General features: G+C 43.1%; 2 protein-coding genes across 2 annotated transcripts; both read right to left on the bottom strand.

Annotated features, from left to right (window-relative positions):
• Nucleotides 1-116,950: 116,950 nt before the first annotated feature.
• LOC116751032 (52 kDa repressor of the inhibitor of the protein kinase-like) lies at nucleotides 116,951-190,027 on the bottom strand. Its single transcript, XM_032626515.1, is given in 11 exon segments — nucleotides 116,951-117,052; nucleotides 117,347-117,573; nucleotides 117,576-118,670; nucleotides 118,673-118,708; nucleotides 118,711-119,385; nucleotides 119,388-119,555; nucleotides 184,142-184,283; nucleotides 185,429-185,575; nucleotides 185,662-185,798; nucleotides 187,953-187,974; nucleotides 189,953-190,027. Coding segments are annotated over 11 exon segments (2,826 nt in total).
• A 316,399-nt stretch (nucleotides 190,028-506,426) lies between these two features.
• SPOCK1 (SPARC (osteonectin), cwcv and kazal like domains proteoglycan 1) lies at nucleotides 506,427-1,073,606 on the bottom strand. Its single transcript, XM_032629178.1, has 10 exons — nucleotides 1,073,421-1,073,606; nucleotides 800,162-800,207; nucleotides 680,003-680,117; nucleotides 651,199-651,325; nucleotides 600,724-600,838; nucleotides 527,996-528,112; nucleotides 523,980-524,201; nucleotides 519,520-519,582; nucleotides 510,362-510,499; nucleotides 506,427-509,905 (listed from the first exon to the last, which is right to left on the bottom strand). The coding sequence occupies exons 1-10, from the start codon at nucleotides 1,073,604-1,073,606 to the stop codon at nucleotides 509,715-509,717; spliced, it is 1,320 nt and encodes a 439-aa protein (XP_032485069.1). The 3' UTR covers nucleotides 506,427-509,714.
• Nucleotides 1,073,607-1,153,433: the final 79,827 nt, after the last annotated feature.

The raw sequence follows: 1,153,433 nt of genomic DNA, 5'->3' as shown, positions 1-1,153,433 counted from the left end.
TTAGTGTATAGGAATGAAAGAGATTTCTGTGCATTAATTTTGTATACTGCAACTTTACCAAATTCATTGATTAGCTTTAGTAGTTTTCTGGTGGCATCTTTAGGATCCTCTATGTATAGTATCGTGTCATCTGCAAACAGTGACAGTTATACTTCTTCTTTTCTCATTTGTATTCCTTTTATTTCTTTTTCTTCTCTGATTGCCATGGCTAGGACTTCCAAAACTATGTTGAATAATAGTGGTGAGAGTGGACATCCTCGTCTTGTTCCTCATCTTAGAGGTAATGCTTTCAGTTTTTCACCATTGAGAATGATGTTTGCTGTGTGTTTGTCAGATATGGCTTTTATTATGTTGAAGTAGTTTCCCTCTGTGCCCACTTTCTGGAGAGTTTTTATCATAAAAGGGTGTTGAACTTTGTCAAAAGCTTTTTCTGCATCTATTGAGATGATCATATGGTGTTTCTTCTTCAGTTTGTTAATATGGTGTATCACATTGATTGTTTTGTGTATGTTGAAGAATCCTTGCATCTCTGGGATAAATCCCACTTAATCATGGTGTATGATCCTTTTAATGTGTTGTTGGCTTCTGTTTGCTTGTTATTTTGTTGAGGATTTTTGCATCTATATTCATCAGTGATATTGGTCTGTAATTTTCTTTTTTTGTAGTATCTTTGTCTGGTGTTGGTATCAGGGTGATGGTGGCCTCATAGAATGAGTTTGGGAGTGTTCCTTCCTCCTCAATTTTTTGGAAGTGTTTGAGAAGGATGGGTGTCAGCTCTTCTCTAAATGTTTGATAGAATTCACCTGTGAAGCCATCTGGTCCTGGACTTTTGTTTGTTGGAAGATTTTTAATCACAGTTTCAATTTCATTACTGGTGACTGGTCTGTTTATATTTTCTATTTCTTCCTGGTTCAGTCTTGGAATGTTATACCACTCTAAGAATTTGTCCATTTCTTCCAGGTTGTGATAGAGTTGCTTGTAGTAGTCTCTTAGGATGCTTTGTATTTCTGTGGTGTCTGTTGTAACTCCTTTTTCATTTCTAATTTTATTGATTTGAGTCCTCTACCTCTTTTTCTTGATGAGTCTTGCTGATGGTTTATCAATTTTGTTTATCTTCTCAAAGAACCAGCTTTTAGTTTTATTGATCTTTGCTTTTGTTTTCTTTGTTTCTATTTCGTTTATTTCTGCTCTGATCTTTATGACTTCTTTCCTTCTGCTAACTTTGGGTTTTGTTTGTTCTTCTTTCTCTAGTTCCTTTAGGTGTAACGTTAGATTGTTTATTTGAGATATTTCTTGCTTCTTGAGGTAGGTGTGCATAGCTATAAACTTCCCTGTTAGAACTGCTTTTGCTGCATCCCATAGTTTTTGGATCATTGTGTTTTCATTGTCATTTGTCTCTAGGTATTTTTTGATTTCCTCTTTGATTTCTTCAGTGAGCTCTTGGTTATTTAGTAATGTATTGTTTAGCCTCCATGTGTTTGTGTTTTTTACGTTTTTTCCCTGTAATTGATTTCTAATCTCATAGCATTGTGGTCAGAAAGATGCTTGATATGATTTCAATTTTCTTAAAATTACTGAGGCTTGATTTCTGACCCAGGATGTGATCTATCCTGGAGAATGTTCCGTGCGCACTTGAGAAGAAAGTGTAGTCTGCTGTTTTTGGATGGAATGTCCTATAAATATCAATTAAATCTATCTGGTCTTTTGGGCCATTTAAAGCTTGTGTTTCCTTATTAATTTTCTGTTTGGATGATCTGTCCAATGGTGTAAGTTGAGGTGTTCAAGTCCCCCACTATTACTGTGTTACTGTCGATTTCCTCTTTTATAGCTGTTAGCAGTTGCCTTTTGTATTGAAGTGCTCCTGTTGGGTACATATATATTTACAGTTGTTATATCTTTTTCGTGGATTGATCCCTTGATCATTATGTAGTGTCCTTCCTGTCTCTTGTAACATTCTTTATTTTAAAGTCTATTTTATCTGATATGAGTATTGCTACTCCAGCTTTCTTTTGATTTCCATTTGCATGGAATATCTCTTTCCACCCACTCACTTTCAGTCTGTATGTGTCCCTGGGTCTGAAGTGGATCTCTTGTAGACAGCATATATATGGATCTTGTTTTTGTATCCATTCAGCAAGCCTGTGTCTTTTGGTTGGAGCATTTAATCCATTCACGTTTAAGGTAATTATCTATATGTATGTTCCTATTATCTTTTTCTTAATTATTTGGGATTTGTTTTTGTAGGTCCTTTTCTTCTCTTTTGTTTCCCACTTAGAGAAGTTCCTTTAGCATTTGTTATAGAGCTGGTTTGGTGGTGCTGAATCCTCTTAGCTTGTGCTTGTCTGTAATGCTTTTGATTTCTCCATTGAATCTGAATGAGATCTTTGCCAGGTAGGGTAATCGTGATTATAGGTTTTTCCCTTTCATCACTTTAAGTATATCATGCCACTCCCTTCTGGCTTGTAGAGTTTCTGCTGAGAAATCAGCTGTTAACCTTATGGGAGTTCCCTTGTATGTTATTTGTCTTTTTTCCCTTGCTGCTTTCAATAATTTTTCTTTCTCTTTAATTTTTGCCAATTTGATTACTATGTGTCTCGGTGTGTTTCTCCTTGGGTTTATCCTGTATGGGACTCTCTGCACTTTCTGGACTTGGGTGGCTATTTCCTTTCCCGTGTTAGGGAAGTTTTCGACTATAATCTCTTCAAATATTTTCTTGGGTCCTTTCTCTCTGTCTTTTCCTTCTGGGACCCCTATAATGTGAATGTTGTTGTGTTTAATGTTGTCCCAGAGGTCTCTTAGGCTGTCTTCATTTCTTTTCATTTTTCTCTCTTTATTCTGTTGTGCAGCAGTGAATTCCACCATTCTGTCTTCCAGGTCACTTATCCGTTCTTCTGCCTCGGTTATTCTGCTATTGATTCCTTCTAGTGTAGTTTTCATTTCAGTTATTGTATTGTTCATCTCTGATTGTTTGTTCTTTAATTCTTCTGTATCTTTGTTAAACATTTCTTGCATCTTCTTGATCTTTGCCTCCATTCTTTTTCCAAAGTCCTGGATCATTTTCACTATCGTTATTCTGAATTCTCTTTCTGGAAGATTGCCTATCTCCATTTCCTTTAGTTGTTTTTCTTGGGTTTTATCTTGTTCCTTCATCTGGTACATATCCCTTTGCCTTTTCATCTTGTCTATCTTTCTGTGAATGTGGTTTTTGTTCCACAGGCTGCAGGATTGTAGTTCTTCTTGCTTCTGCTGTCTGCCCTCTGGTGGATGAGGCTATACAAGAGGCTTGTGGAAGTTTCCTGATGGGAGGGACTGGTGGTGGGTAGAGCTGGCTGTTGCTCTCTTGGGCAGAGCTCAGTAAAACTTTAATCTGATTGTCTAGTTATGGGTGGGGCTGGTTTCCCTCGTGTTGGTTGTTTGGCCTGAGGCGACGCAACACTGGAGCCTACCTGGGTGTTTGGTGGGGCTAGTGACAGACTCTGGGAGGGCTCACTCCAGGGAGTACTTCCCAGAACTTCTGCTGCCAGTGTCCTTGTCCTCATGGTGAGGCACAGCCACCCCCGCCTCTGCAGGAGACCCTGCAACACTAGCAGGAAGGTCTGGTTCAGTCTCCTATGGGGTCACTGCTCCCTCCCCTGGGTCCCGATGCACACGCTACTTGGTGTGTGCCCTTCAAGAGTGGAGTCTTTATTTCCCCCAGTCCTGTCGAAGTCCTGCAATCAAATCCCGCTAGCCTTCAAAGTCTGATTCTCTAGGAATTCCTCCTCCCATTGCCAGACCCCCAGGTTCGGGAGCCTGAAATGGGGCTCAGAACCTTCACTCCAGTGGGTGGACTTCTGTGGTATAAGTGTTCTCCAATTTATGAGTCACCCACCCAGGAGTTATGGGATTTGATTTTACTGTGATTGCACCCCTCCTACCGTCTCATTGTGGCTTCTCCTTTGTCTTTGAATGTGGGGTATCTTTTTTGATGAGTTCCAGTGTCTTCCTTTCAATGATTGTTCAGCAGCTAGTTGTGATTCTGGTGTTCTCGAAAGAGGGATGGAAAGCATGTCCTTCTACTCCGCCATCTTGAACCAATCTCTATATGTGTGTTTTTGAGTGTTTGTGTTTACCTGCATGTGTCTGTGGGTGTAGGAGGTGGAGAAGCAAAGGCAACAGTAAGAAAGGGGCCACCACTGATAATTACTGTGCTTCTGCTCAGTGCCAGAGCACTGGGCTAGGGATTCAGCAGTGACAGACGGGGTGTCTGCCTGATGGAACTATTGGCTTGGTGGTCCTGGCCACTGCTTTATTCTGCACTCATTTTCTCAGTCTGGGAAATGGAGTTTCCAGAGCCTTGGAAATAACTTCATGCCCATATTATAAATGTTAATTATGTAGCTGGGAGCTGCAGGCACCAAGGGAGGTCAGTGTTTTTCCTCTTCTGGGAGTCTACTATGGAAGCCTCATCATTTGGTTGGACTGGAGGCTGCAGTGATGCATGTGGCATAGGTGCGTAGGGCAGGGAGCCCTGAGCTTGCTTGTTGCAGTTAACATTTTATGGCTCCTCCAACCCCTGCCCCTCACTCAGAAGTCAACACTTGGCTCCAAGCCAAACTTTCCAATTATGCCATCAATAAACTTAGTGACATTGGCAAGAAAAGCAAAGGAAAAGAGTGTTTGCTTTGCCGCAGGTCTGATTTCCACCCATATGCCCTATCTGTCCTGTTGGTAGCTTCCTCATGGAGCATTTGAGAAAAAATAGGAAATAATTATTTAATGGTCATGTTGGAGATTGTTGATTTATAGAGCCAACATATGTTCCCATATGTACTTTTTTTATTGAAAGATTATACCTCATCAGCTCATTTCCTTGTCAACCAGGAGGTGCTGAAGGGCACCTCAATCCATAAATGAAAGGGACAAAGTTAAATTCACCAAAGAAATGGACGAAACTGGGCCTGGAACCGGATGCCCAGGATGTGGCTACCTCTGGTGTGAAGGAGAACATTCTGGTTGCACTAGAGCTTGCTTCTCTTGAAGATGTCCTCCTGATGTTTATATATGTTTGTGTGGTTTTGTCTGTGGTGTATCTTATATTCTCATTTCCCTGAGGCTGGGATTGCCTATGATATGGTACCCGTGGGGCTTAAGAAATGCAAGAGATCTCTGAATGAATGGACATGTTCGAGTTTGGGCATATTAGGCTCAGGGCTTGTTATGAACTCCCAGTGATGAGTTCAGTCTGTGTAGGGTCTCACTTATCTCTTCCTGAAGCAGCCACCATGTAAGTGGTAGCCCACAGAGAATCAGCAGAAAAGAGGAAGGGAAGAATGACCTGTTCCCCACCCCCACCTCCCGGCCACAGGATCCTGAGGGAAGCAGTCCTAACTGTTGGCAGAAGGGGCATCCAGCAGTCAGCCTCCCCTCTTCCAACTGTTCTGGACTTCTCAAGGAACATTCCATTCAGCCAGCTTATGTCATGTTCTGAGATAGACATGGTCGCTAACACCAAGAGTGGGTGGTCATTGAGCTTGAAACGTTTTGGGTGACTGCAAAGGACAAACACAGCAGCCCCATGCTCCATGCTGGTGTATCATCTATGAGATGTGTCTGTGGAGCATGGGAGCTTAAGGTCCACTGGCCATCGGTCTCATGTCGGCATGGCTGCTAGATTGCTAGGTGAACTGGCTAAAACTCTCTCTTCCTGAGGGGCTGAGGAGACTCTTGGAGAAAACTCATCCTGAAGGCAGAAGGAACCAGGCAGGGCCAACTTGAGAAGTGCAAGGCTTTCTCCTTCATCATGACTTTAAGTTCTGTGGTGAGTGGCGAGCCAGAGATGAGTCTGAAAAGGAGGTGACCAAGGAACACTGTTCCTGGACCCCTGTGAAAGCGTATGAAGCCCTGCTGACTTCATAACCCCTGTGCCATGTTGAGTACCGCAGGAAACACTCAGAGGGCAACATCCACTTAGAAATGGCAGCCGGGTCTGTGCAAGGCATTGGAGCCCTCAGAGGCCACAGCTATGTCTAGCTACGTGGCACTGCCCAGGGGTCATAGTGGTATCCAGGGGAAACAGAAGTGGAGCTCACAGGGTGGTTCTTGACCCAAATCAGAGGGCTGTGTGGTCCTGATGATGAGATTTGACTCTCCTATGTTTTTAAATGAAGTGAGCATCTTCCTAACATTTGTAACATTAGGAATAATCGTTGAATCCTGGTCTTTCTCTCTCTTTTTTCTTCTAGTTTTATTGAGATATAATTGACATACAGTGCTGTGTAAATCTCAGGTGTACAGCATAATGTTTGACTCACATACGTCATGAAATGATTACCAAAATGGGCCATCAGATTTATTATACTGTTTTTCCTTAAGGACTTCAGTTTACCAAAACCTGCGCTTTAATACCTGTGCCTGCTGTGTCCCTGCCATTCTTGTGACCTCATTTTTTTTTTTTTTAACACATAGCTGCATTTCCGGCAACCCCTTTGGACTAAAGAGCCTAGATACATCCATGTTGGGATCTCTATGTGACAGCGTTGAGCTTGTCATCTGAAGGCAGCAGGAAGTCTGACAGACACTAAACTTTTTTTAGAAGCTAGAAATTCTACCATTTGCGGAGTTGAAGACAGTTTGAACATTTCTGGATGAATGCTGCCCTTCGTTTTTGGAATTGAACCTCTTAACGTTCTTGGAGGACTGTCTCTTTGGTGAGAGCCTTTCAGTCATGCAGATGTAGGACAATAGTAATCCCTCATTTTCCTTGGAGAAGCCCCACATGCAGCAGAGAGCCAAGTGGAAGTGCCGCAGACTGAGATGGGAAGTGTTTTGTTCTGAGAAGGCAGCTGACAGTGTGTTTTGTCCCCGAAGAGGTAAGAGACCTATTTTAAATATTTCATTTTGCTTTGCTCTTACCTCCGGATTTGGCCTGCCCATGCGTGTTCTTAGAAAACACAGTCTTCATATTCCAGCATCTGCTCACAGAAGAAGGGCAGCTCGAGCCAGACAAGGGGGCGGGGGTGCAGGTGTCAACTCATCTCCTGGTGAGGAAAGATGGTGAAGAGGCCTGGGATCAGGCTTGGGCAGGGCAGATGGGACCCTTGGTGCGTCTCATGCTGTTATTTCGTCTAGTAAAAGGCCACATGTTGCTAAGTATACCTATTATGACTATTATGGCCCTTTTTTCCGGGGTACGGTTGTGGGTTTCCTCCTGAGGAAATTGAGGTTTCCCCTGTCAACCTGAGAAGTTAATTCTAGAGCAGGAAAGACACTGGCGTTAGATGGGAGTGTGGAAGGACTTCCTTAATTTGGAGTCAGGAGGGAAGAGAGTGTTGGGGAGGCTATGGGTATGAAGATGCTTGGAGCTTCCTGCTGAAGGCAGTGAGTTGGGCCCTGCCATCTGGGTCAGTCTAGGAGATAGGCCAGGACTGGCTGCCGTAGGCATCCTGAGTGAGAGAGAACGCCCGTGGGCCTTTAGAATGGCCAGCTCAAGGAGAGCATAGTTACCTTTCAGGAAGAAGTTATGCTTCTTTGAACCTGTGCTGTCTTGTTAACATCTCAGCTGTGCTTTGCGAAATTAGAAAGCACAGGGCTTTCCCGCTGAAGTTGGGATTCCCCCAAGGGGAAGAGGCAGCTATGTATGGCCAGACCAGCAGGTTTCAGAGGAAGAGCTTGGAGAAATTGCTGGGGATTTGCCCCATTAAGTGGGGCTTATGAATTGTAATGATTTGAGTTTTTTAAGAAAAGGTAACTTTGTTTTATAGTCAGGGGCCAGTGAGAATGTAAACTTGGTGGTTTCTATGGGGATTCCCACAAATATCAACAATACATTGTTTCTCTTCATAAAAATTAAAATCACATTAGTGTGAGGGATTCATGCCAGGGCCCCGGCATGGGAAACACAGGGAGTACTCTGGACTGGAAAGACAAAGACTGAGAGGTGTTAGGCCGATATGTGCTGGGTCTAACCTAGGCAAGGCAGAAGAGGGGAGACGAATTTCTTCTGTAGATGTACAGTGTCGTGGGGCTGCCTCTCTGCTTCTCTGCTTTACTGCAAACCATCGTTAGTGAGGTGGGACAGCGATAGTGCTGACCACCAGGTTTGTAAAAGAGAACCCAACAGTATGGCATTATTCAAGATGGGATTTTGTGGAAAAATGTAAGAGCTGGAAGGTGTGACTGTAGGAACAAGTTCAGAAACATTTTGCCTTTTCAGAGACAAAAATGTGAGGAACGAGCGAGAAAATAGAAATAATGCGTTTCTAAATTTAATCACTGAACTGAGAGCATTGATGTCTGATTCTTGTCTGAGATGAGAATCCAATTCTCTGTGACCTGGAGGAGAGCTCAGCCCTCTCTGGACTTCAGTTTCCACCCAGTGGAATAAGAGGTCAGGCTTAGCTTGCGTCTGATCCTCTCCAGCTGTGATGCTCTAGCCCTCCACGGTGGGACCACCACTTGATGGAAATATTGGTCTATCACAAATTGAGATGCTTAGAGCGCTGCCCTTGGCTACACACACACTGATGGCTTGAGTAGAAGAGGACTGGCTTTCAGATGCCCGAGTGTGGCAGAGTGAAAAGGCCTTCATTACTCAGGCAGCCTGGATGGATGCCTGATGGCCCTGTGTCTCCCTGCAGCGCCCCCTGGTGTTTCTGGGCTTTGTATTCCACATAGGCATCCTCCCAGGTCACTTGCAGGAAGCCAGGAACCTATTATACAATGCTGGGAACTCATTTTGAGGGTGTCAGGATTGCTGGGTCATTTCCCTCTGCTCAACTTCGCGTACCAAATAACAGTATTCAAATGCTGCTTATTCCCAAAAGAAAACAGGGAAGGGGCATAAGGCAGCAGTGCTGTCATTTCTGTGTGATTCCAAATCCAAAGCAGGGACAGGACCAACAGGAAAGCACACAAAACATAGGACGAACAGAACTTCCTCTAGAAACAGAGCTGTTTTATCATCAGCTGTAAATTAAAAGCATGTTCTGGGCAGCTCTTGGCCCTCGGCTGCAGGTGTAATATCACATTCTAGTTTACAAGTAGCTGATGTGTGATTCTGGGTATAACAGTTATCTGTAATTGAAATCATTATAAAACAAATCCCCCCTGCACTGACTGAGACAGTAATCAGCATCAGGAATGCTGTGTATACAGCATTGAAGACCCATAAATATGCAAGATTAATTTGCTGAACTTCATTCAGGCTTCCAGCAGTGCCGTCACCTGGGACCAGAGAAGCAGCAAATTAATTCTGAACCTCTGCTAGTTTTAAAACATCAAGAGCAGCCTCCTTTGTGTAGGTGTCTTCTGCAGTGCTTCTCTGCCTTTACAGATACTTTCTGGAAAAATCAAACAGCTAGAATGCAAAATGCTGTTTGGCCACAGAAGGTACCCTGGTGCCCCACCTGGTTCCCATGACCTCTTCCTTCCTTCCCATCTCAGTGACCCTTATTTCCTCCTCAGGTCCCTAAAACTACAAACAGAGAAAGAAAATCCTGACTTTGGTCAGCACACTGGAAAAACCTCTTAGATATCAAATTGAGGAAGAAGAAATGCCTAATGGCAAAGCGTTAGGATTTGGGTCAGAAAGTAGATCTAGTTCCGGTTCTGACTAACTGCCATGTCTCCTTGGACAAATTGCTGTCCTTCTTTAGGTCTTAGATTGCATTTAAAAAAAAGAACTTCGAATTGCTAAAATTTCTTCTAGATACTTTGAGGTTTCACTTTCTTCTCTGTCCAATCCAGTTTGTTACTTTCCTTCAACAGTGTTCTGTGTAATAAAAATATTGTTGATGTCTCTCTCCCTTTTTACCTACTCTCTGTTCTCTTTAGCCTTGCACATCATACTTCTTTTATTCCTTAACTATTATTTTTAGTTTTGGGTGGAGGTAGCCATCAGTGTACTTGTTCAGTCCACTATGTTTATCTTGAAGTTTCCATGACACTTCATCTTCCAAATAAGGTGGTACTTTTATAATCTAATTATTACAGAGGAGGAAACAGAGGCCCAGAGAGGCTAAGAAAATTGCCCAGAGCTGCAGAGTTAGTGACAGCAGAGAGATTTAAACTCAAGACTGCCTTTTGACAAAACCCATGTTCTTAGCTACAAGGCTGTCCTGAAGTCATGGGTTCTTTTGCAGATGTGTTGGGCCTGTTCTTGGTGCACTGACAATGCCAGGATTCTGAGCTATGAAACTGAGGAAAGACCATGGACCATGGGAAAGAGTCCAAAGCAAAGGATACTCTGACAGGAGAGGGCCTGTCCACCAGCTTTTCCCTTTGCACATCACCACATGTACAGAAAGAAATGTGCCTTTTGTCATCATTTTAATTTCTGTGTATAAAACACATGCTCATCTGGCCCTCTCTGCAGTGGTGGCTGGAATCAGAGAGGAAGATAATGTAACATTAGATTTCAAGCACGTTCTTCTTTATTATTCTTTTTTTAATTGAAGTTTTTGGTATATATAGATTACATGCAGTTGTACATAATAATACAGGGAGATCCCATGTACCTTTTACTCAGTTTCCCCTGATGGTAACATCTTACAGTTGAAAATTTTTTTAAGTTCCTAAATATTACATTAATACATTTTGTTGTAATAGGTTCAAGTAATACTGAAGTATACAGAACAAAGTATGAAGTTCTGTTTCAAACCTTGTTCTCTTGGACTCTCTCCTCATCTGGACCCTACTCTGGTTTGTGTACCTCCTTCTTCCCCTATACCTCTTCCTTATCTTGTTATAATGGTCAGGGGTCATCCTGGGGCAAAATAGAATTTGGGGATTTCTGGCTGACTCATCATCTTTTTGATGGTGCATATGGATGACGTCAGCAACTCTTGATCTCATCTGTCCTCTCATTGTCTGACATCCTCTGAATTCCTTATTTCCATGCTTCTTTACATACCCAGTCAAAAAGAAATAATACATATAATACAATATAGACATTTCATATCTCTTCTATATTTGGTATTAAGTATTATGCTTATGTACTAAGTATTCTATACTAAGTAGAATACCTTGATCTTATTTATCTTATTTAACACACCATCAGGCACTGTTCTAAGCATTTTATAAATATTGATTCATTTAATCCTTATAGTGACTCTGTGAGGAAGGCACCATTATTATTTTCATTTTATAGGTGAGGTACAGAGAAGTTGTACAAGATCACACAGCTGGTAAATGATGGGGACAGGGTTCACCCCCATCAATCTGGCTCTAGAGTCTGAGCTCTTAGCCACTTACGCAAGTAACTCATGGATAGTTGGGTAGTTCACCTCTTTTTTCTTCCTTTTCTAATATTTACATGTTCCCCCTACATTATCTCCTTTCTTGTAGGCTATAAATGTGTTCTAATATTAGACACCTTAAAAGACATCCCCCCCCGCCATACACTAGCCTTTGTTTCTGTGGCCTTGTCTTAAGTTACCACCCCATCTCTCTTTCCTGTGTTTGTTTCTAGCAAACCTTGAAAGACTCTTCTATAACTGCTGTCTCCACTTCATCATCTAATTCATTCTTGGACCCACTGCAGTCAGAGCTTCTCTCTTAATCACTCTATGGAAGCTGTTCCCGTATCATCAAAACAGTCATTTCCTCTTATATGTTGATGTGATTAGTTATATTAATACATTTCCTAATATGAAATCATTCTGGCACTGACATCAGTTTTCACTTTTTAAACTCAATGCTGGATTTGGTTTGCTAATATTCTATTTATAACTTTGATTAGTATCAGATGGATGGACTATTTCCTTAAAACTCAGGGAACATAGGAAGTTCTTTCTAGTCCATTTAATTTCCTTGTTAATTTATAGAGGTTGGTTTTCTTGTAGAAAATAGTTTTACTATGTCATTCATGTCTCTCCCCATGGGATGTCTTTTATTTACCAATTAAAAGAGAAATAAATGTGCTTTCTAATTATCACTGAATAGTCACATAAGGCAAACCTTTACACTGGAGCATGATTTTGAAAAGCTAGAATAATCTGTTTGGCTTTTACACAAGGTTCTATTATGAGTCCCCAGAAAATGCAGATTGGTAGAAAGAACATTCTCTATTGAGAAAAGCCAAAGAGTGACAATGATGATGATGGTGGCAAAAAGTTTTTTATTTTATTTTATTTCTTTTTTTTTTTTTTTTTTTTGCGGTACGCGGGCCTCTCACTGCTGTGGCCTCTCCCGTTGCGGAGCACAGGCTCCGGACGCGCAGACTCAGCGGCCATGGCTCACGGGCCCAGCCGCCCCGCGGCATGTGGGATCTTCCTGGACCGGGGCACGAACCCGTGTCCGCTGCATCGGCAGGGGGACTCTCAACCACTGCGCCACCAGGGAAGCCCATGTTTTTTATTTTTAAAAGAGAGAGAACAGTTATCATGTTTTCAGGATTTAAACTATGCTCGTCACTTGACTGATGGAAGGTGTCATTTACTAGGGTGTAAAGTCTACGAGGGCAGGACTGTGAGTATTGCGGTGATTACTTTGCATTCACAACGCTATGAGGTGGCTGCTACTGTTATCTCCAAATTGCAGATGAGGAAACTGAGGCTCTGAGAGGTGGAGTAACTTTCCCAGGTTCATCCAGAGAGACTAGAATGGATTGTTGGTTTTTCCTAATAAAGTTGAAGCATAGTGTTAATAGGTACCGTCAGGCCCCTTTATGCCCTGCACTCCTTAAGCCCCCACTAACCCTGTCAGGCAGAGTGACCAGCAGTTTGTGTGAACCATTCCCATCCCACGTTTTTGCACATGGATGCTGCTTCCTGTCTCTATGCAATGCCTTGAACTCTGATCACCTGGCTCACTTCCACTTGCCCTTTGAGGTTTATCCAAGTATTCTCTCTTCCTTCTACCATTCACTGCACCCCCCGCCCCGCCCCATCCTGAGCTTATTTCTCTTGTGGTCGTGGCACATTAGAGATCCTCCAGATCCTTATCTGTCTCCTGCATGAGACAGTAGACTGTATTGTTCCCCACTGGGGCCAGTGGCTTCTGGGACCTCTCAGAATGTGTTTGTCAGATAAATGAAGGATGAGAGTCTCCAGATGGTTCCCTCTCCAATCTGAGCCTAGTCCTTCACAGGGCTGTGGTTGGTGACCTCTAACCACACCCCACCCCCCAACCTGGCAAGGTTGGCTTCTGGGTTCTTAGACTCACAGCCTCTCACCCTCTGACCATTTTCTTCTCCAGGGAACCACCCCTTACTCCGGAGAGCATCACACGTTCCTCATAAGAAAATACGTTTAGTTCACTTAATTGAAGGTTAAGAAGTCATAAAACTCATTGAGCAGGAGGCTGAGAACAGCTATAACAAAATTAAGCTGAGGTCAGAACCACTCAAATATGGGGGACTACAGCCCTGGAAAATGACATGAATATCTGAAAATCCCTTCTCTGTATTTTCTTAAAGAGAGGCCACTTTCAAATAATCTTTTTTTTTTTCTCTAACTGATAAACACTGTGGCATTCAACTTGATCAAAATAATCTAGCTCATCAGTATTTCCACAGTCTATGTAACTGATCAGGAGATTTTCTTCTTTTGGAAACATTTCTTTCTGTGGAGAAATAAATGGAAAGAAATCCAGAAAAATATATCCTACTGTTAGCTCCAGAGATATACAATTTCTAAAAAGGTTGTTATCTATCTTGTAGCAAGAGCAGAAAAGAAAAAACCTCATTTGTATATAAAAATAAGATAGAGATTGTGGTTCTCTGCCGTATGCAAATCCTATAGGCTCTCGCTACTAATCTGCTGTTAAATCCCAGTTCTTTTCCTGAGATTGAACCAGCAGGTCAAAATGACAGATGCAGCAGTTGCCAATGCAGCAGATCATTGTTTTCTGAAAACAAGTGTGTTCGTGTGAGAGGGACCAGGGCTTGTTCCCTAGCCTGCCTCTTTGTGTAGTTCAGGAGCATGTCAGTAAGGCTCCTGATTGAATTCTCAACACTGAGCACTGAGCCTGGAATCTAGTCAGAGTTCAATAATATATGTTGAGTGAGTGAATAACTAAGTGACTGTATTCACTCCTCCCAAAATTCACACTGTGACTGGCCCTTATATGTATTTCGTGTACAAAATTCTTCCAGGGTACGACCCATTCTTTAAGCTACAGTGCCACCATCTCCATGACATACAGGAATTGTGTGAGCACAGAGGATGGAGCATCTGAATCTGCCTTGGGTTATCAGAAATGCTTTATGGAGGAAGTGCTGTTTGAGTTGCATCTGGGTGGATTAAGAGGTAGAGAAGAGAGAGAAGGCTCTCTAGGAGGAAGGAGGGGAACTGTTGCAGGTGAAGAGAGTCAGGGGAGGGGAAGGGCATACTCTTGTTGGCTTCTTCCCAGAGTCCAGGAGATCAGAACCTTGCGGGTCAGTGATTCATCTCCCTTGCAGGCCTTTGAGAGTAGAAGGGTCTCTCTGCTCCTACATGCCAGGATCCTAGGGCATCAGAGTCTCTGATCTGAGAATCTCCTCCACCCTGAGAGCCAGGAGCATCCATCAGGCCTCTGCCCTAATCGGCCTGGTGGTCCCAGCCAGACCTATATTCCGCAAGAGGTATGAGTGGTACTTGGTGTGCCCTCAGAGAGCTGTGATGCGAGTATGCGAACTGCCTTCTACTGTCCATCATTCTTTAGGACCCCTCCTCTAGAGGCGCCCACACAGTACACAGTAGAGGCCCTGGCACATTGCAGGGCTCAGTAATTATTTCTGAGATGAATGAATACTAGAATCTTGGAGGTGGAATCATTACCACATTCCCCATCTAAAATAATCCTGGATTATTTCTTCATTCATTGGACTCTTGGTGGAGGGATGATTTGGAACATTTCCATCCCCACTAAATATTCAGACAGTGAGTGCCCAGTCTGTTCTTCTCACTTTCCTCTGAGTAGTTAAACATGTCCTACATGAGGGTTTAGCCTTTTGTCCAAGCTGCCACCAGACACTCAGTAAAGTGGTGTGCTCTGCAATTGGATCTCATTGGGATAAAGAGAGTTGGTCTGGTCCTGGGGATGTAGGAGACAGATGAATCACAAGGTTATTAGGTGCACAGGAATTGTAATCAACTGAGAAGAAAGACCAAGCAGCATGGTCATAAACAAGAGTGTCCTATCCAACATTTTGTAGATAGGCAGTCACTCCCAAGAACATGAGGGCAAGCACCATTTTGAAACTCCTGCCAGGTGTGTTGTAGTAAAGGGAAATTTCAATGAGCTGATGTTCGGAGGCATATCCCTTCCTTTCCAATCACAAGGCTCTGGTGCTAATTAGAATTTTATCAATATAACTGATACACTGAATTGGCTTTTAATAGCTCAAAGAGGTTGAGACGTTGGGAAAAATTTCATTTTGGAAGAGATCATGGAGTAGAATTTGTGACCTGCTTCAGGCATTTTAGCAGGTGCTGACCTCTGCCCCTCCTCCATTCACTACTTCCTTGTCAATCCATGCTCCAGTTATTCTCCCTTGCCTCTGTTAGTGTCTCAGTCTTCTGTGGCCTCTAGTTTCTCTCCTTCTTCCTTCTCTAATCCATGCTAGAGTGAGCTTTCCAAGATCAAAACTTGAACACGCTCTTCTCAGGTGAATGTCTCCTAATCAACTGCAGAGTAAAATTGAAATTTGTTGTTGCAGGGGACCTGGCCTCACACAATCCTTGTCTATTTTTCCCTTCTGTCACTACCTCTTCCTTCATCTGTCTTCAACTTCCTTCTGTACCCCAAGCAAGTTATGTTATCTTCTGTTCCTTCACCTTTCCCAGTCATTTTCTTCTTTACCACACTTGCCCTTCCTTCCTCGAATATATCTGATTTTTAACTTTTCAAAACCTTCCCCGTGAAGCCCTCCTGCTGGCACAGTCACTCCCTGCAGTGTCCCCATAATACCTATACAAGTCCTATCAGGGAGTTTTCTCATTGTATGTTTGTATGTATGTGTTTGCTTTTTATTGAATCATAGTTGATTTACTATAGTATATTAATTTCAGGTGTACAGTGTGGAGATTCAGTATTTTTACAGATTATACTCCATTTAAAGTTATTATAAAATAATGGCTATATTTCCCTGTGCTGTACACTATATCCGTTTTGCTTATTTATTTTGTATACAGTAGTTTGTATCTGTTAATCCAGCGGTCCCCAACCTTTTTGACACCAGGGACCGGTTTTGTAGAAGACAGGTTTTCCATGGACGGGGGTGGGGGTGGGAGGGAATGGTTCAGGTGGTAATGCTAGCGATGAAGCTTTGCTCGCTTGACCACCGCTCACCTCCAGCTGTGTGGCCCGGTTCCTAACAGGCTGCAGACCGGGAGTTGGGGACCCTTGTGTTCATCGCATACTTCTCTCTCCCCCTCCCCTGCCCTTCTCCCCAGTAGTAACCACTAGTTTGTTCTCTGTATCTGTGAGTCTGTTTCTTTTTTTTAATATCCATTTGTTTGTTTTATTTTTTAGATTCTACATATAAATGCTAACAAGGAGTATTTATCTTTCTCTGTCTGACAAATCACTAAGCATTATACTCTCTAGGTCCATCCATGTTGCTGCAGATGGCAATATTTCATATATATACCACATCTTCTTTATCCATTCATCTATTAGTGGACGTTTAGGTTGCTTCCCTATCTTGGCTATTATAAATAATGCTGCTATGAACATTGGGGTGCATGTATCTTTTGGAATTAGTATTTTTATTTTCTTTGGATATATATACACAGCAGTGGAATTGCTGGATCATATGGTAGTTCTATTTTTAGTTTTTTGAGGAACCTCCATACTGTTTTCCACAGTGGCTGCACCAATTTACAATTCCACCAACAGTGTGCTAGGGTTCTCTTTACTCCATTTCCTTACCAGCATTTGTTATTTGTAGACTCTTTGATGATAGCCATTTTGACAGGTGTGAGAGGATAACTCATTGTGGTATTGACTTGCGTTTCTCTGATGATTAACAATATTGAGTATCTTTTTCATGTGCCTGTTGGCTGTCTGTGTAGCTTCTTTGAAAAAAAAGTCTATTCAGGTCTTCTGCCCATTCTTTAATTGGGTTCTTTGTTTGTTTGATAGTGAGTTTTATGAGCTGTTTATGTATTTTGGATAATAACCCCTTATCATTAATATCATTTGAAAATATTCCTCCCATTAATTAGGTTGTCTTTCCATTTTGTAGATGGTTTCCTTTGCTGTGCAAAGCTTTTAAGTTTAATTTGATCCTATTTGGTTTTTTTTTGCTTTTGTTTCTTTTGCCTTAGGAGACAGATCCAAAAAAATATTGCTACAGTTTATGTCAAAGAGTGTTCTGCCTATGTTCTCTTCTAGGACTTTTATGGTTTCAGGTCTTACATTTAAGTCTTTAATCCATTTTTTTTTTTTTTTGCGTTACGTGGGCCTCTCACCGTCGTGGCCTCTCCCGTTGCGGAGCACAGGCTCCGGACGCGCAGGCTCAGCAGCCATGGCTCACGGGCCCAGCCGCTCCACGGCATGTGGGACCTTCCCAGACCGGGGCACGAACCCGCGTCCCCTGCATCGGCAGGCGGACTCCCAACCACTGCGCCACCAGGGAAGCCCTTTAATCCATTTTGAGTTTATTTTTGTACACGATATGAGGAAATGTTCTAATCTCATTCTTTTACATGTAGCTGTCCAGTTTTCTCAGCACCACTTGTTGAATCGACTCCATTGTATATTCTTATCTACTTTATTGTAGATTAACTGACTGTAAGTGCATGGGTTTATTTCTGGGCTCTCTATTCTCTTTCATCTATGTGTCTGTTTTTGTGCCAGTACCATACTCTCTTAATTACTGTAGCTTTGTAGTATAGTCTGAAGTCAGGGAGCATGATACTTCCAGCTCACCTCTTTTTTCTCAAGATTCTTTGGCAGTTTGGTGTCTTTGGTGGTCCATGTAAATTTGAGGATTATTTGTTGTAGTTTGTGAAAAATGTCATGGGTGTTTTGACAGGATTACATTAAATCTGTAGATTGCTTTGGTTAGTATGGACATTTTAATGTTATTAATTCTTCCAATCCAAGAACATAGGATACCTTTCCATTTCTTTGTATCATTTTTACATTTCTTCATCAGTATTTTATAGTTTTCAGAGTATAGGTCTTTCACCTCCTTGATGAAGTTTATTCTGAGATATTTTATTTGTTTTGATGTGATTATAAATGGGATTGTTTCCTTAATTTCTCTTTCTGATAATTCATTATTGGTGTAGAGAAAAGCAACAGATTTCTGTCTGTTAATCTTGTATCCTGAAACTTTACTGAATTCATTTATTAGTTCTAATAGTTTTTGGCGGGGACTTTAGGGTTTTCTGTATATAGTATCATGTAATCTACAAATAGTGACTCTTTTACTTCTTCCCTTATAATTTGGATGCCTTTTATTTCTTTTGCTTGTCTTATTGCTGTGGCTAGGACTTCCATTACCGTGTTAAATAGAATTGGCGAGAATGGACATCCTTGTTTTTTTCCTGATTTTAGAGGAAAGGCTTTCAGCTTTTCACCATTAGTATGATGTTAGCTGTGGGTTTGTCATAATGGCCTTTATTATGTTGAGATATGTTTCCTCTGTATCAACGTTGATGAGCGTTTTTATCATGAATGGATGATGAATTTTGTCAAATGCTTTTTCTGTGTGTATTGAGATGATCCTGTGATTTTTATCCTTCCTTTTGTTAATGTGGTATATTACATTGGTTGAATTGTGAATATTGAACCATCCTTGCTTTCCTGGAATAAATTTCATTTCATCATGGTGTTGGATCTTTTTTATATATTGTTGAATTCAATTTGCTAATATTTTGTTGAGGATTTTTGCATCTATACTCATTAGAGATATTGCCCTATACTTTTCTTTTTTTGCAGTGCCTTTGTCTGGTTTTGGTATCAGGGTAATAGTGACCTCATAGAATGTATTTGGGAGTGTTGTATCCTCTCAACTTTCTGGAATAGTTTGAGAAGGATAGAGCTCTCCTTTATCTGGTGGAATGCCCCTGTGAAGCTATCCAGTCCTGGACTTTTGTTTGCTGAGAATTTTGTTTTTAACTACAAATTCAGTTTCACTGCTAGTGATTGGTCTGCTCACATTGTCTGTTTCTTCCTGATTCAGTCTTGGAAGGTTGTATGTTTGTAGAAATTTGTCCATTTCTTCTAGGTTATACAATATTTTGGCTTATAACTGTATTCTCTTATGATTTTTTACTAGATCTTTATTGGAGTATAATTGCTTCACAATATGGTGTTCATTTCTTTTGTACACCAAAGAGAATCAGCCATATGCATGCATATGTCTCCATATCCCCTCCCCTCTGAGCCTCCCTCCCATCCTCCCTATCCCACCCCTTTAGGTCATCGCAAAGAACCGAGCCGATCTCCCTGTGCTATGCTGCTGCTTCCCACTAGCTAACTATTTTACATTCGGTAGTGTATATATGTCGATGCTACTCTCACTTTGCCCCAGCTTCCCCCTCCCACCCCGTGTCCTCAAGTCCATTCTCTATGTCTGCATCTTTATTCCTGCTCTGCAGCTGGGTTCATCAGTACCATTTTGGTTTTTTTAGATTCCATATATATGTGTTAGCATACGGTATTTTGTTTTTCTCTTTCTGGCTTACTTCACTCTGTATGACAGACTCTAGGTCCAACCACCTCACCTCAAAACTGATAACTCAATTTTGTTTCTTTTTCTGGCTGAGTAATATTCCATTGTATATATGTGCCACATCTCATGATTTTTTTAAATCTCTGTGGTATTGGTTGTTGTTTCTCCTCTTCCATTTCTTATGTTCTTTATTTGAGTCCTCTCTCACTTCTTTATGATCCTGCCTAAAGGTTTATCAATTTTGTGTATATTTTCAAAGAATGAGCTCTTAGTTTTATTGACCTTTTCTATCTTTTTGGTCTCTATTTTATTTATTTCTTCTCTAATCTCTATAATTTTCTTCCTTCTGTGAACTTTGTGTATTGTTTTTTAAATTCCTTTAGAAGGAAGGTTAGGTTGATTATTTGAAATTTTTCTTGTTTCCTGAAGTAGTTTCAGGAAAAATTTTCTGAAATTTTCCTTGTTTCCTGAAGCAGGAAAACTTCCTTCTTATAACTGCTTTTGCTGCATTGCGTAGTTTCTGGAAAGTCATGTTTCCATTTGTATTTGTCTTCAGGTATTTTTTGATTTCTTCTTTGCTTTTTTCATTGATCCTTTGGTGTTTTAGTAGCATATTGTTTAGTGTCCACATGTTTGTGCTTTTCCCATTTTTCTTCCTGTAAATTATTTCTGATTTTGTACTGTTGTGGTCAGAAAAAAAAATGCTTGATATTTATTTATATTCTTTTAATTGTAAAACACATGTAACATAATTTACCATCTTAACCATTTTTAAGTGTACAGTTCAGTAGTGTTAGGTATACTCACAGTTTTGTGCAGCCACTTCAGACTTTTTCATCTTGCAAAACTGAAACTCTGTTCAGATTAAATCTCAACTTCCCATTTCACCCTCCCCTCATCTCCTGGCATTGATCATTCTTTCTGGCTCTATGGATTTTATTACTTGGGGTACTTTACGTAAGTGGAATTACACACTATTTTTCCTTTTGTGACTGGCTGTTTTCACCTAACAGTGTCCTCAGTGTTCATTCATGTTGTAGGATAGGTCAGAGTTTACTTCCTTTTTAAGGCTAAGTAACATTCCATTGTATGGATGGGCCACATTTTGTTTCTCCAGGTGTCACATTGATGGACAGTTGGGTTGCTTCCACCTATTTGCTGTGGTGAGTAGTATTGCTGTGAGCTTGAGTATGCAGATTTCTGTTTTAGTTCCCACTTTCAATTATTTTGTGTATATACCTGGAAGTGGGATAGCTGGATCATATGATAATTCTATTTTTAATCTTTTGAGGGACTTGAGACTTGTTTTTTGGACTAGCATGTGATCTGTCTTTGAGAATGTTCCATCTGCATTTGAAAAGAAGGTGTATTCTGCTGTTTTTGCATGGAATGTTCGATAGATATCTATTAAGTTCAGTTGATGTATTGTCATTTAAGACCACTGCTGCCTTACTAATTTTCTATCTGGATGATCTGTTCATTGATGTAAGTGGTGTGTTAAAGTCCCTTACTGTTATTGTATTGTTGTCAGTTACTCTCTTTATGTCTATTAATGTTTGCTTTTTATATTTAGGTGTTCATGTTTTGGGCAAATTTATGTTAACAGGTATAATATCCTCTTCTGTATTGATCCCTTTATCAGTATATAATGCCCTTCTTTGTCTTTTGTTATAGACTTTGTTTTAAAGTCTATTTTGTGTGATCTGAGTATTGCTACCCCTGCTTTCTCATTATTTCTATTTGCATGAAATATCTTTATCCATCCCCTCACTCTCAGTCTGGGTTTTTAGTTCTGAAATGAGTCTCTTGTAAGCAGCATATAGATGGGTTTTGTTTTTTGTCCAATCAGGCACCCTGTGTCTTTTAATTGGAGATTTTAGTACAAGGACACTTAAAGTGATTATTGATAACTTACTGACATTTTGTTACTTGTTTTCTGGTTGTTTTTGTAGTTCTTTCCTGTTCTTTTCTTTTTCTTATAGTTTCTTCCCTTGTGGTTTGATGACTTTCTTTACTGGTATGCTTGTGTTATTTCTTTTTGTTTTTGTGTCATCTATTGTAGGTTTTTCATTTGTGGTTACCATGGTGTTCATATATGTCGACCTATATAACTATACCTACTTGTTTTAAACAGGTAGTCCTTAAAGTTCAAACACATTCTAAAAGGTTTGCATTTTGATTCCCTTCCCTCACACTTTGTGGGTTTTTTAAAAATTTGTTTCATTGAAGTATAGTTGATTTACAATGTTGTGTTAATTTCTGTACAGCAAAGTGATTCAGGTATATATATGTATGTGTATATATATATATATATATATATATATATATGTATATGTAAAACTTTCTTTTTCATATTCTTTTCCATTATGTTTTATCACAGGATATTGAATATAGTTCCCTGTGTTATACAGTAGGAACTTTAGAAGTTTATAAAGTTTATAAGTTTATATGGATAAACTTGTTGTTTATCCATTCTAAATGTAATAGTTTGTATCTACCAACTATTTGTAATAGTTTATATCTGTAAGTTTATATGGATAACCTTATTGTTTATCCATTATAAAGGTAATAGTTTGTATCTACAAACCCCAAATTCCCAGTCCATCCGTCTCCTTCCCCCTTTCTATTCAGTGGCAATCAGAAGTCTGTTCTCTATGTCTGTGAGTCTGTTTCTGTTTTGTAGATAAGTGTATTTGTGTCATACTTTAAATTCCACATATAAGTGATATCATATGGTATTTGTCTTTCTCTTTCTGACTTACCTCACTTAGTATGATAATCTCTGGGTCCATCCATGTGGCTGCAAATGGCATTGTTTCATTCTTTTTTATGGCTGAGTGCTATTCCATTGTATTAATGTACCACATCTTCTTTATCCATTCATCTGTCAGTGGACATTTAGGTTGTTTCCATGTCTTGGCTATTGTGCATAGTGCTGCTATGAATACAGGAGTGCATGTACCATTTTGAATTATAGTTTTGGTGGGATATATGCCTAGGAATGGGATTGCAGGGTCATAGAGAACTCTATTTTTAGTTTTCTGAGGAACCTCCATACTGTTCTCCATAGTGGCTGCATCAATTTACAATGGCTCCAAAAATGTAGGAGGGTTCCCTTTTCTCCACACCCTCTCCAGCATTTGTTATTTGTAGATTTTTTAATGATGACCACTCTGACCAGTGTGAGATGATGCCTCATTGTAAATAGTTTTGATTTGCATTTTTCTAATAATTAGTGATGTTGAGCATCTTTTCATGTGCCTGTTTAATGACTTTGACAGTTTTGATGAGTATTGATCAAATAGTTTATATAATGTCCCTCAATTGAGATTTGTCTGATGTTTTTCTCATGATTAGTTTGGGGTTATGTGTTCTTGGAAGGAAAACCATAGAGGTAAATTGCCATAAAAATCACATTTTACCAAGTGTACTTATGATCAACATATTTGTCACTGTTAGTGTTGACTTTGATCAGCTGGCTGAGGTCGTGTGTATAGTGTGTGTCAAGACTCTCTGCTGTAAAGTTCCTCTTTTTTCCTCTTTCCATACTGCAGTCTTAGAAATGAAGTCACTATTGCAGCCCGTACATAAGGAGTGGGAAGCTTTGCTCTCCGTCCTTGAGGGTGAAGTATCCATGCACATTATTTGGAATTGTACTGCACAGGAGATTTGTGCCTTGTTACATTTATTTATTTAATGATTTTTTTCCAGTATGGACTTATGGATATTTATTTTAAACTTCAGGTTATAATCCAGTACTACTTTATTTATTTTGTTGCTCAAATTCATTCAGCCTTGGGCTTTGCAAGGTCTTTCATTTGGCTCCCGTGTCCCTTTGACATACTTCCATCATTGTGTACTTTTTTTAAAAAAAGTACTTCTTTATGTTCTGGTGCTACAAGATGATCAAAGCTCATGTTGTGTATTTCTTGCCTCAGACATAGAATAAATCATTTCTCCAAAGAGTACTGATTTTTTAAGGTGAAGAATGTTAAGTTCTGAGATCTGGGTGCTAGGTGTATTCACTGCTGCTGAATGCTGTTGTTTATGGATCCTCTTGGCCAATAGAACAAGGAAATATATGTGTATAGTAATGTGTATATATACATATCTATAAATATATCTGTATGTAGCCATCTCTAACCGTTTTAAGGTAAACATGAGTTCACACTGATGTCTCCAACTCTGATTCATTACTACATGTTCTAGCCTCTTCCCCTTGCATATCTGTAACTTCCCACTCCAACACTGAGAAACTTGGATCCCACAATCCACCAACAATTTACTTAATTGTTCAGTTCCAGTATACATGTGTAGCAGTATCATAACCTGCACTCCCATGGGGAACAACTTTATCAGTTGGAGCACAGTGCTTATGTATAGTTTTCTTTTGCCTTTAGGCTTATATTATAGATTTCACTCATTTAAAAGTTAATTAAGTCAGGGACATTCACCCCAACCCCTTCAGTGAGGTTGTTACGTACATTTGTAATACATTATTGTTTTGTCATATTTTGCAGTTCATCTTGGGACTCTCCCAATTTCCTGCATGATTTTTTTGAAATTTGCATGTATTAAGACTTCGTGCTGAAACCTTTTATGGATTTTGACAAATGTGTAATGGCATGCATTCCCCTTTGCTTTACCTATTTAACCCTGTTGCCTCCTCTTGGATGTAACCATTGATATGTTTACCACCTGTATAGTTTTGCCTTATCCAGAATGTCGTATAATTGGAGTCCTTTACATACTGTCTCTTTTCCCTTAGCAATATTCATTTAAGATTCATCCATGTCTTCTCATAACTTGATAACTCATTTCTTTTTATCCCCCAGTTTTATTGAGAGATAATTGACATAAATCACTGTATAAATTTAAGGCATACAGCATGATGGTTTGATTTACATATATTGTGAAATGATTACCAAAATAACTTCAGCTAACATCTGTCATCTCATATAGATACCATAAAAAGAAAAGAAAAAAATTTTCCTCGTGATGAGAACTCCTAGAATTTACTCTTAGCAACTTTTCTGTATGTCATACAGTAGCGTTAACTGTAGTCATCATGTTGTGCGTTGCGACCCTACTACTTATTTATCTTATAGCTGGAAGAGTGTACATTTTGACCACCTTCCTCTAATTCCCCCTCTCCACACCCTCTGCCTCCTTTAACTACAAGTCTGATCTCTTTTCCTGTGAATTCTTTTAATTTTGTTTTGTTTTTTGTTTCTTAAGATTCCACATATAACTGAGATTATACAGTATTTGTCTTTCTCTGTCTGACTTATTTCACTTAGTACAATGCCTTCACCATTCATCCATGTTGTTGCCAATGGTAGGATTTCCTCATTTTTTATGACTAAATAATATTCCATTGTGTATATATCCACAACTTGTTTGTCCATTCATACATCGACAGACACTTAGGTTGTTTCCAAGTCTTGCTACTGTAAATAATGCCATGAACATGGGAGTGCAGATATCTTTTTAAGTTAGTGCTTTCATTTCCATTGGATGTATTCCCAGAAGTGGAATTAGTGGATCATATGGTAGTTTTATTTAAAAAATTTTAAGGATTCTCAATACTGTTTTCCATAGTAGCTGTACCAATTTACAGTCCCACCAACAGTGCACAATAGTTCCCTTTTCTCCACATCCATGTCAGCATTTGTTATCTCTTGTTTTTTTGGTGATGGTCATTCTCACAGGCGTGAGGTAATATCTCATTGTGGTTTTGATTTGCATTTCCCTAATGACTGGTGATGTTGACCATCTTTTCATGTACATGTTGACCTTTCACATATTTTCTTTGTAAAATGCCTAGGTCCTTTGCTCATTTCTTACTTGAGCTATTTGTTATTTTGCTGTTAAATTGTATGAGTTCTTTATATATTTTGGACATTAACCTCTTATCAGATATATGGTTCTTAAATATTTTCCCCTTTTCTAGGTTGTCTTTTCACTTTGTTGATGGTTTATTTTGCTGTACAATGCTTTTTAGTTTGATGTAGTTACACTTGTTTATTTTTGATTTTGTTACTTGTGCTTCAGGTGTCATATCTAAAAAAAAGTCATTACCAAAACCCATGTCAAGGAGCTTTATTCCTATGTTTTCTTCTAGGAGTTTCATAGTTTCAGGTCCTACATTTAAGTCTTTAATCCATTTTGAGTTAATTCTGGTGAGTGGTGTAAGATAGGGATCTAGTTTCATTCTTCTACATGTGAATATTCAGTTATCCCAGCATCATTTATTAAAGAGACTGTCTTTTCTCCATTGACTATTCTTGGTTCCCATGTCAAATATTAGTTGACCATGTATGTTTGGGTTTATTTCTGGGCTTTTGATTCTGTTCCATTGGTCTATGTGTCTGTTTTTATTACTGTTTTTATTATTGTAGCTTTATTGTATAGATTGAAATCAAGAAGTGTGATGCCTCCTGTTTTGTTCTTTCAAAGGATTTCTTTGGCTTTCAGGGTCTTTTGTGGTTCCACATATGTTTCTGGAGTGTTGTTTTTTTCTACTTCTATAAAATGCCATTGGAATCTTGATAGGGGTTGCATAAATCTATAGATGGTTTTTAGGACTTCCCTAGTGGTCCAGTGGTTAAGACTCCATGCTTCCAACGCAGGGGGCTCGGGTTTGATCCTTGGTTGGGGAAATAAGATCCCACATGCCACACAGTGTGGACAAAACACAAAAACAAGCAAAAATCTATAGATGGTTTTTTGTAGTTTGGACATTTTAACAATATTAATTATTCCAATCCATGAACATGGGATACTTTTCTATTTGTGTCTTTTTCAAGTTGTTTCATTATTGTCTTGTAGTTTTCAGAGTATAGATCTTTCACCCCTTTGTTAAATTTATTCCTAAGCATTTTATTTTACTTTATTTTTTGATGCTATTGTAAGTGGGATCAATTTCTTCATTTATTTTTCAAAAAATGTGTTGTTAGTATATAGAAGCACTACTGATTTTTGTAGGGTAATTTTGTTTCCTGCAACCTTATTGAATTCATTGATTACATCTAACAGTTTTTTTGGTTGAGTCTTTGATTTTCTATGTATAAAATCTTGTCATCTGCAAATAGAGACAATTTTACTTCTTCTGTTTTGATTCTGATACTTTTTATTTTTCTTGCCTGACTGTTCTAGCTAGGACCTCCAGTAGCATGTTGAATAGGAGTGGTAGAATGGGCCACCCTTGTCTTGTTCCTTATCCTAGAGAAAAAGTTTTGAAACTTTCACAATTGAGTATGATGTTAGCTGTGGGCTTGTCATACATTGACTTTTATTATGTTGATATGTGTCCCTTCTATGCCTAATTTGTTAACAATTTTTATCATGAATGTATGTTGAATTTTGTTGAATGCTTTTTCTGCATCTATTGAGATGATAATATGATTCTTTTCTTTCTTTCTATTAATGTGATGTTTCACATTGATTTATGTATGTTGAACCCCTTGCAACCCAGGCATAAATCACACTTGATCATGGTGAATGATCCTTTTAATGTGTTGCTGAATTCAGTTTGGTAGTATTTTATTGAGAATTTTTGCACCTATATTGTTCAGGGATATTGGTCTAGTTTTCTTTTCTAGTAGTGTCCTTTTCTCGTTTTGGTATCTGTATAATGCCGGCCTTGTAAAATGAATTGGGGGATGTTTCATCCTCTTCAATATTGTGGAAGAGTTTGAGAAGCATTTGAGTTAATTTTTCTTTAAGGTTTGGTTAAGTTCACCAGTGAAGCCATCCAGTTCTGGGTTTTTCTTTGTTGGGAGATTTTTGATTACTGATTCAGTCTCTTTACTAGTAATGGTTCTATTAAGATTTTCTTTTTTTTTTTTTTTCTGTTTCAGTATTGGTAAGTTTTGCATTTCTAAGTTTTTTTCATTTTTTTCTAAGTCATTCAGTTTGTTGGCATATAGTGTTCATAGTAGCCTCATGATCGTTTGTATTTCCGTGGAATAACTTGTAATGTCTGTTTTTCATTTATAATTTTATTGATTTGGATTCTCTCTTTTCCTTGGTTAGTCTAGCTAAGGGTTTGTCAATTTTGTTTATCTTTTCAAAGAACCAACTTCTTAGTTTGATTAATCCTTTCTATTGTTTTTTCTTGTTCTCCATTTCAGTTATTTCTGCTCTGATCTTTATTATTTCCTTCCTTCTGCTAACTTTGGGCTCAGTTTTTCTTCTTTTTCTAGTTCCTTAAAGAGTAGAGTTAGGTTTATTTGGGATCTTTCTTGCTTCTTAATGTAGGCATCTATTGATATGAATTTCCCTCTTAGAACTGTTTTTGCTACATCCCATAAGTTCTGGTTTGCTGTGTTTCCGTTCACATTTGTCTCAGGAAACTTTTAAATTTCCCCCTTAATTTCTTTTTTGATTTATTGGTTATTCAGAACAGTGCTGTTTAATTTCCATGTGTTCATGAATTTTCCAGTTTCCCTCTTGTTATTGATTTCTAGTCTGATGCCACTGTGGTCAGGGAAGATAATTGCTATAATTTCAGTCTTTTTTAATCTGCTAAGACTTGTTTTGTCACCTAACATATGGACTGTCATAGAAAATGTTCTATGTGCACTTGAGAAGAATGTGTGTTCTGCTGTTGTGGATGGAACGTTCTGTGTATGTCTTTTAGTTACCTGTGATCTATAGTGTTGTTCAAATCTTTTTCCTTATTGATTCTCTGTCTGGATGATCTATCCATTATTGAGAGTGGGGTACTAAAGTCCCCAACTATTATTGTATTACTATTTGTTTGTGCTTTTAGTTCTGTTAAGTTTTGCTTTATATATTTAGTTGCTGTGTTATTGGGCATACAAATGTTTACAACTGTTATATCTTCTTGATGGATTGACCACTTTATCATTATGTAATGACCTTCTTTGTCTCTTTTTACCATTTTTAGTTTAAAGTCTGTTTCATCTCATGTAAATATAGCTACTCTTGCTTTTTCGTTGTTGTTACCATTTGCTTGAAATGACTTTTTCCATCCCTTCACTTTCAATCAATGTGCATCTTTAAGGCTAAAGTGTGTCTCTTGTAGGCAGTGTGTTTTTGGATATTGTTTTTAAAATTTATTCAGCTGTTCTCTGTCTTTTGATTGGATAATTTAAGCTGTTTACATTTAAAGTAATTATTGATAGGTACAGACTTACTATTGCCATTTTGTTAATTGTTTTCTGGTTGTTTTGTAGATCCATTGCTCCTTATTTTTGTCCTGCTGTTTGTTTTCTTGTTTCGATGTCTTCTTGTATTAATATGTTTTGACTTCTTTATCTTGTTCTTTTGTTTAACTGCTATAGGTTTTTCCTTTGTGGTTACTGTGAGGCTTACATAAAATATCTTAAAATTATAGCACCCTATTTTAAGCTGATATCAACTTAACTTTAATAGAATTCCCAAACCTCACACTTTTACTTCTCCTCCCCTTCACATCTTAGGTTATTGCTGTTAAAATTTACATACTTTTATATAACTATTAACAGATTATTGTAGTTATGGTTATTTTTACTATGTTCATTTTTTAAAAAACATTTAAAGTTGTAGGCAAATTATGCATCACCATTACCAAGTTATAAACTCTAACTTTGACTGTATATTTACCAGTGAGTTTTATACTACCTTTTTATGTTTTTATGATGTTAATTAGTGTCTTTCTACTTCCACTCAAAGAATTCCCTTAAGCATTTCTTGTAAGGCAGGTTTAGAGGATATGAACTCCTTGAGCTTTTTTTGTTTATTTGTTTGGGAAAGTCTTTATTTTGCCTTCATTTCTGAAAATCAGCTTTGCCACACATAGTATTCTTGGTTGATGCTTGTTTTCTTTCAAGTTTTTGAATATGTCATCCCATGCTCTCCTGGCTTAAAATATTTCTCTTGAAGAATCCACCAGTTGTCTTATAGGTGTTCCCCAGTATGAAAATTCCGTTTTTTTTCTTGCTGCTTTTAAAATACTTTCTCTGACTTTTGACAGTTTTATTATAATGTGTCTTGGTGTAGTCCTATTCAAGTTTAACTTATTTAGGATTCTTTATTTATATTCTTTTCATGAATCTGGATGTTTATTTCTTTTTCCAGGTTCAGGAAGTTTTCAGGCATTATCGCTTTGAGTATACTTTTTGTGCCTTTCTCTTTCTCTTCTACTTCTGTAATTCCCATAATGCAGATATTTTCTTTCCATTGTGTCCCAAGAATCTGGTAGGCTTTCTTTACTCTTTTTCATTCTTTTCTTTTCTTCTGACTGGTAATTTCTAATGGCCTATCTTCTAGGTCACTGGTTCTTTCTTCTGCATGGTCGAGTTTGCTTTTGAAACTCTATTGAATTCTTCAGTTCATTCATTGTATTTTTCAACTCTAGGATTTCTCTAAGGGTTTTGTTTTGTTTTTTGATGATTTCTGTTGTATTGCCGAACATTTCATTTTGTTCATGCATTATTCTCCAAATTTTGTTTAGTTGCTTGTGTGTTCTTGTAGTTCATTAAACTTCTTTAAGAGGATTATTCTGAATTTGTTGTCTGGCAGTTCATAGATCTCCATTATTTTTGTGGTCAGTTATTAGAGTTTTATTTGTTTCCTTTGATATTGTCATACTTACCTTTTTTTTGTGATCCTTGGTTTCTTATATTGATATCTGCACATTTGAATAATTGCCTTTTTTCCTCTTCGAGACTTTACAGGTTTGCTTTAGAAGAGACAGATTTTCAGCAGTCCATTCAGGTTGGGTTTCTGGATGTGTCTGCTGGTAGGTCCTTGGGTAGGTGAGGCTGCTATTATGGTATATTTTTGGTCAAGGCAACTGAACTCTGAGATTGGGAGTGGCAGGGAGTGTGCCATGGCTGATAGTAGTTGGATATGATGTCTGGCTTGGGTCTCTTCTGAAGTGAGGCTGTAAGATGGGCTCTTTGGTTGCATAGATTCTCTGGTCAGACTTAACACATGGTTAGAATTGGATACTATATTCATTAGTAGGTGGGGCTATGAATTAGATTCCTTACCCTGGTGGTGCATCAGGACAGAACCCGGAGCCTCTACAGCTCATTGTTTGGAGACCTGAATTGGGCAAGAGTGTGCCCTGAATTCCCTGGTCAGGTGAGGTCACTGGTTTTGCTCCACAGTTTGGGGAAGCCATGATCTATGCTCTCTGTTCAAGTGCTCCTGTAAGCAGGGCTGTTCCATGGGCTATGCAGCTTCCTGTATGCTCTGGCTAGGTTCCCTGGTCAGGCAGTTGGATGATATATTCAGAAATGACTGGGGTTAGAAATTAGTTTCCCTTCCTGGGTGCAGTGGGGGAAGCAGCTCTAAAGCTGGTAAAGCTCTTTGTTTGTTGTCAAGTAGACCCATGTCCTAAGTTTCCTGGTCAGTCGACCCATAGTCCACTGGCTTTGCTCTGAAGTCTGTAGGCTACCAACTCTACTTGAGTGACACTGGGCTGCACAACTTCTAGGAGTTCTCACCAGTCTTTCTGGTCAGATGGGGACCAAGAGCCAGAGTGGAGGGTCTGTGTCTCAGTTCATTTGCTTGGGTGGTCAGGAGAGTAGTGGCTAAAGGCAACTGTTAGTGTCCCAGACTGTCCAGCTGGGGGAGCCTGGGAGTTACCCACAATTTTAAATTTATTTATTTATATTTTATTATTTTTTAAACATATTTATTGGAGTATAATTGCATTAAAATGGTATGTTAGTTTCTGCTTTATAACAAAGTGAATTGGTTATACATATACATATATGCACATATCTCCTCCCTCTTGCATCTCCCTCAGACCCTCCCTATCCTGCCCCTCTAGGTGGTCACAAAGCACCGAGCTAATCTTCCTGTGCTATGTGGCTGCTTCCCACTAGCTATCTATTTAACATTTTGTAGTGTATATATGTCCATGCCACTCTCTCACTTCATCTCAGCTTACCCTTCCCCCTCCCCATGTCCTCTGGTCCATTCTCTACATCTGCATCTTTATTCCTGTCCTGCCCCTAGGTTCTTCAGAACCTTTTTTTTTTTTAGATTCCATATATATGTGTTAGCACATGGTGTTTGTTTTTCTTTCTGATGTGCTTCACTCTGTATCATATACTCTAGGTCCATCCACCTCACTACAAATAAATCAATTTTGTTTTTTTTTATGGCTGAATAATATTCCATTGTATATACATGCCACATCTTCTTTATCCATTCATCTTTAGATGGGCACTTAGGTTGCTTCCATGTCCTGGCTGTTGTAAATAGAGCTGCAGTGAACATTGTGGTACATAACTATTTTTGAATTATAGTTTTCTCAGGGTATATGCACAGTAGTGGGATTGCTGGGTCGTATGGTAGTTCTATTTTTAGTTATTTAAGGAACGTGTTCTCCATAGTGGCTGTATCAATTTACATTCCCACCAACAGTGCAAGAGGGTTCCCTTTTCTCCAAACCCTCTCCAGCATTTACTGTTTGTAGATTTTTTGATGGTGGCCATTCTGAACTGGTGTGAGGTGATACCTCATTGTAGTTTTGATTTGCGTTTCTCTAATAATTAGTGTTGTTGAGCACCGTTTCATCTGTTTGTTGCCAATCTGTGTATCTTCTTTGGAAAAATGTCTGTTTAGGTCTCCTGCCCACTTTTGGATTGGGTTGTTTGTTTTCTTATTATTTAGCTGCTTGTAAATTTTGGAGATTAATCCTTTGTCAGCTGCTTCATTTGCAAATATTTGCTCCCATTCTGAGGGTTGTCTTTTCGTCTTGTTTATGGTTTCCTTTGCTGTGCAAAAGCTTTTAAGTTTCATTAGGTCCCATTTATTTTTGTTTTTATTTCCACTTCTAGGAGGTGAGTCAAAAAGGATCTTGCTGTGATTTATGTCATAGAGTGTTCGGCCTATGTTTTCCTCTAAGAGTTTGATAGTGTCTGGCCTTACATTTAGGTCTTTAATCCATTTTGAGTTTATTTTTGTGTATGGTGTTAGGGAGCGTTCTAATTTCATTCTTTTACATGTAACTGTCCAGTATTCCCAGCACCACTTGTTGAAGAGGCTGTCTTTTCTCCATTGTCTATTCTTGCCTTCTTTATCAAAGATAAGGTGACCATATGTGCGTGGGTTTATCTCTGGGCTTTCTGTCCTGTTCCATTGATCTATATTTCTGTTTTTGTGCCAGTACCATACTGTCTTGATTACTGCAGCTTTGTAGTATAGTCTGAAGTCAGGGGGCCTGATCCCCCAAGCTCCGTTTATCTTTCTCAAGATTGCTTTGGCAATTTGGGGTCTTTTGTGTTTCCATACAAATTGTGAAATTTTTTGTTCTAGTTCTGTGAAAAATGCCATTGGTAGTTTGATAGGGATTGCATTGAGTCTGTAGATAGCTTTGGGTAGTATAGTAATGTTCACAATGTTGATTCTTCCAGTCCAAGAACCTGTTGGATATCCCTCTATCTGTTTCTATCATCTTTAATTTCTTTCGTCACTGTCTTATAGTTTTCTGCATACAGGTATTAGGTCTCCTTAGGTAGATTTATTCCTAGTTACTCTGTTCTTTTTGTTGCAGTGGTAAATGGGAGTGTTTCCTTGATTTCTCTTTCAGATTTTTCATCATTACTGTATAGGAATGCCAGAGATTTCTGTACATTGATTTTGTATTCTGCTACTTTACCAAATTCATTTATTAGCTCTAGTAGTTTTCTGGTAGCATCTTTAGGATTCTCTATGTATAGTATCATGTCATCTGCAAACAGTGACAGCTTTACTTCTTCTTTTCCGTTTTCGATTCCTTTTATTTCTTTTTCTTCTCTGATTGCTGAGGCTAAAACTTCCAAAACTGTGTTGAATAAGAGTGGTGAGAGTGGGCAACCTTGTCTTGTTCCTGATCTTAGTGGAAATGGTTTCAGTTTTTCACCATTGAGAATGATGTTAGCTGTGGGTTTTTCATATATGGCCTTTATTATGTTGAGGTAAGTTCCCTTTAAGCCTACTTTCTGGAGGGTTTTTAATCATAAATGGGTGTTGAATATTGTCGAAAGCTTTCTCTGCATCTGTTGAGATTATCATATGTTTTTTATCCTTCAGTTTGTTAATATGGTGTATCACATTGTTTGATTTGCATATATTAAAGAATCCTTGCATTCCTGGGATTAACCTCACTTGATCATGGTGTATGATCCTTTTAATGTGCTGTTGGATTCTGTTTGCTAGTATTTTGTTGAGGATTTTTGCATTGTTTTCATCAGTGATATTGGCCTGTTGTGTTCTTTCTTTGTGACATCTTTGTCTGGTTTCGGTATCAGGGTGATGGTGGCTTCATAGAATGAGTTTGGGTGTGTTCCTCCCTCTGCTATATTTTGGAAGAGTTTGAAAGGATAGGTGCTCTTCTCTAAATGTTTGATAGAATTCTCCTGTGAAGCCGTCTGGTCCTGGGCTTTTGTTTGTTGGAAGATTTTTAATCACAGTTTCAATTTCAGTGCTTGTGATTAGTCTGTTTATATTTTCTATCTCCTCCTGGTTCTGTCTTGGAACGTTCTGCTTTTCTAAGAATTTGTCCATTTCTTCCAGGTTGTCCATTTTATTGGCATAGAGATGCTTGTAGGAATCTCTCATGTTGCTTTGTATTTCTGCAGTGTCAGTTGTTACTTCTCCTTTTTCATTTCTAATTCTACTGATTTTAGTGTTCTCCCCTTTTCTCTTGATGAGTCTGGCTAATGGTTTTTCAATTTTGTTTATCTTATCAAAGAACCAGCTTTTAGTTTTATTGATCTTTGCTATTGTTTCCTTCATTTCTTTTTCATTTATTTCTGATCTGATCTTTATGATTTCTTTCCTTCTGCTAACTGGGGATTTTTTGTTCTTTCTCTGGTTACTTTAGGTGTAAAATTAGGTTGTTTATTTGAGCTGTTTCTTGTTTTTAAGGTAGGATTGTATTGCTATATTCTTCCCTCTTAGAACTGCTTTTGCTGCATTGCATAGGTTTTGGGCCATCGTGTTTTCATTGTCATTTGTTTTTAGGTATTTTTTGATTTCTTCAGTGATCTCTTGGTTATTAAGTAGTGTATTGTTTAGCCTTTATGTGTTTGTATTTTTTACAGATTTTTTTCCCTGTAATTGATATCTAGTCTCCTAGCGTTTTGGTCAGAAAAGGTACTTGATATGATTTTAATTTTCTTAAATTTACCAAGGCCTGATTTGTGACCCAAGATACGATGTATCCTGGAGAATGTTCCATGAGCACTTGAGAAGAAAGTGTATTCTGTTGTTTTTGGATGGAATGTCCTATAAATATCAATTAAGTCCATCTTGCTTAATGTATCATTTAAACTTTGTGTTTCCTTATTTATTTTCTTTTTGGATGATGTGTCCATTGGTGAAAGTGGGGTGTTAATGTCCCCTACTATGATTGTGTTACTGTCTATTTCCCCTTTTATGGCTATTAGCATTTGCCTTCTGTATTAAGGTATTCCTATGTTGGGTATATAAATATTTACAATTGTTATATCTTCTTCTTGGACTGATCCCTTGATCATTTATGCAGTGATCATTTGTCTCTTGTAGTAGTCTTTATTTTAAAGTCTATTTTGTCTGATATGAGAATTGCTACTCCAGCTTTCTTTTGATTTCCATTTGCGTGGAATATCTTTTTCCCTCCCCTCACTTTCAGTCTGTATGTGTCCCTCGGTCTGAAGTGCATCTCTTGTAGACAGCATATATACAGGTCTTGTTTTTGTATCCATTCAGCCATTCTATGTCTTTTGGTTGGAGCATTTAATCCATTTATATTTAAGGTAATTATTGATATGTATCTTCCTGTTACCATCTTTAAAATTGTTTTGGGTTTGTTATTGTAGGTCTTTTCCTTGTCTTGTGTTTCCTGCCTAGAGAAGTTCCTTTAGCCTTTGTTGTAAAGCTGGTTGTGTGGTGCTGATGTCTCTTAGCTTTTGCTTGTTTGTAACAGTTGAATTTCTCCATCGAATCTGAATGAGATCCTTGCTGGGTAGAGTAATCTTGGTTCTAGGTATTACCCTTTCATCACTTTAAATATGTCCTGCCACTGCCTTCTGGCTTGCAGGGTTTCTGCTGAAAGATCAACCGTAAACCTTATGGTGATTCCCTTCTATGTTATTTGTTGTTTTTCTGTTGCTGCTTTTAATATTTTTTCTTTGTATTTAATTTTTGATAGTTTGATTAATATCTGTCTTGGAGTGTTTCTCCTTGGATTTATCTTAGAGTATGGGACTCTAAGTGCTCCTGGACTTCATTGACTATTTCCTTTCCCATGTTAGGGAAGTTTTCAACTATAATGTCTTCAAATATTTTCTCAATTCCTTTCTTTTTCTCTTCTTCTGGGACCCCTATAGTTTAAATGTTGGTGCCTTTAATGTTGTCCCGGAGGTCTCCGTAACTGTCCTCAATTCTTTTCATTTTTTTTTTTCTTTATTCTACTCTGCGGTAGTTATTTCCACTATTTTATCTTCCAGGTCACTTATATGTTCTTCTGCCTCATTTATGCTGCTATTGATTCCTTCTAGAAAATTTTTAATTTCATATATTGTGTTGTTCATCATTGTTTGTTTGCTCTTTAGTTCTTCTAGGTCCTTGTTAAACGTTTCTTGTATTTTCTCCATTCTATTTCCAAGATTTTGGGTCATCTTTACTATCATTACTCTGAATTCTTTTTCAGGTAGACTGCCCATTTTCTCTTCATTTGTTTGGTCTCTTGGGTTTTTGCCTTGCTCCTTCATCTGCTGTGTGTTTTTCTGTCCTCTCATTTCGCTTAACATACTGCTTTTGGGGTCTCCTTTTTGTAGGCTGCAGGTTCGTAGTTCCTGTTGTTTTTGGTATCTTCCCCCAGTGGCTAAGTTTGGTTCCATGGGTTGTGTAGGCTTCCTGGTGGAGGGGATTGGTGCCTGTTTTCTAATGGATGAGGCTGGATCTTGTCTTCTGGTGGACAGGACCACGTCTAGTGGTGGGTTTTGCAGTGTCTGTGACTTTATAATGATTTTAGGCAGCCTCTCTGCTAATGGGTGGGGTTGTGTTCCTGTCTTGCTTGTTGTTTGGCATAGGGTGTCCAGCACTGTAACTTGCTGGTCATTGAGTGGAGCTGGGTCTTAGTGTTGAGATGGAGATCTCTGGGAGAGCTTTGCCATTTGATATTACATGTAGCCAAGAGGTCTCTGCTGGACCGAATTCCTGAACTTGGTTCTTCCACCTCAGAGGCACAAGCCTGATACCTGTCCGGAGCACCAACACCCTGTCAGCCACACGGCTCAGAAGGAAAGGGAGAAAAAAGAAAGAAAGAAAGAAAAAAATAAAATGAAGTAAAATAAAGTTATTAAAATAAAAAATTAAAGAAATTATTCAAAATAAAACAAGTTGAAAAGTAATAAAGAAAAAGAAAAAAAATAAAGAAGAGAGCATACAAACCAAAGACAAATCTACCAATTATAGCCAGTACTAAAAACTATATTAAAAAACACAAAAACATACCAAAAAAAACGGACAGAGAGAACCCTAGGGCACATGGTAAAAGCAGAGCTATACAGGCAAAATCATACAAAGAAGCATACACATACACAGTCAGAAAAAGAAAAAATATATATATCTATATATATTTTTTTAAAAAAGGAAAACAGCAACGAAATGAATAAACAAATCCACCAATGATAATAAAGGCGAAATACTAAACAAAGATAAACAAAACTAAAGCTAAATTAGATGCAGAAAGCAAACCCCAAGTCGACCGTTGCTCCCAAAGTCCACCGCCTCAATTTGGGATGATTCGTTGTCTATCCAGGTATTCCACAGATGCAGGGTACATCAAGTTGATTGTGGAGATTTAATCCGCTGCTCCTGAGGCTGCTGGGAGAGATTTCCTTTTCTCTTCTTTGTTAGCACAGCTCCTGGGGCTCAGCTTTGGATTTGGCCCCACCTCTGCATGTAGGTCGCCAGAGGGCATCTGTTCTTTGCTTAGACAGGACAGGGTTAAAGTAGCAGCTGATTCGGGGGCTCTGGCTCACTCAGGCCCAGGGGAGGGAGGGGTACAGACACGGGGTGAGCCTGCAGCAGAAGAGGCCGGCGGGACGTTGCACCAGCCTGTGGCGTGCCATGTGTTCTCCTGGGGAAGTTGTCCCTGGATCCCGGGACCATGGCAGTGGCGGGTTGCACAGGCTCCCCGGAAGGGAGGTGTGGATAGTGACCTGTGCTCGCACACAGGCTTGTTGGTGGCACAGCAGCAGCCTTAGCGTCTCATGCCCGTCTCTGGGGTCCGCGCTATTAGCCGCGGCTTGCGCCCGTCTCTGGAGCTCCTTTAAGCAGGCTCTTAATCCCCTCTCCTCAAGCACCAGGAAACAAAGAGGGAAGAAAAAGTCTCTTGCCTCTTCGGCAGGTCCAGACTTTTCCCCGGGCTCCCTCCCGGCAAGCTGTGGTGCACTAACCGCTTCAGGCTGTGTTCACGCCGCCAGTCCTCTCCCTGTGATCCAACCGAAGCCCGAGCCTCAGCTCCCAGCCCCCGCCCGCCCCGGCTGGTGAGCACACAAGCCTCTTGGACTTGTGAGTGCCAGTCAGCACCGATCCTCTGTGCGGGAATCTCTCTGCTTTGCCCTCCGCACCCCTGTTGCTGTGCTCTCCTCCGTAGCTCCGAAGCTTCCCCCCTCCGCCACCTGCAGTCTCCACCCGCGAAGGGCTTCCTAGTGTGTGGAAGCCTTTCCTCCTTCACGGCTCCCTCCCACTGGTGCAGGTCCCGTCCCTATTCTTTGTCTCTGTTTTTTCTTTTGCCCTACCCAGGTACGTGGGGGGTTTCTTGCCTTTTGGGAGGTCTGAGGTCTTCTGCCAGCGTTCAGTAGGTGTTCTGTAGGAGTTGTTCCACGTGTAGATGTATTTCTGATGTATCTACGGGGAGGAAGGTGATCTCTGCGTCTTCCTCTTCCGCCATCTTCCCTCTCTCCTTACTGTTATTTTAATATTCCGTTCCCTAATGACATATGATGTTAAACATATTTTCGTTTCTTTTCTTATTTTTTTAATCCTTTTATTATTCTTTTTTAATAAACAGCCCCGTGGATTGGGGACCAGGGGAGGGGGGAGGAGGGGACTTGTTTTTAAACTTAAAGCCCTTTTGTGTTCTTTTTACTTAATTAATTAATTTATTTTTGGCTGCATTGGGTCTTCATTGCTGCATGTGGGCTTTCTCTAGCTGCGGCAAGTGGGGGGCTACTCTTTGTTGCAGTGTGCTGGCTTCTCATTGCGGTGGCTTCTCTTGCTGTGGAGCACAGGCTCTAGGCACGCGGGCTTCAGTAGTTGTGGCGCACGGGCTCAGTAGTTGTGGCTCGTGGGGTCTAGAGCACAGGCTCAGTAGGTGTGGCACATGGGCTTAGTTGCTCCGTGGCATGTGGGATCTATCCAGACCAGGGCTTGAACCCATGTCCCCTGCATTGGCAGGCATATTCTTCACCACTGCACCACTAGGGAAGTCCCTAAACATATTTTATTATGCTTATTTGTTATTTGTAAAGCTTTGGTGTTCTAATTTTTGCCTGCTTTTTAATTTGGTTGTTTAGTTTCTTATTGTTGAGTTTTCAGAGTCTTTTGTACATTTGGAATACAAGTTCTTTATCAGATATATATTTTGAAAATATTTTCTCCCAATTTTTGGCTTGTCTTTTGATTCTCTTAACAGTGCTGGTGCCAACTGATAAGAATGGATTTCATTTTCTAATAAGTGTTAAAGTTATTAAGACAGTATTTGTTTTATTCTTTAAAAGTACTTTTATTTAATTCTCTAAACATATCATGTGTGTTTTAACATCTTTGTGTGCTGAATTCGACATCTGGAGCTGGTTTTTATGGATAGCTTCTTTACTGAGTATGGGTCACACATTCCCATTTTTCCTCCCCCACACCCCTGCCTTGGGTGTGTAAGTTTTGATTGTGTGCTGGATATTGGTAATGATATGTTTAAGCAACTCTGGAGTCCGAAATCTTCCTCTGAGGAGTGTTAATTTTTGTTCCACTTGGCAGTTCACTTACTGGTTGATCACCTTCAACCTGTGTAGACTTGACTTTATAATTTATTTAGGGTGGATCTGTGAAAAGCCTGAGGTGTTTTCTTAGCTGTTCTAACTTGGTGAGACTCAGCCTCCAAATTTTATCTTCCCTTTTCGATCTTCTCAGGCCCTGGTCTTAGGTTTTGTTAGGATAGGTCTTGAATATACTTTATTTTAGGATGCAGTCTTTACTTTTTTTTTTTTTTTGCGGTATGCGGGCCTCTCACTGTCGTGGTCTCTCCCGTTACGGAGCACAGGCTCCAGATGCGCAGGCTCAGCGGCCATGGTTCACGGGCCCAACTGTGTCGCAGCATGTGGGATCTTCCCAGACTGGGGCACGAACCCGCATCCCCTGCATCGGCAGGTGGACCTCAACCACTGCGCCACCAGGGGAGCCCGCAGTCTTTACTTTTTAGACTCAGCCTTTCTTGTGTCTCAGCTGAATATCTGGGATGCTATTGAGGTGTTAATGAATTTTGTCCTCTTAGGCTAGATTTGACCAATGTCCTCTAGTATGCTTGACTGCTATTATCTTTTTTTTTTTATTTTGACTCTGTAGCAGCCAGTAAGTCTCATTTTGTCTACTACCTATGTAATCACAGAGCAGTGTTCAGCTAAAACCTTGTGGAAAACTCTCAAGAGGCTTGCAGGGCACCCTCCTGCACAATTCCCATATGTATGGACTCTGCTCTTCAGATTTCAGTAGCTCCAGATGCCCAAACTGTGATCTCTTTCTCCTCAGCCCAGTGAGATTGCCATGCTCTGATAGTACTCTAGCTCAGTATGCAGTGGTCAGGAAATTGTTCCTACGCAGATGACTAGGGCTATCATGGGACTCACCTCATAAGTTCTCCTTCCCTTAAGGATCACAGAATTTCACTGCTAGTCAGCCTGTGTCTGTAAACAGTTGCCTCATGTAAGTTGTCCGGTTTTATAGTTGTTTTTAGTGGGAGGGTCCACTGAAATCCAGTAACTCCATAATAGCTAGAAAAAGAAATCCCAGCATGACAGTATGTTTTGATTTTTGTCGTCTTTGAAACTCTCTTAAATTCCACCTCTTCCTTGAAGTATCTCCTGATAATGTCAGAATTAATCTTTTTCTCCCTTTCTTGTCCATTGTTTTTTGCACTTGTGTTATCACCATGAAACATGAAAGATATATCACATCCTATATCTAGTTATTTGAGGGGTGCCATCATTGTATTACAGCTAATTATTGTCTTTGGGGGCTAACAGGATTGGGGAGGGGCTGTCATAGTCTTGTTCTACTCTCAAGGTCAGTGTCCAGCAGGACGCATTCTCACATGCTGCCTGTCTTGCTCCCCCACTAAAGGGAAGCTCCTTAAGAGGAAGAACTCTATGTTTTTAATCTTTGTTTCTTCTCATTATGCCTAACATAGTGCTTGAGGCAGTGACGATGATGAAAATTAAGAATAACACCAAACAGTTATTTAGTGTTTTTTTATCTGCCAGGCACTAGAGTAAATGCTAGACTAAGCATTTTATTTAATGAACAGTCATTTGTATGGCGTTTACCGTGTGCCAAGTATTATTCTAAGCACTTACAAGTATTAATTTATGTACACAGGTCATCTCATTTAAGCCACCCAAGAACTTTATGAGGAGCTCTATTATCTCCATCTTACAGATGAGAAAACTGAGGATTGGGAAAGTTAGGTAACTTTCTCAAGTGCTCACACATCTAGTAGGTAGGGTACAGCTGAGACAGGCTGGGACCTGGGACTCTGCTGCATGCAGTGCTTGCACCTGGACAAACGTCTCCTTGAGCTACAAATTACAAAGAAGCTATATGTGACTAAAAGTAGTTGCATGCATATACAGTTGGTGCAAATTCTGGACAAAAAGATACAAAGAAACCCAAAAACCCAACCGCCACTGCTGAAGAGCCGGGAGCAAAAACAGGGTGTCAGGAGCAAAAGCAGGGTACTGCACATGCTCCCCTGCACTCAGCACCACCAAAGAGGTGGGCAAAACATCTGAGCCACTCCTCCAGCCTGACCCCTCACCCGATATAAGAAACCAGCTTGCCCCCCCCACCCGCCACCCAGGGAGGGAACTAGGGAACCTGTTGCTTGTTCTCGCTTCCCCCTGCTATAGCAGGGGCCCCAGTAAAGCCTTGCCTGGATTCTTGTCTGGCCTCTAGTCAATTTCTGTTGATTTGGGAAGGCCAAGAACCCTGGTGGGTATCAGAGCTAGTAGGTAGTCATCAGATATTTGTTAAATCACGTACAGTTTATAGCTTATACTTGGTAATGTTTCACTCCACCTTTACAGACAGTAATATTATACCAATGCACATAATGTGTACACACCCTGCAGGGATTTGTCTGGTCATTCCAGCTGGCTGCATACAATCTCCTGAACCAAGGTGTTAATGCCAGAACTAAAACTTTTTGGGAAAGGAAGCCCTGTGGGGATTAATGGCCACACTTCCACAATCTTCCATTTGATGGATTCTAAGTTGCCAGAGTAAGCTATGGTTGTGTGCCTGGACCCAGAACCACAGAGGCCCAATTCTTATTGATTGTTTGCAATCAAAGCTTCCAAATTAGATTGCTGGAAAAACAGCAGAGATTTGAAATGACCAGGAAAAATGTCCTTCTCCAGGAAGATGGATCAGGTAGTACTTATACTTTAATTCAGGTTTTATGGAGCTATAAGCTTCAATAAGACATTTCAGCCTAATATATCAAGACAATTTCAGCACAGTATTTCTCCAAAGAACTCCATCTTCTTCCTGGCAGTGGGTACAAAGGGAAGGGGGGAAAACTCCTGTGGTCAAAACAGATACTTCTGTGCTCCAAACTGAAGCAAGCTAAGAACATGGAAACATCTTTTATGTAGTGTAAGCCCTTCCCACTCTCCACCAGTGATAGATAGTGACATTTTTCCACAGTAGAAGGAAGATTTTACCTTTTCATTATCCTACAACCTGTTATTTATCCTAAGTGCTGAAGGATTTTTAGAGGAAATTTAGCTGATTCCCAGAGCTCTAGTAAATTGCATTTGCTTTCTGCAAGTAATTTTCCTTTCCTTAACTTTCTGTAGCTCATTTTCCATGAGTTCAACCAGTCCCTAGTCCTTGTAGTGTGTGTGTGTGTGTGTGTGTGTGTGTGTGTGTGTGTGTGTGGTGGGGGGGTGCATCCTGGTGCTACACTGATTTTGAAAGCAGTTCCAGAGACTCCCTTCCCGGCATGTCCAGAATAGATTAGTTGTTAGATACAATATGATAATGATGTATTTCACATACCCAGACTAAGGGAATGACACATATTTTATCTTTTAAAATTTTATTCATTTATTTTATTTATTTTTGGCTGTGTTGTGTTGTTGTTGCTGCGTATGGGCTTTCTCTAGTTGTGGCGAGCAGAGACTACTCTTTGTTACGGTGTGCAGGCTTCTCTTGTTGTGGTGCATGGGCTTCAGTAGTTGTGGCATGAAGGCTCAGTAGTTGTGGCTCGTGGGCCCTAGAGCGCAGACTCAGTAGCTGTGGTGCAGGGCTTAGCCGCTCCACGGCATGTGGGATCTTCCCTGACCAGGGCTTGAACCCATGTCCCCTGCATTGGCAGACGGATTCCCAACCACTGCACCACCAGGGAAATCCGACACATCTTTTATACTTAATACTGTGACTAGACTTAGAGTGAGAAAGTCCTGGTGCACACCCTCTCCTGGTCCAAAGATTGATATTGGTTTCAGACTGAAGAAATTTTATAGAGGACACAATTTAGAGAATCAGTCAAAGGCCTAGTGAATCTACTATTGTAGACACTGAACTGAACTGTGACCCAGGGGAGGTGGTCTAAGGAGATGGTAATGTGCACTGCCCTTTGGAGTGAGACAGAATGGGTTCAGTTTCTAGTTCTAGTGCTTATTAGCTATGTGTCCTCGGATATGGAAATTAACCTTTCTGAGCTTTCATTTCCTCTCCTGTAAAATAGTCATGATATTTGATGGTTGAAAGCATTAAAGCAATAATGCAGGTGTGACTCTTACTATAATGCTAATAAAAGATTGGAAGAGGGCTTGACACAACTTAAGCATGTTTTCACTGTTCTAGGTTCTTTATATGTATTATTTTGATCAGTCGTCAGAACATCTCTCAGAGACTTTCCTCATTTTCACAGATGAGGAAACCCAGAGTTCGAAGTTTAAATGACTTGCCCCAGCAAGAGCTAATAAGTTATCAGCAAAAAGTAAATTGATGCTAGTTGGTGCCACAACACCTTTCAAATGCTGGAGGCGGCACTCCATAAAGTCAGTGAGCATTGGTAGGACTCTGGAGCAGGAAGTTCATCCTGTCCAACCACCTGGGCAGGATGGTTGAAGGTCATCCATCAGTGTTTCATGAACATACTAGCTGTATTTATAACCAGCCTGGTATTTAGCAGCTATTTAAACAAACAAACAAACATCAAATAAATAAACATAATGGCATTTCTTGAGCACTTGCCACATGCTAACAGTTTCCTTAAGTTTTATCTCATATTATCTCATCTAATTCTCATAATAACCCTGTAAGACTACCAAAATAATCCCCATTAGGAGTGTGGAAACTGGCATTTAAATGCTTATTTGCTCAAAGTCACTGGGCTAGTTAGAAGCACAGCCAGGGTTTGAATCCAGGCCTGTTTCACCTCAGAGCACTATCTACTTGCTGACTATGTTAGCAGACTACCCTTCAGATATGAGGGCACCGTTGCTAGTTGCAAAGTCCAGGGCAGTGTTGAGAGCTCCACAGATGATCATCCTTGGCAGCCACTTTCATGTTTATCCTGTTCCTGTGTTCCTTGAATTTCCTTGATGATTTCAAATGCTAAGTGACTTGGCACTTCATTTGGGAATTCTGCAGTGACGCTGACCACAAACAAAACTGAACAGTCCATGGTGGATTCTTTTTATTATTAACTGAAAGCCATTTCTTGTGAGCCTATTAGAGTAATAATTTTTTTTAAAATAACCATATTCTTTTTTAAAAATTATTTATTATTTCTTTATTTTTGGCTGTGCCAGGTCTTCATTGCAGCACACAGGATCTTCGTTATGGCATGTGGGATCTTTAGTTGTGGCATGTGGGCTTCTTAGTTGCAGCATGCATGAGGGATCTAGTTCCCTGACTGGGGATCGAACCCGGGCCCCCTGCATTGGGAGCATGGAGTCTTACCATCTGGACCACCAAGGAAGTCCCTAGAGTAATATTTTGATTGAATGAAAATAATTACTAAAATATCTGGCAGTACAGATTTACCCTAATGCAGGTTCAGGCTTAGGAATCATTTATTTGAATTAAAAAAAAAAAATCACAGCTTTTTTTCCTATAGGAAAATAAGAAAAGTTCTATATGTCTACTTTCTGAGTTAAAGACAAGTTACTGTCCCATGAAAAACACAAATAATAATTATACTCCAGGCTCATATTATGACTAATAAATGAGGGGGGGTGAAGTACAGTTGTCCCTTGGTATCTACAGAAGATTGGTTCCAGGACGGCCCAAGGATGACTAAATAAATCTGTGAATGCTCAAATCCCTTACATAAAATGGCATAATATTTGCATATAACTTAAGCACATTCTCCCATTTACTTCAAATCAACTCTAGATTACTTAAAATATCTAATATGATGTAAATACTATGTAAATAGTTGTAAATACAATGTAAATGCTATGTAAGTAGTTACCAGAGCATGACAAGTTCAAGTTTTGCTTTTTTGAACTTCCTACGATTTCTTTTTAAGTAATATTTTGGTTCTGCATTGATCCAAAATATTACTTGAATTGGCTATGGAGGGCCGACTCTATTTCAGCATCCTGAGAGTAAAGAACAAAATTATTTTAAATATAATTTGTATATTATTCTTTCTATTAAAAAATACTAGATCAGCTTTTTAGATTGAAAATTGCCAGGAAAAGGTACAAAATGTGCTCTAATTCCTGTCTAAAACTGGGAAGTGTAACAGGATGACTAGTGGACACAGAGTTGGGAGACTTGGGTACTAATTCCAGAGGTGCCACCTACTGCTGTGTAGTAGAGGAAGCCACGTGTCCTCTCAGGGTCTTGATGACTGTTCCTGTAATGAGAGGACTCCAGGCACTGCATTATTTCATTTAATGCTCACAAGAACTTTATAAGGTTATCTTGGCCCTAATTGGTAGAATAGGTAATTGAAGCTTATAGAGTTCAAGTGCTTTGTTCACAGTTGAGTTGTGTTTCGGCATCCAGAGGCATAAAGGAACTTTGCTCTTGGTATTGATTCTAGGCGCCCAAAGCAAATGTATGCAGGGGGAGAGGTCTAGCCTTGTCCTAGACACATATAGGAGAACTAATCTGTCAGAATTCAGTCAATTCTGGTCTTTCCTATAGTCCTAAAGTCTCTAATAGAAATTGCATGGGGAATATTTCCAATGAAGTTGCTTGGAGGAGCTGCTTATGCGAGATGACTATAAATAATGTTTGGCTTCGTTTAAATTGAATTGAGAATGTGCTGAATTAGGGACTGACTAAAATGTTAAACCACTTTTGCTTGAACCATATTCAAGGACAGGGCTGAAATAAAAAGTGTAAAGCCAGCTGCAAAGGAGGAAGACATAAGGTCAGCTGCATCAGTGATGGCAGCTTGCCCTGGACTTAACTCTGCTTGGCTGCAGTCCTGTCCCAATGGGCAGCTGCAGGGAGGACAGGTGAAAGTCTGAATGGGCTGCCTCAGGAGAAAAAGAGTCTGCAGAGTGGCCCGTTATTACTGTCAGATGGGAATCATCCCTCCAACCAGAATGAATACTTCTCTAGCCAAGTCATCTTTTAGCAATTAATTATAGTTGTGAACAATATTGAGATATGTGTGCTTCGTCATTTCTGAACACTTGGCAAACCAAGACAGACACCCATTTTTGATGAGTTCAAGCTGCAATGTCTGTGAAGACTCAGCTCAAGAATAAAGATGTCAGACTGTTGATATTTCCATGCCAGTTGTACTTTTGTCCTGATTAATTCGTTAATTCATTCATTCAGCAAACGCGTTCTGAACACTCACTATGCGGATAGTTCTAAATGCTTGGTATACATGGGTAAACAAGACAGACAAAGATCCCTGCTCTCATAGACATTCAGTTCCAGTGATTTACATTATTAAGTGGAAAGAGCACTAGCTTTGGAGCCAAACAGCTCTAGGTTCTAAACTCAATTCCACCGCTTCTTACCTGGGGGACCTAACCTGTTTGAGCCTTGTTTTACTCATGGGTAAAATGTGGACCATAAAAACCATAATTCCAGCTCATAGAAATGATGTGAGGTTTGGAACAAATGATGCAAGTATCCATGCTTGGCACTGAAAAGGTCCTCAGTAAAGCTACCTCCTTCTACTTTTCCCAGGCAGTGGCTTCCTTCATTCCCTGCTCTCTGCTGTACACCAGCCAGCTCCATACCCTAGACTTTGTTCTGTGCCCATTGTGCAAAATTCATTCATCCCTTCCTCAGAGTTGTATTTTCAACTACAACTGACTAGAAAGTAGCAAAAAGAGGGGTGAGTGCTATGGTCTGAATGTTTATATTCCCTCAGATTAATGAGTTGAAGTCCTAACCCCCAGTGTGATGATGTTAGATGGTGGGGCCTTTGAAAGGTAAATAGGGTTGGATGAGGTCATGAGGGTGGAGCCCTCATGGTGGGATTAGTACTCTCACAGCAAGAGGAAGAGGCACCAAAACTTTCTCTCTCGTATGCACCAAAACTTTCTCTCTCTCTCGTGAGCGCACAGGGAGAAAGTGGCTGTCTACAGCTAGGAAGAGTGCCTTCGCCAAAACCAGAACCTGCCGGCTCCTTCATCTTGGACTCTTCAGCCTCTAGAATGTGAGAAAGAAGTGTTTGTTGTTTAAGCCACCCAGTCTATGGCACTTTGTTACAGTAGCCCCAGTTGGCAAAGCCGGTGAGCTTAATGCCATCTGATAAGAAAGGATGGCCACTGGTGCTGATCCATCCATTTCATTGGTCTGAGCACAGTGATCCTCCCATATAGTCACCAGGTATCTTAACAGCGGTCTTCACAGCCATGTCTCCCCACCAGAGTCATCATCCTGTAGGTGGGGACTTCAGATCCCGGCTGACCACAGTGGGTGTTCTTAGAACATGCCACACAAAGTGGAGTCTTCCCTTCCTCAGCATTCTGAATTACAGTCAAACCTCCTTTTGCTTGATTAAATTTTGGTTTACTGTGTTTCCCAGTGACACCAAAATTTTTAATTGACTTCAGAAATGCCATTTCTTGATATAAATTAAAACATCTGCCCCTTTGTACCTTTTAAACACTCTTAGTCTTTCTTTGAATTGTTTTTAAACTATTGATAAACTAAACAGAAACTAATAATGACTAAGGAATTGATTAATGACCTCTGATACAGCTTAATCAGTGGAGGTATTAATTTCAGGTATCGTGTAGTTTTCAGGTGAGAGGTAAATTTTAAATTGTATTATACATTTAATAATATTATATTGCTACAAATATATATAATACATGTTCTTGATAGAAAGTAGAGAATAAACAAAAATAAGGAAATATTACAGGACCCTGTGGTAAATGCTAGTCATTTCTGATAAATATTATAGTTGTTAAAGGTTGGTAATCTACTTTTATCAACCTATTTCATCTTTTCCTGTCATTAGATACTTTTATATAATACCATTTTAATAACCTCATTAGTACTCCATTACACAGATGTACCATAATTTACTCCCCCCCCCCCCCAATTTTTACATTTATCCCTCATACACTTTTGGACATCACTAACAGCATCATGATGAGAATCTGCAGAGCCAAGTCTTTGATCTCATCCATGTTTATTTCTTTAGAATAGCTTTCTAAAGGCGAAATGGTGGGTCCAAACTTAGAGCTGAACTCCCATTGATTTATATATTTATTTAGCAAATATTTTAAGGCATATTTTCAGGCAGCGGTAGGCACTAAAGAAAAATCATGTGAATGAGTCACACAGTCTCCATCCTTACAAAGCTTATAATCTCATGAATTTGTCTGATTGATCCTCCTGCAAGCAGAATATGAGAGTGTCTTTTATCTAATATGAATAGGCTCCTTCCAAAATGCCTTTGAAAATCTTTCATACACATTTGTTGAACTGCAAAATAAAATCGTTCCCAATGTCCCAACGTTGTGCTATGCGAAGATGCGTACCAAATCGTATCAGTCTGTTGGAATGACTGATCACACAGTGATGTCCTTTTACCACAGTTCTTGGACGTGAACATGAACTCCTTAAAATCAATAAACTAGTATTTTTATGCCTTGCCTTGACATGTCTTATGCTCAAAACCTCATGTGTTCCTCATTTTAACACCTCTTGTGTCTGGGTGTCTGGAGCAACCCAGACTTGGATGTTCTGTTTGAATGTCATGGCATTTGTGTCCAAACAAATTAGTGTCCGAAATGGCTCAAGTGGAAATAGGTGGGAAGGGGACTGGACAAGATGGCTTTGAAATGCCGTCTAACCCTATTTTTTCTCCTCCGTTGTCATTTTAGAAAGTAAAAAGTGTCTTCAGAAAGAAGAAAATCTGTTAGAACGCAGATAAAATTTATTCTAAATCATTAACAAAGAAAGACATCTATCTTCTCTCAACACAAAGAGATCCCAAAATGTCATACCCAAGTCTGCAACATGGAAAATCTGAACCATTGAAAATCATGCATTAACTATGGTTATAAGATAGTCATCTCATCTCAACAGCTAAAAATACACAGGGACAGTCAGAAATATTTCCATTTTTTATATCCAGTGAAATAGCTTCATTTTCATTCCACAAAGAAAAAGGCTTCTTTGAACCCTGAACAATATTAAATTTTCTGTTAACTCCCATTATGCCACATTCTGTCTTAAGGTCAATACTCTCAATCCTCCCCTGGCCAGGGTGCCTCCTTTGCATAAGCTCCCAGGGTGCTCCCACATTCCTCATTCTCAGTGAATTCCAACCCATCCCCCCAAGATCCAGGTTCTTTATTCCCCCAGTCACTCACAGCTCCTAACCCCCCTTAATGCCCACCCATGCTTATTTATTGGCTAGCTGAGCCAAGAGTATACGACTGAGTTAATGACAGCCTCCTGAATAGGTGACTTTTGCCGTGAGAGAATAGAGACCAGTGCTTTCCCAATGCTTTCAGTTAAGGCTTCTGGTAAAAGAAACTGACATTGGAAAGAAGAGGTGTCAAGTCAGTAACTTCAACATCAGAAGTGAGGGTAGTGAGGGAAGGTGAAGTGAGATACCAAAGGATCATTTAATTTGGCAAAATAACACACAAGCTTTTATAGCAGTTACTATAATATGTCTTCAGCTTAGGAACTTCATATTTTGGGGAACTATAAACATGTATTTCCCTAAAATGCCTAAATCATTTTTACTTCATTTGGAGCCACTCACTTTCAAAATACTCAGGAGGCTATGTTTTTCCATAAGTTCACCTAAATCTAGATCGGTTGGTTGCATACACCAGTGAGATTAAAAACCTCCTAGGGACCTTGCTGTAATGCAGAATCCCAGGCCCTAATTCCCATTCATCTTTATCCAGGAAGTCTGGGCTGGGGCCAGTTAATCCTGATGCAGGTGCATCTAGGGATAAAATGCCTGGTACATGGACTTGGATATATTGTGGAGCAAGCTGGACTCAGAGTTAGTGAAATGTGAGGGCTTGAAAATCATGCCAAGGTTTTAGCATAGTAGTCTTTAAGTTATGTCATTGGGTGTTGAAGCAAAAGGAGGAAGATAAATCTTCTGTGATATTCCATGACCAAGTCTGAGACCATACCATCATGCAGGGACAGGTTTGGTTCTGAGCTAATCAAATATCTCAGACAATTAAAAGCATTTAAGTGTATAATTGCTTTACAGTGTTGTGTTAGTTTCTGCCGTATAACAAAGTGAATCAGCTATACGTATACATATATCCCCATATCCCCTCCCTCTTGTGTCTCCCTCCCACCCTCCCTTTCCCACCCCTCTAGGTGGTCCCGAAGCACCGAGCTGATCTCCCTGTGCTATGCGGCTGCTTCCCACTAGCTAGCTATTTTACATTTGGTAGTGTATATATGTCAGTGCATCTCTCTCACTTCATCTCGTCTTATCCTTCCCCCTCCCTGTGTCCTACTCCAATAAAGATGTTTAAAAAAAAAAAAAGGGAGAGAGGGATAAAAACTCTATTGATTAATTAATGTATGGTGTCGTGGCTTATTCCACAGGGCTCTGTCTTGTCAGCCAGCTAAACAGTGCTTGGTTCTGTTAAACCATTTGTATGTTTTTCATATGCTGGAAAAAAAATTTATATACAGGTTTGGTTTGAAAAACTGTTCAATAGAGATTTTTGTTATCTAGAAAAATAAAATGAAGGAAGATTTAGGTCAAAAAAAAGCATATAGGTGTCAAGCAGATTAAATAGTACAGAAACAAGTGAGTGGAAACGAGCCACAGGTATTGGAAGCTTCTGGTGCTTAGCACAAGTGCTCGCTTACCTCAAATTCCGATTATAAAAGAGAGTCTGGGGCCAATGGACGACATGTGAATTAAAAAGTAAAGAAATTTCTTGTCTTTTTTAATGAATTCATTTTTTATTTATTTACTTTTGGCTGTGTTGGGTCTTCATTGCCGCATGCGGACTTTCTCTAGTTGTGGCGAGCGCGGGCTTCTCACTGCACTGACTCCTCTTGTGGAGCACCGGCTCTAGGCGTGTGGGCTTCAGTAGTTGTGGCATGTGGGCTCAGTAGTTGTGGCTCGCGGGCTCTAGAGCACAGGCTCAGTAGTTGTGGCACACGGGCTTGGTTGCTCCATGGCGTGTGGGATCTTCCCGGACCAGGGCTCGAACCCGTGTCCCCTGCACCGGCAGGCGGATTCTTAACCACTGCGCCACCAGGGAAGTCACAATAAATTCCTTCATTTCTGAGCCCTCTCACCTTTTTGATCCTTTTAAGGGACTGCCACCACCTATAGGCAAGAGGCCAGACCCTGCCAGTCTGGCACATGAAAGCCTTAAATATCAGGCCCACCTACCCACCCAGCCCCTTACCTACTCCAGCTCCTCTTCCCACACACTCAGTGCTCTATTCCCGTCGACTTTTGGACGTCCCCTAAACATACCCTCCTGGAGAGCAAACCTTGCCTTGTGGCATCCCCTCACCCACCCGCACCCTACTTCCACGCGAGCCCTGCTCTGTAGCAACCATCATCATTTCTCAAACCTTCATTCCGGACGTGTCTCCTCTTTGGACCTTTCCTGACCCTCTAAGCCACCCTGATGAAATATCTGAGTTTTTCTTAATGGCGCCACAGCAACTTCAACCCACTCTATGATGTTTTCCAGGGCATGTTACTTTGTTAACCTTGTTCATTTGTCTATCTCCCCTTACTAGACTTACAACCCCTCCTGGGCAGAGGGCAACCACGTGGTGGTGGCATCACAGGGCTTGCACTTGGGGGCAGATATTGAATAAATATTTTTATGTGAAATACTAAGACCACCAGGTTTTTTGGGTAGACTGAAAAACAGCGTGGTCAGTAGAGCTAACATTTTAAACCGTGGCCCCTTTTCTAATACTTTTCTCTGGAGTGAGGAAGGGTTGTGTTGAGGAAGTCCCTTTACTTCACCAGAGCAGTCGGTGGCTTTCCCAGTTTTAGGACATATTGTTGGGGTGGTGTTTCTGAGCTGGCCTCTGATGTGTGTGCCTGGCGTCTGCTTACCAGCTGCCATGTGCTCTCAGGCGCTGAGGCTTGAGAGCTACACATGAGTCAGATTGGATTTGGGGTGAATGCCTTTATCCTTCATTTCTCAAGACTTTCATTCTTGACCTGAAGTTATTCATTTTAGCAGTCCTACATCTGAAATTCTATTATTTTGTATATTTGATAATTTATACCAATCTGTAGAAGACTTGGATACACATATTTTTTTCAGTGAACAGAATGGGACAACTCAATTACTGCAGATTGAATTCTGTTCCATTTCACAAATTAGCTTTTTCAAACCTATTCAGAAAAGAAAGGGTTGGCTTTGGCCCCGTTGTCCCAGACCCCTCCCTGATAGCAGCTTCTGACCTGGTCTTTCTGTTTTTTGGGTGAATGGGAAAAGATAGCAGTATCACAGGTCCTCAACTGCCCAGACCAAACAGCGTACAGCATCTTTACCTCTAGGAATTGCTAGTGCTAATGCCAATTTAGGGAAGGATAAAGACAAACCAAAGGCAACTTATTATTTTACGGAGATAGATTTTATACATTAATTTATATTCATTGATTGATTAATTCATTTACATATTGACTGAGGCTCTTTCTGTGTGAAGGTTATGCTAGATCTTGGCACAGGGAGGTGATTATCTCCAGTCTCACGGGGAGACATGAGTAAATAGTTACAGGGCTTATGGGGTTCTGAGCTCTGAGGAAAGTGTGGCACTGGGTACCATGGGGAAAAGCAGGGAACAAGGAACTCTGTGTGGGGAGATGTGGGAGGGCCTCCTGATGGTAGACGTGCAGCTGGCAAGAGAGCATACTAGTGGGTGGGGAGGAGGGCGACCAGGAGGGGAAACAGCTGCTGAAACTCTTCAGAGGGCATGTCTTATTTGGAGACCACAAACTTGTTGGTCTGGCCAGAGCGTAGGTTACAGATGTGGAAGTAGAGACAAGAGACTCTAAAATGGGAGAACAGTCCCAGATCTGAAGGGTCTTGGCTGCCAGATGAATGAAAGTCCCCAGGAGATGAATTTGTTTTAGAATTTTACTTCTATTGCGGCTTATCTCAACATCAGCATACAAGAATATATCCATATAATAGATAAAACATTGGAACAGCTGGGTAATAAAAATCATGAGACCACAATTACGCTGTAATGCATTTAAAATAGTCCCATACCAAGCTAGCTGATTTGATCATTGTTTTCTCCTCCACTAAGGTGCTCCCGCCACCTGCCTTGGAGCAAGGACACCCCAGCAGCACCCCAAACACTACAGTTTCCCCTGACTTCCCCTCGAGCACAGTTAAGCAGACAAATGTGCTTCTAATTGCCGGAGACATCTTTGTTCTCTCTACAGAGATGAGCTTCTTCCAGCCCTTTGTGCTGTCATCTCACTCTGTTAGGCACTTTCTGTTGGGTGTGGATTTTGCCGTGATGGGTTTCTTTAACAGGCCTTGCTGCTGCTTTTTATCTGAAAGAAAGGGCTGCAAGCATTCAATGGATTATTTATTAAACAGCCGGTCCTCCTTTGAGAGACTTTTTTTTCCTTTTGAGTGTTTAATAATGGTTCTCCTCTCACATGCTCTCTGCCTAAAAGAAGTTAAACTATTGAAGAAATGATTTAACCAAAAACTAATACACTTTAGAATTCTGATTTGAGATACAGTAGAATTTTATTAACAAAGGGCAAATCTCATTTTTACAAAGTGGAAATGTGTTCCTACTGGCAGGACAAAACCAAGTCTGGGAAAGTGTGACTCAGGTGATCAGCAGCCCAAGGTGGAATTAATACAGGGCTCAATGTCCTATTCATGAAACCCAGAAGGATTTCCTTGCCCTCTGACCCCTCTCTTCCCCACCAAAAAAAACCTAGGATGGCCCAGAGAAAGATATATGTAAAAATAATATCCCTCATATATGGCTTTTGGCCAGATCCTTGTGTAAATGAACATCTATCTCCAAGTTATTTATTCATAATATTAGCTCACATCCATTGAGCATACGGTCCATGTAGGACATCTTACAGGTAATACTCCCTTTTCCTCTGTAACTGTGTGGGGCAGGTATAATGATTTTCCTCAATTTACAGACGCTCAGAGGAATTGAGTAACTGCCAAGGTTAAACAGCTTCTAAGTGTGAGTGTTGGCACCCAAATTCTGGTCCATTTTCAAGGCATGCTTTTTTTTTTTTTAAACAATGCTTTGTGGTCTCCTGATATTTTTATTAGTTACCTTGATAAAACTGTAGGAATTATATACCTGTAATCATCAGTCCTAAAAGGCTTGATAGCTGCCCTTTGAGAAAGCCAGACACTCTCCTGCCTCAGGGCCCTTGCACCTGCTGTATGGCTCCCTGGAACGTTCTTAGCTCAGATGCTTGCATCATTCTCTTCCTCATCAACTTCAGGCATCCTATTTAAATTGCACTCCGTAGCAATCCTTATTTCTCTTCCCGTTATTTACTTTTCTCCATAGCGCTTACATACCGCTTACATATTTTATACTTTATTTATTTGCTCATTATCAGTTTTCTCTCGCTAAATGCAGGTTCCAAGAATGTAGGGATTTTTGTTGGTTTTATTTACCACTCTGTCTTCAGCATTTGGAACTATGCCTGGCTCATAGTAAGTGTTCAGTAAAAGCTTGTTAAATATATTGTATAAATATGTATTATGAATAGAAAAACCAAGATGACATGTGTACTCATTAGAATGTAATTTCCATGAGGGCAGTAACTGAGTTTTGTTTGTCACATGGTCCCTGGTGCCCTGAAGAGGGCCTGATACATAATAGACATTCAGTATACCTTTATGGATTGAATGGATCAGACCTCATTAATAAAATGATTGGAAATATTACTAGGTTTTTAAAGGAGAGATGAAGAGAGGGAGAGAAGAAAGAACAAGACAGAGAATGTATAAGTATTTGTATGTAGAGCTCGCTTTCATTTTACATTGGTTTTACAGAGATTATATATAGTTTATTAGGTTAGAGCTACACTTTCAAACAAAATTTGCAATTCCCCAAGAACAGAAAATCAAATTGTGAATAAATATAGCTTATCATGAAAACTCATATAGACTCCCTGTCAGATGCCTTTTTTTTTTAATGTATCAGTCGGTCTGAAGTGAGGTGCATTTAATGGTATGTCTTGTAGGTCTTGGCTGTACTAATCATATTCTCTATAGATGTCTATAGATGTATTGGAGTCATATATAATCCAACAACCATTTACTCAGCAGAGAAAATAAGAAAGATTACTCTTGCAAAGTTCATTCTCTGTAGACTCAGGGACAAAACAGGCACTTCAGCTTTACCATGAAGCAATCATCATCTACCTGGGAGGTTACAGGGAAGGGGAAAAATGTAAGATGAATTATAATGATGAACAGGACACTAGCATTTGAAGTGCCTGTTTATTACAAAAATGGGAAAGCTTCAGAGTTATTCTTTCTGCTGCCCGGGAACCAGAGCTAAGCAGAGAGAGGAAAATTGCCTTTGATTGAAGCTTGTGGCCAGCAGCCACTAGTATGCTGTAAAAGCAGAAATAGACATTATAAGATACAGAGGATCACTGTTTGACCCAGATTATCTTTAAATATATTAAAGCACATTTCTTAACATGGAGAAATATTAACAATGCTATGAATTTTTAGAATTTGGAATTAGATGCTTAGATGTTTAAATAATCAAAAGTATTCAGACTAAGACAATACAAGGTAGAATATAATACCTGAAAAGGATAGTTAAATTAAAAATGGGAGGGATGGACTTCCCTGGTGGCGCAGTAGTTAAGAATCCACCTGCCAATGCAGGGGACATGGGTTCGAGCCCTGGTCCAGGAAGATCCCACATGCTACAGAGCAACTAAGCCCGTGCACCACAGCTACTGAGCCCGCATGCTGCAACTACTGAAGCACTCGTGCCTAGAGCCCGTGCTCCACAACAAAGAGAAGCCACCACAGTGAGAAGCCCGTGCACCGCAAAGAAGAGTAGCCCCCACTCGCCACAACTAGAGAAAGCCCACATGCAGCAACGAAGACCCAATGCAGCCAAAAATAAATTAATTAATTAAAAATAAATAAATAACTAAATAAAAATGGGAGGGTGTTATGGTGGCAAAATATTAAGCTTAGTCAGCAAATAATTAGTTTGAAGAAGGAATCTTGGTTAGTTCAGGAAAATGGACAGTTAGACCTATTCAAGAATTTAGATAATGTTCCTGTGATCCATTCATTATATTATTGTGAAAATAAGCACTAGAACTAGCTCCCAGCCTATTTCTAAGGGAGGAGTTTACTTCCTGACTCCTTGACAGCAAGCTTGGGCATCTGATTTTCTTTGGTCAGTGAAATGTAAATGACATATGACACTTACTAGCAAAAGCTTAAAGAGCCATCATGAGATTCTGCCATTTCTCTTTTCCTTCTACCATGACGTCAGGATGTTCCATATAGGGCCAGTTCTTCAGCCTTGGTCCCCAAATGGAAGAGGCACGTAGTATATTCATAGCCAATTCATAGGGACATAAATGTGAGTCAGTGAATCAGCCTTTGTTTTTGCAAGCCAGTAATATTGGAAGTCTTGTTATTGTTGCACAACTTAGCCTAAGCTGACTGTTATTGTCTCTGTATCTGTGAGGAGTATTGAAAACATAGTCTGGTCTTCTCAGAGAACATTCTCAGAGGAGTGGTGTCATGACTTAGACAGAGAACCACAGAGTTCTAGGAATTCAGATTTTCTGCAGGTGTGGTACCACATCAGAATTAACTGCGAGCTGGTGAAACCTGCAAATTCCTGGGCCTCATCCCAGAATTAGTGAATCTGCATCTCTGGAGGTAAGGCCTGTGTATCTGCATTTTCCCAGACTCCTTAGATGATCCTTGTATAAACCCAAATCTGAGAACTTCTGGCCACGATGTTGACCTAAGACTGAAGGGCTAGAGGAGAGAGGAGGTAGTGAACAAGAAATTAGAAAACTTATTTCACAGGTCTTGAGATTGGGCCTGGTGTTGCCTGCCACTCATTAGCTTTGGGATCCTGAGCTAGTCACTTTAGTTCCAGTATTTGGATTTCTCATGGCTTCCATGGTTTTGGTGACAGCCATTCCTACTACCTCTCAGACCTGTTGTGATAAAATAATGTGAAAATGCTTCATAAACTGAAGAACACTTTGCATATCAAGATATTGTGGCCTTGTTAAGATATCATTTGCAGTGGGGAGGGGGAAGCTTTTCTCTAGGGACCTTGGGAACTTCTGAGACCATATATTGAATCAAGATGGAAATCAACCGCATGGCATTGGAAAGCAGGCACAGCCTAGTCAATGCTAATTTTATTTTGCTCTTTTAATAACAAGTAGGAAAATGAATTAGGGATTATTCATGTCTAAAAGGTGGCTTAATGTCTAGAGCCCATCAGATTTAAGCTGCAGAACTGAGAAGACAGACACATCCCTGCTCTTTCAACTGAGAATCCCAGATACTTGGAGAAGCCAAGAAGGGAGAACCTGCCAAGTTGTTCTTAGCTCAATAAAGGAAGGGTAAAAGCTCCTCTAAACTCCCCCCCAGCCCTGCTAAGATAGGGCATTTATTGAGTGCTCATCAGGTACTCAGCATGTGCTGAGCACTTTAACTGAGGATTCACAATAATCCCAAGAGACAGGTATTTTTGCCTACTTTTGTAGATAAAGAAACTGAAGCTTGGCAAGATAAAGTTGCTTGGTTGTCTAAAGTAACCCCTCTAATAAATGACGGGGCATGATCTTAACCAGATTTTGGCCTCACTCCAGAATTTTTGCTCTCAGTCACTATGGTTAGTTCTTCTGTACAAAACAGATACAGTCATTGTTGATGAAAAGATGAAAACACAGGTATGTATTGTTTTTATAACCAGAAAAAAATAAAAGTGATATTTGGAACCCATGAAACTCACCACTCAAATACCAAGACATTCTGCCTAGCTAGAATAAACTAGAAACTATAGTACAATAAATTATAAAACTCCAGAAACCCTCATAAAAACCATCTTCTTACCTTACATTAAAAAATAGTAAATGTAAAGCAAAAAGACACCCTATGGAATGGGGGAAAATATTTATAAATGATGTGACCAACAAGGGATTCATTTCCAAAATATACAGGCAGCTCATACAGCTTAATATCAAAAAAAGCAAACAACCCAATCAAAAAATGGGCAAAAGACCTAAACAGACATTTCTCCGAAGAAGACATACAGATGGCCAACAGGCACATGAAAGGATGCTCAGTATTGCTAATCATTACACAAATGCAAATCGAAACTGCAATAAGGTATTACCTCACACCAGTCAGAATGGCCATCATCAAAAAGTCTACAAGTGGGCTTCCCTGGTGGCGCAGTGGTTGAGAGTCAGCCTGCCGATGCAGGGGACACGGGTTCATGACCCAGTCCGGGAAGATCCCACATGCCGCGGAACGGCTAGGCCCGTGAGCCATGGCCGCTGAGGCTGTGCGTCCGGAGCCTGTGCTCCACAATGGTGAAAGGCCCGCGTACCACGAAAAAAAAAAAAAAGTCTACAAGTAATAAATGCTGGGGAGGGTGTAGAAAAGAGGGAACTCTCCTACATTCTTGGTGGGAATGTAAATTGGTGCAGCCATTTTGGAGAACAGTATGGAGGTTCCTTAAAAAAACTAAAAATAGAGTTACCATATGATCAAGCAATCCCACTCCAGGGCATATATCTGGAGAAAACTCTAACTTGAAAAGTTACATGTACCCCAGTGTTCATAGCAGCACTATTTACAATAGCCAAGACATGGAAGCAACCTAAATGTCCATCAAGAGATGAATAGATAGGGGGACCTTGAAGATGGCGGAAGAGTAAGACGCGGAGATCGCCTTCCTCCCCACGGATACACCAGAAATACATCCACACGTGGAACAACTCCTACAGAACTCCTACTGAAGGCTGGCAGAAGACCTCAGACCTCCCAAAAGGCAAGAAACTCCCCACGTAACTGGGTAGGGCAAAAGAAAAAACAGAGACAAAAGAATAAGGATGGCACCTGCACCAGTGGGAGGGAGCTGTGAAGGAGGAAAAGTTTCCACACACTAGGAAGCCCCTCCGCGGGCGGAGACTGCGGGAGGCAGAGGGGCGAGTTTCGGGACCGCGGAGTAGTGCACAGCGACGGGTGCGGAGGGCAAAGCGGGGAGATTCCTGCACAGACGATCGGTGCCGACCGGCACTCACCAACCCGAGAGGCTTGTCTGCTCACCCGCCGGGGCGGGCGGGGCTGCGAGCTGAGGCTCGGGTTTCGGTTTTGGACGGAGCTCAGGGAGAGGACTGGGGTTGGCGGCTTGAACATAGCCTGAAGGGGTTAGTGCACCACGACTAGCCGGGAGGGAGTTCGGGGAAAAGCCTGCGCCGGCCGAAGAGGCAAGAGACTTTTTCTTCCCTCTTTGTCTCCTGGTGCGCGAGGAGAGGGGTTTAAGAGCGCTGCTTAAAGGAACTCCAGAGACGGGCGCGAGCCGCGGCTAAAAGCGCGAACCCCAGAGACGGGCGCGAGCCGCGGCTGAGGGCGCGAGCCCCCGGGACGGGCGCGAGCCGCGGCTGAAAGCGCAAACCCCAGAGACGGGCGCGAGCCGCGGCTGAGGGCGCGAGCCCCCGAGACGGGCGCGAGCCGCGGCTGAAAGCGCAAACCCCAGAGACGGGCGCGAGCCGCGGCTAAAACCGCGGACCCCAGAGACGGGCGGGAGACGCTAAGGCTGCTGCTGCCGCCACCAAGGGGCCTGTGTGCGAGCACAGGTCACTCTCCACACCCCTCTTCCGCGGAGCCTGTGCAGCCCGCCACTGCCAGGTTCCCGGGATCCAGGGACAACTTCCCCGGGACAGCGCACGGCGGGCCTCAGGCTGGTGCAACGTCACGCCGGCCTCTGCCGCAACGTCACGCTGCCTCTGCCGCCGCAGGCCGGCCCCGCACGCAGTGCCCCTCCTACCCCCATCCCCCAACCCCCGGCCTGAGTGAGCCGGAGGCCCCGAATCAGCGGCTCCTTTAACCCCGTCCTGTCTGAGCGAAAAAACAGACGCCCTCCAGCGACCTACACGCAGAGGCAGGGCCAAATCCAAAGCTGAGCTCCTGTGAGCTGTGAGAACAAAGAAGAGAAAGGGAAATCTCTCCCAGCAGCCACAGAAGCAGCGGATTAAAGCTCCACAATCAACTTGATATACCCTGCATCTGTGGAATACCTGAATAGACAAGGAATGACCCCAAATTGAAGAGGTGGAATTTAGGAGCGAAATCTATGATTTTTTTCCCTTTTCCTCTTTTTGTGAAGGTGTACGTGTATGCTCCTGTGTGACATCTAGTCTGTATACTCTAGCTTCCACCATTTGTCCTATGGCTCTATCCGTCCATGACTTTTTTTAAAAATTCTTTTTCTTAATAATTAAGTTTAATTGTAATAACTTTATTATACTTTACCTTCGTTCTTTCTTTCTTTCCTTCCTTCCCTCCCTCCTTTAGACAACGAATCACCCCAAATTGAGGAGGTGGTCTCAGGGAGCAGGATTTATGATTTTTCCCCCTTTACCTCTTTTTGTGAAGGTGTATGTGTATGCTTCTGTGTAAGATTTTCTCTGTATAGCTTTGCTTCCAACATTTGTCCTAAGGTTCTATCTGTCCCTTTTTTTTTTTTTTCTAAATATTTTTTAATTCAATAACTATATTATACTTTATTTTATTTTTACTGTATCATCTTTCTTTCTGTCTTTTTTTCCTTCTTTCACTCCTTCCTTCCTTCCTCCCTCCCTCCCTCCCTCCCTCCTTTCTTTCCTTCTTTGCTTCTTCCTTCCTTCCTTCCTTTCCTCCTTTCCTTCTTTCTTTCCTCATACTTCTACTAATTCTCTCTACTTTTTCTCCCTTTTATTCTGAGCCGTGTGGATGAAAGGCTCTTGGTGCTCCAGCCAGGAGTCAGGGCTCTGCCTCTGAGGTAGGAGAGCCAACTTCAGGTCACTGGTCAACAAGAGACCTCCCAGCTCCACATAATATTAAACAGCGGAAATCTCCCAGAGACCTCCATCTTAACACCAGCACCCAGCTTCACTCAACGACCAGCAAGCCACAGTGCTGGACAACCTATGCCAAACAACTAGCAAAACAGGAACACAACCCCACCCATTAGCAGAGAGGCTGCCTAAAATCATAATAAGGCCACAGACACCCCAAAACACACCACCAGACGTGAACCTGCCCACTAGAGAGACAAGATCCAGCCTCATCCAGCACAACACAGGCACTAGTCCCCTCCACCAGGAAGCCTACACAACCCACTGAAACAACCTTAGCCACTGGAGACAGACATCAAAAACAAAGGGAACTACGAACCTGCAGCCTGCAAAAAGGAGACCCCAAACACAGTAAGATAAGCAAAATGAGAAGACAGAAAAACACACAGCAGATGAAGGAGCAAGATAAAAACCCACCAGACCTAACAAATGAAGAGGAAATAGGCAATCTACCTGAAAAAGAATTCAGAATAATGATAGTAAGGATGATCCGAAATCTTGGAAGTAGAATGGACAAAATGCAAGAAACAGTTAACAAGGACCTACAAGAACTAAAGATGAAACAAGCAATGATGAACAATGCAATAAATGAAATTAAAATCACTCTAGATAGGATCAATAGCAGAATAACTGAGGCAGAAGAACGGATAAGTGACCTGGAAGATAAAGTAGTGGAAATAACTACTGCAGAGCAGAATAAAGAAAAAAGAATGAAAAGAACTGAGGACAGTCTCAGAGACCTCTGGGACAACATGAAACGCACCAACATTCGAATTATAGGGGTTCCAGAAGAAGAAGAAAGAAAGAAAGGGACTGAGAAAATATTTGAAGAGATTATAGTTGAAAACTTCCCTAATATGGGAAAGGAAATAGTTAATCAAGTCCAGGAAGCACAGAGGGTCCCATACAGGATAAATACAAGGAGAAACACGCCAAGACACATATTAATCAAACTGTCAAAAATTAACTACAAAGAAAGCATATTAAAAGCAGCAAGGGAAAAACAACAAATAACACACAAGGGAATCCCCATAAGGTTAACAGCTGATCTCTCAGCAGAAACCCTACAAGCCAGAAGGGAGTGGCAGGACATACTGAAAGTGATGAAGGAGAATAGCCTGAAACCAAGACTACTCTACCCAGCAAGGATCTCATTCACATTTGATGGAGAAATTAAAACCTTTACAGACAAGCAAAAGCTGAGAGAGTTCAGCACCACCAAACCAGCCTTACAACAAATGCTAAAGGAACTTCTCTAGACACGAAACACAAGAGAAGGAAATGACCTATAGTAGCGAACCCAAAGCAATATATAAAATGGAAATAGGAACATACATATCGATAATTACCTTAAATGTAAATGGACTAAATGCTCCCACCAAAAGACACAGATTGGCTGAATGGATACAAAAACAAGACCCTTATATATGCTGTCTACAAGAGACCCACTTCAGAACTAGAGACACATACAGACTGAAAGTAAGGGGATGGAAAAAGATATTCCATGCAAATGGAAACCAAAAGAAAGCTGGAGTAGCAATTCTCATATCAGACAAAATAGACTTTAAAATAAGGACTATTAAAAGGGACAAAGAAGGACACTACATAATGATCAAGGGATCGATCCAAGAAGAAGATATAACAATTGTAAATATTTATGCACCCAACATAGGAGCACCTCAATACATAAGGCAAATACTAACAACCATAAAAGGGGAGATCAACAGTAACACATTCATAGTAGGGGACTTTAACACCCCACTTTCACCCATGGACAGATCATCCAAAATGAAAATAAATAAGGAAACACAAGCTTTAAATGATACATTAAACAAGATGGACTTAATTGATATTTATAGGACACTCCATCCAAAAACAACAGAATACACATTTTTCTCAAGTGCTCATGGAACATTCTCCAGGATAGATCATATCTTGGGTCACAAATCAAGCCTTGGTAAATTTAAGAAAACTGAAATTGTATCAAGTATCTTTTCCGACCACAACGCCATGAGACTAGATATCAATTACAGGAAAAGATCTGTAAAAAATACAAACACATGGAGGCTAAACAATACACTACTTAATAATGAAGTGATCACTGAAGAAATCAAAGAGGAAATAAAAAAATACCTAGAAACAAATGACAATGGAGACACAACGACCCAAAACCTATGGGATGCAGCAAAAGCAGTTCTAAGGGGGAAGTTTATAGCAATACAAGCCCACCTTAAGAAGCAGGAAACATCTCGAATAAACAACCTAACCTTGCACCTCAAGCAATTAGAGAAAGAAGAACAAAAAAACCCCAAAGCTAGCAGAAGGAAAGAAATCATAAAAATCAGATCAGAACTAAATGAAAAAGAAATGAAGGAAACAATAGCAAAGATCAATAAAACTAAGAGCTGGTTCTTTGAGAAGATAAACAAAATAGATAAACCACTAGCCAGACTCATCAAGAAAAAAAGGGAGAAGACTCAAATCAATAGAATTAGAAATGAAAAAGGAGAAGTAACAACTGACACTGCAGAAATAAAAAAAATCATGAGAGATTACTACAAGCAACTCTATGCCAATAAAATGGACAATCTGGAAGAAATGGACAAATTCTTAGAAATGCACAACCTGCCAAGACTGAATCAGGAAGAAATAGAAAATATGAACAGACCAATCACAAGCACTGAAATTGAAACTGTGATTAAAAACCTTCCAACAAACAAAAGCCCAGGACCAGATGGCTTCACAGGTGAATTCTATCAAACGTTTAGAGAAGAGCTAACACCTATCCTTCTCAAACTCTTCCAAAATATAGCAGAGGGAGGAACACTCCCAAATTCCTTCTACGAAGCCACCATCACCTTGATACCAAAACCAGACAAGGATGTCACAAAGAAAGAAAACTACAGGCCAATATCACTGATGAACATAGATGCAAAAATCCTCAACAAAATACTAGCAAACAGAATCCAACAGCACATTAAAAGGATCATACACCATGATCAAGTGGGGTTTATTCCAGGAATGCAAGGATTCTTCAATATACGCAAATCTATCAATGTGATAAACTATATTAACAAATTGAAGGAGAAAAACCATATGATCATCTCAATAGATGCAGAGAAAGCTTTCGACAAAATTCAACACCCATTTATGATAAAAACCCTCCAGAAAGTAGGCATAGAGGGAACTTTCCTAAACATAATAAAAGCCATATATGACAAGCCCACAGCAAACATCATCCTCAATGGTGAAAAACTGAAAGCATTTCCACTAAGATCAGGAACAAGACAAGGTTGCCCACTCTCACCACTCTTATTCAACATAGTTTTGGAAGTTTTAGCCACAGCAATCAGAGAAGAAAAGGAAATAAAAGGAATCCAAATCGGAAAAGAAGAAGTAAAGCTGTCACTGTTTGCAGATGACATGATACTATACATAGAGAATCCTAAAGATGCTACCAGAAAACTACTAGAGCTAATCAATGAATTTGGTAAAGTAGCAGGATACAAAATTAATGCACAGAAATCTCTGGCATTCCTATATACTAATGATGAAAAATCTGAAAGTGAAATCAAGAAAACACTCCCATTTACCATTGCAACAAAAAGAATAAAATATCTAGGAATAAACCTACCTAAGGATACGAAAGACCTGTATGCAGAAAATTATAAGACACTGATGAAAGAAATTAAAGATGATACAAATAGATGGAGAGATATACCATGTTCTTGGATGGGAAGAATCAACATTGTGAAAATGACTCTACTCCCCAAAGCAATCTACAGATTCAATGCAATCCCTATCAAACTACCACTGGCATTTTTCACAGAACTAGAACAAAAAATTTCGCAATTTGTATGGAAACACAAAAGACCCCGAATAGCCAAAGCAATCTTGAGAACGAAAAAAGGAGCTGGAGGAATAAGGCTCCCTGACTTCAGACTATATTACAAAGCAACAGTAATCAAGACAGTATGGTACTGGCACAAAAACAGAAAGATAGATCAGTGGAACAGGATAGAAAGCCCAGAGATAAACCCACGCACATATGGACACCTTATCTTTGATAAAGGAGGCAGGAATGTACAGTGGAGAAAGGACAGCCTCTTCAATAAATGGTGCTGGGAAAACTGGACAGGTACATGTAAAAGTATGAGATTAGATCACTCCCTAACACCATACACAAAAATAAGCTCAAAATGGATTAAAGACCTAAATGTAAGGCCAGAAACTATCAAACTCTTAGAAGAAAACATAGGAAGAACACTCTATGACATAAATCACAGCAAGATCCTTTCTGACCCACCTCCTAGAGTAATGGAAATAAAAACAAAAATAAACAAATGGGACCTAATGAAACTTCAAAGCTTTTGCACAGCAAAGGAAACCATAACCAAGACCAAAAGACAACCCTCAGAATGGGAGAAAACATTTGCAAATGAAGCAACTGACAAAGGATTAATCTCCAAAATTTACAAGCAGCTCATGCAGCTCAATAACAAAAATACAAACAACCCCATCCAAAAATGGGCAGAAGACCTAAATAGACATTTCTCCAAAGAAGATATACAGAATGCCAACAAACACATGAAAGAATGCTCAACATCATTAATCATTAGAGAAATGCAAATCAAAACTACAATGAGATATCATCTCACACCAGTCAGAATGGCCATCATCAAAAAATCAAGAAACAATAAATGCTGGAGAGGGTGTGGAGAAAAGGGGACACTCTTGCACTGCTGGTGGGAATGTGAATTGGTTCAGCCACTGTGGAGAACAGTATGGAGGTTCCTTAAAAAACTACAAATAGAATTACCATATGACCCAGCAATCCCACTACTTGGCATATACCCTGAGAAAACCAAAATTCAAAGAGAGTCATGTACCAAAATGTTCATTGCAGCTCTATTTACAATAGCCAGGACATGGAAACAACCTAAGCGCCCATCATCGGATGAATGGATAAAGAAGATGTGGCACATATACACAATGGAATATTACTCAGCCTTAAAAAGAAATGAAATTGAGCTATTTGTAATGAGATGGATAGACCTAGAATCTGTCATACAGAGTGAAGTAAGTCAGAAAGAAAAAGACAAATACCGTATGCTAACACATATATATGGAATTTAAGGGAAAAAAATGTCATGAAAAACCTTGGGGTAAGATAGGAATAAAGACGCAGACCTACTGGAGAACGGACTTAAGGATATGGGGAGGGGGAAGGGTGAGTTTTGACAGGGCGAGAGAGAGTCATGGACATATACACACTAACAAACGTAGTAAGGTAGATAGCTGGGGGGAAGCAGCCGCAAGGCACAGGGATATTAGCTCGGTGCTTTGTGACAGCCTGGAAGGGTGGGATGGGGAGAGTGGGAGGGAGGGAGACGCAAGAGGGAAGACATATGGGAACATATGTATATGTATAGCTGATTCACTTTGTTGTAAAGCAGAAACTAACACACCATTGTAAAGCAATTATACCCCAATAAAGATATTTTAAAAAAAAAAAAAAAAAAAAAAAAGAGATGAATAGATAAAGAAGATGTGGTGTGTGTGTGTGTGTGTGTGTGTGTGTGTGTGTGTAAAATGGAATATTACTCAGCCATAAAAAAGAATGAAATAATGCCATTTGCAGCAACATGGATGGATCTAGAGATTACCATATTAAGTGAAGCAAGTCAGACAAAGACAATTATCATATGATATCACTTACGTGTGGAATCTAGAAAAATGGTACAAATGAACTTATTTACAAAACAGAAATAGACTCCCATACATAGAAAACAAGCTTATGGTTACCAAAGGGAGGGGGGAGGGATAAATCAGGAGTTTGGGATTAACATGTACAAACTACTATATATAAGGTAGATAAAAAACAAGGACCTATTGTATAGCACAGGGAACTATATTCAGTATCTTATAATAACCTATAATGAAAAATATATGTGTGTATATATATGTATATATATACGTATATATATAACTGAATCACTGTGCTCTACACCTGAAACTAATACAACTTTGTAAATCAACTATACTGCAATAAAAAAATAATAAATGTAGAAATGCATGGCTGTTGCATAGCTGCCTTTAGGTCTGAGTTGAAGAAGTAAGAAGAAATCAAAATCACTGTATCCTTCAAGGTTTTTTATGTCATAGGAATCTAGACACAACTCTAATGATGAAGGAAGAGAAAAGCACATCCAGTGGAGCCAACTCTTCTTCCTGCAATTATAACCCATTTGAAATGGGCATCCTGTGTCTTCTTAAAATGCTTTCCTTGATTTTCTCATCACTATAACTCGAAATAATTCCTAAGGAATTATGCCAAAGAAAAGAAAGGCCAAAGAAAAAAATGCCCTTGCAATCAGGAAAATAAAAATACTCACATTTATATTTTAAAATTGCAATGTTCTGAATTATAGTTAAGTACTTAAATGTCTGGTTATCTGTTATATTCTATACCTAATACAGGGCCAGGGTAAAGGAGCTGCTCTGGCAATAAAAATGTTTCATATGCTAATATATCAAAACATAATTAATAAAATATGAATTTCCTTTACGTGATCTAATGCACCTCAGTTTTTGGACCATTCTCTATCCAGCAAACTCCTGTGGCTCTAAATCTTTAAAATTCACATAAAAACAGCTGACACGCAAAACAGGCTACCATGTGGGAAAAGCTATATTGTCAAGAAATGGAGTACATAAAGAGAAGTAATAAGGCCAAGCAAGAGCTTTACAGGACTTTAAAATGAATCCAAACCCATAATGAATGGTGACCGTTTGAGTTCTTGGAATTACTTAAGAATTCATTTAACCATTTTATTAGTTATTTTCTTAGGCATATTTCAAAACATGTAGAAATTGTCTTTCTTCTACTTTCCTCTCTTTTTCCCTGCCCCATCTCACCTTTCCTTCCTCTTTCCTTTCCTTCTTCCCTCCCCACCACCCTTCCTTCTTTTCTTCCTTCCATCCTTCCTTCCCTCCATTGTTTATACTATTCTTCCTTCCTTTTATTTTTACCAGCAAAGGAGAAAAAGCATGATTCTTTTGAGAAGTATTACAGCAAAGTTAAAATGCTGCTATATACATAATCCCTTGCTCAGACTAAATAATTTTTAAAATTCTGAGTGTCTACTGTTGCTTTTTTTAAAAAAAAATCACAGACTTGTTACTCATTCAGTCATTGATTTTTGAGCACCTACTGTGTGCTAAGCTCTAGGCGTTTTCCCTGTCATATCCACAGCAGGAGGGAGGTAGAGTTTCAGAGCAGGGAAAAAGTTTCTGGGGTTCTTCGTTGTTGAACTCTGGCTTTGGCACTTCTGTCCCATGGCCTCCCTTGGTGAGTGGAGTCAGAGAGACAGACTCTCAAGGTCAAGACAGGTAAGGGTTCCCCTCTTTTCCACTTCACTTAGGTCCACTTCTCACACCTCTGCAAGTTGACATTCCTCTACTGAACATTCCTGACCCTGGGTACTGCTGGAAATAGGTAACCCATCCACTTGTATTCTCTGGATTGGTACCTGGACAGTCAAGCACTGGCTGGAGAAATTATACCATCTGGCAGTTATACCAGTTGGTTCCATTATTAACTCATGGTTACAGCTTCAGCTGCCTTCAATGTGGACCTGTCTTGGCCCATCCAGTTCTCGTACCTGCAGAAGATGTCTAAATTTGCTTCTATGCCCTTCATCCTCTCAGCAGATGATCTCCTCTTAAAGAGAAAGTAGAAGGCATGGGAGAGGAGTCCCTGGCCCCTTATCTGCAAGCCTCTTTGCCTTCCTCCTCTCAAGTCTACTTGTACTCTGTGTTCTCTCTCTTCCATCTTCTCAGGAACTGTGTGCTGTTAATTACTCCCCCTCTCCCCAGTATCATCAATGTGATATGTCTCGATCTTCTTGGCAACACTTTAACGTGTTCTGGTTTCTCCCAAATTAAGAACAACTCTGGGCTTCCCTGGTGGCACAGTGGTTTAGAGTCCGCCTGCCGATGCAGGGGACACGGGTTTGTTCCCCGGTCCGGGAAGATCCCACACGCCACGGAGCGGCTGGGTCCGTGAGCCATGGCCGCTGAGCCTGCGCGTCCGGAGCCTGTGCTCCGCAATGGGAGAGGCCATAACAGTGAGAGGCCCGTGTACCGCAAAAAAAAAAAAAGAAAACAAATCTTCCTGAACCATCCTCCAGCCTCAGTATGCTTCCTCTAGTTTACTATAATGCCGAGTAAGGGACAGTGATTTTGTTAAGGTGGCTAATGCAAGCTGGACTTTGAGGAAAATGTGTGTCTTTCAGCTTTAGTAACTCCTGTGAAGAACTATAAGACTTCATGGACTGAGATTTATAGAAAATGTTTGCTAATATATACTGAAACGACCCTTCCATTTCTGTAAACAACATTAACAAGCTCAACAAATTAAATGATTAAAAGCTGTTAGAAGTTGGCCTTCATGCAAGACATATCTTTCTCTGCTTCTCCTCAATGGCACACGTTTTTAAATAAATTTATTTATTTATTATAAATTTATTTTATTTTATTTTATTTTTTGGCTGCATTGGGTCTTCATTGCTACGCGTGGGCTTTTCTCTGGTTGCGGCGAGTGGGGGGCTACTCTTCATTGCAGTGCACGGGCTTCTCGTTGTGGTGGCTTCTCTTGTTGCGGAGTACAGGCTCTAGGGCACGGGCTTCAGTAGTTGTGGCGCACGGGCTTAATTGCTCCACGGCATGTGGGATCTTCCCGGACCAGGGCTCGAATCGTGTCCCCTGCATTGGCAGGCGGATTCTTAACCACTGCGCCACCAGGGAAGCCCAGTAGCACACATTTGAATGGGAAGTATTCATTTAATCATGGAGGAAAGGTAAGAATTTAAGCCGAAGAGTGCGTAAGTAAAACCAGTGTCAGAGTGCATGGTTCGTGGCCAGCCTGGACTCAAAAGATCTGAGGAATAGAACTTTTAAAATCTAATTTCCAGTGAGTCAGTAAAATAACTCTTTGTCTTTCTACTCTGAATTGTATTAAAAAGCCTATAGCTAACTTCATTAATATCATTCTAGTGAGGACAAATAAAATAAATATGGAAAGAAAAAAAATCTGAGCCCTAAAACAAAACTGCTTCTGATAGTTTAGAATGAGCATTGGATTGGATACATTCTGATATTCCATTTCTGTATATGTATCCCATGGCTCCACGCACTTTAGGGAGGTGTGGGTCTCAACTGTAGAAAGCCCAAGCCCTAGAGCTCAGTTGCCAAAACCCTTGCTCCTGTCTGCATACCTGCAGCTGGAAGCTAGTGCATTCGGAGAATATGGATGTTTAAATTTTGAGGCTGAGCTTCCATTCCACATAGGAGAATTGGCTTTTTTCATCTATCAGTATCAAAGGCAGAATAAATGGCTTCATAACTCTTTTACTTTTGCTAATAGTAGTAATAAATCTAGATTTTATACTGACCTCTGTCCCAAAGCACTTCACAAGCATAAAGAGAAGTACAAACGTCCCACAAAGATTGCTTTATACAGTCAAAAGCCATTTCCTATGAAATGAAAGGCACTTGCTGTTTAACAACCCGCGGATACATTAGAGAACAATTTGAGGCAGGATTATCCAATCGTAACCAAAGGCAGAATTGATTTAGGCAGGATGCAATTACCTCAGGCGCTCCTGATCTCCATTTTACATGCCATGTGAAGGGACATTAAGGAGTCCAGTTAGCACACAACTCTCTATTTGGGTTCCATCCCGACTCCTTTTGGGGGGATCAGAGTAGGTGGCACTAGTCCCTATGTGGAAAGCTATTCATTTAACCCCAGGACCCAGGCTGCCCTGGTGAACCAAAGATTTTTCTCTTTATTTTTGTCTTCTTTTGCTGGTCAGTCTGTTCAGAGGCTCACCTAATTTGACTGTCTTTCCCTTTTCCAATTCTCATTTTTCTCCTGGTGTAATCCCTTTAAGCTTGAGCTAGAGCAGCATTTCTTGCCCAACACTTCTCAACAACCACAGTTCTGAGAAACAGTTACGGAAAATGGTTTTAATCATGAAACTGTTTTCAGTATTCTCCCTCTTGGAGACTTTCATCATCTACTAACAAATTAAAGGCTCTGAGAATTCCTGTAGTGGTACTGTTGGACTTTGCTTAAGTCAACATTTCCTAGACAAATTCAGTGACATTATTTCCTCCCTCTTTTGTGAAACAGATATTAACATCTGGCAAAACTTAGTCTCCAAGGAGCACTCTTTCAAAGATGCTGTTTAACAGAGTGTCTCCCACATTGAGTTACCTTCTTCCAGGTTTTCTCATCTATGGAATAAAAATATTATTAGACTGGAACTTTTCTGAGATCCCTGTCTGTTTCAAAATAACATGCATATAATGTAAAATGTAGTGCTGGAGGAAGTCATTCTCAAGGTGACCCTAAGTGTATAAAATAGCAAAATTCTTCTCAACCTGTACTTTCCAATAAAGTCTCACCCAGTATTCCAATTGATTTTTCTCTGCTAAGAACTGGAACTCTATTGTCAATAAAATCTAAGATTTATTGGTAGAGGGGTTATATTAGCTGGCAAACACAGGAACTGAACAAGAATTCTCCTGAGGAGAGTATGTTCTTTATCTTTTCTCTCCTAGATTTTAATCTATCAGACTTCTGTATATTAGTAATAGACTCCATACACTACCTAAAATTATCTCAATGTAAATCCTGAATTAGGAACGGATACAGACTAGAATTCTCATTTTGGTCTTTAGCAGCCACTGTAAAACAAAACCTCTGACTTTGGCATATAACAGATGAACACATCAAAAGAGCCTAATAGGAGAAAAGGAGAGACATCTCAATTTTCCCTTTAGATCTCCGGATTTTTTTTTTTTTTTTTTTTTGCGGTACGTGGGCCTCTCACTGTTGTGGCCTCTCCCGTAGCAGAGCACAGGCTCCGGATGCGCAGGCTCAGCGGCCGTGGCTCACGGGCCCAGCCGCTCCGAGGCATGTGGGATCCTCCCGGACCGGGGCACGAACCCGTGTCCCCAGCATCGGCAGGCGGACTCTCAATCACTGCGCCACCAGGGAAGCCCTCTGGATTATTTTGACACGTGCATTCCGGTGAGGATTTGGGGAATTTAGACAGATATTTTAGTCAGGGATAATGGAAGAGTTTAGGCCATGGAGGGTCAGTATACAGCAGTTGCTACTCACTGAAATGTGAGGACCACTAAGAGATCATTCAAATTTTAAGTAAGTACTTCACCTGTCTTTTTCCTTCCTTTCTTACCTAAAGTTGTCACTGATATTGAATCTGTTGGTGAGAAATTTTCTAAAGGGTACATGAGAAAGGAAGTACCTTGGGGCTATCAGTTCATTTAACACCAGTGCATTGGGCACCTATGGCAGACTAGGTGCTTGGTGCTGGAGTTGCAGAAGTGGATGGAGAAGGCACATACAGGTACGGTTCCCTCTCTTGTGAGCTAGGAGTGTGAAGAGGGACACAGATGGTAATCACTTGACGACATTGCCAACTCTGTGACTTCAAACTAAGATACATACAGTCTCTGAAGGGAAGAGGTGTGTTTCTGTGACAGCGTCTATTCAAGGGGTTTGACCTAGAACAACAGGGGCATAGACCTCTCAAATAGGATACACAAGGATTTTGTGGAGGAGTAGGAGTTCTCTGAGTTGGAAAGAATATTCCAGACAAATGAAACATCATGAATCAATGTGTGGTGGAATGAAGGGTTCTCACAGTATGCGTAAGGAGTAACATGTTGGTATTTTGGGGGTACACAATTTTTGGATAAATTCATACATCTTTTTGAGTACATTTCTAATTGGGAAAGAGTACAGGAGGTGGTTGAGAGGAGACTGAAAAACAGGAAAGAGGTAGATCAAGGAAGTACTTGGGTTCTGTGCTGAGGAGTGGCATACCTGCCACATGTTGCATTCAGTGCCCATGGCAGAGATTGCCAGTCAACTGTAGGAATATTTACTGTTGAGTCCTGAAATCTCAGCCCAGAAATCTACTGTAATTGACTTGGGATTGGTTCTTGAGCTGAAGCCTATTTGCCATTCCTGCTGTAAACAATGAGGGAAGATTATTATTTTTTAAGCAATGTAGGTATATGATTAGCAATGCTTTAGGAAGATCAATGACCAGAGGATTGATTCTAGAGGAGAGAGGAGTAGGAAGACCAGTTAGGAATAACCTCGAAAATTAGGTGAATAATTGAGCCATTATTATTGAGTATTCATGTATATTTATGTGTAATATCTCATTTAGACTTCCTTATAACATCATTGAGATATATTATTATTCCTATTTTTATAGATAAGGAAAGTCAGCTTAATAGTGGTTTAGTAGTTAGGCCCTGGTCACATCGGTAGAAAGTGGCAGAGCTGGACTTGAATTTTGCAAGGCTGGCGGTTTTATGGCCCTTGCTCACTTGTTTGGCCTCATTTCACACCACCTCCTCCCTACCTTTCTGGGTTCTAGTCCTATTGGCGTTCTTTCAGTCTACACTCCCTTACCATAGGGCCTTTGCAGAAACATGCATTTCTCTCTCTCTGAAACAAGCTTTGTCCCTCTTCATATTCTTGATTCCTTCTTTGTCAGTCTTTTCCATCTCATCACTTTCTTCGGGGAAGTCTTCCCTAAAGACTTTTGCAGCACTCTGTTCATTTCCTTCAAACCTCTTGCCTCCCTTTGTACAAACACATTTACTTATGTCATAGTATGATTAATGCCTGTCTCTCCATCATCTAAGTCTCTTGAAAGCAGGGACTGTAGCTGCCTTCACTGACCACTGTATCCCAAGAGGACAAGGCATGATTTAGGGGAACAATTTATATTTATTAAATCAATTATTCCAAATCTCCTTCATGTTGTAGTTACCAAATATATCTCTCACTCTGGTAAGAAGGTAAAAGAGAGGACTGGTAAATGGTTACAGAGTTATGAGCTCAGAAAATAAGAGAAAAAGTATTGGGTAAACCATATTGATTTTCTTCTGTTCCAGAAAAAACGTAATTATCTGGATGCTCCTGGCAGCCCATAAATACAAGAAAGGCATCATTACTCTTAGGTGATAAAAGAAGCTTTCTGTGCTATTATTAAAAGAATTTGATTATGCCAGATTTCCTTAGGAAACCATTGGACAAATTAAATCACTTTAAATTCATTAAATAAAATGAAAGGAGAGAGAGAGATTGGGAAATTCTTAAGCAAAAAGCAACAACCAAAATATTCTAATTCAGAAATAAAAACAGGCAACACAAATCTAAAAGACCAGAAGGGTCTACCAAAGAGAACCACAACAGGCACTTCAAATAATACTTAACTCCCTCTCTTATCTACTGCACCCCTCCAGTATCGTCAGTTGTGATTCTTAGACCAAAGAGTAAAAATACAGGTGTTGTTGTTGTGTGGCTGTACAAAATATTTTCACATTTGAATATAAAAAACTAATCTTAAAATACCTTGAAATCATCTTAGAAAATTCCTTTTAGAAAATTTCTCTCTCTGAGGTACAGTACCTATGTAGGCAATAGGCTTTATTCATCAGCAAACATGCATTAAATGTGGTATTTTTAAAAACTAAAATTTTAAATTATAAATCATATAAGATCATTGTACACATATAAATGATACAAAAGTGTAAAATTAAAAAAAAAAAATTCTCAATATGTACCTGTGCCACTGCCAATCTCACTGCCTATGGAGGTAACCCTAAAGATTTCCATTCTTAAAAAGTTTGTTGTGACCTCCACAGTTATGGTCAATTGATTTTTCACAAGGATACCAAGAGATTTCAATGGGGAGAGAATAATCTGTTCACAAATGATTCAGGAACAGCTGAATATTCTCATGCAAAAGTATGAAGTTGGGCCCCTTCCTCACAACATATACAAAATAAACTCAAAATAGATTATAGACCTAAATATAAGAGATAAAATGATAAAACAATTAGTAGGAAATATAAGAGTAAATATTTGTGGCTTTAGGTTAGGCACAGCCATCTTAGATATGATACCAGAAGTACAGGTAGATACAAGACAAAAAGATTAATTATAATTCATCAGAATTAAACAACTATTTGACCAACTATAGATTGCTTATGAGAAAACATGGAGGTGAGAGGTTAGTGGACTAACCTCAGTGGAGGCTAGTCAGTGGAGGTTAGTCCACTGACTAAAATACTGAAAGGAGACTTCACAGGTGAATTCTATCAAACATTTAGAGAACAGCTAACACCTATCCTTCTCAAACTCTTCCAAAATATAGCAGAGGGAGGAACACTCCCAAACTCATTCTACGAGGCCACCATCACCCTGATACCAAAATCAGCCAAAGATGTCACAAAAAAAGAAAACTACAGACCAATATTGCTGATGAACAGAGATGAAAAATCCTCAACAAAATACTAGCAAACAAAATCCAATAGCACATTAAAAGGATCGTACACCACGATCAATTGGGGTTTATTCCAGGAATGCAAGGATTCTTCAATATATGCAAATCAATCAATGTGATACACCATATTAACAAATTGAAGGATAAAAACCATATGATAAACTCAATAGATGCAGAAAAAGCTTTTGACAAAAGTCAACACTATTTATGATAAAACTCTCCAGAAAGTAGGCATAGAGGGATCTTACCTCAACATAATAAAGGCCATATATATATATGACAGACCCACAGCCAATATCATTCTCAATGGTGAAAAACTGAAACCATTTCCTCTAAGATCAGGAACAAGACAGGATGCCTACTCTCACCACTATTATTCAACATAGCTTTGGAAGCTTTAGCCACAGCAATCAGAGAAGAAAAAGAAATAAAAGGAATCCAAATTGGAAAAGAAAAGTAAAGCTGTCACTCTTGGCAGATAACATGATACTATGCATAGAGAATCCTAAAGATGCTACCAGAAAACTACTAGAGCTAATCAATGAATTTGGTAAAGCAGCAGGATACAAAATTAGTGTACAGAAATCTCTTGCATTCCTGTACACTAATGATGAAAAATCTGAAAGAGAAATTAAAGAAACACTCCCATTTACCATTGCAAGATAAAGAATAAAATACCTAGGAATAAACCTACTTAAGGAGACAAAAGACCTGTATGCAGAAAAGAAAAAATGCCTTAAGACAGGAGAATTTGAGAAAACCAATTCATTAACTAGAGGAAGTGACAATGGTGGACTGAAGCAAAGCATGACGGAAATTTCTTGGTGCAGGTGCATGCTTGTGCTGTCTTTAAAGCACCTCTGCATCCCAAGATACTTCCTTACCTGGGCTCTTCTGATTCCTGTTCAAACACTCCCAGGCGTCTTGAACCAGGGAAGGGAAGGAAGGGTTGTAGAAGAGAAAGGAGGACACAGTGTCAAATGAAACTATGACCAGTGTTACATAGTATTCATGGTTGCCTTTGTGAACTTTCGAAAGTTCTCTGTGTTTTTGGACATACTTCCAAGTACTGTCTCATGTAATGGTTTTGGTGGTCATTCCCAAGTCATCTACATTCATCCACTCATACTCTGGGGGATGGAATGCGCCCATTATTTTAATTCTGAGTATGTATCAAATTGTCACTTCAGGCTGCCAACCTAGATTTCTGGCACAGGGTCACAGTTGGATTACACTGTGGGTGTCATACAGTCTACATATGTTTGCTTTTCCATCTAAAAATTGATCACTAAAACCTCAAAACTTAGACACCCATATATAGACGACATGCTAATGGAATGTTTCATTCCTGCAGGTTATTGGAATGGAAAAGGGCGGGTGGTTAAAATGCAGTGCCTCACTTACAGAAATATTTTTGTGATGGGATTTATTAGTTAAGCCACCATGGAGGAATGCAGTTTTTTCTAATAGGTTCCATTCTGGCTCGCTAGATAAACAAAATACTTCTCAAAGAAATTTATGTATTTATACGTCGGCTGGAGATGAAATTGTTTTTGAAATTCAGTACTTAGTGGGCAAAATACAGCTCTAATGCATTCTAGATATAAAGTTTACAGACACTGGCTGGGAAATTGATGAAAGGTCACCTTTTTAAAAAAGAGAAGGATAACAGAGAAGACTCTCAGACGTGTAAATGTCCACTCAATGTGGGTGGTGGGGATGAGAAGATGTGTACTTTGGGCAAGGAGGTGATCACATGGATCACTTCAGACTCTGCCACTGGGATATGCCTTGTGGTTGTTTCTGATTTTCGTGGCCTTGTCTATTCCTCTCCTTCTTAGCCTACAGCTTTTCTAAAGCACTAAGATGTTGTAGTTTGAAATAAGCAGCAATGTGTCGGGCAGCAGTAGCAATGGGCAGGGACTGTCGCACAGTTTTTGAATTTAGAAAAAAGAAAACCTTTACTAATGTGACTACTACTTGACGGCTTTACAGGGGTATATACAAAGTATTTTATCATCTTAGCGTTTTAACTTTGGTTCTGTTACTCCTAAAATGAAGATCATTAAGTTGCAATCCAAACATTTCTTGGACATCTACCACATACAGGGCCTTTTGCTAGGTTTTCCCAACTGTGAAGTCATTGATAACATTCTGAATTTCGTGAGGCAGCAACTACTAGAAAGGGGTACTTTTCCAGGGACTACTTTATCTCACATAAGTCCTTAACATGACTGAAGACTTATTCTAACTGTGAAGCCTGATAGATTCAGTCCTGAGGCCATGGTTTTCTGGCCGAGGCCGAATGGATGGTTTCCATTGCTTTGTTTGTTATGTAGCACTTGGCTTTCCTCCAGCCAGTTGGAGTCATGGAAGACTGTTCATTACATATGCTTAATGGACAGGAAATTAACACAATGGAAAAATATGTATTGCTGCCCAGTCTTTGAGAGTACTTCATTTTTAACTAAGTACAGACAAGAAGTATCTTGTTATTTTGCAACAGTTTAAAATTATTCCAGCAATATATGTTTACTGTAGAAAAGTTAGAAAAATACAGATAAGCAGAAAGAAGAAATTAAAAGTCATCCTTGGGGGCTTCCCTGGTGGTGCAGTGGTTGAGAGTCCGCCTGCCGATTCAGGGGACACGGGTTCGTGCCCCGGTCTGGGAGGATCCCACATGCCGCAGAGCAGCTGGGCCCATGAGCCATGGCCGCTGGGCCTGCGCGTCCAGAGCCTGTGTTCCGCAATGGGAGAGGCCACAACAGTGAGAGGCCCACATAACGCAAAAAAAAAAAAAAAAGTCATCCTTGATACCTAAAGATAACTGTTATTAACATTTTGATATATATCTTTTCAGAGTTATTTCTGTGTTTAGATTGGATCATGCTGTTCATGTTTACAATATGATTTTTCTTTGGTTTAATAATATATGATTAAAAGCTTCCTCTGTTGATCTATATATTTTTACAACATTTACAAATGGCTACACAGTCCGTTATGATACTTTGTATACCCCTGTTCATTTATTTGAACCCTCCATTGGTAAACATTTGTAGTATTTTCAATTTTTAGATATACTAAGTTGCATTGCAGTAAATGTTATTGAAATAAATTTTTTATACACATTGATTACTTCCCTAGTAAAAATTGCTTAAAGTTTAATTGCTTTGTCAAAGGGTCTGCATTTTTATGTATTTTGTTATATGTTGTCAAATTGTCTTTTAGAGAAGTTATACCAACTTACAATAACATTGTGAAAGAGTGATCATTTTCTCTACATTCTTGACAATTTTAAGTATTATTACTTAAAACATCCTTATCAGTTCTGATAGGTGAAAACTAGTATCTCATAGGTTAAATTTCTTTGGTTACTTGTGAGTTTAAGCAATAATTTTATGTTTATTGTCCATTTTTATCTTTTTTTTTTGTAAATCACCTGTTCATGTCCTTTGTCCATTTTTCTATTGATATGTTTACCTCTTATTGAAGTAGTCATCATTTGGGGGGATATCAATAACAAGATGATTATCAATGTAATATTTATTTAGGAGTTGAGTTAAAGAAGAAACTCTGTGAGCCAACCATCCTGGACTCATAGTTAATGAACATGTTTATATTAATATTTGAAATTTAATAGCTATCATTTATTAAGCAGAGTTTACAAGGAATTCTCCATAGCTTACCATCCCAGAAAATATCTGTGCCCACCTCCCCATCTCTCTTTCAGCAGGCATACTATAGTAAAATAAATGAGAACCACAGATCTTTCTTCTTCTCTCATATAGGCGTTTTGCTTCAAGCTGAATGGAGGGATGCTATTAGTACTTCTCCCACATCTGGTTAGATCCCTTTCCCTTTTTTTGTGCACCCTAGTTCCCAGGGCATTTTCACTCCAGACAGCCAGCACCTGTGTCTCTTGGTGGAAGGGCTGCCCTCTTGCTGTCTTAACTCCCTTTCCCTGCAGGGACCTGTGGACACATGCCTAGGGGCATTACTTAACCAACAGCTGAAGCTGTGCAGCCCCCTTGTCCCCTGAGATGGGCAAGTCTACAGTGTGACCTGTCCCATCTCAGTAGGTCTGCTGTGGAACTGCCAAACCTACCCCCCATTGGACTTGGCTTGATTTACACCCTAGCCTGACCTCTTTCCTTCTCAGTTACCACTTCCCCTTCTCCACTTTACTGAGAATATTTACCATTACATCAATTTTACACAAATGCTGGTTGTTGGATGGGCCTCTGGAGAATGCCCCCTAAGGCACATATAACAGCATCTAGAACTTATACTATTATGTCAGGGAAGATCCCTTCATACTGTGAGCTCTAATGGCTAATGAAAGCTACAGTAACTAACATTGTTGAGACTTTACTGTGAATCTAGCACTATACTAAATGTTTTTTCACATAATAACTCATCTAATCCACATATTATAGCATATCTATTTTTATCCCCAGATGAGAAAACTAAGCTTAATTTCCTTACGTCCACATAGATTCTCAGTGGCCAAAGTGGGATTCAAAGCCAAGTCTACTAGACTTTAGAGCCCAAGTTCTGTAACCACAATGCTACCCTTCCTCATAAGAGGCTTGGTGAGCTCTGCAGCAGGGTCAGAAGTTCTCAGCACCCTGGGGGCATTCTTGGGCACAGTCTAAGGTGCAGGCGCACTGGCCGGCCAAGGCAGTGTGTGACTCAGTATTCTGCTGGATCACTCTCACATCTACACAAGTTGCCTTTAAAGGACTACCCTTGTTTTCAGCTCAGCACAGTTTTGTAGGAGAAAGAAAATATGACAAAACTTTCTGTTGGGCGGAAAGTCAGGATAGAGACATATTTGGATGGTATAGAATCTGAATCATCAGGGATTTTCTTTTTCTTTATCATTTAGTGGCCTAAATCGTCCCATAAAGTAGAATAAATTATAATTATTTATATGCACTTCAGCATAGCATGTAAATAATTTTAACTTATTTCTAACTTTAGTGACATGATGCTTTCATTTTGACTCTAGCCTATAGACCCAGACCAAAAAAAAAAACCCTGAGATTTAAGAGATTTCTGTACATTCCAACTATTTACTTGTTAGCTAACTCAGCCTCCTTATTTAGAAATCCCTATGTAGGGTGGCAGACATAGGAAACAACAACAACAAGATGCCCTGTTAAATTTGAATTTCAGATAAGCAATGGATAACTTTTTAATGTAAGAATGTCCCATGTAATTTTCCTCCATGCAGTATTAGGGATATACTTATAACAAAAAACTATTTATTGTTTATCTGGAAGTCAATTTAAACTGGGCATCCTGTATTTTACCTGGCAACCCAGCTTACTTGGATGCCCACCCCAATAGCAATATTCCTTGTGTTTCAGCTTCTCATAGGTTGTCACAGCTATTCCCATGGGCCCAAAAGTGTCCCTGCTCAAGACAGGTGGCTTGGTCCCCACAGAGGATCTCTTACCGGTCCCATGCTTCCAAATTGCTGTCTACAAACTTGTTTCCATCCAGCTGTCTGAATGATTGTTCCAAAACATAAATAATACCACTCCCCTCCTCAAAACCCCTTTGGTGGATTTCTGTCATGTGCAGAATATCTAAAGGGCTGGGCACATGTTCTATAAATCCTCACCTGACCGGGTCTTCCTTACCTCACTGACCTCCTGTCCCTCTCCCCAGGCAAGAGGGCAATTTCAGGTTAAGTCTGAGCCTCCTCTGATTCCCCAGCAGAGCGGTGGAAGAGTCTTTCTCCCCTCAAAGGAGCTGGGCTTTCATCCTCTTGCAACAGTCAGTCATTGGCTAAGGTTTACTCCAGGAACATGTGACTCCCCTGGATTTTAGGCTCTCAGTATCTGGGTGAAGCAGCTTCAGTAACCAGCAGTTAGTTCTCTGATGAAGATTTCTAGAAGATATGAGCCACTAGGAGCAAACAGCACAGAAGCTGAGCAATGGATCCACAGAACCATTAAGGGAATCTGAGGAAGTTTGGATGGTTCTAACAGCATCCACTAGAGCAGGACTCAGACAGGGTCCTAGAGGCATATTGGCAGGGGAGTTTGGCTGCCTTCATTGCAATAATGTCCCCAACTGTTGGCAGCAGCCTGTTAGATAATTAAGGTTCCCGGGCAAGTCAGGGAGTAAGAACGGGCCACTTCAATCACACTGAGGGTCAGGGAAAAACCAATGAATATCTGATTAGTTTAGTTATGAGATAGAATGAGCTGCTCGCTGGGCTTCTTTGGGGGAACAAAAGCAGAAGTGAGTTCTTTCTTCTTGGAGCGTACCATTTTCAAAAAGGCGTTTGGCAGTATAGGGTGAAGAGACAGTATTAAGCAGAGCTTCTGATGAGCAAATCTTTAAGAAAGAAGCAGCAGAATGTAGTGCCCTCAAAGGTCTGAAAGTGGTGGTTGAGAAAATTGAAAGAGTATTCATTATTTTATAAAGGAATAACCACATGTAAGAGCCCAATAGAAATATCTACATGCTCTAAGGAAATTCTGCTTCAGCCCTAATGTGTGCCTGAATCTTGAAAACTGCAGGGGTGTGTATATATCACCCATCAGAATGTAACATCCAGGCAGGATGAAGCCGCACTGAAGAATCCTTCAAGTATACTTCTAAACGCACACACTGCTATGTTCTGTGATCACTGCTTTATAATTGCTATAATCCATCAAGTTAATATTGTCATGAAAAGTTCTAATAAATCATGACTAAGTCATGATTGATAAGACATGAGTAGGATCCTGGGCTATGCACTGAGTCCCCCTAATTTATTAGCCCGTTTATTTGAAATGGATTGAAATTAAAGATCCTCTCACAATGCCAGTTAAGTGGCTTTGGGCAGAATTCTGTACAGTGTTCAAATGAGGAAATCCTTTCCAGGCTGAAGTTGAGTTTGAGAGATTTTATCTGAAATCTCTTCTCCTCCCCATGTCCTTTCAGAAATATGAGGGGCCTGGGGCACTCCCAGGAATGCTCCCAATCCTCTAGACTACATACTATGCACCCCCAACTGTGCCCAGGTAACTCTTACCAGACTACCCCAATTCTAAATAGTTCAATCATCTTCAAGGTATAAGGTCCTTTGGAATGACTTTTTCAGAATTGAATAGACCTATTTCTTCGATTAAAAAAAATCCTTTCAATCAAAAAGGAACTAAAAATGTAGGCCACTCTCTTTAGAAATCAGTTTCCTAAATTGTGCTCTTAATCAGAAATTTTGATTCTTTATTTTTGTCAGTGATTACTACTTCAAAAGGCCAGATGTCTGAAAAAAATCTCTCTTGGTTTATGAAAGTCATAACCTATTGCAAAATCATATGCCTATTACAAAATATTTTTTTCTACAGCTGGATCCATGTGTCTGGCTCATTTAGGATGGTATCAAATCAGAAAGGTATATGTTTAAAAATGGGAGCTATGTTTTATAATCAATAAAATACTAGTAAACAAATGAAGGAGAACCTCAGTCTTACTGGTAATCAGAAGAAAATAAACTAAAACAATAATGAGATGCTTTAAAGCCTGACAGTGCCAGGGGTGGTCAGTATGGCAAAGAGATAGGACTCAGCCATCTCCCATCCTTCTCTAGACACACACCAGAATGCAGGTTCCATAAGGTCAGGAGCCTTGCTTGTTCAAATGGGAGTGTAAATTTGAACAAGCAGTTTGGCAATAGCTGCTAAAAGTGAAGATAAGTAAAACCTATAAGCCAGCTACGCTACTTCTGAGAATATAGCATAGAGAAATTCATGCACGTACGCACCAAGAGACCTAAATGAAGATCTATTCATTACAGAATTATTTGTTTCAGCAAAAACAGGTAACAATCCAAATGTGTTTCATTAGAGGAAAGGAGAAATTAAGTATGTTCATAAAATGATACTATGATGCAATAAAAAAGAAGAAATAGATCTATTTGATCAATATAGGTAGATCTCAAAAACAATATTGGGCTAACACAAAACAAAAAAACCCAGATTGCCAAATGCCATGTACAGTACAATATGTTTTATATAGAAATATATTGTTAAAGCATATATACATAGTTAAAGTATAAAATGGCCTGGATTCATGCCAAGTTTATGTTAGGGGTTACATCCAGGGGAGAAGAATGGGAATGTAATATAGAGAACAGGGGAGACATCAGCTTTATTTTTAGAGTTTTCTTTAAAAACTATGCAGCAAATATGATAAAAAATGTTAGCATTTATTTCTCTGAGTGGTAGGTACATCGATGTTTATTATCCTCTGCATTATTCTGTATTTTTAAAATTTCATAATGAAATAATCAATATGAAAATAACAATCACCCTGGAAGAAAAATGGGCAAAGAACATAAACATGGAATTTCTAACCATGCATAGAGAAATACACATTAAAAGATACAAGTATTTCACATGTGACTGCCAAAGATTAAAATGAATGACGATATTTGGGACTATAGAAGGTATAAGGAATTGTGAACTCTTCAACATGGCTAAAATTAAAGGAAGTTGATACAATATTTCTGCAAGATGATTTGGCTATATATTAATGATAAATAGGTATGTAGATAATTAAAAACGTTCAATAGTGTTGCTCCAACAATTCTTTTAGAAGTTTATCTTATAACAGTAAATGTGTTCAGAAATTTATGCAATTATGTATGCTTGAAAATGCAGAGAATGTGTACTGACTGACTTACAAAAACAGTGTTGACTGTGTCTCTGGGAAAGGTGATGGGGCAATACAAGTTTGGGGTGGTATGGGGAATTTTCATTGTATATATTTTTATAGAATCTGATGTTTAAAGTCAAGTTCATGCTTTTCTTTATAATAGCTTTATTGAAATACAATTCCCATACCATAAAACTCACCCTTTTAAAGTAGATAGTTCAGTGGGTTTAGTATATCCACAGAGTTGTGGAACCATCACCATTGTCTAATTTTAGAGTATTTTCCTCATTCCCAAAAGAAACCCTATACCCATTTCCCCCTTCCCTTGGCACCTGGTAACAACTAATATATTTTGTATCTCTGTGGATTTGCCCGTTTTTGATATTTCCTGTAAATGGAATCATACAATATGTGGTCTGAATTCTTTCACTTAGCATGTTTTCAAAGTTCATCCGTGTGTAGCATGTAGCAGTACTTCATTCCTATTGGAGCCAGCATAATATTCCATTGTATGGATATACCACATTTTATTTATCTCTTCATTGGGATTATGGACATTTGGGTTGTTTTCCGCTTTCTGGCTGTAATGAATAATGCTGCTGCGACCATTTATGTACAAATACCTGTGTGGCCAAATGTTTGCATTTATCTTGGGTGTGTAATTAAGGAATGATATTGGTGGGTAATATGGTAACTCTTTGTTCAATTGTTGAGGAACGTCCAGACTGTTTTCCAAAATGGCTGTACCATTTGACATTCTCACCAGACGTGTATGAGAATTCTAATTTCTCCAAATCCTTCCCCACATTAATTATTATCTGGCTTTTTGATGTAGCCATATTAGTGGGTGTGAAGTGGTACTTCACTGTGGTTTTGATTTGCATTTCCATGATAGCTAATGATGTTGAGCATCTTTTACTCGCTGATCTTTTGTAAAATGATCAGTGAGTAAAATTTTCTTTGGTTAAATGTCTATTTAGATTATATTCCCATTTTTAATTGGATCATTTGTCTTTCTGTTGTTGATCTGTAAGACCTCTTTATGTATCCTGAATACAAGTCTCTTATCAGATGTATGATTTGAAAATACTTTTCACCGTTCTGTGGGTAGTATTTTCATTTTCTGGTGATGTCCTCTGAAGAATAAAAGTTTTTAATTTTTTAAAAATACATTTATTTATTTATTTATTTTTGGCTGCATTGGGTCTCTTGCTGCACGCAGGCTTTCTCTAGTTGCATCCAGCGGGGGCTACTCTTCGTTGCAGTGCGCAGGCATCTCATTGTGGTGGATTCTCTTGTTGTAGAGCATGGGCTCTAGGCGCACGGGCTTCAGTAGTTGCAGCACGCTGGCTCAGTAGCTGTGGCTCACGGACTCAGTCGTTGTGGCTTGCAGGCTCTAGAGTGCAGGCTCAGTAGTTGTGGCACACAGGCTTAGTTGCTCCGCGGCATGTGGGATCTTCCCAGACCAGGGCTCGAACCCATATCCCCTGCATTGGCAGGCGGATTCTTAACCACTGTGCCACCAGGGAAGTCCCAAGTTTTTAATTTTGATATAGTCCAATTTATCTATTTTTTTCTTTTGTTGCTTGTGCTGTTGATGTCTTATCTAAAAGGCTTTCATAACCCAAGATTACAAAGATTTACTGATAAGTTTTCTTCAAGGCGTTTTGGTTTCACACTGAGGCCTGTCATCCTGCTTTGAATTGATTTTTGTCTGTGGTGCGAGGAAATGATCTAACATCATTCTTTTGCATATGTGTATCCTGTTGTTCCAGCACCAGCTGTTGAAAGACTTATTTCCTCCATTGAAGTATCTTGGCAACCTTGTCAAAATCAATTAACCATAAATGTAAGGGTTTATTTCTGGACTCTTAATTCAGTTCCATTGATATATATGTTAATCCTTATGTCAATACCACACTCTCTTGATTATTGTAACCTAGTTTTAAAATAGAGAAATGTGAGTTCTTCAACTTTAGTTTTTTTCAGAATTGTTGGCTGTTTGGTGTCACACGTGTTTCCCTGTGAATTTTAGGATAAACTTGTCAATTTCAGCAAAAATTCCAGCTGAGATTTTGATAGGGATTATGATGAATCTGAAAATCAGTTTGGGGACTATTACTATCTTAACAGTATTAAGTTTCTCAATCCATGATCATGGGATGTCTCTCTGTTTATTCAGGCCTTCTTAATTTATTTTACCAGTGTTTTGTGGTTTTCAATTTACACTTCTTTTGTTAAATTTATTGCTAAATATTTTATTCTTTTTGACGGTATTTTAAATGAAAATTTTTTTTTTACTTTTGTTTTGCATTGTTCATTGCTTGTTTAGAGAAAGACACTTGATTTTTGTATGTTGGTCTTGTATCTTACAACCTTGCTGAACTTGTTTATTAGCTCTAATAGCTGTGTGTGTGCGTGTGCATGTGTGTGTGTGTTGCTTGATTTTTCTATCCACAACATCTTGTCTTCTTGAATAAACATAGTTTTATGTCTTCTTTTCTAACCTGGAGGAATTTTGTTTCTTTTTCTTGCCTTATTACCCTGGATAGAAGTGCTGGTATAATGTTGAATAGAAATGATGAGAGCAAACTTAGACATCCTTGTCTTGTTTCTGATCTTAGCAGAAAAGCATTCAGTCTTTCATCATTATCTATGATGTTAGCTGTCGTAAATTGTAGATGTCCGTTGTCAGGTTAAGGCAGTAACTATAAATTCTTAGGTTTTTGAGAATTTTTATCATAAAAGGGTGTTGGATTTTGTCAAATGTGTTTTCTGCCTCTAGTGATATGATCATGTGGGTTTTGTCCTTTTGCCTGTTAATATGGTATATTACGTTAAATGATTTCTGGATGTTAAGACAACTGTGATGGTTAATTTTGTGTGTCAACTTGACTAAGAGATGTCCAGACAGGTGATAAAACATTATTTCTGGGTGTGTCTGTGAGGGTGTTCCTGGAAGAGATTAGCATCTGAATAGGTATAAAGATCGCCTTCATCAATGTGAGTGGGCATCCTCGAATCCGTTAAGGGACTAAAATAGAACAGGGTGGAGAAAGGGAAAATTTGCTCCCTTTGCCTGAGCTAGGACATCCATCCTCTGCTCTTGGACGTGGATGCTTCTGGTTCTTGGGCATTTGGTCTCAGCCACGGACTTACCTCATTGGCCCCCAGCTCCTGCTGTGGTTCTTGGGCCACTGGACTCGGATATACACCATTGACTCTCCTGGTTCTCAGACCCAGATTGCATTGTATTAACAGATTTCCTGGTTCTCCTGCTTGTAGATAGCAGATTGTAGGACTGACAGGCCTTCATAATTACATGAATCAATTCCTATAATCAGTCTTCTAATATATATCTATATATATATATCCAATTGCTCTGTTTCTCTGGAGGATTCTGGAAATTAACCAAATACTTGGAACAGTACAACAACAGTCAATTTAAGAAAGAGGACTGAATCTCAATAAGGACAGCAAGCTTTTTTCCCACCCTGCTCTCCAGATATGTTACAGTAACCTTGATACAGCAACCTCACAATCACAGATGCTGAAAACCCAGCAGCCTCGCCGCCACTGGAGGGGGTAAGATGGGTTTGGAGCTCCCCCAAAAGCCCCATCTCCAGAGATTGTCATTATTTCACTTATTTGGCTGCTGTTTGGAAAATCCCCCTTCACAGCATTTGTCCTTATTTGACCTGACTCAGAGCTTGCTCGATATCCCCAAGGTGTTTATTGCCACTCCAGAAGTTCTTCTACATGCATTACTTTTGCAGTGAAAAAAGTACTTACTTTTTTTTTTTTTTTTTTTTGCGGTACGCGGGCCTCTCACTGCTGTGGCCTCTCCCGTTGCGGAGCACAGGCTCCGGACGTGCAGGCTCAGCGGCCATGGCTCACGGGCCCAGCCGCTCCGCGGCATGTGGGATCTTCCCAGACCGGGGCACGAACCCGTGTCCCCTGCATCGACAGGCGGACTCCCAACCACTGCGCCACCAGGAAAGCCCAAAAGTACTTACTTTTTAAGATGTTTGTACAGTATAATTGAGTTATTTAAGGAGTGATCAAGTAGAAACAACCTAAATGTTTAAACACTGTTTTAAAAAGAGTGATATATCCATAGCCTTTAGAATGAGTGCATGTGTGTATAGTGTGTGTATAGTATGTTAAATAATAATAACTTTGCATATAACGATAAAAGTGACAGATAAACATATCCCCCAATATTGACGTTGGCTGTTTGGAGAAGGATTGGATTATGGATGATTTACTTTTAAAAAATAATTTTAACTTTGTGCTTTTAAAAATGTGTATCTATGTGTTAAGTTTTCTGCATTAAGCATGTATTTCTGCAATTAAAGTATGATTAATATATCTAAAATGAATTTACTTCCTAATTAAAAGAATATATTTTCATACCATAGTTCTTTTAAAATAAATTGATACAAGCTTGCCAGCTATCTAATCCATAAGTGGACACAGAATACTTTTTGATAGGTAATTTTCTACTTATATTGTTACTTTGAAAACCTGTCAGAAAGAGGGAAAAATAAAAAGATACTGCCTCCTGACCATTAGGTAGAGCATGTCACTTTCTCAGTTTTATTCAGTTGGTGTCCGGAGACACTAACCTATTCCCAGAACTACTTTTGCTTTTAGAATCTGCACAGATCCCTTGGAATATATAATTTCTCCATTGCTTAGCAACCGTTCCACTATTTTCAGGAACTCGTTAAATGAATGAATGCATTTTGATGACAAGACAGCTTTATTCATGCCATACTCTGGGCCCCCATGTAACAATAAGAGATAACAAAATGAAATATTGCAAAGATCATGTCTCTAGTCACTCTGCCCACAAAAGCCCTGAGAAGAGCTGGGTTGGAAAATAAACTTTTATGCAAACAGATTTTAAAAGCTAATAGAAAAAGCATATTGATCTGGAATACTTATATAGTGGACACACATTCACATGTTTTTTTTTATCATTTCTTGGATGACCATCCATGAATAAAATACAAGCAGAAGTGCTATGTGGACATCAGTCTTTAACAGTTTCAAAACCCTTAAAATATCTCTGGTTTCCCTTATACTTCTCTGTGTTAGAAACTCAACGTATGTTGGAAGGTAACTGGTGGATGATCAAGATTCTCATTTTAAACAAGTTCAAACATTTGGCCAAGAAAGTTTGCAGACTGGAATAACACATTCTACAGAACCAGTTCCTCTGTAAGAAGCAAATGCTGTGTGTTAATACCCTTTGAATAGAAATAACAATTCTAAACAATTATGGCTTAAAATACTTACATTTTGGGTTTGACTCTCAGAAAACTCAGAGCAAAATTTTGGTACCTAAATTCCAGTAACAAATTTACCCTGAGGTCCTGACAAATCTTATTTCCTCCTAAGAATGTCGAAGGAAACATACATGCACATACACACCAACACACACAGTGAATAACATTGACAACAAATATGAAAGGTCTGAAATGTACCAAGTTATGGGATTATGCCACCTAAAATATGTATGAATAATGAAATTTTGAGAATTAAATATATTCTCAGGCTTAAAGTCAAGGAGTAGGGGCAGCACTTTACAGTCTCCCCGCTTAGTCCCCTCTCTTTAGCTCAGGGAAGCTTTAAACCTCGTTCAAGGTAGAACCAAAACTGGGAATCAACATTTTTACTTCCAGTTCATGCTCATCCAACTCACTGCACTTCTCTTCCTGCCAGAAACTTTAAGCTCAGGGTTATAAATAAAACTTTTGCTGTAAAAATCTAAATAATACAAAAGTACATGGAGTAAAAACCTCTCTGATTCCTCATTTGTGAAATTTTTATGTATGGGTATAGCTCTGCTGTTGGTTCTTAAGAAAATAACAAAAATATACTTTAATTACACAACTCAATTCAGCTCAACAATTAAATTCCATGCCTTGTGTCTGCAAGCACCATTTGGGAAGTGAGGCAAGGTGGGGTCAGGGGGTGTACAGACATGTGTGCCACAGCTCTTGTCTTCGATGAGCTTGTAGGCTGTTTGGGGAGATAAAGCAAAGAGACAGGATCACAAATATTGTCAAGATGTGTAGTTCGAGAATATATTTTGTACTTCAGAGAAGGATAGGTTTACGAATGAATGGTTCATGAAGGAAGTAGAATTTTAGGTGGGTCTTAAAAGATGGGTAAGATCTAGAAAAGCAAAGGGAAGAAAGAAAAACTCAGACTGTTTAATTTGCATGCTACATTCTTCCCCAGAGGATTGTAGTGTGGGCTACAATAAGACAAACTACTTAACTTCTTAGTGCCTTACTTGGTTTGTCCTTGGTAAAATGAGATAATAAAAATAGAACCAACTTCATAGTATTGTGAAGATTAAATGAAATTCTATATCTAGGTAGCTCAGAAGAAGTGCCTAGAAGACAGTAAGCCTTCAGTCAGTGTTTACTACCTGTACTTCTGTCATTCAGAATGAAGTATGCAGGGCCATATATAGCTTTGCAAACGTTTCATTCACTCCTGTTCCTCACCAAGGAGGACGGTGATACTAAGTTTAGCTCGATTAGACCCTTGAACATGGAGGTGATTACTAACAGAAGAAGGGAGAGTGCAAATCCGTCAAGATACTTCTCAGAACATGAGACGTAGTTTCTTACTACTACTTAACTTTTCTCTGTTGTTGAACTTGGAACTCACAAAAAAAATCCTTAATATGTCTTGAATTCTCCTAGCTTAAAAGCCATGTCCTTTAGAATTGAGAGTTTAGGGTAATCCAACTGAATATCTTGATATGCTATCTACTTAGACCTCTGAAACCCATAGACGCTGGGCTTCAACCCATTGCATACTCTGGCCTGAGGTACCTCAGCTGGTCATTTGTTGGGACTAGACTCAGTCCCCCCTCTCATCCCATCTCCATCCCAGCTCTGTCCAAGCATCTTTCCTAGTATCATGGATACTGCGTTTCTAGTTCTGATAAGCCTTTATTCAGATGTGTTAACTAAAACAGTAAACCTTGCTGTTACCATTATCCTTTTGTAGAAGCATCCTTGAGTCAAGGATGACGCAGAAGGCTCAGGATTACTCCTGCAGTAGCAGACCAGACAAATCAATCTGTTCCTTCTTAGGGAAATAACATTCGAGTGCAGTCAACTATAATGGGAGCAAGGAAATATTTCTTTAACAAGAAAAATATTAATGATTAAAAAGGGTGGGGGGCTTCCCTGGTGGCGCAGTGGTTGAGAGTCCACCTGCCAATGCAGGCGACACGGGTTCGTGCCCTGGTCCGGGAAGATCCCACATGCCACGGAGCGGCTGGGCCCGTGAGCCATGGCCGCTGAGCCTGCACGTCCGGAGCCTGTGCTCTGCAACGGGAGAGGCCACAACAGTGAGAGGCCCGCGTACCGCAAAAAAAAAAAAAAAAAAAAAAAAAAAAAAAGGTGGGAATGGGAGAGCTTCAGATCAGCAAAGAGGCTGGAAGTGACTCCAAAGGTGACAGATTTTGTCAGTTAAAATCTGTCTTAAAATGGGCTGCGTATCAAGATATTTTAGGCTGAATTTGAAAGCAAAAGTTGCACTTTTTTTGCATTTTCCTTCTAAACTTGTTTTAAAACCATTTGTATTGTAGAATATTGTACACATACAGAAAATACATAAAATATACATGTTTGGTTTAACAAATTATTATAAAGCAAGTCACATTTAACTACCTTCTCAAGCCAACACCCCCAGAACATTGCCAGTACCCCAAAAGCCTCTCCCAGCCTCTACCCATTATGACCACGTCCCTCCTCCTCCCCACTTTTCTGACTTTTATGGTAATCATTTCCTTGCTCTACTTCATAATTTTATCCCCTAAGTATGAATCTCTAAGCACCGTACTAGTCTGTCTGTTTGAAGTTTAAATGAATTGAATCACACAACATGTGTTCTTTATGTCTAGCTTCCTACGCATGACATTCATCCGTGTTGTGTGTAACCGGGTTCATTACTTTTTATTGCTGTATAGCATTCCATTGCGTGAATATACCCCAATTATGTCTCCATTCTCCTGTTGATAGATTTCTGGGTTATTTGCAGTTCAGGGTTATCACAAATAATGCTGTCATGACCATTCTTTTCATTTCTTCTGATGCACATCTTTCTTGGGCATATAGTCAGGAGTAGAATTGCTGGATCATAGAATATGCAAATCTTCAACTTAGTAAATAATGCCAGTGGTTTTCCAAAGTGCTTATCCCAGTTTACACTCTTACCAACAGTATATGACAATTTTCTCTTAACTTTTAAGAGAGGAAAGACATGTTAAAATATATTTAACTACATGAAATCCATACATTTGACTATTGCAAAAACAGGGCACGTTTTATGGACTAAGTTCCTACAAATGGTATGAGTGGTGTGCTCAATAAGTGCTTTTGCTCTGGGCTCTGACAAAGCTGAGTTCAAATGTTGGTTCTGCCACCTATTTTATGTGTTACATTAGGCAAGGCATTTAACATTTCTAATTGTTTTCTTATCTGTAAAACAGGGGTGAAAATAGCATGTAATTCCTAAGATTGTTGTGTTGAGATAACATATTTAAGGTGCCTAGTATCTTGTCTGGCCCAGAGAAAAACTGAGTATAATAGTAGCTATTACATTATTATTATTATTATTACTACTACTGTTATGTGTACTCAGAATTTCCTTTCTAATCATAGCAGTGAGAAAGATTAGGAAGCAGAAAGTTAGACTTGACCATCTATACTTGTATATTTTCCAGTAATGTCCCACATCAGGAAATAGTGGAATAGTCTCATAAAAGGAGAATCAAGTTGCTTACAAGCCAAGACTCAGTTTTGTCTGAGTGGCATCGTCAAGAGAGGACCTCCCAGGTCACTTTGACAGTTTTACATTTCTTGGCATCTCACACAAAGTGGTTGGAACCCTGAGCTCTCCACCACCTGGCTGGGGCGCTCAAGTGCTCTGTTGCCCTCATTCCAGGCATAGCCCCTGGCGTGCTCCTGACTTTTGAGACCACAGCTGTGGTAGCAGCATGGCAGCCACATCCAGTTGGACCTCTGTTCATCATTGTGCTGGGATGCAGCTGCCAGGCTCTGCTCCCAGAAGACTATGGTGGCTGGCAGCCAGCAATACTGAGAAACGTGAGTCATAGAATCCAGGATACAGGGTGGAAATTATTGTAAAATATCCTACAATGAGTGAGCAGAAAGGCTGCCAATGAAATTCTGCACCAGGGTTGACTGATCCCACAGCAGCTTCTCTTCAGCACCTGTTCCTTTTGTCCATTTTTCTAAGAAGATGCCCAGAAGGCATCAGAAAGATTTCTGCAGGGCTCTGGTAGCTCTCTACATGAATGGCCCATCACCGTTTCATGGGGCAGGGCCTTGGGCTGGAACTCCTAAAGGGAGGAGGGATGTGACACCACATTCCTTGTCCTTTTAAGGCCAAGCCTTCCCACTTCTGACTTCTTCGTTTTAGAGAAGTGATGTATTGGGAAAGGCTCAAGAGTCTGCGGGACAGGGAACTTGAGTCTGGGCTAGCCAAAAATCTGAATCAGAGTACACACACACACACATACACGTGTGTGCGTGCAAGTTCAGTGACTTTAAATTGGCTAAGTGGGTCTTGCATTAGAGAATCTATTTAATAAATCTTGGAATCACTTTAGACTCTACTCATTCTTTTCACACTGCATATTTCTCCACTCCAGTCAGTTCTCTCTGAAATGTTCCCATGTGGTGTTTCCCTTCTTACTTTGAATCTTGCTACCTTTATTCCTTTGTTACTGCAAAGATCTCCCACTCCAATCAATTTAATATCATTTAAGCAGTTCTTTTATCATTTTATGATCAAATGCTCAAAAAGCCTCCCATCTACCTATGCAGTAATACAAAAATTCTTCACCCTGGAATTTAAGGTCCTTTACAGTCCACCAGTTTTTTAATTCTCATTTCCCACCGTTTCTCAGTGAATTCTTACATACAGTCAAATTAGGGGACTCATTTTTCCCTTTAACAAGCTACACCCTCTGTTCTTCTGTGGCTCACCTTCTGACACCATTCACTTTCTTTCCCTCTTCTTCTATCAAGCTCAGTGTTGACAGCATGTGATATGGGTATCTCTGCTGTCCCACGATATGATTAGGTGGTAAACCAAATTTTAAAAACTTTAATATGTAAACTTTTAATAAAAATGTTTTATAGAATAATCAGATTATCACATCACACTCATGACTTTGTGGATATCATTGTCCAGGCTAGTCTAGAGCAGGTAATGCCACAGTATCTCACTTATGCAGACTGAATAATTATAGGGGGCTTCCCTGGTGGTGCAGTGGTTGAGAGTCCGCCTGCCGATGCAGGGGACACGGGTTCGTGCCCCGGTCCGGGAAGATCCCACATGCCGTGGAGCGGCTGGGCCCGTGAGCCATGGCCGCTGAGCCTGCGCGTCCGGAGCCTGTGCTCTGCAACGGGAGAGGCCACGACAGTGGGAGGTTCTGCTGTAGATGATCCATGCCTAGGGTTCTTTCTTTTCAGAAATGTGTAGAAATTTTACTTCTGGAAGCTGCCATTCATTTAGCAAGTGAAATACAAACATTAGAGTTAGGATTTTACTCTTTGTTTTTCTCTTGTGTAGAGCTCATTAGAGAGCCCTGGTTAAAAATGAGGTTTTTACAGTGTAAAGGTGAGCCCATATTGGAAACATAAGTACTAGTAGTGACTGGTGTTTGAATGATTGCACTGGAAGTTAAATCTGCTGACCACCATGTTCTGGTGAGCTTTATGGAAAGGTGGGTACACACTAAAACGATTTCTGTTTTGTTCTGAAGTGCTTGGGCTTTCACATAGAAAGGCCCTGAACATCTATTGCAAATCAGTTCTCCTCACTCACAGCTCAGCCGTCTTTCCCAATTAGTCTGCCTCCACAAAATAATGAAAATATGTATGTTTTGGGCAAGCCATAAACTTCATTTGTTTAGAAGGCTCTGGTCAGAAAGAAGATGAAGAATTGGGTAAATGAGAGAAATTTATCATTTTTTTCAGTTACAGAGATAATTCACTCCAGAAAATAGGTTTGGTGCCAAATACCTGTGAATGAATTCAGCATATCTGGGGAATAGAATATTTAAAGAAACGCCATTTATCACATTATTTAAAAATAGCCAAGATGAATGGATAAAGAAAATGTGGTCTATACATACAATTAAATATTATTCAGCGTGAAAAAAGAGGGAAGTCCTGCCATATGTGACAACATGGATGAACCTGGAGGACTCTCTGGTAAGTGAAATAAGCCAGCCACAGGAGGACAAATACTGCTTGATTCCATCTACATGAGTTATTTATAATGGTCAAACTCATACAAACAGAGAATAAAGTGACATCGTCCAGGGGCTGAGATGTGGGGGAAATGGAGTGTTGTTGTTCAATGGGTATAAATTTTCTAGATGAATAAGTTCTAGATATCTGCGTTATAACATGGTGCTGATAGTTAACACTGTATGGGCAATTAAAAACCTGTTAAAAGGATAGATCTCGGAGGAGCTTCAAGATGGCGGAAGAGTAAGACGTGGCGATCACCTTCCTCCCCACGAATACATCAGAAATACATCTACACGTGGAACAGCTCCTACAGCACACCTAGTGAATGCTGGTAGAAGACCTCATACCTCCCTAAAGGCAAGAAACACCCTCACATACCTGGGTAGGGCAAAAGAAAATAGAAAAAACAGAGACGAGAATAGGGACGGGACCTGCACCAGTGGGAGGGAGCTGTGAAGGCGGAAAGGTTTCCACACACTAGGAAACCTTTGCGGGTGGAGACTGCGGGTAGCTGGCGGGGGGGGGGGGGAAGCTTCAGGGCCGCGGAGGGGAGCGCAGCAACAGGGGTGCGGAGGGCAAAGCGGAGGGATTCCTGCACAGAGGACCAGTGCCGACCGGCACTCACCAGCCCAAAAGGCTTGTCTGCTCTCCCGCCGGGGTGGGCGGGAGCTGGGAGCTGAGGCTCCGGCTTCGAAGGTCGGATCCCAGGGAGAGGACTGGGGTTGGCAGCGTGAACACAGCCTGCAGGGGGTTAGTGTGCCACAGCTAGCCGGTAGGGAGTCTGGGAAAAGGTCTGAAGCTGCTGAAGAGACAAGAGACTTTTTCTTCCCTCTTTGTTTCCTGGTGCTTGAGGAAAGGGGATTAAGAGCCTGCTTAAAGGAGCTCCAGAGACGGGTGCGAGCCGCGGCCATCAGCGCAGACCCCAGAGACAGGCATGAGACACTAAGGCTGCTGTCACCACCAAGAAGCCTGTGTGTGAGCACAGGTCACTCTCCACATCTCCCGGGTGCCTATGCAGCCCGCCACTGCCAGGATCCCGTGATCCAGAAACAACTTCCCCGGGACAACGCACAGCACGCCTCAGGCTAGTGCAACCTCATGCCGGCCTCTGCCGCCGCAGGCTCACCCTGCAGCCGTACCCCCTCTCTCCCCCTAGCCTGAGTGAGCCAGAGCCCCCGAATCAGCGGCTCATTTAACCCCATCCTGTCTGAGCGAAGAACAGACGCCCTCAGGCAACCTACACGCAGAGGCGGGTCCAGATCCAAAGCTGAACCCTGGGAACTGTGCGAACAAAGAAGAGAAAGGGAAATCTCTCCCAGCAGCCTCAGGAGCAGCGGATTAAATCTCCACAGTCACCTTAATGTACCGTGCATCGGTGGAATACCTGAATAGACAACGAATCATCCCAAGTTGAGGAGGTGGACTGTGGGAGCAAAGATATTTTTTTTTCCTTTTCCTACTTCTGTGAGTGTGCTTGTGTATGCTTCTCTGTGTGATTTTGTCTGTATAGTTTTGCTTTTACCATTTGTCCTAGGGTTCTGTCTGGTTTTTTTGGTGTTGTTTTTTTTTTTAGTATAGTTTTCAGCACTTGTTATCATTGGGGGATTTGTATTTTGGTTTGATTGTTCTTTCTTTCTTTTTTTGTAATTACTTAAAAAAATTTTTTTAATAATTATTTTTGTTTCTTATTTTAATAACTTTTATTTTATTTTATCCCTTCCTTCCTTCCTTCCTTCCTTTCCTTCCTTCTTTCCTTCCTTCCTTCCTTCCTTCCATCCTTGCTTCCTTCCATCCTTCCTTCCTTCTTTCTTTTTCTCTCCTTTTCATTCTGACCCGTGTGGATGACAGGCTCTTGATGCTCCAGCCAGGCATCAGGGCTGTGCCTCTGAGGTAGGAGAGACAAGTTCAGGGCACTGTCGACCATAGACCTCCCAGGTCCACATAATATCAAACGGCAAAAATCTCCCAGGGATCTCCATCTCAACACCAACACCCAGCTCCACTCAATGACCAGCAAGCTACACTGCTGGAAACCCTATGCCAAACAACTAGCAACACAGGAACACAACCACACCCATTAGCAGAGAGGCTGCCAAAAATCATAATGTCACAGACAACCCAAAACACACCATCAGACGTGGGCCTGCCCACCAGAAAGACAAGATCCAGCCTGATCCACCAGAACACAGGCACTAGTCCCCTCCACCAGGAAGCCTACAAAACCCACTGAACCAACCTTACCCACTGGGGGCAGACACCAAAAACAATGGGAACTACAAACCTGCAGCCTGCAAAAAGGAGACCCAAAACACAGTAAGTTAAGCAAAATGAGAAGACAGAGAAACACACAGCAGATGAAGGAGCAAGGTAAAAACCCACCAGACCTAAGAAATGAAGAGGAAATAGGCAGTCTACCTGAAAAAGAATTCAGAATAATGATAGTAAAAATGATCCAAAATCTTGGAAATAGCATGGAGAAAACACAAGAAACATTTAACAAGTACCTAGAAGAACTAAAGAGCAAACAAACAATCATGAACAACACAAAAAATGAAATTAAAAATTCTCTATAAGGAATCAGTAGCAGAATAACTGAGGCAGAAGAACTGATAAGTGACCTGGAAGATAAAATAGTGGAAATAACGACTGCAGAGCAGAATAAAGGAAAAAGAATGAAAAGAACTGAGGACAGTCTCAGAGACCTCTGGGACAATATTAAACACATCAACATTCGAATTATAGGGGTTCCAGAAGAAGAAGAGAAAAAGAAAGGGACTGAGAAAATATTTGAAGAGATTATAGTTGAAAACTTCCCTAATATGGGAAAGGAAATAGTTAATCAAGTCCAGGAAGCACAGAGAGTCCCATACAGGATAAATCCAAGGAGAAACATGCCAAGACACATATTAAACTATTGAAAATTAATTACAAAGAAAAAATATTAAAAGCAGCAAGGGAAAAACAACAAATAACACACAAGGGAATCCCCATAAGGTTAACAGCTGATCTTTCAGCAGAAACTCTGCAAGCCAGAAGGGAATTGCAGGACATATTTAAAAGGATGAAAGGGAAAAACCTACAACAAGATTACTCTACCCAGCAAGGATCTCATTCACATTTGATGGAGAAATTAAGACCTTTACAGACAAGCAAAAGCTAAGAGAATTCAGCACCACCAAACCAGCTTTACAACAAATGCTAAAGGAACTTCTCTAGGCAGGAAACACAAGAGAAGGAAAAGACCTACAATAACAAACTCAAAACAATTAAGAAAATTGGAATAGGAACATACATGTCGATAATTACCTTAAATGTAAATGGATTAAATGCTCCAACCAAAAGACATAGTCTGGCTGAACGGATACAAAAACAAGATTCGTATATACACTGTCTACAAGAGACCCACTTCAGACCTAGGGACACATACAGACTGAAAGTGAGGGGATGGAAAAAGATATTCCACGCAAATAGAAATCAAAAGAAAGCTGGCATAGCAATTCTCATATCAGACAAAATAGACTTTAAAACAAAGACCATTACAAGAAACAAAGAACGACACTACATGATGATCAAGGGATCAATCCAAGAAGAAGATATAACAACTGTAAATATTTATGCACCCAACATAGGAGCACCTCAATACATAAGGCAAATACTAACGGCTATAAAAGGGGAAATCAAGGGCTTCCCTGGTGGCGCAGTGGTTGAGAGTCCACCTGCCAATGCAGTGGATGCGGGTTCATGCCCCAGTCCGGGAAGATCCCACATGCCACAGAGTGGCTGGGCCCGTGAGCCACAGCCACTGAGCCTGCGTGTCCGGAGCCTGCGCTCCCAACGGGAGAGGCCACAACAGTGAGAGGCCCGCGTACCGCAAAAAATAAATAAAATTTAAAAAACGGGAAATCGACAGTAACATAGTCATAATAGGGGGCTTTAACACCCCACTTTCACCAATGGACAGATCTTCCAAAATGAAAATAAATAAGGAAACACAAGCTTTAAATGCTATATTAAACAAGATGGGCTTAATTGATATTTATAGGACATTCCATCCAAAAACTTCCGAATACCCTTTCAAGTGCTCATGGAACATTCTCCAGGATAGATCATATCTTGGGTCACAAATCAAGCTTTGGTAAATTTAAGAAAATTAAAATCATATCAAGTATTATTTCTGACCAAAATGCTATGAGACTAGATATCAATACAAGAAAAAAAATGTATAAAAAAATACAAACACATAGAGGCTAAACAATACACTACTTAATAACCAAGAGATCACTGAAGAAATCAAAGAGGAAATCAAAAAATACCTAGAAACAAATGACAATGAAAACACAACAGCCCAAAACCTATGGGATGCAGCAAAAGCAGTTCTAAGAGGGAAGTTTATAGGAATACAGTTCTACCTTAAGAAACAAGAAACATCTGAAATAAACAACCTAACCTTACACCTAAAGCAATTAGAGAAAGAAGAATAAAAAATCCCCAAAGTTAGCAGAAGGAAAGAAATCATGAAGATCACATCAGAAATAAATGAAAAAGAAATGAAGGAAACGATAGCAAAGAGCAATAAAGCTAAAATCTGGTTCTTTGAGAAGAAAAACAACATGGATAAACCATTAGCCAGACTCAACAAGAGAAAAAGGGAGAAGACTCAAATTAGTAGAATTAGAAATGAAAAACAAGAAGTAACAACTGACACTGCAGAAATACAAAGTATCATGAGTGATTACTACAAGCAACTATATGCCAATAAAATGGATGACCTGGAAAAAATGGACAAAGTTTTAGAAATGCAAAACCTTCCGAGACTGAGCCAGGAAAAAAATAGAAAATATGAACAGACCAATCACAAGCACTGAAATTGAAACTGTGAGTAAAAATCTTCCAACAAACAAAAGCCCAGGACCAGACGGCTTCACAGGAGAATTCTATCAAACATTTAGAGAAGAGCACCTATCCTTTCAAACTCTTCCAAAATATAGCAGAGGGAGGAACACACCCAAACTCATTCTACGAAGCCACCATCACCCTGATACCGAAACCAGACAAAGATGTCACAAAGAAAGAACGCAACAGGCCAATATCACTGATGAAAACAATGCAAAAATCCTCAACAAAATACTAGCAAACAGAATCCAACATCACATTAAAAGGATCATACACCATGATCAAGTGGGATTTATTCCAGGAATGCAAGCATTCTTCAATATACACAAATCAATCAAGTTGGTGAAACACCATATTAACAAATTGAAGGAGAAAAACCATATGATCATCTCAGTAGATGTAGAGAAAGCTTTTGACAAAATTCAACACCCATTTATGATAAAAACCCTGCAGAAAGTAGGCATAGAGGGAACTTTCCTCAACATAATAAAGGCCATATATGAGAAACCCACAGCCAACATTGTCTTTAATGGTGAAAAACTGAAACCATTTCCACTAAGATCAGGAACAAGACAAGGTTGCCCAATCTCAGCATTATTATTCAACATAGTTTTGGAAGTTTTAACCACAGCAATCAGGGAAGAAAAAGAAATAAAAGGAATCCAAATCGGAAAAGAGGAAGTAAAGTTGTCACTGTTTGCAGATGACATGATACTATACATAGAGAATCCTAAAGATTCTACCAGAAAACTACTAGAGCTAATCAATGAATTTGGTAAAGTAGCAGGATACAAATTAATGCACAGAAATCTCTTGCATTCCTATACACTAATGATGAAAAATCTGAAAGTGAAATTAAGAAAACACTCCCATTTAACATTGCAACAGAAAGAATTAAATACCTAGGAATAAACCTACCTAAGGAGACAAAAGACCTGTATGCAGACAATTATAAGACACTGATGAAAGAAATTAAAGATGATACAAATAGATGGAGAGATATACCATGTTCTTGGATTGGAAGAATCAACCTTGTGAAAATGACTATAGTACCCAAAGCAATCTACAGATTTAATGCAATCCCTATCAAATTACCACTGACATTTTTCACAGAACTAGAACAAAAAATTTCACAATTTGTATGGAAGCCAAAAGATCCCGAATAGCCAAAAACATCTTGAGAAAGAAAACGGAGCTGGAGGAATCATGCTCCTGTACTTCAGACTATACTACAAAGCTACAGTAATCAAGACAGTATGGCACTGGCACAAAAACAGATAGATCAATGGAACAGGTTAGAAAGCCCAGAGATAAACCCACGCACATATGGTCACTTTATTTTTGATAAAGGAGGCAAGAATATACAGTGGATAAAAGATAGCGTCTTCAATAAGTGGTGCTGGGGAAATTGGACAGCTACATGTAAAAGAATAAAATTAGAATACTCCCTAACACCATACAGAAAAAATAAAATCAAAATGGATTAAAGACCTAAATGTAAGGCCAGACACTATCAAACTCTTAGAGGGAAACATAGGCAGAACACTGTATGACATAAGTCACAGCAAGATACTTTTTGACCCTCTTCCTAGAGAAATGGAAACAAAAATAAACAAATGGGACCTAATGAAACTTAAAAGCTTCTGCACAGTAAAGGAAACCATAAACAGAACGAAAAGACAACCCTCAGAATTGGAGAAAATATTTGCAAATGAAGCAACTGACAAAGGATTAATCTCCAAAATTTACAAGCAGCTCATGCAGCTCAGTATCAGAAAAACAAATAAACCAATCCAAAAATGGGCAGAAGACCTAAATAGACATCTCTCCAAAGAAGATATACAGATTGCCAACAAATACATGAAAGAATGCTCGACATCATTAATCATTAGAGAAATGCAAACCAAATTACAATGAGATAATCATCTCACACTGGTCAGAATGACTATCATCAAAAATCTACAAACAATAAATGCTGGAGAGAGCATGGAGAAAAGGGAACCTTCATACACTGTTGGTGGGAATGTAAATTGATACAGCCACTATGGAGAACAGTATGGAGGTTCCTTAAAAAACTAAAAATAGAACTACCATTCGACCCAGCAATCCCACTACTGGGCATTTACCCTGAGAAAACCATAATTCAAAAAGAGTCATGTACCACAATGTTCATTGCAGCTCTATTTACAATAGCCCAGAGATGGAAACAACCTAAGTATCCATCAACAGATGAATGGTTAAAGAAGATATGGCACATGTATACAATGGAATATTACTCAGCCATAAAAAGAAACAAAACTGAGTTATTTGTAGTGAGGTGGATGGACCTAAAGTCTGTCATACAGAGTAAAGTAAGTCAGAAAGAGAAAAACAAATACCATATGCTAACACATATATATGGATTCTAAAAAAAAAAAAAAGTCATGAAGAACCTAGGGGCAAGACAGGAATAAGTACACAGACCTACTAGAGAATGGACTTGAGGACACGGGGAGGGGGTAGGGTAAGCTTGGACAAAGTGAGAGAGTGGTAGTGTATATATGGACATATATACACTACCAAATGTAAAATAGATAGCTCCTGGGAACCAGCCACATAGCACAGGGAGATTAGCTATGTGCTTTGTGACCAGATGGAAGGTTGCCATAGGGAGGGTGGGAGGGAGGGAGCCACAAGAGGGAAGAGATATGGGGATATATATATATGTATAACTCATTCACTTTGTTATAAAACAGAAACTAACACAACGATGTAACGCAATTATACTCCAATAAAATTGTTGAAAAAAAAAATGGATAGATCTCATGTAAAGTGTTCATATCACAATACAAAAACAAAGGGGCAGAAGGAAACTTATAGAGGTGATGGATGTGTTTATTACCTTGATTGTGGTAATGGTTTCATGAGTGAACGCATCTCTCCACACTTATCAAATTGTATATATTAAATAGGTCCAAAATTTTTTTATGTATCATACTGCAATAAAGTTTTTTCTTTTTCTTTTTTTTAAAGAAATCCCTTTTAGAATCTTTTTTACACATAAACGTATTTTGGAATATGTATAATTGTTTTTTATTAAGTATAGAATTTAGCTTGTTTCGTATGTAGTTGATACATAGAAAAGTCCGACTGTAACAGGTCAAGGCTCTTAAGGGAAAATGCTGTATTATTAATGGTAAATAAATATGGCTGCTGTGACAGAACTCTGAATTTCCAGTGACTTTACACAGTACAGTTCATTTCTTGTGTTGCAGCCTGGTGCAGGTTAGAGAGGGTTGATCATTTAGGGACCCAGTACCACCCTCCTCTGGGTTCTAGGAGTTCTTTCCATCCCACCAGCCAATGGAGAGGGAGAGAGAGAAACACACATGGGAAGTAAGGGCTAGATTGAAAATTGCACATGTCACTGCCACTCACTTTCTCTTGGCCAGAATTTAGTCCTAGGACGAGATTAGCTTCATGCCAAGCTTTATGACAAGGAAGCAAGAAGCTCACAACTTTGGGTGAGGACCAGCTTTCTCACAGTTCTAACTAAAAGGAATCTACACAGTTATCCAAATTAGCAAACTTACACCTACTCTGGCAAGGCACTGTGCTGGAGGGGTCATGGGTCTTTTCACTATGAGAATGCTCTAGGGACCCCAGCATCCTGTTTGTGAGTCCTACCACAAAGTGACAGGCTAACAGAAGCTTCCTCTGTGAAGAATGAAGGCCTCGGATATGATACAGCCCTTGAATACCTGGCCTGGGTCACTCCTTTCCAACAACAGTAGAAGTTGTTAGGTGTCAGGCATAGGCATGAGGGATATGAGAACCCAGTTTGTTTTCAGAATATGTGAAATATTAGGAGGAGGTGTAATGCTCTAGAGTTTTCCTAAGACTTAAGAAAATAGACTGTGGACAGTCTGAATATGCTCAGCTTGAAGCCTTCCTGGATAAACTGTGGTTCTGTTTTTCTTTCAAAGTACTTCTTGCTCAAAGATGTGTTTCCTCCTGCTGCTTGAAAATAGACGCCTAAGGAAGAAATGAGAATGGTTTTGCAATGAAAGGTTAAGGCAGGCAGTGGTTATTGTTGAGAGAAGTAAGCTGTGATAGTATGAGAATGTGTTTTACCATTTGCTTACTTTATGGAGCATAACTGATGGAGGGCCACAGATGCTACTCTTTGAAAATTGTCTTGGTTTTGCATTGAGGCCACACTTCCCATGAGCAGGTCTCTGCTTCTGATAGTTACCTCTGTTCAAGAACTCCCTGATGGGTTTTTTGAAGTGTCCTTTGACTTCATGAGTCTCAGACACTTCTACCCAACTTTCTCTCCCCCTCTCTCTTACCTGGGGTCTGACTTGCATCACAGTCTGATGCTCTCCCAGCCTATCCTGACTTCTTCCTTATTGCCTTTTACGTGGGCATTTTCCTCATAAAGTCCCTGCACATCCTTCTTGGCATCTTCTTCTTGGAAGACTGACACGAAAGCGTATGCTTAATATTACTTTGCTGACTGTCACTTACAAAGAAAACACATATACAAACATGCACACCACACGTTTCCACAGAGGTCAGTCCTAATAAGTCTTTCTTTAAAATTCCTGTGAATTAAGAGAGGGAACTGAACAACCAGGAACTTGGGAAGAGAGTTGTTGGGGAGATCGTGAAGCTTGGGGCACTGTTAAGTGATATTTGGCTAGGGAACAAAGAAGCCTGAATTCTCTCTCTCTAGGTCCTTAAGAAAAGGACATACACGGGAAACAACAGCAAGTGGGTGATAACGTACTACTTTACTGTTTATTATGTTTATTATTGGCTGGCTTGAACTCAGTGAAGAGCTTTCTCGTAGGCTGGGCTGGGCTTGAGCACCCAAGCTAGACTAAAGACCTAATGGACTCTTCAAAATCTTTAACTCAAACCTAAATTCCAGAATCCACCTACCCTTCAGCCAGACACATGGGACAGGAGACAAGTGAACAAGACAAGTGAACAAGCCCATGTGCTTGAAGAAAAGAGAGAGCAAGATGGCTGAGTCTCCTCCCACATGGGAGTGGACTCTGCCTTACTTCACCACCTACGCCAGGGGGAGAAATGGAACAATTAAAGAAGTCATCCCAGAAATTCACACTGACCCCACTGCTAGTGAACAAGACCTAATCAGAGTCTTGGAAACCAATCCAATCAGATTACTATTTCCTTTTTTTCATGGGGAGAGAGGAGAGAATAAGGAGGAGCAGATAATATTCTCTCTCCTCAGGGAGCATACCTAGATACTTACTAGAATGGACATCAGTCAGCTAAGAGCTCTGTGTGTGTGTGTGCGTGTGTGTGTGTGTGTCTGTCTGTCTGTCTTATAGGAGGCAATCTCTTCCCCTGAGGAGTTGAAAATTTAATTGGGAGATGAAACACATGCATACAGAGCAATCAGATAACAATTTATAGCTCAGCTCTGTGATTCTGATCAATAGGATGGATGGGAACAACATGGGCCAGGCTGACTAGCCTGAGCTTCCAAGAAGAGTTAGACCAGGGTCAAGAGAGATGGAAGGAGGGGCATTGGTTAAGTGCTCATGTCTTGGCATGCAACAGACCTGGGTTCAAAACCTGACTCCACATCTTGTGAGGTTTAGCAGGTTGATGAATCTTTCTGAGCCTCATTTTCCTTATCTGTAAAGTAGGAATAATAATCTTATGTGACAGGTTGTTGCAAAGATTAAGTGGTAGATGACTGCCTATCATGATAGGTGGAGGAGAGGAACCATTCCAGCGGGGAGGAGCAGTGGTAGCAGAGATGCATCTGGGGGACCAGGAGGAGACCAGCTGGCCAGAGAGAAGAATGCACTTTGTAAGGTCTTGGAAAGTCGGGTTGGCTCATGTGATGGGCCTAGTAAGGCTGCAAGGCTGGCTGATATTCCAGCTTGATGCAGAAAGAAAGGAGATTAAGAAGGTTTTCCAGTAAGCAGTAGCAGATGAGGGTGAGTGTTTAAATATTTAAATCCCTGGGAACAGTAGGGTAAAAGGGTTCAGCTGGAATGAGACTTGTACTCTTCCTCCTCTAAGGGCCCCATACACAGGATCTACAGCATGGAAGAGAAGACTGCATTTTCTCATATCAGTCAATCAAGGAAACTTGGAATTAGGGAAACTTGCAGAAGACCAAGTGGAGATTTTGCCTGTTGCGATGCTAATTGCTTGCAGAACTGTGTTCACTTTCTATAGCTACAGCTGCATTTGCAAATAAGATATGTAAGGAAGCTAAATGCAGAATGACAGTGTGGAGTCTTATTGAAAAAGTTATTTCTCAAAAATTTACAATTTACATTTTTTAATCACAACAGACCCAGATAAAAGGCACTTGGCCTCTAATTTTTATTCCAACCTAATTACAAAATGACTAATCTATTTACTGAGCTCTTTAATATTTATCCATATTCCCCCTGCCTGTTGAGTTTAATACACATCCAAGCCTTTTTGGTTCTTGGACCTACACAGATGTAATTTTCTATGTTATTTTCACATTAAGTTAAATACTCCTGGTCCTTCTGACCTTTTTCCTCCATTGGTTTAATCTTGACTTTATCCCAGACTCGACATGTATGGCTGTCTGTTTTTATTAAGATATTTTGGTCTGCCTTGGAAAACAAAAATTGCATGTGATGTAGCCCATTGGGATTTTAATCACAGCAAACATGACCGCAGGATTAAAGATGCACAGCTTGATTTAAACAGTCTTGTTAATAAGTACTCCCACACACCCAACATTCATTCCAGCCAAGGAGCACAGGCAATAAAATTGGCCAGCCCACATTTTTTCATCAATCATTAGTCTCTTGTTGCCCTGGTTCTGATCTAGTGGAGAAAATAAGATCTTCAGGGCCTGTGACTGCTCTGCTTTCCAGTATATTCTGGCTTGGTTCAATTCTAAGTCAACTTGATGGCTGTTTTTTTTTTTTTTTTCTTTTTTTTTGGTCACAACAAATGAGCGATTTTATTCTTTAGATTCTTAAAAAGAAATTCAGTGAATCTTTGCTCACTACTAGCTTTTCTAGATCTCTCCCAATCTCTCTCTTTTTTTTTAAACATCTTTATTGGAGTATAATTGCTTTACAATGGTGTGTTAGTTTCTGCTTTATAACAAAGTGAATCAGTTATACATATACATATGTTCCCACATCTCTTCCCTCTTGCGTCTCCCTCCCTACCACCCTCCCTATCCCACCCCTCCAGGCGGTCACAAAGCACCGAACTGATCTCCCTGTGCTATGCTGCTGCTTCCCACTAGCTATCTACCTTACATTTGGTAGTGTATATATGTCCATGCCTCTCTCTTACCTTGTCACAGCTTACCCTTCCCCCTCCCCATATCCTCAAGCCCATTCTGTAGTAGGTCTATGTCTTTATTCCTGTCTTACTGCTAGGTTCTTCATGACATTTTTTTCCCTTAAATTTCATATATATGTATTAGCATACGGTATTTGTCTTTCTCTTTCTGACTTACTTCACTCTGTATGACAGACTCTAGGTCCAACCACCTCATTACAAATAGCTCAATTTCGTTTCTTTTTATGGCTGAGTAATATTCCATTGTATATATGTGCCACATCTTCTTTATCCATTCATCCGATGATGGACACTTAGGTTGTTTCCATCTCTGGGCTACTGTAAATAGAACTGCAGTGAACATTTTGGTACATGACTCTTTTTGAATTATGGTTTTCTCAGGGTATATGCCCAGTAGTGGGACTGCTGGGTTCTATGGTAGCTCTATTTGTAGTTTTTTAAGGAACCTCCATACTGTTCTCCATAGTGGCTGTACCAATTCACATTCCGACCAAGAGTGCAAGAGTGTTCCCTTTTCTCCACACCCTCTCCAGCATTTATTGTTTCTAGATTTTTTGATGATGACCATTCTGACCGGTGTGAGATTATATCTCATTGTAGTTTTGATTTGCATTTCTTTAATGATTAATGATGTTGAGCATTCTTTCATGTGTTTGTTGGCAGTCTGTATATCTTCTTTGGAGAAATGTCTATTTAAGTCTTCTGCCCATTTTTGGATTGGGTTGTTTGTTTTTTTGTTATTGAGCTGCATGAGCTGTTTATAAATTTTGGAGATTAATCCTTTGTCAGTTGCTTCATTTGCAAATGTTTTCTCCCATTCTGAGGGTTGTCTTTTGGTCTTGTTTATGGTTTTCTTTGCTGGGCAAAAGCTTTTAAGTTTCATTAGGTCACATTTGTTTATTTTTGTTTTTATTTCCATTTCTCTAAAGGGTGGGTCAAAAACGATGTTGCTGTGATTTATGTCATAGAGTGTTCTGCCTATGTTTTCCTCTAAGAGTTTGATAGTTTCTGGCCTTACATTTGGGTCTTTAATCTATTTTGAGCTTGTTTTTGTGTTTGGTGTTAGGGAGCGTTCTAATTTCATTCTTTTACATGTAGCTATCCAGTTTTCCCAGCACCACTTATTGAAGAGGCTGTCTTTTCTCCATTGTCTATTCTTGCCTCCTTTATCAAAGATAAGGTGACCATATGTGTGTGGGTTTATCTCTGGGCTTTCTAACCTGTTCCATTGATCTATCTTTCTGTTTTTGTGCCAGTACCATACTATCTTGATTACTGTAGCTTTGTAGTATAGTCTGAAATAAGGGAGCCTGATTCCTCCAGCTCCATTTTTCGTTCTCAAGACTGTTTGGCTAGTCAGGGTCTTTTGTGTTTCCATACAAATTGTGAAATTTTTTGTTCTAGTTCTGTGAAAGATGCCAGTGGTAGTTTGATAGTGATCGCATTGAATCTGTAGATTGCTTTGGGTAGTAGAGCCATTTTTACAATGTTGATTCTTCCAATCCAAGAACATGGTATATATCTCCATCTATTTGTATCATCTTTAATTTCTTTCATCAGTGTCTTATAATTTTCTGCATGCAGGTCTTTTGTCTCCTTTTGTAGGTTTATTCCTAGATATTTTATTCTTTTTTTTCCAGTGGTAAATGGGAGTGTTTTCTTAATTTCACTTTCAGATTTTTCATCATTAGTGTATAGGAATGCCAGAGATTTCTGTGCATTAATTTTGTATCCTGCTACTTTACCAAATTCATTGATTAGCTCTAGTAGTTTTCTGGTAGAATCTTTAGGATTCTCTATGTATAGTATCATGTCATCTGCAAACAGTGACAACTTTACTTCTGATTTGGATTCCTTTTACTTCCTTTTCTTCTCTGATTGCTGTGGCTAAAACTTCCAAAACTATGTTGAATAAGAGTGGTGAGAGTGGGCAACCTTGTCTTGTTCCTGATCTTAGTGGAAATGCTTTCAGTTTTTCACCATTGAGGACGATGTTGGCTGTGGGTTTGTCATATATGGCCTTTATTATGTTGAGGAAAGTTCCCTCTATGCCTACTTTCTGGAGGTTTTTTATCATAAATGGGTGTTGAATTTTGTCAAAAGCTTTCTCTACATCTACTGAGATGATCATATGGTTTTTCTCCTTCAATTTGTTAATATGGTGTTTCACGTTGATTGATTTACATATATTGAAGAATGCTTGCATTCCTGGAATAAATCCCACTTGATCATGGTGTATGATCCTTTTAATGTGCTGTTGGATTCTGTTTGCTAGTATTTTGTTGAGGATTTTTGCATCTATGTTCATCAGTGATATTGGCCTGTAGTTTTCTTTCTGTGTGACCTCTTTGTCTGGTTTTGGTATCAGGGTGATGGTGGCCTCGTAGAATGAGTTTGGGAGTGTTCCTCCCTCTGCTATATTTTGGAAGAGTTTGAGAAGGATAGGTGTTAGCTCTTCTTTAAATGTCTGATAGAATTCTCCTGTGAAGCCATCTGGTCCTGGGCTTTTGTTTGTTGGAAGATTTTTAGTCACACTTTCAATTTCAGTGCTTATGATTGGTCTGTTCATATTTTCTATTTCTTCTTCACTCAGTCCTGGCAGGTTGTGCATTTCTAAGAATTTGTCCATTTCCTCCAGGTTGTCCATTTTATTGGCATAGAGTTGCTTGTAGTAATCTCTCGTGATCTTTTGTATTTCTGCAGTGTCTGTTGTTACTTCTCCTTTTTCATTTCTAATTCTATTGATTTGAGTCTTCTCCCTTTTTTTCTTGATGAGTCTGGGTAATGGTTTATCACTTTTGTTTATCTTCTCAAAGAACCAGCTTTTAGTTTTATTGATCTTTGCTATCGTTTCCTTCGTTTCACTTTCATTTATTTCTGATCTGATCTTTATGATTTCTTTCCTTCTGCTAACTTTGGGGGTTTTTTGTTCTTCTTTCTCTAATTGCTTTAGGTGCAAAGTTAGGTTGTTTATTTGAGATGTTTCCTATTTCTTAAGGTAGGATTTTATTGCTATAAACTTCCCTCTTAGAACTGCTTTTGCTGCATCCCATAGGTTTTGGGTCGTCATGTCTCCATTGTCATTTGTTTTTAGGTATTTTTTGATTTCCTCTTTGATTTCTTCAGTGATCGCTTCTTTATTAAGTAGTGTATTATTTAGCCTCCATGTGTTTGTATTTTTTACAGATATTTTCCTGTAATTGATATCTAGTCTCATAGCATTGTGGTCGGAAAAGATACTTGATACAATTTCAATTTTCTTAAATTTATCAAGGCTTGACTTGTGACCCAAGATATGATCTATCCTGGAGAATGTTCCATGAGCACTTGAGAAAAAAGTATAATCTGTTGTTTTTGGAGGGAATGTCCTATAAATATCAATTAAGTCCATCTTGTTTAATGTATCATTTAAAGCTTGTGTTTCCTTATATATTTTCATTTTGGAAGATCTGTCCATTGGTGAACGTGGGGTGTTAATGTCCCCTACTATGAATGTGTTAGGGTCGATTTCCCCTTTTATGGCTGTTAGTATTTGCCTTATGTATTGAGGTGTTCCTATATTGGGTGCATAAATATTTACAATTGTTATATCTTCTTCTCGGATCTATCCCTTGATCATTATGTAGTGTCCTTCTTTGTCTCTTCTAATTGTCTTTATTTTAAAGTCTATTTTGTCTGATATGAGAATTGCTACTCCAGCTTTCTTTTCTTTTCCATTTGTATGTAATATCTTTTTCCATCCCCTTACTTTCAGACTGTATGTGTCTCTAGGTCTGAAGTGGGTCTCTTGTAGACAGCATATATATGGGTCTTGTTTTTGTATCTATTCAGCCAATCTGTGTCTTTTGGTGGGAGCATTTAGTCCATTTACATTTAAGGTAATTATTGATATGTATGTTCCTATTCCCGTTTTCTTAATAGTTTTGGGTTCATTATTATAGGTCTTTTCCTTCTCTTGTGTTTCCTGCCTAGAGAAGTTCCTTTAGCATTTGTTGTAAAGCTGCTTTGGTGGTGCTGAACTCTCTCAACTTTTGCTTGTCTGTAAAGGTTTTAATTTCTCCATCAAATCTGAATGAGATCCTTGCTGGGTAGAGTAATCTTGGTTGCATGTTTTTCTCCTTCATCACTTTAAATATGTCCTGCCAGTCCCTTCTGGCTTGCCAAGTTTCTGCTGAAAGATCAGCTGTTAACCTTATGGGGATTCCCTTGTGTGTTAGTTGTTTTTCCCTTGCTGCTTTTAATATGTTTTCTTTGTATTTAATTTTTGACAGTTTGATTAATATGTGTCTTGGCGTATTTTTCCTTGGATTTATCCTGTATGGGACTCTCTGTGCTTCCTGGACTTGATTAACTATTTCCTTCCCCTTATTAGGGAAGTTATCACCTATAATCTCTTCAAATATTTTCTCAGTCCCTTTGTTTTTCTCTTCTTCTTCTGGAACCCCTATAATTCAAATGTTGGTGCATTCAGTGTTGTCCCAGAGGTCTCTGAGACTGTCCTTAGTTCTTTTCATTCTTTTTTCTTTATTCTGCTCTGCAGTAGTTATTTCCACTATTTTATCTTCCAGGTCACTTATCCGTTCTTCTGCCTCAGTTATTCTGCTATTGATCCCATCTAGAGTATTTTAAATTTCATTTATTGTGTTGTTCATGATTTTTTGTTTCATCTTTAGTTCTTCTAGGTCCTTGTTAAATGTTTCTTTCATTTTCTCTATGCTATTTCTGAGATTTTGGATCATCTTTACTATCATTATTCTGAATTCTTTTTCAGGTAGACTGCCTACTTCCTCTTCATTTGTTAGGTTTGGTGGGTTTTTATCTTGCTCCTTTATCTGCTGTGTGTTTTTCTGTCTTCTCATTTTGCTTATCTTACTGTGTTTGGGGTCTCCTTTTTGCAGGCTGCAGGTTCGTAGTTCCTGTTGTTTTTGGTGTCTGTCCCCAGTGGCTATGGTTGTTTCAGTGGGTTGTGTAGCCTTCCTGGTGGAGGGGACTAGTGCCTGTGTTCTGGTGGATCAGGCTTGATCTTGTCTTTCTGTTGGGCTGGTCCATGTCTGGTGGTGTGTTTTCGGGTGTCTTTGGACTTATGATTTTATGCAGCCTCTCTGCTAATGGGTGTGGTTGTGTTCTTGTCTTGCTAGTTGTTTGGCATAGGGTGTCCAGCACTGTAGCTTGCTGGTCGTTGAGTGAAGCTGGGTGCTGGTGTTGAGATGGAGATCTCTGGGAGATTTTCGCCATTTGATATTATGTGGATCTGGGAGGTCTCTTGTGGACCAGTGTCCTGAAGTTGGCTCTCCGACCTCAGAGGCACAGCACTGACTCCTGGCTGTAGCCCCAAGAGCCTTTCATCCACACAGCTCAGAATAAAAGTAGAAAGAAAGAATTAGGAGAAGAAGGAAAGAAAAAGAAAGAAAGAAAGGAAGGAAGAAGAAAGGGAGGAAGGAATGAGGGAAGGAAGGAAAGAAAGAAGATAAAGTAAAATAAAGTAAGATAAAATATAATAAAGTTTTTGAAGTAAAAAATATTAAGGAAAAAAATGGACGGATAGAACCCTAGGACAAATGGTGGAAACAAAGCTATACAGACAAAATCTCACACAGAAGCATACACATACACACTCCCAAAAAGAGGAAAAGGGGAAAAAATCATAAATCTTGCTCTCAAAGTCCACCTCCTCAATTTGGGATGATTCATTGTCTATTCATGTATTCCACAGATGCAGGGTATACCAAGTTGATTGTGGAGCTTTAATCCGATGCTTCTGAGGCTGCTGGGAGAGATTTCCCTTTCTCTTCTTTGTTCTCACAGCTCCCAGGGGCTCAGCTTTGGATTGCCCCTGCCTCTGCGTGTAGGTCGCCTGAGGGTGTCTGTTCTTCACTCAGACAGGACGTGGTTAAAGGAACAGCTGTGTCAGGGACTCTGGCTCACTCAGGCCGCAGGGGGAGGGAGGGGCACGGAGTGCAGGGTGAGCCTGCGGCGGCAGAGGCCGGCGTGAGGTTGCACCAACCTGAGGCGCGCCATGCATTCTCCCGGGAGAGTTGTCTCTGGATCCCGGGACCCTGCTCCCCGGAAGGGAGCTGTGGAGAGTGGCCTGTGCTCGCACACAGGCTTCTTGGTTGCTGCAGCAGCAGCCTTAGCGTCTCATGCCCGTCTCTGGGGTCCGCACTTTTAGCCGCGGCTCGCGCCTATCTCTGGAGCTCCTTTAAGCAACGCTCTTAATCCCCCTCTCCTCGCGCACCAGGAAACAAAGAGGGAAGAAAAAGTCTCTTGCCTCTTCGGCAGGTCCAGACTTTTCCCGGACTCCCTCCCGGCTAGCCGTGGCGCACTAACCCCTGCAGGCTGTGTTCTTGCCACCAACCCCAGTCCTCTCCCGGCGCTCCGACCAAAGCCTGAGCCTCAGCTTGCAGCCCCGCCCACCCCGGCAGGGGAGCAGACAAGCCTCTCGGGCTGGTCGGCACCGATCCTCTGTGCGGGAATCTCCCTGCTTTGCCTTCCGCACTCCTGTTGCTGCGCTCTCCTCCGCGACTCCGAAGCTCCCCCCTCCGCCACCCGCGAAGGGGCTTCCTAGTGTGTGGAAACCTTTCCTCCTTCACAGCTCCCTCCCACTGGTGCAGGACCCGTCCGTATCCTTTTGTCTCTGTTTATTCTTTTTTCTTTTGCCCTACCTAGGTGCGTGGGGAGTTTCTTGCCTTTTGGGAGGTCTGAGGTCTTCTGCCAATGTTCAGTAGGTGTTCTGTAGTTGTCGTTCCACGTGTAGCTGTATTTCTGGTGTATCTGTGGGGAGTAAGGTGATCTCCGTGTCTTACTCTTCCGCCGTCTTCCCCTCCTTCCCGGATGGCTGTTTTTGTGGCTAAACTGGAGCGTCAGATTTCTTTCTTGCTTATCTCAGTCTAAAGCCCCAACGCCACTCCCCATGCTGCAGCGAGGGATGCTCCTGTGCCAAGGGAATTACAGAGGCAGTGCATGGATTCCTTGCTCATGGGAGGCTTAACAGAGACATCAAAATTGGATGAAGAGGGTTCCTTTTTCTCCACACCCTCTCTAGGATTTATTATTTTTAGACTTTTTAATGATGGCCATTCTGACTGGTGTGAGGTGATACTTCATTGTACTTTTGATTAGTATTTCTCTAATAATTAGTGATACTAATTATTTCATGTGCCTGTTGGCCATCTGTATGTCTTCTTTGGAGAAATGTCTGTTTAGGTCTGCCTATATTTGATTGGGTTTTTTCTTTAATATATATATTGAGTCGTATAAGCTGTTTGTATATTTTGGAAATTAATCACGTGTTGGTTGAATTGTTTGCAAATATTTTCTCCTAGTCCATAGGTTGTCTTTTCATTTTGTTTATGGTTTCCTTTTCTGTACAAAAGCTTTTAAGTTTACTTAGGTCCCATTTGTTTGTTTTTATTTTTATTTCCATTACTCTAGGAGATGGACCCAAAAAAATACTGCTGCGATTTATGGCAAAGAGTATTCTGCTTGTGTTTTCCTCTAAGAGTCTTATACTATCCAGTCTTACATTTAGGTCTTTAATCCATTTTGAGTTCATTTTTGTGTATGGTGTTAGAGAATGTTATAATTTCATTCTTTTACATGTAACTGTCCAGTTTTCCAAGCACCACTTATTGAAGAGACTGTATTTTCTCCATTGTATACTCTTGCCTACTTTGTCATAGATTAATAGACCATAAGTGGGTGGGGGTTTATTTCTGGGCTTTCTGTCCTGTTCCATTGATCCATATGTCTGTTTTTGTGCCAGTACCAGACTGTTTTGATTACTGTAGCTTTGTAGTATAGTTTGAAGTCAGGGAGCATTGTTCTTCCAGCTCCATTCTTCTTTCTCAAGATTGTTTTGGCTACTCAGGGTCTTGAAGAGTGTTGTTTGTCATGATTGTCATGAATTTATTTACATATCATTAACTTTGTTTCTACAGCATATTTTTAATAGCTGCATTTTATTTTATCATAAGGATATATTATAATTGAAACAGTTCTCTGTTACTTGACATTAGGTAATTCCCAGATATTTTTTAAACAAAATTCACATTTTATTTAGGTTGAAATAAACTATACAAAATTGATTTTCTTCACCAAAAATAACAGCAATATTTTCTATATTATTCCTAGATAAGCACTATTTTTGTAGGCTTTCTAGGTTTTGCTTGTAAATCAAGGTGAGGCAGTAGATACAGTCATGGAAAAAGACAGAAGAAGACAGACAAATCAGTTGTCAGTATCTATGGTCTCTGATCCTGTCTTGACCATGAAACAGAAGTGTTCAACATATACCTGTCAAAAAGCTTATAAAGATGTAGGCTCAATAAAGGAATGTAAACAGCAACAATCAGATGTGGAACAACAATGGCAAGCTCTTCCATTCAAACTTTAACTATAACTTGTTCCTTCAACTTCATTTGTTAAAGGCAAAATCTACACTGAAATCCTTGCTTGGTGTGCTCACACGTTTCTCTTACAGTCTGATCATTTTAACGGTCCCGTACAGATTTTTAACAGCATACGTAAAACTCCTACTATTCAAAGGTCAGTCATGAGCTTCACTGTAATGTTTTATAAAATGTATTCCTTCCTCCCATACCTCCTCCTCAAAGTTTATTTCTTCAAAGAACTGATAACTAAGTACCTGACAATTGGATCCACAGTGACAAATGTTATATCTAAAATGACTTAACTAATACAATTTCAAAGTACCATTAGCAGAGATCACACAGAGTGTAACATGGTACTTTCAATGCTATCTTCTGGAAGAGTAGTTAGGTCTCCAAAGCATGGGACTTCAAACGGGCCATTTAAACAGGAAGATTATCAATGACTAATGTACTCAATGGGAGGCCTACAGGTCAAGGTATTCAGTGATTAAGTGGCCTACGTACACCTTACAACTTTTCTGTAAGATATTTTCAAATTTCTTACAGATTTTTTCAAATATCAAATATAAGAGAAAGCCTATTTTAAAAGTCTCTTAGGTATTTTCAATGGTTTCTGAATCATCTGTAGGAAGCTCTGACTTACTTGTATAGAGTTTGATATATGTACCCACCATTAAATCCAAATCGTGTTTTAAGTTATTTATTTATTTATGGCTGTGTTGGGTCTTCGTTTCTGTGCAAGGGCTTTCTCTAGTTGTGGCAAGTGGGGGCCACTCTTCATCGCGGTGTGCGGGCCTCTCACTATCGCGGCCTCTCTTGTCGCGGAGCACAGGCTCCAGACGCGCAGGCTCAGCAGTTGTGGCTCACGGGCCCAGTTGCTCCGTGGCATGTGGGATCTTCCCAGATCAGGGCTCGAACCCGTGTTCCCTGCATTGGCAGGCAGATTCTCAACCACTGCGCCACCAGAGAAGCCCCAAATCGTGTTTTATATCAAAATTTATGTTAAGCAAAGTCAAGTTACTTGACCTTTGGTCTGTCAAAGTGTTCCTCAGGTATGCTTTGAGACGCTTTCGCCCATTTTCATAACGTTCATTCTCAAACTTCATCACAGGAAGAATACATAGGACCTTCAGCAATGCATAAACATTAGGAAAAAACTTGATGTCTGGCAGATGAAGGGCTTCATAAATAGTGGATGGAAGTTCTATATCTTTCCGTGTTTCCACCTGATTCTCCAACACTGCAGCTCAGCAGAGAGTGTGTCAGGATTAGGTAAATCACTTCTGTACATGTCAGCGTGATGTTCCTCTGATGTATTGAATCTGAGCTGTCCCATGACTGAGGGTACCAGAGGTAAGCATGTAAGAGCTTTGAGGTATTGTTCTGAGAAGATATCTTTCAGTTCCTGAATAATGTGTTCCACTGTTGGAACACTTAGAGTTTCTTTATAGTAACTCTCAGAGGTTAGCTGAGATTCCAGGTTACTGTGCTGAGCTCTGCGAAATTTCCCTGGGAGTTTCATCTGAATATCAAGTTTGGCTGCCAAATTTGTGGCTTCCTCAAACCAAAATTCATGATAAACTTCGATATTTTCCATCACTTTATTTAGTGAATGCAGCACTGCAGCCAAACTACTGGCTGCAAAGAAGACATCAGAAGTTTGCCTCTGAAGATTTTCCCCAAAGGCTCTTGTAAAAGATAGAACATTTTTAAGAACAACAATGGTAACGATGAAATCAAAATCTGTTACTACACTCCAGGGTACAAATGCTCGGCCAGCTCTACAGTTATTCCATCTAACATTTGTGTCACTCTTTATACCATCTAAACATAAAACAAGTGCTTGTAGGAGGTCCACTAAGATTTCAAAAGCATCATGCCTGCGTGTCCACTGAGAATGGCAAATTTCCTTCAGTTCTTTGCCCCTTTCTTCATTGTTCTGAAATAGGACAGAAATTACATTGTCAAGCTCTAAAAGCAGTTGTGGTGATCGATGGATAAAAGAACAAACTTCCTCAATTGTTCCTAACGCGATAGATACTCCCATAACAGGCACTGATTTTGCCAACCACATATTTAAGGCACAGGAAGAGAAGAGCGTGTACATAGCTTGGGGATATTTCTCTAAAAGTCTAGAAGCAACAACTTTCACTTTGGAAGAAAATCCACTGGACACAATGTAAACCTGGCCACGACAGTACTCCATGTTGAATCCACACTTCTCAGTTATCGTTGTGTGAAATTTCACAGCCAGAATTTCTGCATCAGCTTCATAAGGCAGGAAGCCCACAGATTCCTCTCTCAGGTTGTGACAACAAACCTCACCAACACAGCCAGGTGCTCTTCCCCGCTATGTCCACCACATCGTCAGTGACGATGGAAAAGAAGTGAGAGTCTCTCACTTCCCTGAGGGTTTCTTCCCGGATGCAGCTCTCACAGATCTCTAGCATCTGTTTCTGCTGTGTTTTCGAACAGAACAATGTGTTAACTGCTGTTGTCTCAAAGCGCCTTCTCAGAACCTCTTCACCAGAATTGATACGGCACTCCAGCAGTGCTTGAAAGTTATCAGGAGTAAAGAGACCTTCTGGGATTTCATCAGCTTCATGTCCATCCAGAGGTGTGTTCTGTTTACCCGTAAGAATCAAAATTTCAAATAAAGATTTTAAGTATTCTTTGTTTTCCTTCTCTTCAAGGGTTAAAGGTAAAATGTCTTCACCCTGCTCTTCACCCCCTTCTTCTGCACTGGGGTTCTGAGCATTGCTGTTGTTTATTTCCTTATGTTTTCGTTCCTGTTCAGAAGTTTCATCAATTTTTTTCTGTTTCAGTGTCCTGATTTCATCTTCACTCAATTCTTTTATTCGTTTTCTGTGTCTACTGTGTGGATTATTCAAATGGCTGGTAAGATCAAATATTGTTGGTATTGCATTATCTCGAAGAACTGTCCTATAAGGGCTAGTTCTACAGATCATAGACGTCTCAAAGTGTTTGGCACACAATCGATAATGTTTATTTAGTTGATCAGGTGTTCTAAGTCTGCTCTCCTACAATTCTCCACCCACCTCTGACATCTGGCTGGATCCCGCGGGAACCTGTAAAAGGCCAGGTCCGACTGCGAGCTCTTGCGCGTGCAGTTGGGGGCCGCGCAGAAGTTCGGCGTCGTCGTCTGCCCGCCGGCCGGCCCAGCCCTCCCCTCCCCGCCTCCTCAGGGCAGCCCGCCTGTCGGGGCGGGGCCGGGGAGGGGAGCCAGGCCGGCGCGCCGGGGGGAGGGGCCCCAGATTTTTGTTTAAAAGTACTGATATAAATAACCCAGACTATCAATTTGCGGTCACACAATGATGATTTCCTTAGAGAAAATGCTTCTAATTGGACTTTCTGGGTCAAATATTATTGGCATTTTAGGGGCTTTTTATATATATTATCTAATTACCCTCCAGAAAGAGAATTGGACTTCAGTTTCAGACTCGCAAGCAGTGTGAGCAGCTGTCTGGTCACTGAACCTTTGCCAACACTAGATATTGACCATTGGTACCTTTTCATATCTTTATTGAAGTCATATTAATTAGCTACACTAGAGGATTATAAAATAATAATAGTTACACACTGGCCCCTTCCTAATGCCAGATCCTAAGCTGAACACTTTATACACAAATATTTCCCTTAAAAGTCCCATCCATCCTGGGAGATGGTGTTATTAACATCCCCATCCTTTAGATGAGGATATGAAGACAAGAATGGTTAAGTAACTTGCCTAAACTCTCATAGCTAGTAAGTGGCAAATTTGAAACTAGGATTGTGTGATTTCAAAGTCTGAGTTTTTACTGACAAAACCATCCTGCTTCAATAGCATACGTTTTTAGATGCTACATAATCTGTCTTAAGTTGATCCCCCAGAAAGGGATTCAGACTTTGAGATCTGTGTGCAGGAGAATTATTGGGGAGTGCTCTTGGGAACAGTCCCTGGGTTCAGGGCAGGGACAGAGAAGCAAGATGGACAGAGGGAGAAGTTAAATAGCAAAGCAGTTGTGACAAAGCCCTCAGCGAGTTCTGGAGCCAGGGTTGGAGTGGGAGGTGCTTCAGAGCATCCTGCATTGGGGCCAGAAAGCCAGACCTTCATAACCCTGTCATTGAATGTGGGCCTGGCCAGATAGTGACTTAACCCTGGATAAGGCAGCTCCATTTGCCCAAAGGCAAGTCCCAGAGAGACTCCGCTGTGTGCTGTCAGGCAGGAATGAGTGCCTTGGTGCTGAGTGGGGGTATTAGCAGCACAGCACACATCCCTTCAGAACTCAAAGACACTTGTTCAGGGGACTGACCTGATGAGTCAAGCATAGGCCCAGAGTCCTGCCTGTCTTTAGTCCTTCTGGGAAAAGTATAGTTTTCTGAGGAATTTTTCCTCCTTTTCTGGGACTAGCTGGGGAGGGTCATCGTCGCAGCTGTATTCAGCTTCAAAATGTTGGTGATGGGGGTCGAGGAAAGAACTGAGGCTGTGGTCAGGAGTCCACTGGTCACTGTTCATTAGCTGGTGATATCACGAAGGGCCTTGTGGGAGACAATTTCTGGTGCCCTGTGCCAGTACCCCTCTTTCACTTCAGGAATCACCTCGCCCCATTTTCAGCTCATATGGTTTTATGGGGCTGGCCCTCTCCCCAGCCCCAGGAATGGGCACAGGACCAAATGCCTCTGGCTATGGTGATTGGTTAAAGAATAAACAGGTGACTTCCCCAGGCTAGTGAGAGTCACACCTGGGACTTTGGCTGGAACATTTGGGAAAGAGATTCTCTTTCTACCATAGTTGCTCCAGCCTGGAGTTTCTCGTGGCTATCTTGGCCTTTACTTGGAGAGTACTCATTGGGAGAAAATGGGAGGAAAAAGACACATGGAGGTAGAGACAGTAACAAAGAGATACAGAGACAGAGAGGGACAGATTTCAGTGACATGGTTTTAGCACTTGAATTCAGACAAGCCTGTGGTTATACTTTCCTTATCACCATTCTTCAGACTTTTCAATTACCATAGCAAATAATTTCCTTTTTCTCCCTCTTAAGAAAGTGTGGCTTGGGTTATGGCCTTTGCTTTTGACAGAGTTCTCATGATAAAAGAGATAGCTGAAGGTCTCAAAGCACAGTAAACAGGGCTTCTTGGCCACCAGCGGCAGTTTTGAGGGGGGAGTGGTCTAGTATCCTTGAGCATCATAGAAGGCTGTGGTGACCATCACTACAGTGTAGTGACGGCACTTACCTAGGGTCACACAGGTGCTGGAAAATCCAGTCGGAGGACATACCTCTCCCAATGCAGAGAAGGAACTAAATGTACACTGACCTTCCCTAAAATCTTTATGTGATAAATAACACGGGTATTGATAGCTGGTGAGGTGAGATGGGCTGCGTTATGTGCTGAGAGATACGAAGATGAATCAGTCATGAACTCTGGCCTCAAGGGGCTATTCTCAAAGTTTTTTTTCTTTTCTTTCTCTTTTTTAAAATAAATTTGTTCATTTATTTTTGGCTGCATTAGGTCTTCGTTGCTGCGTGTGGGCTTTCTCTAGTTGCGGTGAGTGGGAGCTACTCTTCGTTGAGGTGCACGGGCTTCTCATTGTGGTGGCTTCTCTTGTTGCAGAGTACGGGCTCTAGCTACACAGGCTTCAGTAGTTGTGGCACACAGGCTCAGTAGTTGCGGCTCGCGGGCTCTAGAGTGCAGGCTCAGTAGTTGTGGCACACGGGCTTAGTTGCTTTGCAGCACGTGGGATCTTCTGGGATCAGGGCTCGAACCCGTGTCCCCTGCATTGGCAGGTGGATTCTCAACCACGGCAGCACCAGGGAAGCCCTCAAAGTTTTTTTCTTAAACTCAACGTATTTGAGGTAGAATTGACAAGATTTGAGTATCAATGGAATGGAGGAGAGGAAAGGGATGATAGAATTAAGAATGACTGTAGCCAAAATGATTAATTAAGGTGGGAAGTAGAGGAGAATCTGATTAACTGAATTCTGGTTCACCGAGTCTTACTCACTGTAGGAAGAGCCATGAGACATGCAGTTTTCTTCCCTTCGTCCCTCCCTTCCTCCCTCCTTTTACCCTTCCTTCCCTTCCCTTTCCTTTCCTTCCTCCCTCCCTCCCTCCCTCCCTCCCTCCCTCCCTTCCTCCCTTCCCTTTCTTATGCCAGAGGTAGATATTCATGAAGTATGAGAGGCCAGAATTGGGAGTGCAACATGTAACAATTAAATGACAGTGTCATAAAACTATCACTCTGCTAGATTCCAGGAATAAAATAGGATGTATTTGTACGGATTTAAAGTTATCTATGTTTATTTGCTTTTCTACCACTTGCTATTTCGAATGAAAGAATTATTTAATGTGTCAAAGATTATTTTCCTTAATACATGCCTCCTTATTTATCACTCTGCTTCATCTCCTCTCTTTTTTTTCTTTTTTAAATTTATTTTATTTATTTATTTTTGGCTGTGTTGGGTCTTCGTTGCTGCGCATGGGCTTTCTCTAGTTGCGGCGAGCAGGGGCTACTCTTCGTTGCGGTGCACAGGCTTCTCATTGCAGTGGCTTCTCCTGTTGCAGGGCACAGGCTCCAGGCACACGGGCCTCAGTAGTTGCGTCACTCAGGCTCAGTAGTTGTGGCACACGGGCTTAGTTGCTCCGCGGCATGTGGGATCTTCCCAGACCAGGTATTGAACCCGTGTCCCCTGCATTGGCAGGCGGATTCCCAACCACTGCACCACCAGGGAAGCCGTATCTCCTCTCTTTTTTCCTGTTCCCTCTTACTAAAAGCCAAACGTTGATAAAAAAGTAAAAATACAGAAGTTGTGTCTAAATAAACTTAAATTGTGTTCATTTTCCCCCACTTTTCAAATTGTCCAGTTTCATCAGACAATGACCTCAGTCTAGCCTAGAATAATAAAGGCAATTATCAGCTACCCTGCTGCATGAATAAGCCCTAATTTTGCTTTGCCAAGCATTCCATTAACTGTTTGCTGGATTCTTCTGTTTTCCTTCTTTGTGTCAGAATCAAGGCAAGCACCCCAAGCCAAGTTAGCCATACTGCAGACTGGAAGTAAGTGGAGAGCCAAACAAGGAAAACAGACTCAGCGACGATTAATTTTCCCTGAACGAGAAACAACCTACTCTGATCAGAGAAGACCAGTGTCACTTAACATATGACCAGCTACTGTCCACGGAATGTATTACCATGGTAACCCAGGGCTGCAAAGCACAAAACTTCTGGATCAACCCCATTTTGTGCTCATTGGTCACATCTTGTGCCTTCTGACTCTTATTGAATATCTACTGTGTGTAAAGCATGTGATGAACTTCATCATTACTAAATAGAATTTGGACAAAGCCCAACCTCCCTTTCCAATACAGAATGTACCTTAGGAATAAGATTGAGCAGAAATATAATTCCATTCCATGCCCAGAGACTATACGGGTATCCACTTGAGGTGGGACGATACACATTAGGCTTAGTTCTGATGCTCCAGGCAGGCCCACTTCAGCTCACTCTCAGGGCTGAATCCAAAGTCCTAGGGTGGATACAGTCATGTGTCAAACTGACTACACAGCCAGAGAAAACACTGGAGAATAACCAAGCTGAAAGCATCTTTCCAAGTCAGGGTTTACACTTTTCACAGATAGACCTAAATCAGTCTGTCTTTTGACTGTGGAATTGGAAAGGATCCTTAAATTGGACTGATGTCGGTGAAGCTCAGAAAAGCGGGAAGAGAATAGAATGACACTTGGCAAATAATAACTTTACCTTCAGGGAAATCCACAAAGCTTACTGGTTGTCAGAAATTCCCACAAGGAGCTCTCACCCTGCAGGAGTCTTGCCAATTACAAAAATTCAAAGCCTATTGAGGAGTCACTATTAGCCTGGCACTCTGCCAAAAGCTTTGTAAGCGTTAGTGCACTTAAATCATCTAGTGAGTCTATGGTATAGTTTTTAATTAATCTGGGAAAACTGAGGCTCCAAGCGGTTAATTAATTTGACTAGAATCGCAAACTACAAGGTGGTAGAACCAAAGTAGTCTGACCCCAGATAAGCCTATGCTCTTATCAGCTCTGCTTTGCTGACTCAATGCCCAGCTTCTTTACCTGGCAAGGAAAACTATGGAAAACTGTGTATTGGGACTGTAGGGCCCACACAGAAACATCTTACTTGGGCTGTCCTCTAATATTGTTCCCTCTGCTTTGCCAGAATGTAAATGAGAGACTAACCTGGCTGAACCATACCCTTGTGTCATTTGTGGAAATGCAGTAAAAGGCGTTTGTTCCCTGCTATTCGCTAATCTAAACAGGGATTGATTTGATTTATTTCTAAATAGTTTTACAAAGTAATTTGGAGGCAGAATGCTGTAGTGGTAAAGAGCACAGCCTTAGGAATAAGCCTGCCTGGGATCAGTATCATCTCTGCGTCTTACAGCTAACCTACCTGACCCTCAGATCCTTTATCTGTAGAATAAAGGTGATCATGGTTCTTACTTTGGACGATTATTATGAAAATCAAAATAAAGTACTTAGAAGTGCTCTGATCACAGAGTTAGCCCTCAGAATTAGATATTAGAATTATTTCTCCACTTGCTGTTTTCAGAAAGTAAGTTACATTCCCAAAATCTCTTCCCTAGAAATCTTGCAGCCAGGTGTGCTTTAGAATTCACAATTTGGGGGATTTTAGAAAGGTAACAGGGTATCTGTACTGTATATGCTTTATGATGTAGCTTCCTCGGTGGGGCCTGGGACAGCACACAATGATCAAATGCAGGAATATTTCTTCAGCAAAATGTATAACTTCTTACTCTCAGTGGGATAAGTAGAGATGGTAAGAAGTCTCACGTCTTTTGTGGCAAGTGAGTTTGCCTGTGACTACAAATAAGTAAATAAATAAACGGGCTTGTTTTCAGAACTCTTTGCCTTTCAGAATTGTGGACAAGAGACTGTAGATGTTAACTACAGGACAGGAGTTTCACTAGGCATCCAATTGCACTCCCAGCTTCAGCCATCTCCTCCCTGAAATGGATCCCCCATCAGCACTTCCTGGACTCACTTTCATGTCCAGGTACAGAAAGGACAACTCCCGGTCACTTCCTATTGGTACCGCAGGCCTGACTTGTTTTCTTTCCCATCAGACCTGCTCCTCCTCCCATATTTCCTCTCTTTATTAGCAGCATCTCAGATTCCAGTCCCGTTGGAATCCCACCTCTCCAGCCAGTCGGTTGCACTGCCCTGCTGCTGGTGCTCTCCTGCTCTCCCGAAGTCTCTCCCCCATCGTCTGGCTGGAACCTCTCTCCCTCACTGGTTGTCCCAGCCTGGCCATCAGTCTGCTGGGTCGGTCTCCCCACGGTGCCGCTCACATCCTGGTCCTCCACATTTGAAGATCCCTCTTGCTTTCAGGAGAGTCCTAGCTCGCCAGCCAGCTCTTAAGGGTCTGTGGAACCTCTTCTTAACTTCTCTTTCCAGTCTCGCCTGCCTTTGCTCCACCACACCTGTGGACTTGCTGTTTGTCCCACAGCCCATGCAGCTGTCTCTGTGTGTTGGTGTGTCCTCATACTGAGCCTGATTTACCCTTCCTTGTCTCTACCTTTTGAAACCTTACTCAAGCCATTTGCTGCCTCTTCCTTGAAGACTGTTTTGATTGCTCCAGCGGGAAGTGTTCCCCTCCCACCACCCCATCGTCCCTTCCTCGTTGCTGCCCTCATTCTCCAGTTGCTCTGTCCGTCTTGCTGTCTGTAGGGAGGCTGCATAGCACCATGGTCAGGAGTCCAGGCATTACGTACCTCATCAGGTTGTTTTTAGCACATTTACTGCTTTGCTGTGTGTAAAGGAAACCATTTAGCAGAATGCCTTGGGGACAGCGAGTACTCTTATCAGTGTTTGATATTTTTGTTGTTGTTTTTCTTATTCTGTACGGTATACCATGAGTGCCCTCGTGGAAGAAACATGTCTAGTTCATTGTTCAAAACCTCTTCAGTGCTTTTCATAATCTCTCACACACCATGGGTAAAATGAACATTTGTCAAATGGAATTCTTATACCTTCATACTCTTCCTTTTTAATATTCAACTCACCTACAGCCCTTTTTGGACTTAAGGTCTCAGAAGCTCAAAAGAATGAAAAGGTCGAGCCAAAGTGAGAAGATTGTGTTCTTGTGTGTGTGTGTGTGTATTTTTAGTATTTATCTGTATGTATAGTATTTTAGTATACTTTAGTATATATTTGTATATGTAGTATTTGTATTTAAATACACAAGAGTCATAGGGACTATATCCATTTCCTTGAATGGCTCAACCTAAAAAAAATCTGGAAAATTCTATATCCATCAGTGCTCCTGAGGAATAGCGTATGAAGAATGAATGAGAAATAAATCAGTTTAGGGTATAAGAAGAGGACTGCCTGGCAGAGGCAACGGGAAGCTTCATTAAAGTCTGTTAAACCCCAGCTACTAGGTCAGTAACAGGGGGATTTGTTTTGAGCTCTGTAAAACTGTAAGTATGTTTAATTGCACTGTGTAATCCAGGCAAACCGTTGACCCTTCTCAGATGCTCTGCTGTCAATCCAGCTGCTGTGCCAGCTGTTTCCTTTCGTCCCAAAGCCGCTCCCCCAGGTTCAAGTGAGCCAAGACAGCCAAGGAGATAAAAGCCTTTCCTCTCACTGGCACTGGATGCCTGTGTGACAGACCATCTGCCACAGCCCTGCAGTATCTGATCAGATCCCCCTCTGCCGTGGCTGGGGGAGGGGCAGCCGGGGAGTTGAGAGCAGAGGCATCATAGAGACCAAAACAGAAAAACTGTATCTAGTCCAAGTCATCAGATCAAAAGGGAAAGGCATGCTTTACAAACAGAGGGCTTTTAAGCGTATGGTTGAGTTGCAGTGTGAGCAAAGAGAGTCTGCCTTTCATCCACCATCTCCAGCCCTGGAGGTAGGTGGGCACTGCCGGGACCCTCCTCGGGATTCCAGGTTGGACACAGTTGGGGCCTAAACATGCCATCCTGAGTGTGTGTGGCTTTTGCTTGGTTTTTTCTCCACACATAATCCATTCTTAAGAGCACCCCACTTTCCTCTGGGGAATTACTGCGTTCCATAGTGTGCAGTCATGATGTGGTAGTAAATCCAGGGCACGTGTCCCCCAATTTGCAGTTGAATATTCCATGCCAAACCCTTCAGCCTTTACTTAGATCCTGCAAGTGTCCCCACTGCCTTCTATAAAATTCTCTTTCTGCTGAAGTTTCTAAATAAGTTTCTATGGCTTTTAATCAAGGACCCAAACTCAGACCCTGTCTGATTGATGGGCATCTGAAAAGGGATTTTTGATTGGGGCCTTTCTACAAACACCATTTCCATTCCTTCTAGTCCTTCTCCAGAAGGCTTCCAGGCTTAAGGGAACATTCCCCAGAGGAGAAGAAAGAAACAAAAGACTTCCATAAACAAGTAATCCAGGGAGCCGGCTGTGGGCAGCATGGACAGCAGGGTTGCACTCACTCAGCGTCTCCGGAGCAGCTCACGCTAGCTGGGCCCTGCAGGAAGGTGTGGGCTGAGCTGATCAGCTCATTGAAGCCCCACCCAGCTAAGCATCCAAACTGAGTTTATGCTCTTTGGTTGAAAACCTTTTCTAAAATTTACTGATATGTTTTACATTTCTGTATCAAGGTCTAATGCAGCGGTGCCCTCAGTGCCCATTTCTTGGGCCCCCTGGAGATGTTTGCCTCTGTACTAATTGCCGTGCTACTTGAGTGCCTCTGTAATTTTTAGTGTTCTCCCCCTCCCCACTTCCTTATTTTGAGTAGTTTTCTCTCACTTCTCACCACTAAACGTGTCTGCACACTGTATCACTCTTCTAATTTTCTATCAGCTTTGAAACCAAAACGTCAGACTGGTTAGAACTAAGTGTAAAGCAGAGTGAAGGCTTTGGTTGTAAGTAAAATGCATCTCAGCACATGGGCTTTGTGACGTCACCTTTCCTCCTATAAAAGGAGTTTTCTCTTGTATTCTGAAATGATATGATTGTCAGAGCTGAACTCCAGACACAAGAGATGTTTCTGTGCTCAGAAACCAATTTTATTTCTCTCAGATTTGACTGAACTTCCTCAGCTGCTTTTCCTCCTCCAATGGACTGTTAATCATCTTGACGAAAATCAGTAGAAATCACTGAGTTCTTACAGGCTGCTCTTGATGAGATGTTTACATCAGAGTCCACTCTTGTCAGAGAGGAGACATGAAAGATGGATCAGGTAGCTTTTGTTGCATAACAAGCCACTCTGAAACCTAAAAGTTTAGAATGACGATCTTTGTCTGTTCGTCTGTGATTCTCTGGTTCAGAAATCAGGCTCAGCTGGGGTGGCGTGTTCCTGCCCCACTTGATGTCACTAGGCGACTTTAGCTAGGACACCGGGGATGGTTGGGAAGGCTGGTTCTCTCTCACCTCATGGTCTCATCCTCCAGGAGGCCAGGTGGCCAGCTTGAGCTTCTTCCTGTGGATGCTGGGTTACAAGATGGTGAGGATGGAAGCTATGACAGTGGGCTCAGAAGTCCCACAGTGTCACCTCAGCCATATTTTGTTGGTTGAAGCAAGTCACAAGACTGGTCTACACTCAAGGAGTAGAGAAATAGACTCTATCTCTTGATGGGAAAAGGTGCAAAGATTTGTGATCATTTCCAATCTATAGCAGCAGGAACCCCCAAACTCATCATTTTATAAAGGACCAATAAGGCATAAACTCTTCTGATTCCAAAATAATCATCTTTCCCTGGCCTTGTCCAACCTTTTGTTATCTGATTAGTGCTTGTGAATTAACAGATTGCTTTCATGTTCTGTATTTCATTTATCTACAGGACAAACTTTGGAAGTGTGTCATTTCCTGTTTTGAGGTCAAGGATTAGAAGCCCAGAGGAGTTAATGACTCACTCAGGGTCCCACAGCTATGAAACAGGGGCACCTCAAGTCCTGTGCTTGTCCGCTGTGCTCTTCTTATGAGGAATTCCATTTATTTCAAGAGGTCGGTCTGCTTATTTAGTATCATGTTTGAGATCAGATTGAAGCTGGTTCTGCCCCCGGTTCAGGGGGCAGATTGCTGGTTCAGGGCTACCACTGACTCATGGGAGATGAGCACACATTCGTCTGGGATGCACTTCTCCCTAACCACAGAGTTGTGCTTACAGATACCACATGTGCTTTCAGTGGGCTCTTTTACACCAGCAACTAGATCAGCTGCACGGCAAGTAGAAGTATTGGTATGTACAGCTGGTACTCCTCAGAAGAGCACGACTAATAGTCATATCACTATAAAGTGACAGCAGCAGACTGGGAACTTTTATGACTTCTAAGCATATATAGTGAAATTCTTTAAACCCGTTGCCTTCAGAAATCTATAGCATCTAGCTATCCTATTAAATGAGGTATGCATGCCATGGTTCTCTAGCACAAATGAAGTTTTGAATTCAGCTGGAAACATGTTTGAGCTGTTAAATAGTCATCTTAAAAAAAAAAAAGGAAAAAAAAAAAAGGAACGTTCTACCCACCTGCCTGAGAATCTTGAAAATTTACTAAGGGGATGCTTTAAAAATGAAATGTGAATAAATTAAATCATCGAACAGAGCCTCCACACTGGACAGAAAGTTCAAGGATACAAAGAGGGATCAGAGATCCTTATTGCCAACTGTGAAGGAATGTCAGCCTTAAAATGACTACGGTGATACATTATTTATTTACCTACTGCATTTCTATGCTTCCTCTAGTTTTTCATTTCAGATGCCAAGGAATCTGAGGCAGGGTTCTTGGAAAGTCACTTAATTTCTGTACCTTGTGACACTTAGCGGTATGCTGTCATTGATGCTGCTTTTGAAGCTTCACATTTTTATTATATGGAGGATTCTTACTTGTAATTCCTTTCTTTATTCCCAGTTCTGTGAGAGAGTCAGGGCAGTTTCTCCGTCTGAGTGAGGAAGCCGAGACTATGAGGCTATTCTAAACCCACAAATTTAGTTAAGTCAAAAGTGAAGCTAAAACCCCTGTTATAATTCCTTCCACCTGTCGTATTGCTGGCTTTTAAAAATATGTAATAGTCTATGGATTGTTTTCCGAATATCAAATAAATAAATGCACGAATAAATAAAAGTCTAAACAAGAAAATACAAATTATTTAAGATCCCACCACCTAGAAATAACCACTGTCATTCTGTCATTGGCTGGCTCTTTTTTCTTGTCTTTAGTATTACTGGAATTATATGTGTATACAGATTTTTATCATGATTTTTGTTGTTTGGCTTGTTTTCCTTAAACTTAGATCAGGAGTATTTTTCAATGCTACTTATAAAATCTTTGGAAATATAACTATGAAATGCTGCAGTGATACCATGTCATATGCATATTCCATAATCATTTAATCAGTGCCCTGTTGTCTGACATTATCATGGATACTATCTTGTTTTTAATCTAGTACATAACAATGGAATGAAAAAGGTTATGTATAAATTTTCTTTTATATTTCTGGCTTTTTCCTTAGGACATATTCTTATGGGACTGTAGGGTCAAAAGCCGTTACGTTTTTTAAGGCACTTGACATTTCTTAACTATGAAATCTCCCCCATTAAATTCAGGCAAAACTCAGACTGTGAAAGACAACTTCTCAATAGTAAGCACCAGGGTTCGCTCTACTGAAAATTCTCTTCTAGGAGAGGCAGGAACATATTCGATGGACAGTGGCTTGGTCTTACAAATTAGACCCTACACAGAGATTGGTAATAATTTCTTTAATGGGCTTTGCTGTCTTACTTTTGTTCTCTGTGTCCCTGTTCTAAGATTCTGCTATAACTTCTACAAAATTCTCCACTATGAGATTAAAAAGTGGGAGTGAGAGGAATAATTAAAGTGTGGAAATCTGGTGAGAAGGCTGTGTTGTAGTTATCCTGGGCCTGCCCTCCTTTGCATCTATTCCTTCTGCCTGGAATGCTCAGTACAACCTTGTCGTTCAGTTACTTCAACTCATCTTCAAATAATCAGCCTAGTCCTTGCTTCCTCTGGGAAGCTTACTCTGTCCTCCTCCCCATTAAATCTCACTATAATGGCTTCGTAGTACTTACTGCCTAACTGTGGTATCTATATCACATTTTAAACTTTATATTTATTTGAAGACTTGTTTGGTTAGTATCCGCCTCACCTACTAGATTGTGAATTTCAATCACATCTGATTTTTGCACATTATTGTATCTTCAGTACTTGGCATGTAAAGGTTCAATAAATATTCGCTCACTTAATAAATGATTGAGTGAATGGATGAGTGAATACAAGGCTATATAAGTATCAAAATAGAAGAAGTCAGGGGTCAGGGCAAGTAGGGAGCAAGGAGGTGAGTGTGGTTCCAGAAGGGCAATATGAGGGATCCTTACGGGGATGGAAATATTCCCTAGCTTGACTGGGTCAGTGTCCAGACCCTGACTTGGCAAGGCGTGGGTAAAGTGTAGATGGGATCTCTCAACCGCATGTGAATCTACAGTTATTTCAAAATAAGGTTTAATTTAAAAAGCAGAAGTGATGTTCAATCTGTGGAAGTTGGCCTGAAACACTTTTCTGTACACTGAGTTAAAAGGTGAGGAAAGCTCCAAACTACTTAACATGGTTGCTGGTGGACTTGTCCACTACATGATGAGTATACGAATGTTGGAGGAGCTGTTTCTGTCACTATGCTCCTACTATAAATGTTTGGCTGGAGAAAACCCAGATGTACATTTTCTGAGACATACAGAGGGTATCAAATGGGAATGGAATGTTTAAGAGCGCTATCTTGTAAGGAGTAAAGAGCGGCCTTTTTGAGGATGCTAAACCATCTGTAGTCGTGGTCTGGCTTTTCTAGCACTGTAACATATGAGCATGCCATTCAATACTATCTTTATATATCCTGCAGGAAAATATCTTCTCCTCATGCTGTTTCTGGTACTGATTTATAAGTTTATGATGGAAGTGACTGTTACTAAGCCCTGGTCAGAATGTTGCCTGGGATCTACAAAAGCCAAGGTGTTTGCCATTGGTTTACAGAGCAGAGAGAACTTTCAAGATGTCAGTGGTAGCTGAGCTCTGTTCCCTAAGGAGGGAAAAAATTTATTGCAAAAATCCTTTACTTAGTGAGAAAGTAATTTGACGTCAGATAAAATAGGAGGGAGACCTTATCAATATTAGGGTCATATCAAGAGCTCATCTTTTGATCTTTCTTTAACATATATATGTATATATTTTTAATGATCTTTCCTTATAAGCACATTAGGCTTTTCTTTCTCTTCAGATTTGTTATAGTAGTTGTGGGAGGATTCCCTTTAGATTTGGTCAGTGTCTGGTTAGTATATAAATGTGCATGTTTCTTTTCTAAAGGACAAAGAAAAGTTTGTCTTCAGTTCTTATAAACTACATTTCAAAGGCAAAATTTATTTGTATTTCTTATACAGTTCTTTGAGTATTTAAAAAATTTTTCTCCCAACTCATACCCTGCCTCTTCCTTTCTTCTGTTTTCTCTGATTACTATCCTCCCATAGAATTTGCAGAACAAAATAGCTCTGCAGTAATAGGTTGTAACTGCTCAGTAATTGCAAGCACAGTGCTTGAGTGCTTCACGCAATGGGTTGGTACAAAAACAGGACCCCTTCAGGTATCTCTGCTGGAGATATTTATCATCAGAGAGATGCAAATACAGTCATCTGGAAAATGCTTTTTTAAAAATTAATTCAAAGGATGTTGGGTAAGAGTGGCCAAAATCTCATGATCCACAAAGCTGCTAGCAATGAGAATAACGGAATACAGAACACACAGAAGCAGCACTCGATTGATGCTAAAATGAAGGAAGGTTTTTGGGAAGGAGGCTGAAGAGCACAGGGTAAGTCAGTTCTTGTTTGACAATCTGATTACTAAGAAATAAGAGAGAGTAAACAGCCTACTGGATTAAAGGTCTGGTGGGAACCAGTAAGCTGCTCTCTGAGCACAGTTGCCAGGGTGATAATAAAACCATTGAGATGTGCAGAGAGATGGACATGGATCTTCTAGCAGGAGAAACAGCAAGGAAAATGGAAGTGAGCATTAGCAAATATTTTCCTGCAAACTTGCAGAAGCTCTGTTCTTTGCAACTAATGGGTAAGGTGTTAGTCTTTATAAAGCTGCACTCAAGGCAGATTTTATTTTCCTTGTATAATGAGGTATCGTAAAAGATGTTACTGGAAAACAAAACATCACTGAGAAAAGGACTTGAAAAACTTGAGGTGGGTAAGACTTCAGAGATAAGTTATCTACACTTTTCTTGAAAATCTCCGGAATTAATGATGCTAAGTCCACAGTACCAAATATTTAGAATGACTATAGGTCAGTTGAGTTATCCAGTCTGAGAATAAAGGAAATCAGAAAATAGCTTGAGATGAATGAAAATGAAAACACAACACACCAAAACTTACAGGCTGCAGTTAAAGCAGTACTTATGGGGAAATGTATAGCCGTTGATGACTGTAGTTTTAAAAAAGGATATGGATATCAAATTAGTAACCTAAACTTTCATCTTAAGAAACTAGGAAATGAAGAGCAATGTAACTCAAAGCAGCAAGTAAGATTAGAGCAGAAATAGATTAAAGAGCAAATAGAAAAATGATAGAGGAAGTCATTCAATAAATATAGTTGAGCATGTTTATGTGCCAGGCATTGTACTAGGTATAGCTAACACCGCATCCTTCTTATCCCCTTGTCTGTGGGTTCCTCATGGGAAAGAGTTTGAGTGAATCACCTTTGTGACCTCTACAGTGGTTTTTAGGTAGTACTCAATGAATGTGGCCCATCTGACTGAAAGATTAGTACTCGCTCATCCTTATTTCTATCAACAATACTCAGAGGTTGCTACAGTTCATCATGCCTGTTTGTGTAATAATATCACTAGCTAGAAATTACTGAATACTTTCCAAGAGACAGACTCCACCTTAATCACTGATGTTCACAGAAATTTTGAAAAAAGTATGAATATCAGCCCTTTTTATAAATGAGGAAACAATGTTGAATTGTAGGTCACAGATAGTAATATGTGGTAGAGATGAGATTTGAGCTGAAGCCTGCAGTACTCTTCCCACCACACCATGGTGAGTACTAAAGGAAAGTGTCACTTGAATTGGACCGAATATTATGGAAAACAAGGTACTAAGGATTCCATGTCCCAGTGTGCTAAACGACATGACCTCTGAGAACAGCTGCCCAGGTAGGCACAGCTGTCCAAGAGGGGTACCTGGGAATGTCGTCCTACGGTAGCTGCTGCCTTTCATGGAAAGTGAGCTTTCAGATTTCAAAGCTGAGAGCTATGTAAGGCCTTCCAAAATTGATTTTTTTCCTGTGATGGCTTTTGTACTCTTTAGCAACCCAGGCTTATTTTTTGATTGAACTAGACCCTAGTAATTTCCAGACTAAATGGATTTCAGAAGTTCCAAAAGGCTGAACTGTTTGAAAACTACACAGCCTACATGTGGCCACAGAGGGACTCTTCCTCTTGAGCCAACTGCATTCTGAATATTGAAATGTCATTTTTACAGCCAATGCAGTTTTTCCAGATGGATTCTTTTTCAGATTTGCTCGACATTACCAGAAATATAAGTTCTTGTTATTAAAAAAGAAACCCATTTCTTTGAGTTTGAAATAAATCAAAGTTAGAAATAGTGTTCTGTGAGTGGAAATGTGAATTAAGGTGCCTCTAATGTCACTTGTTCCTGATGCAGTTTTCCCTGAGAATGTTGTCAGCAATGCACTGTGATTGTGTTGAGAAGGAAAAAGAGCTACTTTATAAGGCTTAGTAATCTCCCCAGAATTAATTCCATAAGGGACAGTCAGTACATCCATTTTGGCTAATAACCACAGTATATGGTAGTTATCCGAAGTAAGCATCCTTTCCACCTGGAAGACAAATTTGAAAGCTAAATTCTTGATTTTATCTTGGAGATGTCTAATTTTGTGGTGTCCCTGTGATTTAATTATCAAGCGTCTGTGTTGCAAAGTTTTGTTTTTAACTTCTTAATTGAGGCATAACATGTATATAGTTAAGCATATAAATCTTCTGTGAACAATCCAGTAAATGTTTCCATATGTATACATCTGTGTAACCACCATCAAGATCAAGATACAGAACATTTCCAGCACCCCCAGAAAGCTCCACTGTGCTGCCTTTTAGCCAATAACCTCTTCAGAGGTAACCGTATTCTAACTTCTATCACTATATATTTGTTTTGCCTGTCCTTAAGCTTTGTAACCATGGAATCATGAGTGTGTATTCATTTCCGGTTTGTTTTGTTCAACATTATTTCTGTGAGATTCATCCATGTTGCATGTAGCACTAGTTTATTCTATTTTGTTCTGTGTAGTATTCCATTGTACCACATTTCCTTTTAAGGATCATAGCCAAGATGACCATAAATTTACTCAGTGTGATAGGCAAAGAACCTATCTGTCACTGCTAGAGGAAGATACATTAAATTTTTAAAAATCCTATGGTCTTATCTCACCCTACAGAGAGAGACAGAGAGAGAGAGTAAGCAAGAGAGAACATCATCTAGCCAGAAAAGCTTCATCTCACGTCGGCAGACAAGTCAGCCCTTTATTGGGTCTGAGCAGTTTCACTTTTCAACTGCCTCTACAATGGTTTGCAATATTCAGGGATTCCTAATAAGAAGGTAGTATTGTTAATTGACAAGCGTGGAAGAAAATATTGCCTTTTTGGTTCATAATCAGTAAAGCGTATTTAGTCATTGAAACATCATTGGAAGCTTCAAGAAGAGGCAGTTTCTAGGAGCAGTACACTTGGGACAAGCGTCGATGGTGTGGAAGCCTGAGTCATGTTGACACTCAGTAGAGATCAGTACGTGGAATGTACTCAGTACACTCAATACGTGAGTATATGAGGACCAGGAAGAAATAGGCTCTATAGGTAGAGCCCCTAGACATGAAAGAGCAGAACAAAGTGAGATGGGTGAAGAGGTTTAATGGAATAAAACCTGAGACTGGGGTGATTTTTATATAGAACTATGATAGTATGGTGTATCTGAACACATATCACAGTTACAAGGGGGTGGAGATGAATAGAGAAATGGGAGCCTAGATCGTCTTCTAGCATTTGAGACTGTTTTATGATCTTGTAGGGGAGTGAGGCATTCTGAGGTCATTATAGCATAAAGTGTACAAAACTCCAGACCTTATTAGTGCATTGTCTTGAGCCAGCCATCCTGATAGTCATGGTAACTAGAAGCAGAGAGACATTTGATAAAATAGTAAAAAAGGATGTAGAATTCATATATCATGAAAGAAAGAGCTTGAGGTGAGAACATAACTTATAAACTCCTTCAGCTTCACCATTCCAGTTATATCATTAAAATAAATATGTATTTTGTCTGCAATTCATTCATTCATTCAATTAGTTTTTGTTGAGCTCCTCCCATGTGCCAGGATACGGGAAGAGACTTATAGGTACCAATGCCCATTGTCAATGACCACACTCTGAATCAGCATCTTAGCTATCTTCCAAGGACATTTTATCCTACAGCTGTTTTTGCTGCCTGTACTTTCAAATCTGTGACTATATTTACAGTTTTCTTTTTGCCTTTGACATTTGCACTTCTCACCTCAATGCTTCAGTAACTCTCCATGCCCATTACATATCCTGCAGCTAATAGCTACGCTGCTTACCTAAGAAAAATAAAAGAAAAATAAAAGAACCTTGAGTTGAGAATTTGTTGAGAACTACGAGCCAAAAGCTCCTACATCCTGACTATGCATTTTCTGAGCATGGTTTACAAAGGAAAAGCATCTGGGTTTGCTTGGCTGTGGACGGAAGTGAAAAGTAGGCATCTGCTGGTACTTGGGGTGTCTATAATGAAGTTCCTTCACTGTCAGGTACCCCTACTATAAGAGGGAGGGGAATCTGTTTTTCTTCATCCTTTAGCTTCAGATGGTCTGAGAAATGTATCTATTGTGCAAGTTGCTCAGTGCTCAGGACAGGAAATTCAATAAGAAATGTCATTCAGACGCTGAATTGCATTCATTTTGGGTTGAGAAAGAAGGTCCAAGGAGGAGGAATGGAGAAGATATCATGGACTGATAAAACAGATCTGGAAGGAGAGAAAACATTTGACCCTAGCTGAGGTTACAATATTACAACAGGACTTTTGTTTTTTGAGCACTTACTACTTGTCAGACCCTGTGCAGCTCCCAGGGCTTGCAGTATCTGATTTAAGCTTTCTGGCAATCTGACCAGGTATCTACTATTAATTTTATCATATTAAGAAGAGGAGACTGAAAATCAGATACTTTCTGTAGATCACAGAGCTTATACACAGCAGATCTGGGATGTGAACTCTGGCCTGAGTGACCCCAGAAGCCATGAATTTAACCAAGTGGCATGCTGTCCCCATCTCTATATGTAGGTTGAGATAAGGGAAGCGGTATAGGACAGAATGCTTTTCATTAGGAGGTGAAGGTAATCAGAGGCAGAGGTACCTGCATGTTTGGAGACAGAGAATTGGAAGGATGGATCCTCAAGGGTTATAAAAACTTGCAGGCTCTCTGCAAACCTCCGAATACTCTAGTGCATCAGGTAGCTCTATACTTGGAGGGGTGGGTATCACTGCCAGTCAAACCTGGATATGTCCTTCTCTACGGAAACCTGATTTTCTTGTCTTCGTTCATCAACCACTCTGAAGCTAAACCAGGACCTCCACAGCTGGAAAAGCTCGCTAGCCTTCTACGAGCTCTCTCCTTACCATGCTGCTGTGAAGTATGATGCAGTTGTAATTACTCCATTTTCATAGATGAGGAGTCTGAGCCATAGGAAACTGCATGGGATTGGACTAGCTGGGTCCCTGCCCGCTCCCCGTTCTCCAGGCTGGTTCAGTTGTGTGCTTCAGTCTGTGTAACCCTGCCAAAGAACCAGTGCCAGTGCTCGTCAGAATTTAAATTAAATTTCAGAGGGTTCACAGGCTTGATTTCTTCTTCTCTTGTTTTTTTTTTTTTTTTCCCTTTTTAGGAAAATGGTCTCAGAGACTTGATATATTTGGTCGCTTCGAGTCCTTCCTACTCTAGAGACAATTCCACAAGCTGTTTCTGGGAAATGCAGGGAGCAGAGCCTCACCCAGACCCGCTGAAGCCTGAAGGGTGGCAGAACAACCAAGGGCCTCCCTAATGATTCTGGAATCATGAAGACTGCACAGCCTTCCCTACTGACTCCATCCATGCTAGTTGGGCTATAGTCATGTCTTGCTTACTAAAAAGCATGAGCTCTTCATTATGCCAGGCATTATGCTGTGTGCCGGGGATTTAGAGGTAAATGAAACTCTGTCCTTACCTTCAAGGCTATCATAGCTCAGGCAAAGTGTGTTTGGGAGATAAGCCTAACAGCCCACCCTTAATAAGCCATGGTTAAGCATGAGACCAATTGCATGAATAACGTGTTACAGGATTTCTGAGGAAGAAAGAATTGATTGTGCTTTGGGTAAGGAGAATGAAGTGGGGAGGCTGTTTGAGTTGGGCTTTGGGGCACGAGGAGTGTTTTACAGCAGAGGCAGCATTATGAACAAAAGTGAGAAAACATAGGAATAGTTTGAAAATGATAATTCCAAAGAGGGTTCTGTGATTCTAATTACTTCCTTAAAGCCGTATTCATTTACTTGTTTATTCAGCAGATATTTGCTAGGTTGCTACCTGTGCCAGGGCCTGGCTAAGCTCTAAGGATGCAGCAGTGACTAGGACCAGCCAGATCCCCGCCCTGTGGAAGATGAAAGTCTCACGGAGGAAGGCAAAAGCTAATCAACTAATTACACAGGTATTTCTTTGGTAACAGTAATGACAAGTAGAAGTAAAAGGGTACCAAAAATGTGCCTAAAAAAGGGCTAGAGCTTGTCATTGGAAAGTGAGGAGGCCGTCAGGATGGGCTTCTTTAAGGAAGTAATATTTAAGTTGGAATCCAGAAGATGATTAGGAGTTAGTTAAGTGAATGGGAAAAGCATTCCTGACGTAGGAAGTCGTTATGGGCTGATCTGTGTCCCTCTCTCTGATTCATATGTTGAAGGCCTAGACCCCAGTACCTCAGCATGTGACTGGATTTGGACATAGAGACTTTAAAGGGGTGAATAAGTTAAAATGAGGCCATTAGAATGAACACTAATCCAATGTGACAGGTGTTATTCTAAGAAGAGGAAATTATGATACACAAAAAGATACCAGGGGTGCAGGCTCACAGATCATGTGAGACAGTCACTTGCAAGCCAAGGAGAGAGGCCTCAGGAAATCAACACTGCCAACACCTTGATATTGGACTTATAGCCCCCAGAACTGTGAGACAAATTTCTGTTGCTTAAGCCACCCAGTGGGTGGTATTTTGTTTTGGCAGTCCTAGCAACTAATACAGGAGTAGGGTGTGCTGAAGCCCTAGGGTGTGTGGGGCTCTGTTTGAGGACTGGAAAGGTGGCAGCTGTGGCTGATGACAGTTTTGGTTTTGACTTGGTTAAGTCTGTCCCCTGTCCCTGGAACTTGGCATTCTCTCCTTGTAAGACAAAGGTCGTGGATTGATTGACCATCTCTGAGGTTCCTCCTGGGTCTGTGATGCTCTAAATTCAGTGCATGAATCCTTATAATAATCCTAGGACCCTAGGGAATAAATGGGCAAGATGATTATTTGAGAGCCTTTCAAAACATTCATTTTTCCTTTCAGCTTTATTGAGGTATAATTGACAAATAAAATTATATACTTTCAAGTGTACAATGTGATGATTTAGCATACATAAATTTTGTGAAATGCTTGTCACAATCAGGTTAATTATCACATCCATCATCTCACATAGTTACTTCCACCCTTTTGTGTGTGTGTGTGTTGAGAACACTTAATATCTGCTCTTTTAGCAATTTTAAGTATGTATTATTATTAACTATAATCACCATGCTGTACATTAGATCCCCAGAACTTATTCCTCTTTTTTTTTTTTTTAAAAAAAAGAAGATGTTGGGAGTAGGAGTTTAGTAATTAATTAATTTATTTTTGCTGTGTTGGGTCTTCGTTTCTGTGCGAGGGCTTTCTCTAATTGTGGCAAGCGGGGGCCACTCTTCATCGCAGTGCGCGGGCCTCTCACTATCGCAGCCTCTCTTGTTGAGGAGCACAGGCTCCAGACGCGCAGGCTCAGTAGTTGTGGCTCACGGGCCCAGCCGCTCTGTGGCATATGGGATCCTCCCAGACCAGGGCTCGAACCCGTGTCCCCTGCATTAGCAGGCAGATTCTCAACCACTGCACCACCAGGGAAGCCCCCTTATTCCTCTTATAACTGAAAGATTGGACCCTTTGAGCAGCCTCTTTCCCAACCTCTAGCCCCTGGTAACCACCATTTTATTCTCTACTCTCCATTTCTGTGAGTTTGACCTTCTTTTTTATTTTTGATTACACATATAAGTGAGATCATACAATGTTTGTCTTTTTCTCTCTGGCTTATTTTGCTTAGCATGATGTCCTCTTGGTTCATCCATTTTGTTGCAAATGGCAAGATTTCCTTCTTTATCATGGCTGAATAATATTCCATTCTCTCTCTTTCTGTTCACATTACATCTTCTTTATCCATTCATCCATTGATGGGCACTTGGGTTACCTATCTCTTGGCTATTGTGAATGATGCTTCAGTGAACATGGGAGTGCAGATATCTCTTTGAGATACTGATTTCATTTTCTTCAGAAATATACCCACAAGTGGGATTACTGGATCAAATGATAGTGTCATTTAAAAATTTTTGAGCAAACTTTATACTGTTTTCCATAAAGGCTGTACCAATTTACATTCACATCAACAGTGCAAAAAGTTTCCCTTTTCTTCACATCCTTGGCAACACTTATCTTTTGTCTTTTTTATAAGAGCCATCCTAACAGATGTGAGGTGATAACTCCTTGTGGTTTTGATTTGCATTTCCCTGATGATTAGTGATGTCGAGCACCTTTTCGTGTATGTGTTAGCCATTTGATGTCTTCTTTTGGAAAAAGTCTACTTGGGTCCTTTGCCCATTTTTATATTGAATTATTTTGTTTGTTTGCTGTTGAGTTGTATAAGTTTATTATATATTTTGGATATTAACCCATTATTAGATGTATGGTTTGAATATATTTTCTCCTATTCCATAGGTTAGCTTTCCATTTTGTCAATTATTTCCTTTGCTGTGCACAAGCTTTTAGTTGGTTGTAGTCCCACTTATTTTTCTTTTTGTTGCCTGTGATTTTGGTATCATATCCAAAGAAATTATTTCCATGGCCTATGTCAAGGAACTTTTTTCTATGTTTTCTTCTAAGAGTTTTTCAATTTCAGGTCTTATACAGTAGTCCCCCATTATCGATGGGGGATGCATTTTAAGATCCCCAGTGGATGTCTAAAACCATGGATAATATCAAACCCTGTATATGCTACATTTCTTCCTATACATAGATGCTTATAATAAAATTTAATTTATAAATTAGGCACAGTAAGAGATTAACAATAATAATAATAATAAAATAGAACAATTATAACAATATACTGTGATAAATGTTATGTGAATGTGATCTCTCTCTCGCAAAACGTCTTATTGTATGATACTCTTCTTCTTGTGATGATGTGGAATGATAAAATGCCTATGTGATAAGATAAAATGAGATGAATTACATAGGCATTGTGACACGGTGTTGGGCTACTAGTGACCTTCTGACAATATGTCTTTGGATGTTTTTCGATCATTGAGCCATGATGATGTTGATGGTTGGATGCCAGGAGGAGACCGTGTAGATGGTTGCGGATCCCAGGTAGGATGGAGCAAGATAGCATGAGATTTTATAATGCTACTCAGAAGAGCATGCAATTTAGAACTTATGAATTGTTTATTTCTGGAATTTTCCATTTAATATTTTCAGACTGCGGTTGACTGTTGGTAACTGAAACTATAGAAAGCAAGACCATGGATGGGGAAGACTACTGTGTTTAAATCTTTAATCCATTTCAAATTAATTTTTGTGAGTGGTGTAAGATAGTGGTCTAATGCCATTCTTTTGTATGTGGATATCCAGTTTTCTCAACACCATTTATTGAAGAGACCATCCTTTCCCTATTATATGTTCTTGGCACCCTTGTCCAAGAGTAGTTCACCATTTATGTGTGGCTTTTTTCCTGGGCTCTCTATTCTGTTATATTGATCTGTGTATCTGGTTTTATGCCAGTACTATACTGTTTTGATTACTATAGCTTTGTAATATAGTTTAAAGTCAGAACGTGTAATGCATCCACGTTTGTTCTTTCTCAAGACTGCTTTGGCTCTTTGGAGTCTTTTCTAGCTCCATACAAATTTTAGGATAGTTTTTTCTATGTCTGTGAAAATATCAATGGAATTTTGATAGGGCTTGAATTGAATCTTTATATTGCCTTGAGTAGTATGGACATTTTAACAATGTTAATTCTTCTAGTCCATGAATATGGGAATATTTTTCTATTTATTTATGTCTTCTTCAGTTTCTTTCATCAATATCTTAATAGTTTTCAGTGTTCATATCTTTCATCTTCTTGGTGAAAGAACATTTATTTCTAAGTAGTTTATTGTTTTTGATACTATAGTAAATGGATTGTTTTCTTAATTTCTCTTTCTGATAGTTCATTGTTATTGTATAGAAATGCACGTGATTTGTGTGTATTGATTTTGTATCCTGCAACTTTGTTAAATTCATTTATTCTAACAGTTTTTTGGTAGAGTCATTAGGGTTTTATATACATAAGATTATGTCATCTGCAAACAGAGACAATTTTACTTCTTCCTTTTCAGTTTGGTTGCCTTTTATTTTCTTGCCTAATTGCTCTGGCTGGGACTTCCAGTACTGTGTTGAATAGAAGTGGCAATAGTGGTCATCCTCGTCTTGTTCCTGATCTCAGAGGAAAAGATTTCAGCTTTTCATCATTAAGTATGATGTCAGCTGTGGGCTTACCATATTTGGCCTTTATTATGTTGAGGTATATTTCTTCTATATCTCATTTGTAGAGAATTTTTATCATGAAAAGAAGTTAAATTTTATCAAATGTTTTTTCAGCATCTGTTGAGATGCTTGTAAGTTTTATCTTTCATTCTATTAATGTGGCATATTACATTTATTGACTTACGTATGTTGCATCCCTAGGATAAATACAACTTAATCATGATTATGATCTGTTTAATGTGCTGTAGATTCTATTTGTTATCTTGTCTTCGATAACTGATTTCTGGTGCCCTGGCTTAGTGTTATTTCATCTGGCTTCTGGTATCTTGGATGTCAAAAGAGGTGTTGATATTTTTCCCTCCAAAAATAATAATAAGTAACATGAATTGAGTGTAAACCATGTTCTGGGCACTGTACAGAATGTGTTACGTCCATCTTATCCTTTTTAAATGAGGAGATTGAGGTACCAGGGGTTTAAGTAACTTGCCCAAGTTTCCACATTTACATGTAGAGGAGCAGGAACTTGCATCTAGCAGCCTGTCTCTACACACCATATTTTTAACGTCTATTATGTACTGCCTCCTGTGTAATTATGGTATCTATGTTGCAGGGATGTGTGAGGACTAAAAGAGATACTGCATACACTGATGTGTGTACACAGGAGGCACATATTGTATTATTATTATTAAAGAGAGAACACATATTGGCTCTAATCTGCAAGGCTCTACTCTCATGCTTGATGTCTACATTCTAGCACAGAATAGCCAAACAGTGACAGATATGCATGCGTTTACACTCCCATGTTTAAGAAGGATGGAAGAATGTGTGGCACTGGATTCTGAGGGGTTTAGTAGGGACAGACCTTGAGGACTTTGTAGGGAGCTGGCTACTTAGCAAGACCGGCGACCAGGAGCTCCTGTTTCCATACACCTTCAGGAGGTCATTTTCTGGTCTTGCCTGGATCTTGTAGGCACAGGCCTGACCTCTGTCACTGCAGCCTGGCTTCCTAGTTTGTGCTTGGCTTGGGCAGACTCCCCAGGTGCCCTCCCAAACTCCCAATCACCTTTCCACTCTGTTAAAGTAACTTTGCTATGGGGAGAGAGACAGGCAGAGTTAAGCTCTTCTCCAATGATGTCAAATAAATTGGCAAGGTATCCAGGGAGGGAAACTGGGTGACTGGAATAGTGGTGTAAGAGATACTTTTCCCTTTATACCTTTTTCAGTCTTTTGGCTTTATATCCAGTGAACGTATTAGTTATTCCCACAAAATGAAATTCAAAACTAATGCATAAATAAGCAAATACATAAATCATGTTCCCTAGGTGGTTCTGCTGTACAACCAGGTTTGAGAATCACTGCATTAACTCATCATAAGGGAGGAAAATAAACTCAAATTTCTTAGACCATTTGTCAGTCTCCTAGTGTAGACATCTGCCTTGTATCCCCAGCACTTAATACAGGGCATGGATGAAGGGTACTCAATAAACATTTGTTGAATCTAAATCATTCTTCACCTGACCTCTACAACAGACTGAGGTGAGTTGGTCTGATGTTCTGGGTGTGTATCTTTACATGCCACCTGTAACACTAAGGGCCACATCATCATGTCCTCCGTGAAAAACTCTAATTTCCAAATATCTAGCACTGAAATGCATTTCACTGGGTAGCCCCAAGGAACAATGGGTCTCCTGCTCTTATCCTGTTCTTTCAAAATTGTGGTCTTTCAAGGTAAATTTGGAAAGAGCCTCAGGGCAAAAGTCAGAACTCTGTGTTTACAGGGAGTAATGCAAGCTTGGGAGCATCTCCATGGAGGAGGGCACATCTTGACCCAGCCTATGAGAATGGCTAGGATTTCATAGTGCTGTCATGGGAAAGGTGGACTTGGGGGCTAATACACTCCAGGTGGAGATATGGAAATGGCAAAGCATAGCATGGGGAAATGCTTCAAGTGGGAAAGTATGTGGGTGTTTATGGGAAAATAGGAGCAGCCAGCTATGGGAAAGGCGAACTAGGAGATGCAGGCTGGAGAAAGGAGTGGGCCAGATTGTGGGAGGCCTAATGCAAATAGTGTAAAAGTATTTGACATGATACACACACAGAGGAAATGATTAATTGTTATCTCATTAGAATTATTAAGACGTGGTTGAAGAAATAATGCAGATTATGGCATTGTAGCTAAATTGGGCTGCTATTTTAAGCAAGAAATATACCACAAAACTTTCTGTAAAAGCAGACAACACATGTGAAACTACACTCTCCAGAAAAGGAATGAGTTCCTGGGACAGATTCAGGCAGGTTTCGATGTTGAACCTGCTGAGAATAATGAGGAGAGAGGTAGTGAGTGGGAAGAATAAGATAATCATTCCTTAAAGAAAGAAATGTAGAAGCAGAGTAAATAACTGTTTTCTCGTCTCAGTGTAACAAGGAAAGAAAGGCTGAGACAGGTGATGATAAAAGGTGGCCCAAGATGAAATGGAGGATCAAGTGACAGAAGTCGATTCCCTGGCAATTGTGTATCCATTCTGGGCTCAGAGGCAGAGCCACCCTAGACTTTTGTTCCATATTCTCAGCTCAATAAATTCCTCTCCTTTTCCCTAAAGCACTTCTCATCGAGCCTTTGTTGGAAAGGATGGGGTGTGCTCTTCCATCTCGGTCTGAAAGCTGCCAGGCAGCCTGAGTGTGAGGCATGTCAGCATGCCTCCCCACAGATGCCAGGGAACCCTAGACAACATGAAAGAGTCCAAATTAATGGAAGACAGAGCAAAATAAAGTACTCCATATGTGAGCCCTATTTGCCCACAAATGTTTTGAGGGAGGAAATAGGAAAGACATCAAGCAAAATGATCTTCTTTCAGAAAGTCAGTTTTATTCCTCTAGGAGAGCAAAGGAACCTGGGGAGTGTGGATCACAGTTATAAATTCCACCCCCAAACTGGAAACAGGTGTTTGTTTTATAAGCTAAAAGGTCTTAAAATGTGGGAGTTACCTTTTGATACAACCTGATGCAGAATATCCCCTCCCTGATAAGTTTCAGGCCTTATAAATCAAGGCACATTCCTTAATAGGATTATTTTTATCTCTTTCTCACTTTTAATGTTCAAATTCCTAATAACAGGTCTTTTCATGAGAGATGGGATGAATTTAGAAAAGATGTTCTTCAGAGACTAGATGGAGCCCACACTGTTTCCCTGTCAGGCTGAGTGAAATTTCCTCTTAGGCTAACACATAACTAGCTTACTCCAACTTGGTGTGTAGGGGGCTGTGGATGTAAATTTGCATGGAAAAAGGTCTAGGGCAAAATTAAAGATCAAGAGAGTCCATTTGCTGTTGCAGCTGAAAGATCAGCCTCAGCAGGGCCAGTACAAGGTTGTGGTGCCTAAGGTGCCTAAGGCTAAAATTTAAGGAGGCACTCACTCTTAGGGTTATTTAAATACAGAGTAAGCCCCAGGAGCCTCCTTAAGTTTTACTCCCCATGTGCCTCATTCTGGCCCCTGCCCAGAACCTCAGTGTTCTACTCACAAACACCCAGACATTTTATGTCTGCCTTGACAGTTTATGCAACTAGGTCACCATTTATCCAGTAGGTATGTTTCTAAATATTATTCACATATATTGAGAAGCTTGATCTGTTTCTTAGGATCTTCTACTGGCAAGGGCCCCCAACCCTGTTACTTTTCTATTTACCTTATTGCTTCATGCAGAGAACCTTAAATGCACTGCAAGAAGTTAACATTGAATGAATTGGTAAAAGACAACTAATCTTGGGGTGTTAATGATCACCTCCCAAATTTACCTGTTTTACAATTTTGTTTTCCTGTTTGATCCTCTACAATTTGAGACCACCTGTGATAAATTTGGATTTTTGCAGTTAACTGTCCCTCCAACCAACCAGGAAGCTAAACAAAATAAGAGTTACTATGACTCATCTTAATGCCCATTCATCATGCATACATTCTAGGTCAAAGTTATATGCTGTATTTAAGGGTCTTACAGTACCCAATTGATCCCGTATTATTCTCAGGGTTGAATTCATTGGGAACCTACTATTAACCACCTGGAGAAATGGATTCTCACATTCTATGGTCCTTGATTTAGCATCTTGCTAAATAAGGGCATCTATATCAATCTGGATAACAGGATTCAAATCATTTGGTTTTAATCTCTTTTTTTTATATATGTATCATGAGGTAAGTTTTGGCCAGTACAAGCCTGAATCCACAACAGTTTTAAGACTATGGCCAGCAGAGGACATTTTCAGGTCATTTCATCCTAAGTATCAGAAAAGTTGTGTTATCTACGTCATTCATTGCTGAATGCTATGGCAATATGATAACTGAATATCTAAGAGGGATACTTCTCACATGTACAGCTCTATCAATACCTTTTTTCTGACTGTTTCCATTGCTCTTATGCTTAGAAGGTCCTTTACTATTAAAAAATAAAATTCAACTGAGTAAATTTTAAAAATCATATTGGCTTTATTCAATGATTCATGAATCACACAGCATTCAATCTAGCAGATAGAAGTTCCAAGGAGCTGTACAAAATGAAAGACTTTTATGGGCAGAGGGAGCAGGAACAAGGAAGTTACATTGGACAAAAAAACCGATTGGCTATAGCAAGGTTATTTCCTTTAGGAGATGGTAGGGGTCTATTGGGCAGAGTACCTAACTAGTTCTGATTAGGTGATTCCTGATTGACTGGTTTAAAATGGCATTTCTGGGAGAGCTTAATCTTTAAGAGTTGGTTTGGTGATGTGGGGCCTAGCATAAGTGACTCCATTTTGGGCTTGTTGTAAAAAATTTCCACCTGATCAGACTCTCAGCCTATCTGAGAGATGTGATTAAAAAGTTAAGGCGTGGGATTTCCCTGGTGGTCCAGGCAGGTTAAGAATCTGCCTTCCAATGCAGGGGATGCAGGTTTGATCCCTGGTTGGGGAACTAAGATCCCACGTGCCACAAGGCAACTAAGCCCACGCGCTGCAACTACTGAGCCCACGCCGTCTAGAGCCCACACGCCATGACTACTGAGCCTGAACGCTCTGGAGCCCGCATGCCACAACTAGAGAGCCCGAGCACAACTACTGATCCCACGCACTCTGGAGCCCGCGCACTGCAACTACTGAGCCCATGCACTCTGGAGCCTATGCGCCACAACTAGAGAGTAGCCCGCCTGCCGCAATGAAGAGCCCATGCGCCAGAAAGAAAGATCCCACATGCCGCAACAAAGATCCCATGTGCCACAGTTAAGACCCAACTCAGCCAAATAAATAAATTAATTGATTTTAAAAAGTTAAGGCATTAGCTTACCAGCTAAGCTACTCCCAGCTGCCACTCTGGAGTTCTCACAGGTTTTGCTGAGTCTTTGTGTGATATTCACAGGTCACAACATCGGGTTCACATTCTTTGTTAGTCGTACTTTGTTCCTTTTCTAAGGTTCTAGTCTTAGGAAGATCATTTTCTTGGTGGTTCCTATGTTCTAGATTTTGAGCTGTTTGTCTTTGGAAAGTTTTTCTTTCCCTCTGGGTACATCATTTCATTTAGCTTAGGGGAGAAGGTCTAAAGTAATTTCCCCTTAGACTCTGAATATCAGCTTCCTAATGGCCAACTTCTGACCATAGAGCTACTTATAAAAAATCCTTTCAAATATCTGGTCAGGTTTCATCCAGAACAAATGCTAAATATTCCTGGAAGTACTGAACAACGCTTTGGACAAAGAGGCATCCCTGAAGAGGGTGCAAAGGAGACTTCTCTCCCAAGATTCAGAGCCATTCCTCAAAGATAGTCAAAAGAAAGAAAGACTTAATTCCCCTGAGAGCTGGCAACAGGTGGTAGGACCCTCACTGCAAATGGAGTGCAACCCACATTTCTGTCTGGCCATATTTTTGGGCCCCCAACCTGATGGTTGAGCTGCCTGTGTATGCAAGAACCAACAACTGGCATGTCCCAGGCAGGCAGAAAGCCAAGCTAAGTTCTCAGGATACAAAACAAGACAGATAAGAAGGAAAGAGCTGTCCCTGGGAGAGAAAGGATCAACAACCAGTGGGTACCCCGAAACTGAATTCCCAAGAGTCTAAATTTGGAAAGGAAGGGACAACCTTTAATTTTACCTTTCTCTCTCAACGGGGCACTACAAAGATCCATGAGAGCTGACTCTGGTAAGACTTCTCACACTTCACTGGCTTTTGCCACTTTCCCCAGGATCTTATCTGCAGGCTCCAGAGAGAGAGGGGTTTAAAGTAGAGAGTGTTGCCCCAGATTCTACCAGAATTTGTCACTTTTTACCACTAACTTTAATTTTGGTTTCCCCTTGGCTATTTAAGGGGATAACTGGTGCAGTTTAGCAGAAAATCCCTCAGAGTCCCATCAACCCTGGGAGGGGCCCATATGGGGTCACTGCTTCCAGGGAGATATGGGGGCATCTATAAGGATACTAACTTGGCAGACTTTTGTTTACAGTCTTGTGATCTCTTCAGAGTGGAATGGCAGTTGAGCTAGAGGATTTGTAGACTGTGCGTACTCAGGGGAAGGAGGGTAGAAGGGAGCAGTAGGAGCCATGCCAGTCTTAACAATCTTTTGTTTTAGGTACCACTTGTGTCTTTAATTTTCATTAGGCTTTTGCAATGAATTTTTCAATGAAGCTAGTTTGGAATTTTGAAACATTTTTGGAGGCTTTTGCATGCCCAAAATAATTTGTTTTGATTTGGGAAACTTGCTTTCAAGTGTACCTCTTAAATGAACGATCTTCTTTAATTGGAACATTCCCCGTAATGGCCATTGTCGTTCTAGGTTGTCCTAGTAAGATTTTGCCATTTTTGTAGATATCTACAGCTTCTGGTACCACAGTTCTTAAATATAAAGTAAGTAGGTGTGCCAGAACGTGGCACATTCAGTTCTTTGAAACTTAAGGATCCCATTTCTTCAGCTAAGCTTTGGGTCTCTCAAAGCCAAATTAATACCTAAGAGGTATTAAATACAAGCAGATAGGGACAAACCACCAATGGCCACAAGATCTTCATGGTGTTGGCATTTTTGTGGAAGAAGGAAACAACAGGGCAGCATCTGATAGAAGTGAGACTCGGAGAACCCAGAACGGTCAATAGGTATTCACTGGAAAGCAAGGCAGGCTGATTTGAGAGCAGCAGCTGAAATGAGGAGGGGTGTTTCTTTCTCTAATACTGGATGAGTGCAAGGAGTCCACACTAAAAAGGTTTGAGGGAGCAGCAGTAGTCCAGCCCCTGTGAATTCTCAAAACCAGCCAGTCAGAGCTCCTATCAGGACAGGGTCCCAGGCTGAGGAGTAACTGCTGGAAGTAGAATGAAAACTGAGCAGGACAGAGACAACAGGGACAAGGAAAGACAAAACCAGGGAGTGGAAGAGCCAGGAAGCCTCAGGAAGTGAGCTGCCCTATTTTTTGAACATTACAGCACAGCTGAAAAGGGTGCTCTGAGAAGTTTTAAACACTTTCCTGAACACGCCTCATTCTAAAAGTTCAGGAAACCAATTTCACGCAAAAATCAGCAACAGAAGAATATGGAAGTCAAATCCATACCAAGTTATTATAAGATAAAAGAATAAGGAGCAGAATCTCATCCCTACAGACAATGAAAGCATGCCAGAAAGACATGCTCTCAAAATGGAATAAAACTATAACCTATTATTTTAAAACAAACTTAAAGAGACTAAGACAAAGATATAAGATATTAAAGAACAGTACAAATCAGAATAAGAAAAACTCAGAAATGAGGTGGCAAAACTCAGGAAAAGACTAAAAGTAATATAAAACCTTGTGGTCTTCATATAAACTTTCTTTTTTTTAGCAAGTAACTAGAGAGATAATAGATCTAAGGGCCAGTAGTGAGTATTGGATACATAGGTACGTATAGAACTAAAATGAAATGAGAGCTAAGGAGAGGTTGTAGTTTATAATTATATCAGTATTGTCATTCCAACACTGTCATATGTATAATGTGTGAAAAGAGAAATGAGTAATTATTAAATATTCTTATTCTGTCACCTCTGCTGTCCTTGAAAGCCAGGATTCTCAGTGTGAAAGAAAGGAGGTATATATATAAAATATAGAAAAGGTTAAGTAAAACTTCTGCAGGCTTAAGTTTGAATTGTAAGCAGCAAAATGAACTCATGAAGTCCTGTGTGTGTGTGTGTGTGTGTGTGTGTGTTTCCTAGTTCTGTGTACTAATGAAAAAGCCTAGAGATAATGACCAACCCAGTAGCAATGAGTTAGTACCCAGACTGTGGTCTTGAAATAAAATTTTTTGCCAGAAGTAACTTGGGCTTCATAAAGAAATTGCTGATTCTAGGTCTGGGGCAGGAAAGCTGAGATGGGAATGGAATATCTTGTCTCACACCCAGAGGGGACTGTTTGGAAGCTACCAAGTCCTACTTGGGTCATGACAAAAGGACTCTCCCAGTCAACTTAAAGAGGCTCCCACTGGATAAAGGTGGGACAAATTGTGTTTCAATAATGATAAAAATCCCAGTGAGTGAAGCCCAATAAATATGTTTAAACCCATGAGTTTATAGCATTACAAAATTAATCATCTTCAGAGAATGACAGAAAACTACTTCATTGTCTTGAAAACCTGTAAATAAATGAAAAGGACCAAGCATCTTCCTACCTTTCCTATATGAACTGTACCACAAGTAGTCAAAGAGTAGAAGAGGACAAGTGTCTCTTTATAAAATATTCCAACAAATAAACTAATAACATGTCTGACTCTATTTTTTTGATGTTTGACTGCTGTCAACTTTAAAGCCTCATTCTTTCTCTTTTCACCTTTTGCTCCGAATCTGGGCAAGCTGATAAGATTGGGTGCTCTCTCCTTTGGCACCTATGGAAAGTTCAAACCACACAAGTCCCATCCATGCACAGAAACCCTCACCTCAGTCTAACCTTCTAATCAAAATAAAAACCCTAAGCCAGTGTCCTTTTCTTGGTCTCTCAAGTCATTTCTGGGCTAGCTGAGAAAACCAGCCATGCTCCTCCAGAAGCTTCATTATGTAAATAATAAGCCTTTTCATTCCCTCTCGGTATGTGTGTGTGACGTTATCAGTCTTTCTCTTCGGAATGATCTCGTCATAAAGTAAAATGAAAAGATAGACTTAGACTGTTGCCATTTGTAACACCCAATTAAAAAAATGTATCTAAGCATTCAGTGTCAAAGGCTGCTAATATCATAAAATGAGAGACACATCAGACATGTGTTCCTCCTATAGTTTTGATAGAATCTGAATCTGTGTGTGTGTGTGAGTGTGTATTCAGAACAAGTTAAGACATGATGGATCTGGTACTCATACCCTGCTTGTGGAAATATATATTGGTATTATTTTTCTAGAAAGAAATTTGGGAATAAGTTTTAAGAACCTTAAAAGTTGTGAAGTTCTTTGTCACATCCTTGCAGATATCAAGTCTGAGGAATGATTAGTGACATGATAAAATATTTATACATAAGTATATATTTACAGTATAGTAATGTGGTATCATTTAAAGTAGCTAAAGAAGGAGGCTATGTAATGTCTAAATGTGAAGGAAAAGGCTGAATGACATGCAGTGAATTAAAAGATGCTTTTGAAAAAAATGTAATAAACATCAATGCTTGAAATAGTGTTAAGTTTTTTTAAAAAGTAAGAAACAAATGAGTGTTTAAAATGGTTATATATATGACTAGTAGAAAACCTGGGAGAAAATTCAGCAATGCAAACTCTGTGACTCCTGATGAAAACCAGTGTTTGAGAACCGTTCTCCAATCAGCCTGTGAGAAATGAGAGACCCTCAGCAAAGTCATCTGGCAGCACTTATCACATTCTAAGGCTACATGTTCACTGTAGACTGGGTCTATAAACCTCATTCCTTCCTTGGTCCAAACACTCTTGCAATAATAAGCAGGGAAAGGAGCCTTAACATTCCCTAAAGGGGGTGATAATAGAGAATGCCCTCACCTTTTCAAATAAAAGATGCAGGTCATCATCATCATCATCATTGTCATCAATCATCATTGATTCTGTGCTTGTCAGGGATGGGCTCATCAATACCAGAGCCCCTGGGGCACTGAAAGGCAACTTTTCATATCACACGAGAGCACACACATGAGAATTTTAGTCTCCCTGGCAAGCCTGTAAGTTCCAAGGAGCTGAGTGTGTGTCTGTCCTGATCCCTGCTGGGGCCCTGGCTCCCAGCCCAGAGCCTGGCACAGAGAGAGTACCTGATTAATATTTGTCAAATGGATGAACAAATGTTTCTGTGACAGATGTGCTCCTAGGGAACCAATTCTCCAGTGTTTAAGCCTTCTTTCTCTAGTGAGAGATGGACTGAAGTTATCTCTAGGAAAGGATGCTCTATGCCCTACCCCAACATAATGGATTGTTATTAAATGTGGGAAGCCTGCTACTTCAATATTAATACCATCTACCATTTATTGTACCCTAGAAGGTATAATAAATATGTATTGAATATTTCATATTCATTATGTCTAATACTTGAACCATGTTATCTCTCCATTTTGCCTATATGGAAATTGAGACTCAGAGAATTTAAGTGACTGGGCTGAGACAACAGAGCTGGGAGCCCCCAAGTCAAGGTGACTGTATGTTTCCATAGCCCACATGCAGTCATAAGGATCAAATCAAGAAAAGAGAGAAGATGAAAGTTACCTCTAGATGTCTCCAGAGAAGGGAATGAATAAATAAGAATATCATCAGTAGGCGGTGAGCTTAAGTTGGTGGGAAACTCCCAAATATTTCAGTTGGTTTGCTCATTTTCATTTGATAAGGAAAAATGGAGTTCTTCAATCAGTTACCTTAATCCTATCTTCAGGGAAGGCAAAACATGGTGTTAGAGATGAGAATAGCTTAAAAAAAAGAGGGCTTCCCTGGTGGTGCAGTGGTTGAGAGTCCGCCTGCCGATGCACGGAACACGGGTTCGTGCCCCGGTCCGGGAAGATCCCACATGCCGCGGAGCGGCTGGGCCCGTGAGCCATGGCCGCTGAGCCTGCGCGTCCGGAGCCTGTGCTCCACAACGGGAGAGGCCACAACAGTGAAAGGCCCGCGTACCGCAAAAAAAAAAAAAAGAGCTTGAAAATTCTTGAAAAGATGAAACACAAGGGATGCTGAGGAAAATGGGGACTTGAATCAGGTAGAGATTTTTTTTCAGGTTTTTTATAAACTTTGGCTGTACGGAGATTCACTATTGGAAGGTGAAGAGGAATGAGCAATTAATTAATGTATTAATGGGACGAAACGTTAGCAAAAATGAAACAAATGATATCAGTTTGAATATTTCATCTAGAAATGTATACGCATGGAATTTTAATTTGTTTATTGACACTAAAAATGGAAGTTAAAGGATAGTTTCTATTCTTAAATATTAATCACTTAGGAGAAATGGTTAATAATGGGGAATTGAAATACTTTCATAAATGGGATTCAAAACCAATAATGAAAGTAAAGATTTTAAGATTAAAACAATGAAAACCTGATTGTTAAACAGTATTCAGCCAGAGAATACAGTAGTGATAAAAATAATTCAAGTGTTTTATAGATGCTGACATTTTTGGAGAATTTGTAAAGTCCTTACTTTTGTAAGAAGAATTTATTTTACGACTCTGAGACAGAAAATGTTCTAGGTGTCTTAAGGAAAGTTAAATAATATACAGATTTGCAAGATTCTTACTGACCATTATCGTCCACTGATTCTCGATACAGGCTGCACATTAGAAACACCTGGATAGCTTAAACAATGTTCATCTTGGGTCCCTACCCCAGACTAATTAAACCAGAACTTCTGGGAATGAAAATCAGTATTTTTAAAAGCTCCCCAGATGATTATATTTCGCTGCCAGCGTTGAGGATCACTAATTTAAACAGTGATGAATAAGATTATGTACCTGATGAAAGTAAGAACCATCCGTGATTTATTTAGCATGGTATCTGGGACATGATAGATACTCGATAAAGACTTCTTGAATGAATTTAGTAACGCTGTGGTATATCTATAATTAGGAAAGCCCACCAGTGCTTCCTCCCCCATAATGTCATTTTTTAAATTGTCTGTGCTGAGTGATAACTTATTTTCACTTCTCCTTGAGTATGTGTTCAAATAATATTTTCTGATTCGTAGTCTAAAAACCTGAAAGGTCCTATGAAATGGGACTGAATTGGGATGTGTCTATTTCTTGTCACCCTGAGGAACCAGCTAACTCTCTTGCCATCAAATGGTCTCTTAGCACCTGATACTGGGTGGGACAATACTGACATTCTGACACCAGAAGCCATGCTTTGACACATTTTTGATGGTGACGTGCTGTAAGACATATTCTACATAAGAACCAGTATATCCATACATTTAAATCTGAAACGAAAATCGGTACTTCTCTTTAATATGTGAGGTAATCTCTGATGTTTTCTATTTTATTCGTTTAAAATGTTAGTAAAATGTAATTTCATGACCCACTCACACTGAAAGACACTGCAATAATTGGACAGTGCACATAGCATGGCCAAAGCAGGATAACAATGCTTTCCTTGCTGTGGAAGAGAAAGTGGATTTTCAGTGCTTATAACTAACTCATCATACGCTTGCCGGAAATGTATATTTTATTGTTTACTGTCTATTTCCTGCAATATGAATGTGTGCTTCCTGGGGGAAGAGCTCCCATCTGCCCTGTACATCATTGTTATCACCAACCAGATAGAAACACAGTGCCTGGCTCATGTTAGCCACTCAAAACATGCTCATTAAGTTGATGAACAAATAAATGAATAAGTCTGTACTACAATGATTTCCCAGATACAATAACATTACATGAAATTTTCAATTATTTTCCAAACAGCTTTCATTTCCAAAGTCCTAGTTATACAATTTTCATCCTCTTGAAAAGCCAGCAATGTCATTATTGTTTTAAAAGGGATTATTAAAGAGATACACGGCATATTCAGTGGAAAATATCACGCGGCTCCTACAACTCATCCCAGAGTTAAAAAAACAAAATCGTCTTTGTTCATGGCCCTAAGACCTATGAACCGAGAGAGAGAGAGACAAATCTATCTTTTGAATATTCTTCTGGGAATAATAATTTCCAAATATCTTGGCAGGGAATTAGGTAGCCTTTGGAAGTAAGAGAGCCATCAAATCAGGAGCCTGGGAGCCATGAATGGTCAATACCAGTGAGGCTGCCAAATCACAGGAACGTCCTGACCTATGAAGGAGGGGATTGAGAAAAAGTGAAAATGACCAGTAATAGGCGCACAGTGGAGGAAATGAAGAAACAAAGGGCTACACGGCAGGGGACCTGGGAGCACAAAGGCAACCCAGGGAAAGAGAGAACAGAGGAAAGGGTGAGAACATATATCTATAGCTATCCATCCATATACACACATAGCATACCACAGATATCACGTAAGTCTACGTCAGCCAGTTCTCACGGAGCCAACTGACTCACAAGTTTCAACTTAAAGATTTGTTGCGCTTAGAGATACATAGTCCAAGCTTCTGGTGTTGTTGGAGGTTGCAAATCCATCCGTTCACTTAGTCGGTGAATATTTATTGAACATTTGCCTTGTGTAAGTATTAGGAAGAGAATGGCCAGTATAGTAGATGCACTACCTGTCCTTATGAAATTTTTATTCTAATGGGGAATTGAGACACAGTTAACACGAATAAATGAATTATACAGTTAATCATTGATCTCAATTTGAAAGATTATGGAGATGGCCAATGGTATTGTAAACACTTGAGCTATGATCTAAAGCGTGAAGAGGAGCCAACTAGGGCATTCCAAGTAGAGAGGACAGTATTTGCAAAGGCCCTGTGGCAGTGAAGTCTGTTCCATTTGAGGACAGTGTGGCTGGAGCGCAGTGAATGAGGGCAGAATCACTAGGGAGGTAAGCAGGGTCTGGACTTGCAGGGCATGCTAAGGATTTGCTATTCTCTCCTGAGAGAAATGGGAATCCATTCAAGGGTTCTAAGCAGAGTTCAGAGGGTCAGCACTGGGGAGAGATCAGGGGCAGGATTTAATATATCTGTCTAAGGCCGATTCTGTGGCACATGTTCCAGCCTGCTGGTTGTCAGTTGCTGTGAGCCTCTCATTCTAATTCTAACTGATGAGGTTTTGTTAGGCCCAACAGCTTTAGTCCTTTTACTGAATGATCTTTCCATTATGTCCCTGAATCTGTCCATTTACTGTGCGGAGAAGTTCCCCAGTTTAAACCATTTCTCATTAGAGAATGAAAAAAAAAAAAAGCTTTGCCTCTCTGTTACTACTGAAGAAAATGTTTTTGAGAGAGAGGCTTGTCTTAATCTTGGGGCTGTAACTCGTGCACTCCAATAATGATTTGCAATAAATCTGCTTAAATCCTCATCGTATCTCCCTTTTAATCCACAGCTCCTTCCCCAACATATCAAGCTTGGGAAGACACAAATCCCCTCACTTATTAAAAGAAACCCACAGCTCCATAACCTGAGAGTGTAGTTCCATTTGTACAAGAGTGTGACTAAGTACAGCTTTGTGAAATTTTGATGAAAATGGAATTTTACTTTCCAGATGAGGAAAGTGAGAGCCAGAGGGCTTGGGACTCTAACAGTCCAAGAGCCCTATCTAGACAGCTAGGATGCATCCTTCTAGGGTTTTTATATTGCTTTTCAGATTAGATCAAATTCAATTTGACTATGAACGCTTATTTCTAAAAAAACCTATTCTTGAAAAAATTCAGGTGTGAAATCTGAACCCTAGTGGGAACATTTGAGTTTAATTACCACATCTAAAAATGAGGGAAGATTGGGGAAAATTCTTTTAAATATTTATAAGGAGTTATAACTTCAGTTGTTTCCACTATTTCTGTCCTCTAGCTCACTGATCCATTCCTTTGTATTATCTTATCTACTGTTGATACCTTCTAGAATATTTTTTATTTCAGTTATTGTATTGTTACGCTCTACTTGGTTCTTCTTTATCTCTTCTAACTCTTTTAAACTTTTCATTGTGTTCATCCATTCTTCTCCTGACTTCTTTGAGCATCTTTACAATCACTACCTTGAACTTTTTATCAGGTATGTTGCCTAGATCCACTTCAGTTTGTTCTTCTTTGGGGACTTTACCTTGTTCCTTCCTTTGGAATGTGTTCCTCTGTCTCCTCATTTTGCCTAATTTTATTTCTGTATCAATATTTGGTAGTTTGTTTATGTTTCCCAACCTTGGAGAAATGGCCTTTTGTAGGAGATTGTCCTGTGTGTCCCATCCGCTCACTCCCCTCTGGTCACCAGAGCTATATGCTCTAGGGGTGCCCCTTATTTGGGCTGCATGGGTTCTTCTGTTGTGGCAGGGTTACTCAGTGGGTGGTCTGGTAGGCATGGCTTGTTCTCTGTCTGGTCGATTGCCCAGATTCTGCCTTTGTGTGAAGGCTGCGGGCTGCTGGTGAGTGGGACTGTGTTACAAGGCCACTGGCTGTGGGCCCAGGGTTGGGGGTCCTGGGACAAGTGCTGGCCCACTGGTGGGCAGAGGTAGGTTCTGGAGTGGTGGATGTAGGGCTTGGGGTCTCGGATAGAATGTCAGCCTGCTGGTGGGCAAGGCTAGTTCCTGAGATGGCTGGCTGTGGGGTCCAGGGTGTCCTAAAGCTGGTGTTGGCCTACCGGTGGGTGGGGCCAAATCCCAGGGTGGCTGGCTGAAGGGCTCTAGTGGTCCTGGGGCTGGTGTCTGCCAAACTGGTGGTCAGGGTTGGGGCCCAGGGGGTCCCAGGGCTGGTGCCTGACAACTGGGTTGTGAGGCTAGTTCCAGGGCTAGTGTGAGCCCACTGGTGTGTGTAGTTGGGTCTCACGGTCTCTGGCTGCAGGGCCCTGGTGGTGCCGGGGCTAGTTTCAGCACACTGGCATGCAAAGCCAGGTCCTAAGCCCCCTGGTGGACAGGGCTGGGTCCTGGTGCAGCAGGCCTGTTGGTGGTGGAGCTGTGGTCTCTGCCCAGGTAGTTTGCTTGGCCTGAAACAAACACGGTACTGGTGCTAAGAGGCTGTTGGGTGGGGCTAGGTCCTGATGTTAATAAGCTAGAGGGAGAATTCCCAAGTGGCACTTGCCAGCACCAGTGTGCTCGTATTAGAACATGCTTCCCAAAATGGCTGCCACCAGTGTCTGTTTCCCTGGGGCGAGCCCCAGCTGTTTTCTGCCTCTCCAGGAGGCTCTCCAAAATCAGCCAGTGGGTATGATCTAGGCTTCTTTCAAAATACTGTTTCTACACTGGGTCCCAGAGCATGTGAGATTTTATGTGCACCCTTTAGGAGTGAAGTCTCTATTTCTCACAGCCCCAAGCTCTCCTGAAAGTGAGCTCTACTGGGCTTCAAATGTCCTGGGTGCTCATCTTCCCTGTGCAGGACCCCCAGGCTGTGGACCCCAATGTGGGTCTCGGACCACTTACTTTTTGGGGAGAACCTCTACAATTATATTATCCTGTTGTTTGTGGGTTTGCCCATCCATGGATACGGGCCTTGAATATACCATGTCTCTATTTCTCCTACCCTCTTATTATGGTTCCTTCTTTATATCTTTATTATTTATTTATTTATTTATTTATTTAATACAGCAGGTTCTTATTAGTCATCAATTTTATACACATCAGTGTATACATGTTAATCCCAATCGCACAATTCATCACACCCCACCCCACCCCCACCGCGTCCCCCCCTTGGTGTCCATACGTTTGTTCTCTACATCTGTGTCTCAATTTCTGCCTTGGAAACTGGTTCATCTGTACCATTTTCCTAGGTTCCACATATATGCATTAATATACGATAATCGTTTTTCTCTTTCTGACTTACTTCACTCTGTATGACAGTCTCGAGATCCATCCACATCTCAACAAATGACCCAATTTCGTTCCTTTTCATGGCTTGAATATATGTACCACATCTTCTTTATCCATTCGTCTGTTGATGGGCATTTAGGTTGCTTCCATGACCTGGCTATTGTAAATAGTGCTGCAGTGAACATTGGGGTGCATGTGTCTTTTTGAATTATGGTTTTCTCTGGGTATATGCCCAGTAGTGGGATTGCTGGATCATATGGTAATTCTATTTTTAGTTTTTTAAGGTGGTTCCTTTTTTATATCTTTAGTTGTAGAAGATCTTTTCTGTGAGTTTTCTGGCTTTTCTCATCAACAGTTGCTATGTAAATAGTTGTAATTTTTGTGTGCCTGTGGAAGGAGGTGAGCTCAGGGTCTTCCTACTCTACCATCTTGGCCATGCCTCCTTGATTACTGTAGCTTTATTTTGAGTTCATAGAGTATAAGTTTTACCACTTTGTTCTTTTTTAAGATTGTTTTTTCTTATTTTAGACCCTTTGAATTTTTATATAAATTTTAAGATTACTTTGCAATTTTCTTCAACAAAGCCTGCTGGGATTTTGCTTAGGACTATATTAAATCTATAGGTCAATTTCAAGAGAATAGACACTTTCACAATTGTGAGATTTATGATTCATGAAAATTGTATACTTTTCCATTTATTTGGATCTTATTTAATTTCTCTGAGGATGTTTTGTAATTTTCAATGTAGAGGTCTTACATATCTTCCATTGGGTTTATTCTAAGGTGTTTGATATTTTGGTTGCTATTATAAATTTAATTTTATTTTTCAATTGTTTATTACCAGAATAATGCATTACAATTAATCCATGTATTATATATTGGTATATATTATGATAGTTATGATTTATCAATGAATTGCTGTTTTAATCATTATGAAATGTCTTATTTTTCCTCTTGTAACTTTTCCTGTTCTAATGTCTTCTTTCTCTGATATAATATGGCTGTGTGCCTTTCTTATATGTTGTGGTATGCATGGTATATCTTTTTCAACCCTTCTAATTTCAACCTGTGACTTTATGTTTAAAGTATGTTTCTTGAAAACAGCATATAGTTGGATCTTGCTTTTCTATTCAGTCTGACAGTGTCTGCATTTACATGTAGTGCTAATCCATTTAACACCTAAAGTAAGTATCAGTATTGTTGGAGTTGAAGTTTAGCTTCTTGGCATTTACTTTCTATATGTCTGTATTTGTTTGCTGGAGCTACTATAAACAAAGTACTACAGACTGGGTAAGTAACAGAAATTTATTTTCTCACAGCTAGAGGCTGAAGGCCTGAGATCAGGGTGTTTGCAGAGTTGGTTCCTTCTGAGGGCAATAAAGGAAGAATCTGTTCCAGGCCTCTTTCCTTGGCTTGTAGATGACCATCTTGTCTCTTTGTCTTTACATTGTCTTCCCTCTATCCCTATGTCTGTATCCAAATGTCCTCTTCTTATAAGGATATCAATCATATTGGGTTAGGGCCCACTTTTAACTTAATTACCTCTCTAAAGGTCCTAACTCCAAATGGAGTCACATTCTGAGGTACTGGGGCTTAGGACTTCAACATATGAATTTTGCGAGGAGGCACAGTTCAGCCCATAACAGTGTCTCAAAGGTCCTTAGTTCCTTTGTTCCTCCTTTCCTGCCTTCTTTTGGATAAATCAGGTACATTTTTAGTGTTCCATTTTATACTTTTTACTGACTTCTTAGTTTTACCTCTTTGTGTTATTTTTTAGTTGGTTGCTCTAGAGATTACTATCTGCAACTTTAACTTTTCAGAGCTACCTTCAAATATTATACCACTTATGAACATTCTAAGAATGTCACCACACTGTCATTCCATTTACCCCAAGCTGACCTTTGTGCTCTTTTTGCTATATATTTTACTTTAACATAAAGTAAACCCTATAGTAATAGTGTATGTAGAAGTAAATATGTTTATAAACCCTAAAGTATATTGATATTAGTTTTACCCTAAATAGTCAGTTATCTTTTAAAGATATGTGAAAATGAGAAAAAATTAATAGTCTTTAAGCAATTATGTATAAAAGTATAATTAAAAGATATATAGTATTTTAAAGAAATATAAAAATACATAAATGTATTTATTTCTACATGCATTATTACTGTTATTAAAAGTAAATAAAAATATGACATATTTTCATTCAGCAACTCGTACATACTGTTCTGTTGACTCTGGCCTCCATTAAAGCAGCAGTTTCTGACCTTAGCTGTTACAACCAGAGAGATGAAAGCTAAGTGCAAAGGGAAAGTCCCTATAAAGGAAAGAAATCAGTCTTCCATGTAATACTGGGCTTAGAAAATACTACTCCCTGCTCAGACATAGGCATACTGCATTCCTTCTCTACCATGGCCCCAGGAAGCTCTTTGTCAAGGCTCAGCAGGGCTTTTGCACACTATCAGAAAGATATACCTTCTGAATTTTAGCATCCAATGAGTTTGCATAAGAAATCATGGATGGATCTTTATACCACCCATCACTCACCTTTTGCAAGGAAAATGGAATAGGGCAAAGGCAAAGAAAGAATGAGGTCTTCTGAAGATAAGAATGATCTGGTTTACAGGAGTGACTCTCCACTGTTGAAAATACTGGGGCTTGGAGATATTGAGAGATTTTTTTTGGTATGTAATTGTAGAGCTACTAGTGAGGATGGGGTGGTTTTGATGGTCCTCTCTGTCTTTCTGAGCAGCCCCCCATTATTCCCATCGCATAGCCTTATGGCCTTTATGGCAGAAATGAGAATGAAGATGCGATGTGCAAAGTGTGGGCATCTTGGCATTAGAAAGGGCAGTGCTCTGCATGCTTGTCGTCTCTCTTTGCTTCACATACCCCTGGCTCTCACCCTGGTAGTGCCAGCTCATATTCTGAACTGAGATTCTCATTTGAGGAGACCCTAAGGCTTCTAATATCAGGCAGGGTCCTACTGCCTAAATGAAAAGAGAGTCACTGAATTCAAAATGAGAATGAGTAGTGCTAAGTGCTTCATCTAAATTATTTCATATGCATAATGCTTTAAAATTTGCCATATGTGAATGTAAATGAAACCTCATTAGATTATGCCATTATGCAGTAATCATCATGATCTGATAGATTTGACAGATCTCTGCAAGTCATTTTTTCAGATACCAGCTGAAATTGCAAATATCCATAGTGACTTATGCTTAGAAAATATTGCTAGGTATTTGTTTTACACAAATGGTTAATACTTGGAGTGAACATTCTCAGGCAATAAATTGAAATAAATTGAATAATCTCAGAACCTGCTTGTCTGTCATCACCAGTTAGGAATATTTTGGTTGTAAAAGAGAAAAAACAACTCAAACCAAATTAAGCAAAAAATGGGAGTGAGGAGGGTAGTTCTTGGCTCACAGATCTGAATGATTCAGAAATGATTCAAGCAGTGCTTTATCCGATAACATATGTGTTGTAACCAGAACCTGATTTTTCTCTTTTGCTCCATCTTTTGTAGTGTTGGCTTCATCTTCAGGCTCTACACACTGCCCAGTCCCCATTCCCAGCTCTTTTCTTTTCTACAGCTGGCTGCTGCTAGCTGCAAGCTCATGACCAGCCTTGAACTACATTGTCCAAGGGAAGAGGACAGGTCCCCTCTGGTTGTTCCTGCCTAAATCCTTAGATATCCTGTCTCTTATTGGCTCACATTTGTTCATGTGTCCCTCTTGAATCAATCATGGTGGTTAGGGGAGGAGGAGACCGTGTCTGGCTTAAAACCCTCAGGGCCTGGCCATGGAACCTAGTGTGAGTCAACCCTACCGGAACCACAGAGTGTCAGAGGAAGGGAGGGAGGGATGGTTCCCCACCGTGGTCTGGGGACACTGGCCTGGCACCTGTGTTAGCATCTTGCTATCACTGTCTGGAGATGGTGACCTAAGAAGTGTAATATTGCATCACATTCAGTCCTTTCTTTGTTTTATAAACCCCAGGCGTTGGAATTTTCCTTATCACATAATGGATGCCTCCTTTTAGGGCATCTACAGGTATGTTTTGCCCTTATCAGGGACCTCCCCTTCTTGTCAGGTATAAAAGTACCTCTAATTCAAAGACTTCCAGCAACAAAATTAAATAGTCTGTGTTTCATTTCAAAATGTATACTTAGCTGTTTTACTCCTGGCTACTGTAACAAGTGTATCTACCTACAAGCTGCAGAATTGTTTGAATTACCATCATCATCATTTTCACTGTAGACACTGTAGTAGGCACATTGCATGTGCTGTTCTATTCCAGTCTTGCAAGTCACTCCTTTTTAAGTCATATACACATTTCAAGGCCCAGTTTCAGATCTTCTTCTTCCAGGAAGCCTTCTACAATCACCCTTACCCAATATCTTCCTTGGGTGATCTTTTTTGTTTGAATTATTTATCATGCTCTGCTTTCATCTATCTTCCAAACTGGACTGTTAGCTGCTCAAGGGCGGTGGCCTTAACTCCTGCTTCCTATATCCTCAGAGCCTAACACAGTGGCCTTGAACATCAGGGGCTCAGTAATTATTGATTATTACTCAAGACTGTGGGACTCTCATTCCTTAGAGGAAATCAGGAAATAAGAAAGGAAATCAGGAAATAAGAAAGCTATTTATGCAGGCCATATCCCGGGACATTCTCCTTTGTCTGAGCACTTGCAGGTTTATTCTGTAAAATTACATTGCTCTGAACACTTCTCACCCTAAGGAGACTGAAGACTTAGGACCAGAAATGTTTCCCTTAGCAGTTCTATTTTCAGCACCATTCCCGGTAATGGCACTGGGATAAGCATTTATAATATCTGAACTTTGTGAAAGTTAGAGAAGATTGGCATAAGACAGAAGGATCACAGAGCTTGGAATCACATAGATCTGGGTTTAAGTTCTACATCTTGTCACTTACTACCTGTATTACCTGATGAGAATTACTTAATGTTTCTAAACATTAGCATTTTCCCCTATAAAACTAGAAATATCATTCCTACATCAAAAAGTTGGGAACTATTCTTGTCTCCATCCCAACTGGAACTGCTGCAATACAATTGAATTCTGACACTAACTACCTGGAGTTAGCATCTGACACCACAGGTTTAGGGCATGGTCCACAACAAGACTTCTGTTCATACACTAGCCACTGCTCAGGCCATCTACACCTCAGACCAACAGGCTCTCAGTCCGTGAGTTTCCTGCAATGCCCCTCAGATTTGATAATTTGCTAGAACCATTCACATAACTCAGGAAAAGAGTGCTTATGTTAACAGTTTGGCTATAAAAGATGACCATAGGGCAAAGTCTAGGAGGTAACACAGAGCTTCTGTGCTCTTTCCCCATGGAATCAGGATGTATCACTGTCGCAGTACATTGATGTGTTCAATCACCAAACTCCACTGTGCTTTGGTGTCCAGAGATTTTATTGGAGTTCCATTATGTAAGGATGATTCATTAGGTCAGTGGTCATGTAACTGAACTCAATCTCTAGCTCCCTCTTCTCTCCCGAGGTTGGGCTGGCTCAAGTCCCAAACCTCTAATGACATGGTAGGTCTTTTTGTTGACCGGCTCAGCTAGCACAACTGCAGCTAAGGGCTCCACCATGAGTCACCTTATTAGCATAACAAAGACACTCCTATTGCTCAGGGAATATCAAGGGTTTTAGAAGCTCTCCACCAGGAAACAGGACAAGCAGCAGACAAATTTTTTGTTATGCTCAAGGAAGTTTATGAGGTAATGAATGAAAACATACCTTTATGGTAAGAAAAAGTGAACATGGAACTAAGTAAAGCATTGAGTTTAAAGGCTGAGTTTTTAATGATTATATTGTTAGCATGTTGTCCCTTCCTCCATTTTTCAGTTCTTCAGGACTCTACCAAGATTCCAGCCATGAAAAGACACAGAACACGGAGTGGGTAGTGTAATCGTGGCATTACTCAACATGAAAAGGGATCTGTTGTAACTTATGTTTGGATTTAATTAGTGATGTATAGGACAACTTCTGAGTAAAGAAATTATTTTAGCCACTCTTCATAAATAATGTTTCCATAACAAGAAGAACAGAGAGAAGGCCAGGTAACCTACTTAGGATAATGTCAGGAGGAGGAATGACAATGGAAACAGGCTTAGATCTCATCAAGTTACAGATATAATGAACACACATGCTGAAGACTTAGATATGCCAGAGTAAAAAGCTGTGATCTTCACATTCTGCAGTGCTACTTTGGATCTGTGTCCCAGGATGAACTCTTTTGAGATTCCACTAGGTTTTCATATCACATCTAGCCTTGAAAATAGGCAAAAAGTACTTTGAGAGAGTCTTTCAGTGGGACCACTATGGCGAAACCACTGGGAGCCACACATCCATTTTCCAGCCATGGGATACTATAAGAGGTCAGAATGAGTGATATAGACAAATGTTTATATTATCACGCTCAGTAAAAAAAAAAAAAAAAAAAAAAGAAGTCACAAAATTAAACACGAATATGATCCTATTATCCTCATGCACACAGGCAGATGGACATAAAAATACTGGGAAACATGTCAGGATATTAATAGTTCAAAATTTCTGAATCATGGCATTACCATTTAATTTCCGGCCCTTCTTTATTCTCTTCAGAATGTTTACATTGCTTATGCATTAACTTTATCGTAATAAGAATATTTTAAGACAAGGCATGCTTGTGTATATATCGCTCTGTAATTATTTTCACTTTATTCCCTGTGTGTCTAAATGATAAGCTTATCTCCCCAAGTGGAATTTAGCACCTGAAAGAGGCATAATGCCTCCGATTTTAGGCACATGGTTACCTTTATGTTAGGTTCTCACTGTTCTTCAGTTTCTGGGTGGGCACATTGGCTGCCCACATTTGCTTTCTCTGAGCAATTGAAAAAGGTAGACTCCTAGAGACCAAAATTTGGGATGAATGTGTAAGGTTATCAAAAATATTGGTGGCTTAATTTTATGTTAAAACTCTACACAATCTTCTCTAACCCCTTTCACAGTAAAGCCCATAAGATTTTAGACAGCCATCCGTTCATAAAAGTTCCCTACTAAGTCTAGACTTGGCATATCACAATCCTTAAAGTAAGGCTGATGATTCAAACAGAGTACCTGGGAGCAGATTGCCTTTGAATGGTTGCTAGTTCATTTTCAGAAGTAGAGGACTGGGAGGAAATATTGAAGAATGAGTAATGTTTTTTCATGGACTATTGCAGAGCAAGCCATTCATTGATTCAAAAAATATCATGCTGGGCTTCCCTGGTGGCGCAGTGGTTGAGAGTCCGCCTGCCAATGCAGGGGACGCGGGTTCGTGCCCCGGTCCGGGAAGATCCCACATGCCGCGGAGCGGCTGGGCCCGTGAGCCATGGCCACTGAGCCTGCGTGTCCGGAGCCTGTGCTCCGCAACGGGAGAGGCCACAACAGTGAGAGGCCCGCGTACCGCAAAAAAAAAAAAAAAAATCATGTTAGAGCTTTTAGAAAACTATGGTGAGCAGAACAGATGAGGTCTTCATTTCATGGAACAAACCCTTTCGATGCAGAGAAAAATCCTCTCAGCAAACATATAACTCAAGGGCATTTTCCCCTATCCCATAATGTGTCATTGGCAATAGGTGCTGGCTATAAAAATAACCACTTTTGAACTTAAAGACACCTCATTTTCTACTTTGCTGCATCATTCATTCATTTATTCATTCACTCACACACTTTTTCATACAAACAAAATTCAAAAAAAACCCGCAGGCACCTTCACTATAACACTGTGCTAGGCACTGAGGGAGTATGGTGGGTAGAATATTAGGTCTGACATATTTCTGTTGAAAACCATCACCCAATAGACATGATGCTTCTGATCAACGATGCATATTATCTGGATTTCAGAGTTTTTCCAGCCCTCATAGTCCTCAACTTAAAATGACTAAATCATCTTTTTTCTTTGCAATCTATTAAATATAAACTTCAACATAATTTAGAACACATGGATTTTGAATATACCAAATTTTAGTATATAGGACTATTTTCCATCTCCAAATAACTGAGAAATAAGGAAACAAGATTTCCTTCTGCATATTAAACTTTAAATTGAAATAATGAAGCCTCCCATTTTCTGATCCATGGGGACTGGCCATGGTGATCAGAGCTGGCCTTCTTCAGGTAATGCCCCTGCTGTTGTCATGAATTAAATATTGACAATAGAAATCTCACCATACAGAACCAATTAAACAATTCAGAAAAGTTAAAGAGACCTTAAGAGGCCCAAAGATAAAATACATGTATTATTAGGTGAAGAAACAACTTTCCTAGAGGTGTTGTTTAGAAATATGCTTTCTTAATGAGCTCCAGAAGCTTTTTCTCTCTTTGTGATATTAAAAAAGGAATAGACTCTGGCAGAAGGTCTTACATCATTTTTCCTGCCAAGGTGAATTCTGAGATAGGCATTTTCTAGTAAATGTCCTTGTTTGCAATAATCGCTTCCCTGGCATTGCGATACAATGCTGCTGTTTCCTTTAAGTTGTACGTGTTTCAATACCTGACCATTCAAGCTATTATAACAAGAGATACAAAATGAAATTACTTTGGTCAGTTTCCTGAGATATTAGGATAGATGCTGTCATTTACAACCATAGGTGAGGAGAAATCTCTTTAAAGGGCAGGGGAATCTGTCCCTGAAACCTTATCTGTTTTATTGCAACATGATGGAATATGAACACCATCACATATTGTGTTTCCATCCACTGATTGACTAGGTCTTTAGTCTTAAGTGATGGTTACAAATACAAATACTCATTGACTTACCAACAAGATGAATAGGGATTTAGCATCAATCATCTTATAAAAAGCCCCAAATGACATTTGGAACTAGGAAAAGGAATTCAAGCAAAATAGAAATTCTTCATGGGCCCATCAGTCACATCTTTGTGTCTTCACTAAAAGTACCTCTTTCTCTTTCTCTCCAACATGGGCAAGTGGCTCATCTCCCAAGACCCTAGCTTCACTGAGTCTGTGCTTCATCCCCATGCATGGCCTCAGGGATTTCCCTTTCTTGCAAATATAATTTGTCTAGGAATTGATTCAGTGTTTCAGTAGAAAATTTACTGTTATGCTGTGTGCATAAACAACTAGTTGATTTTCTTTAAAAAGTCAAATAATGGGTCATTTCAGCAAACAGATCTCAAGGGCTGATGTCGGATCAGCATTTATTTAAACTTTGCATGATCAAAGAGGGAGAGTTCTTTCATTTCTAAAGATTTATCAAGGCCTTAGTTTACACTAGGTGACGTTCTGGGATTTTGGTGGTATAAAGACAGATAAACTTCCTTCTCTCATGGTAGGTATGTTGGGGGAGAACCACCATGAGTGAATTAACAAAAAGAAAGGGAGAGAAAGGGCGGGAGTGAGAGAGAGACGGAAAGAGGAAGAAGGAGAAGGAGAAGAAGGCAAAGGCTACGAAGAAAGAAAGGAAATTATAAAGAAAGGAGGCAAGGAGGGAGGGAGGGATGGAAGGAGCAATAAGAACTCTGAAACAAGCAAGAGATAGAGTATACATGTGTAAACCATGGCCTTACAAGTATCACAACTCTAGTTCAATGGAACATACAAATTAGAGCCACGTGATTTTAAAAGTCAGAAGCCTCTAGTAACCCAGCAGCTCTGAATTATGTCATTGATGGGCTATGGCCGCGTTGGTCTCTGCAGTGTTCCTAAAATAATGTGATGTGAAGACAAGACTCCACTCCCCACTCCTACAGTAGAAAGAGCACTGAGTTTCACTTATACCCCTTTCTTGAAGAGTCATAACCAATATTACCATATGAAAGATTCTGGAAAGTTACCTATTCTGTTAAACTTATTTTGATGTGGAAACTTTATTCCTGTTCTACTTATTAACCTCCGTCTTACTTGTGTCCCAAATGGTTACCACGTGAGTAGGACGACTAGTGGAAGAGGCATCTTTAAACAGAAAGTATTATCACGTGGACACTCAGCCTTATTAGAGAGTAGTCAAAAGACAATAAATAAAAAGCAGTATCCACCTTCTAAAGAGTTATAATATGAGCATGGGTCAGTTCAGTTCATTAGCACCCATCCTGTACCAGTCCTGGGAATCAAGATGTGAGTAAGGCACAGTCTGCCTTCAAGAAGTCCCAAGAAGGTATGGTATAATAAAAAAAAAGTTTTTCCATGTAAATTAAAATGCAATTCAGTATTACTTGCTACAGTAGAGAGAAAGGCACAAGATACCAGGGAAGCACAGAGATTACCTGGTTAGATCTGAAGGAGTCCTAAGGGGTATCGTGGAAGGCTTCATAGGGGAGGTGACAAGAATTACACACGTAACATCACTGGAGGATAATCCATGACAGTACAGCTATCATATGGGAAATGCTCTCAGTTCCCAACCCTAAATCTACAGACCTATTTCCACCAGCTCTCACTCTCTCTTCCTTCTCTCATGCTTACTTCCCTTTTCTCCAGGACTGCACGTGGACGACAGATTGTCCTTCTCTTTCTCCTTTCAATCTTTTTCTTGAAAACATCAACATCTAAACATGTTCAAGTGCCTCTTATAACAAACAAACAAGCAAAACCAATTCTCCCATTAAAAATTCCTCTCCTGATACTATGTCCCTCTCCACTTTCCTTCCCTTTACAGCCTGTCTTTTTGTAAGAGTTGCTTTTATTCGTGTCTCCATTTTCTCACCTCTTACTGCTCACCCAGTCCAAAATGCCTTATGATCACATCAAGCCAACATCACAATGCTTATTAAATGACCAGTAACCACCACGTTTCTAAATTCAGTGACCACCTTTCAGCTCTCCATTATTTAATCTCTCTGGAGCATTTCTTGGTGTTAACTTACCACTCCCTACCCTCTTGAATCACACTCTCTCTTTGGCTTCTGTGACATGACATTTTCCTGATGTTCCTCTAACATCTCTGTTCAATCCCTCTTTAGGTCATTAAATATTAGAATTAGTCAAGGCTTAATCACAGGACCCCTCTACTTTGCACTCTGTACTATTTACTCTATACTTTCTGCCTCAGTTTCACTGATATCCATGGATTCAGTTATTACTTACACGTGATGAACCATTAATATAAATCATCAGCTTAGCTTCCAACACATAGACCTGTCCACCTGGCATGTACACTTGAATACTTCTAGGTACCTTGATCTCAACATATGCACAATATCCAGTTTGGTCCCTTTCCATTGTCTTCTGTCTCAGTGAGTAGCATTCCCATGTGTCTAGTTCCATAAGCCAGAATCCTAGGAGCCAGACTTGACCTCCTCCCTCACTCTTGCATATCCAGTCTGTCAACAAGCTCTCTCAACTTCCAAATCTGTGCATACCTCTTTCCACTGTCACAGTCTTAGCCCAAGCAGCCATCATTTTTCATTTGTCTTCACTATATGGTTAGCCAAGTATTTTCTAAATGCAAACTGACCAGGCCTTCTGCCTACTCTTAGCTGGAAGACCGAAATCTTTAGCGTGGTCTACAAGGTCTTTCTTTTTTTTCTTCTTCTTCTTTTTTAATGTGGACCATTTTTAAAGTCTTTATTGAATTTGTTAACAGTATTGCTTCTGTTTAATGTTTTGGATTTTTGGCCCGGAGGCATGTGGGATCCTAGCTCCCTGACCAGAGATTGAACCTGCACCCCCGGCGTTGGAAGGAGAAGTCTTTCTTTCTTTCTTTCTTTCTTTCTTTCTTTGGTTGCACTGGCTCTTAGTTGTAGCAGGCAGACTCCTTAGTTGCAGCTCGCTGGCTTTTTCGTTGTGGCAGGCAAACTCTTAGTTGCGGCATGCATGTGAGATCTATTTCCCCGACCAGGGATCGAACCCGGGCACCTGCATTGGGAGCATGGAGTCTTAACCACTGTGCCACCAGGGAAGTCCCAGAAGGTGAAGTCTTAACCACTGGACCACCAGGGAAGTCCCTATAAGGCTCTTCTTGTGTTTATTGTTGCATTGCTTGATTCATTCCTTTAAGAAATGTGTTTTGAATGCCGACACTGTTCAAAGCACCACAGAAACAGTGGTAAAGAAAACAAATAAAGCTCCTGTCCTCATGGAGGCATGGAATATATATCCTAGTGGGGGAGATCAACAATTAAAAAGTATAAAAAATAGAGTTTTATTTTCAGGGGTGATATGGACTATGAAGAAATATTAAGTAGTATAAGGGATTAGGGAGTAACTAGCTAGGAGTAATTTTAGAAAGGAGGTGGAGGAAGCCTCTTTAAAGAGAAAACTCCCATGCAGAATACTATATGAGGTGAGAGCATACTTGGGGCCCTAGCTCTCTGCTCTCCCTTGTTCTCTGTGCTCTAGACTGATTGACAGTTTTTATATTCCCCAATGCCTAAGGCTACCCCAGGGCCTTTACACATACCCCCAGTGCTTCCTCTTTACCTCCTCATATTCCCCTGCTGCTTCTTCTTTTTCTCTTCTTCAGTACTTGTAATGCTCTTCTCTCGTCTCCTCACTGGACCTCTTTTTCTCCTAATCTTCAGATCCAGGCTAAACTTACTCTCTAGGAAAAACCTTTTTGGCCCCCTAGACCAAATCAAACTTTGTTATCATGTATTCTTACTGATTATGCCCTTATCTTCATGTTGTCAGTTGAGTTTTGTAATGTATGTGGGTGGATTTTACACATTCAGTGGAATATTTACTATTACTTGTATTTTAATTAATACTAAAATTACTGAAATTGAAATTTTTAAAAACTAGCTTCTCTTAATAAGTTTTAATCTCAAGGATGAATCACTTTTTCAATTTACAAATCTAGTTATTTTCTGTATAAATATAAGAAATGTCTAATTTGTTATTTGATTAATATAATTTGATTAATAGTAATGTTAGTTATAAATTTAACAGATTACATTTTCCATAACATTTAATCTAACTTGTTTAGTTAATTAATCATATCTCCTTAGATGTTTCAAATTACAATCACAAATGTAATAGATCCGATCCTCCCAGGGCACAGTTATAGGCAGATCTAAAACTCAAACAATTTTCTTAGACACTTGAACACTACTTTCAAAACTAATAAATCTCCAGTTTTGGATGTAAGGGATCAGATTATCAAACAAACAGTTTACAAATACAATCAATCTCATTATCCTATACATTTCCAATTAAAATCACGTTACCAGTTAACCCTTTAAAATCAAAATAACAAGTCCAGTGGGTCAGTCAGCTTACCCATTTCATACAGTGTAAATCCGCGTTTATCCCCTAGTCTGCACAGTGTGTCTCAAGAATTGATGTCCTCAATCTGTGAGGCAGGTGGGGCTTGAGGTGGTCAGAGTCCATGGCCTGATTGCATCCTGCCAAGAACAGCCTCATAAGGGGTTCCAAATCCCTCCAGTTAGCAACTCCAGTATTCCTTTGAAATATTATCTGTCTCATGACATGGTAACGGTTGGGAAGCACTGCCACAGATAACAAACACACAAATTATTATGATTGCAAAACCTGTCAAAGCCAGATAACAAGTGTTAATACTTACGGGCGTGTTTTACATATTTTACCGCCTCTTGGCTTTATTTCGAGACCTCACGGAATGCAAAGACACCTACCCAGATAAGCAGAGCAGATTTGCCATCTCTGGTCAACTGAGGTCACTGGCCTAGGACACGGGATATCGATGGATTTGCCTACATGTCCAGAGTAATTCTACCTGAGTCTCAGATTTAAAAGCTGAGCCCTATTTTGTAGTCAGGCTCTGCATCCTTTCCTAGTTCTTAGAAAACTGCAACCTCTTTCACAATTGTATTGCCTGATTTGAGTTGGTTCTACTCACCCTACCTGGACTGAAACTGCCTCCTTTCCTATCACGTGGAAAATGTCTACATTCCTTATATTTTAGCTTCTCCTGTCTCTCTTGCCACCATTATTCTATAGTCTCTTATTTATATATAACGTTATCACAGTCTTAATTTTCCATTTAAGATCTTGATTACTTGATTATTCTCTCTCTCCTTTACTGGACTGTGAATTCCATTAGAGACCTGACTATGTCTGCCTTTTGCTCAACATCTTATCTGTACTCTGTGGGACAGGATACCTATATGATCAGTTTACCGATGAGCAAATGAAGGATGAAGAAATAATTGTCTAGAGGTGTGGTATCCACTAAAATATAAGAGAAATACATACAATGTGCTCTTAACCTATTACATTTCACTGGACCTCAAATCTGGAGCAATCTTCCTTATAACTTGCAAAAGTCATCGTATAGGTAATACATAGATATACATCAAGGGATATGTTCCCTGGACAAGCAATTTGGCCATAACAAATATCTAATTGCCTTCCGAGAAATGAGCAAAACATCAAAACATAATAGATCGGGGTAGTTCTGTACAAAGTCAAAGATAGAAAATATTCTAGGCCAGTGAGATGAGTTTGATTTTTCAACAAGAGGATGCGACTCAATGAGATACTCACCAAGGGAGACACTGAAATTAGCCTTCCTAGTAACGTCCAGAGGAAAAGGTACCCAAGGACACCTGGTCTGGACTTTGAGGAAACTGTATCTCTACTGTGGAAATAATATCCGTCTTCAAACAACCCTGCAGAGCAGAAGGCCTACGGTTAACGAGCCGAGAGAATTAAGACTTGGACGCTCTTCCCTGCCTCCCTCTCCCTACCACTCCCTACAAGCCTTCTCCTAACTTCATCTGCTACTCTTAAGCCATCCTTTAGGTCTTAGCTCCAGGATCACTGCCTTTAAATTCTTTCCAACTCCCCTCCACTTCAGCCCCTCTTACTGGGAGAGAGGTCTCTGCCCTGGGCTCCCATAGCATCACACACCTTCCATGTCACATTATGCAAGTTCCACATCATTTCATACTCACTTCTCTACCTGTTTATGTCCTTTAATAGACTGTGGATTATATGATGGCAAAAGTGAAGTATGATTTGTTTATCATTCACAGTGCCTTGCACAGAGCCAGACCCATAGCAACTGTTCAATAAGCACTTATTGAATGAATAAATTGTTCTGCTCCCCTGTTTAGAAGACACTTTCTGATAATTATCGACCTTCGCATGACAAGAGGGTGCGCAGGGAGAGGGGTGCAAGTCAAAAGAAGAATGTGTGTAATCTCTTTAGGATTTCTAATTTCACTGCAAAGTGATAAGTTGGTGCTCTGACATATACACCAGTCTCTGGGTGCTTAGTGAGTCCATTCTCGAGAGAGAAGTCAAGTTTGGCCAGTTTCTTCAGCAGTCTCCCTCAGGCAGATCCTCTCTCCATCTGCATCTCTTTCTGACCCCAGGCTTTGCTTTTGAAACATTCATACATGGGAGGAAAAAATGATTCAAGACTCAACCTGAAGGCAACTCTACACTGAAAGAGATGAGCTAGTAAATGATAAAAAGTGGCTTGCACAAAGACTGCATTCATTGGAGGTGCCCTGACGTTAGATTTTTATTCAGTTTAGTGGCTGTGTAGCTGTTTAGCTATTGAATGTTATGACCTAAATTTATTCTACATTGAATCTGAAAAGAATTTAACCTGTAATGAAAAAACGCTTGTCTTACTGGTTTCATCCCAGGAACCTGTTTTCACCTTAGGTGAAATATCATGCAGGGCTTTACTTTCCTCTTTTTCCAGAAGCCTTGGGGTTTAGTGAAAATGAAACTTAAAGCAGAGGTAGGGAAATATGGAAGGCACTCTCACTGCTGCCTCGGGAGGTGTCCAAGGGAGGGAGTGTTTTCCACGCCAGGCCAAGCTCTTGTCTCTTCATTGCTTTGTTCTGATCTTAGCTTCCATACTGATCAGATGACCAAAAGGAAGGGATAAGTAGTAGGTCTTTGGAAGCCATTTGAAAAACTTTGTACCATCTTTATTTTAAGAATGGACCTTGGCTAGAGTTACTTTAACTTTTAATTGTGATTTGAATGATAACTACCAGTATTGCATATTTTCAATATCCCAGACCCTGTGCTAAACCCATACTCTGCATTTATCCCCTTTAATCCTTACAATGATCCTATAAGTTTGGCACTCATTCCATCAATTGCTAAGGCTTAGAGACATGAAATGACTTGTCCAAAGTCACAGGAAAGGAACTGGCAGTGCCATGACTTATACTCATGTCTGTCTGATTCAGAAATTCATATTCTTTACCACTGCGGTGGCTTCCACAGGAGCAGGTTAAACACCGCTTGATAAGCACTGGCAGCTCTGACTCAGTGGCCACTGCCACCAACCTGTCCTAGGCTATAGTCTGTTGTGGTTTCCATAGCTCTTTGAGGCCACAACCTCCAACCTTACCGCGGATAATATAGCAGAGTGATGATTACTTATAGGACAGTCTCGCCAAAAGTAAGAGTGACATATCAAGAATGCTTCCCAGGCACTGAGACAAGAACCACTCTGGGTTAACCAAGGGAAACATTCAAGGTCTTTCTCTGCTTTCCACGTTAAAGGTTTTGAACATTTTAAAGAAAGAAAAGATACATGTGAGCGAGCATGTCATGTTCAGGGTGAAATAGAATTATTAACATTCTTATAAGGCCAGTCATTGGTGTTCAGTATAGATAAAACAGGTAGCATTTAGTAAAACGAAACCCAGTCACATGAAATCAGTACTCATGATTTCAATCTTTTATTCAACAAATATTTAGTATACCTTGTGGAAGGCTCTGGCCTAGATGATGGAGATTTTTTCCTCCACTTAAGCTTCTGTTATAGTTCTCAGATCATAATGTAATTAAAGACAACTGGTGATGATTAAAGGGTGACATGGGATCCAAGTCAGCTTTCCCCCAGAGCGAGGGCCAAAGCCTGCCTCTTGATGTAAGGAGTCCTGCAGGGGGATGCTGTAAACCAGCAAGGCTGTCTTCAGGAGTGTCAGATAAGGGGCCGGGACACGATTCTGCGCTTTGACTAAGGATTTGGGAGAAGGGGACAAAATGGTTATAGAATTACATTTAGTTTTGTATTGAGCATTATCCCGAGGTGCTTTTCACATGTCTTGAAGAAAGTGCCTAGGATCTAAGGAAATAGGATACTCTGAATTTGCCTTTTTTTCCCCTTGGACTTCTAAAAATGAACTTCGTAGATAAGGTCAATTGAAGTTCAGTGCTTCTTTTCTTGGGTCTGTGTGTCCCTAAGATATACAGATTCTCCCTCCATACCAGTAGACTGTGTGGCCTATCCCTTCTTTTCAAACTTCTGAGAGGATTTGCCTAATATACAATACATGATGTGATAGCTAACATTTTACTCAGGACTTGCTATGTGCCAGGCCCTGTATCAAGCATTTTTATTGAAGCTATGTCGGGCTGGTTTTCTTCCTATGCCCATTGTATGGTTGAGGGAAACTGAGGGTTAGCAGATTTAGGTAGTTTGTTCAAGTAAGTGACAAAAGTGGGGTCAGATCCAGGTCCAACTTCAATGTCCTTGACCTTAAACAAATACTATACTCACCACTGAACAAGTAAGTATGGAGTGCTGGCTGTGTGCTAGATCTTCTGGACACTGGGGATGTAGAGGAGAGGAGAATAGGCAAAGTTGTTGCCTGCAGAGATTTCTTCTGGGATTTGGGGGGAACCATAAATAATGAAACAAACATGAAATCTACTATCAGGGAGTGAGAGTTGTATAGGCAGTGTGATCCTATATTGATAGCTACATGTGGATATGTGACTAAAAAAAAAAAAAAAAGACTAGAAAGACACATACCATAAGGGTGATTATCTCTGGGTGGCCAGATTTTTATTCTCTCCTTTACACGTTTTTGAAAATGTTCAAGTATTCTGAGGCAGCTATACACTTCTGATATAATCAGATGAAACCCATAAATATTATTAAAAACAGAATTTAATCTTAGAAAATCCTGACAAACTGCTTATAGTTTAGGCACACTCCTCTTACCCTTTTTCATTTCAGTCCTTTATGTTATAAAAGAAGCAGAGTTTGGTGTTTCTTCCATGTGTATGAGTCTGGAATATTTATTCCTCTCCCAGGAATTGTGCTGGCTCCCTCTGCCCCAAGCTTTTCTGAGTTTGTGCACATCTTAGTGCTGGCTCCACACTTGAATCTCCTGGGCAGTGTTTCAAATACTGATGCCAGAGCCTCACCCCCCACCCCCACCCCCGAGACCTGCTGAAGCAGAAGCTCTGTGTGTGTGTGTGTGTGTGTGTGTTTCAGTCTCCCAGGTGACTCTTTTGTGCAGCCAGGGTTGAGAATCCTTGGATGGTGAGCCCCGTCCCGCTGATCCTCAGAGCCCTCCCTTTCTGGGGAGCATCCTTAGCCCCTGCCTTCCTCTCCGTCTCACTGGGTCTGGGATGGTCAGGGAAGAGAAGGAGGAGGGAATGGGCCCAAGCAGGTGGCCAGAACCAGGCAGAAGCTGGGCAAATCCTGAGCCCTCCCAGCACCTGGCTGCAGCCTCACCCCAGCCTTCTGACCTACTTACTCAGGGCCTGCAGTGTGAGCAGCTCAGGCCTGGAGGAGAGCAGAAATTGTTAACAGAAGCCAGACGCCGTGCAGATGGGGAGCTGGGGACACACTCCAACCACAGTAGAATTCTCACCTTTCCGGAACACAGCACTCGCTGTCACAGCTTCGGGCCTTTGTCTGTGCTGCCCTCTCAGACTGAAATGTCCTTTGATGCCAACTCTCTCCTCTCCTGGGGCTGAGTTGTGCTCCTCCTTGAAGGCTAAGCTCTGTGAGTTCCTCCCTGACCCTCCGCTCCCCAGACGGGACGACTCGCTCCCTCTTCATCTGTGGCTCCCACCAGCAGGAATTTGTTCCCAGCATTAAGACAGCACTTCAAGGCTTGTGTCACCTGGGGAGGTGTCTTCCTCCCTGATCAGCTGGGGAGTCCTCAAGGGCAGCACATGTCCTCATTCATCCCTGTGCCTCACACGACTGACTGGCGAGTAGAAGGGCCCAGGTCTTGGAGTCGGACAGAACCCGGTTCAATCCCGGCTCTGGTCTTATGGCTGATTACATACCCAACCGCTGAGCCTGTGGTACTCACCTGCACAGGTTAGAAATGCAGAATCCTGAGTCCCGCCCCAACCAGTCTCTGCATTTAGCAAGATCTCCAGGTGATTCAGATACACACTCAAGTCTGAAAAGCATATGTAGGCCCCTAATCCTCAACTTCCTCAGCAGTGAAATGGGCATAGTAACTGCGAACTTATAGGGTTGTGTGAGGCTTAAATAAGGCAACGTGCTCAGAGAGTCTACTGCAGAACGGAGCACATAGGAAACATTTTTATTGCTTCTGCTCAATGAATGTTGCCCTGGGAGCAAGCAGGAGTCTGTGCTGGCCCACATTAAGGGCTCTGCGGTCTGCCCCATTGAGACTTAAGCACTTTAGTGGAGCAGACTTCTCAGCCCTCCAGTGGGAACTGGGAGGGGAAGATAGTCTCCCTGTGGCCCAGGTTTGAGTAGGGGCTGTGGTCTCTGCTGTGCTTTATAAGGGGCCTTGATCCCTGCAAAGAACAAGTGTGTGTTGAGCTGCAGTGCTCTGCCGTGCTGAGCTATCACCTCCCCCGCTCCCCCCCAGTGAAGTCCACCTTGGTTTCCCTCACTTTGTGAGGTCCAGTATCTGAACTGGGAAAACCCCTTTAAGATCTCAGAGAGCTACAAGCAATTCATACATGATTGAGCTGCAGAACAGGAAAGTATGGCTATTTGGATTGGACATCTTTTTATTAATTAGACATTAGTACTGATTACTAATTCCATGCAGTGCAAGGAATGTATCAATATCACATCATCACTCATTTATGAGAACCTTTTTTCAATCTTCTATATCATTTTGTACTTATTTATTTAATATTTGAGAATTATGATGAGCTCTACACAGAGATCAGTTTTGAGGGAAGTTATTAGTGTTGCAGAAAGATAGCCTGGGAAACACCGCTCCCACGTAGTGATGTCTTCTCGCCTTGGAATTCCCTGACTCCGTTGCTGCTGGAGAGATAGGCCCACGTGTCTGTCTGGCTCACAGGCTGCCTCTTTCTGGGGCAGGGACAGAACTGAGACATCTCTCTGCTCTCATCAGATCCTGCCAGCCAGGGCAAATAGCCAAGGGAAACGACATCATTTCAGTGACACCAGCCTCAAGTTTGAACCTTCAGACCTCTCTCCCAGACAAATGAGATCATGGTTGCTCTTCAGTCTACTCTCTGGGACATGGTAGAGAAGCCTGACCCAGAAAGCCAACAGAAGCCCCTGGGGAGATGCCAATACATACTGGCAAAAGGCATGTGCATCTTTCAGTGACATGGCCTGAGGCTGGTTCAGGCCAGGATTGAGAGCTGGGGACTCTGGGCAGCCAGCAGGCATTTCTGGCAGGGCTAGAAGGCAGTTGCCAGGCTGGGGTCAGGCTGGCTTCTAATTACACAGCAGACTCAGGACCCACAATCGATTGGAGCTGCAAGTAAGGTGTCAGAGTAGGGAGTGGGAAGCCAGCAGGTGCAGCGCTGGGGGTATCTAAGTATGAGAATTTGCCTTCCAGGACCTTATAATCTAATAGGAGAGATTAGACTCCCAGCTAAAAAGAGTTCAGATAAATGCAGTTGTTGCCAGGGCGACTCAGCATCTACTCCAGCCTTACTTCTCAGATAGGGCTTGGAGGTTGTAGAGAGTGATCGAGACTAGAAAGTGAAGTGTTGAACGTGTTTTTACACAGTGTGATAGGGGGATAATTGACATACAATTAACTACACGTACTTAAACTATACAATTTGGTATGTTTTATGATCTGTATACTACCTGTGAAATCCATACCACAAACAAGGTAATGAACATATCCATCACCCCCAGAAGTTTCCTTTTTAAATCCTTCCCTGCTCTCTTTTTAAATCCTTCCCTGCTCTCCCAATCCCCAAGCAACCACTGATTCGCCTTCTGTCACTGTAGAGTAGTTGGCATTCTCTAGAATTTTACATGAATGGAATCATGCTACGTATACTCTCTTGTCAGACTTCTTTCACTTAGGATAACTATTTTGAGATTCACTCATGTAGTTGCATGCATCAGTCGTTCATTCCTTTTTGTTGCTGACTAATATTCAATTGTATGTACCACAGTTTATGTATCCATTCACCTGATGATGGATATTCGAGGTGTTTTCAAATTTTGTCAATTATTGCTTGATTTTGCTTTATTCTATATTTATTTATTTTGGCTTTATTTCTGCTGTAAACATGTATATACAAGTCTTTGTATGGATCTATTTTTCACTTACCTTGGTAAATGCTTCAGGGTATAAGGACTGCATCATATGGCGCATGTGTATCTAACTTTGCAAGAAACTGCTGGACTGTTTTCCAAACTGGTTTTATGCATGAAATATTTGGGATACTTATACGAAAAAAATTATTTGTTTATCTGAAGTTTAAATTTTACTGGTTGCCCTGTATTTTATCTGGCAGGCAATTCTATCCCCAAATAAAAGCCCAAGATCAGACCATTCTCTCCGAGATCAGGAACTGAGAAGCTTTTTCCGTAAAGGCCCAGACAGTAATCAATTTAGTCTTTGTGTGTTATATGGTTGTAGTTACTCAACTGTGCCGTTATATTTTGATGATAGCCATAGACAATACATAAATGAGAGAGCATGGCTGTGATCTAATAAAATTTTACTAACAAAAACAAGGGGCAGCTGGATTTGGTCCACAGGCCATAGTTTGCTGACCCCTGTCTTAGATCACTGATTCCCAAAGTGTGGTTTCTGTTATCAAATGCAACTTTGTGTGCCCAATGCACAGTGAGGCCAAACAGTAGTGAAATGTCAGAGTTTGTAGCAAAGAAAGCTTTATTGTAGGGCCATGCAAGGAAAACGGGTGGCTCATGCCCCCCGCCCCAAACCCTGAACTCCCCGAAGGGTTTCAGCAAAGCATTTTTTAAAGACCAGGTGAGGGAGGGGTTGCTTGTTGCAGACTTCTTGGTGTTGGAATCTTTGTTCTTGCAGCTATCTTTGTAGGTAAGGTCACGATGTTCCTGTAAATCTCCAGCAAGACAAATATTATTCTCTGTTCTGCAACTTTTTATCTCTACGTGGATGGAAAAGTGTTATACCCTTAAAGGTCAGAGCGTTGAGAATGGGCTGTCCTGTATATTTCAGGCTATAGGCAACATTCTTAACTTGAAGCAAAAGCAATAGAATACAAAGATTAAAGTAAAAGAAACAGATCTAATATGGAGTCAGATTTGTTCTTCTCTATTATAGTTCCAGGATCAGGAGCATGAGTATCACCTGGGAACTTGGTAGAAAAGTAAATTCTCTATTTCTGCCTGAGACCTACCAAGCCAGGAGCTCTAGGGATGGGTGGGGCTCAGCCGTTTAAGCCCTGGGAAGTTCTGATGCACACCAAAGTGAAAGAACCGCTGCTCTAGAGTCTTAGTTCCCAAACATGGATGATCATCAGAATGCCTGGGGTACTTCTTAACTATAGACATAGGTTTTTCCCTTTCATCACTTTAAATATGTCCTGCCACTCCCTTCTGGCTTGCAGAGTTTCTGCTGGAAGATCAGCTGTTAACCTTATGGGGATTCCCTCGTATGTTATTTGTTGCTTCTCCCTTGCTGCTTGTAATATTTTTTCTTTGTATTTAATTTTTGATACTTTGATTAATATGTGTCTTAAGGTGTTTCTCCTTGGATTTATCCTGTATGGGACTCTCTGTGCTTCCTGGACTTAATTGACTATTTCCTTTCCCATATTAGGGAAGTTTTCAACTGTAATCTCTTCAAATGTTTTCTCAGTCCCTTCCTTTTTCTCTTCTTCTTCTGGGACCCCTATAATTCGAATGTTGGTACGTTTGGTATTGTCCCAGAGGTCTCTGAGACTGTCCTCAATTCTTTTCATTCTTTTTTCTTTATTCTGCTCTGCGGTAGTTATTTCCACTATTTTGTCTTCCAGGTCACTTATCTGTTCTTCTGCCTCAGTTATTCTGCTACTGATTCCTTCTAGAGAATTCTTAATTTCATTTATTGTGTTGTTGATCATTTGTTTGCTCTTTAGCTCTTCCAGGTCCTTGTTAAACATTTCTTGTATTTTCTCCATTCTATTTCCAAGATTTTGGATCATCTTTACTATCATTATTCTGAATCCTTTTTCAGGTAGACTGCCTATTTCCTCTTCATTTGTTTGGTCTGGTGGGTTTTTATCTTGCTCCTTCATCTGCTGTGTGTTTTTCTGTCTTCCCATTTTGCTTATCTTACTGTGTTTGGGGTCTCCTTTTCGCAGGCTGCAGGTTCGTAGTTCCCGTTGTTTTTGGTGTCTGCCCCCAGTGGGTAAGTTTGGTTCAGTGTGTTGTGTAGGTTTCCTGGTTGAGGAGACTGGTGCCTGTGTTCTGGTGGATGAGGCTAGACCTTGTCTTTCTGGTGGGCAGGACTGTGTCCGGTGGTGTGTTTTGGGGTGTCTGTGAACTTATTATGATTTTAGGCAGCCTCTCTGCTAATGGATGGGGTTGTGTTCCTGTCTTGCTAGTTGTTTGGCATGGGGTGTCCAGCACTGGAGCTTGCTGGTCATTGAGTGGAGCTGGGTCTTAGTGTTGAGACAGAGATCTCTGGGAGACCTCTTGCCGATCGATATTACATGGGGCCGGGAGGTTTCTCGTGTACCAAAGTCCTGAACTTGGCTCTCCCACCTCAGAGGCTCAGGCCTGACACCTGGCCGGAGCACCAAGACCCTGTCAGCCACACGGCATGAAACGGATATGAAATCGTGCTACCGCGAAACTGGCAGACGTTCTTTCCTGCTCTTGACTGAAAGACTCTCCACTGAGGATCTGGGGTATCTTTTCTTTTACACTTCACTGGATTCATCCACAGTAAATAATAATAACCATGATGATGGAGATGATGATGAAATATGTGGTGTCTCTTGAGAATCCAAAGATTTTCTCATATGAAATCCCTGTACTTCTTCCCAGTTCTCAGTTTTGTCTCCAGTGGTGCTAACTGGCAGAAGCACCTCTGTGCTGCTGTCTCTGAGGGCTGCTGCCCACCTTCGCCCCAGCCTAACAGCCCCTTGGCACCTAGGAAGTGGATCGCGAAGCCCCAGCGGCAGCCCAGATCTGCTCCAGCCACTTGCGTGCACCTAAGAGTTTTACATGCTTTAAATGTGAGTATGTAATACTCATAAGAACCCTTTAAGGGAGATGTCATTTTTGTCAATTAGCAGGTAAGCAAACTTAAGAGCAGAAAAATAAGTTGTTTGCCTTCAGATGACATAGCTGATTAGTAAACTAGCAGAGATTTGAACTGAGATCCATTCAGTTTTAAAATCTTGTCCACCACATATTTCTTCTTCTCTTTAGTTTCTATACAACTGCGTAGATAACAATTGAGTAGCTACCGATAATAATACAATAAGTATAATAATTTTAAAATTCATGTTTTTATTAACTTTTACTTATCCCAATTAATTTTCTTTCTACCTCAATGGAGTATAATCATTGTAAACAACTCCTAAAATGTCAAAGTTGGAAATAGTCAAAGTAAGCCCAGTAAGACCTTGTATACTTGAGTGCTAGTATTTATTTTCTTTTACTGGAGCAATGCAGAATTTCTTCTACCCAATTATCTTGGGGCCTAGAGACAGAGTAGTGGTCAAGACCATGGACAATTCCAGGCTCTACTGCTTGAAAACTGCATAATTTTGGACAGTCTCAATCTTCACATTTGTAAAGTGGGGATAAAAGTGGCATTTATTTTATGGGGTTTTTGGCGGGATAATAGCATATGAAAAGCATTGGCCTATTCCTAGCACATAACAGGCATTCAGAGAATTTTATTTTCCCTTTCTGCTTTCTTTCTGATCTAGTTTGCCACTATTTCTAAGCTCCTATTTGATAAACATGGCAGGCAAATACACTCTACTTATAAATTTGAAACTCTGTCCCACTATATATACATATATATGTGTTTAAATATATGTGTGTGTGTAAATAAAATGTTTCTTTAGTTTTGTGGCATATAAAAATGCTGTTATCTAAATCCTTTCTGCCATTTTTTTGAGTAGAAAATCTCTCTCCAAATACTTCCTTTTCTATTATTTCAGTCAGCAAGACAAATAGAGTAAGGAAATCACAGCCAAAAAACCCAAAACAAACAAAACACACACACAAACACACACACCAGGGAAGGCATTGTATGTCAATCAAAAACAGAAAGAAGGAGTCTTGCTCATCTGAGAGCCCCTAAAATCTCCTTGAAGATTCTTTCAAAAAAGAAAAAAAAAAAAAGCATCTTTTTCATTAAGAATGCAGGAGAAACACCCGTGTCTCTCTCACCCTCTCAGCCAGGTACAGAACCAGCTGATGCTCCAAGGGCATCATTAAGTTAACTGAGGGAACATCACCGACAGGTGAGCCAGACTGGAAGGTTTCCACGTTCTGGGCAGCTCTCCGCCCAGTCCCTGCTCCACTGCCTGCCAGCACCTGCCAGATCACAGAAATGGAGCAGCTCAGCTCCTCTCAGGAGCAGCTTCGAGATCAAGCCAGGCATGTTGGAAGACCCAGCCTACGTTCAGGGCTCCTGAAGCGGTCTTTCGCCAGCACCAAGAGGCACCACTCTTCTCCGTGGAGCCTTTTTGCAGCCCAGGCATTCCCCCAATTTTTAGTAGGCCAAAGGGAGATTTTGAGCTTGCAGTAATAAGATTTTCTTTAGAGAATTAGGGAGAGGTGACAGCATTGAATAGCCCTCACTGAGTCATCGGTCTTTGTATCTTCATGTGTAATAGCTACCATGTATTCGGTGTTGACAGATGGGGCACTTTTTATACATTATCAAATTTGACCTGGATACCAACCCTACAGGATAGTTATTATTATCATCTTCAGTCTATTCATGAATACAGAGGCTTGGAGAGGCTAAGTCACTTTCCTAGGGATGTACAGCCAGTAATTGCTGTAGCTGGGGTTTGCTCCAGGCCTGTGCTTGCTTTCTTTTTCTTAAAGAGTAAACACTAAGTCCTAAAGAGGAAAGCAGAGGTGTGGACACATAGTAGGCCTACCTGCAAGCGGCTCATGGTTTCTCCTAAAGCCCTTCCTGGCCTGACATAAGTTTCATGGAGGGTATTGGATTTGGGCACTTCAACGACAGACAAGCTGGCTCTGGGCCCCCCTCATCCTGAGCGTAGTACGTACTGTGTGGACCTATAAGAAATATTGCATAGCCTCTCACTTGGGTGAGCATTCAGGGATTACTTCTGAAGAGAGCTCTGTCATTTCTGGTCATTACAGCACCACCTTAATATGAATGTTTCCATCCACAAAACAGAAATGAAAGAGCAGCACCTCCTGGGAGCACGGACTGTTGAGATGGGCAAAGCAACAAGAGAAGAAGGTTCTGCTACCACCTTAGTATGAGCCTCAGGGTTCCTCAAGAAGCTGTCAGCATCTCCTGAGCAGGCTGGTCAAATCTCCTTAAACCACCTACCCCTGGAAAAGGCAGCCTTGGGCAGCAGAGAGCATGGACCGGGGGAGGCCCCTTGCAGATATCACTTACTGTTAAATGAGAAACTAAAATAGGAATGTCATCCTATGCCATTTGAGAACTATTTTACAGTATTCAGAGAGCCACCGCAGGTAATTATGGGATTTGGTCATAAGTCCAGTGGAGTCTCCACCCAGTCTAATTGTGAATGAGGAGCAGATTCGAATTCCCTTGTCTCTTTTGTAAAGTCTGCACCTCCCACACCGACCCTGCTCCACGGGTACACTCGGAGACCCTCAGTGTGACAGCACTCTCTTGTAGCTCTGCACCCCCACTGCCTAGCGTGGTGACTCAAGGTATGTTGGTTGTTGAACCGAATTGAATGGATTAAGCTCATCAGCCGCCTTCTTCTTATGGGACTCCCCACCTAGCCCAGATTCCCAGACTTAACAAACCGTTAATACCAAGAAGACGTCCTCAACATCCCCGATGTGTCCATTATTAATTTCTTGGAAGGTTTGTACAGGGGAGGGGGGACCACTCTGCACCCTACCCACATAGCCTTGAGCTCCCGTGGATGACAAAGGCTTCTGACCATTACCCACCGAGGACATGCATTTTCTGAAGTTCCTTTGACAGGGTCCTTCTGCACTTGGATTCCACCATGTGTTAATGTGTCTATAAAACTCTACTAATGTCCCATCATAGGGCAGGCCTCGCTGGGTAAGCAGTGGAGACGTCTGATTAACGTTAAGCAGACATATGAGATTCTGTCTTAGGTGCATGACTTGGTTCCTTAGTGACCTCATCGCAGAGCTGAAGCTACATGATATCTCTCGATAGCAGTTGTCCATACGAGCACCTGTCCCTGGAGGAAGAGCTGCTGACATGGCAGAAGATCCTAGGCCCCTCCATCTGGTCCTTGACCATCCTCTCCATGTCTTTGCCTCTGCATGGCTTCTTTGGAAGAGACTGAAAGAACCCGTGGTAAAGAGAGAGTGGGAGCGGATCCTTATTAGCTGTGCCGAGCTGAAGCTCTTCTGATTCCCCTTGCCCTGAATTTGAGAACCCTGAATGGAGAAGCCCTGTTTGCATTGCTTTGTCATTCAGTTCTGTCAATGCCATTTACCCTGGTTTTGTGGGACCACATGGACTTCAGTTACCTCAAAGGCAGTAGAATAGGAGTGGAACGTGGTAAAAATTAGAAAAAGAAACTGAGCTTGGAAATAATGAATTAAAATTTGTTGGAAAACACAATGTTAAGATGTATACTACCACACCATATACACATCCAATGTGAGGATGTGTACGTGCACACAGCCTGCAGGCACAGGCGTAGAATATGCATGTGAGGTCATCGTCCCATGACTTAGTACATACCTGCCATGTCCACGGCCAGCAGCTTAGAGTCAAGGAGCAATTCCCAGTCACCTTAGTGTGTCTCAAATAAGCAAGAAAAGCAGAGACATCCTCAAGAGTTTCTTACGTGGCCAGGGGAAGGGAGACTGGATTCGAAGCTTGACGATAGCACATCAAGGAGGGTTTAGCAGGCATCCAGGCACACAGTAAGTGCTGAGTGCAGTGACGACTTATTAGTCCATCTCTGAACAAGCAGACAGAATCACTCTGGCCCCAGGTGCGGCATTTTTGTGAAAAATGGGCTCTCAAATTTACTACTTGGCAGAAGGTTGCTTCACAGCATAATTGGAGACAGAGCCCACAAAGGTGACGAAACTAAATGAGCCGATCCACTACCTGAGAAGCTTTTGACCTTGTCCATCCGCCTTGGAAGAGCCAAGTAAACACCAGTCTCCTGGAGACAGCAGAGCTTTCACGAGAAGGGACTCCGGAAGCTGCCACTCAGAGCCACCAGGGCCCCTTGAGATTTACACAGCAGAGAAGGAAGACAAGTCTCCTTCCCATTGTGTGGCTTCTCCACCCTGCTCTGTCTGGATGTGCCACATCCCCCCTCCTACCTTTCCATTCTGTGTATACTAGGGAAGAAGCCCAGTCCAGACCTCAACAGGCATTTACTGAGCATCTTCTGTGTGCCAAGTGCTGTGCTTACCCATATATCCTTGCGCCCCCAGCTGAGGGCATGAGTCACCAGTTGAGATCATGAGGGATTATTAACTATTTTATTAATAACGACTGCTTCATACATATCTAAAATGTGCCAGGCAGCGAGCTAAAGAATTTTATATGTGTCATTTCAGTTAATGGTCCCAACGATCTAGTGAAGTCAGACCTATTATTATATGTGAGGCTCAAAGAGGTGAAATAGCTTATGGACATAGAATTAGCAGGTGGTGGAACTGGGTGTGAACTCAGGCTCCAGAGTCCACACTTCAGCCAGATCACTAAGGAGAGGTGAGCCAGGCAGCAAAGTGGGAGTGAAGCCTCTCTGTGCCTTGGTCAGAATCTGGGCAACATCAGTGCTGAAGTGTTGATGACACATGGCTTTCTGGAATGGGACCATGGCCGGCAACAGAAGAGGGAGGGATGTGGGAGTACAGCTTTTGCTCCAAGAACTCCCTACAGGCCTCTGTGTTCCTCCAAACTCTAGCTGGGCCACCCAGGCCAGGAGCTTTGCTATTACCCAAACCTCTGTTCTGTTGCTTCCCAGACCAGTGACCCTGGACAGCTTCCTTAGCTTCTCTGAGCCTCACTTTGGTTCTCTATGGAAGGAGTTGATATTCCTCCTGCTTCAAGTGCATTAGAGGATTAAATGAGCGACTGCATTTAAAACAAAGTCCGCCGCAAAGTGGATGACCAACGAGAACTCACCAGATCATCTCCTCTTAACTCAAAGGATCATGGCTGGCCTCTGAACCCAGATGTACTGCAATCATTCACTTATTCCTCTTTCCTGGCATTGCACAGACTTGATCCATTCAGTTAATGTAATAATGCTGGCTCTGGCCTCAGAATGCCAGGGTTCAAATCCTGTCTCCACCGCTTACTACAGTCTTGAGCACATTACTTGAATCCTCTAAGCCTTAGTCTTGTTGTCTGTAAAAAGGGGATAGTAATGGTACCTACAATGTAGGGTTGACATGAAGATTAAATGAGATAATCCATGTAAAGCAAAGTGTCCAGCACATAGTAAGCCTTCAATAAATAGTACACAGTAAGAGGGAAAAAAAGCTATAAACCCATATTTATGCAGCATCGTCTGTGTGTCAGACACAGCACTAGATGCCGGGGATACTGTGGTAAATGAACTGACCTGGTCGCAGCCTCCCTGGAGGTCCCAGAGTCCAGAGAGGAAGACTCACAAACCAGTAAACCAAGAAATAAATCTAACGTTACAAATTGTGGCTCAGCCTGGGGAAAAAATGAACATGGTTTGGTGATAGAGAGTAACAGGTGGGACCTACCTTGTGAAGGTCAAGGAAGGTTGTGAAGTCTGGAAAATTCTGCATATTATAGTTTCGCTCTTCAAAATTCATCATGTTCGTTAACATATTAAAGACTGAGAAATCTTCAGTAAAGAAGTGAAGAAATCCATTTAATTTTGTTTAACCTAGGCTTTTCCAAATTGTTTTGACTACAGTGGATTTTTCCCTGCAGAAGACCTTTCAATCATCTTTTAAAAGTTAATGTTCTGCTGAGCACATTTCAGAGGCTGAACTCAGCTAATATTTCTCTGTAATTGGCTGTTTTTGGCAGCCCCAGGCAAGAATCTTTCATTTGCTTATTCTTTGGATTACATTGACAATACTGCTTGTGAAAAATGTGTTTCCAGGTGTCACATTCATCCTGTTTTTCTTCAGTGCTATTGATTCCTTCTCTCTCTTTGAACTTCTTTCTTGGTGTATTTCTTCGTGTCTCTTTGTTAGCAAACTGGTTTTCCCTCTGTCTTTTTGCAGAGGGGTGAAAAAGCTCCTTTTCAATGGGCAGTGAATTCAGGTGAGTTATGCAGCGGGCATCACAGCATGAAGGCTTGAGGGCATTTTCCCAGAGCCAGCTCGAGGCATCTGTACCTGGGTTGTGAGAGCAAATGTCCTGTTTAGAATTCAGAAGTGACAGTGAGGCCGTCAAGCCAGCGGGCAAAGATGTCCAGGGTATTCCCTGATTCGCAGCAGCAGGTAAGAAGAGAGAGAAAAGAGATACAGAGCTTCCAACCTCAGTGTCACTCTCCAGAGTAAGTGAGGCTAATCCATTTCTGTTCAGCTTCACAGCAGAGCCTGGAGTAGGCAAAGAATGACCTTGGGACACAGGAAAATGTCCTTGTGCACAAAATGTTTCATACTTCAAACTTGAGAGGGAACCAGAAATTCTACTATTTGTCTACCATGGGGAGGGCTTAATAAAATACCAGTATTTCCTGAAATTGAGTTGCAAATATTTCATGAACTTGGAATCAGATGGACCTGTATTTGTATCCTGACACCACACTGAAGCTCTGTGACCTTACTTACCCTCTCTAAGCGTCAGATGTCTCATCCATGAAGTGGGGCTACTGCCACACACCTAATATGGGGATTAGCTGGGAAGGTGGCACGTGCAGTGGCAGGCACTTGGTAGGGTATTTTAAAAGGGCATTTTGCCTCTCCTGCCCTTTGTGAGCCACAGTCAGCTGATAACACCACCAGGGTGAGTAATTCACTAGATTTAGTCCTATCGCAGAGTGGGGGCAGGGAGCAATGGTGAGGAATAGAAAAAAGGATTTGAAAATGTAGGAACACTCAAATATCTGGAGCACAGGGCCCCCAGGGCTTGCACCGCACTGGCTGCAAACAGTGAAGTGTGGAGGCCTTAGAGGCATATAGAGAAGGAAGGAAATGTAAGGATGAGTATGGGAGGGCTCGGGCTCCAGGGAACACTTTGGATCCCTGACACCATGGCTCAGAGCAAGACGTGGACCTGCAGTACACAGTGAGAGCCAAGGACCAGTTGTGTGACTGATGGTGACGTTCTGCTCTGTTCCCCAGGTGGCCACCTGGTTAGCAGCAAAGCGCCGTCTTTCTCTTCCCCAGGATGCCGCAACTATTGGCACCGAGAAGTATACCGGACAGGGCTTTAAAAGATCATCCCACTCAGCTTCCTCGTTGCACAGGTAGAGAAGCTGAAATACGGGACAAAGACTGTTGTACTCGGTGGGACAGTGTAATCTAAGAAACGCGGCTCTTAACCCCCAGTTTCCTCTTTCCACTAGACCTAATACTATACACCAGGACAAATAAATAACCTTGCGTGGGGAAAACTTCCCTGCTAAGCTTTTGCTTTGGGAACTAGGAGTGTCTCAGTACCTGGCATAATGCACAATGCCAGCCAGTGTATTTGAACCCAAATATAAAGAAGACGTCTTTTTTTTTTTTTAATTACTTATCTCCATGATATCATTTTATTTATTTATTTAAAACGTCTTTATTGGAGTATAATTGCTTTACAACGGTGTGTTAGTTTCTGCTTTATAACAAAGTGAATCAGTTATACATATACATATGTCCCCATATCTCTTCCCTCTTGTGTCTCCCTCCCTCCCACCCTCCCTATCCCACCCCTCTAGGTGATCACCAAGCCCCGAGCTGATCTCCCTGTGCTATGCGGCTGCTTCCCACTAGCTAGCTATTTTACACTACCAAAGAAGACATCTTTTATTCTTTCCCTTTGCTCCTTCCTCTTTTTGCCTTTTTTGAACATGGTGATGGTGCAGCGACCATTCTGTGACCCTGAGGATACTTTGAGGATGGGGCCAAGCACCAAGGAGGAAGGGGAGAAAAGTGGAAGGAGGCTGGGCCATTGAAAGCATCACGGAGCCACCATGCAGTCTGGACTGTCAACTGTGGGCTTATTTTACATGAGAAAAAGTCTCCATTTTACAGTGGGTGTGGGCGTGGGTATGGACCTATAATATACTGTCAGACAAGCTTGGCTACAAATTCCAGCTCTTTATGACTTTACACAGCCTAGTTAATTTTTTTCTGGAATTTCCATTTCTTTGTAATCACATAAATACTGATTGCCATTAATTACTCTGTCAGGAGTTGTGCTGCCTACTTTACATGCATCATAGAGCGAGTGTCACCTCCATTGTACAGATGAGAAAACTGAGGCTGAGGTTGGCAAGTAAGTTGCCTAAAAAGGAATTCAGACCTAGAATTATCTGACTCTGGACATCTATGTTCTTAAAACAACAGGTGTCCATACCAAATGGCTGAAAAAGTTCTACATCAAGGTTTGTTGGGAGGATTATGTAAAATTGTGTACTGAATGGAACACAGGAAGCCCTCACTAAATGGTAGCTACTATTATAATTTTTAGATAAAGGGTTTTTTTTAATTTTATTTTTTGGTTTTGTTTGTTTGATTTATGAGACCTAGAAAAAAATCTGTGGACAAAAAGGGAGTAATCCCAGAAGGTAAAGTGAAAGGATTAGGATAGGAGGGAATTTTTCCTCTGTTATTCCTGGCAGTGGCCAATTATTTATAGATGATTAGAAGCTAGTACTTTCTACTGTATCTCAAGGCCACTCAGAAGGGGCCCTGGACTGGGAATAGTAGGAAATGTCTTCTAATCCCAGTGTATTAGTAACTCACTGTGTAAACCTAGACAAATCCCTTCCATTTTCTGGATTCTCGTTTTCTGCTCTGTAAAAGGAGATGGTTAGATTGGGTTATCTCTAAGGACCTCTTCCTGTTTCTTCTCTGATCATTTCATGCTCACGCAGAATGGGCGTACCCCCCATAGAATACTTATTTCAATGAAGTCTTCAGTCCATCATTTCAAGATACTATATATTCATACTCAAGACCTATATTAATTTCAAGGCCACTACTCATATATGTTAATTTTAGCATCTTATCACCGTATCATTTTTCCTTAACACAGGTACTACAGTTACTTCCGAAAATGCCTTTTAAGATATTAGAAGTAAGGAAAACTTACAGATAAAATCAAAGTATCAATAATTCTAAAATTCGACTTCCTTTCCAAATTGTGTTTTGTTCAGACCGCTATAAAAAATGAATCAGTATTTCCCACCTGACAACAACACAAGGTGTTTACAAGCTTTCAGGATAAAGAAGAAGCAGCCCAAATTACACATGCATTCGTAGAAAGGCTGTAAATCACTTGAGTGACTCTGGCAGCTGTCCTAATAATAAAAGCTGCATTCTACACTCACTCTGGCCCATTATATATACATTCCAAGATCCCAAGGCTCCCAAGCTGTCAGCAGTGGGAATACTTGTGAGGAAGATTTAGAGACAGTCTTGGGGAAGATACCTGTCCAGGAGATTGCTGGAAATTGGTGTTATCTTCTCAGCACCAGCCCTACATGCCCATCCCCAGAGGGCAGAATAAGAACCCATGATCCAAAGTATTTAGAAAAATATAGGGAAGAAGTTCCTAGTCAGCAGCTACTTATAGGCAGTGACTTTCTTGTCATCGTAAGAAGGCAGGTCACCTCTTAATGATGATGTCGAGGGATCGAACTTTAGGTAGAGGTTGGCCTCGATGAATGTCATCTTCCCTTCTATCAAGACTGACTAGGAGTGCAGGTTTTGTTTGCTGTTGCTGTTAACTGAACTCCAGAGTTTGTTTGGGTTTCATTAGTTTCTCCATTAATGTCCTCTTCCTGTTACAGAGAAATCCAAGGAACCACACTGCACTTAGTTGTTATGCCTCCTTATTTCCTGGGGTCTGTGACAGTTTCTCAGTCTTTCCTTGCTTTTCATGACCTTAACGATATTGATGATTACTAGCCAGGTACCCTGTGAAGTCCCCCAAACTTGAGTATTTCTGATTTTTTTCTCATTGTTATATGGCTATTATGGATTTTTTGAAAGAATAAACAGAGGTTAAAGAAGTAATATCATACCAGGGGACACGTGACATCACATGACAACACTGGTGAAGTGAACCTTCATCACCTGGTTAGGGTGGTGTTTGCCACGTCTCTCCACTGCAAAGTTCCCGTTTTCCCACTTGCCTCTGTTCTTCAGGCATGAGTCACTAAGCCTAGCCCACCTTCAGGGGGCGAGAGGGGACAGAAATTAAGCAGTAAGATCCATAAGTGGTATCTTCTTAAATTGTTCATTTGAGCTGTTTTTGCTGGTATTTAAAAGAACAGTTTATTTTTGCATGTTGACCTTCCAGCTAACAACCTTACTAATTCACTTATTAATCTAAAAACTTCCTTTGAATTCTTCTGAAATTTCTAGGTACAAAATCATATCTATTGTGAAAAATGACTATTTTATGTCTTCCTTTCCAATCCTTAAACCTTTATCTTTTTTTCTGCCTTATGACACGGACTCTCAGTATAATGTAGTTATAGCAAGTATTGACGTAGTTATAGCAAGTATCATTGTCTCACTCTCAGAGAGAAAGTTTTCAACACTTTACCATTAGGTATAGAAATAACCTATGTGGTATTTAGAAAGTTCCCTTCTATTTTGCTAAGAGTTTTTATTATGAATAGATGTTGGATTTTAAGAAACCTTTTAGTGTATCCATAAAATTGATCATATGATTTTTCTTTTTTATTTTGTGAAGGTGGTAAAATATATTGATCAATCCCAAATGCAAAATCAACCTTGAATTCCTAGAATAAATATGATCAAGATGTATTAGCCCTCTTTTGTCTTGCTGAATTTGGTTAACAAATTTTTTTTTTTTTAGAGTTTTTGCAGCTGTGTGCATGAGTTATTATAGCCTCATTAAATGAGGTGGGAAGTGTTTCATTTTTTTTATCATCAAGAAGAGTTGTTCTAAAAATTCTTGTATCCCTTTCTTAAATGTTTGATGAAATTTACATGAGGAGACACCTGAGTCTGCATTTTGGTGGTGGGGGTGAGGGGCAAGTTTTAAATTATGGATTAAATTTCAGTAATATTTAGAGGAACATACATATTTCTTCTTCTGTCGGTTTTGAAATTTTAATTTTTCTAGAAATCTATTTCATGTAAACGTTCAAATCTATTTACATACATTAGCTTATAGTATTCTTCTCTTATGGTGTTCTTTTTTCATTCCTGATGTTTGGTATTTGTGTCTGCTCTCAATATTTTTAACTTGATCTGTCTTGTCATGGTTTATCTGATTTATTAGTCTTTATAAGACCAACTGTTTCTCTTTATTTTATTGATTTCTGCTAGTACCTTTATTGTTCACTTCCTTTTACTTTGGATTCAATTTACTTTTATTTTTCCAATTTTTTTGAGAAAACCTTTTTTTTTTTTTTTTTTTTTTAGCGGTATGCGGGCCTCTCACTGTTGTGGCCTCTCCCGTTGCGGAGCACAGGCTCCGGACGCGCAGGCCCAGCGGCCATGGCTCACGGGCTCAGCCGCTCCACGGCACGTGGGATCCTCCTGGACTGGGGCACGAACCCACATCCCCTGCATCGTCAGGCGGACTCTCAACCACTGCACCACCAGGGAAGCCCACCAAGAAAACCTTTTGTTAATGCCTAGACTTCTGTTTTCATAACCTTCTCCCTCCGCCCCACTTATATGTATTTCAGGCCGTTAATGTATCTCAAATACACCTTTAGCTTCATGTTACAATTCTGATGTTATTCTTTTTTATTATTTTGTTTAAATATTTTCAGATTTCTACTATAATTTCCATATTGACCCATGGTTTATATGGAACCATGCCTGCTAATTTTGAAACATATGGGGATCTTCTAAGACACACACACACACACATACACATATTTTCTGTTTGTTCTCAATGGGGAGGTTGGTCTTTAATCTCTCATTTCCAGAAGCAGAATTCCCTTTCCTCTTTATTTTTGAATACTTTGTAAAGACTTACTTCTCAATGAAGCTCTCTCTAATCATCCCCATTCCATTCTCTTCCCTCAGCGTATCCTGTCTGGTTCCGTAATGCTCAATCTGCTCCTGTATTTCTGACAATGGGCGTTATGCTTGCATCCATGCTCCTTCCCACCACTGCCTACACCCAGGACACTGTATTTTAATTCATCCATTCCTCACCTCAGCACCTCACATGTAGGGGGAAATGCCACGGATGTATTCCAGCCCCTGGCTGACAGGTTAGCCTGCCACTGGTCATGCCTCTCGAGGGGGCATCAACCACTGCCTGCTGGTAGAGATATGATGGTCAATGGTCAGTGACTGACTTTGATGCAGTTACCCCGCTAGACACACAGCTGGCCACTCTCACAAGAGTAGGAGTGCTTGTTTTCCCACCTGGCTTCTCTCCTATATCTGGAGCTCTGGCTTTGTTATCTGAGTTCAGAAGCCTTGACTACTGTGGAACAAGATGGGTCTGAATCAAGCATTGGCCCTTCTGGAGCTCAGATGAGGCACCTAATGGAGATTCTGTCAACTTGGACTCTTATCACAATTGTTTAGAGAGAAAAATGAGGGTGTTTGGGAGTGATTTAGCTGTGTGGATTGTGGTGACTTGCCTTGCTACTGATTTTATATATTCAGGGGTCTCTAAAGTGATTGTTCTTGGAATGGTCAACCACCACCACATCGATTTCTATGAATCCGATGGTATCTGGAGAGGGTCCAATCCTGCTTGGCAGAATACATTGGGAAGTGAAGTGGCAGGCCCTTTCTAATGAGGCTCTGAGAGCAGAATGTTGAATATGGAGGAGTAAGGGAGGGAGGTGGCGGGCTCAAAGCAGATTGCTTTAAACACAGCCAGCATGGTCCACTTATGTGTCCCCTTTACTTCATGTGCAAATCCAGTCCTGTCCTATGGTTGGACATTCATTCCCCCCCGCCCCACCTGCCCCAGCCCTGGGATTCTGGACACTAAGATAAGAGGGGCCCCAGAAAATTTTAGTATAAGAGGTAATTACTTAGTCCTAATACCATTCTTATTTGAGTTTGTATTTGCACATGAGAAGAAATATATGTATCAGTAAAAAAGGTAAACGTATTAGCAGTGATTATCTTCTGGTAGAAAAAGCATGGGTTATTATAATATTCCACAATTATTTTTTATATTCAGAAATATATTGGTATGGCCAAAAATATATTTCAATAAAGGACTATGTCCTCTGACTCAATGGTCCGCCTCTTGGAATATATCCTAGATTAGTAATTTAAAACACAGGAAATATAGTTATGTATAAATATGATGATCTATAACAAACTAGTTTTTGTAACAGTGAATGAGCTATACCTTTAAAAATAATCTAAATATGCAGTAAAAAGGATATATAGGATTACACAAATGTTGACACAGTTATAGTGTGGACTATTATGCAGACTTTAAAAACATTTTTAAAGGGTTTTTAAAGATTTGGGAGAAAGCACAGTGTGTACTGTGAAAAGAAAAATGTGACTTTCAAACTTTCTTCACAATATAATATGTTTTAAATATAATTATAATTCTGTACAATATACAGAAAAATGTTCAGTAGGTAGCTTTGGATGGCAGAATACTGGGTGACTTTCGCATATTTTTTTCTACTTCGTTTAACTTTTCCTTAGTGAACATGGTTTATACACACATATACACACACATATCCATTGAAAAATTCATATCAGAAGGAGCTTTAAAACCCTGGGAGTTAGAGGTTTGCTTACTTAAACTCTGAGGAGAGCAATTGAGGCTTAAATGAATATAAATTTTTATGTTCATGTAATTTTTTTCCCTAAATTCAACATTAAATGCTTCTGCGGTTATTGAACCAATATCTAGAATAACCTCACCAATTATTTGGAAATCATGTTAAATGGAAATGCAAAGGCACACAACTCAAATGAGCCAGAGGGTCTGAGGTCAGATGTTATTTCATCTTCAAAAGATGATACTCCAGCAGGTGCATTAATCAGCCTCTGTCTTTCTCTAAATAAATGCTTATTCTGCTCAGAGACCAAGTTCTAATTTGATCCATTCATATTTGAGGGGGTTGGCATTTATAATTCATTATGGGCTTTGGCTTATTGCTACATTCCTCACATTGCCACCAGACTGTACAACTGTGAGAGGCACAGTTCTCTGTGTTCAGCACATCCTGGACCACTCCATGCAAGCTGTCTTGAGAACTGTCCTCTAGGATGTATTTTCCACATAGCATTCTGGTGGGCAATGCCCCCTGGAGTGGCAGGGTCCCTGAATTTTACACAGATTCCTGCTGTACTTGACTTCTCACCTCTCTTCTCCCATCTAACTTCATAATTCAGTTGGGAATTATTTATATTAACCAGAAACTGAAATAACGGTCAATATAGACATCAGAGGAGGAAGTGGAGGTAGTTAAAAATGTGGATAAATGTGACAGTTCTTACCCAAATCCTTAAAAGAGCAAGTGTTTTAAGCTTCACTTCCTAAATAGAGGTCTACTGACTCTACTGTTATGGGAAATTGTGATCAAATCAATACTGTATATTACTAATATTATATTGTAATGTGCCAAGTTTGAATGGGAACAGTAGGTTTAAAGCAGGGTCATTAGTTTGATTGGCTAAATTGTTTAAGTGGCTACACATTATGATTATAGTATATATGAAGATTCAATCAAAGCTGAGCTCCCGCCTCCCCGACCCCCCAGAAGAGAAACAAAGGGTAAAAGTTCTTTTAAAAAAAGAGCGTCTTCATCAGGGTGGGTAGTCTCGTCCATGCTGCAGTAGAATAATCCCCCCCACGTCTTAGGCTTACAACAACAAAGGTTTGTCCCTCACATCAGTCTGATGTGGATTGGGGACTTCCTGAGTGATTTTTCTACAGGCAGTGGCTCAGGGACCAAGACCTCTTCCATCCTGCTGTTGCACCACCTTGGAGTCTTTTGCTTCTGACTGTTCAGATAGATGACAGAGAGAGGTACCAAAGAGAAAGCACTCCCATTCTTAATTCATATAACACCCCCCCCCCCCCCCGCAAAAAAAAAGATGCTTAGTTACTGGCTATTCAGTGAGGAGTTACAGCCTCTGCCACAGGCAGGAAGTGAATTGTTGCATTCTAGCTGGAACAGTTTGTTCCCATCAGGGAGCTCATGTACCTCATGCATTAGCTTGGTACCTTCTGGGCTCCTGTGTGAGTCTCCCAAGGAGAATGAATCTGTCTACAGGGCTAGTGAGTTCCTGACATGAAACTCAGCTATCCTTTCAACCATAGCCCACTTTGGTGACATTTTCTTTAAACTAACACATATATTCATTCCCTAGGACATGTACGTATTCTGACTTTCCAGTTTCCTTGAGAATCGAGACATCCACCTCTGGACTTTTATTCACCCTGCTCCTTTCTGCCATGATGACCCCTCTACTCTAACTCCAAACCCTACTTGTTGAAATCCTTCCTTTTTTAGGAAACATTTTGAATGATACCACTTCTTTTTTTTTTTTTTTTTTTTTTTTTGCTGTACTCGGGCCTCTCACTGTTGTGGCCTCTCCCGTTGCGGAGCACAGGCTCCGGACACGCAGGCTCAGCGGCCATGGCTCACGGGCCCAGCCGCTCCATGGCATGTGGGATCTTCCCAGACCGGGGCATGAACCCGTGTCCCCTGCGTCGGCAGGCGGACTCTCAACCACTGCGCTACCAGGGAAGCCCTGATGCCACTTCTTTTACGAAGTCTCTGATCCTATCAATTAAATGTTCGTTTATTTAACAGATATTGTTGAACATTTCTTAAGTGAGAAGCACTGTCTTAGTCCCTGAAGAACTAGTGTCAAACAAAATAGATAAATTCTCTCATCTTGTGGAATTTTATCTTCCAGTTGAAAGAGACAATAGTAAAGAAAGTAAAGGTTTTTAAAATCACCAATTGTAGTAACGGCTGTGAAGAAAAGAGAGTATTGTGACAAAGGGAGGTGGACGGCTTTGGTTTGGACAGAAGCCTTTTTAAGAAGGTAACACGTGGGCTGACGCTTGAATGTGTGCACTTCCTTTGTCCAGGGCTCACGGCAGAGTGTTTGTACCACTTATAAGATGCTTCTCATAATCTACATGATATTTGTTTTCCCTCTACCTCCTGGCCCAATATGGTAGATTATGAGCTTCCTGAAGGAAAGAGCTATGTCTTATTTATCCCTTTCATTGAAATAACTTTAAATTCTAGTTTCTGATTATGACATCTAATCAAACGGCTAATACCTAACATAGTGCCTTGCACTTAATAGTTGCCTAATAAATGGAAACCTAGCTTACTGAACACACACACACACACGCACGCACGCACACACACACACACACACACACACACACACAATAAGTGTTCAGACGTGGGTGTTGGACTGAAGAGAATTGAATTGACTAGACATCATCAGAAGTAACCCACAATGTTAAAAACAGTCTCCTCAGGTCTAGCTTGACAATGAGTCAGCCTCTCTGTGGCATCTCTCAAGTCATTTTGAGAGTCATCCCCGCTTTCTCCGTATGTCACTCTGAGCACACAGCTAGCCCAAAGGAATTTCTTGGCATCCAAGCACATTTCCTCATGCAATTTAGTGGCTAGGGCTCATGCTTAAAAGAATAGGATAAAAAAAAAAAAAAAAAGAATAGGATAAAATATATTCTCCTACGGAGCATGGCATCTTGTCAAAGAGTGAATGTGGAGTGTACCAGACTGCTCTAGCTATCAGTCAGTACAGTCCTGGCCAGTTTCTAGAGTACTGAGTGGAGAAGGCCATACTGAACTTAATACCCTTGCTGTTACAAGGCAAACGGTATAATACTACTTTTATTATTGTTATCGCTGTTGTTATTATTTTGTTTCCGAGCAAAGCCCTTGACCTATCTTATTTCTTTTAATCCTCCCAACAGCCTTTTGAAATCAATTCTATTACCTCCATTTTCCATAATGAAGAGCTGAAGTTTCACCAAGTTAAGAAACATGTCTAGCTGGCAGAGCTGGTAAGTGGTAGAGCCGTGTTCGGAAGTCTCATTCCAGAGCCCATGTGTGTCATCGAAACTCTAAGACAGACATTGTTCTATTAATTAACTTGGCACTGCCTCTCCTGTGTAAGGCAGGGAACATTTCCTGGGACTTCCTTCGCCATGTGGTCCTGAGTTAGGGCCACCAGAGGAACTTGTATGAGATTTGGGAAGTGGAAGTGAAGCAGAGGCTGTCCTCTTACACGGGGAGCAGTCAGGCACAATGGTGAATGATGCCCAGGTGCCTGGGAAGCCTCAGCCAGCCCCTGCTCTCTTCCTGTTGCTCGTGCAGTTCATCTGTTTCTGCCACCCAACAGCAACCTCAGGTGCACTCCCATGTGGTCGGTCACCGGCTGCAGGTGAATTCCTAAGGGGCAGCTGATTCTACAGAGCAGGAGTTTCCCAGCCCTCTCCAAGAACTTCCCCTTTGTAACCCTTTGTTGACAGCCAGGTGCACACAGCTTCTCGTGTTTTCCTACAAGCTCGGACCTGTCCGCCTTCACCAGTGTATCAGGTGTGTGTGGCTTGTGACTCTGATTCTCTGACGCCTACTTCAAGGTTTTCATTTTCCTATATCACCATTTGTATGAACAATGATTCTTCCACTAAATCCTTTACTCTCATAATAGTTGTAGAGGCTCTGTTTTCATGATTGACACACATGTGAAATAGACATGATAATGATAAGACCACCACTCCCTGCAATGTAGCAAATGCCTCATGCTAAGGGCTCTGTATGCTTTACCTGGTGATTCTGCAGATTCTTTCGTACATGAGGCCATTTCTGAGTTATGCTGGCCATTCTTCTGGCAAAGAAAAGGACTGGGTTTATAAAAAGTAAGTTATGACTAAAAACCCCAGCAAGGTGACTTTCTCAGACACATAGGACTTTGGTGCTGATGTGCCTGCCTGTTTAATTGCCCTCTTTAGTGCTCTAGTCTCTCAAAAGGATTATTTTCATGAGCCGTGAGTGACGTAACTCATATGGTGACGTGTATCCTTCACCTGCTGCAACTGAGAGGCGTTAGTCAGCACGCTCACGAGGTGACTCACCAGGGATGTTCTTGCCAAGCAAGGATTGGGTGTTCAGACAGCCCCCATGTCGGAGTGAATGTAAGCCTCCAGTTTCACTTCACCTCCTTAAAAATCTTTCCCTTTCAAGAATCGCTCTCCAGTTCCAGCTCCACAAGCTGTGTGATAAATATTTTTATGCCAAAAATTAGCCTTGCAAAGGGCAAACTTTATCATTCTTTCCAAAGGATGACCACAAACGTTTCATTCAAGGATGATGAAGCCCTTGATGCCATCATTATCAATCCGCCTTCTCATACCAGCACCCTGATCCCATCTCTTAAGTGTACGTATCACCACACGTCCAGAGGCAGGAAGCTATATGCAGCCCTTCTTCATTTGACCACTGCAGTGAGTCACATTGTGTGATTCGATAGCCCTTCAAAGCCTTGCCTGCAAAAAACTCTCAATTCCCAATGAGTGGGTACCATAGCCACCTGTACATTCCACTTTTTGAGAAGTTAAGAAGCCTACCTTATAAGAATAGCTAACCCTCATCTGATCTCATAGAATGGAGGGATGCGGGATTCAGGCCTGGGACGTTCATAAGGAGCTGCCTGTGGTTATAGGCATAAGAGGGACCAATGATTCTGAAAGTGGGTATGATTCTGAAAGTGGGTACCCCACAACCCCAAGGTATAGTGTAATGAAGTGTCTCCTGCTCCCCCAAATGACTCCTTGACATTATTCCTTGATCACTGTAAGTCTATAGGTCCAACAATTAGCTCGCTACCTTACACAAAGAGAAAACTCAATAAAATGATAGATGAATGAATGGCAAATGAAAAATGTCCATAGGAATCTATGTGTGAGAGGACTAAGGCTTTTCTTCAAGAGGAAGTAACTTGGATCACAACATAGCAATAAGCAGAGTTTCAAGGGGCTTGGGTGCCTGTTTATAAATTGTGTCTTTTAGAGGAAGCTCCATCTGTACCCAGTGAAAATGTGGCCCTCAAGACTTCCTGCATCCAGAGATACGGACAGATGGTGGCTAGAGGGACCAACTCAGCCACTTAGCTGGCTTCCTAGTACCAATCCGTGTACCACCTGAGAGATAGGTGTATTTCAGGTAGAGACCCGTGAGTTTGATGAGCAGACCATGACTTTACCCAGCCCGTCATGTGACTGGATGTACCTGTTTACAAAACACCTCTCTGAGGTTGGATGTACTATATGTGATCAAAAGATCCATCCGTCTACCTACAGGATATGGGCCTTGCCTCATTGTCCTAACCCTCTAACCACCCGACTTCCCATAGCACACCATTCCCATTTCCCTTGACTCAATGTTGTCTGTAAGTACATACGCTTGAAATGAAAAATGGCAGTAATGATGGTGATGATGATGATGACGGTGATGCTGGTGAGCCTTTAAGAAGTGCTTGAAAGGCTGGGTACCTCTTTTAAAATTTGATCTCCATGCAGCAGCAGCTATTATTCTCATTTTACGGATGAAAAAACTAGGTCTTAGAGTAAACATCTTGCGAAGGTTAATTAGAGCTTAATTTGCTTACTTGATTGATCCTTTGCACTCTGAGGAAAGCACCCTTATTTTCTTCTGTTTTCTGACTAATTGAAAATCAATTCTTTCTACAGAAGTCTTATAGAATACTTATTTTATATTTCCTTCACAATCCATAAGAAAACTGAGTTGAAGTTTGCTAAATTCCATTCCAGTTTTTCTTGGTGTAGTTCAAATGGCTTCCTTGGAACATGTTGATCAGTACATAGTAGAGTAAAGACGTTTTAAAGCCGTAAAGATGAGCACAGCATCATTTTAACAGCAGCCACAGAAACATACATATAAAGCTATCTTAGAGTATTTAAAGCACTTATATTTCTAAAACCTAAATTATCCAAATAGCGTCATTAAAGAGGAAAACATATAAAACGTATAAAATTAAAGTGATTTTTGGAATAGCACATATGGATTTTGTGACAAGCTGTGGGCTATGTCAGAAAAAGGTCATTTGCTGGTTCTTTTATAAATGATGCTGTTTGGGAATTCTTCCCAGGGTTGTTAGAGACGGATGCAGAGCAACAGTTCTTAGTCTGCATCTCTTTGTCAAGTCTGTGATCAGCTGGCTACATTTGCTCCCTGGTAGACCGTGGATTTGAGCAGGAGCTGGGAAATTCTGTCCCTTCATCTTACATGCTTTTCCTCTTGGCTGAATGTAGGATGAGGACAACAACGCCAGCCCCCGGTGGTGTGAGGTGCTGGTGTAAAAGACAAAGCGATGAAAGACCAAAGGGATTTTCAAGGCTGGGGGTCCTCACAGAGTTTGGCCAGGATTCTGGCTCCCAACCCACCTCCCACCTCCACTCCCTTATCTGATCCAGACCTGTAGCCTATTCAGAGAAATACTAGGACTCAAGGCCTTCTTAGCTTTGGACTGGTTGTTCTGGTACAAGCATAACACGACTGAACTTCAGGACAGTGAGCAATTATAGATCTGCCAGGGGGCACATGCTAGAGAACTGCTCTTCTTAATATTGTTTCAAACTAGGTCCTGGGGGCAGGATCAAGTTTTGTGAATGCCAGAGGGCCCTTGAGAATGATCAGCTTTTTGGTCTTGCCAAGCTGTTTTTAGGTCTAGCATGTATTCCTTTTTCCTCCTGGTGACATGCCTTGGCTCTGTAGGCAGCCCGCCCAGATCATGGTTTGCCCCTGTCTGGTTCAGTAAGAGCTCCCTGCAGGGCAAGCCAGCAAAGCGAAGAGCAAAGCATCAGGCCTCAGGGGACCACACACCAGATTACTGGACAGTTGGACCAACTCTTCTAGGTTTCCTCTGTTTCTCCCAAGACATCTCAGAGATGTTTTCTGTCAGATTTATTTCACTGTGCCATGTTTATTTCAGCCATATTTTGTAAGTTAAGCTTTGTATTTAGGAAGCAAATGGTTTTCATGCTAATTTCTCCCCAAAGGCTCTCTAGGCAATGTATAAACCAATATTTGCTTTGCTCCGAGGTACAGGAATAATGATCTTTATGCAAAACACATTAGCTTCTTTGGGCCTCTTTCCTATTTCCAATACACGTTTTTATAAACACATACCTGAAGAATTTTGGCAAATGTACCACTTTTCTTCTTTGTTCACGAGATGTTTGTTAGATTATCTCTAGTATTCAGTTAACTTTCAGTTGGCCAGAAGAAGAGCAGGAAGCTGGTGTGCTTTGGGAGAGTAATGGAGTTGAAGGGCTAATGAGATGATTGCCCTGAAGTTTCCTTGCAGTCCAACAGTGGTCTTGCGGATGGGAGGCCGTGTTACAGATAGGTTATATATAAAGGTATAGAGCCGCAGAGCTGTATTTTAATGCCTGCTCTGGTACTCACTGAATATGTGACCTGGGCAGGCCTCCTAACCTCTCTTAAGCTTGGGGTTTTCAGAATATGGGGATTGATTATCCCTAGATCAGAGGGTTAGTGAAAGGATAATATGAATTGATATGTATATATACCAATAGATGCTTAGCATTGAATCCAGGCTATGTTAAGTATTCATCACAACGTAGCTGTTATTACGACAAAGGACTTCAGTGAAGGGGCTGGCCAGTCTTAATACTATTATTGACTGAGACCCTGACGTCAGGACTTGTGTGAACCTGTATCCGGATTGACAATTGCAGGAAACTAAATATCAACTTTCCAAAAAGCATTGAGTGGATCACTAAAGTCACCGAACAACTGGTTATTTTAATACAGAAAATTGCACCACTAAATAATATTTTGGTCTTACAACTTTCCTCAGCCAATTCTTAAATCACTTCTAAGACCATTTACATGGAGAAAGCCTTAGGTAATATTCTGATACCTGTTCTTCCAACCTGTTTCTCCGCCCTCACCACCCTCTATTTACACACACACACAGTATTACATAAAATCAAATGGGATGATAGCATATAGAATATTTTGTAGCCCTTTTTTTTCACTGAGTGAAGTATTGTGAATATTCCATTCTGCCTAATTAATAGCTGTATGGTGTCAAAAGTTGACTTCATCGACTGTTTGAAATTTAGTTCCATTTTTAAAATATTCTAAGTGACATTTTGATGAAGATCTTGAAACATATATATGTGTACACATTGCTATTATGTTCTTATAAAAACTTCTAGATGCAGAAGTTTGGGGTTCTAGGATATACACATATTTTAGGGCTTTTGTTGCATCTTGTCAAATTTCCATCAGAGATACCAGATCAGTTTATACTCCTGTCCAGTGAATTCTGGTTTCTCCTAACCATTGTTAACTGTGGTATAGTCATTTAAAAAACTTGCCAACTTGAAAGATGGAAATAGTATATCAATCTTCTTTTAATTTGCATATCTTTGATTCTTTTCACACATTTATTGGCTCTTCCTCTTTAGTAAACTGCTATTCCAAACTTTTTTTTTTTTTTTTTTTTTTTTTTTTTTTTTGGTACGCGGGCCTCTCACTGTGGTGGCCTCTCCCGCTCCAGGTGCGCAGGCTCAGTGGCCATGGCTCACGGGCCCAGCCGCTCTGCGGCATGTGGGAACTCCCCGGACCGGAGCACGAACCCGTGTCCCCTGCATCGGCAGGCGGACACTCAACTACTGCGCCACCAGGGAAGCCCCCAAACTTTTTATTTATTAAAAAATTGATAAGTTGTGGGATGAAGTTGGGAATATAATATCTTAACATATTCTGTTGGCTTTCAGGACTGAAAGTAAAGTAAATGTAACAGCAATGATAGACAGTTGCTTCTTCACAACAGAAACTGTGCCCAGTAGAACACAGTGATCTCTGGAGATGTTAAGTGTGTTGTGGACGTCTGACAATGGTTAGAACAAGGTCTTCTAATAGTAAAGTCATGATAATTAAGGATTTAGCCCCCAAATAACTACCAGGAGACAATGAATGAAAACTTCTCCATCTTAAGATATAAAGGTTTATTATGGCTCACCTAGAAATGCTACCTAGACCAGTTTCCAGATATTTTCAGGAAATCTGGAAAGACATTACAGCAAATCATACTTGTAGAACGCTAAGTTAATAGTCATACAAAGACATTCAGAAGTTCAGAGATATATAATATATAAGAAGGTCATATGTATTATATATATAATATATGAGGATATAAAAATAAAATATAGAAGTATATATATATATATGTATATACTTATATATGTATCTACAGAGAGGGAGAGAGAAAGAGAGAGAATGTATGAGAAGGTCATTCTTACATCATTTCTGTTTCTGTTTTATAGTAGGTGTTTCACAAAAGCTGTTGTATGGATGGTGGTCATGGTGACTTTCATGCTTAACTTGCCTCTAGGCTTAGCATTTAAAATGAAAACCTCCGAAGGAAACTTCTACCATAAGGTAATGTGCCCTGGAGATCAGAGAGAGCCCACCCATGTTCAGACCTCATTAAGGTTTATAAATTCACCCTTCCTGGACCCAAACGATTTAAAGTGACATGTCCTGGTTTGTAAGTGAGCATGTGTAAGAGTGTGTGAGAGTGAGTGAGTGTGTGTGTGTGTGTGTGTGTGTTTAGAGGAGCACATGGGAAAACCCTTGATTATAGGGTCACAGCTCGCAACTCTGAATCAAGGGCCAAGAGTTGCAGAATGGATGCTTAAAAGGAGAAATTGTCCATAGAACTTGAGAAATGTAGTTGCAATTTAATTTGCTTCTCCTTCTAAGATCCGAGGACAAGTAAAACACTTGAGTACCTCACCCACGTGAAACAGGCCCAGTGCTCTTATACACACACACACACACACACACACACACACACACACACACTCGTGCACACTCTTGAACGCACCCCTCTTATCCCTAACATAAAGGCTCCATCTTTCACATCCAGCTCTCATGTACACTTTCCTGGGAGGTATACAGGTCACAGATACCTTCTCTGACCCTGCTCTCCAGCTTCATATCATGACCTTAAATCCCTTCTCCTTCAGTTTAAAGAGGAACATGGTAAAGAGATGGACAATTTCTGCTTCAGAGCCTGACAGATAAGGATACAGTCTGACCTCTGCTACTTACTAGCCCTGTGACCTGAAAAAAGTTACCAAAAGAAAAGAACAGTTACCAGCTTCCTGTTCAGTGAAAAAAGCATAAAAATAGCATCACCTTCCCAAGCTAGTCATGTGTATTAAATGTGATAAAATGTGCAAAGAATTTAGCAAGGTGGCACAAAGTAAGTGTGCAATAGTTGTAAGCTCTCATTGTGGTTGTGACTGAAACTCTCCCACATAGAGAGATTCTGCAGTTAATGAAATATTGGCTCTGAACTTCACACAGAAAGGAGGGTGAAAGAAGGGTAGAGGTTTGTAGTATTTAATGATAAAGCACACTTGCTGGACACCTCTGTAGATTCTTTCCCTCAGCTCCTTTCTGTTGCTTCCAGCTGGTTCTCAGAATAAGCCATGTGTGTGTACCTAGTTAACTTTCCACTTAAAAATAAGACAAAGCCACTTTCCTATTTCATTTTAAGAACTGAACAAGGGGAAGAGAATCAGCTGAGGAAACAGTGGTGCACCCCAGGCAGAAGGAGCCTGAGTCATCCTCACTATTAGGCACAGGGCACTCTGCTGGAATTCTAGCCCCCTACAGGCTCCTCTTGGCGCCAGGAACAAGGCAGTCTCTGAGCCAAAGCCATCTCTTCTGCACTGAGGCAAACATCCCAGGCTAATGTAGTTATCAGATCCTTCATCTCATCTGTAAAAGGAAAGAAAGAATGTAACAATATTAAATATTGTTCCTTTTTAAAGTTATCTCCATTTTAATTATAAAAATAACATTTGTTATAGCAAATGTTGGAAATTCCTCCCAAGTACAGTAAAAAAGTTAAATTTATTATAATCACATCATTGTTAAGATATTGGTATATATCCTTCCAGACTTTTACATATATATTAAAAAGATGGGATAATATTTTAGCATCATTTCCCCACTGAATAGAACATGAGTATATGTCCATATAAATAGTTAGATATAAAACATAATTTTGATGGTTCCAGAGTACTCTACCTTGTAATGACATCCTTAGTTCTTTAACCTACGTCTTATTTTTGTGCGTGTGACTTGTTTCTGATTTTTTTTATTCTTATAAACACCTAAGTGATGAACAGCCTTCTGGCTACATCTATGAGCCCGTCTAAGAGCATTTCTTCTGGAAGAAGTAGAATTGTGGGTTAATGGGCACATGTAGTTCTAATGCTTTTGATGTTTTGCCTGGGAAGTTTGCATCAGCTTATACTCTACTAGCAGCCTATAAGATTTAATTCAGACTCAGGGGATAAATCTTAGCCAGGTTAAGCCAGTGGTGGTGAATTCCATATCCCTTTCTAGTGACTCAGTTAGTCATGGGCACATCACACAGTCCTGGTCAGTAAAACTGAAGGGACATCTCCTTGAGGGCATCTAGGAAATGTATTCCTCTTTGATTAAAAGAGACACAGAAGGGAAAACTGTACATTTTTCCAGTTCTTGAAGTGGAAGAGGATGTCTGGAAAGAGCTTCTGCACCCAGAGAGTGGCCATAAGGGCGCATACATAGAGGACAAGAGACAGTGTGCAGAGGATGACAGAGGGGAAGATGAGAAAAGTGAGTCCTTGACAGTGTGGTGAGGCACCAAATTAACCACCAGGGACCGTGTCTAGACCAGACTCTTGTATGAAGTAATAAACGTTCTGATTTTCTGAGCTACATTTATTCAGGTTTTCTGTAATTTGCAGTGAAAAACATCCTACCTGCAAAAATGATATACAATTGGTTTAATGTTCATTTTCTTGATTACAGGGAACTTGAGCTTTTTTTATAACTTGGCCACTTATGTTGCTTCTTTTGTGAACCATCTGTTATGTCTGTTGCCATTTTCCTACAAATGTATTGCCTTCATATTGATTTACTAAATTTTCTTTAAATTTTAACCCTCTGTTTTATGTGTTACAAATATTGTTCCTACTTTCAAACTTTTCAACATATTGAATTTTAAAAATTTTCTATATTTGACCTATGAATCTTTTCTTCCTGCTTTCTTCATTTGATTTTGTGCTTAGTATTTTCTCACACAAAGAACAGATATTCATCTATATTTTGCCCTAGTTATTTCTCGGTTTTATTTTTTATATTAATTCTTTAATATACATTTTGGTGAATAATATGAAATAAAGATCAAGTTTTCAAAGAATGCAGGGAAATCCTAACACTATTGAAAATGACAACACTTCCCCTGTGATTCATAGTATCCTTATCTATATTTGTACTACACCCAGGCCTGTTGGATAGTTTCCTGGTCTTTTTTGTGAATATCTATCTGTTCTCCTCTTATACTAGTTCATACTACTTTAGTAATTGTAACTCTTTTTTTTTTTTTTTAATCAATTTATTTATTTATTTAATTTTGGCTGCATTGGGTCTTTGTTGCTGGGCGCGGGCTTTCTCTAGTTGCGGCAAGCGGGAGCTACTCTTTCGTTGTGGTGCGCGGGCTTCTCATCGCGGTGGCTTCTCTTGTTGTGGAGCACGGGCTCTAGGCATGCGGGCTTCAGTAGTTGTAGCACACGGTCTCAGTAGCTGTGGCTCGCGGGCTCTAGAGCACAGGCTCAGTAGTTGTGGTGCACAGGCTTAGTTCCTCTGCGCCATGTGGGATCTTCCTGGACCAGGGCTCGAAGCTGTGTCCCTTGCATTGGCAGGCGGATTCTTAACCACTGAACCACCAGGGAAGTCGTGTAACTCTTTAATATATTTTGTTATCTGGCAACACAAGCCCAACTTCACTATTACTTTGCAAACTTTTCTGGTGACTCTCACTGATTTTTTTTTTTATGTATGGGTTTTAAAATCATGTTTAATCATGTTTAAATGTCCCCTAAATCCTATTAGGTGGTTTGTTTTTTTTTGGGAGGCTGGGGCTGATTACAGTAAGATTATAAAATAATGTAAAGAGCTGATATCTTTATAACATAGTGACTTCCTGTTCAGGACTGCATTTCATTTGACACACCTTTTAAGTCTTATTTGATTTTCCCCAGTATTTTGTTTTAATTTCTGCATGTAGTTTCTATCCCTTAATGTTAATATTTTCTCTAAATGATTAGATTTTTAGAAAAGTGATGCATTTGCCTCTATGGATTATCAGAGAGGCTTTTTAAAAACTGTACAATACAGATGTCAGTAGCAACTCTTCAGTACTAAATATAGTCAGTTAATTATGCACTTCTCAATCTTTCAAAAATATTAATGCATATTAGACAGAGCAGGATCCATGTAGACACTTAGCTTTCATCAGTGTCCTCAAAGTTATGAACTTTCTGCTGATGCCAAGGTGGCAAACAATCTAATTTTAGTAAAAAAGAAAGATAACCATCATCCAATAAACCTAAAATCTCCCAAAGGTTGGACAGGTTAAGATGATCATACCAATTACTAGATAAATACAGCATCTGCCTATTATATGTTTAAAGTCAAATAAGATGTGAATAAAACTATGTTTACTAAATTACTTAAAAGTATTTGTAAGTCAGTCTCCCACTTGGCATTTTTTACATAAAAATAAGACTGTTTCATAGCACAAGATAAAAGGATAGTATTTGGGGCTTCCCTGATGGCACAGTGGTTGAGAGTCCACCTGCCGATGCAGGGGACACGGGTTTGTGCCCCGGTCCGGGAAGATCACACATGCCGCGGAGCGGCTGGACCCGTGAGCCAGGGCCGCTGAGCCTGCACATCCGGAGCCTGTGCTCCACAACGGGAGAGGCCACAACAGTGAGAGGCCCGCGTACCACAAAAAAAAAAAAAAAAAAAAAAAGGGTAGTATTTGGATGAGCTTTGAAAATACTACACATTCAGAATCTGGTCTTCTTGGGAGAAGCTCAACCATGTTAAGAGGAGCCCCAGCCTCTCCCCCCTGTCTAGAGCAGACTCCCTAAAATTTTAAATTGATGTTACTCCTCACCTGTTTTTAAGTTTTAAGGTCTTATCACTATCATATTATAAATTAAAAAATAACATTTTAATTTGTTTTATGTTCTTTACATGTATATTTTTAGTTATGTTTTTAGAGGTTACTCTAGGGTTTATCATATATATCTAAACTCATAAAAATCAGTATCAAATTTATATTCGCTTAATTCCAGTGATGTATATAAATGTTACTCCTATAAAGCCCTATTCCCGTCCCCTCCTTTTGTGGTATTATTGTTATACATATCACATCCATCAGTGTTACAAACCTAGTAGTACATGGTTAAAATTATTGTTTTACCATCTGCAGTAATTTCCTTATCCCAACGCAGTTTTGCTCCTACCCACCACCTTTGTGCTATTATTGGCAAGTGTTATACACGTATGTTACATTTCTATATGTTATAGGCCCAACATTATGATATTTACATATTATTATATAGTTGCTTTTTAAAACAGCTGTCAGAAAAAAATGAGAAAATATGCATTTATACTGTTTTTTATACCTTTACCAGTGCTCTTTGTTTTATCATGTGGATTTGAATTACTATCTGGAGTCACTTCCCTACGGCCTGGAGAACTTCCTTTATAGTTATTTCTTATCAGGTGGTCCTACTAGCAACAATTCTATCAGTTTTTGTTATCTTGGAAAGTCTTTATTTCACCCTCATTTTTGAAAGATAGCTTTACTGGTTATAGGATTCTTGGTTGATGATTTTTTACTGAGAATTTTGAATGCTGTCCACTGTCTCTGGTCTCCACTGTTTCTGCTGACAAGTCAGCTATTCATATTATTGTGTTATTTTTGTAAGTGCTAAGTCATTTTTCTAGCTGTTTTCAGGATATTCTCCTTGTCTTTGATTTTCAGAATTTCAGACACCGTGATATGTCTTTTTGTGGATCTCTGTTTTTTTATCATACTTGTAGTTCATTGAACTTCCGGGATATGTAGATTATTGTTTTTCAAAAAATTTGGGAAGTTTTCACCATTATATTTTGAATATTTTTTCTGTCCCTCTCTCTCCCCTCTCCTTCTTTTACTCCTTTTATGTGCGTGCTGATACACTTGATGGTGTCTCACATTTCTCTGAGGCTCTGTCTACTGTTTTGTTTTTTGTTTTGTTTTTTCTCGGTGCGCGGGCCTCTCACTGTTGTGGCCTCTCCTTTTGCGGTGCACAGGCTCCGGATGCGCAGGCTCAGCGGCCATGGCTCACGGGCCCAGCCGCTCCACGGCATGTGGGATCTTCCCGGACCGGAGCACGAACCCGTGTCCCCTGCATCGGCAGGTGGACTCTCAACCACTGCGCCACCAGGGAAGCCCCTCTGTCTACTGTTTTTCATTCTTTTTTCACTGTTCTTTGGCTTACACAACCTCTGTGGCTCCATCTTCAAGTTTGCTAATTTTTTTCTGCCAGTTAAAATCTACTGTTGCACCCCTCTAGTGATTTTTTTAAAATTTCAGTTATTGTACTTTTCCACTCCAGAATTTCCACTTGGTTCTTTTCTCATAATTTATATTTCTTTATTGATATTCTCTATTTGATGTAACAGTGTCATTATATCTCCCTTCACTTCTCTAATCATGATTTCCTTTAGTTCTGTGAACAGATTTGGAATGGCTATTTTAACGTCTTCTGATAAACCTGACCTGTGTTCTCTCACAGGTTGTGTTGTTGCTTTTTTCTCCACCAATGTAGCAACTCTGGGCACTGGTCTCCCTCCTCCAGGGCTTGTTACTGTTATTTGCTGGTATATATTTTAGTGTCTGGCTGGATCACTGTAGTGGAGTCTGCTCCCCGCTCCCTTCCCCATCCACAGTGTGAAGCCTCTGGTGTTGCTCCTGAGGGAGGCACAGCTTTGGGTGAGCTCAGTCACCCTGGGATGACAGTGGTTTGGGCAGGACTCTCTTTTTTCCTTTCCCTGATCACATCCACGTACGTGTACATGCCATTGACTGCTCCGTTGTTTTCAACAATGCCCTGAGCATAAATTGCTCTACAAACGAATCCAGTCAAATTGTGGCTCCACGGAAGGACATAGTTTCTGAGGTTGGTGTTTGATGTTTGCTCTGACCCTGGGCGGGGGGTCGGTAGAGGACAGGGGCCTGCTCTCAGCTCTTTTATTCCATGATTTTCTGCTACCAACTAGCCAGCCTATAGTCCAGGCTGTATCTTCATTAAATCCACAGCTCTCCTCCCAAATTTCCTCTCATCACAACCTCCTCTCCTCTTGAGAGCACCTTTGAACTTCTTCGCTCTCTGTTGCAAATGAAGTTAGTTCCTTTGCAAAGATATTAGGAGGTATCTGTTTTATAGTCTGCTTCTCCCTCTCAGGCATAATCTCCCAGCCAGGGCTCTGGAGCTAGAGGTGGAGACAATGACGAGCTGCTCTCTGAGTGACACTTCTGCTCTGGGACCTGAATGCTTATTGTGTGTGGGTGTGGAGAGGAGAGGCTAGTAGCCTGAGGTCCTCCCAGCTTGCCTCTCCTGCCGTGGAACCACGATGCCATGAGCCAGCAAGAGTGTTGAGGGCATCAGTCTTCTCAGCATGCTGTGCCCAAGGTAGAACCTGCATTCCACAAGTGGGGCCTGGGTGGAAGAAGGGAGTCCCCATCTCTCGACTGGATTCAACTGGGACTTAGCATCAGCAACGAGTAGCTTGGGGCATGATGAGAAATGCTGAAGCCTTGCTCCCTCCAGGAAGAAACCCTTTCACTGGGAGCTGGCAGGAGAGGGTGCCCTGTGTTCTTGAGGGCAGCAGTCAGGTGTGGAGCCTCGGCGTTGCTGAGCTAGGAGGTGGGGAGGAAGGAAGGTTTTTGCTCAGATACCACAAACTCTAGTCTTTCTTAACAAAGTTTTCCAGGTTTTCTTGAACATATGTTTCTTCCTCTGCTGTTTATACGTAGGACTATTTCCAGAGGCTTTAAATTGTTGTTTTTAATCATTTCCACCAGTTTCACTGGGGAACAGGTCAGTGGAGCTCATTATGCTGTCCTGCTGGAGGTAGCCCTCTTCTAAGAGGAAAGACTGTGAGCAGTCGGTCTCATTCCCACGATGCAGCCCTGTGCCCTTCCTATAGGTGTAGGTACCTGGTAGGTCATTAAAGCTCATTTATTGACTTGACTTTTCTCAGTTTACTAAAGCTGTATTTCCAGCAGCGTTTATAGTTATAGTTTCTCGTACATACACATAGTTGTGCTAAAAATCTCTTCTATCTATAAACATCAAATATAAGTTAGCATTCTTTCCCTTGAAATAACTCAGAGAAGATTTTTCAGAGTTTATGTTATTCATCGCTTTAAAACACTTGGCATCCAACCTTGCAGTTTACTGAGACTTAATAAAAAATGATTTTTCTGAAGTTTTTACCCAAGTAATCAATTAGATCAGTAGAACCAAGTCACATACCCACTGCTGTGATTTTGTAATCTCCTTCTGGTAGGTATCAAGTAACAGATTTGGATTTATTGGTGATACTGTTTGAAGCTGAAGATAATTAATTATATTACTTTGAACTGTTCATGCTTAATTCCACTTGAGTCCAATCCGGAGGAGGGGCGTGATGAAGGATTACCGACAAAAGCAGGACAAGACTCCATATGCACTTAATTTACATTTAGCTTCTGGCCCATATTTGGGATGGGTTGCATCCATTCACATTCTGTCCAGGGGAGAGGGTCTCCGGCTGTGCTCTCTGCCCCTGCCATTGCTATTACAGTTGTGGGGATTCTCAAAGCGTGGTAACGTTTGTTGAAAGTACAGATTGCTGGGCCCCATCCCGGAGATTCAGGTTCAGTAGATTCAGGGTGTGGCACAGGAATCTGCCTTGTTAAGAGTCTACTGGGCTGCTTCTAATACAGGTAGTATCCACCAGCACTCACGCTGAGGAGCACTGAGCCAGGTGCCACTCAGCGGGCACATCATCCAACTCTCCTTGCTCTCATTTTCTCCGGGCCAAACATACGAGCGCTCGATTTCCCAGTTGCTCATTGACTAGGAAAGAACGTGGTGGTCATGTTGACATTCTACTTATTAGCTTCTTTGTCATTACAGATTCATAACTTTATATTTTATTAAATATCTGTTTACAGACCAAGTTTGAATCCACCCAAATCACCAAGGCTATTAATATTAAGAGGTAGCTGTCTTTATACCTACAGATTTCAGATCATCTGACCACTCCTGGGAAGAATGTAAGCCACCTTTCTGAGAGCAAGCTGGCATTAAGGGCACCAGTATCTGGTATCTTGACTCTCTCAGTGATGTGTAGAACACAGCAATTCCTTTTTCTCTTTAAGAAAGGAGATAGGATGGTAAAAAGATTGAGTATAGGCTTCAGAGTTGGGCAGACCTGGGTTTGAATCCTTTCTGAGCAGTGTAGACTTACTTCAGTTGCTTATTCTCTTTGAGCCTCAGTTTCTTCATGTGCAAAGTAAAAGTCATAAATTCAATAGGTAAGAATCTCTGGTTGAGTCAGGATACCCACATTAATCTGGCAAGATACATACATACATACATACAAACATACATAGGAATATCTTGACTCCAAAAGCTCTGAGGTAGGGCTAGCCTTAGGCAGAGTCGAATCTAGGAATTCAGATGAGTTCATCTGAACCCATTTGCTCCCCATCTCTTGACTCTGTGTTCCTCCCTGTAGACTGCATTCTCAAGCTCCCTGTGGCTGCAGCCGGCAGCTCCATTTATACATATATCTTTCCAGGTTACTAACGTCCAGCGGGAGAGAACAAATGCTTGTGCCCTCCCTGAGCAAGGATCTCGTTGTAAATCATTCTCTTTGGGCCAAATGCCCATCCCTCAATCAGTCACCACGACTAGGGAAACATGATGTTCTGATTGGCCAGGCCTGGGTCCCATGACCTCTTGAAGCTAAGGATACGTCAACTCCACATGCATCACATGGCTGGGAATAGTGTGGCCTCCAGAGGAAAAAGGAAATGCTGCCACCAAAAGGGAGAGCTAGAGAGAATACAGGACCAACAATCTGTAGCTGTCCAATACATGAAGACCTACATCACAGGTCTTAAATGAGGTAAACCTGGTAAATCGCCAGGCACACAGTAAGTATTCAGTATGTGATGATGGTTTAGAAAATAAACCATTTCTTACAGTGTTCCGCATCCTGTCTTTATCATAAGCTATTACTTGTTAGGAGCATCATCTCCTAAAGGAGAAAAAGATGACCTGAAGTCATTTTTTTTTCCCCCTAAAGTCTAAGTGGAAACAAAGTTCTTAAGACGTCCGAGTCTTTCCAAGGTTGAATTCCTGTAGAGAGAGGTCAAGGTAAAACAGAGGAAAAGTGGAAAAAGAAAGGGGAAGGGAGGCATAGCGCACTGCTGGCACACAATGAGAGCTGGGTTTGAATCCTAGTTCCGAGACTCTCTGAGCCTCAGTTTCTTCATCTGTATATTAGAAATGATGAGTACTGCCCACTTGCTTCTATAGTGATGACCAAATAATATGATGGCTGTGAAAAATAAAGAATTACAAAGGGAAAAAAATTAAATAGTCAAATTACTATGAAGAGAATACTAGCTATATTGATATGCTAGGTACGATTGAATATTGACTGTCTGGGGGCCAGGCACTGTGCTGAGTTCTTTAACATATGTCATCTCATCTAATTCTTGCGGTCATCCTAGGAGGCAGGTACTATTATCGCATCTTCACTTTACAGATGAGGCTCAGAGAGCTTGCATAGCAGACTCAAGATCACACAATTTATAAGCTGGGATTCAGTTTAGGTCTCTGATTACTTCTTTCCATTCAGCCTTGTAGCGTGCCTTTTCTTTTTAGTCCGATGCCCCTGTGAATGTGCTGGGACAGCTGTGGATGGCTACTTACATCTCTCTTACCCAGTTATCTCCAGTCACATGTACACACACAGTCACGTTAGCACATGCCCCTTCCTCCTCCCCCTTTTCAGTGGAGTCACTTTCTCCTCCACTTCATGTTCACTAGTCAGAAGTTTCTCCAGGTGAAGGAGACAGCCCTAGACATCAGAATCTGCACAGACTACCTTTCTGCAGCAGCCAGGATATTGGTAGCCTCCCAGGAGCAGAGGTGTAGGGGAGCACCTTCCCCACTAGTCTCTGCCTGCCTGCTCTTGAAGAGCTGCTCTGTGTTTACCTTCAGTAAAGTGTACTGGTTGCCAGGAGTCCAACTCAATAGAAATTCAATGGCCATTAGGAGAGATTTACGATGACCTGAACCATAGAATTTGGACTCATCATATTTATCGTATAAAGAACCATTCTAAGAGCTAGAGGGGGAACAGAGGGAAGCTTCTGTGTGCCAAGCTTATATGTACAGATTGCACAGTCACAAATTGGATGCATTTCCCCATAAAACCCTATTTTATGGCTTCACGTAATTACTTTGTCCCTGGGCCTCCATGCATTTCAGGCGTTCGGCACAGGCAATCATTCTAGTCTGATCAGAACTTTATTCTGGTACAAGATGCCATGTCTCTGATTTCCCAGGTAGTTCCCATGAGAGTACCTGAACTTCTCATCCATGTGTCCTGATTTTTGTTCTCATGCATTTGGGCCCATTAAGGCTCATTACACTCTTGAGTCAGGCCTCTTACCAGCTCCTGAACTTCCCTGATGCATGATGTGGGGCAGATATAGGAATACTTGGGGGCTATACTCCTGCTTTGAAACAAGGCAGAAACACAGCACGGAGAATTTAAGCAAGTTGCCAAAGGTCACACAGCTGGTGAGTAGTAAAACCATGTTTTGGTGCTAAAAAGTCTGGTCTCAGAGGCAGTGCTCTTAGCTACTACTCTGTCATTGCCTCTGATAGCAAGTATTCAACCAGTGTCACTTCCTCTTTTTCTCCTTTTGTATAATAAACTGTACTGGCAATAAGGCCTTGATTTCTGTTTGGAGTCGTGAAATCCTTATTGCAAGCCACTCCTTTGAATCTCAAAAACCCTTACACAGAGAATCTCAAACTTGGCTTTCTGTTGTAATCACCTGGGGAGCTTCAAAAAGGAGTAATATCTAGGTCTCATCCTGAAGGTTCTGAGGGAATGGATCTGGGCTGCGTCCTGAGCATGAGGGTTTTTGAAGGCTCCTTAGGTAATTCTAATGCACAGCATGGCTAAGAAGCCTGGCTCTAACAGGCCTGCCCAGCAGCACGTTCACCTGGCCAGGACCATCGCACTCCATCTGACCAGATTTTATCTCCAGGTGTTGGTGACACAAGCAGACACACACAAAATATGTCAGTTTAGACACACAGCCAAAGGGAAAATTCAGGTCCATCACATTTCCATAACACAGCTTCACACATATGCCTGTAGCTGCCGGATCCGTTTTTGCACGTCCCTTCACCGCTGGGCCCTTGAAGGGTATGTGTTTAGGTGTAATAGCACGGTGCTGTGTCTCAGCCTATTTATACTAATCCCTATAGTTGGTGAAACTGTCACTTCATAAACGCCATTGTAATATGAAGGGCTTTTCTAAAAATAGAGTGCTTTGTCTTCCAAAGTCTATGCCACCTGGAACTGTAGAATGCACACAGCTCCAGTGCAACTACAGTAAAGGGGGAAACCTGCTTTTACCTTATTTCTGTTTTCCACCTGCCAGTGCTTCTGGATAGCCTTCCCACCTAGTGGAGCCAGGAAAATATTTAGCAATTTGAATTTTTATATTCCCAAGTAAAATCATGGCAGGGCTTGTGAGAAAGCTCGGCCACGCCCAGGAAAGCGACTGGCTCCTCCTTCTGGAAAGCCAGCCCCTTCTCCTCAGAAGAGAGTCTGAAATGAACACTGCTTCCAGTGAGCTATGTTTGATAGGCTGCTGAGGGAGGTAAGGTGGCCATGGAAAGCCAGAGCTCAGGATTCGCTCACACATCCATCCACCAACATGTTCATGCCACGAGCACCTGCCCTAGCCTCTGGCAGGCCCCAGGGACCAGCAGTACACAAGGCGAGCGTGGCCCTGCCTTATGGGGGCTCATGGGCTAATGAGGAGGACGGACGTTACATGATCAAGTCACATAAATACACAACTACAAATTGTGATACGTGCTGAGAAAGAAAAAAAAAGATGCTATGAGACAAAGTAGTAGAGGAAATCTCCTTGAGATTGGATGGTGGTGGAGGGACGGGGCAGCCACCCCAGGCCTAAGGGATGAGTCAGATGTGGCTAAGGGAGAGGGAGAGGAGTATTCGGGAAGGGGGCTTTATGAGGGCACGCTTACCCGTCCCTCAAGGAATTAGCAGGACTGGAGGCAGTGAACCAGGGCAGGAAGGATATTAGGAGGGTGGGAGAGGGAGGTAAGGACAGACCACTTAGGGCCTTGGAAGCCAAGGGGGCAACTTGGGATTTTATCCTGAGCCCCCTAGGAGCCTTGAGGGCGGTTTAAGTGGGGGTCTGCTGGGGGAGTAGATGGAGAGATTACATGACCACTGTTTGCCTTACAGGTGGAAAAAGGATTGGAGAAGCACTAATGGATGTGAGGACACAGGAGGGAAGGTGAGAGGTGATGGCTCACAGCATCTTCGCCCTTCTGATCAACCTCACCTTTCTCTTGCCTGTATCCTTGAGGACAGGGAGCAGCAGGTATGTCCGTTGCGAGTCAGCACTTGTGTTTTCTGTATCTGGAGGGATGAGGCGGCCAGGATGGAGTGTGGCCCTGCCACTGTGTCCTTATTCTCATGCACACTGTCCTCTAGGACCGGCAGAGCTGCAGGTCTGCTTCCCACCTGACCTGCAGGATTCTTGCCCTTTTGTGTCTCTGTCCTTTGGTGATAAACAAACGCCTGGTATGAATATATTTACCCATCTATCTAGCTCTTGTCTGTCCCCTTTCTTGCAGCCTTTCTGCCAGTGTCTCAGTCTGGGCCCTGACCTCCTTTCGCCTGGCTTGCTGTAGTAGATTTCTAACTTCCCTCGCAACTGGGTTTGGAACCTCCACTGTCTTCTGCTAATCAGGCCTATCTTGAAGTCTGACTCATCCTTCCAAACCCCAATCTTCAGAACATCACTCGCCTGATGTTTCCTTGGCTCATCGTTGCAGAACTGAGGTTCTTTCATTTGCATTCAGGTCTCCTGCTCCCTGGGTTCTCGACCAGACAGGACCGTTCTTTATTCTGGGACCATGGTCTTTGGTCTCCTCTCTTTTGTCTTTGGCATATGCTGTGCCTGACAGACTTGAGTGATCCCTTCTGTGAGGGACAGGAGCGTATCCTCATGTGATTTACTCCCCAGCCTCCATCCTCACTCTGCCCTGCTTGTTCTGGGAGGGCAGATACCATAGCTTGTCCCTCCCTGTCGCTGCCCACCTTAGTCATGGGGTCTGGAGACACTGAGCACACTTGGACACGTGCACCTGGAATTTTCTTCCATTTTCACCCATCCTCGGGGAATGCTATCAGTTTAGCAATCGATCAGAGCTGAGAGACACCCGTGTTCTTTACCTCTAGAAGCTCACTTGCTTTCTCATCCTGCTTTGTCTCTTTCAGCACCAATCATGCCAGTCAGTGTTTTCTTTTAACAGAATAGAGGGCTCGAGAGACATCTCTCTCAGCCAGTGTAACAGTATTTGCAGCAAGCCTTCCACCGTGTCAGCCCCTCAGCTCCAGAAGTCGCTTCCTCAGTGATGGGAAGCTAGAAGAGGACCAGTTCCATTTTCACCTGCTCTGCTTGCAAATGGCCACAAATTGATAGTGCGAGCCAGCTGTTGGTTGACTCGGCTCCACTGAAGGGAGTGAAAGCCTTGAATGTGTTACCTTCTCTGGGTCCCTGGTGGGTTCACGGGCTGCCACGTCTGCAGAGCCGTGTTAAGTGGGGATGTCATAAGGCATCAGCAGATCGTTAGCTGATGCAGAGAGTACCCTTGATGAAGTGTCAGGAAGCATCACCATGGCCCCTGAATGGCATGGCTTCCAGCATTGCAGCTTCTGATTGCTGATTTCTCGAGGACCTTACTAGGCTTCAGGGACATCACAGCTCTTAAATGTCAAAGAAAATAGGGACAGTGCCACCCAGGACTTACCGGGGAAATGTCTGATGACAACTTGACAGGCATGGGGCAATATTCTCCAAAAGGTCTGTACCGTCCCCAGTGTCCTGACTTCCTCTGCACACATCTTCTTAACTTTCAAACTCCATTCAACAAGAAATTATTGAGAATACTGACAATACCCAACACTGGTGAGGATTTGGAGCAACAGGAATTCTCATCTGTTGTTGGTTGAAGTGTAAAATTGTACAACCACCGCTCTGAAAAAGGTTTTCATCTTATAAGACTAAGTATACGTTTGTCCTATGATCCACTCTTAGGCCTTGCCCCAAGAGAAATGAAAACACATTAATAGAAAGACTTTTACTCAGATGTACATAGGAGCCTAAGTGTTCACTAATAGAAGAATGTATAAAGAAAGTATGACATAGTCATACAGTGAAATACGGCACAGCAATAACAAGGGACACACTACTGATATATGCCGCAAGGTGGATGAACCTGGAAAACATGATGCTGAATGAAAGGAACCTTACACAAAAGAGGACAGATTGTGTGATTCCATTTATGTGGAATTCTAGAACAGGCGAAACCAACTTATAATAGAAATAATCAGAACAGTGGTTGCCTCTGAGGGAACTGAGGGCAGGGATCAACTGGGAGGGGCCATGACAGAACTTTCTAGGATGATGGTACTGTTCTCTATCTTGATAGCAGTTTGGTTTACTCAGGTGCCTGCATTTGTGGAAACTCAGAACGTACACTTAAAACTTGTGCATTTCATTGTATGTAAATTTTCATCAAGAGAGAAAACTGTACACAAATATTAACCTTAATGATTTTCACGCTGAAGTATTTAGGAGGAAGTATGCTATTGTCTACAATTTACTTTGAAACAAAAAACATAAGATGGATCGGTGGATGGATAGGGGGATGGGTAGATGGATGAATATGTGATAGAGCAAGTATAGTTGAGTGTCAATGCTAGGACGTAAATGATGGATGTATAGGTATTCATTGTAAAATTCTTTCAACTTTGCTGTATGGTGAAAGGCCTGAAAGTAAGGCTCAGTATTATGTGCTGCCTTGACATCTGGTAAAATCAGGAGGGCCTCGAATGGCCTTATCTCAGGTTCCCCTCCCCACTCTGCTTGCATGGATAAGGTCCCCAGCCAAACAGTCCTCTTTACTCAGGGCACCAGATGCACTGCCTGTAGATGCAGTCCCTGAGTTGGGGGCCTCAGTTCCCTGCTAGTCTGAGGAATTATTCAACCAAGTCAGTCCCATCCTCCCATGGGGCCAGGGACACCCCACCTCCTTGATACTACAAAGCTTGCTCACAGCCCTGGTTGCCCACTCTGTTCCTGGAGGCAACCTCTATGGGATCCTGTCCAGTGTGTGGTGTCCTCCTCCCCAGGCTGTGAGTATATGTGACTAATTTGGGACTGACATGTACACACTGCTGTATTTAAAATGGATAACCAACAAGTACCCACTCTGTAGCACAGGGAACTCTGCTCAATGTTATGTGGACGCCTGAATGGGGATGAGAGGGGAGTTTGCGGGAGAATGGATACATGTATATGTATGGCTGAGTCGCTTTGCTGTGCACATGAAACTGTCACAGCATTGTTAATCAGCTATATTCCAGTATGAAATGAAAAGTTTTTTAAAAAAGAAATACGAAAGAAAATATCTCATCTGTCCCGTGTCGGGTGTTGTGTGTCCAGCCATCCCCATCACTCCAGGGTGATTCCCTCCATGGCAGATGGAGTGAATAGGAGACAATTAAAACTTGCTATATGTTTGAAATTTTACTTTAAAATGTTGGGAAAAAAATGTATGTGCCCAGTAATGAACGATGTTACAAAGGAGAAAGCATTGCTTCTAACTTTATTGAGCTTAGAGTTTACTTAGGGAAATTCTTAGTAGTATTAAACCACACACTGGGCACTTAAATGTGGCACACACTTTACCTGCTCTCTGTCGTTAAATCCTGACTTGCCCAGCATCTGTCAGTGAGTAGAACAGTATGAGAACTAATGTATGAGAACCTAGTGGCCTGAGGGTAGAAAGTCCTGCCCCACTTACTAGCTCCGTGACTTCTAGGCAAATGACTTCCCTCTCTGGGCCTCTATGCTTTGTGTATAAAAAAGAAAGGTTGCCACAATTCACCCTTCCAGCTCTAACAGGCTAAAGATCTGTAATTTTGAAATCAGTGTGCTTATAATTACCTTATGACAGGAGAAAGGAAAGAGGCATCTTATTTCTGGGTCCCGGATCCCTGCATTGTCACTCATTTGGGAAATAGTTTATTCCAATGCAAACTTACCCCCTAGTTTCCACCTGAACATAAACCCCCAAAGAGCAGGAAGTTATTTACCTGACTAATTTAATCATCTGGTTTTGAGAATTTGCACATCAGCCAGGGAAATAGCTTTTTGGTTGCTGCTGTTACACTAATACTTCCCACTGTGAATCACATAGTCAGATAATTCAACCCAGCTTCCTTCTGGACAATCGTTTAGAGGCGAACCATGGTTTTCCTCTAACTCTCAGGAAGGTTAGTGTGAGGATTTCATACAGGGACAGGCCACATCTGTGCAATGAAGCTGAGCGTGTGACTAAGCAGTCTGGATGTGTGGATAAAATTGTCACACGTGGTCAGGACAGATTCGCGGCATGTCTGCAGAGATAGCAGTTTTTTTCCTTTTATTCTTCTCAGGCTTCAGCTCTCTGAAGATCGGTGAAAGACGATGGCTGATCTGGGGCATATTCACTGAGGACAAAGAGAGCCAGATTGTGCTTTGGACACATCATTCTGAGGTGCATTAAAATCTGGCTGAAAGCTTGTGGGAGAAAGGACAGATAGTCCCAATTATCTGCAGATACCCACATACCTCTGCCTCTGAAAATAGTCAGTGACCCATCACCGATGGGAATGTTTTCACTGTAGGAGGACTGGGCTCGCTCTAAACCAGGATTTCTCAGCCTCAGCACTAGTGATATTTTGGAGATTGTTTTTCATGTTGGGAGCCTATCCTGGGCATTGTGGGATGTTTAGCACCATCCCTGGCCTCTTATCAGTAGATGCCAATAGTATCTCCCTAGTTGTGACAACTAAAATGTCTCCAGACATTGTCAATTTCCCCAAGCTGGGAATCACTGCTCTAAACCATCCATACTCCCTTTACTTCACTTCTGGAGACCAAGCTAGACATTTATGAAAAGGTTGGGTAGGGTAAGGGAAGGAGCAGATGCTTCACCACCCTGACCTCAGGCGGCTGTGAAGAAAGCTTAGTTTCTAAAGAATGCCCTCAACTTGGCACACATTTTTTAAATTGTGGTAAAATACACGTAACATATAATTTACCATCTTAATCATTTTTAAATGTGACGTTGCTAAGTCTGTATATATTGTTGTACAACAAATCTCCAGACCTTTTTCATCTTCCCAAACTGAAACACTGTGCCCACTGGACAACTTCCCATTTCTGTCTCTACCCAGCCCCTTGGAAATTACCATTCTACTTTCTCTCTCTTTGAGTTTGACCACTCTAGGTATATCACATAATTGGAATCATACAGTATTTGTGTTTTTTTGACTGGTTGTCACTTAACATCATGTCCTTAAGGTTCATCCATGTTGTCAGAATTTTCTTCCATTTTAAGGCTGAATAATACTTCACCATACTGATTATTCATTCATCTATTGGTGAACCCCCTTGGGTTGCTTTGGGCTATTGTGAATAGTGGACATGGATGTTCAGATAGCTGTTCAATATCTCGCTTCAATTCTTTGGGATATATACCCAGAATTGGAATTGCTGGATCAGATGGTAATTCTAGTTTTAATTTTCTGAGGAACTGCCATACTGGTTTTCATCGTAGCTGTACCATTTTACTTTCACAACAAGAGCACACAAGTATTCCAATTTCTCTATATCCTAGTGAACACTTGTTATTTCTGGTTTTTTTTTTTTATAGTAGCCATTCTAATACAGGTAAGGTAGTATCACATTTGGTTTTGATTTGCATTTCCCTAAAGATTAGTGATGCTGAGCATCTTTGCATATGCTGGTTGGCTTGTATATTTTTGAAAAAATGTCTATGCACATCCTTTGAACATCTTTTAATAGAGTTATTTGGTTTTTTGTTGTTAAGTTGTATGAGTTCTTAATATATTCTGGATATTAACCCTTTATTAATTATATGGTTTGCAAATATTTTCTCCCATTTCTGGGTTGCCTTTTCATTCTGTTAATTGTGTTCTTTGATGCACAGAAGTTTGTTTGTTTGTTTGTTTTTACTTCACGATTCCATTTATATATCATTTTTTAAAACATCTTTATTGGAGTATAATTGCTTTACAATGGTGTGCTAGTTTCTGCTTTTCAACAAAGTGAATCAGCTATACATATACATATATCTCCTCCCTCTTGCGTTTCCCTCCCACCCTCCCTATCCCACCCCTCTAGGTGGTCACAAAGCACCCAGCTGATCTATGCTATGTGGCTGCTTCCCACTAGCTATCTATTTTACATTTGGTGGTGTATATATGTCCATGCCACTCTCTCACTTCGTCCCAGCTTACCCTTCCCCCTCCCCGTGTCCTCAAGTCCAGTCTCTACATCTGCGTCTTTATTCCTGTCCTGCCCCTAGGTTCTTCAAAACCTTTTTTTTTTTCAGATTCCATATATATTTGTTAGCATACGGTATTTGTTTTTCTCTTTCTGACTTACTTTACTCTGTATGACAGACTCTAGGTCCAACCACCTCACTACAAATGACTCAGTTTTGTTTCTTTTTATGGCTGAGTAATATTCCATTGTATATATGTGCCACATCTTCTTTATCCTTTCATCTGTCGATGGACACTTAGGTAGCTTCCATGTCCTGGCTATTGTAAATAGAGCTGCAATGAACATTGTGGTACATGACTCTTTTTGGTTTTCTCAGGGTATATGCCCAGTAGTGGGATTGCTGGGTCATATGGTAGTTCTATTTTTAGTTTTTTAAGGAACCTCCATACTGTTCTCCATAGTGGGTGTATCAATTTACTTTCCCACCAAGAGTGCAAGAGTGTTCCCTTTTCTCCACACCCTCTCCAGCATTTATTGTTGGTATATATATTTTTTTTTTTAATTATTTATTTATTTATTTATTTATTTATTTTGGGCTGTGTTGGGTCTTCGTTTCTGTGCGAGGGCTTTCTCTAGTTGCGGAGAGCGGGGGCCACTCTTCATCGCGGTGCGCGGGCCTCTCACTATCGTGGCCTCTCTTGTTGCGGAGCACAGGCTCCAGACGCGCAGGCTCAGTAGTTGTGGCGCACGGGCTCAGCCGCTCCGCGGCATGTGGGATCTTCCCAGACCAGGGCTCGAACCCGTGTCCCCTGCATTAGCAGGCAGACTCTCAACCACTGCGCCACCAGGGAAGCCCCTATTGTTGGTATATTTTTTTGATGATGGCCATTCTGACTGGTGTGAGGTGATACCTCATTGTAGTTTTGATTTGTATTTCTCCGATGATTAGTGACGTTGAGCATCCTTTCGTGTGTTTGTTGGCAATCCATATATCTTCTTTGGAGAAATGTCTATTTAGGTCTTCTGCCCATTTTTGGATTGGGTTGTTTGTTTTTTTGATATTGAGCTGCATGAGCTGCTTGTAAATTTTGGAGATTAATCCTAATTTTGATGTAGTCCAATTTACTTTTGTTGTTCACGCCTTTGGTATCATATCCAAGAAATCCTTGCCAAATACCACATCATGAAGCTTTTCCCCTATGTTTTCTTCTAACGGTTTTATAGTTTCAAGTCTTAGGTTTAGGTCTTTGACCCATTTTGTGGGGTAACACACACTTCTATATTTAATATTATCATGTGACATAGTTCTCTGAGGCCTGAGGCAGCCAGGCCTCACCTGGTCACTTACGCATGGAGTCATGGTTACCCTGATAAGCTACATTTCCCAGGATCGTTCTTCTCTAGCTACAACCTCCTGTAAAATCCCTGTCACCATTCTTTTTTTTTTTAATGAAATTTGTTTTTACATTTTTATTTTTATTTTTTTGGCCACGTGGCTTGTGAGATTTTAGTTTCCCCACCAGGGCTCTAACCCGGGGCCCCAGCAGTGGAAGCTCAGAGTCCCAATCCCTGGACCACCAGGGAATTCCCTCCCTGACACCATTTTGGGAGTACCAGCAGGGCCCACATGTGAGCTCACAGGCAAACTTGGTCAGCCACTGTAGTTAAGTGCCCTTTCAAAAGGGCATCAACTGGGCATCATCAAGTCCAGTGAATATCACTGCCTTGTCCAGACCTAAATCATCTCTCAACGATTGACACTCCTGCCAGGCATGCCTCTACTTTTCATTAAGCACTGCCATTTCCCATAATCCACTGCTGCCACTGCCACCAACTCGTGTGGGGACTGCCAACGCCATCCTGGAGCTGGGTGCCAGAGCTGTGTGGGAGATTGGATTGACGTGCGGGCACGTGTCTACCTCTCTATGGTGGTACATTGTCCTAAAGGGGCTACCCAGCTTGGATTTTGTTTTTTGTTTTACTTTAGCAATATAGAACTTTCAGCATTTGCTGCCCATGTCCTCTGTCCCTAAAACCAGACGTGAATGCATGGGGGTAAAGCTAAGCTTGTGACATCCAGTGGCAGGGCAGCCACCATGCCATGCTCAGACCCAGCTCCAGTAACAAAGCTTTGTAACAGGCTGAAGCTGGTGGAACCTAGCTCCTCTTTCCCTTGGGATGAGTACTTTCCCATCATGGTCCCCAGTCCCTCATGCACGTGGACTTTTGTCTCTCTGCCTTTCAGTACTCCAGCTTAGCGTTGCCCTAAAACCCCCCACCTGAATTCTATTAGAACAGTCGTGAGCTCAGGAGAGCAGCTTCCCTGCCATGCTGAGGCTTCGCTGTGAATTATTCATGGCACTGAATAAAGCTCCAGTGTAGGGTGTTCCCAAGCAGGTACATAAATCTCATCTATGAAGAATCTCTATGCTTTACTTAAAAGGGATATTTATCATATACCATGCAATATTTATGAGTTAATTTGAATCCCACAACGGAACAAAATACAATATCTACCAGAAAACACCAGTAATCCTTCCATTATGCACCACTGTTGACACACTGTTAATTTCATTCTAATTGCACAATCTACTCACTGAAACATTAGCATCTGTATGGCAGTAATTCAAAATGTTCCAGCTGAGGGGGATGGGAAAACAATGCAAAATATGCTGGCAGTGAAACCATGAAAAACATGGAATTAGGAATTTCAGCATCTGGCTGCCAGCACCTGTGAGGTAGACAGCAGGGTTAAGTGGCACCAAAAGCCATAGAACTTTCCCCTAGTTGAAGAGAAAAATGATTTTGCTTTGTGCCTAAACCTCTCGCCGGAGTCATGAATGGGTTCTCTAAAGTTATATGGATAATTAACAGGCGCATTAGTAAAGAGGTGTTCAGTGAGGCTTTAATGAGATGATGCAAGGAGAGCACGCAGCAATAGCCTGGTATTTAGCTCAGTAAATACTAGTTTAAAAAACTTTCTATTCCTTTTTAAATGTACACTGAGTGCACCCTGTTGTATGGAAGAAAGGAAATGTGCTTTGGAATCCTACAGTTGTGATCCAGTGACAGTACTTAACAAAATAGCCCCTCTTCATTTACCCTGAGAACCTCATCTTCCTCATCTATAAAATGGAGACGCCATTACCTTCAAAGAATTGGTGTGAAGATTAAGTGAGATAATACAGTGCCTAGCAGAGTGCCTAGTTCATCACCATCATCATGATCATCATCACGTAGCAGCCATAACAGATAATGTTTGTTGATCGCCAACGGTATGCCCAACACTTAGCTTAACATCCCTTCTCCAGAGCTTCTATTATATCTATTTGATAGATGAGGAAACTGAAATTCTTACAGGTTAAGTGACTTGCCCAAGGTTGCATAACTAATAAACACTCATTTTTTTAATTGAAGCCACATTAGTTTGACGCTCAGGCTCGTGAACTTAATCACTCTGCCAAATTGACTTGTCCCTTTGTCGCAGGACTTTCAATGATGCTCAGTGGCTTGGGATCTGAGAATCCAGACAGAAAGGCTGACTGAAGGTAGGGATGGATGAGGCAGGAGGATGGGAGAGGGAAAAGTTAATGGTCCCAGGGAGTACTCTATTGAGATGGCTGTCTGTGAAATGACTTAGACAAGCAGGTGTGTGCATGTGTGGGTGGGGGAGAGGGATATAGAATAGATGCTAGGAAACTGACATGAAGCCAAAAGAGTAATGAACTGAGGAAATTGAGCAAGTCAGGTGATTAGAAGGCAAGATAAAGTTCCCAACTATTCACCCAAGAGGTCTCTTCTTCAAGCAGCTGTGGATCCAATGGCTTGTAAAGGCTCCTTAGTGAAAAGTGGAAACACACCCTTGTGTTATGCTGACTGGATTCTAACAGTGTGATACCTGTAGAAATGAAACCATGTCCAGAGGAGGAAAGCCATGGTAATCTCAGCATCACTCTCAATGTAAATACCTTCCTCTAAAAAATTTTAGGAGGGAAGAAAAATGCATGGTTGAGAATCTTAACAGCATAGGAAATATAGAATTGAGAGGACCAACGTCATAGAAACCCTATGAACACCCTTATAAAACTTTCACATTCATCACTACAAAATAAATCCAACTCAGTCCAATTAAAAGAATATCAGCTTTGGTTAATACATTTAAAAATAACGTTAAAAAAATAAAAATAACGTTAACTAGTACTATACAATTAATTTATGTGTCATGGAAAATTTTAATATTACCCTTCCTTGAGGCTTCAGAAGAATACCTGGAAATTCATTTTGCTTTGTCATAGACATATTTTTTGCTATTTGATTTTCAATCTAAATGTATCATTCCTTTTTGATGAGATGACTCAGACTTTTTGACTCCCATCCCCCTGGTCTTATTGTGGTCCCAGGGACTGAGCCCTAAGTACAAGCGCATCCATCAGTATCCTCCTAGAGATTTGTGCAACTCAGCTCTCCCTTCCAAACACATGTCAGAATGTAGCTGTGAGCCCTGGTTGACCTCCTTTAGCTTTTTCTACTCTCTCCCGAGTCTTCACCATAAAAAACCTCCATTCTACTTTGTTCTTTTCTATTCTCAAGCCCTGATTTCTGCTTTTTATGTTAACAGCTAATAGAAGTGACTCATATGCTGTCACTGAAGTTCTTATGGATGTATAAAAGCTGATGCAAGGGAAGCTCTGTACTCTAGTATTTTCAGCACAGGATATGCATGTGGTTTGGGAAGGATTACAACCTAGTGCTTCAGAATCAGAATCAAAAGTATTTTCATATTGTTCCCTGGCAAAAAGTTTCCTTCCAAATTCAGATTTAGGCGTATCCAGTGAACTCTCCCTCAGATAAAGCCATGAAGGTCATTTCTATCCAGTTGTCTTTCTGTGGAACCTCACAAAGACCAAAAACAACCTCTTCATTAGAACTGTGTATGACATGGTACTGTTAACACACCCAAAAGATGGAAAGAGCATTTCAAAAATGTCATTTAGTGCCAATTGAGGCAATGAGAATGGATGTTAGCCTGAATATTAACTAAAACTGTTTTGGTGACGACCAGCGTTGGCAAGAGTGTATTAAAACGGGCACTGATACACAACCAGCGAGATCGTAAGTTGGTGTGTACCACCCTCCTGAAAAGAGACTTGGCGGTATGTTCTAAGAGCTTTTAGTGTTAGATTTCATATCCACAGCAACTTCTAACTTAATTTTAGATTCTTATGTTTATCTCTTTTGGGGAGAGACAGCACTGGCATTGGCACGGCCTATAGAGAGTGATTTTTTTTTTTTTTTAACCATAAAATTGGCCCTGTGAGTCTACTTCAGTCTGTGAGAGCTGGAATGATGTGAGTCTGTCCTAAGAGGCAGCTCTCCTTCGGAGAGTCCAGCAAAATCAGGCATCTGGACCTATGAGACTGAAGGCCAGCCCCTGGACTGTGGTTAATTGAACAGACTGAGTTCCCTGGGGAGACCTCTTGACAGCGATGCCATTGACAATTGTCTGCAACGCCTTGACCAGCTACTTCCTGGTCATACAAACCGTGACAGAGAACATAGATATAATTTACTCTGAGAAGAAACTCAGAGGACGATGTGCCTCAGTGCTAGAATGGGAAGAAATGGTCCCAGAGAGCAAAACAGAAGTCTGAGCAAAGGTGAAGGGCAGCAGTAGACATCAAATGCATTTTAATGTCATCGATAGTTTTGAGCCTTGAATGAATAACTTAGGTACAGGTGACAACAGAAGTGACTCAAGAATCCTAAGGCAGTCAACCTGTTGAAATAAGGACGATTTTAGAAAAACGAACTGTGACAGGTTTTGGAATCACTTCTTGTCCATTACTGAGGTTGGGGTTGTGAGGAACAGAAGAAGACAGCAGTAGATATTAGTGAAAAAGGAAGAAACTTCAAGGACACATGAGGTAGGGTCTCCTGGTTGTCAGGGAAACAACGATGAAGCCTACTTTCTCTAGATTACTTTTTAAGTTGAAAATAGAGATGCTAGCATTTTTTCAGAAAGCAAATAAATGGTTTTTGTCATTTCAGTGAGTATTAAAGTGTGTAGTACTTTGAGTTACTAATAAAAATGACAATTGGTGTATTACTTATTCAAACGCCAAAAGGATGGTGTGTGAAGTAAACTATGAACACTATACCAAGCATCATCAAGATGTATAGAAATGCATATGCTTTCAAATCTACAAGTTATAAAGCAAGCTTATCATCATAAACGTTATAGCAATGAAATAATGGCTCTAATTTAGCTAAACCTATTGAGTGAATATTGTAAAATTCCTAAATGGTATAGTTTGAAGAAAACAAGCTGACAGGAACCTTGATATATTGAATCTAAACCACATAATTTATCAGTTAAGATGATTTTAAATGCAGGAAATAGTAACTCAACTCCAGCTGGCTTTTAAAATAAGAGAAATGCTGCTCTGGCATAAAAGCAAGTCAAGAGGCAAGGCAGGATTTGGGGCTGATGGAGTTGGGGGTTCAGCCATATCATGGTGGAGCCATGGGGTTTTCATCTGTGTGGACTGCCATGCACAGGAAAATGTCTTCACCTCTCCAGTTTGTTTTCTTGTTTGTAATACCACAGCTGCAACACTCTGCATTTTCTTGCTCAGGTAGGTCTTTCTGCTTCCAGATGAACTCCAAGAGAGCTCCAGGCCTTTGATTTCCCAGGACGCAGGTCCAGATGGCAGCTCCCACAGCAGCCAATTCAACCTGGTCCTTGGCACCTCCAGTGCCTGCGTCCCCACCACTTTTGACCTGGGGTAAGGGTCATGGCCAGGTGGTGGTGAATTCTCGGTTGTCTTGACCTCCAAGCAAGGAGCAGAGCAGCCTCTCAGCCTGTCAATCACGTAGTTCTCTTTTGGGTTAAAGGTAGGCGCTTGTATTGTAAATAGAACCAATAGGATGTGTGTATATATATGGAGGGAGAGAGATTAATTTTAACCAGTCTTCTCACGCAGCTGTGGAGGCTCCAAGTGGAAAATCTGCAGGGTAGACTGACAGGCTGGAGACTCGGGAAGGAGCTGATACTGGATTTTGGAGCCTGAAGCAGTCTGGAGGCAGGATTTTCTCTTCCTCAGGGGACCTCCTTCTTTTTTCTCCTAAAGCCTTCGACTAATTGTATCAGACCCACCCACGTTATCTTAGGTAAGCTGCTTTACCCCAGTCTGCTGGTTTCAGTGTTAACCTCATCTAAAAATACCTTCACAGCAACATTTAGACTAATGTTTGATCAATATCTAGGTATCGTGGCCTAGGCAAGTTGACACATACAATTAACCATCACAGCTCCCATGCTGAAAAGTGGTCCAGCAGAGGCAAGGTGTTCCTGGGGGCCAGGCAGATAAAGGGGTAGAGCTGGTAGTCCACTGACCCCGCCTGAAACATCAGGATCACACCTGGCTACAGAGAGTAAAACCCCAGACTGGACAGCACTCCATGCCTCCAGCTGCTGTGTCTTATCTCTCCCATGACACCAAGAACACACCGAGCCTTGGAAGGAGCCCATGCAAGTGAGGATCCTTGGTGCCGAAATTTCATTATCTTCGCGGTAAGTGTATTTCTGCCTTTGGCTAAGAGACAATTATGTTTTTAAATTCCCAAGCCAAACCATTATTAATAGTAAAGAAGGAATGGGTTAATAATCATAACACTTTCTGTTTAGAAAGGAGAAAATGAAAACATTGTGCAATGGTCCCTAGTATTGGTGTATCCTGCTGCTCGACAAAACTGGTAGGAACCTTCTGCCCTGGGAATAGAATGAATCTTTGGCCAGCCAACTTGACGTTCCTTGATTCTACTACCTGGTATGGTACTTCTCTTGTTCCAGTTTCCTCCATGGCTACTCCTGACATGTGTGCTGGGGGATGATTTGTGCTCCTCTGGGGGATGCATAGTTTCTGCAGTCCACTTCCCAATATGACACATTCCAAGGTCAAGGGGTTGCTTAGAAATTAGGTTTGTAGGCTATGGTCAGCCAGGCTGGGGCTTTCTTTAGCCATAGAGGTCCCTTCTAAGCTCAGCAGTTTCCAGTCTATTTGGTTCTAGGAACATAGAAGACTAGGCCAAGCTGGAGGTGACTGTGGTCTAACACAAGACTCTGTGCCGTGTACTTATATCGATGAGGATGTTTTGGCTGCAAGTAACAACAACAAACAGTAAAGGTGGCTTAAATCTGTAAGGATATTTCTTGTTTACAAAAAACGACGAGAAATCTGGAGATAAGTGATTCCAGGGTTGATTCAGAGGACTAGCAATGTCAGGGCTCTGGGTCTACACCCTGCAATACTCTTGGCCTTTCGCTAAGAGTAACAGGGGATTACTGAAGCTTTAAGCAACATATTCTTAAGTAATATTCCAGGCAGGCTGTAGGGCAGGGATAGCAAAGGGGACCTTCCTCTTGCAATATTCTTTCTTTTATTATGAAGGAGAAGGCCCCCCAGCAGATGTCCCCTTAGTCTCACTGGCCACATTGGGTCACATATCCCCATCCAGTGCAATCCCTGATGGAGGTGACTGGCATTACCTGGCCAGCTTAAACAGCTCACCCCAGGGAGGTGAAAATGCCGGTCTTCCCTGAGGCCACTGCTGCCTACCTGCTGCCTACAGGATAAGTAAGACGAGGGGTGGCTGAGGGAAGGGCGTCTACCACAGATATGTAGAAAGAGAAACACCTGAAGACTGGAGAAGGTGGTGCCCAGAAAATGTCGAGTATTTGTGGAATCCTTTTGGAGACATACTAAGGAAGGGTGTAAGACCTGCATGAAGTTCCTTCTCCACTGGTTCAGGGGCCATAGCATGAGATACAGACAACAGAGAACAATAACAACCCAGCACAACAGGGGAAGGGTAGAGCAAAGGAATGGAGAATCGAGGAGTGAAAATGGCAAAGGAAAGGGGAAATTGGAGAGCACAGAGAGGCAGAAAGGAGCCTTTTTTTTTTTTTTTTAAAGATTTTCATAGTGAAGAGGTTATGAAGGTTTTCAGCATTTTCTTCTGGGAAAGAGAGGGTACGTGGAAAAAGACTCATGCTGTGGACAGGGGTCAGTCCAGGTCTTAGGGGATCTGAACCTTATACAATTTGAAGGGTCTTCTTTAAGAAAAAGAAAAAATTCTAAGTATAAAATTAGCTAAAAAGTGAATATTTAGAATGAGGAAAGAGATCTAAATAAACTACGAATTTAAAAAATATGACAAAAACCAGAAAATGACATTATTTTTATTAACTGGCTGACACACCTCTTGAATAATTTTTCCTTCCGTTTTTGCCTGTATGTACCTCTTCATACTGCTGATGATTTTGTAATATATTTCATAGCTAGCTTAGGAAGGTAATTCAGTCTTCTAGCATAGTTGGTTAAAAAAAGATATTTTTTATTATAGTTAGAATACGTAAAACATGTGACATCACACACAGATGTCCTCACTGCTTGTTGCACTGCTTCAGGCTGGTGCCCTACAAATGCAGGCAGTCAGTTAAATTCTGTTTCACACGATTCCGTGCAGAAAAGGGAAAAATGTGTACAGTGTAACTGTCATTGCGTTCCTGACCGTTTTGACAAGGTGTCGATGAGAACCAAATTCTCCACTTAGAATTTTACACATCTAATGAAGTTTCCCTGACTTGGCTTCTGGCTCTGTATTTTAAACCTTGTTCCTCCTCCCTATTCACATACTTGCAGTGCCAGGCCCTTGAAGCATGTGTCTGGGCTGGCAGCCTCACCTTCGCTGTCATGGGACCAGGTGAGTGAGCACAGCAGCCGTGTACCTGGATAGTATTCTTCCACCAGATGGCTAGCAGTGACTGCGCACCTCCCATAAACATATCCCACTAGACCCAAACTAAATGTGTTCGGAAGTCCACTTCTCCTGAGCCAGATCCCAAAGAAATTGTCACAGCTACTCCAGCACCATCCGACAAGAGGAAAGTGACAGAAGGGAAGTTGGCATGGGAAGGGATAGTCTCAACTGTCTATGGTTCAAATAGCTGATTTTTCAAATTTCACAGAAACATATGACAATGTGTAGAGATTACTAGATCCCTCCCAGGACCTAAATCATAAGCTTCCTTTGCTTTGGGTAAAACTACCTCTGTCTGGAGGGAACAGAGGGTATTGATGGGAAGATGGGGGTCACTAATAAATAATTTCATCTTCTTAGTGTTTATTCCACGGCCCACCATGCAAGTCTTGCCACCAGATTCCTGACTCAAGTGCCCCTCTGTGACCAAGGCAAGATACCAGGCTGCTGACCTTTGTTGTCACCTCAGGATAAAATGCGTTCCTTCTTCACACATGTGGTAAACTCACCCTTCAAGGCTGCAATTCCAACTCCATGAAGTGTTTCCTGATCTCCAGAGCAAAGTTGCTTTCTCTTCCCTTCCTTTAATTCATCACTGTACCCCTTCCAGCCTCTCCTAAAACACTTTTGGAAATCGTTCACATAGACTTTGGGCTCCTTCACTTTCACAAGGTATTTGAAGGCATCACTACATCCCAGTGCTTAGTCCGGTACCCAGCATAGTAGAGGCAGCCCTGGAGATATGTTTTGAAAACAAGTTTGGAGAGAGTGCACTGATGTTAATATAAATAATAATATCTTCATCATTAATAACATCAATAATAATAGCAGATAGGAATTTTGAGCATTTACAATGTGGTAAGTGGTAATACCACTTCACATAGTTATTTTCCCATTTACACAATAGCCCTATAGAGTAGGTACACTTATCATTCCTACTTTATAGAGCTCAGAAAATTGAGGTAGTCACACAGCTGGTAAGAAGCCAGAATTCCAACCTAGGTTTGTATAACTCACCAAGCCCATAAATAACAAATTCACCTTCCGTGTGGATATCACAAGGCCGACCCCATAAAGATTATATGGTGCAGGATAGTCAAATCTATTCTCTTCTAGTCATAGCTGATGGAGATGATCAGGACACTTGTCATCGACTTTGGAAGTAATGTCTGCATCCATTTCCAGGAGCTACTCTCATATCACTGGAGGAGGGACGAGAGCTGAAACCTACTTTTCTCCCTGCATCTACTCCATCCCCTCAGTTGAGAGGAGAGGTAGGCATTGCAGAGAGGGGAGGGCACTTGCTCAGGTTTACAAAAGGAACTTGTTTGTCTGGGTCAACGACCTCCACCTTCCATTCAGTGGTCTTTGATCTACAACATGACCACTAACCTCATATCTGGTAATCGACTCTTTGTCTTGGGATATGACTCCTTAAAAGAAATTCCCAGTGAGTCAGTATGATTTAGATAAGCTATCACAGCTGATTGAGAAGTTAGGTCTTTCTGTAGAGAGCTACGTGCAGCATTTCTTCCAAGGGCCTTTTTACCCTACAGTTCATCTAAATATGTTATACATACCCCAGTAGATATAACTGTACAAACATATCAACTCTGAATTATAATTTGGCCTCTTGCTCTTTCCTTTTTCAATTTTATGGTGATTCATACTCAGCCAGTCACGTTAGATCTACCAATGGCAGAAACTAATATATTATGAGTGTTGAAAAGTGAACTTGGAAGACAGAATTTGCTTCCCAGAGTTCTCCAACCTAATTTACATCAGAAAAAATATCAAATCAATTTTGGCCAGAATGGAATGAAAAACACCTAACCTGAACTGATGTGTAATAAATGCCTCTCTGGAGCCTCAAGTTATCTGTCACTAGAGATGAAAATGTGTGTGAGCAAACTCAAAAGTCAAGCCATGGTGGCAGCCTTCACTGCACCTGTGCCTTTAAGGCTGGCCTTCCTCCCAGTTCCCTGTGTGACTCCCTAAGACCTCTTTGGGCACTGCTTGCTCACCACCCCACTGAACCCTGCTGCTACCCCCAAGATTCTAGTCTTTCCTTTTTCAGACTCAAGCAAGTCACCTTTTCTCTATCACTGAGTTCATATTTCACAGTTCTCTTACTCTTCTCATCTCAAGGCATTTTCCATTCCTCCATCACATCCTAAGAGGCCCATTGAGAGCGTACTTACAACCAAAGAAGTGAGATTAGAAGCAGTCACACAAGCTAGATGAAAGACCACTGGGTAGAGAGTAGACACTTGAGTCCTTGACCTAGACCTACGATGAATTCCTTTGGTAATGCTAAACAAGTCCCCTTGCTAGTCCCTTAAAATTATCAAGATAAATGTTCTTTCAGAATCTCCTGCGTGCAAATAACATGTTAGCAAACAGAGTCAATCAGGTTTCAGAAATTCACACTCTATTTGAAGCCCACATGTTGCCTGTAGATCTGAGGAGCCCTCCAGCCTCAAATTTGCACATCCCACCTTTGAGCTCTAGACCTTTCTATTGCCAAATCCTAATGCCTCCATCCCTTCTTCTCTGAACGCTGATTCCTCCTGGTTCTTGTCAGCAGGTACTAATGTCTTACTTCTGCCTAATAACAAAGTTGCATTCAGTAGGGGCCTTTAGTTCACTTCAGTGCAGCCTGCATTTGAGGTCCTTAAAGGCCACAGTGTGACCCTGGACAATGAGAAAGATATTCTGACACTAGTTTGGTAACACAGCAGGTATCAACAAGTGTTGGGTGAGCTGAACTGAATTGCATGGTGTGTCTTTTAGTACCTTCCAAGTCAGTCTTTGGCTATTCCACCATCCTGCTGCAGATGGAAAGATAAGATATAGAACAAAAAGCAGACTATGCCTAGACATCACCTCAGGAAGGCAACAAGCCCCTCCCTCTGATCTGTGGAATCCTCGGCAAGGGAAAGCATTATAACATGTATCCTGCACCTACCACTTTCCAGAAAGTGTTAAGTGCTTTCCAGTGCTGATCGTGCTCAGCTTTCTAATAGGACAGACCATCCTGTGGATTCCAGTGATACCACTGATTCGCAGGTGAAGGTGAGGCTTTGAGCTCTTGTGTAGCAGTGGAGATCTCATAAAATCATCCGCTTCTCTCCCTCCTCCCTGTGCTGCTTTAGTTTGTTTATCCATCCGTCTATTGAAGGGCATCGTGTTTCCTGCTTTGTGCTTATGAATGAAGCTGCCATAGACATTCATTTGCAGGCTTTTGTGTGGACATGCGATTTTTTTTTAAACATCTTTATTGGAGTATAATTGCATTACATCGTTGTGTTAGTTTCCGCTGTATGACAAAATGAATCAACTATACGTATACATATATCTCCATATCCCCTCCCTCTTGCATCTCCCTCCCACCCTCCCTGTCCCATCCCTCTGGGTGGTCACAAAGCACGGAGCTGATCTCTCTGAGCTATGCAGCTGCTTCCCACTAGCTATCTGTTTTGCATTTGGTAGTGTATATATGTCAGTGCCACTCTATCACTTCATCCCAGCTTACCATTCCCCCTCCCTGTGTCCTCAAGTCCATTCTCTACATCTGCGTCTTTATTCCTGGCCTGTCCCTAGGTTCTTCAGAACCATTTTTTTTAATCCATATATATGTGTTAGCATACGGTATTCGTTTTTCTCTTTCTGACCTACTTCACTCTGTATGACAGACTCTAGGTCCATCCACCTCACTACAAATAACTCAATTTCATTTCTTTTAATGACTGAGTGAAATTTCATTTCTTTTAATATTCCATTGTATATATGTGCCACATCTTCTTTATCCGTTCATCTGTCAATGAACACTTAGGTTGCTTCCATATCCTGGCTATTGTAAATAGTGCTGCAATGAACATTGTGGTACATGACTCTTTTTGAACTACAGTTTTCTCAGGGTATATGCCCAGTAGTGGGATTGCTGGGTCATATGGTAGTTCTGTTTTTAGTTTTTTAAGAAACCTCCATACTGTTCTCCATAGAGGTTGTATCAATTTACACTCCCACCAACAGTGCAAGAGGTTCCCTTTTCTCTACACCCTCTCCCGTGTTTATTGTTTGTAGATTTTTTTGATGATGGCCCTTATGATTGGTGTGAGGTGATACCTCATTGTAGTTTTGATTTGCATTACTCTAATGATTAGTATGTTGAGCATCCTTTCATGTGTTTGCTGGCAATCTATATATCTTCTTTGGAGAAATATCTATTTAGATCTTCTGCCCATTTTTGGATTGGGTTGTTTGTTTTTCTGATATTGAGCTACATGAGCTCCTTGTATATTTTGGAGATTAATCCTTTCTCAGTTGCTTCATTTGCAAATATTTTCTCCCATTCTGAGCGTTGTCTTTTTGTCTTGTTTATGGTTTCCTTTGCTGTGCAAAAGATTTTAAGTTTCATTAGGTCCCACTTGCTTATTTTTGTTTTTATTTCCATTTCTCTAGGAGGTGGGTCAAAAAGGATCTTGCTGTGATTTATGTCATAGAGTGTTCTGCCTTTGTTTTCCTCTGATAGTTTTATACTGTCTGGCCTTACATTTAGGTCTCTAATCCATTTTGAGTTTATTTTTGTGTATGGTGTTAAGGAGTGTTCTAATTTCATTCTTTTACATGCAGCTGTCCAGTTTTCCCAGCACCACTTATTGAAGAGGCTGTCTTTTCTCCATTGTCTATTCTTGCCTCCTTTATCAAAAATAAGGTGACCATATGTTCATGGGTTTATCTCTGGGCTTTCTATCCTGTTCCATTGATCTGTATTTCTGTTTTAGTGCCAGTACCATACTGTCTTCATTACTGAAGCTTTGTAGTATAGTCTGAAGTACAGGAGCATGATTCCTCCAGCTCCGTTTTTTTTTTTTCTCAAGATTGCTTTGGCTATTCGGGGTCTTTTGTGTTTCCATACAAATTGTGAATTTTTTTGTTCTAGTTCTGTGAAAAATGCCATTGGTAGTTTGACAGGGGTTGCATTGAAATTGTAGATGGAGTAGTATAGTCATTTTCACAATGTTGATTTTTCCAATCCAAGAACATGGTACATCGCTCCATCTGTTTGTATCATCGTTAACATCTTTCATCAGTGTCCTATAGTTTTATGCATACAGGTCTTTTGTCTCCTTAGGTAGGTTTATTCCTAGGTATTTTGTTCTTTTTGTTGCAGTGGTAAATTGGAGTGTTTCCTTAATTTCTCTATCAGATTTTTCATCATCAGTGTACAGGAATGGAAGAGATTTCTGTGCATTAATTTTATATCCTACTACTTTACCAAATTCATTGATTAGCTGTGGTAGTTTTCTGGTAGCATCTTTAGGATTCTCTATGTATAGTGTCACGTCATCTGCAAACAGTGACAGTTTTACTTCTTTTCCAATTTGGATTCCTTTTATTTCTTTTTCATCTCTGATTGCTGTGACTAAAACTTCCAGAGTTATGTTGAGTAATAGTGGTGAGAGTGGGCAACGTTGTCTTGTTCCTGATCTTAGTGGAAATGCTTTCAGTTTTTCACCATTGAGGACGATGTTGTCTGTGGGTTTGTCATATATGGCCTTTATTATGTTGAGGTAAGTTCCCACTATGCCTACTTTCTGGAGGTTTTTTTATCATAAATGGGTGTTGAATTTTGTCAAAAGCTTTCTCTGCATCAATTGAGATGATCGTATGGTTTTTATCCTTCAGCTTGTTAATATGGTGTGTCACATTGATTGATTTGCGTATATTGAAGAATCCTTGCATTCCTGGGATAAACCCCACTTGATCATGGTGTATGATCCTTTTAATGTGCTGTTGGATTCTGTTTGCTTGTATTTTGTTAAGGATTTTTGCATCCATTTTCATCAGAGATATTAGTGTGTAGGTTTCTTTCTTTGTGACATCTTCATCTGGTTTTAGTATCAGGGTTATGGTGGCCTCGTAAAATGAGTTTGGGAGTGTTCCTGCCTGTGCTATATTTCGGAAGAGTTTGAGAAGGATAGATGTTAGCTCTTCTCTAAATCTTTGATAGAATTTACCTGTGAAGCCATCTGGTCCTGGGCTTTTGTTTGTTGGAAGATTTTTAATCACCGTTTCAATTTCAGTGCTTGTGACTTGTCTGTTTATATTTTCTATTTCTTCCTGGTTCAGTCTTGGAAGGTCATGCTTTTCTAAGAATGTGTCCATTTCTTCCAGGTTGTCCATTTTATTGGCATATAGTTGCTGTAGTAATCTCTCATGATCCTTTGTATTTCTGCAGTGTCAGTTGGTACTTCTCCTTTTTCATTTCTAATTCTATTGATTTGAGTTTTCTCCCTTTTTTTTCTCGATGAGTCTGGCTAATGGTTTCTCAATTTTGTTTATCTTCTCAAAGAACCAGCTTTTAGTTTCATTGATCTCTGCTATTGTTTCCTTCATCTCTTTTTCATTTATTTCTTATCTGATCTTTATGATTTCTTTCCTTCTTCTAACTTTGGGGGTTTTTTGTTCTTCTTTCTCTAATTGCTTTAGGTGTAAGGTTAAGTTGTTTATTTGAGACGTTTCTTGAGGTAGGATTGCATTGCTATAAACTTCCCTCTTAGAACTGCTTTTGCTGCATCCCATAGTTTTTGGATCATCGAGTTTTCATTGTCATTTCTTTCTAGGTATTTTTTGATTTCCTCTTTGATTTCTTCAGTGATCTCTTGGTTATTTAGTAGTGTGTTGTTTAACCTCCATGTGTTAGTATTTTTTACAGTTCTTTTCCTGTAATTGATATCTAGTCTCATAGCATTGTGGTCGGAAAAGATACTTGACATGATTTCAATTTTCTTAAATTTACCAAGGCTTGATTTGTGACCCAAGGTATGATCTATCCTGGAGAATGTTCCATGAGCACTTGAGAAGAAAGTGTATTCTCTTGCTTTTGGATGGAATGTGCTATAAATATCTGTTAAGTCCATTTTGTTTAATGTGTCATTTAAAGCTTGTGTTTTCTTACTTATTTTCATTTTTGTTGATTTTCCCATTGGTGAAAGTGGGGTGTTAAAGTCCTTTACTCTTATTGTGTTACTGTCAATTTCCCCTTTATGGCTGTTAGCATTTGTCTTATGTATTGAGGTGCTCCTATGTTGGGTGCATAAATATTTACAATTGTTATATCTTCTTCTTGGGTTGATGTAGTGTCCTTCTTTGTCTCTTGTAATAGTCTTTATTTTGAAGTCTATTTTGTCTGATATGAGAATTGCTACTCTAGCTTTCTTTTGATTTCCATTTGCATTGAATATCTTTTTCCCTCCCCTCACTTTCAGTCTGTATGTGTCCCTGGGTCTGAAGTGGGTCTCTTGTAGACAGCATATATGGGTCTTCTTTTTATATCCATTCAGCCAGTCTATGTCTTTTGGTTGGAACATTTAATCCATTTGCTTTTAAGGTAATTGTCTATATGTATGTTCCTATTACCATTTTCTTAATTCTGTTGGGTTTGTTATTATAGGTCTTTTCCTTCTCTTGTGTTTCCTGCCTAGAGAAGTTCCCTTAGCATTTGTTGCAAAGCTGGTTTGGTGGTGCTGAATTCTCTTAGCTTTTGCCTGTCTGTAAAGTTTTTAATTTCTGCATCAAATCTAAATGAGATCCTTGCTGGGTAGGGTACTCTTGGTTGTAGGTTTTTCCCTTTCATCACTTTAAATATGTCCTGCCACTCCCTTCTGGCTTGCAGAGTTTCTGCTGGTAGATCCGCTGTTAACCTTATAGGGATTCCCTTGTATGTTATTTGTTGCTTTTCCCTTGCTGCTTTTAATATGTTTTCTTTGTATTTAATTTTTGATCGTTTGATTAATATGTGTCTTAAGGTGTTTCTACTTGGATTTATCCTGTATGGGACTCTCTGTGCTTCCTGGATTTAATTGACTATTTCCTTTCCCATATTAGGGAAGTTTTCAACTGTAATCTCTTCAAGTATTTTCTCAGTCCCTTCCTTTTTCTCTTCTTCTTCTGGGACCCTTATAATTTGAATGTTAGTGCCTTTAATGTTGTCCCAGAGGTCTCTGAAACTGTCCTCAATTCTTTTCATTCTTTTTTCTTTATTCTGCTCTGCAGTAGTTATTTCCACTATTTTATCTTCCAGGTCACTTATCTGTTCTTCTGCCTCAGTTATGCTGCTATTGCATCCTTGTAGAGAATTTTTAATTTCATTTATTGTGTTGTTCATCATTGTTTGTTTGCTCTTTAGTTCTTCTAGTTCCTTGTTAAACATTTCTTGTATTTTCTCCATTCTATTTCCAGGATTTTGGATCATCTTTACTATCATTTCTCTGAATTATTTTTCAGGTAGGCTGCCTATTTCCTCTTCATTTGTTTCGTCTGGTGGGTTTTTACCTTGCTCCTTCATCTGCTGTGTATTTCTCTGTCTTCTCATTTTGCTTAACTTACTGTGTTTGGGGTCTCTTTTTTGCAGGCTGCAGGTTTGTAGTTTCTGTTGTTTTTGATGTTTGCCCCCAGTGGTTATGTTTGTTTCAATGGGTTCTGTAGGCTTCCTGGTGTAGAGGACTGGTGCCTGTGTTCTGGTGGATGAGGCTGGACCTTGTCTTTCTTATGGGCAGGACCGAATCCGCTGGTGTGTTTTGGGGTGTCTGTGAACTTATGATTTTAGGCAGCCTCTCTGCGAATGGATGGCGTTGTGTTCCTGTCTTACTAGTTGTTTGGAATGGGGTATCTGGCACTGGAGCTTGCCGGTCGTTGAGTGGAGCTCGGTCTTAGCATTGAGACAGAGATCTCTGTGGGAGCTCTCGCCGCTTGATATTATGTGGGTCCGGGAGGTCTCTGGTGGTCAGTGTCCTGAACTCGGCGGTCCCACGTCTGAGGCTCAGGCCTAACACCCAGCCGGAGCTCCAAGACCCTGTCAGCCACACAGCTCAGAAGAAAAGGGAGAAGAAAGAAAGGAAGGAAGAAAGGAAGGAAGGAAGGAAGTAAGGAAGGAAGGAAGGAAGGAAGGAAGGAAGGAAGGAAGGAAGGAAGGAAGGAAGAAAGAAAATTATAAAATATAATAAAGTTATTAAAATTAAAAAATACATTTTTAAAATAAAAAATTTTTAAAGTACTAAAAAAAAAAGTCGAGAGCAACCAGACCAATAAACAAATCCACCAATGATAACAAGTGCTAAAAACTAAGATAAACATGTAAATCAGAAACTAGTCAGTCGCATATAGCAAATCCCAAATCTACAGTTGCTCCCAAAGTCCACCGCCTCAATTTTGGGATGATTCATTGTCTCTTCAGGTATTCCACAGATGCAGGTACATCAAGTTGATTGTGGAGATTTAATCCACTACTTCTGAGGTACAGGGAGAAAATTCCCTTTCTCTTCTTTGTTCACACAGCTCTTGGGTTCAGCTTTGGTTTTGGCCCCGCCTCTGCATGTAGGTTGCCATGTGGCGTCTGTTCTTCACCCAGACAGGAAGGGGTTAAAGGAGCAGCTGATTAGGGGGCGCTCGCTCACTCAGGCCGGAGAGAGGGATGGGTATGGAATGCAGAGCAAGCCTGCAGTAGCAGAGGCCAGCGTGACGTTGCAACAGCCTGAGGCGTGCCATGCGTTCTCCCAGGGAAGTTGTCTCTGGATCATGGGACCCTGGCAATGGTGGGCTGCACAGGCTCCCGGGAGGCGAGGTGTGGATAGTGACCTGTGCTTGCACATAGGCTTATTAGTAGCCACAGCAGCAGCGTTAGCATTTCGTGCCTGTATCTGGTGGTCCATGCTAATAGCCATGGCTTGCGCCCCTCTCCGAAGCTCGTTTAGGAGGTGCTCTGAATCTCCTCTCCTCGCACGCCCCGAAACAACGGTCTGTTGCCTCTTAGGCAGCTCCAGACTTTTTCCCGGACTCCCTCCCGGCTAGCTGTGGTGCACTAGCCCCCTTCAGTCTGTGTTCATGCAGCCAACACCAGTCCTCTCCCTGGGATCTGACCTCTGAAGCCCGAGCCTCAGCTCCCAGCCCCCACCTGCCCCGGTGGGTGAGCAGACAAGCCTCTCAGGCTGGTGAGTGCTGGTCGGCACCAATCCTCTGTGTGGGAATCTCTCCGCTTTGCCCTCTGCACCCCTGTTGCTGCACTCTCCTCCGTGGCTCCGAAGCTTCCCCACCACCATCCACCCCCCATCTCCACCAGTGAAGGGGCTTCCTAGTGTGTGGAAACATTTCCTCCTTCACAGCTCCCTCCCAGAGGTGCAGGTCCCATCCCTATTCTTTAGTCTCTGTTTTTTCTTTTTTCTTTTGCCCTACCCAGGTACGTGGCGAGTTTCTTGCCTTTTGGGAGGTCTGAGGTCTTCTGCCAGCATTCAGTATGTGTTCTGTAGGAGTTGTTCCACATGTAGATGTACTGTTGATGTATTTGTGGAGAGGAAGGTGATCTCCATGTCTTACCCTTCCGCCATCATGAAGGTCCTCCTCCTCTGGACATGCATGTTGAACTCAGTTGAGTAAGTACCTAGGAACATGATGATTGCTGATTCTTATGTTTAGTTTTGTAAGAAGCTGCCAAAGTGCCTTCCCAAGTGGCTGTACCGTTTGTATTCCCACCAACACTGAATGCATTCCTGTTGCTCCTGACTAGCATTTGGTGCTGTCAGTTTTTTGGATTTTAGCCATTCTATTAGGTGTGTAGTGATACTTCATTATTGTTTTCATTTGCAATTCCCTTGTGACATATGGTGTTGAGCATCTTTTCTTATGCCTATTTTTTAAGTTGAAGTATAGTTGAGTTACAGTGTTGTGTTAGTTTCAGGTGTACAGTAACGTAATTCAGTTTTATATATATATTTTTTCAGACTTTTTTCCATTATAGGTTATTACAAGATATTGAATATAGTTCCCTGGCTATACAGTAGGTCCTTGTTGTTTATCTACTTTATATACAGTAGCGTTTATCTGTTAATACATACTCCTAATTTACCCCTCCCCCTGCTTCCCTTTGGTAACCATAAGTTTGTTTTCTGTGTCTGCGAGTCTGTTTTGTAAATAAGTTCATTTGTATCATATTTTTTAGATTCCACATATAAGTGATATCATAGATATTTTTAATCTGTCTCACTTACTTCACTTAGTATGATAATCTCTAGGTCCATCCACATTGCTGCAAATGGCATTATATCATTTTTTATGGCTGAGTAATATTCCATATATATATATATATATATATATATATATATATGTGTGTGTGTGTGTGTACACACACACACACACCCCACATCTTCTTTATCCACTCATCTGTTGATGGACACTTAGGTTATTTCCATGTCTTGGCTATTGTAAATAGTGCTGCTTTGAACATTGCGGTGCATGTATCTTTTTCAATTAGAGTTTTTGCCTTTTCTGGATACAAGCCCAGGAGTGGGATTGCTGGACCATATGGTAGCTCTATTTTTATTTTTTTAAGGAACCTCCATACTGTTCTCCATAGTGGCTGCACCGATTTACATTCCCACCAACAGTGTAGGAGGGTTCCCTTTTCTTCACACCCTATCCAGCATTTGTCATTTATAGAATTTTTGATTATGGCCATTCTGACTGGGGTGAGGTGATACCTCGTTGCAGTTTTGATTTGCATTTCTCTGATAATTAGCGATGTTGAGCATCATTTCATGTGCCTGCTGGCCACCTGTAAGTCTTCTTTGGAGAGGTGCCTATTTAAGTCTTCTGCCCATTTTTTTAATGGGGTTTTGTACATTTTGGAAATTAAGCCCTGGTCTGTTGCATCATTTGCAAGCATTTTCTCCCATTCCGTAGGTTGTCTTTTTCTTTTGTTTATGGTTTCATTTGCTGTGCAAAAGCTTTTAAGTTTGATTAGATCCCATTTGTTTATTTTTGCTTTTATTTCTATTGCCTTGGGAGACTCACCTAAGAAACCATTGGTACGATTTATGTCAGAGAATGTTTTGCTTATGTTCTCTTCTAGGAGTTTTATGGTGTGATGTCTTATATTTAAGTCTTTAAGCCAGTTTGAGTTTATTTTTGTGTATGGTATGAGGGTGTGTTCTAACTTCATTGATTTACAAGAGGCTCTCCAGCTTTCCCAGCACCACTTGCTGAAGAGACTGTCTTTTTCCCATTTTATATTCTTGCCTCCTTTGTTGAAGATTAATTGACTTTAGGTGTGTGGGTTTATTTCTGGGCTCTCTATTCTGTTCCATTTATGTGTTCTGTTCTGATTTATGTGTCCATTTTTCTGCCAATACCATGCTGTTTTGATTACTGTAGCTTTGTAGTATTGTCTGAAATCTGAAAGGTTATGCCTCCAGCTTTGTTCTGTTTCCTCAGGATTGCTTTGGCAATTCTGGGTCTGTTTTGATTCCATATAAATTTTAGGATTATTTGTTCTAGTTCTGTGAAAAATATCATGGGTTTCCTATGCCTGTTTGCATCTTCTTTGGTAAGGTGTCTGTTCAGATATTTTGTTTGTTTTTCCATTGGATTATTTGTGTTCATAATGTTGAGTTTTAAGAGTTTTTTGTATATTTTGGACTCAAGTCCTTTATCAGAAGTGTTTTGCTAAATATTTTCTGTCAGTCATTGGGTCCTCTATATGATTATTGCATGATTCTAACTAAATAACATTATGGAAAAGTTCAAACTACAGAGATGGAAAACAGATCAGTGGTTACCAGGAGTTGGAGGAAGGCAGATGGATGAATAGTTTATGCACAGGGCCTTTTTAGTGTGGTAAAACTATTCTGTAGGATACTTGTGATGGTTAATTTTATGTATCAACTTGACTAGGCTATGGGGTGCCCAGATATTTGGCCAAATATCATTCTGTGTGTGTCTGTGAAGATGCTTTGGATGGGGTGAACAATTGAGTTGGGTAGACTGAGTAAAGCAGATGCCTTCCCTTATATGGGTGGGCCTCTTCCAATCAGTTGAAGGCCTGAGTATAACAAAAAGGCCAATCCTCCCTTGAGTAAGAGGGAATTTGCTCCTGTCTGACTGCCTTGAACTAGGACATCAGTTTTTTCCTGTCTTTAGACTGAAACTGAAACATCAGCTCTTGAGTCTTGAACCTGGAGGCCTTTGGACTCAGACTGGAACAATACAATCAACTTTTCTGAGTCTCAGCCTTGCTGGCTGAAGATATTGGGATTTGTTGGCCTCCATAATTGCATGAGCCAACTTCTTATTTTATGTATGTATGTATACATAAAATAACATTTTAATTAAGTAATATTTAATATTAATAATATAAATTAAAATATATTTTATTGGTTCTGTTGAACCTATGCCTATATATCTCTTACTGGTTCTGTTGAACCCTGAGTCATACGATACTATAATGGTGGGTACATGCTATCATGCATATAGAACTGTACAACACAAAGACTGAATCATGATATAAACTAGTTCATAGTATAAAGTATTTCATAATAATGTGTCAGTATGTGTTAATTACTTATAACAAATGCATCACATTCATCCAAGATGTTAATAGGGAAACTGTGTGTAAGGGAGAGGGCAGATATGGGAACTCTATACTATCTGCTCAATTTTTTTATGAATCTATAACTGTTCTAAAACGTAAAGCCCATTAATTAAAAGAAAGGAGAGTATGCAGATCTTTGTGGTATTTGAGGGAAGTAAGACTGACATGCAGTGGATTTATGGTTGCTGCTGTGAGATGCCAGAAGCAAACTGATAGTTAATTCAGAGAGTAAGATTGTTTAAGTTGGGGTAGCCAGGTGCAGTGCAGTGCTTCCCAGGAATTTCCAGATGAATTGGTTGGTGATGGTGGAGCTGGTGGTGGAAGTTGTGAGTTTACTATTACATGTGGGTTTGGCATCTGAACCAATTTAAAGTAAAAGTTAAGGGATTAGGTGACTTAAATGGTATTGTGTAACCCCTCAGTCTATCTGCAAGTTTGGAAATGACAGGTAGGTACCCCATCACCAAAAAGAAAAGTAGATTAAGCACACTGAATTCAGATGGTGGTGCGAAATATTTCTTGACTTGCCCCCTGATTCACTTGCAGGATAAATAAAGTCTGCCTTGGAGGGCTGTCCAGGGAACTCCTTTCTCCCTGTGTTCTCCAGCCACCCTGCCCTTGAGTCTTTCTGTCTTTATATCCTGTTGAGCCCAGGCTCAGTTCTCTCCTCAGGACCTTCATCTTCATCCAGGAGGAGGGCTGCAAATGCTCCGTGGTCACTCTGAGCCTCCTCTTGGCCATCTACGGTGGGTCTTTAGATGCTGCAGTGTGGATGCCTCTTGGGACTTGGGATACATTCAGCAAAGCCTCAGTCTCTCTACACTGTCTTATCACAGATACCCTCTTCACTAGGGAGGAGAAGGGGAGGGAAGGAAGACATGAGGATGGAAGGAAACCCTGTCTTGCCGCGTTAGGTAATATTATTATTATCGTTATAATTGGTATTGCTGGCACCTAGAACTGTCTGCTGCTTGACTGCTTTTCTGTCTCTGCTCCAGACCCTGGATATCCCAACACTAAACCCTTTTTTTCCTTTGAAGTAGCATGAGTGGGCCTCTGGCCAGGACATCAGCTGTTCTCCAAACCCCCTGATCTTCACACTGTGGGGCAGGGGCTGCTTATGCTGCAGGAGATGAGGAAGAAGCACCATCCAGGTGCAGTTGTGTCCACAGGAGGCAAAAAAAAATGGAGAGTTTGATACCCAACATGTCCGATGTCATCTTTTAATGAGAAATACATAGGAAGAAGGCAGCTTTGACAGGCCCCTGCAGGGAAGGACCTGGCTGATGGCCTGCGGTGTAATTATTAGGAGCATGTGCAGAACTGACTCGGCAGCTCTCACCTCCCCCTGCTCCTGCCGTTTCTGCTCCATTCCCAGGCTGAAGGTTAGCCCCCTTCATGAGCAGAGGTCTGGCCAAAAGGCTGGGGCCGGCCCGCCCTTCCAGCATCCCATTTAGACACACCAACCTTGCACATCAAAGGAGGATGAGCAATTTCACTTTCTGCCCTGAAGGCCAAAATAAACAGACGTTGTAATGCTAGCCCTTAGGGAGAGAGGGCAGAATCAGGAGCCTTTTAATCCAATTCCTCCATATCAACATTTCAGATCCAGAGGGTCGGACGCCTTTGTTCATAAAAGGTCACAAGAAGAGCATGTTGACTCCAGTAAGCAGTCTCCTGGGTCAGACCATTCCGGAAGGGTCCGTCTTTGGAGCCATACCACACAATGACAAGAAACACAGAAAGGGCAAAGAGTTCTCACAGCTCAAAATTCTTTGTCTAATTATCCAGTGCCCAGTGTGCTCCGCCAGAATGGGTTCTGAGCTCTGGTCCTGTTTCTGTCTCATACCTGGTAGGTGAGTCCGCTCTCTGGGCCCTCAATTTCCTCATTCTACAAAGTGTGAGGATGGACTGCACCAGAACAACCACCTACAACTCTGGGTCCACTTTGGAAGAACCTGGCAAGCTTTTTTTTTTTTCAATTGGAGTATAGTTGATTTACAATGTTGTGCTGGTTTCAGGTGTACAGCAAAGTGAATCTGTTATACATATACATATATCCACTCTTTTTTAGATTCTTTTCCCATTTAGGCCCCCTCAGAATATTGAGTAGAGTTCCCTATACTATACAGTTAGTCCTTGTTAGTTCATCTATTTTATATATAGTTGTGTATATATGTCAATCCCAGTCTTCCAATTTATTCTTACCCCCCCTCACCCCCTGGTAACCATAAGTTTAATTTCTACTTCTGTAACTCTATTTCTGTTTTGTAGACAAGTTCATTTGTACCCCTTTTTTTTAGATCCCACATATAAGTGATGTCATATATTTGTCTTTCTCTCTCTGACTTACTTCACTCAGTATGACAATCTCTAGGTCCATCCATGTTGCTGAATATGGCATTATTTCATTCTTTTTTATGGCTGAGTAATATTCCATTGTATATATGTACCTCATCTTCTTTATCCATTCCTCTCTTGATGGACATTTAGGTTGCTTCCATGTCCTGGCTATTGTAAATAGTGCTGCAATGAACATTGGGGTGCATGTATCTTTTCTAATTATGGTTTTCTCCAGATATATGAGTGGGCTTTTTATTTTTGGCTTAATGAACGCAGATTCCTGGGTCCAATGACAGGCTTGCTATGTAAAGATGTCTAGGGCTGTGGCCTAGACCCTTGCATATTTAATAAGCTTCCCTGGAGATGCTGAGGCAGCCAGCTGGGTACTCAGAAAAAAACATGCTTTGCAGCCACTGAACTAAATAATCCTTAAGGGCTCTTTCTCAGATGATTATTTTTAAATATTTAACTATATTTTAATAACATAAAATATAGGCACTTTTCAGAAAAGTGGAGAAAATAGAATTTTTCAATGATAATCATTCTACCAGGCAGAGATCTCTATGTCATTATTTGTCCTTATACAGAGTTTTCTGGGTTTTTCACTTTTGTTGGTTTGCATAATTGTAACCACACTACAGATACAAATCTGCATCTTGCTTTTTCTTTTAACATTACCTTATAAACATTTTCCCATGTTTTATCTGTGTTTTGTAACTAACATTTTTTGAAGTAAATGACATAATCTGAGAGCATGGTCCCTGGCTTACTTTCTCACTCCCTTCTACTTGAAATTTTCAGCTCCATGAATTTGAATCACTTGCTCTGTTGCAGAACTCCTCCTCTGAGGGATATGAGAGCACTGGGTGGGCTGTCTACCCTCCTTCCCTGGCTTGGCAGAAACCTAACAACCCATGTTCTGCCCACAGAGTGCCCTACTTTGGCATTTGTGCCAGATGAGGACCAATTCACTGAGTCAGATGCTGCTAAGTGAAACCAGCATGGATGCCTCTCCGTTGCTCTGTGACTCCTCTCCTGAGAATCCTGTATCATTGCTGCTGATGGAACAAATTAACGGAGAAACTGATGGATCTGACCCAGAAAACATCACCTGATCACTCCCAGTCAGTTTTCATTTGCTATGGTCTGTTTGAGCACTTAAGGGCTGCAGTGAACTTCAGTCTTAATTGGTGAAATCTCAGGTTTGGGAAGCTCATTCATCGACCCAATCATGAACCCCCTCAGACTAAGTAACAAGCAGAAAACTCAGGGCTAGGCTCTGGGCAGAGAGGATGCTTAATATCTGCTGGCTCAGGGCATCACTATTCTCGGTAAGCTTCTCTTCATAGACGCCAGAAGCCAGAGAATCCAGCTACACCACACGTTATTCAAGCAGGAAGCTGAGACTTTTCCTGGGGAAGGGACCTATTTAGGGTCTCACAGTGAGTATGTGGCAGAGCCTGTAAGCAGGATTGGCTGCCTGCCCTTGACACCAGGCTGAGGTGCTGATACAAGGTGTCTGTGCCTGCTCCTCCTTCAGGATGTCCCAAGAGCTCAGGTTGGCTTTGTCACTCCACCATATTCCCCAACCAACTACTTTGCCTCGAGCCCATGTCAGTATAATGTCCTTATGGTCCTTGCCTTCCCTTCTCTTCCCTTCCCTTCTTTGCTTCTTCCCTCCCTCCCTCCCTCCCTTCCTCTTTTCCTTCCACAAAGTTTTTTTTTGTTTGTTTTTGTTTTTGTTTTTACGCGGGCCTCTCACTGTTGTGGCCTCTCCCGTTGCGGAGCACAGGCTCAGGACGCGCAGGCTCAGCGGCCATGGCTCACGGGCCCAGCCGCTCTGTGGCATGTGGGATCTTTCCGGACCGGGGCACGAACCCGCGTCCCCTGCATCGGCAGGCGGACTCTCAACCACTGCGCCACCAGGGAAGCCCCACAAAGTTTTTTGAATGTTAAGCAAATGTCAAGTACTGTACTGGAGATTCTGTAGGTTCACCAGCTGTTGAGAGTGACAGACTGGTTCACCTGTATGGCACTTTCACCCCCTGTGTGATAAATACTGTGATGGGGCTGTGGAAGCATAGGGAAGGGCTCTGATCCCAGACTTTAGAGGGGAGGGGCTTCCTGGAGCAGGTGACCTCTAAGTCAAATCCTGAAGACTGACTGGGAGTGAGCAGAGAGAAGTGTGAGGATGATCATTCACTCTTGGGGCTATGTGTAAGAAAGCACGTGACCCACGTGAGGGAGTGCAAGTCATTCTGCATTTAGGGCCCACAGGGTTTGGAGTGCTGGAACATGACCTTCTGTGTGAGTGGTGTGCCGTATGCCACTGGTGGAGTAGGTTTCCACTCCAACAGGGGAGAGCTATGGCTCTGTGTGCTTGGGGAAGCGGAAGGGTCTACCTGAGTCCTGAGAGGGAAGGAAGTCTCCTTTGGTTGAATAATACTGAAGGCTTCTGTAAAGTGCAGAGGTGACCAGGAAGAGGCTGTCGTATTCAGCAGTTCTCACTGGCTGACCTTGCCGCTCTTCCTGTGCTTAATTGGGCGGGCACCCAGCCAGACACTGAAGTGATAGAACCTAGGAGTGATGGGCTTTGTGGGGAAGAAAGCTTTGCCTTGTCCTGTATCAGCTCTATCCTGAAAGCTGACAGCATCCTTAACTCTGGGCTCAGAGCATCTAGTTTGTTTAAAAGCCAGTGCCATGGGTTTTCTTTCTCATAGCATCTAATTTATTAAAACTCAAGCACCATGGACAAGTCTTTTTTTGTTTTTTTGTTTTATCATGACACATGGTGGTCTAAGCCTTTTATAGGAGTAATCTTCTACTCGAGGAGTTTGGATTTAAGTCTTTATAAAATCATCTTCACTTGAGGCATGAGCTAATTCTGGATGATCTCAGCTCTCACTGCCCTCCAAAAATCAGATCGCTGGACATTATCTATTAGTTTTTGCTTTTAAATCTACATTTGTTACTAAACATCTCATAGAACCATTTCGTAGGCATGCAGTCCAGCTGGTGTCTGTTCTCAGGATAACTTGGGAACAGTTAAGAGACAGGCAGCCCAGAATAAACAGGAAGAAGAGAAGAGACCTGCAGTTACTAAGTGGCTCTTTCATGAATTTTATTTAATCTTCCCCACAAGTCTGGGAGATGGGTTTATTTTTCCAATTTTCTGGTAGGGAAACTGACATTCAAAAGGGGCTAATGTAGCCTGAGGAGCTGGGGTGAGCAGAAAGCTAAGATGAACCCACTGAACCTTGCCCTTGTATAAAATAATTCCTTTCCCTTGAATGTAGACAGAACCTGTGGATGTGATGGGTCAGAACTGTCCTAATTAGGTTATGTTATATGGCAAAAGGACTGTGCATATGTAACTAAGATTACTTATCAGCTGACTTTGAGTTAATCAGAAGGGAAAACATGCAGGGGGGCCTGACAAATCACATGACCCTTTAAATCTGTGTGGAGAGGACAGAGACAGAGAAAATCAGAGATTGGAAGAACGAGAGAGGCCAGACATGGAGGACACTCTCCATTGCTGGCTGTGAAGTTGGAGAAGGCCATGTGAGAAGGAACACAGGTAGCCTTAGGGGTTGACACATTCCCAGCTGACAGCCAACAATAGAATGGGGCCCATCCTACAACCTCAAGGAACTGAATTCTGCCAACAACCACTTGCGCTTGAAAGCCCTGAGCCCCAGAAAAGAACTCAACTCAGCTGATGCCTGGACTGCCACCCTGTGAAGCTTTGAGCAGAGAACCCAGCTCAGCTGTGTCTGGACTCCTGGCCTACAGAAGCCAGGAGATAATAAACAGCTGTTGTTTAAAACCACCTAGCTTGTGTTCATTGGTTGCACAGCCATAGAAAACGAATAGAGAAGGTGATGGACCAGAATTTAAAGTCAAGGCTGTTAGGACTAAGGCCGGGCTTGTCCCACTGCAGCAGCTACCTCCTCTGCCCTCTACTCCATCGCGGGGAGAAAGTGAGAAGGGCTTATTGGACAATTAAACTCTATAAGTGTTCACTGAGAGGCTTTAGGTGCATAGCTCTGGCTTAGGCAGTGGGTTTATAAGATGATTAAGACTCAACGGCATCCCTCAAGGGGCTCACTGTGTAGCGTGAAAGACAAACAAGAGGCAGATGGTGGAAGTGATGTGGGAGAGCCCATGGCAGACAAGCAGCAATGCACTGTGAGAGTTGGACTCAGAGAAGGCTCCAAAGGAAAGGACGCTTTGAGCTTGGATTTGAAGACTGTGTTGGAGGCCACAGCAGACAAAGTGGGAAGTGCATATGTGAAACATGTCAAAGCCAACTGCACACTGAGTGAAACAAAGCAGAAAGGTGAGGTTATCACGAGGGTTTCAGTCCACAAGCCAGGAAACTCAAGGCTGCAAGAGGCAATGAGTTCTGAATTGTTCACAGACTAAGGGATTTTCAAGGGGTAAATGCCAAAGTTCGTGCTTTTTCAGCTGATGGGTCACCTGGTGGTCTTCTTCCTTATTTGCATCAGGTAGCTGAGTCGGGGGAACAAGGAAGTCCAGAGATGGTGTGGACAGACTTGGCATTTGGGGATTGGCTGGCTTCCTCTGCTGATCTCTGAGAAGAGCTATAAATTCCTACAACTTATGTTAGGTAAGGTTGAGTTTCATTTTCTTAACGTGCCTGCGTTGGTCTACCGCATTTTGTCCCTGACATAGGGACTCCATTTTAGTTTGGTTCTACAAAGGGTGACAAGATGGGCAAAAGCAGAGACAGGACACACAATCTATATAAATTCAAATAAGCGGTCCGTGGTGTCTGGACCGTCAGGTGCGTGCAGGGCAGGTGGGGGCTGCAGCTGGGAGTGTGGGTTAGACCAGAGAGGGGCCTTTCGTCCTGTGATACAGCGTTCTGGCCATTTCCTCTAGGCAGTTAGAATAATTCCTCTGCCGGCCCTGCCTGCCCAGAGAGCTCATAAAAATCAAAAGGCAATTTACTAGATGACATTCTAGGCTGCCTTAATATGCATTAAATATCAAAATCTACGACCTCAAATGGCTGCCATTTCTTTGGTCAACTCCTTTTCACTTAATTTAATCTGGGATTCATTCCACAAACATTTCCTGTGCAGCAACTCTCGCTGGACACTGTGTGGGCCCCCGGGGGCACAGCAGGGAACCGCAGGAGGCCCTCCCCTCAGGGAGCTGCACTGACCAAGCCTGTGGCAGGGGTGAGGGAGGAGTGACAAGAATTAAGAAAGTGTGTCCAGAAGGAGAAGGGAATTTGGCTCCTGGGAAGTGAGGGAAGGAGGAGGTCAGAAAGCATCAAAGGCTTCCTTTTCCAAGACACTCTGGAATTCTCCATGCTCCGAGAACCTGTTGCTTCTGAGGAATAGCTGTCAAGCTTCGGCTGGAAATTTTATACAGGTTACCAGAACCAGTTCAGAGCTGGTGACTGCGTGCAGCCTCACTGGATGCTCAGGGCTGAATTACCGTGAATTCTTTGCCTTCATTGCATAATGGCTTCTTTTCTTTGTTAAAATTTGACATAATGATATCATAGGCAACAAAATATTTCAAGGGGCATTTTGGAAAGGATTGTTTTGTTTTTTTTTTTCCTACAGCAGATTTCTCTTTCCTAGTCTCAAAGTTTAAAGTTTTTCAGTCTGTTGTAAAAGGAGTAAAAAATTGGGGTAGGTGGATAGAATTGTTTTGTGTCCTGACTGTAGTGGTGGTGCTTTCATGAGTGTCTTAGCTCGGGCTGCCATAATAAAATATCATGGAGTGGGCAGCTTAAACAACAGAAATTTACTTTCTCACAGTTCTGGAAGCTGGAAGTCTGAGATCAGGGTGCCAGTACGGTCAGGTTCTGGTGTGTGCTCTCTTCCTGGCTTGTAGATGGTCACCTTCCCACTGTGTGCTTGCATGTCAGAGGGAGAGAGAGGAAGAGAGACAGAGAGGCAGAGACATAGAGAGTGACAGACGGAGGCAGAGAGACAGACCAAGACAGAGAGACAGAGGCACAGAGAGACAGAGACACACAGAGAGAGACAGAAACACAGAGAGAGACACACAGAGAGAGACAGCTAGAGAGAAAGAGAGGGACTGAGACAGAGAGATGCAGAGAGACAGAGAGAGAGAGAGAGACAAGTAGAGCAAATAAAGAGAGACAAATAGAGACAGAGACAGAGAGATACAAGGAGAGAGAGAGAGAGAGATGAAGAGAGAAAGACAGAAGGAAAAAGAGAGAGTGCTCTGCTCTCTCTTTCTTTTCCTATGAGGAGAATAATCTTATTGTGTCAGGTACTTCATTTAACCTTAATTATCTCCTTGTAGGCCTCATCTCCAAATACAGCCACATTGAGGGGTTAGGGCTTCAACATATGAATTTTGGGTAGACACAATTCAGTCCATAGCAGTCGCTGTATAAATCTGTCAAAACTCATCAATTTCTATGCTTTAATTAAGTACAGTTTATTGTAGATAAACTAAACCTCCATGAAGTTGTTTTAAAATGTATATATAGAAGAAGAAGCTGGAAACAACCGGAACGTGGCCTTTTAGATTTAATACAGACCGTAAATGTCAAGTTAGTCCTTGCTCTAGGATTGAATGACTAAGTCGCTTGCTATTCAGGAGAATTGGAGCAGGAGCCCCCCACTTCCCCAAACCGCCATCCCCTTGGCTTACGCCTGCCCCTCTGTGACAGAGGACAGGACTGGGTGCTGCCTTTGGGCCCACTGAGCACAAGCTGGTTCCTCCTCTTCCTCAGGCAGCGTTGGGCACTGGTAACCCCCTGCCCCTCACTTGGCTTGGGGGCTCTCAGAGCCCAGATGAAAGACCAACCTGCCCCTGCTTTTGAGGAGCAGGTCCATTTTCTACCTATCTTTGAGCATAAGGTATTTCCAAAGGGCCCTGGAAGAGCTGTGCAGTGGATGAAGGGTCTCAACCAGTGCTGTCCCCACTACACCAGGATACCCACCAAGGCTGGTCCCTTCTGGAGGGCGTCATGCTCCAGCATCTTCTGCCCTTTCTGGGGATCCCCTCATGACACATGCTCTTTGTCTCAGGATCTGCAGACTCAGTGTTCAGATAATGTACTGGTGGACGGTAATGGCTTGCATGACCCAGGGTTGCCTCTGAAGGTAACAGAAGCATTCTGGAGACAGCGTCTGAACCCCAAAGAGTCTTGATGCTTTTTTTCTACCCCTGTCTGAACTCTAGCCCATCTTCCCTACCATGTCAGGGGGATTCTTCTAAAACGCTAAATGGATCACACACTTGGCTGACTATAGTCCTTCATTATTCATTCCTTTATCCTTCCAGAAATTATATATCAAGTTTCTGTTGTTCTCAGCATTGGGCATACAGGAGTGAATAAGACATAGTTCCTACCCTCTAGAAAATCACTGTCTAGCAAAGGCAGATAGACTTGTGAATAGATAAATGTCACAAAGGGCTGTAGGTGCTTTGGAAGAACTGAATATGGGATTTAGCAGAACCCAAAGGAGGGAGATGTCATTTCTTCCTGGGAAGCAAGAGGGTGTCAAGTAAGGAAAGCTTCAAAGAAAGAGTGACCCCGAGCAAGGTTTTGAAATGAGAGAGTCAAGACATTTCTAAAGAGGAAACTGCATGGAGCAAAGGCATGAAGCAGTGTGTAGACATACTTATCCCCATTTTACTTATAAACGTTGAGGCTCAGACAGGTTAAAAGTTTGCTTATAACTGTACTGTTCAAATTGCTAGAAAGAGCGTCTACCACACGTTATAGGGGCTAGGAATACAGCGGAAAACAAATTCAAATGCAAGTACAGGGCTCTCCCCACCACTTAACACTGCAACTCATCTTTTCAAGTAAACAATTCTATCAAGCATCCCTCCTATGCACAAGGCACATTGGGGAACCTGGAAATGAGCTCTGCAATGCTGCCCTCAGAATATAAATGTTATATAGGAAAGGACATGATATACAGGCATAAATAATTACGTGGTCCTTTCAACTTTGTAATTTTATCTTGAAAAAAAAAATCATTGTTTTGTTTTGCTTGTTTTATTTTCCTGATGCCAAAGTGCAAACATTACAACGAAACAAAAGTATTATTGACCTGGTACTTAGCACTTGACCAAGGTTTCAATTAATATGTTCTTATGAACAAAATAAAATGAGCTCCGACCCAAAGGCTATTGGGAACTGTTCTATTTGTACTCACACTTAGGCCATGTAACATGAGTTGTCATTCTAAGAAAGGTCAGTCTTTGTAGTTAAGCTGTTGGGTCTGCCATGTAGAATCCTTGTCCTATCTCCTGGAGGGACCTCCGAATCCATAAATGAGAATCAATACTCAATCTACTTTAATGCCGAGAAGCTTTTCACATGGATGCTTGAGCATCTATTTCTGGCTGTCAGAGGGAAAAGCAATGATTAGATCCAGACAGATAATGTCACCATCCCCCACATGACACTTGGGTGTTAAGTGAAGGTGAATCATGTCACCTCAACTCAAGTCTTTACGTTCCCCTAGGCCCTCCTGGACTGGGCCAGTGGCATCCAGGATTAATGACATCCTGGACCATAGCACAAGAAACTTGAACATCACTTCTCTGTATGGGAGAGAGGGCAGGAGACTGGGAATGATTCTTGCTCACTGAAGCCCACCCAAAAGTGTAACCCCCATCCGAATCCTCAAGTAACCAACAAGACTTCTGGAAGCCCTACCTGACCCTACAGGGGATTTAGGTCCCAAATTCCAAAAAGATCTGCATATAAAACATGGGGCATTGGGCTTCCCTGGTGGCACAGTGGTTGAGAGTCCGCCTGCTGACGCAGGGGACACGGGTTCGTGCCCCGGTCCGGGAAGATCCCACATGCCGCAGAGCGGCTGGGCCCGTGAGCCATGGCCACTGAGCCTGCGCGTCTGGAGCCTGTGCTCTGCAACGGGAGAGGCCACAACAGTGAGAGGCCCGCGTACCGAAAAAAAAAAAAAAAAAAAAAAAAGGGGCATCAAGGGTAGATTCTGTTAGAGGTTTTTCAGGGCCAAGAGGTCCAGGAACACTGCCTGCCCATAATGTATTACTTTCCGTATGAATCCCCAAGAGAAGTAATGTACAGGACAGAGGTAAAAGACAGGCTCAGTTTAGTGTTAGCTGGGCCTTTGACCCTAAAGCCCAATATAAGAATGACAGTCAATTAGACTGGGCCACATTAGTTGTGCCCACTCTCTAACCCTGTGCCCGTGGCAGACATCACTCATCAATAATGGTACTCTACTATAGCTCCCACACTTAGCCTCAGACTTCTTTTCAACAGAAAGTTTCAAGAAGCCATTCCTAATTCATAAAATTAGTACAAAGATTAAGCCCTTTTGCTTTTTTTTTTTTTTTCCTAATTTGGACCAGAAGATGAGTGAAACTGCTCTGTACTGTCCCTGTCTTGCTGCTTCCTATTAGGATCTCCTGCTGTTCTAAGCTTGGCTGTGTACCCACAGATTTCATGCTATTAAGAAGGACGTCACATTCTTGGATTTGGGTCACTAAAGCCCTGCCACGTATCTCCTCTCCTTCCTTAACTCCTACCAGCCAATGATAAGAGAGCGTTGTTTTCTATTGATCTTCCTCCATTTGTGTTTTTCCCTCATTCTGAGTTGAGTCACAGCCCTCTGCTTGGGTTGTAATTTTTTCGTCCTCTCCCTGCCAGCTCATATTCTCTAATGGTTTTCATAAAAATCATATCTTGGAAAGTTTAAACAAAGGCATTTAAACTTTCTCTTTCATTGTTAATAACACAGAGAGCCTTATGTGACGAATGAGCTGGTACCTCTGACTCCAGTGTCTCTTATTTTATAAGTGAAAATGCTGTCACCCGCTGTCTCGGGAGTATTTTATGTCCCACCGTCTCATGTTGTCTCTGAGGCTCTTCTTAAATAGTATTACTCTCAGTGAAGCCTGAAACCTTCCTGCCTCTTTTAGAAAACTTTCTCTGCTTGATCTTATCTTCCCTTGGCTTCCCAGGCTGGGCCTAAATCTCCCTCTAGTGCCCTTGCACGAAGGCAGGGGAAGATGCTAGTGCATAGGCATAAGTGGCCTCAGTTACTTGTAAGCCCAAAGGCTCTTAAGAATTGATAATTTCTTAGTTTCTTAATAATTTCTGCTTCCTATAGAGGATGGAATTCAAATCTGTGTTTCCCTCTAACTCCATTGATTTCACTCTCAGGGAGGTATTAATTCCAATAAGTGACAAGTCTTAAGGGCATAAACAAGCCCTAGTGGACAGACACATTCTTTGTGATTTCATCCCCCTTTTAGCTGGTGAATGTCTATTTTGCCTGATAATAATAAGATTCTCAAGACTTGGGTGCGGGAGCAGTGGTAGGTGGGGAATAGGCAGAATGTCCTCATGGCATCTTTTATCTAAAATTACTTCAGTTCAACTCAGTCCTCACAAGTGTCCAGAGACAAAAAGTATCCTCACTGTCCTTTATCAGGACTGTTAAAATAACTCTTCAGATGTCTCTAATTCTCCAGCCTTGTCTTCTTCTGATCCATCCTGCATCCTGAAGCCATCATGATTTTATGCAATGTGAATCTGATCATATCTCTGCTCTTGGAAGGAGGAAACACATTCAGAGCTCAGGAACAAGGACCAGAAAGTGATCTTGCTTAAGGAAGAGTTGCCCCTGCATGCCCACAAGTCATGGCTTATTAGAGAATTCAGGTTCTGATAAAGGGCCGCATATACCTTAGCCTCTCCAGGGAAGGCTATTATGGTGAGAAGAAAAATGAAAAGGAACTAGAAAACAATTTTTAAAAATTTAAAAATCGAAGGGTTTTGCAAAATAGGCAAACCCTTGTAGGATGCTACATTCTGATTTTTTTTTTAGTAAGTGCATATGGGGTCTCCTCCCAAGCAGAGAATTCTGGGTCTACTTTATTTTTTTTTTAATTATTTATTTATTTATTTTGGCTGTGCTGGGTCTCCGTTTCTGCGCGAGGGCCCTCTCCAGTTGCGGTGAGTGGGGGCCACTCTTCATCACGGTGCGCAGGCCTCTCACTGTCGCGGCCTCCCTTGTCGCAGAGCACAGGCTCCAGACACGCAGGCTCAGTAGTTGTGGCTCACGGGCCTAGTTGCTCTGTGGCATGTGGGATCTTCCCAGACCAGGGCTCGAACCCGTGTCCCCTGCACTGGCAGGCAGACCCCCAACCACTGCGCCACCAGGGAAGCCCTTGGGTCTACTTTTATATAGGATTATGGGGCTGTAGGCCCCAGCAGTGCAGGCTGGCCTGTTCCCATTTCTGGGTGAAGCCAAAAGCACAGCTTGGCTTCCCTTTTTCCCCTTCCAGGACTCTGCGCCTGATTAAGAAGCAACTCAGATGTACCCAGGCGGGAAGGAGCCTCTGTTCCTTAGCAGTTCATTTGGAAGCAGTCGCAGCCAGCTGTCAGGACTGAGGCAGAAGCCAATGCGGGGAGCTGAGGTCAGGTGTAGGGGAGTGTGGCCAGTGTCAGACTTGGGAGTGTGAAATGAGGCCAAGCTGGGGCAGGGAGGATGGAGGGGCTGGAGTCTGAGGCTGGGTCAGCTCTTCAGGAGACATCTAATCTGAGCAGTGTGTGAAAATTGGAATTTGGAGTCAGATTCAAGGGCAAACAGAGCTTGTTAGAACGGCAGGACCAGCCTTCAGATCAAATCCTTGGCCAGCTGAAAAAAAAAAAATCACTTCTGGGGATAAGAGACCAGAGAGGCCAAGCCTGTCTACAGTCTCCCCACTGTTCTGAGAGTTTCTACCACCTCTGGTCTTAAAGGCACAGTCATCCAAAACTAGTGTCTGCTACAGGTTGAGGTGCCAGCCCCCATTATGCAATCAAGACATCAGTGTTGTTTGGGGAACCCAGGGTTGTCCACATCTTAGCAGAGGAAGAAAACCTGTGATCATTACCTTGTTGTGTGGGGCTGACTATTCATTAGTTTGTGGTACAGGCATAAGCTGGACAGCCCAGCCCTTCTTTGGGTCATAGTCATATATATTGGCAAGTGCCTTTTATTTCAAAACATTTTAAATTTTCTGTGATGAATTTTGAAATAGTTGTTCACCCTGAGGCATCGTAAAGCTAAAACGGAAAGCCACAGACATGGTAGCTTTGCTATGGACCAGTGCCACATGCCATGTCTTACCTTCCTCCTGTCCTCTGTAAGTACTTACTGAGCACCTCTCTGTGCCAGGATGCCCTTCCCCCAGTGGAGCACACACTCTAAGCTTCTCGAAACACACTGGCAATCTCTGCTCAGTCTCCCACCTCTCCAAAGACCTAGAGTGCTGACTGATATTTTCATACTCATTTTCTAAGTTAAGAGCAAAAGCCATAAAATGGCCTTATTCTTTTTTAAGTCAAAACAGTGGTCAAAAAGAAGATAAAGCATCTGCATAACTCAGGAGTGCTGGATAAGCGTAATGTTTAGATTTTTTTTTTTTTTCTCTCCATGATGTCTCTTTGCCTGGAGGAGAACTTTCAAACAACTCTCACATTAAATTATATGTAATTCAACAGGAAAAAGTGGTGGGCAGTCTAGCCTCCCACTGAGTGCTCTGACTCATAATTTTAATGGCCTTGATTTGCGATGCCCTGTACCTGACCTTGAACGTCGATAGAAGGGATGCTCTGATCAGTCCGTGTTTGCAGCCTGACCTTGGAACCATCAGATGATCGTATAGGAAATCCCCATTTCTGATGCTGCGACTGTCGAGGGTGTTGATTAAAGGAATGAGTGTCTTCATTTTGTGCAAATATCCTCCCTGAAGTATCCGTTCCTAGCCCTGTGCCATCGCCTGCAAGGAGCATTATGAGGCTGAGGCCAGGTGCTCCTCAACCCTGCTGGCCTCCCTGATCTTCACTGAGTCCTCACATGCATGCTGAGCGCGGCCTCATGCAGGCCAGCAATCTTCCCCTCTGAGGACCACCTGCAGCCCCACACCAGTGGTTTTTTGCTGGGAGGCAGCTGGCACACGGGGAAGAGTAGTTTTTGGCAACAGAAGCACTCAGAATGGAATCCTACTGCTGACATACTTGCTAGATGTGTGGCTTTAGACACAAGACGCTGTGTTAGAAAGAAATGAGATGACAAAAAGTACGCCCCTGTCGTAAAACGGAATTTGAAAACCATGAGTGTGCATAACGGTAGCTTTGAGGATAAAAAGAACGGGGCCCTACCCTGCGCAGCCTCTTTGCTTCCTTCTTTTCTCCACTAGCGCTTCCTGAGCGCCTCTCAGTGCCCAAAGCTGAGCTAAATGCTAAGGGTGCAGCCATCACCAAGAAAAACATGACCTTTGCCCCAGAGCTGATACCTGGAGGCAAGCGTCTCACAAATCATTCTGCCCCTCCCTTGTTTTGGTCTTCTGCAGCCAAAGAGAGAGCAAGAATCATTGTTCTTTTCTCTGTAATTAAGTACAGTGTTCCCAGTAAGAGTTCAATAAAATGTTCCTCACTTAACTAACTAGCAAAACTCAACTTCCAGGCGGGATTTTTCAGAACAGCCTACGGTGGCAAGAGTGGCATATTCAAAATGACCTCTCACACTTTGAGCTCTAGGTCGAGACCGAAAAGGGAAAAAGAAGAAAAAGTATTTGCCCTTCTATAGTTGGCTGGGTGAGGCAGTGGGCCCCACAGAGTAATCCAGGCAAACTCATATAAACAGGTCACCCACCACCAGTGGGGAGGGACACAGACGCAAAGACAAATGTAGCTTTGCTGGCTCTTACTAACACCTTATGTTTACTTTGCCCATTTTACTACTAGGAGAAGCAACCACATAAGGGTGTTTGAGGAAAAAAAGTAAATAAGCACATAAAATGTATTTGTTACTCAGCGTGGCATAATGTAGGTGATTTTAACAGCAGGCAAAAATAAGCTCCTTCAGTAAATGAATTCGATTGTGGTGACAAAGCACCCTGAAGTCAGAGAGGCTGCCCCGGGCAAAGCCTCGGTTCCTTGGCAGCGGTGCTGAAACCCTACGTTATGTAATTAAAACAGGGGAAGCTCCTTTCTGGGAGAACGAGCCAGGAAAACCAAATAAAATAGCAGCTTCTTAAAATGAATTTTCTTTTCCTTACTCTTCAAGAAAACACTGATCAAATGAGCAGAAGAAGTTAGTTTTGTTTCTAAAATAAGAAGGCTGATGTCTCTGACAGTGGAAGTTATGCCTCAGGCCCTATTCTGTTGAAAGGCAGCTCTTACATGTCCTCCTGTCACAGACCCCCAACCAAGGCCCTCCTCACCATAAAACCAGTGCAGCAAAACCACACCAGATTCACTGTGGTTCTGACTATCAGAAATGTGATGCTAAGGAAAATCCGGAAAACCAAACAGGAAGAACTTCAGATAGTTTCTAGCTACATTTGTTTTTCTTATTTATAAATCTCATCCATGTGGACATACACATCACACAGTTGATTTCAGTTTTGTTGAAAATGTTAGACAATCATTTGGTAAATGAGAGCTAAATAAACTGTGTGACTGGTGCACCCACTGTGGCCCACGGCTGGGGGAGATTCCAGCAGAACCCTGCTTACGTTCCTCGGTAGCCTCTCCTCAACGGAAGCAGGCCTCCAATATCTGGCCCTTGCCAACCTCTCCAGCCTCATCCTCATTCTGCTCATTTTGAAATGATCTCGCTCAGCTGTTTCCTAGCCCCATGCTTTGTACCAGCCCTCCTCTCTGCTAGAATGTCTCCTCCCTTCTCCATCTCCTTCTCCCTGGTGCAACTGAGAAATCCCCACACACCCCTCAGACCTGGCTGCAGAGTTTCTCTTCTAGGAATCCTCCCAGGACTGTCCTCCCCTTCCTGCCAGCCAGCCTGGCCCAACTTTATCCCCAGGGCCTTGCCCACACCTGGCATGGCTCTCTTTACAGGCATGATCTTAGCTTATCGGTTTCCTTGTAGTTGGTTTACCTGTCTATCACTACTCCTGAACGCAGCTTCTCAAGGGCAGGGGCTATGTTAACACTGGTTTCAATCTCCCACACTGCCAAAGTGCCTGGAACACCGTAATTGAGCCACTGGTGGTGGAAGGGAGGAAGGGAAAGGGAAAGGGATGGTGGACAGAATAAAACAGTTACCTGAGAAGGTCTGGGGCAGAGCATGAAGGAGGCACCAGTGCTGCTAGGGAGAGGCCAACACAGCCAAGGAATCAGAGGAAATTATGAAGCTTCACAGAGGAAATGGAGGGTCTACCTTGCTTACAGGGATGATAACTGGAATGAAAGAGGGAATCCTGGGCAAATAAAGGTAGATGGTCCCAGAGTCCCTTTCTTAGGTGTACAGAAGCCTTACATAAAAAGGCCCGGCTTTGTTTGTGTTTTAGTCAGGGACCTCCAGAGAAACAGAACCAGTAGGATGCATGTATACATAGAAAGAGATTTATAATCAGGAATCAGCTCATGTGTCCATGGAGGCTGACAAGTCCCAAGATCTGTAGGGAATGTCGGCAAGCTGGAGAGCCAGGAGAACCACTGGTGTCGTTCTGATCCAAAGATAGGCAGGTTTGAGACCAAGGAAGAGGTGAGTGTTCAAAATAATTTTATAATAAGGTGCTTTTGAAAGAGAATGAACAGAAGAAAAGGCTTCTGCTAGTTTGAAGACTCCCACACATACCCAGGTCACAGGTTTGTCTCAGCAAGGTGATTTCTCATTAGCATACATACCTGATATCAGATTTGGCTGAATATTCTCACCCTATTGCCCCACTCCTTGCAACTTTATTATTTTTTTTCATTTTTTTGCAAATTATAGTCCATTATAGGTTATTACAAGATATTGGGTATAATTCCCTGTGCTATACAGTAAATCCTTTTTGCTTATCTGTGTTGTGTATAATAGTTGTATCTGTTAATCTCATACTCCTGATTTGTCCCTCTTCCCCCTCTCTCCCCTTTGGTAACCAAAAGTTTGTTTTCTATCTCTGTGAGGCTGTTTCTGTTTTGTATAGTTTGATTTGTATTATTTTCTAGATTCCACACTGAAGTGATATCATATAGCATTTGTCTTTCTCTGTCTGACTTTTTCCCTAAGCATTATATTCTCTAGGTCCATCCATGTTGCTGCAAAAGGCAATATTTCATTCTTTTTTATGTCTGAGTAATATTCCATTGTATATATCTATATATCTATATATATCTATATCTATATCTATCTATCTATATATATTTACCACATCTTAAGCCAGTCCTCTTTTGATGGGCAGTTGGGTTGCTTCCATGTGTTGGCTATTATAGATAGGGCTGCAGTGAACATTGGGGTGGATGTATCTTTTCAAATAAGAGTTTTCTTTTTTCTGAATATATACCCAGGAGTGAAATTGCTGTATCATATGGTAGTTCTATTTTTAGTTTTCTTAAGGAACCTACACACTATTTTTCACAGTTGCTATACCAATTTACATTCCCACCAAGAGTGTATAAGAGTTCCCTTTTCTCCATATCCTCTCCATCATTTATTACTTGTAGGCTTTGAAAAAATATTTATTTATTTATTTATTTTGACTGTACTAGGTCTTAGTTGTGGCATGTGGGATCTTCGTTGCAACATGCAGGATCTTTAGTGTGGAGTGTGGGCTTCTTAGCTGTGGCATGCAGACTTCTTAGTTGTGGCATGCATGCGGATCTAGTTCCCTGATCGGGGATTGAACCCAGGTTCCCTGCCTTGGGAGCACTGAGTCTTACCCACTGGATCACCAGGGAAGTCCCACTTGTAGACTTTTTGATGATGGCCATTCTGACTGGTGTGAGGTGATACGTCATTGTGTTTTGATTTGCATTTCTCTAATAATTAATGATGTTGAGCATCATTTCATGTGCCTGTTAGCCATCTGTATGTCTTCTTTGGAAAAATGTCTATTTAGGTCTTCTGCCTATTTTTTGATTGGATTGTTCCTTTTTTTGATATTGAGTTGTATGAGCTGTTTGTATATTTTGGATATTAACGCCTTGTCAGTCCCATCATTTGCAAATATTTTCTCCCATTCTGTAGGTTGTCTTTTTGTTTTGTTGATGGTTTCCTTTGCTGTGCAGAAGCTTTTAAGTTGGATTAGAACCCATTTGTTTATTTTTGCTTTTATTTCTTTTGCCTTGGGAGACTGATCTAATAAAATCTTGATATGATTTATGTCAGAAAATATTTTGCCTATGTTCTCTTCTAGGAGTTTTATGGTGTCATGTCTTACATTTAGGTCTTTAAACCATTTTGAGTTTATTTTTGTATATGGTATGTGGGAATGTTCTGATTTCATTGTTTTACATGTAACTTTCCAGCTTTCCCAACATCATGTGATGAAGAGGCTGTCTTTTCTCCATTGTATATTCTTGCCTCCTTTGCCAAAGATTAATTGACCATATGAGCATGGGTTTATTTCTGGGCTTTCTATTCCGTTTCATTGATTTTTGTGTCTAGTTTTGTGCCAATACCATGTTGTTGTGATTACTGTAGCTTTGTAGTTTAGTCTAAAGTCTGGAAGGGATATGCCTCCAGCTTTGTTCTTTTTTTCTCACGATTGCTTTGGCAATTCTGGGTCTTTTTTGGTTCCATATAAATTTTAGGACTATTTCTCTGAGTTCTTTGAAAAATGTCCTGGGTATTTTGATAGGGATTGCATTAAATCTACAGATTGCTTTGGGTACTATAACCATTTTAACAATATTAATTCTTCCAATCCAAAAGCACAGAATATCTTTCCACTTCTTTGTATCATCTTCAGTTCCCTCCTTATAGTTTTCAGAGTATAGGTCTTTCACCTCTTTGGTTAAATTTATTCCTAGGTATTTTATTCTTTTTGATGTGATTTTAAACAGAATTGGATTTTACTTTCTCATTCTGATATTTCATTATTAGTGCGTAGAAATGCAACAGATTTCCTTATATTAATCTTGTATCCTGCTTCCTTGCTGAAATCATTTATTAGTTCTAAGAGTTTTTGTGTGGAGACTTTAGGGTTCTCTATATAGAGTAGCATGTCATCTGCAAAGAGTGACAGTTTTGCCTCTCCCCTTTCAACTTGGATACCTTTTATTTCTTTTTCTTCTCTGATTGCTGTGGCTAGGACTCCCAATAGTGTGCTAAATAGAATCTGTGTGAGTAGGCATCCTTGTCTTGTTCCTGAATTTTAGAGGAATGCTTTTCAGCTTTTCACTGTTGAGTGTTATGATGGCTGTGGGTTTGTTGTAAATGGCCTTTGTTATGTTGAGATATGTTCCCTTTATACCCACTTTGATGAGAGTCTTTATCATGAATGGATATTGAATTTTGTCAAATGCTTCCTCTGTGCCTATTGAGATAATCATGTCTTCCCCTTTGTTAATGTGGTGTATCACATTGATTGATTTGCGTATGTAGAACCGTTCTTGTGATGCTGGAATGAATTCAGCTTGATCGTGGTGTATGATCCTTTTTATGTATTGTTGGATTTGGTTTGCTAATAGTTTGTTGAGGTTTTTGCATCTATATTCATCAAAGATATTGGCCTGTGATTTTATTTTTTTGTAGTGCCTTTGTCTAGTTTTGGTATCAGTGTAATGGGGGACGCATAGAATGAATTTGGGAGTGTGCCCTCTTCTTCAATTTTTTGGAATAGTTGAGGAGGGCAGGTATAAGTTCTTCTTTATTTGTTTGGTAGAATTCCCCAGTGAAGCTTCTAGATTGCTTTTTATCTTGGAAATTGAATTATCTATTTTTGATTGATTCATCATTATAGTTTTAGTTCCTTATTACAGTGGTCTGCATTTATATTGATAATCTTTATTAATTCAGTTAGCATTTTTATTACCAGTTTTTTGAACTCAGAATCTGGTAGACTGGTGAGCTCTATTTCATTTTTTTTTCTTAGGGGATTTCTCTTAATCTTTTAATAGGAAGTAGTTCCTCTGCTTTTTCATTTTACTTAACTTTCTCTATGTCTATAAATATAAGAGAAACAGTTATGTAGTGTGGTCTTGAAGAAGTGTTTTTATGTGGGAGCATCCCTGTGTAGACCGTATGTCTGATGTCCTTGGTGAGAAGGCTGGTTTTGCTATGAATGCCAGCCACATTTTTCCTCAGGATGTGTTGGCGGCTATCACCTTGATATAGGTGTATTTAGTGTTGGAGGATCTAAAGCCTGTGCAGGGTGTGAGGCGGGACTTCCTTTCTGCTCTGTGGCTGTTGCTGCCCTATCAGGAGCAGGATCTGTTCCCCAGTTGTTGGAGTAGGAGCCCTGGGGGTTGGGCTTGATTAGGTTCCATGCCTCTTGAGTGTATGCCCTGCTCTAAAGGAGGGGAGTGCTGAAGCAAGCCAGGCATGTGCAGTCACAGAACACCAGTAAACCACCTGTGTAGGCATCCATGGCTCCACTTAGATGCTGTCCAGGGTCATGTCTTTACCCCATTGCAGTCATCCCTGATCTAGTACAGGGCTGTGGTGTGGAGTGGGCAGGGCTGGAGCATCTGCTAGGCTAGGACTGGGGGTCGGGGTGTTGTGCCTGTAGGAACTGAGGTGGCCATGCTGCCGCCAGACATCTGGGCTTCCTCTGTACCTCTCTCCTCCCAGGACCTGTCTGCCCCAGATCCAGCACCAAGTTGTGGCATGCAGTGGGCAGAGCCAGAACACTGGCTTGGCTGGGAGATGGACCAGGCATGTGAGATGAGGTATCTCTTGCAGCACTGCCCAAGTAAGTTCTGACAATGGCCGCTGCAGCCCCACCGGGACCACACCCCAAGTCCCTGGGCTGTCCGTGCAAAACTAGACCAGAGGCTTTTCCCAGGGCTCAGCTGGCCCAGATCTTATGCCAAGCTGGGGTGTGGAATGAGCAGGGCTGTGGTGTGTGCCCTTTTCATATTGGGAAGTGCAGTGACGTGGCATCCACAAGTGCAAGGCTCTCTCCACCCTGATAGTTGGCAAGCCAGCATGCATGCACTCCCCACAAGTAGAGACTAGGCTTCTCTAGCCCTTCTATCTGTCCTGGTGTAGTGGGGGACAGCACTAGTTGAGCAGGTGGGTACCTGGGACCTTTCATCCACTGCACAGCTCTTCCAGGGCCCTTTGGAGATACCCTATGCTCAAGGGTAGGTGGTAAAATGGATCTGTTTCTCAAAAGCAGGGAAAAGTCAGTCTTTTATTTGGGTCCTGAGAGCCCCCAAAGCCAAGTGAGGTGCAAGGGGTTACCAGTGCCCAGTACTGCCTGGGGAAGAGGAGGAACCAGCTTGTGCTCAGCCGGCACAAAGGCAGCACCCAGTCCTGTCCTCTGGGGCTCAGTCAGAGGGCAGCTGTAAGCCCAAGAGGATGAGGGGTTTGGGGAAGGGAGTGGTTCTCCCAGCAGCCAAGGGGGCCTGTCTCTTCCATGTAGGACCTCAGGCTGGGACACTCAGTCTGTGGCCCCACCTGCTCACTACCCAGGGTGAGAGTCTGCCTATGCAGACCTTCTCTTCCTTTCAGATCCCTCCAGGGGGCACAGATCCCAACCTTATGCCTTTATTCCATCCTTCCTGATTATGTGGAAATCTATCTTTCAGCTTTGGTTGTATAGGAGTTCTTCTGCCAGTTTCTAGTTTTCTGTGAGATTTGTTCCTCATGTAGGTGCACTTTTGATGCGTTTGTGGGGGTAGGTGAGCACCATGTCCTCCTACTCTGCCAACTTGACCCAACCTCTCGGGCACTTTAAAAATTACCCATATTTTTCTTTAGGCAGCAGGATGACTTGTGGGACCCAGGGGGTGTTCCATCTCAGTGGGGCCTAATTGTCAGGTTGGGAGAGAGTCACTACTTAGGAGATCCTCTGGATAGCTGGACTAGAGGCCTAACAGGAACTAGGGAATAAATAGGACCCTCTGGGGTCTTGAACGGAGGGAGGAGTCTTCCCCCCCCAAAACAGAGCCAGATGGGCTGGGTTCCAGGCTGATTTCTCCATGTATCAGTTTTATGATTTGGGGCAAATTCTGTAACTCAGTGCCACTGTTTCCTGGAGAGATGACATCTCTCTTAGAACTTCATGAAAATAAAAAAAAGAGGTATATAGCCCAGCAGAGCTGTGTGGTCCACAGAAGGCACCAAACATTTCTTCTTTCTCTCTTCTTTGGCATCCTTCCCATCTTGGAAGGGTTAGTCCCATCAGAATATCCCAGTACTCAACTCTATGGCCATGGGATTTTTGCTTTACAAATGATTTTGGTCCAAGTACCAGGGAAAGAGAGATGGCATATTCCAAGGCTTTAGTCAAGAACAGATGATTTTGTGCAGTCCTTATTCCAAATGGAAAGACAGACACTGAACTGGAGTCAGGAGAATTGGGCTATCACAGATTCTCTCACTTTCTCCGTGGTTAGAAGGAAGCATGCCTATAGTCTCTTATAGCAGTAAGATAATATAATTTTAAGAATAGAGGAATGTAAAATAGTTAGAAATAAGGATAACTATAAGAAAAAGTTTTTATCATTATTATTCCATATACACGGTCACCATATGGGTTTATGGCCTTATTCTTATTTACACTGTCATCATGAAATATGAATATGGGAACCATAATTAATATGGTTCTTATTTGATGAATATTATTCAAAAACAAGGCACAAAGTGAGCTCTATTATTTTTTCTAAGTACTCAGAGACCTATATAGGCCTTTTCCCTAACTGTGAGTGATGAAGTAGCAGAGGCCCAGGTGTATTAATTTCCCAGGTTCCCTTAGCTAATAGCAAGAATATTCTGTCTAGTACATTTAGTAAACAGTTTGTACTCTGATTTGAATTCTCAAATTTAAAGGTTGTTAAAGGGAGAAACTACCTGAAAATGGCTTTTTACAGTTTATTCAGGTCACCATGATTGAGCTTTAGGTTATTGAAAATTGTCATTTCCTTCCCTGTTTCGGAATAATAATTGTCCATATGGACAACCATTGTTTGCTTGTTAAAGCAGGACAGCCAGCTGATATGTCTTAGGAAGATTTTCAGCCCCGCAGGTTGAAATTAAAAGCTTCTATGGCTAAAACAGAGTTAACCAGAAAATTTAGTTCAGAAAATACTACATTCACTGATATTCCTGTTGACTCAACATTTTGTTATATTTTGCATTAAAAAGGAAGATCAATCATGCCCTGCTTGATGAAATGCTGCCTGGTGTAATAGTGTGGGCAGAAACAAAGCAACTCAGCTTTGTTTTTGCTCTGCTGTGAATTAGTCTGGTGGTTTAGGGGAACTGTGTAACCTCTCTGAGGCTCAGAGTGCCGACCTGGAAAATTAAGGATCAAATTAGAGACAATTTGAAACCCTGTAGTTCTTGGTGCCTACCTTGTACCAAATCATCTACCAAGTACTACAGGTGAAGCCAGAGGCATCAAACAAGAGTTATCTTCAAGAGGTTCAAGTGTGATATTATTAATCCCCTCCCCCAAACTGTCAACCTATCTCCCAATCCCTGTTGAACAAAGTTCTGAGAATAACATTGGAATATTTTTAGCCCTGAGGATAAAGGAAAGGGACTGTCTTTGCACCCCAGATCTGTAGGTGAGAAATAAAGTCACTTGTGCCATTGTACTTTCTAACATAGCAATTTCTGCTAAGCCAGCAGTTCAACAGAGCGATGGGAGGTTTTAAACAGACATGACCTCGCCCTTCTGGGGACCCCCCAGGGTCAGTGTCAGTGAAGACTGAATGGATTCTGGGAGTCTGGGTCCTGGAAGCTGTGGCAGAGACTCACTAGCTGGTTACCAAGGCCATTTCCCTCTCCTGGGAACACAGCTGGATTAAGTATCCCAGCCTCCCTTGCAGGTAGGTGTGACTTTGCTCCTGAGCTCTGTCCTATGGAATATGGATAGAAGATACCTTTTCTAGTGTGATTCATGAAAACTTCTCACCTGATCCTCAAGTCTCTCTCTCTACCCATCTGTCAGCTGAGTACCCATGCCCAGGGCAACTTTGAAAGAAGTCACACATTGAAAGATGGAAACCTGTAGCCTGGGTTCCTGAATGAATGTCTCCACTACCGATTGGACTTTGCAAGAATAAGAAGTAAACTTTTGTGTTCACCTGCAGAAAATTTGGAGTTTATTTGTTACAGCAGCTAGCTGCATATAAAAATGCCTGCCTACGTACAAAAATGGTATTTGCATTATTGATTATTTCATGGCATACAGTCAGTTAAATGGCAGCTCTTAGGGTTTCACCTAATTAAGTCAATAAACCATCCACTATGGTCCTGAGGTCTTAATGAATGAATATTGAATAAATCATCAGATATATAAACAATGGATACATAAACATTGGATAAATAAATAAACAGCACTGTCAGGAGTGGGTAAGATGGCAAAAATGTCTTTTTCCCTGTGTCTTCCTAGCTATAGCAGCTTAGAGCCACCGCTGATTTACTCTTGGAGAAGTGAGACATAAATTGTGATGCAGCCACAGGACTCTCTGAGGCAGTTAACAAGAGACCCAGAAAGAGACTGACTAACCTGCAGGTGCTGCCCAGCTCTGATAGGGATGAGGGAGAGAGACAGATATGCGGAAGTGCCATTAAATCAGAAGCCAGGGCAAATGCACTCCTGGAACTGGGAAAGCAAGAGAGGCTGTTTCCCCATTTTCCATCCTGCAAGGGAAGCTGTGTACAATTATAATTTTCAAACATTTAAAAGCGATAACTCTCTTGTAATATAGAATGAATATGTGTCAAAGATTCTAAACTAAAGGAATGAGGGAGCTGGTATGATGGTAAAGCTGGTTCAAAGAGCATTTTGAAGAGCAAGGGTTATATGGTCTATCAGAAAAGGCATTCTGATATAAATTTGCTGAGTTAGACACAAAGCCGGAATATCCTACAGTCAAAACATAACCTCTAGGGTTATCTTTTTCACCTGACAGAAATCTACATGGTAAATTCATTGGGTCTAATCTCTTAATAGCAGAGCCAAATACAGGCATATTTCCCTAGATAGGTAATTAACCCCTACATAAGGCTGTGAAACAATTCTCCAAAATAACATTAAAGAGACATGTTGCCCCCTCTTTGCCTTAGGATAGGGAGGGTGGGAGGGAGGGAGGCACAAGAGGGAAGAGATATGGGAACATATGTATATATATAACTGATTCACTTTGTTATAAAGCAGAAACTAACACACAATTGTAAAACTATTATACTCCAATAAAGATGTTAAAAAATAAATAAAACAGGGGTAATAATTCCTAACTCAAAAAAAAAAAAGATTATTCCTAACAGCCCCCCTAATTTGATAATAAATAATATGCAAAAATTATTCCTGATCACAAAAAATGGCTGGTCTCATTATCTTTTAGCTTGATTATTTACAAAGGTGAAGCAAGAGGTATTAATTAACTCTATAATCCTCCTTGAGCATATAGAATTGAGCAAATACTTAGACCAGAGAATTAACTTCTATCTGGAAATTTCATTAAGAAATCTCCTGAGGGGTGGGCTATTCAAAAGGCTTGATTATTTGCTCTTCTATTTTGAGGCTAGAAACTAGGCCCAGGAACCCCCACCAGACTTCATATCAATCAATACTGGTGAGTTCTTCTCTCTTCTAGATTCTCCAAATTTTATTAAGGTCACTGGCATGCCAGAAAGTGCCCGTCCACACCTCCCGTGAGTCTGGGATCCTGTAAGCCACAAACACGTCTCAGGACAGATGTCCTAAGTGGGCTTTGTAAACATGGGCACCACATGTTAAGTGTATCTTTTTAAAGGTGAGCTTGTCATGCTTGATTAAACGAGGTCAGTTTTCAACATGGAACTCCAGATACGGCCTTGGTTGCACAACTGATTTATCAAAGCACATCTTGGTAAAAAAGGAGACCAAATTCTCACTGAGCAGATGCAAACAACAATACTGATGTGTAAAATGAAGAAACTCAGTATTAGTTTTTGAGTTCTGAGGTATCAGTGAGAAACAGATACCATTACAAGTGTAATATTTCAGTTTGCCAAAGCCTCGTCTACTAAACTAGAAATAGATTAAAAGGAAAGAAAAAATATTTCCTCACATACCTGTCAAAACTAGAATATTAAAAAATGTCAACAATATTCAAAGTAAATAAGTATAATTATATTCCTCTCATCAGTTAATTCAGTCCTATGTAATTAAGTTTATTTCACTGGGTCTTGAGTCAGCAACTGCTTTCCTGAAATTGTCTGCTTCTTAACCAAAGAATTCTGGATATTCTGACCAGACCCCCAGATACAGCCTGACAGTTGTCTAAGTAATGTCAGCTTTACACTGTGGAGCTTGTACCCATGAGTCTAGTCCTTGAAACATCAGTAGTCATTGGTACCTGGTACAGTCCTTTCCTCAAGACTCTGAGTCTCTTCTTCTTTGTTGAAGATACAGATTCTAGCCTGTGGGCCTTCAGGAAAATATCAGAGGAAAGTGGAAGCCACCTGTAGATGAGACCATATGTTTGTGGTTCACTTTTTAGTGAATAATATCAAAACAGAGGACAATTAAATTCTCTGTTGGGATATAATATATGACTTTTTCCTGAGAAGTGAATGTCCCTCTTGGACAAGATCATGTTATAGACAATGAGAGTGCTGGAAAATCTCTAGCACCTGCCATTGCCCTCTGTAAAGTATACACCTCTGGAACATTATTATTAATAACATTTTACCTATATGTACAAAGCTATTTGATTTGACAGATCAATTTTCATCATTCAACTCTTACAACTGTGCTGAGCAGACTAAGAGATATGCAAAACAAACCTAATTATTTGAACCATCCCTCTTTTTATAAAACTAAAGAATATATCTTCATGAGTTCCTAGCGGAACTTTGGAACATCACAAAGATGTTTATGTGTAAAAAAAAAAAGCTAATTTTTTATAAGTTATAGTCCGATTTGGGGGTGGCAAAATCAAGAATGATTAGAGGAAATTTGGGCACCTGATTAAGATAGAAATAGTAGCTTGGTTACCCATTAATCAAAGTGGCAATACAGTATTTTAAATAAACAGAGAGGAAGGTGACACAGTTTCATGGAACCTGAGTGCCTTGAGAATCAAGGGCATAAAAAAGCACAAAGCACGGAAAACTATTCCAATGAGAATTGTAATCGTTGCTATCCAGGCAGATAACAGAATGTAAAGAATAAGCTTTTATTCCCCTTTTAAGATCAGACTAAATGCTCTAAGATCAATTTACCTTTTAACAGAGAAAAAGCAGATTCCAGCTGTTTGTTCATATCAGATTTGACAGTAAGAATTCTCTAGCTCCTCCCACTCCATTTATTAAACTTATCTTACGAATAAGCCCATCAGCACTGAACACAGTTTTCCAAAATTTTAGCACACTTCTTTCCTTCTTGCAGAATCATTATTTTGCAGGTGCTATAAACCAAGGTAAATGAAATTTCATTTCTACAAACCCTCTACAATTTTCTGTATCCAAGTTTTATCTTTAATTATTCTTTTCCACATTCAAGAACAGCCAGATACTATACTTTAGGTCAAATCTAACCTTTTTTTCCCTTGAGAGACACATTCCATTATCTTGTAAGTAGTTGAATTTCCTTGCCATTACTCCTAGTATAGTCTTAACCATTCATATTGGTTAAAACTTTTAACTGAAGTAACCAAATTCTATTTTAAAGAAAGAACTGCAAGGTAGGTAAGTAGCTGAGAATTACCCATCATACACAAGGACTTCAGCAGACCAAAAAGCTCACAGAACACATACTGTGACTCCCAACAGCTACCCACATGCCTTTATACCCTCCAAATGACAAAAAGGATCACATTCATTAATAAGACGCAAAGATATAGCTGTTCTATGACATATGAAAATAAGAAGCAAAAGTACATATATTTATTTATATAATAAGACTATACTCTGTAACCAAGATTTCTGTATTCTCTTTCACCTAGAAATTATCCAAGTATCTAAAAATTATTAATTAACTCAATTTAATATTAGCCTATGGTTTTAAAGTTAGCTAAGAGTGTTGGGAATTATGTTCAAACTGGCAAACTACAATCGTAATTGCTGTTGATATAAAAGGTTTGTCAGAATTATAATTCATTTTAGTTGTAATTTTTCACAATCCTAAATATCATGTAGGAGTAACTTTAGATTATCTGATCAGTAAATAGTCTAAAAAGTTTAGGAAGTTCATATTAACTAGTCTCTTCATGAAAACATACCAAAACCTTACTTTTAAAAAAATCTTGCATGATACCTCATAGTGATAAAACCAGAGAAAACATAGATAACTATGGTTAAGCTAAAATTTTTAAATCAATCTGATTTGACCAAGGATTCACCTTGATTACCTGATTTTTTCTTTTTTTTTCATTTTTATTTCATATTGGAGTATAGTCTAACAATATTATGTTAGTTTTAGGTGTACAGCAAAGTGATTCAGTTATACATATACACGTATCTATTCTTTTTCAAATTCTTTCCCCAGTTAGGTTATTACAGAATATTGAGCAGAATTCCCTGTGTTATACAGTAGGTCTTATGGGTTATCTATTTTAAATATAGCAGTGTGTACCTCTTAATCCCAAACTCCCAATTTATCACACACCCCCACCTTTCCCCTTTGGTAAGTTTGTTTTCTGTCTGTGAGTCTATTTCTGTTTTGTAAATAAGATCATTTATATCATTAATTTTTAGATTCCTCATATAAGCAATATCATATGATATTTGTCTTTCTCTGTCTGACTTACTTCCCTTAGTATGATAATCTCCAGGTCCATCCATGTTACTGCAAATGGCATTGTTTCATTCTTTTTAATGGCTGAGTAATATTCCATTGTATATATGAACCACATCTTCTTTATCCATTCTTCTGTCGACGGACATTTAGCTTGCTTCCATGTCTTGGTTTTTGTAAACAGTGCTGCAATGAACATTGGAGTGCACATATCCTTTCAAACCATGGTTTTCTCCAGATATATGCCCTGGAGTGGGATTGCTGGATCATATGGTAGCTCTATTTTTAGTTTTATAAGTAAACTCCATACTGTTCTCCAAAGTAGCTGTACCAATTTACATTCCCACAAAGAGTGCAAGAGGGTTCCCTTTTCTCCACACCCTCTCCAGCATTTATTGTTTATAGACTTTTTGATGATGGCTGTTCTGACTGGTGTGAGGTGATACCTCATTGTATAATAGTTTTGATTTGCATTTCTGTAATATAGCAGTGTTGACCGTCTTTTCATGGGCCACTTGGCCATCTGTATGTCTTCTTTGGAGAAATGTCTGTTTAGGTCTTCTGCCCATTTCTTGTTTGGGTTTTTGTTTGTTCGTTTTTTGATATTGAGCTGTATGAGCTGTCTGTAGATATTGGAGATTAATCCCTTGTTGGTAGCATCATTTGCAAATATTTTCTCCCCTTCTGTGGTTTGTCTTTTTGTTTTCTTTATGGTTTCCTTTGCTGTGCCAAAGCTTTTGAGCTTAATTAGGTTCCATTTCTTTATTTTTGTTTTTATTTTCATTACTCCAGGGGACAGATTGAAAAAGATCTTGCTGTGATTTATGTCAAAGAGTGTTCTTCCTATGTTTTCCTCTAAGAGTTTCAGAGTATCCAGTCTTATATTTATGTCTTTAATCCATTTTGAGTTTATTTTTGTGTATGGTGTTCAAGAATATTTTAATTTCATTCTTTTACATGTAACTGTCCAGTTGTCCCAGCACCATTTTATTAAAGAGACTGTCTTTTCTCCGTTGTATAGTCTTGCCTCATTTGTCGTAGACTGGCTGACCATAGGTGTGTGGGTTTATCTCTGGGCTTTCTATCCTGTTCCATTGATCTATATTTCTGTTTTTGTGCCAGTTCCATACTGTTTTGATGACTGTAGCTTTGTACTATAGTCTGAAGTCAGGGAGCCTGATTCCTCCAGCTCCGTTTCTCTTTCTTAAGGTTGCCTTGGGGACTTCCCTGGTGCTGCAGTGGTTAAGAATCTGCCTGCCAATGCAGGGGACACGGGTTCAATCCCTGGTCCGGGAAGTTCCCACATGCCATGGAATAACTAAGCCCATGCACCACAACTACTGAGCCTGCTCTCTAGAGCCTGTGAGCCACAACTACTGAGCCCACATGCTGCAACTATGGAAGCCTGCGTGCCTTGAGCCTGTGCTCCTCAACAAGAGAGGCCACCGCAATGAGAAGCCCATGCAGTGCAACGAAGAGTAGCCCCAGCTCGTCACAACTAGAGAAAGCCTGCGCAGCAGCAAAGACCCAACACAGCCAAATAAATAAATAAATAAATCTTTAAAAAAAAAAAAAAAGATTGCTTTGGCTATTCAGGGTCTTTTGTGTTTCCATACAAATTTAAAAGTTGTTTGTTCTAGTTCTGTGAAAAATGCCATTGCTAATTTGATAGGGATTTCATCGAACCTGTAGATTGCCTTGGGTAGTATACGCATGTTGACAATATTGTTTCTTCCAATCCAAGAATATGGTATACCTTTCCATCTATTTGCATCATCTTTGATTTCTTTCATCACTGTCTTACAGTTTTCAGAATACAGGTCTTTTGCCTCCTTAGGTAGGTTTAGTCCTAGGTATTTTGTTATTTTTGATGCGATAGTAAATGGGATTGTTTCTTTAATTTCTCTTTCTGATCTTTCATTGCTAGTGTTTAGAAATGCAACAGATTTCTGTGTATTAATTTTGCATTCTGCAACTTTACTGAATTCATTGATGAGCTCTAATAGTTTTCTGGTAGCATCTTTAGGATTTTCTATATATACTATCATGTCATCTGCAAACAGTGACAGTTTTACTTCTTCGTTTCCAATTTGGATTCCTTTTATTTCTTTTTCTTCTCTGAGTGCCATGGCTAGGACTTCCAAAACTATGTGGAATAAAATTGCTGAGAGTGGACATCCTTGGCTTATTCCTGGTCTTAGAGGAAATGCTTTCAGCTTTTCACCATTGAGTATGATGTGTGCTGTAGTGTCATATATGGCCTTTATTATGTTGAGGTATGTTTCCTCTTTGCCCACTTTCTGGAGAGTTTTCATCATAAATCGGTGTTGAATTTTGTCAAAAGCTTTTTCTGTGTCTATTGAGATGATCATATGGTTTTTATTCTTCAGTTTGTTGATGTGGTGTATCATACTGATTGATTTGTGGATATTGAAAAATTCTTGCATCCCTGGGATAAGTCCCATTCGATCATAGTGTATAATCCTTTTAATGTATTGTTAGATTCTGTTTGCTAGTATTTTGTTGAGGATTTTTACATCTATGTTCATCAGTGATACTGACCTGTAACTTTCTTTCTTGTGGTATCTTTGTCTGGTTTTGGTATCAGGGTGATGGTGGCCTCATAGGATGAGTTTGGGAGTGTTCCTTCCTCTGCAATTTTCTGAAATAGTTTCAGAAGGATAGATGTTAACTCTTCTCTAAATGTTTGATAGAATTCACCTGTGAAGCCATTTGGCCCTGGACTTTTGTTTGTTAGGAATTTTTAAATCATAGTGTCAGTTTCAGTACTTGTGATTGGTCTGTTCATATTTTCTATTTCTTCCTGGTTCAATCATGGGAGATTGTACCTTTCTGAGAATTTGTCCATTTCTTCTAGGTTGTCCACTTTATTGGCATATAGTTGCTTGTAGTAGTCTCTTATGATTGTTTGTATTTCTGTGGTGTTCATTATAACTTATGCTTTTTCATTACTAATTTTATTGATTTGAGCCCTCTCACTTTTTTTCTTGATGAGTCTGGCTAAGGGTTTATCAATTTTTTCATCTTTTCAAAGAATCAGCTTTTAGTTTCATTGATCTTTTCAATTGTTTTCTTCATCTTTATTTCATTTATTTCTGCTCTGATCTTTGTGATTTCTTTCCTTCTACTAACTTCGGGTTTTGTTTGTTCTTCCTCTAATTGCTTTAGGTGTAAGGTTAGGTTGTTTATTTGAGATTTTTCTTGTTTCCTGAGGTAAGATTGTATTGCTATGAACTTCCCTCTTAGAACTGTTTTTTCCACATTCCATAGGTTTCGGATTGCCGTGCTTTCATTTTCATTTGTCTCTAGGTATTTTTTGATTTCCTCTTTGATTTCTGCAGTGATCCATTGGTTGTTTAGTAGCATATTGTTTAGCCTCTATGTGTTTTTGGTTTTTACAGTTTTTTTTCTTCTAGTTGAGTTCTAATTTCACAGCATTGTTGTTGGAAAAGACACTTGATATGATTTCAATTTTCTTAGATTTACTGAGGCTTGCTTTGTGGCCCAGCATGTGATCAATCCTGGAGAATGTTCCATGTGCACTTGAAAAGAATGGGTATTCTGCTGCTTTTGTATGGAATGCTGTATAAATATCAATTAAGTCCATCTTGTTTAATGTGTCATTTATGGCCTGTATTTACTTATTGATTTTCTCTCTGGATGATCTGTCCATTGGGGTGTTAAAGTTCCCCACTGTTATTGTGTTACTGTCAATTTCTCCCTTTATGACTCTTAGTACTTGCCTTATATATTGAGGTGCTCCTATGTTGGGTGCATATATATTTACAACTGTTATACCTTCTTCTTGGATTGACCCCTTGATCATTATATACTGTCCCTCTTTATCTCTTGTAACAGTCTTTATTTTAAAGTCTATTTTGTTTAATGTGAGTGTTGCTACTCCAGCTTTCTTTTGATTTCCATTTGCATGGAATACCTTTTTTCATCCCCTTACTTTCAGTCTGTATGTGTCCCTAGATCTGAACTGGGTCTCTTGTAGACAGCATATATATGGGTTTTATTTTTGTATCTGTTCAGCCAGTCTGTGATTTTTTGTTGAATCATTTAATCCATTACATTTAAGGTAATTATCAATATGTATGTTCTTACTGCCATTTTGTGAATTGCTTTGCATTTGTTTCTGTAGGTCTTTTTTCTTTCCTTCCTCTTTTGTTCTCTTCTCTTGTGATGTGATGACTAACTTTAGTGTTGTGTTTAGATTCCTTTTTCCTTTTTGTGTGTGTGTCTATTGTGGATTTTAGGTTTGCGGTTACCATGAGGTTTTGATCTAGCAGTCTGTATATAAACAAGATTGTTTTAAGTTGCTGGTCTTTTAATTTCAAATGCATTTCCAATATCCTGCATTTGTACTCTCCTCTTCTCATGATTGCTGGTTTTGATATCATATTTGTGTGTGGATGATTTCCTAACTTTACCATATGTTTGCCTGTACTGGTGAGCTTTTCCATTCATACTTTTCTTGTTTCTAGTTGTGGCCTTTTCTTTCCTGCCTAGAGAAGTTCCTTTAGTGTTTGTTGCAAAGCTGATCTGGTGGTGCTGAATTCTCTTAGCTTTTGCTTGTCTGTAAATCTTTTGATTTCTCCATTGAATCTGAAAGAGAGCCTTGCTGGGTAGAGTATTCTTGGTTGTAGGTTCTCCCCTTTCTTCACTTTAAACATATCATGCCACTCCCTTCTGGCCTGCAGAATTTCTGCTGAGAAATCAGCTGATAACCTTATGGGACTTCCTTTGTATGTTATTTGTTGCTCTTTTCTTGTTGCTTTTAAATCTTTTCTTTGATTTAATTTTTGTCAATTTGATTACTATGTGTCTCGGCATGTTTCTCCTTGGGTTTATCCTGCCTGGGACTCTCTGCACCTCCTGGACTTGGGTGACCATTTCATTTTCCATGTTAGGGATGTTTTCAGCTATTATCTCTTCAAATATTTTCTCAGGTTCTTTGTCTCCCTCTTCTCTTTCTGGGTCCCTTATAATGCAAATGTTGGTTTGTTTAATGTTGTCCCAAAGATGTCTTAGACCGTCTTCATTTCTTTTCATTCTTTTTTCTTTATTTTGTTCCACAGCAGTGATTTCCACCATTCTGTCTTATAGTTCACTTATCTGTTCTTCTTCCTCACTTATTTTGCTATTGATTCCTTCTAGTGAATTTTTTATTTCAGTTATTATATAGTTCATCTCTGTTTGTTTGTTCTTTAGTACTTCTAGGTCTTTGTTAAACATTTCTTTTATCTTCTGGATCTGTGCCTCCATTCTTTTTCTGAGATCTTGGATCATCTTTACTCTCATTACTCTGAATTCTTTTATAGGTAGATTGCCTATCTCCACTTCACTTAGTTGTTCTTCTGGGGTTTTATCTTGTTCCTTCATCTGGGACATATTCCTCTACCATCTCATTTTGTCTAACGTTCTGTGATTGCAGTTTCTGTTCCGCGGCCTGCAGGGTTGTCATTCTTCTGCTGTCTGCCCCCTGGTGAATGAAGCTATTTAAGAGGCTTGTGCAGGTTTCCTGTGGGAGGGGCTGGTTCCTGCCCACTGGTGGGTGGAGCTGAATCTTGTACCTGTAGTGGGCAGGGCCATGTCACATGGTGTGTTTAGAAGGCAGCTGGGTGGTCAGGAAGACTTTAAGCAGCCTGTCTGCTGATGTGTGGGGCTGTGTTCCTTCCCTATTGGTTGTTTGGCTTGAGGTGTTCCAGCATTGGAGCCTACAGGCTGTTGGGTGGGGCCAAGTCTTGGTGAGAAAATGGTGGCCTCCAGAAGGGCTCATGCCAATGAGTACTTGACAGAGCTGTTGCTGCCAGTGTCTTTGTCCCCATAGTGAGCCATAGCCATCCCCGCCCTCTGCAGGACACCCTCCAATACCAGCAGATAGGTCTGACCCAGACTCTTACGAGGTCACTGCTTTGTCCCCTGGGTTCTGGTGTGCGTGTGACCTTGTGTGGGCCCTCCAAGAGTGGAGTTTCTGCTTCCTGCAACCCTGTAGAATTCCTGAGATCAAACCCCGCTGACCTTCAGAGCCAGATTCTCTGGGGGCTCCTCCTCATGTTGCCACACCCCCATGCTGGGGAGCCTGACATGGAGCTCAGAGCTTTCACTCCTGTGGGAGGACCTCTGTGGTATAATTATTTTTCAGTTTGTGGGTCGCCCACCCAGTGGGTATGGGATTTGATTTAACCGCAGTTGCACCCCTCCTACCGTCTCGTTGGGACTTCTTTGACTTTGGATGTAGGACATCTTTTTTGTAGGTTCCAGTGTTGTTGTTGTTGTTGATTGTTGTTCAACAGTTAGCTGTGATTTTGCTGTTTTTGTAAGAAGAGGTGTGGTCACGTCCTTTTGCTCCACCGTCTTCAGATTTTTGATTCTTTATAAAGATGCCTCTTAGCTAGGATTTTCTGTAAGAAAGGTTATTTGTAAGCCAGCCCATTTAAAATATTAGAAGTTCAGCTTTTTTATTTTTGGGGAATTCTGGCAATATTATTTGTGTAAGTGTTTAAAATTTCTATGAACCAATTAATTAACTGAATTTAACAGGCATTGTATTCTAATTTATTAATGCCTTTTGGGAGAAGGAAAATACTTCATGCCCTCATAATAAGAAGTAAAGGCCTTTCTTAATTTCAGACACACAAACCTACAGTGAACTTGCAGCTTCAGTTCTACAAATTCAGTCATAGATCAAGAACACACAGAGAAACACAAAAATTCATTGGTCCAGATCTCAAAGGGCTATTCAAGGATGCACAAAATATTTTTTTAGTTGTTTTGAGCTCACAATTAGCCAAATAGACAAACAGAAAAGACTACAAGACTGCATTGTCTGTTTCTCACCCAACAGAGAATAGATCCCATTATCCCAGTAAAAGTGATGAGACCATAAGACTGGAGTCCCAATCACTGCAGTCACCAATGGCAAATAACAAACTGGTGATGCATAAATCAGAATGAGGACTAAAACTGGTCAAGGACCAGAAGTAAAAAGAAAAACACAGAGTTAAATTAGAGAGAGAGTGTATCAGGGAAGATGAAGTTTTATTACCATTCAGGATCTATCCCAGGAGCCAATATAGCATGCTAGGCTGAACGTGAGGTGCACCTCCCTGCACCACAGCTGAATTGGCCCTGATAGGTTAGTCCACTTGGCAATCTCATTGAAATCTCCCAAACTGACAATTATAATTATTACAATTTTCAAAAAGTTAAGAACATATGACTATAGAAGGAACATGTGTCAAAGATTTACTGACTTGAATATTTATCATGGGGGGACCTTGAAGATGGCGGAAGAGTAAGACGCGGAGATCGCCTTCCTCCCCACGGATACACCAGAAATACATCCACACGTGGAACAACTCCTACAGAACTCCTACTGAAGGCTGGCAGAAGACCTCAGACCTCCCAAAAGGCAAGAAACTCCCCACGTAACTGGGTAGGGCAAAAGAAAAAACAGAGACAAAAGAATAAGGACGGCACCTGCACCAGTGGGAGGGAGCTGTGAAGGAGGAAAAGTTTCCACACACTAGGAAGCCCCTCCGCGGGCGGAGACTGCGGGAGGCAGAGGGGGGAGTTTCGGGACCGCGGAGTAGTGCACAGCGACGGGTGCGGAGGGCAAAGCGGGGAGATTCCTGCACAGACGATCGGTGCCGACCAGCACTCACCAACCCGAGAGGCTTGCTGCTCACCCACCGGGGCGGGCGGGGCTGCGAGCTGAGGCTCGGGTTTTGGTTTTGGACGGAGCTCAGGGAGAGGACTGGGGTTGGCGGCTTGAACATAGCCTGAAGGGGTTAGTGCACCACGACTAGCCGGGAGGGAGTTCGGGGAAAAGCCTGCACCGGCCGAAGAGGCAAGAGACTTTTTCTTCCCTTTGTCTCCTGGTGCGCGAGGAGAGGGGTTTAAGAGCGCTGCTTAAAGGAACTCCAGAGACGGGCGCGAGCCGCGGCTGAGGGCGCGAGCCCCCGAGACGGGCGCGAGCCGCGGCTGAAAGCGCAAACCCCAGAGACGGGCGCGAGCCGCGGCTGAGGGCGCGAGCCCCCGAGACAGGCGCAAGCCGCGGCTGAAAGCGCAAACCCCAGAGACGGGCGCGAGCCGCGGCTAAAACCGCGGACCCCAGAGACGGGCGGGAGACGCTAAGGCTGCTGCTGCCGCCACCAAGGGGCCTGTGTGCGAGCACAGGTCACTCTCCACACCCCTCTTCCGCGGAGCCTGTGTAGCCCGCCACTGCCAGGTTCCCGGGATCCAGGGACAACTTCCCCGGGACAGCGCACGGCGGGTCTCAGGCTGGTGCAACGTCACGCCGGCCTCTGCCGCAACGTCACGCTGCCTCTGCAGCTGCAGGCCCGCCCCGCACGTAGTGCCCCTCCTACCCCCATCCCCCAACCCCCGGCCTGAGTGAGCCGGAGGCCCCGAATCAGCGGCTCCTTTAACCCCGTCCTGGCTGAGCGAAAAAACAGACGCCCTCCAGCGACCTACACGCAGAGGCAGGGCCAAATCCAAAGCTGAGCTCCTGTGAGCTGTGAGAACAAAGAAGAGAAAGGGAAATCTCTCCCAGCAGCCACAGAAGCAGCGGATTAAAGCTCCACAATCAACTTGATATACCCTGCATCTGTGGAATACCTGAATAGACAAGGAATGATCCCAAATTGAAGAGGTGGAATTTAGGAGCGAAATCTATGATTTTTTTCCCTTTTCCTCTTTTTGTGAAGGTGTACGTGTATGCTCCTGTGTGACATCTAGTCTGTATACTCTAGCTTCCACCATTTGTCCTAGGGCTCTATCCGTCCATGACTTTTTTTTAAAAATTCTTTTTCTTAATAATTAAGTTTAATTGTAATAACTTTATTATACTTTACCTTCGTTCTTTCTTTCTTTCCTTCCTTCCCTCCCTCCTTTAGACAACGAATCACCCCAAATTGAGGAGGTGGTCTCAGGGAGCAGGATTTATGATTTTTCCCCCTTTACCTCTTTTTGTGAAGGTGTCTGTGTATGCTTCTGTGTAAGATTTTCTCTGTATAGCTTTGCTTCCAACATTTGTCCTAAGGTTCTATCCGTCCCTTTTTTTTTTTCTAAATATTTTTTAATTCAATAACTATATTATACTTTATTTTATTTTTACTGTATCATCTTTCTTTCTGTCTTTTTTTCCTTCTTTCCCTCCTTCCTTCCTTCCTCCCTCCCTCCCTCCCTCCCTCCTTTCTTTCCTTCTTTGCTTCTTTCTTCCTTCCTTCCTTTCCTCCTTTCCTTCTTTCTTTCCTCATACTTCTACTAATTCTCTCTACTTTTTCTCCCTTTTATTCTGAGCCGTGTGGATGAAAGGCTCTTGGTGCTCCAGCCAGGAGTCAGGGCTCTGCCTCTGAGGTAGGAGAGCCAACTTCAGGTCACTGGTCAACAAGAGACCTCCCAGCTCCACATAATATTAAACAGCGGAAATCTCCCAGAGACCTCCATCTTAACACCAGCACCCAGCTTCACTCAACGACCAGCAAGCCACAGTGCTGGACAACCTATGCCAAACAACTAGCAAAACAGGAACACAACCCCACCCATTAGCAGAGAGGCTGCCTAAAATCATAATAAGGCCACAGACACCCCAAAACACACCACCAGACGTGAACCTGCCCACTAGAGAGACAAGATCCAGCCTCATCCAGCACAACACAGGCACTAGTCCCCTCCACCAGGAAGCCTACACAACCCACTGAAACAACCTTAGCCACTGGAGACAGACATCAAAAACAACGGGAACTACGAACCTGCAGCCTGCAAAAAGGAGACCCCAAACACAGTAGGATAAGCAAAATGAGAAGACAGAAAAACACACAGCAGATGAAGGAGCAAGATAAAAACCCACCAGACCTAACAAATGAAGAGGAAATAGGCAATCTACCTGAAAGAGAATTCAGAATAATGATAGTAAGGATGATCCGAAATCTTGGAAGTAGAATGGACAAAATGCAAGAAACAGTTAACAAGGACCTACAAGAACTAAAGATGAAACAAGCAACGATGAACAATGCAATAAATGAAATTAAAATCACTCTAGATAGGATCAATAGCAGAATAACTGAGGCAGAAGAACGGATAAGTGACCTGGAAGATAAAGTAGTGGAAATAACTACTGCAGAGCAGAATAAAGAAAAAAGAATGAAAAGAACTGAGGACAGTCTCAGAGACCTCTGGGACAACATGAAACGCACCAACATTCGAATTATAGGGGTTCCAGAAGAAGAAGAAAGAAAGAAAGGGACTGAGAAAATATTTGAAGAGATTATAGTTGAAAACTTCCCTAATATGGGAAAGGAAATAGTTAATCAAGTCCAGGAAGCACAGAGGGTCCCATACAGGATAAATACAAGGAGAAACACGCCAAGACACATATTAATCAAACTGTCAAAAATTAAATACAAAGAAAGCATATTAAAAGCAGCAAGGGAAAAACAACAAATAACACACAAGGGAATCCCCATAAGGTTAACAGCGGACCTCTCAGCAGAAACCCTACAAGCCAGAAGGGAGTGGCAGGACATACTGAAAGTGATGAAGGAGAATAGCCTGCAACCAAGACTACTCTACCCAGCAAGGATCTCATTCAGATTTGATGGAGAAATTAAAACCTTTACAGACAAGCAAAAGCTGAGAGAGTTCAGCACCACCAAACCAGCTTTACAACAAATGCTAAAGGAACTTCTCTAGACACGAAACACAAGAGAAGGAAATGACCTATAGTAGCGAACCCAAAACAATATATAAAATGGAAATAGGAACATACATATCAATAATTACCTTAAATGTAAATGGACTAAATGCTCCCACCAAAAGACACAGATTGGCTGAATGGATACAAAAACAAGACCCTTATATATGCTGTCTACAAGAGACCCACTTCAGAACTAGAGACACATACAGACTGAAAGTAAGGGGATGGAAAAAGATATTCCATGCAAATGGAAACCAAAAGAAAGCTGGAGTAGCAATTCTCATATCAGACAAAATAGACTTTAAAATAAGGACTATTAAAAGGGACAAAGAAGGACACTACATAATGATCAAGGGATCGATCCAAGAAGAAGATATAACAATTGTAAATATTTATGCACCCAACATAGGAGCACCTCAATACATAAGGCAAATACTAACAACCATAAAAGGGGAGATCAACAGTAACACATTCATAGTAGGGGACTTTAACACCCCACTTTCACCCATGGACAGATCATCCAAAATGAAAATAAATAAGGAAACACAAGCTTTAAATGATACATTAAACAAGATGGACTTAATTGATATTTATAGGACACTCCATCCAAAAACAACAGAATACACATTTTTCTCAAGTGCTCATGGAACATTCTCCAGGATAGATCATATCTTGGGTCACAAATCAAGCCTTGGTAAATTTAAGAAAACTGAAATTGTATCAAGTATCTTTTCCGACCACAACGCCATGAGACTAGATATCAATTACAGGAAAAGATCTGTAAAAAATACAAACACATGGAGGCTAAACAATACACTACTTAATAATGAAGTGATCACTGAAGAAATCAAAGAGGAAATAAAAAAATACCTAGAAACAAATGACAATGGAGACACAACGACCCAAAACCTATGGGATGCAGCAAAAGCAGTTCTAAGGGGGAAGTTTATAGCAATACAAGCCCACCTTAAGAAGCAGGAAACATCTCGAATAAACAACCTAACCTTGCACCTCAAGCAATTAGAGAAAGAAGAACAAAAAAACCCCAAAGCTAGCAGAAGGAAAGAAATCATAAAAATCAGATCAGAAATAAATGAAAAAGAAATGAAGGAAACAATAGCAAAGATCAATAAAACAAAAAGCTGGTTCTTTGAGAAGATAAACAAAATAGATAAACCACTAGCCAGACTCATCAAGAAAAAAAGGGAGAAGACTCAAATCAATAGAATTAGAAATGAAGAAGGAGAAGTAACAACTGACACTGCAGAAATAAAAAAAATCATGAGAGATTACTACAAGCAACTCTATGCCAATAAAATGGACAATCTGGAAGAAATGGACAAATTCTTAGAAATGCACAACCTGCCAAGACTGAATCAGGAAGAAATAGAAAATATTAACAGACCAATCACAAGCACTGAAATTGAAACTGTGATTAAAAACCTTCCAACAAACAAAAGCCCAGGACCAGATGGCTTCACAGGTGAATTCTATCAAACGTTTAGAGAAGAGCTAACACCTATCCTTCTCAAACTCTTCCAAAATATAGCAGAGGGAGGAACACTCCCAAATTCCTTCTACGAAGCCACCATCACCTTGATACCAAAGCCAGACAAGGATGTCACAAAGAAAGGAAACTACAGGCCAATATCACTGATGAACATAGATGCAAAAATCCTCAACAAAATACTAGCAAACAGAATCCAACAGCACATTAAAAGGGTCATACACCATGATCAAGTGGGGTTTATTCCAGGAATGCAAGGATTCTTCAATATACGCAAATCTATCAATGTGATAAACTATATTAACAAATTGAAGGAGAAAAACCATATGATCATCTCAATAGATGCAGAGAAAGCTTTCGACAAAATTCAACACCCATTTATGATAAAAACCCTCCAGAAAGTAGGCATAGAGGGAACTTTCCTAAACATAATAAAAGCCATATATGACAAGCCCACAGCAAACCTCATCCTCAATGGTGAAAAACTGAAAGCATTTCCACTAAAATCAGGAACAAGACAAGGTTGCCCACTCTCACCACTCTTATTCAACATAGTTTTGGAAGTTTTAGCCACAGCAATCAGAGAAGAAAAGGAAATAAAAGGAATCCAAATTGGAAAAGAAGAAGTAAAGCTGTCACTGTTTGCAGATGACATGATACTATACATAGAGAATCCTAAAGATGCTACCAGAAAACTACTAGAGCTAATCAATGAATTTGGTAAAGTAGCAGGATACAAAATTAATGCACAGAAATCTCTGGCATTCCTATATACTAATGATGAAAAATCTGAAAGTGAAATCAAGAAAACACTCCCATTTACCATTGCAACAAAAAGAATAAAATATCTAGGAATAAACCTACCTAAGGATACGAAAGACCTGTATGCAGAAAATTATAAGACACTGATGAAAGAAATTAAAGATGATACAAATAGATGGAGAGATATACCATGTTCTTGGATGGGAAGAATCAACATTGTGAAAATGACTCTACTACCCAAAGCAATCTACAGATTCAATGCAATCCCTATCAAACTACCACTGGCATTTTTCACAGAACTAGAACAAAAAATTTCGCAATTTGTATGGAAACACAAAAGACCCCGAATAGCCAAAGCAATCTTGAGAACGAAAAAAGGAGCTGGAGGAATAAGGCTCCCTGACTTCAGACTATATTACAAAGCAACAGTAATCAAGACAGTATGGTACTGGCACAAAAACAGAAAGATAGATCAGTGGAACAGGATAGAAAGCCCAGAGATAAACCCACGCACATATGGACACCTTATCTTTGATAAAGGAGGCAGGAATGTACAGTGGAGAAAGGACAGCCTCTTCAATAAATGGTGCTGGGAAAACTGGACAGGTACATGTAAAGGTATGAGATTAGATCACTCCCTAACACCATACACAAAAATAAGCTCAAAATGGATTAAAGACCTAAATGTAAGGCCAGAAACTATCAAACTCTTAGAAGAAAACATAGGAAGAACACTCTATGACATAAATCACAGCAAGATCCTTTCTGACCCACCTCCTAGAGTAATGGAAATAAAAACAAAAATAAACAAATGGGACCTAATGAAACTTCAAAGCTTTTGCACAGCAAAGGAAACCATAACCAAGACCAAAAGACAACCCTCAGAATGGGAGAAAACATTTGCAAATGAAGCAACTGACAAAGGATTAATCTCCAAAATTTACAAGCAGCTCATGCAGCTCAATAACAAAAATACAAACAACCCCATCCAAAAATGGGCAGAAGACCTAAATAGACATTTCTCCAAAGAAGATATACAGAATGCCAACAAACACATGAAAGAATGCTCAACATCATTAATCATTAGAGAAATGCAAATCAAAACTACAATGAGATATCATCTCACACCAGTCAGAATGGCCATCATCAAAAAATCAAGAAACAATAAATGCTGGAGAGGGTGTGGAGAAAAGGGGACACTCTTGCACTGCTGGTGGGAATGTGAATTGGTTCAGCCACTGTGGAGAACAGTATGGAGGTTCCTTAAAAAACTACAAATAGAATTACCAAATGACCCAGCAATCCCACTACTTGGCATATACCCTGAGAAAACCAAAATTCAAAGAGAGTCATGTACCAAAATGTTCATTGCAGCTCTATTTACAATAGCCAGGACATGGAAACAACCTAAGCGCCCATCATCGGATGAATGGATAAAGAAGATGTGGCACATATACACAATGGAATATTACTCAGCCTTAAAAAGAAATGAAATTGAGCTATTTGTAATGAGATGGATAGACCTAGAATCTGTCATACAGAGTGAAGTAAGTCAGAAAGAAAAAGACAAATACCGTATGCTAACACATATATATGGAATTTAAGGGAAAAAAATGTCATGAAGAACCTAGGGGTAAGATAGGAATAAAGACGCAGACCTACTGGAGAACGGACTTAAGGATATGGGGAGGGGGAAGGGTGAGTTTTGACAGGGCGAGAGAGAGTCATGGACATATACACACTAACAAACGTAGTAAGGTAGATAGCTGGGGGGAAGCAGCCGCAAGGCACAGGGATATTAGCTCGGTGCTTTGTGACAGCCTGGAAGGGTGGGATGGGGAGAGTGGGAGGGAGGGAGACGCAAGAGGGAAGACATATGGGAACATATGTATATGTATAGCTGATTCACTTTGTTATAAATCAGAAACTAACACACCATTGTAAAGCAATTATACCCCAATAAAGATGTTTAAAAAAAAAAAAAAAAAAAAAAAAAAAAAGATTTACTGACTTATCAGTAAGAGAACCAGTAAGATAGTAAAGCTAGTTAAAATTGCATTTTGAGGGACAGAGGTTATATAGTTTACCACCCCCTCCCCCCAAAGCATTCTTAAATAATGATGGTTCTTACAATGTGGTAAGCTGAAAAATGATTCCTCAAAGATGTCAACTCTCTACTCCCCTGAACCTGTGAATGTTATCTTAATGGCAAAAAAGATTTTGAAGATGCGATTTAGGCTAAGGATCTTGAGATGAAGAGATCATCCCAGTATTATCTGAATGGGCTCAGTTTAATCACACGAGTCTTTAAAAGTAGAAGAGGAAGGCAGAAGGGTGGGTCAGAATGATGCTATGTGAGAAGGACCTGCTACCGCTGGCTTTGAAGGTGGAGGAAGGGGGCCATGAGCCAGGAAACATGGCAGCTTCTACAAGTGGGGCATGGGCCTCAACTTCTAGTTAGCAAGAACACAGGGACCTCTGTCCTACACCTGAGAGGGACTGAGTTCTTCTAACAACTGGAATGAGCAGTAAAAGCATTCTCCTCCAGAGCCTCCAGAAAGGAACACAATCTTCCTACCACTTGATTTTAGTCACATGAGACCTGTGCTGAACTCCTGACCTCCAAATATGTAAAATAATAAGTTTGTGTTGTCTTAAGCCACTAAGTTTGTAATAATTTGCTATGGCAATGGTAGAAAACTAACACAGTGAGGCAGAGATAAAATTTGTTAATATCCTATAGGCCAATAAAATGATAAGCTTTGAGGTTATCTTTTCTACCGGGTAGATCCCTACATGGTACATTTAACTTCACAAGAATCTAATTTCATAGCTAATAGTAAACAGCCAAGTCAAACACAGGTACATTACTCTAGATAATTAAATAATCTTTGAGTAAATATGTTAAACAATACCCCAGTTGACATTGAAAGAACATGCCATTCACCTTTTTACCTTATTTCCAAGTTTAATTAATTTTTTCTCAACAGGCGAGACAGGAAATATCATTTCAGTTTACAAGCAATAAGTTCCATGAGGGCATCACCTTATTTATATCAATTAATGTTGTCTTATCACAATGACACCTAGCAGGTTTGTTGAATGGATAAAGAAACCCCTGCAACCTCATCTCTAAATATTTCCTCCTATGAAATCTATGATTCAACCACACCAGTTTCCTTCTTTTCTTTAAATATAAACAAGACATGTTCTCTCTCACCATGAGACTTGCATTTGCTTTTCCTTCTGTCTAGAATCCACACCCCCATTCAGCTTGGCTAACAAGCAGTCATATGTTAGATCTCAGCTTAGACGTGACATTCTCTGGGAAGTAGTGTCTGGTCACTTCATCTTCTCACATGTGACTCTTTCTGCTCTTATAGCTTCTGTAATTAATGCCACAACACTTAATACATTAAATTTGCCTTATACAGACCCCCGTTGGTGGTCTAATGCAGCAAACTGTAGCAAACTGTAATAGTTTAAGCATCAACTCTAGAGTCGGACTGCCTGGATTCAAATCCTGGCCCTGCAGCTAACTAGCTGTGTTATTTTAGGTAAGTTAACTGATCTTTTTGTGAATCAGTTTTCTCATCTAAAAATGGGGATAATATTAATATAATCACTACATAGAGTTGTGGTGGGGATTAAATGTTAAGGGCTTAGGAAAGGGCCTGGTATATGGCTAGAACGTGGGAAGCTGTTATTGTTTGGTAAGTTCCTTGAAATCAGAACCACCATCTTGTTCACCATTTGTCCTCAGTTTCTGATGCAGAATGCCTGACGTTAAGTGCTCAGTATCTTTTGGTGACTTGAGTAGACTTGTGACCCATCCTTTTCTCAGACCAGAACTGGAGATAAAAGAGCAACGTCTTGATAGTGAGATAAGCTACCCAGAGAGACTTAACCCTAAAGCCAGGAGAGACCTTCCCCTTGAAATATCTGGAAGTGAAAGTACTGGACCTAGTGCTCCCTGAAGGAGGCTGTTGACTTGAGCCTTCTGCAACATGGGCCTCATTACATCACAGGTGCAATTAGCCTAGTCCCAAAAGGACCATGGGTTCTCAGTAATGGCAAACCCTTCTCTCTCTCTCTCTCTCTCTCTCTCTCTCTCTCTCTCTCTCTCTCACACACACACACACACACACACACACACACACACACACACACACACCATTCTTCCTGGACCAGGAAATTCTTCAGCAGCCTTGAGACCCATTACACTGACCCCAGGGATCAGCCTCTCAGTTTCCTAACAAGGTGAGTTTCCAAGCTTTTACTCAGGAGATCCCTTGGAGGAATATAAAAGAGATTGCTCTGGCTGAGAGAATGCAATGCCACTCTTTTCCTTGTTCGTTATTGGTGTTACTAGCTGAGCCATCACACTCTTTTTGATACACAAACTGAGAACTGTCCTCCTTCAGCCCTTCTTCCCAGGGGGATCTGGAAGCACCAGCCCAGTCAGGAACAGAGCCACCCACACAGTCTACAGCCTGCAACGACTTAATCAAACTCAGACGCCTGCAGGCATCGGTGTTCAGCCCCCAAGGAGTGAAGAGAGAACATAAATTATGGGAAAGACACAGTCATTTTGCAGAAATTAACACGAGCCAGCGTGGAATTTGTACATGGACAGAAGCTATGAGATTTAGTATGAATTTTTAAAGGCCTGGTCTTATTACATGCTGAAATGGCTGTTTGGGCTGCATCTAAATGAGCTATGAGGAAGCCTCACTGATGATTGTCTACACCCTCCTGGTTTCCATCTGTTATTGAAGAAGGTTTTATAATCATTACCTTTGCGATTCTCATTTTCACGCTTTTATTTCCCCTAACACTAAGGAACTTGAAAACACTACACAAATACAAGCATTAAACAATGAAATAAAACTGAATGGCATCCCCCTGGATAATAATAATTATTTTGCCTTTGAGAAAGGTGAGTCAGAAGAAAGTTACATAAAATTTCTCGTATAGCATGATAGCTACAGAGACCAGACTACTGGATTCCAGATTTCTAGAAACATTACCCCGTCGAATTCTCATTCTACGAGTTGGGTGTTGTTATTCCACCATTATACAGCTAAGGAAACACTCTCTTGAATGAGATGAGACTGTATTCTGAGAGTAGATATTTAATGAAAAAACATAGTTAGAATTTTGCATACTTGGATGACTGAGAAAAGTTTAGCTGTAAATAAAGGCATTCAAAAAGCTTAGCAGTGGTGGCAAGGGGAATTCCGAATCCCACGCCCAGGCTGACTTTCTTCCCCTCATCTCTCTAGGATAGTGGTTTGTTGACGTTTGAAGGTTTATGTTCCCAGAAGGCAGCTTGCCTGGGCCCATGGCACTGCCAGAAATCCTAAGACCATGCTGAAAAGACACAAAGAAGTTCCCCCTTTGGCTCTAGACACCTCCTGGCTTGACTAAAAGATAGCATTTTAGCAACACTGGACTGCCATTTCAGAGAATAGGTTGGCATCAACCCTTTGAAAACTACCATCTTGAGTCCATCTTAGGAAAGAATGGGAAGTAGGATTGTTTTCAAACCTAATCCCCTTCTAGCACTTCCGTCCTCTGCAGCTCTCCCAGATGGGTGGGTTGAAGGGGAAACACTAATGCTGCAAAAGGGTCAAGGCCACCCCTTGATAAACAAGGAGAAGAATCTGACTTTCCAGAGGCCTCCTCCCAAGCTTTAGCCTATAGTCATGCATTGTTCCCTCTCTACCCCCAGGAAGGCCTTGCTGGGCAGAGCCCTGTCTGCTCCTCTTTTGCCATCTTTGCCGTCTCCCTCCCAACCTTCACTCCTGGAAAAGACCCACCCTGGCTTCTGTCTCCAAAGAATCTTGAAGCAGCTTCCTGGTGAGTATTTGAGCTACTTTCTCCCTAACTGGTATTGGTTAATGTGTTCTACCTACCAGATGATATATTCCTGTTTTAACAAGGGCTTCTTGAGACAGCTGAGACAACATCTTTTTTTAAGAAAAATTATTTGCCTTTTGAAACTAAGTACATGTCTTACTTTGATTAAGAGAGAAGTTATGTAAAAGAAGAAAATCATTGAGGTTTTACACAGTAGTACTCCCCTCTGTAAATCAAATAATCCCAGTTCTAAAACAATTCCTTTTGAATAAGTTATTTTCCAGTTTTTATTCTTTGATGTGAATGATTCTTCCCTGTGAACTCCCCCAAAAGTCTCAATGTAACCAAAATACTTCCCAAAGGACCCCAAAATATATGTGATCTGATGTATACTTCTCTTTTTAAATTTTTGTCTTTACCACATTTTTCTTGGCATTTATCACTAATGTCTAAATTATTTATTTTTTAAAATCATGTAATTGCTACTATTTTATTTTTTATTTTTTTTTCACTTTTATTGAGGTATAACATTGACATATGTTTTATTAGTTTCAGTTGTACCACACTCGATACATGTATATGCTGTGAAATGATCACTGCAATACAGTTAACATCCATCACCACACATAGTTACAGAATTTTTTTTCTTGTGATGAGAACTTTTAAGATTTACTCTACTGGCAACTTTCAAATATGTAACAGAGTAGTATTAAGTGTGGTTGCCATGATATACCTTACATCCCCATGATTTTTTTATTTTATAACTGAAAGTCTGTATCTTTTTCTTCCTTCACCCCTTTGGCCCACTTCCACCCCCACCCCTGACAACCTCCAGTCTGTTCTCTGTACCTATGAGGGTTTTTTTGGTTTGTTTGTTTTTTTTAGATTCCACATATAAGTGAGATCTTAACAGTATTTGTCTTTCTCTGACTTATTTCACTCTGCATGATGCCGTCAAGGTCCATTCTTGTTATCACAGATGGCCAAATTTCATTGTCGTAATGGCTAAATAATATTCCATTGAATATATATACAGTTTGCCCTCTGTATCTGCAGTCTCCGCATTCTTGGATTCAATTAACCGTGGATTGAAGATATTTGAGAAAAACTTCTGGAGAGTTCCTAAAAGCAAAACTCAAATTTTCTGCATGTCAATGACTATTTATATAGCATTTACATGACTATTTATATAGCATTTACATAGTGTTAAGTATTATAAGCAATCTAGAGTTGATTTAAAGTATACAGAGGATGTGCATAGGTTATATGCAAATACTATTCCATTTTATATAAGGGACTTGAGCATCTAAGGATTTTGATATATGGCACGGGGTCCTGGAACCAATCCCTCATGGATACTGAGGGATGACTGTTCAACATTTACTTTATCCGTTTTTCCCTGCACAGACACTTAGGTTGTTTCCACATCTTGGCCATTGTAAATAATGCTTCAGTGAACCTGGGGGGTGCATACATCTTTTTGAATTAGTGTTTTCATTTTCACCAATAAGTACCAAGAAGTGGAATTGCTGGATCATATGGTAGTTCTATTTTTAATTTTTTGAGGAATCTCCATATTGTTTTCCATAGTGGTTGCACCAATTTACATGCCCACCAGCAAAGCACAGGCTTTCATTTTTCTCCACATCCTCATGTTACCTTTTGATCATAGCCATTCTTACAGGTGTGAGGTGATATCTCACTGTGGGTTTGATTTGCATTTCACTGATAATTAATGATGTTGAGCATCTTTTCATGTACCTGTTGGCCATCTGTATGTCTTCTGTGGAAAAAAGTCTAGTCATCCCCTCTGCCCATTTCATAATTGGATTGTTCGTTTTTTTGATGTTGAGTTGTATGAGCTCCTTATTTATTTTGGATATTAACACCCTCATCAGGTATATGCTTTGCAAATATGTTTGCACATTTGGTAGGTTGCTTTTTCATTTTATTGATGGTTTCCTTTTTCTTGCAGAAGCTTTTTAGTTTGATATAGTCCCACTTGTTTATTTTTGCTTTTGTTACCTTTGCTTTTGGTGTCAAATTTTTAAAAATCATCACCAAAACCAGTGTCAAGGAGCTTGCTGATTACGTTTTCTTCTAGGAATTTTATGATTTCAGGTTTTTCATTCAAGTTTTTAATCCATTTTGAGTTAATTTTTGTGTATGGTGTAATATGGTGGTCTAGTTTCATTCTTTTGCATGTGTGACTGTCCAGTTTTCCCAAAACCATTTGTTGAAGAGACTGTCCTTTTCCCATTGTGTATTCTTGGCTCCTTTTTTTGTAAATTAGTTGACCATATATGCATAGGTTTATTTCTGGACTCTCTATTTTGTTTGATAGTGTTTTTATTACTGTAGCTTTGTTATATAGTTTGAAATCAGGGAGTGTGATGCTTCCAGTTTTGTTCTTCTTTCTGAAGATTGCTTTGTCTATTGGGGTCTTTTGTGGTTCCATACAAATTTTAGGATTATTTGTTCTAGTTCTATGGAAAAATGCCATTGGTATTTTGATAGGGATTGTGTGGAATCTATAGATCGCTATAGGGTGGTATGGGCATTTTAATGATATTAATTTTTCCAGTCTGTGAGTACAGAATATCTTTTTATTTACTTGTGTCTTCTTAAATTTCTTTCATTATTGTCTTATAATTTTCAGTGTAAAGGTCTTTCACCTCCTCAGTTAAATTTATACCTAGGTATTTTGTTCTTTTTGATGCAATTATAAATGGGATTGTTTTCTTATTTTTTCTTTCTGATAGTTCATTATTAGTGTATAGAAATACAACGATTTTCTGTATATTGATTTTGTATCCTGAAAATTTACTGAATTCATTTATTAGTTCTAACAGTTTTTTGGTGGGGTCTTTTCTATTTATAATATCATGTCATCTGCAAATAGTGATGGTTTTACTTCTTATTTTCCATTGTGGATGCCTTTTGTTTCTTCTTGTCTAATTGCTCTTGATAGGACTTCCAGTCCTGTGTTGAATAAAAGTGGTGAGAATGGGCATCCTTGTCTTGCTCCTGATTTTCAAGAAAAAGCTTTCAGCTTTTCACTGCTGAGTGTGATGTTAGCTGTGGTCTTGTCCTATATGGCCTTTATTATGTTGAGGTGCATTCCCTCTATACTCACTTTATTGAGAGTTTTTACTGTAAATGATGTTCAGCTTTGTCACATATTTTTTCTGCATCTGTTGAACTGACCATACGATTTTTATCCTTCATTTTGTTCATATGCTGTATCACACGAATTGATTTGTGGATGTTGAACGTTTGCATCCCTGGGATAAATCCCACTTGATCATGGTGTCTGATACTGTTAGTGTATTATTGAATTTGGTTTGCTAATATTTTGTTGAGGATTTTTGCAACTATCTACATCAGGGATATTGGCCTATAATTTTTCTTTCTCGTGGTGTTGTTTTCTGGTTTTGGTATCAGGGCAATCCTGGCCTCATAGACTGAATTTGGAAGTGTTCTCTTCTCTTTTCATTTTTGGAAGAGTTTGAGAAGGATTGCTATTAATTCTTTTTTTGAATGTTTGGTAGCATTTACCAGTGAAATCATCTGTTCCTGGACATTTGCTTTTTAGGAGGTTTTTGATTACTGATTAAATCTCCCTACTGGTAATTAGTCTGTTTAGATTTTCTGCTTCTTAGTGATTCTGTCTTAGAAGGCTGTGTATTCCTAGGAATTTATCTGTTTCTTTTAGGTTGTCCATTGACACAGTATTCCAATTTAAAAGTGTTGTGGTAACCAGAGGGAAGATTGCCTGGGGGTTCTTGAACGAACTTCAGATAGGCAATGGCTAACAGTAACTTTCTCTAGCATTTTTTTGTTATTGTTGTTTTATTGAAGTATAGTTGATTTACAATGTTGTGTTAATTACAGCAAAGTGACTCAGTTATACATACATATACATTCTTTTTCATATTCTTTTCCATTATGGTTTATCACAGGATATTGAATATAGTTCCCAGTGCTTTACAGTAGGACCTTGTTGTTTATCCCTTCTATATATACCAGTTTGCATCTGCTAGTCCCAAACTCCCAATCCATACCTCTTCTACCCTACTCCCCCTTGGCAACCACCAGTCTATTCTCTATGTCCGTGATTATGTTTGTGTTTCATAGATAGGTTCCCTTGTTCTCTGGCATTTGTTAATTGCGACGGCCCCTCCCCTTACCCCAGTGCCTGCCTGGCTCCTCTAGATAGGGCCAGGAGAAGGCAACAGGTCTCAAATGGCAGTGTATATCAAAGCCTGGCTCACCAGCAATGCCTGCTTCTGCCCAAGCAGGTAGGGAGGGTTCCAAGGAACCTCTCAGAAGCTCCATATCTCCTAGCCTATTATCCCAGGTGGTCACTGGCAGGTGTAGACAAAGCATATCCATATCCACACATGAGTCTTGACTACAGAGGAAGGGGAATGATTAAGAATATTAGTAACTCTGGGAAAGAAAGAAGAAAAGTCAAACTATGAGCCATGAACTCTCAGGATTTTTATGACACAGAGCGGCAGAAAATGAAGACTTGAAAACACAGTGGCTGTTTATGGTGAAAAGAATCTGGGAACTTAACAAACAATGAAAAATCACATGACCAAGTGAGTGTTGCTCTTCAAAGTAGTTTTCTTGGCAGACTTGATACTTATTCTAAAAATGCTTCTTTGCTCAAAATGTTTGGCCAACTCCAGCTTCAAAATTACTTCCCAAGCTTGTGACACATTCTTTTGATATCTCCTTAATGATGCCAAGTCTTTGTCTTTTGAGGATGAATTTAAATTTTGTAAAACAGACAAAGGTCATTAAGAGTCTCATCGGGCTTCCCTGGTGGCGCATGGTTGAGAGTCCGCCTGCCGATGCAGGGGACACGGGTTCGTGTCCTGGTCCGGGAAGATCCCACGTGCCGCGGAGCGGCTGGGCCCGTGAGCCATGGCCGCTGAGCCTGCGCGTCCGGAGCCTGTACTCCGCAACGGGAGAGGCCGCAGCAGTGAGAGGCCCGCGTACCGCAAAAAAAAATAAAAAAAAAAAAAAAAATAAGAGTCTCATCTGTTGGGTAAGTTGAATTATACCATCCCATCACTTCCATCACAATCTGCAAAGTGATTGTGAGTTAATGAGGCTAAATTTCTTGCACAGTTTGTAAAATGACGCTAAGAGCTATCTTAAAAGAAGAATAGAAGAGTTACTGAAAGGTCTGTTTGGAGCAACCAAAGCATCTTTGGAATAAGTATACAACCTTTCAGAGTTGTTACGTAGAAATGGGTAACGCTCACTAGGGTGCACAGGTCTGAGGAAGATTCCTTAAAAAAATACAGTGTGCGTCTATCAGAGCCACAATCAAAAACACATAATATTTTGCCCTATCTCCATTTCTGAAAACTTAAATAAGGGAAACAAACTCCTTAAACTTCCAGAACCCCCTCCTCTCTTTACCTCCTGCCATGTACACAAGACAGCAAGAGACTGAAAATGAGCATGAGATCATGTGGATGTGAGAAAGCAAAACAGTGAATTTTGCCAGTGGCTTCTGCCGGTTTCCTTTTCCTCCAGTTGGAGCTGTTTCTTCTCTTGGTAATTCACTAATTCACTGGAGAAGGGCTGAGTATTGGGTCTCTTGTCTCTGAGCTCTTTAGCCCAAATGTGTAAATTCTATCAGTGCACGCATTTAAATCGAAGGTGATTATAAACACAAAATATAATTTGTAGAACACATACACACAGATCGAGTGTGTAAAAACAATTCACGTGTAGTATTCACAAAGGCCATGTTACTGAGTTTAGAAACCAGATGCCAAGAGAATAGAAGTGTTGAATACTATAACCCCACTGTTCTGAGCGCAGCAGAAGTAAATTTATTTGAATAGTTTGAGTAGATCTTTTAGACCCTATTCTGCCTGTCACTAGAATACAGCCAGTCCTGTGAGACCTCGCTCACTGCTAGATTGCCCACTGACCAGAGGTTGAGTGTGGTACATTGGAATTTGGATCGATCGGAAACCTCCCCATCCGAGTGCCACCTTGCCAAAAGGAAGCAGCAGAAGTGGGTCGACGGTGAGAGGGTGCTCACCATGCTGAGGCTGAGGCAATGTGGTCTGATGGAAGACTGGAATCTTGGGTTCCCCTTCAGTCTTCCCTCATGTGACTGCCTGCAGTGTCTCACATCCACCATGGGGACAAGACTCAGAACAGGGGGCTTTGGAAAGAACCTAGATGGCTGGGCATGTGCCCAGCTCCCCGGACAAAGTGTGCTGCCTGAAACCAGTAATGGTGTCCCTCAGTTCCCCTCCCTGCGACCGCAAGTCTGCAGCAGAGCCAGACTCCCTCCCCACTTCTCTCAAGGCTGCTCTGAGCTCATGGGCAGAGGGCCCAGCTGTCACTGAGGAGGGGAAGACCTGAGAAAGAAGGTGGAGCCGAGATCAAGCCCTGGACCCTCAGGGAATTGCATGACCTGCACAGCTCCCCCAGATCCCAAGGATGACCCAGGTGGGCCCTGGAAGTTCCCCCACTCCCATCCCTGCCCAGGACACTCATCTCTCCCAGCCCTTCTGACCTTCGAGGGAACTAAGAGTCTTAACCCTGAGCACAGCTGAGGCAGGATGATACAAACAGTGTGGCCAAGACCAGGAAGGCACAGGCACTCTCCTTCCCTGCAGAAGGAACAGTGGTGATGATGGTGGTGACGGCGATACAGAACGCGGGAGAGCAAATACCATGTGCCAGCCGCTTTACAGACTTCATTGTGGTAATATCCAAAGAAACTTGATAAAGAGGCAATGGGGAAACACAGCTTGGACTAGATGAGTCACCTTCCCCAGAGTCTTCATTCTTTCTGCTTGCTTTTCTTTTGGGGCATGACCCAGATGCCTCCTCCTGTGGAAAAGCTTCCCTGCCCTCCCTCCCTCCCCCATAACAGGGTAAACATCTTCCCCTGTGCCCCCATAGATTCCTGGGTTTCTCTCTGTCAGACCACTCCTCCCCCCTCCGCCCCCCCGCACTGGAATTGTCTGTTAAACGTACCTGTCTCCCTCTTTTAGGCTGTGAGTCGCAAGAGACTGGCTTGCGTGGGAAAAATATGGAGGTTCCTTAAAAAACTAAAAATAGAGTTACCGTATGATCTAGCAATCCCAGTCCTGGGCATATATCCAGAGAAAACTCTAATCCATGCACTCCCATGTTCATAACAGCACTATTTACAGTAGCCAAGACATGGAAGCAACCTCACTGTCCATTGACAGAGGAAAGGATGAAGAAGATGTGGTATACAGTTGCAATGGAAATCACTCAGCCATTTGCAACAACATGGATGCAACTAGAGATTATCATACTAAGTGAAGTAAGCCAGACAAAGACAAATATATGATCTCACTTCCATGTGGAATCTAAAAAAGTGAACAACTGAACTTATTTACAAAACAGAAACAGACTCACAGACATAAAAAACAAACTTATGGTTACCAAAGGGGAAAGGGGAGGGGGAGGGATGAATGAGGAGTTTGGAATTAACAGATACATACTACTATATATAAAGTAGATAATCAGCAATGTCCTATTGTATAGCACAGAGAATTATATTCCATATCTTGTAATATCCTATAATGGAAAAGAATCTGAAAAAAAAAAGAGACTGGCTTTATTTATCTCTGTCAAGTTCAACCCAGCCCAACAGAGGATGTACTCAGCAAATGGTTGTCACATACATGGATGGATGGATAAAAATACACACAATGCTTATAAAACAGATATTGAATACCTTTTATGTGCCAGGCATTTTGTTAGTGCTAAGAGTTCAACAGTCACGAGACAGTCAGGGTTCTTGCCTTAAAGGAGCTTCTAGCTGGGTTTATAAGTTTACAAGCCCCAACTCCCTTCCTTCTCCCCACCTGGGGAAACCCGCCTCAGAGTCTCTTTCTCGGTGTTTGGGATGTACAGCCAGCCTCCCCTGTGTGTAGAGGACAGAGTAGGGGTGTGGGCCACATTCCCAGTCCCCCCTGGAGAAAGGATCGTGTAAAATGGATGGCAGTGGTGGGAAAGAAGCATATGTTTCTGTCTTTTGCTTCGCTATCCAGAGGCTCCTACTGCCTGTGACAGTTGCTCTCAAGGCCACACTGCAGCTATTCACACTTCCAGGTGCCTCCTCTCCTGCTGACCTCCTCGGTCATGATCTAGATGCCAGAACTTTCCATCTCTCCACACTGAGTGCACATCACATAGTATCAAGTAAGACCGACCCCAGCACCTCTCACTTTTGTTCCCTGCCCTTGGGGAGAGGAAATGATAACAGCCTGCTTTTGAGCACGTGCTGTATCTCAGGCAATTACTTTTCTAAGCCCTCAACCCAACTGCAAGATAAACATCGCAGATAAGCGAACGGAAGTTCTCAGAAGTTGTGCAGACTTACTCAAGACCACACAGGACTTGAACTCAGGTCTTGGTAGATCCATAGCAGGTGTTCATCCCACTACATCAGACTTTATGGAACAAAATGAAGGGCTCCAATTTGGAAAACCAGTTGGGGCCATTTGCTGAAATGAAAGACCGAGATTCTTTGCAGTCTTACCGACGGCTGTGGTATTTCTCTGTGGAACTGCAGCCTTTCCTCTTACAACCTAAAGAAGAAACTAATATTTGCCCATGGAACAGAACTGCCAGGAAGGAGGCCAGGAGGGCTTACCAGGGTACTGTTAAATCGCCGGTGAGCCAGAGAGCTACGGCAAATGCTTCACCCATGAACAACTTTATAATCCAGCTGGGGGGCGCGGCACGCTGCCTGCCATGCAGATGAGATTCCAGGAAGATGGGCTGAGGTCGGGGAAAATTGGGACTTATTTCCAGAGGATATTGTAAGCTGACTTCTGGGGTGCTGTTGAGACCCCAGTGTGTGATGGCGGGTTTCAATCGTGGTAGCTAACGCGTGGCAGGCACTACCTCTGCGCCAGGCTGTGGGCTGGGCTAAGTTTTCAGCTATGATACTGGCAGTGCCCAGGGGTTGGTGAAGTGGCAGTCACACGAATAAAGGTCGCACAGCGTGAGAAGTGCTAAAGTGGGGGTAGCTCCTTTTCGCGCCTCTGCAAGTGTGAATAACAGCTCCTCGCTGCCCTCTGGAGCTTACGGCTACTGTGACCTTCATAAGACAAGGGCACAAATACCTGACAGCACGTAGCACTCCTCCATTCACTGAGCACCTGTAGACCAGTGAGAAGACAAGGCTAGTTAGACACAGCCCTTAATCGCAAGTTGCCTGTCTTTTCATCATCATTCCACACATTTTATAAAAGAGAAAAAATACTTCCAGAAGGCTTGTTAATTTGCCTGGGGTCATGGAGCTGGCGTGTGGTAGATGTAGGACTAGAACACTAGACTATCTGACCACAAAGCCTAGATCTATCTTTGCATGACACAACAGATGCTGAAATGACTCTGAAATGGCCCTCTAAGTGAATTTCACATTACCTGCCTCCATCTGTAAGCATTCTCAGGAGTATGAAGAGATGTGCTGATACAAAGCCAGGGGCTTGTTCATGAGCCCAATCAGGCCAGTTAGCTCAGAGACCTAGAAGGAGCCAAGCTGTTGCAGAAACTCTTCCTGGGAGCCAGTTCATATCACAGAGGTGGGGACTGTAGGCCTCGCCTGAGCAGCCCACAGCAATTAGATGCTCTCCACGGAAGACACAGAGAAGCACCACCCCGATCCCTTCAGGGAAGGACTTGCTGTCCAGCTGGGGGAGTGCAGGCAACAGATACCCCACACTGTCAGCCCCAGCTGCAGGGGGCCATCGCACCTGGGGCCACACCCTTCTGGGGCAGCCGTGCTCAGTGGTGCAAGGCCAGGCTATTTCAGCTCAACATGGGATGGGTGATGCTGGCTCCCAGGCTCCCCACCGGGTTGGCCAAGGCTTTGTGGAGCCTCCATCATAATTCTAGTTTTTCCTCTGCCCAGCGCTGCTTTCTCCCATTCCTTTCGTGGGCTCATCCCTCATAAACATCTTGTACTCCACCGTCTATCTCAGCATGTGCACTGGGAGACTCCAGTCTGCAACAATATTGAAGCCTGTAGGGGTATGTGTGTAAGGGGTGGGTGGGGGAGAGGGATGCAGAGATACAGCACAGCCCTTGCTCGGAAGATGCTCATCATTGGGCACGAGGGGAGAAATATGGGTAGCTCAGCTGAAACTCCCATCTGCAGATGAGCTCAGAGTAGAGTCCTCCTGCCTCTGCCCAAGAGCCAGCACAGGGAGGCCATCCTTGGTGTCAGGCTGCAGAGGGATAGTCACAGAGGGCTGGGGCCACATGAGGGTCCTTCTGTCCCCAGACACCAGCTTCGTCCCGGCTGATGCACCAGTTATTTCTCACAGCCTTCCCTTTGTGTCCATGGACGCCATTATGGTCCAATCCACCAGGCTCCTTTCTGGGCTCTTCTGTGCCATCTCCATCTCTAGCCCCTGCTTCTGATCATTCCCCACAGCCACAATAAACCCAAAATACAAGGCACAGCACCTCCTTCACTACTTAAAGCTTTCCAATGGCTTCTTACTGCTTTTAGAATAAAATCTATACCACTTAAATGGTCTGTGATATTCTCCATGGTCTGGCCCTGCCTATGTGTCTGACCTCAACTAATATTTTTTTTGAGGGTCTGCCACATGCCAAGCACTGTGCTAGGTGCTGGAGATAACAGCAGTGAACAAAGCAAAGTTCCATCATAGTGGGGAGTGACAGGCAACAAACAAACAAACAAACAAATGTGTCAGATAGTGCCAAGTGTCATGGAGGGAAAAAAAGAAAGTGCCTGGGGTGAGTGAGGGGGGCAGCAGGAGGGGAAGGAGACAGAGTGTCCATAATAAATTGACATTTTAGCAGAGACATAAAGGGCTTTGAGAGAGGGAGCCACGTGGATATCCGGTATGTGTGGGTGGGGCAGGGCGGGTCGGGGCATGCACCAGCAGAGGAAGGATCAAGTGCAAAGGCCCTGAGGTGGGTGCATGCTCGGTGTGTTTCAGGGAAGCAAGGTGGCTGCTGGAGCAGAGTGAGTGAGGAGGAATGGTAGCAGAAGAGTTCAGGAGCATGTGGGGTTCTATGGGTGACCACACGAGCTTTAAATTACACACTGAATGAGATGGGAGCTGTGAGAGGGTTTGAGCAGAGCAGTGCCTTATCTGACTTACCATTTAAAAGGGTGCGTCTGGCTGCTCGGGTAGGTGGGGAGTGAGAGGGGAAGCAGGAGACCGGGTAGGCATACTCCAGGTCAGGGTGCACCCCCCACCAGATTTCTGGTCATTTCCAGGTCAGGGCAGACTAGGGTGGCAGCAGCAGAGGTGGGAGGAGGCAGTCAGAAGCTACACGCACAGTGGAGTTGACTGGACTTGGCCATAGTTGGCTACAGGGTGTGAGAGAAGATCAAGGATAACTTGGGACCTGTACAGTGTAAGGATAGCTTTTCTTTTTACTGAGATGGGGAAAACAATGGAGGAGGGGCAGGGTTTGTAGGGGAACTAGGAGTTCCGCTTGGGCATGTCAAGGTCAGCATTTCATCTCTTACCACTCGCCCTGAACTCACTGCGCTGTCACACTGGCCGTCGGTCAGCTTCTAGAAAATCAAGCTCCTTTAACCTCAGGGCCTTTGCACTTGCTGCTCCCTTGGCCAGCTGTGCTCCCTGACTCCACTTAGGCAGTGGGGAGCAGCTGTCTGCTAGACAGGGCTCTGACCTTCCCGCACCTTCTTCCTGCAGATCTCAATACGGCTGTCACTTGCTGCGCATGTGTTGAAAGAAGCTCCCGACCCCTCCCAGTCACATAAGTTGGTGCTTTGCTTTTTTTTTTTTTTTTTTTTTTTTGGTAGCATTTATCACTACACACAAGCTTTCTATTCCTTTGTTTATCTGCTAGTCTGTTAGTTCCACGAGAGTCGGGACCGTTGCTCCTTAGCTCTCAGCTCAGTGCCTGGCACATTGTGGCGGCTCAATAAACATTTGTTAAATTAGTTTAACAAAGAACGGGAACCATCGCCCTGTACTCCAGGGGCTCACAGCCCAGGGAAGGAGGAGATGTCCCTAAATATTAGTCAAACATAAGAAAGAATCTGCCACAAAGCCCTTCCAAAAGCTCCTTCTCCAGGTGGCGGAGGGACATGCAGGGACCATAAATCAGCATTAATTGCAGCTGTCATGCAGAGGGTAGTTCCCCTTATAGACACCAGAGGAAAGAAACCCCACTGGGCTCAGCCATCAGTACCCATCCATTGTGTGTTCTAGCCCCACATGCCCCTGCTTGACCCCTGCAACTGCAATCAGACTTCTTTGCTGACAAGTCCTGTCCTCAAAAACCCTTGCCTTGAACACGGTTGGAAAGTAGCCCTCCTGCCAAGGACAAGGCCTAAAGGAAACACAGCTGCTAAAAATACTGAAACACTCTCTGTGCTTCATACCCCACCCACCCCCTTGGACCCTCCCCTCCCCAGCCCAGAAGGTTTCTAGAAGGCTGTCTGCGGGTGAGGCCCTGGGGAGCAACGTTTCCACATCACCAGCAGAGGGAGGCAGGTTGTGTCAGCTCAGAGCAGAGAGTAGGGGCCAGTGGTGGGGCAGGACAGCTGTGCTGGGGACTCCAGCAGGGATAGAGCCAGTCTGGCCGGTTTCCTGGCAACTCTTGGTGCTGGCTGTGTTTAGCAGCAGCTTCCAGAGCGAAGCTTGCTTGAGCCCATGGATTCCTCTGTTCTGGGGTATTTTTCTTGGTTTCCTGAGGCCGTAGTGTGGTCTCTCTTCCCCATAACTCTGGCTGGGGTCTGTACCAGGGTTAAGCTGTCTTCCCTGAAGGACAGGCCCCCACTGCATCAACACTGTGTCTGGCACAAAGGGGGAATACTCAAATGGAAGAAATGCCCCCCTACCAGATTTCTGGGCACCCCAGTGTCAGCCGCAGGCACTTCTGGGGTTATAGGGGGCATGCCTACAAGTGTGGGAAGATTGGAAGGCCCTGGCTGTGGGTCATTTCCTCTCCTGGGTTTTTCACCCTCCTCCGAATCTTGTTGGAGAGCTCTCTCTGGGTCATCCTCTCTGATTGTGCTGTGACGATGACACTGTTACCTGAATACCCACCTGGGTTCCTGTCCAGAGGCCCCAGACACGGTCGCAGTCTTGTCCTCCACTGCCCCCCAGTGTCTGACTAGGCTCACTACACCCTGACTGCTGAGCCTTCCCTTAATTCCCTTAAACTTTAGACACTGCGTTCCTGCCATACACCTAACCCTCTCCCTAGGGCTGTAAGAGATGCAGTGCTTGCCCTAAAAAGAATAAAAACTCCCCAGGAGGTGAAGGCATACCCACAAGGGGACACTGAAGCCAAATAAGGCAGCGTGTACTCTCAGAAAAGTGTGAGATTATTATTTACAGTAAGAAGTATATATTTGGCCTTTGTCCAGTGTTCCTGGCACAGAGCTCTAAAACCCTTGGCATTTATTAATTGATGAGAGTGGTAAAGGTGTCTTTTGTTAGGTTAATGAGGTGACTTTTCGAACGCACCCGAGGTTGGGGCTGGTTTCCCGGAGAACCAATCATGTGATTAAGAGAGTTGAAACTTTTCAGTCCCATCAGTCCTCCAGGGTGGCCCCATACCTCTGACCTCCAGGGTGAGACGAGAGGCTGGAGGTTGAATTAATCACCAGTGACCAATGATTTAATCAATCATGGCTAAGTAATGAAACCTCCATAAAACCCGAAAGGACTGGTTTGGATACCTTCCAGGTTGGTGAACATGTGGAGGTTCAGGGAGAGAGGTGCACCCGGAGAGGGTATGGAAGCTCTTCACCCTTTCCCCATACATTTCCCTGTGCATCTCTTCCATATAGCTGTTCCTGAGTGTATCCTTTTATAATAAACTGCTGATCTAATAAGTAACATGTTTCTATGAGTTCTATGAACTGCTCTAGCAAATTATTTGAACTCAAGGAAGGGGTCCCTGGAACTTCGCATCTATAGCTTGTCAGTCAGAAGTGCAGGTCACACCTGGGCTTGTGACTGACATCTGAAGTTGGGGGGCAGCAGTGTAAGGCCGAGCCCTTAGCCTATGTGATTTGATGCCCTCTCTGGGTCGCTAGTGTCAGGATTGAGTTGAATTGCAGGACACTCAGTTGGAGTCTGAGAATTGCTTGATGGTATAGAGGAAACCACCCCTCTCCCCCAACACACATATGGGCATTGGGTTCCAGAACCCTTTCAGTTGGTGTCAGGAGTGGGATTTGCTAGATCGTCCCTGGCTCACAGAAACTTGGTTTGGGAAGAAAGGATGAAACAGTGAGGAATGAAGAACCTTTGATTCTTGGGCCACATGGTCACCTGTGGCATGGAGCAGCAGCGGTGCTGCAGTCAGTTACTGAAGGTAAAAATTACCAGTAGAATTTAGAGATGGGTCCAGATCCTGGGGCATGGAATCACTGGATATATAAGGAAACACAAAATAATAAGCCTGCTCAAGATATAGTCGCTTGATTATTGTTATCTGTAATAGCTAAAACAAAAGTAGAAGAAAGTGCTGGGCTGGACCTTGATGCTAAACCAGGCTCAGATTTGGATCCATCTGAGCTTTGGCCACTAGCCTCCAAATTGCCTAGGCAGGGGCAACAGAAAGTATCTCCAAGACCTCTGGTTACCAAGAAAGTAGTCAGTGTAGGGGGAGGACAAAACCAAGAAACTCCTGAAACCAAGGAGTATGATGTAAGGAACGGTCTCATTTTGTATCAGTATCATCAGCTTCCTGAGGAACACTTACTGGAATGGATTATGAGAGTAGCTAATTTAGGAGCCTTGTCTTTGGTTTTGAGTGCTGCAGAGTGGAAGAGCATGTTTGGGTTGACACAGAACCCACAGCTCACTATGGAACAATCACAGATGTCTGTACATGAGCTGGACCTATAGGAGGTTACTCCCAAAGGGAACTCTGTAAGGTCTGTTTACCCTGAGAAAGGGGGACTGTCCATCTCCCCCTATGAATGCCAAGTGGAAACCCCAGAGGAAGCAGCTGATATGCTTCCCATGCAAGCCATGTGGGACTGATTTTAAGTTGACTGGTATATTCACCTGCCGAATATGCCTCTTACCCAGGTCATGGTAAATGTTGTGGTTGAGGGGGACCCTTTCACATGGGCACCCCATATAACCTTATTGTTGCAAAACCAAAGGATAGTTTGGGAAGCTTTATCTGCCACTGGAGAGGGGCACAGTGACCCTGGCTGAGTCTTCTAGCATAGGGAACATCTTGAAGGCCAGAGGAAAGGAGTTTTTCCCCTTCAAATCTCAGGAATCTCAAAACAGATGCAAGATGAATCTGACAGCTGAGCATGGCGTTGGTAAACTCAACAGGCTCCAGGAGTAAGAAGCATAAAGGGAGCCCTTCAGAGATCCAGCCTGCCCCCGCCTCCTTGAAGTAGCTCATCCATGGAGGAGGAGAGTACTAACACCCAAGAAGGCCTGAATGTGCCTGATCTATGTGAGGTGTCTTATCATCTGCTGGCTTAGTTAAACCTCACAGTGGTCTTGTGTGAGAGGCATGTAAAATTGTCCCCACTTCACAGACGGGCAAACTGAGGCTCAAAGAGGTCAAGTAGGAGGTCACACAGCTGGTAAGTGGCCAAGCAGGGCTTCAAACACCTCTGAGATTCCACAACTGGCTGCCCCTTAATAACAACAACAACTAACCCTGCGTGTGAATTCACGATCTGCGTGGTGCTCTCATATGTTGTAAATTTAATCCTCACGTCAACCCCATGAAGCTGGAGGTGGTGTTTCCATTTTACAGGTAAGAAAATAAAATCCCAAAGAAATAGCATACCCATGACTCATTGTGTAATGGGTGGCTGAGCTATGATTTAAAATTTAAGCAGTGGTGTGTCTGGTAACCCAGGATCCTTTATGACATCACAAGGTTCTGGTATGTATCCCTCTTGCCATTAAAATCTGGCGACTGAGAGTTTTCCTGGAAAAGTTGTTCTGCTGTCTCCCAGCCGAAGCTGGCTGTCACCTAAGCCCCCTCCCCATCCCTAAACATCTGCCCTGTCACAGGCAGTCAAGAGCACATGCCCTCCAAGGAAGTCGAGTGCCACACCCAGTCCCCACCCCCATCAGCAGGCCTGGCTGATTATTGTCAGTTTTGTCCCTGCTCCCCTGAGCATCTCCACTGCCAGGTCCTGTGACAGGGCACGGTTAGGAACAAATGTCCCTGAGATCTCTGCTAGGAGCCCTCAGCATGTCCTGTTGAAAATCACCCCTGCCATCTCCCTTGAGAACCCTTTTCCCCTGGAGCTGAACATTTAGGGGCATTCCCTTCATTTTGAGGGCTTGCCCTTGGGGGAGAAATAACTCAGCAGCAGGTCAGACACACAGCCAGAGATGGGACGGCGATGATCTCCACTCCCTGAGCGTGGGCCCAGGATGACTGAGTAACAGAAACACAAGAGGCAGTTCAAAGCCAGCATTCAAGCAACTCAGGGTCAAAACCAGGGCTCATGCTTACTAGGATTTTACCTGCTAAGTACTGGATGTGCTCCACTCCAATATAAACATCATCACAACCCAATGAGGGCAGAATTGTCATATTCCTGATTTACAGTGAGAAAGGGGAGGCTTAGTAAGCTTAGGTAATTTGCTCAAGGGCTCATAAACTGGTCAGTTTGATTCCTTCCTCTCTGTTCATAATCACTTTGATATAGTACCTAAAGCAGTGGCTCTCAGAATCACCTGGAAGGCCCTATCCACAGAATTTTTGATTGAATAGGTCTGGGGTCGGCTTGAGAATTTGCATCTTTTAAATGGAAGAATAGCTGATTTACAGTGTTATGTTAGTTTCAGGTGTACAGCAAAGTGATTCAGTTGTACATATACATATATATGTGTGTATATCTATCTATCTATATCTATCTATCTATCTATCTATCTATCTATCTATATATATATATATATCTGTTCTTTTCAGATTCTTTTCCCTTGTAGGTTACTACAGAAAATTGAGTAGAGTTCCCTGTGCTATACAGTAGATCCTTGTTGTTCATCTATTTTATATATAGTAGTGTGTACGTGTTAATCCCAAACTCCTAATTTATCCCTCCCCTGTCCCTTTCCCCTTTGGGAACCATAAGTTTGTTTTCTATGTCTGTGGGTCTATTTCTATTTTGTATGTAAGTTCCTTTGTATCATTTTTTTAGATTCCACATAAAAGTGATATCATATAGTATTTGTCTTTCTTTTACTTCACTTAGTATGATCTCTTGGTCCATCCATGTTGCTGCAAATGGCATTATTTCATTGTTTTTTATGGCTGGGTAATATTCCATTGTATAAATATACCACACTTTATCCATTCATCAGTCGATGGTCATTTCCATTTTTAGCAAGTTCCCTGGTGACCTCGGAACTTTAAGAACCACTGCTCTGGAGGCTGGGTGGATTAATGAAGAGTTTACTCAAAACCAACCCAAGTGCACGGCAAAAGGGATTTGTTTCCTTCAATATGTATCATCTGGTGATGCCAGAGGGCTTCTTGAGCTGTAACAGCAGCTGACCCTGAACTTAATCCTCACTCTCAGGGCTGGCTCCCGTGGAGAGAACAGGGGGATGGGCTCTGCACTGTTGAGCATTTAAGGAGCCCAAACAGGGACTCCAGCTGGCTAACCCATCAGACGAGGACAGCACCACAGTGGTGGTCTTAAGGGTCTCTGTCTGGCCAGTGGGTGCTGAGCCAAGGGAGACCTCACCAGCCCTGAGCATGACCAGGGCAGCCAAACTCTACTCCTCGTTTTGTCCAGACCACAAAAGTCTGAGTCCCTGGGGGTTTGGTTTCAGTGTCTCAGGATCAAGAAGCAAAGCATGCTTGCTCTGCCTGCAGCTCTGAGGTCAGGCAGCCTTCTCCCCACCCCTGCCCACCAGGAGACAATGACAGTTGGCAGGAGGAAGAAAGGGAGGGGGAAAGAGGCAGCTAGGTTGGGGGGAGGTGCTGAACATGGGAGCTCAGACCTGATGCCTTCTTATCTGAGGCACTGTCTGGCCAAGGTCAAGTTGCAGGTGGTGGCAAGAGATCTAAATGCACAGTGAAAGAACAGGAACCATCCTTTCGTGTGTGGCTGTTTCTCTGTGCTCTGCTTCAGGTCGGGCTGACCCTGGGCTCTTCATGTGGACAGACAGTCCAAATGCAGCTATACTGTGTGTGCAAGGAGTCATCTGGCTGGCAGACACACTTTCCTATGCCTCCACACTTTGGATCTTCCTTATGGGAGCAGTGCAAAATCAAGGAAGCAGGTAATTTGTAGGAGCTCTGTCTAAAAGCCTGTGTTGAAAATTCCTTGCTCTGCAGCAGCTACATGGTACTCTTCTGGGGTCACATGTCAGCAGAGGGTTGGGGGACATTGGTGGGTCCCATGGCAATATCCAATGGGAAGATAGAAACGGTTTTCAGAAAAAAGGTCTTAGTATATGGAACATGACCTTACAGGAAGCCGGCCACGTAGATTAGGAAGCAGAAGTCAGAGTTCCATTTGTTTTGTGTCTATTTAAGATTCCCCAAATTTTTAAAATCAAGGTAAATACAAAGCAAAACAAAACAAAAAAGAATGAAAAGCAAAAGAAAAGGAGGAAAACTATTGGGTTGGCCAAGAATTTTGTTCGGGTTTTTCCATAAGATGTTACAGAAAAACCTGAACAAACTTTTCGCCCAACCCGATGTACGTGCACGTGTACGTGTACGTGTGTGTGTGTGTGTGTGTGTGTGTGTGTTCCTGTCTGTGGAGTTGCACCTCCAGCTGCTCAGATCGTACCCAGCATGTGATTACCCAGATGAAGGGAAACACTTGTGAAGAAGGACAAAGACACAGTTTTAAATCTACAGAAAGCAAAAGAGAGGTCAGGGCCCTACAAGAGGAGACATCAGCACCCACACCGAGTTCTCCCTGTCCGGCTTGGCGTGAGCCCAGGGGAAAAGCTAGAGTCCGGATTTCCTAGGCTGCCAAGAGACTGTGAAGGAGCAAAAAGATACTACCAGTTCACTGCCCTGATCGACTTCTTTGATTAATAGTTCTCAGTCTTAACTGAATATCAGAATTATCTGAGGAGCATTTAAAAATCTTAATGTCAGGCCACACCCCAGACCAGTTAAGTTAGTGTTGCTGAGAACCTCGCATCAAAGATTTAAAAAACCTGAGTGATTCCACGGGCAGCCAAGGCTGATCATCCCTGCTCTGGAACACTCTTGTTGACTTTGAATTTCTTAGGTCACTGGCAGATTTTGATAATCTGCTTTAATCTGATTTATGCTCATCACGCATGCAGTCAGTTAAGACCTGGCTCCAAATTCTTCTCATTGCCTGTCTTTGATACTCTGTATCCTTATTTACTTGCATTGATTTAAAGATGAACATGAACTGGAGACAAGTAATTAATTCACACTTAAAAAATAAAGAGCGAACAAAATTGTGAAAGTATTTCCCAGCCCTCCCACATCCTATCTAACTTCTTGAGCCACAAATGCCTTTGCCAAATAAAACTTCAGTCCTAAAAAACCCAGCAAGCCAAGTGTTTCTTTTCCCGTTTTCAGTCAGTTCCTTGATTTTCTCTCTAGCCAAAAAAACCCAAAAAAACAAAGCACCTTTTTGGAAGATCTGCTACCTCTTCAAGTAACTTTTTTTTGGTACATGTGATAATGTGGTAATTCTGAACTTTTTCTAAGAAAACTTATACGAGGCAGACAGATCTTAGATAATTTTCCCCACTTCACCACCATTCTCTTGTCCTGTTTTTTAAAAAGTTCTTTTAGAAGTGCCTCTTCCAATCAAAGGTCGGCCATTTATTTCAAGATCTATAAACAGCTTTGGTTTTCTTAAGATTCTTCTAACATATTGTATTCCTCTGCTCTCTGCAGTGTTCAATTTCTTCCCAGTTTTTTTATACCTACACAGCCTGAAAAATATTTCCCTGTGGGGAAAGTTATGACAAGTGCCCTAAAACAAAAGCGACCATGCCAAATGCTCAGAGAGTGCTTAATAATTAATGAATGAATGGAAAAATAGCAAAGTGTCTTTCTAGCCCAGGTATAGATTTCAGCACTAGGAATCACCACACATTCCTAGGTAAATATATATGTCACAGTTCTGGAGAAATACCTAGAGAAAACTGTGCTGTTAGAAACTTTGCCAGCGGGCTACTACCATAAGCCATTAGATAGACTGACTGTCCAATCTCCGCTTTTATCTCTGCTCTGAATCTCTAATGCACCTTGGGGAAAACCTGCTTGGATTCAGAACAAAAGGGAAAGAACTGAGATCATTTGGTGACTTAGGGACTTCGTTTATTGCCACTTGAGATAATCAAATTACCTTTATTTTTATCTCAATCAATTCATCTAATTTCTGCGTTCATGTTCTTGTCTTGTTTCTATCTTTTAAACCATGCATCCTTCAGTATGACACACTTAGCCATGCTTCCAGGTTGTCAACCACCTAATCTTTAGGAGTAGCTAATGATTGAGCAAAACATTTTGTTTCAGGACTTAAATCAAATATGTCTAAAAGATATGTTTCGTATGTCTAAAAGAAAATCGACCACCAGGAATCACGCTCAAATCTTTAGTGGACCCAGCTTGTCTCCTCCCCAGTCCAGGGTTTGATGGTCCATGGAAAAGACCCTAGATTTTGGGAAGACTTGTTTTTCAGTCTGTTCTCTGCTCTTTCCAAAGGTGTATTACTTTTTGAAAGAGGAGTAAAAGTGCATTGTTTGGAAATTTAGTTCTTGTTTTGGCTAATAGGGTGGGGTTGGTTATTTATCTGATTGTATTAGTTGTTGACCTGCCCCATGATGACCAGTCTTAAGGAGACTAATCGGTTTGGAGAGAACACAGATAAAAACAGACACAAGATTCACCAGCCCCCTCTCAGCCAGACTGTCCCAATATGCTGCTCTTTCACAAGCCCTGTATTTCCATACCAGAATTCCTTAATGGTGTTTTCTCCACCAGTTTTCTGAATTCCCAATTCTGAGAACAATGGATCAAGAAGTCAGGAAAAGGGGAAACTAGTATTAGAAATCTCCTCTGAGAATTAAAGCTTAACAAGTTGTAGAGACTTTACTGGTCGGAAGGAATCCACTGACTTCAAGTTGAAAGCGAGAGCAGAGAAGCTGACAAGGGGGGTGAAAGGTTGAGGGGGACATTTCCGGGAACCTAGTCGTTCACAATCTAATCCATTCCCCTTGTAGCTTTTGCCATGCTTGTAAGTGGGTGACCCTGCAACTGTCTGCTGCTAATGGTGAGTCATTCTTGCAAAGAAAATAAATATTAATAAGATTGTACACATAGTATACTTTCTACAAATCCTGTGAGTGACGTTCCAAGAAGTAATAAGTTTTGCAAACAAATGAAGTCCTTAAATTGGCAATTTTAACATGTGATTCTGTGTCGTGTCATTACTCTTCCTGGGAGATCTGAATGCTACATTATTGGAACGTTATCTTATAATGTTTGCTTGTGTTTATCCAGAATGTGAAGATTGCTATAAGCTACAGTTCTTCATAGTGACATTAAACTTAAAATTTCTTATTTATTCTTATATATCAAACAAATTTTCAGATTACCATAATATGGATTGAGTATAAAGAGTCTTAGGAGTGTTTTAAGAAAAACTTATGATCTCAGAAATTCCAGAGAATTCCCAAGAATTCTTCCTTGCCCTCAACTATATCTCCTAAATTTCTCTTAGAGTCTGGTGCCGTATCTATGCCCCTGACCTGAGCTGCCATCCCCTTTGGAGAGACCTCATAGAAACGCAAGTGTGTCCATTTCATCCCCTCACATAAGACATTTTAATGGCTGCCCACATTAAAAGGTACGCAATCTCTTTAGCAACCTGAGAAATGAAAATTGCAACCACAATTAGAGTACATACCTATTGTCATGGCACAAAATGAAAAGTCACAGCTCCATGAGGCAGCAACAGTATTTGTTTTTGCTCACCATTTTATTTATAAGTTTAGCACAGTGCCAGACATATAGCTCAGTGCCCCTCTGTAGATGGATGAACTGGTGGATAAATGAATGAGAATGGACACACCAGAGCTTCATGCTATATATCGCACATGGCATCACCCAGACACCTGGCCAGATAGAAGGTCCTTTGGGTATTGCCCCAAGTGGCTTTTTTCTGTGAGGCTGACAGTCAAGGTCCCTTCATTTATCCACAATGCTTTCTCCTATCACAGTGGAGAAATTGATTCTTTTGAGCCCAAGTTTTCCCATCTTGAACACAGGCCTGGTATTTCCTTCCTTCTGAAAATGTATCAAGCTGTATCAAATTATATAAAAATCCACTCAAACATAGCCTAACATCAGCGACGCCGTTTCCTCACGTTTTGCCGAATTATGGTGAGAAACAAATGAGGTAATGCACATAAAATTCCTCCATAAAGCACAAGGCATCATGCAGAATTAGTATCCAGCATGATTAAGTCAACTTGCTTCCAGTCACAACCCTGTCCACCGAGCTTACACCACAGGGCCTGGGCTTAGCCTTGAGCCCACCTGGAGAGATCCTCTGTCTATATGGAAACCCCTTCTTTTCTGGCTCTCTGTAACCTGCTTTGGGTGCCTAATATTCCAGAACCTAACTTCATTAATCAAGGTCCTCATTCTCTCTGGACAAAAGTGGATTGTAGAATGAAACCCACTTGGCTTTGGGGCTTAGAATTTCCTTGACCCTTGACCAGTTTCTTAACATTTCTGAACCTCAGTTTCTACATCTGTAAAATGGGAATGATAATCTCTCCTTAACAAGGATGTTTTTGAGAACTGAATAAAGCTGTGTGCTCAAAGTAGCATTCTTACTGTCTGGTTCACAGTGAGTGTAAGATATACATTAGTTCACCTCCTTTTCCCTCTGAGTGATCTCAACTAATTGAAAAGCTCATCTTCACTAATAGAAGAGGACAAAAATGCAGGGTTTGGTATGACAAAAGGTGGAAATATCAGGTTGGGTAAGGTAGCTTTCAGTTCCTTAATAAAGCAGAGGGTGAGAGATTTCATCACACAGAAGCCCTCCAGCCTCTCCTAGTGGTCACTGAACCTTCTGGGTGATGGGAGGACTGGAATACATAAGAGCTCACCTGCTGAGCAAAGACTTTTGTCTGAAAGTGTGTTCTAGAAGCATGATGGTTTTATAGATCTCAGAATCATGGCTAGCTGGAACTTGCCCATCCTAAGTTTGAGTGGGCCACTTCAACACATTCTGGGAACCATGCCAGCAACAACTGAATACCAGTTGGTCGCCCCAAATCACTTACTCCCTAAACCTGGACTTTTAGTCTAAGGAATTATTATCTTAGACCAAGACTTGCAATAGGATGCCCTTGTCATTGGCTTGTAGTCATTTAAGACCACCCCTCGCTGCTCCCTCCTCTGTGTACCTACGCACTGTGTAGGCTGGGTCTGCACAAAGGACCCTCCCCAGTCTTGTACTCTGTCAGTCAATAGTGTAAACCTTTGCACATGGAAACTTATACCTCAGGATCAGCGAATGTTTCCCTTGGTTTTGAATCAAGATAATTCCTGCTGTATTTGAAGTATGTTTTTGTTGTTGTTGTTTTAAACAGAGAAGGAAGAGCTTTTCACTGTTACCAGCTCCCAGAACCATCTCTCCTCTGGCTTCTGATTTCGTGCTGCCCACTCACACTGAGGTTCCCAGCCTCAGCTCTGTGACAACCAGGGTGCTGGCTGTCGGCACCATGGATGTCGCGTCATCCCTGAAATGCTTTGGCTCTGTGTCCTTTCTCCATTGCTTTCGCACAGACAAGGATTTGGTGCACGGTATGCAAGTTTGCCTATTTCTGCTCTGACTCAATACATGCGTCGAACCTGAAGGGACTGCAATCAAACACAAAAGGCTCTTAACTATAAGCACCTCATGTCGGGGATCCCCTAGCAGAGTCCCGATTTCAAGTATTACATTCTATTTCCCAATCAGGAGCTTTAAATTTCTATTGTGAAAACAGTCACTTCGATGAAGATTAAGAGCAGGAAAATGGCTGTGAAATTGACCTGTCAGACATGTAAGTGATGAAGAGAGTCCATGTGTAGTAGTCAGGGCAGAATCAACCTAGGCAAGAAGAAAGTATGCATTTTAGCAAGAGCCTTTTTTCACTGTGGGAACCCACAGTAACAGGATGTGCTTCTTTAATTGAGTGTGGTTTTACTGCCCTCCAGTGTCTCAGAGTGTTAAGGACTTATTGAACCTAAAAATGCCTTCTCACCACTGGCTACGGATTTTATAGTCACTGAAAAAATACTAGAACTCAGTGAAAAAACCATTAGAGATAGTCTAGTGAACATGATCAGCCTTTGTATAGGTGGAAAACTGGGGGCCAGAGAGGAAAGGCAGGCTCAACTTGCCAAAATAAGAGGCAGCATAGCAAGGATTAATCATCTCATTCATTCATTTGTTCATTCATGCATTCATTCACTTGTAGCACGTGTTCCTTTTCTTGTATAATATTGGAAAAAATAAATTGTATTCTTTGTTCCCTACATTATATCACTTTCTCTGAAGTCCCGGAGGAAAAGATAGCAGAAAGATAGCAGATTGAAATCCAAGTATGTCAGCAATCATGTTAAATATGAATAAACTAAATATGTCAATTAAATGACAAAGATTGTCAGACTGGGTGAAAAATTTTTTTAAAACTATTTGTCACTTACATGAGACACACTTTAATATATGAGGATAAAGAAAGATTCAAAGTAAAAAGATGAAAAAAGAAAGACTGTAAGCAGTATTACTATGGTCTGAATGTTTGTGGCCCTCAAAACTGATAGGTTGAAATCCTAACTCCCAAAGGTGATGGTACAAGGAGGTGGGAGCCTTTGGGAGGTGATTAGGTCAGGAGGGTGGCATCCTCATGAATGAGATTAGTGACCTTATAAATGAGGATCCAGAAAGATCCCTCAGCCCTTCAACCATGTGAGGTCACAGTGACCTTGAGAAGTCTGTGACCTGGAAGAGGGCCCTCGTTCAACCCTGCTGGCTCCCCAATCTCAGACTTTAGCCTCCAGAACTATAAGCAGTAAATTTCTGCTGTTTTTAAGCCATCCAGTCTGTGATATTTTGTTATAGAAGCCTGAATGGAGTAAGGCAAGTGTGCAGAAGAAAAGCTTGTATACCAATACTAATATCAGACAAATTAGATTTTAAGGCAAAAAGCACTGCTAAAGATCAAGAGATATAGTGATAAAAGTTTCAATTAACTAGGAAGGTTGTGATGGTTAATTTTTATGTGTCACCTTGACTAGGTACAGTACCCAGATATTTATTCAAACATTATTCTAGATGTTTCTGTAAAGGTAATTTTTAGATGAGAGTAACCATTAAATCAGTAGCTTTTGAGTAAAGCAGACTACCCCTCATAATGTGAGTGGGCCTTGTCCAATCAGTTGAAGGCCCTAATAGAAGACTGACCTCCCCAGAAGAACAGGGGATTTCTGCCAGTAGAGAACCTTTGGACTCTTCCCTGGGTCTCCAGCTGCTAGCCTACCCTGCAGATTTTGGACCTGCCAGCCTCTACAGTCATAACTATGTATATATGTCAGAGATGATCAAATATATATGCATGTAAAACTGCTTACTGAGTTTGTACCTTGATCGAGCCCCCAAGATATCCTTTTACTACCTTGTAAGGTTGGTAGTTAGGATATTCCCATTTATAGGCACAAAAATAGTACTCAATGGTTACATAACTTGCTGAAGGACATACACCTACTAATTATTAGGATCAGATCAGAACCCACATCTTGCTGACACCGAACTCATTTTCTCTTCCCATTGATTCATCTCCTCTTTTCAATAATCTTACTAATTTAGTCTGGACTGTTCCCCCATTTTGAAGATGGAGACGATGACTTGATTTTCTAGCCTGATAGACCCATAGCACAGCACCCATGGAGCTCGCTGGGGAGCCCCTGTCTTTCCACACAGGCTGCCCTGCCGACTCCCTGCCAGTTCTCTCTGCCAAGTGCACACGTAACGCTTTCAGGGCACTATCACTCTCCAAGTGACAGATCTTAATGCTCCTAATTGTCACCCATTATATCATCATTACTTTTTCTGTGGAATTAAAATCCTTTTCATGAAAGGGCAAAAAAAGTTCATCTGCCTTACAGCATATCCCAAACTTCTCTATTGGAATAGTTAGTTCTTTAAAATTTCCGGCTCCGGCTCCGGAGTGACTTTCATTATCTTTCCCCGTGGCAGTCTGTGGGAAGGATGTTGCAGTCACACAGTAACCTCTCCTGTCAGTGTCTTCCTTTTAAAATGAAAGCTGCTAAACAGTGAGTCCTAGAGGGTAGAGGCTGTATCTTAGTACCCTCCATGTGCCTGGCGCCGTGCCTGACACGTAATCATAGGTGATCATTACATGCTTACCAAATAAGTTATTGGAACTTCATCATTCCTTTTTTCAAGCACATTTGAATCCTCTGCCTTCAAATCTGTGGGGTGGTCCTCAAGCTTGTTAGAACTAGAGCAAAACAAATTTAAAAAGGTATAGGTGGGAATTTTATGTCCCATTTTACAGGTGGTGAAACTGAGGCATGAGAAACTGAGATGCTGAAGCCAAGAGCTACACAGCAGAACCACAGCAGAGGCAAAGCCAGTCGGAGATGATCAAGTACCTTTCCTCTCTGCATCCTTCTGCCCGGACCCCTCCCAGTCTCTTGGGTTGGTTCACTCTTCCTTTTCTTTTTTCTGTTGTTACCGTTGCAGAAGTTCCCCCTCTCTTAGACCAGTGTAGAAATTACTGGCAGCATAGGGGCAGTGAGGTATAAACCATTCTTCGTCAACATCAGAGCACGGGCCAAAGGCAAGCACTGTGAAATTCCTTCCCATCTGAGCTTCCAAGGCAGCATCTTTGACCCATGGGTCAAAAGAGAGTGGCTCACATCACATTCTGTGGCCATTGTCTGCTGGCCTGTTAGTTTCCCCATGGAGTGGCTGGAGGCTCCTGGAGAGACAGTGAGGGGTCATCAGGGGGAGAGTTCAGACCCTGGAGTTACAGCCCAGCTCTGGGGCCTTGGCTATGCGCTCATTCAGTAAACACTGACTGACAGGCACCATGCTGCCACTGGGGGATGTTATGGTAACAAGATAAGCATGGTCCCTGCTTCATGGAGCCTTCAGGGTTACATCTAGAAGATAGGCATTTGACGTATGAATAAAAGCATGGCTAATATTTATGAGTGCTTACTATGTGCCAGACACTGCAGTTTCATGCACTATTTGAAGAGGAGCCAGTAGGCAGCAGAGCTAAAGATTCAAACCACATCCATTTCTGTCTGGCTCTAAGGCCCAAACTGATGAAAAGAGAGGATATAGAAAATACTGAGTAAAATGTCTAGCACTTAGTGAGCATCGTGGTAGAATGGAATGAATCTGGATTTGAGTCAGAAGGTTAGGGCTTGTATCCTGCATCTGCCCCCTCTGTGATGATGGACCGCAGGGGTGAGGCCACCTCAAGGGGGATGAAGCTCCCCGAGGCAGGGCCAAGCAGGTTCACTACCTTGCCCTTAGCAGCTGGCACAGAGAAGGTGCTAGAGTTCAATTACATTGGCCTGACTTAAAATATCTTGGGATGTGACAACATGGATGAACCTTGAAAACATTGTGCTAAATAAAATAAAGCGGACACAAAAGGACAAATATTGTGTGACTCCACTTAGATGAGGTACTTAGAATAGTCACATACATAAAGAAAACAAAGTAGGATAGAGATTACTAGGGGGTGGGGAGGAGGTTTAGTCTTTAATGGTTACGGAGTTTCTGTTTGGGCTGATTAAGAAACTCTGGACGTAGATAGTGGTGATGGTTGCACCTTGTGAACGTACTTAACGCCAGTGAATTGTTCCCTTTAAAAATGGTTTACAATGGTAAGTTTTCTGGTATGTATATTTACCACAATAAAAAGTAATATTATTTCTGTTTTGCACAGAAGAGGAGAGCTTAAGTGCTTTCCTGTCAGCTTCACACTGATAGTCTGGCCTTGAACTTAGGTCCTTGAACTCGGATTAAGCATCCCAGCAGGCTCCTCCTTGGGAAAGCAGCCTCAGTCCAAGCAGACCCTGATTGGGGTGGACTAACAGCTGTCATTTGAAGATGAGTTTTATTGAGATTCCAAGGTTTCCTGGACCTGAAGACTGAGTTTACTTTGGAAGCAGTCACAATTAAGGTAACAGGAAAGCTCTAACCAAATCCATATGCTCTCAGATCTTCTGCTAACGAGAACTCTATACAAATAATGGTGCACATGAAATGGGATTTCTTTTGAGCTAAGGAGGAAGACTAGCTTTTCTCCAGTGGTCTAGTCCTCAGCTGTACCTTCTCCATCCCGGGGGAGTGGATGAGTGCGTGAGGCTAGGCAGCTGCCCTTCCTTCTAATGCAGCATCTGACCATTGCCCTAATATAGCGCTTCTCCAGAAGTGGCCGTATGTCCTCGAGGGGCAAATTTTCCCCTGGTTGAGAACCACTGCCCTAAGGGAAGACCTCTATGGGGAGGGATTGATTCATTCAGGTCCTCAGCCCTCCTTGGTGTGCTAGTCTTTTCTGCTGCCCCTGCCTACTCAGTGCTGCGGAGCCTATAATTCAGGAATGGTGCATGCTGAATTAAAGAAGGGAGCAATTCCGATCCTGGACTCGCCCCACATCTCCCTGTTATTGTATGTGGAAGGCCCCGTGGGAGCTATAAGACATTTGCAGTGTGTTATTCAGTGATGTAAATGAATGAAGAAATTAAATAGATGTTACAAGTGGTTGGTGAGGGCCCAGGCCCCAGATAGGCCACTAAAGGGAATCTTGTGGTCCCAGCTCTTGGATAACCTACCAGAAATGTCTGAGTGAAGGGACTTGGCAGGTGTGTCTCAGTGCAGCTGGCCACACACGTGATGGAATGCCTCGTCCGTGGGAAACGACTTTGCAGACTCCCATACTGGGGATGCTCCAGCCTGTCCTTGGGGGTTGGTGTGTATGAGAGTCACCTCAACGCATCAGAAAGCCACCCTGCCCACCCCCCCACCCACGCCCCCCAGCCCCATGAGGACAAAACAGTAGAGCTGTTAACAGCAGGTCACAGCAAAGTCACAGGCAGAGAGAGCAAGACAGTGTTTAGCCCATTATGAACTTTCAGTAACTGCTGGTCAGGACTTTTCTTCTGGATAGTACAAAGGAGGCAGCAGGTTCTCTGCCAGATAAGGGAGGACCTACTCCCTGTTAGTCACAGTCTCATAAAACAAAGGTCAGCAATTTCTGAACAAATTTGATTTTAGAGTAACATTTTCTTTTTACTGGTTTTGTTCATTTTAGACTTTTAAAATGAATGATAAATGTAATATTTATTACAGAAAAAGTAACTATATACAAAGAAGTGCAATAGCACAGAAGATAATTCATAATAATCCTACTGCCAAAGAGAGTGCAGCAAACAATTTTGACATTTTTATCATAATTTTGTCAAGGCTTTTTTTCTTCCATGATTTTTATTTATTTTATTATAAATTTATTTATTTACTTTTGGCTGCACTGGGTCTTCATTGCTGTGCACCGGCTTTCTCTAGTTGTGGCGAGCGGGGGCTACTCTTCATTGCGGTGCACGGGCTTCTCATGGCAGTGGCTTCTCTTGTTGCGGAGCATGGGCTGTAGGCACGCGGGCTTCAGTCGTTGTGGTGCGCGGGCTTAGTTGCTCCGCGGCATGTGGGATCTTCCCGGACCAGGGCTCGAACCCGTGCCCCCTGCATTGGCAGGTGGATTCTTAACCACTGCGCCACCGGGGAAGTCCTATTTTTATTTTTAGAAGTGATGTGTCGTATTACAGTCCCAGCAAAAAATAAGTGATGCTTGAAGAGAGTTTAGTAAAGTTACTGTTAATGAGGGAGTGGGCAGGGTGTAAGGAAACCACAAGAGATGGTGCAGCACCCACCCCGGCGTGTAGTGACAGGGAGGTGCCATCCCCACCCCCAGCCTAAAGAGGATGGGGGAGAAACAGTGATCACACCCAAGACAGAGAGTGAGCTGGAAGGCTGCATCGGGGGAGGACCCCTTGAGAAGAAGAGGGGTGATGGGGCATCACAGGAAGAGAGTAAATACCGTGTCCTCCAGCTTCTGCCTCCCTGCAGGGGCCCCAGAAACCAGTCAGCATGGTTGCAGAAGCACATGCCAGGGTGGGCAAGGGTAGAGGGCCAATCTGGAGGAGCAGACAGACATCCAGCCCGAACAGGAGCACGTTCCTGTGGTCTAATATTCAAACATTATGGATAAAGCTACCCCTCTCCACAAAGAGGTGACCATTGGTTTAAGTGTGGTCCAGATCCTTCAGACATTTTTCTAGGTAGTTAACTGTATACTATATGCCATCATAAAATGTGCAGTTTTGTTCTGTGTATATGTGGGGTGGGGGTTATAAATGGTATGATGCTGGTATTGTTAGACGACCTGCCTTTTCACTCAACAATATATCCTGGACTCTTTCTGTGTCAGCTCGTGTAGAGCTAACATGTTATTTTAACCTGCTGCAAGGTGTTCCCCAGTGTGGTCCATGGGAAGACTGTTTCCCAATATCGTGCTTCTTGCTCTCGACTTTTGGGGCCATGGCAAGATTGCAGTTCCCTTCTCTATTAAACTCAGGTGTGCCAGTGCAGTTTCCTTCAGGGAAGGACATATAAACCAAAGTCCCATGTGTTATTTCCAGGGACAAGCTGTAAGAGCCAACAAAAGCTTCCCCATCTCTCTCTTTTCCTCTGCCACCAGGACTAGGAATGTATCAGACCAGTGATGTCCAATAAAAATGTAATACAAGCTGCTCTGTAATTTGAAATGTCCTAGAAGCCACATTTTAAACATTTTTTAATAGATAAAATTAATTTTGATTATATGTTATTTATCCTATATATTCAAACTATTATCATTTCACCATGCAATCGAGATTGAACATTATTGAGATACTTTACTTTTTTTTTATACAGAGCCTTTGAAATCCAGTGTGTATTTTACACTCACAGTGCGTATCGGTGCCGATCAGCCACATTGCCAGGGCTCAGTAGGCACTCGCAATAGCCTCAGTAGATAGCAGCTTCCATACGGGACAGCACAGTCCTACCTGGATCTCAGGATGACACAGAGCTGAGCTCACAGCCAAAGCATGATAGGCATGCGGTGTGACTGAGAAATAAATCTCTTCTGCTGTTTTAAGGCATCAAGGTTTGGATGTTGTTTGTTCCTACAGCATCACCTGGTCTATCCAGACAGGCACATATCCTAACTCATGTAATCATTTTCCTATGGATGGACATATAAGTTGTTTCAGGTTTTTCACTGTCATAAAAATGTGTTAATAAACATCCTTATGTGCATTTCTGATGCTCATATGCAAGTTTTTCTCTGGAGTAATTACCCAAGAATAAAATTATATGAGCACATTTTAACACATATGTCTAAAAAGTTGTCCAGATGGACTTTACAAATTTTCACTTCCATCAGCGGTATCTGAAGGTAACTGTTTTTTCCATATCCTTACCAATAGTTGATATCATCAAATTTTTCATTTAATAGTTTTTTTTTTGTATTTACCTTTTGATATTATACTTGACAAAATAGGTAGCTGTTCTTTTTAACATCATAATTTTTTTTTTTTTTTTTTTTTTGCTGTACGCGGGCCTCTCAGTGGTGTGGCCTCTCCTGTTGCGGAGCACAAGCTCCGGACGCGCAGGCTCAGCGGCCATGGCTCACGGGCCCAGCCGCTCCGCGGCACGTGGGATTCTCCCGGACCGGGGCACAAACCTGCATCCCCTGCATCGGCAGGCGGACCCCCAACCACTGCGCCACCAGGGAAGCCCCGTCATAACTATTTTAATCTAATTAAAAACTTTTATAAACCTTGATTTTAAGTGACAGCATAAAAACATGGTACAGATATGCAAAGTTTATCTAGCCATTTCCTTAGTTTATTTGACATTTGGATTGTTTATAACTCAGGTTATATATAACATAATGAACATCTTTGTACATTCAACTTTTTCCACAGTTCAATTATTTTTCCTTAGGAAAAATTCTATAAGTGTAAGTTTTGGGTCAAAGACCCATAAGCTTTGTTTTAGGTTTCTTGATATTTGCTAACAGGTTTTTTTTTTTTTCCTCCAAAAGAATTGTATCAATTATGCTCCTATAGGGAAATTTCAGATTTTTATATAAGATATATTGGGCATTGAGCATGTGCAGATGCCCTCAGATGCATTATTGCACTTAGTGCTCACGAGGGGGAGCAAAGGGGAAATGACCTGTCCAGGTTCACATGGTAGGTAAGGGGCAATGCTGACCCTTGAACCCAGCTTTGGACCACAAGTTTAGGCTTTTTGTTTGTTTTGTTTAATGCTTCAGCTGTCTCCTTTACACTGCTGTTGAAAAATAGCCTTCTACTTGATCTTTATTCCAGCCACCACTCGTCCCATTAATTAATTAATTAAGGTCTCCAAGTAGAGAGAAGTAGTATTAACAATGGCTTCTTTCTGTGGGAAAAACCTCCTCAGTGTTTGAAAAAGGGCATGTCAAGCTATAACTTCAAGATGCCAGCAGAGGGCACTGCTGGCCCATAATATGCTTTAGAAATAAACAGAAAAGCTCTCAAGAGGAGGCTGACAGTTTTTGTGATGGTTTCCCTAGGAGAGATAGAGACCTTCTACGGAAGGAAATTAAGCTGTTGTTTGGCATACAGAGCTGTTTTCCAGTGAGACTCATCGGGGTTCTTTATTCAGGTGATTTAACCACACAAACAAACCACCTTGTTTCAAAATGAAACGGGAGTCACCATAAGGTGTTTTAAGTGGAAACCATCACAGATATTTCTTAGTATAGTTCTCACCATCGCAGACAACAGTGAAATGCAAATGGAGAAGCAGGGCTAAATGCAAAATTTCCTTTTAGCATGCAGTAGAGTTGAGTGTGTCAGAAAAGATCAGAAACCATCTCTGGACATTTTCCCATTTTGTTCTTTGGACAACTGTTGATGTTCTGTAAATGTTAGCTGAAAGCAGGGTTGTGCTCTCTGAGGATTTACAGAGCCATCTCTTTTCTGCTGCAATCTGAGCTCTGTTCTTGCCTGGACCGTGGCCATAGTTTTCCTGATTGGTTTTCCTTCCCCCACTGCCACATCCTCAGCCCCACTCTTGTCCCACACTGTGGCCTGAATGGACTCTCTAAGAAAGACTTGGATCCCATCACCTCTGACCTGAAAACCCCGTAGTCATTCCCCACTACCTTTCAGATAAAAGTCTTTGCATGTCTTACCCTACTTTCAAAATCAAGCCCCCCCCCCACTTTCCCAACCCCATTTTATGCCACTCTTCCTGCACCCCTCCTACTACTGTGTTCCAGCCACAGTGAACTTCTTGCCTTCCCCCCCAACATGCTTTGCCCTTTAACATCTCCATGCTTCACACCTCTATTCCCTCTGCCTGGGAAGTTCTGCACTATTTTTTTTCAACCTCTCAATTTCGAACTCATTCTTCAAAACCCAGCTAACAAGTCACTTCTTCCTGATGTTCTCTCCAGATCTCCAGACACAGTCACTTCTCTGTTGGTACTCTCATGGGTGATTGTAGGCCTACGTTGTACTGCTGTTTCTAATTTTGTTTGTCCATCAATACCTCTGTACAGAGAGCTCTTACAGGAAAGGGACCGTATTTCATACATCATTTCATCTAAGCTTAGCTAAGCTTATGCCTGGCATGTAATAGATCCTCAATCAACTATTATTATTTGCATTTGCATTTGGATAGAGAGGCTTCCCATAAACTTCAGTAATCTGGCCACATGCCATATATATATCATTATAAAATATTTTAGAGGTTCTAAACTGTCATTATTCATAATTTTATAATTTCGTACTTGAGATGGAAATGTTTGTTTATACTTACTTTTATGTCTTTCTTCTGGTTGATTTTATTTGGAAAGAGGATATCTGAGACTAGAATTTGGACCAAGACCGGCATAAGTTTCTTGACAGAGATGTAATTTCAGTGAAAGGAGAGTTTCTAGTGGGTAAGAAGGGAAACTCGCTCCAAGTATTTAACAGAAGAAAACAGAAAGATTAAAGTGGAGAGGGAAGCAAGGATCCTTGGGAGCTGGTTTGTCACACTGTAGGGAAGGGGAGATGGGAGATAACAAGAGTGAGTTAGGAAGGAGAGAGAAGGGTGAGTATGGGCATTTATTCCTCCTCCTACAGCTTCTATTTTTGCTCCCAGTGGCAGGAATTAACATTGGTAAAAGTCAATTGCCAAGTTTCTACCAACTCCGTGTATTCTTGCAGGTGGTAATGAGTTCTGAATGATCATTACATCTTGAAATGGAGAAGGTCACTAAAGGGAACATTATCCACTCAGAGATCTATGGAGCTTGTCACTTCACAATGTACACTATTTTAATGAGTCTTGAAACTCTTTGTACTGGTCCTGTACGCACACAGAGAGTTATAACTAATAGCCTGTATAAGCACATGCCTGCCCGTGCACGCACTTGCAGACACGGGGCTTCACACATCCACCATCCCACATGGGGCATGACTCCATTTTCCTATTGATGGATAGAGTTCTTAGCTTGAGATGAACCATCTGTCTACCAAATGGCATTTCTACTGCTTCAATCACATCTCCAGTAATCACTTCCCCTAAATACATTAGTGGGAAATGATGTAAAAAATAATTAAATGTAACTATCCATTCCATTAGAAATTGATGATATCTGTGTTTTATAAGTTAGAGACGTGTAGGAGAAAATGATTATTCTTACAACTCATTGCTACAGAAAGATCTCTTCATTGTCGCATAAAATTTATCCTAGTAAGAGGAATATTTGAAAACTTGGTGGTTCGAAGGAAAGAAGTAAAGACTTTAAATCAAAGAGATACTTGGAAAAATAGAGGAGACAGAGATACTAGGAAGCTGATGATAAGGGCAAGTAGAAAAAAGGGGTTATGCCAGTGAAACTTGCTTTTCAGCTTAGGGAAATTAAATACGGTCTAGAACTGATTAGCATAGCCTCTATGACCCATGAAAATCAGGTAGACATTTTGGTTGTTAGAATGTTGGCTTCTGACTTAGCCAGACACAGTGTTTCTTGAATTTCCATTAACCCACCTATGAAAAAGCCCTTCTCATCCTAAAGGAAGTAGATAGAATCTTTGGTCATCACCGTCTACCTGGTTCAAAACACAGCAAAGAAAAGGGGGCACTCCCTTTTAGTTGTTTGGATGTTGTTTTTGGGGCAGACGAAATATTGCTCCTTTATTTCCTCAGTGCACTATTCACACAAACACACACACACTTTTTTCAGCAAATTTTATACTATTCAGGGACATAAACTCTGAGAAAACAACTAAAGAAAATGTGTGTTAGGAGGGGAATGTGTATGGTGTGAACAACTCTCTCTTTGTATGTACAAGCATGTTTTCCTCGAGTGGTTTCTTTTTGGGGGGAGGGCTTTGTTTTTAATTCTCAATCACAAGTAAAATTATTCAGATACACATGAAAGAGGTATTCTGGTAATAAGGCATATTTGGAGTCATAGCTTGTCACATTCTCCATTCATTCAAAATGTAAGAAGTCCAGGAAGGCAAATAGATGCTTTCTCAGGCTAAATAAGGACTCTGGCTGAGTGCCTCATGGAAACAAGCAATTGGGCTGGCAGCTTGGCAGATCATTTTGCTCTTTAGTTATAAAATAAAGAAAGAAAAGTTGACTAGTGTTCAAAGGGACCAGAGATGGATAACACATATAGCAATATTTAGCTCTGGGTAAAGCTCACTTATTCAAGCACAGGAGAGAAAAAAACACTATGGGGTTTATGAGAATAGTCTCTAGGATTGGTGAAAGGTATATTATTCTGAAGGTACAGAGGAATAGCAAATCTTTGAAGATAAATTACTACAGGAATCAGAAAAAAAGTTTAGAAAATTATTAGACTACCTTATAAGATGCCAGGAGATATGGCCTCTGTGAAACAGAAGCAGAAATCCTCAAGGTTGAGATAAGCTAAAATGAAAATACAGCATAAACAAAATTAGGATTTCAGCGACGATAGAGAAAATAAAGATAGAAGGAGGTTTCAGGTAAACTAAAAATGCAGAATTAAATCTACATTGGAGACATCAATAATCAGAAATTGCAAAAAAATATCAACATACTTTAAAACATGTTTGATAATTAGAAGAATGGAACAAATATTAAAATGGGAGTGATAATATATAGAGAAAAAACAGACAGTAGACATCCCACTTAACAATGATAAAAATCTCTGAGGAAAAATCCAGAATAATTGGTATTGAATTGTTAATCAAGAACATAAGCAAAGAAAATACTGCAGTTTTTTTTTTTTTTTTTAAAGGAGGTATTTTAATAGGAAGATCTCACAGGGTAGGGGGAGACAGAAGTTACCACATTCCCACATAGAATCAATGAAAATGACTATACCTAAATATAAACCTGAAATTAACTATTTTATTTATTGTATTTATAAATAAAAAGAACATAATTCTGCAAGCATCCTTTCAGATGACACACAAATGACCCACAAAGAAACATATGTCTGGCTGGCCCCAAATTTTCTTCTGTTTTTCTGATACTAAATAACAGAGGATAAGAGAACAAAAATTTTGAGGGGAAAACAGTGAGCTCCAGTAATCCATAAGTGAAAGCAATAGGAAAATACTCTAAGACACACTGATGTTAAGTAAGTGTACCACTCACAAAGCCATCCCATAAAAACAACCCCACAACTTGAAGATATAGCTTCAATTGGTAAAAAGAGTCTCATAACTCAAGAATTAGGACAACATGTATAAAAGCACTGTAATTTCTGCTGCATTTGAAGTTTCTGTTCTAAGGAAATAATTTTATATTCGACATTTTATTGTTCAGAGATATTAATTGAAGCATTATTTCTTTAAGCAAAAGTTGTAAACAAGCTAAATGTTTAACATCATAGAACTATCCAAATGATGGATCATTATTCATTCATTAAAAGTGATATTTAGGAAGAATTTTAAGGATGTGAGAAAATATTTATGACACAAAGTTTAATGAAGAAAACATGGTAGGAGTTTGTGTAGAATAACCTTTATGGTGTAAAAAACACCAAAGAAAATAGATTAGATGAGAATATAATGAATGTCAACTGTGGATGCCCCTAAGGAGGGGTATTAGGATTGAGCTTTATACTTTTGTGCAGTTTCTAAATTTTCTAGGAAGACCTTGAAGGTCAGGATGGAGAAGGCAGAAAGAATTATAAAATTTTAGAACTCGAAAGGACTTTAGTGATTGCCTACTGTTGTAATTCCCAACCATGAGCCCATTTTAGAACTCCTCAAGCAAGTTGTAGTGCTTCAAGTAATGACAGACTACCTTTATTACACATTGGTTGTGTGCTAGTCACTATAATTTCTTTAAATATAATCCCTCCAAGTTTAAAAAGTGTCATACATTTATTTATTCATCAGAAGGTCAAGAAACTGTATCTCAGGTTTTCTAACAACGGTCTCATAGCCTTTCTAATTGCCAACACTTTGCATGACCTGGAGTGTTCTCACAGGACTGATGGTTGGGACGCTTAGCTTTCACTGGAGTAGATCATACTCTACTCGGGAGATGAGAAGATGTGGCATATTTTTGCAGAAGGAGACTTGTCGTGCAAATTGCTTGGAGTCTGACAGAGTTGGCTTTCACATATGACTCAGCAACTTAAAAGCTGGATGATTTTAGGTAAGTCAATTAACCTTTCTGAATCTCTGTATCCTCACAGAAGTGTTCTGAGAATTTAATTAGATGAGGCATATGGAGCGCCAGGCACATTTCCCAGCATATAGATCCCGCTTATGCCTACTGACTCTCTCTACCCTGTCACAGAATCTTCAGCAAACACATTGATGGTCCGTTCGACACGCTGACCTCTTAATCTGAAACGGGCAGCACTCTGTGCCCTGTTTTCAAACATAATGGGACCGGCTCCCTTTGCCCTGTAACCTGCTCCAAGCGCCCCTTTTTATTGTGCTTTCTAACTGGATACTGAACACTGCAGTCCCTCTCAGCAGGAGTTCTCAGTGGCTTCCTGCTCCCTGCAGATCTGCCTCTGATCCGACCTGTTTTCTTTGCCTCTCACAGTGGCAGCACTAGCCCCTGTGGAGACCTCAGCCAGGCTGGCTAAACCACAGGGAGCGGACGGCTACCTCACATGCAGGACAGGCATCTCTGTTCAGACCCCAAGGCAATGGCGAAGGAGGAAGGTTGAGTTTGAGCCGTAGCTGGCCCCAGACTACTGCTTCCACCCTGTCCTCCTCTCGTCTTCTCACTGACGGGCATAGACCACCCTGCCCTCCCTTCTGGAGCATTCTTACATCCCCTTGTAGCTCTCCAGGTGGTAGCCATCCTTTAGTCCTCGTTCTGATCTCACTCTCTGAGGAATCTCGCTCTCCGTGGCCCAGCCCACCTCATTCCCTGCCTCCCGTCAACAGCTGTGGCACTAGTTACCCCCCTTACTCAGTTGTGTTTGAGAATTAGGACGCTGGTGCCAGACAGAATAGATCTGAATATTGGCTCTTATTAGCTGTGTGATCTAGAGAAAGTGACTGATCTTTTCTAAGGAAGAGTTTCCTCACTTGTAAAGTAGGGATACTAATAGTACACACCCCGTAGAAGTGCTAGGAAGATTAAATTAAAAAACAGAAAAGTGCCTTGCATGTAGCTAAGCGTTTAGTAAACTTAAATCTTTTAAGTTGCTTACGTTTTTCAAAGTAAGCTCCTATGTGACAAGATTGATCATCTATCCATCCACTCATTCATCTATCCATTACTTGGGACCCAGAGGCAAACCAGACCCAATCTTCGCCCTCAGGAGCTGGCAGTCTCACTAGGGAGACAGAAATGTGAGCACACTGATTATGATGTGATATACCTGAGAGGCTTAGGACCTGCCAACTTCCCCATTGATGCCGCAGCTAAGACAGAGCCTTCTCATTCGGCTGCAGTGTGCTCTCTGCCCATTGCTCCTGGCTGCTCACTGAAGCCTCTTGGTCCCAGAGAAAAAGCTGGAAGCTATGGCTACACTGAGGCCTGGAGGGACCTGTGCTCCATCCTGATTTCAAGGCCGCAGTAACCTCCTCTTTTACTGTGTGGGAAATGGAAGAACTTTTCACCATAGCCTGCTGGAGCTTCTAGGACCTTGACCAGGATTTTAATCCATCCAAACCAGTTCTTCCAAGCTGAGGGTCAGTGGGCCAACTCTGAACTTGATCCTAGAGTCAGACAGCAAAGCTTGGCAGTCACCTGATACCCTCTCAACATCTTCCACCCAGCAGATCTGTCTGAACCATCCCCAACAAGGAATAAATCCTATCTCTGGAAGATTTTCAGGGGAGTCAGTTCACGGATGCCCCTTCCAGTATGAGATTATTCATAAAGCCTCTGAATCGTCATACAAAGATGTGAGAGCACACAAATATAGAAATAGTGTTCGATTAGCCCAGAGGATTACAAAAGCCTGTGAGCCTGGCCTTGCTCAGGGCTGTGATTCCCACACGAGCCAGCTGGCCTCTCTCTGATGCCTGCAGACCTAATGCTGACTGGGCAACGTGTGGTCTTCAGGGAGCAGGGGAGAGCATGGGCAGCTCTGCAGAGTCCCCATGACCCCAAATCAAAGGCTACATCCTGAATGACCTCTGTGCCTTTGCCCATAATGTTCTTTACAATCGGTGCCCTACCTGGCAAGATCCCTGCCATTCTAGAAAAACATAGCTTATGTGTCCTCCCTTCTGTGAGGTTTTCCCTAATGGACCGTCCATCACCTGATGCTTCTAGTTCTGTTCAACAGGCATTTATGAGGTTCTCTTTTTATTCCGACGTGCATGTGTCACTACATTTGATGACGTGTGTGCATGTCTCTGTTAGACTTGAACTATCCAGAAGCAATGTCGTGTCCTGTCTATCCCAATGCTCAGCATGGAGTTGGAATTAGATGTGAATAGATAGGACCAAGTGACTAGAGAAGAGATCCTATTTCCAACCACACTAGTGGGGGAGGTACAGAGTAGCCATCAGCAAAGAGCTGAGAGGAATGGAGCCTCTGATAGTCTCCAGGTGAGAGGAGCTGACGGGCAGTTTCTGAGCTGAGATGGAAGAAAGCAACTCAGCCCCTTATTGGCTGTTTTCCCACAATGCTTAGCAACTCTTTTACCTCCTTGCTACCTGGCTTTGCTTTTTTCCTAATTATTTTACTACACTTTACTATTGTTTAATCTCTCAAGCTTATGTACATCTACTGTATCTGTAGGTGAAAATACTATATAATGGTACACCATGGAGATACAGTAGATGTAAATAACCTTAAAAGCAAAGATAATAGTAAAATGCAGCAAAATAACTATAAAGTGATGTTTTGACTATATATTACTTTTGTTTTAACATACTTTATTTAATCATACATTTATATAACTTAATATTTAACATGGCTGCGTTTAACAACCAGCTTGGAAAATTCCTAAAAATGTTAACAATCAGCACCTGTGAGGGGGCGTGGGCCAGCTGCAGCCTCATTGTCAGGATAACTAACCCTGATCACTGCCAGGACCACCCCTCCAGGACTCCGCCCACCAACGGGAACGCTTGGTAGGAGAATCCACACTCCCAGGACTGGAGACTTGAGCCTCAAACTGGCTCAGATACACAGAAAAGCGACGAAAGTCTGGGCGTCTGGAGGACTGCCACTCTGCCGTCAGAGAGATTGGAGACCGCAGAGGCTACAAACAGGTCCGTCCTTTCTTCCACTTGCTAGAGGTTGGGTTGCTGGAGGTCAGGGTGTTTCTGAAACAGAGATTTGTGTTTATTGGGGAGTGCGGTTGGGAACACCACCTGGGAGAGAGTGAAGGCCGCAGGACCGGGCAGGGAGAAGTTGAACTGTGATGCAGGTGCAGTGAGGGCCCCAGCTGATCCCCTGGGGAGCCCCAGCACTGGGTGGGCTCTTCAGGGCTGTTTTGCTCTGAGGCACAGGGCCAGGCCTTTGCAGGCCGCGTCACCCCGGTCACGGGATGTGGGCTGTCCCTGGAACAGAGGTAGTGTTGGACAGGCAGCTTCCTCTGCCAAGGGCAGTGCCTGAGGAGGCGCGTGGCTGTAAGCCACCCAGCAGGCAACACTCATGGCAGCCGGGATGGGAAATGAATGCTTGGTCTTACAGGGGTCTGGCCTGCACGCCAACCCTCCCTTACACCGGAGTGGGCCCCAGAGCAGCATCAGCTGGGAACTTGTTAGAAATGCAAGTTTTTAAGGCCTCAGGGGATGGGGCCTAGCAATCTGTTTGAACAGGTTTCCCAGGTGATTCTGTTGCAGCCTGGTGTCTGACAGTAACTGTCTCACACCAGCAATTCTCAAACTCTGGTCCCAGAACCACCTGATTGTCTTAAAACTTACCTAGGATCCCAAAGAGCTTTTGTTTATGTGGGTAATATCTACCTATATTTACCACACTAGAAATTAAAACTAAGAGACTTTTAAAAAATAGTCTATCAGTTTGTTAAAATAACAATAAAAGCCTATAATTTTATGAAAAAAACTAGGTTTTCAAAATTAGTAAGAAAAGTGGCATTGTTTTCCATTTTTGTGAAATTTTTCAACGTCTGGCTTAGTAGAAGGCAGTTGGATTCTCTTTTTTTTTTTTTTTTTTTTTTTTGGCGGTATGCAGGCCTCTCACTGTTGTGGCCTCTCCCGTTGCGGAGCACAGGCTCAGCGGCCACGGCTCACGGGCCCAGCCGCTCCGCAGCATGTGGGATCTTCCCAGACCAGGGCACGAACCCGTGTGCCCAGCATCGGCAGGCAGACTCTCAACCACTGCGCCACCAGGGAAGCCCCGAAGGCAGCTGGATTCTCATATCTACTTTTACATTCAACCTGTCTTAACATCACACGTCATGTAGCTTCTGGAAAACTGCTGTACACTTGAAAGAGAATGAGAAAGAAACAAGGCTCATAATGTCTTTGCATCATGATAAAAATAGTTTCAACACTGTAGGCCTTAAAAGGGTGTCAGGGACCCTCAGTTTGAGAACTGCTGCCCCTCGCTTCTCTCCTGGAGCAGGAGGTCAGGCCTCTAGGTCAGATGCTGGTAGGTTTCCGTGTGTGGAGTAGTTTGGGATTGTGCCTTGGACCTTGTGAATGTCACGTTGAGGAGACTCTGGGTTATGTTATATCCTAAGAGGAGTGCTTTCTGTTTTCGTTTTTGTTCACCAGTAGACAATGCACTTGGTTGGGCTCAAAAGGCAAGCTCTGTCTCTGGGGCAGCAGCTCAGTGCATTCCTGCAGTCTGTCCTGTGTATGTGTGTGGTTCAGGGCTCAGCCGGAGACTTGGGCAGAATTTAGGCTTAGAATTTGGGGCTTTCTCCTTTCTGGGTACCCTGCTCACTTTTCAGCAGCTATGGTTGTCCCATACTCAGCTGTCTGGTTTCCACTGGAGTTTTCATGCCCGCCCCACCCCCGGCAAACACAGAATGCAGATTCCCACTGGCCATCAGACCAAAAATCCCCTTAAAAATCTCGACCGCATGATGGCGTTCCTTTGTTCTGAGTGTCACGTCCCTTCCAGAATCTCCCTGATTCTGTTCGCTCTCCAGTGCCTTTGGATCATTGCTTTTTGGTATTTTGTTAGGTCTAGTTGTTATTTGCGGGAAGGTAGCGTCATCAGGAGCTATCCAGTCACAGGGGAGAGGAAGGGGCATGGGACATTGGAGGGGACATTCTCAAGCCTCCTCCTTCCCTCGTCCTCACTTCCCTCTGGGGTCCTACCAAGAAGGAATAATACTAATATAGTTTCCAGGACCCTGTGAGTAGAACTGCTGAGTTAACACTTGGCACATGGGCATGGTTCTCTTTTTAGCTGCTTCCCTTCCTGTGGCAAAGGGCCCGGCAGACACAGGTCCGCTCCCTCCAGCTCAGTCAGCCAATATCTGTTTTTCCCGGGATGGTCTTCTTTCTCCCACTAGGCGGTGGGCCCGGGACATCTGCCTCAGCTGAGGACCAGAATGGCTCAATGCTAAGGACCCTTTTCTTCTGCTACCACTTCTCTCTGGCAGCATTCCTCTTATTGATGGGTTTGTACCAGATCAGACTCTGGTCTGTAGTTCTTTAGGCCTGACTGGCTCAGCAAAAAGGTATTTACCAGGTTGCTAGAGTTCTCTGTTTTGGGGTTTGAGGCAGAACCCACAGCTAATAATATATTGTTTTGTTGTATTCGCTGTATTTTATTTTTGCCAGGCATTTTTCCCATATTTATCTCTCTCTCTCTGAGACCTCAGAGGGAGGACGATGGATTGGCAGGGCAGGGTTAAGGAGTCCCCAAAAGTGCTTCCTTCTTTCATGCTGCGTCCCAGAACCACGGGATCTGAAGGCAGAGTCCAGAGTCTGTAGACATGGGAGACCTTGATCTGGGACAGAAAGCACCCAGGACTCGAGGCTAACCCAAGTCACACATCTTTCAGGGCACCTACCAGGCTGGGGGCACAGTTACAGTGTGTGACATACTGGGCTGTAGGTGTCTTTCAGTCTTGTCTGCTCTGCTAGAATAGGAGCTCATCTCTTTTTCCTTTTACCCCTGGCAACCTCATGGCACTCATTATTCTATTTCTGTTCTCAGACTCAACATGCTCAGAAGTCAGACAGATTCGTTCTATTTCAGTTCCTTCCACAGAACGTGAAAGGGGCTGGCAGCGCCATTCAGCATGACCCCTACTCCAGTCCAGAGGACCTCCTCCCCATCCAGCCCTGCAGCACCTCTCTGACCTTCTCTACCTACCACAGACCCCACTGCCACCCTCAGCCCCCTCTTTCAGGGATGCTCACGGGCCTGCTTCACTGACAGTCCCTCCTCTTCTCTGTCTAAAGCTTTCTGTGTTCTCTGTACCAGTCAGGGTCCCAACAGGGAACAATAACATATTACAAGCTGGATAATTTAGGAAGAATTTGATAAAGGGATGTTTTACAAAGGTACAGTCAGGGTATAAAGAAAAATCAAGGGATGGTACAGTCATCTGGGACTGGTGACAGAGGTGAATGTTCCTGGCACCTGGAGAGGGGGCTCTGCGGTGAGGATGGGAACTGGCCTGTGGTAAAGGGACACAGGCAACCTGTGGGCCACCCACCAGAGACAGAGGCAAGGAAAGCTGCCCCAACATCCCTCTCCTCCTGTCTTCTGATCTCCTGCCTTGGCTTCCACCGCCACATATCAGTGCAGTGATTTTCCACTGCAGGTGACATCAACCAGAGGCCAGATGGTAAGAGAGCCTGTTGAAGCAATACTTAGAGGTCCAACCCCTGTGCACAGGGCAGAGTGGTGATGGGAGATGGGGGCTGGGTCTGGAGGAGCAAGGAGAAGACGGTCCAAGAATAGAGAGACTATTTTATCCCATTGAAGGTAGCACGGTATAATGGATGGACATTTTTGTTTTAATTTTACCTGCTATATGATCTTGAGCAAACCGCTTCATCTGTGTGCACCTCAGTTTTCACTTCTGCAAAATGATGATAGTACAGGGTTTTTATGAGGCTGTTGTGGGTATAAAGTCCATAGGCTGAGGCCTGTCACATAGGAAGCCTTAGTAAATGGCATATATCCTTACCAGGTCAGTCTTTTCTTGCCCTTAATCATATCGATATTCCCTCTCGCTTTTGCAACTCCATTCTCTCCAAGGAATTCTTCCCTTTCGTCTGCAGATATGTCTGGCTAGCTCTTTTCCTCACTCAACTTTAGTTTGGTTTACAGAGATAAGTGCAGTGATGGGCATTCTCAGAGAGCTGGACACTTCTGGAGGGCCAGAAAGCTGGTCTGGTGCACAGCCTTGGGCCAGCAGCATGCCCTTCATTTGTGGTCAACCCAGGGGCCATGGCCGGCAAATTATCTTAACTATCTGACTCAGACTGCAGGAATCCAGGTGAAGGATGATGTTTGTTAGCAAAGGCAGTACCAAAATTGGGCAGCCAATCCAATTAGGAATGGTCGTGTTAAGTTTTCTACAGAGAAGGAGCAAAAGACAAATCTGAAAAAGACTGCCTGTTTTGGGGGTGTGATTAGTTATGAAGTGTGCATGTTTTTGGTTCATTGACCTCTTCCAGTTGTGTCCTGAGTGTAAACAATCCTCAGGCCCTAAGGGTCAGGAGAGGTTCCTTATTGGTGACGTGATAAAGTCACAGCTCTTAAGTAAAGTCTAACTACCACCAGGGTTAGCAGCAAGTAAATGATATAAACTATCAATACCCAGATGCCCTCTGCATTCGTTTTCTAGGGTTGCCATAGCAGAGCACTACATATTGGGTGGCTTAAACAATAGAAATTTATTGTCTTGCAGTTGTTCTGGTGCTAGAAGTCTAAAACCTGTGTGTCAGAGGGTTGGTTCTTTCTTGGGGCTGTGAGGGAAGGATCTGGTCCAGGCTTCTCTCCTTTGTTTGTAGCTGGCCATCTTCCCCCCGTGTCTCTACATTTTCTTCCCTCTATGTGTGTCTCTGAGTCCAAATTTCTCCTTTTTATGAGCACACCAGTTGTATTGGATTAGAGGTCAGCCTAATGACCTCATTTAACTTGATTATTTCTGTAAAGACCCTTTCTTCAAATAAGGTCACCTTCTCAGGTCCTAGGGTCTGGGCTTTCAACATGTGAATTTGTAGGGGGCGGGGGTTCACAGTTCAACCCATAACACCCTCTAATGGCTCTTGAATCAATGGAGACTCATAAAAATCAATATATCTAGAAGATTCTCAAGTTGGTCACATCTCCATAGTTTATTTTCTAAACAACCGTTTTCTTGTGAAGGGAAACCTTCTTTCCCATCGTCCTTTGCAATTTTGGGGGGTAGTGCCTATGTATGCCAAATGGGTTAAAGAATTCACACACAGTGCAGGGAAGTTGACCACACTGGCCTCTTCCTTTTGCACCAATCAGGTCAGGTCCCTGGGTCTCCTCAAATGAACTAACTGACAGAGAAGTCAGACTTGCAGCCTGAACCTGTTTACCTGAGTCTGCCTCTGTCACATCCTTGGGTAATACTGTATGAAAGCCATTATTTGTCTTGTCAACACAGACCAGGAGAAAAAACATTAAAACCAAGCTCTACCAACCTTGTCTTTTCCACATCTTGTCTTATACATCGTGTCCAGAATCCCAGGGAGTGCCTGGCACCTACCCTCAGGGCAACATGAGGAAAAGGCTTTCTCTCTCCAGGGCTTTAAACGTTCAGACTGATTCCTCCGGCTTCAGGCTGCTGAGTCCACAGATGTTCTGCAGAAAGCTAATGTTTATCCAGGGTTCAGAGGTGGTGGAGAGACGGTGGGCTTTTGGTTCCCACATCCAGTCTCTGAAGAGAACTATGCCCTGGGAGCTGAGCAAAGCAGAGGGGAGGGGGAGCTCTGCCCTCGGGGGCCTTCGAGTGACTCTGAGAGACTTAGGTAGACAGTGAGGAGATTCAGGCTGAGGGGAGCGGGCTGGAAACATATTGACCTGGGTTTGTGGCCCTGCCTGGACTGGACTGTTTGGGGATGCATCTCACAGGTTTGTCTTGAGACTGAATAACCCAGACTCTGGGGTTTATTGATGTTGGTCTCTTGTATGGTTTTCGTCTTAGGCCCTTAGGATCAGACTGGTGATGGAGGGAATCCTGAAGGGATGGAAACCATGCACTACTCATCATCTAGGGCAGGAGGTGATTGGGAAGGCAGGCTGTAGGTTGGCGTCAGGCAAAACTCCCCCCACCCCAGGGTCCATCTGAACCAACTCTGAGGCATGGAGGGGTCCTGATTGAGGGGTAGATAGAGGGGAGATGAGCTTAACCTGCCAAAAGGAAGCCATTCACTTGTGAGTAAAAGAAGCAGTGGGATGAGAATCCCCAAGGATGGGGCTTGCTGCCATGCCATTGAGTGCTATTCCTCTGTATTACGCATCTCTGTCATCGTTCTTGAAACTGCTAAAATTTCAAAGTTACACCTGGTCCATGCCCTACTATACAGGTAGTGAAGGGAAGGGCAGGTCCCCTGTCATGGGGAAGCAGACAAGACTGGGGCAGAGAGTCCTCTGAGGCCGTGTGGTAATAGAAGCTGGGCTAGGAGGCATGAAGGCTCTGTCAGACACGAGCCCCTGTTAGGGGGCCCCTGAGGAATCGGGGGACAGGTGGAAGAGGGCATTTCCTGACAGAAGAGCTGGTGGAATACGTGTCCCTGTGATTCAAGTTACACACATAAGCAATCAGTTGAAATTCAGCCCGATAAATCCTATGGGACAGGTCAGCACAGATGTGAGGAGAAACCCCAAGTGGTGTAGACAGTGGCTCAGAGCCTGGAAGTTTGACTACATAGTTAGAGAGGCTCAGAGCTTGGGTTCAGACAGCTTGGTTCGAGGGCCGTTGGCACCATTTGCTGGCCGTGTGATTGTGGGTAAGTTAATTTTGCTAAGCCTTGGTTTCCTCATGTAATATGGAGATGATAATCGTACCTTGTGGGATTCCTATAGGATGCAGCGAGGTAGGTAATCCATGTAGAGTACTTAGCATCATTCATTCGTTCATTCATAATTCAAGTGTATATTAATCACTTGCAATGTGCCAGGCCCTGTTCTAAGCACCGGTATACATCAGGGAGTAAAAGCAGAGAAAAATCATGCTCCCCTCTGCACCACCACTGAGTTTATATTCATGTGGTGTTGAGAGTGAGCCCACAAAAAAACATAGCAATATGATCTTTCTTATATGAGGAATCTATACATGAATGAATGAATGAAATCAAGCTCATAGATACAGAGAACAGATTGGTAGTTGTCAGAGGCAGGGGCTGGGGGTAGGAGAAATGGGTGAACTTTTTTTTTTTAAGTTTAAATAAATTGGATAAAAATCAATAAAATTTATAAACCAAGACAGTAAGCTGCCAGGTAAAATGTCTTTCTACCTTACAAATATACTTTTATAAGGAAAAAAAAGTGTCAATAATTGTCTGTATACCTTAGGTTAGTGAATAATACACTGAAATATTGCTAACTGCTGTAATATTAGAAATTCGGTATGGTATTCAGTGATTCTTTTAGTCATCAAAAAACAATACAAAACGTAAGATGAAAGTAAATTGGAAAATTGGAAAGGGAGGGACGCTCATAATTCTGCTTAAATATTATTGGCTAGTTCATAACCAGGTACAGAGTGAGAAAGTGAAATGGTTGTGGTATGAGTTATACACAGTGGATACTTCTGTGAAAAACAAACAAAAGCAAAAGTCTGTTATGAGAGAAGCTAAGTGACTATGAATAAAAGGGTAAAGGAGAAAGAAGTTTTACATCTTGGGCAAGTAATCAAGATTAAAAACTCCAATTCTCTAGTCATAGAGAAATAATTCAGTTATTCAGCAATCTAAAGGTATCACTTGTGATTAAACTACTGAATAGATACGTACCATTTCCTTACAGTTTTGAATATGTACCAAGGTGGAAAGACGGGGATACTTTAAGGTGTTTCAATGGTCTGTTCCAGCTGTGAACCATCATTAGACTCTAAAGATGTCGATTAGAATCAACTTTTCAGAAGCTGGTTGTCCAGTTAATCTATTTCCATGTCCTTTTTCTCAATATTTGTCTTTTCTTTTCCATTGTTAGCAAAAAGGAGAGACAGATGGCCTTGGGAGCAAAATTAGTTGATTTTGTGTAAAATGATAACCTGAATTTTAGGTATAGTTGGGGATTAAGAAAAGCCCTTAATTTAAATAAAGATTGGGTATCCCTTAAAGATTTCACTTATTCGTGTATTTTATTCCTGAACAAAGTTCTTTCAATATGTCTGTGTATTTATACCTTGCAATAAGGTGCTGTCAAACAATGCCATAAATACACTGAAAAAATACATTTTCTTTTCAATAAATATGTGAGTATGTAATGGATAAATGGTTTTTTGATACCTTACACATTAAATTATTATTTCTACTATTAAACAGTAAAGCATTTCCAATTTAAATCAACAAATTGTTACCTAATAATAGACTTCGGGTTTTGTTTTTTTCCTCAGAGATATTTATTTTGTATGATCCATGCCAGAGCTGCCTCATTTTCTTGCTCTATATCTAACTATGGATTGGTTAATACTATCTGAACAGGAATGAAAATGTTCTCCTGATTCGCTCCCTAATTTTCCAATTTACTGTGTAGGTAAAATCTCATTATATTTTAAAATATTTTTATATTGATGATAAGGCTTTGCTAGTATTCCCATCAATAAAAGGTAACTTTGAAAATAATGGAAAAAAATAAAGATTTTTATTCCTCAGGTAGCATTTGAGAGAGAAATTAAAGGGTGAGTGAGAAAATGGGAAAGCAGAAAGGAGGTGAGGTAAAGGCATTCCAGTGGAACCATCAGCACAAGCAAGGTGACATAAGGTGCATATGAATTGGGATTTCAGTGTCCATTAGGCGTTTAAATCCTCAACATGCTTCCCTGTGAGCAGCCATGTCAAGGCAGCCCCCTGAGTTGGAGAGCATCTCACCAACTTTGTAGGTGATATTTCCCATTTTCGATCCTAGGGATTGCTGTAACTCACTGAGTGCACTTTCAGATGGCCTGCACCACGCAGACTGGCTGAACTGGAGTGAACGGGAGAATCTTGCCTCCTTTTCAAATTCCGGTAGCACTGTGGCAACCTTCCAGTTATTTTACAGGGTCGAATGAAAAGAGCAATTAGACAACGAGAAAATTATATAGGACTTCAGCCTGAGAGAGCATAGACATTAACAATTCATTATTGGAATGGAAAACGTGACAGAGGGATTTTGAGAGTGGTGATAACCTAGCTGAGACAGGGAGCCGGTAGAAGATTCTGGTAACACTGTAAAAAAAACCATCTCCTAGTTCAACTGAACTAAAGGCTCTCACTGCTTAGAAAAATGTGCAGCATTCTTTCCCTCTCATCGCAGGCCCCCTGCCATTCCGAGCAAGCAAGTGTGCATGTGATGTTTGCAGGGCTTATTTGCAGCGAATCTCCATTTGTTTCTGGTTTCATCAGTTCTCTGAGTGCTGTAAACCAGTCACCACCTCTGATCCCTGTGGGCTGTTTGCAGTGTGTGCTGTGCAGGAACACTTAATGGGATCCTAACGCCTGCCTGGATCGCAATGCAGCCTTGACAGAAGAGCCAGGCGTAGGATGTTAGCCATCGGCATCATTACATTCTGGGGGCCAAACTTGAGTCTTATGACCTGTTCAGAAGTGATAATTATAGAAGAAGAATAGCTAACATTAATTATGGAATAATAACCACTAACCAGAGTACTTACTATGAATGAGGTAGTACCATTCTAAGCATACTGCCTGTGCTATGTTAATCTTCACAAGACCTCTTTAAGATAGGTATGATTATTTTTTAATTTTTAGTTGATTTTATTGCAGTATAGTTGATTTACAATGTTGTGTTAGTTTCGGGTGTATAGCAAAGTGATTCAGTTTACATGTATATATATAGTCGTTTACATTTGCTAATCTCAAACTCCCAACCCATCCCTCCCCGCCGGCCCTGCCACCTTGGTACCACAAGTCTGTTCTCTATGTCTGAGAGTCTGTTTCTGTTCTGTAGATTGTTCATTTGTGTCATATTTTAGATTCCACATATAAGTGATATCATATGGCATTTATCTTTTTCTGACTTACTTTGCTTAGTATGATAATCTCTAGGTCCATCCATATTGCTGCAAATGGCATTATTTCATTATTTTTTATGGCTGAGTAGTGTTCCATTGTATATATGTACCACATCTTCTTATCCATTCATCTCTCAATGGACATTTAGGTGGTTTCCATGTCTTGTCTATTGTAAATAGTGCTGCAGTGAACACTGGAGTGCATGTGCCTTTTTGAATTATGGTTTTGTCCGGATATATGCCCAGGAGTGGGATTGCTGGGTCATATCTGGTTCTATCTTTAGTTTTTCGAGGAACCTCCATACTGTTTTCCATAGTGGCTGCACCCTCTTACATTCCCACCGACACTGTAGAAGTGTTCCCTTTTCTCCACACCCTCTCCAGCATTTGTTATCTGTAGACTTTTTAATGATGGCCATTCTGACCGGTGTGAGGTGGTACCTCATTGCAGTTTTTTTTTTTTTTAACATCTTTATTGGAGTATAATTGCTTTACAATGGTGTGTTTCTGCTTTACAACAAAATGAATCAGTTATATATATACATATGTTCCCATATCTCTTCCCTCTTGCATCTCCCTCCCTCCCACCCCTCCAGGCGGTCACAAAGCACCGAGCTGATCTCCCTGTGCTATGCGGATACTTCCCACTAGCTATCTACCTTACGTTTGCATTTCTCTAATAATTAGCGATGTTGAGCATCTTTTCATGTGCCTATTGGCCATCCATCTGTCTTCTTTGGAGAAAGATCTATTTAGTTCTTCTGCCCATTTTTTAATTTTTTCTTGCGAATTGAGTTAAGCATCAACAAGATAACACTCTTCTCTGTGAATTTGTGAAGCAGTGGTCACCATCTAAAGTTACTGGGCATCGAGAGGCCAAAGTGCAATGTCTCCAGCAGCCCCTGTTTCCTTGGATAGCTCCAGAGACCCGCACAGAGGGTATCATGGCACTTTGGCTTCAGTCTAATGGGGTAGCTCTTTCCTGTCTCTTCTCCAGGGGGAAGGGATGATTTCTATCAGACTGGGAGATGTTTCCCTATCTCTAAGCCAGAGAGCAGAAGGATACTGGGCCCACGGGGACAAGGCAATCAGACAAGGTGCAGACCCCACCCCCAGCATATTCCCCTTAGAGAACCACAGCTGCCTCCTTCTCAAGGATAGAGAGCCAGGACTAAGATGCACAATGTCCCTGTATACAAAGATCCAGTGTTGTTAAAATGTCAACACTCCCGGAATTCCAAATCAAAATCCCAACAGATATTTCATAGAAGCTGTCAAAATGACTATAAAGTTTATATGGAAGAGAAGCTGTTTAGAAAAAGAGAAATAAAGAACAATTGAAAGAGACCAGCAAGAGATTACTTGACTTAACATTTATCAAAATATACAACAAAGGCAGTAACTAAAATAGGAGAAATTAAATGAGTAGGTCATTGGAATAAAACAAAATACAGAAATGGTTCCATGTATATAAAGGAATTTAGATTGTGGGAAAGATGGAATTTCACATGGGTAGAAAGAGGATGAATTATTTCCTGTCAAATTGAGAGCTAGTTATCCCAGTATCATTGGTTCAGTCAAGCTAGACGTGCCCCAAATCACCACTCCCAGTGCCAGTGAGATGGGCTAAAGAGATCTTTATTCAAAGCAATAATAATATTAGGTGAAAATGAATGAGAATATTTTGATAACCCTAGAGTAAGTTAGAGCTTCTACGTAGGACGCAAAATGCCAGAAGTTAAAAAAAAAAAAACACTTTCAACAGGTTGTGAAATAAATTTAAACTCCGTATACAAAAAACATCATAAGGGAAGTTAAAAGAAATAAGCAACATTGTTTCAATTTGCTGAATGTTTGAAATTTTTCATAATAAAATTTTGGGAAAACAGTAAGCAACAGACTAGGAGAAAATGTTTATGACACAAATTACAGGCAGGATTAATATTCAGAATATATAAAAGCACCAATAAATGCCAAAAGATGAAAAATTGACAAAGAATACATATAGGCAATTAAGAAGAAATGCCAACAGATTATAAACATAAGAAAAGTAGTTCAAATTGACTAGTAATCAGGGAAATGAAAATTAAATCAACAATTACCTAACATTTCTTATCCGTTAGATTGGAAATAATTAAACATATTGATCATATTCTGTGTTGTTAAGGAAATAGACACTCTCATCCTCCTTGTTTGAACTGTTCATATCAAAGCCTTTGGGAGGGCAACCTGGCAGTATTAACATTTTAAATGTGCACACCCCTTAATCCAGAAATTCTGTATCTCGAAATTTATTCCAAAGAAAGACACATTTGCTTCAAGATTCATGCATAAACATTGGGGGAAATGCCCATTGTTAGAGGAATAAACTGTCGATACACATAAACTATAGTCACTAGGAAGAATGTGGTAAATACATATGTATTGACACAAAAATTTTTCCAAGGCATTTTTCTTTGTCAGTGAGAAAGGCCAGTCAGTAAACGATTCATAGGGCATGATTTGCATTATATAAAGGGAAAACAAAAATACTTGTTTTTCATGGATCCGTGAGTGGAAGAATGGCTATCACATTTCCCTCTCTCTCTCAAAGCTAACAATTCCCCCATCTCTCCCTAACCCCTTCACAAAAATAAAAGCACGTGTGCGCACACACACACACACACACACGCACAGGCACACACCACTTACAGCATTACATCCAAATTAGGTTCTAAGCTTCTTTCCCTACTCTGTGTTCTCATAGCACCCTGTACTTCCACTTCCCCCATCTGTATCATAATGGTTGATTCAAACTCTCTTTTTACCACTAGCTTCCAGAAGAGAGGGACAATGCATGAAATGCTGGTGTGTTACGTATTTGGGATAATTATATGCTAGCCCTAAGGCCCAGCACTGCTTGGCACACAGCAGGAACTCAATATTTGTCAAATGATAAATAACTCCTTTGTAAAAAGGCAACATTGAAATACATCAATACATTAGTAATTAATAAATAAAATGACCAATAAATTCACATCCCATCTATCAAATGACTGCTTAGAGGAGAATAAGAAATTTGCAGGTGAAGAGTGGGGGGCTGTTTCATAAGCACTCCCTCTTGCAAGGATACGTGCAGCATTGTTTTCTCTCGTTTGCAATGAGAAGAGGTCAGCTGCTTGTCCTCACTTTGTATGGATATGAGCCTAGACTTCACCTGGCATCCTCTCTGTGCATTTGGTATGTGAAATCTCAAAGGAGAAGTGATAAGACAGTGGACAGAAGAAGTTTTGTTGTTGTTTTTTGTTTTTTTACAGTTTATCAGGGGAATACTGGCACCTCAATTTTTATTAAAGATAAAGAAAGCAAGCAAGCAAAGATAACGTGGAATTTGGGTTCCAAAAACTGGATAAATGATGGAGGAAACATGGTTTTCCTGTAAATACAGATAATATATTATGACCAGAGAAACCCCATATCTCACGGGTGGAATGGATCTGAGAGGATATCCATTCCAGTGAAATTACATTTGGTATAACATAAAAATCTTCAGTAGATAAGTTATCACTACGTGTAAGTTTTCAGAGAGGGATAAAGCTGTATGTGGGTGTTGGGAGGAGGAATGCCATGTGGTAAGGACAGATGGAACTTGTAAGAAAACTGGGTAAAATGAACCCTCTTGTCTTTGTCTTAATCTTCAAGCCTGCTTCTGGTCACGTTTGAATGTATTTCTAGCAGGCAATGCATCTGTGGGCTTTGTGAAAGCCCTGTGAGAGAAATGAGATGAAATCACCAGGCAAATGTATAATATCATGCTCACTCCTTGAGCTGGAATTCCCTGTGCACCTGCCTGTCACATCAATCCGTGGGAATCTGTTAACTGCCTAGTTCTCCAGTCCAGGTGTAGCCGGGATGTAGTAGGCAATCCAAAGAAGTTTATTGAATTAATAATATTAGATGCTTTTTTTTTTTAACATGGAAAGCATGAGGTGGTTCTTTATTTGAAAATGATACATGGCTTTGGAAGATGGGAAAAAAGACAAAACGTTTTTTATCTCTGAAATATTCTTTAGGATTTGGTATATGATTTTTGCCCTATTTGGTAAATAACGTTGGAGACCTAGGGGCTCAATAGAAAGTAAGTCTTAGGCTCATTATTACTCCACTCTTAGAGGATTATTGTCTATCAGTAGTTCCCCTTTGAGAGGGGATGGGTAGACCAGAAAGTAGGGAAGCAAAAAAGTGATTCCAAGTTTTTCTGTTGTGCACATTGTATTTTTCTCAATAAGCTTTCTTGAATTTTGTGGTTCTGCCCACAGCCCTATTCTCTAGGAATTCCCTCCATCCATAGGTAGCCTGTTGAAAGGGCAGGCCTGGGCAGTGAGTGGAGGCAGCCAGGCTGAGTGAGAGTCTGTGGTGGGTGAGAGACAGGAGAAAAAAAATCAAGATATTCAAACACACAGACTCCAAAGCTATGTATAATGACCTGCCAATGGGCAACTGGGAGATTGCCTCCTGAGGATGAATGCCCTAAAAGGGGTCCTAATTTAGGTGGATGTCTATTCCTTGCTATCAGTAATCTCTGACTAAGACGTTTTTGTTTGATGAAAGTAAGCCATCTTTTGAGTAATACTTGCTCGTGCGGGGTGTTTGTGTGTAGTGCCTGTATGTGTACACGCTCTCGCCTCCACCTCCAGCCTCTAAGAGCTCCACTCATAGTCTATCCAGGCTTCTGTGTGTTCTCCACCAGTGAAGACACATACCCATTACCAGATGGTAACAATTTTAAATGGAAGAGTTGGTCTCTAGAAACTGAGCTCCCTAAGTATATGTTTAATAGGGTTTATTAATACACAAAATTTTAGGGATGTTCTATCTAAAACAAGGTCCCGTTGAATACAGGTCCCATTCTCACCTGTCTTTCTCTGGCCAGCAGCATTGTTGCCTTTGCCTTTCAGCATCTTTACACTATAAGGGACCTAAACTGTTACAACCCTTTGCTTTACAGATGAAGAAACTGAGACCCAAAGAGTTCAAGTGACCTACTTACCCAGGGACACAAAGTGATGTAGGACAAAGCTAGACTGGACCTCAGGTGTCCTAAAATGTCAAGCCCCATGACACTCCCCTTTCCTCGGGTAGTCTCCTTATCTTGCCAGTGCTCACTCCATCCCGGGCTGTGACAGGCCTCTCTTGGCTGGCTGGATCTAAACTTAGACATCCTTTCTTTCTTTTCCAGTGAAGTTTTTCCATATGGTTCTTTATATAATTGGTCCTCAGCTAGAAAAGAAAATGTATGCTGGTGTCAGGAGGTAAACCCTCTAACTGTTCCAAAGTTAGCTTTCTGCCCGCTACACTTTTCAGTTACAGAGCCAAGTAAATCTAGGACAAATGCTCTCATGAATCACTGATGGGGTCTGTAAAGAAGGATGTTTCCAGGCCCTCAGAGACCTAGCTTGAGAAATGCAAGTAGTTTTAGAAAAAGAGAAAGGCTGCCACTTTTCAAACCACTGCTTTGTCCACCTTCTGAGTCTCTGACCCGCCAGCACAGTATTAGCTCAAACAGACGTGATCCATTCAGCTTCACCCGGCTTGTCATCTCAAATCCCCAACCACATTTGAGGAGCAGCCCTGTTTGGAGGCAAAAGACTACAAAAGAACTAGAATAACAAGCCCAGGAGAAGCAAGAGAGTCAAGAGGGAGAGACCCTTGGCAACGGCCAGAAGCACTGGAGCTGGTGAGCAAAAAGTTAAACAGCATCAGGAAATCTCATTTCCCTGCCATGTTGCTGCCCAGAGCACAGGTATTTGCTACTGCTAGTGTAAGTAGGTGGAAAGCACCAAAAGGGAGGAAATGAAGGCATGCACACAGCTTGTAAATCCTTGGGATGAAGGAAGCAAGGCTTCAGAAACAGAAACTAATCAACCATGAGAGAATAACAGGACCAGCCTTTAAGCATGTGCTTTGAGCCTGAGCTGGGCCCTTCTAAGGACCAAGTACTTCCTGAGGGGGAAAGGGGGAGGGTTGTCCCAAATCCTCCCAGCTCTGTTGCACACTGCTTGGTACAAATAGTAAGAAACACTTGGCATTTCCCCTAGTGCTATCCTGGGCACTCTTTCCAAGTATTAGGCATTCATTTAATCTTCTCCCAAAGTCTGTTATTATCCACATTTTCCAAATGAAGAAGCAAACTGCAAAGTGAATAATCTTCCCCAATTTACATATTTGTCATGGAGAAAAGCCAAGATTAAAACCAAAGTTTCTCTGACTCTAGCACCCACAGTCTAAATCATTAGGCTAATTATCTCTTGCAATGTGCTTGCCGTACGAGAACTTGCTGACCCTCTTGCTAACCATGCTTAGATGCGGCCAGGGTCGTTCAGAGGGCCCAGGATTTCTGATCAACTTAAAAGGAATCTACACTGTTCTGGAATGCCCCATTTTCCCCCTCCTTCTCTCTCTCCTTTTCTCTTTCTCTTCTCATTCTTTTTTCGTTTCCTTCTACATCTCTATTGAAGCTCCCCTTGCCCCGAACGATGTTGTTGAAGCCAATATTTGGTTCTGTGTGTCAGAAAGTTTTCTATTTGGGGCCGAAAGTCACACTCTTTCTTTTCCTTTTGTAATTTCCAACTCTTCGTTTATCAGAACTTACTTTCAAGAGTCTAACATTTGCAATAAAGTATAAGGGGTTGACAAGTCTCATAAAGGAGGTGCCAAGACCTCCCCATAAAGAAATATCACCCAGAGGCCAAGAACCACAGAAGAAATTAGATCAAAATGGAGATTAAGTCACCAAGGAAAGGAATCAGTCACAAAGAAAAATTGAAGGTGTCATCAAGGCCAGATGGGCGTGTGGGGAGAAGAGATGGCTAGTAGACTGAGTATATGAACCTCCTTAGTTGACTTTCATACCACCAGCTGGCAGTGGTCCTTCTCTCAAGGCTGCCTCCCTACAGCCCAGCCCAGGAAATGGCCAAGCTGTCTTCTCTCCACCCAGCTCTTGCCATCCTTCTTTAGCTGACCCAGAATCCTGATGCATGTCCTGACCAGCATGCGTCTCAAGGTAGCGCAGTACCTCCTATCCTGTAGCGTGACTGATTTATCCGGGTCCTGGACGAGGAGTCTTTCATGAACACCATCCCTCCCTCCCTCCACCTTCCTCACCACAAGAAAGTGTATGTGGGGATCACACCTAGAAAAGAACATTCCCAGAGATATTCTCAGAAATTGCAGCTTCTCACTGCTGAGATGAACAGAGAGGCTAAGGGAACTGCTATTCCAAGCCATGGAATTACAAAAACAGCCAACATCACTGAGGACCATCTCTCCCTGTTCCTGTGTTTCATTAGCTCAGCATCAACCGAACTTAACTAGAACAGACAAAGCCTCATTAAAATATCATGTTGGGGGGCTTCCCTGGTGGCGCAGTGGTTGAGAGTCCGCCTGCCGAAGCAGGGGACGCGGGTTCGTGCCCCCGTCTGGGAAGATCCCACATGCCCCGGAGCGGCTGGGCCCGTGAGCCATGGCCGCTGAGCCTGCGCGTCCGGAGCCTGTGCTCCGCAACGGGAAAGGCCACAACAGTGAGAGGCCCGCGTACCGCAAAAAAAAAAAAAAATATCATGTTGGACGAGATGTAATTCTCAGAATAATGTTAACATCAAACAAGCAATTGGGAGACAGCATTGCTCTGGCCCTGCAAGGGAGTGGGTATTTTGCAAGGTAAGCACTCTTCTTGCCAGTGGGGTTTGGATGCTGGGTGGAGGGAAAATGATTATGGATGAAGAGGCTGTTGCTGTGAGGGTAGAAACTCTATGTTGACTACACCAAGCCCTATTCTCTGAATATTTGGCTTCTCAAAACGTAATTCTTTTCTAAACCCAAGTGCAGTAATGACATCTCTAAACTGACTATTCAGCAATTCTTCCTTACAAGTGAACCACCTGTCCACTTTTAAGAGAAGCTGTCAGATTAACTCTCGAGTTTGCTAGTCATCTTCCCCGTAGAGAGGCTCAGTCAGGTGTGAGGCATTGTGGGAAATATCCCTAAGGCAAAGGAATTTCAGAGGTAGCTTGTTTGGTATAATATAAAGAACATTGCCTTGAGTTAGATCTCACTTTTAGCACTAGCTCAGTCACTGTACTGGGTTGAAGGGTGTGCCCCCCAAATTTATGTCTACCCAGAACCTCCAAATGTGACCTTAGTTTGAAATAGGGTTTTTTTTATTGTTTTGTATGGTTTTGTATACATATAATTAATTAAGTTAAGATGAGGTCATACTGGATTAGGGTGGGCCACACTAATGACGGGTATCCTTATAAGAAGAGGAAAGGCACACAGAGACACACAGAGGGAAGATGACCATGTGAAGACAGGGGCAGAGATTGGGATGGTAAAGCTACGAACCAAGGAGTGCCAAGGACTGCCAGAGCCACCAAAAGTAAGGAAGAAGCAAGAAGGGTTCAGAGTGAGTGTGGCCCTACTAACATCTTGTTTTAGGACTTCTAGTGTCCAGAGTTGTGAGAGAATAAATTTCTATAGTTTTAAGCCATCCAGTTTGTGGTAATTTGTTGTGGCACTTTTAGAAAATGAATGCAGTCTTTAATTAGCTGAGTAAACGTGAACTAGTTATTTATTCTCTCTGAGCCTCGGTTTCTTTGTCTAGACCAGATGACTTTGGTAAGTTATTTAATCAATTTTCTCATCTTAAAATGAGGTACTATAACTTAGTATTTTGATAAAGAGAATTAGAGTTAACACGTGTAGGGCACTTAGTACATAATAAACATTAACAGGCGTCTCACTAAATATTTGTCACCTCTTTCTATATCCTGCCTTGGTCTGAAAAGAAACTGAGATGGCTTAACAAATTCTTGTCATAAAGCGTGATGCACCTGCACAGAATTTAATGCTAAGCTTTCCAACATCCAATGCAAAAAGGGAATAATGGAATTTTATATAACTCACAACCACGGGGCAAATTATCACAATTTTTAAAATTTAATTTTTATTTTATATTGGGGCACAGTTGAGTCACAATGTTGTGTTAGTTTCAGGTGTACAGCAAAGTGCTTCAGTTATACATGTGTGTATATATATATATATATATATATATATATATACATATACATCCATTCTTTTTCAGATTCTTTTCCCATATAGATCATCACAGAATATTGAATAGAGTTTCCTGTGCTATATGGTAGGTCCTTGTTGATTATCTATTCTATATATAGTAGTGTGTATATGTTAATCCCAAACTCCTAATTTATCCCTCCCCCAACCTTTCCCCGTTGGTAACCATAAGTTTTTCGAAGTCTGTGAGTTTCTTTCTGTTTTGTAAATAAGTTCATGGTATCATCCTTTTCGATGCCATGTATAAGTGACATCGTATGATGTTTGTCTTTTTCTGTCTGATTTACTTCACTTAGTATGATAATCTCTTAGTATGATAATCCACGTTGCTGCAAATGGCATTATTTCATTCTTTTTCATGGCTGAGTAATATTCCGTTGAGTGTGTGTGTGTGTGTGTGTGTGTGTGTGTGTGTGTGTGTACACACACACACACACACACTACATCTTCTTTATCCATTCCTCTGTCATGGACTTTTAGGTAGCTTCTATGTCTTGGTTATTGTAAATAGTGCTGCAGTGAACACTGGGGTGCATGTGTCCTTTCGGATTATGGTTTTCTCCGGATATATGCCCAGGAGTGGGATTGCTGGGTCATATAGAAGTTCCGTTTTTAGTTTTTTAAGGAATCTCCATAGTGTTTTCCATAGTGGTTGTACCAATTTACATTCACACCAACAGTGTAGGAGGGTTCCCTTTTCTCCACACCCTTTCCAGCATTTATTGTTTGTGGAATTTTTGATGATGGCCATTCTGACTGATGTGAAGTGATACTTGATTGTAGTTTTGACTTGCATTTCTTTAATAATTAGTGATGCTGAGCATCCTTTCATGTGCTTTTTGGCCATCTGAATGTCAAATTATCACAATTTTATCCTGGCAATCTTAGGGGAGATACTGGTGGGTCAAACTGTACACTCCCATGGACGCAGAGTTTTCCTGTATATGTTTCCAGATTTGATTTAGCCTCACATGTTATTAAATTTCTACTCTAAGACTCACAGTAGCAGAAATAAGGAAGGACCCAATTTCTGTCCATAAAGAGCTTTTAGGCCAGTAGTGGGGTAGTGAGTGGAGGGCAGTCAGATACGTCTCCGAGAAACTGATGTGAGGCATGATAGGATCCTGTCCTCATTCTTTGAAGGTTGAAAAGAGAGATAAATCAGTAACATTCTGAAACAGCACAAATCTATGTCTTATCTTACAGCCAGGGAACACATTTCTTACCAAGTAGTGGTAAGGTCATTTCACCTCCTGTCCCCAGCCTAGTGCCCTTACAGGACAGTTTGGAGGATAAAGGACTTCATTTTCCTGAAAAGCCTACTCTGAAGATTGCCATTTCCAAGAAAGTTAAAAGTCTAGAAATTGAAGCATAAAACAGTATGCTCAGTGCTGGGAATATACTGGTGAGAAAAACAGTCGAGATCCTTGCCCTGATAAGGTTTTATTCTCACAGGGGAGACAGACATCAACTGATCATCACTAAATTGAAGGTGAAAATGTTTTGTACTAAGAGAATAGCTAATAGAGAGAATTTTTCTAGCTGGGGAGGTCAGGGAGGTTGTCCTGAAGAAGTGATGTCTGAGGTGAGATTTGAATTTATCTCGGTGAATAGGGGAGAAAGGAGCATTCCAGACAGCATGGGTAGCATGTGCAAAGGCCCTGAGATGAGCAGGGCTTGACTAGTAGAAAGGATAGAGTCGAACTCAGTACCAGTGCTCTGGAAGAGCAAAGGCAAGGCACAGAGGGCGGAGGAGCCTGCTGAGTGAGACGGCAGCAAGACCATGAAGGGCCTTGTCAGCCATGTTAAGTTTGGTCCTTATCCCAAGAGAAATGTGAAGCCACTTGCAAGCTGAGAAGTTTGCCGCACAGTGTGGTTCATGGATCAACAACACGGGCGTCACAGGGGGAGCAAGTTAGAAAAGCAGAGCTCAGGCCCAACCCACCCCTACTGCTGAAACAGAATCTCTTCCCCACTTGATTGGCTTGCATATTCACGTTTGAGGAACACCAGCTTAGAACGTTTTCAGCTCGTGTAGGAATTGCACAGTGTGGAACATCTACCCGAAACATTTGTGTTATTTAGTATGTGTGCGTGCGTGTGTGTGCGTGTGTGTGCGTGCGTGTGTGTGTTAGGCAGGGATGATAATAAATCCCAACAAAGACACCTGGTTAATGGTAGCGTGTGTCCTGTTGTCCTGTGAACGCTTTCCTTGAGAGCGTTTTCTACTGTGTCGGAGCTCCTCTGTGCACTTGGGACAGACAGTGCTGAGTATGTTCAGTATGCTCCATAATCATTGTGTGGCCCAAGGAAGCCTCTCTCCATGGTGGCACATCGCTCAGGCATCTTGGTGGGGCCAGCTCCTGAACCTGTCAGACACCTCTAATTGATCAGCCTTCTTTTTACCCTGCGTTTAGACATGGCCTGAGACTCTCTCCACACAGTTCACCTGTGCGTACCAGTTGATCTAAATTGCAAGATTAGATCAATTTCCCACCCTCAATTTCTTTGGGCAAGGCATGAGAATGAATTTCTGCAACAATCAACATTTCTGAAGCTTCAAATGTATTTGCCCAGGATCCTTTAGGCTTGCAAGCCTAATTTCTAGGAATACCTTTCCAGGAGGGGAGCAGAGTCGCAGCCCCTTGGAGCTTGGCCACGAGGGGCCGTGAGGGTCACACGGTAGGCTCCCCAGCCAGAAAAGGAGGAAGAGATACCAGCTCAGGGAGCCTGCTTCTCGCAAAGGCACCGACAGCTCAGGGAGGAATGGCAGAGACTTCTCCAAGAAAGCATTTGTCTTTTTGAACCATCAGAGCTGCCTCTGGGTCTGCAAAGAAGGATGACTGGAAGCTGTTCAGAAGGACAACTTAGGAGCTGGGCAGCTTCAGCTACCACAAGCTTAGACAGAGATGGATAGGTTGTCAAACACCAAAAATTAATCCTGGGGCTTCCCTGGTGGCGCTGTGGTTGAGGGTCCGCCTGCCGATGCAGGGGACACGGGTTCATGCCCCGGTCTGGGAAGATCCCACATGCCGTGGAGCGGCTGGGCCCGTGAGCCATGGCCGCTGAGCCTGCGTGTCCGGAGCCAGTGCTCCGCAACGGGAGAGGCCACAACTGTGAGAGGCCCGCATACCGCAAAAAAAAAAAAAAAAAAAAAAAAAAAAAAAAAAAAAATTAATCCTGAGTCTCTGACCCAAGCAAGATTCCCAGCAGCATGAGTGTCCAGCTTCATTTCCCCCCCCAAATTATTTATAAAAGAAGAAACTAATCTTTCTCTCCCCCCAACACATGCATAGAGGTGAATGATAAAACTGGATTTGCCACTGACTGTCCCAAATCCAGTATTTGGTCAGTGCTTTCAAGAACAAGCATTTTTCTGCACACTCAGGTACAGGACTGTGATCAAATGAGATTGATTGTGTCTGAATGGATCAACTTTATTATTCTGGAGTTATGTGGACTTGGCCTAGATCAGCATTTAGTTTGTATCCACTTGGTAGATTCAAAAAGACCTCTGGACACTCCCATATTTGAGTTTCCTTTGAAGCCTAGTGGTAAGAGGGACAAGCAAGAAACTCAGGACACAGCTCCAGTCCTCAACATCATTGCCATCATTAAGTGACGTTATATCCATGTGATATCAGCAGAGGCAAACACATGGCAGACTAATAAACAGAGTTAACATCGACTGACCAAACAGAAGGATTTGGGTAGTGAGGAAAAACCAACGAGGCATAGTTAACGATGCAGTACATAACACTACAGTACAAGGGGATATAGAGTAACAGTATAGCACAGTATTGCTAACCAAGGCTGCAGGCTCAAAGGAAGAGGGGGAGACATAAGCTGAATGCTAGGAGTTGAAATTTAAAAAGTTGAGCTGTTGAGCAGGTCATCCAGTGGCTTCCTTGAGCACGTTCAGAAATTCTGAGTTGACACAATACACCTTACATCTAGAACAGTCTTCCCTAGGAGGCAGTCAAGGATGCCTCAGATTGGCAGATCTTGAAAGGATGATCATTGAAACAGGTAGACATTTTCAAGTTACTTCTCTGCAACGTTCAGAAAGGCTTACTCTGAAACACAAAATGTAAGCAGCTAATTCCAGCTTTCATATCTGAGTGCTATAATTTCTATATTCCCCTGGGAGTTATTCCATCATAGTTTTGTTTCATTACTGTGTTCAGTTCTATGCACGGCATGAAAAGCTAACTTTGAGCCACCAAATTGCATGATGCTGATTCAATATTTTTTTATACTTTAGCTAACTCCTCTGGGGAAAGTACTTTTGAGATGTGTTCCCGTTTGAGAGAGCTGTGATTGTGCTAATGTACACTGCTGAGCAAAAGACATGGATCTGAGTGTGTTCATCGTGCATCCTTGGCATGAGTGTAAGGCTCTCTGTACAATGAGGAAAGTGTCTATTATTTATTAAAATGGTAAATTTCTATGTTTTCCAACTTTATCAAGAAATAATTGATGTATAACGTTCTGTAAGTTTAAGGTACACGACTCTGTTAATTTGCTACACCTACATGTTGCAAAATGATTACCACAGTAGGGTTAGTTAAAACCTACATCACCTCACATAACCGCCACTTCGTTTTTGGATGAAGGGAGAGAGAAATGGGTATTTTTGGCAGGGTCCCGCATAACTGGGGAGGCTGGGTACTCTCTCGCATGATTTCACTTTCCCTTGAGAGGAAATCATACTCTGAGAAAGTCTCTCTTGGCCCTGAGCTATGCTGCCTTAGGGGAGGGGTGATGCAGAAAAAGTTTCCATTGTGTCCAAACTCCTTTTTTTTTTTTCTTTTGTTGCTCCGTTGGTGTGCTAGGACTTCTCCACTGGAAACCTTGACTCCCGCAAATGCTTTCTTGTCTGTGGGTGATTGCTTAAGCCAGTGTTTTCCGGGGTCTCCTGGACCACACCCGACAGGGGCTGGAGGTGGATCGTGAGCCACTGTAGGGTCCGCTACTGGGACCAGAGGTCTTGTCTGCCTATTACCTGATGCGTGCGCAGGCGAGGCTGCTCTTGGGTCCCACGGCATATGGTGCTGGATACCAAAATTCTCACAATGACACTTTTGTCTATGGATGGATGTCAAATTGTTATTGTTGGGAGAGGGACATGACAGGGTATGCCTTATTCAGTCGTGTTGCTGGTGTAAGCTGTCAGTTCATTTAAAAAGTTGGTCAAACCAGTTGATTTCAAACAGAACATCTGCGTGAGGTATGGAATTTAAATGAATTGTTTGAAATTCATTAATGCAGTGGTTTTAATGAGGAGTGAGAGGATATATAAAGGAGCCTTAATGTTATTTAGCTCACTTGCTTGAAATGGAGATCTAAAACCAGAGTGACATAGACTTTAAGCAGTAAATAAAAGTAATTACAACCCAAGAAATAACATTCTGCTCAATTCTGATCAGGTACAATGGGAAAAAATGCATTTAGATCTGGGCTCCTCTTCTTAACAAACATAAATTTTCACGGAAAAGTGTCCAGGGTGGTGAAGTATTTAGAAACTGCATCATGTGAGGAACGAAAGAGGCTGCCTAGCCTAATTTTAATCCGGGGAGGAAGACTTCAGAAAAAGTGTCTTTTTTTTTGGTGGTACGCGGGCCTCTCACTGCTGTAGCCTCTCCCGCCGCAGAGCACAGGTTCCGGGCCCACAGGCCCAGCCGCTCCGTGGCATGTGGGATCCTCCCGGACCAGGGCACGAACCCGTGTCCCCTGCATCGGCAGGTGGACTCTCAGCCACTGCGCCACCAGGGAAGCCCAGAAAAAGTGTCTTTGAATGACTGAAAAACTCCTGTGTGGAAGTAAATTCCTCTTGTGTTGTTCTAGGGGGGCAGAAGCCATAAAGAAGTAAAGCACAATGACAGAATTTCCAAGCTATCAGAACTGCCCAGTGACTGAATCGGGGTGGCAGCAGCAGAACAAGATGTGATATAGCAGCTGAAAGACCCATTTGGGACAAAAAAGAAAAAAGAGAGCTAGGTCAAAGGGTGAGGAACTGAGTTCTTTTTCCTGATTCAAATTCTCTATAAAAAAGGAACCAGAACAAGGAGAGGTTTTTTTAAAACAAACAAACAAAAATAAACTTTAAGAACAGTTTTAGATGTACCAAAGAATTAAGATAGTACAGAGAGCTCCCATATACCCCACACCCAATTTCCCCTATTATTGTAGTAGCTTACATTAGTATGGTACGTTTATTACAATTAGTAAACTAATATTGACACAATATTGTTAGCTTACTTAAGTCCGTACTTTATTCAAATTTCCTTAGTTTTACTGAATGCCTTTTCAGGATCCCATCCAGGATGCCACATTTCACTTAGGTGTCATGTCTCCTTAGGCTCCTCTTGGCTGCAGAAGTTTCTCGTGTTTTCCTTGTTTTGGATGAGCTTACCAGTTTTGAGGAGTACTGGTCAAATATTTTGTTGGATGCCCCTCAAAGGGATTTGTCTGATGTTTTCTCATAATTAGACTAGGATTATGGGTTTGGCGGAGGAAAACCACTGAGATAAAGTACCATTTTTATCACCTCACGTCAAGGGTTCATGTGATATATAGTTTATCACTGTTGTTGTTGACCTCGATCACCTGACTGGGATAGTGTTTATCAGGTTTTCCCCTGTAAAGTCACTTTTCCCCACTTTTCCTTGCTGTCCTCTTTGGAAGGAAGTCACTGTGTGGATCCCACTCTTAATGAGTGGGATTTATGCTCTCTTCCCATCCCCTGAGAGTGGAGTATCTACATAATTCATGTGGAAGTCCTCTGCAAGGGAAATTTGTCTCTTCATCAATTATTTATTTATTCAATTATTTATTTATATCAGCAAGGACTCACGGATATTCATTTTATACTTTGGGTTATAATCCAATACTACTTTGTTTTGTTGCTCAAATTCTTCTGGCTTTGACCCCTGCGAGTTCTTTCAGTTGGCTCCTGTGCTCTTTCAACATAACTCATCAATGTAGGTTTTGTTTTGTTTTTGAGCACTTCCTTCCTTTTAGGCACTTGAAGAAGCTCCAGGCTCATCTTGTATATTTACTGCCCCAGTACTAGCATCAGCCATTTCTCCAGGGAATCCTGGTTCCTTTTAATGGAAGATGGTATTATAGACCAAGATCTGGGTGCTAGATGTGTTCATTGCTGCTGGGTTCTTCTTGCTTTTGCACCATCTCTGCTGACAAAACAAGGACACATGTGTGTATATTAAACCACTTATATACATTTATCCGTAAATATTTCCATATGTAGCTATCTGTAGGTATATTAATACTGAGTTCATACTGATGTCTTCAACTCTCATCTATTACCACATGGACTATTCCAGCCTTCTCCCCTTGCTTAACTGTGATCCCCACTTGAACAGTAAGAAACCTGGCTCCCACAGTCCACCATCCATTTACTTAATTGTTCAATTCCAGTGTCTGAATTGTTCATCTGAACCCCCATAGGAAACAATTTTTTCAGCTAGTGTACAGTGTTTATGTGTGGCTCCTTTTGCCTTTAGTCTTGCAGACTCCAAAGTTACATAGGTCAGCACCTTTCCTCTCACCCCTTTAATGAGGTAGTTTCATTTATTTTTGATACAGTTAGATTCTCTTGTCACAGTCTGAATTCTTTCCTGGAATTCCTTGACCTCATTTGTTTTTGTTTTAAAATTTGCCTTCATTAAGATTCACTCTTCTGTAAAATTCTGCGGGTTTTGAAAATAATATCATGTACCTCCAATTAAAGAATCATACAAAATAGTTGCCCTATATTCCCTGTGCTTCCCCTATACAACCCTTTATTTCTCTCCTGAAAACCCAGGCAACCACTGATCTGTTTTCCATCTCTATAGTTTTGTCTTTTTCAGAATGTCATATAACCAGAATCATTCAGTTCGTAGCCTTTACAGGCTGGCTTCTTTCACTTAGTACTGTGCATTTAAGGTTCGTCCATTCTTCTCGTGGCTTGAGAGTTCATCTTTTTTTACCAGTGAATAATATTCCATTGGGAACAAACCACAATTTGTTAATCCATTCATCTATTGAACAACATCTTGGTGGCTTCCAGTTTTTGTCAATTATGAATAAAGTTGCCATAAAACATTCACTTGCAGATTTTTCTGTGGACATAAGTTTTCAGTTAAGTTGCGTAAATACTTAGAAGTGTGATTCCTAGATTGTAAGGTAAGAATATGTTTCGTTTTATTAAAAAAACGCCAAACTGTCTTCCAAAGTGACAGTACTATTTTTCATTTCCACCAGCAATAAAAAAGAGTTCTTATTGTTTTGCTTCCTTGCCAACATTTGGTATTGTCAGGTTGATTTTCGTTTTGTTTTCTTGGCCATTTTAATAGGTATGTGGTAGTGTCTCATTGTTTTAATTTGAAATTCCTTAATGATAGATATTGTTGAAAATCATTTCGTATGGTTATTTTTCACCTGCTTATCTTTTATGATGAGAGGTATGTTCAGATCCTTTGCCCATTTTTTTTTTTTTTTTGCGGTACGCGAGCCTCTCACTGTTGTGGCCTCTCCCATTGTGGAGCACAGGCTCCGGACGTGCAGGCTCAGCGCCCATGGCTCACGGGCCTAGCCGCTCCGTGGCATGTGGGATCTTCCCGGACCAGGGCACGAACCCATGTCCCCTGCATCGGCAGGTGGACTCTCAACCACTGCGCCACCAGGGAAGCCCTGCCCAATTTTTAATTGGGTTGATTGTTTTCCTTTTGTTGAGCTTTGAAAGTATTTGCATTTTGGATATAAGTCCTTAATCAGATACATGTTTTGCAAATGTTTTTTCTCAGTCTGGGGCAGTCTTTTCATTCTTTTAATAGTGTTTTTCGCAGACCAGAATGGTTTAATTTTAATAAAGCCCAATTTATCAATTTTTTTCATGAATCATATTTTTTGTGTTGCATCAAAGAAACCTCATCATCAAATCCAAGGCCACCTAGATTTTACCTTATATTTTCTTCTAGAAGTTTTATAGTTTTGCATTTTACATTTAGATCTAGAATCCATTTTGGACATCCAATTGTTCCAGTAGTATTTGCTAAAAAGACTATCTTTTCTCTATTCAATAGCCTTTGATCCATTGATGTGTTAACTCTCTTTGTATGGATTTATTTCTGGGCTTTCTATTCTGTACCACTGATCAATGTGTCTTTTTCACCCCCACCAATACCATACTGTAGCTTTGTAGAAAGTCTTGACATCCTATCATGTCAGTCCTCCAACTTTGTTCTTCAGTGTTTTGTTATTTGCAGTCTTTTGCCTTTCCATATAAACGTTAGAATAAGATTATCGATATCTATAAAACAGTTTGCCTGGATTTTGACTGGTATTGAATTGAATCTTTAGAAGAAGGCTTGGGAAGAATTGACATCTTAAAAATATTGAGTCTTCCTATTGATGAACACAGAATCTCTCTCCATTTATTTTGATCTTCTTTTATTTTTCTTATCAGTTTTATAGTTTTCTGCATACAGACCTTGTACATATTTTGTTAAATACATAACTAGGTATTTCATTTTTGTTCTACTGTAAATGGTGTTGTGTTTTAAAATTTTTAAATTCCAATTGTTCATTGGAATTGAGAGATTACATTGGTGTATGAAAGAGAGGGGGATTTGGGAGAGGAAGAGAGAGAGGAAGGAGGAGAGGGGGAGGGAGAGAGAGAGACAGGGAGAATTGGCTCACAGGATTCTAGTGGGGCCGGCAAGTCCAAAATTTGTAGGTCAAGCTGGTAGGCTGGAAATTCAGGTAAGAGCTGATGTTGCAGTCTTAAGTCCAACTTTTTCAGGGCAAGGAAGGCAGGCTGGAAACTCTGGGAGGTTTTCTGTGTTGCAGTCTTGGGGCTAAATTCCTCCTTCTGTGGGAAACCTTAGTCTTTATTCTTAAGGCCCTCACTTGATTCCATGAAGTCTCCCCATGTTATGGCGGGTAATCTGCTTTATTCAAAGTCTAATGATTTAAATGTTAATCACATCTAAAAAAATCTTCATAGCAATATCTAGACTAGTGTTTGACCAAGCAACTGGTCATGATAGTCTAGCCAAGTTGACACATAAAATTAACAATCACATTAGTGTACCCTCTGATTCTATATAATTTCTGGAAGAGATTTGGTATTATTTTACTCTTAAATGGTTGATAGAATCTACCAATGAAATAATGTAGGCCTGGCACTTTATTTTTGTAGCATTATTAATTATTGGCTGCATTTCAATATAGACCTTTTCAGATTGTCTGTTTCTCCATGAGTGAGTTTTAATAGTTTGTGTCTGTCAAAGCATCGGTCCATTTCATCTCAGTTCTCCTATTTATGAGCATAGAGTTGTTCATAGTATTCTTTTATTATTCTTTCAATGTCCAAGAGAGCTATAGTGATGACCCCTCTTTCATATCTGATATAGTAATTTCTGTTTCTCCTTTTTTTCCTTGGTTAGCCAAGTAATCATTTTCCCTCACTCTGTACAATTTCATTGATTTCTGCTCTAGTTTTTATTTTCTCCTTCTTGCCTTAGGCTTGATTTATTATACTATCTCTGTTTTTTAAGTGGAATTTTTAGATTATTGATTTTACATCTTTCATCTTTCCATACATATATACGCATATATATATATATATATATATATATATACATATGCATTTTAGTACTATGTATTTCCCTCAAGTACTGCTTTGCTGCATCCCACAAATTTTTTTTTTTTTTTTTTTTTTGTGGTACGTGGGCCTCTCATTGCTGTGGCCTCTCCTGGTGTGGAGCACAGGCTCCGGACACACAGGCTCAGTGGCCATGGCTCATGGGCCCAGCCGCTCTGCAGCATGTGGGATCTTCCCAGACCGGGGCACGAACCCGTGTCCCCTGCATCAGCAGGCGGACTCTCAACCACTGTGCCACCGGGGAAGCCCCCATCCCACAAATTTTGATATTATATTTTCATTTTCGTTTAGTTTAAAATTTCTTTGAGATGCCTTCTTTGGTATATTTGTTGTTTAGAATTGTTGTTTAATCTCCAAATATTTGGGGATTATCCAGCTGTCATTTTATTATTGATATGTAGTTTAATCTCATTGTGGTCTGAAAACACACTTCGTATGATTTTAGTTCTTTTAAATTTGTCAGGTTATGTTTTATGACCCAGAATGTGGTCTGTCTTGGTGAATGTTCCATATGAGCTTGATGAGAATATGTATTCTCCTGATATTGGAGAAAGTATTCTATTAATGCTAATTAGGTCCAGCTGATTGATGATACTGCTTAGTTCAACTATCTTAGTGATTTTTGCTTGGTAGATCCGTCAGCTACTGATAAAGGGTTATTGAATTTCTGACTATAATAGTAGATTTGTCTATTTCTCCTTGTAGTTCTATCAGTTTTTGCCTCATGTATTTTGATGCTCTGTTCTCAGATGCATATACATTAAGGGTTATATCTTTTTGAAGAATTGAGCCCTTTATTATTATGTAATGACACTCTTTAGCCCTGATAATGTCCCTTTCTCTGAAATACGCTTTGTCTGAAATTAATATAGCAACTCCAGATTCTTTTTCAAATTAGTATTAGTATGGTATATCTTTCTCCAATCCTTTATGTTTAATTTATCTGTCTTTATGTTTGAAGTGGGTTCTTCATAGACTACATGTAGTCTATGATGTTGGATTTTTATCTGATATTACAGTTTCTGTCTTTTAATTGACGTACTTAAACCATTTTACATTTAAAGTGATTATTGATCTAGTTGGATAATACTTACTATGGTTATAACTATTTCCTCTTCATTGTATTTCTTTATTTCTTCTTTTTCCCCCCTTTTCTGATTTTAATTGAGCACTTTATATGCTTACATTTTCTCTCATCTCTTATCATATCAGTTATATTTCTTTTGAAAAAATTTTAGTGGTTTCCCTATAGTTTGCAATATACATTTACAACTAGTCTAAGTCCACTTTCAAATAAAACTATACTGCTTCCCAGATGGTGCAAAAACTTTGTAACAGAGTATTCCTAATCCTTCCCTTCCATCCCTTATAAAAATGCTGTCATTCATTTTACTTATATATATGGTATAATCACATAATACGTCTTGAACAGTTATCTATGATACCAATTTAGAATAAGAAAAAAAAAAAGGTTTTTAACCTACATCTGATCCTCCTTCTCTGATGCTTTTCCTTCTTTATGCAGGTCCCTTTGTCTGAGCTATATCATTTTTCTTATCCCTGAAGAACTTCTTTTAACGTTTCTTGCAAGGCTGGTTTGCTGGCAATGAATTAGCTCTGTGTTTGTTTGTTTGTGAAAGTTTTATTTTCCTCACTTTTGAAGGTTTATTTCAATGGATACAGAATTCTCGGGTGGTGAGGTTTTCTTCCTTTCAACACTTTAAATATTTTACTCCACACACTTAACTTCTTAAATTGTTTGTTATGAGAAGTCTATTATAATTTTTATTCTTTCTCCTCTAATGATAAGGTGTGTTTCCCTCTGGCTTCTTCCAAAATTTTCTCTTTGTCTTTGGTTTTCTGAAATTTGAATATGATATGCCTTGGTGTAGAATTTTTATTTTTATTTTGCTTGGTGTTCTCTCAGCTTGCTGAATCTGTGGTTTGGTGTTATTGATTGAGAGAAGTTCTCAGTAATTTTTATTTCTGTATTTATTCTACTTCATTTGTTTTTTCCCAATTAAGTATAGGTTATATACCTTTTTAACTTATCTCGTAGGTCTTGGGTATTATTTTCCGACTTATTTTCATTCCTTTTTTCTCTTTGTATTTCTAACGTACCTTTAGACTCACTGATTGTTTTTCTTCTGCTGTGTCTAAAACCGTTTATTAAAGGCATTCTATATCTGTTACAGTGTTATTTCAGCATTTCCTTTTAATTCTTAAAGTTTCCATCTCTACACTTACATTACCCATCTGCTCTTGCATGTTGTGTACTTTTTCCATTAGAGGATTTAACAGATTAATCATAAATGTTTTAAGTTCTCAGTCTAATAATTCCAAAATCTGTGTCATATTTGAGTCTCATTCTGATGCTCACTTTGTCTCTTTAGACTCTTTTTTTCTTGCCTTTTAGCATGACTTGTAATTTTTGTTGAAAGCTGGACATGATATATTGGGCAATAGAAACTGAGGTAAATTGGCCTTCAGTGTGAGGTTTTATATTAATCTATCTATGACTCAAGTTGTGTTTAATGTTTGATGTAGCTGTGGGTGCCAGGGCTTCAAATTCCTCTCTAGTGTCTTTGGTTTTCCCCACTGTTGTCTTTGGGTTTCCCTAAGTACTCCTTCTTAAACAGAGTCTGTGCCTTGCAACTCTTCTAGTTGCATTGCACTGTTATTGTACTGGAGCACTGGTGATGTGGTGGTAAGGCACAGGGAAGAGAAAATGTTCTATGATCCTACAATTAGGTCTCAGTCTTTTAGCGGGCCTTTCTCCCTGGGCTAACACCCTCACAAGTGTTTCTTAGCTTTACCTTCTATTTCTTTAGGTGAGACAGAAAGACTACAGGGGGCTGAGGTTGGGTAATTGCCCTTCTACCATCTGCCTTGGTAAGATAAGGTGCTGATAAATTCTTTTTCATCGGAGAGTAGGCCTTTGTTGTAGAGAATGCTCAGAGTACATTTCAAAGTGTTTACTTTTCCCTCCTCCTGCCAGAACCATGAGGTGATTTTTTTTTTTTTTTTTTTTTGGCTCTTCATCATGAGAACCTGGTGGGTACCTGAAGTTAAAAACCACAAAAGTTTAGCCCACTCAAGAAACAGCCCCCAGGGGTTTCTCACTGTCAAGTTACCCACATTCCACCTCCAGCAATTCATCAAAATTGCCATTTAAATATTCCTACCAGTTTATGACACCAAAGACTTTCACACTAGGGAAGCAGAATCCCCTGGGTTCCTAAAGAATCCCCTGGCCATGATTTTCTGTATTTTGGGATGGTAATTTGTCCTGCAACCTCAATTATCTGATAAGCCCAAGAAAAGTTGTTGATTTTCAGTTTGTTAAGCTTTTTTTGTTGTTATTGTTTTAAGTATGGGAGTGATGATTACCAAGCTTTTTTTTCCCCCCCCAAGCTTTTTACATGATGTAACTGAAACCAGAAAACTTTGGGAGAATGAGGCAAGGAAATAAATTACAAGAGAGGTGCAGATTTATAACTTTATATTTTTAGTCTCAAAAAAGATTTTCAGCTGTGTCCTACTTTTCCTCCCATCAAATGAAGGAGTCTGTGAGTGTACAGCAAAAGATGTTGATTTTCAGCCATAGAGATGGTGAGACATCCATTCAACCAATTTGAGGTAACTAAAACTCAGAGAAGGCAGATTTCTTAGGCTTTCATCTGATGTGGCATGGAGGGAGGGCATGAACTGCTCATGATATCTATGTCATATTATGTCTGGGTGCTCTAGCAGATGGCCCAAAGCTGGAAAAATACTGTTCTCATTTGCTAGCATTTTTCTTTTTTTTTTCTTTTATTAAGGCAGAAATTTATTAACTCATTGTTAATGTTTGTATTATTTGCTTAATCATCCACTATATATAGACAGATCCTTTTTTGTCTGAACTATTTGTTAATTGCAGACTTCTTAATGCTTCTCTCTATATATCTCCTAAGAATAGGAATTCTCCTCAATAACTACAATATAATAATCACACTCAGAAAATTTAATATAGACTCAGTATGATTATCTAATATCCAATTCATTTAAAATTTCCCACATTCTCCCCAAGGGATTATTTATTGCAATGTTTTGATCCATTATTCAGTCAAAGATAATGACTTGATTTAATTGGCATGTATCTTAAGTTTTCTTTGATCTAGAATAGTTGCCCAAACTTTTTTTCAGGGGTTCTTTTATGACATTAACAATTATTAAGAATCCAGAATATTTTTCAGAGTGTCCCTAGTTTGTGTTTGTCTTATTGTTTTCTGATGACTTGATTCAGGTTGAACATCTCAGGCAGGGATTCTACATTGGTTATTTTGTGCTCTTTTAAGGAATCACTTCAGGGGACACAGGACATCAGGTTTTACCTCCATTGGTGATGTTACATTTGATCACCTGTTTAAAGTGATCCACCAGAATTTTCTACTATGCTGGAATCTTTTCACATTTGTAATTAATAAGTAATTTGTGGGGAGGCATTTTGAGATGTTGTGAATCTTTGTTTCCCCAGAATTCTTTTCCTCAGTAGTTTAAACATCATCAATGTTTCCTTCCTGAACCAATTTTTAGTCCTTAGCTATAGAATAGTGGTAAATTTTCTGTCATTTCCCATATATATATATATATATATATATATTTTTTTTTTTTTGGCGGTACGTGGGCCTCTCACTGTTGTGGCCTCTCCCGTTGTGGAACACAGGCTCCGGACGCGCAGGTTCAGCAGCCATGGCTCACAGGCCTAGCTGCTCCATGGCATGTGGGATCTTCCTGGACCAGTTCATGAACCCATGTCCCCTGCATCAGCAGACGGACTCTCAACCACTGAGCCACCAGGGAAGCCCTCCTCTATATTTATTACTTGGCATTCTTCTGTAAAATAGAGCTTCTTACCTCCTCTCTATTTTTTAATACTAGTAAGAATGCATGTATATGTGTATGTATGTGTGTATACATACCTGGCATTAAAGAAATTTGAAACCCCTAGCACCTACAGCTATAGATAATATCAGCATGAGCTCCTGGGGTCCTTTTTATTTAGTGTATCATAATACATTCCTGTTATTTTTATTTTTATACTCAGTTATACCCTAATTTGTCCAGTGATTACCTCTTAAAACTGGCTGTGGAATCCTTTTGACACATTCCCTTTAGTCTTTGAACAAGTTCTTATTTTCTGTTACAACTAGATATTCCAGGTTTGCTTTATTCCTTCTATTTGGCAGACCTAGAGTCAATCATTTCTCAAAGAGCCCAGATTACTTTTAGTGGGAAACAGTATTTAGAAATCAAACTCTGGGCACTAAGTGTGCTCATTGTTACTGGGGTGCCATTGCTCCTGTCCCCTTTTGGTGGACAAAGCTAGAACATATTTTTGAACTCCTATCCATACTAATATCTTTAATTCAATCCAGTATCACAGAATTCTTCATCTTTTTCCTTCATTCCATATTTGTATCTTCTCTCATTGTGAAAACCAATATTGTACAAATAGGCATAGTAATAACTCTGGTTCCCAGCATCAATATATTTATTCATTTGCTCAAATCTACAATACACAAAAATAAATAGTTTCAGAGTTGCTACATCAATACCACTACCAACAACAAATCTAAATAAATTTCAAGATTTCTTTGCTGTTCTTTTTGTCTTTAGAATAAATCTCAATGAAGGTATCTGGAGTAGTGTGTTCAAAACTTACTTGAACAAATCCTATTTATCTTTTGTGTAATTTTGATGTCTGTTTGTTATAAAGAAAATATAAATTGCCTGTTCATATTAAATTTTATCCTTCTTCCCATCTTTGTCAATATATTTTGATTGCTTGAGTGTGTAAACCTAGAATCAAAGGAAAAACTAAAAAAAAAGATATGCTCAGAGATGTACTGATTCTTTCTCTTTCTCTGGCACCCTATTCCCACCCATCCCCTCTGGGTTATTAATTAGGTAGCTAATTTCATTAGTTTCTGGCTTATTTATCCTTCTAGTATTTCTTTTTGCAAAAATAGTAGACATTTTCTTATTCTCTGATTTTTTTACATAAAGAGTAAAATACTATATATAATCTTTTGCACATTGCTTCTTTCCCCTGAAAGATACATATCCTGAAGATCACTCCATATCAGTTCATAAATAGCCTCCTCGTTTATTTTTACGGATGTATAGTACCTCATTATGTGAATGTATAATAGTTTATTCAGCCAAACTTCTAAGGATAGGCATTTAGTTTGTTTCCAGTATTTTGCTGCAATAAATAATGCCTCAGTGAATAATCTTGCTCATGTGCTGTTTGTTTCTTTTTGATATTATTGCAGATAAATCTTCAGGGTAAGTTCCTAGAAGTTGAAACAAAAGATTTTTCAGGGTTTTTTTTTTTTTTACTTGCCATGAACAGTTAGACTCAATTTTGAAAGCAGATTTTATTATTTTTTTTGTATTGTGGAGGTGTGGGGAAGCAGATAAGAATATTTTGGTCATGTAAAAGTACCAAAACTGAGACAATGAGGAATCAAACTCTTGAGTGTAATAATAATTTAAAAGTTAAACTTAACTGTTGCAGATCTCCATCAGGAGGCAGGCCTAAAATTGGAAGTAATGAGGAAACTAGATTTATTCTCACTCTGGACCTCAAAATAAACAAAAGAGCTGGGAACCAGCATGGTTGCAATACTGCAAACTCCATGGGTGCTGTGTTTGTGGAATAGATATTGAATAGTGTTCCCCAGGAGTTATGGCATGTGACAGCCCTGGGAACTTGGACTACAGAGAGGGATAGAGCTATTCAGATCATTGACATTGGGCACCAAAAAGAAGGGTATCACTATGGACTGGAGAAATCAGGAGTATCTGGACAGCATCAACAACAAAAATCTGTTTTGGAGCAATTGGATGGATTCGACTCCATTCAACGCACATTTATTTGGCACACACTGTATACAAAGTTCTGCAGGAACTTGGAAAGCAAACTCTCCACGTGTACCTACTATATGCCATAGACTATACTGTTCATTATTTCAGTTATCATTAACAGGTTTGTAGTGAGGTAATATCAATATCCCCATTATATAGATGGGGAAGCTGAGCTTCTGGGTGGTTCAGGTATATGTCAGATCAACCTATTTCAAATTGCAGTTCAGCTCCTTACTAGCTGTGTGATCTTGGCTAATTCAGATAACCGGAGACTCAGTCTTCTCATCTGTAAAAAGGGGAGGATAATAGGAAAATTGGCAACACAATCTAGAGCAGCCTGGTGCCATCAGCATCTGTGTCACCTGGCAACGTTTTAGAAATGCCTACTCTCAGGTTCCACCTCAGAACCAGAATCTCAGAGAGTGGGTTTAGCAGTCTGTGTTTTCACAAGCCCTCCAGCTGATTCTGATATTTGGAGTTGGAAAACCAGTTGTGTGGAGGTTAAGAGCATGGATTCTGGATCCTGACTCCATGGGTTTGAATCCTGGCAAGACTGTACTTTTTAGCTGTGTGATACAAGTTACTTAATCTGAGTTCACTCCTTTGAAAGTGGATATAATGATAGTACCTACCTCGTTGAGATTGCTCCGAGGATTTAGTGTACATAAAACAAAACAGTGTCTGGCACATAGGGAGTATTACAGTGAGTATTTTAAAGCTTTTTGTTAAACAGAATAGATAAAAATAAAGGTTGCTGGGGGGTTTTAGATAGTGTGTATAAATTGTGCATGGCATATAGTAAGCCTCAACACATGTTAACAGTTATTATTGTTCGTAGTGATAATGCCGTAAAAACTTGTTGTAAAGTCCCAGAGCCAGTAAGGGAAAGCACTAGGACTGGAATGAACTCTGTCCATTTCTAATGTCTGTACCCTCCCTATACATTACACTGTACCCCACATGAACAGTCTCTGCTTTCAGGGGGAGATAAATATAAAAAGTCCACGCTAAGCAGGTGGACATCATGGCAGAGATCAACCTAGGAGCTGTGGACAGATGCATGCAGACAGAGCCGCAAGAAACAGAAACGCTGTTGGCCTCACAGGGAGGAGGATATCGGTATTGGGGAAGTGATGGAGGGAAGAAGTTGATGACCTGCTGGGTAGGAATTGAAAGGGACACATCATTTCAGCTGGAAACACTCAAAACATCATTATTTCGAAATTGCTGAGCAAATTCAATGGCTGGTATTCTTGTGCTAATGTGTTAATAATAATTCTGCAGTTAGGGACAAGCCTGAGCTTTTAGCATTCAAGGCCACTTAAATTTTAAAGAGTCATCTTATGGAAAGTTTTAATTAGCTCTGGATTGTAACTAACATTCTCTTTAAAACTGTGGTGGGCGTTTGATTAGGTCTGGTTTCCAGTGGATGGAAATTAAAGCTGGATTTTACTCATTGCTCTGCCTTTGGGGCCAAGGCAGTTCATCTTCTCTGTGGCTCAGCTTGAGCTCCATGTAGCAAGGCATTGTGCCCGCCAGAGGATTCAGGCCTGCGTGTCCCCTTGTCCTCTGTGCAAAAGGAGAAGGGTAGCAGGGCCACTCAAGGATGAAGGTTGGTCTGACCTCTGACTACAGCCCCTGCCTCTCCTCCCTCAGCTTATATTCCTCCTCCTAACGCCTAGATGTCCTGCCTGGTTTTCAGGACAGTCTCCTGGGTACAGATGCACATTCCAGCTTCATGCTGTGCCTTCACCTCCCTTCTAAAACTCCAGTGAGATGTGCAGGCCCAGCTCTGTTCGCCCTTTTTTTGCAGCATGGTATGGTGGGACCAACATGAACAGGGTGCTAGTGGACCTACGTCTGTAAGCTGACTTTGCCATACGTAAACTGTATACTTGAGACTTTTTCATCTCTCACACTCAGTTTTCTCATCAGTAAAATGGAGATAAAATACCTTTACTGCGCGGATTGGAGATAATCCAGTGGTTGGCCCATAGTAAATATTCAAGGAGCGATTATTTCTATCATCATCCCATCACTTCCAACCATTCTCACATTTAGTTCTCTTCTGCCTGTGTCCTCGAATTACTTTATGGAGTCTTCCCTTCAAACCCTGAGGGCTGACTTCTTTGAAGTCTCTTTTACTGCTCCCCCGCCCTAGTTCCCCCGTGGTGATCACATTTTTGCGTTGACTGGAAGCCCCACAGCAAATGAGCACCCTTTTTACTGGTGGGAATGGGCTTCTTGCAAGTAGCCGGGCTCGTGATGGAGGAGTATAAACTGGGTCCAATGGTGTAGCACTTAACCAGAAAGAAAAATAACCAAGTTTAAGATCTGGAACTTTAAGAACCATGCTGAGTGTGGCAGTACAGGAAGCCCAGGGCTGAGGGCTGATTGGTGCAGTTCCGGGACCTGTTTGTTATTTGAGGGTCTGGGAGGCTCACAGGAAGTCCAGAGATTGAGAGGGGTAAAGTGAATCTCACCTACACCTATGACCGGGCAGCACGGAGCAGAGTCAAGCAGGGGAAATCAGCCAACAGGGAATGGCATGTCTTCAGGCCGCTGCCCCAAAGGGGATCCCAGATCTTCGCATAGCAGAGTAGAAGGGGGAAAACCAGAAAGGGACCAGAGAGTGTGCAATGACCATCCTTGAGTTTCTTCCAGGTGGTGGACCACTTCATACCTCATGACTATCTTCCTACCTCTTCCTGGCCATGTGCCTGTTTCAAATGTGACTGTGAGTTAGTTCCTTGGGACCTAGAGCTCTGATTTTTTAGATTCTGAAGTTTGGGTTCCTGGCCTGCACCTCACCACATCAGAGAAGCTAAGTGGAAATATGCAGACAGTAGTGTCTTTGGAATTAATCAGATCCGAGTTTGAAGTCAGGCTGTAGAATCTACCAACCTCTTTATATTGGAAAGGTCTCTTCATATCTTGGCAAAATAAGGCTTATCTTTCAGCTATGAGGTTTCTTTACTAAGGCACACGTAGCCTATTGCCCGCTCAATGAATGGTAGCTATTTGGTGCTTAATCCCATTGGTGGCTCTGATGACGTCTTGGCCTAGAAGATTCGGTGAGTTGTTCAGGGGATGACAAACCAACCCCAAGTGTCTAAGGCTCTTCTTTTCTTCAGCTAATGTAGTCCAACCATCTTCAGCTAATTCAATCATTTCTCATTCACCAATGCATAAATTATCCTCATCATCGGCTTAATCATGCAGCTAATATGGTTTGGAGAGAGATTGATTAACAAATCCCTAATTGAAGCTCAATAAATGAGATAAATCTGAAAGTCTGTAAGATCAAGCAGCAGTCCGGAGATGACTACTGGCGATATTCAGTTATCCAATTCATCTAGCAATACTTCAACAGGTACTTATTGTGTGTCTACTTTATGCATGTCAAGCCTAGGACTATCTCCTTTGTCAAAGATGGATATTAAGGGAATGCCAACTCAGCCACGGTCAGTCTGAGTAGACTATAATTAGGAAAGATGACCACTGTGGGGGTCAGAGCTAGGGCAGGAAGTTTAAGGCAAGTCAGGAGATGGAGACAAGCTGAGAAAGGGACCAGAAGGTGAGGCCAAGAGACCGTAAGAAGGCAACTAAAAGGTCCAGAGGTAGTTATCGTCTACCAGAGGTGAGGAACAGAGCAGAAATTGGTGACGCGGGGATCCGGGAGTGATCACGCTGAGACCAGTGTCTGTGCGTGTGGTAGGTGGGTGAGGGCTGGGACTGGAAGGTGAAAGGGTTGAACACAGATTCCTTTTATAGTCTGGCGGGGAAAGGTGTATTGGTGCATGCATGGGTGAGTTCATGTGACTTATAGGGACCAAAGAGACCACAGGTTTGTTAGAATCAGTGTGAAACGCTACATGCTCAAGGTGAACATGAGCTGTTGGCTTTACAGTTGTGGGCCTATTTGTTCTTCCCCCTGAGAGCAGGTAACTGCACGGATAAGCGAGTATGTGTCTCTTTCCCTTGACTTTAATTGTGGTCTCAGCACTGAGCCCATGTCGTCTAAACTTACTTCACATTGTATTTTCTGAGTTGTGCCATCTCACACACCTGGCTCAGCTTTCCGAGGTCGGATTCCCAGGCACTGGGTTTGTGCCTTTTCCAGTCTTCACAAAAACACTGTGTAGGCTAGTAGAAGTCTTGACCCGGTGTCCACTTTATTGTTCAATTCAAATTGGGCTTATCACCCTTTTCCTAATAGAAGTGTTTGCCAGTCTTCACCCTCATCCTGGTACCTCTGTCCCCTCTGGCAGCTATGGCTAAAAACAGAGATGGAGTGAGAGACTCTGCATCTTCCTGGACACTTTTAAACAGATCCTTGATCACCCCGTCCACCTCCATGCAAACCTAGCTCAGGCAAGGAGTGTTTGAACTTACGTGCATTTTCTTCCCTCTTCTGTAATCAGCTGATGTTCTGTTTCAGCCTTTGAGTGGATTTGCTCCACATGTTAGCTCACAGAGCCTATTTCATCTACCTAGGGTCTTTATTTCTCGGGTTCTTTGTCCTGCCTCAGAAGGATGTGTGCTGTTGAAAGAAAATAGTGTATTGTGTGATATGAAATTTCTCTCTGTCTGCAGTTCTGGAAACCAAGGTTCCAAAAAAGGTATCAGTTTAGGGAAGTGTCAACAAACATTCCATGCGCAAAAAAACTGTTCTCTAGTGACATGTCTCAGTATCACATTAGCCCCTGAATATGCCCTGAATTTCTTCTGATGTTTGACTTGGTTATAGTTAGTTGGAAACGTCGTTGCTCAGGGATTATATCCTCACTGAAACGCTGACTGTGCTCAGAGAGCTGTGGGACCCTAGGAAAAGGTTTAGAAGGCCTAGAGCTCTCTAACCCTTCATACTCTTTCTGAGCTTCTCTTTCTTTATGTAAAAGGAGAGATAACTTCACTTCTTGAGTCCTATTTTAGAAATGCAACCTGTAACAGAAAGCTTTTCTAATAGCAGATCAGTTTCCTACCTAACTGGGGGTGAAAGATAGATCATTAATTTGCAGGGAAATCAGTGTCATCCTTATCTAGCTTCAGCTCTGAAGGTTACACAGGCTCGAAAGAACCTTGTTTACAGGAATACTCGTATGCTCCCATCGCAGATGTGAGACATCAGCCACGGTGCTTAATGCCACCTATGTAATATTCTGAAACGAGTGTGGGCTTACTCTTCTATATCATCTGTCATGGGGAACTTAAGGAATAGAAAAAACTTGCAGCAGGGTGCTTTCCTTGGGTTCTAACTAGTGGCTGGGCATTTGGAATTCTCTGGCCTGCACCTTAACCCCTTTGCTTGGAGTTAGAGGGCCTTTCCTTGCACAGAGCATGTATTGACTTCTATTGTTAATTTTTTTTTTCGCGGTAACCGGGCCTCTCACTGCTGTGGCCTCTCCTGTTGCAGAGCACAGGCTCCGGACGTGCAGGCTCAGCGGCCGTGGCTCACAGGCCCAGCCGCTCTGCGGCATGTGGGATCTTCCCAGACCGGGGCACGAACCCATGTCCCCTGCATCGGCAGGCGGACTCTCAACCACTGCGCCACCAGGGAAGCTCTATTGTTAATTATTTAAGTAGGCCCCATGACTCTCCCCTCTCAGTGGCTGGAAACCACTCCTACATTCCTGTTTCTCAGCTCCTCTACTTCTAATCTAAATTTTTCAAATGTATTTTTAGAACAAGTATGCTTAGAAGTACGTTTTTGACATTTTCAAATATTAGAATTGGAGCTCTGTATCAAATGCACAATGGCAGAATGTACCCTTAATTTCAAGAAGACTCATTAAAAACTTCCATCTTGATACATAATTATCAGGAGTCAAAGTGGTCACGATTAGTCAAGCCTCACAATTAAAATCCTCTGTTTGATGGACTTTTGAAATAAAATGCCATTATTATCTAAAACCTCAATCACCTATGATAATAAGGTTCTCAATGACTTCTTTTGTTCTTCACAAAAAGATTAATAATGCTAGTTCATATATTTTGTTAAGTATCAACATCGGCAAGAGGCATAAACCATATGTAGCTAATCTCTTCCAAAGGGAACAAGAAACAGCTTGAGGCATATGTTTTATGGACAGCTAATATTGCCCTACAGCAATAGTTCATGCTAATTATCTTTCTTGAATTGATTATGTTTGCAATAAATTATTATCTTTATGATTATTGCTAGCTTCAGGAAAATGTTCAAGAAATAATGGGTGGTTAGTATAAATGACCTTGCACTGAGTTACTGTTCAGATAAATGTCACATTAAGTAGATAATTGTTGTGATCTGATTCTTACCCTTAACAGCTCCTTCTGGTCCAGCTGCTGCATTAGAAATCTTGAGCACCCAGGTGGAATTCTACAAGTATTAAGAATACATTTGAACCTCCTAGATAAGTCCTTAAGTTTATGTGGAATATTGTCCTGGACATTATCACGACTTTAACCTAGGTGGCCATTTGTGACTGTAGTGATGACCTTTGCTTGTTCTGAGGTAGCGATCCATCATGAAAGCCAAGGATAGATTGAGTCTTCATTTATCAATACAACCCATGGCCTCAAATGCGATAGACTAAGGCAATATTTGATCATCTCCCTATACAAACTCTCCCAGTGTTCATAGTCTTCATGATCAACAAGTTCTTCCTTTATAATTGAAATTTATTTTTCATCGTGTGTTATCCTTGGTTGCAAAGATAACTAGAAACTAGGTGCTCAAACTTCATTAATTTTTTTTTGAATTTTATTTATTTTTTTATACAGCAGGTTCTTATTAGGTATCCATTTTATACACATCAGTGTATATATGTTAATCCCAATCTCCCAGGTCATCCCACTACCACCCCACCCCACCCTGCCACTTTCCCCCCTTGTTGTCCATATGTTTGTTCCCTACATCTGTGTCTCTATTTCTGCCCTGCAAACCGGTTCATCTGTACCATTTTTCTAGGTTCCATATATATGCATTAATATATTTGTTTTTATCTTCTGACTTACTTCACTCTGTATGACGGTCTCTAGATCCACCCACATCTCTACAAATGACCCAATTTCATTCCTTTTTATAGCTGAGTAATATTCCATTGTATATATGTACCACATCTTCTTTATCCATTCATCTGTCGATGGGCATTTAGGTTGCTTCCATGACCTGGCTATTGTAAATAGTGCTGCAGTGAACATTGGGGTGCATATGACTTTTTGAATTATGGTTTTCTCTGGGTATATGCCCAGTAGTGGGATTGCTGGATCACATGATAATTCTATTTTTAGTTTTTTAAGGAACCTCCATACTGTTCTCCATAATGGCTGTATCAATTTACATTCCCACCAACAGTGCAAGAGGGTTCCCTTTTTTCCGCACCCTCTCCAGTATTTGTTGTTTGTAGATTTTCTGATAATGCCCATTCTAACTGGTGTGAGGTGATACCTCATTGTAGTTTTGATTTGCATTTCTCTAATAATTAGTGATGTTGAACAGCTTTTCATGTGCTTCTTGGCCATCTGTATGTCTTCTTTGGAGAAATGTCTATGTAGGTCTTCTGCCCATATTTTGATTGGGTTGTTAAACTTCATTAATTATTGGTAGGCCATTGGTAGGCCACTATTTATAGAAAAGTGTGATTCACATAGCTAACAGCATATTTTGATTACCTACTGCATGCAGGTCCTTGCATGTTTTTGTTAGGGAAACAACTCAGGAAGTAATCAAGTACAAATGGGGTTCAAGCTAAATGTCTGGATTTACCTTCAGCAAAATGAGCTGAGGATCCTAATATTTCTAGGTCTTACTTTTCATCCCTAATATACCACCAGCACAAAAATATTCAACAAATACGTGAGCCATTCTTTTTTTTTTTAATTATTTTTATTTATTTTTGGCTGTGTTGGGTCTTTGTTGCTGTGGGCGGGCTTTCTGTAGTTGCGGCGAGCAGGGGCCACTCTTCGTCGCGGTGCATGGGCTTCTCACTGCAGTGGCTTCTTTTGTTGCAGAGCATGGGCTCTAGGCATGCGGGCTTCAGTAGTTGTGGCACGTGGGCTCAGTAGTTGTGGCTGGTGGCTTCTAGAGAGCAGGCTCTGTAGTTGTGGCATACAGGCTTAGTTGCTCCGTGGCATGTGGGATCTTCCCAGACCAGGGCTTGAACCCGTGTCCCCTGCATTGACAGGCAGACTCTCAACCACTGCGCCGCCAGGGAAGCCCCATGAGCCATTCTTATACTGGATCCTGCAGAGCATTGCTGTGAATAAGACATTCATTTCCCCTGAGCAGTCTTCTGAGGGATATGAAATAGGTAATGGCAAAAAATAAGGTCATGACAATACAGGGTTATGGTGTGGTTAGGGTATGGGAGGTCCGTGGAACTGGAGGATCACAGAGAGGTGCACCTAGTCTAGCAGGGGAGACAGAAGATGTCTGGTAGAAGTGGCATCAAAGTCAAGTTCTAAACGATGAACAGGAGTTAAGAGAATTCGAGTTGAGCTGGGCAAGGACTGGGGCGGCACACAGAGAGTGAGTTCTGGCTTCTTGACAATGGGAACACATATATAAGTTCCGAAGGCCAGGAAGAGTGCGGCACACTTTGAGAATGATAATGGAAGTTAGTTCAGGATGGCTAGAACCTAAAGTGCAGCCAGTAGCTGAGCCTGTAGATAGAAGTTTGGCTTTTGCACTGAAGGTAAAGGAGAGCCATTACAGTGTTGGGAGGGGAGGGACATGCTCAGATATGCAGGTTAGCAAACACACCGTGCTAGCAGCCTGGACTACCATTGAAGGAGGGCAGGGGAGACCCATAAAGATGCTGGAAATATAATCTAGGACAAAGAATGGCCCCCTCCAAACACTCTTGCTTTTCCATGTTCCCTGCAAGTAAAAGCCCATTTGGGAACCAAGTTAACAGTTGAATGGTGTTTTTCAGTTATTCTGGGGCAGTACTATAATCTACTTCCTATGAGAAGAATGCTGTTTGCCATGGCTGAAAAATGCTCAATTGGTAGTTCTCTGGGAGAAACTACTCAATTTGCTAAAATTTAAATACCCACAGAGTAAAAACAAAAGAACCTAATAAGAAATGTGTCACTGAAATTGAACAGAAGCTAGAAAAGTCCCATTTCTTGTTTTGTTTTATCTTTTCAAAAGCTTGGCTCCACAGCAATTTACCCACGTTATCGTTCATCCTTTGTATCATTAGCATTTGGGAAAATGCCTGAAACTGTCACCATGAGACAGGCAACATGCAGAAACTAGAAATGTGGCTTGAAGAAATTAGAAAATAAAACTCTTAAGGAGGAGGGATGAACGTTTCATTAAGTATAAAGATGATGCTAAAGAAAGTCCTTCCTGACTTTGAGTTGCTGGCTACTGAAATGTCATCATGAATTCAGTCTTTTCTGCATGCTCTGTGGTACAAAACCAATTGTCCTGACGGTCCCTGTCCTCGGAACACAGAGACCACTGATGTGGGCAGACAAAGCAAGGGACAGTTTTGAGCCAAACGTATATTAAAGCAGATACTAGTTTTTAAAAGAAAGGCATTGGTATTTATTCATTCACTTATTCATTCATGCCAGTACATATCATACGTAAGGCAGGGGGCCCGATGGAGGTGAGCAGTTCCAGGAGAACTGGATGTGGGCCACGCCCATGGTAGGCTTAGTTATAGTCGAGTAGAAGTGTTAAGTCATGGCCTTAAATGGCAAAAACAAAGTGGAAAGTAGTAAGTTAAGTGTCAATAGAGAGTGTGCTTTCAGTAAAAGTGGGTAAGGAAAACAGTGGGGGGTAGTGAGTAGAAGGAAGAGGGAAAATACAGCAATTAACATTTTCCTGAACCAGGAAATGGATATCATGTGGTACGGACTGTAATTACTCATCTTTTAACACGAGGGAACTAAGACTTAGAAAGAATCTATAGTTTACTAGCCCTGGAATTTTGGCTCCTGTTAGCTAGCACTGGGGATCACCCTGGTACCTGTTGGACTTCACGGTACATCATTTTATTTCTAGTATACTCTGGAGTTGAGGTCTCAGGGTAATGAAGAGATTATGACTTTGGTTTCAAGATTTTGCAGACTTCACTAGGTCAAGGAACCATGAGAATTCCATGTATATTCTTCAAAGAGTAAGACAGGACAAAAAGTATGGAGCTGATGTGTTATAGGGTCTCTTCTGGTATGGTACCAGCATAGGGAGTTTAGATAATGAGAATCTCGGTATGCCAAGGAAGGCTTCTTAGAAGAGGTGAAGGCATAGCTGGACCTTTGAAAGTAGGACCTGGACAAAAAGGAGAACAAGGGAATCTTCCAGAAGGAAGAGAGCTGAGGAAATAAAACCAATCCTGCACCCACTGGAAGGGTAACATTGATGCCAGTTGAGATGACTGAGAAAAGACCTCTCTCTACTAGTGTCTGACTTGAGGTGAGGAGACCAAGAAATAACACCATGAAGGTTGTACACCAGGTATGATCTGGGCTTTTGGGGTTGGGAAGAGACATGATTTAGAGAGGCGGCCGGTGGTAGACAGGAAAAGCTGAGCAGCTCCCTTGGTCTCCACTTGCCCCTCTCCATTTTTGGATATGCACAGTGGACATTCTCCTAGTTTTGACAAATGCAGTTTTGAACCTTCCTCTCGTCTCACCTGGCTTCCAAGTAGAATGTATTTCTGTGCCCCTCTTACAGCCAACACTTCAGAGAAGGATGAGTTAGAAGGAAGAGGGTTGGGGATATTAGAGTGTACCACTGATTCTCTGGCTGTCATTGTCTCCGTCTACTTTTTTTTTTGTCTGCGGTACGCGGGCCTCTCACTGTTGTGGCCTCTCCCGTTGCGGAGCACAGGCTCTGGATGCGCAGGCTCAGTGACCATGGCTCACAGGCCCAGCCGCTCCGCGGCATGTGGGATCTTCCCGGACCGGGGCACGAATCCGTGTCCCCCGCATCGGCAGGCGGACTCTCAACCACTGCGCCACCAGGGAAGCCCTCCATCTGCTTTTTAGATTTATTTACCTGGTTTGTAGTTTTCCTCCCATCACTGGCTGAGCATACCAATAAATACATTCAGTGTTGGAGAGTTTCCTTTCTGTCTGAACATGGCATACTCTGGTAAGGGTTAGGGCAGTGGGAGAGAGGGCCAGTTGCTGAAGGTAGGACATAGGATTTGGAGACCTTGAATACAGTCTGGACATTGGGCTCAGTCATAGCTGAGACATAGGAACAAGTTTGTTTTTATGAGACCTGGGGTACGTCCTACACAAATCAGAGAAGTGTGGGCTGGAAGGAAGAGGGAAGAGTGGCATTTTCTTAATGGCACTCTACTTCTCCATTTGAGGTTTGGCTCTGTGATACATGGCTTGGATGTCATAGGCGGATGACCAAAAAATGCACTGAATTCTAAAGAGCTCAGCTCTGCCTGTAATGGTGGTAACTCTCTTGAGTTACTCTTGGAGTTCACAGGTGGAGTGAACTATGGAGGCTGAGGATCACTGACATAATTTAGAGGAATAGTATACATTCAAAAGGAGCATACATATAGCCTCAGGGAAGCAGTCTTCCTGGGTCACAGTTTGGTAGCACATTTCAAATTTGGGTCTTTTGACCCAGAAATTTTACACCTAAGTATTTACCCTATAGAATAATAAAAAAATTAGCTTATAGCTAATACCTACTGTACATTTACTATGTTCAAAGCCCTCTGCCAAGCAATTTTCCTGCTTTATCTATTTAATCTTCCCGACAATACTGTGAGACAGGGACCGTTAGGTACTATTATTTCTTCATCTGGGGAAAGAAAAGGTCACCCAACTAGTAGGCAGTTAGAAAATAAAATAGTTGCTTCCTGTTAAGCATTGTTTTAATTATGAAAAACAACTGAAGCAGCTTAAAATTCTAATACAGGAATTTGTTAACTTATGTCTCAGTTATTCAATGGAATTCAGCCATCTTGACATTGAAAGTAATGGTGTAGAATATTTTTAACATACACAGATGTCTCTGCTGTATTAAGTGTGAGAAATAGGTTACAAAAGAGTGTATACAATATCTCATTTTTGTTTAAAAATTAGCATCTGTATATTTTCCTGTGTATATACAGACATCTTTATAAGTCTCAAAATCTATACATCAAACTATTAATAGAATTTATATCGGGAGGGTGGGCTTGTGCCTGGCATTTACTTTGTTCTTTTTGTTGACTGCTTCTTATTTTTTTTTCTACATTGAACACATCTTTACTTGTTTAATATAAAAGGTTGCTCCCCACCCTGAAGTCTTTGAAAAACAGAGCAAAGTCAGTTAATAGTTGTTCATTTTTATCTCAAGTGGAAAATAGAAGATCCAAGGGCAGTGTGCTCAGTGGACAATAAAACAAAGCAGGCTGAAGAGAAGTAGGTTTCAGTTGAACTCTCTAAAGATTTTCTTGACTAGTAGTGAGTAAAAGCTGAAGTACTCAGCAGGGGTAGATTTAGAGCTACATGGCTTTATACAGAGCAAGAAGGAGGTTCTCTGAAGCTCAAGTGCTCAGTCATTTCCCCAAGTGCTCCAATCTAAAACAGAGATTCTAAACTTGGGTCTCAGTGGGTCCCTGGATAGAATCAGGGATGTCCATGAACTTGGGTAGAAGGAAACTGTATCTTAATCTTCTTAACTGTCCAGCTACACATTAGAATTTCCTTCCAAAACTACCGTGTGGCACCCATGACTTTGTCACTAATAGAAAGCCCATGTATTTTCATGTCATGTTACAGAGTTTTCTTTTTTTAGTTTTTGGCCCCACCCCAAGGCATGTGGGATCTTAGCTCCCTGACCAGGGATCGAACCTGTGTCTCCTGCATTGGAAGGCAGAGTCTTAACTACTGGACCATCGGGGAAGTCCCCAGATGTTTTTATGTTTATTATTACTTTGAAATTATCATAGATAATGCTTCACAGATCTGTTCCTTAGTCTTATTATTTAATGCAGTAATAAAGAAGCATACACACTGCTGTCTCTCTTTTTTTTTTTTTTTTTTTTTTTTTTTTTAGCTAACCATGTTTCAATATCATGGTTTCTTTTGGAATCCTGTGTCTCTTAGTCTTATGTGTGTAAAGACATGCCCCTGAACAGGGGTCAGTAGACTTAACTGGAGCGCCAAAAGAGTCCATGGCACATAATAGGCTAAGTGCCTCTGATGCGAAATCTGTAGATCAGACAGCTCTGGCCATTCGGAAGACATCTCTGCTCCTCTAAGTTCCTCCATGAGGTGTCTTGCCTTGAGGTTGAAAGATGGGTCACAGAGCTTCTAGTTACAAGAGTGTGAGCACAGCAGCTGGCACGCAGTAGGCATTTTAATATAGGTGTGTACTCTTCTCTTTCTATTCCTTACCTGCCTCTTTGAGTGGCCAACAGCTATCCCTGTCTACAAGCCAGTTAAAAAATAAAAAGCAATTAACTATTTTTTAAACGGCCGTCTCTTTCGCTGTATTGAATGGGGCTTTACCCAACTGACATCTGTATAAACAGATCATCCATTCAGGCGTCTGCTGAGCACACTTCAGGTACAAGGGCCCACAGTGTACTTCTTGGAGGCACAAACGGTTGGCCCTCTGTCCTCCAGGAGAGCATCGTCTGACAGAGGAGAAATGAGGTACATGCAAACCGTTTTCACAGAAGGTGGAAGGAGCAGCTGAGCTTGATTCTGGGGTGTGGTGGCACACTTATTTCTGGAACTCTGTGCTTGCCTACTTTTTTCTTTATGGAAGTATGGTTTAGTTTTGTGTTGTTCTTGTGAAAAAGGGACACAAACAAAAAATACTAACCACCTTTCTCACCTCCTATTTGAGTTTATTTTTCTATCCCTTTCACTGTTATGTCCCCACACTTGCCCCTGAGCAACACGTGATAGGCATCCGATTGTTATTTGCTGATGGATGAAGGTAGCATGCATCCTGGTTTACAAGACACCTTCACATCCATTGACTTAAACCAGTGTTTCTTAAAGTGCGATCTGAGAAACAGAGAGATTGTTAAAAGTAGATTCCTGAGGCTGACCCCAACCGTCTATGTCAGAAACTCTGAGCTTAGGCTATAGAAACCTGAGCTATAAAGAAGTTCTCTCTCTTCCCGTTCTGGTCCACTTCTGTGGTGATTCTTATGCATATGAAAATTAGAGAACTACTATCTTACATGAGCCTCCAAAAAATCCTATAAATTAGGCAGGGCCAGCACCATCAGCCCATACCAGAAAGTAGGCAGGTGAACAGAGGAGAAGTTAAGTAGTTTTACAGAAGATGGTACATTTATTATGTGGCAGCTGGTTAAGGTATTATTCAGAGAGAAGGAGCTCGGCAGGTAGAGGGAAGAGAATTTTACAGCCAGAACCTGTAAATCCAGTCCCAGAGAATGGAGAGTGTAAGGTGGACGTGGAAAGTCTGAAGCTCAGGCAGAAAGATTGCACAGAAAAGTTCTTCCAGGCAAGGGGAAGTGGAGGCTTCAGCCAGGGCAAGAGTGCTGGGTACGAGAAGGAGAAAGCACAGCCGGTTCTCGTCATTCGCGCATTCCGTATTTGCAGTTTCACCTGCTAGCTGAGATGGATCTGTAACCTGCAAATCAATACTCAAGGTGCTTTCGCTGATATTCACAGACTTGCACAGAGTGGTGAAGAAATCCAGGTGCCCAGCGTGCATGTTCCCAGCTGAGGCGGAGCAAGGCAATTGCTGTTTTAGCTCTCAGACTCTAAATACTTGTCCTTTTCGTGGTCTACTTAGTAGTGCCATGTGTTTTGCATTTCTGTGCTTTTTGCTGGTGGTTTCTCTGTTTAAAATAACCTCCAAGTGTAGCAGTGAGGCGCTGTCTAGGTTCCTAAGCACAAGAAGGCTGCGATGTGCCTTAGGGAAAAAATACGTGTCAGATAAACTTCATTCAGACAATAATGATAGTGTGGGTGGGCATGAGTTCAATGTTAAAGAATCAACCATGTGTATCAAATAAGGTGTTTTAAAACAGAAACAAGCATAAACAAGGTTATGTATTGATCAGTTGATGAGAATGTTGTGATGAGAGGCTGGTAGGAAGCTAACCCTGGACTTCCCCAGGAGCTGTGGCTCAGTGTTCACTAATTCAGTGTTCCTGGTGACATCATAGAGCACATTTATCAGGAAGAATAAGACTCAGCTGTAATTAACTGTCAGGAAAAATGACTCAACTGTAATTCTTTTTTTTTTTAACATCTTTATTGTAGTATAATTGCTTTACAATGGTGTGTTAGTTTCTGCTTTATAACAAAGCGAATCAGTTACACATATACGTATGTTCCCATATCTCTTCCCTCTTGCATCTCCCTCCCTCCCACCCCTCCAGGCGGTCACAACGCACCGAGCTGATCTCCCTGTGCTATGCGGCTGCTTTCCACTAGCTATCTACCTTACGTTTGGTAGTGTATATATGTCCATGCCTGTAATTCTTGTAGCAATGGCACCTGGAAGTATCTACCATGCCCCAGTCTCTCTGTGTTTTAGTGTCAGGGCTAGGAACCCTTACAGCACTGCAGTGTGTTTGCTATGATCTACGTGCAAGGGTTGGGAAACTGAAGCTCAGAATTGTGAAGTTGATCTGATGTCACTCGGCAAAGAAATGCCAAATGCTAGTTTGCCATAGACATTGCAGTCATTACCAACAGGGCTTTACTTACTCTTGGGGTGAGTGGGCAAGAAAGAAGGAGAGTTGTAAAAATAATCTCAAGATGTCAAGCCCAGGAACCAGGAAGGTGATGGTGCCACTAGGAAGAAGAGCAAGGTAAGATTTTAGTAGCAAAGCAAGACTTGATTTTAGCTCTAGATCTGGAAGTCACCCACAAAGATGCATTTATAGTCAGAAGAAAGAGAATTTGGGGAAAAAAAGTTTGTATTTAAAGAAATAGAGGGAGAAAAGGGAAGCCAAGAAAGAGAACAGAAACCTTAACCAGATATAGGGAAAGAATAGAAGACTACAGGGTAATGGAAGCAAAAATGGATTTTCCAAAGAAGTGGAGAAGAGATGGCCTACAGTGTGAGACACTCAGAAAGGTCGAGGAGGACGAAGACTGAGAAAAGGTCACTGCATTTGCTGATGGGCTGTCACTGGTGACCTTTGGGAGAGTGGCTTCTGTGACGGTGGGGATGGAAGACAGAGAAGGAAGGAGTGAGTAGGTCTGAGCCGTGGAGGCTGCAGATATGGGTGGCTCTTCTCCCAGCTTCAGATCCCCAGAGGGGTGACATGGGAGGGTAGCTTTAAGAGGAGACAGGAGCAGCCCTGGAGACAAGGAAATGGAGTCCAGGAAAAAATGAAAAGGCCAGAGAAAATATTTTGAAGACCCAGAAGGGGCTAAGAGGGAAAGAACATGCAGATTTGTCCTTTGGGAAGAGAAGGAGGTGTTTTTGCTCCTTGAGGCAGTGTAAGGTTTGCATCTGCTGGGGCCTGGAGAGACAGAGGAATCTGAAGTTTTCAAGCTAAGACCCAAACCAGGACTATGGTCATCCTAAAAGACGGAGATGAATGAACAGCAGGAAAGGTGGAGACACCCACTAGGTTCACATTTTCAATCTCAGAGAGGTGATATTGACATCATCAACTCTGATCGCAGAATATCTAGTCATTTTGGGAAATAGCCTTGTTGGAGACATAGACTGTTATTTCAGAGCAGTTAGAGTTGCTTGGCTACTTCTAAAAAGTTATGACATAGAAATCTTGCTGAATCTGCATTTGCCATTAATAACAACTATTGAGGAGCTGGCATTTTCGGGCAGACACCTTGCTTAAGTTCTTCACAAATAAAAGAAGTCACTTAAATCTCTCAAGTAGGTTAAACGTTTTCCATCTTCACTTGTCTGTTTTCCTTATTCATCAAGAAATCTGGCAAGCCTTTTATCTACAGATGTTGTAGAGGTGCACTTCAGCCAGGCTTATGTGAAATTGTCACAAAACCCCAAATTAATGAGACCTGACTGCCTACCACCGTGCTCCAGCTGGACCTGAGTGCCCCTAATAGCCCTGCCCACGGGAGTAGGAAAGTGAGCTCGGCGGTGTTACTGCGTCTTGGTTAAGACTCTTCAATGATAAAATGCTTCCAGGTATAGAATGTTCCCAACAGCCTGTTCCCTGGGAAATGCTGTGTAGAAGCTGATGGGTAATAGTGGCTCGCTCAGCCGAGTCCTGCCTTGAGAATTGAGATATTAAAGTTTGATGTGCGAGGGAAGCAGTTCTAACCCTGAGTCCAGCTCACAGCTCTTACTACCTCTGCCCCACCACCAGGCTCGGAAGGAAACGGCTCACCATCTCACCTGATGCCCCTGTTCCGTAGCCTCCAGCTTGACCTCTTGGTACGGGGCAGCCCTCCAGCTGCATCCTTCCCCAGGGCTTCTGCAGTAGACCAGACCTGGATTCAAGTCACCTATGTCCCTTACCAGTGGTGCAATTTTAGGCAACTTAGCATTTCTGAGTCTAAATGGAAGCATAGGGGTTGTCATAAGATGCAGACGGGTGTTTTTGACACACTCAGCAGTGGGCGAGATGCATAACAGGCTGCAAGGCAGTGCTTACTGTTATCGTTCAGTACTGTTTGTTATCTTAGATGCTAAGCACTTAATACTTCTAACCTTTTTATTATTCTTCTTAATCTCAGATTCCAGTAATGTGTGCTCATCATAAGTCAAACAGTAAGAAGTGTGCAAATCTTTTTTTTTCCTTCCTTCCCTTCCACCACCTCACACGCCCTTCCAGAAAGTATCCATTGCTAAGTTCTGTGGGTACCCCTCACACCCTTCTCTCTGTTCATACTGACACATTCATAAATATCAGGGATTTCCCCCCCTAAGTGTGTATGTGGGTTTCTGCGGTTTTTTGTAAAAATGGGATCATACGGTGCTCAAACTTACTCTTTCTGATGTCACAAATGTTTCTCTAGGTCAGTATTCCAAATAAACATATTCTTTGGAAGAGCCACATGTTACCCTAAACAGCTTATTAATAATATAATCTGTGCATAATATATTGCTACTGTAATTGCCTCAACCAGCCTCCTATTGATGGAGAGTCAGGCTATTTGTAGTTTTGTTTCTCTAGCATAAATATTATCATTATTATTTCATCATGGGCATAAAACTGGGCCTCCTGTAATATCACAGTTTAGATGGGAAAACCAGAATCCATAATTAAGTCTCCTATTCTGCATGATTCTTTCTTCCACTCTACCTTATCTGCCTTCAATTCACCTGTCTCCCTGCTCTCCCCCTCCATCTCTTTCCACCTCTCCTCCCTCTATCAAACCCCACCATCTTTCTTCTCTCCATACAATTGCTTCTCACATCCCTGATAAACCTGGGAGCAAGGGGAGATTGAAGGTTTGTTTTATTTCTGCATTTTATTGGATCTGGCCTTCAGGGAGCCTGTACTCATTTTTATGACAAAGCATTACATGTAAGAGGACTTTGCAGTCTCTAAGCAAATGAATGTAAATGAGTTCCTAGGCTGTGCCCTACCTGCCCAGTGGGCACCCTGCTGGGTTCATTTTGTTCCATTAGTATCCTCAGGAAAATTAGAAATATGAGATTCTTTTAAGCAGAGGAGAGCTCTTATTTCACTCTGGAGAAGCCATGTTGGAAATATTGGACACTTTTTGCTACGAGCTGCATTTTTAGATCTGCAGAGTTAAATGCATAAACCGCTCCTGAAAGTTTAGTTTGTTCGCTTCTCCCCATATCCTCAGCCTCTGGCACATGTAGAGACTGGGCTTATTTTGAAGCCAGAGACCCAAAGCCTTGGCCCATCTTGATACAGTGGTGGTACCCACAGGTGGCTAGGCCAGTGCTGGCAGAGAGGGATGGGGCTGGTCCCTGGTAGGGGACAAATTCTGGCTTCTAGGGCAGGAAGAGACCAGTTCAGGCAAGCCCTCATGCTTCTGTTTGGCAAAGAGAAAATTCCATTTAGCCTAATCCACTATATTCAGTTCGACCTATAGTGTTTTAATCACTTGTAGTTTAAAAGTCTTGCCGAGGTATTGAGTCAAGTTTACATTCTGTCATTATTTAGGAACTTTTCTCAATTGAGAGCTCTCCCTCCAGGTGTTACACACACACACACACATACACACACACACACACACACACACACACACACACACACACACAATTGATTCCAAGCTTCTTTTTTTTCCTTTTGGAAGTTCTTTTATATATATATCTTTATTGGACTATAATTGTTTTACAATGGTGTGTTAGCTTCTGTTGTATAACAAAGTGAATCAGCTATATGAATACATATATCCCCATATCTCCTCCCTTTTGTTGCTCCCTCCCACCCTCCCTCTCCCACCCCTCTAGGTGGTCACAAAGCACCGAGCTGATCTCCCTGTGCTATGCAGATGCTTCCCACTAGCTATCTATTTTACATTTGGTAGTGTATATATGTCAATGCTACTCTCACTTCGTCCCAGCTTACCCTTCCCCACCTGTGTCCTCAAATCCACTCTCTACATCTGCGTCTCAATTCCTGCCCTGCCACTAGGTACGTCAGTACCGTTCTTTTAGATTCCATATATGTGCATTAGCATCTGGTATTTGTTTTTCTCTTTCTGACTTACTTCACTCTGTATGACAGACTCTAGGTCCATCCGCCTCATCACAGGTAACTCATTTTCATTTATTTTTATGGCTGAGTAATATTCCATTGTATATACGTATCACATCTTCTTTATCCATTCATCTGTCGATGGACACTTAGGTTACTCCCATGTCCTGGCTATTGTAAATAGTGCTGCAGTGAACATTGTGGTACATGACTCCTTCTGAATTATGGTTTTCTCAGGGTATATGCCCAGTAGTGGGATTGCTGGGTCATATGGTAGTTCTACTTTTAGTTTTTTAAGGAACCTCCATACTGTTCTCCATAGTGGCTGTGTCAATTTACATTCCCACCAACAGTGCAGGAGGGTTCCCTTTTCTCCACACCCTCTCCAGCATTTAGTTTGTAGATTTTTTTGATGATGGCCGTTCTGACCGGTGTGAGGTGATACCTCATTGTGGTTTTGATTTGCATTTCTCTAATGATTAGTGATGTTGAGCATCTTTTCATGTGTTTGTTGGCAATCTGTATAAGACCTCACACCATTAGAAAGACCAGAAAGGAGGAGGAGGGGTCTACCTATGGGTGCCTCTCTGGGTCCTCCTGGAACTGGAGGTGTGGAAGTGTCCACCAGCCTTTGTTATGCTCTCTGGCTTGGTCTTGCCCTGCTGAGTGACGTTGGTGCTGCCTGCTACACTGGCCCATGTGTCCCTGTTACCTCCTTGCCCACTCCAGGCCCACAGGAATCTGCTGGACCAGATCGGGCTTGCAGGTTAGGGACCAAGCTTTGCCACCTTCTTCCCTCACTCTGCCAACCTACTATCATTGCTGTTTTGTTCATTTCCCCACAGGGATTCCGCTCAGGAAATACCAGTTGAGAAGCAAGTACCAGACCCTATGTTCATAGTCACCCCCGAGGTACCAAGAACATTCTCTTGAGGTCACCCAGAGAGGAGAGGTCAGCCCAGAGATGTAGTTTGTCCTCCTTGTCAATTTTCCCCAAAGCCCCTCTCCTCTCTTTCCCAGTCTTTTTTTTTGGTAATATTTATTTATTCATTCATTCATTCTGTGCCAGGTCTTAGTTGCGGCATGCGGGATCCTTTGTTGTGGGATGTGGGATCTTTAGTTGTGGCATGCATGTGGGATCAAGTTCCCCGACCAGGGATTGAACCCGGGCCCCCTGCATTGGTAGCGCCAAGTCTTACCCATTGGACCACCAGGGAAGTCCCCCCAGTCTTTTTTTAACCTCTGTCTTGGTGGCAAAAACCTCTAAATCATTTGTGTTTTATTTTCTATTTGGTACAGATTGGGAGAGTCTGGCCCTAGGAAGTATATCTCTTGTCATTTGGGAGATGAAGGATTTAACCTCTCTGGTTATCAGCTATGAGCTTGCTCTTCTATAATGGGGTATTTGGTTGGAGGAAGGGACTAGTGGATAACAGGATAGAGAAGGGAAGGCATCTTTCAGGTGACACTTCACGTCATCTTGTCCCAGCATTCCATAATCAACTATGTAACCATTTGCTTTGTGGCTGTGTTTCTGTGGTGGCGGTGATTGTACTGTTATATCCCCAACACTCTCCACTCTGTCACAGGTGCTCAGCTGACATTTGCTGAATGAATGAAGGAGCCATTCACACCAGTGCCCAAGATCAGAACCTGCCTGCCCACAAAGGTGAGCACTGTCAACCCAGGAGGGCTGACTGGCGCACCTTCTAGCCCTCATCCATGCGCCAGAATTGGTGAGAGAAGCTGGGGAAACCTGGATGAGCAGTTGGGAGAAGAGGGGTGAGGATGTGGGGAAGGAGGTATGACCTTACGAAAGGAGGAGATGGAATACCTACTATCTATATAGCAGTCTCTTGATCTGAGATGCCAAGGGCTTCTGTCTGAGTATTAAGGACAAGATGCTTTGTCTGCCAGTGCAAGATCCCAGCTGTCATCAATGGCCATTTTCTTTTTTTTTTGTCTTGTTATCTCATTTTATTTCTTTTAGAACTCTTCCAAATATTAGAGGAAAGAAATCAATTTTCACCTGTCACGTTCCACACTTCAATTATTAATGAATGTCAAATTTTATTTTAGCATCTTTTTTTTAACATCTTTATTGGGGTATAATTGCTTTACAGTGGTGTGTTAGTTTCTGCTTTATAACAAAGTGAATCAGTTATACATATACATATGTTCCCATATCTCTTCCCTCTTGCGTCTCCCTCCCTCCCACCCTCCCTATCCCACCCCTCCAGGCGGTCACAAACCACCTAGCTGATCTCCGTGTGCTACGCGGCTGCTTCCCACTAGCTATCCACTTTACACTTGGTAGTGTATATATGTCCATGCCACTCTCTCACCTCATCACAGCCTACCCCTCCCCTTCCCCATCTCCTCAAGTCCATGCTCTAGTAGGTCTGTGTCTTTATTCCCGTCTTACCCCTAGGTTCTTCTGTGCCTTAACTTGGGTTGAACTCGTAAAGGAAGGGAAGAAAGGAATCGAAATCCCATCCACTTCACTCTTTGATTTGAAAGGGCTTTGTCTGTGTGCCTGGGTGTACGTGACTGAAATTCACAAGTGTGGTGCTCTCCCTTCATTCTTGTACCAGCATTTGTTATTCCTGATTTACGTGGGGGGCAGAATAATACAGTGTTTCAAAGGGTTTGGAATCCAAATTCTGCTACTTGTTAGCTCTGTGACCTGTTAGTAAACTCGCTAAGCCTCAGTTTCTTTATCAGCAAAGCAAGGTTGCAATAAACATAAATAAATGTTAGCTTACCTGTCGGGGAGAAAAAACACCCCTCCCACACTTACCTCTGTTGTCCAGTTAGTCTCACAAACATTATGCAAACTTAATTTCATTCATTCTTTTATAGACTCATTCATCTGACACATCTCTTTTTGAGCCACTGCAGTGTAGTTGCTGAGACCACAGACTTTGAAGGTCAACTATCTGGGCTTAAATTCTTGTTTAGACATTTGCTGGCCGGGTCACCTTGAGCAGGTTACTTAACCTCTCTATTCCTCAAACTCCCATCTGCAAAGAGAGTGTCCCACTGGTATTTATCTCATAGGTGATTATGAGGATTAAATTAATGGGTTAAAAAGGTGGAAAGTATCCAACAAATATTAACTGTTGTTATGACTATGAGCCAGGTACTGTGCTAGGGTGTGGAGTATGGTGGTGAGTAAAAATACATCCCTGACCTAACAAAGCTTACCACCCAGCAGAGAGGATGGTCTACAAATAATTATGCAAATATAATTATCATTGTAGTGAGTGCTAAGAAGGCAGTGGAAAGGGAACAACAGTAGGCCAGTGGAGCAGGGACTTGAAATGGGTAGAGAAAGGCTTGAGGGAAGATCCCCCAGTGAAGTGACAGTCAAACCAGGTTGTGAGGATTAAGATGTGTTGACCAGGCCAAAGGCAGAATCTGAGCTAGAGGTACAAAGGCCCTCGTTGAGCAATGAATGGTGTTGTGGTGGGGAAGACAGAGGGTGACCAAGCAGGAGATGTATGCAGACTTTGGAGACGAGGTACGAATGTTAGGCTTGATTCAGAGAGCATCGGAAGACACCAAGCGTTTTAAAACGGGGGCGATATGGCCACTTTCTCACTGCCTTGGTCTATCTTTGGAGCTACAAGGTGAGATTAGCACACGGCCCTCTGGCCACTGGGTCATCCTGATGTTTTCCTTCTGCATATCTTCATTAGCTGATCCATCTCAGCAGTCTCAAAGCCAGGAACGCATGTGAGAAGACCCTAGGGGCTGGACACTCAGGGCCTCAACCATTCTGTCTGGCATTCCCCCGTACGAGGACATTCTCTGGAGGAAAATGATGACACATCCTTGTCCTTCTCGAATCCCACCCTCAGTGCCTCACACAGTGTGAGGTGTGATATGAAGTGGTCCATCCGTGAAGGGTGGTGGTTCGGAGCCATCACCATGATGACGTCATCAGGAGCTCATCAGGCCATGCCCAGCTCCCCTTTCACTCTGGTCTTTGTGGCTCTGGCAGGTGGGACTGGGGCAGAGGGCCTGCCCATGGGGTTTCTGCCCTGAAGCCCTGGCACAGCCTGCATCAGATTTATTTCTGATTTTAGGAAACTGTGAGGTTCACAGGGGCAAGATGCTGTGACACAGCTTTTAGTTTTATTTCTGCATGTTGCTCTCAGCAGCCATTTGTCCCCTCCTCTTATACCTCTTTGCAAAGCTCCGGATTCCCTAAGAAGGACTGAAGCCATTTGAATTACGATACATTGCGTTCCCAGCCAAGGTGTGTTGTGCTGGTGAAACCTTCCCTTGATCAAAGGCTACAACTACTGTTGAGCGTTTGGAACAGCATGGCGCTTTCTTTACTATGCCTGAGGAGTGTATTTCAAGAAGAAAACATTGCATTCTCAGAGTAACAAATCATACCTGTCAGGTAGGCTGCCCATCTCTGGGAGCATTAAGCACAAGACCAAACTCTCTGCTCTCTTCCCTGAACCGCAGCTGATTTCTCGAACACTGATTAAACGGCAAATGCAAAGTCTGTACAGACAAATATAGGTCATCTTCCCCTTTGATGGCTGAATTGCTAGCGTGCTGCTGGAGCCGCTACATGTCAGATCCCTGACAGGGTTTTGTTTTACATTCCAGACACAAGCAGGCTCCTGGAATCTTCTGCCACCCACATACGCTCCGTCTCTTAAGCTCCCCCTGCACAAACACGGCCCTCTGCTCCTTCTGCAATCCGAGGACTTGAACGAAATGAAATAACAGTACAATTCAATTCAGATTCAATTTAGGGAATATTTTGATTTTCTGGTTGAATAATTCTAGAAAAGATACAGGTTTAGTCCTGAATCCAACTGGCTTATTGGATGTATGTATTTAAAAACAGCTTTGATTTGCTTCATAGCTCACTTTAAAATAAGCTGGGCTTCATCTGATTCTGGAAATGAGCGTGACCTCTCCTCGCTTTCTGCCCAGTGTTCGGTTCGAGACCCCAAGGCCCCACACATGAAGCGACATGAAGCTCAGTTCTGAAAAATAAATCTTTCAGGGTCCTCGTCTGACTGTGCTTGGGATCCAAGGAGAGTTGAAAAGGCCCAAGAAGCCTATTTTAAGCAGAGAGTTGGCTTACAGCCAGTTTTAATAAAAGCACCTTCACTTTGGGGCAGTGAATGTGAGACCAGCATCCATAGCACAAGAGAAGCTTACAGGGTAGCAACTGGACATTTCGCAGCTAATCTAAGCTCTTCCAGGAAATAGAGAATTGACTGTAGTGCAGTTCAAATCATAATGGGCTAAAGGCTTCTCTGTGATCTCCTATTGTGTGTCTCACTTTTTCTTGATTCCCTGTAGTCTGTAAGTTCATTATTCTTCTTGCTGTCCCTGGAAGTAAGCAGTGGGCCTGATGTCTAATAGGTGTTTGCCATGTGTGAGTTGAATTGAACCCAAATCTTATCTTGTAGAAGTTAGGATTAGGTTTGACTGCAAGGAACAGAGTTCCCCTCAATGGTGACTTAAACAAGATTGGGGTTGGTTTATCTGTTGGGTGAAAGGAGTTCAGAGGTAGGCAATCCAGGACTGACGTGGTGTCTCCACAATGGCCAGAAGCCCTATATTCCCTCTGCTGTCTGTACTGAGTAGCCCTTCTCCTCCATCAGGGAAGGAAGGAAGAAGCCCGCCCATTCACTCTTTTTTTTTTTTAATTTTTTACTTATTCATTATGAAATATAACACACATGTAGAAAAAGGTAAAGAAAATATATACAACTCAATACACTATCATAAGACAGGCAAACATATAATCAATATCCAGGTCAAGAAATTGGGCTTCCCTGGTGGCGCAGTGGTTGAGAGTCCATCTGCCGATGTGGGGGACACGGGTTTGTGCCCCGGTCTGGGAAGATCCCACATGCCACGGAGCAGCTGGGCCTGTGAGCCATGGCCGCTGAGCCTGTGCGTCCGGAGCCTGTGCTCCACAACGGGAGAGGCCACAACAGTGAGAGGCCCGCGTACTGCAAAAAAAAAAAAAAAAAGAAAAAGAAAAAAAAAAGAAATAGAACACTGCCAGCATCCCCGAAGTTCCCTTTCAGGTTCCTGCCTAATCTCTCTCCTCACCACCACACACACCCCCCAAAAGAAAACTACCATCCTGACTTTGATAGTTGTTAGTTCATTACTTTTCTGTATAATTTTTATCAATTCAGTCTATCCCAGTTCACTATAGTTTCGGAATGTCTATTTTAAAGTTTTTGTAATAAATGGAATCATCTAGCATGTGCTGTTGTACAGCTGATTCCTTTTGCACAACAGTATGTTTGTGAGATTCAGCCATATTGTGTGGAGAATGTGTTTGTTTTCATTGTTGTGTACATTCTGGTGAGTAAACAGTGGTATCTCCTTGTGCTGCTAATTAGCATTTTCCTGATTACTAATGTTGTTAAGCGCTTTTTCATGTGGATTTTAGCTATTGAGATAACTTCTTCTGTGAATCACCTGCTCAAATCTTTCTTTTTTTTTAAATTTGCTTTATCTATTTTATTTATTTGTAAGAACTCTTTGTGTATCCTGGATATAGTTTGTTATTTACTGTGTTCCAAATACTTTCTCTTACTCCATAGCTTGCCATTGCATCCCCATAGGAGTGTCTCTTTAGAAGTCCCTACTTTTAAGGCAGTCAGAATTATCATTCTTTTTTTTTACAATGGTGAGTGTTTTTGGTGTCTGGCTAAGAAATCTTTCTGTACCTTGAGGTCACAAAGAAATTCTCCTGTTATTTTCTAGAAGCTTTATTATTTTGCCTTTCATATTTAGATCTACAGTTTAAATAGGGATTGCTTTTTATGTATGTGTGAGGTAAGGTTTAGGGTCCCCCCCCCCACTGGATATCCAGTTATTCCAGTATTAAAAAGCCCATCATTTCCCCTGCTGCTCTGCAATGTTACCCTTTACCTTAATCAAGTGTCTATATATACATGGATCTCTTTTTGAGCTCTCTATTCCATTCCATCAAGTTATTTGTCTCTCCTAGATTCAATACCACATTGTAAAAATTACTGTGGTAATTTTATAATTGTAACTTTACAGCAGATCTTGATATCAAGTAGACCCTGTCTTTTCATTTTCTTCTTCAAGTTTCTTAGCTTTTCTTTTTTAAAATTTCTGTATACATTTCAGAATCAGTTTGTCAAGTTATACACACACACACACACACACACGCACACACACCTCTGTTGGGGTCTTGGAATTTCATTAAATTTATAGATGAAGTTGGGAGAGAACTGATTTCTGTACAATACTGAGTTTTCAAATCCAGGAACATGACACATCTCTTTTTCTAGTTAGGTCTTCTTTAATTTCTCTCAGTAATGTTTACAGTTTTTTATGTGAAGCTTTTACACATAAGTTATTCATAGATAGTTGATACTTTTAACATTACTGTAAATTGTTTCTTTTAAAATTTCACTTTTTAACTAATACATAGAAATGTAATTAATGTTTATGTTCTGATCTTATAACCAACAGTTTTTCTAAACTCAATTATTATTCTAATTATTTCTCTGTGGATTATTTTGGGTCTTTTACATATATAATTATGTCTGTAAATTATCTTATGTAGTTTAGGTCTGTTCAAGTTTTCTATTTTTTCTTGGATCTATTATTATTAACTTCTTTTGTTTTTATTTCATTCTGTCTGCTTGCTTTCATTTGCTCTTCTTTTTCTAGTTTTTTAAGATGGAAGTTTAGATCATCGATTTGAATCCTTTCTTTACTAATATAGCCTTTTAAACTAATAACATTCCTCTAAGCATTGCTTTAGCTGCATCCCAAGATTTTTGATGTTTGTATTTTTATTATCATTCAGTTCAATATTATCTAATTTCTCGTGTGATTTCTTTTTTGAACCAAAGGTTATTTATACTGATGTTGTTTAACTTCTAAATACTAGGGATTTTCTTGGTTACTTTATTGTTATTGTTTACTTCAAATATATTTTTTTGCACCTTGACACTGTCTTCTCCTGTCGCATTTCAAGTATATGTATGTTTCCACCTTGGTATCTAATAGGTCCATAGGGTTCTGTTAATTTCTTTTTCAATCTTTCTTCTTCATCTTGTATAATTTCAATTAATCTGTCTTCAAGTTCACTTACTCCTTGCTCTGTCATGTCCATTTGGCTATTAAGTCCATCCCATGAATTTCTTTTTAATTTTGGAAATTGAATATTTCAGTTCTAGAATTTCCATTTCTTTTTTATTATTTTCTCTGCTGAGGTGTTCCTTTATTGAAACATGTTTTGTTTTGCTTCATTGAGAATAGTTATTTAGTGCTTTAAAATCCTTTTATATTGGTTTCAACATTTAGCTCATCTTAGATTTGGACTCAATTGACTTTTGAGAATATGCTCCATTTTCTTGGTTCTTTGAAAGTCATGTAATTTCAGATTTATCCTGAACATTATGAATGTTAAGTTATGAGAATTTTGGAATCTATTATTTTTACCTGATCTTTGTTTCTTCTTTTGTTTTAGTGAGTAATTTTCTTGGCTGGGTTTGAATTGCAAATTCTGTTTTTGGAGGCAGCAGTTTTGGTCTTGATGCAGATTTTTTGTTTTTGGCTTAGGTGCTCTGAATCTGTTCTGTGCCTGAGTCATTCAGGGGTTATACAGAGATAGGGGTAAACAGAGCTTAGAGATCCCCCATCTGGCTCTTTCCCTTTTGAGGGTCCTTCACTCTCTTTAGCACCTGTGAGTGCCAAGGCTCACTTTTCTGGTTCCCCAGGCCAGAAAAACTATAGGGTTTTTTGTTTGTTTGTTTGTTTCATGCAACCCTACCTGCTCTGTGTATGCAGCTTAGCCCCACGCTAAAAGCCTTGGAGGTGGGAGTTTATTTGTAGAGCTCTCTGGCTCCCTTCTCCAAGCTAGCATGCACTCCTCACCAGTCAGTCTGCTTCTGTTCATTTTCCAGCACCTTCAGGCAGTTGGCTTTTCATTTACATCCAGAATTAGTAGTTGTTTTCTGCAGGAGAAGGGGAATGTCTTAGTCAGACATACCCAGAAGTGGAAGTCCTCTTTCAGAATTCCATCAGGACAGTGAGGAGAAGAGGAATCCAATGGCAGTGAGTCAGGCTCCAGACTGGCCTATTGCTCCATTTGATATAAATTCACCAGTAAATTTCCTTGCTTCTAACACAAGGATAAGGGCAATAGGCTCAGATCACTTCTCTTTCTTTCCAAAATGCCCAGACACACTGGCCTTCTGAACAGGTGGCCTCAGAGTGACATGCCTACAATAACTATGTGGAAAGTTTTTGGCTTTCAGATATGTTTAGTAGGATGTGAGTTAAGTCTGGAAATCAGAATCTCTTGTTTCATGAGTAAGACACTTCCCTGACTCTTGTCACCAGTATTTTCCAGTAAGGATAGTATATATGGTCTTGTAGAACTCAAACACAGGAGAATTAATCAGGAAGGGCTGGAAGCCGGAGGAAGACAGGAAGGACCCACCATGAAATTCAAATAGGGAAATAGAAACATAAAAAGTACTGGAGTTTATTATTATTGGCTTACTGAACCATCTGGCAAGTAAAGTCAGGAGCAAGTTATGGGCAGACAAAGGGATGCTCAATAGGTCCATCTGGGACATGTGTTCTGGGGGTGGGGACAGGTAGGTATTGGGTACCCACAATGTTCTGGGGCTGCCACAGCTGCCTTACGGCCCCTCTTTGGCAGAGAAAGAAATTGAACCTCAGACAGCTTTTATCACCTGCCCAGTATTTCATGGCTAGGGAGTGGCAGATTCAGTCTGAATCATGGTCTGCTGGGGTCCAGAAGAGAGAGAACTTTGACCCATTCTCCAAATCAGAGGTTCTCAATCTTTACTGTAGTATAAGTAAGACAGATAGTGGATATTTGTCACCCATTAAAGAAAGCAAATTGAAAAGCAAATGAGCAAGACTGCCATTGCTAAAAAAATTAACCATGAATCTCAATTTATTTAAGAAAAGAAAAAAAATGTCATTTGCACATTGCAGTATCTTGATCATTATTCATAACAGATTACTAGAGCCACCACTTTATAACTTATCCCCACACATTGCATCAGGGTGAAAGCACTCAAGGGCTAGAGAACATTAACCTGGAGAAAGGGAAAGGGCCCACATTTGGATGCAGGGACTCAGCGAGAAAGAGGCTGAAGCAGACAGTTTCCTCCAGCCCCTTACAGCTGAGTGGCAAGAGGCAACCAACCAGAAGCCTGGTTTCTCCCATCCACTCCCAGGCCCCCTCCACCTCCTCGGCTCAGTCCTGCCTGCAATCAGTCTAGACTCTTAGAGCTATTGACCGGCTGCCTCACAGTCATTGCCCAAATTCCATCTCCTGTAAAATCCATTTTCCCTGCCTCAGAGAGAGCCATTGGATTTCTCAATTATCAAATTGTACCGTCATGAGCTTACATACTTCTAAGAGGTAATACGGTGTAAAGTTTCTTTTCCGTGGAAATGTCATATTGGTTCCTCTGGGGAGTGAATGGAATATTTAAAATATTCTTTCAGTCTCAATAGCCCATTAAGAGGGATGCAAAGGTGAAATGTGACTTTGCTTAGGCTGGAATAGAAATGTGTGTTCTCTGAGAAGCTCTGAGGCAGTTTGCTCACTGATAGCATCACTGCCTAATCTTTTATTATCTGTCTCGCTTTCTACTTTTTGGATTAAAAAGTACCTAAGTGGGCAAATGAAATTTCTCTGCTGACACACACCTTTGATAAACATAATTTTTGGCATGTAGTTATATGCACATTTACAGTTAATTCAATCAGCGTTGCTTGTTTATTTTTTAAAATAATAAATACAGCTACCGTTTGTTGGATGTGTACTTTGTGCCAGGCAATACTTAGGCACCGTACAAGTGCTATATAATTTTATAAACTAATTTTTTGGCTATAAAAATAATTACATTCTCCTTATAAAAATTCAAATAATTTAAATAACACTGAAGTCCAGTTTGATCTCAGTCCCTATCCTCACCCAAGATTCTGCTGTCCTACCAAAAGGTAACAGCTTTTTCACCTTTTTGTGTCCTTCCAGAATTTTCTATGTACTTACATACATATGTTCCTGTAAAATAGATATAGGAGTGTGGTTTTGTGTGTATGTTTGTTTTGTAAATAGAATCATCACTGTGTTTCATGCTGCAATTTGCTTTTCACACTCAACAATATGTCTTGGATATTTCCCTGTGTTGCTAAGACAGTTCTGGCTCCCTTCTTTTAAACTCCTATTTCATTGTCCATAACAGCATAGCACCAAATTTCACTTAGTTATTCCCTACTAAAGCAGAATTAGGTTGTTTTCTTTTTTCCTCTTGCTATTACACACAAGGGTAAATTTCTATAATTGGGGTATTTAGCGTTTATTAGCTTCCTTGTTAGCAATAAGAGGGTGCCAATAGTCCGCCAAGTGTAGTGTGTAGCTCACACAGACAGATTTCAAAACCTCAGTTCCAGTACTAGAGTACAGACAGGATTATCTGCATTTTATTTTGAGAGTGGTAGGGGAAGGGAGGAAAAAAAGAAGCTAAAAATACAAATGATAACTATTGAGATATCACATCTGGGATCAGTTACATATTTTTCAGACATTAAAAAAGGACATCCAAACCATAGGAAACACATAGTTATTTTCATTTTGGCTTTTTTGTGTTTTTAATTGGCAACAAGCAAAAATCTCCTAGACAGATGAGGAAAACAAACTCTTAATTAGGAAGCAGGTATTAGGTATGTGGAGAGCCTGTTTCTTTCCAGACACTCCATGTAAATGCTACTTCCTGTACTCCCCACAAGCTCTTGAAGGGAAGCAGAGTATGCCACCCCAAAATATGCCACTTTGATATGTGGATTGTTATGAGCTGAAGGCAATCAAGACCCCAAAGACTCAGGAAAAACTTTTACCTCTCCCTTAACTACCTAAAAGAATTTAGACAGGGGTCCTACACCAGAAGAGAGCTATTGGCAGAGAGAACTTTTCTAATCTGAAAGACCTCTCTACGTGGAAGAGCAAACTTCTAATTACCAATCATCTGCTCTTAACATCCTGTGAGTTACGCTCCTCCCCTTTGAAGCCCCAGGCCCCTTTCATATTCCTTAGTTCAGGATGGCATATAAATCTCAGTCGCCCGACTTGCTCTTGGGGCTCATCATATCTTTGGAGAGCCCATACATATAAAATTAAATTTGTTTTTCTCCTGTTAATCTGTCTTGTATCAATTTAATTGTTAGAGCAGTGAAAGAACCTAGAAGGGATGAAGGGAAAATTTTTCCACCCCTGCACTCTGATTACACTGCTGTGCTCATGGCTCCTGATGTCAAGTAGCTACACTTCAATCCTGCAACCTTCAGAAGAACAAAACACAAACGTTTGCATTTGTTTATCTTTCCAAAATTAGTAGTGTTTTGAGGAGGTTTTATTATAAATCTGACTTATTCTTATATGAGATAGTCAAGCATATGGAGATGTTTAAAGAAGAAATTTTAAAAAATCTCCCCCAATGTCTCGATCCCAATATTAATTAACATTTTGGTAAACATCTTCCAGATAGTGCATTTTCTATCTTTTCTGAGAAATGTAATTTTCTATAAATGTGATTCTAACACTCATGCATTTTTATAGCTAACTTTTTTTTTCAGTCAACAACATATTCTATAAATCTTTAACAATGCTAATAGATGTGATCACTCCTTGATATTGACTAAATCATAGTCAATCACGTGGTGGTGTGGTACATTTGACCCTTCATTCATTCCCTTGGTCCCTCATCCATTTATCCCCCAAATCTTTGTTTTGTGGCTTATTGTAAGCCAGGCATCATGCTAAGCACTGAGCATACAATGGTGGGCAATACAGGTACAGTCTGAGGGCCTTAGGAGTTTAGGTCTGGTAGGAAAAACAAATAAGCAATTGTTTATCATGTGATAAACCCTATGGGACTTGGTTTAGAAGGTGTGATTAAGAAAGGCTCCTGGGGACCTTGAAGATGGCGGAAGAGTAAGACGCGGAGATCGCCTTCCTCCCCACGGATACACCAGAAATACATCCACACGTGGAACAACTCCTACAGAACTCCTACTGAAGGCTGGCAGAAGACCTCAGACCTCCCAAAAGGCAAGAAACTCCCCACGTAACTGGGTAGGGCAAAAGAAAAAACAGAGACAAAAGAATAAGGACGGCACCTGCACCAGTGGGAGGGAGCTGTGAAGGAGGAAAAGTTTCCACACACTAGGAAGCCCCTCCGCGGGCGGAGACTGCGGGAGGCGGAGGGGGGAGTTTCGGGACCGCGGAGTAGTGCACAGCGACGGGTGCGGAGGGCAAAGCGGGGAGATTCCTGCACAGACGATCGGTGCTGACCGGCACTCACCAGCCCGAGTGGCTTGTCTGCTCACCCGCCGGGGCGGGCGGGGCTGCGAGCTGAGGCTCCGGTTTTGGTTTTGGACGGAGCTCAGGGAGAGGACTGGGGTTGGCGGCTTGAACATAGCCTGAAGGGGTTAGTGCACCACGACTAGCCGGGAGGGAGTTCGGGGAAAAGCCTGCACCGGCCGAAGAGGCAAGAGACTTTTTCTTCCCTCTTTGTTTCCTGGTGCGCGAGGAGAGGGGTTTAAGAGCGCTGCTTAAAGGAACTCCAGAGACGGGCGCGAGCCGCGGCTAAAAGCGCGAACCCCAGAGACGGGCGCGAGCCGCGGCTGAGGGCGCGAGCCCCCGAGACGGGCGCGAGCCGCGGCGGGAAGCGCAAACCCCAGAGATGGGCGCGAGCCGCAGCTAAAACCGTGGACCCCAGAGACGGGCGGGAGACGCTAAGGCTGCTGCTGCCGCCACCAAGGGGCCTGTGTGCGAGCACAGATCACTCTCCACACCCCTCTTCCGCGGAGCCTGTGCATCCCGCCACTGCCAGGTTCCCGGGATCCGGGGACAACTTCCCCGGGAGTATGCACGGCGGGTCTCAGGCTGGTGCAACATCACGCCGGCCTCTGCCGCAACGTCACGCTGCCTCTGCAGCCGCAGGCCCGCCCCGCACGTAGTGCCCCTCCTACCCCCATCCCCCAACCCCCGGCCTGAGTGAGCCGGAGGCCCCGAATCAGCGGCTCCTTTAACCCCGTCCTGTCTGAGCGAAAAAACAGACGCCCTCCAGCGACCTACACGCAGAGGCAGGGCCAAATCCAAAGCTGAGCTCCTGTGAGCTGTGAGAACAAAGAAGAGAAAGGGAAATCTCTCCCAGCAGCCACAGAAGCAGCGGATTAAAGCTGCACAATCAACTTGATATACCCTGCATCTGTGGAATACCTGAATAGACAAGGAATGATCCCAAATTGAAGAGGTGGAATTTAGGAGCGAGATCTATGATTTTTTCCCTTTTCCTCTTTTTGTGAATGTGTACGTGTATGCTTCTGTGTGAGATCCTGTCTGTATACTCTTGCTTCCACCATTTGTCCTAGGGCTCTATCCGTCCATGACTTTTTTTTAAAAATTCTTTTTCTTAATAATTAAGTTTAATTGTAATAACTTTATTATACTTTACCTTCGTTCTTTCTTTCCTTCCTTCCTTCCCTCCTTTAGACAACGAATCACCCCAAATTGAGGAGGTGGTCTCAGGGAGCAGGATTTATGATTTTTCCCCCTTTACCTCTTTTTGTGAAGGTGTATGTGTATGCTTCTGTGTAAGATTTTCTCTGTATAGCTTTGCTTCCAACATTTGTCCTAAGGTTCTATCTGTCCCTTTTTTTTTTTTTTTCTAAATATTTTTTAATTCAATAACTATATTATACTTTATTTTATTTTTACTGTATCATCTTTCTTTCTGTCTTTTTTCCTTCTTTCCCTCCTTCCTTCCTTCCTCCCTCCCTCCCTCCCTCCCTCCCTCCTTTCCTTCTTTGCTTCTTTCTTCCTTCCTTCCTTTCCTCCTTTCCTTCTTTCTTTACTCATACTTCTACTAATTCTCCCTACTTTTTCTCCCTTTTATTCTGAGCTGTGTGGATGAAAGGCTCTTGGTGCTCCAGCCAGGAGTCAAGGCTCTGCCTCTGAGGTAGGAGAGCCAACTTCAGGACACTGGTCAACAAGAGACCTCCCAGCTCCACATAATATTAAACGGTGGAAATATCCCAGAGACCTCCATCTTAACACCAGCACCCGGCTTCACTCAACGACCAGCAAGCCACAGTGCTGGACAACCTATGCCAAACAACTAGCAAAACAGGAACACAACCCCACCCATTAGCAGAGAGGCTGCCTAAAATCATAATAAGGCCACAGACACCCCAAAACACACCACCAGACGTGAACCTGCCCACTAGAGAGACAAGATCCAGCCTCATCCAGCACAACACAGGCACTAGTCCCCTCCACCAGGAAGCCTACACAACCCACTGAAACAACCTTAGCCACTGGAGACAGACATCAAAAACAACGGGAACTACGAAAGTGCAGCCTGCAAAAAGGAGACCCCAAACACAGTAAGATAAGCAAAATGAGAAGACAGAAAAACACACAGCAGATGAAGGAGCAAGATAAAAACCCACCAGACCTAACAAATGAAGAGGAAATAGGCAATCTACCTGAAAGAGAATTCAGAATAATGATAGTAAGGATGATCCGAAATCTTGGAAGTAGAATGGACAAAATGCAAGAAACAGTTAACAAGGACCTACAAGAACTAAAGATGAAACAAGCAACGATGAACAATGCAATAAATGAAATTAAAATCACTCTAGATAGGATAAATAGCAGAATAACTGAGGCAGAAGAACGGATAAGTGACCTGGAAGATAAAGTAGTGGAAATAACTACTGCAGAGCAGAATAAAGGAAAAAGAATGAAAAGAACTGAGGACAGTCTCAGAGACCTCTGGGACAACATGAAACACACCAACATTCGAATTATAGGGGTTCCAGAAGAAGAAGAAAGAAAGAAAGGGACTGAGAAAATATTTGAAGAGATTATAGTTGAAAACTTCCCTAATATGGGAAAGGAAATAGTTAATCAAGTCCAGGAAGCACAGAGGGTCCCATACAGGATAAATACAAGGAGAAACACGCCAAGACACATATTAATCAAACTGTCAAAAATTAAATACAAAGAAAGCATATTAAAAGCAGCAAGGGAAAAACAACAAATAACACACAAGGGAATCCCCATAAGGTTAACAGCTGATCTCTCAGCAGAAACCCTACAAGCCAGAAGGGAGTGGCAGGACATACTGAAAGTGATGAAGGAGAATAGCCTGCAACCAAGACTACTCTACCCAGCAAGGATCTCATTCAGATTTGATGGAGAAATTAAAACCTTTACAGACGAGCAAAAGCTGAGAGAGTTCAGCACCACCAAACCAGCTTTACAACAAATGCTAAAGGAACTTCTCTAGACACGAAACACAAGAGAAGGAAATGACCTATAGTAGCGAACCCAAAACAATATATAAAATGGAAATAGGAACATACATATCGATAATTACCTTAAATGTAAATGGACTAAATGCTCCCACCAAAAGACACAGATTGGCTGAATGGATACAAAAACAAGACCCTTATATATGCTGTCTACAAGAGACCCACTTCAGAACTAGAGACACATACAGACTGAAAGTAAGGGGATGGAAAAAGATATTCCATGCAAATGGAAACCAAAAGAAAGCTGGAGTAGCAATTCTCATATCAGACAAAATAGACTTTAAAATAAGGACTATTAAAAGGGACAAAGAAGGACACTACATAATGATCAAGGGATCGATCCAAGAAGAAGATATAACAATTGTAAATATTTATGCACCCAACATAGGAGCACCTCAATACATAAGGCAAATACTAACAACCATAAAAGGGGAGATCAACAGTAACACATTCATAGTAGGGGACTTTAACACCCCACTTTCACCCATGGACATATCATCCAAAATGAAAATAAATAAGGAAACACAAGCTTTAAATGATACATTAAACAAGATGGACTTAATTGATATTTATAGGGCACTCCATCCAAAAACAACAGAATACACATTTTTCTCAAGTGCTCATGGAACATTCTCCAGGATAGATCATATCTTGGGTCACAAATCAAGCCTTGGTAAATTTAAGAAAACTGAAATTGTATCAAGTATCTTTTCCGACCACAACGCCATGAGACTAGATATCAATTACAGGAAAAGATCTGTAAAAAATACAAACACATGGAGGCTAAACAATACACTACTTAATAATGAAGTGATCACTGAAGAAATCAAAGAGGAAATAAAAAAATACCTAGAAACATATGACAATGGAGACACAACGACCCAAAACCTGTGGGATGCAGCAAAAGCAGTTCTAAGGGGGAAGTTTATAGCAATACAAGCCCACCTTAAGAAGCAGGAAACATCTCGAATAAACAACCTAACCTTGCACCTCAAGCAATTAGAGAAAGAAGAACAAAAAAACCCCAAAGCTAGCAGAAGGAAAGAAATCATAAAAATCAGATCAGAAATAAATGAAAAAGAAATGAAGGAAACAATAGCAAAGATCAATAAAACTAAAAGCTGGTTCTTTGAGAAGATAAACAAAATAGATAAACCACTAGCCAGACTCATCAAGAAAAAAAGGGAGAAGACTCAAATCAATAGAATTAGAAATGAAAAAGGAGAAGTAACAACTGACACTGCAGAAATAAAAAAAATCATGAGAGATTACTACAAGCAACTCTATGCCAATAAAATGGACAATCTGGAAGAAATGGACAAATTCTTAGAAATGCACAACCTGCCAAGACTGAATCAGGAAGAAATAGAAAATATGAACAGACCAATCACAAGCACTGAAATTGAAACTGTGATTAAAAACCTTCCAACAAACAAAAGCCCAGGACCAGATGGCTTCACAGGTGAATTCTATCAAACGTTTAGAGAAGAGCTAACACCCATCCTTCTCAAACTCTTCCAAAATATAGCAGAGGGAGGAACACTCCCAAATTCCTTCTACGAAGCCACCATCACCTTGATACCAAAACCAGACAAGGATGTCACAAAGAAAGAAAACTACAGGCCAATATCACTGATGAACATAGATGCAAAAATCCTCAACAAAATACTAGCAAACAGAATCCAACAGCACATTAAAAGGATCATACACCATGATCAAGTGGGGTTTATTCCAGGAATGCAAGGATTCTTCAATATACGCAAATCTATCAATGTGATAAACCATATTAACAAATTGAAGGGGAAAAACCATATGATCAACTCAATAGATGCAGAGAAAGCTTTCGACAAAATTCAACACCCATTTATGATAAAAACCCTCCAGAAAGTAGGCATAGAGGGAACTTTCCTAAACATAATAAAAGCCATATATGACAAGCCCACAGCAAACATCATCCTCAATGGTGAAAAACTGAAAGCATTTCCACTAAGATCAGGAACAAGACAAGGTTGCCCACTCTCACCACTCTTATTCAACATAGTTTTGGAAGTTTTAGCCACAGCAATCAGAGAAGAAAAGGAAATAAAAGGAATCCAAATCGGAAAAGAAGAAGTAAAGCTGTCACTGTTTGCAGATGACATGATACTATACATAGAGAATCCTAAAGATGCTACCAGAAAACTACTAGAGCTAATCAATGAATTTGGTAAAGTAGCAGGATACAAAATTAATGCACAGAAATGTCTGGCATTCCTATATACTAATGATGAAAAATCTGAAAGTGAAATCAAGAAAACACTCCCATTTACCATTGCACCAAAAAGAATAAAATATCTAGGAATAAACCTACCTAAGGATACGAAAGACCTGTATGCAGAAAATTATAAGACACTGATGAAAGAAATTAAAGATGATACAAATAGATGGAGAGATATACCATGTTCTTGGATGGGAAGAATCAACATTGTGAAAATGACTCTACTACCCAAAGCAATCTACAGATTCAATGCAATCCCTATCAAACTACCACTGGCATTTTTCACAGAACTAGAACAAAAAATTTCGCAATTTGTATGGAAACACAAAGGACCCCGAATAGCCAAAGCAATCTTGAGAACGAAAAAAGGAGCTGGAGGAGTAAGGCTCCCTGACTTCAGACTATATTACAAAGCAACAGTAATCAAGACAGTATGGTACTGGCACAAAAACAGAAAGATAGATCAGTGGAACAGGATAGAAAGCCCAGAGATAAACCCACGCACATATGGACACCTTATCTTTGATAAAGGAGGCAGGAATGTACAGTGGAGAAAGGACAGCCTCTTCAATAAATGGTGCTGGGAAAACTGGACAGGTACATGTAAAAGTATGAGATTAGATCACTCCCTAACACCATACACAAAAATAAGCTCAAAATGGATTAAAGACCTAAATGTAAGGCCAGAAACTATCAAACTCTTAGAAGAAAACATAGGAAGAACACTCTATGACATAAATCACAGCAAGATCCTTTCTGACCCACCTCCTAGACTAATGGAAATAAAAACAAAAATAAACAAATGGGACCTAATGAAACTTCAAAGCTTTTGCACAGCAAAGGAAACCATAACCAAGACCAAAAGACAACCCTCAGAATGGGAGAAAACATTTGCAAATGAAGCAACTGACAAAGGATTAATCTCCAAAATTTACAAGCAGCTCATGCAGCTCAATAACAAAAAAACAAACAACCCCATCCAAAAATGGGCAGAAGACCTAAATAGACATTTCTCCAAAGAAGATATACAGAATGCCAACAAGCACATGAAAGAATGCTCAACATCATTAATCATTAGAGAAATGCAAATCAAAACTACAATGAGATATCATCTCACACCAGTCAGAATGGCCATCATCAAAAAATCTAGAAACAATAAATGCTGGAGAGGGTGTGGAGAAAAGGGGACACTCTTGCACTGCTGGTGGGAATGTGAATTGGTTCAGCCACTGTGGAGAACAGTATGGAGGTTCCTTAAAAAACTACAAATAGAATTACCATATGACCCAGCAATCCCACTACTTGGCATATACCCTGAGAAAACCAAAATTCAAAAAGAGTCATGTACCAAAATGTTCATTGCAGCTCTATTTACAATAGCCAGGACATGGAAACAACCTAAGCGCCCATCATCGGATGAATGGATAAAGAAGATGTGGCACATATACACAATGGAATATTACTCAGCCTTAAAAAGAAATGAAATTGAGCTATTTGTAATGAGATGGATAGACCTAGAGTCTGTCATACAGAGTGAAGTAAGTCAGAAAGAAAAAGACAAATACCGTATGTTAACACATATATATGGAATTTAAGGGAAAAAAATGTCATGAAGAACCTAGGGGTAAGATAGGAATAAAGACGCAGACCTACTGGAGAACGGACTTGAGGGTATGGGGAGGGGGAGGGGTGAGTTTTGACAGGGCGAGAGAGAGTCATGGACATATACACACTAACAAACGTAGTAAGGTAGATAGCTGGGGGGAAGCAGCCGCAAGGCACAGGGATATTAGCTCGGTGCTTTGTGACAGCCTGGAAGGGTGGGATGGGGAGAGTGGGAGGGAGGGAGACGCAAGAGGGAAGACATATGGGAACATATGTATATGTATAGCTGATTCACTTTGTTATAAAGCAGAAACTAACACACCATTGTAAAGCAATTATACCCCAATAAAGATGTTTAATAAAAAAAAAAAAAAAATAACTAAAAGTTAGGCCAACCATAGAGAAAGGAGTTATTCATTATTTTGTCAAATACTTAACAGAGAGATATGCATAGAATGAGTTAAATTATCCATAGCTACAAAGATATTGCATAGATATTGACTATACAGCTCCAAAACAATATTTCTAGGCTTTATCTAGTCTTCATTGCCTTTAACTATACCTGTTAGTATAAATCAACTATACTCTGATAAAAATTAATTAAAATATTTTTTTTAAATGTCAAAAAAAAAAAGAAAGGCTCCTTGGAGGAAGTAATAGCCATGCTGCAGAATCACAGAGGATGAGTGGGAGTTTGTAAGACAATGGAGGCGGGTGGGGGTGGGGGGGTGGCAGGGGTGTTTAAGCAGGGGGAACAGCATTTGCAAAGACTTGGAAATGAGAGAGACCTGGCCCTTCTGTAGAAACCAGGCTGCTGCTTTGTCTTTATTATGGGCTGTTGACACTGCCTAGCTGAGATCAGTGATCTCTAGGGCTGGTGGTGGTTGGCAGTGGTGGTGGTTGGCAATTGTGGTGGCACCCACCCTGATGTTTCTTCATGGCTTTGGTACTTGGCTAGAAAGAGAAGGTATAAGTAGGAAACAAGAGCACTTCCTCTGCCAGCTTCAGCAGGGAGAGGATAAGAAACCACAGAGAAGGGGCTTTCCCCAGACCCCCAAAGCTCTGCCTGGACAGAGTTCCAAAAGGCTCCCAGCAGCCTGGGTCCTCGCAGGGTCAGAGTGAACCTACTGAGGAGTGAGGGGCCCACTGAACATGGATCAGTGTCAGAATTGCTGGCTTTGAAAGACCAAGGGACAATAAGCAAGTTTCTGACCTCAAAGATGGGGATAAAGGAGCTAACACAGGCAGTCTGAAATTAAACAATAACTTATAATTTTTGCCGTTTGAAGGTAGTGTCATTTCCTCAAATGTGGCTTTGGATTGGCATTTTTATACCCCCGCCAAGGGAAATTCTGATAAATGTATGTAAAGCCATGGTCCTCCTTGCTTTCCAAATTGTAATTCCCCGAGCTTTCTGGATAAAATATCCATTTTTTTCTCTGTGTTGAATAAAAGTGTTGAGTGCCTTGCAGGACACTAAGGTAAGTTAGGAACTGTCCAAGTATCAAAGGAAAAAATACATTTGATCACCTTTGGACCCCAATAGTCAGGTTGGAAGCACATCATCCCCAGACAGTGGGAAAGGATTTGCAAATGACTTAAATTCCTGTGAGTGACAATGCAGGTAGCTGCACACTCCAGGGAAATGTTTATTGACTACCTATTACACTGAGAAATAGCAAAGATAAATATTTGCACTTCCATTGAGATACATTTAAAATTCCCAAACAGCCGTCATATAATCTTTTAAGCAATTTACCCAATTGTTTTACTTTTTTTTACTGAACAGGTGATTATAATGGTATTTATTCGAGTCTGTGTAGATTTGTTATTGGTGATTACTTGTCGTTGTTATGCATCTGATACTGAGGTTTTTTTCTTTTGAGGGGGTGGTAACAAATTAATAGAAATCCCATATAAGGTACAATGATAAATCTCTTCTGATTTTAAAAATCAGAATCAACTTGGTATCTCCACTGACAAAATGTACAAATCCACAATCTTCAAAATTGCTTGCGGTACAAAATTATTAATTAGGTAGCATAAACTCTGCTTTAGGACTTACGGAACTGAGCTTCCTGGTTCTTCAAATACACTGGCTATTAAAATGTTACCACACATACAATACAATTAGAATACAATAAAATGCCTATCACTAAACTGGATCAAACTGGTATTTTTCTTTGATGTTAAGTAGGAACCTCAAGATCTTAGAATGCCTTGAGGGGTCACCATTCATTATTCCTTACTATATAGAAGATCTGTGGAAATAAAATGCATTAGAGAGCTCTCATTATCCAAATGCTGAATAGCAAGGGTTCACCATTCATTTTGCTCATTTCCCATTTTCATATTCAGAGATTGCTTGTTCAGAAGACTAAATGGGATGAAATATTTTAGGAATACTCACCTGGCAAGTACATATATGATAGAAAGGATTAAGAGGAAATGGGAGTGGTAAAAGACCAGTAATGAGGTTACAGGATCAACCCATGCAAGAAGTGAAGAGGGTCTCGAGGAACAGGGCAGCAGAAGCAAGAGGAAAGAATAAAAGTTGGCCAGGAAAGGAGCCAAAGAGTAGGGAAAAGGAATCAAATATGTTCAAGTTTTAAGGCAGCAGGAATATGTGGGTTTAGGGGGAAATAGGCGTTTGGCTTATTACTTACAGAGACTGCAGTCATCCAAGACACTCCATGCTCCTTTGGGTCATATTGGCATTCTGTATTTGTGAGAGCTTTTTTGGTAGGATTTAGTTAATGCAAGAACTTTCCCTTTGTATTATAATTGCCTTTTGCCATTCTCTTTCCCCAAACCATGAACTCTTTGATGGCAAGATCTTTGTCTTTCATCTTTGTATTCCTAAAGCACCTAGCAACATACAGGGCACATAATAGATACTTAGTAAATGTTTGAAAAAGGAGGCATGTGGTGAAGAAATCAAAGGAAGTGAGGGACTAAGTGGAAACAGGGCAAATGTCATTTGATATTTGTCTTAAAATTTAATATCCCAAAGGAACAAATTCTAGAGCAACATCCTTAATTTACCACATGGTGAACTGAGGCCCAGGCCAAGGAAGCAAGTTGTCCAATCAAGGTCAGTCAAGCAGTTAGAGGCAGAGGTAAGGTCAGAAACTTGGTTTGCACTGCACACTACTCACAGTACTCACACAGGTGAGTACTCCTGCCCCCTCAGAGAAAGCAGTGCCTGTTTTATTTTATTTTATTTTTTCTTTATTGAAGTATACAGTGTTGTGCTAATTTCTGCTGTACAGCAGAGTGACTCAGTTATACACTTTTTTTGATATTCTTTTCCATTATGGTTTATTCCAGGAGATTGGCTATAGTTCCCTGTGCTATATAGTAGGATCTTGTTGTTTATCCATTCTAAATGGAATAGTTTGCATCTACTAACCCCAAACTCCCAGGCCATCCCTCTCCCTCCCTACCTTCCCCTTGACAACAACAGGTCTATTCTCTGTGTCCATGAGTCTGTTTCTGTTTTGTAGATAGGTTCATTTGTGCCATATTTTAGATTCTACGTATAAATGATGTCTGTGGTATTTGTCTTTCTCCTTCTGACTTCACTTAGTGTGATAATCTCTGGGTCCATCCATGTTGTTGCAAATGGCACTATTTCTCTCTTTTTTATGGCTGAGTAATATTCCATTGTATATATGTACCACATCTTCTTTATCCATTCCCCTGTTGACGGACATTTAGGTCACTTCCATGTCTTAGCTATTGTAAATAGTGCTGCAGTGAACAGTGAGGTGCATGTATCTTTTCGAATTAGAGTTTTCTCCAGATATGTGACTAGGAGTGGGATTGCTGGATCAAATGGCATTTCTACTTTTAGTTTTTTGAGGACCCTCCATACTGTTTTCCGTAGTACCTGCACCAATTTACATTCCCACCAACAGTGTAAGAGGGTTCTCTTTTCTCCACACCCTCTCCAACATCTATTGTTTGTAGAATTTTTGATAATGGCCATTCTGACTGGTGTGAGGTGATACCTCATTGTACTTTTGATTTGCATTTCTCTAATTATTAGCAATGTTGAGCATCTTTCCATGTGCCATTGGCCATCTGTATGTCTTCTTTGGAGAAATGTCTGTTTAGATCTTCTGCCCATTTTTCAATTGGGTTGTTTGTTTTTTTCGTTGTTGAGTTGTAGGAGCTGTTTGTGCATTTTGGAGATTAAGCCCTGGTCAGTTACATTGTTTGCAAATGTTTTCTTTCATTCTGTAGGGTTTTGTTTGTTTGTTTGTTTGTTTTAATGATTTCCTTTGCTGTGCAAAAGCTTGTATGTTTGATTAGGTCCCATTTGTTTATTTTTGCTTTTATTTCTGTTGCCTTGAGAGACTGACCTAAGAAAACATTGGTATGATTTATGTCAGAAAATGTTTTGCCTATGTTCTCTTCTAGGAGTTTTATGGTGTCATATCTTAACGTTTAAGTCTTCAAGCCATTTTGAGTTATTTTTGTGTATGGTCTGAGGGTGTGTTCTAACTTCATTGATTTACATGCAGCTGTCCAACTTTTCCAGCACCACTTGCTGAAGAGACAAGCAGTGCCTGTTTTAGTTCTCTCCAAGTGACCAAGGATTGGGACACAAAGAAGCACCTCCATGAAAAATATCTTTTAATAAGCAGAGATGACCCTGATGACCCTGACAGAGCTAGGTTCAAGCCCATAAGACTGACCACAAAATACAGAGGTATTTTCCAGAAAATTGGATTTTGAAAATTATTACCTGATTAATTTTTGATGGGTAATACAATCGCATTATTTGAAACCTTAAAAGAATAAAGAGGTATAGATGTTGAGAAGTCTCTTTCCCTTGCCTGTCCCCCACCAGGCCAGTTACCACCCACCACTTAGGTATGTACTTTTTTAGTTTCTTATGTATCTTCCACAGTTTCTGTACAGTTATATAAGCCAAATGTGAATAAATATTCTTCTTTACTTACTTTTTGGGTAAGCAAAATGTAGCATATTACAGACACTCAACTGCACCTTGCTTTTTCTTTAACTTAAAATTGATCTTGGAGAATTCTCATACCAATACAAAAAGAACTACCTTTACTAAGCTATTACAAAGTAGTCTATAGAATGGATGTAACAATTTAATTAAATGCCCCCATGTTTGTGTATATTGGGGTTATTTCTAATCTCTGGATATTAGAAAAAATCCTTTAATGGCTAATATTGTATGTACACCAAGGGTTTGTGCATTTGTAATTTTGATATATTGTCAATTACCCTCCTAGTGGTTGTACCAGTTTACATTGAGTTGGCAGTTTGAGAGTACCCGAGTCTTAACAGCTTCTACATCCGAGTTTGTTATCAAACTTTAGGATGTTAGCCAACCTGATGGGTGAAAAATGCCATTTCAGGGTAGTTTAGTTTGCATTTGTCTTAGGAGTGAGGTTGCACATCTTTAAAATGCTAGAAAATGGAAATAGAAAAACCAAAACAAGATTTCCTCCACTTACCAAGATCAATAACCAGCACACAGTTGGCCCTAAAGAAGGAGACCACTGGCACCTCTGAGAGGCATTTGAAGCCAACTACCCCTCGGTGCCGGCACTTCACATGGATTATCTCATTCAGATTCACAAGCCCTTGAATAGTAGGCGCTGTATTCCCATTGTACAGATGGGGAAACTGGGATTAACAGGGAGTAACCTTCCCAAGATCTGGCAAGTAACCGACCAGGGGCTTGAACTTCAGTCTGGAGTACTCCAGGACCCTGGACCAGCCACTCTCCTGCACTGTAGAGGATGCTGTCTTTCTGCAGAGAGTTTGAATGAGGTCATTTGTATGTCGTTCTACTCCCATTGGATTTATGCTCTTCTCCCTGGTCTAGCCATCTCCTTACCCTGCGCCTGGTTTGGAAGGATATATGTTTTCTTTAATGTAGCTGTGGTTCATTGCTTTTCCCTGTAGGATTTTGAGATGCAGCAGGTTTACTCTTGGGCAGTCTCTCCCTCTCTGCACTTTACCCTTTTCTGCTGCTGTCTTTATACAAGCCACTGTGTGTTTGTAGCAAATTATAAATATCGATCTGTTTTCTCTCACCTTTTATATAAACATGGGAGTTTGGGCATTGGGCTGTGTAATGAAGAAAAACGTTAAAAAAAAAAGTAGTTGGGAAAATTTATTTTTTTTCTTGGTTATATATGAGGAATGAACTCAACGTAATCATGTGAGAGCAAAATAAATTAAGACTGTCAACTTCTAAGCTAACCACAACTGGACTTTTCCAAAACTACCTGAGAAAGGCTAGCTCTCCCCAAGTAGAACTATTACTTGGAAAGGGGTAGGGAGTTTACAGTGGCACCTATCCTGTTAGAACTGGATTGTTAGCCCCATCAGCTGCAGCTGTCTATCTAGAAAGCTAGGAAATAACCAAGGTAAGGTGTGCTTGCCTCTCTCCTCTCCATATCTGTTTGCAAACCTTTCCAGGTTCCTTTGATCTAATTATTGCTTGTAGGCATATGCCCCCTCTCCTGGTAGTCAAATTAAGAATCCCTTCTGTAGGTATGCAGAGCAGCACTTCTAGAAAGCACTTCTGCCTTCTCAGTCTGGCCATCTCAGTTTTTCCTCCTCTCCTAAAGCCTCAGCATGCCTGCTGAAGGAAGGTAGGCTTTATGGAAGCCAGGTCCCATTCCCATGAACCCTGCACCACCACCAACTGAGTGTGACAGTCTTGGGTCATAGATGTCCTGGAAACCAAGGACCAGATTAAGGCTGTTTCCAGGGGCAGGACAGGAATAAAGACTCAGATGTAGAGAATGGAATTGAGGACAACGGGAGGGGGAAGGGTAAGCTGGGATGAAGTGAGATAGTGGCATGGACTTATATATACTACCAAATGTAAAATAGTTAGCTAGTGGGAAGCAGCCGCATAGCACAGGGAGATCAGCTCAGTGCTTTGTGACCACCTAGAGGGGTGGGATAGGGAGGGTGGGAGGGAGACACAAGAGGGAGTGGATATGGGGATATATGTATACATATAGCTGATTCACTTTGTTATAAAGCAGAAACTAACACACCATTGTAAAGCAATTATACTCCAATAAAGATGTTAAAAAAATAAAATAAAAATTAAAAAAAGAAATGATTGAGAAACAGTGTAAAAAAAAAAAAACAGGCTGTTTCCAATCAAAATTAAATCACTTGAAAATGGCTATGAAATGCACTTTTCAAGTGCCTGACAGGCACTTCAGTTGACTGACAAAGGGATCTAGAGAACTGCCAAGCCATGCATTGCCATGTACCTCATCCATTTTTCAGGCTGTTGCTTTCTGTCCTGGGGAGTCAGGAAGAAGGGCTTGGCAGGAAGAGAGGGAAGAGGAACCAAGACACAAATACTACTATTTTTCTTTTCTCTGCTTCTGCTGTGAACAGCCTCCTTTTACTTTATTTTTTATTATTATTATTTTTTAACATCTTTATTGGAGTATAACTGCTTTACAATGGTGTGTTAGTTTCTGCTTTATAACAAAGTGAATGACTTATATATATACATATGTTCCCATATCTCTTCCCTCTTGCGTCTCCCTCCCTATCCCACCCCTCTAGGTGGTCACAAACCACCTAGCTGATCTCCCTGTGCTATGCGGCTGCTTCCCACTAGCTATCTATTCTACATTTGGTAGTGTATATATGTCCATGCCACTCTCACTTTATCACAGCTTACCCTTCCCACTCCACATATCCTCAAGTTCATTCTCCACTAGGTCTGTGTCTTTATTCCCATCTTACCCCTAGGTTCTTCATGATCTTTTTTTTTTTTCTTAGATTCCATATATATGTGTTAGCATACGGTATTTGTTTTTCTCTTTCTGACTTACTTCACTCTGTATGACGGACTCTAAGTCCATCCACCTCGCTACAAATAACTCAATTTCGTTTCTTTTTATGGCTGAGTAATATTCCATTGTATATATGTGCCACATCTTCTTTATCCATTCATCTGTTGATGGACACTTAGGTTGCTTCCGTGTCCTGGCTATTGTAAACAGAGCTGCAATGAACATTTTGGTACATGACTCTTCTTGAATTATGGTTTTCTCAGGCTATATGCCCAGTAGTGGGATTGCTGGGTCGTATGGTAGATCTAATTGTAGTATTTTAAGGAACCTCCATACTGTTCCCCATAGTGGGTGTATCAATTTACATTCCCACCAACAGTGCAAGAGTGTTCCCTTTTCTCCACACCCTCTCCAGAAATTTATTGTTTCTAGATTTTTTGATGATAGCCATGCTGGCGAGTGTGAGATGATATCTCATTGTAGTTTTGATTTGCATTTCTCTAATGATTAATGACGTTGAGCATTCTTTCAGGTGTTTGTTGGCAATCTGTATATCTTCTTCGGAGAAATGTCTATTTAGGTCTTCTACCCATTTTTGGATTGGGTTGTTTGATTTTTTCTTATTGAGCTGCATGAGCTGCCTGTAAATTTTGGAGATTAATCCTTTGTCAGTTGCTTCATTTGTAAATATTTTCTCCCATTTTGAGAGTTGTCTTTTGGTCTTGTTTATGGTATCCTTTGCTGTGCAAAAGCATTTAAGTTTCATTAGGTCCCATTTGTTTATTTTTGTTTTTATTTCCATTTCTGTAGGAGGTGGGTCAAAAAGGATCTTGCTGTGACTTATGTCATAGAGTGTTTGCCTATGTTTTCCTCTAAGAGTTTGATAGTGTCTGGCCTTACATTTAGGTCTTTAATCCATTTTGAGTTTATTTTTGTGTATGGTGTTAGGGAGTGTCCTAATTTCATTCTTTTACATGTAGCTGTCCAGTTTTCCCAGCACCACTTATTGAAGAGGCTAGCTTTTCTCCACTATATATTCTTGCCTCCTTTATCAAAGATAAGGTGACCATATGTGCGTGGGTTTATCTCTGGGCTTTCTATCCTGTTCCATTGATCTATATTTCTGTTTTTGTGCCAGTACCATACTGTCTTGATTACTGTAGCTTTGTAGTATAGTCTGAAATCAGGGAACCTGATTCCTCCAGCTCCGTTTTTCGTTCTCAAGATTGCTTTGGCTATACGGAGTCTTTTGTGTTTCCATACAAATTGTGAAATTTTTGTTCTAGTTCTGTGAAAAATGCCAGTGGTAGTTTAATAGGGATTGCACTGAATCTGTAGATTGTGGGTAGTACAGTCATTTTCACAATGTTTATTCTTCCAATCCAAGAACATGGTATATCTCTCCATCTATTTGTATCATCTTTAATTTCTTTCATCAGTGTCTTATAATTTTCTGCATACAGGTCTTTTGTCTCCTTAGGTAGTTTTATTCCTAGATATTTTATTCTTTTTGTTGCAATGGTAAATGGGGTGTTTTCTTAATTTCACTTTCAGATTTTTCATCTTTAGTGTATAGGAATGCAAGAGATTTCTGTGCATTAATTTTGTATCCTGCTGCTTTACCAGATTCATTGATTAGCTCTAGTAGTTTTCTGGTAGCATCTTTAGGATTCTCTATGTATATCATCATGTCATCTGAAAAGAGTGACAGCATTACTTCTTCTTTTCCAATTTGGATTCCTTTTATTTCTTTTTCTTCTCTGATTGCTGTGGCTTAAACTTCCAAAACTATGTTGAATAATAGTGGTGAGAGTGGACAACCTTGTCTTGTTCCTGATCTTAGTGGAAATGCTTTCAGTTTTTCACCATTGAGGACGATATTGGCTGTGGGTTTGTCACATATGGCCTTTATTATGTTGAGGAAAGTTCCCCCTATGCCTACTTTCTGCAGGGTTTTTATCATTAATGGGTGTTGAATTTTGTCGAAAGCTTTCTCTGCATCTATTGAGATGATCATATGGTTTTTCTCTTTCAATTTGTGAATATGGTGTATCATGTTGATTGATTTGCATATATTGAAGAATCCTTGGATTCCTGGAATAAACCCCAGTTGATCATGGTGTATGATCCTTTTAATGTGCTGTTGGATTCTGTTTGATAGTATTTTGTTGAGGATTTTTGCATCTATGTTCATCAGTGACATTGGCCTGTAGTTTTCTTTCTTTGTGACATTTTTGTCTGCTTTTGGAATCAGGGTGATGGTGGCCTCATAGAATGAGTTTGGGAGTGTTCCTCCCTCTGTTATATTTTGGAAGAGTTTGAGAAGGATAGGTGTTAGCTCTTCTCTAAATGTTTGATAGAATTCGCCTGTGAAGCCATCTGGTCCTGGGCTTTTGTTTGTTGGAAAATTTTTAATCACAGTTTCAATTTCAGTGCTTGTGATTAGTCTGTTCATATTTTCTATTTCTTCCTGATTCAGTCTCAGCAGGTTGTGCATTTCTTAGAATTTGTCCATTTCTTCCAGATTGTCCATTTTGGCATAGAATTGCTTGTAGTAACCTCTCATGATCCTTTGTATTTCTGCAGTGTCAGTTGTTACTTCTCCTTTTTCATTTCTAATTCTATTGATTTGAACCTTCTCTCTTTTTTTCTTGATGAGTCTGGCTAATGGTTTAGCAATTTTGTTTATCTTCTCAAAGAACCAGCTTTTAGTTTTATTGATCTTTGCTATTGTTTCCTTCATTTCTTTTTCATTTATTTCTGATCTGATGTTTATGATTTCTTTCCTTCTGCTAATTTTGGGGTTTTTTTGTTCTTTCTCTAATTGCTTTAGGTGCAAAGTTAGGTTGTTTATTTGCGATGTTTCCTGTTTCTTAAGGTAGGACTGTATTGCTATAAGCTTCCCTCTTAGAACTGCTTTTGCTGCATCCCATAGGTTTTGGGTCTTCGTTTCTCCATTGTCATTTGTTTCTAGGTATTTTTTGCTTTCCTCTTTGATTTCTTCACTGATCACTTGGTTATTAAGTAGTGTATTGTTTAGCCTCCATGTGTTTGTAATTTTTACAGATATTTTCCTGTAATTGATATCTAGTCTCATAGCATTGTGGTCGGAAAAGATACTTGATACGATTTCAATTTTCTTAAATTTAACATGCTTGATTTGTGACCAAAGATATGATCTATCCTGGAGAATGTTCCATGAGCACTTGAGAAAAATGTGTATTCTGTTGGTTTTGGATGGAATGTCCTATAAATATCAATTAAGCCATCTTGTTTATTGTATCATTTAAATCTTGTGTTTCCTTATTTATTTTCATTTTGGATGATCTGTCCATTGGTGAAAGTGGGATGTTAAAGTCCCCTACTATGATTGTGTTACTGTCGATTTCCCCTTTTATGGCTGTTAGTATTTGCCTTATGTATTGAGGTGCTCCTACGTTGGGTGCATAAATATTTACAATTGTTATACCTTCTTCTTGGATCTATCCCTTGATCATTATGTACTGTCCTTCTTTGTCTCTTGTAATAGTCTTTATTTTAAAGTCTATTTTATGTGATATGAGAATTGCTGCTCCAGCTTTCTTTTGATTTCCATGTGTATGGAATATCTTTTTTCCATCCCCTCACTTTCAGTCTGTATGTGTCTCTAGGTCTGAAGTGGGTCTCTTGTAGACAGCATATGTATGGGTCTTGTTTTTGTATCCATTCAGCCAGTTTGTGTCTTTTGATGGGAGCATTTAATCCATTTACATTTAAGGTAATTATTGATATGTATGTTCCTATTCCCATTTTCTTAATTGTTTTGTGTTTGTTATTGTAGGTCTTTTCTTTCTCTTGTGTTTCTTGCCTAGAGAAGTTCCTTTAGCATTTGTTGTCAAGCTGGTTTGGTGGTGCTGAACTCTCTCAGCTTTTGCTTGTCTGTAAAGGTTTTAATTTCTCCATCAAATCTGAAAGAGATCCTTGCTGGGTAGAGTAGTAATCTTGGTTGAAGGTTTTTCTCCTTCATCACTTTAAATATGTCCTGCCAGTCCCTTCCGGCTTTCAGGGTTTCTGCTGAGAGATCAGCTGTTAACCTTATGGGGATTCCCTTGTGTGTTATTTGTATTTTTCCCTTGCTGCTTTTAATATGTTTTCTTTGTGTATTTAATTTTTGATAGTTTGATTAATATGTGTCTTGGTGTTTTTCTCCTTGGGTTTATCCTGTATGGGACTCTCTGTGCTTCATGGACTTGATTAACTATTTCCCTTCCCATATTAGGGAAGTTTTCAACTATAATCTCTTCAAATATTTTCTCAGTCCCTTTCTTTTTCTCTTCTTCTTCTGGGACCCCTATAATTTGAATGTTGGTGTATTTAATATTGTCCCAGTGGTCTCTGAGACTGTCTTCAGTTCTTTTCATTCTTTTTTCTTTATTCTGCTCTGCAGTAGTTATTTCCACTGTTTTATCTTCCAGGTCACTTATCCGTTCTTCTCCCTCAGTTATTCTGCTATTGATCCCTTCTATAGTATTTTTAATTTCATTTATTGTGTTGTTCATCATTGCTTGTTTCCTCTTCAGTTCTTCTAGGTCCTTGTTAAATGTTTCTTGCATTTTGCCTATTCTATTTCCAAGATTTTGGATCGTCTTTACTATCATTATTTTGAATTCTTTTTCAGGTAGACTGCCTATTTCCTCTTCATTTGTTAGGTCTGGTGGGTTTTTACCTTGCTCCTTCAACTGCTGTGTGTTTTTCTGTCTTCTCATTTTGCTTATCTTACTGTGTTTGGGGTCTCTTTTTTGTAGGCTGCAGGTTCGTAGTTCCTGTTGTTTTTGGTATCCGTCCCCAGTGGCTAAGGTAGGTTCAGTGGGTTGTGTAGGATTCCTGGTAGAGGGGACTAGTGCCTGTATTCCGGTGGATGAGGTTGGATCTTGTCTTTCTGGTGGGCAGGTCCACGTCTGGTGTGCTTTGGGGTGTCTGTGGCCTTATTATGATTTTAGGCAGCCTCTCTGCTAATGGATGGGGTTGTGTTCCTGTCTTGCTAGTTGTTTGGCATAGGGTGTCCAGCATTGTAGCTTGTTGGTCATTGAGTAAAGCTGGGTGCTGGTGTTGAGATGGAGATCTCTGGGAGATTTTTGCCATTTGATATTACATGGAGCTGGGAGGTCTCTTGTGGACCAGTGTCGTGAACTTGGCTCTCCCACCTCAGGGGCACAGCACTGACTCCTGGCTGCAGCACCAAGAGCCTTTCATCCACACAGCTCAGAATAAAAGTGAGAAAAGATAGAAAGAAAGAAAGAGAGAGAGTATAAAATAAAGTTATTAAAATAAGAAATAATTATTAAGAAAAAACTTTAAATAGTAAAAAAACACAAAACAAAAAAATGGATGGACAGAACCCCAGGACAAATGGTGAAAGCAAAGCTATACAGACAAAATCTCACACAGAAGCATACACATACACACTCCCAAAAAGAGGAAAAGGGGAAAAAATCATAAATCTTGCTCTCAAAGTCCACCTCCTCAATATGGGATGATTCGCTGTCTATTCAGGTATTCCACAGATGCAGGGTACATCAAGTTGATCGTGGAGCTTTAATCCGCTGCTCCTGAGGCTGCTGGGAGAAATTTCCCTTTCTCTTCTGTGTTCGCACAGCTCCCTGGGCACAGCTTTGGATTTGGACCCGCCTCTGCCTGTAGGTCGCCGGAGGGCATCTGTTCTTCGCTCAGACAGGACGGGGTTAAAGGAGCAGCTGACTCGGGGGCTCTGGCTCACTCAGGCCGGGGTGAGGGAGGGGTGCAGAGTGCGGGGTGAGCCTGCGGCGGCAGAAGCCAGCGTGACGTTGCACCAGCCTGAGGTGCCCCGTGTGTTCTCCCGGGGAAGTTGTTCCTGGATCACGGGACCCTGGCAGTGGCGGGCTGCACAGGCTCCCAGGAGCGGAGGTGTGGAGAGTGACCTGTGCTCGCACACAGGCTTCTTGGTGACGCAGCAGCGGCCTTAGCGTCTCATGCCCGTCTCTGGGGTCCGCGCTGATAGCCGCAGCTCGCGCCCGTTTCTGGAGCTCCTTTAAGTGGTGCTCTGAATCCCCTCTCCTCACTCACCCCGACACAATGGTCTCTTGCCTCTTAGGCAGGTCCCGGCATTTTCTTGGGCTCCCTCCCGGCTAGCCGTGTCACACTAGCCCTCTTCAGGCTGTGTTCATGCCGCCAACCCCAGTCCTCTCCCTGTGATCTAACCGAAGCCCGAGCCTCAGCTCCCAGCCCCGCCCACCCCGGCAGGTGAGCACACAAGCCTCTCGGGCTGGTGAGTGCCGGTTGGCACCGGTCCTCTGTGCGGGAATCTCTCCGCTTTGCCCTGCACACCTCTGTTGCTGTGCTCTCCTCCACAGCGCCGAAGCTTCCCCCGTCTGCCACCCACAGTCTCCACCCGTGAAGGGGCTTCTAGCGTGTGGAAACCTTTCCTCCTTCACAGCTCCGTCCCACTGGTGCAGGTCCCGTCCCTATTCTTTTGTCTCTGTTTATTCGTTTTTCTTTCGCCTTACCCCAGTACGTGGGGAGTGTCTTGCCTTTTGGGAGGTCTGAGGTCTTCTGCCAGTGTTCAGTAGGTGTTCTATAGGGGCAGTTCCACATGTAGATGTATTTCTGATGTATCTGTGGGTCAGAAGGTGATATCCGCGTCTTACTCTTCTGCCATCTTCTCCTGGCACTAGGTGGCCATCCCTGGTTTCACATCAACATGATCTCAGGCACAAACCTCCTTGTTTTTCCATTTTGTCTTTAAGTTACTTGTTGAAACAACCAGCCAGCCGTCTCCACGACTGTCACGGCTTCTGCCGCTGGAGCCCCTCCAGAGCCGGCAGCCTCAGTGAGGTCGCCCTCCCCTTGGGTTCCGGGGCAGTTCTGTGACAGTGGAGGGAAGAGACCCCGAGCCGGGAGTTCCCTCCTTTTACATTAAATGGTGGTTCTCAACCTTGGATGCACATTGGAATTACCTGGAGAGTTTTTTAAAATACTGATATCTGGATCCTATCCAGAGATCCCTAGACTATTTGGATAGTCTAGGTGCAACCTGGACACTGAGTTGTTTTAACACTCCCTGGAGGTTACACCCATGTTCATAATAGCACTATTCACAATAGCCAAAAGGTAGAAGCACCCCAAGTGTACATCAGCAGATGAATGGATAAACAAAATGTGGCATATCCATATAATGGAATATTAGTCACTCTACATGCTACCACATGGATGAAACTTGAGGACATTTTGTTAAGTGAAATAAGTCATACATGAAAAGACAATTACTGTATGATTCTATTTATATGAGGTACCTAGAGTAGGTGTGGACTTTGGTCTTCCATCATGGACATCGGTAGTAGCCCATGACAGTCTCCAGATTAGCTCTGTAAGAAACTCCAGGGGCCTCTAGTTTCTTTCCGAAGATTATAGTCAGAATTTTAATTGTTGGAGCTTGGGTCTATGAATTTTTATAATCTCCCCAAGTGATTTCTGATATGCTGCAAGGATTGGAAATCACTGCATGTCATAAAATCCAAACTCGTTGATTTCACCTGAAGGTCTTGGGCAATCTGGCTCTAGCATGCTTTTCCACCCTTACTGCTTATCTTCGCTGTGTCCCTCAGACAGAACTTTTATCCTCATCGTAACACCCTGTGCTTTCATGATGCCCTGGTTCAGAATTTTCTTTCTGCCTGGTGCGATCTTCTGCTACTTCTTTGCCTTTTACGATCCTCCTCAACCTTTGAGACTTGGACTGACTCTTACCCCTTCCACAGAACTTTTCTGGATTCCTTTCCCATCTTCATGCCTTCTCTCTCCTCTCCCTCACCACTGGTTACCATAGTTTTGAGCTTTAGGGTCCTTTCCATTGTATGTGAGTATTTTACTCTCAGCATTTCCAACATATGGTCTTATGCTTGAGACTGATTCTCTGGGAAGACAAGGTCCTAGCATGATGCTTGGCTCAGAATAAGTGTTCAGTGTTTATCACATGAAATTTAATTTCACTTTCCAACCCTGACCTTACTTCTAAGCTCCAGATAAATATATCCAATGGTCCACATGACGTCTCAAGCTTTTCAACCAAAACACAGTCAAAACAAGGTTTTCATTTAGCTCTGCACATTTTCCCTCCCCTCCGTGTCCTGCTTCTCAACAGTGGCATCTCCAGCAACCTGATTGGTTGTTCAGCTCAAAGTGTTGAACATCACCTTTTATACCTCTCCATTTCTCACCTCCTACATCCAGTCAGCCATCAGGATGTGACAATTCCATCTTCAAGATAGAACGTAACCTTTCTCTTTTCTCTCCATCTCTGCTGTCAACCACCAGACACCAGCTCTCTGTCTACACTGAAGAGCCAACTGGTCTCAAACATTACCCCTCACTCCACACCTCTTCCAGTTGGTTCTCTTGGCTGCAGTCAGACTGGAGTGAGTAGCATGTCTTGCTATGTCACTCCATTGTTCAAGCCCTTTCATAGATGTCTGCTGATCCTGGCAGTCACAGGATTTCATAGAATCTACAAGGCTCTGTGTCTCCTGCCACTTACCCTGTTTTTACTTCCTGTTCTCCCAACACCAGTCCCCTCTCTTCTTTATTTTGGCCTTATGTCTTTCCTCCATCAGAAAATTTGTTCACAGGGTTATTTCTGCCTAGGATGCTATTACTGTGTCCCAAACCCTATGACTGGCCACCTACTACCCTTCTTTCCGACTTTGCTCTAAATGTCACTGCCCCAGGGAGACCTATCCTCAGCCCAAGTGTAGTAGCTTACCTTCTCAGAGCACCCATGATTTTTCCATCTTAGTGTGTAACACAAGTGTGCTTATAAAAATTTTTGGATATTCACTTCATTGGGTTTCATCCCTGATTGTATGCCTGTATTCAAGCATCTACAAATTGTTCAATAAATATTTACTGCACGAATCAGCTCCAATCTGCCTGACTACGTAGACTGTACTCATTTTCTGGGCACCACTCCCAAAGGAGTAAAAATCATTAATATTTCTGCCACAGAATTGCTTCTTTCTTGAGCTGATCCAAGCTAATCATTGAAACGCAAAGTGGTGGCAGTCAGGGGTGGGTGCTGGCTTAGGAGGGAGAAATGCAGGAGTGGGTCCCTAATCACCATCATATGGAAACACTCAAGTCCTCCAGCCCATCTCCTCTGAGCTCCCGTCACAGCTGGCAACACAGTTCTGTAGCCTCTGGTCCCCTACCCACCAGACTCCCTACCTAGAGCTGCGGGATGGGAGGCAGGAAGACCCCACCCTTTTCTCTCTCCCACTCTGGGTACATTATCATGAGCAAAGAAGGGAGAGGAGGATTATTTTCTTGTGATGAATGCTGCATTTTAAACAATGTTCCCTAGGCATTTAAACAGTCACATTTATTCTACATGCAACAATAGTTTCATTATATATAGTGAAAATCCTTCTAAATGTTAATGTAACATGGCCCAAGAACCTCACATTTGGAATAAATAAACCAAGAAATGGCCTCACATTAGTGAAAACTTATTGAGCCCAGTTTTTTCTCTGCTGCAACACGTTTTAGGGAGAAAACAGTTTCTCATAGTTGTAAAGAATACAGCCTTTGAAGTCGGAAAGATGTGGGTTCAAATCCTAGGTTACTAACTGGGTGACTTTAAGAAAATTATTTACTATTACTGAGCCTACTTTAAAGGGTTTTTGAAAAGATCACATGAGAGAACATATATCAACTAATGAGTGCAGAATGCTGTTAGTATGTTGTTTATTGTATATAGTTATATATAGTATAGATAGTATATAGTCAGTACTCAGTAAATGGTAATTAGTAGTAGTTACTAATATACAAATTCTCTGTCTTCTAGCTCAGTAGTAAAGCTTACCTTGGGTCAAATGGAAAGTTGCCTAATAACCATAATTTATCCAATAAATATTTCTTAAGCCCCTACTATGCTCAGGCAGTGTGCTTGGTACTGGATAATATTTGAGTGAATAAAATGGGCATTTTTAAAAGATTGAAGTATAATTGATTTATAATGTGTTAGTTCCAGGTGTACAGGAAAGTGAGACAGTTACATATACATATATATCTATTTTTTTCAGATTATTTTCCCTTATAGGTTATTACAAAATATTGAGTATAGTTCCCTGTGTTATACATTAGATCCTTGTTGGTTATCTGTTTTATATATAGTGTGTGTATATGTTAATCCCAAACTCCTAGTTTATCCTCCCCCATCCTTTCCCCTTTGATAATCATAAGTTTGTTTACTATATCTGTGGGTCTATTTCTGTTTTGTATATAAGTTCATTTGTATCTTTTTTTTTAAGATTCCATATATAGATGATTATCATATGATATTTGTCTTTCTCTGTCTGGCTTACTTCATGTAGTATGATAATCTCTAGGTCCCTCCATCTTGCTGCAAATGGCATTATTTCATTTTTTTTATGGCTGAGTAGTATTTTATTGTATAAATATACCACATCTTTGAGAACAGTGTGGAGGTTCCTTAAACAAACTAAAAATAGAGCTACCATATGATCCCGCAATCCCACTCCTGGGCATATACCCAGAGAAAATCATAATTTGCAAAGATCCACGCACCCAGTATTCATTGTGGCACTATTCACAATAGCCAAGACATAAAAGCAACCTAAGTGTCCATCGGCAGAGAAATGGTCATGGTTTTGCCCTCATTGAGCTTAAAGTTCAATGAGAGACAGTAAAACAAGTAAGCAAACCAATTAATATATAGCTATAAAATGTGCTGAGCTGCACAGGGGAATGAGCTGCATGGTCTGAGAGGAAATGAGGGAGAAGGGCTACATAGATAAAGAAATCAGAGGAGTGCCAAATGAGTAGCTGACTGGCTAGGTCCACAGGCTTATTCCTGTTCCCACCCCAACACAGAATCAAGAGAGACTTGGTCAAACACTTTGTTTATCCATCGTGATACTTTTCAAATTTCCTGATACATTTTACAAAGCTGCCCTAACTGATGCTCTTATCTGACCAAAACTGATGAGTGTGGAACAAACATCCAACCTACAGGCGAGCACATGAAAAAACAAAATCCTTAAATAAAATGCTAGCAAATTAAATCCAGCAGCATTTGAAAAGGGACAAACTCCAAAGGTAGACTGATACAAAGAAATCTGCTAATATCTTTTATCCTATCAGTTGGTCAAAGGAGAAAGACTGTATCCTTATATCCCACAAGTAGAAAAATCCTTTCATTGTATTCAACATTCAGAATAAGGGTTTCCTTTACTAATCACTGCTGTGGTTGGTTTGTCTGAAATTCTAATGCTACCAAATATCATGATGCAAATCAGAAAACCTTCAAAGCTAGCAAAAGAAAAAGAAAAAAAAGCATGTGTGTATGTGTAGAGGGGGTGTAAACTGGCCATCTCTACCAGGTTAGTTTAGGTAACATCAGTATTCGTAAGACTTCAAACCAATATAAGCACCATTCCTGCCCAATCCGAGCAGTCTGTTCAGCCCAACAACTTTGACAGAAGCAACAGAAACAAACCCCCAAAGGCTGTGGCTGCTCACTAGTGACATGGTTTATGCCAGCATGTAACTGTCAGCCTCCATTTTTGAAATTAATTACTTTTTTTCTGGAGTTAAATTTGCTGATGGTGCTTCTCACAAAAATATGGGTCTTTACATAGCAAATGCTCTAATTAAATAAGAAAGGCAGAAAACTTCCAGACCTAAATGAGATACATTTATTCTGTGCATGTGCTTGATTCTTTAATGATTCGAAATGTAACAGTCTCTTCCCTCCTGGGATAGCAATGATATCTTGCTCTTTCCTAAATTTGCATCCGGCTCCTTTCTAATGTTTATTTATGACTGTGGCAAAGAGGATAGGTGCATTCATTTTGTTCTTTCCCTGCCATCCCCTGCCCAGTCTCGCAACCCCCAGTGCAGTAGACTGAATTGTGTCTCCACAAAATTCATATGTCGAAGCAATAACCCCCAATGTGACTGTATTTGGTGATATGGCTTTTAGAAGATAATTAAGGTTAAATGAGGTCATGAGTGTGGGGTCCTAATCCAATAGAACTGGTAACCTGTAAGAAGAGGAAGAGCTTTCTCTCCCTCCCTCCCTCCCTCCCTCCCTCCCTCCCTCCCTCCCTCCCTCCCTCCCTCCCTCTCTCTCTCTCTCTCTCTCTCTCTCTCTCTCTCTCTCTCTCTCTCTCTCTCTCTCTCTCATCCCATATCTTCCTTATCCCATCTAAACACCCTGCATTAGGGACCACAGACATTATTGTTGTCTGAGAATCAATATCCCTTTTCTGCATTCCTCCTCCTCTCCTCTACTCTCTTCACATGAAGGTGCATGGAAGAAACAGTGAGGACACTATGTGTCAGATACTGGGCCAAGCACCACAGCCCAAGATTAGCCCCTTTAATCCTCATATCCGCTGCATCAGGAGAAACACAACAAAGGAGTCCCCATGCCATACCTCCTGAAGCCATTGCTCTTGGCACAGTTCTGTACCCACTTTGTGGTGCTCTTAAGAGCCAATAATCAGAGGAGCCACTGCTGGCCAAGAACGGGTATAATGCAGAGATGAAGTTGATTTCCAAATGGCCTGGCTACTGTCAACTTCTACTTTCCCACGCCTCCCTGGTCTCCTTTACACCAGACCTGGATCCATTAGACAAAGGGGACAGAGAAATCCCAGCACTCCATGCCCTCAGAGCTCCCTAAGGTTACTCTTTGATGTATTGGAGGAGGGGGAAGCCAAAGAAAGAGAAGATATCAAATCAGAATCTTTGAGTTGCAGGCTAACTTGGGAAGGGGGTGGGGAGAAATTTAATAAAAGAAGAGTGCTATCCCACACAACCCAAGAGCAGAAAAGTGTCTGGGCCTTGGGAAGAGAACTAGAAGAACTAGGATCTAGAAACTGGACAGAATGCCTTCTGTCTCTTGTTCTTTGCCCTTCACTGCTTAACTGCTTCATTCTCTGCTCTTCCCATATGACAGTTGCTTTGTCCAGTCTGCAAGGTGGAATATGGTTGCCTCACAGAGTCAAGGTTATATATTCTTATCTCAGATGTCCAGAAACTTTTGGAATATCTTTTAGTTACATTTAACCCTAGGAGAGAGGACCTGATTGACCCAGCTTGGATGAGCATTCCACCCCTGTCCATGTTGCTGTGGCTCAGGTAGGCATGATCACAGAATAAGCTAGTAAGCAAGGCAATGGGCTAGGGATAAAGAGGCCTCCCCTGAACCCCTGCAAAAGTGTATACCACAGGAAAAGGAGAGGAAGGAGGACAGAGGTGGAACGCCACTGGCCAGCTTTTGATGAGTTCCTGTGGGATATCTTACATGTATTCTAGACGCCCTGATGAATGCCTAGGGAATAAGCCATGATCCTCTAAGGGCCTAGCTAGGAATACCTAGAAGAGACAATTCCTGAGCAATATGAAGAGTGTTACTCAAGAGCTAAATTATAGGGCCCAGGTGCAGTCCTCAGAAGTTCAGAGGGTGATTAGGGTCTGTACTGGTGAGAAGGAAACTCATGTTTACTGTGACAAGCATCTGTTAGATGTGGTTACATGTTTTGCCTGATTCCAGCCTCTCAACAACCCTGTAAGATAAATGCTATCTGAGAAAACTTCCTAGAGGATGCAAGGAAAGGGCATTCTACTAGAGCTCATGGCATGAGCAAAGCCTTGACAGTAGGAAAGACCGTGGTTTGTACAGGGAAGTGGCAGGTGACCAGTCTAACTGAAGCAGAAAAATGTTTTGGAAATGGTGGAATTTGTGAAAAAGAATCTCAGTAAAGGCACAAACTAATGAAATTACCATCATTCATTCATTCAGTTTACTTCTTGATCCCTATGATGGTATGGCAGGCTCAGGAACTTGGCACTGGAGATGAAGAGATGAGTGAGGTGCAGCTCAAACTGAGAATTCTACAGTCTAGCAGACAGAGAAGTAAGTGATGGAAACAACAGGCACGCTCTTCACACATTTCAGAGATGGAAACATCACCTGTGGATTTTAGCTTCTCAGTATATGAGCCATGTTTTGCCATGGCAAAGAGAGAAGGCAGAGAATTAAATCCAGAACATCACTACTGCAGTTCCCCTATGTCTCTATCATTTTAAAGGGCCCTGAAGGAGATTTTTAAAAAGAGATCTAATCATCAAATAGCCAAAACTTTGGGGATTTTTAGGGTGACCTGGTATCCAAAACAACAGGTTGAAGACATTAATCTGTAGTACCAACTATGCATAATTTTCCAAAAAAGTTGATGCCATACCATTGGGCAGCAACTTTGCTATGCTGTTCATATAGAATAAATCTCATTTTTAATAAAAATGTATCTTTAAGATATACACAACGATTACGCTAGAAATAGATTGGACTGTCTATTATATTGATACATACACAATCTTGGAAATTTGTCTCTAGTGCCTGGTTTACTATACACCAACGAAATTTAGAGCTCAATAAAAATACTTTATAGCATTCAGGCAGGAGTGTTCCTATTTCTTATGCGGATACACTGGAAATGTGGTCAGGGCTGTCATTCATCCCTGGCACTTAAATGTTTTCCACAAATAGTTGCTGCCTTAGGAAAGCATCACCAAATAAAATGTTTTTATTTGGTTCTTCAATGGTACATCAATAGACATTAAATCAAAAACTTCCTTGTACTGAGGTGCTATACCTCCCTTCAGAATGTTTTCAAGGGGAGCTGGAGGGTCTCTAAGGACCCATCAAGGGGGATGCGGAGGCAGAGCTGGGGGGTTATTACCTCTTAAAAGGATGGCTTTGCTATTGGCCACTTCAGCTTTATTGGGAAGGAGGGAGCATATTTAGAATTTTATTAAGATGTACCCTCACCTGTCCAGAGGGGTATCACCATATCCCTGTGCCTCGTGTCTCTGCACGAGGAGAGGGGACCTGCAGATCACATGTGTCCTTCTTTCCAGACACCAAAGTATGAAGGTTTCCCTTTCTTCAGGCAAACTCAGTCCATGGTAGTATTTTTACCCACTGGATGTGGCTGAAGAGGAGGATGATATGTAGACTTTGCCAAATGATTCATCTATAATCTGTTTAAATAAGGAGATTTGATAGGACATTGAAAATAGACTTTTGCATTCATAAGTTACACCTGCCTGCCCAGTTGTATTACAGTCAGTTCCCCATCCACAGACCAACTGCAGATCAAAAAGTATTTGAAAAAACAATCCAGAAAGTTCCAAAAAACAAAACTTGAATTTGCTGTATGCAGGCAACTATTTACATAGCATTTCCATCGTGTTAGGTGTTATAAGTAATCTAGAGACGATTTAAAGTTTCCGGGAGAAAATGTACAGGTTAATACACAAATACTATGCCGTTTTATATAAGGAACTTGAGCATCCATGGATTTTGGTATCCAAGATGGTTCTGAAACCAATCCCCTGAGGATACCAAAGAATGACTGTACTTGGAGTGGGTCACATAAATATAATAATAATAGTAGTATTACTACAAATAACAGTAGCACTCCAATAAAGCCCCCTTCCTTGCCTTAGTTTTCTCCATAAAACGTATCATATTTACCATTTATTTTATTATTTATTATTTACCTTCCTTCACCAGAATATATATCCTATACAGGAAATGATTCTGTCTTTTTTTTTTTTTTCTTCTGCCACTACCCCACACTTCAGTGCATGGAACAATTCTGGCTCAAAGCATGTTCTCATTAAATATTTTTTGACCAATTGATCTTTATTATCTTTTATTTAATATTAATCTTTATTAAGTTGATTATATTTTTATCTCATTTAATTAGTATAATACTATAAATAATACAATTTATTATTCCCATACCTTTAACTTAAAAGAATGAATGAATGCATTTTTCTTTTTTGTTGAATTTTATTTTATTTATTATTGTACACAGCAGGTTCTTATTAGTTATCTATTTTATACATATTAGAGTATATATATCAATCCCCATATCCCAGTTCATCCCACCACCACCACCCCCTCCGGCTTTCCCCCCTTGGTGTCCATATGTTTGTTCTCTACCTCTGTGTCTCTATTTCTGCCTGGCAAACCAGTTCAACTGTACCATTTTTCTGGATTCCACATATATGCATTAATATAATATTTGTTTTTCTCTTTATGACTTACTTCAGTCTGATTTACTGTCGCTCTGTATGACAGTCTCTAGGTCCATCCATGTCTCTACAAATGACCCAATTTCGTTCCTTTTTATGGCTGAGTAATATTCCATTGTATATATGTACCACATCTTCTTTATCCATTCATCTGTCGATGGGCATTTAGGTTGCTTCCGTAACCTGGCTATTGTAAATAGTGCTGCAAGGAACATTGGGGTGCATGTGTCTTTTTGAATTATGGCTTTCTGAGGGTGTATGCCCAGTAGTGGGATTGCTGGGTCATATAGTATTCTATTTTTAGTTTTTTAAGGAACCTCCATACTGTTCTCCATAGTGGCTGTATCAATTTACATTCCCACCAACAGTGCAAGAGGGTTTCTTTTTCTCCACACCCTCCCCAGCATTTGTTGTTTGTAGATTTTCTGATGATGCCCATTCTAACTGGTGTGAGATGATACCTCATTGTAGTTTTGATTTGCATTTCTCTAATAATTAGTGATGTTGAGCAGCTTTTCATGTGCTTCTTGGCCATCTGTATGTCTCCTTTGGACCTTTTTTAGGTCTTCTGCCCATTTATGGATTGGGTTGTTTGTTTTTATAATATTGAGCTGCAGAGCTGTTTATATATTTTGGAGATTAATCCTTAGTCCATTGATTTGTTTGCAAATATTTTCTCCCATTCTGAGGGTTGTCTTTTTGTCTTGTTTATAGTTTCCTTTTATGTACAAAAGCTTTTAAGTTTCATTAGGTTCCATTTGTTTACTTTTGTTTTTATTTTGTTTATTTCCATTACTCTGGAAGGTGGGTCAAAAAAGATCTTGCTATGATTTATGTCAAAGAGTATTCTTCCTATGTTTTCCTCTAAAAGTTTTATAGTGTCCAGTCTTAAATTTAGGTCTCTAATCCATTTTGAGTTTATTTTTGTGTATGGTGTTAGGGAGTGTTCTAATTTCATTCTTTTATGTGTAGCTGTCCAGTTTTCCCAGCACCACTTATTGAAGAAACTGTCTTTTCTCCATTGTATATCCTTGCCTCCTTTGTCATAGATTAGTGGACCAAAGGTGTGTGGGTTTACCTCTGCATTTTCTATCCTGTTTCATTGATTTATATTTCTGTTTTTGTGCCAGTACCATATTGTCTTGATAACTGTAGCTTTCTAGTATAGTTTGAAGTCAGGGAGTCTGATTCCTCCAGCTCCATTTTTTTTCCCCTCAAGATTGCTTTGGCTATTTGGCGTCTTTGGTGTCTCTGTATAAATTTTAAGATTTTTTGTTTTAGTTCTGTAAAAAAAATACCATTGGTAATTTGATACGAATTGCATTGAATCTGTAGATTGCTTTGGGTAGTATAGTCATTTTCACAATATTGATTCTTCTAATCCAAGAACATGGTATATCTCTCCATCTGTTTGTATCATCTTTAATTTCTTTCTTCAGTGTCTTATAGTTTTCTGCATACAGGTCTTTTGTCTCCCTAGGTAGGTTTATTCCTAGGTATTTTATTCTTTTTGTTGCAGTGGTAAATGGAAGTGTTTCCTTAATTTCTCTTTCAGATTTTTCATCATTAATGTATAGGAATGCAAGAGATTTCTGTGCATTAATTTTATATCCTGCAACTTTACCAAATTCATTGATTAGCTCTAGTAGTTTTCTGGTGGCATCTTTAGGATTCTCTATGTATAGTATCATGTCATCTGTAACCAGTGACAGTTTTACTTCTTCGTTTCCAATTTGGATTCCTTTTATTTCTTATTCTTCTCTGATTGCCATGGCTAGCACTTCCAAAACTATGTTGAATAATAGTGGTGAGAGTGAACATCCTTGTCTTGTTCCTGATCTTAGAGGAAATGCTTTCAGTTTTTCACCATTGAGAATGATGTTTGCTGTGGGTATGTCATATATGGCCTTTATTATGTGGAGGTAGATTCCCTCTATGCCCACTTTCTGGAGAGTTTTTATCATAAGTGGGTTTTGAATTTTGTCAAAAGCTTTTTCAGCATCTATTGAGATGATCATATGATTTTTATTCTTCAATTTGTTAATATGGTGTATCACATTGATTGATTTGCATATATTGAAAAATCCTTGCATCCCTGGGATAAATCCCACTTGATCATGGTGTATGATCCTTTTAATGTGTTGTTGGATTCTGTTTGCTAGTATTTTGAGGATTTTTGCATCAGTGATATTGGTTTGTAATTTTCTTTTTTTGTAATATCTTTGTCTGGTTTTGGTATCAGGGTGATGGTGGCCTCATAGAATGAGTTTGGGAGTGTTCCTTCCTCTGCAATTTTTTGGAAGAGTTTGAGAAGAATGGGTGTGAGCGCTTCTCTAAATGTTTGATAGAATTCACCTGTGAAGCCATCTGGTCCTAGACTTTTGTTGGAAGATTTTTAATCACAGTTTCAATTTCATTACTTGTGATCAGTCTGTTCATGTTTTCTGTTTCTTCCTGGTTCAGTCTTGGAAGGTTATACCTTTCTAAGAGTTTGTCCATTTCTTCCAAGTTGTCCATTTTATTGGCATAGAGTTGCTTGTAGTAGTCTCTAGGATGCTTTGTGTTTCTGCAGTGTCCATTGTAACTTCTCCTTTTTCATTTCTAATTTTATTGATTTGAGTCCTCTCCCTCTTTTTCTTGATGAGTCTGGCTAAAGGTGTATCAATTTTATCTTCTCAAAGAACCAGATTCTGGTTTCATTGATCTTTGCTATTATTTTCTTTGTTTCTCTTTCATTTATTTCTGCTCTGATCTTTATGATTTCTTTCCTTCTGCTAGCTTTGGGTTTTGTTTGTTCTTCTTTCTCTAGTTCCTGTAGGTGTAAGTTAGATTGCTTATTTGAGATGTTTCTTGAGGTAGGATTGCATTGCTGTAAACTTCCCTCTTAGAACTGCTTTTGTTGCATCCCATAGGTTTTGGATCATCCTGTTTTCATTGTCATTTATCTGTAGGTATTTTTTGATTTCCTCTTTGATTTCTTCAGTGACCTCTTGATTATTTAGTAACGTATTGTTTAGCCTCCATGTGTTTGTGTTTTTTACGGGTTTTTTTTCCCCACTGATTTATTTCTAATCTCATAGCATTGTGGTCAGAAAAGATGCTTGATATGATTTCAGTTTTCTTACATTTACCGAGACTTGATTTGTGAGCACTTGAGAAGAGACTGTAATCTGCTGTGTTTGGATGGAATGTCCTATATATATATATCAATTAAATCTCTCTGGTCTGTTGTGTCATTTAAAGCTTGTGTTTCCTTATTAATTTTCTGTCTGGATGATCTGTCCATTGGTGTAAGTGAGGTATTAAAGTCTCCCACTATTATTGTGTTATTGTAGATTTCCTCTTTAATACCTATTAGCATTTGCCTTATGTATTGTGCTGCTCCTATGTTGAGTGCATATATATTTATAATTGTAAAATGTTCTTCTTGGATTGATCCCTTGATCATTATGTAGTGCCCTTCCTTGTAACATTCTTTATTTTAAAGTCTATTTTATCTGATAAGAGTATTGCTACTCCGGCTTTCTTTTGATTTCCATTTGCCTGAAATATTTTTTCCATCCTCTCACTTTCAGTCTCTGTCCCTAGGTCTGAAGTGGGTCTCTTGTAGACAGCATATATATGAGTCTTGTTTTTGTATTCATTCAGTGAGCCTTTGTCTTTTGGTTGGCGCATTTAATCCATTCACATTTAAGGTAATTATCGATATGTATGTTCCTAGTACCATTTTCTTTTTTTTATTTTTTTTATTTTCTTTTTTTTAATTTATTTTTTATTTATTTTATTTTTGACTGCATTGCATCTTAATTGCTGCGCACGGATTTTCTCTAGTTGTGGCAAGTGGGGGCTACTCTTCGTTTCTGTGTGTGGGCTTCTCATTGCGATGGCTTCTCTTTCTGCGGAGCTCAGGCTCTAGGCATGCAGGCTTCAGTAGTTGTGGCATGTGGGCTCAGTCATTGTGGCTCTTGGGCTCTAGAGCACAGGCTTAGTAGTTGTGGCACATGGGCTTATTTGCTCTGAGCATTTGGGATCTTCCCTGACCAGGGCTTGAACCTTTGTCCCTTGCATTGGCAAGTGGATTCTTAACCACTGCACCACCAGAGAAGCCCACTAGTACCATTTTATTAATTGTTTTGGGTTTGTTTTTGTAGGTCCTTTTCTTCTCTTGTGTTTCCCACTTAGAGAAGTTCCTTTAGCATTTGTTGTAAAGCTGGTTTGGTGGTGCTGAATTCTCTTAGCTTTTGCTTGTCTGTAAAGCTTTTGATTTCTCCATTAAATGTGCATGAGAATCTTCCTGAGTAGAGTAAACTTGGTTGTAGCTTCTTCCAGTTTATCACTTTAAATATATCATGCCACTCCCTTCTGGCTTGTACAGTCTCTGCTGAGGAATCACCTGTTAACCTTATGGAAGTTCCCTTGTATGTTATTTGTCATTTTTCCCTTGTGGCTTTTAATAATTTGTCTTTGTCTTTGACAATTTGATTACTGTGTGTCTTGACATGTTTCTCCTTGGGATTATTCTGCCTGGGACTCTGTGCTTTCTGGACTTGGGTGGCTATTTCCTTTCCATGTTTTCGAAAATAATCTCTTCAAATATTTTCTCGGATCCTTTCTCTCTCTTTTCTTCTTCTGGGACCCCAATAATGAGCATGTTGGTGCATTTAATGTTTTCCCAGAGCTCTCTTAGGCTGTCTTCATTTCTTTTCATTCTTTTTTCCTTATTCTGTTCTGCAGCAGTGATTTCCACCATTCTGTCTTCCAAGTAACTTATCCATTCTTCTACCTCAGTTATTCTGCTATTGATTCCTTCTAGTGTATTTTTCATTTCAGTTACTGTATTGTTTAAATGTTTGTTCTTTAATTCTTCTAGGTGTTTGTTCTTTAATTCTTCTGGGTCTTTGTGAAACATTTCTTGCATCTTCTCAGTCTTTGCCTCCATTCTTTTTCTGAGGTCCTGGATCATCTTCATTATCCTTATTCTGAATTCTTTTTCTGGAAGGTTGCTTATCTTCACTTCATTAGTTGTTTTTCTGGGGTTTTATCTTGTTCCTTCGTCTGGTACAAAGTCCTTTGCTGTTTCATTTTGTCTACCTTTCTGTGAATGTGGTTTTCATTCCACAGGCTGCAGGGCTGTAGTTCTTTTTGCTTCTGCTGTCTGCCCTCTGGTGGATGAAGCTATCTAAGATGCTTGTGCAAGCTTCCTGATGGGCAGGACTGGTGGTGGGTAGAGCTGGCTGTTGCTCTGGTGAGCAGAGCTTAATAAAACTTTAATCCTCTCGTCTGCTGATGGTGGGGCTGAGTTCCCTCCCTCTTGGGTGTTTGACCTGAGATGACCCAGCTCTGGCTCTTTGGTGGAGCTAATGGCATACTCTAGGAGAGCTCACGCCAAGGAGTACTTCCCAGAACTTCTGCTGCCACTGTCCTTGTGCCCACAGTGAGGCTCAGCTGACCTCCTGCCTCTGCAGGAGACCCTCCAACCCTAGCAGGTAGGTCTGGTTCAGTCTGGAGTCACTGCTCCTTCCCTGGGTCCTGATGCACACACTACTTTTTGTGTGCCCTCCAAGAGTGGAGTGTCTGTTTCCCCCAGTCCTGTCGAAGTCCTGCAGTCAAATCCTGCTAGCCTTCAAAGGCTGATTCTCTAGGAATTCCTCCTCCCACTGCAGGACCCCCAGGTTGGGAAGCCTGACGTGGGGCTCAGAACCTTCACTCCAAGTGGGTGGACTTCTGTGGTATGAGTGTTCTCCAGTTTGTGGGTCACCAACCCAGCAGTTATGGGATTGACTTTTATTGTGATTGCGCCCCCCCTACCGTCTCATTGCGGCTCCTCCTTTGTCTTTGGACGTGGGGTATCTTTTTGGTGAGTTCCAGTGTCTTCCTGTCGATGACTGTTCAGCATTTAGTTGTGATGCCGGTGCTCTCGCCAGTGGGAGTGAGCACACGTCCCTCTACTCTGCCATTACTGTCCACTTCCCTTGGTGGCACAGCCACCTCCTCATCCACGTTGGTGGCTGTTCACCTGGACGCTACTCCTGACTCTTACTCCTTCCCTCTCACTTCTCCTGAATGTATTTTTCATATAAAGTGTTAAAGTACCACTGGAGCCTAGATTATTGTCTTAAAATACCATTTCCCAGGAAAAGAAACAAGGTTTCCTAGAGAAGTGACTGATTCCAGATCTGGGGTGGGAAGTGCACAGGATGAGGCTGGAACATCTTGCCAAACAGAGAACAAGGAAGCTGTCAAACACTACTTGATTTGTTTCAAAAGGTCTAAGAGGCCAACTTGAAGGGGCTCCCACTGGGCAAAGATATGGAAATTTAAGAATAAAAAGAATAATTGCAATAGCATGAAAACCTGAAAGCCTTCAAATCCATTAGTTCATAATGGTAGTTTTTAAAAAGTCCTGATTGGTTACCTGAAAGTAGTAAATAAAAGAATCATGACTTCCTGTTTTGCCTCGGAGATCGAGAGAGCTGGCAGCAGTGCTGTTCCCACACTTACAGCAGGAAAAACCTGGATAAATGCAAATGAGTGTCTTTTCTTGAACTTATAGTGAGCTGAGGCCACAGGGCGAATAACTAATCTGAGATCTGGTGTCAAAGACATAAAGCATCAGACCATTAAGGAGATGATTTTATTCAGACTACTGCAATAGGGCCGCACCCAGATTCAGAGATCAAGGCCTCTCAGTGGTGGTTTTGCCTTAGACTTTTATAGGGAGCAGTAGACAGGTTACAGGTGGGGAATTTAGAGGTGGGATTGTTTTGCAGTCAGGGACAGTCTCAGCTGAAGTGGAAATGTTTATTTCTGTGTCTGGCTGGTTTCGGGGGGACTAACAGTTCTAACTTTAGCTATTCCCTCAGGAGACAAAAAATGGGGAGTCAGCCTAAGGTGAAAGGGGAAGGGCTGGTTTTGTCAGCAGGTTCAGGCAAAAGGGGGAAAAGTCTGTGTTTGGGCCCCTGTCAGGTAAATATGGGAGTCACCTTGAGTGTTATACCAGTCATGACAAAGAGTAAACAGCAAGTCTTATCTGAGTCATATGGGGAAGGGTGGTTCTTTATGGTAAGCCGTTTCCTGGAACAAAGAATGGTAGGGGGATTTCTTACTGTCACTGTTTGATGGGAGCACAGGGTGAGGTAAAGTTCAACGTTGTCACTGGAGCGACAGGTGGCTAAGGGTGTCTAACAGTCTGCAGCTGCTTTCCAGGGACAGACTACCAGCTACCAGAGAAGTGCACAGGAGATCCAGGCAGAAACTTAAACAAATTCCTAAAGGCTGGTGGTGGGCTATGTTCAAGAGTGTGAATCCCAGACATAGGGAGGTTTGCAAAGTCTTACAGGTGTGTTTCTCTCAAGAACTGCACCAGGCGTTCAGCTCGGTGCTGGCTGGGGGAGGTGGATGGCAGCCCTGTTGAAACTCCACTGAGACCTATCTCCCCATGAAACAAATGCCTTAATCTTGCTGAGGAACAGGAGACTGGAGCCAATCCTTTGCAGCTGGATATGGGGAAAGGAAGAGAAAAAGCTCTACTCCAGGGTGAGGGGCAGGCATAGTGTAAAGCCCAGCACTAGGTCTGGAGGAGGGGCCAGATCCCTCGTGAGACCATGTCCCCAGCCTGAGGGGCACAGTGATTGCCCACGGCTGAGCCTCAGTCAGTTGAGGGTCAGAGGGTCAGAGGACATCTCCGTCCCTGCATCTCTCAGCACCACACTAATGAGTATCAAGGAAAAATAGCAGTGGAATATGCACGCAAGAAGTGCAGGAGAGAGGTTTTCTCTGGGAAGCAGGGCAAAGGGAAGACTGGGAAGATGAAATACCAAGCAGGGAGCAGACTCTGAGAAACACACCCCAAAACAAGGTAGGACTACTTATGAATGAAATGGGTTTGTAGTTGGTTTTTCTTTAATCAGCATAAAATATTTCATCCTTTTTTGCCTTCTTTTCTACCTCATCATATATTAGCAATTGACTTTCTGGTTATTAATACTTGCTTTCATGTTTTTGCATTCCTTTATTTTCAATCTTCCTATGTCACTTTATTTCAGATGTTCTCCTTGTCAAAGCACATCTCTGCTTTTGTTGATCCTTATTGGTATTTGTTGTGTTGATATTTTATAATGGCCTTTTTGATTCTCACCAGAGAGGTGTATCCTTTGAAGGTTTAGATGGGATCCTAACCTTGGTTAAATAACTTGTTTGGCATAATGATTGCAGAGCATTTGCTTTAACTTTTAGCTCTTTTTACATGGGCTCAACCCTTATGATAGTCACCTCTCTAGAAAGTAGGAGTGCACCTAAAAGTTCCTTAACTTGCTGTTCATGTTTGATGGGGGTTCCAGCAGAGGTGAGAAACCCCCTTTGTTTCCAAAGCATCCCAAAGCCATGTACTACTCCAAAGGCATACCTACTATGGGTACGTACGCTTACTCTCTGGTCTTTGGCTAGTTGACAAGCTCTTGTGAGCACGGTAAGTTTTGCCATCTGGGCTGGTTTTACCTCAGGTAGAGGACTGTACAGTATTCTAAGGGAAAGCTTGGATTAGTGGTAGCATATCCTGCTGGATATCCTCCAGTTTCACTTTTGAGGTCTGGTCCATCAGCAGATAACATTAGGCTGAGGTCCTCAATAGAAGTCTTTACTAAATCTAAGCAAGGTACAGAGAGTTTCCTAATGGAGGTGCAACAGTGTTGAGGCTCCCCTTCTCGTAGGGGCAGGATTCAGGGTGTTGCAGTGGTGAATGGTAAAGTGAGAGGGAGAGAGTAATAGAATTTCCTAAGAGGTTAATCAGTTGGCTGAAAAGTGCCGTGGGTTCTCAGTCAGCTGTAATGTCTGTATACTGCATGTGGACCCATGGGGTCAAGCGGGGAGCCTAGAACTGGTTCCAGCAGAAACATCATTGTGATGTGGCAGCTGTTACCCTAAGACAAGGGGGATAAGTCTTTGCAGCTGGGTCAAGGATAAGGCTATATTAAGAGACGGGTTTTCGATGTTTGCCGTGGAGCTCAGTTAAAACCCCAAGAGCTTGTTTAGATGGCTCACACACAAATGGATGAAACAGCTTTTTGTGGTTAGGGATGCCTGGGGAAGAAGGTTGTTGAAGAGCCTCCTCCAGATTATATACAGCTGTTTCTTGTTGGAACTCTCAGAGCAGAGAGCTTCTTACCAAGGACTTGGTCAATTCATAAAAAGCGTTGCAATTTCAGAAAAATCTGGCAGCCCGTGTTTGCAATATCCAGTGAAACCTCAATTGTTGTTTGTGAGGGTCTAAGATATATTCGAACAGCCTTCGGTCCATTAGGAGAGAGTGATTTTCCCTTTTACATAGGTCATGCCGTAACTAATAAACTGTTTGGAAGAATTTAAATTTTTTTGAACCTTTATGTCCCTTTTCTGCTAAGACTGAGAACGAGTATATGGCATCCTTTTCTTAGGCTTCTTTGTTCTCTGAATAAAATAGATCATTTACATATTGTATCAGAACTGAAAAACATGGGGGAATTTAGGTCTTTTAAGTCATGATTGAGGACCTGGGAAATGTAGGAGGGGGGCTTCAGTGAACCCCGGGGTCATGGCTGTCCAGATAAACTATTGTGCTCCCCAGGTGAAAACAAAGAGAGGAATTGATAGTCCTGGTCTAGAGGTCTCCTGAAAACAGACAGAGCAAAGATCCACTATGGTGAAGCAAGTGGCTTCAGGAAGAATTGATGACAGGATTGTATTTGGCCTAGGTGCTGTAGGGAAGCAAGGGATAATAACTTTGCTGATGGCCCTGAGGTCTTGAACAAATGGATATTGCCATCCGCTTCGTTTCCTTGCTGGCAGGATGGAAGTGTTACAAGGACTAATGTAGGGTATGAGAAGACCTTCTGATATAAGGCTTCCAAATGGATTTGATGCCTCTTCTTTGCTTCTGGTGTCAAGGAATATTGTGGAAGTTTAGATGATGGTGTGGTTGGATATATCTGAACTTTTAGAGATTCTATTCCAATTATTTTGCCTATGTATGTGAAATTTTTAGCCCGTAGAGTGTCAGGTACAATGTCAAGATCCCTGTTTGTAGTATGCACTAAATATAATGAAGGAAGCAAAGGTATCTCCAGAGCAGACACAACTTAATTATGAATAGACAAGTCCTCTAGAACCTCAAGAAATAGTCCTTCTGGTGTACATTTGATTTTACAATTCCATTGGCAAAGTAAGTGTCTCCTTATTAAATTTGAAAGGGTAATATCACAGAGCAGGAAGAAGTTTTTATCAGTTAAGGGCTTGCTCATATGGGAAATCTGTTGGCTTATTTGAAATAACGTACCATCCGTGTGATATGTTACTCTGAGGAAGAGGTTGAGCAAAAGTGGCAGGATTTAGTGCAGACACCCGTGTCTCCTTGAATATGAGTGGCAGGAATTGGTGAGAAAGACTTTGTATTTACAGTTAACTCACCTTGAGTGTTTAAGGATATGTGTCCAGCGTTTAACAAAACCACTGCATAATATTGCTGCCACGGCATTTGTTTTGTGTGGCCAAGTGGCCTACAGGGGCCTTGAACTGACACTAGCCCCTCCCTGGAGTGCATGCCTGAGACGAGAGCCTGAAGGGGCACAAGTCAAGGTAACTTCCTGATATGATTCCCCCACCTCCCAGGGCCTTGACCTTATAACTCCATGGGGAAGAAGACTCCCTCAGTGATCCTAAACGAGGGATCTTCCTTTGTCTTGGTTTTCTTTCATAAGCTGGGGCAATCTTTCCTCCATGTTCTTCTGTAAACAATATCTACAAGTGTCCTCGTGAGTAGGTGGTTGGTTGGGTTGTGAGCCACCTAGGTGTTTGATCTGCAGGGCTAAGTTTACTTTGTTAAAGTCTTGTTTCATTTTTGTTCTAAAGCCCTATCAAAATATTCTGCTAGGTGTTACAGGTTAGCTCAAGTACCTATTTTCCATTCTGTTTTTGAATTAGATCTCCAATTTCATGTTTAACTCCATCATCAAAATGAGATAGGAGAGCTGCTGTTACATCAGCACCTTCTTTAACTCTCAAGTGTTGTCAGGAGTTATTTTCTAGTCAACCCTGAAAATCTCCTATGGTTTCGTCTTGTTTGCATACCTGAATTATGGTTCAGTCAACTTTGGAGGGGGAAATGCTTCAGGTATGGCTTTTAGGAGATGAATTTCTTTTCTGGCACTATATTTTCTTTTTAAGTTTATTGTGGTTTATTGTGGAAAATGGGGCCTGTAGGTCCCTTTCCAGATAAATCCAATCAGCTTTTGCCACCCAGGATTTAGCATCTGAAGTTCCAGCCAACATGTGTACAAGTTGACATGTCAGGTAATCTTAGGTCATATGTACCCAAAGAATTTTAAATTCTTCTGTGAATATTTGTGATCTGGTTTGGATTTAAGGAAATCTTTAATTATAGCTCTTAATTCAGCTCAGGTCCAAAGCTTAAATTCTATAGTTGCTTGTACACCTGGTTCATGGGAGGGATGGATCCTTACAGGCATCTGGTATTTTGAGGTTTTAGGTAAGTGGTTGGGAAAAGGTAGGGAGTCTGGACAATGGGAGGAGGGAGGAGGAAGTGTGGAAGGAGAGAGGGCAGAAGGACAGAAGGAAGGGGGAGGGCTGGATGGAGAGAGGTGGCCAGGGGACAAAGAGGGGAGGATTTATTAGGGAACGAATTCTCCTTCGTTCTTGCAAGTTTGTCAAATTTTCCTTAGCTTTGGGCAAAGAATCTTTTAGTGAAGTAATTGCTTATTCAGAATTTCATTTGGAGGCCTCTGCATACCAATCAAAAATTGATGCTCAATGGGATTGTGAAATCTTATTCCCTTTCTTTTCTAAGGCACCTCTCAAATGAGCAGTTTTGTTCAAATCGAATGTTCCCAAGAGACGCCACTGAAGGCCCAAATCATCCTTCGTGAGGCTATGCCACTTAGAAAGTTAGACACAAGAATTAGGATATTAATCAGAGTACATATAAGGATCAGTAGTTTTTCTAGGTAGTAGAGAGGATTTAGACTTAGATGACCCCAGGAGAGCTGGAGATGGTTGGCAGGAATGTAATACTTATATTCCTTGTGTCTTGGGCACCAACCTGAGAGCTGGCCACCTCCTAATGCAGACCCAATAATCTGTGCCCCTGGCTGGTGGAAAACCAAAGAGAATGCTCTCTTTAGATCAAAGCCAACCTTCTAGGACACAATATAGAAAGGAAACCTTATCCGGTTCTGTTGGTGACCCACAGCAAAGTTTATTCAGTGGATGCCAATCTGGTGAGAACTGAAAACTCAAAGATCTGTGATGCCAACTCAAATAACAGGCATTCTGCTCTATGAGTCTCCTTCATAGGACAAAAAACACTTTTAGACAACACAACACCAAACAGTAACACAAAAGAGATGTAAAAGAATGGTCTCATTCAACCAAGGAGACTAACAAATATAAACCAAGAACAAAGCCTATGTACCACGCAAAGAATAAATAGCTGAGCAACTCAACACAAAGAGAGAAGAGTTCAGACCTGGTGATGGGTCATAGACTAGACCAGCAGCAAGGCACAAGGGGACCCTATGGGTACCGCACATGGTTGAAGGTAACTATGGAAATACAACCAAATGAGAAAGCTAATGTTATTTATTCAGAGGTTGCTATAGAAGCAGACAGAGGAGTGAGAAAGCTTTATAGTGGAAAAAAGGGGAAGGCTTCTGTGCCCTGATTGGAGGCTGCTGGTGCAGGGAAGTTGTAGGCAGGCTAACTGGAAGTGGGACATCCTATGTGGTTGGTTAAGGGTACATATTTTGCTTTCTCTGGTTGGTTCTTAGTTGGAAACAGGGACAAAATTAGGGAAGCTATCAGTTGTTAATAAAGTCCTGGTCGTTTGGGGATGACTATGACAAAAGTTATTGTTTGGCTTCCCACAAGTCTAACTTACAGAAAGCAGTCTGCCTTCCTAGCGTACATACTGTAGATCACGGATTGGCTTCCTGGGCTGGTTGCTGCAGATTGCGGGCAAGAGTCGTAGTTATGTATAGTCTGCCCAGTACTGTCTGTATATTCAGTCTCCCACGTCAATCTGTTTATTCATGTATAGGTATTTATTCTGAGTTTCCTAGCAGATTTTAGAGTTTTACACGCGTGCTTGATATTATCTTGCTTGACGCTCAGTGGTTTCTTTCACAAGAGGACTCATCAGTGTCCGTCTTCAGTTTTGGGCTATTCTTCCTTATCTTATTGCTATCTCTCCATTATCAGTTCTCATCCTCTCCAGAATTTCCCTTAGAAACTTTTTGGTTTCTGGATTTGTCTTTCACATTTTTTAACTTACCTGTCCTCTTTTTCATCTTATCCCTTTGGCTTCATTCTGAAAGAATTCTTTAACTCAGTCTTCCAGCTCACTAATTCTTTCTATGTGTTTATTTGGCTTTTTAATCCATCTATTGTTAATACTCCGGAACCCTATCAATTATATTTGTCACTTGAAAGAGTTAGTAAGCAATGTGTTTTGTTTTAAAGTTTCTGAGTACAGTAATTATCTTTTCTTAAAAAGTCCTGTTTTGAATGCAATATTAATTCTTTGTCCTCAGATATAATAAATTCTGCCATTGGCTGAGTTTGTTGCCTCTTTCAATTTGGGGTGATTTTCCTGTATTTCCTCCAGTATTGGATGATTTTTGGTTGTGTTTATCTCAGTGATTGACATTTCCTGTTAAATTATCTCTTTTCTCTGTGCTACGAGGCCTTACCAAGTGTACTGTTTTGAATGAACTGTGTATGGTGAGAATGGGTAAGTGTGGCTTGATGGCTGGGTGGAGTATTTGTCATTCTGTGCTTGAGCAGCTGGTTTCTCCTGGCACCAGAAGTTCTGTCTAGCCTCTCTGATCCTGGCTCCCATCTATAGACAGATACCCCTCGTGGCTGCTGCCTGGTCTCTGAAGAAGACAGGAATGATGCACAAGGTTGTATCTGCCTGGAGTGCCTCAACTTAGCTAGCACCCAGTTAATTGTTTCTGGGTCACCTTCAGGTTTTGAATTCCATCATGTCAATGCATGGACTTTTTAATGCTTGAATGCTCCTTCAGTGAATACCCCCCACCCCATTCTTTTATTTTTTTAATTTTTATTGGGGTATAGTTGATTTACAATGTTGTGTTAGTTTCAGGTGTACGGTAAAGTGAATCTGTTATACATATACATACATCCACTCTTTTTTAGGTTCTTTTCCCATGTAGGCCATTACAGAGTCTTGAGTAGAGTTCCGTGTGCTATACAGTAGGTCCTTATTAGTTACCTGTTTTATATATAGTAGTATGTATATGTCAGTCCCAAACTTGCAATTTATCCCTACCCCCAGTTTTGTCATGTTCTGTTTTTTAAGCCCAGCCATACATTTTTTATTTTAACATATTTTCTGTAATTCAGTTTGGTGTAGGAAACAGAAGATCGCAACATGTGTTCACCTTGCAATCTCGAAACTGGAAACTTTTTGTCTAGGGCTTAAAGTATGGTCCATGGATCCTGGGTGGGGGGGTCCCTGAGACCTTTTCCGGATTCCACAAAGCCCTTCCTTTTCCAGCTGTGTATTTGTGTGAAGCTGGGTTCTCTTCACATCGTTCAACCAAAACAACATATTGCAATAGATTGAATGCTGAAGCAGCTATGAGAATTCAGCTGTCTTCTAAGTCAGATATTAAAGAGATTTGCATAAATGTGGAATAGTGCTACTCTTCTCATTAATTATTTTTTGTTTTAGATTATATATTTTTCTTTTTTAATATTTATTTATTTGGTTGCACTGGGTCTTAGTTGCGGGAGGTGGGCTCCTTAGTTGCAGCAGGCAAGCTCCCCAATTGCAGTTCCAGGGCTTCTTAGTTGTGGCTTGCCAGCTCCATAGTTGCAGCATGCAGGTTCCTTAGCCATGTCATACGAACGCTTAGTTGCAGCACGCATGTGGGATCTAGTTCCCCGACCAGGGATCGAGCCCGGGCCCCCTGCATTGGGAGCATGGAGTCTTATCTACTGCGCCACCAGGGAAGTCCCAGAATATATATTTTTCATAAAATATGTTATTGATATCAACATGCAATAGGTTTCTTATTGTTAGTTGATTAATGAAGAAACAGAAAATATTGATAGATATAATGACCCATATAAACAATACATCTTTGAGGTCCTTAATAATAAAAGGGTCTTGAGACCAAAACATTTGAGAACTGCTATATTAGTCCCATTTCACATGTGAGACTTCTCGCCCCAGGGTCTCACCTAGAGGATGATGGCACTAAGAGCCACACCCATGGAGTCTGACTGCAGAGCCGTGTACAGAACCACCATGCATACTGTTTTTCTGTATTGCAGCCATCTCTCTTTTATCTGCAAGTGTTTATTTTTATTTAACTGATCGTATCACAGAGAAACTACAAGTGTTCTCTTGCCAAAGTAGGGCAGGTGTTTATGGTGTGTGTGCGCACACATTAGTCTATCCCCATTGTAAAGTGAATAGAAATTGTTTGTTGCTGTGTTATTAATGCCTTCCTGTAGGGGACTTTGGAATTGGAACTTAATTGCACTAATATCATATTTTCATCGATTCCATAGTCTTTCACATGCCCTCTTTTTTCCCCAGAAGCTTTCTTTCCCTATAAGCTGTTTATGTTGTTTTAATTAGATATCAAATACATACAAAGACTGTATCATAAACATAAAGTAAAAAATAGTTAAACTGGATGGTAGGCACACAAACATCAAAGAGTATCAGTCCCTTAAGTCTATTTTCTGATCTATGTCCCACCTTCTACCACCCTGAGGTAACTGCTTTCCTGAATATAGTATTTATCATTTTCTTGCTTCTCTTCATAATTTTACCACATATGGATGCATTCTTCACCAAAATATTTCCTGAAGTTTGACCCATATGAACCATACATAGAATACATTATATTAATTTTTCTGCAATTTTTTTTCCCACAATTAGAATTTTTTGGAGATTGACCTATGTTGATATGTGAAGCTGTAAATTTTTCATTTTCCTGCTGTAGTTTTCTGGTGCCTAAATATATCATGATCTATTAATTCATTCTCCTACCAAAATGACATCTAGATTGTACACAAGATATTTTCACTATTAAAAATATTTTTCTGAGACTTCCCTGGCAGTCCATTGGTTAAGACTCTGTGCTTCCACTGCAGGGCGCACGGGTTCAACCCCTGGTCAGGAAACTAAGATCCCACTTGCCGCGGAGTGTGGCCAAAAAAAGAAAAAAAAACCTTTTTCTATGAACATTTAAAAAATTTTTTGAGATTATTTTACATTCACATGCAGTTGTAAGAAATCATACAAAGAGATCTCTATGGACTTCTTCCAGCTTCTCCCAATAGCAACATCTTGCATAACTATAGCACAATATCACAGCCAGGAAACTGACATTAATACAGTCCATTTACCTTATTCAGATTTGGCTAGTTCTCATGAACTCATGTGTGCGTGTGTGTTTAGTTCTACGAAATTTCATTACACAGTCAATATACAGAAAAGTTCCATTATAATAGTCTTTTATGCTACTCTTTGATGGCCATAGCCACCTCCCTCTCTTTCTTCTTCCCTCACCCCTGGCAACCAATTTGTTCTCCATCCCCATTCTGTCATTGGAAACCTGCTATATGAATGGGAACTCACAATATGCAAGCTTTAAAATGGCTTTTTTTTTTTTCAGGCATGATATTTCCTTGAGATCCATCCACGTTGTTGCATGCACCAACAGTTTGTTCCTTTTTAACTGAGTAGTATTCCATGGCATAGATGTACCACAGTTTAACATTCACCTGAGAAGGACATTGGGGTTGTTTCCAGGGTGAGGCTAGTTCACAAAGCTGCTGTGAACATTTGTGTATTGGATTTTGTGTGAACGTAGTTTTCATTTCTCTGCGATAAATGCCTAAGAGTGTGATAGCTGGGTTGTATGGTAAGCACATGTTGAGTTTTGTAGGAAACTGCGAAACTGTTTTCCAGCGTGGCTGTGTCATTCTACATTCCTGTCTACTACCATTTTTATATGTCCATTTTGTGTACACACCTGAATACATCCTAGGTATACACCCAAGGATGGGTTTGTTTTCTTTTTTTTTTTTTTAAAGAAGATGTTGGGGGTAGGAGTTTATTAATTTATTTATTTTTGCTGTGTTGGGTCTTCGTTTCTGTGCGAGAGCTTTCTCTAGTTGTGGTGAGCGGGGGCCACTCTTCACCGCGGTGCGCGGGCCTCTCATTATCACAGCCTCTCTTGTTGCGGAGCACAGGCTCTAGAGCACAGGCTCAGTAGTTGTGGCTCACGGGCCTAGTTGCTCCGCGGCATGTGGGATCCTCCCAGACCAGGGCTCAAACCCCTGTCCCCAGCATTAGCAGGCAGATTCTCAACCACTGTGCCACCAGGGAAGCCCGAGGGGTTTGTTTTCTAAAGTGCGTGCACTAATGTATTCTTCAGTATAAACAAGCTCTGTTTACTCCTTGTCCTCAGTGACACTGGATGTCTAACATTTTCATTTCCTCTGTTTGGGGGAAGTATAGGCTATCTTGTGGGATTAATTCACACTTCCCTAAACATTTTTCTTATGTTTATTACCATTTAGTTTTCCTCTTCAACGATAATCCTGTCCTACTCCCTTATCCTTGTTTTTCTTGGGTTGCTTGTCCTCTGCCTAGTGATTCCAACAGCCAGGATACTAAAATTTTGTCAGATATAAACATTAGAGATATCTCATGTTTGTGGTTTGGGTTTTCATGGCCTTTCTGAAACCTTTTTAGGAATAGAATTATTAATTTTAATAGTCAAATGTATAAATATTTTCTTTTATAGTTGATGTTCTTGTGTATGTTTTCCTATATTCTAAAAGTTTTATAGGCTTATCTCCTCTATTTAATCCACTTGGAATTTATTTTAAAGCATAGTGTGAGGTGGGAATCCGAATTCACTTTTGTCCATTAAAGTACCCGGTTGTTCCCGTATACTTTCCTGCATTCCATACTCCTTTCCCAATCACTTGCAATGTCAGTTTTGTCCTATGTCAGTTTTGTCATATGTCCATTTAAGTGTGGCTCTGCTTTAGGGCCTCTCTGTTCTGTTATCAATCACTGTACTGATTACACAGTGCCTTCCATATAGTATTACTATAATTGTATTCTAAATTTTGATATCTTGTTGAGTAAGTCTACCCTCCTGCCCCCAGCCTGGTTCTTTATTCCCAGGAGCGTTTGTCCATTCTTCCCCCTTTGCTCTTCCGTGTAAACATTTTGAAATGACTTGTCAAATTTCATCAAAGTTTGGAAGGATTGGAGTTAAATTGAAACCATAGAACAATCTAAGGAGAAATGCATCTTTATGGTTATAGTTTTTCAACCTCTACACGTGGAATCATTCCATGTATTAGATCCTCTATGAATGTCTTTCAACAGAGTTTTCTAATATACTCCAAAAAAGTCTTGCACGCCTTTTATTTACTTTTATATAAGAAACATATATTTGGTTGCTATTACAAATGATGTCTTTCTTTATTACATCTTTTAAGAAGTTGCTGGTATATAGAAATGCAATTAGGTTGCTAAACCATTCTCTTTTCACATTATCCCGAGTGCTTGTCCTTTTTCCCACTTGAGCTTTTTCTGTAGTTATCATTTTCTAATATACTGTATAATTTTCTTCCTCATTTTGTTTATTGTACATTTTCCTTCACCAGAATGTAAGCTACATTGGGGCAGGTAGTTTTTCTATTTTGTCTACTACTTTTCCTCCAGTATCAAGAGTAGTATTCTGCTTATAGTAGACATTCATAAATATTTGTTAAATAAGTGGATGAGCTCTTATTAATTTTAATAATTTATTGTACATATTTTGGGGGGACACTGTGCAGTTCAATTATGTCATATGCAACTAATGACAATTTAATTTCTTCCTTTTGGCCCATGTCTTTTTTTGTTGTCTAGTTGCTCAGGTTACTTCCCTTCATATAACATTGGATACAGTTGATGACATTGGTGAGGGTGGTATTCTTTTCTTGCTACAGATTTTAAAAGTAAAACTTTTAGTATTTCTCTGTTACATATGATGTGTGTACACGTACATTTTTTATGAGGGGGAGATTTTCTTTATCAGCTTAATAAAATTTCTTTTTACTCCTAGTTTGCTAATTAAAAATATATATTAACAAAACTGGATATTAATTCATTGATGTTTTATTTGTATCTATTGATAAAGTCCTATGGGTTTTCATCTCTAATTAATTAGTATGGTGAAATAGATGAACAATTTCTAGTATTAAACCAATCTTGGTCCTGCTTTGGTTACTTGAGGTAAATCTGAGTTTTAATACTTGGTGTCATATTATTTTCTTACATTGCTTTATTTGGTTTGCTAGCATTTTTTAAAAATGAATTTTATGTCTACTTCTTGTGTAAAGTTGATCTTCAATTTTTTATTTCCTGTAATATCCTTCCCTAGGTTTGGTGTCAAGATTTTGCTAACTTGATAAAAAGGATTGGGAAGAAGTCTTCTTTCCTAGTCTTGAAAAAATTTGCCTAACATTATACTCTGTTTCTTCAGTGTTTCATAGAATGCTTGTATAAAATCATCTGAGCCTGGGTATTCTTAAAGGAAGTTGTTATTTTTAAAGTTAATTATTCAATTTTTAAAAATAGTTTTAAAGTTTTGAGTCAACTATTGTAGTTTATGTTTTTTCCAAGTAGTGTTCCTTTTCATTTAGGTTGTAAAATTAGTTGGCATAAGGTTCATAATTATTTTTATTACTTATATAGGAGCTTTTAAATCTCTGCTCCATCAGTGGTTATGTCCCATTTTCATTCCTAATAGTATGTATTTGTAATTTTTCCTTCTTCCTTTGTTCTTACTAATTTGTCAAATTTATATATTTTAGAAGAATCACTATTAATTCATCTTTATTCAGTTTCACATTTTCTATTATATCTTTTTTCTCTATTATTCCTAAATTCCAAACAAATGAATTTTTTTCTATTTACTTTTTAGTTATTGATTTCTAACTTTGAGGTCAGAGAATGAAGTCTGTCTGATAATTATTGCTTGAAATTTATTTTTGTTTTTTATGTTTAAATATTTTTAAATTGAAGTATAGTTGATTTACAGTGTTGTGCCGGTCTCTGCTGTACAGCAAAGTGACTCAGTTATACACATATATATATATATATAATTCTTTTTTAATATTCTTTTCCATTATGGTTTATCCCAGGAGATTGGATATAGTTCCCTGCGCTATACAGTAGGACCTTGTTGTTTATCCATTCTAAATGAAATAGTTTGCATCTACCAACCCCAAACTCCCAGTTCATCCCTCTCCCTCTCTCCTTCCCCCTTGAAAACCACAAGTCTAATCTCTATGTCTGTGAGTCTGTTTCTGTTTTGCAGATAGGTTCATTTGTGCCCTATTTTAGATTCCACATATAAGTGATATCATATGGTATTTGTCTTTCTCTTTCTGACTTACTTCACTTAATATGATAATCTCTAGTTATGTTGCTGCAAATGCATTATTTCTTTTTTATGGCTGCAAATGGCATTATTTGCTGCAAATGGCATTATTTTTTATGGCTGAGTAGTATTCCATTGTATATATGTACCACTTTATCCATTCATCTGTTAACCTAAACAAACATTTAAGTTGTTTCCCTATTTTGGCTATTGTGAATAGTGCTGCTGTGAACATAGGGGTGCGCATATCTTTTTGAATTAGAGTTTTGTCCTGGTATATGCCCAAGAGTGGGATTGCTGGGTCATATGGTAATTCTGTTTTTAGTTTTCTGAGGAACCTCCATACTCTTTTCCATAGTGGCTGTACCACCTTACATTCCTACCAACAATGTAGGAGGGTTCCCTTTTCTCCATACCCTCTCCAGCATATGTTATTTGTAGACTTTTTAATGATGGCCCATTCTGACCAGTGTGAAGTGGTACCTCATTGTAGTTTTTTTTTTGTTGTTTTTTTTTTTTTTTTTTGCTGTATGCGGGCCTCTCACTGTTGTGGCCTCTCCTGTTGCGGAGCACAGGTTCTGAATGCGCAGGCCCAGTGGCCATGGCTCACAGGCCTAGCCCCTCCGCGGCATGTGGGATCTTCCCAGACCGGGACACGAACCCGTGTCCCTTGCATCGGCAGGCGGATTCTCAACCACTGCGCCACCAGGGAAGCCCTCATTGTAGTTTTGATTTGCATTTCTCTAATAATTAGTGACATTGAGCATCTTTTCATGTGCCTGCTGGCCATCTATATGTCTTCTTTGGAGGAATGTCTATTAAGGTCTTATGCCCATTTTTCAATTTGGTTGTTTCTTTTTTTGTTGTTGAGTTGTATGAGCTGTTTGTATATTTTGGAGATTAAACCCTTGTCGGTCGCATCATTTGCAAATATTTTCTCCCATTTCATAGGTTGTCTTTGCTTTTGTGTGTGTGTGTGTGTGTGTGTGTGTGTGTGTGTGTGTGTGTGTGGTTTCCTTTGCTGTGCAGAAGCTTATATGTTTGATTAGGTCCCATTTGTTTATTTTTGCTTTTATTTCTATTGCCTTGAGAGACTGACCTAAGAAAACATTGGTACGATTTATGTCAGAGAATGTTTTTCCTATGCTCTTTTCTAGGAGTTTTATGGTGTCGTGTCTTACGTTTAAGTCTTTAAGCCATTTTGAGTTTATTTTTGTGCGTGGTGTGAGGGTGTGCTCTAAGTTCATTGATTTACATGCAGCTGTCCAACTTACCCAGTACCATTTGCTGAAGACTTTTTTCCATTTTATATTCTTGCCTCCTTTGTCAGAGATTAATTGACCGTAGGTGTGTGGGTTTATTCCTGGGCTCTCTATTCTGTTCCATTGATCCATATCTGTTTTTGTACCAATACCACAGTGTTTTGATTACTGTAGCTTTGTTTGTATTGTCTGAAGTCTGGGAGAGTTATGACTCCTGCTTTTTTTTTTTTTTTTTTCCCCCTTCAGGATTGCTTTGGCAATTCTGGTTGTTTTATGGTTCCATATAAAGTTTTGGATTATTTGTTCTAATTCTGTGAAAAGTGTCATTGGTAATTTGATAGGGATCACGTTAAATGTGTAGGTTACTTTGGGTAGTATTGCCATTTTAACAATATTAATTCTTCCAATCCAAGAGCATGGGGTATCTTTCCATTTCTTTGAATCCTCTTTAATTTCCTTTATTAATGTTTTATAGTTCTCAGCGTATAAGTTTTTCACCTCCTTGGTCAGGTTTATTCCTAGGTTTTTTTTTTTTTTTTTTTGGTGTGATTTTAAAGGACTTTTTTTTTTACATTCTCTTTCTGATATATCATTGTTAGTGTAAAGAAATGCAACCGATTTCTGGATTTTTAATCTTGTATCCTGCTACTTTGCTGAATTCATTTATTAGATCTAGTAGTTTTTGTGTGGAGTCCTTAGAGTTTTCTACATATAGTATCATGTCATCTGCATATAGTGACAATTTTACCTCTTCCCTTCCAATTTGGATACCTTTTATTTCTTTCTCTTGTCTGCTTGCTGTGGCTAGGACTTCAATACTATGTTGAATAGAAGTGGTGAGAGTGGGCATCATTGTCTTGTTCCAGATTTTCTCGGGAAGGCTTCCAGCTTTTCATTGTTGAGTATTATATTGGCTGTGGGTTTTTGCATCTATTATATATTCATCAAAGATATTGGCCTGTAATTTTCATTTTTGGTGGTGTCTTTGTCTAGTTTTGGTATCAGAGTGCTGGTGGCTTCACTGAATGTCTTTGGGAGTGTTCCCTCCTCTTCAGTCTTTTGGAAGAGTTTGAGGAGAATCACTATAAGTCGTTCTTTGTATGTTTGGTAGAGTTCACCTGTGAAGACATCTAGTCCTGGACTTTGGCTTGTAGGAAATTTTTTTTTTTAATTACGGATTCTGTTTCACTTCTGTTGATCAGTCTGTTCAAATTATCTACTTCTTCTTGATTCAATTTTGGTGGACTGTGTGTTTCTAGAAAGTTGTCCATTTCTTCTAAGTTGTCAAATTTGTTGACCTATAACTGTTCATAGTATTCTCTTATGCTTTTCTTGTATTTCTGCAGTATCAGTTGAGATCTCTCCTTCTCATTTCTTATTTTGTTTATTTGGTTCTCTCTCTTTTCTTCTTGGTGAGCCTGACCAGAGGTTTGTCAATTTTGTTTACCTGTTCAAAGAACCAGCTCTCGGTTTTATTGATTTTTTTCTATTTTTTTAAATCTCTATTTTATTTATTTCCTCCCTGATCTTTAGTATTTCCCTCCTTCTGCTGACTCTAGGTTTTGTTTGGTCTTCTTTTCCTAATTATTTTAGGTGGTAGGTTAGGTTGTTTATTTGAGATTTTTCTTGTTTTTTTTGAGGAAGGCCAGTATCACTATGAACTTCCCTCTAAGATCTGCTCTTGCTGAATCCCATAGATTTTGTATGGTTGTGTTTTCATTGTCATTTGTCTCAAGGTATTTTTTAATTTCCTTTTTGATTTCCTCATTGAACCATTGGTTTTTTAGAAGTATGTTGTTTAGTCCCCTAGTCTCCGTGTAATCTTTTTTTTTTTTTTTCTCATTTCTTTTCCTCGGGTTGATTTCTAGTTTCATGCTGTTGTGGTCAGAGAAGATGCTTGAAATAATTTCTACACTCTTAAATTTGTTGATGTTAGTTTTGTGCCCTCATATGTGGTCAGTCCTAGAGAATGTTCCATATGCACTTGAAAAGAATGTATATTCTGGGTTTCCTTGGATATAATGTCCTGAAAATATCAATTAAGTCTAACTGTTCTATTGTATCATTTAGGATCTCTGTTGCCTTACTGATTTTCTGTCATGAAGATCTATCTGTCCATTGATGTGAGTGGGGTGTTAAAGTCTCCTACTATTATTGTACTCCCATCAATTTCTCCCTTTATGCCTGTTAGTATTTGTTTTATGTGTTTGGGTGCTCCTATATTAGGTGCATATATGTTGACAAGTGTAAAATCCTCTTCTTGTATTGATCCTTTTGTCATTATATAGTGTACTTTTTTATCTTTCTTTATAGCCTTTGCTTTAAAGTCTACTTTGTCTGATATGAGTATTGCAACTCCTGCTTTCTTGTCATTTCTGTTCTCATGAAATATCTTTTTCCATTCTCTCGCTTTCAATCTATGTGTGCCCTTTGCCCTAAGGTGGGTTTCTTGTAGGCAGCATATTGTAGGCTCTTTTTTTTTTTATCCAGTCTGTCACTCTGTGTTTTTTATTGGAGCATTCAGTCCATTGACATTTAAGGTAATTACTAATACATATGTATTTATTGCCATTTTAAACCTTGTTTTCCAGTTGATTCTTTGTTTCTTCTTTGTTCCTTTTTGTGGTTTGATGACTTCCTTTTATTTTATGCTTGTGTTCTCTACTTTTTGGTTTTTGTGAATCTATTGTATGTTTTTGATTTGTGGTTGCCCTGTACATTAACCCCTTCCCAGATCTGCTTGCTTTAGACTAAGAGTCATTTAGGCTCAACCACATTCTAAAAAAAAAAAAAAGAAGCTACATATTCTTACTCTCCTTCCCCATATCTATGATTTGATGTCCTTTTTTACATCTTCATATTTATCCTTTAGCTGTTCTTTATGTTGATCATTGCTTTCACAAATAGGTTTTTTGTTTGTTTTGGGTTTTTTTTTTTTTTTATCTGTATACTGGCTAATTTAAGTGATTTACTTTCGAAATGTGATTTCCTTTTCCTGTATCTTCTTGCTTCTTTTCTATTTAGAGAAGGCATTTCAATATTTCTTTTAGGATAGGTTTAGTATTGCTGTATTCTTTTAGCTTCTGCTTGTCTAAGAAATTCTTTAATTCTCCTCCTATTCTAAATGATAATCTTGCTGGGTAGTATATTCTAAGTTGCAGTTTTTTCCCTTTTAAGAATTTGAATTTATTTTGTCACCCCTTTCTGGTCTGTAGTGTTTGGGTTTTTTTCTTGTAATATTTATTTATTTTATTTATTTTCTTTTATTTATTTATTTTTTTGGCTGCATCAGGTCTTAGTTGCTGCATGCAGGATCTTTCGTTACGGCATGGGCTCTTCATTGCAGCATGCAGGCTCTTCGTTGCGATGCACAGGCTTCTCTCTAGTTGTGGCAGCTCTGTAGTTTGCAGGACGCGGGTTCTCTCATTGAGGCATGCAAGCTTGGTAGTTGTGGCACAAGGGCTTAGTTGCCCCACGGCATGTGGGATCTTAGTTCCCCGACCAGGGATCGAACCCACGCCCCCTGCATTGGAAGGTGGATTCTTTACCACTGGACCACCAGGGAAGTCCCCTGGCCTGTAGTGTTTCTGTAGAGAAATCAGCTGACAGCTTTATGGGGGTTCCCTTTTCATTAACTCTTTCTTTTTCTCTTGCTGCCTTTAGAATCCTCTCTTTATCTTTAACTTTTGCCATTTTTATTATAATATATCTTGGTGTAGGTCTGTTTGTGTTCATCTTGTTTGGGACTCTCTGTGCTTCCTGTACCTGGATACCTGTTTCCTTCTTTAGGTTTGGGAAATTTTCAGCCATAATTTCTTCAAATACATTTCCAATCCCCTTTTCTCTTTCTTTTCCTTCTGGAATCCCTATTATGTTTAGACTGGCATGCTTTATATTATCCCATAGATCTCTTGTATTGCGTTCATTTGGCTTTCTGTCTGCTGTTTTGATTGGGCAATTTCCATTATTCTATCTTTCAGATTACTTATTTTTTCTTCTGCATTATTCATTCTGCTGTTCATTACCTTTAGCTCAGCAAATGAATTTTCTAAGTTTTTTGGCTCTTCCTTATGGTTTCTAGTTCCTTTTTACAGTAATCTGCATTTCTGTTAATTGCCTTTCTTAATTCCTTCAGTATTTTCATTACCTCCATTTTGAAATTGACGTCTGTTAGACTGAAGAGGTCTGTTTCGTTGTTTCTTCAGGAGAATTCTCTTGGTCTTTTAACTGGGAGTGGTTCCTCTGCTTCTTCATTTTGCTTATATTTCTCTTACTCTGTGCGGGTAGGAGAGACACTTATCTACTGTAGTCTTGGAGGGCTGTTTATGTATGGGAGCATCCGTGCATAGCTTGTGTGGTTTAATATTTTTTTGGCGTGAGGGCTGTTTAGGTTTGCACACTTGCCATCTCTTTCCTCAGTGTGTGCTGGCAGTTATGCCCTTGATAGGGGGTATGCAGGTGCACAGCCCACACATGCTCCCAGGAAGGCAGGGGCAGCAGTTGGCTCCCGGTTGAGGGACCCTCGGCTGCAGTGGCAGCTGGCTGCACTCACTTCCAATGAGGTGAGGGCAGCTGCTTGAAATTTATTTAGCTCTCCTTTATGGCCTGGCTTATGTATTTTTTTTTCGCACGCAGGATTTAGTTATATACCTGTCTATTAAACCAGCTGTTAATTATAGCATACAATTCTGTTATAGCCTAACCCTTTCTCCCCATGTTTGATTTATCAGAGAGGTGTGTTTTTTTAACTTTCATATTATTATGATGAATTTGTGAATTTTATCTTGTAGTTCACTGATTTTTTTTTCTTTTGCTTTTTTAGGGTTAGAAGTATGTCATGAGGTGTATACAAACCTAGAATTTTAAATACACTTCTTGTGAGTTTCTTAATTTTGTTTACTGCTGTATACCTAGTGGCTAAAATAATGCTTAGCACATAGTAAACTCTAAAAAATGTTTATTGAGTGGATAAATTGATATTTTCATCTATCTATCTATCTATCTATGATCCTGTAAAACTCAGTAAATTCTTTTTTGTAAAGTGCGTTTGGTCTGAAAGTAATGAAGTTTTTTTTTATTATTTATTTTATTTATTTTATTTTTGGCTGCATTGGGTCTTCGTCTCTGCACGTGGGCTTTCTCTAGTGGAGGTGAAAGGGGTCTACTCTTCATTGCAGTACATAAGCTTCTCATTGGGGTGGCTTCTCTTGTTGTGGAGCACGGGCTCTAGGCACATGGGCTTCAGGAGTTGTGGCACATGAACTCTAGAGCACAGGCTCAGTAGTTGTGGCGCATGGGCTTAGTGGCTCCGTGGCATGTGGGATCTTCCTGGACCAGGACTCAAACCCATGTCCCCTGCATTGGCAGGTGGATTCTTAACCACTGTGCCACCAGGGAAGCCCAGTAATGAAGTTTTCAGTAACAAAATTTTGGTTTGTATTTGCTTCATACAGTTTTTACTATCATTCTCCTTTCAACTATTCTACATCCTTGCGTTTTAGCTGTTTCTTATATACAGCAGGTGCCTGAGTCTTAATTTTTATCCAATCAGACAGTCTATATTTTAACTGGAGAGTTTAGTCCATGTATACTGACTATAATTATTGATATGTTGGCATTCTTTTCTACTATTTTCTTTCATTTTTGTAAATACCCTTGGATTATATTTTTTATTTTCATTTCATTCTATACTTTCCCTTCTACTGATTCTGTTAGTATATATTCTATTACTGTTCTTATAGTGAATATACTGGACATTTTAAATTTATATTTAAATTTTTAAGTCTAAATTTAATAAAAATGTATTATTTTTCCTCAAGTAAAATAATGATCTTAGAGACAGCCTCATCCACCAGAGGGCAGACAGCAGAAGCAAAAAGAACTACAGTCCTGCAACCTGTGGAATGAAAACCACATTCACAGAAAGACAGACAAAATGAAAAGGCAGAGGACTGTATACCAGATGAAGGAACAAGGTAAAACCCCAGAAAAACAACTAAATGAAGTGGAGATAGGCAACCTTCTAGAAAAGAAATTCAGAATAAGGATAGTGAAGATGATCCAGGACCTCAGAAAAAGAATGGAGGCAAAGATCGAGAAGATGCAAGAAATGTTTCACAAACACCTAGAAGAATTAAAGAACAAACAAACAAAGATGAACAATACAGTAACGAAATGAAAAATACACTATAAGGAATCAACAACTGAATAACTGAGGCAGAAGAACGGATAAGTGACCTGGAAGACAGAATGGTGGAAATCACTGCCACAGAACAGAGTAAAGAAAAAAGAAATGAACATCCCAGGAGACTTCTGGGACAACATTAAACGCAACAACATTCACATTATTGGGGTCCCAGAAGGAGAAGAGGGAGAGAAAGGACCTGAGAAAATATTTGAAGAGATTATAGTCGAAAACTTCCCTAACATGGGAAAGGAAATAGCCACCTAAGTCCAGGAAGCACAGAGAGTCCCATACAGGATAAACCCAAGGAGAAACACTCCAAAACACATAGTAACCAAATTGGCAAAAATTAAAGACAAAGAAAAATTATTAAAAGCAATAAGGGAAAAATGACAACATACAAGGGAACTCCCATAAGGTTAACAGCTGATTTCTCAGCAGAAACTCTACAAGCCACAAGGGAGTGGCATGATATATTTAAAATGATGAAAGGGAAGAATCTACAACCAAGATTACTCCAGCCAGCAAGGATCTCATTCAGATTCGATGGAGAAATCAAAAGCGTTACAGACAAGGAAAAGTTAAGAGAATTCAGCACCACCAAACCAGCTGTACAACAAATGCTAAACGAACTTCTCTAAGTGGGAAACACAAGAGAAGAAAAGGACCTACAAAAACAAACCCAAAACAATTAAGACAATGGTAATAGGAGCATGCATATCAGTAATCACCTTAAATGTGAATGGATTAAATGCTCCAACCAGAAGACATAGGCTCACTGAATGGATACAAAAACAAGACCCATATATATGCTGTCTACAAGAAATGCACTTCAGACCTAGGGACACATACAGACTGAAAGTGAGGGGATGGAAAAAGATTTTCCATGCAAATGGAAATCCAAAGAAAGCTGGATTAGCAAGACCCTTATCAGATAAAATAGACTTTAAAATAAAGAATGTTACAAGAGACAAGGAAGGACGCTACATAATGATTAAGGGATCGATCCAAGTAGAAGATATAACAATTATAAATATATATGCACCCAATATAGGAGCACCTCAATACATAAGGTAACTGCTAACAGCTATAAAAGAGGAAATCTACAATAACACAATAATAGTGGGGGACTTTAACACCTCACTTACACCAATGGACAGATCAGACAGAAATTAATAAGGAAACACAAGCTTTAAATGACACAATAGAACGGATAGATTTAATTGATATTTATAGGACATTCCATTGAAACACAGCAGATTACATTTTCTTCTCAACTGCACACGGAACATTCTCCAGGATAGATCACATCCTGAGTCACAAATCAAGCCTCAGTAAATTTAAGAAAACTGAAATCATATCAAGCATCTTTTCCAACTGTAACACTATGGGGTTAGAAATAAATCACAGGGGAAAACATGTAAAAAACACAAACACATGGAGGCCAAACAATACATTACTAAATAACCAAGATACTAAATAACCAAGAGATCACTGAAGAAATCAAAGAGGAAATTAAAAAATAACTAGAGAAAAATGACAATGAAAACAGGACAATTGAAAACCTATGGGATGTACCCAAAGCAGTTCCTAGAGGGAAGTTTACAGCAATACAATCCTACCTCAAGAAACAAGAAAAATCTCAAATAAGCAATCGAACCTTACACCTAAAGGAACTAGAGCAAGAAGAACAAACAAAACTCAAAGTGAGTAGAAGGAAAGAAATCATAAAGATCAGAGGAGAACAAATGAAATAGAAACAAAGAAAATAATAACAAAGATCAATAAAACTAAAAGCTGGTTCTTTGAGAAGATAAACAAAATTGATAAACCTTTAGCCAGACTCATCAAGAAAAAGAGGGAGAGGACTCAAATCTAAAACTTAGAAATGAAAAGAAGTTACAATGGACACTAAAGCATCATAAGAGACTACTGCAAACAACTCTATGCCAATAAAATAGACAACCTGGAAGAAATGAATGAATTCTTCGAAAGGTGTAGCCTCCCAAGACTGAACCAGGAAGAAACAGAAAATATGAACAGACCAATCACAAGAAATGAAATTGAAACTGTGATTAAAAATCTTCCAACAAATGTCCAGGACCAGATGGCTTCACAGGTGAATTCTATCAAACATTTAGAGAAGAGCTAACATCCATCCTTCTCGGACTCTTCCAAAAAATTGCAGAGGAATGAACACTTCCAAACTCATTCTATGATGCCACCATCACCCTGATACCAAAACCAGACAAAGATGTCACAAAGAAAGAAAACTATAGGCCAATATCAGTGATGAACATAGATGCAAAAATCCTCAGTGAAATACTAGCAAACAGAATCCAACAACACATTAAAAGGATCATACACCATGATCAAGTGGGATTTATCCCAGGGATGCAAGGATTCTTCAATATATACAAATCGATCAATGTGATACAGCATATTAAGAAATTGAAGAATAAAAACCATATGATCATCTCAATAGATGCTGAAAAAGCTTTTGACAAAACTCAACACCCATTTATGATAAAAGCTCCAGAAACTGGGCATAGAGGGAACCTACCTCAACATAATAAAGGCTATATATGACAGACCCACAGCAAACATCATTCCCAATGGTGAAAAACTGAAAGCATTTCCTCTAAGATCAGGAACAAGACAAGGATGTCCACTCTCACCACTATTATTCAACATAGTTTTGGAAGTCCCTGCCATGGTAATCAGAGAAGAAAAAGAAATAAAAGGAATCCAAATTGGAAAAGAAGAAGTAAAACTGTCACTGTTTACAGATGACATGATACTATACATAGAGAATCCTAAAGATGCCACCAGAAAACTACTAGAGTTAATCAATGACTTTGGTAAGGTTGCAGGATATAAAATTAATACACAGAAATCTAGATCTTTCATAAATCTAGAATACACTAACGATGAAAGATCGAAAGAGAAATTAAGGAAGCAGTCCCATTCACCGCTGCAACTAAAAGAACAATAACCTAGGAACAGACCTACCTAAGGAGGTAAAAGACCTGTACTCAGAAAACTTTAAGACACTGATGAAAGAAATCAAAGATGACACAGACAGATGGAGAGATATACCGTCTTCTTGGATTGGAAGAATTAAAATTGTGAAAATGACTATGATACCCAAAGCAATCTACATATTCAATGCAATCCCTATCAAATTACCAATGGCATTTTTTACAGAACAAGAACAAAAAATCTTAAAATTTGTATGGAGACACAAAAGACCCCAAATAGCCAAAGCAATCTTGAGGGAAAAAAATGAAGCTGGGGGAATCAGACTCCCTGACTTCAGACTATGTTAGAAAGCCACAGTAATCAAGACAATATGGTACTGGCACAAAAACAGAAATATAGGTCAATGGAACAGGATAGAAAGCCCAGAGATAAACCCATTCTCCTATAAAGGAGGCAAGAATATACAATGGAGAAAAGACAGCCTCTTCAATAAGCGGTGCTGGGAAAACTGGACAGCTACACGTAAAAGAATGAAATTAGAACACTCCCTAACACCGTACACAAAAATAAACTCAAAATGGATTAGAGACCTAAATGTAAGGGCACTATAAAACTCTTAGAGGAAAACATAGGAAGAACACTCTTTGACATAAATCATAGCAAGATCTTTTTTGATCCACGTCCTAGAGTAATGGAAATAAAACTAAAAATAAACAGATGGGACCTAATGAAACTTAAAAGCTTTTGCACAGCAAAGGAGACCATAAACAAGATGAAAAGACAACCCTCAAAATGGGAGAAAATATTTGCAAAGGAATCAATGGACGAAGGATTAATCTCCAAATATATAAATAGCTCATGCAGCTCAATATTAAACAAACAACCCAATCAACAAATGGGCAGAAAACCTGAAGAGACGTTTCTCCAAAGAGCACATACAGATGGCCAAGAGGCACGTGAAAAGCCACTTGACATCACTATTATTAGAGAAATGCAAATCAAAACTACAATGAGGTATCACCTCACACCAGTTAGAATGGGCATCATCAGAAAATCTACAAACAACAAATGCTGGAGAGGGTGTGGAGAAAAGGGAACCCTCTTGCACTCTTGGTGGGAATATAAATTGGTACAGCCACTATGGAGAACAGTATGGAGGTTCCTTAAAAAACTAAAAATAGAATTATATGATCCAGCAATCCCACTACTAGGCATATACCCAGAGGAAACCATAATTCAAAAAGACACATGCACCCCAATGTTCCTTGCAGCACTATTTACAATAGCCAGGTCATGGAAGCAACCTAAATGCCCATCGACAGATGAATGGATAAAGAAGATGTGGTACATATATACAATGGAATATTACTCAGCCATAAAAAGGAATGAAATTGGGTCATTTGTAGAGACGTGGATGGACCTAGAGACTGTCATACAGAGAGAAGTAAGTCAGAAAGAGAAAAACAAATATTGTATATTAACACATATATGTGGAACCAGAAAAACGGTACACATGAACTGGTTTGCAAGGCAGAAATAGAGACACCAATGTAGAGAACAAACGAATGGATACCAAGGGGGAAGTTGGGGGTGGGATGAATTGGGAGATTGGGATTGACATATATACACTAATATGTATAAAATAGATAACTGGTAACCTGCTGTATAAAACTAAATTAAAAATAAGGATCTTAGAATGTTTTAAATCTGATCATTCCAATTTTGTATGCTTTTTTATTCTTGGATACTACTTCTAAATTAACTCTTGTAGCCCTACAGACTAGAGGGTAATATTTTTGTTTTGCACAATTAACGTTGGCTTAAATTAATGTTGGTACACGTTTACCACTTTCTGTACTTCCACACTCTTTCTTCCATCTCAGACCTTCCTTCCAGGATAATTTTTCTTCTAAAATCACATATTTTAGAAGTCATTTCAGTGAAAGTCTATTGGTAATAAACTGTCACTTTTTGTTTGTCTAACAATATCTTTATTTTGCACTTGCTCTTGAAGGATAATTTTCCAATTCTAGGTTAACAATGATGTTTCTCTTCGTGCTTTACAGATATGGTTCTATTTTCTTTTGTCTGACACTTTTGCTCTTTATAATGCAAGTATCAGTCTAATTCAGTGGTTTTCAAAGGGTGGCTCCTACACCAGTAGCATTTGTATCACCTTAAAGCTTATTAGATATGCATTTTTTCAAACTATTCCAGACCTACTGAATCCACACCCTGTGGTTGGAACATAGGAATATGTATTTTAAAAAATCCTCCAGGTGATTTTGATGTATCCTGATGTTTGAGAGCCATTGATATAATGTTATTCCTTTGAAGGGGAAAAGTAATCTTTTATTTCTGGCTGCTTTTAAGATTTTTTATTTGTCTTTGGTGTTCTATAGATTATGATGAGTATAAGAATTTCTAAAAATTTATCTTGGTTAAGATTTCTTGGGCTTCCTGAATCTTAAGGATTTGTGGCTTCAATTAATACCAGAAGACTGTAACCCATTACCTCTTTAAATATTTCTTTTACCCATTTCCCTCTACTGTATTCTTCTGGAACTTTATCAGACTTACATTGGACCCTCTTACTTCATAGTGCTTATTTTTAACTATTTACCCATATTTTATACGTCTTTGTTATCGTTATTATATTTGGGGTCATTTTGCCAATTATCCCCCAAAGATGATTTATATTTGCTTCTGCTTGGGTCACATTAAATTTGATTTACATCTTGGGGTTTTGGACCACATAAGAGATATGAATTCTACCCTCAAACCCATATGAATTCAGATTGTGTTACATATTCTCATGGGAATGTTTTCTTTCTCATTCTGCTCTAAAGTGAGCCAAGGCTAAGACTTGGATGCTCAGCTCCCTCCCTTAATTTCCTGAGTTTTAAAAAACAAATTAATTCCCTGAGGTCATTGCCTTTTGAAGGTCTTGGCTTCCCTGGTCTTTCTGAGCTTAACCCCATCCTGCTGAGGCCTAGTCTTTGTCTTGTATCTCCTGTACCTATGAACTATTAAAACACAGCTAGAGACCGCCAAAAGGTAAACAAAAGCTAGCTCTAATATTAGGTTAAACCTGTGGATTTTTGCTTTTTTGTTTTTGTTTTTTCTTGCCAATTAAGGAATTAGTGTATTGATCAATAACTGATCAAGGATGGCTTGATGGCTGAGCTATCAGGAAGGTAAATGAATTTTATTCAGTATTTTGGGAAATACTGTATCAGGAGTAATTTCTCTGAACACCTTGTCAGCCCTATTGCCAAAGTTGAGATCACTTGAATTTTATTCTAACCCCTCCTATCAGTATCCATACTCCTCATCGAGCATCCTGGAACTAGTAACCATGCTGGCCCTAGCACTCAGTGGATAGATTGGAGAATTCACTTGCTCATAGGCTAGGGAGATGGGGTGGTAGGCACATTCAAATGCCTTGGGTGGCCTGTAGGTATTTTGTCCAAAAGAGCCCAAGCTTCACCCTGGCTTCCCCAAAGTGTCCTGACCCAAGATAACCTGACAGCCAACTTGAAGGAGGTGACCTTTTGGGGTCATACCCGCTGAAAATTTTCCTTCTATCTCAGCTTAGCAGGGTCAGGCCCAAATATGTCAGGGAAGCACAAACAAGAAGGCTGCAGGTCAGAAGCCATAGAGTAGAGGCAACAGTACACTGAGTATCTTAGATCTAGACTGCAGTCCCGCAGATGTGGCCCCAGAGTGTGGACATTCCCTCTGCTCTGAGTGTCATAGATCCTAGGGTGGAAAAAAAGAGCCCATCAACTAATACAGTACAAAATAGGAGCATAAAAAATATTTGTCGAATGGATGAATTTGCAGAGATGTCTCTGAGCCTTGGAATATTACCAGATGTTAGTCCATGATGGGCCCTGGTTTATTACCATTTCTTTGTTCTTTCAAGATGTTTGTATTGAGCAACATGTACTATACCTTGTTCTGTGCAAACCACATAAAAATAAACTTGATATTTGCTATATTCAGTTCAGAAAATGGTCCCTAAACATACAGCAGCCAAAAGGCCCAGGGCTATGTTTTTGTGGAGCAATAGAGAATTGGCACCTTCTGATGGTTGAGGGGAACCATAACAGGTGGTTAGACCATCACCTGAAAGATGTCAGGGATGAGGCATGGGCTTCAGTCAAGCACAAAGATGGTAAGAAGTGAGAATATTCCAGAAACAAAACTACTGTAGGATACAGGTAAAGCATGTTGAGGGGAAGGATTAAGATGGTAAAGGAAGTCAGGGCCCATAGTGTTAGTACATTGAAGAGAAGTTGTGGAATTTATATATTATTTGCGTAGCAAAAGGAAACTCTGGACTTCTGATCAAAAACGGCCCAGGATATTTTCATGTTAACAGAGGTGTTTGAACCCAGGCCATACACAGGCCAGACATTTTACATTGGGGTAGAACGGTTTCAGGGTGTCTCTAGAGTTGCCCTCCGAGTGACTGGTACAGTTGGTTTCAGGTGAGAAGGGACTGTCTGGTGTCAGGAACGGATGGCCAGCTGGCTGTGACATTAAGTAGTGTCATTACACTCTGTGATTCTGGGATGTGGCTTTATTTCTATCAGTTAATGTTACGCAGCTCCTAAATCCTGGCTTGGTGCTCATGCAAAGTGCTAAGATCCTTTCTTGGCGAACTATTTGTTAAAGTATAAAACAACTCAGAATTCCTCTGCACGCACGAAATGTCAAGTGGCAGAATAAATAACCATTCCCCTCATTGATCTCTATGGGCAGCATATGTTTGAGAGCTTGGCTTTTCTATAATGAAAATATGCCAACCCTGAATATACATTTGCACTATTGAGACATGTATACACTATCAAATGCAAAATAGATAGCTAGTGGGAAGCAGCCACACAGCACAGGGAGATCAGCTCGATGCTTTGTGACCACCTAGAGGGATGGGATAGGGAGGGTGGGAGGGAGACGCAAGAAGGAGGAGATACGGGGATGTGTGTATACGTATACCTGATTCACTTTGTTATACGGCAGAAACTAACACACCATTGTAAAGCAATTATATTCCAATAAAGATGTTTAAAAAAAAACTTGTTTTAAAGAAATAGGGCAGTTTGTAGTGAATGAGGCACCCCAGTGCGGTGAAGTTGAGATCGAACTTGGAGAAACCACAGGGAGGCTGAGATCAAGCCAGAGAGGGGAGGGCAGCGTGTGATCAAAGTGAAAAGCAATACCAAGGAAAATTCATCTTTATCTGTGCCCATTTTTAAGAGAAAGCTGTGCTACGTAATGTAGCTGGGTGTTTAAGAAATATGGGAGGCTTTGTTGTCCTCGAAGCTGTAGAAATCAGCAGAAGTTCTGCAGTCAGGGTTTGATGTGCAGAGATGGAGTTAACACAGGAAGCAAAGACCACAGGCTGCAGTGAGTGCAGAATCATAGGGGCTCAGAGACCGGCGCACCCAGCCCATTCATTTCACAGGCAAGAAAGCTGAGGCCTAGAAAGGGAAGGGACTTGCCTAAGGAATCACAGGGAGTCAGTGCAATTCTTAATTCACGATGGCCTATGCTCAGGGTAGCCTCTTCAGTCGACAGTGAACCCAGGCTGCATCTGTCTGTCCTCTGCTCTAGCACAGACATCTGGAATTCTTTGAGGACAAGGTCTGATTGCCTCAGCAGACAGTGCAAGGTACATGGTAGGTGATAAATGTTGTGAATTGATGTATTGCCAGACCTTTTCCCAAGGTCCAGGGTATCTCTTTTGTGTGTGTGTGTGTGTATGTGTGTGGGGTTATCTTTTATTTCAATTACTATCTATATTTCATTTTTTTAAGTCAGCACACAGCCCCACAGTGTAATTTAATAGTGAAGAACATGGGCTTTGGAGACAGCCCATCCTGGTTCAAATCCTCACTCTGCCATTTACTAGCTGTGTGACTTCAGACAAGTTGCATAACCTCTCTGTAAAAGAGGAAGAGCAATCATACCTATGTACAGAACTGTTGTGAGACTTGTAGGAGATAATATAGATAAAAGTAAGCAGCCTACAGTCAGCCTTGGCATCTAGTGATGGTTGTTACATTATTTCCTTCTCATCCTGACTCACTCTCGTACCAGTTTTGCCATGAGAAGTTAGAGGTGCAGAGGTTGAACTGCGTCCATTTGAGACACACCATTCTCTGGCTGCCTGTCACAGCATTGCTGCTCTTCCTGGCTCGCAATGACGGCTCCAGGCAGTGTTGTCCTCAGTGGGGGAAGAGTGGAGCCACTGAGTAGACTTGATGTTTTCAATGGTTTTTGAAAATGAGCGCAGATGACCAGGAGGTAATAAAGGCTGCCTAGGGTCCCAGGTCCACAAGACACAGGAACAGTGTCATCTGGTCCCTATTTTAAGAACTGGCCACAATTTTGAGAAGAACTAAGTTATAGATTTTAATGAGTTTCATTGTTTCTTTTGACAGAATATGATTAGTACTACCACTTCTAAAAATCAAGCTTAGATTTATATGAATAGAGTTCAAATTTGTGGAAAAAAAGTTGGAAGAAATTCCTCTGTATAATCACACAATCTCTAAGTCCTTAAAAAAGAAAAGGAAAAGAGTTAATAGCAAAACTAGAAATAGTAGGGCAGAATAGTAAAAAACATCAGGAATGTCAGGAAAAGAGGATGGCTCTCCAACTTTGGAGAACATGTGTTATCAGCTTTGTTAACAACATGTGTTAACAGACACCCCTCTTAAAGAGACTTGCAAATCATTATTTGGCACCAGGATGGCCATCAAATTTGTAACCTTTAAACTTGTGAGTAATAGAACTCATTGGCATGGTGCATTTGTCATTAAGAGTACTACAAAGAGCCCACATGTTATAGGATTGCCTCTATATGAAATGTTCAGAAAAGGCAAGTCTGTAAGAGGCAGAAAGTAATTTGGTGATTGCCTGGGGTTCAGGATGGGAAAAAGGAAGAACTATAGCTGGGCATGAAGTTGCTTTTTTTGTTTTAATAGTTAACTTTTTTTATTTTTAAACATCTTTGTTGGAGTATAATTGCTTTAGAGTGTTGTATTATTTCTGCTGTATAACACGGTGAATCAGCTATATGCATAGGTATATCCCCATATCCTCTGGCTCTTGTGTCTCCCTCCCACCCTCCCTCTCCCACCCCTCTAGGTAGTCGCAAAGCACCAAGCTGCTCTCCCTGTGTCATGCAGCTACTTCCCACTAGCTATCTATTTTACATTTGGTAGTGTATATATGTCCATATCGCTCTCTCACTTGGTCCCAGCTTACCCTTCCCCCTCCCTGTATCCTCAAGTCCATTCTCTACGTCTGCGTCTTTATTACTGTCCTGCCCCTAGGTTCATCAGAACCATTTTTTTTTTCAGATTCCATATATATGTGTTAGCATACAGTATTTGTCTTTCTCTTTCTGACTTACTACACTCTGTATGACAGACTCTATGTCCATCCACCTCATTACAAATAACTCAATTTCGTTTCTTTTTATGGCTGAGTGATATTCCATTGTATATATGTGCCACATCTTTTTTTTTTTTTTTTTTTTTTTTTGCGGTACGCAGGCCTCTCACTGTTGTGGCCTCTCCCGTTGCGGAGCACAGGCTCCGGATGCGCAGGCTCAGCGGCCATGGCTCACGGGCCCAGCCGCTCCGCAGCATGGGGGGTCTTCCCGGACTGGGGCACGAACCCACGTCCCCTGCATCAGCAGGCGGACTCTCAACCACTGGGCCACCAGAGAAGCCCTGCCACATCTTCTTTATCCATTCATCTGTCGATGGACACTTAGGTTGCTTCCATGTCCTGGCTATCATAAATAGTGCTGCAATGAACATTGTGGTACATGACTCTTTTTGAATTATGGTTTTTTCAGGGTATATGCCCAGGGCATAGCGGGGTTGCTGGGTCATATGCTGGTTCTATTTTTAGTTTTTTAAGGAACCTCCATACTGTTCTCTATAGTGGCTGTATCAATTTACATTCCCACCAACAGTGCAAGAGTGTTCCCTTTTCTCCACACCCTCTCCAGCATTTATTGTTTGTAGATTTTTTGATGATGGCCATTCTGACCAGTGTGAGGAGATATATCATTGTAGATTCGATATGCATTTCCCTAATGATTAGTGATGTTGAGCATCTTTTCATGTGTTTCTTGGCAATCTGTGTATCTTCTTTGGAGAAATGTCTACATAGGTCTTCTGCCTATTTTTGGATTGGGTTGTTTGTTTTATTGATATTGAGCAGCATGAGCTGCTTGTATATTTTTGGAGATTAATCCTTTGTCAGTTGCTTCATTTGCAAATATTTTCTCCCATTCTGAGGGTTGTCTTTTGGTCTTGTTTATGGTTTTCTTTGCTGTGCAAAAGCTTTTAAGTTTCATTAGGTCCTATTTGTTTTTGTTTTTATTTCCATTTCTCTAGGAGGTGGGTCAAAAAGGATCTTGCTGTGATATATGTCATAGAGTGTTCTGCCTATGATTTCCTCTAAGAGTTTGATAGTGTCTGGCCTTACGTGTAGGTCTTTAATCCATTTTGAGTTTATTTTTGTGTATGGTGTTAGAGAGTGTTCTAATTTCATTCTTTTACATGTAGCTGTCCAGTTTTCCCAGCACCATTTATTGAAGAGACAGTCTTTTCTCCACTGTGTATTCTTGCCTCTTTTATCAGAGATTAGGTGATCATATGTACGTGAGTTTATCTCTGGGCTTTCTATCCTGTTCCATTGATCTATATTTCTGTTTTTGTGTGAGTACCATACTGTCTTGAATACTGTAGCTTTGTAGTATAGTCTGAAGTCAGGGAGCTTCTTTCCTCGTTTTTCTTTCTCAAGATTTTTTTGGCTGTTCGGGGTCCTTTGTGTTTCCATACAAATTATGCAATTTTTTGTTCTAGTTCTGTGAAAAATGCTATTTGTAGTTTGATAGGGATTGTATTGAATCTGTAGATTGCTTTGGATAGTATAGTCATTTTCACAGTGTTGATTCTTCCAATCCAAGAACATAGTATATCTCTCCATCTGTTTGCATCATCTTTAATTTCTTTCATCAGTGTCTTGTAGTTTTCTGCATACAGGTCTTTTGTCTCCTTAAGTGGGTTTATTCCTAGGTATTTTATTCTTTTTGTTGCAGTGGTAAATGGGAGTGTTTCCTTAATTTCTCTTTCAGATTTTTCATCATCATTAGTGTATAGGAATGCAAGACATTTCTGTGCATTAATTTTATATCCTGCTACTCTACCAAATTCATTGATTAGCTCTAGTAGTTTTCTGGTAGCATCTTTAGGATTCTCTATATACAGAATCATATCATCTGCAAACAGTGACAGCTTTACTTCTTCTTTTCCTATTTGGATTTCTTTTTTTTCTTTTTCTTCTCTGTGTGCTGTGGCTAAAACTTCCAAAACTGTGTTGAATAGTAGTGGTGAGAGTGGGCAACCTTGTCTTGTTCCTGATCTTAGAGGAAGTTGTTTCAGTTTTTCACCATTGAGAATGATGTTGGCTGTGGGTTTGTGATATATGGCCTTTATTATGTTGACGTAGGTTCCCTCTATGCCTACTTTCTGGAGAGTTTTTATCACAAATGGGGGTTGAATTTTCTTGAAAGCTTTTTCTGCATCTACTGAAATGATCATATGGTTTTTATCCTTCAGTTTGTGAATACGGTGTATCACATTTATTGACTTGCATATATTGAAGAATCCTTGCATTCCTGGGATAAACCCCCCTTGATCATGGTGTATGATCCTTGTAATGTGCGGTTAGATTCTGTTTGCTACTATTTTGTTGAAGATTTTTGCATCTATGTTCATCAGAGATATTGGTTGGCCTGTAGTTCTCTTTTTTTGTGACATCTTTGTCTGGTTTTGATATCAGGGTGATGGTGGCCTCATGGAATGAGTTTGGGAGTGTTCCTCCCTCTGCTATATTTTGGAAGAGTTTGAGAAGGATAGGTGTTAGCTCTTCCTTAAATGTTTGATAGAATTCACCTGTGAAGCCATCTGGTCCTAGACTTTTGTTTGTTGGAAGATTTTTAATCACAGTTTCAATATCAGTGCTTGTGATTGTTCTGTTTATTGTTTCTATTTCTTCCTGGTTCAGTCTTGGAAGGTCATGCTTTTCTAAGAATTTGTCCATTTCTTCCAGGTTGTCCATATTTTTGGCATAGAGTTGCTTATAGTAATCACTCATGATCCTTTGTATTACTGAAGTGTCAGTTGTTACTTCTCCTTTTTAATTTCTAATTCTGTTGATTTGAGTGTTCTTCCTTTTTGTCTTGATGAATGTGGCTAAAGGTTTATCAATTTTGTTTATCTTCTCAAAGAACCAGCTTTTAGTTTTATTGATCTTTGCTATTGTTTCATTCATTTCTTTTTCATTTATTTCTGATCTGATCTTTATGATTTCTTTCCTTCTGCTAACTTTGTTTTTTTTCTGTTCTTCTTTCTCTAATTGCTTTAGGTATAAGGTTAGGTTTTTAGGTTGTTTCTTTGAGATTTTTCTTGCATCTTGAGGTAGGATTGTATTGGTATAAACTTCCCTCTTAGACCTGCTTTTGCCACATCCCATAGGTTTTGGGTCGTCGTGTTCTCATTTTCATTTGTTTCCAGATGTTTTTTGATTTCCTCTTTGATTTCTTCAGTGATCTCTTGGTTATTAAGTAGTGTATGGTTTAGCCTCCATGTGTTTGTATTTTTTATGGTTTTTTTCCTGTAATTTATATCTAGTCTCATAGCGTTGTGTTCGGAATAGATACTTGATACGATATCAAGTTTCTTACGTTTACCAAGGCTTGATTTGTGACTCAAGATATGATCTATCCTAGAGAATGTTCCATGAACACTTGAGAAGAACGTGTATTCTGTTGTTTTTGGATGGAATGTCCTATTAATAGCGGTTAAGTCCATCTTGTTTAATGTGTCATTTAAAGCTTGTGTTTCCTTATTTATTTTCATTTTGGATGATCTGTCCATTGGTGAAAGTAAGGTGCTCAAGTCCCCTACTATTACTGTGTTACTGTTGATTTTCCCTTTTATGTCTGTTAGCATTTGCCTTATGTATTGAGGTGCTCCTATCTTGGGTGCATAAATATTTACAATTGCTGTATCTTCTTCTTGGATTGATTCCTTGATCATTATTTAGTGTCCTTCTTTGTCTCTTGTAATAGTCTTTATTTTAAAGTCTGTTTTCTCTGATATGAGAATTGCTACTCCAGCTTTCTTTTGATTTCCATTTGCATGGAATACCTTTTGCCCTCTCCTCACTTTCAGTCTGTATGTGTCCCTGGGTCTTAATGGGTCTGTTGTAGACAGCATATATACGGGTCTTCTCTTTTTAATCAATTCAATGAGCCTGTGTCTTCTGTTTGGAGCATTTAATCCATTTACATTTAAGGTAATTATCAATATGTATGTTCCTATTACCATTTTCTCAATTGTTTTCAGCTTGTTTTTGTAGGTCCGTTTCTTTTCTTGTGTTTCCTGCCTAGAGAATTTCCTTTAGCATTTTGTTGTGAAGCTGGTTTGGTGGTGCTGAATTCTCTTAACTTTTGCTTATCTCTGAAGCTTTTAATTTCTCCATCGAATCTGAATGAGATCATTGCTGAGTAGAGTAATATTGCTTGTAGGTTTTTCCCTTTCATCACTTTAAATATGTCCTGCCACTCCCTGCTGGATTGCGGAGTAACTGTATGGGGATTTCCTTGTATGTTATTTGTTGTTTTTCCCTTGCTGCTTTTAATATTTGTTCTTTGTATTTAATTTTTGATAGTTTGATTAATGTATCTCGGCATGTTTCTCTTTGGGTTTATCCTGTATGAGACTCTCTGTGCTTCCTGGACTTGATTGACTATTTCCTTTCCCATGTTAGGGAAGTTTTTGACTGTAATCTCTTCAAATATTTTCCCAGACCCTTTCTTTTTCTCTTTTTCCTCTGGGACCCCTATCATTTGAATGTTGGTGCATTTAATGTTGTCCCATATGTCTCTGAGACTGTCCTCAATTCTTTTCATTCTTTTTTCTGTATTCTGCGCCCTGACATTTATTTCCACCATTTTGTCTTCCAGGTCACTTATCCGTTCTTCTGCCTCAGTTTCTCTGTTATTGATTCCTTCTAGAGTATTTTTAATTTAACTTATTGTGTTGTCATCACTGTTTGTTTGCTCTTTAGTTCTTCTAAATTTTCATTAAATGTTTCTTGTATTTTCTCCATTTTCTTTCTGAGATTTTGGGTAATCTTTACTATCATTACTCGGAATTCTTTTTCAGGTTGGTTGCCTATTTCATCTTCATTTATTTGGTCTTGTAGGTTTCTACCTTGATCTTTCATCTGTAACAAATTTTTTGTCGATTCTTTTTTTTTTTTTTTTTTTTTAATTGGTGGTGCTGCTTTCCTTTCTCACTGGTTGTTTGGTCTTAGACGTCCAGCACTGGAGTTTGAAGACAGTTAGATAGAGCTGGGTCTTGGTGCTGAGATGAGGACCTCTGGGAGGCCTCACTCCAATTGACGTTCCCTGGGGTATGATGTTCTCTGTTAGTCCAGAGGTTTGGACTTGGAGCTCCCACCACAGGAGCTTGGGCCTGACTTCTGCCCTGGGAACAAAGATCCTGCAAGCTTCGTGGCACAGTAAAGAAATTAAAAAAAAAAAAAAGAAAGAAAAGGAGCAGTACAATATCAAAGAATAAAAAACAAAATAAAATTAGAAAGATAAAAAATATATTAGGAAAAATAAAACTATATTTAAAACAACTGGTCGCTGGGGGTTCCTCCAGTCCCTTTAGGTGTCCATGGTCCCCCACTGGTGCCTGGTAGGTGCCGTAGTTGTGAGGAGACGTGAATTCTGTGTCCTCCTAGTATGCCATCTTGACTCTGTCTCTCTGAAGTTTCTTTATAATGTCATAAAATTAGATGTGATGTGGTTGACAACTCTATACATTTAATAAATGTCACAGTTAAAATGGATAGATTTTATACTAAGTAAATTATACCTCAGTAAAGCTGTTTAAAAAATCCAACCTTATGTGAATTGATGGAAAAATCCAACCTGTGTGAAGGTATTGATCAAATGTCATCCTTTCTATGAGGTCTATTTAGAAAAAAATCTTTCCAGGTGAAATTAACTTGTCAGTCTTTTTTTGGTTCCCATTACTCTTTGCTTGTATTCAGTACTCATCCAATAGATAGTAAATGATAACGGTGTATTGGGCACTGAGGAATGAGAAAGAGCAAGCTAGAACGGCATCTCTTGCTTTTTCCCCCCCTTTTTTACTGTGGTAAAATATATGTAAGTTACAATTTTAACCATTTTTAGGTGTTCAGTTCTTTGGGACTGAGTTCATTCACATTGTTGTGCAATCATCACCACTGTCTCAGAACGTTTTTCATCATCCCACACTGAAACTCTGAACCTGTTAAACCCTAACTCCCCTTCCCCCATCCCCAGGTCCTGGTAACCTCTAGTCTTCTCTGTCTCTGTGAATTGGACTATTCTAGGTACCTCATATAAGTGGAATCACACAGTATTTGTCCTTTTGTGTTTGGTTTATTTCATTTAGTGTAATATTTTCAAGGTCCATCTAAGTTGTAGCATGTATCAGAATTTGCACATTTTCTTTACCCATTCATCCACTGATGGACATTTGGATTGTTATCTTTTGGCTATTGTGAATAATGCTGCAGTGAAGATTGTTGTACAAGTAGTTGTTCAAGTTCTTGTTTTCAGTTCTTTGGGGTATATACCTAGGAGTGAAATTGCTGGATCACATGGTAATTCTGTGTTTAATTTTCTAAGGAACTGCCATTGTATCTTCCACAGTGGTTGCAACATTTTACAATCCCACCAGCAATACATGAGGATTTCCATTTCTGTACATCTTTCCTAACTCTTTAATAACTCTTGTTATTTTTTTTCTCTAAAGCACTGCATTTTTTTGAATTTTATTTTATTTACTTTTTTATATAGCAGGTTCTTATTAGTTATCCATTTTATACATATTAGTGTATATATGTCGATCCCAATCTCCCAATTCATCACACCACCACCACTACCACCTGCCGCTTTCCCCCCTTGGTGTCCATACGTTTGTTCTCTACATTTGTGTCTCAATTTCTGCCCTGCAAACTGATTCATCTGTACCATATTCCTAGGTTCCACATATATGTGTTGATATATGATATTTGTTTTTCTCTTTCTGACTTACTTCACTCTGTATGACAGTCTCTAGATGCATCCACGTCTCTACAAATGACCTGATTTCGTTCCTTCTTATGGCTGAGTAATATTCCAATGTATATATGTACCACATTTTCTTAATCCATTTGTCTGCCAATGGGCATTTAGGTTGCTTCCATGACCTGGCTATTGTAAATAGTGCTGCAAGGAACATTGGGTTGTATGTGTCTTTTTTGAATTATGGTTTTTGCTGGGTACATGCCCAGTAGTGAAATCACTGTGTCAGGTGGTAATTCTATTTTTAGTTTTTTAAGGAACCTCCGTACAGTTCTCCATAGTGACTGTATCAATTTACATTCCCACCAACAGTGCAAGAGTGTTCCCTTTTCTCCACACCCTCTCCAGCATTTGTTGTTCGTAGATTTTCTGATGATGCCCATTCTAACTAGTGTGAGGTGATACCTCACTGTAGTTTTGATTTGTATTTCTCTAATAATTAGTGATGTTGAGCAGCTTTTCATGTGCTTCTTGGCCATCTGTATATGTTCTTTGGAGAAATGTCTATTTAGGTCTTCTGCCCATTTTTGGATTGGATTGTTTGTTTTTTTAATATTGAGCTGTGTGAGCTGTTTATATATTTTAGAGATTAATCATTTGTCCGCTGATTTGTTTGCAAATATTTTCTCCCATTTGAGGGTTGTCTTTTCGTCTTGTTTGTAGTTTCCTTTGCTTTGCAAAAGCCTTGAAGTTTCATTAGGTCCCATTTGTTTATTTTTGTGTTTATTTCCATTACTCTAGGAGGTGGATCAAAAAGGATCTTGCTGTGATTTATGTCAAAGAATGTTCTTCTTATGTTTTCCTCTAAGAGTTTTATAGTGCCCTGTCTTAAATTTAGGTCTCTAATCCATTTTGAGTTTATTTTTGTGTATGGTGTTAGGGAGTGTGCTAATTTCATTCTTTTACATGTAGCTGTCCAGTTTTCCCAGCACCACTTATTGAAGAGGCTGTCTTTTCTCCATTGTATATCCTTGCCTCCTTTGTCATAGATTAGTTGCCCATAGGTGTGTGGGTTTATCTCTGGGCTTTCTATCCTGTTCCATTGACCAATATTTCTGTTTTTATACCAGTACCATATTGTCTTGATTACTGTAACTTTGTAGTATAGTCTGAGGTCAGGGAGTCTCAGTCATCCAGCTCCGTTTTTTTCCCCTCAAAACCACTTTGGCTATTCGGGGTCTTTTGTGTCTCCATACAAATTTTAAGATTTTTTGTTCTAGTTCTGTAAAAAATGCCATTTGTAATTTGATAGGGATTGCATTGAATCTGTAGATTGCTTTGGGTAGTAGAGTCATTTTCACAGTATTGATTCTTCCAATCCAAGAACATGGTATATCTCTCCATCTGTTTGTATCATCTTTAATTTCTTTCATAAGTGTCATAGTTTTCTGCATACAAGTCTGTTGTCTCTCTAGGTAGGTTTATTCCTAGGTATTTTACTCTTTTTGTTGCAGTGGTAAAGGGGAGTGTTTCCTTAATTTTTCTTTCAGATTTTTCATCATTAGTGTATAGGAATGCAAGAGATTTCTGTGCATTAATTTTGTATCCTGCAACTTTCCCAAATTCATTGATTAGCTCTAGTAGTTTTCTTGTGGCATCTTTAGGGTTCTGTATGTATAGTATCATGTCATCTGCAAACAGTGACAGTTTTACCTCTTCTTTTCCAATTTTTATTCCTTTCATTTCTTTTTCTTCTCTGACTGCCATGGCTAGGACTTCCAAAACTATGTTGAATAATAGTGGCAAGAGTCGACATCCTTTTCTTCTTCCTGATCTTAAAGGAAATGCTTTCATTTTTTCACCATTGAGAATGATGTTTGCTGTGGGTTTGCCATATATGGCCTTTATTCTGTTGAGGTAGGTTCCCTCGATGGCCAATTTCTGTAGAGTTTTTATCATAAATATGTGTTGAATTTTGTCAAAAGCTTTTTCTGCATCTATTAAGATGATCATATGCTTTTTATTCAATTTTTTAATATGCTGTATCACATTTCTTGATTTGCATATATTGAAGAATCCTTGCATCGTTGGGATAAATCCCACTTGATCATGGTGTAAGATCCTTTTAATGTGTTGTTGGATTCTGTTTGCTAGTATTTTGTTAAGGATTTTTGCATCTATATTCATCAGTGATATTCGTCTGTAATTTTCTTTTTTTGTAGTATCTTTGTCTGGTTTTGGTATCAGGGTGATGGCGGCCTCATAAAATGAGTTTGGGAGTGTTCCTTCCTCTGCACGTTTTCAGAAGACTTTGACAAGGATGTGTGTTCGTTCTTGTCTAAATGTTTGATAGAATTCATCTGTGAAGCCACCTGGTCCTGGACTTTTGTTTGTTGGAAGATGTTTAATCACAGTTTCAATTTCATTTCTTGTGATTGGTCTGTTCGTATTTTCTATTTCTTCCTGGTTCAGTCTTGGAAGGTTATACCTTTCTAAGAATTTCTCCATTTCTTCCAGGTTGTCCATTTTATTGGCATAGAGTTGCTTGTAGTAGTCTCTTAGGATGCTTTGTATTTCTGCGGTGTCTCTTGTAACTTCTCCTTTTTCATTTCTAATTGTATTGATTTGAGTGCTCTCCCTGTTTCTCTTGATGAGTCTGGCTGATGGTTTATCACTTTTGTTTATCTTCTCAAAGAACCAGCTTTTAGTTTTATTGATCTTTGCTATTGTTTTCTTTGTTTCTATTTCATTTATTTCTGCTTTGATCTTTATGATTTCTTTCCTTCTGCTAACTTTGGGTTTTGTTTGTTCTTCTTTCTCTAGTTCCTTTAGGTGTAATGTTAGATTGTTTATTTGAGATGTTTCTTGTTTCTTCAGGTAGGCTTGTATTGCTATAGACTTCCCTCTTAGAACTGCTTTCGCTGCATACCATAGGTTTAGGATCATTGTGTTTTCATTGTCATTTGTCTCTAGGTATTTTTTGATTTCTTCAGTGATCTCTTGGTTATTTAGCAACGTATTGTTTAGCCTCCATGTGTTTGTGTTTTTTACATTTTTTCCCTGTAATTGATTTCTAATCTCATAGCGTTGTGGTCAGAAAAGATGCTTGATATGATTTCAATTTTCTTAAATTTACTGAGGCTTGATTTTTGACCCAGGATGTGATCTATCCTGGAGAATGTTCCGTGCGCACTTGAGAAGAAAGTGTAATCTGCTGTTTTTGGATGGAATGTCCTATAAATATCAATTAAATGTATCTGGTCTATTGTGTCATTTAAAGCTTGTGTTTCCTTATTAATTTTCTGTTTGGATGATTTGTCCATTGGTGTAAGCAAGGTGTTAACGTCCCTCACTATTATTGTGTTACTGTCGATTTCCTCTTTTAAGCTGTTAGCACTTGCCTTATGTATTGAAGTGTTCCTGTGTTGGGTGCATATGTATTTATAATTGTTATATCTTCTTCTTGGATTGATCCCTTGATCATTATGTAGTGTCCTTCCTTGTCTCTTGTAACAGTCTTTATTTTAAAGTTTATTTTATCTGATATGAGTATTGCTACTCCAGCTTTCTTTTGATTTCCATTTGCCTGGAATATCTTTTTCCATCCCCTCACTTTCAGTCTGTATGTGTCCCTAGGTCTGAAGTGCGTTTCTTGTGGACAGCATATATATGGGTCTTGTTTTTGTATCCATTCAGCGAGACTGTGTCTTTTGGTTGGAGCATTTAATCCATTCACGTTTAAGGTAATTATTGATATGTATGTTCCTATGACCATTTTCTTAATTGTTTTGGGTTTGTTATTGTAGGTCCTTTTCTTCTCTTGTGTTTCCCACTTAGAGAAGTTCGTTTAGCATTTGCTGTAGAGCTGGTTTGGTGGTGCTGAATACTCTTAGGTTTTGTTTGTTTGTAAAGCTTTTGATTTCTCCATCAAATCTGAATGAGATCCTTGCTGGGTAGAATAATCTTGGTTGTAGGTTCTTCCCTTTCATCACTTTAAATATGTCATGCCACTCCCTTGTGGCTTGTAGAGTTTCTGCTGAGAAATCAACTGTTAACCTTATGGGAGTTCCCTTGTATGTTATTTGTCATTTTTCCCTTGCTGCTTTCAATAATTTTTCTTTGTCTTTAATGTTTGCAAATTTGTTTACTATGTGTCTCGCATATTTCTCCTTGGGTTTATCGTGTATGGGACTCTGTGCACTTCCTGGATTTGGGTGGCTATTTCCTTTCCCATGTTAGGGAAGTTTTCGACTATAATCTCTTCCAATATTTTCCGGGTCCTTTCTCTCTCTCTTTTCCTTCTGGGACCCCTATAATGCGAATGTTGTTGTGTTTAATGTTGTCACAGAGGTCTCTTAGCTGTCCTCATGTCTTGTCATTCTTTTTTCTTTATTCTGTTCCGCAGCATTGAATTCCACCATTCTGTCTTCCAGGTCACTTATCCGTTCTTCTGCCTCAGTTATTCTGCTACTGATTCCTTACAGTGTATTTTTCATTTAGTTATTGTATTGTTCATCTCTGTTTGTTTGTTCTTTAATTCTTCTAGGTCTTTGTTAATCATTTCTTGCATCTTCTCGATCTTTGCCTCCATTCTTTTTCCGAGGTCCTGGATCATCTTTACTATGATTATTCTGAATTCTTTTTCTGGAAGGTTGCCTATCACCACTTCATTTAGTTGTTTTTATGGGATTTTATCTTGTTCCTTCATCTTGTACATAGCCCTCTGCCTTTTCATCTTGTCTATCTTTCTGTGAATGTGGTTTCGTTCCACAGGCTGCATGTTTGTAGTTCTTCTTGCTTCTGCTGTCTGCCCTCTGCTATCATTTTTTGATAATAGCCATCCAAATAGTGTAACGTGCTATCTCATTGTGGTTTTGATTTGCACTGCTCTAATCATTAGTAATGTTGAGCCCCTTTTCATGGACTTAACGGTCATTTGTATATATTCTTTGGAAAATGTCTGCTCAAGTCCTTTGCTCCTTTTTAATTTGGGTTGTTTATTCTGTATATTTATCTCTCATCAGATATATGATTGGATGTATTTTCTCTGATTCATTTTCTTGATAGTGTTCTTTGATGCATAAATCTTTAAGTTTTGGTGAAGTCCAATTTTTTTTTTCTTGTGGCCTGTGCTTTTTGGTGTTATATCTAAGAAATCATTGCCAAATTCAGTGTCGTGAAGCTATCTTTCTATGTCTTTTGCTAAAACTTTTGTAGTTTTAGCTCTTACATTTAGGCCTTTGATCTACTTTGAGTTAATTTTTGTATATGGTGTAAATAAAGGGCTCATTTTCATTATTTTGCATGTGGATATCCAGTTTTCCCAGCATCATTTGTTGAAAATACTGTCCTTTACTTATTCAGTGATATTGGCACCCTCATTGAAAGTCATTTGACTATATATGCAAGGATTTATTTCTCTCTATTCTATTCCATTAGTCTAAATGTCTGTCTTTATGCCAGTACCTCATAATTTTTATTACCGTAGCTTTGTAATAAGGTTTGAAATCAGGAAGTCTAAATTTTGTAGCTTTGTTCTTTTTAAAGACTGTTTTGGCTATCCAGGGTCTCTTGAGATTTCATATAAATTTGGGGTTGGATTTTTCTTTTCCTTCAATAAACATCAGTGGGATGCTGATAGGGAGTGTGTTGAATCTGTAGATCACTTTGGCTAATAGTGATAACAATATTAACTCTTCCAATCTGTGGACACCAGATGTCTTTCCATTTATTTATATCTTCATCAGTTTCTTTCAGCAAAGTTTTGTAGTTTCCAGTCCATAGTTATTACACCTACTCTTTTAAATTAATTCTTAAGTATTTTATTCTTTGTGCTGGTATTGTAAATTGAATTATTATCTTAATTCTCTTTCAGATAGTTCACTTTTAGTGTATAGAAGCACAGCTGATTTTTGTGTGTTGATTTTGTATCTTACAATTTTGTTGAATTCATTTATTAGCACTAAACTTTTTTGTCGGATCTTAGGGTTTTCTACATATAAGATTATGTCATCTGCAAACAGAGACAATTTTACTTTTTCCTTTCTTATTTGGATGCCTGTAGTTAATTTTTCTAATTGCCCTGGCTAGTACTTCCTATACCATGTTGAATAGGAGTGGTGAAAGCAGACATTCTCATCTTGTTCATGAACATAGAGGAAAAGTTTTTTAGACTTTTACCTTGGAGTGTGCTGTTACCTGTGGGATTTTCATATATGGACTTGATTATGTTCGGGTAGTTTCCTTCTATCTCTAGTTTACTGGGCTTTTTTCATGAAAAGGTATTGAATTTTGTCAAATGCTTCTTATGTATCAATTGAGATGATTACTTGTTATTTTTCCCTTCATTCTGTTAATGTGATATATTACACTGATTGATTTTCATATGTTGAACCCCATCTTGCATTCAGGGGATAAATGATTTGGTCCTGGTTTATAAACTTTTTAATATATTGCCAAACTTGGTTTGCTAATATTCTGTTGAGGATTTTTCCATGAATAATCGTAAGGCATATTGGTCTGTAGTTTTATTTTCTTGTAGTTTATTTGTCGGGCTTTGGTATCAGTGTAATACTGGTCAAATAGAATGAGTTAGGAAGTGTTCCATCCTCTTAAATTTGTTGAGAAGAGTTTGAAAAGAACTGGTGTTAATCCTTCCTTAAATGTTTGGTAGAATTCTCCAGTGCAGCCCTCTGGCTCAGAGACTCTCTTTGTTGGGAGATTTTTCATTACTGATTTAATCAAAATTCCTATTTCTTCATAATTCAATCTTGGTTGATGGTGTCTTTGTAGGAATTTTGTTTATTTCATCTAAGTTATCCAAATTGTCATACAATTGTTCACAACATTCTCTTATAATCCTTTTTATTTCTTTTTTTTAAAACATCTTTATTGGGGTATAATTGCTTTACAATGGTGTGTTAGTTTCTGCTTTATAACAAAGTGAGTCAGTTATACATATACGTATGTTCCCATATCTCTTCCCTCTTGTGTCTCCCTCCTTCCTACCCTCCCTATCCCACCCCTCTTGGTGGTCACAAAGGACTGAGCTGATCTCCCTGTGCTATGCGGCTGCTTCCCACTAGCTATCTATTTTACGTTTGGTAGTGTATATATGTCCATGCCACTCTCTCACTTTGTCACAGCTTACCCTTCCCCCTCTCCATATCCTCAAGTCCATGCTCTAGTAGGTCTGTGTCTTTATTCCCGTCTTACCCCTAGGTTCTTCATGACTTTTTTTTTTTCTTAGATTCCATATATATGTGTTAGCATACAGTATTTGTTTTTCTCTTTCTGACTTACTTCACTCTATATGACAGACTGTAGGTCCATCCACATCACTACAAATAACTCAATTTTGTTTCTTTTTATGGCTGAGTAATATTCCATTGTATATATGTGCCACATCTTCTTTATCCATTCATCTGTTGATGGACACTTAGGTTGCTTCCATGTCCTGGCTGTTGTAAATAGAGCTGCAATGAACATTTTGGTACATGAATCTTTTTGAATTATGGTTTTCTCAAGGTATATGCCCAGTAGTGGGATTGCTGGGTCATATGGTAGTTCTATTTGTAGTTTTTTAAGGAACCTCCATACTGTTCTCCATAGTGGCTGTATCAATTCACATTCCCACCAACAGTGCAAGAGTGTTCCCTTTTCTCCACACCCTCTCCAGCATTTATTGTTTCTAAATTTTTTGATGATAGCTATTCTGACCAGTGTGAGATGATATCTCATTGTAGTTTTGATTTGCATTTCTCTAATGATTAATGATGTTGAGCATTCTTTCATGTGTTTGTTGGCAATCTGTATATCTTCTTTGGAGAAATGTCTACTTAGGCCTTCTGCCCATTTTTGGATTGGGTGGGTTTTGTTTTTTTATTGAGCTGCATGAGATGCTTGTAAATTTTGGAGATTAATCCTTTGTTAGTTGCTTCATTTGCAAATATTTTCTCCCATTCTCAGGGTTATCTTTTGGTCCTGTTTATGGTATCCTTTGCTGTGCAAAAGCTTTTAGGTTTCATTAGGTCCCATTTGTTTATTTTTGTTTTTATTTCCATTTCTGTAGGAGGTGGGTCAAAAAGGATCTTGCTGTGATTTATGTCATAGAGTGTTCTGCCTATGTTTTCCTCTAAGAGTTTGACAGTGTCTGGCCTTACATTTAGGTCTTTAATCCATTTTGAGTTTATTATTGTGTATGGTGTTAGGGAGTGTTCTAATTTCATTCTTTTACATGTACCTGTCCAGTTTTCCCAGCACCACTTATTGAAGAGGCTAGCTTTTCTTCCCTATATATTCTTGCCTCCTTTATCAAAGATAAGGTGACCATATGTGTGTGGGTTTATCTCTGGGCTTTCTATCCTGTTCCATTGATCTATCTTTCTGTTTTTGTGCCAGTAACATACTGTCTTGATTACTGTAGCTTTGTAGTATAGTCCATAGTCAGGGAGCCTGATTCATCCAGCTCCATTTTTTGTTCTCAAAATTGCTTTGGCTATTTGGGATCTTTTGTGTTTCCATACAAATTGTGAAATTTTTTGTTCTAGTTCTGTGAAAAATGCCAGTGGTAGTTTGATAGGGATTGCATTGAATATGTAGATTGCTTTGGGTAGTAGAGTCATTTTCACAATGTTGATTCTTCCAATCCAAGAACATGGTGTATCTCTCCGTCTATTTGTATCATCTTTAATTTGTTTCATCAGTGCCTTATACTTTTCTGCATACAGGTCTTTTGTCTCCTTAGGTAGGTTTATTCCTAGGTATTTTATTCTTTTTGTTGCAGTGGTAAGTGGGAGTGTTTTCTTAATTTCATTTCCAGATTTTTCATCATTAGTGTATAAGAATGCCAGAGATTTCTGTGCATTAATTTTATGTCCTGCAACTTTCCCAAATTCATTGTTTAGCTCTAGTTTTCTGGTGGCATCTTTAGGATTCTCTATGCATAGTACCATGTCATCTGTAAACAGTGACAGTTTTACTTCTTTTCCAATTTGGATTCCTTTTATTTCTTTTCCTTTTCTGATTGCCATGGCTAGGACTTCCAAAACTATGTTGAAAAGTAGTGGTGAGAGTGAACATCCTTGTCTTGTTCCTGATCTTAGAGGAAATGCTTTCAGCTTTTCACCATTGAGAATGACGTTTGCTGTGGGTTTGTCACATATGGCCTTTATTATGTTGAGGTAGTTTCCCTCTATGCCCACTTTCTGGAGAGCTTTTATCATAAATGGATTTTGAATTTTGTCAAAAGCTTTTTCATCATCTATTGAGATGATCATATGATTTTTATTATTCAATTTGTTAATATGGTGTATCACATTGACTGATTTGCATATATTGAAAAATCCTTGCATCCCTGGGATAAATCCCACTTGATCATGGTGTATGATCCTTTTAATGTGTTGTTGGATTCTGTTTGCTAGTATTTTGTTGAGGATTTTTGATTCAGTGATATTGGTCTGTAATTTTCTTTTTTTGTAGTTTCTTTGTCTGGTTTTGGAATCAGGGTGATGGTGGCCTCATAGAATGAGTTTGGGAGTGTTCCATCCTCTGCAGTCTTTTGGAAGAGTTTGAGAAGAATGGGTGTGAGCTCTTCTCTAAATGTTTGATAGAATTCTCCGGTGAAGCCATCTGGTCCTAGACTTTTGTTTGTTGGAAGATTTTTAATCACAGTTTCAATTTCATTACTTGTGATCAGTCTGTTCATGTTTTCTGTTTCTTCCTGGTTCAGTCTTGGAAGGTTATACCTTTTAAGAGTTTGTCCATTTCTTCCAGGTTGACCATTTTATTGGCATAACGTTGCTTGTAGTAGTCTCTAGGATGCTTTGTGTTTCTGCAGTGTCCATTGTAACTTCTCCTTTTTCATTTCTAATTTTATTGATTTGAGTCCTCTCCCTCTTTTTCTTGATGAGTCTGGCTGAAGGTGTATCAATTTTGTTTATCTTCTCAAAGAACCAGCTTTTAGTTTTATTGATCTTTGCTATCGTTTCTTTCATTTCTTTTTCATTTATTTCTGATCTGATCTTTATGATTTCTTTCCTTCTGCTAACTTTGGTTTTTTTTTTTGTTCTTCTTTCTCTAATTGCTTTAAGTGCAAGTTTAGGTTGTTTGTTTGAGCTGTTTCCTGTTTCTTAAGATAGGATTGTATTGCTATAGACATCTCTCTTAGAACTGCTTTTGCTGCATCCCATAGGTTTTGGGTCATTGTGTCTCCATTGTTATTTGTTTCTAGGTGTTTTTTGATTTCCTCTTTGATTTCTTCAGTGATCACTTCGTTAAGTAGTGTATTGTTTAGCCTCCATGTGTTTGTATTTTTTACAGATCTTTTCCTGTAATTGATATCTAGTCTCATAGCATTATGGCTGGAAAAGATACTTGATACAATTTCAATTTTCTTAAATTTACCAAGGCTTGATTTGTGACCCAAGATATGATCTATCCTGGAGAATGATCCATGAGCACTTGCTAAAAATGTGTATTCTGTTGTTTTTGGATGGAATGTCCTATAAATATAAATTAAGTCCGTCTTGTTTAATATATGATTTAAACCTTGTGTTTCCTTTTTTATATTCATTTTGGATGATCTGTCCGTTGGTGAAAGTGGGGTGTTAAAGTCCCCTACTATGATTATGTTACTGTTGATTTCCCCTTTTATGGCTGTTAGTATTTGCCTTATGTATTGAGGTGCTCCTATCTTGGGTGCATAAATATTTACAATTGCTGTATCTTCTTCTTGGATTGATTCCTTGATCATTATTTAGTGTCCTTCTTTGTCTCTTGTAATATTCTTTATTTTAAAGTCTGTTTTCTCTGATATGAGAATTGCTGCTCCAGCTTTCTTTTGATTTCCATGTGTATGGAATATCTTTTTCCATCCCCTCACTTTCAGTCTGTATGTGTCGCTAGGTCTGAAGTGGGCCTCTTGTAGACAGCATATATATGGGTCTTGTTTTTGTATCCATTCAGCCAGTTTGTGTCTTTTCTTGGGAGCATTTAATCCATTTACATTTAAGGTAATTATCGATATGTATGTTCCTATTCCCATTTTCTTTATTGTTTTGTGTTTGTTATTGTAGGTCTTTTCCTTCTCTTGTGTTTCTTGCCCAGAGAGGTTCCTTTAGCATTTGTTGTCAAGCTGGTTTGGTGGTGCTGAACTCTCTCAGCTTTTGCTTGTCTGTAAAGGTTTTAATTTCTCCATCAAATCTGAATGAGATCCTTGCTGGGTAGAGTAATCCTGGTTGTATGTTTTCCTCCTTCATCACTTTAAATATGTCCTGCCACTCCCTTCTGGCTTGCAGAGTTTCTGCTGAAAGATCAGCTGTTAACCTTATGGGGATTCCCTTGTGTATTATTTGTTGTTTTTCCCTTGCTGCTTTTAATATGTTTTCTTCATACTTAATTTTTGATAGTTTGATTAATATGTGTCTTGGCATGTTTCTCCTCAGATTTATCCTGTATGGGACTCTCTGTGCTACCTGGACTTGATTAACTGTTTCTTTTCCCATATTAGGGAAGTTTTCAACTATCATCTCTTCAATTATTTTCTCAGTCCCTTTCTTTTTCTCTTTTTCTTCTGGGATCCCTATAATTGAAATGTTGTTGCGTTTAATGTTGTCCCAGAGGTCTCTGAGACTGTCCTCAATTGTTTTCATTCTTTTTTCTTTATTCTGCTCTGCAGTAGTTATTTCCACTATTGTATCTTCCAGGTCACTTATCCGTTCTTCTGCCTCAGTTATTCTGCTATTGATCCCTTCTAGAGTGTTTTTAATTTCATTTATTGTGTTGTTTATTGTTGCTTGTTTCCTCTTTAGTTCTTCTAGGTCCTTGTTAAATGTTTCTTGCATTTTCTCTATTCTATTTCCAAGATTTTCGATCACCTTTACTATCATTTTTCGGAATTCTTTTTCAGGTAAGGTGCCGATTTCCTTTTCATTTGTTAGGTCTGGTGGGTTTTTACCTTACTCTTTCATCTGCTGTGTGTTTTTCTGTCTTCCCATTTTGCTTATCTTACTGTGTTTGGGGTCTCCTTTTCGCAGGCTGCTGGTTCATAGTTCCCATTGTTTTTGGTGTCTGTCCCTGGTGGCTAAAGTTGGTTCAGTGGGTTGTGTAGGCTTCCTGGTGGAGGGGACTAGTGCCTGTGTTCTGGTGGATGAGGCTGGATCTTGTCTTTCTGGTGGGCAGGTCCACGTCTGGTGGTGTGCTTTGGGGTGTCTGTGACCTTATTATGATTTTAGGCAGCCTCTCTGCTAATGGGTGGTTTTGTGTTCTTGTCTTGCTAGTTGTTTGGCATAGGGTGTCCAGCACTGTAGCTTGCTGGTTGTTGAGTGATTCTGGGTGTTGGTGTTGAGATGGAGATCTCTGGGAGATTTTCACCGTTTGATATTACCTGGAGCTGGGAGGTCTCTTGTGGCCCAGTGTCCTGAAGTTGTTTCTCCCACCTGAGAGGCATAGCACTGACTCCTGGCTGGAGCACCATGACCCTTTCATCAACATGGCTCACAATAAATGGGAGAAAAAGTAGAAAGAAAGAGAATAAAATGAAATAAAATGAAGTAAGATAAAATAAAATTATTAAAATAAAAAATAATTATTAAGAAAACAAATTTTTTAAAGTAAAAAAAAAATCAGACGGACAGAACCCTAGGACAAATGGTGAAAACAAAGCTATACAGACAAAATCTCACACAGAAGCATACACATACACTCTCACAAAAAGAAGACAAGGGGAAAAAATAATATATCCTGCTCCCAAAATCCACCTACTCAATTTGGGATGATTCGTTGTCTATTCAGGTATTCCACAGATGCAGGGTATGTCAAGTTGATTGTGGAGATTTAATCCGCTGCTCCTGAGGCTGCTGGGAGAAATTTCCCTTTCTCTTCTGTGTTCGCACAGCTCCCTGGGCACAGCTTTGGATTTGGCCCCGCCTCTGTGTGTAGGTCGCCTGAGGGTGTCTGTTCTTTGCTCAGATAGAACGGGGTTAAAGGAGCAGCTGATCTGGGGGCTCTGGCTCACTCAAGCCAGGGGCAGGGAGTGGTACGGATGCGGGGCGAGCCTGCGGTGGCAGAGGCTGGTGTGATGTTGCACCAGCCTGAGGCGTGCCGTGCGTTCTTCTGGGAAGTTGTCCCTGAATCACGGGACCCTGGCAGTGGCGGGCTGCACAGGCTTCCGGGAGGGGAGATGTGGATAGTGACCTGTGCTCGCACACAGGCTTCTTAGTGGCTGCAGCAGTAGCCTTAGCATCTCATGCCCGTCTCTGGGGTCCATGCTGTTAGCCACAGCTCGCACCCGTCTCTGGAGCTCCTTTACACAGTGCTGTTAATCCCCTCTCCTCACGCACCAGGAAACAAAGAGGGAAGAAAAAGTCTCTTCCCTCTTTGGCAGGTCCAGACTTTTTCCCAGACTCCCTCCCAGCTAGCCGTGGCACACTAGCCCCCTTCAGGCTGTATTAACGCTGCCAACCCCAGTCCTTTCCTTATGATCCAACTGAAGCCCGAGTCTCAGCTCCCAGCTCCTGCCTGCTCCGGCAGGTGAGCAGACAAGCCTCTCGGGCTGGTGAGTGCTGGTTGGCACCGATCCTCTGTGCGGGAATCTCTGCACTTTGCCCTCTGCACCCCTGTTGCTGTGCTCTCCTCCATGGCTCCAAAGCTTCCCCCCTCCGCCACCCACAGTCTCTGCCCATGAATGGGCTTCCTAGTGTGTGGAAACCTTTCCTCCTTCACAGCTTCCTCCCACTGGTGCAGGTTCCATCCCTATTCTTTTGTCTCTGTTTTTTCTTTTTCTTTTGCCCTATCCAGGTACATGGGGGAGTTTCTTGCCTTTTGGGAGGTCTTAGGTCTTCTGCCAGCGTTCAGTGGGTGTCCTATAGGAGCAGTTCCACGTGTAGATGTATTTCTGATGTATCTGTGGGGAGGAAGCTGATCTCTGCGTCTTACTCTTCCACCATCTTCTTCAACTCCCCTCCTTTTCATTTCTATAAAATGAGTAGTGGGCTTCCCTGGTGGCGCAGTGGTTGAGAATCTGCCTGCTAATGCAGGGGACATGGGTTCAAGCCCTGGTCTGGGAAGATCTCACATGCTGTGGAGCAACTAGGCCCATGAACCACAACCACTCAGCCTGCGCCTCTGGAGCCTGTGCTCCGCAACAAGAGAGGCCGCAAGAGTGAGAGGCCCGCGCACTGTGATGATGAATGGCCCCTGCTTGCCACAACTAGAGAAAGCCCTTGCACAGAAACGAAGACCCAACACAGCAAAAATAAATTAATTAATTAATAAACTCCTACCCCCAACATCTTCTTTAAAAAAAAATGAGTAGTAATGTCCCCACTTCCATTTCTAACTTTAGTAATTGAGTCTCCTTTTTTTCTTAATCTAGCTAAACTTTGCTAGTCAATTTTGTTAATCTTTTTGAAAACCAACCTTGGTTTTGCTTATTTTTTCTATTTTCTATTCTATGTATCTCTGCTCTAATCTTTATTTCCTTCCTTCTGCTACCTTTGGGTTTATTTTGTTCTTCTCTCTCTAGTTATATAAGATGCAAAGTTAGATTTTTGATTTGAGATTTTTTTAAATGTAAGCATTTAGAGTTATAAATTTCCCTCTTAGCACTGCTGTTGTTGCACCCTGTAAGTTTTGGTATGTTGTGTTTTCATTTGCATTTGTTTCAAGATACTTTATAATTTCCTTTGTGATTTCTTCTTTGACCCATTGGTCATTTAGGAGTGTGCTGTTTAATTTCCAACCATTTGTAAATTTTCTGGTTTTTCTTTTCTTATTGACTTCCAGTTTCATTCCACTGTGATCAGAAAAGATACTGTATGATTTTAATCTTTTTTAATTTATACATTGTAAAACAATGAGACAAGTTTTTGGCCTAACACATGGTCTGTCCTGGAGAATGTTCAGGTCCACATACAAGAAAAGTGTATTTTGCTGTTGTTGGACAGAGTGCTCTGTATATGTCTCTTAGGTCCTATTGGTTTATACTGTTAAGTCCTTTCTCTCCTTATTGATTTTCTGTATAATTCTATCAATTATTTTTATTTTTATTTTTTGCAGTATGCGGGCCTCTCACTTTTGTGGCCTCTCCCATTGCGGATCAAAGGCTCCAGACGCGCAGGCTCAGTGGCCATGGATCACGAGCCCAGCCGCTCTGTGGCATGTGGGATCTTCCCAGACCGGGGCACGAACCCCTGTCCCCTGCATCGGCAGGCGGACTCTCAACCACTGCGCCACCAGGAATCCCTCTATCAATTATTGAAAGTAAGCTATTGAAGTCTCTACTTATTATTGTAGGGCTATCTATTTCTCTTTTCAAGTCCATCAACATTTTTGTCACATATTTTGTAGGTGTAATTTTTGTTGCATATATGTCTTTAATTGTTACATCTCTTTGGTGAATTGACCCTTTTATCATTATATAACGCTATTCTTTGTTTCTTGTAAGAGTTTTTGACTTCAAGTCAATTTTGTCTGATACCTGTTTAGCCACCCTTTCTCTTTTGAATACTGTTTTCATGAAATACCTTTCCCATCCTTTCAATTTCAACTTATATTTGCCCTTTTATCTAATGTGAGTCTCTTGTAGACAACATATAGATGATGTTTTGGTTTTGCTTTTTAAATCCATTCTGCTAATTATGCATTTTGGCTGAGAAATTTAATCCATTTACACTTAGTTAATTATTGATAGAGAAAGTCTTACCTTTGACATTTTGTTGTTTTCTGCATGTATTACAGCTTTTTTTTTTAACGTCCCTTTTTTCTTCGGCTATTGCCTTCTTTGGGTTTAGTTTCTTGTTTTGTCATTTCCTCTTTTGAATATCTATAAATATTTTATTTGTGGTTACCATGGGGATTACATATAACATCCTAAAATTATAAAAATTATTTTAAATCGGTAACAACTGAAATTCACTTGCATACAAAACTCTACCCTTTTATAGCTTCTTACCTCTCCTTTATCTACTCTTGTCCCAAATTACATCCTTTTATATTGTGTACCCATTAACATAGATTTATAATGATTTTTATACATTTGTCTTTTAAATACTGTTGAAAATAAAAATGTTAAAAGCCAAAATTACAACAATACTTTTAAAAAATATTTGACCATGTATTTAGCTTTACCAGAGAATTTTATACCTTCATATGATTTTGAGTTACCATCTAGCTTCCTTTCATTTTAACCTGAAGGACTCCATTTAACATTTCTTATAGGACAGGTCTAGTGGTAATGAATTCCTTCAGCTTTTGTTTATCTGACAGTGTCTTAATTTTTTTTGAAAGATATTTTAACTAGTTATAGAATTCTTTGTTGCTATGTTTCTTTCTTTTTTCTTGTTACTTTAAATAATTTCATTCCACTGTCTTCTGGCCTCCAAGGTTTCTTGGTGGTAAATTGGCTGGTAATCTTACTGAGAATCCCTTGTATGTGATGAATCACTTTTCTCTTATTGCTTTCAAGATTCTCTCTCTTTCAGTAGTTTGATTATGATGTGTCTTGGTGTGTGTCTCTTTGGATTTACCCCACTTCCAGTCTATTGAGCTGCTTGGATGTGCAAATTCATGTCTTTCCTCAAATTTGGCACATTTTCAGCCATTATTTTTTCAAATAATCTCTCTACCCCTTCCTCTCTTATCCTTTTGGGATTTTTATAATGTATATACTGGTCTACTTCATGGCATTTCATAAGTTCCTTAAGCTCTGTTCACTTTTCTTCATTTTTTTTCCCTGCTTCTCAGACTTGATGATGTCATATGTCCTAATTTGATTTTTTTCACCAATTTTTTTTCATATGCCTGCTCAAATCTGCTGTCAAACCGGTGCACTGAAATTTTCTATTCAGTTCTACTTTTCAGCTCAAGAATTTCTATTTGTTTTTTTTATAAATATAATTTCTTTGTTTATATTCTCATTTTGTTCATGTATCATTTTCCTTGTTTCCATTAGTCTTTTGTTCATGTTTTCTTTTAGCATTTTGAGCATATTTATGACAGTTGTTTTAAATTCCATTGCCTTTGCTTCTTCAGGGATTATTTCTGCCACTCTATTTTCTTCCTTTGAATGGACCATGTTTTCCTGATAGTTTGTGTACCTTGTGAAAAATAGGGCATTTGAAAAAAACATCCACCTTTCTCAGACTTTGCATACCAGTTCTGTACCAGGGAAGTCCTTCACTAATTAACTGGTCATATCTGAGGCTTGGGATCAGTCCAAGGTGAAGATGTAAGGTTTTCTCATGTGTCTTAGCTGAGCATGCATTTTGCCTGGGCCTGTGGGCAGCATTTTTTGATTCTCCTATGTACACAGTTGCTTTTAAATGTCCCAAAGAGTTTACTTCACTTTACCCATACTCTGCTGTCTCAGGTATCTGCAGGTCTCTAGTACCTTGCAACTTTCATGAGCAGTGCTACCTGGTTCTCCCTGCCTGATCTTTGAGTTAGGCATCACAAACTCCTGTCCTTTAGGAAGCCCCAAGATAGGTTAAAATATTGCAGAAAAGGTCTTTTTTGTTCCCTCTGGTTCATGGGATAGAATTAGGAACTCTGCTGCCACCTCCTCCAGATCAAGACCATTATGCACTGGGGAAGCAGTGGTTCAGGGCAAGTAAAACACCATGGAATTTACTACCATTTTGAATGTGGTTTTTTATTGCTTGGGTGTTCACTTGGTTGTTGTAGACTTTAACCACTTAATAGCGTTCCTATAAGGTTATCTTAGCCAGTTTTGGGTTATTTTTCATGTCTCTCTGGGGGAATGATGGCTTAGAGCTTCCTAGTCTGTCATTTTGCTTTATCTCTGGCTTTTGAAAGATTCATATTTGATGAGAGAATTGGACATGGCAGTTACCAAGCACTGGTTTGGAGTTACAGGGTTCTAGAGAAAAGGGTAGGAGTGCTTGGTAATTCTCAGAGTAATTGAAAAGGGTTCCTAGAGGAATAATAATTGGAGCTGGTACTCCTCGGCTATTTTGATAAAGGAACTATCAGGAACACAGGCAGGAGCTTGAGAAGGGTGGAGGTGCTTGGGAAAAAGATTAGAATTTGAGATGTGAGGAATGCAAGGAGACAAAGAGGTGGAAAGGGATCAATTACAAAGGAGTGTATTTGCCAAGCCAAGTAATTTAGATTTGGTCATGACAGTGATGAGAAACCTTGAAAATTTAGTAGGGCAGTGACATGATCAGATTTGCCTTTGAGAATAAATTACTTTGGCAGAAGCAGCATGTAAGATGTATTGGAGCTGGGCAAGAATAAAGCAGGGTCACTGGTTAAAAAATTCCCAAGACAATTGAGAGAGAGGATGGTGGTCAGAACCGTGACAGCAGTGGTGAGACAGAGAGGAAGAGAGATTTAGAAAGAAGAATTGAAAGAATTCGGTGACTTATTACCGTTTGGGAGTTGGGGAGAGAGGGGTAGATGGTGGTGCTATTCCTGAAGTCAAGGAGTGTATGAGGAGAAGTCTCGAAGAGGAAGCTAATGAATTATTTTGAAATCATACAAGACATGGTGTATTGCTTTCATGATAATAAGCAAAAGTGAAACATAGAGATGAGGCTGATCAGACCAAGTCCCAGTCCTTTCCTCAGAGGTCACCACTGCTACCAGCTTGGTGTGTGTCCTTTCAGACCTTGTTTTGTGCATTTCCATATTTACTCAGAGAAAGTGGATTGTATAGCCTTTTATATATCTAACTTACATATTTCATACTCTGTATCACTTGATTTTTTTCTCCATACAGCTGACGTTTTAGAAGTTTTGATAAGTCAGTGCATATGAAATTACTTCATTATTTTTGACTACTGCATAGTATTCCAGAGCATAGAGTTGCCCGTTGTGCCCACTGATGGATACTTAGTTTTGTACCAAATTTCCTGTTCTAACAAGTGATGGTACAATGGATATACATTTTACATATATCTTTGTAAATTAGTGTGATTTTTTTCCTCTAGGAGTAATTACTGAGAAGTGAAATTATTCAGTCCTAGGGTATTTACTCTTACTTATATAGTTATTACCAAACTGCCCTCCAATGGCTGATTGGACTGTACAGTGTGTAAGAGTGTTCCTTATACTACACTCTCAACAACACTTGACATGATCATGATTTTTTTCTGAGTGAAACTGAGGGATCATTGCTTAATTTGTGTTTCTCTGATCATGAGTGAGGTTAGGCATGGTTTCTTTGCCATCTGTGTGTCTTCCATGGCTCGCTTGTTTTTATCTTTCCCCATTAGTCTGTTGAATTCTATTTTTCTTATGGATTTGTAGGAGTTTAAAAATTTTATATCCTAATCCTTCATCTGTTTTATGTCCTCATTATCTTCTTTAGTCTTCTCATTTATCTTTTAAATTTGTTCATGACATGCTATTAATTTTGATGGAGGAAAATTTATTAATCTATTCCTTTATGGCTCACATTTGCTAGGAATTGTTTTTAAAGAAGCCTTGCTGACTCCTATTTTCATAGGCATATTCACTCTATATTTCATTCTATCATTTTGATGTTTTAAGGTTTAAAATTGAGGTGGTAATGGGAAATTTGAGTAGAATTATCTAAATGTCAGGTGACTTTTTCAGAATGGAATCAAAACCTGCACTTGAAACATAGACCAGGGCTTCTTCAAGTGGAGGAGTTGGTTGAAATCACTGATGTAGATAAGCTCGTCTAGAGAAAGCATGTAAAATTAAAGAGGAATGGGCCAGGGACACAGATCTGAGGAACACCTGTATGAACAGAACTGGGTGAACAAACGGAAATACAGGAGACCTAAAAGGAATAGCCAGAGAGGTAGGATGAAAATCAGGGAATGATGGATATGAGAAATCAGGAAAGGTGAGCTTTACACAAGGCTGCAGTAGCTGTTGGTGTCAACTATGATATCCGTCAACCCTTACTGTAACAGTTATTTGTCTTTTTCAAGGAGATAACTTTACAGAGTAGGACCCCCTAGGTCTTATTCACTTTTCTTGATATATTCCTAGCACTGAATATGGTGCCTGCCCATAGTGGCATTCATCCATCCATCATATATTAATCTATATATCTACAAATCTTCTAATTAACCTTAAAGTCTTGTTGAATGAATAAATTTTGAAATCTTCCTCTTTCCTTGAATCAGTTTGTCAAAGCAAATCTGAAAACTGATCCAGAATTTTGAGACGTGCTGGGACCTTTTTACTCACGCTGTATAACTAAGATTCCTTTGGTCCTGGCCTTTAACGGACAGAGGTGGCCTCCATGAAGACACAACTCGAGGAGACATGTGGGGTTTGACTGTAAATCTGATGATTTAAGAGGAATTTTGGGAGTGTCCACAAATGCCAGCTGCTCTTTAAGGTACCCTGTACCTACCCTGGAGGCTTCATATTGGCCACTGTTCTTCTGACCTTAGTTATTTTGTGGATTTATGAAGCACCTTTCCTTGAATTGTCAATCTGTAAATTGTCTGTAAGATGCAGTCCATTGGGTAAAGAATTAGAATTATTCATAAGATAGTTTCTACCTCGGTTGGTGGTGAAATTACTCACTCAGGGTACAATTAAGTCATAGATACCCTGGCTTTAATGTGGATAAAGGTGGAAAGGAAATAATTCCTGTTGCAATTTGGGTGTTTTCTGATGTTTGACAAGCATCTGGTGTGTTCAGCCATAAACTGAGGACATCTCAGAGTCCCTGTAAAGGAGTTTTTTTTCTGTTTTTTGTTTTTCCCAAGAGAATTGGAGAATAACTGACTGGGGAGGGAAGGAAGAAGAAGAATTGAAAGAGCTTAAGGTTGCAAACAGGATGACCACAGTGAAACCTGATGGATAAGGACTAAGTAAGAAAGTCGTGGCTTGAGAGAGGAGAACGTGGCAGAAAGAGGGGTCGGGTGAGAAGGTTCTAGGCTGAGGGGGCACAGGGCATGGATGTGCCAGGGTGTGCTGAGAGGGGTCAGGACACGGCCTCACAGAGGGCCCTGTGTTGGTGATCCCCTCGACCGGCCCATACTCTTCTCCAGAGGTCACGTGTGGACATGGCCTGGCGAGTGCATGTGCAAGCTAACAAATGACACACACTCAGATGTTGCAGACAAATTAAAATTTACTGGGACAGACAGAAATGCACCTACTCAGGACTACAGTTAAGCATTTACTATTAACCAAAGAGTCGTGTTCACATTCCAGATAAGTCTATGTGGGAAAGCATTCAGAATTTACTAGGTTGTTCTACTTCGCGATTTCATCTACAATAGGGACAACAAACTGACACTCAGGATTTGGAGGGCTCTCATTACAATACTACACATTGAACAGAGACAAACATCAGTGACTTTGAGAAAAAGGTATAAAAAGACCAAAACCACCCACTGTAGAAAGGGCTCTTGGATGTTACTGTATACAGTGTGGTCAAGGTAAAAACTAAACGAAACTGTAGATGGCATCCCGTGAAGAGGAGAGGGGCAGACCTGGACAGACACGCTGTCATTCACTGCTGGGCATGGGAAAATGGGCATAAAGGAGGAGGACCTGATATAATATCTCGAATTCAGTGTGAAGGTATTCCCATGCCTAGAATGTTCACGGAAACAAAAAGACAGTAATATGTTAGACAACTAACCATTGTGGAAGAAAATTCTGGGGCTTAACCTAGATGCCAAGGAAATGGTATCAAATAAAAGAACCATTTATGGAATAAGAATATAACTATTTACTAAGGAGGTTCCAAAAATGAGCCAGTGAAGTTTCAACTCCATATCTGTCTCCAACAAGGGAACGATTATCACAGTACTATTTTTTTTTTTAATCAAGATTTTTGTGTATACGCCATCACTAGCTAAAGGGCTCCTGCCAAAAAAGAGGAAAGCAAAAATTCTTCTTCTAAGGATGAGGTAACTAAAATATCAAATCTTTACTACTTATGCAAAGTACCTTTAAAAAAATCTAATGCTGTCTTGCCAAAGCGAGGCATGAAAAGTGGCGTTAATGTTGCTCCATTGATTTGGGGTTCCAGTCTTAGGAGGGCTTTTTATTTAATATTTTAATGAATCAAAATACCTTCTCGGAATGTCTCTGAAAATGAGCATCTCATTACCTTCCTGGGAATTGACTAGTGAGCGCTCTTCTCCATCATTAAGTTAATGCTAAGGATCTTTAAGTGTCATCTTAATTTGACACTTGTCATAAGATAATTAGGCAAATTAAAATCAGTGTGGTTCACTCTGTTCCTAGAAGTTTCTCTAAGTGAAATCGATTTGTCGATTTTAATTTGTTCTCTTGTGCATTTTTCCAAGCTCAGAGGAGATGGTTTTCTTTGATGGTCTAAACTGAGATTTAAAAAATACGTCTCGATTCTTTTATACATTCGATTGTAATTTAGCTGCAATTAAGCACCTGTTTTCTAAATTATCATCTCAGAGTTTTGTTCAAGTGAGAAAAAAACAAAAACAAAAACTGAAACAGAGGTGAAGGAGTTGAGATCCCAATACAGAGCTTTCCTATGGTCACCCGATACCTAGGGTCCTGGCTGTACTCATTCTATCAGGCCAAATGAGTTTGCCATATCGAGTAAGTTCATGTCCCATCTTAGCCAAGTCCAGGGATAATGCCACTGGGTCTGGCCAATGCAGGGATTGGAAAATACTAGTTTGAGGTGGGCTGGTAAAGTATAAACAAATGGTCAGTTTGGAGCGGGGGCTGGTCAGCTGCTGCTGTAATCATGGTTTGGCTGGGTATATTTTTCGCCTGAGTTTATGTGGTCTCCTTGTGGACTAGCTGGAGTGCAGGAAGGGAAGAAAAACAAATGTGGGCAAGAGATCCTTGCTGGCTGGCTGATGAGGGCGTCCTTGTGGGTGGAAACCGGGTGGGGCAGGAGCTTAAGGCCCTGTACGGAGCTAAATGGGGGCCACTTTGAAGACTACTCTTTGGTACTTGTACGGGTACAGCTTGATAGGGGGAGAAATCCTAAAGACTCTAGAGATGATGACCCTACCAAATTTGGAGATAGACTCTAATCATGAGTTAACTTAGGGAAAAGAAACGCAATGATAAAGGGCTTTCTTCATTAGTACCTTGACACTTGTGTCGGAGAGGGGATAAGGGCAGGACTAGCTCTTAAAAATCTAGCCCTAGCTTCCCATGTGCCGTCATGGAGTTCTTTCTAGGCCTCCATCTGAGACTCTTTACAAATGATGAGCGATCAAAAATCTGTAGAGCTTTTATAGCCTCATCATGATGTGTGGCTAGAGAGTGGCAAAACTGAAACATTGAGTTAAGAATGCTGAATTTTCTTCTGCTAAGGAACAGCGAGGGACTGTCTTCTCAGAGAGCAGAGGGTATGTGTACATGCCTTAGAAAAAGCCCTTGAGTAGGTAGGAAGGGAGGGGCCTGCCGCAGACAGGACTGCTGCAAGCCCCAGGGGCGCTTGAGCTGAAATGAGAGAGATGGCTTGTGAAGCTGCCCACGTGGGAGTCGCATGGCTTCTGCGAGGAAAGCAATTTAGGCAGACAGAGGCTTATCCAAATCAAAGAGGCTTCCAGTAACTCTGCTGCCGCAGACAGAAGCAGCCTCCTCAGTCTGCAGGCTACAAGTGCCAACTGTTAGTGCAAAAAAGGACTTTGATACACATTTCCTATTCCAGAAATGATGATCCAGGTCTGGACAAGCTGACAAATGTGTAATTGTTTTTCAAATGAGTTTTTAATAGATACCCAAACCCTTTTTTTCTGAGAGGTGTGTATAGTCTCTTCTGTACGTACTTCCATGTTTATGTACGTACAGAGAGAGGCATCCAGACACCTTTTCTAATAAAGGAGATCAGTTCCCCAAAGGGACTCTTGGCTGAATTAAGGCTGTTGTTTGTAGGAAGCCAGATTGAGTAATGTGAAAAACTGATTTGTAATAATAGACACCAGGGGTGGTGGGGGGCAGTGGGAACAAGGTACAGTGCAGTGTGTTTTCCACAACATCTACAGGACACAAGAAAAGCACTTAGACACGGTAAGGCCGGGAACCATGCTGTACTAACCACCAGTGTCGGTGATCGCAAAGGGTCTTTGACATTTGAGGGTAGGGGCTCCCTGCACTGTCAGAATGCCACATAAATCACATGCTTGTTGCAAAAAACTCACAGGAGGGAAGGAGGCTCTAATTCAGCCATCCTTCCCCTGTCTAAAAAACAAAACACAACACCCTTTTTCCCACACGCCGTATGCAAAATGCTCCGGGAACAAGGAGTTGTCTTCCGAACCTTAGGTTGGGTAGAGAGGGCAACAATGGAGAAGAGGCCATGTGCCGTGGAGTCTTAGATACAAATGCAGGAACAGGAAGTGACTTGCAGTGTTGTGCCAACCTCGTGTCCTCCTCCTCGTGGGAACTACCATATGTACCCGACCTCGTCCTCTTTCTCGTCGCCCTCGTCCTCATCGTCCTCCGTCGCTGCTCGGGCGTGCACCCGCAGCTTCCCCACTTTGTCCTTTGGTCCCAGCTCCCATTCATCCTCTAGGTCATCCAGCAGGACCACAGAGCCGCCACTGCCAAAATCCCCTGAAGTTTCCTGCTCCTCTTCTGAAACATTAAGAAGGAAGAAAAGATCTGAGGTTAGGTTCTGCTTATGCCTCACGACTTCCTTAACTGTAGGGCAAAATCATGCAATTTACCTTCTGAACATGAGAGCCTCCCTGTCTACCTGGCATGGACCACAAGCCTTATTCTGATATGAGCCCCAGAATTCTTGAGATGTTTCTACCTTTTTGGGAGGTCTATCTGAGTCACTCTTTGCCTGCAACCGTTTCTGACTGTCAAAAACGGTTGTCCAGTTCATTGGCCATAGTGAGCTCCTGGCACTCGGAAAACTAGCTATGCATTATCTCATGTGATTTCAGGGTTACTTTATCTCCATTGTAAACTCACTCACTGTAGACCATAACGACCTCTACAAATTCTTCTGCCCAGATCCTCATACAGTGAGTACCTCTAAGTCACCAGAGGTCATTGGGGGCTGATGCAGCAGGCCTTACTCACCACAGCTCACAGCACCCTGTTTCCTGGAGCCAGCTAGCTCGTTCCCGTATTTATCCACACACCAGCACTGCCCTGTGCCACCGTGGCACTGTGTGGCTTTGTAATAGCCCTCCTCATTACACCGAGGTATGAGTGCTCCTGGGAGAACGAAAGGTCCAACTTGAATCAGAGAAGTGCACAGATACTCAGAGTTAATGCCCTCAAAAACAGACAAGAGGGCTCACACATCAGACAGGGTATTTACTGCAAAGCCAGCAAGAAAGAAAGGCATGCTTGGTTATTACCTAATCAAAATTACAGGGCCCTAGGACTTGCTCAAGGTTAGATAGGATTCCTTCTTGGATGAGTTCTCTTTTTCCCTGTGGTTCTACTCTTATTAATAACTTTTTATTTCAGAAGTTTTTCCAGTTTTATTGAAATGTAATAGACATATAATCAACACACAGCACTGGATAAGTTTAAGGTGTATAGCACAATGATTTGACTTATATATTGTGAAATGATTACCACAGTAAATTTAGTTTACATCCATCATCTCATATAGAAAAAAAAAAAAGTCTTTTTCCTTGGGAGAAGAACTCCCACGATTTACTCTTAGCAACTTTCACATCTACCATACAGCAGTGTTAACTATAGATATCACGTTGTATGTTATATCCCAGTACTTATTTATCTTATAACTGGAACTTTGGACCTTTGGACCACCTTCATCCAATTTTCCCACTGCCCATACTCTGCCTGTGTTTACCACCAATCTCAAAGTTTGTTTTTAGATTATACATACAAGTGATCATACCGTATTTTCTTTCTCTGTCTGACTTACTTCACTTAGGATAATGCCCTCAAAGTCCATCCATGTCATCACAATTGGCAGGATTTCCTTCTTTCTTCTGGCTGAATGATGTTCTGTTTATATATATATATATATATATATATATATATATATATATATATATATATATATGAACACATATGAACTTCTTTAGCCATTCATCCGTTGATGAACACTTAGGTTGTTTCCACATCTTGGCTAATGTAAATGATGCTGCCATGAATATGGGTGTGCAGATATCTCTTTGACATAGTATATTCATTTCCTTCAGATATATTCCCAGAAGCAGAATTTCTGGATCATATGGTAGTTCTATCTTTAATTTTTTGAGGAACCTCCATACTGTTTTCCATAGGGCTGCACCAATTTATAATCCCAGCAACAGTGCACAAGGGTTCTCCTTTTTCCACATCCTTGCCAACATTTGTTATCCCTTGTCTTTTTCATGATAGCCATTCTAACAGGCAGGACCTGATATCTTTTTTTTTTTTTTTTTTTAAAACATCTTTATTGGGGTATAATTGCTTTACAATGGTGTGTTAGTTTCTGCTTTATAACAAAGTGAATCAGCTATACATATACATATGTTCCCATATGTCTTCCCTCTTGCGTCTCCCTCCCTCCCACTCTCCCCATCCCACCCCTCCAGGCTGTCACAAAGCACCGAGCTAATATCCCTGTGCCTTGCGGCTGCTTCCCCCCAGCTATCTACCTTACTACGTTTCTTATTGTGGTTTTGATTTGCACTTCCCTGATGATTAGTGAGGCTAAGCACCTTTTCATGTACCTGTTGACCATCTGATTATCTTCTTTGGAAAAAATGTCTATTCAGTTCCTTTGTCCATTTGTCAAATTGAATCATTTGTGGAGTTTTTGGTTTGTTTTGGTTTTGCTATTGAGTTGTATGAGTTCTTGACATATATTGATATGAACCCCTATCTGATATATGGTTTGCAAATATTTCTTCTCATTCCATAGGTTGTCTTTTCGTTTTTTTGATTGTTTTGCTGCACAGAAGCTTTTAAGTTTGGTGTAGTCCCACATAGTTTTGATCTTGTTGCTTGTGTTTTAGGTGTCATGTGCAAAAACTCACTGCTAAGGCCCATGTCAAGAGCTTTTTTCCTATGTGTTTTTCTAGCAGTTTTATTGTTTCCAGTCTTACATTTAGGTCTTTGATCAATTTCAAGTTAATTTTTGTGAGTGGTGTAAGGGGTCTAGTTTCATTCTTTTACATGTGTATATCCAATTTTCCCAGCACCATTTATTGAAGAGACTGTCTTTTGACTATATTAGTTGATTGTATATGTATGGGTTTATTTCTGGGCTCTCAATTATGTTCTGTTACTCTATGTGTCTATTTTTATGCCAGTACAACCTTGTTTGTTGACTATAGCTTTATAATGCAGCTGGAAATCAGGAAGTGTTCTTCTTTCTTCTTTCTTAGAGTTGCTTTGGCTATTTGGGGGTTTTGTGCTTTCATATAAATTTTAGGATTGTGTTTCTATTTCTGTAAAAATGCTACTGGGATCTTTATAGAAATTGCTTTGAATCTATACATGACTTTGGGTAATATAGACATTTTAACAATATTAATTCTTCTAATCCATGAATATAGGATTCCTTTCATCAATGTCTTAACAGTTTTCAGCATAGAGATCTTTCACCTCCTTGGTTAAATTGTATCATCTGCAAACAAAGAAAATTTTACATCTTCCTTTAATGTGCTGCTAGAGAATTTTTGCATCTATATTCATCTGGGATATTGGCTTGTAGTTTTCTTTTCTTGTAGTGTTTTTTTCTGGCTTTAGTATCAAGGTAATGCTGGCTTCATAAAATGAGTTTGGGAGTGTTCCCTCCTCTGAAGTTTTGGGGAAGAGTTGGAGAAGGATTGGTGTTAATTCTTCTTTAAATATTTGGTCAAATTCACCAGTGAAGCTATCTGCTCTTGGTCTTTGCTTTCTTGGGAGATTTTTGCTTATTGATTCAATCTCCTCACTAGTAACCGGTCTGTTCAGATTTTCTAATCCTTTATATGCTTTTAATGAGTGGCACAATTTTTAAAAATATATCTTTGCTTTCCTGGAATAAGTACTACTTGGTCGTGATATATTGGATTCAATTTTCTGATCCTTTTGCATCTATGTTACTAAGTGATAGAGGCATATAGTTTTGTTTCTTCAATTTCTGTATCAAAGCAACTAATTTGTAAAGTGATTCAGGTATTTTTCTTTTTCTGTACTCCAGATGTTTTGTATAAAATGAGAATGATCTCTTCCATGGATTCACCCATAAAAATATTTTGGGCCTGGTGCCTATTTTAGGAGGTGACAGTAGTATTTTGATTTAAAATTAATGTTTTTTTTTTTTTTTTTTAATCCTGTTGGGTCTTCTTTTTCTTCATGACCCATACTCAGAGTATCCTTTTCAACTAGGTTTTTGTAATTGCTGTAAGTTGGTTTATAGCAATGGTTTCCAAAGTGTGGGCCCAGGACCAGCAGCTGCATCATCAGTGGGAAGCAAACTGCTTAGAAAAGCCAATTCTTGAGCCCACCTCAAACCTACTGAATTAAAGACTTTGAGAGTGGGGCCCAGCAAACTATGCTTTAATAAACTCTCCAGGGGTTTCTGTAGTTCTCAAACTGTGAAGTTTGAGAACTATAGATTTATACTATTCATCTATATCTGAGGTTACAGCCCATTTTTAAATTCATGAGACTGTTTGAGGCTTTCACATTGTCAAAGTTTTGTCTATTTGATTTCTTTTTGCTGTAGTCTTAACTGTGTTGTCCTTATAGCTTTTGGATTTGAAATTTTAGTTGTTTTTTTTTTTTTTTTCCAGAAATGCATTTGAAGCTACGAATGTTCCTCTAAGTTTCATTTTAGTTGCTTCTCTGTTTTTGGCACATAGTGCTTTCATTTTCATTCAGGTCTAAATGTTTTGTAGTTTCACTTTATTTCATCTTTGACTAATTATTTAAAAAATAAAACCCAGACACATAAGGTTGTGTAACCTCATTTTTTACTTCTGTTTGTATTGTGTTGTAGAGAATATCATCTATGATACTTTTTTGAGGTGTTTAGTTTTAGTTTTCTTTTGTGTAGTCCATGACAAATGTCATGTGTGTTTGAACAGACTGTCTATTCTATGCCTATGTACACATACATATATAAAAATGCTAATGAATAGGAATACATATATAAAATAGGAATACATCTATAAAAATGCTAATGAATTATGTTGTTCATTTCTTCTTTTGTATACTTGAACTGTAAGTTTTCAAGAAGAGGTATATTATTAGAGTCTCTGATTAGGCTATAGATATGACAACTCCTCCTTGCAGTTCTGTTACTTTGTGTGTGTGTGTGTTCTTTTTAAAAAATTTTTATTTTATATTGGACTATGGTTGATTTACAATGTTGTGTAAGTTTCAGGTGTACAGCAGAGTGATTCAGTTATTCATATACACGTATCTATTTTTCAAATTCTCTTCCCATTTATGTTATTACAGAATATTGAGCAGTGTTCCCTGTGCTACACAGCAGACCCTTGTTGGTTATCTATTTTAAATGTAGTAGTGTATACATGTCCATCCCAAACTCCCAGTTTATCCCTCCCCACCTCCACCTTTCCCCTTTGGTAATCATAAGTTTTTCTGTGTCTGTGAGTCTGCTTCTGTTTTGTAAATAAGTTCGTTTGTATCATTTTTTTTGGTTCTGCATATAAGTGATATATGGAAACAATGGAATGTTACTCAGCCATTGAAAAGCAACATGGATGGACCTGGAGATTATCATACTAAGTGAAGTCAGACAGAGAAAGACAAGTATCATATGATATTGCTTTATATTGCAGAATCCAAAAAAAACCTATACAAATGAACTTATTTAGAAAGCAAACAGACTCACAGAATTAGAGAATGAACTTATGGTTACCAGGGGGAGTGGGGGAGGGATAGACTGGGAGTTTGGGATTGACATGATCATATGGTTTTTATTCTTCACTTTGTTAGCATGGTGTATCACACTGAATGATTTGTGGATATTGAAAAATCCTTGTGTCCCTGGGATAAACTCCACTTTACCATGGCATATGATCCTTTTAATGTATTGCTGGATTCAGTTTGCTAGTATTTTGTTGAGGATTTTTGCATCTATATTCATCAGTGATATTGGCCTGTAATTTTCCTTTTTGTGGTATCTTTGTCTGGTTTTGGTATCTGGGTGACAGTAGCCTCATAGAATGTGTTTGGGAGTGTTCCTTCCTCTGCAAGTTTTTGGAAGAGTTTGAGAAGGATGGGTGTTAGCTCTTCTTTAAATGTTTGATAGAATTCACCTGTGAAGCCATCTGGTCCTGGACTCGTTTGTTGGGAATTTTTTAATCACACTCTCAATTTCAGTGCTTGTGATTGGTCTGTTCATATTTTCTATTTCTTCCTGGTTCAGTCTTAGAAGCTTCCATCCTTTTTAAGATTTTGTCCATTTTAGTGGCATATAATTGCTTGTAGTAGTCTCTTAGGATCCTTTGCATTTCTGTGGTGTCAGTTGTAACTTTTCCATTTCTAATTTTATTGATTTGCATCCTCTCCACTTTTTTCTTGATGAGTCAAAGGGTTTATCCATTTTGTTTATCTTCTCAAAGAACCAGCTTTTAGTTTTATTGATCTTTGCTATTGTTTTCTTTGTTTCTATTTCATTTATTTATGCTCTGATCTTTATCATTTCTTTCCTTACTACTAACTTTGGGTTTTGTTTGTTCTTCTTTCTCTAGTTGCTTCAGGCGTAAGGTCAGGTTGTTTATTTGGGACTTTTCTTGCTTCCTGCGGCAAGATTGTATTGCTATAAACTTCCCTCTTAGAACTGCTTTTGCATCATCCTGTTTTCATTGTCATTTGTCTCTAGGTATTTTTTGATTTCTTCAGTGATCCATTGGTTGTTTAGACTCCACATGTTTGTGCTTTTTTCCAGTGTTTATCTTATAGTCGATTTCTAATCTCACAGCACTGTGGTCAGAAAAGATGCTTGATATTGACTGCAATTTTCTTAACTCTACTGAGGCTTGCTTTGTGACCTAAGATGTGATCAATCCTGGAGAATGTTCCATGTGCACTTGAAAAGACTGTGTATTCTGCTGCTTTTGGATGGAATGCTGTATAAATATCATTTAAGGCCTGTGTTTCCTTATTGATTTTCTATCTAGATGATCTGTCCATTGATGAAAGTGGGGTGAAGTCCCCCACTATTATTGTGTCACTGTCAATTTCTCCTTTTATGTCTGTTAGTATTTGCCTTGTATATTGAGTGCTCTTATGTTGGTTACATCTATAGTTACAATTGTTATAATGTTACATTTTGTTTTAAAGTTATGGGTATACCAATTGATGACATGTAACATTTCAGCAAGATAATAATACCTCTTTCTCTTAAGAACTGAAAACAAAGTATTTGCTCTTGTCAGATTTTCTCAGGCTCTGTCTCATAATAAATGAGTTTCGCCCAGTCACATTTATGGTGATTACAGATATGTGTGTTTTTATATCTACCACTGTATTTTGCGTTTGCTGTCTTCCCCCTTTCCTGCTTTCTGTTGAAATGATCAAGTTTTCCTCATTCTGTGGTTGTCTTCCATAGGTTTAAAAACTATATATTTTCTTTTATTCCTGAATAAACCAGACACATTTTTATCACATTTTTCTCACTGACCCCCAACAGTCTGAAATTTTAATTCTACCTTGATATCAAAACATTTTTGTAGTTCGTATTTGTTTAGATTTAGCAGCATGCAGCATGCCTTATTTCTTTTCCGCATTGTATCTCAATAATTCCTTCTGGTATTGTTTGTCTTCTGCGTATTAAAACCTTTAGTAAGTCTACTACGGTTAGTAAGCTTACTGAATCTGTGATTTGAGAATATGTCTGTCATCACACTTGGATGATCACTGAGATAAATTTAACATCCTAGGTTCAAAGTGATTTCCTCTCAGCACTCTGAAGATAATATTTTCTCTTCTAACAAACACTCAACTGTAGGTAATATTTATGACAGTTTTTAGTTTTCATTTTTCTTAGGGGGCATGTGTGTGTGTTTGATGATTGTGTGCTCATCTACTATGGGACAATTCTCAGTGTAACATGAGTAGTAACATTAATCAGCCACGTGAAGATGAAGGTTTCTGCTTACCGCTGGCTTCTACTGCCTAATTTTATTTGTGATTTTTTGAGAGTGACTGTGTTTTTAAATTGACCTTTTATTTTATTTCATAGAAAAGATCTGGAAAGAAGAGTGGCATGGCAGACAGTAACCTCAGATCCAGCTGATTCTAGCAACTGCTCACCAAGCTATTCCAAGATGACCACGTTCTCAAAGATCACAGCTAGGAAGTTGCCCCCAGAAAAATCCCTCCTAAGTGACAGGTAAGTCTGCTGGTGCTGCAATTAGAAGTAGTGCCCATACTCTTAGTTGCTCAGCCAGTGCACAGCACCCCTGGTCTTCAGGGAACAGAAGGAAGGACAAAAGAAAAAAAAAAAGCAGATGATTTCTTTTGAGAGCAAGTAGAAAGGTGAGGAAATGCTGATCCTCCTCCTTGAGCTGCAGTTGGAAAACAAGAGCAGTTAATAGATGCCCCCCCCCCCCCACAAAAAAATATATATCCTGGCTTGAGGCCCCAGGTTGGTAGGAAGCAGGTGCTGCTCTATATCTATAAGGTAATAGAATTACCGTTTTTTTCTAAGTAGGCAGTAATTATAACTGACTGTAATTTGTAATTGCTTGTCTCTGCTAGGAATCTGAATGCCCCTGAATACACATGTGTTATATTAGGAGATTTCCCCCTGCAAAAAATAATTTGTAAGCAGATAAATGGTATTTTTATGAGTCAGCTGGAATAATATCCCCATGTGGGGAGATGTGGTAAAGTGAGCTTTAAAACTAGGTGGGATTCACAGTAGGAAAAAGATAGGCCTTTCATTCCTATGAACTGGGGAAAATAAAAGATGAGACATTTTATCTGAGGCCACATACTTTAAAAATAATATCTCATTATCAATGAAGCAGTAAGAAGATATCCATGCATCCAAAAATAGCACTGTCTATTAGTTCTCTTAAGCACATCACTCAAACCCAAAATAACCTCGCACATGGACGAATCAGATCATTGAGCACACAAGTCCTTGCACTGGAGGAAAGCCCAATGGAAGAGGGATCCAGAAAGATGCTTTTATGTCTTCAACACTGGAGAAGAACCTACACTCAGGTCCAGATCACAACGACTTTGGAGTTCTTGGTGAGCTGAAAAGGGTGTTATCAGAAGTGGGAAGTCTAAGGCAAGCCAGCGAAATAAGTAATTTTCAAAAGTAGAAGGAAGGAGATAAGATGCACTTTGAGTGGCACAAACATCAGATGAAGAGAAATGGCTAGAGTTCACAGACCAATCTGCAAAAAACTTGCCCGTTTCCTTCAAGAAAATAGATAAATGGCAGGCTGTTTAGGGGGTGAACCTGCTTCTGAATGTTTAACAAGAATAATTCGTGTTGTAGCTGTCAGCTCTCTTTTTAAAAAGCAAGGGAAGCAGTGCAGGCTCTTTTTTGGGCAAACAAATGATGTGTCTCTGATGTCTCAGCAACGGCCTGTTCTGCGTGCTGCACAAAGGAGGGTATGGAGCTAAAGGGAACCTTCAACAGCCAGCATTTGTTACCTTGGCCACAGATTTGCATGTCAGGGAAAAAACACACTCGCACAACCCACTTGCTTCCACCTCAACATTTGGACAAAAGATAAGAGGAGAAACCTAGAGACAGGGTCCAGTGATCATGCACATGAAACAGAAATGTGTTTACGTGCACTCGAGTCCTTGGACCCTGTCTGATAAACTTAGAAGGGACTCGGCTCATCGTCCTCCTTGAATGGACAACTTGATCTGCAGAATGTAGGAAATTCTAGAATTTATAGAGCTTATCATTTTAACTTGGAAGGAACCCTTGAGAGCTCCGTTTAATGGCCATACCTGAAAGAAGGAAAAGCCAAGATCAGGGAGGGGTTAGCTCGATTTCAGCCCGGTGACCTGCCCACTGGTCGTGGGCTGACCTCTGACGTCTCCTCCCGCTGATGGAGCATGCAGCGTTTCTCAGCCAGCTAACTGAGCCTCAGAGTATGTCCTGCGGACTGCCGCATAGTACCAGCTTCCTGGAAGAGCCCTGTCTCGGGTAATAGGAGGCAGTCCTTTCACAAAACACTGGTCCCTAATTGAATAACCATGGCTGTGCTCAATATTGCAAGAGACACGGGTGGTTTAATTAGTTGTTTAAATGAGTGGCAAGAAATGGTACCTACCCAACAGGCTTTTCCCCTTGTTCAGCTTCTGAATCCTGTTCATCTCATTCTGGCAAGGGAGACCTAAAAATAATTTATGAAAGTCAGTTTCCAGATGGTAAGGGATATGATTGCTAATGACTGGTTTCACTCTTGACACACCTGGGAGTGGAATTACTTCATCTGCTGTGCAGCTATGCAGCAAAACAAACTCAGGCCATTTTAGTGGCACTAATTTTACAAAAACAACATTTTATACCACTAGGTACTTAAAATAGTATTCGGGGGCTACTTGCACTGCATAGGAATCTTTCTTCCCACCAACCAGTCAAGCAAATACCAAGTGTCTAGTCAGTGATTTCATTATTTACTTCCTTATATAAAGAAAAAAAGTCTCTTATCAGCCAAGACTTCTATGAGCTGAGAACCAGGATAAAATGTTACTAGTGGGGACGTGTGTTGAATCCACAGACTGGGACAAATACTTAATCTACCTCAGGTCTTACTGCAGGATAGAAAGACGATCAGAATGGCTACTTCCGACCTCATGGCTCGCTACCCCAGGAAAGTAAAACACAGGCCTCAAGGGACAACTATGAAGATACAGAAGAGATCTAGAGGGACAGAAGGGTGACACCTTAACTCTGGGCTTTGCCACCTCCTAGGTAAGTACTTTGGGCCTGTCTCTTTATCCCTCTCAGCCTCCATGTCTTCAGTGATAAAACGTGTGTTATTACAAACGAGCTCAAAACTGTCCATTCTCAAGTGAAGGGCTGATACAGTGGGAGCCACAGGGCTAAAGTAGGGCATATGAAAGTGTGTGGTACCCTTTTGACTTCCACTCCAAGTAAAAAGAAAGGCGACCTCACTAATCTTAACTAATCTTAATTTTACTATGACCGGCCTTTGCAGATGCTGTGGCTCTGCTATTTGCTCATGGTTCTCCAGCAAAGACCATGACATTTGGATTCTCAGAGCACTTACCCTACCTCTGTAAGTACAAGTGTGGAGTCTGCAGAAGGTACCTGAGTGCCTGTTTACATCTGTTACCCTTCGGATTTCACAATGCCACCTGGTCTTGCTTCTCATTCCTTGAGAGAAACTATCAAGTACATGTTTTTGACTTCTGGGTTTAAGATGATTTCGGAGTACAGGAGAAAGATACCACCTGAAACCAACAAAAAAGAGACCCAAACTCCATCTTTCTTTGATGATTAAAAGTAGCATCTAGGGCTTCCCTGGTGGCGCAGTGGTTGAGAGTCCGCCTGCCGATGCAGGGGACACGGGTTCGTGCCCTGGTCCGGGAGGATCCCACATGCCACGGAGCAGCTAGGCCCGTGAGCCAGGGCCGCTGAGCCTGCGCGTCCGGAGCCTGTGCTCCGCAATGGGAGAGGCCACAACAGTGAGAGGCCCGTGTGCCGCAAAAAAAAAAAAAGTAGCATCTATAGCAAATAATGAACATTCACTGAATTCTCAGAATGCACCAGCTAATGTTTTGGAACTTTCTCCTAATTAATTTAATCTTTACAGTCACCATATGAGGTAGGTACAAATGGAAATGCTCATCTCCCTATGAAGAAATACAGAGAAAAAAATCTTCAGGCATTTAGAAGACGGCTCCTGAAGGAGCAGCACTATCATAAACACTGCCAGTTCCCCAGGAAGAACGTCTCTAATTGTCAGGCCCCTTTCTCAAACGGTCTTTAAAAACTCTACTTATAAGTAGAAATGAATCAAGACTGAGACCTACTAAAAATGCTGCAAGAAAAAGGAGCGAACAAGAACAAACTTCAGATGAAAAACTTGTGACAGAAAATGTATGCTGCCGAGAAGAAAATATTTACCAAAGATTCTAATGAAAAAAGACCGTCTACAAGTATTTTAATGCACAGATACAAAAGCTCAAGGATATAAATGACATAAAGAGGAAAATTAAGCCGTTAAAGAAAGGAAGGCTATATCTGAAGCAACAAAACTGATGTGAAACGTCCATGTGACTGATGAGAAGAGACTAAACACGTGGGACAAAAAAGTTTTAATTCTAGAGCTCGAAAGAGCATAACATGTCTCAGGAAAAAGTGATTGATGTAGCCTGAGCAAAACTAAAACATGTCCAAGGAAGTTCATAGCCGTGAAAGGTAAAGAATCCTTTTGACCTCCAGGCAAAATGGGTACATCACCACCAAAAGGGAGAAAAGTTCGTATGGGTTTACTCTTTCAGTAACTACATCCAGGGCTAGGAGAATAACATTAAAGTATCAAGAGAGCAAACTATGATTCCAGGAAGTTTATACTTAGCATCTTTGCTTCTGTATAAAGGAAATTTATATATTTTCCAACATTCAAAGGCTAATTCCCATGAGAACTTCTGAAAAAACTTCTAAAACTTGGCAATAAAGAATGATCTCAGTCAGCACGAAGAGGGTTTAAAAGTGCTCTTTCAAAGCTTTATTGGGCCAAAGAGGTACCCAGATCCTTAACTGTAGAATATCTACAAATTAACCATAATAAAAATACAAACTATGAATACCCATGGCCTATAGCTAAAGGAGTACTTTACTTTGGAGGAAAACTTTACCCTCAAGTACGTACATTAAAAATATAGGAAATAATAAAGAAAGGTGAGGGTAAATAGAACTCCCAAAGTTGGTTCTGGGTCAGGAAGGGAGGTGGTAGGAACTTTATCAAAAAAATAAAGGAACTAACTTAAGAAAATGGGAGAAGTACACAAAATAAGAAACAAAGAATGACACCAAATTATTTTGCTCAACTCCTCCTAGATGCTGTTCTTTTCCATAGGTGGGTCCTTGCTCCCTCCCACAGTTGCTGAAAGGGCAGCCTATCTGGAGACATCGCATGTGGCCAGGGGCTCAGCTGTGTCTTGTGGTTAAGGCAGTTACTTCCCTCTCAGGGCCCTGGCATTACCCCTCCGGGTGAAGTATTAGTGTATTAGCAATGAGGCTTTGCTTCATTCAGCCTCAACCTGGAGCTAAAGCCACATGAATTAGTATGAACTCGAGCCCAAAGCTATCATTAAGCTTAATGCTGAACCACCACAAGCATTCCTATTGAAGTAAAAAGCATGGCTATTATGTAACATCGATTTGGAAGAACTAGCTGATGTGATTAGAAAGAAATGAGGTACAAAAATTGAAAAGAGAAAACACTATCACTATTTGCAGATAATATGAGTGCACACCTGAAAAATTCAAGGAAACCAACCAGAATAACCATCATAAATAAAGTGAGGATTTAGTATGGTGGCCGGGGACAAATTTAATAGTGAAGCAATCACCAGTGAGGAAATATAATGGGAAAAAATGGATTGTCTATACTGGCAACAACAATAAACATAAGGGAAGTATAACAGCTGCGAAAACAAACCCTGTTCTAGGATAAAAGGGTTCAATATTATATAGCTGTCAACTCTCTAGATTAATCTAATTTTGCCTAATTCTAAAAAAAATACCAGTAAGTAAGTTTTTTTTTAATTGAATGAACTGATTATAAAATTCAAAGAGTTCAAACATATAGGACATATAACGATATTCTGAAAAAAGGTTAATGGTAGGAGAGAGTGGTCCACTAAATAATAAAACATGTCAATTAGTAGGACAGAGCACCCAGGAATAGACAGATATACAAAGAGCATATAGGAGTTTTATATATGATAGAGGAAGCATTTCAAACTAGTGGGAGAAAGATGGGTTAGTCAATTAATGACAAATGGGCAAGTGGACAACCATCTCAAGGGATCGGGACTGGGACCCTACTTGACTGCATACACACAAAAAACTAAAGTGATAAAAGATTTCTGTAAACAAACAAAACCCCACAAAGGTACTAAAGAAAAGAAGAGAATTGCTTTACTATCTCACAGTGGGAAATGCCTTTCTAAGCTTAAAGTAAGCCTTATGGCTTCTAAGAAGCCCCAAAATAAAAGATGGAGCCCAAAATAAAAGATGGAGAAATCTAACTATCTTAAAATTTTAAATTTCACCCTAGCGAAAACGCACATAGTCCAATTTGGGGAAAAAAACTATTTGCAATACCTATGATGAGACCAATTCTGATGTCTTAGTATAGAGAGAGTTCCTACTGAAACCAAACAGAAACACCTAAGGACCTAATCTGAAGAAAATGTACCAAAAAACGAAGACATGAAGGATCTTACACTGACTTTGGGAATTATGTAGCAAAGGTTTCCACGCCCGTCTTACAGATGGAAAAGCTGAGGCACAACAGTTAAAAGATTTTCCTAAAAGGAGGAGTGGAATATCACACTCCTTAATTATGCTCCTGGGTTTTCCCTACCAAGCTGAAAGTGGAGGTCAATGAGGAGGAAAGAGTATTTGCTTTATTCTCTAGCTGTGTCTTTCTGCTTGCTGATCCTTGTCTATCTCCCCAGGACATGATAGGGGGCCCTTCCCTGCACAGCATGGTGGCCCTGCCCTCTGGGCCCTACCTCCCTCCTGCCTTACCTCCAGGCTTCTGGAAGCAGTAGCACCACTCATTGTTAGAGAGCTTGCCATCCTTGAAGGAGTCACAGGAATTGAAGAGAGGCTTGATACAGGGCTCATACTTATCCAGGTAGATGGCGTTGATCTCTGAGTGGTCAAGCAGGAGGTCATAGTTCATGTCCAACTTGTTGAACATCCAGCCCAGGGAGTCCTTGCAGATGGGAAGGATGCTGGTGTCAAACCCTGTAGAGGGAAGGACATGTCTCAGCTGCCACCAAGCCCACTCTCTCATGCCCTGCTTGCTCCCCAGCTTTCTGCCCCCAGAGGAGCCCCAGGGCCCACCCTCTCCACCTCCTCCCCTGGTGCTTTACCCCTCCACGGGTACAGTCTCAGTAGCCTTCTACCAGAACATGTGGTGGTGGTTGGTTGGTTTTTAAATGAAACAGTCTAAAATGTGCTAAAACAGAAGTCAGCATTTGAGGAGAATATATTCTAAAGGGAATAAATCCCCAATCCTAATTTATCTGTGATGTAAATAGGGATTTTTCATTTACCAGACTTGCTTAAAACAGGGGATGCCTGAAAAAGGAAGAGTACAAACATGGTGAGTAAGAGGACTAACGGATAATACTGCAAACTATGCTTTTATATTGAGGAAAAAAAACTACTTGAAAAATCAAAACAAAAGAACTATCGTAAAAGGATGGCAGTGAGATGAAACTATGTGGTACAATCCAGAAGCAGTGATTATATCCCAAAGGACTGTTCAATCCAAGCAGTCTGAACATTAATGGGAAAACAAGCCAGGGTACCTGCCTCTGTTCCCCATTTTTCTTTTCTGCAATCCCCTCAAGAGATACATGACATGGAAGCATGCATGACTCAGAAAATTATTTCTTTTTATTTCCCGAGGTGCGGGGAGGAGGGTTGGTTTTCTTAGAGAATTATTTGTTTCTACAGTGGAAACTGTAGGCGCTCGAATAATAACACTTGGCTTAACACTCGGGATACTGAGTGTACTGTAGACAAACCCCAGAGAAGGCATACCCCACATGTAAAACTCATCTTTCTTTCGGAATCAAAGCACCAGGCAATGTTAAATTATTCCATAATCTGGATTTCTAGGACTGGTTTTCTTTTCTTTTGTGTTACTGAAGGCACTCTTCTCAGCATTTTATAATTATCTCACTGAATCCTTCTAACAGCCCTAAGAGATGATGCTTTGTCTTCCCTATGGATTACAGAAAAGAAGCTCAAGATTTAAGTTACTTGCTCAAGGTCATACAATTGTGGGGCTGGAATTCAAGCCCAGGTGGCCCAACCCTCAGTCTACATTCTCAGTCCCTCCTCTCCCAGGGCTGCCTCTGCTTCGCATGACACAGGAGCCTCCTACGCCGAGGACATCCAGTTGGCTTGGGCGCCAAGTTTAGGGATGAGCAATGCAAGGGCTGCCACAGTGACTGTCACTGAGGATCCTGATGGGATCGATTGACCCTCTAGGGTTGTAACCTAGAGCCTGCTCATCAGGCTCTATGTGCCTCACCAGAAACCTCTGCTTAGTCAGCAGGATATAAGACAGAGCAAAGCGTGCCCACCCTTTAAAGTAGCATCTTTACAACAGGGTCTTGGCTGTCCAGAAGCCAGTACAGGCACACAGGAAGTGCTCAACAGAAGAACTTGTTGAGAGAAGTTTCCTAGCTACGGCAAAGTTTAACTTACCTGTTCCAACATACAAAAATCTTTCCATTTTTAAATTTATACCTTTTGATATCTTAAAGCACATCTTAGGAAAGATCCTGATTTTCAAGAAGAGAGACTATGGAACATCATCTGGCCTCTTCTTTGACTGAAGGTCATGACTGAACAATCTCTGTGATGATGATGTCCTCAGGGGCGACTGAATAAAGCAAGATAATTGACTCTGACACTAAATGGCTCCACACTTTTCTACAGAATATTTTATGTAGTATGCATCAATGTTGTAGGATATTACCATTTTAATACACAGGAAAGAGAAATTTTAATACTGCTGACTGACCACTGAAAAGAAGTGCCAAATTTGGAAGGCTCTAGAAAAGGGGCACCTGCATCTGATATCCAGGGGAACAGAGCAGCCCTTCTGGTTGGCCCCGAGCTCATGGCATTTCTAGGGTTCCGTGGTTTTCCCCTTCAGAACTCCTGGACTGACAAAAACGTCTCTCCCTCCTGTGCCTCGTGGGCTAACCAAGTGTCATTCCTTTATATCCCTTGGCTTCAGTTGCTTCAGGACATCCAACCTAAAAACCTCTTCAGGGACTTGATTTGCCTGTGGCCAAGGGCAGGCCTTTTGCAGGCTCCCTGGGAGGCAGAAGGGACCTCCCACGACTGGAGGCTGCGAGGAGCAGCTCTTTCACGTCAATCTGCTCTTCATTGAAAGGTCGTTCAGAAAGCCGAGGGCCTCAGTGGCTCCTGGAAGACCCCTGGGAAAAGCTTCTAGAGACTACCTGTGAATTAACTGCCCACAAACTCCCAAGGAAACCTTTGGCAGGGATGGAAAGAAAGACTCTTTCTTACATCCCCCTTCCCACAGATACTACAACCCCAGGACCCACTCTTTGGACACTCAGCATTTGCTTCCCAGAATCTACCTTTCCCTTAAGGTAAAAAAGTTCCAAACTGGTGAAAGAATTGTCCCCTAGGATCAACATTCTCTACTAGTATCTCTAGATGGCTATGAACAGCAAAGGATAAACCCGAAATTAAGAAGATCATTCTAATTTGGCCTGAAGGCCAGATGCTGGTTAAACTCTGGGTCCCACCAATTACCAGTATCACTTCTTACCTACTTAGTTCAACCCAGGAGCATTACGTTCAGAAATCCTGTCCACACAAGCGTGGCATCAGGGATGGGGTGAGATACTCTCTGCTTGAAATAACGTGTGTTTTTATATTTTGACAAATCAATATAAAAATCTCTACACAGAAGAGGCTGTGGCAAAGCTCCGCGCAGCTCGACAATTGTGTTGTTGACTAAAGCCGTTCTGTGCCAATCGGCCACAGTGTGCAGGAGCCCTCCCCTAATGGCCTTTGCGTTAAAGGCAGTGAGAGGCTCTGTCAAGGTACAAACAGGCAGACCTACTCTGAGTCTTCTCTCCAGCTTCTGGAGAGGCTCTGGGTATGGTCTCTGCCAGTTCAGTGATGGCGGAGGGAACACTTGTCTGGGAGTTTATCTATGGAAAACAAAATGCACTCTGATTAACGTCCATAGAGCTAAGTTATCAAAGATGTTTGCTACCGTGTTGCTTATAATAGCTGAAGATTAGGAGCAACTTCAAAGCTCCCAAATAAAGGTCTAATTACATAAATTATGTTGTATCTATACACAGAGATTCTATATAGTGATTACAAGGCAGAATTCAACAGCCTAGAAAGATAGTGTATTGCTGGGTGATAAAAGAAGGCCATAAGACAGTCTGTAAAGTGTGTGTGAGTGTATATACATACACACACAGACATAAAGATTTTTTTCTACGTGGCAAGGGAACATTTGAAGTATATGCCACGCCACGACGTGCTTACAATTGTTAAAAGGCTGTGTTTCTATACATTTTTTAATTGAAGTATGGTTGATGTACAATATTTTGTTAGTTTCAGGGGTACAGCATAGTGATTCAGTATTTTTGCAGGTTATTACAAGACAATGGCTATAATTCCCTATGTTATATAGTATATTGTTGCTTATCTATTTTATACACAGTAGTTTGTTATTTTGGTATCTTTACTTAAATGCATTTTCCAAAAGGACTGTACTAAGCACGTGATAATTTTGCAAGCAGACTTTAAAAAACGTTAAGTTGTAGTATTTTCTTGATTCTAAGGCATTTCCCTCTCCTCCAATATTTCTGAAACTGGGGCATACTTCAAGTCAGTGTCTACATTTAACTTAGTGTTTCTTTTAACAACAGCATCTTAGGGCGGTCAGTCAACAACAGCCGATAACTGAGGAGGGAATGTGGTGTTTAAAATGAGGTAAATTAGCGAGAGTAAAGCGGTCTTACTGCCTTGGGCTGTGTCGGAGCTGGTGGGCTTGACGACCCTGTTTGCATCCTCGTGGAGGGCTCCAAACCAGTCTTTGAGCCGGGAAGCGAGGTTCCTCAACTCCTTGTCCGTGCAGGCTGGAGAAAAGAAGATGGAAGAAACAGTGAGTCCGTGGGCCTTCTCCTCGTTTGAACTCTCTGCTCTCAACATGTGATGCTCCTAACAGACCTCCCTCTCCAACCAGGATATAGCTCCTTATGCCACTGTGAAAATGCCCCAAAGATGCTGCTCGCACAGGTAAAGAGTATGACAAAGTGAGAGCCGAGACGCCCATGGCAAGCGGCGCCATGCACAACCGAACTTGGACTGCCTTGGCACTCTGAAAGCAAGCTGGGATGGCCTCGCGATCATGCACCAGCCTCCAAAGACCGTCACGGGTCCCTTTTGCTAACCCGATCAAGCTTGCTATTGCAGTTGCCAGAGAAGATGTTTTCCACTGAACTCATGGCAAGAGATTAACATTTAGGAACAGCTAATGCTCTTAGGGAAAGGCTGCCTGGGACACCAAAAGATCCCAGTGAGAGCGACTCTCGATTTCGCTTTAGCCCGCGTTTGGGTTTGTGGATGTGGCTTATGTTGCCGGCTTTTGAACAGACTGACTTGACTTTTCCCTATGGAGAGATGGATGCCTTGTCCCTGGAAGAGTCCTTTCTATATGCAGCCCATCTTTAGCTATCCGGCTTATCTTTTACGGTATGACAGAGCAAGGCCAACGAATACTCCTGAGAGCAAGAAGAAAATCCAGATGGGTGGATGGGTAGGTGGGTGCGGGCTATTTGACAGTCTCATAGAGAGCTAAGACTGGAGGAGAGAAATCCCCAAAGGAGGGACAGTGGTGCAGAGGAGGGAGCTGACTTTCCCTAGCTGCCTGATTTTACCCTAATTCTGGGTGCTGAGAGTTCTGACAAAGGGTCCAGGCAGTGGGCCGCTCCCAAGAGGCAGAAAAACCAGCAATGCATTTAGCAGTTGTTCGCATCCGGAGGGACAGGAATTAGAGACCTGAGGAGGTAAAGCCTCAGTAAATAGGAAGTGAACCCCACAACTGTCAGTTTTCCCAAATTCTAAAGCTGCAGGAGTCAGGCTGTGAAGCCAAGCAAGCCACATTACAATGCAGAGCCAGGTTCTGAATGTCTCATGGTGCTGACAAGATGTAGATTAAGGCTAGAACCTCTCAGTGCGGAGAGACCCCAGTGGAAGGCACGGGGGCAGTGACCAACGAGCAGAGGGTCTCGCTCAAACTCCCATCCAGCCTTCACTAAGTGCAGCGTCTCACTCAACGGAGGCGACCAGCCCCCATCTGAGCTGCAAAGGGATGAATCCCCTCCAGAAGACAACACGATGCAGAGCCTCTCCTCATTTTTATAGTTCATGTCTGCTTGCAGGAAAGCCCATCTTTCCTGAGCCTGGGGCTTGGTCCTTGATGGAGAACACGAGCCAAACCTCCCAGCCCTCAGGCAGGAAAGGACCTCTCTTGCCCTCCATCTGAGGGGAGGTGGTGAGCAGACCCAGACTGGGTCTGTGCAACCTCAGTGCACATGTATAGCTGCTTCCTTCCTTCCAGCCGGGAGCCAGAGGTAAACTCTGTAAAGCATGGAGTGTGTGGGCATTGTTTATACGGAGGTTGCTAATGACCTCAAGACAATACCTGGCGTTCAGCAAGCAGGACACGACCGTATCTTAAAACACCAGGCAGGCAACGGCCCTGAGGTCTGTCGGGAGAGGCAGCAGAGTACGTAAGAGCTCTGGGGTCTCGCTGCCTGCTGTGAATCCCCGCTTGACCACTGGCTGGCTGGGTGACTCAAGTTTCGTCATCCGTAAACTCAGGGTATCATTATGTGACTATAAATGAGATGAGGTGTGTTAGAGGGCTTAGCAAAGCACATGGTATATAGTAATTACTCAGCATGTGCCAGCTATGAGTTTTATTACCTCTACGATTGTTTTTATACAACTTATCAGTAAGTTTGGAGCAAACAGAACAGCATTCAGAAAACCAGTAAGACAAAGATATCTAAACACAACTGGCTTTGGCCACACAGGAAACGGGTGAACACAGATACCTGTGCTATCCAACAGAGTTACCATGAGCCATATGTGGCTATTTTCATTTAAATTAACTAAAATGAAATAAAAGTCAACATTTCGTTCCTCAGTTGCACCCACCCCGTTCCAAGTACTCAGCAGTCACACGCGGCTAGCGAATGACTCCACCTGGGAGAGCACAGATACAGACTACTTCCATCACGGCGGCCGAACATTGTATGGCGAGCGCTGGATGAAGTTAGCTATCCCTTTGGGATTTCCAACTTTCGGAGGCCCATCATGATATCCTGACACGCAAGCCTGTGCCTCCAGTCCTTCCCTCCAATCTGAACAGATTAGCCGAGGAAGGAGACCACAAGCTCGCTCAAGCTGGGAACCCGCATCTCATGCTGAGCCATAGAAGGAGGAGGAACTGTGGCTGATGGCGGTGCCACACGGCTCTGCCAGGTACCAGGACTGGCCCCCGGGTGCAGGCCCCCACTAACGTGCTTATCGGCCCCAACTCAGACCCTCTGGGGACTAGAAGGCCCTCTTTTCTGAGTTTTCAGACAGTGCACAGCTCTAAACGGGAGAGGAGGTGGTCTGTTTTTCCGAGGAGAATGGGATATGGGCTGTATAGTCAATCTCACATTTGAAAAATGGAAAATTAATAGTATCTATTTCTTCCTGATTGCCATGCACACCATCTATTCTAAATGTTCTTTGAGCAGAGAAAATTGCCAAGTCAACTTGCAAAGGAAATGAATCCCCACCTCACACTGCAGGATAAATTAGTCATGTTTAACTAAACCCTGACAGATGTGCAGTTAATCTATATCTTTAGAAGACGGCCGAATTTCCCGCCGACTGCCCAAAGTACACAGGCTTTGGATGGCTGATGGAACCAGGGACTGGAGTCTCGAAGGAGCAAATCTGTCGCTCAGGGAGAAGTCCTCAAGCAGGACACCACTGGCCTGGGTAGAGAGAGATCAGAAAGCTGAATCGGAGATAGGAGGCGCTCAATTACTCGGCCCTGTTCACTCACAGTGTCCTCAACCGAATGGTCCTTACAAGGAGAAAGTCAGGCACAGTCTGCCTGGAGCCAGATATATCCCAGAGGAAAAAAATAATCAAAGACGACAGCACACAGAGAGCTATTTGCTCAGATTTGGTATTCTAGCCACAACAGGCTGGCAATGGGAGAAAAGCGCTTGCCTTTTAAGATGCCTATCATAGCCCCTGATAAAGGTCGGAAAGGAGGACTAATGCTTTGAGAAAGAGGGGACCCGAAGGGTACCTCTCACACACTTGGTTCCTTCCTGGGGAAAAAGTAATTTCTGTGTGGAGGAAACCATAAGACCACGTCCACCTGCCATCTCACGCCCTGCCTGGAGGTGGGCAACTCCTGTGATTTCTAGAGGGGTGTCTGATGGTCTCTCCACTCCTCCTGGTGAGAGAAACAAGGTCCTCAGGCAACCAGCATCAGATCATCAGAGGGAAAGATGCTTCCGTCTTGGGAAGGGATCTGGCTCAGTCACAGACGCCGGGGCTGGATCCCTGTCCCCTACTTTACCTTCCCAAGTGGTGGGCGCAGTCAGTGCCCTGCCCTCCTACTCTCCATTCTCTTCCCTCTCGCCCCCAGCCCTGGCTTCAGCTCAGTTTTAATGGCTATCATCCTCCCAGTCGTCTCTGCCCAGCATCCTCTTCCTCAGTCTCTCCATATCTGCCTTCCTGTTCCTACAGCTTAGTCTCCATCTTCCTTCCATGATCTCAGTCTGCCGAGCATGGCTGGTGTGTTGGTGGCGTCTTGGAGATCCACTGACCCCAATTGCCACCTCCTCCCGTAGTCAGAGAATGGCCCTCAGAGCCTCAGGGCAAACACCTGGGCCTGGTGTCCTGGACTCCCGCGCAAAGTTGCCTGCTTCTTGCTAGCCCACTGCCAGCCCATGGTGCCACCATGACCTCCCACCATCAAGACAATGGTAACAGGCTCCTTAATCGGTCTCCCCAACTTGCTCCCACGTTCCCTTCGCCGAACAGCAGCCAAAGTGATCTTTCTAAAATGCAGATTTGATCAAGTCGGTTCCCCACTTAGCTACTCCAGAGGCTCCCAACTGCTCACCCAAACTCCTCAATGTGAGATCCATCTCTAGTCTCTCCTCCTCGGCCTCGAGGCTCTGCCCTTACTGTCCTTTCCACGCACCTGTTCCCCCTGGAGCACATCTCTTCTCTTTGTCTTGCTAATGCCTACTCTCCATCAGATCTCTGCTTTAAAGGTATTTTCTCTCCGATTCTCTAACCCTCGAACCAGGTGAGTTTTCCCTTTTATAATGCTTTCGAAGTCTTGCTCCTCAGATGGCACTCAGCACACCTGTAACTTCTGGCTCAGCGTCCATCTCCCCCTCTAGATCATAGCAACACAAAACATGCCCCGAGGCTGGCTCAGGCCTTGGGGCCCAGCACCTTATGCCCTCAGCTCCTGGCATAAAGAATGGGATCTCCCTGGTGGCCCAGTAGTTAAGAATCCGCCTGCCACTGCAGGGGACACGGGTTCGAGCCCTGGTCCTGGAAGATCCCATATGCCACGGAGCAACTAAGCCTGTGCACCACTACTACTGAGCCTGAGCTCTAGAGCCTGTGAGCCGCAACTACTGAGCCCATGTGCCACAACTACTGAAGCCCGCACGCCACCACAATGAGAAGCCCACGCACCGCAACGAGGAGTAGCCACCACTCGCCGAAACTAGAGAAAGCCTGTGTGCAGCAACAAAGGCCCAACACAGGCAAAAATAAACAAGTAAATAAGTAAAAAAGAATGCTCTCAACGCATACTTATTAACTGGGCATAACAGTGCTCTTGCTGCCTTTTGTAAACTTCAATCCGTCCATCTGCACAATGGCGTAATAAAGCTTAGCTCATAGCATCACTGCATGGAGTAAGATGAGACACTATCAATAAAACATAGCTCAGGGCTTCCCTGGTGGTGCAGTGGTTGAGAGTCCGCCTGCCGATGCAGGGGACGCGGCTTCGTGCCCCTGTCCGGGAAGATCCCACATGCCGCGAAGTGGCTGGGCCCGTGAGCCATGGCCGCTGAGCCTGCGCGTCCAGAGCCTGTGCTCCGCAATGGGAGAGGCCACAACAGTGAGAGGCCCGCGTACCGCAAAAAGAAAACAAACAAACAAACAAAACATAGCTCACAGTTACTGGCATACAGCAGGGACTTGATAAATTTATGTTCCCCTTCCCATTTCCCAATTGTCTGCATAATATGTTAGAATTTTATTCCTACGCTTTTTTAAAAAAAAAAGCCTGAGGAGACGCCTGGGATATAAAGAATGACATCTCTCCTGTCCTTATTTTGTAGGTGGGTCAGTACAAGTCCAAGAGATTCAGGTTATAATTTATATCTGCCTTCCTCAAGGTGGAAAAGCTCCATGATGGGAGGGCTTGGTCTGATTTCCCCACACCTGATATTCCCAGCACTTACCATAAGGATGGATACATAATTGTTGTTCAAAATATAGGTATTGAAAGAAAACATGAACACAGTGGTTATAAAATCCCCAAGTCAAACAGCTATCAAGTGGCAGAGACAGGATTTGGATCTCGGCTATTATCTTGCTGGGCTGCCCCTGGGTCCTGGACCAGCTTTTTGGATTGATTGGGCTTGTGGGTAGCCAGTACTAACTGAGACAACTAATATACTTGGTCCATGATGTTCTGGGTTGAAAAAAATCGAAACATCAGGCCCTCACAGGTAAAGGAAGCTCTACCAGCAGAGGAAGCTAGCTGAGTATCAGAGGATGGAGGGAGCATGTAGGCTCCCACCTTCATTAGCTTTGGTGTGAGAACAGTGGATCTTTGGAAGGACTGCGTCCAGCCTGCTGCCTTCCTGTTACGCTCCCAGAAGCATGTATCACCTGTGCAGCCACTGGGGCTTTAGTAGAGAAAAGTACAGGGCCACTGCATTTCTCCAAATGTGCAGGAAGACAGTTCCCTCCCCAAGGAAAGCACAGCACTCGGGCAGAGAAGGGCCCAGGTAAGGTGGTGCTCTCCCAGTGGGCTTTCCCTGTCTGTTTCGAAAATATGAACAGAATGCAATAAGCAAGTGTAAGTAAGGCACATGCAGCCTCTGTGGAAGGTATAAAGCCCTGGAAAGAAAATGTAGCAATCACTTTTTCTACCCGGGCACTCTCTCCTCTCTCCACAAGGCCTGAAGCTTTAAGGGGTATTAGGCACGATGGGCTCTGAATGCAGACAGTGTTGAAACAAAGCCCGGAGTGCATCATGAGTGGCCCAGCTGACGGGAGGGAGAAGGATACACTGTGGCCAACATCATAGGGTAGAAAGCGATGACAAGGTCACTGCAGCCCTGGTGGGGTCATGAGAGAGGAGGGGGGCACTCTGATCTAGGAGTATTTGCCTATGGAGAAGTTAGCCCAGGTAAGCAGTGCTGGGGGGAGAGAGCGGCTTGCTCCTTCACCGAACGAGCGTCAGTAGCCTGGCTCTGCCTGCCCCCATCACCCCTTCTTCCCTGCCTCCTCTGTCTTCCTTCAGACAAAGCCAAGGGTTAGTGAGGAAGTTTCAAAATAGGTAAAGTCTTTGGAAGGGGAGAGATAGGAGCTGGGGAACCTGTGCTCCTTTGAAAAGTGCTCCCAAGGGCGATGACTGGTGTTCCAAGCTGATCTCGGCTTATTGCTGACTTTGGGGGCTGAATGACATGCTGCAAAGCCCTCTTAGAGGATTAGAAAGGGGGAAGGTAAGGAGACAATCCGAGGTATAAAAATATGTCAGAGATGAGGTAAAAAATAGAAGCGGGGCCAGACCGTAGACATTCTGCATTTGGAGCTACAGTGTTAATATCTAACAGAGAGAGCAAGTGTGAGTGTGTCTGTGCGTTACAAATCCTAACGGAAGCCACATTTGAACACCCAATTGGGGATGTTTGAAAATGGCAAATCCGACACGCAAGCATTATAGGATATCCGTAAGCCTCTGCTAGGGAACCAATTACCGGTACACTCTGGAAACTCATGAAATCTTGCAACTAAAGAGCCAAACGAGAAAACCACCCGCCCGTCACATGGACCCTCCCTCCCTAACCGTAGCCTCACCAGTGCTTAGCTCAGGACTCGGGCAGAAGCTAATATGAAAACAATAAGAATGTAACTTAAGCTTTAGTGCCTCTGAAGGTAATTAAAGAGTTGGGCCAGACTGGAGTTTTCTCTGGAGCAGGCCGGGAGGCCTCTCAGAAATGACCTGGTGCCGGTCCTTTCAAGCTAATCTCCTTCAGCCCTTCTAGGTGCTGTTGTGCATAGTTAGCTAATCAGAGCAGCAGTGGATCGATGCGCTCAGAGTGTTTGCAATTAGCATCTTCTGTAAAAGGTCCAGCTGAGCCTCCTTCAGGGCCAAAATAGGTGCTGGGCAGAGCCTGGACTGGATCGACTCAAGGATGTCTTCCTGAACTGCCTTGCCTAGGGTCCAGCCTCTTCTTTCTACCCTGGCATCCTCATGCTGCCGGGAAGCTTCGGCTGCCTCTTCCCAAGAAGGACTGGGTCCCTCGTGCCGTTGAATATCTAGCACACAGCAAGTGTCCCAGTGCTGGTGGGGGGAGTGTGCAGCAATGCTCAGCAGGGGGTGCTACACTCCACGGGAGCTTGAAAGACAGGGAGGACGAGCAAGGCTACAGCTCCCTTGGGAACGTGGGCGCTAATCAGCTGGAACTCAGAGAGGTGAGAGTTGGTTGATTCTGCTTAGCATGGTTTTTAAGAGCAATAACCAGCCATACTGCTTTAAAAGAATCCCAGGGAGGCAGGAGAGAGTATCTAGGCTCTGGAGAAACACAGAGCTGAGCTCTGAAGCCAGCTCTGCCATCCTAGCTGAGACTGGACAGGTGACTTTTCCAATCGTCAGTTTCCACATCTGCAGAATGGAGGTGATGACAGAACAAGCTCGCAGCATCATGGGAGGACTGGACTAGAACGGACTTAAGTGCTCAGCACTTGGTAACCACTGGCTCTGAGATTATTTGTGTTTGTGGATCCACCAAGTGGAAAAGTATGGGAATCCAGAGCATGCGTGTGGTATTTTCACATGAAACAACCCCTGAAGCCAGCTAGTAGGATACGACACTCCCCTGCTGTTTCTCAGAGGTGAGGCAACATTGCCAAGGTCCTACAGATGGTCAACAGTAAAACAGACGTTCAAACCCAGTTCTCCTGATTTGACATTCACTTGATCTGCTCACACACCATGACGCCTGGTGCCTGCACCTCTACTCTGGCCCCATAAGCAAGGGAGACCCTCTTCCACAAGTTAAAGACCACGCACTTGACCACAGGGGTCAGAACCCCACTCCCTGCCCTGAATACAAACAGGGGTTTGGCACTGCATTAAGAGTTCAAGCTTCTACATACAGATGGCCAATAGGCACATGAAAAGATGCTCAACACCGCTAATTATTAGAGAAATGCACGTCAAAACTACAACGAGGTACCGCCTCACACCGTTCAGAATGGCCGTCATTAAAAAGTCTACAAGTAACAAATGCTGGAGAGGGTGTGGAGAAAAAGGAACCCTCTTACACTGTTGGTGAGAATGTAAATTGGTGCAGCCACTACGGAGAACAGTATGGAGGTTCCTTAAAAAACTAAAAACAGAATTACCACAGGATTCAGCAATTCCACTCCTGGGCATATACCCAGGCAAAACTATAATTCGAAAAGATACACGCACCCCTATGTTCATAGCAGCACTACTTACAATAGCCAAGACATGGAAACAACCTAAATGTCCATCAGCAGGTGAATGGATAAAGAAAATGTATGTACACACACATATACATACACACACATACACAATGCAACATTACTCGGTCATCAGAAAGGATGAAATAATGCCATCTGCAGCAACATGGATGAACCTAGAGATTATCAATACTAAGCAAAGTCAGAAAGAAAGACAAATACCGTATGGTATCACTTATGTGTGGAATCTAAAATACAACACAAATCAACATATCTACAAAATGAAAAGAGACTCAGCAGATACAGAGAAAAGACTTGTGGTTGCCAATGGGGAGAGGCGGGGTATGGGAGGGAAGGACTGGGAGTTTGGGATTAGCAGAGGCAAACTATTATACATAGGATGGATAAACAATAAGGTCCTATCGTAGAGTACAGGGACCTATAGTCAATATGCTGTGATATTTTCCCTAATGGAAAAGAATATGAAAAAGAATATATATGTATAACTGAGTCACTTTGCTGTACAGAAGAAATTAACACAACACTGTAAATCAACTATACTTCAATAATTTTTTTTAAAAAATTAAAAGAAATAAAAAAAGAGTTCAAGCTTCTGGGTCTGACAGCCCTGGGTTTGAACACCAGCTCCCAGTGTACAAGTGGTTGGTTTTCACATAAGTCACTGCTCTTCTCCAAGAGTCAGGTTTTTCATCTGTAAAATGGTGACATTAACAGTCTCAAACTCATGGGGTTGTGGTAGGGATTTACTGTGAAGATGAAGCTTTAAGAAACCAGCAGGCAGCCACCACCATCTTCTCCTCTGAGGAACGTCAAGGGCTGGTAGCACTTACCCTTGGGAGGCTGAGAGATACGCTCCCAGCCATAGCAGTTTTAGTGGCAGAAAACAAAATCAGGACTTCCTGATGGGATTTTTAAGGCACATACAAGGTGAATCCCCACTTCTAATTGGAGGTCATCTAACAGAGATTTGAGCCAGGTTGTGCCTGCTCAAATTAAATTGCATTATTATATGTAATTCCCGTTTTTACTTTTCAGTGCCTAAAACATCAATAGATATGCGTGTTCTCTTACCCTTAGAGAGGGCATCGTTTTGTGTAAAGACAGGCATGAGCAAAGGAATTAGGGCCCCATTATTCAGAAGCTCACTAATAAAGTCCTTTTTAAAAAGCAACCTTAGAAAGAGCTTAAGATACTGGCATTAAGCTGGGAGGAAAATGAGTTAAACTAATTAATGGTACAAGCTACAAGAAAGGACAGATTATAGAAGATGGCAGAAGAGTAAGACGCAGAGATCACCTTCCTCCCCACAGATACACCAGAAATACATCTACACATGGAACAACTACTACAGAACACCTACTGAAAGCTGGCAAAACCTCAGACCTCCCAAAAGGCAAGAAACTCCCCACGTACCTGGGTAGGGCAAAAGAAAAAAGAATAAACAGAGACAAAAGAATAGGGACGGGACCTGCACCAGTGGGAGGGAGCTGGGACGGGACCTGCACCAGTGGGAGGGAGCCGTGAAGGAGGAAAGGTTTCCACATGCTAGAAGCCCCTTCACGGGCGGAGTCTGCGGGTGGTGGAGGGGGGAAGCTTCAAAGCCGTGGAGGAGAGCGCAGCAACAGGGGGGCGGAGGGCAGAGCAGAGAGATTTCCGCACAGAGGATCGGTGCCGACCGGCACTCACCAGCCTGAGAGGCTTGTGTGCTCACCCGCCGGGACAGGCGGGGCTGGGAGCTGAGGCTCGGGCTTTGGTCTGAGCACAGGGAGAGGACTGGCGGCGTGAACACAGCCTGAAGGGGCTAGTGCACCACGGCTAGCCAGGAGGGAGTCCAGGGAAATGTCTGGACCTGCCAAAGAGGCAAGAGACTTTTTCTTCCCTCTTTGTTTCCTGGTGCGCGAGGAGAGGGGATTAAGAGCGCTGCTTAAAGGAGCTCCAGAGACGGGCGCGAGCCGTGGCTATCAGAGCGGACCTAGAGACGGGCATGAGACGCTAAGGCTGCTGCTGCCGCCACCAAGAAGCCTGTGTGCAAGCACAGGTCACTTTGCACACCTCCCCTCCCGGGAGCCTGTGCAGCCCGCCACTGCCAGGGTCCCATGATCCAGGGACAACTTCCCCCGGAGAACGCACAGGCGCGCCTCAGGCTGGTGCAACGTCAGGCTGGTTGGCCTCGGCCACCGCAGGCTCACCCCACACTCTGTACCCCTCCCTCCCCCTAACCTGAGTGAGCCGGAGCCCCCGAATCAGCGGCTCCTTTAACCCCGTCCTGTCTGAGCTAAGAACAAACGCCCTCCAGCAACCTCCATGCAGAGGCGGGGCCAAATCCAAAGCTGAGACGCAGGAGCTGTGCGAACAAAGAAAAGAATGGGAAATCTCTCCCAGCAGCCTGAGGAGCAGCAGATTAAATCTCCAAAATCAACCTGATGTACCCTGCATCTGTGGAATATATGAATAGACAACAAATCATCCCAAATTGAGGAGGCGGACTTTGAGAGCAAGATTTATTATTTTTTCCCCTTTTCCTCTTTCTGCAAGTGTGTATGTGTATGCTTCTGTGTGAGATTTCGTCTGTATAGCTTTGCTTTCACCATTTGTCCTAGAGTTCTATCTGTCCGTTTTTTTTAAAAATTTTTTTTCTTAATAATTATTTTTTATTTTAATAACTTTATTTTATTTTATCTTACTTTATTTTATTTTACCCTCTTTCTTTCTTTCTACTTTTTCTCCCTTTTATTCTGAGCCATGTGGATGAAAGGCTCTTGGTGCTCCAGCCAGGAGTCAGTGCTGTGCCTCTGAGGTGGGAGAGCCAACTTCAGGACACTGGGCCACAAGAGACCTCCCAGCTTCCCATAATATCAAAAGGCAAAAATCTCCCAGAGATCTCCATCTCAAAACCAGCACCCAGCTTCACTCAACGACCAGCAAGCTACAGTGCTGTACATCCTATGCCAAACAACTAACAAGACAGGAACACAACCCCACCATTAGCAGAGAGGCTGCCCAAAATCATAATAAGTCTACAGACACCCCAAAACACACCACCAGACGTGGACCTGCCCACCAGAAAGACAAGATCCAGCCTCACCCACCAGAACACAGGCGCTAGTACCCTCCACCAGGAAGCCTACACAACCCAATGAACCAACCTTAGCCACTGGTGACAGACACTAAAAACAACAGGAACTACGAAACTTCAGCCTGCAAAAAGGAAACCCCAAACACAGTAAGATAAGCAAAATGAAAAGACAGAAAAACACACAGCAGATGAAGGAGCAAGATAAAAACCCACCAGACCTAACAAATGAAGAGGAAATAGGCAGTCTACCTGAAAAAGAATTCAGAATAATGATAGTAAAGAGGATCCAAAATCGTGGAAATACAATAGAGAAAAATGCAAGAAACGTATAACAAGGACCTAGAAGAACTAAAGATGAAGCAAGCAATGATGAACAACACAATAAATGAAATTAAAAATACTCTAGATGGGATCAATAGCAGAATAACTGAGGCAGAAGAACGGATAAGGGACCTGGAAGATAAAATAGTGGAAATAACTGCTGCAGAGTAGAATAAAGAAAAAAGAATGAAAAGAATTGAGGACAGTTTCAGAGATCTCTGGGACAAAATTAAATGCACCAACATTTGAATTATAGGGGTCCCAGAAGAAGAAGAGAAAAAGAAGGGGACTGAGAAAATATTTGAAGAGATTATAGTTGAAAACTTCCCTAATATGGGAAAGGAAATAGTTAATCAAGTCCAGGAAGCACAGAGAGTCCCATACAGGATAAATCCAAGGAGAAACACGCCAAGACACATATTAATCAAACGATCAAAAATTAAATACACAAAGAAAACATATTAAAAGCAGCAAGGGAAAAATAACACACAAGGGAATCCCCATAAGGTTAACAGCTGATCTTTCAGCAGAAACTCTGCAAGCCAGAAGGGACTGGCAGGACATATTTAAAGTGATGAAAGAGAAAAACCTACAACCAAGATTACTCTGCCCAGCAAGGATCTCATTCAGATTTGATGGAGAAATTAAAACCTTTACAGACAAGCAAAAGCTGAGAGAGTTCAGCACCACCAAACCAGCTTTACAACAAATGCCAGAGGAACTTCTCTAGGCAAGAAATACAAGAGAAGGAAAAGACCTACAATAACGAACCCAAAACAATCAAGAAAATGATGAACATACATATCGATAATTACCTTAATGTAAATGGATTAAATGATCCCACCAAAAGACACAGACTGGCTGAATGGCTACAAAAACAAGACCCATGTATATGCTGTCTACAAGAGACCCACTTCACACCTAGAGACACATACAGACTGAAAGTAAGGGGATGGAAAAAGATATTCCATGCAAGTAGAAACCAAAAGAAAGCTGGAGTAGCAATTCTCATATCAGACAAAATAGACTTTAAAATAAAGACTATTACAAGAGGCAAAGAAGGACACTACATAATGATCAAGGGATTGATCCGAGAAGAAGATATAACAATTGTAAATATTTATGCACCCAACATAGGAGCACCTCAATACATAAGGCAAATACTAACAGCCATAAAAGGGGAAATCGACAGTAACACAATCATAGCAGGGGACTTTAACACCCCACTTTCACCAATGGACAGATCATCCAAAATGAAAATAAATAAGGAAACACAAGCTTTAAATGATACATTAAACAGGATGGACTTAATTGATATTTATAGGAAATTCCATCCAAAAACAACAGAATACACATTTTTCTCAAGTGCTCATGGAACATTCTCAGGATAGATCATATCTTGGGTCACAAATCAAGCCTTGATAAATTTAAGAAAATTGAAATTGTATCAAGTATCTTTTCTGACCACAACGCTATGAAACTAGATATCAATTACAGGAAAAGATCTGTAAAAAATACAAACACATGGAGGCTAAACAATACACTATTTAATAACGAAGTGATCACTGAAGAAATCAAAGAGGAAAGCAAAAAATACCTAGAAACAAATGACAATGGAGACACGATGACCCAAAACCTATGGGATGCAGCAAAAGCAGTTCTAAGAGGGAAGTTTATAGTAATACAATCCTACCTTAAGAACCAGGAAACATCTCAAATAAACAACGTAACCTTGCACCTAAAGCAATTAGAGAAAGAAGAACAAAAATACCCCAAAGGTAGCAGAAGGAAAGAAATCATGAATATCAGATCAGAAATAAATGAAAAAGAAACGAAGGAAATGATAGCAAAGATCAATAAAACTAAAAGCTGGTTCTCTGAGAAGATAAACAAAATTGATAAACCATTAGCCAGACTCATCAAGAGAAAAAGGGAGAAGACAAATCAATAGAATTAGAAATGAAAAAGGAGAAGTAACAACTGACACTGCAGAAACACAAAGGATCATGAGAGATTACTACAAGCAATTCTATGCCAATAAAATGGACAACCCAGAAGAAATGGACACATTCTTAGAAATGCACAACCTGCGAAGACTGAATCAGGAAGATATAGAAAATATGAACAGACCAATCACAAGCCCTGAAATTGAAACTGTGATTAAAAATCTTCCAACAAACAAAAGCCCAGGACCAGATGGCTTCACAGGCGAATTCTATCAAACATTTAGAGGAGAGCTAACACCTATCCTTCTCAAACTCTTCCAAAATATAGCAGAGGGAGGAACACTCTGAAACTCATTCTATGAGGCCACCATCACCCAGATACCAAAACCAGACAAGGCCAATATCACTGATGAACATAGATGCAAAAATCCTCAACAAAATACTAGCAAACAGAATCCAACAACACATTAAAAGGATCATACACCATGATCAAGTGGGGTTTATTCCAGGAATGCAAGGATTCTTCAATATACGCAAATGAATCAATGTGATACACCATATTCACAAATTGAAAGAGAAAAACCATATGATCATCTCAATAGATGCAGAGAAAGCTTTCGACAAAATTCAACATCCATTTATGATAAAACCCCTGCAGAAAGTAGGCATAGAGGGAACTTTCCTCAACATAATAAAGGCCATATATGACAAACCCACAGCCAACATCGTCCTCAATGGTGAAAAACTGAAACCATTTCCACTAAGATCAGGAACAAGACAAGGTTGCCCACTCTCACCACCCTTATTCAACATAGTTTTAGAAGTTTTAGCCACAGCAATCAGAGAAGAAAAGGAAATAAAAGGAATCCAAATCGGAAAAGAAGAAGTAAAGCTGTCACTGTTTGCAGATGACATGATACTATACATAGAGAATCCTAAAGATGCTACTAGAAAACTACTAGAGCTAATCAATGAACTTGGTAAAGTAGCAGGATACAAAATTAATGCACAGAAATCTCTGGCATTCCTATACACTAATGATGAAAAATCTGAAAGTAAAATTAAGAAAACGCCCCATTTACCACTGGAAAAAAAAGAATAAAATATCTAGGAATAAACCTACCGAAGGAGACAAAAGACCTGCATGCAGAAAATTATAAGACACTGATGAAAGAAATTAAGGATGATACAAATAGATGGAGAGATATACCATGTTCTTGGATTGGAAGAATCAACATTGTGAAAATGACTGTACTACCCAAAGCAATCTACAGATCCAATGCAATCCCTATCAAACTACCACTGGCATTTTTCACAGAACTGGAATAAAAAATTTCACAATTTGTATGGAAACACAAAAGACCCCAAATAGTCAAAGCAATCTTGAGAACAAAAAACAGAGCTGGAGGAATCAGGCTCCCTGACTTCAGGCTATACTACAAAGCTACAGTAATCAAGACAGTATGGTACTAGCATAGAAACAGAAATATAGATCAATGGAACAGGATAGAAAGCCTAGAGATAAACCCATGCACATATGGTCACCTTATCTTTGATAAAGGAGGCAGGAATGTACAGTGGAGAAAGGACAGCCTCTTTAATAATTGGTGCTGGGAAAACTGGACAGGTACATGTAAAAGTATGATATTAGAACAATCCCTAACACCATACACAAACATAAGCTCAAAATGGATTAAAGACCTAAATATAAGGCCAGACACTATCAAACTCTTCGAGGAAAACATAGAACACTCTATGACATAAATCACAGCAAGATCCTTTTTGACCCACCTCCTACAGAAATGGAAATAAAAACAAAAATAAACAAATGGGACCTAATGAAACTTCAAGGCTTTTGCACAGCAAAGGAAACCATAAACAAGACCAAAAGACAGCCCTCAGAATGGGAGAAAATATTTGCAAATGAAGCAACTGACAAAGGATTAATCTCCATAATTTATAAGCAGCTCATGCAGCTCAATAAGAAAAAAACAAACAACCCAATCCAAAAATGGGCAGAAGACCTAAATAGACATTTCTCCCAAGAAGATATACAGATTGCCAACAAACCCATGAAAGAATGCTCAACATCATTAATCATTAGAGAAATGCAAATTAAAACTACAATGAGATATCATCTCACACTAGTCAGAATGGCCATCATCAAAAAATCTAGAAATAATAAATGCTGGAGAGGGTGTGAAGAAAAGGGAACCCTCTTGCACTGCTGGTGAGAATGTGAATTGGTACAGCCACTATGGAGAACAGTATGGAGGTTCCTTAAAAAACTACAAATAGAACTACCATATGACCCAGCAATCCTACTACTGTGCATATAGCCTGAGAAAACCATAATTCAAAAAGAGTCATGTACCAAAATGTTCACTGCAGCTCTATTTACAATAGCCAGGACATGGAAGCAACCTAAGTGTCCATCATCGGATGAATGGGTAAAGAAGATGTGGCACATATATACAATGGAATATTACTCAGCCATAAAAAGAAACGAAATTGAGTTATTTGTAGTGAGGTGGATGGACCTAGAGTCTGTCATATAGAGTGAAGTAAGTCATAAAGAGAAAGACAAATACCATATGCTAACACATATATATGGAATCTAAGAAAAAAAAATGTCATGAAGAACCTAGGGGTAAGACGGGAATAAAGACACAGACCTACTAGAGAATGGACTTGAGGATACAGGGAGCAGGAAGGGTAAGGTGTGACAAAGTGAGAGAGTGCCATGGACATATATACACTACCGAACGTAAAATAGATAGCTAGTGGGAAGCAGCTGCATAGCACAGAGAGATCAGCTCGGTGCTTTGTGACCACCTGGATGGGTGGGATAGGGAGGGTGGGAGGGAGGGAGACGCAAGAGGGAGGAGATATGGGAACATATATGTATGTGTATAACTGATTCACTTTGTTATAAAGCAGAAACTAACACACCATTGTAAAGTAATTATAATCCAATAAAGATGTTAAAAAAAAAAAAAAAAAAAGACAGATTTCCCTGTTAAACCCATTAAGACTATTCTTAGTAACCAGATCTGAGGAGCTTTTAATGGTTCTCTTGATTCTAATGATAATTCTTCATCTGGAAAAAGAAATACATTTAGAAGTTACACAACGTTTGTAAATGTGCATTAGTGGAGTAGCACTTATTTTGCCCCCTGAATAATCTAGAGCAGGGAGGTTAGCTCAATGAAATAAGCTTTTAAAGCTTCTGAAAAGATCCACAGATTTTTCCACACTCCAGGGCAAAACAAAATGTTGAATATGCAAAATATTGGTTAAAAATGCCAACTCTGGCTTTGTGTTTCCCAGGCAGTGGGTAGGCATTTCCCTACATGGGAAACTGACTAGATGAGCAGTGCTGCAGAAAACAGCAGTTTTACTGAAGGATTTCATAGCCAACCAGATTCCCTAGGTCCTCAACTAATAAAGACTAAGCTGGAAAAAATGACATCAGTTCTCACCTAAAATCAGCAGTGGCAGATGCTTCAGGACAAGGTGTGAGATGCAGCATCCACCTGGACTTCTGAGAGCAGTGGGAGTGGGCAGAGCCCTGGGAAAGGGGCAGGGATGGGGAGGGTCAGTCCCTGCCTGGGCCATCCCACCGCAGAGAGGCAGACTCAGTGTCTGCAAATCACTTTGTGTTTGTTAATGTATGAGCGCAAATGGCTGGTGACAGTCAGGGAAGACTTTCAAGAGGAGGCGGGACCTCAGCTGAGGCTCATGTGCAGGGAGGACTTTGAAAAGGAGAAGACATTCCAGGCAGGTCTTAGAAATAATGAGGAAGCCAGTTGAAATTAAGTGACTGATTTTTACAGCTGATTTATATTTAAATTAGCTCTGCTCGAATTAAACACACCAACTTTAGGGCTTCCCTGGTAGCGCAGTGGTTAAGAGTCTGCCTGCCGATGCAGGGGACACGGGTTCGTGCCCCGGTCCGGGAAGATCCCACATGCCGCAGAGCAGCTGGGCCCGTGAGCCATGGCCGCTGAGCCTGCGCATCCGTAGCCTGTGCTCCGCAACGGGAGAGGCCACAACAGTGAGAGGCCCGCGTACTGGAAAAAAAAAAAAAAAAAAAATATATATATATATATATATATATATATATATATATATAAAAATCAAAGATATAAATGTTTGTGTATATATAAAATCTGTGTATCTGCTCAATGATATTCCATTATTTCACACATTATATAAATGCTTACGTGCAATCCAAGGACCATTTTCTGACCAGGTAACACTTACTATTCCAGGACTGACACTAGCCTGTATCTGCAGGAGGTTTTACTATCAGAAACATATTTTTAAGGTACATAAAAGAAGAATCTCCATTCCTAACTGGCAATTTGTGTCCAGTGTAATCTGTTCAAATTCAACGTGCAAATCTGGGCATTTTTAAACATAATTTGAGTTTCCGTGTTTTTTAATACCTAAAGAACCAATACATGCGTATATGTTTTTACCCTTAAACATGGCATGAGCTTTGTTATTTAATGGGACAGGAAGCCACAAAGGATTGGCAGAAGACCATGACTGCCAAGCTTGGGATGGAGATCTGATGCGAATGGCCTGGGACGTGTAAGGAACCTGAGATGGCCTCTTTAATTTGTGGGTGAGAGAGGGACGTCAGATTAGGTGGGGACCAGGAGAAGATTTAGCCCCAATACAGAAAACCACAAGTTCCTCTTAGTCCTTCCCCAGAACTCCTCCCCTTCCTGGTCTAGAGTGGATGGTGACATGGGTATATGGGCTGATTGGAAGATTGGTAGCACCATCCTCTTCCTGTGACAAAGGTCAAGCAGTACCTCCAGGGGTACTGGAGTTGGAGTCTAGGGTAAGAGGGTAGAGGTGGGAGCTGGAACTGAAAACTCCCAATTGGAACTGAGGCCAGGATAGAATGATCCTGGAGATGCCTGGAGCAGACGCATCCTGGCATCTTCACTCTCATGCTTCTAGTGGACAAACTGATAGAGGACCAGGATAAATAAGGCAATGTCTAAGGAAGAGCTGCCTTCTGAAACCATAACGGGAGCCTTAAGCTATTCCAGATCTTGCCAGGTTCAGTGTCTGACTCACTATTCTTTTCACTCTTCAGGTTATGCAACTCACTCTAAATTTGTCTCCACCTTACCCTGGAAGACTTAGGGCACAAATGGGTATAGTGACTTGACATGATAAGAGGACGGTATCCAAGCCTCACGGGACCTCCTCTGGACTCACAGAGGACCTTGTGACTGGCACAAAGATGAAATAGTAGCTATTATTATTTCTATTTTTAGAAACACTTCTATATTTGATCACAATCGCCTGTTTAGACATCTAGTATCTAACAAGGCACCATGACACAGCTAGCAATTTCCCTGTTCCCCTCCTAAATATCATATATAATCAACAATGTAAACAGAAGAAATACCATAAATTCCATTTTCAGTAAAACTAGAAAAGAGATATAATCCCTAGCTTTGAACAATATTTCAGAAGCCACCCAGATGGAAGTATAATGTCCAGATAGGCCAGTAAAAAAATATCAAAAATATGTTTCTGATAAGTGAAGGACTCCTCCTGAAGTGATAGATCAGCATTTCCTGTTCAGCAAAATCTACGGGATCTGAAGAAAGGACAGGGCACAGATCAAGCAGAAGCTATACACGTAGAAAAAAACCAATAAGAAAGCAAGAAAAGAGTGTAGTGGCCTAGGGGCAGCAGGTCCCGGAAAATGCTCACAGCATTGTTCTTCCTGTTGGCAAGAGGCACTCCAAAGTGCAAGAGCAACAGAGACAGCTGATGAGAGAAACCCTCTTGGGGCTGATCTGTTTCATAGAAACAGAAAGAAACACAGAGGAGCCATTTTAGCAGGAAGCCATCTGTCACTGGTGACACTAAAGCAGAGTGCTTTGGGATTGTGAAGGCTACAAAAATATAAGGGTACCCCCCTTTCATCCATAGGACTCCCTTTTGAATAGGTAGGCCATTAAAGTCTAACTTATTCCAATTTTTTTTTTTTTTTTTGCGGTACACGGGCCTCTCACTGCTGTGGCCTCTCCCGTTGCGGAGCACAGGCTCCGGACGTGCAGGCTCAGCGGCCATGGCTCATGGGCCCAGCCGCTCCATGGCATGTGGGATCTTGCCAGACAGGGGCACGAACCTGTGTCCCCTGCATCGGCAGGCGGACTCTCAACCACTGCGCCACCAGGGAAGCCCTCCGATATTTTTTAAAAGACGCTTTCACGTTGAGATTTTATATATACGTATGTAGTTTCCATATGTATGTATGAAAATTATGGAAAAGAGCAGCAAAACAAAACTTACCACAGAACACTCAGCGGAAAAATGGAAAAGGTGAAAATGTGTACAGAGTATGACACCATGAATTAAAACAATCACTTTTATGAAGAAAGACAATAAAACAGTATACAAGAACTCAGAGAAGAGATGAAGAGACCACAGAGGAGATGGCATGTGAACATTTAGGTCCCAGGAGAGAAGGAGAAAGAAAAACCCAAATCATCATAAAAATGAAGCCAAATTGGAAGAAGCACCAGGGAGGACACTGTGGGAAACTCGCTAAGAGAGAAGGATGCCGGAAATGAGAGGAGTGAACAACATGGAAAGGAAATAAGGGATTACAAAGGATTAGAGAGCAAAAGACAGCTATAGAGAGGAGGCAAAGGACATACTACAGGTGCATAGCTGGAGCCTGTGAAGACACAAAAGAAAACAATGGAACAGGACATATGTTTAAAATGCAATTCATTAGACCATTCCTAAAATAAAAGAAGAACTGAATCTACATATTGAAAAGGCACAGCATTAGCCAGGGAAAATCAACCTAGAATAGTTGATACTAAGATCAACTTAGTATCAACCAAGTTGTCTTTTTTTTTTTTTTTTTTTTTTTTTTTTTTTTTTGCGGTACGCGGGCCTCTCACTGCTGTGGCCTCTCCCGTTGCGGAGCACAGGCTCCGGACGCGCAGGCCCAGCGGCCATGGCTCACAGGCCTATCCTCTCCGCGGCATGTGGGATCTTCCCGGACCGGGGCACGAACCCGTGTCCCCCGCATCGGCAGGCGGACTCTCAACCACTGCGCCACCAGGGAAGCCCCCAAGTTGTCTTTTTAACCCAAAGGGGAAAAATAATCCCTAAACACAGATTTTTTATTTTATTATTATTATTTTTTCTGTATGCGGGCCTCTCACTGCTGTGGCCTCTCCCATTGCGGAGCACAGGCTCTGGACGCGCAGGCTCAGCGGCCATGGCTCACGGGCCCAGCCGCTCCACGGCATGTGGGATCTTCCCGGACCGGGACACGAACCCGTGTCCCCTGCATCGGCAGGCGGACTCTCAACCACTGCGCCACCAGGGAAGCCCTAAACACAGATTTTTAATCAACATGATCTGTGTGCTGTTCTCCATCCTGCCTTGTGACCTTGGGCAGGTCTAAATTCAATTTCAGCACTCCCTGAGTCAGACGTGCGGGGGATGCAGAGATGATTAGGACATGGCCCTTGCCTGGTGTTCAGTCTCCCCTCTCCTTATTTGTAAAAGGACAACGTTTTCCATGCACTGTATCTGTGGAATTTTAATGACAAAGACCTTTCTCCCAGAATGTTCTTTGCTGGAGAACCAAGGCTCAGTTCCAATATATGTTCATCTGTGGAATCCTCTCAATACCCACCCAGGAAGGTTCGACCGCCCCTTCATGGGGTGTCCCCAGAGCCCTACACTAAAAGAATTCCACTTTTATGTGCTATGTCACAACCTGTCATCCCTCCTGGACTCTGAGCCAACGCAGCAAGGATTCTGCAACAGTCACATCTGTGCTCACCCGCAGTTCCCAGCAGAGTGTCTGGTCAAAGGTAGGCATATATGCAGAAGGCACAACGGACATAATCTGAATACTCTGAGCTAAGTGAAAACACTGTTCCCATTACCATAAAAGTACCAGGAATAAACACGGTGAAGAGGTCAAATAAGAAAGTGCCGGTGTGTGCATTTGAGGATGAGGGAGAGAGTTATAACTACCACCAAGACAAATAACTTCCAGCCAGAAGATGACTGGACTTGGGTGGGGGAAGAGGCGGGAGAGATACATGGGTGCCTGAGTCTATGACGCTAACTATATACAGAGACACACACATTGTCTTAGTGAAGCCTCAGGAAGTCCTGGGAGGGTGATCCTATGACCTCCACTTCGCATTTGAGAATACCAAGGTCTAGACAGGTTGGGGCCGTGCCCATTCTCACCTCGTCTCCCTGCCACACACATGTAAAGGCCAAAGCTGGCATTTGAACCCAGGACCAAATGATTCTAGTCCGTGCTCTTTACCCCACCCACGCCGACTCGCTTATGGGAAGGAAGGGCTTATTCTTCTATCGCAGATGTCATACTGATTCCCCCTACCCAAGGAAAGAAATTACCAGAAAGCCTGGCAACTCTGAGCTCAGGGTTCCACAGGCTGAAGTCTGGCTCACGGGCTTACAGATTAGTGCTAACCCACCCTGCTAACACCTCAGCCGGCCTGGCAGCATCCAGGGGTCCCTGGGATCTCCTTGTCCTATTTATTTGCATATTGTGATAGAAGGATGCAAGAAGGACTCCACGCACTTGGCTAGTTTCAGCACTGGCTTCTCATTCCTCTCTGGATAGTTACCACTAAGTAATTTAGTTTATCTGTGTCTCCGTGAGCTTATTTGGAAAACATGGAACACTGCTTACAGAAAATTAAGCTTCATTTTCTTTAAGCATTCAGCCAATAGTGCAGGAAATGGTGATTTGGAGGTAACTGGCTTATGCATATGTAAACATGATACATTTAGCAAATTATGTAGACTTCACACTTCAGAGCATTGAAGAAAACAAAGGTACCTTCCAAGAAAGCTTTAGTGCAATAGAGCCATTCTGAAAGGAACAGAATTATTGGTTTGTAAGAATAGTTGAACTCAGGTACAAATGGAAAATAATGATTTACACTGTGGAGCAGGGGGTGGGCATAAGCAGAATTTGAACAGGTCTAATTTGAAGTGGTGTTAAGGTGTCTCTAAGGACTTCAGAAGAATTACAGCCCATGGCGTGCTTTGAGATTGAATTCGTGGTATGATGAGGTCGTGCATTTCAAACTCCCTTCCACTGTGACTTCTCACGTTTCACACAATCTCCCAGCATATGTTTTTCTCTTTGAACCTACAGAGAGAATTCTAGGTGTACCTTTAGCTCAAAAAGAATTGCAAGAGTTAAAGCATCCCTCAAACCGATTATCTTTTCTATTCTCCACTAAGACCTATTGCCTAAGTCCCTTCTAGTATCTCATCAGTAATTAATTGCACTGAAAATTTAACGTATCACTCCACACAGGGCAACCTTACAAGCCAGCACTGTGGATTTCAGAACTCCTAAACAGGGCAGGTTAGAGTGCCTGAAATTGAGGGTTTCCAACCTGCAGACCAAAGTGGAGGTGCTGCACGTGTCTTCAGGCACTGCCTCCAAGGGACCCACTAACTTGCGGGGCCCAAACAGCCCACCATTGACTGTAAGAGACAAAGTCACCAGGGCAGCTTGGCTGCGTTGCTTTCATCAACACTAACACCAGTAGTGATACTATGTCCCAAGAGCTGCCATATATTAAATACCTACTATTGCCGAGAACCATAAGAGCACCTTGCCTTCATTTAATCCTGGTGATAACTCATCAAAATCGTTACTATTACTTCTCTCTTACTGATAGAAATAGGTTAGGGAGGTTAAGTGACTTCTTTTCTGGCTGCCACTGAGTGCTTAGGATATGACAGGTGCTATGCACACAAACATGACCTCACTGAATCATCACCCTAACTCTCTACGAGGTGGGGAGTTTCATTAATATCCATTTCCCAAGCTGTGAACCAGAGGGAAGTTACATTACATGTCTCAAGTCAAGCTAACAAAGGGTAGAGCCAGCAATCACATTCAGGTCACAGCCACAGCCATGTCTGTCCCACTGTGTGCTGCATTCTTACCATTTGAAGAGTTCCCCATTGCCGGAAAAGGAGGAAGAGCGGGTGAAGGAGCATCTTGAGCTTGCGGAAGTCATGCTGGTCTCTGGTACCCCATGCTCCCCCTCCCATCCTCTCCCCCGACCCCTGACAACACGCTCCCAAACACACACACCCCATCCACATTCCAAGTGATAGACTTGTAAATCTCTGCAAGAACCCTTTGAGGAAGGCACTATTATCACTACCATTTTATAGCTGTAGAGACTGAGGCTTGAAGAAGTTACATAAACGCCACAAAGCCAGTGACACGTTAGGCAGCAGGGTCAGGGTCTGCACCAAGGCTGTCTGACTCTGATCCTGTACCCTCAGCCAGGAGGCCACAAAAAAGTCAATCTAATCATTAGAGACATGGTATGGATGGCCCAAGAGTCAGTTCTAACTAGGGTTCTGGCTCAGGATGAAGAACGCACACTGAAAATTATGACCCTTTAGCAGATTTTATATGAGACTTAAGCAAGCACAGATGGCTACAAAGATTTCGTTGTATTCTTACCAACAACTACAGTGGTTACAACACACACACAACCTAGAAACAAATGTCCAATAATAGGGATTAAGTTATGGTTCACAAATATGCTAGAAAACTGAGAAGCCATTAAAAAATATGACAAAGAAGGATATTATGACGTACAAAATGTTTACAATATATTAAGTGAAAAAAAAGCAGAATACTAAGGTATTTATGGACTGATCCCACTATTGTAACACAAAATGGGTAGTGTAGTGAGTCATGTAGAGAGTCAGAGAGATAGACAGAGACAGTCAGAGATGGGAAAATATAAAAAAAAAAAGACTAAAAATGGGTCTGTTATGTGGGAGGTTTCTCTATTGTGTTGCTGTCTTTTGCCTGTTGATGTTGTCTAATTGTTTACAATCAACAAATGTCCATTATTTTGTGATTTTTAAAAGAAGATTTTTAGGCCTAAGATAAATACAGTCCATTGAGGCTCCAAAAAGATTGCTGGAGACCAGAGCACCACTTTCCAGAGTTTGGAGTGCATGGATGTTCCCAGAAAAGAGTTTCATGGAGAAATTCATTTGGCAAACCTTCTATTTATCGTTGGTAATTTGCAGTGCAGGGTCTCATGTTAAGGAGCTGGAGGAATCAGGCTCCCTGACTTCAGACTCTACTACAAAGCTGCAGTAATCAAAACAATATGGTACTGGCACAAAACAGAAATATAGATGAATGGAACAGGACAGAAAGCCCAGAGATAAACCCAAGCACCTATGGTCACCTAATCTATGACAAAGGAGGCAAGAATATACAATGGAGAAAAGCCATTCTCCTCAATAAGTGGTGCTGGGAAAACTGGACAGCTACATGTAAAAGAATGAAATTAGGACACTCCCTAACACCATACACAAAAATAAACTCAAAATGGATTAAAGACCTAAATGTAAGTTTGGATACTATAAAGCTCTTAGAGGGAAATATAGGGAGGCCACTCTTTGACATAAATCACAGCAAGATCTTTTTTGATCCACCTCCTAGAGTAATGAAAATTAAAACAAAAATTAACAAATGGGACCTAATGAAACTTAAAAGCTTTTGCACAGCAAAGGAAACCATAAACAAGACGAAAAGACAACCCACAGAGTGGGAGAAAATATTTGCCAACAAAGCAACTGACAAGGGATTAATCTCCAAAATATACAAGCAGCTCATGCAGCTCAATATCAAAAAAACAAACAACCCAATCAAAACATGGGTGGAAGATCTAAATAGCCATTTCTCCAAAGAAGACATACAGATGGCTAAAAAGCACATGAAAAGATGTTCAACATCACTTATCATTAGAGAAATGCTAATCAAAACTACAATGAGGTATCACCTCACACCGGCCAGAATGGACATCATCAAAAAATCTACAAACAGTAAATGCTGGGGAAGGTGTGGAGAGAAGGGAACTGTCCTACACTGTCCGTGGGAATGTAAATTGGTAAAGCTGCTATGGAGAACAGTATGTAAGTTCCTTAAAAAAACTAAAAATAGAGCTACCATATGATCCAGCAATCCCACTCCTGGGCATATATCCGGAGAAAACCATACTTCGAAAAGACACATGCACCCCAATGTTCATTGCAGCACTATTTACAATAGCCAGGGCATGGAAGCAACCTAAATGTCCATCAACAGAGGAATGGATCAAGAAGGTGTGGTACATATATACAATGGACCATTACTCAGCCATGAAAAAGAACAAAATAATGCCATTTGCAGCAACATGGATGGACCTAGAGATTGTCACACTGAGTTAAGTAAGTCAGACAGAGAAAGACAAATACCACATGATATCGCTTACATGTGGAATCTAAAAAAAAGGGTACAAATGAACTTATCTATCAAGCAGAAGTAGAATTACAGATGTAGATAACAAACTTATGGTTACCAGTGGGTGAGGGGAGGGGAGGAATAAATTAGGGGATGGGGATTGACATATACACACTACTATGTTTAAAATAGATAACCAACAAGGACCTACTGTGCGGCACAGGGAACTCTGCTCAATACTCTGTAATGACCTATATGGGAAAAGAATCTAAAAAAGAGTGGATACATGTATTTGTATAACTGATTCACTTTGCTGTACACCTGACACTAACACAACACTGTAAATCAACTACACTCCAATAAAATTTTTTTTAAAAATAAAGAGAGTTTATGTAAATTTAGCCTGGAAGTTCCTCAATTCTTCTGGCCACAGAACACTTCTTTTTGTGTGCAGGACACCATTACTATCTAGCAGCTCAGAGGAACACAGTTTGGAAAATGTTTGCCTACGATTGTTATTTACTCATCTCTACAACCTACTCATGGTCCAGATATCAGCCTCCCCATCCCAGGCATTCCCTTTCTCTAACACCTGTGACACTAATGAACGTTTTCCTTTCAGTGTCCCCCATACTTTCAGAATTTAAGTGAAAAAAGAAGAAATATTCTGATTTCCTTAAGACATGGGACACCTGGACCTGTAGACATTATCTGAAGTCAAAATATTTTGGGATGCATGAAATGCTGTTTTTTTTTTTTTTTTTTTTAATGCCGCTGCTGTTAACACCAGTGTTATCACTGAGTATATACTTGTTTTGGAGAACTTGTTTGGAGCCGTATCAGCAAGCTTTCGTACCCTTCAGAGGAGATCGGCAGGTGGCTGAGACAGCAGTGGCCAGATCCGGGGGCACAGCGTGCAGCAGGGTGGGAGTGATGGCTCTGATCATAAGGCTTCCTTGTTGAACCAAGTTTTCCTTGGCCTCATGGTGCCCAGTGGTGGTGTGGCCTAAGGACATTCCTCATACTCCATGCGTGTGGGTCTCAGGGCATCAATATTTGGGGACTTATTGGAAATGTGGCCTCAGACATAATTTACCAGCTAGTGAAGCCTGCAGTGTCAAGATTATAAGTGCCCAAGATAGAGAGAGAGGAGAGAGACCCTCTTAGCTCCCTGAACTCTACTGGAAAGGTGACGTTCTGTGTCAATATGCCTAAGCCCATCACCCATAATGAAATATGTACATAGCTAAGACTCATTAATCCCATTTTCTATCTCAAGGGATATAAAAATCTTGAGAGGAACAAATTCCTGAGAGGGTCAGGATACATCCTCTTTTATTTAGCTTGTTTTCCTTTTTAAATCCTGTGTAATGACATGAAAACCCCCAATGACTGTGACAGAAACCACCCATTTCTCTGACTGACAGGAGTTATTCTGGAGGCGGCGAGGGTCTCTCCCAAGACAGCTTGGCAGAGGGAAGAGGCAAAGGCCAAATCGTTTGGAGGTGACTTCCCCAAGACAGATGGTTGTGACGCTGGGAAATTAGGCTGGGGCTGATTCAAAAAGTCTTTTGGGGTAAAAGTCAATTCTAAAAGACTCAATTTTCCACTTTCACCAAGAGGCGGCTTAAGCACCTGTGGAGAAGAGTTTATAGTGTGGTTATCACGTTCGTCTTGGGAAAGACATCAGTGTGCTTTTTTTTTTTTTTAACATCTTTATTGGAGTATAATTGCTTTACAATGGTGTGTTAATTTCTGCTTTATAACAAAGTGAATCAGCTATACATATACATATGTCCCCATATCTCCTCCCTCTTGCGTCTCCCTCCCTCCCACCCTCCCTATCCCACCCCTCTAGGTGGTCACAAAGCACGGAGCTGATCTCCCTGTGCTATGCGGCCGCTTCCCACTAGCTATCTGTTTTACGTTTGGTAGTATATATAAGTCCATGCCACTCTCTCACTCTGTCCCAGCTTACCCTTCTCCCTCCCTGTGTCCTCAAGTCCATTCTCTACGTCTGCATCTTCATTGCTGTCCCGCCCCTAGGTTCTTCAGAACCATTTTTAGAGCAGGGATTCAGGGGCTAGTATCGGTAACGCTCACATTCACGTCAGGGCCCCTTTCCCTCCGAGAGTCTCCCCTCCCAAACAGAAGGCTCAAGGAGCCCAAAGACCTGCTGGGAAGAACAGTCGGAGCCCTAAGAGATCCTGCTTCTGATGCCGTCACCCCCTTGCCGGGTCTCAATGGGGAAGGCAAAGGGGGTCTGCTTAGCTGTGTGCAGACATGTGAACGTAACAGACCACAGAGGGGCAGAGTCCCAGTTTATCCTCCCTCAGTCACACACCCACGAGTTGCCAGATTTATTCTGGGCCACGGGTGTGGTCCAGGCCTCTGGAGGCATAGGGGGAGAAGGAGACCCACAGTGGAATGTTTCTTCATGCTACCAGGTCAGGACAGCATTTCAGAAGGGCCTGGCACTGGAGTACATGACGCCGAGCCTGAGAACACAAGCCTTGAAGGGAATCCCACCAGGTCAGGGGGGTGTGGAGGGAAGGAGACAAAGCACGTACATCCTGGACTCAAGATTTGGAGTCTGAAGGATACTCTGAATGAAATGGCTAGAGTCCAGCAGGCCAAGGCTGCTGCTCAAAGGGAGGGAAGCTGGGGTGGGTGAGGGTATGGACTCAGGACGCAGGTGCCCCTCTGCACCAACGCCACTCTGCTCTGCACAGCCAGACCACTAACCAACACTTGTGTGTCTGTCCTGGGTCCTCTGCAGACATGAGCGTCACTAAGGAGCTGCTGTGCTCCTCCATGAGTTCTGAGACAGCACTCACGTGGACACCAGCAAAATGCTGTTTCCACCTCACACTCTGTCATAAAGAGGAAGTGAAGGTCCCACAAAGCCTCAAGCGTGAGCACAGCACGCGGCGGGTGTTGAAGACGTCAGGTATTTCCCAGATCACTCGCTCTCAGGCTCGCTCACTTAGGGCTCTTCACGAGCAAGGAGTCAAATAGCTGATACATTCTGAAGTTCAAATTCAAATGTATGTCTAAGATAAGCAGATTTAGAAATCAGTAGAAAACAGACTCATACCCAAAAGGCAGAACCCCGATTATAAAGCCTTGGAAAAATCAGATAGGTCAGCTTAATACCCACTAGTGTCTACCGGCTGTAATAGGAAGGAGTTACCTAGTTCTCATGTAGTTCTGACCACAGGGGTCTGGTATGTTTTTCTAGACTTCTGGAAGGAAGCTAACTAACCAACCTTAGGGTTAAAAGTTAGGTCAAGGGGCTTCCCTGGTGGCGCAGTGGTTGAGAGTCCGCCTGCCGATGCAGGGGACACGGGTTTGTGCCCCTATCCGGAAAGATCCCACATGCGTGGAGGGGCTGGGCCCGTGAGCCATGGCCGCTGAGCCTGCGCATCCGGAGCCTGTGCTCCACAGTGGGAGAGGCCACAGCAGACCACAAAAAAAAAAAAAAAAAAAAAGGTCAAGGAAAGCTTGCTCAGGAACACAATGAAGCTGCCTAGGACCCAAACCATTTGTGATATTTTAAAAGGACAAAAGACCCAGAAGTACCAGCCCAATAGAGCCCCATGTAGACAGTATTGTGAGACTACCCCTGGGGAGGGCCAAGGGGGAGATCAAGAATGAGGGGGCTTAGTTCTGGGTCCAAGATTTGAACCAACTGTATGTGCTCAAGCACATCTTGGGTGCTGGAGAGCTGGGGCTTCTCCTGCCGACTCTCGCAAGTCCATCAGGCCATAAATCATGCTGTGGCAGACACAGTGTCCCTCCCGGGTCCTCTTGGTTGGCATCACTGACTGGAGGAAGGAAGGACTGAGAAAAGAAGCCTCACAGCCAGAGGCTCTGCCTGAGCTGGCCTGTGATGGGCGCTCTTGAGTCTACCTGCTGTTCATGTGAAGGAAAGCTCGTCTCCACCAGGGTGAGGGTGACACAGAGTGAAAATGGCCAGGGGAGACTTCACTGTGGAGGCCGTCTCCCCGCCAGACCACAAGACCTTAGCGGCTCCAGGCAGCGTTATATTTCTGTCTCTCCCGTGGCGCAACCTTGTTGCGGGAGGAGCTTAAGATACAGTTGCTACTGGTGACCCACTGAGGGAAGCCCAGGCTGCCATTGTTGTTTCTTTTCTGAGTCAAATTCCAAGGGAAACATTGAAAAAATCACAAAACTAGGATCAAAATTTCACATTAGGTTATTCCCAACACCTAGCTGTGTGTGTGTGTGTGTGTGTGTGTGTGTGTGTGTGTGTGTGTGTGTAAACAAATAATGTGTAAGGAGCTTCTTCACTCTAATAATTTTTTTAAAATGCATGATAAATATTGCAAGAATCTTTAGACAGAACCAAGAAACAGAATACATGACTGTGAAAACAGAATCTATTGACTGTGAAAACAGAATCTATTGACTGTGAAAACAGTATCTATTCACTCTTTGTCTTAAGGAACACCATAACGGAATTACTCAACCAATGGCATCATCACATTTGTTACTTTGAAAGAAAAACAACAAAAAGTTAAGCCTCACCTCCCAGTACACATCAACGTAAGTTTCATATGGATTAAAGGCTTAAGGTAAAAACAATTAACAGTACCAATTATTGCACAATAAATAAAGAAGGACTCTGCATATATCAAAGCAACAAAAGACTTTACAAAAGTGTTAATAAAGTGGAGGATAAAAATAAAAGGTTTCTGTTCATGAAAAGACTCACCATAGGCCCACACTGTGGAAGAGAAACCTGTGGATAGCCAGCCTCAATCCTATCAAATTGGCATCAAAACAAGTTGAGCCTAAAACCTCTGCAAATTACAACTCAACTTAAAGGCCCCCAAAGCCTAGAAGGAAACCTCGAGCTTTCACTGGCCTGTGTCAGCTTCAACTTAAAGGTCTCCAGGGCCAATTTTACCCTCCAGGGGACATCTGGTAAAATCTGGAGACACTTTTGGTTGTCACAACTGCAAAAGTACTACTAGCATCTAGTGGGCAGAGGCCAGGGATGCTGTTAACATCCTAAAATGCACAGACGGCCCCACAACAAAGAATTAATCTGACCCAAAACATCAGTAGCAACAAGGTTAAGAAGCCCTGGCCCGGAAGAGAAAAGGGAAGTACCTTGTGGTTTTCATGACTGACAGCAATGACTGCTCAGATGATATACAGGAAGAAATGGATACAGGTCCAAACCTCAGGACAATCAGTAGAAAATGGAAAAATCACGGGTGAATTCCTACTCTGAAGTGCGTAAACCTTTATCTTGCAGTTTGCTTCTGCCTTTATTTCCTCTCACTTTATCCACTCCTTAGTGTACTTTATAGGGATCATGAATAACCACAACCCTTAGAAGGGTATAATGATAGCCTGTTAAACATGTAGATATAATATATGGATCTGTACATCCAGAGAGGGCAAATAATGAGACAAGTCACCACCATCCTCCTGTCAATTAAAAACTCTAAGGGAATACTCTGTCTTCTCTCCCCACTGGTAACCACTAGTTTGTTCTCTATGTCTGTGAGTCTGCTTCTTTTTAGATATATTCACTAGTTTGTTGTAGTTTTTAGATTCCACATATAAGTGATATCATACAGTATTTGTCTTTGTCTAACTTATTTCACTTAGCATAATACCCTCCAAGACCATCCATGTTATTGCAAACGGCAAAATTTCATTCTTTTTTATGGCTGAGTAGTATTCCATTGTATATCTTCTTTATCCATTCATCAACTGATGGACACTTAGGTTGCTTCCATATCTTGGCAATTGTAAATAATGCTTGGGGTGCATTATTTACACTGGGGTGCATGTATCTTTTCGAATTAGTGTTTTGGGGTTTTTTTCGGATGTATACCCAGGAGTGGAATTGCTAGATCATATGGTAGTTCTATTTTTAGTTTTTTTTGAGAAACCTCCACAATGTTTTCCACAGTGGCTGCACCAATTTATATTCCCACTAACAGTGTACAAGGGTTCCCTTTTATTAGAATCTTTTTTGAATGTATATTTCACCTTACTCATAATTATTCCTCTTCTTTTTTGCAAAATGTATACCTGAGTCATTTTAAAAATGAAATATTAAAAGAACCAAGTTTTTATAAGTGATATTTAAAAGACAAGTTGGCAAGCACTCTGAAAAAAGGCAGGGTCAATATTCTTAATATATAAAGAGTTCTTTCAAATCAATAGGAAAGCCATTAAGAATGTAATTGAAAAATCGACAAAGGGTTATGAACAAATGCTCTAGTGAAAGAAGAAATACAAATGACCAATAAGCACACACAAAAAAAGCATTCTACTTCAATACTCATAAGAAATGTAAATGGAAATAACAGTGAAATACTAGAGTATACTTATAAAATTGGCAAACATTAAAAATATAATTGCTACTCCTACACTGCTGGGGTGGAATGCGAGTGTAAATGATCCAATCTTGCAAATCATTTTGATTATGGGTAATTTTTAAAAGAAATAACTGGTTTCTAATTATAAATACTATGTAGACGGTCCCCAACTTACAATGGTTCGACTTAACGACTTTTCAACTTTATGATGGTACGAAAGCAGTACACGTTCAGTAGAAACCATATGGCAACGTTTGAGTTTTGATCTTCTCCAGGGCAAGTGATCTGTGGTATGATACCCTCTCATGATACTGGGCAGCGGCAGCGAGGTGCAGCTCCCAGTTAGCCACGTGATTATGGGGGTAAACAACCCATAAACTTACAACCATTCTGCACCCTTACAACCACTGTGTTTCTCACTTTAAGTACAGTATTCAATAAATTACATAGGGGGCTTCCCTGGTGGCGCAGTGGTTGAGAGTCCGCCTGCCAGGCGACACGGGTTCATGCCCCGGTCCGGGAAGATCCCACGTGCCACGGAGCGGCTAGGCCCGTGAGCCATGGCCGCTGAGCCTGTGCGTCCGGAGCCTGTGCTCCGCAGCGGGAGAGGCCACAACAGTGAGAGGACCGCGTACCGCAAAAAAAAAAAAAAAAAAAATTCTGAAGTGCAAAGAGGGGTGATGGGCAAAGAAAAAGGCAAATATGTGGGTAAAAGTAAATAACTATTAACTGTATAAAACAATGATAACATCTCGGAAGTACAAAGAATGTAGAACTCAAACACATACCAACAATAGCAAATAAGCTGGAGTAGAAATACCCTAAGGTTCTTCCTAGCATTGCCTGGGAGGGGGGCAAAGATACTGATCAACATCATAAAGTATGATGTCAAAATTTCCGGATTAATCACTAAACGAATAGAAACAGAGTGACTAGCTTCAAAACCAATGGACCGAATAAAAAAATAGAATTAGAAAAAAATAATCTAAAAGAAGACAAAGGGGAAAAAGAAAAAGAATCATGGAAAAGGCAAAATTAAAAGCAGAAAATATTAAAGAGAATGGAACTATTGTAAATATATGTGCTTTGAATGCTTTAGTTAAGATAAAGATTGTAACACAAAGTGAAAAATAAAACCCAGCTCTCTGCTGTTAACAGACAACTAAGACCAAAAGACAAAGACTGGCTGAATGCAAAAGGACCAAAAAAGGTATCCTGGGCTCATACTAACTCAGAGAGCTGATGTAACTACAGCATTAGAATTGTTGGAATCTTGACATCAGAATTCTTAAATTATCAAAATTTAAAGCAGAAGGACTACTGAAAATTGAGTCAAAACACAATGATAAGAGTTTCACATCACTAGGAAAGCAGTCTTCCTAAACATGCCTGCAGCTAATATTACAAAAGGCAATCCAGGTGTACTGAACACTAAAGTATCAAAGAAAACACGCCTAAGCATTCAGAAGAAACTATAAGAGAATATATTTATTTACAACCTCAAGGTCGGGAAGGATTTTTTAGGATAAGACACAAAAGTGCAAACAACAGGAAAAGTTAAAAAAAATTTGACAGTTTTAAATGAACAATTTCTATGTATTAAAAAACACCACAAAGAAAGTTAGAAGAAGCAGCCCACAACCTGGGAAGAGGATATTTGGAGCACATAACTGAAAAAACGTTAGTGTCCAGAAAAGAATAGAATAATAATACTCCTATAAGTAAGAAAAAGACACCTCAGTACAAAAATCAACAAAAAGCTTGAACAGGAAGTTAATAAGAAAACTAGAATGAACAATAAATATAAGATATTCATACACGCCAAAGAAAACCACAAAATGACACCACTTCATACCCATCAAGTTGACAAATGTTTAAAACACACACACACACACACACACACACACACACACACACACACACACAACCAGAACTTTCATATGCTGACAGTACAAATGTAAACAGAACAATCACTGTGGAACAAAATTTGGCATTTCTAATAAAGTTGAAAGCAAGCATTTGTTATACCTCAAAATTTCATTCCTAGGTATATACCCTGGGATATGTTTGCACATGTATACCTGGAGACGTGTAAGAATGTTAATATTAACATTGTTTATGATAGAAAAAGTGGAAAATGACATGTCCATCAAACGATAGACTATGTTACAGTTCACAGTGTTGAATACTATATAACAGTGAACGTGACTGAAATCCAGCTATTTGCAACAACACAGATAAGTCTCAAGAACAGGGGCTTCCCTGGTGGCGCAGTGGTTAAGAATCCGCCTGCCTTGGACACAGGTTCGAGCCCTGGTCGGGGAAGATCCCACATGCTTGGAGCAACTAAGCCTGTGTACCAGAACTACTGAGTCTGCGCTCGAGAGCCCAAGTGCCACAACTACTGAAGCCCGAGTGCCTAGAGCCTGTGCTCCACAACAAAGAGAAGCCACCATGATGAGAAGCCTGTGCACCGCAATGAAGAGTAGCCCCCGCTCGCTGCAACTAGAGAAAGCCAGCGCGCAGCAACAAAGACCCAATGTAGCCAAAAATAAATAAATAAAATTTAAAAAAATCTGAAGAACACAGCATTTCGTGAAAGTATATAGTATGATTCCGACTATGAAAACGTTCTGAAGCAAGCAAAACTAGTGAAACAAAATGCCATTAAGGGATGCAAATATGGGCCAAACTATAAAGAAACAATGTAGCAATAAACACAGAAGTCAGGATAATGGTTACCTTAAAGTGGGGAGGGAAGGGGATGTCATGGGTGACTTCAAAGTTAAGGGCAATGATTTATTTCTCACTGTTGCTGATAGATACACTGGTGGTCTTTGTATTGTTACCATTTATCCTTTTATGTGTTTCATAGATTAAAAATGATTATTTTATATTAAATAAAAATAATTCTAAAATGAAAAATAGTAAGTATGCTAGTTTAAAATGTTTATTCATTAAGGGAGGTCTGGCCTAACCCTATTCACAAAAATATGGTAACCATGAGGGAACATCCGTCTGTGAACTAGAAAATACCAAAATGGAACATGACATGGCCCCCTGCAGTGGCATCTTGAAAAGAAACTCCGGTAGCCATTGCTCAAGAGCCACTAGGGACAGATTTGGGGGCCGGATGTGATCGGCCAAGAGCTGTTGTACTTCTAAAGTCTGCAACAGACAATGTGTGCCCCGAAATAATCGACATGAAAAGTGTGACTCACATACCAGACAGTGCCTAGAAGAATAGTTTAGAAAATGAGAAAGTGTGCTACCGACAGAGAAAAGGCACAATGAGGAAGACATCCTGTCATCCGCAATGCAGTGCCCAGACATGTTCAATACCCTAATTATAACACAGGAGAAAAAAGGCTAATTCTTTGTCATCCTAAGGGATGTTCATCCCCTGTCTGTCCCTTCACCCTGTCTGCTCTCACAGAAATGAAGGAGAACAAGGCTGATTTGGCTATTTTAAAAGATGGCTCCACCAAAATACACTGAGTATCGTAAGCAGGAAATGCTTCTATAGAACGATGCAAATACAGGTAGTAAAATTCACATAACCAGGGCTCCCCTGGTGGTGCAGTGGTTAAGAATCCGCCTGCCAATGAAGGGGACACGGGTTCAAGCCCTGGTCCGGGAAGATCCCAAATGCCACAGAGCAACTAAGCCCGTGGGCCACAACTACTGAGCCTGCGCTCTAGAGCCTGCAAGTCACAACTACTGAGCCCGCAAGCCTAGAGCCCGTGCTCCGCAACAAGAGAAGCCACCAGAATGAGAAACCTGTGCACTGCAACAAAGAGTAGCCCCTGCTCATCACAACTACAGAAAGCCCACGCACAGCAATGAAGACCCAACTCAGCCAGAAATAAATAAATAAAATAAATTAGAAAATAAAATAAAATTCACATAACCATAGCAGGCTACATGGTGAAATTGTATCTAATTAGCAAATGTCAATATACTACTCCTTGCTAACTCTAACACTTGCATCCTTGGCTATTTCAGGAAGTCTACAGAAGATTCCGTCAGACATGCGACCCAACAGCTTGTATTTCCTATTAAGTCTCTTTATATTAATAAGGTAGCTTCTCTCTGAAATTCAAGGGGCAGGAAGCTCCTTAAATGACAGGAAAGCAAACTTCGGCTTTTGAGCAGCAAAATTCAACAGCATAGCCAGCGTTACTCTGATAAGACTAGCATAGAATGAGGGAAGGTGACGAGGGTGACAGGTGTAATTAAAATTATGTTCAGCTGCTGATCTGCCAGACAGATAAATTTCATAAGCACTAAATTGCATCAGTTTACTGAAAAAAGTTACAATTGACTGCTCATTTTTGTTGAATACAACATTGATTTAAAGCTGGGATCCTGGAACTTCACTGTGATTAATGAAATCTCACCAGGTCTTTGGAATAAAAACAGCACCAACCTTTGACCCATAGAAATGTTTAAGGTATTAATGCAAATCGTGAGAAAAATGCCCTGGTTATTGCTGTCCACTCCACTGTTACTCTACAATTTGGACACCTTAATCATGAAAGCTAATCTCCTCTTTCAGTATAAAGCAATTCCTAGGAAGGGGGCCACCTGGCATGTAAGAAAAGTAGGAGAACCAGAAAGCTAGGCAGGGAAAAGAAAAAGATTGAATAGCCAGTGATGTCATGATATGTCAGTCGTCCCTACTATGCAGGTGATGTAAGACTAGAGGCAACAGAGGTGAGATAGCCTGGAAGCAGGATCTAACAAGCCCAACAGTAGTGGGAAAGAAACCTACACTTACAGTATTTGCTACATACTAATACCCCTGCTCACATCACTCCCTTTCAATTCATTCATTCAACAATTAATCAACAGATATTTCATGACCATCTATTATATTCTAGTGACTGTTCTATGTACACAATACATAGTTCCTGTCCTCAAATACAAGAAGAACAATCAGATGAAGAGGAAATTCCAAAACTGAATAAAAAGTGCTACAAAGGGTACCATGAGACAACTATTCTCCCATTTTACCGATAATAAAACTGAGGTTCAGAGAGGTTAGCCCTGGTCAGCAATAGAACCTAGGTTGCAATCCACATCTGTCTAGCTCCAAACCTGTGATATTCCCACTCTATCATGAGCTTCCTTCTAGGGGCAGGAGGGGAGGGAGAAGAAACTGTTGAAGGCAGCTGGGGAGATGGTACCCTTACTTGGGGCTACATGGCCAATGAAAACTGGGCTCAAGGAATCATCTATAAAAAATAGGTGAGGAAGCTGGCTTGAGAAATGGTAAAACAATTGCTAAACAGAAAATGTGCAGAGACACATATATGAAAGAGGTGCATTTCTACATGCCTGAGGTAATCTAGCTCCCATGCTGGGCATCAAAGGGAGCAGGAATGGCCTGAGCACAGAACCACGTAAGAAAGAACATCCATGCTCAGTGTGGTAGGGACCAGGACAGGAGCAACTCCACCAAGTGGAGGGAAGATAAGACTATTGTGATGGTCAACTTTATGTGTCAACTTGGCTAGGCCATGGCATGCAGATATTTGGTCAAATATTATACTAGATGTTTCTGTGAAGGTATTTTTCTAGATGAATTAACATGTAAATCAGTAGACTTTGAGTAAAGCAGAATACCCTCTGTAATATGGGTGGGGCTCATTCAATTAGTTGAAGGCCTGACCGGAGCAAAGACTGACCTTCTCTGAAAAAGAAGAGGAATTCTGCCAGCAAACTGTCTTTGGACTTGAACCACTGTATCAACTCTTCCTGAGTCTCCAGCCTACCTGTCTACCCTGCAGATTTTGGCCTTGTCCACCTCTGCAATTGCATGAGCCAATTCCTTAAAATCCATCCATCTATCAATCTCTCCCTAGATATATGCACACACACACACACACACACACACACACACACACACACACACACACACACAATCCATCCTATCTGTTTCTCTGGACAACCCTGACTAATACAATCACATTAAATTATGGAACTAGGAAACCAGCTCCACGGCCCACCACACCACGCCTGGTACAGGATAACTCTGCCTCCCAGGTGCTGGTCTGAGTAGCTGGGCCTATTACCCCCACAAAATTCATGGGAAGCAAAGAGGATCAGCAGACTGAAGGGCTCAGTGGACTTTTTCAAGGTGAATAATTTATTCATTCATTTGACAGATATTTATTGAATGCCTACTATGTGCCATGCTCTGTGTTAGGGGCTGGAGAATCTGGGCTCTCACTGGTACACAGTAGGCACTCAATAAAGACCTACTGAATAAGTAAAACCTTCACTCTAAAAAAATTAAACTTACTTTTTTTTTTTTGCGGTCCACGGGCCTCCCACTGCTGTGGCCTCTCCCGTCGCGGAGCACAGGCACCGGATGCGCAGGCTCAGCGGCCATGGCTCACGGGCCCAGCCACTCCGCGGCATGTGGGATCTTCCCGGACCGGGGCACGAACCCGTGTCCCCTGCATCAGCAGGCAGACTCTCAACCACTGCGCTACCAGGGAAGCCCTAAACTTACTTATTTTTATGATTGTTACATTTTAAAAAGAACTCCAAACCCAGGTGACTAAATCCAGAACTCAGGTCAAGATACCACAAGGGTAAGGATCCAGTACAGGCTAGGGTGACAGTGGCAAGAATTCGTAATGAGAGGAGAAGGGTTCTGGGACCCTCCTTCACAATCTGGAGGTTTTCTCCTTGAGCACTTTTTATCTTTCAAACTTGATTCTATAATTACTGGAAATGTGTGTGTGTCAGAGAGACTATGCCTTTAGAGACAAATGGGCCCCAATTTACACAAATAATGTACTTATCAAAAGCTCTAAGGCCAGTTTTATATAAATTCAACGCTCATAAAACTGTTCTAGGTTAAAGGACCCCCCCCCCCCCCCCCCCCGCCAAGGTTGATTCTTTTGCAGAGCCAACCATCACTTCCTAGAGTGGTACTAATAGAACTTTCTGTGGCAACAGAAATGTTCTATAGGACTTCCCTGGTGGCACAGTGGTTAAGAATCCGCCTGCCAATGCAGGGGACATGGGTTCGAGCCCTGGTCCAGGAAGATCCCACATGCCACAGAGTAACTAAGCCCGGGCACCACAACTACTGAGCCCATGAGCCACAACTACTGAAGCCTGTGCACCTAGAGCCCGTGCTCCGCAACAAGAGAAGCCACCGCGATGAGAAGCCTGCGCACCGCAACAAAGAGTAGCCCCCGCTCACCATGACTAGAGAAAGCCTGCACGCAGCAACGAAGACCCAATGCAGCCGAAAAAAAAAAAATAAATAAATAAAACAAAAAAAGTTCTGTATCATAGTATCCAATATGGTAGCCACTTGTCAAGTGGATCACTGGAAATGTGGCTAAAGTGACCAAGCAATCAAACTTCTAGTACTGAATTTAAATTCGTTTTAATAGCCATATGGGGATGGTGGCTATCATATTGGACAGCACAGCCCCAGACTATCAGGAGAAAGCTGTTACAGGGTATTTTAACAGATAATAGGGCTATCCAGGCATGGGGACACCTCTTCCATCAACCCTATTACTGCCAGACTGGCTCCTCAGTAGTCTGGCTGCGATCTCCCCTCCGGCCCTGGTACCCACCACCGCTCTGTGGCCCTCATTCTCTTCTGCACGTGAGCAGGCATGGAGCTAAACCTCAAGGGAATCTTGTGGCTGCCCCCTACTGAAAAGCCTGCTGAGCAAGGAACTGATAAGGGTGATGGGAGGGACCACAGGGTGGATGACGGGAGAGTGATGTCTATGAAGCTCTGTGGTCGGAATAAACGTATCACCCTAAACGCCTGTCTCCTTCCGATTGTAGGAAGTCAACGTTCCCATTTTCCCCAAAATGCGATGGCGGAAGGGGAGGGGATTTTTCTACCTCAGGGTACCCACACCCCCTTCGCTCCTCTCTTTAAGTCAGGATGACTCTGACACATCAGAGGGTCCAGTTGTCAAAGGAGACTTGTCCCCATTTCAGAGCTGTGAGTCTCCTCTGTGGGAGGCAAGCTGCCTTCCCAAGAACAGAGGTGACAGGCTGAGTGAGTGGCAATTACAGGGAGAGGATGCGTGTTCTCTGACCATGAGAAACAGAGTAGAAAAATAATCTCAGCCAGACTCTCACTGGGCAAAATGCTATGTCACAGAGGAAATGTAATTCATACCACTACCACTTGCTGACTCTAAATGACAGCAAACGTGACCTAGCAGAGAATGTTCACACAGCCGGCGTGGCAGCACGGGGCTGGTGGTTTTCAGTGTGGTCACAAACATAGTCAGGGGCACCTTTGAGCAGTGGGAGGCCCTTGAGGTTTCTCCCAGCTTTCTGGGGACACCAAGATATAATGTATGTGTCAGTGGGGATGTCATACCTGGGGGTGGGTTTCATATCCAATACCACTGCTTAAGGTAGCAAGTCTGCAGAAGGCTCACAGGGTAGGAAGGACAGTGAGGTATGCGCCTCTCACCTACCCACCCACGCAAGGGCTCTCTAGAAATGAAACTGACCTCAGAGAGGTGAATGACAGAATCGATGCCCAAGGGAACACACGCAAAACCTCCTACAGAGACTCAACTCTAGAATGAAAGACTCAGTGGTAATTCGTAACTGATTTAAAGACAGTGACACAGCCAGACAGGCGATGTGTCATTCAGCAAAAGAAATGGTCAGTGGAGAACCAAGAAGAAAATAAGAGTTTGAGAGGCAAGTATGGGCAGTGCCCATTGAAACTCTCCCTGAAGGATCCATGGTACATGGATGGTCATGTAAGACTAATCCTATAAGAAGAGCTAAGAATCCATCAAGGTATCTTAGCTGGAGTGTGGGTGGGGACGTTGACTTCTTACCATCAACTAAATCCCGTTCCTCCCATTCCGTGCTCAACTCACAAGCGCTGATTATAATCTGGCTCTCAGAGAGCTCTCCTAGAGGGAGAGAAGGGCTGACCTGGGGTGTGTGTATCCCAGTCCCCACGTACCTGACAATGGGCTGGACGTGATAAGCTATCTTGTTTGGGGTTTATACAACGGTCTCTTGGGAATTTGGTTAATGTGCTCTCGTACCACTCTCAAAGAGAAAACGAAATCTAGTTTCAGATCTGTGAAACCAAGGTCCAAACAGATCCAGAACGGGGCCAGTGTGTTGAAGTAAAAGCCAACTTGCACGATCTTTGGTCATAACCAACCATAGGTTTCCTTAACGGTAAACGTATATGACTGTACCGTAATGATAATAGCTGTTATTTAGTATCTACTCTGCACCAGATACTTTAAATCATCACCTTGACTGATCCTTAAAACAGCACTGATGAAATAAGGTTTATTTCCCAACTTTATATGCTAGGAAACGGAGACCCAGGGAAGATGAGTCATGAGCCCGAGAGCTGGGATTAGGCTGTGGGTCTAGCTGACTCCAAAGCCCTTGCACACCTGACTCCAGCAGTGATTTTTAAGCTTACTTTGGCACAGAGGTCAGAGATCACGCTAAAGGGGCAAAAGGTGGAGGCCAAGAAGAGACCACATTTATTAGCTTCCACAAAAAAACGTGCTAAAGGAAGTCTGGTTTTTTTTCTCCAAGCTGAATTGACCTGTTTGGTGCTGAAATTTGCCTCTCAGAGGAAGCAGTTAAGAAGAGAAGGGGGGCTTCCCTGGTGGCGCAGTGGTTGAGAGTTCTCCTGCCGATGCAGGGGACGCGGGTTCGTGCCCCGGTCCGGGAGGATCCCACATGCCGCGGAGCGGCTGGGCCCGTGAGCCATGGCCGCTGAGCCTGCGCGTCCGGAGCCTGTGCTCCGCAACGGGAGAGGCCACAGCAGTGAGAGGCCCGCGTACCGCAAAAAAAAAAAAAAAAAAAAAAAAAAAAAAAAAAAATGAAGAGAAGGGGCACACATCCTCTAAAATAAGGTGCGCTAAGAAACTTCCGCCTGTTCATGAAAACATGTGCACTTACTAGGGGTCAAACACATCCTCTTTAAGATGGACTTGTATTCTGAAGGGTTTCCTTTAGTGAATTAACACACTGTATAGTAAACACCTCTCCTTTAGACTAAAGCTCTGGAAAGCAGGAACTAAAAGCCTAAAGCACAGCCTAGGACACTTAAAAAAGCATATGGGGCAGAGTGGTGGGTGAGTGGAGAAGGAGAGGAAGTAATGTCCTGCCACTCCTGGGGAAAGCAACCGAGAGCTCTTGGCCCTATGGCCATCCACCTACCACATTATGATTCCACAAACATTGATGGTTAGACAAATGACCAGTTTAAAGATCTGATCCAAGATGATTCAACACAGCTTAATGAACCATTAGTGACTATGCCTCAGCAGTTCAGTGCAAGAACGAAGATGTTTAACACAGCCTCTAAATACAAAGGACACCAACAGCAGTTCACACAAGAAGAACTACAGATCACCAAATAAAAAAGAAAAAGGGTGCAACCTCGCTAGTGACCAAAGGAATACCAGCTAAAGTAAGAACTGATTTGGGGGGTGTCTGGCAAATAGGCCACATTAAAAAAAAATTGTTTGTGTCTTTTAAAGCAATATTCAAGACTGGAAAGGATGTTAGCAAATGGCCAGTATGACAGACTATATGTTGGTACAGCATTTTGGGGGTGGGTAAGTTGGGAGTATGGATCAAAAGACCTAAAATTATCTGTATCTTTGAATTTGTATTTTTATTATAACCATTTATCCTATCAAAGATGTGTATGAAGACGTATGTATAAAGATGTTTATTCAGAATAGCACTGAAAAAACAAAGAACGAAAAAAAGGAGCCAACAGCTCAAACCAAGGGACTGGTTAGATACAGCATTTAACAATGCTACGCGGCCATCAATAACCAACTCCTCAAGAAGTTGATTTGGGAGATGTTTGTAACATACTTCAAAGTGACAAAAGCAGGTTTCAAAGCACTACCTAGAAAATCATTTGCGTTTTGTTAACAAAAATCCACATTTTCTCTATTTTTATCTATATTTTCTCTTCTCTGTGTTCAAGTGTATATAGACTTATAAGATAAAATTTTATAGTTTTATTTTGAAAATAGCATAAGTCTCACAAATCAAACCAGCGGTAACCTCTGACGCTTACGTGGGACCTCATCCTGTCTCCGTGCCCTCTGTTCATCCCCCACGGTAGCCCTGGTTTGGAAAGAGATGAAATGACTTGTCCATGCTTTCTACTAACTAAACCCCAGAGCTGGCCTCACACTCAGCTCCCTCGCTTCAAGAGTACAATTCTCTTCATTACACTAGAGCTGGATTTACCCTTAACCGGTACCAATTTCCAAAATTCATCAGATCTCACAGTGAACTTCTCAGACTTCACATAACCCAACTGCATTTGAAAATGGCAAATGTAATTATGCCATGTGCCTAGACATAAGTATTCCCCAAAGGGAGAACCCAGCAGCTACCATATGTTTTAAATTCTAATTCTCCCCAAAGAATTTTTTTTAAATTATAACATGTTCCGTAATGAAGAGTTTTGTTTCGTAAGCGTTTTCCCCAGAATCATAAAAGCACATTCTTCCTTGTAAATTATACATGGCATAATTACAAAAAGATGGGCCATGCTTTGGGTCTCACTTCAAAGTGATTCCATTTTAAAGCGTTCCCTTTAATAAACACAAAACACAGCCTCCACTATGGAACTGTCCAGAATTAGTGAACTCTATTTAAAGGGTAGATACTAACCCTGGGATTAATATCAAGTCTTCAAAGCCTTGCTTTATTCTATAAAAATTCTTTTTATCATAATCATAAGATCAGGAATCAAGAGGGTTGTAAAAATGACAGTGGCAAGAACAATTAACAACTAGATAGCATACAGACCTAGCTTGTGGGTGAACTGTCAAAGAGAAGTTTAGACTATATCAATATATACCATCATTTCTCCGGAGAAGAAATGATTTCTCTAGCTTTCTCTACATCTGTCCATCTCCGCACATACACTAAACATTTCTGGATGGCCTGATACATGGTAAGAGCTCGACAAATGTTTGCTGGCTAGCTGTGAACACCAATGAGAAAAACCCCCCTCCCCTCACCCCCAGAAAAGTTTTATCCCAGATGGGCTAGGGTGGCTTCATGGGTTGAGAAGGGAAGAGAGTATTGCAAGGCTTGGGAACAAGATAAGTGAGAGTGAGAAACCAAGTTCGGGGAAAGTGAGTTAATGAACTCGATTATACCAAAACGGAGGGCCAGATGTTCCCCAAGGAGTGGTTTTAAGAGATTGGTCTGGAGGTGGGGTACAGCAGGGTGGGAAGGAGAACAGCAGCAGCAGGGCACCCTGTGAGCAGACACTGCAGTGAGGGAGGCGGGAGCGGATGCAGACCAAGGTGAAGTCAGTGGAAAAATGTGAAAAGATGTCAAATGAATAGAAGATGCGGACTAGCTAAACGTGGAGAAGATGGTACAGGTGAGAAAACCAAGGAAGGAGAGACCAGCACAATTCATGGAGAAGCCCAGCATTCCACTAAGGAGAAAGGAGAAGGGAGAAGAGTTTTCAGAAGGAAGAAGGCATGGAGGAGGGAGAGCCCAGGATTTAGCATCAGGACTGCTGCTGTGGGCCTGAGGACCAAACAGCAGGATTCGGAAGGGGTGAGTGGTGAGACAAGGAATGTGGTAAGTATACTCTACACAATGAAAGAGGAAGATGGAGGGGCATCAGGAATGAAGGAATTCTCCTCCCGTTCCTAAGGAGGAGTGATGGGTGGGAACCCAAAGAATCAAAAAGCTCAGGGCTTCCCTGGTGGCGCAGTGGTTGAGAGTCCGCCTGCCGATGCAGGGGACACGGGTTCGTGCCCCGGTCCAGGAAGATCCCACATGCCGCGGAGCGGCTGGGCCCGTGAGCCATGGCCACTGAGCCTGCGCGTCCGGAGCCTGTGCTCCGCAAGGGGAGAGGCCACAGCAGTGAGAGGCCCTCGTGCCGTAAAAAGAAAAAACGCTCAGCTCTCACAGCCTCAGGGCAGCAACCTCAGGAGGCAGTCCACCTGGTAAAGGGACAGGGCAGGTAGAGAGGCAGGGCTGCAGCTGGGCTGACAGAAAAGGAGAGGAAGTGCCTTCTCCTCACTGCTCCTCCTGCGGGTCAAATCCGTTCTTCCTTCATTCTGGGGACTCACCGTGCACGCTGTCCTAGAGCCCCTCAGATGCATGAAGGTGCTCCCCACCAGCCGCTCAGCGGACGCTTCTCCCTGGGCCTCACTGGCACGTGCTAATCCCTCCAGCCTCGGGTCAGGTGCCACTCCCGATGGAGGCCTCCGCCCCTGAGCACATGCAGCAGGGCCAGCTCCGCCCTCCTCCCTGCCAGGCACCCGGCACCTGACCTTCGGCGCTTCCCTTACACGGTTCCCACCCTCCCAACCAGTGATGTGTTCGACGGTCCTATCATGACTGTCCTCTCTCACATGAAGCTCCACGACAGCAGAGAGAGCTGTTCTTCTTTGCTCACTGTTACACCCTAGCGCCTAGCACAGTGGCTGGCCCCGAGTGGGCACTCAGGAAGCCCTTGTCAGGTAAACAACAGGGGAGATGGCTGGACTCCGATTGTTTATGTGCTACACTCTCTCCCACACACGGGAGCGCCGTCTCAGGTACCTGTGGTTCCCCAGGGCCCGGCCCCCGGGAGGTCCTCCCTAAGTGCTCATCTGCTGATGGACTGCCTGTCTGGCTGGGGAGGGTGGTAACCCCCACGCAGGGCCTCAGTTCCCTGTTTGGCATCAGAACAGCTGGAGACCCTGAGTCCTCGGACCCTGTGATGATAAGGGACCTGTGAGAACAGAGTTCTTCCCAGGCTCAGCACCTTCTCCTAAGGGCCGGGCCCCACCGCGGGTGCAGGGAGACCGGGGAGAGTGAGACAGCTCCTGCCCTCAAGGAACTCTGGGCCTCGGGAGGGAGACACATGGAAACAGGGTGAAGAGTACCGCGAGAGTGTGTACAGCACCAACGCTGAGGGGGGACCGCTTCTGCTTAGGGAGAACTTAGCAGGTGCCGACCTCGCTGGAAGCGCTTCACAAAGACGGCCTCGTGCCGTTCCGTGCAGTACCCCTAAGAGAGCCAAGAGATGAGGGTCTCCACGGTGGGCTGTTAAGCCCCTACAGGCAGCTGTTAGAACAACGGCGACAGCAGATGGCATGACTGGGCATTTACTAGGGTCCAGGCCCGTATGAAGTATTTTACAGGCAGCATCTCATGGTTTTGTCACACTCCCATGAGCTAAGCATGATCATCACATACATTTTACAGCGGAGAGAGGTTAAAAGATTTGTCCAGGCTCAAAGCTCGGATGTCACAGACTGGGGATGAAATCCAGGTGGGTGGGACTCCAGAGTGAACTATTCATCTGTAGTTAAGGAAGCCTGCAGCCCCTGGAGGAACCACACGGTGATGACAGATCGATAGTTGAGAAAGGGCACTGCAGACCTGGCATCCAGGGCAGGGCTGGCACAGATGATGGGCATGGATGACGGGCAGCTGTCTTTTCCAGCTGACAAAGCTTAAGGACAATCAGGCAGCACAAAAACGTAAGAGCAGGTGTCCAGGGAGGTCCAGGTGCAAGCCTGCACAGCCTCCTCTGTGGGGATGGGAAAGGGCAGAGACGGCTGCAGGTGGCTGGCCACCGTGAGTCCTTCCATATATGGCCTCTTTCCCTACAAGTCAGATCAAAAGCAGCTCCTCAGACCCTGGGCCTGGCGTACGGAAGACTGCACACTTTAGCACCTGAATTTAAATCAGGCCAATTTCGTGCTATTCCTGCAGGTAGGTGTCTGTGCTACAGCTTCTTTTTTCTCTCCCTCTGCCTACTGGAGAGGGAGAAAATGAGCAGCCCAGCAGCACCACTGCGTCAAGACCAGAGTCGGCTGCCTGCAGGGCAGCTCCCCCGGCCAGCGTGCTGTTAGTCTGAATCAGAGAAGACCTGGGGAAGACATGAGATCTTCACGCTACCCAGAAAGCCACTTGCAAGCAGAGAAAGGGCACAGGTGCAGATACCTCTGCAAGGCGGCTGCCTTTCCAGAAGGAACGGGCAGATGGGGGAAAGGATGGCAAAACTGGAGCAGGGCAAATGTAGCTAGGAGGGGGAAGGGGGTGAAGAGCCATGACCAGAGAGAACGCTCACCTGGGCCCTCCGCTCTCGGGAGCCTCTAGCCACTGCCCTACACGGCTGGCCTGTCTTGTTTACCACGCCCTAGGGGTGGGGCATCCAGCACCTGTGACTAGATGGCAGGGAAGCGCCCTGGCCCTCCCTTGTCACATGAATGAATCTTAACCAAGCCTTGCTGGTGAAAGCAGCTCTTTTGCCCCTTTCCCGTTTGCCCATTTCTGTTCCCCTCTAACCTTAAAAGAACCTAATTATAGGAATGAGATCACTAGGCAGTTTCACCTAACTCCTGACTTATGCTCTCCTGAATGCACACCATGCCTTGCCTAACCTGTTGATTCTATTCCTAGATTAAAAGAAGTGAATATGAAGGATTAAGGAGTTAAAGAATGACTAGCTCTCTACCCCCATCGGCCCCCTTAGCAAACCTGCAGGAAGATCACGTGGGCAAGATAACACCTGAAGAAAGAGTCAGCCAGTCTGCATGCAATGGAGACTGATGCAGAATCCAACCTCCTGCCTTGATGAGTCACTGAGCTTCTTTCCCCTTTTTCCCTTTAGAAACTGTCATGGCGGAGCAGACTCTTCGGAGTTGGTCTCAGGACATGAGTCTCTCTTCTCCCTAGACTGCCGGCTTTTCTGATTAAAGCAACCTCCCTCTACTGACACTTGCCTCTTGATTACTGGCTTTTGAGTGGCAAGCAGCCGAACCTGAAGTTTGTTAACGCTGGGACCATGCCTCACTCAAGCTGGGATGTTAGGGTGGGCCATGTGTCTGCGGGCACCTCAACCACAGTGCCTGGGTGACCACCCAATTCACCTTCCCTCTTTGGCTAAGCTCTACGAGGGTGGTAAGGACCATGCAGAACGGAAAGACCAATTGCTAGGGTGGGAGCAGGGCTGCAGTTTCTCTCTGCTTGGATGCCCTGTATGTGTCAGATGCTGCTCTGTACCGGGAATTAACCAGGGAACAAGACATGTGGAGCTTGCCCCATGAAGCGCCCCCGCCAAGGATAAGGATGCAGAGCCTGGCAAAAAAGGAGGCCACCATGAGAATGCACCTGGGGGCAGGTGCCCTGGCAGCGGGGGAGAGAAAGTTGGGCTTACGTAAGAAATCTTGTGCCCCGGCAGCAGCAAAGGGCCAAGCCGTACTCGGGAGCAGAGGCTGGGGAAGAGTCTATCCATTTTCCTGAAGGGAAGGGACCTATACCCACTGGGCCCTAGCTCTCATCTACATCACTTTATTTTCTATCAATTCGTGTCCACCAAGTAACCTGAGCAGGGGCTGATCAGACAGTCCCGGGTTTCTGTGCTTGCCACACCCTGACCAATGACTTTCGCCACACTCAGGAGTTCTGGAGCAAAGGAGTAAGGGGTAGTCAGTGACAGGAAATCCGAAGACTTCCTCCTCTCTGATGACCCCCCTCCCTCCTTCCCCCCAGGCTCCTTCTCTGTGCTCCCCCAGCCTCTGCCTCTCTTCCATCAGGACACAAATGACACAGCTATTATGACTGATCTGTCTGTCTCCCTCCAACAGGAAGCTCTTTGACGGCCAGGGTGGTGTGCCCAGCTATCAGCACAGAGCTCAGAAGATGTATCCTGGTGAATGAATGAATACTGCCACTCCTTCTTACCTCCCAAGCGGGCCGATTCGAGTCGCAGCTCAAAGAGCCCAGGCCACTCAGGAGCCAGGCAAGAATGGGGTGGGAGTGAGGCCCGCCCTTCAACCTTAGCAGCTTTTCCTGCTCCAGTCCCCAGGGAATCTGCTTCATAAACACTTACTTAGCAAGACATTTAAGACGCTATTGATTTCTCCCCTCAAAAGCAGAGGTGAGACAGTGATAGACACGGTGAGCAGCCAGCAACAATGAGTCCCCTCCACCCCTGTGCAGAAGTTATTTCCCTTTCAGATCACCAGCCTGGCAGCCCGGAGTGAGATGCAACATGCTAATGGAGGTGGCCACTAGAACCAGTAGCAATTAGAGGCTTAAGCTCCCTTTCCCATGAGATGAGGGAAAATAAAGCTGACTGCAGACGGTGTACTTGCTTGCAAGGCATCTTTCTCTCCTATTAAGGAAGAAAGATAGGAGGCCTCACCTCTCCAGGAGCCAGGATCAATGTCAGGCCACCACGGACAACATTTTCAAACCCATACTAGGTGCTGGACACATAAATGCATGGCAATAGGTAGCAGGGACATGAAGGTCCCTGCATAAAAACAGAGCCCTTGTCCTTGAATAGAGCTAGATGATGCCCCCCTAAAATATCAGCTCCATGACAGCAAACCTTCCTCCCTATTCTCTGTTGTTGGGGTCTGTTATGGACTGAATGTCTGTGTCCCTCCAAAATTCATATGTTGAAGCCCTAACCCTCAATGTGATGGCATTTGGAGGTGAGGCTTTGGGGGAGGTCATGAAGTTTAGATGAGGTCGTGAGGGTGGAGCCTCCATGATGGGATCAGTGCCCTTATAAGAAGAGGAGGAGACGAGAGCCCCATCTCTTTCCACCATCACGTGAAGATACAGAGAGAAGGTGGCAGTCTGTGGGCCAGGAAGAAGGCCCTCACCAAGAATAGAATCTACTGGTACCTGGATCATGGGCTTCCACCCTCCAGACTACGAGAAACAAATGTCCATTGTTTAAGCCACCCTGTCGGTGGTACTTCGTTACAGCAATCCTGAGCTAAGGCAGGGTCCCAGAACTTAGCACGATGCCTGTCTCATATCAGGTGCTCCACAAACATTCTTTGAATTAATTTATGCATGAGTTAGGGTAATGGTAGCTGCTGCAACAGAACATTCCGAACATCTAAGTGGTTTAATGTAAAAAATATATAATCATTCACTGTCCCCTCCAACTAAGACAAGGGAGTTAGTTGCAAGGTCATCATGCACCTAAACTCTTGGCCTCATTTACTGAGGTGGGCTCTGCCCCTTAAACTCACAGTCTCCTGATATGTAGACATGCACTGGAAATAATAAACACAGAAATGCAGTTTCAGAAACCCCAGTCAACTAGACCTGGTATTTGAGGGCCAAGGCACAGCTGAGCAGGGAGAGGTAACCCAGAGGTGCTGGCCTCAGTCACGGGTGGAGCACTGCCAGTGGCTGCATTTACATATTTTAATGATCACATGAATGGGGGTTTGTGGAAGAGGAAACAATCAGATTTGTCACAGAATAGAAAAATGCCTTTGGGAAATGAGGCATTAGGGACCAGCTGAGATGTATGCTCTTGCCTGAGGGTGGAGCCATCTCTCCAACTGGCCTGTTATTATAGGGAACGTTGCGCAGAAGCCCTCAGGAGTGGTTTAAAGAAAGAAAATGCACTGAATTAATTCTCTCTCTCTCTCTCCCCTTGACTTGGAGAGGGCGAGACAGTTGAAGCAGCTATTCTAAATCCACACTTCTGGACACCAAACTCTGGGACTCATGAGTGATTTCACTGGATGCCAGATTACTCTGTCTCAGGGGAAATCTGCACCTCTGGGGCCCCCACGGAACCTCCCAGGATACAGGAAGCTTGTACCTGGCAGGGAAGCAGCAAGAAGCAAGCCCGGGAAGAGGGGAAGATCACAACAGACATGATCTGCATCTTACCTTCTCCTCCCAAAGAAATTTTTAGAGCACCAAGGTTTCAAATGCCTGTGTAGTCTGAGAGTGAAGAAAGGGCAGGTGGAATCGGGGGGGGATTCAGGAGGGAGAGAAGGAAGAAGACAGAGAAGGGGAAAGGGAATATCTATTTGGTGCCGAAACAAAAGAATCGTGAGGAGCTTTGTGGTGGCTGTGATTTGCTTCTCTGTGCTCTCTGCGTCTCCCTGACCCTTCATGGCAGCAGTATTTTTGTGACCCAGATTGACAGTGATACGAACCAAGGAAAGACCTTGTGGGTCAGGGCTGTTGGTAAACAAGCTACCACCATTACGTTGGCTTTCCAAGCAATTAGTAACCACATATGGCATTGCTTATTTTTATACTTCCCATTGCAATGTAATAAATGTATGAACTTTCACCGCCAGAAGGTATAAGTTCTACGACAGCAGAAACTGAAGCTGCAGGTACCTGTCTGTATTCCTGAATACAGTAGGAATCAAGAAGGGTTTTACGATTTTGATTTAACGCAAGGTGCTAACGACAGAGCATGAAAAGGTTGCTGTTCAATGGACCTTCCTATTAGCAATCATACCATAGCTGATGACTGTGATGGTGATGACAGTGGTGGTAATGTGTGAGGTGATATACCAGGCCCCACTACAAGGGCTTTACATTGATTATTCCATTTGAACCTCAAAACAACTCCACGAGGACGCATCCTTATCCACATCGCCATTCCTCCAATGAAGACATGAATTCAAACTGGTTAAAGTATTTGCCAGAAGTCATCCAAAGTGGAGGTTCCTGGACTGAACACAGATCTGTCTGAATCTAGAAGCAGCATTTTTCACCACTCTGCTTTTCTGTCTGTCATGCCATGACTTTTACAGCAAGGACATTCTGCTCACACCAGGAGCTCTGCGAGGACAGAGGGAAACCCAAGACATGTGCAGACAAAAGAAACTGTGAGGGCTTCCCTGGTGGCGCAGTGGTTGAGAGTCTGTCTGCCGATGCAGGGGACACGGGTTCCTGCCCCGGTCCGGGAAGATCCCACATGCCTCGGAGCGGCTGGGCCCATGAGCCATGGCCGCTGAGCCTGTGCGTCCGGAGCCTGTGCTCCGCAACGGGAGAGGCCACAACAGTGAGAGGCCCGCGTACTACAAAAAAAAAAAAAAAAAAGAAACTGTTAACCTTGATCCTGGAGGACCCCTCAGTGCCCAGGTCCATGCTGATGGTCTGACAGATGCTTGAATTTGTTAGTACTTCTCTGCAATGTCATCCCAGCCTTCATGCTGCCTTGCAGAAGACTGGAGTTGGGAGATGCAAATTCAGACTATAAGTCCTCATTAGCCATCCTTCTGACTCCCCCACAAACCCAGGGCACCCTTGCACCAGGGCCCATAGGTTCAGCGGGCACGACTTGATAACCACAGACCAGAGAGAGGCACAGTCCTGGCATCAGGGCCCTGAGTAGGATTTAGGCTATCCACCCTCTGCTGCTGGTAGCTACTACTGAGCCACGGCACTGGGCAGGCCCAACAGGAGGAGAACAGAGCACTCAAAGGGAATGCTGGCTACTGCCTTCCAGGCACCCAGGACAATGCTGCACATTCACAGGTGTACAGGTGGCTGGCTGGTCACCTGAGCGACAGCCTCCTGCCCATGTCAGGATTCCTCAGGTTACGGCTGGATCAAATTCCCCCCAAAAGTAACCCATTCACTGTTCAGAAGGTTTGAAAAGTAATAAACCCAGCTGCTGGCTTGGGTCTTCCAGGGAGTGCTTCTCCGAAGGTTAACGTGGTGCTGTCATGCACAGCGAGCTTTCCGCTAGGGCTTCTGTTGTTCCTCATGCCCTTGTCTCCCTGCCCCGGCTCTGTCCAGCAGCTGCCCAGTGCCTGCTGGCCACTGGTGCCAGCAGAGACTGGGCTCTGAGCCTGGAGCAAAAGGGCTGTCAGTACTGATTGGCTTCCTGCTGAAGTGGGCCCGCCCCACAATCCAAAGAGGCAGGAAAGACCATGTTAAAAGCAGGCTAGCACTTCACGAGGGCTTGGACAACTGTTCTAATGCATCCTGATGAGCTCCATCTGCTGCCAATCTACACTGGGCATATGTCTCCTCGCCCCAGCACCGCATTTTGGCTGGAAAATTCATCACAAAGTATGTATCTGCCTTACAGAGAGGAGACAAGTGCTGGAGATGGTCTTCAAGCATATCTGGGAGCAAAGGAAGGCAGGTGGGGGAGAACATTCTGCAAAGATAGATCCACAAAATGCCTAAGGGATGGATACTTCCTGAAACATTCACCAACACCCAAACTGCCAGACAACACCAGAGCATAAAAGTGACCCACACAAGTCTTTACATTGGCTGCAGCCTTAGCTGAAACCATTTCATGAACTGCTTTTCTTGCTTCTGTTTGGTGTGGTCACAGCTCTCATTCCCACTCAGTTCTGAGCTCCAGTTTATCTCACATCTCTAGTTTTTTATTAAGAACCATTATTTCACAAACCTCTTCACATCTCTTCATATTAATGATCCTCACTAGAAATCAGTTTTCTTTTGGGAACCGTGAGTGTTTATCACCTCATGAAAGATGCTGAGACGCAAGAGCCCATTGAGATGACCATGCCTGACCATCTGCTGAACTCACACACTAGCCAAGGGAACTGTCCCCCATGCTTTCCTTCTCCCAGTCAGCAACTGGTAAACGAGGGCCTACTATGTGCTTGGCCAGCACTGCATTACCAGGACAAAGTACATGTTTCAGGCAAGAAGGCTGAGAACCAAACATATTTCCTTTTTAAAAAATATTTTATATTACAAAATATAAAAAGAATATTGTAATACTGAAGAAAAAAAGCAAAGTACGATTGCTTATATCACCAGATTTCAAGACTTACTATAAAGCCGCAGCCTTATAACTAGACAGCATGGTAATGGTTAAAAAAAAAAAAAAAAAGAAATAGACAAATTGATCAATGGCATAAAATAGAGGACTGAGATGTAGACCCACATAAACAGAGTCAACTGATTTTTGAAAAAGGAGCAAAAGCCAGTGGATTCCATTCAATGGAGAAAGGATAGTCTTCAATAAATGGTGCTGGAACAACTAGATGTCCAAATACAAAAGAATGAACCTAGACAGAGACCCTACACCTTACGCAAAAATTAACTCAAAATGAATGACAAGCTTAAATGTATATACATTGGAAAACTACAAAAATGCTAGAAGAAAATGCAGGATAAAATCTATGTAACCTTGGGTTTGGTGATGAATTTTTAGATATAACACCAAAAGCAGGATTCATGAAAACAAATAGATAAGTTGGACCTTATTAAAATAAAAACCTTCTGCCCTGTGAATGACACTATAAAGAGACATAACACACAAGCCACAGCCCAAGAGAAAAGATTTGTAAATGTATATGTGACAAAGGACTTGCATCCAAAATGGAATGCTCTTAAAACTGAACAACAGGAAAATAAACAACCCAATTAAGAAATACACAAGAGATCTGTACAGATAACTCACCAAATGAGATGGAAACTAACCATATGAAAAGATTCTCAACCTGAGTTGTCATTAGGGAAATGCTAATTAAAACAACAGTGGCATACCACCACACACCTAGGAGGGAAATGTGAGGGGGAAAAAACCAAAAAAACCACAAATACCAATTGCTGACAAGGATGTGAAGCAACAGATACTCTCACTATTGCTGTAGGAATAAAATGGTATAGCCACTTTGGAAGACAGCTTGGCAATTTTTTTTATAGCTAAACATCTTACCATATGATCCAGCAATAGCATCCCTAGGTGTTTACCCAACCGATTTGAAAACTTGTGGTAACACAAGAAGCTGCAGTCAAATGTTTGTATCAGCTTTATTCATAATTGCACAAACTGGAAGCAACCAGGATGTCCCTTAAAAGGTGAATGTATGAACAAATTATGAAACATCCATACAGTGGAATACTAGTCATGGATAAAAAGGAATGAACTCTCAAGCTACACAAAAACGTGGATGAATCTTAAATGAATTGCTAAGTGAATAAAGTACAAAAAGCTACCTGCTGTATGGTTCCATTTATAGGACATTCTAGAAGAGGCAGAACTGTAGAGATAGTTTGCTATAGTTTGCATTCGCTCTGCCAGCGGTTCCCAGGGATCTGAGGTGGGTGAGGGGAGTGGTTGAAAAGTAAAGCACAGGGAATTTTCTAGAGCGGTGAAACTATTCTTTATGATAATATAAGAGAGGCTATATGACTGTATGAATTTGTCAAAAGCCACAGAACATTACAGCACAAAGAGTGAACCTTGATGTATGCAAATTAAAAAAAAAATCATTTAGGAGGTTGGGAGCTCCCAGGATGAAAAGCAGAATGTGACAAAACAGTCTAAGTGTATTACAGAGGTGCTGACCTGAGTAGCTTTGGAAATGAGTAGAGCCTGTAAGACGAAAGGCCAAAGGATTATACATAAACGCTGTGCTCTAGTTGATAAAGTCATTTCCCACAGAGGTAGGGATCAGCAGTTTGATACCACTGTATGTACATGCATACCATAATTGCAGAATTAAGTAAATGGATGGTGGACGCTGAGACCCAAGTTTCTCACTGCTGGAGTGGGAGATTCTAGACAAGCAATGGAGGAGACTATAATGATCCATGTGGTGATGGGTCACAGTTGCAGACATTAGTATGAACTCATATTCAGCTTAACATAGATTCAGATGGATACACACAGAAGAATTTACAAATGTATACGTGTGTTAGTATGCACACATATATTTCCTTGTTCTGTTAGCTGAGAGGGCAGACGAGTGACACTGCAGTGGTAGTGAGCACACCTAGTGCCCAGACACCCAGATCTTGGCCTCTAATGCTGTTCTCCAATAAAAGTAACCAGGGCTGCCTGGAGAAACGGCTGATTCTATGGCTGGGATAAGGAATCTGCAAGATGAGCCTGGAGCATCTTGTAGTGCCAGAAAGTAAAGAAGTACTCAAATGTAAGTAAATAAAATAAACCACAATGAGAGTATATCAAAGGGACACAGGAGCCACCAAAAAGAGCTCCCTATGTCCAAAGCTGGAACAATGTGAACAACAAAACTTTAGCACTGGATTGGTCTAATAGTGTTAGATTATAACCTCAGGTACCAAATAAATGTCTATGAACCATAAATTCATGTTTGATTGATCAAATGAATGAATACATAAATAAATAATTAAACAGGAAGAAGAAACAAATCTTTGGTGCAGAAGAATTGCAACTAATTCGTGTAGATGCTCCATTCTCAAGGAGATTGAGCATTAACTCTCCACCCCTTAAATGTGGATGGTGCATAGTTACCTTCACCCAAAGAGTACACTATGAAAAGAGGGAAAAAGAGTAACATTACAGTGGAGAAACCTGATATTAGGGGAAAATGGCTGTGGGGCATATGGGAACTCTCTGTACCTATGTTTGCAATATTTCTGTAAATCTAAAACTTTCCTAAAATAAAAAGTTTATGTAAAAAACAACAACAACACTGAATTAAAGGTATTGGGAAATAGAATTTTGTTGGATATCAATTGCTGAAAAAAAGAGGTACACAGTGCTCTAAGCATGAAGAATGACCAAGGATTGACGAAGCCAAGGAAGCAAGGAAGGGGCGCTCTACAGGCGATGCATGAGGAGACCAGTCACAGAGGGACAAAGAGTGCCAAAGCCTTCACAAGCCCTGATTCACACTGGTGCCCCAGCAGAACTTCAAAATGCCACACCACGGGATCTTAGTAAACAAGTACCTTATTTACTCCCTTCTGGAAGTTTTATCCAGATCACTGAGACACAAAAAGAAGTGTGACATACTTACAGGCAGTGGAGTGAAGTACTTAGAAGCAGGGGCCTAGAAGTCAGACTGATCTGGGTTCAAATCCTAGCTCTGCCATTTGCTAGATGTGTGACCTTGAGCAGTTGGAATGAACAAAGGTCTATTTTCTCAGTTTTAAATGGAGATAACAGTACCTCCCATCACTGGGCTTTCAGGATGACTATATGGAAACATACACACGACACACAGTGTTTAGCAATAGTCAGTAATCCCCAAATGGTAGCTTTTCCTTAAAATTTACATTGGAGAGGAAGATAAAACGCCCATTATCTGTGGATGAGATAGTCTTCTATAGAAGATCCAAAATGATAAAATAAAAAACTATCAGAATCAAGATTTCCTGTTGGAAAGAAATAATCATTTTAACAAAAAATAAAAAACAGTTTTCATTCACAAAAAGCAATCACAAACATCAACTCTCCAGTCATAGGTGTAATGAGGAATACAGAGCCCATATGAAAGGAAACTGCAGACATTTCCTGAGGAAACTGGGAAGAACTGTGCCATGTTTCCAGATGGAACAACTTAAGTGTAAAGTTATCAATTCGTCTCAAATTACTTTGTAAATCCAATCTAAGTTTCCTCTCCTGCAAGTTTTCAAAATGATTTTTAATATCATCTGGGAGAACACACAAGAAGGGCCATGAAAAATGTGAAAAAGAGGACAGCTTGTTGTTAGACGAAAGATGAATTACAGAGTAAAAATCATTAAGAAAACTGGCTATTTAAGAAAGAAAAAAGAACACTTATAGTTCCATTTCTCACAGTATACCCCAGAATAAGTATTAGATTGATTAAAATAGTACTTTTTTCAACTAGTAGTCACAATGCATGAGTGGGTGATGAATGTAACTTTCTAAAATATGAAGTATAATGGCAGAGAATAGAAAATAACACATATTATACAGAGTATGAGTGAGTATTGCTTGGTGGAAGCTTTAAGTACTGGCTCACAATATAAACTATTTCTTCCTGTTTTAATGCCATTGGCCTAATGCGTCAAATATGAAAAATTCAAGCCGTGAAAGAACAAAATGAAAACACAGGTGAAATTTTTATCTGGTCTCAGAGTAGGGGAGATTTCTAAACATACATCAAAGCCAGAAACTCCCACAGGAAAAAAAAAAAAAAAAGATGGACCTAACTGGATAAAAACATCAAAATCTTAGTCTATCAGAACACACCATTAAAGGCAAGCAAAAAATTAGAAAAAAAAATTGTGAAATATACATGATGGGTTCATACCCTTAATACGTAAAAGAATTGCCTTATAAATTATTGAGAAAAATACTGTGAAAGGTAAAGAATAGAGTATATGAGGCAATTCATAAAGAAGAATTACAAATATTATATATATATGTGTGTGTGTGTGTATATCCACATATATATATGGAAAAAAGTGTTAAACCTGCAGTGTAGTCAAAGAAGTAAAAAAAATCAAACTTTGACAGAGCCAAGTAATTGTCTCCCAGGATCCATTCTTCCTGCTTTTTTTTTATTAATAAGAACTCTGATTTTTAGCTGCCTTCCAGCTTAAAACTCTACATTCCCCAGCATCTAGGTAGACCATGTGACTAGACTTAAATTAAATTCAGACTAAGTTGACCACTGAGATGTAAAGTGAATTATATCCAAATTCACAAGGGTCTGCTTGAAGGAAAATAGTGTGCCCTTCTTTGCTCCTTCCCTTTTTATGTTGACTGGACTACAGATGGAATGGCTGGAGCTCTAGCAGACATGCTGGACCATGAGGCTGCACCAAAGTCATCAGAGCAACAAAACAAAAAGGTTCTTGATGGACTTGAGATGTTCCATACCAGCCCTGGACTTCTTACCATTTGACTTATATGAAAATGAAATAAACACTCTTTTGCTTAAACCACTGTTATTTGAGCACCAGAGTGTTGATTATGTACTGCTGAGCCAAATCCTAACTAATAAAAGTACCTTTTAAAAGACTCACACAATAGAAAAATTCTTTAAAAATTATAGTATCCAAAGTTGATAAGTGTCTTCTGATAGGCATTCTCGTACATTGCTTATGATATACATTTTCCAGAAGAAATTCTGCCAGTATGTAACAAAAGACGTACAATATGCATACCCTTTTACCCAGAAATTCTACTGCTAGGACTGTTTCCTTTGAAAATAATTAAGACGTGCAAAATTAATATCCAATGATGTTCAAAGAAGCAGTGTTTATAATAACGAAAAATTAGCAAGAAGCTAAGTGCTCGATAGAGGACTAGCTCTAAAAATTATAGTGCATTTATAAAATCAGACACCAGGCAGCCATTAAAAATCAAGTTTTAAAAGGATAATTGATGATATGGGAATATTATTAAGTAGTATTAAGCTAATAATAATGATTTTAAAGTAGTATGTGATTACACTCAGATTGGGAGACTACGGGTAATTTTAAAACTTTCTTCCTGTATTTAAAAATTTTTTTTAAATGTTCTGTAACAAACATGTAAAACTTCTATTTTTTTAAAAAAATGCTACTTAAAAATTTGCATGTGTCTACTGCCTTTTACCACATACCTGTCTTTTCCAGTTGGGCAGTTCCTTCCACTCACCTTCACGTACACTGTGTTCTAGTCCAACATGCCTCACTCATTTGTAACAAGAAATATCCTTTCCGCTCCCTTATCAGAAGTCTTTGCAAGAGATTGCAGAACCCCTGATACACAAACATACTTTAATCACAGATCAGATGCTCCCACTCCAGACCAATCCAAGTCCTAGTTGGATTGGTGCCTAGTTCTGGCAACTACATGCTCTCCTGACACTGAGTGATGCTCCTGAGACCACCTCGGGTCTCCCCTGCCCTAGATACCAAGATACCATTGGCCCTGACTCCTTGGGGGCTCCTGGCGTCACACAAGCATGGCCCGTCTCTAGGCAAATGTTCTTTAAAAGGAAGGTGTTCTGTATCAGTTAGAAAATGTATTTAGCTTCCAATAACAGAAAGCTTGATGAACAATGGCATAAGCCCTTGGAGGTTCACCTTGTGACATAAGTTAGGAGAGAGGCAGGGAATCAGAGTCACAACTGCCCACTTTCTAAGCTCCTGCCCACTCATCCTTAATGGGAATTCTTGGGTTTGTTGCCTTGTAGTCACAAAATGGTTGCCACAGCTCCACTCAAACCTCTGATTTTCATGAAAGCAGGAACCTTCTCAGAAATCTCCAGAAGACTTTACTTGCATTCCATTGACCAGGACTGATTCCCCAGGCCACACCGCCAGCTGGAAGAGAGACTGAGAAACTAAGAATTCTGGTTTTCCTTAAAGAAAACCAGAATTGAATGGGTACGGGATCGACAACTGACAGTACCTGCTAGTGTTGGCAAGACTGATTCTAGAATGCAAAGGTGTTTCAGAAGGCAGTGTGTTACCAAACTGCACAAACAGCAGACCAGGTTACTCCTGTGTGTGTGTGTGTGTGTGTGTGTGTGTGTGTGTGTGTGTGTGTGTTACCTATATTCACTGAGCATCCTTCAGAACCAGCAGCTTTCATAATTATCTCATTGAGTTTATTTCATTCTTATAATAATCTCTCAAGATAGGCCTTATTCTCTTTATTTTTACAGATGTGGAAATGGACACTCAGAGAAGTAGCTTGCCCAAAGCCACACAGCCAGGGACCTTTGGGGCTGGACTTCAATCACACAGCTGTCTAATCCCCCAGCCCCTGCGTCTGCTAGTTTACAACACTAGCCTCCTGGCAAGTTCCATCATATGTAACCTGGAGGGCAAATAAGGGGACTTATAAATGTGTTTGCATCAGAACTTGAAGATGCACACGAATACCCATGGGAGGTCAGATGGGGAGCGCCCTTCTGTGGGCAACAGGTATGCTAGTGACCTTGACCGGGATCGCTCCCCTAACTGCTGCTCATGGACAAGGAGGCAACAAACCATGTACACAGGACCCCAAAGAGCCAAGTATTCAGGATGGTTATCACAGAAAAGACTCGGTAAAACAGTGCAGACATTTTAGACCCAAATCAGAAGTTTGAGAGGAAACTGAGGAGGAGATGTGTCTCCACGGTACATAGAAAGAATAATAACTCACAACAGACAGGAAGGAGAAAGGCACCAAACTGAACCTGGATATTTATTTATTTAAATATTGCTCTAATTAAATAGGTAACAGATATGGTACCCATTTATATTTATACTTAGTTGTGTCCACTCATGCCACAGACCCTATGCTAGGGATATAAAGACAAATAAATTAAACATAATCCTTGCTTTCAAGGTTATGACACTCTAGTGGATAGGTGATATTTAAGTTAGATTAGTTTCCTTGTCTCAACCATGTGAGGTGAAGTCTAGCTCTTCTGACCACTGGGACTGCAACAGCAGGTCTAAATTCTAACAAAGCTCTTGGAAAATAATTTTTTAAAAAGGCTTTGGAGTCCCAGACTTATAAAATGGGATGGAAAACAGCTCAGCCCTATAGACAATTGTTACCTTGGGACAGAAGTGAGCTCCCTGTGCAGATACTGAAATAACAAATTATTGATATGTTTAGTGTCGATTTCTTCTCATCTGCTTACAGGAGGGACAGCACAGGACCTGGGCACAGAATAGGTATTTAATAAATGCTGGATGGATGGATGATGGATGGACAGATGAACAGACAGACGGATGCTGGGTGGATGAAGACACATTGCTCACCACTACCTCCAGACTCAATCACTGCCCTCAGTTTTAGGAAAAAAACAAACCAAAACAAAACAGCTGTCAGAGTATTGCCTTAAGCTTTACATTTTAATTTTTTTTTTTTTGCGGCACGCGGGCCTCTCACTGCTGTGGGCTCTCCCGTTGTGGAGCACAGGCTCTGGACACGCAGGCTCAGTGGCCATGGCTCACGGGCCCAGCCGCTCCGCGGCATATGGGATCTTCCCGGACCGGGGCATGAACCCGTGTCCCCTGCATCGGCAGGCGGACTCTCAACCACTGCGCCACCAGCGAAGCCCAAAGGGGCTATTTAAAAAAAAAAAAAAAAAAAAAAAAAAAAACTTGGTTTCAAGTAATGTTTTGAAAATCTTTTTTTTTTTTGGAGTATTACTTGGCCTTGTGCATTGGTACGTGATCACAATTCTGATCAAACCCCCTGTCAGCACTAATTTTCTGCTCTTTGACATTCATCTTCTAAATCTGGTTTCATAGCATGAGTGCCCCTTGCCTAGGTGATTTTAGAAGCTGGAGTTACACTCAACATCCCTTGCTAGGGTAGAACACAGAGGACTCACTAGGGTGTTAGCCACACCCCACCTCCAACACATGACATAATGGAAAGGGCCATTTAGAAGATTCAAGCTTGGACAAAGCATAACCAGGCCAAGGATGCCAAAATAAATGGATACTTCATAGGATGAGGTGGGAGGAAAAAGGCCCATGCAAATGCCTTCTTGATATTCCCAGGCGGACATGTAACAGGACAGCTGCACTGGTTCCTTACACAGAGCCTTCTACATGGTGAAGTTTAGTCAAATATGAAGGACTTGCCCCCCAAACGACTTGCTATTGCATCACCGGGAAATCTGAAAGCAGCAATTTTTACATTCTATGGACCCATGACCATGCTCATCATCGCCTCGGCCCCAACGTCATGGTGCCTCCTCCACCTCTCGGAACTGCCCCTAAATTGTGCTGAAACTATTTCTTCTGTTAGCTCACTCTAGGTCTTGAAATAATGAGAAACACAAGCAGAACCTCCGCTGTATAAGGAGATCTACTGTGTCTCCCTGCAAAGCTCCTTCTTTTCAAGCAGGACAGAGGGGCCCCGGGACTAGAAGTGGAACACGAGATCTCGCCATCATGACACCACCATGATTTGGAAGCGTCTCTCAGATCTCTCTTCTCTTTTGGTCTCCACAGGCTGAAGAGAGCTGGCTCGCTGTTTTCGCTGTGGCTATGCTCCCGAGCGATCTGAATATCTATTACCATATATTCAAACAACTGCTTATTCTGAGCCTTATCTGGTGTCATTATACATTCCTCAAGTTCAATAGTCGAAGTGACATCCTGCATCCTTTATGTCTAAGTGCCATTCGAGTTTTTAAACAGAGGACCATGATCAAGATGGTGATGATGATGATGACGATGACACAGCTGTATTTTTGGAACTCTACATCTACAGCTGAAATTGAGCTCATTTACTTCTCACTGCACCTGCTAGGAAGGTGTTGCCCCCTCCTCTGCCAAGGCCCAGGTGCCCACTACAACCCTTGGCCCTAGGAAGGACGAGACCTACCAAGATTTTACTAAGCAGCTGGCTTGGTGACGGGGCAGTCACTTGCTCTCTTTCGATTATGATTTCAATTTATTTTGTATTGTGATGCTGTCTTTTCCTCTCACAGCAATAGATAGAAGCGCAATGAAAGAAGAGTCGACTTCAGGACAGATTACAAATGAATTTTTATCTTTAAGAAGCTAGGTCGGAAACCCGTGGCTATCAGGAAAGCGTACTACGCAGTGGTGAGCTCACGCTCATGCCAGGGTTCTGATAAACTTCAGAGAGCAAGGCGCGTCACAGAAAGAAAGAGGAGAAAATGAGTGAGGACACCTTGGAAAAACCCCATCAGAGAGGGCTATGATATCAGTGACGGAGCGCATTCTCTGAGCACTGAAAGCACAGGGAAATTTAGTTTCAAATGTGTGAATGTGTGAATGTGTGTGTGTGTGTGTGTGTGTGTGTGTGTGTGTGTGTGTGTGTGTTTCTTTTTCCAAAGGAAGTCTTCCCTTTCAATGGATATTCAATTTAGGTTAAAAACACAGTATAACGTGAGCATAAGAGCACACGTTCTAGGAAAGACTTCAAATCCCTGCTCTTTCATTTATTAGCTGGGTGGCCTTAGGCAAGGTGCCGAAAAGCTCCAAATCTCAAGTTTTCTCACCAGCACTACAGATGACATTTTTTGGTTGTTAGAAGAATTAAACATATACACCAAGGGCTTAATACACGTATTTATTAAGCACCTTCTACAGATGATCTCTTGTCACAGTAAATCTTTTTTTTTTTTTTTTGCCATTTTAAACATTATAATCTATGGTAAATCTATATAATGGACAATGCTTTAAAAATAAAGAGGTAGAATCATTCAACATTTGACCAATAACTGTTGGAAATCCAGACAGAAAGCCCTCATATAACTCCCATTCTAGTTGGGCAAGTCAGACAATAAACAGAACAGGTAAACAAATTATCTAATATATTGGAAGGTGATAAATGGTATGGAGACAAATAAAGGAGGAAAGAGAGATGGGAAGTGTCGGGGAGGGTTTCCTGAGAAGGCCACGTTTGTGCAGAGATTGAAGGGTGGCTGATGGAAGGAGTCATGTAGATGTCTGGAAAGACAGTCCAGGCTGAGGCAGGATATGATGGCACATCTGAGAAACCCACTGGGACCTGATCGGGGCCTCGATCATGCTTGGCCTTGCAGGTCACTGAAAGGATTTTCTCTTTTCCTCTTAACAAGATGGGAAGTCAGTGGAGTGTCCTGAATAGGGAATTATACAATCTGACATACAGTTTACAGAATGTTTAACTCCTATGTTCAAAAGAGAATGTAGGGGCCAGGAAATTAATTAGGAAGCTATTGAAATAAAAGATGAGGATGTCTTGGACCACCAGGGTGGTAACCGTGGAGGTGGTAAGAAGTGCTCGTATTTGGAAATCTATTTGAAAGTAGACTCAAATGATGATTATAATGTGGCACATGAGAGGAAGAAGGGTTATTTTTGTTTGCTTTTACTTCAGCAGATTGAAATATGAAGCTGCCATTAATTAAGATGGCAAATACTACAGGAAGAAGGAACAGATTTGGGGGGAGATCTGGAGTTTCATTTTGGACATGCTAAGTTTGACATGCCTATGGGCATCCAAACAGAAATGTGGAGCAGTCGTTACATATTTAAGTCTGGAGTACAAGGGAGCAGAGCTGGCAGGTTGGCTAGAAAGAGAGCAAGGTGGGGGCAGGGGGCTTGGGCAGGAGCAGAGAGACAGACAGACAGATAGATGTGACCCTCCATGAAAACGTACGTACGACACACAAGAAAGGCAGGGTGCAAAATATCGTAGAATGTGATCCTGATTTTGGACGGGTACAGCTTTAAAAGTATATTAGTATATGTTTACAAAAAATAATTGGAAGCATATGCAACAGAAAGCTAATAGAACTGGGAATATGAGACCGTTTTTCCATAATACTTGGATTTTATATAAGAATGGTATTAATTTATAAATAAAAAATAAGGGCAGGAGAAGAGTGCTATCTGAGTGAATTATCAAAGCCATTAATTTCTAACACCAACCTCTATCTCCTTCTCTGGACTCCAGCTATGACCCTGGCCACCCTCTCCCTCAGTTTACCCTTCTCTCCCTTTTCACCTTTAGCTTTCTCCAATCAGTTGCTACCAAGGAAGCTTCAGAATGACCAGGAGAACCTGTGGTCTGCTTTCCCAGGGCTGAACTCACAGAAGAAGAATCTGAGTTCAAAGCCAAAGTCGGCATTTACGTCCAGAGTCCTGACAAATACATTTTTCTTCTTGGATGCAGTTGCTAATTTAACCCCCAATTGTTTTTTCTTTAAAGCTCGTGACATGTCTATTAACAAGGCCCTAAAACTGAAATGTTCCTTTAGATGTTGAATTTTTGACCATAATGGAGTACTGAATAATCAGCGAAGTTGAATGGGTATGGAAAAGGTTAATATAAACCACTTTTAAATTGCAAGCTTGCAAGCCCCAGGCCTTCACCCTGTTACACAACAGGCATTAAAGAAAAATGTTCTTTCTGTGGTTGCAAAGATAAACCTTCATTTTGCTGGGAGCCTCTGCAGCAGGACCCTTTTAGGATTTTTCCATTGAGACATCACAGCGAGGAAGAACTTTTCATCCCGTCTCTTTGGCACCACCTCCTGTTCCCATTTAAACACATTTCCCCAGCTCGACTTGTGATAAGTAATGGAATTAGACAACCGTCTGTCAGCCCAGGACTCTTCCCCCCAGAATCTAGCCCTCAGGTTGAAATCACCATTGGAGAAAAGAAAATCATTGTAGACTATTTTTCTACTGTTCCCAAGAGCTCAGCTGGAGGGAAGTCGTTATTTCCTCTTTAGCATGCCCTGCGGGAAGGATCTGTGGAACTTCCTTCCCCACCTCCCAGCACAGTCAGGCCAGGAAGTTACAGCTTCATGAACGCTGACCAGCCAGCCGGCTGGCTGTCTCCAGAACACCTGAGGCCGACTGGCTGGGCCCCCATCCCTCCTCCAAAAGCTAACCTGTGACAACAGAAGCAAAGAAGGAGCTGGCCTTACAGACAGTGCTGTTCGCTCTACTCTCTCGTCCAAAGGCGGAGGAGGAGGGGGTGGGAGAGACTCTGCAGGATGCCTTCCAAACACTGCTGCTTGTGGGAACACAGAGACACTCTCTGCCTGATGGTTCACACTTCAGGATCCAGGCAAGCGACGTCAGACCCCGGAGAAATAAATCTAACTCCCACCCAACTCAGCTACAGACCCTCGACCACCTTTAGGCAGAGGACCTGGCTGGCTGTGACCTAAGGGAGTACACACGGGGCACAAGGGCACTAGCCCAGGCGTCGAGAGGCCCAGGCTCTGACCCTGCCCCACACCTGCCCACTGTCTGACCTGAGGAGAGATGCCTTCTCTCCATAGACCTCCAGTTTTCTCTTGGGGTAAATGGGAACTGAACAATGGCTCCCTGGTGCCAAACTCCTTTCCTACAGATGTGATCGGAGGTGGTAAAGCATAAAGATGGAGCCCCTCTAGGGGAGGTCGGAGGCCCGACCCACCCGGCCTTCCCCTGGTCCCCGTGGGGAAACCCGAGGCGCCTTCGAGGAACACAAGGGTCCCCTCGTGCATGGTATGGAGGAAGACAGGGGAGATCTTTCCTGCTCTGATACCCTACAACTACAGAGTTTTCACCTCAGCCGTGAGGGAGCTCCGAGTCCCGCCTTCAGAGGGAACAAGGCTGCTGAACCCAGGCCAAGGGGAGAGGTCTGTCTCTGTGCACAAGCGGAGGGGAGGGGAGTCAGGGTGGGGAGAGCAGCAGGTGTGGGGCGGGCTAGTTTAAAAATGTATCTTCAAGACCCTAACAGTCCTCTATCTTACCCCTAAAATTTCAACCACTGTCAAGAAATCAAGAAACAAGTGCTTCAGACATTCCTCATATTCTTTCCTGAGGACTGAAGAAAAAGCAGCAGCAAAACCCAGAACCAAAGGGTTAACATTAGATGTGAGAGGTGACTTCCTAACTGGGCTGGCTCTTGGGTACTGGAAAATACCAAGAGAAACTGGGGGGACCTTTCCTAGGAGACTCTTAGAAAAGGTACTGAAACCCAGGCTTAATGTGTAGACCTCAGTCTCCCTCTTTTTTTTTTTTTTTTTTAGCTTTTTATTTTATATTGGAGTATAGCCAGTTAACAATGTAATAGTTTCAGGTGCAAAGCAAAGTGACTCAGCCATACATACACATGTATCCATTCTCCCCCAGACTCAATCTCCTTCTTTTTAATTTTCCCCTTCCTTTGGACAATCATTAGGCTATACTCTTGAGGATGGTCTGGTATCACAGAGATGAGAGAGAAAGCAATTCAGTAACTTGTCCAAGGTCACGAGTAACTGAGAGGAAATACTCAGAGGTGTGAAAGGATGACTCCACCCTCCACCATCTCCCCAGGGGCCACAACAAAGGAGAGATGCCAGAGAAAAACAAAGAGAACACACACAAAAAATCAACCATTTGTCTCTGACTTCCTAAAAATGATCTCAAAACCAAAGCTGAGACAAGAGACTTTTGATTTCCAAGAACCGGGTTTGCTGTAACTCAAACGGCCAAAGGCTGGAAGAAGCAGAGTGAGATCAGAAAGAGAGCTAGTTAGACCCTGGCCTCACACACCTTGGACACTCACATCCAGTACTGATCACAGTTGGGGCTACAAAAGGAAGGCGAACAGGCAGAGGCCGGTGAGTCCCTAGGAAACGTTCTGCTCACCACAGCTTTTGGGTCTCCAAACTCAGCTCTGGGGCCTGGGCAGGAAGAGGCACTCCTGAAACTCCAGACAGCTGGAGGTCCCGCAGCAAAGAGGACCTGTGTCTTTCTACCAATATGAAGCCCGTTTTGAGGTAAGTCTCACAAAGATGTCCTCTGCGTGCAAGAGAAATGGCTGCTGGGCAGATCCAAGGAGAGACGGCTTGAGAGAGCAAACTCACCGCAGTCTTTCTTGACACCAGAAGGTCACAGAAGTTATGTGTGGCCCTGAAGGGGGCCAAGGAGGGGCAGTGAGAGGATGAGTAAACTCAGAAGAGTAGGCTTAGAAGAAAGAGGACTCGGGGGACTTCCCTGGTAGCACAGTGGTTGGGAATCCGCCTGCCAATGCGGGGGACACGGGTTCGAGCCCTGGTCTGGGAGGATCCCACATGCCACGGAGCAACTAAGCCTATGCGCCACAACTACTGAGCCTGTGCTCTAGAGCCCAAGAGCCACAACTACTGAGCCCATGTGCCACAACTACTGAAGCCCGTGCGCCTAGAGCCGCAGCTAGAGAAAGTCCGCATGCAGCAACGAAGACCCAATGCAGCCAAAAATAAATAAATTTTTAAAAAAAGATTTAAAAAAAAAAAAAAGAAAGAGGACTCGGTATGAGTGAGCAGAGGTCACGGGCAGGATCTTAAACATCTCTCCTTGGCTGCACTCAGGATGAAATATTGCTGGACAACTAATTAAAAACTGCAAAGCCCCATAGAGGTAGATTCCAAAGAAAGAGACACACCAGGAGCCACCTGACACCAATATGGTATCTCATAAGCCCTCATCCCACCCCTACTTCCTAGAATTTAGATATAATCCCGAATTGACAGAATTGACCTGGAAATGACTTCACTAATGTTTGTATTAACCAGAAGGAACCACGGTTCAAAATAGAGGTAAGGTTGAAGGTAAAATGTCATCATCAACAACAGTAATGTCACATTTTTGACACACCTGCATTTGTGAGACTGTCAAATGTCATTTCTGTAATAGGCACAGACACAAGCCTGCTCTGGATACCGTTCAGAGCCACGGTGTGTCTCATGGATGGCGTCTGCCCGTAGACGCCACTCCCACTGCAGCTTCAGAGAGGGGCGGCTGCCAGGTAAGGGGGTGTGGACTGGTGGGCACTCCTCCTCCGCCTTTCACCCAACAGCCAAGTGGCCAGATGAAAGCTGCCCTTCATTTCACCTCCAACCCCTCTCGTGCATCCATCCCCTCCTCACCCCAACTGCCACAACCTCAGTGCAGCGCTCACCGCCTGGCGCAAACTATCGCGAGAGCTGCGTGGAAAGAATCGTCAAATTAAAGGAAAAAGTCAGCCTTCCCTTGACTGATTCTGTCCAGGTAAAATGTTCCTCATTTAAAAGTTTCATTTCACATAATGACCCTGGGGATCTATCAGTGCCCTCACTGCCCGTAATATGACCTTATCCTCCAGGGAAACACTGATCAAATCCGTATTAAATAGTGAAGCATCCTATCCTGAGAGAGGATTATACTCTCCTTCATTAGGATGTTGTTGGATATGTAATAAATTAACTACATTCAGTCTTATCACCAACAGGTAGTTCCTGCTTCCCCTCATGCTCATGTAAAATATTTGCTTTACGTCACAGCAGAAATTGGGTCTTTAACGAAAAAGGACAATCTCAGAGCCTCATGGAAAGAAGTGTACCAAGTTGGATGGATACTTCAAATAACAGATGCCTTGTTACAGGCTTCCAAGGTGATATTTCTTAGATAATTGCCAGATGATACCAGAGACAGAGTGTAGAGTTCCAGGACTCTGATGACTTCATAAAAGCAGACAGTTGACCCAAGAGCCAGTGGAACAAAACATAATTAGACAGGACTGCAGGAACTAATGACGGAAACCTAATTTTGATCACTGGTTTGAGAATATTGCTGGTATTCTTTTTTATTGTTCTCATTTCTGATAGGCATATAATGAAGTCCTTTTGCTTTCTTCCTGACCTATCTCTCACTACTAACTTAGTGGTCTGTGCTTTTACAAACATTTGGAAATGAAACCCTTTCAAGTGGTAATCTTGTTCTCACTAACCTCTCAGAATTCTGGAACAACACTTTTTCTCTGAGTCTTTTTACTTTCAATGCCAATGTGGTTACTCTCGCACAGGCTCGATAAGAATTTGTTCTCGTTTTCACCAGTAAGTAACTGAACAAATAGATGGTACAGCCAGCCGAGGCCATACCTGGAGAGTCATATTTGAGAGTGAATCTCATTTAATCAGATGTGACAAACCCACCATGAAGAAACAAGGGTTGTACTTTGTTTAAAGAAGCATGAAGCCCTCCCAGAAAACTACAGGCAAAATGGTAGAAATGGCTTTCTTGGATTGGTTTCCTTGTCTCAGAATAGAAGACTAAATGAAAGCAGTAAAGAATATACTTGGAATAAGAGAGGCTATTGAGACTTCCTAAGAAGATTCTTAAGAAATCTCCAGGGCTTCCCTGGTGGCGCAGTGTTTGAGAGTCCGCCTGCCGATGCAGGGGACACGGGTTCGTGCCCCTGTCTGGGAAGATCCCACATGCCGCGGAGCAGCTGGGCCCGTGAGCCACGGCCGCTGAGCCTGCGCATCCGGAGCCTGTGCTCCGCAACGGGAGAGGCCGCAACAGTGAGAGGCCTGCGTACCGCAAAAAAAAGAAATCTCCAGACGGAAGTTAATTTTGTGGGCTTTGTAGTTGCTCACCACGGCACGGCTTTAGGTTTTCTGACCAAAGTACAAGGAGGCTTGTGTAGATTAGTTAACATTTCTTTTTTTAAAAAAATTAATTAATTAATTTTTATTTTTTTGGCTGTGTTGGGTCTTTGTTGCTGTGCACAGGCTTTCTCTAGTTGTGGCAAGCGGGGGCTATTCTTCGTTGCGGTGCATGGGCTTCTCATTGCAGTGGCTTCTCTTGTTGCAGAGCACGGGCTCTAGGCGCACAGGCTTCAGTGGTTGTGGCTCGTGGGCTCTAGAACGCAGGCTCAGTAGTTGTGGTGCACGGGCTTAGCTGCACTGCAGCATGCGGGATCTTCCCGGGCCAGGGCTCAACGCCGTGTCCCCTGCATTGGCAGGCAGATTCTTAATCACTGTGCCACCAGGGAAGTCCCTAGTTAACATTTCTTACTAGAGTTATATAGGTGATCAGTCCAAAATGCAATGAGATCAGCTTTTTGGTAACCAAGAGTAATCTATGGAGATTATTTGTGACCCCAGTGCTTTACAGTTTACAATGTCCTTCCACATCCTGGATTAAACCTCCCAAAGAGCCTTCTAACACAACATTCCAGCAATCACCATGAACAAATTTACACTTGAACATCTCCATCTGTGTGCCTTGGTAAAGACAAAACAGCTTAGGAAGAGGTAAGTGGATAAACACTTACACCCTATTCATTCTCCTCCATCGCAAATACCTGCAGGCTTTAGAAGACAAGCGTGTGCACGCACGCACACACACTCACACACAGATGTCCAACGTTTTCCATGGGACAGCCCCCTACAGCTGAGAAAGCCCAGCTCCACAGAAGGCCAACGCAAACTTCTATCTTGGGTCTCATTACGGAAGGCTTGTAGGGGGCTGAGACCAGTGGGCCAACATTACTTTCCCCATCATGAAAACATCCTGATAAGCCCGACCTTTGCCGCCCCTGTCGGCCATGGAAGAGAAACCGCAGGGCCTGGGGAGTTCTTCTTCTTCCATCCACCCCCTGGCTCTGTGTCGCATGCCAGGCAGAGGCAGCACATATTAGTAGAGAACTGCTTTTGCACAGGGATACTGTCCATCATCGTGACATCTCTGCACTCTATGTTTTGAAATCTGGCCTTTCAAAGGATTTAGAGATTAGAGTTCAAGGATGTCCAAGGCGCACCCCAGGGCAGGTCTGGTCTTAACGCTGAAACCCTGCCCTTCCTACACCATAGCCAATTTGACCTCTGGAAGAACCTAGTGCATATCTTGGTCTAACAGAATTATTTTCAAAGACTCTCAGCTCTTCTTTTTCTATTTAATGGCAGCTGAAGGCGGTTCAGTTTGGCGTTCCTAAATGACTAGGGTACTTACCGAGCATAACGGTCTCCCCAGGCCGAGCTAGAATGCCTCTGTTAAGGGCTTAGGGCCAGGTTCCTGGCGTCTGGGGAGGGAGGGCCTTGGCCATGTCAGGCCGCCCTGACCACACAGCCCCCCGTTCAGGGGGTGTCCTGCGATGCCCACTCACCATTCTTCTCTGCCTTGTGTTTTGGTGGCTTGGGCTCCGGGAGACATGGACAGGGCCCGTCGCAGAGGGTGGTGAGACTTTTGCCAGTAGAACAAGCATGGAACTCCAACTTGCACTGCAAAAGACAGACAGAACAAGCCTTAAGAATACTGTCATGTAGACCCCTCCCCAGCTTCCTTAGGAGACTGCCAGTGCCCTTCTAACCACAGTTAGGCTCACAGAAGCAAAGACAGAGAGAAGAGGAGTTCATTTCTGTTAAAGGTCTGAATTACAGGATGCTAACTAAGAAATGGCCTTCTGTGTTTTCCCAAATGCACAGAATAACATCTAAAAACACTGCACAGGGAGGCTTAGTTTAGTAAGTGGTAAACTCAACCGTAATTGTTTATGCAAGTATCAGGATGAAACTTAACATCTGTGGAGTCCCAGAGGGTCCACAAAGACAAAAGGCTGAAGGCTGCTCCAACTCGTCCCCTTACCCCCACTAGGGAGGCTCTGCCAGTGTAGCCCTCCTGGTCACGCTCAGCTGCTCACCCGCTCACCCTCTTCCTGGGGAGGAAGGGTAACAATCTACTTAGTAAGGTTGGATGGTGTGTGAGGCCCAGCCCTTTCCCCGGGAGCAAGCGAGGAGTGAATGCTTTGGCCTCAACCATCCAAAACCCAAGCTTGACACAGTCTTTCCCCCCAGAGGATGCCTGTGGTTGTCTAAGTAGCCTGGGACTGGGTGGAAACGTCCACTGAATCCTAGGATTCAAAATTACAAGCCCCAAAGCCATACAACGTCCTATCAACCCCTTCATATTTTGGCCGCTGTCTCCAGTTCTTTACCCTTAAGTCTCAACTGATTCGGAACCCAAGCAGGAGAGAAGGAGGTTCTTTACAGATGCAAAAGACCACAACGATTAACAGCATTTTATTATTACTACATTACGGAATAAGAAATGGAGACTCAGAGGCTAAATAACTTGTGAAAGCTCAGGACATGCACAATCCAGGATTCCAAACCCCCTCTGACCGACTCCAGGGCCAAGCACTTAACCGTCCCCATCACTGTGTCTGTCTTGTGGAGGGACTGAGAGAACAGATGGCCTGCACTGGACTCCACGTGTGGCTAATTATGCGGCTGGGCTACTGGCCTGGGTCGGAGTTGTCTGAGAGTTCCCTCCCGTTTTGACCTGCAAAATTCTCTAGATCAAGGCCTGTGTGCAATCAATCAGGCTTCTGCAAAGGCCCACGGGCCCAGAACCACGCTGGTATCTGCTGAAGGTTCAAAGGAAGGGGAGACGGGCAGAAGGGACGGAGCACCCACGGTGCATGCAGCTATTATCAGGTGCCACGCGGAATCTTTCAAAGGGAAGAAAAGGGGAGATATGGTCCTTGCCCTCGGAAAGCACAAATGCATACCTTTGAAAAGGCCGCCAGCATTTGCAAAGCAACACATGAGTGCAGATGAATCCCGGCTCCTTGTGAGACGACGGGGTATTCAGTCCCCACACTGATTACACCCCGAGCATAGGGAGAGTGGGCTTTCAACCTACACGTGCTGGAGTCACTCGTGTAATTCCTACCGTCGGCCACGCAGTCGCCTGTGACCCTTGCAGAGAGAGCATGGCAGATGAGCCAACGGGGAGCTGGCTTCCTCTCGATGCAAAACTCCCTTTTGTGCACGCTGCTGGGTGTCTGGTGTGGCCCAGTGTGGAGGCAGGCGTGCTGGGGGCCGTATGAAAGGAAGCCACGGCCCAGACCGCAAACGTCGATTGACGGACGTAGTGAGGAAACAAAAAATGTGTGACCACGGGGATGTGACGATGAGGAGAGGAGGGATATATGTGTATGTAGGGATGCAGCACAAAAAAGACCCCAGGTATGGACCATACCTGCAGATGGTCCAAATGGACAGAAGATGCACCAAGGAGAACGCTGGAAGGCGGCAGGTGGGTCCCCAGTGTAAGAAGCTTCTTTTCAACTAGCACGTGCCCAGGGCTGGAGGGGAGACTACTGCTACTGGCCCCGCCCCGCCCCCCCTCCTCCCCTGGGCTTAGCTCTCTGGAACAATCCGCAGGTTCAGGCTAGTGATTCTCATACTATTTTCTCAACAGAACCCCTAAAGCTAACTTAGAGGGGGAAATACACTTTGTTTTTTACGTGTCAACTTATTGTATGAAGTCAAAATTAGTACAGAGACTTGCTCTAAAGCCTTACCATACTGTGACTGCAATTGCCTGCTTGTGTCTGTGATAGACAGTAATCCTCTCCCCAAACGTTCTCTGGCCTCCCCGGAAGAGGAATCTACACTTTGCTCAGGGCCGTGTGTCGTGAGATCTGATGTCCCCTCTGTGGTGACAGCAGTCTTGACCACATGACTCGCTCTGGCCAGCAGATGGTGAGTAGGAATGATCCAAGCCAGGTTTGTGTCACATTTGAAAACCCACTGCTTGGTTTTCCCCTCTTGCTTTTTCCCTCTGTTATGGAAACGGCACGTGTCCCATAAGGGCCGCTCCTTCTGCCTGGGACCCAGATGGCAGAGGACACGGAACAGAGCTGAAGCGAACCCACAGCCGGCATGCAACATGAACAAGGAACTAATGCTTGCTGTCACAAGCCACTGATGTCTGGGGATCCCCTGCTACCACAGCATACTTTTTAGCAAAAGGTGACTTCCTACTAGACCCTAAAGTACTTAACGGCAGGGAAAAGTCTTAGTCGCGGTCTTATCCCTGGCATGATATGATACACATATAGCCCTGGCACACAGTCGGTATGCAGTCAATAGCTGCTGAACGATAAAGGCAGGAGGATGGGGTCCCTGTTCACTCTGCAGCTCTGAACCTCTGTTCAGGCCACCAGGAGCCACCAGTCTGCCTGCGCAAGGAGCGTAGGTGCCAGAGCTCAACATGTGAGATGCTCGTCGTGGACCATCCTTGACTCACAGCGCTCCCTGGTCCTGTCTCTGAGCTCCACATTTAACGCTCTGCCTTTCAGCCTCCCTGCTCACCCGAGTCTACCACTGGAGTCGGAATCCAGCCCATCTGCTTCCCAGGTACCCAGAACAACCGCCTCTCGGGTGGCCTCGCCTGGCCTAGGGACTCCTGTGCACTGTGATTCTAGTAACACAGCTTCCGTGGCTGGCCCCGGCACCCCTCTCCTGCACAGTCGCTGTCTCAGTCTGTGGCGGCAGCCAGGCCTCTTCCCGACTCCAGGAAGGGGCCACCAGAGAAAACAATATTTAGCTGCAGTGGTGAAAATGCATGTTTCAAGGACACAGATCTGCCTTTTATCTTCCAGAACAATATGTGGCATTTACATGAAGCTCAAAAGGCTATAATTTCATTTTTTTATAAAGCTCAAAATGTGCTATTTAGAGATAAACACATATGTGGTAAAAGCTACCTTAAAGAAGCCGGGGGCAGGGGTGGGGCGTTGACAGACACCATCAAGATAGAGGTCACCTCCAGAGAGGAGGCAGGGGATGGCGTCATACAGGGGCCCACAGAGGCATGGTGAAAATTGGGAAAGGTTTATTTCATAAGTTGGGTGTTAGATTCTGAGGCTTTTGTTTTGTTAGTAGCTTTGGCAACATAGGAATAACACATATATGTTTACGTGTCAAGTACTTTACGATCAAACATAAAACACAGTTTATAGGCCTCTATCCAGGTAAGGACCAATTATCACCACATCTCCCGAGGAAGCTGGTTAGGAGGAGTGAGAGCACGTGTGTGGGGACGCCCCTGGGAAGGGTGGCGGACCCTGAATATCTCTGGGCAGAGGCATCTAAGGGCCTACAACCCAGGCATCTCACACATGTTCCCTTCCTACAGCTCTTCTCCAAGCCACACCGGTGGAGTTACCTACCAGTCTCTTACCCCATCCCCTCTTCCCCAGGTCCTTGCTGGGCAAGAACAGATATAGAAGCCAAAACGTGGTCACTGCACCAGCTTTATCCAGAGAGGACACAAAACCCTCACAGTACGGGACACAAAACCCTCACAGTCCAGGGCTTCCCATTAGACCGGGCTGTACAGCGTGCCTCGGACCTTCACACCTCCAACTGCCTCTCCCAACCTGCGGGGAATGGAGGCCTAGGAAAGCCCTGGTCCACTTACCACCAATCACAGGCAGAGACAACACACAGACCTGGGTGGACCTGGCAGGAGTGTGCCCGGGTCTGTGCACACAGAGATTTTGGAAACATAAGGCAGGTATGCTACCCCTTGAGTACAGACCCGCCAAGAGAATGGGAGCCAAGAGAAAAAGAGGCGCCCACGTTACCTGGCCAACGCAGGGATGCTGCTCCTGGCTGTGACCATGAACCTGATCTAAGAGATGCCGGGCTCCCGCCCAACAGGACATAGGCAGCTTTCCTGGGAACGGGGCAGCAGGGAGCACAGAGCAAGGGAGTGAAAGGGTCCTCCCAGGGAGATATGGGGAGGGAGAAATAAGTGTCCCCCAACACCACAGGAACATCACTAGCTCCCGCCCTACCTCAGGACCAAATGACAAGCCTTCAGAACTCCCACACCTTCACCCTCACAGTGTTCTCAAAACAGGAGTTGAAAACTGGCAAAATTATGGATGGTGATTTCTTGGCATTTAGGACTTGCTCAGAAAGCATGTGTCTGCTTCCTCCACGTGTGCCCTGCAGGTCCTGAGGTTCCAGGTAGCTGGCACCCCACCCTGCCCTGCCCCACCTGGGCTTGTCGCCCTGCGTCAGAACAGGGTCTGCAGAGCTCCAAGTTAAACAGGGTGGCCTGTGAGCCTACCTCTTAAAGAGTCTGTAGCCTGGAGGTGGACTCTAAAAACAAACTGAAAAATGACATTCTTGGGAAGTGACACCCATAACTCCTCATTTTAGGAAAAAAACTGGGGTTGGGGGATAGATGAGGAACAAACAGGTACAAACAAAGTATATGGGTTTGGAGTGGAGAGCCATTCAATCTACAAAGTTCACAAAGAGCCAAAGGCAGAGGTGCTCCCTGGAGCTTGTCCATCACAAGCAGAAAGAGTCACAGCTCAATAAAGGTAGAGTTACCACCAGAAGGTCACCGTGGCCCATGGGGGAGAACCCTTCTAGCCCTGGCCAACACTGGAAGCTGGTCTAAAAAGAGATGAATCACTACTGTCCTGCCCACCTGCTCACCCTCTGGGAGGGAAAGATTTACACCTCGTGCCATGGGTTGAATTACATCCCTCATGTTGGAGCCCTAACCCTCAGTATCTCAGAGTGTGGCTTATCTAGAAATAGGGTCTTGACAGAGATAATCAGGTTAAAATGAAGTCATCAGAGAGGCCTCAAATCCAATATGACTGGCATGCTTATAAGAAGGGGAAATTTGGACACCGAGACAGACACACACAGAGGGAAGATGACGTGAAGAGTCATGGGGGGAAGAGGACCATCCACGAGAAATGTCTGAGGCTGCCAGAAGCTGGAAGAAGCAAGAGACAGCTTCTCCCTGGCAGTCCCAGAAGGAACCAACCTTGCCCACACCTTCATTTCGGACTTCATTTGGGACTGTGAGATGATAAACCTCTGCTGCTTAAACCACCCAACTCATGGTACTTTGTTACAGCAGCCCTAGCAAACTAATACACCTTCTATTTTTAAAAAGAGAGTCTCTAAGGGATGGATCACCTTGTCTTAGGTTCATAAAGCACAGATCTTGTGCCAAGATGGCTCAATCCTCCTAAAAAGAAAGAAGATAACATGAAACGGCAGCCTCAGGATATGGGGCAGCTGGACATGAAGAACTTGGCCAACGTATGGGCTGAGACTCATGCCCAGAAGAGAGGAAATATGAAAAACTCAAGGCTTTATATTGATTTTATGATAAAGCAGTTAAATAAATAATTAGCCAGAACTATTGAAAGGAGGAGAGTTGAAGAAGTGGGAAATAAGTTAAGGACTTTACATACAGTACTGGAACCCATATTCATATAAACACAAATATAAAAATAAATACAAGCCGCTGAAGCTTCTAGACCCCTTGACCTCCTGGGACAGAAATGCCTTCCCCAATCATCACAGAAGCAGAGGAGACAGAAGAAGAGCCAGAGATTTCACAAATTGGCAGAAATATTCAAAATGTTGACCTACTTAAAAATAATCGACCAGCAGATTTTCCAACCAATCTCCCCTTCCATTTCGCATAACACGCCAACACGTTGGAATGAGTGAATGTTTTCCCGCGAATGGCCAGTAAATCTCTCTCCTCTGTGATTTGTAAAGCAAAGCTAATAACCTCTCTCTGGGTCAGTGCTCACGCAGGTCTCCGCTGCTCACCTTCTCCACCGCACCGCACTTTTCCTGTTGCCTCGCCCGCTTTGGGTATTATTTTTAACATTTTATTTAAATTGCTTTCTCCGCTGTATTTCATCAACCTCTCGTCTATTTTTAAACCAGACTGTTGACAGTTCACAGTTGACAATTTTGTTCACAGTTGATGAATTCTGATTTGTTTTTATTCCCCAAAAATCATGTCAAGGAAGGTGGAGGCAGCGGGGGGCAGCTAATTTCCCGACTCTGCAGGCTTTCACAACTGGGCACCAAGCTAGCGGTTGCTGACGGCACACGTTATCCTGGGGCTGAGGAACAGCTGTCCTGTCTACCCAGGGCTGGAGGGTCTCTGCGGTCATCTGGAGGGAGCAGTGAGGAGAAACAAGGGAAGGGGCTCTGGTCTCATTCAGAGCTTTACCAAACATGCATGCATGTGTGTGTTCCTTCTTGCATTCAACAAATATTTATGGGCCTATGGTAAGCCAGGGTCCATTCTAGGCTCGAAACCAATGGGACAAGGGGCCTGTTCTCATGAAGTGTATGGGGCAGGTGCTGATGAGGGCTGTGGAGGATACACCATGGACAGTAAGAGACAGAGAGTAATGGGGAGGGGCTGGTACATTATATGGGTGACCAGGAAATCTTCTGACCAGATGACGTCTGGGCAGGGAACAGAATAAAGTGAGCCATACGACTATCAACTATCGGGAGAAGGGGGTTCCAGGCAAAGGGAAGTGCAAAGGCCCTGAGGTGGAGGATGCTGACTGCACTTGAGAAATAGCCAGGAAGCCAGTGAAGCTGGAGAGGAGTGAGCAGGGAGGAGAGTGGAAGGGACCAGCTCAACTGGGCTGATAGTGGGCCTTCTCAAGAAGGCTTGTGTGTGTCGGGGCTCAGCCTTTAGATCTCATTCTGTCTCTGTCTCCCTCTCCCATACATGCACACACACTCCTTCTCACATTCTCTCTCTCACACACACTTTCCTTTTCTGAATTAAGAGTTCCAAAGAAGCTAGAACCTTAAACTTTAAAACCAAGTTGCTAAAAATGTGAAAGAAAAGCTCTTCTTTACAGAAGAATGCCAGCTAAATAAATTTAGAAGGAATACTGGAATTAGGAAATTATTATTTTGCTACCCCCCCACACACAACGTAATAACTGAGTCAGGAAGGAATCATTTGATGTTTACTAAAAATATTGGGTGAAAGTCACTGGGGAATAGGACATTCACACAGTCTCCAAGTGTCACCCCATAGAATACCTAATTAAAAGAGGAAATGTACATTTTTCAATAAACATTTGGCAGTCACCTCTTAACAAAGGGACAAAGGGGCCGATTTAGTGCCACCAGCAGTGGGTCCACCTGGCATGTCCCTCCTGATGTGCCTCAAAAGGAAGTAATGACGGTGCCTTTGAAGTTCCAGTGCCCAAACTCCTTAACGTGGATCTATTCATGACAAACCAAATCCAAAATCGAGGCTATCTTATAAGACGACTGCCTAAACGCTCAAAAAATAAAACAAACAAAAAAGCCCTGAAGTGAGTAGGTCCTTGTTCTAGAAGAAATTAAACAGTTGGAACAAAAGCAATGAGTGAGACTTGATTGGTTCTTGAATAAAAATAATAATTATACAAAGCTATAAAAGGCATTCTGGGAAAATGTGATTGTCATACGGATTATATGTTAGGTGATGCTGAATTATTGCTCTCGTAGGTGTAATAATACTTACTAAGGGGCTCGTATAGGAAAATGCCTGTTACTTTTCTTAGGGGGTGAGATGTCACGAAGTCTACAAATTACTTCTAAATGGTCAAGGGAAAATTACACATGTGTACAGAAAGAGGAAATGGGGCAAAATGTTAATAACTGTCAAACCTTGGCAATGGGTATACAGTATTCATCCCAACATTCTTTAAACTCTTCCATATGTTTCATAATTATTAAACCAATCGCTAGGGGAAAGTAAACGTTGCTTTGTCCGGCGGTGCTAGAATTCTTCGCAGAAACCACTCCTATCTCCTCCCCTGAACTGCTCCCTCCCTCAGTACTGCGCTGAGTTTTTCTCCTTCGCCTGCTCACTAGGGGGCGAGCTCTGGGCGGGGGTTGGGTGGGGCGGGGCAGAGAGGATCCTGCACCGCCGCCTACAGGACCTGCCTGGGACTGCAAAGAGCCGGCCTTCAACAGGGATTGGTGAGACCAAGGATGGATTGAGGTTTTCCTAAAGCACACATTCTCTTCACTGATGTACACAGGCACCAGTACAGTGAGAAGACTCGACACAGGCACCATGAATTGCAGCATCTGAGGTCTTGCAAAGACTCTCTTTCATGTTGCAGATGGGGAAACTGAGGCTGGAAGAAGTCATGCATCTCGTGGGAGGTCATTCTCTTACGTAGCTTTCCTCACCTGCTCCCGACCTGGCTCATCTTGTCAACGAGTTAGCAAACCCTTTTGAGCAAATGAGGATTCCTGTAAAGAATGTCCCAGGTCTGTTTTAAGGGGCAAGGCTGAATAAAGCTCCTTTAACTCGCATAACAAAGCCAGTGGAAGGTCCTGCACCGAAACGCCAAAGGGACAAGATACCCTGAGGGGGCCTGAGAAAAAGATGTCCTCTCCCCAAAGGCCTGAGAAAAAGATACCCTCTCCTTAAAGGCAGCCAACTCCTACAGCCTTTGACTTGGGGAGCCCTCCAGGGGCTGCATCCCACCTCCCTCACCAGACCCTGGTGAGGCGAGTGCCCCCCGCAGGTGTCACCTGTGTCAGTCCCACCTCACACGCCCTCAGCCTCATCTCCACTACTCCCTGCCCCTGGTCCATGCTTTTTGGTCCCAGACATCACACCTCTGGGGCTTCACGGCCTCACCTCCACTGCTTCTCCCCTCTGAGTCATTCTCCTGATGTCTGCTCTGCGTGGGATCCTCTTACGGCTAGATACTATTTAAAAATGTCAAATTTCTTTGGGATTTTTCCTCTATCTGGGATTTGGGGAAGACAGTGCAGATGAGGAAGGAGTTGGAGCTCCCAGGCCCTGCTTCCTGTCGGCTTCGTGGGAGATACCTGGGAGGAAGGACCGCCAGGTACGCACCAAAAGAGATGGGACCACACACAGCCTGGCCAAGCATGGCCCGGAAGCAGCAGGGAGCCCCAGACCCATAGGGGCCCTGGAGACAGGGACGGTTAAGGGCCCCTCCCTGCATCCCCTCATCTTCTTGAGGCCTTTGCTCAAATGTCACCCTCTCACTGAAGCCTTCTCTCAGTACCCTTTTAAAATGACAACCTGGCATTCTGATCCCCTAACATTGTTCTACTTTGCCTTTTTAAAATATGAGATCTATCATCTTGTAAATACACTGCTTAAATTACTCATTTGCTGCTTTCTGTTTGTCTTGCTAGAATGTGAGTTCCATGAGGACAGGGGTCTTTGATTTGTTCATTGTTATGTCCAAAGCTCCTGGAACAGCACCTGGCACATAGTAGGTGCTCAATGAAAATAAGCTGCATAAAGGAATGAGGGAAGAAAAGCAAGGGTCTCTGTGTAGAGGTGACGGGCAGAGCAGCACCTCCACCCCAGCCTAGCGTCTGACTCTGAGTAAGAGCTCAGACCCTTGACAGGATCCAGGAAGGAGACAAAACTCATAAAACGACTAAGGTCAGGCTTCCCCCCAGCCCTGTAGGAAAGGGGCTCCAAGTAGAAATGAAACCAGTTTAATAAAAAAAGAAGAGGCATGCCACTCCCAACACCTAAGCATGAGAGCAGAGACTCAGACCTTCCCTCTTGCTTGCCGGGCTCCACGCTCCCTCCAGGCAGGCCTCCGTGGGCTCCTGCCTGAGTGCCCAGTGCTGTTCTCCTTGCTGCCCTGACCGCAGGCACCTCGGCTACCTGTCCATAGGGCTGCGTCCTGAAGGAAATGTGCCCCTGCGTCTCAGCCCCAGCACACAGCAAGTACTTACGACGGACCTGTTGATTTATGTGATGCACCCCACATAACACTGGGTGAGAGCTGGTGTTGGTTTTATAGACGAAAACACTGCAAGCTTGAGAAAGCAAACGATGGCCTCAAGGTCACAAAGCTGTTGATGGCAGCTTCACTTTGAATCCAGATCATTCCACCTCCCCCTAGTCCACTGCTGTGTGGTGCCTCACAGACTCCTCCACTGCCAGGGGTCTGGCCAAGCCTTGCCAGGTATCCCAGGAGGGCTGGATGAAGAGGGAGAGGTCAAGAGGAGGGGAATGATCCAGAGCTGGGGAGATGCAGGAAGGAGGCTGCCACGACGCTGAGCTCTAGTGGGGAAATGAACTGCTGGCCACATCTCCCTAAACCATGCCAAACGGAACCCTTGCTTGTCAGCTGCGCTACTGATAGTGACGTTATTCAAAGTCACTTTGAATTATTGTAATTAGCTAAGAGAGCTCACAGAAGTCAAGCTGGTTAGCCAACAGAACTGGACAAGATGACGTGGCCACCTTTCCTCTGCGTTCCGGAAGCTGAAAGCACCCAGACTTACCTCCCCTGGAGGAGTAAGGGCCTGAAGCTATTCCAGGCTAACAGAGTAACTGTCGGAGCACACAGGGCCTCTCCCCAGCAAAGCGCTTTCAGAGGCTGGCAGTCCAGAGTGGCCCAGCTGGGGCCTTAAGCAAGCACTTAGGCCTCTGAACTTGACTCCCACCTGGCGGGAAGCTCCTTGAGAGTAAGAAATGGATGCTGCTTGTACTCACACCCCCCAGGGCCAGACAGAGCCCGACACTTGGAAAGCGGGTGGAAAGGGCTTGCTGAAATAGTGAACTAGTCATCTTCCCAGGAACCCTAGGAGGTCAGGGACCACCATTCCCATCTTACAGATGAGGAGAAACACAGGTCAGGAAGGAGATGACACAAATCAGAATGAAAGGGGAGAGGAAGAAAAGACGACAGTGGAGAAGGCACGGCAGAAGGAGACGCGGGAAGCACACTGAGGAGAAATACAAGGAAGAGGATGGGGGCAATGCTGCAAGCGTAGGAGAAGCAGAAACATTCTGGGAGGTGCGAGGGGCGGGCGAGAGCAGGGGCCCGTTCAGGCGTCTCAGGCGGGCTCAGGCAGCTCCAGGAGAAAGGAAGAGGGCGTTCCGAGGTGCTGGCACCTGCTTAAAATAAAATGTTTCCACTGCTAGAAATGCCCTTGGGATGCCTGTCTCTCCCTCTGTCCCGGCTTCCTTGGAGGCCCTGCCTATTCTCAGCCACCATTCCCACTCGAGGGGCCCTGACACCTCTGGGGCAGAGTCTCCCACACAGGACTCACAGGAGGCGGCAGGCAAGTCGAGTCCAGGTGGCACCTGATTTCTCCGAAACTCTCACCTCTGCAGCTGTGATGACAGAAGGCCACAGGCTTCTGCCCCCTGCCCCCTGCCCCGCCTGCAGCTCTCAGGGTTAACCAGAAGGAAACCTGACACTCGGGGCTCTGACTGCTTACTAGAGGCAGAACCGAGAACCAGAGCACTGTGCAGTAACCTGTCCAAGCCTCCCCTCCCTATCACTAAACAAAAGGAATCCTCCTCCCGCAGCTGTCAGGAGAGTGCAAAGGACAGCTCAGGGATCCCCTGCGCGGGCAGCTCGGGCAGCTCTCCCGTTCCTCAGGTCCTCCCAGCCCTGCCTTCACCCCTCCCCGCCTCCAAGGGCTTCTCCACACCTGAGTGAGTTCTGTCAAATGCAAATATGTTTGTGATGCCCCACCCGTGCACACCCATTCCTTGTTCCCTGTCATCCTCAGATGGAAATAAAGATTTGAGCCCAGCAGGAAAGGGCCCCTCCTTCTCAACACCTTGCTCTGTCCACAGCCCCCCACAAAGCCTGTAGCAGGTGCCCCCAAAGGCTCCCAGCCCCTGTGCCCGCCTCAACCCCAACGCCGGCCCGGCCCTCTACTGCCATGACTGCTTTCTTGCCGGTTTCTCTCATGAGCTCCATAAACTGGAGGTTTTCATGCACTTGTTTAGCCCCAGTGCCCAGCAGAGCATCTAAGAAATAGTAGGTGCTAAATTAACAGTGGATGGACAAATAGCTGCTTGGACAGATGAAGGGATGGATGGTGGTCCCACCCACCTCACTGCCCGCTGAGCGATTCCACATGGCTCTGGGTCATCGTGTCCGGTCAAGCTGCCCAAACGATGTCATCTCTCACCGCACAACTCCAGGCCTTGATGCTCCTTGGCCCCGTGAATGACATCCGGGCTCTCAGAGTCTACCAGATGCAAAGCTTGGACAGTCCTCTCTACTACCCAGTGTGATTCTCCCTGCTAACTGGGGACTCAGACCGAAGACCCCCAAATGCTGACATTTTCCCCACAGGCCCGGGTTAAACTCAAGCCCTTCTTTCTGAGGCCCGTCACCTCTGGTCCTGATGTTGCTTCTCCAGCAACAGTGCCCCATTCCTTCAACATCTGTTCTCCACCCCACTCCCCAGTCCTTGCGTCACTCGGACGTTCCTCTCACCTGAACGCCTTCACCTTTGGCTTCCCAGCCTCCCCGCTCAGACTAGAGCTCCCCAAACACATCCGGGCCTCTCCTGCTCCAGCAGAAACCCTGCTCCAGGCACATTTCCAGCCTCCATGACCCAACCTCCAGGCCCCCGGCCTGCTCCTCTTCTGGCCTCTGTCTCCCTAATGAGTTCTCCCCATTTATCATTTAGCTGCTGGACAGCAAGGCTTTTCTGTAATACACCTGAGCATCCTTCAGAGTAAAGCTACGAACACAAAGTATATTTGTATCCTCCACAACGCTGGTAGAAAGGGGTTATAAAGTCTTAATAATATATATAATGTTCACTGCAGTTAGTCACGGAACCCCAGGCATTAGGCTACAAGCTTTACCTACACTTCCTTCTTTCATTTTCGCCCCAGCGCCTACGAGGTAAGAACTATTATAATAGCCATATAGGCTCAGAAATATTGTTTGCCCAGGGAAAGCCAGCTCAAAGCTGCAGAGCCAGAATTCAAGCCCAGGCCATCTGACTCTAAAGACTGTGTTCTTAAGAGTTTAATTACATGGTCTCATGTCTAGGCGTTTACCAAGTTCAATGCTGAGCTCACTACGGTCCATCTCGTCAGCCCACCCGTGGTGCCTGCAGGAACCACTCTCAGTCACACATCTGGGAGGCACTCTCTTGTGAACGGTACCAAGGCAGCACATCTTCAGGGTTACAATGTTCTGCATCTGAAAAGGCAAACAGGTGGTGTCCCTCCAAAGTATGTCTGCAGGGCTCTTGTCATGATCCCACTGGACCCTGGGCTCCAGGAGGGCAGGGATCTTCGACCTTATCTTCCCTGCTGCATCTCAGGCACCTAAAGGTGTGCCCAGTACATACTAGGAAGCCTTATTTGTTCAATGAAGGAAGAAATGAATGACAACAGATAACAAGCACCTCCTCCGCCTCCCACAAGCCCCACCAGACCTTTAGTACCAAAGAAGAAATGAGTTTCTCAGAAAAGTGAGGGAAGAAAACCACAGACATCTGAAGTGGCTACAGCGGAGAGAGCACTTCGCAGTCAGCAAAAGACTGGGAGGACCATGTCACCCATGAGAAGGAAGGTCAGAGTGAGAAGTGTGTATCAGATCCACAGCCTCTGCCAAGCAGCCCAGCGAAGACCTCTTCTGTGGCTTCAAACTAATTTTCTCCTGTTCTAAACTCCTGAGAATGCAGGCTTTGTAGGGACTTAATCGTTTGGGGCTCAGAAAACGGTGAAGTCACCTTTCTGCTCTGGTCCCCGCAGCAGGAGGACGTGTGGCCTCCTGCCCCAGAGCATCTCTGAGGGGCAGTCCCAGGGCGCCTGCTACACGTTGTCTTTATTTCTTTGTCATCACGAACACACTGTAGAGACAGGTTTCTGAAGCAATGACTTCTCATAGGGCCTCTTCATAAAAACCCCTCCCCTCACTTAGAAACAGAGACTTCACAGATGAGGGAGAAGAAATACAGACGGAGAAAGAGAAGCAGCAGATTTCTAGAGTGATAAAGCATCCAGGTCGCATCCCCAGCAGCCCCTGACATTTTTTTTTTTAATTTATTTATTTTGGCTGTGTTGGGTCTTTGTTGCTGTGTGAACTTTCTTCTAGTTGCGGCGAGCAGGGGCTACTATTCATTGCTGCGCGTGGGCTTCTCATTGCGGTGGCTTCTCTCGTTGCAGAGCACGGTCTCTAGGAGCGTAGGCTTCAGTAGTTGTGGCACACGTGCTCAGTAGTTGTGGCTCGCGGGCTCTAGAGCGCAGGCTCAGTAGCTGCGGCTCACGGGCTTAGTTGCTCCGCGGCACGTGGGAGCTTCCCGGACCAGGGCTCGAACCCGTGTCCCCTGCATTGGCAGGCGGATTATTAACCACTGTGCCCTGTGCCCAGGGAAACCTGCCCCTGACATTCTGAAGAATGAGAAAACAGATGCCAGCTAAGCATATCCACCAACTCCTTTCCCAAAGCTAACACTTGCTAAGGTCAAAAAAAGCCATTCACACCTTACAGTGGCCTCACATAAGATTACCATCACCAGCCATGCAGCCTCACTTTACGTCTCCTCTTTAGCCCGATTTCTTCCTCCCTCCCCCTTTGCTTGCTGGAGAAAATAAACCCCAAATGCCTTTCTGAATAAAACCTGCATATGTTCATAAGAGCCAACGAAATAAAGCTATAGATAAAGGTGACCAAAAATGCCAAAGCAGACTTTGACCAAGTGCAAAAGATTAAGGCGATATTTTAAAAATGAAACAGTAACTTAAACTCTGAATTACTGCCTGATTTTACTGCTTAGAGATGAAAGGTCCTGCAGTGCTGAACTTTTTCGTTCCGTGTAACTCCAAGAGGATTTTCTTTGCTCAGTATCACCTCTGTGAGAAATACATTTAAGTAATAAAACAACCTTGCAAGAGTGCATTCTCTGAAACTGGTGAGGGCTGGACAAAGTCTGTCATTTTCCCTTTCTTTTGATTACACAGTTTTCCCCCAACAAGTCTCATCTCATTTCTCCAAAACCTGAGAAAAGGGGATCCAGTCAGACCAGGAGCCTCCATGAGGTGACCCTTGCCCCCATCCTGCCCTGTGAGGCAAGCACGAGCTGATGATTCCTACTGCTCATCCCATGGCCACAAATGTCTAAGTCCCATCAGTCATGGGACTTAGATGCCCTCTCCTTTTGTACTTTTCCTTGAGGCTGTAGACCCTGAGATGGCCATGACGACACAGGCAAACTTACAAGGGTAGGTGAGGTGTAGGCATCTGATACTGAAATGTAGGTACCTGCCTAATTCCTTGGGCTATACAAAGAGGGGCAGATCTGAAAGTAGAAGGTCAGCCCTGGGGACAAAGGGAGCAGAGATATGCCTGGCACTTACAAAACGCACAGTCTTGTGATGAGATGCCAGGACCCAACCAGGCAGGGGGGACGGTCATGTAGGTAGATCCAAGGGGTGAGCAACTGACACGGATCCAGGCAGGAGGGGCAGGAATAGGGACCCAGCTATAAGGAGGCGGGCTTGGAAGCAAGAAGCCATTGCAAGTCCTCGTGAAGATAGCAGGGTATGGTGAGTTTAGATGGGGATGCATGACAGTTATCCAGGTGCTGAGGGAACGGCGCGCGGGAGAAGCAGCTGGTACAGCTTTTGAGGGGCAATCAGCCTTAGATCCCCCCACCCCCGGCTGTGTGTTCTTGGGTGCGGAATGGGGCCAAGAAGCGCCTGGAGTCTGGGCTGGGCCTCAAGTCTACAGAGGTCTGAGCAAAGCGGTGCAGCTTCAAAGATCTGGGAACTCATCACACACTCAGTCCTCAGCTCCAGGCTTCACACAAGCCTTTCCTTCCCCTGACTGCAAAGTTAGAAAGTTCACCCTAGTCTTCTCCCACCACTACCAAGTTTCTACTTGCATATTTTGATGTCAATACAGAACCTGTGTTAATCAGGCCAAAATGCATTAACGAAGGCCAACTGTGACCTCCAGGAAGCTAGCTGCTGTCCATCTAGTATAATTTGTGTGTCATACAGCCGAGGGATTTTTCAAACACTGTAACACCGAGCTCCAGGGGGGACCCCCGCGAAACAAATTGGGACAGCTCCCGTTGTAGTAGGCTCCCTCCCATTTCGAGGAATTCTGCACCGCCAAACAATAAGGGGCACTCCCCTTGCGGCACCGTCATCATGTCATTGTCACAGATAATTAAGCTCATCCATCATCTCCTTCCCTCTGCTGCGTTAAGATGATGCTACTTGCGAGGCTCACAGGAAGCCCATCTATCAGCCACTCAAACCCTCAGGAACCGCGCTGCTGACTTCCCAGAACAGCTGGCTGGTTAAAGCAGGAGCTCTAGAATGAACCACTCTGGGTTCCAATCCTCTCTGGCTCTAGAGCTATGGGAAAATCAATTAACCCTCTTGTGGCTTATTTTCCTAATACGTAAAATGGGGGTAATAATCATACATGCCTCAGTGGGCTGCCCTTCTCCATTCTTTCAACTAAAGTTTGTTGGGCTCAGTGGCCTGAGCAACCCTCTCGGTGCCCGGATGTGGCAGGAGCACGGAAAATACCTGAGGGCTGAAAGCAGCTGGAGCAGGAGCAGTGCAGGGGGACAATGGAGAAGCCACTGTTAGAGGGGGACTTGCCACTCCAATTCCCCCACAGTAAGTCCTCTGTAAGAAGCACTAGTGCAAACGAACATTCTGCTCCAGACTCCGTAGGGCCACAGAGGAGAAAGTTGTATCGCGGGTCCCTAAACCTCAAGCAAGAGAAAATCTCTATTAGATTCTTCAGTCTCCTCCAGAAGTTCGTTTTCAGCTGCCACGGACCCAGTCTCCGCTTCAGCTCTCCAGGCCAGCCCCCAATCCACTGGTTCCTCGTATTCATATCCCGCTAAGGAAGCAAAGAGCCCATTTAGGGACCCACCATCTGCAGAAGGCAGGGGATTTAGACAAAGCCCATAACTGTCCACAGTCACACAAATATTCTGCATTTCTGATCATTCTAATCAGAACAAAGCAGTAAAACTGGTACTAAGAAAAATCAAATTTCCTTGTGTCTAGAAGACAATCAAATATGTGATTCTAACAGAAGGGACCTTCGGCATCCAAAGTGACAAACCACAAAAGGAGGTCACACATTGGAGGGTTCCCTAAGTAGCACCCCCGAGACCATCCAGAACTGCCCCCATGTGACCCTCAGCCCCGCCCCCTACACATCCACAGGGCAGGCGACCAAGGACAGCACCTGTGAAGCGGACCTAATGGTAGCTGTCAGAAAGAACCCAGAAGTTACTAAAAAGGAAAAAACAAGATTTAAATTTAGGGCCGTGACAAACCACAGCTCTGAGGCATTTGGGAGGCAAGAGCAGGAAAGTGATATTTCCCCAAGCAGAAGCTCAGCTCCAGCAAGACGATCCCACTCGCCATCTGTAACGGGTGTCAAACTGCTTCCCCTCCCGGCTTTCCCACCCCAGAAGGAGGGAGGGGGCTGCTGACAGACAGGGCAGGGAGAGGTGGTCCTAGAGAGAGAGGTCAGGGTCTGAGCGAACACTAAGAGCACCTTTGCTGTCTACACTGGGGAGGAAGAACCTTACCTTTCACATGGGAGCAAAGAAAGACAAAGCCGGGTGCATACCCATACAGAAGAAATGGCCCCCTTCATTGCTGCTCAACCATGACGAAGGTGAATGTCCAATGATGAGGACAATGGCAGAAACATGAAAACAGGAACTGCTGGAAGTAGAGCTTTGCACCCACGAGCTCATTTGAACCTCACCATAAACCTCCAAGGTAAGCATGCTTGGTTCTTAAAATATCTGCCTATCTGATGAGTGAAAAATTGCATCTCACGATCGTTTCACCAACGTAAACCCCTCCCTTCCTGTTTCCACAGGGTAGTGCCATTCAGGGCTGGGGGCAAGGGCTCCACAGTCAGACAGCCCTCGCCCTAATCCCAGTTCAGCCACGCTCCAGTTAAGTCCGGTTCTCCCATCTGCAGGCAACGATGTACCTGCTTCAAAGGGTGCTCACTTTGAGGCAAACGAGATAAAAATGCTCACAGGACGTTTAGCACAGGAACTCCTCATCTGGACTTCTTCCCTTTTCGTCACCAAGAAGGCCTCTGCATCTTCCTGTCCCACTCCCTAGGTTAACCTGTTTCCCAGCAGCTGATGACACCTGAGCCCCACTGAGGACCCAGAGACGATCCCCCTGACCCCGACTCCTTCCTTCTGCTCCGCCATCCCTCCCCACAAGCCACACTCTGTCCCACCACAAGGTGTCTTGTTAGGGACAAAATAAGCCACCCCGAAGGTTCTAGGATGTCAAGGGCTCATCGTCCCTCAATCCACCCCCACCTAAGTGCAGAAACTGAGCAAGGACACTAACAGTGCCTCTGGCATCATTAGCTTTCTCTCAGAGATGAGGAAATTGAGACTCAGAGATCATGTGACCCGTCCGAGGTTACCAGGAGAATATGAAGTAAAGCGAGACTTGACTAATGTTTCCTGAGTCCTCATCAGATACTCTTATTATGTAACAAGTTGTCATTTCCCCAGCAGCTGGGGAAGTCCTTGCAGGTATTTGCTGAAATGAATTAAATCAAAACAATAAGGATATACCAGGAAAAGCTTCCTAAAGAGAATGATGAAGACAGCAGTGCACAGCCTGCTCTTCTTTCCCTCCCAACTGATTAACTGCAGCAGGACCAGAGGGCAGAAGGGTCACTGAGCGACCTCCTTTCTTAAGGTGACAGCCGCACCCACAGGCTGCATCTAAAAGGGCTGAGGGCTAGAGGTCTCCACCCCTCGGACCTCTGCTCTGCCCAAGAGGCCCAGGGTAGGTCAGGTGTGTCCTGGACACATGGATTCAGACAAGTCACCTCAGCTCTTTGAGCTTCCACATCTTCCTCTGGAAGACAGGGATAGTACCACTGACCTTTTAGGGTTATGTACTAAGTAAGATAATACAGGTCAAGTTCTTGGCATGGTACAGCATTCAATAAACAGTAGCTACTTTATCTCCATCATCATCGTCGTCATCATCATCATTATTGATATTGTCATCCAGGTCCTCAAGTTCATCTGAAAGAGCTATCTCCTCAAGATCTCTCGCCCTCAAAACCCCTGCATCCTTAGGTCTCGGTACGGCAGGGAGGGCTGGAGATTCTGCTTCTCTGTGAAGCAGTAGAGCCAGTATCGTCTCTCCCACTGAATGGTACAGGATGTGTGTCAGGGCGCGGGACCCAGGGAGCACTGTGACCGTGGCATGCAGTAGAGGCTGGCGACAGAAGCACAGCATCCGTCAGATCTTTCAGGGGGCCCAGAGAGGGCTCCCCAGGCCACACGGGAGGGAGAACACGGAAGAGCCTCCCAAAGGAGGTCAGGAAATGGGCAGAAAAAGAGAAAAAAACATGTGAACCAGGGGAAATGCGTGGGTAGCTCTATTTAACTGGAGCCCCCCCCACCCAGGATTTCTGCTGAGGCTGGTGACATTACGTGCTTCTCTAAGCTAACTGGTGTCCAGAAGCATCTACCACCCTCCCATGGAAAGCTCTCAGTTGGGAGTCAGGTGACTCAGGTTCTGGTTTCCACTCGGAATAATCTGACTTCTCGGGTCTCAGTTCCCACATCTGTAAACATTGTTGCAGGGCGGGAGTGGGGACCAGGGGGGGCTGGACTAGTTGGGTTCTAGGCTTTCCTCCAACTCAGATACACTGCGCCTTCATGAACCAACAGAACACCCTACCTCAAGAGTGATGTGGATTCCCCTCCAGGGAGGGGCTCCTTCTTCTACTCCTACAAACCTCCCAGGGCATGTGACTGAAGTCCCGAGCAGCGTTAGGAATCTGAAGCCACATCCCTGCCTCCTGCATATTCATTAGGAAAGTTTAACTTCATAACCCCACTGGTTCTATCAGTGCGAGCTGGTTGCGTGTTTTTCATTTCCTCAGCAATCTCTCATGGATCTGCAAGACGAGGAGTATCTGTCTCCCAAATGGCCTTGTTCCTACTTTGGGATACGAGTCGCCGGATCAGCTTCCTCCAAGGCATTTGTAAAGAAAGATAAAAATAATGGTGTCAGGATGTCAAACCTATCATCCTCTCAGAGGAAGTTTGCTAATCCTCCTGCCTCTCTTCTCATCCACCATCACCCCCACTCTTCTGGCTATCCTTAGCCTGTCACGCCAGTCACTTTTGCTTTGGTAGAGACTACATGTTGAGAGATACACAAAGAAGTGGCAAGGTCACAGTCCCTGTCCTCAGAGAGTTTCCAGACTGGCCGCCAGACTGGCCGCTATTACATGGTGGACCATGGCAAGTGACCTTGAGCACTGCAGGGTTTGAGAGATGGAAAACAGTAGTGGGGAGATGTCTTCGGGGTGACCTTGCAACTTGGTGCAAAGTTCTAAGGATCTGGAAAGAATGAGGCACATGGGAGACCAGGAGCAAAGACACAGATTAGGAAAGAGGCTTCGAATTCAAATTGGATTCTGGTCCAAAGTAGGAGCAGGAAGCAGCTACTGCATTTGCTCAAGGAGAGGAGAAGCACAGTCCATGTGTCAGGAGAGAAGGCCAGGAAGAGCACTCGGAACGTGGCCAAGAGGATGCACTGGAGAACTGGGGAGGGACAGAAACAGGGAGGGAGCACAGCCATGCAGGCACAGGGAGGGGAGGAGAGGGTCTGTTCCTGACAGGGCCAAGGCACTGCCACCCCTCCCTGGCCTCCCATCCCTCCCCCTGTCCCATCATAGTCTTTGATACTCCCTCTGAATTAAAGTGGAAGAAGACAAAACCAAAAACCTTCAGAGCCACCCTAGCTCAATAGCATCTTCTAATTCTCTGGTTAGCTGGGGAAAGCAAGTAGAGGTGGCTTTCAGCTTCCAGACTCAAAACTGTACTGACAGCTCCTATCTCACACTGAATGCACTAACCCCAGAAGTCGACACGTTAATTCCCCAGATGTGGCCTCCCTCTTCTTTATCTGACACCTGCCACAACGTGACAGCTGAGGGCCTCAGTACCAGCGACCAGGGCAGTGGGACACCAACAAGGTCATCTTCACTTCCAGGACCTGGAGGACTGTGCGGCTGCCTCTCAGTGCCTCCTCAGGGACCTCGCCCAGCCTGACCTGCTTGTGACTTGAGTCACCCAGAAAAGCAGGGGCTGGCTTCAGGAAGCCATGCGAAGTGGACGAGGCTTTACAAAGGAAGTATTCTCCCCGGAGCTTGCATGTCCGCTCAACCTCAAAGTTCATCAGATGTATCATCTCATACTGAGACAAAAACATCCAAATGTACACTAACTTTTAGTAACGAGATAAGCACAGAAATTGAGAGTAAGCTTTAAAAAACGTATGTTTCTAAACACGCTTTCTGAAGCCCTGAGTTAGAGGGCTTTGTACCTACAAAGGAGAGCTCCACGGTGTGAGCTGAAAGGAGGAAAAGGAGGGGAAGATACACCCCAGTGGTGAGACAGGAATGAGACAGAGGCCACCAGCTGGCTGGAGACTTCCACTCCCCAAATAATCAGCCGGGGTGTAAGAACACACTCTGACACCTGGACACTGGACATTTTTTGCTCACTGACTTAGCTGGGAATCCGTGGAGAAATGGAATCAACGTGGAGATGGTCCATCGTTCAGAACAACAGAAATGGAAGCAATACTTTCTAGAACAAAACATGCAACTCCCACTCCAGATGCTAGTTTGAAGGTTCTATCTCAGTAAGCAAGGGTTGAGCTTGCCACAAGAACAAAACCATTTTTTGGCAAAACAGCAATTTGAAGTTCATCCCTTTGTCAACAAAATTGCTGTGTAATTTCCAAACTTCTCACAGAGAAGCAATCAGCCAACAAACACCTCCATGAGTCATGACACAGTGGAAGAAAGAGAAGAATCCCTGTTCTGTTCTCCACCCCACAGCGCCTCTCTCATGCTGGTCTGGAAGACAGCATTTCACCCCTGGGCTCTGCCTCTGGTCATATCCAGACCTTCCCGCTCTGCGCACGGCAGGCATCTGGCACACCGATATAGACAGCTTGGGAGCCCTTGAACTTCCACTTCACTGCTGTTCACAGAGTACAGATGGCATAAGTAAGCAGAAGCTAAGATTGAAGATTGCCAACTCTTCGAGGGCAGGCACCATGTCCAGCCCATCTCCATCCTCCCCATGGCAGCCCAAGCACGGGGACCGGAACTCAGCAAGCCCTGTTGCCGACTGAAGTTAACGAAATCGCAGAATCAGTCCAGTTCGGTTGCCATGTAGTTTCGTCTTGAAAGTATGAAACAACTCTCAAATACTCCATAGTCCCCAAGCTGGGAGAGAAGAAGGGTCATCGCCCAAACAGAATAGGGAGATTTTGTGAAAGGAAAATCCGTTTGTTCCCCCAGGCTTTTAAGTCAGGAGCCTTGACAAGATTCTCCTGAGACTCAGGCACCTGTCGTCACGAAGCAGTTTCCTTTCTTATGGTCCTCGCTGGCTCAGTTTCAGATTCCAGCCGCCCTCCATCCCTCCCCCACCTCCTTATGTGCTTATACAGCCGTGGAACTGAGCCAAGACCCAGGGGAAAAAGACAACACAAGAACAATGAAAATTGGGTCGCAGGTTCCCTTTCTCCCACCTGTGTTTAGGGGCCGAGAGGCACAGGGGAGCAGATGGGTACAAAGGGAGAGGCACGGTGAAGATGGCCAAATGGGATGCAAACATATATCTCACAAATCTGCTTCTTTATGAGTGTGGGGACAGTGCCTTCAAACTTGGCAACGTCATCTCCTCCATCTTCCCAAGGACTATCTCTTCTCTACTCCATCCTTTCTTTCTACCAGAATTTACTGAGCATACTAGCTGTTAGGCACGGGAGTAGGTTGCCAGGGTTATAAAGTAACAGCTCTAGCAAAACAGGGCCTGGACAAGATGAGAAGAGACTCCCAAGGGTGACACTAAACTGAAATGATAAAACCTCCGCCTCAGCTGAAGCTGAGAAACAACCCCTTCATAAAACAGCATCAATACCAGGCAGCTAAATGCCCTGGGCTGTACTTGGAAAAGGCCTGTGCACATTTCCACTGAGAGACATGCCCACCGGCAGCCTTTACGTTTAGGCTTGGTTTCTGGGTAAGGACAAATAAAAATAACAGGTCTGGACAGCCACGTTTAATTTAACTGCTGGTCCTCCTTGGCTCCTGGGTTCTCTGAGCTTCCCTCCGCCCAGAAGTCCAAGTCTGCTCACTGTTGGAGGATCGCAGGTTGGCCCTGCCCTCCCAGTGGAGAGGCAGGGGTCTTCAGTTGTTCGTGTCTGTCACCCCAGGGCTGGGCATGAAGTCTGGCACGACGGTACATGTATGCCGATGGTGAAGTTCATTAACCCTTTTCCCCAGAATTGAAAGCTGTTTGCATACGGGAGTTCATTTGTCCTTAGAGATTCTTTATTTCATTGGCTCACAAAACTATTCCATCCACCGAGACATAAAAAAGACTCCCCAAGGCACTCAATCACGTCGGTTCACATAGACGTGATAAACTCATGTTTCCGTTATTTTCCTGTCAAGTGCCTCAGGGGCCACACAGAGACCTTCATGACCCGTCCTGATCACCTCTCCTGCCTCATCCTCGTCCCTACCCACCTGCCTTTCGATACCTAAGTGTCTACTGAGTCATTTCTCTGTGCCAGACATTGTGCAAGCTGCTGGGTATAAAATAGCTGGCCAAAAATATATATAGTTCCTATTCCAAGGTGCTCCTAGTTTACTGGAGGAGAGAGAGGTTAATTAAATCATCTTTAAATATAAAATTAGACAATATCTGTGGTGAAAGCCAGGAATAAAAGGTATGTGGTGCTGCTGACAGGCCCTGGCCAGCTCCAGGGCATCAAGGAAGGCATTCCTGAGGGAGTGACCTAGGAGCTGAGGCCTGCAGGATGAGTGGCGTTTGCTACAGGTGTGTGAAGCAGGAGGGGGCAACCAGGGCTCACTCCTACCTCCGTGCTTTTGCCCACGCTGCTCTCTGTGCCAGGCACCCTTCACGCTTCTCTGATGCAGCTCAGCCATCACCTCCTCAGGAGGCCCTCCACCCCTGATTGCCCAGGCGAGGTCAGGTGCCCTCCTGTATGCCCACGTGGCGCTCTGTACATGCTTACCTTTATCAGGTCACTTAACATGACTGGTCCATCTCTCCTTCAGAGCTGGGGATTCTATAATGGCAGGGACTTTGCCTAATACATTTTCACTTCTCTAGGGCCTAGAGAGGAACAAGCACCCAGACCATTCCTGCTGAATGGAGATGGATGGATGGATGGATGGATGGATGGATGGATGGATGGATGGGTGATGCAAGGAAGGATGGATGGATGGATGGATGGAAGGAAGGATGGATGGATGGAAGGAAGGATGGATGAACGTAGCGCTGGTCATACCCATCCCCCTCTCCTGCCTCTTTTGGGCAGGCTGTGTGCACACATCAGTATCTGGGCAGTCATTAGCATCTCCGTATTCATTGTCATGATTCTCTTTTCTCCCTGGACTCCCAGAAGGACAGTCAGAAGAGCCTGCCATCCTCCTCACTGGGCAGAAGGACAGGATCTTCCCACAGCCGCCAAGAGACTTTGGACAAAAAGAAGCCCAAAGCTCCACCCAGCAGCTACTCTGGCACATTCTGGGAACCCTTTACTCCATTTGATCATTCACTCTCTCACTCACAAATATCCATCACGTGTTAGATACTACTCTGGAAACTCAGCAGGGAACATGACGGACACAGTCACTGCCTTCAGGGAGCAAAGTATTGCGTGGCAATTAAGAAAAGATGACATCAGATCCCAATAATCGGGCTGAAGAAAGCAGAGCAATGGACTAGAAAGTAACTGAGGCTGAGCTCGGCTCTGTTGTGTGGTATCAGAGGGAACCTTTCAACTGAGACTCAAAGGATGAGAAGGAGCCAGTCATGTAAAGTTCTGGGAGAAGAACATTCAGCAGAGAAAGGCCATACACACAGAATCCCTGATGTGGGACCAGCTCGGAATGCTGGAGGGAGAAAAGCACACTGGGGTGGCCAGACAGAGTGGTGGAGAGAGAGGTGTGGTTAAGATATGATAAGACAGAGGCCAGGTCATGAAGGACGTCGGGGAGCTGGGTAAGGGTTCAGATGTCATTCTTCAAGTGATGGGAAGCAAATGGGGTGTTTCAGCTGCTCACTGAGCTGTCCTGGGAGGAGTGCAGGTGGAAACTGAGGGAGCAGTGAGGGGGCCAGGAGTGGCCCAGGTGCACGACAACGGTGGTTTGCATCGCTGTTGGGGGAGGAGCAATGGTGGCGAGAGGTCACATCAGGATACAGTTTGGAGGGAAAAAAGACAAGGCTTTTTATCCATTCATCTGTTGATGGGCATTTGCATTCTTTCCATATCTTGGCTACTGTGAACCGTGCTGCCACAAACATGGCGGTGCTTATATCCCATCCAATTCCTGTTTTCATTTCCTTTGGGTATATTCCCAGAAGTGGAATTGCTGGATGGTATGGTGGGTCTACGGGAAGGAAGGATATCCTGCCATGTGTGACAACATGGATGTACCCTGAGCATATTATGCTGTGACATAAGCCAGACAGAAAGACAAGTGTGGTATGATATCAGTTATACGTGGAATCTAAAAAAAAATCAAACATGTGGGGGGCGGGGAACAGAGTAAAATGGTGGTTACCAGGGGATGGAAGGTGGGGGGTAAGACTGATGATATTTAAGGGTACAAACTATGACGAGTAGTAAAATAGCCATAGAGGTTTAACGTACAGCCTATTGGATATAGACAATAATATTGTACTCTATGTATGTAATGTGATAAATATCATTGACAACAACCATATTACAAAATATAAGTGTATCAAAGTAATGCAATATACACCTTAAATTTACATGTCACAGTCAAATTTGTCCAATTAAAAAAAGAGAGAGAGGGCTTCCCTGGTGGTGCAGTGGTTGAGAGTCCGCCTGCCGATTCAGGGGACGCGGGTTTGTGTCCCGGTCCGGGAAGATCCCACATGTCGCGGAGCGGCTAGGCCCGTTAGCCACGGCCGCTGAGCCTGCGCGTCCGGAGCCTGTGCTCCGCAAAGGGAGAGGCCACAACAGTGAGAGGCCCCGCGTACTGAAAAAAAAAAAAAAAAAAAGAGAGAGAGAGAGAGAGACAAGGCTTGCTAATGGACTGGCTGGAGGGGATAACAGAAGATGAGGAGTCAAAGATGCCTCTGCGGTTTGGGGCCCGGCCACTGGGTGGGGGTAGAGTGTGGCCAAAGGGGGAGGCCCTGGGGGATGAGGACGATCAGAAGCCTGACGTGAGACGCCGATCAGAGAGGAGTTCTAACCAGCCATTCAAAGCCGCCCTATCCATGCGCCGTGCTCCTGCGATCCACTGCCATTAACCAGCTACATTTAGTACTTCACACACTTCAAGTACTGACAAAAACAAAACTGTGTGGGTTCGGCTAAATCTACACTCAGATCCACCCGTGACTTTAGGCTGTGCCATCTCAGGTAGGGAGCAATCTTTCTGTGTCCGTTTCTTTATCTGTAAAAGTGAGAACAAACTGTTTCACCCCAGGGCTGGGAGGGCAGACTCCACCCAGGGCAGGGGAGGCCGCTGCAGGTAGGCTGATCACCAGGTCCTGAGGGCCAGGCCGTGCCCACCGGCAAGAGCCTGGGTGGAGTCGGCTGTGGTTCTCCATTCTTCTCATTATTTATGATTCTCCCTTGGTTGATGGAAACTTTATGAAGGAAAAAAGCCCGAGCAATTCCAAAGCAATACGGTCATACTGTCTTGAGTGACTGAAAAAGCAGGTCAAGAAAAATGACAGCTCTAGGGATAAAAATGTGGATCTACAGAACATGCAATCAAGAAAATCTGTGAGCTGTGAAAACCAAGTAACCTCAGGAACCCTCCCTGGCTCCCCACAGGACCAGCTCCCAAGAGTACAGAGAAATCTGGGTGGGTGGGCAGGAGGGAGGGGGAGGCGAGTCACCGAGGAGGAGATTAGACTCAGGGAGCTGTCAGTGCCGTCAGCACCCAGGGTGTGCGACAGAAGCCCTTTGTTTATACGACACAGTAATGGGGTGGTATGGACAGGGCCCTCCCTGAGGGCGCCCTAGGCCTGCCCCATCCTCAGCCTCCAACTCTGCTGTGGCCCCTGAAATGGCTCAGTCACAAGCTCTGCTCCGCAGCTCATCTTCCATGGGTGGGCACTTCACTCTTCCCACGTGGAGTGGGAAATATATATGAATAATAAAGCAATATATATAAATAATAAAGCAATGATCGCTGCCCAAGACAAAAAACAAACAAGAAAATAGGTTTCCACAAAAAGCACTTCTGAGCAAGGTACTCGGGATGGCACCACACAGAAGCAGCGCCAGTGGGACCAGCTGTGGTCCACGGAGACCCAGCGTCCACCACACCCCACCAACACCCAGCACCTGTTCAGGGTGCTGTGAAACACCTTCCTGGGCTGGGCCCAGGGTCACCAATAACCAGTTTGGGAAAGAAACAGTCTGCTGACGGGGAGGAATTAATGCAGACACAACCACGAAAGGAACATTTCAAATACTCAGGAAAAGGGGCTGCTCGTGATACTTGAAAACAAATCATCAGAGCAGCACGGTTGTATCTAAGAAACTGATGAGCCAGCCCAAGCCATTATCTGTAAGCATTTGCCAAGGCAGGATTAATAGCCCTTCAGGCTGCAGCCATACTACTTCTTGAGAGTTAAAGAAAAAACTCTTTAGAAATATGATTAAAATCCATTTTTCTTGCCAATTCTAACTGAATTCAACACCTCCTAGATGAGTCTGAATTGGGCAAGTTCTGTTGTACTGACTTTAGCAGTGTGGGAATTATGTCTGTCTGGACATGGCAAGTTGTCAGGGTGATGTTGTGGGAAAGCCTGGCTCCTCATTTAGTTGCTGAGGGACGACGGGAGTGTTAATAGCTTGAGTCTGACCTGCTTCATTATATGAATAAGGGGTTAAACACTAAGGCCCACCTCATAGGATGGGTGTGAGAATTCAGCAAGATCACAGCATGTTCACGCAGCACAGGGGGTGACACAGGACAGACACTCGATGTGGTATGGACACCGGTGTTTGTGTGATCAGCAGTGCACATGGGGGGCTGGGGTGTGACGCCCAGGGCAGGAGACATGAAGCTGGTCCCCGGAGAGGGGTTCTGGAGCAGATCCTGTCTCCTGGTCTTGTGAGCAGAGGGACTGCCTTTGCTTCATTCCTTAAAGTGGGGGGCTTTCCAGGCAGGGGCAGCCCTGAGCCCAGTTATTTACTCCCCTTGCACATCTGGCAGACTTGGCTAGGGTCACATTTCTGTCCGTCCCTTCCAGCAAAGGAACGGTGAGGCCAGCAATGAAAGCTGCTGGTCACTTAGACCTCCAGCAAGGCCCTGTCTCAGAGATACATAAACCCCAGCTCAGAAATCCCAGCAAAGCTACTCCAGCTCTAGAAAATGCAGGCAGCTCAGCCCACCCACGTCAGAGATCTGTACACATGCCAAGCAGAGGAGAAGGTCTCAGCAAGCGACGGATGGATGAATGGATGAATGGATGGATGGATGGATGGATGGATGGATGGATGGATGGATGAATGGATGGATGAATGGATGGATGGATGGATGGATGGATGGATGGATGGATGGATGGATGAATGGATGGATGAATGGATGGATGGATGGATGGATGGATGGATGGATGGATGAATGGATGAATGGATGGATGGATGGATGGATGGATGGATGGATGGATGAATGGATGGATGAATGGATGGATGGATGGATGAGTAGTGGGGTACGAATGAGGTGACATCAGGGCAAGTCAGGTAAAGGGGTGAGTGTGCAAAAAACATTCCCACCTGCCATACTGTGCAGGCCTTTGTCTACTTCCTACTGCCTCCTCACCATCTCCTTAAGACCACTCTGAACTCAGGCCCATCCTGAGTTCACCAATAGAAACTCAGCCACCCCTGAACCTGCTCAGCCGCACGCTCACTACAGGTGCACAGAATGAATGGAGATGGACCTGAGCACAACAGCTGGAGCATCTACCATGGTGGGTGCTGCTGCCACGGGACCAAGAGTGAGCGAGAGAGTCCTTGTGCTGGCCAGTGCCTGCTACAGAGTATGCCTTCAACAAACGGTGCCTCTGTCATCATCCCCGTCACCACCTCCACAGCTCAGAATATGAAGCAATCCCACCTACTTGGGAGAAAGAGGCAGAAAAGACCTCGGGGAGAAAATGGAAAGTATGATCTAAAAGCTGGGCCATTGGGGACACAGGGAGGAGTGGCTTTCTAGAAGAGGTCCCTCAGATTTCCTTGGGGTGAGGGCAATTAATATATACAGATGGCTTTTCTATGTGCCAGAGACTGTTCTAGGAATGTAATACGTGACCACTAATGTAACCTTCGTAAAAACTCTGAGGTAGGCATCACCATCCTCACTTTGTAGACAAGGGAATTGGAGCACCAAGGGGCTTCATGACTCGTTCAAGGCCACAGAGCTACCAAGTCAAACTGGGATCTGAGCCTATGCCATCCAGCCCCACTGAACAAGCTCTTAACCCTGACAGTGATGTGTCAACCCTTCCCCTGTCCTCCCACGAGGTACCTCCCCCGTTCATACCTCTACCACACCCCTCACCTGTTGACCTGTGAACTATCTATGTTTACATGCCTGTCCTCTCCGGAACCAGGGGACAACCTGGGGACAGGACCAGGGTCTGGCATGGGCCTGGTACACGGTGGGCATGTCTGATGACTCTCGAGGGGCCACCCTGGAAGAGGGTCCCAAAGCAGGCACCAGGAACGTTGCAGCCTTTTCCAACTCTGCAGACTTGGAGGCCTGAGATGGGAATCTGAGAATGAACTGAACACTTGCAGAGTCAGATGAAGCAGCCCCTCCCACCCATGTGGCCTGCAGAGGTGCCATCTCCCTTGCTCCCCTGTCACCTACAGGACTAATGGCCTTGTCACATCAGTCACAGGGACCACGTCAAGCACGTTACTCTTCCCTTACCTGCACTGACCACAGATTCTGGTCTCCCAGGCGTTTATACACTGAGCAGTTTCTTCTGGCCACACAGTGACCCTGAACCATCCCTCTCACCCAAGTAGCCACGGGGACCAAAGGGTCCTCAGGTCCCACAGGGCCACTCCAGGAGACCTGTCCCCCACCATCCCAGTCATGCCCTGGGTGGCTCTTCTGGCCACTGCTCAGTGCCCCAAGACCTCTGCTTCTCAAAGAAGGGGTAGCAGGGCAATGCCAACAAATGAAAACCGGGCTCTGTACCCAAAGGGATGTAAAAATCCAGGACAGAGAATTCTCCAGAAGGAAGACTCCAAAGTGACTGGGTGTTCAGGCTAACCTGCATCTTTTTCATCTTTTGAGTTTTCACTAGAAAAATGTTTGAAAACTGTCAACTCTGTCTTCTGACGTTGCTCATCCTAGATGAGGCTACAGATGGGATGTTTCTGAATGATGGAGGTTACCAGTGTCAAAAAAGAAAAACATGGAAACGAATGTGGGTATTTGGAAGAATGTGCTAATCTTGAGACACACTCCACAGGTCTGATCAGCTTTTGAAAAACTGCTTAAACAGCTGTATTGAGGTATAGTTGGCCTTCGGTAAACTACACATAATTAAAGTGTACAACTTGGTCAATAAAAATATACACACACTTAAGAAGCCATCACTATAATCAAAATAATTACCGTATCTATCATCCCCCAAAGTTTCTTCATGCCCGTCCTATCCTTCCCCCCACCACAGGAAACCAGTGATCCGCTTTCTCACACTACAGATTAGCATGAATTTTCTGAAGGTTTATATCAATGTCATCAAATAGTATGCACTATTATTTACCTGGCTTTCATGCAGCATAATTATTTTCATGTTCCATGCATTAGCAGTTCATTCCTTTTTATTTCTGGGGAGTATTCAATTGTATGGATAAACCACATTTGTTCATTCATTCACTTGATAGACACGTGGGTTGTTTGGAGTTTTTGGTTATTACAAATAAAGTTGCTATGAGCATTTATGAACAAGTATTCCTATGGACATATTCTTTCCTTTCCTTGGGTAAAGATCCAGAAATAGAATGGCTAGATCACATGGTAGGTTCTTTTTTTTTTTTTTTTTAAAGAAACTTCCAAACTGTTTTCCAAAAGCGGGTTGCCCATTTTACACTCCCACCAGCAGTGTATGAGAGTTCCAGTTTCTCCACATGATGGCCAACACTTCATATGACCAGTCTCTTTAACATTCAACATTCTCGTGTAGTGGTGTCTCACTGTGGTTGTAATTTGTATCTTCTCAATGATAAATAATGTTGATCTTTTTTATGTACTTATTTACCACCTGTATACCTTCTTTGGTGAAATGCCTGCTCAAATCTTTGCGCACTGTTATTGGGCTGTGTCTTCACTTATTGAATTTAGAGAGTTCTATATATATCCTGGACACAAGTCCTGTATTGGATACATGATTTTCAAATATGTTGCCCTTAGGCCGTGGCTTCATTTTTCATTCTCTTCACAGTGACCTTCAGAGGCAGAATTTTTTTTGAAGTATCATTTTTTTATTTTATGCTTCATGCTTTTGGTTTTTTATCTAAGAAATATTTGCCTAATCCAAGGTCACACAGATGTTTCTATGCTTTTCCTAGAAGTACACAATTTTAGGTTTTATATTTATAGATACGAGGTATGCATTTTTTATACTTTTACAAATTTATCACTTTTGCTTCTCCTAAAACCATCCTGCAAATATAATTTCCTTTCCTCCACTCATGTTCATTTTCAGCATTCAACACTGGAGATAGTAAGATTAGCAGGAGGTACTTTCTCCCCTCAAAGACTGTACTTTTTTTATTTAGGAAAAATTTTGAACATATGCCAAAGTAGAGAAATTAGTACAATGAATCTCCATAATGCCAACTAAACACTGTCGCTCGCCACCTGGTTCTATAAGAATGAAGTCAATAGCCACTGCAGTCACTGACTTTCAACACACCCTGAAAGGGGTTCAGGGTGGAGATCAGGAATGAGGCCCTCTGTGCTCTGGGAAACACTGGCAGAAAAGGCCTTTAGATAGTCAGGTATTTTCAGGAGAAGATTTTATGAGCCCAATTTCTTGCATCTTCTCATAACTAGAAAAGCACTAAAATCATTAATGGACATCTGCTCCTTGTGACTAGCAGCAACCTTCTGCCAAAATGTGTGCTTGATTGCCTGTATCCTCCTTCACCAAACCCACATCTATACTGACTTCCCCCACTTACCTCTTCAGAGCAGTTCCTCAGTGCTGAGAGGCTGTCTCCCAGGCTTATAGTTTTCATTTTGCCCCAAATAAAACTTTAACTCACAACTCCCACGTTTTGCATTTTTTTCAGTTGGCAATAACCTCCGTTCAATAATTTTCAAGATTTTGCCACATTTGCTTGACCTTACCTAAATTATCTTAAGTTATCTTAAAGCAAATCCTCTATGTTCTTCACAATGTATCTCTTAAAAAAAACATATGTTTTCCTTATTCAACTACAATGCTATCAACACATCTAACTTTCAGTCCATAATCAATTTCCCTTAAAGTCCCCAAAACATCTTTTTCTTTTAAAGTTTTTGTTGGCTTTTTTCACTTTGGGTTCAACCAGTGCTCAAAAAACATTTGGTAGCCATGTCTCCCACTCCACCATTTTTCATGCAGAAACTGGATCCATTTTTTCCACACACCCCCAACATACGTCATATTCTGAATTTGTCTGTTTGCCTCTGCGTGGCCTCCTTTAACACATTCCTCAACCCCTGCACGTTCTGTTAACGGAAGTCAGCACTGTAGGCTTGACTAGATTTAGGTTTTAATTATTTTTGGCAAAATACTTCACATGCCTATGAAGCACACATATGACTGTGACACCAGAAGACACCACATGACACCAGAGGACAAACAATGCCAGCTGCTCACTGAAGTGATTCTATGATTCATCCAATGACTCAGGTGGTAATAGCATGAAGTTAATCATCAACCTTTGTCTAATGGTTTCACCTGTGCTTGACTGTTGCCCACATCAGCTATAACTTTAGGGGCTGAAAATGGCGATTTTCTAATTCTAGTGTTACTTCTGCATTTATTAGCTATACTCCTTCTGTAAATAATTTTCCCTTATTGAATAGAGCTTTAGGGTTACTCTGAAATATGATTTGTACAGAAACAGTATGGATTTAATTACTTTTTCACTGCAAAATTTAGAATAAGGAGCTGGAATCCTAGTTTCGTTCCCATAGTGAAGGAGTTTACATGTGTGTTTTCATCACTAAAATGTACTTTTAAAGATAATAAAAATAGATAAACCTTTAGCCAGACTCATCAAGAAAAAAAGAGGGCCCAAAATAAATAAAAGAGAAGTTACAACTGATACCACAGAAATACAATCATAAGGGCATACTATGAACAATTATTATGCCAACAAATTGGCAAATGTAGGAGAAATGGATAAATTCCTAGAAACATACAATCTTCTAAGACTGAATCAAGAAGAAATAGAAGATCTACACAGAGCAGCTACTAGTAAAGAAACTGAATAAGTAATCAAAAAATTTCTGACAAACAAAAGTCCAGGACCAGATTTATAGATTAATTCAACCAAACATTTAAAGAAGAGTTAATATCTATACTTCTCAAACTGTTTCAAGTAACTAAAGAAGAAGGAACACTTCCAGACTCATTCTATGAGGTCAGCATTACCCTGGCATCAAAACCAGGCAAAGACATGACAAAAAGATTATAGACCAATATTCCCGATGAACGTACGAGCAAAAATCCTCAACAAAATATTAGCAAACTGAATTCAACACTACATTAAAAGGATCATATATCATGATTAAGTGGATGTATTCCAGGCATGCAAGAATGGTTAACATCCACAAGTCAACCAATGTGATACACCACATCAATAAAATGAAGGATAAAAATCACATGATCAACTCAAAGGATGCAGGAAAAGCTTTTGACAAAATGCAACATCTATTCATGACAAAAACTCTCAAGTTGGTAGATAGTGAACATACTTCAACATAATAAAGGCCATTTATGACAAATCCACAGCTAACATTATATTCACAGTGAAAAACTGAAAGCTTTTCCTCTAAGATTAGGAACAAGACAAGGACGCCTTGTCTCGCCACTGTTATTTAACATGTTTTGATAGCCCCAGCCACAGCAATCAGACAAGAAAAGAAATAAAAGGAATCCAGATTGGAGGGGAAGATATAAACTGTCACTATGTGCAGATGACATGATACTATATATATGTATATCCCTAAAGTATATATATGATACTATATATATACTATATATGGTATATATATACATATATATATATCCCTAAAGACTACACCCAAAAAACTATAAGAAATAATAAATGAATTCAGTAAAGTGTGCAGGATACAAGATCAATATACAGAAATCTGTTGTATTTCTATACACTAATAATGAACTATCAGAAAAAGAAATCAAGAAAACAACCCCATTTACAATCACATCAAAAGAATATAATACCTAGGAATAAATTTAACCAAGGAGGTGAACCTGTACTTGGAAAACTATAAGACACTGATGAAAGAAATGGAAGACAACACAAGTAAAATGAAATATATTCCATGTTTATAGATTAGAAGAATTAATCATGTTAAAATGTCCATACTACTCAAAGCAATCTACAGACTTAATGCATCTCTATCAAAATACCAATGGCATTTTTCACAGAAACAGAAATAATCCTAAATTTGTATGGAACTACAAAAGACCTCAAATAGCCAAAGCAATCTTGAGAAGAAGAACAAAGCTGGCGGCATCACACTCTCTGTTTTCAAACTGTACTACAAAGCTACAGTAATCAAAAACAGTATGGTAATGGCACAAAATAGACACATAGATCAATGAAACAGAATAGGGAGCCCAGAAATAAACCCATGCACTTATGGTCAATTAATCTATGACAAAGGAGACAAGAATATACAATGGGGAAAAGACAGTCACTTTAATAAGTGGTGTTGAGAAAAGTAGCCAGCTACATGTAAAAGAATGAAACCAGATCATTTTCTCACACCATATAAAAAAATAAACTCAAAATGGACTAAGACCTGAAACCATAAAACTCCTAGAAGAAAACATAGGCAATATGCTCTTTGGCATTGTTTTAGCAGGGTTTTTTTTTTTTTCTGTTTTGGATGTGTCTCCTCAGACGAGTGCAACAAAAGCAAAAATAAACAAAAAGGACCACATCAAACTAAAAAGCTTTTGCACATTGAAGGAAACCATCAACAAAGCCAAAAGGTAACCTACCGAACGGGAAAAGATATTTGTAGATGTTATGTCTGGTAAGGGGTTAATATCCAAAATATATAAAGAGATCATACAACTCAAGTAAAAAAATCTGATTAAAAAGTGGCAGAGGGGGCTTCCCTGGTGGTGCAGTGTTTGAGAGTCCGCCTGCCGATGCAGGGGACACAGTTTCGTGCCCTGGTCTGGGAAGTTCCCACATGCCGCGGAGCGGCTGGGCCCGTGAGCCATGGCCGCTGAGCCTGCGCGTCCTGAGCCTGTGCTCCGCAACAGGAGAGGCCACAACAGTGAGAGGCCCGCGTACCGCAAAAAAAAAAAAAAAAAAGTGGCAGAGGACCTGAATAGGCATCTTTCCAAAGAAGACATACAAATGGCCAACAGGCACATGAAAAGATGCTCAACATCGCTAATTATCAGGGAAATGCAAATCAAAACCACAATGAGACAGCGCTCACACCTGTCAGAATGGCTACTTTCAAAAAGACAACAAATAACAAGTGTTGGTGAGAATGTGGAGAAAAGGGAACCCTGGTGCCCTGTTGGTGGGAATGTAAACTGGTGCAGCACTATGGAAAACAGTATGTAGGTATCTCAAAAATTAAAAATAGAACTACCGTACATCCAGCCGTTCCACTCCTGGATATTTATGCAAAGATAAATGAACCTGAGTGACCACTGATAGATGAACGGATATAGAAGATCTCTCCCTCCCTCCCTCCCTCCCTCCCTGTCTCTCTCTCTCTCTCTCTCTCTCTCTCTCACACACACACACCCACAACACACACACACACACACACACAGAGGAATAATATTACTCAGCCATAAAAAAGAATGAAATCTTGTCGTTTGCAGCATCACAAGTGAAAGTGGAAGGTACTATGCTTAGTGAAACAAGTCAGAGAAAGACAAATATTTTATGTTTTCACTTATATGTGGAATCTAAAAAACAAAACAAATGAACAAATATAACAAAACAGAAACAAACTCACACGTACAGAGAACAAACTAGGGGTTGTCAGAGGGGACGTGGGTAGACGGATGGGTGAAATAGATGAGAAGGATTATAAACTCCCAGTTATAAAATAAATAAACAAGTCATAGGGATGTTATATACAGCACAGGGAATATAGTCAGTAATATTATAATAACTTCATATGGTACATAATCTATAAAAGTACTGAATTACCATGTAAAAAAATACCATGAGGAAATTAATTTCTTATGACGTCAGACAGGTTATTAAATTACCTTGGAAAACTCTACTACAACATTAATTGCTTTGAGCCTACCATGAAATAAAATCTAAATATTTGAAAAAATAATAAATTAATTAAATAAATAATAAATTATTGACTAATTTAATTATTATATTTATTATTATAATTATTGCATTATTTATTATTATATTTATTTTTAAATATAAATAAATATTAAATATTATTAAATAAATAAATTAACTAATTAAATGTGTTTTAATGATTGTATTTTTAATGATTGTATTTCTCGCTTCTAGAAGTTTCAAAATGATCTGGTATGTTTTGCTGAAGTTTTTTTTTTTTTTTTTTTTAAAACATCTTTATTGGGGTATAATTGCTTTACAATGGTGTGTTAGTTTCTGCTTTATAACAAAGTGAATCAGCTATACATATACATATGTTCCCATATGTCTTCCCTCTTGCGTCTCCCTCCCTCCCACTCTCCCCATCCCACCCTTCCAGGCTGTCACAAAGCACCGAGCTAATATCCCTGTGCCTTGCGGCTGCTTCCCCCCAGCTATCTACCTTACTACGTTTGTTAGTGTGTATATGTCCATGACTCTCTCTCGCCCTGTCAAAACTCACCCCTCCCCCTCCCCATACCCTCAAGTCCGTTCTCCAGTAGGTCTGCGTCTTTATTCCTATCTTACCCTAGGTTCTTCATGACATTTTTTTCCCTTAAATTCCATATATATGTGTTAGCATACGGTATTTGTCTTTTTCTTTCGACTTACTTCACTCTGTATGACAGACTCTAGGTCTATCCATCTCATTACAAATAGCTCAATTTCATTTCTTTTTAAGGCTGAGTAATATTCCATTGTGTATATGTGCCACATCTTCTTTATCCATTCATCCGATGATGGGCGCTTAGGTTGTTTCCATGTCCTGGCTATTGTAAATAGAGCTGCAATGAACATTTTGGTACATGACTCTTTTTTGAATTTTGGTTTTCTCAGGGTATATGCCAAGTAGTGGGATTGCTGGGTCATATGGTAATTCTATTTGTAGTTTTTTAAGGAACCTCCATACTGTTCTCCACAGTGGCTGAACCAATTCACATTCCCACCAGCAGTGCAAGAGTGTCCCCTTTTTCTCCACACCCTCTCCAGCATTTATTGTTTCTAGATTTTTGATGATGGCCATTCTGACTGGTGTGAGATGATATCTCATTGTAGTTTTGATTTGCATTTCTCTAATGATTTTGAATCACCTTTTTTATTTAAACATTTTGAACAATTGATTTACATTCTGTACCTGAAAAATCCATCTCTCAAAGTTTTGGAGGGTCTAATTCTGCTATTTTTTATCTGTGCTGCCTCTTGCTCATGGTGGCTTATTTCCTTCTATGCTTTAAAGAATTATGAGTTATGTTTGGCACTTGAGGGAATCCTGTAAGCCTGAGTTGATGGTCCTGCCCTCCAGAGAGGACTTACACATGCTTCTTCCAGGAGCCCTTGAGCATCCCATAGCCAGGGCCACTTTAAGTCAACTTACAATTCAGGTTTCCAACACAAAGAGGGTAAACTGGAACCACACGCTTGGGCTGCTATTCACAGAGTAAGCAACAGGACACCTTAACAGCAATTACCTGTTCTGATTGGTTTACATCTGTGTCCTATATCAGTCATCAAAGGTTTGTGTACCACCGTGCCTTATCTGAATAAATGCAGGTTCTTCGTTAAAAGTTTCGCAGGTCATCTTTTCCCTCTCTAACCAGAGCCCAGGCCGAAGTCGAGAAGTGTTATTGTCTCACTTTACTAACAGGCATATTTAATTTTTTAAAACAATCGAGCCCACCCTTTAACTCAAGGTGAATGCTATGTGTTTTAAAACCAAGCCCACCCTTCAACTCAGGGCAAGCCATGCTGAAAGTTATGGATTTATGTGTGGGATCTCAGCTGCAATTTCCCACCTTGTAAGCATTTAAGGCACTATCTCCAGTCTGCAGGCAGCAGTAACCCCAAACCTCTTGGTTAGATCAGCTGCCCTTTACCTCCCCACCCACAGGGAAGCGGTCAGTATCCACTCTGGTTTCCTTCTCCCTACCCCCCCAACCAGGGATTTCTCTTACATCTGACAAGCTCATCTCTTTGAAAGGATAGATTTGGGATCTCTAGCTCACCATATGGATGGATATACACACTTATCTACAGACAGTTCTAGTGTGTGCACAACGAATGCTCCAGCAGAACTATGCACACGGTGCTGCTGTAGGCTCAGAGGAAAGAAATGGCTTATCTAGGACCAAGAGCTCAAGGATGCTTCACTGAGGAGATGGTGCTTAGGCAAAGCCTTGGAGTTGAAATCCCGGGAAGGTGTTTACGCCATTTCTGGCAGAGGTGGGTGTGGGTAAGGGAGGCTCAATCCATTCTATCCCGTTACGTGCATTAAAGTTCAAAAGAAACGACTGATGAATCCTCTCTACTCCACCTCTATTTTGCTTGGTTTGGTGCCAGGGAATTGGGTCATGTGGTGGTGTGGCTACTACTACGGGCCGGGTGGCTGCTCTGGAGAGCTCCCAGCAGGAAACAGTGGAAGACATGAGAGATGTCGCAGATCTTGCTCAGAGACACCTTTGGGGAGTCCCACCCCACTTATACCCAAGAGCATCTTTTGGTCTCTCTACTAGGTGAGGAGAAAGTAAATAAACCCTTAAAGGAGCTTCATCTGATCAATCTGGTCAGGGGTCCCTGGGTTCCGGTTTCATCTGATCTCTTGCCTGGCCGACACTGCATAGCCTGCCTTGGGGAGGTTTGCATCCCAAAGCAATCCCCAGTGCCTTTCAATAAGAACTTGGGGAAAACTGTTCTTTTGGACACAGGGTCTTCCCTGCTGCGGAAGGTCTGCTGTTCTGAGCACCACACTGGACAGAACCCAGCATCGCAGGAAGGTGCCACCCTTGGCCAAAGGATGAAGCATTTCTATCCCATGCACTGTATATAAAGATGCAAAAATGTTTCAGTTGGGGCTTCCCTGGTGGCGCAGTGGTTGAGAGTACGCCTGCCGATGCAGGGGACACGGGTTCACGCCCCGGTCCGGGAAGATCCCACATGCCACGGAGCTGCCGGGCCCATGAGCCATGGCCGTTGAGTCTGCACGTCCGGAGCCTGTGCTCCGCAATGGGATAGGCCACAACAGTGAGAGGCCCACGTACCGCAAAAAAAAAAAAAAAAAAAAAAAGTTTCATTTGTTTTAGAATGGGAAAAAACCACCAACTTGCTACGGTAAAAGGGAGAGCATCATTTAAGTCATATCTCTCAATAGGCAGTTATGGTATCAATTCATGGTAAATTCTAACCCAGCTAAATATTCCCTCATTCTCTGACATAACATACAGTCCTAGCCCAAGGCATAGAAAGTGAGATCAGCTTCTATGAGCATTACCCATAGCTAGTACTGAAATGTTCTCTTGGAAAAAATGTCATAAGTAAGTCTGACTATACTCACTTGAGCAGTATGCCAACAGGGAATGTTTTGTTTGTTTGTTTGTTTAAGAAAAACAAAAGCAACATGAACCTGAACTTCATTAAAAGTTTTTGTAATGATTTAATTAGATTTATAGCACTGTGCCTATTCATTCTGGCCAGGGACCCCTCTCTCTGCTAAAGGATTGGTTGGCAGAGATCTCATGTGCTTTGCAATTTTTTCCTAATCCTTCGTTTCATCTCCTGATTAGGTGAGGATGAGCATAGTCATGTTCAGGTAATTGCTTTATCAAAACGGTTTAACTATGCATTCAACAGAACTGACAAGAAGGTTTATTCTTCCTAACGTGCTTTTAACAAAAGCGCTAACTAATTACATGGCATTCTACTCAGGGCATTTGAGAAGAAGACATGAAAACCTATTCTTCAAATCTTGGGTTAAACACATGTTTGTGTATACAACGTAGAAATAAGTGGTAAATACTTAGTTGAATTGCTTCCTTCTGCTGTAACTTCATAACTAATCTGCATGTTGACACAGACCACGTAAATTTCTGAGGATGCATTACACCATGGACGGTGTTTGAACATCTGTGCTTTCTGAAAATGTCACAATAACCATTTTACCTGAAAGTTTATCCTCGGGAGCCAAGAAGACTGTGTTATCTTGGCATGTTCCAAAAAGAAGGAAATGCCTTAACAGAACTGAGGACAGATGTGTCTCATGATTAGAAGGAAGTATTACAACATTAGGCCAAATGGTTGAAAAGATTTCTGAATCGAAGTGGTGCTGAATCTACTTTATTTTGCATGAACTTCCTTTCTCTTTAACTAGATCACTAACACGTCTGGTATGGACATGTATTATATGCTCCTTTTCGCCTACCACTCCTAGAAACACAGTACACCTTAATACATTCTTACAGGCTCCAAAGCCAGTGGCATTTAGCTGAAGCCTTTAATGACACAAATACTTAATAATATTTGATATTTTAAAAGGTGATTATGCAGTACACTACTTTAAAATTTTTATTCAGTCCAGTAAATACTCTTTCCCTCTCCTTCTGGTAAAAAATACTACCCTTGATCATAGTGAAGGGTGGGGGTAAAGAGGGTCATGTTACCATAGTACTTGATTAAAGGATGGGCACATGATTCAAAAACAGCCAATTGGAATCCTTCCCTGGGATTGAAACACAGCTACTGACAAGTTCCTTTGCAGTTTCTAGGCTAGAAGCAAATGAATCAGGGGCTGTCAAAATCCATATTCCCCGCCAAGGGGAGAGAGCCTCTTGGCAGAATGAAGCCAAGCAGAGATGGGCAAAGATGAGAAAGAATTTCCACACTGAATTTCCCCTTCTTTCTCTGAGGTCTGCCCACCCCAGTATACTTTCTAGCCTTCTGTGCCAGTAAATCTTCATTTTCTGATGAAGCCAAGTTTGAGTTCTGTTTCTGTCACTTGAAATCAAAAGCATCCTGATGATACAGCTGGTATTTTATATTACTTTTCAGATGGCATTTCCCTCGTAGAAGTAAAGACTGTCACTCGGGAACCAGACAGACCAGGGTTCCAATATCTACTCTGCTGCTAAGACCTGTGTTGACCTTGGACAAAGTTTTGCAGCTTCCGCTTTCTCCTCTTTGAGACTACTCATAGCCCCTACCCCAAAGGTTCACTGTGAGAATTAGATGGAACAATCGAGGAAGTAAAATAATACTGTGGCACTTAGTACGATATCACAGTACCTAATACATGTTCAACAATGGAGTACTATTTTTTTCATCTTATTGTCACTGTCATTATTTAAAATATTACTATGGTAGAGACGGCTAGATTACTCCAATATTCACTCTATGCTTCTTAATAACAACACAACTCTCAAATTTTAGCTGGATACGGAGCTACCCAGAATAAACCTACATTTCCCAGCCTCCCTTGCAGCTCTGTGTAGCCCTGTGACTAAGTTGTGGCCAGTAGGATGTGAGCAGAAATGGCACACGACTTCCAGACTGTGCCTCTTTCCTCGCCTCCTTCCTACTGGCTGGGGCACAGCAGCCATCTTGGACCAAGAGGCAGAAGCTCAACAGTTCCAACTGTCAGGATGACAGAGCAACAAGGTAAAGGATGCTGGTCACTGACAGTCTGGAGGCAGCATATCAGCCCCAGGCTGCTTATCTGTAGAATGTCTACGTGAGAGAGAAATAAAACTGTATCCCGTTCAAGCCTCTGTTCCGTTTGAATTTTTGCTAGAGCAGCCAGAACTAATACAGAGTAAACATCTTAAATATTATTTATACTTGTTCCTTCCAAAAACCCCGTGAAAGAGAAAAGGGGATAACAACCAAACAAGGGCAAGAACTCTATTTAAACTGATAGTGGAGGGTCTTCGTACTATGAACACTAGCTTCTCATTATCCAGTGATGTTTGGCTACCGCAGACTGAAGAAAGGACAATGAAAATGAACAAGGCCTCAGGGGGCAAAGCAAAGTTGGGGCATCTGCCATGGGGAATTTGTCCCCTTACCTCCACTGTTTAATGTATAAAACAAACTTGCTTAGAGTGGGTTAGATGCCACTGAGTACGTCTCCAACGTCATAACACCTCTTGTGTTAGCTTTTCCTAAGCAACAGAAAATCAAAATAGTGAAGTCTATGACCCGACTCCCGCATCAGACCACTGGTGTCCACGTGGTCTACGGGCACACGACCCGACCTTTTTCTCCCCCCCTACCACCTGAGAGCATGCAGGATGTGGGCGGGGTATTTACTACCTCTTGGCCCTCCACAGGGCTGCCCAGGTGGCAGTATCCAATGCCTTGCCTAATTGCTGCTACACCTCTTGTTCCTGGGGCCACGACCATGGCCATCGGGCTCCAGTTTCCTGATGCACAAAATGTGCAAACGCAAGCCTTCCACCTCAGTGTCCAATCATCTTCTATTCTGCTTAGTCAGAAGTGAGGCCCTTGCCAATGAGCCGTTTGCAAGTGAAGACAATTCTCACCCAGCAGGTTCTATGGAGGCAGGGCTATCTAAAAATGTCCCTGAGAACACCGACAGCCTCAACTCAGCCAGAAAGCAAAGACGAGGAGCCGCACATAAAAACCACCCACGCCTGTCATGGATGCAGGGCCATAAAAGTCTGGGGAGACTAAGAAGACATACCGAGCTCGACGCTGTCTTGAGAAGGCTTAACAAATCCATGCCCTGGATTGGCTCTGACCCTCAGAACAGCCTGTTCGTGGGAAATGCCGGCCAACAGAGTCTCCATTTGCCAAGAACTTCAAACATGACCTTTACTTGGTGGCAATTGTTCGAAACTATTAAGACGACTCTGAAATAATATAATCCGCAGCAACAATGTGCTGAAAGGAATGCCAACACTGTAAGGCAAGCTCTGTCTCCCCCTCCCTCGCGTGTGCGCACTCAGAACAGAGGGGAACCATCCTCCTTCACAGCGCTTCTTAACTCTGCATCTCTCTTCTGCCTCGAGACAGAAATGAGCCATTTGCTAATTGTTTAACAGCTGTTAATGAACTAAACGTCCGTGGGAGGAGGGGCAGAGCAGACGGGTGTTTGCCGGCTTGTTTGTCCATTCCCAACAGCCGGGCTGATGCCAGCGAGCAAGGTGAGCAGGGCTCCAGGGCCACTCCAAGGACCCTACCCCATCAGAGGTCAGGCCATGCAGCTTCTGCCTGACGTCTGAGCTCTGGTCAGGTGGGTGCAGGGGGAGAGATGTCAAGGAAGTCCTATTAAAAGAGGCCCAGCAGGAGATACCCACCAGGGCCAGAACCTGGAGCAGCGGGGACCTCCACTCCTGTCACCTTCTGAGTTTCCAGGTCCCCAGCACCACTCCAGATCTGCTCACAGTTTTCCCAAACCGCTCTCCCCTCCAACGGGAGAGAAAGCTGAGATTGCCCACCGGAAGCCTGGGCTGGCCAGATTCCATCAGTCACGGTGACGCTTCCCTTCTTACAGGCAAAATTAGAAATTGGCAGCTAGGACCCCAGGAGCCTTCATCTTTCTACGCGGATAACAGCAGAGAAAGGAAAGCACTCACAAACGACGGGGTCCCTCTGGTTTAGGCTGAGGCCACAAAGCTGCTGGCAAGAGCAACTTCAAGTCCCATTGGGATCCAGATGGTGAAGATGTCCCTCTGCTGAGCTCAAAGCTAAAATGACTCTCTGTATTTGAAATTGAGACAGTCACCAAGTCCAGCTATGACTTCCTGAATGCCACTTCAGATTGCTTCCTATCCATCTCTGCAACCACAATACAAGCCCCCAGGCTTCCAGGCTTGCCCAACCACTCCCATCCTGCAGCCAGTGTAAGCCAGTGGAAAAAAATAAAGTCCTTAATAAGACCCCCAGTGTTCTTAGGGTAAAGTGCAACCCCCTCATTTGGCCTTCAAAGCCCCGGGAAAGTGGCCCCTGACACTTTTCTAGCCTCATTTCTGTGTCTAGTTAACCCCCTGTCCCCAATCTCCATGAGACACTGCCACAGTGACACATTCACCGGTTCCCTCAAGAGGGTCTGTGCTTTGTTTCATCTCTTCGGCCCCCTCTTTCCTCTGATGAATGAACTTTCTATACTTTCCACCTCCATTCGTACTCCAGGGCGACTCCTTCCAGCCTTAAGATCTCAATGAACCATCGCTTCCTCTAAGAAGACTAGTCACCCCTCCAAACTGGCTGAGGAGGCCCTGTTCTGGGTCCTGCGGCACCCCGAACATCCCTTACCTGAACACCTATTTTAATGAAAGGACACTGCTTTGTAATCTGTCTACCTTCCTTGTAAGTTCCGTGAAAACTGGGCTTCGTCTTCTGTCGTATCCCCAGGACTTAGCACAATGCGTGACACAGAGTAAGAAAGAATTCAATAAACACTTGCTGAATTTCTGGACTCCTTCAGTTTTCCTGGCCAGGAGAATGTGACATCAGGGCAAGTTAAACGATAAGGGTGATCCTTATCCTTCTACTAGTAGAAGGGTGATCCTTCTACTACTACCTAGAAGCCCACGTCGAGGGGCAGGGTCTCTACCACATTCTCAAACCAGCTGCGGTGCTGGCCTCCACTTGCCTCTTCCCAGAGGGGAGTTTTCTGTTCCTTATCTTTTGTGAGTTATGCTTTGTAGAGTCTGATATAGAGTCATTTACTGCCATGTAACATCTTATATCCCTTCACCTCAAGATGCCGTGCGTTCCTGCGGATTTTATCTTTGATCTTGGGGAGTCACAGAGCTCTGAGTGGTGTCCCTGGTGCCAGGACACTGGAAGAGTCCTGCTACAGAGACAGAGACTTCCAAATACATCCCCACCCCCATTCTAGGAGCTTCTGATTGTTCAGGGCCCAGAAGCAGAAAGCAAGCTTTGTTTGATGGAAGCCAAAGACAAACACCGGGCATCTAGGACAGAGCTGATACCCACGCTCCTTCCTCCCCCTGCTGCTGTCAGTGCTCCGCACAGGCTTCAGATCCACCTGTGAAAGGGTGAACACTTCCCCTGGAGGACGCTGATTATTTATTACAGATTTCCTTGATGATGATGGGACTGGGCTGCAATATATTTTTGCCAAAACTGATTTTTGTGAACGTGATTTATGACATCAAATCACTTCCAGTTGTACATGCATCCTGGTCTCACCTGTCCTTTGTTTCTTGACCCCAGTGACCCAAAAAAGGCCATAACTCCAGGGAATGGGAAGTCACTTGTTCACTAACAGTTAACTCCTTCACTCTATTAACTGCCCATCTACTGGTGGTCCTGTGACAGCTTTGTCTGAGACTAAAATGTGCCCTTGAACCTGAGTAAAGAAGTGGCCATATGTTTAGGGGCAATAGCTAAATCACTCCAATACTGAACCCGACCAGTCTGAAATATCCCCCTTGGAAGGAAGTCTCATTGCACATCACGAGGGTTTAGAATTGGTCTTGGCTTCAGAGGTCTTGAGCAGTCAGCATATGCCTTCAGCATGAGTCATTTGATTCATTTCTTTAGGAAAAAGAGGACGCCAACTTTCTAAAAGTGGATAGAAAGCTAGGAGATTAATGTCAAAAACCATTTTCCACTGTACTGCTGCCCCTCCACCAGCCTCTGCCCTTTGTTTTAACTGGAAGCAGGTGATCACAGATATCCGGGCAAGAGACTCTGAGTGTCAAATTCTGCCACTGCCCTTGACTCTTTGGGCCTCAGTCTACCCCACATGGAGGATGGGGAGAAAGGCACTACAAGTTCCGATAAGAAGGCATTAGGTCTCTTTTTTTGCTCCAAGAAAAGACAGCTGACCAGGTCTGAGAAACTCAGGACTGAGGCAGGTATAGGAATTCAAGGGCACTAGAGGAATAACAGGCTGGGGCAGACTTTGGGGCTCTGCCCAGCAGTACCTGGAAGCCATTCCTCTTTTGAAAAATCATTGCAAAGGAGCCTTCCAAATCCTGATCCTGCCTCTTAAACAAGCTAGTTGCCACTACCTGTAAGCAGGCAACCTTCCCTAACCCAAAAGGCCAACTTTCCTGCTCAAACTGCAGGGGAGCCCTGACCAGCAAACATTTGCAGAGACATTCCCTGGGCAGCTGACAGCATTTCAAGCCACATCTGACAGGTTACGACTGCTCCTTGTAGCTCGGGGGTCAGGGCGAGCTGGCATTTGAAGCTCCTTCTGCGAACGAGAGACAGGCGAGCGGGCAGGTTGTTGCTGGAGTTTGATGTGCAACGTGCCACTTGCCCAAACAGCCCTGATCACTCACTGACATTTCTTGGCTCGTCTCTAATCGCAGGCTCCAGGATCAGAGAGTTCACTCCAGAGCTGGAGGGAATAACTGAACAGCACAAACTGGATCTTCACAAAGACAGAATCATTGCAAAGAGCCTCTCTCTGCCAGGGCTCCAGGCTGGGTGTTTAGCTAAGCAACTTGGCCCAGGCTGGGGATGGCTTATTTCTCTCAATCACTAAGCTCTCTGCAACCCCTTCACTCAAATCCTAGAAGGGTTGCACAGACTGGAATCTCACCATTCCTTCTCAGCTGGAGTCCTCAGAGGCTCTTGTCTCTTATCCGTGATGCTGAGCACCCACTGTGTGTCCTGTGCCTGGTGAAGGTAGACAGGCATTGTTTCTACCTCTAGGACCACGCACACTCTTAAGTCTGCCACTTAAGGTGGACATGGGCAAGAAGGCACTTACAGTAGCAAATGTCCTGCAAGCCTGGCATTGCCTGACCACCTGCTTACTTTCCAAGCTTTGGCTGAATGTCTCCTCTTGGACTGTCCTCACATCTGCCCTCTCCTCCTCGTCCCCTGCGTCTCTCCCCTCACTGTCACAGCCACCAGTAGGGCAACCTCTTGGTTCTTCAAACTCATCATCCTGGCTTAGAGCCTCGGCCTATGCTATTTCCTCTATCTAGAACATTCTACCAATGCCCCCTCTCAGAGTTTAAAGGACACCTCCTCAGAAAGGCCTTCTCAGCAGGCAACCTTCTCTTACACAAAAAGCCAACTTCCCTGCTCAAACTGCAGGGGGGCCCTGACCAGCAAACATTTGCAGAGACATTCCCTGGGCAACTGGCAGCATCTCAAGCCACACCTGACAGGTTACGACTGCTCCTTGTAGCTCAGGCGTCAGGGGTAGCTGGCATTTGAAGCTATAAAGCACTCTGTCTCTCTTTCAGGGCACCACATGTATTTCCTTGGTACCAGTTACCAAAATTTGAAGTTACCTATTTAATTTGTTTGGTCAGTTATTTCTGTCTGTCTCCCCTACCAGAGTGTAACCTCCAAGTGAGCAGGGATGGCGTCGGGCTGGTTCCCCACTGCCCTTGCATGCTCTGCACAGTGTCTAGAACAATGACAAGTGTCCAAGAGATAGTTGCTGGACAAACGAATGAAGGATCTGTCTAGAGTAGGTGATTACGGAGACAGACTCCGGGGGGCTTTGCTGTTGATGGTGAAGGGTCTCAGCTTAGTTGCGACTGCAAGAGGAGAGCTATCCATACATTTTAAGTGGTGGTGGGGGGGTGTACAAACAGACTTTTAATGCAGAATGACCCTCACCTCTTATGTCATGTGGAAATGGATTTGGGGGGCCGGCGAAAGGCAGACTGGAGGTAAAGAGTCCCATTAGGAGGTGTCTATAAAAACCAAAGTCCTCACTACTCAAAGTGTGGTCCGTGGACCAGCAGCATGGACGTCACCTGGGAACTTGTTAGAAATGCAGAATCTCAGGCGCCACATCAGACTTGCTCTGTCATAACCTGCATTTAACAGAATCTCCAGGCAATTGTTCACATACCTAGAAGCTGTGCTTTAGCTGAAAGACAATGATGGCCTGATCTGCCTTTGGGGACAGATCTGAGTCATCAAAGTTATTATAAATGCACTAGTCCAGACAGTGCAGGGTGTTAGAAGCAAGCCTGCGGTTCCTTCGGGGCCAGGGAGAGACGCGAAGCGGGGATGGTAGGCACACTCAGCAAAGCTGGGCTGAGCGACTGAGCCAGGACGCTCTGGCTGTGACCCTGGGCAGAGGCGCTGTAATTCACACTGCAGGTCTGACGTTGGGGAGGTATGGCTTACTGACTCTGTCCGTGAAGAAGAGCCAGCTTTTTTATTTCCACTATATCATAAGTTTCCCCAGCACCTGGCACAGGGCCTGGTGCATAAGAAGGGCTCTAGTGATACCTGTTGAAAGAACAAAGGAACTACAAAGCAGTGATTATGATACTGATATCCTAAAGCAGCTTACACGGGTCTGGGTGCAAGTTAGATGAACCTTCTGGCTTCCCGTTTTGTTACATATATTCCCTTTGGTTAGAAAACTGTGAAAATCCGAGAGAATAAAAATCTACTTTCAGTGAATAAAAGTACATGACTCAGTCTTTCGGTGAATAATAATACATGATTATTATTATTACTTGTAATAATCCTAATAAGCTTCTGAGGACAGCAGGCAGTGAGGGACCCCCAGGCCTATGCAATCTCCACGGTGTAAAGGTCAGGACGGTGAGGGGATGCAGAGAACAGAAGCTATGTGTGCAGTGGGGAAGGGACAGAGGTGGGACCAGCGTAAAGGCCCAAGCCCAAGGACCACAAGGCAACGTGGCCACAAGTGGACCAGGGAGTCACCAGTTACATCTCTCATCAGCCCCCGACTCCCTTCTGCAAATGATCCCTACAGAGAAAACAAGGAGAGATAAAAGCGGTGCAGCTCTGGCTGGAGGGGATGGGAGAGTCAGAGACCCACTCCTCGCCCCCCACCCTGTCTCAGACACACACACACAACTCTCCATGCCTAGCACTAAGCGCGTGGGAGCGGGTGCTGATTTATATTGTTGAATAAGAGAATAAGCAAACCCTTGTCGATTCTGTGGTTTCTTTGTTCATTATCCCACCGAAATGTACCCCATTCCCAAACATAAATGGACAACCTTAGCCCGAGGACACTGTCTGTAGTTCCAAGAACAAATGGTCACCTCCTTCCTCCACCCTAGTGATCCCTGCTTCCCTGCCTGCAATTCCTTTTATTACAGCCCAGATGAAATGCTCCTCCTCTGTGAAACTTCTCCTCCTTGCTCCAGTAAGAATAAACAGACCCACTTTATGTCTAGTCCTTTTTTCTATGAAACCATTTTCTCTTCACTGGTTTGAGTTAAAATGACCTGTCACCATACTAGCAACCCTGTCCCCCCCACATTAGACTGTAAGCCCTGAAGTCCCCAGAGAAAGGAACAGCAGCCTCTCTAGCCCCAGGTCCTGGTGTCGTGCTGGATACATTCTAGATACACAATAAATGCAGCTTAAATGTGTGCTGACAGCATACACCTCCCTATCACCATGCTGTCTGTAAGGCAGGCATCCTGGGCTTCCCTCATATCTTTGCTCCCCATCCGCTGAGCTTTGGAACAGCTTACTTCCTCACCTCCTCCAGGAAGCTGGCCTAGATTCACTTCAGGATCACACACCACTCGCAGAATCACACTTCCCCTAAGGCCTTGATCACTCCAGTTACATAGGAGAGAATACTTTTATCTTGTCTCTTAGGCCAAAGAGTCTGTTCGTGTGGCAGCTTCTCAAGGGCAAGCCCCAAAGTCCACCGAGATTCACAGGCCCCAGTTTTGGCCCAGAGAGCCTTGTCAGAACAAACAGACACAGAGTACTTTTGATGACAAAAAAGAGAACGAAGAAGACCGACCTTGGATGTATAGGTGTGGCCGTCGGAGCCGCAGATCATGGCTGACTGTGCCGTGGGACAGGGCTTGCACTTGACCAGATTCGAAGGTCCAGCCCAGTGTCTGTGGGCTACATTCCCCTTCTTTTGCCTGAGGATGAAAAAAGAGGGCATAAGGTAACTGAAGCTCCAGTCTCCATGGTCTTTCCTCCTAGCCAGGCACATCCTGAAGGCCCCTGGCCAGCACCCCGATTTGTACCAACTTGCTGACAGTGGGCAGGAGACAGTTCCAAAAGCCTAGGTTCAACCCACCAGACGGATGGAGGAAAGCAATGTGGCCATTAAAAATGTTGTAAACACATGACTTATGCCCTGAAGAGACATTCACAACACACTAAAAAGACAATGAGAGAATGACTCCGTCAGCTTCCCCAGCGCCCCATCTGGGGTGTGGCAGATCACAGGTGCCCCCAAACAGCACCCAGAGCCTCAGACGCCTCCAGGGCCGACCAGCAGTCCTCCGAGTGGGAGGGTGCAGAGACAACTCAGAGAACAGTCTAGATAGAAATGCATCTCCAAACACAACCAAATGACTTTATCACAGCTGTGGAAAACCATCTCTGGATACGTTTTAAAGCAATTTCAGTCCGGCTTTCAATTTGCCATTCGATAGCCCGGTTCTGAGGTGATGTCACTTCAACTGCTAAAATCATCATAATTCTACTCTTTCATTCCAGCTCCAGTCTCCCCCTATCCTAACCTTTGTCATAATGATAAATGGTGCTATTAGGATGGCTTATGTCGACAGAAGGAACCCCATCACCATATCATAAACCACCGAAATAAAGGCCTGCAGTTACGGCCTCCCTTTCTCTCTTAGTTGAGGCTGCTTTCCCAGCAAACCACTGAGAGCCACTCTCCCAGCTGAGGGGCGAGTTCTGGGTGGAGGACAAGTGAGTGTGAGCTGCCCATCAATCAGGCGGGTACTGTGCCCTTGAAGTGCTCTGCTCTGGCAGTCCTGCAAGGTGTTTATTCGAGCGCTAGAGTCAGAAAACACAGGTTCAAAAGTCAGCTCTGCCTCTTACGGTGTGATTGCAGCAGGATATCTCACCCTGTAAATCTCAGTTTCCTTATCCGTAAAATGGGGCTGGGGTGGTGGCTGGGAATAGTATCTCCTTCAAGGGGATGGTATGAGGATTGAAATGAGCTGATGTATGTAAACGACTCGGTATAATGCCTGGAAAATAGGAAGCAATAAAATTGGTACCTGCTGTTATCATTATCATTTGCCCCAAAAGATGGAGGTATAAGTACCGTTGCCATAGAAATATGACTTAATTTTAAGCCCTAGGTCTGGAATGGTGCTGAACTCCCCAGAACTCACGGGGCCCAAGGAGGACATCTTTTCTGCCAGGTGTGGAACGGATCTCCAGCTCCTCAGGAATTGGGGTTTGGCATCTGACATAACCTACCCTCTTCCAAATGAAGGAAAGTGAGAAAGAAACGGCACCCACCAACTTGGTTCTTATCCTACCTCAAACCTGCCCCAGCGATGTGGGGGAGGCAGTAAGAGCAGGAAGGTCTGTTTGGGGAACTGCCTTGGAGGCTGACATCGAGAGGAGGCCCACGTGCCCACAGCACAACACTTGGAGCCATCAGGGATCGCAGGCTGGACGGGTTGTAGGGCTGAGCCTGTCTGACCAATGAACTGGTAGAGGAAGTCCTACGAGGGCACTTGGAGATGGCCTGGTCCAGATGACTCATTTTCCTAACGTTAGCAACAAAAGCCAAGTTGGCAAGAGCCTTGCCCACAGTGATGGAGACAACGGGAGGCTAGGTGCGTGGTAACATTCACACAGCTGCAGTGTGTCCAGGGATGACTCCTCCTCAACCCATCTCAGTCCCACCTAGATGAGTAGCCTGAACGTTTGCTGGGGCACCTGCACGTTTGTCACCGGGGCTCCTCTCTCCAACATCTCCCCGCTTCCAGAGCAGCTACCCACCTTGTCCCTGCCTCTCTGTCTGGAATAAAAACATCTACTGTTTGCATTTCTAAATCACATGGACATGAGGTCTCCCATTATCCTTAACCAAACACACTTTCTTCTTTCAAGGTGTGTCCTGGACTACTGAAAAGGGGATTGTAGGGGAGGGGATGCCATGCAGCGGACAAGCCGGCTGTTGGCACAGGGTTAATCTCAGAGGACGTGATTCCTTCAGAAGAACGCCACACATTTATCATCATTCGCAGAGCAGACTGTCTGATGCCGATAATGAAAGAGCAAATACAGGCAGCAGTTCTGGCGTCTGGCAGCCCTTCTCCTGGGTCAGTCCCCAGCGTGCGTTGCCACAACTGGAGCAATTCTTGTTTTGAGTTCTCAGAAAGCGGCAATGAAGTCCAAAGAGGGGGCAGCTTTGCTGGAGCAGGCATAACCGTGTGCAGTGATGCCCCAGAGGAAGGAAGCCTGAAGGAGCTCAGCCAAAGGCAGACAAGGGAGAAGTGAGCACTGAGCCACTGGCTTTGAGGAAAAGATAGAGAACTACCTATTAATCACCAGCGAGTGGTGGGTTATCCCCGTCTCTGGACCTGAACTTCACTATCAAGCGCGTTAAGGGCAGGCAAAGAGGTGAAGCTGGCCAGTGCTTCCTAGTGGGCCTGGTGCATCAAGGATGCTCAATATATCCTTATTGGGTAAGTGGGTGGTACCCTGCGTGCTGACCACTGCAGCGGTTACTAGCAGTTAATCACAGACTATCTGAGCCAGAAAATACCTTAAAATGAATCTAGTCTAAGAACTTTATTTTATAAATGAGGAATTGGACACACATAGCAGAAGTGAACTGCTCAGTGTCACAAAGAAATATGGCCAAGTTCCTCCATATATATCCGTCAGGTTGAAGTTTTCCTGAAAATGACTGCACTGCTCTAGGACCATTTTAATTCCCCTATTTTGGCGTCTGTATTTTCACCATCAGGGCTCAGTTTTATAAATAAAATCCCCATGAAACACTGTACTTGACTCTGCACCTGCAGTGGAGAAAGCTCTCTCTCATACCTGATGCCAGGTGGTCATGGATTATGCCCAGGAGGAACCACGTCTGACTTCTCCTGGGATGCCTTGGGGACTAGAGGTACAAAGGCCAAGCCATTCTGAGTTTTCCCAATTCTAATGAGACAAACATACCTATTATATCCAGGCAAACCCAGGTGTTCCTTACCCCACTAGGACCCTAGCGGAGACGGCACCCAAACCTATAGTCTCTGTCCAGAGGCCAAATTACACAAAATAATGTACAAGTATATGTGAGCCCAAGGAGGTATAACTTCCCTGGTTATTGTGTGTATATTTCAATCCCCACAATTCAGTGCAAACCATAAAAAATAACCAACCCAGTCAAGGCAAGGGACTAAGCTTTCTGGCTCTAAGATATTTCACTTCTTGAGTCAATGAAGAGTGAAATCCGATGAAGGTGTCTTGATGGGATTGCTATTCCCAATGTCAGAGACATTCATCAACTGGGGCGACACGAGCAATTTCGTCCAGGAGGCAGGTCCTGCCAGCCTTCCCTTTGGCCACAGAGCCCTAACTCCATCCCAGCCTGGCTGGTACTGGGGGCAGCCACACCTCCTACCCTACACACAGCACGGCACAGAAAACCCCAACCGACAAGATGGAGAGAAGAAAGACAATCGGAAGATCACCGGCACTGCTTACTCTCTTTCGCTCAGTTGCTTATTCTTGATCTTTTTTTTTTAAGTTTACCAAGATTCCCAGCATGTATGTTTTTGAAGCAGAGTGATGATTCTTAGGTCTAAATCTGGTGATGCGACTCCCATGCTTTAATTCTCCATCTTCTCCCCACCTCCTAGGGCATCGTCTGAATGCCTAGTTTTGCTGTTAAACTGACTGAGCCTGTCTTCACTGGGTCACTGTCTGTCTGCTTCCCTCTCCAACCTCCCTGCCACACACACATCCATGTATACACACACATGCCTATGCATGCACATACACACATACCCCACGTACACACCCCCCATGCGCACTCACACCTATGCACGTGCATACGCACATACATCATGCACACACACACACCCCATGCACACGCACTGTGCACGCATATACACACCCATGCACACACCCCCATGCACACAATGTACACACACACACTGACCACCAATGTCAAATATTTTTTCTCCAGCCACCCTTTGCTACTTCCCACAGGCTCTGTACCCCTGTGCCAACGTGTGAGTTTTTCCCAGATCTGAAACACCTTCATTCCTACCCACGTTTCTCCCCTCCAACCCTCTCTGCCTCATAAGGCCTCCTTCAAGGCTCAGTTCAAAAATCCCCTCCCCCAGGAAGTCTCCGGGGGCCCTTCCACAAGCAGGCAGGCTACACTCTCAGCCCAGCATGGTCCTGTGATCACTTCTGCTCAGGCTCCCCTACTAGTCTCCAAGCAAGCACCTTGATTTGACTGGACCAAATGTTAAGACGCTACTATGATTCAGACAGGACCTGGCATACACCCAAGCTAAAAGCCTTGGAGCCCATCCTGGACACCTCCCTTCCCTGCCCTCACCACTTCTCCCCATCACTCAGGTCCTACTGATTCTATCTCCAGCCAGCCATATCAGCCCCTTACATGTGCCATGCAAACTCAAATCTGTATTGACTTGGTAAACGCCTTCTACCTACAGAGCAAGTATCTGCCCCTTGTCTAAGCTGCAATTCGACTGCTTTCCATGAAGTTTCTCCTCCCCCTGGGAGCCCTACCCCAAGCAGAATTAACCATGACATTATTCGTCCCAACACACACCTCGTTCAGACCCAACTGTGACTGTCACCACAGCACAAAGCAGTTCATTTTGTTTCTATCTTCCTCAATAGACTGTATACTCTTCAAGCGTAGTGACTGCGTCTTAACCATATTTGTGCTCCTGGTGCTTGGAAACATGGTTGACCTTTAACACATGGGTGTGCTCAGTGAATTTATTAATTTGGACTTTTAGAACTTTCTCCTTTTATTTCTGGAAATTATTAGCACTAACCAGAAGACAAAAATTGCATGTTGTTTAAAGAATTCGACCGACTAAGAAATCCTAATTCAGACTTGCAAAAAAACAATTAGCAAATATGTCTGAAGACAGCAGAAAAGTGGGTAGGGAGGACTCTCCTGTGCTTCTGAGGGCTGAGGGACCCGCATCCTCTTGAAGTGAGATTGTCTCCAAAGCTGGGGGAGGACCTCCGAGACAGAGCTTCCAAATTCCCAACTGAGAGCAATTTTCAAACTCGGGAACGAGAAATGAGAATTCTCAAGAACTCTCGAGAACTGCTGAAATAATAAGTTTTTCTGTCTTCTTCTCAATACTATATTTACGCGTTATTTTTAAAACAAATAGGAAATATTAAGTTTAGTAGTATTCATAAGGAAATGTGGCTTAAAGTGAAAAATTCAAATACTAGAAATTACCAGCAAACATGATTGGGTAGTATTCAAGTAATGTGTTATTTGCATCTTCCAGCAAGTTAACAGCACTGCACAGAACCACATGTTGATACCTGTTCTAAAACTACTTTTTGGAACACCACTCAGAGGATTTCTATAAGGTACACTATGCAAATACATTTATCAATATTCATTTTATTTACAAGAGCAACTCACCACTGGCAGCATGGTGGATGACAACCACATTCTTATAAGATGGCAATAGCTACAGGCAAGACAGACCAGATCATGACTGCTCTTTCCTGTCCTACTTCCTGGAAACGTCAACCTTAACCCTCAAGCCCACACGTCAGCATTTCCTGCTCTTGCTTCCCACTGGCCCCTGCCACTCTTCACTCAGAGATCCCTACCCTCACCAATCAAGGCAAGTCCCAAATCCTGCCACTTCCCCAGCTGACGAGCAAGGGAATCTTTGATGACATGAGTTGTGACCCAGTATTTCACATGAGCATGGGCAGAGGTAGGGCCATAATCAGGGCCCACAGTAAAAGTGTCAGAACAAAGACTTCTAGAGAACTTTTTTCCAGCAATCAATAAAAATGCAGGTGTAAATTTCCTGATATCAATCCCACAGGATGAAATTTAACAAAGTGTATCAAAAATATTTGAATGATGCAGTGGGAGAAGGAGCTGCAGCTGTATAGAACTGCTGACAGTTTTTTCAAAATTTTTAAAAATTTTATTTATTTATTTTTGGCTGCTTTGGGTCTTTGTTGCAGTGCACGGGCTTCTCACTGCGGTGGCTTCTCTTTTTGTGGAGCACAGGCCCTAGGCACACAGGCTTCAGTAGTTGTGGCTTGTGGGCTCAGTAGCTGTGGCGCCCGGGCTTAGTTGCTCTGCGGCATGTGGGATCTTCCCGGACTACGGCTTGAACCCGTGTCCCCTGCCTTGGCAGGTGGATTCTTAACCACTGCGCCACCAGGGAAGTCCTTTCTTCAGTTATTGAAGAAGACAAGGCCTCTTCATTTTATTTAATACACTGTGCATTCTAACGTGTTTGCATAACTTTTGACAGAACTATTTTACTCTGCATATGAACAGCTGGTAAGAGAGAAAAGCAATTCCAGGTCACAAATAGTAGAAGCAGCATTCCAGTTCTTTCCTGTGACTGCTCCACTCCAGTCTAAATGCCCTGAACACATCTCCCTGACTCCTCGCCCACAACAACACCCTGGCAGTAGATGCTGCCATTACTCCATTTAATGGAAGGAGAAAACAGAGGCCTACATAACCAGTCCCAGTCCCTTCTTCTCTGTCCTGTCTCTGCTCTCTCGTCAAATCTCTACGGCAGACCTGTCAGCTCAGAGGCCTGCAGAACCCACCGAGGAACCAACCCTTTCCTTTAATCACAGTGTCTGTTTGCTGGCAGCCAGCATTACCACAGTTTACTTTCATGTTAACGTCAAACTGCCCATTGGAAACCGAGATTGAATTTGTTTGCAAAGTCAGAAATAATTGCTTCTGAAACAAGGATGGAAGATACTCAGATAGTTGATATGGTGGCTACTTTGAACCAGAGACAAAATAATGAACGTTAATTGGAACGAAAGCATGTTAACCACTGAAATAATCTGTCCTGTAAAATGAGGCTATAATTCCTCCATTGTTAGGGTTATCTGACTCATTATACTAAGTCATGAAATTACACAGGGGAGCATAATGGCCTGTGTCATTTACAAAAGCTGTTTTGTGAGAGAGAAAGGCTCCCACATGAGACTTGCTCCATCCTGGTGCCCGTGGGCTCAGGAGTCTCCTTCCTTTTCCAAATGAAAAAGGTCCCAGACACAAGATCCTGTCCAAAGAGAGTCCAAGTTTCCTAATAAACAGATGTCTATTAGAGAACTGTGGAAAGAACGCCCAGCCTCCGTGGAGTAACTATTGTGCATCTCGGAGTGTTCTAAGGGCTACTGGGCACTCACATGGTATAAACACATGCTGTTTACAGAAGCTTGAAATTTTTTTTTTTTTAATTTTTATTTATTTATTTATTTATTTATTTTTGGCTGTGTTGGGTCTTCGTTTCTGTGCGAGGGCTCTCTCTAGTTGCGGCGAGCGGGGGCCACTCTTCATCACGGTGCGCGGGCCTCTCACTGTTGCGGCCTCTCTTGTTGCGGAGCACAGGCTCCAGACATGCAGGCTCAGTAATTGTGGCTCACGGGGCAGGCTGCTCCGCGGCATGTGGGATCCTCCCAGGCCAGGGCTCGAACCCGTGTCCCCTGCATTGGCAGGCAGACTCTCAACCACTGCACCACCAGGGAAGCCCCAGAAGCTTGAAATTTTTAAGGGCAAATGTATAATAATGATAATAGCAGCTAAACATTTACTGAGGACTTATGATTCTGCTGATACTACTGTTATTACAACCAGCAACAATAAGGACCATGTTCTGAGCTCTCGCAATGTTCCAGGCCCTTTACGTGAATTGTCACATTCACCCCTCCCGGCAGCTCCAAGAAGGAGGGGAGTGATAGTGCAACATGGGAAGAACATGGGAAGTGTTGGGAGTGAGTACAAGTCGAGGAGACTTCGTGAGCAAAGCAGACTTATGGAAGGACCCAGACTCACAAGGTGGGCCCTGGTCATCAGGGTGGAGTATCTATTCAAGCTGGCATGATTCAAGCTGGCATGTCACTCACAGGGAAGCCAGCACCCTTGTGTGTCTTCACTCCATCCGACTTGGCCCAGGTAAGGAGGCTGAGGGTTTGACATACGCCAGGTCGAGACTCCAATCCATCAGAAGAGAGAAGCAGGTGCCAGAATTAGCAGAGAGCCATCAGTCCCCAGGCATGCTTCCAAACCACCAACAAGCCAGCTTTCTAAAGCACCTTCAAACCCATAGGAAAAGTACGTATTTTTTACGTTTTTAGAGCAGAACCAGGGCCACCAAACAGATATATGCCTGGTATGGATGCAATTCCAAAAGCTGGAACGTCTCTCTGGGTGTATGTCAACGGCAACCTCTGGACTGCAGTTCATTTCAACTTGAGCCTCCATGACCTGCCTTTCACCTGAGCTGTGTAATGGCCCAGGCAGCTGAAAAGCATCTAATCTTCATAGATGACAAGATTCAATAGCCAGAGGGGAGCTTCCAACAGCACTGTACGTGCATGTGTAAAAGAGCTGAAAACGTTTAAGAGGGAACACACCACAGGAAACACTCCCTTAGCCAGGAGGGACTGAGGGTGTGAGAAAGGGAACCTCCACTTTGTTACTCTATATGTCTAGTATTTGACTCTCTTACAACCACGTATTGCTGGTTTAATCTGTTCAAGATCTAAAGAAGGAATGCGTTTTCAGAATTTTTTAAGAAATGCATGTTGTCAAGCCTACCCCTGTCTGCCAACACTCCATTTCTCCAGTAGTGTTTTAAAATGTCAAGGTGATTGAAACAGAAGAAAGATCTTCCAGGTGCGGGAAGGAGGGCTGAAAAAAGGGAGTTTATCTATGTAAAAGCCTCCTGACCAGTCCTCAAAGGCTTCAGTGAAGAACAAGGAGTCAGATCTATCTGAACTAAGTTTCTACATTACTGCATTTTGAGGGCCTGTTTAAGCAAAGCCATCAAAACTGAAGGTATAAGTATTCCGAAGGTGGTTAGGATCCGAGAGACAGTCTACTTTTTCAGTAAACATTTATTATATACCTACTATGTGCCAGAAATTGGGCAAAGAATTCAAAGATAATGATAGATTTGTGTTAAACGTACTTCCTATAACACACATCACATGTAACAATTATTAATTAGCATAATGATATTTAATTACTCTGGATGGCTGAATTTATTTGGGGTAGGTGTTACTTTAACTGTTTTTATTCCTACATCCTGAAAAGGTAAAGATTCTCTGAGAATGCTAACTTATCCAAGAAAATTTCTACGTGGCAAATTTCTACGTGCTATTAATTTCAGGACCCCCATCACCATTCTACATTCAAGAGCGTCAGAAGCAATTTGTGTGACCAGTGGGCAAAAGACAAGAAGGAAAGGAACTTGCCGAATTACAGACCCAGATCTCCGGTGTTCCTCACATTTCTGGACATTACTCGAATCAAGGTTTCCTTATACTTGAAACCAAATAGATATGTCCGGGGATCCTAATCCAACCCAGTTCTCACCTAAACTCACAATGCCCTCAGCGTGCCCACATCAAATCATGAAGATTAGCAGGCTGATGTGATTATGTAAATTCCACTAAGTGGCCTGAGACTCTGTGTCTGCAGTCACCTTCCATTGAGGCAATGACAGAACACGGCCACTGGCACCAAGGGGCTCTATGAGGCAGCGAGGGTGGAGTTTTAACTCAAACTTCAGCTTGTTAAAGAGCTCGGCCACTGGGGCCTGCAGGCAAAACCCACACACGTACACATACGCTTACAGGCCCCAGCTAAGATTCTGCTTTGTTAATGAAAAGTGCCAAGCCAGCAGTGTAACAGCAGCTATTCGGGAAATGTAAGTGAACGGCTGGGCTTTCTTTATTCCCTTAGGATAATGGATAGTGGAGTACTGTTGTAAAATTCCTTTTCTTCCTAAAAGGGGGCAGGAGAGGAACTGTTACAATTACCCACTGGCCTTTGGCATTCCCATTTGATTTCTTGTTTACTGATTGTCTTTGTTTGCTGGTCCAAGAAAGCAAGGGCCCTTTCTAGCCCTGAGACCTTAGAGGAAATCTTTAGCAATGGATACGCTCATTGGAAAACAATCAAATGAAAGCCCAGGGCCAAGAATTTCCTTTGCCTCCCTCTCTGAGTGTCCATAATCCTGCCTCTTCTCGGGAGGGGCCAGAAGTACTGAGGGTTTTGCTACCACGACTTCCAGCTAAGTGTGTGTGAGCTCAGGTGTGCACAAGAGGGTGAGTGGAATTCTAACATGGGCTCTGCTGCTATCATCTCAGAAAATACGTGCTTGCGTTCCTGAGGGGCAGTTAATTATAATGGGACATGCGTATGAGAGAAAAAATAGCCACGTTTGTTTTCTAGTCACCAGCAGCAAAGCAACCCCATCCTAGGAGGGCTGCATATGATCCACTTTAGGAAGAACAAGTAGGCAAAATGAAGCAGAGGTGGGTAGATGGCATCGGGGATACTGCCTTTGCAGGACAGGCCCAGAGACAGGCTGGAAGCTGACAGAGACACGGATCCAAGGAGATCCAGCTGAACACCATCATCTGCAAACCATCAACGTGGCACCATTCACCACCACCAGTGCCGCAGAACACAGGCATGGCCACGTCTGCATCATAACTTTCTCCTGCTCTGAAAGGTTTCTTCACAATCAAGGTCAGAGGAGAGAAGCTAGAGCCCTTGACAAGTTCCTTCTCGCCTCTGTGGCCTTCACTGGTAGGGAATTTTCTAGGTGGGCAGCCAAGAATGAAGCCTAGCTCCCTCGGTCTTGTGTTTTCTCCAACACTTACCTTCTCCGGCCAGGTTCCTCCCATCCTTTCCCAAGGGCCAGCTCCAAGGCTACTCCTCGCAGAAGATGTCTCAGACAGCCCCGCCCCTTCCCTGAAGCATGTCTGTCCTACGTTCCCAGTCCCTTGTTTGTGCCCTGCAGCTCTTTATCATTGGCTACTTTGGACTATGCTCATTCAGGTACCCAGCTGCTCCTATGCACAGACAAGATACTCAAGAATGTGTTGGCACAGGGAGCAGTAGCCCTGTGCCCTAATGCTATTCCAGAGTAGAACCTGGACCAATGTCTAGAAGTTACCAAGAGAAAACCTTCTGAGTCAGCATAAGGGAGATCTCTCAACACAGTGAGAGCTGTCCCAGGACAGAGGTTCCATCTCAGGAGGTTGGGGAGGAGGCTGCCAATACCGCAAGAGGTCATCTAGAGGAAGGGGATTCTACAGAAAGCACACTCTGGTGTGTGTAAGCATTCTTCTATGATGGACCATGAGGAGCTTGTTTCTATTTCTTTAACACTGTAGTCAAGGGCACTGAACATCCTGGAATACAGATCTTTATGTGTGTCTCTATTGGCTTCCGTGAGATAGATTCTCCAAAATGGAATTAGGGGGCCAATGAGGCCAAAATACCCACCAGAAGTGCTGTAATGTGAATACCTGCAGAGTGCCGAGACCTGGAGTCATACTCCAGACGGAACTAGGTATTACAAGTAAGTGGGATGAGCATGTTCGGGGTGGGGGGCGGGATGTGCTCTGTGGCAGGGAACTCACTAGATGTGAGCTCACGTGAGCTGGCAAGGATCATCACCCCACCTGATGGTTCCTTGAGCAACTGGAGGCTCAGATAGAAGACTACCTTTCACTGGACACCTACTATGTTCCAGCATTACTTTAAAGTCATCCTCTGATAAGAAAATGCAGATTCCATGTAGGAAAGTGTCTGGAAGGCAAAGTGGCCCTTACGCAGAAGACGGGCTTCGGGCAGCCTTGCCCTGGTCCCCCATCTCTGCCACATAAAGGCTGTGCAGGATTGAGCAAGTCACACAGCGTCCGAGCCAGAGTCCTTACATGCTCTTAAACTACTAGGGATACTAGTAAATACCACTGGTCCACGCTGCCCCTTCCCTGCCTTCTACCCATGGCCCAGCCCCAACTACAGGGGGAAGTGGCTGCTGCTTTCTTGGAGTTTTAACTTTAGTTCATGGGACTTCTGACTTCCTAGCCTAGACTGTAGGCACCTGTGTCCCTAGTCCCCTCCACTAGGCTACCAGCTCCAATGAGGGGGGCTTTAGGATCGTCCTGTGAGCGCACGTGTGCATGAACGTGCGTGAACGTGCGTGCGCGTGCACACACACACACACTCACACCCAGAGTCCTCCAGCTCCTCTCACATAGCACACAATCTGGTTTTAAGAAAAAGAATTCAAGAAAATTCGGTCCACATTTTCCTGTCGATTATATTATAAAAAACTCTTACCAGATCTTTTTACAGTGGTCATTTTAAATCTTCTTCAATTCATGGACAATTGTTTTATTCTGATGCTTTCTTAAAAGCTTTTGCAATAAACTATAATCCAAAAGTAATAAAAAAAATTCAGTTCATCCTAAGCCACACTTTTATGTCACTCTCTGGCTTAAAGCCACATAAAACTTCCTTTCACACCTGGCCTGAGAGCCGACCCCATCCGTGGCCTTCAAGACTCTGTACGGTTGGGCCCTGCCTCCCTCTCTGGCCTCATGCAGCTAGGTTCCCTCCATCACTGCCTTTCTGCAGCTCAGGCCTCTCTCCTCTCACTTCCTTTAGGACACCAAGGCCCTTTCCCTTCCCTGAACCAGGGCCTTTGCAAAGGCTGTTCCCCAGCTCCAAGAACACTTCTCCCTACTCTGTACCTTCTCCTCAGCTGGCACTGTTGGTGGGAATGTAAATTGATACCGCCACTATGGAGAACAGTATGGAGGTTCCTTAAAAAACTAAAACTAGAACTACCATACAACCCAGCAACCCCACTACTGGGCATATATCCTGAGAAAACCATAATTCAAAAAGAGTCATGTACCACACTGTTCATTGCAGCTCTATTTACAATAGCCAGGACATGGAAGCAACCTAAATGTCCATCGACAGATGAATGGATAAAAAAGATGTGGCACATATATACAATGGAATATTACTCAGCCATAAAAAGAAACGAAATTGAGTTATTTGTAGTGAGGTGGATGGACCTAGAGTCTGTCACACAGAGTGAAGTAAGACAGAAAGAGAAAAACAAATACCATATGCTAACTCATATATATGGAATCTAAAAAAACAAAAAGGTTCTGATGAACCTACTTGGAGAGCAGGAATAAAGAGGCAGACATAGGAGATGGACTTGAGGACATGGGGTGGGAGGGCGAAGTGAGAGTAGCATCCACCGTATACACACTACCGAATGTAAAATAGTTGGCTGGTGGGAAGCAGCAGCATAGCACAGGGAGATCAGCTCGGTGCTTGGCGATGACCTAGAGGGGTGGGATAGGAGGGAGGCTCAAGAGGGAGGGGATGTGGGGACGTGTGTATCCATATGGCTGATTCGCTTTGTGGTGCAACAGAAACTAACACAGTATTGTGAAGCAATTATACTCCAATAAAGATTTAAAAAAAAAAAACCAAAAAACCACTTCTCCCTACTCTGTACTTTCTCCCCAGCTGGCACCTTTCACCTTTCACCCCCTTCAACCAACCTAAAGTGACCCTCTCTTATGGCACCCTGCTCTTATCCTACTTAACGCATAGCACAATTTATATGATACTTTCTTTATACCTGTCTTTTCCAACAGACTTTAATCTCCACAAGGGTAGACTGTGTCCATTCATCACAGAATTCCAAACACACAGCAGTGTCTGGCAAGTGGAAAGCACCATAAATACTTGTTTAAGAAATGATCGCAGACTCCAACTTCGTGGAATCTGAATGAATGACATTTAACCCACCATCACCAGTGCATGGGAGCCCCTTTCTGAGAACCAGTCCTGCCAATGTGATGACAGGATGGACTCAAGCCCCAAAGCCCTTCATCACCATCACCATCACCTTCACAGATGGCCTCCCTGGTACCCGCCAAGAGAAGGACACTAGTTCCAGGCCGGAGGGGAGCCCCGACACTTTGCCCTCCACTTGGGAATCCTCATAGCCATGGAGGTTTGAGCCAGAGCCTCCTCTCTCATGTCAGGTAAATGGGAAGCAGGACACCCCAGCACCCCAGCTGCAGCAGGACCATGGAAAAGACAGTCCGGAAGAGGGGCCTTTCACTCTTCAGTAAGACAGCCACATTCATTTCAGTGTGTACCCATGAACAACATCACTTAAGAGTGCGCCTTGGAAAGGTACCAAGGTCCCCAGACTAATTAACTTTCATCTCTCCTGTCCCTCTGTTCATGGAAGGCCTTGCCGGCTGCCCATCCCCTCCGTGAGGAACATTAAAGACAGGATATTAGCTTGAGAACATTCGATTTAAAACAAAAGTACACCTAAAGATAGCCTCAGATGCCCATCTAAATCATCCCGAGTCCATTTTCTGGCCCCAGAACCCTCATGGTCAGTGCCCCAGATAGGCCCTACTCTGGCGCCTGATATCCATAAAGAATGTCTTTCACGGTTCATTGGTTGAATTAATCTGATGCAAAATGTCTAAACTGGAAACCTGTGAGTTGGGATCTTGATGAGTTTTGGCAGAGCAGCAAGCGAGCCACAGTAGATTTATTAATAACAAAGGTGAAGGAAAGAAGTTTAAGAAAATTAAAACAGAAGTAAGTGAAAGGGGAAAAATCAATCAGATCACTTCTGTAAAAGAAGATGATGTGTCCCGAGGCCACACCAGCCTTGCTCCCCTGGACACCAGGACACTGCTCTCCCTGGATCCTGGAAAGTGGCCCAGAATGTGCAGGCAACACACAACTTCGGTGAGTTGCAGGGGGGCTTGAGCTTGTCTGCTTCCTTATGTTTAAGGGCAAGTGTGCTAATACGACGATCCACACCTGTGCGCCACCTGGCAAGCCTTGAGCCCTGGTGGAAATCATGCCTCACAATGACCTCTCCAAAACCTGCACACCCCCCTTGACCTCCTCTTTCTGATCCATTTCAATTTGATGCATAAAACATGCCACTCCGTGCATTCCTTAACATGCAGGGGCACCAGGAAGCACAGCAACTGCAACCCAGTGATCTGGGGCAGAACCACAGAGCAGGGTGGTACACTTAATGCTTTCTAACAGAGACGGGGAGGAAATGAGAGCGGCATTCGATCAGTCCCTGGCCCTGTCAACAGCCACTCCCGTCTCCACAGATGCTTGGCTCACTAGCCCTCCAGCAGCTTTGCGTCTGGGCACAGGCACCTTCTGAGAATTCCACCACAAAACATTCTCCATCTCCTCCACATAGTACCTGGTTCAAAAAAAAAAAAAAAAAGAGACAAGGATCCAGTGCTTTGGGGTCCATTAGAAACTGAACTGCCCCTTCTGGAAGGAGGCCCCGCTCCAGCAGCGCAGCCCAGGAGGCAGAGATGACAGACTGGCGGAGGACGCTGGAGAGGATACTAGCAGGGCCGAGGCTCTGATCCTAGAGAGACTCACCCAGAAACTGCCCAGCCAGGCAGAAGTCCACGAGACAGACCAGGAGGCCTCGCCAGGTAACCCTGCCCTCATCCACTCTTGTCTTCAGACCTAACACTGCTTTGGCACCAGAAGTGTGGTATTAAAAAAAAAAAAAAAAAAATGAAAGGAAACCAAGGCAGGGCAAGATATGAGTCTGGGACATTTCACTGGCAGTCATGATTTTAATATATTTTAAATGCATTTATAAAACTTGCCTAGTGAATTTGCCTTCCAATGTAAGATCTGCCTCTCACTCCTCTCCCCTGCTCCAGGGTACTACAAATTCCACACAATTATTCACATCTCCGTTATGAATTGTTTTCTACTCTCTGCAGCTTTGGTCCTCAAGCTCGTATAATCAACACCCTCAGCTTCAGAGAGGAAAATAAAGGCAGAGAGTAGGTAACTGGCTTGCTTGAGCTGTGAAACCTTGCTCAGTGAAGGCCTCAGAAGCAGCTGGGTCCTCATGGGCAGAGGCATAGAGTCCTTCTGTTCTTTAAAAAAAAAAAATGGCTGCAGTTTAAAGTAATTAAATATCTCTATGCTTAAGTGACATGTGGTTTGAATGACTGCTTTTGGAAAAACCACAAAGGGAAAAAATGCATCCAGAATTATTGCTTTTGGCACAGAAAGGAAGAAATGGGGTTAATACCCGGGCCCTCACCGATCGCTCTGTAAGGGGCAAGAGTTAGGAGAGACGGTCCCAGGCCTATGTGTCACGGGCATCTAGGATCAGGAACAGATTGGCTGGTGGGCTGGTGCAGCACTGCAGGCAAAAGCAGCCAGTGAGAGCTCATACCCATAGCTCCGCAGCAGAGGAGGCTGTATGGCATCCCTCCATCCTGGTTCCAAACCTACCCCTTACGGCCCTGTGCAACCAAGGGAATTCCTTATGGAACCTCAATAGTCCCACCTGTAAAATGGGGATCATAATACAGACCTACAGACTGCTGTGGGAAATCAGCAAGTTTGCTTCTGCTAAGTGAGCCTAACATGGTAGGTGGTCAGTGAGTGGCAGCTCTGGAACCAACCACTCTCCCTATGTTTTCCTCAGTGCCCAGTGGTAGGTATTTGCAATACAACAGACCACAGTGGTGGTTTCTCTGTTTAGAAAGGTGACTGACTCAGAAGTTGGCTCAAACTGAAAACTCAGCTGCACTAATTCCACAAATAGCCTAGAAATAGCATCAAGCCCTCATTAGCACGTTACCCAGAGAAGATGGCAAACGAAGATCCCTCAAGGTTAGCACAGAACGCAAGGCAATTCAAAGGCCCCTTGGAGAAAGGGTATGAGCTATACAAATATAAAATCGTAGCAAGGGATGTGCGCATTATCACATTTTGCTTGGTAATTGGAAACAACGCCTTGAATTGCGAAGCACCAGAAAGCCTAGGACTCACCCACCTTCCACGTGGCCGTGTGTCTCCCAAACTGAGACAGGTGTATGTGTATAATCGACCTGTTCAAAGCCTCTGTAGCAGGAGGCAGTGCTTTGTTGTAAAACAAAACTGAGATGAAATAACCGTCATCCTTTCAAATAACCTCTGAGAGTTTCGTATTTGAGGCACATTCTGTGATGTAATTCTCTCTGACCTCAGACACTTTGATTCCTTTTTTCACGTTCACATAAAAGACTGAGAGCTCTCCGACTGGTCTACTGCACTGCCAGCCTCGACTGGATCTGAATTCTTCACTGGTGCAGAGAATTCGTTGTTATTCCAGATAATTAGGAAGTAGAGATAAAGGGCCATTACGTTAGAAGGCCTGGCCCATTGGGAAGACCAGCTGTTGGCTCCTTATTTAAAAACAGATTAGTTCCCACTGCTCCCAGAAGGCTTCCAAGGGCACACTCAGACACCGAAAGTCCCATCCTGACGTCCTTTCCTCCCAGTCACAATGCTCGTGCAGAATTTGAGAATGTAGCTTATCTGGAAGGCTTAAAACAAATGCTTCAATTTTCCATTCTCCAAATGAAAATCAATGGCAACAGAGAGGTAAAATCGATGCTCAGCGCTCTGTAGGGAGAAGCCCTCCCCATCTCTCGCCCACCCAGAACAATAAATCAGAACGAGCCATCCCACCGGCAGCGAATTCCTAAGAGCAGATCCCTCTGCAGGTAGTGTGAGCTTCTGTCCATTTTTTCCATGAATCACCCCCTAAGAGGGTATTTTCTTTAAGAAGAGCTAAGAGAATATTTTTAAAACTTAAGTCAGAAAGAGTAACACATTGCTGCATTAAAAACTCTTCTTCCCCAAACAAAGCCATTTGCCAGTAGGACCTTTGGCATCTAAGAGCCAGAGTCTGACTTAACTGTTACCCCAAGGTCCATTTTGCAATATCAAGCATTAAAGAATGCTCAGGCACCCCAATGACCTGCTCCCCGAGACAATGATCTGTTTTCTGTCACCATAGGTTAGCTTATATCCACTAAAATTTCATGTAAATGAAACTCATACAATATACATTATTGTCTTCTTTCACTCAGCATAATTATTATAAGATTCATCCATGTTACAGCATGTATCAATAGCTTATTCTTTTTTAACTGTTGAGTATTAATCCATTGCAATGACTATACCACAACTTGCTATCTGTTCACCTGTTGATGGACATTTGGGTTGTTTCCAGCCTCCAGTTATTACAAGTAAAGCTGCAATGAACATTTGTGAGTGAGTCTTTATATAGACATATGCTTTCATTACATATTCTAGAAACAAACCTTTTGTTGGGCATATGTTTTGCAAATATTTTCTCCCAGTGTGGCCTGTCCTTTTATTAGTCTAACAGTGTCTTCTGAAGATCAAAATTTTTACTTTTGTTTTTTGTTTTTTTTTTTTGGTACGCAGGCCTCTCACTATTGTGGCCTCTCCTGTTGTGGAGCACAGGCTCCGGACGCACAGGCTCAGCGGTCATGGCTCACGGGCCTAGTTGCTCCGCGGCATGTGGGATCTTCCCGGACCGGGGCACGAACCCGTGTCCCCTGCATCGGCAGGCGGACTCTCAACCACTGAGCCACCAGGGAAGCCTGTGCTGGAATATTTTAATTCCTGTTTTTAGATTACGTGACCATCGCCTATTTCCTGTTTCTTTTTGCTTGTCTACACTCTCAGTGTTTCTGTAACGAGCAATCAACTACTCTGATATCACAATAAATTAGAATATTAAGAAAAAGTCATTTGAGAGAAGGCTTCGTGACTCCAGGCCGCCTTCACACGGCTCTTAAGTGTATAAGTGGCCCCCTTGGAGCACCTAAAAGACGAACAAGCTTCCAAGAATTTACCCTCTCCCAACCCTGCTCAATACTGCTCAACAGCAGGAAAAGATGAAACAGAGAACGTCCAAAGAGAATCCTCCAAAGGGACTGTGAGTTTAGTTGAAGCCTCTCAGTGAAACCAACTGCAAACCCAAATGCCATTCTAATAAAGGGGAAGCGTTCCAGCAGGGGTTGGGGGGAGGTGCCCCACGCGGTCCCCCAATGAAGTTGCTTGTCCAGCCGCCCTGACACTGTGTAGCCACAGACCCACGTGTCAAACCGCTTCTCCACTCACTCCACCTCCGAGGGCGAAGAAAGCTAATGAAATTCTCTCGCGGATGCGCTTACTGTCCTCCTGTCTCAGTCCGCTTGCAAAGACAGCCCAAATCTGTAGCCTCACAAGCAGCCCCAGGCCGACACCACTGCCTCTCCATGTGTGTGCGCTCCTGACTGTCTGGCGGGCGGGATTTACCTCTTGAGCTGCTGCAGAGGCCAGACAGGCTGATGGGATTGCTTGCAGATGTTTCACAGAGAGAAACATTACTTCCCTGATGGATGAATAAATAGAATTGTCAACATGGCCTCCCTGGCCAGAGGCGACCCCTAAAGTATAATGAGGAAGGACAGATGTTTCATCTGGGAAGGGGTCCAGGACTCTAAGAAGAGGTGTGCACTGGGCTGGTACGGGCTGAGTAATTCGGCCTCCCAGAGGGAGGGAGGGGGAAGGCTAGACCCACAACTACAGCCACCACCATTGTAGAGCCTCTTGCTGGTGCAGGCCACCGCCCAAATCCTGATGACGGAGTGGGCATGCCCCTCAGTCAAAGCCTCCTCTTTGAGCTGTTTTTCCAGTGAATGAAGGGTACCTATCATCAGGAATGTCATCTTCTTCCAAGTCCTCACGTGCTGTGAATCACAAAGCGGGCAGCAGGCTTCCTCGGGAAGAAACTCCAAAGGGCAGAACAAGAAAGTGGGCAGGGCCCCTGGAGTGAGCTACTTTTTCTCAGGAGCATGCAAATTGGGGGTTTTCTGGCTGACCTTCCAGAATGAATCAGACAATAATATACCTCTTACCATAATTGTTTTAGTAATTGTAAGGCTGGTTGTCATTATGTGACATTGGACTACGTACCTTACACCCCTCCATCTTACTGACCTCTCACAAAATGAAATACACACAAAATGTCCTAAGCAAAGGATTAGCAAAACTTAACCACTGGTAAACCCTCTCTGCAAGAATTACTAATGGATGTATCCCAGCAAATGGTAAAGAGGAAAGGGGTAAGTACTTTCATTAAACCCATTTTACAGCTAAGGAAACCCAGATTCAGAAAGGTCAAGTAACTTGCCAAGGTCACATAGCTAGAAAGTAGCCAACCCGGAAATGAGCTTAGAATGCTGTCATTCCCAAATCTATGCTCTTAACCACTGTAATTCTGTGGCCACCAGGAGATGCAGGAGATGAGAATTACACTTCCAACACAAGCAAAAAAGTGGTGGTGCTTCCAACACAGAAACAAGGCATGCCCAGAGAAATACCAGTGACACCTGGATATGCCCAAATACCAGTGAGGTTGCTGCCTCTGTCTCAAACAGATTTGAGCTTATAAATAAAAATCTCTTGTCTGGGACTTATAGAAAGGGCTGTATTCTAGGAGGAAACAGGCAATGGACTATCCGTGTTATACACACACACACACACACACACACACACACACACACACACAAACACACACACAAAACCATATGGCTGAACAATACAGCACTTTTCCAAAGAGTATGTGGTATTTGCTGCAAAAGAGGCCACATCTTCCCTCCTTCAGAGAAGGAAGAAGTCATGTGTGGCAGGAGAATCTAGGAGAGTTTTTTCAGAGTATGCATGCCTTAAAAGTATTTTTGAATAACAACAACAACAAAAAATGTTTTTCACATCCCACTCTGCAGTGAACTTGATTTTCTTGAGGGTAGGAATAGGGTCTCCTGTTTACCTCTGTAGCCTCAGGGCCTAACACAGGCCTGGCACATAGTAGGTACTCAGTACCTTTTTGTTAAATGACAAGGAATGAATGGATAGAATGACGAGGCCAAAACATGGTACTGACAAAAAACATAAGCTTGGGAGCTCGACGGTCCTGGGTTTGAATCATGGCTGCCACTTACTAGATATACAAGCAAATTACTGACTCCTCTCTCTGCCTCAGTTCTCTCATTTTTAGAATGAAGACAAAAATAAGTACCAACTTGGCAAAATGGATGAAGGAATTCAAGGATGCAGGTTCTGAGCACAATGCCTGGCATATGCTAGGTTTCAGGGGTGAGATCTATCTTTGCTTCCAGGGAGAACACTCCAGCCTGGGGGAAGAGCAAAGCACATTACAATACCTCGAATCTCATTTTTATGGAGACAAAGCTTGACTATGTTTAGGTGACCACAGAGACTAGGTCTGTTGCTGCAGTGCCAGGTTTGCAGGGGCAGAGTGGGCAGGGGCTCTGCTCCATGCTGTCAGGCTACTCCCCGGGTGCTGATTCTCTGCTGGACCACAATGTCAAGGATGGGAGCTCCCCACACACGTTCTGTGGAAACCATGGACAGGACTGAGGTATATTAAAGTGTGTCCCAAGAGGGGCAGCCAAACAGGCAAGAACTGCTCAGACGTCAAGAACTAAGAGGTGGTTGGGACTTCCCTGGTGGCGCAGTGGTTAAGAATCTGCCTGCCAATGCAGGGGACGCAGGTTCAAGCCCTGGTCCGGGAAGATCCCACATGCTGTGGAGCAGCTAAGCCCATGCACCACAACTACTGCAACGCACGCTAGAACCCGCGAGCCACAACTACCGAGCCCGCATGCCACAACTACTGAAGCCTGCACGCCTAGAGCCTGTGCTCCACAACAAGAGAAGCCGCCACAATGAGAAGCCCGCGCACCACAATGAAGAGTAGCTCCCACCCGATGCAACTAGAGAAAAGCCCGCATGCAGCAACAAAGACCCAACAGAGCCAAAAATAAATAAATAAATAAATTTGTTTTTAAAAAATAAAATAAAATAAAGAACTAAGAGGTGGGACAGCACCCATTCTGCATGGTCCCAGGATCAAAGTGGAACCAAAGAGCAAGTTATAGGGAGGCAGATTTCACTGGGAATTGAGTTCCAGAAAGGCTGCTTTCTTTGCCTAAGGTTAGGGTGCAGTGCAGGTGAATAGCAGAGAAAGTCGCCAGATCTAAGTGTGTGTAACTCTAATGCCCATCGCAACACCTCTCCATCGTACAGGTAGTAAAGGGAGAAGGGCGAAAATGACACTAAAATCACCTTTCTCCCACCCCCACCCCAACCAACTCCATTCTTAAAGCAAGCCTAGAGTCCAAGACTCTCCAAAAAAGAAGCGTGAGCAAATCCAAAAGGAGCTTCGAGGAGGGGTGGGGAACCATGCAGCTAACAAGGTCTTGGTGCTCCGGTCGGGTGTCAGGCCTGTGCCTTTGAGGTGGGAGAGCCGAGTTCAGGACACTGGTCCACCAGAAACCTCCCAGCTCAGCATAATATCTAAAGGTAAAAGCTCTCCCAGAGATCTCCATCTCAATGCTAAGACCCAGCTCCACTCAACAACCAGCAAGCTACAGTACTGGACACCCTATGTCAAACAACTAGCAAGACAGGAACACAACCCCATGCATTAGCAGAGATGCTGCCTAAAATCATAACAAGGTCACACACACCCCAAAACACACCACCGTATGTGGTAGTGCCCACCAGAAACACAAGATACAGCCTAATCCACCAGAACAGAGGCACAACTCCCCTCCACCAGGAAGCCTACACAACCCATTGAAACAAACTTAGCAACTGGGGGCAGACAACAAAAACAATGGGAACTACAAACCTGCAGCCTGTGAAAAGGAGACCCCAAACACAGTAAGTTAAGCAAAATGAGAAGACAGAGGAACACACAGCAGATGAATCAGCAAGGCAAAAACCCACCAGAACAAACAACTGAAGAGGAAACAGGCAGTCTACCTGAAAAAGAATTCAGAATAATGATAGTAAAGATGATCCAAAATCTTGGAAATAGAATGGAGAAAATACAAGAAACGCTAAACAAGGACCTCAAAGAACTAAAGAGCAAACAAACAATGATGAACAACACAATAAATTACATTAAATATTCTCTAGAAGGAATCAATAGCAGAATAACTGAGGCAGAAGGACGGATAACTGACCTGGAAGACAAAATAGTGGAAAAAACTACTGCAGAGCAGAATAAAGAAAAAAGAATGAAAAGAACTGAGGACAGTCTCAGAGACCTCTGGGACAACATTAAACGCACCAACATTCAAATTGATAAGGGTCCCAAAAGAAAAAGAGAAAAAGAAAGGGACTAAGAAAATATTAGAAGAGATTATAGTTGAAAACTTCTCTAATATGGGAAAGGAAATAATCAATTAAGTCCAGGAAGCACAGAGAATCCTGTAGAGGATAAATCCAAGGAGAAACACGCCAAGACACATATTAATCAAACTATCAAAAATTAAATACAAAGAAAAAATATTAAAAGCAGCAAGGGAAAAGCAACAAATAATATACAAGCGAATCCACATAAGCTTAACAGCTGATCTTTCAGCAGAAACTCTGCAAGCCAGAAGGGAGTGGTAGAACATATTTAAAGTGATGAAAGGGAAAAACCTACAACCAACATTACTCTACCCAGCAAGGATCTCATTCAGTTTCGATGGAGAAATGAAAACCTTTATGTACAAGCAAAAGCTAAGAGAATTCAGCACCACCAAACCAGCTTTACAACAAATGCTAAAGGAACTTCTTTAGGCAGGAAACACACCAGAAGGAAAAGACCTAGAGTAACAAACCCAAAACAATTAAGAAAATGGTAATAGGAATATACATATCGATAATTACCTTAAATATAACTGGATTAAATTCTCCAACCAAAAGACACAGACTGGTTGAATGGACACAGAAACAAGACCCATATTTATGCTGTGTACAAGAGACCCACTTCAGACCTAGGAACACATACAGACTAAAAGTGAGGGGAGGGAAAAAGATATCCCATGCAAATGGACATCAAAAGAAAGCTGGAGTAGCAATTCTCATATCAGACAAAATTGACTTTAAAATAAAGACTATTACAAGAGACAAAGAAGGACACTACATAATGATCAAGGGTTCAATCCATGAAGAAGATACAACAATTGTAAATCTTTATGCACCCAACATAGGAGCATCTCAATACATAAGGCAAATACTAGCAGCCATAAAGGGGAAATCAACAGTAACACAATCATAGTAGGAGACTTTAACACCCCACTTCCACCAATGGACAGATTATCCAAAATGAAAATATATAATGAAACACAAGCTTTAAATGATACATTAAACAAGATGGACTTAATTGCTATTTATAGGACATTCCATACCCAAACAACAGAATACACTTTCTTCTCAAGTGCTCATGGGACATTCTCCAGGATAGATCATATCTTGGGTCACAAATCAAGCCTTGGCAAATTTAAGAAAATTGAAAACGTATCAAGTATCTTTTCTGACCACAACGCTATGAGACTGGATATCAATTACAGGAAAAAGTCTGTGGAAAATACAAACACATGGAGGCTAAACAACACACTACTAAATAACCAGGAGAGCACTGAAGAAATCAAAGAGGAAATCAAAAAATACCTAGAAACAAATGACAATGAAAACACGACAACCCAAAACCTATGGGATGCAGCAAAAGCAGTTCTAAGAGGGAAGTTTATACCAATACAATCCTACCTCAAAAAACAAGAAACATCTCAAATAAACAACCTAACCTTACACCTAAAGCAATTAGAGAAAGAAGAACAAAAAACCCCCACAAAGTTAGCAGAAGGAAAGAAATCATAAAGATCAGATCAGAAATAAATGAAAAAGAAATGAATGAAACAACAGCAAAGATCAATAAAACTAAAAGCTGGTCCTTTGAGAAGATAAACAAAATTGATAAAGCCAGACTCACCAAGAAAAAAAGGGAGAAGACTCAAATCAACAGAATTAGAAATGAAAAAGGAGAATTAACAACTGACACTGCAGAAATACAAAGGATCATGAGAGATTCCTATAAGCAACTATATGCCAATAAAATGGACAACCTGGAAGAAATGGACACATTCTTAGGAAAGCACAACTTTCTGAGACTGAACCAGGAAGAAATAGAAAATATGAACAGACCAATCTCAAGCACTGAAATTGAGACTGTAATTAAAAATCTTCCAACACACAAAATCCCAGGACCAGATGGTTTCACAGGAGAATTCTATCAAACATTTAGAGAAGAGCTAACACCTACCCTTCTCAAACTCTTCCAAAAAATTGCAGAGGGAGGAACACTCCCAAACTCATTCTATGAGGCCACCATCACCCTGATACCAAAACCAGACAAAGATGTCACAAAGAAAGAAAACTACAGGTAAATATCACTGATGAACATAGATGCAAAAATCCTCAACAAAACACTAGCAAACAGAAGCCAACAGCACATTAAACGGATCATACACCATGATCAAGTGGGGTTTATCTGAGGAATTCAAGGATTCTTCAATATATGCAAATCAATCAATGTGATACACCATATTAACAAACTGAAGAATAAAAACCATATGATCATCTCAATAGATGCAGAAAAAGCTTTCAACAAAATTCAACACCCATTTATGATAAAAACCCTCCAGAAAGTAGGCATAGAGGGAGCTTACCTCAACATAATAAAGGCCATATATGACAAACCCAGAGCCAACATCATTCTCAATGATGAAAAACTGAAACCATTTCCACTAAGATCAGGAACAAGACAAGGTTGCCCACTCTCACCACTATTATTCAACGTAGTTTTGGAAGTTTTAGCCATAGCAATCAGAGAAGAAAAAGAAATAAAAGGAATCCAAATCAGAAGAGAAGAAGTAAAGCTGTCACTGTTTGCAGATGACATGATACTATACATAGAGAATCCTAAAGATGCTACCAGAAAACTACTAGAGTTAATCAATGAATTTGGTAAAGTAGCAGGATACAAAATTAATGCACAGAAATCTCTTGCATTCCTATACACTAATGATGAAAAATCTGAAAGAGAAATTAAGGAAACACTCCCATTTACCACTGCAACAAAATGAATAAAATACCTAGGAATAAACCTACCTAAGGAGACAAAAGACCTGTATGCAGAAAACTATAAGACACTGATGAAAGTAATTAAATATGATACAAACAGAATGGGAGATATACCATGTTCTTGGATTGGAAGAATCAACATTGTGAGAATGACTATACTACCCAAAGCAATCTACAGGTGCAATGCAATCCCTATCAAACTACCAATGGCATTTTTCACAGAACTAGAACAAAAAATTGCACAATTTGTATGAGAACACAAAAGACCTCGAATAGCCAAAGCAATCTTGAGAAAGAAAAACAGAGCTGGAGGAATCAGGCTCCCTGACTTCAGACTATACTACAAAGCTACAGTAATCAAGACAGTATGGTACTGGCACAAAAGGAGAACTACATATCAATGGAACAGGATAGAAAGCCCAGAGATAAACCCATGCATGTATGGTCACCTTATTTTTGATAAAGGAGGCAAGAATAGACAATGGAGAAAAGACAGCCTCTTCAATAAATGGTGCTGGCAGAACTGGACAGCTACATGTAAAAGAATGAAATTAGAACACTCCCTAACACCATACACGAAAATAAACTCAAAATGGATTAAAGACCTAAATATAAGGCCGGACACTATAGAACTCTTAGAGGAAAACATAGGCAGACATTCTATGACATAAATCACAGCAAGATCCTTTTTGACCCACCTCTTCAGAGTAATGGAAATAAAAACAAAAATAAATAAATGGGACCTAATGAAACGTAAAAGCTTTCACACAGCAAAGGAAACCATAAACAAGAGGAAAAGACAACCCTCAGAATGGGAGAAAATATTTGCAAATGAAGCAACAGACAGAGTATTAATCACCAAAATTTACAAGCAGCTCATGCAGCTCAACATCAAAAAAAAAAAAGCCCAATCCAAAAATGGGCAGAAGACCTAAATAGACATTTTTCCAAAGAAGACATACAGATTGCCTGAAAACACATGAAAGGATGTTCAACATGACTAATCATTAGAGAAATGCAAATCAAAAGTACAGTGAGGTATCACCTCACACCAGTTAGAATGGCCATCATCACAAAATCTAAAAACAGGGCTTCCCTGGTGGCGCAGTGGTTGAGAGTCCACCTGCCGATGCAGGAGACATGGGTTCGTGCCCCAGTCTGGGAAGATCCCACATGCCGCGGAGCGGCTGGGCCCATGAGCCATGGCTGCTGAGCCCGCGCGTCCAGAGCCTAAACTCCGCAATGGGAGAGGCCGCAACAGTGAGAGGCCCGCGTACAAAAAAAAAAAAAAAATCTACAAACAACAAATGCTGGAGAGGGTGTGAAGAAAAGGGAATCCTCTTGCACTGTTGGTGGGAATGTAAATTGATACCGCCACTATGGAGAACAGTATGGAGGTTCCTTAAAAAACTAAAAGTAGAACTACCATGTGACCCAGCAATCCCACTACTGGGCATATACCCTTAGAAAACCATAATTCAAAAAGAGTCATGTACTGCAATGTTCAATGCAGCTCTATTTACAATAGCCAGAACATGGAAGCAACCTAAGTGTCCATCGACTAATGATTGCATAAAGAAGATGTGGCACATATATACAATGGAATATTACTCAGCCATAAGAAGAAATGAAATTGAGTTATTTGTAGTGAGGTGGATGGACCTAGAGTCTTACATAGTGAAGTAAGCCAGAAAGAGAAAAACAAGTACCATATGCTAACACATATATATGGAATCAAAAAAAAAATGGTTCTGAAGAACCTAGGGGCAGGACAGGAATAAAGACACAGATGTAGAGAATAGACTTGAGGACACGGGGACGGGGAAGGGCAAGCTTGGATGAAGTGAGAGAGTGGCATGGACTTATATATACTACCAAATGTAAAATAGATAGCTAGTGGGAAGCAGCCGCATGGCACAGGGAGATCAGCTCAGTGCTTTGTGACCACCTGGAGGGGTGGGATAGGGAGGGTGGGAGGGAGGGAGATGCAAGAGGGAAGAGATATGGGAACATATGTATATGTATAACTGATTCACTTTGTTATAAAGCAGAAACCAACACACCACTGTAAAGCAATTATACTCCAATAAAGATGTTAAAAAAAAAAGAAAAAAGCAAGCCTATTGGGGGGCTGTGTGTGTGTGTGTGTGTGTGTGTGTGTGTGTTCTTGCTTTACGTATTTCTGCAGGACTGAAGGCAGATGTAGCTTGAATTCAAAGGCTCCTTCTGTCATCTGTAAAATCCTAAGCCCACTGAATGCTGGGAATGGGTGGGGAGTAAGGGACAAAGGCTTTAACAACCCTGAAGAGGAGGGGAGAGACTTCCCCTGGGCTGGAGAAATAGAAAGACACACTCTCAGAAGGAATGGTGGCCTAGTGGTCTTGAGGCAGCAGAACCCCACACCAGTACTCTCGGCCTGGCAAAGACACCCACGCCCCATGGAGCATGGAAGCAGACAACCCTCAGCCCCGCCAACCTCAAAGAACGTCCAAGGATTATCGTAGGAAGGATGTCATTGGCAACCAGAAGACTAAAGGTACAGCCCCTGTTTTCTTAGCTAGAAGCTTCCTGGATCCTGAGGTCACCCCAGGAGGAGGAAGGGCCACCATAATCACCAGGAAGGGATTTTCTGTTCATCTGCTCAGATGAGGACTCAGAGTCAAATAAAGTTGATTCAAAGGAAACTAAGATATTAACTCTCTTTGCAAATATGTGTCTGAGAACTGAGATTCATACCACAGCAAGAGTTCTTACACCACGTACCATATAAGACACAGATACAAACACCTGCTCCCCCTCTCTCCCTTGCCCCCCAGTCAGAGATCAGGTACCCCAGATCTGCTGGCTGGAGAGGACCTCACAGCCTGCGGCTTACCTGGGGAGCAGGTGCTTACGGCTGACACACAGGGCAGTCTGGTAGTCCTGGGTCACACACAGCTTGTGAGGGCTGCATTTCACCTTTAGGCAGGGGTCTTTGGATGGGTCCAGAGCTGAGGCAAAAAGAACATGAAAAGAGGAGTTAGGACCTCCAGGGAAATCTAATTTCTATTTCTACTCAAATATACAAGAGGGAAATAAACAGACTACGTGTTTGCACCCTGCACTGTTTACTTAGGCTGGCGGGGATTGGAATGAAAACCCACACCGGGGGCGAATTCTGTGTCTATTCCACGTGGTTTTCTTCAACATCAGGAGAGTGATTCTTTTGTGCTTTGGGGAGTTTCAGTATCTTCATCTTGGCCAGGAATTACTTTTAAAAATCCTTTAGAATCTTGTGTGTTCAGAGGACCAAAAGCCACATTTCCCTCTTTGGTTATTTGTCTGCTATTGCTTTTTATGACTTTGTGCCCAATTTTACTTATTTCCTATAATAGAAAGTCCCAGAGGACGGAGTTTTTTGGCTTCAGCTGCATCAACACGGACTGTGAGCACAAAGAAGCCATTTTAAGTTTTGCGAAGAACTTCAGGATGAACAAGACAGTTTTGAGCCACACAAACTCATGACATAAACGGGTGGGGGGGAAAGGCTGACACATAAATATTTATTGTGCAAAGGAGAATTAGATAAGGGCCATGACAGGCATATAAAATGATAACAGAGGTTGAGAGAAAAAGAGAGATCAATTTCTGGGGCAAGGATTAATGAGGCATTAATATGTGAATTGGATCTTAAGGGATGGGTAGGATTTTAGAAAGCAAGGCTAGAAAAGGCAATCTAGGCAGGGCGGCCAGCACACTCCAAGGTAGACAGGCGTGGCTGGGCAATCCTAAGATATTTAGTCTGACTAGAAAGTGGGCTTTGTGGGTGGAAATAATGAGCGCGGGGGTTGATTCGACCAAGTCACTGGAGAAGGGTCTCCAAAGCCAGCAGATCGTACCCTGCAGCATTTCCTAGAACAGGCAGGGCAGCGGGCCCCTGGCTAAGCAACACTCCACAGGCTGAGGTGTACACGCTCATCAGGGCAGACAAGAGGCCACAGGAAATCCTCTGCAAAACAAAAACAACGGTGCCATCTCCCAGCTCTGCATCCTAAAGCCGATCAGGTGGTCAATCTGTCATAACTGCTCTCCACAGCCAGGCGAGGTCATGCTCCCCACGCAAACGTTCAGTTAAACAAATCGGCGTCCCAAGCAGGGACAGCAAAACTGCTACAAGAAATGGGAGGACTCCCATCAAACCCTGGGCCCCTCAGCAACCATGATCCCCCTGCACTTAGCGGAAGTCAGGATTCCTGTCATACCGCCCAGGCCCAGAATCGCAATGCCATTTTCTTCCCACGGCTGCTGGGAATTCCTCAAGGGACCTGAACACACTACACCCGAAGGTATTTCTTTCTGGGGCTTGAACTGCTCAGGGCGGCTCCCTCCACTGAAGCAGCTTCAGCCTCCGCAAACAGAAACCAGGGTGTATTCTCAGGCCGGTCAGGTGAGCAACGAGACCCAGGCCATGGTCCCAGGGGAGTCACCTGGCAGAGCCTACTCCCCAGCGGACGTGCCCGGCTGCCTGGTGCCTAGCAGCAGGAGACGGGCTGCAAGAGAGAGAGGCTAAAGCTCCAGGGGCAGGGTGCTCACTCCGAGCTCCTAAGCTAAGGGCTTCGCCTCTGGGAAGTGAGTAGCTGGGGGCCTGTGTCTGCCCTCAGAGCCCTCCAAGGCTGGGCCTTCCAGAAGCTTGCAGCAGGAACTTCCTGGTCCCAGGTGGAGCTCTCTTGCCTCCTGAGACGTCCTCACGAGAAGCCAGTGGCCTTCTCCTTGTGCTTTGCCCTCCACCTTCACCCCAGGGCAGCAGTCCAGCCAGCTGTGACTTGCTTTCCAGGACTCAAGCAGCACCGAGCTAACAATGAATGGCCATGAGATGGCTGCTGAGGAAGACCATGCTGGCCCTTCACTGCCCCTTCTCACACTTCTGGCCACCCCAGGATGAAGACATCCCTGGCAGCCCGGGCCACAGATACCAAGTGAGGCATTTCCTGACAGGTGTCAAGCGCTGTAGAACGCTTGGGATTTTCACTGGAGTGGATCTCAGAGATGGCAAACACCAGGCTGGCCTAGGGTCTCAAAATCTGCAGGACCATATGACAAGATTTGTTGCCAAATTTGAGCTTCTTCTTGCTTTTGCAGCCAACTTCACAGACATGCAATGTCCACACTGGGATCCAGATGGCCTCAAGGGGCAGTGCAATCTCAAGGAGAGTAAGTCAGCTGAGCACAGCAGGGAGGAGCCCAGTGATCAAGGTGAATTCTGCCTTCACTGCTTCCTGACCTTCTATACCTCAATTTTCTCTTCTGTGAAATGGGATAATAGCAGTCCCTACTATCGCTTTTGGTTATCAAGAGGATGAAATGAATTCACCATTGTAAGTGCTGAGAACAGACCTGAAACATGTGAAGCACCTCACAGGTGTTTGTTATTTGTTGTGTGCCTGGATTTTGTTCGCAGAGTGAACAGTAAGCCTCAAAAATAACCAGAACAATAGCTCACACGTATCCAGTGCTTTTGACATGCAGGCAGTGAACGAAGCCCTCTAACTGGATTACCGCACTTAATTCTTGCAAACACCCAAGGCGGCGGCTGCCATTCCTGTGCCCGTTGTACAAAGAAGATGAGAGGGGCGGACGGTATGTGACATCTGGTCGGTTGACTCCAGAACCCAAACTCCTCACCACGATACACCAGCGGCATGAAAATCACCTAGAGTCTCCTTTAAAAGGTGGATGTGGGGTCCCACCTTACACCAAGTATTGAGCCCAGATGTGCCATGCTCCTGAGAGGCCTTCAGGGCAGGCTGAGACTTAAGGAGTAGAAGTAAAGGGAAGCCAGGGGGTCTGGCTGGCTGGGCCACACAGGATGCCCCGATGCACCATACACGGCCCCAGTGCCCCCCGGAAGGTGGGGATGCCAACCCTGGGCAGTTGTGCCCTCTGCCCACCCCCTCTAAAATGCAGCAACCCCCCAAAGGAGTCACCTGACCAGTGGCTGTCAATTTTTTTCTGCAACCTTGCTACATCTGTCACCCTACCATTAGGCTAAGACTATAGATCACCCTCCTCCAATTCTTAAGGCTAACGTTTCTTAAAAAAAAAAAAAAAAAAACTCCAACCAGAAATACTAATAAATAAAAATCATCAGCTATTTAACTTCATACACATACTTACTTAACAATTTGCATATAGAAATCAAGTCTGCTAAAAATTAATTACCAGGGTCTGAATACTTCAAACATGCATGGGAATTATTTAGAGTAAATGAACTTCACAGCACAACAAAACAGTAACAAATCAAGCTGTCAGCGTTTACTTAATCACCAGGACGCATCTTGTTTTTGAAAAACAGCAGTACTGGAATTGAAAGGGGATGAGGATGGTAAAGGAGCGTGCCACTTCCATGTAAATGCTGCCTCTCAAATACACTTCTCCCAGCAGCCCCGAGGCTCGCAGTGACTGAAAGGCACCCACACCTGTACTGGGCAGGGCTGAGCGGCTCCACTTTCTAGAGGAAATGATAGGAGATCAGAATAATAAGTGGCATTTGAGAGGCCTTTTAATAAGGTGCAGGGAAATTGTGCAGGTGAGGAGGTACGGAGAGAGGGCTGAGAGTTCATGATAACCCTTACCAGGGGTAGAAGCTTCCTCGTCAAGGTGCTAATGATTTCTGGAAACTGCGCTCCAAGTTCCTCTCTTCCCCAGTGCATGCTTGATGATAGGACGCATCACTCCCCACAAGATGCCGAAGCCCTGCGTCCCCTCTACCTCTTCTACCATAATACCTGCAGGACTCATGTGGACTCAAACAAGAGACTAGGGCTTCCCTGGTGGCGCAGTGGTTGAGAGTCCGCCTGCTGATGCAGGGGACACGGGTTTGTGTCCCGGTCCGGGGGGATCCCACATGCCGTGGAGCGGCTGGGCCCGTGAGCCATGGCCGCTGAGCCTGCGCTTCCGGAGCCTGTGCTCCGCAACGGGAGAGGCCGCAACAGTGAGAGGCCCGCGTACCGCAAAAAAAAAAAAAAAAGAAAAAAAAAAAGAAGAGACTATGCCTAACACAGAGCAGATACCCACGGGAGGTTAATTTCATCTTTCCCGCCCACAAACAAAAACCAGTCAACTAGCATAGGATACATGTCCAATTAATTTTTTCAATAATTTTTACAAAAACTTTTTTCAAAGGGAAAAAGAAAACAAGAATGAATTAATTTAAACAGAAATTTGTCAAGCTGAAAAACATCAAATTCAAAAGCCAGTTAATTACAAGCTTCATGTAAGCTTTTTTTGAAAGTAATCTTATTTTTTAAGCTCACTGCTTGGTCTCAATTAAGGCACTGATATTTTAATTATCGTAATTGTTTCTGAACTTGTTTTTCAGTATGAGTTAATTTTTAATTAGCTACGTTGATTTGAAAATTCTGAATCAAGACTTTTTGCTGTCTTTGGGCACATCCTACAAGCTCACTGTCAAACAGTCATAATACCTGGAACAGCAGAGCAGGGTACCACCTCAGAGATGCTAAGATGAGAGAATGTTCCATTTTGTGGGCTGACCGAAGGGTCCCTGAGAGTCACCTGGGGGTGTGACATATGCTTGGGTTTATTCCATTAATATTTGCAGAGCATCAGTTCTGTGCAGGCCCATTTTTTCAGGCTGGAGGCTGGCACTTCTAGAGTGAACGAGATATCATTCTTGCCCTCCAGAAGCTCACAGCTCAACAGAGGAGACACGCAATATGAGGGTAAGTTCTGTATGTTATGGGAGATGGGGGAGGTACCTCATCCAGCCTTTCAGTGGGTTAGGTGAGACTTCCTGGACAGACTGATATCAATGGAAAAGTGGGTTTTAACCCAGGTAATAGGATGAGGAAGAACATTCTGGGTAAAAAGAAGTTCCCATTCTAGACGTAAGAGAAATTGTGGCAAGTCTGGGGAATGGCAACATTTCATCAGGCCGGCAGCAGGCTGCAGCAGGGGTGGTGTGAGACACAACTACAGAGAGAGACTACAGAGAGTGGCAGCAGCATCATGGGGGGCCTTGAAGCCACAATGAGGACTCTGGGGGGGGGGGCCATGGCCACCAACTTCCACAGTGACGTCAAGTATGGCACACCCTCCCATGCTGAAGTTGGTGGAGAGGGGGTAGGAAGAGAGAACACTTTATACACATTTTACATGGAAACCGGTCCTTTGATAAGAACAGACAAACTCTACACCACTCGTACCCTCCAAATGAGAGGGGGTGTCTAGTGGAAGGCCCAGTAGTCAACTCTTAGTGCCCCCTTTCCTCCTCTGAGGAACCTCCATGACCCCTTTTCCTGGGGATATTAAGCTACGTGGTGAGACCAAGAAGCAAAGATTTAATCCAAAAGCACCATGTGAACTTGTGGTCCACTCCTGTGACTTGTGGAAACTTCCTCTGACAAAAGGTCACTCAATTTTCAAAGAGTTGACAAATTAATGACTGTTTGTTGTCTCCTTCTTCCTTTTAACGTTGCTCTCTGCCCTAATCGTGCTCATGTGAGGTTCATCTGAAGAGTGAAAACGCTCCCAGTGCTTCATTAGGAGTGACTTAATGGAAGACTGACAAAGAAATTACTCCAAACTGCTAAAACCTTGTCAAGCTAAGATCCCAAACATTTATGACGGTTCGTCTGTCCCCATGGTAACCCGTGCATGCATCTTGCTTCCCCCCACCCCTTCCAGAGGTGCTTGTTTACTAGCTGATGACAGAGCCTCACAGAACACAAACCAGAAGATTCCACCCAAAGGATTTTGCTGGAACCATAGAAGAATGGCAGCTTGGAAATCTTCCATCACTGATCTCAGCTTTCAAATCAAGGGGTTGGCCATGTTCTCTGAGGCCAAACAAAGGGGCCTATTGGCCATGCGTCTAAATAGGACAGATAGGTGAGTGATATAGAAGGCTGAATGTGTGTGTCCAAGGACTGGGAGATGGGAGTGGGTGGGGACATAGGACAGACAAGGACAAAGGGATAAAAAGATGCATCTGACCAAAAATACCCTCCTGGGAAGAGACCTTTTCTTCCCCCTTCAAACCAAGGGTCTGAAGACTCATTTCTTTCTGTTAAAACTAAAAGCATCCTCTCTCTTATATTTGTGTGTGTGTGTGTGTGTGTGCGTGTGTGTGTGTGTTTGCAAGGGGTGGTATAAACAATGAAGAGCCCTTTTGGAGGGCAGTTTTTCAACCATGTCCTTAAATGATAATAACCATTAAGCATAAGTAAATAGGTATTTATTATATCGTTCCCTCAACTTTTTTATATATATGAAAATTTTAATAATAAATGGAAAGAATGGAAAAAAGAAACATCCTATGACCTAGCAGGTGAATGTGTTAAGCAAAAACATGTATCTTAATGATCTACAATAAGGGGAAATTATAAACAACTTGAGGGTCCATCTATATCCATCTGCTCAGACTGCCACAAAATACCAGAGATTGAGTGGCTTGAATAACAGAAACCTATCTTCTCACAGTTCTGGAGGCTGGAAGGCTGAGATCAGGGTGCCAATATGGTCAGTTTCTGGTGAGTGCTCTCTTCCTGGCTTGCAGACGACCACCTTCTGTGTCTTCACATGGGTTTCTCTAGGTATACTCAGAGCGACTAAGCTCTCTGACACCTCTTCTTATAATGATACCTATCCTACTGTATCAGGGTCCCACCCTTAAGACCTCATTTAACCTTAATTACTTCCTTAAAGGCTCCATCTCCAGAAACAGCCATAGTGAGGATTATGGCTTCAACACAAGCATTCATTCCATCACACCGTCTACAGGGAAATGGTTACCTTAACTACAAGACGTCCATTTATGAGATACTGTCCACCTACTACAAGGGAAGAAGTAGGTTTATATGTATTAACATAGGTAGATGTTCATGGTGCATTAAGTGAAAAAGGAAGGTAAAGATGAGAAAACTGATTTGAAAAAGATAAGTAACTTTCTGACAATACACGGCTAATAAATGGCAAAGCCAGTACTCAAAACCAGGTCTGTCTACATCAAAGGAGATGTCCTTTCCCTTTCCTATCATGCTTCCCTTGAAAAGAAGCACCAGCCCCAACCTCCACCCATTCACACAGAGGACATCCTCCTGAATGTCCCCTATCTCCTGGGGCCATCCCTGCAACAAGCTGTGAATCAATTCAGATGCCCTATGGCTGCGGGCCACCACCACTGCAGCCTGTCGCTGAGTAGTCTAGAAACATTACCCACAAAAGGCAGAGTCTCCTGCTTCCTGGAGAATCTCTACAGCAGGGAGACAATGACAAGTCACGACCATCGCTGGAGGCAAGAGCAAGTGTCCAGCCTTGTGAGAGTATGGCACTTCTGCCTCTGGGATGTAAGAGTTAAGGATGCCCTATGCTGGGCTAGAAGTAATAGCAGCGGCAGGGAAGAGCTTTAATCCCCTGCTCATGTGCAAAGCGAGACATTATAAGCAACCACCGATAAGTCCCACATGGCTAATTTACACATCCTGATCATTAGAAACGAACGTGTTCAGAGGGGTCTACTAGGGCAGCCGTGACAGTAGGTGCCATGATATCACAGGCCACAAAATGTTATTAGCCTGGCCAGTCAATGCTCTTTCTCAAAGCTCGCATCCCACACCTTCTCCCGTTCCCCCAGCTGCTCTGGGATGGTGAAAGCAAGGACGCTCCCTCTGCGCTTTCACCGAGAAACTGATTTCCCTTCAAAAGTGGGATGGAGGAGAGGAAGAAAAAGGAGAGGAGAGGAGAAGAATTAAGTGGAGAAAAGGGAAGAAAAGAGCATTTTATTACATAAAGCATCACCTCGTCAGGGGCCTGACAGAGACAGTAACATCCACCGACCTGTAAAATAATGTACTATTATTCTAATTCACCATTGAGGTAACTGATATACAGATCAGTTTAATATGAATTTACTAATAAGGAAATTGCCACAGAGATGTTAAGTAACTTGTCTGTGGTCACACAGTTGCTAAGTCTGGATTTCAATCTAGGTGAGTCTCACACCAGAGATGATACTTGGAGCCACTACACCACTCACAGAAACAGCTTATGATGGGGGTAAAAGTCAGGACTACAGTGCCAAGTGCCAATATGGAACCCCTCTGTCCACCTCCCCCAAGAATCATGTCACCCATAGGATCCCCAAGAGAACTGCTCACTGTGAAGAAAACATTGTACCAACTGAAGTCAAAGCCAACTGCTTAGATGTGTAAATAAACTTATATGATTTTTATAATGAATACAAAGTCAACGTTTCTTTCCAAGGCAATGCTGATGTCCATCCAGTGAACTTAACACTCTCTCTCTCTGACATAAGAAACAACATGGAACAAGTGAACCTCATTGTTCCTTCTGTGAGTGGGTTTTGTGAAGCATCTATATGGTCCATGTCACTGGGGAAACGCAGGATGGCTGGCGGTGACCTGGGACGGGACCAGGCAGCATGATCAACGGGACCTGAGAGTAGCCACAACTCTCAGTAGAGGGACAAGACACCATGCACAGAGAAGTCTTAATGTTCTCATCCATCAAAATGGCCAGAATTTATTAAAATGTTGTAATAGTTGAAGCGCTTGGGTTCTATATCATTGCAATTGACAGAAATTATTCATAAGACATTTATGAACAAAGGAGACAGAATTACTTAAGACCAGTTCCATAACCTAAGAAAATAAGAGGATACAAAAAGCACAATAAAAATCAAATATTTCCAGGAAAAAGGCATACTTAAAAGAGTGCTATAGCTCATAAAGTCTATCTTTTGTACCCGCTCCTCACTTCAATGCAATTAAAAGTCCTGTAAAACACATAGCTTTCCTCAGAGAACTAACTCCTTTGGTGCTAATGAGCACGATTCTGCCATTATTCTGCAGCCGTCGTAAGAATGTGGACATTCAGAAACTCCACTGATTTCCAAAAAAAATAAAAATTAGTGCACCTAGAAGACTGCCCAAGGGTTTGGATCAGAGAGGTGTGGGTTTGAGAGGAGAGACACAGCTGGCTACTTCCTGCTGATGTGATCTTGACGGGTCACTCACCTCTTTAGGATTCAGTTGCAGACCAACAAATCTACCTCACTGGGGTGTCATGAGGATCTGACAAGATATCACAGAAAGGTGCTGAGCACAGGGCCTGGAATATGGTGTATGTTTTCATCCTCACCACCAGCTCTTCAGATAAAGAAAGGAGATGTACACCAAGGGCAAGTGACCCCAGGTACTTCAGAGACTCAAGATCCTGGAGCTATGATGCTGTTCAGCCTTTCCAATCCCAAATATTAGACTCATCTCCACAGGAAAAAACATTAAAATTTCTTTTTGAACATCAAGCTCAGGGCCCAGTCTACCCAGAACACTTCTGCTGATCAACCAGATCTTCACCACTGCTGAAACCAGAGTATGACAACTAAGGCATTCACATATCTCTAGTAGGGCTGTGCTCTGCTTTGTCTCATCTCAGAGATTGTAAGGTCTAGAAATGAAGAATAAAAACCTTTCCTTCCCCTAAATTATGTTCACCAAGAGTACAACCTACATGGTCGTACTCTTTTTTTTTTCTCTCTCTCTCTTTTTCAAGAGAAGGTCTTCGGGCTTTGAAAAGTTTCTACTGGAGAGTCAAGGAGTTTGAGTCTTGAGGTATCCTAAGGGCCTACATTCAAGAGCCACTGGTAAAAGGCTAGAAAAAGAGGGAATAATTAAGGGAAGAGAATCTGGCAGACACTGTTGATCCCAGCAGCCAAGGGCTTGAGCCCAGGAAGGTTGGTAACATGTGGTAGGCTGGGGATAAATGGGCAGCAAGGTTCATCCAAGCAGGTTTGGTGGACAAAGGTGGTGCTTTCCAATCCTCAGCCAGAGGATGTCCACCTACCTGGCCTGTTTCTGCCTTGCCATAGAGAGGCTGGCAGGAACAGGTGTTAACTGAAACCAGAACAGTAAAGTCTGCAGGGAAAGCCTGCCTCAGCTTGGAGATCAAGATGCTCAAGTGACCTCTCAGAGCCTTGCGTAGCGTGGCATCACTCTGAGGGGCAGAACCTCGGTGCAGAGCTCTAGTTAAGTGACATGGTGTTCACTCACTGGACACCCCCGACAAGTCTAAAAATCAGTGGAAGGTAGGGAAGCAGGCAGTCACACACCATATGTATCTATCACAGCCTGGTCTCCTTTCCCTGTTTTCCACAAACTAATCTAGTCCTTGCTTCTCAGACTGTGGTGGGCCAAGGAGGATGCACATTCACAGTGACTCTGCCTGCAACATCTGTTACCAGATGGTAGATAATTTTAAACATTTTTTATTATTAAGTCAGTCACTGGTCTACTATGGAATAAGATGCAAAATTCACATAAACTTGGATCAAACAGGCTTCAAAAATGTATGGGCTCACAGTGGATTCTGCCCCCTAAACCTCAGAGTAGGTATTTGCTCTCACTTGCCCTTAGGGGTGTTTTAGTAGAAAAGTTTGAGAAGTGTTTAAAGGGTTTACCGAGTTTAAAGGGTCCTAGGATGAAGCAGAGAGCTCTCCAGGGTAGTGACATCTAAGATGAAAAATCAGTAGCAGTATAAGTACATACAAAGAACCTTCATAAGCAAATTGTTCATTCTTGCAAAGACCAGAAAGCAGCTCCAGGTCTATCCCATGCCCCCTAGAACAGACCCCCTCCTCGCCCAACGCCATCTGTCCCAGGGCTCTATCACAGTCCCACTGGTGAAAGGCCCCAAGGTTTTTTTAGGGAACTAAACCTGCAAAATCCAAAGCTTTTTTGAGAGCTTTCAAATGTGTCAAGCGTTGGGTGAGGTTTATAAATGAGCTACAAAGCATTTGCGGCTCTCCAGGTATAACTATCAAAATTAAAGCTGTTATTACTTTCATCCTTCCCACTGTTTTCAGAAACTCTTGGCTCCAGATTTCAAAAGGGGTAATCGGAGACTATTCATTTCTAAATCCTTTCTTTCTCCAATTAGGGCAGATTCATTTCTGCTTTCTTGGGATGGTTCCCAAGGTTATTAAATTCCAGTCCTTAACTGTTAACATTGAAGCAATCGTGACAGAGTTAGCGCTGATTGGAGCTGAGGTTTCTTGGAGCACCTTCTAAGCCATTAGAAACCCCCTCAAGCTGAGAGGAGAATGCTTGCATCTCCCACCGTAGGTTTCAGTGAGTGCCGTATCATTTAAATCTCGTGTATTCTTGGTCCTCTGGTTTTTGTGTCCCACAATGTTTAATCATTTCGAAATACAATTTTCTACATGCATCCAAATAAGCTGAGCAATTCACAGTTCCAACCTCGCTCACAACTGTCTCTCTTTCCTGCCTGTCTCTTCACAAATGTGCCACTCAAGGGCCAATTCCCCACCCCCGCTTGCATCACTCTAGGCTAAGGCTGGTCGTGCTAATATAAAATATAAATCAGGTCTAAACTGCACATGGAAGACAGATGCAATAATAAATTATGGGCAACTACCTATGAGGTTTCCTTAAGGCAAATGTGGATTAAACACAAGGAGTAAAATCTTTCATTTTCATTCTTTAGCAATAAATACTGGGTCCCCAGCAGGTAAGACAGAGTAGGGAGACAATCAGCTTTAGATACTATAATGGCTGCAAAGTTTTTTGGGTTTTTTTTTTTCCCCCACTAAAGGAGGGGAATTGATGTTCTTGTTTTTGTTAAAGTTATGGATTCTAAATTTTTAAAAATATTCTTTTAAGAAAGAGCTTCAGGACTCTCTCTTCCACAGTCTGGCCTCAAACTTCCTCTCCAAAATTTAGTTCCCATTCCCTGCCCATTCTCTCCTCTTCCTCCAATATTTGCCCTGCCCTCAGTTACAGTAGACAACTCATAAGCCCTCAAACACCTGTTGTTCTTTCATGCCTCTGGAGTCTAGACTGCAACATCCAATACAAAGAGCCCTTCCACTCTTACAATTACCTTATAAGGCCAGTATTTTCTCCACCTGATGAGAGAAAAATATCAGAACTTGCCTAAGGTCATGCAACTAGTAAGTGGCAAAGCTGGGATGTGACTCTTAAGTCTGTCAAAAATCTAGTAGAAGCCTCAGGAGACCACAGACAATATCTTTCCTCCTCACTCCGGCTTGCCCCTCACCTCCACACAGTCTGGAATATCGTGGGGATACTAACGGTTGTTGAATGAGCGCATGAATGGCCCCCAGCCCATGGACTTAATCACTCCTTTGTCTTACTCTGTGAGGCCAGGGCCAAGTCTGGCTCATCATTTCTGAACTCCAAGTCAGTCCCCTGACATTATGTCTGCTCCAAGGGATATATTCAGTTAAGGCTGAATAAACTGTCTGTGCCAGGAGTATCTTTCCATAAATCTCTTATTTCTAGGTTACAAAGATTCAGAGCTAGAGGTGTCCCTGGAGCATCTGCCTCTAGACAAACATGATTGTATTTAGCACAGGAAAGACTTTAACCCATCAATTCTTCAAACATTTATGAAACTCATTTTACATGCCAAGTACTGTCCTAAGCACTGGGCATTTGGAGATGGGCAAGACAAAAGAAGCCCTTGCTCTTAAGGAACTGACATTCTCAAAGAGGAATAACAAGAAAGAGAAGGAAGGAAGGGAAGAAGGGAAAAAGGAAGGGAGGGAGGGAGGGTACGTTAGATAGTACTGAAAGCTAAGCAGCTCATTTTAAAAGAGTGAGGCAAAAGAGAGCTCCTGAGTAGCCCCGATGGATTAAGTAGTCAGGGAACTTGGGTCCATCATCATGACCACCAAGACATGGCAGGCCAGGGACTGTGCTTCAGTGCAGGGCTCTTGATTGGCTGTTGCTCATGTTGTTGAAGCTAAAGGTGAACAGACTGCAGAGAACCCAAATCTCAGGCTTCCTGGACACGTCTCCGCTCATACAAGCAAATCACCAATACGTGTGTTATGGATGATACGGTGAGGTCAAAGGAGCATGACCTGTGGGCTCCAGAAAGATCCCATTACACATATGAGTTCAGCTCCTTGGGTGCTGTGTGACCCTGGGCAAGTTATGCAGCCTCTCTGAGCTGTAAAGGGGAGGGGTAACATCCCCCTCACATGGTGCTTAGGAGGGCTGCAGGAGACAACTATCAAAAGCTTAACATTACTCTCAGCAAGTAATCAACACATGTTAGCTTCAACTCTTTCCCACAGGATTCCTCTTAAACATTCCTTACAGTGGCACCAGCCCAAACTGGACCCATTTTCCTCTCTAGATTTCTCTACTGGGTCATCTTTAAGCCAAGTGCAGCCTTGAAGTCATCGTGCCTCTATTCTCCACTTCCCAGGGGACCTCCGGAGAGCCACCTCCACTGTCATCCTGGTCTTGCTCTCTGCAGCAGCTCCCGCCTGTGACTCTCTCCCCAGCCCACACCCCTCATCCCCCCTCCCCCCTCGCCACCCGCTGCGTCAGAAACCTGCTCGCTCCACTCAGCATCCATCACCAACCAGGCAGCCAACGTGGGGAAGGTCACTGGAAGGTTCCCCCCCCCCCCCCCCCGCTCCTCTCAGTGAGGTCAAGCTGGAAACGCAGCATACATGGCACTCCGTAAATACACGGAACAGAGTGAAACGAGAAGACAAATGATGAAATGAAAGAGATTCCCTTTGTCCTGAACACTGCTTCCCTAAGCAAATGTGTAACAGAGATTTTCTGGCACCAGATCCCAGTGGCTGGGGCTAAATCAGCCATCAGGCCTTTTGTGATCCTGAAGAAGCTAATGAGAAGATGTGTTTCTCTGTAATCCAAACAGTATCCATTTCATGCCCAATTGTTTTTTAAAATGGGCAACAAATCTCTCTGGTGTGTTCCTTCCTCCGACAAACAAAAACTCTGTCTGTTCTCTTTGTGGGCCCTGTCCAATCAAAGGGCCACAGGCCCTGATGCCAATTCAAAGTCGCTGTCACAAAGGCAGCCCCGCTGGGCCATCTCACTCCCTCCTAATGAGTTACCCTCACTGGAAGCCAAGCCCAAATCCCAGATTTTGAACTCAGACTGATGACGCAGCCCAGTGATTTTTAACTCATTTCAAAATTGCAAGCTGACAACATTTCAGACTGAATTCACTCCTGTGTCAGGCAATGGCATTAAACAAGATGGAGTATGACAAAGCTTTGACATATACAGGAGAAATTCCCAGAACCACAGGATAAGGGACCTCAGGAGTACCTTCAGGGGGAAGCAGAAGTGCCTTTGCGTCCTGAGAAGTGGGGAGGGACGGTGATAGGATGACCACCAAGTCTTGCTGCAGAAACGAAGCGACACGTTGGACATGGTCTGATGTACCCCCCTGGCACCCGCTACTGTACGTTTCCCAGGTCAGAAGTACTGCCTCAACCCATCCCTTCCCCCACCAAGAGCTTCCATATTCATCTCTTAGGGGATAATTCCCTATGGGAACACCTCTCCTTAGCAACCTCTTCCCTATACGTTCAAGAAGAAATCAATAGGAGAACACAGTTTACTCTAAAGGAGTTTGATATCTAATGATTCACCTACTGATTAAGCACAGACCCTCACTGAGTCCTACTATGTGCCAGCCATCACTCCAGGTGCTGAACAAGAGACAGCCTCTCCCCATGCTTGTGGCACTGCCAGGCCCCTGAGTGATGCCAGGTACCTGCCACATCTGATCTCACAGAATCCCCACAGCAACTCCATGAGACAGGTGGTACCATCATGCTAGTTTTACAGCTAAGGTAACAGAGGACCTTGTAAAGAAAGGATGCAGAACTTGCTCAGGCATCTAGGGCCAGAAGAGACAGAGCAAGAAATCAGACAGAAGTGGATCCAGAGCCACCTTGCTCCAGAGGCTCCAGAGAGCAGGTCCACATCCCACCGGTGTGCTTTGACCAGCCCAGACAGTGCTTTTAAAGTTTGAATACGTTGTTAGCAGTAACGAATTAGAGGATAACGTAGAGAACTCCAGCACACATTTCTGGGTTACTTTTTAGTAGAAGAGCTGGCCACTTGAGCTTGCATTCCCATGTGGCTGCCTGCTCCACCGTATCTTCTGTGCCCCCTTTACACTCACTTTCACCTCGGTCCCTTCCTTTCCCCTTCTCTCCTACAGGACTCGCCCGGCTGGTCCTGAAGCCACTAGTGTTTACATCACTCATGGCTTCATAAGAACATGCCTCGGGCTTCCCTGGTGGCACAATTACTGAGCCTGCGCGTCTGGAGCCTGCGCTCCGCAACAGCAGAGGCCGCGATAGTGAGAGGCCCGCGCACCGCAATGAAGAGTGGCCCCCGCTCGCCGCGACCAGAGAAAGCCCTCGCACAGAAACGAAGACCCAACGCGGCCATAAATAAATACATAAATAAGAACATGCCTTTTCTTTACAAAACGAACCACAGCACGATGCAAATTCTATACTTCCCTCTCTTAGCAAAGGTTCCCAAGACAATCAGGATGAAGTGTTCCTGAAGGATTCGTCTTCTTTAGTTGGAAAGCACTTCATCATTTGGCAAAACAACGTGATACTTTTTTTTTTTTTTTAGCTTTAACAGACTAATTTTTCTTCCTTTGAATTTTCGCATCTGTGTAATTAATTTAGCAATCCTGCGTCCTGCAGACTTCTTCCCTCCTAACAGGCTTTACTCTGCTTTTTCTTCTTAGAGTCTTGACCGTGCTGAACACTCTTAGTGCTGTCAGATCCCAGAGGTGACTCTCTGGCAGGGGAGCAACCAAGGGGCCTCATCACCCCGATATTTTCCTTGAGGTGGGGCATTCACCATCGATGTATCCCCAAGTGGCAGACAAGGACATCTTCTACGCGGCTTCCCACCCTGTATAGGTTTCTGCTATTCGCGTGGCCTGCAATTAACATCCTCTCCACATCACAACCCACAGAAATCCCATTCCCTGGGCACTAATGTCTGGAATGATATGACCAAACAGAAATTCCTTTGGACGAAAGGTTATTAACCAGGGGTCTGTGGACAGGCTTCAGGGGGCCTAAAACCTGCACCCCAAATTTCATGGACATTTTTGTGATGCAAGGGACCCAGCGTGGATGTTTACCTTGAGTCCTTCAATCCCCCCCTTCCTAGCAGCATCCTGTCTTCCTTTACATAGAATCACCTCTCCCCATTGAGTACGGGCTAGGTGGGACAGTGGTTCAAATTGCCTCCTTCCCACTAAAAAGACAGGAGTGATGGGTGCCGTCTGATCCTTGCTCCCCCTGCCCTGGTCCATTCAATCCCAGTGACCTTCCTATGACTCGGCAAGGTGAAGGGGGGCCCCAGGGCAGAGGGGACATTGGGGATCATTAGTCTGTGGTTCCCACTGCCCGACCCTCCGGTGCTGCTTTAGTCCTCTCCGATTTCTAAACCAGGGTTTTCCCACCCGGCCTCTCACAGCCTCTGTGAGTCTTAGATATTCTTCTCGAGATATCTGAGCCAGGCTGTGCTCCTACCATCCAGAGAACCCTTAAGCAATACAGATTCATGGTCTGTAGAGAACATCACAGGCCCTGTGGTTAGAAACCACAGTTTCAGGGTGTTGAACAGTCCTTGTTAGTAGAAATGCAGCCATATCTGGAAAGTTAATGCACTGAACCATCACTGCTGTGAAGGTGCAGAGTAACTGGGGTGAGCGGACCCGTCTCAACATTATAGCTCTCAGAAGCTGCTCCCTGGAGATGAAAAATACTGTGCATATCATGGGAATGTGGGTGGTGAGATTTCCGCAGAACACTCCCATGAAGGTCAGCAGGGGAGGGGTTGCTGGCTGTGCCTTAGAAGGGCAGGAGTCCTTGGGGGCACTGTGACGAGGGAGGGTCCTTTAAGAGAGGATAGGCTGGGCTGTGAGAAGACCCCCAGGGCAAACCCCATTCTCCACGGGGTGGGCCTGTGATGACCGGGTCAGGGTACCGGTGAGCCGTATACCCAGGATCTCGTTCAGAGAAGGCGAACCATCAACTTGTCAGGTGGTTTTTCAGGCTTCACAGGGGAGAGGTGGCTGCACCGACTCCCAGATTCACAGGCACAGTTCCAGTCATGTGCCTCTTAGTCCTAAGTCGAAAGTTTCAGGCCAGAATCAGGTCCAGCTGAAATAAGGTGTCCACCTTGACCCAGTCACCTACAGCCTGGGATGAGGGGTCTGTTATCAGAAAGCAAGCATGGCTACCAGAAGCCCACCCATGGGAATTTCTCTTCTTCTTTTTGGATGGAGACACAATATTCCTAGAGAATGGGTAATTCTGAGTTGGGAAGATACCTCAAAGGATATCAGCCTCAGGAAGCACTTGAGGCAAGAAAAGACGTGCCTTTTAAAATGGGCTCACCTCTATCTTGAATAGTCTAAGCCACTGTAACACACTAGAGTTGACCCTTGACATCAAGGGTACGTTGTCTCACCAGTCACCACATAGAGCTCATTAGGATCATAATCAACCCCCCGATGCTCGAGACAAAGTCCTTCAGGGTATCCCGTGTTCCTCGGGAACCTCTAAACTCTCTCCCCCGGGTAAGGCTCGCCTCTGTTCCTGTCAACCTGAGCTCACGTTTATTTGTATCTCTTTGGGCTCCGATGGCAATCACTGCTTACGCTGTAAAACCATTACTGCTTTCACCTACACGTTTAGTGATGGTTTGAATTTCCACCAACTTTTATCTTGTGTCACCTAGTAGATTGTGAGCTCCTGTCTTATCAACAGGTTTGAGTTGCCTCAGAGCAGCCAGTATCATACTTCCATTGACGAAATGTTACCATCCAGTTTACAATAAACACATAACACATTGTTTATAATATCCTGGCACCACTGAAAATGTTTTGTCCAAATTGCTTCTGTATTCAAAAATCTCTAGGATGTTCCTACGTCTAAGATGTGAGCAAGATGGAAGATTTTAGAAACCTATCTTTTTCATCAAGTATTCAGTGCCACCACTATCCAATTTCCATGATGTAGGAATAAGACGCAGTAGCTGTCACAGTCTGGGTAAGATCTAAGACTTGTCATTCTCTGTTCTCGTCTTTGGTGATGTATTATACGTGGAATTACCTTGGTGTGAATCCAGAGCCCCGGCACAATATTTGGGCTAGTTTTATATTCCTACTTTTAAGCGGGTAAGAAAGTTGTTTTCTCCTTCTTTTCTTTTCCTCTATCCCCCGGGGGAAAAGAAACCTCTGATCAATACACTCTGCCTATTTGCTCTAGTCTCCTGAGAAAATCGTCTGTCTTCTTACAACACCATCTGGAATAAGCCTAGGGAAGAATCTGGGCTTCCATCAGGGATTATTTACAGACGACCCCAGCCCAGCACCACCCCTACCCCCACAAGAGACATTTGACAATGTCTGGAGACAGTGCACGTGTCACGGCTGGGGTTTGGGGGGGTGGGGAGCTGGGGAGGATGCTACTGGCATTTAGTGGGTACAGGTCAGGGATGGTGCTAAACATTCTACAATCTATAGGGCAGTCCCTCACAACAAAGAATCATCTGGCCCCAGACGTCCATAGTTCTGCGATTGAGACAGCCTAGCTTAGACAGGCAAGGTGGGTTGGTAGGAGCTATTGTTGGAAACATCCTTTGGGTCTAGATTCATGTCTATGTGGAGGATGAGAAGTGAGTCTGGCAGGAAAAGGAGGCATGAAAAAGAGGGAGCAGGAAAGTGGGGCTTGTCCTTAAAAAGAACCTTCAGAGAACATCTGTGCCCAACATCAGCACTGGAAGGTCATTCATAAATTAGTAAACCAAATTCCAGATGACACAATTAAGGAAGTGATGTCCAGAGAGGGGAGGCTAACTTGTCCGAGGTTCCTAAGCCAGCTGCCTGCAGAGCTGAAACTAGAACCTGGTCTCATACTCCCAGCCCACTGCTCCATCTACTCTGTCATGCTGATCCCCAGAAAAAGAGAAAAGGAAATATAGTTCCAAAACTACCGCTGGCCTTTAAATTCGTTAAGAGAGATGGGAAGTAAGAAGAGACCTTTCTGACCCAGGAAGGAACCAGACATACAATATGAAGATTGAAAGGCCACGGATTTATTCAACACAAAATATGTATAGCACCTACTATATGCCAGGCTCTGATTCAGGTGCTGGAAGCACACCAGTGAATGGAGAGACAAAGCGCCTGCAGTCACGTGACGGACTTTCTGGTGATACGTGCGAGAGTGGCAGGCATGGCCGCCAGGGAAAGGCAGGAAGGCTAAGGCCAAAGATAATAGAAGGTTAAGGTAAGTCTGGTACCTAATATCCCCTCCAGGGCTCGAAGACCTATCAAAAGGCAAACTCCCTAAGTACCTTTAAAAAGGATGTCATAGGCTGATGCAACATTTTGTTTCAAGCTCTAAAGCTTTCACAGGTCACTAACTATTCCATTACTTAGTACTTACCTAGCAATGCACTACTAGGTAATGCAATAGTAGTAGTAGTGATAACGGCCAGCATTTCCTGGACACGGATATACGTGCAGAGCACTGTGCTCTGCACTTTACATACACCATCCATCTCATTAAATCCTCCTAGCAACCCTGTGATGGAGGTATCAGTGCCCTAACTGCTAGATGCAGAAGCTGGGGTCAGTGATGTCAAATAACTAGTCCACGGTCACAGAGCTAGAGGAGCTCACACCCTGGTCTGTCTGCCTCCAAGACCTAATGATGAGGCTGGATGACATCACGACTTTCTAAGCTTTCAGCCTAAGACCTACAGTCAGCATGGCGGCCACTCTGCACCAGTGTGGGACTCTCAATTTTCCTGTCCCTCCTACATGGGCCAAACGGCATACCTGCAGTTTATCCATAAGGTCTTATACCAAACAAACAACCGTCTTTGTTAAAATACATTGTATTTCTGTCTGTTCAGTGTGGCTTCTCAGAAAATTTAAGTTGTCAGCAGACCACCTATGTCAAAGTCAGGTATTTCACACAGACCATAAAAAGGACACATCAGCATGAGGACCACCTTGTATGAAATGTAAATGCTCGCACGCTGTTAAACTCTGAAAAGCAGGGAGGTTAGAGGACGTATTCATTTGCACTTTTGAACACCATCAGGCAAGACAGATTGCTTGCTGCCCCATAAATTTTCATCACCAGATTAAATTTTGTTAATGGGACCAAGAACGTTCAAAATAACCCATTTTTCTATGTGAATATTGGATCTAAATCATTACTCCCCTACCAAATTAAGTTTGTTTTTGTTTTTTTAATCCCTCTCAAGAATCTCCTCAAAGGGCTACATGCCCAGGCTCACACCCGCTGGGTCTCAAAGAGCAGGAGAGTCCAGGCAACACGGGAGTTAAGACCACAAGCTGACTGGCTTCTGCCAGCTCTAGGAACGCCTCATGGATAAATGTGTGAGAACCTCATCCTGCCAACGTTTAGAGAACACCCGCTATGTATCAGAAAATACAGGTGCATTCACACAGGTTGTCTCATTTAAGCCTCCCCAGAAGTCTGGGAAATCAAGAGTTCTCCCATCTCACTGATCAGAAAAACAATGAGGCTCAGAGAGGTTCAGTCACTGCCCTGGGGCACACAGCCAGGACATGGCCAGGCCAAGAGCAAATCTATTGTTCTAAATCCAAGTTCTTGCTCTCCTTTCACAGGTGTTTCCATTACACCAGTCTCTTAAGTGGGGTCAGAATCTAGCTCATGATGGGTGCTCTGTTAAAGTTTGCTGAATAGAGGAAAACGCACTCATGGGTTTTAAGTAACTGAGAGCTACCTGTATTTACATTAAGACAGCTTTCACTTATTCCTGGATCAAAATAGTTGTCATAAAACATTACAAATGACAAAAAGCAAAAAAAAAAAAAAAAAAAAAATGGCAAGAGAGGATAGCCCATGCTGGCACACAGTAGGCATCCAACAGTGTTCCTTGGCCTGCTGAACTCATCAGCTAACAATTCCTACCAAGAGAAACTCACGCTGGAGTTTGAAGTGCCATTCACGTCTGAGAGGGCAGCATGACAACGATCGTACCTTTCTACTAAACATATGTTATCTGTGTGCCTCCAATTATAAAGGTTACTGTGACTTAAATTTCCAGTCAGAGAACCAGAGCAGCTGCTCAAGTGCACCATGCACGTCTCGTATATTAAATCACCAGGGACAGTCTGCCTCTGGCCAGCGAATGGCCTGAGCATCTGGGCTTTGAATTGTACGTTTTCCTCCTTCGCTTCCGCAGAACGGCCTTCTCGAGGAATTCAGTGATGACTGCACTGAAACCCTCAGCATTACAGAATGCGGCCCCGGCCTGCAACATCAACAGTTCTCAAGTTTCCAGATGGATTGTAAAAAGTAATAATTCTCCACCAATCTGTAAAAAGGTGGTCAGAATGGCCCTCAGACTGAACCCACAAGAAGTGTCTGATCCTGCGAGCTGATTTCTATGGAAACGTTGATACTTTGCTGTGCCCTTCCATTCATTTTGCTGCCTCGGTGAGGGCAGGATAATGAGGATTTGGAGAATAAGACTCACCTGGTCCATCCCTCCACTAATAGATAGGGGGATAGTAACAGTATACCCGAGCTAGCTTAGTTGCTATGTAGAAAAACCAATTATCCAGCGGTCCCTCTCCCCCGCAGGAGGACGAGCTCTCTGTGCATCCATGTTTCATGCCCTGTCATCTGCGCATTATTTAATAAAGCAATTGAGGGGACGAGGTTTCTTTTTTTATTTTTCAACCTCCCCACCAGAGACCCAGGCCTACAGTACACGATGCTGGAACTCAGCTGGCAGTCAGAGAGATGTATTTGCAGATGTTTTTGAGACCAAGGGGCTGTTTCTAGCCTTAACTACACACTCCCAGTGTCTGACCCCAGGGACACCCAGGCGTCGTCTGTTCCCACTGCCTGAGGTGAACTAACTTCAGAATCCAATCAACAGTGATGCAATCGATCACCAGATCACCAGACACTTACTGAGTGCCACGCTGGGGGATACAAAGCTTATCAACCAGGATGCCTGCCCTCGTGGAACCTAGAGGCTCCCTGTGGAAACAGGATGAAAATACATGGGCAGGCAAACGATGGAGGCTGCAAACCAGCTAAGCACATGACTAGCTTTTCATGTGGGTGGTGCACAGGGCCCGGCGATGAATATGACGTGTAGATATCTGCCACCTTCTTTCCATCCAATGTTTCACTCCCTTCCTTCCAGCACGCGGGCTCCCGTTTGTGCGTAGCATTCGTGGGAATGTGCTTTCCACTGATGCTTGCCTTTCACCCCTCGGTGAAGCAACCAGATCCTTCTTTGTCCTGAGGCCTGATATAGTGGACAAGCAGGCAGTCTGAGCCCAGCCCCAGACCTCTTTCAGAGTCTTCAGAAAATCCGAAGATTACATTCATCACAGCCCAGGAGAGGGCACTTGGACTTGATGGCTTCCAATGTATGGCCTTCAGCAGGGCTCTCAGTTTCTGCCCTATGTTCAAGCCCACCCCCAACCCCAGCTGTTCTTTGAGCTCTTGTCATCCTTCCCACAAGTCACCTTTTTCTGAAGCTTTCTTCAGCCAAGAGACTTGGCTTCTGTTTCTTGCACCCAAGATGCTTCCTGATCAAGAACTGTTCGTTGAGCAAAAGTTGGAAGCTGCACTCCATCTCATCACCAGTCCGGATTAGCCAGCCATCAGACTAAGCAGGTGCTTAGGGTACAAAAGTATGTTTTATAAGACTGGTATTTCAAAAACAACTCAACACCATCGAGCTGTGGGCTGGAATCAGGGTGAATGTGAGAACTGTGTTGGTCTTTCTTGAATTTATTCCGTAGTTTCGCATGGTTTTCTTTTGGTTTTCACTTTGACTTGCCTATGGGGTCAGAGCTTAGGGATCTGAACAATCGTAGTCTGGCTCTCGCTGAACACACATCTCTGCATTTATCACATCTCCTAAATCAGGGTACCGCCTCCTTCAGGGTAAAGACTGGATGTTTCTTGTCCTGAATATTTAGCTACTATATATTTAGTACTACCACTGTGTTAGGTGGTTACTATAATCTGTGTATACCTGTTAGCATTTAATCCTCGCAACAATGCCACAAAGTGTGCATTATTATTTCCATTTTGTAGTAAAGGGGAGAGATGCCCAGAGAAGGTAACTTGCCCGAATTTATACAGCTGGTAGAAGGCACAGCCAAGAGCTTTGGGTCTAACCTCACCACCAAATTACGTCACTTACCACTCGCAGGCACCTATGATGGTGCCTTTCACAGTCAAATCCAATGACCAAGTCCTGGAGGCTAAAAAAACGTTGAGCTATAACTAAGCCAGTCCCCAGTTTCTGCCTAAGCTTTTCCTCTAGAAAGAGGGCCACCTTCTGCAACTTTGATGTGAGCAGTCTTGAAATGGCTCGTGCCAGCAGGGAACTATCCCACATTTAGCGGAAACCCTTGCTCTTCAAGTTTAAACATACTTTTCTCTCCTCTCCATGGGAAAGAGACAGGCTGACCTGACTCGGTGGTATAATTCGCTTTCATATGCTTGAAGACAATTACTAGGTCTCCCTGCAGGCTTCTTTTCCTGAGGCTACAATTCCTAATTATTTTTCATACATGCTCTAATTTCCAACTCCACAATCAAATCTGTTGCTCTCCTTTGAACCGTGTCCTAGCTGTCCTTTGCGGTTAGTGGTCCTGACACATGGCATCACGCCCGGGTGCCCGGTTTTGCCCATCTTCTTATGCCTGACTTAGGTAGCTGTATCAGACGGGCAGAGGTAAAAAGGTTCATGCCCAAGATGGGTGATGGCCTCCACTCCAAAAGGGAGCATGTGCCTTGATCAGAGATTCTGTTCCAAAGCTGGTTCATCGGCAGGTCCAAGCCTCCAGGCGTTGGTATTAGATAGGGAAGAAACACCATCCGGGCTTGGCAACAGGGAAGTCCTGGCCCTTGACCAGCCCCGGTGTCCTCTGATGAGTAACAGACACAGCCAGAAAAGAGGGGTCCAGCACATGTCCATGGAAAGGAGTGAAAGGAGAAGGGGTACAATGTGCCCCATGGAGAGGGCATCACCAAGGAACGATACCTTGCTAGGGACAGGGCCACCATCACCTTCTTACACATGCTATGTCTCAAACAACACAGGTTCCCCCACACGCCAACACAGACCCCCCCCCCACACACACACACCCTTAGGCAGATCTAATTCCTACTCATTTTTCAGATGTCTACAATTCAGGTGGTCCCTGCCCTCGAGGAGTTTACATAATTACATAACGAAAGGTGCCAGGTGTCCAGGAGAGAAAAAATGACAGACTACCATGGGAATGAGAGTCATGGAGAGAGAGAAACTGTGACCTACAGCAGGCACAAAGAAGGCTTATAGAAAGGGAGCAACGGAATTGGGGACATTGGAGGTAGGCTCTGAAAAATGGGTAGTCCAAGACATGAAGAAATTGTGGGTAGGGAAAACAAGTGATCAGAGGCAACAATAAAAGCACTGGTAGATTGGCTTGGTGGGTGGGTGGGGACCGAGGCCTATGAGCAAAATCATGATGTAAGTGGAACCGCACATGACTTACAATTTTAAATGCAACATCTTCACAAGGCGCAGATGTTTGATCTCTATAATTCCCATGTAAGCCGCTTGGAGCAGAGTAACGTTGCACCAGTGAAAAGGACAGTAGGAGATTGATCACTGTGTGTTATGGTTTGGTCTATCCACTACAGGGAATTGCTGGACTGTTCTATTAAGCGTTACTGTCAGTCGATATAGTGTAGTGATTAAGAACTTAGGCTCCAGGTTCTAATCCCAGCTTTACCGTTCACTTGACCCTGGACCAGTTACTTAACTTTTCTTGACCTCAATTTCTTTATCTTTGAAGTGGAAAAATAATTACAGCTACTGCATAGAATTGTCAAGTAATAAGGCAGGCAATCCATATAAAGTGCTTCGCAGAGGACCAGGCATGTGACAGTGTACCAAAAAGCTGCTAAACCACCCCCTGAAGCCCCAGCAATGTCCCCAAGACCATCCATTTGGATGAGCATGATTTAGATCTGTGTATGTATAATAGATATACCTCAACACACACATATCTGTTTATGACAAGCAATAAGCAGTGACTCCTTTAGAAAAGACACATATTTGTTCAAAACGCACAATAAAATTAAAATGCATTTGCAATAAGAGTAAAGGCGGAAGGCTTGCGCTGCCCACATCTATTTTTGACTACACTGATGCTAATTCTACTGCTATAAAAAGAGGCCTCTAGACCTGGGTAGCGACCCCAGGGGGCTGCCAACACCGTTAAATTTTTACCCAATCTTCCTAATGATTGAATTAACCTAAGGCAACAACCATCAAAATCAGTAACCCATCTTGCTTTATAAGCTCCTACAATGAAAAGTACACAGCAAATCCCACAACGTGTTTTACTTGACTTCAAGGGAGAAAAAGCCCATTCCTTAATCACACGAATGGCCAGTTTGTCCTCAATTCTTTTACGCGTTTGCCATCAAGGTTATCTTGAATGGGCTCAGAGTGAGGGCTCTCTTCAGGCCTCCCAAAACTCCTGGAAGAAGCAGCCCTGCTCCCTCCTTGGCTGTGGACACAGTAACAAGTGGGCTGGTGACACGACTTAGCACATGCTAAGCTGGGCAGATCTGTGTATGTCTCCAGGGACATTTAGACTCTGGTAAAATGAACCTGAAATATTGTTACTGAAAGGCTCAGAATTCTGACAGGCTTCCCGTGATTACAAAAATCTCCCTCACCTCAATCTACTGTGTGTTTTCGTGTGTGTGTGTATATGTGTACATGTACACAGACACACACACTTTATTCATCAATAATTAAAACTGATAAGAACCCACCACCTGTTAAGTCCTCAGAAAGATTATTCCTTCATCAGAGAAGGCAATAACCCTAAAGGCAATAATGATATTCTCGTCAATAAAAATCAGCCATAGGTGCAGGACAGGCCGAAGACTAGTGTGGATAAAAAAGAAAACTGATGCTAGAAAACTGCACAGGGTTAATCAAGTACAGTGACAGTTGATGCAATGCCAAGAAAATCCTGAGGATTCCACGTCCCCTTCTCATGACCTTCTCCTAAAGGGCATTCCTGGTGGTAGAGGAGGTGGTGGTGATGGTGATGGTGGCCAGGGGTGGGCAGAAGGGTGGTGACCGGGTCTGACACCGAGCATAACCACAACTCCCTCTGCTTTCCTTTTTTGCAAGTTCTGATTATGTTCTCCTCTGCCAGAATTTTTTTAGCAGCACCCAACGTCTGGAATTGCAACTTATAGAAGGGACTCAATCCCCAGAGACTAGAGGAATTAATTAACATAAGGCTGGACACAGTGTGCTCAGGGATCAGAGAATGGTCAGCCTGTAGAGCAGGGTCTGCCCCTCAATAATGGAATGTGGGGTGCACATTTCTCTTAGTATCTGCAGAAATTCCTCCCAGAGAAAATCCACCATGTGGAGCTAAAGACAACATTTGCTTTCTTTGAAATCAGGGCAACCTCAGCCAACGGGCAAAGCAGATGTCCCATGCACAGGTGTGCCAGGAGCCATTCCACATTATCGAAGGCATTTTCAAAGGGATCCGGGGTGGGAGGGAGTCCAGAGGCCCCTTCACTGGGAAAACAGCCCTGGGCGGCAGGTGGGTTAAGAAGCTCGGGGGCGGGCGCCCAGTTTGGACAAGAGTGAGGATAAGAGAGAACCAGGGAGCAACACATGACAGGGAGAGGCGAGAATCAAGAGGGAGTGACAAAGGGGAAAGGAGAAAAACAGATAAGGAAAGAAAAGGCAAAAATACTTCAGGAAAAGAGGCTTAAGGAGGCTGGAAGGGGGGAAATGTAGGGGTTTGGGAAGGAGGGGCACGAAAATGGACAGCCTGTAAGATAACCAAGTTTAAAACTCCCTCTCACAGTAATGCAAGGATTCTTCAATATACGCAAATCAATCAACATGATACACCATATTAACAGACTGAAGGAGAAAAAACATATGATCATCTCAATAGTTGCAGAGAAAGCTTTCGACAAACTTCAACACATTTATGATAAAAACCCTGCAGAAAGTAGGCAGAGAGGGAACTTACCTCAACATAATAAAGGCCATATATGACAAACCCACAGCCAACATTGTCCTCAATGGTGAAAAACTGAAACCATTTCCACTAAGATCAGGAACAAGACAAGGTTGCCCACTCTCACCACTGTCATTCAACATAGTTTTGGAAGTTTTAGCCACAGCAATCAGAGAAGAAAAAGAAATAAAAGGAATCCAAATCAGAAAAGAAGAAGTAAAGCTGTCACTGTTTGCAGATGGCATGATACTATACATAGAGAATCCTAAAGATGCTACCAGAAAACTACTAGAGCTAATTAATGAATTTGGTAAAGTAGCAGGATACAAAATTAATGTACAGAAATCTCTTGCATTCCTATACACTAATGATGAAAACTCTGAGAGTGAAATTAAGAAAACACTCCCATTTACCACTGCAACAAAAAGAATAAAATACCTAGGAATAAACCTTCCTCAGGAGACAAAAGACCTGCATGCAGAAAATTATAAGACACTGATGAAAGAAATTAAAGATGATACAAATAGATGGAGCGATATACCATGTTCTTGGACTGGAAGAATCAACATTGTGAAAATGACTCTACTACCCAAAGCCATCTACAGATTCAATGCAATCCCTATCAAACTACCAATGGCATTTTTCACAGAACTAGAACAAAAAATTTCACAATTTGTATGGAAAACACAAAAGACCCTGAATAGCCAAAGCAATCTTGAGAAAGAAAAACGGAGCTGGAGGAATCAGGCTCCTGGGCTTCAGACTATACTGCAAAGCTACAGTAATCAAGACAGTATGGTACTGGCACAAAAACAGAACTATAGATCAATGGAACAGGACAGAAAGCCCAGAGATAAACCCATGCACATATGGTCACCTTATCTTTGATAAAGGAGGCAAGAATATACAATGGAGAAAAGACAGCCTCTTCAATAAGCAGTGCTGGGAAAACTGGACAGCTGCATGTAAAAGAATGAAATTAGAACACTCCTTAACACCATACACCAAAATAAGACCAGACACTGTAAAACTCCTGGAGGAAACCATAGGCAGAACACTCTATGACGTAAATCACAGCAAGATCCTTTTTGACCCACCTTCTAGAGAAATGGAAATAAAAACAAAAATAAACAAATGGGACCTAATGAAACTTAAACGCTTTTGCACAGCAAAGGAAGCCATAAACAAAACGAAAAGACAACCCTCAGAATGGGAGAAAATATTTGCAAACGAAGCAACGGACAAAGGATTAATCTCCAAAATTTACAAGCAGCTCATGCAGCTCAATAACAAAAAAACAAACAACCCAATGCAAAAATGGGCAGAACACCTAAACAGAAATTTCTCCAAAGAAGATATACAGATTGCCAACAAACCCATGAAAGAATGCTCACTACACATTCTCTAATAATCATTAGAGAAATGCAAGTCAAAACTACAATGCGATATCATCTCACACCAGTCAGAATGACCATCATCAAAAAATCTACAAACAATAAATGCTGGAGAGGGTGTGGAGAAAAGGGAACCGTCATACACTGCTGGTGGGAATGTAAATTGATACCGCCACTATGGAGAACAGTATCGAGGTTCCTTAAAAAACTAAAAGTAGAACTACCATATGAAACAGCAATCCCACTACTGGGCACATACCCTGAGAAAACCATAATTCAAAAAGAGTCATGTAGCACAATGTTCATTGCAGCTCTATTTACAATAGCCAGGACATGGAAGCAACCTAAGTGTCCATCATCGGATGAATGGATAAAGAAGATGTGGCACAGATATACAATGGAATATTACTCAGCCATAAAAAGGAAAGAAACTGAGTTATTTGTAGTGAGGTGGATGAACCTAGAGTCTGTCATACAGAGTGAAGTAAGTCAGAAAGAGAAAAACAAATACTGTATGCTAACACATATATACGGAATCTAAAAAAAAAAATGGTCATGAAGAACCTAGGGGCAAGACGGGAATAAAGACACAGGCTCTACTAGAAAATGGACTTGAGGACATGGGGAGGGGGAAGGCTAAGCTGGGACAAAGTGAGAGAGTGGCATGGACATATATACACTACCAAATGTAAAATAGATAGCTAGTGGGAAGCAGCCGCATAGCACAGGGAGATCAGCTCGGTGCTTTGTGACCAGCTAGAAGAGTGGGACAGGGAGGGTGGGAGGGAGGGAGACACAAGAGGGAAGAGATACGGGGATATATATATATGGGTGTGTGTGTGTGTGTGTGTGTGTGTGTGTGTGTGTGTGTAACTGATTCACTTTGGTATAAAGCAGAAACTAACACACGACTGTAAAGCAATTATACTCCAATAAAAACGTTAAAAAATTTTTAAAAATAAAATAAAATAAAACTCCTTTTCACACGAATGCACGTTGAAAAAAATTCTTTCACCAAAATGTTGTCAGACTCAAAGATAAGAGGAAGGGTAGCCGAACGCATTCACTTTGAAGAGTCTTTTTAAGACATGTCTTTGGTGTCAGCCAGTGAGAGAAAGGAGGAGTTTGCGGGGAGGTAGATCTCTGATGGAGCGTGGGACAGGGGTGGAGACAGGGAGTGGAGAGTTATATGCAAAGCCTCCCAGATGGGGGCTTAGAGAAACAAATCCTATGGCCTCTGGTCCTATGTGGAGCCAGTCCAGGTAAGAGAAGGTGTGGCCATTAGGCCAAGGAAAGGGAAGGATCTCCAGGGCCACAGGTTGGGAGGGAGATGCGCCTGCTCTGTGGCCACCTTCCAGAAATCACCTCCACACCCACGGAGTAGAGGAAGGGCAGCGGCTTTGGAGAGATGAATCCCTGGGGCCATTTCACACACACACACACACACACACACACACACACACACGCCCCCCAGAACCGTCAGCCCATCTCACTGCCCGGTTCACAGCCAGGGCCACCTCATCAAAGACGCATCCTGACCGTCCAGCGCCTTCACACCAAACTGCCCAGAAATGGCCTCATCTGTCTGTTTGATTATTGACCACTGATTCCTCCGCTAGAACACAAGATCCATGAGAACAGGAATTTGTCTATCTGTTTACCTCTCAAACCGCTGTGGGTTTAACACGTGGTAAACACATATTTGTGGAAGAAGCCAATGAATTTCTCCACTCGTCCAGCTGTTACTCACAGAAGTGTACTGCTGTGGGTCCCACCCTGTTAGGGGCTGAAGAAGGGAACGGTCGTGCTGGGCCTGTTCGTGAAGTCTGTTAGGCACCAGGCATCTGACCGCAAGCCGTCCCTACAGCTTCCCAGAGGAAAGCATCCTAGGCACATCTCACGATAAAGAGACTGAAGCTCAGAGAGGCCGAGAAACTTGACTTTTTGCATACCTGGATAGCAGAGCAAGAAATCAAGTTCAGAAGCCCAAGGTCCTTCTCTACAGAGTTTGGGGGATAACAGAGACTAGTGGCAGCCCAGCCATCTTGTCTTGCCCTGAGAGAGCCCAGCTGCAGCCACCCTCATCGTGGTCCCGCACCCTCAGGGTGGGAAGGGGGCAGAGATAAACAGCGTGATTTGTTCAGACCCAGCTTTGTGCTGGCCCAACACTGACAACACCTCTGCCTCCGGATTCCCAGCTCCAGTGGATGCAGGGATCAATTCTGGAATCACAGCAAGTGTCAGAGAAGCTTCTGGGGGCACACGAGTAGCATTTAGTGTTCCTTGGCTAGAGAGGGAAAGAAGCTGCCCTGGGCTTCTGTGAGGACACTGGGCCCCAGCTCTGCGGCTCCAGGCTTGACCTCTCCCGAGGGCCCACCTGTGACATTAACTGCCCATCTGACACCTCCACGTGTCCGCTCAGAGCCCACACTTCATGTCCAAAAGCAACATTCCTTTTCTTTTAATTGAAGTACAGTTGATTTACAATGTTGTACCAGTCTCTGCTGTACGGCAAAGCGATTCAGTTACATACATACATATCTTCTTTTTTAATACGCTTTTCCATTATGGTTTGTCACAGGATACTAATATAGTTCCCTGTGCTGTACATTAGGACCTTGTTGTTTATCCATTCTAAATGTAATAGTTTATATCTACCAACCCCAAACTCCCAGTCCATCCCTCTCGCTCCCCCACTCCCCCTTGGCAACCACAAGTCTGTTCCCTATGTCTGCGACTCTGCTTCTGTTTTGAAGATAGGCTCATTTGTGCCCTATTTTAGATTCCCCATCTAAGTGATATCATATGGTATTTGTCTTTCTCTTTCTGACTTATCTCACTTAGTGTGATAATCTCTAGTTGCATCCACGTTGCTGCAAATGGCATTATTTTGTTCTTTTTTGTGGCTGAGTAATATTCCATTGTATATGTACACCACATCTTTATCCATTCATCTGTCGATGGACATTTAGGTTGTTTCCATGTTTTGGCTACTGTGGATAGTGTTGCTATGAACATAGGCGTACATGTATCCAAAAACAACATTCTTGATTCTGCAAAACGTGTTCGTCCAGTCTTTTCCATCTCAGTCAATGAGAGCACCACTGACTCTGCCCTGAAGCCAGACACTCAGGAGGTCACCTCGATTCCTACGTCCGTCCATCCATCAGTCTCACTGGCCCTCCTCTTAAACGTACCCTGCAAGTGGGCCTCTTCTCTCCATCCCCCTAGCCTCTCTGGACACCTGCAGAAGCCTCCTAACTGGACTCCCTCTCCTCCCCTAGGGCCCTGTGGTCTCCCTTCCACGCAGCATCCAGAGTCATCGTTCAGAAATGTGAATCCCATTAGCACTTGAATCCTGCTTGAAATCTGTCCCCGTGACTCAGAAAGCCGCTCCCATGGCCTATCACATCCTACACGATGTGGACCCTGCCCACCTCTCTGCCTTCCTCCCTGGCCCCCCTCACCCTCTGGTCCAGCCACAATGGCAGCTCACCTTCCTTCTGACGCTCTGCCAGGAAGCTAGTTCTAGCCTCAGAGCCTTCACTATGCCTGGAATGGTCCTCCCCAGGTCACCGCCTGCTGGCTCCTTTGGTCACTTACATTCTGTGTGTCTCCTAAGGACCCTCTTAGACCACCCCTCTGAAGAAGCCGCCTCTGTCATATCCCGACTTTTCTTTGCAGCATTAGCAGTCTTTGATATTTTATTGTTTATCTCTCCCAGCAGAATGCATGCCCATGAGAGCAGTGATCTTTTCTGTTGTGTATCCCCAGATCTAGAAAAATGCCTAGAACATGGCAGGAGCTCAGTGTAAACTTAACAAGGGGCTAAAGGTCTCTCTGCATCACACCTGGCCCAGAAAAGGAGGTGCCCAGAAACATGAAGACATATTTGGTAGAGGATGGCAGCTTTCGTTTCCACACCAGCTAATAAGTGACTGGTTATGGAGCATTTCTAAGGCCATTCGGGTTATTCAAACTCTGGTATTATTTTCCTCCAGTATGAAAAATAGGTTTTGATTACAAAAGTGGGACTGTGCAGAAAAGGCCAACTCCATCCTAAGTCTGCTAAGAACCACACTCATAATGGGTTAAAAAAAATTAAAGGGACCAGTTTTCTATCTATACCCAGTAAAAAAGCAAGATATCTGTCCCCTTTTCCCCACCTGATCTAAAAATAAAGGCCCTGCTCTGAGTCCCTGAGAGAGAGTCTAAGTTCTGATTCTGTGTGAGGAAAGGCTCAGCCATTTGCTCACCCTCAATAGGGCATAATGTCACCAATTAGTTAACTGACCCATTTAAGTCGTCACACAGGGTGAATTATAGGCTCCCAGAGCTGGCAGACCTTCAGGGGCCCTCCTGTCTCCTCTCTGCTTTGCTGGGGTGTCTTGAAGCCCTAAGAAGCATTCCTGTCTTTAAGGGAGGGACACCTTCTCATGACACCTATTTTTCCAACCACTTTTACAGCCCAAAATTCCTCCAAACAGCAGCCTAAGTCCCGCACAGCACTAATTCCAACAGACTGTCCGCCCTGCTCTTTCCCCAGCAGAGATGGACCAAAGTTCATTCCCAGGTTGGGGAGCAAGAGTGGGAGGAAGCAGAGCTGCTCCAAGCCCCAGCTCAGCCACTTGCCAGTGGTGACATGTGTGGCAGGGCCCCGACTTTATGGAGAAGGATGGACTTACAGCACTGGGTCTTTCTAACGCTTAGGGCTTTTGTGAGGAGTCAGCCTAAGTGAGGCCACCTCCCCCTTGGCCCATGCCTCCCTCCAATAAGGCCCCTCACTCGTGGACTGTGCCCTCACTAGACGCCAGACACCAGAGCTTGACAGGAACCATCTCCTTTCCTGCCCAGAATAACTCCACAAAGGGCCTGTCAGTGTCATGAGTTTACGGTGAAGAAACTTAGACTCAAAAAGGTTACATCATCTGCCAAGGTCACACCATCAACAAGTGGCTGAGCTGGGGGCCACTGGAATCCTGCAGCAGTGACAGCCCCAGCTTTACCCCGCCCCCCTCCCCCCCACCCCCCACACACACAGCTGGCCCGGAACACCGGGCCCCCCGGGACCCGCCAGCACTTACTGAGATGAGTTTAACACATTTTGCAAAGCAAGCAAGAAAGATGCGACTGTAAGATGCTGCTGTTCACTTACATTCCCTTTTGTAATGATAATGTTTATGAGTCTCCCCTGAGCAGCCTAAATAAAGGGGTGAGGTGGGAAAGGAAGAAGAATTTGAACCTCTGGAGCACCAGGCTCCTCACCTGAATTATCACATCTTATTCCTCAGTGACCCTGGGTTATACATTATGATCCTCATTTTATAGGGTAGAACGTCAAACTCAAAGAAATCTCCAGCTTCCTAAGCCTGAAGCCAGTGGGTTTTATTTCCCACAGACCCTGCTGTAAGATTCTCAGGGATTACAGTCACCACTCCCGGGGCTGTCTGATTCCCCGGCACCATGCTCTTGGCCACCTCCAGCTATGACCAAGACCCCCCCACTCAGATGCTTGGCTGAAAGAAAACCAGGAGAGCTAGTGGCTCCAGAATATCTAGGTCAGAGCTGTTGAGGAGGCCTCGTTTCCCCTCCTTCCCACACTCTATGAGCACGGTCTCAAAATAGAAAGCCCCAGAGTTCAGGCACTGGGATGATAGAAAAACACAAAAAGGCCATGAATGGGACGCTCACTCTCCTCGTCCTCAAAATAGAAAACTGAATGTGTTATCGAGTAGATGCCTTGCTTAGATTTGACTTGGAACAGAATCCAATGCTACCTACATGTGAGGTCTTGGACTGGGCACTGGGGGAAGACGTGGGTCGTAAAGGTGACCTCGGGCTCATGAGTTCAAAGATCTCCCATCTTAGAGCGTGACCCTCACAAGCAACCCTAATTCAGGGCCGAAAACACAGAGGGGAAACACGGATGCCCCCTAGCAGAAAGGGAAAGGCTCAGGGGAGGACCAGTATTACGCTGGGCACTGAGAAGCAGATGCGACTTCCAGCAGGAATGAGGCACCCTGGGTAGAAGCAGCAGCAAGAGTGAACACAGGAAGAAAGGAAACTGAAGATGTGGAGTGGAATGTTCTAGTCTGGATGCGTGTGAGGGTGGTCCAGGCCGGAAGGAGACCAGAAGAACCATTAAGCCCTGCACTAGTCAGTTTGGACTTTCTTCCACAGTCAGTGCAAGCCCCACTGTCAGTTTCTGGGGGGAGAGTGACACCAAGGGATGTGCTTTACGGTCCTTCACTCCATCAGCCATGGGGATTGCTGTGAACTAGAAGGACTCATCAACAGGGGACAGTGGTGACCGTGGTTCTACTGACAACACGGGGCTCTCTCAAATTCCAGCCTTAGAAATGAAACTTCCGAGCTGGATTGAGAGAATGAGAGAAACAGTCACAGGGGCCCCGAGGCTAGCTTCCCAATGCTCGAAGCTTCCAACTTGCCATCAGCTTTGTCCCTCTCTTTTGCTGCATTCGAATGAAGCATTAAACGGAGCTGGAAGTGTGGTCCCCATGGAAGCTAGAAACTTAGGAGCATTAGTTGACAAACAGGCTCACTGCTGTGTAAACTCCCAGGGCAAATGCAAAGTGTGAGCTAATCTTGCCATCATTACAAGTTCTCTGAGCTGAGGATAATGTATGGTAATCTAAATCTGGCCTGGCAAACGCCTGCCTGGGAAATCTGATTGGGATTTGTTAGCTGATTCCCTTCCATCCTCCAGGAGATTGCAGGACATGGCACACCAAGACCTAGTCACGAAGCTGACACGTCCCTAGTGCTCCAGTCCCCAAGGCACTCATCTGCTGGACCTCCACCGCTGGCTAAAAGGGACATGAGGATAACAATCTGAAAATAATTCTGCAGCAGTGGGTCCGTAGGAAGAAACCTACAGCTTCATCAGTGCATGGTTAAAGAGTTCAGAGTGACCCTCTGTATACAGACCATATGTAAAGCTCAATTGTGCCCCTCTCCTCCTTTGCTTAACATCTTCTGGAAGATTCCATCAATTCTTTTTTTTTTTTTTTTTTTTTTTTTTGCGGTACGCGGGTCTCTCACTGTTCTGGCCTCTCCCATTGCGGAGCACAGGCTCTGGACGCGCAGGCTCATCGGCCATGGCTCACGGGCCCAGCTGCTCCGCGGCATGTGGGATCTTCCCGGACTGGGGCACGAGCCCGTGTCCCCTGCATCGGCAGGCGGACTCTCAACCACTGAGCCACCAGGGAAGCCCCAGATTCCATCAATTCTGAAACAAAGTTTAAAACGCACTGTCGGGCACACCTGTCCAGCCCTCGCCACCTGTGGCTCCCCACCACCTAAAACTCCAAACCCCTTAATAAACGAGCAGCCTGCAGCTCCCCTCACAAAACACACACATCTCCACACCCTGGCTTTGACAGTTCTCTCCACCTACGCTGCCCCTCTTCTCCTGGCTACATTTTACTTGTTTTTCAAAACACAACTCAGACATCTCCTTCTCTGGGAAGTTTCCTGAACAGTTTTCAGCTCTCAGTTATTCAGCCAGTACTTGTCAGCGTTTACTGTACGTATACGAAGTATTATTACAATCCCTGCTTTACACTGAGGGAGCTCAGAGAGGTTAACTTGCTGGAGGTCACAGAAACATAGTCTGGATTCACTCCCCACTCCAGTCTGGATTTGGGAGCCATGGTCTGAATGACTGTGCTGTTCACACTTAACCTCTGCACCAACATTTCTCTGTCTTAGTCTGTCTTTTCCACCAGATGGTCAAGTCCCTGAAGGCAGAGATGGCCTAACCCATCTCTCTGGCCAGCACAGGGATACCGGCCTGCTGCAGGGGCTCAGTCAAGAGCCCCAGAGCCAGGACTTCCCTGGTGGCACAGTGGTTAAGGATCAGCCTGTCAAGTCAGGACATGGAAGCAACCTAAGTGTCCATCGACAGATGAATGGATAAAGAAGGTGTGGCACATATATACAGTGGAATACTACTCAGCCATAAAAAGAAACGAAATCGAGTTATTTGTAGTGAGATGGATGGACCTAGAGTCTGTCACACAGAGTGAAGTAAGAAAGAGAAAAAAACAAATACCATATGCTAATGCCTATATATGGAATCTAAAAAGAAAAAAAAAGGTTCTTAAGAACCTAGGGGCAGGACAGGAATAAAAACACAGACGTAGAGAATGGACCTGAGGACACGGGGAGGGGGAAGGGGAAGCTGGGATGAAGTGAGAGAGTGGCATGGACATATATACACTACCAAATGTAGAATAGATAGCTAGTGGGAAGCGGCCGCATAGCACAGGGAGATGGGCTCGGTGCTTTGTGACCACCTAGAGGGGTGGGATAGGGAGGGTGGGAGGGAGATGCAAGAGGGAGGAGATATGGGGATATATGTATATGTATAGCTGATTCACTTTGTTATAAAGCAGAAACTAACACACTACTGTAAAGCAATTATACTCCAATAAAGATGTTATAAAAAAGATTCCGCCTGCCAATGCAGTGGACACGGGTTCAAGCCCTGGTCTGGGAAGACCCCACATGCCGCGGAGCAACTAAGCCCGTGAGCCACAACTACTGAACCTGTGCTCTAGAGCCCGCGAGCCACAACTACTGAAGCCCGCAAGCCTAGAGCCCGTGCTCCACAACAAGAGAAGCCACTGCAATGAGAAGCCTGTGCACCGCAACAAAGAGTAGCCCCCGCTCGTCACAACTAGAGAAAGCCCGCGCACAGCAACAAAGACCCAATGCAGCCACAAAAATAAATAAATAAATCAATACATTTATTTAAAAAAAAAAAAAAAGAGGCCCAGAGCCAGCAGTCCCACAGCACCATCAGGCTAAGCTCCTCCACTCTGGATGCTCTCCTCTCTAGACCCACACACCCTGGACTCTGGCCAGCCAACTTCTAGGCCCACGTCGTCAATTTTCAGGGAGACTTGATGAAGAAACGTGAGCGGTTTAGTAGAGAGACACTCCATTTCAGAAACAACTCCTAGTGTACTTGTTAGGGACAAGGTACCAGCACTTGTGTTCTTGGCATGAAGGGGATAAGAACCCCCAGCCTTGACCAAGAAAGAACGGGTAACTCTGTGTGTAAACACATGACATTTCATTATGTATTGCATAAATATATCCCTTTCAAACACCCCTTACTCCCACAAATCTTTACACAGTGCTCACTACGTGGCAGAGACTATGCATAAAAAGATGAATAAGAGCCAGTACCACAGAGCCCCTGGTGAGACAGAGACCTGCCTGGGGATGCAAATGGAGGACCGGCCAATTCTGGAACGATGAAAGTTGGGAAAAGGTCAGGAAAAGGGACATGGAAGACATCCTGGCCTGCAAACCATTATTCATAGTTGTTAGTACCTGGGTCCATGTTCTAAACCCAGCTGCACAACCAAATATGGATTCCTGAATCTCACCTCCTAAAATCAAAACCTGGGTGGCCGGGCCCAAGATTCTGCACTTTTAAGTTCCCCAGGTGACTCTTGCACAGACTGTTTCGCACAGGTCTAGGGATGGGGTCCTGGAGCCAATGCTCCAGGATACAGGGATCCCGAGAACACTGAGGGGGCTGCAGGTGGTTCAGGGAAGGCTGAAGAGCCTCAGACTCTAAGCAAAAAGACTGGTGTTTACATTCACCCTCCAGCTCTTGCTAGTTGTGTAGACAAGGGCAAGTCACTCAGCCTCTCGGAACCCCTGTCCTCACCGGCAGGCTGGAAGGTACAAAGGTTCAGAGTCAGACTGCCTGGATGGAAATCCCAGCTCCACTGTTTCCCCGTGCGGTGACTTTGGGCAAGTCACTCGTGCCCTCTCTGGGATGGAGCTTTCCTTCCTCATAACATCGAGCTATGAATATTATCCACTCAGAGGAGATGATCCACATAACGCACTTAGCACAGCGGCTGATACCCGGCAATCGTGAACTGCTTATCTGCTGTCATGATCACCATCCTCACCATGGGATGGTGGTGTGACCTTAGGATTTAGCCCAGTGCCCCACCAACAGAAGGAGGGTTTCCCCAGGACAGGAACAAACTTATCAGAGTTTTAAAACATAGCTTTGATTTCTTTAATTACTAGGTAAAGTAGGCGTTCTCCAGTGAGCATTTGGGGTTGAGCTTTCTCCCAAGGATCCACAGCTGTTGAAGAGGCTAGCAGAATCAGCTCCTGAGTGGATGTGACTCAGACACCCAGAGCTAAAGGAAGCTGCTGAAGTAGGCAGCAGCCTGGCACAGGAGCAGTTCAGCCAGTCCCCCCGACTGACCCCAGCGCCCAGCCACACAAAGCCCTTCTCTTTCCCAGCCCCACACGAGTTACTCCTGACCCAGACATCCACCCCTTTCCTTGACCCAGAATGTCCCATCATCTCCTGGCATCTGCTACCCACCTCAACCCACACTTCCGTCATTTGGGGAAAAGGTTGAAGAACTCCCCAGGCTGGAGCTCCGCAGGGTTTCAAGTAAAATCAACACCCATGTCCATACACCGATGAAATCAAACAAGAGGTCTCCTGCCCTTCACGGCCCAGAGCGGAGAACGTTAGGGCAGCCACTTAGCACCCAGTTCGAGGCACGAGCACGAGTATGGAAGGCCTATAGCACTAAGACAAGGGGCTTCTCCAAGAGAAACGAGAAGCAGGTGGACCGGCACCAGCCTCTCTCTGACCTCCTCGACCACCCTTCTGGCCTCCCTCCCCATCTCCCCCTCAATGCCCCTTTCGGTTTCTAGAGGGTTCCAAGCTCTGTCCTGCTCAGAGGCCTAGAGATTGCTGCTTCCTCTCAGAGCCCTGTCCCTTAGGATAATCTTATCCTCCAGGCCTCATCTTCGATGGCTCCATCTCAGAGAGGCCACCCCTGACGACCCCATCCCTTTTATTCTCTCACCGGAACCTGCACGTTCCCTCCAGAGAACTTCACCATGCTTGCGATTATTCCGCTTTGTGCTTATCTTGCCGACCACTGCATCTCCAGCGCCCAGCGGGGCAGACAGCACAGACTGAGTGAATGAAAGGACCAACAAAGGGAGGGGGCAGGGGTGAAATCAAGGTCGGAGGAGGAGGAAACAGGCTCAGTTGGAGAGGGAGGAAGAGAAGAAATAGCGAGGCCAAAACAGAACAGAAGACAAAGCGCCTTTCTTGGGTCCTGGGTGGCCAGGGGTAGTTTTATTTCTTGTTCTTTGCTTGGAGGCACTACACAGGTTCCACTCCATCCGTATCAAGTTGACTTGCTCCAGCGCTGAGGCCCCCTTCTCTGAAGCCACTACCATCACTGGCTGCCCCCCGACTGTCCAGCTGCCCCTGGGAAGAAACCTATGGGTTCTGAGCCGGGGCAGGATCCTGAAATTTCTCAAGCAGATGGCACCGGCTTCCAGCACTGAAGGAGTCCCGGCGATTATTCTAATTTGTTGTGTTTCTCTTTTGAATTCAGGAAATGGATGCAGGCAAACTAGCTACAAGCTATACTTGCATGACTTCAATACCTGACAGTCTTGTGGCAATCTCCTTTTCAACCCAGGGCCCTCTAAGTCTTCATGAAATAAAGAAAGAAAGAAAATCTTCAGGGAGGAAGGAGGTGAACACAGTGGGGGCTGCTGTGTGATTAGGTGATGGACTACAGTGGTGCCAGGGTGCCCAGAGGAGGCCATCTCACTGAGGGGACAGAAAAGAGATGTGAGCCAGGCTGGCCTCTAAGGAGGGTCCTGCAGGACCACAGAGCAATACCACACAGGGAAGATGCAAGCTGTGTGTCCGCTAGATAAGGCCCTTCAAGGTACAGCCTGGTAATTGAAAACAAAATGAATGTGGGATTGCTACAAGACAGGCAGTAACAAAATACAGTGTTCCATCTTGGTAAGTCACGAGAAATGAAGTCTTCTTAAGGGGCTGAAGTGGGGATGGCAGCATGTGGAAGCCGATTCCCTCTGAGACCAAATTTATCTGCACCGCAGAGCAAAGGTGACGACCGGGCATCCAACGAGTCTCTGTCCTCGCGGGCATGATGCCTCCCTGAGTCGGGACCTGCGTGTGTGCCAGCTGGACAGGCTGAGCCACCCCCACCTTGAACCGAACACCTCTGGGCCCGTGGCCCCCTTCAGCTGCTTTCCTCTTGCTTACCTTTCACAACCAACCTTCTCAAAGGAGTCTGTGGAGCGGTAACACGGAGGGCCATAAGGAGGCCAGTAAACCAGGCCCTTCCCTGGGCTCCTCCTGGTGGAAAGAGCTACATAACAGCTATGGCTCTTGTTCCAGCTATCTGTTTGGATTGCACCTGTTGTCATCAACGTTGTCCTGGAAGGACTCAATTTCACTCCACGAAAACACCTGCAAAGCTCCGGACCAAGCTGGACAAGCTAGCTTCGGTAACTTTCTCTTAGCCCCAGAAGACATCAGGAGAGGGACAGAAGGAATGGGGGTTGGGAGGTTGCAACGGTTACTACAAACTTCACGGAGGCTCGTCAGCTGGGTCAGGCTTAAACGAGGGCACAACTGACACACGTGAAGCCACCAAGATTCCCAGTCTGTGAGCTAAGTGTTCCCCATATCCCTTGCATTATCTCAGAATCCTCAGGTGTCCAGCTTGGGGAGGGATGAGGCAGTGAGCCAGGTGTTCATCTGCATCTGGTCTAGTCCTGCTGTCTCCAGTGCCCTGGACCCCACCTGGCCTTCCTTCTGTATCATTTCACTCCACTCTTCCCAGGAGACCAACAACCTCCAGGTTCCTAACTCCAAAGGCCACATCTGCATCCTTACCTGGGTTGGCTCTCAGCTCCTTTCGGTCCCCGGACCACACCTTCCTTCCCGAATGTGTCCCTCCCTGTGGTTCCCATGACACTCTGGCTATGCCGATCCCAGTCAACTTCCTGCCTTTCTGGCACCTCCTCTGTCACCTGTGAGCACTCCTCCTGCTTTTTATCCCTTCTATATTGTTGTTCCTTGGGGTTCTCTCCTAATTCTCTCTCTCACCCAGTCTGCTCTCCCTGAAAGAGCACAGCAACCATCTATCCTGCTCCATGGCTTCAAATACCTCCTTTGTGCTGATGGCTCCCAAATGTTTCTCCAGGCCCAACCTCACCACTGAGCTCCAAGCCCATCTGTCCAGTTACCTGCTGGTCCTCGTTCCAGGGACAATCCACAGGCAATATAACAGCGACCCAGGCCCCACACTTACCTCACCCTTTTTCTTCCCAAACCATCTCTTCTTTCCATGTTCCTGTCTAGTCACCCTGTAACTCTAGGAAGTTCATCACCTATAACTCCTTCTTTTCTCTGTCCCCCTACATCCAAACTCACCCTTCTCTCTACCCTCCAGTACCTGCCTTACCTGTCCCCCTCCCCACCAACCCATCCTAGTTTCTCCTCTGATCTACAGCAACTACCTCCGTACTGAGATCTTGCTGGGTTCAAGCTTAATCTCCATCTGACCCACCTTCCAAACTGTCATCCTTATCTATAACTCGTACATGCATTGAGCACCCACTGTGTTCTGGGCACTACAAAAAAAAAAATACTTTCACTCTGGGCATGTTCCTGGTGGCTGTAAATTCTAGAAAAGACATAAACAGACCACTAAAGTTAAATATGTTAAAACAGGAGTTATGTGGAGTGCTGTGAGAGTGTGGAAAGGAGACTGAAAAAGCCAATCGTGTCACTTCCTATCAACAACCTTCAGGGACTCCCCTGTAGATGCCCTCAACAGAGCTGCCAGTGGTGGTGTCATGACACACAGGAGACGGGGACCCATTATGAGGTATCCCAAGTAATTAGTTAGCCTATATTAGTGAAAACAGTTAGGGCCCAAGAACGGCAGTTTTCAGACCACTATCTTTCTATACAGTAGAACAGATACAAGGCTCCCTGATAATAACAGCCCTGTTCCTTAGTTGCAATCTGAAGCAGAGGAAATACAATCCTATAAGGTGAGCAACATCCCAGACAAGTCCACAGGACATCCTGGGTCAGGCAGTCACTGTAGGAGAAAGGAAGGGAGCCGCTGGCCTTTCAGATACTCTCGCTATGGTGTCTAAGGGCCACATAACATGTCCAGCCCAGGTCCATCCATCTCACACCTGTCCCCAACTGGCTCCTTGTTCCAGCCATACCTGATCACTATATTCTGACTATACTCTGCTCCCAAGACTTTGGGACCTTTCTTAGATTGTTATGCCCTGCCTGAAATGCTGTTTCCACCATGTCTACCATCCTTCAGGTCACAGATTACAGCCCAGGAACAAATGACCAACTGCTTCCCTCCTCAGGGCCTCCAGAGCCCCATTTGTCCGTGGTCTTCCTCCCCCATCCTCCATGATATCCAGAACATGGTGGGGCAGGGCTGGAGCCTGATCCTGCCCTGTCTACCCAGGGCTTACTTTAGCCTCTGGCAATGCAAACAGCCCCACATGTATTTCCTGGGCAAACTAAGAACTCATTGTGGGGTCCACCTGCTGCAGAGCCAGGAGAAGCAAGTCTGCACAGGGTGAGAAGGGAGCTTTGAAAGGGCTTCCTGTGTGTGTCCCCACTTTGCACCTAAGGACAGAATGTTCTAGGGTGTTTTTTAATCCTCTTCTCTCTTAGTTCCTCTGTTTTATCTTCCCACTTAGAAGCTGCAAAGGGCCAGGACCTGGCAGACGCAGAAGAAAGACTCCAACTCTTCCCGGCTATGTGACCTTGAGCAAGTCCTTTAACCTCTCTGAGCACTTCCGCTTCCGTAAATGAGAAACATTAAACATCCCACAAACGGGTTGGAAGAAGAAGAAGTTACCCTGTGCCTTATAAAGCACATAGTGAGCCCTTAGTTAATGTGACAGGCCCTTCCCTCCATCCCTTTGTTCTGTAATCCTCACTATGCAAAGGGACTGAGTGGGGGGAATGAGTCTTGTAGGAGAGCCTGGCACATGTGAAAGCTCATCAGAAGAGTATAAACAGAGCTCCCCAGACCTGAAGACCAGGGCATCGGAGTCCAATGCGATCTATTATTCACCCACCACGAGCAGCCAGTGCCAGTTGAGAATAAAGAGAAGCCTACAGTTAGCCTAAGTTAGAGGGTTTCTCCCATTCCCGAGGCTGCCTGTGTTGGGCTGTGCAGTCCCTAGCTTGGGCACAGCCAAATAAGGCCACGTGGGCTGGGACAGCTGACTCTCAGGGCACTGAAGGGTTTAAGCAAGGAAGAAACACAATCTGACTTATACTTTGAAAACATGCCTCAGTATCCATCAACAGAAGAATGAACAAATAAACTGTGTACACAATAGACCACCACCCAGAAGCTAAAGTGAATGAGCTAGAACTACATGAATCAACATGGATAAACCTCAAAGAAATGTTGAGATGAAAAAGCACAGTGTGATACTGTAACGTGAGGTTTAGAACACACAAAAACGTTAGTACACATGTTTACTTATGGATACCTATGCAGTAAAAACATACACATACAATGCAAAACATACAATGAGAAATTCAGTTACCTCTTGGCAGAAAAGAAGGGCATACTGAGGTCTTTACTAACAAATCTATGATTTTTTTTCTTTACGTAAATGATCTGAAGCTGACACAGCTGTATTAAAGCTGGTAGGCAGATAGAGACATACGTTTTTAAAAACTATGTTAGTTATAAAGAAGAAAGTGTCACTCTGATGGCTATGGGGCAAAGGGACTGGAGGGGGCAAGACAGGAAGCAGATGGACCAACCAGGAGGTTACTGCCACAGTTCAGACAAGAGACGATGGGGGTGGAGAGCAGTGGAAATAACGTAAAATGGGCAGACTCAGCGCACGTCTTGGCAGCGATCCAACAGGCTTTGGGTATTGGTGGGATGTTTAGGGTAGCTGGAGGTTGATGGATGGCGGGGAGGCATCGTGATGTCCAGTTTCCTGGTTAAGCACGTGGATGGTAGAAACACTGAAGTTGGCAGAAAGCAATGGAGGAGAAACATCTGGTCAACCCAGGGACAGATCCAGAACCAATGGCCCCCAGCACCACTCCCCAGCAAATGAAGTGAGACAGACATCTCCCCAGACTCATAATGGTCTGTCACCATAGAATATCACGAGAATTCTTTTATAAGCTATGCCTGGCACCTGGCTTTGATGAAATAACCCAATTAAGAAAGGGATGGGAAGGACAGAGCTGAAGCCCCCAGTAAAATAAAGCAGCCGGTGCTTCATTCTGCCCTCAAACCTCTGGGTACAACCAGCAGAGAAAAATGGGAGGTCTGGATGGTGTCCATGAATACTTGATAGCTCAATATAGCTTTGGGGGTGCCAAACACTATGAAATATGGACAGCGCCTGACTGCCCCTGAGAAGTTACATTAGCGGTAATAACATAGTAGGCTATAGGTACAGGGTGCTGGTAATTTATTTCCCCTTTAAGGATATGTTAGAAAAGGCAGATTTAATAGTGTGGAAATGAGAATGGGTGAGAGATGACATTGCAATTGTGTAGATAACCCATCAGACTACCCCAGCCCCCAGACGGCCCTAGGTCTGCTCTCCTTTCTCATAGGCACCTCTGAGGCCCCCTGAAAAGCTTCTTCCTCCACCCCCACCCCACCCCCAAATGCACACCCCATTCTGTTAGGCTGAATAGGAAAGTGCGTAATTGCTCATTTAATTCGCAAGCCGCCCAGGGTCTTGGTTTTTGTGTATCTGATACACCAATGTGCCTGCTTCAGACTGAACATTCCTAGAAGCAGGGCTAGTGCCGAGGCCAGCCACTCTGTCCAGTAACACCCACAGATGAAAAAAGAGATGGCTGCAACAGCAACTTCTTTTCCCACATGTTTTAGCATCAATAACCCTTCTTTCATCAGCAAAGGGAGAGAAGTGGCATTGAAGACTTGGTCATTCACATTCGTTAAAAAAGGCATTAAGTATTGATTATACTGGGCACTGTGCCCAGCTCTCAGGGGGCTCTTGGTGCAGGGGACAGACAGACAAGTGAGTAGACAACAAAGAACTGTGGGAGAAGGGCGACAGCACAGGGAGACACAGGGTGTCTAGGGGAGTCCACTTCACAGCTGGGGAGGCTTCCCAACAGAAGCTGAGACATGAAGGACCAGAGAGCGTTATCCAAATGAAGGGAGTGGAAGAGTGTTTCAGGCAGAGGGAACAGCATGTGCAAGGCCCCAGGCATAAGAGAACACGTGGCCTGTCAGCAGAACTGCAGCGATTCAGTCTTATCGGAGCAGAGAGTGGCGGGTGGCACGTGCAGAGATGAGAGTGGCGGGGTGAGCAAAGGCACTGTCTTTGCTTTCCTCAGACTCAGCCCCAGGCCACCCTGTGCTGGGCAGAGAGAGACTTGTGGACGGCCCCGCCCTTCCTCCCCTCTCCCTCCCGGCTCCTGTCTTTCTTCCCACAGCCTCCCCTTCCCCGAGACCCTGCTCCCTACACTGGGCCCCACTTGATTTCCCTCCAGGAAGGTGGTTCTCACCCCTCTGCCACAGAGCCTCTGCTGACCACTATCCGCCCAGGCCCAGAGAAAAACCAGGACTCAGCAGAAAGTTTCCATCTGATCCCTCCACTAACACCACCTCTCGGGCCAGCAGTTACAGCCGCGTTTCTGGTCAGAGCCTTCTGTAAAGGATGCTGACACTGCGTACAGCAGCACAAGGGTCCCCGGTCCTGCCTGGTCAGGGTCAGCAAGTTTAACCATAATGAAAACAAAATGCTAAGAGCAGCCTGCCCCCACACGATCCGGACTCCCTCCACATCCAGCGTGTAATTAGGAAGACAGAACAGCCTGGCAGCAGTCCGTGATTAAATTCACCATGCAGCAAAGGGGTCATCCATCACTTCTTCTGTTTTCTTCTCGCTCTAACAATGTAAAATGACCCTCTGAAAAAACTGAAGTGAATAACCTGATCTGGCCTCTCCTTCACTGAAAGCATACCCACCGCCTGTGCACAGGTTTCCAATACCCCTCTCTGAGTTTTAACTATACATCTTTCCAACCGTAATAATTCTCTGTCTACTCGGTGGTGTGGATTCCACGGAAGGTGATCTTCACAGCTACCACCCTGTCAAAGCTGCCTGCTACAGGCAATTAGCAATTCACCTGAATTTCACAGACACTTAAAACGGTAACTGTGCAGAGCTCTGGTTTTGTCTAACATCATATAAAAAAAAAAAGATATCTTAACAAAGCACATGGGTGACTGTGAAATCAGCTGAGATCCAGCCCAAACATCACTATCACTATCACCCTCACAGGGCAGGAAGCAGAGAAGATGTGGGAGCTGGGGCAGTGGATGAAGGATGGGGCCCAGGCATGGTGGCCACCTTATTTGGCCACAGGCTATAGCAGGCCAGCCTTGAGACTGGACAGCTGCCAGTGGGTGTGGCATGACACGGGGGTGGCCCACATTTCCAGATGTGTCACCCAAACTATCCACTCCAAGGAAGGTGGCTCAGCGCAGCCAGGTTCACCGCCCCCTAGAGTTGGAAATAAGAGAGAGTTATGGGTACATACTGGTTGGAAGCAGCAGGGGTAACATCTCTCCAGAGATGGCTGGTGTAGGCTATTCCAAGCCAAGGATGCAGATATAGTACTCTGGGTGGCAGTGAATGTGCAGGATCACGTGTAACCCCCGTGATATTGTGATTTATAATAAGAAATAGGGTAGTTCTTACTCAACCCCGTTCCTGGCACAGAGCTCCTAAAACCCTTGGATCTTCCTAAGTAATGAGAACAACAAAGGTGCCTTTGTTATATTAAGGAGGTGACTTTTGGAAAGCACCCTGGTTGCCCAGGGAACCAACTTTCAGTTCCCATCCCTGGAACTCCAGGGAGGGGGCAGGGCGGGGCTGGGCAGGGCACAGACTGAGTTCAGTCACACATGGTCAACGGCTTAATCACTCATGCCTATGTAATGAAGCTTCTCTAAAAACCCAAAAGGACGGGGATGTGGAGGGTTCCTGGGCTGGTGAACACAGGGATGTGCAGGGTGAGTGGCGCTCATGGAGAGGAGCCTGCAAGCTCCTCTGCCTCCACCCACAGCTTGCGCTGTGCATCTCTTCCATCTCGCTGTTCCTGAGTTACAGCCTTTTATAACAAATCGGTAATCTAGTAAGCAAAAAGTTTCTGAGTTCTGTGGGTCACTCTAGCAAAGCAACTGAACCCAAGTTGGGGCCCATGGGAACCTCCAATCTATAGCTGGCTGATTAGAAGCCCAGGTGACAACACGGACCTTAGTTACCTTAAGGTAACTAAGATGCCCCATGCCTGGGAAGTGGAAAAGGTTCCTGAAGGAAGAGAATTACTCTTTCAGGCCATCCAAGGGCCCCTGAGTCCATCAAATTAACAAAATTAACATTTACTGTGTGTCCAGCATAATACCAAGGGCTGCGAAGGATACTAAGAAATAGGAGTCTCAGAAACTCTCCTTTCCTCCCCATTATCTCATCAATCACGGCCTCAGTCCCTCCCACCTCCTCCCCACACTGAGTCCATCTCCCTGCAGGCAATCCCTCCTAGCCCAGCCTAAGGCTGGGAGAAACAATCTCCCACCTGCAGACCCCAAACCCCAGCCCTTCCTATCCAGCCAGTGGGCACTTTTCAGATCGCATATCTGTCATCCAACCCTCCACATCCAGCTGAAAACCTTTCAGTGGGTTCCCACTGCTGCTAGGGTAATGACAACACTCCTTAAGGTGCCCTGCACGGCCCTGTGGGGTCTGGCCCCAGCCAGATCTCTCTTCCTCATCTCCTGCCCCGACCCCTTGCTCTCTGCACCCTGGCCTTCCTTTAAACCCTCTTGCTTAGCCCACTATCTGTGATGAGAGGGCATTTAAACACGCTGTTCCCTCTGGCTGCAATGCTTTTCCTCTCTGCTTTACTTATTCGGCTCCCTCAAGTCGCAGCTCCAATGCAACATCCACAGGGAAGCCTCCCCAGATCATTTCTAACTATGTCAGATCTTCCCTTTATAACCTGCTGGAGCTCTGTGTACCTAATTGGAACTTATCACTGTTTAAACACTACACTGACTTATGTGATCATTTGATTACTACTATGTGTCCTCCCTGAACTATAAGCTCCAGGAGAGCAAGAGCCATGCTTGATTTTGTCATCGTTGTGTGGCCAGTACTCAACAGGGTGTCCCACATATACTATGAGTTTGGTATATATTCATTGAGTGAAAGAATCTTGGCCCCCAGGGGCTTGCAAAAGCTGTCTAGCTCACGAGATGACCCACAACTAGCTTTGTGAAAACTGACATCCAGCAATGAAAATAACACAGCCACCCAAAAAAGCTGGAGGATCTGGGTGATGGGTATGACTCAAGCTGCCCTGTGACCTAAAGAGAATGTTTCAGGCAAGATACCCATGAGAGGACGATCACCTCCATCTTGACGACACAGTCAGGATCTTGGGTGCTTTGGACCACTTTGGGAAGCTCACTGATTCTGCAAAGCCCTCCGAACCCACTTAGGCATGTGTCTCTCCAATCGCACAACCAAAACTTACTCTGGTCCCTGTACATGCTGGAGTTCCAAGGCCCATGGGCATCAACAGGAGAGACTGTCTTGAGCGAGATACTGATGTCTGCTTGATTTTGGTCCTCTAAAAAAAAAAAATGTTGCTCAACAAACACAGAAAGACCACGATACCCTGTAGGATGAGGCATGAGGGTTCCTGCTTAGAAAGGAAGCAGAATCACTTTGAATCCCAGCTCTGCTATGCACGACAAGCCACACACAAGCCACTGTGCCACTCCAGGTCAGTTTTCTCATGCATAGAGTCAGGATAAGAATCACGGTACCTACTGTCCAAGGCCGTTCTGAGGATTAACTAAGATAATATATGCAGCATGCCTGGCACAAAGTAGATACTCAAGTTCCAGATTCCACTATAAGAGAAAAATCCTGATACTACTTCTCTACAAAAATAGACAAGCTTAAAAATAAAATTTGGGAACACATTGTATTCTTTAAAAAATTTTTTTTAAGATTCTTCTTTTCTGATTATCACAGCAATGCATTTTCATTGAGAGGTAATACGCAGGAGATGAGGACCCATTAAATGGATTCAAGTCTAGCACCAGTTCCTCACAGCTGTTTGGCCTTGGGCAAGCTACGTAACTTCCCAGAGTTCAGTCTCTACATCCATGAAAATGGAGATGGCGGTATCCTCCAGTTTATAGCCTAGTTGTAGCAATTAAATGAGATAATCTACGTGAAGTTCTTGATATAACACCTGACCCACGGAGAGGACTCAGTAAACACTATTTCAATCATCATCATCATCACTACTGTTGAGGCTTTTTTAAGTCAGAAAGATACAAAATATGGGAAAGGTAAGATAATTTGAAATGCCACCATCCATAAATAAACATTTTAACATTTTAGTGTTCTTCTAATAATCACATCACTATTTTAATTTTACAAAATTTGGCTCATACAATATAAACTTTATTGTATTCTGATGTTTTCTGTCTCCTTATGTCCTAATTATTAAGAACATGACGTTAAAGTTTCTGTACTAGTCCATCATGTGGTAGGACCAAAATTAATCCATCATAAAGTTTAACCAAATGTTGGTCTTATAAATAATGCTGCAATAAATGTCATTTATACATATGCATTTGTCCTCATTTCAAATTATTTCTTTCGGACATACTCTTAAAGGATGAATTACTGTTTAACAGAGTAATTTTTTTTCTATTCTCAGTACTGTGTATGATTAATTGCTTTCCAGAATTCATATGGTGCCTAGCAGAATACTTAACCCACTGAAGGGCTGGACAAAGAGCTGTCAAAAGGAGAGAAAAGAATAAGCATTGTCTTTTTAAAAAATATAGTCTAACAACAGAAGAAAGATTGTATCTTTATTTTATATTTCTTTGAATGCCAATGAAGTTAAACATTTTTTCATGCTGTGTGTATTTCTTCTATGAAATTATATTTATGTATTTGTCCATCTTGTAAAGTTTTAGCATTTTTATTAATTTGTAAGTGCTTTTTATATATTAAAGCTATCATCTCTTTGACTTACTTGTGGTAATATTTTTCTTAATTTGCTTTGTGGCTTGTTTTGGACCCAGATCATATTTTAACTTTAGTGTAGTCAAAATTTCTGGCTTTACTTTTAAGGTCTAGGGTTCTTAGGCTAGATGCAAATTCAACCATGACTTCATTTTTTATGTGTTCTCATTTTTTTATACATAACTCTTCTGAATAAATACTTAACAATATGACTAAATGTGTTTGAGTGATTTATATGTGAGAACTACCTATCGTAAAGTATTTTGCAAAATCTCCCAGCACCATCAGTAAAATAATCCTTTTTTTTTTTTTTTTTTTTTTTTGCTGTACGCGGGCCTCTCACTGTTGTGGCCTCTCCCATTGTGGAGCACAGGCTCCAGACGCACAGGCTCAGCGGCCATGGCTCACGGGCCCAGCCGCTCCGCGGCATGTGGGATCTTCCCAGACCAGGGCACAAACCCGTGTCCCCTGCAACAGCAGGCGGACTCTCAACCACTGCACCACCAGGGAAGCCCAAAATAATCCTTTTTGTACTGTTGCTGTAATCATACGCCAAAGACCTTCCGATGACTATGAGGGTTTATTTTTGACTTGTGAATTCCAGTCCACCGTTCTGTCCATTGATTTTTACATCATTCACACTGAACTCTTAAGGGGGAAAAAAACTCATCTTCCTCAGAGCCTGAGTCGGTGGATCCTGTGAGATGATGACCCAGAGGACCTGAGTTGCTGCCGTCTTCCTTCAGACAGCCGCCACCTGTCACAGAACCAGCCTGGGCATAGTATGAAGACCCCGTGCTGTGGAAAAATGTGTGTCAGCCTGACACATGTCTCTGCTTTGTTAATATCATTCAGGCTCAGCACCTCCCCTCACAGATTCTCTTCCAAGCCATGATTTGTTTTGTCCTGTGTATATTATCTCAAGTGCAGACTGGTCAGGAAAGAACCTGCTGGTTGCCTGAGTCACCACAGAGCCATCATCAAGAGAAAAGTCGATGATGTCAAGGATGGTTCTCAGCTATCTGTGGCCGCTACCTAACCCCCATCAGTCCTAAGTCCTTATTTTACTTGCTCCATCAGCCACTTTACCCAGTTGATCTCCCCCTCTCCCTTGAATACTTTCTCCACTTGGCTTCCAGGATGTCACACTCTCCTGGTTTTCCTCCCTGTCTCGAGAAGTTTCCTCTCAGCCTCTTCTAGTGTTTCCTCCTCATTTTCCCAATTTCTGAACACTGGGGACTGAGTCACGGGTCTTAGTCATCAGACCTCTTTGTTTTTCTGCCTACGCTCACTCCCACGGTGATCTCATCCAATATCATGGTTCTTAAAGCCAAGGACAGGCTGATGATGCCCAAAACCTTTACATATCCAACTTGGGTCCCTTCCTGACATTCAGACCAATATATCCAACAATCAACAAGAGAAATTCTAACATGTCCCAAAGTGAATTCCTGACCTACCCGAGGCAAACCAGCTCCTCGCAGAGTCTTCTCCCATCCCAGTCCATCAGCACATCTACCAAAAGACAGTGAGAATTCAACTGCATCTTACTGCCCTCACTACCACCACCCTGGTCCAAGCCACCATCACCCCAGCCTATGTCAGAACAAGTCTCCTAAGTGGTCTCCCTGCTTTTGCCCTTTGACCCTCTTCAGAGTAAAGTCAGAGTCTTACTCTATTTACACGGCCCATCACCTCTCTGTTCTCATTTCCCAATACTCTCCCCTGTTCACTCTCCCCCAGATGCTCCCGCGATCCCTCAGACCAGCCAGGCTCACCTCCTCTACTGGACCTTTGTACCCGCTCCTCCCTCACCACAGTGCTCCCTTCATCTGACTCTTCACTTTCTCTGGTCTTTGCTCACTGTCACCCTCTCAGTGAGGCCGTCCCCAGCCCCATCCAAAATGTCAGCCACCCCACCCCCCCCCCAAAAAAAGTATCAGCTCTCCACTTCATATCTCCTTTCCCTGCTTTACTTTTTCTCCTTGGTACTTGTACTAACAGATTCTAGATTTTACCTACTTAGCTTGACGGTCGGCTGTCTCCCTCACCAGAATCTAAGCTCCACCAAGGCAGGCATTTCTGTCTACTGCCATAGGTGTAGTAGCCTAGTATCAGAACACCTCTTGGCACATAATAGGCACTCAGTGAATGAATGGATGCACAGATGGACGGATGTATGAATCCCTCTTTTACAAACAAGGAAGTGGAGGCTTCGAGTAATTAGAAAGCCTCCCTGGGCTGGAACTTGAGCCCAGAACTGATTCTATAAGGAGGCCTCTGCTTATAACACTGTGAATATGAATTGAGGGGTTGAGACGGTGACACCATGAATAGAAACGGGATCTATTTAGCAAGTTCACTCTGCTTTGCAATGCAGTAGGCAAGTTTTCCACTGACAGCTTTAGCATGTCATTTTCTCAGGGAAAAAAAAAATTAAAAGGAACAATGTAGACACAGGGGAACTGTCCTCTTGAGTTGGCCCAGGAAGAAAAAAAGGCATCAGCAAGACAATGCCTAACACGAGTGAGAGAGAGGGTGAGGGACCTGACTGACAGAAAAGGAGAGGAGACAAGAAGGCCTAGACCAACAGAGAAGCCTGATACACATGTAGGGGCTCCATGAATGGGATGGTGATTACCAAACAAAACAGTACTAATGAGATTACAGCTGATAATGGACCTGCTACAAAACTCTGGAATGATGTTAGGATTTTAATAAGCATCCCCCAAAGAGCATTCAGTGAGTTTCACAAATACCCATTCTCATCGCTTCATTCTAAGGGGGGAGGAAGACCGCTCTACCCAGCTGCTTCTAAATTAATAACGCACTTCATTCCTGTCATGCCTCAGAAACAAAGCCACTGTAACATTTCAAGCTGTTTTGGGGAGAACTTTAATATTCTCCCTGCTAATATAAATAGAATCTTATCAAGTGGGTCCCAGAGATGTGACATTTGGGATGTAATCTAAGCCCTGGTGCCAATTCCAGTGTTAACCTTAGAAAATATGTCATGTAAACACTTCATTTGAACCAGTAAGGCAATATAAGCTTTCCCCCAGAAAAAGGAAAAGGAAAAGAAAATTCAGTACCCCAATGAAAAAGGCTGTTTAATCCCAATTTTGACAAAGACTACAGTGAATGGTACATTCTGTCTCTTTCTCTGCATCTCTTTCACAACATCAACTGTCCCTCGGTGCTAAAGAATCTGTATTATAAATATAGCCAGTTCCACTCCATAGAGGGGAAAATAAGAAGAGAAAACCCGTGTGACTTTTTGCAACAGAGCAGGCCACGCAACTCCCAACCCAGTCGAGGCCCAGATGTGGCACCCATGCCTCGGCTCCCTGCCCAGCAGCTTCCCAGGGTGAAGATGAATGCTCCATCGCACAGGGATGCCCAGGGCTTCAAGGCACAGTGTGCTGTCAACCCTGTGAGCAGAACCCGGCCCTGCGTCATTGGATACAATCATGTCCAAACAATCCCGATCCCATTCTCACGACTCAGTCTCTAATGACAGCCCAGCCTCCTGTAGCCACAGCGAGTCCTCAGGACTTCCAATCCCAAGGCAGGGAAAACAAGTAATAGAATAGTGTAAAGGAGAAAGTGAAATGATAAATAAAAGGAGGAGGAGGAAGAGGTTCTGTCGCCTGCTTGTTCATAATCTGGACGAAACGCTTGTCATGGGAACATACTGCTAGTATACATATACATATTTTAATGTCCTCCTTGTATTGGAAATAAAAGGGAAAACCGGAAGGCATCGCGCAACAGGACAAACCAGAGAAGCCAGACTAAAGCCCCGGACAAGCAGGTATGCAGCTCCCCTTGAGACCTGATTTATGCACCCTGATATAGACGTACACAAGAACATACACACACAAACGCGTGTGACATATCAATTTCTCGGGGCTTCCAGCATGCATACATGCCTCCAGGAGCAATAATGAGCAAAAATGGTGCTGAACAGCACTTGGAGGCTTTATTTGAGCTCAAAACTTGTTTCCTCCGTTTGTAAATGAGTTAGATGTTCACAGCCTGAGAGACGTCTCCTTCATTCCGAGGCGCTCAGAGTTTGAAAAGGAAAATAACAGCAAAGCATTCTTTTCCTGGAATTAAAAATCAGGTCACAGTTAACTCAAAAATAACTTTGTTAAGGCTAAGGATGGGAATAGAGGAGTTCTATAAATAATCACTAACATCCATATTCATTGTGAGCCTTTGAAACTCACTGGACAAGTAGTTTCAGAAAAGCGGCGGCTGATCTGAACATGTTACTTGAAGAGCGTCATCCATATTCACGTCCTGGATGCGCTCTAATCAACAAATCAAAGTGCTCGACTAATTAAATGCTGATTGCTTGTTGCACAAGGGTGAAAGTCAACCATATTAGCCGAGGTTGGAGTTATTCTAAGAAATGATGACAGTTAAGCTTTTTCAAGCCATTTTATGCCTAACGAGTACCTTACCCTTAATGAAACTTCATTTAGGCTAATGATTACCTTGGTTTAACAAACAGCTAACTGATAGCTTTCTGTCGTTTAATGCCCTAAATTTGGTAACTCTCACTGTGGACGCAGCTGATACACTTTGAACACTTTTCTGGGCTTGGCCACTGACAAGTCAAAGGATGATGATCTGGTCTTCCCACCCCACAAAGTGACTGCTCAGCCTCACGATAGAGGGAGAGTGGTGCCTGACCTGGCACCTTCGATGATGAGGCTCGTGAGGGGTTCAGTATCACTATCCACTTGGGATGACGCCGTTTCCCCAAATCAAGGCTAAAGCATGAGATGACTCCCTCTCAGTGAAAAGGACAACGCAGGGATTCCAGGCCTGAGCATCTTCTCGTTACCTCCCTAGGGAAGTCCCAAGAGCTGCTTCTAATTACTGATGTTCAGTGTATGATTTCCTTATCATTACTGCTATTCACCCCTTTTTCCTTAGGATGGCATTACCATGTTTACCTGTAGGGTAATGCGTGCTTTAGCTAAATGAGAAAATCATTCTGTCTCTCTAAGCCTCAAGAATTTTGTATACGATACTGCGTAAATCAATTTAAAGTATCTCACCAAGTCGTCAACAAAAATGATTTACTCTACCTGGCTTACAACGTTTTGATTTGTAGCGTGCTTCCTAACGTTGCACGTGTAAACAAGAAACTATTTAGACGAGGAGTGATGTCACTCGTACATAACTGTCTCTCCTTCATAAATTAATCAGGCTGGTGAGAGGGACATCAGAGAAAATCCCTCTTAAGTAATGTGGATGAATAATATGCTGCCACTTCCAAAAGGAGGGGGAAAGTAGAATTCTTCCAAAAGATGGGATATTGTCGACATGAGGAATACCTCCGGCTAGTGGGTAAGAGCTTAGGCTCTAGATTCTGACAGATCTGGATTTCAATCCGTGCTGTATATTTGTTTGGCAGCCTTGGGCTGGTTCAATAAATCGGCTCAAGCCTTGGTTTGCTCCTCTGTAAAATGGAAATCATTACCCCTAACTCTTGCTTTGTTATGAGGCATCAATTAATATCATGCCTACAAAGTCCTCAGCACTGGCTTGAGAGACACAGATGCTAATGCTATTTTTAATTTTATTCTTAATATTATTAAGAATGTCTAGCCAGCAGCATAACAGTTTTCAAAAGAGCAGAGGTTTTGGTAAACTCGATCAAACAAAACCTAGAGAGCTGCATGCATCCCCCCACTGTGTCTGGGAGAAATCACTGCCCTGCCAGATCTGGCTCAGCTCTGATGCAGAAGCAAGGCGGCAGGCTGACAAAAGGGAAACATATTGATTGGTTTCTAAGAGTCATCAATAAATAGCATCACCCCCCAGCCCACCTCACGGTCGAGGTAGAAATCTAAGAGTCAGCCTTCATTTCACCTCCTTTCTCTGATTCCCTTTGTTCAACACATCGCGCTGTCCCATACGTTCTGCCTTTAAATCACATCCCCAGTTCCCCACTCCTCCCTTGCTCGTACTTCCGGCCCTTGACCCCGGGTGTCACCTATCTGCTCACCTGCAATATTGCAACTAGCCTTGCCCTAGCCCCCACTTCTCATCTCACATCGCCTGCAGCCCCACCGAATCCAGTCTCCATCCAACTGCCGGGCTCACCAGCTTAAAACCCTTCCACGGCCGCCCATCACCTTTGGGGTCAGGTCCAGCTCTCAGACAGACCTCTGCTGACCCTGCAATCTCACATCCCGCCACGGTCCCCTCCCCCGTGCACTCCGGGGGCACCACCTCGGCCCGCTCCCACCCCTGGGCCGTGCACAGGTGCCTTCCTCTGCATGACAGGCGACTCCCTCGCCCTTCGCTCAGCAGGCTCCCTCCTTGTCATCAGGATGCAGCTGAAACATTTCCTCCTGAGAAGTGAGAATCCCAGTGACTCCTAAGATGATTTATTCCCTGTCACAGTCCCCCGTCTGTTTCTTTACAACAGTCTTCTCCAATTGAATGCCACTTTTGCTTGTTTACCTGTATCTCTCCACGAGACCGCAGGCTTTGCAAGAGCGACCGGGGCCCGCCTTTCATTTACTGTTGTGTTGTCTGCACTTAGCAAAGTATTTGGCAAACACTAGTAATTCGATAAAAAGTGAGTGAGTCTGGTGTTGTCATAGGGTCAAGTAAGATTCAGACTTTATTCTGTATGGTTTCAGGGTAAAGAGAAAACTCATGAGCAGAAGTTACGAGGCAGCCGATACATCTAAGGGAAAGGAAGGCTTCCTTGTTGCAAAAGACCTGCCTTCCCTCTGAGTAGTGAGGTTCCTGTCCCTTAGAGTATTCAAGCAGAGAATAGTCAACAGTTCACAGGAAAGGACTGATTGGACCATACAATCTGGCAGGTGGCTTTCACCTCCAAGACTCTATGAGATGAAAAAGCTCAGGCCTTGGCAGCGATGAGTCCTCACAGCAGGGTGGCGGAAAGTAGACGGCAGGACTATGCACTGGGATCCAGCAGTTCTACCAGCTTCGGCTGTGACTACAAGCGTCCCAGTGTCCTCAGATCCTGAAACGGCTTCCTGGCCTCAGTTTTAGAGAAATGCACAGTCAAGTCCAGCTACTGGTGAAGGCAAAACAACACCTCTCACTGCTCGGCAAACACAGACAGAGGTCAGTGTCTGTGGCAGGCTGGCCCAGGCTAGTCTCCGGAAAGAGCGACAGTTAAGTGAGAGGAAAAACAAACGACTAACAAAGCTTTACAGAGCACTTACAGGTGCCTGGCAAGGTTTTAAGCACTCTGCACGAGTTAACTCACCAGAGCCCTAGGAGAAAAGTACTATCACTGCCACTGCCACGACGGGATGAAGAGCTGACATGAAGATGCCAAGAGAGGGCAACACACAAGGCCCAAGGTCAAACATTCCGCAAGTGGGTAAAGCCGTGATGAGGACCTGGGCAGACAGACCAGAAAACACACTCATAACCCTAACACCATCCTGTAGCACAGAAACTCGAAAGGCAAGATGCACTATGTATCATCTTTTTCAATTGCTCTAGAAGAGCCATCAGTGGTGTTCAAAAACCCACTGAACACACTTGTTAAGGCTGACAGGCTAGAATGGATTCCAAGAAGCCAACTGGAACCCCTAAGTCAGATCACACTGAAGGGTGGGTTCAAGGAAGGGGTTCCCAAGAATGCAAACACAGAGCCCTGGAGCGACTGGGAACTCCAGTCAAGTGCCTGCAGCTTATGTACCAAGGTGTTTGGGCCTCCCAGATGGCCTGCGCTGAGCCCACCTGCGCGCCCCCCACAAGGGCTTCTCAAGTACAGGGGACTGCCAAACACACCGAGACAGGTGTGAGCCCCTGCCAGCTGGAAAAGCCAGACAAGGGGAAATTCTTTTAGAGAGGCTCACAGAAGAAAGGGAGAAGCCCAGGCAACCACTCAGCCGAATTCCTGGCCCTTCTCTTTACCACTTGGGCATGTAAGACAAATGACTTGCCCTTCTGGGTCTCTGTTTCCTCTGTTTCCTCACCTGTGTTACCCAACTGCTTCTTAGGGCTGTTATGATACAAGTTAACAGACATATTTAGGAAATGTTAATATAGTCCTACAAACTGAAGTTGCTTTTAATCTGTTACAACCAGAGTAATTAATATAAACAGGAAAAACTGCACATAAATATCATCATAGCTGACATTTATTAAACATTAACTACGTGCCAGACAATGTCATATGCAATCTACTTGGGCTGTTTTATTTAATTCTCAAATGCTCCATAAAGAGAGGACAATTAACCCCATTTCACAAGTGAGGAAACCGAGAACCAGAAATTAAGGAACTTGCCAAAGGGACACAATGCCGAATAAGTATCACAGCCCAGAGACGAACCCAGCCATGTGACGGCAGAGGGCACACGCCAAACCAGAACCGCACCAGCCTCTCTGGAATAGGAGAGTACAGCACACTTTCACTGAACACATTTTCTTTTTTAACAAGTATAGTCCTTTGTCCTAAGTGACACAGATTTTCTCAGGTCCAGTCTCAACTCAGGTCGCTGGAGTCTCCTTTTGTCCAGGTTCTCTGGTATCCAGCCTGGGGTCTCTGAATGGCCTGTTGACAAGTCCTGTCCACTCCTATCAGAGGCCAGCACCGCTGTCCTTCCGTCTGGGTTGCTGACATCCCGCACTGACCACAAAGGGCACCTGCGGGCTCAGAGCTGGCCCACCAGCAGAGAGCCTTTCCTGTGGGGTCTATTGTAAGTTGGAACCAAAATATCAGGACCAGCATTCTCCTGATCTATTATTATGTGTAAGGGATGGTGAATAAGTGACTTATAGATGCACATATACTTCCTTCATGATCTTCTCAATCAAACTTTTTTTTCTTTTTTAACTATCAGGAAAGAGGTCTAGGCTTCAGTTACAGCAATTCACTGAAGACTGGCCCTGGGTTTGCATCAGCTTTTCCTCCAGATTACAACAGGCCACCTAGGTTCCTACTCTCCCAGCGTGAGATGGTAAACGGGGCACCACCAGGGGCCGAATTAAGGGCAGGTGGCAGCAGGAGTGGGGCAGTGGAGGAAGTGGCCACCCTGCGTTATGACTGAGGGACAAAGGAACATTTCCTGAGCATAGGAGTTATGCTGGGCCCTGTGCTGGATGCTTCCTAGGTTGTTTGAGGATTACATGAGATGAAGCACGTGAAGGGCTCAGCCCACACTCCACACACGCTGATAGTACTTTCTGTGGTTTACTATCATGATTATTCTTTTTAAACATCATCCCCTATGAATCCCAAATCCTACATGGCTTAAAATCAGAGCACATGGGCTTCCCTGGTGGCGCAGTGGTTGAGAGTCTGCCTGCTGATGCAGGGGACACGGGCTCGTGCCCCGGTCTGGGAAGATCCCACATGCCGCGGAGCAGCTGGGCCCGTGAGCCATGGCCGCTGAGCCTGCGCGTCCAGAGCCTGTGCTCCACAACGGGAGAGGCCACGACAGTGAGAGGCCCGTGTACCGCAAAAAAAAAGAAAAAAAAAAAAAAAAAATCAGAGCACAGCTTATTCATTTAACTTAAAAAATGAATTCCATTCTTTAATAGCTCTGAAAAGCATGTGAAAAGGATGGAAATACAGAGTCCCCAGCCACAGTGATCCACATCCCATCCTCCCCCAACTACCCCCAGAAGAGCCTGGCCTCACCACACACTCTCCACCAAAATCCCTCATCCTCCCCCAATCGAAATGTCTTTTTGTCTTTGGCCCTAATTATTTTGACTGGCTTAGCCTCTCTCCCAACCAGAGAGACTTTTTTGTTTTTGGCCCTATTTACAAGGAAGGAGGAGAGAAAAAATGGGGTTGGCAATTCCAGGATTCTCTTTGGTGGCTGACAGAGCAGGGAGCCCCATGGACACGCCCATATTAATAATTTTGTCCAATCCTGGTATCTATTATTAATAAGGACAACCATGTGAACTTGGGGATAGTGTCCCCATTTTTATAGATGAGGAGATGAAACCTTGGAGGGGTTAAGAAAACTGCCCAGGCCACACGCCCATACATGGGAGAGACTGAGGTTTTCACAACTCCATTCAGCCTCCTTAAAAGAGGCTGTGCCATCCAAACACCTTTTCTATATCTGAAATAAAACCACAAAGAACTCTATCCGTGGAGCAAAAGGAATGCAGATGTGAGAGAGCTGCCCGAGTGTGAAGGCCTGTCTCATCCCTTCCCGATGGTGTGAGCATCGATCCACGTTCCCTGACCCCTCTCACCTCCGTTTCCTCATTCACGAACCTGGGATAATAATTCTTGTTCCATAGGGTTGCTGTGAGAATTCAAAGAGCACACTCAGTAAAGGTTATTTCCTCCCTTTCACCTGATGAGCCAGCTTAAAAAAGAAAAAAGATACATTCTATTTGTCGTCTCCTGAATGTGGCAGCAACGACGTTTTCTCCCTTTCACTATCAAATCCCACACCATGGTAAGAATTACTCACAAAGAGTGTTTACTCTTTCCTATTTCCAAAATGTATTTTCCATTAGGTAATTCAAAGCTGTTAAGGCTCCCAATGCCCTAAAGAACCAGGCCACACTGGAGCCAGCACTGCATATGACCCTCCGGCTATAAGCAAATTAGCTCTGACCCTAAGTAGATATGGAGGGTACTCGATGTTGCTGCGACATGACTCAGACTGACAGAAACACTGTAAATATCCTTCCCAAAGTTGGAAGCAGGCAGCAAATGTGAAACCATTTTCATAATAATTTGTTGAGCCAAGAACCACAAGAGAGGCTCACGCGACAGGTAAGGAGAAGCCAAACTTGATTAAATCAGACCAACCATGAAATGTTTGACTGTTCTGTGCTTCCATTCTGGGCCTCTGGGAGTTCAGTCCCAGTGTCAGTCAAATCCGACACAAAACAAAACCCAACTTTCCAGCCAGAGAATGGCCAGGAAAGTTATGTTATGTTAGGAGGCGGAAGATTGACTCATATGGTCAATGAGCACATAGTTACTGGGATCAAGTTTAAAAAGATTCATATACTACCCTTCGTACCCAAATATAAAACCACAAGAAAAGCAGGGAAATATAAACTCTTCCGAAAACTAAATGTAATAAATCCATATCTTATGTTCTTGGGCATTAAGACTCAAGGACTTTTCGCGCTTTCAATGTTCCACTGTAGCCTTTTCGAGCCTGTGTCTTTGCCAGCACAACTACATTTGATATTGATTTTTTTGTTACAAAGCCAGGAACTGAAACAGCTTGGGACCAAATATATGATCCAGGATAGCTCATTTTCCTCCTTGTATTTCCAATTCTACAGAATTTCAGGGTGACATTTTCACCCTGTTATACACAGGACAATGAGGCAAAGTGATGGGAGATGTCAGTTGTATTAATAACTGTTAAGCGACTTCCTATTTCCCTTCTTTTTGTACACATACACACATGCTCACACATACACCCCACCACCACCACGCATCATATAACAGGCAAAAGAAACTGGGCCAAGTTTTGTATGAATTCCTCTCAAAGAAACACTGAAAATGGAATGATCAAAGAACAGAGAGCTCCCTTACTTTCTTGTTACTTCTCAGGCTAGAACTGAGTAAACTACTTAACTTGGTAGGGGAGTCAAAGCAATATCACAACTTCGTCTTTGGAGAATTAAGACTGAACCATGTGCACTTGTGTCTGAAATGCTTGCCAATGATCAGTTTTGTTCAAGAGTCATGTCATTCTATTCCTTGGAACCTCTGAGCAACCCTGTTTATTAACTCAGGGTAGTACAGGAGAGAACACAGAACACAAGATACAATTATAACACAGGTTGAGCACCCAGTCCGGGTTGAGGGGTCATCTGGAGAGGGAAAGAAAGCCTTTACCCAGTAAGTCATCACTGCGAGTCCCAGAGCTTTCACATTCAACGTTAAGCCATCCATCAGGCAAGGTGTGCAGGAGTGGCTGGGGTGAGGGGAAGGTCTTCCCGGGGGTCCATGTTACAGCTTTCCTATTCTAATTGTCTAACTGCATTCCTCCAGTCCTGTTTTGTGCCAGTTAAGGACCCAGAACTGCCAATAAGCCTGGCCTGCATGATGTGACGAGAGTTTGCAAGCTTACCTCATCCCGCTTAGCAGTCTGTCCACAAGACAGTGAGCTATGATTCCTGCCAATGAGCCAAAACAATATGCAAACACGGTCCCCCTCTGCTCAGTAACTGGAACATCATTGCTGGGAGACGAGCTTGGGGTAACACTCAGCCCTATGCACACCTGATGCCCACAGAGCAAGAAGACCGAGAATGACAGCTCTGGAAGGAGCCTCCCAAGCCCCACTCTGGTGCTACTTCTTTAAAGATGAGGAAACTAAGGCTCAGGGAGGTAAGGGACTACAATCCTTCACTTCAGTCCCCATTACCCTGGGTCACGTTTTTAGCGTAATAGTTAAGAGCAAGATCTTCAATGTCAAACACAGCTCAGATTTCCACCTCAGCTACTCCTTAGCTGTGCGACCTTGAGCGAGTAAGTCCCTAAGCATCTGAGGTTCAGGTCCCACAACGATAAAATGAGGGGCCTAATGGCACCTACTTCAATAGGGGTGTTGCTAAGAATCCATGATGATTTGCATAAAATGTTTAGTGCGGTGCCTGGTGTGTAATAAGCAAGGCAATACACTGTAGCTAACCTGATGGTGACGGTGTAATTTCTTGGTATTCCTTCAGACCGCGGCAGGAATCTCTCCTCAACCTTGGCCTGAATTGTTTGCAGGCTGCCTGGTTAACAATCTCATCTTGGTCAGGTGAGGAGGACACCAGGTGGTTACCTGTTTAGTCCATGACTGACCTAAAAGCCCAGGGCCAGCGGCAAGGAGTCTCAGCCCTTTCAGGCTGAATTTCCAAAATTTCCTGAATTTGTGTTCTGTGCCTTGGCAGATTTGCTTCCCCTGCCACGGAGCTCCTTTGCAGTAGACAAGGTCAGAGGCTCAGCGTCTTACACACGGATAACAGCTCCAGGCGGTGGCCGGACCAAAGATTCTGGGTTGTCTGCTGAAGGAGACATCCACAGCCCCAGGCCCTGCCTCTGACCTCCCAGACTCCAGCTGCTGGCTGCCTGGGAGAGGTCAAGGGAATGAGACCTGGTTTCAGTGCACTGCAGCAGCCTCTGCACCTCACTGAGGACCCTTTCAGGAAGGCAAGAGCCAGCTACTGCAGCAGCTGGAGATGACAAAAGGCCCCGGTCTGAGGCCCACAGTCATGGGTTTCATTCTGGATGAGGGGGCAAGAGCGGAGAGGCGAAGCAAAATCACCAGCATCATCGCCATCGTGGCGGTAACTAACATTTGCAGAGCACTTGCAACTGCGTGTGTTAATTGGCACTGTCCCCATTTCACTCATGAGGACACTGAGGCTTAGCAAGGATCAGTGACTAACCCAAGGTCACACAGCAAGCAAGCTGCAGAAACAGACTTCACACCCAGGGGGTCTCAGAGATTCTCCGCATGGCTACACCGACAAGAGCACTCCCAACGGCTCATACTCACAGACTCAGGAGCCAAGCTCCGTGCAGGGCCATCACATCATCTCCACCAAACCTCTAGCAACGAGTGCTATTTCCCACTGTACAGAAGAGGAAACTGAAGCTCAAAGTGGGTGCCGAGGCTGGCGTCCGACTCTAAACCCTGAGTCTCCAAAGCACCGGGAAAGGACTAGCTTAGGAATCAGGAAACCCGGTGGTGGTCCCCACTCTGCCACTCACTGACCGCACATCCTCAGCTAAGTCGGTCATCTGGATGGGCCCTTGGTGCCATCTGTGAAACAGGGTAGCAATCCCTGCTCCCTGGAGTTCTAGCAAGGCTCCAGGGGAGGGGGCAACACACACACCTGGGAGAGCAGATATCACTGTGATGGCAATGACCTTCCTCCTGACCCAGGTTGCTGCTCGATGCAGCAGGGTCCCAGACCAGACCAAAATACAGTCCTGGTGCTACCATTTTCATTCATTCTATTCCTAAAGCAAGAAGGGTAGCAACAGAATATGCCACCCAAAAAAAGCCACAAATCCAATGTGCATCCAGTCATGTCTGCATTCAATTTATATCAGCACTAGGAAACTTTAGACCACAGAAAACTGCTACCAAAAGTCTTTAAGTAAGGAGCTTTGTCACCACATACACACAGACCCCAATACTTGGCATAGCATGTAGCCCAGGATCTATCACACAATAGGAGCTCAAATATTTCTAAATTATACTGAATAGTTAACCAATTACTATTATTTGCTAAGAGCCAGGTGCTGTCTTATCTCAATTACAGTAAGTCCCCTACATACGAACGTTCAAGTTGCCAACTTTCAAAGATGCGAACGTGCGTTCCATCAATGTCAGGCGTGAGGGAAACTGCAGCTTGCCCTCCGTCTCCTATCGCTGACGATCCTTCAGCTCCACCACCTCCCACCTCCCCTCCCTCCATCAGTCAGTAACTCTTCTTGCCTGTTCACTCGATGCCAGCCCCTGTACGCCAGCTGTTGTACTGTAGTACTGTACTTGTCAAGGGACTGGACTGTGAGATTAAAAATGTTTTTTTATTTCTTGTGTTTCTTGTGTTATTTGTGCGAAAAGTATTATAAACCTGTTACAGTACAGCACTGTATAGCCGATTGTGTTAGTTGGGTACCTAGGCTAGCTTTGTTGGACTTAGGAACAAATTGGACTTACGAACGCACTCTCAGAACGGAACTCATTCGTATGTAGGGGACTTACTATAATCTTCCCAACCTGTGAAAGAGATATTATTCTTATTCCTATTTTATAAATGAAAACACTGAAGCTGAGAGAGGAGAAATAAGTCGGCCACGGTCACAGAGCTGGTAAGTGGTGCAACCAGACCAACCCAGGCCTGTCTGATTCAAACCCAGAGCCCTTCTATGTAGCACGTACTGCCAGCTCAGTACAATCAGAACCATTCAGACACCAGAAAGTTATGTCACTTCTCGAGGACCAGTGTGCTTTCACAGGGGCACTGATTTCATTTTTCATTCAGAAAGAAGGGATCAGGTTTATCTAGTTCACCATTATTTCCCTACAGCACACTTTTGGCACATGGCAATTACTCAACAACTACAAAATATTCAGTGACTGAATTAGCGCTTCTTGATAGCTGTGGTCTACGCCCTCAAGCCAATTAGGATCAAGAATGAGACAAAGGCTTAATAAAACAAACAAAACCAATGCCTCACACACCAAGTGCCAGTTTCAGGACACACATGATCGGAGCTAATAACAGGGCTGGAGGGAGAGATTGGTGGGGCCTGAGGAGGCCTCCCGAGGAGGAATGTGCCCTTGAGCTCATTTTGAAGGAAGTTAATATCTGAATTAGAGATAATGGGAGGCAGAATTCACAGCGCATTAAATCATGATAATTTTGTTGTAGAAATATTCCATTCCTATGCAAATATATGTTTTAATTAGCAAGTTCTATCCCAATTTTTTAAAAAACCTCAATGTTTCCATTCCAAGGAAAAAATTAATATTTGCTCCTTAATTAGGTGCAGACCAAATGAATACCGTGTACTAAACGTGCACAAGCACCATGACTCAGGCAAATGAAAGATAAACCCTTGCCCAGTGAGGGATAAACACGAGCCGGGGTTGATGGGTAGCAGGGTATGTAATTTCAGTGGGAGAAAACGTTTTGGACATTTATTACCTGCCAAGAACCAAGCTTTGCCTAGGCTTTCTCATCTAGGACCTGAGAGGAGGCTGGTTTTGCCCCTATAGGAAACAGGTATATTCCTTCTAAGAAATGTCAAAAATCCAGCTTCCACCTAGGCAAAGAGGTAAGCAGCCTCAACCCCTTAGAGGACTCACACTCCACCAAGGTATGGCCTTTGAGCCAGCAAAAGGAGAACTGCGCTCTGTAGGGCCCCTCAGATTAGACTCCCCTCATTCACCTAGAGAAGACACATCAACTAAGCTCTTGGGACAAGAGAAGAAGCTGGAGCGCCACCATATCTAATGTACAAAGGAAACCAGAGTAGCTGTGATGATAGCACCTTCCTGGAATATAAATTTTAGTGGGTGGCAATTTTGCACATTTTCATACCACAGTAAACACAGACATTGAGGAATACAATTCAAAATGTGCTTGAATTTTTAAAGATGAAACCTAAGATTTCAAAGGAATTTAAGGTTTGTGGAAGACTGCTTCAGGCCACACCCCAAGCTTCTCAGCAGATGGCTCATGTTCCTCTACCTGGGTATTTGTGCTAGAAAGTTCCATAAGGCCCTGGGTTCGGCAAATGTTGTAGTTTCCAGGCAGATCTGGAAACCACAGAGTATCTTTGCGGTGACTGCTTAGTTCTGATCTGATGCATGAGGGTTCACTGTGGAGGGGAATCCCCAGACACTAGGCTAGCTACAAGTGCGTGGGAACATATAACTCCCTATTCTAGAGATAAAGTAGCTGAGATCTAAAGAGGTCAGTAACTGGACCAAGGTCAAAAAGTGGCAGAGCTGGGGGTCAATCCAGGTTCAAAATCAAAATACGAAAATACAGTCTCTCTCTTATAGGAGTAAATGATTCAGGTGGCACAGTGAAATGAAAAGGTGACTCCTCACAAAATGTTCCCTATCAAACGAGTGGTGATCACAGGGCGATCCAAGGCATGGCAGGGGGATGGGGCACTAAAGCAAACCCTAAAAGGCACAAAGGAATCAGACAGGTGAGAATGGGCGATGCATTTGGTAGGTGAAGACCGTCTTGGACAAAGATTGATCGCCATGCGTGACTTTCATTCACCATAGCATACGGAGTAGGGGATCTGAAATCTCATATCCTGCATTCAAATCCTCACTCCATCACTTACTAGCCTATGCCTTGTAGACAACTTATTCTCTTTGTCCTTTTTTCTCAGTTCTCAAGTGGGGATCCTAATTGACACTACCACACAAGAATCTCCAGATAATCAGGTGAGATATTTGTACATGGCCAAGCATTAGCTATTATGGTTCATTCAGTCATTCAAACATTTATTAAATATTTGCTCCAGGAAAGCCACTGTAATAGTAAATAGTGGATAAAGAATTGTATAACATAACATTATTTCCATTAAGGATCATGCAACATATTAGTAAGATAAATAAGTATGAACTGAGAGCAGAGAGTAAAGGTGAGCAAATCCCCACTCAATTTTGCCTGGACGGGCCCAGGTTGGGGGTGGTTTGTGAAGCCATCAGTGGGGAAGGCTTAAGAGAGGTGACACTTGCCTATCTTTCAGATTAAATAGGAAATCACAAGGAAAGGAGTGGGGGAAAGGCACGAAGGAGAGAGGAAGGCATGGGCCGAGGCCAGAGCCTGGAGGATGCAGCTTGGTGGGGCTGTGTTGGGGGCGGGGCTGTGTTGGGGGCAGGGGTGCTGGAGGCCACAAGGGGCCAAGTTTTAAGCAGAGGCAAGACGTGCTTAGATGTGCATTTTTAAAATAGGCATCAGGCAGGAGTCTGGGGGCTTAAGGGCATCGAGAGGGAATCCAGAGGGTGGGAGGTGGGTTAGGAGGCGAGATTCTAAAGGTGCCCTTCTGCAGAAGGGGCAGGAGAGTCGAGACTTGACGCTGCAAACAGAGAGAAGACAGGGGGGCCTGGGGAAACCATGCAGACTCAAGATAAACGGACAGAGAAAATAAAACTCAGTTGACTGAAGCATTTCTTTCCAGTACTGGAGGCTCTTCTCAAACATGAATAAATAAATATGCTTCCAATGACTACAAAGCAGCACTTTGCTTCCCTTTAAATCGCTCCCCAGAGCCAGTCCTAGGAGCCCTGAGTGACACCCAGCACACGGAGCTGAGCCCCCTCCTCTCCCTGCAGGGGCCACTTAGCAGGCAGCTCAAAGCAGAGGGGCAGAGAGGGTAGAGTTCAGGAAAAGGGCCCACCTTGCCTACACCTCACCTGGTGACCCCGGACAAGACCCTCCCCACCCCAGCCTCAAGTTTAATGTCCCACCTGGAAAACAGGGCCCCTGTGACCCCTTGTAGCTCATACGCTCCCTGATTGTAAAGATGGGAATTTCCTTTCTAGGTTTGGCCATGACACCCCTGTACTTCTCTGAAGTCATCATACACACCCACAATATGGACCAATCCACTACGGTTTAGAAACGAAGACTGCCTGAGGGAATTCCCTGGTGGTCCAGTGGTTAGGACTCTGTGCTTTCACTGCCGAGGGGGCTGGTTCAATCCCTGGTCAGGGAACTAAGGTCCCACATGCCGCGCGGCATGGCTAAAACATTTTAAAATTTTTGTAAAAAAAAGAAATGAACACTGCCTGGCAGTCAGCCATTGTTACCGGAGGAGGTACTGAGCACGCACCTTACACAGCTCAATCACATTTGTATTGATCACCTACTATGCAAAGGACTTAAAAATGCCTGACTCAACCCCCGTGCCATTCTCATGAGGTAAGGACTACAGCATTCTCCTTTTGCTCAAGAGGAGACGGCAGCTTAGAGAGGATAAGTAACTCATCCAAGGTAGCCTAGCTAGGAAGTGATGGAGTTGGGACAGAAATCAGTCCACATGGCTCCAACCACACTCCCATCCCCTACGCCGTACTATCTCACTTGCACAAGCCCACCTCTCTGACGTTTCTATACAGGTAGAGAACATCAGAAACAGGAGGGGCTTTGGCATTACCTGGCTCAGGGATGCCACCCCTCACCCTCTCCTTACCTGTGGCAGACATGGCTAATCAATCACAGAATTCTCCCTAACTGACTTACGACCACAGATCCATTTCTAACTGGTCAGAATTCAAGATGAAACCTGATCCTTTGTCTTCATCTTTGCCAGAGAAAACTGAATCCTGTTAGAGGGGTGTGACGTGTTTAAGGTAACACAGCTGGTTCATGAGAGCTGGGACTAGCATCTTCATCTCTTGACTCCCAGTTTAGCAGGCTGAGGGGGAGACCTCCCTATGCAAAGCACAGAGCCTCTTCTAATGGAGTAGAGATAAACAGGAGAAGAGATACACCTAAGATGGCCACAACGTCAAGTTCCGGAAGGAGAGTGTCCCATGTCTAGCCCTAACATGTGCTTCTCAGATACTGTAAGTCCTCCAACTAACGGCCCACTACAGAACAGCATTTCTGCTTACTTCTGATTGAAACACACAGTTCATACAGCTGAGAGATTAATTTGTTTTCAAGCTAATGAATATTTGAAATGGGAATCCCCATGAATTAAACAAAAGAACAACAATGTTACTTATTTAGCTCCTTCTGGAGAGACTAGATTTTCTTCAAGCTTTACAGGGAAAATTGACAAGTTAAGCGACTCAGCTACCTGCACCCAAAGGAGGAGCTATCTATCCCATTCCCAGGACATGGCAGAAGCAAGCTCCCAGAATCAAGTCCTTAGGAACCAGCCAGACTCTTCCCCTACCCCTGAGCCATACAGGACAGGTGGTCCCAGACATGCCCAGAAGAAGTTCTTCCTCATCAGATACCATGTCAGGAGAGGGGGTAGGGGAGCCCAGACAGCACCACCAAAAGTCAGGAACAGGTAACCAAGCTGCTGGGCACGTAGGCAGAGGCAGGCACGGAAATAGGAAGGAAGATCATTAGCAAGGAAGAAAGCAGCTCTCAGGCTGCCTCCAAAGGGCAATCAGAAAACTCAGGGTTCCCTCCAAGGTACTCCTCTTTGCAATCTCTGGGTGTGGGGCGAGGAGGCTCTTAAGCAGGCACATCAGAAGAAATCTGTTTGATACAAAGCTTTCTTCCCTGGAAGCATACCTGGAACCTCTCCAGATAGATGACTCCTGACAACTTTGCACCCAGGAAATGCTCTCATCACCAGATCAACCTGTCCAGTAGCCTGTTTCCACAAATACACTGCGTTCTTTGTGTGAACAGGAATGATGATACTAAGATTATAAAAATCACTCATCCAAAATTATCTGCAGAGTGGTAAGCAAGCAGGTTCTGACGGTGAAAGTCTCAAAGGTCCATTCATTAAATATTAACTCTTACTTGTGAGAGGGAGAGCTGGCTGCGGGTAGCAGAGAATGGAAAATGGAAGACTGTCCTCAAACGTGACAGGGCCTGCTCCAGGGACAGTCATGTGTCTGCAGGGTTAGAACAGGTCTAATGAGCCAGGAATTGGCATTTCTGCAAATAAGTTTCCTTCTAAAAAGGGAACTCATTATTCTCAGAATCACATTTCTGAATTCATGAAGGTAAAATTACAGCAATTAAGAATCATGCCTTTTCTTGGAGCCAAATGAATAGAAGCTCAAAATACTGCCAGACAAAATCCCAGGTCAAATTCCACGAGCACGCATACCATATTACCAGAAACACACACAGATGTGGAGAAACACTAACTGGCACAGGGCCTCTACTTAACGTCCTGTATCTCATCACAATCAAAGGACTCATTCATCCCTCATCCATTCCCTCAGTCCACAAATGTCTGCCAAGCACGGGGCCCTGTGTTAAGTGCTTAGGAAGAGAGGTCTCAGTCCCAGCCTAGTTTACTGAAGATAAATTTTTCCAGGAGTGACGCGATGATTTTATAGGGTTCTAGTCCTGGCTTTTAGAGACGCTTTGCCTTCGAAAAGTGAGGAGGTTCGGCAGAAGCCACTTTTTAAAAAGGTGTACCTTTACAGAGCCACGGCCTGCAAGATTCTCTGGCTCTAGGGTCTGGGGTAACAGACCCGGCTCTGTTTGCCTCAGCTGCAGATCCTGAAAGAGTCTGAATCTTGAAAGAGTCTGAATTCGTGAAGGTAAAATTCATGAATTTTATCCCAGTAGAGGGCCCTCCTCTACTGGGGTCACCTGCGTCTCCTGACCCTGGAGGCTGGTGTTTCCGGGCAGAGCAGTTGGGGGTGGGGCAGGAGGAAGAAGAGGGGAACAAAGACAGAGCAGTGAAGAACAAGATCCAACAACTTCCAAGTCACATCCTACACACCCTGTGCTGACCATCCCTCATTCCCACCAAAGCACCATATTGGTAAGTGCTGTGGAAAAGGAAAATGCCCTTCCCATGTTTTTCTATGGGCACACAAGTGATTCTGTCACTTGAGTTGCCCTGCCTGGTGGCACGTACCTGGATGTGTGGTGAGTCCCTCTCCACAGGACCGGTCTGTCCATCTATCGAATGGATCATCACCTTCTGGGCATTACCAGGTGCCCGGCACTAGACTTTGTATGGATCTAGATCATTTAATTCTCAAGGAATCCTGTAAGGTTGGTCCTCTTTTTGACCCCGCTTTGAAGGTGAACAAACTAAGCCTCAGAGGATATAAGGCATTTGGCCGAGGTCACACGAGGCTGACACCTAAATCTAGTCTCCTAACCACTGAACTCCACTGCGTCCTACTGTAATCACTGGACTACATGACAGTCTCCACTCTACTGTGAGGACACTGAACACCAGGACTGAGTCAGGTTCTTCTCTGCCTCCCCAGCAACTCTCAGAGGGGCCAGCACACAGTGGGCACTTAGCAAATGGCCGCCAAGTAGATGTGTGAGCGAGTAAGTGAGTGAGCCAATTGGTGGACGTTGCTGGTCTCCATGCTGAATCCTCGGCCACCTAAGACAGTTCCAGAGTAGAAACATGCAACATTCAAATGAAATTCAGGTGAAAAAGTCCCTCAACTTTATTAAGATGTCTGACTTAATGTCCATGCTTTCAAAGTTTTTTGTAATAATTCTCTTTTAAAATGACCCACTCAAATTAACATCCCCCTACAGTAAAACAACAGCCACAGAAGCAGGGCCAACAGAAACACAACTGCTTAGACAAGTATGTGTCACTTGAAGAAAAACTGAGATACAAATCCCAAGTATCTATGTAGAAACCTATATAAGGAGAGGCATTTTATTATAAAAAGTATTCACCATAAGTTTCCTCCAAATAGCCCACTGCCTTGGAAATTCTGGTTTTAAATGTCTGATTTCAACACCTTCCAATAAACACATCTTTTGAGCTATGTCCATCCTAAGGAAAATGACCAATTACTTATACTTATTAAGAAGAGTACAAGGCTTCATGTCATAAAAGTCCAAGCCAATATCAGAAACTTTTAGGGACATCTGTCTGTGACAAAGCTCCAGAAGATGTAACAACATTCCTAACCCCACCAAAACGAGAATTCTTACAAGGCAGTTATTATATGACACACTTAGGTCTCATTGAAAGGAATCTGCCCCAACAAAGCAAATAAAAAATTCAAAGTCTTTTCACTTTCAGTCAATGACTAAGATGACAACAGATCCCAATTTTAGGAATTTAACTTCATTATTACGCCATGAGGGTCAGACGATCAGAACCATTCATTATGATAATTGCTTAGCCTGTAATTAGATTCATTTTCTTGACATGAATATTCATATTTTCCTGTAATTGTTGGTATAAAAGTAAGTGAGAATGTTGGCCTTGTCTTCTAAGGGAATTAGCATTTGAAATATTTCTCGGGAGAAACAAGCTACCTAAAATGATGAATGAACACTTCCCTTCCTGGGAAAGCACACAACCAGTTATCTCTCCCAAGGCCTCTCAAGGAAAGCAGAATCCACACCTGCACAAGGCTTCAGGCACTGAGTTTGTGTCAGATGGGAAAGCCTTGGTTAGACTTAGTCTGAGAGGGTCTTCCTGGTCTCTGGCATCTTAAAAGACACACACCAATTATCTTGCTCTTATTACTATTCCCAACACACATGGGACCGCACGAAGCCTCAAGTTTTCTCATTTTGTTTAAGGCAAGAGGAATCGATGGCTTTTATCACGCCACATATATAGGCCATCGGGAAGGAGGACAGAGAAGCTGCAGATTATCAAGGGACCTGGAAACATGCAAGGTGCCTGGGTAAGTCCACAGCATACTAAGAAGCTTTCCGAAGTGCCTGTGGTCCCCACCCTCATTCTGGGGTGGGTAAGGCCACCATTGGGGGAGGGGGGCTCTGTCATCAAACAGGTCAGTTTCAGGACCACAGCTTCGATGGTAACAAAGGGTAATGCCAGTAGTTAGAGCAGTTAGTAGATTTGTGCGCTGGCTTTTCGATCATGCATTAACCGTCAAGGATGATGACAGGTTTAAATAAGACCATCTATCAAAGTGTTCCCTTTACTGGTTGATCACAGACTCACAAGAAGGATGAGGACTTCACACACTGTTGGAAGGATCCCTTCACATACCTAACAAGTGGTGAGCCAACATTTGTTTGGCTGCTACTGAAAAAAAAAAAAAAAAGATGAAATTTTAGAAATAGACACATGTAAACTACTACTGAGCGCCTGCTATGCCCCAGGCACCCTTGTTGGCAGTAGGTCTAGAATGTGCATTCTCAAAGGGGCACCACTGCTCCTCGAGGGGTTTTTGAGGGATGAAGAAATTCTTACTCCTTTTATATACAAAGTACAGATGTAGTACATAAGCAGATGTATGGTATATGCGTGACAATAAAATTTCATGGAGGGGGGCAATTAGCAAAACAAAACAAAACAAAATCTGAAAAGTCTCCATAGGGCAGTGAGAATGCGGGGAAAAAGCTGAAAAACACTGGTCTAGAGTAATGAACACACAGAAATTCTTCCCTTCGTGGAGCTAATACTCTATTGGTATCAGACAGACGATCAACAAGTAAAATGTGGTTTATTAAGAATAAGCGCTATGGAGGAAAATGAAGCAGAGAAAGGAAGTAAAGGCTGGCCAGGAAGGGACAGAAATGAGGGACATAGGAGAAAACTACCATTTCTATGATGATTCATTAATTTTCCTCCCAATTGTGGCTGCTAATGTAACTTCCATGTGAGAAAAATTAAAATCTGCATGACAAATTAAAAGGGTAGTCCCTGTAGCTCAGCACAGCTCCATTAAATAACACATAATGTGCTATAATACAGAAAAACAGTAAGAAGTATTATGGTCAAAGAAGAGATTTATACGTGGCAGGGGTAGTCTCAAGTATTGAACAACAGCATGAAATTCCTAATGACACCATCTTAAACACCAGCTTTGATGACATATTTTCAGCAGTTCATATGAGTCCTTTAATATTCTCTTTCCTCACAATTGAATACCCAGTTGACTACCTTAATTCCAATGTCCACCCATTTGAGACTAATGATTTGCTATTTGGGGCATGTTTAATGATTCCCAATGTTATCTTCACATTTATGAGACCCAAGCTTCAACACCATCATTCTCATTTTATCACACATGTTTATGAAATAATGAGGAAAAATGCACTGAAAGTTCAAAGAATTGCTGGAACACGTAAGAGTACACAAGCAGAGATGATGATCTTGCCAATAACATGAACTCTTGGCTGTCAGGCTCTGCCAGAGCTCAGAATGTCTGTCTGCCAGGGCACATCTGAACTGTGACACAAAACTAGCGAACGTAAAGATGTACAGGGGCATCAATTCATAACGTACTAAAATGAAGTTTACGCAAAAGTTGAATCTGAAAATGTCAGGACCACCTTAGCGCATCCCCTATTAGATCATAAGAGAAGTTTCAAGAGTCACTTCGGGAAGTTTACTCCAGAGGTAGTTTTCTCCTAACTAATAATGCCACAAAGTTTCCAGTTTCCCATAACACTGGAACATCTTTACAGATGCTAGGCAAAGTTATTCTCCAGGGGAGCAGTTTATGATTTGAAAGGAAGAACAGCATAGCTCAGCGCTGTTTGTAAGCTAAGTTCAGCCTCCCTGTAGCTTTGCCACATCTTTTCTATGGGGAAATTAACAAGAAAAGCTCTCGGCTTAATGTATTATTGGAACTTGGCTACAAGCTAATTGGGAAAGAGAGATCATGGGGAAATGCTGTTTACTGCTGATGTCTCCAATACAAATCTAGAAAATGGTAAGACACTCAGTGGACAGAAGACTGCTTACCAGGTAGGCAGGATATATGGGTACATGTGACTTACTGTGCGTTTAGCCAAATTCTTCCTTGGAATAAGTGACATGCTTTCAAGGAGCAGATTGCAAAATCATGATCCATAAGGAGGAAACAGCCAAAGAGAAATCCTTAAAGAATGTAAGCTGGGAAGGGAAGCATATAACTCAGAAGGCCAGTTTATACCCAGGTCCCAAAGCACCCACCTTCCTACAGATTTCAGGGACAGCTAGAAACTTGAAAAAGCATCAGAGATCACCCTGGGAGCAGCAAGCTGAGATTCAGAAACTGTCTCTGCTAAGCCTAATAAAGGAGTAAACTCACACACATGCCTTCATGACGATTTCTAAATCTCAGCCCAGTGGTTTTTTTTTCCCTCCCCTTAAATAAAATAAAATTGTTATTGCTGCCTGTTTAATAACAAGAGGAAAGTGCATGGAGAGACGTGCAGGCAGCATGAGGCCCACGTCCTTCTCGCAGGCTGGTCCAACCACCCGGGAAAACAATTAACGAGCCAGCCCCGCAGTTCGGCTCCTTATCTTAAGGGCCTCGATCCCTGGAGACCGGGAGCTTGGGCCCAGTCCACTTTCATAGGCACTCGATTGCACGTGGTACATTTCAAGTGTGAAACAGTTCAGCTGGTTTTCTTGCTTCTTGTTTGTGCTTCTAATATTACTTATTTGTGGAGAGGAGATGAAGTACCATTCTCCCCCCCACAGCATGAAAGCCCTCAATACTCAATGCTTTCACGGGGCTCTGTACTGAAATATGTCCACCACGCCAGCTCAAGGGCCCCCCAGGGAACCCAGGCAGTGCTGAGACTGGCCATGCCCAGAAGTACCATTACCTGAGCAGAGCAAGAGGAAGGCCAGTCTGCAGCTCCGGGAGCGCAGGCTTTGGACACAGCACAGACCTGTGCTTGGGTTCCCTCTCTGCCACCTTCTAGCGGGACGATCCTGAGCAAGTTAGTTACCTGCTATAAGCCTCACTCTAACTCATTATAAGTTGGGGATCGTAAAACTACCTCACAGAGGTATCGTGAAAATAAAATGATAACACGCACAATGCTTGGCACAGTGACTGGCACACTCCACGCTCAACAGCTGTTAGCTATCAACATCACTATTAGGTACCAAGAGGTATGAAAGATCTCTCCATCGTCACTCAGCCCCCACCCAGGTGCCTCCTATAGTCACGTCCCTGCACAGAACCTTTCTTAAGCGGTTCAGACGTCTGCACCCACACCCCAACACAAACTCTGACCTTCCACACATATGCACGCTAAGGCATGGAGCATGATGCCCCAGTGCACACACTGCTAAAGCAGGGGTTTCCCCCTGCAAAGGAATCACCTGGAAAGCTTGTTAAAACACAGGTTTCTGGGCCCCATCCTCAAAGATGCTGATGCAGCATGTCTTAGGTGGGACTTAAGAACTGGCCTGTCTGATGCGCTGGTCCAAGGATCACATTTTGAGAACCACTGCGCTAAAGGTAGGAGACAAGCTCAAGAACTGAGAAAGGGAAATGTGCCAACAGAAGTTACCTTCAAAAAGCTCAGAACCAGCTGGAGTCCAGCCCTTGACAAAACCAGGAGGGGACCCCACGTGAGCATCCAGAAGGGCTGCAGGCAGGCATCCTCCCTCTCGAGGCACCTCGCCACACTCCTGCAACTTGCACTGTGGGGCTGACCCAAGGCCACCGGCGCTACAGGGACATCCAGACCACAGCTGGGCCCTGAAGAGAGGGGGTTTCTGGAAACAAGACCACCAGTGAGCTGTACATCATCCTGCTCCGTGATCGCCTCCTCCTCCGCGTACCTACAACGCCGCAGCCTAATGCTTCTTCACAGGGAGACTGATAGGCACATTTCATGCTCATTTTTTCTGGAGTTAGGAAGCTTTTAGTTTCTTCATGTCAAGAAGAAAATGATGGCAGACATTTCCAGTAGAAATGCCACTGCATTCTTTATGATGTCATTCGGCTACTGCCAGAATTAAACTATTGACCAAATTACTCTGTTTACCACAAAAATTGTGGCTTGATCTTCTTGCCCTGAGGGCTGAAGTGTCATGCTGCAGAGGTGTCTACATTTATTCTCAGTAAGTAATGCTGGGCCATGAAGTGCCCCGTACACAGGCATGGGCCTTGATGCTAAGAAAGCGACAAGGATCCAGGGTCACTGTGACCCACCATGCTTCACCACATCCCTCAGGGTTATACCAAACCCTCTAGCACGGTGTGAGTCCAAATGCTCAGACTCTCATCTACTCCCACAGCATTCATGTCTTCTCTTCCCATTCCCTGTGCTCTAGGCATCGTAGCAACGGCTCAGGACTCACCCATCTCTGCGCCTGTGCACAGACCGCCCTCTCCTCACTTCTCTGTGTGTTTAACTCCTACTCATCCTTCTGGTATTAGTGTATCACTGCTGTGTGCCTCAGTAGTGCCTGTTATGGACTGAATTGTGTCCCCCACCAAAAAAAAAAAAAAAAGAGTCCTAATCTCCAACATGACGGTATTTGGAGACTGGGCCTTTGGGAGATAATTAGGGTTAGATGAGGTCATGAGGCTAGGGCCCCCATGGTGGGATTTGTGCCCTTATAAGAAAAGGAAAAGACACCAGAGCTCTGTATCTGCCAAGTGAGGACATGGCAAGAAGGCTGCCACCCACAAGCCAGGAAGCAAAGCAGCCAACATCCTGACCTTGGACTTCCAGCCTCTAGAACTATGAGAAATAAATGGCTATTATTTAAGCCACCCAGTCTACGGTATTTTGTTATAGCAGCCCAAACCGACTTGTACGTCCCCACCACAGCATTCCTGTTTCTGATAATTATTTGTATCCAGATTATAAACTGTGTGAATCCAAGGACACTTACTGGCCAGGGTATCTCCAGAACATAATAAAGCAAATATTTATCAATGAATGAACAAACCAACAAACGAATGAATGAATGGGTAACTCTGAGCACCTTCCCACCCCTTTCAGAGCCTCCCTTTATCCATCTGAAAAGTGAGCCATTTTGACTGAGGATTTCTAACGAAATTTGTGACCAAGGGGTACAGCAGAGGCTCCATAGCAGCTGCAATGCCTCAAGTTCAGAGCATACAGGGAATCAGAAGACCCTACCCCACGCTAATTGTGTACTATGTGAGCTGCCCAGACCTCAGCATTTAAGGCAGTGCAGAAGGACTCAGAAAGCCAGCAGCCCACAAAGGAAGGACCCTCAAACCCTGAGCATCTAAGAAAGTGCCTCAGGATCTACTGTAGTAGGCTCAAGGCTAGGCTAGCCTTAGGAATTCTTAATCAGTTGTACGCACTAGGCCCTAGGTGCAATTTTATTTGACAGAAAAATAGATTTTTCTGCTTAGCAGAAAACAAATTTACAAGTGGTAGCTGGGGGGAGGGATGAATTGGGAGATTGTGATTGACATATATACACTACTACATATAAAATAGATAACTAATAAGGACCTACTGTAGAGCACAGGGAATTCTACTCAATACTCTGTAAGGACTTATATGGGAAAAGAATCTAAAAAAGAGTTGATATATGTAAAACTGATTCACTTTCCTGTATGGCAGAAACTAACACAACATTGTAAATCAACTCTATTCCGATAAAAATTAGAAGGAAAAAAAAAAGGAACATGGTGGTTGTTTTCTAAAGCTTCAATCCCACCAGCTGGCATTACTCATGAAGAAGAACTTTCTAAGGATAGCAAGTTGAATTATTTGCCATATTATGACTTAAGCCAACCATTTCATAGGGTCTTGAAATCCTGATGACCCTCTGGCTCTGGCAGAATCAAAATAAAACAAGAATCTTTGAGAGCTTGGCATCTATCGCCCACCTCAGTGCCAGGCATTGAAATTTGCAAAGGAGCCTGAGGTCCTTCCATTTTGGTTTAAAGAACAAGCCAACTCGCGCATCAGTGTCTGTAGGACGAGGGAACAGAGGCCATGACCTGAACCAGGGATTCTCTTGGAAGAAAGGCCTATGGCTTCAGAACAGACCCCTGGGCTTCGCAAACAGAGATCAGGCACGTTATCACAAGACTTGGAGAAGCAAAGCAACAACAGCCGATACAGACATTAATTATAGACTACAGACTACCTAAGCAGGTTTGTGACATACCAGCAAGTCTCTCAGACACTTCCATCCCCTGGATCTTTGCTGTCCTATTCCCTGGGGGCTTCCGCGGTTAATAGGGGCTGTTGCGAGGCTGATATACATATGAACAGGAATGCAAAACTCTGCGACCTAGACATTTCCCCATCAATGTCCAACACAGAAAAAGTGTAAATTCCATTTCTTTAACAAAGCTGACAAGACCAAAAAGCAATGATGAGCAAACCAAGCCTGTCTTCTGCTCATGCCCCCGTCTCCACTTACCAGCAGAGAGGAATGTGAGGCTTCTGATTGCTGCCAGTTGACCTGAGAAGCCCTGAATGAGTCAAACAAGCTTGGGGACTTACAAATGGCACATCACTGATGCAAGAGCAGGAAGGGCTCTGGCCAAACTCCAGGACGAGGAGGCTGCAGTGGCCCACCCTCCATAGAGGTGGCTCCCAGGCCATCAGAGTGAGACTGAAATTGCACTCACCACGGAAGCAAGACCCCACCCAACACTACCCAACAGGATAGAAACACTAGTCATCTTCAGAACACTGCTTGCATGTTACTCCACTGGAATTGCAGTACCAAAGTGCAAAGATTTAAAAAAATCACCTCTATGAATATTTTAAATATGTTTTGCTGAGGGGCAGAAAGCATCTACAAATATAATATTTTCAGTTTAATTACTATGTAGCAGCCCTTGCCCAGATAATGGATTTACCTCCAAGCAATGTCAGAATTTAGGAACAATCTAAATATACCTCTGCAATCACTCATCAGTCTTGATACATGAATTCGCTAGGACTGGGTGATGACTTCGGTCTCTTCAGCAACAAGATGAGCACATACACTGCAAAAAAAAAAAGGCACTCGGAGCAGCCTGAGCTGCTCTGCTCCAGGCCTTTTTAGTTCTGACTGTGGGTGGATTCTTTTTTTTTTTTTTTTTTTTTTTCCTTTCCTGCAGTACACGGGCCTCTCACCATTGTGGCCTCTCCCGTTGCAGACCACAGGCTCCGGAAGCACAGGCTCAGCGGCCATGGCTCACGGGACCAGCCACTCCACGGCATGTGGGACCTTCCCGGACCGGGGCACGAACCCGTGTCCCCTGCGTCGGCAGGCGGACTCCCAACCACTGCGCCACCAGGGAAGCCCTGGGTGGATACTTGATGAGACTGGAGCCGCTCTTGCAGAAGCAACTGGTCCTCGCTAGACACACAAAGGGAATCGTCATCTGATCTTGTCTGGGACAAAGCAGGAAACTTAAAGAACAGAATAAAACGAGATACTTATTTTGGCCTCTCCTTCTATGGCTAAGAACAGGAAGATGTAGGGAAGAATTGAGAAAGAAAATAATGAATTTCGATGTTACAGAGAGTATGAGTCAGGACACTTGAACACACGTGAAGGAAATTCAACATGAACTAGCTAAGCCAAGGAACACACTTCACTAGCTTTTGTAAACAGCCAGCTCAAAGGGTGGCTAGTCTTAGGGGTAACTGGTACCAGGGGCTGCTTCATCACTAGGTCAGGGAAGCATGGAAGCGCTCAGAGTCCTAGCATCATCAGGGGCACAGATTCTATGGGAAGATGATACTCTCATTTGAATCACAGGGTTACAGAGAAGGAAAGGCCCATCTCCTAGAAAGGTAGACAAGATGGCTACTGGTCTGGGCAGACAAAATGACAGAGGTCCAGGACAGGGAGCACTGAGAGCAGCCTTGTCATTGCTATAGGGTGATGGGCAACAAAGATAGCCCTTTGTCTCTGAAAGAAAAGCAAACCAAGACTCCGTAGCACTCTGCTCCTTAGATGCAAGAGAGAAGCCCTTATAACAAAAGGGGCTCATCACATACAGGATTACATACTCCGGACCCTAAACTTTCCCCGTCTTTCTTTATATACAGACATCCATTGACACCCCTTGAGTTACCACCTACTATCAGCTCAGAGCTGCTAAGGGCATGGAGGAAGGCTGGTTTTATCTCGTGAGCAGCTAGCTTCTGAAATGTTATGCAAGAGCCTTGTCTCAAATCAAGAGCATCCCTGAAGACACACTAGTTCAGTGGACAAACACCTTCACACCCAAGGACTTGGGGACTCTCCTTGGAAAGGAAAGGTCGCCTCACCCACCCATGATGAAAGGAACAGTAAGAGGACCCAGTGAGAGCAAAAGTCCACAGGACCGCCGCCTGATGCCTATTAAAAACAAACACACGTGGGCTTCCCTGGTGGCACAGTGGTTGAGAGTCCGCCTGCCGATGCAGGGGACACGGGTTCGTGCCCCGGTCCGGGAAGATCCCACATGCCTCGGAGCGGCTGGGCCCGTGAGCCATGGCCGCTGAGCCTGCATGTCCGGAGCCTGTGCTCTGCAACGGGAGAGGCCACAACAGTGAGAGGCCCGTGTACCACAAAAAAAAAAAAAAAAAAAAAAAAAAAAACCCACGCAAGTGATGTCTATTTTATTCTTCGGGCTTACTTGAAAATTCCAAATACAATGACTCTTTAGTACTTTTGTAAGAAGAAAAATAAAAGTTGCTTCATTTAGAAAAATATATTGAAGCATTAGATCAGAATAAAACGGATACATATTAATTTCTGTTAATCTATCAATTTGGGGATAGGAATTTTAGAAGGCATACTGCTCATTCCTTTTCTATATACTTTTATCAAAATTTCATAGGACTATGAAATGTTTTCACAAGATATTAAATGCTTTTGAAATGCTTTCAAAAATATATTAAACCTGATTCCATCACATAATATATCTTTTTTCACTGAAATTTTTATTGAAATCATTGTAGATTCATAAACAACTGTAAGAAATAATCCAGAGAGATCCCACATACCTTTCTCCAGTCTCATCTTACGGTAACTTCTTGCAAGATTATGGTACAGAATCACAACTAGGATATTTGCATTGATACATTCCATCCATCTTACTCGGATTTCTCCCAATTTTACTTGCACTGTGTAAAGTTTACCTCTATATAATTTCATCCCATGTAGATTTCTGTATCCACCATCACAGTCAAAATACAAGACAGTCCCATCACCACAAGGATCCCAGGCATCACCATTTTATAACCACACCCTTTTCCTCTGACCCCTCTTAGTCATCCCTAACCACTGGCAATGACTACTTTTTCTTCCATTTCTAAAATTTTGGCATTTTGAAAATTTTATCTATAAATGGACTCACTGAAGGACCTCTGGCCTGATTCCAGGTTTTAGCTATTACAGGTAGAGCTGCCATAAACATTCATGTGCACACCTTAAGCTTGCACAATGTTATACATCAATTCTATCTCAATAAAGCTGGGGAGGGCAGCGAATAACAGGGGAAAAAAGTGGTAGGACTCATCTGGCCATTTGGAAACTGGTATATTTTTCTATATGTGAGCTGTATAATATATTTTTTCTATGCTTTTAAAGTCAGTGGTTACAAAATTCATTTGATTTGGATTATCTCCTATACACTCAGTCTTGGCCATTCATATAAAACAATCTTATGTTAAAAAATTAAGTGCAAGTTTTCATATGAACACAAGTTTCCATTTCTCTGGGATAAATGTCCAAGAGTGCATTGGATGGCACATGCATTTTAGAGCAACTATACCATTTTACATTCCTGTCAGCAACTGCGAGTAATTTTTGTCTCCACACCCTCACCAGCATTTGGTGTTGCCACTATTTTTTTCATCTTAGCCATCCTGCTAGGTGTGTAGTGGTATCTCATGGTTATTTTAATTTGCATTTCCCTGATGGCTAATGATGCGGAAAACCACTTCGTGTGGTTATGTGCCATCTGTGTATCCCCCTTGGTAAAAGGTCTCTTCATGACTCTTGCCCATTTTCTAATTGGCTTGCCAGTTTTTTGACTCTTGACTTTTGAGAGTTCTTTATACAGGGCCAGGGGCTAGTCCTTTGTTGGATGTGTGTGCTGCAAGTATTTCCAGTATATAGCTTGTCTTTTCATCTTTCTAATGAGGTCTTTCACAGACTACAGGTTGCTGATATTTTGATGAAGTCCAATTTAACAAATTTGCCTTTTATGGATCATGATTTTGTTCTCCAATCTGAGAATTCTTTGTCTAGTCCTAGATCCCGAAGGTTTTCTCTTATTTTTTTTCTCCTATAAAATTTGTATGGCTTTACATTTTACATTTAAGTCCATGATCCATTTTGAGTGAACTTCTGTGTTAGGCACGAGGTTTAGGATTTTTCCTCATGGATGACCACGGCTCTAGCATCATTTGTTGAAAAGGCTGTGTTTCCTCCACTGAAATCCTTTTGCGCCTTTGTCAAAAATCACTTGAGCATATTTGTCTGGTTATATTTCTGGGTTTTCTATTCCGTTCCACAAATCTATCCCTCTGGCAATACCACACTGACTAATTACTATAGCTATATAATTAGTAAGCTTTAATATAAAATAGAGGGATTCCTCCTATTCTTCTTTGTCAAGATCATTTTACCTATTTGGGGCCTATACCTGTCCATATAAATTTTAGAATAAACTTATCTACACCTACAAAAATCCTTGCTGGGATTTTAATAGAAATTTCTTTAAACCTGTGTGCCAATTTGGGGCAAATGGATATTTTTACTCTGCTGAGGTCCCCAAGTCATGAACATGATATGCCTATTTGTTTAGGCATTCTTTGATTTCTTTCATCGGTATTTTGTAATATTCAGAACACAGATCCTATGCGTGATTTAAGCGTATATATAAAGATTTCATTTCTTTGGAGTCAACATAAATGGTATCGTGTTTTCAGTTTCAATGTTCACATATTCATTGTTACTATACAGAAACATGACTGACTTCTGTGCATTCGTCTTATATACTGTTATCTTTGTGAGCTTACCTATTGGTTCTAGGAGGCTTTTTTTAAAAAAGTATTCCTTGGGGTTTTCTACATAGAACCCCGTGTCATCTACAAACAGGCACAGTTTTATTTCTTGCTTACCAATGTCTTTTCTTTTTCCTACCTTATTGCAAGGGCTAGAACTTCCAGTTCTATGGTGAATAAGAGTGGTGAGAGCAGACTTCCTTGCCTCACTCCTCAAAGCAAGGGGTTCCCCAGTCCAAGCCACTGGTGTCTCTTGGTTGAGAAGGAGAGTCTTGGGCCATGAGGATAAAGAGGTGTCCCTGAGTGCTTGTTGTAGAGGGCATCCTCCAGCCATCCAGGGGTCTCTGGGTAGGGGAGGGGAGAACAAAGAAGCCTTCCCAAGCCAGGCCACATGTTGTGGAAGGGCCTCTTTTGCTGGTGGCCCCCCCAGCCACTCTTGTATCCCTCAGTGAGAAACAGAAGTTTCAGGCACCAGCAGGGGAGGACACTTCCCGTGGCCACCATTGTCGGTGAAGCCAAGGTACTGGGTTCACTGAATGTTGCAGGTACTCTTATTGTATCGAGGGAGGGATGTGCCGACCTGGGCTACTTTCTGGTGCTAAGCTGTAGGTCAGGAAAGGCCGTAAGACACTGTGTCACTGTGCTGTTCCTCCAGTCCTGGGTCGCAAGCCAACACCTTCCTCTTACCACCTTTCAGATTCTCCTCTGGTTGCCTCTTAATGCTTTATCCAGGGTTTACTGTCACTCTTAATAGGGAGGAGCAGGGATAAACACATCTATGCCGTTTCATCCAGACCCAGACGTTGCACCAAATACCTTCACATCTTTTTAAAAGTGAGAGGGAGTGAAGTCTTTCTTTCAGCAGAATTCCAAATAATATGTGTAGATACTGCTCCTTCCAGGAGGTGGGGCTTAACTCCTGCCCTCCCCGTTTGAGGGTGGGCCAGAAGTAGTGACTTGCTGCCAAAGAAGAGTGTGAAGAAAGGGGAAAATAGCTTTACAGAAGAGAGCACTGGAAAACACTGCTTTTACCAAGCGATGAAAGTCTGGAGTTAAGCTAACAGTCATGTACCAATGCCAGTGTCTTAGTTTTGACAAGTGTACCATGGTTATATGAGATGCTATCAACGGGTGAAACTGAGTGATGGGTATACACAAACTCTGTGTATCTTTGCAGATACACGTCAGACTTACCTTTCTGTAAATCTAAAAGCAATCCAGCATAAAGTTCATTTTTACAAAGTTAAGTCAAATGATATAGAATCCTATTACTGAATACCAAACATATTTCCAACAAAATGTCCCATCACACAGTTGGACATCTTTTACTTTAAGGCAGACAAGACACCGACGTGAAAGGGCTTTGGCCCAACTACTGCCGACCTGAAAGTGCTTCACTAAGCCCACATTGTTCCATCACGGAGACGGTGCTGCGATGGAAGTGACTAGAAAGAATGAGCTATTTGCATCTGCCTCGGAGGCAGTGACCCGGAGATGAGATTTTTGGAGCTGTATCTTTGGCTAAGTGGGAGCTGAGGCCACGGGAACACCTGGGGTCGCTCAGTCTCCCCTGCATGAGTTTCTCTGTGTCAAGGGAGAAAGGATGTGGGATGCTGTAAGGAGTCCTGAGTGCTGCTCCTAAAATACCCAGACAAGGGAGCCAGGGCCAAATGCTCTGCCCTGCTGGATGACACACGACAACCTTCAGCAGGACTGCGCCACCAACAGAAACACAGCAGACGTGTGGGTGTTTGTGTCTGGATTACCCAGTGGTCATCAGTAAATGCAACACGTTCAGTTTTCATTGTCTGCGGATGAGTCGTAAGTAGAATCTCAATAAAAATAACCGCTCCTGGGCTTCCCTGATGGCGCAGTGGTTGAGAGTCCGCCTGCCGATATGGGGGGGGCATGGGTTCGTGCCCCGGTCTGGGAGGATGTCACATGCCATGGAGCGGCTGGGCCCGTGAGCCACGGCCGCTGAGCCTGTGCATCCAGAGCCTGTGCTCCGCAAATGGAGAGGCCACAACGGTGAGAGGCCCGCGTACCGCAAAAAAAAAAAAAAAAAACCGCTTCTAGAAGCATTACTTTAGCTTGCAAGCCTCAACCTGATCCTTGATGACACTGATGATGACTGGTGACAAGAGAAACATGCCAGAGGAAGTAAGTGGGGCTACATGTCAGAGAAGTGAGTATGGGCAGAAAGAGGCCTAGGTTTGGGGACATGTGGACAAGCAAAATGTTTGTGGGCGTGCATACGTGTGTGAGGCTAAGAGATACACATGTCTGTGCATAAAGATTGATCACAGGTGTGTGGGTACCACAGTAAAGCAGACAAGTGACAGCTGCTGAGTGTGTGTATGTATATGTAAGAGTAGCACGGGTACATCTTCTGGGAGTGTGTCAAAGTGTGTGTGTGTGAGGGTAGAACGCACAAGGACCATGTGAGGCTCACACAGGAGGTTCTGTGCACCATCACAGGATGTGAACATCTGTGGGGCAGGGTTTGCATGAATACACAAGCCTGTGTTTAAGGCCTCTCCCTTGATTGCGGCCCTGGATAAATGAAATCTTACTAACATTTCACAAGTTCACTTAGACCCAGTTAGACCAGGCAGAGGGAGACCTGCCTCTGGCCCTCATCTGGAAGCCAGGCCTCCCCAGAACTCATGCTCCCCCTTCTGGGCCATGTCCTTGTTCCCTAGAATAAGAATTTCCTGCGAAAATAGGCCTGAGCCAACTTCCAGGGCCTTTTCTCCAAGGTGCACTGACACCTTGACAGGTGGCCTGAGCTACCAGTGAGGGCCCCTTAAGCCTAAGAGGGGCCCACAATGAGGAGGGGGCTTAGGATCAGAGTTTGGACGAGAAGCCTGGGTGCCTGCAAGCGGGCACGCAAGGCCCTTCACGGAGCAGGAGGACGCCGAGGGGGGGATGAGAAGGGGCTCTTTGTTCACATAGCCACATCCAGGTTATTATGAAGGTGCCTTTGTCAAGGTAGGAGGACAGAGCATATGTGGTCGCTTGAGAGTCTGTCGGTCTGCTTATACTGTAACTTGGCTCTTTAGACGTCAGGTAATATGAGTCTCTGTTTAGACTCTTGTCACAGGTCCCCGCAGTCATTAGACCCAGCCTGTGCGCAGACTCGCATGTATGCAGGCTCCCCAGCTTCCCTGCGTCCTGCCAACCCCAGTCTCCAGCCCGCCGAGGGTGGGTCACTTCTGTCCCGGATGCTGGGCGGTGTGGTTTAATTAGAGTCAGCTCACACAGGGACACACAACTTGCAGTCCCTGGGAAGTGGTTCATTTAACACATCAATCCTAACCCATCATATGTACACACACACACACCCTCATACATGCACGTGCACACATGTAAACAGATGCACACACCCACCAGGAAAACATTCACTAAGCACAGAAATACGTCAGTCTGCAAACTCCTAGAACTGGACAAGATACCTGAATATAATTAAAAGCTAGTTTCAGCAAACTGTACTTGGTGGCTGGTAAACCCATAGCACCCTCAGAGCCCCGAGCTGACACCACTCTGATCTAATTACTCTGGGGGTGACAAATAATGCAGGGACGAGAGGCACGTTATCGGAAACCACTTTAGCAGCACTCGTACTCACAGCCACACTGCCCTCTGTACTGACTTCACCCAATTAGCTTGCAAGCAGACTGCCTTTTGTAAATCAGTGATGCCAATGAAATGAATTCTGCACCCAGAAGAGAAGGACAAGCAACTGTCAATTGCATGGAAATCATTAATTGGCATGAGCCTTTTAGGTTAAGTGAATTATCATTATTTCCTCAGTCTGGTGGCACTGCGAGGAGATGAGGTCTAGTGGGCAGACTGCCAGCATTTCACCTTCCTCCTGGCATTTACTCATTCAGGGGAACAGAACAAAGTCTTCGTGAGCCTGTCAGAGGTAGAGACCTGAGGCTGCTGGGTTCCTGCCCTCACAGCCCCTTTCCTACATAAACGGAGTCCCAGCAAAGTACATCCTGCATTGGGGCCACAGGCAGAAAACATGCAAATCTTCAAACTGCTCACACTCCTAAAATGAAGTCTAATTAGTTTACTTACGACCTCTGCTTGGACTGAGGCTGTGAGTAAATGATGCTCTATTGACATTTCACAAGAATGTTTAATTTTCACAAGTTTCCTAGGGAGCTAGGCTCGGCAAATACTCCCTTTTGTGAGCAAGCCGTAAGGTGTTACACAAATGATTAGCCTTTATTTCTGAAGCGTACATGGAGAAAATAAAGAATATTTGCCCTATTCATAGAGTCAACACGTTAACAACTCCTAAAATTCAGACTGCAGAAAGGAAGAGTAGTCTGAAGTTCCTAAAGCAGCGGTTCCCAAACTTCAGTGTATGGAGATTAGCATCACCCGGAGGCCTTATTAAAACACAGATTGTTGGGCCTCGTCCCTGAGTTTCTGCTTCAGATCCGGGTGAGGGCTTGAGAATTTGCATTTCTAACAAGTTCCCAGGTGATGTAGATGCTGCTGGCCTGGAGATCCCACTTTGAGGCCCACTGCTTAAGGAAATGGTCTTCTTACTTCCAATTACATAGAACAACTCAATTTATTTAAAAAACAATTCATCGTGGAGGTTAGGCATATGTATGCCAGGTCAAATAGATCTAGGTTTAAAGTGTGATTCCATCCCTTACTGGCTGTGTGATCTTGGCCGAGTCATGCTCACCTCTTCAAAGTCAGTTTTCTCTTCCGTAAGTTAAAAGAAATTCCTCTTTTAAGGATTACGGAAGATTAAAATGGGCTAATACATGTAAAGCCAACCTACTACGTATTAAACTAATTAATTTAGTTAACTAATGATTGACTTTATTAGTTCTTATTAGTACCAATAAAATACTAATACATTATTTTCCATACTTTGCCTCCCCAAAGAGACAAAGCTTACCTTCATTAAGTTTAAACTGGCACCCACATACATGAACATACTTGTAAGTAGCCCTAGAAACTACTGGTTCCCTTAGGTCAAATATGTTTCCTAAAATCTTGTTCACAGTACAAACTTGTTCAGAAAACCCTCCTTCACACAAAAAAGTAAGTTTTTAAACAAAGTAAGTAAAAACCTCACAACTATAAGGTGTCAAAGAAAACTCAAGACCTATTTCATCCATGAATATCAATACAAAAAAATTAACACATGGTATCAAGAAGCACATCACATCATGACCAAGTGGGATTTGTACAAGCAAACACTGCTCAATACTATACTAGTCAATCCATCAAACTAGTTCATCATATTAATAGAGCTCTAGTGTAAAATCATGTAACCATCCCCTAGACAGAGAATAAGGGATGAATTTGGGCAAAATTGAATTGGGGCAAAATTCAACAATCATTCTTAACAACAATGAATCAATCAATCAAACAGGAATAAAATGTACACTTCTTTGACATGATAAAATATATTTAACACAAACCCAAAGCTAGGATCATACTTAATGAGGCAACACTAGAATACGAGCCAGTAAGAATCAGGGCCAAGTACATATATACAATGGAATATTACTCAGCCATAAAAAAGGAATGAAATTGGGTCATCTGCAGAGAGGTGGATGGGCCTAGAGACTGTCATACAGAGTGAAGTAAGTCAGAAGGAGCAAAACAAGTATTGTATATTAACACATATATGTGGAATCTAGAAGAATGGTACAGGTGAACCTGTTTACAAGGCAGAAATAGAGACACAGACATAGAGAACAAACGTATGGACACCAAGGGGGGAAAGGGAGATTGGGATTGAGATTTATACACTACTACATATAAAATAGATAACTAATGAGAAACTGCTGTATAGCACAGGGAACTCTACTTAATGCTCTGTGGTGACCTAAATGGGATAGAAATCCAAAAAAGAGGGGATATATGTATACATATAGCTGATTCACTTCGCTGTACAGCAGAAACTAACACAACGTTGCAAAGAACTATACCTCAATAAATTTTTTTTTTAATTAAAAAAAAAAAGGAATCAGGGCCAAGACAGGACCAAGACAAGGGTGCTCACTATCACTGCTATTATTTCACATCATATGAGGGGAAACCTGGGACCTTAAGAAGTATAAGAATTGGAAAAGAGTAGATAAAACTAGGACTGTCTAAAGACAAGTTACATATACTCTTGGAAAGCCAAAAAAAAGACCAACTAAAAACCCTCAGACAATTCAAAAAGCTAGCAAGATACAAAAATTAACATGAAGATACCCGTAATTTCCTTCCATACAAACCTCCACCAATTAGGACATCTGTCCAAGAAAAAATTCCTTTTACTGTAGCACACATGGAATAAACTACCAAGAAACTGACTAAATAATAAATGTACAAACCTATGAAAGAAAACTTTATAGCCCTTCTAAAGGACACAAAAGAAGACTTGCACGAATAAGAAGATACACACTTTTCCTGGACAGGAAGACAAACTTACGGAGATGTCCATTTTTTCTTGAGGGTAATTTATAAACCTAATGCTCTTCTAATGAAAACACTGTTTTCAGTTTGGGAATTACACAAGTTTATCTTTAAGCATGTTTTGAAAAATAAATATGTAAGACTATCAAGAAAAGAAAAAATATACAAGATTGAAAAAAGAAGAATAAATAAAGGCAGCCCTAACATATTATAAAGCCATAATGTTAAAACAGCATGGTACTGGTAGTGGAATATGACTATAAAGACAAACACATGGATCAGAATGCAAAGTCCAAAGTCAATCCAAATACAAACTCAGAACACAGTAAAGGTGGGCATCTCATATCAGTGGGGAAAAATATATATATTCAACTAGTGATGTAAGGACAACTGAATAGCACCTGAAGGAAAAAGTGGCTTCTGTATCTTACAGCGTACACCAAAATAAATGCCAAATGTGTAAAAACATGGTGGGAGAAAAAATGAGAAAATTCCTTATTAACTTTGAAGTGGAAAAGGCCTTTTGAGTCTTACCTAAAAATCCAGATGTTACAAGAGTCAAGGTCAATAAATATGAACACATAAAAATGAAGCTTTTACCTGGGAACATATCATAAGTAAAATTGAAAGGCAAACATCACCACTGGGAATCTCGTATTTGCATTCAAATTAGAGGCAAAGGGCTAATCTCTCTGATATATGAAGATCTCCCAGAACTTAACAAGTAAAAAACCAAGGACCTACTAGAAAAATGGGCAAAGGACTTGAATAGACATATCTATTGGCAAGGCTGTTTGGAAACAGTGTCAAATACTTACCATTACTGGGGGGGAGAGCTATTTGATAACAGTCATCAAAATTATAAATGCATTTATCTTCTGATCCACTAATTTCTTTTCTGAGGATTCAGCATACTGAAGACCTTGCACTTGATGTGTGAAATGACACAGATACAGGGTTATTCATTCTAGCACTGCTTTTGATAGTAAAACACTAGAAACAACCTGAATGCCCACCAATAGGGGATTGATTAAATAAATTATGGTACACTTTTACATTGGACTACCACATAGTAGAAGGAGAAGAAAAAAGACAACAATGGTGTCTGTGTACCTAACTAGAAAGATCTCCAAGATATATTCATACTTGTAAAAAAAAAAATGCAGGTGCAGAACACTGCCTATAACATCCTTTTATGTTTTTCAAAAAAAAAGAAAGAAAAAGAATATACATGCACACACAAATTAATAAATGCTTAAATTTATCTCCAGAAGGATACACAAGAACCTAATAACAGTAGTTACCGGGTGAGAAAACTGGGCACAAAGAGACTTTTTCCTGTCTTCCTTCCTATTTATTTCGGAACCATCTGAATGTATCCCCTACTTAAAAATCTTAATTAAAGAACAAAGAAAATAAAAATGAATGTGATTATCCTTTGTAGGGTGACTTTTTTAGAAACTGTTATCCAAGTACACCCCAGGAGGTGCCTCATCCAACTTACAACTGAGCCTCTGATGTTCCCCTTGGCTCTCTCTTGAGCCCCTGCTCCCTTTTTCATCACAGCTAGCATCTAGGGAAGAACACACTGAGGTCTTAGGGTACCACATAATTGGGAGTTATTTTATATCTCTCAAAATTACATTAAAACTCCACAAAATGTCAAAGGCAGGCTAGAGCCTGCCTCTTAAATGCAGCACTAGAGCCTTTCTGTTTCCTTGGGTTTTCAGTCTCATTTTCCTAGGATCAAAGATGTCATCAAGAAGGTGATTTTCCGAAATTGATAGAAAAATGGTTAGTATCTAATCGCAGACTGGCATATCTGTATGTGGGTACCAACCAGAACAAACTGGTTTGGAGTCTCTGAGATAATGGAGGACTTATTCATGGAGAAAACTTCCTATCTTGCTATGTTACCAAGGACCCTAGACTAACCTGCATAAGAAATGGTTCTTTCCAAATCTACTATTACACTTTTTTACAGGAATTCTGCAGGAAAATGCCATAATTTAATGCACTGATGGCACTGCTGATTCAATTTTCTGCTTGCATAAATATCTGCTAAACCCCTTATTATGAATGAACACGGCTGGCCTCAGGTATGAGACCTCCAGTTCTAATCACTGCAGCCACCAGAACTGATGATTCTGTAATGACTTGAAACAGATCAACTAGCTGGCCAGCCTCACCCACCACACTGTTCTGAGGACTTTGCATTCATAGCACTGACAAGGAGAGTCAGAATCTATGGGCAATGAACAGGGATTAAAGGATTATCTAACGAGATAAAAGCAATGAGAATGAAACCATTTCTAATAAGGCGGCAACAGCACTCTTTGCAAACAGTGGCAGCAATCTCAGTAAATATTCGAGAGAAGGCAGCTTATGTTATTATTGATGAAAGATATAACTCTAATAAAAATGCAGTGCGTATAAAAATGTCAGAGACGGTTTCATTTCATGTGTAATAAAGTAAGGCACATAAAAATAACATGTTGGCTATAAAGAAACTATATTGCATTCGATACAGGTACACAAACACACACAGCAAGGGATTTAAAGAGACTGCTAGTGGCACAGGGATCCACAGAAAATGAACCTCCACAGTTCAACATGTACAAAATTCAGATTGAAGCTGGGACTAGGACGCCATGCTGGGAAACACACTGTCCTTCAGGTACCTGAGCCTGAAGCTTCCACGACCGACTGGATTTACAAAATGAAGGACATTCGGAGAAAAGGCACATAAGAGAACTGGAAAAAAAATTTTTTTTTGAAGGTATTTGAAAGGAATCAGCAAAACCAGGGCTGATTTCTAGGTGTCTTCCCAAAGCCATGGCACCAAAATGGAAAAATTGATTTCTGAGAGAAGAACTAAAAAATGGAGGTAGCAGTCTTGAGCTGAAAAACAGTAGAACATCAAGTCTGTGGCTCTCAACTTCGGAGTGTCCTGTCAGAAGATGGAATCCCACCTGAGCCTGGTCCTCAAGGTTTTATTCCACCCTCAAAGGAAGGTTCTCACACCCAGAGGAAAGGAACTGGGGCTGCCAGACCTGCATTTATGACGGCCAGTGACTCCACTGGGCAAGGCTCTACATGACTGCTGGCTCCTGGCGGGCTTCTTGCCACCAGAAGCTCTGTGGTGCCAGCACCTGTCACCTTGACCTAGTGTCCTCCAGCATGGGAACTAAAGATCAAACCCCCTATAGAGTGGGGAAGCCAGATTATCAACAAAGACCTTTGATAAATTATTTTTTAAGCACTAATGTGACATCTTACCAATGTCCAGGACAAAGTTTACCTGCATCTATCAGGAGAAAATAGCTCACAAAAATGGATACAAAATTTAAAGGTCTGATTTTAAACTCTGAGTAACAGAAAATAATCCTCTAAGGATTTAAATAAAAAGATATTCACTCTCTCTTTCCAACCGCCACAAAGTTGAGGATATTAGTGAACAAGACCACCTGTCCCAGCAGAACTAGAAAATAAACATCATTGGCATTATGCTACCAAGTGAGAGCTAACATAATTAATTGTAAACACATCATGTTTCATTAGGATTCTCCTTGATGCTAGTATTAAAAAAAATCAATGATCTTTTCAACTTAATAGCCAATCTGAAAAGCAATTTTAGAAAAATAATTGGTTTCAGTAATGGAAAAAAAAATGGTCGAAAGCATCTTTCCATTACTTTCTGGAGCTTTTCAAGGCCATTCCCAGGACTCATATAACATTTATAAGAAATAATTATACTTCAAATGATTATTATACGAATTGTTGGTTCTAATCAATAGTTAAGGACATAAGCAGGAAAGGGAATTAATTACACATTCAATATTGCTCCTTAAAAATGAAAACAAGGGCTTCCCTGGTGGCGCAGTGGTTGAGAGTCCGCCTGCCGATGCAGGGGACGCGGGTCGTGCCCCGGTCTGGGAGGATCCCACATGCCGCGGAGCGGCTGGGCCCGTGAGCCATGGCCGCTGAGCCTGCGCGTCCGGAGCCTGTCCTCCGCGACGGGAGAGGCCACAACAGTGAGAGGCCCGCGTAACGCATAAAAAAAAAAAAAAAAAAAAAAAAATGAAAACAAAATTGAGGGCAACACAAGCCTCAAGAACTTGTGGGAGTGAAAAAAACACAAGTCCTGTAAAATATCACCCAGGCATGGAGGGCTCATGCTTTGCAAAGCCCACCAGCTGGTTATGAAATCGGAATTACAGTGACATCAGCAACATCAAAGGATCTGTGGTCACATGGCCCAATCATGTAATCTCTGAAGTGTGAACTCTCACAGCTTCATCTGTATTAAAAAAAAAAAAAAAAAAAAAAAAAAAAACTTCTAAGGAACTCTAACTGCTCTGAGATACTCTTCAAGAATGGAATCCATGATCAACTATGATGCCGTCTTCAGAGAACCACAAAGTGCATTAGTGTATTAAAGGCTCTGAGAAGTCTAGCGGTAAAACACCTAATTAACATCGTTTAAATCAGTGTCACCCCAATATACATACATATATAACTATTAATACCTATTAACAGTACAAGGAACTTCTTGTTCAAGTGATGTAGGTCTCCCCGTTCTACATCACTAAGTCAGTGGTGAGCTCTCAGCACCCCACGAGCACCCTACATCATTACAGACAACTCTAACTATCAAGAGGAAACAACACAGGGGACACACTTCAGGTTTTAAAGTGAATCTGATCAATAGTTGAATTCTCACTAACCATTTAGTCACTGTATAATCTTGGCAACCTTTTTAATTACTTCTGAGCCCCGGCTCCATTATCCATCTAGTAGGGTAATAGTAACTATTCACAGTGATGCTGTAAATATCAAGAGACACTACATATAAAGTGACCAGTCAGTTTCCTAGCATCTATTACAACTGTCATTATGATGTAACATTTCCCTCATACTGAGCTCAAGTCGACCTGCAAGTTAACTAGCTCTACCTCTCAGAATCAGATAGAACATACCCTATCCCACTTCCATCCTCCATGGTGGCTTTTTCCTAAACACCTTCAGGTCTTCCAGCTCTTCCCCATGGCTTCCAGACCCTTCACTGTCACCTCCACATCTCACTGCTTCTCTTATCTGCGAGTTTGTTATCCACTTTTGTTGGACTCTCTAAATCTGATGGATGGCCCAGGCGTGATCCAGGTGAGGACAGTGTGATTTGAGGGGATCTTCACACCTGGAGTCTGCCATGAACGACCACACTCACTCACCACTCTGGATCTTATTCTGCCCCACACATCCTGCCCTGAAATTGTCCAAGCAACCTTGCCCAACCTTTGGTTGAGGCAGATGGGGCAGCTGGAAGCAAGAAGTCAGGGAGAAGCAGCTAAAGGCCAGAGTACGTTTCTAGCAGCTGCTTTCAGTCACATGTCTGGAGCTCCTGCTTCATCAGTTCTCAGATGGGTCCTTGAAACACCTAAATCAGCACCGTAGACCTATTCAATACTAACCTCTGTGGGTGGAGTCCAGGATCTGTGTTTTAACAAGCACTCTAGTGACTGAAGCTGGAGGACCACTACCCCACAGTTTGGAGGACATTTGAAGCTGGACTCGACTCAATGAAGAACCGGTAGAGCTATCTGAAGGATGAAGAGGCATTAACCAGATCAAAGAAGAGACCATGGAGGGAAGGGGGAACATGGCAGGCAAAGGCGGAGTATGGCCAAGACACGATGCAAGGCCAGATGGCAAAGTGTGGAAAGGGTGGGGCAGGGCTCCATGAGGTGGAGGCGGTGCCTGCCCAGGAAAGACCTGGCATGGAGCAAGCTCAGCTCTCCCACTAAGGCCTGGAGGAGCCCCTGGAGGTCTCACAGTTCCTGTGCAAGCCAGTGGCAAGCCATCTGGGTTACACCCACGCCTGATTTAGGTGCCACCAGCCACCCAGAAATTCTGTTTCTGATTTGATTAGGACCCACACCACCCTACGGTGTGGAATTAATGCAACTGCATATTTTCTTTGCAACATCCCTTCTGCTTCTTTGTCCATAACAATCCCGAGTGCAGAAAGCAAAGCAGATACACCTCTTCTGGACCCCAGCTACACAACCAGTCGTCATCATAGAAGTTCACAAGATACACACACATACGTGTGGAATGTTTCTTTACCAGAAAAAAAGGGCTTGTATTAAGTCTTGTCTATTTTCCTACATATAACTTGCAGGCTAAAAGTTAGCTACCAAGCAAAGGTTTAACATACTAAAAATAAAATTCACTATTTTTTTGGTTTCATTCATAGGTGAGGAAATATAGGGAAGTATATGTTTGTCTAGCCTTTTTTTTCCCTTAAAAACCTGTTAACATCTTACTCTCTATACCCTACTACTCAGCCCCTAATCATACCAAGCCTTAAAGGGGTCTCTCATTACTTCATATGGATTTGCCTATTTCATTCATTCATTCAATATTTCCTGAGCACCCTTCCACGCTAGGGTCACAAGTATAAATGACATACCATCCTGTCATTGGAACTCACAGTCTAGTAAAAAAGCCTGTTCCCACCATGAGCTGTGATGCCAAAGGCAGAAGCAGCACCTACTTCTATGGGCTCCCCCATAATTACTGATTGATCAATTTCTATCACGGAGCACAAGATACTTTGACAATTTTTAGACAACTAATGATAGAAAACGGTGTGCTTGGTGGTCAAGAATGGGAGTTGTGGAGTTAGACCTGGGTTCAAAGCCTGGCCCTACTACTTACTTGCTATGTGGGTCTCTCTGAACCTGAGTTTCCTCATCTGAACAGAGAGATGAGAAGAGTTCCAGCCTTCTGGGATCACTGTGCACATTCAAGGACGTAACTCGTAGAAAGGGCTTAGTACAGAAGCTGGCACAGAGGCAATACTGAAAATTACTAGGGTTAATTGATGTATAAGCTATTAACAATCCTCCCTTAGGCCTCAAGAAAAATTCATGGAGATTAGCTACAGTTTTCACAAACCACTGTTGCTTCATCAGAGAACTCTGGCCAGGCAGGCCACAACACATTTCGTATGTTCTTAAAGAAAAGGTGACTGTTCTTTAAATAGAAGATCATGATAAGATCCAGAGCCCAAAACCTCAGTGTCACCATGTACAGATTCTCCACGAACCATTTTGAAGATGTAACATGACCTATTTTCTCACCCAACAAAAAAACAGATAACTGGAAATATTACAGGAGGCAGGAGGGAGACAATTTCTCAGCAGCAGTGCTGTTCTTTGTAGACATTCTTGGCTCCAGGGAATAACTTGTTTGAAATTTCATGTAAGAAAAACATTAACTAGGGTATCTAAAAAGCACATCTCCTTTGATGCAGACTTCACTTCCAGGAACTTATCCTACAGAAATACTTATAGAAGCATGACAGACTGACTTACAGCAAAATTCATTGAACCATTTTTGGTAATAACTAAAAAACTGGAAATGACTCAAATCCAAATATGGGAACATGGTTAAATAAATAGCAGTACTTCACAAGTTACATACACAGGAGAATATTATGTATCCACTAAAAATAATGTATCAGTGGAGGAATTGATAAGGAGAGCTCTCCAAGATGTAGTACGTGAAAAAGAAAGTATGCAAAGAGAAATGAATATGCATACACACACTGCTGTAGTCACCTAGTCAACTTCTAGAAGGATGCCCAAGAACCTGTTCACGGTGTTGGTTATCTATGGCAAGAGGAATTACATAACAAAAGGGAACAAGGGAGTAAAAGAACTTTACTTTTCATTTTATACACTTCTGACATGAATGTTTTATACCATGTCCATGTTTGTTTCACTTTTTATAACTTTACAATTTCAAACTGTCAGTTCCAAGGTCAAAATGCATCTCCCAGTTATAATGAACACTGAGCTAAGAATAAGTTCAGAGAGAATTAAAACCAGATCTCCCTGGAAAAACTTGACAAACTCCATGATTAAGGCAAATAGTACTTCTAGTGCAGGAACTTCTGTTTCTTTGTTTTTGGAAACAAGTAAGTTGACAATCATCTACCTCTCCTGACTATACACAGCACAGTGTAGTGGAGATTAAATCCTCATTGTGGAGACACACCTGGATTTGAACCCTGACTCCAGATGACTCTAGACCAGGGGTCAAAACCTACTGCCCCGGGGGCTACACTCAGGACTAATCTGGCCTGCCACCAGTTTCTACATAGCCTGAGAGTTAAGAGTAATTTTTACCTACTTAAACAGTTGAAAATTAAAGCTAATGTTTGATGACACACAAAACTTTGATGAAATACAAATATCAGTGCCCATAAATAAAGTTTTATTGGAAGACAGCCACACCCATCATTTGCACGTCATCTGTGGCTGCCTTCACACTGCAAGGCTGGATTGCATCGTGGCGAAAGAAACCACATAGAGTCTAAAATACTCATTACCTGACCCCTTACAGAAAAAGTTTGCCGAATCCCTAACTCTACACAACGGACTCAAATGAGTCTCTTTCTTATGTGTAAAGTAGGTACAGTAATAGCACTAATTTCACAGGGTAGTCGTGAAGACTGAACATAATAACGTGTGAATAGTACTCAGCACTTACTGTTTTTTATATAGTTTTTCATATTTTAACAGTGAAATCAGGATTTTTTTTTTTTTTTTGGCCACGCCACGCAGCATGCAGGACCTTAGTTCCCCGACCAGGGATCAAACCTGTGCTCCCTTCAGTGAAAGTGCAGTCTTAACCACTAGACTACTGGGGAAGTCCCAGGATTTTTTTAAAAAACAATCAATGCTATGCCAGTTTGGTTCGTATTGGGTATTTTTTTGTTTGCTTTTTTAGTGGTACTAACGTATCTTCAAACCGTGGTGTCTGAGATTAGATGAAAGCAAGCTGAACCTACCACATGTTGGTTGCCTGATACTTCTGACCATAATTGAGATGACCACTACCCTCACCGTAATCCTACACAGGTTATGATCACCTGTCTCTTGCTGTGACTGCCCTCCTTGCTCAGAGCCAATCTCCCCAGGTCGTTTGCATGGTCCATGCACAGACCTGGCTCAGTTTCACAGCACAGCTCTCCTGTCTGCTGTACTGTCTGTTCTACAGACAATGAAACTGAGGCCCAGAGAAGTCATGTGACACGTCCCAGGTCCCAGCTAATGGGAAGACAACATGGGAAAGCAAAGTCCCATCGTCTTTCCCTCTCACCAGTGGTTCTCACACTTGAGTATGGATCAGAATCACCCAGGGGGCTATGTCAAGGTGACACAGATTGCTAGGTCCCATTCCCAAAGTCTCCCATTCAGCAGGTGTGTGAGGTGAGGCTGGATGATTTTCATTCTAACAGGCTCTCCAGCGAAGACATGCTGCTCGCCTGAGGGCCACACTTTGAGAACCGCCAAACACTACTGAGTCACGGGAGAGCAAAGTCCTCACCCCTTATCATCACCTCCACGTCCTGCCCCCTGAACCAGGTCCTGTGCAACCTCACCCACACAAGAAGAAGGTTTTCTTGTCTATTTGTCTTTAAGAAAAAGATCTCTCGGGCTTCCCTGGTGGCACAGTGGTTGAGAGTCCGCCTGCCGATGTGGGGGACAGGGGTTCGTGCCCCGGTCCGGGAAGATCCCACATGCCACCGAGCGGCTGGGCCCATGAGCCATGGCCACTGAGCCTGCGCATCCGGAGCCTGTGCTCCGCAACGGGAGAGGCTGCAACAGTGAGAGGCCCGCGTACCGCAAAAAAAAAAAAAAAAAAAAAAAAAAGGCTGAGGAACTGAATAGACATTTTTCCAAAGAAAACATCTAAATACCCAACAGGTTCATGAAAAGACGCTCAACAACAGTAATCATCAGGGAAATGCAAATCAAAACTATAGTGAGATATTACTGCACACCTGTTAGAGTGGCTATTATCAAAAAAAAAATATCTCTCTTTTCCTCCCATTGTTGTCTTAGGGCTGATGGCAACACCAAGAGCCAGGGGTCAGCGGTCCAGTCCTGACTGGCCAGTAACTAGCTGGGTGGTTTGAGGCATTCTTTCCCCTCTGTGGCCTCCGTTTCCCCTCTGTGATGTGAGAAGGTCAAATGGGATGATTCTCAAGAACCCTCCCAGCAGAACAACAAGGTTGATGCGAGGATTCTGGCAGAGCATCCTCCTCACCCTCAGCGCTCACTATGAATCCGCGCAGCTCCTAGAGGGGTCCTCGTTTAAGGAACGGCCCGACGGATGAGACCTCACCATGCGGGCACCAGCAGAACGGTGCTCCTGATTGGCTCCTGGACGCCAGCAAGACGCCTGATCTCAGGTAGCACATAGCCTTGAAAATCACTAAAGGAGGTGATGGGGATCATCATCCCTCCTAAAGGAACTCTCAGTTTCCCCTCAGGCTGTGCTAAGGCACACAGAGGCTCCCACCCACCCTGCACCTCCTCCAGACCCTCTCTCTCTCCTAGCGATCACCTCCCTAAAAGCCCAATTACCATCTGTCTGTCTCCAGCTCTCTTTTAAAAACCACCGATACGTGGTTTAACTTCTACTGTTTCCACTGGGCACCGAAATTACCTTCTGCTACCAGGGCTTATTAGGCCAGTGCCGGGCATCCCCTGGCCACATGGCCGATGTTCCTGTGGGGCTTAGCTGGGCACCAAGTTCACCAGAATCAGGATAGGACAGGACGCCATTCTGGAACAAGCGTCCTCAGCCTCAGCACTATTGACCTCTTGGGGTGGATAACTGGGTGGGGATTGGGGGTTGTCCTTTGCAGTGTAGGATGTTAGCAGCATCCCTGGCCTCAACCCACAGATGCCAGGAGCACCCGCCCCCCTCACCCCCCGCAGTGTAAAAATCAAAACTGTCTACAGACACGGCCAAACGTTCTCTGGGGGGTATTGAAACTACTGTTGCAGACACATCAAAGGTATCGGGAACAGAACCCAGGCTACAGAGCCAGATGGGCTGGGGTTCAAATCCCCACTCAGCCACCAAACCACCTACGTGGACTTAGGCAAGGCGTCTTCTTTCTCTTACTATTTATTCAAAAAGAGAGGCTTACAATAAAAATTTTTAGATGACCGTATATGAAAAACTGCAAAGTAAAATTGCTCATGCCCCTTCCAGCCCATTCCTCAGAGATAAATGGTTACAATTTGGTGTTAAGGTATTTTGTATGCAAATACAAGCACATACATCAGTTATATACGTATATAAACACTTTGTTTCACATAAGCAATACAATATTAGGTACAGTTTTGCTTTTTCACATTTATACCATGAATACGTTTCCAGATGACTACTTATGAATTTCCTGAACCCTTTTAAAATCTGAATATTCTACTCTCAAGATTTGAACCCAGTTTTCCAGGTGTAAATGGGAAGAACCTGTTTTCTTTATAGAGTTGTCAGTATTAATGGTTATATGCCTGTGCACACATATTTTTTAAAGAGGACTAGATAGCACTGGCATACAATAGGTGCTCAATAAACAGTAATTACTTTTTCCGACAAGTATTAACTCAGCACTTACTTTGTGCCCAGTCCTATACCAGGACCTGGAGATATAGAAGTACACAAGACATATAAGCCTTGTCCCGAAGAGATCACAGTTTACCAGGGATACAAACAGTAAATAATTCTGAAAATTTATTAAACTACAACTGTGTAACAATGCAAAGCATAGACTATTAGGAGAGTGTGATCTAATCTACTCTAGGGTCAACGACAGGAGGTTTCCTTGAGTAAGTGACATAAACTGAGACCTCAGGGATGTGTTGGACAGGGGCCAGAAATATGCTAAGCAGAGGGCACAGAACGTGCAAAGGCCCTGGTGCAAACTATTTGCAAATTATTATAATATTATGGTATTAATATTAATACTTAAAGGAATAGTCAAATAGCCAAGAGATGAAATAACTAAAATTTGCTCTTAGTTACAACTCGCCTATCTCCCTCCATACTATCTGAAAAGTTATACCACCCAGATAACTTTCCATTTTGTACATTTAAAGAATCACACTTATATAGGAAAACACGGTTCTCTAAGAAAAATGGAAAACATACCAAGAAAGAAATATAAACCACAGAGTTATGAACATATCAACAGCTAAGAATATTCTACAGAAAAGCTCCTATAGCACGATTAACTAGACGACTGGCATTATCATTTCTTTTTGGGGGGGAGCGGGGTAGGATAAGTCTTGGTGATTTCCATAATGGTATATAAATGATGTCCTTGCAAAAAATTTCTATCTGTCAAATCCCCAAGGAGTCAAATACTGGTGTTCCAGCTCAGAACTCACTTCTGTGTGCAGTTCTGGAGGAGAACATCCCAGTCACCTCCCCCGCTGTGCCAGGTCAATTGTGAAACTCCCTGGAGTGCACCTCCCAGCATCTTGGCTTTGCCATGGGCACTCAGCTCCACTGATACTCAGCACATCAACTAGAGAGAAGGGATCTAACATGTCCTGAGCTCCTGCCATGGGCAGGCACCAAAGTAGAACCTTCATATACATTTTGCTCAATCAATCTCTGACTGCAACCAAATAAGGTAGCTTTAGCCTTCTCCAATTTACAGACTGAAGTCAGGGATGTTAAGCAACCTCCCCAAGGTCATAAAGTGGACTCACAGTTTAGACCTAGGATAGGATGACTCCGTCTTGGATCCATGCTGACGCTAAGCAGACCAATCTCACCTGGTTTCCCATCCAAGAACTCCCGGTCTGATCCCTGCTTACCTCCTGAGACCAGACCAAGTAGGCAGGGTTTCATGGCTATAATGACCTGTTGCTGGGGTCACAGCATGAATGCAAATATGCAAATGTTTCTACTCCAACTTTGCGTTCACTGATGTAATCCTCTTCCTTTGGGTCACCAAGCTCTCCCCTTCTAACCTGTTCCTGCTCTTGAATCACTGTGTCGGTCCCTGGTCTCTTGCACCTGAACTCCTTACATTTGATAAACGGGCCCTTCATAACTCGCCTGATTCCTCTGTTCATGTAAGGCTCATTGCCCTGATACCAAAACAAGACAAGGACAACACACAGAAAAGAAAAATCACAGGCCCAAATCATTAATGAACATAGATACAAAAATTCCTCAATAAAAAATGAGCAAATCGAATACAGCAACACATTAAAAGGATCGTACAACATGATCAAATGAGATTTATTCCCGGGATGCAAGGGTCGTTCAACCTGCAAATCAGTCAACATGATACACCACATTAACAAAATGAAGGATAAAAAAATCACATGATCATTTCAATTGATGCAGAAAAGCATGTGACAAGTTTCAACATTCATTTATGATAGAAATTCAATAAAATGAGTATAGAAGGAATATACCTCAACATAATAAAGGCCATTATGACAAACCCACAGGTTAACCTCATATTCAACCAGAATGTAAAATTTTTAGCAAAATGCCTGATGGCCAGCAGGCAATAAACACCAGCTGTAAATATTATCATGACTGCTACTGTAATAACAGCTACTACTAAAGAAAGTCTGGTGTGTTCTCCTCCCTTTAAAGTCTCCCTAACATTTGTTAAGTACTTTATATGTGCTAGGTCCTTTCTGTACTCTATTTCATTATATAAGCAGAAAAATCTATGAAGTGATTTTACTATAGTGTAGGAACCTGGAATTAGATAGGCCTGAGTTTAAACTCTAGGTCTGCCCTATTCTCGTTCTCTAATATATTTAGACAAGTGCTTTACTAGTCCCAAGCCTCCAAGTGTATGGCTTTTTCTGTCATCGCTCTACCAAAGCAGTTTGGTAAAAGTAAAGACTAGTTACACGATGAGTCTGCTTTCCGGATACGCAACAGCACAGTGGGGACGCACCAGGCCCCTCTCTGGAGGACTTTTTGGGCTTCACTTTGGCTCAAGGCAACTCTGCTCGTTCAACGAAAAGGTGTAGAATGCAAGTTAGTGAGTCTGTGTTCTCCATGGGACAGCATAAAGAAGGAGGTGGACCCCCTGAAGACAATAATTTTGACTTTCAGTGTGCTAGCCCTTGATTTTCCCAAGTGTTTCCTAGGGAAAGCAAGGCTTGGGCATTATCATTTCTGACTGATACCCCACCTCCCTCCCCTGACCTGATGGTTCAGCTTGAATGGCATTAGAGGCAGGGATGGTCCCTCCCGTTTCTCCTCCAGAGCAGACCCACTCAGTGTTGACCGCTCAGTGTTGACACTAGGCACATACTTTCCCAACACACAATAATCCATCTTTTTGCTGTTGCTGTTGTTAGTTTCTGCGTTATCTTTATCTGAGAGTTGCAGGGTCTCTCCCTTGGTGTCTGAGGTAGCACAAGGTTCTAAATATCTCGAGAGTCATCATTTGATATGCTAACAAAACCACATTTAATCCTGCCTGCACTGCAGATTTCTCCAACAGCATAAGCTCTGTGAAATGACAGGCGTTTGTCAGAGCATGCCTTTGGGGCTGTGGGAGGGGATCCAGGGATGTGGCGCTAGACTCTGAAACTGGACAACAGCCCAGGGCAGGTTCTAGGCTTTCCTGGAGGACAGAGACCAGCCTCATCTATTCCTCCAGGCCCTCCCTGGCTTCTCTGTGAAGAAGAAGCCTTCCCCAGACCCACTTTATTCACTCCTCCTTGCTCCATCATCTCAATGTAAGACAAAAACATTTCTTTCTCCACAGAGGACACCAATCTCTCTACGTGAGTCTCACGCTGATAAATCACAGTGCGTTTGGAAATTTATGCCTGTATCTATGGCTCTGGCAAAATAAAACATAGCACCAGGGCCGTTTATTCCCCAGCCATTCTTGCCAAAGACAGCAGAATCTATTCAAATGCACCGTGCAGGAATGCAGGAGCCGAAGCCTTCAACTGACTAGATATATTACTTTCCTTTACTAGGAACACCCAGTAAGCCACCCACCTTACTTTCTCAGTCCCTTGTCTTTGCAGTGAATGAGGCTTCAGTCACCTCTGATCAACCCCACCTACTGATCAGGAATCCATACACAGCTGCACAGACATAGCTTTGGTAAACTGAATCCACCTCAGATGTACCAATCAGGCAAGTTGTTTGAGAAAACCCTAAAGGGGATAATTTCTATTATAAAATAAATGATCGCTTCTCAACAGACCTGCCTTATCTTAGAACTGCATCAACTCAAAGTCAGAAGCCATGTCAATGGTAAGTGCCCCTGCCCCCATCCAGAGTTTGGTTCCCTCAACCGGGTGGTTGGCCAGTCTTAGGTGTGCACATCCCAGCAATGGTGACTTTACCCCCCCCCCACCCCCCACCCCGAGGTGGCCCGTCCCATCCCCACACAGCTTGGGCTGTAAAACAGCCAAACTTGAACTCAGCCAAAGTCTGTCACTTTGCAACTCCCACCCACTGCTTCCAGGGCTGTCCTGTGGAGCCAGACAGAGTCCCTCAACTCCCTCTCCACAAGCAACCCAACAAATATCCAAGTGCAGCTATTATACCAGAAGGAGTTCAAGACGCCATGCACTGTGCTGGCTTAATATGGCGACTGGCCCACATCTCTGTGTCTTATCACCCCACTCCTACTTTCAAAACTATACATAAAGCACTTGAAACCTTTCCTGGATGAAGAAATCTACACCTTGCTGAGACGACAGAATGATGAATGTTCACCCCTAATCTGGGAGTGTAATCGTGTCATCACTAACTGGGACTTTCTCCTCCAGGCCCATCACTAACAGAAAGGACTGACCTCTCTAAAAGTGAAAATCATCATTATTAGCAGATACCTGCCGACACTTATACGGCCCACACCACCAAACTGTATTTTTTCCTAAGGGAAAAATATATATCCTTATTTTTCAAATAATGTATCTTAGCGGTACTGCTGAGAAGAGACACGGCTGAAAATTAGGCATTCTGTGAGTTTCTACTGAGTTCTCAATGAGTGCTTCACAACACTTGTTTGAAAATATTCCAGAATAAAATTCCTGTGTCTATGTGCTGTGGCAATATGCCCAAATCCTTCTACCATGAGGACCCCTTTTCAACTGTCAAAAAACACCTGTAAACGGCACCCTCCCCTTCACCCTCCAAAGGTAGCTATCATGTTAGTAGTTCTGTTGATGGCTGAGAATTTCACAACAACTAAATCTAATAGGAATTTGCTAATACTTTTTAAAAAACTTTTTATTTTATACTGGAGTATAGTTGATACTCCAATGTTGTGTTAATTCAGGTGTACAACAAAGTGATCCAGACATGTATCTATTCTTTTTCAAATTCTTTTCCTAATTAGGCTGTTAAATAATATTGAGCAGAGTTCCCTGTGCTATACAGTAGGTCCTCGTTGGCTATCCATTTTTTTTTTTTTTTTTTTTTTTTTTTTTTTTTTGCGATACGCGGGCCTCTCACTGTTGTGGCCTCTCCCGTTGCAGAGCACAGGCTCCAGACGCGCAGGCTCAGCGGCCATGGCTCACGGGCCCAGCCGCTCCGCGGCATGTGGGATCTTCCCAGACCGGGGTACGAACCCATGTCCCCTGAATCGGCAGGCGGACTCTCAACCATTGCGCCACCAGGGAAGCCCGGCTATCCATTTTAAATACAGCAGTGTGTACATGTCCATCCCAAACTCCCTAAATATCCCTCCCCCCCTCCACCCTTCCGCCCTGGTAACCGTAAGTTCCATAAAGGTAACCATAAAGGTAATACCGCTAAACAAAACGTCAATTTTATTCAGCACATCAGCATCTGCCCACACTTGAGAAACAGGGGTGTAAATATACAAGTGTGTGCAAGGAAAGCGTTTCCCATCCTCGTGAAGCCTAAGTCACGTTATACAGCTCCCACGTGACATCTCTGTGAGCCCCTGCGGTTCCAGTGGTATATAGGGCACAAGGTTCCTGTTCATAATCATCCACTGTCTGTGGGTCTGAATTTACCTACAGGCTTGGCGTGCAGGAAGGTGACTCTGCGTTCAGGTATCATAGTTCTGGGCTGGATTCTGCATGTCTGACTGAGGACATTGGCTCTACCCAGCACTTGGCTGATGAAGGAGACCCATTTGCTTCCACTAATTAGCAGCACAGATGATCTGAACTCCCTGTTTCTGCCAGGAAGAGCCCAGAACTCTCTGTTCCCAATGCTAATGAGTTACCAGAAACAAAACAATCGGAGTGTTCTCTGATGGAGACAGGCCATCCATTCTTCCGGATGTTGTCCATTTTATCCATGTATCAAGCCAGACCTTTAGAAGACTGTGTACTCTTTATTAGCCCGGCTTATCATCGAATTACCTTACAGAACTGCACGTTGGCACTATGCCATTGGCATACACCGAGAGATCCTGGAGGAAGCAATGGTAAAAACTTACTGTGGTATTTACTGTCAGACACTGACAGGAAAGGGGTCCATGCCCGCACAACTCCCTTTTTGAGAACTCACTGAAGGAAGGCATCTCTGGTCCCCATACCAGGAACACCTTGTATTTCTCATGAAAAGCTGCCTTTTTTTCATCTCACGGGCACATAAGGCCGTGTGCTTCCTTCCTTCCTTTGGTTATTAGGAAGCCCCAGGGCCCACTCTAGAAGTGCACAGAAATGTACTGTGTGTGTGTTTTGAGTACTACCCTTGCTGCAGCTTTATTTAATCCACTCACATCTTTTCCTTAGATCCAAATACTGTCATCTATTTATTTATTACCTGATATTATAAATTCCTGAAAGTTATCTTTTCATGAATAAGACAGAAAAAACATATTTTTAAGAAAAGACAGAAATGTCAGGTTATCATCATTTGGTTACAAATCTGAGCACAGCTGAGTGACATTTCAAGTAAGTTTCTGCACGGAAACTGAGCATTTACAGACCTGAAGTGAATGTAGCAGGAGAACTCAAGTGCATTTATCTCCACATTTTGAAGTGAGAGGGAATGACAGGGGCTGGAGTAGAGGCCAGGGCTCGTGGGTGGCACAAACCCTGGGCCACTTCGGGGCTAGAATGCCGGCTCAGAAGGACCACCCTCCACCTAACTGGGGTCTTCTCCACTTGGCATTCAGTGCATCTGACATTTCCCACCTTTCTGATCCCTTTCTACCAATATTTTTTGGCCAATGAAGAGCCGGAGCAGCACAGGGCCAACTGCTGTACACAGCATTCATCTCCTGCTGAGGGCTCCTCGGGGATGCCACTGCCCACAGCACTGCCCCAAGCTGCCCCACAGCGAGGAGACTCGGCGCCTCACACAATCACCGCAAGATCAAAGGGACTTGGCTCTGGCTCTCTGGGACATGGTTTGTGTTTCTAAATCCCCCTAGCACCTTATTTCGTGTGAGTTGTGTGAGTGCTTGAATGCATGTGAGAGGGCAGGGGTGTGTTTCCCTCTTCTCGAGATTAAAACAATCCATCTGCAAGTGGTGTGGGAGGCCACAGAGAAACAGCAGTAATAACCCAGAGGTCGGCCCAGCATTCGGGCTCCCCTGCTCATGACACGTGGCTGCGGGCCTCCTGGCATCTAATCGTAGCCTGGCAACAATGACTCCATCGAGGCCGCGTGCCCCTGCTCTGCCAGACACTGCCTCTACCCTCGGGCCACCCTGCTGTTCCAGGTCAGAGGCACCTCAAGGACCCATCAGCCTCCAGAGCCTACACACCACAGGCGAGAGACGAGGTCTGGCAACGAGATCCTCAGCTCTCCTCTAGGAGAATCCACAGACAGTCCAAGGACATATTTACCCTCTTCTCGTTTTTTTTTTTTAAATAATGGATTTATTTGCTAATACTGATGAATAAGGAATTTTTACCCACGTACAAAGACTTCTTCATTTCTCGATCCTCTGCAGCAAGCAGAAGTCCTGGCGATGCTGGGCCCCAGCACCCTCAGGACCACCCTCAGCAACAGCTGGGTCACGGTCACTCTCTGGAGGTGGAGTAGGTGCTGGCTTGTCCCAGACCCCACGCCCCACCCCCAGTGTTCCTGCACCAGACCTACCTCACTGTCTGCAGCCCCCCACTCTAGGGGTATTTCAACATCAGAAGGATCTGGAGAGAGAACTGGCGACAGAGGGAGGCAGCCTACTGAAGTCATGACTTACATTTTCTTCCTCGCTCTTAATAAATGTACTTTTTTAAAGCATCCTATCAAACTTCACTTCTTTGGTAACCGAAGTCTCACCCATCAGGAAACGTTTCTTTCCGTCAGATGCTGTCCCTCCAGCTCACCTCCCAGCATCTACCCATCCTTAGAAAGGCTCCGGGTCACTTTCTCCACCAACCTTCTCCTGACTCCCACCCAGGAAGGGCTGGCTGTCCCATCCCCCGAGCGCCCCCATCTGCAAGACTCTGTCTGGGAGCCCCGAGCACACACCCTGGGTTATTGTATTTCACGTGTCTCTCTGTCTCTCTCTCGGCTACACAGACTACAAGCGCCCCGAAGAAAGCTGCCGTCACATTCCTCACCATGTTCCTGCATGAAACCAACTCAGCACCTACTAAGTGATCAGTGAACAATTCACTGATCAATTAGCTCACACACCAAAAGGGAGACGCAGACACATCGAAACCCCTAAGAACTTCTCACACTGAGAACCCAGAACAAAACATCAACCCTCCTCCTTTTACCAAAGCCTTATTGCCTTTCTCATGTATGTGATAATAAGACTGGATCAGGCACCACATCCAGAGTTTTACAGACCCTTCATGTCACAGCTGTGAAAAACATCATAATTTCTATTTTACAGATAAGGAAATTGAGGCCCAGAGAAGTGAAGCATTTGCCTAGGTACACACAGTTATTAGAGGGAACAGCTGGAGCTGAACTCAATCTTTGAGACTGCAACGCCCAGGGTCCTCCCAATACATCACACTGCCTTTCATCATACACGGTTATCAGGGCAGGACAAACATTCAATAGGCCTCCAGCAATGAAGTGTTACATAACACACACTGAAGAACTTTAACAAAAGCAAACTCTGGACCTTAGGCAGAAGAGCTATGGGGCACAGGTGATACTGGCGAGTGTTTCTCCAGGTAGCCATCTCCCATTGGGAAAATGCTCTCATCCACTCTGTGGTCTCCAGTGAGGAAATTTACCCAGCATTACTGATCCATTTAAAAATTCAACTGACAGGGCTTGCCTGGTGGCGCAGTGGTTGAGAGTCCGCCTGCTGATGCAGGGGACACAGGTTCGTGCCCCGGTCCGGGAAGATCCCACATGCCGCGGAGCGGCTGGGCCCATGAGCCATGGCCACTGAGCCTGCGCGTCCGGAGCCTGTGCTCCGCAACGGGAGAGGCCACAACAGTGAGAGGCCCGCGTACCGCAAAAAAAAAAAAAAAAAAAAAAAAAAAAAAAAAAAAAATTCAACTGACAGTTTTTCCCCTATTGAGAATTTCCCCAAACCAAGGTTGTTTCATTAGGACTCAACAAATACTATGTAATTAATTCAGGGGCTGTTGTTCTAGCAGATGGAATAGCCGAAGGTTTGGGTTTGCTTCTTCCTTTTTTTTTTTTCTCTTTTTATAAAACTAACACTACGTTTTATGAGTTTGGGGAAAGGTGATAAACATGTCTTTTAAATGGATCTGTTCGTGCTAAAAGAACCTCTTAAACACAGTAATAGAAAGCCACAAGCGCCCCATAATTGCACTGGAAATTTTACTAGCCTTCATGATTCCATCCAAAGGGTGGAACACAACCCAGAATGGCTTTGGCTCCTTGGAGCTGCCAGGCTACTGGCAGCCGCTAGAGGAGCCAGAGGAAGCCGGGAACTTAACACCCACAGCGGCCGGCTCCTGTGAGGAGATGGAGCTTGCACAGGGGTCCCCGGCAAGGCTGAGCTGAGAAGAAACTGAGCTTTCCTGGGCACACGCCACATACCAACTCCCCGGCTCTCTGCAATCATGAGCTCGCACAGTCATCACAAATGTCCACCAGATGGATATCGTTAGCCTAGATAAGTCACAAGCCTCAAGTGGATGTCCCACATTCACGGGGGAGCTGAGATTTGAACCCAAGCCTTCTAAACCCTGGCTATTTCCTCCACCTCTTGCACTGCCCACAGGACTCTGTGAGAAAACAAAGTACCTCCTACTCTGGTCCTTTTTGCTTTTTATTCTGAGCCTCCCTCCCCACCCCTGATGGTTAAAAGGCCCATTTAATTCCATTGGTTTTATTGAAGCGATATTCATACCTCATTGGTTAAACTGTAACCTTTGAAATAAGAGCATCAGACTTCAAATTTTTCATTTTTCCTTCCTTCGTGAGGAAAACAGATTCTACATTGCCTGAAACCATGATAGCTTGGCTATCAGAAGGAAAGGACTTCAGGGGCCACCTGGCCCACCCGTTTTATCGCAGAGATGGGCAAACAGAAGTCAAGAAAGGCCAGTGAACCCCAATAAAGACGTTAAAAAAAAAAAAGAAAGGCCAGTGATTTGCCTGAAGTCGCACATTTTAAGAGTGGCAGAGTCCTGTCCCGCCTTGGCCTCCCTTGGGGGACACCACACTCTCCAGGCCAAGGGACTGGATGGACGAATCAGTCAGCATGTGTTAGAAATGCTAAGAGAAAGCAGCTCCAACAGTAAAGCAAATGAGATAACATAAATGTCCACCAACGGGGGAACCGGTGGATAAACTGGAGCATATTAGTACCACAGAACATCACAATATAAAGGAATTAACTGTATCGACAGCTAACCAATCGAAAACAATTTTCAGTGAAATAAACAGGTTAGAGGAGAAAACATTCATTTCTATATGTATAACAGTGTTTGTAGACATGCACGTATGACATAAAAGGACAAGAACATGGAAAGAAAAGCATGTTAACGACACGGTCACCTTTAAAGAAAAGAAAATGGGAAAGAGGACCAAGGAGGGGCCCCTGGGGGATTTCAGTCTTATATCTGATGTTTTATTTCCTTAAAATAAGCAGACAGGTAAAGGCGGCCAGAGATGAAAGATAAAACATTCAACTTGATCTAACTTCAAAGCATATAGGCTGAGTTAAAGGAGGAGCAAACCAATATTTGAATTAGCAGTTTTCTGTTTCTTCTCTGGCAGAATTGACTTGGAAAATTTAAAGATCAACACTTGAAATTTTTAAAAATAGTAACTATTGTATCATCATAATCAAGAAAGAGAAGGAGAGATGGCAGGAGGTGAGAGGCGGAGGTGTCTGGAGTGAGGTGTGAATGTCTGGGGCAGGAATCGGTTATTTTAAATAACAGGAGCTATTTCTGTTAAGGGGAGAGAATGGTCCTTAACTTATGTGCAAAGGCAAAGGCGAGAGGGAAGAACCAACCAGACCAAACATGAGGGAACCCGGAGAAAATGAAGATGCTTCCCACAAAGCAGGCCAGCTGCCTCTGAGAATCAGTAGCCCGAAGGATCAGATAGGATGAACAGATCCTTAAACACTGAAAATTTTTCATGGCCCAACGCATGCAAATCAGCGGCTCCTTCTGGGGCGAGGTTAAATTCCACATCAAGAGGAAAGCTATGGGGATTTAAGATTTCTATAAAGCCTATCATGTAAAATTTCAGATTAATCTAGAGGGAAAGAAATCGCCTTCTAAAGAAAAATTTTAGAAATAAGCAACCTTGGCTCCGCCAGGAGCTCTTTAAAACTTGGACAAAACATGTTGCTGTGATAGTCCACGGGGCCCTGGCTCCAGAAACATGGCTGGAACACAGGAAGAACTCTCTCCTTTCGAGTTTTAGAATTTTCGTCTGAAAAGAGTTCAGGGCTTTGGTGAGGATTTGAGCTTATCAGGATCTTGGTATGATAGATTGGAGGTCAAAGGGCAAGGTTTTTCTTCTTTTATTCTACTCAAGTGAACAGCATAAGTGAAAGGGGACCCTGCCTTCCAGAGCTTTATTTTTATCTGGAGATCAATTTCTACAAGTTCATATTCTGCTCTGAAGATCACCAGCATCATCTCAGATTTAGTCACAGCCAGGCTGCTCTGGAGGAAAAATGATTAATATTCACTCCAGAAGGAAAAACGTTATCCTTTAAACCAACACCTCCACACTTTACCTAAAACATTCATTTATTCCACATTAAAGGAACCCACTGGTCTCAGAAAAAGTTCCATGATAAAATCCCCTTCAGCCATTTTTCCTAAAATGGTTTGTCCCATCAAGTGGAACTTCTTACCCAAATACACCAGTGGGTTCTTTCCTGAGCGGACCATGGCTGCAGTATGGAACCTAGATTAATTTGCATTCCAACACTGCAGGACATTTTCAGGTAATCAGAATTTTATATTAAAGTGATGCAATGGTTTTATACACAAATTACCTTCTCAACCCCACAATACAACAACAACAATAAAAACCTTTCACTTGGCAAAAGCATTATGAATAAGCTCCAATTTTCTTTTTCAAAAAGGACTGGTCTAGGGCTTCCCTGGTGGCGCAGTGGTTGAGAGTCTGCCTGCCGATGTAGGGGATGCGGGTTCGTGGCCCGGTCCGGGAAGATCCCACATGCCGCGGAGCGGCTGGGCCCGTGAGCCATGGCCGCTGAGCCTGCGCGTCCGGAGCCCGTGCTCCGCAATGGGAGAGACCGCAACAGTGAGAGGCCCGCGTACTGCAAAAAAAAAAAAAAAAGGACTGGTCTAGAAGTTTTGAAGCTGCCTGTTAGAATTCACTTTGCTCCTTATTCATCCGCTAACTCAGTGAATCCCCAAACCAACACCTTTTATTTTTGTACCACAGTATTGTGGTTCAACCAGTTCTCTCTTTCCCCTCTAGGCCCTTTGAATAAACTTCCTCATCAGCCACCGGACTCCAAGGAAAAAGAGGATCTGTGAGACTGCACCCTCAGCGTCACACCGAAGTGAATGTTGATCAGCTAAGGCTGGGGGTGCCCTGATCCACAGTCAACAGACACAGACTGAGTGAGGCCAATCGGTAGCAAAAACTGTCATCCCAACTGAAACTGCCCTGTGTCACTAGGGTAAACAGTTGACATCATATGAGTTTCCCAGGTCAATACTTTTCGCTTCCCCACCCTGTCACCCCCAGTACAGACACACACTCCATGCTGGTGTAAGAACTTGGACAGATGACTAATGATTTATAATCCCGAGGGGCCCAAGAAAGACCTTCTTTAGTGTGGTCCCTACTATCTAGCATAGGGGGTTTAGACATCAGCATTCGGTACCTGTTGAATAAATGAATGAATGGGCATTAAGAGCCTGAACCTTTTCAGCCCCAATAATGAGGATGTGGAGGTGCAACGGCAATGACTCACCTAGCGTAAGACAGGCCACCTCTAATTTAGCCCGGGAGCTCCAGAGCACTACAACTGTGAGCGCTCCCATGAGGGAATACAAGAAGAAAGAAAGAAAACCTGCGTGGGAAGGGAGAGAAGCAACACGGAAAGGCAGCTAGACAGGAAGAGGAGGGAGCAAAAAAGATCAATTGCTGGCTAAAACAACACTTAACAGAGCGCTTGCTATCTGCCAGACACATTATCTCATTTAATCCTCTAGGTGCTCTTACTGTTACCATGTCCAGATGGGAAGGCTTAGAATCAGAGAGGTTAAGCAACTTGCCTAGAATCACACAGCTAATAAGTGGCAGAGTCAAGTTCCAAATTTAGAGGATCTGACTACAAACCCCGGGACCCCATACTGCACTCACCAAAGTGTATCCCACAGAAGATACCACTTTTGCTGGGGACATGACAGGTATGGTGTGAAAAAAATAACAGCAAAAGCATGTGGTCAAATGCACATTTAGCACATGGTAAGTTAAATGGGCTTCTTTACTAAAAGACTTCTTAGAGCTTTTAAATTGCTAACAAACACTGTGAATCTCCACGAGATGAACAGAGCATATGTGTGTCCCAAACTTGTTTGCGCAGGGACTGTTCTCTGGGGGAAGCATCTTGCTGGACCAGATGCCACTTTCAGAAGCATAAAACTCGTGTCTTCTCAACACCCACTCTGTGCTCCAGGTTTGCTAGGGGCCAGCGTAGGGAAGGTGCCAAAGGCAAAAGCGGCAGAGGCCACCCAAAACTCTGGAATCACTCCAGAGCCCTCCAGGCTCGGCCAGCCTCCTGCAGAGGGCCACTCTGAGGGCCCCAGTCCTCCTGCCTATATAAGCCAGGAAGCCGTCTGCATCTGCCAGTTGCCCTCTTGAACTATACAGCCTGTCCAACTCCCGCCAGGGCATCTATCTTTGTGGACTTCACAAAGGAAATTTCTCACCTGAGTTAATAATTGTTGCCTTCAATTCTGAACTCCCTTCTGTCCCTTCTGTGAGGAGATTTGGCATTAAGTCATCACAATCAAAAAGGATAGACTACTTTATCCAAATCTCAGAAAGAATTCTTAGAAAAGCCTCAAGGTGACAGCTATTATACTCCACTGACCGAAGCATTAATGATCCTCTTAAAGATAACACGTTAAAGACGTTTTCAGCCTTGTGGAAGGACACCTCCAGTGAGGCGCTTTTCTTCTAACTACCTTGGAGTCATTACATGATAAGTGCTTGCTCTATGAAGCCCTGTTGTTCAAAGTCCAGTAACTATCCTTCAGCAGAAAGAGCAATTACAGGGAAGTAACTATTTCTTGAATACTATGTGTGTCCTTACTATTCACACCAGTACTTGAGACAGTCAGGAGCTACAGGGCATTTCAGAGGTCAAGCTACAGAGCTGAATGGTTAAGTCTGACCATCTGTGACCAAAGCCCAGAGATGCAAGGCAATGAATGATGCAATGGAGAAGTTACCTAAGAGTCCGGTAGGAGGGGCAGCATTTAGCAGGGGTGTCTTGGGTTCCGAATCACTGCTGTTGAGCCACCAAACTAGGTCCTCTAAAGTATTGCCTTCAACCTGGCACTTCTCTGCTCAAAAACTTTCTATGGGTCCCCACTGCCAAGAAAACAAAGTTTAAACTTCATAGATTGGTATGAAATGCCCTTCACAGCCTGCCTCAAATCCACCTATCTGGCTGCTCTCTACCAGAATCCCCCGTGCACGGCCTTCCTTCCCCTTTTCTCCCCCTGCATTTCAAGCCCATTCCACACCCACCTCTATCGTGAAGCCACTTCCACCTCCATCTCAGAACATGCTTGTCATCTGGCCCTCTAAAATGCTTTCCAGCAAGTTCCATTTCTATAAACTGAAAGTCATCCCCAACCACAAAACTGCCTGAACCACGTCAGATTCTTTTTTAGCTCAGGAGGGGAAACGACTTCTCTCTGCAGCTGACAATCTCCACTGGAGCTCGGCAATCCTCCTATTTGCTGGAAGATGAAATGCCCGATCTCTTCCAGGCCTGTGGTTTATATTGCGCCAGGCTGTGTCAGCGCTGATACAGTAACCTCCCATTTTTATTGAGCGGCACCCAGTGTAATTGATGACATCTGCTGGAGCCGATATTTTAAGTGAAGGCTATTCTCAGCCCTGCCTGCTCTCCCCCCAGCTCGGGATATAAATAGCCAACAGCAGCTACACCTGAGGTACGAAGTGGGGCTTCTCAGCTAAGGTCCTCAATTATACCCCAGAAAGTCATGAGGTTTTCTGCAAGGATTTATCTCAGCAGATCGAGTTTTCAAGCCTGCAGAGCTCGGAAAAGAGGGAGCAGGGGCAGGACGCTGCTGGATATTGTTGCTAACATTCCTTGGAGAGAAAAATCCTTGTTTGGACTTTGTGGTTAGACAGATTTAAATAGCATGTTCAAAGGAAGCTATCATTTATATCATATATGTAGATATATCATTTACATATATGAAGTGACAAATGATGCCCACCTTCGGGTATAACCTTTCCCAATGCGACTTAGTAAAACTTAAAATGTTCCTTGGTAAAGTTTTAGTATTTGTTGGCAGGCCCTGGGGAAGAGTAAATCTGGCATTTATTTAGGCAACATTTGATCCTTACAGGACTAGAACCTAAATCTTTTTCTGGACTGGAAAGCGTCAGTTCATGGTCGCGATCACCTGCGGTAGCTCCATAAGAAAGATCCTGGTAGGGGTGTTTGCAGAAGGGCTCATTTACCAGGTACACATAGGGAACGTGTTGCTCTACATCTGAGTGTTCTTCCAACATGAAGGTGTAGCCTTTTGAGAAATTTTTAGAAATTTTGATCATTTTTGATGGAAAATTTCTAAATTACAAATACTTTCATATGTTTTACTGTGATTTACTGTGATGATTCAGTCACTGTTAAAGTTGTTAGTTCTCCAAAGAAGACATCAAGATGGCCAACAGGAACATGAAAAGATCCTCATCATTGCTCATTATTAGAGAAATGCAACTTAAAACTACAATGAGGTATCACCTCACACCAGTCAGAATGGCCGTCATCAAAAAGTCTACAAATAACAAATGCTGGAGAGGGTGTGGAGAAAAGGAAACCCTCCTACACTGTTGGTGGGAAGGTAAATTGGTGCACTATGAACAGTATGGAGGTTCCTTAAACAACTAAAAATAGAACTGACATATGGTCCAGCAATCGCACTCCTGGGCATATAATCCAGAAAACACGAAACTAATTCAAAAAGATACATGCACCCCAATGTTCATAGCAGCACTATTTACAATAGCCAAGATATGGAAGCAAGCTAAGTGTCCGTCAATGGATGAACGGATAAAGAAGATGTGGTATATATACACAATGGAATACTACTCAGGCATAAAAAAGAATGAAACAATGCCATTTGCAGCAACATGGATGGACCTAGAGATTATCATACTGAGTGAAATAAGTCAGACAGAGAAAGACAAATATTATATGATACCACTTATATGTGGAATCTAAAAAATAATACAAATGAACTTATTTACAAAACAGAAACAGACTCGTGGACATAGAAAACAAACATGGTTACCAAAGGGGAAAGGGTGAGGAAGGGATAAATTAGTAGGAGCATGGGATTCACAGATGCACGCCACTGTATATAAAATAGATAAACAACAAGGATTTACTGTATAGCACAGGGAACTATATTCAATATCTTGTAATAACCTATAATGGAAAAGAACTGGAAAAATAATTTATACCTATGTATAACTTCATCACTTTGCTGTACACCTGAAACTAACACAATATTGTAAATCAACTATATTTCAATTAAAATTTTAAAAAATTTTTTTAAAGTTGCTGAAGTGTGAGGCCCTTGGAGCCCACTGGCATAGGTATAGCCCAGACGGGGCCTCCAAAAGAAAGCCTCCCCTAGCACCCGCCCACAACACACACATGCATGCCCACTAAGTCTCCCACCTATGGTCTCACCTGCACACACCTGCATCATAGCCATTAACACATCTTCCACCACAATTGTTCACTGAGCTATTTCCCCATTCCCCACTCTGAGCTCCTCCTGGATGGGCACCACAGGTTTCCTGTTTTATCCCCAGGACCTGGCTTGGTGCTTGTTCCAGAGTGCTAGGTCAATAAATGTTTGAGAACGAATGAATGCATGCACGTATGAATGAACAAAGTGTTGCACTACTTGAGGGCATACGCTAAATGTCTATGCGAAAATTTTAATGCCAATTTTGCTTACCAGAAAACCAGAGTCCGGCTGGAGTGACCCAGTAAAGTGACAGAGGAGAGAGCGGAAAGGGGCGCCTTCTATCGTGTTACACGTCAATGCTTTCCTTGACTTCTTTGTGTCAAGTTGACCATCGTGACCACATCAAATACTCAATCTACAGAACTGAAGCTGATTCTCAGAAGCGTGAACCTTTGAGACTCGGTGGGTAACATTTTCCCTCTGAGTTGCAGCATTAATTGCATATACATACTTGAAGTACAATCTGCCACCATTTCAGCAGCAGGGTCTGTGCCAACAGCAGCCCCACATGGAACAATAGAAACAGGGATGTGAGTCACAGCAGGTCCTCGCTGTGTCTTAAATAGCTCACAGGAGGACAGAGATTTACAATGGCCTTCAGGAGCCTGGCTTTGTGCTTGCTGGTGTGAGTGGAAAGAGCCCTCTGAGGACCAAGCTAAAACCCAGGCGGTCAGTGAGCTGCCCCTGAAACAAGCTTCTATTTAGAAACATGATGAGGTTATTTAACAAACGAAATATCAGCGCCCCTGAAAGCCTCCCGGGATTAGCCTATTTCTAGACAAGAAAGCTTCATTTTTGTGGCTCATGTGAATTGGACAGCGTCTCCAGGCACAGTCTGTTCCATGAATGAAATCACTGGACTCAGCCCAACAATCCACCGGGTTAGTCTGATAAGCATTTTACTATTTTGTTTCTTTATGTGTTTGTTCTCTAACAAAACCAACCAATGATTATAGTGGTCAATTCAATAAAAACATTTTTTAATCTCTTAGACAATCTCAGACAAATAACCAATTTGATCAAAATAGTTTCTATCACCCCAGTCAATTCAGTCCACAAAAGTCAGTAAAATAAGACAGCTAGGTGGCCTTTAAGAGAAGAGTAAATCAGCATTCAAGGAAGGAAAAATGAGACAGCATTTCCCATGGAATATACAGCAAGAAAAAGTGCATCCTTTACCTTGGTCAAAAGGCTTGTTGGGATTCCAGTTTCTGAAATAATCATCCTATATGAGGAAAAAAAAACAGAAAACAAAGGTCAGATTTCAAGAAGCTTCTCACATAAATGCATAAAAAGCTGCCTTTCCCCCCACCTCCCAAAACACAAAGGAAAACACTAAGGGCTTAGAAATCTTTCCAAGGCATTCACGTGCAATCAAAAATATCAATTGACTTTTTAAATTCTTGTCTTTCAAACTGTATGGATTATACACTAGGAAGAGTTAATACATTTCAGCCTAATATGGAAACAGCACTGCTCTTCCTGGTTTGACAGATAAACGGAGACACCTTCTAAGTGCAAGACTTATTTGCTATCAATTATACCGCTAGTGGTGAGGCCTAGCTGTTCTCACTTGGGATTAAGCCTCTGTGTTTGTAACCACTGATAATTCAACTGTCAACATTTCTCCTACACGAAGACATGTAATTCTGGCCCACAATTCCAGTTTTCTAACACTCCCCAAACCTAAAAACAGAGGGCCATTCAAATGTGAGAATTAACCACAGGCATATATTCAGCTTAATACCATGTGTCCCAGGTGTGTAAAGATAAAAACACAAAGGCTGGCCAATCTGGTTCGTTCATAACCATGTCCTTCTTGCATGAAGCTTGCCTCGATTTATGCTCCGAGGCCAGACACTTCATTACTTTGAAAGTGCAAGGGTCCAGGTCCCTCACTTCTCTATCGTCACATTAACCTCTTCCCCACTGCTAATAACCCTTCCCTTCCAAACCTCCACTGCCCACTCTTTCTCCTCCCTGTAAGTGCTCACCCACCCCACTGCGGCCGAGCACACCCACTCTGTCAGCTCAGCTCAACCGTCTGCAACATGCAGAGGCCTCACCCGTGGAAAACACCTCCACAACCATTTTTAGGGCATGTGCCCCCATGCAGTTAATTTCCTCCTGCATATACTCAAATGATCTGCTGGATGTGTTTTCAGCTGGTACCCTGCAGGCTGCAGTTCCAGAAAGCTGTCCAAAATGAGGCCTCGACGCCTCTTCTAGGGAAGTTCATTTAGATCAAAGTGCACAATTAGTTTCAACTATGGTCCATGCCATGCCGTCTCCTGTGGCCGTTTATCTCCGACACCATCTCCTGTGAATTTTATCGGCCTCTGTGTCATTCAATTACCTGGCTTTATTAGATCCTGGTTGCGTTCACCTAAGCCCTTAAATAGATTTTAGGAAACTGGATTTAGAGTAAAATCAGAACATTGCTCCTTGGGCAGTGATTCCATTTTTCCAGAGCATGAATAAACATGGACGGGTTCCTCCGGATCCTGGGGATTCAGCATTAAATCATTTTTAACTCTGAGGAATTGGCCCACTTTGCTCTGGCTTTAAATTTATGGCATAACTGGTCTTCTCACCCATCCGGTTAGGAATAGGTCTCACCCATCCGGTTAGTCTCTGAGGTCTACACCATGAAATATCACTGAGAAAGTTTAAAAGAATCCCTCTGCCACATCTCTCTCCATTTATTATTTTAAATATAATCCTAGTCTTTTGAATTATGTGGCAGCCAGAGTTAATGATTCTAAGTTAAGAGCCGGATGATGGCTGGGAAATTTACCACTTGATTTCTCAGCTTTGATGGCCAATATACTCAGCACTAAATACAAGCAAGTGACTCAGACATTCTGCTGTTCACAAGGGCAAGAGAAGAGATAACCCAGGAGGAACTCACCCTCACCACTGGAGAAAAAACAACAAAACCTCTGTCCTTCCAGCTGTGGTTCATCAGTGCCCTCTGCACATCCAGAGGATGGCACCACCCAACCGCAATCTAAAATCATGGGAACTATTTTCTACTTGAACATGCTGTTCTAATACATGGAAGTCCTTGGAAGCTTAGGATGTGTGTCTAACAAGGAAGGACTGGAGCCAAAGACAAGTTCCTTTGCTTTAATTTCACATGTCACATTCTCTTTGATATCCAAGTGAAGTTTGAGCCGGTCTCAAGAACTGAATATTCCCTAGTGATTTCAACATACGTTATAACTTGGATGGAATGTGAAGCATTCTTCTGGACCTTGCCACATTTCCAGGCTAACTATAACTGCCATTTTTACATATTTCTTGGGGAAAATCATGGTTTTAAATATAAAACCTCTAAAAGTGGCTATCTGCATGAGAATATTTAAAAACTCATTGCACATGTAATAATTCTGCCTAACTGCTGCCCACATGTGAAGGTACACCGGAGTCAAAGCTCATTGTGCAAAATGAGTCCTTCAAACAGCCTCTAGCCCAGCAAGGCCAAGTGGGGAAGGAAAATGATTTCCCTGCATCTGATTGCTTTTGACCTGCCTTAGGAAAGCGGGTGCCAAAGCAGAACCTAATGAGCTAGCAGCCCAGACAACCTTGGGTGTGACCGCTGTGGCTACAGCTGAGAGAGAGGAACCAGAGCCCACTTGGGGGATGGCCACTGAGCACGGGCCACTTAGCGGTCACTGCAGCAGCGAGGTCCAAATATGAGCGGCCGGAGTTCACGGATCAGCCTTCCACACTGGACCAGCCAGGTCTGCAGACATGGGCAGTCCAAGCAGCTGGGCCTGTGCCAATCAATCCACTCTGCCTCTGGGGCAACGTCTGGTAAGGACCATAGTTGATACCATCCAAACTCGCGCGGAAAAAGCCAAAGCGAGAAGAACGCCCTTCTAGAGCTTCACCTCACCCCTGAGTCCCACTTAACAGTCAGTGCTCAAGGGACAAAGGACGACTGGCTGGTCATTTCTCCAGCGCTTAACATCCACGGGCGCCAGCCCAGATCTTCCTTTATCTTATTTTCTATCTAAAAATTTTTAAATATAGCATATATTTTAGGTTATCCTAAAACAGACCCAGGACTTGCTGTGCCGTTGACGCTTCTACCTCCTTTCTCACAGTGGCAAATCCCACCATGGGAAGCAGTGTGCCAGCCCCACACCACCCAGGTGCTGCCCGGTACCTAAGTGCATTATGCTGCGTGGACCCCAGAGCCTGGTCCAGAGACCAGAAAAGCACAGGACTTGAAAAGCCCTCACCTCTGATCTTCCTTCTGGCCCAATAAAGATGTGGCCTGTTAAAATTCAGACTATGGTGGAAGGCATGGTGGACATACTAGATCACACTCGCCAGGCGAGGTGTATCTGTCTGTGTTGGCCTCTTAACGGGTAATTTTATCTCTACTGATGAAGCTTTTAAAAATGACTTGCACGGACCTCAGCAACAGTTAATTCTTAAAACATACACCTAAATAGAAGTTCGCAGACCTAGATACAGTTATTTATTAAATTCACTAACTCCTGTTAGTGCATTCTACCGGCTGAAGGGTGAAGGGTGGCAGTGTTACCATGCATGTATATTTTATTGGCTATACTGCACAGGATAATTATATCAGGCCTCTGCTGGACAGGGCAGAGAACAGTCTTCCTCTAGATTCTCACCGTACGAGGAAGGGCTTATTCCATTTCATGATACCACTTCGAAAATGAAAATCACCTAACTCTTTAGGGACTGTTAAAACCCGCAAGAACCTATAAATTTAAAAAGACTCTCAAATTTGAGCACACTGAGTTATGTCCAAAATCATGAAACATTCCAGGTGAGCATACAGTCATAGTAAAAACACATCAAAAGTCATTATACCTAAATGTCCATCAACAGAGGAATGGATAAAGAAGAGGTAGTACATATATATACAATGCAATATTACTCAGCCATAAAAAGGAATGAAATTGGGTCATTTGTACAGACGTGGATAGAGAGTGTCATACAGAGTGAAGTAAGTCAGAAAGAGAAAAGCAAATATTGTATAATAACACATATATGTGGAATCTAGAAAAATGGTATAGATGATCTTATTTGCAAAGCAGAAATAGAGACACAGACGTAGAGAACAAATGTATGGATATCAAGGGGGAAAGGGGTGGGGTGGGAGGAATTGGGAGACTGGGATTGACACATATACATTATTGATACTATGTATAAAATAGACAACTGATGGGAACATACTGTATAGCATAGGGAGCTCTACTTAATGCACTGTGGTAACCTAAATGGGAGGAAGTCCAAAAGGGAGGGGATGTCTGTATGTGTATGGCTGATTTGCTTTGTTGTGCAGTGGAGGCTAACACAACCTTGTAAAGCAACCATACTTCAATAAAAATTACATATAAAAAAAAAGCATACAGGTCACAGTAAGAAAGCAACAAATGATAACGTCTAGAATGACGAAGAAGGGAGTGGTGCTGGTGGTGGAGGGAGAGTCGTGGGAGTGATCATGGCCCCAATTATTTTTTTAAACCCTCCACCGCTGATCAAAAGAGGTAAAACCATATTCGTTTCACTAAATAAATATCCCACTAAACACAATACTGGATCCTGTGAAATTATTGGCACCCAGTGGCTGGTGCAAAGGAATTTAACTCTGGTTTTTCAACTACTTTAGAGATACCCTGTTTTGATAAACATTCATGGGAAGCGAAATCTTTTTAAAATATATACATATATAACACATATTAAATATTATATATATAAAAGATATTAATAAGGATATATTTATCAGGACATGTTAATAAAATACGTATATATACATACATAACAAAGGACATTCTGATCTATAATGCATCTTCCAAGAAAACTTTTAAGCCTCCCTACCATGAAATGATGCAAAAATATTCCTGCCATAATTTTAGTGATTAAGTCTCCTCATCATGGATGTCATAACGAATTGGAAAGTCTCTGGGTTTAGCCCATTTTGATTGGGAACCTGAATTTTTCTTCCCCTGTCCCACAGCCCCCACATGGCCGATGCAATTTAGCTCAACTATTCCCCAGGGGGGTTGCCTTTCCAGAGATGCTGATTCCAGCTCCAAAGAATGTCAAAGCAACTCTGAGGAAGAGATGAAGTGGCACAATCAAATGGAAACCACTTTTGAGATCCAACTGCTTTACTCCCACTTACAAAGATGATGATGTAATTTATATAGACCTTACAGCTTTAGCTACTACAGATCAAAGACACTTTGCTCTCATGGAACAGATCATTTCTCCTTCACACATATTTTAGCTAAGTTGTTTGAACACTGAAGTATCATCTGAAGATTACCTGAGGTAATAAAAATTACCAGCCTAGAAAATAAATGGAAGCCTCATTTGTCTCGACCAGGAGTGAGCAGTGGAGACATGTACAGAAGGAAGTAAGGTGAATTGAGGGCAGGCAGCCTCTTGGGGTCATCTGAAGACCCCCTGCAGGTAAATACGAAATAGGAGAAGCATTGCCCTGCAGGGCCAGGTGGACTAAAGCCAGGTTTATAGATCCTAGATGGAGGTTAATCCCACTTTATCAAACCCCAGACATTCACAAAGAGATTAGTTAAGGGGCTACAGGAAAACTGCTCTCCAAAGGACTCAGTGCAAACTAGTTATTTTCCACACTAACTGACTGGGGAGAACAGGAAGGAGGGGTGGCTGGCAGGTGGGAAAAGCATCTCTGAAATGATAACAGAAGTCATTGGAAATGTGAGATTTCCAGGTGACATTATGTAAGTGCATCAGCTGTATAATGTGAAATTTTCCTGTAATTTCAATTTGTGTGCAGTGGAAGCCCCTACTAATCACGCTGTTGAGAAACACAAAACATTCCATCTATTGGGAAGGAACTAGCTTCCCAGACACCACCTTACCTCTGAGCTATTTCCAGTCACATCTCTGGGCAAGCAACGTGCTATCGGTCTCCTCTCCATCAGGCCTGTCCTGCCCACCCCTGGTGAAGAGCCCCAGTGACAATCCTTCTGAATGAAGCGATCGACCAACCAGCCCAGCTTGGACAGTGACTTGAGGTCCCCCGCCCACCCCCCATCACTCCACAGACCCCACTCATGCGAACTCTGTACACCAGGGACTGGAAGCTGGGCCATTAATACATCTTCCATTGGCACATAGCACACACACACACCTGGGCCCAGGCTACTTCTGAACAGGGATGGGTCTTACTCACCTGCACATTCCCCCAGGGCAACACTCAACAGTACACAGTAAGTCCTGGCCAAACTGTATATAATTTAAGTAAGCTGTTCCAGCTTTAACATCTCCGTATCCCTGTGAAATGCCCATAACTGTTCCTGGCGTGCACATAAGGACAGGTGGGTGTAGGTTTATACAGACACTCTAAATCACGTTCTTCCTGAATAGAGTGATTCTTTGATAAATTGGTCTGACATTTGGTATAAAGTCCTGCAGGCCTCAGACAAAATGATTTAGAAAATAACAATGTCAGTTGCTCTGCTCTTTCAATAAATAACCCACCAGTAAAACACAGATAATAACTGACAATCATACTTGTACTGTAACTAATGAGAAAAGATAAAGCAGTAAATGGACTGTTTCTATGCATTTGATAAATTGCACCCCCTGGACATACCCATGAAAAATAAATGTGTGTGCTCCTGTTTCACTGAACTCAAACAAATATTTACCACTGAGATTTAGGATTTAGAGTGAAATTTACATTTTGCTTGGCAACTATTTTGATGCTATGTCTACACACAGTAGAAAAATCAAAAACCTACCTCAACTTCCTGAGTACGAAAGCATTATAAATGAGAAAAAAATAAAAGAATCACATCAAACGATAGGAAGGAATGTAAACATTTTCGATAATTGCATCAAAATTTCAAATTATCGTAACATTAGAAAGGTCACAGGCAGACATTTTCCCGACCATCACTCCCTTGAAAAGGTCCCCTTGTTCACTAAGTTCATGAAAAGAACATTAGGTTCTCAGTAGAATAAGTGAAGCGCAGGGAAATCAGAGGGTCCTCTGGTGATCTGTGTCATTACTGTAGGACAAATAGCAAAATCATGATTAAACCCAAATACGCAGGCATGATTATTATCTTTGAGAATTTCAAATGATTAATTTCCTATGACACTGGTCCAAAGGGTGAAATTCAATAAAAGTCCCGATATGACATCAGACAGCAAGAATAAAAGACCTTCTACATTTCTGCAAAGAAATTCTTTTGCCTTGCAGCTCCAGAATAGCTTGAAGGGGTCTAAAACCTGAGAAAGACGTGGATTTATGGTCTTGGGATGTGAAATGAATAGGACTGTCATGGCCGCTCGGGTGATTAAAGGATTATAACTGCCACAAAGTCCCCTTCCTCAGGACTGTCTGCCTGTCCATTTCTGTCCATCCAAGCTGGGGTCAGGGGGAGTGACAGCTGATTTGGGCTTCTCTCAAAGAGAAAAGCTGAGTCTGAGGTCCATTCCAGAAAGTGTGCCCTATATCTGGCTGCTTCTTCTGGGAATACAAATGGACCTACGATGCTGCATTTGTACTCTGACCAAGACAAAGGGCGTCTCCCCAGACGCAAAGCCACCCACACCCTTGACCTCGTTAGCAAAATGATCAAAATACCTGAGCTAGCCAGGAGCAGGCTTCTGAATGTCAGATGGGAGTGAAGCAGGCAGGGGCTATGGTGTCAAAGACAGAGGAGACACTATGAACAGGACAGGCTCTGAAGCAGATACAGGTTCAAATCCTGCCTTGAACACTCACCAGCCAGCTGGCCTTGCACAAACCCCTCAGCTTCTGAGATGCAGTCCCTTGATCCACAAAGCAAGACCACTGCACCTGCCTTGGAGGCTGGGTCACCATGATTCACAACAATGTGGCAAAGTGACTGGCATATTACCAGGCACAAAGAAGGACTCAATAAATAAAAATGTACACTTTTGTGTCCATGTCCAGAGGTTTATAATATTGAGATGTCTCAAAAACATTGAGAGAAACAGGCTTTATAGAAACAATGACATGCTTAAAATTTCAGTAATGTGACTTGTGCATTTGACTCTCACCAAATAGGCCCAAATGAAGGGAGATCAATTGTACTTGGGAACGATAATTATGAAATATTTCAAACGCATGCAATTTTATTAGTCTTATGAATGAAGAGTGACTTAGAAAAAATGCAATGAAATATGAAAGCATGAGTTGCAAGCACATCGCTGTTTAAAGGTCAGGCACCCATTCTCTAAGATTCAGTCACCCTGTCTATTAAGAAAAGATATTACTTACACCATAGAGCTGTCTGTATAACCAGTGAGGTGTTTTGAACCATTGTTAGCAATTACACATCGTATAGTTCTAAGTCAATTTAAGTTTCAATTTTGACTCACTATATCCCGTTAAGTGGACTGGACCTGCTCTGAACAGGTAACATTTCTGCATAATCATTAACTGACACGTAGAAAACAGAGGAAGGAACCGTGAAAAGGTCCACCTCATTGACACACCAAGTAAGACCCTTGCCGTCTTGGAGCATGTAAACCTTTACTTTACAGAAAATACAAACTGTACTTGCCTAAGGCCCAGCCCTGTCCGAGTATCACGAACTCCAAATTCATTAGGTCCCTCTATCTTTCTGAGAATGCCACTCTTACCACCCCCGAGGCTGGCAGGCCTCCATCAACATCCAGATGCTGCCTTTTGGAGTATACAACACTGGCTATGAACTATCACCACACCCCTTCCTCCCCACCCACCCTGCACGGGAGGTGCCAACCGCAGGCACTGGAAAGCAGTGGTTCTCATCCTTGACTGACCACTGGGGTCACGGAGGACCTTTCTAGACACTGATGCCTGGCACCACCTAGGAGATGCTGATTCGGTGGTCTGCGCCATGGCCTCCACAATGGGACATTTAAAGTTCCTCAGAGGATTCTAATGAGTAGCCCCCATTGGCTAAAGGAAGCCACACACTGATTCAATCACAGTGACTGAAAGGTGACCAGGGGACGATCAGGTCCACCACAAACAGCAAACCCGGTGCGGCCCATCAGAGGCCTCCCTTCCCCCAGCTTCCGGAGCTTTCCAGAGTTAAATTCACCTTCCACTGTCAGGTCTGGCCTCAACACCTCTGGGGCTCAGTACACGGCACCTCTGGGCGCTCTGCTGGCCAGGCCAGGATCCAGGCTGGACTGGTCCCTCTTCCCTCCCTCTGCCATTCAGGCATCAACCAGGCCCCCTCCCTCCCTGGATCTGTCACACCTCCCACTCTCTGCAACCACAGCCTCTCCCTCAGTTGGGCCCCCCAGCTGCCCCTCAGGTCACCACCATGTGCCCAGCCAGCCTCTACTCCCTGTACCCTGCTCAGGCTGTTCTCCATGCTGCTCCCACGGGGACCCTCTGAAGGGATGCCTGCCCTCATCAGCCCCCAGTATCAAATACTCGAGTTGCTCCCCACAGCTCCCAGGCAAAGGCCAAGCCCGGGAGCAGCATACAGGGCCCTGCAAGGCACAGTCCCTGCTGAATCCTCCAGTCCCCCTGCAGCCACACCCCAGCCCACACGCTTTGCTCCAGCCCCACAAGAACCACTTCTTGGTTCTGCAACAGCCATGCTTCCTTCGAGCTCTGAAATTCTGCCCATGCTGCTCCTTTTGTGCCTGAAATACCCTTCCTCGCCCTTCTCTGATGAACATTTGCTGCTCTATCAAATCCCAGTTTAGACTAGACGATGCTCCTTGAGCGCAAACCTCCCCGTCCCCAATCCCTCCACATCAGAGACGTCTCAGCCGTGTGGTCTACACAGAGCACTGACGCAACCGCTCTGCAGTGGCCGACCACTCTCCTGCCACTCAACCACACAGCCAGCAGTCCCCACGGCCAGGGGTGGGACATCTTCACCTCCACACCTCCAGAGCCCAGCACATGCCCATCTTGCGACAGGTACTCAATGAGCACCTCCTATGAAGAAAGAACCATTCAATCTCTGTTGCTTCTTTTACACCAGAGTCTTGGGCTGCAACTCCCCAATTAATTCCCCGTTGACTCAGAACTTCAGGCTCCGTGACCTGGAGGTTTCCAAGGAAAGTGAAATGGGCAACTCCCTTTGTGTAACTTAAACTGGGGCAGTAACGGGAACCTGGCACCAGCAGGGATGACGGCAGAAGACCTTGGAGGGATCGACCAAGGAGGACAGGTGGACCCCTGCCCGACAGCCTCGCCCCACATCTGCTAACACCCCAAGTCACCGCAAGGAACACACAGACTTCATGACTTGGCTCACCACGGCTGGCATAAATCGGATGCAAGATTCAGGACCTGCATCAAGGTGAAGTTGAAATGAAAAAGTTGAAATCCAGTCCAAAATATCCAAGTGATACTGATAGCAACGTTAACGTTCATCATATAGGAATAACAGCAGCTACCATTTTCCGAGTGTTCCCCACGCGCCAGGCGCCATCCAAGCCAGCTGTGTTCTAGCTCACTGAACTCATATGATAACCGTGTGAGGCAGGCACAATCAGCACCCCGATGACATGGCTGGGAAAGCAAGCTTCGAGAGATCGCATTTCTATATAAGGTCACACAGCTAGCGAGAAGCAGGAGGATTTGAACTCAGTTTTGCCCGACTCCGAAGCTCATGCTCTAACCGCTCCACACCGCGTTAATGGCACCATGTGAAGGGAGGACCAGTGAGGTATGTGAAGACTGGAGACCCTGGGAGACAACACGGGGCTTGTTCCCTATTGGAGATGGAACACGATGGTTGCAGGAGATGCCAAGGGACGGAGATGAGCACAGAGGCCTGAGGCCTCCCAAGAGGCTCCCTCTACCACTGCATTGACCCTTAGTACATCTGAGCCTGAGCTTCCCCGTCTGTGAAAGGGGGGATTCAAACACCTGCCTCACGGTTCTTTGTGAGCTTGGACAGCAGGTTCATCTGTCCTGTGCCTGGCCCCAAGAAAGCAGTCAGGACATCCGGATGTCCTGACCACCCCGTACCCCAGATGGTTCCCTGGGCTTCAGAATCGTGGCCAGCAGCACTGATGACAGCAGCCTCAGGAACAAGCCCCCCTGAGGAGCACTTTGTGGGCTCTGGACCAAGCACTGCCACCACACCTGTCTGCCACCACACTCTCTGGGGCCCACCTCAAAGTGGAGCATTCAATGCCGACATCAAGCCACTGCACAGAGGACGTGGTGGCTTCGGCACCACCCATCTCTCTGAGAAGCCATGACCACAGATTTTGCATGAAATTTTCATTAGCTGCACAGCAAGGCCTGCTGCGGTTCCTCCCAGCCCTACCATTCAGCCTCTTCTCTTGGAAGGAACATTTGGGAAAGTTAGCAATAAAAACTCCCTCACTGTGCCCCTAAAAGCATCCTAGCAGCCTCCCTGCCTGCCCTCCTCTGCATCCTGAAGCTCTGGCCCTTGGACCATGTACACAGCAGATGCTCCTTACCAAAGCCCCAGAAATCAATCTGGTCAAGGTCTTTTGTCCACTTCAAAGCAACGATGTCACCATCAGAATCTGAGAGGGTTCATTTGAAATCTGCAACTTCTGAACTTCTTTCCCCCGTGGTAAGAGGTCACCAGGGTAGACAAGCCTGCCAAATAGACCCACACTCCCAAGACACAATTTCCCTCTGTGATCACTGGCAAAGCTTCCACAGGGAAGGCGGAGTGTGCCCTGTCTGAGGTACAGCCACTGCTATAACTAGGGCTTGCCATGAGGGTAGAACAATCCTCTCACACTGACTGAAAACCCTCCATAGGACCCACACTCCCAAAGTCTGCTGGGTCCAACCAATCCTGGACCATGCAGATGGGCTAATTTTCCTCTCACTCAACAAGCACTTATGCAACTCTATGATGGGTGTAACCCAGTCTCTCACGCCCAGCACTGCCAAATAGATGATGCCTGGTAGACTCAGGAGACTTAGAGAAACAATCCCAAAGTACTTCAGCCAGGCTCCACACTTGGGAACTTGCTCACCTGGCCACTCGGACAGGTAGATGATGTACTTACGTCGTATGACAAGACAGAGAGTCCAGAGAAGCTATAAGAGAACTGTCCTCATACCAAGATCAGTGTGCGTGAGTCCCTGACTAATGGGGATCTGTGTACTCTGTGAACATCTAGCTGTCCTGTTGCCCTCCAGGGCTGTTTCCATAATCTGTCCATGTTCAGTGAGGGCCTGGGGCACCCACAGAGACAGAGCAAGGTCGAAGCTGCAAGGACGTTGGGGGCGGAGGCTCGAGGACCTCCGTGCCTGAAGAGATATCCACGCCTAATCTCCAGGCACTAAGGAGCCACTTGGAGGTGGGCGGACTTGAAGGTGGATCCCATCACACCAGTACTTTCCGAAGGAGCCCAACTGAAAGCAAGGACACCAGTGAAGAAGTTCATTCTACGTGAGCACAATTATCACCTACAGCATTTGCTGCACATCTGCCTTTGTGCCAGAAAACAGACACGAAGAACACCCAGCCCTTACCCTCAGAAGCCCACAGTCTGGCCAGGGGAAAGGGAACCAGAAATGTCAGCAGATGAAGGCATAATAGTACCAGGCAATGTGCTCATTATGAAAAGAAAATAGCTACAGAACACAGAGGAGGAAGCCACCAACGATTCCAGGGAACCAGGACTGACTCTACTGAAGCACTGGGACTTACGCTGGGTCTGGACGGACAAGGAGTTTTCCAGGCAGGGAACATGGAGTAGGTGGGACAAGGAGCCAGCAGTTGCGATGAGCAGGACTCTTTGCTGCAGCAGCCCTCAGCTCAGGCAACAGGAGAGGAAGCCTGAGCCCAGGTGCAGCCACAGAGACAGGACAATGGGAGACATCTGCCGGCTCTGCCCAGGGTCTCCAACCCACCACGGCCACACCACTAGGTCTGCCGTCTGCTCTGCAACCAGAAATCCTGTAGCTGCTGTGGCCGGTCACTGGCATCACTGTGATCCGTCCACTCCAGCTGGAAGGCTGAGCAATGACACTATGTCTAGAGAAGACACACTGACCCATGGCATGCCACCCCAGGGACAAGAGCCAGCTCACATCCTGGCCCTTCCAAGCAGCAAGCGTCCCCATGCCACCTGTTACAAACATGTGTAAGTCATATGGGCCACAACTGCAACCACCTAGTCTCTGTGCCTGTCGCTCTCTCTGTCCTGCAGAGACACCCTGCCAGCTTGCTCCACCTTCCTTTAGTAAATAAACATCTCTCCCTTTGGAGGTGAGATCCCTGAGAACAAAGGCCATGCCACGTGACCATGCTCTGGGAACCAAGACCCTGGAGGTGCCCCCTCCCCACCCGCAGTCAGTGATAACAATTAAGGGCCTCTTGCTCTCACCGAGCCTTTGAAAGGTTCCACTCTTGTTTGCAGGGGACAGTGGTAGGGAACCAGGGTTCCCTTTTACCCATCTTTTAAAGTCAAAACGCTCCAGGGCAAAATTATCAGGTTACACCATTTATATGGTAACAAAACACACATCAATAAGGACATATTTATTTCTTGTGGAAGAGTACTCAGCCAGCAGAAGCCATGTAATATTTTTAGTTTTACGCTTTCTTTTAATTTATTATTTGGAAAATAAGAGGAATGTTAATAACAATGCAGGTCCCTTCCAGCCCTAAAATTCAATGATTCTAAATATGTCAGACAATAAATCAAATACGCCTGACAGCTCTGTGTAAATAAAGTGGAAGCAATTTTCGGACTAGCAAGGACTACCGTGTACTGGAAGAATCCAAGGAAGACCAAAGCAAGAAGCTGCTTTGTCTTTGAGTTTTATTTCTGCTTCCAAATTTTAAGAGCCCAGCAAGAACACAAACAGTAGTTATGCCCTAGATCTTTAAAATCCCTTTCCTATTAAATAACTTATGAGCGTTAAAGAAAGAGTCCAGTTGGGTTTTTTCACATGATGCTACTCAGAGAGAACTTTTGAAAAAAATTTCCAAGATCTAATTCTTTAGCTAAATTACCTTCTTGTGAAAGGTGGAGACTCCTAAAAAGTCACATACAAAAACATGGGAAGAAAGAAACCAAGAAGCAATAAAAAGGACCAACGATGCAATGTAACTATCTCTTCCACTCGATAACCACACCCTCCCCATGCCCAGAGCCCACCCCTCAGAGGCCTGGGAAGAAAGAAGGGGCAGCCATGACCACCAACAAGCATGAAGCAGCGCTGGGTCCCGCTCATTAAAATCGATCTTCTCATTTAGCCAGTTGCATGGTCACATTTTCTAGGTATCTCAACTGTCCTTAAAGAGTGCCCATGATTCACCATAAGAAGAAAAAAACACAAAAAAAGAAGTAGAGAAAAGTCAAAATGGTTATCAATGGCTGGAGGAATATAAGAGTTTTCTTCCTGCTTCCACTTTATTATTTTTCAATTAAAAAATAACCTGTACCACACCTTCTTTATCCATTCATCTGATGATGGATGCACACATATACAATGGAATATTACTTAGCCATAAAAAGAAACGAAATTGAGCTATTTGTAATGAGGTGGATAGACCTAGAGTCTGTCATACAGAGTGAAGTAAGTCAGGCAGAGAAAGGCAAATACCGTATGCTAACACATATATATGGAATTTAAGAAAAAAACGTCATGAAGAACCTAGGGGTAAGACAGGAATAAAGACACAGACCTACTAGAGAATGGACTTGAGGATATGGGGATGGGGAAGGGTAAGCTGTGACAAAGTGAGAGAGAGGCATGGACATATATACACTACCAAACGTAAAACAGATAGCTAGTGGGAAGCAGCTGCATAGCACAGGGAGATCAGCTGGGTGCTTTGTGACCACCTAGAGGGGTGGGATAGGGAGGGTGGGAGGGAGGGAGACGCAAGAGGGAAGAGATATGGGAACATACGTATATGTATAACTGATTCACTTTGTTATAAAGCAGAAACTAACACACCATTGTAAAGCAATTATACTCCAATAAAGATGTAAAAAATAAATAACCTGTATTACTTCATGTGTTTGTATGTTGTCTCCTCATTGATCCATTTACCCATTCTTCATTCATTCATTCCTTCAAAGTTCTATGGGATAGGGAAAATGAAGACAGCATTACCCTAACATCACGGTTGGGGCAACTCTAGCCAGAGAGGTAAAATCATTTCTAAATGAATTCACACAGCACTATAAGATCTACGTGCACCAAAAGATTAGACTGAGAGCTGTACTCACAGCCCAGACATGGGGAATAAGAAGGAAGAATCGCTTGGGCCATGACCTAGAACAATGACTAGGAACCTTTCCAGGCAGCTGAATGGAATCACAAGCCCTTCTAATTACCCTGTCTCTGGGCTGGCACATAGGGTAAGCATTCATTTATTCCTTTTGTCCTGGCACCCTATTAAGGAACGAAAGATCTGGAATAAGCAGGGTGTGACCTTCAGCTCACTCACCAGCACACAGCCCATGGCCCCTGCCAAAAACAGGTAGGAGAAGGACCCAGAGCTCACAGTAGAAATCATACATTTACCCACAAGGCGGTGACAGCTCCTGCAACAAACCCAAACTGTGGCTCAATTTAATAAGGCATCCAATGCTCAGATGCCTCATCTGATTCACCAGCAGGATACGTAAATCACAGCTAGAATAGGAGGTACCTTGTCAGGGCTGCCTGCTGGAATTATGTGGGAACAACACTGCATGGGTTATTCTGGTGTTGCCCATCAAAGCCTCATATGTCTGTTTCACACACCTCTCTTTTAACAAAACTCGGCTCTTAACCCAGCTTGGAGCTGAAATCAATAGTTCTGCTTCTGGATCTGAAACATGAACAAACATAAAAGCCTATGGCAGTTTCTTAACTGGTAACTCCTCTTGATGTCCACTGTCACTGCCTAAGTGATTCTGGGTAAACATTCCAACCTTTTCGAGCTTCAGTTTCTTCATCTGTAAAATGAAGGCTATGGTGCCCACTCTACTAGGATTACTGGGAGGATTACTTGGGACATAGATGCAAAATGTCCAGCATGTAGTATGCACCAAATATCCAAACATGGTCACTGCTATCTATCTATCTATCTATTTATTTATTTATTTATGGCTGCGTTGGGTCTTCGTTGCAGCACGCAGGCTTTCTCTAGTTGCAGCGAGTGGGGGCCACTCTTCGTCGCGGTGTACGGTCTTCTCATTGCTGTGGCTTCTCCTGCTGAGCACGGACTCTAGGCACGCGGGCTTCAGTAGTTGTGGCTCGCAGGCTCTAGAGCGCAGGCTCAGTAGTTATGGTACACGGGCTTATTAGTTGCTCCGTGGCATGTGGGATCTTCCCAGACCAGGGCTCGAACCCATGTCCCCTGCATTGGCAGGTGGATTCTCAACCACTGCGCTACCAGGGAAGACCAGTCACTGCTTTTTTTAACTGACCTCAGTACATCCGCTGCTGTAAGCTGATAAAAGAATTTAAATAAATAAATAACACTAGTTTCCTCTGGATTAGTATATTTGTGATACTGCCATCCTGACCCTACAGAAATTTTTAAGAAATCAAATCTGGGTAATGGCTGCTTTGGAAAAGCAGCAGCCACTGCTCCGTGCAAAAGTGTAATCACATTACTCATAGCTTAATGCATGTGATCCAGAGCTACAAGCAAGCATGTCTGTGATGGACTTCTCATCTGTGGCTGCCACTGCAGCCCATCCAAGGCTCTGCAGGCATCCTGACTGGGAACGTCTACATTAGCTCCTGATGGGACCCACACTCCCACTGTCAATGGGAACACACTCAGCAGGAAGGAGGCGATGCCTTCATAATAAGGTCATAATACAAACAGAAACGTTTGCTTGGGGAAGGCATGCTGGGCTCTAGGTCGGCCACTAAATGTCCCTTCCTCAGTTCTCAGGGGCTCCCAAAGCAGTCTGGGATCCCTACCTGAATCTTCCCAGCCCCTGCCAGGTAGGGATGGAGCCTCCTCAGATGCCTTGATACGGCCTACTTTTGACTCAGCACTGCTGAGTACCAGACTAAACACCAAAGGAGACAACCGGCAATGCTGGACTAAATCTACCTTCTTTCTGAGAAGGGGCTCTGAAATCTCAGCATTTTCCATTTAACCAGAGCTTCCCTCAAGGGTGCCAAGCACTAACTGGGGATATTTGGTCCTTAGACCATTTACACTCTGGATAAATGCATAACTTCTAGAAAAGCCAATTCAGAATCCAACCACAAGCATGCTCTAAAGATGTGGGTGGGAGGAGCTTCAAGATGGCGGAAGAGTAAGACGCGGAGATCACCTTCCTCCCCACAAATACATCAGAAATACATGCACACGTGGAACAACTCCTACAGAACACCTACTGAACGCTGGCAGAAGACCTCAGACCTCCCAGAACGCAAGAAACTCCCCAGGTACCTGGGTACGGCAAAAGAAAAAACAGAGACAAATGAATAGGGACGGGACCTGCACCAGTGGGAGGGAGCCGTGAAGGAGGAAAGGTTTCCACACACTAGAAGCCCCTTCGCAGGCAGAGACTGCGGGTGATGGGGGGGTGGAAGCTTAGAAGCCACGGAGGAGAGCACAGCAACGGGGTGCAGAGGGCAAAGCGGAGAGATTTCCGCACAGAGGATCGGTGCCGATCAGCACTTACCAGCCCGAGAGGCTTGTCTGCTCGCCCGCCAGGGCGGGCGGGGCTGCGAGCTGAGGCTCGGGCTTTGGTGGGAGCGCAGGCAGAGCACTGGGGTTGGCGGTGTGAACACAGCCTGCAGGGGTTAGTGCATCACAGCTAGCCAGGAGGGAGTCCCGGAAAAGGTCTGGAGCTGCCGAAGAGGCAAGAGACTTTTTCTTCCCTCTTTGTTTCCTGGTGCGCGAGGAGAGGGGATTAAGAGCGCTGCTTAAAGGAGCTCCAGAGACGGGCATGAGCCACGGCTATCAGCGCAGACCCCAGAGATGGGCATGAGACGCTAAGGCCACTGCTGCCGCCACCAAGAAGCCTGTGTGCGAGCACAGGTAACTGTTCACACCTGCCCCTCCCGGGAGCCTGTGCAGCCCACCACTGCCAGGGTCCCGTGATCCAGGGACAACTTCCCTGGGAGAACGCACGGCGCGCTTCAGGCTGGTGCAACGTCACGCCGGCCGAAGCCGCTGCAGGCTCGTCCCACACTCTGTACCGCTCCCTCCCCTCCGGCCTGAGTGAGCCAGAGCCCCCAGATCAGCGGCTCTTTTAACCTCATCCTGTCTGTGCGAAGAACAGACGCCCTCCCGCAACCTACACACAGAGGCGGGGCCAAATCCAAAGCTGAACCCCAGGAGCTGTGCAAACAAAGAGAAAGGAAAATTTCACCCAGCATCATCCAGACCAGTGGATTAAATGCCCACAATCAACTTGATGTACCCTGAATAGCTGGAATACCTGAATAGATAACGAATCATCCCAAATTGAGGAGGTGGACTTTGGGAGCAATGATATATATATATTTTCCCCTTTTCTCTTTTTGTGAGTGTATATCTGTATGCTTCTGTGTGTGATATTGTCTGTACAGCTTTGCTTTTACCATTTGTCCTAGGTTCTGTCTGTCCATGTATTTTTTTGTTGTTGTTTGCTTTTTTAGTATAGTTTTTAGCCTTTAGCATAGTTTATAGCACTTGTTATCATTGGTTGATTTATTTTTTTGTTTGGTTGCTCTCTTCTTTCTTTCTTTTACTTTTTTAATTTAATTTTTTTATGTTTAATAATTATTTTTTATTTTAATAACTTTTATTTTATTTTTTGTTCTTTCTTTCTATTTTTCTCCCTTTTATTCTGAGCTGTGTGGATGACAGGGTCTTGGTTCTCCGGCCGGACATCAGGGCTGTGCCTCTGAGGTGGGAGAGCTGACTTCAGGACACTGGTCCACCAGAGACCTCCGAGCTCCATGTAATATTGAAGGACAAAAACCTCCCAGAGATCTCCATCTCAACGCCAAGACCCAGTTCAACACAATGACCAGCAAGCTAGCATGCTGGACACCCTATGCCAAACAACTAGCAAGACAGGAACACAACCCCACCCATTCCCAGAGAGGCTGCCTAAAATCATAAGGCCACAGACACCCCAAAACACACCACCAGACGCAGACCTGCCCACCAGAAAGACAAGATCCAACCTCATCCACCAGAACACAGGCACTAGTCCCCTCCACTAGAAAGCATACACAACCCACTGAACCAACCTTAGCCACTGGGGGCAGACAACAAAAACAAGGGGAACTATGAACCTGCAGCCTGCAAAACGGAGACCCCAAACACAGTAAGTTAAGCAAAATGAGAAGACAGAGAAACACACAGCAGATGAAGGAGCAAGGTGAAAACCCAAAAGACCAAACAAACGAAGAGGAAATAGGCAGTCTACCTGAAAAAGAATTCAGAATAATGATAGTAAAGATGACCCAAAATGTTGGAAATAGAATGGAGAAAATACAAGAAACATTTAACAAGAACCCAGAAGAACTAAAGAACAAAGAAACAATGATGAACAACACAATAAATGAAATTAAAATTTCTCTAGAAGGAATCAACAGCAGAATAACTGAGGCAGAAGAATAAATAAGTGACCTGGAAGATAAAATAGTGGAAATAATGACTGCAAAGCAGAATAAAGAAAAAAGAATGAAAAGAATTGAGGACACTCTCAGAGACCTCTGGGACAACATTAAACGCACCAACACTCGAATTAGGTCCCAGAAGAATAAGACAAAAAGAAAGGGACTGAGAAAATATTTCAAGAGATTATAGTTGAAAACTTCCCTAATATGGGAAAGGAAATGGTTAATCAAGTCCAGGAAGCACACAGAGTCCCACACAGGATAAATCCAAAGAGAAACATGCCAAGACACGTATTAATCAAACTATCAAAAATTAAATACAAGGAAAAAATATTAAAAGCACAAAGGGGAAAAAAACCAAATAACATACAAAGGAGTCCCCATAAGGTTAACAGCTGATCTTTCAGCAGAAACTCTGCAAGCCAAAAGGGAGGGGCAGGACATATTTATTTAAAGTGATGAACCGGAAAAACCTACAACCAAGATTACTCTACCCAGCAAGGATCTCATTCAGATTTGATGGAGAAATTAAACCCTTTACAGACAAGCAAAAGCTAAGAGAAATCAGCACCACCACACCAACTATAGAACAAAGGCTAAAGGAACTTCTCCAGACAGGAAACACAAGAGAAGGAAAAGACCTACAATAACAAACCCAAAACAATTAGGAAAATCGTAATAGGAACATACATATCGATAATTACCTTAAATGTAAATGGATTAAATGCTCCAACCAAAAGACATAGCCTGGCTGAATGGATACACAAACAAGACCCATATATATGCTGTCTACAAGAGATCCACTTCAGACCTAGGGACATATACAGACTGTAAGTGAGAGGATTGGAAAAGATATTCCATGCAAATTGAAATCAAAAGAAAGCTGGAATAGCAATTCACGTATCAGACAAAACAGACTTTAAAACAAAGACCATTACAAGAGACAAAGAAGGACACTACATAATGATCAAGGGATCAATCCAAGAAGAAGATATAACAATTGTAAATATTTCTGCACCCAACATAGGAGCACGTCAAAACATAAGGCAAATGCTAACAGCCATAAACGGGGAAATCGGCAGTAACACAATCGAAGTAGGGAAGTTTAACAATCCACTTTCACCAGTGGACAGGTCATCCAAAATGAAAATAAATAATGAAACAAAAGCTTTAAATGACCTATTAAACAAGATGGACTTAAGTGATATTTATAGGACGTTCCATTCAAAAACAACAGAATACACTTTCTTCTCAAGTGCTCATGGAACATTCTCCAGGATAGAACATATCTTGGGTCACAAATCAAGATTTGGTAAATTTAAGAAAACTGAAATCGTATCAAGTAGCTTTTCCAACCACAACACTATGAGACTAGATATCAATTACAGAAAATATCTGTAAAAACTACAGACACATGGAGGCTAAACCATACACAACTTAACGAACAGACCACTGAAGAAGTCAAAGAGGAAATCAAAAAATACCTAGAAACAAATGAGTGAAAACACAACCACCTGAAACCTATGGGATGCAGCAAAAGCAGTTCAAAGAGGGAAGTTTATAGCAATACAATCCTACCTTAAGAAACATGAAACATCTCAAATAAACAACCTAACCTTACACCTAAAGCAATTAGAGAAAGAAGAACAAAAAAACCCCGAAGTTAGCAGAAGGAAAGAAATCATGAAGATCAGATCAGAAAGCAATGAAAAAGAAATGAAGGAAACGATAGCAAAGATCAATAAAACTAAAACCTGGTTCTTTGAGAAGATAAACAAAATTGATAACCCATTAGCCAGATTCATCAAGAAAAAAAGGGAGAAGACTCAAATCAACAGAATTAGAAATGAAAAAGAAGAAGTAACAACTGACACTGCAGAAATACAAAGGATCATGAGAGATTACTACAAGCAACTGTATGCCAAGAAAATGGACAAACTGGAAGAAATGGACAAATTCTTAGAAAAGCACAACTGTCCGAGACTGAACCAGGAAGAAACAGAAAATATGAACAGACCAATCACAAGCACTGAAATCGAAACGGTGATTTAAAATCCTCCAAGAAACAAAAGCCCAGGACCCAGTGGCTTCACAGGCGAATTCTATCAAACATTTAGAGAAGAGGTAACACCTACCCTTCTCAAACTCTTCCAAAATATAGCAGAGGGAGGAACACTCCCAAACTCAATCTACGAGGCCACTGTCACCTTGATACCAAAACCAGACAAGGATGTAACAAAGAAAGAAAACTACAAGCCAGTATCACTGATGAACATAGATGCGAAAATCCTCAATAGAATACTAGCAAACAGAATCCAACAGCACATTAAAAGGATTATACACCATGATCAAGTAGGGTTTATCCCAGGGATGCAAGCATTCTTCAATATACGCAAATCAATCAATGTAATACACCATATTAACAAATAGAAGGAGGAAAACTATATGATCATCTCAAGATGCAGAGAAAGCTTTCAACAAAATTCAACACCCATGTGTGATAAAAACTCTCCATAAAGCAGGCAGAGAGGGAACTTACCTCTACATAATAAAGGCCATATAGGACAAGCCCACAGCCAACATCATCCTCAATGGAGCAAAACTGAAACCATTTCCACTAAGATCAGGAACAAGACAAGGTTGCCCACTCTCACCACTATTACTCAACATAGTTTTGGAAATTTTTGCCACAGCAATCAGAGAAGAAAAAGAAATAAAAGGAATCCAAATCGGAAAAGAAGTAAAGCTGTCACTGTTTGCAGATGACATGATACTATACAGAGAGAATCCTAAAGGTGCTACCAGAAAACTACTAGAGCTAATCAATGAATTTGGCAGGATACAAAATTAATGCAGGGAAATCTCCTGCATTCCTGTACACTAATGATGGAAAACCTGAAAGTGAAATTAAGGAAACACTCCCATTTACCACTGAAACACAAAGAACGAAATACCTAGGAATGAACCTACCTAAGGAGACAAAAGACCTATATGCAGAAAACTATAAGACACTGATGAAAGAAATTAAAGATGATACAAACAGATGGAGAGATATTATACCATGTTCTTGGATTGGAAAAATCAACATTGTGAAAATGACTATACTACCCAAAGGATCTACAGATTCAATGCAATCCCTATCAAACTACCAATGGCATTTTTCACAGAACTAGAACAAAAAAATTCACAGTTTGTTTGGAAACACAAAAGAACTTGAATAGTCAAAGCAATCTTGAGAAAGAAAAATGGAGCTGGAGGAATCAGGCTCCATGACTTCAGACTATACTACAAAGCTACAGCAATCGAGACAGTATGGCACTAGCACAAAAACAGAAATATAGATAAATGGAACAGGATAGAAAGCCCAGTGATAAACCCATGCACATATGGTCACCTTATTTTTGATAAAGCATGCAAGCATATACAATGAAGAAAAGATAGCCTCTTCAATAAGTGGTGCTGGAAAAACTGGACAGCTTACATGTAAAAGAATGAAATTAGAACACTCCCTAACACCATACACAAAAATAAACTCAAAATGGATTGAAGACCTAAATGTAAGGCCAGACACTATCAAACTCTTAGAGGAAAACATAGGAAGAACACTCTATGACACTCTATAACACTCTATAAATCACAGCAAGATCCTTTTTGACCCACCTCCTAGAGAAAGGGAAATAAAAACAAAAATAAACAAAGGGGACCTATTGAAACTTAAAAGCTTTTGCACAGCAAAGGAAACCATAAACAAGACGAAAAGACAACCCTCAGAATGGGAGAAAATATTTGCAAATGAAGCAACTGACAAAGGATTAATCTCTAAAATTTATAAGCAGCTCATGCAACTCAGTATCAAAAAAACAAACAACCCAATCCAAAACTATGCAGAAGACCTAAATAGACATTTCTCCAAAGGAGATATACAGACTGCCAACAAACACATGAAAGAATGCTCAACATCATTAATCATTAGAGAAATGCAAATCAAAACTACAATGTGTAGGGCCTTCCCTGGTGGCACAGTGGTTGAGAGTCCACCTGCCGATGCAGGGGACACGGGTTTGTGCCCTGGTCCAGGAAGTCCTCACAGGCCACGGAGTGGCTGGGCCCGTGAGCCATGGTGCTGAGCCTGTGCATCTGGAGCCTGTGCTCTGCAATGGGAGAGGCCACAGCAGTGAGAGGCCCGTGTACTGCAAAAAACAAACAAACAAACAAACAAAAAAAGCCAACTACAATGAGGTATCACCTCACACCGGTCAGAATGACCATCATCAAAATATCTACAAACAATAAATGCTGGAGAGGGTGTGGAGAAAAGGGAACCCACTTGCACTGTTGGTGGGAATGTAAATTGATACAGCCACTATGGAGAACAGTATGGAGGTTCCTTAAAAAGCTAAAAGTAGAACTACCATACGACCCAGCAATCCGACTATTGGGCATATACCCTGAGAAAGCCATAATTCAAAACGAGTCATGTACCACAATGTTCATTGCAGCTCTATTTACAATAGCAGGACATGGAGGCAACCTAAGTGTCCGTTGACAGATGAATGGATAAAGAAGATGCGCCACATATATACAATGGAATATTGCTCAGCCATAAAAAGAAACGAAATTGAGTTATTTGTAGTGAGGTGGATGGTCCTAGAGTCTGTCATACAGAGTGAAGTAAATCAGAAAGAGAAAAACAAATACCATGTGCTAACACATATATATGGAATCTAAAAAAAAAAAAAGGTTCTGACGAACCTAGGGGCAGAAGTGGAATAAAGATGCAAACATAGAGAATGGACTTGAGGACACGGGGAGGGGGAAGGGTAAGCTGGGACAAAGTGAGAGAGTGGCATGGACATATATACACTACCACATGTAAAACCGATAGCTAGTGGGAAGCAGCCCCATAGCACAGGGAGATCAGCTCGGTGCTTTGTGACCACCTAGAGGGGTGGGATAGGGAAGGTGGGAGGGAGGGAGGGAGATGCAAGAGGGAAGAGATATGGGGATATATGTATATGTATAGCTGATTCACTTTGTTATAAAGTAGAAACTAACACACCATTGTAAAGCAATTATACTCCAATAAAGATGTTGAAAAAATAAATTAATTTAAAAAAGAAAGATGTGGGTGTCTGTTGGGGCACAGGCTGGAATACCCACAGGAAAGGACGTCATGGTCACTTCTTAATATGAAATCCAGGTTTACCAAGGCACCTGCTGCCTTTGCTCACACAGAGCTCCCTACACATTGGCAGCTTTGATTGCAACAAGGCAATCAGAGACTTTGCCCTTCCTGCCTCTACCTCCCAGCAGGATGCCCTCATGGTCTTCTCCTCTACTCTTTCTCATCAAAACTTGTAAAGAGAACTGGGGCAACTCCACTCACATTCAGTAAGGAATCCAATCCCAAGGTGACAAAATCCTGCCAGAGTTTCTGCCAGTAGAAAGGTAAGAAATATTTGGGGAGAGGGCCTTTGCTAGCCCCTGAATTTAAAACACACTCATCAGCCTGTGTCCTTGTAAAGATGGAAGGTAAGGAGGATTAAGAACTAGTGTAGGAGACTTCAGACAATACTACAGAGCTACAGTAATCAAAACAGTGCAGCACAAAAACAGACATATGGATCAATGGAACAGAATAGAGAGCCCAGAAATAAACCCACGCACCTACAGTCAATCTTTGACAAAGGAGGCAAGAATGTACAATGGAGAAAAGACAGTCTCTTCAGCAAGTGGTGTTGGGAAAGCTGACAGCCACATGTATACCAATGAAGTTAGAACACACTCTCCCACCATACACATAAATAAATTCAAAATGGCTTAAAGACTTAAATATAAGACATGACACCATAAAACTGCTAGAAGAGAACACAGGCAAAACATCTCTGATATAAATCACACCAATGTTTTCTTAGGTCAGTCACCCAAGGCAATAGAAATAAAAGCAAAAATAAACAAATGGGACCTAATCAATGTTATAAGCTTTTGCACAGCATAGGAAACCATAAACAAAGTGAAAAGACAACCTACAGATTGGAAGAAAATATTTGCAAATGATGAGACCAACAAGGGCTTAATTTCCAATATATACAAACAGCTCATACAACTCAATAACAAAAAAATGATAATAATAACCCAATCGAAAAATGGGCAAAAGACCTAAGTATACATTTTTCCAAAGAATACATACAGATGGCCAATAGGTGCATGAAAAGATGCTCAACATCACTAATTATTAGAGGAATGCAAGTCAAAACTACAATGAGGTATCACCTCACACCAGAATGACCATGATTAAAAAGTCTACAAATAACAAATGCTGGAGAGGGTGCGGAGAAAAGGGAACCCTCATACACTGTTGGTGGGAATGTAAATTGGTGCAGCCACTATGGAAAACAGTATGGGATTCCCTCAAAAAAACTAAAAATAGAGTTGCCATATGATCCAACAATCTCCCTCCTGGGCATATATCCAGAGAAAACTCTTAATTCAAAAAGATACATGCACCCCAATATTCACAGCAGGACTATTTACAATAGCCAGGATATGGAAGCAACCTAAGGGTCCATCGACAGATGAATGGATAAAGAAGATGTGGTATCTATACACAATGGAATACTACTCAGCCATAGAAAAGAATAAAATAATGCCATTTGCACCAACATGGATGGACCTAGAGATTATCATACTAAGCAAAGTAAGTCAGAAAGAGAAAGACAAATACCATATGATATCACTTATATGGGAAATCTAAAATGTGACACAAATGAACTTATTTATGAAACAGAAACAGACTCACAGATTATGAAAACAAACGGTTACCAAAAGGGAAAGGCACTGGGGGGAGGGATCAATTAGGAGTTTTGGATTAGCATATACAAACTATTATACAGAAAACAGATAAACAACGAGGGCCCACTGTATAGCACAGGAAACTATATTCAATATCCAGTAATAAACCATAATGGAAAAGAATATGTATACATATGGATAACTGAATCACTTCGCTCTACACCAGACACTAACAAAACACTGTAAATCAACTATAATTTAAAAAAAAAAAAAAAAAAAAAACTAGTGGAGTCGGGGAAAGGGAATGAAAAGAGTCTGCAAATGGTTTTGAAGGGAAAAGATACAGCAACCAGGAAAATGAACACGGGCAATGTGAGAATATTTTCTACTACAGACCCAAAATGGAGCCAGTGGGCAGTACAGCAAGGACCCAGGTCCTAGGGAGGTGCTGGGGCCTTGTCATTTTCTAAAGGAAGATCAAGAAATAGCTACTCAAGCCTGTATTCAGCCTACAGTGGGAAGTAACAAGTGTCCACTGAACACCCACTGCCAGCCAAGCACGGTGCTCTGCTCTGCACTTTACATTATCCCCCATAATCATCACAATGACTTTGCAAGGAGGGAGGCAGCCTCTATATTTTACAGTAGAGAAAACTATGGCTCAGGGAGATTACGTAACTTGAGCAGGGGGTCAGCTCCAGCTCTGTCCAACAGCAGAGCCCTGGGCTCTTTCCACATACCATGACAGCCCAGTGCCGCCAGTTGGTTGAGCACCCCACCAAGTTCTAGACCATCAGCTCCCGAAGGATGGACTCCACTGGGCCCGACTCAGACCTGATCAACCTGCGAAAACTCAGAACAGCTACTAGTTGAATCAGAGCTGGTATGAAATTATGATTCTCTTGGAAACTCGTAATTTAATCCTTTTGAAGGCAAAGTCCCACCTTTGACAAAGGCCAGGGAAGCTGAGCCTCTAGGGCTAAGATATGGGTGAAGCGAGAGTATAGAAAAGGAGGGGAGAGAAATCCCAGGGGGCACCTGGAGGGATGAGAGAGGAACAAGCTATTACACCAGACGTCTGTGTGGCTGCTGGGCTGGAGTCGGGGCTGGAGGACAGAGGGTGAAGCAGGATCCTTTCCCATAGATGTACGGCATCCAGCAGGTTCCAGGAGCGGCCAGTTCCCATCCTAAGCGAGAGCAGCTTGCTAAGCGCACCAGCCTGCAGCCTGATCCGTGAATCACCCCAGACTGACGTGCCTCTTCTCCCAGCCAACAGCCAGGCGGGCCACGGGCGACTCCCATGCGCTCGTGTACAGGAGCACACAACACCTTAACAGACCTGGGGCCCAACTAACTAAAAATTAGACACAAATTGGATTTGGGTCATTGCTTGCCTTCCTGCTGGTCCCTGCATTCTGCCACACAACCTTGGGGCCTGAATGACAGAACTGGAGAAAATATTGAATAAATTATGGACACACATTCAACCACAGCTACCCAGACCTCCTGTGCTTATTAACAATGCCTCTCTACCACGTCATTCTTAAATCTTCCACAACTAAAATCTACCTGGGAACGTAAATCTTCTTCACCATAACGTGAAGAAGTCCCATAATAACAGCTCATTACTGAGCCATGTTGGGTTATATTTCTCCAAGAAAATAAATAACCAGTTTAAAGATTGTCAGAAAAATGTTCCACTGGTACTCAGGTTAAACATGATTATTTATTAGAAATTATCAAAAGCTACTCACACCTGTGGTAACTATAAGCACACAGGGTCCTCAGTGAGTTTTATACTGAAAGGTGGGAAAGAGACGTAAAACACACAACTGCTACAGATTTTCGCTTTGAACAGATCTTCATTTCTTTGGCCTTTGGGGCTGATCTTGGTGATGGGAGCCTCTTGCACCAAATGCTCAGACAGAGAGAACCCTGGGGAAAGATTCGTAAGAGGTGGAAGAGGGGAAAATACCATACGGAGAGCCGTTACTCTGTGCCAGGCAGAGCTCAACCCCCCAGATTAGGAGTCAGAAAACTTTTTCCTATGAGGGGCCAGAGAGTACATTTTTTTGACTTTGTGGGTCACAGACAGACTCTACCACACCCTCTTCTCCCTGCCCCCTTTAAAAATGTATCAAGCACTCTATACACACTTTATTATATATAAAACAGGTAATCCACAAGGACCTACTGTATAGCACAGGGAACTCTACTCAATATTCTGTGATAACCTATATGGGAAAAGAATCTGACAAAGAATGGATATGTGTATAACGGAATCACTTTGCCTAACACAGCACTGTAAATCAACTATACTCCAATATAAAATAAAAATTAAATTAAAAAAATTGTACCAATCACTGTAAACTAGTGACCTCAGCTGGACTTGGTTTTCGGGCTGAGTCTATCCATCCCTGCTCTAAACAGACTACTTGTCTCAACTCTTTCCACTACCCTCTGTGGTAGATGTTGTTTGTGTTCCCATATTAAAGACGAAGGGAACGAGGTGCTGAGATGTTAGGAAGCCTGCTTGGGTTCACACACTTGGCTTAAATGTCAAAGTACAAAGCCAGGCAGGATCCAAGCCTAGGCCCACTGGTTCTCAAAGGTCATACTCTTCCCACTGCACCTCATGGGCTCAAAAACACTCTGAATTTGGCAACTCTCTTTTCAGCAAAGAGTGAATTTATATTATGAATAAGAAGGGATGACAAAAGAACTAATATTTGTTGAACATCTAGTGTGTATTGAGCCCTGGCCATGGACTTTACACATGAGACTGCCCAGGGCCAGTGTGGATAGTTGTATAAGTCACTCACTGTATGGGAATGCCCGGTCAGCAGTGGTTATTAGTGGGGAGAGAGAAGCGGGGAGGGGGGGGGACAACACAGGGGTAGGGGAAGAGTTACTATGGGATAATATGAAATCACATGTGAAAATTTTGAAAATTGTAAAGCACTATAGAATTTAAAGACTCTGTCATTCAATTAAAAAAAAAAAAAGACCGCCAGGTCAGGAAAGGAGTGGGGGCTGAAATGCCACGTGCACTGCATGCGTCAGTCACACCCTGGAGCAAGGCTGTACCCACCCAGAGGGAGCACCTACTTCCACTTCGAAGGCACCATGGTGGCTGCAGCAGTCCCACCAGTGTATCTCCCAGAGGGTAGGATGCAAGAGGAACAGCCTCACCAAAATCCAGGGGAACCTGCAGCCTGGGACAGCAAAGGGAGACAGAATAGAGTCCAAGCGAGCAGACTTGCAGAACACGAGGAGGATAGGAGAAGCCAGAGACAGGAACCGTGGCACCAAGCCTCAGTCGCTAAGGAAAACCAAGCTCACCCCACCCTCTTAGGATAGAGTTCTGCAGTCAGGAGAAAGACAGGCCCGTTTCACATACCATGTGACTTAATGGACTTCATTACTCCCAAAGGTGATAACAGTGGAAAATAGGTATTTTAAAGGAAGATTTACACAAATTCTATTCAGTTCAACAGACACTTATTGACTCTCTTAGTGATCATGACCTAAGAGTTTATTAAAGGAAGCCAGGAGCAGCTGCAGAATTTCCCTAACATCATGAAGTTTACATGGTGTAGGTGTCATCCTTAACAAAAATGGACTCTTAATCACAAAGCAGAACGGGTGAGACCCAGTGTGACCGCTGGGTTCCTGCGGGCTCCTCTGCTGCAGTTCTGACCGTTGCAACCCAGGCCATTATAATCCCTCCCCATCACTCACACAGTACAGGGACCAGGGACCTACAAGCGCCCCACACAGCTGTCGTGGCATAAACCGTTTCCACCCAGAGTGCCCTAGCAGAAGACAGCCCAGGCACAGCCCTGAGATGGCCCAGGTGTACCTGCCTCATACTCTACCTCCTGGGCTCAGATGCCCTGGTCTTAACTTGCAGGAGGCAAGCTGAGCCAAAGGCCGCAGGGGGTCCTGAAACACAGGGGCCTGCCCCTGCCTCAGCACATGGTGACGCGTCCCAGGAGGGACAGCACTGGGAAAGAGTCCTTAAGGACCCACAAGGCTTCCTTTCTCCCACACCCTACCCAAATGGGAAAAAAAAACAAAAACAAAAACCCACTCATAATTGTCTTCTTGAGACCTCAGCAGGCAAAAACTTAAATTGTTGGGAATCAGTTAACCAGTGGAAGAAACTACATTTTGTTTCCTTTATCATCTCCAACTCCAAGGACAAGATTTTTCTCAGATGCCCCTAAAAGTTTTTGCAATTGTCTCCAGACGGACACTAGTGAGGAGAGAGAGTAATTTACTTTCTGCAATTACTAAGCTCCAAACTCCCTAAACAGCCAATCTTTATGCCGCCAGTGTAGCTGTGTCTGTGGACGGCTGGTTCAGGCGAGGGCAATCATTCCCTGAGCCCTCCCCTACTGCTCAGTGTTCAAAAGGCAATGAAAAAATTACCCCGAAAACAGCTGTTTATGCTTTAGGTGGTACCTATGTGGAGAGAGAAGTGACGGGCCGGTGGAAGTCACAAGCCATAAAATTGAGAAAATATTATTTTCAGGTTAAATGTGAAGGGAATTCCCTCCGCAAGAGGTAATCAATAGTCAAGCAGAAGCACTTCAGGACAAGACCCTCTGGTGACGGAGAGAAGGAAAGTGGCACGAGTCACCTCCGAGTGACAAGTCACTGAGCTACGACAGCTGCAGAGGGACTGAACTTCACCACTGTTACCATCCCCAGAGCTCTGAAGGTGCTTCGCCCAGCAAAAGGGAGCCAGGCCCAGCCCCCAGCTTCTGGATGATTTTCTCCTTCCAAGCACACAACCCTACAACATAGAGATAGCATCTAAATCAACTGTGGTAAACTGTGCTGCTCCAGGCACAGCTCTGCGGCATTCTGAAAGAACAGGTAATAGCAGCTATTACTCCCTCCCAGCCATAACCCAAGAATCTAAGAGATTTGGGAACCCTTGGACATACCCAACCCTGACTTTGTCCCAATCTTGACAATAAGCTGCCCACAACACAGAAGGCCCAGCACAGCATCCTGAATCCTACTCAGTGCTTTGCTTATGAAGGACCTATCTCCCCAACCAGGGCCAATTCTCACCCTCATGGCTGTGAGAATTTGGTCCAGTGGGCTGGAAAGTAATGGTCCTTAACCAATGAATACAGAGAGCATCTAGAAGCAGCCAGAGGTTCTAATCACTGGCCTCTCCTAGGTTCCTGAGACAAGGCAGTCATTTGCTGCCAAGCTTGGACATCAGGTTACATTTAAAAGGGAAATCTGGACTCATAATGATTTTAAACATACATAATTCTAGACCAGGTTGTTGCTAAGCACTGAAGTCTACCTTATTTTACTCAAAACTTCCAGGTCCTCCGGACTGCCCCTGGGGAACAAGATGCAATGCCTTCTGGAATGAGGAGAAATAAAATCACTTCAAAAGGCACTAAGGAGGGCTTCCCTGGTGGCACAGTGGTTGAGAGTCCACCTGCTGATGCAGGGGACACAGGTTCGTGCCCTAGTCCGGGAAGATCCCGCATGCCGCAGAGCAGCTGGGCCCTTGAGCCATGGCCGCTGAGCCTATGCATCCGGAGCCTGTGCTCCGCAACGGGAGAGGCCAAAACAGTGGGAAAAAAAAAAAAATGGCACTAAGGAGACAGTCAGCTTCATTGATTTATTTCTGAGATTGAAAACTGGGGAAGGAGAAGCTACCAATTTTTCATCGGTACTGAGCTATGCTTGACTTGTGGTTTGACTGGCTTGACTCAAACTGCAAAGAGCAAGGTTGCATCTTCACCAGGAGGGCAGCACAGCAGAGCACTGAGCTCTGGAAGTCCAACAGAGCCCACTCTGAACCTCGGCTCCAACATTTATTGACGGTGCGACCTTGGAAAGGTACTGAACCTCGCTTTTCCAATCTATAAAACAAGGTTATTAATAGGGCCAACTTCATAGAGTTTACAAAGTCCACATGAGGTAATCCATGTAAAGGACTGATGAATGCTCATGAAGAGTAGCCATTAGAAGTAGTATTGCTGTTTAATATATGATTCTCATTTATGTTCATTTTAACCCTCGATTATTCTTCTTTTCAAAGCTAGCCCATCATATTAGGATTTTAGGGGGGAAAGTTTAAAAGGAAGGTTTGCTTGCCCTCTTGCTTTTCTTTGAAAAACAGCATTCTCTGGCTCCATGGTCTGAAAACAGGTCCAAAAAGACAGTGACTTACTTAGTCTTTTAAAAAGGAGGGAAAAAAAACCCTAACATGCAAGTCAGAGGCAAAGGTGAGGGAAAGTGGTTCTGTTTTACAATCAAGAAAAAGCAATTCAGGAGGAAAGACCCACATGTCTCTGTGTTGGTTGAAGCCAGAATAAACCCACAGAGAGCTGTACATTCTGCTGAACAAGAGCAGGCAACCACATTTTCCTAGATGCTTCTTTAAAATATGTAAGGGAGATGGTATGCAAAGACAAAAACTCATAAAGCAATCTTTCTCATCAAAAAACACCATAAGGAGGGTGAAAAAAAAACAAGCCACAGAGTGAGAGAAGATATTGGCATCATTTAAAACCAACAAATGGCTTGCATCCAGAATATATAAAGAGCTTATACAAATCAATTAAAAAGAAGACAGACAACCCAGTTAAAAGTAAAGGGCAAGAGATGTGAATAGGCACTTTACATCATAGGATACCCCTAGGCCAAAATATACCATAAGGGCTAAAACAGGGAACTCTGACCACACCAAGTATAAGAAAAGATGTAGCGCAACCGGGACTCTCCTGCCCCACTGGCTGGAGTGGAGCCCTACAGTGGTACAGCCACTTCAGAAAACCACTGGACAGTGTGAACGGAAGATACTCCTATCCGCCCTGTGACCCAGCAACCCCACCCCTGGGAATATATCCAACAGAATTGAGTACAGGTATAGAAAAAGATGGATACAAGAATGTTGATCAGCAGCAACGCTCAAAGCAATCTGCACCTGAAACAACTCAAAAACCCATCAGTAGCAACATGGATAAACGGGTCTGTTCACACAACCGAATACTAGACAGCCATGAAAACCGGCGAACTATACTATACATTCCAGCCTGAGTGAGACCACGTGCATATATATATAATACGGAGTAAAAAACGGGCCAGACACCAACAAATATAAACTGTAGGATGTCATTTACATGACATTCAGAAAAGGGCAAAACTAGCATTCACTGCAAAGTTAGACTAATGGTAACCTCTGGGAAGAAGGGAGCAGAAGTAAGGCAGAAAGGAAATAAGATTAGGGGAGGGTAAGTGAGACTTTCGGGGTGCTGCTCATGTCCTGTTTCTTGATCTAGGGGCTGGTCACACGAGTCTGCGTACTTGGTAATAGGTCTGTTCTATTTGTGCACCTTATATGCATATTACACTCCAATACAAAAGTTTAAGAAATGAGTGAAACAGATACAGTATATTCTGTTGTATTTATGTGATCTGGCTGGGTCATTGCTTAGTTGGAAATAAAGAGATGCAGTTGACCCTTGAACAACACCGGTTTGAACTGTGCAGGTCCGTTTATATGTGGATTTTTTTTTCAATAAATACGTACATTACGGTACTACATGGTCAAGGGTTGGTTGAATCCATGCATGAGGAACTGTGGATACAGAGAAACCACATCTACAGACTATGAATTATATGTGGATTTTCGACTGCATAGAGGGTCGACACTCCAACTCCCACAGTGTTCAAGGAGTTGTTCAGTGTACTCTGAATGAGAAACAGCCATTCCAGGGAAACATTCACATGGCAGAATGTGTTCTTCTGACACCCGGGGCACTGGTGGATGGGTACACCCCACAGTCACTGCAAGGGAGGGGCACTGTCCTAGTCTCAACCCTGACAGAAAGGCACGTGGGAAGCCAGAAAGGTACACAGAAAACCTAATAATGGCACAAGTAACAACAAATGTATTAATCACTTATTAAAGTCCTGGTATTGTTTTAAACACTCAAAATGTATTAACTCATGTAATCCTCCTAAGTCCCCATTTCATTTTTCAAACAAGCTAACTAAGCACAGAGTAGTTAAGTGGCCAACCCAAAGTCACACAGCTAGCAAGAGCCAGAGTGTGCATCCAGGCCAGGTGTTCTTGCTCCAGAACCCCACACACTTAGCCACACGCTGTGCCACCTCCCTAAACTACCTGACAATCTGAGGAAGAACAGGAAATCCAACCCCCTGCCTCGGCAGAGGCATTCATGCCATTGATGGGGAGAGTGAAGACAGAGGCCAGGAGGAGAAGAGCCACCATTCACAGAGCGCCTATGTGCCAAGCAATGGGCTAAATACCCTCTTCATGCCAAATCTGGTTAAATTTTCACAACAGCCCTATGAAGTAGCCAGTAGTATTATCCCTATGTGGGAGATGAAGAACATGGGCTGAGAAAATTGAACTAACTTCACACAGCCAGTGACGGGCACAGGCAGGATCTGAACCCAAAACTCCCCCACCTAAAAGGTCAGTAGTCTCCCAGATCCTACAAGCCAGAATAAGGCCCTGGCATCATGGTGTTTCCACGGCAACTCCAGGAGCCCACCCCATTGAAATGGCACATGGGAGGGGAAGCTCATGCCTGCATAGTTGCTTCACAGACCCAGGCCAGAGCCAAACCCAGCTGGTAAGAATGGAGCTGGGAGAGGGGTGAATGAAGGCATAAGGATTCCCACACAGACAAAAGCTGGAGTGAGGTCTGAAGATGCCCCACCCAGCACGGTGGAGGAGACAACTGTTTCATCTGGCCCACAGGGTCCCCCTTTTCCTCTAAGACAACCCTTTACTTTTGGTTGAGGCCTAGCTGACCACACTCCCCAACCACACAGAGAACCACGTGACTCAGGCATGGCCAATGTGAGTTCTCCCTCCTTGCCACACCACAGGGATTCACCCAGGAAGGGGTACGTGATCCCACAGGTTAGTAAGAGTCTTCCTAGAGTTTGCATATGGATGTGGGAAAGACAGCGTTCTCCATTAGGAAGAGTTATCTTGGAACTGCCAGAGAACATCTTTCCGGTCACTGGGAAGAGCGTGTCTAAGAATAAAGCCAATGTGCCAAAGTTGGTGCAGCAGAGAGATGAGGAGAGAGTGAGAGCAATCCCTGGATGCAGCCCTGCCTGAAGTCCACAGCTGGACTTTCAAATTATGTGGACCATTAACCTGGCTCTCTACTTAAGCTCGTCTAAATCAGGTTTCATTTGCTTGCAACCCTAAAGGTCCTAACATAGCAGAGGTCTCTGAATAAGGTATGATGTAGAGTATGGACATTTTTTCGAAACAAGAGGTGGCAAACTGGATGGGGTGAAGCCAAGCTGAGTTACCTCCAAGGAGGTTTTCAAATTGGAACCACCCTAGGCTGAACCCCCAAAATCCTTACTCAGCTTCCAAGAAAGGAAGGCAGCATGGTGTCATGAGGAAACTCTATGCTGTCCCCACTCACTGGTATAGTTTACAAAAAAGAAAAAGTGAAAGGGAGGCAGACCAAAATGCTGGGGCAGCTACCAGGGACGCAGATGTGATCTGAAACAGCTGAGTCACCCATCATCTTCCAGCGCAAACAGATGTCAGAACTAAGCTCTCCTGTGGCAGAACTAAATGCACAGCCAGGCTTGTCTCCAACAAATGAATCTCTCTGGCGCAATGAATCGACCCACCTTTAATAAGAATTTTTTTGCGATTTTAATTCCATACAAGATTCAGCCAGTGAGAACGATCAAAATGGTATTTTACTACCTGCAGATACACACTTTACCTTTTAAATTCATATCTTCAGATAGAAAGGGGGTTAGCAGTAAGAGGAAATTAAATCCATAAATCCACTGATTTATCACTGCACAAACACACAACAGGCACCATGACAGTAAACTCTTTGCAGGCAGAGTCATCACTGCAAACACAGTGGAAAATCCTGATTTGGAATAAGAAAGAATTCCATTTTAATCTTTTTTATCTTCTTGGTCTAGTAATGCCTTGTGGCCACTGCCCATCTGGCATGTTCCTAGAAGAAAACTGTGGCCACTATTGTGTAATTCAACTTGATGATTGGTTTGTGGAATTTTTTTCAATGTATACTATAGGCCATTGGGTATTGGTTTTTTTCTTTTTTTAAATAACTCTAATAAACCAATACTGAGTACCATTTATTTCAGGAATATTTTGAAAGTACCAATAAGAAACAGGTAGCTTTTATGAAAACACATGAAATGCTATCTGCAGGGAGTTAACAGAGCCTGACGAATTAGTCTAATCTCAAGTGGACCAGGAGGAAGGGAACTGATTCATCAAATCAATTTGCAATTAGTAATAATATTGTTCAGTGCTGTAGCTCGCACCATCAGAGCATATTAGGATGTGCAACACGCCTTAATTAATTCTGACAGTGCCCGTTAGAGCCCCAAATCGCACACTTTACCCTGCACTGGAATCACAGAGGACATGATGAAGAGGCAGATCCCTGGGCCTTACCCTCAGAAATTCTGATTCAGGAAATCTGTCACAGGGCTTAGAAATCCCATCCCACTTCCTCTCCCAAGTGACTGTTATCGTGGAGGTGCAGGGACAGTATTCTGCAATGCCACTACGAAGAAAGGTATTATTGCTCTCACCACGCACACGGACCAGAGCTCAGAATGAACAGAGGTGTTCCACTTGCTCTAGAGCGGCGCTGTCCAGTAGAACTTCCGGTGATGACGGAAAGGTTCTGTAGTCAGCATGGCCCGTACAGGAGCCACATGTGGGTAATGAGCATTTGAAATATAAGTAGTAGGACTGAGGAACTGAAGGCTTCATTTCAATTAATTTTAACTTAAACGGTCCCATGTGTCTATTGGCTTAGTTACTGAACTATGCAGCTCTCGATAAAACAGCAGCATTTAAGAAAAAAGATGGAAGTTAACTGTATTAGAACATATTCCTTTCTATCTTCAGCAAATTGTCAGCTATTTCTTTAACATATGCAAAATGGCATGATCTGAGTACCTGCTATTCTCAAAACCTCTTATCAGGTAAGTTTTACAAATGAAGAAACTGAGGCTCAAAGAAGCTAAATGAAGTCACACAGCTGGATATAGCAGAGACAAGATGTGAACCCAAGTCGTGCAATTCCAGCACCATGATGCTTCCATTACAACATGCTGCCTCCACATATATGAGCTCAACCTAAAACACAAAAGGAAGAGTAATGGAACTGTCACCTCCCTTATCCTAAACTCCTGAAAATTTTCATTGTTTTTCCACCTATCAACTGGTATTCCTATGCAGGGTTCTATGAATAAACAAACACAGCATTACACTGAGAAAGGAAATGATTCCAGGGCCAACCACACACTGCAAGATTTGGCCCTCATTGATCCCCTTCCTCTCCAGTTCTCCCCTATGCTCCAGCCACATTGCTGCAGGAACATAGCAGGCACTCTCCTGCCTCAGGACCTTTGCACTAGCTGTTTGCTCACCTGAAATGTTCTGTCTTCAGATATCCACATGGCTCACTCTCTCTTTCCTGAGAACTCTGTTCGACTGTCCCTTAAAAATGAGTCCTTCCTTCACTATTATTATTTTTTAAATTCCTCTTTCCACTCCCACTCCCATTGGGATATAAGCTGCAATGGGGACAGTAATTCTGTCTTGTTCACGAATGTATCCCACCACCTGGCCTACAGGAGGCACTCAGTAAACACTCTGGATAAATATATAAATTTACAACAGAAGTTTTCTTGCATGGCTGCAATATAGGTATTATTCTTTCGTCCTTCACACAAATCTATACTTCCCCAATATTCCACAATAAACATCTATGTCCCTTGCGGTCATAAATTGATAAATAATTCAATCAATAAATATTCTTCACATAATCCTACTCAGTTGTCATTGTGTTGCCCTAATGCCACCCCCTCCATGAAGTCTTATCTCATACCTGCCCCTACTCTCCACCCTTCCTCCTCTGAGCTCCACTAACAGCAGCACGGAGCTACTAGCCCCTGGAGACAGAGATGGTCACGTCTGTATTTCATCATAACTGCTGGATCCAAGGAGCTTAACCACAGAGGCCAGCCAACGAATCATACTCGAAAATCAAAATTCATTTAAAAAATATAACTCCATCATTTCTGACAATTTTACAATTGCATCAGAGGCTAAGAATTAAAAGGCTCCATACTTGCTGAAATAGCTACACAATGTTCTCCCACTAAAGGTCAACTCTAAACACTCTATAATGCTAGCATTAGGAAGCTGGGGGTACACTCAACTTCACTAACCAAGCATGCTTAGATAACGCCTGTTTTACTGGAAAAAGAAAACAGCATTGTTGGATGTGGTCTCTGATTAATATCAATCAAGTATCAGTGGAGTTGCCTCATATGTAAAACAATAAAGGCACATGGTGTATCCCTTCATTTTACAAAAGGCTTTTCCTCATGCATTACCTTATTGAGTCTTATCAACAACTCAGTAAGGTGGGTTTTATTTGTATTCCTGTTAAGAAGTTGAGGAAACTAAAGCACAGAAAAGCAATATGACTTCTCACATGTCCCAAGTCATGTAGGTAGAGTCATGTAGGTGGAGCTGAGTTAAAGGACATAATCTCTAGTTATGAGAGTTATGAGCAAAGTAGCAAGGAAGGATGTCCAGACAATAGAGAAGACGTGATGGGCAGCTACAAAGTGTGGCATGGCTGACTGAATACGAACTAAAGCAGCATCCAGACTGTGAAATTGTGCTCCGGGCTCTGCCTGTGAACATTAATGTTTGACAAGTGCAGCCCAGTGAATCGGTAGATGGAGAGGTTTTCCCACTGGCCTGACACTAATGCAGGCCAGGTAAGTAAACAGCACTCATCTGTGACAAGTACAGATAAATCCCAGTTTAGGGCTCTCCTCTGGAAGGGCTAGTGGAGGTGTCCTGACACTCCACTAGGACAATTCATCATCCCAGGGAAACAGGTTAAAAGTTGCACTCAACACCACGTAGAATCTCAACACGAGCTCATACAGCAGGGACTGGGGACCTGGGATTTGACAAGGCACACAGACAGAAGAGCACAGACCTGCACAGCAGGTTTCCCGAGTCCTCCAGCAAAACAATGAGTGGCACAGCTAACCCCAATAAACTGCAATACATTTGCTTACAGAAATTTAGTTTGAGTGAACCTCAAGAAATGACAGAAGAGACTACATATATACATAATTTGTGTACATTATTCGTATGATACATATATACACCTGTACACATACATATGTGTGTGGGTACATATACACGTACACATATATACATACACGTGTGTGTACATATGTGTCAGACGTTATTTCACCAACAACTAGGGAGGTCAGTGGTACCTTCAATTGAGGTGCAAAAGGGTAACTTCTGTGCACACTTAATTTTAATAGAAACAATAATTACATGAAATAGAAAAAGTACAGCTATAAACTGTAAGGGTTGACAATGGACACATTTTCATCAGACAAGACCATAGTTCCAAAAATCTCATCAGGAAAGGAAATGCAACTATACAAACGTGATTAAGAGACCATACTAATGTGGTCCAGAGGAGGGCCTCTGGAGTCAGAGAGACCCAGCCCCGACCCCAGCTGTCCCACCCACTGGCTGTGAAACTTGGGGCAAGTCACTTCAGTCTCAGCCCTCCAACAGGGATAGCTGTGTGAGGATGACATGAATTACTGCGTCTAAAGCACGTCTTAACACAGAGCCATGTGTGCAGTGACGACTTATAGAGTGTCACTGCCTTCCCCTCTCACTGTGGTGGGCTGACCATACCCAACCCCGAGTACAGGGTGTCCTTTTGGACACCAGAATGGGGTCTTCCCAGAGGTCCTGTGGGAACTGGACACACGGCATGATTTAATTTCCATTTATTTGGGATTTGGTTGATATTGATTTCTAATTCAATTCCACTGTGGTCAGAGAACTCTAAGATTTCGATCCTTTGAAATTTGAGTCTTATTTTATGACACAGGATGGTCTTCCTCAGCATATTTCCACATGCCCCTGAAAAGTAAGTATACCCTTCCGTTAGGTGAAGTGTTCTGTAAAAATCTATTAGGCCAAGAGGGCAGGTAGTGTTTGTCAGATCTTCTGTATTCTGATTTTTTGGTCTGGTTGTTCCACCAATTACTGAGAAAGCAGTGTTAAGATTTCCAGCTACAATGAAGAATCTACGTCTCTCTTCAGCTGTATGTTTCTGTTCAAGTATGCTGAAGCTATGTTATTAGGCACATACACATTCATGATTGCCAGGTCTTCTAGGTGAACTGACCCTTTTATTATTAAGGAATGGTCCTCTTTATCTCAGATAATACTCCTGGTCTCGAGGGGTACTTTTTCTGATGTTAATATTGTCACTCCAGTTTTCTTATGCTTATTTTTTTCATGGTATGCCTTTCTCCATGCTTTTACTTTCAACCTATCCAACCTTCTATATTTAAAGTGGGCCTCTTGTAAACAGAATTGAGTTGTGTTTCCTTTCTATCCAGTCTGACAATGTCTACCTTTTAAATTAATGCTTATTTACATTTAATGTAATAATGGATACAGTTGGACTCAGATCTCACATTTCCCCCTCCCCCATTCTCTTCCTATGAACTATTGTTGATGTTCATACATATGAATATATGCACATATATTTTATACACATCATCTACATACATCATAAACCAAATACAGTGGTATATTTTGTTTTTAATAGTTATATGTCTTAAATAGAGATTTTAAATAAAGGGAAGAAAAATATATAAACAGTCCTATATATATCTATCTATCTACATATATATATATATAATTCATTCACTCCTGTCGATCCGTATTGTCATCCAGTGTCACTTTCCCTCAGCTTTAATAACTTCCTTCAGCATATTCTGCAGTGCAGTTATGCTGGTAACAAATTTTCTGCTTTTACTTCTCTGAAAATATCTCACTTTCATTTTTGATGGATATTTTTGCTGGATACAGATTCAAGAAGTGACAGATTTTTTTAGTGTTCTTTTACTATTTTAAATGTTTCATTTTCATCTGACTTCCATTCCTTCTAATAAAGAGTCAGTTTTTTAGTACCATTGTCACTGTATATAATGTGTCTTTTTCCTCACTGTGGCTGCTTTCAAGGTTTCTCTTTCTTTGGTTTTTAACACTCTGACTGTAATGTACCTAAAAGGCAGCTTTCTTTGTATTTGTCCTGCTTTGGGTTTGTTGAGCTTGCTCTATCTTTAAGTTGACTTTTTCTCCAATTTTAGGAAATGCTAGGCCTTTATTTCTTCAAATATTTTTTCTGCCTCATTTTCTCTTCCTTTCTCCTTCCAAGATTCCAATTACATGCATATTTGACTTTATATTGTTCCACTGTTCCCTGATGCTCTGTTAATTTTTTTTCTAGCTTTTTTTTTCTTCTGTTTTTCAAATTGGATAACGTTTTATTGATCTAACTCCAGCTTCAGTGGCTCTTTCTTCTGCCATTTCCAATCTGCTCTTAACCCCATCTAATAAACTATTTCAGATACTATACTTTTCAATGCTAGAATTTTCATTTTTTAAATAGTTTTCATTTCTCTACTTAGATTCCTCATTTGTTTATTCATTAAGACTCTTTCCTTTAAGTCTTTTTTTTTTTTAACCTCTTTATTGGAGTATAATTGCTTTACAATGGTGTGTTCGTTTCTGCTTTATAACAAAGTGAATCAGTTAACAGCCTAAGTGTCCTTTAAGTCTTTGAACATATTTATAATGGTCGCTTTAAAGTGTTTCTCTCTTAATTCCAATATCTGGATCAGCTTAGTCAGCTTTAATTGCTTTGTCTCTTAGCCATAGCTTATCCATTCCTGTTTCCTCTAATAACTTTTACTGTATAGTGGATATTGTGTAGGATACATTGCAGAGGGTATAAAATCTTTTATCTTTTTAAAAAATATTTAGTTTTATGTTCTGGCAAGCAGTTAATTTGGCTAGACTCAAACTGCAAATTCAGTATCCCCTGCAGTGGGTAGCAGCTAAAACTTCTCAGTTTCTCCAGCCTTTAAGCTGTTACTTTTTGTTGGGAACCTTGAAGTCTCCCCCATCCACATGAGCTCAGGCATCAGCCAATGATTCGGGCAAAGTTTACAAGGATGCCCATGATCCTCCTTCTCTAGCTCCCTCCTTTCTGAAATATCTCCCCTCACTTTCCAGCTGTTCTGGCAGCTCTGAACTCCGCCCTCCAACTATTCAACTCAGTAGCATCGCAGCTCTCTGCTTGACCTCTAACTACCCATGCTGCAGTAACTGGAGTGTACCCTCAAGCAAAAAGCCACAGAAAAATCTTACCAAGTCCAGCCCTCCTTCATGGACTTTTTAGAATCAGAGTGTAAAGGCAAAGACAAAAATCAAATTAGATTTTAAATTGCTCTGAACAAATAAATTGTGGGAGGGCATATATATTGTAGGAGACTCCTTTCCTTTACAAAAGGAGTTAACCTTGGGGTTCCTTTAAATCTGTTTTAGATCCCACTGAAAGTCTATTTACATTATAAGTTCTCTAAAAAGCATACATTCACACACATGCATTACAAATAATTTCAGGGGTTTGGTACACACTTGAAAGTGCCCATGAATGTTCACATTCATTAGAAGTTCATAACTCAAGGTTAAGAAGCTCAACAGTGCATCTCTCCTTTCCCACCCTGTCACCCCATCCTGGTGCATAAAGATGGGAGTTGTAAGGCTAGGGGAGTTGCAGTCACTTTCAGCACCCTATTTTCAGAGCCTTGAACAGGTACAGGGCTTGTACAAGGTAGGTGCTCCCTAAACACAGATGGTTGAAAATACTGTTGATAAATCAGCAAACAGAAACTTCAAACAAGGAGAGCATAAACAAACAAACAAACAAACAAACAGTGAAACATTAAATAGCCTTTACCTACTGAAAACACGAAAGACAGCATTGCTGATAATAAAAAGTGATTGAAATATTTTCATCCATGAGCAATTCGATTTTGATGTTCTAAGGCCTGAATGCACACCTAACACTGAAAGCAGAAAAAGAACAATGTCCTGTTTATCTCTGCCCCTCACACAGGCCCTCGCACACAGCAGGTTTGCCAATAAACCCCTGTTAACAGCCATAAGCAAACCACATTCCAGCACATCTCCTCCCAGGCCTCCCAACACTCTGGCCTCCACAGCCTTCCAGGGTTCTCAAAGGGAAGGCATGTGATTTGTCAAGTTTAGCAGTTTCAAGTGTGACCAATGAAATATAAGTGTAGCTGTGCAGGGCTGCAGGCAGAAACTGCAGAATGTATGGAACAGTCAGGGATAGGATTTTTATAGTGGCAGGAATATGAATGTCCCCCAGAAGGCACTGTGGTGGGGTCTGTGCCACTGGGAACCAGCAGGGCTGACAAGGGAGCAGCTCCCATCCCGATGGGTGAGTGGGCAGGTCGTCCCGGTCCAAAGAGGAGCAAAATCCATATGCTTCTCTGAGCCAGTGATCCACCTGCTGCACGAATACCACCAGGATAGCCTCTCCCAGAGAAGAGGGGAGAGAGCTGATCAGACACTACCATGACTGGCTGTGTGCCCTCGACGAGCAACTTTACCTTTCTGTGCCTCAGCTTCCTCATCTGCCAGTGGGGGTTATGATGTTACAGCCCTCGTACGGTTGTTGGAGAGGGCAGGGTATTGGTTTCCTAGGGCTGCTGTAACAGGGCATCACAAACTGAGGGGCGGGAAACAACAGAAACAATAGAAATCCAAAATCAAGGTGCTGGCGGTGCCGCACTGCCCCTGAAACCTGCAGTGGGGGATCCCTCCTTGCCTCTCCTGGTGGCTGCCAGCAGTAGCTGGCATTCTTCAGCTTACAGGGACGGCACTTCAACCTCTGCCTCTGTTGTCACACAGCTTCTGCCTCAGGTGTGTCTTTGTGTCTCTCTTCTTATAAGGTCACCAGTCAGACTGGACTAGGGTCCACTCTAATGACCTCACCTTAACTTGATCACATCTGCAAAGGCACTTTTCTAAATCAGGTCATACCTGCCGATACCAGGGGTTGGGACTTCAGCAGAGCTTTCTGGAGGCCACGATTCAACAGGGAAATTCAACGAGATCAGGTTGGAGGAGCTGTTAGCACAGGTCCTGGCCACAGGAAGTACTCAGTGAAGGTCAGCAGCTCCAGTGACTGCCAGGCTTGCCGTGAAAGTAATAAGCCTCAGGACCCTCCTGGCACATACTCCTTCCAAGACCTTGAGATCAGCCTAGCGATGTGCTCACATAGATACGTGTTTGCATAAAATATACCAAAGTAAGATCTTTCAACCACCGTTAAGACCCGTCTCCTGGGCTCCCCTGGTGGCGCAGTGGTTGAGAGTCCGCCTGCCGATGCAGGGGACACGGGTTTGTGTCCCGGTCCGGGGGGGATCCCACATGCCGTGGAGCGGCAGGGCCCGTGAGCCATGGCCGCTGAGCCTGCGCGTCCGGAGCCTGTGCTCCGCAACGGGAGAGGCCACAACAGTGAGAGGCCCGCATACCACAAACAAAAAAAAAAAAAAAAAAAGACCCGTCTCCTTCCACGTCACAGCACACTCTGTCACACCCCAGCTGGTTCCAGCTAGCACCAGAATCCAGCCAAGAGGAATAAGGTGGACATACATGCAGGGAAAATTCAGTGGGATGGATTATGTAGTTTGTGGGCACCTCTATGTAGAGGCAAAATTACCACCAGCCGTCAAGGTATGGGAATGGTTTTTAGGAATGATCCCGTTCACCCACTGTCATGGTGACACATAAGAACAGGGTTGGAAGTCACACCAAGATAGGAACACATCCTCCAGGGCCCAGCACTGGAAGTATGTGGGTGGAGAAGAGCCAAGGTCCGAAACTTACAGAGACAGAATCCAGGCCATGGAACAATCTTCCAGTAAGAAATCAGACGCGTACAACGGCGCCTGTTAAGGCCTATTTGAAATGGAAGCTCTCTCCCAACAGAAGGATCCCAGATAATGGAGCACACACGACTGCAAATGTTCAAGCTTAATTCCCTTCTTTCTTGGTGGGAGTCAGATGACATCAGATTAATTAGAATCCCTGTGCTTCAGGGGTACAACATTATGAACAGTGGGCAGAAGAGGTCTATGGGAGATGTTGTGTGCTTTGTGCATCCAGTCATCAAAAATATAAAACAAGGGGCTTCCCTGATGGCACAGTGGTTGAGAGTCCGCCTGCCGATGCAGGGGACGCGGGTTTGTGCCCCGGTCCGGGAAGATCCCACATGCCGCGGAGCGGCTGGGCCCGTGAGCCATGGCCGCTGAGCCTGCGCGTCCGGAGCCTGTGCTCTGCAGCGGGAGAGGCCACAACAGTGAGAGGCCCGTGTACCACACACACACACAAAAAAATTAAATTAAATTAAATAAAAAACAAATTTCACCAGCCATGCTGGAGGAAAGACTGAATTCTTTCTAATCTCTCTGTAGCAAATATTACAAAATTAATGTGATATGAACAGCAGCAAAAAACATACAGGGAAAGTATACTGTAGACGTGTGTCAGGCAGTTAACTTACAATGTAAATCTGTTATTTTCTGGGCTGAGTCATCTAGGCTTTCTGGTATTTGTAAATTTGTGATGATTTATTTTCTCAACTTAAACAACAAATAATTTTACTCCTAAATTTGTGTGTGCGTGTGTGTGTGTGTGTGTGTGTGTGTGTGTGTGTATCTGTGTTCTTTTTCATAAAGAGGGTCCCCTATATAAACTTCAGACCCCACAAAACCTGGATTCACCCAGGCTCACACTACTGTGGATCTCTGAGGTTACTCTCGCTAGAAAATCAAGTGGTCTCAGAACACACTGTGCACACACAGATCCTCCAACAGGACCACTCAGGGGTCAAGACAGACCCCATCCTTCTCTAACTCTACCCCTTGGTGGATGTTTATCCAACCTCTTTGAGACTAGATTTTTTCCAATAAAATGGGGATACTTTATATGGCAGCTTACATATTCAGCCCCATATATGGGGCTGAATATGTAAGCTGCCATATAAAGTATCCCCATTTTATTGCAATATATATACATATATATTGCTTTTTCAAGTACTGCGCTAGGAGCTAGAGATAAAATCATGAGCAAAAACGCACATAAAGGCATGGTCCTTGTTGTCACGAGGCATAGAGACTGGAGGGGAAGTAGGCCTTTGTTAACGCCCATCCACTTAACCCCCGCCTCTGAAATCTTTTCCTAACAACCCAAAACATACATACACACAAGCCATATTACTACAGATTTAATATGCATCTATTTTTCTCCAAGACCTACTTTTGCTCCCAGGCAGGGAGAACAAGCACAGCTCACGGGCCGGCTGAGCCCCTTGGGCAGCCCGTGCTCTACCACACGACCCTGAGTTGATCCTACTCTGTGGTGTGTTTACTCTGCTGTGGCCTCTTTTTCACCACGGAGTTTGTGTTCTGGTCAACAACTTTTACTCATTGTGGCTTACACCCATAACAGCTGACGAAAGATAGGGAGCAAAGGAAGAATCTGGCATGTGGTGATAAAAATGCAAAATCTACAGATGAAAACTATAGGACACAGGGAGCAAAGAGAAGCACACCCTTCGGGATTGGTGACCACCTTGAGGACTCGGCGGGGCATCATAAAAGCCACTGCAGCCTGGGTAGACCAGCCCACAACTGTCAGGAACGGGGAGGGGAGTGAGAGCAGATGGACGTCTGGCACGACCTCGGGGAGTCTGAGCTGAAGGGTGACCGCAGGCGTCTGAAGCCAAGAACGCAGCGCTACAGGGGGTCATGTACGGTGACCTTGCCGAGTGCTGATTCGGTGAGCACTTTCTTCTCCAGGAACACATCCTGCACTGAACAAGGTCTGCGTTTATATAGTGACAGAATGAGATCAGAATTAAGAAGAAATGGAATGCTGGTCTATGAGCCATGAAGATTAAAATGATAATATCCATAAACTACTGAGCACAGTGCCTGGCAGTTAGTAAATGCTCAACAAACAGCAGCTGTTAGCAATTCTTATTATGCCCCCTGCTCAACTTCGCTACAGGGCAGGGTAATGGCCTATAGTTCTTTGTATTCCCAACTGGACTGCTGCCAGTGCAGGGCATACAGTAGCACTAAGAAGATAGCACCTGATTAATTCTACCAAGTTTTTTCAGACACACAAAAATAGCCTTTAGACTAAGCTGCCCAATTCCCATACATGCCAGGCTCAGAACAATTCCTTGCTCTTCCTCTGCTCTGTATCAGAGGCAGAGGCATTTCTGACTCCTTTGACCACTGGCTGCAGCAAGGCTGTCCAGCAACAGGTGGGATGAACGGCAGGGGATGGGAGAAGCCAGGGTGTCTCCCTCCACCTTCCCCTGACTCCAGTGGCATCTCAGCAGTCACTGCGTCTCCACCATGACCCAGCTCCTTGCGGTCCCAGCTCAGGCAGGGCCGCCCTCACCCTGGTCCTGGCTCCTGACCTCTGGTACCACCACCTCCTCCCATATGCCCCCCAGCCCAGGAGTGGAACAACTTCCTGCTCTTCTCAGCCTTTCCAACTCCCACGTAACCAACTCTCTGTATTCAGTTTTCCGCACTGAGAACACCCAATAGTTTCTGCTTTCCTAACTGGACCCTGACCGATGCACCATCTTCAAAGAACTTTTACACAACCATTCAATGGAGCACTTAGCAACAACGATACATACTTCAACATACAGACATATAAAGATGACTGTGGGCTATGGTTAAGAGAAGAAGAAGATGTGAAACAGTATTGCACTTAGGGAAAGACAGACAGTGAGAGGCAAGTTCATTTAGGCACTGAAAAAAATGCACTTTAAAAAAACCAAAAAACTAAGTATATATGAAATTTTGACTATCTCCAGGTGGTGAGATGATGATTTTCTTTTTAACTTCCTTGTGCTTCTCCGGAGTTTCATTCTTTTGTAATAAGTAGGAATTACTTTTCTATCAGAACACCAAAAAAAAAAAAAAAAGGCAATTCTACTTTGGGGGAAAATATCACCTGAAAGGAGACTGATCTTCAGGAAGAAGTGAAGGGTCATGTATCCCATTGCCATCTGTCTCCTGGGCCTAACTTAAGACTCCTAATGGAGACGGCGTTCCAACCTTGCTCCTGGCAGGAGGAGGGGGGAAGCAGGGAGCCCACAGGAAGATGGTATGGGCCATGGGAAAGGGTGGCAGAGAGTCACCAGAATTCTCGCTCAGTAACGGGTACCATGTACCCCCTCTGTGGGCCTCTCCCCATCACCCCAGACTGGTCTTGAGGACACTGTCCTCACCAGCCACTTCTCCACCGGCTCCCTCCAGGTCCCTCCTACAAACCAAATCAAACAGCTCCTCTTCCGGAAGCCTTTCCCGCCCTTCTCAGCCAATGCTATTACTTTTCCCAAGCGTGCCAGCTCCCTTTCTTCTCGGCACAAGCAGAAGGCACAACATAAATGTTTGCTAAATACATTGATCCTCTTCTGTGGGTTGAGCATGTTATGGCATGATTCCCACTGACTATAACTTATGTGTTCATAAGAAGCTCAAACCTGAGTCCAAGTCCTAGTTCTGCCATTTCAAATCTGTGTGCCCTCTAGCAGATCATTCTTCGTCACTGAGCTATGACTTCAAACAGTTATCACATAGGATTATCACGAAGATTAAATAAGAGAACTCAGGGGCTTCCCTGGTGGCGCAGTGGTTGGGAGTCCACCTGCCGATGCAGGGGATACGGGTTCATGTCCCGGTCCGGGAAGATCCCACATGCCGCAGAGCGGCTGGGCCCGTGAGCCATGGCCGCTGAGCCTGCGCGTCCGGAGCCTGTGCTCCGCAACGGGAGAGGCCACAGCAATGAGAGGCCCGCGTACCACAAACAAAAAAAAAAAGAGAGAGAGAACTCAGGGGAAGTATCTGGTATTAAAGCTGCCACGTAGCAGGGACTCAGACATTGGGCTCCCCCATCATTCACAGGTCCAGCCTTCACGAACAGGGCTGACATCACTGCAGGCATTCTGTAAACAGTTGTCCAATGTCCCTTTGTACACACAGTCATCATTCATCTTGTCATCAAGGAACCCTCACATGAAAATGCCTGCCTCTTTGCACAATAATCCCACAAAAGCCTAGAAAGGGTATACACTTTGGATACAGGGCCCTTTTGTTCAAATTCAGATTGTGCCACTCACTAGCTGTGTGCCTCAAAACAAGTGACTGAACCTCTCTGAGCCACTTCTGTACGAGGGGGATGATACTAACTTCCTGAAAAGAATTCTCATAAAGATTAAAGAAGAAAATGTATACCAAGTGCATCACATAGCTCCTGGCATGGGAGGGCTCTACAAATATTAGCCTGAATCCCTCCCATTTAAATGGATGACACCAAGTCTTTTTGCAACTCATGAAGAAAAGCAAGCTAACCTTGCTGCAGTTATAAACACCACAGCATAATGGCACCCAGGTGGAACCACGCTAGTGTCATCTTCATTTAAGAATTTTATCTTGTCAACTGATTTATTAACCATAAGAAGCAATTCCTCAGGGAAGATTACAGTTGAAATAATTGTTTTGAAGAAAACAGGGTGGATCAACGCGCCGGAATCATTAATCATCAGAACATACATTTGATGAGAAGGCCTCCATGGGGCTTTCTTTCGGTGATGAAAGGAGAATTTGCACAAAAATCTACGCTATAGCCCTGTCATCAAACAATTCATCAGCATTTCTCCCGGCCCTGCCCTGCTTCACTCCACAGGAGTGGGACTCTGTGCCTGGGAATGACAGTTCCAGGGGAGGATGGGCCTCCATCATTAACCACTGCAAAGCAGCAAGAGTCTAATGGGTTTATTAATGAATTAATAACAGAGCAAACATTACTTGCTATTTTCTACTGAGTACTGTCCATGAAATACTGCAAAAGCAACCCAGGAAATGAGAAGCTGTGACACTGAACACGAGAAAAAGCTGCTTCTCCCAGATGCAGGTAAGACACGGCATTAAAATCAATTTGGCGCTTATTAGAAGGTAACAGGATTACTGTGTTCCCAAACACAGGCACTCCTTGAGAGAGGACAGGCCTCACGGAACCCTCCGCTCATTCAAGAACAAACCTCCTACAGGCTGGTTTAGAAATCTCTGTTGTTTTCATCTTAAAAAGCACATGTTTCAAAAGCAGGTATTAATCTCTCAGGCCATAAGGTAGAGCCTCCGGTGTTGGTTTAACAAACACAGCAAATCCAAAGGGATAAATTCAAAGTCATTTCTTTTTCCCATTTGCTGCAGAATGTCATGGTTTTACTGTAATCAGAGGTAAAACCCTGACTTCAGAAAATGATGGCTGACCATTTTCTTTTGTCTTTTAAAATTTTTATTTATTTATGGCTGGGTTGGGTCTTCATTGCTGTGCGCAGGCTTCCTCCAGTTGCGGTGCGTGGGCTTCTCATTGTGGTGGCTTCTCTTGTTGCGGAGCACGGGCTCTAGGCGCACAGGCTTCAGTAGTTGTGGCACGCGGGCTCAGTAGTTGTGGCTCATGGGCTCTAGAGCACAGGCTCAGTAGTTGTGGCGCACGGGCTTAGTTGCTCCGCGGCACGTGGGATATTTCCGGACCGGGGCTCAAACCTGTGTCCCTTGCATTGGCAGACGGATTCTTAACCACTGCGCCACCAGGGAAGCCAATTTTCTATGTACTTACTAGGTATCAGCCACTGCCTTAGATTTTTTGGGGTGGGGGTGGCAGTGGGGACAGAAGATTTTCCAAAGTGATGTCTATTCCTGAGCTCCATGCTATTGGTTGGCTTTCAATCCTGTCTATATATCAAAAGCACCTGGAAAGTATTAAAAAATACTAATGTCTTAGATTCTTCAGAGACATTCCCATTTGATAATTCCAACAAGCCTGTATAACAGATAAGGTTACTCCCATTCTGCTGAATCTCTCAGTTTCTTCATCTGTAAGCAGAAGTCATTTGTCCAACATACTTTTAAATAAGTTCCAAGTGTCAACTCCCTTCCTCTTTTCTCAAGTCCAATCTTTATACACACACTTTTATTGCTTTTTCCTCTTCTTATTTGAGAACTATCGCATGTATACTAAAAATAACCAACATGTAGAAATAAGAAAAAACAATCATCACCTGCAAAGTGAACTCCAGGAAGGGCCACTGTTCACATCTGATGCCTGCCTTGTCAGTTTTTTCTATATATTATTTTACATTACAAGAAAATAGGATAATTCTGTACCCACTCTTTTGTAACCTGCTTTTTACACTTAATCGAGCATGAACTTTTCCCCATATCATTAAATATTCTACAGCATCATCTGAGTGGCTGTCTAGGATCGCAGTGTATGTGTGTGCCCTCATTTTCTTAGCCCGTCTGAATTAACTAGGGGTTACTGTCTGACAAAAGTCAGTGTTCCATTTCTATACCCGAACCAGAAGAAGCACATACTCAGGTATTTGAAAGTGTGGAGACCCTTTCATTGCTTGGCATGTCGCTGCATTAACATGCCATTTCTTTAGGGTATTTCTTTTTCAAAGGGATCCGAGACACATCTCATGGCAAAAACTGCCTGGAAACCCCCTAGGATGTGGCTCCATATTCAGAACTCAGCTCCCTTAAACTGTCAGCAGCAAGACAGCACTGAAAGGGCTCCCAATGCCAGGCTCAGGACAGCCTCCTGTCGGAGAGGTGTGAAGTGGTGAGAAAAGCAACACTGCAGGTTCCAGAGACCGGGTTCAGGCCCAGGTGATCTCAGAGGGTCACAGATCCAGGCAGTTTCATCCCTGCGGCTCTCAGATGAAAGCAGCATCCCTCAACCAATGAATCTCTCTCCTCCAGGAGGGTTTGAGAATAAAGCAGAAGTTGCCGAACCCCTCGGGAAAACCAGGCTGTAAACATTCAAGGCCCTTTATCACTACACCAGTGAGGAAGGTGCATGATTTGTTGTTGTTATTCTTTTTCTTAATCCAAATTCAGAAATCAAGTTATAAAATAGGCTATGCCAAGAAGCACCAGCACAGTAGCCCGCAGCCACCAGGAGCCTAGGATGGTTCAGGTCGGAAACCCGGGCTCTTCGAGAAGCAGCGAGCCCCGTGGTCCAGCAGCCAGGGGACGGTGCACAGGAAGCATCACAGAGGCCCACTGGGGCTCAAGCCTTGAGCATCTGAGAACAAATGCTTTCTTGGCTCCAAACCCTCTTCTCTCCCCATCCCACTCTCTCCCATCCCCATCTGGTAAATATTCCACCAACAGGAGGTTCCTCTGTGGTAGAAGGATTTCAAATACCCTTGGAAGTGAAATGCCCACTTATGACTGGAAATGAATAATAACTGGAGCTACACAGACAACGGTGGCTCCTGGGCCAGGCCTGTTTGTCCATCACCAGGTGGACATAAATCCCAATCCTGAGGACCCTGCGTGACTGCTCTCCTCTGCCTCATCCTGGATTAGAGCAAGCCTGGACCAGCAGAGGAACGTGGTTCAACTACATGGGGTCACAGAGGGTGGGGCTTAGGTATACTGAACCCAAACGCGTCTGACCACCTGTTCCCTGAAGCACCTAAAAACCCCAAAGTTAGATTCTCTGCTAAGCACCCAGTGGGAATGTGTGAGTTTTAGTAAGTATAAAGCATTATGCTTTTGCAAAATTGAAGGGGTGACGCATCAACTAGTTCCCACTAAACTAGTTCACTCAGAGCATCGTGGGATACTCCCACCATCTGGCTGGCAGCAGGGATGAGGTATGGCCACACCCAAGGGGCAAGCTTTCACAGGAGGACGAGGTGGAGGAGAGAAAGGGCAGAGCCCAGCGTGGCATCTTGCTGTTGAAGGTGCTTCACCTGCTGCAAGCGGTGGTTCCAGAATAACTGGAGAGCAGGCTGGGTACCTGGGTCACCCAAACAATGGAGGGTTGGAGGGTCACCAACTACCTCAGAAGGAGAATCCCAGCTCCAGCCTCCCTTCCATCCCCTCAAAAGGAACCGGACCCCATTCCTCTAAGCTCCCGGAACACACTGCCACATTGCACACCTACTGATGCTCTGGGAAAGAAGAGTTCAAATCTATCCAAGCGACGATTCACCCCTTGGCCAGGAGCCCACCCTGCCCCATGGGCTGTCCCCACAGTTCTCTCAGAGCTCCTTGGACCAAGGGGCTGTGTTCAGGCAGGACAGGAAAAAGGACGGTTCTCCTAACTTGAGTACATTTACTGCAGGACTCAGGTGCTCCGCGTCTTGAGGGAAATGAAGACCAACCCCGTTGCAAGTACTCCTTGTGGAAGAGAGGAGCAGCAGAACTGACAGAAGCTCCTCACTGGGAAATGTGAAGCTGGCTGTTTGTCCTTCCAGATGGGTCCTGCCCCCGTCCCCTGCCGCACCTGTAGACACCCAGCCTCTCTCTCAGTAGGAGCTCCTGGTCCCTGCATCTTCTCAATTTGGTCTGGCCTCAGGCTTGGAGCCCTACCCCTCAGGCTTCCCTGCCCTTGTGTTTGATCCTTTTGATCCTAAGCTTGCCATCAGGAGGCCTGGAAGGACCTCTCTGCTCCCGACAAGCGGGACCCACCTCATTCCCCCCCTGGGCTTATTTCATTGAGTGAGGCACACAGTCCCATCACTGCTCACTGGTGACTAAAGGACACGGAAACATCATTCCCTCATACAATGTCGGGAAAATTCTAACTTCCCTGGTAACGGTTCAAAGAGCTCCAAAATCCAGCGTCACCAACACTCTTACTTTTGCACCATAGTAACCCTGCCAACTCCTCCCGGCTTGATTAAAAACTGACATATGGTACACCAGAAGGAAGACAGGACCTGCCATAGGACGAAGCTGTGCTCAAATCCCAGCTCTGCCCCTCATAACTTTTCTGAGCCTCACTTTCCTCACCTATACGTCAAAGATAATCAAAGCTGCTTTCGGGATTTTAAAAAATTAAATACCACACAAAAGGTATGGAGATAACACCCCGTCCTCTATGAAAGACAGTTGGGACTAATATTTGTCATGTGTCCATTGTTTCTGCCCAGGTGGAATCCTTGGCTATTGATTTATATCCTGGCTTTATTTAAAAAGACATACAAATCCTATCACGGTTAAAGTTTTTAGAGTGCGTGGACCGCCTCTTCCCTCTTCACTCCCCGAACCCCACCTCCTCCCGAGCTCAGCACCGAGCAGGTGCTCCACAAACGAGGTTCCCAGGAGAACCCCAGTCAGTCTCACGTGTTGAATGGGCCTGAGTGAGGCCAGCAGCACTGAAAGCTGTCTGTCCATCAATATGCACCGGCTCGGTCTCAACACCAGCAAAAATGAGTTGTCCTCGGGAACATTGGGGAAAGTTGCTGTGAGGCACCACATCCAAGTACATGAGAAATCGTGCAGCTTCTCTAAAATCAGAACCCTCCTCTGTCTGCTTACCCCTGCCAATTCTGTCAGGCCGCGCCACTCTGAGAGGAGCAAAGAATCTCACAAGCTGGAGCTGGAACCATGCCCATGAACAGTTGCGTCGTCTCAGCTAAAAATCCATCTCTCTCCACTAGGAAGCCTTCCCGGATCCACCCAGACAGAATTCGATGCTGCTCCTCGGGGGCCCTGCCCAATTCAGTTTCCACAGGACTGTAATTCCCTCTGCAACCCATATGTCACCCCCCACAAAGCCGTGAGCTGTGATGTGTCTTCAGCTCTACACCAAGTAAGGTTTCCGGTACACAGCAGACATTCAACGAGCTTTTATTGAATGACCTTAGCCTGTGAAGCTGATACTGCTTTTCCCCTGCATTTTGTACACAAGAAAACTGAAGCTGAGAGGGGCTTAGCACTTCACCTGGGATCCCTCTGCTCCACACAGGAGGGAAAGATGTCCTGCACGCCAGGACACCTGCCACCAGGGCACACTGGGCGGCCCCCTGCGGCCCTGAAGGCTTGAGGCTCTCAGAACACACCTATGATATCGGTTTATCCTGTTTCATAATTACTTGCTTCCTCCTTCTAGACGGTATACTCCCTAGTACCCGGCATCAGTCTATCTCCTCTCACGGCATCCAGCCCTATCAGAGTGGCTAGGCTGGGCGCCCATAAAACCTGCTGCCAGAAGGCAATGGCTTACCCGTCCCTCAGCACCTGTCAGCCTTTACGGGGCCTTCAAATCCCAGGGGGAGCTAGTTAAAACGCAGATTTTTGATTCACTAGGGCTGGGGTGGAGCCCGAGAGTCGGTCTGTATTTCTAATAAGCCCCGGGTGATATGAAGGCGGCTGGAAAGCAGGGCACACTCTGAGAGGTGAGGGTAGCATCACTGGAGGCTCAGCTAGCTTGAGCTAATCCTCTTCTTTTCAAAAAAAACAACTTGTTGGGGCTTCCCCGGTGGCGCAGTGGTTGAGAGTCCGCCTGCCGATGCAGGGGACGCAGGTTCGTGCCCCGGTCCGGGAGGATCCCACATGCCGCGGAGCGGCTGGGCCCGTGAGCCATGGCCGCTGAGCCTGTGCGTCCGGAGCCTGTGCTCCACAACGGGAGAGGCCACAACAGTGAGAGGCCCGCGTACCGGGCACTTGGAGCTGTCCCTTCTCTCAGCTCTGTCATGAGAACACCCTCCTGACGCTTGCTATTGCGATTCCAAATTATCAGAGCATGAAGCTTCAGTCCTGAAAGGCCGGGAGTCCCCGGGCTTACTCCCCTCTATGCAGGTTCTACGCCCACGGCCAGGACCCAGGCCTCACACAGCTTATTCCTAACAAGCCAGCCACGGCCACAGGGCCATGAGCAGCTGCTTCTGCTTTCGAATCCCCAGAATTCAGGACTGTAGACGCGGAGCCTCACTGTAACAACTTTTTCCCCTGCAGGTTTCATCTCTAGCCTCTCCGCCCTCTGCATATTTCAGTCATGCCCAGGACTGCGTCTTAAATTGCAGGAAACCGGAACTCTGCAGATCAATTAGCCTAACTCACAATGTGTCCTTTTTCTCATTTCGCAATTGGAATGACATGGTTTCTGTGTTGGGCACGTGCCTGCTGTGTCCCACTAGAGAGCAAATCCACCTGCCTTCGGAGGAGATGCATGAAAGAGCCACAGCCCTCACACTGCCTTGTCGCAGAAGACGGGGGACACTTCTGAGGATTATGCTTTTCTCCTCATTGATAAGGGGTCTGAATGGTCACTGGGTCCGGCAGAACAGGCAGCCCACCTGTCTTCCGAGGGTTCTGGGTACAACCCACCTGCTCCCTCCCTGTGCTGCATGGCTGAGGCAGAGGGGCAGCTCCTCAGGCAGAGTCAATGATGATGTCCTACAGGCAGTCCCCAGTCACCAATCTACAGCCCTTGTCTCCTTCCTCGGCTTCCACTGCAGCTAGGTAAATTAAAAGGCTTTGTGAAAAATGTTAAAACCAAAACAGAAAGGGCCTCTATTGCTGGCCCCTCAAGTGAAACTGCCGGAATCCCTTACCTTCTCACTCCTCCCATCTCACAGCCATAGAATGAGGGCAGAGAGAACTCATGGTCTCCGACCTTCAGAGGCTCCAGGAATTCGTCCCTGACCTATACAGCTGCTGCTTTGGTGTAGTTCAGGATACTAGGGAGAACGTAGCCTTCAGCTTATCAGGAATGCACGAGTTCCAAAAACGGATGGAGGGTGGTTTTATGAAAGTCAGGTGAGAATGTGTAAAAAATGAGAAGTTTACTGGTGTGATTGAACCAACAGCAGATTCAGATTGTCTTTATCTGAAGAGCATCTTCGAAACATCCTGCTTCAGGAAGTGAAGGTTCGGCTCAGCAGGTACCATTCTTCATCGTGTCTGGCAAACCAACCGGACAAGTCATCAGGCTACAGAAAAGTCTGACACCCAGAGAAATAAAACATTACTGCAAAGGCTTCCTCCTTCCACCAGTGTGATGCATTTATGACAAAAGAAGGAATTCACCAACCATGATCCGCAAGTGAAACCAAATTACAATAGGCATATTTTCTCTTCTTTTACTCCATCAGATGAAGCCAGCTTCCAAGATCTGAACAGCTATAATTTCCCACCCCACCTCCCCAGCAATTTACATTTTTCCTTCTCTTGGCAGACACTTTATTTTTGAGAGCTGTACCCAGTTCTGTTTTGATAGCTCACCAAAACCTAGGGTAACGAGTACTTTTAATTGATTTGAAAAGTCTCATTAATTTTTCAAGTCACACAACACACACAGGTACAAACATATTTGCCAGACATTTGCAGCCAGTGAAGGTTAATAGTCACTTAATGTAACTGCAGATGTTACAAGCAATCGTCCTGTCCCACTGCATTGTCAAAGACCACATAATTATGTAATCTATTCCTCCCTTTTTCTACCATTACATTTCACTGGGGCAATTCGGAAGAGCTGTCCCCCTGCCCTGATGCCTCCTCGGTAAAGGGCTGCATGGCGCCTGATGCATAGATACTGGGTTTGAGGGAGGATGATTTCTGCAGCTATCCATAAACCTAACTCATTTAAATTGCTAGCTGTCAACCTGAGAAGAAAGAAACAGCTGTCTTTAAATTATTTTAAAAAAAAAAAGTTTGGCTCTGTTGTCTCAAATGCAAGCGGAGTTCCTATTTCCATACAGCAAGAGTGATCGACCACCTACTCATCATGAGGGGCTTTGTCTTCTCAGCTCTCTTCCCCAGGACCACTCTCAAGTGCCTTGAGAAGAGGTGCCTCTCCCTATAACTAGGTTTCTGCTGAGTGATGAACCAGATAACTGTTTACATGGCCAAGTGGATCTGAAGTGCGAAAAGAAATAGATTCAGGATGTCACTAAGAAAACCACCCTCTGGAGAGACCTTCAAGATGGCAGAGGAGTAAGACATGGAGATCACCTTCCTCCCCCAAAATACATCAGAAATACATCTACATGTGGAACAGCTCCTACAAGACACCTACTGAACGCTGGCAGAAGACCTCAGACTTCCCAAAAGGCAAGGAACTCCCCATGTAACTCGCCGTGTGACTGACAGTGTCTTGGTGCTCCGGCCAGGTGTCAGGCCTGTGCCTCTGAGGTGGAAGAGCCAAGTTCAGGACACTGGTCCACCAGAGACCTCCCAGTTCCACATAATATCAAATAGCAAAAGCTCTCCCAGAGATGTCCATCTCAACACTAAGACACAGCTCCATTCAAAGACCAGCAACCTACACTGATGGACACCCTATGCCAAACGACTACCAAGATAGGAACACAACCCCATCCATTAGCAGAGAGGATGCCGAAAATCATAATAAGGTCACAGACACGCCAAAACACACCACCGGACACAGTCCTGTCCACCAGAAAGACAAGATCCAGGCTCATCCACCAGAACAAAGGCACCAGTCCTCTCCACCAGGAAGCCTACACAACCCACTGAACCAATCTAAGCCACTGGGGGCAGAGACCAAAAACAATGGGAACTACAAACCTGCAGCCTGCGAAAAGGAGACTCCAAACACAGTAAGTTAAACAAAAGGAGAAGACAGAGGAACACACAGCAGATGAAGGAGGAAGGTAAAAACCCACCAGACCTAACAAATGGAGAGGAAATAGGCAGTCTACCTGAAAAAGAATTCAGAGCAATGACAGTAAAGGTGATCCAAAATCTTGGAAATAAAATGGAGAAAATACAAGAAATGTTTAACAAGAACCTGGAAAAACTAAAAAGCAAACAAACAATGACAAACAATGATAAATGAAATTAAAAATTCTCTACAAGGATCAATAGCAGAATAACTGAGGCAGAAGAACGGATAAGTGAGCTAGAAGATAAAATAGTGGAAATAACTACTGCAGAGCAGAGTAGAGAAAAAAGAATGAAAAGAATTGAGGACAGACTCAAAGACCTCTGGGACAACATTAAACACACCAACATTTGAATTATAGGGGCCCAAGAAGAATAAAAGAAAAAGAAAGGGACTGAGAAAATATTTGAAGAGATTATAGTTGTAAACTTCCCTAACATGGGAAAGGAAATAGTTAATCAAGTCCAGGAAGCGCAGAGAGTCCCTTACAGGATAAGTCCAAGGAGAAACACGCCAAGACACATACTAATCAAACCATCAAAAATTAAATACAAGGAAAAAATATTAAAAGCAATAAGGGAAAAACAACAAATATACAAGGGAATCCCCATAAGGTTAACAGCTGATCTTTCAGCAGAAACTCTAGAAGCCAGAAGGGAGTGGCAGGATACATTTAAAGTGATGAAAGGGAAAAACTTACAACCAAGATTACTCTACACAGCAAGGATCTCATTCAGATTTGATGGAGAAATTAAAACCTTTACAGACAAGCAAAAGCTGAGAGAATTCAATACCACCAAACCAGCTTTACAACAAATGCTAAAGGAGCTTGTCTAGGCAGGAAACACAAGGAAAAGACCTACCAAAACTATCACAAAACAATTAAGACAATGGTAATACGAACATACATATCAATAACTAACTTAAATGTAAATGGATTAAATGCTCCAACCAAAAGACATAGAATGGCTGAATGGATACAAAAACAAGATTCATATACATGCTATCTACAAGAGACTCACTTCAGACCTAGGGACACATAGAGACTGAAAGTGAGGGGATGGAAAAAGATATTCCATGCAAATGGAAATCAAAAGAAAGCTGGAGTAGCAATGCTCATATGAGACAAAATAGACTTTAAAATAAAGAGTACTACAAGAGACAAAGAAGAACACTACATAATGATCAAGGGATCAATCCAAGAAATAGATATAACAATTGTAAATATTTATGCACCCAACATAGGAGGACCACAATACATAAGGCAAATGCTAACAGCCATAAAAGGGGAAATCGACAGTAACACAATCATAGTAGGGGACTTTAACACCCCACTTTCACCAATGGACAGATCATCCAAAGTGAAAATAAATAAGGAAACACAAACTTTAAATGACACATTAAACAAGATGGACTTAATTGATATTTATAGGACATTCCCTCCAAAAACAACAGAACACAGTTTCTTCTCAAGTGCTCATGGAACATTCTCCAGGATAGATCATATCTTGGGTCACAAGACAAGCCTTGGTAAATTTAAGAAAATTGAAATCATATCAAGTAGCTTTTCCAACCACAACGCTCTGAAACTAGATATCAATTACAGGAAAATATCTATAAAAAACACAGACACATGGATGCTAAACAATACACTATTTAATGACCAAGAGATCACTGAAGAAATCAAAGTGGAAATCAAAAATTACCTAGAAAAAATTGACAGTGAAAACACGACAACCCAAAACCTATGGGATGCAGCAAAAGCAGTTCTAACAGGGAATTTTAGAGCAATACAATCCTACCTTAAGAAACAAGAAACATCTCAAACAACCTAACCTTATACCTAAAGCAATTAGAGAAAGAAGAACAAAACTCCCCAAAGTTAGCAGAAGGAAAGAAATCATAAAGATCACATCAGAAATAAATGAAAAGGAAATGAGGGAAACAATAGCAAAGAGTAATAAAACTAGAAGCTGGTTCTTTGAGAAGATAAAGAAAATTGATAACCCATTAGCCAGACTCATCAAGAAAAAAAGGGAGAAGACTCAAATCAATAGAATTAGAAATGAAAAAGAAGTAACAACTGACACTGCAGAAATACAAAGGATCATAACAGATTACTACAAGCAACTCTATGCCAATAAAATGGAGAACCTGGAAGAAATGGACAAAACCTCTATAAAGCACAACCCTCCGAGACTGAACCAGGAAGAAACAGAAAATATAAACAGACCAATCACAAGCACTGAAATTGAGACTGTGATTAAAAATCTTCCAACAAACAAAAGCCCAGGACCAGATGGCTTCACAGGCATATTCTATCAAACATTTAGACAACAGCTAACAACTATCCTTCTCAAACTCTTCCAAAATATAGCAGAGGGAGGAACACTCCCAAACTCACCTACAAGGCCACCATCACCCTGATACCAAAACCAGACAAAGATGTCACAAAGAAAGAAGACTCCAGGCCAATATCACTGCCGAACAAAGATGCAAAAATCCTCAACAAAATACGAGCAAACAGAATCCGACAGCACATTAAAAAGATCATACACCATGATCAAGTGGGGTTTATCCCAGGAATGCAAGGAATCTTCAATATATGCAAAACAATCAATGTGATAAACAATATTAACAAATTGAAGGAGAAAAACCATATGATCATTTCAATAGATGCAGAAAAAGAGACCTAATGAAACTTAAAAACTTTTGCACAGCAAAGGAAAACATAAACAAGACAAAAAGGACAACCCTTAGAATGGGAGAAAATATTTGCAAACAAATCAACTGACAAAGGATTAATTAATTAATTAATTAATCTCCAAATTTGACAAGCAACTCATGCAGCTCAATATCAAAAAAACAACCCAATCCAAAAATGGGCAGAAGATCTAAATAGACATTTCTCCAAAGAAGATATACAGATTGTCAACAACCACATGAAAGGATGCTCAACATCACTAATCATTAGAGAAATGCAAATCAAAACTACAATGAGGTATCACCTCACACCAGTCAGAATGGCCATCATTAAAAAAAATCTACAAACAATAAATGCTGGAGAGGGTGTGGAGATGGAACCCTCTTGCACTGTTGGTGGGAATGTAAATTGATACAGCCACTGTGGAGAACAGTATGGAGGTTCCTTAAAAAACTAAAATTAGAACTACCATGTGACCCAGCAATCCCACTACTGGGCATATACTCTGAGAAAACCATAATTCAAAAAGAGTCATGTACCACAATGTTCATTGCAGCTCTGTTTACAGTAGCCAGGACATGGAAGCAACCTAAGTGCCCACTGACAGATGAATGGGTAAAGAAGATGTGGCACATATATACAATGATGGAATATTACTCAGCCATAAAAAAACAAAATTGAATTATTTGTTTTGAGGTGGGTGGACCTAGAGTCTGTCATACAGAGTGTAGTAAGTCAGAAAGAGAAAAACAAATACCGTATGCTAACACATATATATATATGGAATCTAAAAAAACAATGGTTCTGTAGAACCTAAGGGCAGGATAGGAATAAAGACACAGACATAGAGAATGGACTTGAGGACGTGGGGAGGGGGAAGGGTAAGCTGGGACGAAGTGAGAGCGTGGCATGGACATATATACACTACCAAATGTAAAACAGCTAGTGGGAAACAGCCGCATAGCACAGGGAGATCAGCTCGGTGCTTTGTGACCACCTAGAGGGGTGGGATAGGGAAGGTGGTAGAGATACACCAGAGGAAGGCGATATGGAGATATACGTATATATATAGCTGATTCACTTTGTTATAAAGCAGAAACTAACACACCATTGTAAAGCAATATACTCCAATAAAGATGTTTAAAAAATGAATTTTAAGAAAATTATGGAAAGCATCCATATAAATAAAACAGCAACCCATGAACCACTGGATATCTAAAAATAATAGTAATACAAAATAAATAAAATTGAGTCCCTTTAAAAAAAATAACAAAAGGAAGCCTCTGGCTTCCCTGGTGGCGCAGTGGTTAAGAATCTGCCTGCCAATGTAAGGGACATGGGTTCGATACCTGGTCCAGGAAGATCCCACATGCCACGGAGCAACTAAGCCTGTGCACCACAACTACTGAGTCTGCACTCTAGAGCCTGCAAGCCACAATTACTGAAGCCCACCTGCCTAGAGCCTGTGTTCCACAACAAAAGAAGCCACCGCAATGAGAAGCCCGTGCACCGTAAGGAAGAGTAGTCCCCCGCTCACCAGAACCAGAGAAAGCCTGCACTCAGCAATGAAAACCCAACTCAGCCAAAAATAAATAGATAAAATAAAATAATTAAAAAAAAAAAAAAAAGCAGAGAGAAAACCACCCTCTGACGAAAAGGGCAATCAAAGATGAAACAAGTATTGCCTATCTGTGAATATTCCTTCCATTATACACAAGGTACACAGGGGGAAAGCTGGGACTGTGAAAACCAGAGCATGCATGGGAAAGCACAGAGAAGGCCCATTTTGGACATTTCACCTAGTCAAGATAAAATTTCTTCCTAACTCCAAGACATGCCGCTGAAGGCAGAGACACTCAGGGATGTGGATCTGCTGACCGATTCACCTGCTTCTCTGCAGGAAATAAAACTTCATTCGTTTACAGACTTGCTCAGTCACTGAGGAGGGTTCGTGAACACCATTTTACCTAGGGCAAACAAGTCACATTTTTGTCCCTAAAATTTGCCAACGGATGCAGTTGTAAGCTAAGAAATGTAATCAGTCACTTTCTCCACCTCAGCAGTTCCAGTTTGTTGAATCTCTGCCTCAGAGAAAAGAGGAGATGCACCCAAATTCCAAGGCTGTACATCATGAAGGCTATGAAGCCTGTTTGAGACATCATGAGAACTACCCAGCTGAATTTTAAGCTGCTTCTCCCCAGAGAACTGAGGACTCATGGATTCCCAGATAAACTACATTTGGAGGAAAATCTGTGAGTAAAAATCCAGAGAGAGTTCAATGATTCAGCTCTCCTTTGGTCTTTAATTGATTTGTAAGCAACACTCTGTGCCTAGTGTTGGATGAAATACCTGTTAATTTAAAGCCATTTATTACCACTTTCTTTCAGCCAGCACATTTTTCCAATATGTTTATTGCTCATTGTAAGTAACAGATTGACATCCCTTGAAGAGAAAGTCTTTTTAATACTTGTAAAATGGTTTCTTGGAAGGCAGCAATTATAAAACTAGCTATGACACCACTTGAGTAATGCTGCATTACAATTTTAGGAAATCCCATAAAACAATACTTTGTGTTCAAGTGACATCAGCATAGATGGCAAAACAGAAAGCCCCAGACTTCATTTCCCTGCGGAAAATCCAAGTGAAGAACAACATATGGTTCAAAAACCCTTTATAAGAACTCCATAAATCAATCAGAAAGTCGTCATAGCCTAGGCAAGCTCAAAGCCAAATGCATTAAAGGAGGTAATAAAAATCGTTTCTTTGCAACCATGTCAGCCCCTCCCTCAACTTGGCAATGCTCATGATTGGGAGGAAAAGCCCTACTTGTAGCTTTTCCCTTGGAAGGGAGAGAGAACAGTGGAACGTACATCTGTGCGCTGGCTTTTTGGGGGGCTGCCCAAGAGAGTGGTTTCTGTCTTGCCCAACTCAGAGCACTGATGAGGAACAGCATTCCTTGGATGCCTGGGGGCAGCAGAGAACAAAAAAGAGTTCAGCAGCTTATGGCAACACCAGAGAACTTGTAATACTGCAGAAAGAAATGGACACAGCTTGCTGCAACTGGGAGAAAGTGCCCAGCTGTGGCTCCTCCCTTGGGAGAAGAAAAGAACACTGAAACGTGCGTCAAACATGCTAGCTTTTTGGAGAGCTGCCCAAGGGATGGGTTTCTGTCTCACATGACTCAGAGCACTGACAGAAATGGCATACTTTGGGTACCTGGGAGCCACAGAGAACAAAACAGAGCTCAGTGGCTTGTGGCAGTGCCAGAGAACTTGCAGTGCCACAGACAGACACCAGAGGGATCAACAGATAAGAAACTCCTGAAAAAGAAACTGGTAAACCTCTCTAACTGGGAAATCACATGCACGAGCCCAGCGATTGCACAAGCCCAGAGATTACACTTCCCCAGAAAATATTTGAGAGGCTCCCCAAATCTCTAGCCTGGCTGATTGATGAAGTTCTTTCCCTGAATGAGGCAAATCTGTAAAGACTGAAAGAAATGACTATTTTTTCAAATGCACACATCCCAACACAAAGTTACAAGTCTCATGAAGAAAAAAAGAAACATGGTGCAATCAAAGGAACAAAATAAACCTCCAGAAACCAACCCTCAAAAAACAGAGATATATGAATTACCTAACAAGAAATTCGATACAACCATCATAAAGATGCTCAACAAGCTCAGGAAAATTATTCATGAACAAAATGAGAATATCAACAAAGAGACAGAGAATTTAAGAAAAACCAAGTCAAAATTCTGCAGCTGAAGGACACAATAAATGAATTGAAAAAGTCACTAAAAGACTTCAATAACAGACCTGATCAAGCAGAGGAAAGATCTGAGAACTTAAAGAGAGGTCATTTGAAATTATCCAGTTAGAGGAACAAATTAAAACAAACAAAAAATTTTTTTGAAAAAGAGCGAAGAAAGCCTGAAGGAGTTATGGGACACCAAGAAGAAGATTAATATACACATTATAGGATTCCCAAAATAAAAGAGAAAAAGCAGAAAGCTTATTTGAAGAAACAATGCCTGAAAACTTCCCAAAAGGGGAAGAAAATGGACATGCACATGCAAGAAGTCCAACAGATCCCAGAAAGACGTATCCAAAGGAATCCACATGAGACACATAATAAAATTGTCAAAAGTCAAAGAAGTAAGTTTGAAAGCATCAAGAGAAAAGTGGCTCATGGTGTAAAGAGGAACTCCTGAGAGAATATCAGTGGATTTCTCAGTAGAAACCTTGCAGGCCAGAAGGCAGTTGGATGACATATTTCAGAAACTGAAAGAATAAAACTGCCAATACTGTATCAACCAATAATGTAACAAGCAAAACTGTCCTTCAGAAACAAAGGAGAAATAAAGACTTTGAGACAAACAAAAGCTAAGGGAGCTTATCACCACTAGACCTGTGTTACAACAAATGATAAAGGGAGTCCTTTGAGTTAAAATGAAAGGATGCTACGGAGCAACAAGAAAGCAAATCAAAGTATAAAGCTCACCAGCAAGAGTAAATATATATACAAATACAAAATACTATAATACTGTAATGATGGTGCATAAATCATCTTCAGTTCTGGTATAGGAGTTAGAAGACAATAAAACAAAAATAACTAAAAATTAATTCGTGGATGCACAATATAAAAAGATATAATTTGTAACATCAATAATACAAAGTGCATGGCAGGAGAAGTAAAAGAACAGAGTTTCTGTACGTAATGGAAGTTATCAGCTCAAAATAGATTGTTATAATTATGTTTTATTTAAGTCTCATGATAATCACAAAGAGATTATCTGAGAAGGGAATCAAAGCATATCACTACCAGAAAAGAAAAGAAAAGAGGATACAGCGGGAGAGGAAAATAGGGATGAAAAGGCTACAAGAAAGAAAGAAAACATTTTTAAAAAACAATTTTTTTCAATGACAATATTAAGCCCTCCCCTCTGAGTAATTACTCCCCGATCAACAGACAGAGCCTCTAAATGGATTTTTTTTTTAATCCAACAACATGCTGTCTAAAAGAGACTCATTCAAGATTTAAGGACACACATAGGCTGAAGGCGAAAGGAAATAGCAACCAAAAGAGAGCAGGGATGATCATAATTATATCACACAAAATAGACATTAAGATAAAAGCTGTCACAAGGGACAAAGGGACATTATATGATGATTAAAAAGGTCAATTCACCAGGAAGATATAACAGTTACAAATATACAGTTGACCCTCGAACAACATGGATTTGAACCACGTGAGTCCACTTACACAGGGATTTTTTTTTTCAATAAACATACAGCAGGCCCTCCTTGTTTGCATCCATGGATTCAACCAACCCAATACGGAAATTTCTGTCCGCAGCTGTTTGAATCTACAGATGTGAAACCTGTGGATACGAAGGGCAGACTGTCTTCATTGTGCTATGCCATCTTATATAAGGGACTTGAGCATCCATCAATTTTGGAATAAGCAGGAGCTCTTGGATACTGAGGGATTGGATACTGATTTTATATGCATCCAACATCAGAGCAATCAAATATATGAAGCAAACATTGACAGAATTGAAGGAAAAAGTAGCAACATGGTAATAGGAAGAGATCTCAATACTCCACTTTAAATAATGGCTAAGTCATCCAGAATGAAGATCAATAAGGAAGTGGAAGAACTGAACAACACTACAGACCAAATGAACATAACAGACCTATACAGAACATCCTACCCAGCAAGAACAGAATACACATTCTTCTCAAGGGTACACGAAATATTCTCAAGGATAGATCACATGTTAGGGCATAAAACAAGTCAACAAATTTAAGAAGTTTGAAATCATATCAAGTGTCTTTTTTGATCACAACAGAGTTAAACGAGAAGTCAAGAGTAGAAAGAAAATGGAAAAAATTTTAATATGTGGAAACTAAACAACACAAACAATGGGTCAAAGAAATCAAAAGGGAAATCAGAAAACACCTTGAGATCCAAAAATACATACCAAAACTTATGGGATATGGCAAAAGTAATACTAAGAGCAAAGTTTACAGCAGCAAATGCCTGTATTTAAAAAGAAGAAAGAGCTCAAATAAACAACTGAACATTATACCACAGGGAACTAGGAAAAAAACTAAGCTCAAAGTTAGCGGAAGGAAGGAAATAAGCATTAGAGCAGAAATAAACAAAACAGAGAAGAGGAAAACAATCGAAAAAACATCGATGAAACTAAGAGTTGGTTTTCTGAAAAGATACACAACATTGACGAGCCTTTAGCTAGACTTATAAAAAAGACTCAGTTACTAAAATCAGAAATAAAAATGGGGGAACATTACCACTAATTTTATAGAAACAAATGGATTATAAGGGAGTGCTGTGACCAGTCATAAGCCAACGAGTTGGATAACTTAGATGAAGTAGAAAAATTCTTAGAAACACACAACCTACCAAGATTGAGTCATGAAGAAACAGAAAATCTGAACAGACCTATAATGAATAGGAAGATTGAATCAGTAATCAAAAACCTACCCAAAAAGAAAACCTCAGAACCAGATGGTTTCACTAGAGAATGCTAAACATTTAAAGAAGAATTAACACCAATCCTTCTTAAACTCTTCCAAAATATTGAACAGGAACACTTCCAAACTTATTTAACGAGGCCAGCACTATCCTGATACCAATGTCACACAAAGACAATACAAGAAAGTAAAACCACAGGCCAATATTCCTGATGAATATAGATGCAATAATCCTAAACAAAATACTAGCAACCTGAAGTTAACAGCACATTAAAAGGACCACACACCAAGTGAGATTTATCCCTCAGATGCAAGAATGGTTCAACAAATGAAAACCAATCAATGTGACTGACAGAACGAAGGATAAAAATCACATGACCATCTCTAGTGAGGTGAACCTTAAGGACATTACACTAAGTGAGATAAGCTAGTCACAGAAGGACAGACACTGCTGTATTCCACTTATCAGGTATCTAAAGTAGTCAAACCTTAGAAGCATGAATTAGCACAGTTGCCAGGGATCGGGGGAAGGGATAAATTGGAGCTGCTGTTCAATGTTCATGCAAGATGAAAAAGTTCTAGAGTTCAGCTGTACAACAATGTACATACCAGTAGTACTGTACTGTATACTAAAAATCTGTAGAAGGTAGATTTCAAGTTAAATACTTTCAGCACAATAAAAAATAAAATAATACTTCCTGTCCAAGCCTAAAGTCTCAGAAGAATCCGAACCCCACACCATCTCACAAGCAGTTTTCTCCATCCTAAATTTAGCTTGCAAAGGAAAAACAGCAATGCACCACCATCACGAAGCCATATAGGAAAGTCTGATGGCTCCAACCCCAAGCACTCGTCCTTGGAAGATAAACATTTACCAATCCACTTACAGACCTTCCGTTTGATATGTATGTATGTGAACACACGAAAGTATGCTTGGAAATAGAGGTGACAAACTGATAACGGTGCTGACATACTGGGGGGGAGAGGGAGAAGGTGGGGACAACTGAGACAAGAGATGGTTAGGATACTTTAGCCTTGTGAGTAGTAAGAGAATCTTTTAAAAGAAAAATGGTAATGACTTAATTGTGTAATTTAAAACAATGAAAGTAAAATTTCTTGATTACAAACAATATTTACCAATCAGTTGTGGTATTATCTCTCAACATATGTTGTTGATACATAAAAACACCTAAGCCCTCTCTTGCATGACATCCCTTTTCAAGACAGGGAAATTTCACCTTTCTCTCAGTGACAATCCACACTGTTTCTGGCCACTGAGTTCACTGTCCTTGTTCCTTGAGACCAGGACAAAGTATCCCATCCACCCTTTATCAAGGGAGCCAGACTTCATGTATAGACACTTCTTCTCAGCATCCCTGTCTTTGTTCAAACTAACAGCGCATATGCAGTTCCCAAGAACTAACAGCCCAGCTTTATGGAATGTTTGCCCAAACAGAACTCGAAGGCAATAACTTGTGATTATATTATTCAACAATTATTTATCAAGTACCCACTTTGTGCCAGACACTTCACTGCTCTCAGTGCTGGATACACAGCACTGAGAACAAATCAAAAGACCCTGCCTTCTTGGAACTCACCTTTGTGAGTGGTGTGGAGATGGGCACACCAATTCACACATGTTGTATAACAATGTCACAGAGAGTTAAGAGCTATGGAGAAAACAAGGAGGGGTAAGTAATCTACAGAGGGACTTCCCTGGTAGCACAGTGGTTAAGAATCCGCCTGCCAGTGCAGGGGACACACATTCGTGCCCTGGTCTGGGAAGATCCCACATGCCACAGAGCAACAAAGCCCACGTACCACGACTACTGAGCCTGTGCTCTAGAGCCCTCGAGCCACAACTACTGAGCCCATGTGCCACAACTACTGAAGCCCACGTACCACAACTACTGAATCCCATGCATCTAGAGCCCGTGCTCCGCAAAAACAGAAGCCACCATGATGAGAAGCCCGCACACTTCAGTGAAGAGTAGCCCCCACTCACCGCAACTAGAGAAAGCCCGTGCGCAGCAACAAAGACCCAAATGCAGCAACAAATAAATAATTAAATAAATAAAATTTTTAAAAATAATAATAATAACCTATAGAGTGATGAGTGGTGCTAGTCTACATGGGATAGTTAGGTACCACCTCTCTGAGAAAGTCATACCAGAGCCAAGGCCTGAAATAAACAGTGAGCCAGCCATGCAAACAATTGTGAGTAAAGCACTGCAGAGAGAGGGAACAGCAAGTGCTAAGGCCCTGGGGCCTTTTATTTTGATTGGTATCAACAAGTTGACCTCTAAAAGGGCTGCACCAGCTCACACTCACCAGCAGCATCCGGGAGTGCCTCTTTCCCTACACTTTCACGAGCAACTCATTTAACTTTTTTTTTTTTTAATTTTCTATAGAAAACAATGACCACTGTGTTTTCTTCAAGAGCTTCGGCTAGATGGACTCAAAGGAATGGATGATGGGAGCAGAGGACAGGAAAGGAAGGCAGCTTCCATCTGGTGCTTCCCATACCATGCACTTTGCTCCTTACTTTACAGGTGTTTCAATTCATCCTCACATCAACCATTCAAGAGAGAAGCATAGGTACCTTCTTTTGCATGCAAAAGAGCTGAGGCCTAGAGACTTTGGGAAATCAGCCCAAGGGCACTCAACTCTCAGGACAAAGTGGAATTGACCTCCAGTAAGCCTGACGCCAGAGCCTGGACTCTTTCTGTGACACTGGGCTTCCCAGCCAGAGGTACAGAAGCGCCCTAGGCAATGCTATACAAGGGACACGGGGACCTACTCAAAGCTCCCGCCTGAGTGGAGCTCATTGCCCTGGGTAATTTCTTGCATATGCATTTAATTTTCCTTTCACTGGATTTTTTCAACAGTTGAAGCCAGTATTTCCCATTGCACCAGGAATTTATCTACAGCTGAAGTAAGTTACTGTCAGGAAGATGTGGATATGAATAATTAAGCCCCTATTAAACATGCACACATCTTGTAATAAATCTCAAATTAGATAGAATGTGCCAAGATCTTGTTAAACCTGCCAACACATATTCTTAAATAAGGTGGGAATATAATTTGGAGCTTATCAGGAGATTCAACCTTTCGCAAAAGATGCTCTTTGACTGCTCTGAATTTTAATCCAGACATTACCTAAATTCGCATTGTCTGTCATTCCATTGTGTTTATGCCCATTGTAAGAATCAACCAAGTAATCTGTCTTGGGACTTCCTCAAACAGAGGGCATCTCAATACATATTACATCAAACCTCATTATTTGGGATGAGATGCTATCTAAAAGAGCCTCACTCTAAATACACTTCACCTAAATTCTGTTTTTGTTTTTGTTTTGTGTTACGCGGGCCTCTCACTGCTGTGGCCTCTCCCATTGCGGAGCACAGGCTCCGGACACACAGGCTCAGCGGCCATGGCTCATGGGCCCAGCCGCTCTGCGGATCCTCCTGGACCGGGGCACGAACCCGTGTCCCCTGCATCGGCAGGCGGACTCCCAACCACTGCGCCACCAGGGAAGCCCACTTCACCTAAATTCTGAAAAGTAATCATTTGCGTTCATCACTGACCTAAATAGAACCTTTCTAAGAGCCCAAGCATTGCGCTTTCTGTTGCAGGAGGCGTGGAGCACCATGGCTAAGGGCAGAAAATCTTGAGTCGTACTGAGTCCCTGCCTCAGCTCCACCACTTCCCAACAGTAAAATGAGGACAGGGTGGTTTTAAAGAATCCATGAGTAAATCACCTAATGTGCTGCCCGCCCTATAGAAAGTGCTTAGTAAGTGTCAGCTGCAATTATTATGGTTTGGTGCACCCCAATAATGCAGACTGATATTAGTCAAAACATGTAACTATCAGTTTTTAATAACTTTATTTTTCTGATATAAAAATAATAGTTTATTTTCATAATCTTAACCTACAAGAATAATTTTTAAAATAAGTCTTAAATATAACATAATGAAGTCTTAAATATCCCTATGACACTGGCAAAAGCTAACACAACTACATTCATTTTGCCCTCAGGAAAATTAAGATACTAGTGGTTGAGAAACTCCGTGCTTTGTGACCGCCTGTAGGGGTGGGATAGGGAAGGTGGGAGGGAGGGAGACGCAAGAGGGAAGAGATATGGGAACATACGTATATGTATAACTGATTCACTTTGTTATGAAGCAGAAACTAACACATCATTGTATTGCAATTATACTGCAATAAAGATGTAAAAAAAAAGAAACTGGTTCTTAACAGCCCAGAGGAAAGGAAGGGGACACAGAGGAAGACACCCAGTCTTCCACAACTCTCTGTATGGTGCCTCGGGGCTTCCTAACCCCATAGGCCAGTACATTCTTTAAATATAACCCTTAATTTTACATTCAAGCTGTGTAACCTTGCGCAAAGCAAATAACCGGTCTGTGCCTCAAAGTCCCCATCAGTAAAGTGGGGAATAATAAGAATACACCATTGCCAGAGTTGCTGTGAAGAAAATGAACTAGTATATCAGCGTAGATAAGTCCTGCCACCCACACGTGGTGTTGGCCAGCTTGATGAACTGTGGGGAAGATACATCCCCCTGCCTTTTCTGGAGTGAGTCTTCATAACTCGGGAAATAATCCAGATTCCCAAGCTAAAGAAACAGGAGGAAAATGTCTTGGCAAGAAAAAAAGAACGTGAATGTACGATTCCAGCAGCAACCCCTCAGATCCTGAAAGATCACACCTTGGATTTAACTGTCCACTATCCATGCCCACCTGTGATACCATTTCAGGTGAAAACAGCAGCAGCTCATCGTAGCCTTTTGTGCTTCCTGACATCCAACTGATCGCTGAACTACTCTTTCCTGGTAACTGGGGAACCAATCACGAAACATGATTGGACAGATCAGTGCATATGTGCCAGGAACCCTCTTGAAGGACAAACTTGTGATTTTACAGAATCTGTGAATACTACCCAGCTGGATGGCAAATGTGCTGGAGTCCCTAGGTCAGGGACCTCGATCCCTAGGCCATGTCCCCATCAGGGCCCTGTCTCCAACCCTCCCCCCCACCACATCCTCCTCTGCACTCTAGAGAGAGGGAGAGCAGCATGAGGACGGGGCCCGGGAACAGTGACCGTTGGCCAAGGCCATCCAAAGGATGACTTACCTCCTCCCCAAAGAAATAAATCTCTTGTTAAAATGACAAAAGAGAGCTTCCCTGGTGGCGCAGTGATTAAGAAACAGCCTGCCAAGGCAGGGGACACGGGTTCGAGCTCTGGTCTGGGAAGATCCCACATGCCGTGAAGCAACTAAGCCCGTGAGCCACAACTACTGAGCCTGCACTCTAGAGCCCACGAGCCACAACTACTGAGCCCACATGCCACAACTACTGAATCCCGTGTGCCTAGAGCCCGTGCTCCACAACAAGAGAAGCCACCGCAATAAGAAGCCCGCGCAACACAACGAAGAGTAGCCCCCACTCGCCACAACTAGAGAAAGCCCGTGCGCAGCAACGAAGACCCAACGCAGCCAAAAATTAAAAAAAATTTTTTTTTAATGACAAAAGGAAATTTCCAGAAAAGAAAAAATAATCCACATGGTTTGCAGGGAAGATACTAAGACCTGAACCTAGTTCCCGAGCAGACAGCCCACAAGGGAGTCCTGGCAGAGAAAGCATTTAACACAGTACCAAGCACAGTGTTCACTTTATAAACATTGACTCTCCTCCTCAGTGCAGAAGACAGCTACAACAACAGCCAGCATGCCGCAGGCCAAGGTGTGATGCTAAGTGCTTTCATGCCTTGTTTATTCACCCCTCAGAACAGCGCTGAAGAGCAGGTGCTATTATCATTTACACATTCCAGCCGAGATAACTGAAGCTTAGAGAGGCCAGGAGACTTGCTGGATCACATAATTAGTTCATGGCAGAGTTACAGCACCAAGCCAAGCCTTCTGCAACACTCCCTCTAAACTGTATCGTCTCCATAGACCACGTGATTTTTGAACAATAGTTTTGCTATGTCAAAGTCTTTGGGGACTTGGAAATGATATATGAAGTCACAAATGGCCCCTCTCAACTGGCAGGCTTCCCCCATGCCAGACTCTGGAAGCTGTGGTGGTTAATTTTGTGTGTCAACTTGACTGGGCCATGGAATACCCAGACATTTGACCCAATATTATTCTGGGTGTGTCTGTGAGGGTGCTTCGGGATGAAAGGAACCTTTGAATCAGTAGACTGAGTAAAGCAGATTGCCCTCCCTAACATGGGTGGTCTCCATCTAATCAACTGAAGATCTGAATAGAACAAAAGGCTGAGTTCTCTAAGACGAAATTCCTTCTGCCTAATTGAGCTGGGCCTCTGGGCTCTTCTTGCCTTACTACCTAAATGGAAAAACTGATTCTCCTCGGAGCTCAAGCCTGCCAGCTTTTGGACTGGAACTCACACCACTGGTTCTCCTGGTTCTCAGGCCCTTCAGACTCAGACCCGACCTACACCATCTGCTCTCCTGGGTCTCCAGCTTACCGACTGCAGATCTTGGGACTTCTCAGCCTCCATAACTGCATAAGGCAATTTCTGTTTTATTTATTCTTATATTTATATTTACTCCCCTGGTCCTCAAACTAGGCTCAGTGGGAATTCATCTGTCATCAGCCTAGTCAGATCAGCTATTACTGCATGTTGCATGGATTTATCTATCTCCATACTGTTGGTCCTCTTTCTCTGGAGAATCCTGGATAATAACAGATGCCAAGTATCACCTAAGGCTCCACTTTGTTAACAGTGGAGCCTTCTTATGGGCTGTTTTCACATTAAGCATCCAACAGCCCAGTTTTAAAATTGAACCTTAAGTAAATGTCCAACCGGAAGAAATGCTGTTTTGAAAATAAAATGGGAAGTGATTTGAAGAGGGAGCGCCAGGGGGAGAGGAAGGGGGATACAAGAGAGTCGTGCTCCTGTGGCCCTACTCAGTACCTTTCCACATTACTGTTGTTTCATCAGCTCCTCTAACACAGCACATCCCTTTGAGTGCAAACACTACCCCACAGAGCAGGCTTGAGAAGCATATCGCCCACAGGTCTCCTCATCTTACTGAGTCTACCGAAGGGTCTGGAAGAGCCTGAACAAGTCATGGTTGGGTCAGAACCTCTTCTGCAGTTCCTATCTCTCTTCCAGGTACGAGACAGACTCCCCTGGCCCTCCAGCTAGGCTCAGTGGGGATTCATTTGTCATGGGGCTGGAGTCAGATCAGCCATTATTGCATATTGCACAGAAAACAGACCTGGGACCCCACCTCTGCCCCCACCTCTGCCCTGCTAGGCCTCCCGCCAGGGCTCTGCTTCTGAAGATCAGCTCCTTCATCATGACAAGCTGCCCGAAGCTCAGAAGTTAAGAGCTGACCTATGGGCCCAATTCACAACATTTATGTTGTTGCCACTTCCCTGCCTCTATCTCTGCTCAGTACCTCTGGCTGGCTGAATGAGAGGTCCCCAGACATTGTGGCCATGGAAATTTTAACTGCAATTCCCAATTGTGGGCAACTTTTAGGGTGAGGGCTATGTATCTACAATGCTCCTAACATTTCCCAGCTCCTTCCACCAAATTCAACCAAAATGCAAACTGACACTACCTCCATAGTTATATTAGGATAAAGCCAGCTGAACTCACTTTTTAAATACATCAGCACTTATTTTAAAGCCACCTATCTCTCACATCTCAAGACATGAACCTGCTCTAAATCTATCATCAGATGCATTTTGAAAAATCACATGGAGAGCTAGAAGCAGAAATTTTAAAATGGATGTAAATGCAGGGTTGGTACTTGGCTATGCAGTCTGTTTTAAGTTCTCGACGGTGAAAATATCCATCCACGCAACGCTTCAATGAACACATGTTGAGGACTGACTACGTGCCAGGCACAGGCCGTGGAGACACAGAGATGGACAGGGGAGGTATGCAAGGGTCCCCATCCACTCATGGACCCTGCCAAACCCCCTCCATCTGCCAAGAAAGGGTTCTGGGAATCTGGGCAGAGACCTGCCCGGCCCAATATTCACCCTGATAATTTTAGAGCTTTTATCTAAGGGAGTTGCGTGCCAAGCAGGACGCAGCCATACGTAATTGTCGTCATTCTGTTTATTGAGCACCTGAGTCGGGCACTGTGATAAGTACGCACTATGCACATTATACCCTTTAATCCACCTGACATCTCTGCAAGGTAGGTATGAGCGCTACTAGCTTACAGCTGAGGGCCAGAGAGGTTAAATGACTTGCCCAAAGTCATGGAGCCAGCGAACGGTGGTAGAGCTAGGATGCAAACTCTTTCCCTGTCTGCTGGTAAAGCTCTGGTCTTCCCGGGCAACCGCTATGACTCCCAAGGGGTTCAAAATAGGCCTGCTTCTCACTCAGCCATAACGATCACCTTCACACCACTTCGCCCCTGAGGCTGAGGGACCGTTGACTCCTCTGAGAACAGCTATGTGAGTGGCGGGGCTGTAGCAGCAGGCCCCAGACGTGTCGCTTCCCCTTCCTGGAGTCAGCCTTGTCATCTATCAAATAAGCAAGTGGAATAAGGGGATCCAAAGGATGTCTTCCAGCCTCAGGGTCTTCTGGATCCCCGTAATTGGAGGATCTGCCAAGGTGTGGCCAAGAGGTTCTAGCCCATTCCCAGGGCACGCAGTCCCACAGCCAGGCCTTGACAGGCAGCCACCCAGAGATGAGCTGGCTCCAGAAAAACTGCCCAGCCACATCCCTGTCACACATAAAGCCAAGGCTGCCTTTCGTGCTCCTCCCCTAGTTCACTGCGCTTGCCGACGGAGTGCTGTGTAGTTTATATTAGAATTTTAGCAAACTCAGATCACACCTCTCCCCTGCACTAAAGGTAATATTCCCCCGTCAGTGGTGATAGAAACCCCTGGGCACGGTCTGCAAGCCCCAGGGGCTCACTCTGGCCCCTGGCCTCCCCTGGGCCCACAGCCCCGGCTCCTCCTCCAATCTCACCAGGTGCTCTTGCCCTTCCGTGTCTGCAACACTCTTCCCCTCTCTTTCCATGGCACGTCCCCCCTGTCCTTTAGGCCTGGGCTTACAGGTCCCCTCCTGTGAGAGGCCATCCCACTGGGTATTCGCTATCTCAGCCCACCTGGTTCCTTACAGCAGATACCACAATCAGTCATTTTTCTACGGAGACTCCCCCACTGAGGACTCTGCTTCACCTGCCATCTGCACCCAGCAGAGTGCCCAGCACAAAACCTGCCTCAGTAAAGACGAGCTGAACGTCAGAAAGAACGACATTGCTTATCTTGATCAACCCTGTCCGCTTGCTGTAGCAAATGGCCGACCAATCTCAAGGGTCCTCCTCAGCGGCTGCAGGCTGCCTGGAGGAAGGGGGTGATGGTGCCGAGATCCGCGCAGCAAAGCAAGCTCCCTGCTCTGTAGGAGCAAAGTCACGCGCGCAACAGTGTTTCCAGACTATAAACTGCCGTGCAAATATGAGGCGGTTCTTTTAGATATACATAAGTGGTGTGAAAATACATCTACGACAAACACTTAAATCGCGGTCCAAGGCAGAATATGCTAAGTGCAAAGCGAGCATCACAAACGAGGGTGAGAGTGTGCGAGAGGGAGCAGGTGAGGTTTCCCAGGGAAACAGAACTCAGCCAGGCCCTAAAAGAGGCACAGCCCGGGACACATCAACAGGTGGAAGAGCTGAAGTGTGGCCCCTACCCAGTGCAGGAGTGATCACCGGAGGCATTGGTTAAGAGCACAGATCCCGGGCCTCACCCCCGACTCACTGGCTTCAGCTCTGGGCATCCGTACGCTTCAGCGCATCCCTAAGTGATTCTGATGCTGATTAAAGAAAAGTAATCACCCAGCTAAACGGCAGCCCACCATGCAAAAGGGCCTGACGGCACCCAGCAGTGTTGGTAGGACAGTAACGTGGAAAAATCTAGCATAAAGGGAATTAAAAGTTGGAAATACATGTTAGGGCTAATAATGAGGGGCTTTGAATGTCAGGTTCAAGAGCTAGGTCTGGATTCTAGAGGGAAAGGACTTGGGGGCAAAGTAATGACATGGTAACTGCAATATTCCGGAAAGAGAGGAAAACAGCTCAGGAAGGATGATGGGGAAGAGAGCTGGATGAGAACAGAGGAGATGGTCAGGGAGTCACAGAAGGCTCCAGCAGACACTGGGTCGGCAGAGCCCTCCCCTGTGTCCCAGGGCCCCATGAAGGATTTCACGAGGGTGGCTACCACTGGCCACCACCAAACACAGACACCAAGTCTCCTTCACAGGCATCCTCTCTGGCCTTCCTGATAAGTCCAGGCCTGAGGATGCTCTGACAGAGGAAACACACAGGATCTCAAGGCACAAGTGAGAAAATCTTATTTGCAGGCCAAGAGAGTAAGAGATTCTTCAGAATTCAAGTGCTCAAGCACTGGTATTTGGCAGAGATGGGCGGTATGCCAGGAGCCCAAGTTCCTGGAGACAAATAAATAGTAACAGTAATCCGGTCAAAGCCAAGAACCTGCTTTTTGGGGGAGAGCCGGCACGTGCCTGTTGCATCTATAAATGAGCAGAGTTTCGTGAACATTAAATGTAAGAGCGTTATTTTCTAAACAGATGCATCTGTTTGTTGGGAGGTGAATCTCAATGGCCTCTACTATTTAATAAAGAAATAAAGAAAGAGAGAGAGGGAGGGAGGGAGGGAGGGAGGGAGGGAGGGAGGAAGGAAGGAAGGAAGGAAGGAAGGAAGGAAGGAAGGAAGGAAGGAAGGAAGGAAGGAAGGAAGAAAGAAAGAAAGAAAGAAAGAAAGAAAGAAAGAAATCAGGAGAGGGTGCATATAGAAACATCACATCCAAAGCATCACTATTAAAGTGAAGCACAGTGGGTAGTCTCTATCCCGACTGCGGAATTTAAAAGAGGCCCCATTAGAGCCCAGCAGAGCCTCGTTTTGAGTCTCTGTCAAGGGAGCCATCTCTTCTTCCCTCCCTCCCTCCCTCCCTCCCTCCCTCCCTCCCTCCCTCCCTCCCTCCCTCCCACGTCTACATGGCTCTCATACTGTATTGCTACTGACTATCTTTACAAGAGTACACGGATTCTGTGAGATAGACTTGCCTCAAAACAACGTAGTTACATAACTTGGACTCCGAAGGATGAAGTGTATGAACATGCAAACAACTTCCTTTTGTGCTGAGATAAACAGAACAGGTGACTTTTTAAAAGCTTCCCTCTTTGGAATGCATGAACAAGGTTCCAGCCAAAAGAACTGACATTTGTTTCCATTTCTCTGAAAGCAGACAGGCTGTAAACATTCCAGCAAGATTTGGGGGGAGTCCTTTAAGGTCCACATAAGAAAGGAAATGGTTTGAGAAACGTCTCTCCAGTTCACTGAGGGCAAAGAGAGAGCAAAAATATTTCGATTCCAGGCAAATCTTCCAGGAAGAATTCTGTCATGAAATCAGGTCCCTGTGCTTCCTGCCCTGTCGCCCCACATTCTCTCCAAAGAAGACAACGCTTTTCTGGCCCTTCTGGCTTCAAAGATCACCTTCATGGTGAGAATCAATAGCTGTAACGCAGTCTTTGGTTCAGAATGAAGCAATAACCCTGGCCCAAAGATGAGGTTCCCTGTCGAAGTCAAGGGGATGCTGACACAGACACCTCATTTTTTTCTCACAATCATGTCAACACTTGCCTTGGCACTTAGGCAAGAATCCAGCCCAATCCTGAAGAAAGACACCTGTGCTGTCCTGCCTTTCTCTAAGGAGAGAGATGCCCACACCTTTCAGATTGCACTGCCCATTAAACCAAACACTGGCATATACGCGGCTGGCACGCCAGTGCTGCCTCCGAGGCCCTTCCTCAGTGATGCAGATGCCATAATCATGCTCCAGGAAAGAAGCCAGATGCAAAAGACTGCATGTGTATGAGTCCATTCATGTGGCATGTTCCTAAAAGGTGCATTTATAGAGACAGAGAGACGGGGGTGAAAGCGGGAACTCGGGGGACTTGGGAGGATGCTGGAAAGGTTCTCAAACTGGATTGTGGTGATGGGCTGCACACTAAAAGTCTACTAAAATTCATTGAACTGTACACTTAAATGGGTTAAAGTTATGATATTAAATAATACTTCAATAAAACCATTAAAAAGTGCATTCGTTCAGTAGTTAAAGATATGGAAAGTGTGATAAGTAAAAAAACAACAACAACAACAAAACAGAACACCAGCTATCAAATCACATGGTAATTTGCTAAAACTACATATTGGCACACACAAGGGCATAAGAGAAATAAGAGAAACATACTAATTCAAAAGATACATGCACCCCAATGTTCACAGCAGTGTTATTTACAATAGCCAAGATACGGAAGCAACCCAAGTGTCCATCAGCAGATGAATGGATAAAGAAAATGTGATACACACACACACATACACACACACACACACACACACACACACACACACACACAAAATGGAATATTACTCAGCCATAAAGAGTGAATTTCTGCCATTCATTTGCAACAGTGTGGACGGACCTAGAGAGTATTATGCATAGTGAAAGAAGTCAGACAAATGTATGTGAACTCTGTCAAACACACAAAGTGTGTTATCACTTATATGTGGTATCTAGAAAAATGTACACAACGAAATGGAAACAGACTCATGATATAGAAAACCAGTGGATACCAGTGAAGAGAGGGAAGGAGAGAGGGGCAAGACAGGGGTATTGGATTAAAAGGTACAAACTACTACGTATAAAACAGATAAAAACAAGGATATACTGTACAGCACAGGGAACTATAACCATGATATTTTAATAACTTTAAAGGGAGCATAATCTATAAAAATATTGAATCACTATGCTATATACCTGAAACTAATATTGTAAATCAACTGTATTTCAATTAAAAAGATAAACCAAAACATTTAAAGTGGTTATTTTATATACGATTATAGATATATTATTAGATTTTAATTTTCTCCTTTACAATTTCTGTATGTTCCAAATTTTGATCATGAACATGTCCTACTCTCATAATTAAGAAATGAATTTATTCAATAATGCATGTATGAAGTCATCAGCCCAGTGTACATAACTGGAAGGATTAACAGCAATATTTGAGAAGATACCACTTTGGGCCCCAACACCTGAGTACATTCTTAATTCCCCAGTTGTTGCTGAAATTCAGGGGCTTGAAAGAGTTAAGGCCTCTCTCTTCGAGTCAAGCACATCCCTCTCTCCTCAGTGGGTCTACAGTGTGTGTTCCCAGAAGGGGGTCAGCACAGGGGAAGCAAACAGCAATTGAGCCATGGACTGCACACGCATTCAGCAGCTCCCTGTTAATACACTGGAACACATTTCAATGTGTTCAATTCAATTAAAGGTGGATGAGAGTAGCTGGAATGACATTAGCAAGCGTGAGCCCTGAGGTGCCCATCCCGAACTCACAACACAGCCTATTTGTACAAAGGCTTTTTTTCCCCCATGAGAAGGGCTCTTTATTTTCTTGGAATACACAGGCTTACTGTAACAGAAGATTTACTGGCCCCAACTAATGAGTTCCTATCCTTCAGGATTAATATCACACACTGGGTCTCTAGGTACTTTGCTGATACAGAATTTTCTAAAACAGTAAACACTTTGGACCATGCTAACACAGGGGTTTCTCCATCAGGGCTGTTAAGCTTGAGGACAAGGGTCACCCGAGGCCATTCCTGCCATTTGCTCGCTTGGAAAAGTGTTCTCAACTGAGGCAAACACCATGTGTCCTTGACCTGGCCCAGTAGGGAATCTTGGTAGAATCCTCAGCCCGTCAGCAGTTCTCCAAAAACTGCCCCCCGCTTATCACACGGACAGGCCCTGCAGCCTCGTTTGTACCACAGAACCCACATCCCCTCTCAGACCACAGCTGCCGGGGCTGTGGGCAAAACCCTGGCCCAATTATCCTCTCTCCCGACGTTAGAACCAAGATTGGCAACACTGTTCTCTCCATTGGTCCTTTGAAACATGGATCTATAAATTCCAGAGCAGCCATGTCCCACCACTGCACCTGCTGCAGCAGGAAAAGCCAGGCTCAGGAGACAGCGTGGTAATGCAGAGAACACAGCTGTGAGAAAGTGAGTGTGGCCTTCTCAGTCTCCAATAGTTCGCTAGGTCCTCTTGACAGCCCCTATGAGGTCAGCTCACAGGTTGCACAAACTATTCCTTTATTCCTTGTTTTGGCTTAAACTAGCCTTAGTTTTTGTTTCTGGCATCCAAAGGAGCCTTCAGTAAAGAATGTACAAAATACAGTCCACTCTGAAAACAGGAAATACTTCCCTTGGCTCTCTGCCAGGACTCATTAACAAAGGGAGAGGCAGAAAAATGAATGTTCTCCTCCCCAGGACTGAAGGCAAGCTTCCTCAGAAAAGGGCTCCCAGGTCAGGTGTCCACGCTGGAAGCCCAGTGGAGCCTCCAGAGTGATCGATTCACTCAATGGATCAGAATGAGACTCCCCAAGGGCAAGGACTAGGGACAGCGCCTGCCTCGCTCACCGTCGGAACTCATGCGCCTAGAACAGCATCTGCAGCTTAGAAGGGGCTCAACCAGTACCCTCTGAATTAACCAACGGATGCCTAAACACTTAGTGAGCATCTACTTTGTGCAAAAATCCATTCCAGGTAGAGGATCCAGAAGTTCCATATCCCAAGATAGGGTCTTTCCAGGAAGCAGGAAACAGCCCCATCTGGGGGAAATAACAAGCATGTTTGCAGAGCTACAGATTGCAACTACAAGAGAGAAAGCCTTGAGTATCAAGCTACAGAAGTCATCTTCAAGTTGACTCACGTGCAGGTCAGATCACACACACCACAGCTAAAATATCTAGGGAACAGAAGTCATTTCCACTGCAGTTCCTTAAATCACGCTTCCTACTTTGCTTCGTCACTCTACCTTCTAGATATGCCTACTTACCAGGAAGATTTTGAGGCATCCTCTCTTTCTGTGTCATGTACCATGAAGATCCTAAGTGTACCGAGACCTATATGGTCTCAGACTCGCCAGCACCCTCCACCTCTGGATGTTCTGTCCACAGGCACCTAGCAGCTCACGTGACAGGAGAGGAGTGGCCCCGTCAGCTTCAGCAACCATCCAGCTCAAGGCAGAGGACAAGCATCAGTTCACCCGAAGACCAGTGGTTCAACTCTCTCCGTTCTACAACAGCACACTGACACACACCTGTGCACTAACATACACACACAGAGAACCCAGTTGATAACTGCATGGAATCCTGGCCCTCCTAAATGAAGACACTTTCCAGTTTTTGTCCAGCAAGAAGCATTAATAAATATCCAATTATCTTTTCAGTAAGTATGTCTATAGGAGGGGGTGAGTGATACGATAGAAAGAGTACTGGCCACTAGACCAGAATAAGTTTTCACTGTAGCCTCTCCACTAATTAACCCAGGTAACTATGTGACTTTCCAAGGCATTTCATCGCCCAGAGTCTGTTTCTCCATCTGTAAAGTGGGGCTAATAATACTCCTTTACAGTGCTATTTCAAAGATTAAGTCAGAGAATGCACATCAGAGAGTCTAGCAGTGCCTGTCACGTGGCAGGGACTCAACAAATGGCATCTGTGACCATAAGTACTGATTTTACCTAGTGTGAACTATCATGTCAGTTTAAGCAGTGGCCAGGGTACAACCACATACCTGCCTGTGGAATATAGTCACAAGCGCACACAGAACCCAGAAATGGCCAGTGACTGGGGATCAAAGAGAGCTCACAGAACAGCAAGTGCAGTGAGTGGTTTTTCACATCATGGCCACCAGCATCTACCTCCCCTTCTCTGGGTTCCTTTGGAGAACCAGCTCATATAGTTCTTGGCTTTGGGTCACCCCAGCTAAGGACAGAGCATGGGACCCAAACCTAAGCGCCTCAATGCACTGAATTTTTCTGGTCATCTGGATGGGCACGTGATACAGTCAGAGCCAATGAAAGGCAATGAGATGTTTGCCGGGATGGCTGGAAGGCATTTGCTATGACACGTGAGTGTGCGAGGCTAGGGGCCTGGAGCCACTGCTGCCAGCTCACCCCCCGTGAGGACACCGCGCACCTGAGAACAGATGCAACGCACAGAAGAGAACAGAGCTCCGAGACAGAAGGTGGGAAACCAGGCCCTGGGGACACCTACGAGCCTGCATCAAGCTAAATCGCAAGTCACAGCTACCTGCTGAGTTCTTGGTTTTGTCTTAATGGGTTTTTTCCCCCCAATCAACTGTAAGTCAGAATTGTGTCTCCCGACACTGGGAGAGTCCCAACTGATACACAAAGTGAAAGGATGTGGGGCTGGTTAGAGGTGAGGGAGCAAGCAGAGAGGCCCAGATTCACTGTGGACTGTGGAGAGGCTGCCGGACCTGACCCAGCAAACCCAAAACCCCGAGGCCAGCCGTTGGGTCAGCCCGGGTTTGATGTGTAGGTGCCCCTGCACAGAACAGCACTTGACTTCCTCTCCATCCCATCCTTTGGGTGGGAGGCACCGGGACATTTCCCAGGGCCATGACCCCTGCAGCACAGCTTGGGAGCTTCTCATAAATTCTACTTTACTGACCGCCTTCAAGGAAAAAAACAAACACGTGGTTAAGATGCACTCAGGAGAAGGTGGACCATTAGGGACTTAGGATCTCTAGCTGTCATCCCTAGAGGAGAGCTTGATCCTGGATTGTGACAAGGAACTCCGAACACCTGGGGTGAAGTGCCCTACCCCACGGCACAGGTGCAGTGCATCGTCATGCTGACCTCAAGGCCGTCTGAACTCTTGTCGGCCCCTTCTGGCCCCAGCCAGCTCCCCACAAGCTGGTCTTTACCAAGAGGCCATGTGGGAGAGCGGTTAGGGCCACATTCTGGAGCTTCGGCACTGCTGGCACTGGATTCCTGACCCTGCTACGTCACTTTACCTCTCCGAGCCCCAGGTTCTGCATCTGTAAAACAAGGCTAGTAATCCTACCCTCTCGCAAGGTTGTTGCGAGGATGAAATGAGGAGTGACTTACAGGCTGAGTGGGGAGCAGGTCTTAACTTAGTTCTATCAAGAAGGCAACGGAGGGCTTCCCTGGTGGCACAGTGGTTGAGAGTCCACCTGCCGATGCTAAGGGATGCGGGTTCGTGCCCCGGTCCAGGAAGATCCCACATGCCGCGGAGCAGCTGGGCCCGTGAGCCATGGCCGCTGGGCCTGCGCGTCCGGAGCCTGTGCTCCGCAATGGGAGAGGCCACAACAGTGAGAAGCCCGCGACCTCCCCCCCAAAAAAAAAGACAGCGGAGGTCAGAGTAGATAAGTGAATTGCCACGGTCCTGGAGGTAAGGATTTCAGGATTTTGGACTTGCATCTCGGTCTGACATCAGAGCCCCGACCCTCTGCATCCTTCTCCATGTCTGCAAGGCTGTTTCTCTGGCATCCCATAACTCTGACAGTCAGTGCACATACATGTGATGCTCCCCTGACTGGCTCTACACATGCACTTTTTGTGGCATCCAGCCTGCAGTCTCTCAAGGGGGGACAACTTCAAACATTACTGTTCTGCACACACTTGGAAGCAACTTTATGTTCTAGGAAGCAAGGTCTCAGAGATGAGAAGCAAGTTCTAATTCCTAATGTGTGTGCCTGCAGGCATATTATAAATGTAGCTGTATTTTAAGGTCTGCTCAGAATAAAGAAAACCTGTTCCCGGAGCCTTTACTCTTCCTAAATGTCAAGGTGCCCCAGTAATCAAACAGGTTTATTGACATACAAAGGAAATTAGGATGCTGCCAGGGCAGATGCCTGAGACCTGAAGGATGCAACTGTACTGTCTCAGGCTTGAAAGAAATCGTGGCCAAAAAAAAAAAAAAAAAGTGTCAACTCTGAATTTTGAGGCTGTGCCTACTAGCACAGAGGACATTTACATAAACCATGAGTTCCCCAGAACTACCAAATTTTTAACATACCTTCTTGTGTTCATTTCTTCCAAGAATTTTCACTGAGACCCTACATGTCAGGCACTACAGGAGACCCTCAGGTTATAACCCCAAATGTGCCAGGTATGGCCCTTGCCCTCCCATAGGGAGCAGAGCCAACACCTCCCAGGGCCCTGCATTCCCTGCCAGTGGCTCAAACAGGTTTGCAAAAACTGCGTGCTCGCAGTGATGTAGCGAACAGCTAATCCCAAGAGAAAATCCTTTCATGTAGCAACATTTTGAAAAACTTTTTCCTTCTAATAAGGTGTCAAGGGAAGAAAACAAAAAGCTTTTGTGGCCAAATTAGTTAAGAAGGACTGGTTTGTTTGTCTGTCTGTTTATTTATTTATTTATGGCTGTATTGGGTCTTTGTTGCTGCATGCAGGCTTTCTCTAGTTGCAGTGAGCGGGGGCTACTCTTTGTTGCGGTGCACTGGCTTCTCATTGCAGTGGCTTCTCTCATTGTGGAGCACGGGCTCTAGGCACACAGGCTTCAGTAGGTGTGGCACAAAGGCTCAGGAGTTGTGGCACACGGGCTCAGTAGTTGTGGCACACGGGCTCAGTAGTTGTGGCACGTGGGCTCTAGAGCACAGGCTCAGTAGCTGTGGTGCACGGGCTTAGTTGCCCCACGGCTTGTGGGATCCTCCCAGACCAGGGCTCGAACCCGTGTCCCCTGCACTGGCAGGCGGATTCTTAACCACTGCGCCACCAGGGAAGTCCTAGGAGGACTGATTTTAAAGCCGGCACACCAGTTTCTTTACTGAAGGATGTCTCCCATCCTTTACCTCGGGAATGTGCTTGGTCACGTGCCAACAGGGCACCAGGGCTGCAGCGTGTGGGCGCACAGGGCCCGCCCAACCCTACGAGGCCAGCAAAGCTTTGCAAAAACGTATGTGATCAGGCAAACTCTTATCCATGGAGTGTTTTGATAGACGAGCATTCCACAGAAAGCACTTTGTACAAACACTGCCATCAAGGAGGTGGCTGAAGTAGACCCACTGTGGCAAGAAAACTGCACCACCTGGTCCCTGCTCACCTGTCTGTGCCATCTCCTCGATACGCCAAGATTCACTCCTATGTTTCTCTCAGAACAAGAATTTCTTTCCATGGTAGAAAATTAAATTGAATAAAGCCATCTGAAAGGCATTTTATTCCTTAAGTTCCATCTGAAAGGCATTTTATTCCTTAAGTTACTAAGAAGTATCTTATCTTGGGTACTTCTGTCAGCTCACCTCACAAAATTCATCACCGTGAGTAAGTGACAATACAAATAAATACATTTAGTGGTCCAGCCAGTCTCTATGGTGTCCACTGAAGGTGGAAATTGTTGTTATCTCAAGAGGCATCTTTGTGACCTCCTTCCTGCCCATTCAGGACCAAAAAGAGTGGCTTTCCAGTGAAGAGTGCCCAGCGAAAGTGGTGAACAAGAGTGCTGTAGAGCAACAGAAACTGTACGTCCTGCAAGAGAATGAGGATCTTCATGGATTATTTAAAATAAAATAAGTTCGGGCTACAGTTTCAGACCAGAAGAGCAGAGCAGGTTGAAATGGAAGATGCTCGGCTATTCACAGTCCATGGCCCGTGACTGACGAAGGAGTCCAAGAACCTTGCCCCTTGGCAACACTGGGCAGTGGAAGTTTCTTTTACCAACTCTGGTCTCCAAATTCTGTGCCCTTTTAGCTCCTCCTGGCTTTTCTGTTCCACTCCTTGAGCTGACCTGACCCGCCAGGGAGTGCAATATCTATATCCTCCTCTGCCAGCACCATCTCATCTCATCTCAGGAAATACGCCCAGCTTCATTCACACCAGAATGTAATGACTAATACCAGATAAATGATGTGTCCTAGATTCAGTATTAAAGCAAAAGAACTGCAACTGCCCAAGCAGTGTTTTGGACATCAGAGAGCTGGTGGGTAAGTTTCTTTGAGCAGAAGCACCGTTGATCAAGTCTAAGTACATTGCGAAACTTATCCGCTCCCATAGGTGTCAGAGAAAGATGCTGGAGGAGCACCGGTCATGGGGGGCGGAGGGCAGAGGGGGGCAGGGCTTGACACACCTGGTCCAGGTCAAGCCTCCATGTCCACGCTGAGGCAGAGACCAGCTGTATCTGCAGAGCTTTGGGAGAGGAAGAGGAGTTGAGGGGGAAGAGCAGGGCAGATTGAGATGAGAAATCCCACAGCATTTCCTTCCCCTGCCTGCTCAGGACCCTCTAGTCCAGGCTCACCCACAGCACAAGAGATGCAAAGGCCACCATCTTTCTCTGCACAAGAGCCACACAGAGTGGAGTTGTAAGTGCCCTGGAGTTGTCCAAGTTCAACACTCCCATCCAACAGGGGAAGAAACGGGGACCGAAGGGAAGGGGCTTCCCAGGTTCACTCAGAGGACTGGCAGAAGAGCCTTACAGAAAGCACCTTGTTGCTTCCAACCCCGTCAGCGGCATCTACTCAAACTCCCCATCACAGCCACCCGGGAGGCTCCGGGCTCTCAGCCCTGTTGTGTGAAATCCCACCTGCAACAGGAGGCATATGCACACAGATCCTCTTTAGGGTCTCCTCTGCTTTTAGACAGCAAGGTGTCAATCCCTTCTGCAATACCAAGGACTCATCCTGTGACAGGTCCCTGAGCATCAGGCTGCTAACAAGACCCTCTGTCCCAGTAGGAGAAGACCAGAAGGCTCGGCTATCCACGCTATGGAGGTGCCCTCCCTGGCTAGCTGATTCTCACTGAAGGTGTTAAGTCCAGGTGTTCATCTCTGGACGCAACAGGTACCCAGTGGAGAATTCAGCTCTAGTTCCCAGAGCAGGCTTAGCAACGTTCACTTAACCAGACTGTGGTCCACATGGATGCCCAGCCATTCTCTGCCTCACAATGAATCTGGTCCGCAACCCTCTTGGAATATGTGTTTGCAGTACAGAAAGATATTTCACGCAATAAATAGCCCTCTCTTGCAACTGAAAAAGCTAATGGAATTTAATTACTTCAGAGAGATTCTAAGAGAAATGAAGTTACACTGTCCTCACTCCCTCCTCCAAGTGTTCCAGGCACCAGCAGTGTGAAGCCAACATGTGAACCTGGGAAAGTGCACGGGTGGCCTCCGAGAGCATGGCCAGATGTCCCCATCCAAGTGTGCCGAGTCATTAATGCCAGTCCATCCTTCACGAATGACTCTCCTCTATGACTATTTCAGAATCAAAACAAAGGTCATAAAGCCAGCATGTTTATTCTACTACCAGTCAGAAGTCATTTCACATTTGCATTAATAACCTCCTGTAAAGACAGCTGACATATCTTAGCTTTTAGTGACCCCGTGACACGTGCCGTCATTGAAATGGTCTGGATGTTCACAGCATGCTTCAGAGCAGTGGTGCTTAAGCAGGAGCTATTTTGCCCCTGGGGGCACTGGCAATGTCCGGAGACAGTTTTGATTGTCACAAATGGGAAGTGGGAGGGGCTCCTGACATTTACTGGGGAGAGGCCAGGGATGCTGCTGAACATCCTAACTGCACAGGACAGCCTCCCACAACAAGGAATTTTCCAGCCCCAAAAGTCAACCATGCTGAGGTTAAGAAACCCTGATGCAGAGCAACACGTTTCAAACCACACTGGGCATAAGGTCTACATGAAGACTTTACATGCAGGTTTCTGGATCCCACCCCCAAGAGACTCTGTTTCAGGTGGTCTAGGGTGGGAATGTGCTCTTAAATAAAACAACAGAAACCGCTCCCCTTTGCCCAAGGGGTTTGTTTTCACTGATGCCTCAAAAGCACGGGCTTGCAATTCCAGGAGTTGCCACCAGGGAGCAGTGCTCTCAGCTTGGGCAACAAACACTTCACCCAAAGTTCTTGGGGAGAATCTCATAGAACCACATATGCTCTGTTTCATACCACAGTTAAGGAGCAATATGGACTAAATACAGAAACTGAATAAACCCACATAATACAGGGCAACACCAAGGGCAAAAGGAATGCAAACGTCAAACGCTGGAGGCAAATATTCTCCTCTGCCTAAATTAACTTAAACCGAATCTTTCAGGGTCAAGCAACTTCAGAAATGGAAGGACTGAAGTCATCCAGTCCTACAGCCTCATTTGAACAGACAAGGACATGCTGGTTTCTAGAGCCTGTGACCTTGCCAGGCTGTGCCCACCGAGAGTCCCAGCCGTCAGCGCTTCAGGGAAGACCACAGAGTCCCGCCTCTGAGGGGCTCTTCCCATTTATGGGCTGAACCTGCATGCCTTAAAAACATATCCCCAGCTGCCTGAACCTCTTGCACAAAATACCCCCACAGAGGTGGGCCTTACCTGGATCCCACAGCCCAGTGTTAGCCAAACTTGCCTTATCCTAAGACTCGCCTGGGACTTGGTGAAAATGTAGGACCTCCCTCTGGAGAACCCCTTGCAGCAGGTCCGCAGCAGGGCTGAGAATACCTTTGAGCAAACGCTAAGGCTAGAGGACGCTCCACCTCTGGCTTCATTCCCAAGTTTCCCACAATGTGGTCCCTATGAGAATCACCTGGGCACCATGTCAGATGGATCGGACCCTCTGGGGGCTGGGCCCAGGACTATTTTAACAAACTCCTGGGCGATCCTTTTGCACATTAAGGTTCAGGAAGGACCCCTACATTCTCTATGGAAACCACTTAGAGCATGATGCCCTCCCTTGTCTGATGGGAGTATCATCTCGAGCAAGGGGCTGGGGGAAGCTGGGGAGACACAAATGTATCAGATTGTTGCACGCACTCCACCCACACTGGGGGCAACACCTTGCTTGTTAGCATTCATCTCTGCCTCATCTGGTCCTCACACACCTGTGCAAAAGAGATTCTCACCACCATTTCATTATGAGGAACAGACTTAAGTAGCTGCCCAAGACCACAGGGCTAGTGAGCGGCAGAGCCAGGATTCAAACTCAGGTCTGTTGCACCCAAAGCCCCGTTCTTCATTTGACAGGTGAGAGGCAATTTCACTAAGGCCTTGACTTTCCCTTTCCCTGCATTCAATTCCTTTCAGCTTCCTCTCCCAGGGCACAACAGAAGAGACACCCCCCTCCACGCCCCCCCCCCCACCCCCGCAAAGAATGCAAAGCCCAGGAAGGCTGGGAGCTCACATTTCCCTGCCGTCTCCTCCGGTCCTCAGAGTCGGCCACCAGTCCCATGGGAGCCTGAACCACAAAGCGAGCAGGAACCCGTTCCCTCCCCACTCAGCCTCTTCTTTGCCCTGTCCTGTCTCCTGCATGGCTGATTCACATGCAGAGAACGCATCTGCCTCAACTCTGCACTGTTTGACCCACTACCTGCTTCCAGCTGCAACTCCCAAGTCAAAAGGCGGGAAGTCAGAACAGGGAGGAGAGAAGGACTGAGATAATCAGCCCTTGATTAACATTGAGCTGTGAAAGCACCACCTTTTCCAAAGCTGCAGGGAGGGCTGATGGGAGGAATGCAAATGAGACGGCATTAGGGAAAATGCTGCCTGATCTGGAAAGCGCCAAAGAGGAGTTGTCATTCACATTAAAGAGAAACAAAGAGGGAAACACAGCTTTTTCCAGCCAATTCTCTGAGAATCACCTTCTTCCACTGAAGAAGGGCAAGTTCTTCAGAAAAGTGGGTCACAGCTCCAGATGAGGACCCCACACAGCACCCAGTACCAGGTTCTGTTGCTAAGCGCCATTAAGGAAAACCAACATGTGTGAGACATGGCCTTGGCTTCAAGAAGCTCATGATCTAAGGAACAGGGGAGGAGAGAAATACCCCAACCCTCAGGGCACATGTCTACAGGAGGTGAGAGTCAGAAGAGGTTACCCAGACCTTCCAGTTCTGACCCCTAGGCCTGTCTCCCAGGCATCCACTTACCTCCCTGTACTGTCTTACCTCGGTCCGAGCCCATCATCTGTTGCCTGGACAGTGCTCCACTCTCCCCTGCACCAATCCATCTCCCACATTGCAGAGACAGTCATCTTTCTACAATCCATCATGTTTCGAAATCCAACCCCACTTAAACACCTCAATGGCTCCTTGTAACTTTCTGGGGAAAGTTTAAACTTCTTGTCTGAAGCCCTCTAAAAAGTTCACTGCCTCTCTTCTCCCAGCCTCCTATTGTGCTCTGAGCTCCTCCAGCAGGCTGGAATCTCTTCCCTCAGAATTGAAGCCCAGTGGCTTACCTGGGACCTAGTATGTCACACACCCACTCAATCTCTGCCTGGATCATGCTTCTGTATCCTTAGATTTCTTCCTTCTGAAGCCTTCCCCGAGCCCATCCCATTCTAGCAGAGGCCTTACTTGCTCTGCCCTGTCAGTCTGCCCTACAGGTAAGCAATTCACACCTGAGTGTTTTCACATCCTATTATAATTACTCATTTAATGGGATCGCCTCTTCTTTAAGGAACAGGCATCACCTGTAGATCTTGTTAACTGGATTCAGTAGGTCTGGGGTGGGGCCCATGATGCTGCACATCTAACCAGCTCCCAGGTGATGTTGATGCTGCTGGGCTGTGGACCACGGATGGTCCACGATGGACCAGGCGGGGCCAGGCTCGTCTTGTTCACCGTATATCCCTAGCACCAGGTCCTAACCTAGCACGTGTTGACACTCAGTAAACTGTGACAGAATGAATAAACGAGGAAGGTGGAGGGGATGGAGACATACACTCGGCAGTTTGGGGTTCAGATAATAGTTTCATTAGAGCCACAGGGGACAGTGATGCTGACAATGTCCACAAAATTAATACTGTCCTTTACAGATCAGACCTTCCTGAGGAATACGCAAGTATCCATTTATAAAGTTGATTTTCCACCTGAATCCGATTCCCAGAGCAAGTATAAACCCAAAACAGAACATCTGAACTTGGTGATTTTGTGCCTTTTACCAAAGCTAAACAAATTGCTACTTGCTGCAATCTCAGACAGAGGGCCGCAGTGCATGTGCTTAACTGTGAATTATTAATGCGAAAGATTTGCATGTGCTTTTTATGATTATGGCTGACTTTGATGTCTTTGCGCCCTGCTTAGGGCTTCCACACACACAACTATAATTTCTTTGCAAAAAAACAAAACAAAACAAAACAATTTGCATAGACCTAGTATAGAAAATGTACTGAAGTTGTTTCAATATAAAACGAAATTGCAACAATTATATTGCGCCTCCTTCCGAGGGTAATCTGAAAGGATGAAGCACTGGGGCTTGTTTAAATCACTATCAAGAGAAAAGGAGAAAAGTAGCACAACATCTCTTTGGCAGCCAGGCTCTTAATTCTGCAGACCAATGATTTCAGTATCACTGAACGGGAAAAATGGAGGTAAGCACCTGCAACAACTTCAATAACCGGCAGCAGATCAATACAGCTAGAAAGCTGCCCTCCTCGCCCTAAGCCTTCCAAAGAACTCAGCCCGACTTGCACGGTTCCTTACAAAGATCACATTGTAGAACCCAACACACTGGTTCAGCTCGTACACAGTGAAGAAGGAACTGGTGAAAAGGGAAATTTTAGGTAACTCTCCCAAGTCAAAATCGATATTTCTCTGAAGAATAGAAAGGCAGGCATGCTGCTGAGTGCTTATTTACATACATGTGGCTCTCAATATATGCCTGCTCCATGGCAGAAAGAAGAAATCAATAGTTTCTCACAGGAAACCTGAAGTACAGAGGGATAGGATGGAAATAAAAGGGGTTTGGGGTTTGTATCTCTTTTAAATTCCAATTCTGCACATCCTTGGGCTAATATCCATAATTGCCCAAGACCTGCAATAGTTGAGGGCATCTATTTAAATAGTCGATATTATTGAGTGCCTAACTTCAAGCTGGCCCGGTTCTCTGTGCTGAGAATTCAGGTTTCTGGCTTGATCAAGTGGAGGAGCCATTCGCCAAGACCGGGAATACAAGAGGAAGGGTAATCTGGAAGCACAGATGGCATAGAGGAGTATATTAGCTTCCTAGGGCTGCCGTAACAAATCACCTCAAACTAGGTGGCTTAAACAACAGAAACGTACTGCCTCGCAGTTCTGGAGGCTAAATGTCCAAGTCGAGGTGTTGGCAGGGTTGGTTCCTTCCCGGGGCTCTGAGGGACAATCTGTTCCAGGTCTCTCTCCTAGATTCCTATGGTTTGCTGGCCATCGTTGGCATTCCTTGACCTGTAGACCCACCACCCCCACTTTCACCTTCATCTTCACATGGCGTTCTCCCTGTGTATTCTCCTGTAATCTTCCCTCTGTGCACATCTGTCTCGGTGTCCAAATTTACTCTTTTCATAATAAGGACATCAGTTATATTGGATTAAGGACTAATGAGCTCATTTTAACTTGATTTTAACCTCTGCCAAGACCCTGTTTCCACACACGGGCCCATTCTGAGGTCCCAAGGGTTAGAACTTCAATGCATCTTTTCTGAGGGACACAATTCACCGTCTAACACGGAAGCGAGGGAAGATGGTAAGCCGGGATCTCAGCCTGGTGAGGGTGAGCTATCTGTGCATGCGTGGGTCCTCAGACCAGGAGAAAAATTTGAACGAGAGCCAGAGTTGAGAGACATATGTTCATGTGTCGGGTCAAACGGAAACAGATGTTTGAAGGTCAGGCTCTCGGTGAGGATGGTGTGGCTAAAGCTGTGACATGAATGAGATTGCCCCGAGAGGAGTTACAGCGCTTCGGAGAGAAGGGGCACCAAGCAGGGAACCCTCAGCACATCGGCACTTCAGAGGTAGACGAGGGAGGAGGGGCTGCTGTGGAGGTGTGGGAAGACCCAGGAGGGTGACATCGCTGAGGCCCAGGGAAAAGAAGGTCTGAAGGGAAGGGTCACTGCTTCCATTAAGGAATCCCAGTTGTCTATGACGGTATGACGAGCTTCCCCAACCTTGGCAGCTTAACACAACCATCACCTGTTATCTCTCAGTTCCGTGGGCAGGAGTCTAAGCAGGGCTTGGAGCAACACTCTTGCACCACGTGGCACTAACTGGGGTCACTGGGTGGTATTCACCTGGGGGATGAACTGGTCTGGAGGGCCCGATATTGATCCCTCTCATGTCTGGCACCTGGGGGTGGGAGATGGGCAGGGGAAATGGCTGGACTCAGCTGCACGTGTCCTGCAGAGCGCCCACCCATGGCCTCTGCAGCCTGTGGTCTCAGGGCCAGGCTCTATCTAGTTTGTGCCTCTTTATCCTTCTGGTCCCAGCGGAATCAATCTTCAGGTGCAAAATGAAACCGTGGGATTTCTTGTACAAAAAGGAAAAAGTGTCATTCACAGTAAGAAAAATAATGTACACTTAAAAACTCGTTAAGAGGATAGATCTCATGTTAAGGGTTTTTACCACAATGAAAAGAAAAGGATTAAATGAGATAACCAGGTAAATACCAGGTACAGGGTCTGGCACACATTAATCATCCATTATACGGTTGCCATGATGTAACCAGTTCTAGAAGGCTTATTATGAAAAGCAATATACACGTCCATTTCCCTCTCTCCAGAGGCATTTTGGTAGCTATTTTTATAATCCAGCATTATCTTTTGGAGGGCTGGGCTGGGCATGAAGGGATTTAGGGAATAAGCCTGTTCAAATTCAAAAATGATAAAGCTTTAAAAATGGTTAAGACTTGAAAAAACAAAAAAACTTAAGGAAAATCTGCACATTTCCAGTTAACTAGAAGATGGTATACTCTCCCTGAAAAGAAAAGCTCTTACAATGAGAACAGCATTGCTATTGAGTGAATCAGAGGTATGCAAGTTAATTTATTCAGGCATGACTATTATTGACGGCATCCAATTACTTAAACATATTGGTTTAAAATGTGATTTAGACAATGCAGTTACATGTTTCATATTTAAATATATTTGATGCCATTTTATGTTGTCAAATATCAAATTTTTTAAAAAAATCAAAAGTGAAAAAATGTAAACCTTGGTATTAAAGTTCTCATGAAAGTACCACTACACTAAAAGCATTAAATCTGATCCGTTTTCATGGCATTTGGTTGGGATGTGAGTTTCTATCTTACCAATAGGCATGCTTCCCATAAGTGCCATATGAAGGACATATTTCATTCTAGGTCAAGACAGCTGATCCCATCAGGACCCAGCAGAGTGCAGATGGTCACAATTTCCAACTAGGACTGAGCAGCAGGTTCAACAAGTGGCCACACCTGTTCCAGAAAACAGGAATGAAAACAGCCCTGATCCATCAAATACCACTGCACTTGAGGTGAGCCCAGATGGAGAAGAATCTGGATGAAGACAAGAGCATCAAAGAAACAGAAATGCTGGGGTGGAAACAGGATGGCCAGGAAAGGTAGAACATCGAGGATGCAATGCCCCCTCCCAGCAGAGCAGGGGGCTGTAGAAAGAGCTCGGCCAGATGGCTGACGCTGTCGCTCACCGCCACGGCTGCAGCAAGGCGCCCAGCTCTCAGCCTCCCCACTGATCACATAGAAACACAACACAGCTTCTCACCAGGAGGTCGTGACAACAGGCTGATTGGTGGAAAGCACCCTCTATGCAAGATACTCTCATTGTCATGGGCCAGTGGTCTTCCTCAATCCACTTGTTGTCCACCTCCTCCCGACAGGAGAACACAAGCTGGGCCAGAATCCAGCTTGAGAATTACCCATCTTCCCTGAGAGGAAGAAACCCCAGCATCATGCCCTCCGGGCCCTCCCAGTTCTGTGTCACCACCAGCCACCCTCTGTGCAAAAAGGCCCGACGCTCGGCGGTATGAACGCACAGCCATGACATGGGACGACTACATCAGAGGACAGTAATTTCACATACATTGCTGTAATCATATGGAAATAAAATGTCTCCCCAACATGTCAAGTGTCACCACCCTTTACAGCAGCACCTTTTAAAACACTTAAAGGACACGTAATTTTGTCATGTGGATCAGAATATCTACAAAACCCCGATATAAGTAGGGCCCGTCTAAACCAAAATTATGTGACAGCAATAGGGAACTACCAGTCATAACTTAGCATCTAATCAGCCTTGCTCTAGAAGGCATAGCAGAGATGCTGCATGAGAAGCTTCCTTATTTGAGGCTCTGGAAGACCTGAAGGCCAATCACCAGCAAGGCCATGTGGAGAGACATGACGGGCTCAGGTTCTGGAATCAGAACAACGTTGGAACCCTCTCTGCAATTGATTGGCTGTGTGTCCTGAAGTAAGTCTCTCAACTCCTCTGTGCCGCCTCTCTTCCTCATGAGTTAAAATCCAGCCTTGCCAGACTGTTGAGAAGGTTTGAGAAAAGGTAGGCCCCAATGAGCAGCAGCTACTATTACTGTTATTGTGCTAGTAAATATTTTAATAGACTATTTTTCTTCAAGGCAGAGAACTAAATTTCATCTAAAAAGACACCTCTGTTAAGCACACATTAAATATTTAATGAGCTCCTAATATAGTCAAATACTGTGGAGGAGAAAAACAAACAAGATGCACGATGTCTCACCTCAAGGTAGTTATAATGTCATGACAGCTGAAGATGCTCCATTCTTGGTCACATGATTTGTAAAGAATTTTCTGTATTTTTCATGAAGTTGTGAACAATCTTTTTATGTATGTCACTGTGGCATCCACTAAAGGGAAACCCCTGGAAGGAACAGACCACATCTGTCACAGAGCTGGGAGAGTGCCCAGCACAGCCCTCATAGAAGGAGCTCAGCAAGGAGAAATGGGGATGGGGGTGAGGGTGGGGAGACACTCAAGTCAGAAACTCCCTGAAAAAAAAAAAAAACCAGCCACACCACTTACTGACAGACACTGACAGGCTGTAGTCAAGGAGAACTCGGCACTTCCTGTAAAGGCTAGTGAAGCAACTTCTCTAGTTCAAAATAAAGACGGGGGAGGTGGAATGCGTGATTTTTCACGTGTGGGTTGGAGGACGTGGGCTTGGTAGTGACCTACCTCCACGTTCTCTTCTCTCTTCACACATACACACGTTATTTTCTGTATTTGCAAAAAATGTACAAAGTCCTCCTGAAGGCCGTTTTCTGGCATTTACACAGCACCCAGCTTTGTAGCTCTGGATTTACCCAGGACCACCACCATTCTGGTCAAGTCAGAGCAGACAGACTGACAGAGGACAAATACGCAGAGCTTCAGGGAACACTTTCCTGAAAGTGACACAGGATGAGAAGTGGACCCATTGGCTTCTTCCCAATAAACCAGAAGGCAACCTGATCACAAAGCCTTCTGCTGGGCCCACACGGGCCACCGACCACCTCAGCGGTGGGGTCATCTCTGCACATCGGAAACAAACGTCTCTGATCAGGTAACATCGGGCTCCGGATCAGACAGGGCAGCCCCTTAAACAGATACAGATTATTCAGTCCGTCAGAACTCTGTAACACTGCCAGGTCCCTCCGGGGCACCACACTGTGACCCCACCAGCAGGCACGGTAGCCACGTATGAATCACACGTCCCTAGAACACAGCACACTCGGCGAGCACGAGTTCGTGACCTAAAACCCCTTCCTGGACGGGAGGCCCAGCAGAGGCGAGCAGAGACGGCCCCTGCTCGGTTCTCTGCCCCACGTCTTGCTCCCCGGCAGGCCCATCTCCTTCCAGGCTTTAATTCCTGGACCACATCCTCACTCCACAGATACCTGCCGGCCTCTCCAGCACCACAAGGCAAAGCTGAACACCACCCCTTCCCTCCAAGCGGCACAGCCAGCTGGACTTCTCAATGTGTGTCTTAAAGGTGCCCTTGGGGTCCTCTTGTGAGTATCCCCCCAAGTCACTCACAGTCCTTAAAAAGCCCCAGGGAGGCTGCCCGCAGGAAGCTCCTGCAGCCCTTTTCTCTGCACGACCAGCACCCTCCCTCACATCCAGATCTTCAGGCGCTCCGGCATCAGGTCTCCCTGAATCCACACCCTGCCCCCGCCTCCCAACGCCATCCCCAAACTCGTCCCAAATGGGCCTCCAGCCCACCGCCGGAGGAAACCCAATGGCCCGGAGCCTTCCCGCTTTGCCATCCTGAGCACAAATCCCTGACCCTGGTCTCCGCCCACCCAGGCTCCTGCACTCCTCCATGTACACCCTTCACTCCAGCCACGCAGCCCCCGCCCCCGTCCCATCCTCTCCACACTCCCCAAGGGCTGCCTGGAAGCCGACCTCCATTCAGCCCTCACCGCGTGCCCTGCTTCTCCCCACCACCCGCAGCTCGGAGCTCCTTGAAGGTACGGCTTAGTCCTCATCACCTCTGCATACACCTCTCGAGGTGCCGAGAGTTTTACACACCACAAGGTTTTGATCGATACTTGCTGAACATACTACCTAATCCATCGATACAGCATAATGTCTAGAATGAGGGCCCTGGCAGCAGCGCAGATATCCGGTACTTGCCTGCTGACAGCTTTATTTTGTGTCTCCACCTCTAGAAGGTATCCTGCCTGAGGAGACAGGCCTCTCGGTCTGCCTGGTCCCCCCCACCCTGCACCTCAGCATCCAGGGGAGGAGCCGGCCCCCAGGAGGCACTTAGGGAATGTTTTACTAATTCAGTGATCTACTCTCAGGTCCCGGCTCTGCCGGTTATATTAGCTGTGTCACCTTGGGTCAGGGACTCGCTCTTAGCCTCAGTTCCCATCTCGGTAAAACAGGAGAACGGTGCAGCATCCTCTCCAAGAGCTGTCATGAGGCCCCAGTGAAGTGATGCAGGTCCAGGGCTTGGGGTGGGGCTGGACACCAGAAACGTCTGCAGTGACACTGTCACAGTGTTCCCGCCACACCTCTTTCATTCCGGTTTGCTTTAAAGGTCTGAGCAGTTCAATGCAGCTCGAAGCACTCTGGGCTGTGCCCCCAGCGCACTCCACCCTCCTCTCTGCTCCCCTGGGCCCAGCTCACGCCCATCCCCCAGGTGGGGTCCTGCACGCCTCGCTCAGAGAGAGTCTAGAACACGGCAGGCCATGCGGATCAGAGCCGGGCTCTGGGAACTCGCCCCCCTGGAACTCGGCCTGGGGGGCAGCAAGCTCCCCTGAGAAGGAAGCAGGCTGGTGGAACGGCTCCATTCTCCCCCCATCCTCCCATGGGAAGGGAGCTGTGCACTGCTGCTGCTATGGAACCACAACTGAGGTGCCGGGCCTAGTGAGCCCCGAGCTCACCCTCAGAGAAGAGGCTCCTCTGAGCCAAAGCACCCCAAGCTCTGGCCCTCCTCCCACCTGCTCAACCTTGTTGCTGCAGTTGGATGAGGCTAGGCGTCCCGTTTCCATCTCACTAACGGTAACTCAGGCCTGATTTGCCCTTTCAAGGCCACCCCCCACCAAGTCCACATATCAACTAAGGTACACTGCCAGGCGAGGTCCATTCATAATTTAAAACTTCACTGCATAATGCATAAGGTATCTTATTATAAATTATTCACCTCAAATTGCCATCTGGACGTTTAGGGAACTTGGGGGGACATTTGAAAGGGAAGCGGGCATTTGCCCAGCATCGTCTCAGTAAGCAAAGAGTACTCGACTTGGTTGTTGTTGCTGCCATTTTATTTGCTAGGAACCCGAGCAGATGGACCCCACTCCCCTCCACCTAAAGCCACTGGAGAGCTGTGTGCTGCCCATCCTGAGGGCGGCCACTCGCCCAGTCCCTCTCCCTCCCCAAGTCCCTCCCTTGCTCCACCTTCACGACAGCTACAGGCACATGTATCACAGGAGCCTGTCTCGTCTCCCAAGAACACAAAGAGAACCATCACCTACTGCTGACCTGGTAATTATCAGAGACTTCTCCTCTCTTCCCCTCAAGTTGATAAAAAGAACTGATTTTCACTCACCCACAGCTCAGTATTCGCAATAGAAGCTCCCCTAAAAAGGGGATAAGAGCTTGCAATGGAACCCAGTGAGGGTACCATTCATCGAGTTTGCCATTCGACACTAGCGTATCCTTCTCTTAGGCCACTGTGCCAAATCCATCCATTTGAGTAATCATAACTGAATGTCTACTACTATGATGCAGGTACTGTACTATTTGCTAAGTCATGAACAGAATACGTTCCCTGTTAGGAAGTTCACAGACCAGAGGCTAAGATGCTTATGCAAACACAGCACTAAAAAACAAATGAGATCTGAGGTCCACTTTGTTCTAGGCACAATCTGAGGCGATGAGAACTGTATGTAATACATTTATATTCAAGGTCAGTGGGGATGCAAAAGATTCTGTGATCAGCTCTGCTCGCATGGGGAAAGGGTGAAAGAAGCCTGCACAGAGAAAGAGATGCCTGAGCTGGGTCTTGAGGGATGGCTAGGAGTTTGCCAGGCAGACAAGGAGAGAGAGCATTCTGGGAAGAAGGCCCGACATACGCAAAGGCTGCAGTCAGGTAACTGCAGCACACAGACGGAACTGCAGGTGGGCTTGCATACATGAACACTTTAAGGGTGAGATGCAGCCTTGAGGGTGCTGCTGTCGGGGGGAGTTGCGGGGGGGAGGCGAGATATATGCTCTTCAAGAGGTCAGTGTGTTTCCACTTCATCTGTGACTAATGATTCTCACAGAATCTTTGTGAAGGTGGAAAGAAACAGAAGTTTTCTCATTCTTTCGTAACAGAATAACTGGAACCCATGCAGTCCCCTCTTCTCACCCTCTGTTAATAACCCACCCTTCACCAGAGTAAAATATTATAACTCTAAGGTACCATTCCATTTAAACCTTATGGATCTTCCTGGCAACTGAGAGATCATTGCCAAACTCACCCCATCCTGAGATACAAATGTGAACGAAAGAATGGAAGCTTTGCCTTCCAACAAGGACTTCTGGAGCCCTGTTTCTTCCCTGAAGACTATACCAGTTACTGAAAATCTGATGGGTTTTCTAGGCAGCAAGCAACAGGTGACCCAATTAGGCCTGCTTAGTAGGGAGGGAAATAGTGAAGGGGCTTTGTGGCTGCATGCTGTGTGTCCCTGCGAGACATCACCAGACAAGGACAGAATAAGCCCAGTCGCTTTCCCCCCAGTAAAACATCTCATTATCCTCCTTCATACCTGCCAACTGCACCCAGCACAAGGCACTGTGTGTCCAGGTGAGGTTCGGCCAACACCATTGCCCCCTCGACAGAAAGGGACACAGTACTGACCCAGGGCATGGCTCTTTGGCCCTTCATCTGTCAGCGCATTTGGGTCTGTTCACTTTCATGAAACGAAGTCAATAGACAGTGGAATAGACAGACAGACAAACACCTGCTCTCTCCCCCAACAATATCTCCCCAGACAGCCATAACTTTCCACCAACCAGGATAAGAAATTGAATCCATCCAACAGTTCTTCATCTGTTTCCTCCAAAATTTGAGTGCTCCAGGTGGTAGTGTATTTAAGGGAAATTCTCTATTGGTTTTTGATAAACTGTTTATATCACAGTTTGATATTCTTTGGCTAAACCCTTTCTGAGACTCTGTTCAAATAGATTAAACGCTCAAAACTTTGAAGGGTTTTTCTATGCCTCCTGGACAAAATTTCAAGACTTCCATGATCAAATCAAGAACCTAGATACCCTGAACTCCAATATAATAGGCACTTTCGGATGGCACTGAAGGTATGAACGCATCACAAAGCCTGCAGTATGGGAGAACAGAGGACAGCTTCTTAAGGTATCATTTCTAGGATGAAGGCTAAAAATTGTCTATCACAGCCAGTTAGCCTCAAAGGAAGCCTAAATAAATCAAGCCCACTGGGGAGCCAGTGGAATATAAGGCCTATATCAGGAGCAATCTTCTGAGCATCGTGTCCATATGAGGCAAGAATTCTCCCTCTAACTAGGGCACAGGACCCTCTTAGGAATGAAACTTTGGATTATGTTATAGTATGTTACTGTATCTTAGAAAGCAACCTAAGGATTGAACTGGAAATCTGCATTTGGATGATACTCTCATTTGACTACAAAATATTTTTCTGAGTTTTCATCATCAGGACAGCAGCAACCTCCAGAAAGGTAAGTAGGCATGGTCATGCCATTCTCATGCACAGCTCCATCTCTGATTCAAAACCAAAATACAGGTGATCCAGAGCATATAAAATCAATGAAGAGAGATAGTACACAGAAAGCACTTTGAACCCTGAATGAAAATTAGCTGCTATATCAATAGAAATAATAACTTCCATTTCCTGGGTACCTACCATACACCAGGACAGGTGCTCTCTAATTTGATCTAAGAGCAAACCCTACAGGGTAGTGATAACTCCCACACTGTACAGATGAAGGTGAGGAAACGCAAATTTTGTTAGTTTCTGCCTTGTTTGCAGGCCTTTGTTAATGAAAAGTCATTTTTATTTATTTTTTTTATAAAACACTGCATTCCATACTAAGAAGCAAATGCAGCCAGCATTTTTACATCATTGCCCAACTTGGATAAAGACAAAAAGCCAGGAGGAAACACCTAGACTGATACATTTCCTGAAGTGGATTTTTCCCCTCTGTGATGGACTTACTGTAGCACTGGGCTTTCCTCACATCACTTACACATCCATGTGGCTGCCCTGTCCACTGCTGGGAGGTGGCTATGACCCAGAGATTCACCCTGCCACAACTTCTGAGATCCTCGTGGTGACAAATGCACTACTGACTAAGTACCCACCAGGCCCTCCCCGGCCAATTTCGTCCCCTGAATGTCTAAGGAACAAAGAGGGCCAACTTCCATTTCAATAACTCGGAGAGGATTTAAGAAAAATAGCAATTGGTTCCACCACTCCCTCAGCAGATGCATCACTCCAGGGCCCAGCTCAGCTGGCAAACACAAATGTGCAAGATTCAGTCTGCAATCAGTTTGTCACAACAGCCATCTCTCACTCCGCCGTTCCTCAGGGGAAACAGTGTAAAAACAAACACACATGCAAGACTCAAGACAAAAGGCAGAAGGCAGCGTCATGTGGCTGCTCAGAACTCTGGAAGAGCACTGGGTCTGAGCTCTGACCTTGCAATAATGTCGTGTGTCCCTTCGCCTTTTACAAGGCATGCAGCCTTTTCCACAGTAAACCCAGGGTCCTCGGGACCACATGGGTCTGGGGCATCTCCAAAGTCACCAGGAAGCAGAGGGGAACCAGGATTTCTCCACAGTGCTGCGGAATCTTCACAACACAAGAGCCTCTCCAAATACTACCCATCCTCACATGTGCTCTTGAGTCTATGGAGGGCATTCTCTTTGGAACATTGCCTCCTGTCTCAGTAGTAAGTTCAGCATCTCCAAATGAGTCTGCCTGCTTTTATCTCTGCAGTGCCTCACTTGATTCCTAAAGTGCCCCATGCTGGGAAGGTAGTCTTGATAATAACATAGTATAGCAATTTAGGAGGGGGGGAGGTGGGTTCCACCACTAACGGTAACTACTAATTTCCTTTCCTTCCATCCCATTCAAGTGCACATTTCTCAGAAGGCTCTCTATCATTCCAAAGAGAGCTGTTTATCTGGATTCCTCAAGCTTCCTTCCAAGAAATAACTAGGATTAACTTCCTGTGGAAAGCCTTTCTGCACCACTCCGATTTCAATGATAGGTCCCTTCTATACATATTCCTACAGATCCTTTATTTCCCCACATTAAAGCATTATCATATGGTGTGAGTTATGGACTGAATGTCTGTGTTCCCCACAATTCATATGTTGAAACCCTAACCCCTCAGTGATGGTGTGTAGGGGGTGGGGCCAGTTTAGAGGAAGTTGTGAGGGTGGGGTCCCATGATGAGATTAGTGCCCTTATAAGCAGAGGAAGAGACATCAGAGCTTCTTCACTCTTCCAAGTTAGGACACAAGTCAGAAGGCAGCCATCTGTAAGCCAGGAAGAGAGTCCTCATCAGAACCCAACCATTCTGGCACCCTTATCTCAGACTTCTAGCCTCCAGAACAGTGAGAAATAAATGTCTGTTGTTTAACCCACCTGGTCTATGGTATTATGTTACAGCAGCCCAAGCTGACAAGACAATGTTACAATGATTAATTCTCTCTCTCTACTCCCTATTTTACACCACGATCTCTGTAAAGGGAGTGATAAGGTCTATTTGTGCACTCCGCTGCATCCCTGGCACCTAGGACAGGGTTTGGGATGTTAAGAGACACTAAAGAAATATCTGTTAGATGGATGGATGGGTGCATGCAGGGGTGGGTGGGTGCGTGGGTGGGTGAGTGGATTTATGTGTACGAGCATAGATGAAAATTATGGTTTTGAAGAACATTCAATGCTGGAGGAAATGGCTATGACATAATAAGTAAAATGCAGGAAACAAAATTATATAAACAATGTGATTTCAATTGTGTGAACATTTACACATGATTAGGGATCTGGAAGGAAATAAGCTAAAAATGCTAATAGTGGTTGTCTCTGGGTGGTAAGATTAGGATTGATTGTTGCCCTTCTCTCCATTTCCCATGTTTCCATAAATTGCATGTATTACATTTGTTATCCAAAATAAGATTACATTTTTAAAAAGGAAATTGCTAAGAGAAAAAACACCAAATGCCTCCGCATTTTAGGAGATTTTCTCCTCTAAAATCAGAGACCCTTGGGGTGGGGAAGCCCAGACACTGGTAGATTCGTGTGCCCAGAGGTCAGGTGCCCACACCTCTCCAGGTCTCCCGGAAGCATGAAGGATCCTCACACGCAGCCTTCATCTTTTCACAGAGGACTTCCCTGTTAAGCGTTCTTTCAGCTTCAGCCATTCAGAGACGGAGGTGAAGGAAGGGCCACCTCTGAGAACAGACCAAAAACTGTACGGAATCATCAGACCAGCAGAAAAAGATGGGGAAGGAAGCTGACCCAAATCTTGAGAACCGTGAAGACCAAGACTAAAGGAATCACAAATCTGTTCACCAAGCAATTGAAGAGATCCTCCCAAAGCTCTAAGGAACAGAGGAAGGTCATTGCTCTAAAGGTGACTTTTTTATGGAGTAGAAGGGGCTGAAGTTATAGGTAACAATAATAATTTTGACAAGTACAGCTACCATCTGTACAGAGCTTAACACAAAGGTCGGCAAACTCCGACAGTAAAGAGCCAGGTAGAAAATATATTCGGCTCTGAGGGCCATAGAGTCGCTGTGACAACTACTCAACTCCACTGTTGTCGTGCAAAGCCGCCACAGATAGCACATAAAAGGATGAGCATCGCTGTGTTCAAATAACACTCTATACACAAAAACAGGCAGCAGACCAGATTTTGCCCGAGGGCTATAGTTTGCCAACCTCTGACTTCACAAGGCAGGCATTATCAAACCTCTAATTTCATTCCCACAACCCTAGGATGGGGAAAACAAACTCAGAAATAAGTCGCTTGCCCGAGCTACGTCACCAGAAAGTGGCAGGGTGTGACTCAACTCCACGTCAGTTTGACTCCAAAGAGCTCACTCTTTACCAGGAGGTCCTCGTGCCAGCATCATGCTCAGGGTGGGGATCCAGGGGCGAGCAAGACCCAGACCTTGCCCTCTGAGGTTCAGAATTTAAGATGGGCATCTGCCCCACAGGTACCTACCTGGCACCCGCTCGCCAATACAAGTATGTCCCAACAGAAGAAAACAGGCGTCAGGAACACTAACACCCACAGCCCAGACACACACTGAGTGTACCAATTCCTCTGCAAAAGGGTTTCACGCTCTCCACAAAGGATATTGCCAGGAAGTGAGCTCACTTGGGCCTTTTAAACACTGGTTTATACGTCTCTAAGTCATGAGGGCAGAAGCCAAGAAACAAAAAGATAGAGCATGAGGAATCCTTACCGGAAATTCACTGTACCAGGTCACAGTTTCACTTCATGGTTAACAGCATAGTACCTGAGGTCAGGTAGACCTGGATGGGAATCCCAGCTCTGCGCGACCTTGAGCAAATGAGCCAAGCCTCAGCCATCTCCCCTGTTAAGCCGAGGTTAGGAATCCTTACTGTCTTGGGGATGTTAGGACACAAGATGGGGGCCAGGGACTGTGTTTATCTTGTCCATCATCATATCCACAACACCAGGATCAACAGGAAGTACAAAATAAAGGGAAGTAAGAGAAATTAAAATGGAGACTTTCTGAAATAAATTAAGTCAGCAGGAAAATAGGACTAGCACGGGAAGCAAGGCAGAGCTGCCATGTAGGGCCGGGTACCAGCCTGGAGATACACAAATATGCCCCCTGAGTGAGCCCAGGAGGTCTCTCTCTCTCCCGGAGGCAGGTGTGGATGGCAGTTAAAGCAAGCAGTGAGGGTACAGCATGGCTTTTGCTTACCCATCTCAACACAGCCTGAGGTTCCATGACCCTGGCCCTGCCTCCAGCCCTTGCCGCTGGTTTATTTCCCTAAGCTGCCCGCTTCCTGTTTCCCACTCTAGAATAAACTCTGACCTTATTAACCTCCAGCAAGCAGGGGAGTGAACACCCAGCCTGACCCTCCCCCCACGCCCCTTCCACAAGCCTTTCTGGGAAGCTGCCAAATTGGAAGATTTGCAAGCATTTTTCCCTAATGCTGAACCACCTGCGGCTGTTTCATCAACCCAAAGCCAGAGACAAAGGAATGGGCAAGAAAAGTGACATTTTCTGCATCTGCAGCATGCCAGGGACCATGGGGCTAAATACACAAATTCTGTGATGGTTTCTGTATGGCAACCCTGAGAGTGTTTTCACCCACATGTTTAAGAGGGGGCTGTAGCACAGAGGGGTTATGTCATCAGCCCAAGGTCACACAGCTTGTAGGTGGCAAATCTAGGTCCATCTAAGCCCAAAGGCTCTGCAGCTCACCTTCACTCAATGCCCATCTTGCCCTACTTCCCCCGTGTCCACTGTACACCAGCCACAGTGGTCTCCTTTCTGTTCTAAGAATCTGCTGCTCCCCTTCCCTGGAATGTTCTTCCCCCTTCTCTTTACCTGGTTAATACCTGTTCAACCTGTGGCTCTCAGCTCAGTTATCACTTGCTCAGGAAAGTCTTCCTGGCCACCACCCCTGACAAAAGTCCAGCTTAACCCTCCACCCTCACCACTCTCTCCTCCACTGGGGCCCTGGGTCTTTCCTTCATAGCATTCATAATCCAATGGCAAGGTGGATGAATATTTTCTTGTGGTTTGCCTACCAAACAAGACAGTGGATTCCAGGAATGGAGTAACTATGCCTGACTTCTACGCTACTAAAGCCAAGCACTTCCCATGGTGCTTGGCACATAGCAGGTGGTCAACTGAATCTGATGAATGAACAAACGAACTACCATCTGTACATATTCCCAGGACAGGAGGCCCAAACATCATCTTCCTTGAATTTAGCACAAGCATTAATCACACGTGCACACATCCACACAATCTACCACCCAGGTTAAGTTCTTGAAAAGCAAGATTACAAATCACCCACCAGTCTTTTCAAATTATAGCATAGTCCCAACCTGCAGTTTCCATACTGAACCCTGTACGTGTCATTTCTAGGTGCTACTGCCACTTCAGTTTATCTGCCATTGCTACTCAAATGACCTGAAAGAAGAATTCACACAATGCCAGAGAAAAGTGGAGTCATTTTTCATAAACTGTAGCAATATCTTTTTGTATCCACCTCCTACAGTAACTGAAATAAAAACAAAAATAAACAGTGGGTGAGGGTTCGATCCCTGGTCAGGGAGCTAGGATCCCACATGCCTCGCAGCCAGAAAACCCAAAGACATAAAACAGAAGCAATATTGTGACAAATTCAATAAAGACTTTAGAAATGGTCCACATCAAAAATAATCTAAAAAACAAAAAAAGCTTTTTCACAGCAAAGGAAACAATAAGCAAAAGACAACCTACAGATGGGGAGAAAATATTTGCAAATAATGTGAATGGCAAGGGATTAATTTCCAAAGTATACAAACAGCACATACAGCTCAATATCCAAAAAACAAACAACCCAATCAAAAAACGGGCAGAAGACCTAAATAGTCACTTCTCCAAAGAAGACATACAGATGGCCAAAAGGTACATGAAAAGATGCTCAACATCGCTAATTATTAGAGAAATGCAAATCAAAACTACAATGAGGTACTACCTCACACTGGTCAGAATGGCCATCATCAAAAGTCTACAAGCAATAAACACTGGAAAGGGGGTGGAGAAATAGGAACCCTCCTACACTGTTGGTGGGAAGGTAAATTGGTGCAGCCACTATGGAAAACAGAATGATGGAGGTTCTTTAAAAAACTGAAAATAGAACTACCATATATGATCCTGCAATCTCACTCTTGGGCATATATGTGGAGAAAATCACAATTCAAAAAGATACATGCACTCTAATGTTCACTGCAGCACTATTTACAATAGCCAAGACATGGAAAAAACCTAAATGTCCATCGACAGATGAACGGATAAAGAAGATGTGGTACATACATACAATGGAATACTACTCAGCCATAAAAAAGAGTGAAATAATGCCATTTGCAGCAACATAGATGGACCTAGAGATTATCATACTAAGTGAAGTAAGTCAGACAGAGAAAGACAAATATCATATGATTTGCTTATATGTGGAATCTAAAAGAAAAAAAAAGACACAAATGAACTTATTTCAAAAACAAAGAGACTCACAGACATAGAAAACAAACTTATGGTTACCAAAGGGAAAAGGGGGGTGGGGGAGGGATAAACTAGGAGTTTGGGATTAACGGATACACACTACTGTACATATAAAATAGATAAACAACAAGGACCTACTGTATAGCACAGGGAACCATACTCAATATTTTATAATAACCTATAAGGGAAAAGAATCTGAAAAAGACTGTATATATAATGTATAACTGAATTGCCATGCTGTACACCTGAAACTTACATGATATTGTAAATCAACCATACTGGGGGACCCTGAAGATGGCGGAAGAGTAAGAGGCGGAGATCGCCTTCCTCCCCACGGATACACCAGAAATACATCCACACGTGGAACAACTCCTACAGAACTCCTACTGAAGTTTGGCAGAAGACCTCAGACCTCCCAAAAGGCAAGAAACTCCCCACGTAACTGGGTAGGGCAAAAGAAAAAACAGAGACAAAAGAATAAGGACGGCACCTGCACCAGTGGGAGGGAGCTGTGAAGGAGGAAAAGTTTCCACACACTAGGAAGCCCCTCCGCGGGCGGAGACTGCGGGAGGCGGAGGGGGGAGTTTCGGGACCGCGGAGTAGTGCACAGCGACGGGTGCGGAGGGCAAAGCGGGGAGATTCCTGCACAGACGATCGGTGCTGACCGGCACTCACCAGCCCGAGTGGCTTGTCTGCTCACCCGCCGGGGCGGGCGGGGCTGCGAGCTGAGGCTCGGGTTTTGGTTTTGGACGGAGCTCAGGGAGAGGACTGGGGTTGGCGGCTTGAACATAGCCTGAAGGGGTTAGTGCACCACGACTAGCCGGGAGGGAGTTCGGGGAAAAGCCTGCACCCGCCGAAGAGGCAAGAGACTTTTTCTTCCCTCTTTGTTTCCTGGTGCGCGAGGAGAGGGGTTTAAGAGCGCTGCTTAAAGGAACTCCAGAGACGGGCGCGAGCCGCGGCTAAAAGCGCGAACCCCAGAGACGGGCGCGAGCCGCGGCTGAGGGCGCGAGCCCCCGAGACGGGCGCGAGCCGCGGCGGGAAGCGCGAACCCCAGAGACGGGCGCGAGCCGCGGCTAAAACCGCGGACCCCAGAGACGGGCGGGAGACGCTAAGGCTGCTGCTGCCGCCACCAAGGGGCCTGTGTGCGAGCACAGGTCACTCTCCACACCCCTCTTCCGCGGAGCCTGTGCAGCCCGCCACTGCCAGGTTCCCGGGATCCAGGGACAACTTCCCCGGGACAACGCACGGCGGGCCTCAGGCTGGTGCAACGTCACGCCGGCCTCTGCCGCAACGTCACGCTGCCTCTGCCGCCGCAGGTCCGCCCCACACGCAGTGCCCCTCCTTCCCCCATCCCCCAACCCCCGGCCTGAGTGAGCCGGAGGCCCCGAATCAGCTGCTCCTTTAACCCCGTCCTGTCTGAGCGAAAAAACAGACGCCCTCCAGCGACCTACACGCAGAGGCAGGGCCAAATCCAAAGCTGAGCTCCTGTGAGCTGTGAGAACAAAGAAGAGAAAGGGAAATCTCTCCCAGCAGCCACAGAAGCAGCGGATTAAAGCTCCACAATCAACTTGATATACCCTGCATCTGTGGAATACCTGAATAGACAAGGAATGATCCCAAATTGAAGAGGTGGAATTTAGGAGCGAAATCTATGATTTTTTTCCCTTTTCCTCTTTTTGTGAAGGTGTACGTGTATGCTCCTGTGTGACATCTAGTCTGTATACTCTAGCTTCCACCATTTGTCCTAGGGCTCTATCCGTCCATGACTTTTTTTTAAAAATTCTTTTTCTTAATAATTAAGTTTAATTGTAATAACTTTATTATACTTTACCTTCGTTCTTTCTTTCTTTCCTTCCTTCCTTCCCTCCTTTAGACAACGAATCACCCCAAATTGAGGAGGTGGTCTCAGGGAGCAGGATTTATGATTTTTCCCCCTTTACCTCTTTTTGTGAAGGTGTATGTGTATGCTTCTGTGTAAGATTTTCTCTGTATAGCTTTGCTTCCAACATTTGTCCTAAGGTTCTATCCGTCCCTTTTTTTTTTTTTTTCTAAATATTTTTTAATTCAATAACTATATTATACTTTATTTTATTTTTACTGTATCATCTTTCTTTCTGTCTTTTTTCCTTCTTTCCCTCCTTCCTTCCTTCCCCCCTCCCTCCCTCCCTCCCTCCTTTCTTTCCTTCTCTGCTATTTTCTTCCTTCCTTCCTTTCCTCCTTTCCTTCTTTCTTTACTCATACTTCTACTAATTCTCCCTACTTTTTCTCCCTTTTATTCTGAGCTGTGTGGATGAAAGGCTCTTGGTGCTCCAGCCAGGAGTCAGGGCTCAGCCTCTGAGGTAGGAGAGCCAACTTCAGGACACTGGTCAACAAGAGACCTCCCAGCTCCACATAATATTAAACGGTGGAAATATCCCAGAGACCTCCATCTTAACACCAGCACCCAGCTTCACTCAACGACCAGCAAGCCACAGTGCTGGACAACCTATGCCAAACAACTAGCAAAACAGGAACACAACCCCACCCATTAGCAGAGAGGCTGCCTAAAATCATAATAAGGCCACAGACACCCCAAAACACACCACCAGACGTGAACCTGCCCACTAGAGAGACAAGATCCAGCCTCATCCAGCACAACACAGGCACTAGTCCCCTCCACCAGGAAGCCTACACAACCCACTGAAACAACCTTAGCCACTGGAGACAGACATCAAAAACAACGGGAACTACGAAAGTGCAGCCTGCAAAAAGGAGACCCCAAACACAGTAAGATAAGCAAAATGAGAAGACAGAAAAACACACAGCAGATGAAGGAGCAAGATAAAAACCCACCAGACCTAACAAATGAAGAGGAAATAGGCAATCTACCTGAAAAAGAATTCAGAATAATGATAGTAAGGATGATCCGAAATCTTGGAAGTAGAATGGACAAAATGCAAGAAACAGTTAACAAGGACCTACAAGAACTAAAGATGAAACAAGCAACGATGAACAATGCAATAAATGAAATTAAAACCACTCTAGATAGGATCAATAGCAGAATAACTGAGGCAGAAGAACGGATAAGTGACCTGGAAGATAAAGTACTGGAAATAACTACTGCAGAGCAGAATAAAGAAAAAAGAATGAAAAGAACTGAGGACAGTCTCAGAGACCTCTGGGACAACATGAAACGCACCAACATTCGAATTATAGGGGTTCCAGAAGAAGAAGAAAGAAAGAAAGGGACTGAGAAAATATTTGAAGAGATTATAGTTGAAAACTTCCCTAATATGGGAAAGGAAATAGTTAATCAAGTCCAGGAAGCACAGAGAGTCCCATACAGGATAAATACAAGGAGAAACATGCCAAGACACATATTAATCAAACTGTCAAAAATTAAATACAAAGAAAGCATATTAAAAGCAGCAAGGGAAAAACAACAAATAACACACAAGGGAATCCCCATAAGGTTAACAGCTGATCTCTCAGCAGAAACCCTACAAGCCAGAAGGGAGTGGCAGGACATACTGAAAGTGATGAAGGAGAAAAGCCTGCAACCAAGACTACTCTACCCAGCAAGGATCTCATTCACATTTGATGGAGAAATTAAAACCTTTACAGACAAGCAAAAGCTGAGAGAGTTCAGCACCACCAAACCAGCTTTACAACAAATGCTAAAGGAACTTCTCTAGACACGAAACACAAGAGAAGGAAATGACCTATAGTAGCGAACCCAAAACAATATATAAAATGGAAATAGGAACATACATATCGATAATTACCTTAAATGTAAATGGACTAAATGCTCCCACCAAAAGACACAGATTGGCTGAATGGATACAAAAACAAGACCCTTATATATGCTGTCTACAAGAGACCCACTTCAGAACTAGAGACACATACAGACTGAAAGTAAGGGGATGGAAAAAGATATTCCATGCAAATGGAAACCAAAAGAAAGCTGGAGTAGCAATTCTCATATCAGACAAAATAGACTTTAAAATAAGGACTATTAAAAGGGACAAAGAAGGACACTACATAATGATCAAGGGATCGATCCAAGAAGAAGATATAACAATTGTAAATATTTATGCACCCAACATAGGAGCACCTCAATACATAAGGCAAATACTAACAACCATAAAAGGGGAGATCAACAGTAACACATTCATAGTAGGGGACTTTAACACCCCACTTTCACCCATGGACAGATCATCCAAAATGAAAATAAATAAGGAAACACAAGCTTTAAATGATACATTAAACAAGATGGACTTAATTGATATTTATAGGACACTCCATCCAAAAACAACAGAATACACATTTTTCTCAAGTGCTCATGGAACATTCTCCAGGATAGATCATATCTTGGGTCACAAATCAAGCCTTGGTAAATTTAAGAAAACTGAAACTGTATCAAGTATCTTTTCCGACCACAACGCCATGAGACTAGATATCAATTACAGGAAAAGATCTGTAAAAAATACAAACACATGGAGGCTAAACAATACACTACTTAATAATGAAGTGATCACTGAAGAAATCAAAGAGGAAATAAAAAAATACCTAGAAACAAATGACAATGGAGACACGACGACCCAAAACCTATGGGATGCAGCAAAAGCAGTTCTAAGGGGGAAGTTTATAGCAATACAAGCCCACCTTAAGAAGCAGGAAACATCTCGAATAAACAACCTAACCTTGCACCTCAAGCAATTAGAGAAAGAAGAACAAAAAAACCCCAAAGCTAGCAGAAGGAAAGAAATCATAAAAATCAGATCAGAAATAAATGAAAAAGAAATGAAGGAAACAATAGCAAAGATCAATAAAACAAAAAGCTGGTTCTTTGAGAAGATAAACAAAATAGATAAACCACTAGCCAGACTCATCAAGAAAAAAAGGGAGAAGACTCAAATCAATAGAATTAGAAATGAAAAAGGAGAAGTAACAACTGACACTGCAGAAATAAAAAAAATCATGAGAGATTACTACAAGCAACTCTATGCCAATAAAATGGACAATCTGGAAGAAATGGACAAATTCTTAGAAATGCACAACCTGCCAAGACTGAATCAGGAAGAAATAGAAAATATGAACAGACCAATCACAAGCACTGAAATTGAAACTGTGATTAAAAACCTTCCAACAAACAAAAGCCCAGGACCAGATGGCTTCACAGGTGAATTCTATCAAACGTTTAGAGAAGAGCTAACACCTATCCTTCTCAAACTCTTCCAAAATATAGCAGAGGGAGGAACACTCCCAAATTCCTTCTACGAAGCCACCATCACCTTGATACCAAAACCAGACAAGGATGTCACAAAGAAAGAAAACTACAGGCCAATATCACTGATGAACATAGATGCAAAAATCCTCAACAAAATACTAGCAAACAGAATCCAACAGCACATTAAAAGGATCATACACCATGATCAAGTGGGGTTTATTCCAGGAATGCAAGGATCCTTCAATATACGCAAATCTATCAATGTGATAAACCATATTAACAAATTGAAGGAGAAAAACCATATGATCATCTCAATAGATGCAGAGAAAGCTTTCGACAAAATTCAACACCCATTTATGATAAAAACCCTCCAGAAAGTAGGCATAGAGGGAACTTTCCTAAACATAATAAAAGCCATATATGACAAGCCCACAGCAAACATCATCCTCAATGGTGAAAAACTGAAAGCATTTCCACTAAGATCAGGAACAAGACAAGGTTGCCCACTCTCACCACTCTTATTCAACATAGTTTTGGAAGTTTTAGCCACAGCAATCAGAGAAGAAAAGGAAATAAAAGGAATCCAAATCGGAAAAGAAGAAGTAAAGCTGTCACTGTTTGCAGATGACATGATACTATACATAGAGAATCCTAAAGATGCTACCAGAAAACTACTAGAGCTAATCAATGAATTTGGTAAAGTAGCAGGATACAAAATTAATGCACAGAAATCTCTGGCATTCCTATATACTAATGATGAAAAATCTGAAAGTGAAATCAAGAAAACACTCCCATTTACCATTGCAACAAAAAGAATAAAATATCTAGGAATAAACCTACCTAAGGATACGAAAGACCTGTATGCAGAAAATTATAAGACACTGATGAAAGAAATTAAAGATGATACAAATAGATGGAGAGATATACCATGTTCTTGGATGGGAAGAATCAACATTGTGAAAATGACTCTACTACCCAAAGCAATCTACAGATTCAATGCAATCCCTATCAAACTACCACTGGCATTTTTCACAGAACTAGAACAAAAAATTTCGCAATTTGTATGGAAACACAAAAGACCCCGAATAGCCAAAGCAATCTTGAGAACGAAAAAAGGAGCTGGAGGAATAAGGCTCCCTGACTTCAGACTATATTACAAAGCAACAGTAATCAAGACAGTATGGTACTGGCACAAAAACAGAAAGATAGATCAGTGGAACAGGATAGAAAGCCCAGAGATAAACCCACGCACATATGGACACCTTATCTTTGATAAAGGAGGCAGGAATGTACAGTGGAGAAAGGACAGCCTCTTCAATAAATGGTGCTGGGAAAACTGGACAGGTACATGTAAAAGTATGAGATTAGATCACTCCCTAACACCATACACAAAAATAAGCTCAAAATGGATTAAAGACCTAAATGTAAGGCCAGAAACTATCAAACTCTTAGAAGAAAACATAGGAAGAACACTCTATGACATAAATCACAGCAAGATCCTTTCTGACCCACCTCCTAGAGTAATGGAAATAAAAACAAAAATAAACAAATGGGACCTAATGAAACTTCAAAGCTTTTGCACAGCAAAGGAAACCATAACCAAGACCAAAAGACAACCCTCAGAATGGGAGAAAACATTTGCAAATGAAGCAACTGACAAAGGATTAATCTCCAAAATTTACAAGCAGCTCGTGCAGCTCAATAACAAAAAAACAAACAACCCCATCCAAAAATGGGCAGAAGACCTAAATAGACATTTCTCCAAAGAAGATATACAGAATGCCAACAAACACATGAAAGAATGCTCAACATCATTAATCATTAGAGAAATGCAAATCAAAACTACAATGAGATATCATCTCACACCAGTCAGAATGGCCATCATCAAAAAATCTAGAAACAATAAATGCTGGAGAGGGTGTGGAGAAAAGGGGACACTCTTGCACTGCTGGTGGGAATGTGAATTGGTTCAGCCACTGTGGAGAACAGTATGGAGGTTCCTTAAAAAACTACAGATAGAATTACCATATGACCCAGCAATCCCACTACTTGGCATATACCCTGAGAAAACCAAAATTCAAAAAGAGTCATGTACCAAAATGTTCATTGCAGCTCTATTTACAATAGCCAGGACATGGAAACAACCTAAGCGCCCATCATCGGATGAATGGATAAAGAAGATGTGGCACATATACACAATGGAATATTACTCAGCCTTAAAAAGAAATGAAATTGAGCTATTTGTAATGAGATGGATAGACCTAGAGTCTGTCATACAGAGTGAAGTAAGTCAGAAAGAAAAAGACAAATACCGTATGCTAACACATATATATGGAATTTAAGGGAAAAAAATGTCATGAAGAACCTAGGGGTAAGATAGGAATAAAGACGCAGACCTACTGGAGAACGGACTTGAGGGTATGGGGAGGGGGAGGGGTGAGATTTGACAGGGCGAGAGAGAGTCATGGACATATACACACTAACAAACGTAGTAAGGTAGATAGCTGGGGGGAAGCAGCCGCAAGGCACAGGGATATTAGCTCGGTGCTTTGTGACAGCCTGGAAGGGTGGGATGGGGAGAGTGGGAGGGAGGGAGACGCAAGAGGGAAGACATATGGGAACATATGTATATGTATAGCTGATTCACTTTGTTATAAAGCAGAAACTAACACACCATTGTAAAGCAATTATACCCCAATAAAGATGTTTAAAAAAAAAAAAAAAAAATCAACCATACTTCAATTAAAAAAATTTTTGAAAAAGAAAGAAAAGTGGACTTATTTTTATAAAGCACTTGGGTGAGGAATGGATACACAAAAGGCTACAGAACATGAAGAGCTTTTACACAAAGGTCCCACAGCCCTGATGATACCTGGCAAAGAGACAATAGGGCAAATTCACTCACTCGCTCAACTAACACCTACAGTGATGAGTATAAAAAGGGAAGGATCTTGACCGCCCTGCCCTTCCCCCTGCTCCTGGGACCTATATTGTTGGAACTGTGCCCAACACTTTACACTTAGGACCAGACAGGACTTAAGAGCCAAGGTTGGAGTTGGGCAAAAAGCGTGACTCCATGACTTACCACTGTCTGCGTGGCCCTATGTCTCCTCGTCTGCAAAATGAGGCTAACACTAGTGCCTCCTTCCAAGAGGTGCTGTCATTTCCAGGTGACTTAGATGCAGGCAAACTGCTTCTTAGTGCTCCCTGCGTGACGACTGTCACCCCATCATCTGTGGTCCCTGAAGGAATGTAGCTCCCCCCAGGGAGCAATCGTGAGAGGTTCCACTTAGCATCCAAGCGCTCAGCACAGGTCATGCTTTTGATGAGGACACTCACACAAGCCTGTAGGCTGCATCTGCAGAACACCCAGCTCTCCGCAGCTGCCCCCTGCTCAGCCTCCCCTCTCCTTCCGGTTGCAGTGCTCAGCCCAGGGGTCTCCACTAAGAACCTCCTGAGCGCAGTGCTGTGGCTGGTGAGCAGGAGAAGAGCCTCAGTCTTTTCCTTCATCAGCATGGGAGTCTCTGGCCAACCTAAATGAATCTTGGGTTCTTCCCAGCCCTCCACACGGGCCTTGGACTCAAAGGTTCACAACTCAAGGGGGAGTTCCCACCTCAACCTTACTAATTAAGTCAGGTGTGGGAGGAATTCTAGAGTCTACTCTGGCAGTGACAGAAGTGGGTAGCCTCTCTCCCCTGCAAACAAATTTTCCCTCTTTGAGTAAAGGACCCTGAGATAGCCCCTTAAAAGTAACACCAATATTGGGGCAAACCTCCTTTATGAGTGTCTTCAACATTTTAGTAAGCTAAACTCTCCCTTTGAAAGAGCTAATTGTGGAACAACTGGCCACCTAATGCCTTCATAAATCAGACATCTGAGTCTTAGAATAATTTCCCCATAATTCATGTTAATCATTCCACTCTCGTAACATGAATCATCTGTTTAAAGGAAACCTTTACCAAGACAGGCAAGAGCCACTGGATCTTGCTCTAAAAATCTCTCCAGAGCTCACAAGATTTTCTATTATTGACAGAAAAGTTACTGCATTTTTAACAGGCACTTTAAATATTACTCATGCAATCAAAGCTGTTTTCCTAAGTCAACTTACACAGTTTTCAAACCTGTATTACGGTTGACCTTATTAAATATTCTGTAGTGCCACTTACACATCATGGCACACAAAAGTACAGTCCCAAAACTTTGGGCAGCAATGGGATAAAGAAACTCCTCATATATCGTCCAAGGGGAGCATCAAAGGCTCTGAGCAGGGCATGGACTCCCACGAGATGCCGTGGGAGGCAGAGACAGGGGACGGGTTCCCAGGAGAACTCTTTGCGCAGAAGTTCCGTGGGTAGGCAAGCAGACAAAGATCTGCTTTACTCTCCTTTCAACAAGAATTTCACTGAATTCTCTCCAAGAACACTCTCCAAGCGCTCCAAGGACAAGACAGTATTTTTCAATCTTATTAAGGTCCAGAATGTCAAGGGGGTAACAGGACAATGTGATGTTTTCAAAATGGAAAACTTGGAACAACCTCTCATCAAAATCTATAAACCAGATAGTAATACCACAAGTAGCTACCATTTACTGATCACTCACTACCAAGCGTTGCGCTAAATGACGTAGAGATTAAGATCTCCCTTAATCCTCACGATAATCCTATGAGACAGGCATTATCATCTTCATTTTTCAGACAAGAAAAGACAGCCAGAGATATTAGCAACTAGCCCATGGCCACCACACCAGAGGTGGCAGAGCCAGGCTGGAAGCACAGGCCTGTTCAACCCCAACACCCAGGCACTAAATCCTTACTCCAAACCAGCCTAGAAGGTCAAAGCTAGAGTCCCACCCCACTCCCACCTCCACCACATGGGACTATGTTCAGGTGAAGAGTCATTGCCATTAACCACCAGTCAACTATCAATATCTGTCAAAATAGTTCAGCTCCTTTGAACGGGCAGGCCCTTGAGTAAGGCTGAGACCTCCATGATAGAGCAGGAGTTTAATTAGAAACAGTTGGGGCAGGGAACCCATCTCCAGCTTCCAGTGAAATCAGAAAGGAACCAGAGGAGAAGGAGCATGGCTCTAAGTAAAGGTGACAGAAAGGGAGATAGATGCTCCAGCTAAGTGTGAACCAGTTGGCAGCAAAATAAAACCAAATCAGACCAAGTGAATGAAGAGAACAGCAAACAACCATGGCTGCAATTGTTAAGGAAGAGGGAAAAGGAGGGGGGAGGGGAGAGGGAGGGGAGAGGGAGGGGAGAGGGAGGGGAGAGGGAGGGGAGAGGGAGGGGAGAGGGAGGGGAGAGGGAGGGGAGAGGGAGGGGAGAGGGAGGGGAGAGGGAGGGGAGAGGGAGGGAGAGGGAGGGGAGAGGGGGAGAGAGAGCACAAGCTGTGACAACTGAGTCAAATAGCAGTGATTCTGTGCTCTGAGTGGTGGTGTTTCCTTTGTTCGCCTATTCAATATGTTTTGGAGTAGATGAAATAAAACTACTTGGATTACACTGACCTCACATCAACCTGGATACAGGGGAGGGAGTTTGCCTGTACTTCCTAGAGTTTGTCTCACTCTAGGCTTCCCTGACCAAGGGTCCCCTCCTTGGTTCCCCAAAGTGAACCACTGACAATCACTAGTCAGCAACAACTGGTGAAAAATGTATGATGCAGAGGAGCTGCCTGGCCTCTCCTGGATCCCCCTTAAGCCTCCAACATCCCTGAACCATCACACCCAATGCTGTGGTCAACAGTCAGCAGGAAGCAGCACTTGAGCACTGTGCAGGAAAGAAAATAAAGCTGAAAAGAAATCAAGTCTCTGGGCATTTCTAGAGCAGCTCCAAACAGATCGTGGCCCTGGATGAAACACGTGAGAGACACTTTTGCTGAAGAAGTTTACAGCTTAATGGAAAAAAATATAAGTAACTCCACTAGAGACGTGCCTAAGAACATTAAATAAGATCACGGGCATACAGTGAGCAGAACGTCAGAAGCGCCAACACGTGGGACCTATCATTACCATTACTACCCCATGTTAGGCTCCTCTTGCTCCCCAGTTTTATCTGCTCACAGTCCTTCACGCCGTCCCACATAAACCACACATCCCAAAAAAGTTTTTCAGCACAAAAAGTTTGGAAATCTCTCTATACATCTTCTCCTCTCTTTCATACTGTTTGAACCAAAACCTGTTAGGCACCAACTACCTGTCAGGAACTCTGCTGAACTGTTGGGATGTTAACATAAAGCAGAAAAAAGCATTTGATGAAATTCAACATCCACCCATGATAAGAACTCTCACCAAAGTGGGTATAAAGGGAACACAACTCAGCATAATAAAAAGCCATTTACAACAAACCCACAGCCAACATAATACTCAACAGGGAAAAGCTGAAAGCCTTCCTGCTAAGTTCAGAAATAAGACAAAGATGCCCACTCTCACCACTTCTATTCAACATAGTATTAGAAGTCCTAGCCACAACAATCAGACATGAAAAAGAACTAAAAGGTATCCAAAACTGGAAGGGAAGTGGTAAAACTGTCACTCTTTTCAGATGACATGATACTCTATATAAATAATCCAAAAGACTCCACATAAATCTATTAGAATTAATAAATGAATTCAGCAAAGTAGCAGGATACAAGATTTATATACAGAAATCTGTTGCATTTCTTTACAGTAACAATGAAATATAAAAAAAAAAATGAGAGGGCTTCCCTGGTGGTGTAGTGGTTGAGAGTCCACCTGCCGATGCAGGGGACATGGGTTCGTGCCCCAGTCCAGGAAGATCCCACATGCCGCAGAGCAGCTGGGCCCGTGAGCCGTGGCCACGGAGGCTGCGCGCCCGGAACCTATGCTCCGCAATGGGAGAGGCCACAACAGTGAGAGGCCCACGTACCACAAAAAATAAATAATTAAATAAATAAATAATTTTTAAAAATGAGAGAAAGTAAAACAAAAAATTCCATTTAAAATCATATCAAAAGAAAAAGAAAAACCTAGTAATAAACTTAATCAAGGAGGTAAAAGACCTATACACTGACAACTATAAAACACTGATAAAGGCAAATGAAGATGATTCAAAGAAATGGAAAGATATATACCATGCTCTGAGATTGGAATACTTAATATTGTTAAAATGACCATACTACCCAAAGTAATCTACAGATTTAATGCGACCCCTATCAAAATACCGATGACATTTTTCACGGAACTAAAACAAATAATACTCAAATGTACATGGAAACTCAAAAGACCCTGAATTGCCAAAGTAATCTTGAGGAAAAAATGAACAAACAAAGCTAGACGCATCACCCTTCCAGACTTCAGACAATACTACGAAGTTACAGTAATCAAAATCGTGTGGTATTGGCACAAAAATAGACATAAAGATCAATGGAACAGAACAGAGAGCCCAGAAATAAACCCACACACCTACAGTCAATTAATCTATGACAAAGAAGGCAAGAATATGTAATGGAGAAAAGACAGTCTCTTCAACAAGTGGTGCTGGGAAAGCTGGACAGCAGCATGTAAATCAATGAAGTTAGATCACTCCCTCCCACCATACACAAAAATAAACTCAAAATGGTTTAAATACCTAAATATAAGACATGACACCATAAAACTTCTAGAAGAGAACACAGGATCAAAACATTCTCAGACATCAATCACAGCAACATGTCCTTAGATCAGTCTCCCAAGGCAAAACAAATAAAAGCAGAAGTAAACAAATAGGACTTAATCAAACTGAAAGTCTTCTGCACAGCAAGGGAAATCATCAGTAAAACAAACAGACAACCTACAAAAAGGGAGAAAATATTTGCAAGCCATGCAACCAACAAAGGGTTAACGTCCAACATATGTAAACAGCTCATACAACTGAATACCAAAAAAACAAACAACCCAATCAGAAAATGAGCAGAAGACCTAAATAAACATTTCTCCAAAGAAGACATACAAATGAACAACAGGCACACAAAAAGATTCTCAACATTGCTAATTACTAGAGAAATGCAAATCAAAATCACAAAGAGGTATCACCTCACACCGGTCAGAATGGCTATCATCAAAATGTCTACAAGTAATAGACACTGGAGAAGGTGTGGAGAAAAAGGAACCCTCCTACACTGTTGGTGGGAATGTAAATTGGTACAGTCACTATGGAAAACAGAATGGAGGTTACTTAAAAGCTAAAAATAGGGCTTCCCTGGTGGCGCAGTGGTTGAGAGTCCGCCTGCCAATGCAGAGGACACAGGTTCGTGCCCCGGTCTGGGAAGATCCCACATGCCACGGAGCAACTAGGCCCGTGAGCCACAACTACTGAGCCTGTGCGTCTGGAGCCTGTGCTCCGCAACAAGAGAGGCCGCGATAGTGAGAGGTCCGCGCACCGCGATGAAGAGTGGCCCCCGCTTGCCACAACTAGAGAAAGCCCTCGCACAGAAACGAAGACCCGACACAGCAAAAATAAATTAATTAATTAATAAACTCCTACCCCCAACATCTTCTTTTAGAAAAAAAAAAAGTGTGGTTAGCTAATGATGGGCTTTTGAACCAGAAGACGATGTTGAGCGAGGGCTGGGAGAACTGTTTTCAGACACGCACATACTAACGAACCAGAAGAGAATTCCAGTTTACCTAGTGACGTGTGAAAATAATCTAGACAAGCCAAGAAGATGGGGGCCAAGGGTTATACTTTAAGGTAAAATTACAACAGTGCAAAGTGCCACAAAGGAGAGCATGGGCCCCTGAGAGTGAACAATGGGCACCTGGGACCCAGTCTGGGGGTCAGGGAAGCTTCCCCCCAAGAAAGGAGATCTGAAGGAAGAGCGGGACTCCCCAGAAGGAGAGGGACAGGATGCCCCGGGCAGGAGGAACAGCACGTGCAAAGGCCCCACGCCACCCACACGAAGCCAGCCTGGCGGGAGGCAGGGCTGCGGGGGCACACAGAGCACTCTGCAACCACCCCAGGGCGTCCACGCACCATGAGAAACACAGGACACACCCAGGTTTGGGAGCCCTGCCTAGGCTACTCTTCCTCCCAGGAAGTTTTCTAGGCCGACCTCCTCTGGGGCTGCTGCCCCGGGCGGGCGCTGCCCTCTCCCAGCCCCAGGCCCTCAGTCCCTGATGCTTCTGCTTCTTCTGCGCACAGGACAGCTTGTTCCCTGGGAGGGCGCGCTCTGCTCCCTTACTAATCTTGCTGTATCTTATTTAAATGGCCTGGTGCCCGCCTGGTGTTCTGCACAGAGCAGCGGGGTTCACGCGGCAAGTGGCAGCTGGGCGAGCTGCATTTCATTTCTTTTGTGTTGGAGGAATGACCTAGATGCTGCTCTGTACAACAGACTCACAGAGACTCACACTTGCAGGCTTTAACCCCTTCCTTCCCATCAGCCCGGTGCCCAGGTGGGAGCAGAGGTCTGGGCACCCACAGGAAGGTGTCAGCTGAGCTGGGACAGGACAATGTGAGACCACTCAGGACCGTTCCAGATGACCAGAGCAATGCCCCCTGCCAGGTGGGTGTCTCTGGGGAGGCCAGATGCAGCAGGGGAAACTTTTCTGGGGACCCTTTTTCATGGAGAGCGGTGCCCACGACATGAGTGAAGGGAGGCGAGGGCCTCGTGGTTCCCTCCATCTGTCTCTTTTCTGAGCTGGCTTCCATCCCAGGCTGTCGTACTCATTGATTCATTCACTCATTCATCCCAGTCATTGATTCCCTCTGCACAAGCTCTGTGAGGGACCCAGAGGTAAACGACAGAACCATGAGAAATCCTCCCAAGGAGAATACAAATAGCAAAACGCCCACCGGCACCATCCCCAGGCACTTCCCAGAGGGGAAGAGGAGCCAGGGAGGTCACACGGCAGGTCATTACCCAGACTGACCAGGCAACTCGGGTAAGCTCCTCCAAGTGGTAAAACCAACCAGGACCACTGACTTAGTCAGCTCGGGCTGCTGTAACAGATTACCACAGACTAGGTGGATTGAACAATGGAAACTTCTATCTCACAGTCCTGGAGGCTACAAGTCCAAGATCAAGCTTCCCCGGTGAGGACTCTCTTCTTGACTTGTATCAATAGATGGCTGCCTTCTCACTGTGTCCTCACAGGGCAGAGAGAGAAGCGGCAAGCTCTCTGGTGTCCCTTCTTAAAAGGACAGTCATCCCACCATGAGGGCCTGGCTTGGTAGAATTAGCATGGGGACTAACTAGGATCCCATGGAGTCACCAACTTAGACCAGCCCCGAGCCCATGGAAACGCCCCTGAGACTTGCTTGGTCTTGTGATCGACACGGGTCTGGTGCCTCGGGTGGGCGGCGGGTGGAATTTGTCTCCCGGGCCCCAGCCTGCCTCTCCGCTCCGGACACCCAGAACCAACAGATTCCACACCCCCTCCCGACCCCTCCTCCCTCCTTCTGCCAAACCAGAGAGTGACTTGGAATTGAACTTTTTCCCTCCAGGTGTATGAAAGGAAATGGAACACATAAGAGATGTGATTAAATGCTGACTGAGCTGCTCATCGCGCCGGGATCTGACAGGTGCATGCCAACCAAGTCTGGCAATTTTCCTCCTCTTAATCACGTCCTTGCCGGATTTAAAATGCACTGAACATCAATGAGAACAAATGCTAATAAGGCTTTAACAGGCATTGGAGGTCAAGAGGTGAGGAATGAGCCTTGCATATTCTGACTGAAAGAGGGTCAAAGAGGAAATAACCGGGATACTAAACAGAAATCTTTTGTTCAAGAGGAACGGCTTCCCTGAAAGGCAGCTGCTCCAATCAGTGATACTCACTCATTAAAGAATGTGCCGCTCGGCGTCCCGCAGCAACAGAAACACCCAGATTTGTGACTTGTACCTTTCCTGGCATTTAGCTAACGCGGTAAAGTCACCAGCAAATTTACACCAGGCCTCAACAACAGATAAGGTCCTTTCTTGACACAGGCAGTCATTAGAGTTTTAGCTGTGGTGAAATTTCTCCAGGAAAACACTGTGGCCTTGCAAACGTCATAGCAAATGCCTCCTGCAGGAAAGCACTGACAAAATTAATGCGTGTGTCAAGTGTGTGGGGCTGCGTATTTCTCTCCCTCTGCGGGGTTGCAGGAAAGCCTTGCTCGTGGATGGACTTCACATCCACAGAAGAATCACAGAACATCTACCTGGCTGGGAGGAAGGGACAGCCCAAGACCAGGCCTGTCTGGTTTGCTCTGACTGCTGTGAGCATTGCTCTGACTGCTGGTCATCGTACCTGGCCACAACCCTGCACTTCACTCTGGTTCCAGAACCCAGCGCAGATGTGGCCTGAGGATTCTCAGCCATTTTCTGGGCTTCCTATGACTTCAGACGTATGGCCTCTCCAGTGTCCCAGACATCCTGAAACACCCAGTCTGTGGCTGCTTTGGATTTCCTGATTAAGACAGACCTGCTCTGAGTGCTAATGATGCAGAATAAAGAGTGCAGTGACTTCCCAATCAGACAGACCTGGATTCCAGGCCCCGCTGCCTCACTTGCTGGACATGAAACTTTGAGCACAGTCTTATCCTCAGCCCTGCTTTACTCCTGTGCGAACTAGGGAGGCCTGTACTATGGAAAGCACTGAGCACAGGGCTAGGCGTGCGATGAGCACTTCATAAAGGGTAGCTCTTATAACTGGTTTCATAGAAAATGGGTTTCTCACTCCAATACAACAGTCAAAGTAGCTGGGTAAATAAGGAAGCCGCAGGAGGCTCGACAAAGCACTTTGCAGTGAGAGGCCATCCCTTTAGGTAACAAGGTTCACCATGGATTATACAAACAACCCTCCATTAAAAACACAAATGGGAAGCCGAGGGGAGCAGGATTCTCTATATCACTAGAGCACCCCCCAATCATATATAATCTCTCTGGAGGAAGGAGAGGAGTTCACCTCGAACCATAATCCAGATGTCTCCAGATTCTCTCCTCTTAGCTTAGATTTCCACGCTTGATGACAAGATGATGACCATGGTGACTGTGACAGCCTCTAAGGTTCCCTGAATGCTTACTACATGCCAAGTACCAAACTAAACACTTTCATCTATTTGCCCATTTAATCCTCACAAGAACCCATGAAGAAAGGGCTCTGACTATCAATCCAGGTCAGCGCTGTCCAACAGAACTATAATGTGAACACAAACATGAGCCATGTACGTCACTTAACTTTTCTAGCAGCCACATTAAAACGTAAAAAGAAACAGGTGGAATTAAGTTGAGTGTTTTATTTAACCTAACATATCCTACATACCTAACATATGAAATATTATTTCAACATGTCATCAGTATTTGTAAATATTAATGATATGTTTTACCTTTTTTTTTAATACTAAGGCTTCACAATCTGGTGCATCAGATATAGAGAACAAACTTATGGTTACCAAGTGGGTAAGGGGGGAATTGGGAGATTGGGATTAACATACATACACTACTCTGTATAAGATAGATAACTAATGAGAACCTACTGTTTAGCACAGGGAACTCTACTCAATGATCTGCGGTGAACTAAATGGGAAGGAAATCTAAAAAAGAGGGGATATACACATAAGTATAACTGATTCACTTTGCTGTACAGCAGAAACTGACACAACATTCTAAAGCAACTATACTCCAAAAAAAAAAAAAAAGATCTGGTGCACATTCTACGCTCACAGCATATCTCGATTCAAATGCTCAGTAGACACAGGTGGCTGGTGGTCACCATGGTGGACCATGCGGGTCTAGACAATGAGGAAACTACATGAAGAAACTTGGCCAGGGTCCCACATGGACCCAAGCAGTGCATCCAGAGCCAAGCTCTTAGCTCAGATGCTCTCCTGCCTCCTGTTTGCTGAATCCATTAAACCCCACATTCTGCAGCCCACCACGTGTACCGAGAAATGGGGGCTTCATCCTTCATTCCAAGCACTGGATGCAGATCCCTTCCTGCATGCTGAGGTCTGAAAATGCACGGAGGGAGACACCTGCGATTTCACTTGGAAAGATCCCGACAAGGCACCATCTCTAAAACCTGCTAAAAATGACCCCAGGGTGAGAAACAGATAAGAAGGGGAGACACGCATTTTTTAGCAGCACCCAACTAACGTCAGAGGGTAGTTTCACAACGGTCCCCAAAAAGTCCAAATCTGTGTCAGAACTTCCTAGAGAGGGAGGCGAGAGTGAGTGTTAGAGACTAGTTACGACTGGGTAGGGATCCCAAAGTAAAATACCGGAAAACGACAACGCTCAGCACAGAAAAATATGGAGTCAACAAAGAAGCAACACACACTTAACCGGGAACAGGTAAGTGCGTATTTCCCTGGAGATAGAGCGGAAGGGATAAGCTGCAGGTGAAGAAGGCCCTTCCCCGGCCTGCATCTCACCTCAGAATCTTGAGCTGCCCCCTCACAGACATGGAGATCATTCAGCCCAGAAACCCTCGGCAGTTGTAATTTCTGATGTAACGGCATCATGGTAATTACTTGCTGCCTACTGTGCGGTGAGGAAAGCTGCACTCAAGGACCAATATGGCTTGAAAGGCCTCCGTGAGACTGGCAAGCCCAGCAGAGTTTCCAGCCCAGAGACAGCTGCTGGGAACACCCAGAGCTTAAAGACACAGAGGGTGAAAACCCCCGAATGTGAACTGCTTTGTCTGGAACTAAGCACAAAACTGACCCAAGGTCCCCGTCAGGCAAGGGTGGGTTTCACCTCCTGCCCCCCAGCACCCCATCAGCATCCCCGTAGAATGGTCCAGGACAGAAACATCTGCCCAGGGCCTACAGCCCAGGAGTGACGGGCCAAGCCTGAGGCCCACCACCAAGCCTCTGCCCTACCAGGCCACGTGAGGGCGGCCAAGGCCTCAACCCCCGATAGATGAGAGTCCTGAACGACCCCAGCTGGGTGGTGGGTGACGTGTCCTCCCTGACGCACACTGGCTTCATTACCACAGGGATGTATGCCAATGCTGAGCTCAGGGTAACATCTCTCCATCCCATCCCAAACCTGGACCTCTGTCCGTCTGGGAGGGGCCCCCGACTCCTGCACAGGCAGCCGTTACCAGCAGGAGCTCAGCATCACACACACCCAGCTTGCCTCTTACTCACACAGTGACCTTGGTTGAGTTACTTAACTTCTCTGAGCTTCCATTTCTTCTTCTTTAATAGAGAGAATCATTTATTCATTTAACAAATATTTATTGAGGTTGGCCCTTCCTAGTTTCTGGGGGATACAAGGGTGAAGAAAAGAAAAAAACAACCCCTCCCACCTGGAACTTAATCCTAGTTGGAGAAGGAGGTACCCAGTGGGCAGATCAACATGTATCCACAAATATAACCCCAGGGCCTCTCTCACAGGGCTGTTGTGAAGATTCCATTAAACAGCACATCTAACGCAGACGGCATGCACTAAATAAATGTAAGCTATTGTTATTATGAATAGTAATAATAGTTATAGCTAATCCTTTCAGCTACACCTGGGCCTGGCTCCAAAAATCCAATTTGGCTGGAAGCCAGAGTGGGATAAAAGCCGGACAGGTGGGGCTCCCTTCTCCCCATCCTAACATCTTCCTGGATTCACACCACAAGGACATCCTGCCACAGGATGGAGCCCCAGACAGCCATCATTTAGCAAGCGCAACAGTCCCAGCAAGCCCAGGTTCACAGCAAAAGGTGGGTCTGGGATAGGGCTCTGGGGGATATATTTCCACTACCCAGGGAAGGGCGAGCTTTCTGCCAGGCTCCACGAGGAGCCATGTACCTGCCTCCAAGGAGCTCACACACCGGCAGGGAGAAGAGCCTCAGAGCTACTCCAAGGCTCTGTGGCATATGGCATCTTCATGAGGCTGGAAGGATAGTAAGGGCTGCGATCCTGCCAGTGGCGTGAATTCATGGCTTTGCAGTGGTGCCCCAGGGAGCACTAGGACCCTACAAGATGGAAATGAGGATGCCGACAAGGATGGCAGAAGCACTTAGCATACCACTTACTAGGCACTCGCTAAGTGTCAACGCTGCTTTGCATTTATTGCCTTAACGTTTTCAATGACCCTATGATGGCAGTACTTTTTTCAACCTCCAGTTTGTAAATAAGGAAACTGAGATTAAGTGATTTGTCCAAGGATGCACAGCAAGGGAAACCAGGCAGGTGGTCTAACTCCAGAGGCCAGATCCTGACACAATGAGTGAAACCTCCCCACCTGCGGTCACCCCAGGGGAAAGGGAAGGCAAAGAGGCCGAGCCACCAACCCGCAGCAGTCACATTCAATCTAGCTCCTAGGTACAAACTCCATGTGGAAAAAAGAAAGCTCCATTGCTAATTTGTAAAACATCATTCGAATAAATGATGACCAGTACCGAAGGATGGCTTATACGCCCAGTGTTTAAAACTGTCAAGAAGCCAAATGCCCATCAACAGGAGAAGAGCTGAATTGTGGTAATAAATTCATACAATGGACTACAACACAGCAATGATGTAGAAGTACTTTGCTTGTAGAAGTACAAGCAGTGTTGTACTTCTAGATACAACATGGCCATCTCACAGACATGATGAATGAAAGAAGACACACAGAAGAATACACACTGGATGAATTCATTCTATATCAAGTTCAAAAATAGGCAAAACTAATCAATGGTGATAAAGGTCAGAATGGTGGTTACTCTTGGTAAGGGAGCATTGGCTGGGAAGGGCGTGAGCCTTTGCAGGTGTTGCAAACGATCTTATGTCTTAATCTAGACTGGGCTTCAGAGCAATATTAGAGATAAACATTTATTGAGCTGTACACGTAAGATCTGTGTACTTTTCTGTATTATACCTCAATAAAAATATAAAATAAAAGTCCAAGAAAATCTCGATAAGTTATTTAATCCAGGATCCTGCCTTTAGGGAAGAATGGACCCAGACTCCTTTAAGAAAGAAGGCAACTGCCTATCTTGGTTGTTAAGGTAAAAATAAAGATTTTTTTTAAACCCCAAAACAGAAATTCAGCCGCAACAATCAAACACTCAGCAGTGGAATTAGCCAGGGGAAGCCTCACGCTCCAGGTCTGCACAGGTCACACGTGACCTCCAGCGACCCCCAGCCTGCCCCGCTGGGGAGATGAACAGTTTGATTCTGGAAAGATGTGTCTGCAGAGAACAAAGCCCACGCCCACCACTTCAAAGGGGCTTAGAAGAATATTCCCTTCCTCTGCACCCAGGAGCATCAGGCCTTTTCAGAAGGCACCGCAAGAAACTCAAAAGCACTCTTAAAAGCTAGGGACCCACCCAGTCACAGCCCCTGAAAGCAACCCAGGGCCCCAGGCACTCCTGGTCCCAGGAAGAGAGCAGCACAGATACAGCCTGGCCTCCCCTGGCAGCCAGCAAAGCCCCTCTCCCTCCTGCTCTGCCCCCCCCCACCCCCCGCCGCTTACTCAAAACACAAAGCCGGCTTGGCTTGCGGAGAATCACAGGCCAGGGTGCTGGCCTTTGCTGCCGTCATTGTGAATGGTTTTGATGCAAGAGGCTAAGGAGTAATGAGGGTCGCTGAGTCTGATCACGATCACACTCTGATTTGAATTATGGTTCAGCAATTACAAGGTCCTCAGCCAGTAGAGGCCCTTGGGATTAGCAGGGAGGGAAGGGGGCTTCTCAAAAGGAAATTTGACCCACCAAACAAACAGGTTTCCCTTCCAAGCTCCTTGGGGAAGAGTCTTTTTCACAGAAACCCCCTTCTGGCGCTGGGTAAGCCTCACGGGAAAAGTAAGTCGTGGACTCATGTTATTTTCATGCCCTTGTTTTCCTTTCCTATCAGTTTCTTCTTTCTTAGATGCTGCTGTATACTGGATCTCTGTCCCCACCCTTTCTGGTGTACCTCTCTATATGTGCCTAGAAAAAAGACTAGGTCGACAACAAAATGTTAACAGCTGTGAAGCAGGGTAACAGACTCAAGGGTGACTTGTGCCTTTACGTACCTGCACATAAAAGGGTACATTATTAAGAGCTGTATTGGTGTCTTTTTGCTCGCCCCTTTGTTTTTGCTGCAGTATTCTCACCAATATGGCACCTCACTTCCCTGACCCATGAAGAGGAGTCCGGCTTGAACTTCTAAAGATCTGGGTTCTCCTTGCTCCACAGAAGAGTAAATGCTATTATTTGTGGGTTTCAGAATGAGCGGGGAGGAACTGAGAGGCAGAGGACAAGGCCTCCTCCAATTTCTGTGTTTTCAATTTCTTACCCCAATGAGGAAAATTACCTGTATGAGCATCTCCACGTGGCCAGTGGAGATGCCGGTCTGGGCTCAAGCACTGAATCAGGGCACGGCCTCACACAGGTGGCTGTCTTGGGCAGCGATGAGCAAATGGAGGCCTCCAAGGGTGGGTTGGGGGAGCTTGACTCCTCTGGGCCACAGGGCCCTGGTCGGGGAGGCACCTGTGCGAGTCAGGCCCTCAGGGCCCGCCTCCCTCCCTTCTCAGCCTCCCAAGTCTCTGTCAAGGGAAGGAGCCTTGAGAAATTCCTGACACCAGGCCTCTCGTCTATCTCAGCAGGTTGTGCCTCAAGTTGATTCAACTTTAGGAAAAAAATTTAATGTGTGATGTCTTGCTCTCCGAGCATCAAAAAACAATTTGGTCCTGTTACTTGTTTTTTTTTTTAATTCTCTACAAGGAACATGTATTACTCGTGGAATAATCAAGTACACTTTTGCAACAAGGCAAGACATCAGCAATTAAATAAGCTGACAGATCAACCGTGGGAGCGGGGGCTACTTCTTATGCTTCCGCATGGTCACCGACTGTAGCAGAACTCAGGATTCTCTTCAGAATGTGTTCAGAAGAAACCCCTTGATGTTCTCTAACCTGGACAGATTCCAAAGGCAACAAATTAACCAGATCAATCCTGAAAGGCAGTCCTTGTCCCAAAGAGAAATTAGCCCGGGTCTGAAAGAAATCACGCAAGACTAAATAAATGAGAAAACCAGGAGGCAGAGCTAGGAGAAATGCAGCACCATCACCTCCTCCCTGCCGTTTCTTAGCTTCGTCCTGCGTGGGAATTGTGGCCTGAGGGACACCAATCCCAGGAGAGACCTAGGCAGATGCTTGGGCTATGGGGCTGGAGGAGGAAGGGGAGAGACCAGGGACGGGGAGGGGAGAACAAGGCAGCATTGGGAGTACAGGAGGGACAGGCACAGCCACGCCAGCTCCGTAAGATGTAGATGGGCCGGCTGATGATCAAAAGCCAGTCTTGAAGGTTGAGCTAAACAGCAGCAATTTGTCTCAGACGTGGATGGCTTCCGTATCTGAGCTGGAAACACAAATGAACCCAAAGGCCCTTCACGCAGATGAGGTCGGACGCCCCAGTGAGCCGGAGAGGAGACTAAGATGCTGCCCACAGTTCCGCGCAGATGGCCCCTTACTGAGCAAAGTGGCCAGACGGGTTCCAGGACCCAGGTCAGCATGGCTGTGGCACGCAGCTCCTGGGCCTTGGCAGGCCACACCGGGCTCAGTGCCTGAGGCAAAGGCTCTCCTCCACAGAACAGACAGCAACGGTGAGCTCGAGAAAGAACGCAGCTCCCTCTTGGGGAGCTGGAATATGAGTCCTCTCCGGCCCAGCAGGGTGGAGAGAAGAGAGAGGCAGTAGAGGGGCAGAAAGGCAGCCTGGTACACTCTGAGGCGCCCACAGAGGCCGCTGCTGTATCCTGAGCCACCTCCCAGCTCTCAGCAGGCTTGGCTGTTGGAGGGGTTTGGCTTTTGCACAACTATTTCCTGAGCCTCTCCCCTCCCCTCCCCGAGACACACGCTACACCCCGCGCTCCTGCAGCGCCCTGAGCAAGCCTGAAAGAACCCAGCACCGGCTCCCTGCACCATCTAACGTAGAGGCCTACCTCCAGGGGGTGCTACACAAGGCAGTGCATGGTGGTCGGTGGACAGGGAACACCTGCCAACCCTCCCCCACCCCGGGGACTGATGGTGTCAGGATCCTGTTTTGAAGCCACTAGCATGAAAACTCATTCTGCCTTTCCAGCACAACAAAGACAGACTAACCATCTGAAGAGTTTCATCATAATGAATCTATTTTAATCTCCTTCAAACACAAGAGAGATCAAACACACACAGATTTATCTTTACCGCAAAAGGAAAAAAAAAAAAATCCTGGGTAATATGCGAATGTGTTTCTGTGCTATCCTGTGGCTTTACCTAACAAAAAAGGAGGGTTTCGTGTTCAAAACCATACCGCTAAATGACAAGGTCTCTTAAGACTTTTGCTGCTTCCCAAGCAAGCTGTAAACACTGTTGGACAGCATCCATTGCCCACTGGAGGGTACTGGTGCTACTTAAAAATCACATAAGACAAGCTCATGAGTTTAAACTTTTTCGTCGCTGCTTTGGCTTAATAGCTATAAATCATACATCAAGTCAGCGTCTGACTGGAACGTGAAATCTTCCTTCCATAAGCCAAGACACATCTGGCAGTACCATCATGCAAGTCGCCAGCCAGGGCTTGGCCGTCTGAGGCTGTGGAATGAGTATGGTTGAAAACTATCTTCTCTTCGTGGATGCATCTAGAGACTGTCATACAGAGTGAAGTAAGTCAGAAGGAGAAAAACAAATATCGTATATTAACGCATATATGTGGAATCTAGAAAAATGGTACAGATGAACCGGTTTGCAAGGCAGAAATAGAGACACAGATGTAGAGTACAAACATATGGACATCAAGAGGGGAAAGCGGGGGGGATAAATTGGGAGATTGTGATTGACATGTATACACTAATATGTATAAAATAGATAATAAGAACCTGCTGTATAAAAATTAATTAATTTTTAAAGAAAACTATCTTCTCTTTCCAGAGTCCAAATAAACTCATCTCTCAGGTACTTCAGACCTTAGTGGTGGATCACTTCATGAGCCCCAATGGTGAGAGCACTAAAACCAGTTCCCCTGCACAGACTGAATCATCAGACTAAATACTGTCGCTTTAACACTTAGTAAGAATTAGAATGTCAGGGAAGAGCTTTCCAGGCATTCATCATTCCCCTCTTTTCCCTCTAAGATATTCATATAACAACCCCCTAAGACCCACACCAAATAAACTCACCAGACCGACAGCTTGACAGAGCAAGTGTCGCATGTGTGAATCACGCTCCATCTACAGTGTAAGAGAGCCACCTTCTACCAGCAGGACTCACTAAGGGCAGAGAAGTGGGATTGAGAGGGTGGGGCACTGGGGGAGGGGAAAATATGCAGAGAGGTAATATGACATATTAGACAACATTCAAAGCCAAAAATGGATGGAACTCAATGGAAGATGCATTCACGTAATTACTTCATTGGTGTAGTCATCTGGGTGCATTTCCCTAAGCAGGTAATGAAACGGTCTGTGTGTATCTAATATGTGAGTGTGACCTTCCAAAAGAAGCTGAGGCTTAGGAAGAGAGACACCAGCGAAGAGAGTAGGTAGAACTGCCCAGTGGTAGAAAGTAACTTATATATGTTCACCTCAAAATGGAAGCATATAATACATGACTAGGTCTCAGAAGTTTGATTAGCTGCTGGGCCAGGACTGGTTAAACTTGTGAAACAGGTAAAGATTGTCCCCTTGTCTTTCTTTCCCTCTTCCACAGTCTCCACATAGACTACCCACCAGGTCTGCCCCTCCAAGACAGCAACTCGGGCTCCAGAAGCACAGTGAAGAGCATGGCCTTTGGAGTCAGAAAGACCCTGGGCTCAAATCCCAGCACTGCCACTTACTGTGAGTCCTTGAGTCAGTCACTTAAGCCTCCAAGCCTTCTCCTCCCATCTGTAAAATGGGGATATAAGAACTTCTCAAGGAGCTGCTGTGAAGCTCAAGTTATATAAAAACATGCAGAATTTTTTAAAAAAAAACCTCAGCACACTGCCTGGCCCACAGAGGACTCCACAAACGGCAGCCCCAACTGTCTGTCTCCCACCCTCCCAGCCCTCGATTTCCACAGCTGACCTGATGACTTTTTTTCCTGTCAATACCAGCAGCTGAGTTTTTTGTTTGTTTTTTTTTTTTGCAGTACGCGGGCCTCTCACTGTTGTGGCCTCTCCCGTTGCGGAGCGCGGGCTCCGGACGTGCAGGCTCAGCGGCCATGGCTCACGGGCCCAGCCGCTCTGCGGCATGTGGGATCTTCCCGGACCGGGGCGCAAACCCATGTCCCCTGCATCGGCAGGCGGACTCTCAACCACTGCGCCACCAGGGAAACCCTAGCAGCTGAGTTTTACCTACTCCTCTTCCCCAAGAGGGGAAGGGAGGGGAGAGTAGGAGCAGCCTTTGACATCTCCCTCATCACACGCCTCACGCCCAAGGATGCAAGCTGCCTTCGCAAGGCCAGCCAGTCAGGGCGACTTGACTCCTTCCCCCCGGCCAGGGAGGGAACACAGGCCAGGACCCAAGACGGCAGCGCACAGGCTCAGGGCAGATGGAAGCATCCCGAAGTCAGGTCAGCCCTGACTCAGATGGAGATGACTTAACAAGACTGGGGGCATCTGAAGCCCCTGAGGCCAGACCCCAGGCATCACCCTGCCCTTTCTCTGTGCCAGGAGGCACCTGCCACAGGCCGAGGAGACCTCCAGCCACCGGCTCCTTCTCAGGAAACGCCTTCAGTCTTTTAGACCTTGGAGTCTATTCCACCTCCTTCCTCCCCAAGGAGTACTGAAGCAGCAGCAATTTTACAGTCAAAGCTCCCACTAAAACTCAGCCACCGGCTCCCTCCTCATCACCAAAGCAAGGTCATCGCTATTCCAAGTGCCAGAAAAGGGACACGTTGTCCTCCCCATCCCCCAGAACAAGCACAGAGGCCTCCCTCTCCTGCCATCTCTGTGCCCTGTGCCTCAGAGAGCCAGTCGAGATGGAGGCCACATTTTCCAAGGCTGCCCTCTGCGTCCCCAGCCGGCACAAGCCACACGGGCTCTGTTCCAGGCATGAGGGCTGGGGCCGAGGCTGTCAGCACAACAGGGACATATGGCCCGGCGAGCTCACATGGGGTCACAAGGGGCAGAGAGGTGCCTTCTCTTTCGGGCTGGGAGCGTCTCAGGGGTCTCTCAGAAATAACCACAGATGGTCACTTAGAGAGGAGGGCAGAGCTGACCAGTGGGGCTCTGCCCACAACAGCGGTCTGCTAGTCAGGCTCTGCCCCACCTTGAGCCCAAACCCTGCCCAGCGGCTGAAGCAGACTAACTTGGGTTTGAGTCCAAGCTCCAGCACTCGCCAGCTGCGTGGCCCTGGGCAACTAACTCAGCATCTCCCAGCAGGATGGTAATTGGGCCTGTATTTGTTTCTTGTGGCTGCCATCACAGACTACCACAGAGGTGGTGGCTTAAATTTTTTTTTCACCTTTCTAGAGGCCAGAAATCAAAAACCCAAGGTGTTGACAGGGCCACGCTCCCTCCACAGGCTTTCACGGACAGCCCTTCCTTTCCTCCTCCACCTTCTGGTCTGTCTTCATATGACTGTCCTCTCTGCATCTCTGGGTATCAAATCCCCTCATTCTTTCTTTCATAAGGACACCAGTCACCGGATTTAGGGCCCACGTTAAATCCAGGATGATCTCATCTCAAGATCCTTAAATTAATGACATCTGCAAAGACCCTATCTCCAAATAAGGTCACATCCACTGGTACTAGAGGTTAGGACTTGGACATATCCTTTGGGGAGACATGAGTCAACCCTATAGCGCCTATCACACAGGGTGACTCAGATTAAAAGAGATAATGTCTGTAACATATTCTGCATGAGATCAGGCACGAGGTAAACAATAAACATTATAAGTGGGACTTCCCTGGTGGCGCAATGGTTAAGAATTCGCCTGCCAATGCAGGGGACATGGGATCTATCCCTGGTCCAGAAAGATCCCACATGCCGTGGAGCAACTAAGCCCGCAAGCCACAACTACTGAAGCCCGTGCACTCTAGGGTCCAAAAGCTGCAACTACTGAAGCCCACATGCCTAAAGCCCGAGCTCCGCAACAAGAGAAGCCACCGCAATGAGAAGCCCACACACCGCAATGAAGAATAGCCCCCGCTCGCCGCAACTAGAGAAAAGCCCGTGCGCAGCAACGAAGACCCAACTCAGACAAAAGCAAAAAAACAAACAAAAACAAATTATAAGTTACTATTATCACAGTCATCATCATTATCTCCCTCTCCAGGAAGCCTTCCTGATACCTCATTCCAAAAAGAATCCGAGACAATTCAGACTCCCCCTCTAGATGACAACCTCCTTAAGATCAGGGACCGTGCTTGTTGACATTTTCCCAAGCACCCATAAGACTGTAGGGGAACATGGTCTCAACAGCGAGATCACGGACTCTCAGGTCAGACAGACCCATGTCTGGAACTTGGCTCTGCCAACTTCTAATGATATGACCTTAGACATGTGTATCAATGTCTGCTATCAGTCACTACCATCTGAGGAACAGGAATATTACAACCCTTCAGGAATGTTATGAGCACCTCAGATAACACATAGTCCAGAGTGACCAGCAAGCAGTATGTGCTCTGTAACTAGAGTCATGATGCACTGTTGGTGCTCAGCAACTGTCCGGTTCAATAAATATCTGATCACAAAATAAGTGGATGCCACCAGCCACTCCTCCAATCAAGGCACCAGATCACACTAAGCCAATCTACATCCTTGCATAGACCTCACAGGCAGGGCCGGCATTGAGCCCACTACCTCACCTCCTCCACAGCCCTAGGAATGAACCCCGCCCCACACACCCAGACTGATAAACCACTTCCTTCATCCGTCCTTCAGGCTCTGCCAGGTAGGTACCTACCACATACCAAGCACCTCCTGGATGATTTTGAGCAGGGATCAGCAAACTTTTTCTGGAAAGGGTCAGAGAGTAAATATTTTAGGCTTTCTGAGCTGTACGGATTCTCCCTGCAACTACTGAATTCTGTGTCATGGCAATGAAAGCTGCCATAGACAATGTGCACACAAATGAGCAAGGCTAGGCTCCAGAACAATTTTATTTACAAAAACAAGTGTTGGGCCATGGGTTGTGACCGCTGCTTTTGAGGATATATAAACGAGTAAGACTCAGCATCCACACGGAGAGGAAAGGACAAGCGGAGGACGGAATCCAGGTGTCTCATCCCCACGTCAGGCTATTGAACTATGTCCTACCCTGTCCACCCAGGATGGATGAAAAGTACACTTCAATGCAGACTCACAGATACAGAGAACAAAGTAGTTGTTACCAGTAGGGGGAGGGCCAATATAGAGGTGGGTAGGGGCGGGTACAAACTACTGGGTATAAGATGGGCTCAAGGGGGCTTCCCTGGTGGCGCAGTGGTTGAGAGTCCGCCTGCCGATGCAGGGGACATGGGTTCGTGCCCCAGTCCGGGAAGATCCCACATGCCGCAGAGCGGCTGGGCCCGTGAGCCATGGCCACTGAGCCTGTGCGTCCAGAGCCTGTGCTCCACAACGGGAGAGGCCACAATAGTGAGAGGCCCGCGTACCACAAAAAAAAAAAAAAAGATGGGCTCAAGGATGTATTGTACAACACGGGGAATAGGGCCAATATTTTGTAATAACTGTAAATGGAAAGTAACCTTTAAAATATTGTATAGTAATTAAAATTTTTACTTTAAAATTGTTAAATTTTAAAAAGTTAAGTACACTTAAACCAGGGAGCAAAATAGTAACAGCTAAACCAAAACAATTTGTCAATGGCACAGAGGAAATATTTGTAATATAAAATCCAACCAACAAATCAGAAGAGTCTGTTCATACAGAGATTCAACAGGTATTTAGTGAGTTCCTACTGTGTGCCAAGCCTCTGCTAGACAGTAGAGATATAACAACAAGGAAAGCAGACCCAGCTCCTCAGGGGGCCCACAACCCAGTGGATGAGAGCTTCGTCTTGTGGGTGAAAGCACTGAGCTAAACGCTACTGGAAGGCACACAAATTATACAAACCCATAGAATACAAAGAAACCCACTGAACACTGACATCCTTTTCAAATGTTGAGCTAAGTTCTTCCTGTGTTCTCTGATGTGATCTCTGGGGGGCAGAGACATGGAGAGAGTTGCCGTTCAATTCACAAGACACTGTAGAGAAAAGGCAAGGTCACAAAATTGCATGCTTCAAAAACTATTTTTCCTGATATGCAGCCTGGTGCCCAGAGTTTGTAGGCCTATGCTAACCCATGCCATCTCCTGCCCTTGAAGTCCACACGGTGTGATGGGTTTAAGGCTCCAACCTCAAGGGCTCCCCGCCCAGGTCTGCTTGACGACACGAGGGCTGCTCTGACCTGCCAGCTCCACACGGATGTGGACCCAGTTTCCATCTCGGTGGGGCACTGACACATATCCCACTGAATTTGCAGCTTTCAGCTCCTCTGCCAGGGCTGCAGAGCCTGCTCTGCAAAGCCCTCTGACTGCTCGACAACCTCTTCAAAACAGGCAAAATTAATTTTAGACAAACATTTAAGAGGAAAAGAAAATCTATCTGGAGGACTTGCCAACACTCACAGCTGTGACACTGACAAGAAAAGGGCTGCAGAGCAGAGAATTCGCCTCACACCATTCACTTGTCATCATACACCGTGCTTTGCACAGATTGGCATAATTTAGGGAGGCAAGAAAATAGGCCAACTACAGCAAAATTCCACAGGCTCGTCCCAAAGACCAATCAAGACAGGATGTAAGAGGTACAGATAAAGCACACCGCCAAACACTTCCTGAGAGATGATTTTTATCACAGGCTTGCAAATGATAATCCAAGTAGAACTTGTACTTCCAGGTATATCAGCCCTCTTTAAAATAGTACAGAAGCACCTCCAATTTCTCACGTGCTCTAGAGTCACACTGGACTAGGAGAAGGGTCAAGGGCTTTCTATGCTTCCCAGAATACTCTGCCCAGGTCCTGTCTGCCCCTCAGAAGCCTACAGCCTCTCCTCTGTTAGGCGATGCCTGCCTCTGTGGACGCCAAACGTTTCCATCCCTGTGCTCTAATACTACTTTGAATTGTTTTAAGTTCTGACAGCCCAGGGAAATGCTGGACCACACCCTTCATCAGGATTCAAGGGGTCACTGCCAAGGTGAAACAGAAGCAGGAGGGACCCCTGGCTTTGAAGACTTAACCTGCTTGGTCCCAACACTTGACAAGCAATCCCAAAGCTGGTGCTGGTGGTGAGAGCCACTGTTTACGACTATGGCTAAGGAATGCATTTGACTCAAGCTTCTCAGGGCTGGAGTGTGGAAGAAAAGCTGCATCACCTTGGTTGAGCACAACATCGTGGGCTCCACACAGCTTAGCTGGGCTGTCCCGATTGCCACGAGCACATGAACTGTCATCAGGGTTCAGATGGGGCGTGTAGGTTTCAGGCATGCTTGATGGCCTTTTGTGGGGGAAGCCCTAGGCTATAAGTGGTACCAACAAATTCTGGGATTTGTGAGAATGTTAACGGGCCCTCTCAACACGCAGGGATACCACCACCCCTGCCCTACTCCACCCTCTAGGGTCCTGCCCACCCAGATCCACGCATATGAGTCCAGGGCACCTGTACATCCCCTTGGCTTCACACAGCATTCTGCATTCTTTCTTGCTCTCATATAAAACCCCACGTCTTTGTCCTACGTTCCCTAAAGTTAGAGGAGACCCTTCCTCCTCTTCTCTGTACAAGGGACTCTGCAACCTGGGGGTACTTAGGGATTTTCTATTTAATAAAAAGGGCAAAATAGAAGACAAGCTGGCAGACAGAAATCCCCTGTGGACTGAAACAAGGTCACGGAGAAGTCACCGTGAGGAAATGATGCTTGCTGGAAGCTGTATGTATCTCTAAGCAAATAAAGGACATTTGTTCCCGTGGCTGCTAACACAATGACCCCTGGAACCAAAAGAGCCTCCCAGCCTAACTCTTATATATTTTTAATGAAAAATTGCAAATTAGATTAGCTTAATTTGACCACATCTGCCTTTTTTAAACCAAGGAAATTACCATTTTAATAGGAAGACCAGCTATTTGTCTAAGGAAAAAGGTCCTTGCGAGGTCTGCTTTGCCTGTTCTGTTTCCATTTCTAAAAAGAAAAGAGAACATGGGCATCAGAGGGCAGAGGGCAGTTGGTCAGCCTTGAAAAACACACAGTTCTCCTGGTGAGCACCACAAAGGGCCAGCACCCGACAAATCCTGCTTCCAGAGATGTTCTCAGCCGCCAGAGGCAGCAAGGGCTTCTTGTGTGTTCACGCTGACGGTCTTGATTTCCTTTGGCAAAGCTGTACTGAGCCCCCTCTGCGTGCCAGGCATGGTGCTGAGTGCTGGGGATTCAGCAAAGATCAGGGCACTTTCCAGAGAAGAAATGCAGGAGAGAAGCCAGAGGTCAACTGCCTGAACAGAAGCCTGGAGTTAGAAAGGAAGGAGCAGGTGGGAGAGGGGGTTCGAGCACTCCAGGCAGAAGGAACAGGGTTGGTGGGAGCACTGGGGGAAGGGCCGGCAGCAACCACAACGTGAAGGGCAGCCAGCGTGCAAAGGCTTCACGCTGAGGGCATGGGGACCATCACTGGTTTTCTTTTCAGAAGATCCACTGGTTGCTGTGCGGGAGGTGAGCAACCGTGAGAGAGTTTAAGCAAAGCGAAGACGCAGCAATGATGCTGCTGCCCTGCGTCTGAATGGGGTTCCCTTTCCTCCCAGCCCCACCTAACCTCAAACCCAGGCACGGTCCTCCCAGATCGCTTCCACCGATCTCTCCCTGCTTCTCTCTGCGGCTAATCCCCCCTCCTCTGCCTGTCCCTGATCTCCATCCCTCAGGTGTCCCTCCCTGGAATTTGCACCCTCAATTAGTTCCCCTTTCTCAGGCATCCTCCATCACCCCCAACCGTCTCCTCCTGACCGCCCCCCAACTCCGCAATGTACAGGAGCCCCTGGCACTGCCACCTACAGCGGTCCTGGCTGGGTTGCCAAACGCCCTCAGCACAGGCTGTGAAGCGGACACGCGAGTCCTGTCCTTCTCAGTCATTCCACCCGGGCGGCAATGCGACCTGCCCTCTGCTCCCACAGTTTGCCTGAAAGGTGCTCTGCTCAGCACCCGCAATGACCTCTGCGTTGCCAAATTCTGTCACTCTTCTCAGTTTTCTTCCTCCTAATGGCCTTCCCCACTCCAGACCACAGACCAGCCCTCCCTCTTGAAACTCTCCTCCATCAGTCTGAACGGAACAACTGAATGGAAAACACGGATTCTACCCGTGTTTTCCATCTACCTTTCAGATCACCCCTTCACTGGCTCTACTTCCTCTTCCTACTGCCCAATGCAAACTGGTTTCCAGGCTCCACGGCCCTTTACATTTCCCTGTTCTCAGCCAGACCCTGTAGGAGCACAGCTTCACCACTGCTTCCACTCACCCATCCACAGACATCCACCTCCACCTTGACCTCAGCAACTTCAAAAACCCCAACTCCAAGACCTCCCTGGCGCCCCAGTGGTTAAGACTTCGCCTTCCAATGCAAGGGCTGTGGGTTTGATCCCTGGCTGGGGAGCTAAGATCCCACAGGCCTCAGGGCCAAAAAACCCAAAACATAAAACAGAAGCAATGGTGTGACAAATTCAATAAAGACTGTAAAAATGGTCCACATCACAAACACCTTTAAAAAACAAAACAGGGCTTCCCTGGTGGCACAGTGGTTGGGAGTCTGCCTGCCGATGCAGGGGACGCGGGTTCCTGCCCCAGTCCGGGAGGATTCCACGTGCCGCGGAGCGGCTGGGCCCATGAGCCATGGCCGCTGAGGCTGCGCGTCCAGAGCCTTTGCTCCCCGGCGGGAGAGGCCACAGCAGTGAGAGGCCCGCGTACCGCAAAAAACAAAAATCAAAACAAAAACAAAAACAAAACAAAAAAACCCAAACCCCAGCACACAAAATGCCTTTCATCAACTTTTCCTACTTTGTCAAGAATAGTAGCCCTATGACTAGAACACTCAGTTCTTTCCTGAACTTTCCTCTTTTTCTCTATAAACTGTTACCAAGTCTTAGCAAATCTCCCTCAACAGCTAACAGGATGATTCCTGGAGTTACAGCAAAGGCTGCAGGCTCTGGAGACAGACTGCACCAGGTCACATCCTGGTACTGCCACTAAAGAGCTGTGAGACCTTAGGTAGACCAGCTGCCTCATTGCTATGCCTCAGTTTCCTGGTCTGTTAAAGGAGGGTAATGTAAGTACTGAGTTCATAGGGTTGTTCTAAGGGTTCCAGGTGATAACACAAAGCATGTGGCACGGCATGTGGTAGCACACAGGAAGAATTCAACTAATGAAAGCCGCAGTTACTAACTCAGTTGTCCTGGTCCATCCCTTCCTTTCCATTTCCTTCTACCTCTAGGCCCATACTCGGATTATTCCAATACATACTGACTTGTCTCCCTTTCTCCAGCCTCTTTTCACCCAAATACATGCCAAATACCTCTTTCAGATTTACCTTTTGAGGTCATGCTGTTATCGTCTCATCCCCAGTTACCGACAAGATAAAGTTCAACCTCCTCCTCCCAGCACGCCATGCTCTCCACACGCTGTTCCTGGCACACAAGCAGACCCAGCCCCCAGAAACCCCATGCTCCCTCCACACCTTTGCCAAAAACAGCCTGTGTTTAAAACCTCACTCACCTACAGGCGCATGATAGAATCCCGTGCAGCAACTAAGAAGGGTAATGAGGATGGAGACTGCAGTACATCAGCTGAGCTGAAGACCCCAATTCCTCTCTCCTCCCTACATCCACACCCTTGATCACACAATCTTGTAGTGGTTTCCCTCACACTCTGCCCCTTGATGCAGCCATGTGACTTGTTAGCAGACATGACACAAGCAGAGGCTTGACACAGCACTTGAGCATTTCAGTTTCTGCTCTTGTGCCTTGGCCATGACCATGAGAACATGCTTGACCTAGCTGCTGGGAGGTGAGACGCGTGGAGTTGTCCCAGCCAAGCCATCTTAGATCAGCAGACAGCCAGAGGACCCAGAGCAAGCAACACCGGCCAAGATGAGCCCAGCCCAGCTAACGGCAGGCATCAATGCTCATTGATGCAATAACGCTCCGTGGTTGTTTGACAGGCAACAGATAACTGATACATGTATTAACCAGCATGGAGAAACGATCATAGCACGTTACAGAGGGAAAGTGACTGACAGCAAAGCAGTAACGGAGAGCACAGTGGCAGCTGAGAGAGTGAGTGTGTGCCCGTGCTTACATTCACAGGAAGTGACACAACTGCAATATTTATTTACTTAACTGTCTCTCAGCCTAGACGACTATGTCCTGGAGGAACCACATTCATTATGTTAACCATTATAGACTGAAGTGCCTAACTCCAGGCCAGGAAAACTAGTATACTCTGAATAAATATTGTTAAATGAGTAAGTGAGTGAATTTCCATGGATGGGCATGCATTCAAAGGTCCAGAGGTTTTACACCAAATGATCGAACGTGGTTATCTCCAACTGCTTACACAATTGGTGGTATGTGTTTTAGGTGTGTTTTCTGGTTTTTAGTAAAAAGTATTCTCTATTCTTCTACAATTAACATGATGATTTCTATAAAAAAGGACTAAGAGTTCAAATAAAATCCTTCAAGGTGAAGAGCCTGGATTCAGGGTAGAGGCCGCCTGAGTCAGCTGACCGACCCCCCCAGGCGACGCCCTCCTTCTCCCAACTCTGTTTCTGCTGTCATCCATTCTCACGTTTTTAATTTGCTTTTTTATTGGCAAAGATCTTGTTTCCATGGGTATATAGCAAAACTCTTAATAATAACAGTTTATACTTTAACCTGTTTAAACACTACAGTCCCAGAGCAGTTATCAATCAATTTTAGTTAAATTAACACATGAGCATACTGGATTCTCACAACAATGCTGAGAGGCAGAAGGTTCTAGAATTACTGACCCTACTGTACTTATGAAGAAACCGAGGCCCAGTGGATTGTCTATGATCACGAAGGACAGAATTAGAACTCATCACAAGACGAGAACTGGACCTCAAATCCTGACTCTCTCCCCACTGTTGGTTCAGCACCCTCACCGTCTTCACCCACCACAAAGCTCGTGACCACGAGAACAACCTCCCTTAGGAGATCGGGTATGTATCGCATCCATCCTGGCACCCCCTCACCTGGCCCACTGCCTCACATACAAAAGGTGCTCAATATATGTTCCCTGCACTGAACCAGGCAGCTGAGCCCAGGGAACTGAGGAGGTCAGCTCTCCTCGTCTCCTCCTCTAGAGAAGGGTGTTAGCAAGTCAGGTGGATTCAAGATGGTCTCTAGAGCAGAGGGAGACTGTAGGGCTCACTGGGTCTGGGAGCCCTTAACTTGAGGCCCATGGATGGGCTTTGAGAGGTCCACCAAGCCATGGTGTTGTGTGATAAATACTTTTTTGGATGTGTGCGTGTTTTTCAGGGAGAGGGCAAAGCATTCATCTGACGGTCAAGGGGAGTCACCAACCCCGCAAAGCTGAGGCCCAGCCAGATGCAATGACTTCTGCCCAATGGCAGCTGTGGTCGGTGGGCAGAGCTGGGGCCAGAACCCAGGCCTCCTCACTTCTATCATGGGGTATTCTCTTTCCTACGAACTGCTCTCCATGTGGCATATTTATGCCAATGTCGTGGTCCCTGAATGCTGCATTTCTACAGCTTAGAAGGATGGTCAGACAGGTTTATGGCTTTATTGGATTCTGTTTTCAGCAGACCGCAATTTTTTGTGATGGTAAAATATTTCTGACGTGATCTGGATCCATTCCCTTCATTCATCAGCCATCCATGGAAATGTCAAGCATGCCAAAGTAATTTTCTTTAAAATGATTTATCAGCCATATGAACACAAGTCAGCCCATCTGATCTCTGAAATTCAAACCACATTTCTCTTCAGAAGAGAATGAATGTGCAGTCTTGACAAAGAGGATGCATTTTCATCAGTCTGGGATAAGCAGGCCTCTGTCAGGAGGCAAAGTGGTAAACAGGAGGGCACTCCATCCAGGGCTGCCATCTCCCCACATCCCACAACACCATGTCTGGCACCCAATGCCTGGTGACTCCTTCCCAGGGCCGACATTTAACAATGGCAACCATCACGCATCTACGGCCAAACCGCAGGCAGCTGCAACACCATGTGCACTGGAAAACAGGAGAAGGCAGGGCTATGACGCGCTGAGGCGGCTGACGAAGCAGAAATAACGCTCCTACGATGCAGCTTGACAGAGACACAAGCTCAGCCCCGGCAAAGCCTCAGGGCTAAATTCTCGGGAGGTGAGGAGGTAAGCCTAGGGGGCTAGTCCAAAGGCGTGTTGCTAGCCTGGTAGGATTCTATCCTGGGGGTGCACTTGTACCCTGAGAAAAGCCTGGAGAGGGATGTCAACCAGAGGCCAACCACTTAGTTTGCTTCCAAAAGGATCCCACGCCCCACACCACCACGTGACGGCTATGATTTCCTGTTAGTGGTGCCCATTCAGAGCTCTGAAAGCCTCCCCAACACAAGTTACATTTCTTTGCAGCCCGTAGTACTCCTCAATTTTTTGCAGCTTTGTCAAGGACTACCTCGGATGAGACTTTTGGGTTCCACTATCCAGAAAGAGACGGAGATTTCAAACCTCAGGACCCAAATGCCCAAATGGATTTGGGGTTCCCCACTGCAATTCAGCCAGTTCTATTCCTTAAACTCCCTCAGATTAAAGTGTTCCCTCTTTTTGAATTATGGTTTTCTCAGGGTATATGCCGAGTAGTGGGATTGCTGGGTCATGTGGTAGTTCTATTTGTAGTTTTTAAAGGAACCTCCATACTGTTCTCCACAGTGGCTGTATCAACTTACATCCCCACCAACAGTGTAGGAGGGTTCCCTTTTCTCCACACCCTCTCCAGCATTTATTGTTTCTAGATTTTTTGATGATGGCCATTCTGACCGGTGTGAGATGATACCTCATTGTAGTTTTGATTTGCATTTCTCTAATGATTAATGATGCCGAGCATCCTTTCATGTGTTTGTTGGCAATCTGTATATCTTCTATACAATGGAACATTACTCAGCCATAAAAAGAAACGAAACTGAGTTATTTGTGGTGAGGTGGATGGACCTAGACTCTGTCATACAGAGTAAGTCAGAAAGAGAAAAACAAATACCATATGCTAACACATATATATGGAATCTAAGAAAAAAAAAAAAGGTCATGAAGAACCTAGTGTTAAGACGGGAGTAAAGACACAGACCTACTAGAGAATGGACATGAGGATATGGGGAGGGGGAAGGGTAAGCTGTGACAAAGTGAGAGAGAGGCATGGACATATATACACTACCAACCATAAAATAGATAGCTAGTGGGAAGCAGCCGCATAGCACAGGGAGATCAGCTCGGTGGTTTGTGACCACGTAGAGGGGTGGGATAGGGAGGGTGGGAGGGAGGGAGATGCAAGAGGGAAGAGATATGGGAACATATGTATATGTATAACTGATTCACTTTGTTATAAAGCAGAAACTAACACACCATTGTAAAGCAATTATACTCCAATAAAGATGTTAAAAAAAAAAAGTGTTCCCTCCACCAACGAACCTCCAACATGACCCCAGCATTTATTCTTGAGAAGTAACAGAAAGAATACTTGGAATAGGCATGAAGTTACCATAAACAAATCCAATTTATACTGTGTTTTTCTAAGTATGGCACATACATCACTGAGGATTTTAAGAAGTACCCAAATTTTTTTATTTGTATAATTTGTTATGTGTATTAAACCTGTGGTTTCACATTATCACTTAAGACTAAATTGGAGGGAAAGGAGAATTGCTTTAAAGAAAAATATATTTTTAAATAAATTCAAGTATTTGGAGATGGGGCAGAAATCAGGACAGTGGTACCCACAAGTCTGGGAGACACAGCACTGGACGTGAGATGGGAGATCCACACCCGCTGCACCTGCAGCCGCCTATGAGCACACGCAACAGCTCAGGTGTGATGAGGAAGGGCAACCAACATTCTCTGAGCACCTACTCTGCTTCAGAAGCCTTTCATGTGTCATCTCATTTATCATTCATAATGATCCTGCAAGGATCAAGTCTCCTCACTGGATACTCAGAGGAGAAACACAGAGAGGTTAGGCAGTCATCCAAAGTAACACACTTATTAATCCCAAGAGTATGAAGTGGGTCACCTGGCCTGGAAATGTGGCTGGACCAATGCACTGCCACACAAGAGAGGGCACGTCAGCAGTGAGTTACCCCCTTCCACCCGGCAGAGTAAGAAAGTATTATATAACATTAAGAATGGGCTCTGCTGGGGCTTCCCTGGTGGCACAGTGGTTGAGGGTCCGCCTGCCGATGCAGGGGACACGGGTTTGTGCCCCGGTCCAGGAAGATCCCACATGCCGCAGAGCGGCTGGGCCCGTGAGCCATGGCCACTGAGCCTGTGCGTCCGGAACCTGTGCTCCACAACGGGAGAGGCCACAACAGCGAGAGGCCCACATACCGCAAAAGAAAAATAAAAATAAAGAATGTGCTCTGCAAAGAGCCTTCCACTCTTATACTTTGAGTTTTCAAACCATGTTCACATCCATCAACATCCCCTTACCTAAGTATTACTTTCATTTAACAGAAAGAGAAAACAGGCCCAGAGATGGTGAGCAGGTTGCCCAAGGTGACCCAGTAAAGTGAGCAACAGAGGCAGGAGCAGAAATGAGGTTTCACCTCGAGCTTCCTCACCCCTATCTTTCTAACTAGATCATGAGCTCCTAAGGATGGGGATCAAGCCATTCTTGCCGCCTCAAGCTGCCCTCCTTTCACACAGTCAGCCCTGAAGGAAGTGAGGTTTACTCACTCATCACAATGCTTCCTTCTTGTCCTTTGCCAACCCAGAGTCAAATGGTGGATCTTGCCTGTCTGTCCAGTGTGAAGTTATAGCGACTGAACACGTGGGCTCTCGAGAGAGACTTCCGAGTTCAGGTACCCATTCTTGACCTCCAGCAAGTCACTCACCCTCTCTGAGATTCAGTTCCTCCTCCATCAAGTAGAAATAACATCAATGCCTACTACCCACAACTGTAAGGGGTCCAGCTGAGAAAATCGGCAGGAATCGTTCCACACGTTCTTCAGGACTCATCCCAGACATCAATCACCTCCTCCACAGAGCAGTTTTAGACACACACACTCTCCTGCCCACAGAGGCTAGTACCACACCAGGCATACAGTGAAGGTTCAATATTTAGCAAGTGAATGTTTAATGAGAATTTCCAAAAGAGAAGAGAATCCTCAGAGCCTAAAAGAAGGAAGAGGAACTACTGCAAGGGTAGTGGGAGGGTCGATCTTCGGGAGCCCAGGGAGCCTGCCCAGGAGACCCTCTCCCCACCAGCTCACACGGGGCAGGGGGCTGCCTCTCTCACCCACACGTGGGCCCGTTCTGCTACCTGATGACACTTTCAGTGAGACCTGCCTGCGGTTTCCGGGTATGTGCAAACCTACACGAGGCAGTCTCGTTAGCTGATGGGTCGTGACAAGGTGGCACCATGACTAACTCATGCCTTTGAAATAACTGGTGCTTGGAGACCAAGTGTTCGGTCCAAGATAAAGTGGCACAAGGCAGGTCCCTGTCACCCCAGGAGACAGGCCAGAGAAACCTGAACTGCCATCCATCCCTAGCTCCCCCAGGAAAAGCAGAACATAGCGTGACTGTATCTGGCATTAAGCAATGTCTCTGGCCTTGGATCATTAACTTATATGGCTCACAAAAGTACAGTAACAAATCTGAAATATTTGCTTAGTTTATCTTTGTGCCCCTATCCCTTCTAGCAGTTTCTGATAGGATATGCAGAACACATCATTCTCTCAGGACGACAGAAACAAATCTTTGGGGAAATTATGAGAGTAAATAGAGCTGGAGTCACCTGGAGACCACAGCTAAACAAATACCCAACAAATCTAACTGATTCTCTAATTTGGAAATCTGGCAGATTAACAGGGTTTTACGGTGATTTTATGGATATTATTTCCACAATTTCTTGCTGGTTAAGTGATCGATAAAATCTAATACTATAGCACCTGTTTATTCTTGAAAATGAACAAGCGGCATGAAAAACACCTAATGATGGATTCCAAATGCACCAACGTGCGGTAACCTGGAGACCACAGCAGGAAAGAGAGACCAACCTGGTGGGTACATCGTGCACCAAACCATGTGGCTCTCCCAACAAACTGACACTGCAGGCAGCTGGGAAAACCTAAGACAGCCAGAGGTTTTAGCCAAATGAATGGGTGGGGGAGGGCCATCTGTGTACCAATGACACCATCCCAAAGGGTACACCTTGGAAGGCAGGGAGAGGATGCATGTCACCTGGGAGATGTGCACTTATCATCAACATTTCAGTAAGCTTATTTTTCCTAAAAGTTCTATTTTTCTGAGACACAGCAGCCCACGGAGAATGCTGAAAGTGATGCCCAAAAGTGTTTGAAATATACCAGGGGTGGAGATGTCAAGGAAAGACTGCATAACGTAACCATGATAACTAAGAGTTATTGAGAGTCGGGCATTGTGTGCGGCAAGCAAGAGCTCTTTTAATTCTAGCAAACCTACCAGGGAGTATCCAGAGTCCAGGTTCTTCACTGCTGGGCTATAGTGCCTCTTTAAGTATGAAAAGAAAAGAAAAGAAAAGAAAAAAGAAATAAAGAAAAAAGGGAAAGGGAAAGGGAAAGGGAAGGAAAGAAAGAAAGAAAGAAAAAAAAAACTTGTGATTTTGTCTCCAGCATTGAAAAATGATTCCGTGCAGAAGCCCACCACCATAGCAGCTCCCAACCGGCTGAGGTCCGGGGTGAAGACCAGACCATTTGCACTGGAAAGGGAAGACCCCACCAGCAACAGAGGAAAGCTTTGTGTAGAGATTAACAGTCGACTTTTCCAAACCGTATTTTTCAAATTAATATAAGTTATTTTAAAAATTATTTTTAATAAAGAATAAAGAGATCACAATACTTGCTAACTCTGGGGGAGTTTAACTTCTTTTCTGACTCACTATCTCTGCGGTCAAAATCCCCCAAAATGAACAGAATTACTTTTCGATCTCTCAAAATTGTCTGTCCTGAAGCAAGTCTCATCCACTGAACTACAAATAAGCTGGCTCCTCTGCAAAGGCCTGGTTTCCACACATGGACTTTAAGATGACCGTGGTCTTCTCACCTCTCTGTTGGCAGCTGTGGCCATGGACCCGGCAACCTCTAGCCAGCTCAGGCGGTCGCCAGGCCACAGGGTGGAAGAGCACGGTGTTCCACATGCAGCCTGTCCCCACAGGCAGAGGCTGTACCTAGGAGCCTACTGTAACCCCAGCCGGCCCGCAGGTCCCCATGACATGTGCAAATGACTCACGGAAAGATCCTCATTACTACCGGAGCTTCCACTGAGAAAAGGCTCAGGACAGCTCTGTGTGAGAAGATTCACAAACGGACAAGGAGACCACCGAGGTCTGCAGGGAAGCTACGTGGAGTCTTGACCCCCGCCTGTGCCCAGGAGATGCCTTGTCCTGCCTTGTCCACCCTATCCGGCCACAACAGCCAATCTCCAAGAAACACTGCATTTCCTAGAAAGGAGGACCTTTGACTTACAACCTATTATTCCTACTTGGAGGGATCAAGAGGAAGAGCTTTTACCATAAGCGGTCTCTAGGGTTTCACAGATAGCGTGTGGGGTGAGCACCATAGTGGCCAGGACCCCTTAGCACAGCACTCACAGCTTCAGAGGGCCCTTGAGAAGACTTAAGCTCTGCTCCCAGCCAAGGAGCTGGGCGCTGTGTGGGTAAACACACAAGCACAGATAGTCCCAAGAAAAGCTGGCAAAGAGGGAGGAAAAGAGTGGATCAAAGAGAAGAAAGAAAGTCCAGCCCCAGATAAATCAGGGGTGTTCCCGCTGCCCAGAGGGAGATCCTTCCACAGCTGCTTACAGACCTAACCAGCAGAGCATCTGCAGGAAACGCCTTCCCAGCCCATCCCCTGGTGTCCTGCCTTGCCTAGAAAGAGTTAGTGGATGGGGCAGGGCAGAGGGAAGAGAGAATCTGTCTCCCAGAAGAGGCCACAGAGCACCCTTGCGCCACACCCGACACAGAGCCAGGGGCCATCCCGGGTGGTTCTAGTAGACCTGGTCGTCAGGGGAGGTACATACCAAGTCCTACTCATGGAAACACTACAGCTGGAGAAAAAGCAGTAGTGCTAAGGGAGTTTATACATTTTCATTATTCTAAGATGGTTAAGAAATAATCTAATGCAAGGGGCGGGGGAAAGTTGGCAAAACGATAGCTAATAAAAACAAGATGTATCCAGTGCTAGCCACATGCTGGCTCTACCTACGTCACCTTATTTAGTCCTCAGAATGACCCAGTGCAGCAGGTACTGTTAACATTCTTTTCTTAAAGTTGGGAAACAGAGGTTTCGAGATTATATGACTTGCTCAAGGCCACATAACAAAGGCTTATATCCATCTGAGATCTTAAGATTTGAGCCTTAGGTTTCTCTGGGAAGAAAGGGGCACTTTGAGAAAGCACATTTACTAGTGTTATCTCAGAAGCATGTCTGTCTCCTGCCTGAGGAGCTCCAAGGAGCCCCATCTGTTCATGAAGATTTCACCTTGAGGCTAGCACCGAAAAGCCAGGGAAGACAGGTTACGAGTGCCACGTTGTCGTGTCTGGGAGAAAATAGACCCATTTATTTCAGTTCCCCTGAGTCAGAAGGGGTGTGCATTTGTTTCAGGAGAAACTGTTAGGTTTCTCTTGGAAAAGCTTTTAGGAAAACGTACGACCACTGCAAATATTCTAGTTCTTGTGAGACTAATCTGCTTGTGGGCATTATAACAAAACAGACTTGCACATCTCCCCCAAAATGAATTTAAATTATGGAAGAAAGCACTTCACAGGTTTCAATTTAGTCAGCATTTTTAAATGCCACTTTTTATTGACAACCATCTGGGGTGGGGATGAGGTGTGTTTTATGCCACTTGGCCAAGGTGATGATTGACCCATATTATTACATATTTGACTAATTAATTTTCTATCAGTAAGTAGGAATGGAGGTGAAAAGCCACACAACTATATTAGACACCGCAGTGTGAATGCTGGGCTCCCAAAGCAACCCCGGGGGTCAGAACTCAGCTTGTCTCCAAGAGAGAGGATAGGAAACCACACTGAATAAGGCAGCACGTGGGAATCATGTTGTATTTCACTGAGCGGAAGGAAAAAGTGTCTGACCCCAAGAGGAATTGCTAACGGAAATCTGAAAAACTAAGAAAAAGTGTATTTTTAATAGTATCGATCCAGATTTAGGAAACAATTCAGAACGTTACATTGCAGGTCGAGAGGCCCAAATAATTTTACCTGGAGGTTCTCCTTTAAAGTGGGAAATACGGTCAGTGTGGACAGAGACCTCATCAAAACTATTGATCCACAGCAATAAAGAGCTGAGATGTCCTCGGAGAGGGTCTAAAGCCACAGGCTCATTTCATAGATGCTGATACTGAAGCCCAGAAAAGTGTGCTAATGGTGACACAGCTGGATAAACTCAGAACTGGAGCCACCTACCTGTGTCCCTTCCCCTCTCCTTCCCCTTTCCCCCTTTGCTCTGTTTGACAAGGATGCCGCCTCCTTCATCTTCAGTTACAGAGGAAAAGATACAGGAGTGAGAAGACCACATAGGAAACAAGACCCAGGGAAAGCCCTGGAGTCCCGGCCTTCTCGTCTCAGGCTCCACTGCACCCATGCTGCCACTTCCTCTGGTGAGCTCACCTTCCAGGCGGCATCCACTGAGATGGAAAAACAACTCCCCCTTTCCACCATTCTTAGTTTCAAGCACCTTGGAGCTCTCAGAAAACACTCCATGATTTCAGCAACATCCAAAAACGGTGCCAGGCATTGTTCTAGATGCTTAGGATAAAATGGTGAACAAAACAAAGAGCCTTGTCATTGTGGAATTCACATCCTAACAGAGAGAGGAGGCAAACAATAAGTGCGTTAGAGAAAGCATCTAGTGTGCTTAAAGGGAATAAATACTATAGAAAAATGAAAATGTAGAGCCAGGTGTGTGGTGAAAAAATACAGAAGGTGGGCAGGGGTGGGATGCAATACTAAATAACATGGTGAAGGGAGATCTCATTGATAAGGTGAGATCTGAGCCAAGACCTGTAGGAAGTGAGGGAATTAACCAAGCAGGTATCTAGGAGAAGAGCTCCCAGGGAGACTGAGCAAAGCCCCTGAGGTCTGGCACATTCAGGGAACCGCAAGGAGGCCAGTAAGGCTGGAACAGAATGAGAGAGGGAGAGAGAAGACCAGCTCAGAGAGGTAACAGGAGGCCTGTAGGACATGATGGGCCTGTAGGATAGTGAGCACGGTTGGCCCTTCCTCTGAGAGAAATGGGGAGCCATAGCAAGGTTTTGAGCAGAGGAGTAACATGGTCTGACATGTTTTCAAAGGACCAGTCTGACTCCTGTGCTGAGCACAGCCTGCGGAGCAGTGACGATGCAAAGGAAGAGGAAGCAGGCAGAACTGCGGGCAGGCATCTGCACTAATCCAGAAGCAAGATGTTAGCTCAAGCCAGGACAGGTGCAGCAAGAGCTGATGGGCAGTCAACCACTGGGCATTTATATCCACACTCACTCTGGTTGTAGAGTCGCAAACTCAAATGCCAAGTAGGGCCAAACCGATGAATTAAATAAACAAAGTAGATCAGGTGCAAACGGAGGTGCGCTGACAGAGAAGGTGCGCGTGCCCCATCGGAAGGGGCAGCCACTGTCCGCCAGCCAACTGTCTCCTTAATGTGACCACGAGCCCCTGTGGCCGTGTCTGAGGATTTCCCAAGAGAAATAGGAAATCCAGATATGTGGGGTTTTGGATGATATCTTCTAATTTTTTAATGTTAACAACTGATTCAAAAAACTTTTTTTTTTTTTTTAACATACCGTCCAAACGAAAACACATCTGAGAGCTGGACTTAACCCACGGGTTTGTCACCTCCGATGCACTGATGCAACCAGTGTAAGTAATCATTGAAACACTGGCCAACTAACATCTGGAGACTTACACTGCATCCACACTCTCCACAAAGCTACATTTCCAGGTGCTATGGTTTTTATCTTCATGAACACCCCATCAGTCACGTTGAACCTGACTGTAAATGCAAGAAGCACTGACAAAAGGAACAAGAAGGCCGAAGTTCTTTGAGGTAATGCTCTTAATAAATATTTGATAATTAGGAAAATAAAGACATCACAACCTCATAGAAGATGCAGGGAGCCTCTGTCACCTGTGGTGCTGGGAAACATCATCAGAAACCTCACCTAAGACAAGTTTGTTACAAAGCGATGGATGCGGAGCTCAGAAGTTATCCTGAACGGAAAGAAGCTAATGTCTAAATGTCTAAATCCATCACTGTTAAGGTCAAAAATGCAAAATCAACCTGCAATGATTCTGCAAGCATCCAAGGGAAGGAAGAGGGAAATCCCCTCATCAATTCATATAATTACTGACAACTCACAGAATGAGCTTATTTTAGTCCCATAAATCAGCTGAGCTGTAAGTTACTATGTCTCTGAAAGGGGAGAGAAGCTTGAGGTATGCACTGTGGGAGAAGGGCCAGAGGCGGGAGGCAGAAGGCAAAGACGGCAACTGTTTCTCCCATGTCCTGCCCTCCAGGCAGCAACGAGGGTCTTCCCAACGGCAGCATAGGGGCAAGTGCCACACTCCCACCCCAGTCCCATTCCTCTCACCAGGAACAAGCCAAGGAGCTGCCCTGATCCCCACTGGGCCAAAGGAGATTCCTCCTGTTCCCACAATCTGGGGCTCTCCGAGGCTCCAGATTTCCTCCCAGCAACCAAGGGAGAAGGACCACAGGGACAAGCCTGCTGACAAGGCTAACACTGCAGAGACAAAGGACAGAGACGAGTCTGGCTAATTCCCTTCCCAGTTTAGCCAAATACAGTAAAATTCCTAATTTGAGAGGACACGTATTTACTCATGGCTAGAAAAGGAAGCAAGGAACCCGCAGCTGTGCTGTGGATCAACCGTGAAGCCTCACCACGCCTCTGGGAACACAGACCAGGCGAGCAGAGTCACCCACAGGCTTCCTGCAAGGGCCAAGCCCCACCAATCTGGCCCCGCCAACTGAGAGGAGAGAGAAAACAGAAGCTTATATATGGCCGGGCGGTAGCCTGACTCCATCACCCCTCAGTTCAGTGCCCCGGGCAAGCCGCTGCCCTCCAGGGTCCTGCCCCACTCCTGCTGAGGCGACAGCCACAGTTCCGGGAGGCAAAATGAGAAGATGCAGTCTCCCCACTGGAGGGGCCCAGCATCCTACGGAAGAGACTCTCCACAGACAGGAACCTGTAGCCCAGGGCCAGGCGTCCTCACCAACACAGCCTCTTACCAGGGCAGTCACGCTCAGGAACATACAGAAGTGGCGTCGGCCCTGGTGCCCCACGCCTGTGCCAGCCTGCGTGGGTGCTGAGGACGTCTGCAGGGAGGTATTAATTCTGGGGCTGAGGAGCATGCCAGACTCCAACAGTAGCAGCCAAGCCAGGCAGGAGTGGACACCTGCCCACCATCCCGAAGGCTGCCGACATGGCTGGGGGTCCCAGCAGATCACCACTTTCCTGACAGCTCTGCCGTGTCAGTGCCTGCCGGCTGAGCACACAGTCCATCTTGAGCACCGCAAGCCAAGGGACTGTTGCCACAAGCAGGAAGCCCACCTGGATTCAAGGCCTCTGCCCTTCTCCGTAGAAGGCTTCCAACAGGACAACTCTTCAGAATTAGAGGAAAACACCAAAAGGGCACAGAATACCTGCCGGGCACTGTGATAAGGGCAGAGCTCGCATTTTCCACTGATGTCTCCAAGGGAGGACCCGTGAAGAGGTTTAGTTAGCTGCTAAGAACACAGGCTCTGACTTCATATCCCAGCTCTTCTACTTTCTAGCTGAGTGACTTTGGGCCAATGACTGAACTATGCCTCAGTGTTCACACCTGTAAAATGGAAGTACTTCTAGTACTTGCCACGTCGGGTTGTTAAGAGGATTAAGTCAATTATTCAAGTAAGTGCTTCAATAGCCTAAGTATGAATGTTAGCTACCACTAGCTCCTGCTGTTATATCAATTTTACATTGAGGAAACAGAAGCTCATGGGAAAAAAGTAATTTGCCTAAGGCCAAAAAGCTAGTAAGTGGCAGAGCTGGGTCTTGAACTGAGGTCTCACCCTTAACCGCTGTGAAACACTAACAGCATCCCGGGATGCTGCTGAAACATGGTTGAAATAAACTCAGGGAGAACTAATGGCTTAATTATAGCAGTGAAATATGTACTGGTATAGGACAAAATTCCATGGTCTGGAAAAAGAGATATAAGATCTTTACTTCAACTCCACGGCTGTCACTTTAAACCAGCTCTCTTCCAAGGAGAATGGGCCATTTCAGAGCAATTGATCTCTTTTTCTCTGGGGAAAAGTGACAACACTGTGCTTTTCTACTTTAAACTACATTTCACAACTGGGGAGAAACTTAGGAAGAGACAGTAGCCAGAGAAAGGACAGCAGTGACAGGCTTAACCCAAAGGGCAGGATGTTATAGTAAAGATTACACCTGCCTGGGACCCAAGCCCCTGGGGCTCTTGCAGACATTTCTCAGGTGGTGCAGCTGACAAGGGGAAGTGGTGATTACTTTAGAGAACAATGCAGTGATCCCATTAGGTAGTGACCCAGGGATACCTAAATCCTGTCCAAGCCCACCTTGCCCTCCTCTTCAAGGTCCCTAGGGAAAAAATATGACCAAAAAAGCACAAACTGCTTCCTTGTGTCCAAACCCCAACATAAAATACCAGTGACCCAGGTTAGACCACATAGAGAATTTATATCACCTGGGCTACGAAAAGCCACATTCTCTCCCTAACCTGAAACTGGATCTCAAGTCCTTCTGCTCTGCAAGAAAACAACCCATTGTACACCTACCAGTATCAGAGAAAAGGGAGACAGAGATTACGAAAACATCTGAAACACAGATCACTCGCCAGCTTAAAACCCATAAGCAGCGGCCCCCATGCATCAAATGACATCCAAAGTCCCGCTACCAAGACACAGGCTCTGCAGAGTCTGTGCTGCTCGCCCCTTCTCCCACGTCTCCCTCTTCCTTTATTCCAACCACACAGGCCTCCTTGCTATCCCCCCGCACCAGGCCCAGCTCCCGCCAGCTTGGAGCCTTCACAAATGCCGTTTCATCTCCCTGGAAGGTTATTTCACTTCATCCTGATTTATTTCCTTCCTGGCACTTACCACTTTCTGAAAACATATGATTTGTTTTCTGGCTTATTGTCTATTTGCCCTCCTAGACTGTAAGTCCCACAAGGACTACAACCTGTCTGTGTCATTCACTGCAGTGTCTGTAGCACTCAGAAGATATTACAGAAGGCAGAGTGGCTAGTCTCCCCCAGCTCCACCATGATGACAGGGGCTGGCTACCAGATGCAAGAGAGTGGGGTGAGGAGACAACACAGACAGACAGGGACACATGGATAGATATCTGGGCTTCTCATATGGCTCAACCGTATCCTAAGTCCACTGATGTCCAAGAAGAGGGAAGAGAGACCACGCCCCTTTGCTGGGACCGTCATCACCCTGTAAGCTCCACCTCTGGAAACCAATACCTCCTAAGTGTTCTTGACCTTGAGACACATCATTCCTCACCCTCCTCCTCAAGGATAAAGAGTTTATAGTTGACTCCAATCTACCCTTAGAAAAAAGAAAGAAAAGGAAGAGGGGAAAAGCCTGGAGCTCCCAGCTGTGGCCAACACATAAGGAAGAGACTCTCCGGACCCCACTTACTTTATTTTTTAGACTGCATGACTTTTTTTTTTTTTAACATCTTTATTGGAGTATAATTGCTTTACAATGGTGTGTTAGTTTCTGCTTCATAACAAAGTGAATCAGCTATACATATACATATGTTCCCATATCTCTTCCCTCTTGCGTCTCCCTCCCACCCTCCCTATCCCACCCCTCTAGGTGGTCACAAAGCACTGAGCTGATCTCCCTGTGCTACGTGAGACTGCATGACTTTTAAGGTCACTTGCAGCTCATACACTCTCTGATTTTATGTTGTGGTAAAGGACACCAGGTGAATCCACCAAGGACGGATTCCCCTGGAAAGTGGAACAAGATGTCAAGGAAAGAACATGAATCCTGGCATGAAACAGACTGTGGGACATACCATCTCTACTACCCACTAGCTGTGTGGCCTTGGCCATGCTTCTTAGACCCTCTGAGCCTCAGAGTCCTCAACTGCAAAATGGGAGGATAAGTCCACCCTCCTCTCTGGGTGGGGGTGGGTAGGTGCAGGAGGTGGGTGGATAGGGCCCAGCACTATGCCTGACACACAACTTATGGTCCATGAAGGTCAGTCCCATCTCCTTCCCAACCCCTTCTCCAAATATGTACCTTAGAATACAGCCCATCAGACTCCTGAGCAGGAACTTCCAAGTCTGAGGGGACCCAGGCCAACTCCACACCCCCAAAGTGTCATGACAACCCACCCCAACACCATCCAGGAAATGCTGGACATGGTCCCCCACCTCCCCATCCTTCAAGAGGATTTCCCTTTCTTCATTCAAAGCCTGGAAGGAGACAGTACTGTTGAAACACCGAGAGGGTGCATTCAAGTTCTATTTGTCAACCCCTTCACAGGAGGTATGTGCTTCAGAGCCTGAGGAGAAGGGCTGAACAAAAGCATGGATTCAGGGAAATCTAGATCCACGAGCAATGTACAGGGGGCGAGGCTGCACTGAATACACTGGCTTGAGGCTCCTAAACCTGCATGGGATTGAACTAAAAGCCAGAGGACATTGGGGGAAGCAGTCTGGCCAAGTGATTCAGAGCACCGCTAGCCTCAGATCCCAAATCTGCCATGTCCTCGCTGTGTGTGCCTCTGTTTTCCTTTCTGTAAAATGGCACAATAGTGCCCACCCCATAGGGTCGTTGAAAGGGTTGAGGTGATGCACGTACAACACTCAGCACACAATAAATAACTACGTGGACAAGAGGCATATAGCAGCTACTCATGGAAGACTAGCTGTCATGTTAGCAGTCATTGGGCTGGTAACACTAGTTTTGTTTTGCTTTCTGAGGTTCTTCTGTCTCTCTGTCAGTCTGAAAGGATACACATGCAAGTCCCACCTTCACTCAATGATTCAACATCTATGAAGTTCTAGGCTCCTTAGGAAGTGCTGAGCAAAAGAGATGTCTGGCCCTTGGGGAGCTTATGGGTGAACGGAAATGCAGTTTAGCTCAGTTCAACATTCACCAGGCACCTTGTATGTTTCAGGCCAGGGCCAAGAGAGAGGGCTGGGGAAGAGACGCCACGCTGAATCAGATCCGGATGGTCTTGCAGTGGACCCTGGTGAGCTGCCTTCTCTCACCCTGTAACCTTCACTGTCCCCCTGGGTGCCATCACACCTCAAATCATCACACCAACACATTACTACCTTTTCAAGTCTTCCCATTTTATACCCTTATTATCATGCTCCTGAGATACGGCATTCACAGGCACTTAATCAAGGGGCTGGACTGGTTTATTACTACATCTTCCAGCTGACATATTTCCCCTTATCTGGGAACTCCACCGCCACGCCTGTTAGTGTTTAAAAAGACCTTTCCGGGGCTTCCCTGGTGGCGCAGTGGTTAGGAGTCCGCCTGCCGATGCAGGGGACACGGGTTCGCGCCCCGGTCCAGGAAGATCCCACATGCCGCAAAGCGGCTGGGCCCGTGAGCCATGGCCGCTGAACCTGCGTGTCCAGAGACTGTGCTCCACAACAGGAGAGGCCACAACAGTGAGAGGCCCGTGTACCGCAAAAAAAAAAAAAAAAGACCTTTCCGAGGTGTCATTTCACCTGTTTCTGGTGATGATTAACTTTAATAACTGACCAAGATGTTAGCAGGAACCAGCCTTTGGAAATTGGTGACCATGGAGGTTTATCGTGACAACAGGGCCTTTTTAAGATGGTATGAGCAGGCCGGCTGCGGGAGGTGGGGAAAAGGCTGCTTTTTAAATTTTTTTAAATTTTTTCCTTTTTGCGGTACGTGGGCCTCTCACTGTTGTGGCCTCTCCCGTTGCGGAGCACAGGCTCCGGACGCGCAGGCTCAGTGGCCATGGCTCACGGGCCCAGCCGCTCTGCGGCATGTGGGATCTTCCCGGACCGGGGCACGAACCCATGTCCCCTGCATCGGCAGGCGGATTCCCAACCACTGCGCCACCAGGGAAGCCCTTTAATTAATTTTTATTGGAGTATAGTTGATTTACAGTGTTGTGTTAGTTTCTGCTGTATAGCAAAGTGAATCAGTTATACATATACATATATCCACCTTTTTAGATCCTATTCCCATATAGGTCCTTACAGAGTATTGAGTAGAGTCCCCTGTGCTATACAGTCGGTTCTTATTAGTTATCTATTTTATACATAGTAGTTTGTATGTGTCGATCCCAGTCTCCCAATTTATCCCTCCCCTCTACCTTTCCCCCTTGGTAACCATAAGTTTGTTTCTACATCTGTGACTCTATTTCTGTTTTGTAAATAGGTTCCGTGCACCCCAATGTTCATTGTAGCATTATTTACAATAACCAGGACATGGAAACAACCTAAATTTCCATCAGCAGAGGAATGGATAAAGAAGATGTGGCACATATATACAATGGAATATTACTCAGCCATAAAAAAGAACAAAATAATGCCATTTGCAGTAACATGGGTGTACCTAGAGATTATCATGCTGAGTGAAGTTAGACAGAGAAAGACAAATATCATATGATATCACTTATATTTGGAATCTAAAAAAATGGTACAAATGAACCTATTTACAAAAGGCTGCTTTGATCACTGCCTCGGTGGCTGTGGGGTCATGGCCATCAGGCTCTGTTATTAGTTTCATTACCCCAGACAAGTTCAGTTTTGTGCCCGTTGGATAACGGGCCACAAAAACATCTCTGCTTTTTAATGGAGCCAACAAGTATTAGAGACTGAGTCCCACTTATTCTAGAGCACATCACAAAGAGACGGCAAGCAGAATGGGCACTGCCTCTGCAGTCCATGAGCATGAGTTCACGTTAGGAGGGGTGTGTGCCAGGCCCACACTCTGAGGGGCAAAGAGACACCCCAGGCACAAAGGAGGGTACTCTTCTCCCCTCAGAGGCCAGGATGGAGAGGAAGCAACCGGAGGAGGGAGGGAGAAGGGGTGCACACGGCAGCAGAGGCAGAAATGCCACCTGAGAAGGACACCATACTCCCAGATGAGCACATCAAGTTCAGGGACCACAGGAAAGGACGTTTCCTACCATCGTGCTTTGAATAGAAGCCAGAGTCAAGTCACAAATTCCCTTGCTCCTGGTACCAGTGGCAGCACGGATTCCAGCAGGAAGGCGCCTACCCGGCCCCTTCTTATAGACCGGGCACAGTGCTGGGGGCTACTGAGTATTCAGGGGAGAACAGGACAGCAAGGTCCCTGCCCTCAAAGTCCAGCTGTTACCGAACACAAGTTTGCGCGCCCGATGCACAGTGAGCCCAAACAAACCAAAGCGTCGGGGTCTGGAGCAGAGAAAGGTTTACTGCAGGGTCATGCAATGAGAACAGGTGACTCGTGCCTCAAAAACCCTGATCTCCCCAAAGGATTTCAGCAAAGCATTTTTAAAGGCCAGGTGAGGGACGGGCGTCCCAGGGTCTGTGATCAGCTCGAGCACAATTCTCTGATTGGTTGATGGTGAGATAACAGGGTGGTTAATTTAACATCAATCCTCAGGTGCCAGTAGGTCTGCGGGATGTGTGCTCATGGTCATCAAGTAGTTAATTTCTTCCATTTGGTGGGGGTCTTAGTATCTGTAGAACAACTCAGGAAATGTGCATCAGACACGGTTATCTAGGTACTTCAGAGAGGAGCTACAGTAGAGGATATGGGGGTGGAGTCTGTCCTGAGAAGGCCTTATAGGGCCCTGCTGGGGACACACACCAGCACAGCACAATGGGGTGCTGTGCGAGAAGCTGGGAGACCTAATTAACCCAGATCAGGATTTAGCCAAGGTTTCCCAGACCAAGGGGCCTCTAAGCCGGGGCCTGAAGGAAGGGTCGTGAGCATCCACAGAAACAGGGCAGAGCAGAGAGATGAGCGTGTTCCTGGGGCAGAAGCCAAGATGGAGCGCACTGATACGGCTGGAGCAAGCCTGTGAGAAGGGGAAAGTGACAGTGATGGAGGGGGAAAGAGAGGTGAGGCCCAGTCACCCAGGGCCTTGCCTGGCTCGATAAGAATCTGGGCTCTCTTCTGAATGCAACAAGGAGCCCTGAAGGATTTGAAGAACGATAAAGGCAATTAGACTGGCATTTTAAGACATCCTTCTGGCTAACTAATATGAAGTTCTGGAATGCACAGCAAGGAGGCCCAGACTTCTGCCCCTCTGCCGCTTGCCAGCTGTGCGGTTTTGGATGACTTGCCTCCCCTCATGAGCCTCACTTTACCATCTGTAAAATGGGGCTAAGCACAACCAGGCCCTGATGCCCTCACCAGGGCATATGAGGCTCCAGGCACCAAATGAGAGCAGCATGAACTGCAACGGGTCAAACCAATGCAACCGGTGATGACAGTCCCCAGAACACCCAAGTCTCACTTCATCCCACGGCTCTAGCCGTCTCCAGGAAAAAAATCTATTTATACCTAAAAACAGAAACAAGTGTTGAATGGGAGTTGCCATTGCTCTCTCCAGCCCTCGTGTCCACAAGGAAGAGGAGGTTTGAGTGGCTAATGCAGCCACCGAGGAGAAAGAGGAATGTGGGACAAGAGGCACTCGAGGACTCGGTGAAGCAGAGTCCTTGGACTCCAGGTCACCCCCAAGATGAACCATCCACCCCAACAGCCAAGTGTTGAGGGAAATACCCAAATGTCATGAAGATGGAGTGTGTGAGCCCAATGCAACAGTGCCCTCCTATACTCCTTCTCTCACCAGACAGTCATTTTCCAGGACCACCGAGTCTCCCTCAGCTCGGATGAAATGGTGCATTCATCAGAGCACAGATGCGCACCCTGAAGGCCCATTCTGCCTCAGGACCTCACTGACAGTGGCTGGTGTGGAGCTGATGCTGTCATCCGAGTGCTGCCAGCTGCAGTGCCTTGCTCCAAGCTGAACATCTGGCAGCCCTGTTGAAGAAGCTGGGCCAGAGCGAGACACTAGCTGGACTTCCACTCTACAGCTGACGATCCTGAAGAAGGGGACCCGCGGGAGACAGCTAGGTGTGGGGAGATATTCCCCAAACAAAATACGCCACCCTGACATGAAGCAGTTAGAGAGCAACAGTATGGTTGCCCATTTTACTTTAGGGAGGAACACAGGGGAAGCACAAGGTCTCCTCCTGGAAAGCATCATTCCCAGACCAACAGGAAGAAACAGCATTGACACTAAGACCCCCACCCAGGCACAGAGAGAGGATAGACTCCCCCCCGCCCCTCCTGACTTCCCCACGTCAGAGGAAGCCTGGGAACATCCATGGACTCTCCACTGGGGCCTGTGATCCAAGGCAGGGAGTGTGTGTTGCCTTTTCACAGGCTTCAAGCACGAGAGGTAGAGATGTCACCCCAGAGAAGAGTGTGACAAGGACACCAAGACACACATGCAAGAATGGTCTCTGCCATCCCGTGAGGGGAGACAAGTGCAGGGGACCTAAATTTCAACAAAAATGTTGGAAAATAAAAGAGTCCAAGCACACTCTGATTAGATCTCTGTGTTCTAGCATAGAAAGCTGGCCAAAATCTAACGTTAAGTGGGGGGCAAAAAAAAAAGGTACTTTTGAACACAATGTGTATTAGTCAGACCCTATTTTTATAAAATCTTAAGAGTTCACTTTTTGGGGTGCTGTACCAAGAACTTATAGGCATCATCTCACTTAATCCTTTATGGGACGGGTATCTACTAGTAATTCATTTTATAATTGAGAACATGAGTTGAAAACTCTTAGTTTGCTGAATACAGAACTGCTTCCCACAGATCAGTGCAAGCAATTTTATTCTATCTTCTTCCCCCAGGATTATTCTTCATTTAAAAAGTACATATACACTGTATGTATACACTTCATTCAAAGTGTACATACACTGATTCTCTTTTGCTTGTAGAAAAAACACCCACACACACAAGCAAAAAAACAAACACATATACACCATAATCCATGATTTTACTAACTTCCCTTATTTCAAAAGTGACTTTGGGGACTTCCCTGGTGGTGCAGTGGTTGAGAATCCGCCTGCCAACGTAGGGGACATGAGCTTGAGCCCTGGTCCGGGAAGATCCCACATGCAGCAGAGCAGCTAAGCCCGTGCGCCACAACTACTGAGCCTGCGCTCTAGAGCCCACGAGCCACAACTACTGAGCCCACACGCCTAGAGCCCATGCTCCACAACAAGAGAAGCCACCGTAATGAGAAGCCCATGCGCCACGATGAAGAGTAGCCACTGCTCACCACAATAAGAGAATGCCCATGTGCAGCAACAAAGATGAAACATAGTCAAAAATAAATAAATAAATTTATATTTTTTAAAGTGACTTTGCTATTAAAACGTTTTAAATAAGTCAATGGGTGAGTGGTTAGATGGTTCGAATTTCTATTCACACATCTGGGTAGCCCCAGCTGATCTTTTCCCACCTTCCTGAAGGTTCTTCTTTGCCACACCTACTCACTCCTAGCTCCTGGAATGAGCTTTAACCCCCCTGGGCATAAATCATAGCCCTCCAACCAAGACCTGAGCTACATTCTTGACTTCTCTGAAACCACAACCTTTGGAGGGAGCTGTGCCACACCCAGATTTCACAGTCTTATATGGAAATCTGCTGCCTCTAGACAAACTTCAGTCCCAAATACCTGAATAAACCTTTACCCCTCACAATCCTGAAATACCGAACAACTCAAACAGAGCCCCTACCTGTTCCCATAAACAACCAGTTCGTCAATCACCAGGGTCCAACACGTGTGTGATGTCAACAGGCTGTATTTACTCATCTCTGCACCCATTTGGTTTTACAGAGATCATGCCCTGTCCACCCACCTGTTATCCCTAAATCCTGCCTCCGATTCTCCTGAGAGCAAAATTTGAGCACTCTGCAGGTCAAATAGCCTGTTTCCAACTAATGGTTCAAGAAAAGATCATCTGTAGACAAAGTGTGAGAAATGATTCCAAATGGAAAGAAAACACAGAAAATGCTCTGTCCAACTCATAACAGTATGAACAAATTTAATATACGAAAGTTCATTCTAAGGGGAAAGGCAGGTCTGACTTCCTCCCTACCCCCACTCTGTCCTTCACAGTACCTGCAATCTCAGGCCCTTCCCCGTCCAGCAAGCCCCCCAGCCAGGTGAGAGGGGCGAGCAGGCCAGTGTCCCTGGGCAGTAAAAGACAGTGACTGGGCTTCCCTGGTGGGGCGGTGGTTGAGAGTCCGCCTGCCGATGCAGGGGACATGGGTTCGTGCCACAGTCCAGGAAGATCCCACATGCTGCGGAGTGGCTGGGCCCGTGAGCCATGGCCACTGAGCCTGCACGTTCGGAGCCTGTGCTCCGCAATGGGAGAGGCCACGGCAGTGAGAGGCCCGCGTACAGCAAAAAAAAAAAAAAAAAGATGGTGACCAAACATGCCTGTCCTTTGTCCCTAACCACCTTTCTCATTCCTCTTCTGCTGAGCCATCTGCAGGAAAATGTCAACATGTGCTGCAGGGAGAAAATGCATTTGCTAATTTATATGCCAGGTAAATTCACTTATTCAGTAGAATAATAAAAATGTGACTGCTCACCACCCTTCCCTTGGAGGGTAAAGACATCTTTATTAATGATTTTAAAACCTGAAGAAACAGGAATGCTTGCTGTTTACATTTCCCTATATTAAACTCAAGACATTCTCTTGCTGGTGGCAAAACATCGAAAATACCCTTCTGGTCATGATTTATTGCTAGAGAAATTTTATTAAATTGGGATGTGACTATGTGTCTAGCTATCAATTACATCACTGGAAAAAGTAAGCAACAGAAATTTACATTTTCAGTAATTCCTGCAATAAGCGCTCTGTGTTCCTGGGAGATGTTAGAAAATATTTTCAAAGACCTCATATTTTAACCCCTAAGGTGCAGAACTTCAAATGCTGCATATTCTGGTGCTAAAAGGAGACACAGGTGACCCCCAGTATCCTCCCCACCAAAGCCTTACTAACTGGAGGACATCACATCTCGTGCCCCGTGTGCTACAGCTTTGCTGGTCAACGATTGCTTGACCACAGACCTCCTTGATTCTGAATTTGGCCTGAACCCACAAATTAGCATTCAACTCAGGGCAGAGAAGCATTCAGATTTAGGAACTAGCACAATTATAAGTAAACCAGAAAATGTACGCTGATGTTTTTAAGTCCTAATTTGAGGACATGAGCCATTTGGGGGGTCAAATTTCAAGTAGATAAGGAAAAAAGGCATTTCAGGATAAATAGGTATTTATGACTAATTCCTGGATTAGAGAAAAAGGCAAGACAGATAAACAAGGTCCCAAATGTTTTAAGATTCCTACCATAAAAGGCAGGAATAAAATCTTTCCTACTACAAGCACACAGATACTTCTGAGTTGAATCAGTGCTACTGGTAAGCCCCTGGGCTAACTTTTGAAATACAATTTGTGAGACAAGAAGAAATCATCCAACCTGTGTGTTTGTGCAGCTGGTGAAGGCTCCTAACAGAGGGAAAAACTGTGATCTCTACAGGTCCAGGGTGGAGTGACTTACACCACAGGTAAGGGGAAAGGTCCTCTAGGATGGGATCAAGGTGACAGCTAGATCTTGCCTTCTGCCTCCACTATAAAGAATAGTGGAAACCACCTGGATCCCCCTCATGGGGTAAATAGGCAGTCATTCCTGGGTCCAGACAAGCCATTCATTACATCCCAGAAGTTCTAGCCCAAGGATCATCAAGCCATAAAGCCACAAATGGGAAATCTCTAACTAGTCAGTTACCCAAATGAATCAAAATTTTAATTTATTTTCATTTCATTCATTAAGGAAATTCATTTTCTTAGCCCAAATTCTGGCAGCAAGCCCACCTTGCTTTTGGAAAAAACAAACAACAAAACAAAAACAAACAAAGACACTGAACCACCATACTTGCTTCCCTGATAATTCAACTGAAGGAAAATTCATTACCTAGCACACTTGATTGTTACCTTGGCAACCCTGAAAAATCACATATTCCTAAATATTCTAAAATCTCAGGTCATCCTGTCAACTCACAGAAATCTTAGCAGATAAAGACCATAAACCCACAGATCCCAGAAGCTCATGAACCTCAAGCACAAGAAACATGAAGAAGATTATCTGAAGTCACATCTTAATCAATTGCTCAAAACAAGTGGTAAAGAGAAAATCCTTAGAATGGGGGGGGGGCGGAGTGGATATGTCACACACAGAGAAACAAGGGCAAAGGAAACCAACAAATTTCTTGATTGAAACAATGCAAACAGAAGGCAAAGGAGCAGTATCTTTAAAGATACTGAAAGAAGAAAGTGTCAACCTAGAATCCTATACCCAGCAAAAATGGCTTTTGAAAATGAAGTTGTAATCAAGACTTTTTCAAACAAACAAAAGATGAGAGAATTCCTCACCAGCAGACGGGAACTATTACAATAAATGTTACACACTTCAGGCAGAAGGAAAACTACGGTAGATGGAAATATGGATCTACACAAAGATATAAAGAGCTCTGGAAAAGGAAACTACACGGGTTATCAGAATCAGCGCTGTCATATATATCTTAACTGCTTTCTTTACAGTAATTATGTTATTGAACATATGGTTTTGTTTTGTTTTTGATTTTTTTTTTTGCAGTACGCGGGCCTCTCACTGTTGCGGTCCCTCCCGCTGAGGAGCACAAGCTCCGGACGCGCAGGCCCAGCGGCCATGGCTCACGGGCCCAGCCACTCCGCGGCATGTGGGATCCTCCCAGACCGGGGCATGAACCCATGTCCCCTGCATCGGCAGGCGGACTGTCAACCACTGTGCCACCAGGGAAGCCCTGAACATATGTTTTAACCTTTTAACTCCTGCCTGTACAGTATGGCTTTCTTTGACATTGCCTTGGGTTAAGCAGAAGAGCAAAAGTAGTAACTTCATATCATCTTGATCAAAGATAACATGTCAGGACTTGAGAAAATGTACTACTCTCCCTAAAGAGCTATAAAATTGGGGGAAATTAAATAAAACATACAGTGACAGAAGGAACCATTAACACACTGAAAAAAATCAGAAGGCTATCAATGACAACATGAATGAGAAACTGCGAAACACTTTTTGAAAATGATTGCACCATTTCACACTCTCGGCAGCAAGCTATGAGCGTTCCAGGTGTTACACACCCTCGCCAGCACTCTGGTATTGTCAGCCTTTTGAATGTTACCAAGTACAGTGGATGTGAAACAGTATATTATTATGGCTTTAATTTGCATTTCCCTGATGACTAACAGTGACATACAGAGGAACAGGGGGAAAGGAAAAAAAAAACTTCTTGATGGAAACAATGCAAAGGAACAACATCTTTAAAGTACTGAATATCTTCGTCAATGAATACCTTTGCATGTGCTCACTGGCCATCTGTACATGTCCTTTGGTGAAGTTTTTATTCAAACCTTTTGCCCATTGCCTGACATGAGTTTTTAACAGTGACAAGGTCCCATCCATTTTTTTTCTTTTATGATAAGTGTTTTTTGTATCCTACCTAAAAAATCTTTGCCTACCTCAAGGTAATGAAGACTTTCTCCTATGTTCCTTCTAAAAGCTTTACAGTTTTACATTTTACTTTAATGTTTAAGTGTGCAATCCATTTAAAGTTTATTTATGAGGTATGTTCATTTTTTTCCATATAGATACCTGGTTGTTCCAGCACCATTTGTTGAAAAGTCTGCCCTTCTTCCAGTGAATTACCTTGGCACTTTTGTTTTTAAAAAACCAACTGACCATATATGTAGAGGCCTGTCTCTGGACTTTCTACTCTGTTCCACTGATCTATAAGTATGACTCAGCAATTCCACTATTAGGTATTTACCCCCCCAAATTAAAAGGTATGTCCACAACAGCTTTGTACGTATATGTTCATGGCAACCTTATTCATAATAGTCCCAAGCTAGAAATAACCCAAATGCCCACCGACAGGTGAATGGATAAACAAATCATGATATATCCATGCAATGGAATAGCAGTTAGCAATTAAATATAATGTATCACTGATACACACAATAACATAAAGAAATCTTAAAAATATTATGCTAACAGAAAGAAGCCAGACACAAAAGACTAAACACTGTACGATTTCATTTATAGGGCAAATTTATCTACAGTGACAGAAAGTAGATCAGGTCTCCTGGGGCTAGGGGACTGATTACAAAGGGGCCAGAGGAAACTGACAGTAATGGAAGTGTTCTAAATCTAAATTGTGGTGGTATTTACATGGATGTGTACATTTGTTAAAACTGAAACTGAACACTTAAAATGGGTGCATTGTATTGCAGGCAAATTTTTCCTCAATAAAATTGATTTTCAAAAAGCGGTCTTCACTGTTATCAGTATGGGCTTTCTATTCTAAAAGTTTACCCAAGAGTCTGTCTATATTCATAAGTATCAAAGATCACATTTATAAAGATTCTGGGCTACCCCTCATTTCTAGCAACTATTTATAGAATGCTTTCACAAGGCTAATATTTTGAACTCACACTTAAGATTGACTTAGCACACTGGATGGCCTTACCTAGTGGAGAAACATTTATTACTAATGTACTTATTGATCTGCCCTGGTTGTTTATTTTCCAGAGTTCCATAATGCCATTGGTATGGCAAAAGACTATGATGCTAGAGACACAGCAGAAATATTCAACACAAATACATCCCACTGCATAACATCTTCTGCTCACATGTGTATCTTCCGGTCTGTGTCACCATGCAAACATCCTTCCCAACCTGCCCTGCAAAAGAGAATGACCTGGAATTTTGCTACCAAATTCACTTCTCAAAAAAAGAAATATGGTTTGCATTTTCTGAAGCAAACAGCATCCATAATGATGTTGATGAATCACAAATACAACTCAGCTCTGCAGAGTACAGAGGTTTGCCTAGGCTGCCATGTTCACACCCCAGTTCCTAAAGGCTGATGACACATCCTTTGTTTTTTTGACTTTGTTATGACCCTATGACTGCATGAGTTAGGAAATTGCCTTGGGTGATTCTGATTTATTTCCCACAGCTGTTTGCTCAGAGTGTCATAGCTTTGTAGCACAGCCTGAAGAACATGTTTTTTACGAGTCATATCGTTTTATAAATTTATTTATTTTATTTTTTACTGCGTTGGGTCTTCATTGCTGCAGGCGGGCTTCCTCTAGTTGTGGCAAGCGGGAGCTACTCTTCGTTGTGGTGCGTGGGCTTCTCATTGCGGTGGCTTCTCTTGTTGTGGAGCACGGGCTCTAGACACACGGGCTTCAGTAGTTGTGGCACATGGGCTCTAGAGCACAGGCTCAGTAGTTGTGGTGCACGGGCTTAGTTGCTCTGCAGCATGTGGGATCTTCCCAGACCAGGGCTCCAACCCAAGTTACCTGCTTTGGCAGGGAGATTCTTAACCACTGCACCACCAGGGAAGCCCCTGATGATACATCTTGTACCTCTAGTTTAGCCAAACATGTATTGAAGGTACTCAAGCTGGGAAGTGCTTACCCCAAGCAGTGTCCAGCATTTTACTAGGGAGGACAGAAAACCACTAAATAACATGGTGCATCTTCTCTGGAGCATCAATTTTACATGGAAATTTAGAACAGAGAAGTTTTTTTTTTTTTTTTTGGCAGTACGCAGGCCTCTCACTGTTGTGGCCTCTCCCGTTGCGGAGCACAGGCTCCGGACATGCGGGCTCAGTGGCCATGGCTCACAGGCCCAGCCGCTCCGCGGCATGTGGGATCTTCCCAGACCGGGGCACGAACCCGTGTGCCCTGCATCAGCAGGAGGACTCTCAACCACTGCGCCACCAGGGAAGCCCCGAGAAGATGTTTTTATGGTACAACAGTCATGCAATATTACAGAATAAAAAGCAATACTCACATAATTGGTTAAGATTTTTTAAAAGACACTTCCAAGACATTTCCTACGTTCAATAGCTGCTTCAGGTTCAATTCCAAAATCCTCAAATCCTTTTAGGGTATACGTTCCCTCTTCTATATTGTCCAGAAAAAAACAAAACAAAACAGCTGCCAGAAGAACCAGAGTGTGATCAAAGCAATTAAACTAATAAAGATCTGAAAATCCAGGTCCTGGCACATTCCTAGTCTCCCACCAACTCAGTCTAATCCAGTGCCCATGCAGGGGCAGGTGCCAGGCCCAACAGCCAGGACACCAACTCTGGCTTGGCCACAAACCTACATTACCATCTTGGGAGAACTACCAGGGTTCCTGCATCCATAAAATAGAGATGCCAGTAGTACCTAGTTTATAAAGCATTGTGCAGTTCAACTGTCTGGCCTACAGTGAGTGATCAACCAATGTTAGCTGCCTTATCGTCACTGCTATTTTATTATGGTTTTTAATTTCTATATACCACAGCACAACTTTTTTATATCAACTGCAATCCATTCAGTAATAGATGACTGACTCTTCACTCTCAAATGCAGAGGGAATTCTGGACACCCAATCTGGAAGCGCAGTCTTTCAGGAACTCTTGCTCAGACATAGTATGCTCCCTGGAAAGCAGCTGACATCCGCAAAAGAAATAAGGACTCTTCCTGGCTGAGCTTCAAAAGGTGACCTGAAGCGAGCTTTGGTGCTCAGTTTTGCTGTGGAGATGAGCTTAAGAACTAAATCAATCCTTCTGAACAAACATAAGACCAATTTATAACTCAGAATGCCCACTTACATATTCATATGCAACAGGAATATCTATGATCAAGAGCCAGCCATTCACCAAAGAGGCCCCTTCATGCTGAATGGGGCTTCCCAGGAGACCAAAAGCACCCAGCAGAAGTCTGCCTTATAAGTACAGAATGAGAGCCAAGGTAATGGCATACTTTCAAAGGATATTTCTAACAATGGCAGCCTGATGAGTTATTCTCCTACATTTCAAGGGTGCTTCTACTTAAAGAATGTGGAGCGTCTCCCCTAGCAAAACACTGGAGAACTCTCATTACATGAAATATGAGTTTCCTCAAACCTCATCAACATAGGAGCCTTTCCCCAGGGCCTGTCCCAATGAGACATAAGACCTCTGGCTTCCAGAAGTCTTGTCCAGTTATTCCTAGGAATCTCTGGGAGCAAAGCACACAAGCTCACACACAATCCTTCCCTGTCTGGCTCCCCTCTACTGCAACGTTCTACCCAAGCAGCACCTCAAGAGTATTGATTATCTCCACGAAGGATACAGTCTCCAAGGGCTTCCAAGACCACCAACCCAGAGGTGGTACTACACTACAGCTGTGTGTGGCAGACAGTGCCAGCTTCTCAGAGAAGCTTTCCCAGCCCACACCCCACCCTCACTGCCTCAGTTCTCTCATTACATATTACATATAATATACATTATATTGTGCTTTGAATACAATATAATGCATGTAAATAGATTATATATAATGTAATGGAAATAATTACATGGAAGAAAAATACATATAAACCCATTATATTGTACTTATCCTCTGTGGCACTGATCACAATCGTAATTAAATACTTATTTGGGTAATCTTTAAACAGCTGTCTCCTCTGCTAGAATCTAAGCCCCATGAACGGAGGAATGTGCTCAACTTAATCTGTGCTGTGTCCCTGGTGCCCAGCACCTCCACACAGGGTAGACACTCAGTAAGTCTAATTTGGCTTAGTCGATTCAGTGCCCCCATGTCATAGATGAAAAAAAACGAGGCCCAGAGAAGGCAAGGGGCTTTTCCAAAATCTTGCTATCTTTGTCAGAGCCATAGTTTGAACCTCAGACTCTGCAATCCTTAGCCCATACTGACACCTAAGTCGCTCGAACACCAAGAGATCGATCCACCCATAATCCAAAGGAGAGAATAAAACCTAAACTACAGAGACCAAAGATCTGTATTCCAATCCTAGATTTGCCACTTAAACCTTACAAGGCTGTGGCAGGAATTAAATGAGGTGATGTGTATACTGTGATCGGCATAGGATCAAGCTCATATAACCTCTCTAGAGACCAGCTGTTCCTGGAACAACTTGTGAAGTGTGTTCTTCAATTCCCACACATCGTCTTGATCAGGCCAGAAGAGCCAAGTCCTTAGGAAGGCAGGAAAGCATCTCCAAACGAGCAGTCACTGTTCCCCCACCAGGCAGCCAGCAAACAGTGTTGGAAGAAGATGATAAACACAGGATACCGATCTTACCACACAGATGTGTGTTCAACAGCGGGCACACAGAGCCACGTGGCAGGTGATCCATCTTAAAAAGATGGCATTGCCAGCTAACTGATTTCTGCCAGCCATGTATTTAGGAGGAATTTAAATTGTGATTCAAATGTACTCATAGCATTATCATTGAATATACCAAAGGCTCGATTTCCACATGGACAAACAAGACCATCCATCACCCCAGGTCATACTTAGTCAACACCCAGACAGCCTCAGCCTCTTGCAGGAGAATCAGTGTCCTGGAAGCTTTTTCACCACTGGCATATTAAAATGATGTTTCAGCCAATTCTATAATCACCTAGTTTTTTCTCATGTTTCAGGCCCTGTGCTAGGCCTTGGGGATTCAGCCATGATGAGATCCAGGAAGCTCACAGTCCTGTGAACTATACTTACACAGTACTTTACAATCTACTAAGTGATTGCACTTAAACCTTTATCCATCTTTCCTTGTATTTTTATTATTATTGTTATGGCTTCCCTGGTCTGAGAACAATTTGACGTCAAATTTGTTTCGGATTAAAATCAGGCAGGAGAGCTTAATTACCCTCATTTTTGGCTAAAGAAATCTAAGTAGGGAAGAAAAAAATCGATAGATTCCTCTAAAAATGTACAGTGTGGCAGACTGTTGAGTGGCTGTCCAAAAGCCATCGCAAACCCCCTTTTCCTTTGCTACCTCTCACAATAGAGGTTGAATAGTCAGACACTTGCCCGCCTCCTTTTCACTGAGGGGTCACCTAGTTCCAGCCACTGCAACATTTGTAGGAATCTGTTCTGAGGCTTCTAGGAAAGCTTTTGGTCTGATTTTAAGAACAAACAGTCCCAGCTAGGTTGGCCCTCATCCTCATCACTGTGTTCACAACACAGGGATGTGATGCTTGGAGCTGTAAGAGCCAACTTGCCAACAAGAGGCAACAAGCAAGTCAGAAGGGAAAAACCCAGAGAATCGGAGTCATTCTTGTTGCTATTGTTGAGCTGCTGAGACAATGACAGCAGCTCTATCCCTGCACACTATTTATGAAGTAAGAAAAACCAAGCCCTGATTGTAAACCACTGTAGCAGAGGATTTCTGTTAACCCGCAGCCATACAGTCCTGGAATACATAGTTCAGGGCATGACTGAGCACAGGCCTTCGAACTAGACCCACTTGGGTTTAAGTACCACCTCAGTCACTTACAACCTACATGAGTCTGGACAGTTACTTAATTCCTCAGAGTTCAGTTTCCACCTTCTATAAATGAAAATACTACAACTGCTGGCGAGAATGTAAAAGGGTGCAGCCACTATGGAAAACAGTATGGCGGTTCCTCAAAAAATTAAACATAAAATAACCATGAGATACCACAGTTCCACTTCTGGGTATATATTTTAAAAAAAAACAACTGAAAGCAGGAACTCAAAGAGATACTTGTACACGCATGCTCACAGCAGCATTATGCACAATAGCTTGTGCAACCCAAGCGTCCATCAACAGGTGAATGGACCAACAAAATGTAGTATACATACAAGGGAGTATTATTCAGCCTTAAAAAGGAAGGAAATTTTGACCCATGCTACAATATAGATGAACCTCAAAGTTCTTTATGCTAAGTGAAATAAGCCAGTCACAAAAGGACAAATACCATGTGATCCTATTCATATGAGGTACTTAGAGTAATCAAACTCATGAGACACAAAGTGGAATGGTGGTTGTCAGGAACTAGACGTGGGGAGAGCAATGGTGTCTCCATTTTGCCAGATGGTAAAAGTTCTGGAGATGGGTGCTGATGATGGCTCCTCTTAGTGTGGTTCTACTCAATGTCACTAAGTAGCACACCTAAGAATGGCTACCATGGTAATTTTACGTTATATTGATTTTACCATAATTTTTAAATTAATAAAAATAAATAATAAAAAGTAACTTTAGAAAATAAATAAAATGCAGAAGCCATCTTAATGAATTCATAGTTTGTCAGACCACACCACTGGCTGACCACCATCCTGGGTGAAGTCCAGCAATGCTTGTCTCCTTATGGATTTGTCCCAGACCAAAGGATCTAAAAGGTATTTCATTCATGCAGCAAATAAAGACAACTACTTGCCTCTCTAGGACACCAGACATGAGTCAAATGGTGTCCTGCCCTGAGGAAGTCAAAAAGATATCCACAAATAGCCACCCGTAAGGGAGAATACACCTGTCTCCCAGAGAGGTAGAAACGATGCAGTTTTCAGAGGTCGGAGCCAATGCTCATGGCTTTGGAGTTTGAGGAAAGTTCCAAAGAAGAGATGGCACTGGAGCTAGACTTGGAGATTAAGAACGTTTATTGCTGAAACAGAAGACGTTTTAAAGCTGTTTCCTGCTAGCAATAATGGCAATGTGAGCAGAGGCAGGAGAGCATTCGTCTGTTTGGAGGTAATCGTGCATTAGGATGAACAGGAAAGATAAGAGCCAGACAAAGCCCCAAACACCAGGAAGGTAGTCATATCTTTATTTCAATAGAGGACGCCTGAGACAAAGATGTGTGTTTGTACCCACAGCACTTTAGACTATTCTAAGCACAACTCGAGTCCTCAAAAACTGTCAACTCATTCAGTGGACTGCAGCATCTGAAGAGATGCTCCAAATGACTAGCATTGGTTATGAGAGTGGGCAGGCCCCACTCAGCTGCTGACACACCTCCTACAGTGGTACCTGGGCTACTTCCACAAAGAATGAGGAGCCACTACAATCACCTCCAAAGACCTCGGTTACTAATGGACACCACGGGCCAGTCCAAGCCCCCCAAAAGCCTTTAACACGCATGTTTCCAGATGGGGTCAACCTCACCAGACAGAGCAGGGCTTCCTTTCTAAATGGAGACTGGCCCACCTTCCTCCCAGCTCAACACCAAATCTGGGCATCTGGCTCCTTGAGAGCACTGGCCCTTGTCCTTCTCTATATTGAAGGCAAGTAAAATACTGCAAATAACTGAGAGAAAAAAGAAGAAAAATGGATAAGGAGATCCAATGCCCAAAAAAAATTCAAGTGAGTCCAATTTTAAGAAATTATTTCAAAGTTCTAATTGCTATAAGTGATGAAACAATTCATGACAGAAATTGCAATTACCAAAGAAATGATCTGTTCTGCAACGGCAATTTTTGTGACATTTATAACACACAAGAAATCATGAAGCTTAATTTTTTGAATTTACTGGGGCTACAGATGCCGTGTTGAAATCTAATTAAATAGATCCACAGAAACCGGCCAGCTGAAGAAATAGCAAACTTGCTGAACCGTGCGCTGGTTTTTAAAAGCAGTTCGTGAACAGCCTCCAAATAGGCAGTCAGTAATGATCTATCTTTCCTGCTCGACTGCCATTTCAAAAAAAAAAAAGAGACATTTCTCTATTGATCTTCAGTCCTTCACAATAGAATTTACTTCAACTTCGAAAACACATCCCTCATTCTAATGATTTTCGATAGATGACCAGGATAAGTGGAAACTCCCCCACTACTTACCTTTCAGGTCTTACATCCAAACTATCTCAGGTCTCAAGGAAAAAGGTTCAAATCATTAAGTGGTTGAAAAAAAGATTTCCTTCTTCAATTTCTTAAGAATGGTAACAGTCAAACATTAAGAGCCTCAAGAAGTTCTGTAATTCCTGAAATCTCAATGAATTGCTTGTTTAGGTACTAAGTAATCCATGAGGACAAGATTCTGATTAGGAAACTACTAAATGCTCAAAGAAAAAAACATAGAAAACACATAAAGGTACAAAAAAGAAAATTAAAATCGCCAACAATCCCACCAACCACCACATTTAACCACAATTAACATTTTGGTCTCTTTCCTTCCAATGTTATTTTCTAAGCATACATATTTTTCATCACAATGTAAACATGTTATCAATATATTTATAGTCTTATATACCATTGTATCATTAAACATTATTTCAAGCACATTTAACATAATTTTTTAAACAATCCCCTATTTCTGCATTTATAGTTTGTTCCCAAGTTTTAAGCTTTTATCAGTAAACTGATTCACATCCACTTACATAAACCTGTATCTGCAGCTCTGATTCATTCCTAGCAGGGATTCTCAGAAACAAACTCCTGGGACAATGTTCATTAACTTTTTAAGGTTCCTAATAAGAAGAGCCTAATTGCTTTAACTAAAAGTTATATCAATCTACATTTCTACCAACAGAGTAATGAATAACCCAAATTGAGAACTATTTTTTTTTCTTTCCAACAGCATTATTAAACTTTCAGTGAATGCCTTGCCAATTTTTTCCTGTACGCTTCTCTTTGTTTTACAAATCTTGATATACTACTTTGTCCTGTTTTCAATTAATATTACAATTAACACTGGGACCTTAAAGGTTCTTTGAAAACATGATTCTCTTAGTGAGTACTTTTTGACCATCATATAAAATGTATTTCTTTAAGTAAGGGGAGGGATTTTTAAAAGGTTGAAAATTTTTTTCATGTTTATTAGCTATTTGTATCTCCATTTCTGTGAACTGCCTGGTTATAGCCCTTGCCAATTTTCCTACTAGGGTTTTAGGGTTGTTCATTTTTATTTATACATTAACCAAATTAATCCTTTATCGGGTATGTTTTTCCAAGATTTTTTTACTGGAATTTTGTTTTCTTGGGGAAGTTTTTCGACTTCTAGAAATGTCAATTTTATGTAAAGTAATAATTTTCTTCCTTTGAAATTTTCATTCTGTTAACTCCAATATCAGCATCAAATACAATTTTTCTTTTTGTTTTCTATGATGGTATTTTTTTCCCCATTTAACTCTTTAATCCAACCAAAATTTATTTTGGTATATTGTGTGAGGAAAGGCTATAATCATATTTTTCCAAGTAGTTAATTTAGGATGTATTAAACAATTCCTCCTTTCCCTTCATCATGCACTAAACCCTCTCTCACATTAGGCTCCGTTTCTAGACTATTCTGTTCCATTCAACAGTATGTTCCTGCACTAATAACCACATGGTCTTAATTAGCATAGTTTGAGTACACTTTATATCTGGAAATGCAAATCTCCTCTGATTATACATCATTTTCAAAACTTTCTTAGCAATTCCAGCTGGCTGATTCTTCAAGAATTTGAGAATAATCTGACACATTCCAAAAAAAGAAAGAAAGAAAGAAAGAAACCCTCAGCTGAGATGTTGATTGGACTGGGGTGAAACAATACATTATTTGGAAAGAACTGACATCTTTATCATACTGGGAGAAACTGGCATCCCTCATCCCCATTTATTCAAGTCTTCTTTTTTGTCAGTCAATACGTTTTTGTGATTTTCTTCATACGGATTCTGCAACATTTCTTGTTATGTTATTCCTGTGTGTCTTACTTATTTTTACTCATAAATAAACTACACCAAGCAAGGATGGTCTGAAATAATAGGCCTAAATTTCAACACCACATCATGAAGGATATGCTTGTCTCTCCAGGCCCTGACAGAGAGTCTCACCGTTTCAGAAATGAACGAAAGGACGAACAGCGAATGGATGACAAATGGGTCCAAAGCCCTGGTGCTGAAGAACTGGGTTGGCTAGACCACACAGCAGACTCATGACGGTTCTATCATGATCAATATCCCCCTTCATATTTTCACAAAAAAAGAAATCATCTTAAAATATTCACAGAACTACCTCTGGTAGCTCTGTCCATCATGTTACACTCTCCCCAAGATTCCTGATCTTCAACTCTATCCCAAGGGGTGGGCACAAGCAAGCCAAGGTCTTTCTAGGAAACTTCAGTTTTGAAAGGAAGGACACTGGCCTTTGGAACTGAGGGTGGTATCAGTCCTGATGAATATTATAAAAAGGTGGTTTGAAATAAAAGGGATACTTTTATTGAGATACCATCCACATGCCATATAACTCATCCACTTGAAGTGTATGATTTTATGGTTTGTAGTACACAGAAATGTACAACCATCACCCCAAAAAGAAACCCTGTAGGCATTTTAAAATATTTTTTTTAATTGTGGTAAAGTACACACATAATAGTTATCATGTTAACTATTTTTAACTGTCCAGTTCAGTAGTGTTACATACTTCCACACTGCTCTGCAACCAATCTCTGGAACCATTTCATCCGGCAAAACTGAAATTCATTCAACAACTCCCTATTTCCCCCTCCCTCCCAGCCCCTGGCAACCACTATTCTATTTTCTGTTGCTATGAGTTTGCCTACTCTAGATACCTCATGTAAGTGGAATCATACAGTATTTGTCATTTTGTGACTGGCTTACATCACTTAGCAAAATGTCTTTGAGGTTTATCCATATTGTTGCACGTGTCAGGATTTCCTTCCTTTTTAAGGCTGAATAAATTATACGCTTTTTTAAAGGGAAGAGAAGGGAGGGAGGGAGAAGCAAGGAGAGATATAGGGATCAAGGGCAGAGACCAGGAGTTGGGAGGTTCCTGCACTGGTCATGACAGGAGATGATAGTGGTCTGTCCTACAGCGGAGATGGGGAGATGGACAGTATAGGTGAATTCAGATATATTTTGGATTAATGAAATATACTTCAAGATAGGAATGACAGGACTTGCTGATGGATGTGATATGGGACTAAGGGAGAGGAATACTCCAAAATAATACCTTGAGTACATGAGAGAGGGAAGACTGCAGGGGACAGATAAAGGAGGGAAGGGAAATACAGAGCCAAGCAGCCCCCAGGAGCCACACCTAAACAAGCCCAAGAAGAAGTACAAGTGCCTTGTCTCAGTGAAATCAAGGCTGCCCTGGGAGGGAGTGTCTATAGTTGACTTCCCTAAAATGTGTTGGCCAATTTACCACCACTATTTGCTTTATAAGAAAACTTTATTCACCAGATTTCCTTTCCAGGTGTTTACACATGAGTGTATATGCACACACTCATACAAACATGCATACACAGAAGCCACAAAGCTCACCTGATGATGTGTCTGAATTCTCACCAAAAGATTAAAAAAGGAAGATAAAGAGTCTTCTCTTAGCCAAAAGGAGTTGAAGGGCAAGCTGCCGCCTTACAGAAGGAGTAGTAAAAAGTAGACCGGACAATCACACTCAATCACAGGAAAAAGAATCATTCCTTAGGTCTCCCAAGTCAAGGCTGGCTATCAAAGCCATCACAAGAGTGAATAAGGTATACAGATAATTTAGTCTTTCAGTCAATGCCCAACACAGGACTTAAAAGCGTTCAATGCAATGGTTAAGAGTGTGCACTTTGGGGCTTCCCTGGTGGCGCAGTGGTTAAGAGTCCACCTGCCGAGGCAGGGGACACGGGTTCGTGCTCCGGTCCAGGAAGATCCCACGTGCCGCGGAGCAGCTGGTCCCGTGAGCTATGGCCACTGAGCCTGCGCGTCCGGAGCCTGTGCTCTGCAACGGGAGAGGCCACAACAGTGAGAGGCGTGTGTACCGAAAAAGAGTGTGCACTTTGGAATTTGACACTGGCTCTACCACCAAATAGCTCTGTGGTCACGGGCAAATCCTATCATTTATCTGATTTTCAGTTTCCTTATTTATAAAAATCAAGATAAGCAAGCTTACCTTAAAGGACTGGTGGGAGAGTTAACATGAAACAGAGGGGAGGAGGAAGAGTATGAGTGAGTGAGTGAATAAATGAGAGAGAGAGAGAGAGTGTGTGTGAGTGTGAGAGTGTGTGTGAGAGTGTGTGTGTGTGTGTGTGCATTACAGGGTGGTCAAGTACACTGGGTGGTTTCAGTGCTAGACAGGGAGTCAAAAGACCTAGTTTCTCCTCTAGCTCTGTACTAACTAGCCATGTGACAACAAACAAGTTACTTCCTTCTCTTGCCTTGGGCTTCCTCACTCATTAAAGTCTCACTGACCTGATAAACAGACTTACAAACTAGCATCAGGGAAAGCTAAGAATCAACCCATAATCACTTCAATCCCAAAAGGCTGAGGAATTCATCCTTTTGGGTTCCTCCTGAGTTATGGGGTAAGGGCCTAAAGTAAGAAGGGTTAACTGAAATTCCGATCAAGAAGCAATTGGGGCCCCTAGATGCCCTCCGCCACTCTGCAGAGCTCAGTACTGCACTTTCTCTACCAAGGCAAAACACATGAGGTTTATCACAGGAGACGGGCTATTATTAGAGGGTTTCTTCACTGAGGAACCCTAGCACAGGTTGAAGGCTACGATAACTCACATAGAATACAGGGTTAAGCAAACAAAGAAGGATGCTGAGATAATCTCACACATACACACACCCCAGCCCTCTCCTCTCCACTGGCCACCAGTAACCATGACAGTCTGACCTTCACACTCCAGGGAAGAGATGGTAAGAGTCTTCTCTGGAGAGTCTGAGCAGCCCAAGAGGAAAGACCAGAAGATATCAGCACTGATTCTTTGGTTACACTGGTTTATAACATTATATAAATTTCATGTGTACAATGTGACATTTCAACTTCTGGATACACGTGCTCACATATGTATGCATCACCACCACCCAACAGGTACTAAGGAAAACAGTACGAAGACTGCTCAAAAATAGGAACAGAACTATCGCATGACCCAGCTATTCCAATTCTGGGTCTTTATCTAAAGAACGCGAAGACACTAACTCAACAAGATACGTGCATCCCTTTGTACATTGCAGCATTATTTACAATAGTTAAGATATGGAAAAAACCTCAGTGCCCACTGATGGAGGAAGGGATAAAGAAGACGTGGTCTATATAAAGACAATGGAATACTACTCAGCCAACACTGATTCAGACATCCCAGCCAGATCACCCTACGGGGAGACTCAGACATCCCACCCAGATCACCCTACAGGGAGACTCAGTATCAACAGCCCCACTCACACACCAGAGCCTCCAAACAGCTTCACAGTCCCCCTTACAGACAAACCAACAACTGAATATTATCAGACACTGGAGGAAAACCACGAACATGAGAGAGAGAGAGATCAAAATAGAGGGGAAAGTAAAGTGAGAAGCTTGGAAGAAAAAACACTCTACAGGGAGGGAAAAAAGCAAAAATAATTACGATTAACATCCTCAGAAGGAAAAAAAAAAGACACTGCAACCATAAAACATGAACAGCATGGTACAATAAAAGACCATCTGGAAAAAATTTTTTTAATGTCTTGGGAAGGGGAAGACCTTCAAGATGGTGGAGGAGTAAGACGTGGAGCTCACCTTCCTCCCCACAAATACATCAGAAATACATCTACATGTGGAACAACTCATACAGAACACTTACTGAACGCTGGCAGAAGAACTCACACTTTCCAAAAGGGTTGTGGTGCTCCGGCTGGGTGTCAGGCCTGTGCCTCTGAGGTGGAAGAGCCAAGTTCAGAACACTGGTCCACCAGAGGCCTCCCGGTTCCAAGTAATAGCAAACAGCAAAAGCTCTCCCAGAGATGTCCATCTCAACGCTAAGACCCAGCTCCATTCAAAATCCAGCAAGCTACAGTGCTGGACAACTATGCCAAACAACAAGCAAGACAGGAACACAACCCCACCCATTAGCAGAGAGGCGGCCTAAAATAATAAAAAGGTCACAAACACCCAAAAATACACCACCGGACGTGGTACTGACCACCAGAAAGACAAGATCCAGCCTCATCCACCAGAACACAGACACTAGTCCCCTCAACCAGGAAGCCTACACAACACACTGAACCAACCTTAGCCACTGGGGGCAGACACCAAAAACGACGGGAACTACGAACCAGCAACCTGTGAAAAGGAAATCCCACAGTAAGTTAAGCAAAAGGAGAAAACAGAGAAACACACAGCAGATGAAGGAGCAAGGTAAAAACCCACCAGACCAAACTAATGAAGAGGAAATAGTCAGTCTACCTGAAAAAGAATTCACAGTAATGATAGTAAAGATGATCCAAAAACTTGGAAATAGAACGGAGAAAATACAAGAAACATTTAACCAGGACCTGGAAGAATTAAGAACAAACAATGATAAACACCACAATACATGAAATTAAAAATACTCTAAAAGGAATCAATAGCAGAATAACTGATGCAAAAGAATGCATAAGCGACCAGGAAGATAAAATGGGGAAATAACTACCACAGAGCAGAATAAAGACAACAGAATGAAAAGAATTGAGGACCATCTCAAACACCCCTGGGACAACATTAAACGCACCAGTATTTGAATTATACGGGTCCCAGAGAAGAAGAGAAAAAGAAAGGGACTGGGAAAATACTTCAAGAGATTATAGTTGAAAACTCCCTAACATGGGAAAGGAAAAAGTCAATCAAGTCCAGGAAGTGTAGAGAGTCCCATACAGGATAAATCCAAGGAGAAACAAGCCAAGACACATATTAATCAAACTATCAAAAATTAAATACAAAGAAAAAATATTAAAAGCAGCAAGGGAAAAGCAACAAATAACATACAAGGGGAATCCCCATAAGGTTAACAGCTGACCTTTCAGCAGAAACTCTGCAAGCCAGAAGGGAGTGGCAGGACACATGTAAAGTATGAAAGGGAAAAACCTACAACCAAAATTAATATACCCAGCAAGAATCTCACTGAGATTCGATGGAGAAATTAAAACCTTACAGACAACAAAAGCTAAGAGAATTCAGCACCACCACAGCAGCTTTACAACAATGGCTAAAGGAACTTGTCTAGGCAGGAAACACAAGAGAAGGAAAAGACCTACAAAAACAAACCCAAAACAATTAAGAAAATGGTAATAGGAACATACATATCGATAATTACCTTAAATGTAAAGGGATTAAATGCTCCAACCAAAAGACACAGACTGGCTGAATGGATAAAAGAACAAGACCCATCTATATGGTGTCTACAACAGACCCACTTCAGACCTAGGGACACACAGACTGAAAGTGAGGGGAGGGAAAAAGATATTCCATGCAAATGTAAATCAAAAGAAAGCTGGAGTAGCAATTCTCATATCAGACAAAATAGACTTTAAAATAAAGACTATGACAAGAGACAAAGGACACTACATAACAATCAAGGGAGCAACCAAAAAGAAGATATAAGAATTGTAAATATTTATGCACCCATCATAGGAGGACCTCAAAACATAAGGCAAATGCTAACAGCCATAAAAGGGGAAATTGACAGTAAGACCGTAATAGTAGGGGACTTTATAACACCCCACTTTCACCAATGGACAGATCATCCAAAATGAAAATAAATAAGGAAACCAAGCTTTAAATGACACATTAAACAAGATGGACTTAACTGATATTTATAGGACATTCCATCCAAAACAACAGAATACAATTTCTTCTCAATTGCTCATGGAGCATTCTCCAGGATAGATCACATCTTGGGTCACAAATCAAGGCTTTGTAAATTTAAGAAAACTGACATCATATCAAATGTCTTTTCTTAGCGATATGCTATGAGAATAGATATCAATTAGAGGAAAAATATCTGTAAAAAATACAAATACATGGAGGCTAAACAATACAGGACTTAATAACCAAGAGATCACTGAAGAAATCAAAAAATACCTAGAAACAGATGACAATGTAAACACGATGACCCAAAACCTATGGGATGCAGTAAAAGCAGTTCTAAGGGGGAAGTTTATAGCAATACAAACCTACCTCAAGAAACAAGAAACATCACAAATAAAAAACCTAACCTTACATCTAAAGCAATTAGAGAAAGAAGAACAAAAAAACCAAAAGTTAGCAGAAGGAAAGATATCGCAAAGATCGATCAGAAATAAATGAAAATGAAATGAAGGAAACAATAGCAAAGATCAATAAATCTGAAACCTGGTTCTCTGAGAAGATAAACAAAACTGAGAAACCATTAGCCAGACTCATCAAGAAAAAAAGGGAGAACACACAAATCAATACACTTAGAAATGAAAAAGGAGAAGTAACAACTGACACTGCAGAAATACAAAGCATCATGAGAGAGTACTATGAGCAACTATATGCCAATAAAATGGACAACCTGGAAAAATGGACAAATTCTTAGAAAAGCACAACCTTCCGACACTGAAGCAGGAAGAAATAGAAAATATAAACAGACCAATCACAAGCACTGAAATTGAAACTGTGATTACAAACCCTCCAACAAACAAAAGCCTAGGACCCAATGGCTTCAAAGGCAAACTCTATCAAACATTTAAAGAAGAGCTAACACCTATCCTTCTCAAACTCTGCCAAAATATAGCAGAGGGAGGAACACTCCCAAACTTATTCTTCGAGGCCAGCATCACCCTGATACCAAAACCAGACAAAGATGTCACATAAAAAGAAAACTACAGGCCAATATTACTGATGAACATAGATGCAAAAATCCTCAACAAAATACTACCAAACAGAATCCAACAGCACATTACAAGGATCATACACCACGCTCAAGTGGGTTTATCCCAGGAATGCAAAGATTCTTCAATATATACAAATCAATCAATGTGATACACCATATTAACAAACTGAAGGAGAAAACCCATATGATCATCTCAATAGATGCAGAGGAAACTTTAGACAAAATTCAACACCACTTATGATAAAAACCCTCCAGAAAACAGGCATAGAGGGGACTTACCTCAACATAATAAAGGCCATATATGACAAACCCACAGCCAACATCATTCTCAATGGTGAAAAACTGAAACCATTTCCTCTGAGATCAGAAACAAGACAAGGTTGTCCACTCTCACCAGTATTATTCAATTATTCAGTTTTGGAAGTTATATCCACGGCAATCAGAGAAGAAAAAGAAATAAAGGAAATCCTTTATTTTTCTGTCTTTTCTCCATTGTATATTCCTGCCTCCTTTATCAAAAATAAGGTGACCATATGTACATGGGTTTATCTCGGGGCTTTCTATCCTGTTCCATTGATCTATATTTCTGTTATTATGCCAGCACCATACTGTCTTGATTACTGTAGCCTTGTAGTATAGGCTGAAGTCAGGGAGCCTGATTTCTCCAGCTCCATTTTTCTTCTCAAGATTGCTTTGGCTATTTGGGGTCTTTTGTGTTTCCCTACAAATTGTGAAATTTTTTGTTCTAGTTCTGTGAAAAATGCCAGTGGCAGTTTGATAGGGATTGCATTGAATCTAAAGATTGCTTTGGATAGTATAGTCATTTTCACAATGTTGATTCTTCCAATCCAAAAACATGGTATATTTCTCTTTCTGTTTATATCACCTTTAATTTCTTTCATCAGTGTCTTAATTAGCTTCTAAGAGCCCTGTCTCCAAACATAGTCGCATTGGGGGTTAGGGCTTCAACACCTGGATTTTGGGGAGACACTATTCATTTCATGCAGATGGAATAGAGTTTACATGGCCCAAGAATGTAACTCTAGGGCAGAGTATTTACGCCTACCTTGGAAGGACATTCATCAAAGAGCAAAACCCATACAAAACAGAAACAGACTCGTAGATCTCAAAATCAAACTTATGGTTATCCAAGGGGAAATGCGGGGGGAAGTGACAAATTAGGAAATTGGTAATAGCATATATACACTACTATATATAAAATAAGTAACTAATAAGGACCTACTCTGTATCACTGGGAACTCTACTCAATTTTCCGTAATAACCTATATGGGAAAAGAATCTGAAAAAGAATGGATATATATACCTATATAGATATAGATATATATAACTGATAAACTTTGATGTACACCTGAAACACACAACATTGTAAATCAACTATACTCCAATAAATTTTTTTTTTAAAAAAAAGACCAAAACCAAGATCAACAGGAATGAACAAGTAACCGGGAGGCTCAGCTGTGGAATCTTCTGATTGTGTCAGGGGTTAACCTCTAGCACTTGCTGTTCATCACCTGCCTTACACACTCTCTCCAACCTCCCTGAGTATTAATATTAGTGGGCCTATCTGCACCCTTCCTTATGAGCAATCATCTTACAGAACTCAGAATTCAATTTTGATTCTAAACCTCATTATGCTGCAGTGCTGATATGAATGGAAATGGCATAGTGCTTTGGTTCCCTGAAAGTTACTTTTTTTTTTTTTACATTTTTATTGGAGTATAATTTCTTTACAATCTTGTTACTTTCTGCTGTATAACACAGTGAACAAGCTATACGTATACATATATCCTGATACCACTCCGTCTTTCGTCTCCCTCCCACCCTCCCTATCCCACCCCTCTAGGCGGTCACAAAGCACAGAGCTGATCTCCCCGTGCAATGCGGCGGCTTCCCACTAGCTATCTATTTTACATTTGGTAGTGTATATATGTCAATGCCACACTCTCACTTTGTCCCAGCTTACATTTCCCCCTCCCCGGGTCCTCAAGTCCATTCTCTAGGTCTGCATCCTGTCCTGCCCCTAGGTTCTTCAGAACCATTTTTTTTTTTCTAGATTCCATAAATACGTGTTAGCATATGGTGTTTATTTTTCTCTTTCTGACTTACTTCACTCTGTGTGACAGTCTCTAGGTCCACCTACCTCACTACACATAACTCAATTTCGTTTCTTTTTATGGACGGGTAATATTCCATTGTATATGTCCCACATCTTCTTTATCCATTCATCTGTCAGTGGACACTTAGATTGCTTCCATGTCCTGGCTACTGTAAATAGTGCTGCAATGAACATTGTGGTACATGTCTCTCTATTTGAATTATGGCTTTTTATGGGTATATGTCCAGTAGTCATATGGTAGTTCTATTTTTAGTTTTTAAGAAACCTCCACACTGTTCTCCATAGTGGCTGTATCAATTTACATTCTCACCAACAGTGCAAGAGTGTTCCCTTTTCTCCACACACTCTCCAGCATTTACTATTTGTAGATTTTTTGATGATGGCCATTCTGACTGGTGTAAGGTGATACCTCATTGTAGTTTTGATTTGCATTTCTCTAATGATTAGTGATGTTGAGCATCCTTTCATGTGTTTGTTGGCAATCTGAATATCTTCTTTGGAGAAATGTCTATTTGGGTTTTCTGCCCATTTTTGGATTGGGTTGTTTGGTTTTTTTGATATTGAGCTGCATGAGCAGCTTATATATTTTGGAGATTAATACATTGTCAGTTGCTTCATTTGCAAATATTTTCTCCCATTCTGAGGGTTGTCTTTTTGTCTTGTTTATGGTTTCCTTTGCTGTGCAAAAGCTTTTAAGTTTCATTAGGTCCAATTTATTCATTTTTGTTTTTATTTCCATTTCTCTAGGAGGAGAGTCAAAAAGGATCTTGCTGTGATTGATGAAACAGAGTGTTCTGCCTATGTTTTCCTCTAAGAGTTTTATAGTGTCTAGCCTTACATTTAGGTCTTTAATCCATTTTGAGTTTATTTTTGTGTATGATGTTAGGGAGTGTTCTAATTTCAGTCTTTTACATGTAGCTGTCCAGTTTTCCCAGTACCACTTACTGAAGAAGCTGTCTTTTCTCCATTGTATATTCTTGTCTCCTTTATCAAAGATAAGGTGACCATATGTGTGTGGGTTCATGTTTAGGCTTTCTATCTTGTTCAACTGATCTATATTTCTGTTATTGTGCCAGTACCATACTATCTTGATTACTGTAGCTTTGTAGTATAGGCTGAAGTCAGGGAGGCTGATTTCTCCAGCTCTGTTTTTCTTCTCAAGATTGCTTTGGCTATTCGGGGTCTTTTGTGTTTCCACACAAATTGTGAAATTTGTTGCTCTAGTTCTGTAAAAAATGTCAGTGGCAGTTTGATAGGGATTGCATTAAATCTGTAGATTGCTTTGGGTGGTATAGTCATTTTCACAATGTTGATTCTTCCAATCCAAGAACATGGTACATCTCTCCATCTGTTTATATCATCTTTAATTTCTTTCATCAGTGTCTTATAGTTTTCTGCATAAAGGTCTTTTGTCTCCTTAGGTAGGTTTATTCCTAGGTATTTTATTCCTTTTGTTGCAGTGGTAAATGGGAGTGTTTCCTTAATTTCTCTTTCAGAGTTTTCATCATTAGTGTATAGGAATGCAAGAGATTTCTGTGTGTTAATTTTGTATCTTGCTGCCTTACCAAATTGATTGATTATCTCTAGTAGTTTTCTGGTAGCATCTTTAGGGTTCTCTATGTATAGTATCATTTCCTCTGCAAAACTGTGACAGCTTTAATTCTTCTTTTCCGATTTGGATTCCCTTTATTTCTTTTTCTTCTCTGATTGCTGTGGATATAACTTCCAAAACTATGTTGAATAATAGCGGTGAGAGTGGGCAACCTTGTCTTTTTCCTGATCTTAGTGGAAATGGTTTCAGTTTTTCATCAAGAGCGATGTTGGCTGTGGGTTTGTCATCTATGGCCTTTATTATGTTGAGGAAAGTTCCCTCTATGCCTACTTTCTGGAGGGTTTTTATCATAAATGGGTGTTGAATTTTGCCGAAAGCTTTTTCTGCCTCTACTGAGATGATCATGTGGTTTTTCTCCTTCAATATGTTAATATGGTGTATTACATTGATTGATTTGAATATACTGAAGAATCCTGGCATTCCTGGGATAAACCCCACTTAAGTATGGTGTATGATCCTTGTAATGTGCTGTTGGATTCTGTTTGGTAGTATTTTGTTGAGGATTTTTGCATCTATGTTTATCAGTGATATTGGTCTGTAATTTTCTTTTATTGTGACATCTTTGTCCGGTTTTCATATCAGGGTGATGGTGGCCTTGTTGAATGAGTTTGGGAGTGCTCCTCCCTCTGCTATATTTTGGCAGAATTTGAGAAGGATAGGTGTTAGCTCTTCTCTAAATGTTTGAAAGAATTTGCCTGTGAAGCCATCTGGTCCTGGGCTTTTGTTTGTTGGAAGATTTTCAATCACAGTTACAATTTCAGTGCTTCTGATTGGTTTGTTTATATTTTCTATTTCTTTTTGGTTCAGTCTCAGAAGGTTGTGCTTTTCTAAGAATTTGTCCATTTCTTCCAGGTTGTCCATTTTATTGGCATATAGTTGCTTGTAGTAATCTCTCATGAGATCCTTTGTACTTCTTCAGTGTCAGTTGTTACTTCTCCTTTTTCATTTCTAATTGTATTGACTTGAGTCTTCTCCCTTCTTTTCCTGATGAGTCTGGCTAATGGCTTATCAATTTTATTTATTTTCTCAAAGAACAAGGTTTTAGATTTATTGATCTTTGCTATCATTTCCTTCATTTCTTTTTCATTTATTTCTGAATGATCTTTATGATTTCTTTCCTTCTGCTAACTTTGGGAGTTTTGTTGTTGTTGTTGTTTTTCTTCTTTCTCTAATTGCTTTAGGTGTAAGGTTAGGTTGTTTGAGATTTTTCTTGTTTCTTGAGGTAGGATTGTTTGCTAGGAACTTCTCTCTTAGAATTGCCTTTGCAGCATCCCATAGGTTGTCATTGTCATTTATTTCTAGGTATTTTTGATTTCCTCTTTGATTTGTTCTGTGATCTCTTGGTTATTTAATAGCATATTGTTTAGCCTCCATGTGTTTGTATTTTTTACAGTTGCTTTTCCTGTAATTGATATCTAGTCTCATAGTGTTGTGATCGGAAAAAATACTTCATACAATTTCAATTTTCTTAAATTTACCAAGGCTTGATTTGTGACCCAAGATATGATCTAGCCTGGAGAATGTTCCATGAGCACTTGAGAAGAAAGTGTATTCTGTTGTTTTCGGATGGAATGTCCTGTAAATAGCAATTAAGTCCATCTTGTTTAATGTGTCATTTAAAGCTTGTGTTTCCTTATTTAATTTCATTTTGGATAATCTGTCCATTGGTGAGAGTGGGGTATTAAAGTTCCCTACTATGATTGTGTTACTGTCAACTTCCCCTTTTATGGTTGTTAGCATTTGCCTTATGTACCGAGGTGCTCCTATGTTGGGTGCATAAATATTTACAATTCTTATATCTTCTTGGATTGATCCCTTGATCATTATGTAGTGTCCTTCTTTGTCTCTTGTAATAGCCTTTATTTTAAAGTCTATTTTGTCTGATATGAGCACTGCTACTCCAGCTTTCTTTTGATTTCCATTTGCATGGAATATGTTTTTCCCTTCCCTCACTTTCAGTCTATATGTTTCCCTAGGTCTGAAGTGGGTCTCTTGTAGACAGCATATATACAGGTCTTGTTTTTGTATCCATTCAGCCAGTCTATGTCTTTTGGTAGGAGCATTTAATCCCTTTACATTTAAGGTAATTATCGATACGTACATTCCTACCACCATTTTCTTAATTGTTTTGGGTTTGTTTTTGTAGGTCTTTTCCTTCTCTTGTGTTTCCTGCCTAGACAAGTTCCTTTAGCCTTTATTGTAAAGCTGCTGTGGTGGTGCTGAATTCTCTTAGCTTTTGCCTGTCTGTAAAGGTTTTCATTTCTCTGTCGAATCTGAATGAGATCCTTGCTGGGTAATCTTACTTGTAGGTTTTTCCCTTTCATCACCTTAAATGTGTCCTGCCACTCCCTTCTGGCTTGAGAGTTCCTGCTGAAAGGTCAGCTGTTAACCTTATGTGGATTCCCTTGTATGTTATTTGTTGCTTTTCCCTTGCTGCTTTTAATATTTTTTCTTTGTATTTTATTTTTGATAGTTTGATTAATATGTGTGATTGGCCTGTTTCTCCTTGGATTTATCCTGTATGGGACTCTCTGTGCTTCCTGGACTTGACTATTTCCTTTCCCATGTTAGGGAAGTTTTCAACCATAATCTCTTCAAATATTTTCTCAGTCCCTTTCATTTTCTCTTCTTCTTCTGGGACCCGCATAATTCGAATGCCGGTGCATTTAATGTTGTCCCAGAGGTGTCTGAGACTGTTCTCAATTCTTTTCATTCTGTTTTCTTTATTATGCTCTGCGGTAGTTATTTCCCCTGTTTTATCTTCCAGGTCACTTATCCATTCTTCTGCCTCAGTTATAATGCTATTGATTTCTTCTAGAGAATTTTTTATTTCATTTATTGTGTTGTTCATCATTGTTTGCTCTTTAGTTCTTCTAGGTCCTGGTTAAACGTTTCTTGTATATTCTCTGTTCTATTTCCAAGATTTTGGATCATCTTTATTATCATTACTCTGAATTCTTTTTCAGGTAGACTGCCTCTTTCCTCTTCATTTGTTTGGTCTGGTGGGTTTTTACTTTGCTCCTTCATCTGCTGCATATTTCTCTGTCTTCTCATTTTGTTTAACCTACAGTGTTTGGGATCTCCTTTTCGCAGGCTGCAGGTTGTTCAGTGGCTTGTGTAGGCTTCCTGGCGGAGGGGACTGGTGCCTGTGTTCTGGTGGGTGAGGCTGGATCTTGTCCTTCTGGTGGGTAGGACCACGTCTGGTGGTATATTTTGGGGTGTCTGTGAACTTAGCAAGATTTTAGGCAGCCTCTCTGCTAATGGGTGGGGTTGTGTTCCTGTCTTTCTAGTTATTTGGCATGGGGTGTCCAGCGCTCGAGTCTGCTGGTCATTGTCTGGAGCTAGGTCATAGTGTTGAGACAGAGAACTCTGGGAGAGCTCTTGCCAATGGATATTACATGGGGCTGGGAGGTCTCTGGTGGTCCAGAGTCCTGCACTCAGCTCTCCCACCTCAGAGGCTCAGGCCTGACACAAGACTGGAGCACCAAGATAATGTCAGCCACACAGTTCAGAAGAAAAGGGAGAAAAAAAAAAAAGAAAGAAAGAAAAATAAAATAAAGTTATTAAAATAAAAAAATTTTAATATATTATTAAAATTAAAATGTAATAAAAAGAAGAGAGCAACCAAACCAATAAACAAATCCACCAATGATAACAAGCACTAAAATCTATACTAAAATAAACATAAAAATCATAAACTAGTCAGTCACATACAGGAAACCCCAAGTCTACAGTTGCTCCCAAAGTCCACTGTCTCAATTTTGGGATGAATCATTGTCTGTTCAGGTATTCCACAGATGCAGAGTTGATTGTGGGCATTTAATCCACTGGTCCAGATGCTGCTGGCAGAAATTTCCCCTTCTCTTCTTTGTTCACACAGCTCCTGGGGTTCAGCTTTGGATTTGGCCCCGCCTCTGCATGTAGGTCACCCTGTGTCTGTTCTTTGCCCTGACAGGACGGGGTTAAAGCACCTGCTGATTAGGGGGTGCTGGCTCACTCAAGCCGGGGGGAAGGAGGGGTCCACAATGCAGAGCGAGCTTGCAGCCGCAGAGGTTGGCATGACGTTGCACCAGCCTGAGGCATGCCGTGTGTTCTCCTGGGGAAGTTGTCCCTGGATCACAGGACCCTGGCAGTGGCAGGCTGCACAGGCTCCCAGGAGGAGAGGTGTGGATAGTGACCTGTGCTTGCACACAGGCTTTTTGGTGGCTGCTGCAGCAGCAGCCTTAGCATTACATGCCCATCTCTAGTGTCCTCGCTGATAGCCGTGGCTCACGCCTGTCTCTGGAGCTCATTTAGGCAGTGCTCTGAATCTCCTCTCCTCGCGCACCCCAGAACAATGGTCTCTTGACTCTTAGGCAGCTCCAGACTTTTTCCTGGAATCCCTTCCCGCTAGCTATGGCACACTAGCCCCCTTCAGGCTGTATTCACGCAGCTAACCCCAGTCCCCTCCCTGGGATCTGACCTCCGAAGCCCAAGCCTCAGCTCCCAGCACCCGCCCGCCCGCCCCGGCGGGTGAGCAGACGAGTCTCTCAGGCTGGTGAGTGCTGGTCGGCACTGATCCTCTGTGTGGGAATCTCTCCGCTGTGCCCTCCGCACCCCTGTTGCTGCGCTCTCCTCCATGGCTCTGAAGCTTCCCCCCCAGCCACCCGCAGTCTCCACCAGTGAAGGGGCTTCCTAGTGTGTGGAAACCTTTCCTCCTTTACAGCTCCCTCCCAGAGGTACAGGTCCCGTCCCTATTCTTTTGTCTCTGTTTTTTCTTTTTTATTTTGCCCTACCCAGGTACGTGGGGAGTTTCTTGCCTTTTGGGAAGTCTGAGGTCTTCTGCCAGCGTTCAGTAGGTGTTCTGTAGGGGCTGTTCCACATGTAGATGTATTTCTGATGTATTTGTGGGGAGGAAGGTGATCTCCACGTCTTACTCCTCTGCCATTCTGAAGGTCCTCCTCCTACATTTTATTTCTCATACCTAAATTTTATTCAAGCTTTATTCTTATAAGCTGCCAGTTTTATGTTTTTCCCAAAAGCCTACTGCCCCAAAAGCAAATTCAGGAAAAAAAGAAGCCTGTCTAATATGAAAAAGATAGATAAGTGTCTTATGAAAATGATGTCTGTTGACCCAGATCCTGCTGAGTGAGCAAGTGAATCCTTGGGTGCAAATGAGGCGCTTATGACTGCTACTGAAGCCTTGGGAGGCTTCATTTATTACATGCCTGTCAGAGGGCACTAATAGTTCTTTAATAACCTGAAGAACAAGGGAGCGTTCTAACATGACAGCTGACCCTTGTTCACTTGGCAGGGAGTGGCTGAGCATTCATCACCACTATTCCTGTGATTCTGGATAGAAATAAGTGAGGCAAAATCAAATGTTCAACATCAGAGCACCTGAGAAGAAACCTACCCAATGTCTACTGGAAGACCCATGAGGTTTCTCCAACCTCTTTATCATCTTCTTTTCCCATTTTCTCAGGCAACAGGATCAGCCTTAGAAGCATTTGCCCCTGAGATATCTGAAGTGTCAGCCCAGAAAAATTGGGGGCACAAGGCAGGGGGTTGCCTCAGCTTTCACCCCTGTCTCCCACCAGACCTAGCAAAGGAAATGACCTCCTGTCTCCTGCCTTTGTTTCCTCAGTTGCAAAATAAAGGGACTGAACCAAGCTTCTTTCAGCTCCCCAAGTCTGCAATTCCAACATTTATCAAATCACACTACTTAGGAAGATAAATCCAATCAGAAGTCTTGGCCGTCTGCCAGGCCTAAACCTCTTCTCACAACAGGCTAGTGAGCAAAGGCGTGTTTGCAGGACTCCCTGTGTATAGGAAGGGTATGGGAAAGTGGCTAATGGTGCAGCTTTTTAATTACCTCAGAGGCTCTGACCCCAGGTTCCAGTCACACAGGGCTGGCAGCTGTGTCTTATGCCACACGGATAGTAATACCCATCCACTGTGCCCAGGCCGTTGACTCCCAAATAGTTCATTAGCAAGAGAGCACAGAACCACCCTGGTGACAGATGGAAATCCATAAGCAAGAGGCCTCAAATAGAGGAAATGTTTCCAAGTATTAAGACACTGGCTCTCAATAAGACATTCAGGACAGGCCCCTGGGGACGAGCAGTTACCCATTCACAACCAGGCAGGGGCAGAGCTGCTGGCAGGACCAGAAAGCATGCTCGCTGCAGGAATGAGGGGCCCCCAGAACTGCCCCTAAAGGCCCAGGGTGCTCAGTCACATCACAATTTCCAGAGTCTCAGCAAGAGCCTCGTTCCACTTCTAAAGAAGCAGAAGAACAAAGCTTCGTTGGTGATGGGCCTGCAGTGCTCACTTACTGGTGATGGTCCTGCAGAAAGTGGCCCACTTCTCCTGGGCCTCCACCTACTCCCCAGGTGTCAGCTACTCCAGCTGCAGAGGAAGGCCTCTGCATGAGTTACTTTAACTCTTCCAGTTCACTCAACCAGTTACCTCTTCAACAACCTGGCTAGCCCTGCAGGGTCTTCCAGGACGATCATAGTTGAGGGCCAGAAAAAAAGTAGATTCAGGCCAAGGAGACTCTGAGTGGATAAGATGCCAGCCCACAACAAATGAGGGAAGATGTAGAGAATAAGGGGAAGGTCAGAGAGCTGAGTTCAAATCCCTATTTCACCATTATTTGTCAAGGGGTCTTGGACAAGTTGCTAACTTCCTTCAGCAGAGTTTCTCCACCAGCAAATGATCATTGTATTACCTAACTCACAGGGTTGTGACAAGGGATAAATACCAGAACACAGGGGCAACACTCAAGTACATTCCCTTGCACACACTAGGCGCTCCATAAATGTCACACCGCGGTGTGTGGCCACGCTCATGCAACCTGAGGACCACCTCACCACCACCAACACCAGACACTTCACAGCCCAGCGAGACAATGCCAACACCAAGACTGTAAGTGAAAGCTAATCCATCAGGTACATTCAAGGAATAAAAAATAAAGAGGCACTTGCCAACAAGAAGAAAAAAACAGAATTAATTATAGTAGGTCCTCTGTGTCTTGTGCCCAACAGAAAATGAGTTGGTTGCTAGGCTTCTTTTCTGGCCACAATTCATGATGCAATTACATCACTGTCATTCTTTTCCATGTTCCATTTTAAACAGCCTCCTGGTCCAGGTCACCATTACATGACCCAGTCAGTGAGGAAGGAGGTCAGTGGTCCCCGCCTCTGACTTGTATGTGCAATGGTTAAGTTCCTGGAACTTGACATCTGTGCAAGTTGCTGAGGTCACCTGAAGGAGGAGGGTTTTCTGGACTCTGGTACTTCCATCTCTACTGCAGCCACCCTTCCCGTGGGGAGGAAAAGAACATGGTCTTTGAAAAAAGTCAGGTCTACCATGTTGGCTAGACAGCTAACCTTGGGCTTGTTACTTAAACTCTGAGCCCATAAATCATGACTAATACCCACTTGAAGGCTGTTGCAGGTTTCAAGAGTGAGGTACATGAAGTGCCCAGCGTGGTGCCTCAATCATACTAGATCTTCAATTAATGATTACAGATTTCCTCCTCCCTCTCCAGCTAGTCCTTCTCAGTGTCCTTTGTAGACTCATCTTTTTTTAACTTCCCCTTAAACACTGCCATCCCCACGGCTTAGTCTTGACTTCCTCTTCAATACATGACATCAGAAGTACATCTTTTGGGTAAAGGGAGGGCAACCCGTGGAGGGCTTCAAACATGGTGCAAAGTTACTTCTCATAGCTCTCAGACTCAGTGCACGCTCACTTCAAGCTAATAGATATATTGTGCTCTGAACTGGATGGTGTTTGGATAACCGGAATTAAATACAGTTTTATAAATACCAAGAGGGTGCATCAAGGAATAGAAGGAGTCCACAATACAAACTGGAACCCTGGCCTAGTTCTGGCTCTGCCATGACCACTCCCCTAGTCAAAACCCCAAATTCCTCCTCGATAAAACAAGGAGGTTGAAATGAAAACCCTCCGAGATCCCTTCCAACACTAAAATTCTATGGTCTATGTTAAATCATGTACATGCAGGCTCCACAATATCCCTTTGGACCTAAACATCACATCAACAAGCAGTGCCAGGCATTTATTAGCAGTAAAAATTCAAAAGATGCAGGAAAAAGGCTACATTTTCTCTCTGGGGGCAATGGAAGTACCCAAAGACTTTTTTCTTCATGAACCTTGTATACATTTGTTAACAGCAGAGTCACTTCAAATAAACCAACCCCAGTGATACAATTAATCAACACAGCTACAGAAAGTAACACAGCATTTGGATCTCCGGAGAGTCACTGGGCCAGGAAGAAACAGATCATAGGTGGTACCCAGTGACGAAGAGTAGAAACCATCGCAGGAGGGCCCCAGAGGGGAAGGCAGTCTTCCCTTTGGTCTCTGTAGAAGGCCACAGGTGGGCGATCCCAAAATAAGTCCAACCTGGATTCTGAGGTATTGCCACAGGAAAAAGGTATATAAGATGCAAAGTTAGAGAAGATTGGAAATGTGCCAGCACCATGGAAAAGACAAAAGAAAGGCACAGATAAACATGGCTTAGAGACTGAAAAAAAGGAAAAAAGATTGTTTTTGTTTAACCAGGGTAAAAAAAACAAAGTCACATAAAATTTACTGTTTTAACCATTTTTAAGCATACAGTACAGTGATGCTACATACATACACATTTTGGTGCAACAGATCTGCAGAACTCCCTCATCTTGCAAAACTGAAACTCTGTACCCATTAAACAACAACTCCCCATTCCTCCCTCCCTCCTCAGTTCCTGACAACCACCATTCAACTTTCTGTCTGAATGATTTTGACTACACTAGGGACTTCATGTAAGTGGATCACCTAGCACTTGTCTTTTTTGTGAGTGGCTTATTTCATTTAGCATAACATCCTCAAGGTTCATCCAGGTTGTAGCACATGTCAGTATTTCCTTCTTTATTAAGGCTGTATACTATTCCATTGTGTATATACCACATTTTGTTTATCCAATCATCTATCAATGGACACGTGGGTACCTTTCACCTCTTAGCCACTATGAATAATCCCTGATTACATCCTGGCAGTATGAATGTGGCAATCTACTTGTAAATAGATTTTCATAAATCAAAATGCCTGTTTTTTGTCTTTTGTTTTTTCTTTTGGCCACACCGTGGGGCTTGCAAGATCTCAGTTCCCCAGCCAGGGATTGAACCTGGGCCCTCAGCAGTGAAAATGTGAGTCTTAATCACTGGACTGCCAGGAAATTCCTTCAAAATGCCTGTTTTGACCCAAAAAGTCAGCCTAATTTTTTTTTCTTTTTTTACTGATTCCTAACATAAACTATCACTCCTTCTTGCCTAAGGTGGGAAAGAGCTGATAAAGACCTTCAGCAGCAAAGAGAAGACTGCCTGCCCTGGAAGAACGTCATGGTGCTTCCTAAAATGTGCCATCATGGCCCAGCATCAGGGCCCTAAACCAGTGGTTCCCTATTTGGTGTTTTTGTTTGTTTGTTTGTATAAGGAGATGTGGATGAAAAATATTGCCTACCATATCAGTAAACAAAGGATGTTGCAGCCATCAAGCCATCAAATTACAGCTGCCCCAGTAGTGAGCGCTGTATGGTTCAAAGGAGACTCAGGATGAGAAAACACAGAATACTGGCCCCAGATAGCTGAGGTGCCTATCAAAGGAATGATTTCAGTGAGCCCAGACTCTTGCATCTTCCCATACATAGAAGAGCACTGGGGGCGGGGTAGGGGGGGACCTTCAGGATGGCGGATGAGTAAGACGTGGAGATCACCTTCCTCCCCACAGATATATCAAAAACACATCTACATGCAGAACAACTCCAACAGGACACCTACCGAATGCTGGCAGAAGACCTCAGACCTCACAAAAGGCAGTCACGTACCTGGGTAGGGCAAAAGAAAAAATAGAGACAAAAGAATAGGGACGGGACCTGCACCTCTGGGAAGGAGCTGTGAAGGAGGAAAAGTTTCCACACACTAGGAAGCCCCTTCACTGGTGGAGACAGGAGGTGGGTGGGGGAGAAGCTTCAGAGCCATGGAGGAGAGCGCAGCAACAAGAGTGCAGAAGGCAAAGCAGAGAGATTTCCGCACAGAGGACAGGTGCTGACCAGTACTCACCAGCCTGAGAGTCTTGTCTGCTCACCCACCGGGGCGGGCAGGGGCTGGGAGCTGAGGCTCGGGCTTCGGAGGACAGATCCCAGGGAGAGGACTGGGGTTGGCTGCATGAACACAGCCTCAAGGGGGCTAGTGTGCCACAGCTAGCCGGGAGGGAGTCCAGAAGAAAGTCTGGAACTGCCTAAGAGTCAAGAGACCATTGTGTCGGGGTGCGCGAGGAGAGGGGATTGCTTCCCTGCCTGCCCACAGAAGGCAGAGCACCACCTAAATGAGCTCCAGAGATGGGCACAAGCCACAGCTATCAGCTCGGACCCCAGAGATGGGCATGAAACACTAACACTGTTGCTGCAGTCAACAAAAATCCTGTGTGCAAGCACAGGTCACTATCCAGACACCCCCAGGAGCCTGTGCAGCCCGCCACTGCCAGGGTCCCGTGATCCAGGGACAACTTCAACGGGAGAACACACGGCGACCCTCAGGCTGGTGCAACGTCATGCAGGCCTCTGCCGCCACAGGCTCGCCCTGCATTCCAATTACAACTACCGTACGCCACCCTCACCGCAGCATGAGTGAGCCAGAGCCCCCTAATCAGCTACTGCTTTAACTCCCTCCTGTCTGGGTGGGAACAGATGCCTGCCGGCGACCTACGCGCACAAACCAAAGCTACACCCCAGGAGCTGTCCGAACAAAGAAGAAAAAGGGAAATTTCTCTCACCAGCCTCAGGAGCAGCAGATTAAATCCCATGATCAACTTGATGTACCCTGCATCTGTGGAATACCTGAATAGACAACGAATCATCCCAAATTGAGGTAGTGGACTTTGGGAGCAACTGTAGACGTGGGGTTTGTTGTCAGCAACTGATTTGTTTCTGATTTTTAAGTTTATCTTAGTATAGTTTTTAGCACTTGTTATCACTGGTGGATTTGTTTATTGGTTTGGTTGCTCTCCCCTTTTTTATTACTATTATATTTTTAATAACTATTTTATTCATTTTTTTTTCTTTACTTTTTCTCCCTTTTCTTCTGAGCTGTGTGGCGGACAGGTTCTTGGCACTCCAGCCTGGCGTCACACCTGTGCCTCTAAAGTGGGAGAGGCAAGTTCAGGACACTGGACTACTAGAGACCTCCCGGTCCCACATAATATCAATTGGCAAGAGTTCTCCCACAGATCTCTGCTTCAACACTAAGACCCAGCTCCACCCAACGACCAGCAGACTCCAGCACTGGACGCCCCATGCCAAACAACTAGAAAGACAGGAACACAACTCCACCCATTAGCAGAGAGGCTGCCTAAAATAACACTAAGTTCACAGACATCCCAAAACACACTACCAGACCCACTGCTGGCCACCAGAAAGACAAGATCCAGCCCCACACACTAGAACACAGGCACCAGTCCCCTCCACCAGGAAGCGTACACAAGCCACTGAACAACCTGCAGCCTGCGAAAAGGAAACTTCAAACAGAGTAAGTTAAACGAAATGAGAAGACAGAGGAATATGCAGCAGATGAAGGAGAAAAGTAAAAACCCACCAGACCAAACAAATGAGGAGGAAAGAGGCAGTCTACCTGAAAAAGAATTCAGAGTAATGATAGTAAAGACGATCCAAAATCTTGGAAATAGAACAGAGAAAATACAAGAAACATTTAACAAGGATCTAGAAGAACTAAAGAGCAAACAATGATGAACAACACAATAAATGAAATTAAAAATACTCTAGAAGGAATCAATAGCAGAATAACTGACACAAAAGAACAGATAAGTGACCAGGAAGATAAAACAGGGAAATAACTACCACAGAGCAGAATAACGGCAACAGAATGAAAAGAACTGAGGACAGTCTCAGACGCCCCTGGGACAACACTAAATGGACCAGCATTTGAATTATACCAGGTCCCAGAAGAAGAGAAAAAGAAAGGGACTGAGAAAATATTTGAAGAGATTATAGTTGAAAATTTCCCTAATATGGGAAAGGAAATAATCAATTTCAGGAAGCACAGAGAGTCCCATACAGGATAAATCCAAGGAGAGACAAGCCAAGACACATATTAATCAAACTATCAAAAATTAAATACAAAGAAAAAATATTAAAAGCAGCAAGGGAAAAGCAACAAATAACATACAAGGGAACCCCCATAAGGTTAAAAGCTGACCTTTCAGCAGAAACTCTGCAAGCCAGAAGGGAGTGGCAGGACACATTTAAAGTATGAAAGGAAAAAACCTACAACCAAGATTAACATACCCAGCAAGAATTTCACTGAGATTCGATGGAGAAATTAAAACCTTACAGACAAACAAAAGCTAAGAGAATTCAGCACCACCAAACCAGCTTTACAACAATGGCTAAAGGAACTTGTCTAGGCAGGAAACACAAGAGAAGGAAAAGATCTACAAAAACAAACCCAAAACAATTAAGAAAATGGCAGTAGGAATGTACGTATCAATAATTACCTTAAATGTAAAGAGATTAAATGCTCCTACCAAAAGACATAGACTGGCTGAATGGATATGAAAACAAGACCCGCATATATGCTGTCTACAGGAGACCCACTTGAGACCTAGGGACACATACAGACTGAAAGTGAGGGGATGGAAAAAGATATTCCATGCAAATGGAAATCAAAAGAAAGATGGAGTAGCAATTCTCATATCAGACAAAATAGACTTTAAAATAAAGACTATTACAAGAGACAAAGAAGGACACTACATAACGATCAAGGAAGCAACCAAGAAGAATATGTAACAATTGTAAATATTCATGCACCCAACATAGGAGCACCTCAAAACATAAGGCAAATGCCAACAGCCAAAAAAGGGGAAATCGACAGTAACACAATCACACCCCACTTTCACCAATGGACAGAACATCCAAAATGAAAATAAATAAGGAAACACAAGCTTTAAATGATACATTAAAGAAGATGGACTTAACTGATATTTATAGGACATTCCATTCAAAAACAACAGAACACACTTTCTTCTCAAGTGCTCATGGAAGGTTCTCCAGGATACATCATATCTTGGGTCACAAATCAAGCCATGGTAAATTTAAGAAAAGTGAAATCATACCAAGTATCTTTTCCAACCAAAACACTATGAGACTAGATAACAATTACAGGAAAAAAAACTGTAAAAAAATACAAACACATGGAGGCTACACAACATGCTACTAAATAACCAAGGGATCACTCAATAAATCAAAGAGAAAAACAAAAATTAGTTAGAAACAAATGACAATGAAAACATGACAATCCAAAACCTGTGGGATGCTGCAAAAGTAGTTCTAAGAGGGAAGTTCATAGCAAACAATCCTACCTCAAGAAACCAGAAAAATCTCAAATAAACAACCTAACCTTACACTTAGAGCAACTGGAGAAAGGAAAACAAAAAGTTAGCAGACGGAAAGAAATCATAAAGATCAGATCAGAAATAAAGGAAAAGAAATAAAGGAAACAATAGCAAAGATCAATAAATCTAAAACCTGGTTCATTGAGAAGATAAACAAAATTGATAAACCATTAGTCAGACTCAACAAGAAAAAAGGGAGAAGACTCAGATAAACAGAATTAGAAATGAAAAAGGAGAAGTAACAACTAACAATGCAGAAATGCAAAGGATCATGAGAGATTACTACAGCAACTAAATGCCAATAAAATGGACAACCTGAAAGAAATGGACAAATTCGTAGAAAAGCACAACCTTTTGAGACTGAAGCAGGAAGAAATAGAAAATAGGGACAGACCAATCACAAGCACTGAAGTTGAAACTGTGATTAAAAATCTTCCAACAAACAAAAGCCTAGGACCCAATGGCTTCACAGCAAATTCTATCAAACATTAGGGAATAACTAACACCTATCCATGTCAAACTCTACCAAAATATAGCAGAGGGAGGAACACTCCCAAACTCATTCTACGAGGCCACCATCACCCTGATACCAAAACCAGACAAAGATGTCACAAAAAAAGAAACCACAGGCCAATATCACTGATGAACATAGATGCAAAAATCCTCAACAAAATACTAGCAAACAGAATCCGACAGGACATTAAAAGGATCATACACCATGATCAAGTGGGGTTTATCCCAGGAATGCAAGGATTCTTCAATATACGCAAATCAATCAATGTGATACACGATATTAACAAATTGAAGGATAAAAACCGCATGATCATCTAAATAGATGCAGAAAAAGCTTTCCATAAAATTGAGCACCCATTTATGATAAAAACCCTCCAGAAAGTAAGCATAGAGTGAGCCTACCTCAACATAATAAAGGTCATATATGACAAACCCACATCCAACATCATTCTCAATGGTGAAAAACTGAAACCATTTCCACTAAGATTAGGAACAAGACAAGGTTGCCCACTCTCACAACTATTATTCAACATAGTTTTGGAAGTTTTAGCCACAGCAATCAGAGAAGAAAAAGAAATAAAAGGAATAAAATTAGAAAAGAAGAAGTAAAACTGTCATTGTTTGCAGATACTATACATAGAGGATCCTAAAATGCTACCAGAAAACCACTAGAGCTAATCAATGAATTTGGTAAAGTAGCAGGATACAAAATTAATGCATAGAAATCTCTTGCATTCCTATACACTAATGATGAAAACTCTGAAAGAGAAATTAAGGAAACACTCCCATTTACCACTGCAACAAAAGGAATAAAATACCTAGGAATAAACCTACCTAAGGAGACAAAAGACCTGTACGCAGAAAACTGTAAGACACTGATGAAAGACAGTAAAGATGATACAAACAGATGGCGAGATATACCATGTTCTTGGATTGGAAGAATCAACATTGTGAAAATGATTATACTACCCAAAGCAATCTATATATTCACTGCAATCCCTATCACACTACCAATGGCATTTTTCACAGAACTAGAATAAAAAATTTCACAATTTGTATGGAAACACAAAAGACCCCGAATAGCCAAAGCAATCTTTGAAAAACGGAGCTGGAGGAATCAGGCTCCCAGACTTCAGACTATACTACAAAGCTACAGTAATCAAGACAGTATGGTACTGGCACAAAAACAGAAATACAGATCAATGGAACAGGATACATAGCCCAGAGACAAATCCACACACAGCTGATCACCATATCTTTGATAAAGGAGGCAGGAATATACAATGGAGTAAAGACAGCCTCTTCAATAAGTGGTGGTGGGAAAACTGGATAGTTACATATAAACGAATGACATTAGAACACTCCCTAACACCATACACAAATAAACTCAAAATGGATTAAAGTCCTAAATGTAAGGACAGACACTGTAAAACTCTTACAGGAAACCATAGACAGAACACTCTATGACATAAATCACAGCAAGGTCCATTTTGACCCACCTCCTAGAGTAATGGAAACAAAAAAAGAAATAAACAGTTGGGACCTAATGAAACTTAAAAGCTTTTGCACAGCAAAGGAAACTACAGACAAGATGAAAAGACAACCCTCAGAATGGGAGAAAATACTTGCAAATAAAGCAACTGACAAAGGATTAATTTCCAAAATATACAAGCAGCTCATGCAGCTCAATATCCAAAAAACAAACAACCCAATCCAAAAATGGGCAGAACACCTAAATAGACATTTCTCCAAAGAAGATATACAGATTGCCAACAAACACATGAAAGGATGCTCAACATCACTAATCATTAGAGAAATGCAAATCAAAACTACAATGAGGTATCACCTCACACCGGTCAGAATGGCCATCATCAAAAAATCTACAAACAGGGCTTCCCTGCTGGCCCAGTGGTTGAGAGTCCGCCTGCCGATGCTGGGGACACGGGTTCGTGCCCCAGTCCAGGAGGATCCCACATGCCACAGAGCGGCTAGGCCCGTGAGCCATGGCCACTGAGCCTGCGTGCCCAGAGCCTGTGCTCTGCAACGGGAGAGGCCACAACAGTGAGAGGCCCGTGTACGGCAAAAAAAAAAAAAAAAAAAATCTACAAACAATAAATGCTGGAGAGGGTGTGGAGAAAAGGGAACCCTCTTGCACTGTTGGTGGGAATGTAAATTGATACAGCCACTATGGAGAACAGTATGGAGGCTCCTTAAAGAAAAAACCAGAACTACCATATGACCCAGCAATCCCACTACTGGGCATATACCCTGAGAAAACCATAATTCAAACAGAGTTATGTACCACAATGTTCATTGCAGCTCTATTTACAATAGCCAGGACATGGAAGCAACCTAAATGTCCATTGAGAAATGAATGGATAAAGAAGATGTTGCACATATATACAATGGAATATTACTCAGCCATAAAAAGAAACGAAATTGAGTTATGTGTAGTGAGGTAGATTGACCTACAGTCTGTCATACAGAGTGAAGTAAGTCAGAAAGAGAAAAACAAATACTATATGCTAACACATATACATGGAATCTTAAAAAAAATAAAAATGGTTCTGAAGAACCTAGGGGCAGGACAGGAATAAAGACACAGACATAGAGAATGGACATGAGGACATGGAGAGAGGGAAGGGTACGCTTGGACAAAGTGAGAGAGTAGCACTGACATATATACACTGCCAAATGTAAAATCCGTAGCTAGTGGGAAGCAGCTACATTGCGTACAGAGATCAGCTCGGTGCTCTGTGACCACCTAGAGGGGTGGGATAGGGAGGGTGGGAGGGAGATGCAAGAGGGAGGGGATATGGGGATATATGTATACATATAGCTGATTCATTTTGTTATACAGCAGAAGCTAACACAAAGATGTGAAGCAATTATACTCCAATAAAGATGTTAAAAAATAAAATAAATAAATGCACCCCAATGTTCAAAAAAAACAAAAAGAAAAGAGAAGGAGTAAGTTCCTTAACTTGAGATATTTAGTTTTCCTTAATTAACAGTAATCTTTTGATGTTCCAACTACCTGGTCTTTGTTACAGAAACTCTTAAATATCCTGGCTCCCTCCCTTACCTCTTCAGGGTAGTCTCTCACAGTTGGCTGAGATGCTGTGTCCCAGGCTTAAGTCCTCCGTTTTGTCTGCTGAATAAAATGTAACTCTCAAGTTTTAGGGTGTGTATTTGTTTCAGTCAACAGAGACGCATTTAAACATTAAGAAAAAAAAAAGCTTTTAAAAAAGTACACAGTGACAAAAAGCTACTAGTAATTCAGAGATGTTTAAAATTAATTTGTGTTGTATTACCTCAATGGCATCCTCTAATATATATAAATAATATAAGCAAAGTTTGGCAGGCATAAGGGGTCACAGACTTGAAACCACCCCACAGATGATACACACCACCATCACGACAGCCACCACCCCAGCCAGGGATCTGAGGTCCAGGGGTGGGAAATGCCTCCCTGCACCACCCTTATCCACCAGGTCCGACATCTTTCACCCATACCTGTAAGAGAAATGACCAGCGTTCCATCTAGGCCTGCAAAAAATTCCTAAATAAACTTAACCCACCTCTGTAAGGCCAGCCAGAAACATTAATAACTCTGAGTTATATGACATAATCTGGCTCTTTTCAAAAGCCAAGGGCCTAATGCCTGGTTTTCCTTAATATTCACCTTCAGTCTCTCACATCAAGTAGGGTTTAAGCACTAATACTGAAAAAACAAATACAAGCTCACTGGCATCACAATCAGAACCACACCTGACCTCACGTTTGCACTATGGAGAGGCACTCACTCTGAGAGCGAGGCACCGTCCAAACGTCATTTGATTTGAAACCTGGCAGTTTCTTCAGGTCCCCTGGGATGAGGAAACTTGGATAGATGAATTCCACTGTGAAGTGCAGCCTGTGATCCCCGAACCCCTGCAGAGGCCACCTGAGCCCCTCCACACCTGGGTCAGTGCCGTTGGGAGTCTGCACACCCCTTTCCACCAGGCACAGCCACCATACAGAACCCAAAAACAGCTAAGTTATGTGAGAGTGAAAAAAATCAGACATGTTTTTACATTTTCCTAGTGAGATATCCTTGAACTTTAAGTTTTCAAACAGCAGTACACTGAAGGACCTATTTTTCCCATCAGTCAATGTGAACCGCTAATTTAGAATTAATTCAATGATGGATTTCAGATTCCAGAACAATCAGGTTCTCTGTTGTTCTGACATTCATAGATTTAGCAGACACTTTGTACAAACACACCCAGCATTTGGCAGCAGCTCTGCTTTCCACCCCCGCCCAGTGTTCCTGCTTCAGCTCTAGGCAGGGCCCCTCTTTGGGAAAGCTGTGCCCTTAGGAGGAAGGTTTGATGTGCAGCAGCAATTTGGCCTGAGAGTTGATATCCCCTGAGTTGTCAGTTGGGCACCAAGGGAGGTGAGACAGCCATTTCTACTCAAGTGCTGATTTCTTCTCCACAAGCTCCCAATGATCTCCTTCTCTCGGGCCCTGCTCCCAGGCAGTGGAGCAGCCGAAAAGCCAGGAAAAATCCTCGTCTGGGCCTCCAAGGTGTCTGGAGGACCAGGTGTCCTGATGCCCCCTCCAGCCTGCTGGCTGGTCACAATCCACAAACTGGAAGATGATTTCTCTTCAACCGACCCAAGGGCCAAACACTTCTGTCCAGTGAGACAAAAAAAGAGCCGTGTCCTCCAGCAGACCACCGGCCTCCTGGGCCACTGTGTCAGAGGTGATGCCACCTGACCACAATTTTCACCCCAGAACCTACTCAGCCTCTCCTCTCTCTAGGCCCTGCATCCATCTTCCAGTTGATTCCCTCAGAAAATAGTTTTAACAATAGTTCTGCCACAACTTTTTAAAAAATCTTGAGCAGCCTATGTGTGTGTTTCATGACCAGAAAGGAGGACAGCATCAAGAGGAGAGACGGATCCTGCCAACTGGGAGCTGTGAGGTTTTAGACACTCTTGCCTCTCTAAATCTCAGTTTTATCTGTAAAATATGGTAAGGATAGCCATATCAAAAAATTAGAAAGAAAGATAGACAAAATGAAAAGGTAGAGGACTTTGTACCAGATGAAGGAACAAGATAAAACCCCAGAAAAATAACTAAATGAATGGAGACAGGCAACCTTCCAGGAAGAGCTTTCAGAAAAATGATAGTGAAGATGATCCAGGACCTCGGAAAATGTATGGAGGCAAAGATCAAGAAGATGCAAGAAATGTTTAACAAAGATCTAGAAGAATTAAAGAACAAACACCTAGAGGATTTAAAGAACAAACAAACAGAGATGAACAATACAATAACTGAAGTGAAAAATACACTAGAAGGAATCAATAACAGAAAAACTGAGGCAGAAGAACGGATAAGTGACTGGAAGACGGAACGGTGGAATTCACTGCCATGGAACAGAGTAAAGAAAAAAGAATGAAAAGAAATGAAGACAGCCTAAGAGATCTCTGGGACATTAAACGCAGCAACATTTGCATTAAAGGGGTCCCAGAAGGAGAAGATAGAAAGGAGCCAAGAAAATATCTGAAGAGATTATACACGATAACTTCCCTAACATGGGAAAGTAAATACCCATCCAAGTTCAGGAAGTGCAGAGAGTCCCATGAGGGATAAACCCAAGGAGAAACACACCCAGACACACAGTAATCAAACTGACAAAAATTAAAGACAAACAAAAATTATTAAAAGCACCAAGGGAAAAATGACAAATAACATACAAGGGAACTTGCATAAGGTTAACAGCTGATGTCTCAGCAGAAACTCTACAACCCAGAAGGGAGTGGCACAATATACTTAAAGTGATGAAAGGGAAGAACCTACAACCAAATTACTCTACAGGAAGGATCTCATTCAGATTCAACAGAGAAATCAAAAGCTTTACAGACAAGCAAAAGCTAAGAGAATTCAGCACCACAAAACCAGCTGTACGACAAAATGCTAAAGGAACTTCTCTAAGTGCGACACAGAAGAGAAGAAAAGGACTTACAAAAACAGACCCAAACAATTAAGAAAATGGTCATAGGAACATACATATTGATAATTACCTTAAACGTGAATGGATTAAGTGCTCCCACCAAAAGATACAGGCTCGCTGCATGGATGCAAAAACAAGACCCATACATAAGCTGTCTACAAGAGACCCACTTCAGACTTAGGGACACTTACAAACTGAAACTGAGGAGAGTGAAAAAGATATTCCACGCAAATGGAAATCAAAAGAAAGCTGGAGTAGCAATTCTCATATCAGGTAAAATAGACTTTAAAATAAAGAATGTTACAAGAAACAAGAAAGGACACTACATAATGATCCAGGGATCAATCCAAGAAGAAGATATAACAATTATAAATACATATGCACCCAACACAGGAGCACCTCAATACACAAGGCAAATGCTAACAACTGTAAAAGAAGAAACGACAGTAACACGGTATTAGTAGGGGACTTTAACACCTCACTTACACCAATGGACAGATCATCCAGACAGAAAGTTAATAAGGAAACACAAGCTTTAAATAACACAATAGACCAGATAGATTTAATTCATATTTATAAGACTTTCCATCCAAAAACAGCAGAATACACTTTCTTCTCAAGTACACATGGAACATTCTCCAGGACAGATCACATCTTGGGTCACAGATCAAGCCTCAGTAAATTTAAGAAAACTGAGATCATATCAAGCATCTTTTCCAACCACAACACTATGAGATTAGAAATAAATTATAAGGGGAAAAATGTAAAAAACACAAACACATGGAGGCTAAACAATATGTTACTAAATAACCAAGAGATCACTGAAGAAGTCAAAGAGGAAATCAAAAAATACCTAGAGACAAATGAAAACACAACAATATAAAACCTATGGGAGGCAGCAAAAGCAGTTCTAAGAGGGAAGTTTATAGCAATACAAGCCTACCTCAAGAAACAAGAAAAAACTCAAACCATCTAACCTTACACCTAAAGGAACTAGCAAAAGAAGTATAAACAAAACCCAAAGTTAGCAGAAGGAAAGAAATCATAAAGATCAGTGCAGAAATAAATGAAATAGAAACAAAGAAAACAATAGCAAAGATCAATAAAACAAAAAGCTGGTTCTTTGAGAAGATAAACCAAATTGATAAACCTCTAGCCAGACTCCTCAAGAAAAAGAGGCAGAGGACTCAAATCAATAAAATTTGAAATGAAAAAGGAGCAGTTACAACGGACACCACAGAAATACAAAGCATAATAAGAGACTAGTACAAGCAACTCCGTGCCAATAAAATGGACAACCTGGAAGAAATGGATAAATTCTTAGAAAGGTATAACCTTCCAAGACTGAACCACAAAGAAATAGAAAATATTAACAGACCAATCACAAGTAATGAAATTGAAACTGTGATTAAAAATCTTCCAACAAACAAAAGTCCAGGACCAGATGGCTTCACAGATGAATTCTATCAAACATTTACAGAAAAGCTAGCACCCATACTTCTCAAACTCTTTCAAAATATTGCAGAGGAAGGAACACTCCCAAACTCATTCTACGAGGCCACCATCACCCTGATACCAAAACCAGACAAAGATACTACAAAAAAATAAAATTACAGACCAATATCACTGATGAATATAGATGCAAAAATCCTCAACAAAATACTAGCAAACAGAATCCAACAACACATTAAAAAGAATCATACACCATGATCAAGTCGGATTTATCCCAGAGATGCAAGGATTCTTCAATATATGCAAATCAATCAGTGTGATACACCATATTAACAAATTGAAGGAGAAAAACCATACGATCATCTCAATGGACACAGAAAAAGCTTTTGACAAAATTCAACACCCATTTATGTTAAAAACTCTCCAGAAAGTGGGCAAAGAGGGAAACTACCTCAACATAATAAAGGCCATATATGACAAACCCACAGCCAACATTGTCTTCAATGGTGAAAAACTGAAACCATTTCCACTAAGATCAGGAACAAGACAAGGTTGCCCAGTCTCACCACTATTATTCAACATAGTTTTGGAAGTTTTAGCCACAGCAATCAGAGAAGAAAAAGAAATAAGAGGAATCCAAATTGGAAAACAAGAAGTAAAACTGTCACTGCTTGCAGATGACATGATACTATGCATAGATTATCCTAAAGATGCCATCAGAAAACTACTAGAGCTAATAAATAACTTTGGTAAAGTTGCAGGATACAAAATTAATGCACAGAAAACTCTTGCATTCCTATACACCAACAACAAAAGATCAGAAAGAGAAATTATGGAAACAATCCCATTCACCATTGCAACAAAAAGAATAAAATACCTAGGAATAAAGTTGCCTAAGGAGGTAAAAGACCTGTACTCAGAGAACTACAAGACACTGATGAAAGAAATCAAAGATGACACAAACAGATGGAGAGATATACCATGTTCTTGGATTGGAAGAATCAATATTGTGAAAACGACTATACTACCCAAAGCAATCTACAGATTCAATGCAATCCCTATCAAATTACCAATGGCAGTTTTTACAGAACTAGAACAAAAAAACTTAAAATTTGTATAGGGACACAAGGGACCCCAAATAGCCAAAACACTCTTGAGGGAAAAACATGGAGCTGGAGGAATCAGACTCCCTGACTTCAGCCTACACTACAAAGGTACAGTAGTCAAGACAATATGATACTGGCACAAAGAAAGAAATATAGATCAATGGAACAGGATAGCAAACCTGGAGATAAACCCATGCACCTATGGTCAACTAATCTATGACAAAGGAGGCAAGGATATACAATGGAAAAAAGACAGTGTCTTCAGTAAGTGGTGCAGGGAAAACTGGACAGCTACATGTAAAAGAATGAAATTAGAACACTCCCTAACACCATACACAAAAATAAACTCAGAATGGATTAAAGACCTAAATGTAAGGTCAGACACTATAAAACTCTTAGAGGAAAACATAGGAAGAACACTCTTTGACATAAATCACAGCAAGATCTTTTTTGACCCACCTCCTGGAGTAATGGAAATAAAAACAAAAATAAACAAATGGGGGGGACCTTGAAGATGGCGGAAGAGTAAGACGCGGAGATCGCCTTCCTCCCCACGGATACACCAGAAATACATCCACACGTGGAACAACTCCTACAGAACTCCTACTGAAGGCTGGCAGAAGACCTCAGACCTCCCAAAAGGCAAGAAACTCCCCACGTACCTGTGTAGGGCAAAAGAAAAAAAGAAAAAACAGAGACAAAAGAATAAGGACGGCACCTGCACCAGTGGGAGGGAGCTGTGAAGGAGGAAAAGTTTCCACACACTAGGAAGCCCCTCCGCGGGCGGAGACTGCGGGAGGCGGAGGGGGGAGTTTTGGGACCGCGGAGTAGTGAACAGCGACGGGTGCGGAGGGCAAAGCGGGGAGATTCCTGCACAGACGATCGGTGCCGACCAGCACTCACCAACCCGAGAGGCTTGTCTGCTCACCCGCCGGGGCGGGCGGGGCTGCGAGCTGAGGCTGGGGTTTTGGTTTTGGACGGAGCTCAGGTAGAGGACTGGGGTTGGCGGCTTGAACATAGCCTGAAGGGGTTAGTGCACCACGACTAGCCGGGAGGGAGTTCGGGGAAAAGCCTGCACCTGCCGAAGAGGCAAGAGACTTTTTCTTCCCTCTTTGTTTCCTGGTGCGCGAGGAGAGGGGTTTAAGAGCGCTGCTTAAAGGATCTCCAGAGAAGGGCGCGAGCCGCGGCTGAAAGCGCAAACCCCAGAGACGGGCGCGAGCCGCGGCTAAAACCGCGGACCCCAGAGATGGGCGGGAGACGCTAAGGCTGCTGCTGCCACCACCAAGGGGCCTGTGTGCGAGCACAGGTCACTCTCCACACCCCTCTTCCGCGGAGCCTGTGCAGCCCGCCACTGCCAGGTTCCCGGGATCCAGGGACAACTTCCCCTGGACAACGCACGGCGGGCCTCAGGCTGGCGCAACGTCACGCCGGCCCCTGCCGCAACCTCACGCTGCCTCTGCCGCCGCAGGCCCGCCCCGCACGCAGTGCCCCTCCTTCCCCCATCCCCCAACCCCCGGCCTGAGTGAGCCGGGTCCTGTCTGAGCGAAAAAACAGACGCCCTCCAGCAACCTACACGGAGAGGCAGGGCCAAATCCAAAGCTGAGCTCCTGTGAGCTGTGAGAACAAAGAAGAGAAAGGGAAATCTCTCCCAGCAGCCACAGAAGCAGCGGATTAAAGCTCCACAATCAACTTGATATACCCTGCATCTGTGGAATACCTGAATAGACAAGGAATGATCCCAAATTGAAGACGTGGACTTTAGGAGCGAAATCTATGATTTTTTTCCCTTTTCCTCTTTTTGTGAATGTGTACGTGTATGCTTCTGTGTGAGATCTTGTCTGTATACTCTTGCTTCCACCATTTGTCCTAGGGCTCTATCCGTCCATGATTTTTTTTTTTTTAATTCTTTTTCTTGGGCTTCCCTGGTGGCGCAGTGGTTGAGAGTCCGCCTGCCAATGCAGGGGACACGGGTTCGTGCCCTGGTCCGGGAAGATCCCACATGCCGCGGAGCGGCTGGGCCCGTGAGCCATGGCCACTGAGCCTGCGCGTCCGGAGCCTGTGCTCCGCAACGGGAGAGGCCACACAGTGAGAGGCCCGCATACTGCAAAAAAAAAAAAAAAAAAAAAAAAAAAAAATTATTTTTCTTAATAATTAAGTTTAATTGTAATAACTTTATTATACTTTACCTTCGTTCTTTCTTTCTTTCCTTCCTTCCTTCCCTCCTTTAGACAACGAATCACCCCAAATTGAGGAGGTGGTCTCAGGGAGCAGGATTTATGATTTTTCCCCCTTTACCTCTTTTTGTGAAGGTGTATGTGTATGCTTCTGTGTAAGATTTTCTCTGTATAGCTTTGCTTCCAACATTTGTCCTAAGGTTCTATCCGTCCCTTTTTTTTTTTTTCTAAATATTTTTTAATTCAATAACTATATTATACTTTATTTTATTTTTACTGTATCATCTTTCTTTCTGTCTTTTTTCCTTCTTTCCCTCCTTCCTTCCTTCCCCCCTCCCTCCCTCCCTCCCTCCTTTCTTTCCTTCTCTGCTATTTTCTTCCTTCCTTCCTTTCCTCCTTTCCTTCTTTCTTTACTCATACTTCTACTAATTCTCCCTACTTTTTCTCCCTTTTATTCTGAGCTGTGTGGATGAAAGGCTCTTGGTGCTCCAGCCAGGAGTCAGGGCTCAGCCTCTGAGGTAGGAGAGCCAACTTCAGGACACTGGTCAACAAGAGACCTCCCAGCTCCACATAATATTAAACGGTGGAAATATCCCAGAGACCTCCATCTTAACACCAGCACCCAGCTTCACTCAACGACCAGCAAGCCACAGTGCTGGACAACCTATGCCAAACAACTAGCAAAACAGGAACACAACCCCACCCATTAGCAGAGAGGCTGCCTAAAATCATAATAAGGCCACAGACACCCCAAAACACACCACCAGACGTGAACCTGCCCACTAGAGAGACAAGATCCAGCCTCATCCAGCACAACACAGGCACTAGTCCCCTCCACCAGGAAGCCTACACAACCCACTGAAACAACCTTAGCCACTGGAGACAGACATCAAAAACAACGGGAACTACGAAAGTGCAGCCTGCAAAAAGGAGACCCCAAACACAGTAAGATAAGCAAAATGAGAAGACAGAAAAACACACAGCAGATGAAGGAGCAAGATAAAAACCCACCAGACCTAACAAATGAAGAGGAAATAGGCAATCTACCTGAAAAAGAATTCAGAATAATGATAGTAAGGATGATCCGAAATCTTGGAAGTAGAATGGACAAAATGCAAGAAACAGTTAACAAGGACCTACAAGAACTAAAGATGAAACAAGCAACGATGAACAATGCAATAAATGAAATTAAAACCACTCTAGATAGGATCAATAGCAGAATAACTGAGGCAGAAGAACGGATAAGTGACCTGGAAGATAAAGTACTGGAAATAACTACTGCAGAGCAGAATAAAGAAAAAAGAATGAAAAGAACTGAGGACAGTCTCAGAGACCTCTGGGACAACATGAAACGCACCAACATTCGAATTATAGGGGTTCCAGAAGAAGAAGAAAGAAAGAAAGGGACTGAGAAAATATTTGAAGAGATTATAGTTGAAAACTTCCCTAATATGGGAAAGGAAATAGTTAATCAAGTCCAGGAAGCACAGAGAGTCCCATACAGGATAAATACAAGGAGAAACACGCCAAGACACATATTAATCAAACTGTCAAAAATTAAATACAAAGAAAGCATATTAAAAGCAGCAAGGGAAAAACAACAAATAACACACAAGGGAATCCCCATAAGGTTAACAGCTGATCTCTCAGCAGAAACCCTACAAGCCAGAAGGGAGTGGCAGGACATACTGAAAGTGATGAAGGAGAAAAGCCTGCAACCAAGACTACTCTACCCAGCAAGGATCTCATTCACATTTGATGGAGAAATTAAAACCTTTACAGACAAGCAAAAGCTGAGAGAGTTCAGCACCACCAAACCAGCTTTACAACAAATGCTAAAGGAACTTCTCTAGACACGAAACACAAGAGAAGGAAATGACCTATAGTAGCGAACCCAAAACAATATATAAAATGGGAATAGGAACATACATATCGATAATTACCTTAAATGTAAATGGACTAAATGCTCCCACCAAAAGACACAGATTGGCTGAATGGATACAAAAACAAGACCCTTATATATGCTATCTACAAGAGACCCACTTCAGACCTAGAGACACATACAGACTGAAAGTAAGGGGATGGAAAAAGATATTCCATGCAAATGGAAACCAAAAGAAAGCTGGAGTAGCAGTTCTCATATCAGACAAAATAGACTTTAAAATAAGGACTATTAAAAGGGACAAAGAAGGACACTACATAATGATCAAGGGATCGATCCAAGAAGAAGATATAACAATTGTAAATATTTATGCACCCAACATAGGAGCACCTCAATACATAAGGCAAATACTAACAACCATAAAAGGGGAGATCAACAGTAACACATTCATAGTAGGGGACTTTAACACCCCACTTTCACCCATGGACAGATCATCCAAAATGAAAATAAATAAGGAAACACAAGCTTTAAATGATACATTAAACAAGATGGACTTAATTGATATTTATAGGACACTCCATCCAAAAACAACAGAATACACATTTTTCTCAAGTGCTCATGGAACATTCTCCAGGATAGATCATATCTTGGGTCACAAATCAAGCCTTGGTAAATTTAAGAAAACTGAAACTGTATCAAGTATCTTTTCCGACCACAACGCCATGAGACTAGATATCAATTACAGGAAAAGATCTGTAAAAAATACAAACACATGGAGGCTAAACAATACACTACTTAATAATGAAGTGATCACTGAAGAAATCAAAGAGGAAATAAAAAAATACCTAGAAACAAATGACAATGGAGACACGACGACCCAAAACCTATGGGATGCAGCAAAAGCAGTTCTAAGAGGGAAGTTTATAGCAATACAATCCTACCTTAAGAAGCAGGAAACATCTCGAATAAACAACCTAACCTTGCACCTCAAGCAATTAGAGAAAGAAGAACAAAAAAACCCCAAAGCTAGCAGAAGGAAAGAAATCATAAAAATCAGATCAGAAATAAATGAAAAAGAAATGAAGGAAACAATAGCAAAGATCAATAAAACTAAAAGCTGGTTCTTTGAGAAGATAAACAAAATAGATAAACCACTAGCCAGACTCATCAAGAAAAAAAGGGAGAAGACTCAAATCAATAGAATTAGAAATGAAAAAGGAGAAGTAACAACTGACACTGCAGAAATAAAAAAAATCATGAGAGATTACTACAAGCAACTCTATGCCAATAAAATGGACAATCTGGAAGAAATGGACAAATTCTTAGAAATGCACAACCTGCCAAGACTGAATCAGGAAGAAATAGAAAATATGAACAGACCAATCACAAGCACTGAAATTGAAACTGTGATTAAAAACCTTCCAACAAACAAAAGCCCAGGACCAGATGGCTTCACAGGTGAATTCTATCAAACGTTTAGAGAAGAGCTAACACCTATCCTTCTCAAACTCTTCCAAAATATAGCAGAGGGAGGAACACTCCCAAATTCCTTCTACGAAGCCACCATCACCTTGATACCAAAACCAGACAAGGATGTCACAAAGAAAGAAAACTACAGGCCAATATCACTGATGAACATAGATGCAAAAATCCTCAACAAAATACTAGCAAACAGAATCCAACAGCACATTAAAAGGATCATACACCATGATCAAGTGGGGTTTATTCCAGGAATGCAAGGATTCTTCAATATACGCAAATCTATCAATGTGATAAACCATATTAACAAACTGAAGGAGAAAAACCACATGATCATCTCAATAGATGCAGAGAAAGCTTTCGACAAAATTCAACACCCATTTATGATAAAAACCCTCCAGAAAGTAGGCATAGAGGGAACTTTCCTAAACATAATAAAGGCCATATATGACAAGCCCACAGCAAACATCATCCTCAATGGTGAAAAACTGAAAGCATTTCCACTAAGATCAGGAACAAGACAAGGTTGCCCACTCTCACCACTCTTATTCAACATAGTATTGGAAGTTATATCCACAGCAATCAGAGAAGAAAAGGAAATAAAAGGAATCCAAATCGGAAAAGAAGAAGTAAAGCTGTCACTCTCGGCAGATGACATGATACTATACATAGAGAATCCTAAAGATGCTACCAGAAAACTACTAGAGCTAATCAATGAATTTGGTAAAGTAGCAGGATACAAAATTAATGCACAGAAATCTCTGGCATTCCTATATACTAATGATGAAAAATCTGAAAGTGAAATCAAGAAAACACTCCCATTTACCATTGCAACAAAAAGAATAAAATATCTAGGAATAAACCTACCTAAGGATACGAAAGACCTGTATGCAGAAAATTATAAGACACTGATGAAAGAAATTAAAGATGATACAAATAGATGGAGAGATATACCATGTTCTTGGATGGGAAGAATCAACATTGTGAAAATGACTCTACTACCCAAAGCAATCTACAGATTCAATGCAATCCCTATCAAACTACCACTGGCATTTTTCACAGAACTAGAACAAAAAATTTCGCAATTTGTATGGAAACACAAAAGACCCCGAATAGCCAAAGCAATCTTGAGAACGAAAAAAGGAGCTGGAGGAATAAGGCTCCCTGACTTCAGACTATATTACAAAGCAACAGTAATCAAGACAGTATGGTACTGGCACAAAAACAGAAAGATAGATCAGTGGAACAGGATAGAAAGCCCAGAGATAAACCCACGCACATACGGACACCTTATCTTTGATAAAGGAGGCAGGAATGTACAGTGGAGAAAGGACAGCCTCTTCAATAAATGGTGCTGGGAAAACTGGACAGGTACATGTAAAAGTATGAGATTAGATCACTCCCTAACACCATACACAAAAATAAGCTCAAAATGGATTAAAGACCTAAATGTAAGGCCAGAAACTATCAAACTCTTAGAAGAAAACATAGGAAGAACACTCTATGACATAAATCACAGCAAGATCCTTTCTGACCCACCTCCTAGAGTAATGGAAATAAAAACAAAAATAAACAAATGGGACCTAATGAAACTTCAAAGCTTTTGCACAGCAAAGGAAACCATAAACAAGACGAAAAGACAACCCTCAGAATGGGAGAAAATGTTTGCAAATGAAGCAACTGACAAAGGATTAATCTCCAATATTTACAAACAGCTCATGCAGTTCAATAACAAAAAAAAAACAACCCCATCCAAAAATGGGCAGAAGACCTAAATAGACATTTCTCCAAAGAAGATATACAGATTGCCAGCACAACACATGAAAGAATGCTCAACATCATTAATCATTAGAGAAATGCAAATCAAAACTACAATGAAGTATCATCTCACACTGGTCAGAATGGCCATCATCAAAAAATCTAGAAACAATATATGCTGGAGAGGGTGTGGAGAAAAGGGAACACTCTTGCACTGCTGGTGGGAATGTAAATTGATACAGCCACTATGGAGAACAGTATGGAGGTTCCTTAAAATACTACAAATAGAACTACCATACGACCCAGCAATCCCACTACTGGGCATATACCCTGAGAAAACCATAATTCAAAAAGAGTCATGTACCATAATGTTCATTGCAGCTCTATTTACAATAGCCAGGAGATGGAAGCAACCTAAGCGCCCATCATCGGATGAATGGATAAAGAAGATGTGGCACATATACACAATGGAATATTACTCAGCCTTAAAAAGAAATGAAATTGAGCTATTTGTAATGAGATGGATAGACCTAGAGTCTGTCATACAGAGTGAAGTAAGTCAGAAAGAAAAAGACAAATACCGTATGCTAACACATATATATGGAATTTAAGGGAAAAAAATGTCATGAAGAACCTAGGGGTAAGATAGGAATAAAGACGCAGACCTACTGGAGAACGGACTTGAGGATATGGGGAGGGGGAGGGGTGAGTTTTGACAGGGCGAGAGAGAGTCATGGACATATACACACTAACAAACGTAGTAAGGTAGATAGCTGGGGGGAAGCAGCCGCAAGGCACAGGGATATTAGCTCGGTGCTTTGTGACAGCCTGGAAGGGTGGGATGGGGAGAGTGGGAGGGAGGGAGACGCAAGAGGGAAGACATATGGGAACATATGTATATGTATAGCTGATTCACTTTGTTATAAAGCAGAAACTAACACACCATTGTAAAGCAATTATACCCCAATAAAGATGTTTAAAAAAAAAAAAAAAAAACAAATGGGACCTAATGAACCTTAAAAGCTTTTGCACGGCAAAGGAAACTATAAACAAGATGAAAAGACATCCCTCAGAATGGGGGAAAATATTTGCAAACGAATCAACAGACAAAGGATTAATCTCCAAAATATATAAACAGCTCATGCAGCTCAATATTAAAAAAGCAAACAGCCCAATCCAAAAATGGGCAAAGGACCTAAATAGACATTTCTCCAAAGAAGACATACAGATGGCCAAGAAGCACATGAAAAGCTGCTCAACATCACTAGTTATTAGAGAAATGCAAGTCAAAACTACAATGAGGTATCACCTCACACCAGTTAGAATGGGAGTCATCAGAAAATCTACAAACAACAAATGCTGGAGAGGGTGTGGAGAAAAGGGAACACTCTTGCACTGTTGGTGGGAATGTAAATTGATATAGTCACTATGAAGAACAGTATGCAGGTTCCTTAAAAAACTAAAAATAGAATTACCATATGACCCAGCAATACCACTACTGGGCATATACCCTGAGAAAACCATAACTCAAAAAGACACATGTACCACAATGTTCATTGCAGCACTATTTACAATAGCCAGGACATGGAAGCAATCTAGGTGCCCATTGACAGACGAATGGATAAAGATGTGGCACATATATGCAATGGAATATTACTCAGCCATAAAAAGCAACGAAATTGGGTCGTTTGTAGAGACGCGGATGGACCTAGAGACTGTCATACAGAGTGAAGTAAGTCAGAAAGAGGAAAACAAATATCGTATATTAACACATATATGTGCAATCTAGAAAAATGGTACAGATGAACCGGTTTGCAAGGCAGAAATAGAGACACAGATGTAGAGAACAAATGTATGGACACCAAGGGGGGAAAGCACGGGTGGGGTGGTGGTGGTGGTGGGATGAACTGGGAGATTGGGATTGACATATATACAGTAATATGTATCTAACAGATAACTAATAAGAACCTGCTGTATAAAAAATAATTTTCTTAAAAAGGCATCAAGGGGAAAAAACTTAAATAAGGTAGCATTCATAAATGCTTTCCAGAAGAGTGTGTCTGACACAGATATGGTAGATATCCAGAAGAAAAGGTTAGTATCTTCTTCCCTCAACACAAGGATGCCCAGAGAATCTTCAGGCAATACACGTGAGAGTGTGAGATGCTGGCGTGGAGAAAGGGCAAAAAAGATGGGGAACCTTCTAAAAGCTCTTCAGCTTTCACAGTTTTCATTCAAATTTCAGCTGAGACAAATGTCAGAGGACTTCTGGGTCCCCACCCATTCTGAGGAATTAATCACATCTGATAATGAGCTTATCACCAACGACTGGGATAGAATGGGTTCCGTTCCACTCAGCGATGCCTGTGATTCTTGTCCTTCTCAGCCACAGTTCCAGCCCTGCGGCATCCCGCACCAGTGCACGCAATCCTGCTCTGTCCCCTTACTGGACATTCCCAGGCAGGCGGGCAGGTGCCCAGGAAGAGCGTGGGGTGGGTGCGCCTTTCAGTACCTCTGGTTCTATCATGGCCGACTTCATGGGGGAGCACCTGTGCATTCACAGAAAGCCCATGCTTTGAGCCCAGTCTTGAGCTCCATCTTCACAGCATTTACCTTTTCTCCCAAGCCTACTCTCCTGCTCCTGATAATGGCACCACTCTCTTCCCCAGAACCTGGGCTGAAAATCATAGACACTCTGCAGCCACAAGCCCTGTCACGCCCACCAGCACCATCTCCCTGCAACAATGAAAGCTGCCAGGTACTGTCAGTTCTGGTACAGCCTTGCATCCACATCTTCCTCTCCATCCCCATTATGGTTGCTCTACTGCTCTCTCTTTCACCTGGATTATTAAAGTACCCTCCCAACTCCTCTCCTCTCCTCCAGGCTCTTCTCTCACTCAACCACCCTGCCCGCCCATGCCAGATGGACCTCACCCAGGCGAGAGTAGCCACAGCATCTCCTGCCCAGTGCCTCGCTCTCTCCCAGTGCAGCAGTTCTGTGGTTCTGAAGCTACAGGAAACCCCATCCCTGGCCCAGACTAGCCACAGACCCACCCTAACCAGGACTCTGCAACATTTTAGGAAAGCCACAGGCTAGGGGCAAGGTCCCCTCTCCCTCCTTGACCCTTATTCTACAAGAGAACAGCACCTTCTTTCTGATCTACATACCATCCTTACTATACTGTATGCACCCTGCGGTCAGAACCCATGCTTGAACCACTCCATCTCTGCTTACGCCAAGCACTCCAGCACAATGCAGAATTTTTTTAAAGTGACTTCTCATAATACACATTTTCAGTGTTGCCCCAAGCTCACGTTTCAGCCTCAGCAGGGGTGAACTCTATGCTATCACGGTACTTTTTACACGGTACTCAATTTTGCAGGACATCTGTCATCTCCTTTTCTTCTTCCTTTTTCTCGTGACATTAAACACAGGGGAATGACATTAAGCATCAACAGACTCTTGAAATGTACCTCAAAGTAATATGAAAGATCTTTACTAATCCAGCTAATGTGCTTTCCTTCCAACACCCACTGAAATCTCGTTCTCATCTGAATACTTCACAAGCATCATCTTGGAAAACCTCTTTCCTTTGATCTACGTAGAAGTAAAAAATGTATTTAGCTCATTCAGGCTGTGTTTGGCCCTGCACGTACACTTTATGCCTCCATTTGAAATCTTAATCCTATTGCAGCACATTAGTTCTGGTTTATGTGAAATGCTGCCGGCAGAATCCATTGATTTGCTTCATCCGTTGATATGAGTTTCCTTCAGTGAGTCCTATAACTTTTTAGCTAAGTAAATATGTATGTATGTTTTCTAATTCTACAGATTAGGATAATTTCAGACATGATAATAATGGCTTATTTTAGATCACTGGTTAATAGAGAAGCTTGCAGATGTGGTTTGTAAAACAAACCAAGATCTAATGATCTATATTTGCAGTAATCTCACCACTCTATGCTGTGTTTTTCGTATCACTACAATGGTATCCTGATTAGACAACCTTTTGCCAAGGAAGTTTATTTTTGTAGCATTTCTGCTGTTTTATTGTTACACAGAGTAAAAAAAAATAAAGAAAAATAGAGTGCTTTGCCTAGTTATTATGAAGCAGTCATTTTGAAAGAGTGGGGCTTATGGAGCCCCATGTGATTTAGTTATCTATTCTTCCATTTGAGTTGGCTACAGCCTACTGCCACTTAAGAACATAATAAAAATGGATCTGAGTCAAGGTTTAAACACAATAGTTTTGGAAGAACTCCCCCTTTTTACTTTGGGTGTGTCTAGGAGACATCATAATAATTGAGATTGTAATGTTAAATGCTCCAACTGACACTCATATAATAATTCTTAGTGGGAAAAAATTCCCAGGACATAGTTCTGACAGTGGTATTTGTATTGTTATAACTAGCTTTTCGGTTGCAAACATATAGCTTCACTCTTTGCTTATATGGCATCCTTAGTATGTGGAAATTTACCTTATGTCTGTTTTTTTCTACTGCACTGTTGGCTATATGAGGGACCAGCTACAAAAATTACATATAATTGAATATCACTTTTGATCCTGGTGTTGGTATCAACATAGCACAGCTATGTAGGTGAAAAAGAAAGCCTTCCCTTGTTTCCTGAGAATCTTCTAGGGCACTAGTAGCCTATGAATCGAGGACACCTTCAAGCCTATGAATCTGACTTCTAAGAAAAGAGAACTTGGAGGTTATTTAATTTTTTTAAATCCCTTTCCACCATACAGTGTTCTTCACCTTCATTCAAACCAAAGACAAATATTAGACAGCTTGTGTTTTCCTCAAATGTCACAACTAGTTGGTTTGTTTAGGAAAGGAAGACATACTCCTGAAATAAAACTCAAAACCAAAGCCCATTTGATGCTGCCAGAAAATGACTATGACTGTGGAACTCACTGTCAATGCAAACAGCACTAGAAGCACATCCCAAACCCCCTGATTCCACTAAAAAGCAGTGCAGGGAATTCAAAATGAGAAGCCGCTTCACATACACCTCTCATTAAAAATAATTGTCAATTCCCTGTGTGCTCTCAGTGATCCTCTGGGGGAGGTACAAGAAAGGAAAAATGAAAACATAAGCTGTGTCTACCAGAAACAGTCCAGAAGTGAGAAACTCTCCCAATATCTAGGACGAAGAGAACTTAAAACCGAAAAATCAATGTACTCAAAGAAAAACACCATTAGTTTGGCTCAAACCAGTGAAATAATTATCCTCAATTCCCCACTTCTTTCAGTATGGCAAAACCCAGCCATGGGACTCTAAAGCCCTAAGTGCAAGGAGCAAAAGGTCTGATTCCATCTGAGGCTGTTCTCACTCAAGAAGAGTTTCCTTTTAAGCCTACCAGCACCATGGACAGTTCAGAGTAGCGTTACTGAGAAATAAATATTAACCCCTGCACCACAGATATCCACATCATGACCGTGACGCAATTAGGAAGTAGACTGACGAGGGATAATGATGTCCCTGTGTGCTTTATTTTGCCTAGTTATTATGAAGAGGACATGGAGGAAGGGAGTGAAAAAGTAAATGAAAAATCAAGGTCTTAGAATTCTAACGTGACCCCTGGGCTTCACTTCTCCAAGCTAAATTTAGCTCTTTGCACACGGATTAATGCAAACATATACCATGTTCCCTAATGGTAAACATTACGGTTCATAAGGATGTCACAAGCTGTAATAGAAGACAGATATTATTTGGGATCAGGAAAAGAAAATGTAGGAGAAACAAAACCTCTGAGTCCCTCCACTGTATTCAAGGATAGAGTAGGTGAGAAAAGTGAAGGATAAAATAGGGTATTTGTCCCTTTTAGGGTGGTCCAGTGTGTACAACTTGAGGCTGGCTTATATGGCAAGCAAAACCTGGGCCTGGATGGGTGTTCACGAGAATTCAACAAGAGATAGGAACACCATCACTGGAATCACCAAGGTGAATTCAACTACAAGGACCCTCTAAAATACCTAGGAGAGTGGAAAACACATTCAGAGGGTCACTGAGCTGCTTCTTAGATGTGGGTTAATAACAATCACATGAAGGAGCATGTAAAATCTCTTTCACGGCTTCCCTGGTGGTGCAGTGGTTGAGAGTCCGCCTGCCGATGCAGGGGACAGGGGTTCGTGCCCCGGTCCAGGAAGATCCCACATGCCGCGGAGCGGCTGGGCCCGTGAGCCATGGCTGCTGAGCCTGCGCGTCCGGAGACTGTGCTCTGCAATGGGAGGGGCCACAACAGTGAGAGGCCCGTGTACCGCAAAAAATAAATAAATAAATAAAATAAAATCTCCTTCACATGGCCAGTAGACCCTGAAGCAAATGTCACATGCCTGTAAATCCACAGAACACCTCACAATCCTGTGATATGGGAGAGGTACACAAAGAGTTCTAACTTGCTGGGATAATGAGGTGAGTCCCCTAGAAAAATTCAAAATGATTTCTCCCAGCAATGTTTGAGAAGGGTTCACAGTGATTAGTACTCTCATTTAAGAGTGGATGTTGATTCCTCCATGGAAGAATTAATAAACATGAAAGTGACATGATTTGCATGATGAGAATGTTGTTTTCCCTTAATTTTGTTTTGGCAAAGTACAATGAAGACCCTTGAACAATTCATCGCAATTGCTGAATTACACCAATAAATGACAGCTCTTCTACAATCCCAGGCCAAGAACGCTGTCAAATCATATATATGCAAAGAGGCTGGTTTTTTCCCTTCAGATACCAGCTTATTGAAAAGCTGTCACACAGCTTTTGAAGATAGAGCATAAATCTATTTCTTTTTTTAACCCAGAGAAAATAATATACTAGAAAACAATCTCTTCTTTCCAAATTAAATGTATCGCCAAACCAGACCTCCACTGTCTTAAAGAGCTTCTCCAGATTCATACTCAGTTCTTAAACCTTTGAGGAGTTCATTCAGCTAGAAACTGTGGAGAAATGAAGCCAACTTTTGAGGCATTAACAACAGATTTTGTGTCTTACGCCAGAGAACACACCCATCTTTCATCATGATGACACTGCTTCGCTGTCATCTTCCAGAGCATATTTCCTCAAAGGATTTGGATCTTATTATAAGGACAATACAGAAGTTATTTTCTCCACCTGAGAGGGATGTGAGGCCAGAATAGGTTAAGGGACTTGCCCGGAGTCCCACAGTAACTCATCAAGAAGGAAGGATCCTTCCTTACAGATGGTTTTGTTTCCAGGGCAGCCCTATAGACACCAGCCTGCCTGAATCAAACAAAGGTAGCTGCTCTCAGAATACTGAGCATGTCTCCTAGGAGACAGGGCCATGTTGGCCTAAAAGGGTATATGAGAGGAAGGGCTGCTTTGTGGTTCCTAAATGAAGACAATGCTACAGAGACAGTGGTCAAAGTCACAACCCTGAGATGGCCTGGAACAGTAGAAACCACTCTCAAGTTTGTGGGGTGACGTGGTCCACAACAACAGGTTGCTCCTTGGCTCTAGTACCTGCAGCCCCAGAAATCAGAGATACTCAGAGGATCTGCTCTTAAAATGGGATCATTCCTTCCTGGCAGCCACCAACTTTCTTCGTGGCTTAGAATTCAGAGACCAATTTATGTTCCCAGTCTAATTTAATACGCCATACTGGTCACATGAGGGGCCACAGGATGGGCCGGAGAAACCTCTGTAGCTGTCCGGAGTCCTTACCTGCACTGCTCTCCGGCACTCACTCAGTTGCTTCTTCTAATCCTCAGACACTGGTGATTCCCGCCCAAGCCAGTGTTCATATAGTTCTCATTTTAACAGGAGTGAAAACGATGATTTTATGGTACCTCGAAACTAACATCACCAATAATTCATGCATCACAATTTATGTAGCTGCTTACACATCTTTCACTATTTACTAATATAATGATTTCTTCTCCCCTTTCCATACATCGAGAGGCAACGTGCCCCTCATGCCTTCACTCTGAAGGGAATATTAAATGCTAAAGAATCTAAATATTAAATGCTAAAGAATCTCAGTAACCCCTGATCCCCGATGGTATCTTCATACCCAACTACCCAAAGGTGTTCTGACCCACCAGCTTAAGACTTTTGATATATTTATTCAATCGACCAACACTTACTGAACAGAATTGTCCTGGCATAATTATCACCGCTGGGAATGTATACAAAAAGAGACTATTCTTGTCCTCAAGGAGAAAACAATTAATGATGGGGCAAGAACCCATCGCCAGTAAAATGATGATCTATAGGAACTACAACAGAAGTCTGTCATGGATGTGATGGTGGACCCAAACAATAACTGGCCACCTAAATTCAATGGAAAATCTGTATAAATTTTATTTCATCTATGAGACTACAATCATTATACCAAACGTTCTACTTCCACATAGGATAGCTTCACATCTACAGAAGAAATTCATTGTTAACCCACTACCAACTACTACACATCTGGTAGTGGGTACACTAACCTTTGTTTCAAGAGACTATTCAATAAATCTGAAATAAAGTCTGCAAGCTGTTGAGTTACTCGTGTCTTCTCCTACTCATTCCACTTAATGGTCTAGGGCTTTTCAGTTTAGCTTGATATCTAGGAGAGAGAAAATTGAAATTTGAGAGCAACTCATCCCATGGGGAAATCACTAGGTAAGATGAGGCTTCACTATCAAGGAGGAGTTTCACATATGGCTGGTTCTGAGCAGAGACCCACACATAAACAGATACCTGCAGAGGTCCTTATGAATTTTCCAGAGGAAGATCAAAGAGAAAATAGACATGAATGGGTTGGAGCAGAATGGTATGAAGTAGAAGCAGTGCTGGCATGGATTGGAATTTAGATAAAGTCTATCCATGCAGGGTGAGCTTGAGCAGAATACAATGTTCCGAGGCTGAAGGAGACAAATGGGTCATATCAGTGTGGGACAGTGGGAGGAGAGTATGAGCGGTTCCCAACTATTCCAACCTAATGCCACTCACAGAGATTGTTAAAACCATACCAAGAATCAAGAAGCTAATCAAATCTCATACCCCGGATTGACTACAGTTTCTAGACAGGTCTACTACACTCAGCCACACAGGCAGGACAATGCGTGTGAAAGATGTCCCGGAGGTTATGCAGCGAGACAGCCCTATATCAAGGAAATAAACCAATAAGGATGTGTTGATGTTTGATTCAGTAATTCAACTAGCCATGTTTGAGTACCTACTATGTGCTAAAAAGTGTGAAAGGCACTGGGGATGCAAAGCTTACAACGCACTTACCAGGTCCCTTATATTTCAACAAAAATATGCTGGTTTTTCTAATTACCTCAAAGAAGAAACAAAAAGAGAAATCTGTTCCTCGAACGAGATAAATCTCCTTCAGTTCAAACCAAAGTGGGAGCTGCGTGTGGAGGATAAACCAAAGGACTCAAAATGAGAAAATCCACAGAAGTGACTCACTTCTGTTCAGTGGTTACTGAAAATAAAGCAGTGGCAGTCAGTTCACTGCCAGGACATACAAGCAGGTACGTAGAGAAATGTTGAGGTGTCTTCTTAAAAAGGACTCTTTCTTTGAGGACTAAGCACCATCATTCCAGTGACGACTCATTCTGGATTAGGCTGAATTCTCCTTGATAAAGCAGAGAAGCACATTTCAAAGGGAAGACAACACGGGTGAGCTGAACCTGGCAAAGGACTTATATAAATAAACACACTTTTCTGTAAGGTTCAAGACACAGACACTGAGCCAGCAAAATGTTCCTGAAGCAGCTACAAGCATTGGTCGTCATTGCCAAAAATGGCTCCAAGATCAGGTTATCCCGACCACACTGGGAGAGTCTCAGAAAGAAACCAAGAGTTAACTCTGTATGCTAAATTTCATAGTGAATACTTATTACTTTTATAATAAGAAAAACAATGTAAAAATAAAAACAGAAAAGTACCAAATATTGCCTGGAGCAACATCTCTGGCCCCTAGCTGCCTTAACTTTTCAAAATAAGCCAATCTTCACGGAAAAGTCAGTGAGTCTTGGCCTTCAGTCAAGTTTTTATAGTAAGAACTTGTGTGCTATGAAATTTGCGAAACATTTCTGTGATGCAATTATCTTATTTTCCTCCACCTAAATTTCTCCTGGGGTAAGAGTTTCATTTCTTGTTTTTTTTTAGCTTTTACCAATAAAGACAGGAAAACATCTAATATTCTTGAGTATATCTTATTGTACCTTTGAGAAAACACATGCGATCTGTGAGAAATACTTGACCACCAACAAAAGCATACCTATCAGCCCCCAAGTAACATAAAATACTTATTTCTAACACTTAGAAACATTTATGCCAAAATGAACATTAGGGAAAAGCTGATTTGGATGGTTTTACTATCTTCTTAGCCCATATGCATAGACCACCAACTTGGTTGTGCTATTTGAAATGACGTTTACGAACAGAGAAACAGAATACACACAAGGAGGGAAGAGTGTGTGTTCCTCAAATTCTGGCCACACCATGCCACTCCTCACTGAAGCCACACACACAACTAGGCGTGGGTAAGCAGCTCCGTGAACAGTCAGCCCAGGTTAAACGCCCTGTATCAAGTGAGTGTGTTGGAGACTGCATGGTGGACAGGAAGGGTGAACAAGATGAGTGGGTGCGGGATGTATGTGTCATGTGGTCCCCTAAGAACAAGACTCATTACTGAACTCAAGGGCAGGGGAAGCCCCCTGAGGTATGAGACAAGAACATTTATCAAATCATTGCCAGAAGCGACAAGACGGTCCCTGTGACCAGGCTCAACCAACTCTACAATTAATTGACCTTCCTCCCCAGACTTCTTAAAAAGGGCACCTTCAACTCCAAGCCTTCAGGGGATTCTTCCATCAGTGAAGAGCTGGCTCCAAGAGTAAGATGTCCTTGCACTCTACAAGGGATGGAAGCTAATTCAAGGCTATGGTGAGATAAAACATCTTTCCTCACAGCTGGAGTTCTGGAGAGAGATTTCAGCAAGGGACCCCTTTTGGAAACTATCTATAAAGCTGACCAGGACTGCCTAGAGATTTAAACAATTCTGCTCTCTCTTTCTGAACTGTTTCCTGTGGGAGAGACTCCCAGCGTGACCTGAAGGAGGTACATGTGGTTTCCAGGGAGCGCACAAGATGTTTACCATCCCTGAGGTTTTTACCATCATCGTCATCAATAAGGCACCTGCTTCCTTCAGGAGCTGATGGTATATTGGGGGAGACACAAAGAAAAAGTAACTACCGCATGAGGTTTACAACTGTAAGCACTTGAGTTGTTCAGAGGTACATGAAAGATCTTCATCAACTAAAGCAATCAGGAGAAGCTTCCTGGAGGGGCAGGCTTGAACTAGAAATTCAAGGTGCACCTGGGGTGTTAGGACAATAGAAAGGTGTGTTAGGAGAGAGGCTTGGCCTGCACAAAGTCATGAGGCCAGAAAGTACAAGTGGTATTTAGAGACCGCAAGTAATAAATTAGTCTGGGGTGTGGGCAAATCTGTGTAGGAGAAGAGTGAGAAGGATGGGGCAGTAAATAGGACGAAACTGTAAAGGGCCTTAAAGGCCAGGCGAAGAGTGTGGATTTAATTCATCAACAGTAGGCTGGTTGTGAAAGCACCCAAGCAGGTACGTTTAAACACCATATGGAAGATTAATACGGAGCAGCCCACAACATGGTCTAGGGTGGGGAAAGCCTGTGCTGGGGGATAGGGAAAGGCTCCAGAGGTCCGATGCCTGGCTCCTGCATCTGCAGGGCTGAGGAGGTTACCGACCATTATCCTTCTGAACCTTCCTGTCTTGAAACGGAGCAGGACCCTATGGGGCCTTCCCAGGAAGGACCCCCGCCCCCAGTGTCCTCCACCTGCCTTTTGACTAGAAAAACTTTAGCCGAAGAATAAATTTAATCAGAGAAGTGATAAAATGCAGAAGCAAAGGAAAACAGTCAAGACCAAATAATAATAGTTTAGCTATTAAACAAAGTCAAGGACCTTTGTTCCTCCTCAAGGGCTATAGATAATAGTCTGAGCCATATCCGTTGAGCTATTTTTTAGATACTGAAACTCCCAGCAGGTGGAAGACATCAACCACATGATGACCAGACTGTATCCGTGACATAAGCTGCCACAATTCCGACAACAGGCCTCAAAGAAATGGGAACAAACGAACTCTGGAACTGAAAACTAACTGTACTTAAGACAATCACAACGACGCTGATCAGACCACTGCATGACCGATTTCAAGATGACTCTCAGAGCTGTCTGTGCTGTTCTGCATGTAGCCCCCTCCCCCCCACCAATACACCCCCGAGACTCCCCTCTAAAAGCTCTTGCCCGCTGATCAGCGGTGGGCAGTTGGCCTGTGGACACGAGTCTGCCCTCCCCCCGCCCCCCCGATTGCTGGCCTCCGGAATAGGGCGAACTTGCCCTTCGACCAACACCTGCCTCTCGAGTACTGCCTTTTGAGCATCAAGCAGCCAGACCTGAGTTTCGGTGGCAGTCCCATCAGCTTAACCATCTTCCTGGCAGGGGAGCAAGCCCCTAGGAGGTGAGGCCCCCAGGCAGAATCTTCTAGGTCAAGGCACAAGGCAAGGACCGGTCAGTTTAGGGGACACAGAAGAGCCTAGGATCCTCCCCTTGTGCCCCAACCCCACAGGAGACAAGGCCAGTTTGTCCAGTCAGCCAACAGACTTAGGCCAGGCTCCAGGCACATCCTGCACACAGAGGGAGGACCATGGTGACCGTCCCCAGTAGACAGGCAGGTGATGCAGGGTCGCAAAGCCTCTCCAGGCAAGTTCACTCTGTGGGATTCTACCTGTTACTCTTGAACTTGAAGGGTAGAGAAGGTGATCTCTAATTTCAAGCAAACTCTAATCTAAATCCTTATACTGTCTACAAGGCCCTGCATGGTCTACAGAACCCTGCCTACCTATTCTGCCACACTGCTTCTCACTGAACTTACTCCAGACGTACCACTTTCTGTTCCTCAAACAGGCAATTTCATTCCCACCTCTGGGCCTCCGCGCTTGCTGTTCCCTCCACCCAGAATGCGTTTCCCCAGATTTAACCCAGCCGCCTCCACCCGATTTTCATTTCTTGAGACCTTCCTGACCACTCTCACTTAAGTTTTGTGTCCACAGAAGTAGTCCACACCAGCACACCTATCTCATCACCCGATTTTCATTTCTTGAGACCTTCCTGACCACTCTCACTTAAGTTTTGTGTCCACAGAAGTAGTCCACACCAGCACACCTATCTCATCACCCTGTGATGGCTTCTGCATTGCACTCAGCTCTATCAGAAATCCTAACTTACCTAAATGGCTGGTGTGTTGTCTATGTTCCTATTAGAATCTGAAACCTAGACGAGAGGGGACTTTTTCACTCATGCCCAATTCTGCCTCCCCAGTGTCTATAAAAGTCCCTGGCCCATATTAGTACTCAATAAATATTTGTCAAATAAATGAGATAATTAATTAATCAATCCATGTCTTGGGAGATCCATGACCCTTCACCTCCCTGAAGGGCCATGGATGAAAACCTGGTTAAGAGAATGTGCTGCTCAGGCAGATGTTAAAGAGACTAGAGCTCTAGAGTTTCTTTTAAACCATCTGCATCCAAAATGTCGGCAGCTGGGTAATATATGTGTTCATATCAAGTGGGGGGAAAGTAATGGCAACGTGCTGAACACACGGTCAGTGAAAAAAAAAAAAAGAAACTTCCAGAAATGTCTTCATTAATGAAGCGGCTTGTGGGGCAGCCCCTTGAAATGCTGTCATTGTCAGTAATAAAACTCCTCTAACTGTGGACTTAAGGGCAGGGAGAGGGGTAAGAAGGGTGGCATTCCACCACGATTGAAAGGAGAGAGTCTGGAAGACTTAGGCCCTGAGTCCCGGCATGGTCCCGGGCCCACACCTTGTTCTGCTCCTGTGTCTCGGCTCTAATGAGGCTTCATGAAAAGCAGAGCTGCCTTTTAAGAAAATTTCATCCTAACCTGGAAACAGCAAAACGCAGCCAAGTCTCAACTACTGGACTAATGAGGTGGAGAAACAATAAATGAAACCTTCAGATAATTCAGAAATACCTTCCAGCAAAACCCTCTATGATCGAATAATAAAAACTTCTGTCATTTCTGTAGCATGGGATCACTCACAAAGCACTTTCACATCCCACCATCTCTTATGATTCTCAAACTCCCCGCGAGGCCATTGTTAGCATCATCGGCACTTTACAGATGAAGACACTGAGGCTCAGCCAGACAGGAGACATACCTGAGTCCTAGACAGGAGGCAGAACAAGGGGCAAGACCCTGCGCCTGCTGACGGATTAACTCCCCACCTGGCCCACACTCCTCCCTGATGGGGGGCGTGAGAGCACCTGAGATGGTCCCGCAGGGCCCCGATCTCGGTCCCCTGGGCCAGCACCGGGAACCTCGCACCTGGACCGCCCCTGAGTCCTCACAGACACATTCATTTTCTCCTATCTCCCACTGCTGGGATTTGCTGTTTCATAACTTCCTCCAATTTTTTTCTAGAGCGCTCATTTCTCCTCAACAACCACAACACAGAGAGGCCCAAAGGCACGGCCATGTCCACCGTGCCTGCTGTTCCCCTGGCAGCAGCCAGAGACCCGCACCTCCAGGCTGTCAGGTCGTTGGGGACGCTGTGACTAGATGCAGAAAAGGCTCCAGCTCACACACTTAGGTGACAAAAACCTCCTTGGATCTGATGGACTCCTATGGGCCACAGCCCTGGCAAGTGCAGGATGCACTGCTCAGAGGGCAGATTTGCGGTCAGACTGCCTGGTTCGGAGCCCCGGCTGGGCCACCTCCCAGCTATACGACCCAGGGCAAGTTATTTAGCTGGTGCCTCAGTTTCCTCTGAAAAATGAGGCTTATAACAGTACAGATGTCAGGGGCCTACTGTGAGTATTAAGGGAGAAAACACCTGCAAAAGCACTTAGTGTCTAGCACTGTCAAGCAGGGGCTTAAGAAGTGTTAGCTGTTGCCATCAATTGCTCTCATTCAGATACAATGTTCTTGAAAGGGTAAGAGAATCTACAAAGCATGAGAGCTGGGAAGAAACATGTACACATGTTAGGATGCAGCGTGCTTAGTAATACTGCAGAGAGAAGAACAAAGCAGACTGGAAGCCAAATACAAAACCAAAAACTCACTGGATGAGACAGAGAAAGCTTCCCTGAGAACATCAAGCTCATTCCAGCTTCAAGGTCTTTGCACTTGCTTGGCAAGGTCTATGCCCCCACCCTCCCATGGCTGGCTCCCTTGTCCCCTTCTCAGAGGGGCTTCCCCGACCACCCATCTGAAGGGACCTCCCCACTACCCTCCATCACATCACCCTCTTGCACTATCTTCACAGTATTTGTCACTCTCTGAAATGATCTTAACATGTTCACTTGCTTAGTGCCCAATTCCTCCACCAGAGTATTCGCTGTATGAAGCCAGGAACTTTGAGTGTTTTGCTCACTATTGCTTCACCAGGGCCCGTGAGAATGCCTAACACATAGCAGAGGCACCAAAAAATTTGGCTGAACCAATAACTGGACACTGAACTGAGCCATGAAGAATGAGTGGGAACTTCTCAGGTAGGAAAGGGTGTGCCCGGGAGGGAACCGTGAGGACAAATGTATATCTGACTTGAAGTGCTGCCCATAGTAAAAGTCCCAGAGGACTGTCTAATGTCAAATTAGATGATCTCCCATGACATGGGCTCCACAGTGTGATAAAACTCTCTTTAAGCTCTGAACCTCCACTCAGTCTTTCTAGAGCCTAGCATTCATACAGCAACTAGCCAGGCAACTCTAACCCCCTATCCCAATACCCCCCATCACAGCAGGGGGCAGGGGCACACCAGCACCCAGTGGGCATCTGCCATGTGAGAAGGAAAAACCTGGGTCTTCATCCACCTCCTTGAGGAAAGGAGCACGTAAGTGCATGTGACAACCTCATGCCAGGGGCCTCCTCCAGCAAACTGCCAAGATCTCAAGGGACTCATGGTCCACTCAGAGACTGTGTCCCCAGCCACAGCCTTCATGGGGAAAATTCACTTGTAATGAAGTGTTGACATCAGAATATTTCAAGTGTTTGAAAATTAAGAATTATATTAGGAGAGAACTATATTTTATCTAATAATACATAACTAAAATTATGTTCAATCAAGTATTCATGGCAATACTTAACATTTATTAAGCCCCTGCTTAAAAGTTTTGTTGATTCACATCAGAGAACTCTGAATTTATAATATAAAAATATATGCAAATCAAATCATTCATTCAGTAAACATTTATTAGGTGCCTCATCTGTGCCAGGCACTGAGTTATAGCTAAAAGAGTCACAGACCATTTCCTCACGATGCTCCCAGTCTGTGTGTGATATAAAGAAGGAGCGATCATTTCTACTTGAGGTTAAAAAAATTTTTTTAATTAAAGAGTAGATCAAACAATAATAATGATAATATCAGCAACTAACATTTATTGAGCAATTAACTACCTCCCACACACTGTCCTAACACTCTTCACTCATTTAATCCTCACAACACACATATGAGGTCGAATTATTATTACTTGCATTTTATATATGAGGAAACTGAGATACAGAGAAGTTAGCTCACTTGCTCAAGGTCACAGAGCTAGTCAAAGACTGCAGGAATGGACTGTGCTTGACCTGGGACAAAGTAAAAGAAGTCACCAAGCAGTGTAATAGTGTTTCTCAACTTTGGCACTACTGGCACTTGGGGCCGGTTATTCTTTGTTGTGTGGCTGGCCTGTGAATTGTAGGAAATTTCGCAGTATCCCTGGCCTCCAGATGCCAGTAGCAACCTCCTCCCCGCCAACTCCTGTTATGACAAACAAAAATGTCGTCAGACATTCCCCAATGTCCCCTGGAGGGGAAAACCAACTCCAGCTGAGAACCACTGGGATCAAGGAAGGGCATGCCCACGGTGCCCTGGCAGGCAGTGGCATGGCAGGTCTGGGGAACTACGTACAAGCAGCGTGATGTGGCTGGGAGCTGGGGCAATTCAGGGAATGGCAAAGAATGAGGTTAAGGGGGTGAGCAGGAACTAAATCATAGAGACGTGTCACAGCCCACAGTAAGAATCTGGGCTTTACCTAGAGGACAGTGGAGAGCCACTGAGGCGTTTCAAGCAGGGACATGACAAGATCAGATATGGGTTTCAGAAATATGGAGCTGGAAGCCACCTGGCTTAAAGATGGTGCAGCAAGCGGGGGGCCGGGGGGGGCGGGGGTGGGCAGGTGGTACTAATTTGAGAGACTCGCAGGAAGCCAGGGAAGAAAAATTTATTTGAGAGCACTGGAGATACAATGGCCAGGCTTGGGGATGGAGGACCCAGGGATAACACCAGCCCACAGACCTGGGTGACTGCATGGATGGCAATGCCACTCACAGTGACAAGAAGCAGGAGGAAGATGAGCTCAGTCTTGCACATGCTGAGTTCGAACTGCCGTGGCAGAGAGGCCATGCATGTGGTGATGTCCCTAGGCAACTGGACGAGCAGTGTTGTGAACCTCCAACCTGGGCTGGAGATATCTATTTAGAGCGTGAGCAGGTATGTGGTTGTAAAAACTTCGCTAGTGAATGAAATGATCCAGGAGAGATTAATAAAGTGAGAAGAGGCCTGAGGATAAAACCCCAGGTAATCATTAATATTTAAAGGCTTAGAGGAAGAACTGGACCCAGACAAAAAGCCAGAGCCAGAGATATCAGCGAGGTCACATCAGAAAACCATGAGAGAACAGTGCTGTAGAAGCTAAAGGAAAAGAGGGTGATACCAGGTGATGCTAGAATCCAGGGTCATGGCTGAATGGGAAGAAGCAACTGTTAAGCACCTAGGCCATTCATTCTGGTTATATTCATAAAATATATTTCCTTCCATGAGGAAAATATAAGTTACCAATATAAAAACACATTTCTCCAAATGTAGATACTTGAACAGAATACCAAATCAAACACTCCTTTGATTCACTTGTGATCTCACTCAGATTAGAAAACAACTCCAGTGTCAAAAGGCTGCCAAAATCATGACAGCTGAACACTGTAGGCCAAGCAGAGCCTCGGAATATAAAATCCAAGCTCCATCCAAACTCCCTCGCATAACAACATTAAGACCAACGTACAAGCATATACTCTTGACAAATTGTAAACTGATCTTTTCATGAGAGCCCAAACTTGATCATTGTTTATCTAGAAAAGCTCTGTTGAACTGTCAGAGGGTTTTACCATCAGACATACAGGTATGCTTGCAGAATATAAGGTCTTCTCTGAAGCAACATTTCAAAGAGTTACACATTCAATATACTCTTTTACCCAACACTTATTTGCAATCTATACATGCCTGGTTATTTGTCCATCACGCGAAGTGAATCTATTTGAGTGAGCGATTATGATGCAACGCCACAGTACTCAAGAAGCGTGCAGAAATCAATTCTGAGGCGGGAGATATACAAGCACACCACAGGGCAGAAAAACGGACGACAATGGAGTCTTGGTCTTCCAAAATTTCCCTGAAAGAACGTATATTCCAGAATCCCAGGCTCAGAATCATTCTGCACACAAAATTCATTTCCAACACAAAGCCTTGGAATTGCATAACCTCAATCCATAGTGATCTTACACCACATTAGCCTTTCCCCCAAAACATCTTCTGTTCCGTTGCATTTTAGGTCTACAGATAAATGAGATAAAATGGGACATAAGCTTAAAGGGCTTTATTACTGGTTTAAATATTCACAATGCCACAGTCTGCCGCAGACAGATCCGAGTCATGTGGTTAAATGTGCAAACAGTTACTCAATTTAATTTCATCTTGCAGAAGTTGAAAAACAAGCTGTAATCATGGTGGATGCTGTGCATTTTATTCCAAAAGCCACACTATCTTTTATTTTCCTGATTGGATTTTATTCTTGGACACAGGAGGAGTGGGCTTCCACCCTAAGCATGCTAACTCACAGGGCATTACGAGGCCGGGCCTAAATCGGGCGACAGCTGGATCGCTCCTGGATGGACTTGCTGCAGCTCCTTAAAGAGACGGGGTCCAAGCTGAGCCACTGCCCAAATCCTCATCCCGAATGGTGGCACACCCCACTGCACTAAGGCCTGGAAGTCCACAGAGTCAGGAGCCCTGGTCTTTAGGTGAGGAAGGAGCCCCAAAGCACTTCAGGTTCTATCCTGCCTTTAGCACAAGGCTCCAGGATCATGCTCCCTGTGCTCTGCCAAGACCCTTGGACAAGTTACTCCACTTCTCTTTGCCTCATTTTTCTCATCTGTAAATTGGAGATTATAATAGAACCTACATCAGAGAGCTCATGTGAGGAATAGATAAGAGTGCACAGGGCTTCCCTGGTGGCACAGGGGTTGAGAGTCTGCCTGCCGATGCAGGGGACACGGGTTCGTGCCCCAGTCTGGGAAGATCCCACGTGCCGCGGAGCGGCTGGGCCCGTGAGCCATGGCTGCTGAGCCTGTGCGTCTGGAGCCTGTGCTCCGCGACGGGAGAGGCCACAACAGTGAGAGGCCCATGTAACGCAAAAAAAAAAAAAAAAAAAGAGTGCACATATTAAGTTTTTAGCACAAGACCTGGCCTAGATTAAGTTCCCATTATCATCATTAATATTATCTAGTAACCTCACAGAGAAAAATCTGTGTATTCATGATCTGACTCTATAACAAATTACCCCAAAACTCAGTGGATTCAATCCACAAGCATTTATTATCTCAGTTTCTGTGTATCAGGAATCTCAGCACAGTTTAGCTCAGCGCCTCTGCCTCAAGGATCCTCACAGGCTGCAATCAAGTTATGGGCCAGGGTCTCATCTGAAGGCTCAGCTGAGGGAGAACCGCTTCAAAGTTCACACACGTGGTTGTTGGCAGGATCCAGTTCCTCCCAGGCTACTGGGCTGAGGGTCTTAGCTGGCTGGCGACCAGAAGCCTCCCTCAGTTCCTTGCCACATGGCCTAGGCCTCTCATTGTGCAGCTCAAAACACGGCAGCTGGCCTCCATCAGAGCAAGCAAACAGAGCACAAAAGGGCACACAAGATGGAAGCTACGTTCTGTCTGTAACCTAATTTCACCAGTGACACCCTATACTCTTGCCATATTCTGTCAGAAGTGAGTCACTAGGTTCATTCAAGGGGAAAAGCTCACACAAGGGCATGAACACCGGGAGGTGGGGATCGTTGAGGGACACCTTAGAGCCCTGCCAGTTATAATGTGAAAAGCCAAACTCCTCGCAATGAGCATCCAACTCCTTCTTTCCATCCTTCAACAAATATTTGAGTACCTACTTTGTACCAAGCTCTGCACAAAGGCCCTGAGAATATATTGCAGAACAGAGACATGCCTTTGTTCTCAGGAAGCTGATAATCTAGCAGGAGACATTAAAGAAATAAGACATATTACTATGGAATTTAAGTTGTGACAAGCGCCATGAAGAAAAAAATACATCACGTAATATCGCAGGAAGAATGTGAGTCGCTCCGATTCATGTAAGGCTTCCCAGAGGAAGAGAGCCAGGCTGAGACCAAAAGGGTGGGCAAGAGTCAACCTGGTAAAGGGCAGGGCCAGGAAAGAGGTCCAGACACAACAGAACGACAACAGGAAGGCTGTGAGGTCAGCACACCCTGCACATGGCGGGCTCACCGACAGAGGGGTGGAGGCAGGACAGGGCCCGGCAGCATTAAAGTTTCTAACCGGCCACTGTTCTCAACTAAATTAAATTCACGAAGTACAATTCAGATAGTTCGGCCCCTCCAGGATTTGGGTTTTATCCACCAACAAACTACCGCAGAGACAATTAATAAACCTACTTTGGTCTCAATTTTCCAGACCTTCAAACCTCCAATGCCTTGTATTTTAATAATGTGTCCATGAAGACAGGCTTCCATAAAGGACACACTACCTCTAACCACAAGCAGATCTCATTCCGATGAATTATCGCTAACCAAAAGTGCTCACTTAGAACCATGACGACTCCTTCTCATTCCGTTTCATTAAGTGCAATCCATTTTTCCATAATGAGGCTAACTGACTCCTGGAGTTAAAGAGAACACGGGAATCGAGGGAGACCGAAACGCTCAAAATAAAGCTGCTTTCTGTTGGTTCTCAAGGTTAGAGAACAGACCCAAAACAGATGCAGCCCAGTGGGAGTTAAAAGAACTTTCCTTCAGGGCACTCAAATTCTTCCCAATGCCCTCTCTTGCTTGCCAGCAAGCTGCGGGTTCAGGTGTCAAACAGCCACACAAGGACACATCTCAATGTATCTGAAACCCGATACATTTGTACAGGAAAAGAAATTTGTAGCTCCTCACTATATTCGTGTTAACCTGGGCTGAGATACTTAACGATAAATGGCCTACATTGTAATCCTATTGACAAAGGTCCATCTTTCCTACTGAGGCTGTGAAAACCCCTAGTACACTGTCAGTAGTCAATCCACACATAATTTATGCAATTAAGGTGACACGTTTCTTATGCTCAAAAATTGAGTGTCGACGGTAAGCCAGCTCTTGGAACAGCACGCCTGTAGCCCCACTTCCCTCACACCTAACACCAGGATGGAATTCCCAAGGTAAAACTCACAGTCAGAACAAAGCAGACCAGATCAAAGTTGCATGCTTTTCTGGGGCAAGAAGGTGTAGTGGGATAAAACTGGGGAAGAAGGGCTGCCCATAAAAAACAAACAAACAAACAAAAAACACGTTGTCTAGTCACCTGCATCATGACAGCTTCAGCCATGATACGGTGGAGAAAGGGAGTCAAGAATGATGGACCAGGAGAAAACTACCTAATGAGAGAGTTCAGTAAGCTTTTAGAGCAGCTTTGGGAAACAGCGGAAGACTGGAGGCCCCTAAATTTAGAGTTTGTTGGCTGGCAAAACAAGCCTCTGGCTAGAAGTTGAAAGAACTGGATTCCAACCTCAACTAACTAACTTTTTGGCCATTAGCAGACATCTTCAACCAAGCAATTAGCAAGTAATTATTGAGTAGATGCTATGTGGTCAGTACTGAGCAGGCTTCGCGGTTGACACCAGGGGAGTTAAGGCTCCATCGCTGCCCTCAAGGAACTTCACTTTTTAACTCAGGATGAAAACCATATATGCAATAGAACCTCAACCTTCCGGAACCTGCCAGGATTGACTCTCTGTTACTCAGTCTTCTATGAGTTGAGAGTTAAAGCTTTAAGTATAAGAGCTTTTAACATTTAAGTGCTTTTAATATGGAAATCTTTCAGAAATACACTATCTCAGCATTTCCAAAGTGCTTAAACACACACACACATTCTGCTGTATATTAATTATTGCCTAAAAAAGTTAGGTGGTCTCACAGTCAATAAGTTTTAGAAACAATGGGTTGAAAATTAAATAGGATTCTTTACTATAGGACTTCTCAGAGCCTTTTAAAAAATAAATGTGTATTGTGAGCATCTAAAAGGAGACATGACATATTTCTCCAGGGAATCATTTTTCTCAGGGGATTAAGGTTTTGTACCATGTCCTTTAGAAAGACTGGGCTGTACACTTCCCTTTCACCTTAAACACTCCTGATAGCTCAGAATTGTCTTACCACGGGCCTGAGTCATTGCGACGGGCTGGTGAGGAGGATGAACTGCTGTACAGAAAGTGCCTTCCTGCCACTGGCCACCCTGAACAAGGAGCTGGGTCCTGGTGGCAGCGCTGGACACCCCCTAGTCAGGCTGCACGACTGACCGTGCTGCGGGGGTGGGCTTTCTGGGCAGCACAACCTTCATACTCTGATCTGGAACCCAGAGGCGGGCTATGACAACCTTTCAGGACCTAGAATACCCCACCCCCCATATGAAACTCCAGTGCAAGGTATCGCCTGCCCTCAAAGTCCCAGCTCCTTTAGGAAGATTCCAGACCACATTGCCCTTTTCCTGCTCCACTCAGAGCACAGATGGCCTGCAAGATGTTCTTGGTGCTTACCCAGGCATTGCCTTATGACACTTCCTATGTTTCCTTTTATGACTGCTGTCCTCTTGGACCGTTTCTTTGTGGAAGGATTTGTAGGCACATCCTCAACTAAACAATGCATTCCACAAGGACAGGGACTTTGTCTCTCCCTTAAGCACAGCGAACATAGGCTTTCAATTTTTCGTGATTGACCAAGAAAAGTTGAAAGAAAAATGCAAGGTATTGTTATGAAAAGAAGTCTGCCAGCCCAGCACTGGCCCTCCTGAGATAAGAGCCTGCTATTTGTCTTATCCTTGGGTACAGTGTGGGAGGCCAGCCCCCCTGCTGTGATGCAGTTAGCAGTAAGAAGGCCAAATCCAAACAGAGGTGGAGGAGGCCACAGGCACATCTGGAAAAGGCTTCCGAAGTGGTGGCTGCTGAGCATGGTGCCTCCAAGACCCCAGCAGGGCCTGACGGGGGTGAGCCGTCTCCAAACCCAGTCTGGTGGCTCATGCTGCCCTAGAGCCATGCCCTCTGCAGTGCCTGGAGACCACCTTGGTACAGGCTCTCCAGAGGCAGAAAGGAATTCACCAACAAAGAACAGCAACAGATCCTGGCTTCCCTCCCTCCACTACCCAAAGGGAGGGTCCAACTGGAGGTGCCGCCCAAAGGTCTGGGGGAACTTCCCGGGCCCCAGTGGGAGGTGGTGTGACATGACAGGAGCATGGGTGTCTGGAGACAGGCCACCTAGGTCTGAATCATGGCTCTTTTGTGATTTACCAGGGTCCTTGGGCAATTCAGTTAATGTTCTGAGCTTCAGTCTCCTCATATGTAAATTGGGGTGAAAACAGTTCCTTTTTTATAAAGTTGTGAGAATATATGACAATTGCACAGAGCGCTTAGCCCACACTGGGCACACAGTAAATGCTCATCGAACACTGGCCCTTCTTACTAATCACCACTTCCCCTAACCATGGTCTGCCTGACGCAAGACTCAGCTCTGATCAACTCTCCACCCCAAGCTGAGGTCCCCATGGCCACAGCGGGTGATCCAGGCCTGGTGTATTCAGATGACATATGCTTAAGAAATGAAAATTATATTTTGCATAATTAGATTGGCAAATTTTGCTGCCCTCCCCACCAGATGATAATACTCCCCAAAGGCAAAGTACCTGTGTACTTTCTTGCTTTGACATTTAATAGCTGTGAGGGCTTGGGCAGCTTCCTCATCTGTAAAAATGCAGATGATAATAGCACCTACTTTGTTCTGCTGCTGCAAAGGTTAAATGGAAATACGCATCAAGTGATCATCACGTAGGAAATTCGCAATCAATGGGAGTTGCTATTACTATTCGTGTGGCTACATTTTCCAGAATCAAGAGGAAGATCCACCACCATGGCTTTTGCTGCCATAGCATGGTTAACAAAGATGGTTGGAAACTGCAGGGCCTTGGCGGCTGTTCTGAGTTCATGTGAAAACCCAGAAGCAGTCCCATTACCACCAAGCCTAATGATGGCTCCTGGGGACCAGCAGTCAGTAGATCAGACCCAGCGCAAATGCAGCCAAGCAGGAGGGGAGAGTCACAGCAGTAAGAAAAGGAGCACCTCCTCAGAGCGGGAGGGGCCTTGGCCCTCTCTCCACCTCTCAGCGGGGAAACGAGAGGCTGAGAACAAGGTCGTCAGGGAACTCTGCAGCCTGGCAATCAGCACTGATGTCCACGGGCCCTGAGGGCATGGAAAATAATGCGGCAGAGTGATTTAGCCCAGGTAGATTGGGCAGGAGGAGAGAAGCAAGCAGTTGACAAGGTGAGCAGAGAGAGGGGTGATGAAAATGCTCAAGTTGCAAGCTGCAGTCCTGGTGGCGGGCACTCTCTCCACCAAGGAATTCATCTGGAGAGCAGCTCGCCGGGGACTCGCTGCCATGACACAAGGACACACCATCAGGCAGACCTGGGTCAAGCACTGCCAGCAGACCACGTGCACACTCACACTGGACCTTAGGCATGGAGACACTTCAGGAATGGTTTGGTCTGGGGCTGCAATTCTCCAGAGGCAGAGTTCCTGGTCAGACAGGAGCTATCCCTGTCACTATCTTCCCTTTGACACCCCTAGCCCCCTTGTCCAGGTAGAAGGGCGATCTGCCAGGAAAAAAGGGTGAGCAAACCTCGGAACATAGGTGATATAATGCAGGAAAAGAAATACAAATATCTGAAGTACATGAAAAATGCTCAACACAAATGAACACGTCACTGAGATTTCAAGTTTCACCTATCAGGACCAAAATGCAAAGGCTATAACCCAGTCTGGGAGGAAACAGGCACTCACGTACATTGCTGGTGACAGTTAATTGGGGCAACCCATGGGAGAGGAGAATAATTTGGCAAGACCTATTAACATTATTAATGCATACACCCTTTGACCAAGCAAATCTACTTCCGAAATTTAACCTACAGATACAGCTGCACATGAGTGAAATGGAGTTTCCACAAATCAGTCATTGCAGCATTGTTTTTAACAGCAAAATACAGGAATGAATCCAATTTCCACCAACAGGAAACTAAGTAACTAAAGTACATATATCCAGACAATGGAATACAATGTAACTTTAAAAAAATAATTAGAACCCAAGAGAAAAATGGGCAAAATTTATAAACAATCCACAAGAAAAGACACACAAAATATATTAAAAGATGCTCTACTTCATTTGTTACAAGAGGAATGGAAATGAAAACTACATTGTGATACCATTTCTTAGCTATCACATTTGCAAAAATTCAAAAGCTTTATCACATATTCTGTCTGTGAGGTTGTGGGGAAACCAGTTCTGTCATACATCTCTGGTAGGAGTGCAAAATGATTCAACCCCATGGAGGGGGATTTAGCAACACCTAACAAAACTGCATATGCTTCTACTCTGACCTAGCAATCCCACTTCTAGGAATTTACCCCCAAGATGGAACTTCACAAACACAAAACAGCAGATGCACATAGTTATTCACTTGCCTTCATGAATTTGCCAGAAAACAATGAAACAACCTAAATGCCCTTCCATAGAAGACTGGCTGAATAAACTACTATAAACCCACGTGGTGGAAAAACTCTGCAGCCATACTCAAAAATGAGAAGGATTTCAACCAACTGCTATGGGACTCTTTCCAGGATTTATTGTTAAGTGAAAAAAGCAAGGCGCAAAAGTACATATGATATATATCCATATACCCACACACACTAAAAAAAGAGGAAATAAAAACATACACATATGTGTACTTATAGAAAGAAACACAGAAATAAAAACTATAAGCTAATAAAAACAGTTACCTATAGTAGGTGGGTGTAACAGACAGCAATGCACAGCTACAGGGAGTAAGATTTCTAAATAATCCTTTTTATATAGTTTTGATTTTGAACATGTAGATATTTCACATTTTCAATAACAAAAATTTTTAATGACAAGAAATCAAACTCTAAAGTTGAATACAAACAGTAATAAACGAACCCAAACATCTGTTAAAGTGGTAACAAAATCACTTAGGAAGAAGAATTTATTCAAGCAATTTTGGACACACACTACTCTGACTACAAGCCCTTACTGGGACACATTTTAAGGGCAAAAAGAACTGCAAACAAATCTTGAACTTTACTTAGCAGGTTTGCTGTGAGTAGTAGCATTGATGCTGTAGTTCCTAGACTCTTGTGTACAAAGGAGAATAAAAAACATGAGTAACTGTATTGATATTAGGAATCAGGGCTCTCACTGCAGAAAAAACAAATTTACGGCATCTAGCAGTGTGGTGTTCAATTTACACTGAAAGTATTGGTATGAGCACACAACTTACACAATCCCTACCTTCACACACTTACAGAGCCTAAAAGTAATGACAAGTTCCAGTACTGACAAGAACACCCAGTACCCAGATCTTGGTTTCTAAATATCGGTTCTCATTAGAAAGAACCAGCCTCTTTGAATAAATGTCTGATTCCAGGACTGCAGAGGGAAAGACATGAGATAATCCTAGAACATCTTACTATGCCCGAAAGCAAGAGAGTGCCCAAAAGGACACAAAAGGAAGCTTGAATGGGTTCCCACAGTCAAACCTGGGACAATGTGAGCATCAGGAGGAATAATGACAACACACTGAATGGTAACACATTCAATTTTTTTAAAAATCCATGTGTCCAGTGTTACTAAAAAGTAATACTTCTTTGCTAAAAATTAAAAAAAAAATACAAGCTACAAAATATAGAAAGAATATAATTGGAAAATCGTCACTTTGCAATCCCCAGTGTAGTAACTGATACAGGCAAGGACCATCAATGCATGCTAAAACCACTGGGTAAAAGATTTTTAAGAACAGAATATTCACACGGTCTCAAAATTCCACCCCACAGATTGTTTATTAAATACAAAGGGCATAGAATACCTTTACAATGAGGGACCTGGCAGACACCACCTTGACCAAATGATCAAACTGAGCATCCCCAATAGCGAAACAGATTGGTATTAGGTATCTTATGCGATATACTGCTAAGTACATAACATCACCCGTGTGGTCTTCCTGCCCAAATGTCTAATCTGAATCTAATTGAGAAGAAGCAATCAGATAAATACAGATTGTGAAACATTCACAAGAACAACTGGCCTTAACCCTTTAAATATTTCAATGTCCTGAAAGACTCCCTGCCCCAAAAAAACTGTGGAGGTATTCCTCTTTTCTAGACAAAATGTGACACGACAACCAAATTCAATAGTCAATTTTGACTAGTTCCTAGAATGGGGGAAAAAAAAGCTCTAACAGTATTTTTAGAAAGAAGGAGAAATTTTAATGTAGACCTGATAACATTATTGTATTAAAGGTAAGTTTCTTGGCTCTGATAATTTTTTTAAAATGTGGGGTTCTTAGAAAACGTCTCAGATAATGTGTCTTAAAAATAAAGAACAAAAAAAAAATAAAGAACGAGGAAGTTCCCTATGTTCTAATATTTTTAAAAGTCTCTCCAGACTATTCTACATTAAAAAGGCAAGACACATAACAGTGTATAAAGAATCCTACCTTGGTTTTAAAAGTGGGGTAGGGGGTACAATACACAGTTTTGTTTGCTTGTATGTGCACATGAAGTTTCTAGATGAATATACAAGAAATGAGTAACAGTGGTTACCTGTGGCAAAGAGGAGCAGGGAACAGAACAAGGGAGACAAGAGATAGAGGTGCGGAGCAAGTATACCCACCATGTACTTTTTTAAATATTTGGAACCATGAGTAGGTATTATCTACTCAAAAAAATACCAGTGAACATTGTTTTTTAGAAAAGAAACAAAAAGACCTAGAAAGTGGAAGGACTAGGTCAGTGGAAGAACTTAGGGACCTTTAAGGAGAGGTGTCACTATGTCCTTGGTTTTGGAAAACATGGTCTTCCCAGTCTGAGTAGGGGAAAGCAGGTGTGCAGGGCAACAAAATACATCCAGAGTCTTAGATGTTTGCATATTCTTGTTCCCTGGCAATTCAGCAATTCTTTTCCTAAAAACTTATCATAAGAAAATAATTATAAAGATGAACAAAGATTTAATCACCAAAAAATATTCATCACAACATTATTATAATAGGGACAACCTGAAAAAGCCCAAATGTTAAAAAAAAAAGCCTTGGGCTTCCCTGGTGGTGCAGTGGTTGAGAGTCCACCTGCCACTGCAGGGGACATGGGTTCGTGTCCCGGTCCGGGAGGATCCCACATGCCGCGGAGCGGCTGGGCCCGTGAGCCATGGCCGCTGAGCCTGCGCGTCTGGACCCTGTGCTCCGCAACAGGAGAGGCCACAACAGTGAGAGGCCCGCATACCGCAAAAAAATAAAAATAAAAAAAAGCCTTATTTAAATAAATTATGGAGTATCTACCCAAAGCAATACTAGGAAGACGTGATCAAAGTATATGCCATGACATAGAAAGATGTTTATGTAGCATGTTAAAGTGTAAAGAGCATATGCATTACATCATTTCATTTAAAATTATATACATGTAGGTAGGTATAATAAATGCATAAACCAATATAGCTATCTTAGGGTGATGGGATTACAGATACTTTTTCTTCATTCTATTTTTTAATTTCCTCAAAAAAGTGAGATTTTAATAACTATAATTTTTAAGAAGTGAATTTATTTTTGTAAATAGGACTGGAAAAGCCTTGTGCAGAAAGCTTCTGCACAGGTATATCCAGACACCTTTCCCACCAACTTCAAGGTCAGGAAGAGACCTGCAGATCACTCAGAGTTTGGGGACTGCCAACTCATGTCTCTTAGCGCCTGTAATGTTTCTCAGTATAACTTGTGGAAGGGGAAAAGGGAGGGGAACCAACACACTGGCTAGGATATCAAAACAAACCTGTCAGCCTGCCAACAACCTCTAAGAGCAGCTCTGCCACAAGAGTAGGTCAACGTCCACTGGACCATGACAACGGTTTCCCGCTAACCCCCCAGGGGATGATCACACTGGAGGGGGGAAACATGGCCTCATTTCAACCATGGGCCCCTTGCTAAGCTCGGCATGTCAGCTCAGACAGCACCTGAAGCTAAGGACTCCTGTAATAAGCTGACAGAAGCAGCTCCCACACATCAGCATAGCCTCGTGGCTCTGGAAACAGGGACGCCTGGCTTCATGTAGTGAAGCTGAAAAAGCCCCAGTTTCCATCAACTTGCTGGCTGCCGAGCCAGTTAATAGAATGAGGTTTATTTCCACCAGCAGCACACCATGCTTGAGAACAGAAGTTCGAAGTCCAACCCAGATTTGAACCTCCCCTTCTTTTCTTTAGCTGTTCTGTCTGGCAAGTGTCTTACCCGTTCTGAGCCTCAGGCTCCTCGGGGATCTTCAGGAGAGCTATGAAGATGAAACAAACTATGTGCAAAGCACGTGGTAGAGAAGTTTAGTTTATGCGTGGGCATGCACGTGCGCAGAAAGAGAATGGATAAACAGAAAGCAAAATGGTGACAGAGCTAAATTAGAAAAGCACCTGTTAGATACTAAATCTCAGTAAATATAAATTATTCCTATGCTAGAACAAAGATTAGTGAGCTAGAGTCATCCACCAACAGACCAGAAACCAAACATGAGGGCTTGAGACACAATCCCCTGTGGCTATAGTCAAAATCTCCAGGACATAAGACTGACACTGGTATCTCAAAAAGGGAAGAAGTTACTGGATTAAAAAAAAAAAAAATCACATCCAAGTCCCACATATATCAGGAACATAAGATCTGAAATAACCACTGGTTTTACTTTAAATGGAACATCAACTAAATGACCCAATAAAAAGTGACATGGACATATATACACTACCAAATGTAAAACACATAGCTAGTGGGAAGCAGCCGCATAGCACAGGGAGATCAGCTCCGTGCTTTGTGACCACATAGAGGGGTGGGATAGGGAGGGTGGGAGGGAGACACAAGACGATGGAGATATGGGGATATATGTATATGTATAGCTGATTCACTTTGTTATAAAGCAGAAACTAACACACCATTGTAAAGCAATTATACTCCAATAAAGATGTTATTTAAAAAAAAAGAAATTAAACTCTCTCTCATGTCCCTAGTTAATTTGAACAGAAAAAAAAAAAACAATTGCAGGGCTTCCCTGGTGGCGCAGGGGTTGACAGTCCGCCTGCCGATGCAGGGGACACGGGTTCATGCCCCGGTCCGGGAAGATCCCACATGCCGTGGAGCGGCTGGGCCTGTGAGCCATGGCCACTGAGCCTGCACGTCCAGAGCCTGTGCTCCTCAACGGGAGAGGCCACAACAGTGAGAGGCCTGCGTACCACCAAAAAAAAAAAAAAAAAAAAAAATTGCATTCAGCAAAGCTTCCCATGTTGACCAACATAAGCTAGGTTGCAAGTCTAGAGGTTGTTTAAATTAGTAAGTAAATATATTAGTAGGACTTCCTATTCATCAATGAACTACTATTTTGCCAAGCAGAGAATTAGGCCCCTTAAATAAGGAGTGTGTTGAGTGACTGGGATTTCTGATGCCCTCCAAAAATATGATTAATACCAAAGCTGAGCACTAAATTCCTACATATTCCTTTTACAAAAAAAAAAGAAAAGTGTCAAGCAACAGGCATCCAGATGTTGAGGAATGCTTCTTACCTACAGGGCTTCCAAAAACGGGGCAGAACTGATCCCACCATTACCCCACTCTGGCCCTCACCTTCTCCCCAGTCTGTATGAGAAGAGGACCAGAGTGGGGAGAAGGTGGTCACTGGAACATGCAGTGTTGACCAGGTTCCCCCAGTGAGGTGTATTTCCCCTTTCAAGTGCAATTTAAGAGAGTATTACAGAACAGCTTAAAAACTGGGGGCACCTGCAAGGGGAGAAGATTTGTTTCCCCAGTTGGAAATCTTCTCAAACAATGGACTTGCTCATCTGTCCCATGACTAATTGAACAGGAAAGAGAATTCAAGAGGACTGGCCAAACAGAGAACAGGCAGCATTGGGGGAGCATCTGTCCAGATTATTTAGTAGAACAAGGAGATGAGAGCTTAGAGAACAAAAGAACATAGAAGGCAGCTCAACTGGAGCCATTTTATGTGCATCCCTGCATGGGGACCAGGTGAGAGGACCTTATTAGCATAAGGCTATGGGACAGACATCTGGGAGAGGATGCTCTAAGGATGTTATTAATGCCACTGGCCAAACAGGTGATTTCCCCTCCTTCCAGGTCCATGGCAGGATCACCCTTAACTGCCCCACTGATGTGGAATCTGGCCACATGACTTGCTTTATTCAAAAGAATGCCTCATTTAAGACAAAGCACTGAGCTTCTAGTGCAAGGCCCTGCAGCACACACTTCCTCCTGCCATGGTGATTGTGAACCCACAGAGATGCAGTCTTCATCAGCCTGCTGGCCTGTGGACAAGACAGATCAGAGTCCTACCAACCCATGAGAGATGGGTGCACCAGGGAGAAATAAGACCTTGTTTTAAGCCATAAATATCATTTTTGGAGTTCTTTGTTACCACGGCATAACCTAGCCTATTCTGACTGATAAAAAAAGCAAAATGAAGGAAAAGGTTGATGTGAAGTCAAACAACCCCACCAAGGAATTAGGTAGTAGGCAGGTCCCCTGCCTGACTCTCCAGAGAACCCACCTTGATGCCAATCCTGGGAGGAAAAGGATTAAACAATAAATTATATATTCACCACCACACCAGCTCCTCGAGCCACAAGTCTAGACCACGCAGGCGAAGTGAAAGAGAAAACTCCAAATCTGTTCACGAGATGCAAGTTTTAAACTCAACTGGCCTTAGTTTTAAAGCTAAAAATGATGGAAAACTATGGAACGTGCCCAAGATGTTATTAAGGGAAAGTGGCGATTAAAAATAAACAAAATTTTCTCATGTTTATTTCCTAAATTGAAGCTCCTCAATAAGCTGGTTGCCCATACATGTTTGGCAAACAGGGACATGTGTTTATGACTGATCTCAGAAAACTGCAGCTGTTCCCCGTTTCCTTAAAACACACACACACACACACACACACACACACACACAAAATTACTGAAATAATCCTAAAAAGACAATCAATATTGCCCCAAGACAATCAGCTCTAGTTGGCCCTACCAGCCATAGTGTACTAATCCTATCATATGGCCTTCCTGCTTCTTTTAGAGACAGAGTTGCTTTTCTTTGCACAAAGAAGTTACACCCTACAGGGAGAGAGAAACGATTAGGATATCATGAAATAATGTGTCCAAGAGAAGCGGGCTTAGAGCCCAACCATGCTATTGAGAAGGGTGTGCACTGAACAGCCGGAGTGTGGGCATGAGGTGTTACAGGGAGGAGACCCATTAACAGGTAAAGGTTCTCTGACTTTCTACTCTGTCTTCAGCCAAGAGAGACAAAGTCACACTACGTAACAAGCTATTGGAAGAAAAGGAAGGGAGAGAAGAGGAAGGGTTTATGGGGCTGTCACGTAAAAGACTCCTGAGTAACATAGGGACCAAAAGAACACAGAGAACAGAGGTTTTGAGAATGTAGTTGTGGGTTATGAATTGGATCTTCCCTAACATACTTTGAAAGACAGAAAGAAAAACTGGAATTCTTTCTGAAATCCTTTGGCTACTGGGCTGTGCATCTGTGAGCAGAATTTTAAACAAAGCCTTGACTGTGTGGGGCCCTGGGATCTATTTGGGTGACAGATCCTGCTACAGAAACTTCTCTGCTCACAACATCCTTCCCCTTGCCCTCTTTATCCGATCCTCCCCAAAAGGCACGGCACAATTCAGAACATCCTTCTCCCCACAAGCCTCCCTGACGTCTCTTATGGGATTGGATGATCCTCGCTGGGGTTCCCAGAGCATCCTGTGCTCCCCTGCGTTCACTCACAGCGCCTGTGTTATGACTGTTTATTTTTCTGTTTATCCAAGTAGAGCATCAGCTCCTTAGGGCCAAGATTTAGTATTGAATTTCCACATTTGTGAGCCTGGCACCATGTCTAGCACACACATATTCAATAATTAAGATGATCTAGTCTCCCTCAAGCTCAAAAATTTACTTCACCAAAATAATGAGAGGAAAATGATTCTTAACACAAGCTGAGTTTCTTGCCTGAGCACCAGCATCTCTGCTACCTCTGCAGAGCCTCAGGTACTCTGCGTGTCAGTCTTGTACGCTATGAAAACATCTCACATGAATACTCAGTCTGTGGACCGGGGAGGAGAGTGGAGAGTGTGTGCGATTTAAAAATTATGACCGACGAAAAGCATCTAAAAAGTTACTGCAGATTGGTTTGTGTGTCAAGGTCCCACTTTAGATAACTAGTAACAGAGTGGCCAAGCCTGCCATAGGTCTGTATAAAAGCCACAACAGAAGAGGTCCTCCAGAGTTGTGGAAAGGGGAGCAGAGGTGGGCAACACGGGTTTTCTTCTCTTTGCTCCTTGTCCCCAAAAGTACGCCCAAGAACTCAATGAGCCTTTTGACGTTAACTCAAGGCTAGAAAGGAGAATGATCCACTTTTAGCTTAGCATCACACACGACTTACGTTGGAGGCAAGTTAATCTTCAAAGTGGAAAGGGTCTTTCAGACCAGACCAAAAGGAAGATCTTTCTCCACACTCCTACCGACGCCTAAAACATCCAACCTTCCCCAGAAGTGAGACCAGGCAGGGTAGAGATAGCAACTCATGGGGGATGTAAAGGACAGAAATTGATGGGCCTTGAGGAGGATGCAGAATAAAGGAGAAAAAGAAGAGCACTTTTTAATGGGGAAAGGGGACATGATGGAAATGCCCAATGGTACAGGGCACATGCATGGTACACCGTCATCCTGACCTAAGGCTTCACATCCATGAAAAGAAGCCAGGGAAACATGCAAATAGGCGAGACAAACTACTCTCCTCATCTCCGCTACCTTATGGACTCAGCGCAGACTGGTGGACTACACAAACCAGAAGCAAAGGCCTGATCAGCTAGCCTCTGGGAGGCTGAGAGGGCCTGATCACTTTCTTATGGGTTCTGCTCCCTTTCCCATCCCAAAGTGCTACAATTACACAGGGAAAGAGAAAAGGCCTCCCAGTACATCCTCAAACATGTAATGAACATCTGGCAGCCTCAGAGAGACCAGAATTCAGGAGCCAAGGCCCTGCAAAGTGAGAGAGTGGCATGGACATATATACACTACCAAATGTAAAACAGACAGCTAGTGGGAAGCAGCCGCATAGCACAGGGAGATCAGCTCAGTGCTTTGTGTCCACCTAGAGGGGTGGGATAGGGAGGGAGGGAGGGAGGGAGGGAGACGCAAGAGAGAGGGGATGGGGATATACTTATGCATATAGCTGTTTCACTTTGTTATACAGCAGAAACTAACACACCATTGTGAAGCAATTATACTCCAATAAAGATGCTAAAAAAAATTTTTTTTTAAAAAAGAGCCAAGGTCCTGGAATACAGAAGCTCACAAGCCAGCTGTGCCTCCAACAGGCAAAACAAGAACCCAGGGGGAGGAATACGCTCTCTAGTACGAAGCTGTGTGGTGCGGGCTGTCACTGCTACAGGATTCACAGGAGCAGGTCGTTAAAATCTGCTGTGCAGCCTATGAGAAAGAAGTGAGCTGTGAACAAGGATCATCTTGTTGGAAGTAATGGCTACTACCCAAGATGTGTGGCAAAACGAGATTCAAGGGAGAGTCACCAGCCCAGCCATCTGGAGACCATCAGTTCTTTGGCGGAACGGAAATACTTTTATGCTGCATTTTCCTGCTCCTCAGGGAAACAAAATCAAACAGTGTCTCTGACTCACAGTGCAGGCAATTTACCCTGATTCACAGGTAAATGCACAACATCTCACACAAAAACTCCCTGTGGCCATTTATCTTGGCAAAAAATAATTAAAATCGTATGGTTTTTTAATATACCTGATTGGCTGTGATGATGCATCAGATTTCCTCAAGATGTAAAAAATAATGTATGTGTTTGATTCATTCTTCCTTCTCTTGGCACTGGCAAAGTCAAGTATCTAGAACCTGAGGTGCTCATATCCTAGAATGTAAGCTCCACTGGGGCAGAGAATTTTGTCTCTATCCCAAGGCCTCAGACAGTCCCTGTCACACTGATTCCTTAAATGAATGATGAAAAGAATGACTCCCACATATGCCCCTCACCCTCCACCTCATCCACCTGGACTACACCTCACATTAAAAAATCATCCTTATAAAAGAAACAACCATATCTCTAAGGCCAGCATTTCACAACCTTGGTACTGTTGACACTGCGGGGTAGGGGGGCGTGCAGGGAGTCATGTGCATGGTAGGACATTTAGCAACATTCCTGGCCTCTACTCACTAGATGCCAGTAGCACCGTCCCCCCCCCGCACCCCACCCCCAGTTGTGGCAATCAAAAATATCCCCAGGGGCTTCCCTGGTGGCGCAGTGGTTGAGAGTCCACCTGCCGATGCAGGGGACGTGGGTTCGTGCCCCGGTCCAGGAGGATCCCACAGGCCTCAGAGCGGCTAGGCCCGTGAGCCATGGCCGCTGAGCCTGCGCGTCCGGAGCCTGTGCTCCGCAATGGGAGAGGCCACAACAGTGAGAGGCTCGCATACCGCAAAAAAAAAAAAAAGGTCCCCAGACATTGCCAAACGTCCCCTGGGGGCAAACTCTTCCCTAGTTGGGAATCACTGCTCTAGGCCTGCAGACAGCTCCCAAAGAGCTGACAGATGCAGAGAACTCATGTTTCCCATCTCCTGCACGATGCTGAGACAGCAGCCAGGGGAAACCCTTCTCCCTGCCTCTTCTGAGGTGAGTGCACCGGAAGGCCTGAGGTAGGAGGAAATACTGGCTAATGAAAGTCAGGCAGATGTCTTGAACACAAATGAAGACTGAGATGGGGGCCCCAGCTTTGTCTGTATTTGACGGGAGAAACCATTTTACCATCAGGCTGGGAATGAAGTGGGTTTCTAATGATCTCCTCTCACCCTCGTCCAACACAAGGGTATAAAAACCTCTACACGTTGTAGCAGTAGCAGGGGATCTGTCCGTAGCAATTTCACTTAGAATCAATTTCACTTAGAATCAGACTTGGAGCATCTGCTCCTGCCCCTAATTATGAACAAGGCTGGGATTTGTTAATATCTCCACAAGTTTAATGTCTCCACAACAAACTCAGGAGGAATCAGAGAAACATTCCTCCAACTTGGGACTCTTGCAGGCATCATCTTACCTGTATTAACTCAGTACCTGCACATATCTTGGCATGTCAAGCTTCTATCACATTCTCCTTCTTTACCAAAAAAATCACTAATAGCCAATGCTGGCAAGGGTGCAATAAAACGTACCTTCCATAATTCTGGGGGTAGAATCAATACAACATGGTAACATACACCAATGGCCTTTAAAATGCAATGTCAGTACACCGTGTATCTCCACTTCTGGGAATATATGGTAAGGAAATCTAACTGTTGAAAGGTTCATATGCCCAAATGTTCATCATATAATTATTTACATTAAGGAAAAATGGAAGCAACCAATTGTTTACTGTCAGATATTTTAGTCTGGTATATTGCAGTATGTACAGTCAATGGACTAATATATACCATTAAAATGTCATTTACAAACAACAGTATCATGCTATACTAAAATGTTTATGCTGTGTCATTAAATGAAAAAGAGACAGAGAGAGGAAAAAAAACCAAATCATATTAACAGCATGATATCAACCATGAACATTAAAACTCTGACATTAAGACTTTGGGAAGCAAATAGACCTCCCCCCACCAACACACACACACACACATATTTTAACAGTGACTGCATATGGGAAGGAAGTAAATTATTTCTCTTTTTCTGTATCATCTAAATCCTCTTTCCAAATTAGCTCTGTCTTTCAACTAGGAAAAGAACAATTTAAAGTCAAAACTCACAATAGAGCATAAATATATCCCTTCCATATTCCCTTTAACCTAGTTTTCCCCCCAATGTTACAAAATAACATTGTGTAAGTTTAAGGTACACAAGTGATTATTTGATTCACGTATGTACTGTGAAATGATTACCAACCATAATAAAATTAGTTAACACATCCATCACCTCATATAATTACCACTTTGATGTTGTTACGGTGAGAACATTTAAGATCTACTCTCCTAACAAGTTTCAAGTATACAATACAGTATTTTTACCTATAGTCACCATGCTACACATTAGATTCCCAGAACTTACTTGCCTTATAACTGGAAATTTGTACCCTCTGACCAACATCTCCTTATTTCCTCCACCCCCTGGCAAATACCACTCTACTCTCTGTTTCTATGAGTTTGGTTTTTCTAGACTCCACATAAATGATACCATACAGCAATTTTCTTTCTCTGACTTTTACGTCATTTAGCATAACACCCTCAAGGTTCATCCATATTCTCACAAATTGCAGAATTTCCTTCTTTTTCATGGTTGAATAATATTCCATCGTGCATATATCCCATATTTTCTTTATTCATTCATGTATCTAGGGGCACTAAAGTTGTTTCTGTGTCTTGGCTATTGCAAATAATGCCACAATGAATGTAGAAGTGCAGATATCACTTCAAGACAGTAATTTCCTGTGTTTTCATGTAGAGTTTTATGGTATCGGGTCTTTTATTTTGGGGCGGGGGGTTATAGTTGCCTTACAATGTTGGGTTAGTTTCTGATGTACAACAAAGTGAATCAGCTATGTATATACACATATCCCCTCCCTCTTGGACCTCCCTCCCTCCCTCCCACCTACCCCCATCCCAACCATCTAGGTCACCACAGAGCACCAAGCTGAGCTCCCTGCACTATACATCAGGTTCCCACTAGCTATCTGTTTTACACATGGTAGTGTATATTTGTCAATCCCAATCTCCCAATTCATCTCACCCCCTCTCCCCCCACCGCCATGTCCACATGTGCATTCTCTACATCTGCATCTCTATTCCTGCCCTGCAGATAGGTTCATCTGTACCATTTTTCTAGATTCCACATACATGCATTAATATACAATATTTGTTTTTCTCTTTCTGACTTACTTCATTCTGTATGACAGACTCTAGGTCCATCCACCTCTCTACAGGGAAGAAGCTCCTTGACATTGATCTTGGCAGGAATTTTTTGGATATGACACCAAAAGCACAAGCAACAAAACAAGTGGGACTACATCAAACTAAAAAGCTTCTGCACAGCAAAAGAAACCATCAACAAAATGGAAAGGCAACCTATGAAATGGGAGAAAATACTTGCAAACCTTGTATTGGATAAGGGGTTAATATTCAAAATATATAAGAAACTCATACAACTCAATGACAAAACAAAACCTGATTAAAAAATAGGCTGAGGGGCTTCCTTGGTGGCGCAGTGGTTGACAGTCCGCCTGCCGATGCAGGGGACACGGGTTCGTGCCCCGGTCCGGGAAGATCCCACATGCCCCAGAGCGGCTAGGCCCGTGAGCCATGGCCGCTAAGCCTGCACGTCCGGAGGCTGTGCTCCGCAACAAGATAGGCCACCACAGTGAGAGGCCTTCGTACCGCAAAAAAAGTAAAAATAAAAAAATAGGCTGAGGAACTGAATAGACATTTTTCCAAAGAAAACATCTAAATACCCAACAGGTTCATGAAAAGACGCTCAACAACAGTAATCATCAGGGAAATGCAAATCAGAACTATAGTGAGCTATTACTGCACACCTGTTAGAGCGGCTATTATCAAAAAAAGAAGAAAGAAAAAAAACAAGAAATAGCAAGTGTTGGCGAGGATGTGGAAAAAAGGGAACCCTTGCTCATTGTTAGTGGGAATGTACACTGATTCTGCCACTATGGAAAACAGTGTGAATGGTTCCTCAAAAAATTAAGAATAAAACTACCATATGATCTAGCACTCTCACTTCTGGGTATACAGCCAAAGGAAATGAAAACAGGAGTTTAAAAAGATATCTGCATTCCTATGTTTCTTACAGCATTATTCACAATAGCCAAGATATGGAAACAACCTAAGTGTCCATCAACAGATGAATGGATAAAGAAGATGCGGTGTATATATGCAATGGAATATATTCAACCATGAAAAATAAGGGAATCCTTCAATTCGTGACAACATAGGTGGAACTTGAGGGCATTATACTGAGATGTCAGAAAGAGAAAGACAAATACCATAAAATGTCACTTACATGTAGAATCTAAGAAAACTAAACTCACAGAAGCAGAGAGTAGAATGGTGGTTACTAGGAGCTGGGGGGTGGGGGAATTTGGGAGATGTCATCAAAGGGTACAAACTTGCAACTAAAAGATGAATAAGTTCTGGGGATCTAATGCACAGCATAGTGATATAACCAACTGTATTATATAGTTTGAAGTTGCTAAGAGCCTAGATCTTAAATGTTCTCACCACAAAAAAAATAATGATGATGATAAGTATGTGACATGATAGAGGTGTTAGCTAAAGCTACAGTAGTCATCATACTGCAATATATACATGTATCAAATCAACACTTTGGACATCTTAAACTTACATAATGTTACATGTCAACTGTATCTCAATTTTTAAAAAGTGCACATAAACAGGAAAAAAAGACAGTAATTTCATGTCCTTCAGATATATTATCAAAAGTGGGATTGCTGGATCATGTGGTAGTTCAACTTTTAATTTTTTTAAGGAACCTTCATGTTCTCCATAGTGGCTACACCAATTTACAATTCCACCAACACTGCACAAGGGCTCCCTTTTCTCCACATCCTCACCAACACTTGTTATCGCTCGGTGTTTTGATGGCAGCCATTCTAACAGGTGTGAGGTGAAAGCACATTGTGGCTTTGATTTACATTTCCCTGATAATTAGTGAGACTGAGCATCTTTTCATGTACCTGTTGGCCATTTGTGTATCTTCTTTGGAAAAATGTCTGTTCAGGTCCCTTTCCCATTTTTCAACTGAATTTTTTTTTTTTTTTTTTTTTTTGGCTATTGAGTTATATGAGTTCCTTATATATTTTGGATATTAACCCCTTATCAGATAGATTGTCTACAAATATCTTCTCCCATTCTGTAGGCTGCTTTTTCATTTTGTTGATCGTTTCTTTTGCTACAGAATCGTTTTAGTTTGATGTAGTCCCATTTGTTGACTTTCACTTTTGTCGCTTATGCTTTTGGTGTCATATTCTAAAACTCACTGCCAAGACCAATGTCAAGGAGTCTTCCCCCCTATGTTTTCTTCCAGGAGTTTTACAGTTTCAGGTCTTATGTTTAAGTCCTCAATCCATTCCTAGTTAATTTTTGTGAGTGGTATAAGATAGGGGTCCAATTTCTTTGCATGCAAATACCCAGTTTTCCCAACACCATTCATGGAAGAGACTATTTTTTCCCAACTGAGCTACCCTAGTTTATTTTTGTTCTTAGCACTTGCAACCAACTGTTGTATCTTAATCTGTGTATTGTTTTTCTCTCTCGACTAGAACATAGGCTCCACAAGGGTAGGCAAGTACCTGATACGTAAGAGATGAAATGGATTATGAATTAGATTGTGAAATTTGTTTTTAAAGTCTACAATCAGTAAAACAAAAATGTTGCTCCCAGTGAACTTTCATACACTAATGGAGGGAGAGTAACTGGCAGAACCATTTTTGGAAAACTATTTAACCACATCTCTGAACACTGAACATTCACCTACCTTATGAGCAATGGATTCCACACCTAGGTATGCACCCGAAAAAATGTACACGTAGATGCACCAGAAGACATGCCCAAGAAACTGCTATTCCATAACAGCCAAAACCCAGAAACTACCAAAGTGTCCCTCCACAAAGGAATAGGTAAATTAAGTTGTGGAGTATTTACACAGCACTGAGAATGAACAAACTACAGCCACACATAACAATGTATCACAAACTTAATGCTGAGCAAAAGAATCCAGCTACACACACAAAAACACCTCCTTATAACGCCATCTATAAAAGTATAAAAACAGGAAAATAATCTATAGTGTTGTAACTCAGGAGAGCTCTTCCCTGGGAGGGGAACAGGCAGGGAGTGTGGGGCTCACAAGACAGACTTCTCAGATGCTGGTAACATTCTGTCCCCTGACTGGGCAGCTGGATGTATGGTGTGTTCACTGCGTGAGAGCACATCAGGCGGCACATGCATGACTGGTACCCTCACCCTGCACATCTTCCACTCCAGCGAAACATACTCCCTACCTATGCAGGGCTGCTGAGGACCAGGACTCTTCTGCGATTCCCTCTCCACTCGCTACAGGCCTTGACCTGGAGCCAGGACAAGGCTCAACATATCCCGTTTCAGCATTTATACACATCAAGTCCTGTCTCACCTAAATGCTCCACCTCGATTGTATTGACCGACACCCTTTTGTTGCCAGTGTCTGGGTCCTAAACTCAGGCAAAATAGCAGGGGCCGCTCATGTATGTCAGTAAGAGTTGAATTAAGCTCATGTGGCTTGACCACCAGACAGATTCAGAGAAGAAGGCTTATGTGACTTTCTCCCAGAAACATGGCCCAGGTCCCAAGGCCTCTGGACATCCAGCTTGCCGGGACTGCTCTCGTCCCTTTGTAGACCAGGCCTTTCCCTTTGCAGAGGAACCCTCAATAGATACCAAGCACCTCTGTTTCTTCTCTTGGTCTTGGACAAGAGGGCTGTAGACTCCAGAGGACAGGGAGGATGTTTTGCTCCCTGCTACATCTTACTTGCCCAGCACAGTGCCTGGTACATAGTAGTCTGGCCAATGAGTATCTGTGATATGAACATATGAATACATGAACAAAGAAACAAAACTACTGAATCTGTGCACCAGGCTCTGGTTACTAGAAAGGTGAGAATCTAGGTTCAGGATGACCGTGGAAACAAAGAAATATTTTTTAAAACACATGCAAAGGTCTTTCTGAGGTAGGAGGAACTTTTCAACCACCAACTTAATCTTATAAAAAAAATAATAAATCACACAATTTATCTAACACCAGGAAAGACAGCATTATTTTACCTTTACCATGGATAGCATTTTCACTCTTTCACTCATTTCGTCTCATTCAAGATAGCTGGTCAAAGGTTACAGACCAGGTGCAGAGTCACAGCAAGGCTGGCCGGCTCAGATGGGAAGCAATGCCTTGGCCTGACGGAAGTACTGGACACACCAACCCCACCAAAGTCACAGAGGAATCAGCATGTCCCATGAGCACAGAAAGACCTGGAAACGTCCCAATTATCCCTTAACAATGGGGCTATTGAAACACTCCAAATAACCACACAAGTCTGTTCAATACACTTAACTACTTTCTTCCTCTTGGCAATAGTTTTGTCAATTGTAGGTACCATTAATTAGAGGAAATTCAGCAACATAGAGTAAAGCAAAGTTTGAGAGTTTGTTCAGTGGGCAACAAGGAATACTGCCATGTCCTGTTGATCCTCATAAATTTTCTAAACTTTGACAAGTCTTTGCTTTTATTGTTCCCTGATCTTTCCAAAATGATCTGGCCAACCAAGCATGAAGATTTACTATACCAAGAAGAGAGCTGCAGGTAGTACCACTGTCCGGCCCATATCCCTCAGACCTTCTCTGTCTTTCCAACTGATAGTACAGTCTTCCCTCTATATCCATGGATACAGAGCCCATGCATATGGAGGGCCACCCGTACTATGCCATTTTATATAAGGAACTTGAGCATCTGTGGGTTAGGTATCCACAGGGGGGACTGGAACCAATCCCACGCTGACACCAAGGGACGACTGTGATCTGCATCTCTGTGCCCACCTCCTGTGAGAGTGAACACTGTTTACTACATCCACCATCTTCGATACCCACTTCTCCATAAACCAAAGCCAATGTCAGAGTCAATGGAGTCAATGTCCTTCAGTTCATCTGTGCACAAAACATTATCAATCCTGCTAGAGAAGATGCAAAGTCAGACCAGAGTCGGCTGTGATCAGGCCCCTTTGGAGACAGGAAATTTGCTGAGATGACCACCTGGGAGTTTGTCATGGAGAAGGTTCCACATCAATTCCACCAAGCTCATGTGCATAAGCAGCCCTGATGCCCTAGAAGCAGTGACAAGTCAAAAGTCATTCTACTCCAGGAACATTTCACGACAATGGCTGCTGCGGAGACCTGTGCACATACACACACTGGAAAGCAAGCCCTTTCTTTCTACTGATGTCAATGGTAGCCCTGTTGACATAAGGGGGAAATACAGCACTCATAATTTACTCCACATCTTCAAATGCTCATTTTGTCTAAACTTGTATTATTCATTGGCGCTAACGGTGTTGGCTATTAGGGATGAATAATAATCCTCCAGGGTTTTTCTGAAAATACAGTCTGAGAACCACCTGCATCAGAATCACCTGGATTGCTTATTTAAAATGCAGGTTCCTGGGTGCCACCCTTGACCTATTCAAGACTGCTCTGGACTAGGAGGCTGAGATCTGCATTTTAAACAAGCCCCACCAGTGATTTTTTTTTCAATATTATAAAGGTGTAAGCCTGAGAACTGCTGCTCTAGCACCTTTCTCTGGGCATCTTCCCTTTTGTTTTGGCCATGAAGGGTCATCAGCAACTTGGCCTGGCCTTTCTTAGAACTGAGTTAAAGTGATTCCATTTACATGGTGGAAAAGGAAGGGTAGAGCTAAAATACAAAGTGGAGTCATTTGCTCTCTGCCTGTTTGTATTCTCCACGCTTTATCTCTGCAAAGACTGCCTGGAACACCTGCAATAAGCTCTACTTCCCTGCTCCAATCATAGGCGCCAATGGACTTGGCATCAATTCCTGCTCACCCACCACATAATTATGCTGGGGAATGTTGATGATGTCTTCTGTAGTGTGACATGTCACAGATCACACAGGAAGAGTTTGCAAATTATTACAAATAATTGTATAATATGTCCTTCCTTCCTTCCTTCCCCACTGCACCAAAGAAAACTTTGTCCTAAAGGATAAAGGGAGAGGGTCTCCTGAGGGACGTATTTGCATAGAACCCTAAGAAGGGAACCCAGTGAAGTTAATTTGGACATCAGTGTTATCCTTCCAGGAGAGTCCCCAGTAATTCACATCACTAGTCTGTGAATGCACCTTACCTCCTCCCTCAAAATAAATCAACATCCTGACGTCTGTCACAAGGACACTGGAAGGACCCAGACCCAGGGGCTATGATGCCACATACTGTCCAGCCCTCCAACTGCATGCATGTCTAAACTCTGAGCCTTGTGTGTGGAAATCTTGGTTTCCATCTTTAGCTTCCAAGCCTGGCATCCAGCTGGTTCTCAGAAATGGGAGTGGACAGACGGGGGTGGGGATGAGGGCAAGGAGCAGTCCATATATACCAGTCTCGTTTTTGAAACAGAAACTTCACAAATCACTCTGTCCAAGAAATTTTATGGTACCCTGATTTCTAAAGAGTAGTGGGAACTGTAGGAGCTTCCCTCTGTGGTCAAGTGTCTCCCCGGACACTTGACCACAGAGGGAAGGAGAAACTCATGGGCCCCAGACACCAGAGGAGCAGGAAGTCTTTTTTAAAGGGGGAGGCAGGGCGAGGGCTATTTACACGACAGAGATGTCTGTGCCAGGACCTACAACCAGAAAATTTAAAAAACGAACCACAGAGAACCGCAGACAGCCTTCCAGCCAGCAAGGAATAAAGACAGGCTCAAGGAAAATGGAACCAATTTCCCCAACATTTCTCCAAGACATGAGACAGAAAGCAACATCTATAGCTGTGCGTCAGCAACTCACCCATGCTCCCAGGGCCCAAGGTAAGAGAAGTGACCCTCAGAAATTGTTATCAGAATCACAGGTACGCCAGTCACTGAAAGATCACGAAAACCCCACAAAGCAGGTATGATCACTCCAGTTTTGTTTGTTTGTTTGTTTGTTTGTTTTGATTACTCCAGTTTTACAGATGAGGAAAGTGGTGCTGTAGCCAAGACCCAAGCTTATTCATGACAAGACTGGACGGTGAGCACAGGTTAAGAGGGGCCTCTTCACCAGGAAGAGCTTTGCACAGGTTCAGGGACTGTACCTGAATTGTGAAGGGGGTGAGCTTCTTTGTCAGGCTCACCCTGCCTCTCAACAGCACGGCCCATCTGTTGGTAACCATAATCAGTCAATTGCTAACAGAATGAAAGACACGTGTCAAAAGCCAGCATGACTTACTGGGGCCAGCCCTCTACAAGGAACAGGTCCTCCTCAGCCTGGAGGTGTGCAAAGTCCTGGTACAGAATAGTTCACTCCTTCGTTCATTCATTCACTCAGATTCAATCAAACATTCACTGAGCAGATTTCTGGGCTGGGCTCAGTGGTAAAGATCTGGGGACAATGAGCTCTGTACATCAGAGCTATAACTAAAAGGAGTTATGAAGTTGTAAGGTCCTGCTTAGAGATAGGGGTTAGACCAAAAAAAAAAAAAAAAGATGTTTTTCAATGTGTGTGTAACCTAGAATTTCCACCTACCAAACACTATAATCGCACATGTGCCAGTAATTCTTCAGGCTTTCCTTTCCCAGGGATTCATGGAGAGATGTGCTTAAGTAATCATTCAAATCAGTAAAATGCTAACAGACCACCTACTGTGTGCAAGCCATGATAAGACTCAGGCTCTTACTTCAGGAAGAATACAACTATTAAAGAAGCTAAAATATAAATACATACACCCATAAGTTGAGGAATAATGCATGAAAGTGTAATAAGAGTTGTTAATATTAATAAAAATAATAGCCTCCACTTAATACTTAACACTTAATTGAGTATTAAGCCAGACACTGCTAACAGCTTCACTTATATTAGCCAATTTACTCTCCATGCCAACCCAGGGAGGCTGATCAACACAGTGGACTCCTGTAATGTTTGCCCACAAGGCATCCATTTCCCCTTAAGAAACTACCCTTTAACCTTCCTTTAACCATGTAATCCAATGCAGTTCCCACCACCATTCTATGCCCAGGTCCCAGCCCCCACCCCAGGACTAGGCATGTACCCAGACCCAGCCAATTAGCATATATTCTACCAACTTGGCCACAGTGATTTACTGGAGAATGGGTGAATATAGGTAAGTCTGACAAGTCTCAATTCTGGGATTTTTGTGGCAATATGGAGACATAAAAACTACAGTATGTTATGAACGTGTAGTTGCCATGAGTCACCACATGGAACTAATCAGCCTGAGAACACAACCAACATGGGGAAATAAAACCCAAAGATGGGGGTGGGAAGATGGGGAAGTGGCAAGAAAATGATAAACATACACACACAAATCCGGTGGTGCAACCCAAGCCCATGGATCCAGCCTTATCTAGATGCATAGTTTATCAGTGGCATTTTCAGTTACACGAGTAAGTTTTCTTTTCCATTTAAGCCAGCTTGGACTAGATTTCAGTCACTTACCATTTGGAGTCCTCACCAATATAAAGTGGTCGTCCCCCACTTATTAAATGAGAAGTCAGGGATTCAGAGAGGACAAACAGCCTGAAACTGAATTAACTGTCTAAGGTTTTTTTTTCGGGGGTTGGGAGGGCACAATGACTGTGTGCACTGAGACCAGAAACCTGCAAAAGAGTCAGCCTGTCAATTGCTCAGGGCCTATTTTTCCCCTTCATCCACCAGTTCCAAGGTGGAGACACATGAGTCGCCCGGCTCTGGTCCCTTTTCTGCATTGTGAGTTTATTTCTTGTTTACCTCTACCCAGAGGGAGTAGTCCTCTAGGGTCCCGGCTCCATCCAGGGGTCTATTAAACTCTTCCTTCTGGACACTGTCTTCTTTCTTAGTAGTGCACAAAAATGGTACACCCTACAATTGACGGCATCTTATAGTGGAGGAAATATGACCAAAAACAAATACATGTAACCTTGCGCAAATTATTCAATGTCTTACAGGAAATTTCTTCCATTTGTAATGATCTCACCTGGGGAGATGAGACCAAGTATGAGCTTGGGTCTGAGGAATTTCCTAAGGAATATAAAGTCACCTCCCCAGGGCTTCCCTGGTGGCGCAGTGGTTGAGAGTCCGCCTGCCGATGCAGGGGACACGGGTTCGTGCCCCAATCCGGGAAGATCCCACATACCGCGGAGTGGCTGGGCCGGTGAGCCATGGCTGCTGAGCCTGCACGTCCGGAGCCTGTGCTCCACAACGGGAGAGGCCACAACAGTGAGAGGCCCGCATACCGTGCAAAAAAAAAAAAAAAAAAAAAGTCACCTCCCCAGAGGAAAGGTAAAATGAGCCATCCTGAAGGTGTTCATGTTTAGATATTGAGTGTGTTTGGTTTGAAATATACTACAATGAGTAAATGAGTAAGAAATGATTTATTATAAAATATTTAACTACTAACATTACTGTGTCTCCCCAAGCGAGATCAAATAGTTGAGCTAATGTTTATGCCCCACTCTTCCAGGGGAGGGGTACAGGTCTGGTGATCCATTTGGGACCAGTTCTTGCTTTTGACAATAATCTCATCAGTATCCAGGAGAGTACTTATCCTCCTAGCAATCCAGTTCTGCTGAAGCACTGTGGAGGCAGGGTTGGGAGGCCCAGGAGACACAGGGGAACTCAGCCTGGGAGGGTCAACTAGGGCAAAAGCTCTGCCATCCTTGCCAGGCAAAAACTAGGTTCTGTCTACAAGGGCAAACTGAAGGTTAGGACAGAAAATACAAGAATGGTCTTAGGGCTATCAACTTTTAAACTGTCCCTTTATAATGATTCCTGTGAAATAATTATTTCTATCAGTGGTCGTCTAGTACAGGGGATTTAAGATAGTGGGTTCATTAAAGAAAGTCAGGATGACAAACTCATTTAATTCTCCTTGAACCTGTTTAATCAAAATGATTTTCTGCTACTCTCTATTACAAGCCAAGTTTCTGTGGTGACAGATTAATGACTGATCCACTAAGCCACATCACCTCTCTTGTCACCAACCCCACCGACTAAGCCAGCCACCATTCTGTCAACAAGCCTCACTTGCCCTTGAAACTCATTATAGCTGAGACGTTAAGATCAAATGAGCAGATCAGATGCTCACTGCCACCCCAGTTCTGCTACAGAGACCACCAAATCCCACAGCGTGTGCACAAGAAGGAAAAAGCACGTGGGCTGGTCCTGTGGTCTCATTAGAATTACAAACTCAGGTCACTCTGGAGTAAGATAAATGCCAGCCAAGGCAACACTTGAGTCTTCGGGCCTGCTAAAGGTAATTATCCCGGAGTTAAATGTCAGGGCTAGTTTCATGAGTGCAAAAGAAAGAAAATGTCATGTTTGGTGTAAGCAACAGTATTATTTTAATCAAATCAGAAGCTCATTATTAGCAGAAGATAAGGCCTGATGTGACCCCGACAATAAGCTGTGTCCAGCGCCTAGCTTCCCACTCCACTCTGTCTCAACCTAAGGCTCTTCACTGATTTCCCTAAGACATAAAGCAGCAAAGACTTGCAGTGTGATACCAGTGGAGGCTCACAGCCAAAATCTACTCCGCTCTTGATGGGCTGCAGTGCAAGAGTCTCGCAAGAGTCTAGAGTCAAACTGCCTGGGTCCAGTCCAGCTGCTCCACAGCCTAGCTCTGTGGGCAAGAGACTTCACCTCCCAGTAAATAAGAACAACAGGACTTCTCTCCCAGAATCGTTATGAATATTAAATGAGATACTATATGTAAAGTACCTTAAACAATGCCTGGCACACTAAGTGCTGGATAAATGTTAGGTATCATCTATTTCTGCAATGTTTTCTTTTTTTTTTAAATTTCAACCAGCACATATTACCTTTATAAGAAAAAAACTTTAAAAAAATAACAATAGGAAAGAAATATTGACAGCGTAAGTTAAAGGATTTCATCCAGTAGACAAGTGGTTACCTGAGAGAAGAGATCACATTTATTTAACTTGCTCACCCTTTTGGCCACTGCCTAGCACATGGTAGACAGTCAAATATTTGCTGGAATGAATGGACGTACAAATGAATGTAGGAATTAACAGAGGAAATCTCCTTATAGGAATGGTTATGCAAAGCCAAATGAGATTCAGAAAAAAATCAGGAAAATGGTTGTGGCATCCTGACCCCTCAACCTCAAACCACAGAGGATTTTAACTCTGCACGCCAGTTGGAGCAGCTGGAGGTGGGAAATTACTGTACAACTTAAAACAAACACCTGCCTTCTTTATCTTCTCCTTCTTAATACTATATCTGTGCAAAAGTTTGGGTCTCCATCTGGCCAAAACATCCCAACTGCTAGTCTTTATACAAGAATAATGACCAAACTAACAGGCCACCAGTACACTTAGGAGCAAGCACCTGTATGTTGTTATATTCCTCCTGGCTCCATTGCTCCAGGCAACAAGCCACAGAGTAGTTGTGAAAGTCTGACTTCTGGAAAGAAGGCGACAGATTATTTGTGTATCTAGAACAACAGGACCTCTTCAAAGCATTAAGTAGGAGCTATCAGGTCATCTCTGGCAACATCACAGCACACTCAACAGGCAGGGGAACACGGAGCACACGGCCCGCCACCATTTCCATTTCAAATTTAGCCAATAACCACCGCCAATGGGTATCATCAACTCTCTAAAAGGAGCCCTTAGTTTTCAGTTTCACAAGTTCAAAAATCCCTTCTAAATATCTCTCTCCCAAATGCAAAAAAAGTGACAAGTCAGGGGAAAGGCAAGAAGTTTTCTTTCACGGTGACTTTCAAAACCAAGCATCGTAACAACCTCAGGGCCCGGTCTTTCAAAGTTATCAGTGGTTTCCACAAAACTCAAAAACAACAGCAGAGAAGCTGAGCTTTGCTAACCTCAAGTAAGGCCTGGCTCAGTGAAAAATGACCAGGCTGGCTGAGCAATGACACCATTAGCTGGGGCTTTACCGACTGTCCACTGAACTACTGGCTCCTGTAGGAAGCAAATTTTAGTGCTTGGTCCCAGGGGACCGAGGCTCTGTGGTCATTCCAAGTAAAAGGCCCAACTGAAGACACTCAGACTTGGCCTAAAAGAGCATCTAGTTTGCATTTCACAACACTTTAAAGAGGTTAATGGCATTAAATTATGTCTGACCCACAGCTAGCAACAGAAGACTCCAGGAAGCATATAAAATGGTTGATGATTGAAGATATTTGTGATTTTGAAGCATTTTGGATGTTTTTAAAATAGTATGCTGGATTAAGTTATCATTTTAAAAGAATATATGCTGCTAAAAATATTAGTTTAACACCTAAAATTGCTCCAGAAACAAAAAAGCAGTGCATTTGAACATAGAAGCTTTTCTCTTTCTGTTAAGCTTTGGACATTTTTACAAGGCGGAACTTCCTAATCATTCTAAGAATTACCTAGAATGTTCATTTAAAATATGGATTCCCAGCACTCATCTCAGAGCTATAGAATCAGAATCTCTGAGGAGGAAGGGGTGAGTGTGGGTGCTACAATTTAACAAGCACCCCAGGTGAGAGCTTCATGATCAGCCGGGTTTGTATCAATAAAAACACTGATCCAAGAATTTAAAATGTCACCATTTGCAAGGAAGATGAGAAGTGAAGAAAAGCCCAATCTTTCAAAATTTAAATCTGAATGGGAAACAAGAATAATTCCATATTTATGATACACCAAGACTAGAAAACCTTGAACAGACACAAAAGCAGAGTAAACCTTTCCATACCCAAAGACCAACAAGCACAGCCGCTTTCCATCTGACCCAGCTGCCACGCAAACCAAGGCGTGTGCAAAGGGGTCCTTGTCCTCCACACCTGGCCCAATTCTCCAGCTCCAGCCGAGTTAAGCATCTGCCCTGTTCCTCAACTCTATCTAAAATGTAATGGCAAAAGAAAGAAAAAAGCAAGATAGTTCCTATCCTATATGAGTCTGGGAATGGAAGCTTCCTTGGGGCATCTTTTGGGCATCTTGGCCATCTTTTTCAGCTGCAGGCAAAGGCAGTCAGTGCAGGGCTCCTTGGAGCGGAACCAAAAGGGGATCGAAGATGGTTAACAGACTAGATCAGGGACAGGAGGACGTGTGGCAGGGATCTCATGGTGCAGGGTGGTGGGGGGAGCAATAAGCCCTCAAATAACTTGTTCAATGAAAGTGTTTAATAGCCTCTTTCAAGGAAAAGACCACCATCAACTAGAGGGAGAGGGAAGAGGAACAGAGAGAAGAGAGATAAGTAAACCCCCGCTCAAGGCCTAGGCTCCTGTGGAATGGGACCTGGAGAGGTGCTCTTTAGAAAGTCCTAGAAGACACCTGGATTCACTGGATTCCTCAGGCCCTCCCTCTGCAAGGACTGGGCATGCCGGGCATGGGGCTAAGAGGAATCCAGTGTAGGAGGTGACTCGCACACATCTCCCACCTCAGGGAGCCCTGTGCCAAGAACAGGGGCTCGGTGGTATGGGTCTCTCCCAAAGGCAGGAGTTCCCGATGTTAAGTATCATCAAAGTTTTTCCTAGTCCCCTAGAAGCGAGAGGCCCCAGCCACCTGGGGCGGCCTTTGAAAGAGCCGGCAGCAGCTCCCACAGCACAGAGGGGATGCCATCTGCTGGAAAGACTGTGTCAGGTGCCTCTCGTCCAGCATCCTCTGGGGCGTACCTGGGGAGCCGCCCCCAGCCTGCGGCAGAAACAGGCAGCAGATTGCCTCTGGGTGCCCAGGAATAACTTTCTCCCCTCCTACAGCTCCCTCAGAGGAGCAATCCTCTGCCACCCAGGCTCCCCCTCACGGCGGTGGACCAACTCCACGAGGTGCCTCCTCCTTTTCCCTTCCCCTAAAGACGCCAAGGGTCAAAACCACCATGCTCCCACCCAACATTTCATCAGGCCTGTGGCCATGACTCTCCGAACCTCCTGGGACACCTGCCTCCCTACTCAATGAGCTGGGCTCACCCCAAACCTAACCTCTGCAGCAGGCATTCTTCTGGAACACCCTAGAGATGGTCTAAATAGCCGCTGCCTAGGGAGGTCTTCCAGGGGGCTTGGCAAAGTCAACCATCAGCGTTAGGAGATCTCAGAAGCTTAAGGAGCCTCTCCCTCCGCAGCTGCTCGCTATTTACACCATGTTTAGTACAGTCACCTCCCCCAGTCCGACAAATACACACACCTGGGCCACAGGTAACAGGCGGAGAGCATCAAGCCTTCGAAGTTCTCTTTAAAGTTCCTCTCAGGCAAGATGAAGCCCAGGAACCCCGAACCCACAAGCTGCCGGCCAAGTCTGCCCCAGTGCCCTCCCCACCCACTTCAGAGGCCCCCTCTGAGAGGCTCCCCCGCCCCCCGCAGGGCCCGGCGGCGGCTGTACTCACGTCTCGAAAGCGGTTCCAGTACTTGTCCCGGTCGTACTGGGAGACTGTGCTCAGCCACTGGTCATTGTCCAGGAAATTGCCGTTGTTGGGGCCCGCGCCTCCTGCGAGCGCGTCCAGGTGCCGGCTCTCGACCTGGAGGAAGCACCACGCCGCGGCGGCCGCCGCGAGCACCACGATCGCTGGCATCTGCGGGGCAGGGGCAAGCGGGGGCGGTGAGCGGGAGGCCAGGGCGGTGACGAGCCCCGCACCGGGCGCCCAGGACTGAGCGCCTCCGCCACCGGCCCCCGCTGTCGGCTTGGGGGGATCTCCCAGCAGGGACAGAGTCAGCCCTCGCACACCGGGGGCGGATCTACAGACCTAGGGACCCCGCTCATGAATGGGGGGCTCAGTTACAAATGAAGAGGCTGCGTCACAAATTAGGGGCCGCTATCAAACTACAGAGGACCTTGTCATCTATTCTCCGGGTGCCCCACTGGCCGCCACTCTCGGATAGGGGCTTCAGTAACCCTCCCCAAAAAACGGAGAGCCCTCGATCCGCAAGCGGCACTCCCAGAGACGGTGCACAGAGCCCCGGGGTAGGAAGACGGGGAAGAGGGCTCCGAGCAGCAGTCCAGGCTCCGGTTGAATGGGGTGGTGGTGGGGGGGTCTCCTCTCGCCCGCCCTGCCGCCTCGGGGAAAGAGAGGCGCGCGGAGATAGCCCCAGGCCCTGACCCGCCAGCCCCCAGGTGGCCGCGGGGAGGTCCCAAGTACGCCAAGTTGGGGCGCGGGGTTCTGTGGGACACGTACCTTGGGGCCCGGCCCGGGTCCCCGCGTCCGAGTTGCTCAAGCTCCTGTGGCGCGGTCGCCGAGAACGCTGATCGGCGGGCTCGCTCCCCTGCGCTCCTGCTACCCGCCGCCCAGAGTCCTGACGCTTTGTGAGCCCGCAGCGCTCTGGCTCCGCTCGCTCGCAGGCTCGCTCGGGCGCGGCGTCCGCGGGCGGAGGAGCCCGAGCGCACGAGCCGAGGCCTCTGGCGACCCCTGGCGGCTGCGCGCTGCTGTGGGGCGCGCCTGAAAGCCCCGCCGCCCCTGGTCCAGCTGCCAGGGATCTGGTTAGCCACATCTCAATGCAGGGATGAAATAAGCTTTCAGGCCCAAGCTGGCGAGAGACAGCTGAGGAGACTGAGGATCAAGGCCAAGAAGCGGGCCAACGTTTGAGGCATTCTCAAAAGCAAGGTCGTAGGGCCACTTAAGTCAGAATCACCTTGTTGGGGGGAGGGGAGGGCTTCTTAAAAATGGGAATTCCTGGTCCACGCCCCAGACTTGCTGAATCAGCATTCCTTAGGAGAGCCTCCCCGAGGTGAGTGAATTTCTGCACTGCCCATCCCAGGTCATGCACCCACCCGCATTTCTGCACGTCCATGCCCTATACCATGCCACCTGCTGTCAGTCTCTTAAAGACAGTCCTTCTGGCCTCCATTTCTACCATTTCCACAGCTTTGTGTCACCACATTGACCCTGTGGTCATCCCTTGGTGTTCTTATACAGAGAAGCCCGTATCTACTTCTGTCCCCGCCCCCTTGGGAACTAGCCCCAGCACCAGCCTATTGGGTTTTCCTAGAGGGGAGGGAGGGGACGGAGAAGAACCAGGCCAGGCTTCAGGGACAGGACACAGAGGCAGGAGACCCAACCCCCATCGGCTTTCCAGATCCTCAGGCAAGTCTGATCAAAAGGGCTGGAAGGCATTCATGCAGCCCCTGCCTGGGTGCAGGGGACACCTACCTGCTGCCTTTCTCCTGTACAATCTCAACCCATTCCGCAGACAGCTGGGTGCTCTTTTAGCACAGGGCTGACGTAGTCACCCATCTCCCCTCAGCACACTCTTAAATCTCTTCACGTTGCTTTCTGATAAAGACTAAACTCAAGACTAGGGCTCCAGGCCCTGCACAGCTGGCTCTGCCCACCTCTCCAGCTGCCTCTCATGCCACCCCCTCCTCCTTCCTTGACTTCCTGGACAGGCTGACCTTGGTATGGGCCTCCGTGGAGATGGGTTCCATCCATCACTGGGTGTTGACCTCTGCCTGGGCCGTTGACCACACCCACCCCCAACACTGGCCTCACTGATTTCACCCCTTGGCTTAGTCACCCTGGCTTCTCCAGGCAGACTTGCTGAACCTGTGGATGAGGCCAGGATGCTGGTGACTTTCTCCTTGAGAACACAATGCTTCTCAGCGGTAAGCTTACTGCGCTTGAAATCATTCACTCCATGTCTGTGTCCCTGGCTGCCTGGAGCTCTGTGAGGGCAGGGGTCAAGTCTGGCTTGTTCACCACTGTCCCCCGTGCCCAGAGCCAAACTCGTGACATGAAGCAACTGCTCAGAAAATACTTGATGAATGAATGAATGGTACCCAACCATAGTCTGGAACCTCACGCTTCTCAGCCCACATGCCCAGCGTGTGCGATACGGTCAGCTGTCAGTTGTACTGCAAATAATTTGGTTGCATGTAGTTTAATGTGTAGAAGTTGGATTATGAGTTTTTTCCTAAAAAGTAGCAGATGCTTATCCCAACATTACTCTCACTGATTTACATTCCTAGAAGCTTTCTTAAGAGGGAGAAAAGGAGTGGAGTCACAACTATTATATTGGGGACTGCACGTCATCCACAGTTTGTTTTATCATGGGAAGATTTTAGGGATTTCAATATCATATCCTGGGGGTATCCGAGCAGGAGAGAGGTTTAGAAATGATGGAGAGTACATTTCTTACTTTCGCATAGAAACCCAAGTAAGCAGCTACTGCCCCATTTCTCTGCCCAGTTTGATGGCAAAGCTCCTCCAGAAAGTCATCCCCAGGTGTCGTTTCTGCCTTCTCAGCTCCAATTCATTTTTCCACCCACTCTGTCTTTCAGCCTCACTAACTAACAGACATGACTTGTCACCATCAGCAACTTCCTCCGCGTGGGAAGCCCTCGGTCCCCCACACCCCGCCTTAACCTCTGAGAGGTTCCTTCAGGCTCTCGTGGCACCATCCCTCCCGGCTTTCCTACTTCCCGCTGGGCACTCCCACGTATATACCAGAAGTTCCCAGGGCTCAAGCCAAAGCTCTCTGCCCTTTCTATCTAAACCCTTTCCCTGGGTGTTCCCATCCTGTCCTGTGCTGAGATGGTCCAGTTGCATTTCTAGCCCAGAAGTATCTGATAACTTCCAGCTGTATGTCCAACTTCATACTCAACATCTCCTCTCGGTGCCTCATGGGTATGTCAAACTTTACCAGGTCAAATCAGAAGTCTAGATTTCCCTCCATGAACCTGTGCTCTGAGTCCTCCCTATAACAGTCTCCCCACCCATGTGGCTGCTAAAGTCAGAAACCTACAAGTCATCTTCAGTCCTTCCATATCCCAGTCCCCTCACTGCCCATCTATCAGCAAGCCGATCCCCTCCACTTCCAGACTCCCCTCCAGTCCATCCTCATCCTCCACATCCACGGGCACCACCAGGTCCACTTGGTTGTCACCTCCCACCTGGAAGAGTGTCTTCTTGGCTAGTTTCATTGACTCTTTTCTTTCCCTTCCAACCCATATCCACTCAGGGGTCAGAACAATCTTTAACACAGAAATTACTCCTTTGCATAAAACTGCTCAGTGGCTCACCATGACACTGAAACAAATCTCCAAACTCCTTCCCGTGATCATTAAAGCCCTGCACCATCTGGCCCCTTCCCTCGTGCCGTGATTCCCTGGATTCTAGCCACACTCCTGCTCATGGCTTTGCACACACACCAAGCATGTTCTCACCTTGGGTCCCCTGCACTGACTGCGCCCTCTGCCTGAATGGTCCTCTCACTGCTCTTCAAAGGTCAGCTCCTTGGGCGTCAGATCTCAGCTCAAATGACACCACCTCATTGAAGCCTTCCCTGACCACCCATCTAAAATAGGCCCTCCCCATCCCAACCACATCACTACTCTCCATCCTTGCATTTGGTTGTTCCCTTAAGAGTATTTTGTCCCTTTGATTCTCTCTCTTCCAATTCAAATATTAATTCCAGGAAGACAAAAATAATGTCTTTTTCACTCCTGTATCCCCGGGCTTAACTCACAGCCTGACATCCAGTGGCCACTCAATAAATATCCAATAATTGAATTAATGATTTTTTTTTCTTTGCATGTGTTGGGTCTTTGTTGCTGCGCATGGGCTTCTCATTGCGGTGGCTTCTCTTGTTGCGGAGCACGTGCTGTAGGCACGCAGGCTTCAGTAGTTGCAGCACACAAGCTCAGTAGTTTTGGCTCACACGCTGTAGATCGAAGGCTCATTAGGTGTGGTGCAGGGGCTTAGCTGCTCCGCAGCATGTGGGATCTTCCCAGACCAGGGCTCGAACCCACATCCCCCGCATTGGCAGGCAGATTCTCAACCATTGCACCACCAGGGGATTCCCTGCGTGAATGACTGAAGCAAACTGCATAAACCTCAATTTACCCTAACGTTTGAAAAGTGTCTGGAGATGTTTCCTTTGGTTGCCCTTAAACCCCTTGCTCTGCAGATCCAAGTTCTGCTTTTCTGGCAGGCCATCCCCAGTTTAATCAGAGGGCATCTGCTCTTGGCCAAGCTCCAACTTCACAACTGGAATCTTCCCTGTAACCACCTACCGGGGTGGGAAGGGCAGCCAGAGCAGCCCAGGCAGGTGTAGGGGTGCTGGATATGGCCTGAGCCGAGAAAGGACGTAACCCTGGAGCAGGGGCAAGGAGCTAGGAGCTGGAGACCTGCCATCCGATCAGACAGCACCTGAGGGGAGGAATGTCAGATTTATTTGGCTTCGGGAAGGACCGGGACCAAAATCAATACTGAGCCTTGGGGCTGTATTTCTGCTTGTCATTGGCTTACACACAACTATAATAACTCCTTGTTTTAACTTAGCTCTTATTTCCAAAGAGCCCCACATGTTTTATTTTCAGTTTAATGGATCCTCAGACATGTGCTGTTGGTATTCTGAAGCAGACATAACCATCACCATTTTATGCTGGGGACAGGGGCACCCAGAAAGGTTAGATGAATTGCTGAAGGTCGCAGAAAGAGAGAAAGATGGATCTCGCAGTGGAAACTTCTAGGTGTAGCCCCCACTTCATGACACTATGCTGGCTAGAATGAGAAGCACCCGTTGGACTCCATCTGATAAAAGAGGTGCCTATAATACGTACATTGTCATCAATCCAGATTTATTTTTAGCTGCAAACTCATATACCTACCTGCTACATGGCATCTCCATTTGGCAGCTGTCTCACTGGCATTTTGAACTCATTGTGTCCAAAACTGAATGCTTAAGCTGCATCCTCCAGCCAAACCTGCTCCCCTTCCCACAACCCCGCCTCGGGAAAGCGACCACCACTAGCCCGAACGCTAGCGTCATTCTGACCTCCTTCTCAGCTACCCCCTTTAATGAATCACCCATCTGTCAAGTCTAGCTTTGCAGTATTTCCAGTTCCACCCACTCCTCTCCATTGCTGTACTTCTAGAGTCCACTTTCCCACCACGTCTCACCGCCACTCCACAGGGCCCCTTACAAGGGTCTCTGCCTCTCAGTTGGCCAGGTGTAATTCATTCTCCATACAGGCGCCAGAGTGGTCCTATCTCAGTATAAATGTGATCCCTTCTCTCTCTTCACTGACTTCCCTGTGCTCTCAGGGTGAAGATCAGGCACCCCACTGTAACTACCCATGCACCTGCTAAGCCTGGATGCTGCCAGCCCCCTCCATCCCACAGGTCCCTCGCCCTCCCCTTCTGATCACCTGCACCCTGCCCCCTCCACCTGAGGGCCTTTTTGTGGGGGGCTTGCTACAGCCTGGATGCTCTCCTCCCTGCCTGCCTTTTCCTAGCCAGGATCCACTCACCCTTCAGGTCACAGCTTCACTCCAAGTCGTCAGGAAAGGCTCCCCTGACCCCAACAACCTCATGGCACTCATCACAGCTGTATAATGTCCATCTCCCGCCAGACACTCAGGGCACAAGGGCAGGGTCCAGCTGTGCATCTGTCTTATTTGCTGCTGAACCCATAGTGCTTAAGAAAGCATCTGGTACATGACAGGTACACAATAAATATTGTGTGAATCAATGAATGCTCACAGCTTAGTGAATTTAGTTCCTTTTCTTCTTGGAAGCAAAGAAGCTCCCAGGTTTATGTTGATATCTTAGCCCCCAAACACTCCGTTGGTGGAAGGTGGTGACAGTGGGGAATGACTTGAGCTCTCCACTCACAGGCTGTTCCGCTGATTTGAGGGTGATGCTGGAAACTCTCCTGGCCCCAAGAAGAGAACAATGAAATAGATGCATTTCTTGACACCACTGAAAACAGCTCACCCAGCAGGGACTGTAACTTTTATGAACCTGTTGACTTCACCTATTGATTATACGTATTCAGCAGAGCCAGGCTCACTCCATCTCCCCGCATCCCCCATCGCCATCGCCATCCCCACATACACACATACCTTCTTGCTTTCTTCCCCCCATGCAGAGCCATGGCAGGTGGGCGACTTAGCTTGGGAGGAATTCATTTTAAGCAAATGAATACCTCACAAATAAATGAAAATAACTGGCAGAAAAGCCTAATGGCCAAGTAACTACCCAGGGACAGAGCAGAGGGGGTTGAAGTCCTGACCACAGAGAGAAAATCATGAGGGTGACAATACCAGTAACATTTGCTGATGTGCAAGGAGCACTTATGATGTATCAGATACCGCAGTCCTGTGTGTTATCTAATGTAATCCTCACGACAACCCCCTAGGAAGCAGGCACCAAGATAAGCCCCATTTCACAGATGGAAACACTGAGTCCCAGAGTTATATTATTGCCCATTCAGTATCCCTTGGTGAAGAAATGGAAGAGCCAGGATTTAAACTGGCTGCTACCTGATGTCAAAAGTCCCACTATGACCCACCACAGCCCTCACCTCACAGCTGCCATCTCCTTCACTGCATCCTGTTTCCTTCACCTCCCACGATAAATTTCACACCACTGGAAAGGTACCTTTTGATGCACATGTGCTGTTACTAGTTCATTTATACACAGTATATGTTGTCGTCATGAAGTTTAGTGTCTGTTCCCATGGAATGTAGGGTCCAGTCGGCAAGATTTAAATGGAAAATCATACTAATTATTTACGATTGTGATCGTATATGCTTCAAAAGGCACCGGCAACTGTGACTCATTGAATATGGTACCAAAAAACTTAATATGACACAGGGTCATATTAAGTGTAAAATAGTATTTGGCTGGTGGGGGCCACATGTTTGGTCCTCACCCAGGAATACGGAGGCGCTCTCTACCTCTAATAGTGACGGCTGCTTACAAGATGCCTGGTGAAACAAGGTGAGGTGGTGTCTTGACCCACCTCTATGGTCCTCCAGGCAGAGTCTAATGAGGTGGCCAGGGATCATGAGAGAGAGACTTCCAGGGACTGATGCATTTGTGAAAAGTCTCTGGGGGTCGGAAGGGAGGGCCTGGGTTACTCTGGGGAAGGCAACCTCAGAGTCTTCATTTACTCATTCAACAATCAGCTGTGGAGAAGGCCCTTCATGCCAGGCTAGATGATGTTGGGGACACAACAGCCCCTGCCCTCATGGAGCTCCCTCTAGCAGGGAGAGCCTCAGCAGCTGTTTGCAGCACTGGAAGCAAATGTGCCTGGTCCTGCTGGAAAGAGCTCTTCTTTGTTTGATTCCTCTGTGTTCCTGCAGGTTCCCCAAAAGCTAGGACATCCTTCTGCCTGGAACGGTCTCCCAATTCTCCAACAGTTAAAACGATCCTTGGAGTCAGCTGCATCCCGTTTCAGAGAAGTTAACACAGCACACATCTTAGAATCAATAGAATAGTGTAATGCCTTACCTCAGCGGGGTATCAAGATTAAAGTATTTCATATTTTTGATGTGCTTAGAACAGTTCCTTACACATAATAAATGCCATGTAAGTGCTTGTTTGTTAAATTGAAAGTTCCTCACCCAACCCTGTGAAACAAATGCCACAGTTCTCCCATTTTGTGGTTAAGGACTCTGAGGTTGGGAGAGGTTGAATGACTTGCTCAAGATTATGAGGGATCTGAACGCAGGCATTCTGGCTCCTGAGTCCATGTCTACACCTCGATGTGGGGCTGCCTCACCCTCTTCCCCGTACACTATGTTCTGTGACGGAAAATTTGAAGATACCTGCTCTCTGTTGACTAAAGAACACACCCTCGGAGACTTGAAGACAATTTTCTTTTCCTCTCCCAGAAAAGCTATCCAAGCTCCTTTTCCTTTTCCCACTCTCATTTTTATGTTCATTTCAAGAAGAGAATTGCACCCCTGGGGTTGGCATCAGCCTCCACACTATACTACAAAGATTCAAAATAGGCCAGCACAGGCCTCCTTCCCTCTCAGGGTCAACACCAGGTCTCTGCCTTTAGAAGGGCTGACGTTTTGGGATGATGTAGGTTCACACCTTTGGGAGATGGAGGCTTGGGAATGCCAGGCCCATGGAGAGTTTGTGCCTCCAGAGAGCAAGGCTTCCGAAAGAGGCCCCGACTCAGCAATGATCCCAAGACTGAGAACAAAACGGGGTTCCTCGTGAAAGCAGCTCTCCAACTGGGATGGAAACAAGAGAGCAAACTTGGAGCTGGAGAAGCCACACAGAGCCAGGTGAGCCTTGGAAACACAACACAATGAGCCCGACTGGTTTGCCCAGCCCCCAGAAATGCCCAAGCATTAACAGTCTTATTGAATGGAACATGAGCTAACTCAAAAGGATTTCTAAAACCACCCAGCAAACTAGCTTGAACCAAAAAGAAACCTGTAAATATTTCCTACCACAACTTCCAAAATGGAATACAGATGGGTCACCAAGTCCTATACACTAAACTGAACCAGCTTAAACCCCCAAGAATGAAGAACTCTAAGAAGGCATCATCTAAAGGCAAGACAGCCTCGGAGGCCTGGACAGCTCGATAAGAAGACCCAAATCTTCATCACTGTGCTACCTGCCTGGAGTAGAGGCTCTGGGGACCTTGGTTCAAACATCAGCTCAGCCTCTTACTAGCTATGGACTCTCAGACTAGTCAATTAACCCCTCTAGACCAATCTGCTTGCTTGTAAAACGGGGATAATAATGTGGTGCCCTCTTTACAGGGCTATGGGGAGGATTAAGAGGCATGTAAAACTCCCAGTGCCTAGTGTCTGCACACAAGAGGCACTATAACTATGATGCAGGAGCGTCACTGCCATTCCCACAAGATGCTTAACAACTTACCCAGCAATGTCTTATTAAAGTTTCACGTATGAGGCTCACATAAGCAGGTCAGTCACCCCTTTAAAAACTGAGAAACGTAAACTCAGGGAAGAAATTTTAATCACTTACACACTCCTCTCCGCTAGCTGTTTCTTAAAGTCAAAGGGTTAGCAAGAATTTGCCTGACTACACACATAGTCGTATATAATTTACAGATGCCTACAACGATGAAAGACATACTCAGGCAATTTGCAAGTTAAATCTGTATCATCTCATTCAAGGCATGAAGTGAAAAGGGAGCTATCAAGTCAGGGAGGACTATAGACAAGACAGGGGGGTCCCCAGTTCTCCCCAGATCTGCAGTGGGAGAACACTAAATGCAGGAAGTTAACATCTGCCCAACAAAGGAATATTATGCACGTCATTAAAATGGTGGCTATAAAATCTGTGAAGCGATATGGAGAAAGAGTGGAAAAAGTCAAGTTACAGAATTGGAGGTACAGAATGATTTCAGCAGGAAGGAGGGAAGAGTGAAAGAAAACACACCGGGACTGGCAGTGACTATGTTAGGGGTCACACAGTCACATAATGTCCTTTTCCTTCTTCCAAAGATATCTCAGCATGGAAGTGTAACATAAACAGTATAACCTTCGTGAAGAACATATACTCTGGAGTTAGAGAGACTGGGATTTGGATCTCAGCTCCATCACCTAATGCCTGTGTGATTTCCATAACTTTTTCACTCTCTGGTAGCTTCATTTTCCTTATCTGTAAGATGGGGTAATGGGGCTTCCCTGGTGGTGCAGTGGTTAAGAATCTGCCTGCCAATGCAGGGGACACGGGTTCAAGCCCTGGTCCGGGGAGATCCAACCTGCTGTGGAGCAACCAAGCCTGTGTGCCACACTACTGAGCCTGCGCTCTAGAGCCCGCGAGCCACAACTACTGAAGCCTGCGTGCCTAGAGCCCGTGCTCCGCAACAAGAGAAGCCATCGCGGTGAGAAGCCTGAGCACAGCAACGAAGACCCAATGCAGCCATAAATAAATAAATAAATGTATATATTTTAAAAAAAGATGGGGGGTAATGATAGCACATACCCATCATGATTTTGAGACGATAATACCATATATATATATATTATATATACAGTGTTTGCACCACACCTGACATGTATTAAGTTCTCGATTACTATTAAATGAGTAGGCATAAGAAGTGGAGCCTCTTTCCTCCTTGTCAGTGGGGATTGGCCAATAGTAGCTGCTATTCTGTCAGTTCTTCTCAGTCCTCACTTCTGATGAAGGTGGTAGAGAGAATTAGGTTGGGAGTTGTGAGGCCCAATTCATGCCATATTTTCCTGGTTGTCCCTAGGGCTCCATCTCTCCTCTCTAAAATGAGGGGAGAGGGCCACAGCGCTTTGAGGAAATGTGAGGTGCCCTTGACATTAACAATTGAAAGCTGCATATACTTTGAATCAATTAAAAGAGTCAAACAAATCAGTGAGGGAAAGAATACACATCAATGGGAAAACAGGCAAAGGCCTTGAGCAGGCAATTCACCAAGAAACACAATGTCAAACTATATACCAGTCAACTGCCTCATAACCAAAAAAGTACATTAAAATAATGTCACCTATCAAATTTGTACATTTTTAAAACTCATTATTCTCTAGTTGGCAGATATGGGGAAAAGTCACCCTCCTATACCGTTTGTGGGCTCATAAACTGGCACAATCCTCCTGGAGGCCAAGTTCATGATATTTACATTAAAAGCCATAAAATATTTGTGACCTTGGACTTCACAACTTCGCCCATAACAATTTAACCTAATAAGATAATTAAGAATGTTTACAAAGATTTATCAACAATATTATTCTTCTCAGCATTATTTATAATAGTGAAAACTTGGAAACAATCTTAATGTCTAGAAACAGGACTAGTTAAATAAAGTACATTTATATAATAGAACATTATGTGACCATTAAAAGTCATGTTTTGGGGGAATATCTAACAGCCTGGAACATATGACGTTATTGAATAAAAATAACCAATCAGTATTACCTGAGGGTGGTTCTCTAGAATCAGAGCCTGAGACAAGGATTCTTGAGAAAGTGATTTGTTGAGAGCATGCTGTGGGGAGAAGGGAGTAAAGGGAATGAGAGATGGCAGGGGAAGAGAGCCAGGCTTGGGTGTGGTCCCTCAGGAGCTCTGGAACAGACTTGTACCCCCTAGTTGATGCCCCTTGTGAATCTGGTCTTTTGCGTCCCCACAGCATTGGCTGCTAACCACAGGCAGCAGGGTGGTGATGAGGGTGTATAACTTCCCCAGATACCTCTGCCAAGGGCACATCTCCTAAGAAGGGGCACCACTCCTGTCCATTTGCTCTTCATGTGAAGATCACCCCATCCACCCAGAGTTTCTTCAGGATTCTGACAGGTTACACTCTCTGGGAAGTCAAGTGGGGAGAAGTATTTAGTTGCTGCTGCACGTGACGTTGAAGTCATGGCTGACCCTTGTCCTTTCCTTCCCCTTGGCGAGCACTTCTGCTAGCCTAGGTGACCTGCCTGGTGGAGCAACCCAGGTCCTTATCCCTGAGGAGTCCGAGCCCCTGATGACCATGCTCTTACCAGGCTATGGCTGCTGTACGTAACCATTTACAGTTACAGTGGACCATGAAAGTACCAAGGGACAACAGAGGATCATGTGATGTAAAACATTTCTTCTCTCCACTGTCACAGAGCAGCAATCCTACCTCCTCATGATGATGAGGACCGATCACTCCTTTCTGTGTTTGCTGGTCTTCTGGTGTGAGACCAGAAATCCAAAGTGACGAGGCAACAGCCATAGCTTTAGTGGAACACCTACTATGTACCTTGGTGGAAGCATCTCCCTTCTGAGACCCAGGATCTCTAGATGGACAGACTGAAGTTGCAAACAGGAAGCACAAATTCTCTGGGTGGGTCAGAGAGATGAAGAGCAGGGATGCTCCTTTTTACACCCCTTGATTCTCAGACCTATGTCATCTGTCTACTGGGGACATAGCACCATATAATGGCCATTGGTTTAAGATGTATACTCAGCCTGAAGGATGTTGCCCCAACCTTGCAGGGTGTCATCTCTAAACTGATACCTCGGCAACATCTTTAAGAGGCCATTCCAATCCTCAGTCAGGCCAGCAGCTTCCAGATGGTGCAATATATCAAAGGATCAGTGGATCCCATGCTTATGTGCTCACTGCCATACCTCCTTTGCCATAAAATGGGTCCCTGGTCCAAGGCAATGTTGTATGGTATCCTGTGTCAGTACATTAACAATGATTTGATTCTTACATTTGTTGGTGGTGCTGGCTGAGACACTGCAGGCAGAAAAGGTAAACCTGAACTCAGAATGTGTCAGTCCCAGTCAGAATGAAATGTTGCCCACCCCAAGCTGGAAGAGGTCTGATATGTAAAGGATTCAGCCATGATTTCTGGTTTTCACAGGTCAAACATTCAGCTATGACAGTAGCTAAATCAACCTTAGGGAAAGAAAACCCATGTTGTTGAGACTATGAATAGCCTTCATCTTCGCCACCAAGGCCACTCCATACAACAGCCCATTGTGCAAGTAACATAAATATATGTACATGTGTGGGTTAGTACTCATACATATATTTCCTAGTCCTGTCTACTGAGAGGGTTAGAGCAATCACACCTCAGTAGCAACGAGCAGACCTAATGCCAGGTCTTGGTTTCTAAACACTATTCTTGGGACCTCCCTGGCGGTCCAGTGGTTAAGACTCCTCGCTTCCACTGCAGGGGGCAAGGGTTTGATCCCTGGTCGGGGGAACTAAGATCGCCACATGCCCCATGCAGTGTGGCCAAAAATTAAAAAAATAAAATAAACGCTATTCTCTAATAAAAGAAACTAGGGCTCCTTATGAAGTGGTCGATAGTAGGGCTACTGCAGGGAAAATAAAAGATGAGCTTGGAACGTGTTGTAGTGCGAGAAAGTAAGAAAGTGCTCGAAAAGATGTGGGCTTGTCCAAAGAACAGAGTACAACCTGAAGGGGCTTTTAATGGCCAAAGCTGGGAAATTTGGGGAAAAAAATAACGACAGTGCTCAATTTAACTCATAGAATAAAATAAATATCTATGAGTCCATACTGATATGAGTGAATGAAGAAAGGGAAAACCTGGAGAGGGAGGGAGGGAGGGAGAAGGACAGCTTTCTTGCAGTAGATTCCAATTAATAAAGGCAGAAAAAAGAGGGAAGTAGAAAATCATCATTACTCAAACACTACCGTAATAATTTTTGTAGACAATATCTACCAGTTTGTGGTAAAATTAGTGGGTGAAAGTTTGAAGAGAAATAGGATGTGAGTAGTTTCAAAGTATCTTCCTCTAGATATTAAGTAAAAAAGGAAGACAGTAACTTTACAGCGGAGAAACCTAGGGGAAACCACCTTAACCAAGCGATGAAAGTCAGCATCACCAGTAATAAGACATTTTGACATTATGAACCTCTTGATTTGGTGCACGAGAAGGACATAACTAATTTCTTTGGTATTCTTGCCCCCAAAAGGCATACATACCCTCATTCCAAACAGGAAAAAACAAACCAAATTGAGGGATATTCCATATGATAATGACCGGTACTTTTCAGAAATGTCAAGATCATGAAAAAAATTTTTTTAACTGAAGAATTGTCAAGACTAAAGATAAACAATAAATAAATGTGAGATTCTGGAACACAAAAAGGACATTGGTGGAAAACTGTAAAATTCAAATAAAGTGTATAGTTTGGTTGAGTATTGTAGCAATGTTCCTTTCCTGGTTTTGTGCTATGGTTATATGTGCTGTTAACATTAGGGTGAACTGGGTAAAGGACATAAGGGCACTTTCTATACTCATTTCACAGCAATCCTTTATGTCTCAAATTAATTCAAAATGAAAATGTTAAAAAAAATAAACATCCAAAAATAAAATAAAATACACTTCACATTTTATAAACCAAGGAAAAAGGAAAAGAAAGTGTAGGCCCAGGTAATGCAAATTCTTTTTAGTGTTATCAAAGCCCAAGTAAAACAAACAACTCAGGTAGAAAAAATAAAAATTATGTTTACTCCCTAACCAAACAGAAACTCTACTTAGAGTCTCCACATGCTGTGTTCTTCCATTAGCATGGATCATTGGAAACTGACTACCTTTAGAAATGATGCCCAGTTTTTCTCTCTAGGTACAACACAAGATAAATTCCCAGGGCAGTGGCCTATGTTATTGAATCCAGCAGTAATTAAGTTAATGTATCCTACCTTGTGTGTAGAGGTGTAATTCAGGTGGTACAAATCCTTTACTGAACTCAAATTCAATAGTCATGTACAAATCCCCTATTTGTGCTATGTACAAAGGTTGTAGGAAAATTATAAAAGGTGATACATTATCATTATATTCCTATGACAGTTGGGTGTTGTCATTGACACAAGCCATTCATGGGGCACCCTTTCATTTGCACAGAGGAAAATGTTCAGTTGAGTAAACATCAGCACACAATCAATGGAGCAGAGGCCTGCAGCTTTTGCCAGCCCAGTATTTTTTTCTCTTTCTTCTGCTAAATTTACCCTGATTTACCTTTGAGGAACCACCTCCTCCCTTCTTGTAGCCCATATAATTCAGGAGGGCAGGTGTCACACCCTAGTTCCAGACATGGGCCCAGGACCCCAGCCTGGCCAACAAGGTTCCCTTCTAGAGCTTTTGTTGGAACTGTTAGGAAAGAGAAGGACTCCTCCTTTCCAGTGGTACTAAGATGACAGGGGATAGACCCAGAGTCAGGGGTGCCCATCTTGCTGGTATCTTGGAAGAGATGCTGAATAAGGCCAACGGGGGGAAAGCAGAGCTAAGAGAGATGGTGACCAACCAGGTACATTTGTCATGTTTCTTTTCTTTCTTTCTTTCTCCCTTTCTCTTTCTTCCTTTCTTTCCTTATTTTTTTCTTTCTGTAAGCCAGCTTTAGTTTGGTTTCTAATACTTACAGAGTAAACAATTAAAAAGAAAGATTTCCAAGCCAAAAAAATATTATTTCTTTGAAACCTCAGCACCCAGATCTATCTCTGAATTCACTCACTCTGTTATATTATACCATTATAAGCAATCCTATCTTTCTAATTCTTTTAATTATCCTCTCCTTCACTTTCCTGGTCTTCCCTCTCACCTCACACCTCAACAACACTTATGAATCTCACTTCACCCCAGAGCAATCAAGCGTCCCGCCTGCCCATTTCCCCAAGGGTCACACATTTGAAATCTCTGTAACTCAGACTGAATTTTCTCTAAGCTCTAAAATCAATAGTGAAAAGGAGAGAGACAGAGAGAGAGGAAGGAAGGGAGTGAAGGAAGGGAGGGAGGGAGGGAGGGAGGGAGGGAGGGAGGGAGGAAGGAAGGAAGGAAGGAAGGAAGGGAGATGGGGAAAAGAGTAAGACTTGCATGGTCATCCTGGGGTTAAACGTGGAAGTTTATTCTAACAGGAGAGGCAGCCAGACTGGAAGTTGCCATGGCCTGTGTTTTCATGGCAGCCACTAACCAGTTCAGAAGTCTTGGATAAGACACCTAAAGGCATAGGCTCCAGGTCTTAGGCCATGAAAGGAAGGGTTACACTAGATGGGAGAGGGCACTTTTTCCACCAATATGCTTTTCATCAAGTCAGATCATCCTCCAGACGGGAAGTTGCAGGGAGGAAAATAATCTTCTAGTGTACCAAGAAACTAGACAAACTTTTACTCCCTGAGTCCCGATGTTCTTATTCAGCCTTAGCATTTTACCCACCTTCCCCCATTAGCCAGCCTCCAAAAGGGCAGAGACCATCTTCTCGCAAGCAAAGAATAACAATATTGGTAGCAAACACTTTCTGCATACCTACTACGTGCCAGGCACTACACTAGACACGCTTCTAACTGTATCTCCAATCCTCGCAGCATCCCTTTGAGATAGGTCATTTTAGTCTCCTTTTTTAAACAGGAAAACTGAAGTTCAAAGAGGTTAAATAACTTGACTGAGATCCCACAGCGAGGAAATGTCAGCACCATTGGTCAAATCCAGGTCCGTCTCGCCACAGAGCCTCTCCCTTTCCTCTACATCTCGCTCTATATCAGCTTCCAGTCTAAGCAGAAGAGCCACAGGCGGGATGGTGTGTGTTAAGCTGGTGTCTTTGGAGGTGGGCTGGGAGAGCTGGGTCTGCCAAATGGAGAGAGGACCCGACAACCACCTCCACACTTTCACCCAGCGCTTTAGATTAGCAACGATGAAGAAAAGGTGCAACTTTCCAATGCGTACCAAGGGGCAAATCACAACACTATAATGAAGAAAAAAAATCTGGAACCATCACCTGGGAAATGGCTAAGCCAAGTGCCATAGATCACGAGGACAGAGACCCTGTAGCCCTAAAAAATGATATTTGCTATTGTGTACATGAAACAAGATCAAGGGAAAAGAAAAAGAAAAGCAGGAACCAAAAGAATAAAAACATCAGTTAAATAAAATAACTTTTTTTGATCATATAGTATGTGCGGATATAGTGACTGGCACATTACTTGGATTATCTCACCGAATCCTCAACTGTAACGCTATGAAGTAGGTATTATTCTTCCTCCCCACTTTTCAGATGAGGAAACTGAGGCTCAGGTTAAGTACAGTGCCCAAAGTAATTAAACTGGAACTCATTTTAGAAGCTAGGGAAACTTTACTCCAGAGCCTTGTCTTTTAAGTGTTTATCACTGCTATATGATAACACAGATATAAACATGTATTCAAGAACAATGGATAGGAATGCCCACGCATGCCCAGCACTTTTAGTGTTCTGAGATACAGAATTAACAAAACAGAGAAGGTTGCAGATCTCATGGAGCTGAGATTCTGGGGGAGGCAGAAGACAGACAAATGTGAGGATGGAGTCATGGACTCTGAAGAAATTGTAGAGCGAGTAGGAGGATGGGGAGTGATGGGGAGGGTGCTAGGTTAAAGGTTTGAATAGGGTCATCCAGAAAGGCCTTTTTGAGAAGGTGACATTGGAGCAGAGAAAGAAAAGGAGGGACCAAGCCATGCAGCTGGAGTCGGGGTCAGTGGGGAAGGGGAGGGTGCTCCATGGGAAAGAAACATTAAGTGTGAAGGCGCTGAGGAAGGATTTACGCATGCACCCAAAGAACAGCAAGAATGTCAGTGTGGCTACAGGAAGAAGGGGTGATGGGAGGTGAGCTCAGAAGGAGGCCAAGATCCTGAAGGACTTCTCGGGCCATTGTAAGGCCTTTGAATTTTATGAAACAGGAACCACTTCGGGAGGGTTATGAGCAAGGAGTGACATGATCTGATTAGGTGGGCCTAAACGGGGCACAGTGTAAGACTGAATTTCAAACTCAAAATATCTAAAGGCTGTGAGGTCTTTTAAGGGCATCTCATCCATCTATAAATGGGCAAACTGGTCCCAAAGGTGACTGACCTAAGGTCAAATCACAACATGTGTGAAAGGGCCGATTCCTTTAACGACCTGTACAACTTTGGGCAAAGGAAAGGACTGGGCAAAGGAAAAGGAATCTCAATGTTTGAAATCGAAAGAAATAAGGGACTTAGGACCCCTCAGGCATAAGGTCACTGGGGGCCCCCGAATCTCAGTGTTCTTATGTGTAAACTGGGAATAATGGTTACCTCACAGAGTGTCTTTTAAGAAGATGAGACACGTACACTCATCTAGGTGTGGTTATAGATTACTGACTACACTGCACTGTAGTCACCCAACTGAGAAAGCTCAGCAGGTTCCCAGTTGTCTACAGAATAGAAGCTAAATGACTGTCATCCAGATTGCATCCCAAATATCAGCACTTATGCAACCCAACCCTTCCCTGCCTATTCCCTTGCAAGTTGTATCAACCCCTAGGTCTCTCTACCACATGTCCCTGTTTCATTTTCTTGATAGCACAAATCCTTGGTTTTCTTATTTATTCCCCTGTCCTACTCACTGCTATATCCCAAGTACTTGAAACCATATTTGTTACACAGTGCTGTCCTCTACAGGTGTTGACTGAATTGGCTTGAAATTAAAGACCTTGGACAAGACCCTCTTGAGAATGAAATGATTCCTAAAGGACATTGTGACATCCCCTTTCCTACCTGGAATGGCTTGAAGACTGTCTTGCCAGTGGACAGAGCGTTGGAGCAGGACACCTCTTTAGGCCCTTTCTACTTTTTAGAATTGTTTTGCCTCCTCCTATGTCTCTTTGCCCCTGGAAAGTCTGTCATTTGTGAGAAGAGACAATGAGCCAGCAACATCTTCTACTTCCCTGTGAAGTAGAAGACACATGTGAAACCCATGCAGAATTGTACAATCTGGTCACGCAGTTGAAACTCAACTCTTGGAAGAGAAGGAGGAAGAGAGCTTTTTATACTCAGGAGCTAAGACTAAAATATGTAAAGAAAAATAACAAAGCTGGCGGTAAGTATTGGCAGCTTCCCTGACAGCAAAATTCAAAATAAATCAGGCAATTCTTCAAACTAGAGCTAGACTTCAGGAAATTAGGGTTTGTGTTCAAGTGGGCACATTACAATTTCATAAAAATTGTCTTAGCTCTTTCTCTGATGTGGACTTGGGATGATAATGATGTGTTTAATGTTCCTGATTACGTTGCTGGGCAAATCGGGGACCATGGAATAATTGGAGAAGCAGAGACTGAAAGGTATTTGGAAAGAAATAAACCAGAGGCCATCCTCTAAGACTTGTGTTTTCAGCTCACAGCTTGGGCCAGACCTTCACACCATCCCCCCACCTCACTCCTACTTCTACTTTGGCTCCTTTAAGTCAAATTCAACCGAAAGGGACAGAAGATCCTAAGTCCATTCTTAACAGGGATTGTTCTGTTTTCAAATAGATGGTGTCAAAGGGGAAAACAACCCTGCTGTGTGACAAACCTCATAATGGGTAAAAGCAGCAGGGAAGCCCTTTCTCTGCAAGCAAAGGGTCACTGTGCCTTCCAAACCAAGATTATTCCAAGTCAAAAAAAAAAAAAGATGTTTAACAAGAGAATTTACGATTCATCTCCTAGCAAGGAGACTCCATTAGTTTAGGTCCAAAAATGCCTTGCCTTAAAAATACCCAACATAAAGAAAATCGGGTCCTATGCATTGAAAATAAGCCCGAAGTCAACCCTCTCTCATCTCACACAAAAGGAAACAGAGGCTTCAAGACATTGAACACCATGCCCAAGGGGACTTTCCAGAGTCCAGACAAGATCTCAGTTCTCTTTACTCCCAAGTAGGGTAAGCAACCATCCTGGTTTGCCTAGAATTGTACTCATTTTAATATTGCAAGTCCCTCATCTGACTTCCAGTTTCTGGTTGGCATGTAAGGAGTTTGGAGTCTTCACTCCTATCCTAACAACAAGTAAAAAGCTGAACAAGCTGAAAAAGCAACAACTTTTCTTAGATCCATCAGAGAAGAGAGGTCACAGGGCAAGACCACTGCCCCAAAAATTGGAGAAACACACAAGCAGTTACAGAAAAGTATAACTTACTAGAGGAGAAACCCACAAGCAGAAACCAGTACTAGGATAGGAAAACCTGAACTATAACTGATAAATTACTGAAGGTCCATCGTGGACAAGTCTGAGAGTTAAAAATACTGGCAGGGCCCAGTCACAGGGAGGTCCTGACATTTGTGAGATTTCCCTCCAGGTAAGTCACAGTGAGGATAGAAGAGAAATTCCCTCATGCTTCAAGCAGGAGGAGGGGGAAGCAGCCATTTTGAAATACACCAGAGCATTGTGCTCTTTCGGACAAGGCCTACCCACAAGAGAAACTATTTTACTGGGGTTTTATCAGAGCCCAACTGACCTGGGGGAGGGAAACACCCAATTCCAACCTGCTCTAGCCTTCCACATGGAAGAGGGGAAATAACCATCCAGCCTCACACAAGGGGGAAAAAACTCCAAGAAACATTGGGACATTCACAGTTCAGGGACACATGTTCACTAAAAGATTGGGACCTAATCCTATGACCATAGAATACTTCTCTTCCTCACCACCATACCACTGAAGGCCTATTTATCACAGTTCCTTTTACCCAGTACATCATGTCTGGCTATCAAGAAAAAACTGCAAGGCATACTAAAATGCAAATAAAACACAGTTTTAAGAGGTTGAACAAGCACTAGAACCAAAGTCAGACATGGCAGGAATGCTGAAAGTATCAGGCCAAGAACTTTTAAAACTATGACGTATATGCTAAGGACTCTACTGGAAAAAGTAAACAACATACAGGAACAGATGGATAATATAAACAGAAAGGTGGTAATTCCAAGAATCCAAAAGAAATGTTAGAGATCAAAAACACTGTAACAAAAATAGAGAATTCCTTTCATGGGTTACTAGTAGACTGGATAAGGCTTAGGAAAGAATCTTTGAGCTTGAGGATATGTCGATAGAAACTTCTAAAACTGAAAAAGTCAAAAGAATAAAAGACTGGAAAAAATGGAACAGAATATCCAAGAGCTGTAGGACAGCTACAAAAGGTATAGCAGACATGTAATGGGTAATACCAAAAGGAAAAGAAACAGAGAAATGAAGAGAAGTCATATATCAAGCAATATAGATTGGTAAGTTGCCTCAAATTAATGTCAGATGCCAAACCACAAATCCAGGAAACTCAGAGACAACCAAGCAGAATAAATGCCAAAAAAAACTACACCTAAGTATATCATATTCAAACTGAAAAAAAAATCTTGAAAGAATCCAGAGGAAAAATCACCTTACCTACAGAGGAACAAGGATAAGAATTAAATGTGACTTCTCCTCAAAAACCATTCAAACAAGAGAATGGAGTTAAATACTTAGTGTTGAGAGGGGAAAAAAACCACCAACCTAGAATTCTGTACCCTACAAAATTATCCTTCAAAAGTAAAGGTAAAAGACTTTCTCAAATAAACAAAAATTGAGATAATTTATTACTATTAGATCTGCCTTGCAGAAAATGTTAAAAAGAAATTCTTGAAAGAGAAGGAAAATGATACAGGCCAAAAATTCTTAACTACATGAAGAAAGGAAGAGTACTGGAGAAAGAATACAAAATTGTAAAATTCAAAACTTTTATTTTTCTTATGCTTTATTGATCTAACAGATAGCAGCTAGGATGAGTTCTGCTTGTGCCTTACTCAGAAATGGGGGCGAAGTGTCTCTGTAATGATCACAGAGGTTAATGGGGAAATATGTCTAAAAGTTATAGTTGAGGACAAATCTTCTGAAATGGGTCTCCTACGTAAAGCAAGACATACCTATTAACAATGCCCATAAATCAAATATTTGAAAGTGGATTTCTTAAATCACAGGTCAAAATGAATTACTTCAGTACCTCTGTCCTTAGGCTGTAAGCCAGCCTCTCAGAAGACAGCATCTAAAATAAGTCCTTTCACCTCCACACACAAGGATTTATGGATTATTCTGGCATACACATCACTGAACTATTGGGGGGGGGGTAAACTTGCCTTCTAAAATACATATTTTAAGACTTTTAGAGAAATCACATTTTATCTATTAAGAAACTTACTCCACTCCCCTGAGGGCCCGCAGACCTTAAGGGCTGTGCAGGTTGTAATTGTCATGTGGGGAGGTGGAGAAAGGGGACTGGAGGAAGAGAAGAATGGGCACAAGGACTGCTTGCCAGGAAAAGACTGGTATAAGGAGTGAGGGTCACTTCTCCTCTCCCAGGTTTGTTCCACACACCTGCTTTCCTTTGAAGCTAATGCACCTTGCTGGGCCACAGGGTTGGGGGCCTTTTAGACTGAAGTGATGAAGGGGCCCAAATGTCACTAAAATGAGAGGTTGGCCCTTTCCTAAAGAACATTCCCTGATTCTTTGTTTCATTCCAGGAGGCATGCTGAGTGTTCCCAGAACCCCTAAAATGAGGTAATTCCACAGATAAGAGCAGCTTCTCAAACGTCAAGGTGCATTCAAATTACCTGGGAGCTTATAAAATGCAGGTTCTGATTCAGTGGGTCAGGGTGGGGTCTGAGAGTCTGCAGTCCTAACAAGCTCCCAGGTGTTGGCAATGCTGCTGGTCTGAGGAGTAACAAGGACTTAACGGTCTCATCCCATGGACTCGAAATTCATCCTTCACAGACAAACTGGATCCCACACAATTTTCCATAGTTGGAGCCTTATTCCTTGAGATTTAGAAACTTCATCTCATGGTTTAGATACCTTCCATACACGGACAATTCCCAAAATCATACCTCCAGTCTAGATGTCTCCCCTCAGTTCCAGATTTGTAAATACCACTGCCTAATATCTCCATATAAATGTCCAATAGACAGTTCAGACTTACGTGTCAAAAACTAAACTCCGGATCTACCGCCACCAAAAAATATTAAAACAGCTAATCAAACAAACAAAAAGCTTCTTCACCACCAGCCTTCCTTAGCCCAGAGGAAAACGATCCTGTCCTTTCAACTCTTCACATGAAGAACTTGAAGTCATCCTGACTCCTTATTCTCTCACACCCACATCCCATCTGTCAACAAATCTTTTTGGCTGTTCACCATTTCTCCTGGTACCACTATGGCCTAAACCATTATCATCTCCTGCCTGGGTTGCTGCAGTAGCCATCTAACCAGTCTCCCTGCTTCTGCCCATGCCCCCTGTAGTGGGTTGAATGTCCCTCCCATCCCCCAAAAGATATGTCTGTGTCCCAATCCCCAGAACCTGGGAACGTGACCTTATGTGACAAAGGGGTCTTTGAAGATATAATTGAGTTAAGGTCTCTAGATGAGATCATACTGGATTATCTAGGTATGCCCTAAATCCAAAGACAAATGTCCTTGTAAGAGTAATACAGAGGAAGATTTGAGAGACAGAGAAGAGAAGGCCATGTGAAGACAGAGGCAGAGACTGGAATCATGCAACCAGAAGCCAAGGAAGACCTGGACCCACCAGAAGCCAGAAGAGGCAAAGAACAGATACTGCCCTGGAACCCTAGGGAAGTGCAGCCGGCCAACACCTTGATTTCAGACCTCTGGCCTGCAGAACTGTGAGAAAATATGTTCCTGTTGTTTTAAGGCACCAAATGTGTAGTAATTTGTTGTAGCAGACACAGGAAACTAATATATCCCCCTATAGTCTGATCTCAACGAGCAGCCAGAGGATCCATTTAAATCACAAATCAGATCTGATCACTCCTGTTCTCATGAGGGGAGTTCTACAGTGGCTTCCCATGTCCCTCATGATCTTCTGGATCCCCAGAGGCTCTGCTCCCCACCTCTCCCACCTCATTACTCCTCTGACACCCTCCCCTCTGCTCTCCCTCCTGCCCCTCCACTCCAGCCGCAAGGACCTCCTCGCTCTACGTTGAATGCACCAGGGACACTCCCACAACAGGGCCCTCTGCAGAGATCTGGATGGCCATTCCTTCCCTTCCTTCTACACTTTGATTCAATTTCACTTTCTCAATGAGGCCTACCTGACCATTGTTTTTAAGATTGTAAGCCCCAGCTCCCAAATACCCTTACCCTGCTCAGCTTTTTCTTTTTCTATAGCACTTGTCACCTCCTAACATATAATTTCTATATTTACCATGTTTACTATTTATCACCTGTCTCCTCCAAAAAACTATAAGCTCCAGGGTGGCAGCAATTTTTACGCCTTTGTTCACTGATATATCATAAGTGCCTTAAATAGTGCTTGACCATAGTAGCTTCTGAAAAGAGAAAGAGAGGAAGGAAGGAAGAGAGGAAGGAAGGAAGAAGGAAGGAAAGAAGGAAGGAAGGAAGGAATGAGGGAGGGAGGGAGGGGAGAAAAAGAAAGAAGGAAAAGAAAATAAAGGAAAGAAAGAAAAAGAAAGGAGAAGAAAGGAAAAGAAAAGAAAAGGAAGAGAAAGAAGGAAAGAAAGAGGGAGGGAGGAAGGGAAGAAAGAAAAACTTTCCTAATATCATAGTAGAGCTGATATTCAAACCCAAGGCTGCCTGGCTCTAAGGCCTTTATTTTTAATCCATGCCACCACCCTAGATTCTTGTTACAATACTACCCTTGAAGTACCTGCCTTTGGACATCCTTGTCGGTTAAACCTCCTAAGAAGAAGCTCTCTTGGAACTCCCATTATAAACACACATGGAGAGAATCCAGGGCAGATTTAGCTTAGCCACAGCAGGAACTAAGGAGCAGAGTGAGATGTGGACCCTCTGCACAAGGAGAGGGGGCAGTGCAGGGAAGAGCAGAGGTAAGACACGTTTGAAATATGTAGAATATAAACCCAGAAGTAATATAAGTAATGCCACAAGGCAATAAGTCAGACACTTCTAAAACGGGAAAGGGATCAAGGGCCACCTGAGTCCAAACACCCACCAATGTTTAAATCGCCTCTACATCAATCCCACCAAGAAGGTAACTCAACTCTTCAATTAATACCTTAAATTTAACTTTTCTTCCTTTTATTGTATAAAAATAAGTGTCCACCATCAAATCCTCCAAATTAGACCTTCTTTCATAGACCAGAAGCCAGCACATGTTTTTTCTTGGAAAGGACCAGATAGTAAATAGACTTTGTGGACCATATGTTCTCTTTGGGAACTATTCAACTCTGCTATTGGAGCACAAAAGCAGCCACAGACAATACATAAAGGAATGGGTATAGCTGTTTCAAATAAAGCTTTATTTACAAAGGCAGCCAGCAGACCTTAAGTTTGTCAATCACTGCATTAGACCACCCAGAATAAGTCAAGTCTGTCTTTCACAGGTCAGTCCTACAGATACTGTAAGATAAATTCAATAACCCCTCTATCCTCTGGATCAAAAAAGTCCAATTTCTTCCTTTCTCGCTGGTATGGTCTCCAGCTGCTCCATTGGAACCCTCCTCTAACACCCATTTGTCTGTGTAGTTCTCAGTGGGGGTCCTACACTGAATAGGATGCCCCAGCGGGACCAGGCTGCACTACAGAGGGCCCATCAGCTCCTTCACTCCAGCCATCATGCCTCTAATAACATGGCCACAGGTCACATGCCTCCCCGCATCCCACATCCCACTGTTGATTCAGAACGCACTCACCATCAGCTAAAACCCCGAATTATATCCAGTCGGGCCAAGTCCCTCCCCTGGCCATGTTTGTGCCCTTGGTATTTTAGGCCTGACCTTTGCCCCCTTAGCTTTTACCTCATCAGATTTCAGGCTTTGGCTCCACCCAGTCAAGATCTCTCTGACTCCTACATCTGTCACTGAGTATGTTGATCACCCCCCCATCTATGCCATCTACAAATTGATGAGCAGACCCTCTCTATCTTCACCCAAGTCCTTGATAAGAAATCTCTAGGAGGACATGGCCACTTGCCCCTACATTCTCTGGCACTCCTACTCTCCCATGCAGCCCCTTCTGTGGTTCAGAATGACACCCAGAGTCATGATTCCCCTGGCTGCTTTTTCTCTCCTTCAGATCCTGCATCACAGGGGGTGTAAACACCAGGCAGAATAGGATAGAACTGTACGGAATGCGTCCCCATGTCAGTGGCCCTCGGAGGGTGGGGGAAGGGAGGGAGAAGAGCCCCTGCTGGGATACAGCCATTACACTCCAGCACATTTAAAATCCAAAGATGTGCCTGTGCCTACTTTTTAGGGAGTCAACACGACTGCAGTAATTTCCCATGATTCTCTCTGATGTGATACTGGATGGAGAAAATCAGCTATCAGTGTTTTATCTCTCACTACCACTAAGGCATTGAAAATGGAAACTTTTGTCCAGTTTCTAGGCTGGCCGGGCTTTTTAAAGATCAGGTAAATGTGGTTTTTTTCTTCTTTTTGAAGTATTTTTAAGAGAAAAAAAATAATTGTTTTTCATTAGGTGCTAAGTTATTTTTACTCACCGCACTTCTGACACCAAGTTTGGTGTTTTTTCCCTCACACCAACCAATTCTCCAACTCTCCAGACACCAGCTGGGTTGCCCTACAATTCAGTTCAATTGACACTAACCACCTGGAATTAGCATCACATCCCACAGGGCTCAGTCCCACAAGACTGCCCCCACTTCAGATGCCAGGTGCAAGTTCCAGACCATCCGTACTGCTGACCAACTGGCTGTAAACTGGGGATTCCCATGACCCTTTCCTCACGTTCAAGAATTCACTAGAACAACTCACAGGACTCAGGAAAACGCTTAACTTACTATTAGCGGTTTGTTATAAAGGATACAATTCAGGAACAGCCAAATGGAAGAGATACGTAGGGCAAGGGATGGAGAGAGGGCACAGAGCTTCCACGCCCTCTCCAGGCGTACCACTCTCCAGCACTGCAGTGTATTCACCAACCCAGAAACTCTCTGAACATTGTTGTTCAGGAGTTTTTATGAAGGTTTATTAAGTAAGCAGAATTAAGTCATTGGCCATTAGTTACTGAAGTCAACCTCCAGCCACTCTTCCTGCTCAGGGGCTGACCGGAAAGTTCCAGCCCTTGAATCGCTGGTTCTTCTGGCTACCAGCCCCATCCTGAAGTCCACCAACTAGCTAGTCACCTCACTAGCATAAACTTAAGTATGGTTGACAGGGGCTCGTTATAAATAACAAAAGACACTCCTATCACTCAGGAAAATCCAAGGGTTTTAAGAGCTCTGTGATGGAACCAGGCACAAAGACCTTTTGTTTATTTTATCACAACACAAAATAAACCTATTGTTTATTTTATCACAAGTACACATCATTGACATCCATTTTTAAAATTTTAAACATCACATCTACTTGGGTCCCAAGTGAAAAGCAACTCAGAAGAAATGTTGGTCTCTCCCTTGTCAGTATCAATCTAGAATCATCTAGTGTTTCATGCTGCAACAGGGAATCAGACTTGCAAAATCAGAGAGAGCAGAAATACAAAATTCTTTATTGTAGCCCTAAGGAGTGAGGCTGGAAATTAATCAGACCTGAGTCGAGACTGATGGTGGTTTTTTCTTCTATTTGAATAGAGACAGGCTTAGAGTATGTATGTGTGAGTATGTGTGCTTCCAGCCAGTTACCCAAATAGAATTTGGTATTCCTGAGTTTTATATTTGTCTGTTTAAGGATGCTCAGACATAAATGGATCTTTAATTACAGGGTCTAAATATAACCCCATCTCCTTGCACACAACCCCACCTTTCACCGGATACATTCATTCGCTCCTACTAACATTAGCTCTTTCTGAGCTTTCAGAGAAAAGCCTAGGGTGACTCAGGGAAGGAGCTTCTTATGTGCAAAGGAAAGACCCCTCCTCAACAAGGAAGCCCTCCCTCTCTTCTGTGAGTCTTCCCCTTTCTAGGAGAAAGGAGGGTGAGAGGAGCCAGCAGCTGCCCAATTGCAGCCTGACCTGTCCATCTGTTGTTTGTGAATATCAGCGGTTTTTTTCAGGCTGAGAAGCTTTGCCTTAGTTGGAGGTTGTTACTACGTGCAAAAAGGCTCCATTCCACAGCCCTGCATGGGAAGTGTTGAGACCCAGGCTGGAAGTCGGTGTCTCTGGGCAAAGTAGGACCACCCTGATCCCTGTCCCCAGGAAAATCTCTCAGCCACTGGCTTCCCAAAACCTGCTGGGTGCGCTGGAGCTTACTCTCTGCAGCATTGACATCCACCAGCTACTCTGATTCCCTGTCTGAATGTAGAGTTGATTCTGGGTTGGTGGGGAGGCAGTAAAGGCAGAGGAATTGTGGGGTGGGAGCTGTGTCTTAGGCAGAAGAACCTGGCTGTGTGTGTCCATTAGATTTGCCTCACCGAGCCTCTTCCTGGAAAGAGCCCAAGGCCTCCCCTCCTCCCACCTGCACTCCCTGAGCACACAGCCACACCCAGCTCCCCACCACACACTTCTACATGCTTTGAACCCTTCTTTGGCAACCCTGGGTTCTTCTTCTTCCTTTTCTTCTCCGGATGAGCTCAGATACCCCAAGGGAGTGAGGTGAGGCCAGATTCCAATGTATTTCTTTGCGCTCCAAACCTGAGACTTGTTCATTCCCTGGAACTGAGAGCTCTAATAGCCTGCATGCCACTGGAACCACTCCACACTGCAGCCGAGGCAATGTGCGTTTCAAAAGTAAGAGAGAGTACATTGTGGAGGAAATGTTTTATGCAAATTAACCAAGCTTAACATTTTGATAAGGGCCTTTTTTTTTTTTTACAAAAAATCAAGGAATCCAGTACTCCACTGCAAGTTTAACACAAAAGAAAATTTCAAAAGCCTGAATTTTTTAAGTAGGTGACAGCAAGAGACATTAACCACCCATAAGATGGAACAGAAGGCAAAGTGCATGACTCTATTAGCTCAAAACAATATTTATGTGAGCTTATGGATTAAGGTGTTTCAATAATTTAAACAATTCTCTCCCTTCTTTTGAGTGGGCTCATCGCTAAGCCAAAACATATTTGCAGTGGGATCAATGCTACATTTGCACATGAGCTTGAAACCTGCTCTCAAACACAGAAGGAGGAGGAGAGCTAAGATTCCTCCAGCGTGAACTGGGCCATTTGGAAGGTGGGCCAAGCCCTGTGCTAGGCACTTCGCATGTGTTAGCCCCTTGCCACAAGCGTGCTCTGAATTCCCTCAGAGAAAATGACAAAGGGCCCAGGAAAAGCCACAAGCCGATCATTCTGGGTAAAGACACTTCCCTTTGGAAAGAAAATGGCTGAAAAGAATTCATGTCTTTCTCACCTGCTCCCTGGACACCTGCATAAGTTAGTGCTTCAAAGCTGAAAAAGGTGGGTTGAAGACAAAATTTTTTAGAAGCCTACTAATACTGCCACTCATCCCCAATTCAGGCTTCCCAGAAGCCCCGAGCCCACGTCCTCACAATTCCCAGCTAAACAGTTTAGAGGAAGAGGCAGGCTTCAGCATCAGCAAACGTTCTGAGTCTCTTCACCTACTAAGATGTGATTCCCAGCAGAGGTTCCCAAACCTGGGGTCTTAAAATTATTACAGAGGGATCCAGCATCCACATGCACGCCAAATTTGTCTGTAGACAGAATGCATGCTTCACACTTAGGTGCACGGTTTCTCAAATGTGTGTCACTGCTGTGGTGACTAATACAATGCAGATTCATATTTCAAAGTATCTGAATGTGTAGGTTTCGGTCATTATATTGGGTTGGTCAAAAAGTTCGTTCAGGTTTTTCCATAACATCTTACGGAAAAACCTGAACGAACTTTTTGGCCAGCCCAATATATTCTCCATCAACAGACTCTAAAAGTATAATCACTATCCCGTGGGGGTCCACAGTGTTTTTTACCTTAAAAAGACTTCCTAAATGCAAGAAACTTGGAAACTGGTGACCCCAAAATGGCTGGAACAGCTGTCACCAAACTCACATGCATTACTATGTAGGAAGAAAATCACAGGCCTGTGCTACAGCCTCAGTGACTCTTGTTTAGAAAGAAATCTTAAGAAGCTTGATTACCTATTTTTCCAGAGATAAAATTTACGAATTAGTAATGTGGGAAAACATAAAGGACACTCAAAACACTCAATTGATCTGACTATAGAACTTTAAAAAATTCCTGTGAGTCAAAAATTCTCTATAAAAATTTAAATCACCAACTGGGAAAATAAATATAAGCAAAAGGTTTAATAACCTTAACATTTTATATATACACACACACACACACACACACACACACACACACACATACGTCTTAATGTATAAGACAGCAGAGAGCCCCAAAGTAATAAAGGACATGAATAAAATGCATAGAAGTACAAATGACCAATAAACACTTTTTAAAATTCAAACTCACCAGAAATCAAATGTGTACAAAATTAAACAATTAGATATCGCTTCTTACCTATCAACCTGGTCAGAGATACTTTAAAATAATACCTAATAATGTCAAGAACCTAATGAGAAAGACATTTACATACTTTTAGTTGCAATATAAACTGGTACTGTGTTCTAGAAAGAAATTTGGCCATGTGTAACAAGACCTTCTTTAAAAAATAGCTTCATCAAGGTATAAGCAACATACAATAAACTACACATATTTGAAGTGTACTATTGATAAAATCTGGCATACATGTATGCCTGTGAAATCATCACCACAATCAAGATAGCAAACATATGCATCACCCACCAGAAGTTTCCTTGTGTCCCTTTGTAAACCCTCCTTACCACTTCTTCCTGCCCCCCCATTCCCAGTCAACCATTGAAATGCTTTCTGTCTATGCTAGATTAGTTTTTACTTTTTAGAATTTTATGTAAATGGAATCATATAGAATGTGCTCTTATTTGGTTGGCTTCTTTTACTCAGCATAGTAATTTTAAGATTCATCCACGAGAAAAGGGAATCCTCCTACTCTGCTGGTGGGAATATAAATTGGAGCAGTCACTGTGGAGAACAGCATGGAGATTCCTTAATAAACTAAAAATAGACTTACCATATGATCCAGCAGTCCCAGACCTGGGCATACATTTGGAAAAGATGAAAACGCTAACTCAAAAAAGATACATGTACCCCAATGTTCATAACACCACTATTTACAATAGCCAAGACATGGAAGCAACCTAAATGCCCATCGACAGATGAATGGATAATGAAGATGTGGTATATATATATATATATATATATATATATATATACACACACACACACAATGGAATATTACTCAGCCACAAAAAAGAATGAAATAATGCTATTTGCAGCAACATGGATGGACCTAGAGATTACCATACTTAGTGAAGTAAGTCAGACAGAGAAAGACAAATATCATATGATATCACTTATATGTGGCATCTAAAAAAACGATACACATGAACTTATTTACAAAACAGAAAGAGAATCACAGACATAGAAAACAAATTTATGGTTACAAAAGGAGATATTGGGGGAAGGATAAATTGGGAATTTGGGATTAACAGATTCATATTGCTATATATAAAATAGATAAACAACAAGGACCTACTATATAGCACAAGGCGCTATATTCGATATCTTGTAATAGCCTATAATGGAAAAGAATCTGAAAAAGAATATATATATATACACACATACATGTATAACAGAATCACTTTGCTGTACACCTGAAACATTGTAAATCAACTATACTTCAATTAAAAAAAAGATTCATCCATGTTGTTGCAGGTAGAAAGAGTTTCTTTCTTTTTATTGCTAAGTAGTATTCCATTGTATGGATATTTCACAATTTGTTTATCTATTTTCCAATTGAAGGGATTTGCAATATTTCCAAATTTGGGCTACTGTAAATAAAGCTGCTATTGACATTCATATACAAGTCTTTGTATGGACATATATTTCCTTTTTTCTTGAGTGAAAACCTAGGAGTGGAATGGCTGGGTCATATGGTGGGTGCATATTTAAATTTTTAAGAAACTGACAACCTATTTTCTAAACAGGTTGTACAATTTTATTTTATTTTTTTTGAATTTTATTTTATTTTTTATACAGCAGGTTCTTATTAGTTATCTATTTTATACATATTAGTGTATACATGTCAATCCCAATCTCCCAGTTCATCCCAGCACCACCACCCCCCCAACCCTGCTTTCCTCCTTTGGTGTCCATACGTTTGTTCTCTACATCTGTGTCTCTATTTCTGCCTTGCAAACCGGTTCATCTGTACCATTTTTCTAGATTCCACATATATGCGTTAATATGTGATATTTTGTTTTTCTCTTTCTGACTTACTTCACTCTGTATGACAGTCTCTAGGTCCATCCATATCTCTACAAATGACCCAATTTCATTCCTTTTTATGGCTGAGTAATATTCCATTGTATATATGCACCACATGTTTAAAGAGGTTATACAATTTTACATTCTCACAAGCAACACAGAGTTCCAGTTCCTCCATCACCAACAACTGGTATTGTCCGTGAAAGACATGTGGCCATATGTATCAAGAACTTTAAAACAACAACTCTACAATCTGATCTAGTAATCTCACAAGACCCACAGGCTTGTTGGGAGTTTGCCCACAGTGTAAACAGAATCAGTGGATTTCAGAGCTGATGGGACACCGCTGCCTAGTAGGTCTTTTGGAGCTCAAGTCTCACGTGGCTGGTTGGGATATGAATACACCTTCTCAACAGAGGGCTTCCAGACATTTCTACCCACCGGGTCACATTCCAGGGGAACACACACACACACACACACACACACACACACACACACACACACCTGAGGAAGACTGTGAGGTGATAAAGCCCCAAGAGATAAGTCTGCATCCGTGGGCCAGAAAGACTGGGAGGCTCCCCAGAAATGAGCTTTTGCTGCCAGGACACAGCTCTGAAGTGCAGATTTTTGCTTAGAGAGAAAGCATTTCACAAAGGACTCACTGATACTAAGAAAAGGGAATAAAGTTATCAGTTGAGTCCCCAAACTCTTGAATTGAGTTTCCTTGAATTCAACATTCAGAGTGCTACTTTCACTATTTAAAAAAATCCCCTGACCTCTCCAGCCTGCAGATGGAGATGAAGGCACATTGACCTCAAAAACTCAGATTCCCTACTCTTACCCCACACACTTACAAAAGCCCTTCAGTTCTTGGAGATCCTCCATCACCAAACAGTCCCCGAGAAGTGTCCCGTATAGGCTCATAGGCCCATCTATCACCTGCAGCCACTGTGCGGGACCCGTCACATCCCTCCTCTGCCTATCTATGTCCTCCCCATGAGCTGCAACAAAAGACAGCCTTACCCTTGTTGCTTCTGACGGCGCCCATCAGAACTCACCGATCGAGGCTTCCCTGGTGGTGCAGTGGTTAAGAATCCACCTGCCAATGCAGGGGACACGGGTTCGAGCCCTGGTCCAGGAAGATCTCACATGCCGTGGAGCAACTAAGCCCGTGCGCCACAACTACTGAGCCTGCGCTCTAGAACCCGCAAGCCACAACTACTGAGCCCACGTGCCACAACTACTGAAGCCTGAGCGCCTAGAGCCCGTGCTCCGCAACAAGAGAAGCCACCACAATGAGAAGCCCATGCACCACAATGAACAGTAGCCCCCTCTCACCGCAACTAGAGCAAGCCAGCGTGCAGCAAATGAAGACCCAACACAGCCAAAAATAAATTTTAAAAAAAAGTTATTAAAAAAACCCTCACAGATCCATGCCAACATCTGTGCCAGACGTGCTCTCTCCTGACACCCCCAGAGCCTACAGAGCCACCCACCTTCCATAACCATGTGGGACCATGAGTCTCTGTATCCTGTGGGCACCAGAGCATCCTCCAGCACTGCCATGGCTTATGGGGTCCTTTGTGAAAACAGCAACTTCAGCTCCCAACCCTAAGCCCTCTTGCCATCAAATTTAGGGACTGGGCTGAGACCAGACCCCAGAGCATCCTCTCCACCACACTTGTCCTCTCCTCACTCTGCTCCAGGTGCTCTGGCCGCTAGAAGTCAGCTCTCATCCTTTAGGCAAAATCCAAAAAGATGCATAAATTGTAACTCCTGCAAATAAAGAACTAAAGGGGTCCAAGACCTATATTTCCTGCTAGATATTTTCAGTCATATGGCCCATCTCTCCTCAGGTTCAGTATGGGTAAACTGAGCCCTCCCTGCAAGCATAACCTCTTCCCTACCACTACCCCCTTTCTGTGTCTGTTAACAAAATTTTCATTCTCCCCAGAGGGAACCAGACTCTCAGAGTTCTCTTGACTCCTGTCTCTCAACTCCACCCAGTCACCAAGTCCTAATGTGTCTTTCCTGCTTGCTTCTCTCTTCCTCCAGCCCCAGCTCTGCCAACCTCATGCCCAGACAATGAGACAGTCCCTCACTGGTTTCCAGTCTTCCTCTCTCTCTCTCCCTCTGGTCCATAGCTGGACCACAGCTCAGTGAGAGCAAAGCTGCTAAAGCACCTCTCTGGTCACAGCCCATTCCACATGCCCACTGCAATGCTGGGGTAGACAGTCACCCATGAACAGAGAAGAGTCATGCTCTATTACCTCATGAGCATCAGCAGTAGTGTCCATTTACTGTACACCTGAGCCAGGCACTTTGAATACTTTATTTTACCAATCTTCACACAACTCTGTAAGATAGGAGGTATTGCTCCATTTTACAGATAAGAAAAATGAGGTTCATACACTTAAATTACTTTTCCTCCAAAATAGAGGTTCTAAACCTATTTGAGGTCTCAAAAACCTGTGAGAATCTAACAAAAGCTATGGACCCCCTCGCCCAGAAAAATATATGTGCTTAAGAATTATACTAGAACTATATTACATATGTATATGTATAATATACTATATATTATATATAATGCATATATGCATGCAATGCAAAGTCCTGCATACTGTTTCAAGGGCTTAGCAGATACCATGAAGGAATCCATATGCCTCCTATTGGTGTATCCCAGGTGAAGAATCCCAACTTAACAATGTCTTTCACCCTCCCCAGAAGCAGGCATGTAGAATTTGAAGCTAATGGTCTTGAATGGTTAGGGTTTTTTTTTTATCTTTATTTTTTAGCACATTCTACTCCCCTGGAATGAGGCTAAGGCACCCAACTCATAACTCTAAGGAAAGACAAGAGGGTAAGCCATTACACCCCAATTCCCCTCGAAAAGCCAATTCCTAAATATGTGACAGGCATTTCCCCTGGGCAGCCAGTGTGGCTTTGGAAGAGATGAGCAGAGCAGAGGTGTAACTGAATGGAAGGTAACCCACAGGGTTAAGAAACCAAGCACTTTCCTTCAAGAAGATCAGAATTTAATCTGATTGGTGTCAGAAATACTTCCTTGTGGCACCAAGATTTAAACTCATGACACCAAAAAAACAGTGAATGTCCAGCTTTATAATCGCTGAAATGCCCTTGCCAGCCCCACGTTAATAGGCTGTCATTCCGAACACAGGTTTAGCCAGAAACAAACCACAGCAATGACAAAACAAAACCTCTTCCTCTCCTTCTCACTCTCCTCTCCATCCATCCAAAATTTATTAGTCACTTATTGGATGCTTGTGGATTCAGAAATATCCCTGCTTTCAAAGAGCTCACAGCCTACAGCGAGAGACAGATGATTAAATGGATAATTATAGTGTCGTCTGAGTGTGGATAAACGTACATCACAAGGGACAGGTTAAATTAATCATGAAATAGCCATACACTAGAGTCCTATGTAGCCATTAAAAAGAATGATGCAGGGGCTTCCCTGGTCGTGCAGTGGTTAAGAATCCGCCTGGCAATGCAGGAGACACGGGCTCAAACCCTGGTCCAGGAAGACCCCACATGCCGCAGAGCAACTAAGCCCATGCGCCACAACTACTGAGCCTGCACTCTCAACTAGAGAAAGCCCGCACGCAGCAACGAAGACCCAACGCAGCCAAAAATAAATAAATAAATAAATTTATTAAAAAATAAAAAGAATGATGCAGCACCATATTTATTGATAGGGAAAGATCTCAGTATATTAAATGGAGGAGAAAAAGCAGATTGCAAAACAGTATTTACAGTATTTTGCTCTCTGTAAAATTATATTTTACACACACACCAATATTGAAAGGATGTTCACCAAACTACCAGTTAGCTCTGGGTGGTATGTTTTCAAGTGATTTTTACTTTATCCTTCATGTTTTCCGTTATATTTATACAATGTAAATTTTTCAAAAGGAAACATCTTTTATGGTAAAAATGAGAGGCACTCACAGCAGAAAATTCAACGTGCTAAATTCAGTAATGGAGATACTCCCACACACAGACACATACGCACCCGTACACACCCAACTCACTTGGAGTGCAAGATTCTTTAAGGATATGTGAAAGGTGAATGACTGTGTCTAGAGTTTTCTTCCATTTTTCGTTAGCTAGCTAGCTATATGGACCAGAGTTTTCAAAGCTAAAGATTTTGAACTGGGAGATTGGGATTGACATATATAACTAATAAGAACCTGCTGTATAAAAAAATTAAATTAATTTTTTTTTTAAAAAAGCTAAAGATTTTGGAAAATAAGAAATGATACCAAATGGCCTGCAGCATTCACTACCAACAATGGCAACAATTTCCCCATTCTGCAAAAGTGAGCTTCCCTTGACTAACTAAGCAGCTTTCATTTGATTCTCCAAGAGTAACAAACCCCGCCTCCACCATTCTGGCCAGCCCCTCATGCACTCCAGCCCTCTGGAGTATGTGTACAAAGCACCCAGCAAATCCACTCAGCCCAGATCCTCTGCCTCGGATCCGCCTTTCCTGCTCTCACACCCAAGCAAGGTTGGGGGTTTAGGGTCATTGATTCACTTAACAAACACATACTGAGCCTCCGCTGTGTGCTCGGCTTCCGTCAGGAACTGAGGTGTAGAGATGAACAAGACAGGCATTGTCTCCGTCCTCGCGGTCAGGACCTGGTGGGAGAGGGGGCTGAAACAAAGGTGACTCTGGAGTCAAACTCCCTGTGTTTAAGTCCTGGGATCCCACTGACCAGCTGGGTCACGTGGGGATGTGGCTTAACCTTTCTGGGCTTCAGCTTCCCTGTCTGTTAAAGGGGTGTAATAAACCTCATTGAGTTGCGAGGGGATTAAATGAGGTGAAATGCTTGGCACAGAGCCTGACATGAAGCAGCCCCAGGTGAAGGTTAATTACCATGGTCACAAGCGCTTGCTCGCGTAGTGAGCTGTGTAAATGAAGAGAACGCAGAGAACAGAGCTGAGGAGCTAGCAGCAGGGTCGCTGCCCACCTTTCCAGAGAAAAGTGGTTCAATAGGAAAAAGGGAAAATGTCATCAGATGTGGCACCATCACTCTCTTTCATTAAAATCGCTTCCATTGAGGATGCACAGCATTGCTGCAATTTCCAGACCACATAGTTCAACTTGGGCAATACTGAAAGGAAGGAGACGGCAGAATGTTAATAGCTCTCATTCTGGGAAAATATATAGTAGGAGCCCCACCATGCCGACCTTTTCCACACAGAATATTTTGATTAACTGGCCATCCTGTTCCTCCCCTGCAGGTCTAAAAGGCTATCAGCAGAGAGCAGGTGACTGGTCAGTCAATCACATTTTTGGTTCGCTGAAAAGGTTAAGAGACTGCAATAAAGCACAGCGTCTGGAGGGGGAGAGGAAGCACGTCTGTAGTCGTGAAAGGGGGATGTAAGAAGGTGGAGCTTCCCCACCTTGGCTCCTGGTCCTGAGCCAGGCTCAGCCCTTCTGCTGGCCAGTTAATTCCAAGCACCAACATCTGCCCTGAATACTTCAAGATATTAGCACCACATGTTACCAACAGGAAGCTGGTACCCATGGGCACTTGAGATAATTGTTTCCACACTGGCATATCTCTGCCTACCGTGAAAGGTCACTGCAGCTGATATATTCCCACCACCCCCATCCCTCTCGTTCAATGAAAAAAGCTGTCCCTTGTCACTGCAGTTCTGTCAGTTCTTTGGTGCTGGGCTCAGAGCACCCATACAAAGGCTTCTCAGAGGGAAGCATGCTCCAGGAGTTTGCAATGATTACTTCCTGCGACCTCTGACATCACAACTGTGGCAAACCCCTCATACAGGCAGTAGCTGAGAAACATAGCCTGGTTTGGTGTGTCTGGGACCTGATATGCTCAGAAATAAAAATACAATTGCATTAGATGATTGTGACCAAGACTCTCAGGACCCCCAACGAAGTTCAGGGAAGCGTCTTCAGGAGACCAAGCAAAAGTAGAAATCTCAGTGCCCTGGCCAACCCTGCACACGAGCTCCAGCCACACACCTGAGCCATAGTCTCCTTGCTCTAGAACTACAACCGTTCTCCTGTTCTCTTCTCCCTGACCTCACCCCTGCTGGCACATCCATCTCCAGGTCTCCCTTTAGCCAGCGCTGCCCGCCAAGCCTTCCCTGAAGCTGCTGGAAGAGGTCAGGTCCTCCCACAGCCCTCAGTCTCACCAGCCTTGTTTCACCCCAACCTACCCCCTTCCCCACCAAAGGAGAGCCCAGTGGAGCAGGGATCCCAACGGCCTTGCTCATCCCCTCTACCTCCCGTGTCCCGAACAACACTCAATAAATCTTCACTCAGTAAACTTTGAACACACAGAGGGCATTGCTATTTGCTAGCTGATGCTCTGCTGCTTTGCGCTCCAAGTAACATGAAATTCAGGAGAATATTAGTCCCCAGGGAGGCGCAATCAACAAAATTCTTGATTCCAGAGCAAACGGGAGCAAGAAGACCTTAACTGTGAAGTGAGTCACCAGTCGGAGGCCCCAGCACAAGTTTCCCAGCAGGCAGCTGCATCCTTCCCGGGGAAACATTCCGACTGCATGGAAAGCTGACTGCACCCACAGGTCAAGGCACCAGACACAGCAGCGAGAAACTCAGAACGGCCCCAGGCAGCCATCATGTATTTGTTATTCTGTGTGCCCAGCCCACAGAGGCCCCTGCACCTGGGGCGGGATCCGGAGTTCGCCTTGTGCTGATACTGCCTTCCCGGCCCAGCCAGGCAATAGCTGCACCAAGTCACGGCGGGAGGGAAGCTTTAGTACCTCCCCCCCAACCCCACCCCACTCCATCAGACCCTCACAAGCCCTCACCCCCAGAGCTCTGGCCACACTGGCTTCTCCGCACCTCTAGGAAGTGCCCACACCTGGCTCAGGGCCTCTTGGGTTGGCTGGTGCCTCTGCATCCTTCACAGCTCCCTCAGCCACGAAGATGGGCAAAGCCCCGGAGGGCACCACAACCCTCTCCTGCGCTCACTTTCTCCTGTTGTCATTTCACATCCAGGGTGTGCTTTCTTGATTAATGCCATTTCCCCTCACTAGACCGTCAACATCCTGAGGGCAGGGGCAAGCCTAGGTCTGCTTCCACTCGCCATTTTGTCCCCTGTGCCTGGCACTCGGGTGGCGCACAACGGAAGTCTGCAGAGTGAGGAAATGATCGGCTGCCCTAGGTGTGCCTTTACCTAAACTGAGTCGTAAGGAAATGACACCACGTGCTCAATAAACAACGGTTTGAGCCACAGAGTGCTCTCACCTCACAATACACGTCAGCATGTTATTTTTAAAACTCTGAGGGGTCCTGCAAGAAAGAAACCCATTCAACTTTAATCCAATGTTTCCCAATTTACCTGAGTGTGAAATCCTTTTCTCATTCTTTTCAATATCCTAGAGAGAATAGTGTGCCATAGAATACCAGTTTGGGAAACACTATCCTGGGTAACGTTTCTGTTTTTAAATATCCTATTTAAACAAACTGGGGAACCTGCAATTTTTCAAGAATGCTCTGAGCCGTAACAGTGGGGTGTGAAGGATCTTCTGTTCCCAGGCTCTGACTCCTACCTGCCCCATCTCTGCCCTTCCGTCCATGGTCTGTGCCGGGTTCGAAAAAAAACATGCTGATAGATGTAGACAGAATGCCCCAGGCTCACTTCCCTTGGGTTTAAATCAGGACTAAGAACCAGGCTGGAACCTGCATAGACCTGGAACACTGTCCTTTTCAAGTTCACGATTCCTTCATATCACATGCTGGCCACACAAAATAAGAACAGCAATTGGCATTTACACTTTTCAAATCACATTACTGATGTTGTCCTTTTTGTCTCACAAGAAACCCAGTAGGTAATTCAGATATAATTTTCCTTATTTGAAAGAATAGAGGCACTGAGACCCATGCGGTGTGAGTGACTTGCTCAAAGTCACTCAGCCCCAGCAGTTACAGAGCATGAACTAAAGGACAGATCCTATGCCTCTCTGGCCGAGGCTCTTCCCTCTACAAGACGAGGTCACTCTTTCAAACAAAGACTCTTCCAGAAGCGACAGCTTCTGGTCCAAACAGGTCTGCTAGCAGAGAGAATTCCCTTACGCAAGGAGACAATCCCAGCTCACCATGGGCCGGGAGAGCCCAACACATCAACGGCAGAGGCTGCAAACAGGTAACCTCTGAGCTGAATCTAGTGGGTTTTGTTCAGTCTAAATAGTGGTGTTGTTTCTTAGCTGCCTGCATTCTAAAATCAACTCCGGAGGCCTGGCCACCTGGGGACTGCATTCCTGTGGCCAGCATCAGTGGCACAGTACTCTCTGTCGTTCTGGACAGGCATGACCCCTCCAGCTCATCCCAGGGCCCCCAGCCTGTATCACTCATTTATTTACCCTCTGGGCATTGTGGGCACTGAAGTTTGACCTCCTGCTTTGTAGATGATGGTCCTGTTCCCAAGACCACAAGACTCAGAGGTGGGGGCAGAATGGAGGGACACGGGGACAGCAAAAGAAAGAGGGAGGAAGCACCGAGAAGGACATCTTCTGAGGTCTGGAAGAACAACCTCTGCCAAAACTAAAAGCAAGTTTCTGCAACAAAGAAAAAGCGGACATAAATTCCTTTCACCCAGCAGCCAAACGTTTTCATATTTGTGCCTAGACTTTCCTGGGTGATTTTAATTCACATGTGAGCTTTCCCTATAGAAAGTAAAAAGGAAGACAGAGGGTACAGAATGTGAAAAATACTCAAAGTGCCATCATTTAAATGTAATTGAATCCATTACAAAACACTGTGTCCAGCGAAGCCATTGCCTTGAGAGGTGTTTTGTCAGCTCTGTGTACCACTCAAAACCCATCGAAAGCTATGAAAAGCACCTGCTGTCTCAGTGAACTCCAGATTCGTTTGCTCTGGGGTTGGATTCTAATGTGGCCCCTTTGCAGCAGGAGCAGAGCTGGGAGCGACAGCTGAGGAACTTCTCAGGCATGTGACAGGCGAACTTATCACATTACATTTCAAAGCCACACACTATATTAAACAGAAGCAATTCCATCCCAGGCAGCAGCCTCTCAGTCCCAACTTTATCAGGTCTGGCTGGCACCGGGAGGAGAATACTGATGCAGAAATCGCCAATCACACTTTTGCAAGTCCTTCAGAGTTCAATAGTTCAAGTTGGCTCTTTCTTCCAGTAAATTCACCTCACTCCGGCTGTGGAGTTGGTCGGCTGGGCATTGCACGGGTATGGGAAATAATTTCTCCCCAAAGCAAACTCTCAAGTTAGCCTGCCTTCCAGGTTCAGGTTCACCGTTGTCTCCTCCAGGGAGCCCTCCACCATCTCTTCAACCTTCCCCACTCTCACTTTCCTCCCAACTGCTGGAGTCTTTGGTCTTTTTAACACTTGGTCTGCTTCCTTGAATTATTAATTATCTTTTCTACATGTGGATCTTTGTGACTGGCAGCTAAACAGGCTGGTCCCTCAAGGCAGAATAGGGCCTCCTACTTCTCTTTATAAAAACCTGGATAGATGCCGGAATGGCCACTCTTATGCAGAAGGCATTCTGGACATGAGATTTAGGGGCTCCAAGGGTGGCAAATAAACAGCAGAAGCCCAGGCCTGGAGGACCATGTGGCTGGGAGGATGGGCATCTCAGTGGCCAAGGGCCAGGGCTTTCCCAACCCTTTGGCTGCCCAAGACCTGGCACCCTGGCACTCCCCAGAGGAGAGGCAGGACCCAGGAATGACCGAGGCTGAGTTTCTACCACCTGGTAAGATGAGGACTCAGATTTACAGAAATGAAACATGTTACACATCTGAGTTTGTGACCAGAGAGTCCCACTGGCCTCAAATCTAATTGAGCGAATGACAGAGACATGAGAAATGAAGTGTAGGTTTTCATCCTCAGTGCAGTGGAGGGAGGGATTGAGAACGTGTGGGAGGAAGTTGCAGCACAGGCTCTAGGAGCAGAGCATAGGGCATGAGTGTGCCCCAAGTCTGGGACCAGCGGAATAGGTTCGCTTATGGAACCACAGTGCCTATTTGTATATAATTTCTCTACTGGTCTCAGTAGGTACCCAGAACCCTATTTTCTGTCCCCCGGGACAAACCATTAAAGGCCACCTGGAGGCCCCCAAGGAAGTAGGGCACCTTCTGAGCAGAGAGTTCTGATCTCAGGGAAGACACTGGGGTGCAAAACCGTGCCATGTCACACTGCAAGTGGCTGTCCCGCCACAAAAGCTGCAGTTTCCCCAAACCCCCTTCACCAGCAAGAAGCATGCCTGGCACATGGTTGAATGGAGAATGAATGGATGTCCACAGATAACAAATGCTGGAGATGGTGTGGAGAAAAGGAAACCCTCATACACTTTCAGTGGGAATGTAAATTGGTGCAGCCACTATGGAAAACAATATGGAGGTTCCTTTAAAAACTAAAAATAAAGCTATCATATGATCCAGCAATTCCACTCCTGGGCTTATATTCGGAAAAAATAAAAACACTAGTTGGAAAAGATACATGTACCCCAATGTTCACAGCAGCACTATTTACAATAGCCAAGACATGGAAGCAACCTAGGTGTCCATCAACAGTTGAATGGATAAAGAAGAAAGGAAGCAGCTGCATAGCACAGGGAGATCAACTCAGTGCTTTGTGACCACCTGGGGGGAACGATAGGGAGGGTGGGAGGGAGACGCAGTGGGAGGAGACATGGAGATATATGTATATGTATAGCTGATTCACTTTGTTATAAAGCAGAAACTAACACACCATTGTAAAGCAATTATACCCCAATAAAGATGTTAAAAAAAAAAAAAGAATGCCATAAAGAGACTGATAAGTTAGCCAACGTATTCAAGGGGTAATTTTTAGATTTTTCACGTAATCAGCAATTCTGTGTGCTTCCCAATTTGGATGTATTTTGACCTGTTAACTGAACTGAAAATATGTTTATATCTATATACTATAAGTAGTCTCAGATATATGTTTTGTGTTTATTCCATTAAGAAAATATGTTCAAAAATCTAGCACATATACTCTTACCACTTGGAGAGAATAAAAATTTGCCTAAGTATTCTTTTCTGTATGATCAAAACTTGCTAGATGATTATAATAAGAATTATAAAAATAATAATTTCCACAATTTATTAAACACTACCTGTATTCCCAACACCATGCTAAGTATTTTACCTAATTTATGTATTACCTAATAAATAATTTTGGTTTAATTATCAACAAGATAATTATCAAGAAGAGTGGTGTGTGTGTATATATATATATATATATATATATATACGCACACAATGGAATACTACTCAGCCATAAAATGAGTGAAGTTCTGTCATTTGCAGCAGTATGGATGAACTTGGAGGATATTATGCTAAGTAAAATAAGTCAGACAAAGACAAATACTGTATGATATCACGTATGTGGAATCTAAAAAATAAAACAAACAAATGAACATAAAATAGAAACAGACTCAGACATAGAAAACAAACTAGTGGTCACCAGTGGGGAGAGGGAAGCGGAGGGGGGCAAGATAGGGGTAGAGGATTAAAAGGTACAAATTACTATGTATACAATAAATAAGCTACAAGTATAGATTGTACAGCACAGGGAATATTGCCAATATTTTATAATAACTATAGATGAAATATAACCTTGAGAAATTACGAATCACACTATTGTACATATGAAACATATAATACTGTAAATCAACTATACCCCAATAAACATATGTATATAATTTCCCCATAACATGCAAATAAATAGGAAAATTCACAAAGAACAAGAGTAAAAAACAATGAATGAATGAGTCAATCCATCAGTGAGGCCTACCTGTTCCTCTCATCCACTGAAGAAGTATTCAATCTGCACCCGTTGCCACTTGCCACACACCCTGCAACTGCTCTGCCACATGACATACAGCAGGATCCAGGGAGACATGGACAGACACAGCCCCCGCCCTTCATGAGGTTTGCCCTCTAGATAGGGAAGAAGACCACCCAAAACTGACAAATGAACCATTTCAGGTAGGGAGCCGGGCAAATAAAGAGAAGTAAAGCAAGAAAGAATTTTAAAATGTTGGAAGAGCAAGCGTCTAGATGGTCACCTGCAGGAAGGGTGACATTTGAGCAGAGACTTTGTGAAGATCCGGGATGAGTGTTCCAAGCAGGGGCAAGAGCAGACACAAAAGGCCTAAGGCAGGAGTGAGTCCAGCAGGAAGAGAGGGAAGGCCAGTCGCGGAAGCAGGAGCGTGGGAGGAGGGGCTGCACCGCGGCCCGGTTTATCATGCACACCTGCTCCGGGAACAGACCCACCTGCTACTCATCTTTCTACCGGCAGTGCCAGCCCCGGAGGGAAATGTGAGGGCAAGGCTCCTACTCCTGCCCTGAGCCCCCAGCACCACCAAGACCCCACAAATCCTGTTCAGAGAGAAGACCTACAGAGCACCCATCCTTCAACGAGATAAAATGGAGTACTTTCCGACCCAGAACTTTCTGAACATCCCCTTTGGGCCCAACATTTATGTTTGACGCCAGCTCAAAGGAAATTTTGCCTCAAAGCGTCAGTTACCTCTGTTCTGCTATTTCTACATCTGGGGAAACAGTGCCTCGGTTTAAAGAAGATTCCAGAGGCTTCTCTCTCCCCTATTCGGATCACTGAAGGGACGCTGAGCTCCCCAGATGGAAACATCAAGGGTGGACAGATGGTCCTTGATCAGCCCTATGACTGGGCCAAGCAGGGGCAGTTTGCACCTACGCTAGAGATCACGGACCTGCCCCAGAAGGAGCAAGTAAGAGAAAAGGCCAGGGCAGAGGCCATCAGTGCGGCCCTGGGGTTCTCCCCCATCTCCCAGCCCCTCCGCTCCTTCCCCAGCTGCTGACCACCTCTCACGTGGAGCATCACCACAGCGGCAGCCTCACCTCCCACGTCACACTGCCCAGACCGAAGGCCCAGCCGTGACCTTGCTGCTCTCTGTTTACAACCTTTCAGAGGTTGCCACTGCCCTAGGGATAGAGCCCAAGCACCTTTCACAGTCCATCCAGCCTCTCTCCCACCACCCAGTCCTACACTCAGCCCAGCTCAGCCAGCATTTCCCACAAACCTGGGACTGTGCTCACAGCAAGAAGTAGGTTTTGCGGGAGACCAAGTGCACATACCCACACAGGCTCGTGAGACACAGGTTTCAAGAAACACTGATCCTTACCATATACAAGCCCTGATGTTTTTGATTCCAGATCATTCTATTTGCTTTTGAAGCTGGTCATGACACACTAAATTGACCTCATGACCCACTAACAAGTCATGAACCCCGGTTTGTAAAACAATACACAAAACCGATTTTGTAGTCGATTTGAGTCATCTCTCCCTCTTGTCCCTCTGAGATTTCATACACACAGCTCTTTCTGGTGGAATTCCCTTTCTCTTCCCTATTCGCCCTTTCTTTTGCTAATTCAGTTGTTTCCAGTCTCGGGCTGCCCATTAGATTCACATAGGATGCCTTAAAAATATGCCAGTGCTTGGCCCCCAGTCCCCCAGAATCTGATGTAATTGGTCACGGTGGGGCCCTGACTCCCAGATGATTCTCACTCTTAGCCAGGGGTTGAAAAGCCCTGGACTCACTCCTGCTCAGTCTTCAAGTTCATCTGAAACAGTCCCTCCAGACGGACACACACACACACACACGCGCACACACATACACACACACACACACATGCACACACATGTCTAGGTGACCCTCTCATGAGCTTCTAAAACTCCCTGTCCCGGTCTCTGTAGCACCCACCACGTGCTACTGTACTTGGTATTCTGTCTGTCTCCCTTTAGGTGGTGAGTGGTTTGAGGGCAGGGACTACGTCACATGTCATCCCTGTAAACCCATGGTGCTCAGCACACAAAAAGTGCTCAGGAAATATTTGCTACATGAACCTGTGAGGAAGGTCCTATTATGATCCCATTTTACAGATAAGGAAACTGATGTTCAGAATGTTAAATAAATTAGCCAGTATTGTACAGCTAGAAGTGGTACAGGTGGGATGAGAACTCAGATCTGCCCAGTTCCAAGGTCAGAGCCTGCTAACCAGCACAGAGCTCCCTGTCGTGGTCTGATAGATAAGAGTCACACTAAGTCCACAGGCCCAACTCACAGCTGTTGTTGGTCCATAAGGATGAAGATCCAAAGAAAGCCATTAGGTCACATAGCAGGGCCGTTTCCCACTGGCCCTTTTCCGGCCCTGGGTTCACAAAGCATCCCCCAGGGACTTGGTCCCCAGTCCTCTTATATTTCCACTCTGCCCTCTCACCACGGATGCCCCAACCCAGACCCCATACTGGTAATGCCAGCTGGACACTTGCAAATGGACATTCTCAGATAATGACTTATCCCAAACTCATGTTCTCCCTCCTCTCACCCAGTTTCACTTCCTCCTCTCTCTCTTAATGCTTCCAATTAACTAAGTTCAAAATATCCTAACCCCAACATGGCTGACAGCCCCCTCCTCCCAGCCCCCCACACCATACCATCCTGCTAGGCACCTGGTCTCCTCTCTTGCCACTTCCCACACTCCACTTCTTAACCCCACCATTCCAGTGGCCCACAGCCAACCTGCTCCCAGTTCATCCCCACCTTCCCCTGGACTGCAGAAGTGGTCTCCATACATCTTTCTGCTTCCAGGTTCTCCCCACCTATTGACCCCCCCACAAATAGGATACCTGACAAATCTTCCAAAGCCCAATTCTGGCCAGATCTCTTCTTCATTCAAAATCCTCCAGTGAGCCCATACTAGCCTATACTGGTAGATAAAACCCCAGTGTCAAAGTCCACTGCTGTGACCTGGTAGTACGGGACCTTTCCAGCCACATATCACCATGGCTCTGCCACAGGTGCCTGTGTCACTAACTAACAGGTCTCCCAGGTATGTCATTTCTCAGATATGCCTTCTACTCCCACCCCGTCTAGGCACCAGTATCACCCAATTGCAGGAGAAGGCTCAAGGGGAGATAATACCTCAGGAGGACCAGGCCAATAAACCAGATGATTCAGACGTTAACCCCCTGCTCTCCATGTTAGGCCCATGACATCGGGTCATAGCTTGAGTTCATTCATAAGCTAAAAGTAGGGTCATGGGGTCATGGAATCTTGGTCATGTTAACTGTGAAAAAAAGAAGGTGGTGATCATAATGGTTTCTAGTGGGGCCATGGGGAAGGTGGCTGTGAGTAAGGTAGCACAAAATTATGGGAGTAGGAGGGCTGGCAGCCTGGAAATTGCACCAGGTCACGGGGCCTCTGTGGGCAATAGGGGAAGGGGATATTGGCCCCTGGTATGCCCTCAAGTGAGTTACATTTTCCTAAGGGGAGGAGGTTCTGCCAGGGTATCTGTCTGTTCTCAAGTAGATAAGACTCAGAAGTCTTCAGGGAAATATTATTCAGAAACGTCTTCCCCTTGGCAGAGGTTTCTTTCCTTCCAGAGACTGGGAAGGTTGAGATCATGCCTCTTCCATCCCACCACACAAGGGGAATCAATCCCGAGGTGTCCCATCCCAGAGGGTCCCCAAGTCAACCCCTTCCTACCCTGCACCCTGTCCCTGGCTCAGGCCTGATTCTCCCTTGCCTGGGTTAAGTTGATTGGAGTCCCTACTTTGGCATTCCAAATGCCTAATTGGGAATAATTACAACTCAGTTATACTTCAATCATTACACACCAACACCACAGCTGCTTTTAAGTTTTATGTTTCATTAAAGCAATGTTTTCAAGAGCCTGTTTTAAAGGAAGGAAAAAAACTACTGAATAATCATTTGTAATTTAAAAGTAAACAATAACAAATTATGTTCACGTTTGTGAAACAAAATGCTCTATCCAATCCAGTTAGTTATTAACCTAAAAATCTCCTTGAGTCACCTGGAGCTTCACATGCACTAGGCTCAGAGACTCTGAATCTAAGATCCTAGAGTTAGTTTCCGGTAACCATAAACCCAAAGATACTTTGGGTCCATAGACCCAAACACTACGGTTTTTCCAAGAAAGGACCTGTGGCTATTTGAAAGCAGGAGTCACCTACAGAAAAAATAATTCCTTACACTGATAGAACACTTTATATATATTTTTTTCAGATGTATTTGTGCATAGCTCCAAGCCTCATTTTCTCTGGTGGTTCTTAACCTTGTAAAGATAAAGCTATGAAAACTCGTCTCCAGAAAAAGGCACATATACCAAATACACCTAAGATTTTGCATCCAATCTTAAGAGGCTCACAAGTTCAATAAGGCCATCCATGAATTCCTTAAGACTTATGATTTGCAAGCTTCTCAATGTTCACTTGTTTGTTTCTAGTAAATGGCTAAAGCATAGAGGTACTTGTAAGTTATTGGGTTGGCCAAAAATTTCATTCGGGTTTTTCATATAGGCACTATGAAATTTTCAGGCATAATTATTTACAATTCATTCTACAAACAATGGCTAAGCGCCTACTATGTTTCAGGCACTGAGCTCCTTGCCAGAAGAGCGCTAGGCTGTGGTGATGAATCAGATAGGGTCCCTTAAGGAACTCACAGCTCAGTGGGAGAGGCAAGGGTAGGACACATGTTATAGTGAGAAGGAAGGGGGAGGAAGCACTGGAAGAATGCTGGTCCCTGTGATGCTGCCACGCTTGGCCTTGCTGCCATAACAAAGCTGCAGCTGGGGTGGGAGGGCAGGGAAATGCCTCAGCACAAACATGCAACAATGGCATTAATGCCAAAACCTGAATCCCATGCTAGGAATGTTGACCCCCTGCAGGCAAGCCCTTGAGCCTGACCCAGTGGCCAGAGAATGTGACCAGTTCATCCATGTACTGAGTATTGTCTACGGACCTTAGAGTCCAGAAGAGACCTACAGGTCACAGAAGAGAATTTAGAAACTACCACATAAGGGGTTTGAAAAATAAAACACGATCAAAGTGTACAATTGACCCTTGAACAATGCAGGGTCAGGAGCACCAACCCTCCACACAATGTAAAATCCAGGTAAAATGTATAGTCCACCCTCTTTACACACAGTGCCCCGTATACAGGGTGCCTCCGCATCTGCGGTTCTGCATCCGCAGATTCACCCGACCATGGATCACATAGTACCCTAGTATTTACTATCAAAAAAAAAATCTGTGTAAGGGACCCTGCACAGTTCAGACCCTTGCTGTTCAAGGGCTGATTGTATAAGAAGGAATTAACCCTGCCCAGGACAGAAAAAGGAAGGTTTCCCAGTGGAGGAGCTACCCAGGCTGAGTGCTGAAGGATGAAAAGAGCTCCCGTCAGTGTGGCTGATAGAATCCTACAGACACACTGGAAGGGAAGGCAGTTGGTGAGAAGCACAGTGCCAACCTCATTTTTTGAAAACTCTTGTATCTACCAACAGCCCTTATTGTCCATGTCTGTGACTTTTGTACCTTAGATACTGTTATCGCTAGACTCTCCTTACACCCCAAAGCTGGACTTTCCTAACTAAAGGACAAACGCTTCAAACTATTACTGGGTGGCCTTGCTCCCTAACAACAGTCCAGTTTTGTTAGCTTTACTACATTTGTGTGTAGTTCCTTATTTTTACAAATACTTTGATATTAGCTTATGGGAGAAAAAAACAAAGGCCTATAACTAGAGGGAAAAAAGCACATAAACTCTGTACAATTTAGAAAAAGAGGAGAACTATTTTGTGAGCCCAGAGTAGTACATCTTTAGTCCCAATAGTACTCAATGGGCTTAAGCCAATCCACCACGTATTCAATTTTGAAAAAGAACAAAAACATGAACATGTAAGACTTGCAGTTAAATATGACCAATTGACAACAAGCACTTATGTCTTCTCCCTCTGAAAAACTCATTAAAATCATAGCAAAGTAATTTTTTAAGTATAACTACCAAGGGAAAGGAGAATGAGAAAGAAGATAGCAGGGAATAAACATTTTCCACAGATTTTGGGAAGACAGAAAGTGGATGCAGGGTTGGTAAACCACTAGGCGAAAAAAACCACCACCAATGTGCCCACAGAATAGAGATATCTGTGATATACAAAGTAATCCCTTCTTCCCTCATCCACCCCAACACAGACCTCAGAAAGACTGAGGACTTAAGGTTCTAGGTGCCGTCAAAGGCAGTGGGTGAGGAGCGTGAGACACAAAGCTGAAAGAAGGAGGACTCGTGGAAAGTGAACACAGAATTATTTTGCCTCCACAGCCCCAAACAACCAGGTGACTAGCCCCACCGACCCTATTCCCAAAGGTTTATTCTCTGCAGAAATCCATTCCATCCAGACAGGCTCTGGACTCAAGAACATCAGGCATATTAGAGATATAACATAGGTTAACTTAAAGTCTGCCGTCTTAATTCCTCCTCTCTATTCCCAGAAATCTGGAAACAGGCCATTCTCCTCCCAGGCTGGAGACTAGAGGATTCATATTCAGAGAAAAGATAGCCAGATTCCTACATATCACTGCAGTGAAGTATACTACTTGACCAATCACACACACACACACACACACACACACACACACACACACACACACACACAGAGCAAACAGCTTTTTAGGACTCTATTGTGAAACATTAACAGCCAACCAAAGATCATCTAACATCTGAGGAATTCTTCTGATACGAAAGATAGATCAAAACAAACAAAAAAGTAAAAACAGGTAAACTGAGGTAATCAAGAGAAATAATTGTCAAAATCTTAATTAAAAATGGATACTGCAATGACCCAGCAATCCCACTACTTGGCATATACCCTGAGAAAACCAAAATTCAAAAAGAGTCATGTACCAAAATGTTCATTGCAGCTCTATTTACAATAGCCAGGACATGGAAACAACCTAAGCGCCCATCATCAGATGAATGGATAAAGAAGATGTGGCACATATACACAATGGAATATTACTCAGCCTTAAAAAGAAATGAAATTGAGCTATTTGTAATGAGATGGATAGACCTAGAGTCTGTCATACAGAGTGAAGTAAGTCAGAAAGAAAAAGACAAATACCGTATGCTAACACATATATATGGAATTTAAGGGAAAAAAATGTCATGAAGAACCTAGGGGTAAGATAGGAATAAAGACGCAGACCTACTGGAGAACGGACTTGAGGGTATGGGGAGGGGGAGGGGTGAGTTTTGACAGGGCGAGAGAGAGTCATGGACATATACACACTAACAAATGTAGTAAGGTAGATAGCTGGGGGGAAGCAGCCGCAAGGCACAGGGATATTAGCTCGGTGCTTTGTGACAGCCTGGAAGGGTGGGATGGGGAGAGTGGGAGGGAGGGAGACGCAAGAGGGAAGACATATGGGAACATATGTATATGTATAGCTGATTCACTTTGTTATAAAGCAGAAACTAACACACCATTGTAAAGCAATTATACCCCAATAAAGATGTTTAAAAAAAAAAAAAAAAAAATGGATACTGCATCCAAGAAAAAAATAGGATTCTCTTTGTTAAGTGTACCGAATTGAAAAAGAGAAATCTAAAATTAAAAATAAAATAGCAGAAATAAAAAATTCAATGGAAGGCCTGGTAAACAAAGATAAAGAATTTACCTCAAAAGTAGAGTTTTCGGGCTTCCCTGGTGGCGCCGTGGTTGAGAGTCCGCCTGCCGATGCGGGGGACGCGTGTTTGTGCACCAGTCCGGGAAGATCCCACATGCCGCGGAGCAGCTGGGCCCGTGCGCCAGGGCCGCTGAGCCTGCGCGTCCGGAGCCTGTGCTCCGCAACCGGAGAGGCCACAACAGTGAGAGACCCGCGTACCGCAAAAACAAAAACAACAACAACAACAAAAAAAAAAAAAGTAGAGTTTTCACCTACTTTCCTTTTTTCTAGAAAGAGAGACCAAACAAAGGGACAGAATTGAACCTGGGGTGCAGAACATAATGGAGCAACACTTTCAAATGAGTTTTTAACCTGAGATTTCATAACCAGCTAAACTATCATTCATGTGAGAGTAAATAAATTCATTTTCAGACTTGAAATAACTCGAAACTTAAGCAGGGGTTCTGAAGCAGGAAAGCTGTAGTACCTCTGGGTGACACTGCCACAGACCTAAAGAATAATCAGTCCAATTTAGAAGCAGGACAATGGAAGCTCCCAGGAAGGAGGGCTCTAGGAGGAAAACAACATCACAGAATTGACAGAATATCTATGTGTGTGCTGAGAAAAAATTTTTGATAGGAGTGTGGAGGTTGCTGACAAAAAAGAAATAAAGGTTACGTAGAAAGAAAACTCTTCAAGTAAAAGTGGGGGTGGGTGGAGACGTTAACTCTAGAAAAAAAAAATAAATAAAAAGTCCTCAAAAATAACAGAAAACAACTATAGTACTGAACTTGGCTTGTCCATAAATTAAGCATAATCATGTAACCACTGACTTCAAATTCAAGCAAAATACACTACATAATCATACTGGAATGGGGAAGCGGCAATGTGGTAAGGAGTGGAAGGTGAATAGAGGATTGTGTGTAAGCATTCTAAACCCACTCAAATTAGAATTCAATAATGTCCAAAGTGGATAAATTAAGAAATGGTAAAATAAATAAGCTACAGGACATATTGTACAACACAGGGAATATAGCCAACATTTTATAATGACTATAAATGGAATACAACCTTTAAAAGTTGTGAATCATGATGTTGTACATCTGTAACATATAACACTGTACATCAGCTCTATCTCAGTAAATAAATAAACAGAAAGAAATGGCAGTATTAGCATATTATCTATAAATACAGAGTTAAGTTCCCAAAGAAATATTAAAGATGTGGAAAGCAGTCGACTCTGGGGGACAGAGAACTGAAAAGGGACAAGGTAAGAAGAGGGGGGACATTTGACTGCTACTTTCCATTGTAAGTATTTAATGACTGTGCATATATTACCCTCATAAAAGTAAATTTTATTTTTTAAAATAACACACATGAAACATGACCATACCATTTAAGAGTATGTTTAAATGGTAAGAGGCTTTAAGGATTTTGTTACATTTTCAGTTCTCTGAGGACAGACACACTCTTATAACACATGTCTATCGTTCAACATCCATCATTCAACATCCACCTAATCACGTCTGACTTTCACCTGTACATTCAGGCACTTGTTATGGACAAAAGCAGGGGTATGACTGCTAACATTTTCCTACCACTCAGCAGCTAAAGGCTCCCCAGGCCTCTGCATCTCTGAGTCCAGGCTTGGACCCATAGTTTCATGGTTGGCCCAGCCTGTCTGGCTCACATGCTAAAGACTTCATTCATTGTTCCCTATGATAACAACAGCTGAGCCATGATTTTCAACAGCTGGAGCCCTGAGCAGCCTGCCAGGACTGGCCAATACTCCTGTCTGTTAAGGAATCTACCTGCCCCTCAGTAAGAGCCAGGAAGCTGCTTGTGCCACCTTGCTCTCCTGGCTCAAAACTGAGTACCAAGTCCTCTCCCAATACCTCCTCAGTAGGAAGATGATGAAAGTATCTTTTTGCAAGGTAATAATCCCATAATTGTGATGACTAATAATCTCCCTATTGTGAATGTCACATCTTCCCAAGAAGTCAGCAGACTTAGGTCCCTACGATCTGTGAAGCTCCCTGGGGCTGGGGTCCTGAATAGTCACTGCATCTGGACCCTCCTTCCCAGAGGTGCCAGAAGCTCTCCTTCTGTCCCGATGTGAAAGCCAGTCTGTGTGATACAAGCCTGCTGTTGACTATCAAGTGGGCCAGGCTTGACTTGGACAGTCTCAGCCCAAATCCAATCACATCCTAATCAGGCTTAAGTGAGATTAATAACCTCTCACAACGGACTCAAGTATTTCATCAACAGACATCCTGCTAAGGAAACAGTTCTGCCAGCCTCCAATCTGGCCAAATAATTTCTGCCCTCCTCCTTCCCCACCCTGGCTCCCAGCCCATCAGACCACCCAACCCTGCAGGAACAGAGGAAAACACCAACGGCACTGTCAGGACTCAAAGAAGATGGGAGAAGTCAAAGCAGAACTACTACTGAGTCAGAAATATCAGAAATGAGCGAGCCTCTTTGCCCCACTCTAATGGCCCCTCTAGGGTAGACACAGGAAGGTTCTAGAAGCAGTGTGGCCATCGTTGTTTCTGAGATGGGCCAGACCTAGACCATCTGCACTGTGGCTTAATGCTTTCTAGCTCTGCCCACATTGGCTGCCATGATAGACTAAAAGTCATTCATGTCCTCAAAAGATATTTGTTAAGCACCTACTATGTTCCAGGCACTGAGTTGCAAACTAGAATTTACTGGAGAATAAGATAGACAAGGTGCCTGCCCTCGGGAGTTTAGAGTCTAGGCAGACAGACTAAGTCAATAATCTCAACATGTAGACATGGACCAACAAATTTTAATAAGGGCTGTGAAGTGAGAGTGGGGGGTGGATGGTGGAGTGAAGAGAGGGAACCTAATTTAGATTAGGGGTCAGACAAGACCTCCGTAGGGCCAACTGAAGGATGAGTGAGAATTAGCTGGATATGGAGAAAAAGAGCATCCCAGTCAGAGGAACAGTCTGTGCTGTGTCCCTGGGGCAGGACTATGACAGGTGGTTAGTACAGCTGACACAGAGCCGGCAAAGGGGACAGCAAAGCAAGAAGAGGCCACAGAAGTCCACAGAGGCTTGATTATGGCACACTGGGTAGGCACAATGGGAAGTTACTTACTTCAGCAGGACAGCCCTTTCTGTGGTTTTGGCAAGATGCCTGGGCATAAACTTTATAGCACCGTCCCTACTTTTCCCGTTTGGAAAACACTTTACCAGAATAAAGTAAATTCATTCGTTCATTCATCCAGCAAGTACATACCAAGGTAATAAGACTGACTCTCCCACACCATGGGTGAAATCAGTGTCATATGGTCAGTGGAAGAGCCTGTCCTAAAGAAATTCTAGGTGCTTCACTGCCTGGGCACACGGAGGCCACAGCAGGAAACACAGGCTCCTGACCTCAAGGGGCTGGGGAGAAAAGGCAGGTCAGCCTGTGGTTCCCCAAACAAGAAAGGCCTTTTTAGACACCTGCTCTAATGGGGTTCTTTTTCCCATTGCGGAGCACAGGCTCTGGATGCGCAGGCTCAGCGGCCATGACTCACGGGCCCAGCCGCTCCGTGGCATGTGGGATCTTCCCGGACTGGGGCACGAACCCGCGTCCCCTGCATCAGCAGGCGGACTCTCAACCACTGCGCCACCAGGGAAGCCCTAATGGGGTTCTTTTAACTTAGGACTTCAGAAGGAAATAAAACAAGTTGAAAGGAACTAAACTTCACTTAGGAAGGAGACTTCTGAAAATGTACCAAGCAATACTGTCACATGGACACACACGTTCCAATCTCATTCTAAGGCATTCTCAGCTAAAGGGTGGTCCCGATAGTCAGTGCTATAAGAGTTAAGAGGGGGAGGGAGAGGTCTCTGCTTCTTCAGATGGAAAAGCAAGAAAATCCCCCATCTAGCTTACCTCATCCCCATTAACTCACACTCTGCACATGGGCTATTCAAAGAAGCACTTTATAGAGAATCATAGCTGAACACTTCAAAGAGCTTCAATACTGAAGATGCTTTTTGATGGGGCCTAGAAGGTAATAGCTTTATTCCCAAGAGTTTGCACTGGCATCAACAGCCTATACAGAGCTTTTAAGGTGACCCAATCCTTGGGAACAGCTTTTCAAAAAAAAAATTGGAAATGGGCCCCTACCTTATCCATTGAGGCATGAATACTGTGCCTATTACCCAAACTGCCAGCTATGAAAGGAGAGAACATGAGATGACTGTCACAGTGAAAGCTGCAATTACCGACAGCTCCAGCTCACCTTTGAGCTTCCCCATCTCCGCTGCTTTTCAATCAGGTGTTTTTTCCAAACCTACTGAAACTCAAGCGCTGGGCTGCGTTCCTGTGGGTTGCCAGAGCTCTCTTTCCTAAGCCCCCCGGGAAAGCCAGAGGCCTCAAATTCTTGTCCTATCTCACTCCTCTTGTCTCGGGACATTGAGTGGGGAGTCCCAAGCCTTGCCAAAGGCACCTTTGGAAAGTCAGGTCCAGGAGCCTCTCTCTGCAGAGCAAAGGGTTAGAGCAGGTAAAGGAGTATGAACAAGGTGTATTTGGCTGAAAGGGAAGCAAGAGCTATAATGGGGCTGTGATTGCAGAGTTCTCAAAAGCTTAAAAACGTAAATACCAGCACACAAAGCAACCCATGATACAAACTCAAATCGTTCTCTCCTCTCACTTCCCACTGGCTTTGCCTGAAGTCAGGGACTTGCCACCCATCTTCTGGACTATCGTAGCAGTCTCCCTGCCTCCAACCTGGCCTCTCCAATCCAGCTCCCCCATAGTCACTTCTATCAGAGTGACTTTCCCCAGACTCGGTTGTGACTCTGTCACTCCCACACTGAACATTTCAACAACCATCCACTGCCTATTAGAAAAAGTCCAACCAATCTCCCTAGAGTAATGTATATGGCCTTTCGTGATCCATCTCCTGTGACCTTCACTGTCTCGTATTCCCCTCACTCTTCTCTTTCCCCAAAATGCACATCCTTCCCCCTCAACAGAAATGCACCACCAGAGACAACTCCTGGGTGTGCCATAGGGTTTGCATGCCTGTGCCTTTGCGTATGCTCTTCTCTCTGCCTGGGATGCTTTCTCTCTCTGCCTTATCTGTTCATAAACACTCAGTTAAATGTTACCTCCCTCTGAAGCCTTCTCTGTTCTTCTCTGATAACTGGTCTGCTCCTCTATTGTCTAGTACGACCTGTAACACCAAATGGCAAGTGTTGATTTACAGGTTTGTCTACCTCACCAGACTGAGTTCCTTAGAACATAGATTAAAAGTTCATCCTTCTCCAGTCCCTTACCCAGCACCTAGAATGAAAGGATCTTTTTATTGTCCATAATTAGATAGAATCATTCCCACTTCACAGTTGAAAAAAGTGAGGCCTAAAGAGGTGAGTCACAATGCCTATTGGCAATAGACTTGGATCTAGAAATCAATTTATCCAACTCTTAATCCAGAGGATTTTCCACCAGGGCTCCCTTCCCACATGGGGCTGGGCCTGCCCATCTCTGCCGAAGGTGACATCTTCAACCTTAAGTCCCATTCAGCCAGAGTCACTTGATACAGAAGTCTCTGGGGTCTGGTGTCAAGATCAAAACACAGGGCCCCTCCTGGGCACTGCCACGTTACCTCACTGCCTTTTTCACCCATCTCCAGGGAGCTCACTAGACTCCCAGAAGCAGATTAGCGTCAGAGACCTAAACTCACTCAAGCTCCTAAAAGTCCATAGAAGGCCTCACGTAAAGCACTGTTTGCCAAAGAGTAGAAGAGTGGCCTAGTTGAGAGGCCTTGGACAGAGGGTCAAGGCCAAGACGCAGCACAGGGGCTGAGAACACCCATATTCTCCACATCGTCTTAACCTCCCAGAGTCGTAAGTACAGAGAAGACCATCAGGAGGGAGCCTTTAATTACGTGCAAGTGTCCCAATTAAGCAGCATTGCCTCCCCAATTAGCAGTCCCTTCCACTGGAAATCATTAGGCTTAATTCCATTTCCCAAGAAACACCTTAATCAAGCAAGCTCTGTCCTAACTCCTCAGTCAGCCAGACTCCTGCTGACGTCAGCCTGGCCCTGTCTGGCCTAGATGATGATGCTAAATGGGGCTCTGGGTCAATTTTGCAATTAAATACATCCCTTGAATTACACTGTTATCTAATGTTTAGCCAGACCAAGGGAGTATATTTCTTAAATTACTTACTAAAGGTAAGAGCATGTTCAAAGAAGGCCCCTCCCTAAAGAGGGAGATAAATTTGTAAGCATATTCCAAAAAGAGCATCTCTGTTATAAAAAATAAATCTCAAATACCACAGGGCGAGAGCTACAAAGCACAGCCTGTTTACATGATGTAAGACAGGAAAGCTACAGGCACTTTCACTGTCAAAGCCAGAGGTGCCCTATTTCTCCCCCTTTTATTTTCCTTCACTATTCCTCCAAATTATTGAGAAAGAATCTTAGGAGAGAAGAGACCTTTCCAGGTGCAGATGCCCATAGAACTTTTCAAATTCTCTGTGTCTGAATACAAAACATTTTAGTCAAAAGGTGAGGGAGAGGGACCAGAGAAAGAAGAGGATTTGGAGTTGTCCCCAGCCTGGATGACTATCAATGGAATTGCAGCCTATTACATGTCAGCACTAAAGCCAACTTCTGACCACCAGATTTACAATTTAGAGATACTCCTTTCTGGTTGTGTCCAACTTGCTTGTTCCAAAATCACAGAGCCCCATTCGCAGGCTGACAGAGGATGCATCGCCAACCAAGGGGCTCACTTCCCCTGTTACACCAGCCTGAAATCCTTTACACTGCAGTGTTGCTAAAGCACCTTTCCTCCTCACTCTCAGCATGGCATCCTCCTCACACTCCACTGCTTTATTTTCTTCTCCCTCTTGCTTCATTACCAGCAGACTTAAAGCTCCTGGAAAGGGGAAAGGAAGGGAGGAAAAGTACAAGATGAACTTGGTTCAATCACAGTTTAGAGTCCCTGGAAACTTATCCACGAAAACCCTACAAATACATCTTAATTTTCACTCTGAAATAGACTATGTAGTTCAAATCGAATTCTGTTTCCTTCAACTTTATTTTTATATCCATGTTAATCACATTCCTGTGAAATTGAAGAGAGAGAAGTGCCCCTCTCCTTGATGCTAAATTTAATATGGAGATGATTAGAAGTGCATTTGCCATTGTTGCCTGGAGAGCTTCACTCATTAGCCCTCCAGAAATTAGATCAACACCTAACCATTCCTGCTGCTCCCCAAGTCCTCACCGCAGTGCCAGCCTCTGCAGTTATAACCCTCTATTGATCTTTTTCCCAAATTATTTATTTTTTAAACTTCATAATCAGCTTACCTTAATTGATTACTATTCAACATTTAGGAACAAACTCCCAAACCCCAGGGAACTCTGATCCTGTCCCCTAATAGGTGGGGAAAATAAATATATGTGTGTATGTGTGTGTGTGTATGTGTATATATTTGCTTGTGTGTGTGTGTATGTATGTAAAACTTGTCTGAAGTCAATTGTTTTCTGTTGACTTTGACCATTTCTTCCTTCTCTTCCCCAAAGACAAAAATATTTAGATCTGATAAAGCATCTGGCCTGTTAGATGAGCTTTCCTTTCTCCCTTATAGAAATCCTGATTGAAAATGTCTCTGCTCTGATAGTGGGATAGAGAGTTCCCAGGTGCAAGCCACAATTTGTCACTGGGTTCAGCTGCAAAGCTTTCTGGTTGGGGGAAATGGGACTCTTTAAATTTTCCTTAACAAGTCTCAAGTCAGCCCTGAGAATTCAGATGACATGTGCCCTGTGCCTTGCGACCCATGCCGCCCAGGCCTCGAGGGAGGCTTACTCGAGGCAGTAAGCCAGGTCAAAGCCTTGTGATGATAGTACAGGTGGTCATGATACTAAACTGTTACTAATAATAGTTAACAGTTGAGTCCTAACTATGTTCCAGAAACAATTAAAAAGGGCTCTCCCTGTATTATCTCACTTATATGGTAGGTATTACTATTACCCACATTTTGCAGAAGAGAAAGCTGAAGTTTAGTAAAGTCAAGTAGTTTTCTCAAGAACATGCAGCTAGGAAGTGACTGTGCTCAGAATTCAAACCCAGTCTGTTCTATTGCCAAGTTGTCTGAAACTTCAGAATTGACAAGAGAGGAAATTAATACTGAGCTGGGGTTAACATCTACTATGTTAGATACTAAACCTCAATTCCTGCCCTGTTTACATGACTGTAAATTATAATAGATCTCACCCTGGAGTCAGGTTCAGACTTCAGGTGAATCACTTTCTCTCTGAGTGTTAGTATTCTCATCTATGCAATGAGAATATTGGACTAAGTGATCTCATGGGAAACTTCAAGCTCTTGGTCTAGGATTCTAGGTGGATGTGATATAGACAGTGCTATGGACAGACATTGAAAGTTGGAGATGATCTAATCTAGGTATGTCAAATGCACAGCATACAAGCTACCTCTTCCCTCTGCTGTGCCCATGGCAGATGTCACTAATGGATCACAATCCTCCTTCTGGCTGAGCCCAGTTGTAGCTTCAGGATCCTTTTCAATTCTATGCTGAGGAAGCAAGTGAGTGAGACAACAGCATATTGGATAAATCTATTTGCTTTCCAAATTTACAAATGAGGAAACTGAGACCCAGAGCAACTATGGAATTCAATAAACATATATTGGGCAATTAATACCTGCCAGGTCTTGTGTTAGATCCTGAAGATAAGAAGATGAATGTGACATAGTCTTATGCTCTAATGACTTTCAGTTTGGTGAGACATGTAGACTGTAATTACAATACTGGTGAGTCTTATTTGGCCACATGGGAAACCACCTAACCTAGACTAACAGATTCATGGAAGGCCTCCTACAGGAAATAGCACTTAAGCTGAGACTTGAAGGGAAACAGGAGTTTGTCAGATGAAGAAGGGGTAAGAAAGCCACTCTAAAAAGAGGGAGGAATCCAACAGTGCGAGAGAGCTCAGACTACTCAAGGAGTTAGAAGTTGCTAAGGATGGCTGGACCCTTGGAGCATAAAATCCAATAAGTTAGGGAATGGTGAGCAGAGAGGAGGCCAGCAGCAGCCAGCCCATGAAGGGCCATGCACGCCATGACACCAAGGCCTTCCTCTAAAGACATGGCTGCACTCCTCCCTCTGAGAGGTAGGGTCTTTGTCTGTCCTCCTTGAATCTCGGCAGGTTTGTAATTCCTTCAACCAATACAGTACTATGGAAATGATGGCATATGACTTATGAGGCTGAATCATGAAACACCACATAGCTTCAACCTTCTTCACTGGAACTCTCACTCTTGGACCATGAACCGCTGTGTAAGAAGACCGACTACCCTAAGACCACCATGCTGGAGGGGCCACATGTGGGTGCTCCAGCTGACAGTCCCATCTAAGCCCAGCCTTTTGGTCCTCCCCACTAAAGTGCCATATATGTAAGTGGAGCCATCTTGGATTTAGACTAGCCCATTACCAGCTGAATATGACCAAATGACCTCTGTTGATGCCCCATGGAACAGAAGAATTGCCCAGCTGAACCCTGCCTGAATTCCTGACCCACAATTTATGAGATATAATAAAATGACTGTTGTCTTAAGCTACTAAGTTTTGGAGTAGTATTTTTATGCAGCGATAAGTATCCAGAACAGCAAAGGAGTGATGAAGGTTTTTAGAAAGGAGAGTAACATGATTAGATTTGTTACAGCAGGAGCTATGTGGGGAATGGTTTGGGGAGGATGGAGAATGGAGCAGAACAATTCTTTGGGCTACTGCAGCTGTACAGGTAGGTGATGACCAAGAGACTGGCAGTGAGGTGAAGAGAAATGCTGAGCTGACTTGAGGTACATATAGAAGGTAGAGTCAACAGAATGCAGTGACTGATGGGAGAGAGGAGAGTCAAGAAAGATTCCTAGTATTCTGGCTTGGGTGACTGGGTGGATGGCAGTACCATTGCTGCGATGGGAAGTTTGGAGGAGAAGCACGTATGGGCATCAAGGGGAGAGAAGTGAGTCCATCTTAGATGTGTGAGGTAAGATGATGCAGGATGGGGTGGGTAGCAGCTGGAGAACTCAGGAGATCCACCTGGACTGGAAACCCAGATTTGAGAGTCGTGCACCAAGGGATGGTGATGAAAGCCCTGAGGGGGTGGAAGGACCAGGGATCTCACTGTGAGGAATGAAAAGAGTTGAACTGGGCACAGAATCACAGAGAGTAGCAGAGCTGAGACGCAGCGGGAACAGAGCACAGCCTGGCCACCTAAAGCTACTCTTCCTGGCTGAGCCCCAAAAGTTTCTTACCACCTCCCTTCTCCTGTCTCCTGTCCCCTAGGAACTTTGAGGCTTTGAACATGACAAACACTGAGGCTGAGGAAATGTGGGACTAGGCTCTCTTCCCCTGGTGCTCATCAGAAATGCATATGCCACCCCATACCAACTTCTTTAATATTTTAAACGCTCTGCTTTGTCCTCCTCTCTCCATTCCCTCCAGCCTGATTGTTTTCTTTTAAATGCTCCTCATTTCTCTACCATTTCATTTTCTTTCATCTGCATCCTGCTATTAAGGTTGTTTTCCCCACAGCTATTTTGACACCAAAGCAGCTTAATCTATTCTCCTAATTAGCTTGTGATACATACACAGAGCCCAACATACCCTGCACAATGGCATCTCCTACACAACGGGGCTTTCTACAACAACTACAAAAACTAGCCTACAAAACCTCATTTTAGCCTCATGACAATCCTGAGTATTTTTCTCATCTTAAAGAGGCTTAGGGCTTCCCTGGTGGCGCAGTGGTTGAGAATCCGCCTGCCAATGCAGGGGACACGGGTTCGAGTCCTGGGCCGGGAAGATCCCACATGCCGCGGAGCAACTAAGCCCGTGCGCCACAACTACTGAGCCTTCACTCTAGAGCCCACGTGCCACCACTACTGAGCCCGCGTGCCACAACTACAGAAGCCCATGCGCGCCTAGAGCCTGTGCTCCGCAACAAGAGAAGCCACTGCAATGAGAAGCCCGCGCACCGCAACAAAGACCCAACGCAGCCAAAAATAAATTAATTAATTAATTTTTTAAAAAGAGGCTTAGAGGCAACTCCCTGAAAGCTGGACAAAGTCATAGCTTTCTCAATATTCCCAGGGTTCCTCTCCAGCCTTGGCCAGGACCCTAAGGATCACCCCAGGAGGCAGATGTTATCAAAGGATAATACACATAGAGGGATTTGCACCAGGGCTCAGATATGTTGGGTCCCCCATGAGCGGTTCTTCTCTAACTTCAAATGCCACAACTCTTTCCACAATGCTTCACACTGTGCTGAAAACCAAGCGGCCTCACAGCACTGCCCATGATGTAATCCAGGGGTGTCGCAACACTGTCCCTTAACATAATCCAGAGATGTCACAACATTGCCCATGATATAACCAGAAACTGCAGCACTACTTCTTCTGAAAATACTGGGTTCCTGAATCCCAAGAACAGTCTCCGTGGGGTGAGCCCCCCCGCCAGCTGCCTATGAAAAGAACCACCAACCCCCAAAAGGAAGAATCTTTTTATCATCTGAACTGCAAACAATGTCTATAAACCCTCTGAAAAACCTACAATCACTTGTGGTCTGCATTTCTTTTTCTCAAGCTCACACCCTCCCGTCTAGCCCCCTAATTCTCTGCAGGAGAATTACAGAAACTCACCATCACACTTCAATACACACCTCCTGCTCTTTCCCTAAGGGAACTTGGGCTATTCCAAACTCTCTCCCCAGTCTATATCAGGTTCCCTTCAATAAAGTTTATGGAGCCTGGACTCCCAAAATAATTATAGAAAACACATTTCCTAGACAAGAATATATTTACTCTAAGAAGCATTACCTTCTTAATCTGCCTTGCCCTTTGCACTCCTAATGACTTCCCTAATTGAGTTTTGACAATATTATATATTAAATCATAACTAATACAGTTAGGGCAGTGTCCAGGCCTCTACTGTCCTCTGCCCTTGTCCTATCAAAGCTGTTGGGTAAATACACACCTGCAGCTTCTGGAACATCCCGAACCTCATTTCTGAAAGCAGAAAAGTACAGAAACTGGAGGGATGTGTTCTTGCCCTCAGAGGTAAAATATTTGTTGCAGGTGGCTGATCTGGAGAATACACAATATGGCCAAGAACATGGGTTTTAGACTCCATCAGACTGGAATTAAAATTTACTAGCTTACCCACTTACCAGCCCCATGGCCCTAGGCAAGTTATGAATTTTTTCAGCACCTGTTTTTTTAATCCATAAAATGAAGGTGACAACAGTACCTATCTCACAGGGTTATAAGAGAGAACATTATAAAGCTCCCAGCACTGAGCAAGGCATAAGGGAAGCACTCAATAAACAACAGTTATTATTTATACATTATGTTGGGGACGTCTTTTATAAACTTCGTGATTTGGTGCAGGGGCTGTTCTTGGGATGAGAGAACCAGGTGCCTTCCTAAATAGTGCTGGGTAGCATCCATAATTCAGCTGTGATCTCAGGAACCATCTTCACTGCCTGGTAATAGGTTTTGGTGCCACCAAACTTCAGGCACCCCTACGCCTTCAGATTGCTTAAAGCTGTCAGTGGCCTTCACACAGACTCTTGGTCCACTCTGAGCTGCAAAATTGCCATTTTGGGGGGCTATTTCAGGGTTGATTGGATGAAAGTGGGCATCAGCAACCCTCTAGTCCAAAACCCAAACCCCACACATGGGGAAATCAAATCATTCAATTCAATAAACACCCAATCTACCTCCTATCCCAGCTCATTTCTTCTTACTAAGTCACTCCCACTCACCCTCTGGAATGGCAGTACATTAGCTGGGTCAGCAAATATTTAATGAGTACCTACTATGTGTCAGGAAGCATGCTAGGCAATGGGAGTAACAACAATGAACAAAATGGGCAAAAATATCTCAGACTTCATGGAACTTATATTCTACTTAGGGAATACAGACAATAAACAACTAAATGAGTGAGTGGTATAGAGAAAAATGAAGCACGTTCAGGTGAGAAGGCAGCAGGGAAGGAGTCCATCAGTTTCTGTAGAGTAGTTGTAGGACTTTCTCGCAAAGGCTTTGATCAGAGGCCTGCAGAAAGTGAGGAAATGATATCTGGGAAGAGCATTCTGGAAGAGGAGCCCACAAATACAAGGGCCCCAAGCTGGAGCAGAGTAAGTCTGATATGTTGGAAGACCAGCAGGAGATCAGAGTTCATGCAGTGGAGTTATCAAGAGCAAAAGAAGGAGAAGAGGTCAGAGAGAGAGTGAAAGGTCAGATCAGGCAGAACTTGTGAACCAAGATGGCAACTTGGTCTTTAACTCTGGAAAGATAGGCAGTCAGTCTGAACTGTGAGTAGAAGAGAGACATAAGCACACTTAAGCTTTTAAAGGATCACTCTGGGTGGTGTACTGAGAACGGACTGCATGGGTAGCAAGGTAGAAGCAGAGAGGTCAGTTAGGAGGTTCCTACATTATTCTAGGAGAGAGTGGGCCAGAAATGCCACTGAAGGTGGTGAGAGGAGAGCTCACACCCCACTTATTATAGGAAGCCTCATTCTCTCCCCTTCTGTGGTGCTTGCACCATCACACCACTTTCACCCTGTATTTTAATTGTCTCTTTCCCTCCACTGACTCTGAGCTCCTAGAGGTAAGAACCCTATTTTATGCATTTCTATAATCTCAGCAACTAACCCAGTGCCTAGCACAGAATACACAGTCTTAATAAAATGAACAAACTTTCATGCCAGGTACTGTAGGGATGAACACCAGTGGTCTATGGCCTTAGAGAACGTAGCAATGAATGTTTATGATATCAAGAGTGATCCTGAAGGTCCCTGGTTTGTTGTTTTGCTGAAGCACAAATTCAGATTACTTGCCTGAAGATTGGTATACAAGAAAAAGACACTTGTCTAGTGACTGGGCCCCACGACTACCCAGAATACAAACTCTGTCCAATTTGTTTTTCTCTTTTTCCTCAGTGGCATTTGGCAGAGGGATTCAGATATATCAGGATCCACAAAGATCTCCCTCCTGAAAGTCAAGAATCTATTGTAGATGCAGTATCTACCTTCATCAGGCTCATATTCTATTGGGGAGACACAGACTATAATAAAATATAAGTGCTATAATAAGGTGGAAATATGGAAGAGAAATAAGGAGGATATTTAACATATGAAAATCAATTACTGTTATATACCATATCAATAGAATTCAAAAAAAATGATTATCTCAATAGATGAAGAAAAAGCCCTTGGCAAAATCCAATACCCTTTCATGATAAAAAAAAAAAAAAAAAAACCCTCAACAAACCAGGAACAGAAGGGAATCTCCTCAGCATGATAAAGTGTATCTAGAAAAAACATACAGTTAACATCATATTAATAGTACTAAAAGTGGATGCTTTCCTCCTAAGATAACAACAGAAGTATGTACACTCTGCCACTTTTATTTAACATTTTACCAGATGTTCTGGCCTGGGCAAGAAAATGAAATAAATAAATGACATCCATATTGGAAAGGATGAAATAAAATTATCTCTATTCACAGATGACATAATCTTGTATGTACAAAATCCTAAGAAGTCCACTAAAAATTATTGGAATGGGGCTTCCCAGGTGGCACAGTGATTGAGAGTCTGCCTGCCGATGCAGGGGCCACTGGTTCGTGCCCTGGTCCGGGAAGATCCCACGTGCCGCGGAGCAGCTGGGCCCGTGAGCCATGGCCGCTAAGCGTGCGCGTCCGGAGCCTGTGCTCCGCAACGGGAGAGGCCACAACAGTGAGAGGCCTACGTACCACAAAAAAATATATATATACATTGGAATGAATAAATGAGTGCAGCAAGTTTTCAGAATATAAGACTAATTTAAAAATTTATTGTATTTCTATACACTAGCAATAAACAATCTGAAAATGAAATTAAGAACACAGTTCAATTTACAACAGCAACATAAAGAGTAAAACAGTTTGAATAAGTTTAACAAAACTTACTACACACCTACAGTAATCAAGACCCTGTAGTACTGGCATAAAGATAGACATGTGCATCAATGGATTAGAACTGAGAATTTGAAAATAAATCCATAATTCTTGGTCAGTTGATTTTTCAACAAGGATCTGAGATCATTCAATGGGGCAAAGAATAGTATTGTCAACAAATTGTGCTGGGACAACTGGATAAGCCAATGCATAAGAATGAAGTTGTAGTTTTACCTAGCAACATATAAAAAAAATTAACTCAAAATGGATCAAAGACCTAAATGTAAGAGCCAACACTATAAAACTCTTAGAGGAAAACATAGCAGGAAATCTTCATTACCTTGGATTAGGCAATGGATTCTTAGATATGACACCAAAAGCCCAAGGAATAAAAGAAAAAATAGATAAATTGGACTTCATCAAAATTAAAAACTTTTTGCTTCAAAGGACACTATCAAGAAAGTGAAAGACAGACCATAGAATAGTATGAAATATTTCCAAACCATGTCTGACAATGGAGTCGTGTCTAAAATCTAAAAAACACATTCATTAATAAAAACAGATAACAACTTTCAAATGGTAAAAAAAAATCTGAATAGATATTTCCCCAAGGAAGATATACAAATGGCCAGTAAGCACGTTTAAAAGATGCTCAACATCACTAGTATCAGGGAAATGGAAACTGAAACCAGAATGGGATATTACTTCAAACCCAGTAGAATGGATATAAACAAAAAGTCAGAAAAAACAAGTGCTGGTGAGGATGTGGAGAAATTGGAACTCTCACACACTGCTGGTAGGAATGTAAAATGGCACGGCCACTTTGGAAAACAAACTAGAAGTTCCTCAAAAAGTTATACATGGAGTTACTCAGCAATTCTAGTACTAGCTGTATACCTAAGAGAACTGAAAACACGTGTCCATACAAAAACTTGTACATGAATGTTTATAGCAGAATTATTTATACTAGCCAAAAGGTGGAAACAACCCAAAAGTCCACCAATTGATAAAGAGATAAGCAAAATGTGGTATATCTATACAACAGAATATTATTCAGCCATAAAAAAGAATGAAATATGGATACAAGCTACAACATGGATTAACCTTGAAGACATTATGCTAAGTTAAAGAAGTTACTCACAAAAGACCACATATTATATAATGTTATTTATAAGAAATGTCAGAACAGACAAATATATAGAGACAGAAAGTAGATGAGTGGTTGCTTAAGATTGGACAGTTTCTTAGTTCAGGCTACTATAACAAAGTACCATAGACTAGATGGCTTATAAATTGACATTTATTTCTCATAGTTCTAGAGGATGGAAGTCTGAGATCAGGGTGCCAGCAAGACTGGGGTCTAAGGACCCTCTTCTGGGTTACAGACTGCTGATTTCTTGTTTTATCCTCATACGGCTGAAAAACAGAGAGTTAGCTCTCTGGTCTCTTATCATAATGGCACTAATCCCATTCATGAGGCTCTCCATCCTCATGACCTACTCACCTCCTAAAGGCCCCACCTCTAAATACCATCATATTGAGAATTAGATTTGAACATACGAATTTTAGAGGAAAACAAAAATTCAGACCATACCTGTTGGAATGGTGGGTTGAGAGATCACAGCTAAAGGACATGTACTTTCCTTCTGGGGTGATTAAAAGTTCTAAAATTGATTCAGTGATGGCTTCACAATTTTGTGGATATACTAAGAAACCACTGAATTCTATACTTTAGTGAATTAAATGGTATGTGAACTATATCTCAATAAAGCTATTTCAAAAACAAAGACACAAGGGGGGTAGAAAAAATATATATAACATGCTTAATCAGAGTTCCAAAAGTAGGAGAAAAGAAAATATGTAAGAGAAAACAATCCACAATCAACTCTAAATTTTTTTCCTTTTTCAATCTCATCAAGCGTCACATCCTCCCTCCCTACTCAAAACTAGAAACAATTAACTTTCTGCCACAAATTTTGGCTGTCAGGCTCCTAAGCATAAAATATTTTCTTTCCTAGAACAACGGAGGACCTAGTAGTCCAGTTTCAGCACTGTAGCTTCTAAATGAATATATAAATTTTTTCTATAAGTTCAGTCGTGCCCTATGATGATACACTTAAATGCATTTTTTAAGTATATTGTATTAACATTTTTTAAATTTAAGTATACTTTATTTACAATGTTATGTTAGTTTCAGGTGTACAGCAAAGTGATTCATTTATATATATACATATAAATACATATATATTCATTTATATACATGTTCTTCTGCAGATTCTTTTCCATTATAGGTTATTACAAGATATTGAATATAGCTCCCTGTGCTATACAGTACATCCTTGTTTATCTATTTTATATATAGTAGTGTGTATCTGTTAATCCCAAACTCCTAATTTAACCCTCCCCCAAAACACATTTTGATTAAAAAGAATGACAAATCTTTTACATTCCATATATAAGTGATATCATATAGTATTTGTCTTTGTCTCATTTATTTCACTAAGCATAACATTCTCTAGGTCATCCACATTCCTGAAAATTGCAAAATTTCAACATTTTTTATTTGTAGGAAGCTAAAAAATAAAACAAACCAATGTATACAGTAAAAAAGATCCCTGACTTCAGACTATACTACAAAGCTACAGTAATCAAAATGGTATAATACTGGCACAAAAACAGACACATAGATCAACGCATCAGGATAGAAAGCCCATAAATAAACCCATGCACTTACAGTCAATTAACATACAACAGAGGAGGCAAGAATATACAATGCAGAAAAGGCAGTCTCTTCAATAACTGAAGCTGGGAAAACTGGACAGACACATGTAAAGGAATGAAATTAGAATATTCTCTAACACCACATACAAAAATAAACTGAAAATGGATTAAAGACCTGAATGTAGGACTGGATACTATAAAATTCTTAGAGGAAAACATAAGCAGAATACCATTTTACATAAATCACAGCAGTAGTTTTTCTGGATCCACCTCCTAGAGTAAAGTAATGGAAATAAAAGCATAGCACTGACATATACACACTACCAAATATAAAATAGATAGCTAGTGGGAAGCAGCTGCATAGCACAGGGAGGTCAGCTCAGTGTTTTGTGACCACCTAGAGGGGTGGGATAGGGAGGGTGGGAGGGAGACACAAGAGGGAGGGGATATGGGGATATATGTGTATGTATAGCTGATTCACTTTGTATAAAGCAGAAACTAACACACCATTGTAAAGCAATTATACCCCAATAAAGATGTTAAAATATACATATTAAATATATATCTATATATAAATTTTAAATGTTTTAAATTTAAAAATGGGACCTAATTAAATTTAAAAGCTTTTATTTTTTAATTATTAAGTATATGCTGTATGACATACATGAGGACTGACTGAATTCAGATTAAGAAGGAAATGTGAGATTAGACAGAGGGTAGGGGTTTTTTTAATTTTATTATTTTTTTTATACAGCAGGCTCTTATTAGTTATCTCTTTTATACATATTAGTGTACATATGTCAATTCCAATCTCCCAATTCATCCCACCACCACCAACACCACCACCACCCCCAGTTTTCCCCCCTTGGTGTCCATATGTTTGTTCTCTACATCTGCGTCTCTATTTCTTCCCTGCAAAATGCTTCATCTGTACCATTTTTCTAGATTCCACATACATGTGTTAATATACAATATTTGTTTTCCTCTTTCTGACTTACTTCACTCTGTATGACAGTCTCTAGGTCCATCCATATCTCTACAAATGACCCAATTTCGTTCCTTTTTATGGCTGAGTAATATTCCCTTGTATATATGTACCACATCTTCTTTATCCATTCGTCTGACAATGGGCATTTAGGTTGCTTCCATGACCTGGCTATTGCAAATAGTGCTGCAATGAACATTGTGGTGCATGTGTTTGTTGAATTATGGTTTTCTCTGGGTATATGCCCAGTAGTGGGATTGCTGGATCATATGGTAATTCTATTTTTAGTTTTATAAGGAACCTCCATACTGTTCTCCATAGTGGCTGTATTAATTTACATTCACACCAACAGTGCAAAAGGGTTTCCTTTTCTTCACACCCTCTTCAGCATTTGTTGTTTGTAGATTTTCTGATGAATCCCATTCTAACTGGTGTGAGGGGATACCTCATTGTAGTTTTGATTTGCATTTCTCTAATAATTAGTGATGTTGAGAAGCTTTTCATGTGCTTTTTGGCCATCTGTAATGTCTTCTCTGGAGTAATGTCTATTTAGGTCTTCTGCCCATTTTTGGATTGGGTTGTTTGTTTTTTAATATTGAGCTGCATGAGCTGTTTATATATTTTGGAGATTAATCCTTTGTCTGTTGATTCATTGGCAAATATTTTCTCCCATTCTGAGGATTGTCTTTTCATCTTGTTTATACTCTCCTTTGCTGTGCAACAGCTTTTAAGTTTCATTAGGTCCCATTTGTTTTTGTTTTTATTCCCATTACTCCAGGAGGTGGGTCAAAAAAGATCTTGCCATGATTAATGTCAAAGAGTGATCTTCCTATGTTTTCATATAAGAGTTTTATACTGTTCTGTCTTACATTTAGGTCTCTAATTCACTTGGAGTTTATTTTTTTGTGTATGGTGTTATGGAGTGTTCTAATTTCATTTTTTACATGTAGCTGTCCAGTTCTCCTAGCACCACTTATTGAAGAGACTGTCTTTTCTCCATTGTATATCCTTGCCTCCTTTGTCCTAGATTAGTTGACCATAGGTGCGTGGGTTTGTCTCTGGGCTTTCTATCCTGTTCCATTGATCTATATTTCTGTTTTTGTGCCAGTACCGTATTGTCTTGATTACTGTACCTTTGTAGTATAGTCCAAAGTCAGGGAGTCTGACTCCTCCAGCTCAATTTTTTTCCCTCAAGATTGTTTTGGCTATTCGGGGTCTTTTGTGTCTCAATACAAATTTAAAAATTTTTAAATTTGTTTGTTCTTCTGTAGAACATGCCATTGGTAATAATGACAGGGATTGCATTGAATCTGTAGAATGCTTTGGGTAGTATAGTCACTTTCACAATATTGATTCTTCCAATCCAAGAACATGGTATATCTCTCCATCTGTTTGTGTCATCTTTGATTTCTTTCAATAGTGTCTTATAGTTTTCTGCATACAGGTCTTTTGTCTCCCTAGGTAGGTTTATTCCTAGGTATTTTATTCTTTTTGTTGCAATGGTAAATGGGAGTGTTTCCTTAATTTCTCTTTCAGATTTTCCTCATTAGTGTATAGGAATGCAAGAGATTTCTGTGCATTAATTTTGTATCCTGCAACTTGACCAAACTCATTGATGAGCTCTAGTAGTTTTCTGGTGGCATCTTTAGGATTCTTCCTGTATAGTATCATGTCATCTGCAAACAGTGATACTTTTACTTCTTCTTTTCCAATTTGTATCCCTTTTATTTCTTTTTCTTCTCTGATTGCCATGGCTAGGACTTCCAAAACTATGTTGAATAACAGTGGTGAGAGTGGACATCCTTGTCTTTTCCTGATCTTAGAGGAAATGCTTTCAGTTTTTCACCATTGAGAATGATGTTTGCTGTGGGTTTGTCAAATATGGTCTTTATTATGTTGAGGTATGTTCCCTCTGCCCACTTTCTGGAGAGGGTTTATCATAAATGGCTGTTGAATTTTGTCAAAAGCTTTTTCTGCATCTATTGCGATGATCATATAGTTTTTATTCTTCAATTTGTTAATATGGTGTATCACACTGATTGATTTGCATATACTGAAGAATGCTTGCGTCCCTGGAATAAATCCCACTTGATTGTGGTGTATGATCCTTTTAATGTGTTGTTGGATTCTGTTTGCTAGTATTTTGTTGAGGATTTGCATCTATATTCATCAGTGATATTGGTCTGTAATTTTCTTTTTTTGTAGTATATTTGTCTGGTTTCGGTATCAGGGTGATGGTGGCCTCACAGAATGAGTTTGGGAGTGTTCCTTCCTCTGCAATTTTTTGGAAGAGTTTGAGAAGGATGGTGTTAGCTCTTCTCTAAATGTTTGATAGAATTCACCTGTGAAGCCATCTGGTCCTGGACTTTTGTTTGTTGGAAGATTTTTAATCACAGTTCAGTTTCATTACTTGTGATTGGACTGTTCATATTTTCTATTTCTCCTGGTTCAGTATTGGAAGATTATACCTTTCTAAGAATTTGTCTGTTTCTTCCAGGTTGTCCATTTTGTTGGCATAGAGTTGCTTGTAGTAGTCTCTTAGGATGCTTTGTATTTCTGTAGTGTCTGTTGTAACTTCTCCTTTTTCATTTGTAATTTTATTGATTTGAGTCCTCTCCCTCTTTTCCTTGATGAGTTTGGCTAATGGTTTATCAATTTTGTTTATCTTCTCAAAGAACCAGCTTTTAGTTTTATTGATCTTTGCTACTGTTTTCTTTGTTTCTATTTCATTTATTTCTGCTCTGATCTTTATGATTTCTTTCCTTCTGCTAACTTTGGGTTTTGTTTGTTCTTCTTTCTCTACTTCCTTTCAGTGTAAGGTTAGATTGTTTATTTGAGATGTTTCTTGTTTCTTGAGGTAGGCTTGTATTGCTATAAACTTCCCTCTTAGAACTGCTTTTGCTGCATCCCATAGGTTTTGGATTGTCGTGTTTTCATTGTCATTTGTTTCTAGGTATTTTTTGATTTCTTCTTTGATTTCTTCAGTAATCTCTTGGTTATTTAGTAATGTATTGTTTAGCCTCCATGTGTTTGTGTTTTCTATGGTTTTTTCCCTGTACTTCATTTCTAATCTCATAGCATTGTGGTCAGAAAAGATGCTTGATATGATTCTAATTTTCTTAAATTTACTGAGGCTTGATTTGTGACCCAAGATGTGATCTATCCTGGAGAATGTTCCATGTGCGCATGAGAAGAAAGTGTAATCTGCTGTTTTTGGATGGAATGTCCTATAAATATCAGTTAAATCTATCTGGTTTATTGTGTCATTTAACGCTTGTGTTTCCTTATTTATTTTCTGTCTGGATGATCTGTCCATTGGTGTTAAGTGAGGTGTTAAAGTCCCCCACAATTATTTTGCTACTGTCGATTTCCTCTTTTATAGCTGTTAACATTTTCCTTATGTATTGAGGTGCTCCTATGTTGCATGCATATATATTTATAATTGTTATGTCTTCTTCTTGGATTGATCCCTTGATCATTATATACTGTCCTTCCTTGTCCTTCCTTGTAACATTCTTTATTTTAAAGTCTATTTTAGGGCTTCCTTGGTGGTGCAGTGGTTGAGAGTCTGCCTGCCGATGCAGGGGACATGTATTCGTGCCCCGGTCTGGGAATGTCCCACATGCTGCAGAGCAGCTAGGCCCGTGAGCCATGGTCGCTGAGCTTGCGCGTCCGGAGTCTGTGCTCCGCAATGGGAGAGGCCACAATAGTGAGAGGCCCCCCTACCGCAAAAAAATAAATAAATAAATAAAATTAAGAATAAAAAATAAAGTCTATTTTATCTGATAGGAGTATTGCTACTCCAGCTGTCTTTTAATTTCCATTTGCATGGAATATCTTTTTCTATCCCCTTACTTTCAGTCTATATGTGTCCCTAGGTCTGAAGTGGGTCTCTTGTAGACAGCATATATATGGGTCTTGTTTTTTTATCCATTCAGCGAGCCTATGTCTTTCTGTTGGAGCATTTAACCCTTTCACGTTTAAGGCAATTATCGATATGCACGTTCCTACTACCATTTTCTTAATTGTTTTGGGTTTGTTTTTGTAGGTCCTTTTCTTCTCTTGTGTTTCTCAGTTAGAGAAGTTCCTTTAGCATTTGTTGTAGAGCTGGTTTGGTGGTGCTGAATTCTCTTAGCTTTTGATTTCTCCAACAAATCTGAATGAGATCCTTGCCAGGTAGAGTAATCTTGGTTGTAGGTTCTTCCCTTTCATCACTTAAATATATAGTGCAACTCTCTTCTGGATTGTAGAGTTTCTGCTGAGAAATCAGCTGTTAACCTTATGGGAGCTCCCTTGTATGTCATTTCTTGTTTTTCCTTTGTTGCTTTCAATAATTTTTCTTTGCCTTTAATTTTTGTCAATTTGATTACTATGTGTCTCAGTGTGTTTCTTCTTGGGTTTATCCTGCCTGGGACTCTCTGCACTTCCTGGACTTGGGTGGCTATTTCCTTTCCCATGTCAGGGAAATTTTCGACTATAATCTCTTCAATTATTTTCTCATGTCCTTCCTCTCTCTCTTCTCCTGTGGGACCCCTATAATGTGAATGTTGGTGCATTTAATATTGTCCCAAAAGTCTCTTAGGCTGTCTTCTTTTCTTTTCATTCTTTTTTCTTTATTCATTCTGAGGCTGTGAATTCCACCATTCTGTCTTCCAGGTCACTTATCTGTTCTTCTGCCCCAGTTATTCTGCTGTTGATTCTTTCCAGTGTATTTTTCATTTCAGTTATTATATTGGTCATCTCTGTTTGTTTGTTCTTTAAATCTTCTAGGTGTTTGTTCTTTAATTCTTCTAGGTCTTTGTTAAACATTTCTTGCATCTTCTTGATCTTTGCCTCCTTTCTTTTTCCGAGGTCCTGGATCATCTCCACTATCATTATTCTGAATTCTGTTTTTGGAAGGTTGCCTATCTCCATTTCATTTTGTTGTTTTTCTGGGGTTTTATCTTGTTACTTCATCTGGTACATAGTCCTCTGCCTTTTCATTTTGTCTGTCTTTCTGTGAATATGGTTTTCATTCCACAGGCTACAGGATTGTAGTTCTTCTTGTTTCTGCTGTCTGCCCTCTGATGGATGAGGCTATCTAAGATTCTTGTGCAAGCTTCCTGATGGGAGGGACTGGTGGTGGTAAACTTAAAACCTTTTGCACAGCAAGGGAAACCATAAACAAAATGAAAAGACAGGGCTTCTCTGGTGGCACAGTGGTTGAGAGTCCTCCTGTCGATGCAGAGGACACGGGTTCGTGACCCGGTCCGGGAGGATTCCACATGCCGCAGAGTGGCTGGGCCCATGGGCCATGGCCACTGAGCCTGTGAGTCCAGAGCCTGTGCTCCACAACAGAAGAGGCCACAGCAGTGAGAGGCCCGCGTACCGCAAAAACAAACAAACAAACAAACAACAGAACCGAAAAGACAACCTACGGAATGGAGAAAATATCTGCAAACAATGAAACCAACAAGGGATTCATTCCCAAAATATACAAACAGCTCATACAGGTCAATAATAATAAAAAACAACAACAACAACCTAATCAAAAAATGGGCAGAAGATCTAAGTAGACATTCATCCAAAGAAGACATACAGATGGCAAACGGGCAAATGGAAAATGTTCAACATCACTAAATATTACAGAAATTGCACATCAAAACCACATAGGTCAGAATGGTCATCATTAAAAGGTCTACAAATAATAAATGCTGGAGAGGGTGTGGAGAAAAGGGAACACTCCTACACTATTTATGGGAATGTAAATTGGTGCAGCCATTGTGGAAAACAGTATGGAGGTTCCTTAAACAACTAAAAACAGAGTTACCATATGATCCAGCAATCCCACTCCTGGGCATATATCCAGAAAAGACAAAAACTCTAATTCAAACAGATACATACACCCCAATGTTCATAGCAGCATGATTTACAATAGCCAAGACATGAAAGGAGCCTCAGTGACCACTGACAGAAGAATGGATAAAGAAGATGTGGTATATATACAATGGAATATTACTCAGTGATAAAAAAAGAATGAAATAATGCCATTTGCAGCGACATGGATGGCGATTACCATACTAAGTGAGGTAAGTCAGACAGAGAAATACAAATATCACGTGATATCACTTACATATGGAATCTAAAAAAATGATACAAAGGAACTTATTTACAAAACAGAAATAGACTCACATCCAAAGAAAATAAACTTATGGTTATCAAAGGAGAAAGGCAGGGGAGGGATAAATTGGGAATTTGGGATTAACGGATATACATTAATATATACAAAATTAACAATGAGGACCTATTGTATAGCACAGGGAACTATATTCAACATCTTGTAATAACCTATAATGGAAATTTTTCTAAAAAATAATCTCTCTCTCTTCATATATATATATATATATATATATATATATATATATATACACACACACATATACGTACACATATATGTAACCGAATCACTTTGCTATACAGCTGAAACATTGTAAATGAACTATACTTCAAAAAGAAAAAAACAAAAACGAAACAGACTCACAGATATAGAAAACAAACTAGTGGTTGCCAGTGAGGAGAAGGAAGTAGGGAGGGGCAAGATAGGGGTGTAGGATTAAGAGGTACAAACTATGTATAAAATACATAAGCAACAAGGTTATGTGGTATAGCACAGGGAATTACAGCCATTATCTTGTAATAACTTTTAATGAAGCATAATCTGTAAAAATACTGAATCACTATGCTGTACACCTGAAACGAATATATTATAAATCAACCAAATGTCAGTAAAAATTTAAAGAATGATGAATCTGGGGAGATATATGTGCGTGTGTGGTGCTGTCCATGGTTCTGATCCTGCCTGCTAAACGGCCGTTTTTTCTTCTAATCTGGGACAATGTGATCATTGAGCAACCTCTTCCAAGAATTCTTTTAAAATATGAGGGAAAAGGCAGTGGTGAGAGACAAAGAAAGGGAGAAAAAGGGGGAGAGGGAGAAAGAGAAAGGAAAAAAGCAAAGACAGTTGCAAATGTAGAGACCACTGAAAGATAAATAGCCAAGTGAAAAAGAAGAATATTTTTGTTTTATTTTTCAAACAATTGTAGTTACCAAGAAGGCATGACTAATCATAACTGAACAATGAATAACAAAATTACTGAAGGAAAGTAGTAAATTTATCAAGAGTACCAAGTGATGCTAAGATTTGATGGTGTTGATACCGGTAAATAAGTTCTTGGGGCTGGATGAGAACAGCAGGTAGGTAGAGATGATATGATTGAGTTGTGTTGTACCAAAGTTTTTACAGGTTTTCTTTACTTTTATTTTATATCTTCATAGCTTCTTTCCATCACGCCTCCAACAGCTAAATTATTTTTCTCTTTGAGAGGTTAAGAGGCAGTCCCCTCCCTGTCCCCCTTCTCCCATACCCATACCTCTCTGAGACCAGCACTGACAGCATACACCACATAGAGTTTACTCAGCCACTCAGCCACTGGAAGGTGACAAATGGCCAGTTCTTTCAGCAGATAACAATTCTTCATAGCCTGTTTTCAAAACATTTGAACTCTATAATGTATGCTCACTCTGCTACAAGGAATCACAGAAAATTGATGCGCTCCTCAATATCATAAAGCAGAATTATTGTTCGTTTGTTTACATGTCATCTGGGCTTCAGGACGTATGAGGAGAAACTGCAAAATTGAGGGCAGTATTCAAGGGGCTTGGAGTATGAGATGGCTGAGAACTGCTCAGAGCCTGGCAAGGACTTCTCTGCAAAGTAATCATGGGCACCAGCACAGAGGGATCACAGCTAGAAATCAAGGTCAGCTAGAGTGTTCCGCATGGGAGATAATTCTATTCAGTCCATTTTGGTGGCCGTTTTTATTCTCAGTGTCATTTTTCAGTATTCCAGAATGTCAGAGATAGAAAGAGCTTAAATATACTCCACGTTTTCCAATGTTCTCATTTACAAGCAAACAACAATAAAACCTTGAAACCCCGAGAGGTTGGGTGACTTCTAAGGTCACAGAGTTAGTGAGATAATCAAGGCTGGAATCCAAGGCTCTGATCCCAATCCAGTGCCTTCTTTATAACATTATGGTCACTCGGGCTCTACCGCTCACTGTCTATGAGTATGAGTAAGCTAATGACCTCCTCTGGGCCCTAGTTTTCTCATCTGTTGAATGGAGACATAATTAACCCCTCTCTCTCTTTGGGTTCATGTGAGGATAAAATGAGATCATTCATGTAAAATGCATAGCACAGTGTCTGGTACATAGTAAATATTCAACAAATGAGAACTCTCATTATTACTAATGCTATTATTAAAATTTCCACCTTACATGCGAAGAAACTAAGTATTAGAGCCTCGAGAAGATTGACAAGAGAAAAAGATTTCAAAATAATTGATTTTGAACTCTAAACCCTAACTTGTTATGGACCCTTGAGATGACTACTCTCAGGGATATGTTTTTTGGGACAAACATGTTTTGAAGCCAGCAGGATTGTACCTCGCATACCCCCAGTGCCCCCAAGGGCTGGGCTGAGAGCTCTAATATCCAGAAAGAAAACTAAACTCAAACTGCCCTTCACTTTCAGTTTCCTTGTCCTCAAAACCCAGGCTGGCAATGAAGCCCTCAGCAGACTGAAATTCTATATCTGACCTGCCTGTAAATTTCATTGCACAAAAGCCCAATTTTTGTTAATCCTCTAACCTGCTTAATGAAGCACAATAAATGTTTGAGGATTAATGAACATGTTAATAAGAAAAACAGAGATGAATTTACCAAGGATGACTGGAAGATAAAAGAATGAAAGCTGATAGAGGAAAAATATTAAAGGATGTGATTACCTATACATGAGAAAGATGCAGTTACCATTGTTGTTTTCAAAAAAAAAACAAAAACTCATCACATGCATCAGATTAAATTGCTCCTTTTTCCTGAAAATAAAATAGAGACTTGTCTCCTCTGTAATGGAATTCAACCCTCGGCTCTTATGAATCAGGACCAGATTGTAACATTCTTGTCCAATAAGTGTGGAATTATTTCCAGCCAATTCAGAAGCTGTTCACTTTCAGTTATTTAGATCATTAACAAAATTAAAGTATAGGGAAGAAGACCCAGCTTTCACACAAATCAGGGGAGAGGGAAGAGAAAAGGGGAGAAAACCTGCAGGTGGGAATCAGTTAGACTAGCTCACAGCCTTTGCATACTCTAAGACTCATTCAAAGGACCAGATCCAACTCCAACTCATACTCCCACTCATCACTCATTCCCTAAGACCTCATATTCCTCTCGCAGAAAAAGTCACTTTAGGGCAGGCAAGAGACAACATAGACTAAGAGGGAAGGATGGTGCCTGCCACTTGCCAGAGATTTTGTATATTTTGAAGCTCTTTAGTGTACATGATTCTGTTCAAGCTTTGTACCAGCCCTACAGATGAAGAAGCTGCATTCCCAAGAAGTTCTGTGACTTACCCAAGTTTGTGGGTTTTTTCCCATAATAATAATAGGGGAAGGATTCAAATTCAAGCTTTGTGGTTCCAGTACTAAAGCTCTTCATTACACACACACACACACACACACACACACACACACATATTATATTGGAAATACCCCCAGGAAATTCCCTGTCACTTGAATTCAGTAAGAGAAATCTAGCAGAAAGAAATTAAATTTGCTGAGCACCTGCTGCAAGCCAAGCACTACGCTGGGCCTGTTCCATGCACCACACTCTCACAACAGAGGCTCTGCAATGGAGATACTATTTTATGGGGCGATGGCCCCATTTTACCAATGAGGAAACTGGGTCACAGAAAAGCAAAATGACTTGCATGGGCTTCAGTTTCCTCATCTGTGAAATTGTAGGATGGAACTTGAGGATCTATAAGGTCTTTTCCATCTCTAAGATCTGTGATTCCAAGACAAGTAAAGAAGCCACCTTCCCCAGGCAGTGGAAG

This window comes from Phocoena sinus, chromosome 3 (genome assembly GCF_008692025.1).
Source record: "Phocoena sinus isolate mPhoSin1 chromosome 3, mPhoSin1.pri, whole genome shotgun sequence".
Classification (NCBI taxonomy): domain Eukaryota; kingdom Metazoa; phylum Chordata; class Mammalia; order Artiodactyla; family Phocoenidae; genus Phocoena; species Phocoena sinus.
This window is presented reverse-complemented; position numbering and strand designations above follow the sequence as displayed.

Excerpts from the sequence above, each read along its gene's own strand:
- SPOCK1 (XM_032629178.1), bottom strand. The coding sequence starts at position 1,073,606 with ATGCCAGCGATCGTGGTGCTCGCGGCGGCCGCCGCGGCGTGGTGCTTC. Across the intron at positions 800,208-1,073,420 it reads ACTGGAACCGCTTTCGAGAC|GATGATTATTTCAGAAACTG; the intron begins GTGAGTACAGCC and ends TTCCTCATATAG. Across the intron at positions 509,906-510,361 it reads ACAGGGTGCTGTGAGCTGTG|AAGAGGAGCAGGAAACTTCA; the intron begins GTGAGTAAGGCC and ends TTAATGTTTCAG.